Source organism: Canis lupus, chromosome 27, assembly GCF_003254725.2.
Source record: "Canis lupus dingo isolate Sandy chromosome 27, ASM325472v2, whole genome shotgun sequence".
Lineage (NCBI taxonomy): Eukaryota > Metazoa > Chordata > Mammalia > Carnivora > Canidae > Canis > Canis lupus.
In genome coordinates this window covers 9716443-10782803 of record NC_064269.1, presented here as the reverse complement: position 1 = coordinate 10782803, position 1066361 = coordinate 9716443, and the positions used below count along the sequence as shown (strand labels likewise).

At 37.1% G+C, this 1066361-nt stretch overlaps 6 protein-coding genes, 3 long non-coding RNA genes and 2 pseudogenes across 38 annotated transcripts; 2 read left to right on the top strand and 9 right to left on the bottom strand.

Annotated features, from left to right (window-relative positions):
• Positions 1–104495: 104495 nt before the first annotated feature.
• On the bottom strand, positions 104496–267627 carry ADAMTS20 (ADAM metallopeptidase with thrombospondin type 1 motif 20). 5 transcript variants are annotated; one of them, XM_049102553.1, is made up of 40 exons: positions 267412–267627; positions 266652–267013; positions 254246–254408; positions 231775–232034; positions 218294–218377; positions 217666–217790; positions 216300–216340; positions 208656–208761; positions 206650–206796; positions 204193–204334; positions 202677–202781; positions 196713–196858; positions 195356–195537; positions 195123–195259; positions 192803–192920; positions 190300–190395; positions 185945–186111; positions 185616–185793; positions 179467–179593; positions 177786–177996; positions 177470–177634; positions 176829–176993; positions 175305–175424; positions 174607–174714; positions 173449–173613; positions 173055–173345; positions 172199–172360; positions 170674–170850; positions 145404–145571; positions 136047–136220; positions 135802–135972; positions 133223–133423; positions 132501–132630; positions 132188–132282; positions 132008–132102; positions 131355–131488; positions 125153–125244; positions 108965–109069; positions 105967–106047; positions 104496–105827 (listed from the first exon to the last, which is right to left on the bottom strand). In XM_049102553.1, the coding sequence occupies exons 1-40, from the start codon at positions 267500–267502 to the stop codon at positions 105756–105758; spliced, it is 5859 nt and encodes a 1952-aa protein (XP_048958510.1). In that variant the 5' UTR covers positions 267503–267627; the 3' UTR covers positions 104496–105755. The 5 variants fall into 5 exon arrangements, with proteins under 5 accessions (XP_048958510.1, XP_025333099.1, XP_048958511.1 ...); XM_025477314.3 differs by having other exon boundaries at positions 185664–185793; XM_049102554.1 differs by having other exon boundaries at positions 195419–195537.
• Positions 267628–293403: 25776 nt separating this feature from the next.
• Positions 293404–376221, bottom strand: LOC112678199 (uncharacterized). The gene is made up of 7 exons (XR_003147422.3): positions 375166–376221; positions 373067–373130; positions 371475–371539; positions 299749–299795; positions 298585–298803; positions 297506–297631; positions 293404–295389 (listed from the first exon to the last, which is right to left on the bottom strand). It is a non-coding gene; the product is annotated as an uncharacterized LOC112678199 (long non-coding RNA).
• A 14294-nt stretch (positions 376222–390515) lies between these two features.
• Positions 390516–417808, bottom strand: PUS7L (pseudouridine synthase 7 like). 10 transcript variants are annotated; one of them, XM_049102708.1, is made up of 10 exons: positions 417418–417718; positions 416419–417109; positions 412915–413834; positions 404288–404447; positions 403236–403428; positions 400138–400236; positions 397706–397787; positions 396316–396596; positions 392562–392615; positions 390516–391452 (listed from the first exon to the last, which is right to left on the bottom strand). In XM_049102708.1, the coding sequence occupies exons 2-10, from the start codon at positions 416568–416570 to the stop codon at positions 391126–391128; spliced, it is 2268 nt and encodes a 755-aa protein (XP_048958665.1). In that variant the 5' UTR covers positions 416571–417109; positions 417418–417718; the 3' UTR covers positions 390516–391125. The 10 variants fall into 10 exon arrangements, with proteins under 10 accessions (XP_048958665.1, XP_048958664.1, XP_035563154.1 ...); XM_049102707.1 differs by lacking the exon at positions 417418–417718 and having other exon boundaries at positions 416419–416799; positions 416898–417252; XM_035707261.2 differs by lacking the exon at positions 417418–417718 and having other exon boundaries at positions 416668–416799; positions 416898–417207.
• A 370-nt stretch (positions 417809–418178) lies between these two features.
• IRAK4 (interleukin 1 receptor associated kinase 4) lies at positions 418179–445756 on the top strand. Of its 10 annotated transcripts, none has more exons than XM_025477333.3 (14): positions 418185–418335; positions 419028–419353; positions 425033–425187; positions 426576–426745; positions 429235–429380; positions 430235–430417; positions 430909–431069; positions 432730–432794; positions 435673–435787; positions 436210–436319; positions 440412–440595; positions 441845–441907; positions 444110–444268; positions 444384–445756. In XM_025477333.3, the coding sequence occupies exons 4-14, from the start codon at positions 426585–426587 to the stop codon at positions 444417–444419; spliced, it is 1383 nt and encodes a 460-aa protein (XP_025333118.1). In that variant the 5' UTR covers positions 418185–418335; positions 419028–419353; positions 425033–425187; positions 426576–426584; the 3' UTR covers positions 444420–445756. The 10 variants fall into 10 exon arrangements, with proteins under 10 accessions (XP_025333116.1, XP_025333118.1, XP_025333117.1 ...); XM_025477334.3 differs by lacking the exon at positions 425033–425187 and adding an exon at positions 418776–418881 and having other exon boundaries at positions 418222–418335; XM_025477332.3 differs by lacking the exon at positions 425033–425187.
• A 17479-nt stretch (positions 445757–463235) lies between these two features.
• Positions 463236–477595, bottom strand: TWF1 (twinfilin actin binding protein 1). Its single transcript, XM_035707305.2, has 9 exons — positions 477438–477595; positions 475067–475144; positions 471820–471998; positions 470752–470847; positions 469343–469447; positions 467587–467712; positions 466981–467131; positions 466698–466819; positions 463236–465424 (listed from the first exon to the last, which is right to left on the bottom strand). Exons 1-9 carry the CDS (start codon positions 477460–477462, stop codon positions 465254–465256), a joined length of 1053 nt encoding a protein of 350 aa, XP_035563198.1. The 5' UTR covers positions 477463–477595; the 3' UTR covers positions 463236–465253.
• LOC112678137 (dnaJ homolog subfamily A member 1-like) lies at positions 477561–489670 on the bottom strand (annotated as a pseudogene).
• Positions 477702–976256, top strand: TMEM117 (transmembrane protein 117). Of its 5 annotated transcripts, XM_049102705.1 has the most exons (10): positions 477702–477904; positions 478013–478146; positions 524061–524365; positions 600598–600730; positions 753615–753714; positions 757538–757588; positions 814593–814690; positions 894387–894546; positions 963032–963161; positions 974515–976256. In XM_049102705.1, the coding sequence occupies exons 3-10, from the start codon at positions 524089–524091 to the stop codon at positions 975159–975161; spliced, it is 1596 nt and encodes a 531-aa protein (XP_048958662.1). In that variant the 5' UTR covers positions 477702–477904; positions 478013–478146; positions 524061–524088; the 3' UTR covers positions 975162–976256. The 5 variants fall into 5 exon arrangements, with proteins under 5 accessions (XP_048958662.1, XP_048958661.1, XP_025333126.1 ...); XM_049102704.1 differs by lacking the exons at positions 477702–477904; positions 478013–478146 and adding an exon at positions 512220–512371; XM_025477341.3 differs by lacking the exons at positions 477702–477904; positions 478013–478146; positions 757538–757588 and adding an exon at positions 512220–512371.
• On the bottom strand, positions 580887–581575 carry LOC112678205 (protein CFAP276-like; annotated as a pseudogene).
• LOC112678208 (uncharacterized) lies at positions 594766–604922 on the bottom strand. Of its 4 annotated transcripts, none has more exons than XR_004809699.2 (5): positions 604536–604922; positions 601042–601102; positions 597854–597959; positions 594947–595353; positions 594766–594841 (listed from the first exon to the last, which is right to left on the bottom strand). It is a non-coding gene; the product is annotated as an uncharacterized LOC112678208 (long non-coding RNA). The 4 variants fall into 4 exon arrangements; XR_003147427.3 differs by having other exon boundaries at positions 597854–597921; XR_003147425.3 differs by lacking the exon at positions 601042–601102 and having other exon boundaries at positions 604536–604635.
• On the bottom strand, positions 710798–711288 carry LOC112678206 (cytochrome c-like). Its single transcript, XM_035707070.2, is given in 2 exon segments — positions 710798–711170; positions 711172–711288. Coding segments are annotated over 2 exon segments (315 nt in total). The 5' UTR covers positions 711267–711288; the 3' UTR covers positions 710798–710950.
• LOC112678209 (uncharacterized) lies at positions 824414–838214 on the bottom strand. Its single transcript, XR_003147431.3, has 3 exons — positions 838101–838214; positions 826479–826593; positions 824414–824570 (listed from the first exon to the last, which is right to left on the bottom strand). It is a non-coding gene; the product is annotated as an uncharacterized LOC112678209 (long non-coding RNA).
• Positions 976257–1066361: the final 90105 nt, after the last annotated feature.

Here is a 1066361-nt window from a genome sequence, read left to right as displayed (position 1 = left end):
CCCTACTGAATGGAAATTTGAAGTTTTGGTGATTTTTTGTTGTTGTTGTTTTAATGTATATAATCATCACCTTTGCGCATAATCTGTAATTCAAAGTTCAACATGTGTCAAGTTTCATCTTAAGATCTAGACATAATTAATTCGATTTATATTCCACAAATTATGGGGAGTTCAGTGCCTCTCCAAGGATTTCTACATATTCAGATAGAGTATTACTTTCATCATTAGTGGTAGGTTGAGTTCCTGCTTCCACTGACTTGGTTTAATGATCGTTTCATCATTGTTTGTGTTCTTTCTCTTCTGTTCAAATTCATCTTCCTAAATATTCTTCCAAAATATCCTACTAGCAAGTTACATTTGTGGGAGGCATAGAAGATTTGAGGAGATGAAAGGAACTGTATCATAACAAGTCAGACAAGTCCACATTTTATGTGTCCATGTTGTTAAAAATGGGTTGGCTATTCTTAAACTCAGATTTCAAAGTTCCATCATGCCACTTCTTCAATTCTTCTGAGTTTTATCCCGCATTCCCATATTACTGTTGATTCCCACTGTTGACAGATGGCTTTCTCATTGTGACCTTACCTCCAACCCAACTAGAACAATTATGGTATTTTCTATCAAACAGCCCTTCCTAAAGGGTAGATTATTTTCAAAATTGGTAGGATTATGTCCTGTGGGTTAATTTTTACCCTAATATCCTCTTGTTTGGTTCTTGTATGCTTAACTTCTTAGAGCAACTTCTTAGAAATTTCTTATATAAATGGTATTCATCTTTTACATTTTGATACACATACCAAACTACCATTATGAAAATTTGAACCAATCCTTGTATTTTCAAGTGAGCTTCAGTGAGTAGACTCTAATTACAGTGCTAGCGATTTAATAGATGGGACATTCAAACTCAGCCTCTTGCAGTTATATCCATAAACAGTATTGAAATTTATGATCACATTAGATGTTGTAAGGTTTAACTAGGGTAACATGTGAATGTAGAAGAAGCTCAATATATATCTAAGTACTAAGTGAGAAATTATACATTGTCCACATTACTACTACAAATTGTGTGACAGCACTAGATTATTCTTATTTCTCCACTTTGATCTTGTAATGCAGAACTTCAGCATTCTTATACTACTTATTGCATCGAAATTAAACCATTCTAGACACGTGGATAAAACCTACCACATACTGTATGAGCTTTTTGGGGTCCTTTCCTAAAATCTATACATTTTACCTTAACATCATGAAGATAAATTTGCAAGCAATTTACTTCAGTTCTCTATACACTGGTCCTGTATCAGTACCTGTGCAAATGTTTCTTCTATCTTACATTTGAAAAATCAATGAAAATAGTATCCCATTAGTGGAAAGAGCTCAGTCTTTATAGTTCAAACACATAAGGTTTGAGTTATTAGTCTCTAACTTATTAACTATATAATATGTGAAAGTAACTATGAATCTCATTCCTCATCTATAAAATAAAGTAATGTTATCTGTAAGATTTTTGTGATGATTAGACAGGAAACAATAGGTCAAAACCAATGTGAATATCCTTGCCATTCAAAACACAACAATTTCCTCTCTTATCCTTTATGTTTACAATTAACTGCTTCTTTTAACAATGACTCAGTCCATTAAATATGGAACAAAAATACATTTTAGAGAGTTGATAAAAATGATAGAGTAGAAATAGCATATGTTGAAGTCAAATGTATCTAGGTTTGAATACATTGAATGTACTCTGCTACTTCTCAGCTCTGTAACTTTGAATAAATTATTTAACCTTTTTTATAAGTCTGCTTCTGACAGAGCTGATAAGCCTCACTCCTAGGGTTGTCATCAGACTTTAACTTAAAAATGGCCCAGAGAAAGTTACACATAGTTGCCTCCTTATTCCAACTGAATGGATGGTGTAGATTGACCTCTGTTGTTTTTTAAAGCAGTTATCAACTCAGACTTAAAAATATCAAATTAGTCTGATCCATTAAAATATCAAGTATATAAAATATCTACTTTCAGTCTCGATCTGATTATAAATATACCTCAGGAACAGAAAACAAAAATCCCACAAATGTTTTATTTCACAGTTAAGTCATCCATGTGCCAGTTACAGATAAGCCAATAAACAGTGACATCCACATTTTGGGGACCCGTCCTCTGACATATTGGTCAAAATATTATGCAATCCCTTACCTAAAGTAGTCAAGGCAACTGATTTGCAACCTGATTAAAAGCAGGAAAGAATACAGTAAAATATTTGAAGGGAAAATGAATAGTGTAAATGTTCTTCTACTTTTTGTTGAAATAAAGCAAATTATTTCTAGTGGTGCCACATATGGAGTTCTCGTCACCATCTGCTCATTTGGGAGTCACATTCTTAAGGGACCAACAGAACTTTGCTTTTTGTTTTTGTTGAGAGAGGCATAATCTATTAAATGAGTAAGGCTAAAAATAATTAGTATATAGATAGCATTCCTTCATTGTTGAGCTGTTTTAAGAGGGGATATGTGTGTTTCATCTTTCCCTTGAAACTCCACTATCAAATACCACTCACTATGAAAAACAACAATGTCTTCATCTCTGCCTTAGCCTTTGGGACTCTGTCTTGAATCCCCAAAGAGCCTATAAAGAGTGCCCGTCGTCTAGATGGATGGAGAGCAGGTGTGCAAGTGTTATTCTCATGGGCACTTTATCCTCCAGCTGAAAAGTGCTCAATCTGTTCTTATGTCACTGGTGCAAACCCATAAAATCTGAGAGTGGGGGTCCTATATGTTCATGGAAAATGATTTAAGCCAAGCAATTAGGTCTGGAATGATGACAATAGCCCAGATCTCAAAATCGGTATGCTATCAGTTTTGAGGTCCTCACAAAGTTGATACTCATTAATATCAACGATAGGTTTATGTTGACTACTTCCTCCCCTGCAATGACAGCAAACTAGTTCAGGCCTCAGTGAAAACAACAAAGTGACCCTGGAAACAAGAGCATTAAAGCAGATGACAAGAAGAGCTACTATTTATTTCTAAGCAGTAGTCAAAGAAAAACTGCCAAGAATTTTCAGAAATGAGTAGCTTGTTTTGCTTACTCTCAGACCACCTACTGAAACAATGAACACATTTTAATTGCTAAATTGTAGAATTAATTTATTCTTATTTTTTGTTTCTTTTTTAATGAGGAATCCAAGACTTCCAGAAACCAGAAAAAGATGACTGATACATTATTTGTGAAATATAATTTAATAATTTTACTGTGAGTGGATTTATATCTTATCAGATATACTAAGATTATTTGACTTCAAAATTTATATGCCTTGTTTGTGACAAAGAAAAGATAAGTTGAACTATATAAATCCTTCTCCTTCTGAAGAATTTTTTACTGTGAAGTACATCAGTACATAGAAAATAAGTGTCTCTACTAGAAAACTGGAAAATAACCCAAATACATTCTTTTGTGATTTAATTTTTAGGACATAGCATGTAAGAAAAGATCTTTTGAACAAAGAGTTGTTATGCTTATTAGGGTCCTAAGACAACTATCAAAAATTGATTTAGGCCTGTTAAAGCAGCAAAACAATTTCTGTGGGAGATTTTGAAAGATACTCCGAATCATGTGGAAGGCTAGAGAATGGAGCCTTCAAATCAAAGGGAGGCAGGATGGGTTGAACTCAAGGCAAATCAGGCCACACCACCACACACCAGCAGGATTATAAATTTGCACCATTGAGTACTGGAGGTTCAACTTGCTTCACTAGCACAAATGATGCTGAGCCCTGGACATCACCCCTGCAACTCTGAACACTCCTGTCACTTAACTCCTAGAAACTGAACACTGCTTCCAACACCACTGTCCCCAAAGGAACTGGCCGTCATCTCTGCACAGGGGCCTGTGAAAGTAAGTAGGGAGTTTGGTGGATTTTTTGTTTTTTTGTTTTGTTTTGTTTTGTTTTTGTTTTTTAGATTCTATGGTAGGAGACAATGAACTCTTCTTTCCCCCTAAAACCAACAACCAGCCACCTCAGTTCATCTTGGCACAATAGTAAGATCATTGGTTTTTTCCTACTTGAAACCTTAAGAATGACTCCTCTGTAACAAAATGCAACATTGTTCATATAAATCCAAGCACTCTTACCCTCTCAACAAACGAAGCACCTCAATTCCTCATTAGGAGGAGCTCAATTCCATGTTCAGAATTTGAGAGTGAGGTCTGTTCCTCCTCTAGTTCCATCAAGATACTGATTAAATATTATACCAGCTATGGACAAAATTATAAAGTTAATAACTATCCCAATATGTATGCTATATACAATGACAACACAGGAAAAAAATATGAAGGTATATGTATGCACACACACACACGTGTATAAACTGAAGTGCACACACAAGCACATGGATACTGCATGTGTATGTGTATAAACATACACATATATAAGCATATAAGAAGTGACTATAACTTATTTCTACGGTTTGTCAAGTCTTAGCTGCATATTTAAGTTCTTTTTCTACTTTATAATCCAAGTTCCTTTAACTCTGATGTACACTTCAATTGGTTGGGATCTAATCTAATAGTAATCCTATTGTAGTATTCTTCAACATTTTGTATCAGATGTGGCAATAAAAGCAAGTATCCCCAGAGATTACCTGAGTTCCACCCATTGTCCTCTTCATCCTCACTGACTAGTAGCTACCCCATCTCTCTCTGACAGTAAAGATCAATTACCTAACCAACATCTTAAATCTGTTTTTGCCTATTCAGCCGATGGTGTGAAAAACCCCCAAATGATAGCTAGCAGTTTTATTTTCCAAGTCAATAGAGACATTGTGTGTCATTTGGTTAAAAAAATAAAACAGAGCCAAAAATCTTGGGAATAGAAAATAACAGACATTTTGTGAGTGAGTTATTGGTATGAGAGATTTACCATGTCCACCTTTTTATTCTCTGACTCCTATATCATGTCTACAGAAGAAACATTATAATTATATTGGTCACTGGTTCAGAACATACCCTTGCCTGCAGGACAGCATCTCAACCTCACAAAGCATTGTTCCCAGATGGTGGAATATAGGAGTCTTTTACAAAGCACTCAGCCATTTCATAAGGCCAGCTGCTTATAGGAAATGGAGTCTTCATAAGAACAGCAAATTTAAGGGCTCAGCTCTAGGCTTTGAATCTTTAATTGTAAAATGAGGATAATACATGTGGTATGAAATATGATAATGGCAGATAAAGCATTAGTAAGTCCACTGATAATGGTGCTGGAAGCAAACTCACATTTAGAATAAGTATCTTCCAAGGAGAAGAAATTCAAATAAGTGCTTCCACCCATAAGGAAAGCAGTCCATTATAATCAACCAGCCATCGGGTAACTAACTAGTTGCTCTAAGACTATGGAATCTCTTGGTAGGTTGCTACTGCTTGTAAAGTGAGAAATCAGGGATGGCAGTAGCTGAGTCAATCGTAGTGAAAGCAAGTCATTTTGTTGAGTCCACGCAACCCATTTATCCCTGAGAGTATGATGCTTTCCATCAAGGCCCTCATCTACTCTGAGGCAATAACAGAGGAGTTTTTTTGCATTTGAAGGCAATGTCTGTTACACAGAGTTATAATACTTTATCTCTGATCAGAAAGGCTATCACTTTTGATTATGTCCAGATCGAGAGAAGGAAAGGACTTTTACTTAGCCTAGATTGCAATACATGAAGTTATTCCACTCGGAACTTCTGCTATTCTGCCATGAACCATTGGCAATGACTGAGAAATGAGGCTTAACAGCATCTACAGAACTTGTCAACAAGTGTGGGCTTTTTGGTGGGCACTCACACATTCTAGGATTATTCTAGGAATTTTAATCTCCATATTCTTCCTAAAAATTCATGAGTCACAAACTTAAGATTTGTATGTATGCTTGATTTAGCTATCATCTCTACTTCCACCGAAAAATAAAAATGATGATGGTTACCAGAGGGAGGGCGGGTGGAGGGATGGGTGAAATAGGTGATAGGGATTAAGGAGTACACTTATAATGAGCATTGGATGATGTACGGAAGTGTTGAATCACTAAATTGTACACCTGAAACTAATATTATGCTGTATGCTAACTGGAATTTAAATAAAAGCTTTTTAAAAAAAGAAAGAAAAAATATTTTACTTATTCTTACACTAGCCAAATATCCCTTCTTCATTATCATACTTAATGGGCTCTAATGCATCCACAGGCCATTTCCAGCTGGTGTCAGAACATAAAGCTGTATTTATAAAATAAATTATTTCTTCTCATCTTGGAGAATTCCTCCATGAAACCATAAGTGGTGTTGAATAAGGACTCACAAAGCAGCAGATATAGGAAGGCAAAAAGTAAGCACTTGGTTTATGCAATTTATTTTTTTTCTACAGGACCATTCCAGATCTAGTCCTATTTTTTTTCACTTGTACTTGTTGATGAAATACTGCTTAGAATGTCTGACTGTATGTCTATGCAGATTATAGAGCACTGGGTTCATGTTAGGAACCTTAGGTTGAATGGTCACTTAGGTGTTAAATGTGTACTAGATTAACACTGTTCAAAGCTAAACAGTTGCCACAGAATTTAAGGCTGGGTTCTGAAATCCGAGGGCCCTCCACTGGAGCACTTTTTCCACGGGTCCAATCAAAACTGGCCTTTTAGGCCAAAGGTAAAAAGCTTATATTTATACTTCAGTGCAATACACCTCACTTCCAAAATGCAAAGAAACTCACTGATTTGTCTTTCAGAGTAGCAACCTCCTAACTTTAAAGGGGACATCTTTACATGCCCTAACCATATAGATTAGGGATTGGCAAACTAGAGCCCACAGGTCGAATCTGCCAAGCCATTTTTTTTTTTTAAACAGCCTGTGAGCACTGCTTAAAGGGCTAATACTGTGAGCTACCGGTACCTACATCCTGCTTGGCTCTCTAGTGAAGCTCTTATTGACAGCATATAGTTGGATCATGTGTTTTTATCCATTCTGCCAATCTCCATGTTTTGATTGGAGAGATTAATCCATTTACATTTAAACTAATTATGAATATGGAAAGATTTACTCCTGTCATTGTTTTTTTGTTTGTTTGTTTGTTTGTTTGTTTGTTTTATGATAGTCACACACACAGAGAGAGAGGCAGAGACACAGGCAGAGGGAGAAGCAGGCTCCATGCACCAGGAGCCCAATGTGGGATTCGATCCCGGGTCTTCAGGATTGCGCCCTGGGCCAAAGGCAGATGCTAAACCGCTGCGCCACCCAGAGATCCCTGTCATTGTGTTTTTTATATGTTTTATAGTTTTGCCCTTCATTTCTCAGATTGTTTTTTGTGTTTAGTTGATTTTTTTGGTAGTAAATATTTAAGTTCCTTTCTCATTGCCCTTTGTGTATATTCTATAGCTCTTTTCTTTGTGGTTGCCATGGAGACTTCATTGAACATCCTAAAGGTAGAACACTCTAACTTGAATTTATACCAGCTTAACCTCAATAACATTCATAAGAAGCCTGTTTCTCTATAGCTCCATGTCCATCTCCATACAGCTTTGAGTCATCGTCTCCTGTCCTTTCATTTAACTTTGCAGGACTCCCTTCTGTATTTTTTGCAGGGCAGGTCTACGGGTCTTGAACTCTCTCAGCTTTGGTTTATCTGGGAATGTCTCAATTTCACTTTCACTTTTGAAGGAGAGTTTTACTAGATATAGGATTCCTGGCTGACAGCCTGGGGTTTTTTTGTTTGTTTGTTTGTTTGTCTGTCTTGGGTTTTTTTTTTGTTTTGTTTTGTTTTGTTTTGTTTGTTTTGTTTTTTGTTTTGTTTTTTTTTTTAGCATTTTGAATATATCGTCCCACTGCCCGCTATTCTCCAAAGTTTCTGATGAGGAATCTGTTGATATTATTGAAGCTAGTTTTTATGTGATGATTCACCTCTCCTGCTGCTTTTAAGGTTCTTTGTATTTGGCTTTTGAAAATGTGATTTTATGTCGTGGTGTGGTCCTCTTAGCCCATCTTATTTGGAGTTCATTGAACTTCTTGGATGTATATATTCATGCCTTTCATCAAATTTGGGGAGCTTTCATACAGTATTTTATTTTGATCAAATATGCTCTCTGTCCTTCTCTCTCCCTTCCTCTTCTGGGACTCCCAACATGCATATGTTGGACTAATTGATGGTATCTCTCAGATCCCTTAGGCTCTGTTAGCTTTTCTCAGTCTCTTTTTGGCTCTCAGCCTTGATAATTTCCATTGTCTTTTTTTCAAGGTGATGGATTCTTTTGCCTGCTCAAGTCTGTCTTTGAGTTGCTCTAGTGAATTTATTTCAGTCATTGTACTTTTCGGCTTTTCAAAATTGTTTAGGTTTTCTGGCTCTTTGATACTTCTATTTGTTCACACATTATTTTGATTTTCTTTATCTTTCTTTAGTTCTTTGAATGTCTTTTTAAAAAATGTTTAATAGTCTTTTTCTAGTATATCTGCCATTGGGTCTTCTTCAGGGACAGTTTCTGTTGATTTTTCTTCTGAATGAATGAACGTTTCCTGTTTTTTGTATGACTTGAGATTTCTTTGTTGACCAGTGGACATTTGAATGTAATATCATGTTAACCCTAGAAACCAGACTCTCCCCTTCCCCTAGGGTTTGCTGGTTATTGTTTTTGTTTTTTATTGTTGCTGTATGGCATCTCCATGCCGAGGATCAGCCTGAGGTATAAATGTAAGGTCTTTTAAAGTCTTTTCTGAGCCTTCTCCTGAGTACATATGGTCACTTTCAAATTTTCCTTATATATGCAGTTTTTGAATATTCTAATCTTCAGTGTCTGGCTCTTGAAAGGGAAAGAGAGAAAAAAGGAAGGGGAAAAAGTGCTGGCTGTTAAATTCCCTGGAAGTCCCTTCAGTGGGAGAGGGAGGAGGGAAAGGACTTACAACGTTGGTTGGGGGGAGGGGTACAATAACAATGGATGCCTCATTGTCTGCACTTCCGTGACCTGATGCAAACAGCAGTCAGAGCACAGATCCCTGCTCTTTGGAGGATAGGATCCTTCTTACCTTTCTTGGATCTCAGATGCTATGAACTTGCTACTCTGTGACATGTGCGCACAATTGCCTACCATGTGGCTGATGGGTAGCTGCTACTGTGCTAAGGCTAAAATTGACCAAAATTAACTACAACCTACCATCCAAGCCTTCCATTAGAAGTTGCAACCCTTCAATAGACTGCAAAATTCCAAAATAATTACACCAGACAGATTTTGCCAGTGAGATTTTTGTCTAGAGGGGGAGACCATTTCTTGGTGCATCCTCTTGTCATCTTCATCTTGTAATGGTTTTGAATCCAGGTTTTAGTCAACCAGCTAAGTAAATTAGAACTACTTTTACATGTTTAAATAGCACATGGAATTTCTGATAAGTGCTCACAATGTGCAAACTCACCCTGAACTAAACAATGCTTCGCTCTCATTTGTCTAGCGTTCTTTTAATTCATTTTTACAAATACGTTCCAGATATTTACTGATACAAATTAGCATTCTTTGTAGTTCTCTTTCAGCTTGATTTGTAATTTGCCTCCTTCGTTAATTGCCTCTTTTAGACAAGAGCTGTAGTATGAAAGTCATGATAAAAAAAAAAAGATAGTCCACACCCTCAAGGAGTCTCTAGTTTGGTGGTATTTTTATTATTTAATCCACTTAAGTAAAATCCACACTGAAGGACTGAAATCTATTGGTCTAAAGCTGTTTTTTAATTTAGGAAGATTTTGTACACTAGGAGATATTTTATAAAGCCTGGAGCTATTTTTGGTTGTCACAATTGGAGGATGCTAATAGCATCTAGTGGGAAGAAACCAGAGACACTGCTAAATACCCCAAAATGCACAAGGTTGCTATTCTCTCCCAACAACAAAAACTCATCCAGCCACCAAATCAACACTGCTGAGAGACCTTGATATCAAGCTTACAATTGACTGTCTTCACTCGCTTATCAAGAATATTTTATTATTTCTTAATTATCATTCAAAATATATCTGAGGATATCTGATTTATCTGACTCCTGATGACAAAAGTGCAAATGAAGACACTTAAACTATACAAAATAATCTGTTCAACCACAATGATATGCTTGACTTCAGGTGAGACAAGCATATTTTAAACTCAAAAGGGCAGATTGCTAACTAACCTAACAATTAGTCTTATGTTGAAGCAAAACTTCCCTTGAAAAGTTAATAGTAGTCACTTATTACTTTTAACACTTATAATTTTGCATTCTGTATTTTCTTACAGCCATATAGAACCCCTACCTTGTGCATTATTTTACTTACCTAAGTGAAGGAAAGTATTGTTGTTAATATTATTGCATCTCCATCAAAGGTGTTTACAAATTAATTACCCTTGCACTTACACTAATACTCATCATCCCTACCTTCTGATTCTGACTTTCAAACTCCTAACCTTTTTAATATTTTTGTAGATATGCACAAATCAGATATATAGTTTCATCAAACTGCTGGATACAAATTATATATTTCAAACTCTATTTTATACCAGGCTTTAAAACCTCACTTCTTCATAAGATCTGTTAAGTCTTACAATAAAAAAAGATGATACTATATAACCTAAGGAATTTTCAAGATTAATTTCTAGTCAAATCCTTCTTAAAAGATTTATTTCCTCAAACAAATAAAGACAGAGCTTAAAAAACATGATGCTCTTTGGGAAAGCTTAGTGGTGAAAATGTGTTAATGGATTAATTGTTGCTCCAGGGGAAGGTGTAATTCACATTCTGAGAGGAGCAGCTGTTCCATGATAAATGTACCGGGAGTTACACTTCTGGTTTTTGAGATGACAGACCACCTGATCGACAGCTAGCAACTCTTGCTAGAGTTGATCAGATCAAGTTTTGGTGGGTTTTTTTTTGTTGTTTGTTTCTTTCTATCCCCTGGAATATGGCTAGTTACATTAGACTGAAGAGCCTGATCATTATGCCCTTCACGTAGCAGTGGTATTTCAGCTGGTATTAATTTTGTTGTCAAAGATACAGTTGTTGTAGGAAATATTTTGAATTTTTAGTACCATCTGGTGTGCTGAAGGAAGAAGTAGTGCTCTGAGCATTGGCATCAATCCACTTTCTAAGTGGGTAATACTAGTGCTTTGAAAAGGGGGCTATCAAGATGGGAGATGAGAGAGTCATTAATTTAAACTGTTTTCATGCTTGCACTACAAATACTGCAGTATACCAATTTAAAAAAATTTGTACGTGTGCATGTTAAAAATCCTTCAGAAGAGCTTGTCATTTATATGTAACATTGGTATTCTTAGTAGTTCATGTCCAGAAACTTAGATATGCAATAAAATAAAACTAAAATGGTAGCCATCACTGAGAAAAGGAAGATGTGTCGAGGTTGGGCTACGCCTTATTAAGAGAGGCAATAATTTGGTATTTGGGGTTAAGTTGGTTTTCCCTTCCATCATTCTTTATTTTCAGATATCTTATTGCAATGTTCACTGAACTCATATTTTCTCCCAAATAGATACTGAGTCAGTATAAACTAAAAACATGCAATTACTTATGACATAATTTCTTTTGCCTCAAAGAGTTGGGGATCTTTTTTGCAATTATTTTTTCAGCAACTCAAAGTTCCCTAGAGATCAAAATATAGTATAAATAAGATAGTCAGGCATCTGCTTAGGACACAAGTCTACACAGGGTACTAAAATGTCATGGGAGGGCAGCCTGGGTGGCTCAGTGTTTTAGCGCTGCCTTCAGCCTAGGGTATGGTCCTAGACACCTGGGATCGAATCCCATGTCAGGATTCCCTGCATGGAGCCTGCTTCTCCCTCTGCCTGTGTCTCTGCCTCTCTGTGTGTGTGTCTGTCATGAATAAATAAATAAAATCTTTAAAAAATAAATATAAAAAAATAAAATGCCATGGGATAATCATACATGTAATAAGATAAAGAAAATATGTATACCAGAAACCTTATAGAGAGAAGTATAGATGGCAGCAGGGATTCTTGATTAGGAAGTTTGGGTATAGGATGAGGAACACTCTCAAGGAGCATACTTAAATAAGAGATTCCTATTCAAGTGATTTTTTTGATAAGTGTATTGGCTTTGTTTATGGAGTAAGATATGATTTAAGGGATCCATGGCTAAATTTTTATAGAGCACAGTTTCAATGATGATGGTTTACTTCTTTCCATTCTCCATGTAACACTTATGCTGTTCTCCAAATAAATGGTGAAAACTTACCTTAAGAGTATCTTTTTGAGCAAGCACAAAATGATTAGCTTCCCAGGGCATTTACAAGTTTTATGATAACCCTTAGTCACAGAGATAATATATGAAATGTAAAGTCCTCATGCAAAACCCTATAGGCTAAGAGGTACCTCTGAGACTTAAAGTGCTATGAAATTTCCAAGGAAAATAGACTTTTTATTCAGTTGGTCTGAATTACAGAAATGGACTGAATTACAGAAAAAAGCATCATAAAAGAACAGATACTTTAGCTCAAACTTCAGAAAGAAATAATATTTCAATCATGAGAAAAGATGTCTGGGCAGAAGGAAAATATGAGCTAAGACTCAGAAGAAAATTCAGAGTGTTTTTGAATAAGCTGATAGTCTAACATTGAGGTATGAAGTTTTTGTAGGAGAATAGCGGGAAATAAAATCATAAGAGTTGGATATAAACAGGACATGGAATAGCTTAAGGGGTGGATTTGACTATTTATTGGAAAACTTCTAAAATTTTTGATATAGTATATAGCAACCTGGCTACAGGTAGAAGGATAGATGCTGGCAGGGGATAGAGAGAGAGTAAAAGTGGGTAACTCATTAAGTGGCTACTGCAATGATTTAAGTTGATGATGGTTTAAGAGTTGATAACTTGAATAAAAATAAATGAAAGTGGAAATGCAGAGATAAACACAAGCAATACTTTGTAGTTAGTGGCAGTAAGACTTAGCAACAGAGCAGATACTGGAATTCTAGTGGGTTGGGGGAAATTGAAGAATGATGGAAAGTCTACATGGCAGATGGGAATAAAGCAATCAGGAAATGAAGTGGTCATGGAAAAAAATGTCTAAATGGTGATATGATGAGTAGAGCTTGGTACATATTAAGTTGGTTTTCATAGGACTTAACATCATTCTCTCCTTTGTAGCATATCATGATAGAGAGGCATCCTGGTGAAATTATAACTACCATTATTGAACAGCCATTGTTCATCAGTTATAATGTAAGATGTTTTAAAGATGCATCCCTTCTAAACATCAAAACAACTCCAGAATATAAACATTCACCCATTTCCATTTTAAGACAATGAAACTAAACTTCTGATAGGTTAAATTATCGAATCAACGTGATGTTAATAAAAAGGAAATGTAGAATTTAAATCTATGTCTACATGACCTCATTAGACAGAAGAACTAAAATATGATGAGAAGAAGATAGTCCTGGGAGTCTATTAGAGGAGCATTACTTCAGATGGGGGATTTTATCTCCAAACTAGAAAAAAATAAGGAAGAAAGACTGAGAAATTCTCCTGAAAGATTTGTTCTATACAGTTAAGATAGCACATGACAGTCTTCTGATTGATGGCCAGTTAGTTGAAGTCTTCTGGTACTTTCAGGACACACCTGATGTCAGAAATATTAAATTCTGAAATAGGGATTTGAGAATTGAAACTATACTGCATCATACTATGTTTTATTAACTTATGAGGTTGGGCTATTGTTTTAAGAATACTATCACTAAGAAGAAGATTCCGTCCCTTCCTAGCTTGATTAATTTTATCTATTTTGTTGTTTTTAAATAGGAGGAGATGTTGGATTAAATAATTTTATTATAGCTTTTAGATAAGCATATATTTATTATTTTCTTCTTTTAATTTCCCTTTTTTGCCATCACTTACAGTTAGTCAATCTACATGGGTTCCCCATTTTACCCCCCTAGATTATCTCCTAAAGCTTTCCATTTGTCTCAATCCCCCATACTATTGCCCTCTCCCATCTACTACTGGTCTTTTTTTTTTTTTTTTTTTCTACTACTGGTCTTGAACACATTCTTGTTGTTTTACAAGCCAGTCTCTCCAACGCAGCCCTTGTGATTATTTAAAAGTATAAACATCTCTTGCTTAAAACCCTTCAATAGATTCACAACATTTTTGATAAAGATAAAAATCCATAAAATGACCCAGTAAAGTCTGTGGGACTTGAGTCAGTGGATATGTCAAAGAGTAATGCTGCCTTCTGGGGCTATCTTTCCTATTCAGGATCATGAAGGTTGGGTATATCCATGACTACAAAAAGGACACAATTACTGTCAATTTCACTTGGATTTTTGACACATTGTTTTTCCATGCTTCTTTGGATTGATGCCAGTTTTGGTCTTTAATGTATATATCCATGGACATTTTAACTGGAATTCAAGGGAAAGAGTTGACAGAGTTAGGAACCAGCATTTTAGATTTTCCATATTCAGCTAGCAATCCTCATTGCTGCTTCAAAGGACTGTAGTAGGTTTAAATCTTTGGTGAGCAGATGTTAAGTAAGAATCAAAAACAAGTAGTTGAGGTCATGATTCCAGGAGAGCTAACTTCCTTCTCTTTCCATATTTCTCTCTTCAGAGTTTGAGAGTCAGATTCAGGCCCTCAGGATATACAGATGGAAGGGAATCCTATTCTAGAAACAAGCCAACATAAACGCTGTGTTCAGCTAAGATCTGTGTGTCTGTATACAAAAAAACTTTAGAGCTCACAATTGTATAAGCAAGGGTGTTATATGTACAAGTTATTCTATTTTGTTACACAGTTTACATCAAACTTGAATTCAAAACATGAAAGCATCTCATTTTTCTTATTGGAAATATTTACAGTCTGTACCACTAAAAGACCTCTACTTTGTTCCATGCTCAAACTATTTCCTGAGGTTTAAAGTCACCAGAACATACAAATAAACTGTTACAGGAACATACTGAGAAATGAAAAGGAAGGTGGCAAGAGAATGGGCCTAGAACAACCTGACCAAATTTTAAACTTATTTTGGAGATAAAAACATTGAATGGAATTCACCACAACAAGGCTAGCAAAAACACTTAATTTCTCTCAAGAAAGAGTGAGCAGGGCTCATGTTTTCTGTGTTGAGCAGGGCTTCTCCTTACAATACCCCTTCTTTGATCAAAACCCTTGCCATATACAAGGTATATGCCCTTGAGTAAATGGACATACAGTTTGGAGGGTCCAATAGCAAAATATTTCCCTACCCGGGTCCAAAAAATTGGCTATTTACGATGTTGCATGATTTTGGGAAGATGATGCAAATTTCCCCTCCTGCTGGCCCCAAATACATCAATCCCGCCCTACCCTCCTTTCCCAACTTTTTTGTGACTGAATCTCAAATTCTAGAACTGAAAGTTCATTAAATATGCCTTCTTTGCACTGAAAATTCAAATTCAAGTTTTAAATTTGTAAACACCTAGGAAAAATGACAAATTAGATTGCTAACAACAGAGTAGTAGTCTGAAGAAATTAGGTGTCTAGAAAAGGTTTGGGATATGTGGGACACAGCTCTGTTTTCCTCTCTGAAGTATTTCTCCTCAGCCTAAGCTTTGAGCCCAGTAGAAAATGAAATGTCCTTAGATCCTTGGATTCATCAGTGATCCTCAGAGAACAAAGAAGGTATAGGTAGGAGGTGGGGTGGTGGGGAGAGGTGTGAGGACATGTACGAGGAGAAAAAAGAGGAATGTCAGAGCCTACACATTTGAATTTCTGCTATACACCAAGCCAAATCACTTTGCCTTTTAATACCACAGAAATAAGAGACACCTCTAGGCAGTCCACATAGAAGATCCTTGTAACAATATCTTAAGAAGCCTCAGACAGCACCCAGGGACAGAAAAATAAATATAAGAGTTTAAGCTCCGTCAGTTTCATGCAGGAACATCAACTCAGCAGGGACAAGACATGAAACAGACCTATGGTTCAAACATACCAGTGAGTATCTAGACTATTTCCTGAAATGAACTTCTTGGATATAAATAGCATAGTAATACAAATATACATACTTTTTACTAACCTAACTTTAAGATTTCCGGACTCCGCTTTGCAAAGAATCTGAAAATGCAATGCACTTGGTTAAGGAGAATTGCTTTTTGAACTTTAATGAACATTATGGCTAATGGAACCATGCTTTACAATTCTACTTAGAGACAAGGATAGTGAAAAATAATGTTTTTATTGATAATCCCTTTTCATTTGTATGTTACACATAGACAAATCCTTCACAAATTAATGTAGTAAGAAAAACTACAGCAACAGTTAATAACTTTGTTACCATTATTAACTGATCAAACAGATTCACAGATGCATTATTATTTATGATCATGAATGACTGTAGTAGTCTCCTGGACACTAGGAAATTTAGAAAATTTTTAGATGACATAAAGAGACAATTTTTTTTAAAAAGACTATTCATTCATTCATTCATTCATTCATTCATTCATGATAGACACAGAGAGAAAGAGAGAGAGAGGCAGAGACACAGGCAGAAGGAGAAGCAGGCCCCATGTAGGGAGCCCGATGTGGGACTCGATTCCAGGATTCCAGGATCATGCCCTGGGATGAAGGCAGGCGCTTAAACCACTGAGCCACCCAGGCTGCCCAAGAGACAATTTTAAAAGCTTTTATTTTGCCACACAGAAATAAATATTTTAGCATTCTGATGTATTTTATTCTAGCATTTTTCCTAGGAGATGGAGTGTGCAGTTGGTTTTCTGATTGCGAATCTAAATGAAAATAACATCTACAATCATCCTGATTTGAATAAATGTTTTGGTTCATAATCACTGAAAAGATATTTGATCACATTTAGTAAAAATTGTTAAGTTTTAAATGTAATAATGTTATTAAAATTATGTTTTAAAGGTAAAAAAGTAAATTTGAATAGTTGGAATGGTATGAAGACTTGGATTTCCTTTAAAATATTCCAGAGTGGGGGGACGCCTGGGTGGCTCAGTGGATGAGCGTTTGCCTTTGGCTCAGGGTGTGATCCCGGTTCAGGGATCGAGTCCCACATCAGGATCCCTGTGAGGAGCCTGCTTCTCCCTCTGCCTATGTCTCTGCCTCTCTCTGTGTCTCTCATGAATAAATAAATAAAATCTTAAAAATACATAAATAAATAAAATATTCCAGAGTGGGATGATGTGAAGATAACAATTAAAGAAGAACCATGATACACAGAGGTTCACACACTATTTTTTAATAAAAGGTTTAAAATATTTTAAGTTGCAGTCTAGGATTTGTGGTATATTTTACATACATTTATCAATACCTTTCACCTCACTAATTTCAACTTAATTTCTCTATTCATTTATTTCTATGCTGGTTTGACCTGCTAAAGCTGAAATAGGTGTGTAAAGTTATTCAAACTACTGTGTTTAAATTTTTTCCAAGATGTTTTTTGTTTGTTTTACCCTGAAATTAGGTGATTTATTCTAATAAAATAGGTTATTGTTCTTTCTTCATTTATGTGTATACAATATTTTATTGACAGGTCTCTAGTCCCACTTAATTTTTGCCTTACGTTTTAACTTCCACACTTATTTCTTCTGTTTTTGCTGGATAATTCTTGAGCATCTTTTTGTCATTCTGGTGGTTATTTAATTTCCCTAACACTTTGTCTTTAGATTTTTCTACTTTAAAAAGTCTTTTCTAAGTAAACATGATTATTATTAAATAAAATAAAATAAAATAAAATTTTATAAATTTTAAAACTGATTGTTTTCTTTTATTAATTCTATATTTAAAATTATAGTTTTCATCTTGAGTTTTATATTTTTCACTTACTAATACTCTATGTGGATGGATACACATATGTGTATGTACAAACATATGGAGCATTTTTATTTTCTTTTAAACTCTGCAGAAATTTGCTAGTTATATAAACTGCTTTTAGTTCTAATAATAATAAAATTTAAGTACTGTAAAACATTCCATAACCTTGTTTCTATAAATTTGAAATCCAGGAATGAAAAAGTTTAGCTTAACTTTATCCTATAGAACATTAGAAATTCAACATATTTTCATTTCCCTCTCCACATCCTGCCCATTTACCATTATTTGTTGATGTAACATAGGGTGTTGTTTTAAAATATTGTTATTAAATGGTTTATACATGAAATCTTCCTTTTCAGGTTGTTTTGATTTATAATTCATTTATGTAGAATGCATAACAAAAGTATTTAGATAACATGTTTTATTAACTTTAATGCTTATCTGTACTTTTCACATTATGACATATCTTTTATATAAAACATTATGGTGTGTATATTGTAAAGCATTACGAGACACAGAACTTGAATCTCTCTTTGTATCATTAATTTCTAAATCTGTGGTACTAATAGAATTTATATGCTTCAAAGGATTCTATAAGAAACTCTAAGAGGGGGGAACACTTCCCTACTCATTCTATGAGGCCAGAAATACTAAGATACCAAACCACTCAAAGACATTACAAGAAAAGAAAGCTACCGACCAATATACTTTGTAAACTTAAGAATTTTGCATTTAAAAAAAGTTAGCAAATGGAATCCAGAAATAAGTTTTAGCAGATAAGTATATCAAGTAGAGTTCATTTCAGAGATACAAGGTAATTATATCATTTGATAATAAATCAATACAGTTTACCATATTAACAAACAAGAGGGGAAAACCATATTTGCTCAGGAGACACAGAAAAATTGGTTGGAAAAATTTAACACTCATTCATGATAAAAATAGTAAACCAGTAATACATGGGAACTTCTGCAACCCGATAAAGGCCATCTAACACAAACCTACAGCAACATATTTAATAGTTTTCTACCGTAAAACAAGGAGGTAGGGGAGGGCTCTCATCCCTAGATAGACTGGGAAGGTAGAAATAAAACTATTTTTATTCATAGACAATATAATCACCTATGTATAAAATCCTAAAGAATTCACAAAAAAACTAGAAATGAGAGTCTAGCAAGTTCATAGGATATAAGATCAATACCTTTTTCATTTCTAGGTACCAACAAAAATTAGAATTAAAAAATTTAAATATCATTTAGAGCAGCATCAATAAAATTAAATATGTAAGAATAATTTAACAAAATATGTGGAGGATCTATCTATTCATGATACACTAGAAAATATCACTGAGACAAACTGAAGATCTAAGTAAGCAGAGTTAGATTATGTATATGGATTGGAAGACTTAACATTGTCATGATGTCAGTTATCTCTCTCTTGATCTATAAATTCAGTGCAATTCCAACCAGAAGGCTATATTGTAGAATTTGAAAGTTGCATCTAAAATACATGAGGAAGTGTGAGGAATACAGAATAGTCCAAACAAATTTGAAAAAAAAAAAACAAAGTTAGAGAATGTACCTTTCTGAGTTCAATATTTACTGTAAAGTTAGTAATTGGGACAATATATGATTGGCATAAGAATAGTTATGGATGGAACAGAGATATCACAAATAGATCCACAAGTATTTGATAAAAGGATTTTCAACACATGTTCTAAGGTAGTGAGGACAGGATAGTCCTTTCATTGAATGATGCTGAGACAATAGACATCAATATGGAGAAATGAAGAAAGGTAGAGAGAAAAAGAGAGACAGAAACAAGGGGAGGGAGAAACTGTGATCTTTACCTAACAACATACCTAAAAATTACAATGGATCATAAATTTAAATGTAAAAGCTAAAACTATTAACTCTCTAGAAGAAACCAGGAGGAAGCCTTTGAATTTTAGAGTATGCAAAGATTTCTTAGATAGCTCATAAAAAGTATGAACCATAAGCAAGAAAATTAATAGATTGAACTGCATTGAAATTAAAAACTTTTGTTCTTCAAATGGCACTTCATGAAAGACAATCCACCAAGTAAAAGAAAATATATTCAAAATGCATGATAAAAGAGGGGATCCCTGGGTGGCTCAGCGGCTTAGCGTCTGCCTTTGGCCGGGGGGTGTGATCCTGGAGTCCCAGGATCGAGTCCCACATCGTGCTCCCTGCATGGAGCCTGCTTCTCCCTCTGCCTATGTCTCTGCCTCTCTCTCTCTCTCTCTCTCTGTGTCTCTCATGAATAAATAAATAAAATCTTAAAAAAAAATACATGATAAAAGACCTATTCCAGAATCTCAAAATTCAGTTATAAGACAAGTAACACAATATGAAAAATGGGTTTGAACACTTTTCCAAAGATCAATGAATGACAAATAAACATATGAAACCATACTTAATATCTTTAGTTATTAGGAAAATGCAAATTAAACACAACTAAGTACCATTTCATGCTCATTAGAATGGCTGAAATGAAAAAGACTGATAATATCATATGCTGACAGGGATGGGGAGCAAATGGGACTCTGATACATCGCTGATGGAGATGCAAAATGATATAGTCACTTTAAAAAAAAGATTGGCAGTTTCTTATAGCATTGGGTATTCACCTATAAAATGACCCAGTAATCCAACTCCTAGGTATTTGCCAAAGAGAAATGAAAACCTATGTTCACACAAAGATATACACCAATGTTCATAGCAGCTTATCATAAAAGCCAAAATAACAGATACCTATCAACTGCTGAACAAATCATGATTTATCCAGAAAATGAAATACTCAGCAGTAAGAACTACTGATACAAGCAACAAGAATCAATCTCAAAAGCATTGTGCTAAATCAAAGCATATACTGTATGATTTTACTTATATCACATTCTAGTGACAAAAGTAGATAAGTAGTTTCCAGAGGCCAGAACTGGAGGGAAGGAATTAACTATAATAGGGGCATAAGGGATCTTTGTAGTGTTAGAAATCTGTATATATTTGTCCAAATATAATGAAATGTAGAGTTTAAACTGAATTTTAGGGAACCGTGGGTGGCGCAGTGGTTTGGCGCCGGCCTTTGGCCCAGGGCGCGATCCTGGAGACCCGGGATCGAATCCCACATCGGGCTCCTGGTGCATGGAGCCTGCTTCTCCCTCTGCCTGTGTCTCTGCCTCTCTCTCTCTCTCTCTGTGACTATCATAAATAAATAAAATTTAAAAAAAAACTGAATTTTATTGTATATAAATCAATGAAGCCGACTTCAAAGAAGTCTTCTAAAATAAGACATTTCAGACAAAAAAAAAAAAAAAAAAATCCAACAAGTTACTATTACTCTAAACACATCAAATTTGAGTCACTTTACATTATCCCACAGCAGTGAAGGCAGGACTAGGAGATGGAAAGAAACTAATGCATTTATTGATATCTTAATATATTCAAGTATTTACCGAGTAGCTATTATGTATATCTAACATTGTGCGAGATAATGCAGATACAATAATTAATCATAGCATTGATCTTCCTGTGCCTCAAATTTTAGTTGAAAGATGGCCCCAGGGCAGCCCCAGCGGCCCAGTGGTTTAGCACCACCTTCAGCCTGGGGTGTGATCCTGGAGACTCAGGATCGAGTCCCACGTCAGGCTCCCTGCATGGAGCCTGCTTCTCCCTCTGCCTGTGTCTCTGTCTCTCTCTCTCTCTCTCTCTCTCTGGGTCTGTCATGAATAAATAAATAAAATCTAAAAAAAAAAAAAAGATGGACCCATAAACATGTAATCGTTTTACCACGAGGGCAAATGTTCAAAATATTTTGGAAGTGCACCATATGTATAGTGGGCGGAGTGGGGATTTGACATTAGCCCATTCCTCATTTTATTAGGTAACTCAATATACAGTGATCTGTTGATTCAGTTCAAATGCTCTTCACAGAGCTATGCCCTGTGCCTAGGACTGTCACTGTTGCTAAGAGGGCTATGCTCCAGGAAGCACTCGGTTTTTGTAACTATTTCATCTTCACTGAAATTACTTGGAACTCAGATTTGAACATGTCACCCTTACCTCTCCTTTAGTAGGACAGGAGAGTGAAAACGGGAACAAGTCACATGATTGTCTTACTCTGGGACGTGAACATCTCAGCCTTGGCTGATCTAAGGCAGCAGCTGACCATTGTGATAATGTTCTGTTGACAGGATCACCCAGTCCCTTCTCTTGGGGAGGGTTAAGTATCGCCTCAGACTCCTCCTCCCTCCAGGATCCGGGGTTTTGGCAGTGACCTTACTGCTCTCCTTTGACCACAGCTCCCAATTCTCCCACTTGCTCCCCCTCCGTGGGCAAGTGTATTTTATCTAGGCAGCATTTACTGTTGAGCCCGACAACCTTTTTTCCCTTCAAAGTATTAGTGCTTTTCCTTTCATGAAAAAACTTTCATAGATTAATTGCTTCCTCTTTTGTTATAAAATTTCTTGGAATGTCAAACGTATTGAGGAACACAAGCTCTTTAACTCCCTTCTGTCTCAGGGAATTAAGATTCCCAGCAGACTGCAGGCTTCCTCCCTAGTATGCTCTCTGCGTTAGCAAAAAAATTAACACGTAGTTGAATGATGAGTCAGTGATTCTCATTCAAAGTAAGACTCCAATATTCCAAAAATCCATATTTCAGTCATAAAATGTTTTTCATCTTCTTTACAAATATGAGAGAGTTTCAAAACTATCCTCTTCAAGTAAAATTATGAGTCATAAATAGAGTTTATTTGTATATTTCTCACTACTGGTAGCAAAAACACACACACTTATCCCCCATATGGATAGCTTCATACTCTTCTTAGTTACAAACACAATCACAGATCTTTTATTTTTTATTTTTTTTCTTTTATTTTTTAGATTTCTTTGATCCTTACATGCAACAGTAGCAGAAAGTCCCATTTCCTACCTACTTCTTATCTAAAAACTCTAGGGGCTATTGAAAGGGCTCACTACTTCTTATCTTTTCTTACTTGTTTTATTTTCTCAAATATCCTGACAGATAATATTTGTCCACTAATTGGAAGATTCCATTTCCTTGGTAATTTGGTAAAGAGTGCCCTACACATGCATGAGCTCCTGTGTGTCCAGCTTTAGGCACTCCTCTCTTTTAGTTCAAATTTCCCAGAAGCTCCCACTGCATAAACCTAGAAGCCTCAGACTCTATTTCTTTCTGGCAACCACATGCATTCCACTGGGGTCATTCTTCATACCCAGAACTATTAGAACTCTCCTTCAAAGGGACACTGCCTTCAGCAATCCCAAAGTGATTTCCTGTTCTCCACACCTTGATATTACTGGCGATTTTTCTTGTTAAAAAAGAAACCTACACATTTCTGGTGGGACAACGCTTTCCATGGGATATCTCATTTGTGAATGGGATGGTATTGTATACACATGTATATAACATACTTATAAGTATATGTAACTACGTATATAAGTGTGTGTGTGTTGGTTTGAGCTCATTAATTGACAAATGCCTGTTGAGTACCTATTATATACCAGCCACTAGATACAAAAGTTAGTAAGGAACAATCTCTCAAGAAATGTAGGAAATCATATAAGCAACTGTGATCCTATATGAAAAGTACTATTCCAAAAAAAGAAAAAAAGTACTGTTCCCAAGTTATACATGGAATATAGACACCTGGAACAACATGCAAGGATAAGTTTTACAACCAAGGGGCAAATTCAGTAGAATCCTGACACTATTGGCAGATTTTGCTTCATAATTATGCCATGAATAGGTCTTTTGATTTCCTTCTTATGTCTTAGATTCCGGACAACAGAGAATTATTTTGTGTTTTTAGTTTTTTGTTATCGTTTTATTTCAAGAGCACACATATTCTAGTTTAGTGCTTGCACCTTTATTTCTAGTTAAAGCATATGGAATAATCTAAATAAGAATATATTTTATAAAGCTTGAATAGAATGGATACATTGCATTTTGGGTAGTGATGATATAGGGGATCAGTATATGGTCTCTAAAAGTTTTTTTTTTTTTTTAAGCTCAATTTAGTTAAAACTTCTGGCACAATTTGGTACATTCAATAAGACCATTTGTCAAAACGTGAGCTGACCATCACTTAAAAAATACGAAGCGTTTTATAGATTCATAATAACAAGCACTGAGAAGTAAGCTTATTCTACTCTTTTTCATATTGGCATCTGTAATTCTATATAAGCACAGACAGTTGGCAACCATAACAAAAGATCCAAATAGTGTCAACCCCAAACACACAAAGACATGCAAGTTGTTTAACAAATTTTCATTATTGTTGTTCTATTTTGACAAAATTTTTAAAACATTTTATTGTCCCAATGTGGAACTCGATCCCAGGTCTCCAGGATCACATCCTAGGCTTAAGGCAGCGCTAAACTGTTGAGCCACCCAGGCTGCCCAATTTTAACACAAAATTTTGATAAAGGTTAGAAATCTTGGTAGGTTTTTATTTTTCTTAGTAATGAAGGATTTATTGTTTTTAATATTCTATTTTGGATTTTTATTATGAACATTTACATCAACAGGGAGGAAGAGAGAAAGAAAACACTTCATAGTTTTAGTATATAAGGATTTGAAGATTTTTAGAGAGAAAGTACACGTGCATGTACAAGTGGGGGAAGGGGCACAGGGAGAGGGTAGGAAGAGAGAATCCCAAGCAGACTTGCACTGAGCACAGAGCCCCACGTGGAGCTGGATGCAGGACCCCGAGACCATGAACCGAGCCAAAATCAAGAGTCTTATGCTCAACCAATGGAGCCACCCAAGAGCCCTAGTATATAAGGATTATAATCTATTTTTTGTAACCGAAAGTTACTGACCTATTAAGTTCTGGGAACTTCATCAGATGCTGGGCAAGAAGTGATTTATACCATGGAAGTGGTTTAGTCCCATTTTACTTGTATGCGATTGTGTGAGCACGTCTGAAACACTACATAAACAGGTCTCTACATAAAACTTCAATGACTACTTACTTGTTCCTTTAGCAGACTGAATAATTTTGAATGGAATAAATAGTTTAATGAACTTCAGGGATTGCATGATGTCATCTGGGGTGGAGTCAGGGAAGAGTGTGGAAAGAGATCAGGCTAATATTTACCTCTGTAATCCTTAACCCAATGTCTGAGTTTAATAACGATTTTCAAAATAGAGTAAGATGCTGTATTTTGCCTATTGTGATTCCACTTGAAAACTTCGGTTTGATGGGTACCTTTTTTGCCAGCCAGAACATTGCTGAGGAAACAATACTCCAGTCACAAGCACTAATAAAACGATTAGGTCAGAATGGACATGTGTAGGCAGTCTTGGGGGCATGTGTATGCACCTTGTTGGAAGAAGGGTGTTGGCAAGATGTTGGCAAGATGAGCATGTATTGGGCAACATGTTTATAGGATTTGCAACAGAGCCTCCAGGGAAACATCAACAGCAATATTTGCTCAACACTACTTTTAATTCTTTTAATGTTCTTTCTTCTAAGAAGAAGTAAATACAAAGCCTTTGGCATTTGTTTTGTTTGGTTTTAAAGTAACAGCTACCTTGTTAAACCTCAAGTTTGACGGTGTGCGCTTGTATGTCAGGTTATACTAGTTTAGCTTTGTCAACTTGTAAATGGGAATAATTCAAAGAAACTCCCTGAAGTAAAGCTCAAAGTGAAACCAACTTCCCCAAGTACCAGGAAATAGTCATCAGAAAAAATAAAACTGCAACATTTGGTAAAACTTATTTTTCCCATCCTCTTGAACCATATTTGTTTTATTAGTATTAAAAATTACAGTTGTGTCAGTTCTGCAGCTGATAGCGGTTGGGTTCAAACCAGAGTCAGTGGCAGCTGCAAAAATAAGGAAACATCTCGTCTGCTGCCATGAGAGGATTAGAGTGTAACTCCCAGCAAGCCAGCTTCATGCAGACTATCTCGGGTTTATCATGTAAGAATCAAAGTCACATGTCTCTGCATGAGCCATGTTAGCTGAAAACCTTCCAGCCTAATAAGCAGAGAAACGTAACCACAAAAACCATGAGGCTTTCTACATTTCAAGGACAAATGAGTGAGGGAGGCATTCTCTTCATACAGAGCAGTTTCTACCCCAGAAACCTGTCCTGTCCCATTCCTGGAGCTCTTAATTGCCCCCTTACCTCTCTTCAAAGGTTCTCCAACCAGAAATTGGTTAGGTAGTTGCTTCCAATAATACAGGGCTCTCCTCCAAGAGAAAAGTAGAGCCTGCTCTTTGGCCTCTACTGCTAATTCATAACCCCGAGACTAGTGTTCAAATGCTTTTGAACCCATAAGCACAGCAAGAAATCCATTTTCATCCAGATCCAGTATACATATAAAACTGTAGCAAGAGCTTCATGAAAAATATTTACCTTTAGTACATGTGATGCACTCTGATAGTTTCCATTTTATTATATTGCTTAATTTTTATATGGTTTTTGCAGACCACCAAATTGACTTCATTACATACAAATACATCATGACCCACAGTTTATAAAATATTGCCAAAGTTCATTACGTTTCACGTCCAGCTGTGCATCAAAATCACCTGGAGAGTGTTCTTAAAACAAGAAGCCAGGGCCGGAGAGGGGAGAATGGGGAGTGACTGATCTAAAAGCAGCCAGACTGTTTCTCCCAATTATCTGCTGAGTGACCTTGGATAAGTTACCTAAGCTCTCTGAGTTTTAATTTCCTCACTTGCCAAATGCTAATAGACTCTTCCGTACAGATTTGTTCTGTGTACGAAATGAATTACCAGCAAAATGCTTTGCTCCAAGTCTGAAACACGGTAAGGAGGCATTAATACTATTTTTAATAGTAGGCTGCATTACTGATGTCTAACGGGGATTTTTCATAACAGGCCCTAATCTGCCTTACACGCTGTGCCTTTCCTAGAGCCAAAAGTGGATTAGAACTCAGCCACCTCATTAATACTTTGCCTGGCTAGTAAATTGGAGGTGCCTAAATAAGGTAATAATGAGGTGACCAAGTCCTAACCTGATTTTGGCCCCTGCTAGAGGTATTAATGAGGTGACCAGGTTTTAACCTGTTCTTGGCCTCATATAGATGTTGGTTTTCAAAACAGGTGAGAACCTGTTTTTAAAAGGCTATTAAAAACATCAAATCATGAGCCTAGGTTTTTTTTTTTTTTTAAGGGAACATGAATGAGAGATATAAAAGAAAGAACCAGAAAGTTCATTAGAGGCTCCTAATATTAATCTTTCATATTGCCCAGTACCAATTTTCCTAAAGGACTAACATAGATGGCAATTCACATTAAGTAAATAATTGGGCTTCTCCAGTGAATAGTTTTGTGTTTTGTTTTTTGTTTTTTTTTAAGATTTTATTTACTTATTTGAGAGGGAGAGAGATAGTGAGAGAGAGGACCAGCAGGGAAGAAAGGAAGAAGCAGGCTCCCTGCTCAGTAGGAATATGGGGCTCAATCCCAGGACTCTAGGATCATGACCTGAGCCAAGGGTAGACGCTTAACCGACTGAGTCACCCAGGCGCCCCAGTGAATAGTTTTTAATTTAGCACAATGTTCTAAATCCATAGGTCCTAAATTGAATCAAGTAGCAGGTATTTATTGGAAAAACCAACACTAACCACACTAAATTAAGTACTATGAGGATACTAAGAAATTGTGAAGTGTAGTCACTCCCCTCAAAATGCTTATAGTCCACTTGACAGAAACTGCTTTAAAAGATAGGGTATTAATAGAAATTTTGCAGCACAGTAAGACCAACAGATCAGGAGACAGTTGCCACTGAAAAAAGAGTTTGTTACCCACGGTTCCCAAGCAAAGGAGGGCATACACAGCATGAAGGCCCACTCCGAGAAGCATCTGTAAGGAGGCAGCAAAATAGTGGGGCCAGGAGCTTTACCGCAGTTTCTACAGGAAGAAACAGGTGAGACTGGGTAAGCAGATGTAGGATTGGCTAGTTTGAATGATTTTAGCATATTTAAGACTGTAGGAGCTCTCCCCAGGTGTCTGATACCTGGCCCAGGGGTATAGGTAGAAGGTGCTCAGAGTGTAAAAGCGCAATGAAGGAATTGGTTGGTTTGTATTTGAAAAGCACTCTTGCAGGTGAGTATTTACCGCCTCTAGGAATTGGCTAAACCTAGGGAGGCAGTCTCTCCAGGGTCAGGAAAGCCCCAGATGTCAAAGCACCAGAACACAGAAAATAAAAGACATGGTTAACACAGAAACAACCCAAAACTGGGTAAATATTAACAACACAGTTTATCACTAATAGGTGTAACAAATCCTGAAAGAAATTGAGGAATTTAGAGAGAGAGTTCTCAACCATGGCTATACATTGGAATCAGCCAGAGAATTGTAAAAGTACTACTCACATCCCTATCCCAGATTCTGACTTAATTTGTCTTCGGTGCAGCTGGCTTCGGGAGCTTTAAGAATTCTCTAGGTGACTTTAATGTATAATCTAAGTTAAAAACCACTAATTTAGAGCAAATGTGAACAGGACATGTGGAGACTAGTATATTTGGACCTTTAATACTCTAAAGCTGGCCAGTTTATGCCTCATCTTTTGCAGTAGAGAGGAGGGAAAAGAGAGAAGGAAAATAATAGATATAATGTATTGAGTAACTGTTAGATGGCAGGTCCATTTTAGGTACTTCAAATACATTATCTAATTTTCTCCTAAAAGCATAAAAGAAAAATAAAAATTCTTCCATTTTACTGAAAGGAAACTGAAACTCGGAAAGAGTAAATGATTTGCCTATAATCTAAGCTAATATGTTGATAAGTACATATTTCTTCTCTTCCAAATTCAAATCTAGTTATTTTTTTAAAGAGGAAAGACTGTTTTCTTCCCAAGAAAACATTTGATAAACCAAACATAACTTTTTCCTTTCTATCCAATTTTAAATACTTCTTGCCTTGACCAAATACCAATTCGTTATTATTGCAGAGAAATCTGTAAACCTTGGGGCGCCTGGGTGGCTCAGTGGTTGAGCGGCTTGGCTCAGGTCATGATCCCAGGGCCTGGGATCGAGTCCCTCATTGAGCTCCCTACAGGGAGCCTGCTCCTGTCTCTGCCTCCGTCTGTGTATCTCTCATGAATAAATAAATAGAATCTTTAAAAAAAAAAAAGGGGGGGGGGGGAATCTGTGAACCTTGATGCAGCCGCTATTTCTAATCTTTTTTCTGTCTAGCATCTCAATTGCTGTTAGGCTTTACCCTCCCCTTATCCTGTCTGGTTATGGCTAGCCTGGGAACAACTTAGTGGGGGATAAAACTGGGCTTCATCCAACCATGGTACTCCAATATTTTATCTATAATGATGAGGCTATGGGTTGATCACATGACCTAAGCTAAGCCAATCAGAGTATTTCCACGAGACTCCAACTGTAGATGTAGGAGAGTGTGTTTATTCCTTGAGGATTGTAGGCTGTAAGCACGGAGACCAGACCTTCCTTGATATCCTGTCTCAGGCATGAGAGAATGAGGCCAACAGGAAGAAAGATGAAAAAACAAATAGATGTTTGGATAGATCCAAGAGATGGATAAGCTGCTATTATTGTTTGAGCTTCTGGATTTAATCAGGCTTAAATGCAAACATCTCCACCCATGGACTTAACAATTGTATGAGCCAATAAATTTCCCTTTTACTTAAGATGTTTTGAATTGCTTTTCTGTCATTTGCAACTGTTACTTACACAATCAGATGTGTCCAGAAAAGTACACTTTATTTGGGGCACAGGTCTATTCAATTTAATGAAGGGACTCAGTGAATGAACTCAAGAACAGTTTGAACTAGAATGTGCTTTTCTTTTTATATAGACAACTTTTGCCTGCAGTTTGCAGGTTCTCTAGATCAAAGTGTAATATAAGACTGTACTGCAAGTTCAAAAATCAATGACATATTATTTTGGAATGGTCCTTTAGAAAAGAAGGCCTGAGATCCCGATGACAAATCAGCCAGTCAGTTAAAATCAATTACTAATCATCTGCTGTGTGTGTCAAGAAGTATGAATTATACAGGGAGGCTCCAAAGATAAAGGAGCCCACTGCTTGTGGGAAAAATATAGACCCAAAATAACCAGTGCTATAAAATAATGAATACATGGTAAGTTGCCAAATAAGCAGTATGAAAATATTTTAGAGCTACATATGTTCAAAGGAATGAACAATAGCTGTAGGATGGAGGTGGTCAGGAACACTCTTTTTTTTTTTTTTTTTAAGAGGCTGTGTAAGCTGACCTATGCCTTGCAGAATGGGAAGATTTAGGAGAGAGATTATCTTTGCCTACAAAGAGAAAATTCCATATAACATAGTTGGGCTATATCTGAAGAATCTAATACTAGATTTTATTAGTTCAAGAATATAATACTAGACCAAAGGAAGTAGAATTTAATGTAGCATAAAAAACATCTCTTTACGTCTCCCCCATACCATTATTTCTTGGTTTTTATTCTTCAAAGTGAAGAAAAATCCCAGCTTTATTAAAAATATAAGTTACATAATGATCCAGACAGTTACAATTCTTGCCCTTGGGTTTAAATCTATTTAAGAAATAATCAGGGAAGTAGAAAAGTCATTTTTAGTAATACCTCTAGTACAGGGCACCTAATTCAGATTAAGGAAAGTCCGAGTAGGATGCTTAGAAAAAAATAGCATCTAAACTAAAATTTTACTGAAGGCCAACTAGGCATTAAAAGATTCTGAAATGAGATGTGACATTGTGAATCAAAGGAAGTTCAAAGTGGTGATAGCAAGGTACCTATAAGAGTAGAAGGGGTAATGAATGGGTTTAAACTCTGTAGAGGAAATAAAAATGGCATAGGGGTGCCATCAGCCAAGAGCATGGGCCTTTGGGGCACCCCACATTCTTTCAGGGAATCTGTGAAGTCAAATAATTTTTATAATAATGCTAGTACATTATTTGCCTATAAAGGCCCATTTTCTCATGAGTGTATAGTGGAGTTTTCTACTGTACATTTGGCAGATCTACATAAAAGAATGAACCAATATGTTCCAAATAACAAGTCATGATGTTATAAAAATCACTCGTGGATAAAAAACATATTCAAGGTGCAAGAGAGGCCAGTGTAACAGACTACCAAAAAAAAAATTACGAATATGGTTTCAGATTCTATATGACAACTGACTTTTAAGAAACTCCCACTTTTTGAATTTTGATATAGTATGAAAGGATAGTCATAATTATCTAAAATGGCTATTAAAATACTCCTTCCTTTTCCAACTCTGTATGTGTGAGACCAGATTTTCTTCAAAATACTCCAACCAAAATAACAGATCACAACAGATTGAATGAAGAGGCAGATATGACAATCTAGCTAACTTTTGTTAAACCAGACCTTTAAAAGAGGTTCAAAGTATAAAACAATTCTACTCTTACAAGTAATTGGGGGGGGGGGGGGGCGGGCGGAGGACTAGTTGTTTTGCATAAGAGAAGGGTTATTATTGGGATGCCCGAGTGACTCAGGTTGAGCATCTGCCTTTGGCCCAGGTCCTGATCCCCGGGGTCCTGGGATCAAGTCCTGCAATCAGGCTCCCCATGGGGAACCTGCTTCTCCCTCAGCCTATGTCTCTGCCCCCCTCTCTCTCTCTGTTTCTCATGAATAAATAAATAAATAATCTTTTTTTAAAAAAAAGTTATTACTGTTTAAATAAATTAAATATTTCAATTTTTTTTCCATTTTGATTTCTCATATAGTAAATACGGATAGGTATAACCCACATAAGCTCTTTAGGGTCATTATAATTTTTAAGTGTAAAGAGATTCTGAGACTAAAAGTTTGAGAATGAGGGCCACAGGGGTTCCGTTTCATGTCTATTTGAGATCTCTTCTTTTTTTTTTTTGACCCTGTGTGATTGAGGTGCACTCAGTAAGCCCATCAATAAATGTTGAGTCACTTCACTTCCCTTCACTCGCGGTTTCTAACTGCCCATTGTTGTATGCCTGAATGAATAAATGGATCTTGCTTTCACATCACTATCAGCTTCTGTTTGTCCTGAATCCTCATTTCCCATTGATAATGCGTCAAAAGTAACAGCTGCTATTATGACAATTTAAGAGAATCATGTAAGGATCAATGAACAAGATCAAATTCACAAATGCATCTGTATCTCTGCAGAGCACTCTGTCTTGATAAAAGCTGAAATTAACTGGGGAGACTGTGCTGTTCCCTGCAGTTTTCAGTGTTTTACACTATAAGAGGCAAGACTAAGAACATAAAAACATTAGAACATTTAAAGGTAGCAAAAGTTATGACTTGTTCTCCAACTCTGAACCAAATACTTGTGGAAAAGATTATAATGAATAATCCCTTATCTGTAGGGGGAAAAAATGCCTGATTTCTTTCTCTGCTTTGAAGCCTCTGATGATTTCTGGCTGTTTGCCCCACATTTTGATCTTTGGATAAGGATGCTGTCCTCCAGGCTCCTTTCCCTCTGAGGTCCACCAGGAATGTCTGTCTGAAGGCTTTTACTGGGATTTTATATTTAACACTTGACGGGTAAATGATTTCAGGAAAAGTGTAAGCGTCCGCTCACATGCAAGCTCTGTGACCCTCTGAGAAAAGATCTGGACATGGGATAGAGTGGCACGGGGGGGGGGGGGGGGCAAGAAATGACATTTACAGCAAGGACTCAGAGCAGGCTCTGCTGCTCACCTCCCTCCTGGCCTGTGCCAGAAGGTTCCAGCAACCCTACAGTGGGCTGGTTCAAAGGCAGCATTAGGCTGCCCCTTGGAAAGGGTACAGTCCTCTCTTTGCAACTGAGTTGAGATGACCTCATTCTTTTCAGTTATAAATTTTGGCAAGTTTGATTCCATGTTATCAGTCAGAGGCCATCATTCCTTTTAAGTCCAAATGTAGCTTCTGCCAAATTTTGATCAAACAGAAGTCTTTCTCATTCTTTTCAAATAGTATTTTTTTAAGGCATGCTCATTTCAGATTGAATTAAAATCAAGCTTTGTAGCAAAAAATGTTTGTTTGTTCTTATTTGAATTTGTCAAAATCCCTTTAAAGTGACATATACAGTAATCTTCCAAAAATTGTTTCTTCTTTTGCTTTTATTTGTAAAAAATTGTATGTTTGTATCAATGTCATATATGAATGTTTCATTTTTTCCAAGCCTTTTTAAAATGTATTTTTAAAAATGCAATAAGGATGGTTAGTCAAGCCTTTAACAGCTGAAAAAAATTATGCACAATTATATATGAAATACATGAGTGCCCTCTCTTGTCCACTTCAAAGTAAAACAGTTTTAGTAATCAAAGAAATTTCTCTCTGTAGTGGCAGGAAACAAAATCAACCACGTCTAACATAAGCTATTTGTCTTCCTTCTTTGAAAATCTGTTACATAAAGGCATGACATATTCCATTAAGAAAAGAGAAACTTATTAGAAGAAAATGAATTTTAAGGTAAACACATTTTTAATAAGAAGTTAAAATGCTAGCCTGTGTCACACAGCATTGGCTCCAGTTTTAATTTTTCTTTTTTAAGTCTCAGGGGGTATGTTGAATTCAAGTAAACCTGGTTTTGAAAATGAGTTTAATTTTCATTTTGACTGAAGGATTGCACCATAAGCAAGTTCTAATTTCCCAGGATGTTAAACCTGAACAATCGAATTCTGATTTTCACTTTCTTTTTTTTTTTTAACAATCGAATGAAAAGCAACAAATAAGCCTGTTGTTTGGAGCCAGTAATTTTTTTATATTGCTGCCCAGTAATGAAACTGCACAAAAGGATATGCTATAGTGCTATTAATGTTAAAGAATGTTTATTAACCATTTCTAGAGCCCTCCTGTCTCCCCCAAGAAGTTAGTGAAGTGGACAAAATATACATAGGTTTTTGTGCCTGGTATGGAAGGCCGATCTCAGGTAGAGATTTCAGGATAAAAGGATCATAGATCAGAAGAAATTCAATGACCAGGACTGACATTCATTCTGCCTTCAATGAGGGTAGATGAGGATGCTCCGCTGCAGTTTCAAGAATCAAGCCATTTCCATTGCAGCTCCTTGAATGTTTTGAGTAAGTAAAGAGAATATTGGACCTTGCTCAGTTGCCTCCTAGAGCTGATGAAGTCGTTTTCATCATAAATTCTTCACATCTTATGAAACACATTTCCTGAAGACATGGAGGGAAGTTGTATTTATCAGAGAGGGCTTTTGAAAGAGTAGCATGGGTTTCTAAAAATCTAAGGATCTAGACCCTTCTCGGCTCCCATCCCTCACCCCCTCTCCATGGTTTTATACTCTTGTCAAGTATGCTAGTTGCCAAATGAGGTATCGTAGTGCTACTACCACTGCATATGTTGTAAAGACTTCCAGCAGGTCATAGAAAATTCTGCTAAGGGTCATATCTCCCATACTGCATTGAGGAAGAGAGTCCCTTAGTCGTTGGCTGTAGTAGCTATTGGCAGAGTCCAGGATTACACGTTCAAAGGTAATGGGACATTCATGTCCTTCTAGGATATGGTGTTAGTGATGTTATTCAAATAATTTCAATCAATATCCCACTTCATAAAGAAGGCCTGCAAAGTATGCTGAGAGTGGGATCACCAGCAGCAGAGGTGAGCCTACTGCAGTGCCTTTATCAGGAAAATCCACATGGTGACCAGGGTTATCTTCACAACAACCCTGGAAAGCGGAATCTGTTATCATTACCGTTTTACCCAGAGTAGTTAAGTAACTTCACCAGTGCACCTGCCAAACTCCATTGGATGGAGCTAGAGTTTGATGTGAGCTGTCCGGCTCCAGAGTCCATACCATAGCTCTTCTCACCACACTGAGCTACTCTTTGGGGCTCTGTCCAAACCCCACATCGTCTCAGAAGCTTTCTCAGTCCTCTTAGCTGAGCATCATCTCTCTGTTCTGAACTCTCATAATACCATCTTTGGTTTTCCTCTAATGCCAACTTTCGTCTGCTGGTTTCATTGTTTCTTTATTTAACACCTAATTTGTAAGGTCATCAGGGCAGTACCCATATGTAATTCATTTTTGTAAGAAAGGGGACTCAGAGAATTGGCTGGTAATTCACAAAACAGCATCTTAAATAAAGTTATTGGACTTATAAGCTCTTACCAGTGTGTTCATTCATTCTATTAATATTTATTAAGATCCAAAGATAGGGATCCCTGGGTGGCTCAGCGCTTTGGCCCCTGCCTTCGGCCTAGGGCGTGATCCTGGAGTCCCAGGATCAAGTCCCACATCGGGCTCCTTGCATGGAGCCTGCTTCTCCCTCTGCCTGTGTCTCTGCCTCTGTGTGTGTGTGTGTGTGTGTGTGTGTGTGTGTGTGTGTGTGTCATGAATAAATAAATAAGATCTTAAAAAAAAAAAGATCCAAAGATATAGCAGACCTGTTTCTAAGCAGGGGGAGGGGAGAGGGGGGCAGTGATAAATCAAACTGCAGATGAGCTTTGATGATATAACTAATGGATTAACCGTTCCAAGATTCAGGTCTTCCATTAATGCATCTTTTTAATTAATGGTTAGTTATTAATAGAAAAGCAATTTGCTGATCTACTTTACATCATTACCAACAGAATAACTCAGAGATTGTCCATTGTATGTAAGAAGCTTCGTGGGGAACATTTTAAGGTAAAATGTAGAGGACGTGTACACAGAAAAAGGAAAAAAAAATCATTTATACAATAGCAGTGGACCAACAGTGCGAATAATATAGAATTTTTTGAAGTTAGGATATGGATAACCACTTGGAAATGAGCTTCAGATAATATTGTAGAAAACTATCAGAAAGTATGCAGAGATGTGGAGTTCTTAAGAAACAATGAACCGGGATCCAATTCTGTTTCCTTCATCCAGTAAATCAAATATCCTTCTCCTTGGGTTCAATTTGACTGGGAAAGGTGAAACTTATTTAACATTATTCCTTTCTGGGTGAAGCTTCCCACCCTCACCAAAGAAGTCTCTATAAGGTACTGTCCAGACCTGATCCTGCTTATCAGCTAAAATTAAACTGAAATAGTCTCAAGTTGTTTTGACTACTGATGGATGAGATTTGGAAAATGACAGTCTGGGGTCCGTGAGAAATTGCAGTTGTGCTGAATTGATGACTGTGTGTGGTACCCACTTTGATTTCTTCTGCTTGGCCCATCTCAGTAGATAACTTCTAGCAATTTCATATTTGCAAAACAAAATAATCTGACAATTTGTAAGGGTGGGAAAGGATGTTGGTTCATTTCCCTAAAGATCTATCTCATAGAAAAGCCATATATATGAAAAAGAAATATAATTCAATGTTTCTCTGCCAGAAGAGGCAGCCAAATTTTTATATTGTTCCGGGAAGAAAATGATCTTTCTGCAATTTCCATTTACTCCTTCCTTACCGAGCCTAGAACTTTACTCTTTTGGAGATGGCAATGGTATTGCAACATTTTCAGGAAGTGAAGCTTTAAAGTGCAAAATTTATTGCACAACCCCCCAGCCTCCCTCATTTTTCTCAGTGGAGACCCATTGTTGTCTTTAGTTCTCTGCTCTGGGTTTTGGCTTCCTGGTTACCTACATCCTCTGTCTCTGTCTTGTCTGACCCTTCACCGCAACACTGTGGTATTCACTGTAATAACAGGTGGGCCAAAATGAGCTCACACTGATTAACACAGAGCATGTAATTTCGTAGGAATTTTATTATAATTGAGCAATAATTCTTGTACCTATTTTTTAAATTTATCTGGAAAGCAAATTATTGTATTTCCCCAAGGCTTCCAATAACATTATCTGTTTTTAGGAATTCTTTTTCATGCTGGTACTCTAAGCTAATGAGCTCAATAGTCTTGACAAGAAAAAAGATGAAAGAGGTAGAATGGTTTATTTTTAGTCCAGATCTGGGTTTATTACTGTAACAATGTGTCCTTATTGTGTTCCCTGAGAGCATCCAAAATAATCAGAGTGGAATAGGTAGGAAACTAAATTGAGAACCTATAATCTGCTAAATAGCACCATTACTTTACCCCACTAACCCTCCTTCTATCTTTAGGTACAGGAAGAATAAACATTAGTTCTCCCATTCAGAAGCTTACTATGGATTATTTCCTTGTTTATTTTGTCCTGGATAGGTTGTGAAAAGGGATGACTATCAGGAAAGGTCTGAGTGCAAAGGTGAAAAAAAATATAAGTTTCTGTATAGATATTAAAATATGCTTTAGGGATGCCTGGGTGGCTCAGTGGTTGAGTGACTGCCTTTGGCTCAGGTCATGATCCTGGGATCAAGTCCCACATTGGGCTCCCCACAGGGAGCCTGCTTCTCCTTCTGCCTATGTCTCTGCCACTCTCTGTGGGTCTCTCATGAATAAATAAGTAAAATCTTTGTTAAAAGAGTATGCTTGGGCAGCCCCAGTTGGCTCACCGGTTTAGCGCCTGCCTTCAGCCCAGGGCGTGATCCTGGAGACCCGGGATCGAGTCCCACATCGGGATCCCTGCATGGAGCCTGCTTCTTCCTCTGCCTGTGTCTCTGCCTCTCTCTCTGTCTCCGTGTCTCTCATGAATAAATACATAAAATCTTAAAAAAAAGAGTATGTTTTATACATATCCTCTCATTCAATGCTCATAACTTAGCCATGAGTCAGTTGATAACTGCCTCTTATAAGGGAGCAAACAGTTTTCTAGAGGACAATGTATTCCAATCTACTATTAACAGTTTTTATGTTTGTTTTTTTAATATTTTATTTATTTATTCATGAGAGCCACAAAGAGAGAGGCAGAGACACAGGCAGAGGGAGAAGCAGGCTCCCTGCAGGAAGCCAGATGTGGAACTCGATCCCAGGACCCCGGGATCACGACCTGACCCTATGGCAGATGCTCAACTGCTGAGCCACCCAGCCATCCCAGTTTTTATCTGTGTAAATGTTACAATTCCAAGCAGAGATTTATGCAAGAAAAACAGTTTTCTTCTCCACTCCACCCTCTCCTCAGCTGCTCTCTCACACACACACAAAGACATATGTGTGTGCATGCACACACTAGAAAAGTATAGACCTATACCACAAGGCTCAGGAAAGCCTAACATCCTGAAATGGAAATGCAGTTAAGCTTCTCAACCCCTAGTAGGATAGTTGAACTCTCAATAGGATTCACAATTAACTGCCCCAAAAGGTATTTCTTCACCCCCGCACACTAGGGGTTGTCTCTGTTGCTCCTCACATTCCATGGAGCCATCCCTACCCCTCTCACATCACCAGTTGTCCCAGTCAGCTTTGATGCTTTTCCTATGGATTCTAATAATAAGTCAAGTAGAGCAGGCCTGGCCTTGGGGAGATGACTGCCAGCTCCCTCCACACAGTAGAAGCCCAGTCGATGACAGAACAGAACATTTGCCTTCTCTTCTTTGTTCATTTTGTTATTTCTCCAGCAATCCAATGACCTCTTTCTTTCCTAATTTGTTTTGTGCTCAGCGGCTTATCAACGTTGTCTCTTCCAAACTGCATAGATCAAACGATGCTAGATTGTTGTCATTTGGGGAGAAGGTAAAAATAGCTCTAACTGAATCTCTGCTGGGCTTTGGAGGAAACTGAAATATGTTCATGTTTGTTTCAAATTAACTGGCTGGCTTCATTCTTCGTGTCTGGCATGACAGTAACGCGCATCATTATTATTACTTTTTATCAACAGCGTGGCAGTGCTTAGATAAAGCAGGGCAACCCCACTCAAACTTTTCCTCTCCTGGACGAAGACAAACCAAACAGCATGTTTTTTGTCAGTATGGATTTTTCCCCATCAAGACAGTCCTCAGCTCAGTTCTATGTAAATGTTATTAAACTCCACATTAAACAGCGTGTGTGGGGGGGTACTGAGCCCAGAAGTGCTTGACAGCTAATGAATAAACATATACTTTATTTCTAGCAAGTCTTTTTTCAGGATACAGTGCCCGAATACTTTTGGAAAAAGACCCATTTATTTTGTTTAAAAAAACACATATGCTAACATGGAAATGCAAGTAAACCAGTCAGAGTGTCACTCCAGTTCTTGAGCATATAAGTAAACGTCTGATTATTTTGCCTGAAGAATGTCAAAGGGACTAAGTCCCATTGAGTTCAGAGAAAATGCTGCTGCCACATTTTCTCTGCTCCAATCCCACCACTCGAGAGCCTAGTGTCACTTACCCATCTCAGGCACTCTCTAGAGTGCATATCTCTTTTTCAAAACACAAGGACTTGTGAATACAAAGTTCAAAGGGCTTTCCAAAGCAGAGCCAATTTAGCCCTTATTTGGAAAGAGAAACATGATTAAAAAAAAAAATCTAACAAAGACAGGAGGTATGCCTAATATAGAGCTTTCATCCCTCCTCTGTGTGTGTATCTTGATTTGTCTTACTTGTTGGCTTACATTATTTTACTGCTTCACGAAACATGTGCCTAGATTAAAGAGTTTACCTTCCTTTAGTGTCATGGTAAAATAAAGGATTACTTTTTTTTCTATTTCACTATTACTGAATTTATTCTGCACATGTCCATAATTTATCCAGGGGATCTCAGGCAGTCAATGGCCAAAAATATTAGCACAGAAAGCTACTTACTCTAAATGTACAGCATGAGGTTTATACATTCAAATGGTGAATGGGGAGCTAATAAAACTAGAACGGCAAGTGTGATATAAATATTATATCTATGCGGAATTTTCAAAAACCAAGACTACTTCTAACACCATGGTTTTTCCTGGTTTACCAAAATAAGAGGCACTATTTTGGTAACAACTACTTTTATGGATGGCTGAAACTTACATCACCCGCCAAGTACAATGAAGCATTTGAGAGCTGAATCCCTGAAATGATGAGGACCTGCTCCAGAGGAAATCCAGGGCAGTCATGGCTGGTGAGTGTTTCGTGGACAATGTCCTGGGCTCATCTTTGCATCATCACCTTGGCCCTGGACCTGTGATTAACAACCGGTCAGCCTGGGACTGTGAGCCTCTTAATGAACTCTAAGCTTTAGAACAAAGCTATCATTCTAAGGAGTAGTTTAGTGTGTTATAATGAACTGAAGGAAGGCAGAAAGTAAAGGCAGGGAGACACAGGCACTCTGCTGGAAAGCACAGTCATTAAAAATAATGAGCAGTCTTCCACTTCCTTCTTTTTATTAACTTTCTGAAAGGACAACCCGACACTTTATTATTTAGCACAGTCTCCACTTTTACTAATATCCGTTAGCAGATGGCTAAGAATTTTTCCACAACATGCTCCATAAGACTTAGAACCACCCTGGAAAACACTCACGGTCTTTTCCCTTTTTTGTTTTGTACATCTGAGAATTGGCTTTTCCAAGAAGTGCCTCTAAGCTAAACAAAAATTTGCCACCCTTCTCTCCTAAAATACTCAAAGGTAGCATTTTAGGGGGAGAGTCGAAAACAGAAAGCAAGGACAAAGAAAAAGACTTCAAATGCTCATCCTAAAGTACTATTCATTCTGAATTTCTCCTTCCAGTCCCCCCTGCAGGGCTAATTTATGTCTAGGAATCTCTAGGAATGGTGTCGACACTTAATTGCTGGCACTGTTACGTATTCGGAATTCTGATAGGAGAAGAGAAGGCTGAATGAACCGGATGGTTGGTAAAAGGCCAGAATTTTAGTCTGGAAGAGATTTCTAGAATGAATTATGAAGCTAACTGCTCTGAGTTAGTACTTGGAGAACTGCTGCCTTAGTGCCAAATAGCAGAGCTGAACTCTGATCTTTTTCCCTTGTAGTTAATAACTTAAGCCAAGCTTTTGATCAAAGCAAAGGAAGCCCAACAGCTGAGACCCAGGGAAATTGTTGGCTTGACCAGAAGTCTTTGTGATTTGTGGATCCAAGCGATCTGGGCTTCTATACAGAAGCAGAGAGTGAACACCTATTTGAACACCTATTATGTGCCGGGCACGCGCCAGGTATTTTATTTATGCTATTTCACTTAGCCCTCACACTTACCCCTAAGGAATTGGCTTTTTTATCCATGAGTGATATATAGAAAAGTTAGGATTCATCCATCCATCCATCCATCCATCCATCCATCCATTCAACAAATGTTTATTGTGCAATAACCATGTTCTAGGCGTCATGCTGGATGCTGGGGATACAATAAGTGAGACAGACACAGTGCTTTCCTTTACTGAGCTCAACAGTTTAATGGAGATGATGGGTATTGCATAAATATTCAGAAGCCCAATGAGCATTACAGAAAGGGCAGCAGGTGCTTGAGCAGGTATAGAAAATAGGTGATTTGTTCAACTACTGAATACAGGATTATTGGAAGCCCACAAGAAGCACTAACTTTGAAGTTTACTGAAAACTTTTTTTTATAAAGATTTTATTTATTTATTCATGAGAGACACAGAGAGAGAGAGAGGCAGAGACACAGGCAGAGGGAGAAGCAGGCTTCATGCAGGGAGCCCGACATGGGACTCGATCCCAGGTCTCCAGGATAATCACACCCTGAAGGGAGATGCTCAACCCCTGAGCCACCCAGGCATCCCAAGTTTACTGAAAACTTTTATCTTGCTTTTCTGGAAATGGTCTATAACACAGACCTGTAACTGTCGAATTCCATGTAACTCAAGGACTGAAATTTTTTATTTTTTGAATTTTAATTGACTTAAAATTTAATTCTAATAGTGATAGAGGGTTAGTAGCTACCATATTTGACAGCATAAAATTCCCATGGGGCTGACAGTATTCTGAAACTTGTCTCCTCTACCATTGCCTTTGGAGAGATTTGGTGTGAATCAGTCTAGGAAGCCTAAGGAATTTGTTTCTACTATAGTTATATTGAGAACCCTCCAATTTACAGGAGCATTATATTTCTGGCTTGACTCCAAGGAGGATATAAGATAACTCTAAGAAATCAACTCCATTATAGACTCCAATCAGATTCAACCGTGACTAGACCTGGATGAGTTCTTATACCAGTGTATAAGACTAGACTAACTGGGGTTAGTCAATCTAGAGATAATTCAGCTTTGGGTTATTTCACAATAACAGGGTCCCGGGTTATCCAGCAACCCCTCAGATATGGTGGGTCCTAAGCTCTGCTTTAGCCCTAGTTAGAGGAGAAGATGAAAAGGCTGATTGGCCTCTGATTACCTCAGCGACATAAGAGGGAAGAGGATTCAAGTCTTCCCCAAGGTCAGAGCAGTAACTGTAGGAAACATCATACACTTGCACAAAAACATAAATGCAGGCACATATATACTCACATGCAGGCACATACACACACTTGCCTTTGGATGTTGGTGTCTCTGAGTTAATGGTATATGCCGGACATGGTTGTTTCATTGATAGTTCTAATCAGGAACTGAAGTAAAAAGGTGTTTTAAGTCTAAATGGAAATGGAACTGAACATGCTTTAGATCTTTTTGCCAAAGCACCTTATTATTTGAGCTTGTTTTATATTAAAAAGATGCTATCTATCAAGCAATAAATAAAATTAGTCCTGTCAGATACTGAATTATTTATAATAAAATTTACTACATTGTTGCTGACTTAGGCTCCCATATTTGATCAGTCTCTTAGCCTCAGAGACATATTAGTTCCAGACTATCTTTAATAATACTATGCAGTCAGATATACTTTATTTTATATTTATATAAATTATTTTCTATTTTATACAATATTTTATATTGCCTCTTGGATGAAAACTATTTTTCTTTCTCGCTGCTTTGCATGGACTGAATGCTATCTACTTAGCCAGCCACTTGACCTCACACTGCCCCCCACCCCCAACTATGAGATGATGCACCGTGCTTCTGACATTACTACACCTTATTACTCACTCAGGCTGTTACTAACAGACTACCGCCTCCAGGCTTACCATGCAATCTGGCAGCCACATCAAGAAGGAACAGGAATCAGAGTCACAATTATCTCTTGCTTTATTCTTAAAGAAAGGAAAGGAGTCAGACCATTAAAAATGTGATACATATTGTATTTTAGTATGCTTGCTAGTTGCCAATTATCTTCTCAGAAATTGGTCTTATGCAAGCACTATTCAGCAATAAATTGGCTTGGTGCATGACTGACCTCAGATCATTTCATGAGATAGTGGCAATAAAAGCTTCCATTTATTGAAAGCCAATAATGTGCTAAGATATTTATTACACACATTCATCATTATATCAGTTTTCACAACAACCAGTAAAATAGAAACAATTATTCCAGTTTTTCAGGTGAAGAAACACAACATCCATGAGCCAACACTAGAGTAAGATCACACAGTTTGGAAGTCAGAAACTCATCTAATTCCTATCTAACTCCATGCTATTCCATTTCATCTTTCTCTCTTCCTGTGAGAAAGGTCCCTGGGAGGAGAGAGAAATGAAAGGGAAAGGAGCAGGTAAGAATGCCAAGTTATCCCATTTTATTTTTTATTTATTTATTTATTTATTTATTTTTAGTTATCCCATTTTAAAACGTCTTTCAGTATATGTCCCTTACCTTTGCCTAGCACAGTGAGGTAATTATTGAATGAGATACATTTTTAAAAATCTGTTCTCAATATTCATCTGAAATACATCTTTTGAGCATGTATTATATACAAGTGTTAAGTACTAGAATACTGGGGAGGACAAGAAAATAAAGGTCCTTGCCTTTGAGGGCTTATATCTTGGTAGAGAAAACAGAAAAAGCAAATCCATGAATAATATAATTCCAGGTGGTACTGAAAGATGTGAAGAAAGTAGAACAGAGTGACGTGATCTGATGCCCTGGAGTGACTGTGAGGGGCAGGAGTGCTAATTCAGATTGAGTGGTCAGGAACTGCTCACTGAGGAGATGGCCTTTGAGCTAAGAGCTGAATGCCAACAAAAAAACATCAAGATCTATGAGGCTCTTGATGTGCCAAGGAGAGTATGCCAAGCCAAGGGAGCGTCCTACTGCATGGACGGTAGGGGAGGGGAGGAATCAAAGATGCTGCCTGGAATTTGGTTCCAGCAACTGGCTAGGACATTGGCCATTCACTGAGACTGGAAGACTTGGAGGAAGTGAATGATGTAAGGGTTTTATTTAATTTCTAGAAGGCATTCCTGTAATGCTCGCTTTTACCAGGTAGACTGAAAAAAGAAATCTTAATTCTAGTGATTTGATATGAAGATTTTACACATTTAGTGAACTCAGATATTTCCATTTGAAACAAACAAAAAAAACAAGGAATGCTTATAATTATTCTTTTATAATTATTTCTATTTTGAAGTTTGCCAAAAGGTACAAACTTGCAGTTTTAAATATATAAAGTCATTGGGATAGAATGTCCAGCATTGTGTCTGTAGTTAATACTGTATTGCATATTTAAAAGTTGCTGAGTAGATTTTAAGTCTTTATCACAGGAAAAGAATTTGTAACTATGTAAAGTAAAAGGTGTTAACTAGGCTTATTGTGGTGATCTTTCGCAATACAGATATCGAATCATTCTGTGTACACCTGAAACTAATAAATTGTTACATATCAATTATAAGTCAATTTAAAAATTAGCTCGATTTTATCAAATTTAACAAAGGAAAATATGGAAATGTCATTTTGGCTTTTTCAGACTCGATCTAGAATACTTTTTTAACTACTCAATAGGATTCCTGAATATGTTTGGGTTTTTTTTTAAGAGTTATTTATTTGAGAAAATACAATGACTTAAAAAGTCAGTTCTGGAAGACACAATATCATAGCTAGATTATTATAATGCAATAATTGCAACACAGATGGCAAGAAAGAGAATCATCTATCCTTTGTGGGGAAAGGAGTCAAACCTCTTAACCTAGTCTTGGAAGACAGTGTTTCCTTAGCAGCCAAATGTTGGGGTTGTGGGAAAGGCATTCTGGGCCAACACAGACACAATAGCTTGGATTTGAGGGAAACACAATCTGCCACATAATTAAACATTTTTCAGGAATATGCACCTTAAAAGAAAAATAATAACTTGAAAGCCTTGGGCTCTGATTTGTCTTGAAGTTTTGTTGAGTTTTATCTAATTTCCTTTTTTCCCTTATATTTAGGACTACTTGGGAACATCAGAAATGATAGTAGAATTTTAAAAGTAGATTGACTTTTCAAGTCATTACTTATTGCTTTAAAACTATTCCAAAGATATTATTTGACAATTATAAACTTAATTATCTACATATTTGGAGAACTATTCATTTGTCAGCATTCTGTTGTTTGTATAGACTGAATAACTGACAGTTGGCTGAAGTTTTTATTTATTTATTTATTTATTTTTTTTTAAGATTTTATTTACTTGTGAGAGAGAGAGATTGCACACAAGAGGTAGGGGGGAGGGATGCCTGGGTGGCTCAGCGGTTAAAGCATCTGCCTTTGTCTCAGGTCGTGATCCTGGAGACCTGGGATCAAGTCCCACATTGGGCTCCCTGCATGGAGCCTGCTTCTCCTCTCTCTCTTTCTGTGTCTCTCATGAATAAATAAATAAAATCTTAAAAAAAAAAAAAAAAAAAAGAGGTATAGGAGAGGAGAGGTGGGCAGAGGAAGAAGCAGACTCCCCACTGAGCACTGAGCAGGCAGGGAGCCTGGGATCAAGCCCTGAGCCAAGGCAGATGCTTATTAAACTAAGCTACCAGGAACACCACTGAAGTTTTTATTTTTTAATTAAATATTTTAGATTTGTGCACTACTCTCCTAACTATATCATCTTAATATAAATGCCTTGTCATTGTAACTTTTCATGTACTTTGGGATTCTATAAGTAAAAAGCACATTCAGATACAAACTTAATTTGAATATAAAGTATATCTTAACTAGTTTCTTCACCTAATGATTCCATCTCCCTAAGTTACTAGGAATACTGATTCTATTTAAAGATAATTATAAAATCTAAATAATTTAAAGCCTGTATGACTTGGTCAATTTCTGCTGGTTAGTAATTATAATAATTAATAATATATATTTGCTAATGACAGTGGTCTAGATAAATTCTAATTTCCCTTCTAAGATTTAGCTGGTAGTCATTGTTTATAGTTTGATGATTTCTCCTGATCCTAATTGTGAAAGCAGTGGAGTATGCAAATTACCAGAAAAATCTCCTACTGATAAGCTATGCAAATGAAACACCAGGTGAGTAGATATATTCTTTTGTGTCATTAATCGGTTGATTAAACTCTCCTAAAATGCAAACTGACATGGCTGACCCCACCTTTCAAGCCTCCAAAGAATCATTTATGTTGCCAGAAATGTAGTCAAGACAATAAATGCATATTCTGTGTGTTTCTTTTTAAAAGCCCGAAGGCTTTTAGTTATCCCTGTGAAGACCCCATTCTATAGTTTATCTATAATAGTATTTATAATAATAGCATTCGAATCCCAAAGAAAAACCTGGGGCGAGTGAGCTGGCTGCACGACAGGCAACACAACAGTAGATGAGTTTTCCAGACAACAGTTCTGAGAAAGAAGACCTGTAGAAAAAGAAAGGGAAGGATTTCAAGCATTGTTTGTTTTCTTTTTTAACTTGGCTTTTCTACACTCCTCCTTCTAAGATGCCATTTGTACATACAAATCACTTCAGTTTATTTTTAAAACCCACACGGAGAGATATTGTTTTGTTGTGGTTATATCCTAGTCAGTAGAGGCCCAAAGCCTCCTATCGTGAGAGGAAATGAAACCTGGCTGAGTCTTTAAGAGACCTCGGTATACATGTGGCTCCTTTCATCTCAGGCTTGTAATTGCTGTAATTCAGCCCCAAGCTTATTTCCAAAGGTAGCCTACTGAGAAAATCCTCAGTATCTAACCCAGGATACATTAAAGAAAGTCCCACAAATGAAGCAAAGATTGCACTTATGTTAACAAGCAAAAGGACAAAGTCCCTTTCCTCCCTCATCGGATGCTCCTTCAGTTATATCAGTAAGCTGTATTGCAGAAGTCATCGCCCTACTTGGAGAACCAGGGCACCTTGATAAAACACAATGAAACATCAATAGAGATCAGATCCCAAGGCTTCCAAATGAATTTTTTTTGGAGGTGCGCGTACCTGGAGAGGGTTGCGTCACAGATTATATTCTCTCTGTAATTCCTGCTGTGTGCCTGCACTGGCCTAGAATGCCCTTCCCACAATCCTAACACTTCCTGCTAACCAAATGCTTTTCTCCCAACATTGGATTAATGTTTCTCCCAACATTTCTCCCAACATCTCCCAAATTCTAGTCCCTTCTCCCAAAGGGTAGAGGATTGCCTTCCTTTTTACTACCTTTGCAGCAAGTGATCATTATGGTGTGTTACTGTTTTTACAACCTGGCCTCCAGAGCAGATGAGACCGTAAATTCCCTGAGGGTGGTGGCATTCCTGTCATGTCTGTGTCCCTTGTGCACACCACACCCTAGACCTGAATCCATAAGTCATGAGCTGAGGAAGCATGGTCTATGTATGTGTCCAAATTTAGATTCAGAAAACTGGATCCCTCTACTGCTGATTCTTATGTCTTCAGATGAGGATACAGTTTCTGACAACACTATCGAGTGAGTACAAACGTGTCTCCCCCAAATGGGGCATTGAAGCACTTCAGAACTGCAGGTGTTCCTCAGAAACAGAAGAGGAAACTAATAGCTAAATAAAGTGAACTAAGGAAGGAGGGGATTAAATTATTTAAAAAGAGTGATGTGAAAAATCTTTTTTTTTAAGTTTTTTTTGTTTTCAAAACAAAAAAGGGGCAGAGAAAAAGGGAGAAGTAGACCCCCCCACTGAGCAGGAGCCCAACCCCAACCCTGACTCCAGGGCAGGGTGGTGTAGGGTGGGGGGTGGGCATCGATTCCAGGACCCTGAGATCATGATATGAGCCAAAGACAGATGCTTAACCACTGAGCCACCCAGGTGCCCCTCATGTGAAAAATCTTTATGAGCTATCAGCTCTTACGCTGTCATTTTTAGAGTATCTGACAAGGCTAGCAGATTTCCCCACCTCCCTTTATTCCTTTTTGGGCACTGCACCTGCAGTTTGCCTAAAACAATGTTTTGGGTTATTTGGGAGAGATTATTCCATCCTTCTTTGTAGAAATGTATCTTAAGAACCTATGTGGGACACTGCTACTCTTGTACCACAGTCTCTCTAATGCCTATAATCGCCTGTAATTAAACATATGTAACAACTGGAAATAAAAATTTAATATAGAAGCAATTGCTAAATCAAAAATATTTGAAATCTTTCTTATTTTTGGAATAAACCAAGATACAGATAACATAGAATTGCTCACTAAGCTATATGAGTCATTGTGCGCATAGATCATCAAAGCATTCTAATAATTTCAAATCATTTGTTGAATTTTATTCAACATTCAATTTTATTGGTGTGCTCTTTCATTTGATGTCATTGTCACTAGTTCAGAGATGCCACCATATGAACTAAAATTGGACAGAGGGGGCCTGATTTCTCCCCATTAAATTGGTAGTGTTAGGTTCCTGCTGATGCTATAGTACTGCTGGTGAGAGGGGGGCACTGAATCTACATCCAGACACTTGACCCAACCAGCATCACTCACTACTGTCTGTCTCGTTACGTGCCTTGCCACTCTCATCAACTCTGGGCCACTCCAGAGCAAGAGATGAGTGACATGGATGTTGCTGTCATTGGCCATCTGCAGCTGCTGAGAGTCACCCTCACCTGCAGGCATTAAACACCTGGGCTCAGTATCCTAAATCATTTACCATCTGGTACGGAAGCCCTGAATTTCCATACTTCTGTGGCCGGTATGTTTGTAGAGGTGCTTACCAGCTGAACATCAGCACTGTCCAGAAGGTTCTGGTCTTCATAAGTAACTAAACGATGAAAGTCGAATTTTCTTAAATTAGCCAAGTAATCATCTAGAGCCTGCATAATAATTTCTAGAAACGTGGCTTTGACACTCATGAACATGAAATGAGAAGGTGAAATAGACAACTACTTACACCGTCCAATTTCCATGAATCAAATAAAAATGAGTGCTTAGTACAAATCAAGAACTAGCTATATTTTATCTTGTTTAATCCTTATATCATCTCTGTTGTGAGATATTACGATCATTTATAGGTGGGAAAGCTATGAAATTGCCAAAGGACCAGCACTCTGGAGGTGGAAAAGACAGAATTAAAATCCTCATGACATGTCTTCAGAGTCTTTGCTTTTAACCACTGTGCTCTACTGTCTTCCTAGTAAGTAAAGTCATTTTCTCTAAATGATCAGCTGTGTGTGGTGAAATGCATAGACCTCTGGCTTGAGTTCTGGTCTCATCACTTACGGTTTGAACTTTTAGCAAAGTTATTGCATCACTTTAAACTTCAGTTTTCTCATCTCTAGACTGAAAAGCATAAAACTTCACTTGAAACAGTTGTTATAAGAACTAGGTGATATAATAAATAACATAACTCTATTGTGCCTGGAACATAAGAAATCTTTGATAAATATCAGTTCTGCAGTCTAAAAACAACACCTCTTGGGCTGCCCAGGTGGCTCAGCGGTTTAGCACCGCCTTCAGCCCAGGACGTGATCCTGGAGACCCGGGATCGAGTCCCACGTCAGGCTCCCTGCATGGAGCCTGCTTCTCCCTCTGCCTGTGTCTCTCTGCCTCTCTCTCCCTCTCTCTGTTGTTCATAAATAAATAAATAAATAAATCTTTAAAAAATATATTTTTTATCAAAGAAGATTTTCCTTTTGTAAAATGCACAGAAGACGTTAAAAATTATTTACAATAATTTGATTCATTCTTGAGACAATCCAGACTAAAAGATGAATGGCAATAAAATTATTTTCAGATCTGTGTTTTATTTTATCCATTTGATGAAAATTTGGAACCCAATTTTGGAATCTCATGTTTTAATATAGCTTCTTAAATAGGTCTCTGTTAGTCATATTTATTGTTGCTTATAATTTTCTCTCTCTTTCTCTATCAAAATCTGTCATCCTTATGGGACCAAACAAAGAATTCATGAGTTCGAGTCAAAAAATCATAGCAGTCTACCATTAGGATTCATATTACTTAGGGATTGGAAGGCTTAAAGCTAACAAGAGAAACAATAATTGTGCAATTTTAGGAATGATACATTCTTTCTACAAATATTTATTGAAACCCTAGTAAATGCTAAGAATGAACATAGTGGCTAAGAGCGCAGACTTTGGAGCCAGGCTGTCTGCATGAAAATCCAGGCCCTACCACTCACTCTCTGTGGGTGACCTGGGGCAAGTTTCTTCATTTTCTTGCTCCTGTTTCCTCACCTGTACAATGGGGATGATAATAATAATAAAATCTCATGCATATTGAAGGTGAGTGAGATCGAATGAATCAAATGTAAGTGAAAGATGAAGAACAGCGCCTGTCACGTCATGAAGAAAAAGACCTAAAGAGAGAGAGACCTAGAGAGAGAGAGAGAGAGAGAGAGAGGCAGACACAGGAGGAGGGAGAAGCAGGCTCCATGCCGGGAGCCCAACGTGGGACTGGATCCCCGGACTCCAGGATCGCGCCCTGGGCCAAAGGCAGGTACCAAACTGCTGAGCCACCCAGGGATCCCGATAAAAAAAATATATTTTTGATTACTTCACCTAGATTGTCCTTCAACTGGCAGTTTAGAATTTGTTTATACACCGTTGTCCAAGTTAGCCATCTATTAGATACAAATACTAATAAACCTAGTCTTCCTAAACATAAAAACACATTGTTCACCATGGTTCTTTAATCTCTATTGGTGCTTTGGGGAACTTATACAAAAAAGTGTAAGCCCAAAACAAACTTCTGAATGTCTTCAACGATTTTTAAGAGATAAAGCTTTCCTGGTTAGATTTATTTTCTCTCATTTATTGACATTATCTATGAAATCATTCCATGCATTGAATTTTCCACTAAATTTGTTCACATTTATTGCGTTGGGAAACCATAAAAACCTGAGAAATGGAAATAGATTTTTAACTATATTATCCTTTATGGTGGTAAGAATTCCTTTTAGACCTGAGAGGTTGTCTAATTGACCAAAGTCACATAACTAGTCATTTCTGAAGCTAAGAGTCATCTCAAGGCCATCTCAACCCAACGCTGCAGTTTTAAGTACTCCACATGTGTCCAAATGTCAGACTATCCATAAAGTGTTCTGTGGAAAAGGATAGGATCTGAAGACTGTCAAGCCTCAACAAACTAATACCCATGTCAATTTTTGAAGCAAAAGTTCTTCACGGGAGATGCTCATGGCTTTGGGTTCAATTTTGAACTCTTGGGTAAAAAGCACCCATCTTGGGTTTGAGTATTAACAAACGAGAAAGCAAGTACAACTTATTTTGAGCTTTAAAAATGCTTCCAAGTGGAAAATTCAGAAGTCGTTTAGAAAGACAAACTATATACTGGTATAATCATGAATTCTGGAGTCAGACTGTCCTAGGATAAGCCTTGCCTCTATCTTTATTGAATCTCCTCTTAAATCGCTTCATCTTTAAGGGCTGCTGTGAAAAATTAAATGAAGTAACACATGTAAGTGCTGAAGACAGTGCCTGGCTGAAAAGTCTCCAACCCTCCCCCAACTTCCCATCTGCCAGCTGTTTGATGTTGGGCAAACCAGATACTTCTCTATGCCTCAATTTCAATTCTTTTTTTTTTCTTTAAAGATTTTATTTACTTATTCATGAGAGACAGAGAGAGAGAGAGAGAGAGGCAGAGACACAGGCAGAGGGAGAAGCAGTCTCCATGCAGGGAGCCCGATGTGGGACTCATTCTGGGTCTCTAGGATCATGCCCTTAGGCCAAAGGCAGGCAGGCCAAACTGCTGAGCCACCCAGGGATCCCCTCAATTTCAATTCTTACGTAAAAGTAGGAAATAGGATGCCTGGGTGGCTCAGCGGTTTAGCGCCTGTCTTCCACCAAGGGCGTGATCCTGGGGTCCCAGGATTGAGTCCCACATTGGACTCCTTGCATGGAGCCTGCTTCTCCCTCTGCCTGTGTCTCTGCCTCATTCTCTCTGTGTTTCTCATGAATAAATAAATAAAATCTTTAAAAGAATAAAAATAGGAAATAGAACACAAATTTTAAGGGTTTGTAATAAGAACTAGGAAACATACAAAATTTCTGACATTTAGGAGGTACTTAACAAATGGTAGTTGTAAGTACTAAGCAAGTCTCAATTCTGCAACATACACTGTGTATGTATATAGTGTCTTATGTTTAAATTTTACTCTACAACTTTTAAAAGAGCTCTTGCAAGGCTAAAATGCAGCAGGGAAAAGTAAACTTGTACCTAAGCAATGTTGATGTATATTTGAATGAGAAAAATAGTTAAACAAATTTGGTTATTTTAGCTTAAATTTGTTCAGAAGCAGTTAAACTGCAGTCCTAGATTAGGAGCTGTTTTTAAAGATCAGTCATCCAAATGATTTTTTTAAAGGTGTCTTTAAAAACTCAACATTATAGAAAAGGCACAAACTCCTCCTTTTTGGTTCTGAGTTAGTCAAGCAGAATCCTTTATAATTTGAAAAGTAATTTTCATATCTGCATGTTCTGGATGTTCCTTTTGATCCTTTTGAATTCCTTTTCTTGATTTTGGTCCCTTTGAGCTATGGTCAGTCTTGAAATGATTCATTCATGATTTTGTGCCAATAAAGGAAGACTTCTTGAAGTCTTTCTTGGCTTTTCTTGGCTTTACTCCTGTTCGACACAGTACTGTTTCACAATGAGCACCACCTGAGCAGGAGAAACTATTTTTTTAAAGCTTGCTATTTTGTTGAACACTATAGAAAAATAATAAAAATTTGACTTATAAAAATATAAATACTGTCTATATTCTCCCCAAACTTAAGAAAACAAAACATGCAAACTACAAGCTGATGCGGTTTCATTGTCGGACTCTATGTAGACACAAGATGGCTATAGCATATCCAGATCTTTCATGTTCATCCCAGAAGAGTGATGCCAATGTACAAAGTCCCAGATCCATTTGGATTGGGTTTTCGTTCATGGGTTTGAGTCACATGCTCATTCCTAAATTTATGCTAGAAGGATGGTCTTTGTTGATTGGTTTAGGCCTAGGTTACAAAACCTCCCGTAACTGGTCAATGGGGTCCATCAAACCACCTAGTCAGAGAGGGGAAAAAGAGTTGGATCCCTAAACCGAAATCAGAGGTGACTGCCAGATGAGTCAACAATCAATGCCTATCATTAGACATTCATACTATTTATAAAATCAGTTCAAGTTTCTCTCTCATGACTAGAAATTGTTCCTAAGGGCAGGGTTCCCATCCCAGCCCCTCACATGCAATAGGCATCAAAACAGTACACTTCTGCAAGCTTTATTCCCCTTTGGTTTCTTCTCAACACAGCAGGAAAGTGATCTTGTAAGGGTACAAATTAGATCTTGTCAATCCTAGTGTCTTTCCAGTTCACACCAAGTAAAAGCCAAACTTACTGCAAATGACCCTGTTCTCCCCATTACTTCTTTGCCCTCATCTCCTATCTCTTTATCTGTGCTCTGCTTCAGCCAGTCTAACCCCACCACTGCTCCTCCAAAATGACAAGACAGCTTCTAGTGTCCCTTTGCCTGGATAGTTCTTCCCTGAGACACACATGAGGTTCACTCCTTCTCTTCAAATTCCCTTCAGTAAATCTTTCCTGGCCAGCCTCACTCTGTTCTATCTACTCCATAAACTCCCTTTCCGGGAACCCTGCCTCATTGTTCTCCATAGCCTTTATCACCACCTGAAACCTATTTATTTATTATTTTTTAAAAGATTTTATTTATGTGAGATAGAGAACGAGCGGGGGGGGGGCAGAGGGAAAGGCAAAAGAGCAGGGAGCCCGACGTGGGGCTTGATCCCAGGATCCCAAGATCATGACCTGAGCCCAAGGCAGTCACTTAACTAACTGAGCCACCCAGGTACCCCTATTATTTTTGTTGTTATTTTTGTTATTATTTTTGTCATGACACAAGTGTCACGAGGTCAGGGGTTTCAGAGGTTGTACTTCATGACTCTATCCATTGAGTAAATATCCATTGAATGAATGGATGATGTTCCACGTCTTTCATTTATCCCTCAGGCCTAAGTGTGGGAAATGTCCCCGGGCACTCCATGCCCTGGGAAAATTGAGACACTCCTATCCTGTACTTCAATAGCACTTTCTCCGTCATTCTGGTCTCTATAACATAGATGCTATTACGTTCACTCACTTGTATTCCCCTAATACCTAGCACAGAGATATGTAAATAATATGTAAATAAAGTTGAGTGGAGGGGATCTCTGGGTGGCTCAGCAGTTTAGGGCCTGCCTTTGGCCCTGGGCGCAATCCTGGAGTCCCGGGATCCAGTCCCACATGAGCCTGCTTCTCCCTCATCCTGTGTCTCTGCCTCTCTCTCTCTCTATGTCTATCATAAATAAATAAATAAATAAATAAATAAATAAATAAATAAATAAATAAATAAATAAATAAATCTTTTTTTTAAAAAAAGTTGAGTGAATAAAAATGTTTTGAGTATGGCATTAACAATGAATGCTCAGAAAGATTTCAGGAAATCTTACATCACTGTCAGAGAAAATAGTAAATTCGCATGAAAGCAAGTTTTGTCACATGACTGTTTTGGCTATTGTATCACCTCGCTCATGAGAAGTTCAGTATATACCCTGATGAGCCTATTCTAAATCAAACCAAAGACTCAAAGTTTTTCTAGCCATTCATGTTTTCTACTTTTCCTTCAATGCCCTTGCTCCAGCACACACACACACTCACACACACACACACACACACACACACACACAGAAACAGTATCATCGAATACAGCATATTACAGCAATATGTTCAATTAACATGAGTATAGTGACAGGAACCACAAAACTTCTAATTCTCTACTGCTTTCACAAAGTGTTCTGAAGAGTGGAATAGGAGGTATAAGTCTGATCTAACATAAGAGAGAGTGGGAGGGAGGAGGGAAAGACCCAGAGGTGATGAAGCTACGTAGACTCCAACTTTGGCCCAGTAAACCAGGCTGGTCTCCAGCATGACTCAATTTGAAGCCCCCTCTGAAGGCTTGGCTAACATTACTTCCTGCCCCAGTCAGACTTGGCTCAAGAACTGGAACAGGCCAAAACCTGCTAAAGAGCCCATTAGTAGATCCAACAGGAACTGGGGGAAGGGAAAGAGGAAATAAGGCAAGAACTGAAACCTTCTGTTAAAACAATATTAATTCCCCATAAATGTCATCTTTTATCAACAGAGCTCACATTGAAGACTTGTGAAAGGTCTGAAGTTCTAAAAAGGATTTTTTTGTGCTGGACACCCTTCCATGCCCACTATACCCAATATAAGACCCAGAATAACGTTACGTTTCTAACAATTATAAACCTAAAAGTCTTAGAACACCAAAGTTCCCCCAAAAAACAGGATCCAAAATAATCTGACACAATTATTCTAGTCCATCAAGACTATATATGAGTAGTTTGTAGATATTTTGTAGGGACATTTGGCTACAGTTTTAAAGAAACAAATGCATTTATAAATGTCCAATGAATCAAGACAGAAGCCAGTTACACGTGGAATTGCGCTGAGAAACAAATATAAGTTGCTCAGAACATCAGCTTCCAATACTGTTTTTAAGACCTTCAAGGTAAACATTGACTTTTTTAAAAACTGCAGTGCTATATACCTAGGGTATTGGGAAACTTTTTGATTTTCTTGGATGATAGTAATATTATAATACTATACATCAGAAAAGATATTCTGAGATACTGAAGATGATTCATTTGATCCTTCTGACAGCTCTATGGTGTAGGCATGTTAACGTTATCCTGGTGTAGACAGCTGAGCAAACAGAGGCCCAGGGAATTTAAGTAGCTGTCCTCACACAGAGAGCAGCCTGCAGAGCCAGAACTTAAACCCACGCTGCCTGGCTCCTAAGATCACAACGTCAACATCTCACTGTACATCTTCTCAGTGAATAACAGCCATTTTTAGTAATCGCTGAATCCTTCTAGCATCCAGACTAAGAGATTCTTAAACTGAAACCCAAAGATGCTGCTTAGACATTCAAGGTATATCCTCCACCCTTTAAAAGGAGCTAAATCTCAGTAAGTTAACTGCCTTACAGTTGGGCCATCTGTATGTCCTTTCCAAATTCCCATTCTGTGATGATGTGCTACTTTTTGGTTGTTCTTGGCCTTGGTTCTTATTCATATTTCACACTATTACATTTGTTCAATTTGGCTCTTGCATCTTCCTATCATATCAAGGGAAAAAAATGATTTTGCTTCACACTTCTAATGTGACTTATCTCTCAGAATACACTTACGATCTGCTTTCCTGTGTTCTGCAGCTGGGATAAAACAGTCCGGAGGCCTAGAATCAACCTGAATATTGACAATTCCATAAACAAATATACAATATGCTAGAGTGTCTTATAGACACATTTCCCCCCGAGGGCCATGATCAAGAGTATTTATGTTTAGCAACACTCCAAATGAAGATTTTATGACAATTTCTCAAAATGACTGAACCCATCCTTAGGTTCTTCTCAGTCTTTTGAAATAGTTACAGTGCTGTACCAGGCATTTGCAACACACAACTTAGCTATCTTTTGGCTATTTAAGCTTAGTTGAACTAGGACTGGAGATTAATGCAGACCCATTGTCCTACATTGTTCTAAACCAATCAGTGCATTACTAGGGGAGATTTTGTGTGTGTGTGTTGGGGGGGGGGGACTAGGGGAGATTAAATAACCACCATTGTCAGCTTTCTTTCTGTCTCTGTCTCAGCTATGATTTTATGAGCAGCAGCACCAAAAGTTATTGTAAGGGAGCTGGGATATCTCACTCATTGGTCTCTATCCAGACTTAGCTAAAACTTAAAAGGCAATGATGATTTTGATTTTGGAATTAATTCAACAAATATCTGTTAAGTACAAATTATCCACAAAATAGTGTGGTAGGCTGTGGAGATACAAGAACAAACAATAATAATTAATAATAGTAATGGTTACTATTTTTACCTGTTTCTATGCTGAGCCCTGTGCTGAGCACTAAAAATTTATTTATTTCATTTGATCCTCCTAACATTATGATAATTATATTATGATGATCCTATTACACCATTTTATAATGAGGAAACTGTGCCACAAGTTAAATAACTCATCCAAAGTTACACAGCTATTATGTGAAGGAGCTGGATTGTAATTCCGACTTTAGTCTGAATCCAGGGTCCTCACTTTGAACCACTCCATGGACACAGACATTTATAGAGTAGAGATGAAACAGATGTGCATATAAGTTATTTACTAATTAAATACTCTTTCTGCTTGTTCTTAGCCCACAGATTTAAAAATCTCTCTCTGGGTATGCCTAGGTAGCTCAGTTGGTTAAACATCTGACTCTCGGTTTCAGCTGAGGTCCTGATGTCAGTGTCATGAGATCCACCCCTCCATTGGGCCCCACACTTAGTAGGGAGTCTGCTTGAAGATTCTCTCCCTCTGCACCTCCCCCCACCATGTGCACGTGCTCTCTCTCTTTCCATATCTCTCAAGTAAATCAATCTTTAAAAAAAATAAAAATATATATATATATAAAAATCCATCTCTGGTAGACACTCTTAACCTCCATCAGTGTGGGTGGGGCTAAGGGTTCTGCTCCCCAGTGTCCAGAGTTCAGCCAAGCTTGTGTGGTAGCTCCACACTGAGTAGTATCAGAACCATTGCTTCCAGGCTATTATAAGGCAGCAGAATGATAGAAGCATCTTATCCATGACTACGTGATGTTGGATCTTTTACTATCACTTCTGTTGACTAAGGCGACAGAAACAATGGCTGTGGTTTGTTGTTTGTAAACCACTGCAAATGCTGGAGTGTAGTGTCACATACCATTTGCCCTGTCAACCAGTATTTTACCATTGGAGCTTCACAGTGGACTGTCATCCTGATTTAAAAAGATTTACCTAAAAGACAGGGGCTATAGACTCCTGGGAAATTCAGTCTTCATGGGTAATGTTTTATTTCTTTTTAGTTATTGGAGCTATTGGCTAGAGATTTAAAGCCTAGAATCATGGCCAGATAATAAAGTCTTGTAAGCCACACTAAAGAGTTTGGGATTTATATCTTATATCATTTTATTCCAAATGCTGACACCCTAACATGGTTTCTTCCTACGATCTAGCCACACATTTATACTAATATTTGATAAAGTCTCTCTTTCCTTGATCGAACTTGAGTCAGACTCCTCAGAGTCCCTTTTTGATTAGGCCCATCCTTAGGCTCTGTCCTTAGCCTACTTAGGCCAGTCTTAGCAAAAATTCTACTCGGTCAGTTTAATGATGTCTTATCACTCTGGCTTACCTTCATCAAGAGTCCTGTCAGGTTACCCAGAACCCCCTTAGCTTTGGTATTCCCTCTTAGTGATGTTCTACCCACTGCCCCTTTCCCCATACTTTGGTTATAAATCTCTACTTATCCTTGTCTTATTCAGAGTTAAACCCAATCTTTCTTCCCTAATGCAAAACTCCCTTGAAAAAAAAATGTTTCCTACCATCTTTAGCAAGAAAATTTTTTCTTTAACACTTTTTAACGCCTTTCTTCTGTTTCATCAAAAATATCTTTTGGAATCAACTGCTTTTTGTGAATTTTTTATTAATTATGACAGATTTGCCATTTGCTTCTGCAGAATTTTAAACTTCATATCATTAACTTTCCATATCTTCACAGAACCAAAAGAAATTGATTTAAAAAAATATGGACTCAGTAGAATTATATCTAGTAAAGCTGCTTAGAATATTTTATAAATAAGGGTCTGAAATCTGTCAAGTCCCAGAATAAAGCTTGCAAATAAACCCATAATGATTTTCAGTTTTCTTTGATAAGGAAGTAATACTCAATAGTGTAAAACAAACAAAAAAATTTGGTCTGTAAGTAAGCTCAAAGTCAAGTAAAAGAGCTGAGCATCTTTAATTTGAAAAAGAAATAATAAATAAATGACAAGTAACCATTAGGGCTCAGATCAACTCGTAAACTTACACCATTTTTCCTAAACATGACATTGTTGTTAAAGTAGTTTTAAAATCTTTTAAAGGAATTTTCACATAATAAAGATGTTGTTTTGAAAACTGTATTTCAATCCAGAAAGTGGGACTTATTATAATTATACCAAAAAAATTTTTTTTTCTTTCACTAGAATGGTTTTTCACATTTCCTTACTTTCTGAAAATACCTATTGGTAGGTTACATCGGATGGACCAAACCCAGAGAATGGAGAAGACCAGTCAATTTGTTAACATTCCACTTTCCTGCCTTAATCTCCTTAATCTGATTGTTCAGGTCACTGGTACAAGGATCCTAAACCACATTAAAATTACTACCTGGGGGGCATTTCTAACTACTAATGAGATAAACAGGATGTGTTGGTTGTAATTCTAAAAGGCTTGCATAACTCAGCTAGGGCCTCTGGCAGTTAGTTTTAGACTTCAGGATCTTCCTCTCCTCCTCCTCCTCTTCTGTTTCTTCAAGAACTTCAAGCAAGCATAGGAGCAGACTCATTCTATATAAACTCTACCTAAAGCCTACTTTTAATGATGGCAGGGGGTTGACAGACCCTTCGTGCAAGGATATTATTTTATGGGTGGCTCCAACTATTGCTATAGGGAGCCGCGAGTAGACTTTCTCTAGGGATGTGGAGGATGAGGAAGAAAAATTCCAAAAGATTTTGTTGTGCAAGTTCCTGAAACTATGATTGAATTTTCTAAACTTATGAAAAAGACCAAGCATCAAATAGAAATAATAAATAACCAAGTACCCACAACTGACATTTATCACATGTTGGCATTTTTGCCTTAATGTTTTAAAATCTTTTTTTTTAAATAAAGTATTTCAGATTGTTGAAGCTTACCGTGTACCCTCTCCTCAGTGTACATTCTTTCCTTCCCAGATGTAACCACTGTCTTAAATTTGTAGCTAGTTATGCCCATATTTTATATTTTCATCACAGATGATACATTCATTAACAATATGTTGTATCTTTTGTATGTTTTGAAAAATTCTATTCTGCACATAAAATCTTTGTATACTTAAAATTATATGCCATATATATATAATTCTGGTTGGTATGTTTTTAATGTTCCATATTGCTTTGTACCCATTTTCTCCTGCTGATGGACGTTTAGGTAGTTTCCAACTTTTTCCTATTATAATAATTCAACTTTGATGCTTTCAAACTGAACACAAACAATTTCGCAGAATGTCAACATCAAACATGGCCTTTCTGCGGATGCAATAGATCAGAACACAAACTAGCAGTGCTTACTGTATTATCATGCCTGAATATAGACAAAAACATGGACACTGTTCAACAAAAATGACCAAAATCACTTTCTAGCTAATATGACTGACAGCTTCTTCTTTACCAATCACAGCTTTAGATTCATTCTAGACTTCTTTCCTTCTAAATGAGATTTAATAAAATACGAGATCATTCATTTATCCCACTCTTGTACAATTCAGAGCAAAGCCACACTTCTTCAGCCCTAACACAAGGCTAAATCCATAAATTCTTTCTAGCCCCTCTTACTGAGCGCTTCCTGGTTCTCCAAAGTGAGCATCGTCCTTCATGCAACAAGAAACCCAAACTGTTCAACCTTAGGTATGTTCCTGGTGGCCTGTGGCTGGAGAGCATGGACACTAATGAGGTTGAACATCTTTTCGCACTTACATGGGTCAGTATAACCATCAGAGGTGCGAGTTGATTTTGTCTCCAAGATGATCAGACAAGCCAAAGCTCTCTAGGGTCTCCTTGTTTTATTTTGCTTTTTCTGAATTGTCTGTTTATACCTTTTGACCATTTTTCTATTGCCTTATTTTTTCACTTTGTTATATACATATTTTTTCTAGATATAAAAACCTTCATAGACTGTACTTAAAATTTATATTTTTATTTAGTCATCCTTAATGATTTTTTTAATGGTATGTGATCTTTGTGACCCAAGAAATTCCTCTTTATATAAATGCCATGAATATATTCTATTTTTCTTCTACTTCTAATACTAAAGTTTTGCTTTTCTCTTTTACAGTTTCACTACTAATCTTTTATAATTTATTCTTGTGTATGGTGAAAGATAATAATATGATTTCATTTTTTTCCCAAGCTGAATAAAAAACTTTTTAAAAGTAGGCTCTACATTCTGTGTGGGGCCCAGTGCAGGGCCCAAACTCACAACCCTGAGATCAAGACCTGAGCTGAAATCAAGAAATAGATGATTAACCCGCTGAGTCATGCAGGCACCCCGAATGACAAACTATTCTGATAAAACAAACTGGAAAGTCTCCCCTTTCTCTATAGCTATACCTGACATTTATCAAGTTTCCGAAGATATATGAATCTGGTTCTTGATTCTACCTGTCTTGTTGTTGTTGTTGTTGTTGTTGTTTTTGTTGTTGTTGTTTTTGTCTAATTGTTTCATCTATTAAAGATCTATTTATTGGGGCACCTAGGTGGCTCAGTGGTTGAATGTTTGCCTTTGGCTCAGGTCATAATCCTAGGGTCCTGGGATGAAGTCCCACATCAGGTTCTTGGCAGGAAGCCTGCTTCTGCCTCTACATGTCTCTGCCTCTCTCTGTGTGTCTCTCATAAATAAATAAATAAATAAACAAACAAACAAATAAATAAATAAATAAATAAATAAATGTGTGTGTGTGTGTGTGTGTGTGTGTGTGTGTGTGTGTATTTTTAAAGATCTATTTGAGAAAATGATAGAGAGAGGCAGAGGAAGAGGAAGAGAGAGAATCTTAAGACTCCACATCCAGCAGACAGCCTGATGCAGGGCTCAAACTCCCAACTCTGAGATCATGACCTGAGCTGAAATCAAGAGTTGGACACTTAACCAACTGAGCCACCCAGGCACTCCATGTCTAGTGTATTAATATACATTAAATACACTGTTTTCACCATCATTGTGCCTTACTCTTTTCCTTCAAAATACTTATATTTTGTAATTAAATGTTTGTGTGTAATGTCTAATTTCCTCATCAGAGAGTAAGTTCCACATGGTAGACTCAGTATTTTGCATGGTGCCTGATACACAGTAGAGAAATATATATATATTCTCTACTACTATTCTCTACTCTCTTCTCTCTCTCTATTTATATATATATAAAATTTGTTGAATGGATGGATAAATGAGTGGAAGAATAAATTAATATTATAATAGAGCCATAATATGAAGTCAAATGATCTGACCTTTATCTCCCTACAGCCTCCTGCTTGTCCAGTTCTCAACTCTTCTAATTTGGGCAGGTTATTTGACTCTACAGATGTCTTCTCAATTTACTTCTTCCTGTCTTTGCGGTTCCTCAGAAAGAGGAGTTCCAAGTTTGCTCTTATCACTTCATTTTTTATTTCATCTCACCTATATTTTATCAAACAGAGATACTTAAATTTTCACACAGTGTTTGCAACAACTTCTTCCTTCATTTCATAATAATAACTTTTATACTATAGAGTGAGTACTGTGGGGCCGGGTCCACTCTCTATATACTATAAGTATATGAGCTCATCTAATCCTCACAAATTAACCATGGGGCAAATGCTCTTTTATGGCTATTTAAAAAGGAGGGAACTAAGGGACAGAGAATTGAAGCAGCTTGCCTAAGGAAACCCAGCTACTGCATGGTTAAAACACGATGTGATCCCAAGCTATTCAGATGGAGGGAAGGAGAGAATTTAAAGTCTGTGTTTAGGGCAGCCCGGGTGTCTCAGTGGTTTAGTGCCACCTGCAGCCCAGGGCTGGATCCTCAAGACCAGGGATCGAGTCCCACGTCGGGCTCCCTGCATGGAGCCTGCTTCTCCTTCTACCTGTGTCTGTGTCTCTGCCTCTGTGTGTGTGTGTCTCATGAATAAATAAATAAAATCTTAAATAAAATAAAGTCTGTGTTTATAACTTAATTTATATCGACATTGTTGATTCTATATTTTGAAATGTATTTCTAATCATATGACTTTTATAAAGGTAATTTATTACTCACATAAGAGGGGTATTCAGTGGTGGGTCTTGCTTCATTCCTGCAAACTGTGGAGCTGACCTCTCCAAGCCTGCACAGCTATACTTAAAACCCTAAAGGAAGAAAGATCCTCTCTCTGTCAGAATCTCTATATTAAAAAATCTCTAGGGGGATCCTGGGTGGCGCAGCGGTTTGGCGCCTGCCTTTGGCCCAGGGTGCGATCCTGGAGTCTCGGGATCGAATCCCACATCGGGCTCCCGGTGCATGGAGCCTGCTTCTCCCTCTGCCTGTGTCTCTGCCTCTCTCTCTATCATAAAATAAATAAAAAAATAAAAATTAAAAAAAATCTCTATATACACATGCACAGATACACATTACCGTCTCTTCTCTGAATTCCCTATTTCCTCTGGAGTCAGATGTTACGTTGAAAAACTGCCTTTTGCATTGCAGGGGCTGGGAGCTGGCAGGTGAAATCAGGAGGAGTCAGCAAGCACCACTAACCCCCCTTAACTAACTTGCCCTCCCCTGCACAGATTTTCACTTCTTTTAGGGAATATTTGTTGAGCCTACTCTTCAGGTCTTCGTATGCATTACAGTTGGGGTTAGAGTTTGTAGATTTAGTTTGTATTTAATAATTTATTGTTTTCAAGCAAGTTCCCATTGGTTTGTCCTTTTTTTTTTTTTTTTAAGATTTTATTTATTTACTCATGAGAGAGACACACACACAGAGAGGCAGAGACACAAGCAGAGGGAGAAGCAGGCTCCATGTAGGGAGCCGAACACAGGACTCGATCCCAAGTTTCCAGGATCACACCCTGGACTGAAGGTGGCACTAAACCACTGAGCCACCCGGGCTGCCCCTCCAGAAAGGTTTTTTTTTTTTTTTTTTTTAATTTTTTATTTATTTATGATAGTCACAGAGAGAGAGAGGCAGAGACATAGGCAGAAGGAGAAGCAGGCTCCATGCACCGGGAGCCCGATGTGGGATTTGATCCCGGGTCTCCAGGATTGCACCCTGGGCCAAAGGCAGGCGCCAAACCGCTGCGCCACCCAGGGATCCCTCCAGAAAGGTTTAAATCTCACACCTTTCGATTGGGATCCCTCATCATCTCTGGGCCACTCATATCCCTGTGCTGTTTATAGACTTATTTTGTTTAGTGCATCTTTACTGTACTTTAAAGGGGTTGAGGAGGATGGTAAATTAAATACATGTGCTCTGCCATCTCAAATTGGTGATCAGAATATAAATAGCTTATAAATCCTTGAAACATATTTCAAATTTCCCTAGATGTGTCATTTGACTTTTAGAAGTATAGAAAAATTAATTTATAAATGAATACCCTAAATAAAATCATGAACTAGGTAATATTTTGCAGGAGTTTTTCATGACTTCTCACTTGCTTGTAATAAATTTTGCCACTTGCTTTCTTTTGCCATTTCATTTTGGAATTCTCCAGGGTAGTGCGATTTTTTTTTTTCCAGAAAAGGTGAAACAAAGAATAAAATACTTTTCTAAAAATTTACTAAGATAGCAATGCATATTTTTTAAAATCTGTCTACAGCTTATAACACAGCTAGTTCAATCTATCAACCTCAAACAAAGTATAGGAAATTACTTTTAATAACTTTTTTTTTTACTGATTACAAAAGTAGTTCATGTTCATTATAGAAAATTGTAGAACACATATAAGCATAATGAATGAAATAAAAATAAAATTATCTCCTAATCCTATTATTAGAATGATGAATTTCTTGAATCTCTCCTTCCACGTGACTTCTCAAAGTGTTTAATAATGATACCAAGAGGGATGCCTGGGGGGCTCAGCGGTTGAGTATCTGCCTTCAGTTCAGGGTATGATCTCAAATCCGAGGATCGAGTCCCACGTCGGGCTCCCCGCATAGAGCCTGCTTCTCCCTCTGCCTGTGTCTCTGCCTCTCTGTCTGTGTCTCTCATGAATAAATAAATAAAATCTTAAAAAAAAAGTAATGATACCAAGAAATGTATCAAACATTTTGCTCATCTGGTCTTACTAATGCTCAGTCAGTAGGTTACTTTCTTTTAATCCTACAGAAAGGTGCCCTAATGAAGACTTCAGAATTACTTTTCTTTTTCAAAGGCATAAGTTAAGCTCTAAAATATTTGACAAATCATAATTTTTTTTTTATACACACACACACTCTCTCTCTCTCACTCTCTCTCTCTCTGTCAAAACAGGGATTCTTCAGCCATTTGGTACTAACTCTAAAAGTCAGCAATTCCAAACCTAGTTTGTCTGTATTTTTCCTCTTTTTGTTTGTGCAAGTAAGATTTGAAAAATGCATGTGGGTTTTGAAACTCCTGCTGCGCCAGCCACGATTTCCCATAAAAGGGGGAACATTTATTTGTGTATATGAAGTCCTGGACAGCAGTACTTGGTCAGACGTGAGACAGATGTATGTGTGCACAGCTGTTTGTGTTTAAGGACAGAATACAGACATAAATAAGGTTAGATATCCTTGGTTTGATGCTAGAATATTTTCATACACCATATTCAAAGGAATATCTGTCATAACTGAAAACAAGGGGAAATTTATCAGAAACAGAGCACAGACCCTTTCCCCAGAGCCAGGATAAACAAAACCAATATGGGCCTATCAAGCTATGGTCTTGTAAAATAAACTTCATTGTACAAAAGAAAACCACCTTATTTATTCATAAAAATATTGTCAGATATTAAAGTCAGATAGTACTGTCTTCTATGAAATTAAAGAGTAGAGCTAGATTTTTCTGGCTTGTCTGTCAGGATCAGAATTGCCATTATGTTTAAACCTAATAACTCTAGAAAAGAATGCTTCACGAAAGAGTACCATTGCTGTTTTTGCCAGTAAGCTTTCCTAAGACAGACTAGCAACCTTTTGCTTTTCTATGAAAAAGAAAAAAGTTTATATTGAAATCAAACTGCCACTTCTGTGGTATATTTCAATGCAAAATGATTCCCAGAAAGATGGTTCTCCCTGCATGATACGAAAAGCACAGAATAAAAATGACAAATCTGAGACCTAAGGTCACAAAGAATTTTAGAGAGTCTTAGAATTTGTTTTATGGCTATGATGACCCAAAAATTTGAGGAGAGCCTCAGGAAAAAAAGGCTAATGGGGAATTTTACTAATTCCTTTATTTATTTAAATTTTCTTAGCCTAATCTGATTAAGAATCATTTACATTACATGCTAGCTGGAAAAATAATTTATTTGTAAAGCAGAATTCATTCAAATAAGTTTTTCTAATGGATGGTCTAAAAAATACTCATTTTCACACTATATCTGCCTAGATTTTCACATCTCAAGTCCTCTTTTCCCTCTCCCCAGGTCTTCCCTCCAGAAAAATCTCATTAAAAGTTCAGAGCAGGCCTTCAAAGTAACTGCATACTTTGTTTAGAAGGTACTCTTGTTTTGATGAAAATCCTAAAACAATTCCTTTAAAGGGTTTGTTTAAAAGAATCCAAGACACAGAGATATCCATAAGACTGAAATGCTATACTTTATTTACATAAGTTTGGACTTTGAAGAAGTGTTTTGTTTTGTTTTCTTGTCAACTCAATAAATCATATTGAGAATCATGGGTGACTTACAATGTTCAAGACCCAAAGAAGACAACTTAGTCTGTCCTTTTAACCTCACTCTGGTAACTTGGCCATTATTAGTTGAAGTCATATGATAAAAACAGAGGACTAAAAAATAGAATTTGCTGTTGGAATCTTTGCCTGGATAATCAAGGTATTTCACACTATGTCTAAAGTGGATACTTGCTAAGCTTTTATAGGGCTTCAAAAATTGTAAAATTTCTTTAATATGTATAGGTAGCACTTGCATAGCATCATTTTTAGAAGTGCATATTTTGTGTCATTATATGTACAGAGATATATAAGGGGAAATCAATGGAAAGGGAACAAAATTATGGAGCAATGAAAAGTCCTTTTTTTCCCCTTCTAAACTTGAAATTAATACATGAAACGGTGTTAGTTAGAAAGAAGTTTATAGGGATCCCTGGGTGGCGCAGTGGTTTAGCGCCTGCCTTTGGCCCAGGGCGTGATCCTGGAGACCCGGGATCGAATCCCACGTCAGGCTCCCAGTGCATGGAGCCTGCTTCTCCCTTTGCCTATGTCTCTGCCTCTCTCTCTCTCTCTCTCTCTCTCTCTATCATAAATAAATAAAAATTTAAAAAAAGAAAGAAGTTTATACTTTAAAATAAGATGCGCTTTTTATTGCCATAGATAAATGGTGGCATCATAATTTGGAGGGGGAAAGTTTGCCTTAAAGACTTAATATTTCCAAGAGGAAGCTTTTAAACGATATTTTGCATGAACATCTTTAGAGTGTTTGTTCATTTTCTGATTTGATTATTTTATTCTCAGTCTATTATTACTCAGAGTATTGTATTAACAATAAAGACAAAACCACTAGCAGAAAAGAAAATTTGCAAACTGACGAGGTAAGACACGATTTCAAGTCAAAGGAAAAATCATGCAATCTATGGTGAGGTAAAGGATTCTTCTGACACCTGCTTAGTGCCATGCCCACCAGCATTACTCCTACAACACCTGATGACAATGGCTTCTTGGGTCATCTGTCCTTACCCCCACTGCATTTGTACCACGAGCTCCACGAAGGAAGACAAGACCTTCTCTTTTTTTTTTTTTTTTTTTAAGATTTTATGTATTTTTTCATGAGAGATACAGAGAGAGAGAGGCAGAGACACAGGCAGAGGAGAAGCAGGCTCCATGCAGGGAGCCCGATGTGGGACTCAATCCCAGGACCCCAGGATCATGACATGAGCCCAAGGCAGATACTCAACCACTGAGTCACCCAGGTGCCCCCAAGACCTTCTCTTAAGTCATCCTTTTATTCCACACACAAGGACAATGTTAACTTTGCAGATGAAAGGAGCCAGTGCTCCCACATGGAAAATAAGAATATGTCACATTCCATCTGTGGGTGTCATCACTCCTGAGGGTTCCACAGGGAGCCTCCTTCTTATCGCTGGATCATCACTCCATCCTGCTCCCACAGACATGTGTCATAAATAGACCCTCTTCTTCTTCAGTCCCTCCCCCTATGACCCTGTGCCAACACACACATGCATACACACACATACCACTTACTCTAAGATTCCCGAGTCACCCAGCAGAATAACTAGATCAGGCTCTGACTTCTTCCTGCTGAGCCTGGGCAGTCTCTCTGAAGCTCAGCCATTGGTGCATTTGACTGTAGAATTTTGTCAAGTGGCTGCTTCCCTACCATGACCCATCAGTGGCCTGCTTATCTAGCTCCTGGCCAATGAGATGTAACCAAGAACTGTGTCTACCTCATTTTAATGAAATATCCCAAACATACAGAAAATGATGATAGAACGGATAACTGTGTGTAATCACCATCAGTCTTATTAAATCTCAATATTTTGCTATATTTTCTTCAGATCTCTTTCCTTTTTAAAACATAGTATATAGGGGCACCTGGATGGCTCAGGCAGTTAAGCATCTGCTTTCAGCTCAGGTCATGATCCCAGAGTCCTGGGATGAAGCCCCACATCAGGTTCCCTGCTCAGTGGGGAACCTGATTCTCCCTCCCCCTCTGCCTGTTGCTCCCCATGCCCTTTGTGCTCTCACTCTCTCTCTCTGTCAAATAAATAATTTAAAAAAAAATCTTAAAAAAAATAAAACATATGGTTAAGCTCCTCATGCCACCCACCTAGAACCCATCTCACACCCCCGCCCATGACATATATGAAGGTCAACACTAATCCACATTTGGTGTGTATTATTCTCTTGCATGGCTTTGTACATTTACTAGAACTGAATGCATCTATAAACATTGTATAAGTACTGGCTTTATTTTATTTGTTTATTTCATACAAATATGTAGGTTTCATATTTTACATTTAATTCCACAACTTTTCTTTCAACATGATGTTTGTGATTTATAGATGTTGATTTTGAGTTATCTCCATGTTTGTACTCAGAAGTATATAAATTACTTAGGAAAAAAAAAGAAGAAAAAAATAAATTACTTAGAACCTAAAATGTGCTCTTTATAATGTTTATGCATTCTGGAAGGAATACATTTGTTGTAAATAACCAAAATCTTTTTCCAAAATATAGCATATAACTACAAAAGCACTTCAAAAATATGTCTTGTTGTAAAACTGCCAAATTAAACTTCATATTTGCCCATTTTACTAGTAGACAAGCAATTATTTTGTAGGAAATTTCCCCAAGAACGAACAAGTAGGTTGATATATGACACTGAATGGCATACTTATTCCTGACTTGTAAGATACCAAGATTCTGGATAGCTGCCAATATCCATCAGAATAATTTAGAAAAAAAAAGAGTTCTCTTCAACAAAAATATTTTTTAAGCAAACAAGAAAAAGAAAAACTAAAAATATGCCCATATATTTATGCTATTAATATTTGGAGTAAAATACACTGACAATATTAATTTTAATTATTGAAATGCTATTTGATACTTGGAAAAATATAACTACTTTTCCTCAATTTGTATGAAAGAGTATGCCTAATATACTTTTTTTAACTAAGTAACAGGGCAGCCCTGGTGGCTCAGCGGTTTAGCGCCGCCTGCAGCCCAGGGCGTGATCCTGGAGACCCTGGATTGAGTCCCACCTCAGGCTCTCTATATGATGCCTGCTTGATGCCTGCTTCTCCCTCTGCCTGTGTCTCTGCCTCTCTCTCTGTCTCTATGAATAAATAAATAAAATCTTTTAAAAAAATAAAATAAAATAAGTAACATACTGCTTAGATTTCCTAAATCTGTTGTAAAACATAAAAACCATGAGAGAGAAGTGAATGAAAAACCCACAGATTCACATTTTTTAATGAAAAGCCCACAGATTCACATTTTTATTCTTAAATTGGTGCTGCAATGATAGTAAAGAACAAAATATAAGAAAAAAGTAATGGACAGAAGTTAGAATATAGAATCAGCTTTTTTATATGTTCCACTACACATTGTCTAAAAGCTTATATATTGTTGATTTTCAACCAACAATATTTATTAACTAGGCTTAGAAGCTCCCTTTGACTTGTAACATATTATTAGCATTGGCATTAACAACAAAAGTTACATCCTATTGAGTTTTTATTATATTCCAGACACAATATATAGTGTACATAGTATACACATAGTGTATATACACAGATAACATTATATAATAAATATTGCATAATTTTCTTGATAATCCAGTTAGAAAGGTTTTCGTGGGATTTTTTTGGTTTGGTGTTTTATTTGGTTTGGTTTTTGTTGTTGTTGTAGGTGCTGCTTAATTTTATGGTTTGGGAAACTGAAGCTTAGAAAGGTGAAGAAAATTCTCCAAGATCAGCCCACTAATAAGTGGAAGATCCAAACCCAGACCTATATAATTCTAACATAAGGTTGCCAAATTTAACAAAATTGGATATAGGACAAACAGTTATTTTGAATTTCAGATAAATAATAATATTTTTAGTGTAAGTATGTCCCATGCAAGATTAGGGACATTTGTATGCTAATTACATATAGTTTATCTGAATTCATATTTATCTGGGAATTCTATGTTTTAACTGGCAACCCTATTCTGAAGCTGATCCAGAGTCTTAACTCTCTGTTATTCTGACTCTGAAGAACTAGAAAGATTGCCTTGGACAAAGAAGGAGACAACCATTATTTTGCTTTTCTAGAAAAGTGAAGGTCAGTTGTAATTGTCTAGTTGCCCCTTCAGCACTACCCAATAGTTCAATGGTTCTCAATTTTTAATGAATGTAAATATAACCTAAGGTGCTCATTGTAAATACATATTCTCCGCCAGAGTCTTTGGCTAAGCCTAGAAGTGTGTATTTTTAACAAGCACTCCAGATGTTTCTGATGTAGGCAGTCCTTGGCCTGTTCTCTGAGAAAGAGCGAAATAGCTGGCCAAACTCAAGAGAAATGTAATGTCACTTGAAAATATGCTAGAAAAAGTAAAAATCATTTTAGGGGCCATGTGGGTGAAATCTGACTAAAATTATTAGAAATGCAATCTGGAAAAACATAAGTTGAGAAAAGATCTGATTGACCTTCATGTTGTCATGACACCCAAAGATCAATAGTGTTTTTTAAAATGGGGTAACCAGGGATCCCTGGGTGGCGCAGGGGTTTGGCGCCTGCCTTTGGCCCAGGGCGCGATCCTGGAGACCCAGGATCAAATCCCACATCGGGCTCCCGGTGCATGGAGCCTGCTTCTCCCTCTGCCTATGTCTCTGCCTCTCTCTCTCTCTCTCTCTCTCTGTGACTATTATAAATAAATAAAAATTAAAATAAATAGATAAATAAAATAAAATGGGGTAACCAACTAAACCAATGCACATTTGATAGTCTACTATTATTCTTCTGGTCACTGGCCATGGGAATTAAGGATGATGCCCCTGAACATGCTATAATATATCATATTTTAATATTTCCTCTCCTCTACTGCTAAGTAGCTCCTTTCCACACAATGCCTCTTCTAGCTATTAAAGTTGGCCATTAAAAAAATAAATAAATAAAGTTGGCCATTTGGAGCAGAGACAATTCAATCATTCTGATCTCCTTCCAGATTTTGAATTACTTACTGATCTTTAGAATCATCATACAGATTAATAAAATAAGAATCAATTTAAGTAAATTAGCGCAATTAAATGTTTTTCTTTTTTCCAGAGTGGGAGAGGAGCAGAAGAAGAAGGAGGGAGAGAATCTCAAGAAGTCTCCATGCCCAGGCATAGCCTGACTCAGGGCTTGATTTCACAATCTTGAGATCATGACCTGATTGGACACTTAACCAACTCAGCCACTCAGATGCCCCAAGCTAAATATTTTCCTATTAAATGCCATAAAGGAGTTCAAATCCCAAGAAATCTTAGAAAGATATAATTAAATTACTTTGTTTAAATTACTTTGAGATTTCACCTCTCCACATTCTTTCAAATGTTACCTGTGGACATTTTAGTATCCACATTCTTAAGCACTGAAATACACTTCCTTACTTTAAATGTACAGCTTACTTAAAAAAAAAAAAATCTTATTTCAGTAATTTGATAATAGTGAGGCCCGAAATTGGGGAAGCAGTGTTAGACATGAAAGGAGAGAACAAATAATAAAGACATTTTGGTAGTAGAATCAATAGAACTTGGTAATGTATTAAACATGTGGAGTGAGTATATTAGTTTTTCTCTAATGTTATGATCACTTTATTACTAATTCTCCCTTGCTAAGTAGTATGATATGAATCGTTTTGGTATCTATTAGACTGTGAAGGATTCATTTTCTTTTTTTCATTTAGTAAGATGATGGCTGGTGGGTCTTCTTTTAAATATTCACTCATAACCATAGTCACACTGCTCCTAATTTGCTGTTTTATCCCTCCTAGAAAGAGCTGAATGCCACCAAGAGAAAATAGTTGATCAAAACTTTTAAATGAATGTTAATTTATATGCTACCCAAAGGATTTTCTCAAGTTATGTATCCTGAGAGACAACATGAAGTAGGTTTGAACCTGCCATAACTCTCAGAGCCATGGCCCCAGTAAATAGGCACAATGAGTCTCCAGAGACATTATTAGGTATAAATTATTTCCCAACCTATGTTTTTTTTTCAGGATTCTGTCCTGGACCTGATAGTCCATCAATACACATGTACACACATTCTCACTTAGAATACTTTCCCCAGGGGCTCCTGGGTGGCTCAGTCAGTCAAGTGTCTGCCTTAGGCTTAGGTCATGATCCCAGCATTCTGGGATAGAGCCCGGCTCCCGCCAGCAAGGGACTCTGTTTCTCCCTTTCCACCTGCCCCACTCATGTGCTTTCTTTCTCTCTCAAATAAATACTTTTTTTTTAAGTACTTTACATAAAACAAAAACAAAACAAACAACAGTGATGAAATACTTTACGTTAACATATTCTGAACCAATGGTGGAAGAGAGGTTTCTCATTTCTTTTATATAACTTAAAGCAGGAGCATTGAGCAACCATTTTCTTCCTTCACAAAGTCATTTTGTTATATGTCATCTCCTTTTTCTAGATAGCCGAGTTGCTGGGTAAATGGGATGATGCTATTCTGTCCTTGCTCGGAATGATATATTCCCACCAGTAGAGAGCATGTGTAATCCCACCTACCTGGTGAATTCTGAGTCCTTTTCCTTTCCACATGAGTTTTTTTCTAATAGGTTTATTAACTGTTTTCAGAAATGCCTATTAGGACTTTAAATAGGATTGCATTGAATTTATAGATTACTTTAGGGAAGATTGCCAAGTTAACGAAATTGAATCTTCCATTTCATAAAAATGGTCTTGTAATTCCTGAAACCATCTCTCCACTTGTTTAGGGCATCTTTATTTTATAGTTTCTTTTTCAGTCTAGGGTTTCCATTTGGTTCTTTTTACGGTTTCCTTTTTAAAAACAAAACAAAACAAAAAAACCCAGAATTTCCATTTCTCCATTGAGATGTTTACCCATTAAAAACATCTTTTTTCTTTCTTTCTTTCTTTCTTCTTTCTTTCTTTCTTTCTTTCTTTCTTTCTTTCTTTCTTTCTTTCTTCTTTCTTTCTTTCTTTCTTTCTTTCTTTCTGTCTGCCTGGTTGTTGTTGTTTTTTACTTTATTGAGGACAGTTATATCACTTAAAAACCTTGTCCAATAGTATAACATGTAGTTCATCTTCATTCAAACTACTTTTTTTTGGGATCCCTGGGTGGCGCAGCGGTTTGGCACCCGCCTTTGGCCCAGGGCACGATCCTGGAGACCCGGGATTGAATCCCATGTCGGGCTCCCGGTGCATGGAGCCTGCTTCTCCCTCTGCCTATGTCTCTGCCTCTCTCTCTCTCTCTCTCTCTCTCTCTGTGTGTGACTATCATAAATAAATAAAAATTTTAAAAAAAAATTTTTTTTAAATAAAAAAATATAAAAAAAAACCTACTTTTTTTTTCCTCTTGAGAATGTGTTTCTTTTTCTTGGTTTTGTATATTTTGGGTATTTTGGGTAATCCTGGATTATATCTGGATATTATAAATTTAAAGTTGTGGAGATTCTGGATTCTGTTTTCTCTGGTGAGCATTGTCTCTTCTGTTTAGCAAGTAATTGTCTCCACTGGGCTTGAACTTCAAACTCTTCTGGATTTCTTGAGTGGCCTCTCCAGTCCAGTTCAGACCTTCTGCTTTTAGTGGGCTGCTTTGCATCTACATGCATGGTTCAGGGGCAGCAATTTGGGCAGAGAGAATTTAAGGATCCCATTTTTGGCCCTTACATGTGTGAGGTTTACCCACCCTCCAGGGGATCAGGTTTTTAGATACATTCTTCTTCTTCTTCTTCTTTTTTTTTTAATTTATTATTTAACGATTTTATTTGAGAGAGAAAGCACAAAGCTGGGGTGGGGCGGGGTGGCCAGAGGAAGAGGGAAAAGCAGACTCTGCTCAGAAGCCTGACATGGGGTCCAACCCCAGAACCCTAGGACCATGACCTGAGCCGAAGGCAGAGGCTTAACCAATTGAGCCAACCAGGTCCTCCTGGGTACATGCTTCTAATTCAGCTGGCCAGGACTGGATCTTTCCACATGGATTCCATCCCCCTCTCTGTATCCCCTGGATGGCACTTAGTCCTGGAGAAGAGCTATCAAGAGGGGAATTCACTTAAAGAGAGCTCCCTGTGTTCCCTCCTTTAAGGAGGATTCTCTACCAGGTCTGTCTTCTGTTCACTACCCAGTACCTTCAGGTAATTATTTTATGTATTACTTCCAGATGTTACAATTACTCTCTATAGATTTTTTTCCTTTGGTAGAGTCTTAGTCTATTATTTTAAGAAATAGAACTCTCTACCTAAAAACTGATCTTCCCAATGACAAAGATATTATTGAATCTATGAATTCAACTTGGATTTACTTGAAATACTGTCTTTACCCCAGCTGAAACAAGTCCTTTAATTACTGGTGAGCCCAACACGACTAGACACTCAATTATTCAGTGTTGATCATTCGTGAACATCTAAATTCCAAGAATTCTTTGTTTCCATTACACCATAGTCTTTCCTTTTCACTATGGCCATTGACCTACAACATCAACCAGTAAAGTTAGAAGTAATAAACTCCTGGTCATTGCTTTCAATAAAAACAAATAGGAGAGAAACTAGCCAGTTTTGACTATAGTGAGATTTAAGAAATTCCACAGGATCTGCTTTCCTATGCTAACCTTGATCCCTGTCCCTGTTTGAGGTATACAGGCCTGCTCTTCCAAGTTTGTGCTTAAAATTACTTTTAATCTCTCTTTTTTTATTTGGTAGATTCATCAAATTATTCATTGCGTATTTATTTTCTCAACTGTTACTTCTTCCCAATTGTGTTTTTTCTCCTCTATTTATCTCTATTTTCCATGTTTACTTCACTTTTAGTGGACCACCTACCAAGCCTATTTAGCCTACCCCAATAAAGTTTTTTTAATTGAGCAGTCCTAGTATTCTTCTTTCATTCTTAAATATCTATACATTTGTGGCAGAGATGGGTTACAAAACCCTAAATTTCTTTCCTTCTTGACATTATCCATTCTCTCCCAACCAACTTAGAGTAGTTTTTTTTTTTTTTTTTTTTTTTTGAGTAGTTCTTGAAATAGTGTAAATATTTGCTTAGGATTTTATCCGAATACCCCACTCACTGAGACATCAGTGGTAAAGAAAACAGCAGGGACATGTCACAGGGAATTTTCTACATTCTACAACCTAATGACTAAAGGGAATCTTTATTTAATTAAAATTTTATATCTGTCTTATTTCCGCTCATAAACAACACTGAATTTCTCAGGGTCCTTATTTGCATTTTCCATTTCCTTTACGTTAATGATGTCTTGAATTCTTGGTTAGACCTCATCAGAAAAGTAATTTTCCCTTGAGTATGAGGAGCAAATGAAGTATACCTCTTAGACATACTCTAAATTTCCCCAAAGCTTCAGAATAAAGCAGGTCACTGCCAGGCCCATCATGAAGGGATGTCCAAAATCTCATAGGTCTAGACATTTAATCAGAGAGGTCAGAGAAGACAAATAAGCTGTCAATAATTATTTTTCTTAATGTTTTGGGTTTTTAAAATCTATACGTTAAAGATAATTTTCAGTTCTATATAAATCTAAAATAGTTCTTCAGCCATACTCTACGTGAGACACTATTTAATACTTTAACAATATTAGCCCAAGCGTGCTGGGTTCTATTAATATTCTCATTCCATTAAAGCTCAAAAATTTGTAAAATATCATACACCTACATTTGGCAGAGCTGGGGCTTGAATCCTAGTATTTGGCTTCAGAGGCTGTGTTCCCATACACTACACAACACTGCTATCTTAGTACGTGTCACTTATGTCCTAATAGAGAAGAGTACTCACCAAGAAAGGACTCAAACCCAACAATAAATGAACTAAGAGATACTAAGATAAAGCGCTCAAAAAAATCTTGGAATATATAGTTAGCTGTAAATGAGTGGTAATAAAGTAAATGGGAATGCATAATGTAAGGATCAGTTTGCACCACATGAAATTGCCTTTTTTTATATGTCAAAATGTCTGAACAATAACAATTTCAAATGGTTCAATCAAATATTAAATCAGGATACTTGAAATAGATATTCAAAAGAAAAATGGAATAGTAGCTTGGAATTAAAAACATTCGTTGTTTTAGCACAATCGGGGAGTTAGTGAGATGTGGCTGGGTGAGAGGGCATAAGTGAATTATTCTTTTTTTTTTTTTATTTTTTTTTATTTTTTTTATAAGTGAATTATTCTTAAAAGTTCCCCCTGTCGACGAGGAAGCGTGGGGAAGTAAAACTGTGCTCAGGTTTTAGCTTAGTGAGGAGACACACAGCGGGAACAAGAATACCTTAGTGTGGTAAGCAGTGGGTTTGTATCTTATTTTTGCAGAAGAGCAGAGAAATACGTGTTTGATTACAAGCGTGAAAAAAGGAAGGGTGTTTCTGGGGAACTGACCTTCACTGCACGCAGGTAGCCAGTGTCTGGAGAACAGGCAGGTCAGGAAGGGTGGTGGGTGTTGAGGACCCCACCCTTTGCAAAGCCCGTTGGGAATGGCAAAAAGGAATTTCTCACACCTGGTCAGAGATTCACTCTCTGTGGGTGGTATCATCCCCAGCTGTACCTAATCTAAATATGCTAGTGTCTTTTATGAGCTGCCTCTGGTAGAACACAACAACGTAAAAATATTGTGACCTAAAGAAATTGCCCTACTTTGAACTCTAGGCTAAGTTATAAACATTGCTGACATTTCTTGATGGAGATGTGATTGTATTTTCTAGCATTCTTTCTTAATTGGTTTTGACTGGGCCAAGACATACTAATGACTACAGAATTCTTAATAGTTACATCTACAACTTTCCAAAAGTCTTCAAGAAACTAGAGCACACTACTAAAACTGCTTGAAATAAAAATTTAAGTATGACTTGAATGCTTATGACCATGAATAGTTAGAAGAGAATCTGAGATAAAATCAAAGAACTATATTTGTCTCTAATGTCCATTTGACTTCCCTTACTTATTGAACAGGATGCAGTTACCATGCATTCTATGCTTGTGTAGTATGTGGAATACCCTTGAAGAAATGGGGTTTCCTTTTCACTTTTTGTATAGAATTAGTATACTTAATAGAAACGACACACTTAGATCTAACTCCAGGATTATTAAAGAGGGAAGTGGAAAATTCAGAAATAGGGAAAATACTAATTTGAACACACTGTTTGATATGTTTATTCTAGCATGGTATACCAAATATAATGCAAAAAGAAGGAAGTATATTAATAAACTCATATTAAAACAGAGTGAAAATAGAAAGTTACTTAAGTAGTAATATGATTTATGACCTTCTGGGAAAAGGGGGCTGGCTAATTGAAATCAGTTGAGCCTGTCATAGGCCACATGTCCATAAGGATGCTTGAAAAAGACAAAAAAAAAAAAAAAAAAAAGAATGCTAGAAAAAGAATCATACCTACTGCTGGGAGTCAAGTGGTTAGTAATCTATTTCTACTAAAAATGTAACAAAATGGTTCAGAGAAGATAAATCATTCCATTAATGACAATGATCAAATACAGTTGACCCTTGAACAGCATGGGAATTGGGCCACCAACCCCAACACAGTCAAAAATCTCGATATAACTTTTAACACCCCAAAACCTTAACTACTAATAGCCAATTATTGACTAGAAGCCTTATCGATAACATAGAGTTAATTCACACATATTTTGTTGTTATATGTATACTGTATCCTTACAATAAAGTAAGCTAGAGAAAAAATGTTAAGAAAATCATGAGGCGGGCAGCCCTGGTTGCTCAGTGGTTAGCGCCTGCCTTCGGCTCAGGGCGAGATCCTGGAAACCTGGGATCGAGTCCCACATCGGGCTCCCTGCATGGAGCCTACTTCTCCCTCTGCCTGTGTCTCTGCCTCCCTCTCTCTCTCTATGTCACTCATGAATACATAAATTTAAAAAAAAAAAGAAAAGAAAGAAAATCATGAGGAAGAAAAAGTACATTTATAGTACTGTATTATTGAAAACAATCCATATGTAAGTGAACCAACCTATGCAGTTCAAACCCATATTGTTCAAGGGTCAACTGTGCTTTGATATGTTTAAGTGATAAATTACAGCCTCCTCCTTATACTCTGGCTGTGATGTGAAAAATACTAAGGAAACAACCCAAAAAAGAAAGAATGAAAAAAAGAGATGATGAGGGCTGTTGAGTTGACACATTTTAGGTACTGGAAAGGGTAGCAGGAGCTGACTGCAGACAAACTAAAGCCTGAATCTGTTGAGAAATGCTCTGGGTTTTTGGGAAATTGATCTTTGTTTTACCCAATATCTCAGTAAACATTCTGGAATGTGCTAGAATTGTTTACATCAGCCACTTGCTTCTCACGAGCCAGCCAGTTTTCAGAACAGCCAGATGTGAGGGAGATCAAGAAATAAAGCCTTTCATGAGAATTACAAAAGGAGCTTCTCTATCCAGTAGCATCCTCATTCCTTGTTAGTGATATTCACATTCCGTGTCCTTTGTCATTAAAAACATTTCGCCTCTTCCTCTATTGGCACCTCTCCATCAATAACCCTATCACCTCATTGTAACAAACATGATCAAGTTGAACTACAAGTAGAGTGGATGTCAGAATTAACCTCTAAATTAGCAAGTGGGAAAAAAATTTTAAATAGCAAAGTCAAAAAGGTCTCATCATACACATTCTTTGTGTCGGGGAGGAAGAACTTCCTCTGTCCCAGGGTCCTTCTAGCTGGACTTAGAATCAAATTGACATGAGACAAATAAACAGGAAAAAATGAAATTCAATAGGCTAATGTACAGGGAATCCTCAGAGACATGAGATGCCAAAGACAGTGAGGCAACATGAAGCATCTTTGGGCTACGGAGAGGGGCAGGGCCTGAAGACAGCCCTGAGCAGGAAGGTGAAAAGAGGTGTTGGGAAAAACAAAGGTTATCCTATTATGCAAATAAATCCCTTGGGTAGAGGGGAGCCGCTTCCTGGTACAGGCTCTCCTTTCCAATGTAAATTTAGGCTACTGAGGAAGAGGCCGAGAGCTTTGTAGGCAGGCATCTGCTGGGTTTTAATTCCTCTTAACTCAAAATAGTCTTTATGACATAGTGGCACATTCTGGGTGTCTCATCCTGCACCCCTTCAACTGAAAAATGAAAAGTGATCAAGATGAATGTCTCTCCTTCCAGTTTTTAAATTTTACTGATAACAGATGAGAAGTCAATGATTTTGCAACAAAGGAAGCCTAGATGAAATTAAAAGAGTGGAGATTTTACAGATCATAAGTCATAAATTTACTGATCATAAATCAATACGATGTAAAAAGGTAATGGGGAAACTTAATTACATAGAACTAGCTGGAAATTAAGAGCTATCTTTCTAAAGAAACTTTAAATCACAAGGTAAAAACTAAAATTTCAAAGCCATGTACAGTAAAAAGAGATAACATTATACCAAAATATAGGATAGAGCTAAAGCAAGAATACTTCCAAATTTAAAGAAGTTACACGGTGTAAAATTAGAAAAAGACCGGCAAAATTAACCAAGAGAAAATACATAAACAAAGTTAATAACAAAATTTAGAAAAGGAGAAATAGAAAACAAAATATTTAAGAAAGTATAGATAGACCCAAATTGCATTATTTGAAAAGGCCAACAAGAAAACAATTCCTAGCAAGATTGATTAAGGGGAAAATACAGAAAGAAAAATGCTGTAAGTTTAGAAATTAGGAGAAGATACAATTAAAGAAATTTAATAAAATAAAAAATAAAAAAAGAAATAAGAAGATATGCAGTTGGTGATATACGAGTTATAAAAGAATGCCATCTACAAATTATGATGGGCATTTTCAAGACCCAGAGGAAACTAATTTATTTGCAAAATATAAAAAATTTACTCAAGTAGGAGTAACATGCTTACATAAACTGATTATAAGACAATGGATTTACAATGTGTGGTAGGTTCCTCACAGTACGCACATCCCCACCCTGGTCATCGTGTATTTTTTCACCTCTTGACTTTAGGCTTGGCAGTGAGACTCTGTTTAACCATTTACTCAAACTATTTAGTTTCTTAACTGGTGGATACAGAGATCTTCAGGAAAGGCCTAGATGCCCCGCCCTAGGGAGCATTATCAGCAGATGGCCTCCCGCTGTCCTCTCCTTCGGTGTCAGCCTCAACTGCAGAGAAGCACTGCACCCAAGTCCTTCTGCCCTTCCTAGTGCCACATGCATCTGGTGGTGTTGTGCCCAAGATTGCGAATCCGAGAAACCACCAAGGAGGCGACATGATGCAAGCACACGAGGGTTTATTTACAAGCTCGAGCTTGGGTCCAAGTATGCTCCATACAGCAGAGCAGGGACTTGGACCCCGAAGTGGGTTACAGCTGGGTTTTTTATGGGCTGGTCTAGGGGATCTTCAGAAGGGGTGGAGGAATTTTTTCCATTCCAATATGGGGGAAAGGGTGGGGGAGTTTCTTAAGATCTGATATAGGATTCCCTGCCTAGGACATTCTGCAGTTTTTCCTGTAAAGTTCAGCTCTTATTCCCAGGGGCCTGTACTTGTGCTAATGCTAAACTTGAGGTGGAATGGCCTTAATTTTTCTCGGCCTCCACAGTGGTTGGGCAAGTTCTAAACGCCTAGACATTTCAATCCAACCCTAGACAACGCTGTTGGCAATACCTGCTCCAGAGCCCCCTGCCAGTTGGCAGAGAACTTGATGGGCCTGAGTTTCAGTCACTCTCTCCCCCTGCCCCGCTCACCTACCTCTGGGTCTCTCCTGCTCCTGAGCTGTGGCCTGTGATGGAAGCTCGACAGATCACTGTCACCTCAACCCTGCCTATCAGAGATGGAGCTCTGTTCCTCAGTTTCTAACCTCTGTGCAAAGGAGCTCAGATCTGTCAAAGGTTTTCAAAGGATGGTCCGTGGAATGCTTTGAAATAGGTCTGTGTTTCCTAAGTACCAAGATACCACAATACGGTTTTTCTGCCTATAAAGCCTGCAGGCTTAACTCCTTCCTGGCCGGTACATAGTGGAATCCAGCAAATCTGTGGTAAAGAAAACAACAACAACAGTGATTTGAGTCATCACACCAGACCCCTAAACCAATACAAGCTTTGCTCATTTCTATTCCCCGAGCAGAGATTCTTTCTGCTTAGGTAAACCCAACGTTGGCCTGTGCCCACACTCAAAATCAGCAAAATCTCCAAGCGGGAAACAAAGAAAAGAGCAAGAGACTATTAGCTCACCTCAGGAAGATTCTTTCTCTGGAATTTTAGTTGTTCGAAGAATCTGTACTTATACAGCTGCCCCATGACTTTAAAAATAGGATTTTAAAAAATTATCCAGCTTCTCTCGTTGTTACAGTGGGAGTATTGGTTATGTGGGAGGTCACACATCCTACTCAAACCGGAAGTCCCAGTAATTGGTACACCTTATTATTATTATTTTCCTTCTTGATCCATTCCACTGCCAAGTCCTATTGATTCTATGACCCCAAGGTTGCAGGAATCTTGTTCTATCTTTTTCTTTCTGTGGCTACCACTTCAGTTTGATTATCCCAACTTTGTTAACAAGGACACCAGTTTCTCCTGCATACCTCCCTAGACTCCTCTATAGACTAATCATGGTTAAACACAGATTTAATGACTTTGATTACCAGCTAGAATTTTCCCATGGCTTTTGCCACAGTTTAATCAAAAATTTGCCCCAAGATATCTCTTGTTTTACGATTCCTATTGCTCACGCTTCACTCGAACCAGGTTCGTTAGTGTTCCATTACCACGCTCCACAAATTGCCACTATTTGGCCTTTGTCCACGCTACTCTCTCTGCTTGACAAGTTATATTTTATCACCTTCTTTCTAAACATCTGCTTATAGAAATCCTCCTCATGATTCAAGTCACTGTTTAAATGCTGCCTCACCCATGAAATCTTCATTTAAGCACCAAGTTCTCCCAATTTTGCCTCCCTTTAAATCTGCCTTTTAAATAGTTGTAATGTGTCTTCCTACTAAATCTGTCCTACCTTATATTGGTGTATCTCGACTACTAAAATGTAAAATTTCAAGATCAGGGACCTACTTGTACTATGCTGTTTAAAATACACATTAATTGGGTGTCTAGGTGGCTCTGTTGGTTAAGTGTCTGCCTTCGGCTCAGGTCATGATCCCTGAGTCCCAAGATGAAGCCTCCCCCACCCCCACCCCCACCCCCCACTGGGCTTCCTGCTCAGTGGGGCGTCTGCTTCTCCCTCTCCCTCTGCCTGCCGCTCCCCTGCTTGTGCTTTCTCTCTGTCAAATAAATACATGAATAAAATCCTTTAAAAAATAAAATGCGGGGATCCCTGGGTGGCGCAGCGGTTTGGCGCCTGCCTTTGGCCCAGGGCGCGATCCTGGAGACCTGGGATCGAATCCCACATCGGGCTCCCGGTGCATGGAGCCTGCTTCTCCCTCTGCCTGTGTCTCTGCGCCTCTCTCTCTGTGACTATCATAAATAAATAATTAAAAAAAAATTAAAAAAAAAAAATAAAATGCATGTTAATTAAGCACATTTTGCACAAGGACGGATAATCAGCATTTGTAAAGGAACAAGAGAGGCACATGATTGGTCAAAAATAAGCCGGTGTCTTATTAATTGTATAGACAAATTTTCTGATAGGGGAGCCCATTCTCTCCCTTTGTCACTTTGTTTTTCACCATATCTCTCCAACATTGGGTGTGGGAGGTATTCAGATTACCTGCAGTGGATGCTTGGACCAAGGTAAACCTGCTTGACTTTTCTGTTTTAGCTTGATCACCTTCAAGCCATTGTTATAGAGAAGCGTGATTTGGCATAAGCACAAAATATTGCTCTTTGTCGTAATTTACAAGTCAAAGTTTAAAAATTCAGTATCTGTCTGCAAAGTGCTTTCGGCACCTCAGAGGAGTAACATAATCCAAATACAAAGTACCATTATGTTGTTATCTTCAGCTTCCCAGTTTATGAGGTCATGCTTATTACTCATGAAGTTGGATACTTTACATTTCTACAAATCCTTCCCAGAAATAGTCCCACCCTACATAAAACTGTTCAAAGTGAAAATCCTTAGTTTTAAAGTAAAAATAAATAAATGATGAAACTGGGTACAATGATCTGTTAAACTCCACTTGGAACAAAGAAGCATCGATGAGAAACTTTATAAATGAAGCAGAGAAACATTTATTTGTGCATCAGCTAACCTCCTTTCTCTATCGCCTGCAGACTATCAACTGTCATGTTCCATAAAACCATGAGTTATGAGTTGCCAACAAGTGCTTATCATTGCCCGTCATCAGCCTATGTGGACTTGGAGTTGGGGGAAATAAGCACAAGGGTCTCAAGCTTGAAATGATTAATAACCCAGTTGAGAGAGATTGTAAGAGGAGAGTTCTTTCCTATCATTGCATACTCTGGTGTAAGTTATTTTGGTTGCATCTACATAAAAAAAAAAAAGTAAAACCTACTTAGTTCAGTAACCTGGTTTAAAAATAGACAAATTAATAGATAATTGAAGCTGTGCAGCCTGTATTTAAAAATGTAAATCATGCAAATAAAAAAAGATATATGGTTTCGTGACTTGGATAATTTTAAAGCAAGTACCTTTATCTTTAAACTCCAGGATTAAATTGAAAAGTAGCTGAGGGCGAGCAGAAGGGTCAAGAGTGTAAACCCTGAAACAAGACTGCCTAGGTTCAAATTCCCAGCTCAACAATTAGCTGTGTAGCCTTAAGCAAGTTAATTAGAATCAAGGTTCCAATATACTGCTTACCCTGATTGGGGTGTTAGTTACTGGGTGTATATGTTTATTAAAACCCATTTAACTGAACACTTAAGATCTGTGGATTTTATTTTATGTAAATTTTATCTCAATAAAAAAGAAGTTAAAACTCAGCATTCCTGTAGGAAGGGAAAAATCACAGCAGTTATTACATGTATTTATATCTGAAATACGATAACACACATCAAATGCCCCCAAATCATAACTAGTATCATAAGTGATCAAAATTTTGCAAGATAAATATTCCTTCCCCCCCCCCCCCTTTAAACTAATGAGGAAACAGAGTCTCAGAAATGTGCACTACCTTGCCAAGGATTTGAAGTTGAGCTTTAAATCCTGATCTGTTAAATGCCAAAGTTTTCTCCAGTGTAAAAGAAAATTATTATGGACTTTTTAGAGGAAGTTTAGCTGGAATGCATGAACAGTTTGGTGCAGATCCTGTTCTTTCCTTGTAGCTTAATCCTGGGGAAAAGAGCTCCAATGATTAACATGTTTTCTTTAGAAATATTCTGTTCACAGAAAATTCAAATTTGAAAGTTGGCTATTGAAAACCTCATAATAGGGTACAATAGGGAGAGATAATAACATTCCAGAAGATGGAAACTTCAATCTTGCTTTCTGTTAGCTGCTAAGGGAATAGTTCATTGTTTCAAATATGTTTAGATTGGTAATTTTCAGACTGACAGACTAATGGATGATTCTACAAAAACAGATAAAGACACTTTATGTATGTCTTCCTTCAGCATGTGGTGAAATATATACATAAACATGAAATTGGCTGCAAACATGTTACTTACATGGTTTGAAAACCACCATGAACTATATGGTTTGCCTGTGTGAACCTATTTCCAAGTGATATTTTGTAGGTTATAAGATATTCACCTAAATTATTCCTGTATAAAATATTCCCCAAAACAATGTTCCCACATTTCTGCTAAGTTACAGTTGAATTTAATTCTACTTTTTAGCTCATCACCTTTGGCTATATGAATGTGACCTTGAGAATTAAATAATATTCTAAATAAGTCATCAGCTTGGATTCTCTATTGTAAACTCGTTCATATCTTACAATTCATTCTGATTTTTGAAATTCTGACATTTTAAAGAAATTATGTAAATGGTTTGACTATTCTTTTGGAATCTCATTTAAAATACTTAGGTATCAGCATGTTCATATAAAAATGGCTGGTGTGCACAGGCATCCTTAAAGAACTGTCAATTTAGCAAAGGGAAAAAGAATTTATGCTGAAGTGACTATCATAGAAATCAGTATTTAAGGACATCATTTAACCCAAGAGCAGTGAGAACAAAGCAAGAAAGATACTTCTGAAAAGTCAGTTTATTCTACGTAGAGAAGGTTCAAATTTAAAAGTCTTATATTTAATATAGATTTGACAGAGGGTAATGCAGTGAGAGGAACTAAAATAAGAAGAGACACAAGAACACAAGAGCAGAGACTCAGAGTAGGAAAATACACAAAACACTCTTTCCTCAGAGTAGAAAGTAAACAGGAAGATTTTTTTATTTTATTTTATTTTATTTATTTATGCATGAGAGACACACACAGAGAGAGGCAGAGAAACAGGCAAAGGGAGAAGCAGGCTCCATGCAGGGAGCCCGATGTGGGACTCGATCCCAGGTCTCTAGGATCCACCCCGAGCTGAAGGTGGCGCTAAACCGCTGAGCCACCGGGGCTGCCCAACAGGAAGATTTATAACAGCTAGTCTACACCGTTCAGTTAATAGAAAAATGGGAGTAACTATTAGGATGGTTGCAATCATATTGAGAAGGTCTGAGAACGCTAATATACGGTTTGGACTTTTGATCTCCAGCCTGTGAAATCCTGGCCTTATCTTTGTTCTACACAGTGGTTCTCAAAGTGTGGTCTAGGGAACCCTAGGCCTCCATGAGACTTTCAGAGAATCCAGTATGTCAAAATTATTGTCATTACAATGCTAAGACATTAATAGCCATTGTCACTCTCATTGTCTCGCAAGTTTACTGTGGACTTTTCACAATGTGTGACATCACAAAAGATTGAATACAGAAGCAGATATAAGAATCTAGGTGTCTTTTCTTAAGCCAGATATTAAAGATTTATAAAAACAGGGACGCCTGGGTGGCTCAGTGGTTGAGCATCTGCCTTTGGCTCAGGGTGTGATCCCTTGGTCCTGGGATGGAGTCCCACCTCAGGCCCCCCACAGGGAGCCTGCTTCTCCCTCTGCCTGTGTCTCTGCCTCTCTCTCTCTGTCTCTCATGAAAAAATAAGAAATAAAATCTTTAAAAAAAGAGATTTATGAAAACATAAACACATACCATTCTTCTCAATATGGCTTTTTTGAAGAATATACTTATTTTTATAAAAACATTATACTAACATGTAGTGGTTTATTATAGTTGACAATATTTTTTAAGTTGTCACTTTTACTCCTAATAATATATATGTATCAGTAGCTATTAACCCATTAAACCTAAGCTGTTTGGAGTCTTCCCTGATTTTTAAGAGTTTAAAGAGATTAACCCAAAAGGTATGAGAACCATTGCTCAAATAGTACTTTGGCCTTGATATAGACTCAATCGTGACCCCTAGTGGATACATCCAGCAATTTGTAGGATAAACTTGGAATTTGATTCAATCACCAAAATAAAAGGATGTCATTCGTAATTCCACTGTCAATTCTTCCTGAGACTTCCTTCAGAGATTTCTGTCGGGGGGGGGGGGGGGGGCAAATGCAGTTTCAGCTGGACTGGCTAAGGCCAGGATCTCCCAAGACATCCCTGGACTGGACCTTGAGGACCACCTGTGAAGCAGTCTTCAGGGGAGGATTCCTGGGTCTGCCCCAGGACTCCCAGCCATCTCTTATGGCAGATCCCCTCTGTGTTCTGTCAAGAGTCCCACATTGTTCTCATGAACACTGCCACTTGAGATTCTCATTTTAGTATATTTGTGGTGTGCTCAAGTTTACAAAAAGGCATCATAAAATCGTCATTAAAACTTACATGATATCACATATTTCCACTCAGCTCGAATCTCAGTTGCCGCAGATGTAGGTGTTTTGCCACCAGTAGGTAATTGATCGTCAAGCAAAAATTGAGAACCTTGAAGTTTTTTTGGGGGGCTTTTCAGGGAAAGACGAAGTACCTGTAACTAAGACCTTTAATTCACCAAACACAGCTCTGTTCTCACGGATCAGGGAAGTGTGGATTAAACCTGAACTTCTAAATTTCCAATGTGCAAAGGAACCACCAGAGACTACAAAACCTAAACTACTTACATTTACAGAAGTTTAGTGACTCCTGTTCTAGATCAGTGCTTTTAACACCTCAACAAATTAATCTTCCAGGGATCTTGTTAAAACGCAGACTGGAGGGGCTCCTGGGTGGCTCATTCATTTGAGCACCAACTCTTGGTTTTGGCTCAGGTCATGATCTCAGGGTCTGAGATGGAGCCCCCCTGGTCAGACTCCAAGCTCTCTTAGACTCAACAGGGAGGGGGAGGCTGCTTGAAGATTCTCTCCATCTGCCCCCACCTGTACTCACACATATCCCTCAAAAAGTTAATAAATAACTCTTTTTAAAAAACACTGATTCAGATTCAGTGGATCTGGGGTCAAGATTCTTATTTCTAACTAGCTCTCAGGAGATGCTGCTGGCTTGCTGGCCGCCAAAGAAAGGCTTTGAAATGCAGGGCCTCGGAGCCTACTGCAGTCCCACTAAACTGGAAGCTGCATTTCACCAGGATCCACAGATGATTTTCATGTTCATCGATGATGACACCAGAAGCACTGGGGTAGATTTTAGAAAAAGCATGGCTTTTGACTTCAGAGAATGCTAAATTGGAATCTCAGTCTTCCCTACCAAGTGTGGGAATATTAGCATGCAATTCAAGCTCTCCACTGAGAGCTCCATACCTCCTTTTCTTCATCTTTATTTATTTTATTTTATTTATTTTATTTTATTTTATTTTATTTTATTATTTTATTTTTTCTTCATCTTTAAAGTAGGGACAAAAAACACTTTCTCCACCCACTTTATAACTGTTATAAAAAATCAAATGAGACCACAGAAACAATTTAAATAATTTAAATAATACTACCACATACTAAGAGTTTTCTCCATGTTAGCCGTTATGGTGAATAATTTACAAACCAGTAGAAATTCTGAGAGGTGAAACAACTTGTGCAAATTCACATAACAAGCTGGGGAAGGGGAGACCTGGTATCCAGTCCTGGCCAGGGGGCCCCAGCTCCTACATGCCTTATAATCATAACTGTGCCATCTTGAGGGTCTTCCAGCCCAATTCAAAAATCTTCATCGATGACTTCTCTTTTTCTTAAACTTATTCCAAGACACATCTCATTGTTCATAAAATCTGGGCCACGGGGCAAAATGCTGCAGACTATAGTACACACACTTGACCTTCCCCGAAAATCAAAAAGCAGTGGAGTAAATTAAAAGTTGTCCTAACCCATGTTTGAACAACTTTGTTTAATTAAGTTCAAGCTTCCAAAAAAACAGGAATGGTCAACTCTTTTGGTAACTAAATCATATATTGAAGGAGATAGCAATGTGCAAGTATTTCAATTATATCGTTTCCTTGTCTTTAAAATCACCTTAGAGTATTATTCTCAGGACAGTTTTGGCACCAACATCTCCATCTGCTTATAATTTCCCTAGTGTTTTCATGGCTTTTTCAGTCCTTGCTGTTTTGTGCAGCAGGAAGTCAAATTGCATGAATCATTTTCACCAGGCAGTCCCCATCTCTGCAACTCACTTTCATTTTCCCTTCCTGCCCTTCCTAGAGGGTCACAGCCCTGGAAAGCTTTCTTTGAAAGGACGCTTTATAAAAGAGGCAACAGCATCCTCTACTGACAGTGGCTCAAAGTGTCAAAGGGGCACAAATTCACTTTAGTATTTGGGTATATAGTTTGGGTCATTCCTTCTTTAGTGTATTTATTAGAGCTTTTAATTTTCTTATTTTATGAGCTTTTCGATTTCAAATGAAACATTAAACCACTTTACAGAGGTATGACTAATATACGAAAAGTTATGTATATTCAATGTATACAATTTGAGCTAAGTATACATCCAAGAGACTATCGCCATTCTATGCCATAAACATACTCATCACACCCAAAACTTCATTCTGTTTTATTTATTATTGTTGTTGTTGTTAAGAATACTTAACATAATAGCTGCCCTCTAACAAATTTTGAAGTGCACAATACTATATTGTTAAGTGTAGGCTCTATGCTGTACAGTAGAGCTCTAGGATTTATTCATCTTGCACACATAAAACTTTGTACTCTTTGACTACAGCACTTAACATAATGCTCTCTCCAATGCCCTCCAAATTTATCCATATTGTTGCAAATGGCAGAACTTCCTTCTTTTTCAAGACTGAATAATATTCCATTGTATTACATACCACATTTTCTTTATCCGTTTATCTATTGATGTATATTGAGGTTGCTTCTACATTTTAGCTATTGTGAATAATGTTGTAACGAATCAGATGGCTAGTGTGTGTGAATTCTACATTTAAAGAAGAATAAATACTGATCCTTCTTATACTCTTTCGAAAAATAAGAGGAAACACTTCCAAATTCATTTTATGAAGCCAGTATCACCCTGATATCAGACCCAGAAAAAGACACCACTAAAAAACTACAGGCTAATAACCTTGGTGAACACAGGTGCAAGATTCCTTAGGAAATACTGGCTAATTGAACTCAGAGGCCAATTAAAAGGATCAAACACATGATCAAGTGGGATTTATTCCTGGGATGCAAGAATAGTACACAAATCAGTCTGAGACATCACATTAACAGAAAGGCTAAAAAAAAATTAATCATTTCAATAGATGCAGAAAAAGCATCTGGCAAAATTCAACACGATTTTATGATATAAACTCTTAAAAAATTAAGTATAAAAGGAACTTATCTCAACACAGTAAAATCCACATATGACAAACACACAACTAACCTCATAATCAATGGTAAAACATTGACAACTTTTCTCCTAAGATCTGGAACGTGGCAAAGATGCCCACTCTCATCACTTCGATTCAGCATAGTACTGGAGGTCTTAGCAATTGTCAAGAAAATAAAAGATATCCAAATTGGAAAGGAAGGAGAAAGATTATCTCAGTTTGAAGATGACATTTTATATATAGAAACCCTAAAGACTTCACCAAGAAACTGCTAAAACTAATAAATGAATTCAGGAAAGTTGTAGGATACGAAAATCAACATAGAAAAATCAATTGCTTTGCCAAACACCAACAACAAACTATCTGAAAGGGATAGTTTACTTTTGAACAGTGCTTTTGAACTGCTTTTGAACAGTGAAATATCATGGTTTCCGGCAGGATAGCATACCAATGGTTTTGAAAAGTATACAATTCTTCTCTCCAGATGGCATAGCCTTGCTTCAGAACCTCAGGGCCTTGCACTGTGATTCTTCCTCCAAGTCTTGTTGCAAAATTCACATATTTTCACCACCACCATTGATACCTCCAACTCTATACAGTCTGTTGGATCCATCTGGCCCAATTGACAGGGTTACTTTTCCAGCTCCCTCTGCTCTGAGATCCATTCAGAGGTATCAGACTGTCACATAACCTGGTATAAGGGTCAGAGTAAACTCACAAAGCACCTACAGCATAAGTATATAAGCAATGTTTCTTAGTGAGAGAATAGTTGAACAAATGACATGTTTTCAGGGTGGGAAGTCCTAAGTCTACTTCTGAAATTTAATTATAGTTTAGATATTTCCCAGACTTTCTTATTTAGGTGGGTAGCACAGAATCTCAATAAAATAGAACTCTGCCATGGTCAAATATATGCTTAACTCAATAAACAGAAACTATTTATAAACTTAAGTAACAGTATAACTAATACTGTAGCACTTCGTGAGGAACATTTATATTGTATTTACAATGGATATGCATCCTCAAATGCAGCCACAGAATAGCTATCCTTGGAACTGACAAGATTGGCAGCAGATACGTCCCACTAAAAAAAACCCCTTTAATTAGATATTATGTTTTTATTTTTAAATCAGAGTCCATGTATTTTTAACTTTGCTCAAATCTCTTAGAGACTGAAGCTTTTTATCTCACCTAATTGTGAAACTCGTATCTCTATCCTCAAATTTTAAGAAAAAAATCTAAAAGACTCAATAAAACCATGATGACCAAGAAAACAAATTGAACTATTTTTGTGGATTATGATTTGACATAAGGTTAGAATTAGAAACAGAGCTCTTTCTCTCTATATTATTCAGAGAAAACCTCTAGCAACACTGAACACAGATTGATACTAACTACGTCTACATAGTAATCATTTTTTGTTTTGTTCCTCTTTGCTTCAGAAACTGATTCTGATTTATTCAAGACAAAATAAGGTGTATCTGATTGAAGCCAGGAAAAGGGGCTAGATTCACTCCAATAACTGATGTATTGAAGATATACCATATGCTGATACAAACGTAACAGCAATGCACTGATCTCCTTGGCTTCTTCTGCTGATATAGGATGCTGTCACTAGAGCTCCCACTGCTGCCTCTGGGCCTTGATGGTAGCCATCACCAGTATCACCATTTGTTACTAATCTGGATTCTGCACTGCCTCTACTTCTTTTTTTTTTAAACTTTTTTTTTTTTTTTTTTTTTATTTATGATAGTCATACAGAGAAAGAGAGAGAGAGGCAGAGACACAACAGGCAGAGGGAGAAGCAGGCTCCACGCACCGGGAGCCCGACGTGGGATTCGATCCCGGGTCTCCAGGATAGTGCCCTGGGCCAAAGGCAGGCGCCAAACCGCTGCGCCACCCAGGGATCCCCTTAGAGTCACTAACATCTGACTAAAATCAGAGATAGTGCTTCTGATTGACAGAGTAAGAGTCATATGACTGTGTCTTAGCTGCAAGAAAAGTCAGGAAGGCAAATTATCTGATATTTTCAGTCTCTACACAGGAAAACATGGTCCACCTGATAAGATGGTGTATTCGTGGAACATGGAAAAGTTAGTTTAGAGGCTATGCACCAAAATAAATGATGACTGTCCTTCAGAGTCTGTCTTTAGCAAAATTTTAAGATAAACTATCTTTGTTCTAGTTTCTGTGCAACTTTCCTTTTCAGTTTCTTTCTTTCATATCTCACCCCAAATTCCAAGTCTAGGATTTGCCCTGCCTATACTCTAAAGACACAATGCTTCACTTTTTTTTATGGCCAGTCCTAACTAAAACAAAAGGTAAACAGAAGAAAACAAACAAACAAAAAATCTCTACTATTTACCTTATTAGAAGGTTCTGAAAATCTATGTACCAAACTACATACTGTGTGATAGCAGGGACTGTGTCTACTTTCTCAGCCATTCTTAGCAGAGTGTCTGGGCCAGAGGTGGTCTCTATAAATATATGTATAATGGCTTTGGGAAATTTTTCTCTCCTTGATTAGACCACAAAGCTAAGCTCTGGAAAATTCAGTTCTTCTTGACTAGCTACACCTTATTTCAAGAGAGCAGAGAGCTATCCCATCATGTGGCAAATGTGATAAATTGGTAGGGGTTACCCATGGAATTATACCAAGGAGAATTTTGAGGATACATTTGGACTGATCGATCAGTAGAAATGTCTGGAATGATTAATGTTCACTCTGTGTACCAAATGGAAGAGTGTTGGTGCATTTCCTGGTATCTGCCATCTCTGGCATAGAAACAGAGATTATTATTATTTTATATTTTATTAGTTCAAAGCAAAATAGAGTTTCTTTAAAGACCCTTTTTATAAAGTGATGGAAAGACAGAACCAAAAGGAAGAATGAATATGAACGTATGGGAGAGATAAGTGTCTCCATATAAAGGTAGTCTTTATGCTAATGTGAAAGAAGTTGACTACTTTTTGGCATGGCTGGCACTCTAACAAACATCATACTGAGGTCATCTTTTTCTGTCATCCAGGTTTGATGAAGCTGCTGAGAAATCACTCAACATTACCTTCTAAGATGGTATTATAATAGGTCACACTGCTCCATTCATTGTGTGGTATATTGAAAGGGAATAAAAATTAGGCAAAGGAAAAGAGCAGATGTATAGGAGAAAGCATAGAGTCAGAAGGGACAGAAATGGCAAATCCTAAGTGAGACCAATATTGAGAAATCTAATCTACAAACTGGATTGTGGTAATTATTTCCGAAGTGAGTGGTGGTACCTAATTTAGAACAGGTCAGGAATACAAGCAGTGGGGTTAAGTAGATGAAAGCATCAGATTTAAATCAGATTGCCCATGGAAAGCTAACTGGAAACGATGTATGAAAAATCAAAAAGCCTTTCTACTATCCCTGAGGCCTGAGGTAATCAAAGAAACACATCTCCCACTTCCCTACACATGTTTGTATATGAGCTAATTCCAATCACAGAGGTACAGAAAGAGGCAGTCAGCCATTGTTGCACACACCCCTATATACATGCCCATTGTTTGTTCTTAGGCAAAGCAACTTCCAGGAAGACTCAAAAGCCAATTCCTTTCTCCTTTTGGGAACCAGATATTAAAGAGCAGGACATTAAAAAGCCCAAACAACTGCTTTTGAATTTACAAAGCTAATGTGCATGTTCAAGGAAAGGCACAGACTCAGAAAAAACCTGAGACGACTTCAAATTTATACCCAAGCTGATCTTCGGCACAGAGACATCCTATATCAATCAAGATCAAAACAGAAAAAAATAAACAACAAACCCTGGGTAAAGGGGAGAATCTGATTACCAAAATTACCACATAATTCGAATGCCCAGGGATTTATTTTTAAATTTTATTTATTGATTCATGAGAGACACAGAACATGAGAGAGCGAGAGAGAGAGAGAGACATAGGCAGAGGGAGAAGCAGGCTCCATGCAGGGAGCCAGATGTGGGACTCTATCCTGGGTCTCCAGGATCACAACCTGGGCTGAAGGTGGCGCTAAACCGCTGAGCCACCCAGGCTGCCCCCCCCCCCAGTTTTTAACAAGAACATTATAAGACACACAAAAAACACAGGATGATATGGACCATTCAGAGGAAAAAAATAAATGTGCGAAACTGTCCCTGAAAAAGACCAGATGGTAGACCTACTTGATAAAGACTTTAGAACAGTTGTCTTAAAAATGCTCAAAGAACTAAAAGATGACATACAGAAAACAATGTATACACAAAATGGAGATATTAATAAAAAGAACACCTAAAAAGAAATCAAAAATAAATTCTAGAAATGAAAACTACAGTTTATAAAATACAAATTCACTGGAGTGATTCAATGACAGATTCAACCAGGCAGAAGAATCTATGAACATGAAGATAGGACAATTATTAAGTCTGAAAAACAAAGAAAAAGAACTGAAAAAATGTTAATGGAACCTAAGTGACCATCAAGTGGATGAACATATAAATTGTGGGAACCCCAGAAGGAGAGGAGAAAGAGGCAGAGGAATAAGGGTCAAAAAAATTCCCAATTTAATGAAAGACATTAACAAAAACAACCAAGAAGCTCAATAAATTCCAAGATGAATTAAGAGAGATCCACACTGACACACATTATAATCAAGCTGTCCAAAGCCAAAAAAAGCAAAGAGATGATACCAAAAGTAGCAAGAGAGAAGTAATTCATAATGATCCTCAATAAGATTATGAGCAGATTTCTAATCAGAAGCTTTGGAAGCCAGAGGCAATGGGCTGATTCATTCAAAGAGCTGAAAGAAAAAAAAAAAAAAACCAGCCTAGAATCTTACACCTGGCAAAACTATCCTTCTAAAGTGAGGGAGATCAAGACATTCCCAGACAAATGAAAACTGAGAGAGTTTGCTACCATCAGACCTACCCTGCAAAAAAATGCTAAAGGACTTCTGAAAGTTGAAATGAGGAACACTAGCTAATAAATCAAAGCCATAAGAAGAGATAAAGATTTTAGTAAAGATAAATAAATGATATATTATAAAAACTAGTATTATTGTTAACAATGTTTTTTTTTTAAGATTTTATTTATTCATGAGACACAGAGAGAGAGAGAGAAAGAAGCAGAGACAAAAGCAGAGGAAGAAGCAGGCTCCATGCAGGAAGCCCAATGTGGGACTCCATACAAGGACCCCAGGATCACACCCTGAGCCAAAGGCAAATGCTCAACCACTGACCCCTAACAATGGTTTTTAACTAGACTTATTTTCTACCTGATTTAAGAGTCTATCACATTATAAAAACTAATTATCGGGGATCCCTGGGTGGCGCAGTGGTTTAGCGCCTGCCTTTGGCCCAGGGCGTGATCCTGGAGACCCGGGATCGAATCCCACGTTGGGTTCCCGGTGCATGGATTCTGCTTCTCCCTCTGCCTATGTCTCTGCCTCTCTCTCTCTCTCTCTGTGACTATCATAAGTAAAAAAAAAATTAAAATTAAAAAAAATTTAAAAAAAACAAAAAACAAAAAACAAAAAAAACAACTAATTATCAGTTTATGTTCCAAGACACACAATGTATAAAGATGTAATCTTCTGACATCAATAACTGAAAGTAGTGGGAAAAAGCTCTAAAAGAACAGGTTTTTGTATGTTATTTGAAGTTAAGCTGATATAAGTTCAAATAAGAGTGTTATAACTTTAGGATGTTAAATGTAATCCTCACAGTAACTTCAAAGAAAATAGTAATAGAATACCACAAAAAAAAAATGAGAAGAAAATTAATATGTTCACTACAACAAAAAAAAATCAACCGAACACAAAGACAATAGTAATATAGGAAATGAGGGACAAAAAAGCTATGAGGTATATATAAAAAATAGCAAATAAAAGAAGTCCTTATCAGTAGTTACTCTAAATGTAAGTGGATTAAACTCTCTAGTCAAAAGATGAGATTGGAAGAATTGATAATTTAAAAAAATGTTATGTTTTCATGTCAACTGCTATCTACAGGAGACTCACTTTAGCTCCAAAGACACCAATAGGTTGAAAGTGAAATGTTGGAAACAGATATTTCATGCAAATAGTAGTCAGAAAAGGACAGAAGGGGCCATACTAACATCAGATAAAATGAATTTTTTTTTAAAGATTTTATTTATTTATTCATGAGAGACAGAGAGAGAGAGAGAGAGAGAGAGAGAGGCAGAGACACAGGCAGAGGGAGAAGCAGGTTCCATGCAGGGAACCCGACGTGGGACTCGATCCTGGGTCTCCAGGATCAGACCCTGGGCTGAAGGCAGCGCTAAACCGCTGAGCCACCCAGGGTGCCCCATAAAATGAATTTTAAATAAAAAAGTATATGAGATAAAGAATGACATTATACATTTAAAAGAGCTTCAAAATAGCAAAATATAATAATTAGAAACATTTTTGCACCTAATAATAGACCATCAATACACATAAAGCATAAATTGATAAAATTGAAAGGAGGAATAAACATTTCTACAATAGCTGGAGATTTTAATAATCCACTCTCAATAATGGATAGGAAAACCAGACAAAAGATAGTTACTTAAACAGAGGACTTAACACAATAAACCAACAAGATATATATATGAAACATACATATGGAACACACTACCTAACAACAACAGAACAACAGAATATACGTTATTCTCAAGTGCACATAGGACATTTTCCAATGAGAACAATGTGTTAAACCACAAACTAAGTCTTAATAGGTTTTAGAAGACAGATATTATTCAAAGTATCTCCTCTGACTACAATGAAGATAAGAGTTAGAAATGAATAACAGAAGTAAAACTGGAAAACATACAAATTTGTGGAAATGGAAAAATATACTATTAAACAACCAATGGAGCAAAGAACAAATCACAAGGGAAATTATAAAATAATTTGAGATAAGTGAATATGAAAATACAACATGTCAAAATTTGTGGGACATAGCAAAAGTAATGCTGAGAGGGAAATTTATAGCTAAAACACTTACATTAAGAAAGATCAACAACCTAACTTTACAACTTACAAAACTAGAAAGACTACAAACTAAAATCAAAGTTCACAGGAGGAATTAAATAATATAGATCAGAGAAGCAATACATGAAATCAATAGTAGAAAAACAGGAAAAAATCAATACAACCAAAAGTTGATTCTTCAAAAATATCAGTGAAATTGAAAATCTTCAGCTGGATTAAGGGAAAAAAGAGAAAAGACTCAAATTATGAAAATCAGAGATGAAAATGGAGACATTACTACCAATTCTACAGAAATAAAAATTCTTATGAGAAAAACATAAGAAATTCTTTGCCAAAAAGTTGGATAACCTAGATGAAGTGAACAAATTCTTAGAAACACAACACCTTTTTGAGATGGAGTCAAAAAGATATAGAAAATCTGATTATCAGTAGATTGAATCAGTAATCAAAAAAAAATTCAACAAAGAAAAGTTCTGGACCTGAAGACTTCCCTTGTGAATTCCACCAAACATCTAGAGAAGAAATAAAACCAATCCTTCTTACACTTACCCTCCAGAATTGGAGAGGGCACTTCCTGACTCCTAATTCCTCCTTTGAAACCAACACTGTTCTGATACTAAAGCCAGACAACAATACTACAAGAAAACTGCAGACCAATAGCCTTATGAACATTGATGCAGTCTATGAAGCGGGAGAAAATATTGGTAAATCATGTTTTTGATAAGGGACTAATATCCAGAATATATAGAGAATACCTACAATTCAACAACTAAAAGCAAACAACCTAATTTAAAATATGGGCAAAGTACTTGCATAGACATCTCTCCAAAGAAGATATACAAATGACCAACAATCACATGAAAAAAGATCCAAATTACTAATCCTTAGGAAAATGCAAATCAAAACGGCAATGAGAAACCACCTTATAGTCACTACTATCAAAAATAAATGATGATGAAAACATGGAGAAATTGGATCCCTTTTGCACTGTTGGTAGAATTATAGAATGCTGCAACCACTATGTGAAGGAATATGGTGGTTCCTCCAAAAATTAAACACAGGACTACCATATGATCCAACAATTCTACTTCTGGGTATACACGCAAAAGAAATCAAAGCTGGGTCTCAAAGAAATATTGGCACACCCATGTCCAGAGCAGCATCATTCACAACCGCTAAAACATGGAAGTAACCTACGTATCCATCAACAGATGAGTGGATAAGCACAATGTGGTATATTCATGAAATGAAATATTATTAGCCTTAAAAGACGGAAGGCTACTCTGACATATGCTACATGGATGAAACTTGAATAGAGCATTTTCATTTAATGGATAATGTTTCTGTTCTACCAGATGTTCTGAAGATGGATGGTGACAATGGTCACACAAATATGAATTACTGAATATCACTAAACTGTACATTTTTAAAAAAATGATTAAGGTGGTAAATATTATGTGTATTTTACCACAACAAAAATCTAAAGGAAAAAAAAAAAGAAACCAACTTAAGTTAATGACTTAACACCAATACTTTACAGATATATTTTCAGCAACAGAATGAGAAAGGTATTATTAATACCTCAAATTTGTAGCTGCAACCATGAAATTTGGAAAGATTGAGTGATTTCTCCAATGTCACAGAGCGTACATAACCAGAGCTGGAGTGGAGACCCCAGCCCCCCAGGGCCTGCCTTCTATTCACTACAGTACTTCCAGAGCTATCTTCTCTATTTAAAATGAGACAATGAAGCTAATTTAGTACTTTGTACTATTAAAAACATATTCACAAACAATAGCTCATTTGATCTCATAATCTTTATGTTAGGAAGGTAAATAAGACAATTTTTCTCCTACCCATTTTACAATCCACAATATTGAGGTCTGGATCATGTGCTTTGTTCTGAGACCCCACAGCTAGAAAAGGGCAAAACATATCAAAAACTCAGGTCTTAACTATGAAACATTGGGTATTAAACTGTGAAAGGACCTTATCTTTGCTTTGTTTGCTAGTCTAAACACTTTCTGTGTAGTAAAAGTGAAAGAGTAGAGAGGTGATCTATCCTCTCACAGAACTGTGTTTTTTACTCACATTAAATACTAAATAGCTTTATTTATGTAACAAAGAGTAACTGCCAACTAATGTACCAAATTATATATATATTATAATTATATAATATATATATTATAAATTTATATATATTAGCTTTTAGATCTGGAAAGCACCTTAGGAGCTATTTATTTCAAACCCCTTATTTTACAGCTGACCGAACAGACCTAAAGTTTAATGTTACACTAATAATTAATATTAGAGTGTGGTCTAGAAAGCTGGGGTATCTCTAAACTCTTGCTCCCATTTCAAGTTTCCTCTGTTTATACCATAAATCTTCTCAAAAAAAATATTGCATTCAAAACAACTTCTTTATCTGCTCTTAGAGGCTAAGGAAGGTTGTATGTTAATATTCTTAGACTGGGGACACCTGGGTGGCTTAGCGGTTAAGCATCTGCCTTCCACTCAGGGCATGATCCCACAGTTCTGGGATCGAGTCCCCCATGGGGCTTCCTGTGAGGAGCCTGCTTCTCCCTCTGCCTATGTCTCTGCCTCTCTCTCTCTCTCTCTCTCTCTGTGTGTCTCTCATGAATAAATGAATAAAATCTTTAAAAAATAAATAAAATTAAAAATTAAAACATTAAAAAAAGACTGTTCTCAGATTGAAGTAGTGAAAAGAATACATGCACATTTATATGACAAGGATATAAGGGCACCTGGGTGGCTCAGTTGGTTAAGCATCTGCCTTGGGCTTAAGTCATGATCTCAGCGTCCTGGAATCAAGTCCCACATTGGGCCCTCTGCTCAGCAGAGAGTCTGCTTCTCCCTCTGCTCCTCCTCCCTGCTTGTGCTCTCTCTCACTGACTTGCTCAGGCTCACTCTCTCTCAAATAAATCAAAACTTTAAAAAAAAAAACACAGAGGTATCACTGTTAAATTGTGTTAAGGATAACTCAAAGACAGTTTGCCCAGTGCATGGCAAGCAGTTGTTCCTCAAACTCTTCAGAAAACTGCAGAGGAAAATCCAGTTGACATTTTTTCTTTATTCCACTGAGAAATAGTTAAAAGTGGCCAGCAGATGCCACTGTTGTCAGTTGTAAATAATTTTTTACATTTCTATCTTTCTCTTCCCTTCTCTCTCTCTTGCTCTCAAAAAAATCAATAAAATAAAATAAATAAAATAAAATAAAATAAAATAAACTATCCCAGACAGAACAGTCCAGGAACTTTTATGGAGGTGGTCACACTGATTCTCATACTTGAGAGAGAATCAAGCATTTAAAGTGCAGAATAATGTGAAATAATTTCATTTAAGATAAAGAGTAGACTATGAGAGAAGAACCAACAAAACATGGAACTCAACCCAATCATCATTCCTATTAACAGATCCAAAATAGTGTGTTTTAAAATCTGTTTAGAAATTAAGTGGTGAAATTTCTGAACTTCATAACTGTATTATGGTTATGTTAGAGATTATCTGCTTTCTTAACAAATGCCTATTAAAGTATTATGGAATAAAAGGGTCATGAAATAATCTACTCTCATCTTAATAAGAATAAATAATATGTGAATATGCACATACATAATACATATCTATATACATATATACGCTTGCATATTTATATATGTATATATTAAAAGAAGAAGAATGATGGGACAAATGTGACAAAATGTTAAAAATTAGTGAATCCAGCTAAAGGACATATGGGAACTATTTGTGCTATTCTTGTAAGTATTTGTAAGTTTTAAATTATGTCAGCATTTATAGATGAAGTTTAAAACTATGAAGGTGAACTAAAGACATTCCGATAAATGAAAGCTGAATTTGTGCCAGCAGGCTCAAACTGTAAGAAATTATGGAGAAGTTTCTTCAGGCTGGAGAAAAATTATAATAGAAAGGAACTCACATCTATAGAGAAGAATGAAGAGCAAGAGATAATAAATATATGGGTTTATATAAAGAATAATTTTATATTATCTTATTTATTTTAAAAGACACCTGGCTAAAGCAAAAATTTATGTAAGATGTATTTTGGGTTTATAGCATTCAAAGTAGATTGTGATAGGTTAAGGATTTATATTGGAATCCCTAAAGCAAACACAAAGAAAAGAGGGGAGATAGATTAAAAAGAGAATATAAAATTGAGTATAAAAATAATCAATTAATTCAAAGTAAGTAGGCAGGAAAGGAAGAATAATAGAAGAAAGAATGTATGGGACAAGTAGAATACAAATAAGAAAATGGTGGGCTTAAATCCAACTCTATTAGTAGTTGCATTAAATATTAAATATAAATGGCCTTATATTTTTAAATATAAAAAAACTCACAGATTTTCAAACTGGATTTAAACATTTTAAAAGCACAGAACAATTATAAGCTATTTACAAGAGACATTTAAAAAGATATATATTGGTTAAAAATAAAGGATGGCAAGAAATGTAACATGCAATGCTAACTAAAAGAAAGATGATGTACTTATTTCACTATCAATGTAAACTTTAAGGGAAGGAGTATTACTAGAGCTATATAGGAACATTTCATAAGGATAAGGGTGTCAATTCATCAAAAAGACATAACACTCAAGGGGTGCCTGGGTGGATCAGTGGTTAAACGTTTGCCTTTGGTTCAGGGCATGATCCCAGTCCCAGGATCCAGCCCCACATCAGGCTCACTGCAGGGAGCCTGCTTCTCCCTCTGCCTATGTCTCTGCCTCTCTCTCTGTGTCTCTCATGAATAAATAAATAAAATCTTTTTAAAAAAAGACATAACACTCATAAGCATATAGATAGCTAATAACAGAACTTCTAAATTCATGACAAAATTTGGCAAAACCAAAGGGAGAAATAGACAAATCCACAATTATAGTTGAAGAATATAACATTACTATAATAGAATATCAATATCAGCATCATGTTAATATAATAATGATTATCAGTACTATAGTTAGAAGAGTAATTGATATTACAATTGAGAAAAAATCTCAATACTATAATTGACACTATAATTTTAAAAACTGCATCTCTCAATAATTAACACTGCAATTAGAAAAATAATAATATAGAAAAGATCTGAACAATACAATAACTTAACATTATTTACTTACCTAAATCTACACAAAATTACTGCCAAAAACGCATTATTTTCACGAGCAATTGGGAAAATGCACCCAAATAGATCATACACTAGACCATTAAACAAATCATAGAATTTCATGGAACTTTCCCTGCCAAATGCTATTCAGAAATTAAAAGGAGAAAGAAAAACCCAACTCGGAATATATCAATTGTGCTGGGCAACTAGGAGTTCATGGTGATTTTAGTGAAAGCGGTTTCAATAAAATATTGAAGGTTGGAAGTCATGGTATAAACGGACCAATTGAATGAAAGGTGAAGATGAAGAGACCATGAGGAGAGCAGTTTCTCTCAGAAAATAAGAGGAAGAACAGTGAGTAGTGATGGGTGAAGGGGGAGACATCTTTTTGTTTTAAAATAGAAGAGGACCTAGAATATACTATGCTAAGTGAACTAATTCAGACAGAGAAAGACAAATACCATATGATGTCACTTATATGTGGAATCTAAGAAACAGAACAAACAGAAACAGACTCATACATACAAAGAACAAACTGCTGGTCCCTAGAGGGGAAGGAAATGGCAGGGAGGGGGAGGGGATGGGCGAACTAGGTGGAGAGGATTAAGAGGCACAAATTTCTCATTATAAAATAAATCAGTCACAGAGTGAAAAGTATAGTTTAAGAAATACAATAATAGTGTAACAACATTATATGGTAACAGGTGGTGACTACACTTATTGTTGTGGAATCCTTATGGTGTTCACCTTAAGCTAATAAAACATTGTTAAGTCAACTACAATGAAATTTTTTAAAAATAAAATAAAATGGAGAGAATCGAAAACTTTTTTTTTTGGCGGGGGGGGGGGTGGGGGGGATGAAGAGAAGGAGCCAGCAGAGAGAGAAAGGAAAGGGAGGGAGAGATAATAATCTGTGGGAAAAGGTTCTGGAGAATTCGGAGTGAGAAGAAATATGAGAGCAGAGGTTGGGGGACTGGCCTTCAGCAGGAGCAGGGAAATCTTTCTCCTTAAAGAGTGAGGGAAAATAGATAAAATACTTGTACAGAATACTTTATTTTAAATGATAAACAAGTACAGAAAATTACTATACACTGCATACTAATATTTGCAACTAATTTAAGGGAGAATCAAAAGTATGCTTTTTGATAAGAGATTCCCAAATGGTTTTTGTTTTAAAGATTTTATTTATTTATTCATGAGAGACACAGGGAGAGAGCCAGAGACACAGGCAGAGGGAGAAGCAGGCTCTCCTGTGGGGAGCCCGATGTAGGACTCGATCCCACAGCCCAGGGATCACGACCTGAACCAAAGGAAGACACAACCACTGAGCCACTCAGGTGTCTCAACCAATTTTTTTTTTTTAAGATTTTATTTATTTATTCATGAGAGACACAGAGAGAGAGGCAGAGACATAGACAGAGGGAGAAGCAGGCTCCATGCAGGGAGCCTGACGTGGGACTCCATCCCAAGACCTCGGGATCACACCCTGAGCCTAAGGCAGATGCTCAACTGCTGAGCCACCCAGGGGTCCCCAGATTCCCAAATATTTAAAAACCCATTCACATAAAATGCTATACTCCCTCATGTTTGTTTCTTTTTGTTTTTAATGACTTGAGGAGTAGGGTAGGGGTATGAGAAGATGGGAAAGATGGTGGAGAAGAGGAGCAAAGAGAATACAAAACGATCAAGCAATTCTCAGAGAGAAACCTAATGGCAAAATATATATAAAAGAATCCTCATTCAATATAGCAATCAGATGAATATAAATATTCAAACAATGAAATACTATGCTATTCCCCAGCAGATCAGATTTTTTTTTTTAATTCATGTGCCATCGAGGATGTGGATACTCTACAATTTTTACACCTGACCAGTGGTAATTTAAGTTGATTTAACTGCTTTGGATAATACTTTGACAATTTCGAGGGAAATTGAAGATGGATGTCTAAAATACATTACTGTTTACAAGGATCTGTTCCTTCCTCTTAGGAGAGAATTTGAAGTCCTCACCCATTTCCCTGTGCCTGGCAATCCTCCTCTGTAGAAAGAGTATATTTCCCTGATCCAATGACTATGATTTGGTCACGTGATTTCATTTGGCTAATTGAATATGAGTATATATTCAATGACATGGGTATCCCTTGTATATACAGAAGCCTGTAAAACCACCTCAAGTTTTTGTCAGCCTCCTGCTATATTCCCTCTGCCATGAGAAGGGTGTATAGCAGACATGAACCATTTCCATTCCAACTGCAACAATCTGAATAAAAAGTTCTCTGAATTTCTAGAGTGGTCATAGGGTTATAAACCTTGTTGGTAAAGAAATATTTTTTTACACGTAAGAAAAATGAAAGCAAAATGCTAACATATCACACAAATAGGTTTATTATTCACATGTATATAAGTTGTAAGATTTTATGAATGAAAACATTTCTAGAAAATGTTACACATTTTGTACTAATGATTGTAACTGGTTTAAGGCACATAGTGCAAAATACTTTATTTCTGATACAGAGATCCCTAAATGTTTATCTAACCACATTGGCACAAAATTGCTTTAGTACCTTATATGGGGGAAAAAATGTTTGGAGAAAAAATAAATAATAATAAATGTTTGGGGGGGGGAAACTTCGTGGGTAAAACTAGTACACTACTATTTACTGGCAAAAATCTATTAGTAGATTCATTTTTTGGTTTACAGAGTAAGTTGCCATAGAAAAATATTGTCTATGATTCTTTTAAAATCATATTATTATATAATACACAAATTATTCACCTGAAAAAATCTCTTACTACCTGAGAATTTGCCCATGAATAGTTAATTTTTATACTATCTTTTATGTTTTGGCTTTGAGAAACCTCAGATGTAGAATAATTTGGACATCTCTAATAAAAATTTTGCACATATAAACATAATTTTGTCTACCAAAATAGGATTTTCAAAATTTCAATAATTCTCACTTCTCTACTTGATTAATAAAATACAGTACATAACTTTGAGAAAATAGATTTTTAAGAGTAAATATATACATATATGAGTTACAGAGACAGAATATAAACATTATAAAAACAATGTATTGCTCTTATAAGTACAATCAAATTAGAGGTAGGTGTTTTAAGTAAAATTCTACTATAGCATATCTTCTTCTGTTATATCCACAAATTTTCATATTTACTATTTAACCCAAGCATAGATTTTTAATATAAAAGTGTACTGCATTTTTAGGATTTTTTTTTATTTGAAGCACCATAACCCACAATTTAAAATTAAAGGAAATATAAATCAAGGTATCTAAGCTGTATCAGTAGAAAGTATAATGGCTATGTACTTTTTTGATATGACTATGGGGATTTGCTGTTTACCTGACAGATTCAGTAATGTTCATAGGAGTTTTAAATAAATTCATTTTGCTAGTTTTTACTTGCTCCATTTTAACAAGTAGAATAAACATTCATTGTACAGTACAATACTGAGTAGAGATTTATATGTGCGTTCATAGGCGTAATATAACCACGATCCAGTCCAAGATGTTTGTTAACAGCAACATTATCTTGGTAGAATTCATGCAAATATCTCTGAATATCATACCATAAATTATCATGTCCTTTAAAAGAGTTCCTAATTAGAGTCATATATTTGTTAAGTTTACTTTGAAGGCTTTGGAAAAATTAAGCAGTGATTTGATTCCCTGATGAGCACCCTGAAAGAAAAAAAAAAGGCACAGACATTTTGGACATGGAAATCTCAGGAAGAGAAGAGTAAAGAAATGAGCACCGGTTATTTGCAGATATTCCAGGGAATATCTCCTCATACGTCCCACTTCTGAATGTTCATCCTACTTGAATTGGGAGACCAGTAGTCATGTGAGGAACACACTTTCCACAGAACCCTCCACATCTGCCGTAGACTTTGGTTCCATCCTGAAAATAGGGAAAGGCAGAAATATGGGAGAATCGGACACAAACTGGTATCTTCGTGCATATGCAGAAAAAGCAAATGCTTCGAATTATGTGGCTGAAATCATTAGCCAAAGTTTCCTATAACAATTACATCTGAGGTCAAAGATCATACCATTTCAGGATCAGTTGAAACTGGTGGTCATTGGAATCATATAACCTGAAATTCATATTAGCTCCTTGATGGTTATAAGCCACATTATAATTTAGACAATTCGTCTCAAGCCACATATTGTTCATTGAAGCGTCTATTTGCTTCAGTGAAGTTGTTAAAACCTCTCCCAATTTGCTGTTCAATATTTACATGATTTTATATAAGATTCTCATGGGCTAAATAAGGAATATGCAAACCAGAACTGTACATGAGGCATATTCTCTCTCATTAACCTCAATCTCAGGGAAGCCTTAGAAACACAGCATGAAGAAAAGTATAGAATTTGTGATAAAATAGGGGGGAAACTGGAATGGAAGCAGTAATTATAATTAGAAAAGAAATAAGAAAGGAATTCTTTTTTTTTAAAGAAAAGCAGAGCCCTTCACTGAGGACTCGGTTGACAGAAGCTGTTGAGAAGGGTGTGACAGTTGTTCTCTCTAAACAGTTTTCCATCCTTTGTCCAAAAGTCAAAAGACTGAAGGCATTTTGATAGGATGAGGCAAAACCAGTTTGAGCTCCTATAAGAGTTTCTGGAGAAAGTAAGGGTGATTTTTTGGGGGTGGGGTTTCTTTTGAAGGTTTGTTTTGTTTATGATCAAAACAGGGAGGGCAGAGAAGGAAACTTCGAGTTCCTAGAACATTTTGGGATAAAGACTGTTTTGAGATCAGGGGCTTTTGAAGTTGCCTTTTCTTTCAGAAATTTTTTTAGCTCTCAAGAATCTAAGTAAACAGAGAAGATGGGAAAGGTAGTAAAAATTCTCATTTATGTACATCCCTATTACCAAATTATTTACATAAAAACCTAATCTTGATTAAATGTCTTGGCAAATGAAAAGACGTTTGCATTTCCACATGTAAACTCAGGTTCTACCTGTTGCAGCTTTACACCAGGTCACAGGTTTCCGGAAATACTTTCATGTGCAATATTTTTGATCGAGGTAGAAATTCTCAATTGATTAAATAATTAATCTTTAGAATGGAACTTAAATAGAACCACAGGAATGATCATACTAAATATTCATATCTACTGGTGACCTCTTTACAATTAACCAAAAGATATCTAAAAGTTGGGTAAATAAGGTCAAAATATTTCATTGAGCTCTTTACACTGCTCAGAATATACTTTAATTAAATAATTTATTCCCATTATTCCCATTATTTAGGATTAGACCTAAATATGTCAAATGAAAATTTATAGTTGTTTGTTTTATTTTTTTAAAGGTTTTATTTATTTGTTCATGAGAGACAGAGAGGCAGAGACACAGGCAGTGGGACTCCAGGATCAGGACCTGAGCCAAAGGCAGATGCTTAACCACTGAGCCACCCAGGTGTCCCTATAGTTGTTTGTTTTAAAAGCCAATTTCTAGGGGTGCCTGGGTGGCTCAGTGGTTGGGCGTTTTCTGCCTTCGGCTTGGATTGTGATCCTGGGGTCCTGGGATCGAGTCCCACATTGGGCTCCCTGCATGAAGCCTGCTTCTCCCCTTGCCTGTGTCTCTGCCTCTCTCTCTGTGTCTCTCATGAATAAATAAATAAAATCTTTAAAATAAAATAAAATAAAATAAAATAAAATAAAATAAAATAGCCAATTTCTTACCCGAATGACAGAAATAATTCAAAAAAATTAAATTCTTTGTTAATTAAAACTCAGTTTCATAGTCTTCAGAAATAGAATGTTAGAGACTATGAATATTGGAAAATTGAATTTCATTATAAATAATATTGATACAAGTGTAAAAAATAGTCACTTTTATCAAAAGAAAGAAAAAACACAAAACAGAATGAGCAAGGGCTTTTGATGGTACTGACTGATGAGCAACAGAGGTGAGAACACTTTTATTTTTTTAAGATTTATTTTATTTATTCATGAGAGACACAGAGAGAGAGGCAGAGACGCAGGCAGAGGGAGAAGCAGGCTCCATGCAGGGAGCCTGATGTGGGACTTGAACCCTGGGACTCCAGGATCATGCCCTTCCTGAACCAAAGGCAGAAGCTCAACCACTGAGCCAGGTGTCCCGAGGTGAGAACACTTATAAAATAGATCCTGATTTACTATAGATAGAGTCATGCTATCTGAGACATGGTAACTGTACATAACAGGAGCCATCTCATAAAGCATATTTGCCAGTACGCTACACCAGCAAAATTAAATGTGTTCTATCTGTAATACATATGCTATAGGTAAAAGCTAAGTACGATGTTATTTGGATAAAGGCGGAGGAAAATATTCATACAACCACATAAATAGTCCTAATTCTTATAGTAACTATAAAGAGGTGTTAGATGAAAAATGGCTCTAACACCACCCCCATCACTAAATCAAAGCTGTGAGGCAAATAAACCAAAAACCTACTCCTCAACTTTGAAATATTAAACCTACCAAATCTTTAATAATTAAAATATAGCTAACAGCAGTACTTCGTTTTGAAGTACATACATTTCAATTCATTAGGCCCAAATTTGAGCCTTGGTATTTGATATTTCAGGTTCAGATATCTGTAGCCTATACATGAATTTATATACATATAAAACCATATATGTACCTTAATAAAAATGAACCCACTTTCATTATTTCATTAATATTATGCCCCATTATATGTAATATGCCTCATCTATGCGATAATTCATTAGTCATTAACTTTATGACTCTACAATGAAAGTAAAGGACCTTTAATTCTAGTTCACAGCACTTAAGTATTTCAAACCAGTATTTGGGTCCAGCAGGACTTACTTGTGATCTGTGTATGATGACAGAGGCATAATTGCCCTGAGCAAGCCATTTTGCTGTGCTGGATATCTTCATCCCCGTTCCTGCCAAGTTAATGCTGAACTGCCCCTAGATCATAAACAAAACAAAATAGATGAAATTCATAAAATATTTAAGAATGCTCTTTAATAGAACACCTGAATTTCATTTATATAAGAAAGGTCTCAAATTGCTTTTCAAGGGTCTTCCTTTAAAAAATGAAAGGATATTTTTTTTTTGAGAGAGAGAGGAAGAGAGAGACAGAAACAATGCACACACAAGACAGGGGCAGAGGGAGAGGGAGGATCTTAAGCAGGCTCCATACCCAGCACTGAACTCGAGGAGGGGCTCCATCTCCTGGCCCTGAGATTATGACCTGAGCTGAAAACAGGAGTCTGATGCTTAGCCTATTGAGCCACCCAGGTGCTCCAAAATGAAAGAATATTGATACAACTTTAAGGGAAATGAACCAGCTAAAGTTTTTTTTTTTTAATTGATTGAAAAAAAAAAAAAAAAAAAAGGGACGCCTGGGTGGTTCAGTGGTTCAGCACCTGCCTTTGGCCCAGGGTGTGATCCTGGAGTCCCAGGGTCAGGTCCTACATCAGGCTTCCAGCATGGAGCCTGCTTCTCCCTCTGTCTCTCTCTCTCTCTCTCTCTCTGTGTCTCTCATGAATAAATAAATAAAATATTTTTAAAAATAAAAAAAAATTAAAAATTGATTGCAAATAAGTCTTCTCAATACAAGACATGTGAATCAACACCATTAATGTTATTTGTGCAAAAGTAATTCTGTCCAACCCTAGGATTCTAAGACTTGACAACTAGAGCTAATGCTCCCATAGCAATGGGAAAGTCAGTCCTCACAGAAGGTGTGTTCATTAGGGATTAAGCAAGACTTTAAAATTTCTCCAATTTCTATTTTTTACCTCTTCTTTCTAACTTCCTTGATAAATTATACTTATGTAATATATTTTCTAGAACCTCCCCTTAATGTGCTCTTCTCTGTTGCCATAAAAATATTACTTCTTAACCCCCCACACAAAAGTACGGAATGTAATATTATTGCCTCAGGTATACAGCCTTTTAAAAGTGCCCAGAATTGTATGTGGGATGTGTGATGCCACATGATTTACACACGTGGTGTGTGAGCCCCCTAGTGGCTTTATGATCTAATTCTTTTCAAGACACGAGAATCATTTTCATGTCAAAATATTTCAGACTATCTCTTTTAAAAAAATTAAACCTTAACTATATGTTAATTTAAAAATGTGTGACTAAAATGGGTAAAATTTTGGCACATTTACATGATTTTTCAGTACAAAAGTACACATTGAAAAATAGAATTAATTAATCCTAATTAAGACTATTGTCAGTGTTCAAATACACAGAGATTCAGAGTGATAATCTTAGATCACATCACTATATCCCATAGTCTATATCCCATATCCATAGTATATCCCACATCACTATATCCCTCATGAATCTTGAGCAGGACTATGATAAAATATTAGGGGTTACATTATGTGAATGAAAAAGTTATCTCATCATAAAAGCAAAAGTGAAGTAGATTTCAAATATATTTATAATGTAAATTATTACTATTGCTAAAGTAATTATATATCAATTTAGTTTATTGCTAAGAAGTCTGTTATTTCTTAATTAAAATAAAAGCAAATTCAAATATATTTATAATACAATTTTAATAAATTTCTCTTTAAGAGAAACAATGTTTAGATAAACACCAAAAGAAAATTTCTTATTCTATACCATATTTAGTTATGAGTTTAGAATATGACCTACACGTTTCATTGCTGTATTCTCATAGCCCAGAATAGGGTTTGGGTACTCACTTTTTTTGAATGAATTAAGTGCAGCATTACAAATATTAAATTTTAGCATTACATACACATAAGTAGACAAATACACCTCTAAACCTTTCACATGCCATGATAATGAGTGACATTAACACTACACACATTGATATTTTATATTGGTAAATACTTGAAAAATAACTAATTCTAACTACTTCTCTAATATTTGATACTTAGTCAACCTGATACAAGTTTTGCATTGAATATCATCATTATTAACTCATACTAGGTTTTTCACCAAATGAAGTCGCTTTAAAATAGAAATATATTCTGTGATGTAGATTTCCTTGACCTGCCACTTATTGAACACCCAAGTGGAGCCATACAGTGTTTTCATAATCTAAATTCTATACTTTCATTAATTCTTTGCCTCTCTCCTCAGGATTGCTTTGGAAGCATTCAAATGTGTGTGCACTGGAAGTGAAAGGGGAAAAAATCTGACTAGTGAGAGACTTAGATGGTCGTTAACACAATTGGTTGGACCCAAATGGAGCCGTACAGTGTTTTCAGACCTAAATTCTATACTTTCATAATTCTTTGCCTCTCTCCTCAGGATTGCTTTGGAAGCATTCAAATGTGTATGCACTGGAAGTAAAAGGGAAAAAAATCTGAATAGTGAGAGACTTAGATGGTCGTTAACACAATTGGTTGGACTAAAAATTATCTGTTGCTCCATTTCTCCAGAATAATTTCCATGAGCTTTGCTTATGTCCTTAGTCGTCATTAAAAAGCAACATAATACAATCTCAAAGAAATGGTAAAATGATTCATCTGAAATTTGAGGTAGTATTGATAGACATAAAAATACATTTCACTTACTCGTTCAAAATTAACTGAGTGACAGACATGGTGTCAACTACTGTGGCACTACAAAGACAGATCTCACTCTAAATACTTTAAGTGAAGAACAGATTGGTAGTTGTTGGGGGGTTCAGGGGGATTAGGTCCTCACCCATGGTCAAAAGATTTAAACTTCCAGTTATAAGATAAATTCTGGGAATGCAATGTGCAGCCAGGTGATTATAGTTAAAATACTGCTCTGTGTATTTGAAAGTTGCTAAGAGTATAGATCTTAAAAATTCTCACCCCAAGAAAAAAAATTTGTAATTATGTGGGGTTATGGATGTGTTTTTTTTTTTGATGGATGTTAATTACACTTTCTGTGGTGATCATTTTGCAATACATACATAAACTACTGATTATCTTGCATACCTTACACTAACTCAATGTTATAATGATAATTATATTTCACTAAAACTGGGGGAAAATAAATTAAAAAAAATATATATATATACACACATACACATATATATAAATGTTCATTTATATGGACATACTTTATGTCCATATAACATAAAAAGGTACTGGTACATACCTATAAAACTTCAGAAGTAATAAATGATTGAATACATTATTTCAGTTCTATATATCCTTTAAGATTAAAATGCAAACCACCTTAAAACCTAATCTTTAACTTAAAATTACTTCAATGTAGCTAATAAAAGTTTATTTTTTTAAAAGTAGTATGAGGTTTACCACCTCTTCTACTCTCAACATTTTTTAAGACTAGGCAAAAACATAAGAAGTAAAATTCTAATAGCAAAATCAAAAGTGGAAGGTGATTCAAAGATCCAATAATTCAACAAATTACTCCTTGAGTAATTTACTGCATCAAAAAAAAAAAAGATATGAGAAGAACCATAGACATAGATACAAGTTCTTTTTTTCTTTTAAATACAAGTTCTAATGTTCTACTTCTCTTTTTGACTGGTTCATGTGTACTCATTACATCATCATACTTTCATAATTTTAGAACATGTTGTACATATTTTATTATGAATGGGATCTATAATCTAATGCAATTCCAATAAAATTCCATTGGAGTTTTTGTAGCTCTAGAGAAGTGATTTTTTAAAAGATTTTATTTTATTTTGTTTATTTATATATTTATTTATTAGAGAGAGAGAAGGGGAGAAAGAGAATAAGCAGGGAGAGTGACAGGCAGAGGGAGAGCGAGAAGCAGACTCCTCACTAAGCAGAGAGCCCAATGACATACGACATATGGGGCTTAATCCCAGGACCCTGGGGATCATGACCTGAGCCAACTGAGCCACCCAGGCACCCCTAGAGAACTGATTTTAAAATTTATATGAAAAGACAAAATAGTTAATACCATTTTTAAAAAGAATAACCTTGAGGAGCCCACACTACCTTATTTTAATGCTCATTGTAAAGCTTTCATTACCAAGACACTACTGTAAAAGATAAGTAGATCAATGGAACAGAATAGTCCAGAAATACACCCACATAAATATGTCCACTTGGCTTCTGACAAAGATGGAAAGGTAATTAAATGGAGAAAATACTGTCTTTTCAACAAATGGTATTTGGACAACTGGATGTCTACATGTAAACACCATCAGATTTCACACAAAATTAATTCAAAATCAATCATACGTCTAGGTGTAAAACTATAAAACTATACAAATTTTTGAAGGAAATGAGAAAATCTTGGTAACTTAGAGTTAGTCAAAGACTTCTTCAATATGAAACTAAATACACAACCCATATAGGAAAAAATAATAAAATTTGATTTCATTAACATTTAAAATTTTTGCTGTGTGAAAGACACTTAAAAGAAAGATAGAGTTCAGACCAGGAAAAATATTTGCAAATGCCATATGTAACAAAGGACTTGCATCTATGATATGTAAAGGACTCTTAAAACTGAACAGTAGGAAATGAACAATCCAGTTTTTAAAATGGGCAAATGACTCGAACATACACTTCACCAAAGTGGATATGCAGATAACCAATAAACAGATGAAAGTTACTTAACATCTTTAACCATTAGTAAAATGCAAATTAAAACCACAGTGAAATTCCATAGGATATGGCGGGGGGGGGGGGGGAGGGCAAAAAACTTGACATTACTAAGTGCTGATAGGGAAGCAAAGCAACTAGAACTTTAATTTTCACTAGTGGGAATACAAAATAGTATAGCTATTCTATAAATCAGTTTGGTATTTCTTATAAATTAAATATACACATACTATAGGACCCTATAATTCCATTCATAGGGTATTTATCTCAGAAAAATGAAAATATATGTTTACACAAACACCTGTACACAAATGTGCATATCAGCTCTATTCATAATCTTCCCAGACTATAATCAACCCATATTCTTCCAATGGATGAATAGGACAACTGTATAGCATTGGTATGATGGGATAATATTCTTAGCAATAAAAAAGGAACAAATTACTGACACATGCAACAACACAGGTGAATCTCAAAGGCATTATGCTGAGTGAAGAAAGTCAATCTTAAAAGGTTATATACTATATGACTCCATTTATATAACATTTGTATGACATTCCAGAAAAGGCAAACCCATGGCAACAGAAAAGAGATCAGTGTTTACCAGGAGTTAGGTCCAAGGGAGAAATTGACTTCAGGAAAGGAATGTGATGGAACTGTCCTATACACTAATTATGATGGTGGTAAGATGAATCTGTCCATACGTTAAAACTGCATATTAAAAAAGGTAATTTTCTGTATGTTACAAACTTTTTAAATGTGAATGGGTATAACATTTATTTAAAGAATAAAATTTTCAATTCACTTGCAAACAAAACCCAACAACATGTTATATGCAAGAGCTACTTAACATGATTCATAAAGGCTAAAATTAAAAAGATAAGCAAAAAAAAATATACCAGGAAAATGATCATAAAAAAAGAAGGGCAGCAATCCTCAGGGACAAAGTAGAATTCATGTCTCAAATGAGGAAAACATGACCAATAAGTACTAGAAACCATAATCTACAATGAAGAAATAACACATAAATATCATGAATTGAATAACACAGCAACTTTTATGAAGCAAAATGACAGGAGATGCAAGTAGACATTGATATGTAGAGACCCTCAATAGGAAATTTTAATATACCACTTTTAGTAACAAGGCAGACCAAAGAGGCAAAAATAAAGAGAGAGATAATCTAAACAATATAATCAAAAAGGTAGACCTTATGGATATATATCAAAGTCTATGTCCTTGTAGTAAAAAAAAAATACATGTTCAAAATATTTAACTGGCCCTGAATATTCAAAATAGATGCTGGCCATGATCTATTGACGTTGGCTCAATGTGGTTATTTCTCTTGCTCTTATGTGATCAGTATTAATTACAAAAGAGCTGAAGATATACGCATTAGGTTTTATTGTCAAATTTTTGTGGCTTTTTGAAAAGTACCAAACATTTTACTTTACTTCACTTTTGATATATGTATTCTAAAGTCATCACACTCCTTAATTTCATCTTATATTGCAATGTGGCAAGGTTTATTTTCCCTAAAGAGTGCCATATGTATCCATTCTCTTTTTAGCATTCATGTCCCAGAGTGCCCTGTCATATGCAAACACAGAGGATGTGGTTTTGATGAATCCCAAACAAAATAACTTCTTTCTGTGACATCAAACATCTGGAGAGTATTCATGCAAATGTTGTATAACTTAACACAGAATCTGGTTTATATATTTGACAGAATATCTCTAGGAACACAGGACATTTTGTATTTTTGGTAACAGAAACCTCAGTCAGTTGAATAGAGAATGAATATAGATAGGCAAAGTTTCTATCGACAGCACATACCTAATCTATGCCCAAAAACATCTAATTTTGGAAATAAAACTTTGCATTCCAGAAATGTCTGGAGAATTACATGAGGGAGTCATCTCACCTTGATGAGCAGAGAGGAATATTTTTATTACTGTACTGGTTCTGCCTCTGATTTTCTCAAGGTTCTTGGGCAGGTTATTAATATAGTTTGTTCTCTCAACTATAAAGAGAAAATCTTGAGATACTACAGGGGACAAAAAGAGGCTACGTTGAAATTGAATAAAAGGAGTTAAAAATTAATGGAAATAGCTATATTACCATTTGAAAATCTGATTGTGCTAACACCTCTTATTCAGGTTCCATGCTCATCAAGAAATATTCTGTTTATACTAATTAGCTTAATGTTATTTCCCATTAGGAAAGTTAAATGAGATAAAAATTTTGATTCCACTTGACAGTTATACAATTTACTTGATATCAGCCCTCTTAGGAATTTTGTTGATGTCTTATTGACCAGACCTCAGAGAGTCACATTCTGGGAAGTAGATCAATCATCTGATAGGTCAATATGAATGAAGTAGGAAAGGAGAAGAATGAACATAGATAAAGCTAACCAGCTTCAAAGAAATGAATGAGAGCATGAGCCTCCTCTGCCAAGCTTTCTACCTTTAAAAATATAGCAAAGAGAGGAAACACTTCTAGCATGACAACTTGAGGAGTCCTGTGGCCTCACTCTCCAGCAAAACCATCATAAATTTTGTATAACTAATTTTATAAAAATTATGAAATATAACATCTGTTTAAGGTCTCTGAAAATTATACTAAGGTTAAACAACAAGTGGAAAAAATTAATTCACAAAAATCTGTATCTAGGTAAGGACAAACATCTGTGACATTTGAACCATGACTTGCCCTTTCCTCCTCCTACCTCAGCAAAATGACAGTTTTACTCTTGATGGGAACATTAAGACTATATGTCTTCAGCTCCTTGTTAGGATTAAGTTTTCTCCCTAGGAGGGGCAAACCACCAGCAATTCTCATCTGACCCATCTCTGCACCACAGAAGCTCCATTATAGGCAAGGGTGGCCGAAGGTCTGAAGCTCCTGTCTATCACTCAGTTCCTACTCATAGAACAGAAGATCTACTCCAGGCACCCTAGGCTAAGAACACAAGGCTCAAATCACCCTCATTCAAAATTAATAGTAGGGCAGAGGTTCTATGCTGAGATGGGCAAGCCAAAAAGACCAGCAGCTACAGCTATTGCTCAGCATCCTGCTTAAAAAACTGGGATTGTTACTCTGAGAAGTTGTCCTATCCCTAGATCCACAGAATTGGTACAATGTTTCCTCCTTAGGAGAGTCAAGATATAAGGACAAAAAGTTCCATAGCATTTTTTAAGGAGTATGAGCTTACTTGAGAGAGAACACGGGAGAATTTCAAGTCTAAAAATGCTACTGAAAACAAGACTTTCATGGTGTTCATCTAAGAGGAGGATGGTGATAGCTCAATGAGAGCAACAAGCAAAATGGTAGATCAAATTGGAGTTTAAGAGAGAGAACCAAGCAAAGAGGCAGCTAAGAATGCTCCTTTTGAGGTCTGACTTGATCTCAAAGCCTGACCCATAATACCACCCTGGCCAAAGGGCTTAAGTTTAGTTGGATCAGACCATGGAGTAATTTACTCCTCCAGGATGTAACTGAAAGAATAGAGCAATCATCTAGCAATTAGTGGAGGCTAAGAGCTGAGTATGGTATCAGCAGATCAGACCAGTTTAAAAACTTAATGGGAGTCAAGAAAGAGACAGAGATCCCAGCTAAAAATACTATCATTCCAGGAGGATCAGAGTAACTATACATGTCCAAGGCTATGCCTTCCAAGGAATGACATCTATGACTATCCACTACAGGGAAAAGAGATGTCACTGAAATAGTCCATCCAAAAAGCTGAGAAATAAGTAAGGAAGCAAACAATGTCCTAAAATAGAGGAGAGATTAATGCCCACAGTTACTTAAATACATTACCTAAAATGCCCAGTTTTCAACAAAAAACTGAGATATGTGAAGAAATTGGAAAAGATGACTCATATTCAGGAGAGAAGGGCAATAGAAACTGCCTTTGAGAGGTTTCAGATGTCTGGCTGAGCAGATAAAGACTTCAAAGCAGCTATTATAAATATGTTCAAAGAGCTAAAGAAAACCACGTTTTAAAGAAAGGTATGATAATGTCTCATCAAACAGAGAATATCTATACAAAGACAGAAGTTACATTTAGAAAAAGAGCAAAAGGACAATTCTGGAGTTGAAATGTACAAAAACCAAAGATAAAAGCTTCACGAGATGGGCTCAAACAGTAGATTGAAGCAGGCAGAAGAAAGAATTGAACAGATATCAACAGTGAATCTGAAGAAAGAAAAAAGAATTAAAAAAAATAAAGAGAGCCTCAGAGATACAAGGGTACACCATTAAATGCACCAACATATGCATAATGGGAGTACCAGAAGGAAAGGAGAAAGGAGAAGAAATTATGTTTGAATAAATAATGTCTGAAAAAATTTCAAATTTGGTAAAATGCATTAACCTATACATCCAAGAAGCTCAATAGATTCCAAGTTTGGTAGATACATAGAGATCTACATCTAAATATGTGATACGAAAGTTGATGAAAGTCAAAGACAAAGAAAATCTGAAAACCATCAGGAGATAAATTACCTCATACATAAGAACCCCAAAAAGATAAATAGCTGACTTCCATGTTTTTATCTAGAAGCCAGAATAGAGTGGGATGACATATTTAAAGTGCTGAAATATAAAAACTGTAAGTTGAAAATTTTATAACAAGCAAATCAATCTTTCAAGAATGAAGACATTTCCAGATAAACAAAACAGAGAGGATTTTTCACTAGTAGACCTGTTTCAGGAGACATGCTAAAGGAAGTTCTTCAAGCTGAAACGAATACCAGACATTAATGCAAAACAACCAAAGAACCCTGGTAATGGTAATTGTGTAGTAATGGTAATTGTGCAAGCCACTGTAATTGCACATTTCTTTTCCTTTCTTCCCTTACTTATTTTAAAACAATTGTACAAACTAATAATATGATCATATCATTGACCTATAATGTACAGAAATTTAATATATTTGATAACAATGACAAAAATGAGGCAAGTGGAAGCAAAGCTGTTTGGGAATAAGGAAATGACACCAGCTTATAGCTCAAATCCACAGGAAGAAAAGAAGAAAACTAGAAATGCTAAATATAAAGGCTCACGTAAAAATCTCTGTGAATATGTAATTCCTATCATTACTTCTCTCATATTCTCTGAAAAACATAAATTTGTATAAAGTTATTATAAAAAGGTATTGCCAGTTTATTACACACATAGATTGTATAACAAATATAACACCACAAAAGGGAAGAGCACATAAAGGAGTAATGTTTTTATATTTCACTGAAATTAGGTAGTATAAATCTGAAGTTGATACTGATGTGTATCATAAACTCTTAAATAGCAACTAAGAAAGAAATTTTAAAAATGTGAAAAAATTATTACGGAAATGAAAATGTTACATTCAATAAATTCAATTGATAAAAAAGAAAGCAGTAATGAAGGACTGGAGGAAAAAAACAACATAAGACATATAGAAAACAATAAGTAAAATGGCAAATATAAATCCAGAAATATCAATATCATTAAACAATTCAAATCAAAGGCACAGATTCAATAAAGTGCTCTGTATAGGAGACACTCTTAAGATCCAAAGATATAAATAGGTTAAAAGTAAATGGGATAAAATTATATATCATGCATTATCTGTGAACTGAGGGGCCATTCTAATGCCAGATAAATTAGGCCTTTAAAACAAACAAAAATGCTACTTCAGATAAAGAAGAATATTTTATAATGATAAGAGTATCAATATATCAGGAAATTATGACGAATTATAATCATAATCATATACAAAAAGGCAAAGTAAACTAACCAAATACAAAGTAAATGAAACAATAAGATTAAAGTAAGAAATAGACAATTCAATAATAATAATTGCAAACTTTTAGTGAATAGAACAGCTAGGCAGAAGGTCCACAAGGTAATGGAAAAGTTGAACCATACTTCAAACCAACTAGGCCTGACAAACATCTATAGAATATTTCACTGACAACAGAATACACATTCTTTCCAAGCACATATTGAACATTTTCCAGAATAGCCATATGCTATGTCATAAAACAAGACTCAATGCATTTAAGAGGTATTAAGAATATACAAAGTGTATTTTCCAATCACAGTGGAAAAAACTCAATAAGAGAAGGAAATTTGGGAAATTCACAAATATGTGGGCGTCAAACACTACACACTTAAAGAACCAATGAGTCATTGAAGACCTCACACATGATAATGGAAAATACTTTAAGATGAAAATGAACACACCACATACCAAAACTCATAGAATGCAGCAAAATAAACACATAAAGGGAAATTTAAATCTGGAAATGCTTACATTAAAAGAGAAAAAAGATATATCAAAAACCTAATTTTCCACCTTAAAACACTGGAAAAAGAGCAAATTAAAGCAAGCAGAAATATAGAAATAATAAAGAAATAGTCTGAAAATTGATTAAATAAATAAAAAATAGAGAAAATCAATAAAATCAAGTGTTGTTCTCTTTGTTCCTACAAACATCAAACCTACAAACCTATCAAAACTAAAGCAGGAAGAAATAGTATATTCAAACAGACCAATTACCAGCAATAAAGTGGAATTAATAATCAAAAAACTCCCCAAAAACAAAAGTGCAGGATTAGATAGCTTCACAGGTAAATTCTACCAAATATTTAAAGAGTTAAAAAGTATTCTCCTCAAACTGTTAAAAAAAATACAAGAGAAAGGAAAGCTTCCAAGCTTATTCTATGATGGCGATATCATTCTGATACAAAAACCAGATAAAGACACCACAAATAAAAGAAGTATAGGCCAATATCTCTGATGAACATAGATGCAAAAATCCTCAACCAAACACTAGCAGACTGAATTCAACAATACATTAAAAAAATCATTCACGGTGATCAAATGGGATTTATTCCTGGGATGTAATGGTGGTTCAATATCCATAAAACAAATATGATACATCACATCAACAAGAGAAAGGATAAAAACAATATGATTATTTCAATAGATGCATAAAAGCATTTGACAAAGTACCACATCCATTCATGTTAAAAAAGAAAACCCTCTGCAAAGCAAGTATAGTGGGAACATTCTTGAATATAATAAAGACCTTACATTAAAAATTCATAGCCAATATTATACTTAACAGTGAAAAACTGAGAGCTTTCCCCCTAAAACCAGGAACAAGACAAGGATGTCCACTCTCACCACTTTTATTCAATATAGCACTGGAAGTCCTAGCCACAGCACTCAGATAACAAAAAGAAATAAGCATCCAAATTGATAAGGAAGAAGTAAAGCTCTCACTATTTACAGATGATATGAGATTGAATATAGAAACCCTAAATACTCCACCAAAAAACTACTAGAACTGATAAATGGGTTCAACGTACAGAAACTTGTTACATTCCCACATACTAATAATGAAGCAGCAAAAAGTGAAATTAAGAAAACAATCCCAATTATAATTATACCAAAAAGAATTTAAAAATCTAGGAATGAACTAAACCAAAGAAGTAAAAGACGTATACTCTGAAAACTATAAAACATTGATGAAAGAAATTGAAGACAATACAAAAAATGGACAGATATTCCATGCTCAAGGACTGGGAGAAGAAATATTGTATAAATGTCATACTACCTGAAACAATCCATAGATTGGGCAGCCCAGGTGGCTCAGTGGTTTGGTGCTGCCTTTGGCCCAGGGCCTGATCCTGGGGACCCACGTCGGGCTCCCTGCATGGAGCCTGCTTCTCCCTCTGCCTCTCAGAGAGAAACCTCTCTGTGTCTCTCATGAATGAGTGAATAAAATCTTTTTTAAAAATAAAACAATTGCTATCAAAACACCAACAGTATTTTTCACAGAACTAGAACAAACCTAAAATTTGTATGGAATCACAAAAGATTTTGAACAACCAAGTGATCTTGAAAAAGAGTAACAAAACTGGAGGTATCACAATTCCGACTTCACATTGTATTATAAACTGTAGCGATCAAAATAGTATGGTACTAACACAAAAATAGATGCATAGATCAATGGAATAGAATAGAAAACCTCAGAAATAAACCCAAGATTATACATTCAATTAATTTTTGACAGAGGAGGAATGACTATGTAATGGGAAAAAGACAGTCTTTTCAACAACTGGTGTTGGGGAAACTGGACAGCTACATGCAAAAGAATGAAGCTGGGCCATTTTCTTGCACCATACACAAAAATAAACTCAAAATGGATTAAATACCTAAATGTGAGACCTGAAACCATAAAAATTCTGGAAGAGAGCCTAGGCAGTATTTTCTCTGACACTGGCCATAGCAACATTTTTCTAGATATGTCTCCTGAGGCAAGAGAAACAAAAGCTAACAAACTATTGGGACTACATCAAAATAAAAAGCTTCCGCACAGCAAAGGAAACAATCAACAAAACTAAAAGGAAACCTACTGAATGGGAGAAGGTATTTGCAAATGACATATCCAATAAAGGATTAGTATCCAAAATATATAAAGAACTTATATAACTCAACGCCAAAAAAACCCTAAAATAATCCAACTACAGAATGGGCAGAAGACATGAACAGATGTTTCTCCAAAGAAAACATACAGATGACCAACAGACACATGAAAAGATGTTCATCATCATTCATCACCAGGGAAATGCAAATCAAAACCACAATGACATATCACCTCATACCTGTCAGAATGACTAAAATCCACACAAGAAACAAGTGTTGGTGAAGATGTGGAGAAAAAGGAATCCTCATACATTGTTGTTGAAAAAGCAAACTGGTACAACCACTGTGGAAAACAGTATGGAGTTTCCTCAAAAAATTAAAAATAGAACTACCATATGATCCAGTAATTGCACTACCTCTGAAATACAAAAACACTAATTCAAAGTGATATGTGCACCCTTATGTTTGTTGCAGCATTATTTACAATAGTCAAGTTATGGAAGCAGCCCAAACATTCATCAACAGATGAATAAAGAGGAGGTGGTGTATTAAAAAAAATAATATATATATATGAATATTACCCAGTCACAAATAAGAATGAAATCTTCTCATTTGCAACAACATGGATAGATCCAGAGAGTATAATGCTCAGTGAAATAAGTCATAAAGACACATGCATATAATTTCACTCATATGTGGAATTTAAGAAACAAAACAAAGGAAAAAAGAGACAAACAGAAAAAAAGGCTTTTAACTACAGAGAACTAACTGATGGTTACCAGAGGGGAGGTGGGTGAAATGGGTGAAATAGGAGAGTAGGATTAAAAACGCATTTATCATGATGAGCACTGAGTAATGTATAGAATCATTGGATCACTGTATTTATACAGCTGCAGTTTAACACTGTATATCAATTATACTGGAATTAAAATTTGATAAAAAGAAAAAAAAGAATTAATTATTCACAAATTGTTCCAAAAAAGTAGAAGAGGAGGGAATACTTCCTAATTCACTTTACAAGGCTAGCATTTCCCTAATATCAAAACCAGATAAGGACCTCAAAAGAAAATTATTAGGCCAGTATCTATTATGAAAATAGATGAGAGATTCTCAACAAATCAAATCAAATCTAGCAACATATGAAAAGAATTACACTCCATGGCCAAATGGGATTTCTCCCAGGAATGTAAGGTTGTTTCAACATAACGATAGTCAACCAGTGAGATACACCACAACACTGCAAGAATGGACAACAACCATAGGATCACCTCAGTACGTGGAGAAGAAGCATTTCAAAAACGGTTTCATGATAAACCCATTTAAATTAGGAATAGAAGAGCACTTTCTCAACTTGACTGAAGGTATCTACAACACATTCACAGCTAACACACGTAACGATGGACTGAATGCTTTTCTCATAAAATCAGGAATAAGACAAGTATGTCTACTCTCATCACTTTTACTTAACACTGCTATGGAAGTTTTAGACAGGGTAAGGAGGCAAGATAAAAAATAAATAGTATCCATATTGCCAGGAAAGAAGTAAAACTATGTTTATTTGTAGATGACATCACTGTGTATATAGAAAATCCCAAAGAATTCAATAAAAAACTATTATAACTAAGAAATGGGTTCAGCAGGGTTGCAGGATAAAAGACCAATTTATAAAAACCATAGGTAAAAAATAGTGATTTATTTGGGCCCCAGATATGGGGGCTCTTTTTAGTAGACAAGTCTCTCTTGTCAGAAGCCTTCTTTATCTTGAGCTGGAATCCTCTCCTCTATTTATGCCTCTTGGGATAACACACTGATCTCATTCCTCTTTCATGGAGCTCTTTAAATATTTAAAGATAGTTACCATACCTTCCCATTCTGTCCCTAGCTACTTTCATTTTCCTTATGTGACATGATTTAAACCCTCCTTTTTTTCCCTGGGTTTTGCCTCCTATCTCTAGATATATTAATAATTTACCTTTTTCAGAAATTTAAAATCTTTAGATGTCAATATTGTGTTTGGGTATTTCATGATTACATGGAATGGTTTAGAAATTACTCCATAATCTACATGAGTCATACTGAATTCATGGTGGTTGGATAAAATACCTAGGTCTTTTTCATATGACGTCACTGGATTTTATTTGCATTTCTGGACCTAAAATTTATAAATTTATTCCAGTTAAGTTTTTCTTATTAATTTGAGCCCATACTTCTAATGTGTTCGCTCTCCTTTACGTGTCCTTCTATAGTATAGAAAACGCCCTCTCTTTTCAATATAAGCATACCTTCTCCGTCATATGATGAAAACAGTGACTCGGACATTCCAAGAAGAGAATGCTCTGGCAAATCAGTAGCTATTCCTCTTTAAAATATCAGTATTATAATTATTACTTTTTGTACGTGATTTTTTCAGTTAGTTCCAAACCTACCTAACAATGCCATATTACTCTGGCTTACGTTTCTCCATTTGATTATAACACTGTTTTTCACATAGACTACAAAATCTCTTGTTAAAAATGAGATGATAAATTTCTTCTAGAAAGCATTCTCTATACTGGAAATCACAGAGGTGGCATAAAGGGTGTATGAAAAGAACTCTGAAAATAAAAAATAAAACAAGAATAAAGTCATGGAAATTTACCATTTCACAAATAAAAGAAAATTACTCTGGGATTGGTACAGACCCAGACAGCTAATATAACCAATGTTAGCAGCAGTATAGGAAGGTCACATGCTTGTGATCCATTCCTTCACTTTAGGTATATCCATTCATTTCCATTGGTTGGAAAGGTTAAAAATGAAATGTATGATGAAAGGAGAAATAGGTTCTTAACAATTTGAAATCCTTGTTATTATACACCTTTCAAACAAACCTAAAATTGGCAACAATGGTTATCCTCCAAATTTTATCTCTAACCTTTGAAATAAAATTCATACAGGAAATTCACGTTTCTCTATTTACTTATGTTTCTTGCAATATTCTGGTCAAGAAAACTAAGAGAAACAGTATCCATTTATTTTTTCATAGTGAGGGAAAAATAAACAAATATGAAATACCTGTGGGCATCTGGCAGCACTATAGCAATCTCCAGCTGTGGCAAATGGCACTGCTTTTCCAAATATTGTCTGGGCAAAAAGAAGATCTGTGGCTAAAAAAATAAATGAAGCTTTTCAGCATTGAGGCATTGTATATTTTTCAAACTTCACTGCAAAACATACAGTCTTCTTAAATATTCTTAAATATATTTATATAATTAGTTCAAAATTTTAAGCAAATGTGCTATGCAATTATAGTATATAACACGTCATATTTTCAATAAAAATTTTTAATACAAAAATGTTCATCTCAAAAATTGCCCTAAAAATGGCAGATACTTGTGTAATTAATCCAGAAGTTTTGTTTTTTTTTTTTAAACTCAAAATGGATGAAAGATCTAAATGTGCAACAAGATTCCATCAAAATCCTAGAGGAAAACACAGGCAACACCCTTTGAACTTGGCCACAGCAACTTCTTGCAAGATATATCTATGAAGCAAGGTAAAAGAAAAGCAAAAATGAACTATTGGGACTTAACCAAGATAAAAAGCTTCTGCACAGGGTAGCCCTGGTGGCGCAGTGGTTTAGTGCCGCCTGCAGCCCGGGGTGTGATCCTGGAGACCCAGGATCGAGTCCCACGTCAGGCTTCCTGCATGGAGCCTGCTTCTCCCTCTGCCTGTGTCTCTGCCTCTCTCTCGCTCTCTCTGAATGAATAAATAAATAAATATTTAAAAAAAAAAAAGCTTCTGCACAGCAAAAGAAACAGTCAACAAAACTAAAAGACAACCTACAGAATGGGAGAAGATATTTGCAAATGACTTATCAGATAAAGGGCTAGTATCCAAGATCTAGAAAGAACTTATTAAACTCAACAACAAAGAAGCAAACAATCCAATCATGAAATGGGCAAAAGACATGAACAGAAATCCCACAGAGGAAGACATAGACATGGTAGTGAAAGGGAGGTGGGCGGGGGGTTGGGGTGACTGGGTGATGGGCACTGAAGGGGGCACTTGTCGGGATGAGCACTGGGTGTTATGCTAAATGTTGGCAAATTGAACTCCAATAAAAAAATTTTTAAATAAATAAATAAAACTAAATGCCTTATATTTTACTTTATAGTGAATATCTAAAATAAAATGCAAGAGCAAATTATAGAAGAAAAAACATTAAAGGTTAATACATCATGACAATATATATGACAATATATATGATGCTTATAGACAATATATATGATGTATATCAATTCACTTAGGCAACTGAAATACAAAAACATCCAGCTAAAACATTTGCTTTTTTGATTTCTAATATACTGCATTACATTATTATTTTCTTTTGAATCTGACTTTTGCTAACATTGTTAGTGTGTCTCTTCCCAACATCATGTACAATGAGCTCAGGTTGGTAGTTCAAAGTTAGCATGGTGGGGATATATTTAACCATGAACATTGGCAAATGCTATGAACCATTTTTTTCCTGGTTGTTAAATGCTGGTTGTTAAACATTTATCCACACACCACTGCTTATCCTGGCACTTATGGGTTAGGCTGAGGCAGGCAGACACAACTTTCAAATCAAGCATCCTTTGATACTATCTCCCTCATCATTGCCTGGACAACCCATAGATACCCATAGATAGCTCTAACTCAGCGTGCCCAAACTAAATGCATTAATTATCTTTTTCTCCAAACTTATTTCTTCTGCTATATTTCTCATATCACTGAACTATATCAGTGGTATTTTGGAAATCTTTTTAAATATTCTATGTTGTAAATCCTCATATTCCTTCTGTCTGAAAGTCCTACAGAGTGTACCTCTTTAATACTTCACAAAGGCTCCCTATTCTTTTTTTTTTAAGATTTTATTTATTTATTCATGAGAAACACAGAGAGAGGAGAGAGAGAGAGAGAGAGAGAGAGAGAGAGAGAGAGAGAGAGGCAGAGACACAGGGAGAGGGAGAAGCAGGCTCCATGCAGGGAGCTTGATGTGGGACTCGATCCCAGGTCTCCAGGATCACGCCCTGGACTGAAGGCGGCGCTAAACTGCTGAGCCACCCGGGCTGCCCAAGGCCCCCTATTCTGAACCATGTCTTATTTTAAGCCTGCATCACTTTCTTTTTTTTTTTTTTAAGATTTTTTATTTATTTATGAGAGATACAGAGAGAAGGGTAGAGACATAGGCAGAGAGAGAGAAGCAGGCTTCCTGCTGGGAGCCCAATGTAGGACTCGATCCCAGGACTCCGGGATCATGCCCTAAGCCAAAGGCAGACACTCAACCACTGAGCCACCTAGGCATCCCAAGCCTGCATCATTTTCTATCTGGATTATTAGATTAGCTTCTTACCTATTTTCATGGATACAATTTGTTCTCCAAGTTTTGTCCCTCTTTTGCTGAAACCGTCCCCCAGTGGTTTCTCATAACTTTTAAGATTCAAATTTGTAGTTAGTATACATTGTTCTTTATGATCTGCTCTCTGGGAACTTCTCTAACCAGCTGCCATCCCCCAACTTCCACTTAATTCATTCTTAGAGAAAAATGAACTTTTTTATTCTTTAATGGAAACAATTGATTCATCTTTCCTGGCTTCTGTTTATGCTGTTCCCTTCTCCTGAAACTCCTTTTCTCCACTTCAGTTAATTCAAATTTGTCTTCAAGATTTCCTCAAGATGGCTTGTTGGGGAAAGTTAAAGACTTTTTATTCAACAAATACTTATTTAGAATCTATTATGTATTGGATATTATTAAGTACTCTAAGAACACATCAGTGGAGGAAACCGAGGCTGATGGAACCTGAGTCCTACCAGAGAGAGACAGGTAATAAAGTAAACGTTACATTATACTAGGGGTGATAACTGCTATAGAAAAAAATACAACAAATTCGTTTAAAAAATGGAGAGAAGGGGATTTTAGGAGTAGAGAGTGTTCCAGGATGACCTAATTGAGGAGGTGAAATTAAGCAGAAACCCAAAAGAAATAAAGGAGTAAACCATATAGGTAACTATACACAACTGTTCCAGGCAAATAGAACAAAGTGCAAAGGCCTTAAGATGAGAGCATCCTTGCAGTGTTGTAGGAACAGCAAAGAGACAAGTGTGTCCAGAGCAGAGTATGCAAGGAGGGAGCAGAGAGGTGATGGAGATGGGAGGTCATGTTGAATTTTGTTGACCATTGGAAGGAGTTTTCATTTTACTCTGAGTTAGATGGGAAATTTTGGAGAGTTTTGATCAGAATTCACGTCTGTTAAAAAGATGAAGTATGATAATGTATAAAACATGACGTGGCTTGGGACACCTGGGTATCTCAGTGGTTGAGCATCTGCCTTTGGCTCAGGTTGTGATCCTGGGGTCCTGGGATCGAGTCCCACATCAGGTTCCCTGCAGAGACCCTGCTTCTCCTTCTGTCTATGTCTCTGCCTCTCTCTCTGTGTCTCTCATGAATAAACAAATAGAATCTTAAAAAAAAACAAACCCATGACATGGCTTACATTTTATAGGATCACTCTGTCTTGTCTGTTGAGAATGTAGGTCAGGAGGTGGGAGAATGATACGGTGCTGAAATAGGACTACTACAATTTTAGTAGGCATAATAATCCAGGTGGAAAATGGTGTGGACTGAGATGAAGGCGGTAGCAAAGGAGGTAGTAAGAAAGTGATAGTTGATATGTGTCTTAGCTCAAGCTACCCTAACAAACCACCATGAACTGGGTGGCTGCACCACCATAAATCATAAATTTTCACCATAAATTTCTCTAAGATCTGGAGGCTGGAAGGTAGAGATCAGTGTGCCAGGATGGCATTCTGGTGAGGGCCCTCTTCCTGACTTGCAGATGGTCATCCTTCTTGCTGTGTCCTCATATGGCACAGAGAGAGCTCTAGTGTCTTTTCCTCTTTTTATATTGGCATTACTCCCATCATGAGCACCCTACCTTCATCTAAACCTAATTATCTCCCCATAACCAAATATCATCACATTAGGGATTAGGGCTTCATCATATGAATGTTGGGAGACACGACCAACAGTCGTGTTGGTCCATAGTAACATATATGTTAGAGATTCACCTGACAGAATTTGATGATGGATTGCCTGTAGGTGTGAGAGGAAGGGAGGAGCTAAGATGTTGCTAGATTGTAGCTGGAGTAATTAGGAGACTATAGGTGCAATTTCCTCAGATAAAAATTTGGGATAGAGTAGATGTGGGAGGAAATGCTGAAAGTACAGTTTTGGATACATTGAGTTTGAGATGCCTATTAGACATTGACGTGGGTGTGCTGAGTCAAGAGCTGAATACTGGAGTTTAGGGAAATAGTACAAATTGGAGGTATACATTTGGGACCATCGTTTAGAATCTATAAATAGGATGAGATTCCCAAAGGGATGACTGTGTCCCAAGGCTCTTCAAGATTCAGAGTTGTGGAAGATGAAGAGTAACCAGTCAAGCCGAGAAAGACAGGAGAAAGTGGCCAGGACAGGAATCCAGTAAGATGAAAACCAAGAATGTGTCACTGGATTTTGAGAAATGGAGGTAGAATTGGTAACTTAAAAGGGAAGGTAAAGTCTGCTGGGCAAATGCTCTCAAACAGGTACGAAGTCATGAGACTAGAGCACAAGAGAAGGTTGACTTCGGTGGGAGTGGGAATAGTCCACCCACCGCGAGTAGGAGGGAAGGAAAAGTATGTAGGTAAAGATTTGGGTAGGTTCTAGATGGGGTGGTGGTAGATTGTGGAAATGCTCTTCTAGTTTAGTTTGTTTTTTCCTCAGTGACATCGGAAGCAAGATTATTGGCAATGAGCTAATAAAGTGGAAGTGTTGGAAATTTTAGAAATTTGAAGCTAGAGGAGATGTTAGTTGGGCATTTAGGGGGATGGGGGTGGGAATGAACTAGTGAAGGGCAACAGGATTACTCAAGCAGCATGTAGCTTGGTATCCATGCATTTAAGGTGAGATCAGTCAGAGGGGCAGTATATAAGGCGCCACACTCATGTTTTATTACAAGCGCAGCACAGAGGAAATGTTTAATCAAGACTAAGTTCCCCTTATGTACTTAACAATGCTACAACATGTGTATTAAATAACAACCAGTATTTATTGAGCATTTACTATATACAAGGCAATTAGTAGGTATGTTACAAGTATTATCTTTTAATCCTCGCCAGAGAGGAAAACAGAAGGAAAGAAGAAGGAAAGAAGAAAAAAAAAAAAAAAAACAAAAACCTGAGAGGCAGTTTTCACTTTACAGATGAGGGAATTTAAGCTTAAAGAGATATGTTCAAGGTCATGTAACTGGTAAATGGATTCAAAGAATTTACTCCCAGTCAACTCCAGAGTCATTAACAACAGTATAATGTTTCCCCAGTTCAGTAACAGTGGGTGTTCAATAAATAGTAGCTATTATTACTAACAAGAACAGTTCATCATCATGTGTCTGTGATTTAGAGATTTTTTACTCCTGCATTCCCTGCCTCAATAATTTTTTTTGTTTGTTTCTTTCTATAGTGTATGCACCATGCTAGGTACTGGTGATTCAATTGCAATTTAAAGTTCCTGCTCCCGAAATGAACTTCTTTGCCTTTTCTTGTAGGAATGCAAGTTCCAGAATGGCAGGTTGCATCATGTTCAGTGTATATTAGGTGCCATAAATATGTTTTGATTTTACTATACTCTGAACTACTTCCTAGAAAGGCAGCAGGTATAGAAGCTGGGATCTGTGGGTGGGACTTTATCTCTCAAAGCCAGTTACTAACTCTATGAATTGGGACAAGTCACTTAAGTTTTATAAGTGCATCTTAATTTCATCACTTGCAACAATGTGATGCAATTCTGCTTTAACTAGTACAGAAGAAAAGATCCAATGAGACAATTTATGAGAAAATACTTGACAAATTGTGACCTGAAACTAATGTTAATTATTATTGTAAGCCCTACAAAAGGCTTATACAACTATGTTGAAGATATTAGCTTCCTTGTCTTTAATGTGATTGAGGATTTTAAGGTAAAGGGTTTTATCTTGGAAGGGCAGCATCTTATCACTGCTGTTACCACTGCATTTTTATTGAGTCCCCGTAGTCCACGTCATTGCAAGAGAATTATGTAGCTGATAACTTCTTTTTAAAAAAATTAAGTAATTATTGCACAATGCTGGGCCCTTCTCTATACCCTGGCTACCCACATATTAGAATTTCACTAGCAAATAGAGATCTTTCATTTTAGAGATTCAGCACTTACTTTTAATTTGCATGGAATTGAGATCAATTCTTATTTTGCTGAAAACAGTGCGTCCAGCAGCCAGGTAGTCATTTTTACATGCACAGTCTTGCCTCCTACTTCCATTAAAAGGACATTCATATGGATTTTGTAGTCTGAAACAACATTAGAATATTTTTAGTATTAGACGGTAATCCCATCATGGATCTAAATGGTAAACTTTGGAAGTGGGAAGGTAAAAGATGCGCTCTTTAATATTATAATGTAATTTAAATGAGAAAGAAGTAAAAACTACTCAAGATTAACATATAATCCTCAATGGGAAGTTCAAGAATGGTGTATGGAAAATAATTCAGTTATAGTTCTCAGTTCTCCTCACCTTTATTACTGGTATTAATTTTGTTTCTATTAAAATACACTTAGCTCTTAAACTCTTTTGTTGTTCCACAGCTCCCCCTCGGTATTTTTCTTAGTCAATCTGTGAGCATGTGTTAATACTCAAGTATTTGTTATTCAACAGGCAGGGACAACATCTGGCTTAGGTCCTAATATTTCCACCTGCTCCTAAATTACTTGTCCCGCTTGTGAGATACTCAAGTATCACTCTGAAAGCTGGAACTTCTAATACTCTTGATGGACCATTACAATGCACGGATAAGCCAAAAATCTCCTACCTAACACCATACACTTCAGAGAAGTTGTCTTCTTCACCTTTGACCAATGATATATATTCCTTGGGGTTCTCTGAGTGCATGCCTGCGCAATAGATCTGGAGGGAAAATGCAAACATCTAGAAAAGCCTTTTCCAGTCAGTGGCCAATGTTAAAATCAAATACGAACTGCTTCCAAAATACCTTTATTATTCTTCCGTTAATGTTAAGATCATAGTCACCATCCTTGGTAATGTTGTTTTTCACTTGGATTTCTTTGCAGCTGGTGAATGTTTTACCTTCAAGGACAAGTGAATATAACTTGTTGACATTGAACCAGTTACAAACAATAGCATGAATTTAGCTCACTCATACAAATATTATACTTGGAAAAAATAGGCATTTTGTTTTGCAGAGCATATGAGCACTACAAATACAAATATTTATTTTCAAACTTTAATTGAAACTTCCTAGGAACACTTACATGTTTGGTAGATTTTTAAAATCGATTACTTACAGTCATTGATGTAACACTTCTTTTGAGCATTTGGTTTTAAACGCTTTAAACATAAGTTACTGGGCCAGCCATGTTCAGCCATGCATTCTACTCTTCTCTCCATTGTCCCAGCTCCGCAAGTCACTGAGCACTGTGAACAGGGTACAGTTTAATGGATCCATTACAGTATAATGGATAAAAGGCCAGTAAACCCATATTTCCTTCTCTCACACTAGGTCCCTTTGGAACAAACTGATGATCAACTATTTTGTATAGTTACAGCAACAGAATATAGTAAATACTTGATATACATTAATTAGTGATGGTTATTAAGACTACAGAGTTTTTTCCTCATTGTTATATGCTAGGATTGCAAAGTAACATTCACTTACTCTCTATCAAATTGGCAATGGAATATAGTACCAATGACTTTCATTATTCATATGTTAGATCTATTTACTTCTTCATTTGATCAATAAATATTTCAGAAGCATCGACTCAAAATGCAAGCCACTGTGCAAGGCTCTCTGAAGAACGGAAATAAGTTATTAGTTATGGTCCCTCCTCATAAACAGTTTATCGCAAGCATAGAGAAAGAGATATTTAGGTAAGTAATTGAAAGTGGTTTTTATAGACGGAAGGGGTAGGAGACTAGATCTGAGATCTAGTTAGACATGTAGATTACCAGGCATCCTACACCTAGAAGATCTCAAAGGGCTTTCAATTCATAACTATATACTGACCTTGCTCCACTTCCCCACTTTCCAAGTGGCCATATGCAAACAGCTCCTAAAATTGCATTTGTAAACCTGAGGGGAAGGCAGCACAGGACATTCTCGATAGTCTATAGGCCAAAGTTGATGAAGCTTATATTTCTCAGTAGGCCAGATTGCAATGCAATATGTAATCCTTTGTCGGTGACTAAATCCACAGTTACCTGCACACTGAAAAATATACAATTTTAAAGGGAGAAAAAGATGGCTTTAAATTTAACTAGGGCCTACTACTTGCCAGGTGGTTAATACATATTAGGCCACATCATCGCCACAATAATCTTATTTAATAGCCTAACTTATAGATGAGTAAACAAATGTTCAGAGACATTAGGTAACGTTTCCAGAGGTGTGCCAATAAATGGGAAGGATGCAGATTCAGGCTAGACTATCTATTGGTACTGCCTAGGTTTTTTGGTTTTGTTTTCCATTACACTGCTAAAAACAGTTTAATTGGATAAAGCTTTATCTCCTGATAGGCACAGCTTCAGAGAAATGGAATGAAAATATTAGGGGTTCTTACCTGAAATAAAGAACAGTTATGATTAACTTACTAGTAACTATATATGTTAGCATACATTTATCTTAATACACATAATGTGATGTATAACACCATTTGACTAAAATAACTAAGTGATAGATATAAATTAAAGAGCAAAAAGTAGGCAAATCAATTTCTGCTTCCAGCAATAATGGAGCAACAAGAAATAAGTTACCTTCTAATATAAAGCAACAAAAACATCTGGTGAAAAGATAACAAACAATGGCTTTTCAGACACTAGACGTTGGACAATAAAGTGATACATGGGAGACAGAAATAAAACAAGTAATCCTATAACTGCTCTCATCCGCTACCTTGAGAGAGCTTCCAGGTCTTGGAACAAGAAAAGGAAACACAAAGGGACAGCAGAGTTCTGACCTGTGCACACATACACGTGAGGACATCAAGTAAGGCCAAAGAATGAACCAACCAAAAGATAGAAATTACTGTATATGGTACTCACATGGGATGAAATATCGTGCTTATTTTCTCTAGCCAGACTGGAAAACTTTATATTCATGGGACAATAGATATATTACTCAAAAGGGTCTTGCCACAGAGGAGAGGAATAATGTACCTTAGACTAAATAATGCACTGGCCTGACCTAACAAATCTTAAGAGCAAGACAAGAAAGTATCCAACTGTCTCCAGACAGAGTAACTTCATTCCAGAGTGAAGCTCATAATATGTGCATAGGAATCAAAACTACCCAGTAGGCAAAAAGGTAAAATTCATGTCTAACATGAAATCAAAAAAATTTACGGGCATGCAAAGAAGCAAGAAATTATAACCCACAATGAGGAGAAAAACCTAGCTTTCAAAGCAGACCAAGGAGGGTCAGGGAAAACAGCCAAGTAAGGATTTCTGAAAATTCTCTCCTCCATAAAAACAATAAAAAGTTAACCAAAGGTTTACAGTGATCTGGGAAGCATTTATTTCAAAACAAGGCTAAGTCTCAGGATGAAGAGGGAGCTTTGTGGTGTTTTGACTTACCCTATACCCATTCTCCCCTAACTCCATAGCAGCCTTCAAAATCAATAGTCCTGCAAACACGGTGAAAACCAGCAGCCTGGCAGCCATAAGAGAGGTGGAACTGGGTTGGACATCCTTCAAAACTTCCTTCCCATAGAACTGTCATAATTTGAACTGTTTGATGGTCTTCTAGAAGATCCCCCTTGCAAGGCTGTCTTTATTTGACTTGACTCAGAGCTTGCCCAGTGCTAAAAGCCATTTCCCTAGGGGCATTTGTTGAACCCAATTAAAGGCCACTGTTTAACTTTACAGCTTCCAGAGCAGGGATAACAGTTTAGAACAAAAAACAGGCTAGTCAAAAAAGCTTAAAAGGAAAATCTGGGAAATGAAATATAACAGCTTTGAAAACCTCCAATATATTCATAGGAATCTGGAAACCTGTGGACATGCATGAGGTTGTGCGCATGTTCAGGGCTGCACACATGCTCAGGAAGCACCTGGGAAGGGCCTACACTCTCATCTCTGGCTGACATCCAGGCTATGCACAAAATCAGGACATTAAGCTTAAGAAACAGCTGTCAACTTCCTGGCTGGTGCCTACACCTTTTATTCTATCTGCATTGCCATTACTCTATCTGCACCATCCAACTGTCAGTGGTTTCATTCCCTCGATTGATATGCATACTGTTATCTACCCCCTTAGTCAAAAATTTTGAATGATTTTATTTATTTATTTGAGAGAAAGAGAAAAAGAGAGAGAGAAAGAGAGAGAGAGAGAGTAGGAGCAGGGGGAGGGACAGAAGGAAAGAGAGAAGCAAACTCCCTGCTGCTCAGGGATCCAGATGTGGGGCTCAATCCCAGGACCCCAGGATCATGACCTGAGCTGAAGGCAAACTCTTAACTGACTGAGCCACTCAGGTGCCCCCCAACCCGCTGTATTCCAATTTAGTGACATAGCTTCAACTGTGTCAAGTTTGAGACTCAGTTGTTGAGACTCTTTCCAGGATCAAAATTTCTTAACTTTCTTTGTCTTACCTGTGATGAGTCTCCTGTTACCACAATGTACCTGCAGGAAGGATTCGGGCACTCTTTGATGGAAAGAGGCCTGGTGGAAGGATCACAGAAACTCTCATTCACTTGACTGTTTTGTGCATCAGTGCACTTGACTTGCCGATGTGTCTGTTTTTGGTTACATGAAGTTGAACACTAGAAGTGCAATGACAGAATGAATAACACATTCTTTCATGCAATTCTTTGAAATTTTACTTGTCAGTACTCACGTTCAGCCACTCTCCTGCCACCCACTGGTACTGTATGCAGTCCTGGTGCCAACATTGCCGCTGAGAATAAGGCCGAGTGGATTGAGCACACATTTCTTCAGCCACCCGACCAACGCCTCTGAGTCTACAGTACACATCTCTTTGCTGAACTCCAGAGCCACAGGTCACAGAGCACTACAGAGAAGCCCAAATGATTTGAGCAATTAGCTAACAAATATCAGATTTCAGAAAGATAGCAAAATAGTGCCATGGCCTGTTTTCTTATATCTTTTAAACATAGCCTGATGTTTATCAGGCATTAAGTAGAAAATACATGCAATTAGTATTTTTAAGACTCTCTAGTGTGAAGCATCTATACAAATATGCAAATAAATTTTCTTTATTTTGTAGTACCCCCTTAAGCCAAGTGGTTAATACATATTAGGCTACATCATCGCCTTCATCGCCATGAAGACCATAGTTATGGAAACTATGACAAGCTGTATGACAAGTTATGTCAGACACTACATCCCAACTGATAGCTCTCTATTCTCACTTAAATGTTCTTAATATCTTTAAAACTCATTGCACAACGAAACTATTCTACTATATTGCTTTTTTAAAAAATATATTTTATTTATTTATTCATGAGAGACAGAGAGAGAGAGAGAGAGAGGCAGAGACACAGGCAGAGGGAGAAGCAGGCTCCATGCAGGGAGCCCGATGTGGGACTCGATTCCGGGACCTCAGGATCACACCCTGGGCCAAAGGCAGGCGCTAAAACGCTGAACCACCCAGGGATCCCCAACTACATTGCTTTTAAACATCATTTAAATTCTTAGACTATATGCATCATCTCCCTCGAAGGAATAATAATTTCCAAAATTGTGTTATATACTCATCTTTATACTTGCAGCACCTATGGTAGGGTAGTTTGGGGACCCAAACATTTGCTAATCTGTTGATTCATGATTATCTTTCAATGGACAAGTGTTTGGGGAAGCTGGTTGTATAAACCATAATAAACTTGGACCATCTTATCTTAGCCACCCCAGGTCACATTTCTCTTCTGTGCACAAAGGAGATTTTGTATTATTTGCAAATTTCAAAGAACACTTCCATACATTTATTCCTGGTAACAGTTCAACCTCTGACAAGCAGTGCTGAAGACCTGAGACTCAGAGATGATAAGTCACTTACTTGAGCTCCTGCCTCTAGTTAGCAAAATGAAGCTCAGTTCTTCCTGACTCTAGATGCTGAGGTGTTATTACGATGCCTGTAGGGGATGGAGAAGGATCTGGTAACCTCTCAGAGCGTTTGCTCCTCTAAAATGCTAGGTTCTATTACAACAGAGCTTGACTACAACCAAGAGCTGTGGTACCCACATCAATAAACTATGGAGAAAGCCCAGGGTATTTATTTAAGTTGCAAGTTTGTTTTTTTTATACTCTTTGTTATTTCAGAAGGGATGAGAAGTCCTACTGAGGAATATCTGTGGTCTCATTACTGTTCCCAGTTTTGATATTGTAAGGGTAAAAATTCAGGTCCTTTGGGGCACCTGGATGGCTCAATTGGTTAAGCATCCCACTACTGATCTCTGCTTAGGTCATGATCTCAGGATCATGAGATGGAGCTCCATGATGGGTTTCATGCTCTGTGTGGAGTCTGCTTGGGATTCTCTCTGCCGCTCCCCTCGTTTGTGTGCAAAAATGTGCTCTCTCGCTCTCTCTCTGTCTCTCTTTGTCTCTCTCAAAAAAATAAATGAATAAATCTTTAAAACAAATCAGGTCCTTCACCAAGTTCTATGTTTCTGCAGGAATCTCAGAGGGACAAACTTCTTTTTCCACAACAACAAATGTATATCTGCAGAATATGGGTTTACCATGAATGAAAAATTTTTAAGATCTCACAAAATCTAAGAACTTGGCTCACCTGTAGACTTGAATCCCTCATACAAACTGTTGTAGCATTTTACTCTAAATGCACTTGATAATTTAGTTTTCTATTTTGTGGGTATAAGCAGTAACCACTGACTTGAAGAGAGTTTATATGTATTTCTTAACCTATGAAGAACAGTCTTCTCTACATAGCTTACATTTACCTTCATTGTATGCTTAGGCAGTTGAATTTTGCCCCCATTGAGTGTTTTCACAAAAAAACAGCTCCACTGCACGGAGACAGCAATAATTCAGTGTGTGTTCTATGCAAGACACAATATTAAGTAGACTAAAATGTCTGGATGTAGTTTAGCTTATCTGAACCTCTTGTGAAAATATTTAGCCTATAAAATAAGGCTCCTGCAAACATTTTCCAGGGATAATTTCAGAAATATAAACTACATTTGGAAAACTTCCCACCTCTAAACCTGGAAAAATATAATTCACAAATCATAGCTTAGCAAGAAGTTCTAGCAGACAAATATAATTTTCTAAAATTCAATAAACCACAAGCGTTCACTGGTCCTTTGGTCACAGCACATGTTTAGAAAAATCTTCTGTGACCATGGGTAACTACTATTACGGACCTCTTCCTTTCCCTTTCCCTATTGTGGGAAAAAAAAAAAAAAGGTCTACTACTTGGAAGAAAACAAGTAACGTCTTGTTTTACAGTTTTTTTAAAGATAAGAGTACAAAAAAGTAAACTGATGCAACTTTAGATTTGAACAGAAAAGATAATACATGGCTTAAATGAAATATTTCTTAACCCAATGCCATCAATAACCTTAACTGCCAGATCCAACAAAAAGGTTTCAAATCTTTTCCTTAATCTCACGGATACATTCAGCAGCATTGATCACTTTCTGTTGAGCCATTCTGGCTTTTGTGATTGAAATCCCTTCAGGTTCTACTCTGCTTTTCTTAGATTGCTCCTTCTCAGAGTTCTTAACTGACTCTATTTTCTCAGTTAAGCCTTAAATGTTAGCATATCCTGGGATTCTGGTTTTTTTATTTTAAGATTTTATTTATTTATTTGAGAGAGAGAGAGATGGAAATGGTGAGAGATAGCACAAGCGGGCAGGAGAGGGAGAAGCAGACTCCCTGCTGAGCAGGGAGCCCAATGCAGGCTCCATCCCAGAACCCTGGGATCATAACCTGAGCCAAAGGCAGACACTTACCCAACTGAGCCACCCGGGCGCCCTTGGGATTCTGTTTATGACCTGCTTCTCTTTATACCCTCTGAGCACTCTGAGCAATTTCTTCAATTTTCTTTTTTTTTTTTTTTTTAAGATTTTATTTATTCATAGACACAGAGAGAGAGAGGCAGAGACACAGGCAGAGGGAGAAGCAGGCTCCATGCAGGGAGCCCGATGCGGGACTCGATCCCGGGTCTCCAGGATCACACCCCAGGCTGCAGGCGGTGCCAAACCACTGCGCCACTGGGGCTGCCCAATTTCTTCAATTTTCTAAATCTGTTCTCTCCAGCCTTGGTCCTAATTCTGACCTTGGCATTTACATTTGCATGTGCTTACAAGAATGTTTTATGTATTTACAGAAATCTCATGTGTCTTCTATGTAGATATGTCAAAGGCACCTCAAAATGCAACATTTCCAAAGCAGAACCTTTGCCAGGCCAGGTCCCCTATGGTGGTGGATGCTGTGAAGATATGATTAACTCACTCTTTGGTTGAGTGACTTCTAGAATGAATTCTCAAGGTACACCTCTACCTCTAAAATATACATCCTGATTTAAGAGCTTCATAGAACATACTTATAAGCATGTTATACATTAGCTTTCTTAAAAGTCCAGATATCTAATATGAAAACTATAATTACAAGTACAACACAACGACTGAATGCACTAACTCATCAACACTGCATAGTTTAATTTAGACAGGAAAAATAAGCCAAATATCCTATTTATATGTGATATACTATAACATTGCATGGACTGGCACTTGAAAGACTTGACAGCGGAATTGGAGAAGGTGAACTTTAGCCAATCCATGGGTACTGTAGCTATTTTAGCTACTGTAGAGCAGGCTTAAAGAACCGTTAGAATATGCATTGCAAAAATAGGTTCATCAAACTGCTATTTCATAAATTATTTAAAATGCAAATAGTGAAGTCTTCTTTCTTGATGCATTATTTATTAGTTCTTATTAACAGATTTAGGTTTTGATTTCCTCATAGTTATTTGGAACTATGGTTTAATCCAAGTGAGTCAATAATGTAGCAGTAGTATTAGCAACAGTAGAGCATTTGGAATTAGGAAATACTCTAGGAATATGTAACTTCAGTTTCTCTTCAATTTTGAAATTCCTTTTTACAGTAATAGTAAATGAATAGCCATCAAACCTACCCATACTTACATACCTTCAATCTGGGTACATTTGACTACATCCTGAAAGCAGTCATTCCATTTTTGGGTGACTTTAAAGTTAGCAAATACCTATATTGAACTGAAATATTCTTATTTAAACATTTATCCATTGTCCAGAATCTGTCCCCCTTTCCAACACAAAACAAATGCATATTCACTTTCATGTGAGAAAGTATGAAGCTGTAAGGGGTGACTATTTTATGACCAATAGGAGTTGAGCAATAAAATCACAGAAATGCGAGTCCAGCACACTGACATTATAAAGCTACTAAATCAAACTTAAAACCGGTGACCTAGTTTTGTTATGTAAAGAAGAAATGTCTTTGAATTTAAGCCTCTAATCATCAGGGCTTTTCCTACTTGGAGTAGGACACAGTGGAACAGACATAGAATAGTTGAAACCATTTGATTATACTTCTCAGGGGATTTGGTAATTTGTCAAGACTTTTCTTTTTTTTTTTTTTAAGATTTTATTTATTTATTCATGAGAGACACACAGAGAGAGGCAGACACACAGGCAGAGGGAGAAGCAGGCTCCATGCAGGGAGCCCGACGTGGGACTGGATCCCCGGTCTCCAAGATCACACCCTGGGATGAAGGTGGCGCTAAACTGCTGAGCCACCCAGGCTGCCCCAGAGGGAGAAGTAGACTCCCCATGGGAGCCTGATGAGGGACTCGATCCCAGGACCCTGGGATCATGACCTGGAATAGGCACTGCTCCAAAAATCTGACCAAGATCTGTGCCAAAAATGTGAATGCTACCCATCATGAACATAGCCTAATATGTTGCTAGTGATTTAAGCAACTACATCATATTTAGTATATGATCAACTAAACTGTTATTTTCCCATAAGCTGTAAAATCCATATATATCTGATACTTAGGCAACAAACTTTTTTGACATAAGCTTGCAGTGAATTCAATACAACACAGAAATGAAATTACATTTCTGTTGAATGCATTACCATGGGATGCAGTGACAATCTATAATTGTTAACTTTAGGTGCCCTGGTAAGAGTGGCAATAGGTTGTTAAGGAAATATAAGGATAAGCTGATGTATAATGATCATAAGGAAATAATTATGACAGCAACTATTGTAAGGAGAGCTTAAATACACCTGTGTTCAAATGCTTCCCCCCCACCACACAATTTTAGTCTGTGACCTGTATAAGCTACTTGGCCCCATAGCTGTTGCTTTCTCATCTCCGCACAAGGTCGGGAAGCAACTGTCCCTTATTGCTCCCCTCTTCTTCCCATTTCTTCACTTTTCTGGCAGAGATAAAGTTATTTCTGCCTTGAAACGTTTCTTGATACATGCCTTAAACCAGAGAGTTAATAATCTCAGCCCACTCAAAGAAAGGCCATCGTAAGTATCAAGAAAGAGGAGAAACAAAGAGAGTGAACAGACAGCATAGAAATGTAAGAACAGAATTGTTGGCACCAACCAGAAGGGATTGAGAAGCACAGTTTACTCAGCCCCAGAGCAAAAAAAGACATTCCCCCTGTCCTGGGGCTCTAGCCTATCTTCACTGGTAGAAACATAACTTAGGAAGAGGATCTGGGCTCTTGGTCAGTGGCTGCGGAAACTCAATTAAGATTTACTATCTTTCTAGGTTATAAGTGATAATATATGTATATATCAGAAATTTCTGAAAATATATAAATATGGACATATGTACTTTGGAAATATAGGAAATATGGAATTAGAGAAATACAAAATCACTTAAAATGCTAACACTTAGCATAGAGTTTCAAAAAATTTTTTCGGGGGCTTTGGGAGACATTAGCTAATAGATTTGTGAGATTTTGGAACTTCTCTCACCTTTGGTTCCAGCTCTGATCTTAAACTTGTAGAAAGAAAATGATGGGTCTCAGAGAAGGGGAACGAGGCAAATGGTTGGTATCACATGACTCTAGATTCAACAGAGTTGAGTGAGATCCCTCAGGCTATCTTTCTAAGTTGTCCAACAGAAGTGTCATGATCAAGAGGAGGCAAGAATGCAGGCCTTTTTTTTTTTCCCCTTGAGCATAAAAATTACATTTGGATGGTACTGAACCAAGTAGATGGAGCATGAGACAATGAGTACTTGAGCACCATGCTGGCCTTAAAAACTTGAATATACAAGTAAAGCTAGTATTTCCAAATAGGTAAAATTATGTTCAAAAAAAAAAAAAAAAGGAAAAGAAACAAACAAACAAAAAGCCTTTCAGAAAGTGGAGGGAATTCTTTTTTAAATGATTCCAGTATTTACTTTGCCTCTAAAGATATACAGCTGGAGCCGGAGGATAAATGGCCCTGTATACCAATGCTTGTTTCTGTTTAGCAGCAGTCACTGACATGCATTACTAAATCCTTTCATGGAAAAATGATATCAAATACCAAATGAAGACCGCTACTTCAAAACTCATTTGAGCACCTCTGTGGTCACAATTTGCTAAATGAGTCCTTCCATTTGAGGTATAATGTAAAATAGTAATAAAATGAAATTATTTTATAGTGGGTGATCATACTAAAGCAATGTTACAATTTAAACCGTCGGAACAACGTAGCAACCAGTGATTATCTCGTAACTACCTCTGAAATTACACTTCTGTTGAATATATTATTATATGTAGTGCAGTGACAGCCTGCAATTGTTAACTTCATGTGGGTACTTTTTATAGAATAAATCAAAAGCCAACGGCTTCACAAATGGTCATTTGTTTCTGGCAGAGATTTGAGGACTGTGTGGGTGTCTGAAGCTAATTTCTATGACAAGGAAAACCAACTCAAAGAGAAGAAAGCAGACTCTGTACAAAAGCATCTGTGTTTTTTAACAGTCCTTGAATATTCATATCTATGTCTTAGAAACTCCTTAAACATGCTCACTTAAGTGAGTCTTATATCATTTTATACTTGGTGGTAAGCCAAGGCCAATTTGTTAGCACTGATGATTGATTCACTGCTGTGGGGCTGGAGGTCAAGGATCAGAAAGCATCCCTCATGAAAACTGATCACAGCAGCTGCAGCAGCTGCATAGCAGCAAGGGGATCCTGGGGATCAACAGGAATCCTGGTGGCCAAGATGCAAAAATTCTCTCCCTCTTCCACAAGCCGGATGGCTCCCGCCACACCACCCCATGGTCCCTGGATGATGTCAGATTTAAGAAGTCTCTGCCACAGGCTGGGTTCACTAACTTTACAGCATTTCAGCCTTATGGGAAAGGCACTTTGCCATAATTTGGGAACATCTGGGCCCAGATAAAGTGAGGCAAACCCTGATTTTACTCCGCAAACCACAATATGACAAATATATAAATTAAGAGTTAGAAAGTATTTTTGGCAACTAAATTACAATATTCAAGTTAAGAAATACTTAACTGAATATGAAGTTAGGTGCTTAGTGAACAAGTTACCCATTGTCCCTGAGATTCAGTGGCCTGAGACAAGGGTGAAGAAGTAGGCATGGGTTAGGTTGTAGACTTACCATGTAAAGACAATGGTCAATCACAGAAGATAATAAGAGACACAATGATATCTAAGTTATTTTAGAGCTCACACTTTATGCAAATAAATAATGGCAAAAAGACATAGAGGGAGGCCATTGTCCACCTGGGAAGAGGTGATGAACTAGACTGGAGTGTCTGCAAGGAGACTCAAGAGTTACTTTGAAGGAGAATTAGAAGAATTTGTTGAGTCACTGACTGCAGGGTCAAGAGAGAAAGAATGATCCAGTGTTTCTTTCAGAATGATCCAGTGTTTTTTTCTTAAACAACTTAGTATGTAGTGGTGGTACTTACGAAATAAAATAGGTTTGTGGGAAATCTTTGAAATCATGGCCTGTGCTAAAGCGTGAAAAATCATTTTATTACTTTACCAAAATTCAATGTCAAAGCAAATGCTCATGATATATGTTTGTGTGTGTGTGGGGGGGGGGGGATGAAAACAAACATGTTTTCCCCCAGTTTTCAGTCAAATACTAAGCACTATTCTGAACCTATGAACACTTGACAGAGTCTGTCTCTTCTACAAAGAAACCTGAGATGCTCAACTTGGAAGCATTTTATTCAGGAACAATGAATGACAGGCCGACAGTGCCACTCAGAAGTCGGTGCCCTGTACTGAGGCTCTAACCTCACAGAGTAAATGTGACTTAGGAACTCAGGGGGACCTCACTTCTTCTAGATCCTCTCTTTAATAGACATCACTCCAACATCACACAAAAGCAAGGAATCTGCATCAGCAGAGGAGAGGTTTTTTCTTCCATTCTCAGAACTATGCCCTTTCAGAAATGGCTAAGCACCCTGAGGTACTGCTGAAAGCAGCCAGACGGCCTAACCCCACTGAAATCAGGCCCCCAGAAATTTTTCTAGTGACATTTCCAACTTCATTCAGGGATTTTACCTCTTTGCTACTCCCAAGCTGGTCTTTGCTTGACAATCATGATCAAATGCATGCCACTCTCCATTTAGATTTTGAGCTTTCTTCCCTGAGTATGCCAGGGCACCTATCAATCACCCTCCTTTTATAAACTGAGTCCTCAGTCTGGATCTCATGTATATATCAGCTTCATTTTTTGCTGAGTCTTTCCAAGTGTGTCTACTGTAGCCTTAGACTAGCCCAGGCTACCTAGTTCTGACATGTCCCTAACTCTTAAACAACTCCAATTATGATGCTGTCTAGAACTTACCAGTCCCTTCTCCAACATGTAACCTTAGCTCAAATCTAAGACTTTGGTGTGGAAATATGGCAGTTATTAAATATCTTATTATCTATACTTTACTTTTAGACTACCTGGAATAATATTATGATTATCAGTAGACCCCTGGTATTCAGGAACAGAATTTCTTGTAAAGTTTACAGTCACAAAAAAAATCAACCAACAATTCATTATTTAACTATAGACTTAGCAATTGTGTTAACATTGTACATTAATTCAGAGCATGGTGCAAAAAAATGTGTAACAGAATAAAACACGCTTTAGTGGAGTAAAGCTGTCATGATTATTGAGACAGAGAATTGAGATTTTTCTTTGTAAGTGCAAAAATACATTTATAATTATAAAATAGATCACATACCTCCTTCCATCTATTGGCTTTCCATGAAGGGCATCTGACAGATCTACAAGCTTTGTGAGTTCGAGGTTTCTGTAGATGACTGCAATATTTTTCTTCTAATTTCCCTTGGAACTGGTCAATGCAAAGCACCTCACGGTACTTTAAACCTTTACCACAAGAAGCTGAGCACTAGAAAATAAACATGAATGCACTTGATTAATTTTATCTTGACTAATTTATCTTCAAAATGTATATTAAAAAAGCAATCAAAACATCATTGCTTTGATGTTTTCATTAAGATATACTTTGATATTTTTCACTAGAGAGAATTTATAATTTGTCTTTCTGCCCTGGACTATCAGAAGATGTTGATGCCATAAGGTATCCATTAATTCCACAAAAAGTACTGATTGTCTACAGTATACCAAGCATTTTTCTGGTACCTAAATGTTTTAGATCTTTTAAGGTTAAAGCTAACTCCTGTTATCACACATAATCATTTAATTTTAATTTTATATGATCACAACCTATTCTATTTTTAATCCCATGTTTCCCTTACTTCAAAGTACATGTTGGATGTTTAAAAAAAATGCAATGATTTCTCAATGCAGGGATTGAGAAAGGAAAAAATTATTTTTTTAAGTCCAATTCAGTTCAGCTTTGTTTTTTTCATCAATCTGGGGAAATATCTCTCTGTACCATCAACCCTCCAATATATTCAGTAAGAAAAAAAAAAAATATATATATATATAATCTCTGTAAAGATATAGGTGAAATAATAATTTGACTTCATTTTTCAGCCAGCTGCCATTTAATAAGTAAGGCCAGTGCAATGTAGTGGAAAGAGCTTGGGCTCTGGTATTGAAAACCAGATCTACCTCTTACTACTTGGGTGATTCTAGGCAGATATCATCATCTGTCCAAGATTCTGTTTCTGCATGTACAAAATGGAGATAATAACACCAATATTACAGGTTCATTATGAAGATGAGATAAAGAATATGAAAGGTCTAATCTGGACCTATTACATGTGGTGCATCCTCACTAAATATTAGCTTCCTCTTCTACTGTTGTCCTTTATGTAGTCTCAGGATGTTGGCAATTTTCAGCATGATGTATGTACCAGGGAAAAGTTAAGCAAAGACATGGATTCCAGACAACTCCTCTCATACCTCTAAGACAGCTGTTCACATATGGTTTCATTTAGAAACATATACTGAGTTCAGAGAACATCAGATAATATATTATGCATTTTATCTACTAGTTCAAAGACTGTTAGACTTTCTAATACAGACTATTAGATGCTTAAAATATTTTAAATCAAAAAATAATTGGGAGATCATTTATCTTTTTATATTATCTGCAATATTATATCTCATTTGTGTAGCCAATTAATTTAATACAAGGCCTTGATTATTAAGACTTATTACCATATCCAAAATGTTATCTTTAACACAGCTTTACATGTCACTTAGAACATACTTTATTCTGTGAAAATCTCTAAGGGATCTTTGTAACTTGCACTGAGTATACATTCTTTCCTATTGACCTTCTCTTTTGGATCTACCTATATGCTCTATTCTCCTGACTTGATACTTTTCTGTTTCTTGACTTCACTGTCTATTTTTCAAAGAGTAAGGCATGTTTTACACCAAAGACATCACATATTATTGAGTATCAAGCATATATTCATCAAGAAATATATATACATATTCACACAAGGAAAAAATGGTATTCTCCTTAGGTATAATTATTTTTTCTAACCTTCATGATCTTTAAAACAGAAGAATATTCATTACTCTTCTTTGTAGCCCTTTTTAAAAAATAAGCATTACTGTGAATATTTAAGCTCAACACAGTTGGTCTTATGGAAGATGTAAAAATATTTAGTATCTTATTCATTCTGTGAATATTATTGCATTTCTACCATAAACCAAGAGTTGCAGACACTCATTAAACATCTCTTGCTTTTGCCCTTGGTTTATTCTCAAAGTGCTTATAATCTATAATTTTCCAGCATGTGCCATTGATTAAATGAACAATACCAAAGTGGATCTTAGATAATATTAAGCCCAATAAGATAATGAAAAACACAAGACATAAAGGCCATGAAAATAATACAATAAAAATTATGTATTTAAGAAATTCTGAAAAGTAGCCATTCCTTTCTGGGATGTTTGATAAGTTCTCAAGGAGAAAGTGATATTTAAACTCAGTTTGAAAAAAAAAAGAAACTCAGTTTTGAAGAAGTAGGCTTGTTGATGGAAAAGATCTACAGTCATATATTTGTTTAATATCCTTATTTGGACATTGACCACATGTCTGTTTTGTAAAATTCTCAGGTTCTGACAGTGCCAAGAATCAAGAGTCCAAGAATCACACCATAAGTATGCAGTAAATTATTGATATTTCTGATAAGAATGACCAATTCACTTACAAAACTATGTAATATAAGAGGGGACACTGAAGATTCTTCTTTAGAATTCAGCAATATATTTCTGCTATGAGCAGTATCTACAAATGGAATGTAAACTCATACATTGATAGTGTACTTGCAGTATACTATCAAAGTCAAGATTATTTTTCACAAGACTCGATAGTGTCTCCTACTCTAACTCAAGATCATCTTTTTTCTCTTTATTATTCTAATCTTTAACCAAAACTATTATTAAATGTAGTTTTAAATATTTTTGCTCAAAAAATGACAATAGCTGGGGCATCTGGCTCAGGATCCTGGAGACCCAGGATTGAGTCTCACATCGGGCTCCCTGCACGGAGCCTGCTTCTCCCTCTGCCTGTGTCTCTACCTCTCTCTGTGTGTCTCATGATTAAATAAAATTGTTTAAAAAAATAACAATAGCTCTTTATTATCTTCAAAAATAGTCAAAATTGATATTCTTGTTTTTTTTGAGCCACTAAATTTCAGTCAACATACCTTTCTGACCTTATATTCTGTTACTTTTCAACATGCAGCTTTGTTCTACTTAGGCATAATGTATTCACTCAACAAGAGTGCCTAATTCATGTTATTTCCTTTTACCTCAACCAATCACTTCTCCTGGTGCTTTCTAAATGTGACTTATCCTTAAAGCTTTAAGTCAGTCCCATGTCTAAGGTAAATACATATCAATCTTTCACTCCTCTGAACTCTTCTGAATCTCACTGGTTTTTAGCACTTCATCATTATCTGCTTTTGTCACATGCTTTATCTACCCAGACTTCTGGAGGTCAAGGACCTTTTAGAGATTACTCATATCACCCACAAAATGGCAGGGACAATAAATATTGGCTGATTAATTGATGTTGATACTTAGTGTAAGCAATTCTTATTTGTTTTTGTTAAACTCGAAAGTAATTTATTAAAACATTTTAAATTCCTTGAAATATATTTATTGGCTTATAAACACAAGGCTTCTCTAGGAAAGATAGACAAAAAGTACAAAATTACAGAACTGCAAAATAAATTGTGCTTGGTCACACTTTTAAAGTAGAGCTTTCATTCCTCAAACTTTGAAGAGGAGTAAAAACATTATCTTATGTCTGATGAATTCCATGTGAGGATTTAAGTAAAAGAGAACATGCAAAGAATTATGTTTTAGCTGGAATGAGGTAGTCATAAAGTAAATAACCAGTGAAATCCTACCCTCTTTCTCTCAAACCACAATACGTGCTGAGTTGTAAAGATACCACAAAATAGCTCACTTGATAGGGTACTCAAGCATTACAATTCTTTTCTCTGGTATCCCAGCGATTTTGTTTGTTTTTCTCTATTTAATATTCCTGATGCCATTCTACTCCCGTGAGATTTTATTAACTCTGTATATTTTCCAGCATTCTTGTCAAAAGAATTCTTAAAAATCACCACTATTGTCCTTAGTTGACATAGTCTTAAATTCTGAGATGTATTTTCACGAGTACCATGGAACAGTAGAGGATACAATCTACTTCAGAAGTAGTGACATTAAATACAAGTAACCTGAACTGACTATTCCTGTAAATTAGGTGAGGACAAATGTCTACTTAAGGAAAAGAGAACATTTGAAACAAATGTAGAATTTCCAAGCCTTAGAAATGCAACAGAATCTCAAGAATTGTGCAGGTTGGATGGCACTTTCAATTCCAAGATGGAATTTTGGAGTTAATCATTCTAATATGCTTAACTTTGGAACAAGTTTATTCTTGTTTTTAAGGTTGTACATAATTCCAGAATAAGATTACTATTGATATTTAAGGTATGGACTATTAGTTTGTTAAAGATATTACAGAAGAATGAATTAATTGACAGTTTGTGAAAAATGTTGATTCCAGACACTTAAATTTTTAAGCAAAATAGGGCAATGAAGTTTATTTAGCTCCAGTCCTAGGAAATGGAAAACATCACCATCCAGTGCATGAAAAGGTGCTCAACATCACTAATCATCTGGGAAATGCAAATCAAAGCCACAATGAGATATCACATCACACCTGTCAGGATTACCATCATCAAAAAATTGAGATAATTAATGCTGGTGATGATGTGGAGAAAGGGAACTCTTTTGCACTGCTGGTGAGATTGTAAACTGATACAACCACTATGGAAAATAGTACAGAGGATTCTTAAAAAATTAAAAATAAAACTACCATATGACCCAGCCATTTCTCCTGAGAATTAATCCAAAGGAAATGAAACCAAAACTTGAAAAGATATCTGCATCCCTACATTCATAGCAGCAATACTTAAAAAAGCCAAGACATAGAAACAACCTAGGTTCATCAATGGATAAATGGATAAAGAAGCTGCAGTAGATAAATATACAATGGAATATTATTCTGCCATAAAATTGCAGAAAATCCTGCTATTTGCAACATGGATGAAACTTGGAGCACTATGATACGTGAAATAAGTCAGAGAAAGATAAATACTGTAGGCTCTCACTTATATGTGGAGTCTTAAAAACAATAACAACAATGAACTCACAGATCATATTACTGGTCACCAGAGGTAGGGGAGGTTAAGAGGGAATTGGAGAAAGGTGATCAAAGGTACAAACTTCATAAGGACTAGGGATGTAATATTTAGCATGACGACTATAGTTCACATTGTCATAATATATTTAGGAAATTATTGAGAGTAAATTCTAAAAGATCATAATGATTTTTTTTATTGTATCTATATGAGTGGATGGATGCTAACCAAACTTACAGCAATGATCATTTCCTAATATAAGTCAAACCATTATGCTGTATACCTTAAGCTTATACAGTGCTGTATGTCAATTATATCTCAAAACTGGAAAAAATTAGGTGAAGTGAATTTTTTCTTTATTTCTAGATATCACATCATCTGTTAGTTATCTGCTGAAAATGTAAAAATTCACAACCATATGGCTGGTTGTCATATCTATCCAATTGTTCATTGTATGTCAGGTTATTAACTAATTTCCTCAGACAACCAAGGAAAGCTTACTACCAGGTGACAAAAGTGTTCACACAGTCTTTTTAAGAAGAGCTAAACACAGAAATGCAATCATTACACATTAAAAATCTAAATCCAAATATGCTTTATTACAAATTAGGAAATCACTTCCATCAAGTGCAACTGAAGAAGCATCAAATTATAATGTATTAAATGGAGTGGTTTTGATTTAAACTCAATAATAGCTAAAATATAATCAGGTATTGGAGTGTCTTTTGAAATAATTTGAGAGAATTAGCTGTGTTTTCCTTAGCCTCAAGTGACAATTCCAAAAGAATCAATGAACTTCTCAACATAGGGACATGTATTACTTATCTTTGTTTTGATCTTTTTTTCAAAACTGACTATACTATGGTTCTGTAGTAAAGTGAAATTTTTTTAATAAAAAGTTTTAACCATAGCTATTTTGCAAGAGAATTTTTTTAATGTTTTGGTGATCATATGCTAAATGTCTTTATAACACTATCACTAAACAAGATTTATCTATGAAATGATATAATAAAGAAATGATAGAGCTTCAGATCAAGATAGACCATAAATTAGATATTTTGTGGAATAAAATACTTGTGTGTATGCATTCATGCATGTATGCTTTATCTATTCTTTTTGATTTTTAAGAAGTCTGTGACATTCTCTAAATAAAATAAAGAGGCTACATCTTCAACCCCAGGAACAGCATGGTTTTTGAAATCTTCAGCAAGCCAGTAACATCTACATATCTAGGAGAAGAACCCAATTATAGTAAAATCTTAGATATGAGTTTTATACAATTATTCTGTAATTAGGGGCATTCCTCACATTGGTGGAACACTTTTAAATTGAATTCTCCTCAGTTATTAAAGAAGTAAATATTCCATTAACATAGAATAAATAGGCCAACTATCCTAGAATAGGATATTCCTGCATTTAAACAAAAAATGACAAAATATGCATATTAAGAGTAGGATGTCAACTCTGCAAAATAGTACTGCTGTTCCTTTAATTCAATGCATATGTGCACTAAAAAGTAAGATACTAAATCTATCAACAGGGACCCTTTTCATAGTATTTCCTGAAAGATTATACTTAGAGTTTTAAAGTTAAATGGGGTTTGAAAATTCTTTTAACCTGTTATAGTCTTTGACTATGCAGCTTTAATAAACCAAGACAGCATTTGGTATTAAAAATAATCACTACTGAAAGAGTTCATACTCTGTTGCATTTCCTCTAATTTAAAATTTACAACTTCAGACATTTAAAATTTTTTAAGTCAGATTCATTTGCAAAAATGTTTTGAGTCCCAACTTAAAAGACAAAGAAATATATTATTAGCAAACATACCTAGCAAACTTTCATTATATTCAAGTCATTGTGCTAATTATAATATTTTAATTTCTACTTCATGTTATAAAATGTTACTTCTAAATATATATAGTCTATATGTATATATATTTATATACACCATGAATTATAGTTCTAAGCTAATAGGATTATCTCATATGTAAATAGGTTAATTCAATTGGAAATACTATTTAAAGATAATTTGTTATATTTGTTAATATTTTCTAAATTAAAACTTTGGAAAAATTTTGTGATATTTTCACTTTCAAATATAAAACCTGAAGCAAAGTTGCAATAATTAATGCAAGTTCTTTACAGAAATTTTCACTTGTCACACAAAATTATTTTCTACACACAAAATATTAAAAAATCAGAAGGAAAAATCACACCTGTGAAAGATAACTAAAATATTCAATTATTGGATTAGTTTTCTTCAATAGTAAGATTTGATGAACAATCACTACAAACTCGCCAATGTCACTGAACTCAGGTTAATTTGCTATATGAAATAGTGTATGTAATTCCAATTAAAAATGTAAACATTATCTGTAGCAAAAAAAAAATAGGAAAAACTATTAGTTCAAGTCTTGTAATTTATCTTAGCTTTCTAATAGGATACTTATATGTAGTATAAAGGGGTAATTAACATTTTCAATTTTTTTATAAAATCTGTTTAGCAAGTGGAACTCATCTAAAGAGTTCCTGTTTAGAATTTTTATCGACTCATTGAGTAACATAAATCTTTGCAATTATAGGGCAACAGGAAAAAAATGTTATCATCAATATAAAAATAATATATTTTAACTAATTTTAATAATTCTCTTGGGGCCATTATTGTATGTTTACTTTTTCTTAATGTCTTTATACAAATCACAACAACTGGGACATAGTTACTTTTGTAAGACCATATGGCACATTCCCTGATGAAAATCCCACTCTTGTCCCCTGGGAGCCTACATCCAGAATCATGAGCATCTGCCTCCTGGATGGAACAAAGTAGAAAACTATTCAGAGTGGGCAGACCATAAAAAGGTAAAAAGATCAGAAAATAACTAAAGCATACCTTTTAAAAAAATATTGAATTTTAAGGCATTACTACGGTAACATTTACAAAATTCTTAAAATCAAGTGCCAGCAGAATAACAGGATTTACCATTTCAAGTTTCTACAAATGTTTTTGTACTAGCTGTGGGAGTTAACAGAAATAAAGCCAAGAAGTTTGCTTTCAAGTAGGGTTATAAAGGTCTGAAAAGGAATATGCACAGAGAAGTCTCAGATGAGAAATAAAAAATGAGATCTATGAATGCTTTGATAAGACAAAGTCAGAGTTGAAATAAAAAAAACTTCCATTGAATACATTTATGTCTATTTATCATACATAATACAAGTTATGAAGCAAATATTGTAGGGATTAATTTCAATGACCTTAAGCTAATTTCATATTTAATTATATTAAAAAAGAATTCTTTCTGTTAGAATTTCAGGCGGGGTTTCATGTCTTTTACTATTGGAAATAGAGGACAAGATAAAAGGGCTTGGGATTTAAAATCGGACACGGATATTTCAACCTCCATGGTCAGTGGCTGAGCAACCTTGGGCTAGATGCTTAACCCTGCTGAGCTTCAGTTTTCTTGGCAGAAGGTGGCAATAATAATACCTACCTCAGGGTAGTTGTGAGATTAAAGGATAACATATGAATAACCTAAAACAGTGCTTGACTAATTCTCTAAATGCTTATTAATCTTCCATCCCCCTTTCTCTTTCTTCCTTTCCTAATCCTGAGGAAATATAAAATGGTGAAAATACAATCAATGATATGGATTTCTCTATGAAACACTTGAATAGAATATGGGGATTGTTCAACACATTCAGAATTCATTTAATGATGAGATTGAAGGATAATCACCCCAATGGAATTCCAATAAGAGTCTATCCTGTTCTTCCTGAAAAAAAAAAAAAACAAAAAACAAAAAACCGTGCTTACCTAGACACTGAAAAACACATCAGATATACCTTAAGTTATTGTCACAGTGGGCATAAAGAAAAGAAACTGGAAGCAAAGGCAAATAGACATCTGGTTAAAAAAATTAACCAGTTTCAGTTAAAAATGGTGGTGTGACCATATGTATTCATTTCCCTTCCCCCAAGTTTCTTCATCAAACAAAGTCAGAGTGAATCAAATAGATTCCAATAATTTCTTATGAAGAAGACCAACACAAAGGAAGACAAACTTGTACCTGAAGAGCCAAGAGGCTCAGCACCAGATGCAAGGAGGGGTGCTCTTACTCTCCCACTCTTCATTAGCCAGTTCAAAGGCTATTTCTCTGCAGAAATTAAATGTGTGTGTTTTGGGAGCAAAGGAGCTGCTGAATTGGGGACGCTGAAGGAAAAACAATGGATTTCCACACATAGAACTCTTGACTCTTACTTAGTCTTTCTGTTCATAGCATTCTTGCTTGCAGACAGGGCATCAGAGGATCCTTCTCCAAGAAACTGGGTCTCCAAATAGAATAGATCTTCAAATATTGACTTACATGGAAAATCAGTTACTAAACTAAACCCCAATGCAGAGTTTCCAATCAATTCTCTAGTGCCTTATTTTTAAATAATAATAAGCTGCAGGAAATCATCAACTTTTGAAGAAAATCTTCAATAGGAAAAGCAGAAAACCATTCCCACCATCACCTTAAAGAAAGGGTATGAAGATTAAAGAGATAATCAAGAATCACTCCTTCAAAAACCTCTAATGAAAAAGAGTAGCTGTTGTATAGATGAAATAAGAAGAGGTTACTACGACCTCAAAACAATCAGAATGCAGGAAAAAAACTTCTAGTAATTAGAAACATAACTAAAATAATTCAAGAGATGGTTTAGATATTGAGTTTCCCACTGAGTAAAACCAAAGGACAAAGATAGGAGAATATAAAGGAATTAGAGGATCAATCCAAGAATCCCAGTATCAAACTATAGTTCAGTAAAGAAAACCAGTGCATAGAAGTTATATTTAAAAAAACAAATTTTAAAAAGATTTTATTTATTTATTTATTTATTTATTTATTTATTTATTTATTTGAGAGAGAGAGAGAAAGAGATAGCGAGAGAGAACACAAGTGAGGAGAGGGAGAAGCAGACTCCTGGGGAGCAGAAAGCCTGCTGCGGGACTTGATCTCAGGATCACAATCTAAGCCAAGTGCAGCCACTTAACAGACTGAGCCATCCAGGTGCCTTTAGACAAAAGTCTCCTTAATGAAAGGGACTATAAAATGAATAGTAAACTGAATTTTAAAAACACATCATAAATTATTAGAATGACAGGGATAAAGATACCAAAGGCTTCAGCAGCTTAGAAAGAAGGGCACATGGGACAGATTAGAATTCAGAAACATCAGGCTTCTCAATAAATAGGACAGATTGCTGGAAGATAGTATCTTAAAAATTCTAAGGGAAATTTTTTTTTCACTCGTATGTGGAATTCAAGAAAACAAAACAAAGAAAAAAGATAAGATGATAAAAAAAAAAAAACCCACACCAGACTTTTTACTACACAGAACAAAATAGTGGTTGCCAGAGGGAAAGCGGGTAGGAGGCGATGGGTGAAAGAGACAAAGGGAATGAAAAGGTAAAAACTTCCAATTGCAAAATAAATAGGTTGCGGAGAAGCACAGTACATTAATTTGAAACAATCTATGCACCCCTGTTTATTGCAGCATTATTTACAATAGCCAAGATATGGAAGCAACCCAAGTGTCCGTCCATCAATGAATGGATAAGGATGTTGTGTACACATAGAATGGAATGTTACTCAGCTATAAAAATGAATGAGATCTTGCATTTGCAGCAACATGGATGAACTTAGAGGGTGTAATGCTAAGTGCAATAAGTCAGACACAGAAAGACAAATACCATATGATTTCACTCATATATGGAATTTCTGACCAAAAAAACGCAGACCAAAAAACTCCACTCAAATACAGAGAATTGGTCATTGCTAGAGGGGCAGTGGGTAGGAGGATGAATGAAATAGATAAGAAGGTTAAGAATACACTTATTGTTATGAGCACTGAGTAAAGTATGACACAGGAGGAGGGAGAAGCAGGCTCCATGCCAGGAGCCCGACGTGGGACTCGATCCCGGGACTCTAGGATCGCACCTGGACCAAAGGCAGGCGCTAAACTGCTGAGCCACCCAGGGACCCCCAGAACTAAAGAAATTTTTAAACAAAGCTAGTACTAACTCCAGGAAAATTAGAGTTGTATAAGTGCACCACAGTGTAGGCAATGGCATAAAGAGAACTATTAACTGAAATTTATTTGGAAGATAGGATTAATGGCCTGAGTTAAAATCTCAACCTCTATTAATTTATGTTTTTTGATGCATATCAAGAAATAGCAGAAAAGGCAATTAATTAGAAATATGGAGGCAAATATCAGAAAACAGAAGGAATTACAGATTATTTCTGGGTTAGGAAAGACTGCAACAGGAGATAGCTTTATCAACATTTTAGCACCATTTCTTAACTATGTACCTGTGTCATATAAGTAAGATTATTCAAAACTATAATCAATCATATTTGGTTCATTAATGAAGATTAAGGTCAAACTGGAGAGTTGTCTCTAGAGGTATGTTCTAGAGCTCTAAACCTGTCAGGGAGGATGCTATTAGCTACTTTATGAAGATAAGCATGCTTCCTGATTTACCTCTGACATGAAGTTGAGAGAACTTTTTAAATTTATTTTTTATTTAAAAGTCAGATATGAGATTTCAAAAAAAGTTGAAACTAAGAAAAAAAGTCAAATATGAGAATTAAAAAGCAAATGAATTGAGACCAGAATAAAAATAAATAGAATAAAACTTCTACACCTTGACTTAAAAATATTATCTACTGCTAAGATTAATAAAATGACTAATGACAGTATCATAGGCTATACATACAGGTTTATATTGATGTAAGAGCAATATAAGAAAATTGGGTGACTATTAAAAACAAATTTGACACAATATTGAATATACTGGATGCTGCCTTCACAGCAAGGAGGCAATATTCTTCACAACTATTCTTTTTAGTTTGACCATTTTGCTAATAAATGAAATTCTAAATGTCATATTTTGAGAGTAATAAAGGAGATTGGGGTAAAGAGTTAAAATAGATATATTTAACCATATACAGAAGAACAGCTGTCTTCAGATATTTTTCCTGTGGAGGAGGAACTTAACACATTCTTCAGTGTGCAGAATGAGCATAACAGTTAAATATTTCATACATATAATTTTCAGCTCAAAATGAAGAATCATATATTTCCCTGAAAATAAGTAAGCTATACTCTGTTGTGGTATGGCCTCCAACTTTAGAAAGATTCGCTAGACATAGAAACTGCATATACTTCAGTTTAGAAGATTGAATTTAGGCTTTGTGTAGGAGAAGAATAATGAATTCTCTCCCAATTTTATTTTTTTTTTTTCCAATTTTAAAATGTGATACCAAAAAAAAAAAAAAACCCAGTATTTTTCAAGTATTTTAAGAATCACAATTGAACTCTTTAGATGTGTATTTAATGGGTTGATTTATAAAAGGGGGGGGGAATCCCTGGGTGGCTCAGAGGTTTAGCGTCTGCCTTTGGCTCAGGGTGTGATCCCGGAGTCCCAGGAGCGAGTCCCACATCGGGCTCCCTGCATGGAGCCTGCTTCTCCCTCTGCCTGGGTCTCTGCCTCTCTCTCTCTCTCTGTGTCTCTCATGAATAAATAAATAAAATCTTAAAAAAATAAAACTACTTAAAAAATATTCTCATAGTCTAAGTGACAAATTTGAAGACAATATTTAATTTCATAAAATGCAAAAATCTCCAAAGCTCTCAATATAAACCATAATCTTAAATGATCTACTCCATGAATACCTTAATACAACAAAATTGGATATTAGGTGATTTTCACATATAAATCATGTGTCAGCAGAACAGCTAGACTTTCTACCAAAATATACCCACACATTAAAGATGTTGAAGAATTATGAGAATTCTAAACTTAAGAATTTTACTGAATAAATGCCATGTGGAAACAAACATAAGGAAATATATACAAAGATCTTTTAAATATGCAATCTATTTTATGTGGAGATAGAGTTGAATTTTATTCTACAAGAATAACACAGAAAGGAAAGCTTCGTGTAATAGAGCTCCTTCTTCAAAATTTTTGTTGTTGTTCTGATACTATGGGGTGCCCTATGGATCAACAGAGATAAGGGCCTCCTCCTGGTTTCCTCTAAAAATGAGATCCTGCCAATTTCAGCAAAGAAATGCTGGCATGGAGACAGGAGCCCATATGAGCTACTTTGAGCCTGTTCTCCTACCCTGAAGAAATGCTCAGAAGTGAGGAAGCAGCCATGCCTGATTATCTTCCAATACTACTAGATGTGAAAATCCTCCCAAAGCCTAGGAATCAACACTACAGAACTTTCTCTCAGATGGAAGAATGAGGACTCTCTCTGGTTGCAGGATAGGTAGTCATTTTTTATTAATGTGGTAGTATAAATAGACTTTTACTCTTCCATTCTACTAAAAATACGTTACCACTTAACAGAGCATAATTTGCATTTTAATTTTTTTTAAAGATTTTATTTTTTTAACACAGAGAGAGCACAAGCAGGGATGTAGCTGGCAGAGGGACAGGGAGAAGCAGGCTCCCTGCTGAGCAAGGAGCCCAATGGAGTGTCCCATCCCAGGACCCTGAGATCATGACCTGAGCTGAAGGCAGACACTTAACTGACTGAGCCACCCAGGCACCTCTGTGTTTTAATTCTTGCGCTATATTTAAAGGTATCCCAAACAGAATGTTTAATTATTAATCATAGAAAAATGCTTTCTGGTTCTACCTATCAAATATTGTATTTGGGTTTATGATAGATAAAATCTACTCTAATAGAAAAAAACTTCCATAAATATGTTTATACCCAGAAAAAAATTACAAGCTATAATAGAAATGATTCTGTGGACAAACCTTCTTCTAATTTTAATGACTGCACCAAAGTTATATTCCACAGAAATCTAACTGCCTGATACAATATTTTCAATTATTTATATTTTGGAATAAGTGTATAGTAATTATTATTTATAAAAAATAAAATTATTAAATAAAAATAAAATAAAATTTATAAAATTAAATAAAATTCAAAAATTAAAAAAATTAAAATGAATATTTGTCTCAAAAATAAATTATGACAATTACCTCTACTTTTTGTGTTGAGCGCTGGATGTTATAAATGATGAATCACTAAATTTTACACCTGAAACTTATTACCTTGTACGTTAACTGGAATTTAAATAAAAATTTGGGAAGGAAAATATAAAAATATTTATAGCTTTAAAAACAAAAGGCATTTGTATGTGGCCAACTTTTCAGCCTTCTGTAAAATTCTTACATGTGACTCAAAGATTTTTATCTGATAAAATATTTTTAATTTATAATTCTCATAAGGCTTGTTTCATGTTTAGTTTACATAATTACTAATTATTAATATAATGCATTTATACTTCAAATCTTCATATTAATAACCAATTAATATCAATATTTATCATAAAATAATTTCAACTTGCTTCGGTATTAGTTTTTTTCATTGCTTTTTCTTATACTTGGTTCTTTCGTACTCTGTCATTAAAATCTTTTCCAGATAGTAAGCAATAGCAGTCCATTTGTCAGCATACTGAACAGCAACTTATAAGGTATATAAAGTGAATGCCTTAAAACCATTGAAAAATGAAAGAAACTATCCACCTTCCAACTCAAGGCACAGAATATTATGTCCAAAGCCTTCCATATCCTTCTCACAATAGCACCCTTCCCTCCTTTTTCAGGGCCTACTGCAACCCCTAATTTTTGTTAATTATATCCTTACTTTTATACCTAGTTCTAAAATTGTTGTATCTTTAAGGTTTTAAACTTGAAAGGAAAACCACTATGAATATTATGGAACATGAGTTGTATTATATGAATTAGTCCTTACACAATCGTGGGAGGGGATGAAGGAGGAAAAGTCCAAAAAGGATCAGAAAAAATAAACATGCCTGGTATTATTATGTCAGACCTGGCAGGATGCTAGGCATATCCAGCTACTAGAGTGGAAGTACAAAAAGACTTGATGGACTCAAGGGAAAGTTATTGGCTCTTGGGGCTATTGCCTCATATGTAATAAGCATGCAAATTTCCTCCCATATCTTCTATGGTCTGATAACTCACTTCTTTTAGTGAATAATATTCCATTGCCTGGGTGTACCACAATTTATCCATTCCACTAAAGGTCATTTTTGATGCTTCCAATTTTTGACAACTGTAAACAAAGCTGCTGTAAACACCAAAAATGTATTTAGTTCTACTAGCTGCAATATATTTTTTAATATGTAACCTATTATCTCAACCCTATTGTTCTCCCCCATACCAAGTGATTTGTAAATATCACTCACACACAGTAACTGCTATGTAAATATCTATTGAACAAGTTTAATAGAAATTCATGAAGATTATAAAATTTAAAAGTCTGATAATATCAAGTGTTGAGAAGGATATGAGACAATTGGAATTCTCAACCATTCTCAGAAAACTAATATTGACTAAGCCCAAACCTGTGCATACACTAAGATTCAACTCCTATCTACATATCCAAAAGATCTGCAAACCTATGCTCACCAAAAAATACATGTGAGAAACATTAACAGCATTATTCCTAAATCTCGAATTTAAAATAATCCCAAATGCTTGCCAACTGGAGAATAATCATATAAATCATATTTATTTGTAAGTCACACAAGGATATATTTCTACTAGATTTCAATGACAAACTACAACATGAATCTCATAGATGTAATATTGTGAATCTCAAATTATCTAAATTCTATTTATATAAGTTCAAAGGCAGGCAAACTTCTCTATGATATTTGATGTCTGAATCGTGTTTACCCTTGTGGAGGGATAGTGACTACAATGGGGTACATGGGGGAATTTCTAGGGTGTTGATAGCCTTGGTTTCAGTGCTGATTACACAGATGTGTTCACTTTGGAAAATTCACTGAACCGTACTTTTGATATTTCGCTGGATATATTTCCATAAAAGTTTACTTATAGAAACTCCAGTCCAAATTGATTTCTCTTACACTAGATCATAACTTGCTTCAGCAAATCTTGTTTCAGACTGTTCAGGGTGTTATCAGCCTTATATACTATTTGGGTTTTTAGCTCCTTGAAGTAAGAGAATTATTAGCTAAGTATTAATTAGCAAAATACATTGAGCCTCTGTGGAACAGGCTTGAATGCCAACCACCCTACCTGCTGTTCCATTTAGGTAGTCACTGTTTTTAAATGAAAGTTTACATTTCTCTTGGTGAAATCAAGATTATACTCCCTTATGTGAGACTAACAGAAAACCAGTTTATGCATCATCAATCTGCAGTTTGCAATCCTAATACTCCAGATTCACTTGATTCATTGCTCGAACTTAATCTTGAAAGCCTCCATCATGACTTTTCACAACTCTTGACAGGATGGTCTCTTGTATATATTTTCCTTCCATCTCCAAATGCCATCTCACCTTTTGACCAAAAATGGTCCCATCACTATCTCTCCTGGCTGCTTCTACTCCACAATTTAAGTGTTAAAACAAGAAGTGTGAATAACTGAATGGTCCCTAAATCATCACCCTTGAGAAAAGCCCCCTCTCTTGGACTCTCCATTTGTAGTCTGTCATTTTCAACATGCTTATGAGAATTGCTTAATAATTTTCCTAAAAACATAGCTTTCATACCCACTCCAAAAAGTTTGATGGTTAATATTCAGAATTTTTAAATTTTTAAAAATCTAAGCATGATCTTTATTAATCCTCCTTGATATAACCCTGTCATAATTTTTTCTTCAAGTTATTTAAATTTCAGTAAACATATACTGTAATGTTAATTTCAGGTGTAGAATTTAGTGATTCAACACCCCCCTCCCCCAACACAAGACACTTCCTTAATCCTTATCACCTATTTAACCCTTCTCCCACCCCTCTCTCCTCTGGGAAACCATCAGTTTGTTCTCTATAGTTAAGAGTTTGTTTCTTCGTTTTCCTTTCTTCCTCACCCCACCATGTTCATTTCTTTCTTAAATTCCACACGAGTGAAATCATATGGTATTTTTCTTTGCCCAACTCATATTTCTATGCTCACTCTGTATCCTTCACAAATCAATCTGTATTAGTCAAGATGAACCACTTTTTCTGGCCTCTGATTTTGCTAGGGAATGGCCTTCCACCCCAGTAAGTTCTATCCACCAAGGCCAAGGCCTTCTCCACAAGTCCTTTCAAGTTCATGCAACTGAAGGCATACCTTCTCTGACTTTCTATGACATGTTTCTGCCTTGTTACTTGTGTGTATATTTAATTGCCCCTTAACTGTGAGTCCTTTGAGGAGAACATGTCATTCTTATCTTTAGCTTTCTACAGTTCCTAGCCCAGTGCCTGATATAGGCAGGCTTTTAATGATCTCAAATGTATTGGTGATTTTCTTTTTTCTTTTTTCTTTTTTTTTTTTTTGGCAGTTCACTGGCCACTGTTGCCTTCCTTCATAGTTACTTCCAAAGTCTGTTTCCCCCGGTCACAACTGCAAAATATCAAAAGTCCGGGAAAATAAAAAATAGTTCAGAATGGTCTTAGAGGTTCATTTTAGAAGTCAGTTAACTGGTAAAGAAGAGTTTATGTGATTTACCAAAAACTGCAATATTTCATTTAATTCTTACAAATATATGTATATCATAATATAGGAGGACTGAATACAGAGGTCATATTATACTATGATGTGATAAAGTACCTTCCTAAACATATCCTACTAGATTTAGGATTGAGTAAATTGGTGCAGCAGTTTAAGAACAATCTTTTCTCTATTTTCTCGACAACTAGGAAGCAGATGGTACCTAGGAGAATAAGTTAGGTAATTCCAATCTCAACTGTAGTTTAAGGTTTTAGAGAGGTTACTAAACTTTTATGCCTCATAGAAATCTGTAAGGATCTAAGTCACAGCCTTTCAAAAGTCTCTCTCAGAGATGGCAAGGTGATTCAATGGAGTACCAACAAAATTTCTTACAAGAATTTGTTTGCATTTACCTAAAATAAACTTTACCGTATGGGTTTATATGCTAACCTGACACATAACATACTCCAGGTATCCTGAGAGAGATCATTACTCTGCCCTTCCACTTCGTGTACCAACTGCAATTCATGCATGCCCCCTTAGGAAGATAAATGGATAATATCTACAAACTCAGTACTCTAGGGAGTGACAGGACAAACTTTAGCTTTAGGCTGTTTTGCTGGTTGTGTTCAAATTATCAAATGGGCTCATAAAGATAAATTGCTAATTTTTCCATTACAAAAAAGAGGCTTGTTCAAATTTGATTTTTTCTATAATGAGTGTAACACCTAATACTTAAAAAAAAAAAAAAAAAAAGACCCATAAAGTTCTTGTTTAAGGGGACATTTAAGAGTGGATGAGAACATCCATTCCAAACATTTGGAAGTATTTCTAGTATTATGCGATTGTTACCATAAATATGTGTTTATCAAAACTATCAAACTTTCAAGTGTGTATTTTTAAAGCTTTGAAGCAAAATTTTGTTTAAATGGCTTCCAAATCTTTCAAAATCTCTTTGAGTTTTAACGCTATTTGTTAAAATATAAAGTTACACAACATCAAAAAACCAAATAATCTGATTAAAAATGAGCAGAGGACCTGAATAGACATTTTTCCAAAGATGACACACATAGGTGACCAACAGGCACATGAAAAGATGTTTACTATCATTAAAAACCACCATATCACCTCATACTTATCAAAATGACTAGTATCAAAAAGAGAAGAAATAAGTGTTGGCAGGGATATGGAGAAAAAGCAACTCTCATGCACTGCTGGTGGGAATGTAAACTGAAGCAGCCACTGTGGGGAACAATATGGAGGGTCCTCAAAAAATTAAAACGAGAACTACCATATGATTTGCTTATTCCACTACTGATATATCCCCCCAAATGAAAACACTAATGTGAAAGGCTATATGCACCCCTATCTTTGTTGCAGCATTATTCACAATAACCAATATATAGTAGCAACATAAGTGTCCATTGATAGATGAATGAAAAAAGAAGTGATACACACACACACACACACACACACACACAATGGAATAGTACTCAGCCATAACAAGGAGATCTTGCCATTTTTCACAACACAGAAGGACTCAGAGGGTATCACGCTAATTGAAATAAGTCAAAGACAAATATGACTTCATATTTGTGGAATCCTAAAAGCAAAACAAGCAGAAACAGACCCAAAAATACAGAGGACACACTGGGGGTTCCCTGAGGGAGGAAGGGCAAAATGGGTTAATGAAAGTGGGTATAAAAAATAAATAAATAAATAAAAAATAAAAAAATAAAAAAAATAAAAAATTTAAAAATAAATAAATAAATAAAAAGAAAGTGGGTATAGGCTTCTAGGTATGGAATGAATAAGTCATGGGGATAATAAGCACAGAATAAGGAACACAGTCAATAGTACTGTAATAGCACTGTATGCTGACAGATGGTAGCTACACTTTTGGTGAGCCTAGTGCATAAAGCTGTAGAGTCACTATGTTGTACATCTGAAATTAAGGTAATACTGTGTGTCAACTATACTGCTATAAAAAAATTACAAACCTGAAAATATATAATTCATTCTAGTAATTTTTTAAGAACTGAATGACATCATGGAAAATGGAAATTTGTCATACAAATTTCAATAATTTTGCTTAATTGGTAATTGAACTTAAAATCAGTTACTAACACACAACAGAAACACCCAGTGATAAACTTTTCTATATGAAGATATATATTTTTGTGAGTCAATTTTTTCAGCTATGGAAGCTACTGAAGTGACATAATGGAGATAAACCAGATTTTTAGAACTGCCATGACAGTGTTGAACCAAAATTTTCAAAACTAATGAAACACCATCTTACTTTAAAATTTTTTAATTTTGGTCTGGTTAACAGTGTTGTTAGTTTCATGTATACGATATGATTCAACACTCCCACACCTCACCAAGTACTCATCGCCACACATGCACTCCTCAATCCCCATCATCCTACACTTTTTAAAAATGAGATTACCATCACAGTTCAGTAAATTATTCATTAAAAATTACTTATTCTATTTCATATGTTTCATAAATCATTTATATATTAGCTTATAATGTCTAAATTTAAAAAGGGGACATGCTCAAAAGATGTTACTGAGAAATGTTATCTATGATCAAAAACCCAGAAACTATCTATCTAGAAAATGTCAAAGAGATGCTTTATAATATTAATGCCAAATATCGTTCCTGTATTTATATGGGAACTAAGATGGTTTTCTCAAACCACTGAAAGGTGACAGGAAAATTTGAGTATTTAAATGAATATAACTGCCTATATATCTACATAAATAGGATCAAGTACAGAGAATATGTGGTGATAAAATATCTAAAAATCTATATCCAGATATTCTTAAACATTCTCAAGCATTATATCTGGGAAAAAAGCATTACCACAGAAATACGTCCATTTTAATATAGATGTGTTAAAGAAAAACATGGCATATCACCATTTCATGTTGAGATTTTTTTCTAGATTTAACATTCTAATTTCATTCAATATAACACAGTCACAAGTCTCTTTTATGATCTCATCAGTATATTTACTTAAATTTTTCCTAGGTTTTACGTATCAAACCTGCAAGGCCCATTTGTATCTCCAAAATTATTTTCATACCATCATATACCTTGCTTGGTCCATTTTCTTTTTGGTAAGGCATGAAATCTATTTAAATGACGAAGATGCTGCAATTATACAAAATCTATTCTAGCAGAGAGACTTAGGACACCACTCATCTCTTTCCAGGTTATAATGGAAGATTTCCTGTTAGTTCAGTCTTTCTAAAAAAATCTACAGGCAGGATTATTGTGTTGTCAAGGACCATCCTCATTATTAATTCCTGGATGATTACAACCTATTAAGGTCCCAGTATTAGAAGTCCTCAATATTACAAATCACGTAAGTTACTGAAATCAGGGAGGAATCCTATTCTGCATTCTGACCATCTATTTCGTACATTCATCGCTTAGCTGCAAACTTCTTGTACACAGGGATCGTGCCTGATTTATCCAGTGCACAATGCCTAACATATAGGGGACGCTCATCTTTGGGAGAGTCAATGAACGTACTGTACAAAGATATAGTAACAAATTAATGGAGACATTAGTTCAATACTAATAAGGTACATGAGAAACTATGATACATTTGGAGTAAAATAGATTTCCAGCTTTTTCCTGTGGTTATATATAACTTTTCCAAATTTAAAAAAACAACTTATTACTATAAACAGTTTTACTGAGTTCTACATGTTACAAAGAATTGATAGTTTCTTGAAACCATTTCCCTACACATTACCTTTCCCCTGGCTGCTACTGGCCTTATGAGCAACAGAGGCAGTTACAAGTTTCTTCCGGAGAACATTTCATCCTGAGTGAGAGATACAGTGGAAGGAGCCCCCTAACATCTGCAGTCAGACCCTTTGGTTTTTTGTTTGTTTTCACAGAAAACTATGAATTTGGCAAACTGCACATTTACTGGGTATATGCTGCTACCACATGCTCATTGCTAAAAGTGCTTCTGTTTGTTGCATTCCATCGTATCACATTAGCAATTTAGTATTGCCTATGTATATATATTTTAAAAAGAAACATTTTAGGAGAAAGCACTAGAATCTAGAAAATTCAACTATCAAAGCTTTCATTTTTTAAAATGAATTTTCTTATTTTTGGAGGGAAAAAATAAACTAATCCTTAATGGAAAGACTATGCTCTTTAGTTCTCTTGGATCATCATTAATCCCAGAACACAATGGAATATACATTTTCTTACCAAGCATGATTTCATTCTAGGTAGAGAATAAAAGCATTCTAGGAAAATGAATCAGCTAAATGAGACTTAATGGGAAAATAGATAAATTATTATAAATTTACTTAAAGAGCATTTGCTAGAATAGTTTGATTACAGTGCAATGTCCCTTAGTATATACAAAAGAGAAGAGAAAAAACTTTTACTCACCTTTTAAAGACTGTCTTAGTCATGAGCACATGTATTTTTAACTTATTAAATAAATAAGTTTATATCATAAATTTTTATTGTTTATAAAAATATAAAAATTTCTAGTATTTAAGATAGCTAAACAATAGATCTTATGTTTTTAAACACCAATGTTAGTTTCTAATGGATTTAAAATATAACAGCTTAAATATTTAAATTATGAAAACATACACTATTCAGCAATTAAATGTTTAATAAGAAATTAATGTTTGTTAATTTAAGAAAAACAGCACCAAGAGAAAAGGAGGCATTCATTACAATACAGGATCTGTTCAGGGACTTAAAACATTTTAGGTATTGATCTAAGCAGTAAAAATACAACATACATATGAATTATGCAAAGCACAAAGCCACAACACAAGTCATTAATAAACAAGGGTTAAATACAATCATTTCACATTGACTAATCACAAAAATACAGTCATTAAATTAAGACATAGGTTAAGGTTTATTTCCTTAATCATGCTTATAAATTATTACAAGATTTTCCACAAGATGGAGAACATTTAAATGTAGATTTACAACTTTCTTCCCAGTTATATTTTAATGATTTAACACTTTATAATTCTGCTTAAAATGAAATGTTTGAGATTTCATATTGTTCATATATGCATAATACATATACACCCATTTGTAGTTTTCTAACCTAGTGAATAGGATCTGCTGAAATTAAAGTTACCCCTGAATGATTATTCATCTGTTAATAAGAGGTATTCTGAAGTTTGGGTAGTATGTAGCAAAACAAAGAGGTAAAAGGTTATATCTAGTTTTAACAATAAAAACTTCAGATCCCTTAAACCCTTTTAATATAAAAGGCTAATTTAAGGAATAAAATTCTTCATATAATAAAAGAAATCCAGGCACTTTAATATATATGTACTTTATACCTATAAAAAGTGAATAAATAAGTTTGTAAAAACTCTCATATAAACACTGTGATTTTTAAAATTTCACCTTCAATTTATGAAAAAAAAAAAAAAAGGCATTACAGTTCTTCACTAGTGCAAAGACTGAATTATCCAATGAGCTCCTTTTGGAACAGGCTTGTAGTAAACAATGAATTACGTACTTCTAAGTTACTATTTGATAACTGTGGTTTATTTTCTTGGTTATTAGTTTTTGTGAGAATGAAAAAGTTATCTATGCACAGAGCTTTACTGAACATGCAGGCTTTTTCACTTACAATATAATTTAATACAAATACCATGACACAGTATATTGGAACATAGTACTAGACACCTTCCAATACAATATATAAACATTGTGTGACACTGTGTGTATATATATATCACAATGTTATATAACAATTATATCTCAAAATAGGGAAAAACTTGTCTAAATGCCATAGAAATATGTAGAGAAGGTTGATAAACCTTGTAAGATGTTTTAAAATATTAAAAACATCTAAAACTGACCCCAAAGGAATAACTGTACTTAAAGTTATAGAATATTAGAATTACATTTTATGCTAAATTTAAAAAGGATCATGTTTATTAAATAGAACAGGGGTCAGCAAACATTTCCTGAAAGAGCTAGATAAAAAATATTTCAGGCTTTAAGGGCCAGTCTCTATTGCAATAATTGTATACCAAAAGCAGCCATAGTAATACATTAAAAAAATGAGGATGACTATGTTCCAATGAAACTTATTTACAAAAATAGGCAGGAGGTCAGATTTAGTCCATGTGCCATAGTCTGCTAACCACTTAAATAGAACGTATGAAACAATTTTAGGTATTTCAATACCTAGCACAAAGCAGTAGGTAGAAGCAAATGTTTAAGGCTTTGTGAATTAATAAATTGATGAATGATTAGAAAAATAAAACTTCTGTGCTTAGAAACAAATGCCATTATAATTCAATCCTCTAAGTGGTCTGGAGCCTGCTTTCCTAACTGGGACAAAACCTGAGGAAAGCAATCCATAGCCTTATTGGGAACTAGGCTTGCAAACTAAAGCCAAAAAAAAACGAAAGACAACGTAACAGATCTAGTACAGAGAAAGTGGATTTCCAATGTAAGATAGCTAACAGAAAAGGGTACCTTTTTATATTTGAGTTCCTACGTTATTTCGAATCTCTCCAACTAGACTATAAAGTCCATAGGAGTAAGAAATAGTTTTTTTTTTTTTAAATAGCTGTAGCAAGCACAGTGTCTACGATATAGATGGTCAATATTTTATTAAGTAAATATGTGAATGTTTTCTATGGCAAAATATGTTTTTGTTAGTTCCAACAAAGTGATGCTGCAATTTAAGATCTTCCTATAAAGTTAAATTTTCCTTTTGTTTTGTATCAGTCACAGTAACTATCCAGATGCATTTCAGCCTGAACTAGAACTTGACTTATTCATTAAATGGCATGAGTTTGAAACTTGGGTTTCTCACAATGTAAAGTTTTGACTTGGGAAAAGCAAACTGAGTGCAGGCAACAGTGTTGGTTATAAAGCCAGAGTTATAATTATTTTTTTAAAAAAGAACTGCATAACTTTACAAATTATAAATAGGCTCACATCAGTTTTTCATCTGGAAGAAGTGTACTTGGTTGTTCAGGATTTAAAATATCAAAAGTGATCAAAATGCTAATTTCAACATATTTATATATTAATTACTCTTCAAAGCCTGGATATTTGAAATATACTCAATAAACCAGTCATGAACAATACTTATGAATTTTGTCTATGGCTCCAAAAAAATAAATTAAAAGATTCCCAAAACACAGTAACTCCACACAGTGAAGAAATATTTAGATAAATTACTATATAAATATCTTTCCATGATGTATGTAATAAACTGTAAACAATTCACTTTAAATTTCTCTATCTTTTAATATTTTCACATTTCCAAACAAAATACTAAGTTTAACAATGATAAAAAAAAAGTTTTAAAGACTGTTATTTGCTTTTGGATCAGTTACTAGACATTGACAGACAAAAGCCACATACAGTTATACACTTAAACAAGACACAGCTTAATTTGCCATTGTAACAAGCACAATGTTAACATTATATACAAATGTATATCGTAAAATATTTACAATTAGGAGACAAGCCAAAGATGTACCGTAGGAAAATATTTCCATTAGAATAGTGCTATGGTTCAAAATTACTTATAAAAAATAAATACATATAAAACTATTATATATATTACAGTACTTGAAATTGAATGGATTTTTTTCCAAACTATCAAATTTAATAACACAAGCCAAGATGGCCAGTATTCTGCTTAAAATAAAAAATCAGAAGATATAGCATGTACCATAATTCATAAACAAGCAGTTAAAGAAATGGGGGCATGATAAAACAAAACAAAACAAAACAGACAAAAATAAGATTATTATCGTACCGATTTCCATGGTCCCCGATGCCATGTTGCATCATCAGGGCAAGCATGCACATGACATTGTACCACACTAGGTGGCTTGTTTAAGATTTCACAGTTTTGCTCTTGTGACATTTGGCCATTGGGAAATTGACATATAACGAATCTTGATTTTATTCCTCCTCCACATGTTTGTGTACACTAAAAATAAGAAAATTCAAAACTATGTGGTTTTAAAGACATTATATTGCTTTATTCAATGTTTAATACATAAGTATTAATGCTAGAGTTTTCTTCCTAGGTAAAAAAAGTTTTAGTTCTATAATAAAAAAAAATGACAAAATTTTGAGAATTAGTACCATAAGATGTTTCAATATCAAGGACCTATAAAATAGACAAGTCAAATAAAACTGATTTACTTAATAAATATTAACTACATAACTTATGATATCCCATCAATAGATTACTGGGTAACCATGAGAGCTAGTAAAATAGATCTAAACTTATAAACAGGGAAAGATGTTTGGTATATGTTACATGAAAATAGTAGGTGGCAGCTTGTGTAATATGAATCTATTTGGGGAATCCACACAAGACCAAAGTCTGGAAGGAAATGTATCAAATATTAAAAGTTCTCATCTCCTCATAATTTTCCCTATCATTTGAATTTTTACAAAGAGCATGCCTAAACTCAGGAGTAAAAATGTTATTTTCATTTTGGAAATTGTAAAAGAACATTTTTAAAATGTAGTTGATATTTATTGGCAGCTGGTCAGAAGTGGATCTTTAAACAATGATTTCAAAATGCTCTATGAGAAACAAAGGGTTGCAGAAGGGGAGGTGGATGGGGGTATGGGGTAACTGGGGGACAGCACTAAGGAGGGCACTTGATAGGATGAGCCCCGGTGTTATACTATATGTTGGCAAATTTTTAATTTATTTTTTTAATTAATAATTCAAAAGAAATGCTCTATGAGAAAAAATATATATAAGTCATTAAATATATTTGACTAATTGGGTGATTTTGTTCATCCAAAGCCAATATAAGTCTTTCTTACTCTTTCTCCTGCATAATATAGGTGGGATTTGTATTCATCAAAACTATTTTAAAAATTATCTTCATATCCCCAGTGTCTAGAAGAATGCCAGGACATGAAGTGCTCAATAATTGATAACTATCTGCTTAGAAAATTCGCCATGTGAATGGCTCAGTAATAGGATAAAAGCATGGCCTATGTATAACATCTAATTTTCTATCTTTATAGCAACAAAACTTTCTAAGAATATACTAATTTTAGAAAGGCATTAGTGATTTACAGACATATTGGCTAGCATAATAGATTCTGCTAAAAAATGTGGAACATTTCCTATCACGAAGGAGTGATTTATACCATGACAGTCTATTAGAAGATCAAGATTTTCCTAAAAATAAAACCTTTCTGTGTAGTATGGTGAAGGAAGATTATCCCGCAGTAACAGCGTGAGGTACTTAACTTTCAATCTTCAGAGAGTCACCATCTCCAAAATTTTAGAAAACATTCAGACTTACTTCTCCCCAGCTGCCGTAGCTCCACTGTGGACAAGGGCCTGAATGGCAGTGCTGGGCCTCTGGGGGCCTGGAGGCTGCATCACAGGAAGTGGCACTCTGTCCGTCTTCATCCTGGCAGACCACAACTCTGCGCTGAACACCTCGAGCACAGCTGCTGGAGCACTGGCGAGGATAAAACACAAACTGTGGATGCCACATCGTGAAATTACATGGGGATAAATCAGCATTTGGACTCAGGTTCAAACTCTCCCTTCTAAACTCCCCCTCTCGTTGGGAAAATTTGAGTGGAGAAATCTGCCAAGAACATGAGTGTCTGTTAGAATTTGTTGATGGAAGGAGAAAAGGTAAAGTCTGCAATAGCGAATCCAGGCCCATCCTACGTGTTAAGTAGAAAGGAATTAAAAAAAGAAAGTCACTAAGCTTTGATATTGTTTTTCTTTGTCTCAACTTTTATGTAAAATATGAACTACAATTGTACCTTTTCTAGGTTCGTGGTTTTACACCCGCTTACTGCACACTGCTATTGCAGTAATTTCTAGGTTTGATTTTTTTTCATAAACATTTACAGTCTTAACCTCTTAAAAGATTCTTTTGTTTTTATCATAATGGACTCTAATCAGATTGTTTTTAAGTGCATTCCTCTGTAATCATAATATCACATTAGTGTATAGTTCATTAAGGACTCTGGGGATTTGCAATCTGCATCAAAAATCGTTTAATCCTTTTAAGATTCAAACTATTGATCTTCAGATAAATTTAGCATTAAAAGTATCTGATGTCATTGTATACATATCTGTTAAAAGGCTATAATATAACAAAATTATAGAATTAATATAACTCAATAAAGACAACTTACTGATCCCCATGGTCCTGTTCTCCATTGGTTTCCTCTGATTGACGGGTAGACCCCCTGATTTTGATTATCCTCTGGTTTGTGAGTTAATGGAAAATTCCTGCCTGGAAAATGGCTTGGCTGCTCAGAGGAACTTGGAAAGTGACTGTACATGGGTGGGCAGGCTGCCAGGTTACATTCTTGTTCTATCAAAGGGCGAACTGCAGGGTCACAGTAATTCTCATTAATTGGCTGATGGTAGTTGATGCATAAAACTTGTCGAGTTGTTTTTCCATGGCCACAGGAAGCTGAACACTGATCACAAATTTACCCACATTTATAATGTAATAAATCACATTATTATACTGTCAATTATATTTGAACTTTTCATTTTATTTTTTCTTGTAAAAATACTTACAGGTGACCAATTCCCAGTTTGCCACTCCCCACAAGGGTTAAAACAAACAGATATTTCAGCAGGTCGGGGTAAATGGGCACAATAAGATTCATCTGCTATTCCATCATAAGCATCACGACAGCTTACATAACGGGCTTGATTACCTTGTCCACAAGACACAGAACACTTAAAAAAAAAAAAAAAAAAAAAAAAAGATTGTACCAAGGTGTTATAACAGTACATCTCTCAGGTAGCTTTCGCTCCAATTTCTAAAACATGAAGTTTCTTTAAAAAATTATAAATAATATCACTTGGCATCACTTCTGAGTAAAATGAAGACAGGGCAATGAATACCCTACTCCTTGGTTCAGATCATAAATTTACAAATGAGATATTCGCAGTAAGAATAAGATACTACTCAATTTCTTAGAATACAGATTATTATTTGCTAAAAAGATAAAGAAAACATTTTATAAAACAATCTTATTTTAAATATCTGTGAACATCTAATAGTCGATATAATCCCACAGTTAAAATATTCAGAGAATCTTTGAAGTTTACAAATATAGATTCTGTAAAAGATTAAAGCAAAGCATATATTCTAAGTAAAGTTTTCAGTTTAGAAAAACATGATGATGTTGATGGCTTAAATAAAGGATGATAAAAAGTCTAATTTCATGTCTGCTCTGCATAACCATCTATGAGACAAATATTATCAACCCCATTTGGTAGAGAAAAAAGACCTAGAAAACTTTAATTTTTACTCAGAGACATAGAGCCTCTTGGTAAGAATAGTATTTAGCCATTAAATTATCTATCTCTGAACCCTACATCACCTTCTACACCATCAAGGTACCTGAAAATGAATGCATAACATTAATTTGGCTAATCTGAAGCAACCATTTTGCTGATGTGTAAAAGCCTCCATAATACAAACACTATAGTTCTTTTTTTTTTTTTTTTTTAAGATTTTATTTATTTGAGAGACAGAGCACTAGCAGGGAGGGTGGGCAGAGGGAGAGGAAGAGGGCTAAGCAGATTCCCTGATTACATGGGAGCTCAACAGAGGGTTTGATTCCAGGACTCCAAGATCATGACTTGAGCTGAAGTCAGACAGCCTAACCATCTCAGCCACCCAGGAACCCCCAAACACTGTACTTCTTAAAGGAATTCACTTACTGGGGTCCAAGAACCATGTCGCCACTGGGCTATCTTTCCTATGGGAACAGCTGGCAATGAAGTGGCCCCAATTTTAGGGATAATTGGGCAAGGTATGACTATACAGTCCTGTTTAAAAGAAAAATGCATCTCAAAACATCAATGAATTAATCACTCTGATTTATATTAAATTCTATACTTCATTTCTTCCACATGTCTAATTCAGGAACAGCTGCATAATGACAAATTGATGATGTAAAAGTTTTTAATCTTTCAGAAGTACAAAGTACTATTCAAGGGCTACAAGTGAATAGTACAGATCTGAATCCCAAGGTTTGGATCATTCTATCTGATGACTGAAAAGAAAAATAGCAATAGTCCTTCAAAAATACCGCTTAGCTGAAACATCCTGAGTGAACATAGACCATCACTCTCAAAAAGCGTAACACACTTTAGAACTTCATCATATTCACAATAGATACTATCCTTCTGCCATGCAAAGAATTAAAATACCTAAATGAGTGATTCAATGGCAGATAGAGTAAAAAAAAAAATAAAGCTATAAAGCTGGCAACACCTTAAAAAATAAATTCTCCAACACGCATGTGCACAAACATGTTTTCAAGGGCTATTAGGAAAAATATGTATGAAACAAGTTTAACACATTAATTTTCCTGTGACAAATCTTGTTTTACAATCTATGAAGAAGTATCCTTTACCTGCCTGTCACTTGGGCGACTGGCTCCATGGCACACTCTGTCATCTAACACTGCACTGAGCAGCTCATTGACACATTTAACAGCACGCATCTGATACCCACGTCCACATGTGGCCGTGCACTGGAAGGATACAAACACATATCCAACAATATTATTCAAAAATTGTATAAGCTTAATTTTCTTATTTTTTTATTTTTTTTAAGATTTTATTTATTTATTCATGAGAGACACAGAGAGAGGGGCAGAGACACAGGCAGAGGGAGAAGCAGGCTCCATGCAGGGAGCCTGACGTGGGACTCAATCCCGGGACTCCAGGATCACACCCTGGGCCGAAGGCAGACGCCCAACCGCTGAGCCACCCAGGGATCCCTAATTTTTTTAATACAGTTAATATACTTTCAGATCTTTTTATTAGTCCTTTACATCAGATTCCGTACAAAATTGGCAAATGTAATGAATATACATTTATTCCAATTTAGACAGCTAATAAAATATTGAAGTTAAAATGGAAGACTGTTATTCTATCTTTTTTTTTTTTTTGAAGAGAGATTATACATTTTTCTATTGGAGTTCAAGTTGCCAACATATAGCATAACACCCAGTGCTCATGCCATCAAGTGCCCCCCTCAGAGCCCATCACCGAGTCACTCCAACCCCCCACCCACCTCCCCTTCCACCACCCCTTGTTCATTTCCCAGAGTTAGGTGTCTCTCATGTTTTGTCACCTTCACTGATATTTTCACTCCTTTTTCCTTTATTTCCTTTCACTATTTTTTACATTCCCCAAATGAATGAGACCATATAATGTTTGTCCTTTTCCGATTGACTTACTTCACTCAGCATAATACCCTCCAGTTCCATCCACGTCAAAGCAAATGGTGGGTATTTGTCGTTTCTAATGGCTGAGTAATAGTCCATTGTATTGTATCTCTAAAAAGTTACATCAAAATGTCAATAGTCTTGACATTTTGGGGGTAGAGTTAATACAATTTAGGGGAACTAGATACTCTTCAAAATCTACCTGAGGTATGTCTTCTAATATGCTAAATAAATTTCAAAGAGATGAAGAAGGAAGAGCATAAAGTTAAATGGAAGGTGAAACAAGGTTTCCCATCCAGAGTGGCAGCCACCAGGAGTTAATAGGCCACCCACCATCCAGCCTGACCACTGCTCATCCTACAAATTCCTAGCTCCCTGTTTGACAAAACTTCTAAACAATGCCTACTCTCAAGGCGGTAAAGCTAATTTAGACACAGAACACAAAAATATTTATAATTTAAACAAAGCTGAAGAATAAATTTGCAGCATTTTGGTTAACAAGTGAATTCAAAAGCAAAGCTGAACTGTTTACCACAGCAAAATTAGCAGTACTGATACAACTGTGTAGATAAGAGTTTACATTTCAAGGATTTAAAAAAAAAAAAACCCACATTTAGCTGCCTCCAGCAAGAGAATGAATACACCACAATTTTGGTGCTATTCTATAAAGATGAATTAAATCAGGAAAGCCATTCTTATACTCACAGAACCCCACGGTCCTACTTGCCAGGAAGCACATGTATGAAGCTCACATGGTCTCAAAGATTCAGGTTTGGTACCCGGGTTACAGAGACCATCATTCAAATGATCTTCATTCAGCTGGCACCACACTTGCCTTTGTTTTGTTCCTTTTCCACATGTAACAAGACACTGAAAGAATACAAATGATTATTCTCAATATTAGTCAACATAAATGCCTTAAAAAAATGACACCATGACAAGTTACACATTAAAATGCATGTGAAAGACCATTCCTGGCACATTTTTCCCTTCATTCCTCCAGAGATATTCACCAGGTAAAATCAGCCACACCAAACTCACCACCCAAATCTCAGTATAGCATTCATCTGTCCTAGAAAGAAAGGTAAAAAACTAACTTTAAGTATATATCTCAGGCTACTGTGAACACTGGGACTTCCTTATGAATACGGTTAGTGATTAAACACCAATCAATGTTATTGTTAGCTGGACAGTATGGTTTAAGAACAAACCATTAACTTGTAATTGCTTTGATGCAGTTATTTATAAAGTAAGATTAATTCTTTTTTACAACTTTGAAGCCTTAAATTGCAAAGCTTTCCTACAAGATATTATAACAGTTCTTAGCCTCATCTGTTCAATGTTACCTCACTCCACTCACTAGTAGCCCAACTGGGACAGGAAAATTCATTGCAATTCTCCGTTGTCACTCGGGGAAGCTCTTGGCATTCTCTGCTGGCAACATGGTGGCCAAAGTTATTTACACAGTACGATTCTCGAGACCTTTCCCCTCCTCCACAACTCCTGGAACACTGATTTAAATGACAAATAAATGACAAAAACAAAAACAAAAAAAAAGTGGTGACAAATGAAAAAAGATTTTACCAAAAATATACTTTAGAGTAACAAATATTAAAAAAAATATATAGGCAACTTTTCTTAAGCACTACTGGTTATTTGTACCTGGGACCATTCTGAATAATGCCATCTTGTTAAGACACAGTCACCATGGCAGGGTTCTCGTGTGGGAGGTTTAAGTTGGTCACCACAGTAGTGGTCATCTACTGGAACAGTCTGTCCTTTATGAATGGAGTACTTCATGCAGTGGACATCCAGTGATCTATATCCTTGACCACAATGGGATGAACATTCACTTTTGCTAATGATGTGCCACCTAGAAAAAAAGGATGTTATTATACTTAGGGATGCCAATTAATGCAATTTTAAAAAATGGATTCAGAGAAATTCATGCATAGGATTCAATTTTGAAAATTCTGTTAGAATTGATTGACAAGCTGCCTGGATATACTGGATATATCATCAGATGAAAAATTCTGAGGTAAGCCTAAACTTTCATTTTTATAGATGAGAAAATGAGGCCCAGAGGTAGAAATCATTCTCCCCCCCCCAAATAAAATCTATGTTGTTCCCCAAATATATAAAAATGACAGTGGTCTGGCTAAAGCTAAAGAAAGGGAACCAGCACTGTATCTAGTGATGTCAGTCTGGCATTTGGTGGTGGCTTTGTAGGTTCAAGGAACCCCAAGCTTTCCCAAAAGCCTTCGAAAACAACTGGTTTAGATCACGATTACCCAATTACTTAGTGGTAGATTTAAGACTGAATATACCTGACTCACAAACAGGTAGTATGTCTCTATGCAATCACACTAAAGTATTTCATGATTGGGAAATATCTTACTAGACCAGTAAGACAAAGCCTTTAAACATTGGCAAACTAGGTTTTTATAAGGCATATTATATTTTCTGATTCTTGTAAACTATTTTTTAGACATGTTTTCAGAGAAAACATTTTTTCTGCAAGTAATCTGCTTGTTTTAGCCAAATTAACACAATTATAGCCTAGCGATCTATCAGACAAGATGAGTGCAACAGTAAAACAGAGCATAGAATTCACAAAGTTTGTTTCAATTCCCAATAGCATCTCAGGGATTTCATTGTGCTTCATTCCATGGCAGTAAGTGGATGAGACTCATTCAAGCAACTCTTCTATGCTTTCAAACAACAACATAAATATATAAAAATGAGCATCCTTGCTGAATGAGAGATTCGGGCCAACCCTCAATGTTAATGGTCACTTACTAGATGGGGTTGTTCTTAACTTTGCTCTAAGACCAATTCCAGTCACCATCACCCTCACCAAAAGACAGGTAAAATTTAGAAGTGGGTACTTCCCTGTCCCATAATCTAGGATCATGTTTCTTAATGTTTAATAGACAAAATATTGATAAGATCAAGAAACCACTCTACTGATTCTTTAATCCTCAAACTTTAAAAGTTTATTCATAGGTTCAAAGGGAACTATACAATCATTTTCCAAAATTTATTGTTTCAGATCTTTAAACTACGGATTTTAATATTAGAGTTTACCTATAGCTTACAAATTTGTTTCCAATCCTTACACAAAATTGAGACCTATATACTGGTATTCATCAAACACTACGAATAAACATTCAAATCAGTTGCCAAGTTTCACAATAAACTAGTGAACCTGACATTTTATACTAGCAGGGACACAGGATAGACATTAAGTACACGTCCATCCGAGCAGGCACTGTGCTAGATGCTTTACATCTTATCTCACTTATTGATTTTACCCTGGTTACATAACACATTATTGCTTTACCTTAGTTCACAGTCTGTATTACACCTTTCAGTCACAAACAATGGAAGTGGCAAATGGTCACATCTTTGATCGGACACTACCATGTGATCACTCTTCCGAATGCAGGTAATTTTTCTTCTGTGAAGACCTTGGTCAAAGTCAAATGACAATTAAATGGAAAGTTCTCTTAAGTAGACGTTCTAGAATTATTTAATTCTGCTAATAGCCTAAACAATTCAGTGAAGTAAAAAAAAAAAAAGAAAGAAAATTCCAACACAAGATACAGTATAGACTAGCATATTAATTTAGTCAAAAATGACTTTCTGGAGTAAGCAAGCTGAATCCTGACTGAGAAGTTTGCTTAGCAAAGCGACACACGGAGGGTGGGCCAGATAGAGAGTAGAAAGAAATTCATGAGAGCTGGCTAGAGTGGTCAGAGTTGACACTGATGCTCTGTAGTCCACTACTGCTTCCCATTATTTGCTTGCCTTTTCCCCAGAGAAGAACTGCATACCTTCACTTGCTACATGTTACTCCAACTTCCTAAGAGAGGTATATACTTCCATGTTCATTGACTTTGGGCTTATGCCAACCAACTGCAAAAGAATATGACCCTTTTCCACTTCTAAGCAGAAGCTCTAAAAGCCACTATATACTTCTGTCCAGCTCACTTTCCCTTTCCCCTCTGTCTCTAAAGTAGCCTTTCCCAGATAAGGTTGATCTTTCAGATTGGAATTGTGAATGGAAAAGACACAATAAAAAGATCATTGGCTATCAGTTTGACAGGGTATGGAGGGAGGGATTTTTAGCGCAGGGAAAGTATTCTGCATGATGCTGTAATATGTATACGTGCAATTAAACATTTGTTAAAATCCATTGGATGCATAACACAGTGAACTGTAAACTATGGGTTGTAGTTAATAACACATCAATTGTAACAAATGTGTCTCACTAATTCAAGATGTTATAGCGGAATGGGAGGGAGGAGGTGAAAGACAATGTGTGAATTTTCTGTACCTTCTGCCTCAATTTCTCTATCAACCAAAACTGCTCTAAAAATAATCTTTTTGGGGGATGCCTGGGTGGCTCAGCGGTTGAGTGTCTGTCTTTGGTTCAGGGCATGACCCTGGGGTCCTGGAATCCAGTCCCATATCAGGCTCCCTGCATGGAGCCTGCTTCTCCCTCTGCCTGTGTCCTTCTTTCTCTGTCTCTCATAAATAAGATAGATGATAGATAGATAGATAGATAGATAGATAGAGATAGATAATAAAATCTTAAAAAAATATTTTTTTAATGACATGGATACGGATACCAAACTGAGAACAGCCATTGCCAATTGGCAACTAAAACATAGTAGGACCAAGAAATAAACCTTTGTTTTACAAATCCATTGAGATTTGCTGGTTGGTTGTACACAGCATCACCACAGTGAAAGCAAAGCTAAGAAGTGATTATAATGGGCCAGAATAGACAGATCTTTACACTTTCTGCAATGAGGAGACAGGGAAAAGTTTAGGCAGAGACATGATCGAGTTTGTATTTCATCAAAGTTCAACTGCATACTTTCAGTTAGCTAAACATGAACATGCATGTTTATCTTTGCTCCTTCCTAAATACCATCTGAAAAGACCATAAGGAATTTTGAAAAGGAATAAACCTAACAGAACAAAAAGAATAAAAAAAGGAAGCACAGTAGGCAAGGAAAGGACATTCTGAATATGAAAAGGGGATGGAAATAACTAACAGAGCCCAGGAAACTGAAACTTAAGCCTGTAGAGGGACCAAGTGAATAAGAAACAAATCATTCATGCTAAAGAATCCAAGAAAATCCCAGGAATTGAAAACACCAGGTTCTGTTGAAGAAGTGAATGTGTGAAGGGTAGGCCCCCCAAAAATGGAGAAGTGATTGAAAAGTACTGATGAAGAATAGCTGGACTCCTACCCTTCTAGTCGAGAGCAACATTGTCCAATAAAAATAGAATGTGAGCCATGTATGTAATTTCACATTTTCTAGTTGTCACGTTAATAAAAAAAAAGACATGGGTGAAATTGATATTTGGTATGTCTAACCTCAAGTACCTAAAATATCATTTTAGCTATGTTTTACTTTTTTTTTTTTTTTCCACACTGAGTTCTCAAAATTCATTGTGCATTTCACGCTTATACCACATTTCCATCGGTTAGCTACATTTGGCCAGTGGCTACCATACTGGACAGCAAAGCTCCAGAAAAAGTGAACCTGGGGAGATAGACAGCTTAAGGAAGTTGGGGGAAGTACTGTACCAAAAATAAGAGAATTAAGAAAAAGTCTCCATATTGAATGATGAGAACCAGGCCTACTGGACTCTCTTTCCATTCCCCTCTGGCTCCAAGCTGACTTCTATGGTTCTCTCGTCTCCAGGCTGACCATTAGAAGATTCCCCTCTTGAGAGGCTCTTTAACCCCCAAGAAGATTAACTGACAATGACATGTGGGGTTTCTCCTCCAATGACACATGAAAGGGCTATTTAGTGATCCAATTACTCTATAATGAGGTCCTACTTCACTTATCTGACCAACACAGAACTCTCAATCTGCATTTTAGTCTTAAATATGAACAAATAGCCAAGGATCAGCAGACATTTCAGGAAATTCACTGACACACAAGAGACCAAAATAAACAAAAACAAAGTAAAACTAAAATGAAACAGATTATGTCAGATAGAAGAAAATCTAAAGACTATGATTAATACTGTCAGAGACACAGATATTACACATCTATGAGACAAAAGCAAGATGTTATGACTAAGAATGTTAACAATGTAAATTCAGAAAATAAATTAGCAAATAGTGATTGGTTCAGGAGGTTGAATGTCTGAAATATATAAATATCAGAAAGATTTAAGAGAAAATTCAATGTAAGGAAATTATTAAATCATACAGAACCTGTTTCCAAACGTGAATGGCATCCTAATGACCCAGGAAAACAGATGAAAGAAACACCAACATCAAGGCAAATTGTCCTGAAATTTCACACCACTAGAATTCAAGAGAGGAGCCACAAAACTTCCACAATGGAAAGTGTCAGAGAAACACAGGAAACCAGAGAACAAGACTTTTAACCTTCTAAAGTACAAAATCTTAGCGTTTATTCCAAACTACTGAGCAAATATGAGAATAATGCCATTTTCATATATGAAAGGTTTCAACAAACTACCTTTTTCAGGAATATTATTGAGGGATATATTTCATCAGTGGGGGAAATAAAAAGAGGAACTCATGGGATTTAGAAAACAGGGAACACAGAAGAGAATCCCCCAAAAAATAATGAAGGGAAAGTTCACGAGGACACTCATGTAAAAGCAACAAAACCAAATTAGAGCAAGAGAAAAGAGGGCCACAGTAACAGCAGACTGATTCAAAAAGTAAAGGAGAATTGAAACTGCCAGATTAAGTAACGTACTTGAAAATATTCAGATAAAATTTCTAAGCTCTCACAAAGTTTGGGAACTCATTACATTCAGTACACAGAATAACAAAACTGAGGGAATTTCAATCATAATTTTTTAAAAAGAACATATATGTGTGTGTATGTATTTATTTAGCTAGCAGGTCCAGGAGACGGGGTGGGCAGAGGGAGCCGCAGATTCCCAACTGAGCTGGGAGCCTGACATGGGGCTCAACACCATGACTCTGGGACCATGACCCGAGCAGAAGGCAGACGCTGAACTGAGCCACTCAGGCACCCCTCATTTTTTATTTTTATTTTTTGGAAGAGAACGTGCACATGTGCGCACGCACTCATGGTGCGGAGAGGGGCAAAAGGAGAGTGAGAATCTTAGGCTGGTTCCATGCCCAGAGCAGAGCCTGATGCAAGGGCTCAATCTCACAACCCTGAGATCTTGACCCAAGTGGAAATTAAGAGTTGGACATTTAACCAACTGAGCCACCAGGGCCCCCTATGAGAATTTCCTTTTAGAAAAACTAAAAAGTTACAAAGAGCGAATATAACCATCGTATACTATGTGGCAACTAACAGTTTTTTCCCTCCAGCTCAAAATTGTTGAAGAGATATCGCTCTGGTTCAGACTCCCAAACCACTGCATCAGGTCTTGATGAACCTTTTATTTGGATCTTGCTCTTTTTTACTCGATACATTCTCCACATTTTCACACATTCCCTCACTCACCTGATGTTTGGATTTGTTCCTAGCTCCCCATATCCACTGCCACAGACCGGGGTACCCATTCAGTGCTGGAATGAAGTTCCCTGTTCTCAAAATCTCCATTTCCTTTTGTAAGGCCCATCTAGGGTCCTTCTGTCTCCTCCTCTGTACCAAAACTTTGGTCCTCCTTCCAGCATTTATGCCAGTCAGTCATTTACTATCTATGGCAGTCTCCCTCCACAGACATCGTCCCAATGAAAACATCTGTTCCCATGCAATCAATCTGAGCACCACAACCCCAACATCACAGGACCAAGTCTGTGTGTGTGTGTGTGTGTGTGTGTGTGTGTGTGTGTGTGTGTGTTTCAGAACAGGACACCACAATTTTTTTGGCACCTTGAGGTCAGTTTGTTAGTCTGTTCCTCACATTCCCCTCATCTATGGTCACTGCCTCTGGCTACCCACCTTATTTCAGCTCATTTCCATTTGGTACTGAGCAACGTCTCCTCTGAACCACTGCTCCCCTAATTTCCAAAACTTTTCTCCAGTCCCCATGAGAACTACTTTCCACTGCATCAGACTTCCCTGTGCCTTCATATTGAATCTCCTCACACACTGCTCCATCTTTTTTGCACTTCTCTGGGCACATCTGTAGCACTGCATTTACTGAGACCAAGAACATCTACTCATGCTGGTTTTATCCACTAGAATTTAAAACTCAGATGCAGAATTGAGGTCTTAATTCGAAACAAAGTAAAGTAGTCCCTCAAAGGTACTGATTTGAGAAGTATTACACAATTAAGTATCCATAACTACACATTTCCCAAAGATTACAGTCTCTTCACATATTCTTTCTCGACCGTAAATGTCCCTGCTTTTCCATTTCCTGGTATGCTCCTTTCACTTATTCATGCCAGCACTACAAATGTACTTTCTTGTGGTCATGGAAAGAAAATAAAAGAATGCAAGGATGTTGGGTACCCCAACACCAAACGGAAGAGATTGGTTACTAGGAAAGTGTATGGAGGTGAGTGGGTGAGAGAACACTTATTTCACTGGGAAAGAGTATACATCAGTTCCTCATCATCTGTGGCCTCAGTACTGCAGTCAACCACGGGCCAGAGATGATCCACTTTTTAATGCACCACCTGAAGATCAATAGAGCCTAGAGCCTAACAGAATTCACCACACTTCATCTCATCACGTGAGCATTTTATCACCTCACATCATCACAAGAAGGGTGAGTACAGTACAATAAATTTTGAGAGAGACCACATTCACAGAAATTTTATTAGGTACAGGTGATCCTTCAACAACATGGGTCTGAACTATGCAGGTCCACTCACACATGTTTTTTGATAAATACCATAGATGTATTTTGGCTTCTGGTTTTGTTAACATTTTTTTTTCTCTAGCTTGCTTTATTGTAAAACGACAGTAATTAATAAATATAACATACAAAACATGTGTTAAGTGCTTGTTATCGATAAGATTTCCAGTCAACTGTAGGCTAATAGTTGTTAAGTTCTTGGGGAGTCAAAAGTTTTATGTGAATTTTTAACTCCTTGGAGGTTGGTACTCCTAACCCTTGTATTGTTCAAGAGTCAACTATGTAGTGTTATAACTGTTTGATTTTATTATAAATCTCTTACTAATTTATAAACTTTATCATAGTAACTACATACAGGAAAAAACAAAGTACGTATGAGATTCGATGCTCTCTATAGTTTCAGGCATGGAATCCTGAGGGGTACATGGAATGTATCCCTCCTCCAATAAGCACGGTGGATTACTGTACAAGTTAGAGAAACTGCTTGCAACTGCAAGAAAGAATGAGAAAAAAAGCAGTAATAGAGAATGTTGGAAAGGGAAGAGACAGATGAGGCTGTTAAGTATCAGAAACCATGAATGGGGAGAAAAGTAGGAGGAAAAAAGGTAGGAAACCCTTGTTATGTTCGTGCAGTGATGTGTGTGTGTAGACATTTGGGGGACTCTGTAGGCAGACAGCCCCGAAAGTACTCCATACCAGCATGCACAGGCAAGCTTCTGTCTCTTTCACTCAACACCAGTGTACCTTGACACATCTTGGTGCAGTCTTGCCATGGTCCATACGGATCCCATGTGACTAGGTCGTTCTTCTCTTCCACGGGGATATTGAAGGAATATCGTACATCAGGGTTGTATAAATTACCCACACATAAAACCTCAATAGAAATACACAGGAGCACACAATTAATTCATAAAAAGATATTCCTGAAAGACATCATTTTTATGTTTAATAAATATAAAGCCCTTAACCATCAGTTTACTGATAGGATTAAAACGGAGTCTTATCAAGGACGCCTGAGAATTTACCTGCAAAACAACTTCTTCTTCCAGCCGATCAGTACTATTAATTCTTTCAATTGAGCTGTTTGAACCACTGTATTCAAAAATAGCTCCTTGTATGTTGATTTCTTTTTTTGACATACTTACAACAAAATTCCCATTCAAAAGAAAATTCCCTTGAGTGTCAGATAATGCTGTAAAAGAACAGTACTCATGAAATAGTAAAACAGTTCAGTCAATAATACAAGAAATATTTAACTTTTAAAATTCAAATCCTTTTCTGAAATTAACATAAATGTAAATTAATTTTGAGGAAATAAATATTTTACTATAACATGTTATCTAACCCATACAAAGAGAAACTCCAGCATATCAGCTAAAGATACTAAATTTACCCTATACTTTTCTGAGAATGTCCTCCCTCTACCAGACCTACAGCTTCAGGAAGGACATGCAGGAAGAGGAAAAACAGAAGTTATAGACTCAGGAGATACATCAGCTAAATCAGTCCTGGTCATCAATGGTGAGGAAATGACGACCACTCAGGCTGCTATAATATTTCATTTATGCTTTTTCTCAGAAAAAAAGGTACAAAGCTATAAAATTCTAGGGGTCAATTTTTTTTTTTTAAAGATTTTATTTATTCATGAGAGACACACAGAGAGAGGCGGACACATAGGCAGAGAGAGAAGCAGGCTCCCCACAGGGAGCCTGATGTCGGACTCAATCCTGGGACTCTGGGATCACACCTCAAGCCAAAAGCAGCCACTCAACCACTGGGCCACTCAGGTGTCCCTAGGGGTCAATACTCTAAGAGCCATCCGATGACCATACTATTCTTTATATAAATGTCTGGAGGGTTTATCATGGAGAGGCACTCTAATGCTGTTGACATACATGTGAATGACTGCTACTACCTCTCTGTTCCCGCAACTTGTTCTCAGTCCCAGTGATGTGTTAGTACAAGCCTGTCTAATATGTATTTGCGTATATTTATAGGCTATATAAAATACATATGTATAAAATATTATGTATAAATATGTAAAATAAAATAGTATGCATTCACAGTTTCTTTTAAAATATAAAACTGCATGGTGTCCACAGTAACTGAGTAATAAAATGAAACAAATTGGTATTAGAATAATGGGTTTAAATTCAAGTTGTTCCAATTAATTCCTATGTGATCTTGGACAAACCACTTGCTTAGTTTCCTAACTGTACCAGGCATAGAAATTCCTACTTTTAAATCAGCCTTTTAAATCAGGATCAAATTTGGAAAACGTTTGTAAAAGTGTATAAGTTGTAAAGCTCTGTGCATTTTTAACTTTTAAGAGAATGTATAATATTTGTTAGACTAATATAAGCTCTGTACTAATCAAATACTATTTTGCTTCCTTTACTTACATATTATTCAGTGGAGCAATAACCTTTTTAGTAAATGTTTGTTTGGCCTTCCAGGAAACTCCACACCCAAAGTGCACAAGTTACCCAGAACTAAGCTTTGTAATAAATACTACACTCCTGGAAAAAGCAACCCTGAAGGAATTACTGCTAAATAAATTTGGCATTTCTGTGTCTGTATGGACGGTCTTTTTATATTACACTAAATCCGTGAAAAACCAATAAAATTCTCTACGTATCCTATAAAATGAAAATTCCTCTAAAGAATATGTACTTTATCAAAAGTGAATAGGTCTACTTAAGGAACTATCAGTTATATTATAATTAAGAGAAATAAAACTTTACTTAGAAAAAGTTTATACATTTCACTACCTTTGGTTACCAAAGCCAATTTCATAAATATAAATGTTTATAAACCCCTTCTAATAATTTCACATATTTGCTCAAGTTAGACTTTGATAGTTCCATTACTACCTCTTTTACAGAGTATACTAATACCTTATTGGTAAACTTTTTTTTAAAGATTTTTTTAAATGTATTTATTGATGAGGGACAAAGAGAGAGAGAGAGGCAGAGACATAGGCAGAGGGAGAAGCAGGCTCCATGCAGGGAGCCCGACGTGGGACTCGATCCTGGGTCTCCAGGATCACAACCCAGGCTGCAGGCGGCGCTAAACCGCTGTGCCACCAGAGCTGCCTCTGGTAAACATTTCTAATTTTTAAACTGGTTGTCCATTCCTAGGTAAACACAAATATCTACATTTGGAACCTAAGAGCAACATGTTAAATATCTACAATATGGTTACATCTATTGATATATATGTACCCAGGTAATATTTTTGGCAAAAGAAAAATAATTGCAACAAAATATAAAAGGAAAATATATCAAAATATTTACACTTGATTTTGAGAAATTTTGTATTTTTTTATAAAAGGGAAATTGACATAACATAAAATTAACCATTTAAAAGTGAACAATTCAATGGCATTTAGTATATTCATGTTATACAACCACTACTTCTAGCTAGTTCTAAAACTTTTCATCATCTCAAAAGAAAATTTGTATCCCTGAAGCACTTGTTCCCTTTGCATTTGACTTTCTAATGTCAGATTTAAGTCTTGTGATAAGCTGCATGATAGATTCAGACTCCTCACTTAGTAGCATTGATAACTTGGGCCAATATTTCACTTTAATGTGAACCAGGTACTTGCAATATCCGCTCTATACCATCCCCTATTCCAGCTTGGTGAGTTGCTGAAAAGTCAATACTAAGGTATTTCCCAGACAGAAGGAAAAGGTTTGTAAAGAATTCTTTTCATCTTTGGGCCTAAGTGAAATTCTTTAAGGCTAAAAACTAATTTCTAAAAATAAACATAAACGAAGAAGCCTATACCCTAGATGTAGCTAAAGGACAATACACTGTGGCTATCTTCATTAACATTTAAAAATCTGAAATCAATTCTCTGTCTTGAATTAACATAAGTGTTCCATAATGGAATACTAAGCCATTCAAAAAATGAAATCTTGTCATTTACAACTACATGGGTAGAACTAGAGAGTTATTATGCTAAGCAAAATAAGTCAATCAGAGAGAGACAATTATGTTATTTCATTCATATGTGGAATTTAAAAAACAAAATAGAGTCATAAAGGAAGGGAGGGGAAAAATAAAAGATGCTATCAGAGAGGGAGACAAACCATAAGAGACTCAATCATAGGAACAAACTGAGGGTTGCTGGAGGGGAGGCAGGAGATGGGGTAACTGGGTGATGCACATTAAGGCGGGCACATGACATGACAATCACTGAGTGTTATATACAACTGATGAATCACTGAACTTTACTTCTAAAACTAATAATACGCTATATGTTAATTAAATTTAAAAAATTTTAAATAAGTGTTTTGTTTCAAGTTTTTATTTAAATTCTAGTTAGTTAACATATACTGTATACTGTAATATTGACTTCAGGAATAGAATTTAGTGATTCATCATTTACATATAACACCCAGTGCTCAGCACAGTGCTCTTCTTAACCTCCATCCCACTCCCCTCTAGCAACTCTCAGTTTGTTCTCTATAGGTAAATCTCTTATGATTTGCTTCCCTTTTTTTTCTCCTTCCCCAATGTTCATCTGTTTTGTTTTTTAATTTCCACATGAGTGAAACCATTTAATGTTTTTTAAAGTTTATATTTAAGTCCTTTTGATACATTAAAAAAACAGTTAATAGGGATCCCTGGGTGGCGCAGCGGTTTGGCGCCTGCCTTTGGCCCAGGGCGCGATCCTGGAGACTCGGGATCGAGTCCCACATCGGGCTCCCGGTGCATGGAGCCTGTTTCTCCCTCTGCCTATGTCTCTGACTCTCTCTCTCTCTCTCTCTCTCTGTGTGTGTGACTATCATAAATAAATAAAAATTTTTTAAAAAATTAAAAAAAAAAAGTTAATAAATTCTTTAAAGAACATTTAACCACAAAAAAAGTCTATAATTAATTATGGATAAAAAGAAAATAATTTCATTCTAAATAAACACGCAACTCTGAATATAATCTTTGGTTATTTAAAACACTATGTGGTAAAAGCAAATTTTTCAGAATTTTGCTCAGTGTTTTTATTTTTATTTTTTAAAGATTTTACTTACTTATTCATGAGACACACAGAGAGAGAGGCAGAGACATAGGCAGAGGGAGAAGCGGGCTCCCTGCAGGATACAGGACCTGATCTTAGGACTCAGGATCATGACCTGAGCAGAAGGCAGATGCTCAACGACTGAGCCACCCAGGTGTCTTGTTCAGTGTTTTAGAAATAAGTATATAACTCAAGAGGAAAATATGTATAGGAAGTCAGATGACTTAAGCTCAGTATGAAATGAAAATGCGTGTTTGTTCAAGGGGCTCTTCTTGCCTTCTAAGAATTTACATCAACCGCAGACCTCCATGAAATTCAACACGAATCACATATTGGCTGTTTACTAGAAATGTTTACCAAGGTAATTGTCATCTTCTGGTTTTCCAGAATAGCTATGCTGAAGAATATCAATGTTTGTTGCTCCTGCAGGAATCTTGACAACAACATTATAACCTGCAAAATAATTTGATACATGTTAACTTTCACAAGCTGATGGCCCAGAGGCTTATTAGAGCTGGATGATTAAAAAAAAAAAAACTGAATAGCACAATTTCATTTTATCTTTGAAAAATGATACAGTACTTATTCTTTTTTAATCAATGCATTACACAATTACTAAGGATTGAGAAAAAAAACGGTTGTCTACAAATATACAGTTTGGGATCCTTAAAGTACTTCCTATTTTCTTTTCTAAAATTCTGAACACAGAATGAGAAAGGAGTTAAAATTATAGTTCCTGAGATAATTAGAACACACATTCATTCTCAAATTTGACTAATACTTTTAGACTTTATACTTCCCAATGGAAAAAAATAGAGGATTTCAATGTTATTCACCAATCCAAAAAGTATCAAAATAGTTGGTGATTGCTCTGTGTTTACACAGAGATTTGGTGACAGGCAAAAACAACAAAAGTTAACATTTTTTAAGCTTTTGGGTTTCTAGTGTAAGCAAGAAGTCCTATAGCTACTCCCAAAATTTTACATTATTTTAAAAAGTCTAACAAATTGTCATGAGAGAAGTAAAATGTTTATTTGAGGGAAATCAAAGTAATATTTCTATTTTATGAGACCAAATTCAACAGTACTGGCACTGCTCAAAAGATGAGGAAATACTACATAGTAAACAAAAAATGTTTTCCCTACACTACACTCATTACATAGTTCTCCAAATACTCTCAGATTCTGTCAGCAACTAATTTTCCTCTAGTGATTATTCTAAGTTGTTCCTTTGCCTTATTAGTTTTTCCTTGTATTTAATACACGAGTAAAACGAGTTGTATGAGTTTTTCTCATACACTAACTTTTAAAAAAGATTAAATTTACAGCCCTGACATGAGAATACCTCGCATGTTTTAGTGTTCTAATTTATATTCCTTAAAGACATCACATTTTAAATATAAGGTGATAAATGGTCTGCTGACTCTGCATACATTATACGCATATTGGTTGTAAATCATCAGCCTACAAGAATAATTTTAGCTTATTATTTTTCCACTATAAGATATTCCTACTACCTCCTATTTGCGTCTTTCCAGTTTTTTAAGAAAGCAATTCCCAGGCATTACAAATGTGAAAGACAAAGGCTACCACCAGAGGGCAGAAATGTGACAAATGTTACACTACAAAGGAGTTTAATATCTTTTTCCATTTGCAAACTGATTAATTCATAATACAATTTTGGCAAAGTTGTATATTTTATCCTAATTTAGAACACGTGGTTTTGTGTGGGGAAAAAATGTTTTCTAGTGGGTAGAGACCGATTTCTGATAAATGTGTCACTGGTTTAAACAAAAGATCAAATGTGTGTGGCTCACATGAACTAATGAATCTTACCTACAAAAATAATGTCATATCTAGTAACTAAGATTCATAAGCATTACCAGAGTATAAATGTTACTATATTTTTAATATGGATAAAAATATAAATTTTGCATTTTAAATCATACTACTTTAATTGAGGCAATTCATACTAACTTAACTGTGTTCAAACACATGTGAACATAATTTAAGGTTGACAATAAAACTATAAAAAAATACATTTTTCATTTTGCAAGGAAATTTGGTACCATAAAAAGGACAAGGTTTTCCTAGAAAAGTCTCAGAAGAGAAAATATCTCATACTCTCATAACAATTTTAAAGAAAAATGAAATCATGGCCAAATAGGATTTATATATGTAATCTAGATACTTCCTGAAAAATCAAATATAGTAATCCCAAATCTACACTTAAATTAATGGTTTCATCCTTCACTCATTTTAATATAGTGGTTCAAATGATGAAAAGTAATTGAAAGCAATTCTCCTGGGAAAATCATAAATATATACATTTCAGACTACAGGAACAGCAATAAAGACACTATTAATTGGGGGACTATTCAAACATCACTGGCAAGAAGCACTGGATTTACTCTAATAAATACACCTACTGTATTTTCAAGAATCCGAATTGCCTTGAGCAAATGAATTCATTAATCCAAGGATACATCTGGTATAATTTTCTATATTTAGGAATATTTTACATTTTTATATTTAGGAAATTTTTACTAATCTTTTTTTTTTTTATTATTTTATTTATGATAGTCACACAGAGAGAGAGAGAGAGAGGCAGAGACATAGGCTGAGGGAGAAGCAGGCTCCATGCACTGGGAGCCCGACGTGGGATTCGATCCCGGGTCTCCAGGATCGCACCCTGAGCCAAAGGCAGGCGCTAAACCGCTGCGCCACCCAGGGATCCCCTTACTAATCATTTTGAACTAAAGGTACAGAGTGGGCAAAACAATAAACCATTATTATGCCTTGATTATATACTCTCATTATATCAAATAAAAGGGAAAATTAACAACAAATATATAGCTTACCATAATGAGCACTGTTGAAGACACCTGTCATTGTCCTGCATGAAGAGTTATCCCCACCACACACTCCACATTTGTCTCTCCTGGCCTTGGAGTTTAACACATGATCACAGCCAGCTTGCTTCAAAATAACAATAATTATAATCAGTATTATAAAAGTGACTGTTATAAGCATGGTATTTTATAAAATTTTCACAAATATTCTTGCAATTAACGGGAGATTCAGTACAACAGGATTTTTCAGAGTTTCTACTGTATCTACTGGTTTTGTTGTACCAAAGTATCTACTGGTTTTGTTGTTTAATATTTCACACACCTTTTCATCACGTGGTTGAAAAAACAGTGCTTTTCAAAGGGTTGTCCACCTACCTCCTGCATCAAAATCACATGGGATGGCATTTAAAAAGGTAGATTCCCGATTTTCTGAATTAAAAAATCCTTGGAGGTAAGAACTAGGACTCTGCATTGTAACAAACATGGACAATAATTACTTTGTCCACTGTCTAAGCCATTCTTTAAAAAAATATAATTCAAAGAGACAAAAAAAGCATGATTATGTAAGAACACATTTCAAATAACTTCAAAGAGATGACTTTCATGATTTTTTAAACTCATGGATCTTAGAACTCCAGGAATAAATGGAGTACATTTGAAAATTTATTTCTTCAAAATTAATAACCATCTTATTTAGTTGTGTTTATGTAAAGAGTGAGTAATTGGACAAAGGTTGAAAGTGAATGGTTTCATTCAGGAGTTTAAAAGAGTAAGTGCAGTTCTCCATGCAGATACTGTCCTCTGCATGCACTGTACTAACTCTTAGTTCCTTAGAATACTCCTCCAAAATTTCATGATAAGAAAATTTCATAAGCCTCATTCTTTTATTCACAAGGTGAATATTTCCAAAATGAATGTCAACCAGAAAGGATGTTCCTGAAAGGAACATGCATCTGTAAGTTCAGATAATCATTGTTTTTCATGGTATAGGATTTTGTGCTAATTCAGATAAAACTTAAATTTTTCAGGCCACCGAGTACCCTTTTTCTAGTCTGTTTCCTTTGTTTTGAACATCTCATTAGACCTTCGAGTGCAAAGCATTTTATCACCAGGCAACTGGTAATAGATGTTTGGCTAAGAGAAAATTGGTACCTTAACCCAAGGAATGAATTCATAATATTACCCTTGTATTCTTTAGACAGAATTCATTATCCTAGTTCTCAAACTCACCATTTTTAAGACCTCATTCTGCAGTGTGGGTGCTTTAATTCAGAATCTCATCTGCTTCTCACCTAGAATCCGAAGTGGCTATCTCCAATCTTCTCCCAACCCCATATATTTTTGAAGATTCTAATATGCAGATCAAATAACATCTCTCACTCAACTCCAAATTCTCCTAAGGGACCTCTAGGACCTCAGAAAAAAAAAGTGAATATAAAGCTAGTCCCTATGTCCAATCAGTCCTTTACCTCCTCTCCTTTCTAAATCCTATTCATCCTCAATAAAAAGCTCAAGCCTCACATTCTCATGAGCATTCTCTGAACCATATACATACTTCCCCACAAAACACTCCTCTCTCAATATCCCTAATGCCACTGTGCTGATGACCCCATAGCCCTGCATTGGAATTATTCACATGTCTATCTGTGACCACCTTGGGGTTTATGGTTCTGTTTCAGTCTTTCATCCTGGTGACTAGAACAGTATCTAACATTTAAGTAGGTACTCAGCGAATGTCGTTGAATACACCCAGGAAGTAAAATACAAGGATGAAAAGAGGAAGGGGCAAGGGTGCCTGAGTGGCTCAGTCCCCTGTTAAGCGCTTGACTCTTGGTTTCAGCTTAGCTCACGATCTCAGGGTCATGCAATGAAGCTCCACATCAAGCTCCATATGCATCTACTTAGGTTTCTCTCTCCTTCTACCTGCCCCCCTCCCAAATAAATAGATCTAAAAAAAAAAAAAAAAAAAAAAAAAGAGGGAGGGAAAGATAGCATCACTAACCAACAAGGAGGGAGTCACAAGAAGTCACATTTGAAGTAGCCAAAGGACTTTACAACCCTGTGTCCTAATATTTTCTTTTTAAGAAGCCAATTCTCACAACTCATTTTGATCTTGAGTACCATAAGCAAAGCAAAATCAGCAAACTTAATGTTTCATGAGTCACTCTTGATGACAGAGAATTGCCTAGTAACAAAGTCTCCTGACCATACTTCTAAAGATAGAATGGCATCACTGAAGGGTGCTGCACTGGAATTCGTGAAAATGTATTGTGAGGTAGAGAAAAAGAAGAATATTATAAAATATAAGTTTAAATATAAGTTTACTTACCCGACAGAGGCCTTGAACACAGATATCATTAGTTTCGGTTCCACAAGGAGTACCATCAGCAACCCTATCCTTCAACTGGTAGAAGTTAGTGGTTCCGGCAACCCGACAATACAGTTTACAGCGATCTTTTATGGCAACTGTAAGAAAAAGTTACGTTTTTGGTGTACAATAATATAGCTGTATGGTCCTAGGTCTCAAGAAATTTTACATCAAAAAATATTCTAACTACTTACTCCCACTGTATTTTGGAAGCCACCTCACATTAGGGGAAAGACCATTGATGTTGAAATGTTTACCATCAAAATCAGAGCACTGCTTCTCTCGAAAGTCTTGCTTGCCTTTTGGACATGAATCAGTATTACATGATCGAAATTTCATCCTGCGGCCCACACAGTACTTTCCTCCGTTTCTTGGCCTAGTCAAATTCATTACATTTTAAAGCACATCAGTATAATATTCTTTCTGCCATTTACTTCTAAAACTGTTCCACTCTGTCCCAGGATCTGGAAAACCACTTATGTCCCACTAACACTTTTTGTTTAACAGAAGTACGTTACATGGTTTTTAAGCTATTCAGTGGCTAACAAACTGTAAAAATACTCATCTTAGGATAGATACCGTGGGCTAGAAGGCAGCACTGGTCACTTATTCATCACTTGGTTAACTCACAAGGAACTAATGATGGGAATTTGTTTTAAAATGTCAAAATAGGGTTTGTTCACTTTGAGGGGTTAAGAAAAAAAGACCTAGTGAACCAAAGATGATACCATGTTAAAGAAATATATAGGCATCTTTGTTGCATATATACTACTTATCACTCACTTCAAAGAGTTTTGTGGTATTAATCTATATCCATCCATCTCTTTATTTCAACTTATACTGGAAAATAAAAACTCTTTTTGTCAGCATTTTTTAAACATAAAAACTTCTAGCATAATTTAAATACCATGAAATTCAAATGAACTAAGTCATTTTGCTCAAAGTCCTATCTACACATAAAAAATTCTTTATTGCTTACCAATTTATATATCATAACAGACACATTTAGAAATCTTTATGGAATCTCTACATTCTTTTAAATATTTTGATGAGGGGGGAAATATGCTTCAGTACTTATTCAACCTAAAGACACTGATGCATCTATAATATGAGAAGCAGAGAAAGAAAATAGGACATGTCAAATTACACAAAACAGTAAAAAAAACAGGTAATGAAAATACACATTTTATGCAGAAGAGCCAAGAGACAATTTTAAAGGAGCCAGGAATTTCAATGGAAACACAGTAAATGTAAAAATGCCATTACATTACTGTCATTTTTACAACTATTTCGCAAATTTACACTAAATCAGAAAAAATCAAGGATCCTATCTTAACTCGAAGTCTAAAGATTAAGCTAGTTAATTGTTGTTTGTTTTTTTTTAAAGTTTGAATCTATCAAGATAAGGTAATATGGCTTAAAGTATTCCAGAAGGTTTCTATATCTCAGAAATTTACAGACTGACCTCCAGTTTAGAAGTGAATGAAACTGATGTCTACTTTCTGGTGCCTTGAGATAATCTTAATTTACAGTGACATAAAAAAGACATACTCAGGGCGATTACAGAGCCTGGTTGTGCTTTTGATTCCACCTCCACATGTTCTTGAACAAGAGCTGTAAGGTCCCCACGGTCCCCATTCACCATCTACCGGACGTGTTTCCATTTCTTTGTTTACACATAGCCCATGATGGCAATGCTTAAAAAAAAAAAAAAAATAACACACACATACACACACCACAATGAAATGATTCATACATACAAAATCAGAATATCAGTAATTATAATAGCATAAATATCAATAAAGAAAATGTATACAACTTAAAGCAAAATATTAATTCAGAAATGTGATTACATTTGGCACTCAAATATATTCTGAATATCTGCTAAGTAACTGTAAAAAGATCTGTGGAATGAAGAAAGAATAGGAAATTTCCCTTGCCTTTGAGATTTTGAGTCTCACTGAGGGAGGGAAGACCTGCTGTATGGGGAAAGTGTAGTAAAATGAAAATTTAAGGGAATAATGCATATCTGTGATTCTAGTTTTCTATGCAAAGATATGTATCACTCTTCCACTCTTTTAGCTAACTTTTTACTTCATCTCATTCAAAGTCTCAATGCTCACTTTCTTACTTTCACCAAAAAATGGATGTACAAAAGAATCTGCTCACAATCTCCTACTCCTTTTACCCACCTAACTGCCCCGGGGCTCAGTGCTCAGCCTTCCCGTCTGTTAGTGTACATGAAAATTCCAGGATCCTAGGGAAAGTCAACCCCTCTACCTGTGTACTTAATCTCAAATCCTCACTGCAACAGTTCTCCCATCTCTCCTAAATCATGGTTCTAGTCTCTGCTATAACAAAAAGATGGTCCATGCACTGTTGCCACCCTGTCAACTAGTCACTGCAAGGAGTACAGAAATCGAAAGTTAGCATTTAGAAACATTTATAGGATTTTGACATAATGTCATGTTTACCAAAGTTAATTAATTAATTTTTAAAATTAAATTAGTTAATTTAAAAGTTGGCTTATATTTGTTTTCACTGTGGCAAAATACACACCATAAAATTTACCATCTTAACCATTTTTAAGTGTACAGTTCAGTGGTATTAAAATGCATTCACAGTGTTGTGCAATCATCACCATCAATCCACATAACTCTCCATCTTCCCACTCTGAGACTATACCCTTGAAACAATTAATTCCCCCTTCTCTCCTCTCCCAAGCCCCAGGCAATCTCCATTCTACTGTGCTTGTATGTATCTGGCTACTCTATGTATCTCATGTAATTAAAATCGTGCATCTTTTTGTGACTGGCTCATTTCACTTAGCATAGGGTTGTCAAAATTCATCCATATTGTAGCATGTGTCAGAATTTCCTTCCTTTTAAGGCTGAATAATATTCCATTGCATGTGTAGATTACATTTTGTTTATTCATTCATCCCCTGATGGCCACTTGGGTTACTTCCATCTCTGGCTACTGTGGATAATGCTGATATGAACAGGAGTGTGCAGAGATCTCTTCAAGACTCTATTTTCAGTTCTTTGGGATATACACCCATAAGTGGTGATGCTGGATCAGATAATCCCATTTTTAATTTGAAGACTGGCCACACTGTTTTCCACAGAAAAATCTGGCTTACATTTTGAATGTCTTTTTTCATTTTGTTGTTCTAATCATTTTTATCATTTTGTAAAAGTATCAGTTTAAATTATCAGAAATTTGTAAAATTTGTAACCCTGTCACTCAGCATCACAGTAAAAGTATCAGTTTAAATTATCAGAAATTTGTAAAAAGACTGGTCTTTTAACTAGAGATGATTTTGGAAATATTCCTCTAAGATAATTCTCAATATACAAATATACTATGTCCCCTCTTTATCTTTTAAAGATTTATTTATTTGGAGAGTTGGAGAGAGAGCACATACACAAACAGGGGGAGGGGCAGAGGAAAAGGGAAAAATATCCTCAAGCGGACTCCCCGATAAGCACAGAGCATGAGGTGGGCTCCATCCCAGGACTCTGAGATATGACCTGACACAAAATCAAGAGCTAGATGCTCAACCAATTGAGCCACCCAAGTGCCCCTATTTCCAGTCTTTAAAAACAAAACTTAGATCTCACTTTCCTCACCTGCTACTGTCCTGTTTCTCATTGAAGGAGCTGTCCATGTGCATTGTCTAACGCTCGATGCCTATGCTCTCCTGGTTCTACCATCCATGTCTCTGCTCATGCATACACAACCAATGATCAGTTCTCTTTCTTGATTTAGCAGTATATTCTTTTTTTTTTTTCTCTTGATTTCTAGGGATCCACTTAATGCTGGAAAGTCCTGGGCTCAGATCTCGGTCCTTTATTCTTCCCTATCAACAATCACTGCCAGCCCAAATCCCCCTCCTGAACTCCAGACTCATGTACACAGGCTGCTTATGTTTCTTCACTGTAATGTCTAATAAACATTTCAGACATCATACCTAAAACCGAACCGCTGACCCCTCAAAATTCTGCTGAGTTGATTAGCCAAAAACAGTCATCCTACCTCTAACAGTTCACATTTAATATATTAGTAAATGATCTAGTAGTTTAAGAACAAACAAAAAAAATTGACTTTTAATTATCACCCCAGTGATCCCAACTCTGGTGTAAGCCATCATCTCTCATCTTTTTTTTTTTTAAGATTTTATTTTATTTATTCAGAGAGACACAGAGAGAGAGAGGCAGAGACACTGGCAGAGGGAGAAGCAGACTCCATGCAGGGAGCCCAACATGGGACTCAACCCTGGGTCTCCAGGATCATGCTCTGGGCTGAAAGTGGCGCTAAACCGCTGGGCCACCGGGACTGCCCTCATCTCTCATCTCTATCACTGCCATACCTAAGTAGATCTGTTTCCAACTCTTGCTCCCTATAGTTCAGTCTCCACAGTGATCAGAATGGGCCTTTTCAACTTATTTCAAAAAAATCCTTCAACTATTTCATTTTGAATAAATACAAAGTTTTCCCAACAGCTCACAAGGCCCTATATAATATTCCTCCAGTTACTTCCTCTCCATCTCTCTTCATCCCAGCCACAAGGTCAAGCTTACCTGTTTCACTTTGCCTGGAGCTCACTTCACCATATCCTCCATAGCTAATTCTCATACTTTAAGACAGCTCATTAGGCAACTTCCTGTAAGATCTACTTTGATGGGGCAGCCCCAGTGGCGCAGCGGTTTAGCGCCGCCTGCAGCCCAGGTGTGATCCTGGAGACCCTGGATTGAGTCCCATGTCAGGCTCTCTGCATGGTGCCTGCTTCTCTCTCTGCCTCTCTCTCTCTGTGTATCTCAATAAATAAAGTCTTTAAAAAAATTTTTTTTAAAATATCTACTTTGATGACTACATTTTAAATTGCAATCTGCCCTCTTGTAACACAAAACTTCCAGTTCTTTTCTTGCTCTAATTTTCTTGGCACTTATTAGCTTTATGGTAGTATTATATTGTTTATAATATTGTAGTCTGCCCCTAGAATGTAAGCTCCCTGAGGGCAGGGATCTTCTCTCTTTTTGTTCACTGATGTACTCTAAGCACCTCGAATATTGCCTGACATATAGTGGGCCCTTGACAGGTCTGTTGAATGAATGAATCCTATAACCAAGTTTATTAGCAAGAAAAAAGCTTTGTGCCCCCCATTAGAACAACAAATCATTCAAAATGAGAAACTCATATTAGAAGTGAACAAAAATCTCAGAATAGAATGTACTATATGCATCTTCCAGGAACATTTCAAATAATCCTTGAGGCACTATTTCTGATAAATCCAAGAATGAAGAAGATAGAATGTTATATTGTTCACCGTATCCTAAATTAAGTTATTGTCAGGTGAGTCCTACCATATTTTCACACAAATGGATTTATTACCACTTTAAGTATTAAAAAGATAGTCTTACATGTAAGATAGTCACAAGATAAGTGACTAAGAATGTTAAGGCAAAACACAGGACATCTATTTAAAATTTCTCTTGAATAAAAGGTCTACTGAATAATGAAAATGGCTATTGCATAGGAGCTCATTTGTTTTAATTTAAAAAAACGAGTTTACAGCTATCATGATCCACATGTTGCTACCCCAAATGGCATTTCTGCTTTTAATCTACATAAGCTTTAACATAGGACCCAGTATCTCAACATGTTTGCCTTGAATTCCAACAAACCTATACCCTTCAAACCACCTCGCTGGGAAATTATTCAAATAGCTAGTGAGCACATGAAAAGATGCTCAATATTGACAATAATCAGGATAATACAAACTAAAACTACAATATCTTATTTTGTACCTAAAACGGCTATCATCTTGTTAAAGAATTAATAATATCAAAAATTGGCAAGAAATGCAGAGCAACTGGAACTTTCACACGTACTTGCAAGAGTTTAAAATGATTACACATATTAAAGATCAAACTGTAAAATTTAGTTTTAGCTCCAAACCATGACCTGAAGAATTCCACTAGAATTTTGGTCCTAAAATAATTGGGGTGCTCAACCATTTCACAGAGTACTTCAGCTACTACAGAAACTGCTGGTACTGCTGGGGATTTACCCCAAAGATACAGATGTAGTGAAACGCTGGCACACCTGCACCCCAATGTTTATAGCAGCAATGTCCACAATAGCCAAACTGTAGAAGGAGCCTCGGTGTCCATCAATAGATGAATGGATAAAAGAAGGTGTGGTCTATGTATACAATGGAATATTACTCAGCCATTAGAAACGACGAATACCCACCATTTGCTTTAATGTGGATGGAACTGGAAGGTATTATGCTGAGTGAAGTACGTCAATCGGAGAAAGACAATCATATGGTTTCACTCATACGGGCAATATAAAAAATAGTGAAAGGAATTATAGGGGAAAGGAGAGAAAATGAGTGGGAAAAATCAAAGAGGATGACAAAACATGAGAGACTCCTAACTCTGGGAAACGAACAAGGGGTAGTGGAAGGGGAGGTAGGTGGGGGGATGGGGTGACTGGGTGACAGGCACTGAGGGGAGCACTTGATGGCATGAGTACTGGGTTGTTATACTATATGCTGGCAAACTGAACTCCAATAAAAAAAATACATATACAAAAAAAAAAACTGCTGAAGTCCCAAATACAATGTTAATATTCAATTCATTTGTGATACAAGTTATATTCATGGAAAACACATGCCTTTTGATGGAAGGCATCAGAGAGAAGGGCAGTAGCTGGTATAAACGTTCAGTAAGCAACAGCTGATAAAGCACAAGGTCAGCTACTCAACCCATCCCAAAAGTTTCTACTTGTGCCCAGTGTGAAGTTAACAAAAGAAGCAGCACTGGCCAACGTATCACTAAGCCAAGTGCTCCATTTGTGCTGTGGTACCTCAGAGAAGCCATGAACAGACTAAACTTCCTCAGTGCAGACAACATTGGCTACCAAGGCCAAAGAAGCTTGCCTTCATCTTGAAGCACCAAGAACCGGACTTCATCCTTACATGTCTATTTTGGTGAACCCTGTCACTCAGCATCACGTGCAAATGTAGATTAGTCTGTGCTGATGTTAGAATGGTAAAAATGTAGGATGTTTAGGCAATTTTAGAGGTATATTTTAAGATATTTACAACCAATAAGTATCTGAAGCAGCCACTTAAAATGTTTAATCATACTTAATTGAATTTTATGGGAGAAAATGTATACAATGGTAGCATCCTTGAATTTGGGGAGATTGCTGAAATATTAGGACCTTTATGTTATACTCATTGTTAACAAGTCTATAACATAGTCAGATAACTATCCATGTAGTTACCTATATGATTTTAACATTCATCTGCTAGATCTTAGGGGGGGGAAGGGTAAAATTAAAAATTTAATTCACTTGACTATGTACTACATCAAACTAACATGGCAACACTGCTCCACTAGCAGAGCAAAAGCTGAGAAATAATGAAGAGTGTGGAAATGCAGAGCCATCACATCCTTGGATAATCTCTTGACACAAGATTCACCCTCCGAGGAAACCTACCATCCCAGGACCACAGTGTGTTCCATCTGCCAGGGGCATGTGTTGAGTGCGACAGCCCTTGTGTACTCCTTCTGCACTAGTGCACCAGAGACGCCTGCACTGCTTCTGCATGGTAACATAAAGCAAACAAGAGTAAACCAACACTATGTCCACCAGATCAATCTAGTGTAATGCATTGGTTTCTACATTGATCTTACATATGTCACAGTTTCATGGTCAGAGGTAGAAATAATCAGCAAAAAAAAAAAAAAAAAAAAAAAATCTTTACTAAGTTCTATCATCAATTTATCTCTAAACATATAAAATGGCAATGTTTAGTTTTAGATTTTCATCATACATTGAACAACGAGAGAGAGAAATTAGAGTGGAAATATTCAAAATTATGGGAAACATTTCTCTTTGCAAGATATTTTTCTAAAGGACTTTTTGTTGTAAAATGTTATTCACAAGGAGTTTCCAAAAGCCTCTTTTGATACGATGATAGAATGTATGAATAATGTGCATAGAAATACTGTATAATGTATACTGGTTTCCTACTTTGTGAATATAATGCATACTTTCAACTTCTGAACAAAGGGTTCTCAAGTTTTCACGAGAAATAAAATCCACAGAGGTTCACAGGAGCTATACCCAAGATAATTCTCTTCTTTTTCTGAATTTAAATTCAAAGTTTATTTAGTGTATAAATCAGGTAAAAAAGAAATGTATCTTGAACAAAAAAATTAAGTTAAATCTTCCCCTCCTCCTTAGTGGATATTTAAAAGCTTATTAACATTTTTTATTCAAAGATTTTAAAAACAATATTACTATGTGGAATATGCTTTGCCTATCTTTGCACTCACTGTTAGATTTCTTTCTTTCTTCCTTTCTTTCATTCATTCATTCATTCGAGATTTAGTTTATGACAAATCCTGAATAGAACACTGGGGATATATATTTCAATGAGTGAATGAAGTTGTATTCCTGGTGCAATGATCCTCACAACCTAGGAGTGTATCTAACCTATGAAATATCCTCAAAGTTATAGAGTTTAACGATAACAACAGGCCCTACATTTCATTTCTTTGGATTCAAATCTATGTAAATTAAAATGTAGTCTATTTGGATTCCCGGGGCTTTTAATATAACTCATTATCAAGACATTTCAATTTTATCACCCACCCAAAAAAAAATAGCATTTGAACATAAATATTTGAATGCTTTTCATTTTCAATAACCTCTCAGTGTCTATTTTCTAAATGGGGAGTACTTCACATAGGATTTTGTGAGAGTTAATGAAAATAATTAAGTACTTAACACAGTACAGAACACATAATAAGTACTCACTAAATTTTACTTTCCCTTTTTTTTAACCGCTTTCTGGCAAACGGCAAATTTCTCTAAGACTTACTAACTTCTAAAATACACAGTTCACCTTCTGTTCAAGAGAATAAATGTATATTTTTGAAACATATTCTAACTGTAACTTTATGGTAGTCTTAAAAAAAAAAAAAAAAAAGGATAGAATTTTTCTTACCAAGTATGGACACACTTGTGATCCAGGACCAAACATAAGTTCACACTGCTTGTTTACATCATACATTAATCCAGGAGGTTGTGAAGATAGATCATAAATTCTTCCATTTGGTCTGTCAAGGAGGCATTCCCCATGACCAGTACTGTGCCAATGACCGAAAATATCGTTAACAGATGTCGATGCATAAAATTCTTTATCACATTTTCTGTGTTCTACACTTTCAAAAAGAGTATCAATATTTCTTTTCATAATTTAAAAACCAATGCATATCAAAGTCAGGAAGAAAACCTCACAATTCACAAAGGACTTTTAACGTGTTTGTTCTCGTTTGAATACTACAATAGCTTTGAAGATACAATTTTTAAAAAGAACAGTGACAAACTAATCAGAATATAATTTTATGAAACCTATTCATATAATCACACTACACTTTTGATCTATTTTGTTGCCCAATAGAAATGCCTTATATTTAATGCCCAAATCATCAAGATGTTAAAAAGTTTTCAAATAATTTAGGAAAGTACATTTAAAGTTCTATATAACAAAACAAGGGAATTTCAGAAAGCGTTATTTTGTTTCCACTTTAAAGGGCTAGAGTTTGCGTTTTGGTTCTAGTGCTTCCCAGGATGCATGGCTGTGGACAACTTCCCTGAGTCTCTTCACCTATAATAACAGTGACACTATTCACCTTATAAGTTTCTATTAAAGTGTGTGTGTGTGTATACACATACATATACATATAAAGGACTTAGAAAAGTAGTAAACAGCAGAGGAAATGAGTGTTTATTACTCTTAGCTTGTAATGCAGTGTCTAGTGTACAGGAAACTGAAAATGTCCCATCATCCCAATTGGGTTAAAAACATTTTGTTTCGAAAAAAATAGAAATGAGGGACGCCTGGGTGACTCAGTGGTTGGGCATCTGCCTTTGGCTCAGGGCATGATCCTGCGGTCCCGGGATCAAGTCCTACATCGGGCTCCCTGCATGGAGCCTGCTTCTCCCTCTGCCTCTCTCAATCTGTGTCGCTCATGAATAAAATCTTTAAAAAAAAAAATAGAAACGATCGTTCCATTGCCATAATTTAGAAATCTACAATTTTTTACTGGCTAGAAAGACATTAAATTTTGTCCAAAACTGAACATATAAACTTTAGGGGAAAAAAACGAGCACATACATATTTTTTTTTAATTCCCATGGAGAGAATCCCATTACCCCCTTTCAAAAATAAGGACATTTACTGGTATTTTTAATCAGCATCTCAATTGGCCATTGAACAAAGCTATATGCAATCACATATAGATCAGCAACTGTGTATTATGCTTTTAAATCAACTCTCCAAACAAGAATAATCACTGATAACTTTGGATTATATTTATGAACATATAATCCAAAGCATGCTTTCATTTATTCTCATAGTTCTCATAAAGAGAGGTAACTAGAAAGTGCATAGATTGGTGATTAGAATATGTAGAAAAAAAAAGAATACTTCATTTATACCAAAAAAAAAATTACTTGGAAAGAGTTTGGCCTTGCCTTTTAGCAACTGTCAATAAATAGGACAGAAACACCACTTGGATAAAAGTGGGAATTAAGAAGCCTAGTGGAAGGTGGAGAGATGAGACAAGAAAAATCTGGATCTGCTTCTTCTCTTCAAACCTAGGAAAATCTTCCAAAAGAACATGTAAACATATAGATGCCAGACCTCTCTGGTTGTACTAAGCTACTTCAAAGATTCATAGTTTGACATCAGCTATTGTCTGTCCTTCAAAGGCACCTCAAACATGAGCCTCTCAAACTCCTCTCAAAATATTATTCAGTAGCTTCTGAAAAAATTGAAACACACACACACACACACACACACACACACACACACACACGAAGTGTGAATCTCAGTAGGGCTTTCCTTGAAAAGTTTTCCTAATAGAGCACCTAAACTGTTTTACTGTTTTAAAAAAAAAAAAAAAAAGTGGAAGGGAGGGAGGGAGGGAGGGAGGGGGAGAGAGAGAGAGAGAGAGAGAAATAGAGAAAGAAAAAGAAAGGCAAAGCTAGCCTCTGACCTGCCCCCTTCCTAAATATTTTATTTTTTAAAAAAATTTTATTTATTTATTCATGAGAGACACAGAGAGAGAGTGAGAGAGAGAGAGAGATAGGCAGAGGGAGAAGCAGGCTCCATGCAGGGAGCCTGACGTGGGACTCGATCCCGGGTCTCTAGAATCACACCCTGGGCTGAAAGCAGTGCTAAACCACTGAGCCACTGGGGCTGCCCCCAAAATATTTTAGAAGTATGTATATACAACCCTTTTCTTATTTTTAAAAATGCATTTGTATAAAGAACACTCTTAAATTTAAACAGAAAAACTAAACAGAAATTGAACCACTTTAAAAGAACAAATGAATTTCAAATTCTATAGTCTAATAAATGTTTCATTTAACTAAAGTAATATAATTTCAGACTTACTCTAGGAATTCAGTGATATATTTCTGACTACATTTTGACCAGGTCCAAGGACTTGTGTGGTAATTTAAAGTTGGAGCCATTACATGATATTGATGTTTACTTCCAGTTTCCTTACATTTAAAACTATCATCATGTGGAACATTAAATCTAAAAATGAAAATAAACACTTAAAAAAAGAATATGAAAATATGAATACAACATTAGTAACAGATCTCTTATAAGGTAAAAGACAAATAAATCCAATCATATTAAAACTTATACTCTTGATCTCTCCCTTTGGGCACTGTAAAACCAGGGCTATCTTCATGTTTAGAAGCACATGATCTGAGAAACACTAGATTATAACTTTGATCAGCAGCACAGTCTGTTGACTTGGTAGCTTGAGTCTAAAGAATCAAAATATGTTGACTCTGGCTCACCTCATCACAATATGGATATAACATTCACATAAATACTTGCAGGTTTCAGCATGCATATCCTAAGAGGTGTGTAGGTAGATTACATAAAAGCGATACCACACTCATTTGTAGATCACTGACTATTTACTACAGTATCAAAATTTCTTTTCTTTTCTTTTTTTTTTTAAATTTCTTGATAGAAAAGAACCCCTAATTCTTTATCATTCTATAGCATCCGTCTGTTTTACACGAAACAGGCTACGTACTGTTTCCAGTCTATACTCAGTGATTACTGATAGAACTGGAATAACAAAAACCTTCCTAAAGGGCAACCAAATCTTTGTAAGATCAAGGATTTTAGATAATTAGCTGGCCAGCAGCAGAGCCTATGCATTCTTTTGAGGACCTAAGTATGAACTTGCATTTAGAAGGAACACTGAATCCACCTAACTCAGCTCTTTGCCTGCTGAGATTTGTACTTAAAAATCAGTCTTTCAATTAAGCTACCTACCCATATTCTAAAGACACCCAAAGAGTTTTTCAGGAAGAAAATAAATGTCTAAGATGGCAGTCTCTGCGAGAACAGTTTTCCATTAGTTAGTAGCCTTGGAAATCAGCTAACAGTACTTTCCAGATGTTACTGCAATGCATCTACGGCCCTCAGGTAAGCTCCTGATCCCATCTCTCCCTCACTCAAACAATTGGAGTGTACACCTTGCTGATAATCCTGAAACATAACGGTGCTAAAAGGGAACTGAAGAGGCACTAGTTCAATAAAAATGATTTCCACTTGAAATTATTCCTGTTGGATACCCTAATGATATAAGGCATGACCAGGGAAAGAAAATGTAGTGAAACTAAAAGAGGCAACTCTAGCCTCAATTCCTTATTAGCGTATAAACAAGAAATCCCAAGAATGCTGGGGGTACACATATGGAAACCTTTCAGAGGATGAGTTTGTAGGGGTTTCTGACTTTCCATGGGAGCTCCGAGGCTATCACGGGGAATCATGGCCTGCATTCTTAGAGCATAGAACCCCAGTAGAATTTTTAATAATGCAGGAACAGATAGAACCCTTCATTTGTACAAACAAAAAACAAAAAACAAAACCAAAAAACAACAACTATGAAGCTGGAGAAATAACTTTTAAAAAAATCTCTTAATGATTAAGAAATTCCCACATGCCACATTCTCTGCTGGGGCTCTGAGCTATAAGAGCAACAAGTGAGTTGGTATTACAAATATTATTGGGAGTTCCCCAGAACCAGAAGCCCCTGCAGGCCCTCCCATAAGATGGAAGAGGACAGTACCTGGTCATGTATGGGATAACAAGGGATAGAGGCCAGAAGTGCTGGTCATGTAATCCAATACAGTAAATGAAATAAAAATTCCCAAGTTCTAGTTCTTTGCTTAGTCTGTTGATCTGTGCAGCCTGTCTGACCTAACAGATCACAAAAGAGCCAGAGTTAGCATTTCAGGGATGAAAATTACACTAACAATATTTTTAAAGACATAAAGCTGCTAATTACTCAATTGAAGATGGAATTGTAGGCATTCTGTGCAATGATTAATAGAAAGCACATCACTGAGGTAGCAGAAGGTACTTACACATGCCCGAGCTCGTGGGCGATGGTAAAGGCAGCGCTGAGTCCATTTTCTTCACTAATAGAGCAGCTCCGTAAAGGATCACATAGGGTACCTAACTCTGCTAAACCTGAAAAATTTCATGTTTGTATTTCAAAATGGGAAGTATCAAATTATAAAGAACTAAATTTTAAAGCTTTTACTATTGGCAATACTACTTAGAAATGGATACAGAGTTGGCTATTAATATCACAAATATTTTATAAGGTGAAGGAAACAAGAATAGAATGATTTATCTGCAGCTGAAATCTTTCTAAGCCAATTCTTGGATTCTTTTACTGAAGAAAATAAACCAAAATATGGGGTGAACAATTCTTAAAAAAAAAAAAAAAAAAAAAAAAAAAAAAAAAAAGGAAGAGGATGTTCGCAAATTGAATTTAAATAACAATTTTTTATTTTTTTTTAAATCTTTTTTTTTTTAATTTTTATTTATTTATGATAGTCACAGAGAGAGAGAGAGAGAGAGAGAGAGAGAGGCAGAGACATAGGCAGAGGGAGAAGCAGGCTCCATGCACCGGGAGCCTGACGTGGGATTCGATCCTGGGTCTCCAGGATCGCGCCCTGGGCCAAAGGCAGGCGCCAAACCGCTGTGCCACCCAGGGATCCCTAAATAACAATTTTTTAAAAAGAGGAAAAAAAGTTTGTTATAGGAAGGATGAGGTTTTAGGCAACATTAGCGTAGAGACTAGACAAATCAATGAAAGTTGGTAAAAGAACTAATATAGAAGATACCACAGAACACTATAAATTAATGAATTTGCTTTACTATTTAAAGTTTTGAGGCAGCATACAATTATTCAGCTTTAATTAAATGAGTGATTATATGTTAACTGCACAGAATAGCACCTGGCATCTAAAATGTGTTAAATAAAATTATTGACATATTAAAGGTACCCAATAATTTTGTAAATGTTTAGAAAATGTATCCTATTAAGATCTATTCACTCTTTAATATGAAGAACATCACGCAATGCCAACTTGCTGCTGAAAGAGCTGATATAATCCAGAATAAGAAATTGAAAATAAGTGTTCCTTACAACAATCCATAGTCCATCAACTCAGTTGACATTTATTTACCGTGATGGCATAGTTTTTGCTATTATTCTTCAGAATTTTATTGTAAGTTATCTGCTCTCCTAAGGACAATCCCTTTCATAAAAAAGCAGAATTTTTCATATATAACCAGTTGCTTACTGTAAAGTTTTTGCATTTAGAAAGTTCTTAATATACAGTAGACCTGTATTAACTACTGTGCTTTAGATCTATACTCCTCTGTATTCTTTCATTTATAAAACTTAAAAGCATGCACATTTTCCTAATATTATGGTAATTTCCTAACAATGAGAAATGTTTTCTCGTGCTTTAAAAAACACTGAACTGAGGAATCTAAAAATGCCAGAAAAATTCAGATGAACATGTTCAATTACCAATACTTCTTTCCTTAATAAACAAAAGTATTTGCTCTCTTTCTGAACCCATAGCCAAAGGCATTGCTTGGGCAAAGATCCCCCCAAATAACATTTTCTTAATTAGAATCAAAGTAAAAAATGAGCAAGGAAAAAAACGAGAAAGATTATTTAACAGTCTGTTCTCCCAAGTATGCAAGAATTAATGTTCTACTAAAGTATGACTTCTTACTTTATGTGCCATTTTTTAGACAGTTTTGGTCAATTTTATATTTCTCCTTTAGTAGAGGTTAAAACTAAACACATTTTTATTGAATATCTTGCTATTCCTGCGCCTTCTTTAGTCTTTTCAATCTGTTAAGTGGCTCAATTTCCATATATTCATTTCTAAGACTACATAGATATTTCAAAAAAAATATTGACTATCATCAAATTTTATGTTTCATGCTTAAAGATGAATATATTCCAAGCTAACCTGCCCTGTTCTTTTCACTATGTGTCTTTTTGTGTCAGTGCCATACTCTCTTGATTACTGTAGTTTTGTAGTATAATTTGAAATCTGGGATTATGAAACCTCCAGCCTTGTTCTTCCATATCTGAAAGCTTTAAAAATTATTATTATTTTTTTTTTTAGGAAGAGGAGGAGAAAGGGAGGGAATGGTAGGGAGGGGCAGAGGGAGACAGAAAATCTTAAGCAGGCTCCATGCCCAGAGTGGAGCCCAATATGGGGCTCAATCTCAGAACCCTGAGATTATGACCTGAGCCAAAATCAAAGTCAGATGCTTAACTGACTGAGCCACCCAGGTGTCCCATACCTCTGGTCTTTTTGATGACCATTATTCTAACAGATGTGGAGTGTGATTTTGATTTACACTTCCCTAACTAGTGATTTTGTGCATTTTTCATATATTTGTTCCATTTGTATGTCTTCTTTTGAGATTCGTATCCATAATAACATTGTCATGTCTGTTAGTAATATGTAATCCTAATGAATAATTTAACTTTTTGAAATTAGTTGGATACTTAACTGAGCCATCTAGATGCCCCTGAAATCATTTATTAGTGTAATGATAATGAGAGCTGACCTGGGTTTATTATGTATGTTATACTATTGTAAGGTTTTATGTGATAGAACTCATTTATTCTTCATAGCAAATCTATGAAGCTAAGAGTAACTTTCAGTTTCATAGATGAGTACAAGTCACGTGCTCAAGGCTGTACAATTTGTATTAACACAAGGATTAGTATTTTGTCATCTAAAACATGTGGAAAAATCACTAAGTATCCTGCTATCTATTATCTTTTGTAGATATCATTGCCCAGTCTTTGAACCCTTTTTGAAAAGCATGTTGAAAATGGTTTTCCTTTTTTTTTTTTTTAAGATTTTATTTATTTATTCATGAGAGACAGAGAGAGAGAGAGAGAGAGAGGCAGAGACACAGGCAGAGGAAGAAGCAGGCTCCATGCAGGGAGCCTGACGTGGGACTCGATCCCGGGTTTCCAGGATCACACCCTAGGCTGAAGGCAGTGCTAAACCACTGAGACACCCAGGCTGTCCGGTTTTCCTTCTTTAAAATGGCTAGATTGGGTGACTCTGTGCAGCTTCTTGAACTTCTAAAAATAGGGAGCCTGTATCAGATTTGGGCCCAAGCTACTTTATTCTATCTCTGACCACTTTTATATATATATATATATACATATATATTTTTTTTTTTCTGACCACTTTTATAGAACCCCATATTAGCTTGAGTGAATTTAGGTACAAACCATCAATTAGCTGCTTGGTGCCATGATGTTATATATTCACTTTGATTTGTTTTTGTTCTTGCCTGTTTATGGGCATATTTTGAGTTGGGTCTTTAATCATATACAAAACATATTTCCATGGATCTGTATGTGATTAAAATGGTTAGCTTGTTGGTGGGAATGTAAATTGGTGCACCACTATGGAAGACAGTATGGAATCGTTCCCTCAAAAAACTAGAAATAGAAAGATTATGTGATCCAGCAATTCCGTTTTTGGCTATTTACCTGAAAACAAAAACACTAATTTGAAAAGATATATGCATTCCTATGTTCACTGCAACATTATTTACAATAGCCAAGATATGGAAACTACCTAATTGCTAAGATTACTGATAGATGAATGGATAAAGAAGATGTGATATATAAGTATACAATAGATTATTCAACCATAAAAAAGAATGAAATCTTGTCATTTGTGATAACACAGATGGATTTAGAGTATTTATGCTAAGTAAGGTAAGTCAGAGAAATACAAACACTATTTAATTTTACTTATATGTGAAATCTACAAAACACCATTTAATTTTACTTATATGTGAAATCTACAAAACAAGCAACCAACCAGTTTGATCAATACGGAGAACAAACTGGTAGTTGCCATGGAGGGTAGGGAGTGGGTGAAAAAGGTGAAGGGGATTAAAAAGTACAAACTTCCATTTATAAAATAAATCACAGAAATATAAAGTACAGCATAGGGAATAAGCCAATAATACTATAATAACTTAATAACTGTGCTGATATATAATAGCTTATCACAGTAAGCATTTCACAATGTATATGTAAATGTTGACTAACTATAAGGTACAAGTGAACCTAATATTGTGTGATAATTATACTAAAATTAGAAAAAGGAAGGAAACATGCTTTTTAGGACTCAATACTTAGGATTAAATTTTCTGCCAAGAACCTATGGCAAATATTCTTAACAGTGTAACTTTATTAGTATTCCCTAAAGAAAAAAATTATTGAAAAGTAAGGATAATTGCCATAATTCACAAATGATATGAGTGTCCATGAGATTTTGAGTGATGAATCAGTGGCTAGAATTAAAATCAATAAACAAAATAGTCTATTGCATTTCTATTAATCAGTATTCTATGCTCTTTACAATAAAAAAGTCTAACAAAATTTGTGTATGACTAGCATGAAAGAAAACATGTATTACTGAAAGACATTTAAAAAGATCTACATAAATGGACAGATAATGTTTTATAATGAGTTGAAATGCAGATCTAAAATTTTTTTATGGAAAAACAAAGTCTAAGAATAGCTAAAATACTGTTGCCAAAAATAAGGTAAAGTTATATACCCTGCCAATTAGTAGGATTTATTACAGGGCTACAAAAATTAAAATACAATTGATTCTTGAACAACATGGGAATTAGGGACACCAACCCTGTGCAGTGAAAAAGGATATAACTTTTGACTCCCAAAACCATAATGGCCAACAGCTGACCAGAAGCCTTAAAATAAAAGAATTACTGACACATGTTTTGTGTATGAATTATACATTGAATTCTTACAATAAAGCTAAAGAAAATAATAAGTAAAATAGATTTACAATGCTGTACTGAGTGAAACAATCTATGTGTTAGTCTCTGTATAATTTGACCTGCGCAGCTCAAACCATGTTGTTCAAAGGTCAACTGGTAGAGTAGAATTGGTACATAAACTAGGAAAGTAATTAATGGAATGGAAGAATGATTTGCAGACACTCATGCAAATATAAAATTTTTAGGAGACTGCAGTTACTAAGTAAAGGAAGTGAACTATTCGATGTATGGTCTGAGGAAACTATCTAAATAGAAAAGGAACAAAACTAGGTCTGTATCTAGTTTTATCCCAAATGGTTTAGAAATTTAAACATGAAAGGACCAATTTTTAAATGTTTATAAGAAAACAGGATATGTTTAGACTTTGAGTTACAGAAGGGTGTTTTTTTTTTTTTTAAGATTTTATTTTTTTTATTCATGAGAGACAGAGAAGGAGGCAGAGACATAGGCAGAGGGTGAAGTAGGTTCCTTGCAGGGAGCCCGATGTGGGAATCCTACCAGGACCTCAGAATCACGACCTGAGCCAAAGGCAGACACTTAACCACTGAGCCACCCAGGCATAACAAATATAAAATTGCTATACATTCAGTTTTTACACCTTTTCGCAAACACACAGAAACAAAAACTAAGCAACAAATTATTGAAGGGTATCTGTGATACACAGAAGCCAAAATGGATTTAGTATCACAAAGTTATAAATAACATCTAAAAAGCAGTAAGACAGTCCAATTTGCTGGCATATAGTTTTTCATAATATTCTCTTATAATTGTATTTCTGTGGTGTTGTTATTTCTCTCCTCTCGTTTGTGATTTATTTGGGTCCTTTCTCTTTTTGATAAGTTCAGCTAGGGGTTTATCAAATTTATTAATTTTTTCAAAGAAACAGATCCTGGTTTCATTGATCTGTTCTATTGTTTTCTTAGTTTCTGTGCCATTTATTTCTGTTTCTAATCTTGATTATTTCCCTTCTTCTACTGATTCTAGGCTTTGTTTTTCTATCCTTTATGTGTAAAGTTAGATTTATTTAAGATTTTTCTTATCAAAACTACAAGGAGATATCACCTCACACCTGTCAGAATGGCTGAAACTAATAACTCAGGAAACAACAGGTGTTGGCAAGGACACAGAGAAAAGGAAACCCTTTTGCACCATTGGTGGGAACACGAACTGGTGAGCCACTCTGGAAAACAGCATGGAGGTTCCTCAAAAAGTTAAAAATAGAACTACCCTATGATCCAGCAATTGCCTTAGTAATAACTAGTGAATAACTAGTACCTAAAGGATATAAAAATACTGATTCTAAGGGATACATGTACCCTGACATTTATAGCAGCATTATCCACAATAGTTAAGTTATAGAAAGAGCCCAAATGTCTATTGAATGATGAGTGGATTAAAAAATTGTGGGGTGTTTTGTGTGTGTGTGTGTGTGTGTGTGTGTGTGTGTGTGTGTATGCCATATGATCTTACTCATGTGGAATTTAAGAAACAAAACAATCATGGAGGGGTAGGAAAAGCAGGAAACAACAGACTCTTGGCTATAGAAAACAAACTGATGGTTACCAGAGGAGAGGTGGGGAGGGGGAGCTGGGATGGGTTAAACAGGTGATAGGGATTATGAAGGGCACTTGCTATGATGAGCACTGGGTGTGGTATGGAGTATGGAGGTGCTAAATCACTAAAGTCTATATTCGCAATTAATATTACTCTGCATGTAACTGGAATTTAAATGAAAACTTGGGAAAAAATTTAGTAAAAATAAAAATAAATAAAAAGCAGAAGAAAATGACAAACACCACAGTGGGAAAATGAAAATCTTTTCATATCTATTGGCTATTTATATTTCCTTTACTCTGAGGAATGAAAGAAATATGACAAACTCAATTATGGAACTGAAAATTAGTACTATAATGAAATATATTACATTTAGATTGGCAAAATGAGAAATCTGAAGATACCTTGGGTTGAGAAGGACATAATCAAAAGAAATGTTTATACACTATTGATAAAGAGATCAAGTGGCACAATCACTCTAAGATATACCAAAGTTGAACATGAGCACATTTAAATGCATAACATTTTAATTGTAGGAATATACCCTAGATTTTAAGGTTAAGTTCATAATGAAAACCTGGAACTGGCCCAAATATCATGATAGCATGTAGATATGTAAACTGAGGATGAATTATTATACAGGAGTGAAAATTCATGAACTACAACTACAATGCTCAAGAAAGAACCAAAACCAAACAATTCCTTTTATGAACACTGATATATAGAACTATGTTTCAATATGGATGAAAGGAACTAGAACATATAAAATTCATGGTATTAGCTACCTCTTAGAGACATGCAAAGGGATAGAATAAGGACTTAGCGCAGGCCATATGATTGTATTAAGTTTGGCTCTTAAATTTGGTGGTAGATTTAAGGCTATTCGTTTTATTATTTTGCTTTAAATTTGCAAATAGTTTATATGTATGTAGTAACTGGCACAGTATCAGTTCTTATTCTTTAATATGTACTGAAGCAGAAGCTAATAATGACTATCAGTAATGAAGACAATCAAAATGATTACAATGTAAAATAAAAGGAAAACATTTTAAACAATTCAGTAAACAATTATAGAAATTCTATTTATTAAAGATTTTTTTATTTGAAAGAGAGGGAGAACACGCAAGCTGTGCGGAGGGGTAAACAAAGTCTTAAGCCGACTCCGTGCTGAGCACCGGGCTCGATCTCATGACCTGAGAGCATAACCTGAGCCAAAACCAAGAGTCAGATGCTTAACCAACTGTGCCACGCAGGCACCTAAGTTATATGTAATTTGCAAAGTAACTTACCCAATGTGTCACATTTCTCTCTAGCTCCACAAATGTCTTCCCTTAAAACAAAAAATTTTGAAGCATTTTCAGAAAGTATTTTTCAACAAGTCAAAACAAAAAGAAGCTTGAACTATATGATGTGACTATTAGCACCAACTCACTTCCAAATTCAGTCTTATTAAGCTCTCAATAATTTAGACCTAGGGTAATACAGCATTTGTATATACCAATAAGCAACAGGTGCTACATAAAAGTGACTACTAAAAAGAGCTGAAGTTTAACCACATTCAGCAATAAGCTCTGTATCTTTCACCTCTCTCTCTGCCTTTACTTATGCTGTAGGATGTAGTTTTTGCTTTTCTAGATGCTCCAACTCATTATGAGCTTCAGCTATTATACTCCACCACAAATAATGTTCTCAGACATTACCAAATTGCTTAATTTTTTTTTCTTCTGCATTACTTAGTCTGTAAGCATTCAATTTGACAGTTCTCTTGTCTTTCCTTATGGTCTTCCCTATTCTAGCCTTTTTTATAACTCCCATCTTGTAATTCATTATCTCCAATTTTTGTTGCTTGGCCTCTAACTATAATCCAGGGAAGAACCATGGACTGATGATATAATATGGTGGATAAAATTAAGTCAATTCTGCTTTAGTTCTGAAAAGAGATAAAGCACACAGACTACACGTCACCTATTTTACATTGACCAAGTGTTTCATTTCAGAGTTTTCGAAAGTGGAGATTGCAGAGTTTGACCTCTAAGTGGAACAATTATTTCCTTTTGTCTACCAACCAATCCTAAGACCTAAATATCCCAGTAGCCATCAGTGTTGCTGAAGCGAAGGCATGAATTAACAATGTATAGTGGTGCTTGTAAAATGGACAATCATTTTATAATAGCAGAAGTAAGCAAGTTGAGAAAGACCCTCATAAATGCAGCCTAGTAATTAAGATACATATTGAATACCAAAACGAGGAACAGATTATTTTTAAACTACAAGAAGTCCAAAAGGTGGACAACCAATTAAATCCAAAAGCTCTTTCCAAGTGATTGAGGATCAAGGGGGATATGAACATAACCTGTATCCAGTTCCATAACTAAGTTCATTTGTAATTATTTTTCATAATTCTGTCACTAATAAAGAAATTATTTTATTTGGGTCAATCCATTACTCAGCAACCTAACATTGCTAATTTCCTAAGGAATCAACTAGCATTGCAAGAACAAGATTTCCATACAGTAGTATCTTTTGCCATACAAGTTCTCAAGAACACTTCTGTACTTTATCAATAAAGCATTAAGGTAACAAGAAGTATCAGTGATCATGCACAAGAGAAAGGGTAAACAACTGCAGCTGGATAAGTTATTTCTGAAACTGTACCTAGTGATAAGAACAGCAGTGTCATGGTGAGAAGGGTGAGCATCATCAAGAACATTCTGAGTTTGCTGCCACAAACAGAAGTTGCGCAGTGTGGTAGCTGCATTGTAACTGATGACTGGTCCTTCCTACGGGGAAAAAAAAAAAAAAAAAGAGTAATTCATTATTACACAAAATATCTGCAAGCCTCTTTTCTCTCCAAGCTTGTCAGCATCCTTGCAGTTTACCAATAGCATTTTTAGAGGCAAATGAAGTGGCATTTCTCCCTCATATTTATTCAAAAATATTTTAGCAATACTTAAGACTTGATCAAAAGGAGATCTAGGGAGACCTTTTCAATGTAACCATCCAATTTTTAGGATCAAAAGATTTCTAAAAACTGTATTTTAAAACTTTCAATTTCAAAAGGGAATACATCATTGCTTTTAAACCTTAAGTTTTTAAGTTGTTATTACTTCCTTTGAAAAGTTTATTTCCATTACAACATAAAAAGTTAATCTCACTCTTTTTTAAATTAAGTTTTTAAATGTAAATTTTAGAAATATCTCATTTCTAACAACTTTGTGATCTACATATATTGTTACTAGGAGCCTCTACAATTAAGATGACTAACTTTAGGCCGGTTTCTTACCTGTTCATTATGAATTACAACTAATTTTACAATTACTATGTTGATGAGATTTCCAATACTTGAGTCCTTGTAGATTGCTGCAACCTGCAAGGAAGAAATTGTAGGATTATCTGCATTGTGGAAGATTAAGCAGCATCAGAGTTCTAGTTCTCAATAGAACTGCACTTAATTATTAATATTGACCTTTCAAGGGCTGTGCTATAATGAGACTATATACTATCTTAGTGTTAAAATCTTATTATGTATACTTTAGGATTTTCCAAGACACTTCTTTAAATGTTGTAAATGTAAATTTTGATGTAGTAACTGCCAACAAAACTATACTGAACGTTTTATTTAAAACACTCATTTAGATGCCTAAGTGAGTTATTTCTTCTCAAACATAAATTGAAACCAGTCCTAGAACATCATATCTCTGATTTAGCTGCACATTGGAATTTCCTATGGACCTTTTCACAAATCCAGATGCCCAGGCCACATCCCTTACAAATTAAATCAAAATCTATAGGATTGAGACCCAAGCATCAGTATCTTTTAAATTTCCCCTTTATTTTTAATATTTTATTTATTTATTCATGAGAGACACAGAGAGAGAGAGAGAGGGAAGGAGAGAGGCAAAGACACAGGCAGTGGGAGAAGCAGGCTCCATGCAGAAGCCCGACATAGAACTTGATCCCAGGACTCCAGGATCATGCCTCAGGCTGAAGGCAGGCACTAAACCGCTGGGCCCCCCAGGGATCCCGCCTAAGTTTCCCCTTTTAATGATTCCAATGTGAACCTGAGTTTGAGAACCTGTATCCTTAAACCTACTCCTGAGATCAGTCCATAGATCAGCAGCATATGTATCACCTAGAGCTGATTAGAAATGCAGAAATGTAGGCCCCACCCTGGACTAGTGAATCAATTTGTATTTGAACAAAATCCTCGAGTAATCTGATCACTCAGAGCCTGGAAAATATTTTAGATGATTCAGCAGGAATTTTACTTCATTCTGTGTCACAATTCATAATTTACATAAGTATTATTTAGATATATAATTTTTAACTATTTTTCTGGTAGTTTTAACTAATATTTTCCACAGTGGCTGCAAATTTCCAATTCTGAGTATGACTATAATTTTTTAGATTTTTTTTTTTTTTTATTCATGAGAGAGAGAGAGAGAGAGCAGCAGAGATGGAGGTAGAGGGAGAAGCAGGCTTCATGCAGGGAGCCTGATGCAGGACTCGACCCCAGGATCACTCCCCAGGCTGAAGGCAGGCACAAACCACTGAGCCACCCAGGGATCCCTAGAATTTTTAATGGTTAGCACTACTAGAATCCATGGAAACAGATTCATCCAAAATCCTTTAAGGAATCATAGGAGAAGTCACAGGTCACAACCTGGTCTTTAATTCTCCAAGACAGAAAAATGCAATTCTATGAGGCACTCTACATGGGCTCAGTTTGTGATTCCTGGTTAAGGTGTTAATTCACTAGATTCATCTCCTCTTCTTGTAGCCATCATAAAGGTTTCCACTGCAGTAATAGTTTCTTCCACATCCAATGCCTCTGTCTTGCACTCCTTCAGAGACCCAGTCCCCTTGAGCCCTGGATCACCTGTGCAATGAAAATTGTTTCCAAAGACAGGCAGTAGCCTCTTTGACAATGCCCTTAGTAACCTCTTTTTTGATAGGTCTCGGGCATGGGGAAAAAAGCAAACTAAACTACTAAGACTGTACCAAAATAAAAAGCTTTTGTACAACAAGGACATCATCATCAAAATTAAAGGCAACCTACTACATATTTGCAAATGATATATACAATAGGAATTAGTATCAAAAATATATAAAGAACTTAAAAACAAACTAAAATAGAGCAAAGGACCCGAATAGACATCCTTCCAAAGATGACATACACATTGCCAAAAGACACGTGAAAAGTTGCTTAATATCACTGACCAAGGAAATGCAAACCAAAACCACAAGATAAAACCTTATACCTATCACGAATGGTTAGTATCAAAAAGACAAGAATTAAGTGTTGGTCAAGATGTGGAGAAAAAGGAAACCTTGTGCACCATGGATGAGAATGTAAAGTGGTTGCAACCACTGTAGAAAACTGCATAAAGGTTCCTCAAACAATAAAAATAGGAATAACATATGATCCAGTAATTCCACCACGGGTATTTACCCAAAGAAAACCCTAATTCAAAAAGATAGATCACCTTTATTTATGCTTATTACATTATTATTATGCTTCTGTATATTGGCTAGTAGAAATAATGCAATCTAAGTGTCCACTGATAGATGAATGGTTAAAACATGATGTATATATACATAACAGAATATTACTCAGCCATACGAATGAGATGTTGCCATTTGTGAAAACATGGAGGAACCTAGAGGGTATAATGCTAAGTGAAATAAGTCAGACAAAAAAAAGACAAATACATGTAATTTCACTTATATATGAAATCTAGAAAGCAAAACATTAGTAGACCCATAAATACAGAAGACAAACTGGTGGTTGCAAGAGCGGAGGGGATGGGGAATGGGCAAAATGGGTGAAAGAGTAGGAGGTACAAGTTTCCAGTTAGGAAATAAGTCATGGGGATGAAGGGTACTACATAAGGAATAGTCAATGATATTGTTATAGCATTGTACGGTGACAATGGTAGCTAATGGTGAGCACAGCATAACATGAAGAGTTGTTTTATCACTCGAATCACTGTTGTACACTTTGTTAACTATACCTCATTTACAAAAAAAAAAAAAAAAAAAGTTTCTGAAACCAGGATCATCATCTCCTGGACCACTACCAAAGCAACATAGCAATTGCTTCAGGAGGTATTACTACTCTCATCTTTTTGATAAATGTTCAGTATCTACACCCTGCTTTGTTGGCTAGCAAACCAGAGATAAGGAAGACATGGACCCTGGCCTTTTGGAGCTTAGAATTTACTCGAAGTACTAATAGTGGAGCCCTCATTCCATCAGCCAAAGCTGTTTCAAAATAATGAATAACCTACATGACTGCTGCTGCTGTTTCTTTTGCCACGTGGAGTACAATCAAAACCAGAGCCAAAAGCATCTCTGGAAATGCTGACACTGTAGGGTCAGCATGGAATTCAATATACATTCCTGCACCTCTCCTATTGTTTTAGCTGCACAGCCACAAATATTTACAGGTTGGTCTACCAACAGTGGTGCCTTCAGCTTTAGCAAGAGCATTTTTTTTTTTGGGGGGGCAAAAGTGGTCTTGTAGAGTTGAGAGTAAGTTAAGACAGGACAATCAAATGACTGGCAATTTCAAGCAGGTCTGTTAACACAGGAGTATTGCTCGCTTGAAAATGGGAGCTGTGGAAATTTGTAGCTAATTGATATTTTCCATGTAACTTTAAACAATACTTATCTCCCACAGAAAACAAAGTATACCCATACTTGTAACTACAGGGTTATCCTTTGATCCAGTGAGTTTAAAACTGGATGCTTTTCTAAGTCAAATTACAAAATAAATAATACACCTCAAAGGTATGCACTAAGGCTCTTTTCCCCCTTAAAAATGAACAGTTGTGAAGACTTCTATGTCACAGGAGAGCAGGCATTCCCAGTTACCCCATATAGAAAAGAGCTTAAGTACTATGAAGTACCTACATGGCTAATTTCTCCACTCATTGCCCCAAAGATATTGACCAAAAATGACAATCTGGATGTTTTACTGTCAGCTACACAATATACAGTCTTAAAAATTTGAGTTTCAGAAAGAAACATATTGCCCCTTTATTGAAAAATAACAGATCTATAAGGAAGATGTAGTATATATATCTACTATGGAATATTACTCAGCCATACAGAAGAATGAAATCTTGCCATTTGCAATGACATGGATGGAGCTACAGAGTTTTATGCTGAGCGCAATAAATTCATCATATACAAATACCATACAATTTCACGCAAATATGGGATTTAAGAAACAAAACAAACCTATATTTGAGGGGAGGGGGAAGAGGCACACCTGGAAATAAACTATAAAGAACTGATGGTTACCAGAAGAAAGGTGGGTGGGTGGAAATGGATGAAATAGGTGATGGGGACTAATAAGCACACTTGCTATAATGAATTCCAAGTGATGTATGGAAGGTTGAATCACTCAGTTGTACACCTGAAATTAATATTATACTATATGTTAACTGGAACTTAAATAACAACTTAAAAACTCACTGATACGAAAATAGACAGCTCAACTTAATTCTTCATATACACTTCTCCCCCAAAACACCCTCAGATTGATATTTTGCTTTTATACTAAAATGGCATCATGAAGTAACTAAATTAAGGTCATCCTACTTAAATGTAGGCATCTCCCATTGTATGTGCTGACCTTCATCATCTATGTGCTCATATTCAATATATATACCTATATATACATACCTCTTATTATGTTCAGATATTTAAAGGTGCCATTGTATAAATATTCAATTAAATGGAATTGTGAAGCAGGCAGATGATTGATGACAAGGCCCATTTCATTACTCAGAGGCTTTTCTAACTGGCATGTACAATATGCTTCTCTCATCCCCAAACTACCACCCCATATTAGATTGCCATGATGGTAGAGTACCATGTTTGCTACTGCTTCATCAACATATTAATAAGTTTATTGGCTGTAGCTCTAACTATTGTATCTATATTAGGGAATTTCAGCATTCCACCCAAAATCCTTCTAATCAGCTGTTGGTACAAACATTTCTTTCAGAACCCTTATGTGTTTCATGACATTGCCCTGCTATTGTCAACTTGACCATGGCCTCAGAAGTCCTCCGTAGTCAGGAGACCTTGGTTTTAGTTCTAGCTTTATTACTAGTTAGAAGGAAGTTTCTCAACTCTGGAAACGGGTCTATCTACTTTTTGTCTCAATATCTGCAACCACATTGAGGCACTGAGTACTGGGTCACAATGCCCTAGCAAATTAAATTAGTATTTACCAGATGCTGTTGAGGGAGGAGTGTGAAGGACATTTGTCTTAAAGGATAAAATTATTCCCTAGTTTGAGAAACGTTGAGTAAAAAAAGCAGGTATTTTCAGAGTCTCAAATAGGCTAACATATATACATATAATCTATGAGAGGTATTATTTCACATAAATGCTTGAACATTTTTTCCCCTTCTTCCTATGGAACATGTCACAAGACTATTAGCCCATTCCATAGATTACACCTTAGAAAATATTAGATCAGATTTCTAAGGCAACCTCTTGTTCTAAAGAGCCACGCAATATTGATATATAGAACTATAATCACCACATATTAGAGTTCTGCATTTTAGAATTTTTATTGATCTAATTGAAATGTATTGAAACTTTTTAAGTATTTCTTTCCCTGGCATATCTGGTTTCTTTATAGGTCTCATAGAACAGTAATTCATAAACATTTAGCTAAAAAGGTAGAGATGAAATGGTATAAATTGTTACTTAAATATTTTAAGAAAATTCTAGGCAAAATACACTTTATGCAAATCATGAAGTTACTAACACCATTGACCATACACTTTATGCAAATCATGAAGTTACTAACACCATTAATTGACCAACTATTTTGAAATAATTCATGTATAGAGTTTCAGCAAATGTACATATATGATATACCTAGAGACTATCTTCATTTTTATTATTTTAGTCATTTTTAAGATAACTGACATATTAGTTTTAGCTATATATACAATGATGTATGTATATATTGTGAAATGATAACTACAATAACAACCATTACCACAGTTATTTTTTTCTTGTGATGAGAACTTTTCAGATCTATTCTAAGCAAACTTGCAAACAAAATAATCACCATGTCAACTATTCACTTTGCTGTGCATTACACTCCTAGGACTTATAATTGGAAGTTTGTACCTTTTGACCACCTTCACCTTCAAAATCACCTATATAGGGGCAGCCCGGGTGGCTCAGCGGTTTAGCACTGCCTTTGGCCCAGGGCGTGATCCTGGAGACCCGGGATCGAGTCCCACGTCGGGCTCCCTGCATGGAGCCTACTTCTCCCTCTGCCTGTGTCTCTGCCTCTCTCTGTCTCTCATGAATAAATAAATAAAATCTTTTTTAAAAAAAATAAATAAAAATCACCTATATAAAACTGATTTTAACAAGCAGATTTTGTTTACAAAGATCACTACTCTTGTCAGATCTTTTTGCTCAAATTTAGAAAATGACATTCCACTACATACAAAGTATATATGTGCAGAAAATTAAACTGAAATACTGTATGTCAACTTTATTTCAATTTTAAAAATTAAAATTAAAAAATAACCAGAACATGGAGATGAAGAAAGGAAAAGAAAACATTAACGGTCATACCTAAACCTAAAGTATGAAAGTATATGGTCTTTATTTTAACGTGACTAAAAATTCTCTACCCTGAATAACATGACTGAATGCAATATTAAGTTAGTGTAGTGCAACTTAGGGTTTTAGTCGATAAATGCCTCTAATAGTAACTATATTCTAATAAACAGGGCTAATGCCTGATGATCACATGGTACTCCTTAAATTTACATTGTTAAATCTATAAGAAAGTGAATATCATAAAGCCAAACCTTTGTAAACACAATGGAGTATAGAAGTCTGACTTACAGTAAATATTGTCAGGGTTTATTAAATAACTCACTGAAAACACCAAGGTAAGTCTGTTGCCGAAAGTAACTCCTCTAGTTGACAAATACTTTGGTTGTTTAATTTCAGTAAATGCCATTTTAGCCAAATATTGTCACCCAAATTCTCTAAAGATAAAAGCTTTGGTATAGAAAACAGTTGAACATCTCTGACCATTTAACACAAACTCATTTCATTAGATACACTATACACAATTCTGTTCATCCTTATTTTAATGTTACCAGAAATACTTTGAATAAGAGATCTCTACGCTATTTGTACACAGCATTCTAGTGAATTAAATCACACATTTCTGTATCACATTATGCAGATATTGTTAAACTGTTGAAAGTAAAAAAAAATGTTTAAGACACCATAAATGTTTCCTTTCTGCAGGATGATTAAGAGTAGATAATCCTCTCTCTAAATGGTGTATATAATCCAGTTGGTCAGTGTTGAAGCATTCAGTTGTTTCCCCTATTTTATCTAGAGCCAATACACAAAAACTTCTTCATGACTCTGAACTTTTCTTTAAATGGTTCATAATTATACTTCAAGTCTAAATCATATTTTCTTGTTTTTCCTAAATTTACATTACCAATACCTTGTGTGTGTTTGAATAAATGCAGTTAATGCCTTCTTAAAAAGGAGGACAGAATGTGCAAAATCGGCTCCTTTCTCAACCGGAAACATCTGTGGACACTTTTTTTTTTTTTTTTTTTAATTTGTATTTATTTATGATAGTCACAGAGAGAGAGAGGCGCAGAGACACAGGCAGAGGGAGAAGCAGGCTCCATGCACCGGGAGCCCTACGTGGGATTCGATCCCGGGTCTACCAGGATTGCGCCCTGGGCCAAAGGCAGGCACCAAACCGCTGCATCCCCATCTGTGGACACTTACATGGAGACAGCATTCCTCTTACCTCTTTAATTTGGAAATAGTATTCATGAGTAGAGATAAAACAAGCTGAACTAGATTTGACCATCTCTACAAGGTGTCCCCAACTGTCCTGTTTACTTAGGACAAAGGGGTTTCCAAGGACATGAGTCTTAACACTAAAACTAGGAAAGTCCCAGGCAAAACAAGGAGAGTCTGTCACTCTTGCTCAGTTTCCTTTCACATGGTTTATATCTGCAAATATAGTTGTGATCATGGCTTTTCACTAACAATAATATATATGCAGAACCATAAAGTCTGCTGACCATCCTGTATCTTTATCTGAACATTCTCTTTTTATGTAAATCCTAGTTAGTTAACATACAGTGTAATATCAGCTTCAAAAGTACCATATAGTGGTTCAACATTTCCATACAATACCTAGTGCTCATCACAAATACCCTCCTTAATCCCCATCACCTATTTCACTCATCTCCCCACCTACCTCCCCCTCTAGTAATCATTAGTTAGTTCTCTATAGTTAAGAGTTCTCCTTGATTTGCCTCTTTTTCCCTGTCCTCATTGTTTCTTAAATTCCACACTTTCTTTTAATGAAAAAGAACAGAGAAAGCATTAAACCCAGGTAATTTATAAATCATCTGAAATTTGATGTCTGAAGAGGAAAGGAAGCATGTATCAAACCCAAACCACCTCAGAAGACAAGACTCTCAATTTTTCCTCCTACCTACCTACACTTGGAATGCTTCCCCTCTTCCTTAAACCCACTGCAGTATGTCTCCTTATGGATGAAAGCTCAACACAACTGGTTGACTAGATCTACAAACATCTAATCTTCAACTGAAACTGGCTCTCCTAGTGGAACTAAGAGCCTGGAACATGATTCGCGCTCACATTGGGCTACTGTGTCAAGCAATCTGAGCAGCTGATTTACTTTCTATGAAGTCAAAAGGTCTATTTCGCCCTTGATGAACTGTGGTTTAAAACTCCCATAGAAGGGAAGGGAGAAGAAATGGGTAGGAAATATTAGAAAGGGAGACAGAACATAAAGACTCCTAACTCTGGGAAATGAACTAGGGGTGGTGAAAGGGGAGGAGGGCGGGGGGTGGGGGTGAATGGGTGGCGGGCACTGAGGGGGGCACTTGACGGGATGAGCACTGGGTGTTATTCTGTATGTTGGCAAATTGAACACCAATAAAAAATAAATTTATTATTAAAAAATAATAAAAAAAAATAAAACTCCCATAGAATCTCCGGGTTATGCCACAGTATCTTCCAGTGATTATATTGATTCTTATGTGAAATACAGGTAACAAAACTCTTCTGAGGATGCCATTATCACCAAAACTGCATGTACGCTATTTCAATTTTTTTTTTCCAATCAATATTCCCCTTGTGCTCCTTTCCTCCTTCTAGTTAATATTTCTGTGGCACAGATATCAAAGTTGCCTATCATTAAACAGGCTTCACAATCTGTTGCATTTACAAAATCGAATATTTTCCTTTGGTATCTCTACCCTCCTCCCCACAATTTTCTTAATGAATATCTCCTTTAACCATTTAAAATTATAAAGTTCATCCTATACTGTTCCAGATAATTGATTCAATTTCCTACATTATCAATGACTATCCTCTGTGTCAGTGCTCTTATTAGAATCCCCTCATAATGAGCATGCCACACCCACATGTAGATAATTATATATCTAGATAATTATACATCTAGTTTCTTCAGGTTCAGAAGTAAAAACATGTTAGCCAGATAAATTTCTATGTATAGCTGTTTTCATTTTAGAAAGTCAAGTCAACAAGTATCCATTTTTTATACTTCTAGAAGTTATTTTGAATCATCTGTTTTTGGTCTATTATAACATCATGCATTCTGAAACAAAATATTAATCGCTTATTCATTATATCTTTCATTAACTACTGCATGCCCACTTTGTACCACATACTGTGCTTAGGCAACAATGGCTATATATTCCTAGCATATATAATCATAAGAATTTAAGATAAAATGTTATACATTAGGAAATAATTATATGCCAACAAATTGGGACACCCTAAAAGAAATGAATTCCTAGAAACATATAACCTATCAAAACTGAAGCTGGAAGAAATAGAAACTTTGAACAGACTAATAACCAGCAATGAAATTGAATAAGTAATCGAAGAACTCCCTACAAACAAAAGTCCAGGACCAGATGGCTTCACAGATGAATTCCAAATATTTATTATTTTTTAAAGATTTTATTTACTTATTCATGAGAGACAGAGAGAGAGGCAGAGACATAGGCAGAGGCAGAAGCAGGCTCTCCATGGGGAGCCCCATGCGGGACTCGATCTCAGGACCCTGGGATCACACCCTGAGCTGAAGGCCAATGCTCAACCGCTGAGCCATCCAGGTGCCCCTAATTCCAAATATTTAAAGAAGCATTAATACCTATTCTCCTCAAACTATTCCAAAAACTAGAAGAGAAAGGAAAACTTCCGAATTCATCCTGAGGCTAGCATTACTCAGATATCAAAACTAGATAAAGATATGACACAAAAAGAGAACCACAGGCCAGTATCTCTGATGAACATGGGTACAAAAATCCTCAACAAAATAGTAGCAAAATGAATCCAATAATATGTTAAAAAAAAAATCATTCACCACGATCAAGTAGAATTTATTCCCAGGATGCAAGGGTAGTTCAATATCCACAAATCAATGTGATACATCACATCAATAAGAATAAAAACCATATGATCATATGAATAGATGCAGAAAAAGCATTTGACAAAGTAAAAACATCTATTCATGATAAAAACCCTTAAAGTAGGTTTAGAGAGAACATACCTCAACATAATAAAGGCCTTCTCTGAAAAACCCACAGCTGGGGCACCTAGGTGGCTCAGGTCATGATCTCAGGGTCCTGGGATGCAGACTCATGTTGGGCTTCCCCACTCAACAAGGGGTCTTATTGTTTCTTTCCCTCTGCCCTACTCCCTGCTTGTGTGCTCTCTCTTTTTTTTTTAAAAAAAAAAAAAAGGAAAGAAAAACCCACAGCCAACATCACACTCAATGGGGAAAAACAGAGCCTTTCCTCTAAGATCGGGAACAGGACAAGGGTGCCCACTCTCATTACTTCATTCAACATAGTACTGGAAGTCCTAGCCACAGTATTAGGCAACAAACAAAATAATAGGCACCCAAACTGTTAAGGAGTAAAACTTTCACTATTTGCAAATGGGGTAATACTACATATAGAAAACCCTAAAGATCCAAACTACTACCAGAACTGATAAATGAATTCAGTAAAGTTGCAGGCTACAAAATCAATGTATAGAAACTTGTTCCATTTTTATGTACCAAGAATAAAGCAACAGAAAGAAAAGCATTCCATTTACAACTGTCCTAAAAATAAAATATCTAGGAAGCTTAACCAAAGAGGTGAAAGGCCTATACTTTAAAAACTATAAAATACTGATGAAAAAAGTCCAAGACCCAAAGAAATGGCAAAGCATTCCATGCTCATGGATTAGAAGAAAAAATACTGTTAAAATGTCTATGCCACACAAAGCAATCTACACTTAATATAATGCAATCCCTATCAAAATACCAACGGCATTTCTCACAGAGCTAGAACAATCCTAAAATTTGTATGGAACCACAAAAGACCCTGAATAGCCAAAGCAATCTTGAAAAATTCCATACTTCAAGTTATACTACAAAGTTCTAGTAATTTCTTTTTTTTTTTTTAATTTTTATTTATTTATGATAGTCACAGAGAGAGAGAGAGGCAGAGACACAGGCAGAGGGAGAAGCAGGCTCCATGCACCGGGAGCCCGACGTGGGATTCGATCCCGGGTCTCCAGGATCGCGCCCTGGGCCAAAGGCAGGCGCCAAACCACTGCGCCACCCAGGGATCCCTAGTAATTTCTTTCTAAAGATTTTATTTATTCATGAGAGACACACACAGAGAGAGGGACAGAGAGAGGCAGAGACAGGCAGAGGGAGAAGCAGGCTCCGCGCAGGGAGCCCGATGCGGGACTCGATCCGGGGGCTCCAGGATCACGCCCGAAGGCAGGTGCCAAACCTCTGAGCCACCCAGGGATCCCCAAAACTCTAGTAATTAAAACAGTATGGTACTGGCATAAAAATAGACGCATAGATCATCAGAAGAGAAAGCCCAGAAAACACATCCACAACGAAGCGGTCAATTAATTTTCAACAAAGAGGGAAACAATATCCAATGAGAAAAAGAATCTCTTCAACAAAGAGCGTAGGGAAAACCGGATAGTTACACACAAAAGAAAGAAACCTGATCACTTTTTCATGCCATGCACAAAAATAAACTCAAAATGGATTAAAGACCAAATATGAGACCTGAAACCAAGAAGATCCTAGAAGGGAGAACAGGCAACAATTTCTCTGACATCAGCCATGGCAACAGTTTAGAGAGGTCTCCTAAAGCAAGGGAAATAAAAAATAATAATAATCTGTTGGGACTACATCAAAATACAAAGCTTCTAAAATAAAAATTACAAAGCTTCTGCATAGCAAAGGAAACAACAAAATTAAGAAGCAACCTATGGAATAGGAGAAGCTATTTGCAAATGGTATAGCCAATAAAGGGTAAGATCCAAAATATATAAAGAACTGATACAACTCAACACCCTAAAAACTAATCAAATTAAAAAACGAGCAGAAGACATGAACTGACATTTCTCCAAAGACATCCAGATAGCCAACACATGAAAAGATCCTCAACATCACTCATCATCAGGGAAATGCAAATCAAAACCACAATGAGGTATCACCTCATACCTATCAGAATAGCTAAAATTAAAAAAAAAAAAAACACAAGAAACAAGTGTTGGTGAGGATGTGGAAAATAAGGAACCCTCTTTCACTGTTCATGGGAAGGCAAACTGGTGTAGCCACTGTGGAAAACAGTGTGGAGTTTCCTCAACAAGTTAATGGTATTACCCTATAATCAGTAATCACACTACTGGGTATTTGTCCCAAAATACAAATTCAACGGGATACATGCTCGTATGTTGACTGAAGCATTGACAGCCAAATTATGCAAGCAGCCCAAGTGCACTGATTGTATGAATGGATAAAGAAGAGGTAGTATATACATGATGGAATATTACTCAGCCATAAAAAATGAAACCTTGCCATTTGCAACAACATGGATGGAGCTAGAGAATATAATGCTAAGCAAAATAAGCCACAGAAAGACAAATATTATGTGATCTCACTCACGTATGAAATTAAAAAAAAAAAAAGAAAGACAGAAATCAAGAAACAGACTCTTAACTACAGAGAACTGATGGTTACCAGAGGAGGAGGTGGGTGAAATAGGTGATGGGAGATTAAAGAGTACATTTATCATGATGAGCACTGAATAGTGCTTAGGATGGTTGAAACACTATATTTATTCATCTGTAACCAATAGAACACTAGGTTAATAAAAAATATTATTTGCCCTAATTTCTGATTTGGCAAGTGTAGCAACAGCAAAATAGGATTTCCTTCCTTCTGTGAAGAAATAAGAGGGTTGAAAAATAAGATTCATAGGATGCCCAGGTGGCTCAGCAGTTGAGCGTCTGCCTTCGGCCCAGGGTGTGATCCTGGAATTCCGGATCAAGTCCCACGCAGGGCTCCCTGCACAGAGCCTGCTTCTCCCTCTGCCTATGTCTCTGCCTTTCTCTTTCTATGTCTCTCATAAATAAATAAAATCTTTAAAACAAAAAATCAGATTGAAGGCCCAAAAGCTCAGAGCTACCAGGATCTTCCCTGTCACCAAGGGGTAGAAAGCACTCATGTGATAAAGAATAATTTAAGCATTTTCAATAAGTGTTCTCAGAGATTTTCAAGCGCTTTAAAAAGTTGCTCAAGTAACTTTTAAGTTAAATGTAAAGAAAACATTAAGCATCTTAGAAAGTTTAAATGAGTTTACTTACAATTGACATTAGAGTTAGTACATAGTGCTGCAGATTCTGTCCATGATGATGAACCATTTTAGCATCAGCTGTAACCATGACTTCCACGTATCTTGGATAAGATAAGAAACGTTTTTTCCTGGAATGTAATTGACTTCTTTCATCTTCCAAGGATTTATTTTTTGAAGGGTGCCCTAAAACCATTTCCTTCTTTACGTTAGGATCTTCGTTCATGTTGCTGTAGTTGTGAAGGGGTAAAGTGGTTTGCTTTATTTGACTTTCTGGGGGGAAAAATATAATGCAGAGCCATTAAATTAGATGTGACTAAAAATAATGCACAAAATAGCCAAAAATTTAATACATACACATCTGATTCCAATGTGAAATACAAGGATAAAAAGGAAATTAAGCAATGTTATGCAGCAGTATCATGAAGATTACCATTCCTAGTAATAGGATGGTCATTTTCATAGATTGCCTGAAGAAAAACCAAACTCTTAAGTCTTTTTTTTTTTTTCTTTTTAAACAGCTATGACTGTTCAAGTCCATTTATTAACTACTGGGTTAATAAAAAATCAGAGAGTTCCCATTTCTCTCAGTAGGTAAACTGGGCCCTCAAGCCAATGGTATTTCAACTCATTACAGAGTAATCATATTTTGTGTAAAATACAGAACAAAAGCTTCTGTTAAACAATATGTGAAGATCACCACAGACAGAAAAATTAAACCATATAATGGTGGCTTTTTGAATCCAGAAAATCAAATGTGGACATAAACTTCATAATATTTGGTTATATAACCAAATGCAAAGTTTTATGCAGTTTATAAGCATAAAAACATGCTTATGTTTAAATACAGCATTCAAATTATTCAACATTAGAAATTTTTAAGAGGCCACATCTAAGCCCTATGCATTTATAGGACCTGTGCATATTAAGATCGGCATATAAATCAATGGAATAGAATACAAAGCCCAGAAGGAAACACTCATATGTATGGTCAATGATCTTCAACAAGGATGGCAAGACCACTCTATGGGAAAAGAATGGTCTCAAACAAGAGGTGATGGAAAAAACTGGACATTCACATACAGAAGAATGAAATTAGAGACTTATAAAAACTAAAAAACGGATTAAAACCTTAAAAGACACCAAACACTGAAAGTTCTAAAAGAGAATACGATAGAAAAGCTTCATGACATTGGATTTGGCAAGGATTTCTTAAGATACCAAAGGACAGTTAATGGGACAACCAAATTTTTCAATTGCACCAAAAGACATAGCAGAGTGAAAAGGCAACCTATTGAATGAGAGAAAAGATCTACAAATCTTTTTTTCCTGAAGAGAAGAGTCAAAAATGTCTTGTTTTAAGTGCTTTTAGTTCAAAGTAATCCTTATGCCAAAGTGGTATATCTTGGATTGGCATATATCTGCCACTCATCAGAGGACCAAAAGGTTTTCAAGGAATAAATTAGATAATCCAAAAAAGCTATTAGATCAGTTCTAAGTAAATGGGAGTTATTACTTTTGCTATTACTAATTATATTAAAAACTATGTGCACATACTCTTCAAATTAGCTTTTAAAAAACGGACCATAAAAAATTGAAAAATTAAAAAAATAAAATAAAAAAATTGACTATAACTGCTATGTTGTTTAGGAAAAACAGTTGGCTGCTTTGTTGCTAGGTTTTATAAAGCTAAAAATGCCTATTCATAGAGTTGTGCTGTGATGCTGCCGAAATTCTTGAGGCAGGAGCTATATGTGATTGTTTGGCAATCACAGCGATTACCCAAGCCTGTGGCAAAAGAACGAAAAAGTTTTTCATTCTCAAGACTTTTGGGGAGTGATTTACAAGTGCATAACCGTTCTTATAGCAGAGTTGAGTGTGCCCTAACTCCCTTATTTTAAAAATATTTTTCAGATAAATCTTATGAAACATGTAGCCTTAGTTTTAGGGTGATGGTGATAAATAACAACAGCTGCTTTGTATTTTGGGGTTTTTCATTGTCATTACTGAAGACAAATAGACTTCCAAAGCTATTGAGTGTGTTTCTATTCTTCTTATAAATCTTAACGATGTGCCAGGTTCTTGAGTATTTGCTTAGTTGATGCTTTGGGAAGCCTGAGGGAAAAGCACTGATTAGGCTCTTTCAGGCTAAGAGCCACATTCAGCTACTTAGCTGGCAGGAAAGGCCTCATTTTTTTTCCATTAGGGAAACTAGTGGTAGCAGGATCTTGTCTAGCAATACTGAGTAGTCATAAGCACTGTCCACTGTCTACCTGTGAATACTGTTGGTGAGCAAAGGAATGTGCTTGAATCTGCCTAAATTTTTTAAATGGATCTCTGTCAATACTTACTAAAGCTCATGAGGTTTTCTGTGTATTTGCTAGGATAAATCATTCTGTGACATGCTCCTGAAACTCCGCTGAATGTAATCTGATTTGAAAATATCATAGAAAATTTTTTCAACTTTTTTTATTGATGAGTATCAATTCAATAGATATGTGCTGTGAACCAGTGCTATAACAACTTGATAGACTACAATGATTGTGGTCATAAGTGCCAATCACTCAAACATCACATAAAAAAAAGGATCAGAACTATAATGAAGTGCAGGATGTGGTTTTATTTATTTATGGACTGAAAAATGTCGGCTCCATTAACCCACTATTCTTTTTTTTTTCCCTGAGCAAGATAATTTCATTCTAGTGGAAATACAGGAATACAACTTCCTAAACAAGTGGAATCATGCATATAAATGTACACAATGTTTTTAAAAGACTCCTACAACTCCACACACACAAAAAGCCCTATTCAAACATGAGCAAAGGATGTGAATAGACATTTCAGCCAAGATAATAAATAAATACCTAACAAGCATGTGACAAGATACTCAACCTTCCTAATTAGAAAAACTCAAATCAAAACTACTGTGAGCTATCACTCCACACCCATTAGGATGGCTATTATAATAATTTAAGTGTTGGCAAAAATGTGGAGAGGTTGGAATCGCTGCACACTATTGGTGGAATTCTAAAATGATGCAATTGCTACAGAAAATATAAAGGTGCCTAAAAAAATTACAAATAGAACTACCATATGATCCAGCAACTCTGAGTATATATTCAAAAATATCAAAAACAGGGTCATAAAGAAACATCCATGTTCATTGCAGCATTATTCACAACACCAAAAGGTATTATCCAATAGCCAAATGTCCATAAATGGATAAATGAATAATGAAGTGTGGTGTGTGTGTGTGTGTGTGTGTGTGTGTGTGTGTATGGATTATTCAGCCTTAAAGGGAAATTCTGTTACATGTTACAATATAGATGAACCTTGAAGATGTTATGCTAAGTAAAATGAGCCAGTCACGAAAGAAAAAAAAAAAAAAAAAAAAAAGAATGCTGTAGGATTTCACTTACATGAGGTGTCTAAAACAATCAAGTTCATATAAAGTTGAATGGGCGGTTACAAAGGCCTGTCAATAGCTCACTGCCTAAGAAATCACCCAAAGTCTGCCCAGCTTGGCTGCTAAGAAATCAAATATTTCTCTGGCTTGCAATAGTAGGTAAAATGAGAACACAATCCAATTAAGGAAGCACTGTGGTCTGACGTAGACTGACAAAGTTAGAATAGATGGCTCTGTGTAGGCTGAAGTAACAAATAAGAACTCCAAATTGGAACGAAAACAGTAAAAGGATAGAGCAGTTAATAGGAAACGCAAAAATAGGGAAAAAATAGGATAATTGGGGGGAGGGGGGAGTCCTTAGAACAAAATTACACAATTTCAAATCTAAAGATTGTATTCTTAACAGCACCATAGGAGATAGGTATTGTTCATTCCATATTACAGATGAAGAATCTGCAATAAGGAAATTAAAAAACTCACAACCACAGTTGATCACCAATGGAGATGCAAATAAAAACAGAAGGAACAAAACTAAATAGGCCATTTATCATAATAACAGTGAACAGTTTAGATCTGCCTATCAAAAACAAAAGTTTCATATAATTGAGTTAATAAAATCCAGTCATATGTTAAATAGCACATCTGGGATTCAAATTCTGGGAATCTGGCTCAAGTCAGTGGTTTTAACCACTAAAGATACTGTTTGACAATGAAGGTTAAAGGAAAAAAAGAACCAGAATTTAAGAAACACAGTATTAGAAATCTCAAAAGCTTAATTTCTATAGCAAATAAAATGGGAATGTTCTACATAACTGTCAAAATAATTGAATTCAAAAGAAATATTTCATGTTCCAACTCGTAAGAGTATGAATGCATCTTGTCACTAAGTTTAAAAATTGAGAAAGATAAAATAAAACCTATTTCTTGGTGGGTTATAAACTAAATACACACTTTTACCAACACATATGGAACATAAAAAGCAAGAGGACGACCTACGTGGGATTAAAATGATGGGTGCCTCAGGTGAGAGGATTATTGGGACAAATGGGAGGACAAAATGGGAGGGTGGGTAGGAGTGGAATTATGTAGCTACATATGAGTTGCTGTTCGAGTCCTGCATTTCATATTGATTCGTATATTCAGGATATGTATTATTTTATTAAATTCTTAATAATATACCAAACTAATAGCTATTAAAACATGACCACTCTCGCTACTATCATGTACTATTGTTTTGGTAATGCTACCTAATGCAGTAAGACAATAAAATGAAACATACAATACGAATATCAGGAAGAAAGTTTTGTTTTTATTTTGCAGATAAATGTCTTTATTACTTAAAATCCCAATAGATTCAGTTTAAGACTTTCCAAACTAACAACCTCAACACATGAATAACTGAGTAATGAAATATTATTCAGTTGTTAAGAAATGAATTAAGTCTGTGTGTCTGATATGAAAGGAAGACCATGTGTTTTTTAGTAAAAATGTGTAATAGGTGTAGTATCTTATTTTTGTAAAAACTTCCACAGAATATACAAGTATTTGGCCATAAAAATTTATATAAAATGAGCCAAAAAGGTAAGTATACATGTCAAACTTTTAACATTGGTGGTGCTGGATGCCTGTGACTAGAAGGTGGACAGAACTATTTAATTCTTTAATATCCCTAAGTCCATTAAACCATTACAAATAACTTGTTTTATCATGGTTTTTTTTAGTTACCCATGTTTTTAAAAACAGCATTTGTAACTTTTTACAAGCTTAAATATTTAATCTCATTATGTTTCGATATTCATAATTAAACAGTTTAACAAATGATAAAGTGACCTTTCCAAATATTCAAATGGGCATTATTCAAAGCTCATTGGTCAGTTACATCATCTTCATGAAACGCTGGTCTTTATTTATGTTCCAAGTCAAATGCTAAAATGAAGTGCCATCCTTTATTAATAGCAAGTGTATTATGACCCAAAAATAATTTAGAGCAAACCATTTCCATCAAATCAGGAACATCATGCAATGGATTAACTGCCCACTAGAACATAAAATAATTACATCTGTAAATAAAACCTTTTTAACAGTATAGTGTATTGTAGAATGCAAGGAGACCGTTGAAAATAATACCTAACATTACACTATAAAATTTACTAAATTTTACTAAAAAATGTACTGGTAAACAGTGTAATTAGAAACCCATAATTCTACATGAATGCCCTACTCACACTTCGAATTATACAAAATTGAATTCATTTTCTTTTCCTATTCCCATGTATGTTCTATTAATGAGTAATAACTTCCTAATATGCAAAACTCATGCTAAACCATGCACTACCAGTGAGCTCTTCTTTTTACCCTTTGTATCTGGTTACCAAGTTCTGCCATTTCTTTCAAATTTTTACTTGTTTTGTTCCTATGGTCAACAGTGGCCTTGTGTCTCCCAACTCTTTCAGGTCCTCTCACCTTTAGAATATTAGAATCACGAATGCAAAATTAAGCACAGCCTCCAAAGTGACCCCACCATCTGCAATCCCTGACCCCCATTCATCCTTCATTCATGTCCAAAAAAATTCATTTCCAAGAGCATCCCTTTTACCTCAAGAAATTACCACTGATGCACACAGACCACAAGTCCAAGCTATTCCCCAAAGCCCACCACTAAACAGTGTTGTCATACTAGCACTACCAGGCAAGCTATAAACTCTTTAAATACTAAGGATGGGGGCATCTGGGTGGCTCAGTGGTTGAGCATCTGCCTTTGGCTTAGGTTGTGACCCTAGGGTCCTGGGATCAAGTCCTGCATTAGGCACCCCGCAGAGAGCCTGCCTTGCCCTCTGCCTATGTCTCTGCCTCTCTCTGTGTCTCTCATGAATAAAATATAAAAAAAAAAAAATTAAGAAAAATGCTGGGCAACGTGTATGCCCCTTGTAAGTGTTCAACAAATGTTCATGGAGAGAAGGAAAAAAAAAAAAAAAAACAACAGGAAAACAGATGGACGAAAATTGGGAGAGAAAGGAAAGAAAGATACACTGAGGGACAAAATGGTTTATGAGCCCTGAAAATCAGAGTAGGAGTAACTAATTGTGATGTACAACAGCAGCAATTCAAAGATGGAGAGATTGCTTTCAATTTTCCTGATAGCAAGTAAAACACTCACTCTGGCCTCTACCTAGGTCAGAACTGACATTAATGCTCTGTATTTGATCACGTGAACAAATTTTATACTTCTCCAATAGCATGAGTATAAAATCAAATGAAGCTTATTCTGGATCATCACCTTTTTTTTTTTTTTTTTAGATTGTATCTATGTGACAGCGTACAAGCAGGGGAAAGGCAGGCAGAGGGAGAAGGAGAAGCAGACTCCCCACTGAGCAGGCAGCCTGAGGCAGGGCTCAATCCTAGGATCCTGGAATCATAACCTGAGCTGAAGGCAGACACGTAGCCAACTGAGCCACCCAGGTGCCCTGGATCATCAGCATTTTAAACCACTTGTTAAGTAGCCAACAGGGCTCCCAATTCAAAGAATAGTTATGTGCCTTGAAATAGTGATCATATCAGATATTATAAAATCTAACTTATTTCCTCAGGATTTAGGTTTTCTGGATTCTATGTCCTACTATGCCAGGCTACTAAGTTTTGTTATTAATGCTACTATGGACACTAATAAACCTAATAAACAGTAATTTACCATGGACTGGTATACTTCACCTAAGTTATCTCCTTTATTATTAATTCTGTAAAGTTGGTACTTTTAATATCCTCATTTTATGTGAAAAGGGGAAACAGGAAGGTTAAAGTCAACTATCCAGGTAATAAAATAATTCTGGAACTTTTTTTTTATTTTTTTATTTTTTTATTTTTTTTAAATTTTTTTTAAATTTATTTATGATAGTTACACAGAGAGAGAAAGGCAGAGACATAGGCAGAGGGAGAAGCAGGCTCCATGCACCGGGAGCCCGACGTGGGATTCGATCCCGGGTCTCCAGGATCGCGCCCTGGGCCAAAGGCAGGCGCTAAACCGCTGCGCCACCCAGGGATCCCAAGGAACTTTTTTTTTTAAAACATTAGTATTCAATACAAAGACTTATGAAAATCTATAGTCTCCATGATTTTTCAATATTAAAAATCACCACCACCCTTTTAGAATTATGGCACATAGATTCTAAAGTATTTTACAAAGTTGTATTTCAAAGAGGTTCCCCCGTTAATTAGAACCCTACCTACTAGTAATAAGTGTGCAGATTATGGACTTGCCTGTGACTGGCCAAAACTTGAAACATAAAACAATCATTACATCACCAGTCCTCATTGCATCCCTGAATCAGTTTCTATTATAGTACACATTTTAAAACAGACACGTGACACAGGTTACACGCAATTTCAACAGCCACCAACTAAGTGGCATAACAAAGAAATGAATTCAGATTTCCTCAGTATCAATTATTAGAATTCCAGATCACATGACTCTTCTAAAGGTCATATGTAGTAAGACATGTAGAATGTTAAGAATTTAGTTAACCAGGGTCATAATGGAAAATGCTGTCTCCTACAAAACCAAAAGAGGAACTAACTAGTCATATTCATGAGAATATGGGGTCTAGTCCTTCTTGAATTTCAGAATCAGAACTGAGCCAAGATTTAGACATAAAGTCATTTAGCTCCACTGTGCATGGGCTTGAGACAGTTTCAGTACCATCCTTTCACTCTAGAGGCCCCGAAACAAACAAACAAAAAACCACTGGAAACCCCCAAAGTATTCCCATTAATCCTATATGTAGCAAGAAATTCTAGTTCCTTCTGCTACGAAGGCTGACAGGACAAAGAACACACATGTCAAGCATTACAGTAAATAAAATACCCTTTCTTCACCTACCTTTTCAATAAGCCTCCCCGTGAGTTCACTCTAGAGATGCAGAAGACAGGTCTCCCTAACAAGCTGAATCAATCCTTACACAGGAGTTGAAAATAGGCACACGTTCATTCGTAAGTTCAAAACCTTAGGATGATTTTTGGTAGAAAGGAACATGCACTGGCTTTCTCTTGAGCTTCTGGAAGCCCAATCACTACACCCAAATGGTACAGAAGACAAACTGCATAACGTTTTGCATTTTACGAAGTGCTTTTTACCCACAACTTCAAATCCTATCCCTTATCAACAATTCTAAGCAAAAGGAGACTAAGATAAATTAGTCAACTGACACAAGTGTTAAGACTTCTGAGGGACAACCATACACATGCCAATAGGATATTCTAAACTCCTACTCTATGGCTTCTTGAAGAGACGTCTGAAAGTGTTAGGAGTTAAATTTACATCCGAGCATCTGAAAATACAAATGAAATGTGACATTTCATTCTTTACGGAAAAATCACTTATTCAGAACTCATGTTGAACACTGATCTCTAGTCGGTTTATTTTGCAAGTGTGGCTGAAAATATAGCAGAACACGAATAAAACTGACAACAGTACAGAATTCTACTTTATTCATCTTATCTTCCTACCTTCAGATGAGCCATCATGACAATCCAATTCTAACTCATATCCACTTAGCATGATTTTTTTTTTTAAACGACAGAGAGGCCACTTGAGTTGGGAATGGTGAGAGGGAGAGAAGAAACCCAAGAAGGCCCCACACTGAGAATGGAGCCCGACTCGGGGCTTGAAGTCATGACCCTGAGATCATGACCTGAGCTGAAAAAATCAAGAGTCAGATGCTTAACAGACTGAGCCATCCAGGCACTCCACCACTTACTAAGAATTAACACCTAACCTATTAACTATTGCCCAAATTTCAGAGGAGTTGCTCCGGAACTACAAGATTTCCCAGAGGACAGTCAGCCTCATGCCTGTGGAATCATTCCAAAAACACAGTTAGGTCATTTTAAGTACTGAGTATTCTAGTATCTCCCAAAATGCAGTTAGATAAAAGCAGGCATTTGTAAATATTATGACCTCTATTTGCTCTATCACAATTCAAGTGTTGGTGTTATATTATTTTTCCACCCTAGGACTAACTTGTTAAAAATACTAGTATGGGTATTTCCTATTAGTTTGTCTTGAGTGGGTTTTTTTTTTCTTTTTTGGAAAATAAGGTTATAACTCCTAAGAATCTAAAAAGGAATCTAATCTTATACTTCAACTCATTCTTGCCTAATGCTACTCTGGCCATTCTAATTTCTCCTAGACCTGGCATTCTGAACTAGCTTTTGACTGAAAATAGAATGCTCATGTGAAATATTCTTCTACTCTTTGATATTTGCTTGAGAGGTTTTTTTTTTTTTCAAATATGGTATTAATGTTAAGAAACTTAGGTCTAATTAAAGGCCATCATAATATAAAATGTTAAAATTAAAACTCTGAAGTCATAGTACTTAATGTCTGTATCATGGAATTAACTTCTATTCACATTGCTTTTGTCAGCTTTTATGAAGTCCACTGATTTTGATTTGAGATACGTGGGAAAAAAAGAAATCAAACTTTGAAGTCATTGATAAACTGAATTCTTATTTTCAAATAGATACTCATTTTATGGTACATCTCAGAATGTCATAGATCACCATGATTTAAAAAAGAGTGTTTTTGTCAATCTTAACATCAGGATATTAATCTAATCTAACATCTAGGTACAGTTATGCGTATGCAAAGAAAGTTGTAGACTGCAGACTAACAGGTCACAATGAGGGAGTTTTATCCTCCTCAGTTTTCTGGCTCTCTTCCAAGAAAGAAAAGCCCAAGAAAGCAGCCTTCTTGGGGTAGGTCCAAAGGTCTGGATATTCTCCACATGAAACAGTGTATCTGTCGCCTGACCTGGCAAGGGGCCCAACTCTTACTCCAGCAGTAATGATCTTCACAAAGAGTAGAACACAGGCAGGGACCAGCCAAGAGCATGGACCATGCTTGTGCTGTTTCCCCTGCATTTGTACTCATTGTGAGAGCAGCCCAATCTCATGTCTCCAGGTCTTTAAATAGGGCAGCAATACTGAATCAGATTCTAATTGCAAATAATTAAAGTCTTTACTTCCTTTTCAGGAGGAATTATCACATGGGTAAGCGGTAGAGAGCCAAAGATTAAAATTTACTTCACTAAGCATTTGCAATTAAATCGTGGTTGGTAGACCAAAGGACAACTGTAGAATGAGCCATATGGTTGATTAACAATCTAAAACTATAGGTAGAAAAATTTATGTTTACTGCTCCTTACAAATCTATTAAGTTATTTTCACTTCTTTGGTCTGTAGATCTCAGATATTAGTGAGCAAAATAAAAATAAGGATATCCCTACACAGCTCACATACCCTGGCCCATCATTTTAATCATTCCCTTTCATAGACCATCTTCTTGCTTTCAAGGGACAAAATTACAAACCAAATGGACTCATGAACAAGTATACGAAAATTCTAAATAAGTTATCAAAGCCAGCCTGATAAAAACATGAGGTGGACTTGACATTTGAAAATCAATTATCTGGGGGCACTTGGGTGGCTCCGTAGGTTAAGGTCACAAGGTCATGAGATTGATCCACTATAGGACTCCACACTCAGCATGGAGTCTGTTTAAGATTCTCTCCCTCTGCTCCTGCTTGTACATGCACTCTAAAATAAATTTTTAAAAAATCAGTTATCCGAAGAAAAATACATGATCACCTTGGTATAAGCAGAGGAAAATACTTTTGATGAAATTCAACACCCAGTAATAATAAAAATTAAGCTAGAAATACAGGGGGAACTTCCACAGACATTGCGCATGTTAGAAAATGATGAAATTTTCCCTCCTAAAATCAGTGATAAGGCAAGGATTTTCATTATTGCCAGGTCTTGTCAACTTTGTTCTACAAATCCTAGCCAGTGCAATAATAGAAAAGAAATAAAAGGTTAACAGATTGTAAAGAAATAACTGTCTTTGTGATTTTTCATGTACAAATCCAAAAGCATCAACAGATAAACTATTAGGATATATGAACAAGGTTGCTGAACAGTAAACTCAATATGAAAATTGTTTTTTTATGTAGAAAAAATGAAGTTTTCAATATTATACCCCTTACAGTAAAAAAAAAAAAAAAAAATTCACCCAATACCCCAATGCCCAGGAACAAACGACATACAACAGCTCTACAAAGATGTAGGACAGCTCTACACTATTAATGTGGGAAATAAGGCACCCCAGGTGGCTCGGCGTTTTGGCGCCGCCTTCGGCCCAGGGTATGATCCTATAGACTCTGGATTGAGTCCCATGTCGGGGCTCTCTGCGTGGAGCCTGCTTCTCCCTCTGCCTGTGTCCCTCATGGATAAATAAATAAGATCTTTAAAAAAAAAATGTGGGAAATAAATAAATGGAGGATATGCCATACCGATGGGTTAGAAGACACTATAAAGATACCACCTCACCAGATTGAGCTCTTGATTAATAAAATCCATTTTTTTTTCCTTTTGCAGAAACCAACAACCTGATTCCAAGATTTATATGTAAATGCAAAGGGTAAAGAAAAACCAAGACAATCTTGCGAAGTCAAGGGCTTCTTCCACATTTCATAACTTATAGAGCTATTTTTTAAATACAGTACACAATTTTTTAAGTACAGTAGCACAATGAATAGACCAACAGAAGTCCCAAATAGATCCACATATAGGGACACTTTTCTGAATAAATGTGATACATTTTTAAAATTCTTATGAAATACCTGTTAACAAAATAAAGTTTTATTTACTATTGCTTTGGATGGTTTCTTTAAGTCCATTTTGGGGATTTTGACAAGAGTAATGTGTTTAAAATTGACAGACTGAGCTCTTATTTTCAGATAGGTTTTTTAATTTAATACTATATCCCAAAATTTAACATAGGACTTTTTATTTTTTTTATTTTTTTTTTTAACATAGGACTTTTTAAATGAAGCTTTTCACAACAGGATTAGTTCCTAACAAACGCAGCCTAAAAATAATTCATCTAAGTCTCTTCACAATACTAAAGTTTTATTCATGCCAAGATTCTTGAACCCATTTCAATTAGCACATCTGAGGTCACCAATCATCCCCTAACTTAGCAAAATTCAGTAATCAGTTCCAAATCTTCATATTCTTTGAATTCCTATCATTTAGCCAATTAATCTATCCTACGTTTCTGAGAAGTCTTCAAATGGCTTTGGGGCACACATTCTGGTCCCTTTACTACCTTCCTGGCTTCTTAAACTTTCCTAGTTTAATCTTCACCTTTTCAAGTGTTAAACACTGGCATTGCACACAGTTCAGTTCCCTTCTGTATTCTGATCTATTCTCCATGCAACTTCATACAGCCTTAGATGTAGGATATAGGATATGCTACTCTAATTCCTGTTATTTCAAGCCGAGACACCCTTACTGACCTTCCAATTTATTTTCTATTGCCTACTTGGCTTGTCTCCCTCTGGATATCTAGTTGGCAGCGCAAACCCAAAATATCTAAGGAGAAAAAACAAAAACAAAAACAAAACAAAAACAAAACTCCTGATGTTCCTTCCTAAACCTGTGGTTCCCATAGCCTTCCCCATGCTCAATAAATGAAAACTCCATCCTTCCATTTGTTCAGGCAAAAATTAAACACACTATTTAGGATAATCTGACCACTCTTACTCTCAACATTCAACTCCCCACACTTGTCAGCTTGACCATCAAAACACATAGTTTTGCAGGTGGCTACTTCTAACTTTATGGCTACACTCTAATTCCAGACCTCATCATTGCTCAGCCTGATTACTGCAGTACCCTCCTAACTCTCCTTGCTTTTCCCTTGTTCTGCTGGTCTTTTCTGCATGTAATGATCTGTATGATCTCTTTAAAACGTAGGCTGATCTAGGTTTCTCTCCTGTTCAAAATCCTTCTAATATTGGAGCCAAAATCCTTATTATGATTTACAATACCCTATGTGTTGGGGTAGATTCACCATGAACCAAAAGCTACTTAAACTTCTGGTCTCTCATAAAAATCCCTTTTCCAGGCCTTAAAAAGAATCCTAGAGATTTTGCATTAATTTTTCTTAAAGCACCCTCCCCTTAATCTGTTTAGTCTTCAGGCCCTACAACCTGGATCCACCCATTAACAACTCAATCTAGCCTCCCACTACCACTGTGACTTCATCTCCTACTACCCCCCCCCCCTACTTGTACAGGCTGGTTATGGGACATGTTAAACAGGCCCCAGCACCTTTGTAGCTTCAGCGAAGGAGGCACTCAATAAATATTTTACAAATGAAGGAACAAATGAATAAACAAATCCATGTTGGGGCAAGGTTGAGACCTTAGCCTCCAGAGTTATTAATGCGAAACAAGAACAAGAATCTCCCCTTAACAGCTTTTTTTCTTCACTTAATCACATGGAACAGGAAAAACCCCTACATGTCTTACCACTGCACTCATCTTGCTTACCTTCTCCTTCCTTCTCCCAGCCCACCATGAGGTGAGAAACAAAGGGCAGACTACTGACCCAGCACCATAAATTTTCTCTTTCCAGCTGAATGCTATGAACAGAAGCCTCCAGGACTAGTAGTGAATACACTAAAAAGAATTCAGAAATTTCTATTTGCTGTTGCAAAATCAGATTTTGAAAGTCAAAACCTGAATATTACCTTTGGACTTCCACTTTGTACTTTCCCCATCCCCCAAATAAGATGCTGAGGAATGTATGTCTAGAAAGCCAAGTGTGAGTAATCCCAATTTGCTAAAATATATACAAAAGTATTAGATATAGCAGTAGAAAAGTGAATTAACCTAAAACTCTACACAGTTTTACACCAAACGTACTACTGGTCCTTTTACATAGCCTGTATGTTACTAATATCTCAGCCCTCTATCCATTCTATCTCTCAGCAGGTTAACCTATTAATCTATTGTCAAAAACATCCTTCATTCTGAATTTCTCACCAGTTTTGGGCTTTTCCTTTTGTAGTGCTTAAAGTACCTCAATTTTTCCAACACTAATCACAACTGTTCACCTGTTTGTACACATTCTCATTTTCTCTACCTAGCATTTATTCCTCCAACAGTCCCCAGTTTCAACTTGGGTACCTATCCCAGCAACCCCAGTGCTGTCTGATTCCAGTTGTATCGTCCTAACCCACAAGCAGGGTTGGTCTGGCTGATTACAGCTCTGCCACCAATAACAGCAATTGGTTCAGGCCAAGTCAGATCCCACAAAATAATCAGACCCTATACTAGGACCTTAGTTTGAACTACTGGGGCGATGTAGTTCCCAATATCCCCTGGATTGGTGTGGTTAAAGTCCAAATCCCTTCACCAGGCTTACCCATACCTTCATTAGCTTGCTCCTCCTTACTTCTCCAGCATCACATCATCCTGGCATCTTCTGGCATCCCACACTTTACTTTTGGTTTCCTAAGTGGTTTAAGCACTGACTCCTCCCCAGGCATTTGCACATGCTGTCGCTTCTATCTGGAATACTTTTTGCCCTCTCCCTTTCTCCTGACCAATCCTGCTCATCTTTTGAGCTTCGGATAAGGAGTTATTTTTTCAAGTAAGCCTTCTGACTTTCCCATCTGAGCTACATCTTCCTATGAGGCCCCAAATCATCTTCCGAATTAACCTTGTCTTACACACCTGACGGAGCAGAAAGGTTATTTTGGTAATAATAATTCCCATTCATCCGCCCAGCAGTTATTATATACATAATTAGTATTAGTTGCTGTGAAGAATGTAAAAAAAAAAAAAAAAAGTGGAATAAAAAAAAAGTGGAATAAAATGCTACCATTTCCTTTGAAGAACATAAACAAAATCTTAAAATCAACAGGTGGGACAGAAGTATAACAAATTTAAGAACAATGCAAGACAGTGTTAATTACATGAACAATATAGCCCCTAAATTTTGGGATATTCCATAGCTCATAATTCCAGAGACCACATTCTTAACCTTAAAAAACTGTAAGCAGGTATATGAACCAGAAGAAAATAATTAAGATGCTAATTATAAAACAATTTAATAGCAATTTTCAGTAAAGCAAGAAATTAAGAATGTACAATTAGTGAAAGACCTAAAAATGAATGATTCCAATCACATTTAATATTTTTTGTTTGTATAAATGAAGACCATCTTAAGTATTTACATCAACTCCTATTTAGAGTAAAGGTTTGTTTTACACAAATTTGAGATGGAAAAGATTAAGGAAAATTGTGTTAAGGCTAAATGACTAAATATGAAACAAGCCAAAGGAAGTACAAGATAGTAGATCACTGAAGAGCAAGCACTACTATGAGGCTAAGTGGAAATGTATTCAATTCCAGCAGAGGAGGCTTACATTGCTGTCAAGTGAAAACTCACAGGAATTTTACCAAGTTGCAAAGGGACTAAAAACCTTATACACAAATTTCAAAAACACAAAGCGCACCAACCTAAAGCAAAGATGAAAAGTACTCTTAATGGAGGTACAACGGAAAAACAAACGTGAATTTCAATGGGTTAATAGTCTCAGTCCCTCCTCAACCGATTTGATAATTACATGAACCAAAACAAGTTGACAAGAGTAAAAAAAAAAAAAAAAAAAATTAAAACTCCTAACACATGAGAAGCTCTAATTTTACAGCCATGGAAGGAAATAAAATTGTAATGGATTTAAAGTAGTTTGACACCATTATATTTAAGACACTAGCAGATCTTACTCTCCAATCAAGGGCTATGATTAGGATAGCTTATCTTACACGTTAAGACCTCGTAATCCTCTCCTAATTCACTTCCAAGCTAGCAGAGAGGTTATCAAGGGGAAAACAACCTTGCCTTCAAAACGGAGAATAAATCAGTATTTCTAGTCTAATGATACAGTATAAATAACCCTTGTATAAAGAAGAGATTTAGAAAAACTCAATTCTTAGGAGTAGACAGGTAGACAAAAAGAACTGTTACTGCACCTAAAATGTAAGAGATTAAAGTTACTTTCCATGTTCGGTTTTCAAAATGCTCCCAACTCTGGTTCCTAGGATATTGGTTCCCTTCCTCACTACCCATTTCACATAACTTAATCGAGGTAGGAATTAACCACTTATTAGCAGCCCTTGTCAGTTAAGATTTCAGGCAAAACAGAACTTCAAAGCTCTGGGACATGGTCACAGACTTAACACAAAATAAGCATCATATATGGGAAATGAATTCTTCTCTTTGGAATACACTATTACATGCAAATTTCATTATACAAGCAGAGCATTCAACTGGCAAAATAGGTCCACTAATAAGAACCCTGTATGCATGGAACAACAGTCACACCACTACTAGGTTCCTGCCCTTCCCTTCAGAGGACACATCTGTAAGAATGATCAGAGCTCAGGGTTACTTTGAAGATCCGTAAGATGACCATGAAGAGCACGCTTCACAATCCGCATTAGGCAGCCATACTGCAGAGGATTCACAATCTCAAAACCTTAACAGATCAAATTTCACTATTTAGGATTTTTCCTTGGGGACAAAATTTAACTTCAAAACATTACTAATAAGACTGATGAGGGCAGCCCAGGTGGCTCAGCAGTTTAGTGCCGCCTTCAGCGCAGGGTGTGATCCTGGAGACCAGGGATCGAGTCCCACATCAGGCTCCCTGCATGGAGCCTGCTTCTCCCTCTGCCTGTGTCTGTGCCTCTCTGTCTCTCATGAATAAATAAATAAAATTAAAAAAAAAAAGACTGATGAATAACTACTTAAAATATTCTAAAGGACATGAAAGTTAAAGCAAAAAGGGAGATCTGAACAGCTGAGGCAGATGATCTGTCATTCAAATACACATCTTCTCTAGGTAATTACTTTTCAAAAGTAATACTTGCTAAATTTCCGTTGTATAGCATGCATTTGATTTAGATAGATTTGGCCCTCCCCACCACCAAAAAAGGCTTCTTTGGTGACTGGTAGAGATGGAGAGGGAGGTAGAAGAGAGTGGTGGCTTCAAGATTTAGATGCACTGGATCCAAGTGCCACTGAGACACCCAACAAAACACAAGCAGCAGACAACCGTAGGCTTGAGATTTAACCTTAACAAGCAAGAGTTAACATTTAGAGAGTATAATCCTTTAATTAGGGAAGTAGGAAAAAAATCACGCAGACAATTTAAAAATGGTCTAAAACGGTGGCCACAAAAAGCACATAAAAAAAAACTTAAATATGGATGGGAGAGCATTAACCAGCAGGGAGAGAAATGGGATGAATGGTAAGAAAGAAGTCAAAGTGGAAACAAATTAGTTCAGAGAAGCCAAAGGCATAGGACAATTACATTAAAGTCAAGCAACAGGGGCGCCTGGGTGGCTCAGCCGGTTGAGTGACTCAATTTTGGCTCAGGTCACCTCAGGGTTGTGAGACTGAGCCCCACATCGGCCTATGCCAGCTGGGAATCTGCATGAAGATTCTCTCCGACTGCCCTTCCCCCTCACCCAGGCACTCTCTCAAACAAATCTAAAAAAAAAAAAAAAAAAAAAAAAAAAAAAGTCACTCCATACTGAGAAATGAGAAATACCCCCTAAAAATGAGTTAGTGGTGAGAGGTTATTGCTTTTGGCAAGTAGGTCACAAGTGATCTTGAGAGTAGTTTTAGTAAAGGGTGGGCAGATGAGTGAGTTCTCTGTAGCTTTTTCTATACGTATTTAGAAGCTTGAGTTGAGTCTTAAATGTACCATTAACAAGTTTATTAGCTCAAAATATTAGCCATGGTCAGGGATCTTGGAAAGTTTTAGGATTTGTAAACAGGTAGCTAACCAGCCAAATGCAGCTCTTGTGTTTCTTCCCCAACCCCACCCCCATCCCCTACACAAAAATATGAGATTTTCAAATCATAAAATACAAAAGATCCGGTAATACTGGTCTCCCATTCGCGGTGTACCCTTTGCCAGAAGCATGCCTGTGTCCTGGTGGATACCTCTGTGTCCTAATGGCACCTCACTTTACTCATTTCCTATGACTTCCTGGTCCCCAAAGCTGTGAAGTACTGAAGCTGGAAACCTGGAAACTTGACCTTTACTGAAATAAACATCAGCCATTTACTATCTACTCTAGGTTAAGACCCAGAAAGGTAAAGTCTCAAAGCCAGAACTCTTCCTGACTCCTGGCTTAAGTCAACTGTGGTCCCTGCTGACACTAAAGACATCCAGCTTTCCCCAAACTGATGCTGATTTAATCTTTAAAAGGGAAATCATCCGTGTGTGAAGGAAATTTGCAAGAATTTTCATGCATTCACAGGAATATTATCCACATGGCTTACACACAGAACAAGCTTTACCACCTCAAAGCGGAGGAAAAAGCTTTAAGGAAATTATCTTCCATGTACCGTCTTACGTGCACTTCACTGGACATTCCAATCCTTTGTCAACAACAGAGCTGCTTCGGTTCAGTACCCTGGCCTTCAGTCTCTTCTCATTCAAACCCAAAACTATCTGTAAAAAATAAATACTGGGCAGCCCAGGTGGCTCAGCGGTTTAGTGCCGCCTTCAGCCCGGGGCCTGATCCTGGAGATCGAATCCCACGTCCGGCTCCCTGCATGGAGCCTGCTTCTCCCTCTACCTGTGTCTCTGCCTCTTTCTCTCTCTCTCTTTCTCTCTCTCTCTCGAATAAATATTTTTTAAAAATAAAATAATTAAAAAATAAATACTGCCAAGTGAGTAACACCTTCAAAAGATCATAGGATGTCTCAGCTTTAAAACGGGTTCCTCAATGCCTATGGAATAGCCCACAAATCCTACAGTCCTTTCAGATCTGCATCTGTACCTTCAGAATCCCATTTCCCCTACCTTCCCATACTCTTCATGCACGTCAGGACTCTGAACATACCAATACTATTCCCTCTTCTCTACAGACCTCTTCTAACTCCTACGGGTTAATTCATGATTTGACATTCAGCCACAGAATCAAACTGTTTTATCCTTATGTCTGCCAGCACAGCCCAGCTTTCACAGGCACATTAAAGTCCTTAAAAGCCTTCAACCTACAAACCCCAGTACTGATTTTACTTTCTGCCCAACAGAGGCCCTCTCCACCTAACAACCTCCCAACAGTGTAGTAATAAAGCCTTTTGCCCATACTCTCTCCCACACTTCCCTGCCTCCTGACCAACCCAGATGCTTCCCCACATGGCTCATCATGGGCCATGTCCCCATCTCTTGAAAATTTTAAGAGATTTAAAGGCAGTATCTCCATGTCTGTCACTTTACCATGCTTTATCCAAAACTTTTGAATGCAAGTCCCCCTCTACTACCACCCTTTTTATTTTGCTTAGAAAATGCTTATGGGGCAGCCCCGGTGGCGCAGCAGTTTAGCGCCCGCCTGCTGCCCGAGATCGAGTCCCACGTCGGGCTCCCTGCATGGTGCCTGCTTCTCCCTCTGCCTCTCTCTCTCTAGCTGTGTCTCTATGAATAAATAAATAAAATCTTAAAAAAAAAAAAAGAAAGAAAATGCTTATGAATCCTTCACAATGGAGATTAAGTGGTTTAAATATCACCACCTTGGTAAAACCCAAAGCAGTTGTTCTCAGCTCCTTCAGCTGCATAAAATATCGCTCCTAACCCAGGGCAGCCTTGGTTGTTTTGTGATTTCTGTTCTTGTGTTCTTTTACACCCACTGGGCTTTGAGAACCTGAATGAAGAGAGTCATGCAAGTCTTACCCAGTACAATCCTTTGTACATATTAGGGACTCAAAGACTAAGAAAGAAGAAACTTAGAAAAAACTAGAAAAAAATCATAGAAACTTTAAAGCTGGCTAACATCATCTAAAATCTACTGAAAGACATTTAATTTTCACTCACATCAAGTTCTGTTTAATAGAACAAATGTTTTAAGCTCCTAACCCCGTAACACGGAGAGAAGAGGGACAGAGTAGCAGCGGAAGAAAGGGAGCAGGGCTTGCCAAATCTGAGAAACATATCAGTTCTGCTCTGCCTTGGATGATAAGCAATGGAACCTCACTTAAGATCCAGAAGATTTTTCATTCCTGTCAACCTTTTCAGAGCTTCCCCATTCTGAGGTTTTAGTTTTGTTAGGGTAGATGGTGGTAGTGTTGTGGGGGGCTAAGGGGAAACATCTGCTCATTTTGAGGGTTTTTCTGTGTTTTGTTTTTTGTTATTTCTACTCAATTTTACTTCCATCTGACGCCTACCTGGGAGCCTGGTATCCACAACAGGTAGGTTTGGCTACCAAATATAATCTGAATGGCCTTAAGATACATGGTGAACTCTGATGTTGAAAACAACCTAATTCATCAAGGCTGAAACTGCTATGAATTGCAACATTTTTGAGTCACAATGAATTAAGACCATGAACAGAGGTGTGAAAAAATTAGTTTTCCACTTAACGTTTTTGGTTCATATGCTAAATATCTTTAAGCCAACCTATTTGAAGAGGTTCTCATGAATGCTCACCTACAGAATATAAGATCCTCCAAGTATTTCTGAATAATGTGTGAATTGAGGAAGAAAAAGCCTTTGATAACATTTTAGTAATTACATTCCCAACTCTCCATTTTTACTAACAAAATGATGATTAGCAGCTAATTATTTAGGCCATTAATTGATTGCTTTGTGATTAAAACTATGTATGTTAACTGTACTTAAAAACGGAGGTACTTTAAGAATGGATATTGCCTTCCATGTTTTAGTAATTAAATGTTGTGGAAAAGTATATTGTGATTAGAAAACAAAATACCACAGCTTTTTCTATTTTTGTGGGGTTTTTTTATAATAAATCTTTAGTATAAAAATTTTTTTAAACAAAAGCCTCTGGCTTTTCTTGTACCATTCTCTTTCTGATAATGAACACTGAGTGTGAATGCAAAACCCTGCATATCATTATGTGAAACATTTATGCATTCAGAGTGTCTACTTGGTGGTTTTCTTCTTAAGAAGCTAAACAATTCATTAAACAAGCTGCTCCTGAATGGTAGATCAGAACAAGCATAAGCTGCCTTCTGTAGAATTCTATTGTGAAGCTGTACCCATTTGTGTTTTCTTTGAAGCCATAAAAATGAAACCCTTATGCTCATATTAAAAGCATAAGAAAGGCATCTATTATGTCAATAGATTTAAAACACGGCCTTAGACACAGTGAGAACCACTCCAAAATGGCACTCTTATAATAGCAAAGGTTAAGAAGTGCATTCCCAGAGAAAACCTTCAAAGGCCTACATATCATTATATCCCAAAACAGATGGCATTGCAGTGTTTGGAACTATAGTTTATGGACACCTACAATCTCAAATAAATCCTTTCTAATCCCACTCTTTTGTCTAGATTTTGTACTTTGATGATAACTGCAGGTGCCTTTCTCCATTCTTCAGAGAATGACAAGGATATGAAGATTCATGTACACACATGGACACAACTCTTACTAGGACTTTAATGCACAAATATTTTACTAGCATCAGATTTATACTTTATAGATACCTAGGATTCCTACCTTCTAATCCATTATAAATCTTCAGCCTGAATTTTGTAGGAAAATCAAACATCTACGTCATCCTGGTGGAAGTATAAACTCATGAAAATCATTTTACAAACAATATGAATTCTCTACAATTTGTGTGTATACTCAGGAGAATCTCAACACGGCAGGTGGAAACAAGAAAATTCACAGCAGCACCATTTATAAGAATGACAAAATGCACATAGCCCAGCCCAAAAGTTTATCAATAGGAAAATGAACAAATGGACTGTAATATACTCAATATTGCATAGCAATGAAGAATGAACTTCTGCACACACCAATATAAACCTCAAAAGCAATGTTGAGCAAGAGTGAGAAAACTATGAGTGTTTCCTTTACATATAAAGTTGAAAGGGTACAAGACTGAGCAACGAGTTATTGTTCCTTAGCTCATTCAATTAACTAAAACTCTTAAGGAAAAGCACACTAGTGTGACTGATTGCAGCATAAAGTTTATGATTATTTGTTCCAGATCTCAAACTGAATGCTTCTTTGGATCTTAGTTTACAAAATTGCCTACAGACACTAAATTCTAATGGGTCCTTATGGGCCAAGAAAATTTGTTTAAAATATATTTCAATATTCAAGGAAAATATGCCAATTCTAACCGATAAAGATATTTAAGTAGTATAATTGTACCAAAAGAGTTTTACTTCACAATTTACCTGAAACTTCACAAGGCTTGTGAGATTGCAGAAAATAGTTGCTCTTTATTTCCTGTCTGTATATAAGATGTGGTTTGTTATGATCATCTTCATGCTCGCTCCCATCTGCCTTCATTATAGGTTCTAAGAAATATTCACCATCATGTGCTTTAAATGTTCCCATCTGAAAACAAAGAAAAGAATTAACTCGGTCACTAAGGGAAAGCATGCAGTGCCGCAGGTGAAAGGGAGCACCAGAAAGCAGGACATCCAGAATTCTGTTCACTAAATGTCATCCACTGACTAGAACATTTTCTTTCCATGGTTCCCTTCATTCTCATATATTGAGTCATGAAGACTGGATAGCGTTCTCATAGGCAGAGTTGAGATGACTGGCATCCCAGGTGTAAACAGTGGTATAGGTGATGAATTAAAATGGAAAAAAAAAAATCTAGCACATTCTAGTAATAAGAAAGCCTGTTGGGCTTGGTCTATAGCAGGCAGTGAGAGACCAGACTTAAGGTTGTCTGGGGTCAGATTAGAGATCTTAAAAGGTGATGCTAGCAATTTAGAATTTGTAAGCAATGCAGAGCCACTGAAGAGTTTTCACGAAGGTCTACCTTCTAAATTCCAGAATCCACTAACTTGCCTTTCAACATCTCCACTTACATTACTAGTAGCATTTTCAACTTGAACCTGTCCAAAGCCAAACTTGATTTGCAGTCCAAACCTGCCCTTTCTTCAATGGTCCCTATGTCAGTAAATGGTAACAGTATCATTCCAATAATTCAGGCCAAAAGTTTTTAGAGAAATCAAGGATGGGCTCTTGTGTCCACACAAACATCCCACATTCAATTCATCTGCAAATCCTGATGGCTCAACCCTCAAAGCATAACTGAAATCCAACCACTTCTGCCAAATTTTACTACCGAATCCATGATCTAACCTCACGCGTGGTTTCCTCTGTAAACCAACTGCCCTCCAGTCTCTATGGAATAGTCACAGTAATTCCTCAAGTCTAGATCATGTCACTCAAAAAACAAACATGACCAAGTCATTCAGTAAGATCCAAACTCCTTACAATAGTCTACAATGTCCTGATGTCCCCACCCTTTCCCCCACTGTCCCTCCAGGCACACGACCAATTGTGATTTCTCCCACTTCCACCTTGGCTCATTCTACAGCTCTACTCCTGGCACCTCTGCTATTCCTCAAATATGACAAGGAAATGTCTACCTCAGGATCTTTGCTAAAACTTCTGCTTCAAACGCTTCTCTAGCACTTGTTTCAGGTTTCTGCTTGACACTTAACACCCTCTAAGAAATGTCACCCCACCTCCTAGATCCACTCCTTTTATCCAGTTTCAGTTTTCTTCCCTTATCACTACCTCATTTTGTTTGAGGCCCACTACAATATAAGCTCCATAGCAGTAGAACTTTTGCCTATACTCTTCTCTGCATGCCTCTCATGCCTGCCACATACCAGACATCGGAGTATGAGTAACATTAAATTAATGAAAAAGACTAAAAGTCAACTATTTTTAAGAAGACTATAGGGATGAAGTTTAATTTAGCACTTTTGTGTGCTAGAGATGGTGGAAAAAAAAAAACAAACACATTAGCAGTTCTCAGATAAAGGCTATAAAACCCTAAAGAGAGGTAACAGAACCTGATTTATAGTGACAGCAATGGGATGAGTTGGAAGAGAAAGACTACAAGATGCGAATGCCTGAGGAAAGCAAAAAAAAAAAAAAAAAAAAAAAAAAAAATTTAAATAGAGACCACGAGGGAGAATTTATGATAGAGATACTTTTCTGATGAAATAGGATTTACCAAAAGGACTCCAGAAATGTTGAAACTCCAAACAGACCCCATGCAGATCCAATTCAAAGACCACTGACCACCTCTATTTACATAAACTATGGTACAGCCATACAGTGGAATATCCTGTGGTTACAAAGAATAAACATTTCGTGTAGTGTTACAGAAAGACCTCGGATTATTTCTTGGATACTCTTTTTTCTCCTTACTCTTCTAGTGGCCTATGCTCTAGCATCTCTAATACTACCAGTGCCCGTTTTCCAACTACAAATCACTTATTTTCAATATATAAGAAAATTCCAGCTCTCTATGGCTTCCCTGAAAATATAATTTCAGTTATGCTTATAAGTAACAGACTAATTTTGACACCTGAGTAAATGAACCCATAGAAAAATTGCTTTCTGCCTTTTTAAAAAGGCATGCTAAAGAAGGCAAGTGTGATAGTATCTTGGTAAAAGATACCAATAGATTATGAGGTGGCTTATTACATATCTCAATGCATGCATCCACAAAACTACTTTAAATACAAAACTACTTCTCCCAAGCTATACTGAAGATCTACCTTGGAAGTTTTTATCCTTTCTGGATCAAAATCCGACAATAAGGTATTTCTAGCATAATGTTCCAGTCAGACTGCACAGGAGTAAAACCTGAATTCCCACATGAGAAGTGAGAATAGCTCTATCCAGAGTCCATAAGAACCTCCTTTTAAGTTGTGCTAGAACACTGTAGCCTGCTGACAATATGGCCTTTAGAACTCAAAGGCTTTTCTTCAACAAGGACTTTATGTTTTAGAATACTTGAAGAATAATTTGTCCTCAAAGTGACTCTTTTGTATTTATCAATGAAGAACTTATAAATATCATTTTTTTTTTCTATAATCCACCCCACTGCAGAGGACTTTCTGTTCAAATAAAAGTATTAGAGCTTTGCCTAAAATCTCTTAAGAACGGGGTTTTTTTGTTGGTGGTGGTGGTTTTGTGTATGTAGTTTGTGTGTCTGTGTGTGTTTTTTAACTTGGAAAGAAACCTGGTAAGATATTGAAGGACTTAAAACAGGTGGTTCATAGAATTATATTTAGATCATGCCATATTTTTAGCAACCTGCCTATCTGCAGAGGGCCACTGCAATTTGATTCATGAGAAATGCCAATCAAATTCCAAACACTTTCTGTGGAACACTATTAAAAGCAACAAAACTAGTTTTCACTTGGGAAAGGGTTTCCCACTTATTGGAGCAATGATCTTCTATTTGCCAAGCTGTACTGAAAGGCAGTAAGTGATTATACATACAACTGGTTCCAATTTAGTCTCATAGGTCAAAATTTTTATGTTTAAAGTATTTTTTATAATATGTAATTGTTTTTCCAAAATGTTACTTCATATTGTGGCATTTATACATACTTTTTTCCAAATACATGGCAAACACATGTACCGTAGCCACAACCAATAATGTACTCAGATTTCATTAAAGAGTAAAAACAAGTAGAATATATAAACCATTTGGACGCTTTTCCCAAATCGTTTACAGTTATCACATTAGTATTGGCAACTACAGAACATTCAAAATAAGATCCAATTGAGTAAGTCAATTAGAGGCTCTACTGAATTTTAGCAACAAATTACTCTCAACGATTAATAAAATTGGATTTTAATTCCAGGGGTGGATCACAAGTAATTATATATTTCGGTCTTTGTGGTGGTAGTTATTCATAAGTCATAATGAGAATCAGTTTAATGCTATTTACAATAAGAGCCTGAATAGGAGTTCTGTGTTTATACTTACAGAAACTTGGGCAAGTCACTTCATATCTGATCCTCAATTCCACGACTTGGAGAGTAGAACTAAAACTATCTACTTTCTTGAGAAAGGCAATATGTTAAAATGTCAATGATTTTGAAATGGGATGAAAAATTCTCCACTAAAAACACAGATGTTACAGCCACCCTTTTTCCTCTGGACAGAGTGTAATCCTTATGTAATGAAAGATCATGAAGATGAACTCAGATTCGTTGTTACTTTTGGATCCTCCATTAGGCGCAGAAGGTTTTTTTTCTCCCCAACAGTTCATGATAACACCACTGACCAAGCCTAAGAAATAGAGTATTATACATAAGCATGCACTGAATGAATCAGCAACATGAAGAAAATCAGTTGTCTCCAGGCACCTAAAGTAGAAAATTCTAAGGTTTTCAAGAAGGGTCTTTCTTTCCTCTAACAACATTCTTTATTCCCCATTCCACGGACAACTCCAGATCTCCAGTATAAAAGTGAGAGGAAGCTATAGAGAGGAAGTGTATTGCCTATACTTCCCCCGAAAAGAGACCACTCTCACCAATCCTTGCTCATAAGGATCAAGAAAAGGACTCTGGACTCATCCACCTAAGCCTTAGATAACCAAATGAGTCTGATCCAAGTAGTATCCCAGCAACATTAATAACAAGGAATAAATTCCGCAGTATTCCTCTTTCTTCTAGGCACAGAGGTGTTTTTGAAGTTATGGGAATGCACTAAAAGCAGAACGGTCAAGGGGGACTAGGGAGTGGTTCTCAGGAGTCTCCCAACTTCCTGAAATATCTGGAGACCTAAAAACTAAAGTCATAACAATTAAGAATTTGTAAGTTATTCAGAACTGCTTGGAGATGTGTAACGGAAAGATCTTCATGATCTATTGTTGAAATGTTGTAAGCCAAGGTTGCTTGAAAATATGTAATCGGGCAGCCCGGGTGGCTCAGCAGTTTAACGCAGCCTTCAGCCCAGGGCCTGATCCTGGAGACCCGGGATCGAGTCCCATGTCAGGCTCCCTGAATGGAGCCTGCTTCTCCCTCTGCCTCTCTCTCTCTCTCTCATGAATAAATAAAATCTTAAAATCTTAAAAAATATATATATATATGTAACATCTAGAAGGACACATGCCATACACCTGCCAGACCATTGGTCATATTAATAGCATTTTTTTCCTAGTTTTTATGATTTACAATTAACATATTTTATGATTTACAATTAACATATGTACTCTTCAATTATTTAGAGAAATAGTTTTCATTTTCAGGTCTCCCATTCTATTTTTCCCTGAAGTTTACGACATATTGTAGTTTTCTTCTACTTTAGCACAGCTGGACTTCTATTGAGCTCATCAGTGAGGTGAGAATCCAGTATTTTGCTTTTCCTTAGGAGATCTCCTTAGCATTCAGATTGAACATCAATGCCTTTTAGACTGTGGCAACTGTCACAGAAAACTCGAAGCAATTACCAAAACTCAATCTGCCATCAGAAGTCAACTAAGTTTTTGAGGTATTTAAGTTGTCAAAGAACCATGGGCCTAGACTAAAAAAGCCTGGACTGCTTTAGTTGTAACATAATCCATAGACCCTTAATTACTTCAGCATTCCTGAAAAGTGTCCCCACCCCCACCACCTGACAGCATCCTCCTAGCAGCTTAGATATGGCCATGGAAGACGACAGGCAAGATCCTCCCAGAAAGCAGAACCAGGGACCTTGGTAACTGGACTTCCCAGAAAGAAGAATCAAGGAAGGTAATCAAGGAACTCTCTTACCAAAGGAGTAGGCAAACTCTCCACAGCCCCTCTGTAGAAGTCCAACATTGCTATAAATCAGTTACTAACGGGTACCTCTTTCTATAGGAAGTTTAAGGTTAGGGTTGTAGTCATGCTGTATATAGGGTTGGGAATAGAAGACAGTGTCCCTCTGAAGTTGTCTCCTTGTAGACAAGATGACAATGACATGTAGGAAGGAAGAACAAAGGGACACTTGGTGAATGGAAGAAGAGCCTATACTAAAGACTGGTGGTGAGCATCAGTATCTATTCTCTCTTCTTCCTGGTCCTATTACTTGCCCCTCACTTTTCAGCCCTTTGCAGCTCAGTAGAGCCAGGCATCAGCAGAATGCAAACAGAAGTAGTGTGTCACTTTTAGACCAAGATAATCAATAGCCAGTATGCCTTCATGCTATTACTATGGTAATAAGGCATTCATGTAGCTCATGAACATTTGAATATTCCTGTAATGACATACTGTACCACTAGTATATAACAGTGACTAGTACACAAATGACTTCTAAGTATTTGTTGAAAAAAATCTTTCTTCCCCCAAATATTAATATGAATTAAACAGCTTAAGTATATTTCATAGAAACAGGAAGTATGAGCAAAACAAAGCCTCGGGTAACAAGGTACAACATAACCCCATATGAATGGTACTACTTAGAGATCTCAGATTTAACCTATGCACAGTTTGATGTCCAAGTACCTCAACTAAAATCACTAAAATTAATTTTCCTGCATTGCAAGAGTGATATAAAGAACTAGCCTAATTACTTAGCACATTAAAAGTGGCTTTAGCTCATTCATCCACCCATGTATTGAGCATTTCCACGTTCTGTATCGGTTGTCACAATCATCCCCGCACTTAAAACCTATAAATAAGATAGAAGTGCGAACAACCACAATTCAATAAATGGTGTATAAAGAGTCACCCAGTAGTGGAACAAAGGCAGGCCTGTCCGCTCTGTCTAGAGAAAATCAGGGATAAGGAAAGGTTTAAAATTGATCTGAAGGATGAAGAGTTTAGGAGAAAGGACTTTCTAGACAAAGTAAATAGAAATCTAAAGTATTATAAATAATATATAAACCTATTCTGGAACCAAACATGTGTTTCTAGAATTCTCTTCCTTGCCACCTGTTTGTCAATATCTTTCTTGGTTAATGGTCACAGGATCATGCAGTCATTTAAGTAAGTCAAGATTATTTTGATCTCCTTTTAGGGTCCAAAATTCTAGTCTGTTTCCTACAAGGCTGTTCAACTTCAGCACTGACATTCTGATAGTTACTTGTAGAAGAGGCTGTTCTGTGCGTTGGGGGAAGTTTAGCAACATCCTTGTCTTCTAGCCACTAGATGCTAAGAGCATCCGCTTTATGGCCCCTGCCACCCCAATTGTAACCGGTAAAATGGTTTCCAAACATCGAGAATCCCAAGGGACAAAGTGCCCCCAGTTGAGAACCACTAGTCTACAGTACCACACCTTCCATAGGCACCCACTCTTCCCTTCACTGCCACAATCGCTTTACTTCAAGGGGCTCTTTTTCCTGCTCCATGGTAGACTAAGAGTGGTCCTTTCAATGACTTGCTGCCTCCCCTAGACCCTGCACAAAACCACATGAGGGGAGGCCCCTCCTAACACATCAAACCAACCCACCATCCCAGCTCAGGCCTCACTCTTCTCGCAGTGAGTCCAGGCCTCCCCCCCTCTCAACCCACTCCCTTTTCCAGCTGCACAAAGCCAGGAGCTTGACATTCCATATCCACATGGAGTCATCCTGCAAAGTGTAGTTGAGGGTCTTATTTCCACTACAGGTCTCAATGCTCTTACTCCTTCCTCCAAGTTCACACAACACTCCCCACAGTCCTCTCAAGAGCCTAAAACAGACTTCCAGTGTTTGTGTGCCTGGGGTCTGTATATGGTGGCCCTGAGAATGCTGAGCATAATTGGCCAAAGGCCCCAGCTACTGGGGTTTGAAATCCATTGTTGTTTGCAGACCAGCCATCTCACTCAAATGCTACTCCCATTTAGTAATGGAGTGTGACAATACTAAGGGTACACTCATCCTCAGGCAGGAGACTCTTCTCCCAGCCCAATCTGGCTTGGGGAAGGCTTTACTGAACCTTGCTTCGACTCCCAGCAGCCTTGGATTCCTCTACCCAACAGTCCCATCTTCCCGGTTTCAAATTTCACCACTCTATTTTCTGACACAGGCACTTCCCCCTAAAAAAAAAAAAAAAAATGCTTGCATACACAGTCCCACCTTGTCATCTTCTTGAAGAATCTAAACTAATATTAGAATGTTAAGTGGCATAAGAAATTCTCCGTGGTATTGGAGTACTTAATAGAGTATGTGAATAACCAAGAGGTCCTTACGAATTTTTTCCACCAAAAAAAAATATATATATATGAATGCAGAATGGCATATGTCATGATGTGAGGCTATGTTAGTCATGGACAAATAGGAAGTTTAGAAAACTTTCCTTGAATAGACAAAAAACAGTAAAAAGACAGATAAGAAATAACCGTATGGAAAGTGAACAAGAAGTCACTAAAGCAACTCAATAATCAGAGCATTAGTGCCTGACATGCTGCAGAATGGTTATGAGAAACTTCAAAAAAGTACACAGCGCCACTGCAAGTTACTGCAGGAGAACACTGTATAAGCCAGATGCAATGTCTGGTTTTATGACATCTGGAAACGGTTTCTTTCAACCAAAGAGACTGCACTGCTTCAAATCCCACCAAGAAACAGTGAAGTTAACAGTCTAGGCAGTCGGGTTAGTCCCTGAGGGCCTTTGGAAGAAGGGAACCCACTGGGTAATATGAGAAGAGGGCTAGTAGAGACAGAGGTTGCTGCAAGAAGCCTCTGTATAATTTATACATGCCATCCTGACAAGTCTACACCCAAAATTCAGCTCATTAAAATACTGACCTCTACTACTTTGGCAACAGCGCTAACATTATGAGAAGATAGAGAATGGGACCATGAAAACGAAGCTTAAAGTGGAATAGAGGGGTATTAAGGCCTGATAACTATGCATTCTGTGACAGTTTATCAATGGACTAAAAAAGTTTGACTAGCCATTAGGACTTACAGGTAGCTTTAGGACTCGATTTTCATATCTACCATAGATTTTAGAAATGAATAAATCTGTTTAGACATGTTTGAATTATGTTATACTTATGAGAAATTAAACAGAAAAGCAAAAGTTATACACACATGAAATAAGACTGCTGGCAGATCCTTAGCCCCTTCTGGTTCTTGGGCCCAAAATGCTAGTACTAGTCACAGTTCAGTGATTTAGTGAAATATGTAAATACGGAGACTCCAAAAATGGAAAAAAGTGGACCATATAAGTTCACATGTTTAAAGTTAATGCCACACTAGCACGCTACTTAATTCATGTTGGAGTATTTTTTTTAATGGTTGCACAGAAATATTTAAGACTTTTTGGCTTTCATTCCCTTCCTCTAGAATAGAGAGTTCTCAGTAGCCACCAGAGAAAGGTGGGAAGATGGAAGGGGAACTGGTCAAGTAAACGAGATGTGAAGGGGTAACTTCGTTGGATTCCAGGAAGAAAGGATGACAGGAGACGAGATGACAAGATGTACACATGGCAACTTCTCCACCAAGGATTAAGATCCTAGAGAGAGAAGACATATTAGTTTAAGGGAATTGCCAAGTGGTTCAGCATGCTGAGTAGGATTCAGGGAAAGGATCTCTGAAAGAGATCCCCCCCCCCACATGCCCCCACTAAATGGGAAGTGTAGCAGAATTTGGTAAAGGGAAGAACTAAGTCCCCCTTGACTTTCAAATGCCACAGAGTATTTCAGACCCTTAGAGGGCTCTACAAGGCTACCAACAGCAACACTAAGCCACATTACATGGTGAAGGTACAGCAGCAGAAGCAGTGATTGAGAAGGGCTGCACAATGCAGCAGCCAGACAGATTAGGTAAGTGTGGCAGTCAGACCTTGTAGGGACAGGCAGCACCAGTGACATCCAGGAGGGACGTCCAGGAGCCTCAACTGGCCAAAGGAGGCCACAAGTTCTCAGGCCTAGATTTGAGCTGCTGGTGCAAGATGCCAAGATGCCCAGCAACTAAAGGTACAAAAGACACCAGAGACCATTGGAACTGGGGGATCATCTCTCCTCCTTCCTCCCCAACAACGACTTTAGGACAAACAGTATGGCCTCGTATGGGGTCAATTTTCATCAGTCGTCAATGTATGCTTGAATCTAGCAACATAGGGGACAATACACATTAATAGAGAAAAAACAAATCACATTCAATTCAATATACTCAGGAACACACATCCATTTATAATTAAATGCAGGGATCCCTGGGTGGCGCAGCGGTTTGGCGCCTGCCTTTGGCCCAGGGCGCGATCCTGGAGACCCAGGATCGAATTCCACATCGGGCTCCCGGTGCATGGAGCCTGCTTCTCCCTCTGCCTGTGTCTCTGCCTCTCTCTCTCTCTGTGACTATCATAAATAAAAAAATAAAATAAAATAAAAAAATAAAAAATAAAAAATAAATATAATTAAATGCAAACGTAAAGCAAAAAAATAAAGAAACTAGAAAAAAAGAACCCCTCTAAATTTTAAGTCTGGCTCTAACAATCCTTCAGTAAACTTCAATGTTAGTGTTTAACGGACTGGCAGAGGTCAAAGCTAGATCAGAGTCACATACACAAAGTCAAACACCAGTCCGGGAGCAAGAAGGAGCAGGGCCAGAAGATTAGCATTAGTAACTTCATAGGCATTGTAGCGAGGTTGATCTGCAAACAATCCAGCTGGTCCAGGTTGTGGGTACAACAATTTTATCCAAATCTAAAGACTAATCTGAGAGTAAGGAGAATTGCATATAATGACAAATGCACTGTAGAATCTACCAGAAGTTCAGCTATTTGACGACACCACTGTTGTCAAAGAAGTTAATGACTGAGTCAGGGTACAAAGAAGATACACAGCCAAAAATACATAACTAATACCGGTTCTGGTAAAAAGAGCAGAAGTGGGAAAGTCAAAGAACGGTCATTAATCCCAATAATTTAGACTTCGAATTGGTCATGATCACAGCATTACAGACACTTAGAATATTTACAGTAATACAGCGAATACCAGGATCTAGCTCTACCATGACTGGGGTATCCTCAATGCAGCCTTACAAAGAAATTAAAACGCATTAGGTACAAAGTAAGTTTTTTAAATGTTAAGTCTGATAAGGTCAACAAATCTCTCAAAAGCAGGGCGCATACATAAGTCAGACTAATAATGTATAATTTAGACAGCTATATCCAAACTGGCACAGTAACAGGCGAGAAGACTCCAGTCAAGACCTAAAAACATTTCCGTTTCTTGATTTCAAAAAGGGGATATTGAATAATTTGATCTACACCAGCATTATGAATCAACATGAGCAGAAACCTCACTCTTAACAATGCTTCCCATCTGGAATACTTCTCCATGCTGTGAAACACTAAATCAAGAAAACATTAACCATGACAAATTGTGGTAGTAAATCTAGAATTTTCCAGATGAGCTAGCCATTCTGAAAGGCTCTAGAAAATAATATTTTTCTTTCCTCTGATATATAGGTGGCTGTATAAATATTAGTGCCTCTGCCAATCTGGTGTTGCAAGCTTCTTACATTGAACACAGCAGAAAGGAAGGAAATTGTTCGAGGCATTCTACGTAAATACAGCTCAAAGTAGCATGAAAGAGAGCAAGGAGACCTTCCAAATTTACTTAGTGATGACCAACACTCAAACCCAGGAAGACGGCTTACATCAATTAACCTAAGAGGAAGCACTGCATTTGAATTCGAGAATCCAGTAACCAAATTCTTAGTTGTTTCCTCTTGAACAGGTCTTCCATCAGGAGTTAATGAAGCATCTATTTTAACAGATCAAAACCTGGGGTTTCATAAACTTGAATGCGAAAGTGTTAGACCTATTTTTCTGATACTTAACATTTCCTTTAATTAGGATTGTAGGTGACACCACAGACATTGTGACTTTGTTATCAAAAAGATACCTCTGTATCAGAGTTGGTGTCGCTGGTTTATACTCATGATCACCGCCATGGTAAACAGACCCCTCCCCAATAGACCGCTTAGTGCATTAATGAAGTATATTATGAAACCGTAAATTGTAGTCTTTCTAACATTTTGACTACTGTTAACCCTTAAAAGGAAGCCAATTAACATTTTACACATTAAAAGTATGTTGAGAAAAGGTCCTAAGTTTCCTCAGACTGATGTTCATGGCTAAAGGGAAGGGAGGAGGGGGAGATTAGAACCTCTGCCTTCAAGCGAAGGGAACAAAACACAAAGAACCCACTATTTTATTTCATTTCCTTTCTTTGGAGTTTTCCTTCACCAAAATTTCCATTTTTCACTCCTGTCACTCTAAGGATCGCTTCTCACTTGCTGGTACCAGGTCTTTGTAGATACTGTCAAACCGTAGTACATTTTGAGCAGGGGCAGGTGCAGCCTCTATGGCTAGACCCGTGCTATCAAGAAAGCCACCTTCTCTTGAGACTTTGCATTTGACGGATATTCGTTTCCTCCTAAACTCAAGGAGCAGATTTAATTCAGGGGAGTCCACCTAATTCAGGGGACCCTGCCTCCCTAAGGGCTCCAAAAAAGTTGGTGTGTCAGTGAAGTCCATTTGCCCTCCTGCTGGAAAAGATCTTCCACGTGCGGCACAGGCCCCAAAGAACCACCCCCTGACTCACACGCTCAAGAGCTGACACTTCCAGAAGTCTCGCTGGCTTTGCACACGGGGGGAAGGGGTCAGTTTTGCCAGCAGGTAGACTACGGAGCCTCCAAAACCCTGTCCCCGTGCAAGAGACAGCGGCCTTGGGCTTGGGCCCTCTGCGCGTTGCTCCCTCTGATGACCCCCTCTGACCTCCGGGGTCACCCAGCCATCAACCTGGAAAATGTTGGCCAACGGTGACGGTGACGGTGACGGTGACGGCTCCCCGAACACAGCCCCCAACCGGATGCCAGGGGACCCGCCAAGCGCCCCGAGGGCACTCACCAGGCCTCCGCAGAGGCTGAAGACCGCCGTGTGCTCCCGGCGAGCGTTGACCTGGCCGCGGTAGAAGCAGTGGCGCAGGTCCGGGGGCGCCCCGCCGTGCCCCTCCGCCCCGCGCGCGGGGGCGCCCAGGTGCACCTCGGTGTAGCCGGCGGCCAGGAAGGCCGCGTCCGCGCTCAGGTTCAGCTGGAAGAGCTGCCCGTAGGCGCTGATCCGGTAGTGCGTCCTGGCCGGCGGCGGCCCCGGCGCCTCGGAGCTGCGCTTCCTCCGGCTGAAGTGGTGGCTCTGCGGGAACACCTCGCCAAACTCGTTGACCCGCGCGGGGGTCACCACTTCGTAGGAGACCAGCGTCCTCACCAGGGCTTCTGCAAGCGCACAAATAAGGCACTGAGCCCCCCCCCCCCCCATCACCGCCGACCGCCCCGGGTCCCGGCGCCCCCGGGGTCACGCCGAAGGCACACCAGCCGGCGAGAGCGCGCGCACGCACACGCGCACACACACACGTGCTCCGCTTTCCCACACCCCCGGCCGCCCGGCCGCCCCGACCTCCGCGGGCGCGGCCCCTGACACTCGCGGCCCCAGCCCTGCAGGGAGCGCGCGCCTCTGCGCCCCCGCGCGCCCCCACCAAGCGGCCCCTGCGCCAGCGAGTCCTCGAAGCCCGCTCAGCCTCACCCCCGCGGGGTGCTCGGGGCCGGCAGATCCGGGGGTCCCCGCGAGCCCCCCTGCAGGGCCGGGGAGCAGGGGCGCCCCGCGGCGACCTCACCTTGCCTGGGGTGCAAGTGAATTTCCCAAGACCTGGCGATGAAGAGCGAGAGCTGATAGAGCAGCCCCGTCAGCCACTTGGCCACCCGCATGGTCGCGCCGGGGCCGGGGGGGCCACCCCGAGCCGCCCGCCGCGCAGCCCGGCTTCCCCGCGCTCCGCAGCTCTCCGCGGCCGCCGCCGCGCTGCACGCCGACCCCGCGGCGCCGCCTCAGCAGCCTCCGGAGCAGCAGTCCCGGCCCCGGGCCGGCCCGTGAAGCCACGCCGCCAGCCTCCGCGCCCCGAGCCGCTGCCGCATCGCACTGCAGCCCCCCGACCCCGGCCCCGGCCCCGGCCCTGCGTCGGCGGCCCCGCTCCGCGCCCCGCGCCCGCGCCGCCCTCGGACGCCTTCCCGGGGCCCGAGCGACGCGGGCAGGCGAGCCGCCCCGGCAGGCTCGGGGCCAATATAGCCCCCGCGGGCCGGGCGAGCGCCGGGAGAGCCCGCCTCCGGGGCCGCGCGCGGCCAATCAGCGGCGGGCGCGGCCGGGCTCGTGCTCCCGCGCGGGGCCCGCCCCCGCCCCCGCCCCCCGCCCCGCCCCGCCCCGCCCCGCCCCCCGCCGCCCCTCGAGCGCCGTCCGTGCGGCGGGTGCGCGCAGCCCCGCACCTGGAGCGCCCGGGGCCGCGCACGCCGCGGGGTCGGGGCCCGGCCGGGGGGGGGGGGGGCGGCGGAGGCGCCGGGTCCCCACGCCCCAAAGTATTGCGAAGCGTCCGCTGGAGGGTCTGTGCCCCTTACGGGTCGCGGTGATCCGAGGCTTCTCAGCGCCGCGGGACAAGCTGCAGCGCGACGTGCTGCGGCCGAGGGGTGCCCCGGGGCAGCTCAGTGGCCAGGTCCCGGCGGCGAGGGCCCCTCTGTGTTCCCGGAGCCGCGGGAGCTCAAGAGCGCTCGAGGTGCAGAGGGGAACGCGGGCTTGCGGGCGGCCAGCGTCTCCGGGGCTCATCTGCCGGCTGCAGGATCTCAGGCTCCACAGTTCTGTACTTGTGGGGGTTTTCCCCCGTTTACTATTCATTTTTGTGCTTAATTTTGTTTAAAGCCCCCCCCCCCCCGCCCCGCCTCCAGGGACGCCTGAGTGGCTCAGTCGGTTAAGTGGCTGCCTTAGGCTCAGGTCATGACCTCAGGGCTCCTAGGATGGAGCCCTGCATCCTGCATCCTGCATCCTGCTCAGCAGGGAGCCTGCTTCTCCCTCTCTGTTCCTCTCCCTGTCTTGTGCGCGCGCTCTCTCCCTCAAATAAATAAAAATAAAATATTTTTTAAAGGGGTCCCCAAATTACTGAAACATCAAGCCCCATGGCTCAGGTCATGACCTCAGGCTCCAGGGATGGAGCCCTGCATCTTGCATCCTGCTCAACAGGGAGCCTGCTTCTCCCTCTCTGTTCCTCTCCTGTCTTGTGCTCTCTCTCTCTCTCTCTCTCTCTCAAATAAATAAAAATAAAATATTTTTTAAAGGGGCCCCCAAATTACTGAAACATCAAGCTCCACAAAACTTGTGTCGGCCCCTGCCATTGTATCTCTGGGTCATTTTATGAGCCCTTCTCAGGTAGTTTCACAGTATTAATACATCCTTTCTTTATGATATCCAAACGACCCCAGGCATCTACAATTAGCTTCATCATCCTCAACAACTATTGTAGCTCTGGATCCAGTTGTCACCTGATGTCTGTTAAATTCTACAAACCTCAATAGCCACAGAAAGCAATGATTATTTCGGAACGACTTTCTCACTTCTCAAATGCACCTGTTTGATTTGCAGGCTCCATAGTACTTCTCTCTGTCACCTGTATGAAAATAAAAGCGGAGTAAGGGGTCAGATGGTCTTGAAATCCAACCAAGGGAGAGAAAAAATGTGAAGGTAAAGGTAGAGGAATAAATGAGTAAATCTTCACAAACACAAAGGAAGACACTCTCAATTTAGTTCCTGGCAAGCCTTCCTCCCCTGAACTCTCAACAATAAAAATTCTGTTCACTTTGAATTGACCTCTCATGGCATGCCTCCTCACTTTCATATCCTACGCTTGGTCCATCTGGTGTTCACCACGGATGTGAACAAATCTTGTTTGAGGAAGGAGATTAATTTTGCTTTTACCAAGGAAACGACCCACCTCGGTGATGGCAATTCTTCCACAATTAGTCCCCCTTCTTTTGTACCCCTTCCTCACAAGTGTTGTTTCATCCATCACAGAATTACAGACATCTATTTTTTTTTCCCCTAAAGTAAGCATCCTGTCACTCTAAACAAAACAAAAACAGACTTTTCCCACACCTGTCTCTATAGTGGTTACCTTCAGTAGGTTGTAATTTAGAGTCATTTAATTACTTTGCAGCTCTAAATGTATCTTTACATCAAGAGCCATGCCTTCTCTCATAGAAACAACAGAAAATAGGACTGCACCTATGTAATTGGCTATCTGCTTAATGAAGGCAAAATAAATATTTCCTTTCCATTACTGAAGGTGCGCCACTCTAAGTGGGTTTTGCAATGGAATATTTGATTTTCAGTCTGTTCTGATTTTTTGGAAATGCTATTTCTAAAATAGAACTGTTTTACCTTTTATTAGAGAAGTGGGGAAGGGGGCAGTCCCTGTGACCCAGCGGTTTAGCACCACCCTCAACCCAGGGCGTGATCCTGGAGACCCAGGATCGAGACCCACATCGTCCTCCTTGCATGGAGCCTGCTTCTCCCTCTCCCTGTCCCTGCCTCTCTCTCTCTCTGTCTCTCATGAATAAATAAATAAAATCTTTTTTAAAAAGAGAGAAATGGGAAGCTGTATGGGATGTGTATTCCATGTTATTATAATCTTTATTATGTTCAGTAAAGAGCATTATTTCCCTCATTTTATAGAAGATAAATGTTACTTTTCACACAGCATCTAAGTAACGAAGCTAGGTGTCCACAAATCCTTTCTGGCTTCAATGCCTTCTCATTACATTAGGCTTAACTATTATGATATTCATATTGTCTGTCTCTCTTCCTTTCTCCTTCTCTGCCAATGAAAATGCCAGGAAGAAACTAATCTATGCCATTTCAATCAAACAATTTCTTCACATTGATAATTATAGCTACCACTTGTAGAATTTTTCTTTGACATGTAGATGCTGCATGTCAAAGAAAGATGGCCTCATTTAATTTACACACACACACACACCCGGCAGAACACAGAAATTAAGTAATTTGCCCAGATCACATATCAAGTTAGAGTCAGATCTCTTTGGTGTCAAATTCTATATTTTTATAAGAAAATTATACTCTTCATACCAGCTCAAATCTAATATAGTGCAGTTGTAACCAGCAACAAATCAGAAAATGAAAGCCATCGTTAAATGTAATTTTGTTGGATTTGTAATTGTGACAATCATCATTATAAATATAAGCTACGCTATGAGGTTGGCACAGTGTAGAGAAAATGTTTTTAATCTTGCAAGCAGGAATATGCTCACTATACATGGATAGATCTTGTTTTTATAACTAAGTCTACCCTAACCAGCTGTGTAAAGTTCAACAGTTTACCTAAACTCTATATGCCAATTGTAAAATGGAAGTAATAATAATCTCATGCAATTGTTAGTGCTTAAAAGAGATAATACAGGTAACATATTTGGCATAATATTGGCCAAAATGTACTCAACGCATGTTCATGCTGATTATGATTTTTATTACATTATAATATGGGACTGATGTTCATACCAAAAGGAACAACTGTTTGAATAGAGACTGCTTTTCTAATATTAGGAGGTTGAAGTAAGGTGATCAATCTTCACTGTATACATGAGACTAGGGAGTCTCCTGAGATGCAGGACTTTCAGTACTAAAACTAGAGAAGTCCTGGGCAGACTCAGATGAATTGGTCACACAAGCTTAGGGGTTCTCAACTGAGGCAGTACTGAGTTTTGGGACTAGGTGAGGGGGAGGGGAGCTGCCCTATTCAACATAGAATGTGTAGCAGCATCCCTGGCCTCACTCGATGCCAGTAGCCCTCCACCCCTGTTGCGACAACCTCAAATATTTCCAGACATCGTCAAATGTCCCCTGGGAGTAAAATTGGCCCCAGTTGAGAACCACTGACCTAACAAGGGGATAGGATTGAAAAATGATAAATGCACAGAAACGGGTTTGGCAGGAAATCCCACAGATGCTGCTCCATCCTTAATTACAAATGGCCAATTGCTAAGTAGAAACGTTATATATTGCAGCAGGTATGGGAAGTTATCCATCATTATAATTAAAACAGTATAAGCTGTGGTCATTATGTCAATTTTTAAAGCATTATTATTTCTAGTATGCAGAGAAGAATCAAGCTCCTCTGCCCAAGCAATTATTACACTCTGTTCTAATTTTTTACTTACTTGTCTGCATTCAATACCAGACTGTTAGGGTCTCATGAGGAAGAACTATAGACAGGCTGAGGCAGTATTCCCAGCACCAAATGTTGTGTCCTCTTGGAACAGAAAAAAAACTAATATACATTGTGTAAATACGTACTCATATTAAAATTTATATAACCTAGAATAGGCAAATTAGCAGCCAATCTTAGTATCTGCTTTTAATTAGGATATTTATACCATTTAAATTTAATATAATAATTAATATATTTGCCTTCAAGTCTATCATCTTGCTATTCATTTTCTAATTGTCCTGTTCTTTTTTTTCTGCCTTCTTTCGGATTAACTATATGTGTTCTATCATCCCATTTAATCTGTGTTATCTATAACTCTGTCATTATTTAGGTGGTTACCCTAGGATTTATAGCATACATCTAACTTCTCTCTCACTACCTTCAAGCATGCTATGCAGATTCAATTTCATCCCTCCCAACATTTGTGCTGTTGTTGTTGTCATACATTCAGCCTTTGCATTTGTTACAAATCCCACTTTGCATTGATGTTATTTTTATTTAAACAGCTATTTCCATCTCATATCATTTTTGTTCTGCCTGAAAGGCTTTCTTTAACATTTCTTGGAGTGCAGGTTCTACTGGAGATGAGTTCTCTTTTTTTTCTGAACACACTTCTTTTCTTTAAGTTTTTAAAATTCTTTTTGTATTTTTTTAATTTAAATTCAATTAACACTTGGTGTATTATTAGTTTCAGACCTAGAGTTCAGTGATTCATCAGTCTTATATAATACCCAGTGTTCACTATACATCACATGCCCTCCTTAATATCGATCACTCAGTTACCCCATCCCACCACCCCCCTATTTCAAGATTATTTTTGCGATCAATTTTTCCTGGGTATAGAATTCTAGTTTGAAAGGGTTTTTTTTCTTTTTAGTTCTTGAAAGCTGTTGATTAATGTCTTTCACATTTTTTATAATAAAAAATCAGTCCTCATCTTCTGTACATAAGATATCTTTTTGTTGTGGCTGCTTTTAAGATTTTCTCTTTATCACTAGTTTTGTTTGATTTATTTACAGTGTACCTTGATGTGATTCTTTTACATGTTTCTTATGCTTAGACTCCATTGAGTTTTGGGAGACAATGAGTTTATTATTCTCATCAAATATGCAAAATTTGGGGTCATTATTTTTTCTTTTGTTCAGATTTTATTTGAATTCTAGTTAGTTAACATACAATGCATTATTTTTTCAAATATAAGTTTTTGTTCCCTCTCCCTGTTCTCCCTCAAGGACTCCAATTATGTGTATATGGAGACTGCACACAGTTGTCCCACAACTCTCTAAAGCAGTGTTGTTTTAAATTCTCTTCTTCCTTTCTGTGTCTCCATTGGATAATTTTTATTACTGTCTTCAAGTTCACTTTTCTTTTCTTCTACAACGTCTAATTTATAATTAATTGTAGTCACCGTGTCTTTCATCTTACATACTGTCATTTTTTCTCTAAAACTTTAGTTTGGGCCTCTTTTTGTATCTTACATACCTCTACTTAACTTTTTGAACATATGGAATGAAGTTATAATCATTCTTTTGATGTCCATTCTAAAATATGGGTTAGTTCTTGGTCAGTTTTGATTAATCGATTTTTCCCCTCAGTACCTTCCTATGCTTTAAAGCCTGATAATTTTAGATTGAATGAATTTTACCTTTGTGGGTGCTGGATAGATTTGTGTTCCTACAAATCTTGAGTTTTATGCTGAGACACAATTAGATGTCTTGGAAATAGATCTTTCCTGATCTTTCTTTTAGAATGTATTAAGCAAGAATGAAGCAATGGTAGCTCTAAGCATAATTATTCCCCACTACCAAAGCCAGACCATTCTATGTACTTTACCCAATATTCATTATTCAAGAAATTTTCCAGTCTGGTTAATGGAAATGGACACTATTCCCATCCCTGGAAGAGTGTTACTTCTAATTCTGTTGGGTCAGTTTTTCTCTGTTCTTGTGGAATTCTTTTCACATGTACATGCACTAATTTTAAGACTGAACTATTTCATATTGTTAGAGAATAGAGAGATACTCAACTTAAAAGGTGAATATTGCTGCACACATCAGGTTGGTTCACCATCTCCTCCTGGAAATTTTCTTTAAAAAAAAAGAATGAGGGATCCCTGGGTGGCACAGCGGTTTGGCGCCTGCCTTTGGCCCAGGGCGCGATCCTGGAGACCCGGGATCGAATTCCACATCGGGCTCCCGGTGCATGGAGCCTGCTTCTCCCTCTGCCTGTGTCTCTGCCTCTCTCTCTCTCTCTGTGTGTGACTATCATAAATAAAAATAAATTAATTAAAAAAAAATAAAAATAAAAATAAAAAAAAAGAATGATAACTCCCAGATCATATACCAATTACCATAAATAAGTAAGGAGGAAGCAAGGTAAAGGAAGTAAAGAAAATATTCAGACAGGAGCAATGAAGTACAACAGGGACATATATCAAGTAAACCAGGAAAACAACAACAACAACTAACCTTCTGAAGGTGAGTGGTCACCCTGTTTTGTAAAAGCTATAGTCCTTGTGCAGAACATTGAAGATTGTATACACAAGCAGGTCCATTAGCAGAAATCCAACTGTTCCATATTTTGTCCAGAGAAGCAGAGGAAGTAGGCTATGCAAATAATAACAAAGAGGAGCCAGAACTATGGGAAGCAGTCTGTCTCTGTGACAGCAGAGAAAGAAAACAGCTATAAGTCTACTCTGTACATTTCAGCCCAACAAATAGCTGGTCCAGGAAAATCAAATTCAAGAATGAGGGTTTTGGGTTTTTTTTAAAGGATTACACATAATAAATGCAGTAAACTTTAAGAAAGAAATTGGGAAAGAGCATCAAAACTCATCTACAGGTGAAGAAAACACACCAGAAAAATATTGCTATGAAGCATAGAAAAAATGTGACCAAACATTTTGTTATGGATTATAAAAAAAAATGAAGAGATTACTTTTGAAGTCATATCTAAATTAGAAGTATAGGAACTCAGGGAAGATATAGAAAGAAACAGGAAGAAATAAGATATGATTTAGCAGAATTCAAAAAAGAAGTAGAGGTAAAAAAGCATCTTAACAAAATTGAAAACAGCACGAGAGAGAATAGAAAGTGCGCGGGTGGGGGAGGGATATGTAAAAATAAGAAAAGTGACCTCATTGAAGTGGAAATAAAGAGGAAAGAGAGAAAAGAAGGAACGAAGGAAGGATGGAGAAAGTATGGAAGGAAAGAAGGGAAGAAGGAAGGAAAGGAGGAGGGAAGGAGGATTTGGGAGAAAAAAATTAACAGAAAAGACATGCATTAGAGATCCACACACATATATTTGGAGTAGCCTCTGAAGAAAAAAGAATCAAACAAATAAACAGACCATATTTTCAAGTTATAATTCAGGAGTGCCTTTGTTGAAATAATAGGCCTGAATCTATGTATTGAAAAGACACAATGGATACAAAGAATTGACTGAGAATGGTCAACATCAAGACATTTACTAGTAAAGTTATTGTGCTTTAAAATGAAATGTTTGTCTTGGTTTGGTTTTTCTTTTGTTCCCAGTGAGACAAAATAAATGTTATTTATGGGCATAAAATAAGTAGGTTATATTCACATTTCTCCACTGCAACATTCAACATCAGAAGATAATGGAAGAAAATTTTTAATAACGTACTCAAGGAAAGAAAATGTGAGACAAGGATCGTATCAAGCCATGCTGTCCTTTAAGTATATACTATAGGCAAACAGTTTTAAATACACAAGAACTCAGAGAATATTTTTCTGGTGACCAAAATGTAGTCAACCAAAGTGGGTGAATGGTGGCAAAATGAATGATGTTGAGCTTTGAATGATTTTAACTTAGAACTAAGACTGATATAAATGTTGAATAACAGAAGGAATGCAAATATTTAGAATAAAATGAAAAAGATATAAATAAGTGGCAGTTACAAATATATAACTATATATCATAGCAACCACCTCATGTAGCACAAACTGAGTATTATAAGAAGACAGGAAAAACCAGTTCAGTAATAAGAGTTTTTAATTCACCTCTATCAGTTTATGACAGTACAAAGACAAGAACATAAATGAGAATATAGAAGACCTACATAACTTAATTAATAAAATAGCTCGGTCTTGAAAATATACCTTTTTAATAAGTATATAGCATTCATAAATTCCAAAAAGTAAAAGTAGTTTAGGTAACATTCTCTGATCACAGTTTAATAAAACTAAAAAATACCAAAAGCAGAAAAATCAAAGTTTGTTATTGAGGAAGTTTTTTAAAAGTCTTGGGAAATAGAAAATGCAAACATGCATTGAAAAATTGGTTTAGGGATCCCTGGGTGGCGCAGTGGTTTGGCGCCTGCCTTTGGCCCAGGGCGCGATCCTGGAGACCCGGGATCGAATCCCACGTCGGGCTCCCGGTGCATGGAGCCTGCTTCTCCCTCTGCCTATGTCTCTGCCTCTCTCTCTCTGTGACTATCATAAATAAATAAAAATTAAAAAAAAAAAGAAAAATTGGTTTAGAAAATCAACAATAATTAAAAGCTATATATCTGAACATATGGGTGATACAACAGGACTCAAGAAAATTTAAAACCTTAAGGTTTTAGATCACTTTAAAAAAATGAAAAACTAACTCAGCAAATAATTAAAATATTGGTTAAAAAAAGAAAGTAGAATAAAGAATGAAGATACTGCAGAAATGTAAGGATTAGAAAGCAAATTATAGGCCTTCAAGTAATAATAAGTGTTTAACTGACTTTGGTGGGAAAATTAATCACAAATGAAGGAAAATTCAAAATCCGCTTGAGAAGTTAGCCTATAGTATATGAAGCTGAAAATTAAAAAGGTATTCATATTATCCTAGGAACAAACTTTTGTGACTTGTTTTGTTTTTTGTCATGAGTGATGAGTGAATTTCCAATAAAAAGAACTAGACAACCTATTCTCAGTTTATATAACTGAGAGGAATAAAAACATTAATAGTAAGTTTTATAATAGTACCATAAAGTAATGAAATTAATAAATAGTAACAAAAGCTGTGTGTGGAAAGATGCACCACAGTGATTGTATCTATCCTTGGTAGATCATAGCTAAGGTCTACTCTCCATGTTTCTCTACAATGAGCACATATGCCTTAAGTAATAATAATGAAAATATGATTGCCTCCCTTACAACATACCTAAAAATCAATTCCGGATGGACTGCAGATCTAAATGTGAAAGATAAAGCAATTGAGCTTTTAAAGAAAATAGGATAACATATTTATGACCTTGGAGTAGACAAAACTTTCTTTAGAAGAATACATGTCAACCAAAAATGATAAACTGGATTGCAGTAAGATTAGGAACTTATGTTCATCAAAAGATGTTATTTATTAGAAGAAATAAAAATGTGGAAGAAATTATTTGCAAGTCATATATATGACAAAGGACTAGTTTCTAAATATATATAGGTAAGAATCATCTCAGAATTATGGTAAAATTCAGAACTTCTCAAGACACGATTAAGAGAGTAGGAAGTGTGAGGAATATTATTTGCAATACATTTATCTGAGAAAAAAATTGTATCCAGAACACCTTTGAATGACAGATGACCAAACAGAAAAATAGTCAAAAAACTTCAAAATACATGTGATAAAGGAAAATACCAAAATAGCCAACATAGGAAAATATGCTCAACATTAGTCATCAAGGAAATGCAAATAAAAGATGCAAGGAGACACTACCACACACTGGCAAAATCAATACATTTAAAGAGAGAAAAGAAAACAAAAATAAAATATCAAATGGTGACAAGGACTTGGTGCAACTGGAGCTTTCAGACACTGCTGGTGGGGATGTCTGAGAAACAAATTGCTATAATCACTTTGGAAACTGCTGAATATAAACAAATACTGTATAACTCCTGAGTATATCCCAACGAGATATGCATCTATAAGTTTGGAGAAAGAGGTACGAGAATGTTCAAGGAAGCACTATTTCTGTAATAGTCAAAAACTAGGGGATCCCTAGGTGGTTCAGTGGTTTAGCGCCTGCCTTTGGCTCAGCGCGTGATCCTGGAGACCCGGGATCGAATCCCACATCAGACTCCCTGCATGGAGCCTGCTTCTCCCTCTACCTGTGTCTCTGCCCCCCGCCCCATGTCTATCATGAATAGGTGAATAAAATCTTTAAAAAAAAACCAACAAATACTAAACACTACCCAAGAGCCAACCAATAGTACAATAGGTCAACGAATTGTGCTATATGTACACGATAGTATTTTAATAGTATTTTAAACAGAATGAGAAAGTACAATCTTAACAACTACATGCAACAACATAAATGAATCTCATAAAAATATTTTTTTATAGAAAGACCCAGATCCCCTACCCCATCCCCCAAAAAGTACATACTGCATGATTCAATCTGTATGCAATATACAAAAGCAGGCAAAACTATTTAATGCTAATAGAAGTCAAAATAGTGCCCAACCCTTGGGGTGGAGAGAATAGAGTTTGGAATAAAGATGAATGGACTTTTAAGATGCTGGTAAAATTCTGTTTTTTTTATCTGGGTTCTAGTTGCACAGATAGGTTTGGTTTGTGAACGTTCATATATCTGCACTCTTTTGATGTATATTTTCATATCATAATGCTATGTACCATTTTTCTGTGCTTATGTATGTGTATAATGTTATATGAAACATTTATTTTTATATGAAACATTTTTAACTAAAATAATTTACTATGGAGAAAATATACATAGAACAACTTTAAGAGAATTTCAGGTAATTAAATATTAAAATAATCTTTTGAAGTAAATATTTAATGTTCCCCCCACGCCACCCCCAACACAATTTAATCCAATAACCAGAACCTATAGAATCTCATGAGCCTAAAATACCAGGAAAATCCTGACAACAATAAATATCTTCCACAGATATTTTCTGTCACATAACCACCTATTGAATTTTTCTTTTAAAAATAAAAAAGGAAAGGGGCACCTGGGTGGCTTAGTTGGTTAAGCGACTATTTCAGCTCAGGTCATGATCTCAAGGTCTGGAGGTCAAGCCCCACATCAGGCTCTGTGCTGGGTGGAGGTAGGGAGGTCTGCTTGAGATTCTCTCCCTCTCTCACTTCCCTTCCCCCTGCTGGCACTCTGTCTTTCTTTCTCTCAAATAAATAGATAAATCTTTACAAAATAATAAAAAGAAAAATAAAGGGCAGCCCGAGTGGCTCGACGGTTTAGCGCTGCCTTTGGCCTAGGGTATGATCCTGGAGATCCAGGATGGAGTCCCACCACGGGCTCCCTGTGTGGAGCCTGTTTCTCCCTCTGCCTGTGTCTCTGCCTCTCTCTCTCTCTCTGTGTGTCTCTTATGAATAAATAAATAAATAAAATATTTTAAAAAGAAAAATAAAAAGGAAATAGATATATATTTTCATCCAAAGAATGTATTTGTATTTAATTAAAATATATTGCTAACTTCATGATAGCTCATAAGTTAGAAAAGGAAGGAAGGAAGGAAGGAAGGAAGGAAGGAAGGAAGGAAGGAAGGAAGGAAGGAAGGAAGAAGGAAGGAAGGAAGGGAGGGAGGAAAGGTACGAGGGAAGGAAGGAAAGGAAATTTAATAAGTAAGGAAATCTAATAAATCTTTCTCGATTTTGAGGGATTTATCAGTTTTCTTTTAAACTATGTAGTGCTAAATTCACTCAGGAGAATGTTAGAATTCTGATGACTATAATCATTATTTTACATCTCATTTGCAAATTCTTGAACTTTTATATTGTACTGTATGTGATAGTCCATAACCTGTAGGATATTTGATATCCTACAAATCCTATATTGTAGGATATCTTGATAGAAGTATTTTCTGACACATTGGATTTTCACTGAATACATCAGCTGACTTTCTATCCAGATGTTAATATTCCATGAAAATGAAATATGATTGGAAGGACTGCTTTAAAAGGAAGTAAGTTTTTCTAAATACTGACACAATTTGTATGTGCTTAAAAGGTCCTTATATTGGAATAAACTGATGTGTCTTGATTCTGAAAATCGGTCTTTTGGTCAAATACTCTTGAAAACAAGTTCTTGATAGTTTATGGTCTAAATCCATATTAACAAAATTCTTCCTTCTAGACACAGTATTTAATAAGGAATATATTTTGCATTTCATTTTGTGAATGAAAATTCTAGAAATCTTTTAGGGATAAAAAAAAGTTCAAGAGAATTATTACCACTATTTTTTTTAATTCTATGCTAAGGAAAAGATATACTCTACTTAGGAAAAACAAAAATTACTTCCTTTTAAGAAGGTGCTAAATTGAAAATAGATACTGTGGCATTTAATTAGTAGAATTTTTGCCAGAAAATTTAAAAAGGTAAATCAGAGAGCACAGGAACCAGTCTTAAAATTTACCTCCATGACATGAATGACTGCCAAATAAAGTGGAATACCACCAATATGAGTAGAAAATAAGGCAAGGAACCTTTAGCAAGCCAATGAGGGAAAAGGTGGCATCATTCCAAGGTCTAAAGAAGAAAGGAGTGCACTCTCCAAGCTCCAGCTTAAATTACAAAACTCTGGAAGTGATGGGAGGGGCTAATAATACAGCTCTGTTCTAGCTGGGGAGATGCCTGGAAACCCATCAGACTAACATGATGATGATTGAGTGGTTTAAATATAAGACTAGTGGCGTTTGCAAAGAGCCAAGTAAATGTCTGCACTCAGGAGAATATGACACCAAGCAAAAATTCATCCAGGCTTTTTCATTTCAATATATATTACCACATTTTTTGAGAAATTTGATAATCTATTTTCTAAAACTAAAGAGTATTTAGAGTGATGCTCAAGGATGTTGTCACATCAAAGAACAAATATGTCAAGTCTCTTAGTCTTGAGGTCTCAATGTGTTATCTTACCTATGAACCGCAAAGGTTGAACTGGATAACTTCTGTAACTATTTACAAACGTAACATTTTATTTATCTGTGATTTTATAATTTGAGATAAAGTATAAAATACCCAAGATACACCAGAAAATGGAAGAGATAGTGGGCTGAAGAAGGTCAACATGAATAGGGGATCTTTATTATAGAGGGAAAGTAGCAAAAATGGATATTGCACTTTGGGATATAAGACAGGAACTTGAAGGAATTCCTTATTTTTTAACGAAACAAGATAAGGTGGAAGTCGAAAGCTGACATAATTATTTTGGCATCCAAAGGAGGTCAATGAAGCTCAGATGAATTACACTTAGTCAACCAAGTTACATAAATAGGGTAGAGAGAAAAGTATGCACTGCACGGTTTATTTTGAGATCTTCTATAGAAACAAAATTTATGCATACTGACTTCTTTAGTTCCATCCTTTTACACTGCACACAAATATAGAAAGAATTCCTTAAGTATTAAGGTTGATAAAAACTGAAATGAACTCTTAGCAGAAACACAATGTCTTCATGACTTCATATATGCACACAAGCAAACTGAGACCAACAATATATTTCATGTCAAGGTATGTACTTTTTACAGAAAACTAAAGAAAGAAAAACACCTTATAAAGGAAGCATAATTCTTTTTTTTTAAACTCTTCCTTTTTTTTTTTTTTTTTTTAGATTTTATTTATTTATTCATAGAGACACAGAGAGAGAATGAGAGGCAGAGACACAGGCAGAGGGAGAAGCAGGCTCCATGCAGAGAGGCTGATGTGGGACTCGATCCAGGGTCTCCAGGATCACGCCCTGGGCTGCAGGCAGGGCTAAACCGCTGCACCACTGGGGCTGCCCAAGGAAGCATAATTCTACACTGTTTTCCGATTGTTTGCTTTTTCCTAATTTTATCTAAAAGTGCAGGAAAGTGGTTGGAAAAGTGAACATTTCAGAACCCAATTATGAGCCATGTAAGTAAGTCACTTTATTTTACTACCTTATTTTTAAAAAAGATTTTATTTATTTATTCATGAGAGATACAGAGAGAAAGAGAGGCAGAGACACAGGCAGAGGGAGAAGCAGGCTCCATGCAGGGAGCCTGATGTGGGACTCAATCCCGGGTCTCCAGGGTCACACCCTGGGCCAAAGGCAGTGCTAAACCCCTGAGCCACCCGGGATGCCCTACTGCATGTTTTTTTAACCCATTGCCCAATTTGCATACTTGGTTCCAATTGAGTAGTGAGTATTCAAAACCTAAAATACCTCAAGGCCTCCATTAAGGATCTTAAACATTTTTGCTAATAACTGTAAGAGAAATTCTAAAAGAAAATTACAATCTATTTTTGGAAAAAGCAATGGTCCTTGTCACAGAGCATAGTAAAACCAAATGCAGTTTTGTTGAATTAATATTACACATTCTTTTTTGAAACTATGAGCATCAACTATTATCTATATATCTATCACATAATCTTCTTGACCAAAATTATTCAATGTATATGATTAAAAGATAAAATGATTTTCAGCCTGACATAGCTAATTAAGCTAACTCTCAAAAATTAAGGAATGCCTAACACAATCTTTCTTCACTCTTGAAGTTTTAGAGAAATACACATAAGTGTTATTCTAAGTTTCTCCTCCCTATGAGATGACGCTGTGAATACACAAAGGTTGTTGTACCCAAATTAGAAGCATTGCTGAAATGCAAACAATATATTATCATCTTTTCTCCATTCTTTTAGAAGGAAACAAAAATTTTAACAAGCACACTAAGCTTGTACCATACAGACTTGGAACTTTGAAAATACCTAGATACTCATTTCCTTGAATAAATATATAAAAATAAGAAATGGCAGGCTTATTATATATAATATATCATTACTTATAATTAATAATTAATTAATATAATATGTAATTAATAATAAATTATTAATAATATATTATTAATATATATTTTATATATTTAGAGACAGAGAACACAAGTGAGAGTGGGGGAGGGGAAGAGGGGAAGAGAGAGAGAGAACCTTAAGCAGACTCCTTGCCTGATGTGGGGCTCAGTCTCACAACCCTGAGATCATGACCTAGCTGAAATTAAGAGTCAGACATTTAACTGACAGAGCCACCCAGATACTCATAATTATCTATTTTGACAGTGATTTTCCAGGATCTTTATCAGAACCTATAGCATTGAAATATTTATTAATAATTCTTATTTGCTCTTTGTCTCATTTAATGTAAGTTACAATGAAGGTAGGAGGAGCAGAGTGGGGAGACTGAGCTATGTGTGAAACCACCATGGAAACCACATCTATGGCCAATCAGTGAGAACTGGTAGACATGATTCTGTAATTATTATTACAAAACTCCAAGTATAAACTTATTTAAATCCCCTGTGTTTCATTGTATATCTATTTGACTTAATATAATACTGAGACTTTTTTCCAGAGTCATCCCTAACCTCCATATAACCACAGATCTCCACCAGCCACTTCTCTTAAAACTTGGCCTCAGAATCATCTCTTGATGCATAATGGGGACATTTATTCTCTGAATCAATCTCTCCCTCTCTCTCTCCCTCTCCCCCCTCTGCCTGCCTCCATATTTATTTTTCAAATACAGGAACAAGAAGAGAGATATGTCTTCTTCTGTGGGATTAGTTTATTACGACTGGGATTGGAAACAAGCTTTAGGGTAGTTCATTTTAAGTTACTGTCTTAAAGAATAAGGACAGAATGTTGAAATGGGAGCCAAAGTATTTGCAGAACAGGAGTAATCAACTAAGAAGTGGGGGGAGTATCAAATAAAATGAGTGATAAATATCTATTGGATTTCACAAAAAGGAAGTTATTGGTGACCTTGTTGGAGCCATTGGTGTGAAACTGGAGTAGATGAAAGTGATACAAAGGCTGAGGAGGTGCAGACAGTGAGCTTAGATGTGCTTTCAAGCCACGTCATTATGAAGAGAGAATGGTCTCTGAGAGAGATGTGGTTGAAGGAAGGCTTGTGTTTTCTAAACTTTTTAAAGGCCAGAGTATCTTGAGGCTCTTTAAAACCCAGTGGGGAAAAAAATAAAAAATAAAAAATAAAAATAAAAATAAAACCCAGTGGGATGAAGCCAGTAGAGAGCAGGTAATTAGGACTGAGAGGAGAAAGAGAGGGCAAGGATGGGATCCTGGGAAGTGGTGGGTGGATGGGTTTTGGGAAGAAAGAGATGGTAAAAAGGTGGGTTATAATTCAATAAATATATCAGGGTGGAGGCAGGAAATTGAAGGAATTCCACTCTTAGACACATGTTTTCCCTGTGATGTACGTAACAAAGTTACCTTCTATAAAGGAAGGGCAGGACAAGGGGCAAGAGGCTTGGGGTAAATTGAGGTTTGAAAGGTCTTTCAGTCCTGACACAGGGGGAGATACGGAGAGATATGGAGGGAAAAGTTAAAAGATGGCCTGGAAATATTGAGAAGCCACCTAAGGTTGGAGAAGTTCAAAGTGGCACCAGATTCTTGTTTAGGCCATTTTTTTTTTTCCCAGCAGAGCCCCAATAGAAAAGATATTGAGAAAAATAAAATGCTATTTCTAAAGATTCCTGAGATCGTACTACTTAATGGAAATTGCATAGCTTGTTTTAGGCTTTAAGATCAATTTAAATACGTGAATACTGAATCTTCCAAGAGGACCAAGATTTCTCATATTTCTAAGTAATATCACTGTCAGCCTACTGAAGGGCAGTGAACATGTCTTTTTACATTCTGTCCCAAGGACCTAACAGGGCCAAGCATGCAACAAACTTAGTACCTTTTGGTAAATACCAAAGGGTATTGGTATTTGGTATTTTCAATACCAAAAGGTATTGAAAATTACAGGCAAATTGCATGTGGAAAGACATACAGGTACTTTCAATTTGTTACTTTTTCACAGGAATATCTATTTAAAAGAGACCCAAGTTACCCCTACTCAAAGGAGCTTGTTGTAGCTAATTGATGTATCAGGTAAGCCTTAGAAGGAGGTAGTAGCCAAATAACGGGGGGCTGATCTCAGGAAATGCAGTGAGCACAGATAGAAATTTCATGGTCTTATTGATGGTCCATGGACTTAATCATAAAACAAGAAATGATAGTAGCTATTCACTATTAACAATAACATTCTGAGATGCTTATTATGTGCCATGTTCTGGGATCAGCACTTAGATGAATGTTCTAATCCTCACAACACCCCCTAATTAGGGGCAGGTAGTACTAGCATCCTCTGTTGGCACATGAGGGAATGATTCTTGAAGACATGTTTTTTGTTTGTTTTTTGTTTTTTTGTTTTTTGAAGACATGGATTAACTAACAGATCTGGTAAGAGGCAGAGCTCATATAGATCTAGCTCTCTCTGTCTCCAGAACCCACACTTCTTCCCATGATGTCTGTCCATCCAGTGAAATGCCTTCATTTGTCAAATGTGGAAACTGAGGCGCAGGGAATAAACGCGTATTCATATACCTTGTTAATTCTCAAACCATAAATGGAACTCAGACATCTTCATTCCCAGCCCAATAATCTCTTACCCATTCTTGAAAACCATAAGCCCTGACACATTAATTGCTAGTGTTTGAAACTTACCTCAACTCCAATCCACTGACTTTAGTGACCAAAATTCACCCTTGGTTGACTGACCGGATGCATTTTCCATCTCAGTGCTCCTGACCAAACTGAAATGTCTCTATTTTCATTCATTGATTACATAGAGAATATATTTTAAACTCAGATACTTGAGAAAAATTTTGAATTAGTACCCCTCCCTATTCTCCCAACACTGTAATGTAAGGGGAGCAAGAAGCAAAGGCCACTATCAGAAGCTTTTGGGAGAATACTCAAAATAGGAACATGATAGTAGCTAAATATTACTATAATAAGGCAATAACCTAGGCCCATCTAATTTATTAATTCATTTAACACGAACAGAATCGTACCACAGAAAATGGATACAATTAGTATTCACATTTTCTGGTTGGGGAATGTGAAGTACAGAGGGTTCCTGTCATACATTTAGGAAATGGCAGACTGTATGTGGGTCTTGACCCTCTAGCTCCACAGTCCACGCTCCTACTGAGAACCTTTTCATTTTTTTAAAATATTTTTTCTTTATTTATTTATGATAGTCACACAGAGAGAGAGAGAGGCAGAGACACAGGAAGAGGGAGATGCAGGCTCCATGCACCGGGAGCCCGAAGTGGGATTCGATCCTGGGTCTCCAGGATCACGCCCTGGGCCAAAGGCAGACGCTAAACCGCTGCACCACCCAGGGGTCCCGAGAACCTTTTCATTTATACTCACATTTATAATCATAAGAGAATGTTAAATAGGGCTTCTCCAGGCTTTTTTTTTTTTTAATTTCAGCTGAGGCCCCAGATCTGAGGTCAATGGATAAAGCGCCACGTCTACGATCTAAAGGATAGGTTTTCCAACTATTCCAGAAGCCATCACCTGGAACAGTCTATGGAAGATAAGGCTAGAGATTTACTCGAGAGGCATTCCTTCTAGAGCAATTTGTAGGATGACTCCCTAGTGATAGAGGGCAAAGAGAAATCTTACATACACTACTTGGGTGGCACAGTCATAGTGAAAAATCAACTGGCATCTCATTCCCCACTGAGATGCTTCCTTCGCTGCATAAACATCGTGGCTCATCCTAGGCTAATACAACAATGATGTATGAGAGTCCCTTGAGGAATCTAATGAATTCCTGGAGTTTGGGGTGCAGACTCTATGACTCTTGCCTGGAGTGGTCTGGAGGTGGTGCATGGATGCAGTTGCCTTTGTCTGCTAAATGAGTAGAGAGAAGAGGGCAGTCACGGAAGTGCAGCTTGCATTTCCTGAATTTTGCAGAACCTGGATGCATGAGTTCTAGTGGACCAAGTAAATGCCATTGAATTAAGCCAGATTCCAGCCTAAGAGCTGCCTACCTAATCCCGTGCCTAAGAAACTTGTCTGATGGAGGTAGAAGACCCAGCAGAAAAAGACTGTCTGTGGGGTGCCTGCATGGCTCAGTTGGTTAAGTGTCTAACTCTTGCCTTTGATTCAGGTCATGATCTTAGGGTCATAAGATCAAGCCCTGTGTGAGGCTCAGCACTGGGCATAGAGTCTGCTTAGGATTCTCTCTCTCCCTCTCCCTCTGCACCCCCTCCCCACTTTCTCTCTTTTTAGAGAGACAGAGAGAGGAAGAAAAAAGAAAAACATTGGGGTCCACCTTCAGTTCAGAAGTGAGGTGAGGGGCCAAACAATGAAGTGTGTGGGATCAGTGTGTGCGCAGACACAGAGGAAGTTAAATCAGGGTAGCCGTGTCTGTGATGTTATGACGTGTCAGCCTGAGCAGTGGCCATGGATGAATCACACAATTAGTTAGAAACTATAAAAACCACGTCCTGTGGCTGCAGCAGAACACTCCAAAAGTCACAAGCAGCACGTGTAAGTCCCTTCACCAGAGAAAGGGGTTTGGATTTCAGTTTTGGCTACTTATCACGCCCCTATACCCCAGCGCAGGAGAAACTGCACGTCAAGGGTTACAGACACTTAATAAATATCCGTTGAATAAATAATAAACACACTGTCATCTGTAGAGTATCTCATTACCAGTTCTTGCAAAACAGCAGGTCTGGCAATTCTCACCATATTCCTCATTATTTTTTCAAACTTTTTCATATAATAGCCATCCAGATCTTCCTCAGCTAAGCATGCCTCTTTCCCCTTATTCTAGTAAAAGCAATGTCATCTTTTGTAAAACTTAGTCCTCCCCTGCTTAAACTTTTTGACATCAGCGTAGCCGCCAGTCACAGGCACGTGAACCAGGCTCAACCATTCAAAGGGTCCCATTGTTTTAGCAACAGGGATTGTGTAAGGGATTGGCACAAGACTCAAACCTAGTTAATCAGCATTATTCCATAGAAGTGTCATATACGGAAGCAGACGAGAGTGAGCCTGTCTTGTGCTGGAGTCATGAAGCTCTCATGCTTAGAACCTTAGAGCTGGGGATCCCTGGGTGGCGCAGCGGTTTGGCGCCTGCCTTTGGCCCAGGGCGCGATCCTGGAGACCCGGGATCGAATCCCATGTCGGGCTCCCGGAGCATGGAGCCTGCTTCTCCCTCTGTGTCTCTACCTCTCTCTCTCTCTGTGACTATCATAAATAAATAAATAAATAAATAAATAAATAAAAATTAAAAAAGAAAAAAAGAACCTTAGAGCTGCTGCCACCAGTCGTGTTCACTGTTGTCGCATGGAGAAAGCCAGTTGGAAGGACGTGTGTGTGCATGAGCGTGTAAGAGAGAGAGAGAGAATGACAGAAGCAGAGGAAAAAAACAAATGTTCCATAAGAAAGGTAGTGATTACAATTTTTCAGTTTAGATTTTCTTTATTAACATTTTCGTGCTGTTTCAACAAAAATTATTTTCATAAATCAAAAGAAAACACAAACATACATAATAGAGTACATATTGGAAAGACACATGTGAATGTTTATCATCATTTAGCTGATCCGGCCTCACCAGGCTTGCCTATTTTAGACTGTTTATTTCAACTCTGTCACCATGTGTGACACTAATGAAGACTCTAGCTTCATAGTCCATGTGCTAGGAGCTGCATTGTTTTCTGTAACACTCCGGAGTCTCCCATAAATATTTAAAGCATGCCAAGCTTGTTATCTGCAAAGGAGATTCTGGGCCAGAAGTGCACGCTAAAGCTCCCCTAGAACATTAGAATGGGGGTAAGAGAGTCATTTTAAAATCATAAAGCTTTGCAAAATTCAGGCTGACTTCTCCTTATTTTAGAAGTTGTTTCTTAGTTTTCTCGTATATCTTCCTTTGTATATCCTGTTTCTAACTAGATGGTCTTGTTTAGTATTTCTAAAGGAGATCACCACACTGATTCTTAAAGTCAAAGAACTTAAGGCAGAGGGGGGAAAAAAAACCTATGGTTGAAAATGAAGCAAACTATAAAATGTTAAAGAAAAGCAAATCAAAATTGTCATGAAACACCAACAGATTTGAAAGTTGAATTATTCAAGACGGCAAATTTTCTGGATTCCAGCTCTATGCTGCAAGAATTGGAAACAGATAACAGAGGCATTGTTATATATTTTTCACTGCCAGCCTTCTGCTGCCACCACAAAGCACCCCAGTCTCTGTCCCCATTGCCAGTCGGCAAGAACCTTGCATGGAAAATAACAAACTGTGTCCCTGGTTTTATTTTTCAGCAAAAGACACACCTTTAGATTTTTTACAAAGAAGAAACTCCATCTAAAGTTGTACTTAATCCATTTGTGTAATAATGTACCAGGTAAGGCTTGCTTTTATTGTTGTTTTTTTTTTTTCCCACAGTTAGGCACGATTACAAATATAAAGACTGGATATAATAGGGCAGATAGTTTTGGAAAACGCATAAAATTCCCATTTCTCTTGAACTCATAATCTTTGAATTGGCATCACCCCACAGTTATGCTAAAATCATATAAATGAGAGACTCTCTCCAACTTCAACTTCCTTGCAAAGTTTGATGCCTTCTAGCTCCACACATTTTTAAAAATAATCGAGACATCAACAACAACAACAAAAAAAACTGAATTAAATCGACTTTTCAAAGACACTCTTCCTTTGTTGTTGTTTTTGTTTTTTAATTTCCTGCTCCTCACTTTAACAGTACTTGTCCATAGGGTTTGTTTCCTACATGAAGGCAGTCCTAGTCTCTGTGTGATTTGAAGAGTTCTGAGGAGGAGCCCTGCCCACATACTTATTTTTATTCTCCTCAGACTAGTTTGTATGAAATCCCACATCTCTAGAAAGCCACAGTCATGCTGCAGGGAAATTCCTGAAACAGGGAGGAGGAGGAGGAGGAGGAGGAGGAGGAGGAGGAGGAGGAGGAGAAAAGCTGGAGTGGGCTAGCCAGCAAGGGAAGGGAAATATGATGGCAACACCCAGCAAAGGAATAACTAAAAGGGCGTAGCGTCAAAGGAGAGGTGATTTTTTTCCTTCAGACTCAAGTGATATAACATGAGAAAGCACTACTACAGAGCCTGGTATACCAAGCTTGTGTACAAGTATTTCCTTCCTTCCTCGCTTCCTTGCCAGTTCTCCGTATAACAGAGAACAAGACTGATGGGGGATACCCCACATGTCCAACAACGGGTTGGAGTTACGCTAACTTGGTAGGTACCATGCTTGCAGCAGACTTGTTCTAGACAATGCATGTCTAATAAAATAAGTTTGGAAGGTCTAAAAGTTCCCACCATATCTCTCAGCTAAAATTACATACAGATGCTGCTCAGTGCCTGTATTAACTTGTAACTGTGAACAAATTATAAGGTTTTAAGATCACAGAAAGGTTTTTGAAGTTGAAAATAACCACCATTACAGACAAAATAACCTGTCACTTCTTTTAGAGTTCAGGAAAATAAAATGTTGGTAAGAAAATAAAACATTCTGGCTTCATGCCAGAACATAACATTACACTCTCCCACATACTTCTAAAGTGCTTATCTTAAGTGTCAGCAAATGGCTGTTTGTTTAAATCCATCTCCCTTAAAAATATTTAAGGTCTTTTCCATTGACAATACAGAGTGTCTGTTATATACAAGATTATATGTTAACTTTGTTCTAAAAGAATAGCATCTGAACTTTTATTTCATCTGAATCAAACTCACATTCATTGTAAAACTCACCCACAAATCAAGGAAAGAAAAATGTTTGATATATTTAACGAAAAGGGTGATAACTATCTACATTTTAATTCTGCAACATGACTTTTCTCTGGCTTTCATTATTTGAAACAAACAACATGCCAAATTTAGAATCTATGCATGACACCGTAAAATGTCTGTCTACAGATATTATATTTTATAATAATAAAGTTTTAAGAAATATGTAACTTCAGACAAAAAGGCCTAATTATCATTTTATTCCATGGTTTTGAAAGTAATTATTTAATCACAATATGTAACTGATAGGAAATGTAAAGGAGGTTGCTTTCACCAACACTCTGATTAATCAGAAAATACGTGGCATTAGCTCTCAAAGGGGAAAAAAAACTAGTTCTCTTGAGATTTCTCATCTGCAGCTGTATTCTATAGAGGTCTAAAAATCATTGAAATGAATTGCCCCAAGGTTCAACCCAAACTTTTTCTTTGAAGGGCACACTGAGGGTAAAGTTTTGAGCCTAATTATTATGCCACTTCAAATACACTCTTTCAGCTGGATCCGTGGAACACAGCCATCCGCACACGGGTTCAGCATCGCAAACGTCTACCCTTCTGACCCTTCCTTAGTTCCTCTTCCTGCATGCCACACTTTTCTGGCTTTTATTTTCCCTCTTCCATCTTTCTGACTCTCCAAGAAAAAAGAAAAAAAAAAAAACTAATGTGAAAGAGATTGGGCGTGTAGTTTCACAAAGAGAATCTAGCATACACGGAGTCAAAGCTCTCTGTATCGTTGGCTTCAAATAATGACTACCAGGAAAATGATTCTTAACTGTCAGCTGCACTATCAGGCCTGATATGCCAAAATGCCAGAAAGTTCAAAATCTGAGAGTGCCTTCTGAAGCGTACCATTCATACATCACCCCATTCAGCATGAGGATTATCATTTAATTTTGTATTAGTGGGTCTAATGCTTTTGGCTATTTTGGGATTGTATTAATTGAAGATCTAGGATCTCCTCTACCCTTAGAACTCTGTGTAACCTTGAACAGTTCATGGTTATGCACATGACCTGTTCATGCACATGACCTGTTCCAAATCATCTGTTCCCTCATTGGTAAAATAAGGAAGCTGGACCAAATCAGTTTCTAGCCTATGGGTCAAAACCCCCTTCAGGGCCATGAAGTTGCTAAAAAGGGTCAGATAAATCAAATGTATAACTGAATAAATACAACTATCATACAAATAGAGATAATACTAATATCTTCAAATGTGTGCAGATACTATCGCTGTTAGTAAAATAGAAGTTCATTTAGAGACTTATTAAATTCAAAAATGCATTTTGCTACTTTGCATTTTTATGAATCATCCAATAGTAAAATCACGACTGCTATGTGAGCAGTCCCCTTAAAATCATTGGTGAAATCTGAGATTACTGCCACCTCTCAAATTCTAAAAATCCTTGGAAAACAAATTCCATGCAAAATTCCTAGGCTGCTCTCTAGGAGGACTATAGAAATTTTAAAGTAGAGTTAATGGACATCTCTCTGTCCCATGGCCTGTTTTCTGCCTCACTAGCCAAGGGTGACCATTACTGGGTATAGGAGTATGGATTCTAACCAGAATGCCTTCAGACTCCAACTTGAGCTTGGCACACCAAAGACTTTGAAATATGTTTCTTTCTCTGTCTCATAATTACCCACGGAGATAGTCTAGCCTGTAACAACTGCAACGTTCTTCTTTGAGTGCAAAACATCAGCTATGAATTCCATGTTAGAAAATAGTTTTAAGAGACCACATGAGAAATTTCCCATAATACTTTTAGAAGAAAAATAAAGTAGCATTGGGGAAATAAAATACTTCTACAAAGTTAGTCCCAAAAAGATAAGAAAAGCTGTTTTCTGTATCCATTGTGATGCTTTATATATGATAGGTTCTCTCTTTTCTTTTTTTCTTTCATTAGTCTTATACTAAAATATATGTGTCCCAAACTGCCAAGTGGGCTAAGATCCTTAGCAGGGATAGCAACTAATTAATTATTAAGATAACTTATAATTCTTTCTTTGATTGATTCATCCACTATCTTTATCTCTATTGTCCACATATCCCCACAACCACTCCAGTGGAATTTTCTCAGGTTTCCATACCTCCCAAATCTCAGAGCTCTGGATCCCTCTCAGCAGAGTTCAGAATGCTAATGCTTACCTTCTCTCTATATTCTGATTTCTTCCAGATAGAGTTCATGGTGTCCCAGTGAAACCACCCCTTTCCCATCCCTGCTTGATTCCAGTTCACTCCCTACACAAGTCCATTCAGCTCTGCCATCTGAATTGTTTCCCTAGAATACATTTACTTACATTAACAACAGCATCCAAGTTTTTAAAAATTCTTCAGTTACTAGCCTACAAAGTTTTACAAGCTGGATGTGAACCTGATTTTTTAGCCTCATCTCCAGCCAGCCGAATCTTACTTTTACTTGAATGAATGCACCATGATGTTTTTGTGATGCGACTTCTTGTATCTAGAATATTCTGTCTCCAAAGCCTCCTCACCCCTGTATCCTCCTCTCCTGTCAAGCTTTTATGCAGTCTCCAGGATCCAAATTAAACACCCCTCCTATATTTAGCTTTCTCTTACTCCTTTTTCCATAGTGGAGTTGATTGAATCCTCTGTGAGGCATTAATAAACATCTGTGTGTGATATATCATACTAGACACCGAGGGTACAAACGTTTATAACAAGACAAGTTCTTCCCCTCAGTGAGCAGACTAGTAAAGACTACAATCCTGTAAAGAAATAAATGCTACTTTTGTGAGTTCTGTGACAGAAACCAGGACCCAGTGCAGTGGAGCACAAATAACAGAGTGATCAATTCTAGCAGAGAGGAGAGGAAATGGATCAACAAAGGGCAGGTTTTAAGGGGAAATCATCTTTGAGCTGAATCTTGAAAGAACACTAGATCCACAACAGAGAATAAATAATGATCGAAGAAGTAGGAAGAGTCTATTCACTCATTCAGGTATTCATTCGACCAACATTTATTGAGTGACCACATGTTAGGCACTGGACTAGGTACTAAAAAACATGAAGATAAAATACATTCTTTACCTAATAAAAGATAAACAGGTAAATAAGCAATTATATTACAAAGGGTATAGTAGACTGCCTCTGAAATAGCCCCCTGTGTTAAGGAGAATAACTCCAACTTCATTTTTGATATTCAACCCCTGACAGGTTTCATGCCCCAACTTCCCCTTTCCCTTTTGCTCTATATCAAGGTAAGAATATAAGAAGCCTTGGCTCTACCAGTTAATGCTCATGGAAAAGTTCAAACCGCCCTAAATCCATTCCTGTGGGAACCCTCACTAAAGTCCCACTTTCCACCGCAATATAAAAACCAAAGCCACTGCCTTCTCTCTTCTCTCAAGACTTTCCGGACTGGTTTTTGTACCTGCCCTACTTTCTTCAGAAAGACCCATTATGTGAGTAATAAATATTTATAAACCGTCTTGATGCATGTGTGGTGTCATCTGTCTTAACATGTGAACCGATAATGAGTGGGGGTTTATTGCCCTCCACAGGGCAACTGTAGAACACCCTCAATGATCCCAGCACCCTGGTGTTTTATGTTCTTGTATAATCCCCTCCATCTGAGAGTGGGCTGAGCATAACAAATAGAATATACCAAAAGTGATGCAACCCATCACTTTTAAGTAATAGGAGTAAAGTAATCCTGTGCATTTAGATTGCGAAGACTCTGGTTTCTCTCTTGCTCGTGCTGTACTGCTGTCTTCCTCACTCTGATGGTAACCAGCTAGCATGTTGTGAGGTACACTACGAAGTCCACATAACAACTGAGGGAGGCCTACGGTCAATGGTCAATGAGGAATGGAGACCCTCAGAATATCAGCCTATATGAAACTGAACCTACCAACAGCAATGTCAGTGAGGTCTGAAGTGGACTGTCTCACAGCTGAACCTTCATATGAGGCCACTGCTTTGATTCGCATCTCGAGTGTAACCTTGTAAAAGACACTGAAATAAAGGACCCTGTTAAGCCATGCCTGGATTTCTTCTGACCCTCAGAAAGTGTGATTCAATAAATGTTTATCATCTTAAGGCACTGGTTTTCAGGGTAATTTGTTAAACATCAATAGATATCTCATATAAAGGAGTATGGCAGTGATAAAAATATCCCAAGATAGTATGATACTTCGGGGTGGTGGTGAGGCATGGGTGGCTAACCTAATGTGAACATCACAGTAAAGCATGGAGACATGAGAAGTCTAACAAATCCATGAAATGTGGGTGCTTAAAATAACTTAGTATGGCTGAACTAGAAAGTCGGAGCATGGTCTGTCCCTGGCTGGGAAAGATGCACTGAAGCAGGATATGCAAATACCTTGTAAGGCCATGTTAAGAGACAAAAAGAAGTCATTAAAAAATTGCCATTAAAAAATTCTAAATAGCACAACAACAGGATCATATTTATGTAACCTGAACCTGTGCTGTTTTCACCCTCTGATTCAGACATGTCTGGGCAGGTTTTAAGGGCTAGTGGCCCGGGCCCTCAGTAATCTAATTGCATGAGTAGTCTAGAAATATCCTGGGAAATAAGTCAATCTGTAAGATGCAAGGGTTCCTAGGACTCTTCGAGTCAGTAAGAGAAGAGGAGTTCTAATTGTAGCAGTGCAGTATGTGCCACTCAGATTATCCTTCATTCCAGCCTCTATGGATTGATGCCTGAGCCCCAAAAAGAAAAAACTGCAGTCACAAGCAGAAAATCTAAAAGGACTATTTCACAAGTTTCCCATGAGACTCAGATCCCAAAACAATACCATCAAATCAACAGCAGTGTAGTCAGTAGATTTGGCAGGAAGAAAGGTACTGGCTGCTTTGCAAGGACATTGGCATCTTAAATATTAGACACCAGCACTGGCGTCAGTGCCCTGGTAAGGACTCCAGATCTTCCAGAAGGCATTATTCTCTTCTTTTAGGAGCTAGAACAAGAGAGAAGAAAAATAGTGGACAACAACAAAACAACCCTAAAAACAAAACAAAACAAAAAAAACTAGAGCATACATGAAACATCACTGGTCCCCTGGTTCCCATATCTGGAGAAGAATTTGAGGAAACTAGAGTTTTTTGATAGGGACATTGCGGGGGCGGGGGGGATAAGAAAAAAGAAAAGGAATGCTACTTTTTATTAAATTTTATTCTTTATTTTTTATTTTTTTTAATTTTATTCTTTAAGACAGTTTAGATTTACAGAAAAATTGAGAAGATAGTACAGTTTCCAGATCCTTACCCCTTGCAGTTTCCTTGATTACTGACATTTTACATTAGTATGGTACATCTGTTTATAACTAATGAAACAATATTGATATGTAATTATTAACTAACAACTATAGTTTATTCAGATATCCTTAGTATTTATCTAGTGTCCTTTTTCTACTCCACAGGAGACCACATTACATTTAGGTTATCATGTGTCCTTAGGCTCCTCTTGGCTGTGACAGTTCTTTAAATTTCCCTTATTTTCAATGACCTTGACAGTTTTAAGGAGGATTGGCCAAGTATATTGTAAGATTCCCCTCCACTGGAATACTATGGGGTTTTTCTTATGATGGGACTGCATTACAAGTTTGGGGGAGGAGAAATTTATTTTGATATTGAAGTTATGGCTATTTTTATCTCCACACTGCTTTGGCCTGGGAAATGTATAATGTGTTATATTTGTATTTTGGAAAGATCACTAACGTAGAGGAAAGAGGGAGTGTGGGCAATAAACTAAGTGGCGGCATGACCTACTTGGAGGCTATTGCAATGATTCAGATAAGATATAATAAAGATCTGAGCTAAGGCAACTGTGGTCTGAAGAATGGAAGGGAAAGATACAAGATATGCTAAGACCTTAGAAAACACAGAATTCTAAAACCAATTCTATATGGATGGGAGGAATCTGCAAAAGTGACTGAGAAGAAATGGCTCAAAATGTGGAAGAAGAACCGAAAAAGCAGATTACCAAAGCCAAAGGGAGAAACATCTCAGGAATGCTTGTAGTCCAATAAATGAGGGCCAACATGATCTTTGGACTTGGAAACTAATAGGGTTATTAGTCAGGGACAGCAGCGTGAGCAGAAAGTCTGGAAAGTGAATTGGATGAAAGGAAATAAAAAATAGTGAATGCCAATATTTTTTATTCTAATTATAAAGAAAAGAAGAATCGTCAGGGTAGATGTTCAAGAGATACCGAGAATTAGGATGTTTAATGATATGTAAGACATGAGCATATATTTATAGGCCACATGATATGGAAGAAACCAGTAAAAAAAAAAAAAAGATTGAAAAATATGGCAAAATGAAAAACTGGTCTGAGAGCAGATAAAAAAGATGAGATCATTGGGATCCCTGGGTGGCGCAGCGGTTTGGCACCTGCCTTTGGCCCAGGGCGCGATCCTGGAGACCCGGGATCGAATCCCACATCGGGGTCCCGGTGCATGGAGCCTGCTTCTCCCTCTGCCTATGTCTCTGCCTCTCTCTCTCTCTCTCTGACTATCATAAATAAATAAAAATTTAAAAAAAAGATGAGATCATTAATTATAATAAGCTACACACAGTATTTACCTATCCATTTTGGGGGGTGGGATAGGGCTTTGATGTACTCTTTGCATTAACCTTAAAAACACTCCTAGGTGGTTAAGTGTTGCGATTATCCTCATTTTATAGATGAAGAAACTAAAGCATAGAGCAGTGTGAGTCAAGATTTGAACCCAGGTAGATTGACTCCACTTGCTTAATTACTACTATATATTGCTTCTGCAAAGCGTGGGTGGTAGCCTGAAACAGCAGAAGAGGCAATCTGCAATATGGAGGGAAAGCAACAAGTGTGGGTGGATCAGGGTGGTTGCATAATAAATATTTGTAGGATGAATGAAAGAATAACAGAGTGCAGATATAGATATGTAGCTATAGGGGCAGGAAGTTGATGGAGGGCACACTTTACAATACTGTTTACATCACCATCTATGAATGTGTAACACTTCATACATGAATGGTATAGCACTTGTTTCATTACATTACAATTCTGCATTTCACCTCTGTTTCCTCACTTACCTAAATCCCACTTCCTCAGGCAGGAGAGAGGCTGGGACCCACCTGTCCCTTGGATTCCTTAGGCCAGAACTGGAAAAGGCTTCAGAAGGTGTCACAGGCAAGGAAGGAGCAAAGTTCAATGAAAAGCTGAAATTCAAAAGGCTGAAAATCAAAGTTCCCCATAAAGATGGAGGCAGCAGAAGCAGGGTTGGAATCCAAGAGAATAGAGGCAAGGATTTGAAATCCTGGTAGTCGAGAACCAGAGAGAGGCCTGGGAAAATGAGCTCAACGGGTTGTCACGTTCTGAGTCTGACTTTCAGCTGCCAGTCATAGTGATCGATGGCCAAGCTGGCAAGTTTAAAGGGTCATGAGGAGTCAGTACCTCTAGGTAGTGAACATCTTAGGGGCAGAAGATTTGTCTTTTTTACCGACAGTTAAGTTCTTAGCATCTGACACAGTGCCTCTCTATACTAGATAGAGAATGTGTTAAAAACACTGAATAGGCCAGAACACTAACCATCTATGGGTTTAAAATGTTTAGAGTGATTACTATCTAAATTATAACATCTGAATTTGAACTTGAGAATTATGCTATAATGTTATTTGAATTTGCAATATGTCCCTGGTTTATTATTGGACGTTACTTACACATATAATATATAGTCCTATTTAAGATGATAAATGATTACCCTTCAAAGGGAACAATAATGGAAACACGATTCATAAATTTATTAATCATTCTTTCTAATTACAGAGAGTCATAGAATCCCCAAACATTTTTACTGGATACATGTGCAACCCAGCTGCCTCTCTCTAGTCTTCACATTTCCCCAAGTTTGTCAGTTAAATTTGATCAGGGAAATAGAAACACTATTAATAATTGTAATCAGTAATTTATCATGGAGATTAGACCTTATGAAATTTGGGGAGCTAGTGAAAAAGCTATAGAAGACCATTATTTCTGCCTCTGGTGGTGGGCCCGAAGTCACTATAGGTCAAGATTCTAGTGGTCTGAACATGATAGAAAAAGGAATTCTGGGAAATGTCGTTTTAGATTAGTTGGGTGCATACAATATAAAATAACCATAAGTAACACTTACATGCTCTGCAAATTTGTGTTTGCCCCTCCTTCAGCATCTCCCCTGCTGCAAAGCCCTGCAGAATGTTTCCAGGTTGTTGGCAAAGTCCTCACATTATCTTGTTTCCACTTGAGGGTAGGCACAGCTAAGTCTCTGATGAAACTGTAGATTCCTGAGAGCAGGGGAAGTATGACACAACACTAGAAGTGACCCAGCCAGTGCACTTCCTTTTACTTCCATCTGCCAATAGGAAACACTAGATGTCAATGTCACCTTCAGTTCCTAGAACAGCCACCCACAGTACTAGAGAAAGGAGGAAGATTTCAAATGCCTATGTCTAGATAGCTCCACCTCCAGCTTCCATATCTGCCTACACCTGCTCCTCCCTCAAAGTCAACAAAAAATAAATGACATTTAATATAATATTCTCTTTACATACTTAGCATATATTAAGTACTCAGTAATTAGAAGCTATTATATATTATTCATAATACTCAATTCACATGCGTGTGCACAAACATATATGTGTGTGTATGAATATACATCCTTACATATTATCTGTTACTTATATCAGAAGAAAATAATTACTCTTTTCATATTGAGCACATATGTGAAAGAAAGAAAGAAATTCATCTACACAGAAATGGGAAATGGAGTGCAAGAGGCAAAGAGGTATTGAGTGAGGAAAAGTTCAGTGAGGTAAAACAGACACTCTCATTAAATTAACTGTTGCAAAATCTCATCCATATTCCAATTTTGAATCTACCAACAGATATGCTTGAAAAGTCTCTATGATGTCAAGTAAACTGAAATCAACTGCCCTTGACCTTAGTTTTTAGTATAAAAATAATACTAGAGCATCTGAGGACAGTGAGTTCTAACAAGTTTCCAGGGTTTCTCATAAGAACAGATGGTTGTGTACTAATTTTTCACCTTGTTTTAAGCTGCTAAATCATAACATGTGTTTATTATGCTTAAATCCACAAAGTCGAAACAATGTTAATTTCTTCCTGGCATTTCATATGCTTCAAATGTTTTTTATTGTTTTCCTAAATAAGGCTATTTCAGTCGTATGGCGGGGAAATCTCTGTATTTACCATGTTTTTCTAATTTAGCAAATTAATACAAATAATGAATCATTTGACTCACATTGCTAATGAATTCCCTAATGTGTGCATTACTCACCAAATAATTATTGAGATCCCACTGTGTGCCAAGTATTGTTCTAGACTCTGGCAAAAAGAAATAAGTGTCAGTTTCTAACAGATTTATTAAATCTACTACCAGGGTAGACATACACTTTTTTCAATCACTACACAATGTGATCAGAAGTAAATACAAAATACTGTATGGTAAGAAAGGAAGTAATAAATATTCTGTAGGAACAGAAAGAAAGAAATAATGGTATTGCGGAGGTGATATTTTAATTGGGTATTAAAAAGAGCGCCTCAGACAGAAATAGTCAAAGAGAATTTTAAGCAGAGAAAAAATGGTGAGCAGTGTCAGGGAGAGCTGAAAGATCCTGAGACATGCCGGTTTAAGGCAAATGATGCCCCAGGGTGGAAGCATTAGCAACAGGAGCAAACAAACACAGCAGGTATATTTGGAAAGGCATTTGGAAGAATTTGGAGTTTGTCCTGTCAGAACAGAACCCTTTAAGGATTTATTTTCAAAATATTGACTTGGCTCAAGTATTCAAAAATGAAAATCAAATAAAATGGTATAGAAGTAATATTTTCCTGAGTATCTCTTCCTCAGTTTTAGCCCGGGCACCACAATATTATACTAGGTTTCCAAACAATTTGGAATCTATTCAAAAAGTCTGCTAATGAACTATGTAACAATGGTACAAAGTAAAGACATTGTGGCTGGTAGAAGTCTGGGAGTAAGCTCAGAATAGAATGCTGCTTCCAGGTGAAGTTCCTCTCTCTGCCAATTTACTGTGGAAAGATTTATACCTTAAGGATTCAGGAATCTTTTCCTTCCAGGTTACCCATCATTAGTAATTGTATGCTATCTGTAAAACAATGTTTTTAATGATTCAGCCCTATAAAAATGTAAATAAATATTTAAAGATGTATAAGAGCAACATATTTCTTTGGCATGAGATAGGAGGGGTGGGCATCTGCATAGAAAAGATGGAAGAAATAAGGAGTCATGATTTCAAAGAGGCCAGGGACTGATTTATTAGAACACAGCGGAAGAAAGTTTGTATGTGGAAGTTTATGTTGGGATGCAACGTCATTGAATAAATAACAAATAATCCCAAATAATATATAAAACAACCCTAGAAGCTCACATTCTCAAAAAAGAAGCAAGAGCATTGATAGAAGGAAGTCTAAAACAGACTGATATTCAGAATACTACCAGGTCAGAGAGGAAAGGGGCAAAAGAGATCATGAATTTTCAAAACTCAGTGTCAGAATTTCTAAGAGTTAAAATAAGAATAAACTTTAAAAAAATTTTTAAAAAATAATAAACTTTTATTAATTTCAGTTTAATAGAAAAAATCAACTTATAACCATTGGCTCCTATTAACTGACATAAATACACTGTATATAGTTGTTATTAGGCTATACATTCGAACTTGTATTTTTATTCACTATTTCTCCATGTACTTATATTAATGCATAGTCATTTCTAATTACTATAATGTATTCTAATTAGGATCTCTAGTCAGACCAATGATGTGCGAAGGAATTTCTACCATCTCCAAACCAAAAACCACTCCCATCCATAATCTAATTGAATTACACCTAAAAGGACACTAACCCAGGAATTAGGAAACCATATTTTAGTCCCAGTTATACCGTTAATTTCCCAAGTAGCTTGCTGTGAACTATTTTACCTCCTTCAGACCTTCAGACTTCGTTTCCCCAACTATAAAATGAAATGGTTTTAAGGAAGATCTAAATATCTAGATATCTGGATACCATTCATTCCTTGATTAATTTATTTAGTTGTTTATTGATCCATTCAACTGATATTCACTATTATTTATATTTTTTATGATATTTATATTTATTTATCCTATCTGTGTCAGATGCTAGAGATACAACCCCCTGGTATACAGTAGTGGACAAGATCATCAGAAGCCCCTACTCTCTTGCCATTTACATATTTGTCATAGGAGACAAATAATAAACCAAAAAGTAATGAAATAATTTCAGATAGTTATAAATGCCGGTAATATAATTAAGAATATCTAATGAGAAACAAAGATTTGGTTTTGGTACATGTATACAAATGGATGCAGAATGTGCTTTGACCCACCATGCTTCATATTTGAGGGATGTTTCTTGCAATTAAATTACCCACTGGTATAAATAGCAAAAATATGATGCTATAGACATTTCACATCTAGTTCTTTATAGATTAGCTGCCCAATTTTGGCAAAACCCCTTTTAAAATATAATTGTAATCTGAAACATATAAATAGAATATTAACATAGAAGTAAAAAGATATTAAAGTGAAATGGAAATGAGAAAGGGGTCATTTAGTTGTCCCCTCTTGGGACACCATGACAGATCAGAAGGTGAGTAATATTTGCCATCTCTAGAAGGGCAACACAAAGGTAGAATCAAGAAGACTGTATATGTCAGTTTTCCTTATATAATTGCCCTGGGTTATGGACATCTACATTTCCATTGTTTTCTCTCATTAAATAACAAAGGCTTGGCTACACATCTCAGAGCTGAAGAAGGCTCCACCTCACTGATGAGGAAGAGAGGAAATAGCCAACATAGAATAAAGACAATAAACTGTTTCCTTTCAAGACCACAAATCAAGACTTCATACTTTAACTAAACATGAAATGCTTTCTCCTTCATTTCTTTTATCCTGAAACTGGCCTGGAAAGATAACACTCTCATCCACATTTCTTGGACCATTGCTAGAGTGGATTGGGGAAAGCCTCTGGAAATTAGCCTTTTATTTCAGGCTAAGAGAAAATCTAACTGTGCCTCTAAGTTTTCATAAGCCAACTAAAAGATCTCATTGGTTGATTCCCTTGAATTTACACTGTCAAATTTGAATAAACCTACTGAAGGAGGTTTTCATGATTCAGGATGCATGCCTTTGGGCAGGTCCCTGCCATCCTAGTTAGGGATAAATGTAAGCGAGGCTCAGCTCAGGAACTTTCTAAGTCCTGAAATTGTAGAATCCACTGCTAAAGGACTAGCTGCACCATAAAAATCCTTAGACTCTGGCCAAAGTTCTTGATAATAGAATAGCCTTTGATTATCTTTTAGTGGAAAAGCAGGAGGAAGTCAGTTATGGCTAACACCATCTACTGTATCTGGATTAACACTTCTGGAGAAGCTGAAACTCCGTTGCATAAAATCACTAAGGCTTGAAAGGGAAACTCCTTCAATGGGATCTTTCTTTGATTGGTTTGGGTCTTGGAGACTATGGCTCTAACGTGCATTAAAAATTTTGGGAATGGGATGCCTGGGTGGCTCAGTGGTTGAGCATCTGCCTTTGGCTCAGGGCATGATCCTGGAGTTCCAGGTCGAGTCCCACATCAGGCTCCTTGCATGAAGCCTACTTCTCCTCCCTCTGCCTCTGTCTCTGTCTCTCATGAATTTAAAAAAAACAACAACAACTTTGGGAATTATCTTGCTTATAGTTATCATAATAATGTTCCCGGTGTGTTGTATCCTCTCAAAATTTTAAATGCAGATTCGAAGCCACTAACTACCAAGCTGATGATCTCCCTGAGACTGGAACAGAGGAGAAGTAAGAAGAACGCCTGACAGGATTGTGGCCTTGAGTTGTGGCCTGTGGGTATCACAGGGATTCAACACAAAAATATTTCTGGCCTGTGACTATCCAATAAAAGCTATGAGAACTAGAGAGCGAGAGCTGACAGTGGCCCTAATGCCTTACATTTTTATTACTCCTCTCAGTGAAGCTGAGAATCTGATCTAAAGGGGGGAATTGTCAAAAACAAAACAAAACAAAATCACAGGCCTCAAATGGCATTGCTTAGCCCAAGCCACCAAACCATGACTTAACACCTAACCTAATTGCAGTTTCAGCCTCCCCCCAGAAATATGTCTTAGTTGGTCAGCCAGAAATATTCTGATCAGCACCAATGAGGTATCTGTCATGCGGGCCCCCTCCATCCCTCAAAGGAACATGAGGTAATCCACCTGATAAAACCCTCTGCCCTTCCACCTAAGAGAAGATGACCTTGACTGGGACAATTCTATCTTTTCTTTTGTCAATAACTTTCTTATTCCACCCTGTTGCCTATAAAAAACCTTCCCTTTTATACATCTCTGCTGAGTTCCCTTCTACTTGCTAGAGAGGATGCTCCCCTATTTATGAATCACTTAAAAAGGCAACTTAGATCTTAAAAGAAGAAGGTGAAGGAGGAGGGGAGGGAAGGGAGAACAGAAAAAGATGATGACTCGGAATGATTTCTCCTGGAGTATGGACATCTATATTTCCACTTTTTTCATTAAATGAAGAACTATTTGTCCCTTTTTGTTTCAAATAAAGGACATAAAAACAAATTTATAATTTCCTCAAATTTGACACACTATTTGCTGCGATGTGCATATAGAGTTTAGAGAAGGTGTATTATCACTAAAACGATCTGCATATGCAAGAGCAGTCAAGCAGAGCTTTGTTAGAATGAATTTTGCAAGCATATGTGAAGTCACCATAGAGTGACTGTCATTTTTTTAAGTGAACATCTAGTGTATATTTTAAATCATAAAGTCAGGATATCCTTAAAGTCATGTTTTTATCTCAGCTGATTTGCTGAACAAGTACTATATCTTCCAAACACCTCACTATAAGGTACTTCAAAAAATAATACACCAAATGGAGTGGAATTTAAAATAGCTCAAATTATAGATGATGGGGGATGTCTACTTCATTTGTTCACATAAGAGTAAACAATCTTAAATATGCCTCATACTCCCAAAATTCCAGAGAGGATTGGAGGAGGATCTTCCCTTTACAAAGACATCACATCAAATATAAAAAGTTTTTTTTTTTCTTTATAGGCCGAACTGTATCTCCTTTAAAACATGGATCACTTGGCCCCAGAATGCTCATCACACCAGCTTACAGCAGAACAGCTGCCACCTCATCAAGGGGCTCTGGGCAGTGTAGTAAAATGGATGGAATAAGTTGGCCTTCGCCAGACTATAACAATGCAACTGCAGAGAAAAATTCGTCCAAAGTAACAATAGCCAAACTGTGGAAGTAGCCTCGGTGTCCATCGAAAGATGAATGGATAAAGAAGATGCGGTTTATGTATACAATGGAATATTCCTCAGCCATTAGAAACGACAAATACCCACCATTTGCTTCCACGTGGATGGAACTGGAGGGTATTATGCTGAGTGAAGTAAGTCAGTTGGAGAAGGACAAACATTATATGTTCTCATTCCTTTGGGGAATATAAATAATAGTGTAAGGGAATATAAGGGAAGGGGGAAGAAATGTGTGGGAAATATCAGAAAGGGAGACAGAACGTAAAGACTCCTAACTCTGGGAAACAAACTAGGGGTGGTAGAAGGGGAGGAGGGCGGGGGGTGGGGGTGAATGGGTGATGAGCACTGGGGGTTATTCTGTATGTTGGTAAATTGAACACCAAAAAAAAATAAATTTATTAAAAAAATAAAAAAATAAAGTGAAAGGAAAAAACAAAACAAAGTAAAAAAGTAACAACATACTCTGAGAAAGTACTTCAACTTCAAAGCTAAAGATACTACCAGAATTTATTTAGATCTATAAATTCTCTCTTATAAAATACAGAATTAAAGTATGCATATTTAAACCATTTTAGATAAAACTGGTTTATTTATGCAGAACACTTTTTATTTCAAGACAATATCTATTTTCCAATCTTTCAAAGTAGTAAACATTTTTCAATGTTTCAAAGTAGTAAAGTGAGCCACTTAACACTGAAGGAACAACTAAGTAATTTTTAAAACAATTATTTGATCATTGTAAATCCTCTGAAAAGAAAATTTCTTTTAAGATAAAAGTTTCTGGTCATACTACGTCTCCTGTGATATAGAAGGAAAACTTATTCCAACTTTAAGAAAAAATACGACAGCAGAAGTGGCTCTCTGGCTGTTATAAAGAACACAGAGCATTGTTGCGTGTGCCATTGTCCACATGCAACATGACATGACAGGTTTGGTGTAACTGTGTTATAATCCCCAAGCTTTATAAAACAGTATATTTGTTAGCAAGTCGGTTCTCTCTCTTTTCTTTCACTCTTTTGCTCTTTGCTTGAGGTACACAGGCACAGCTGTCATGGCACGAACAGGAGGAAATGGCCAGGATAACTTTTAAACTGGCTGTGCTATTGCCAAAGATTGCGAAGGGCTGTCCAGCCACAGAAATTTTATGAATCGACTATGATTTGTTTACCCCCTGGATCCAGAGTAAATTTGTACCTTAGCTTTTAGATTAAATATGAGGCATGGATTTATTCAGTGGACACTATTCAGTTTTGCTTTCCATTTGAAAGAACGCATCTTGTTCTAGTTGTCGTAAGACCTGCCAAATTGATGTGAATGGTTATAATTCTGTGTATGGCAATTATCCTCAATATGTGGGAGTAAGAGGCTACACTGTATTCTTCCCAATTTGGAAGTAAAATAAATTAATAAGATGTCCTCCTAATCTTAAAATAACATCCTGTTTTGTTGGCATGGTTCCAGGATAACAGCAGAGACCCGCCCTTTACCACTGCACTAAATCTGCAGAGCAAACATACACTTAAAGTATTTCTAAAGTACAAGAAAAAAAATTTATTTTAACTCTCAGGGTATAACCACATATTAGTTGATGGTTGACATAGTGCATCTTTACTTACTCCTATCTCTTTTGATCTACTTTTACAATCATTTCCCCCACTTCTCCATTATCAGCTTCTGAATTATTCTAAACTGCCCACAAGGATCTAATACTAGCTCAGTTTATCTCAGGCATGAAAGCTTCCTAAACACAGCATTGTTGCTTTTAACTCATAGGCATCCTCATTATTTTTAACTTTGATTGTTGCTGTTGGTCGATAAATATGAGCTGGTAACAGCTTACAAATGTTTATGTCCTTAAAATATTTTTGTTTTTGAAAACACAAAATCACCAGTGGAAAACGAAAGAGTGAGTAAGCCCATGTGCTTGAGTGAAGAATGTCAGCTTGCCTGATGGCTGCTTCAACACCTGTTACAGAAATGATGTGAAGGCTAATGGAATAGCAGCCCACACATGTCACCAATCTGGGGTGGGAGACACATTGGGGTCGCCCTATCTAGCTCTTACTACTTTGATTCCGTTGTTTGTGATGCCGCTGCTGTATGTACTTACAGAAAAGGAGTCATTTGGTGCTAGTTAGTTTTAAAAGAATCAAAGTATGGGGGAGCAAGGAGTGTGTATATAGTATATATATACTATATATGTACAATATATAATTATAATATTTTGTGATTCAACATATAAAATGTAAAAAAAAAACTCTATAGGAATAAAATGTGCATTTTTCTCTAGATATCCCATTAACGTAGGTATTCTGGATTTCAGCCTTCAGTCCTCATTAATTCTCAACCTCATACTCTTCATGGGAAGTAGCTTCTCTTTTCATGATTTCAGTTGTATCAACAGATGTATGATCTCCCAATCTATATTATCAACCCAGTCTTCTCACTTGAGCTCCGGACCCATATGTGTACTAAATCTCCCACATATGTTCTACTTAACATCTCCATATCAGAATGAATCCTGCTTCCCATATGCTTTTCCTTCAGTGTACTCTGTCTAGCGAATGTCACCACCATCCACCCAGTTACCAAGAGCAAAACTGGAGATCCTAGCTTCCTCCTCATCCTTCACCATCTCTGATATCATCAATCTGGACCTCTCATTCTTTTCCTATCTCGATCTCAAGAGTGACTATCTCACTAGATACCTCCTTGAATACATGTACTATAGTAGCCTTAGATCCCAGGATAGTAAAAGGTAGCGACTCAGAGTACACTTTCAAAAATATTTCTTCACTGCTTGATCACCTGATTCATCAATGTACTTAATAGAGCTAATGTGTTTTTAACATTTCATATGTCATTTATATAGCAAACTTTCTTTCATACCCATGAGTCCATATTTTTTATAAGACACTTGCCGTGTTATAGAATGACATTGATCTAATCTACAGTAAATACTTTTGCTCTGTTTACTGTAAGTCAGAGATGTATTTTATCAGATGGTTCCTTTGGCCATGGATTTCAGCTTCTTCTGGTTTCTCTAGCTGAGCAAAAATTACTACAGAGTGCAAGAAATAAAAGGTGATGGACAGAAGAGGGTGTCTGGGCATGTTTACTTTAGTTTTCCAGCTTCCTAAAGTCAGATTTATCTACTACATTCAGTAGAATTTTAGATCTGCCAGTTGGCACACAATCTTGAGAAAATAGAAAAAAGCTGTTAATGCCAACAAACTTGGTTCTATATCTACTAAACTTTATCTTGTTAGAATGGGCTCTTCGTGTGCTATCTACTTCAACATTCAGAATGTAGGTAATATGCATCTCATGTTAGCATTGATATAATTCTAGAGTTGTTACTTCTACATTTTTATCAAACTTTCATTGTCCATAATAGATATGTCCAAAGCTAACCCAAGATATTGAGCCTATCTGCAGTCATAGCCAATGGTCTTTTTCTTTGGACTGTCCTTTACCTTTAACTTTGCTAGTGGTGGGGGAGCACCAGGGGAGAATTACGTGGGTGGGAATAGATCACCCTCACATTCTTCATAGTTAGTCCCAAAAGAAAGTGATACTTACACATACTTCAAACAGATAAACTGGCTTCTAAGGCCTACAAGAGGTAAGGGTAACTTGATTAAAAGTACTAAATTTATTGTAACTCAGAGTGGTCTGTGAACCCCTGTACTGACCTAACTGGGAGCTTGTTAGAAATGTGGAATCTAGAAATGCCTGGGTGGCTTAGTGGTTGAGTATCTGCTTTCGGCTCAGGGCGTGATCTTGGAGTCCCGGGATCAAGTTCCACACTGGGCTCCCCACAGAGATCCTGCTTCTCCCTCTGCCTTTGTCTCTGTCTCTCTCATGAATAAATAAATAAAATCTTTTTAAAAATGCAGAATCTAGAGCTCTAACATAGGTATACTGCATTGCACTTTGTATTATAGCAATATTCCTCAGTGATCCTGCCACCTTTTGAAGTTTGAAAAGCACTATATTAAATTATACTAAGCAAAAAAGAAAAAAAAAGAATTTATCAAACTGAAGGAAGATTGTCAATCATGACGTATTTTAAAAATGAAAGTCTCAAGAAAGTGAGCAGAGTCTATCTCAATAAGGGAAAGGAAGTCAATCTTAAAGTATTTGCATTGACAAAGACATCCTTACTGGACTCCATCCTGTAGGAATCTATGCTTGTCATCCAACCTGTCCTAAAGAGGTACAATAATGAGAAATCATAAACTAATTTATGACCAAAAGACACTTATGGACCAGATAAATGTACCCTCTAGCAATTATTAGGGCTCATACATTCTCTACTCACTCTATATGATTATTCTTATTTTAGAAGAACTCCTATTTCAGTCCTTTTATCCTTATGGATTCAGAAGAGTCTTGTTTGATAATCTAATGAAACTTCATTTCAATTCTGAGCTCCTTTATTAGTTTGGATAAATCTTATATGGCTCTATCTGCCTGTGGAACTTGTCATCTTGGCTATATAACAGGTTGGGAAAAATTCAAGCCTATAACATTTTGTAGTATTCAGACTTTCAGTGGCTTGGTCTCTCACTCTCTTCTTCCTTCTTAGGTCATTTTCCTTCATTCTTCCTTCCTTTTTCATCTTTCCTACTCCTTCCTTCCTTCCTTCCTTCCTTCCTTCCTTCCTTCCTTCCTTCCTTCCTTCCCTCCCTCCCTCCCTCCCTCCTTCTTTCCTTCCTTCCTTCCTTCCTTCCTTCCTTCCTTCCTTCCTTCCTTCCTTCCAATTAGTTCTAAACCATTAATATAGTATCCCATAAATATCTCTTTGTTGAAACCATTGTGCAATCTACATACTTAGGAAGTATAATATAAGAAATTCCCTTGTGCATTCTTCAAAATTGGCAACTTACATCTTCAGAAAGCGTGACTGCAATTCTCCTTGTAGCTGATGGGATGAGTTGGGATTAAGGAATGCCAAAGGGTTAGTACCAAGGGGTAAAATACCCATTGGCCGAAATCACTGTAGGAGTTTCAAATAGAGCAAATCTTTGTGTTGGACCCAGTGTCCATTCATAAGTAACAGTAGACCTTCTCTTTGATGATCTAATGGTGGAAATTCCCTGCATCCTAGCCAGCAGTGAAGAAATGTTGCTTCAAGCAAGATTACTTATGCCTTTCAATTATATTAAAGAACAAGCTCAAACAACAGTAAGTAAATAAATAAATGAATAAATGAATGAATGAATGAATGAATGAATAAATAAATAAAATAAATAAATAAACGAATATGTGTCTTGAGAGCAAGTAGTGTGTGACAGAAAGAGCATTAAGTTGGGAACTCTGAGAGCTAGTCCTGGGCTCTGCCACTATGTAGCGATAATAGGTGAGGTACTTCATGTCTTAGACCCTCATTTCTTCAACTATGAAATGAGAATATTGGATTAGATGATCTTTAATATCCCATCCAACTCAAACATCCTTTGTTCTATAATTCATCATGGAAAGGACTTCAAAGAAAAAAATAAAAGTGGGGTTTAAACAAAATAAATGAAGAGAAAAAGGAGATACATAAAGGAGAAAGAGGTGAGGAGTGGGATGAAACATTTTCAAACTGCTTGTCTGAATAAATATAGCTACTTCTTTATGAACAAATGAGATCGATTTAAGGGACGAATTTCTGTTGGGCTTGTAGTTTATGAGGATTCTAAGTGAGGCATATTTTCTCACCGGCAGAAGAGAACCTCGTCTAGTAACCAGACTGAATTTCGGTGATGAGCTTGGGACTCCATAGCATAGAAAGTGTGTATTTTTAGGAGATAATGTGGACACCCAGGAGACCTCACTAGAGAGGCAAGAGTTCTCTGCTCTGTTTCACAGAAGCTGCTTGGCAGCAAATCCACAAGCATGCTACTTGTCTTTTCTCATACTTTCTACATGAATGAGAGGAGCCAAGAAAATAGAAAGTATCAGCAAGGGCTCTGTTAATAACTCCAAACTAGAGGCTTACAGTTTGATAGAAAAATTAAGATTTTAATTTTATAATCACATTCTTTGAGTCTCAAGAGAATGAGAATTGAATGGGAGGGATGTCCCTCCTCCCTTTTTTCTTTCAGTGTAATTATTTTAGAAAAATTATTTCACAGTGCTGATTTTAAAACTTTCCCATTTAACTGCTCTTTCATTTCTGCAGAGCCTGAGCAACTCCCAAAGTTCAAAGATCACAGTTCTTTACAAGGCACTCAGTATAACATGATTGTGTTCACACAGAGCAATGAACTACAGTATTTCATGTTCTTTCAGATGGTAACTGTTGGCAGGGAAAACTATTGGTAATCCTTTCCACAGCTGCAAAAAAAGCCTCTATGTATCATATCACTAGATCTAATGGCAACCAAAATGCACAGTACCTTAACAAATCTCCAAATCTACTCAAAAATTCAAGATGACCAAAGCTTCACGTGCTAACATTAAATGATCTTATTTACAGAACGTGCATATTAAAGTTGTTTGCAACCTTGCATGAAATATGCACTAAATTTAACCAATTTCATCTGACAATAGTTTATTTGGCTAGGATGCACAGTATTATGTATTGCCAGGAAGATTGCTGTTTAATAAGCGGAAAAAAATGGAGCTCATAAATGTTTGTGGAGGACTGGAATGTTCTACACTAAGACTAAATTTCAGTAATGTATTATTTAAAAATTATAACAACACTTTGGAATTTGAAGTGTCTGATGTACTGTGTACCAATAAAACTGTATACAAATACCCTCTGTTTTGAGACAAATCCAGTAGCTTCAGTCTGTCCATTGCCACGCAGAGGAGTTAAAAAACAACAAACGGAAAATTTCTCCAGAGTCAGCATTAAAAGGAAATTATTCTGCTACAGAGTTTCTTCAGGATTAGATGTATTTCCAAATACAAACTATCGGCCAAAAAATAACAACAAAAAATTTGTCAGGGAAAATTTCAAGTGACTCAGAGATTCTCAACTGGAAATCAAAGTCAGTAAATATGCTGAGGGTGGGAGGTAGGGTTTCAGGTAGCAGCAGTAACTGGGTTTTTCTTGGTGTAGGGCAGGAAACAGAGCATCTTTAAGCATGTCCCATTACTTAAATGCAGAAAAGTACTGACTGAAACAGCTGAGTTTTTTCAAAGCTTTTACCCTTCAGTTAGTCTGGATAAAGTAACTTGTTCTAAAGTTAATTGTAGGCTTCTTTTAAATACAGTGTGAGGGGCTCCAATTTATGATTCTCTTTTTCGTTTATTGCAAAGATAAAAGTGGTGTGTGTGTCTATGTGTGTGTCTGTGTGTTTCAGTTGAAAGGCTTTTTTTTAAGTTCATGTTCTGAGACTATACTCTTGGTCATCTTAGCAGAGATATATTTTTGTTTTATTGATATGTTTCTGAGTAATTCTTCATTAAATGCTTAAAACCACATTATCTCAGTATGTGTTTTAAGCATTTTCACTCTTTGAAGCAATCTTCCACAGAACTTAAACAGAAAGCATGGGTAATCTGCCCAACACTTTTATAGTCTAATAAAAATGTTTTTATAAAAAAGGCATTAGAGTCACTGCAAGGCCAGTGGAAGATAGAGATGCAAATGTTACGGTTCTTACCTCCCAGGAGGCTTACAATTTAATGCACAGGATAAACAATTAGTATAACTATTGGGGAGTAATATATATATATATTTTAGAAGAGGAAAGTCGAATTAAATATTTGTAGCATCAAGTTCTATTTCATTTTCCAAGGAAAATACATTTTATTTTCACTTAGTGTGGAACAATAGGGAATGTCCATCCATATTGGCTTTTTAAAAGAACTATTAAGATATAAATGAAGTAGATAAACTTCATATATTTAAAGTTTATAATTTGATCAGTTTTGACATAAGTATACACCTGTGAACCCTCACCACAATCAAGAAAAAGAACATTTCCATCACCTCCAAAAAGTATCCACTTGCCTCTTTGGGATCCATCCCTCCCTCCATTCTGTCTTGAGTTGTCTGTCCCTACAGAGAGGTTTGCATTATTGAGGACTGTATACAAATAGACTCGTGGACTATGTATCCTTAATATCCAGCTTGTTTTACTCAGCCTGATGATTCTGTAATTCACTGGTGTGGTTGTGTGAACATATGTGTTCATATGTTCTTCTTACTGCTGAGTAGCATCCATTCTCTAGTATACAACAATTTGTTGATCCATTCTTTTGATGAGTATTTAGATTGTTTCCAGTTTGGGACATTTACAGATAAAGCTGCTGTAATTCATTTCCATGAATCATCATGGAAAAGTTTTTATGTGAACATATACTTCCTTTTTTTATTGAGTGTCATCTTAGGCATGAAAAGATCAGGTCATATGGCATGTTTATGTTCATTTAAGGAAAGTGCCAAATCGTTCCAGTGGTTTTACCATTTTCCATCCTCTGCAGAAGTAGACGAGAATCTCCTTTGATCTACATCCTCACCAACACTTAATATGGTCGGTTTTTTAAATATTAGACATTCGAATATGTGGGTTGTGGTATGTCATTATGGTTTTAATTTGCATTTCTGTAATAACTAAAAACTTCAAGCACTCTTTCAGCTTCGATTAGGCTGTTCCTCTCATTATTTACTTGTGAAGTTCTTTGTATATGCTGATAACAATCCTTGTCTGATATGTGTTGCAATCATTTCTACCAGTTTGTAGCTTGCCTTTTGATTTTCTTCATTGTGTGTTTGGAAGAGAAAAGTTTTGAATTTTGATTAAATCCAATTTATCAAATTTTTTTCTTTTATGACTCGTGTTCTTTTTTTTTTAATATTTTATTTATTTATTATTGAGAGACAGAGAGAGAGAGAGGCAGAGGGAGAAGCAGGCTCCATGCAGGGAGCCTGACGTGGGACTAGATCCCGGGTCTCCAGGATCACACCCTAGGCCTAAGGCAGGCGCTAAACCGCTGAGCCACCCGGGCTGCCCTTGTGTTCTTGTGTTCTAATTAAGAAGAAATGCCTCACCCACATTTCCTCCTATTTTCTTCTAGAAATTTTATCATTTTGGATTTTGTATTTAGATTATTTTTGAACTAATGTTTATGTATAATGCATAGTAAAGTTGATTATACTTTCCCCTTCAGACAATCCAGCACCATTACTTGGAAAGGCTTTCCCCATTGAATTGCCTTGGCACCTTTTTCATAAATCCACTGGTTGTGTATGTATAGCTGTCTTTCTAGATACCTTGTTTAGTTTTACTGATCTGTTCATTTTATCTCCAATGGCAAACAATAGTAAGTCTTAAAATTTAGTAGGATAAATTTTCCAACTTTGTTCTTTTATTTATTATTATTATTGCTTTGTTTACACCAGATCTTTGTGTTTCCATGGAAGCTTAAAGAAAAGTCTGTCAGTTTCTACTAAATAGCATACTGGAATGTGGATTGCATTGATTGTACCAGTCAATATCCTAAAAGAATATTGGCCATCTGAAGAATGCTGAATCTTCATTATATCTACATTTGTGTAGTATTTCTTTCATTTCTCTCAGAAATGTTTGTAGTTTTCAATGTAGATGTCTTGGACATTTTCTTTTACATTTATTCCCAGATTTTTTAAGTTTTAGAGAGGTGGACTTGGGTGTTACTCAGAATAGATTTTTTTAAATTTTGTTTTTCTTTTTCTTTTTTTAAAGATTTTATTTATTTATTCATGAGAGACACAGAGAGAGAGAGGGAGGCAGAGACATGGGCAGAAGGAGAAGCAGGATCCACACAGGGAGCCCGATGTGGGACTCCATCCCGGGTCTCCAGGATCAGGCCCTGGGCTGAAGGCGGAGGTAAACTACTGAGCCACCCGGGCTGCCCTAAATTTTGTTTTTCAATTGTTTGCCGCAAGTTTGGAAAAATACCACAGACTTTTGCTGTATTCTGTGACATTGCTAAAAAATTCATTTGTTACCTCTAGTAAACATTTTGTACATTTTCTTGGACTTTATACATAAATAATCAAAGAAAGCATCAATAAATAGGGACAATTTTACATTTTCTTTTCTGCTTTTTATGCCTTTCATTTTTTTATTCTGCTTTTTATCAATGACTAGCACCTTAGTTCAATATTGAATAGATTGGTAAAGGCAAGCAATTTGCTCCTAGTGCCAGGAAAAACAATTCAACTTTTCACCATTAAATAGTAGCTGTAGGGTTTTTTTTTGTTGTTGATACTCTTTATCCATTTGAGAAAGCTCTCTACCATTCTTACTTTGCTGATACTATCATGAATATATGTTGAATATTGTCAAAGGCCTCTTGTGCATGTATTGAAAGGATCATATTTTTCCCCTTTTCCCATTAATATGGTGAATTTTATTGATTTATTTTTCAATGTTAGTTGACCTTGCATTCATAGGAAAAGTTCTATTTGATCATGATGTCTTATCCTTTTTGTATTGTCGGACTTAATTTACTAACATTTTGTTAAGGATTTTTGTGTGTCTATTCATGAAAGACTTAATGTCTCCGCAGTTTTATCTTTTCCAGAATGTCATATAGCTAGAATCATAAGGTATATAATCTTTTCAGATTGGGTTCTTTCACTTAGTAGTATGCATTTATGCTTCCTCCATGTTTTTCATGGTGTAATAAATCATTTCTTTTTGCATTTAATAAAATTCCATTGTTTTGATGTAGCACAGTTTATTCACCTACTGAAGAACATCTCAATTGCTTCCAAGTTCTGGAAATTATGAGTAAAGCTGCTATAAACATCCACATGCATATTTTGCTGCATAAGTTTCAACTCCTTTAGGTAAATACCAAAAAGCACAATTGCTGGATTGCATGGTAAGGATGTTTAGGATTATAAGAAACTGCCAAACTATCTTCAAAAGTAGGGTTGTTTTATATTCCCACTAGAAGTGAATGAGTGTTCCTGTTGTTCTACATTCTTGTCAGCAATTGGTGATGTCAGTGTGTTGGATGTTGACCATTCTAATAGATGTATAGTGGTATCTCATTCTTGTTTTAATTATAATTCCCAAATGACATATGATGTTGAAGATCCTTTCAAATGCTTACTTTTCATCTACATATCTTCTTTGGTAATATCTCTTCAGGTCTCTTGTCCATTTTTAAATTGGGTTGTTTTTTTATTGTTGAATTTTAAGAGTTCTTTGTATATTTTGAATAACAGTCCTTTCTTTATGAGATGTATCTTTTGCAAATATATTCTCCTAGTCTGTGGCCTATCTTATAATTCTCTTGATATTGTCTTTTCAAGGGCTGAAGTTTTTAATTTTAACAAAATACAGCTTATCAGTTTTTTCTTTCATGAATCTTTAGTGTTGTATCTAAAAAGGCATTACCATATCCAAGGTCATCTAGATTTTCTCCTATTTTATATTCTACAAGATTTATAGTTTTGTATTTTACATTTAGATTTATGATCTATTTGAGCTAGTTTTTGTGAAGGGTACAAGGTCTGTGTCTACATTCATTTTTTCCATGTGGATGTCCAGTTGTTTCAGGAGCATTTGTTGAAAAGACTATCCTTGCCCCAGGGAGTCCGACGTGGACTCAATCCCGGGTCTCCAGGATCACACCCCGGGATGCCAGTGGTGCTAAACCCCTGCGCCACCGGGGCTGCCCTATTTATTTATTTACTTATTTATTTATAGAGATAGTGTGAGCAGGAGAATAGGGGCAGATTGAGAGGGAGAGAGAGAAAATCTTAAGTGGACTCTATGCTGAGCATGGAGCCTGACATAGGGCTTGATCTCATGACCCTGAGGTCATAACCTGAGCCTAAATCAAGAGTCAGATTTAACTGACTGAGCCACCCAGGTATCCCAGCTGTAGATTTTTTATAGGTATTCCTTTTCAGGTAGAGGAAGTTCCCTTCTATATCTATTTTGCTAACAATGTTTATCATGAGCCATTGTTCCATTTTGCTAAATTCTTTTTCTACATCTACTCATATAATCATGTGATTTTACCTTTTTAATTTGTTGATATGACAGATTCAATTAATGTATTTTCAAATGTTGAACAATCCTATCATACCTGGGATAAATTCCACTTGCCTGTGGTATATAATCCTTTTTACATATTATTGGATTCAATCTGCAAATATGTTGTTGAGGATTTTTGCACCTATGTTTGTGAGAGATATTGGTCTGTAGTTTTCTTCTCTTATAATGTCCTTGTCTATTTTGGTATTAGGGTAATCCAGGTCTCATAGAATGAGTTAGGAAGTACTCCTTCCGCTTCTATCCTCTGAATATAGAGATCTAGCATAATTTCTTCCTTAAATGTTTGGTAGAAATTCACTAGTGAACCTATTGGCCTGGTGCTTTCTCTTTTGGAAGGCCATCAATTATTGATTTGATTTCTTTAATAGATACAGGCCCTATTCATATTGTCTATTTTTTCTTGTGTGAATTTTGGCAGATTTCATCTTTCAAAAAATTGGTCTGTTTTGAGTAGGTTATTGAATTTGTGGGCATAGAACTATTCTTATCCTTTTAATGCCCATAAGCATTATAGTGATGTCCCTTCTTCAACTTCTGATATTAGTAACTGTGTCCCCTCTTTTTTTTTTCTTAGTCTAGCAAGAGGCTTATCAATATTATCAATCTATTTTAAAGAATCAGCTTTTGGTTTCATTGATTTCTCTGTTGATTTCCTGTTTTCAGTTTCATTGATTTCTTCTCTAATTCTTATTATTTCTTCTCTTCTGCTTACTTTAGGTTTACTTTGCTCTTCTTTTTCTAGTCTCCTAAGGTAGAAACTAGATTATTGATTTTAGAACATTTTTTTCCTAATGTACGCGTTTGATGATATAAATTTCCCTCTGAGCACAGCTTTCACAAATTTTGACAGGTTGTGTTTTCATTTTCATTTAGTTATTTAGTTATGTTATTTTTAAATTTCTCTTCAGATTTTTCTCTTTGGCCCATGTGTGTTTTAGAAGTGTGTTGTTTAATCGCCAAGTATTTGAGGTTTTTCCTATATTTCTGTTTTTGACTTCTTTGTCAACTTCATTGAAGTCTAAGAGCAGAAATTGCATGATTTTTATTCTTTTAAATTTGTTAAGTGTTTTTAATGGCCCAGAATACGGTTTCTCTTGGTAAATGTTTCATGTGGGCTTGTAAAGAATGTATATTCTGCTATTATTGAATTAAGTAGTCTATAGATGTTGGTAATATTCAGTTGATTGTACTGTTGAGTTCAACTATGTCTTTGCTGATTTTCTGTCTGGGGCAGAGGCATGTCCATGTCTGAGAGAGAAGTGTTAAAGTCTCCAACTATAATAGTGGATTCATCTATTTCTCCTTGCAGTTCTATCAGTTTTTGTCTAATGTATCTTGATGCTCTGTTGTTAAATACATGCATTTCAAGGACTGTTGTGTCTTTGTGAAGACTTGGTCTCTTGATTATTATGTAATTCTCCTCTTTATCCCTGATAACTTTTCTTGCTTTGAAGTTGGCTGTCTGAAATTAATAAAGTGACTTTCACTTTCCTTGACTGATGGCATATCTTTCTCCATTCTTTACTTTTTTTCCATTATTCACTTTTAATCTACATGAGTCTTTATTTATAGAGGGTTTCTTGCAGACAACATATAGCTGGGTTATGTTTTTTGATTCACTCTGATAATCTCTGTCAGAGATCTCTTAATTGGTACCTTTAGACAATTGATGTATGAAGTGATTACTGGCAAATTCTAAATTTTTATTCAGCTCAAGTATGCTTTTCTTTCCTTATGAAACAGTTATAATAGCTGCTTAAGATCTTTGTCTAATAATTCCAGTATCTTCCATCTGCTAATTTTTCCCTTGATAAATGTCCACATTTTTTGTTAAATACTGAATAGTTTTCCATTGTATATTGGACATTGTAAATGTTGTGTAGACTCTAGTTCCTGTTATGATCCTCTGGTGCATACTGATTTTTATTTAGCAGGCAATCAACCTGGTTAGGTTCAGACTATAAATTCTGTCTTGCTTTTTGTAGATGGTGGTTCAAATCTCAATTCAATTCTAAAAACACTTTCTCTGCTTGTTTCAGACTATTCCCAGGGGGAAAACAAGAAGAAAAAAGGGATTCTGAGACATCTGTAGGCTTATACACTAAATTAAGGGATCCTCTTTCCTGGCTTTCTTTGCTCTGAGAATCTCTCTTCACTATTCAGCCAAGAGGTTCCTTTGCTGGTTTCTCTGCTAGAAGAGATGGGCTTCCTATCGATGTTTCAGTCCTTCCTGTATCCCCTGCTGACATGTTGCTCTGTGACTTGGGCCTACGCTTGGGCAAAGTGCAGAGGAAATAATGAAAAATATACACTGTGTATTCACTTTTAATTCTCTTCCTCCAATTTTTGTTTACTTTTCAGAGTCTTCAGGTCATTTTTACATGTATACGTATACATAATTTGTAATTAGTAAGAAATATGGGCTATAGTCAGCCTGCACCACCATGCTAGACCCTTACTATTTAAATCAGTGTTTCCCAAACTGTGGGCTTGACCACTTGTGAGTCATATCATTAAATCAGTGGAAACAATCAACAAAACTAAAAGGCAGCCTACTGAATGGGAGAAGATATTTGCAAATGACATATATGATAAAGGGTTAGTATCTAAAATCTATAAAGAACTTATCAAACTCAACACCCCCCCCCAAAAAAAAACAAATAATGTAGTTAAGAAATGGGCAGAAGACATGAATAGATATTTTTCCAAAGAAGATATCCAGATGGCTAACAAACACATGAAAAGATGCTAAACATCACTCATCATCAGGAAATAAAAATCAAAATGATGATAAGACACCACCTTACAGTTGTCAGAATGGTTAATATTAACAACACAGGAAACAACAGACATTGGTGAGAATGTGGAGAAAGGGGAACACTCTTACACTGTTGGTGGAAGTGCAAACTGGTGCAGCCACTGTGGAAAACAGGATGAAGTTTCCTCAAAATTTAAAAATAGAACTACCCTACCATCCAGCAATTGCACTTCTAGGTATTTACCCAAAGGATACAAAAATGCAGCCTCAGAGTGGTGCATGTACCCCGATATTTATAGCAGCATTATCAACTATAAGCAAACTGTGGAAAGAGCCCAAGTACCCATTGACTGATAAACAGATAAAAAAGATGTAGTATACATATACAGTGGAATATTACTCAGCCATCAAAAAGAATGAAATCTTCCCATTTGCAAGAATGTGGCTGAGCTAAAGTTTATTATGCTAAGCATAATAAGTCAGTCAGATAAAGACAAATACTATATGATTTCACTCATTTGTGGAATTTAGGAAACAAAACAAATGAACATGTTGGGAGGTGGAAAAAAGAAGAGAGGGAAGCAAACCATAAAAGACTCTTAACAGAGAACAAACAGGGTTGGTGGAGGGAGGTGGGTGTGGGATGGGCTAAATGGCTGGTGGGTATTAAAGAGGGCACTTGTTATGATGAGGACTGGTTGTTGTATAAGTGATATACCACTAAATTCTACTCCTGAAACCAATATTGCACTATATGTTAACTAACTAGAATTTAAATAAAAATTTGGAAAGAAAAAAAGATCAGTTCAGCGGACTGTTGCCTCACATTTCAAAAATTAAGTCCCTAAATAATCTATTAGGGCCTAGACTAGATTATATCAGATTGAATCACATGTAATAAAAGTAACTTATTTTATACCATTTTTATTTTGAACATCTACTATGCATCGAAGACTGTTTTACATTATGGGAAATATAGTAATGAACATAACATACAAGCATGCATATGTTTTTAAAAGGTGGATTGGGGGCAGCCCTGGTGGCTCAGCGGTTGAGCACCTGCCTTCGGCCCAGGGCGTGATCCTGGAGACCCGGGATCGAGTCCCGCATCGGGCTCCCTGCATGGAGCCTGCTTCTCCCTCTGCCTGTGTCTCTGCCTCTCTCTCTCTATGTCTCTCATGAATAAATAAATAGAATCTTAAAAAAAAATAAAGGAGTTACCTTTAAAAAAAAAGGTGGATTGGAGGAAAGATTTTTAATTTAGTAGTGTATATTATACTAAAATATGAAATTTAGTACTATATCATATGTTAGACAAATAATAGGGAAAAAAGATTCTCATACCTGTCTAGTCCTGTGTGGATGGATTCTGTGGGGACTATGGGAAAGTGTGACCCCCTCAAATTTACCAGTGCACTGACATCCATGTGATAATAACTGTACCATATCAGAAGAAACAGAAATCTAAATTTTCTAGGCAATGATCAGTAGCAACATGAATGGGAGACCATATCAGAACTAAGAGCAAGCAAGAAAGTGACTACAGTGTGGGTTTCTCCCAGAACTTGCATAAATAAATGCAAATACACCACATCATAGAGTGGAAAGCTAGAATAACTGTTGTTAAAAATTCTTCTACCACTCCACAATGAAGAATTGTCTGCTGACCACATTTATCTTTAAGCTGTAGGCCCCCCTGATATGGTACCCAGGTCTCTCTTCCCACTATCCGATATTCTCTTTTCTGGTACCCCCATCATCACATTCCTATTTATTTCTTTTACAGGACAGTGTCAATTTTCCTGTCTTCAACTTCTCATTTTTAACTTCTTACCCCAGAGCTGACAGTACATAAATGTCAAAATCCATTCCATACCATCTATCACTCTACTTCCCTTAGCTAGAAAGGCTACTTTTCCTTTGCATTTAGGGTCAGGTCAAATTTGGGGTCTTGAAAGGCTATTGAGAACCTTATTTTGACCCCTGCACTTGGCAAAGGAATAGAGCAAGGCCCTGTTTTCTTCATGTCCAGTATCCTCCAGGAGTGGAGGCAGGAGATATGAGGGTGTGTTTCTCACTTCAAATGCCAGTGTCTATGTGGATCAGAGAATTAAATATAATCATATATGCTTTTTTCCTCTTCTAAATTTTGTTGCAAATATGCTTATTTCTAGTAGAAATGCTACTCACCTATTTCTGATATGGCACTAATATTTGAGATGGAAGTACATAGTACAGCTTCCCATTCTAAATACATAGCAGAAATCATTAACTGAATTGCTCCCTGTAACCCACTTCCTCCACTCAAAATGTTTCTCAACACAGCCCTAAGGCAGCCACTGTCAATCAATCTATATTGAAACAGGAGATGAATTATATTTGCACTCTCTATTTTTGGTCATGGCAAATACTTTCTCAGAAAGTTGTGTTTTTCACAGTTTTCACAAATAAATTTGCATTCCTATAAGATAACTGCGGACTGAAAAAGCAATGCCCAATCTAATTCTTTCAAGTTTCTGTAGGCATCATTTTCAGCCATAGAAAGAATTAACTAAACATATGTAGCTAGAGAAACTGTACATTTAGACAAACACAAAGATTCTTTTTAAAGAACAAATATTTCTTTCTAGTCTGCTTCTTTTTTTAAAAAAAAGGTACAGATCTGGAAGCAATTTAGTAAATTTACTGCATGTAAATTATAATTAACTTTAGACAGAAATCATTTGTTTTCTTAAAATGAGGTAGATAAACTCAAGGGCAGGGAGATCAGGTTCAAATCTTAATCCCAGAATTAAGTGAGGCAGAGAGACCCATTTTGCAATGCCAACTATAAATATATGCTAGGCTGCTTGAATTGTTGTCACTATCCTCAATGCTACAGCACTATTTTGCAGTAATAAAATCTTACGTGTGTATGGCTTTGACTACACAGAGACTTTATGAATGTGATTATTTTAATTCAATCTGTTCAGCATATTTTTATAAGAGGAATTAGAATTTATATACCACAAGTTCCAAGTCTGAAAATGTAATATCAAATTCAATTAAAGTTTATTCATATGAGTATTAATGAAATTCCTTTATCAAAAATAACACCAATAACTGAAGCAGGAATTAAAATTCTGCTTTTAAAAGAATCAAAACAGTGCTTTCGAGAGTCCACTCCATTTAGATTCCCTTCTGAGGGGATCTTCTGCTCACAGCTTTTGCTGAGTGAACAGAAGACCCTATGCTTCTCCTCCCTACCCCATAGATTGCCAAACAGGGGGCGACAATTAATTCTAAGGTAACACATAATTAAGTCCACTGGAAATCTGTATATTGACTTGGTATAAAGACTCTGAACAGAAAGAGGATAGCCAAGCCAATCAAGCTCATCTTGGAAAGCTAAAAATAATAAGTATGGAAGAAAATCCAGTTGGTGGTGAGCTGTGCAGCTGGAAGGCCAGGTGGACCCAAAGGTTAGAACAGCCATTTTGGACCATGAGTAAAATAAGTAACCAAAGGAAAATTTGGAAGAGATAGAGAACACAGAGAAAAGTAGGTAACTGAGCAGTACCTAAAATTTAAAGAGTAGTTAGTTGCATCTCTCTGCCTATCGAGGAGTCTGAGATTATTGACTTTTCTGGGGACATCTCTTAAGGATGAGGTTTTGAAAATTATGTCTGCAAAAACAGACCTGTGCTGGGCAGTAGATCAGGCTCAAGGCATTTGTTACCATGGAAAACTACAATGGCCACGCCAGTCAGGGTGCTCAATGTCCAGTACTCCAAGGAGATGGTCACAGCCATCCATGGAAACATCATTCTGGCCAAGCTTTTCGTTGTCTCCTTTTCTATCATGCTTTTAGAATTATCCATCTCATAAATATAGAACTTGTCCAGAAGGAAGTCAAAAGTAAAATTCCTTTCTCCTATTCTGGGCCCCAGTCTCTTCATGTCCCCTTAGACATTGCCTTATCAGATAACATATCTCCCCACTCACTTTTTCACTCAGCCCAAATACATGGTTAAATCTCTCCCATCTAGGGACATCGGGGCGGCTTGAACGTCTGTCTGCCTTTGGTGCAGGGCGTGATCTGGAAGTTCTGGGATGGAGTTCCACATTGGGCTCCCTGCGAGGAGCCTGCTTTTCCCTCTGCCTATGTCTCTGCCTTCTCTCTGTGTCTCTCATGAACAAATAAATAAAATGTTTAAAAAGAAAAATAAATAAATAAAAAATAAATCTCTCCCATCTTAAGTCTTACAGCACTGCATCTTGCTGTAGGTAAGATATTTTTCCTTCCCTTCTCAGCTAAAGCATTTGGAAAGCCTGTAGACGTATCTATACTTCACATCTCTCAGATAAGTGAATGAATATGTAAGCTGATAACTATCAAATCCTAAACTCTACTCCTCATCTCTCCCTGACCTACTTAACATATATTTCTTACTCTCTACTAAACATTTCTATTTGGAGGTCTCACAAGCATTTCAACTCTACAAGTGCAAAACTAGATTACTTCTCTTTATCTCCAAATCTTTGTTTTCATATCCCCTATCTTATTTAAGACCAAGCAATACAATTTGGAAATCTAGGACTCATACTAAACAACCACCTAATTCCACACTCTGCTTGCTAAATCTCGTCAATGCCACCATATTAATCAAATTCCACCAACTCTTCTCACACCTTGTTTTCTACCTGCTACAGTCTTCATTAATGCCCTCTGGCCTCTCATCTGACTAGCGCAATGTTTTCTAACCTGGATCTCTCTGGTGCCTGCTTTACTCCTTTCCAATCTATCCTTGAAACAGACTTCAGGGTGTCCTTGTTTGTCACTTTTCTACCAAAAATGATTCAGTGCTTCTCATTTGCATGACCCTCTGGATAGGCTTCCTTTCTAACTCTCAAGATTTTCATCTTTTGTTTCCAACATGCAGTTCACACTAAACAGCTTAACATTACTCAAAACAACTCTTATTTTTCCCTCTGCTAGAATTTGCTTTCCAATTTTATATTCTATACCTTAACCTAGATTTAACCTAAAACTTATCTCCTCACTAATGTTTTTTCTCATTCTTTTTACCTCCGTCTCATTTCTTGTCTTAGCTAACACTTCATAAATTACAATTAGGACTATATCCTTGAGCATAGTGTGTTGTAATTAGTCACTATTCAAATTACGTACTATTTAAATTAGTTAACTATTTAAATTAGTTGTTATTTGAATTACAATTAGGACAATAACCCTGAACACACTGTGTTCTAATAGTTACTATTTATCTAATAGTTACTGTTTATCTGTCTCATGCAAAAGACTGTAAGAACCTTCAAGATAAATCTTTACTTAGTTAAGTGAATTGATTTTTCAATTTGTACTATTCTTATCCGAGGTTGACATTGATATTGTGTTGTGGATTGAATTGTGTCCCCTAAAATTCATACGTTGAAGTTCTAATTCCCAGTACTTCAGAATGCAACCTTATTGGAGACTTTGTCTTTACAAATGTAATTAAATTAAAATGAGGTCATGTGGGTGAGTCCTAATCCAAAAACCCAGTGTCCTCATAAAAAGAGGAAATTTGGCCATAGAGACACAGATAAAGGAAAGATAATTTAAAGGGATTAGGGGGAAAAATTTAAAAAAAATAAAGGGATTAGGGAGAAGATAGCCATCTATAACCAAGGAGAGAGGCCTAGAACAGCTCCTTCCCTCACAGCCTTCGGAAGGAACTAATCCTGCCGATGCCTAGATTTTAGATTTCTAGCCTCTAGAACTGTGACACAATAAATTTCTGTTGTTTAAGCCACTTAGTTGTGGTACTTGGTTTTGACAACCCTAGCAAATTAATACATATTACAGTTCAGCAATTACTTTTTTTTAAAAATTTTTATTTATTTATGATAGTCACAGAGAGAGAGAGAGAGAGAGAGAGAGAGAGAGGCAGAGACACAGGCAGAGGGAGAAGCAGGCTCCATGCACTGGGAGCCCGACGTGGGATTCGATCCCGGGTCTCCAGGATCGTGCCCTGGGCCAAAGGCAGGCGCCAAACCGCTGAGCCACCCAGGGATCCCCAGCAATTACTTTTTATACATTTGTTTGCTTGTTTTTAATTTGCCATTTTCATTAAATCTTTACTTAAATCTCTCACCTGCACTCTGGGCAGCTTCCACTGGGCCTGGTGTTGCAATATTTTCATTATTAAATATATTCCTCTGAATATCTTTCCAATTCAGTGAAATACAAATACTTGTGTACTCTTGTTATAGTTCTCCTACAAAACTTCCATTGGATCTTCGAAATACTTCATTAAATTTAAATTTATAACTATGTTATTTGAGGCTTACTTTGCATTTTTTCTGGTTCTACTACTTTGTCACCATAATTACTTTCCTCTTAGATATTTCCTCTCTAATTAAGTTAATCAATCAGTATACCCTACATAACTTCTTCTCTCTGGACTTATAAACTTTATAATTCATTCATTTTTCAGACACTGAAAACCTATAGGATTCAACAAATTTGTCCAGGTGCTGAGGGCAGTAAAAGTAGACAGCCATCAAATAAATTTAGTCCTTGACCACAAGAAGCATGAAATCAAGCATAAGGGACAAAATAAGTATAGTAGGTCTTGAAATTATGAAACATATGTCCAAACATGTTTATAATCCTCAAATACCAGCATATCATTTCATCAGCGATCGCACTGCTAAAATGGATAATATAATAATACAAGCATTGCAGGGTTGTTTGACAATTAAATGAAATAAGGTATCACAAAAAGCAGCATTGTTGCATGAGGTTATGTGTTTGTCTAGACTTTCTTACCTGTCTATGACTCACATCCACACACTAGCCTTGAAGCACAGAGAACTCAAAATGATATCTCAGCAAATACTATGTGCCATGGAGTTTTAAGGCTTCTTGAAAATCCTCAGAAGCCGAGAGTTTACCCTCCACAAATGGTTTCCATTTAAGTAGGAAGGAGAGGTTCAGAGGAAGTAGAAGTCACATTTACTTGAGTTAGAAAACATCTGATTAAACACATTAAATAGCTTGTTTCAGAACTTTTAATATGTGAATGTAAATTGTGAATATTTAAGAAGGGTTATAATATTACAGAATTTTCCCAATTTATATGATCACAAAGACCTTTTTTCATGGATTGATGGGAACAATATTGTTCATATAACTAAGCCTGGGAATTCTGTTTTGCAAAACAAATTCTGAACTACTGAGGACAAAAACCTTCACATCTTCCTTTTTTTTTTTTTTTTTTTTTAAGTAAGCTACATGCCCAGCATGGAGCTCAAAGCAGGGCTGGGACATAGAACCCTGAGATCAAGACCTGAGCTGAGATCAGGAAACAAATGAGGAAACAAATGGTTAAACAACTGAGCCACTGAGGTACCCCTTAATTATCATCACCCTAGGTTACAAGCTGCCCTGCATTTCCATAGCTTCACACTTTTTGTCCATGATGTTCAACTTATTTGGTGTATCCTTTCCTCCCTCCCCACCTTTTCAACCATTCCCAGCTCACAACAAACTGTATCTCATCACTTCATCATTCAATATACTGGAAACACACCATTCTTTTTTTTTCTGAAGACTTCCTCTAATCTCCAGATTTATCTCTTATTTCTTCCTCTATACTTTTTTTTTTTTTAAATTTTTATTTATTTATGATAGTCACACAGAGAGAGAGAGAGAGGCAGAGACACAGGCAGAGGGAGAAGCAGGCTCCATGCACCGGGAACCCGATGTGGGATTCGATCCCGGGTCTCCAGGATCGCGCCCTGGGCCAAAGGCAGGCGCTAAACCGCAGCGCCACCCAGGGATCCCTCTTCCTCTATACTTTAATTGAACTTTGAACCTGTCTACATTCTAGTACATTCCATGGGTAGAAAATTATTGGTTTGTGGCTATTTTCCTTACTAGTTTGTCACTTTCTCAGAGGCAAGAACTGAATCTAATTCCCCTTTTAATAACTACCACTCAGTCCAGTTGCTGGCCCACATCTTATCTTCTCAATCCACACCAATTAAATAAAGAATAGTATAATTAAAGTTAAACAGTACAAATATATAGAATTAGGCTTTGACTATGAATAACTGACATCTGATCCAATGGGCAAGGGATATTAGAAAAGTTGTGAATGTCTCACCAAATAGCTGGCCAAAGGAAGCAGGCTGCAAAGAGAAAGAAGCAATGAAAGAGATGATGAAATTAAGGGAAGTCCAGATTTACGGATCAATCAAAGCAGATGCAGTAGATCTCAATATTAGAAAGATAAGGCACTTGGAGGTCAGAAACATTATTTTTAAGAGCTTAAGATTTAGAAGTGAAGGTAGGAATGTAAAAGACTTGTATAAAGATTTGGAGAAGCTTCAGAAAGTAATCAGTGAGAATCACAGAGAGGCAAATTCCAGCTTAATCCAAACTAGAATTATTCAGGCTATATGTAGCTGGATAGGAAAAATAGACATGTGAGTCACTGGAGTTGGTGAGATCACAATGTAAGAGAAGACTATACATAATCTGTGAACATGAGTAGATTGGAAAAGAATAGTACATTGTGATCTAAATGCTTAAATCACTATTTAAGGAAAGACATGGCCCTAGAAATCAATAGAGAGTGTTGCTGATTAAGAGCAAGACTATAATATAAGGAAACAGTATAAACCTCAAAGAAGGAGAATTATCCTGTGACTTTAGTGAATTCATTTATCAGTTCTATTAGTTTTTTGGTGGAGTCCTTAGGGTTTTCTATAGATAGTACCATGTCATTTGTAACTAATGGAAGTTTTACTTCTTTCTTTCCAATTTGGATGCCTTTTATTTATTTTCGTTGTCTGATTGCTGTCATTATGTTGAATAAAACTGGTGTACTTATTGATGGTAACAAGGAGAATGCTGTTTTCTTTTTCAGATCTGGTGAATTAGATGGAAAGAGAAAATAATTCATTTTGAAAACCGTCTCACTCAAGAGGACAAGAAGTTTAATTAGTGAAGTTTCTTTGATGAGGTGAGAAGAGAGGCAGTGGAAAGAGTATGTGCAAGGACACACAGTAAAATATTAGCAGGTTTGTGTGAGGGACAATGGCAGATTTACTTAGAAGAAGTTGAAAATAATTCATTATTCTGTATAAGAACAAAAGACTCACAGGTTAATATTTTTTGCCTATAAAAGTATGGTGCAGAATATCAGAGAAAGTATTCACTGGTTAATAATATTTATAAGTAACTTAAATTTTATAAGGTTTTTAAAGCTGAGATACTTGGATCCCTTGAAATACCTGGCCTTAAAAAGATCAGTTATAAAAAACATTTACCACTAAAAGTAGAAATATCATATGATCCAATATACACTACTGGATATTTATCCAAAGAAACAAAAAACACTTATTCAAAAAAGATATATATGAACACATATGTTTATTGTAGCATTATTTATAATAGCCAAGATATAGAGGCAACCCATGTCCATCCATTAAAGAATGGAAAAGGAAGATGTGGTATACACACATATGTGCCACACACACACACACACACAGGAATATTACACAGGTATAAAAAGGATGATTTGGGGCCATTTGAGACAACCTGGACTGACCTGGAGGGTATTTTGCTAAGTGAAAATAAGTCAGACTGAGAAAGACAAATACTATATGATTTCACTCATATGCAGCATCTAAAAAACAAAGCAAATGAATGAGGAAATAAAAAGTAGAATCAAACTTATTAATACATAGAACAAACCGAAGGTTGCCAGAGGGAAGAGAGTGGGAGGTTGGGCAAAGTGGATGAAGGGGAGTAAGAGATACAGGCTTCAAGATATGGAAGGAATACATCATGCAAAGAGACTCACAGCATAAGTAATATAGTCAATGATACTGTAATAGTGCTACATGGTGACAGGCGGCAACTACACTTGTGGTGAGATAGCATAATGGGATAGAGGGGTTAAATCACTATGTCGTACACCTGAAATTAATGTAACATTGTGTGTCAACTCTACTCAAAAAAATTTTTTTAAATGCACTTATCATAAATTTAGGAGGGACACTGACAAACTGGGAAATGTTCCTGGCAAATGTGACTAGAGTTGAAGAGAACCAGGAATCCATGTAATAAATATGAAAAATGGTTTTAAAGTATGCATGCTTAATGTAGAAAAGTCTTAAGAGAGGCATAAAAATTCTATATATTTAATTTTTCAGGGAGAGAAATTAGAATTCTGCAGACTTCCAGAAGGTAGAACAAGAATTGATCAGTGGTAGCCTCACTCCTACGGGCAAATCATGACTTGATATAAAGAAAATCTTTTCACAAGTAGCACTGACTAACAAGTTGGCTGCCTTTTGAGGTAGCTGGCTCCCCAAAAAGAAAATTTTCTAACAAAAGTGCCAAAATATGAGTGTTACATTATTATTTATGATTCCTACATTGGGAGATGTTTGAATTAGATGACTGCTAAGGTCCTTTCAAACTCAAGTTCTAGGCTCAATAGTAGTGCATGTTCAGAAATCTGCTTCACATTTTAAATAAAATTAAGTCAAGCACTTTAAGGAGGAAAGTCGGTATTTCATAAACTCCATTTTATTTCAGCGAAATGTTTAAGAGGGTTGATATAGCAATAAGTTTTTTAAAAAACATATCTGGTTTTTAAAACAATGGGCTTATTATTATTATTATTCCTGGTTCCTAAAAGAATGAAAAATATTAGTGACTGAGATTTGGTAAGTGGATTTGGAGGAATCAACTTATGATTCACTTAAATGAATTCAGAGGAGGTTGACTAATATTTTCATACTTTATGTCTAGACTAGAAGCTTAAAAAGCACACCTGTGACTCCCTAAGCCTCTGAGAAATCATGTCTGGTAAGACGGTTCTGTATGAAGAATTAAAAAAAAAACCCTCATCACTCACAATACCCACAACTATGAATCTGGAGACTGGGGATGCTGAAAGCCATCATTGTGTTGGCAACCCAAGTGCTATTTACATATAAGTCCAGCAGATCTCCCAAAGAGCTTCAGCCTGTGTGCCAGTTCAGAATGTATATTCCAGAAGTAGCTCAGGGAGGGCTGATTGTGGGAAGGGAAAAAAAAAAAAAAAAAAAAAAAAAAACTGTGAACCATCTGTTAGTTTCCACTCCATAAAATCTCACCACCCTTCTTCATAAATCAATTCCAGGGCCCCAATTCTCTTCTCCCCAGCCACTCCTCAGCATTTGAGGTCCTGTCACTCTCCCAGCTTAACATTTGAGAAGGACAGATATTCCAGAAGTAATGCTGAGTGCATTTGTTGTGTTTTAAGCTAAAATGAAATCGAATTCTTTTAATTTATCTCACTGGGTACATACAGGTTTATTAATTGACTGGAAAATTGTTTATCCCAAGCTCGCTACAATATAGAAATTAATACAATAATTCCTTCAACAATTAAAATGTTGGTAGTAATCTTTAAACCCTGGTTTTTAGCAGTTTAACAGCTTCTTAATATAAAATAAATTATTTAGTTCTCCTCAATATATAACACAAAAGCTGAGCACTCTGGTTAAAATAGCAGTAAGGGGTCTGAACTCCCCCTACTTCACCTCCCCAGAGCCCTGTCTTTGAATGGCCCATTCGTTCCACAGGCAGCTCTGTGACTTAATAGATGAGAAAGACATGGAAATAACTAAATTGGCACAAGGCAGAAATTGGGAATATAGACAAATGAAAGATTAAAACCTATTAGGAAAAAAATTTAAAAAAAATAAAGCCTATTAGGAGTATTTGGACAGATACTGCAGAAGAATGTACCATTTGTACTGTACATTGAGAAGCAAGCAGAAAAAAAAGAGAGAAGCAAGCAGGGTTTTGACAGAAAATATGAAAAGAAAAAGAGAGGAGGAATGTAAGTGAAGGAAGAATTGGATCTTAGAAGCAGAAGTGTGTTTTAGAACAAATCACAAAAGGCAGACTATTGGTTTTGGTGTCTGTCCCAACAGGTCTCCCTCACTCTAGAATGATTGTTTGGCTGGGAATGTTGTGGCATTGCACAGAGTAGGTTTACGGGCCTTACCTCTGTGCTAAATAAGCTTGCTATTGAGAGAGGAAGATGAGACAAGTATGTTAAATACAGGCAATGCTAATACAAGTCCACAAGCATTTATTACTGAGTTGCAAGAGTCATTCAGAGGTAATTATCTTAGGCTCCCCAGTTTGCTTTGCTCATTCTTCTTCTACCATTTCTACTCTCATAGTGGCTGAAATTTCCCCAAAATTGATGAATCCAAGAGAATAAAAGATGTTACTAGATCACAAACCACACTGGAGCTTGTTGCCTTTCTTGTAAAACGAAGAGGTTGGATTAGAAGGTCACAAACGTCCTCTCAAGTAATAACACTGATCTATATGTACAAATAGAGTCAGCATATATTCTCTCTTTCTTTCCCTCTCCCTCTCATCCTCTTGCCTTTCCCCCATCCCCTTTGTTCTCTCTCCCTCCTACATTCACAATAAAAATGACATATGCATTTTTAACAATAATTTTAAAACAATAATAATTTTAATGGTGCCTGGGTGGCTCAGTCGGTTAAGTGTCTGCGTTAGGCTTGGGTTATGATCCTAGAGTCCCAGGATTGAGTCCCACTGGGCTCTGCACTCAGCGGGGAGCCTACTTCTCCCTCTCCTGGTGCTCCTCCCCCTCCTTCTCTCTCATGCACTCTGTCTCAAATAAATAAATCTCTAAAAAATAATTTTAAAAACTGCTTAATTCTTAGGCTAATCTAACATTTTTATCCAGACAGAGGCATTTTATCTCTAAGTGAATATTCTTACACTATGTGTTCATAGTCTACTAACATAAAAATATGTCATGTATGTATTATTATACACATATGATGTGGCTATAAAGAGTGTATATATAAAATGATTGATGTCAAATATGGGCCAACATAATTATTAAACCTGGAATGAATATCAGAGATTGCTCTGATAAAGTAAGGTCCAATAGGTTAGTTATTTCACAGTGGTCTTTCTAAGGCTCATCAGAACTCTCATTGCCTCCAGGGTTCAGGTTCAGAGCAATGGTTAGGTCAAGTCTAAGAATTTTGTTCGACTGGACACTGGCCACACTTCCTCAGTCCTCACCAAAAAAAAAAAAAAAAATGAGGTAAATTCTCACCTCTCTTTTTTTATTTTTTATTTTTTTTCACCTCTCTTGAAGTTCATCTGTGGTAATCATGAAAGTGCATGAGGGACTTGGAACCTTTCAGGACTAGTATTAACCCAGGCCCCAGATGGACCAGTTCCACTCAGAACTATACCAGTCCAAGTACTCACTCTCCTGGTAGACTAGACGCCATGCACTCACAAAAGTTTCTATTACGTGCTGCTTCCTAATTGTGAACATATGGAAGGAAGGTGAAAGCTGAACTCTGCAGAAATGTGTGGACATGCTGATCTAGATGATCCATTTAATTCAGCTGACTTAGAAAAGTCCTGAAAGGTTGGTGAAGCACAGGGAATAATCAGGTAAACCATCCATACAAACTGAATTCCAAACAATCTTGTATTTCATATATGTAAGGACATTTATGTTGTCTCAAACATGTTAAGTGTTATAACTCATTAAAATTATTTGGATAATATCACAATGGAAATAATAAATAAATAAATTTATCTAATTAATAACAGTTGACCAGACTGTTATATGAGGACAAGAAAACACAAGATAATCTGCTTATAGAAGATTTCAAAAACTTCAAAAAAGCATTATTGAGTAATGTCTGTACCAGTGTAGAAGAGAAGAGATCACATGAAAATCTGTATTCAGCGAATCTGAGTAGTCAAAATACTTGTGGATATCTTAAGTTTTCTGACTCTGGGGGTTTTAACAAACTTTGCCATACATTCTGACATTTGTACATTGGTAATAATATATATTCCTGGGAGAGATATTTAAAGTGCACTAGAGCAAAACAAAGAGAGCCTTTCTAATCAAACAAACCACACTATAAACACACTCTTGAAATTAAGCTAAGTAAATTTTATAGAATTGTTGGATTAAACTAGCCTCTAATTATACCAGAACCAATAGTTATGCAATGATTATATCATGGGTTTGTCAGCATTTCCTTTTAACTCCTTACATTTAGTAATTAATAACGTGATCAAGAAATTTTACTTTCAGCTAAGGCTTGATATGGCATGGCCATAATTTATTATGAAAGCAGTAACAACCACCTCAACTAAAACACAGAAAGCAAAATAGATTTTGTAGGAATTCAGTTTTTAAACCTTTTTCAATAGTATCCATTTCAGCTTTGTATTGGATAATTGTAGGTTGTTAGCACCTGATACAGTTGGTGCTCATGTGTTATTCCTATAAAATCAAGTTTCTAAATTTCTAAATAACTTTAGAAACAAGATTTTTCTAAGTTGCCTTTACCATTTTGTATACAGAAATGGTAAGTCAGTCACAGAGTGAAAATGTATCACATAGACAGCGATTTTAAAGAAAAACAGATGATCAATTTCTTATTTCAAAGTCACAACCGATGCTCTATGTGATGAAGAAATTGGCTTTGAAGCTTTTCTTGAGAAAACAACAACAACACAATCATTTGAAGAAGTCAACACGATATTTGAAACAGATTACTCATGTTGAAAACAGAACCAATTTTAGACTGTAAATAACAGAATTCTTTCAAACTGTTGTGGCTTTCCAGGAAATCGATTTTTTAATTGCTTGTGAATATATGAATAAATTACATATTCTCTCAGGGAACAATTAGAGTGAAGTAGTAACTACATGTTTTAAACTGGCTTTAATAAGAATAAGATTAAATATTGAATAATAAAAGAATGGAACTCTGTCCTAAGGCAAGGGAAATTATTTTCAGCTTCTCTCCTTTATTGCCACCATGACAGAGGATGTCTTACAGTATGCTGCTACACACTGCCTTACAGAAATATGAACCATCTTGCAATCATATTTACACTGTCCTACAGTGACATTTAGATAGTGACTTAAATATCTCGATCTTATAAAGTTTTTTGGTTAAATTTTAAACATGGCTGTCCTACGGTCTGAAAACCATAGAGTTAATTCAGACAATTGAGTGAACTTCCCCCAAATCATTCACTGACTGTCCCTGGCATATGGAAATGAGATACAGTTTGTGCTCTCTTCCCAAGGTTTGTCCAGTGTTTCTTGATCATGGAGTTCAATTACTTCCCAATTTGGGGGATTAATTAAAGACGGTAAAGCGAAAGCCCCAGGAAGATATTGTAAAATATCCCATGCTAAAAAGATTATGTGGTTTAGGCTTGACAAATGTGAAGTGACATCTGCTGGGCCCTTTTGTAGAAACAGATAAAGGAACTGGCTCATCAAGAAAAAAAAGAATCCTTACCAGGAACCAGTGAGAGGAACATCGTCTACAAAGAAGCAGGGCTAAGCAAAGGATTCACACATATTGCTCTCGGGAGATGAAAGGGAGTGGTTTTTAATTCATTTTATGTAGACCATAGATAAGAAATCTTCTAGATCAAAGCCTAGCAACATAATGGAAACTAGTTGAATACAACTAGGTCTAAAAACATCTGTCAAGGGTTTAATGTGCAAAAATGAAATACTGTGGTTGTACTAGATGATCTTTAAAGATCCTTTCAGCTCTATTGTATAACACTATATTATAAAATAAGAACTTAAAAGATCCTTGATGTGTCCTTTGGTGTTGGTACTTTATAATGGTAGAAAAAAAAGTGTGCCTTACCTCACCCTGAAAAACTGGGTTATGGCAAGTGGTTGAAATACAAATTTTTAAAATTATATGAGAATTTCAAATGCTGTATCATTTTCAGGCAAGATTTCCTAGACTTTAATGTTTAAATGCTCTAACTATTGGAGAAATATTGGCTATTTTAATAGTAATTGAGTCATTGAGTATTTTAAGTTTATTAACTAAATTTTGGCTCCTAGGCTTTTATGTTTGTAATATGCTCCTTACTGCATTGCAATTGCCCTTTTACACATGTTGCAAGGAACCCTCCTAGGGGCATTACCCATCAGAGGATAAGCTGGTAACTTCATTTTGTAAAGACTCACTTGAGTGGTCTCCCATAGTAATGAAAGTGTCGAGTCCATGGGCCCCATTATTCTAGTCAAAAGACAAATAACCTTAAAGAGATAGATCTTCCTGATCCTGTGGAGAATCATGTACAATATCTCCCTTAGGTATATAAATGTTCACCTGGCAGTGTCCTGGTCCTGTCTGGAGCATATACTTAAAAGCCATTTGGTTTTAAAGGATTTTTTACAAAAAACTGTCCTGCTCAAGTGTGGAACAGCTAGTTACCTGCAAGAAAGCCCCCCAGGATAGTTTTACAACTAGAGGACCCTAGAACTCTACTAGGGAGGAACTGGAGCCTTGATCAGCAGATGAATTAAAACTTTGGACTTGCTACTTAAAAGGGCTTAAATGCTGCAATATGGGAACAGTCTGGAGAATAGCATTTATAGCACGTGAAGGGCAGAGTAAGTATTACAAACCCAGAAGCTTTTGGATACTAGACGAGTATATTACTTTACTAATGGACACTGAGGACTTTCTCATATAACCAGGGCAGCTGCTTATTTTTGCCACAGGGAAGTGCTTCCACCTAGAATTGCCAGGCTTTCTGATTTTTTTTCCAGGAACACCTAGAAATTTTAATGTGAAAACTCTATTTTTAAAGAAGCCAATGAACTTAAGATTTTTAAAAACACTATGAAGGCCATACAAAGCAAATCTATAGGGGTAGATTCAGCTCAGAGGGTTTTGTACACAGCCTCTAGTGTAAAGCACATTTTGGTCACACATGGACTGTCTCCATAACTGGATTGTGAGCTCCTAGAGAAAAGGACCTTGTCTTCAATATCCTGCCCCCACCCAATGTCCAGTACCATAGCAAGTGCTTAACATGGAGTTTCAATCCACACAAAAGTATGTTCGTATATATTGACACCACTAAACAGTTCACTTGTAGGGAGTTACAGAAGAGTGTTTGGCTGAAAGAACCCTCTGGTTTCCTGATTTTCAAAGCCCTTGGGGGCCCGTGTTTTGCTTCCTTATTTGGAGTCTTAGACCTAGACTCAAGTCTGCTCCCCCAGCCAAACTTTCTCACCCCATCTCTATTCTAACCTTATCATCATTCACACTCTCCCTACAGTTGTGGGAGGTGATGGGTTGTGGAGTAGACAGACAACAAATTAGGAGTCTGCAGGGGAGGAGGGGAATGGCACCTGCACTGGGTGAGCCCTTCCTTAGCTTCAGTTGGATTAGAAATTGAAATAAAAATTCTTTTCCACAAGCTACTCCAGCAATCTATACAGTGCATGCTTATAAGTCTGATATCAACTGTTAAGATCACCCGGCCTAGGGTCAGCCAGAGAAAGGATGGAAAATGCCTAGAGATCTTGTCTGGCTTCAAAGGAGGTAAAGCCCAAACGACCATTATTGGAAATCTTTTGTTTTCTAGATCCCTGAAATGGACTCCACCCTTTAATATGTAAATCTGTTGATCAAATTTTCACACATATTTCCATATTAAGTCAGTCAGAATGTCTGTAAAGGCTACTGTGCATTAAAAGTTTTGGCTGCACTGAGAGTTTCCTGTTAGAAGAGGCTACATTAAAATAAAAAGAAGAAATCCATTAGCTTGAGGTACATTGATATTTCTTATCATCTTGGAAATCTGTCTTTGGTGTTTTTGTTTTTTTTTTACCTCTCATACCATGCAACTCTCCCGTAATATTATTTACTCCTGTGGCTTCGGTTACATCTATATGCTCATGCCAAGTATTTGAACCTCTGTCCTATAGACCAAACCACCTACTAGATCACTCTTGACCCACACATACTTACATGGCTTGCTTTTGTTCATTGGTCAGAATGCAGTTTAGTAGCACTTTCTCTGATGAACCTTCTCTGACTTTCTTAGACTAGTTTTGATATCTTCCCTATATATATCATTTATTCATTCCTATTGCAGAATTTCTCCCATTAATGTGTTCATCAATCAATAATTATTAACTGCTAGGTTCTTAGAAATATAAAGATAAGTAAATACAAATACATGCTGTACAAAGAAGCAGTCTGGTGTAGAAGAAAGATAAATAAGCACCACAAAAAGGAAAAATTACAATTAGAATAGCCACTACAAAAGAGAGGCATACTGTGCTATGAGAGAATAAAATATGGGTATTTGAACTAGTCAGAGAAGTCAGGGATTAGAATTCGACAAGTACAAGTTAACTGGGCAAAAAGGGAAGAAATAGTATTCTTAGTGGGTGGACAAATGTGTTGTGTTCTTAATAAGTGCCATTTTATCTGCTAGTCTCTCCCATTACACTGGAAACTACTAGGGAGAAGGGACAGTATCTTATTCATAATTATATTGCCAATGTTTATAAAAGCGTCTGGCATATAGTAGATATTCAATAAATATTTGTTACTTCTAGGCCAACACCAATATCCAAGTGAGTGCTGGCTGATGAGTGAGTCCCCCAACAGAATTCTACAATAGTACTCTGGGCAAGAATTTACAGAAGTGTATCCACAAATGACCTTCTGAGCTCTACCCCAGATCTACTGAAATAGAATTTCAGTGGGTAAAGCATGAAGATATGTATTTTTATTTTTATTTTTTTATTTTTATTTTTTGAAGATATGTATTTTTAGAAGCACTTCCTCAAGTGGTGTTAATACTTATCAACTTGTTTTTTTGATATTTACTGATACTTATTAGTCTAGGCCAAGAAAATGATCATACCAGGAATCAAATTTAAATAAGGACCTTCTCCAATAGCTGAGAATCCAGACAAAAGGCTGAATTTCCTTGCAAAGGTTGAGCAGGATATCAACAGAGTCCCAACCATGAGGGCTGCAGATTCACAACAGAATTCAATATCAAACAATGAAATGACAAGCCATGACCCTATTCATTAATAACATTGCATTTATGGAGGACATGCAATTTAATACTCAAGATCTATGCTGAATGATTTGTATGAACTATGTGCTCTTAAACCTCACAGCAACCCTCTAACATAGCATTTTATTATCCCCAAATAACAGATAAGGAAATGGGCACAGAAATTTTCACTAACTTGCCCAAGATCACACAATTAGATAGAGTGCTACAAAGTCAGGCAATTGTCTGCAATCCAGTAGCTGCAAACATAGAGAATCCTCCAACTATAGATTCAGCTTTGCTTGGCAAAGCAGGAATTCACAAGAGAGGAGACCACCCTGAATCAGTAGAATCTCCTAATTATACTTGCATTACCAGAGGGGAGCCTACGCTAGCTCAGCTTGCAGAATAGAGGAAGGTAGAACAGTGTCTAAAGGGCCTGGTTTCTCCAACCCTTACATGACAGCCCAACAGCCCTTACTATTGAACAGTTCTCTGAAGCAGGAAATCAGCTCCATTTGTCCCTCTTCCTTCACTCCCCATCCCCTACCAAAGGAAGCCTGTCTGTAGCTTCTTGCATCTGAAACTCTTGATCCAGGGGAGAGATCCACAATACAAGCCAAAACTAGATCTTTTCTGTGAGCAACTTGTATACACTTGCCAGACCAATAACTGAGAGTGAGGATCTCATGCCCCTGCAAGTCTTAGGTCTCTTCAAGTCTCCCTTTCCCTGCTCAGGTATTTTATTTTTTTTATTTTTTTATTTTATTTTATTTTTTTTTGCTCAGGTATTTTAGATGCAAATCAGCAAAACTGCTGATAAGCCGATTTACAACTGGGGGGAAAGGTTCCAGTCTCCCCTTCTTGCTGCATCCATAACCTTTTGTAAGCAATTAAGTCCCAACATTCCTTGATACTGAGGGCTGGAAATAGCTCCTTCCTCTCAGTTTCCCTTCATAGATATCACTCTCCCCAAAAGACTAATGACCCCTGTTCTCTCTTTGGCATATTTGTGTTTGATCTCCTAGAAGAGGAGGTGAAAGTGATTATTGGTGCTAGGGTCAGCTATCTAATTTAGTAAGACCTGCAGGAAAGTGGCTAAACTCAACTTCTCGAAGCTCCCTGAATATAGGACATAGGGATTTTAGGATTCTTTCTTTTTTTTTTTTTTAATTTTTATTTATTTATGATAGTCACACACAGAGAGAGAGAGAGAGAGAGAGAGTGGCAGAGACACAGGCAGAGGGAGAAGCAGGCTCCATGCACCGGGAGCCCGATGTGGGATTCCATCCCGGGTCTCCAGGATCGCACCCTGGGCCAAAGGCAGGTGCCAAACCGCTGCACCACCCAGGGATCCCTAGGATTCTTTCTTCTTAGCTTTTGACCTTAGTAAAAATTCAAGAAAAGCAGGAAAAAAATCTCATTTGACATCCTGTTATAAGAGCCTCTCCATCTTATTATATTCCATTCTTTGTCACTTCAAGGGAGTCTAGAACTTTATGGTGATAAGGTAAAATGTATAAATTGATATTTTATATTCCCATAATTATTTTTCCTCCATTTCCTAAACGCCAACCCAACTAAGATAATAGATATGTATTATTGGAGAAAAGTTGTACCAAATCTATAATTGCCAGAAAAGAGCTCCAATTCACACCTGCCATAAGTTTAAATAATAGGCCACTTGCTTGGATTATTTTCACTCTCAATAAACGGGGGGAAAAGCTCAAATGAAATCAAGTCAAAGTAAATAAGAACAAAGCCACTGGGAGTTTGGCCTGAAACAGCCCTCTGTAGGTAGAATGCCTTGGCTTAATAAAATTGCCTCCTCCGCACTTACTTCTCCTTCAAAAGTCAGTCCATATTTGGTGATTAATTGATATGGAGTACAAACTCCTTGCTCGAACTCAGGACCACCCTAGATCCAAACCTCACCAAAGGTTGGCTGAGGCCTTCATTTGGATCACGCCACAGCTCAACATTTTTCTCTGTTCAAATCCTGTTCTTGTCACATCCTTTTTTCAGTGCTGATCCCACGAATACTCTCTAATAAATATCCTACATATTAATCTCTTCTGAGTTTCTGGCAAATCCAACCTGAGATATGGGTAAAGGTCAGAATTATAAAATTTTGTAAGTTTCATAGGTACTTTTGTTTAAATTCTTGAGAAAATATTATTTAAGGAAATATTTTAGAACATAAATTAAGATGACAATTTTAGACTTTAGGGTCTAAAGAGTATTTGGCTTAGATTTAAATAATCTCAAAAGAAATTATGGGAAATGGAACAATTAGATTATTTTTAATGATAGTGTTCTCTATGATTTATATAATGTTTCATTTTTTATATTATTTGTATGATTTTAAAAAAAGACATTGTATGGGTGGATTCCATCAAATAAATTAGAGGATTATTTATCGATGGAAAAATTGGAAGAACAGTTAATGCTGACTTAGAAGTAAGAGCAGAACTGGTAAACAGTAGCAACTTTATGCTGAGACCAAAATCCATTACAAAAAAAACATAGAAAGATCACTATCTTTCTCTATGATTTGAAAAAACACAGTTAGGAAAACATGCAAGTACATTAGAATGACTTCTTTTTCTAGCAACATTTTGCAGGAGATATATAGGAAATAAAATATGCTGTATTTAAAGATGTTTCTTCTTATCCATTACAAGCTTTTATTAACTCTGGCCAAATAGATCCAATAAAGCTATTTCAATGGCACAATGAAAAAAAATATTTCTATATAGAGGCATTAGGACAACAACTTATATAGGTTAAATTTTCAGAAGATATGTTTTAAATTTGCCATCATACCATACAGCAATTTTGTCCAATATCCCAAGAAAAAGGAAAAGTTTACCTACCCTACTTGTGTACTTCTAATCTTTTGTAATTTTACAAATACACATAATTGTATAAGCTTATAATTGTACAGAGTTCTTGGATTTATGTTTAATTAGAATTATAAGAAAAGTTGATAATTAAAGAACTTAAATATAGTCTCCTGAAATAGTTTAAGTTTATTCTTACATCCTGGCAGTTGAATGGCTTTTGGGGTCAGATGGCATTTTCTTTAGGCACTGCCTAAAATTCCTTTCTTTGTAAGGAATTGAATCTATCTATTAATTGTGTCATTTAAATTTATTTCTCTATTTTTGAAAACAACTTGCAAATGTTTTAAATGATTGTCACCTTCATCTCCTAGAAATACATAGCTTCTTATAAATGTGAAACTCTGACTGCAATACACATTCTAAAATGCAAAAAAAACTAAAATTATGACTGCATTATCAATTTCATATTAATTTTAGTGCCCAATTGTACATCCATTCTCCTAATTAAAATAATTTGATTAAAATACATTCTAAAAATATACTCTTATACTTTGGTTTAGAGCAATAAAGCCTTGGCTTTATTAAAATACGATGAGCAGATTGAACTCTACTTGCACTATTTACACATTTGTAATAATTACAAATGTTTAATTTCATTTTTAAAAGATTTTATTTATTCATGAGAGAGAGAGAACAATCAGAGAGAGGAGCAGAGGGAGAGGGAGAAGCAGTCTCCCTGTGAGCAGGGAGCCCAGGCTCAGGGCTCAATCCCAGGACCCTAGGATCATGACCTGAGCCAAAGTCAGGCGCTTAACCTACTGAGCCACCCAGGTGCCCCAGTAAGTATTTAATTTCAAGTAGGATCGAAGGATTGGCTCTTTAACTTAAAAGATAGATAATACCAAAACAATAACAAAAAGAATCCAAACTGGAGTTTATCATAACATCTGATACACCATCCCTTAAAAGAGAAGAGAACCAGTATGTCATGGAAAAAAATTGGGGTTTCACTACTTAACAGCTCTCTGAACATGGACGATTTTCTAAGGTGTAAACCTCAAATCCGCTAAACAGGGGAGTAACACACAATGTGATGGTGAGATTAATCGAGGTAATGTAAGTAAAACATTTAGCACATATAAAATCCCTGGTACATAATTAATATTTTAAAAAATTTAACTATGATCAATATCTGCATTAAAAACACCTGAATTCCTGTTTCTATTATTAGCTGCAAGTCCTAGGGAAGTCTTCAAAGTCCTCTGGTTTGTATTTTCTTCATAAGTGATATGGGGCATTTATAATACCTGAACAGTCTTCTGTTCAGGCTTATTTCAGAGATTAAATGAGATCATATATGTGAAAGTGCAATGTTAATCATAATGACCCTATGTGTTCACATGTGGAAACTGAAAGCTAAAGGCTGGACACAAACTGTCCAAGGTCACGTTGCTAGCAGGTAGTAGGGCCAGGATTTGAAACCAAACCTTCAGCCCCTGAACCCAGGATTTGGTTCATTTTATCACATAGCTGCCTCTCATAAAGTTTTTAAGAATTTACTTAGCATAGGCCAAGGTTAGTCCCAGATCCTGGGATAGGATTAAACCAAAAACAGAAATGAAGGATCCTCAGCTGCTAGGGTGAAAGGGCACAGGGGTGCAGGTTTAGAACAGTTAATATGCCAACCATTCCTTTTCTAATAATAGTCCTCCCAGTCTACTGAATTCAATGCTCTGAAATCGATCTTTGGCTTTCCCTTCATCACTCGCAGTTGTGTTTCCAAATCCCCCCATTGCTTTCTTTAAAATGATTCCATCATCCACACTCCTTCCCATTCCCCCTGCTACCACTCCTGCATACTCTCTCTCTCTGGATCCCAGAAACAACTTTGGCTATTTAATTATTGTGAGCTGAATCTTACAGAAACATCACTTTTAAAATTCAAGAGAGCTGGGATCATCCAGTGGTGTGAGGAGCTAGCTCGCACCAGCTAGCAAGAGCAGATTGTGAGCCTATCTCTTCTCAACTCTGAATCCCCCGATGCCACGTTAATAACTTGAAACTGGCTCTGGCAGGTGTCTTTATATTACAGATCCCAGTGAACGCTATGAATCAGGACTTATTTTTCCCCCAGAGAGCCAGTTGTTCAGGATTTAGCAGCATTGATTATATCTGACATATTCATTCCTTATAATACCTATAAAGGTACTACAGATGGTGTCTGGCATATAGTGGTGCCCAATATAAATCTCCTAAAGAAACTAAGTAAAGTCACTCTCCTCCTCAAAAATCTATACATGTTGTCCACCACAATTAATAGTCTAACTCTGCTGTCTAATTTTCTAGACCTCCCTAATTTGGTCCCTCTCTACGAAGTCAAAATTGTTTTCACTTTAGGACCCTTTCCACTTAAGCTGGTAAATCTGCCACTGGCATTGGCATGCTCTATGATTAATCTGTGCCTCAGCTCTTTTCTTCCTCCCACCTAGAAAGTCTCTCTCTTTCTTTCTACTACTAGTCCTTTATGGCCCAAGGTCAAATATCACATCTTCCCTCAGACTTCAGACCATTCTAAAATCTTCTGATCTCTATATAGCTAGTCCATTCATTGGGCATTTAATTCCTTTGTATTCTTTAATTACGGTTAGTTTTATTTCTGAAGATATATCACAAACCTCTTTAAAATCCACGTCTTTTTTTTTTTTAATTTGTATTCCCCCAAATCAGGTAATATGCAGTAGAACTCAAAAAGCTTATCTAGCCCAGTGGTTTCCAAATACTTGTCTGTGGTCTAGTATTGTTCTGATCCAAAACATTCTCTCAGATAAATTTTGGACTTCTCCTTTTGAAGCAGGTGCTGCCCACCCCCTACCTCCACCAAGCTCACAGTTCCCAGTGTGAGAACCCTTGAGCCCCCTTCATGCAGCCCTCATTGACCAGTCATCCCAACTGTAGCCAAAACTATGGGGGAAATCATCGCTCAGACTTCCTCAGTTTTCCCAGAACATTTCAAATAATTTTTTTTTCTATTTTGCTTGACATTTCTATGTGAAATAGTATTTTTTATATTCATCTGTGAGAAAATAATATAGTATTGGAAAAAGTTATGGATGAGTAAGATCTATTTAGTGGTATATAACAGAATATAGATTCCCAAACTGGCAATTGTTTATGGAAATAATTATCCTATAAGGTTTTATGCTATAAATGTATACATTTCAATAATATTTCCACTCCCTGCATGTGCATGTGTGTGTATAAATCTCTTTTCGTGGTAAAAACATTCTCATTCTGCAATTAAATCCTTCCATTTTTTTCGCTGTTAAAATGGTTGTTTTTTTATGAAATGATGAAGGTAGTAGAATATAGTTGTTAATGGCTTAACTTGCAAAATGTGAAAGTTGATAATTTAATAATTTTTCTCCTATACTCACCCTACCAAAACTTTAAATATGTGTATATATATATATATTTATATATTTTCATATGTATATGTGTATATGTACGTGCAGTAAAGGTTAACTCAGGCCTGATTTGTCCAAATGCTACACATTCCAAGAGTCCTCCTTTGGCTCCTGGGAAATAACCTGTAAGCCCTGGGAATATCCTGCCTAACCAAGTGATTTTGTCTACCTGGGCCTTGGGCCATGTCAGATACTTTCTGCTAAAAATGCGACTAATGATAAATGCCTATTTTCATTTGCCTAGGACCCTCAGCCACGCTGTGTGAGTTTGACTTCTGGAGTGGACTAGAGACTGAGTACCTAAGGTCGTCCGTGGAGCACTCCATGACTATTTGACTAACCCCCAATATCAACCATGGACACCAAAGATCCGGTGTGCTTCCTGGTTGGCAACATGTATTGTCACATGTCACTGCTGGGAGCACTAAGCACTGCTGCGTGTGTGGGAGAACACAATGGAAAGCTTGAATTTTGTTTCTCCCAGTCTCTGCCCTCTGCACCTTTTTCTGCTGCTGATTTTAATCTGAGTTGTGAGTCCCAGCAAATCAATCCCCGATACAATATATATGTGCCTGAATGTATGTATATACACACATTTCACCAGTTGTGAAATTCCAACGCTTGATAAACACCGATCTCAGTTCATCCTCCTTCATCCCCACCTTCAAACCCCCTTGATTCTACCCTAGCTCATGCACCTCATCTTCTGGTTCCTTGTCTCCATTTATAAATGAGGAAACATAGGACCAGGGAGATTAAATAATTGTCAATATATTTAACTATGTAATATAATTATTATATTACATATTAATATAATAATTATATTATATTAATAATATAATAATTTTAAATATAGTTAACATTTATTGTATCCATACTAAGAGTTAGGCACTATTCTAAACAATTTTCTTACTTTAACTCATTTAGTCTCCACAAAAATCCTAGGAGGTAGGAACCAAAATTTCCATTTATAAGTGAAGAACTCTGAAGTGTTGGATGACAGATTTGCCAGAGGTATATATTCTGATTATTCTGAATCTAGACTTCAGCCCTTAACCAGTATGTTACAGTGTCTCAGAAATTACTCACTGCAATTGCCTCTATCACACATTCTGTTCACTTCCTTGGGGTTATTAGTACTTATTGTCTACACCAAGGCAGTCAGGGAGTCGTTCATAATTAATGACCCAGACCAAAGAATGTTGGCTTGTACAGCAGGGCCAATGTATTTGGCCACATGAGCTGTGCAATCTGCCACATGTCCTATGTGAGTGGCACCTCCTGGAGATGTTCAATATAGTGGTCTTACACTGAATCTGATTGGTGGGTAACTAAGCAATCTGAGAAGTTAGAGGCCTAATGCAGGGCAATACAAGGTTTGTGACAAGGGACCATTAATTTATCTGCAAGTAACATTGCATTTAGAGTATAATGGTTAAATGCTCATGGTGTGTTTGGCTAAGAAACTCAGAGGATGCAAAGAATGTGTCTGCCCTTAATACCATCTAATAAGAAAAATACACCAGTGAGTTATACACTAATTGTAAAACAAAGTACAGATTCCCCAGGCCATCATTTTTTACTTACAAATAATATAATAAACTCATCATCATTTACTGGGATGCCACATAACTAAGCAGTGAATAACACAGATTGGAATTTTTGAATCCCAGCTCCATTCTAGAGGCTTTGTGACCTTGGCCATGTTTCTCAACCTCTCATTTTCCTCCTATGTAAAATGTGAATAATAGTAACAACAGTATCTATCTAGTATAAGTGTTAGAAGGCGCAAAATGAGTTAACATTTGGAAATGTTTGGCACAAGTTCTGATATGTGGTAAGTGCAAGATAAGGGTCTATTAAGTAAGTATTGTGGTGCTTAGAGATTGTTTTTCATTCTGAATGGTATACTTTTCTTAACATATTTCATATATTAGGAGACTTTAGTCAGTTTATGTTAGGGCTCATTTGGGGATAGGATGAAGGGGTAATAGAGAAGGGGAGATAATCTATATTTATCTCATTTCTGTTCCTCACCATCAGTAAAATCAAATCTCCTCAGGATGGGGAATTTCTGGTTCCAAGGAAACTAAACACACTGAACATGCCTCACTTCACAGAAGCAGCCACATGCAAAACATTTTATACACTCTTAAAGGTAAGGTGGGAAAATTCTCCAATTACAATCCAAATCCAAATTGCCTCAACTGAATTAGATGACTTAAGACAAAAACTAGAAACTTCAGGGACTCACAAACATCAATTCAGTTTCAGTTTACTTCATAATTATCTTCTGCAGTCCAAGCAATCTGACAGTAATCAAAATTCTAATATGCAGTGACATTTAGAATCCTGGCTTAGATAGGTACAAATAGCTTTAGAAATTTTCATAGAGTCTAGTAGGAAAAAGCACTGGAACAAAAGAAAGACTTCTATATTTGTGGCATTGCCCTTAAACCAACTATTTAACAGAAAAAATAAGAACTGAGATACACAAAAACTGAGATACACTACCTATTCACCTCTGAAGTATTTAAAGGAGCAGTTGACCTTTACATTGTTGAGGTAGTTATAGGCTTGTTATTCCATAATTATTTACTTTAAAAATAATATAGTAGCTATTTTAACTTATTTTTTAAATCTTTTACCTTATTCATTTACCTTTTTCCTATAAAAGGAACTCAGATTTAAAAAAAATTATTTATTTATTCATGACAGACAGAGAGAGAGACACACACACAGGCAGAGGGAGAAGCAGGCTCTGTGCTGGGAGCCGGACATGGGACTCAATCCCGGGTCTCCAGGATCACACCCCAGGCTAAAGGCGGCGCTAAAGCACTGGGCCACCAGGGCTGCCCAGGAACTCAGATCTTAATGATTCATTGATAATACCAAATTTAATCATAATCTCCTCTCAGCTTCAATATAAATCAAAGTTTAAATATGCATATTTTACTGTTGTCATGACTCTACTTGTTTTGAAGTGATCTTTCTGAAATGTGATCCAAATAACAACCTTCACTGATTTCACCGGAAAGCAACAGAAAATTCTGTGATAAATTATCCAAATAATTTTTCAGACACTGAGCATAATAGCTTTATTTTTACAATATCTGTTTAAAAATATAAGGTCAAGAAAAAGTGGTTGCAAGAGACTACACAAATTATTAAATGAATAAAATGCCTCTTCATTCTTCTTCCTATACACTTGGACTTTAAAAAAATGGAATGATAGAAATAACTTGATTAACCCCAAAGAAAAAAGGAAAGGAGAGGAAAGGGAAAACACAAGGAAATTTTTGAAAGATTTAAGCTAAATAGATCAATAATTATCTTAATGTAGAAAAATTAAATACTTGAATTAAAACTCAGAGATTATTAGGATAGATTATATTTAACAACTATATGTTTACAAGACACACATTAAGATATAAAGGCCCCAAAAGTTTTTTTTCTTTTAAGTAGAAGAGATATACCAGCCAAACATTAACTATAAGAAGACAATATATTTATCTATTTATACCTCTAAGGTTATATCTTACAGAATAAACTTTAAGGCAGAAGCATTACCAAATACAAGGAGAGACATTTCATTATATATCAGTGTCAGTCCACCAAAAAGAGGTAAAATTCAAATCTGTATGCACATAGTAATATAGCCTCAAATGTATAAAGCAAAATTTGAAAAAAACTAAAATCTGATAAACATACAAATAGGTAATTAGGATGGAAGATTTTAGCACACTTCTCTCAGCAACTGACAGAACAAGAAAACACACACACACACACACACACACACACACAGAGTGAGGAGACAGACAATTTGAATAACACAATTATCAACACTGACCTAACTGACATATGTAAAACTTTGCACCCTAAACTTCAGGATACACATTGTTTTTAAGTATACATAATATCTTTACCAAAATTCTTTTTTTTTTTAATTTATTTATGATAGTCACAGAGAGAGAGGCAGAGACACAGGCAGAGGGAGAAGCAGGCTCCATGCACCGGGAGCCCGATGTGGGACTCGATCCCAGGTCTCCAGGATCACGCCCTGGGCCAAAGGCAGGCGCCAAACTGCTGCGCCACCCAGGGATCCCTATATTTACCAAAATTAACAAGTAACAAAGCAAAGTAATAAAGCAAATCTCAACAAATATAAAAATATTGAGTTCATAAAAGTTTTATACTACAATAGAATTAAGCTAGAAATCATTACCAAAAATATTGTCTTTAAAAACCTCAAATATTTTGAAACTGATTTTAAAAACTTCAAGTATTTTGAAACTTAGGAAAACACTTTTTAAATAGCTCATGGGTTAAAGAAAAATATATAAATTCTAAAATATTTTAAGCCAATTAATAATAAAAACATAGTATTTCAAAACCTGTGGGATGTAAAATGGAACTGTGCTTAAAGCAAAATTTATGTCTTTAAAAAGAATGCTTGTTATATCAGAAAAAATAAAGACTGAAAATAGATCATCTAGGTATACATTTTAGAAAATTAGAAAAAAAACAATAACAAATTAAATCCAAAGAAAACAGAAGAACAAAAATACTAAGGAGCAGAAATCAATGAAATATAAATAAATCATAATAGAAAAAAATCAACAAAGCCAAAAGTTTGTTCTTTGAAAAGACTAATAAAATTTATAAATGTCTGAAAATACTGACCAAGAAAAAAGTAAAAAAATATACAAATTACCAATATCAGGAAAGATTTCTAGTTTGAAGATAATAAAAATTACTGAAAAAGTTATGCCAATTAATTTCAAATTGACACATTTCTAGAAAAACACAACTTATCAACACAGAAAAAATAGAAGCTTTGAATAGTCCTATGTTTGTAAGATACATATTTCTATATCTATTAAATGAATTGAATAATAATAAAAATCTTGTCACAAAGAAAAATCTAGTCACTGGTGGCTATTGATGAATTTTAGCAAACATTTAAGAATCAATATTAATCTTACTCAAACTCTTCCACAGAATAGGAAATAGAAAATAGTTCCCAACTGAATGAAATTTTATAAGGAAAAATAATAATGGAAGTAGATTTTTACAATGGTTTGATTCACCATCAATAAACTTTAGACACAAAAACAATTTTGTAACTCCTAGAAATTCTTTTTATCTTGTCCTGATTTTGAACTTTAAACAGAATTCAAAGAAGGAGCTGCTTCTTTGTGTAACTACATTTGTACTAAAAAGATAAAGGAATTCATGTATTTAATAAGTCTTTATTGATCACCTCTGTTCTCCCTTCTTTTTACCTTCTCTCCTGACAGTGGGCTTTTCCCTACTACATACAAACATGCTCAATTGCCTCTTTTCCTCAAAACTCCCCCCTTAGCCATGCAATTTCCTCTGTTACCATACTGCCTTTCTTAACCATCCAGACTTGAAAAAATTAACCCTGATCTAATTTTCACTTCCCCTTTTGTCTATCAGTCTCAACAATCTGATTTTCAAGCATTTCACTCAAACTACTTTTAGAAAGGTTACCCATGAACTCCAAATTGCCAAATGCAATGTAAACTTTCCAGCCTTTATTTTACTGGAGCTTCTCCTGCATTGACACTGTTAACATGTACTGATTCTCAAAACTACTCCCTTGACAACCTTGACAATAATCTCTTCTGGCTTTCTAATCATTATGTTTCTGCCTCTTTGGATCCTTCCTCTTCTGATCGCCTCACATGTTTCCTTCATGGACCCAAGGGGTGTCCAGACTGTTTGAAGTACAGTTTCAAAACAGCCTTTCAGAAAAAGTTAAAGGAATGCAAATTCAGTGCTTATGTATATGAGGTAGAACTGCTTCAATATATTTCTAAATAGACACTAGACAATTTTTTTAACATAGGCAGTATTTTTATTTAGCAAAATTTTTGCATATCCATAATTGCCATGCTAAACCTTTAAAGAAACATTTTACTTTTGCTTATTGCCAAAAGTTTAAAGTCTAAAATATAAAATGTAATATATGTTAGCATGTTATCAGAAATTCTGATTTATTAATTTGCTTTAATCTGAATTAAAATTGCTTCCAACTCCACCTTCCACTGAAACACTTTAAATGACTTGAAATGCATAAGGAGTTGTATTACTATACTTAAAATAAATAGCAATATTCAATAGAAGAAATACCTACAAGTTTAATTTCTGTCTTGCTTATCTTTTGAAAATTTGGGATCACTTTTTTGCTTCCAAGATAAATCAGAATTTTCAGAGTTTAAAAGATAAGTGACAAGGTTAATAAGATATATTTTATTCTCTCTCAAACCCTTCAGAGTTAAACCAGCTAATCACCAGGGATTCAATTTCATATACAGCACAGAACCTGGGATATGTTCTTCCTGAAGCACTTCACAATTAGCCCTTTCAACAAGTGAAATAAGAATTTGATTATCATCTTCATCTAATAGCCCAAGGCCTTTTCCTGGTAGTCACTTTGCTCTAAATTAAACTACCCATGAATATGCAAGTCAGCAATTATAGAGGAAGTATATAATATTAACCACGAGAGTTCTGACTGAAATGTTAGAAAATTATGACTTTTCTGAGTACCAGGAAAATATTTAAATTAGCTTGCCTTTTGAGAAAAAAAAAGTTGTGGAACAGTTTTTGCATTTGTCAAACACTTGTCTTGGATCAGGAGAACAGGTGCTCTTCACCTCACTGTACACTGCTACTACATTTTAAAGTCTAAATATGTCCTCAGATTAAGAAGCAAATGTTATATGAAAATAACCACCTGTAAACTCAATATATAGGTTCTGGTCAATTTCCTGAAAGCAATATTTATAATCAAGCTGGGAAATTTTATAAAATGGTAAAATGTATGTTAAATTCATACAGGCAAATCATTTCAGCTATTTGTCTACAGATTACAGTCTCACATGGGCAGTTGGTGGCTCATCTCATAATTTATAGCCTACTGATTAATAATCTAGTCCATCACAAAAGTGGAGAAAACCAACCATGAAAATTTAGGATATTTATTTTAAATTTCCAAGTCTTCCTAAAAATATTTTAAAGACATTGTCTGACAAAAGACTATATTCTTTAGTTTATCTCTAGTGCTTATGTAATCCTCTCATCAAATAAATATGAGTCATTAAGGAATGAAAATTTTCTAAGTAGGAAAAAAGAACTTGGTGAATGAGGAAGAGCTTGTGTGGAAAGGCTATTCTACTTGGAAAGGGATAGCTCAGGCTTTTAAATAAATGTTCGTGTTTAAAGGATATGAAGTTATTAAATGGAAATAGACCCTGTAACTCCTTCATTGTATTTCAATTCATTCACCAAACATGTGGCCATTCTTATAAATTCTCTCTTCCTATATAAAATGCCCGGCTGCCCTTTGGGTCACTCCGAAGGGGTCTGTGAAAGGTAAATAATGTGCCCTGGCATGTAACTCGATCTTAAGAAGGAGCTCACTAATTTCTATTCAGATAACTCTTCATAGAATGAAACATGTTGTAAAAATGCTGGTGACTTCTTTGAAAGGGCCTGCATACTCATAGTATAAAGACAGAATAAAGGAGGTCATAATAGTGTGTATGATGTCTGATGTCTGATTGAGGTAAATTTGAGCATTTACAAGAGGTGTTTGGACTGTCTGTTTCCCATTAATGATAGAACAAAGCACAAGTGGCAGCTACTGCCACTGCCTCCCCACCCACCTCAGTTCACCCCTGTCAATCTTAACCACAACAGATTGTTCTCTTAACTGACACGAACAGAATTGCTCCACCATGAAACCCTATCTTTTGACAACGACTCTCCTAGCAGAACCAGAGTAAGATGAATGAGGCAGAAAAGAACACTGAATCAGAGTATCGTCTTACTAAGCCTCATCTTGCCTTACTTCCATCCCAGGTTTCTTCTCTGCTCCTCAGCACAGAAGATAATGGGCTAAATTTGTCCAGGGTTCCTTTTCATACCCTTTCAACTCCCACACCCTTCTCCCTCCCATCTTCCCAGTCACAGCTCCATAACCCTCTTCAAGGGAAATCTCTGTTTCCTATTAAAGTGGACTTTCTCAGTTCTTAACCGCCAACAAACTCCAGTTCTTCCAAAATGGCTACACTGAAATAACAACTGTAATAAATTAACCCATTCTAATGGGGATGGATAGAAAAGCCTGAAACCACCCTCCACCCCACCCCTCCAAATGAATACATTCTGGCAATATTTTAGAATAGTAAAAGATATTTTCGGGCCAAATAAAAAAGGGGGGGCAACTGGGGGTTGGGTGAAACCTAATCTTCTCCTCTCTTTTTCTCCTCTTATAAAACAGTTCTATCTTATCGGTTAACTCCTAAATTAGACATGCTGTCATTGAAAAAGTCAAGTACCAGAGTTTGAGACCCTCTCTGCAAGTTGCTAGCTGTATTTCCTAGAGCAAGTCATTAAACTCTAAGCCTTAGGCCCATCAATTGTAAATGAAGTTTGTAAAAATATCAAAGACTTGTATGGATCTGAATGGCTTTTATATAAACCTGTAAAGCATTATAAAAATGAAAACTTTGCTTTTGCTATGTAATAGTCCTGTCACAAACCCTACCAATTGCATTGTGTGACTCTTAACTTACCAGTCATTATGATATTTTTTCTAGTTTTAATCAATAAACAATCAGATTCTTCACTGCTGCATTTTAAAAGTTATTACTGCTTTAGCTCATTATAATTGATAACATTTTTCTAATGAATTCTATGTGGTACATTCTTTGTGAAAAATAACCAGGCAAAAATAATTAAAGGTAAGACCTTGGTGTATGGCCAAGCTGTCATCATTGAGGATGGGCTTGGCTTGTGTGAAGAGAAGATGGTTGAATTACCAGATAGTCCAGACAGAAATAAATTGTCTGTGTGCCAGGTAGGTAGCAAAGAAATTCAAGCTCAGTGATATAACTAAGCATAGCTGTGGGAAACAAGGAAGAGGTGGACCAGATCCACCAGTTTCCAGGAAAGCTATTACAAAAGAGGAGATTAACATTAAAGAAAGGGTTAGAGGGGCCCCCTGGGCGGATCAGTGTATGAGCGTCTGCCTTTGGCTCAGTTCATGATCCCGGCGGTCCTGGAATTGAGTTCCTTATCAGCCTCCCCATAGGGAGCCTGCTTCTCCCTCTGCATATGTCTCTGCCTCTCTCTCTGTGTCTCTCATGAATAAATAAATAAAATCTTAAAAAAAAAAGAAAGAAAGAAAGAAAGAAAGAAAGAAAGAAAGAAAGAAAGAAAGAAAGAAAGAAAGAAGAAAGAAAGAAAAGAAAGGGTTAGAGAGTCATGAGTGAGAAGGTAAAAATCACAATGTGGCCACATCTCTAAGTAGTGAAAATAGTGATCCATGGTTAAGATCTTGACCTATAGCTGTTATGAAAGACAGATGGTCACAAGTTGACCTATACTTCCAACACTTACCAACAAAGTATAATTATAGATTTTATTCTAAAGCTTCCCAGAATCTTTTTCTCACTGAAATTATCTGAATTTCTTTGGCAGTAAGAAAATACAATGACTGGCTAGTTCAAGGTCACGCAGTCCTAGGAAAACCTAAGTAACAGATTTTTTATAATCATTTTTGATGTTTCTAAAAGAGATGAAGATAACTTTATCTTTCAAACATCTCTCTTCTTTTGAACACATTCTTCACATTAATTTAAACATCTGTAATCATGCTATATGTTGGCTTCTATCTTTAAAAAATCTATTATCAGAAAAATGTTCCATTTAAATGTCAAAGTAGATGAAAATTTATTTTTGAAATAGGATCTCCTGTACTATTCCTTATTTCCATGATAAAATCACTTATCTTGAAGGGTCATGAACTCTTTTTATAAGAAAATAGTTCATGAGGACTCATGTCATCATCTGTGACCCATTATCTTTCTGAAAACATGCTATAAATGGAATAATACACTGACAACATTGCTTTGACTATAATGGATCATTTCAACTATTTTAAAAGGACATAAGGTATAGTATTATATTGATGAAAAATGTGCATGTGAATGAACTTCTTATAGCTTTTTAAAATAAAAATTAGCTCAATGTTTAAACAAAATAAATTTTATTTTTATATCTTCTCTCCAACAATTTCAATGTTAAAAATTATTGGTTTGATTTTCTTTTTATTGCAGACTTCAGGTTGATCCTTCTTTTAACTGAGATCCAAGGGTCTCCTCTGTGTTTACTTTTGCTCTTTGAGCTGTATATACTATCATTTTTATCATGGAAAATGGTCATGTTCTTTAATTGCAGAAGTTTTTTTTTTTTTTTAAGATTTTATTTATTCATTCATGAGAGAGAGAGAGAGAGAGAGAGAGAGGCAGAGACACAGGCACAGGGAGAAGCAGGCTCCATGCAGGGAACCTAATGTGGGACTCAATCCCGGGACTCCAGGATCACATCCTGGGCCAAAGGCAGGTGCTAAACCACTGAGCCACCCAGGTGTCCGGAAGTTTAGACTAATGGTTCAAAATTGCATTAACAAACTAATGATTTACCAAAAATAGTGATTTTCTCCCATAAGTAAAAAATGCATCTCCTTAGATCTTGAAAATGCATAATAAATTTACAGATGTTCAGGGAGAGAATGGAGCTGACCTAGGGAATGAAAATGTAGAACACCTATGAGATATGGATATGATGAATATGACAGAGGTTTTTTTTAAAAAATGGAATTAAGAATGAAGAAAATCAGTCATGATACCAAATAGAGTAAATATGTATTATTCAAGAATTCCCAGGATATTGGAAGAGTGGAAATGTGGCCAGATGAAAAGGATGTTAGGATGTAGAAAATTTCTTGTCCTCTTATGAGGTACAGATTTTAAAATACATCTAAGGCCAAAGAGAAAAGAAAAATCACAAATTACAATTACACTATACATTGTTAAAATCCAGCATATTTGAGATATGTCCTTTCCTTTGTGATGCTGATATAGAAAATTGTCAATAAAATGTGGCAGAGCAGATCAGATGCAGAAATGTCTCAAGATATTTTAATAGTAGTTATTTCACAATAATGATATTATACTATCTTTATTTTTCTAAGTTTTTCCTAAAATTCCTATATGATTTTCCATAACATATACCCTTTTAAGTATAAGAATGGAGAGTTGTCCTGGGCAAAAGGTTGGTAGTACATAACTTACGTTTTTACAAATCAGTTCCTTTTCTAAACTTGTTTTGATATCTGAGAGCTAATATAACATCTTTCTCTATTAGATATAGCACTGAAAATGACTGTATAAGCAGCCAATTTAAACATTTATTCAGTTTATTCAGTAAATGTTTGCTGAACATCTACTATGTGCCAAGTATTATTCTATGTGTTAGGATGCAAAAATGAACAAATCAATAGAGATTATATAATGGTGGCAGGAAAGAGCTTCTGAACAAATGAGCAAGTCAAGTGCAGACAAGTGCTATGGAGAAAAGCAAATAGAATGACAGTGTAAAAAATATTTCACAGTAAAGAATAAGATACAATGAACAAATATATGCATATAAACTACCCTGCTACATGACACAGATGAAGCAAATGGGGAAAGTATGCAAAAGACAATAACATTTGAAAATTGGCCAACAAAATGGAAAAAAAATGCTTTTCCTCACATAAAACACACAAATAGTCTCTAATAGAGTCCAGATATGTTAATAATCTGAAATAGTATATAGAGTTGTGGGAAAAGATCTTCTTTCATGTACTTTTCAATAGCACACATCTGTACAGAAGGATATCTGTACCAGGGTGTAGTTTATAATAATAAAAAATTAGAAATAATTTAAATACCCATAGGTAAGGGGATAGATAAAATGTGGTACATATTTAAGATGAATGATATAATAAATATACATATATATACATACTATATATAACTACATCAATATATTTTATCCCAAAAACATTTTGAGTAAAAAGGAGACAAGTTGCAAAATGACCAGAATAGCTTGTTAACATTTTGTGATTTACATGCACACACCAAGCAAACAAACAAAACAATGCCATACGTGCCATACATTTTCTATAGATATATCTAGACAGAGGTAAAAGTTTCGTGCAAGTACTAGAATAACAAACTAAATATGGTAGTGACCTTTGGGGAATGTAAGGTGGACCAGAATTGGGAAACAGAGGTCAAATGGAATTTTAACTTTATCTGTAACATCCTACATTCCAATTTAAATAGACTATATATTCACACATGTGGTAAGCTGAAAACGTCTCCAAAGATATCAGGACCTATAAACACCACCTTATAAGACAAAGACTGTGCAGATGTTGAATTAAGGATTCTGAGATGAGAAGATTATCCTGGATTATCTGGATGAATCCCAAAAGTAATCACAAATTTTCTTACAAGAGAGGTTGAGGGGGATCCCTGGGTGGCGCAGCGGTTTGGCGCCTGCCTTTGGCCCAGGGCGCGATCCTGGAGACCCGGGATCGAATCCCACGTCGGGCTCCCGGTGCATGGAGCCTGCTTCTCCCTCTGCCTCTCTCTCTCTCTCTCTCTCTCTCTCTCTCTCTGTGACTATCATAAATAAATAAAAATTAAAAAAAAAAAAAAAGAGAGGTTGAGGGAGATATGACACAGAGGACAGAGCAATGTGAAGGTGGAGCAGAGAGATTTGAAAATGCTGCCCTTGAAGACTGGAGTGATGCAGCCATATGCCAAGGAATGCCAGAAGCCACCAGAAACTAGAAGCCAAGGATGCCTGGGTGACTCAGTTGGGTAAGAGTCTGCCTTCGAGTCAGGTCATGATCCCAGGGTCCTGGGATCAAGCCCTGAATCAGGCACTCTGCTCTGCAGGGAGCCTGCTTCTCCCTCTCCTGCTCCCCCTGCTTGTGCTTGCTCTCTCTCTCTCTCTCTCTCAAATAAATAAATAAAATCTTGAAAGAAAGAAAGAAACTGGAAGCCAAGAAATGGATCCTTCCAAGGAGTGTCCCTGCCAATGTCATGGCCCAATGAAATTGATTTCTGACTTAGACCCTCTAGAACTATGAGAAGATAAATTTCTGTTGTTTTAAGTCACCCAGTTTGTGGCAATTTGTTACAGCATCTACAGAAAACTAATACTATCTGCACTTATATAATCTTTTTCACGAGTACACATGGGGAAAAGATTGTTAATAACTATTATTTCTGGGTCATGGGTTGTAGGCAATTACTACTTTCTTCCTTTTCTGAATTTTTCAAATTTAAAATAAAGGAAAAGGACAACAATAAATATCAGTAGAAGGAGAATGAAAAAGAGAGACATTCTGAGAAACCAAGAACTGGAGCACTTACGCAGTTTTACTTTTAGAGCTAAAATTTCTCGATTAGGGTGTTAATTACAGCATATTAGTTTAAAGATTTTATACTTCTCTAAAATGGACTAATGTCACTAAAGCAAATGGCCATTCCCTTTAATTTGGTTCATACACAATTTCAAAGCCTTTGGTGTATCTTGGAGAAAATCTAGGTTGTCTGGAATACTCTTAGATCTCTTGATTGTTTTTAACACCTTGGAATTAGCATTACACCATTAACCCAGCTTGGCCTAGGGGCTTCCAAATCACAGCAAGTCCTTAGCCTCTATCTAATACAGAACCTAGAACCTTGTGTGAATAACCACAAAGAAATGACCAGTGACTGTCCACATTTAGTCCATATTAGTAGTCTTAAGGCGGGTTTATGCTTATCTGCAAGTATACAGTACCTACACCGGCGCCTGCTGCCACCCCTTAGTTTGCAGCTGCATCACTCTACTATTCATTGATAGTTTGAAATTAATTAATTTTCATAATGATTCAAAAATGTCCCAAGACTGCCTGATAAAGAGGCAAGCTTTCCTTTCCCACATCCCCTTTCATAATAACCATTTGCCCCCTAACAAGGAAAGCCATAATTCTCTTCCCTCCTGAATCCTACTATGATATTTCCTCAGGAAATACCATAGCATTAAAAAAAAAAAAAAAAAAAAGAAATACCATAGCATAAATAACCACCCAAGGACATGTAAACTAATTAGGGGAAATAGCCCTATATGCATCTCATTAAGAAATATAGTACCAGTAAGGTTTATTTTTCTATTTACTATTCATTTATCATTTGTATATTCATAATAATCATGATGGTAATTTAATTCAGAAATGTTTTAGACTTACAGTTATATGGTCATAGGACAAAGCTGAATCCCAATTTATATACATATTGTTATGACAAATAGGTGTGAGAGAATGCTTGTCTTAGTCTAGGTCTACATTAAGCAAGGCGCCTGGAGTGAAAACTCAGACTTTAATGAGGAGTATAAACCCTGGTCATCTGAACTAGGGAAAAGAACATAAAGGTAGAGAAGGGAGGAAACAAACATAAAGGAGGGACAGATTTGTTATACCCAGTACCAAGGAGACATAAGACTTGGAAGGAAAGTTATTTAACCCAACAACCTTGGCCATATCAAAGCAAAGGTTTATGTGTACTGGCAAGTGCATACATTGAATCTTTCCAGAGCCAAGAGGCCTTAGACCTGAGACTTTAGCCATTCACCTCAATTTTATGTTACTTAAAAATACAAATCTCTGCTTTTTTTAATTTTATGTGTTTTGCTATTCTAAAAAGAAACTATAGGAAAGAAAACTCTAGTTTTACTCTTGCAAAACAATTCAGCTTCTTTACTTTACATTTTGATACCACAACCAAACTTCTCTGCCTTTAAAAGAAAAACCAAACCAAATTTATAGCCTTTTAGGTGTTTAATTTAAGGATTTTGGAATACCAACTGTTTCATTAATCCTAAATTTTCCATTCAAGCATCCAAACATCTTGAATTATGAAGGGCATTTTCAACAGGAAGACAAATAATTACATTACCTTTAGCTTGGGCATCTGATCAAGGAGTTTCCTGTCCCATTTGGGCAAGAATTTCTATTTAGATTACCAGTCAGATAGATGACCCATTATCTTTTTAATCAAGCTAACAACTCTTCAATCATGGTTACAATGAAATCAAAAGAAATACAGAAACAGACATTTTATAGGTGGGAAAGATGCAGGTCACAACACAGTAGAATTCACTGCTCTTTGTGAAAAGCTTCTCATTGCTTCTTTAACAACATAAAGTAAGTTAAAAACCACACTAAAATTCGCTTCAAATATAACTTTCAGACCTACAGCAGTACAGTGCCAGTCTATAATTTATTTCACAACCTATATTAGTATAAGGATCCTTAAATACCCTCAAATGTATATTAAAGGATACCTCCCCACCTTTCTTTGATTGCACTGATTCTTTTTTTTTTCTGAGACACTACATCTAGGACATTTTATATTTGTTATGAGATTATATAAATTGTGTCTCTCTAGCAGTCCTAGTTAGAATACAAGTACTCTTTTAGTTCCTACATTGCTAGACCAAGAAAATAATTATAAGAAAGTTCTTCCCCTCTTGAAGATTGTCCCCCTAACCCTACAGAAGCTGAACTGGGAATTTGATAAGGAGTGGCCTGCAGATCAATAAGGTGGTAGAATGAAACTGGGTGATTCTCTAAATGTTTCAACACTCTAGTGTCAAGAGATAAGCCAAGAGGCTATTTCTCTACCTCTTAGCCCTTAACTAATTCTTTATGCCAAGGATCCTGTGTCCTGGTTTTCATTGAAAGGTTGTTTAAAAATCCAGAGATGACTGTTTTCTTTTCTAGATGAAATGCTTTAAATTGTTATTTAAATAAATATTGTTATTATCCAAGTAAAATAGTCATTCAGGTAATTCTTATCTTTGAAAAAGGATTTATCAAGGACAAAAGTTCCCTCTTTTTTGTTGAAAAGCTGAACAATTTTCTACTGTGTTTCCTTTTAAGTGGAGGCCTCTCAGTAATGTCCAACCCTCAATAATAAAACTCTGGGGTGGACCCATCAGCTCTGGGTACATCATTATTTTTCAGGATGATTGGTGATTAACAAATGCATTATATCATCAACTTGCATTTAGTAAGTGCCCAAATGAACATAACATTATGCTGCATTCTGTATGAGGCAAGTTAAACCGACACAATCCCTACCCTTTAGGAGGAAATTATTCATATTTATCAGATAGCAGCATGATGTAATCCATGGAGCATTGAATAAGAGCACATTTTATTCATGAGAATCACTAACTGATACATATCTTTAGGTATCCCCTAGAAAAGCAAAATCAAGAACTGGAGGAGTTACTTGTATCTTTTGCCTATGTATTCAGATAATGACTCTAAATCTCTGCTTCATGTCACTAAGGAATAATCTAGCCACCATAAAATAAATTTTAGGGAAATTTCTATTTCATCCAGTTAATCATTAAGCTGGTTATTGAAGAGATTCTCAAAGAGCAGCAAACTTATAATTGCCTAAAAATAAGTTTAGGTGGTACATGAAAGAAAATTTTAATAGTAACATATTTATAGGAATGTATATTAGAAGTAATTTATATATAAGTCCATAAATTTTTATTTAAAATTTTGATATAAAATATCCTTTTAGATATTTTAGTTTTATATTAAAATATATTAAATAGTGTGCAGATATGGAAATAGTCATTAAGGTAGAAAGGAAGAAAATGAGCTTTGGGAAACATTAAGTTAGAACATGAGCTTAGTATGCAAATAGAAGGATTTCTTTCTATTTTTATAAATGTAAAATACCAAAATGGTCTGGTTGGCTTTTCACATAAAATTCTAGTTTTCAGTTGTGATGTCCTGGTTTTTTTTTGTAGAATCAAAATAGAATTAAAATACTATGTAAGAGACTATAAACACATCAATAAAACCTATCAAAACTATTCATCAATTAATTTAAAACTTACATGCTAATAAAACAGAAATCATTCTAGTTACAGTAAATAAAATATAATAAATAATTAGGAATAAATCTGGCAAAAGAAGTGGACTGTGTAATGAAAACTAAAACTAGAAAACATCATTGAGACAAATTAAAAACCTAAACCATAAAAAGATAGTTCATGGGTTGGAATCCTTAATATTGTTAAGATGTAGTACTCTCCAAATTGACCTACAGAATCAATGCAATTCTTAGGAAAATCTCAACTGATCCTATTGAATAAGTGGATGAGCTGATTTTAAAATTCATATGGAAATGTAAGAGACCCAGGATAATCAAAATAATCTTGGAAAAGAACTTAGAGAACGCACACTTCCTGATTTTAAAACACATACAAATCTATAATAATCAAGGTGCCTGACTACTGGCCCTCCTCACTAACAAAAGCCTCTCAGGGGACCAGACACAGAGCACTCTGCTGGTCAGTACCACTGAGCCCCAGCAAATGCACTGTAGGTTGGCATCTGGTCTGACGGTTGATACTGCTCAGCTACAAGCTCTTGACAGCCCCAGAATGGCCTCTTAACAGCACAGGAACCAAAATCAGCCCACAACAAGCAAAGTGGGCCACTGCAGCCAAATGGACTGAAGGCAAATGAGGTTCAGCCACAACAGTAGGGGGTATGCAATACACATAAGAGGCACCCTTGAATTGCCTGGTTCTGGTGAACAGAGGACATTGTGCTGCTTAGTACACAGGATCTCTTCTTCATTAGGTCACTACTTTCAAGAGCAGAAGCTGTAGCCAATTTTCCTAACACATAAAAACAAACAAAGAGAGTTAGAGAAAATGAGGAGACGAACGCATATGTTTCAAATGAAAGAATAAAAGCCATAGCAAAAGAGCTAAATGACACAGAGATAAGTATCATAAAGAATTTCATAGTAATGGTCATAAAGATACTTACTGGACTTAAGAAAAGAATGGAGGATCTCAGTAAGAGTTTCAACAAAGAAAAATATAAAAAAGAATCAATCAAAGATGAACTCAATAACTGAAATTAAAAATGCAGTAAAAAGAATCAATAGTAGATTAGAGGAAGCAAAAGAACAGAGCAGTGAGCTGGAAGATAGAGTACTGGAATACAACCAAGCTGAACAATAGAAAGAAAAAAGAATTTAAAAATACTAGAATAGGTTAACAAAACTCATTGACAACATCAAGCATAACATTCACACTATAGGGACCCCAGATGGATAGGAAAGATAAAAGGGGGAGGAAATTTTATTTGAAGAAATAATAGCTGAAAACTTCCCTAATCTGGGGAAAGAAACAGAAATCCAGATCAAGAAAGCAGAGAGCCCACAACAAAATTAACCTGAGGTCCACACCAAGACACATACTAATTAAAATGCCAAAAAGTAGAGATAGTGTTTAAAAGCAGCAAGAGAAAAAAAATTACATACAAGAGAAACTCGATATGGCTACAAGATGATTTTTCAGCAGGCCAGAAGAGAGTGGTATGATATATTCAAAGTACTGAAAGGAAAAAACTTGCAACCAAGAATACTATTCTCAGCAAGGCTATCACCCAAATAGAGAGATAAAGAGTTTCCCAGACAAACAAGTTAAAGGAGTTCATCACTGCTAAACCAGCCTTGTAAGAAATGTTAAAGGGAATTCTTTAAGTGGGAAGAAAAGGCCATTATCAGGAGCAAGAAAATTACAAAAGGAAAAGTTTTCAGATACATATATGAAAATAATTCACTTTCTGCTAGAATGGATAAACTTTAGACAAATAATATAAATACTGTTTTGCTGACAATGCTCTAAAATAATTAGCATCCATCATTGGCAAGGGGCACTGTGAGCAATAATGCATAGTGGCTAAGATATTGGATTGGGAGCCTGATTGCCTAGATCGAAATCCACCTCTCACTCACCACCTGTATGATCTTTGGCAAGTTACTTAATCTCTCTAAGTCTTAGTTTCTACATTTATAAAACAGGACTAATACAACCTCATAAGATTATTGTAAGGTGAGGATTAAATAATAATGTCAAGTAATTTGAGCAGCATCTGATGCATAGTGAGTATCCAGTAAATGCTATTATTATTTCCTGACGCTACCCAATGATTTATATGCCACTGAATTGATCTACTAAATCACAATAAATACTTGGGCTTATTTCCCATGCCTTATATACACCAGTATAATACATACTTAATTGCATAATGCACATTAATATAATGGATGTTACTGAAGTCTTATATTAACATAAAAAAATAAGGTAAATTCTCTGGTCTTTAGTCTTCTTTTGAAAATTTTCCTGGCTATTTTAGCATGATTTTTTTTCCTAAATGCAGTTTAAAAATCCCTTTTTTATCTTCAAATTCCAAAGCACAATGCTCTGAAAATAAGGCTTAAAATTGTACTTAACTATAGATGAATATGGACAGAAATGATATCCTGAAAGTACTGAGTCTTCCTATCTATGCATATGCTATTTCCTTTTATTTATTCTACCCTTTTATCCTCCCACATAAATAAATATAACCACAATAATCGAATTTTGTACTTTTATTCATACAGATCATGGAAGAGATAAAACTTTATGTGTGCACACATGTACATGTGTATTTGTGTATGTATGCATATATTCACATGTATGTATTCACATATATGCACAAACACAATGAATTTACAAAAGAAATTCTATAGGAAATTCTAAAAATACATATTACAATAATGTATTAATAAACATGTCACTTCCAAAAATGACTCCATTAAATGGGGGAAAGATTAGTTAAAACATACTTATGAGGAAATCTCTGGGTGGCTCAGTGGTTTGGCCTTCGGCCCAGGGCATAATCCTGGAGTCCCGGGATCGAGTCCCACATCAGGCTCCTACATGGAGCCTGCTTCTTCCTCTGCCTGGGTCCCTGCCTCTGTGTGTGTGTGTGTCTCTCATGAATAAATAAATAAAATCTTTAAAATAAAATAAAATATACTTATGAGTGCATTCAACTAAAAATTAATCTCAATACTTTATAATTAAACTATGTATATTAATAACTTACAACGTGTGAAGAAATTACTTGTTTTTTGAGTAAAAAAGACTTGCCTGCTAAACTGACAAATTATCATATACGTGTATCATATACACACACAAACACATACAACTTTGTACTTCCTAATTGAGCTTATGAGGAGTTCACAAAAGTTATATGTGCCTTAGAGTTGTTAGATTTCACAGCATTGGGATTTCTACTTGAAATACTTTGTTCACATTGGATAATCAATATGTACAGGGTGAATGGACACTATTTAACATGTTTCTTTACAAGATGAATGTTCATCATTAATCATTTCCCTTCCAGAAAGTCACCTTCTGATCTCTTGTTAGAGAGAAAACAAAAGGACAGCTTCTATGTTCCAGTACGTGGACTGAAACCAGCTCCACAGAAATAGTCTGAAGCCAGAGTCATACTGCCCAACTTCTATTCCATGATATAACAAATACAATGCTTAGCCCTAGAAAGTCCAGTAAGTCAAAATGGGGGATCAGGTGAAGTATAACACAAATCAATGGTAAAAACCCAAAAAGTACATCTGAAACAATACTGTAGACCAACCAGAGGCACACTAACCAGGAAGCTAAAGAAGATGTGGATCCTCTTATGTGCACAGGCCACCTCTGAAAGGCCAAGATGGACCATATCAACATGATCACATAGTCATTTGTTTTATGGTTGTAAAGATATTTTGTACTCTGATTCTTTAAGAAGCACCCCTCCCATATTACATAAACCACAGGCCCCACAAAACCTAAGTCAGCTCCAGCTCTTCACTCTTCTAAATATACTTTTTATGGTTCTTTTTGGAGGTGAAGGAAGCTATTTTTTCTACTAAATGTAGAGGAAATGCTATCTCTTAGCTTTGTCAGCACATTGCTCTTGGATATCTCCATCCTGTCACCCTGATAAAGCAAAGGAAAGATGAAGAAACGGATGAATGAATTCCAACTAGTTTAAACTTCTAATTGAAAAGAGAAAAGAATAGTTTTTGAAGAAGGCTAATTTTATTTCACAGGATGCTACTGGCCAACAAATAATATTCGTGCACTCCAAAACACATACTGACATTATAAACTCCTGGCTATGGAGAAAAAGATCAAGAAAGTCCTCATTGTATTATCATCCTCCTTTGTACTAAAACAGCTTCTTCCAGAAGCAAAGAAAGGAAAGGAGTGGGCAGTAGATGCCTCAGACTGTCCCCAAAGTTTTATTTTGGTTATGATTTCACATAGCAGGACTGATGAGAAAAATGCTAAGATTAGTGAGGAAGCATAACTATTTAATAAAATGACATCTGCTTGAAAGTCACCTTCAAGAATTCAACCTTTTCAAGTGTAAAAGCACTAAAAAACCTCAAAGCTTTCCTTCATAAGGTATAAATTGAGCAGAGTGTTTCTGGGGCGGGGGAAGAGCATAGCACATTTCTCATATCTTGCAAATGCAGGTGCAAAACGGGGAGAAAATTGTGGGAAACAAATGATACAAATAATGAAGCAAAAGATCACCAAACCTGAAACATTCTTGAATTGATAGTCCTTAAACTTAACATAGAACATAAGTTTCTGAACATTGCTTCTTCATTTTAAATTTATTTATGCACAACATGAACATATTAAAGAAATGCAATATCTAACATTGTTACATTCAGTAATTATTAGAGAGGTTTATTCGGCCACATGTTTATGCATTTCTATTCTCTCTGGTGCTAGCACAACTAGCTAGCCCCAAATGTCTGTTATATGATGCTCATCAGGATTTCTAGGTCATCTACTTTGTCTCAATCAAGTGCAATGTTCTCTTCTTTATTTTAGCCACACTTAAAGCAATAATGTAGGAGTAGTGAAATGCCACTTCACTAAGGAGCTTTATTTTAATCTCAGATACTTTAGAGCAATTCATGTTCTTTATACTTGACCTGGTTTGGTTAATAGACAATTAGAAGTTATGACTAATGTTATACCCTTACTATTTACTTATTGTTTCAAGTATATTTCAATTGTAAAGCTGACTAGATGCATAGTAGGTTATAATATGTAAACACATTGTGATTTTTATATTAAAAATTTATATGACTAGTATTCTTCAATGACTAATCAAAGTAGTTAAATACTTCAATCTGTTTTCAGAGCTTCCTTAACCCAAAAGAACTCACATATGGTGGTGGAGAATCCTTACTACCCTTCAACCATCCTCTCCCTCTTCCATAATTAAGGAACTTCTGACATTTTAGTCAGACTTAAGGATGCACGGAAAATGAACTACATTTCTAGTCTCCCTTGTACCTTAAAGTGGCATATGACTAAATTCTAGCTAATAACATGTAAGCAAAACCATTCTTTAAAAATAGCTGCTTCTTCTCCAAAAAGAGCTGGCTCACACCATTTAGTCCTTTTTACACCCATTTTTTCCTTCCTGCTTTTTAGAATGTGGATGGAGCAGCCAATTTGGACCATGAGTAGACTTTGGAAATAGAAATCTATGTATTATAGAAAAAGATAGAAGGAATATGGTTCCTGAGGGATTTGTGGAACAGATTCCCCCTGTAGCATTGCACTGCCCATTTTGGAATTTTATTGATACGTAAATAAATTGTTCTCTTTTTGGAAACACTGTTATTTTGGGTTTCTATTACTGGCAACTGAATATTATCATGTCTAATACATGATATTGCACCAGCTAATTTCCCTGGTCTTCAGTGCTAAATACTAAGATACTTCTCTATCATGTACATCCTCTTTAAATGTCTCAGTATAGGAAAACATTTTTGTATACCACTTACAAGCTTTACAATGGCAATGAATTGCTATTTATGTCTGATATAAAATAATGCATATCTAAATTTACTGCAGCTAGCTACAGAAAAAGCTAATGAAAAAGTTCCTTGGACCTTTTATGGGAAGCTAAACTCTGCATGTGACACTCTAATCAAGTATAAGTTCTTAAAATTTCTTTGTTATCAACTGGCCAATAATTTATCTACATCATAACTTTTGAGGAAAGGAATCAGACAGGAGCCTGTTATGGAACTTCAGATACCCTTGGCTGAATGACACCTTCAGAAAATAAAGAATAATAAGGCAAGTTTTCATATATGGATCCAAACTCCAGATATGTTGGACTTCCTTGAGCTAATTTATGACCATGATAGAGTTTTATCAGTATAAATAAATGAAATAATTAGGCCCAAATTATGTCATGAAAAAAATAGTATGATTAGTTGAACCATTCATTCATTTATTCAATGAACATTTATTAAACTTCTTCTTTGTATAATTTCCCATGTTGATTTCTTCCTACACACAAATAAAATAACCCTCTGCCAGAACATCGCATTTTTATATGTAAAGAGAAGTACTTGCTTCATCATTGTAGTAGAAATTGTTATAACTAGCATTTTTAAATTGATGACTAAAAATAAATCAGTTTTAATAAGAGCTGTTAAGCCTAAGGTAATAGTATAGTGAGACTATTTAAACCATTCTGATTCATTTATCAAATAAAAATTGCAGTAGTTGTACTACTGTTTCATAATTGTAGATAATGTATTAGCTCATTTAGTAAGTATGGTTTTTTTTAGGTTTTGTTTGTTTGTTTGTTTTTAGCAAGTATGTTGACATGTGTACACACACTTCTGATTGACTATTCAGTGTTACATTTTATTAAGTTACAAAGAACATGTATTGAGTAAGACAATATTACTTCCCTCATACATAATGTGCAAATTGGAGAATGACTGACCAGGGTATTTCACTAGAATTAGATTGAAATAAAAAAGGACAGAGGCGGGATCCCTGGGTGGTGCAGCGGTTTGGCGCCTGTCTTTGGCCCGGGGCGCGATCCTGGAGACCCGGGATCGAATCCCACATCAGGCTCCTGGCATGGAGCCTGCTTCTCCCTCTGCCTGTGTCTCTGCCTCTCTCTCTCTCTCTCTCTCTCTCTGTGACTATCATAAATAAATAAAAATATTTAAAAAAAAAAAAAAGGACAGAGGCTGCAGGAGCAGAATGAAGAATTCAACTATAAAAGGGTAAATGTTAAGGCTTGACTAAAGGAGATCGAAGTAGGTAAAGATCCAATAAAATCAAAAAAGGCAGGCTGGAGTTGGCAAGTACCTTGGACCCTAATTAAAAACCAGGTAGATAGGCATCAGGGAGGACTTGAAACTATACTAGAAGACTGAGACGACCAATGAAAGATTCTGAGTAACACAACAGCAGAAACTCCAGCCAAAAAGCTTAGCAGCAAGGGCTCAGGTTCCTACTAGGAGACTAAGAGCAATAGGCATAAGCAATCAACAGTAAAAATGGGGTTTATTGTTGAGTTGAGGAATCTGTGAGCCTAGAGCCCCCTATATGTTCAGATCAGGGCTAGAATTTGTCTCATTGCAAGAGTATGGTGTGAAACTTCAGAAACACTTGGCTGAATGATACCTTGAGAGAGTAAAAAATAATAAGGCAATTCTTGATATAGAGATCCAAACTCTAGATATGTTAGGCTTCCTTGAGCTAATTTATAAGCATGATAGAGTTTTATCAGTACAAACTGATACTGATATCATTAAAGTTGCCAAATTGTGATCCCTTAAAATCAAGAGGTAGGATAACCTAGTGGAGACCCTGATACAATATTCTTACTTTGGTAGAATTAAGTATTACTGATTAGTCTTGCATCTTCCCAAGGAAAATGCATAATTTACATTATTTTTTTTATTTTTATTTATTTACGATAGTCACAGAGAGAGAGAGAGAGAGAGAGAGAGAGAGAGGCAGAGACATAGGCAGAGGGAGAAGCAGGCTCCATGCTCCAGGAGCCCGACGTGGGATTCGATCCCGGGTCTCCAGGATCGTGCCCTGAGCCAAAGGCAGGCGCTAAACCACTGCACCACCCAGGGATCCCATAATTTACATTATTATTTGGAATCTGAAATAAGACATTTGGTTTCAAATGTGAGAATATGAAGTTTGCCCTTTAGGCCCTACATCTGATAGCCAAACCCTGAGAGGGAAAACCCAAGAGGTTGAGTCACCTTAAATCAAAACAGCCACTGTCGATGCTGCTATGAGAAAAAAGCAATCAGAACACAGAGATAGGCAGTATCTTAAGCTCCCTACATCAACATAGAGAGGGGCTCAGGTCTTTTATGGACACCAAAAATTTGTGCCAAAATCTGTTTATTTAGCTTGATATAGGACTGTAGCCTACTGAGTTTTCATAGAAATTTCTATCTTACCCAAATTTTACCTTCTCCTGAAATTCTATCATCTTTCAAACAAAATAGAATCCTGGTTTTTTAATTTAGATTGATAAAAAAAAGAAGCAGAGGTAGGGGTGTTTTTCAATCCACATATAGTTTAATATGTGAACTTTCATTAATGATATATGTGTGATTATCAACAGGTAAATCGTTCTGCTATCATGAGCATAAAAAATACTAAAGTTTGAACAAACAATAGATAAAGAGATAATGCCATGTGAAAATCAAAGAGCAAGATTTCTAAAAGAAAGAAAGGAAGAAATCTAAAGTAAAGGGGTAAAATTACAAATGGGCTTTCAGACAAGCTGTAAGTACTCCAGGCCATGAAGGATGATTGAAGACTTGAATTAAAAACAGATTCAACCAACAAGAAACATATTTTGTAAGGAAGGACAGATGTAATGGCTTGAGGGGAAGAAAGGAAGTAAGCGATGGAGCAGGGAACATGAAAGAGTGACTCAGCTATGCAGTCACAGAAAGGTGATCAAGAGAAGATGAAGTTGAAAAGTACAAAACGAATAGAGACTGACTTTGCAAGTCAAGCAGGAAATTTCAAATTAATTTCAGGGTTCACTTAGACATTGTGAAATGGTAGCTGATACATAAATACATAATTAACCCTCTCCTCTTCTTAAAATTCTTGAGATAGGAAGAGGGAAAGTTTGCAGGGAAATGAACAGGGAGAAACTCAAAGAAATTAACAGCTGTCTACACATAAGAAAGCACTAGTAGGAAAAAAATTCAACATGAGACAATTCATCTATCACCAAATTTAGTACCATCAATATGCAAAGTACTGTGCTATGGAAGAATGACCTTAGTTCCACCTCTTAAAATATCATCTCATGCAAGCTCTTGGCTTCTTTGAGCAAAAGGATCTTTATCCAAAAGGTGAGGATAACAACATATATTTAACAGAATATTATCAGGACTAAATCCAATAAATTGTGGTAAATTGCTATGTAAATGATATGCATCATTGTTGAAAAAAAACAGTAGCAGACATTTATTTCAGAGTATTTTTAATCAGAAGAGAAAAAATAAATAATCTGAAGAGGAAACTACTTAGACCAGTAGTCTTGTGCCCCAAGGGAAACAGTGAGGGAGCAGGAATTCACTCAAGGCAATCCAGCTAGAGTCCATGATTCTAAAATACTTGGGTATACTGCATTAGCCCCTGATTTCAGGGAATCTGTAATCTAGTTTAGGGGAAAACATGTGGAATATTGAATAATAAGATAACAAAAAGACATTATCATAAAGGAACCCATGATCCCATATTAGATGAATTTTAGAGACAGGGAGATTTGTGCTGGAATGTTCCTAGAACACCTCCTAGAAAAGACTTGAGTTATGCCTATAAGGATGACTGGAATTGGATAATCAGGATGAGGAATAAGAATAGAAGAAAACAGAAAAATAATGAGGCTAAAAATTTAAAGCACAGATATTCAGAGTACTGAGTCTGTTTATATTAAAAAAAGAGCTAAAAAATGTAATATAAATTTTAAATGCTACTTACATTGCATTGAAATGGAAGAAACTGGCCACAAATGATGATACTGTTCCACCACAGAGGATGTAACTCTGAAAACAATTCATTACATTATTATTTGAGGGATGGCTAAAGTAAATGACTATGTGATATACTTATCAGAGACCAAAAATCAATGGAAGAAAATAAAAGCCAAAATAAACACAACAATAATTTTGTTAAAGGAATTATTTTCTATTTAGACAAAACAATACTATCAGGAAATAACCTAGTTTAAACATATTACTCCCTACTTTTCATGCTTACTTCAGATTTAAGCAAAAGTATATTGTTTAAAAACTGCTTCTTGGGGCACCCTGGGTGGCTCAGCAGTTGAGCGGCTGCCTTTGGTTCGGGTCATGATCCCGGAGTCCTGGGATCGAGTCCCACATCGGGCTCCCTGCATGGAGCCTGCTTCTCCCTCTGCCTGTGTCTCTGCCTCTCTCTCTCTCTCTGTGACTATCATAAATAAATAAAATTAAAAAAAAAAACTGCTTGTTTTCATTGGCCTTGAAAGAAGTTAGGAAAACTTTAATATTAAGAATTTTTTTTTAATTTTTATTTATTTATGATAGTCACAGAGAGAGAGAGAGAGAGAGGCAGAGACACAGGCAGAGGGAGAAGCAGGCTCCATGCACCGGGAGCCCGATGTGGGATCCGATCCCGGGTCTCCAGGATCGCGCCCTGGGCCAAAGGCAGGCACCAAACCGCTGCGCCACCCAGGGATCCCAATATTAAGAATTTTTAATGCTATTTGAAAAACTCCTAGACCTTATTACAACCTGGTCTTACGAAGTATAAAAACTGCATTGTACCATCTCTACTTATTTTGTGGGAGCTTTGAAAACACTGAATTGAAACTCAAAGTGGAATCACAAATATAAACATGCAAGAGAAAAGGAATCTGTGTTTAAATTAAAATTAAGCTGACGAAAGTTGCTTTCAGGGAACACAGATCTAGAACAAATTCTCACTCTCTTCATCTCCCTCATTCCTCTTCTTTAGTCTTCCGGCTCCTGCCAGAAGTGCCAAATGTGAATGCTATCTCTGTTGAGTTAGAAGCATGAGAATATTGTTCAGGTGGTCCTTGGGCAACTTTTGGTAAGACCCTACCACATCATTACCAAAACTTTTCTTCCATTGAAGCATTTCTTATGAAAATACAAATAGTATCTGGCAGGAGTAATGCATTCCACTATTAAAAGCATGATTAACATTTCATTACCAGCTTAGCTACCTATTTTCCTAGTAGGACTTATCTCCCTGGATGACTTACTTGAGAGAATGGGAAATTAGGGAAGACTTTGGCATGGCTTATATATTATTTAGGATTCTTTAGTAACAAGCAACAGAAACCAAACCTGGCTAGCATAAGTCAAAAGAAAACATAAAGATATGAGCAGCTTACATGTCATAAAGGAGAGCTGAAGAACAGGCTGGAAGAAGTAGAGCTAGACGACTCCAAAAGACCTTTCCAACTCCATGTGTCCACAAGTGCTCAGATATAAACAACAGTCACTACTTCACACAAGAGTCAATTCCCACAAGAGTAATTGATTTGCCTTATTCGAGTAGCTTACCTTACTCTTGACAACACTGCGGAAGGTCAGAGGAAGCATTTGGCAGGAAGAATTTCTTTGGTTTCTGTAGGAGAAAATAAAAGATTTGGATTTCCATCATGTCAGTACTGCACACAACAAAAGAGTTTATTTGAAAAGAGCAAATCAGAGTACTACTAGGAAAGGGAATAGAATCTGGGCAGCCAATGAAATCAAATATCAAATAGCTACAATACAAAGTCTTTATGAATGGTTCCCAAGTGAAGCAGCTCTGGACACCAAAAGTCAGTGTCCTAGAAAGAAATAACAGCTTTAAATGTATATTTATTCAACACATAAAACATAAATTATTGAAACAATTCATTAGTTATTGTTTGAGCAATAGCAAAAATGACTGAATATAGAACGTATTAACTAGACACCAAAAACCAGTAAAAATGTTATACCAAATAAAAATAACAGCATTAAAAAGAAATTTAATGGATACACTAAAAATACACAACTAGGTAAGAGCACAGGCCCTGGAGTGACCCTGAATAAGCTACTCAATCTCAAATAATTCATGTAACTATGTGTGCTACAAACACTGCTTTCATCCCAGAGACAAGCCAAAATTCTTGACAGTGGCATATGTAACATTTACAAGTCCCTGCATAAACCTGAGGTACACATGAGGTCACTTCTCTTTTAGGTTTCTAATTAATTGTTTAATATCATACTGTCTTTTTAATAGGAAGTTTAGGATTTCCTTTGGGCTCTTCCTTTCCCCGTTCCAAAATCCTTCTCTATGCAGTGGAAAAGAGGCTCATTCTGTCTTCTCCACTGAAGCAGAGAGGAAACTGATTCTGCCATTGTTTCTTTTTTGTTATACAGTATTACTGTTGAAAGCTAGTTCAAGAGACTGTCAGACTGTGCATGTCCACTGGTGACATGCATCCCTGCTCAGGTAACCTCAGGTCATGAAGAGAGGATGAGCTCACTCATCCAGATATAAACTCCACGGAGGTTGCCCCACACTTGGTTCCCAAGCTTACACAGAGCTGTTTCCATTCTTTACCACATTAAAGACTAAAGACCTAGAATTACTGACCTTTTTTCCTCAGGATCTGAGAGTGTTTTGCTTTTATATTCTACGAACTCAAAAACTTAGATTACATCATCTTCCCCCTGACAAGGAGCATTCTCAAAAATTGTCCTAAGAAATGAAATCCTCAGTCTCTCCTAGACATGACCACCCCTTTTCCCCACACACACTTCTGAAGGAGTCTACATTCAGTGTCTCTCCAATATGGTTCATTGGGCTATGGGAAACTCTCCAGCTGATTGTTAAATAATCACTTTTGACTTCTCTGTTCTTTGAAATCAAGTTTAAGCACAATTTTCTTATTCTATCTATAATGCCAAGTAATCCTCTTTTGTGAGCACATGCTAAATCAGTTATATGAATTCTCTATTTGCTTCTCAATGCATGAAGAAAAAAGTCCATGGCCTTTAAGGCCGGCCCTACATGATCTGGCTCACACTGTTCTGAAGCTTATCTCATACCATACATCCATTGCCCCAGTGACACTAGCCTTCACTTTCTTCCTTGAAGATGCTACATTCATGTCCTGCTCATCGCCTTGGACTTGGCACTCCCTTTTGAAGGCTTTCCCATAACTCTTCAAATGGCTGGTCTAACTTCACTTCTTGGCTTCAGTGTCACCACCTCAGAGTCCTTCCCTGAATTCCTTCATCATAGTCACTCTCTAATTACATCACGCAATTTTATTTCTTCTGTAATCTTATGATTTATCTTTTTTATTGTTCAGTTTGCCATCTCCTACTAGAAGTGTCCTTCTTCTTGTTTATTGCTGTTTGCAACTCCTAGAAGTTGCTGAAACTAGTAGGTAATCAATAAATATTTCTTAAATAAAATGAACTAATCCATACGAAGCATTGCTTTTTGTCGTTGTTGTTAGTATCTGTTTCTCTATCTGTAAAGATGAAGATAACATCTGTGCTCTGGGAGGATCAAATAAGAAAAGAGCTTATGAGAGCCCTCTGATACGATACTATTACAAACATGTAATTATAGCTGTTCATAAGATATTAGAAATAGAGAATTGATAAGCACTTACCTACAGGCTCTGAGCTCCAGGGCAGGAAGTGTATCTATTCCCCTTATCACCATGTATTCCATGCTTAGCATAGGGTTGTCTGCCGTGTAAATGAATATTTGTTGAATGAATGGATGAATCAATAAATAAGCACAGTAACTCTTTGCCTCCCGAAAGACTTCCATCTAAAAAGAATAAATTTAATTGTAATCCTTAATGAAGAATTACATCAATATTTTTGTGTTCTTTTTAAGATTTTATTTATTCATGAGAGACACAGAAAGAGAGAGGCAGAGACATAGGCAGAGGAAGAAGCAGGCTCCCTGTAGGGACCCAGATGTGGGACTCAATCCTAGGACCTCGGGATCACAACCTGAGCCAAAGGCAGATGCTCAACCACTGAGCCACCCAGGTGCCCCAATATTTTTGTGTTCTATTCTTCATTTATTCATTCATAAGAATTATTGGGTGCCTACTATGTGCCAGACACTGTGCCAGATGCCAAGGATACAATGATAAAAACTAGCAAACCAACCAACCAACCAACCAATAATGTCCCTGTCCTCATGGATCTCAAAGTATGGTGAGAGCTATTAGTCAATTACTTACAAAATTATTATGCATAACTATTTAAGCTAGATGTTCTCAGACAGAATATATATTTTGGTTATTAAAGAAAATAACTTTTGTTAAGAGAGAACTGCATCCAGGAATATACAAAATAAATTGATATTTTTGATTCATCCACACAGGGGTATTAAATTAACTACAGAATGATTCACATCTATAATTTGTTTTCAGGGGAAATTTCCTCTAACTCTCTTTATCCTTCATACTTCATCCATTTCTCTCCACTTCACCACCCCCTGTCTCTGGCAACCACCAATCTGTTTTCTATATCTATGACCTTGATTTTTTTCTTTTTGATTTCACATATAAAAGACATGCTGTGGGGGATCCCTGGGTGGCGCAGCGGTTTAGCGCCTGCCTTTGGCCCAGGGAGCGATCCTGGAGACCCGGGATCGAGTCCCACATGGGGCTCCCAGTGCATGGAGCCTGCTTCTCCCTCTGCCTATGTCTCTGTCTGTCTGTCTGTCTGTCTGTCTGTCTCTCTGTAACTATCATTCATAAATAAATAAATAAATAAAAATTAAAAAAAAAAGACATGCTGTGATTTTTTTGTCTTTCTCTGACTTAAATTCACTTAGCATAATGCCCTTGAGGTCCATCTATGTTGTTGAAAATGGCAAGATTTCATTATTTTTTATTGAATAATATTCCATTGTATATATTTATATACCACGTTGTCTTTATTCCTCTATTAGTGAACACTTAGATTGTTTCCATTTTTTGGTTATTGTAAATAATGTTGCAATAAACATGAGGGTGCATCTATCTTTTCAAATTAATGTTCTCATTTTCCTCAGAAAAATACCCAGAAATTAGATTGCATGATTATATGGTAGTTCTATTTTAATTTTTTGAGGAAACTATACTGTTATCCATAGTGGCTACACTAATGTACATTCCCATAAAGAGTGGACAAGGGTTTCCTTTTCTCCATATCTTAGGCAACATTGTTATTTCTTGTCTTTTTCATAATAACCATTCTAACAAATGAAAAGTGCTATTTCATTGTGGTTTTGCTCTGCATTTCCCTGAATGAATGTTGACTATGTTCTCATGTACCTCTTGGCAATCTGTATGTCTTCTTTGGAAAAAATGTCTATTCAGATCTTCTGTTCATTTTTAAAAGCAGATTTTGTTTTACTATTGAGTCTATGAGTTCTTCATATCTTTTAGATATTAGTTTCTTATCAGATACATTATTTGCAAATATTTTCTCCCATTTAGTAGGCTGCCTTTTCATTTTGTTGATGGTTTCCATTGCTGTGCAGAAGCTTTTGAGTATGATGTAGTTCCACTTATTTTTGCTTTTGGCATCAGATTCAAAATATAATCACCAAGACCTTTGTCAAGGAGCTTACCACCCATGTTTTCTTTTTAGTTTTACGGTTTCAGGTTTTTAATCCACTTTAACTTTTGTGTATCATGTAGGATAGTGGTTGAGCTTCATTCTTTCATGTGGCATTTAAGCTTTCCAAATATCATTTACTGAAGATGCTTTGTTTTCCCCTTTGTATATTCTTGGCTCCATTGTCATAAGTTAATTACGTATGCATGGGTTTATTTCTGGGCTATTTCATTCCATCAATCTGTATGTCTGTTTTTATGCCAATACCATACTGTCTTAATTACTATAGCTTTGCAATATAGTTTGAAATCAGGGACTATGATGCTTCCAGCTTTGTTTTCTCAAGAACACTTTGTTCAGTTTTTGTGGTTTCATACAAATATTAGGATTATTTGTTGTATTTCTTTGAAAACTGGCATTTGAATTTTGATAGTGATAGCTTGAATCTGTAGATTGCTTTGGATAGTGTAGACATAACAATGTTGATCCTTCCATCAGCATGATACATCTTTCCATTTATCTGTGTCTTCTTCCATTTCTTTCATTAACATTGTGTAATCTCAATATACAGGTCCTTCTCATCTTTAGTTAAATTTATTCCTAGGTATTTCACTCTTTAATGCAATTGTAAATGAGATTATTTATTTCTTCTTGTAATAGTTCATTAGTGTATAGAAACAGATTTTTGCATATTAATTTTGTATCCTACAATAACTTTACTGAATTCATTGATTAGTTCAAAACGTTTTTGGAGTCTTTAGGGTTTTCCATGTATATTGTCTGCAAATAGTGAAAGTTTTACTTCTTCCTCACCAATTTGGATGGCTTTTATTTATTTTTGCTGTCTGCTATGGCTAGGATTTTCAGTACTATATTGAGTAAGAGAGGTGGGAGTAGACATTCTTGTCTCGTTTCTGATCTTACCGAAGCTTTCTGCTTTTCACCATGGAGTATGGTTGGCTGTGGGTTTGTAGCAAATGGCCCTTATTATTTTGAGGCACGTTACCTCTATACCCATCTTGCTGGGCGTGGTATATGTGTTATATACCATTAATATGGTACACCACATTAACTGACTTGTGGATGTTGAACTATCCTTATCACTGGAATAAATCCCACTTGATCATGGTACATAATCCTTTTAATGTATCATTGAATTTGGTTTGCTAATACTTTGTTGAGGATTTTTGCATCTAAGTTCATCAGGGAAATTTTTTTTTTCTTGTATCAATCCTCACCTGGTTTTCATATTAAGAATACAAACTTTTTTTTAAAGATTTTATTTATTCACGAGAGACACACAGAGAGAGATAGAGGCAGAGACACAGGCAGAGGGAGAAGCAGGCTCCATGCAGGGAGCCTGACGTGGGAATTGATCCCGGGTCTCCAGGGTCACACCCTGGGCCGAAGGCGGTGCTAAACCACTGAGCCACCAGGGCTACCCAAATTTTCCTTTCTTTAATGTGTTTTGCCTTGAATTCTTCCTAATCTGATCATGCCTTCTGCTTTCTGTTTACCTTTGTAAACAACCTTTGTTTACAACCTTTGTAACAACCTTTGTTGTTTGCCTTTGTTCACAACCCTATATCCAAACATTAAATACTTGTGTTTTAGGTGAGCCTGTTGAATCCAACATAAAGACATAAATCCATTAAACTTTCTGAAAAAAAAAAAAAAAACTTTTCTGGAATTATGTCAATATAACTGTATTAATGTGACATATATTTAGTCTCATTTCTATCACAGATTTTTTTTTTAATTGACAGTTTTTGCCAAAAGCCAACATGGAGTTAGACATGGAATAGATTTACTGAAGGTAATGCCTGTGAAAGAAAAAGGTGAGAGGGAGCAGAAAAAAAAACTCGTTAAACCAGAAGACAAATCTGAACCTTGAGAAACAGGGGAAAATAAGGACAGTTGGGTAGGAAGAACCCAACTTCGGTAGTGCTCCGAAAACACTGTGGCTTGTCCTAAAGGGAGAGCTCTAGACAAAATTGCCCATTAAGAGAGTATCTCATTGGGCGGCAGTGGCCAGCTCTAATACTCAGGCCTTGCTAAGTCACTGGCTGGAGCTGCAGAAGAGAACATGTCCTTAGCCCAGGTGCTGTAGCACATCCCCAAAGTGTTACAGCTTGAGGCTATCGGTTAGCTGCATACCTCAAGGCAGGGTCACTCTTGAAAGAGTATCTGAGTAAAAGAGCTCCATGGCTGCCACACAGATAATATTTTATTCAAGTAAAATCTACATGCAGTGAAATGTATAAATCTTAAGTGTACACAGTTTAACAAGTTTTGACAAATTGCAAATTCATTTACTCAATCCCAAAGAAGATAGAGTATTTCCTTCACATAGAAAAATTTCCTCAAGCCCTTGGATCCAACCCTCCTTACTTCTAACCTCTGCTACCCACCTCCCCTACACATACACTATTGTAACCACTGTCCTGATGTATATTACTATAGTTCATTTTGCCTGCTTTGAACTTCATATAAATGGAATCACAGTACATTCTCTTTTGTTTCTCGCTTCTCTCACACAATACGTTTTTGATATGTACACATGTTGTTGCATGTACCTTAAATTTTTATTTCATTTTATGAATATACCATTTCTTCACTCACTTTTCTTTTATAGACATTAGGGCTGTATGCAATTGACTATTATAAACAAAGTTACTGTAAATGTTCTTGTATAACATTTCGTAATTTTTTGTGGACATATTTGCATCAATATTTAATATATACTTAGGAGTGGAATTGCTGAGGCGTACAGTAGGATACATTTAAATTTATGAGAAACTGCCAGTTTTCCAAAGTATTTATACCATTTTTCTGTGTTTTGATTGGCATTTAATATAATCTACATACCAATTTGGGATGAGCTGACATCTTAACAACATTGTCTTCCAGTCAAATGAACATCATGTCTCTCTCCATCTTCTTAGGTTTTTTTCTTTCTTTCAGAAGTGTTTCATTGTTAATGGCATAGAAGACGCATAAGACTTTGTTAAATGTTTGAAAATATTTCATGTTTTTATGCTACTGTAAATAGTATTGTTTAGAACTTTTCGTTGTTCAACTATTCATTGTTATTACATAGAAACAAATTTTACTTTTGTACATTGACCTGTATTCTGTGAACTGGATAAAACCATTTTTTAATTCTACTGTTTGTTTTACTTTCCTGGTAGATAACTTTGTATTTTCTATGTACACTATCACAATTTTATTCTCCTTTTCTGTATCAATTTTATTCTTATTGTATTTTTCTGTCTACTGTTTTTGGCGCCTCAGTTTCATCTTCATTTCTCTGATGGTTTTGCTTTTGTCTTCTGCCTCTTTCTTGAAATCTGCTATTTCAGATTTCCTCTCCTCCTTCTAGCATTTGTTTTCTTTCTTCTTCCATTTCTTTTTTTATAGCCTTCCTTCGAAGAAATGATTGCTTTACGAAAGAAAAAATCGTGTGTGTCACGATTTTTTTTTTTTTTTAAAGTAGGCTCCATGCCCAGCACGGAACTTAATGCAGGGCTTGAATTCATGACCCTCAGATCAAGATCTGGTGCAAAATCAAGAGTGGGTGGGACTCAACCAACTGAGCCATCCAGGTACCCCATAATTATCTTCTTTATAGTCACCTTTTGGTGATCTGTTGACAAATTTTGCACTTCTCTTCCACATATTTATCTTACAGTATCTTTGTATTGAGGTTGTGCTCAATGTCCTTTATTACTCATTATTGAACGAATTGAATATTCCTGGACCAGTTATTTGATGAAGATGCTAGGTCAGGGCAGAAAAACCAAGATAATCTTTCATCATTTATAACTCAAAGATTCTCTCTTCTGCTTTCTACAAATACAACACATTATTGTTTACAATGCTTTGTTTAGCCCCAAACCAGATATAGCAGGGTTTTTGCCACCACAATTGACGAGGGTCAATTTCTCAGACCCTTCTTAAAAAAGAGATATAATGTTTTCTCTTTTAGGGCAGGCCCTATATCTTCAGGAAAAAAAATGTGTGTATATATATATATGTATATATATATATATGTATTTAATGTGTGTTATTTTGAGATGCTATTATTGTACCCATTTTCTACTTTTTTTCCCTTCTTACCATACATTTGTCCAGGTCTCAGCTGCCCTTGTTAACTCTTACATATTAATAAGTTCATTTATTATATTGTTTGCACATTTAAAAAAATGTTAATTTCCCTATTGCTTTTATATGATTTCCAGGAGGAGGAAAAAGCCCATGTGTACAACCATATTCATATTATAAGTGACCTGAAGGTATTTTGGCAGAGACCTAAGTTTAGCTCTCATCTTGTAGACTTATGCTTTGTCTACTTTTAGATGACATTAAACTCAATTGTAAAACCAGTAACCAACGATTTAAAATGTTAAGTTCTCTAACTTGTCTAATTAAATGCATGTAAAATATTTCCCAACAGCTCCTATAAAGAGAAATCTTAATCAACTGCAATTACTAGAGCAATTCAGCTGATTATAAAAATACCTTGATTTCTCATGTAGAAAGTGAATGCATGATAAAATAAGTATTCTAACACTCCAAAAACAAAGAAAATTATAGGAGAGCCCCCAGCTTTTCTTAGAGCATTAAAACATGAAGAATACCTAGTATAGTTGGATGACATGGGAGGAAGTTATAAGAACAAAGATATATTTCACTGTGAAATTAGAGTAGGCACTGAAGTTGAAGGCTGGCTCCTAGTGAGTTTTCTTTTGGGAACGCTAAGCAACCATCAGTACAAAGGTCACAGAAGTATCTTATGAAACCAACGACTTAAGACTTTTTGTGGCTATAGAACTCATCAAGTCAGTTTTGTCGAATGCAGACTGAGAGCACAGGGGCATGAACCAAAAAGAGAGAAAAGTAAAGGTAAAGAAGAAGGATATAAGTGAGAGTATTCATATTTACAAATATTAACACTTTCTAATTTTTTTAATGTAGCCTTAAAATGATTAAAGATAATGAAGAATTTTCTCCTCGTCCTCCTCCCCAACTCCATCTGGCTCTATATAATGTAGTGTTCCCCAAACTTTTCCCCTCCAAATGTAGAAAATGGTATCTGTATCACACTAAAGTAGACTGAAGAGATTTTAGGAGTATGAGTTAGTGAAAAAAACATTGCCGGGCAGCCCGGGTGGCTCAGCGATTTAGAGCTGCCTTCAGTCCAGGGCGTGATCCCGGAAACCTGGGATCGAGTCCCACATCGGGCTCTCTACATGGAGCCTGCTTCTCCCTCTGCCTGTGTCTCTGCCTCTCTGTCTCTCATGAGTAAATGAATAAAATCTTTAAAAAAAAAAATTGACTTTCTTTATATAAACATGATCAGAAAACGAAATGCATACAACTAGAGAAGATACTGACTACTGAGTTAAGGTTTCAAAATGAAGTATTCTGAAAAAAAATTTTTTTTAAGATTTTATCTATTTATTCATGAGCGACACAGAGAGAGAAGCAGAGACATAGGCAGAGGGAGAAGTAGGATCCCTGTGGGAAGCCTGAGGCAAGACTCGATTCCAGGACCCCAGGACCTGAGGCAGATGCTCAACCACTAAATCACCAAGGCGTCTCAGTATTTTCAAAATTTTAATGAGAAATTTGAGCTTATTTCTCTAACCACAGTGTTTCAGCAATGGATTTTTGTGTGTGAAATGGCTACGGTCAAAATGTATCATTAAAAAAATTAGTGTGGCAGTGGCTAAAACAGTAAATTTTGAATCTTTTTTTTATAATTATTCAAAGTTTGCAACATTTCAAATTATGTTTGAAGAAGCTAACAGCTCTTCCTAGTCTTTAAAAAGTCAATGTTGGGATCCCTGCGTGGCGCAGCGGTTTGGCGCCTGCCTTTGGCCCAGGGCGCGGTCCTGGAGACCCGGGATCGAATCCCACGTCGGGCTCCCGGTGCATGGAGCCTGCTTCTCCCTCTGCCTGTGTCTCTGCCTCTCTCTCTCACTGTGTGCCTATCATAAATAAATAAAAGTTAAAAAAAAAAAATAAATAAAAAAAAAAATAAAATAAAAAGTCAATGTTAAAATGTTTCACGATAATGTAAATAATTCTTGTATTTTTATCAAATTTCTCTTATCAAGTAAATCTAATCAGGGAGCTTTGATTTGTAGAACACAGACTAGAGCAATCATCCTGCATTTAATTTGGATATTATAGCTGTTTTTATTATTTTAAGGACTATTATAGATACTATACCACACAATTCTAACTTATAGAAGACTAACATTAATCAATATATTTACCCTTTTGTACAGATAACACAACAACCTTAGATCACTAACTCCGTTTAGCTCCCCCTCAGGCTCTATGTTTTATTATTCTTTTGTAACCCAGAAGATATTATAGACATTACCATTTTACAAAGTCAGTATTTGTTTATGTTTAACCACATACTTGCCACTTTTCTTGTTCATCGTTCATTCCTCTATTTTAGGCTTCTGATTTAGGATCCTTTACCCATTGTCTGAAGTCTTTTGTTGTTCTTTTTGTTTTGGAATTTCTTCTAGTGAGTCAGTACTTTGTTGCAAACTTCCTCAGTTTTTAAAATATATCCCATCATTGCTCTGGAGAGCCAGCTATCACTCTAATCATTCCTTGAGAATAATCTTTCCCTGGCTGCTTTTAAGATTTTTTTTTTTTTAATTGATACTCTGCATATTCACTATGGTGTATCTCAATGCAGCTTTCTTTTTACTTACCCTATTTGGGATTCACTGGACTTCTTAAATCATATTTTATCATCTTGCTATTTTCAGAAAATTCTCAGCCATTACCTATTCAAATGTTGCCCCTACCTCATTCTCTCTCCTTTCCTTCAGACTCCAATTAAATGTATTTTAAAGTTTCTCTTTGTCCTCCATGTATCATCTCTGCATCTTTTTAAATCCCATTTTTGTTCCATTCTGGGTTTCTTCTGAACTCCTCTTTAGTTTACCAGTTTGCTTTTCAATTTTGTGTAATGTTAATTAACAAGTCAATTAATTAACAAGTTTTACGTTTTGATTATTAAAATTTTCATTTCTAGAAGTCTATGTTCTTTTTCAAATATGCTAAATTGTGTTTTAGCTTCTGGCTCCCTACACACTTTCAAGCTTGTCTCTTAGTATCTTACTTCTTTAAAAAGAATAAACATGAGATCCATATCTAGAATTCTGAAGTCCTGCATGTCTATTTATACTTTCGTTCCTGTGGGCTCTCATTCATGATGCCTTGCTTTGTTCTGTGATGTTCACTGTCTTTGAACATTTACTCAAAACCTGGATAAGGTGACTTCATTCAAAAAGAACACTTGTGTTGGCTTCTATGATGTGACCGGAGTCACTGTCATTTAATTTCAAACCAAGTTCATGGCTTAAGGGTCTCTGGATTCTGTAAGAAAAAAAGATCTGGTTTCTAGCTTGGCTCCATGTTCTACCTTTCTCAAGTTTCTTAATTGGACTCAACCTCTATGTCCTCATCCATAAAACAAAATGCTTAGCACATAGTGCTCAATTATTGACAGCTATTATCATTACATCATTTAAAGTGAATCTTCCCCCAATTTGCCTTAATGTCATAAAGAATTAGAAATATACAGGTCAGCTCAGAGATAGGCAGGAATTAAATATCCACTAGTTAAGCAAAGTAAACAACTGAGACATTTTGTGTTAGGCTTCAGCAGCACAAGGAAGTTATCACCATGGGCCTTGAAACTAAAGAGCTAGGTTAAATTCTCTGCAATGTAGAGTAGCTAGAGATTTCTTTTGTAAAATGAGAATAGTTACACTCCTTGAGCTTATTTTGAGCAGTAAATGAAATTCTACAATGCATTTAATATTTAAATAAAAGGTAAACATCCTCTGGGTAATATAACAAAGATAAAATTATTTTGACAATTCTGTAAAAGTGGAAAAGCAATCTAACAAGACCCAATTCTCCTAAACTTTCTGTGAGGGTAAAGAACTATTTTAGAACTTTCCTGAGATTATAAATATTATAATATATATTTACCAAATAAATTTACTAAGTTATGTTTGTGGTATTTATTCAGCATTTTTAACCTATTATATGTTAGACACTGATGAGTCCCTAAGGTAGAAGGATGAATGCCTTTGAATAGTTAGTAGATGAGCCAGATTTTAGTCAAATAAGTATAATGCAATGTGACTAATGAGACAGTACAAACATAGACAAGTGTTATGAGAACATGGATTTCACAGACACGATATTTAACCTAAGCAGAAAAGACATTCTACCAACAAGAATGGGAAGTTGAAACGTAGAACATAGGAAAACGTACTATATTTGGGAAGGAGCAAAAAGAGCTAAAACAAAAGGTATGTTTTCTAGAGTAAGTGGAAGATGACACTTGAAAGAATTTGAAGTCATACTGTGCGGATATATATCTGCTATGTTTAGGGGTTTGGACTTATATTCCATAGATACTGGGAAGCCACTGAAATGCTAAATAGCCAAAACACAATGACGGGACCAGATTTCTACTTTTACAAGTTTAACTGACATTAGTACACAGGATGGACTGATTAGAATGAAGAACAGAGGCAGTCAGCTAGAAAATTATCACAATAATCAAAACTAGAGAGAATATGTACATAAAAAAACACAACCATCAAACGCTTCACTATGAAATTAAAATTTTCTTTCAATGCCTTGGGAAATGCTCTTTAAATTAGGAATAACTGCTTCTCAAATTTTCTAAAATGATTTCTAAATAGGAAAAATGCATTATTATCCACATACCATAAAAATTTATTAGATTTACCTTAAGATTAATTTACTGAAAAAATGCAACCTAAATTAGTTTCCTTTTGAAAATCAGATGCAAAAAAAAAAAAAAAAAAATTGTACTATAACCGAAAAAAGCTTATAAAGGTTTGTTGGAGTGTTTTTTTTTTTTTTTTATAGAAATAGTCTTCTTCTTCTCTTTTTAGAAAAGAACACTAGTCCTTTATGACTAGGGGTGGGGGTGGAAACAATAATCAGCTAAGATTAAAACCCTATTGTAGTGAAAAGTTCAGAATCCTGACCTAACTAGTCTATGAGAATGCCAGTAGGGCTCATCAGAAAAGGAATAAAAGCATAAAGAATTGAATCCTAACCCTCTACTCCCCACCCCCCATCCTGCTGCTTGAACACCCTCAGTTAAGGAGTGACCAGTTCTTTGATCTCTTCCCTTTAAAAACAACTAAATAGCTCTTGTTTTGACTCCATAATTAAATTTCTTCCTTGTAACAGGGATTTCATTTCTATATGGGTAATTGAGTTGGGTATTAAGGAAACTGATAATGAAAAAGACAATTTAGTATCTCATATTTTATAATACTTTCTAAGATATCTCTAAACTTAAATAATATCATGGATGCCCTGACTTCTTTCCATGAGTACAATTTCTCTTTAGTAAGACAGGGTCTATGTACACAGGCAGAGTAAATTAGCTCCCGCCTCACAGCAGCTGAGAAAATGAATTGCTTAAGAAGATTAGAGTCATTTTCTTTAAAGATATTCCTGACAACCCACACTGAAATTACACAAGATTAACTCCATTAACACCATTTCCCATTCTTTAGAGTAGTAGCTTTCGAGAAAGCAGCATTTAGACTGAATAGTTCAAAGCATATTTTAAGAAGAGATCTCAAAATGCTTAGAAATGCTAATATAAGTATCATTGAAGGATTCAGGATGAAGTGCTGAGAGGTCAAGTAACATATTATCGGCCATACAGTGAGCTACACATGAAATGGAAAAGACATTGTTTGTTCTTATCCTTGTCATTTAGCCTGCATATCCTTTTTGCAGATAACATTTCAAATTAAATGATATCTGAAAGGATAGGACACTGTTAATCCCTCAAAGGCAGAGATATTACCTGATTTATTTTTGTCTTCCCCACAGTATCATATAGAGTGCTTTTAATTTAGGGGTACTCAAATATTTGTTGATTATTATGTCAGACATTTGGCATTGTTTAGTGGCCTATCAAAAATAGGCAAAGCAGAAGGGCTAAAACAATACCATAAGACTTCAAGCTAGAGGTGCCTGGGTGGCTCAGTGGTTGAGCATCGGCCTTTGGCTCAGGTCATGTGATCCCCATCCCACACTGGCCTCCCTGCAGGCAGCCTGCTTCTCCCTCTGCTTATTTCTCTGCCTTTCAATGTGTCTCTCATGAATAAATAAATACAATCTGAAAAAAAAAAAAAAAAAAAGACTTCAAGCTATTTCTAAGACAGAACCTTTCCAAATCTGAAAGCAAAGTCCATAGCACAGGTACTAAACTTTAAACTTGTATTTACTGCCATTCAAATGTATAATCATAAACTTCTTTCTGATACTATGCTGAAAATAATGCCATCATAACCCACCAATTGCCTTACCTTACCTTCTCTGAGCCTTAAGTATTCTTCAAGGTTTTTAATTGCAAAATTAATATACAAATATATTCTTACTTAAAAATCTAAACACTTCAGAGGTAAATAGAGAAAAAAAAAAAAAAAAAAGAGAATCCTATTTTCCTAACTCCCATATCTTCCTCCAACCTCTTTTCCTATCTTTACATTAATGCAAGAAAACTTCACTGTTAACCTGGGGCTTCATTTTCTTTTTGGTCTCCTAAAGGTAGTTCCCAGGTAGAATATATTGAAAACACTGACCTAGATAGTTCTTTAAGATCTTAATTTGAATGAATTGCTCAACTCCCAGATTTAGAAATAGTTATTTCCACTTACAAAAAAATAAATAAATCTAAAAGTGCGAATTGTAATTATGCTAAGACAGAGTCAGAACAGATCTCAAGGGGAAGTCATTAACCATTCCATTGTAAAACTTTCATCATATAGCACAGTAGATGACATTGAGAATTTAGGTGCTGGACACTGTTGTTAGTGTTTCATAAGATTTCTAAAAAAGAAGCAAATCTTTCATTATACTTTTTCAATATTAATATTGTGCCAGGTACCATCTACATTAACCTCCTATGACCTATAATAATTTTGCCTATCATTATGATACAAGTCCCAAAATGTTCTGGAAAATATTCCAAAATGATTTGGGAATTTCCTAAAGGCTCTCCTTTACTTTTATTTTGGTCTTAGAATCTCAAAAGGAATCTTGTTTCTCTCAAGACATGCTCCAATATGCCTACTAATCAGTGGCAAGGAATACTGAGTTAGTGGAAATGAAAGTCATTAACAAAAAAACTTGTTTTCAGATGGCAAATATTAGGTATATGAAAACAATACTGTTCTACAAAGCATAACCAAGTTTAGTCACATACTATCCTGTTTGACCTTGAATAGGTCAGTAAACCAACTCAGGTATCTTCCCATCTGCAAAATCAGGGAAAATATTACCTACCTATAGGTTGGGTATATGAATTCAAATGAGAGAAGCAGAAGTACTGGCACAACAAACAATAAAAGTTACTTGAATCAAATCTTACACGACTTTCAGTTTGGCGTAAGTCACAAACATCAGTGTTTTTTTTAGCTTAATAAAAAGACCTCAACTTGTTTCACCTTGGTAATCCTGAAACACTATTGCTCAGTTTCAAAAGTAACCTTGAAAATTAAAGTAACCTTGAAAATTAAAGATTATCCTTCTAAAGGCCTGAAATGCCCAGGAAAACTGCAAGACTGGTCATCATCTGGTCCAAAAAGTATATTCAAGGCCTCAACTCACACTGAAAGAAAATTAACATGTCAAATATTATTTGTATGTAAAGTAATTTTCCACAGCAACAGTATCTGAGCACATTTTATGGTGACTTCCAATAAGTTTAGTGATGCTTTCTTTACATGTGGCTAAAGTATTTACATAAATAAATAAGATCTCTAAAATTATAGTGCCATCTACAGGCAAAGAAAATATCAATGATAGCACATTTTAATACTTTCATATTTACTAATTACTACTTAACATTTAAAAGACACCTAGAATTTAAGAATTTACATAATTCACTTTCTGATTACATTTGCAGGATATAATTTACCATATGAAATGGCATATTTTTTCTAAATATTTTACCACTTAATATAGCATTTTATTTTCAGTAAGTAGTAAGATGACAAAGGTTAAGTTTAAAAATCCAATGGTACTACAAAGTCTAATTTTTGTGTTCTGAGATTCATTTATTATTAAAATATATAATGACAAAAAAAGAAACTGATTTTCATATTCTTTCCCTTTCTGTCCAACGTTGCATCTGTGGATACTTATTTAACAATAACTAAGTAGAAGGTACTTTTCCAAGCTGCTTTGGTAAATACCTGAACTTGGTGAATCCTCACAATAATAATGGTAGGTATAATACCATTCTCATTTCATAGATGTTGAAACCAAGGCACAGAAAGCTTCAATAACTAGTCCAAGGCCACATGCTATGTGGCAGAGCCACAGTTCAAACTTGGGGAGTTTTTCTGTAGTAACTGTGCTTTTAGTCACAATGCTAAAATGCCTCTTTATAAAAGCTGCATTCGGTGTGCATAGTGTGCATACTGCATCTATAATATCTCTGTTCTGGTTTTGAGAGGCAACATTTTCTTGCATACCTAAACTTCTATCATCACTTTTATTTATTTATTTTTTTTAATTTTTATTTATTTATGATAGTCACACAGGGAGAGAGAGAGAGGCAGAGACATAGGCAGAGGAAGAAGCAGGCTCCATGCACCGGGAGCCTGATGTGGGATTCGATCCCGGGTCTCCAGGATCACGCCCTGGGCCAAAGGCAGGCGCCAAACCTCTGCACCACCCAGGGATCCGTATCATCACTTTTAATAACTACATGTTTTGCCATGAAGGTGATACACCTCATTCTACTTACTTTTGTCTGATGCTGGATTTTCAAACTATTTATCGTTTCTTTCATTTTATATAAAAATGTTGCAATGAGCCAATTTTACATTGCATATAACTTTTTTCCTTCTTTTGAATTTTATTTCCTGATGTTACTATACCCAAAATAGTTTGACTTGAGTATATAAAAGCACATTACTGACATATAATGTTTTATACTGCTTTTTAAATTTCATCATGTTATACTACCAGTGATGAAAGAATGTTAGACTTTCCTGATCAATATATGCCATCCCTCCCCGATCTAAACCCCAACTCTAAAATCTAGGTTTTAGATAGCAGACAAAAATATCACACAAAGAAGGAAGCCTGGGTGGCTCAGCGGTTTAATGCCATCTTCGGCCCAGAGCGTGATCCTGGAGACCTGGGATCAAGTCCCACATCGGGCTCCCTGCATGGAGCCTGCTTCTCCCTCTGCCTGTGTCTCTGCCCCTCTCTCTGTCTCTCATGAATAAATATAATCTTTAAAAAAATAATAATCACAAAAAAGTCAAGAGGGTCAATGTATGTTGAGATAAATAAATTGTACAAAAAATTTTATTTCAATCTTCACTGAAGATAATTTATCTCATAAAGGAGGTAAACTACCCTCAGGTAGCTATCATAAATAGAGGGATTACATTTCCCTCCATGAAATTATTCTGATCAATAATTTCAAAAACAGAAAAGAATGACAATAATAATTAATAAAATGCTTCATTTCGCTTTCTCTCCAACCATGTGCTTTCACCATAGTCTAGTTTCCTCTACATTCTAAGCAAGGAGCTAGAGGATATAAACATTATTCCAAACATGTTTTTTTTTCTTACATGTTATCTTGTAGGATTATTTGTCCTGAATAGTAAAAGAAGATTACAAATTTTGTAGCACAGAATAAAGATGACTGAAACATTAGATAATAGAAAGAACAAAGGCTTTGGGGTCTTAAGTTCAGATGCTTACTAGCTATATGTCTTCTAGAACATCTGAAAATTCCTACTTCATCAGGATGTTTTGTAATTACAGGAGCTAACAATTGTAAGGCTTCTAGCATGTGGCAAGTGCTCGAGAAATTTTAGCTCCCTTTCTTTTAAATAGTGACACATATATATATGATTATAGCAAGGGTAGTGATTCTAAAAGTCATGCTTCATTATCTCCCTCAGACACACTGTTGCGTAACAGGAAGCGTCAAGATCGAAAGAGATCTGAAGAGATAAAGTTGTTTCATCAATGTGGGAACCTTCAGTTTTGACATCAGTATCATGTTCTTCCATTAGTTGGTATGAAACATTATGGGGATGTTTCAATATCTGTCTATAGCATCCTGGAACATTGAGTTTTAGAGTCGGTACTTTAAACCTACACGTCTGTAGTCCATCTCTGCTAAGTGTGTCCTGGTACCACTGCCCAACTTTGTTCTTTGGGTACTGAATGTTGTATCCAAGCACTGGAAGAACCACCTGTGCAGAAGAAGGGGAAAAAATACATGAAATACAATGAAAGAAATGTTAGACCTTCCTGATCAACATATACCATTCCTCACAAATTAAACTGATATAAAGTGGTTAAGGATGATTTATGATGTGGGATACTTAAACAAGTATTTCAATTTTCAAATGGGCAAAATGTTTTCTTCCTCTAGCAAGATAAAAGGTAGAGACAATCCTATTACTTGTTGGTTATGAGGTTGGTGCTGTCTTGATTCTTTAAGTCTCAGAAAGAATCAATAACATGCCCAAAGTCACTAGTAAGTGCCTTCAGAAAAATATACAGTCATTATATCACTGAGATCTGGTATATCTGAAAATCACTGAGATATCATTATGTCTCAGGATATAAACATTACTAAAAAGACACTACAGTTTGCAGGGCTTTCCTCCTTTGATGATTTCTAGACATTTTTCTTGAACCAAAAGGTAGTCAGAAAAAAGAACAAGGTAAAAAATTCAAATGCAAACGACATGAATGGATTTCAAATTCATTATGCGAATTGAAAGAAGCCAGACATAAAAGACCACATACTGTATGATTCCATTTATTTGACATTCTTTCAAAGGCAAAACTATAGGGGTAGTAAATGGATGAGCCACTCAGGGGCTGGGGCTTGCTAAAAAGGGGCACAGGGAGAGATGAAATGTTCTTCATCTTGATTTTTGTGTTGGTCACAAGACTGCATATGTTTATCAAAACTCTTACAACTTTAAACTGAGAAGAGTGATTTTTATTGTATATGAATTGTACCTGAATTAAAAAGTGGTTAAAAGGAAAAGGTGGGGGATGCCTGGGTAGCTCAGTGGTTGACCTTTTGCCTTTGGCTCATGTCGTGATCCTAGGGTCCAAGGATCGAGTCCCACATCGGGCTCCAGGTGAGGAGCCTGCTTCTCCCTCTGCCTAGGTCTCTGCCTCTCTCTGTGTCTCTCATGAATAAATAAATAAAATCTTAAAAAAAAAAAAAAAAAGCAAAGAAAAAGGTGGGGAAAAGGACTTTGGGATATATCTACCTTTTGTCTTTCAGATATAGTATCTACACTTAGATTTAAGTGATATACCAATTTTTTAACAAATTTACCTGATGTATCGCATATGTGCTAGCTGACTCCTCTTCTTCAGTTACTAGATGAACCTATATTTTAAAAACATGACAAAAATATGAATGATTCATTTCCTCAATTTTCCCTGTTATGTATAATTTGACTCCTATGCTGAATATTATATCCCCCAACAAGATTATTTTCAGAATTTGTTTCTAGACTACATAAAAAATTAGAATGATACTTCCTGCTTTAACCATTAATAACTGAAGTTGAAACACAAAGAGAATGGTGGTAGCTTAACATTCCGAGGCAATACTTTTACCTCGTTACCAACAGCTTTTCCTAGCTTACAAAATTGTTATGCTGAATTAAAAATCTGCCTCTGGGGGAAGCCTGGGTGGCTCAGTGATTGAGCATCTGCCTTTGGCTCATGGTGTGATACCAGAGTCTCAGGATCAAGCATCCGGCTCCCCAAGGAGCTCTACCTATGTCTGTGCCTCTCTCTCTCTCATGAATAAATAAATAAAATCTTTAAAAAATAAAAATCTGCCTCTGGGAAACCACTCCACCTCTGTCCCCAACAAGTATCATAATACTTTCTGAGAAGTAGTGTTTCTCAAAATGTGTTTTATAGAACAGTAATAAGAGCAGGGGGAAAAAAGAGGTGTATGTTAAGTCTGAGAAATGTTGCTATAGGACACTATAGAATAAGTCATTCTGATTTCTCGAGCACATCAAAGTTCAGGTATAAAGGCTGCTGTCATCATTAAACAAAGATGAATAGCATCCCCCCCTTCCTAAAGCATTCACCATATAACATAGGGTCCAGGGTCCTCTAACTCTGCTGGCTTTGCCTTCAAGTCTGCACTTGAGGGCAATAATCTCTAGTTCTCTAATAAATAATTATTGCCCCTCCCCTTTCGTTTTTCTTTTGGGGTTTGTATGTTTTTTATTGTAAGTACACTTTTAGTTGTGGACTCAGAAATGGATATAAAACTTTAGCTGTGATCTGACCAAAATTCATGGGATGAGGATCTCTCTGCATCATCATTTCTAGCTCTCTTTCACAAACTCTAAGCCTATGTACAATAATGTAACTTATATAAATTATGAAAATACTGAAAAACATGGTCAAGTACAGAAGATCATGTTTCATGTTTAGAGAACTCCCACTAGGTTGATATCAATCGACTTCTTCATTAACAAACATGCTTTTGGTATTTGGCTCCTTCCCAACTATGAATTCACCTAACTTTTTAATTGTCTAACACATTTTTCCATCTTGTTCACAAAGAAATTATTTGAAAATCTACCAAGTGACCTGAAATAAAGGTGTATCTGTTAGTCTAGTAATCCAAGAATCATATTAGTTGCCTACAACTTTTAACTGCAGATGCACAATATTACATGTCTCAATATACTATTTATCAGAAACTTGACTTTTTCATTTTGGGCCTGTAAGTCCTGCTTTTTCTATTCTTATTGCTAACTAATAGAGTATAAATGATTGGTCTTAAAATATATAAAGACTTTCTTTTTTTTTTTTCTAATAGACGGAAACCTAGCAAGATATGAAGGAGAAATGTTTTCCTTTCTTCTATAGCTCCAAAGAAACACAGATACAGTTCTTATCACAAAACTGTCCTTGCAAATGTTACTTTGAACCAAGAAGTCTTGTAAGACATGAATTTCATAGACTATTACCACGTCTTATCAAAGTAACATTTAACTTCTGAAAATCTGAATTAGGAATGACTAACTTACTAAATAATGTGTAGCCCAGGTAATATTTAAATGAATGTTTTCTGGAATGTGTGAAAAAAACCTGATTTTTCACTATTTATCAAAAGGGAATCACTGACATCTCTTCTTCCACTCATTTATAAAATAAAACCTATAATGCTCCTAGATTTCTTTTTATAGTTTCAGATTTTGTCTCAGTTAAATGACCATTCTTAGCGATCACTTTCTTATCTAAATACTCATAAGCTACCCATTCAATGAAACAGTGAAGCAGACATCTGCTGTTCTGGCTTGCTCAGCCTTTACTCTCTTTTCTAATAGTAGCACCCTCATTTTCAGGAAGCTCCCCTTCCAGTTTTCAAACATGATTTAGGGGAGATGATTCCAGGAATGATCTTTTGGAACATACTCCAGGCCACAATAATTGGTTTGGGCTTGGACACGGGACCCAAGCCAGGCCATTCCTAGCCCAAGACACTTAATTCCATGGCTTTTATTCCATGGGGAAAAAAATTATCTTCTCTACAAATTGTAAGAAATAAGCTTAGAGATGCTCATAATCATTTTGCCACTGAAAGAACAAGTCAAACTGAGAATGGTTCTAACACAGGAAAATTGAGTTGAAAGATGAAGAAAATAAGAGATAGGTTATTTAGGAGACTGCTTAACCCCTGGATATAGCTGTGTCTGAATCAATCAGCCTCAGTTACGAGAGCCAATGAATTACTGTCTGCTTTTCCTTAAGTTAGTCCAAGATAGATCTCTATTACTTAACCAAAACCAAATCCCAAACCAAAATCAACCAACCAAATGAACAAAAAGCTTAATTCATACATCCAGACTTCTACGATTAATTTAGATAAAGCTTCTTTTATATAGAGTTGAGTCTATTTTTCTTCATTTTTTAAAAACTGGGCCATGTTCTCCCTCTAGATGCTGACACCTTTTCTACACTCCATGATTTCTCTAGTGGAGACCAACTCAGGCTAGGGCCTTTTTAATTCTACTACATGTATCACTTAATCTGTTCTTGATGTTTGTTTCTTTAAAATGAGAGTTAAAAAAAGAGGATCTCTAAGATACCTCTCTCATTTAAAATTCAAAGATTTTATAATGTTATATATGAAAGCACTACTCAAATCCCTTCATTTTTATATTTGTAACACTAACTTGAGATAATGTTCTTTTTATATTATAATTGGTTCTTTTTGTATTATATTATAAAATAAATTTCTTTACTTGACTTATGGAATTCAGTTTCATTATTTAAATTGTTCAAACTCACAAAGATAAAAGTACTAGTTGGACAGAGAGGAAATGAAGAATCAACTTTTATACTATAAATTATAAATTCACTAATATAAATGTCTCTAAGACATTGTTAAGAGGAAAAAAACAAATTGTGAAATTGCAATTATACAAAATCACATTTATATAAAAGAAATACACACACCATTACATACTCCATATACCATTATTACAAAAATTGTATTCTTTCTTTTTCATATTTTAAGTTCTGAGTTTCTAAGCTCTTTTTTTTTTCTTTTCTCAGTGTTAGCTAATAGAATAAAAATATACTCTTCTATGGATATTTATGGGAAAGCATAGACAAAGGTCTAGAAGGACACAGGACAAAAACAGATTGATTTCTTGAACACAGAAGAGGGAAAGACAATAAGAGTGGTGACAAGATGACAGCTTCATATGTAGTTTTGATTTTTCACATTTAATGGCACTATTTTGTGCATTACTTCTGTAATTTTTTAAAACATGTTTTTAAAGATTTTATAATGTTCTTTAAAGGACATTTCTTTAAAGGAAGGTTTGCTATCTTTGTACCTTTTGCTTAGTGTCTATTTTTATTTTACCATTTACAGACATTTGTTAAGCCTTAGCTAAAAGCACAGAAACAGAAGATAAGCAAATACAAATAAAAAAATAAAATGCACATTTAGCTCTAAATTGTTTCTGAAATAAAGGCTTCTGAAAATTAATATTCCTAGTGTGGTAACCATTCTTTGACAACTTTGAGTAAATGATACTTACTTTACTACTTGGGAAGTGTTCATCATCAATATCTTCATCCAAACAGACCAAATCACCCTCTACTACTCTTGATCCATAAGTTGAAAGTCTGTAAGATACTGCCTCATTCCAAATTTTGCTGCTATATGCATGAATGTAGAATATGCGCATAGAATGGGGAAAAGAAAACCACGCCTGGATACAACCCTCCTCAGTCATGCCAAAGCGATGCAATGACTCCAACAGTGCTCTCTCTCGAACTTTGAATTCAGGCATCAATGAAAGTGTGCCTTTTGCATCCTCTGAAATAAAGAGAAAGTCAGTGAGTCAACCACCTTCATTTAAATGCCAGTTATAAAGACCTTTAGTATGCCCTCTAATGAGAGGCAATGAACTGTGCTATCTTATAAACTTGAATATGAAGAGGGTGTTTAGTACCAAGTATAAACCTAGTTACACCTGAAGAGCTTGTCTGCTTAAGAAAGATCATTAATCATATGGTCCATTCTCCATTCACTTTCCCTGCTTTAAAAAAAAGTAGCAAAAAGCACATTAGTAATACCTACTTCAGAATGGAGATTAACTTGCAATTATTCAGAGAATGTCTCAAAAAAATCATTAAATAAACCTCTGAGACTACATATTTTTAAAGAGCTATTACGAACATTTACACAATCTTTTGAGTAAGAAAGGGTTGGATCCTTAGATCCTTCAAGTGTGCTAACAGGCCTTGCTAAATGGGATACTTTTTAAACTTAAATTAACGAACTCTACTGCAAAGACACTTCTTTAGGTAGGAATCCTCATTTTAGTAATGTACTAGGTGTTTCTTATGAACACTAAAGTTTAGGAATCACTGCCATAGGAAATGATATTCTCAGAACTCTATAGATACAAACATGTAAGTCATTTTGAAAGTCAAACCCATGAGGACTGACTCTAGAACCCACACCCATAACGCTTTCCTTAAGTGTTTCCCAGGAAGCATTCTGCATTTAAATCATCATATTGAGCTAAAGTGCCCAAACTGACAGGGCTGAATGGCAACTAAACCAAAAACGATGCACAAAATATTAGATATAACAATTAAACTTCTATGTAGTTTAAGTCTCCCATAGTTGTAGTATATGCTTCTATTGGTAACCAGTTTAGAATTTGAAAGTCTTATCTTGAGGATTTAGACCAAGAAAAACTAAGATACTCTTGCTCTCCTCATTCCTACTCCCAAGCAAGAGTCTTGGATATTTCGCCAAAACTGAGTGTCTTGGGTATGTAATAAAATTATTAAATATATAATATATTATAATCTATTTCCTATCACATTTATGCAGTGATGAATGCCCTCCTGCTGATGTAACATCTGTATTATGTATTTCATGACCATGTATGGAATAAAGAAATTTTTAAATACCAGTTTGAAGAAAATATTTCTTTGCTCTATTCACAGGATCATCCAAGTCTTCTGGTGTAAGAAATAATTTTACAGCCTTCACCTTTAAAAACCAAGCAAGCAAACATACATTAAACGAAAATGACAAATTACTTACTTTTTAAAAAAAGATACAAATTATCTGGCATCATAAAATAGGCACTTAACAAATGATATCTGACACTGCAATTATATCTCCAAGTTTTTAAAAATTAAATAGTGTTATATTTGGAAATAGATTTGTACAAAGCAACTTTATACATTGGTTTAAAATACTATGGGCTGGAATAAACGCCCCCTATCATCCATAGTTCTACTTCTGTCATTCTTTACCTCTATCATGGAGCTAGGAATGCAAGTGTAAAGTAATAATGACATAAAACTCAGACTTGACCAACATATATAACAAAAACAGGGGAGGAAGCAAGCATAGAGGGATGGCAAACCATTAATTTTTTTTTGGGGGGGGGGTTTATTTATGTATTTAGAGATTTTATTTATTTATTCATGAGAGACACACACAGAGAGAAAGACAGGGACACAGGCAGAGACAGGCAGAGGGAGAAGCAGGCTCCATGCAGGGAGCCTGATGTGGGACTTGAACCCAGGACTCCAGGATCACACCCTGGACTGAAGGCAGGTGCTAAACCGCTGAGGCACCCAGGCTGCCCTGGGGGGGGGGGGTATTTATTTATAAATAAAATAATAGAGAGAGAGAGGCAGAGACACAGGCAGAGGGAGAAGCAGGCTCCATGCAGGGAGCCCGACATGGGACTCGATTCTGGGACTCCAGGATCATGCCCTGGGCTGAAGGCAGGCACCAAACCGCTGAGCCACCCAGGGATCCCCCCAAACCACTAATTTCATTCCTGTTCTCAAGTCTTGGAATTGTTTGGTCTTTCAAATAATTGTCAAAATCTTTTTTTAATTACTAACTTTAATATTTTCTTTTAAAAACTCTAAGATGTTCCTTTTATTAATGGTATCTATGAGGTCCTGTATTTATTATTATTATTATTATTATTATTATACTGTCTCTAGCACTGTGATTTCTAAGTATATGTTTCAGAGTAAGAAAGGGTCTTAAGATAGATCATTCAACCTAAAATCACACTAAACCTTATTTTACAGTATTCGTTCATTCATTCAAATATATGTTAAGAAGCTAATTCATCCAAATAAATATTACTAAGCATCTGTTATGTGCTAGGCACTGTGCGGAGTACTAAGGATGGAGTACTGAGCAAGAGAGACATGATGTTTGTTTAGTGGAAAAGATTAAACAAACAATAACAATAAAATATAATAAAACCCAAGATGGGAAGCCCAAGAGGTTTGAGGTCACAAGATAAGCAGAATTCAATTTTTCTTGGCAGTGGGATGAGAATTTAAATTGAGATGTAGAGAATGTAAAGGTTGGGAAGGGGATGATACTTCAAAGGAAAGAAAATACAGGTGTGGGCGAGCCTCTAAGTTGGCTCCCAATGACCTCCACTGGCTGGTACTTGCACCTATTACAGTCCCCACCTCTGCCACCCCGATACTTCTCAGGGTAGGTCTGTGTGCCCAGTAAGTAGAACAGAGCAGAAGTAAAGATGTCGCTTCCAAGATTCCATTACAAAGGACACTGCGATTTTTGTTGTGGTCTCTGTCTCATTCTTCTGTGCTCTTGGATTCCTCTCTCGTGGGGAAATCATGCCATGAGTAGCCCTATGGTAAAAACTAAACCTTCCTGCCAACAACCATGGGAGTGTGCTTGCAAGCAGATCCTCTGTTACCAGTCAAGTCTCCAAAGATAACAGCCCTGGCTGATAGTGTGAATACACACCATGAGAGACCCTGACACACCAACACTCAGCTAGGCTGCTTCCAGATGTGTGACCCCCCAGGAAGAGTGAGAAAAGAAATGCTTGTCATTCTAGGCCACTCAGTTTTGGAGTAATCTCTTACACAGCAACAACTGATAATTCTCTAGCAAAGTTAAAAAAAAAAAAAAAAAAAAAAGAGAAGCATAGAACATGAGGTTTAAAAGGTTTAAAAAAGGGGAGAGATTTTGTTTGAATGTAATGAGAAACAGGAATTTTATATAATTTGATGTCATATTTCTGGAATTGTAGGATGTTAGGTTTCCTCTAAATCCTCTATTCCGTCATTAAGAATTTGGTGAGGGCTGTTCAAATTCTCTATAAAGTCTCAAACAAGTATTAAACACAGGGACATCACATACAGCTTTTTTTGTTATAATGTGATACTTAAAATATAGTAACTGCTCAATAAATGTTCGTTAATATAGTATATGTTATATGTGTGTGTCTATATGCATTCATATGCTGGGTTAAGAAAGCAAAGGGTTGGGTTATATAATAAGTATAACTGACAAAACAAATCAGATCATAGTTTTTTTAAATTCATACCATTTCACTCTTCAGCAAAGCCAATCCAATCTGGTCGGTGTGAACTTTCCTTCCCATTCCAAATCTCTGTGGTCCGTAATAATTTACAAACCCCTTATTCTACAAATACAAGAAAACCAATTAATTAAAAGTATATTGTGGGGCAACTGAGTGGCTCAGTCGGTTAAGTGTCTGCATTTGGCTCAGGTCATGATCCCAGGGTCCTGGAATCCAGCCCTGCATGGGGCTCCCTGCTCAGTGGGGAGTTTGCTTCTCCCTCTCTCTCTGCCCCCTCAGCTCATGCTCTCTCTCTCTCTTTCGATCTCCAATAAATAAATAAATCTTTTTTAAAAAGTATATTGTTATGGACTGCATGCCTGTGTTCCTCCGCAAATTCATACATTGAAATCTTAACCTCCAATGTGATGGTATTTGGAGGTGAGGACATTGGGAAGTAATCAGGTCATGAGGGTAAAGTTCTCATGAATGGAATTAGTGCCTTTATAAGAAAAGATCATGGAGCTAGCTCACTCTTTCCACCATGTAAGAATACAACAAGAAGATAAGACTAGCACCATGATCTCAGGCTTCCAGCCCCCAGTACTCTAAGAAATTTCCAACATTTAAGTCACCCGGTCTATGGTTCTTTGTCATGGGCCCAAAATGAGTATAACAAATAAATATAATTACTGTGTCAGAATATGTAATCAAGTCTTTCTCTTCATATTGACTTTAATAAAAGAATACTATAATCAGCAATGTACACTTAAGGGCCAAATGGTCCAAGAAATGCTATACAGTTAAAGAATAGAAAGGAGAAAACCAAACAATTAAAAATTAGAAAATAAGACCATCAAAATAGCTTTAAAAACATATCAGCTTTCCATTTCATTACTGAAGAGTACTGTGGGATGCAAGACTTTCAGTGCTAAACTAGCAGAGTTGTGGGATAAAGTGTTTACCTAGGACTGGATCTGATCTTTGCCCTGAAGCTCTTTCTGATTTTGAGAAGCTCCTGCTGTCTGAAGATGCCAAGAATAACAAATAAATTTGCTAAAGTACACCAATAAAAAAAAAAAAACACCAATAAAAAAAAAAAAATTTGCTAAAGTAAATTTGCTTCAAACTCAGCAAGTCTTGGTTCCTTTATATATAACAATTCAGTTTTTAGTTATCTCAGATTCTGAAGGCCTGGGCCAAGACAATGGCATGGCATCACTTCCCCAGGAGTAGAGAATTGTAATTTATTCTGCAACCTTAAACGTGGATAAACACGCTCTCACAAAGAAAACACTAGGTCCAGATGGTTTCTTGAAAGATAAGGCTCTTCCACACTCACTTTATGTGTATTTCTCCTAACAATTATTATTTCAAATTTGGGTAAATAATATCAAATAATACCCTAGAATAACCAGGAGAACTTTAAGTACCCCTTCAAATTACTTAGGGCTGGATATAACAAAAGGTTTCTAGAAGTCAAAGTTATAACCCTCTAAAAACAAAACTTCAAAGACATCTTATTTTCAGAATTAAAGGAAAGTCAGCTAAAGCTAAAATCATTCCTAATGGGGGCCTTATAATGGGTAGTTGTATACCCATAAGTTTCAAATGAAAGACAGGCAATAAATGCTATTTCAAAGAAACTCTCTCCCTTTTTTAAGGGATATCATTTTAATAACAGTTTTTTTTTGGGGGGGGGGGGGACTTTAGATAGGTCTAGAAACAAAAGGAAAAACTACCATATAAAGAATATACAATCAAAGAGTGTATATACACAGGTAAATGTGAATTTAGAAAATCTTTAGTTGGAAAGTCATTTTCCTAACTAGAAAGAAGAATAGTGATTAAAAAACAGTTTTGTTTGTTTGTTTTCCTTTGGAGAAGAATAAAATTGTGTAAAAAGGTCTTCATGATCAGAATCTTACTTAGATCAGTGCTTCTCAGTGTTAGCTGTAGAGTAAAATCACCTAGGGAGTATGTATGTATGTATGTATTTATTTATTTTAGGTTTTTATTTATTTATTCATGAGAGATACAGAGAGAGAGGCAGAGACATAAGCAGAGGATGAGGCAGGCTCCCTCTGGGGAGCCTGATGTGGGATGCGATCCCAGGACCCCAACCTGAGGCAAAGGCAGATGCTAAACCACTGAGCCACCCAGGTGCCCCACCTAGGGAGTTTTTTTTTTTTAAAAATACTAATAACCAAAGCTGTATTCCCAAATGTTCTTATTTAATTGGTTCGGGAGTAGGGACTGACTACTGAGATTGCCTAAAAGCATCCCAGGATTATGGGTCTAGATCAGGGATTGCCAAACTACTAACAGCCCACAAGTCAAATGTGGCCAACACTTATTTTTATAAATAAAGTTTTACTGGAACACAACCCTGCTCATTCATTTATGTATGATCTATGGGTACATCCACACAAGGGCAGCAGAGTGACTGCAACAGAGACCATATGCCCACAAAGCCAAAAAAATTAATATCTGGCTCTTTACAGAGAAAGCTTGCTAACCCCTAGTCTAGATGATCAGACTGAAGGCTAGGGTATACTTAGATGCCTGGCAAATGCCACATATATTTATGCTAAATAGTTTTTATTGTAAGACAATGAAATACATATGATTTACCATTTGTACATGTTGAAAAAATTCAATTAGATTGAAAAGAAAAAAAGATTGTGCATAATTCTAATAAGTAATATAACTATTTACCAAAGGTTTCTGGAAAAAAACTGCAGAACAAAATTTCCAAAAAAATTAATACCTTTGCCTAAAATACTACTCTATACAGCACATGCTAAAAAAACCAAACCTACAAAACAACAAAAAACACCTCTCTTCTTATACAGATAGCTCCCCTCCCCACACTCCAGGTAACTCTATACATTATATATTTTTAATTACATTAAAGCTTTGTGTTTTTCAATACAAAAAAATGTACTAAGAAGAAAATTAAAAATAAGCCAAACTGTTCCAATTATCATTTTTTTAAAAATAATGACATATGCACATAAAAAGGAAAGGTGCAAAAGCAAAAGAAATTTCCCTTCTTGCCTTAATGTAAAGAGAACTATGAGATTTTCCTGTAACACTATTTTAAAATTGAGTTTTCTTACCTTAACATTTTCTATTGCCTCCAAAATTCTCTCTCTCAGGTTTGTAGAATCATTTATTTGGTTTCTTACATTTCTGATGATAATATCAAAGTGATTTCCTTTGAGCTGACCAAGTCTAAGGGAATCACCCACAGATCGAATATTAAACACATTCATTCGTTTCTTTTCAATTTCTTTTTCAATATTCTTCAACCTATAAATGATAAATCATATAGACTCTGTTAAATCTTACATTTAAAAATTAATAAAAGGTTTAAACGACAGTTGCTAGATAACCACTTATATCAGAACACTAAAAAGTTTTTTGGAATTCAAAAGTTAATGCTATTTCAACAAATGTGCACTAAGAAACCCATTATTATAGGATTATATTAAGAGTTATTTTATGATCTGAAGCAACTTAATCATCTAAAATCTGCCACAAATCTCAAAGTTTCTGTCTTAAAACTACCTATATTTTCAATGAAAATTTAAGACATAATGCTATTTTTTTTTTTAAGATTTTATTTATTCATGAGAGACACACAGAGAGAGAGAGGCAGAGATACAGGCAGAGGGAGAAGCAGGCTCCATGCAGGGAGCCCGACGTGGAACTCAATCCCGGGACTTCAGGATCACGCCCTGGGCTGAAGGTGGTGCTAAACCGCTGAGCCCCCCCTAGGCTGCCCCAAGACATAATGCTATTTAGAAGATAATCATATTATGAAGGCAGAATGTGCTGCTCCATTAGCCTTTAGTCAATAAATTACTATTTTTTTTAAAGATTTTATTTATTCATGAGAGACACAGAGAGAGAGAAAGAGAGGCAGAGAGGCAGAGGAAGAAGCAGGCTCCATGCAGGGAGTCCATTGTGGGACTAGATCCCAGGTCTCCAGGATCAGGCCCCAGGCCAAAGACGGCACTAAACCGCTGAGCCACCCGGGCTACCCCAATAAATTACTATTGATAGTGAGGTTAATATGCTCCTAGTGTTCTGAGTTTTCAATCTCACATTTATTTCTTTGATGCAATAAGAAAGTAAAGTTCTACCTTATAAAGTAATGTTATATTACCTCTCTGGAGACACTTTTCTAACAACCATTGCTTGATAAGTGATGGCTTTCTTGTCTTTAAGGCCTGCATAACTGAAATCTGAAGGAATCACACCAAGTTTGATAGCTAAAAATCCAAGCGCTTCAAACATTTCCAGATTTTCTTTTCGTAAGGTAAAAGCTAAAAAAAAAAAATCCCAGATTACACACATGCACACAAACAACTACATCAACTACATTAATAGGCTAGATAAATATGAATCAAATTATTACTGTATTTTTTAACCAAGATATAAAATCCATGTCTTAGATTTCAGCTGTCAACTGAAAAATGCTAATTGGCTCTGAAAAGGCTTACAGAAAGAACATATAAATTCCTTAATTTGGCATTTTATCTGACCCTAATCTCACTTTTCAGTCTCCATTCGTATATCTTGTATGACCCAAAGGACATCTCACAATCCCTGGATGGACTAAAGCCTTCCCCAGCTTTGTCCCTTCCCAGCTTTGTCATTTGAATCCCTCTATTTAAAATGTGTTCCTTCCATTTTACTTGCCCTACTTGTATTCATTCTTGTCGATCCAACAGCAGCAGCAGTTCTCCCTCAAATTCTTCCCAGGTTCCCAAGACTGAATGTTCCTAACGCAGGGATCATGTTTGTTTTCTCAACTGTTACACCCACAGCCTAACACACAGTAAGTAGTCAATTAATTACTCAATGAATAAATAAATGAACTCCACAAGGTGCTCAGTGGGGAGTCTGCTTTTCCCCTCTCCCTGCTGCTCACCCTGCTTGTGCTCTCTCCCTCTGTCAAATAAATAAATAAATATTAAAAACATAAAAATAAAGTTCATGTGTTTGATAAGTAGGGTTTGAGATGTCAAATTTGCCCCTGACAATCTGGGCACGGCACTTACTAGTTGTTAAGCAAGCTCAGCCACATAGGAAAGAACCTCCAAATTGTCTGAAATTATATCGTTTGTTAGCTGATTAGCTTTAGTGCATAAGCACTTTTTTTTTTTTTTTCATTTGTGATGATTTAGAACTTAGAACATTTCGGAGGACCAAATCCATAATATTTGTGTTAATGAATCTGTGTCTTTATATAATTGGAATATTTAAGAGAATGAGACTCACCTAACTCTAATTATAAATGTCTAACTGATTTAAATTTGTCTTTTTCTATTGAAATCTCACTAAATTAGTAAATAATATGGGAACACACAGGAAAACTTAAAAGACCACCAAATTTATACTTTAAATTTATAAGATTTGTAACATATTGATTACTTGGGAAAAGTGAAGTGCTTAAAAAGAAAACCAACTATGCTAAATTTTAAAATTCAATTTCCACTTCTAGCCATGTGGGAATAATTGGTACTAGATTTGACCTCCTACTGTGAACAGATAGAAAGCTAGACAAAATATAGAAAATATCTGTTTTTGGACACTAGAGAAAAGGTAGCAAAGAACTATGATTCAAAAAGAAAAGGAAACAAAGGAATTGAGCCCTAAAATATTGTGGGGTTTTTTGCCTATGCATACTTTCTAGACCACAGCACAGGGAGGAGGAATCCAGGTAGAACACAGTGGCTATGCAGAATTAAAAGGGTAGAGGTTAGAGTTCAGGAAGGCTGAGTGGGCTGGAATTCACAGGACAGAGTCCTAGATAAGAGGAAGCTATCTAAGTATCACAGAGAGTTCCAGAAACCTATATAGGTGATCCCTAGCAGTTTTCACTTATTAGTAATCTGCACATGCCCAGGATTAATTACTATATACTAATTATCTAATATTGCACAACAAGTCACCCTAAACTTTAGGGTCTTAAAATGTTTGCTTATCTCTCACAGTGTCTGTGGGTCAGGAATCCAAGAGCACCTTGATGTGGTTGTTTGAGCTCAGGCTCTCTCATGAGGTCACAATTAGATGGGGCTGATAGGAGCTGAAGGATCCATTTCCAAGGGGACTCACTCACAAGGCTGACAAGTGGGTGTTGGCTGCTGGTTGGGCCTCAGTTCTCCAATGGGCTGCCTGAATAGCCTCACAGTACAGTAGCCGGATTGCTCCACACTGAGCAACCCAAGAAATATGGGCAAAAAGTTGAACACTTTTTATGACCTGACCTGAGAAGCCATACACCATCTGCCATCTGTCATAGTCTACTGGCCACAAAAAGCCACTTTGTGGGACCGCCAGGAGAAGAGCATTGAGAACCTTCTTGGGGTTGAGAACAATGATCCGTCTTCTGGCTCTAATACTTTAAGTTTCACCACACACACACATCCCAAATTCAAAATATACTCATTCCTTCCTGAAGTTCCTAAAGCTAACACTATAAAAACAGCTCAAATTCTAGCATTTTTTCATCCAAATCAGGTCCAGATATAGATAAAACTTCTTAAGTATATATTGGATTAAAATCCTCAAATACGATTTCCCTTAACATGAAGGCTATGAAGGACTGCAACAGGAACAGACAAATCTGCTTTTTACACACCTTGCAATGTTTGAAACACACACAAGGTAAGTGTTATATGCTCCTTATTTAAACTGGGAGGAAAAGTGAAAATACCTAGAAGTTACTCTACACAGCAGTTCTGAATCCAGCCAGGTATATGTTGGTTGTTCTTTTATTAGAATTCAGTACTACCAGTATCTTGGAATAATTGTTATGGCTCTAGTGTCCACCTTTGGGTCTCAGTTCTGCCTTCTGAGTGAAATTTCTTATTCTGTAAAAGATACCTGTTTATGGCAGAGTAGTTTTCTCAGCCCAATTACTGACTTTAAAAGCTTGGCAGTAGGGCAGCCCAGGTGGCTCAACGGTTGAGCGTCTGGCTTCAGCCCAGGGCATAATCCTAGAGTCCTGGGATCAAGTCCCACTTCAGGCTCCCTGCATGGAGCCTACTTCTCCCTCTGCCTGTGTCTCTTCCTCTCTCTCTTTCTATGTCTCTCGTTAATAAATAAATAAAATCTTAAAAAAAAAAAAAAGTGTGGCAGTACAAAGGCCTCTTTATTTTTTACTGTCTTTGACACTTTCAAAAACTGTGTGAGTTCACTCTGTTAGACAAAGATACACTCAAATTTTGTCAAGATGAGCTCTTTTCTACTTAGAGCTTCTACTGAAAGTGCTGAGGGGACACCCCTAAATCCCTAGGGGAATTCCTGTTTAACCTAGGGAAGTCATGCCCTTCAAGTCCCCAGAGGGCCTTCTGCATGTCTGAACCATTTTCTGAGACACTGCTAAATATCCTACAAAAATTTTAAGAAAGGATTTTACAGTCACACCCTAAATTTTCTTGTTAGAAAACATCCTCACCTTGCTATGATTTTCTCTTTGCCCAGAAATCATTTCTTAATTTAAATATCATGTGCCATCTGAAGAGGTAGGGATTTTTTTTTTTTTTTTTTAGAAAAAAAAATTATTTCTGAGCCTTGTGAGTTCGGGCTCCTTTATATCTAGTAGTTTTTCCTTTAAATTTTTACTATAAGCAGGGGCATCTGGGTGGCTCAGTGATTGAGCTTCTGCCTTTGGCTCAGGGCATGATCCCGGGGCCCTGGGATCACATCCCACATCGGGTCCCTGCAGGGAGAGCCTGCTTCTCCCTCTGCCTGTGTCTCAGGCATAAATAAATAAAATAAAATAAATAAAATAAAATCTTAAAAAAATTTTTTTAAATAAAATTTTACTATAAGCAGTAGAAAAGAAGTCTTCAACACTTTGCCTGCAAATTTTTTTAGTTATAGTACCCCTTCTTTATAAAAAATAAGCACTTACTTTTGCTATAAACTGAATATCTGTACTCCCCCACTCCCTGGAATTCATATGTCAAGGAACTAGTCCCAGTGTGGCTAACTTTTAGGTGCAACCTCTAAGGAAGCAATTAAGATTAAAGTAGGCCATGAGGGTGGGGACCTGATTCAATAGGATTAGTGTCCTTATAAGAGAGCTGCCTCCCTCTTTCTTAATTTCTCTGTGCACAAAAAAGAGGTCATGTGAGCACACAATGAGAAGATGGCTGTCTACAAGCCAAAGGGACAACCTTTACCAAACATCAACTCTACTGGCACCTTGATCTTGGACTTCTGGTCTCCAGAACTGTGAGAAAATAAATTTCTATTGTTTAAGTAATCCAGTGTATGATATCTCATTACAGCAACCTAAGAAAACTAACATATTATCCCACACCATTCCCATAGGTCAGAAATTCAGAAGCTGGATAGTTCTGACTTGAGGTCTACGATGAAGTTGCAGTCAAACATCAGCTGAAGCTAGAGGATATGTCCAGAGTGGCTGACTCACATCAGTAGCTATTGGTGAAAAGCTTTAGTTTCTCTCTACAGGGCTTTCTTGGGTGTTTTCAAGTTATGTTGGCTTGGTTCTATCAGAGCGAAATGCTTTTTATGATCTAACCTCAGAAATCACTCATTGTCACTGCCATATTCTATTACTTAGACAGGATGGCCCTGATTCAATGTGGGTGGGAACTACAAAAGGCCATGAATATCAGTAGTTAAGGATCACCAGGGGTCACGTGGATGCTGGCTACCACATTCCACCAGGTTGAACAATGAAATATGAGGCATTTGTAACCTGAGATTACACAAAACTGGAGACCAGCTAGAGAGAAGAGATCTAATAGTAAGGGCTTGCAGTAGAAACCACAGAAGGATCATGCTATAATAGTATATGCTATAAAAAAAATAAAATAAAATAAAATTCATTGAATAAAATTCAAAATGAAGCCTGAAATAGATCTGCAAATTACTACTCGTTAAAGCAAAGTTCAACACTCTTTAAAAGACAACATAATCCAGACACTCCACAAGGTAACACTCACAAAGTTTGACCTCCAAAATATATTACTAACCATACAAAGAAGCAGGAAAATATGACTCATAACCCAAAAGAAGTCATTAACTAAAAACACATCCAAAAATGAGAGACAGAATTAGCAGAAAAACATTTCTTAAAGACCCATTAAGGGGGATCCCTGGGTGGCTCAGCGGTTTAGTGCCTGCCTTCGGCCCAGGGCGTGACTCTGGGGTCCCGGGATCGGGTCCCACTTCGGGCTTCCTGCATGGAGCCTGGTTCTCCCCCTGCCTGTGTCTCTGCCTCTCTCTCTCTCTCATGAATAAATAAATATAATCTTTAAAAAAAAAAAAGACCCATTAAAAATAGGCTCAAAGATTATAGGAAAACATGAATATAGTAAGTTGAAGACCTAAGAAAGAACTAAATGAAATTTCTAGAACTGAAAAATCCAATTCTTAAAAACGTCATTAGATGTTTAAATCTTTCACATAATTTCTTCTGCAAAAAAGTATTCTAGGAAAATGGTCATAGTGCTGTCTCAAAAATTAAATATATGATTACCATATGACCCAGCAATTTCACTTCTGGATATATACCCACAAGAACTGAAAATAGGGAATTGAACAGATATTTTTTACAGCCATGTTCTTAGCAGCACTATTCACAATAGCCAAAAGATAGAAACAACTCATGTCACTGGCAGATGAATGGATAAATATTCATTTATCCAGAAGCACAATATTACTCAGTCTTTAAAGGACCCAGGAGGGCAGCCCGGGTGGCTCAGTGGTTTAGCGCCGCCTTCAGCCCAGGATGTGATCCTGGAGACTCGGGATGGAGTCCCACATCAGGCTCCCTGCATGTAGCCTGCTTCTCCCTCTGCCTGTGTCTCTGCCTCTCTCTCTCTCTCTGTGGCGCATGAATAAATAAATAAAATATTAAAAAATAAAAAAAATAAAGGACCCAGGAAATTCTAACACACTTATAACATAGGTGAATCTTTAAGATCTTCAGTTAAGTGATATGTGTCAATCACAAATTGGCAAATATTTTATGATTCTACTTATATGAGATACCTAGAGTACTCAAATTTATAGAGACAGAAAGTAGGATGGTGGTCACAGTGGCTGGGAGGAGGAGAATATAGTTTCAATTTGGGAAGATAAAAAAGTTCTGGTGATGGATGATGGTAATGGATGTATAACAATGTGCATGTACTTAACACCATTGAACTGTACACTTAAGAGTGGTTAATATGGTAACTTATGTTATATATACTTTATAACTAAACTAAAAATAAAATAACTACTAACTAAAAATAAAAAGTTTTTTTAAAGTGTTCTATTTTTTAAGATAGGCTAATTTATTAAGAGTTTTTATATAGGAGTTATTTTTGTTCTTACAAAAGGTTGGCCTTTGCAAAATCTGGGATAGGTACACTTTACCTTTTTCTTTGTTCTTGGACTCATAGATAACCCCATCTTTTCATACTATTCTCTTGTGAACCATCAATTCCTCCCCTTAATATATTCCACCAATTATTCAGAGTTTTTGTAAAACTAATTTAAACTAATACATAAGAAGTTTCCACAATTGTTCATTAATTCAAATTACTACTGTTAGAATTTCAAGTAGTATAAAAATCTATAACTGCAAATCACTTATCAGCAATTCTCCCTTCCACATGTAAAGCTACTTTTGTTTTTCCTTCAAAACAGATTTATCTGGGGGCACCTACGTGGCTCAATGGTTGAGCATCTGCCTTTGACTCAGGTCGTGATCCTGGGGTCCTGGGATTAAGTCCACCATCAGGCTCCCTGCAGGAGCCTACTTTTTTTCTAGATAGGTATCCTGAGGTAAGGGAAACAAAAGCAAAAATAAACTACTGGCACTACATCATAATAAAAAGCTTCTGCACAACAAAGGAAAAAATCAACAAAACTAAAAGACAACCTATGGAATGGGAGAAGATATTTGCAAATGATGTACCTAATAAGGGGTTAGTATCCAAGTCCCTAAAGAACTGATATAACTCAACACCCAAAAAACAAATAACCTAATTCAATAGCATGCAGAAGACATGAACAGATGTTTCTCCAAAGGAGACATACAGATGGGCACTTGGGTTGCTCAATTAAGCATCCAACTCTTAATCTTAGCTCAGGCCTTAATCTCAGTTATGAGTTTAAGCCCTGCCCTGGGCTCCATGCTGGATATGGAGTCTATGGGAGGAAAAAAAAGAAGATATACAGCTGGCCAACAGACACATGAAAGGATGAAAGATACTCACCATCACTTATTATAAGGGAAATAAAAATCGAAACTACAATATCACCTCAAACCTGTCAAAATAGCTACAATCAACAACACAAGAAACAACAGGTATTGGCAAAGATGTGGAGAAAAAGGAACTGTCTTGTACTGTTGGTGCTGCCACTGTGGAAAACAGTATGGAGATTCCTCAAAGCATTAAAAATAAAACTACCTATGATCCAGCAATCTCACTACTGGGTATTTACCCAAAGAATACAAAAATACCAATTCAAAGGGATAATGCACCTCTATGTTTATAGCTGCATTATTTACAATAGCCAAATTATGAAAGCAACCCAAGTATCCATTGATGGATGGATGAATGGATAAAGAAGAGGTTGTATATACATACAATGGAATATTACTCAGCAGTAATAAAGAACAAAATCTTGCCATTTGCAATGACCTGCATGGTGCTTGACTAATGCTAAGTGTAATAAGTTACTCAGAGAAAGACACATAGCATATGATTTCACTCATATGCGGAATTTAAGAAACAAATGAGGAAAGGGGGGAGAAAGGAGAGACAAACGAAGAAAGAGATTCGACTATAGAGAACAAATCGCTGATTACCAGGGAGGAAGATAGTGGGGGGATGGGTGAAAAAGGCAATGGGGATTAAGGAGTACACTTGTCATGATGAGCACTGGTATTTAAAACTTAAAAAATAAATAAAATAATGTGTTTAACCGGGGGGTGGGGGGGTTGGGGGGGAGCTTTGCTGTATCTATAAAACAAGGCTACATGAAACCCATCCTTCATGTAGGATATAGGCCAATTAAACCTGGTCAGTCAAGCCTGTAGAATAAGATTTCATCAGTTCCATCCAGTCCTAGGAACTGAATATATCTGCTAAAGCAGTGACTTTCAAAATGTAACTTTCAAAATACCCAGACCGAATAGAAAAAGCAACACTTGGGAATTTTTGAAAGCCCTGCTCCAAACTTTCTCAGAAACTCTGAGAATAGGGCTTAGTAATCTGTTTAACAAGACCTTTTGGTGATTTTAACGCATGTTAAAACTTATGAACCTACTCTCTACAAGACTGATTGAACAAGCAAGGAGCTCCTTGGAAGGAGCTCTCTACCTTGGACAGTGAAGTTCAACTGTTTAGATAACGATTCTCCCCAAACACAGCAGACATATTGTACTTACCTGAGTACTTAATTTTTAATTAAAATTAAAATAACTTCCAAAATATGGAAGATAAATCAAGATTTATCTCCAGTAAAACTTAGTAAGCACAAAATAACTCCTTCAACTGTGTATATTTGTGACTATGTTAACTATAAGCATCTGCTAACCTACTTTCACCAATAAGGTTAATTCTCAAAGGCTTGATCGTTAATTAATCAAAGAGCCTCTCTTTGAAAAGCTTTATCTTCCACTAAAAACTAAACCCAAATATTTTTTCCAATATCCCTCTGGTTAAGTCTATTTAATTCATCTGAAATTATTCACCTTCCACACAATTTTAACTCTTTATCAAAGAAAATGGTAATGATCTAATACATTACCTGTGTATATAACTTTTTGATCTTGGCATTCAAAAAGAGACCTCTTCCTGTGCTTGTGTTTCTTTTCCCGGAATCTTACTGTTATTGCTATGTTTGGATTAGCAGCATTGTAATTGAGTTCAGGGAAAGATTTGGTCTCCACAAGGTTTCCAAATTTTTTGTTGACAAAATGATGGACAGCTTTTCTGTGATCTTTGTTCATGTCGGGTTTAAAGGTAAATTTGGAATTTTCTTTCTTTGCATCCAAATACTTAAAAAAGTCAAGTGCTTCTTCCTCAGATACCAAGTGACAGAGTTCCTTGTACTCAAGATTTGGTTTTACAACAATCTCACTGTTTTTACCTACAGTTATTAAAAAGGGGAATTTCTGCCTGACAGCACTATGCAAAATAGCTCTCTGGTTCTTGTCAAGGATCCTGCCTAATGAGAATTCAGGAGATGATCCAATGAGCTCAGTCTTAGAATTCCACTTCTCTTTTATGTCAAAGGCAAAGTGAGTCAGTAAGTCATTAGTTTTTTCATCTAACAAGTTGCCTAAAACATGAACTTTTTCTTCTTCACCTTTGGAAGTTCCATCATTGATAGTATCTTCCTTTTCTGAACCAGACTGATGATTTTGGTCATCATCAGAGCACTTGGTGAAAGTATTGACTTCTTGGTTGCTGCCCTCTTGACAGGATATATTTTGAAAATCAAGTTTTGTTTTTTTGGCAAAATTATTTGGCTCAGGTAGTACTTTATTAATCAGGCCACTGGTGCTCTTATTAACTAGCTGTCCTTGCTCATCAATCTCTATAACAACGAAGTCACTTGGTGAGCTTTTTATAGTGCCACGAAATCCAATGTGATCAGTAATGAAACCCAAAGAACTAAACCTGATTCTAAAATCTGTATCCTCTTCCATCCTTAAATAACAATGCCTACAAAAGAAACAGGAGGCAGTCAGTTACCAGAAAGAAAAGTCACGAAAAACAAAGAAATATATTTGCAGGGTTTATTTATTATTCTTTCTCCCTTTCAATCCTGGGTCCCCTTAAAAGGCATTAACAATTTATTTCTAGATATCATGTGTATTTTGACTCTTCTATACCAAGGTGAATTAACAGGCAATCTTTTCTGGTGTAACCGATGATTTGCAACTTCACTCTTCACCCATTCCAAGCTTCCATCTATTATCCAGGATTCAAAGGGGTCAGTTTCAAGTTTACTTTAAAAATACCACTTTGCAGGCCCACAAAGAAGAGACCACAACACAGGATTTAATGATTTGTCTAAACCCCATCCCTGAAAATCCCCAGCTAATTCCAGGGCATTTGTGGCTAGAGTTTTATATATTAGGGGTTAGAGATGAGAGAAGAAACTAGAAGACAGGAAGAAATAGCCCAAATTGATAGATAAATGAAATTCTAAATAACAACTTGCAATTTGATTCCGCTTCAAAATAGTCTCAAATTAATCCTGAACCTTAAACCTTCTTGAAAACCCAGTTACAAGCTTTTTACAGATACAAACTTTTGAGGTTGATGCACAGGAAAATTCCAACCATGCCACTGGCATCAGAGAGGAAAAAAACTCTGCAGATCCTCTTGAAGCAGATGAGAGAATAATCCTCAAAAAAGTCTTTATTCACTCTTTGCACAGCCTATGGCTACCATACCAGATAGAGCTATATGAAAGACAAAATGCCCAGGCACCGCATACTACTCACATACTAACCACACTCTCTAGTAATTCATCATCATCTGGACCTTCATCCTATTTCTACCGCTGTAATCTACTAATCTGAGCCAAGTTAGCGAACCTCCCCCTGCGTCATGCCACATAGAAATCACAGCAAAACTCCTATATCATGATTTCCTAGACTACATAAGGATAGATTTATTTTCCATCATTCCTTCATTTCCTGCACTCTCCTCAGTTTCTTCCCATAACTGGAACCCATTTCCCCCACGCTGCCGCTTCTGTAGTCCTCTCAAGTGAAAGCTATTTTTCCTTTCATGCCCACCTAATTTAGGACCTAGAAGATGTAAATAATTTCTAGTTGCCACTGCTCCAAACCATTTCTCCTTCCTCTACCTCCCCCAAATCCCAGATTCTTTGAAGTTCATGCCATCAGGCTTTACCACCTGCTGCAATCCTCTTTGGTCCGTAGAGGACTCCTCTTCATTCACTGATGAAGATTTCAACACCTCCCTCAATGTTTTCCTATCCAGCATGACTTCCATGTCCATCCCTATGCACCATCTATTTAACGCCACAGTCCCCCCTCAGTTCCCTATCTCAACCTCAACCCAATTCCGCTTCATCTTAGTCACAACCTTTATTTTCTCATCACCAAAAATTACGTCCACTTTAAACATCTGGCTCTCTGATTAATCTTGCTGTCCTTCCATCATTTTGAACTTCCATTTCAGAAATTCTTATACATTGTGAAGGCCTCTAGCCTGCTTCTACTACTAGTCCACTACTGTCCATTCTCCATATGGCCAGAATGATTATTTGTAAGGTAAATCAAACCATATCACAGTCCTCTTTAAAACCTCTAATCACACTGATAATGATATCCAAATTACTGACCCTGGCTTCCAAAGACTTGTAAGATTCTGGACTCTATCTATTTTCCAAATATATCTTGTACCCTTTCCCCATTACCCACTATACTTCAACTACACTGGCCTTCTTCAATTCCTTTATGTTCATTGTTCCTGCTGATTAAATTAGTCATTCCCGAATCACATCCCCAGAGAGGTCTTCCCTGACTAATAATGTAAAGGAACCGGCAAAGCACTCTTTCCCCAAACCTCAATTTCCTGCACAGTACTTCTATCTAATAATTTTATTATTTATAATGTATCTCTCCCAATTAGGATGTTAGCTCTGTGGGAGCAAGTACCTTGTCTGCCTAATTCACTGATTATCTCACATTTAGAACAGTGTGGAGTGGGAAGCCCAGGTGGCTCAGCGGTTTAGCGCTGCCTTCAGCCCAGGGCATGATCCTGGAGACCCGGGACCGAGTCCCACGTCGGGCTCCCTGCATGGAGCCTGCTTCTCCCTCTGCCTGTGTCTCTGCCTCTCTCTCTGTGTCTCTTATGAATAAATAAATAAAATCTTTAGAAAATAAAATAAAATCTTTAAAAAAATAGAACAGTGTCAAGCACATATTAAGCATACAATCAATGCTGATTGTTGAATAAATGAAACAACTAGTACAAAATAAGAGCTGTGAGAGTAAAAAGGGGGGGAAAGGGGGATCGCTTTTGCCTACGACAATCAGAGAAGGTATAATACAAAAAAAGTGGCCATCTAAGTCCACAAAACGATTCAAGACATAGAAGTAAGGTAGAGGACATATCATGAGTAACATACAAACAAAATACGCAATGTCTTAGGGAAAAACTGAACAGCCCAGATACGAGAACAATCGGGAAAATTTTTTTTTTTTAGTACAGTTCCGGGAAATACAGCTATGATTAGCGCCAAACTGCCAGGCAGTCAATGCCTTACCAAGATCTTAGATACCACTGAGGGTAGGCAGCCCAGGGGGGGCTCAGCAGTTTAGCGCCGCCTTCGGCCCAGGGCGTGACCCTGGAGACCCGGGATCGAGCCCCACCTCGGGCTCCCGGCACGGAGCCTGCCTCTCTCTCTGCGTCTCTCATGAATAAATAAATAAAAGCTTTGAATAAAAAAGAAAGAAACCGCTGGGTGATCAATATACAGCTACTGGAGGTGTTTGAGCAGGAAAATGACACACACACTCCAAAAAGACGTCTTAGTAAGATGAACGACGGCCCTGAGCAGGTGAACGCGATGAAGATCTTCCAAGAGTTGGAAAGCCACGTGGTCAAGAGCAGGGATGCGCCCGGTGAGGAAAACGACCCAGGCCTTCTGCAGGCAAAGGAAGAAGACAGGAAGGCATCCTGAGCTGCGGGTGACGTAGAACCCCCTCGGGAAGAACGCAAGGCTCAGGGGCTTACGACCAGCACCTCGTGAGAGCGGCCCAAGGCGCCCACGTGGAGTCCGGCACCAAGACGCAGTGACGCTGAGCAGCCGGCTGCCGCCGGGACAGCGAGGCGGAGGGGCAGGAGGACAGGAGGCAGGTGGGCTGGCCCCGGGCTGGGGGATAACGCAGGCTGACGGCAAATTCTGGGGAGACGCTGGGAACGCAGCAGGCAGAGCTTCCTCCCTGGTGCTCGTCCTTCAAACAGCAGCGCTCGGCTGAACTCACTCCTACGCGCTTTCGGTCACCGATTCGCACAACTCCGGGCTTCCGGCGGCCGCGGTGTGGCCTTCCCGCGCATCAGGAGCCCCCCGGCCCCGCCCGGCCCGCCCGGCCCGCCGCTCCTCCAGCTTCTCCCTCCCCTTCCCCCCCTGCCCCAAAGCCCATACTAGCCCAAGTCGCCTTCCTCTCGCGGGCACAAAGTCAGGGTCCCAACGCTACGACCCTCATCCTCGCCCCCCGCCCACAGAAGCCCCACATCCTGCGAGAAGCTCGACCCGGTCTACCTCAGCTGCAGGTTAAGGAATCCCGGGCACAACGCTCTGCGCATGTCCGGAAGTCCTAGCTACTTCAGCCGCCGAGCGCGGCGTCCTTAAAGGGGCAGGCTCCCATTTTAAAAAGAGACGCGGGGGATCCCTGGGTGGCGGAGCGGTTTAGCGCCTGCTTTTGGCCCAGGGCGCGATCCTGGAGACCCGGAATCGAATCCCACGTCGGGCCCCCGGTGCATGGAGCCTGCTTCTCCCTCTGCCTGTGTCTCTGCCTCTCTCTCTCTCTCTCTGTGTGACCATCATAAATAAATAAAAATTAAAAAAAGAAAGAAATAAAAAATAAAAATAAAAAGAGACGCGGGACCTGGAATTTCTCACGCGGCGGAGGCGCTTGGAGGCGCAAAGGGGCGGGGCGGGGGTGGGCGGGGCCTGGTTTTGTGGTGTGGGCGGGGCCATGTGACTGGGTGGTGCTGTGTGGGCGGGGCCTGGGGCGGGAGTTTGTGATGTGGGCGAGGCCCGGCGACGGGGTGGCGTTGTGTGGGCGGGGCCCGGTGACTGGGCGATGCTGTGTGGGCGGGGCCTGGGCGGGAGTTTTGTGATGTGGGCGAGGCCCGGCGACGGGGTGGTGTTGTGTGGGCGGGGCCCGGTGACTGGGCGACGCTGTGTGGGCGGGGCCTGGGCGGGAGTTTTGTGATGTGGGCGAGGCCCGGCGAAGGGGCGGGGCGTCGTGGTGTGAGCGGGGCCAGGTGTCTGGGTCATGCTGTGTGGGCGGGGCCCGGGCGGGAGTTTTGTCGTGTGGGCGGGGCGTGGGCGGGGCCTAACAGGTCGGCCCCGCCCCACCCCGGTGCCTTTCGGAGCCCCCGGGTCCCTCCGCCAGCCGGCTCAGCGGGGCGGTGCCTCGGTGCCCCGGTGCTCCGGCTTCCCGCTCCTGGCCAGGTAAGGAATTCCCGCCGCCGTCCGAGGTCTGCGCTCCGGCCTCCATGCCTGGGCCGCAGGGTTGTGGAAGGACGGTTTCGGAAGGAGCATCGCCTTCAGTCTTCAAAGTGAGAAAAGTCAGAGAGAGGAAGTAGGTGGCGCGGGCACAGCCTGCTCCAGGGTGCAGACTTGGGTGGGTTCCCGAGGATCGGACAGTTAATCGGGCCCGAGGAGGACGCTGGGGCGCGAAAAGGCGTCCGCAGGCCCTTGCGTGGCTCGGTCCGACCTCGCGTCGGGTTTGTCGATTCCCAGGCCCTGCGTGGCGGGAACCAGTTTGCGAAACGCAGCTGTTTTCCTGAGAAACAGGAAGTGAAGGGCAGCTCCGGGCAAAGATGCTCGTCGGGTGGAAAGCCTCCCGAGCCTCCGCAAGATTCTAGTTCGCTTGTCACCCTGGCTTCCAGGCTCCCGGGACATTAGGAAGTGGAGAGCGGTGTAAGGATCCCAGAAGTACATTGTCAGATGGGAAGAGCAGACCTGAGAGCCTGGAGCGAGAGAGAAAACAGGGGGGTAAGGAAGCAGACCCCGAGAAAGCGAGGAAACATTCTAGCTCTTTAGCATGGGAACCTAGAGCTCCTATACTGCCTGAAAAAAACCTATCTGCCCCAGGAGCCCTAAGAGTAGAGAACATTAAAGTCTGCCTTCTCCCTTTCTAGGGGTAATCCCTGAAGGAATTCGTCAGAAAGATCCTATTTCTTTGATTCTCTCATGCTGAACACCCACTTGAAGCTTGCTTTCTACCTCTCCGATCCAAGCGCCTGATCTTGCGGGCCAAACTTGCTCCCTCCGCAGTCTTCTCCATCTAAGTAAATGTCAAGAAATGTTCAGGCTGAAAACCTTGGTGCAGCCTCCTCACGCTTCATATCAGCGCACAGGATTCTATTTGCTCGACTTGAGAAAATATCCAGCCTCCTGGGACTCTGCACCGTCTCTGCTGCCACTCTGGTCCAAGCCTCCAGCATCTCCCACCTGGATTGTCGGTGTAGGCCGCTAACCGGTCTCTTCCTGCTTCTCTGCTCTTGCTCTAGCACCCTTTCCTCTCAGCAGCAGCCCCAGGGGCCTCTCAAGACCTCAATACAGAGCATATCTCTCCTGCTCTCAACGCCTCCACTGTCTTCTCACTCAGAGGATGAAACAAAATCAATACAAAAGCTGTAAAGCTTTTGAGACCTGGTGCCTGACCACTCGTTCAATCTGCTGCTTTCCTGCTCCTTCCTCTCCATACTTACTGTCTCCCTGCTGTTCTCAGTGGGCCCACTTCAGACCTTTATATTTGTAGTATTCCTTTTGCCCCATAACTTTTCCCACTGATATCCCAGAGTGTGACATTCCCATTTCTCCAGACCTTTAATCACAGGGCACTTTCCTATTTTTTTTTAAAGATTTTATTTATTCATTAGAGACAGAGAGAGAGAGAGGCAGAGACACAGGCAGAGGGAGAAGCAGGCTTCATGCAGGGAGCCTGACGTGGGACTCGATCCCAGGTCTCCACAATCAGGCCCTGGGCAGAAGGCAGTGCTAAACCACTGAGCCACCAGGGCTGCCCCTGGCACTTTCTTATTGAGAACTGCTCTGACTATCCTGTTTAAAACTGAAATCCCTCCTCTATTTTTGTCCACTCCATTGGCACCATCTAGCCTAGTATAGAGTTTATTTGCTTATTGCCGGTCTTCCTCTATTAGAATATAAGTCCCATGAATTCAGTTCTTTTTCTTTAAGGATTTTATTTATTCATGAAACACACACAGAGAGAGGCAGAGACACAGGCAGAGGGAGAAGCAGGCTCCCTGCGGGGAGCCAGATGTGGGACTTGATCCCAGGAGTCCAGGATCGTGATCTGAACCAAAGTCAGATGCTCAACCACTGAGCCACCCAGGCTTCCCAAGTTCAGTTATTTTTTTCTTATTTTCCTAATGCTTCATCTCCAGGAACTTGGATCAATATCCAGCACAAAGTAGACACTCAGTAAATACTTTGATTTATTTCAATATTCAATATTTCAGAAGATTGAAAAACAATGTATGTTTTTAATACATCCAAACATTATATATATATATATATATATTTAATATATCCAAAGCATTTTAAATTACTTAACCATTGAATTAAATCCATGCTTGAGAATTATGTGTTCTGTGTATTGCATGGCATACCAGCACATACCCCGCTTTCGAAGGCCAGCCCTGTAAAATTTAGTAGGTCCAGAAGGTGTCACCAGCTTTTGCTCATAATGCTAGTGTTGAGTTGTCCAATAATAAAGACTAATGGTTATCCAGCATATTTTGCCTAAGAAAGCATGGGAGTGAATAATGTATTTTAGGATGGTTATAAATATGTTAAAAATACTATGCTTAATAAAATAGGACTATCATTACCTGAAAAACTTATATTCCCCAACCTCTAATTTCTACTCTGTCAGTAGCCCCTCACCACTATTCTAAAAACTGAGCTTATATACAAGTCTGCAGATTCCTTTTCTTTAAAAAAAAAAATGTGATACAAGAATAACTTCAGCCATAAAATAATTATTGCAGCATTTTTTTAAAAATCACCTAATTATTGATAGGCCCTTTGCATGTGTTAGTTTAAAATCTTATAGCAAGCCTTAGCTATTACCATCTCTGCTTTTCAGATAAAGAAACCAAGATCCAAAGAAATTGAATTATTAAGTCTGATCACAATTGATTGGTGGGAGAGCTACGTTAGAACTCAGGCCCATGCAGCTTCCATCTTCTTCCTCACCTCTATACTCTCTCCCTCTGATCAGACTGCTTATGAGGCACAGTCTTAAAACTTCATTCATTCACGTGACAAAAATTTTTGTTTTCCTATCTGGGGCATAGTACTTTATCTATTGGAGAACCTCCATATAAATGAGAAGTATTGGTTTCCACAAGTAAACATTGGTTTTAGTATATTTCTCGATTATTATCTTACCTTTTGTTCTTGTCCAAGTTGCCTTGTTTAAAAATATGAATGGGGGGCAGCCTGGGTGGCTCGGGGTTTAGCGCCACCTTCAGCCCAGGGCATGATCCTGGAGACGCAGGATCGAGTTCCGCATCAGGCTCCCTGCATGGGGCCTGCTTCTCCCTCCTCCTGTGTCTCTGCCTCTCTCTCTCTCTCTGTGTCTCTCATGAATGAATAAATAAAATCTTTAAAAAAAATAAAATAAAAATTAAAAAATTAAAATAAAAACATGAATAGTTTTTCTGTGCCATGAGAAAAGTCATGAAGATATTTATTTATTTATTTGTAAGCACTATATCTTTTTCTACTTCTATTAATCCTGGGCACACTAAACTCTTGAACACTTTGAAATAATTGATACTTTTTATTTCTTCTGCACAGTAACTTTTTATTGTTGAAAATGCAGAAAAGCAAGTAGAACTAAAACCACCATAAAAATCACCATCAAAAAAAAAAAAAAAAAATCACCATCAAGGGGGATCCCTGGGTGGCTCAGCAGTTTGGTGCCTGCCTTTGGCCCAGGGAGTGATCCTGGAGACCTGGGATCGAGTCCCACGTCGGGCTCCCAGCATGGAGCCTGCTTCTCCCAGTGACTATGTCTCTGCCTCTCTCTCTCTCTCTCTCTCTGTGTCTCTCATGAATAAATAAATAAAATCTTAAAAAAAATCACCATCAAGAGATAATCACCTTTAATTTTTTAGTATACGTTCTTCCAAATGTGTGCTTAAAATAAAATTTTCAATTCTGAGTTTACAGGCATATATATATATATATATATATATATATATAGAGAGAGAGAGAGAGAGAGAGAGAGAGAGAGGAGTTATCAGAAGGCTTTCTTTTTTTGGTATCCCTACACAACAACTTTGTTAGAAATCTAGGTGTAAGAGAGCTACAGAATTTATCCCTGGTCCTAAGATAGACTTTTTATTCGCAATTTCCTGTATTTTAGCTCAAGACTGTAGGATTGCCAAGTGGTCTTAACCTTTACTAGTTTTGACAATCACATTGTACTTCTTACAATGGAAGGAAATCTGAGTAAAGGAAAATAATGTGAATGGAGCAACTGCAAAATCTATAGGCAGAAATAATTTCTTAATTTGAAAAAAAACAGTCTTTCTCTCACTCAACACAAATATGTGAGTAGCTTCTAAAGCCCGATTGGGTTGGATCTCTGGTTAGGAGAGCACACCATCTAGAGGAGAAGGCAGACACATAAACAATAAAATATGATAATTGTTATATTAGAATAATGACTGGTGACAGTTTGGAGCAACAGATATGACTATCAGGGAACACCAATAGTGCCTTTTGCATTGAGCTTAAAGAAATCACAGGCATTTGCCAAGTGGCCCTCAAGGTAATTAGGCAATTCTTTTTACCTCGCCCTAGATGACCTCACCTCCTGTTTCACCAAGAAAATAACATTGTGTGGGAATTCTCCCTCTTATTTAAAATATGTCTCTATCCAAACCCCTCTTTCTAGATTTGGAGGAAAAAATTTCCTCTGTTCAAGGCTGACATCTTCACCTATCCTCCCTTCACTATCCCTTTTGTATCTTCAACCAAGCTTAACCCTTAAAACAAATCTTAAACCAGGAGTTTTCAGGGTGTGGTTGAGGTCCCCAAGTCTCGTTCAAGAAGTTCATAGCATCAAAATCACTGATGGGTAAAAGATTCATTCAGAATACAATGGATTTTAATGAAACAGTTCATTGATACGATTTCAGATTCCACACTGCAGCTGTTAGGAAATTATCTTTTATCAAGTTTCACTATAGTGTGAAAGAGAAATACCTACTACTTTGTGACAAGGCTATTAAAATTCTGTTTTCAACTCTATGTGTGAAGCTGGATTTTCTTCATATATATCAACCAAATCAATATGTTGCAGGAGAGTAAATGCAAAAGCAGATATGAGAATCCAGCTATCTTCTATTAAGTTGAATATTACAGAGATTAATAAAACCGTGAAATAATGTCATTCTTCATTTATTTTGGAAAAAGTAGTTATTTTATCAAAATATATTATGTATACTATCATGTAGTACATTTGTTATTATTAATGAGTTAATGAATAGTTTTTAAAATTTTTCAGTGTCAATTTCAGATAAGGTAAATATTGGTAAATATAATCAAAATAAACAAAAGCTCTTTGGAGTCCACAGAAATTTTTAACAGTGTAAAGGGTACCAAGACCAAATTTGAGAACTGATGCCTTCCTTCTCTCTCCCTCCCTTTATCTCTCTCTCTTTCTCTCTCCTTCTCTCCAAAGCCAGATTCCTTGGAAAATGCATTGTTCCCATTTACTCACTGCTCCATTAAAACTCTTCTTAAGCCACCCAGTTTCCAAATCTAACATATCCATCAGTATTTATTAGATCTCTGGGTCTTTTATACTAACCTATCCTTCATTCTAGAATTCTCTGATATGCTAATTGTCCTAGTTGTCTTCTTACCTCCATGGCGTATCAATAGTTTTAAAGATTCTTCTTTCTCTCCATTTCTTCACAATCCATATGTTCCTAATAGGCAACCTCATGATTCACTTACGAATATGTGAGAATGCTCATATAGTGAGTATTCTTTACCTAAACCTTTCTCCTAAGCTTCAGACCATATATCTCGACTCCCCTACATGGTACCAGAGTAGATATTTAACATTTAATGTGATTATGAACACTTCATTTCCTCTAATATCTAACTGCTCAAGCCAAAAAGCCAGGAATCAATTTCCTCATTTTCCTCACTCTCCTTTCCTTTAATATCCAATTTTTCATTAAACAATATTGATTTGGCCTCCTAAATCTTTGAATCTTTTTTTTCTAAATTCCTCAACTTTTTTCAGGCTTTCATTTCTTCTCACTTAGATTATCCCTAAGTTTTCAAGCTGGTCTCTTTGTCTCGATATACATCTCAAGTTTTTTATCCAGAGGAATCCACTTAACCAAATAATATCATATAGCACCTTTCTGTAAAATCCTCTAATGGGAATGCTTAGGTGGCTCAGTCTATTAAGCATCTGACCCCTGATTTCAGCTCAGGTTATGATCTCACAATTGTGAGATTGAGCCCCACATCAGGTTCCAAGCTCAGCGTACAGTCGGCTTGAAGTCTCTCCCTCACCCCTTCCCCTTGCTCAAGGGCTCATGCTCTCCCTGTCTCTCAAATAAATAAGTAAAACTTTAAAATCTTGAAATAGCTTCCCTGTAACTTTTCTATAAAACTTAAACTTCTTGTCTCAGTATATGAGGCACATGATTTGTCCCTGCCAACTTTTCCATTTCATCTCTTACTACTTAAGAACATGCTTCCTATGCTCCAGCCATAGCAAACTCCTTGCCTGAGTCTAATTCATGTTCTCCCTGTTATTCCTGCTGCCTGGAATTTCCTTTTAGGTTTCTCCTCATTCCTTTTCACTCATCCTTCCAATCTTCTTCCCCACCCAACTCTGTCTTGATATATTTCCTTCAGACTGCCTTGGCTCCATGCTCCTCTGGGCCTCCACACTCTGCACACACCTCTTGTAACATTTATCACTCACTATAATTGTTTGTATCCCCTGCTATACTGAGAAGCTTGAAAATAAAGATTTTTTTTCTCCTTTCTGTAGCTCCCATAACTTAGTACAAAGCCTGACATACAAGGTTTTTGAATATTTGAATAAATAAGAGGAAATGTTTTATCTTTATAGAAAAGAGAGTGACTTGAACAATGCATTGAATTACACAAGCCTGCTTGTGGACATATGGTATGAATTTTGGAGTCAGATAGGAATTCAAGTCCAACTCTCTCATTTACTACCTTTGTGAAGTAAAGAGATTGAAATTGCCTTCATTACTATAAGGAGTAAGTGAAATATATGAATCACCTAGCATGGTACTCAACAGCAAATTCATCCATTCATAAATCTTATCAGCAGTACATACAACTTGCTAGTGAGTAGTTATCTATTAGTAGTGAAATGAACTCATGGAGCTCATAGTCTAATGGAGGAGGCAGATAGTAAACAAGCAAATAAATACATGATTACAATTACATTGTGCAGTGATGAACGATAATTAGGTTGAGGGCAGATAGACCTACTTAGATGTGGTGGTTGAAGAAGGCCAAAGAGAAGAGAATACAAATATGGAGGCCTAGAATATAGGGAGACATTTTGGTTTTTGCTCTTTTATAGCTTCTGAATTTTGTGTCACATAAATCTATTCTTTACTCAAAAAATTAATTATATCAGATTTTAAAGATAAAAATATAGAGGGAAGGAGAATAAGTGACAGAAGAATATCTGAATCTCTTTGTCTTGATTAACTAGGAGGAAAGGTTGCCACTTGCTGAGAAGGAAAGGCATGGTGGTCAAATAAAACCACATGGAGAGAGATAAAGGCATGAAAAAGCCACTAAGGATAATGAGCAAAGACAAGTAACACTTCACAGCAGCGTTGATGGCCCCGTGGAAAGAGGCCCCATAAATTTGTGTTCAGACCAGTCTACTTAGTCAGTTATCTAATTTTCTATAGCTATATTCAGCAGTGCTGGTATACAAGTAAAATTATGAAATGTATTCATAACCATGGCTCTCCAGGGTGGTAGGCAAAAGAAAGAAGGGACTGAGGAAATAAAGGTTTTCTCTAGAGTGTAAAGTGGTGAACCATAGGGTTTGGCTTAGTAGGGAATGAATTATGATCAGACTGGTCTATTGGACTCAAATGATGTGGAGCATATTATAGGAAAAGTTGATTATTCACCATATATTTTAATACGACTCAAATTATTTTAGGACTTTTTTTTTTTTTTTTTTTTTTTTTACTTCTACCAAAGAGTGTTGGTAAGTGTTCAATAGTAAATAAATACTGGTTGGGAAAAATATTTTAAATTGAAAAATAAATTTTTTATGAATAGAGTTGATTCTTGAGTTTTCAGGAATTTTTCTGCAAAAGTAAGTTTTTCACTTCTTTGTGTAAATTACATTTAAGAAATATCAGGAAAAAAATTCCTCAATTTGTTATTGATAATTACAGGTAGAGAAAGAAACTAAGACCAGAGAACAATTAGACAAATGAACCACAATTTTAATTTCTCCTTAGAATATCAATTAGTTGACTTTGGAGTATTCCTTTATTATGGTGTAATCAGTTGTAACATTTCATATATTGTAATAAAATGTGATTTATAAGCTTACAGATGTCATTGCTAAAACTACTGTAAAATTTTAATGAGAATTTTCCGTATTTTAGGAATAGAAGATGAATAAACCCATAACATCTTCAACATATGTGCGCTGCCTCAATCTTGGACTAATTAGGAAGTTGTCAGATTTTATTGATCCTCAAGAAGGATGGAAGAAGTTAGCGGTAGCTATTAAAAAACCATCTGGTGATGATAGATACAATCAGTTTCACATAAGGTAACATATAAAATTCTTTTCCTTTTTAAATTCTTACATCCTACTCTAGAATGATTAATAGATATAAATACAACCTAATGTTGCAATTCAGAAAGTAAAACTCTTTCCAGGGGAGATAATCTTAATAAGTAACCTCTTTTTTTTTTTTTTCCTGTTTTTGCAGCTTTTGCTTCATTCTCCATTATGTCAGTGAGGGTAGTATTATGATCTTGCAAATAAATTTTTAGGTGAGAAGATTCCCACTTTTACTCTAGTTTTCTATTTAGCAAGCTGAGAAAGTTCCCTCTGCCTCACATTTGTCATGTCCAGATTGAACACACGGGCATCTTAAGAATCTCTAATAAAATTCTAAGTGTGTGAATCTCTACTTACCGTAACAGTGTACTTTGGAAATTCTTCAAACTGATATTTTAAAGTTGATTGTAAATGTATACATCTATGAAAAGAATTCTTAGTTCTTAGCCAGAATTTTCCAACACTATCTTCAGATAATTTCATTCTTTGTCTCTATTTATGTCTGCTTGATTTAGTACAAAATATGAGTGCAGATTTTTGTCTTGTCAGTTATTTTGGCCCAAAGTTCAGCCCAAAATCTGTCTTTGGAAGCAAGAGTAAAAGACATTAATTTGTGATTTTCAGCCTTAACTTGATAAAGATCCCAAAGCCTTAACCCCATCTTAGTTCTTCCAGGAAACGTTTCCTCATTTGAAGGATAAACATCTTAAATTACTTGAAAGAAGTTTAAGTTTAAGCATTGAGAAGCAACTTTCAAAAATAGTTTATTGATATTAGCATTAAAAACTTTTGGGGCAGCCTGGGTGGCTCAGCGGTTTAGCGCCGCCTTCAGCCCAGGGCTGGATCCTGGAGCCCCGAGATTGAGTCCCACCTCAGGCTCCCTGCATGTAGCCCACTTCTCTCTCTGCCTCTCTCTCTTTCTCTCTTTCTCTCTCTGTGTCTCTCATGAATAAATAAATAAAATCTTTAAAAAAATAAAAAAATAAAAACTTTTGGAGGATGGTTGAGGCAGTGGTGGTAGGGAGAAAAAACTCTTTTCTACAGAATAATGGCAGCTAACAATTATTGAAAGAGTGATAGTTACCAGTTTATAACCACTGATGAGTAACTGATGCATGCAAGACTCAATCAGTGAAACAAACCACAAGACAAAAAGTTGTCGACGAACAAGTTATACTCAACATTTCAAAATATTATCCACAGGTTACTCATGAATTATGAAGGGTAAAGGTACTTTTATAAAGGAAAAATCTGAAGTTCACCTCCTTAACCAAGTAATAAACTTTAGGTCACCAGTAATGGTACAAGCTGCTTTATGTGGCTCTTAATGTCACCTATATAGCATTCTTACCAAACATTTTTATTTTTAAGATTTTTAAAGAGAGAGGGAGAAAGAGACATACACATGGCACCAGAGGGCAGAGGACCAGAGGGAGAAGCACACTCCCTGCTGAGCAGGGAGCCCAATGCAGGACTCAATCCCCGACCCTGGGATCATGACCTGAGCCAAAGACAGATGCTTAATGGACTGAGCGATACAGACGCCCTTGCCAAATATTTTTAACCTGAATTTTATCATAAGAAAGTAGCCAGACAAATCTAGACTGTGAGATATTCTACAGGGCATTTGGCTTACATTCTAAAGTGTGTGCCGACATGCACACATGTACACAAGGAGAGAGAGAGGACAAGAACGCAAGCATGGCAAAGTGTTATCAACTGGTCAGTTGGTGTATCTAGATGAAGAGTAAACAGTTGTTCATGGTATTATTCTTACAACTTTTCTGTAAATTTGAAATTTTTCAACATAAATAATTTGGAGGCGAACCAGAAAAAAAATGTTAAATTTTTAAATGTTACTTTTCAAACTAAGTTTTTAAAGAAATGAGAATGAAAAGTGTATGTTTTTCCTTTAATTTAATTGAAATATAAGATCAAAGGAATAATTCTCCAGGTTCATGTACAATATTCTATTTCATTAAGCAGAATGATTTATTAAAAATCATATGGCTAGCAGAGTTATTAAGTCAGGTAGGAAAGTAATATAGCTTAGTAGGTTGAGAGCACACCCTTATGTCAAGTAAGATCTGAATTTGGATCTCAATTTTGATAGAATGTTTTGGCTGTATGGCTATGGGCTGGTTACTTTACCTCTCCACACCTGGTTTTCTCATTAGTAAATTAGCGTTATATTCACAGTATCTTTGAGAATTAAATGAGTTCATGTGGGTGCATTCTGTGGCCCAGTGAGCAGATACTCAGTAAGTACTCGATATATGTTAACTCAGAGTATCATCACCCTCAGCATCTTTTTCCCTTCTGTCTTCCCAGTTCTCTGTAATTCTTGCTGGGTCTCCGGCTGCCCCTTCCCTTTCATACTCTAGGAGGTGCTGTGGGCAAGACGGGGAATAATTCCTATTTTCATGTAAAGTCTATTACATACTAATTTTGGTTTCTTGTTATTTGCTTTTAAGGAGATTTGAAGCATTACTTCAAACTGGAAAAAGTCCCACCTGTGAATTACTGTTTGACTGGGGCACCACAAATTGCACAGTTGGTGACCTTGTGGATCTTTTGATTCAAAATGAGTTTTTTGCCCCAGCGAGTCTTTTGCTACCAGGTAAAGTGAGTGTGAGTAGGGCATCGACAATTAGGATGGAAAGGCAAATGGCAGAAATAGGAACATGTCTCCTTACTCTTACTTTTTTCTTCTGGTAGATGAGCCTTATATTTAGAGATTGCTTTTCTTTCTTTCCACCCTCCCTAACTCATATAAGCACCCTAGCCATAAGGCACTGCAGACTTTTGCTGCTAAGGAAATAGAAGCTTTGTGATCAAATCTGAGCCCACCATTCAAGTCAGGAAGTTTTGTGCCAATAGGAAGTTTAGAAGGACAGCAATTAGATTTTGGGGTTAGGTTTTTTTGTTTGCTTGCTTTGTTTTGTTTGTTTTGGTTCTTTGAGTTCTTGCCTTTTTTTCACCCTCAACTTCCACCATGTTGGATCTGTGATCATGATTTCCTTACATTATGTGCTGGCAGGTCACTGTCTAGATACCTTCCTCATAACCTTGTTTTTTCCCTTTGATGCCACTTACACCAGTGGTTCTCACTATTGAGTGTGCTTCTGAATTGCCTGGGGTTCTTGTTACACAGGTAGATTCTTGGCTCTGTTTCAGACCTCATTATCTGAATTCTTGATTTGGATTATGGCCCCTGTTTTTAAACAAACACTTCAGTGCTTCTGATGTAGGTGGCTCATGGACTTTTTGAAAACACTACCTTACCCTGTCTACTCATCTTTATCCAAAACTTAAAACAAATTCTTCCTAGGTAGCTTCTTGTGTGTGCTATGAGAAAATGGGGTTCACATGTGGAAACTGGAATGCTGTCAACTGAACGGAGTCCTAGTTTAACTTTTTCACAAGCATTTTTTTCTTATGGAAGGACAACTTGTATCTTACTTTGTTTGGCAGATGCTATTCCTAAAACTCCTAATACAGTACCTTCTGAAGAAGCTGTAACAGTTCAGCAGCAACAGATGCCTCTCAATGGCAAAGACAGGACATTTGTGTTACCTGTGCAGAACTTTGAACAAAACTATATGCCACCTGACTCCTCAAGTCCAGAAAATACAAGTTTAGAAGGTAGTGATACACGTAAGTAACATTGCAGTGCTTTCCGCTAGTGGGTTATCATTAAGATCATCACTGCTTTGAAATAAATCTCTCCTTCTGTTCATGCACATGGGCCATAGCTCTTTTATGGGTTTTCTTTTTTCTCTCCTGACTTATTAAACACCATCTGCAATGTATTAGTCAGCATGTTATCAGTGAGTACAGGCAATAGGACATATAAACAACCACAGAAGTATGAAAAAATGTGTAAATATTTACATAACTTGAAAAGGTCATTTTATCAAAAAATTAAGTGACCGGAGTTTTGGGTGGAGGATCACCAAACAAAATTCTTAAGATAAAGCCTAATTTTTTAATTTAAAAGATAGCTTCACTCTCTCCTATCATGCCTAATCCAAAAATGTGAATATTTGCATATTTATGAAATAATCAGGTTGAAAAAACAATAAAGTTATTAAAACCATTATCTTTTTTATCAAAATACCTTTTTCCTTATTTTATTGATGTTATAGGTTTTCACAGTTTTTCATTTTATGAATTGAAGAATGTCACAAATAACTTTGATGAGAGACCCATTTCTCTCGGTGGCAACAAGATGGGAGAGGGAGGATTTGGAGTTGTATATAAAGGCTACGTGAACAACAAAACTGTAGCAGTGAAGAAGCTTGCAGCCGTAAGTTATATGTTTAGGAGCAAAAAGAATTAAAAGAAAAGTTGCTTCGTGTTGTACTATATAATAAGCTTTAAATTAATCTTTAGGAAATAGGGCAGCCCGGGTGGCTCAGCGGTTTAGCGCGGCCTTCAGTCCAGGACATGATCCCAGAGACCTGGGATGAGTCCCACATCGGCCTCCCTGCATGGAGCCTACTTCTCCCTCTGCCTGCATCTCTGCCTCTCTCTCTCTCTCTCTGTCTCTCATGAGTAAATAAATAAAATCTTTTAAAAAAATAAAAATAAAACAAATCTTTAGGAAATATATTATTTCAGTGCATACTTACTTTAAACATCAATCTAAGCTGGTAGTTCTTAACACTTAAAAAAAAATTGTTGAAAGCTATGAATCCTATCCCTACAAAAAGTTATAGATATACATGAATGATTATACATATAATTTTAGAAGAATCACAAAATAAAGTTGAGGAGCCCTGTTCTATCTAGTGCTTCATGCATAATCAAGATGAAAATGGGAAGATATTAAGAAAATTTTGTAAAAATAACTTTTTTATGTTACTTTTCTCATTTAAAAAAAAAGGCTTCAGGGCTCCTGGGTGGCTCAGTTGGTTAGGTGTCTGCCGTCAGCTCAGGTAATGATCCTGGAATTGAGCCTTATATAAAGCTCCCTGCTCACCGGGGAGTCTGCTTCTCCCTCTCCCTTTGCCCTTACGCCTCCTTGTACTCTCTCTCTCTCTCTCTCTCTCAAATAAATAAATTAAATCTTTTAATAAATAAAAGTAAACCATAAAAATAAAGCTTAAAAAAATACAATAAGAAAAAAGATTGAAAAAAGTCTTATCTAAATCTTTCATTCCCATTTCTACTAGAGTATTCACCAAGTACTCATTTTGTTATGTTATAAAGCTGTTATTGTATTCTAGGAATATTCTAGGAATATCCATATAATACATATTTATATGATAAAGATAGTCACCCATTGTCACATATGTTACAAATACTTTTTCAGGCTTTGTTTTTCTTCTTGCCTTCAAATTTGCTTTTTTGTTTTTTGTTACAGCAAATGTTTTCTTCAGAATATTTATGCAGTGAAGTCTCATATTATTTCATTTTGTTCCTGCAATAATTCAGTAAGGTTTATATGGTTATATGGTTTATGAGCTTTTTTCCACTAGCTAGCTATGCACCTTGGACAAATCATTAAATTTCTAGTTCTCAGTTATTCTATAAAATAGGGAGAATTGGGCAGCCCAGTTGGTTCAGTGGTTTGGTGCAGCCTTCAGCCCAGGGCTGATCCTGGAGACCCAGGATCGGGTCCCACGTCAGGCTCCCTGCATGGAGCCTGCTTCCCCCTCTGCCTGTGTCTCTGCCTCTCTCTCTCTCTTTCTCTCTCTCTCATGAATAAATAAAATCTTAAAAATAATAATAATAAAACATAATTTTAAAATAAAATAAATAAAATAAAATAAATAAAATAAAATAAATAAAATAAAATAAAATAAAATAAAATAAAATAAAATAAAATAAAAAAGTAGGGAGAATTACACCTTATTATTTTAAAAAAGTTATATCAGCCAGGCAATCTCTTATACCTTGTTCTAGCTTTTGGAGCCTTGACGTTATTGTATTGGATTCTATTATATATTACTTTGTTTTTTCAGATGGTTGACATTAGTACTGAAGAACTGAAACAGCAGTTTGATCAAGAAATAAAAGTCATGGCAAAGTAAGTTAATTTGGCAATGTGGTATAGTAGAAAAGAGCAGGTCAAGGAGTAGAGGACCTGGTTTCTCACCCATAGTGTGCTATGAACCTAGTGATATTTTCAAATATGTAAAATTAAAATAAAGAGTTTAGATTAAAGGAATTCAAAGAATTTTGACTCTTATAATTCTGTGACTACATATATTCACATTCCTGGAGCTGAAACAGGAATTATTTTACATCCTAGCCAAGTTACAAAGGATTTCAGCTATCTTTCATTATTATGTTTGCTGCTTCCAAAATTCATGAGAGATAAATTATAGAGATACAAAACAAACAAACAAACAATAGAATAGTAGGCCCTTGGATATCTTAGCAACACTAACCCAGGAAAGAAGTTATATGCTAGAATGCCTAGTAATGACACGGTACATTTGACAATTGCTGGGCATCATCAAAAAGAGTAAGAGAGAAAAAAAAGAGAGAGAGAAAAAAGAAAGAGTAAGAGAAACAAATCAGGATTTTATTCTGATACTTATAGTGTGTGTATTTTATGTGTCTGGTCTCACTTAATCCTCATAACAGTTATTATAAGCTCCCTTACCTTTTTATTCAATGATATTTAGAGACATTATGTAACTTGCCTGAGGCCACATAGTAAAAATTATATCTGATTTTCATACTGAGATCTGTCTGATTCCAAAGCTTGAGCTTTTTCCTTTCTCTTTTTATTAAATTTATTTTTTCACTCCTGAAATGTAATTGATATACACTGTTATATTAGTTTCAGGTGTACAACACGAATTTGACAATTTTATCCATTACTCCGCGCTCACCACAATATGTGTACTCCCCATCTGTCACCGTACATTATTGATGTGAATCCTAATGAGATTTACCAATTTATACTCAATTACACCCATTGCTATAAATTACCAATTGTAAGTGCTTAACCTCAAGAAAGAAATAATCGACTGGAATTAATTCAGTCCTACTAAAAATAATGCATACTGATAAAAAAAAAAAAAAAAAAAAAAAAACTTCTTTCTTTCGAGATTTTGTTCCCCCCACTTTTATATCCACTCTGCAATCCTAAAAGTAATTTGTTCAAAGTAGATATTCTAGGAAATACAAGAATATATATTTAAAGTAATAAAAACCATCTCTTAAATATATCATCAGAGACAGCCATGCCTAATATTTTGATGTATCACTTCATGATGTATGTGTAGCATTTTTCCCATGTCATTAAAAATAATTTTAAAACATTTTGTTATTGTACATTAATTTTAGTATTGTATATTAATTATTTAGCATATATGATGATTATATTTTATTTAATCAGTGCCCTACTTGTTTCTAATTTTCAACATTACAAATTAAAGTTCCTTTAAGTCTCATTGTACATAAATCTTTAAATGCAACCCTCCTTATTCTATTAGGTAGAGTCCTAGAAGAATTACTGGTTCAGAATGCACAAACTTCTTAAAACTTTCCAAATACATGTCCAAATGGCTTTATAAATAAATTATGGTTATTTATGCTCCTACCACCAATGTATTACAATTTCAAATTTCACTGCTACCTCACCACCACTGAATATTATTCCTGTTTTTTTAATAAGTACCAATTTCTGGACCTTACTAGAAGAATGACCCGGGCCAATTTTAACTCTCTATTCATCAGTGTTCTTATCTATAAAATAGGGTAATAATAGTAATAATATTATGAGGATTAAGTGAAACAAAGCAGATAAATCACTTACTGAAGTGCCTTCTATATAGTACAAACTCAGGAAACGTCACCTACTCGTTTTTTAAGATGTGCCAGTTTGATGGAAAACAGAGTACTTACTGTTTTAATTTGTGCTTCTTAAAATATTTATGAGGTAGACTGATTTCAAATTAAAGTCTTATTTGAAATAATGAAATGTCAGAATTTTAGATGATTTGAATCAATAGAACCAGTAAACACTGGGACAGAATGTGTATCATGTTCTAAATATATTTCTTGACTCTCCTGTATTTGCTCATTTAATTCTCACGGCATCCATGTTATATAGTAGGGGTTATGATCCACATTTGGTGAAGTTGCTGAGGCTCAGTCAGGTTATCTCATTAACTGTTAATTTTGCCTGTAGGTCAAATATCCAGGGGGTGGCAGAGCTGGACTCTAAACTTAGGGCTTTGCCCGGTTCTCTTTCTGCTGTACCACAGATACCTAAGGTTTTGTTATAGTTCAGCTTTCTTTAGTTTTACTCCTTTTGGTAGATAAAGAAACTCAAATTAGGTTATAAATAATAAGATATTTTCAAAGATCAGATATGTATAAATTAGGTGTGATTAGAGATCAGATGTCTATAAATCAGTGCTTTGGTTATGTTAGAAAATTCTCGAAAGGGTTGTCACACCAATTTCAACAAACTTCTTGGAATCTTTTCATAAAACTATCATTGAAAATTATGCTACACAAAGGTAAATATCAGCCCAGTCCTTAACCAAACTATCACAAGTTCCAAAGTTCTAAATTATTGACCTTTTTTAAAAAATAGTAAAAGGAGGCGCCTAGCTAGTTCAGTTAGAAGAATATTTGATTCTTGATCTCAGAGTTGTGAGTTCAAGCCTCCCATTGGGTGGAGAGATTACTTAAATAGGAAAAGGATTTGCTTCTAATGTTGATCAGTATTGACTAAAAGAACTGTTTGCAGAAAATTGTAAATGATTACAATAAACATATATAAACATGTTATAAATATATGTATTGTGATATAATGATATGTAGCATATCATTATTGTCTTGTTCTTTTTTTCTGTTAAAGCTCTAAATTGAATAACCTCCAACCTACAGCTGAATAAATGTATGTATCATAATAATTTTGAATGGAAAATTATTTGTCGTAGGTGTCAGCATGAGAACTTAGTAGAACTGCTTGGTTTCTCAAGTGATGGAGATGACCTCTGCTTAGTGTATGTTTATATGCCCAACGGCTCATTGCTAGACAGGCTGTCTTGCTTGGTAAGATATTTGCTCATCAGATTGTTTGGCTCTCTATTAATGTGTTGGAATACTAACATTCACTGTGATAAGATTATTTAAGCCACATTAATCTTAATATTTTTCCTACTCTTCAAAAATTAAACAATTCATAGGGAAACAACTGGGATTGCCATTCTAGTAGATGATAATCTGAAACACAAAATTGTCAGTCAAGACTAGTCTTTGAAGATGCTCTTATATATTTTTTTTCAAATAAGAAATGCTAACTCTGGATCTTACTTAGACATTATTTTTGAATAACTTTTAAGAATTGCAATCCTAAATTCTTCATGAAATAATATCATTTTCAGTAGTTGCTTAGAAAAATGTCCTGTTACATATTTTCTATAGGTTTTTTTAATCCTCTTTTTTTTTAATATGTTGGTTTCTTTCTTCATAAGGATGGTACTCCACCACTATCTTGGCACATGAGATGCAAGATTGCCCAAGGTGCAGCTAATGGCATCAGTTTTTTACATGAAAACCATCATATTCATAGAGACATTAAAAGGTAAATGTTAGGGCAGCCTGGTGGCTCAGGGGTTTGGCACTGCCTTTGGCCCAGGGTGTGATCCTGGAGACCCGGGATCGAGTCCCACAGAGGGCTCCCTGTATGGAGCCTGCTTCTCCCTCTGCCTGTGTCTCTGCCTCTGCCTCTCTCTCTCTCTCTCTTTGTGTCTCTCATTGATAAATAAATAAAATCTTTAAAAAAAAATAGGTAAATGCTACTCTTAAAAAAGCTTTTGGAAAACCATTTTTAGAGAATAACTTATTCTCACTCTTTCTATTCAGTATTCATATGCATATCTTAATTTACAGCACTTCATGAAAGCTCTTCTCAGTGATATCTATAATCTCCCTTATTCCAAACCCAGTGACCTATTTTTATTTTATTTTATTATTTTTTTAAGATTTTATTTATTTATTTATTTGACAGAGAGCAAGAGAGCACAAGCAGGGGGAGCAGCAGAGGGAGAGGGAGAAGTAGGCTCCCCACTGAGCAAATGTGGGGCTCCGTGTGGGCCTCAATCCCAGGATCCTGGTATCATGAATTGAGTGGAAGGCAGATGTTTAACTGACTAAGCAATCCAGCCACTCCCGCAGTGACCTATTTTAGTACTCATCCTACCTGATTTTTGTTTTGTTTTGTTTTTGTTTTTCTTGACCACTATTGCCTTGTCAAAATTATTTTCTGGATCATCACTATTTTCTGAATCACTTTCATTGCTCCATGGGTACATTTCAATTCTTTTTCTTCTTACATAATTAACAAATATTAGTTGAGCACCCACTATATGGTAGGCACTGTAGATAATATAGTCAAAAGTAGTACTTGTAGTCTTTGACATCAATCATAGATCACTAATAGAACTTCAGTAAGTAGTATGTAGTCTTTATATACAGTATTAATGTAAAGAAGAGTTCTCTGAGGAAGTGACATTTTAGCAAAGATCCAAAGAATGAGTAGGAAATAAGTAGGCACAATTTGAGGGTAGCTAAATAAGGTAGAGAAAAGAGCATTCTAGACAGAAGGAACTACAGTTATAAGACCAATGTTGAGAGGGAATGTGGGAGCATACGAACTACAGAAGGTAAAATGAATGTAGTTTAACTGAATGCAGAAATTGAAGGAATGATTGACATAGATAAAATTATAGAAGTTGGCCTGGAGCTAAACCATACCTTAGTCTATTACAATCTAATAGACTAAGGTATGGACTTTAGTTTTTTGTTGTTGTTGTTTCGTTTTTTTTTTTTTTAAAGATTTTATTTATTCACTCATGGGAGACGCAGAGACATAGGCAGAGGGAGAAGCAGGCTCCCCACTGGGACCCTGATGCAGGATTCGATCCCAGAACCCCGAGATCAAGCCCTCAGCCAAAGGCAGATGCTCAACCACTGAACCACCCAGGTGTCCCTGGACTTTAGTTTTATCATAAATATAATCAAGTGCCGTTGAAAAATTGTAAGTCAGGATGTGACATCTTGCTTAAGTTTGGAGAAGATCACTTTGGCTCGAGTGTAGAGAACAGTTTGTCAGAAGGTAGTTAGGAGGCTATTACAGAAATCTGGGTGGTAGCATTTCTTATCAAAAGAAGTGAGAAGATTCCAAAGATTAAGAGGACTTGCTGATACTTTGGTTGCAGAGGGGTCAGGGAGAGGGACATGTCAGGAATGACTCCTGGATTTCTTGCTTCCTGAGTTGCTTTCTGGGATGATTATGGCATAATTCACTTACATAGAAAGCAGTGGAAGAGGACCAGGTTGAAGGCTGAAAATATGAATTCTCTTTTATACATGTTGTGTTTAAGATTCTTTTAAGATATAGAAGTGCAGATGTTAGTGTGATATACAGATATGGAGCTGAGAGAAGTCTGAGCTGAAGACATAAAGTTGTGTATTACTTACATATAAGTGATAATTGAAGATATATTATATGATTGTATTCACTTAAGGAGAGAGAGAGATTGGGAAAAGATCCCAAGGGGTTAGTCCTGAGGAACTTTAAGACTTAATGGCCAAGTAGAAGAGAATGATCTCAAAAAGGAATCTAAGGAAGTAGGCACAGAAAGGTCAGATGAGAACCTAGAGAGTGTGGTACCTGTGAAAACGAGGAAAAGGAGTATTTCCCAAGAGAGACTAGTCAAAAATGTCAGTTGCTTTTTAGAGGTCAGGATGAGGATTGAAAAATAACCCTGTGAAAAAAAAAAAAAGAAAAATAACCCTGTGGTCAGTGCCCTGAAGGTTATCAGTATCTTTACGGAGCCCTACTTCCCCATAGTAATTGGGCAGAAGTCAGCATGTAGTTGAGGAGGTTGCGGGAGCTGGAGAACTGAGATGTGAGTGTAGACAAGTCTCTTACAACATTTAGATAATGAAGGGTGATGGCTGGAAATAATGTGTTATTCAGGAAATGTTTTTAAGATGATGAGGACTAAAGCACATTTTTATGCCTAGGGGAAGAGGGAGGTGATAAAAATAGAAAAGTGAGATAATTTATGGAGTAGGGTTCCTGAGAACATAGGAAGGAGTCCAAGTAGAGGGGTCAGCCTTAGATAAGCAACAGGCATCCCTTACGTATCAGTGTATTTCCTCATGTTCTCACCTCCTGTCTCTTCCCACAACGTGTTCTTGCTGACATTATATTGACTTACGTGGTATCTATGTATGGGTTCTCTCAAATCTGTATCATCAGTCTCTGATCCTATATTTTCAGTATCTCCAGACCAAAAACACCTCACCTGATGTCCCACAGCTGCCTCTAAGTTAACATGTCAGAAATCGAATTCATTTTCTCTTCCAAACCAAAGTCTTCCTCCTATATTCCCTTCCTGATCAAATGAAGTCACCATTCATCCTGTCCCAAGCTAAAGACTTTCTCATTCCTCATATCATATTCATTACAAAATTCCCTGAATATGCCTCAAAATTCTCCAGCCCCCACAGTATCATTTCTTTGTCCAGACTCTCACTCTCATTTGCTTTTAATAAATCAAGCTTTCCTGGTCAGCCTTTAACCAGTCTGTTCCAGTTCTCATCTATTCACTACTACACTGCCAGGTTATGTTCTTAAAAATCAAGTCTAACAGCACCAATTCCTTACTATTAAACATTTTTCCTACTGTCCTGCTCTCATGGGATCAAGTTCATATTCTCTCCATGTTTCATTGGCACCAGTTTCTTGAAATTGATAGGTTTTTATGTTTTCATCACTATGTACACGTTGCTACATTTGCCTGAAATGCATTTTTCCCCTTCATTCAACCCTCATCTTCTCATAATCCTTCAAGACTAAGCACATTGTTCACCTTTCTCCAATTCTTCCACGCATGTAGTTTTTCTCTCAGCATTTTGTACCTAATATCACCATTATGGAGTATTTATTTGATTTTTAAAAATTATTTGTGTACTTTTGTCACAGACAGCATTTGAAAATCCCCCTCAAATGCAAGACTGAGCTTAAATGCCATTATACATAGTGAGTCCTTGATAAAGTTTTATTGAATGCAACTATGTGTGCATGAGTTGAATGTGTGTAATGAATGGATGAAGACCTTTTAACCATGTTCTTTTCTCTTTGAAAGATTTCAATAGTACAAAAAAAAAAAGAATAACACTTGAAACTAATATAACACTGCATGTTAACTATACTGGAATTAAAATATACTGGAATTAAAATAAAAACTTAAAAAAATAATAAATAAATGAATAATTGAGAGACTTTGGTTGGAAATTTATATTTAAATGAGTTGAGAAATGTTAGGAAAGGAATAGGAATGGTGCTTTAGGAGACTGAGGGAAATTTCCCGTGTGATAAATTCTCTGTGAAATAATGAAAACACCTCTCACTAATGCAGACAGTTTTATTTCATTTTTATTCTCCTAAAATTTTTCCTCAAGAAACAAAAAGAAAACAATCTTTCCTCTTTTGCTTTAATCTGAAATCTAGATTTACTTATACAATATCAGGCTTTTACAATGTGGGTTATGAAATGGTATATTCTAAATATGTACGCATGTCCCGTATTACGTAAACATGAACTGTTTGACTTACTTGAAAAGGAAAATATTTTTTTCTTCAAACTTTACATTTTTTTCTCAGTGCAAATATCCTACTAGATGAAGACTTTACAGCCAAAGTATCTGACTTTGGGCTTGCCCGGGCTTCTGAGAAATTTGCCCAGACAGTGATGACTAGCAGAATTGTGGGCACAACAGCTTATATGGCACCTGAGGCTTTAAGAGGAGAAATAACACCCAAATCTGACATCTACAGCTTTGGTGTGGTGAGTTTCACATATATAATCAGCAAAAATAATCATCCTGGCTATAACTGTGAAATGGAAGTAGAATATTTTGAACACACCTGTCTTGCTTAGCTCTCTCATGTAAATGTGCATATTGTTTACTTTAACCTTTAGTTAAATGAGAAAGCTTATAAAAGCTTCTCCAAAGTTGTAGAACGTTTTTAAATTGATTTCTAAAGTTACTGCCAGAAATGACATTTTTACCACACTATCCTCATGAATTAGTAGGAAGCTTAAATTAAATCAGTGCATAAAACAAATCATGTCATACAGCACACATTTAGTGTCATATTTTTTAAATGAAATTTTTCTTTTAAAGATTTATTTATTTATTCATGAGAGACACACACACAGAGAGAGAGAGAGAGGCAGAGACATAGGCAGAGGGAGAAGTAGGCTTCTCGCAGGGAACCTAATGCGGGACTCGAGCCCAGATCCCAGGATCACGACCTGAGCCGAAGGCAGGTGCCTAACCGCTGAGCCACCTCGGCATCCCTAAATGAAATATTTTTTAAAAGACATACACTTTGGCATTTTCTAATCTACTGGTCTTTGCCAAATAACTTTTAAGATGGAATGAGCAGAAACAGTTGGAGAAATCAGGTTCTACTTCATCTTATTTTTGCATATATGTTTCCTATATGGAAATTTAACTTCCCAGCACTGGGAAGTTAAGGCATACAGTTATAGGATATGCCTAAAATTTAGAAAATATTATCCTAAAAGGCAGAGAAAATTATTTTGGGAAGAATGCCCTGCAAGACAGGAGAAGGAATGTCCCGAACATAGACTGATGAGTGGATCTTATTGTTTAATAAGATGCCAGTAGAAAAGTACTGCTCATGGAGATTGGTGGAACCCAAGATTCCTGTGAAGGAATGATGGCGAGAAATGACCTCAGCTCATAACCTTCCTACTTTAATGCCTAAAAGGCATAATGCAATGTGTGGAAATGAGTAATCAGATTTCTTTTTTTTTTAAGATTTTTTTTATTTATTCATGAGAGAGAGAGAGGCAGAGACATAGGCAGAGGAAGAAGTAGGCTCCCTGTAGGGGCCTGATGTGGGACTCAATCCCAGGACCCCAGGATCATGATCTGAGCGGAAGGCAGACACTCAACCACTGACCCACCCAGGTGTCCCAATAATCAGATTTCATAATCAAGATCTATATTCTTTCCATATGTTGTCTTGAGTGTTACAGTAATAGTTTTTTTTTGTCTTCATAGGTTTTATTAGAAATAATAACTGGACTTCCAGCTGTAGATGAACACCGTGAGCCTCAGTTATTGGTAATTGATCTATTTTTTTCCAGTCCTTTTTTCTTTGCATTTACAATCTAAATTTATTTGGGTAAATTTGGCATCTAGCAATGTCTTTTCCTATTGGCAATCTTTTCCTTGGCAATTACATAGTGGCATATGGAAAGAGCATCATATTTCTAATCTCAGCTCTGCCACGAAGTATTTCTGAAGCTTGAAAAAGTCACTTATATGTTCTATGTTCTGGGTAAAACCAGAATAGAACTATATAATTTTTTAGTCCTTCTGCAGTATATTTTCATTTTGTTACTTTCAGGGTGATTTACTAACAGCTTTTTTAGCTCAGAGAGGAAAAACAATATGGCTTCTATTCAGATTTGTATAAGAATGGAGTTGCTAGTAAAATTTTCTATCCGTTTCCAGTATGGAGTATTTTGTTTATAAAAGTTATGACTGAGCACATTACCTATGTGTCATTGGCACTTACATAGACTAACACCTGAATGCTAAAAGTATAAGAAAATTAGGTCTTGCCCTTTTTTTTCCTGTATAGTAAATTTTAAGAACTTAGAGGGTCTTTTTATAAAAGTAAAGATTTACAGAAATCTTTTGTAATCAAAAGATTACAGAAATACTATCATGTGTCTTTCTTGAAACCAGTTAAATAACTACACTGACTTGATTCTAATTTATGTATTTTAATGAGGCAAACCAGTGACAAATTCAGATAATATATGTATAACAGATTATTTCCCTAAAATGGAAATTAGAAAGTCAAAAGGGATGATATATTTGCTCAAGGGCTTGGGGCCATACTCTTAAGAAAAGCCATAAGTAATATGATATCTATATACTATAATACTGATACTGATGTCCCTTACTAAAAAATACATTACAAATCTTTCCATGGTTCCCTAGATGTGTAGTAATGCAGTATAACTTATTATATAACATTTTACATTGAAGTATATTTATAGAACATGTTATTGTGAAAAGTTATTATTTGCATAATATCTGGATTTTTTAATAGTAGTACATAGTGATATTTTGTCCTCATCACAGAAATAAAATTATATGTCCCATTGGATGTTGAGCATCAGGATGGAAGCCTGAGCTGCAGATAGAGTTTTGGGGCCATTAGTGCCCAAGCATAGATAAAGTTTTGGGTGTGAATTAGATTATACAGAGAAAGTGTGTAAACTAAAATACAGAAGGACAGTAAATAAATAAATAAATAAACTCTTTTTTTCTACCTTGTAATTCTTTATATTTTTAAGGAAAGCCTACTTGTCTACAGGCCTAAATCTTTTTCCATGAGACTTTTTCCACCTTCAAAATGCTATTAAAGCCTCAAACCTGTAGTTTGAGTAAGGATGAAATACAGAAAAACACAGAATCCATCTCAGTCATAATTTTACACATGATCACATACTAGTGAAAAATCATAAAACTTTAAGGATGTTTATACTCTGACTTATTCTTAAATTTTGAATGCACTATAACTATAAAGTAATAAGATTTTATTATTAAAATATTATTAATAATAATAATTAAAATAAAAACTCATTACAAGTATAACCAAAAGGGAGTGATCTTTGAAAGAACTCACTAGACTCTGCCATCATTATTATTTTCAAGGCTACTGCTCAACCCACTACATCATCCTTGTCCTACACCTCTCTCACTATACAGTACTTTTTTTTTATCATAGCCCTGTCCCCCTTTTCCTTTTCCCTTTTTCATTTCACTTTGATACCATAATTTGAGTACCCATAGAGAAGTTTGCCTGTACAAGAAGCAGGAGTCTGGGTCTAGAAATTGTAATCTCATTATCAGGAGCACACCAAGAGGCAAATCACTCTAAAAATAAAAAATAAATAAAAATAAAGCAGCAGCAGCAGCAGCAGCAAATCACCCTGTGATGGCAGCCTAGTAAATGCTGCCAATGGGAATAGGAAAGCAATTAGCTCAGCAACATAAATACAAAACCAAAGGCAAATGGCCGAAGGTATCTAAAAAGTGTGTATATATATATATATATATCTGTCTGAATAAATGCATTAATAAATAAATCGGGTTTCTCCTGTATGTCTTTAACTCTTAGTAAATTTATAAAAATAGTAAAATAAGAGTATGTGTTATTATGAAGTAGATTAAATCATTCCATTTACATTCTGATATCTTTCTCTTTTATTTGAAACTCCGACTAAAGTTTTAACATTTGTTTTAAAGCTAGATATTAAAGAAGAAATTGAGGATGAAGAAAAGACAATTGAAGACTATATTGATCCGAAGATGAATGACACTGATCCCACTTCCATTGAAACTATGTACTCTGTTGCTAGTCAATGCTTGCATGAAAAGAAAAATAAGAGACCAGACATTGAGAAGGTACTAATTTTTTATTTTTATTTTAAAAATGAAGGAGGTGGGGTTCATCTTTTTTTTTTCTGAGTGTACATTTCAAACTATTTAATGCAGTTTTTTTTTTCTTTCTTTATGAAAGGTTCAACAGCTGCTGCAAGACTTGACAGCTTCTTAAAACTTTACTGGAATAGACTCTTGGTTTTTGTGTAGACCTATCTATACCATTTTTTAAACTAAATTTTTTTTTGGAAACATTCTTTTTTACATTTAACAAGGCAGCATGGAGCAGTGCAGTGGTTATTAAAGCTTATATAAAACCCCCAACATGTATAGAATAAACAAAAGTCAAGCCACGATATCAACCCTAAGCCCTACCTCATCAGTGTCACCCTCAGTTCTCCAGTAATCCCTGATACCTCTCCTCGGAACTCCACCAAACATGGGTTGAAAACTATAGAATTAGCAACAAACAGGACTGGACCACAGGGTGAAAAGACCCTAGACCAAAGTCCAACTCCACTACTAATTTGCTGTAGAGCTTGGACAATCCCTTAACAGCTTTGAGCTTTGTTTCCCTCCCAGCCTCCCCACTGGTAGCATTAGGCTAATACCTACTGTGCTTCTCTGACAGGTAGTCATGAAAATCAAATAATGCAGAATATGTACAAGCACCTTGTAACATGATATACCAGTTTGTAAAGTGACGTAAAATTAAAAGTTTATGTAGATGTTTATACAATCCAATTACAGTCATTTGTGTATAGGATCATGTTTGCAGTGTGCTATTTTTTTTTTTTTTTGCAGTGTGCTATTTTAAGCAATCATTCACCACTAACCAAATATGCCCTGATGTTATTCCCATGATGATATGGTCAATATTAGATTATGTTACCTGGCAAAATTGAAGGAATTTAGCAGATGTTGTTATGGTCCCTAATCTGCTGACTTTGAGTATCAACAGAGAGACTGATGAGTGGGCCTCACCTAATAAAGTGAGATTCTCCTGTGGGCCTTGAAGAAGTAAGCTACCGGGTTGTAAGAAAGCCAATGTGGCTAAAACCTAAGGGTGGCCTACTAGGCTAAGACTACCTTCCAGAGGTTAGCCAGCAATAAAAAACTGGGAACCTGGGTCTTATAACCACAAGAAAGTGAATTCTTCTAAAAAGAACAACTTTTTCTTCCCATATTTCTGACCCACTGGTTTGCTAGCGAGCCAACTAAACATTTTTTAATTTTAAATTTCTCTCACTATGCTCTATGAGAACCAAGGAGGTAATAGGAACAATTAGTAAATGTTTTGCCTTACCTTTCTGAAATATAATTAAGAGAAATTTAAGACATTCTAAACCATTTATTGCTCTATGTACTTTCTGGTTCTGTAACCATACAAAATGGCCATAGATCTCAGCTATCTGTAGTCCTTTTTTTTTCACTTTCAAAACACAAGCATACCTCAGAGATATTGTGAATTCAGCTCCAGACCACCACAATAAAGTGAGTATCATGATAAAATGAGTCAAATAAATTTTTTGATTTGCCAATGCATATAAAAGTTATGTTTACACTATACTGTAGTCTATTAACTGTGCAATAGCATGATGTCTAAAAAATAATGTACAGGGGATCCCTGGGTGGCTCAGCGGTTTAGCGCCTCCCTTCAGCCCAGGGTGTGATCCTGGAGACCCGGGACCGAGTCCCGCATTGGGCTCACTGCATGGAGCCTGCTTCTCCCTCTGCCTGTGTCTCTGCCTCTGTGTGTGTGTGTGTGTGTGTGTGTGTGTGTGTGCGATGAATAAATAAATAAATAAAATCTTAAAAAAATAATGTACATACCTTAACTTAAAAAATACTTTATTACTAGAAAATGCTAGGTATCATCTGAGCTTGAAGGGAGTTATAATCTTTTTGTTGGTGAAGGGTCTTGCCTCCATGTTGATGGCTGCTGATTGATCAGGGTGGTGGTTGCTGAATGCTGGAGTGGCTGTGGCAATTTCTTAAATGAAACTTACCCTATCAATTGACTCTTCCTCTTACAAACAATTTCCTTATAGCATGCTATGCTGCTTGATAGCATTTTTACCTACATTAGAACTTTTCTTAAAATTGGAGTCAATCTTCTCATACCCTGCCACTGCTTTATCAACTAGGTTGATTTAATACTCCTAAGTGTTTTGTTGTCATTTCAACAATCTTCACAGCATCTTTACCAGGAGTAGATTTCATCTCAAGAAACTACTTCCCTAAGAAGCAACTCCTCATTTGTTACAGTTTTATCATGCGTTGCAGAAATTTAGTCACAACCTAAGACTCTACTTATAATTCTAGCTCTCTTGCTTTTTCCATCACATCTGCAGTTACTTACTCCACAGAAGTTTTAAACCCCCCAAAGTCATCCATGAGGGTGAGAATTAACTTTCTTCATGTCAGCAATAAGACTATTTCACTTTCTTATCATTCATGTGTTCACTATAGTAGAACTTTCAATTTCCTTCAAGAACTTACTCTGTGCATTCACAACTTAGCTAAATGATGCAAGAGTCCTAGCTTTTGGTCTGTATCAGCTTTTGACATGTCTTTCCTGCTAACCTTAATCATTTCTAGCTTTTGATTTAAAGTAAGAGCTGTGTGACACTTCCTCTCACCTGAACACTTATAGGCCATATACTAATTTGCCTAATTTCAATATTGTTGTATCTCAGGGAATAAGAAGGCCTGAGAAGAGGGAGAGAGATGGGGGAACGGTAGATTAGTAGAACAGTCAGAGCACACACAACCTTTATCATTAATTTTGCTGTCTTATATGGGCACTATAATTGGTGCCTCAAAACAATGACAATCATAACATCAAAGGTCACTGACCACAGATCACCATAACAAATATACTAATAATTAAAAGTTTGGAATATTTAAGAATTACCAAAATGTGGCACACAGAAACACAAAGTGAGCAAATGCTGTTGGAAAAATGGTGCTGATAGACTTACTTGACCTGGGGTTGCCATAAATCTTCATTTTATAAAAGCTGCAATATCTGCAAAATGAAATAAAATGATTTATGCCTATATGTATGTATTTTTTTTTTCTAGCTTTATTATGGTATAATTGCCAAAATTATGTAACTTCAGGTATTCAATGTGATGTTTTGGTATCTGTGTATATTGTGAAATAATTACCACAATCAAGCTAATTAACACAACCATCACTTCACACGGTTACCTTTTTTTATTTTTTGGTGTGGTAAGCACATTTAAGATCTACTCTCATAGCAAATATTAGTATACAATACAGTATTATTAACTATAATCATCAACCTATACATTAGATCCCCAGAACTGAGTCATTTTATAACTAAAAGTTTTTATTCTGTGACCAACCTCTCCCCATACACCTTTAAAGTTTGTACTATTCTACTGTAAGAGTGGACACAGAAAGGAATGTCTTTTTAATCATTCAAATTCTTTTTTTTTAAATCATTCAAATTCTAATCTCAAAAATGAAGATCAACATGGAGACAAAGGCAATGAAACTCCAAAATTAATGCTAAGATTTCATTCCCCTGATGAAATTAGGAACAAAATCACCTCATGAAATACTCTGACCTAAAATAATAATTAACAAATAAAATGAAATCAACAATATTCATTGATCGTTTTCAATAGTCCAGACACTTACAAAAGCAATAAACATATAATAATGAACAATACAAAGTCCTTGTTTCCTAGGAGCTTTCTCCCAGGAGAAAGTCACCAAGACTTTTGTCTTTCATTTGATGGAGATGAGACACAAGTTGATAATATACAAGTAAATAAAACAAGATCAGGTCGTGAGAAGTATAAAGGAAACATTAAAACTAGGTATTGTGATAGATTCTCTTGGCTAAAAAGCTTTAACAACACCCAAGCACAAACAAACAAACAAAACCTACTGGCGTATAGTCTCAGAAATGATAGGCATGTATTGTAACTTAGAAAAAAGAAGATAAAAAAATCTAAACTGAATCAAGTTGTCTGTGTTTGACTGTGTTATCAGAGGCCTTTAGGTCAGCAATGATCCAAGAATAAGACTTCGTCACAAAATTTCTACTACCATCCTGGGACAAGGAGTATTGTCTTTCAGATTATGTCAGGTATTGTCCTCTACCAGGCTATTTACGCATCAGGGTAGTTGGTTGAATATAGTTAAGGTTATCTAACTATCTATTTGCTAGCATTAACTCCACACTTACCTAGCAGCCTTTTCTTTTTTTCTTTTCTTTTCTTTTTTTTAGCAGCCTTTTCTTTCCATTTTGATTTCTTGCCTGGATTTGCCTTTTGAAAGATAATGCACGATTACAACCTACATATCAGTTTCTGTTGCAGAGTATCTTTTTATGATTAGTAAAATCACGTTCTTGTTTACACCTAAGTCCTTTGAAAGTTTAGGTAGCATGAATTAACTTCATGATTGATCAGCTCAGGTTGACCTGCAATTCTAAAATTTAAACTTTAGACTTTGAGTGACCCTTTCTTCTACTATAGCCATTCTAATAGCAAGATGGTGTTTCAGCCTCTTTTTAGAATCAAAAAGTAGCAACAATCCAGCAATTACACTACTAGGTATTTACCCAAAGAATATAAAAATATTAATTCAAATGGATACATGCACCCCAATGTTTATAGCAGCATTACCTACAATAGCCATATTATGGAACCAATCCAAATGTTCATCGACTGATGAATGGATAAAGAAGAGATGTATATATACATATATATATACACATAATGGAATTTTAGCCATCAAGAATGAAATCTTGCCATTTGCAATAATGTGAATGGAACTAGAGTGTATTCTGCTAAGCAAAATAAGTCAGAGAAAGACAAATACTATATGATTCCACTCACATATGGAATTTAAGAAACAAATATGGGGGTCGGGGGAGGAGAGAAAAGACAAACCAAAACTCTTAACTATAAAGAACAAACTCATAGTTACCAGAGGGGAGAGGTGGGTGGGAGGATGGGTTAAATAGGTAATACAGATTAAGGAGTGCACTTGTAATGAGCACCAAGTGTTGTATGTAAGTAATGAATCACTCTTGTACACCTAAAACTAGTATTAGCTTGTGTTAATTAACTGGAATTTAAATACAAACTTTTTTAAAACTATAGCTAACATTATGTAGTAACGATTTTGCAATATACAAGTATATTAAATCACTGTACACCTTAAAGTTATACAACATTTTATGTTGATTATATCGCAATAAAGCTGGAAAAGAAAAAGTTTAAAAGTTAAGCAAGGAACTGCTTACTTAGCTCCTCCTCCCCTTTGTAAAATGTCTAAATAATGACAATTTTTATTATACAGTGAGGTATATTTCCATCACATATTTTAGAAGAAGACTAACACTCTTCTTTATAGTGAAAACACAGTTTGACTATTATAAATTAGTGAGTGGCATTTAAAAATATGCTGAAATACTGACCAATAGCTTTTTCCAAAAAAGAAAAAGTCAGTATCACTTCCATTAACGGCATTCTTTGGACAAATATTTTTAAATAAATTCATAAGTTAGTAGAGAAAACATGCAATAGCTTACTCTGTTAAACATATTAGGAAAACCTGTAGCAAGTTGTTTTTGTTTTTTTTTGTTTTTTTTGCCAAGAAATGTCAATAATAACATCTACTGTTAAATATTTATGGCTAGAAAATGACAAAGGAGCTCCAAAAATTTGCCTATCCATAAAAACAATGAAAAAAGATGGGAAAAAATGTAAGAATTGACTTTTTTTCAGATCTAGAAAACAGCAACCCAAGGAGAATTTACTCAAGAAAAAAAGGGTTGAATATCAATAGGAATGACAAGTTTTATGGCATTTTAACTTGTCCTATTATTGTCCCTTTTGTCCCCAGCTCAGTGAGAGTTTTGAAAAAAAGCAGCCCACATTCTTGGTACCACAGGGAGCAGAACAGAGCTGGAGCTCTTTCAAAGCCTCATCCTGAAAGAATTTTAATTGTTTGACCTCTCTGGTGGTTCCTTGGAACATGACATCCTAAGCCTTATCTTTATTTGACTTGACTAAAGTTCACCTGGTGCTTAAGGCCTCTCTCTGGAGTCATTTGTCAAAAATATTTGCTGGCAAATGTTTTAATCACAGCTGCCTGAGGTGATAAATAACAGGATAAATAATAGGCTAACTAAAAAGCTTAAAAGGAAAAACTGATGAATAAGATGTCCATTATGGCTTTAAAAATCTCTAATATATTCCTGGGAACCTAGAAAATCATGTACATGTGCAAGGCCATGCACCTGCTGAAAACAAAAAGACCTGAGAAATCCCCAAGCTCTCACTGCTGGCTGACCTTGTGGCTCTGTGCAAGCAACAAGTGATGATTAAGGCAGAGTCTAAACTGCCTGGTTTAGCATGGAAGGTGTGTCTCCACATGCACTCAGAGCCCTGGCCAAGACTCTTTTATTGAGAGATTGATTGGCTTCATCTGTTTAAGGAAATCTCTGCCTATTCAACAGTGATAACTAAGCTGAGTAGAGACTCCAGTGACCACACATCACAAATAGAGGCTTTACAGAATTCATTAAAGTCATTAAACAACTAAAACAATTAGCAACAATAAGTCTTGGAAGGGGACAGAGTGATTTCCAGAATTGCAACATTATGTGATTTAAAATGCCCAGTTTTCAACAAAAACATAACAGACATGCAAATTAAAACTAAGTATAGCCTATACTTGGGGGAAAAAGTCGATAGAAACTACCTGAGGAAGCCCAGATATTGGATCTACTAGAGAAAGACTTTATCAGCTAATTTAAATATGTCCAAAGAGCTAAAGGAAATCATGTCTAAAGAACTAAAGAAAAGTATATCTTATCAAACAGAGAATATCCATTAACATTAAAATTATAAAAAGGAAGTAAATAAAAATCCTAATGTTGAAAAGTACAATAACTAAAATGAAAATTCACTACAGGGGCTCAACAGCATATTTGAGCCACCCTCTCCCCACACACACAAAAAAAATCAATAAACATGAAGACATCTGTCTTCATTGAGAGACAATTGAGAGACAGAAAAAAGAATGAAGAAAAATGAGATCTTTAGAGACCTATGGGATACCATTAAGTTTATCAACATACATGTAATGGGAGTCCTACAAGGAGAGGTGAGAAAATGCCAGAAAGAATATTTGAAGAAATATGAAATCATGAACAAAAATTTTCCAAACTTAATGAAAAATATTAATCTAGGCATTCAAGAAATTAACAACTGCAAGTAGGATAAACTCAAGATCCATATCTTAACACTTCATAATCAAGGTCAGGGAATTTTGAAAGCAGCAAAAAAGAAGTGATCCAACAGGCATAAAGGATCCTCAATAAGAGTAATAGATATATATTTATTATGAGTTATGAAACCAACTAATAAAACTTGTTAGAAACAAATAGAAAATGGGACGCTTGGGTGGCTTGGTGGTTGAGCATCTGCTTTCAGCTCAGGGCATGATCCCAGTCCGAGGATTGAGTCCTGCATTTGGTGCCCTGAAAGGAGCCTGCTTAGACTCTGCCTATGTCTCTATCTCTCTCTCGTCTAATGAATAAATAAATAAAAATATGTTTAAAATAAATAGAAAATAAAATTAAGGACTTTTTGTGCATGGATTTGATATTATCAGTTTTGGTTAATTGGGGTTCTTTTTTTTTAAGATTTTATTTATTTATTCATGGGAGAAACAGAGGGAGAGAGGCAGAGACATAGGCAGAGGGAGAAGCAGGCTCCATGCAGGGAACCCAATGTGGGACTTGACCCCGGACTCCAGGATCATGCCCTGAGCCAAAGGCCTATACTTAACCGCTGAGCCACCCAGGTGTCCCAATTGGGTTCTTTTTAATTGTTACTGTTTTTAATTTTATTTTTTCTTTCTACCTTTGGATCCCCTTTACCTATTTATTTCACCACCTGCCTCATTTCTGGAAACCACAGATCTGTTCTCTATATCTATGAGCTTATTGAAGTATTTTTGTTTGTTTCTTTTTTTAGAATCAAAGAATTATAATTCTTTTTTGATTTCTTCTTTGAACTATCATTTTGCAGTGGCATGTTTCTTACTCTCTGCATATTTGTGAATTTTTCAGTTTTCTTCATGTAATTAATTTCTAGTTTCATGCTGTTGTGGTTGGAAAAGATACTTTATATGATTTCAATCCTCTTAAGTTTATTAAGACTTATTTTTGGCCTAACATATGTTCTATCCTGGAGAGTTTTCTACATCTACTTCGGAAGAATGTGTATTATGTTGCTCTTGGATAGAATGTTCTATATATATCTGTTACTTTCATCTGGTGTAAGGTATCATTTAAGGCTGATTTTTTTTAAAAAGATTTTATTTATTTATTTGACAGAGAGAGAGAGCATGTGCGCATGCATGAGCACAAGCAGGGGGAGTGGCAGGAGGAGGGAGAGGGACCAGCAGGCAGAAGGAGAGGGAGAAGCAGGCTTCTGGCTAGCAGAGAGTCTGATGCTGGGGCTTGATTTCAATATCCTGGGATTATGACCTGAGCTGAAGGCAGATGCCTAACTCACTGAGCCACCCAAGCACCCCATGGTTGCTTTCTTATTGATTTTCTTTCTAGATAATCTATCCATTGATGCAAGTGAGGCATTAAAAGTTCTTACTATTATTGTACTGCTGTCTATTTCTTCCTTTAGGTCTGCTAATTTTTGCTTTATATATTTAGGTGCTTCTATGTTGGATGAATAAATATTTACAAATGTTATATCCTTTTATTGGCTTATTGCCTTTGTCGTTAAATAATATCCATCTTTATCTCTTAGTACAGTCTTTGTTTTAAAATGTATTTTATCTCACATAAGTAGATCTACCCCAGCTTTCTTTTGGCTTTCACTGGCATGCAATAACTTTTTCCATCCCTTCACTTTCACTCTATATGTATCCTTCCATCTAAAGTGAGTCTCGTGTAGGCAGCATATAGATGGGTCTTGTTGTTTTGTTTTTGTTTTGTTTTTTATCTATTCAGCCATTCTGTGTCTCATGATTGGAAGAATTTAGTTCATGTACATTTAAATTAACTACTGATAAGTATGTACTTATTGCCACTTTGTTATTGTCTGTTTTTGTAGTTCCTCTATGTTCCTTTCTTCTTCCTTTGCTCTCCTTTGCTTCTCCTGCTCTCCTTTCTTGAGTGGTATACTTATTTTCCTTTCTCTTTATCTTTTGTGTATTTACCATAGATTTTTGCTTTGTGGTGACAATGAGGCTTCCATATAACAACTTATAACAGTCTATTTTAAATTGATAAAAACTTAAGTTGCATCCTATTCTAAAGCTCAGTATTTGTGGTCTCCCTAGCCTCAAATGTTTTCTGGGGTTTTTTGGTGTTGTTTTCTGTTTTTGATGTCACATTTTACATTTTCTTATCTTGCATACCTCTGAAATCATTATTGCAATCATAGTTATTTGTACGACTTTTGTCTTTTAAACTTCATACTAGGTTTATAAGTGAGTAATCTCCTACCTTTACTATATCTATCTATCATCTATCTAGATATCTTTCCAGTGAGATTTATTTTTTTATGTGTTTTCTTGTTATTAATTAGTGCCCTTTCTTTTCAGCTTAAAGTTACTTTAACATTTCTTATAATTCCAGTTTAGTGGTAATGAACTCCTTTAGCTTTTGCTCATCTGAAAACCTCTATTTCACCTTCCGTTCTGAATGATAACTTTGCCAGGTAGAGCAGTCTTGGTTGGAAGTTTGTTTGTTTTATTTTTTCTTCCAGTGATTTGAATATATTATGCCACTCATTCTGGCCTGCAAATTTTCTGCTGTAAAGCCTGCCTATATTCCCATAGGTGTTCCCTTATATGTAACAAGTTGTTTTTCTCTTGTTGCTTTTAACGTTCTTTGTCTTTAAATTTTGACATTTGATTATGTGTCTTGGTGTGAGTCTCTTTGAGCTCCTCTTATTTAGAACTTTTTGGGCTTCCTGGATCTGGATTTTTGTTTCCTTTCCCAGCCATATTTCCCAGCCTTTCAGCCATTATTTCTTCAAACAATATTTCCACCCCTTTCTCTATTTCTTCTCCTTCAAAGACCCTTACATTACAAATTATATTCTGCTTGATGTTGTCCTATAAGCCCCTTAAGTTATCTTCACTTTTTTTCCATTCTTTTTTCTTTTTTGCTGCTCTAATTGAATGAGTTCTACTGCCTTCTCTTTGAGTTGACTGATCCTTTCTTCTGCTTCATCTCTTCTACTGTTGAACCCTTCTAGTGTATTTTTCAGTTTAGCAATTGTATTATTCAGCTCTGTCATTTCTGTTTGGTACTTTTTTATATTTTCCATCTCTTTGTTGAAATTCTCACTGTGGTCATCCATTCTTCTCCCCAGTTTGGTAATCATCTTTACGGCCATTCCTTTGAATTCTTTAAGAGGCAAATTACTTATTTCTTTTTCTTTAAGGTTTTTTTTTTTTTCAGATTTTATATTGTTCTTTTATTTGGAACATATTCACCTGTTTCTTCATTTTGCTCAACTCTCTGTTGATTTCTTACAGTACATGAAACAACCATCTCTCCCAGCCTTGAAGGAGTGGCCTTGTGTAGAAGCCAAACCTTGTCATTCAACCCTGACTCAACTCTTTGTCATCTCTCAAAAGTTTGTGCTTATCCAAGCAGACTATTATATTTTTTAAAACTCCCAGTAGTTGAGGATGTGCCAACACTTGTCAGTTTCCCTAAGACGAACATCTCAGCATGTAGATTCAGGCTATTTGGAAGCAGCTTTTTGAGGTATACAAATATATATAGTAGAGTGGGACTACAAGTCCCACTTACAAGTATAAGTTCCACTGCTTATGCAATTTGGCAGTATCCCCTGGGCAAGAGACACAAAAATTGGAGTTCCAGATGAGGGAATAAGTTCTTTTCTGGGAGACAGTAGTGAGCTGGAGGAAGGCAAAAGGAGAGTACCAAGATGGTGTTCACAGCCTATGTTCCTTAAGAGCAACTTCATAGTCCACTAGGTGTGTGATAAACCTGAATCCTGACCCCTAGGTTAAATTTCAAGCACAAGCAGAGGCCTCCTTCACAGAAAGACTGGGGCAGGGGTGTGCCTTAGTTTGCTTTCTGTGCAGTGTGCTGGGAATGGCAACCTGCTAAAAACTATCTCTCCAATTGCCACAGTTCCATGGAACCCTGGAATGCAAGACCCTCGTGGCCAATCAGAGCTAGGCAATCAAGAAGCATCCCCTAGGTGCCAACTGCAAAAACAAGGGTACCAAACATGAAAACCAGATTCAAGATAGCAACATAAGACACTCCCACAGATACAATGAGTCTATAGCTATGTATGGAACAATCTCCTCTTTAAAAAAACTAAAAGCTGGGGATGCCTGGGTGGCTCAGTGGTTGAGCATCTGCCTTTGGCTCAGGTCTTGATTGTGGGGTCCTGGGATTGAGTCCCACATCAGGCTCCCCACAAGGAGCCTGCTTCTCCCCCTGCCTGTGTCTCTGCCTCTCTCTGTGTCTCCAATGAATAAATAAATAAAACCTTTTTTAAAAAACCCCAAAACCTAAAGGCTGTCTGAATGATGACTGCACATCAGGCAAATGAGAAGAATGCCACATCAAAACAGGTGGGAGAGGTGGGGACACATCTCATCATAAATGCCACCCCCCAGCACAGAGACCCACAATTAGGAGAAAGCTCAAAACCCACAGCTTCTCCCCAAAAAGCAAGGGTTTTGAACCCTATCATGCACCTTTATGGCTTGCATCTTAGAGATGAGCCCCCAAAACATCTAGCTCTGAAAACAAAAAGGGCTCATGTCCTGAGATTCATAGATTGTAACAATCGGGGAGATAGCTCTTATAGCCCTGTGCACTTGGACTCAACCTACCCCAGGACCCAGCTCAGAGGGAGCCAACTGTACCCACCTAGACTTAAAGTGAAGGAAGCTTACATGCTTATATTAAAGCTGTGGCCTGAAGGGCAAGATGTATTAAATACATCTAATTTATTTTTTTTAAAGATTTTATTTATTTATTCATGAGACACACACACACACACAGAGAGAGAGAGAGAGAGAGAGAGAGAGAGAGAGAGAGGCAGAGACACAGGCAGAGGGAGAAGCAGGCTCCACGCAAGGAGCCTGATGTGGGACTTGGGACTTGATCCCAGGTCTCCAGGATCACACCCTGGGCTGCAGGCGGCGCTAAACCGCTGCGCCACCGGAGCTGCCCAAATACATCTAATTTAATACATCTGGGAGACAGCTGGAACATTCTTCAAAGACAGAGAATGGCAGGCACCATCTTCAGGCCGTCCCTCTCTGTGCTCCAGAGCACCAGTATCCCCAGAAGGGAGCTTTTACACATGTGTGGTGCCCTGACCTTTGTGGCTGCTGCCCAGGATATACCTCTTGACTGCCTGGCTCTGGAGGGAGGGGAACTTGTGTTCCTGGTCCCATGTTATTACAATAATTTGTGTCATCTAGAAAAGAACTCAAATCCTGTCTAGTGCCCTAATCTTTGTGGCTGCTACCAGGGGACACCTCTATATCACCTAGCTTTGGTGGCCTATAGAGCTTATGCTTGTGGGTCCCACAAGACTAACCAACAGAGAAAGAGTTCTTAAACAGCTACCACCCCTAAGGTACAACAGGAAGCAACAAACCCAGCAACTAGATCTGTTTCTGTTAAAGATCTATTAGAAAAATAAAATAAAATAAAATAAAATAAAATAAAGAGGTCTATTAGCTAATCATTATAGCTGCAGCCTGAGGGACAGACTTCTAATCAAACACTAGGAGTTGACTGTGATCCTTTCCAGAGACCTTGGAGGATGGGCACTATCTTTACACTCCTACTCTGCCCACTCCAAAGTACCAGTCTATCCTGCAGAAGTGCTTTACATGCAGCTGGTGCCCTGGTTAACAGCTGATTTTTTTTTTTTTTCATCAGAAACCATAGAGGTGGGGCAGCCTGGGTGGCTCAGCAGTTTAGTGCCACCTTTGGCCCAGGGCATGATCCTGGAGACCTGGGATCAAGTCCCACATCGGGCTTCCTGCATGGAATCTGCTTCTCCCTCTGCCTGTGTTTCTGCCTCTCTCTCTCTGTGTCTCTCATGAATAAATAAATAAAATTTTAAAAAAGGAAAGAAACCATAGAAGCTAGAAGGCAGTGGGATGATATATTTAAACTGCTGAAAGAAAAAGAATGTCAATCAATGAATCCAAAAAACAAAACAAAACTGTTCTTCCAAAATGAAGGAGAAAATAGGACAGTCCCACAGAAAAACAAAAGTTGAGAGAATTTGTCACTAGAAAATCTGCCCTAAAGGACAGAGTTCTTCAGGCTGAAATGAAAGAACACTAAAGATGAATTCCAATCCATAGGAAGAAATAAAAAACAAGTCACAGTAAAGGCAACTACATAGGTAAATATAAAAGACATTATAAATGTACTTTTTGTTTGTGGCTCTCTTTCTCCTATCTTATTTAAAAGATAAGTGCCTAAAGCAATAATTATAAATCTGTGTTGGTGGGCAGGGCACACTCCAAACAAGATTTTTATAAGTTAAGATGTCAATTATAATTCCAAGAGCACCACTAAGAAAATAACTTTAAAAATATGGTAAAAGAAATGATAAGGAAATTAAAATAGTACATGAAAATATGTCTATTGGCAGTAACAGAGGAAATGAGTAACAAAAATGACATAAGACATATAGAAAAATAAATAGCAAAGTAACAGATGTAATTCCTACCATCTCAGTAATTACATTAAATGTAAATGGATTAAACACTCCAAATAAATGACATTGGAAATAGGATAAAAATAAATGATCCAACTGTATTGTCTAAGAAAAACTTTATATATATATATAAATGTGAATAGGTTCAAAGTAAATGGATTGAAAAAGATATGCCATGCAAATAGTAACCATAAGAGAGTTGGAGTAGCTATACTAATACCAGACAAGACAAATTTTGAGTCTAAAGTTCTTATAGACAAAGAACCTCTTTTTGTAATGCTAAGAGTCAACCTATCAAGAAAATATAACAATTATAAACAGATATGCACCTAACAACAGAGTCTTAAAATACATGAAGCAAAAACAGACATAAATGAGAAAGAAAATAGACAATTCAACAATAATTGTTGGAGACTTTATGCCAAACTTAATGGACAGGACAGCTAGGTGGATGATGACAAGGAAATAGGAAACTTAACAGCACTATAAATCAAATAGACCTCCCAGAATCTATAGAACACCCAGCAAAAGCAGAATATACATTCTCCTAAGCTGCACATGAATAATTCTCTTGGATAGACTATATGTTAGTTCATAAAAGAAGGGTATTAGTTTCCTGTGACTGGTGCAACAAATTGACACAATCTTGATGACTTAAAACAACAGAAATTAATTTCCTCAAAATTTTAGAGGTTAGAAGTCCAAAATCAGTAGTGTTGACCAAAATCAAAGTGTGAGCTTGGCTGTAAACCCTCCAAAAGCTCTAGAGGAGAATCCATTTTTGCTCCAGCATCAACTGGTTGCCAGCATTTTTAGTGGTGGCCACATCACTTCAATCTCTGCCTCCATCTTAACATCAGCTTCTGTTCTTGATGGTGTAGTCAATTTTTTTCTGCCTCTCCTTATAAGGATACATGTTATTGTACTTAGGGCCCACCCAAATAATCCAGAATAATTTCCTAACCTCAAAATCCTTAGTTTAGTCACATTTGCAAAGATCTGTGTACCAGATAAAGGAACATTTACCAGGGCAGCCTAGGTGGCTCAGCAGTTGAGCGCCTGCCTTCAGTCCAGGGCATGATCCTGGAGTGCCAGGATCGAGTACCATGTCCGGCTCACTGCATGGAGCCTGCTTCTCCCTCTGCCTGTGTCTCTGCCTCTCTCTGTGTCTCTCATGAATAAATAAATAAAATCTTAAAAAAAAAATAAAGTAACATTTACCAGTTCCAGCAAATAGGATAAGTCTCAATAAATTTCAAAGGATTGAAATCATACAAAGCTTCTTTCCAGCCACAGAAGAATTAAATTAGAAATCAAAGAAGGAAATTTGGGAAATTCACAAATAAGTATAAATTAATAAAATATTCCTAAATATATGATGAGTCAAGAAGAAATCACAAAGAAAATTATAAAATGCTTTGAGATGAATGAAAAACACAACAGGGGTGCATGGATCGCTCAGTTGGTTGGGCATCCAACTCTTTGATTTTGACTCTGGTCATGATCTCAGGGTTCTGAGGTCAAGCCCTGTGTTGGGCTCTACACTGGGCAGAGAGCTTGCTTAAGATTCTCTCTCTCTTTCTCTCTGCCCCTTCCACCTACCTCTCCGTGTCTTAAAAAACAACAACAAACCACACACACACATACACACACACCCCAAAACCTATGGGATGCAGCCTAAGCAGTGGTCGATGTAAACGCAAAAATCCATTTAAAAAGAATAACACACCAAAACCAACTAGAATTTATCTTGGGAATGCAAGATTGGTTCAACATACAAAAATCAGTAACTGTTGGGATCCCTGGGTGGCTCAGCGGCTTAGTGCCTGCCTTTGGCCCAGGGTGTGATCTTGGAGTCCCGGGATCAAGTCCCAGGTCAGGCTCCCTGCATGGAGCCTGCTTCTCCCTCTGCCTGCGTCTCTGCCTCTCTCTCTGTGTCTCTCATGAATAAATAAATAAATTTTTTAAAAAAATCAGTAACTGTAATACACCATTCAAATAGAATAAAAGACAAAAACCACATGACTGAACACATCAATAGATGCAGAGAAAACATTTCACAACATTCAATATTGTTTCATGGTTAATTCATTCAAAAAATAGAAGGCAACATCTTCAACCTGATAAAGCACATCTACAAAAAACAAACAGAAACAGCACATCATATTTATTGGTGAAAGACTGAAAGCTTTTTCCTTTAAGATCAGGAACACGAGGATGTCCACTCTTGCCACTTCTGTTCAATGTTGTACTGGAGGTTTTAACTGGGCTTTCACACAAAACAAAAGAAGTGGGAGAAGGTAAAGGAAGAAGAAAAAAAGGGAGAGAAAAAAGAAGGGGGTAGCAAATGGGGATGGGGCTGAGGGGGATGGGAGTGAGTAAGAGAAGGGAAGGAAGGAAAAGAATCCAGGCTGAAAAGAAAGCAAAACTATCTATTTGTTGATGACATGTCTCATTAACAGAAAACTCTAAACAATCCACATGTACAGAGCGGGGAAAATCTATTAGAGCTAAAAAACAAATTTAGCACAGTTGCAGTATACAAGATCAACACATGAAAATGAGGTGTATTTCTATACATCAGCAATGAGCAATCTGAAAAGGAAACTAAAACAACTTACAACAGCATCAAAAAGAATAAAATATCTAGGAATAAATTAATACAATAAATGCTACAAGTTAAAAAAAACTCTACAAATTGTTGAAAAAATTAAAGACAAATGGAAAGTCTGTTTATGGATTGTAGTGCTTGCTTCGGCAGCACATACACTAAAATTGTTTATGGATTGTAAGCCGTAATGTTAAGATGGCAATATTTTCTAAATGATCTAGATTCAGTAAAAGGTTAAGTAACTTCTACCTAATGCTCATTGTATTAAATTGCAGTTGTCCACTCTTCCCTACAAATGTGCCCTTTGTGTTATGGTTTTGTAGTTTTTCTCATCAAGAAAAGTTAGACCTAGGATGCCCTTGTAACTTGCTCTACTCGGAGATCCCTGAGTGGCTCAATGGTTTAGCGCCCGCCTTCAGCCCAGGGCGTGATCCTGGAGTCCAGGGATCGAGTCCCACATTGGGCTCCCGGCATGGAGCCTGCTTCTCCCCTGCCTGTGTCTCTGCCCCTCTCTCTGTGTCTCTCATGAGCAAATAAATAAAATCTTTAAAAAAAGTAACTTGCCCTACTCAGTAGAATGCACCAAAGTGATGTTAGAGTTCTTAGCCTGGGCGTCAAGAGTCCTTGGGTATTCTCACTCTCTCTCTCTCTCTTTCTCTCAACGCTGCCACTGCCATAAGAACAAGCTTGGGCTAACATACTGCAGACGAGAGACCACGAGACCACGCGGAGCAGAGACAAGTCATCTCGGATAATAGCATCACCCTAGCCCAGCCTGTCAGGTGACCACGATACACAAGAATGCGAGGTCAACCAACTGCAGACTTGTGGGAAATGTTCTAAACCACTCAATCTTGGGGATAGTTTATGGTAGGATAACCAGTTCAGTCACTTAGCCAGTAAGTGGCAGCATCACACACACAGAGACACAAAGAGACGACTCAGTCTTGTTTCATCCATACAGCTTGGTGATTGGAAACTAAGAAATAGAATTTCACTCAAACTCACAGCTTGTCTCTTCCCATTAAGCGTCCAGGGTTCAATAAGGAACTACAGCCCGGCTGAATCCTGGCAAATGCTGATGGTGGTAGAATGGCACTGGCTAATAAATAGAGGCTGGTCTTGGTCCTTTCCAGAGCAGTCTGCTGAATGAAGATCCCCTTTGGAAGACACCTGCCACTCTGGATCAGTGGACACTAGTCTTCTGTAGTAGGAACCATGGTCCAGAGGACAAGAGGCTCTGTTCGTGCTAGTGACATTTGCTCTGACCAAAGTGCAGTGCTGAAGGCCAGAGCCGCTGTGCTACCTACCCCTGCTGGAGTGCACTTCTTTCCCCACTGTTCTTCAAGGAAAGGTAAAATCTGTCATTTTCTTCATTTGGTAAAATATCCAGTATGTCTTAGACACTGTTTTAGGTACTAAGGATGTCACAGTGAATAAAAACAAGGCCCTTCCCCACCTTGAGCTTGTATTTCAGTTGGAGGAGCCAAACAATATGCATAAATATGTAACTCCTAAATGCTTTGAATTAAAAGGAAGGATTAAGGTGAGAGGGATAGGGCATACAATCAGATTTGGATGTCTGGGAAGACTTCTCGAAGATGACACTTGAGCAAAGATCTGAGTTAAGTGGAGGAAGACATGTAGACACTGGATTAGTAATCCAGTGTGGGAACAGTACATTCAGTGCTCCTGAGGCAGCAACATGCTTGGTCTAATTTCATTAGCAAGCGGCTAATGAACTGGAGCCAAATGACTAAGGTGGAGAAAGCCATGGGCCAAGTCATGCAGAAGCTAATGGGCAACGAACAGCAAGAACCAGATTTTATTCTGTAGGAGATGTTACCTTTATTGGTAACTGCTCTATAGCAGCACACAGTGTGAAAGAAGTTTGTTGACTGGATAGAAAAAGAAAAAAAAACAATTTGTATCATAAGGCAAACTGTAACCAGTCATGGCATCACATGACTCATTTATGAAACTATGGAATTACTGTATCCACCTATTTTATCAAAATCTCTGTATATAAAGCCCCAGAATCAGTACTCTGTAAAACAAAACCTCTTATCCTTATAATGTATGGCTGTGTATGCAAAGGATATGTACCCAACTACAGGATGTGTCTCAGGCTCATTATAGTTCTGAGTAGAAAGGTCTTAAAGAACTTTGAACTCTATTTACAAGTTTCTAAAATCAGCCCTTTTAGGGACAACTTTCCATCTTTTATAATTTAACTCTAATAAAAAGATCAGTTTGGTAGTGAATTGTACACGGAGTGCATTAAATAGCTGTTGGATGGGTGGCAAGTATCTTAAGAGTTCAGCAACAAGTATGTTGGTCACTATTGTTCAGGGGTGCTTTTATCACAGTAGTAACTGTGTAACTCATGGCATTTTCATTATCGCTGCAGCAGTAGGAAAGTTCTAATTTAAATTAAGCACTCGGTTGACACAATATGCGTAGGATGCAAAATATTTGAAATCCTTGATTTAGATAGGTAAATTAACAAATGCATAGATGAATGGGATTTCTAATCTACTACCAGACATTGCATTATGCAGAATTATCCAAACATTAAAAAAACCCTTATGCTAGAAAACTTAGTACACAATTTAAAGAGAAAAAAATTTATTGCAATATAAAATGCACTTTTATAAAATGTCCACAGAAGGCATGTAATTCTTCACTGCTATATAAATTTACTGGGAATACTTTAATCACCTTCTATTGTTATGATGATGTCACCTAAAACATCCTGTAAACAATGAGTTATACTCTATAACAAATGCATCACTGATTTTCAGCAATCTTGGTTTAATAATAATTAGTTTAAGACTATATAATCACATCTATATTCTGGAATGTCCATTTTCTTTCATGTAGTGTAGTAGAATTTAGACTATAATTGCACATGAATGGTACAGAAAAACATTCACTACCAAATTAATTTTATACCTTCATGACAGGTTTTACATTCTTTCTGATTGAAAATACAGCTTCAGCTATGGTCTGCAATGCAGCTCTAGGATTCTCAATGCAGTAGTGTGTGTGTGTGTGTGTGTGTGTGTGTGCGCGCGCGCGCGCGTGTCTATGTGGGCACCCATGAAACAACCTAAAGTGTATCTTTAGTAAACAAGTGCAACATTACTGCCAATCACTTTGCATGTTTAAATAGTATAGTCTGATTATTTGTAAACAAACAAACCCCACACAAATACCCTTAACTCTAGAAAAAAAATCCTGTCAACCCATAATTATTCTAATAGGCTTTACTTGAACACACATTGAATTTTTGAAAGGTGCATATAGTACCTTAGATAATAAGGTATAAAATGTGTTTCATATTTTATACTATGAAATGTGCATTTCTAATGTTTTATGCAGCATAAAGTTTAGATCAAGAAATTCTAAATCCTGGATCCCCACAGTTCATTTAGAAAACTCTCAAAGTTATGGCTCTTGCAGCAGGTTTATCAGATTTAACATGACGAAGTGTCCTAACTCCTTCCCTATTTCAAGTATCCAAAAAAAAAAAAAAAAGGCTCAAAATTTCTATGGGTTGTACTGAAAATGCAAACCTTTAAAACAGTTAAATGTGCTCTGAAATAAGATATAAATTGAAACAAGATCCCTAAGTGTTTAATTTCTGTTAGGCTGATTAAGTACTGGGACTTTCAAACAATTTTATGAAATCTGAGTATTTGCTCAGAAGTAATAAAGAACATAATAATCTGCCTATTAATATATGGTTCTGGAGAAAAATCAATCTTGATGTTTAAGACTTTTTCAACATTATTGACTTTAGTTTTGTTTTTTTAATATTAATTTAATATTCAATCTGAACATAAAAATTTGGCCTCAAACTACTTATAATGGAATGACTTACTTTTGAAAATGAAACTTTTTAAAGCACTAGAAAGAGAATTTACTAAAGCTGTTTAAATGTCTTTCAACGTCATCAGAAATCCTGCAGTATAGAAAATATATGGTACCTTTAAGGTTTCAGAATGAACTGATCTTCTGAAATTTTAATGCCATTTAAAAAACCAAAAATGTCAAATAGAAAAGACTGCTGCAATAAAGCACAGTTTCTAAAAGTTGCAGACATGATCCCACAGTCTGAGAGCACTGCTTCTCAGAGTCAGCAACATTTTACCTTTACCTAGGCACACTAGGTTCTCAGCTGAGAAAATAATCTAACCTGGTCCTTAACATATTCATTTAATGGTATGAATACTTTAAGGTCTTTCTCCCTTCAAGAAAAAACTTGATGTCTCACTAAAAAGTAGTAAGGAGTGTATCTTATTTTGAGACACTACTTTCTGGAACTGGCCCAACTGTATAAAATTTTAAGAAGTGTGTGAAAGTATGGAATCACTATTACTCTGTGAAAAGAGTGTGACAAAATTAAACATCACTATGTTGAACGCTTTTCTAGCTGTAACTCAAAAATAGAAATCATGAGTCTTCTATAACCTTAATTTTAAAAACACACAGAAGTGAAAAGTGCTATTTTTCAAAAAGTACAATTTTTCCCCTACTATGTATCAACATGGAATGATTTCAGTTCTCCTGTACTAAAAGCTGGACTTTTAAAAAACTAGTATTGTAATGCTTAATATAATGACTTTAATCAGCAGCGGCTTCACTTTCAGCTGGACCCCTTATAAGTCTTCGAATTCCTCTTTTTCCTGCAGGACCTTTTGGTTTTGCAAAACTTTGCTTATGTGCATGCTGCTTTGGGTGTACTTCTTCATAAAGGAAGTCTGCTGTCAACTCATCCCCATTGTCTATCTCAATCTGTAAGAGATGGAATTGGTAAAGTGTGATACTATACGAAAAAGACAACATTCAAAACCTAGTGCAACCATGGTGCCAGTTTTCAGGTGTAATAAATATGTAACACCTATTCTAGCAGGAGAGTATCAAGGACCATATGTAAATAGTTTCACTTCCACATTTTTTGGGGAGGGAAACCCCTCCCTGGGGTTGTGAGTTGCCTGAACACATAATCAGCAATAATCATTTTCTATTTGGTTCCTCTTTCTTCTTCTACCTAGTATATAAGAAGCCACCACTATATTCTCAAGTTGCTCTGCTTTGTTACACTATACATATCCAAGAAACATTATTCATTAGCGCCTTTGTTACTTGAGTCACTTGAAATTACTCTAGAACAGGGCCAAATTTAACCCAAATTAAGAGGTGCTTTACATTTTTACAGGGCTATAAACATAAAATAATAAAGCAAACAAGAGTATGTAACAAAGACCATATGTAGCCTGGTGAAACAGAGTATTTACTATCTGGTCTTATAGTAGAAAAAGTCAGCCAGTCCCTGCTATACCTTCAGATCTTAAAAAGCATAAAGAGAGAAAAAAAAAAAAAAAAAAAAAAGCATAAAGGGTTAGTACCCAATACACTGGCAGTTTGTAGGGATGTGTGTTTTAATGGGTTGAAGGGTTCAAGAATAAACCACATCTTTACCCATGCCTCATTTGCATTTAAGAAAATAAATTTAATTAAATTGGTAGCTTAGCTCCCCAAATGCAAATGTTTATGCCCATTCCCTCCTTACTCAACAAATAGATTCTCAACCATCCCATGGTTCAGTTACAAATGGAGATTCTAGTTCCTTATTAATAGCAAGTGTTGAGACAAGCACAGGTATGTAGATCTAGCAGCACTGTCCAGAATTTTCTGCAATATGGAAATGTTCTCTAAATTCTGCACTTTCCAATACAGTAGCCATAGCCACTTGTAGCTACAAACACTTGAAATATGGCCAGTGTGATTAAGAAACTGAATTTAAATTTTATTTAATTTTAATTTATATTTAAATTTAAATAGCCACATGTAGCTTAATGGCTGCATATTAGCATAGATCTATAAGGAGCCTGGAGCAATGATAGATCTTCCCCAGGCACTTAGAGTAAAGGAGACCCTGAAGATTTATGATGAGAACAAGAAAAAAATACTTTCATTAATAAATCATGATACATCATGAACTACATGAAAAAGACAATAAAGATCTAACAAATACTGAAATTTAAAAATAAATAGGTAATTTTACCTTTCTAATGACATCCATTTGTAGTTGTCTTTCTACAATTTCTAGCAGAGGGCTCTTGCAGCTAGAATATAACATCCGTTCTCTTATACTGCATGTGTATCCAGGCATTGAATAAATAAAAACTGTAAGTCAAAATAATAAATACAATTAGCATTACAACAATTAAAGCAAATACTAAACTTCACAGAATTATAGCTAAGTCTTCTGGGCAAGAGTGAGAATACAGTGTTAAAATACCAAAAAGCCAACTGAAAGTAACATGTTAAAGCAATATACTATATACCTATGGACTCCAAATAGTCTCCTTCATGGGAATGTTTATACAGGAAGAAATGGTAACGTGCTGAATCCTTGGGAATCCTCTTTGGCAAATCTTTTAGTTCTGTATTTGTTGTGTTGGCCAAAATTATAATTTCATTTTTTATATCTATTTCCTGTCAATAAGAAATAGCTTCATTAAAACAGATACACAGCAATTTAAAAATTGTAATAAAAAAAAACTAGCAGAGGGACGCCTGGGTGGCTCAGCGGTTTAGCGCCTGCCTTCAGCCCTGGGCGTGATCCCGGGGTCCTGGGATCAGGTCCCATGTCGGGCTCCCTGCATGGAGCCTGCTTCTCCCTCTGCCTGTGTCTCTGCCTCTCTCTGTCTCTCTCGTGAATGAGTAAATAAAATATTTAAAAACAAAACAGAACAAAAAAACCTAGCAGACAAGGGGAAACTTACACAGGTTTGACTTTTCACAGTGAACATACATTGTCTTGTAGTTTTAAGAAAATGAATTTAAAAAAATCAGGAAACAAAACAATTTTAAATCCATTAAAAATAAACCTTATATGAACCATGAGACACCAGAAAGGACTGCCATTTCATAATTATCATGTCTCTTACCAATTGCACATAGTTGAGCTGTCTGTTACTTAATTTTTCCAAAGCCTGAAAAGCTTCTCGAGAAATAGGAAATGCTACTCCTTGTAGTGTTTGATGCTTAGTGTCCACACCCACGTCAGTTTGTACCTAAGAATGACAAATTTAATTTATTGAAGTTTTAGCACTTACCAGTGTCATACAGCAAAGATAAGAAACCCAATCTCTATCAAGTGTCATTCCACCCTCGCCCATTTTAATATGACTAACACTTAAAATACTATAAACTTAAAATGTAAGTAATTTCTCACATTTGTTCACGTTCTGCTAGCATTCTGTCAACATGCAGAGTGCATGACACATCTTTATGAAATGCTGGGAGTGAACATTTGAGTGAGTATGCAGTGTTAGTGGGGCTTTGGGGGGAGGCTGTTTATATGTTTGGTTTGGCACATTTGCAATGAACTATGTAAGTTCAAGTTTCAAGTGTCCTCAGATTACAAGTTTTAATTACAAAATTTTATTTGATAAAATTTATGAACATGTGGTATATTATGTGATATGTATCAAACTTTACTTTGTTCTGTTAGACATAAAATGCAACACAAACACCATGCATTGAATTGAAAGGAGTACGAACAGTATACAAAGACACAACACAGCTCAACAAATTATATACTACTGCAGAAGTTCCAGACTCAGGGCTTACATTACTAAGAACATGGGTGGGCAAATACTAGAAAAGAGTATTTTAAGAAAGCTTTCAATGCACATGTTTTAAGACTTTTACAGGGTCTCATTTGCAGTGTTGCAACAGAAAGTCAAATAGAAATTTTACTTTTAGAAAAACGAATGGAGATTCTACAGCATAAATGATACTGGATAATGAAAACATCATAGAACATATGCAAATGCATACCCCAATACGATCCTCTGGGCTCTGATTGCAAGGAATAAAACAAACTATCAAACTTGTAAAAAAAAAAAAAATCACATAAAAATCTTCACTCAAATAACTTGAGTTAAAATAATATAAAGATAGATCCTTGCTATCAGGTTAATATGAAATAATATTCAATCACTTTCCAGACTGAATCCTATTAGTCAGTTACTCAGACTAATGAATAGTTTCCTGCTACCTGTTCTTTCCTATAAAATCCCAGTAGAAACACAGTAGTTATTTTAACTTGTAATTAGAACAGCTGCAGTGAACACATTAGAAATATAAGCTATAATATGGATGAAAGTTATTGACTCTAATATAACTGAGTTAAACAAATACTCAAAAAAAAAAAAATCTCCCATATATACATATGCATCCAAGTAGTGTTCATAGAAGTTAATTTATAGAGCTTCTAGAATTACTAAATATAGCATTTACCTTTTATCCTCTTTAGTCAGTCACCAAACAAAATAATGTAATAAAATAGAACGTAACAAAACAAACCTACTTTGGCAACCTCATTAGACATGATTCTTTGCACTAAATGGGTAACACACATTTTCCCATTTATTTTAGTATTCAAAGTACAAAGTTAAAAAAAAAGGTGTGCTGTCAACAGGAAAATATACTATTCTGTAACATAGATTACAAATACAGGAGGAAACTACTTATGAAATTGGTATGAACTTTAATATTTATTTTAAATTTTTTTCCTGAACAATCTTGTCTCTAAACTATACAGAATAAATGTAAGCTACCTAACTTACCTCTACATCTAATTAATTAAAAATATCTTTTCACTTAAAACCTTGCAAGAGTATCAAAACTGTAATTTACCTCATTAATTTTAATCTGTCGTAATTCTTCCTCAGCTGCAGTCAGTGGGGCAGGAGAAGATTGTGATAGCAAGTATTTTTTATATCCATTTAATGATACATCTTCCTGTAAACACAGAAATGGACTGTCATTAGTTATCCTCTGGAAGTAAAACCTCCGTGAAGTTACTTTAAGAAAAACATTATTAATATTTTGATTGAAAAATATTACTATTTATTTTTCAAAAGTCCTGTATTGTACAGGTTTCAAAAAACTTTAAGGGGGAATATTTATACTTCATCTCCTAAGTTTTCCAATTACTAAATCTTTTGTATGAGTGTTATGGTGGTGATGCCAGTCACATTATGAACTTGGTCATGTTCAAGTTTATAGGACAATTATAATTAACCTGGGGAAGTCTGCCCCATAACTATTCAATAATCAACACATTCAGATTCTGAATTCTCTATTATAATGATTTATATAATTTCTCTAAGCTATTCATAGAAAATGACTGTAGTTCTTATTTAAAGGAATAAAATATTCTGAAGAGGTAGACTTTTTCATCAGAATTTTGTGATTTAGAAGACTGAGAATAGAAAGAGTTGAGAAACCAGGTCATCAATTACTGGTGAATAAGCAAAATATCCCCATCCAGTCTTGTGGTCTATCCACTAGGTAATTTTACTGTTGAAGAAACATTTCAGTTTTCTTAATTTTGTGTATATATGTATAAATATGTCTTTACCACATTCATTTTATAACAAAGTAAGTTCTTAATCACAATTTAACTAATTAAATGTATTAATTAATCAACTATCCCAATAAATTACACACCTCAATGTTCCTGGCTTAAATAATATGCATAGTTACTGCTTCTACAACATGGGTATAAATGTCCAAAATATCTTAAAATTACTCTCTTTCAAGTGGTCTCTCATTTTACTGAGCCTGTTTCCCTTCCCTTAAAGTGAAACGGTTGAACTAATAAATAAGGCGTAGAACTAGAAGATCTCTAAGGTATAGGATAGTTTCTGAAGACTAACAAAGGAGATTCCAACATATTTTAAAAAGGTAAATACACAGGACGCCTGGGTGGCTCAGTGGCTGAGCGTCTGCCTTCGGCTTAGGGCATGATCCTGGGGTCCCTGAATTGAGTTCCACATCAGGCTTCCCACGGGGAGCCTGCTTTTCCTCTGCCTACGTCTCTGCCTCTCTCATGAATAAATAAAAATTTTAAAATCTTAAAAAAAAAAAAAAGGTAAATACATGTTTTAGTTAACTTGCTTATCATATGAAATATAATAACATTTTCTCTTATGCTTACAGATTCATTAGTCTGATTTCATATCAATTACTGATTACCTAGGAGTTCTTATATTGGTTTAATTGCAACATGTGGAATCCACATAAAAATATAAATTTTGTACCTTTACTGTTCCAAAGACTTCATCTTTAATGTGGCCACCTCCAAATTCCTTTTTCAGAGTTGCTCTTGTTGCTGCATACAACATTTTTTGACGAACCTAGTTAAGTTGTAATAAAGTTTACTTAGCAGTTTATAGATGAAAACTATCACTGCAAAAAAAGTACTTTCTGAATATATTAAAATCTTCAAGCACATTAAACATAAACTGTGATAAAGCTGAAGTGTATGGGCTGTAATATGCTGAAGTACAGGCGCACAAATAGCCATCATAACACTTCATCTATTAAGGTAGATTTCACTTTATAATATGTCATGTTTCACAAAAAGCGAGAAACTAAATTTTAAAAAATTACTCACTTTTCATAGTATTCAATGAATTCAATGTTTAAAAAAAAAAACTACTTAAAATACTACTTTAAAATACGAAGAAGAAAACATCACTTGAAATGAAGTAACCTGGATACTGACATTTTACTCCAAGCAAATCTAGATCAGATGTTACTCAGCTGTTTAAGACTCAAATGTTCATGGCATACCTATGGCATATACGATTCTATGAGGAATACAAAGATGAAAACAACTACAATATCAACTATTATTAAAGAGTCTAATAGAACTATTGAAAACTACTAAAGGTAACTGCCAACCAACAGGAATAACTTTATAATACTGCACCGTCAAATCCAGTAGTCTGAATCGGTCTACTAACCAACTTTCCTAAAAGAAATATTGTGTTTGCCTACCATTTGAATGGTAGCTAATAATATTTAATGTAATTTTTGATTAGCTCTCAGAATTATTCAAAGTATTACTCTGAGCACAGTCATTTATATATAATTGCCAAAGATTTTTCAATTTAAAATAAAATAATTCTGTTGATTTCAAGGTCAAGACTTCTGAATCTAAGTATATTACTCCCAATTACCAATATAAGGATTTTCTTCATGATCATTCCCTTTCATGGGAAATAACTATTGCTTCTCAACTTTCTCTTGGCCTAGGAATATTTCAGAAAAAAGATCTCTAGCATTTAACATTAAGCAAAACAAATTACAAAAAAATTACTTACATGAGAATGATCTGGAGACCAGGCAATAAATATCCATTCATATCCCTGGGCATTCTGAGAATCTAACCTGAATAATATATAGCACGGTTGCTTGTCCTCCAGTAGGGGTAAAACAAAGGAATCATAATCTTTATCCCAGGAATCTGAAGGCTGACTATATGATCCAATCACAAGTTTCTCTATGAAGAACAATTTTTAAGACACATAAATTGTTTTAAATACCAAATGGTAATGAAGAAAAAAGAATTAATAACACAGTCATCTCCTATTATCATTCATATCAAGATGTTAAAAAAAAAAAGACTGCAACACAAAAAATAATTATGGTATAAAGCATTAAAAACAGCTATGGGAGCACCTGGGTGGCTAGTTGGTAAGCATCTGCCTTCCACTCAGGTCATGATCCCAGGTTCCTGGGATTGAGGCCCATGTCGGGCTCCCTGCTCAGCAAGGAGTTTGCTTCTCCCTCTCCCTCTGCCCTGCTCTCTCTCTCTCAAATAAAATCTTTAAGAAAACAGATATGAAGATTTTGTAACATGGTAAAATGTTATATTTAAAAATGACAAGAAAGGAACATATGATACAATTTTATTCATATTTAAAAGTAAATAGTTGAGCTGGATGGTTGAAGAATGGCTGATTATAGTCTATTTTCCAAAATGTTTATGCTCTAAGTTATCAACAAAATATGTGCTAAATAGGGCAGCCCCGGTGGCATAGCGGTTTGGCGCCGCCTGTGGCCCAGGGTGTGATCCCGGAGACCCAGGATCGAGTCCCATGTCGGGCTCCCAGTGTGGAGCCTGCTTCTCCCTCTGCCTGTGTCTCTGCCCCTCTCTCTCTGTCGCAAAAAAGTACTAAATAAGTATTATGGTTCAAAGACAGAATTTCTGAAACACTGAACTGTACAATAAGAAATATTAAAACTAGGTTTAGTTTTTATTTGGTCATATGTTGGTATTTTTTTAAAGATTTTATTTATTTATTTATTCATGAGAGACAGACAGAGAGAGTGAGAGAGAGTGAGAGGAAGGGAGGGAGGGAGGGGCAGAGGGAGAAGCAGGCTCCACGCAGGGAGCCTGATGTGGGACTTGATCCTGGGTCTCCAGGATCAGGTCCTGGGCTGAAGGCGGTGCTAAACTGCTGAGCCACCCGGGCTGCCCTTATTTGGCCATAGTGCTACAAATGAAAAATTTTGTCCAGAAGCGTATGTTGGTGCAGCCATTTGGCAGAATCAAGTTAAATTGTGAATGTTCTCTGCATAGAAAATCTTGCACGTATATACAGAAGTGTTCACCAATAAGAGAATGATCACATAATTTGTAGCAAAGTTATATGATGAATTCACATTTAAAAATAATTGGTGGGGCAGCCCCAGTGGCTCAGCGGTTTAGCACCACCTTCAGCCCAGGGCCTGATCCTGGAGACCCGGGTTCGAGTCCCGTGTCAGGCTCCCTGCATGGAGCCTGCTTCTCCCTCTGCCTATGTCTCTGCCTCTCTCTCTCTCTCTCTCTCTCTCTCTCTCTCTCTCTCTCCTGTGTCTCTGCCCCTCTCTCTCTCATGAATAAATAAAATCTTAAAAAAAAAAAAAGTCAAAAAAATTTTTTTAAATCTTAAAAAAATAAAAATAATTGGTGAAAAAAAATAATTGGTGAGCTCTCTGTCAAAAAATAAAATAATGTTTACAGAAAAAAGGATACAGGATAAGATGTCAGTTTACATGAACTTAAAAAACTCAGAACAGCACTGTAAGTTACATGAACTTAACTCAAAACAGCACTATGTTATCTACGGATACATATAAAATCACATTGCAGAAATATAAAAACTCCTAATATAGTTGCCACAGGAAGAGGAGTCAGGAAGTAAAACTGTTTAAAGGGGATGCCCGGGGATGCCTGGGTGGCTCAGCGGTGTCTGCCTTCCGCCCAGGGCGTGATCCTGGTCCCGGGATGAAGTCCCGATCAGGCTCCCTACATGGAGCCTGCTTCCCCTTCTGCCTGTGTCTCTGCCTCTCTCATGAATAAATAAATAAAATCCTTAAAAAATAAAAAAAAAAATTAAAGGGGATGCCCTTATATCACAAAAATGTGAAGTTTAAAAAGAGCTAAAGCAAAAAATAAAAAATTAAATAAAAAATAAAATAAAAATAAAAAGAGCTAAAGCAAATATAAAACATTAGCAGTTAATTAAAGAGGAGATGGAAGTATTTATTTATTATTTGTAATTTCCTTACTTAAAAAATTTTTCTCAGAACAAAAAGTTCAGAAAATAATGAATTAGGAGAGTGTCATTTTCCTCTATACTGATCTAGTTAGACAAACTTCCATTTTATTCACTTAACTAGTCAGAAGTGATGGCATTTAAAATTTAGCTCAATATTCCTAAAATATGCTGCTTTACAGTATATGTTTATTCCTATCAAGAGTGGTTTTATATATATATATATATACACACACACACACACACACACAACTGCATATTTTTCAACCTGCACTAGTATTTTTAATATTTAAGTGGAAAATGGAAAGTAAAGGAAATTTACTTCCAGTTGGTAAAAGAACAAGTTATTTTTCCAAAACGAAATATTTCCAGGTATTTAAGAAATTAGGCCAATAGAGTATTTTAAGATTTTCATTTGTGAGAATATTAATTTTCCAAATTCAAATATAGCCAAATTAAAAGATTCTCCCACCCAATCAATTTCCCCGCTAATAGAATTATTTTGAACAGATCAATTTATAGTTTGTTACACTCTTAGGACTTTGTCCCAAAACAAGAAAGGGGGAATCATTTCTCCAGGACAGAATGCAATCCAGTGGAGAAAATGGGAGTTTGAAATCTTTGTTTCTACTTCAAAACTAACTTTACTAAGTAACAATTCTCAAGTAATTGTGGGGCTGAGAATCACCTGTCTACTGATTTCCATTCCAGAGATGGAAGCAGACATTAGAAATGGGTTCTGATACAGAAAATGAAACACAAAAAAGTACAAAATGTCACACCAAAAAGACATCTTTCCGTTTCACTGAGAGTCAACTGCAGAATTCAGAGGGCAGGCAGCGGCCAAAGGGACATGAACAAATGTACAAGATCCAAGTTGCCTACAGGCAAGCTTTGAACTTGCTTTGCATTAATGAATAGTTCCAATCACTGACAATGGATTAGAAATATAAAAATATAATACTCAAAAAATATATATATAATACTCAATCTAAGGACAAACAATATTTAAAAATGTATAACTAACCATTTTCAATAGATATTTTTAGAAGTCTGTATTTTCCATTTCTTGCTCTGGCAAAGATATCCTTAACATCTTCACTTGCTGTGGAAAAAGGTAAAGACAAGTAAACCCATTTTTTATACTTATGTGTTACTACTTTCAAATGCTATGAGAGGAAATGAATTATAATACAAAGAAAAAAATCTTGATCATGTAGCATCCCCATATCAGTAATTTAAACTATAAAACTTAAAGGTATAACACCGTGGATACTGTATACAGCTAAGAAATATTAATATAGCTTAAAAGTATATTAACTCTAATCTGTTTTAGCTAGAGAATTCCAACGCAGAAATAACACTGGGAGTGAAAATATTAAAGTTATTCAAATCCGATAGGGGTGAAAAAAACACCTGTATTGCTTTTTGACTGAAAACCTTTCATTCTCTTCTAGTCCAATTTCAAGGTTATAAAAAAGATTCAATAATTCATTTTTATATTTTCACATTAAAAACAGTAAGTATCTGATATCCCATCCTGATTATGCAAAAAGTCAATAAAGTGCCTTCCAGCTTGCACTTCTGGTAGTATTTCCCTAACTCGTATCTCTCAAAAAGATAGAGTTATGTTTACTAAAGCAAATATATATTTAATAATCCTCCTGTTCCTAATAGAGCTTCAATTTCATTCTGGTTTCATTCTTGAGTTGTAGGAGAGCAAAAACAACCATGTAGGTAGTGATTGCTACCAGGCTCAAACACGAAAGTCAGTAACTACATATTTAAATGTCAAGCCAACTCAAGACAAATAAAACAAGTGCTTTTAGGTCTGAGAGTATTTTGCTTCTGTTTGTGTGTGCAGGGAGAGGTGTGGGGCCGCCAGAGGCTCCCACGAACAAAAAACACAAGTAAACGTTCATCTGGGAAAAAAAATTAGTTGCTTGTGTGTGTGTGCGTTTTGCTTGTGTTTTTTTATGTGTGCAGCAAAACACATTTTGCTTGTGTTTGTGTGTGCAGGGAGAGGTGTGGGGCGGCCAGAGACTCCTACGAACAAAACTCAAGTAAATGTTCATCTGGGGAAAAAAAAAATTAGTTGCTTGTGTGTTTTTTGTGTTTTTTTTCTTGTGTTTTTGTGTGTGTGTGTGTGTGTGTGTGTGCAGCAAAACACATTTTGCTTGTGTTTGTGTGTGCAGGGACAGGTGTGGGGCAGCCAGAGACTCCCACGAACAAAAAACACATGTAAATGTTCATCTGGGGAAAAAAAATTAGTTGCTTGTGTGTTTTTTGTGCTTTTTTGTTTCTTGTGTTTTTGTGTGTGTGTGTGCAGCAAAACACATTTTGCTTGTGTTTGTGTGTGCAGGGACAGGTGTGGGGCGGCCAGAGACTCCTACGAACAAAAAACACAAGTAAATGTTCATCTGGGGAAGAAAAGAAAAAAAAAAAAAAATTAGTTGCCTATTAACAGGAAGAGCGTGGGTTCGTATTACAAGCACTTGTTAAGTCGTGGCGAGTAACCCCGGGGTATATGATTTGGTGGTGATGAGGGTGAGCGCCTCCAGACTGCCCACTGTCAATCCAGGAAAATAATGGAGGTGCCGATGTACAGTTGCACGCCCCAGCTGCCTTCGCGGGGTGACTCAACACAGCCCCGCAGATCAGCCTCCTCGGGACTTCTCCTCGGAACACAAACTCAGGTTTCCATTTTGGAAGAAAACGCGGAAGAGTTTGGGCAGCGCCTTTAACGCGGGGCGAGAAAGATTCCGGTGACTCTCGCTTTACAAGCAAGATCCTGCAACGGGGCAGCCCGGGAGGCTCGGCGGGTCGGCGCCGCCTTCAGCCCGGGGCCTGACGACCCTGGAGACCCGGGATCGAGTCCCGCGTCGGGCTCCCTGCGTGGAGCCTGCTCCTCCCTCTGCCTGCCTCTCTCTCTCTCTCTCTCTGTGTCTCATGAATAAGTAAATAAAATCTTTAAAAAAAAAAAAACAACCCTGCAACGATCTCCTCTGCACAGTGAAAGGAGGGCCGGCCCGTCTGTCTAGAGGAGCCCGGCCGCCCCGGCTGCTTCAGGTCGCCCCCGCCGCACCGACCCGAGGAAAGTTGGGCTGCGGGCAGGGGCGGCGGCAGGCACGCCCCCTCCGCCCAGGCCTCCTCGGAAACCAGCTGCCTGCGCTTCTGCGAATTTCCCGTCGGCCGGGAACGTGGCGGCGGCCGGGCCGGGAGCGCCGCAGGCAGGCAGGCCCCGAGCGCCGCGGGACCGGGCCGCCCCCGAGACCGGCTCCCTCCCCCCGCCCCCCCCTCCCCCCCCGGGGGCTCTACTCCAGCCCGGCTCGGCTCGCAGCCCGCCCGGGGCCCTCCCGGGAGCCCCTGCCCCCGCGGGCCGCTCGGGGCGCCGTTACCTTGGATGCCGGTCTGATGGGACATGGCGGCGACCGCGGGCTCCGGGCTCCGGCGCTAAGTGCTGAGAGCGGCCCCGGCCGGCGCCTCCAGGAAGTGGTGGCTCCGCCGCCGGCCGCGGCGCGTCATCGGGCTGCGACCCGCGCGGCCGCCCCGCCCCGCCCAGCAAGGCCCCCCGCGTCGTCGCGCGCCGGTGGCGTCAGCAAGCCGCGCCCCGCCTCCCCGCCGGTCGCGCTCGGCCGCCCGCAGGTCTGTAAGCGCGCTCTCCCGCGCCCGCGGTCCCGGCCGGGACACCTGCTCCTCCCGCCGCCCCGCCGCAGAGCCGGGGGGATGGCTTTGCCCTCCGCGGTCTGCCCTCCCCCGACGACCCCGTCGCCACCGCCGCCACCGCCGCCACCGCCGTTCGCTAAGATGCTCAAAAGTGCAGATGACCTTTTTACTGAACATGCATTTTCAATTTTAAAAAGAGGTGCACTCAGTAGCTTCCTTAGTCCACTCTTCCCGTAACCTATACGATCTGAAAGGTCACTCCCTGCCCCATTTTTTAAAAAGAATTTTATTTATTTATTCATGACAGAGAGAGAAAAAAGCAGAAACACAAGCAGAGGGAGCAGCAGGCTCCGTGCAGGGAGCCCGACGTGGGACTCTATCCCGGGGCCCCAGGGTCAGGCCCTGGGCCGAAGGCAGGTGCTCCACCGCAGAGCCGCCCAGGTGCCCCCCCTCCCCATTTTTTTTTTTTTTAATGACGAATAATGTCTAGGTGGTCTCCCAGCAAAATTTGCCACACTTTTAAATTAACCTCAGACTGTTAATTTTTCTTTTTTTCTTTTCTTTTTTTTTCCAGTTGGGTACATTTAGAGACCCAAGTTTTCCTGTCCGTTCCGCAAAGACACAGCCATTAGAAGTGAGATTAGCTGACTTGAATAAACTCCTTTGTGGTCAGTTTTATCATCGCAAACGAGGATTGTTGCTCTGCTTTAGGACTGGGCGTTTAATCATCCCGATTATTCAGGATTCGTTTGGATAAATTTGTAAGACAGCAGCAGACAGTATTAAACATTCTTTTCAATTCTCTGCTGTCCAAAACACGTGTTTTCCTTCTCGAAGGTAATTTTATTTTATTTTATTTTATTTTAAGATTTATTTATTTATTCATGATAGACATAGAGAGAGAGAGGCAGAGACACAGGCAGAGGGAGAAGTCGAAGGCCCTTAGAAAACTGGGTCTTTTGTTTTTATGGCCTTGAACTGACGAATATACAAAATTACAATCGGCTTATCAACAAATACTTTCTCCAGCCAATAAGTGCAAGTTAGCAGAGTCACTCTTTAAATACAATGTATTTTTAGTCATTAACTATCAGGCTTGCAATTTTTTTTTTTCATTAACTATCAGGCTTGCAATTTTTTTTTTTTCATTAACTGTCAGGCTTGCTTTTTTTTTTTTTTTTTTTTCATTAACTATCAGGCTTGCGATTTTTTTTTTTTCTCTGCCAGGACCACAGCAAAGGAGGTTGCTATGTTCTGTTTCTTGTTATCTGGACTCTGTTTCTCAAACAGACCTTCATATTGTAGAATAAGCGAAATTTAGTCTGAGTTTTGTAACTTGTTTGGATTTAAGAAATGTGGGGAGAGTTTCATTCTAACCAAATCCTTCCTGACTCAACAGTTCTTTCTGATTTAGCAGTTTTGATTGCTTTGTTGAGCAGAGAGAAAATTGCAGAGTTCATCTTCAACTTTTTGACCGATTCATATCCTGGTGACTAGGGAAAATTGCCTAAGGAAGTTGGCGTCGCTCAAAAATACTGATAAGGGAAAATAATTATCCCATGTTTATGCTTAGAAAAAACCATGGTATGATCAGCTCCAAAGAATAGGAAAGTCCAGTTAAGTGGGGTAGGACCACTCTGGAATGCATCAGAAAAATGCTTATCTTCTGGCAGTAGAGGAGTCTCACTTGAAAGCTGCAAGGGCCTTGGGTGCCTTGTTTTCAAAACAGCAAAGTTCCTCTGAGCAAAACACGGAATTTGAGAAGGGAAAATATTTCCTAAGCTATAAAAATCATGGCCAAAATGATCATTTTTACTGCCCATCAGTGTTTCTACATAGAGTTAAATAATTTCCTCTATTTTACTATTTTTATGTATATGCAAAGAAAATGGATTTTCTTTAATGCTTTCATAGGATGTTTTATGAAAATATTTCTGGTCCATATTGACCATACACTTAAATTTCACTAATTTATTATGTATGATGTTTATTTCAGATTGGGTTAAAGTTTGGCATTGCACTAACTTTGGAGAAATACATACAGTGCTACTGCTGTATATATTTTACCTGCGTAAGCAAACAGATTGTAGTAGAAATCCTGTTCCTTTGGTTAATCCCTCTTGCTTACATCTTTGATTTGAGCCCAGTCATGACTTCCTGCCTTAACTTTTTAAAAAGATTCTGATCAAATACATAGAACATAAAACTTATCTTCTTCACTATTTTTAAGTGTGAAGTTCAGTAGCATTAAATACTTTCACCCTATTGCACAACCAACCTCCAGAACTCTTCTTATTTTACAAAATTGAAACTCTGTGTCCATTAAACAACTCCCCTTCCAACACAGCCCCCAGGCTCTGGCAAAGAACATCCCACTTTCTGTCTTTATGATTTTGACTACTCTAGTACCACATGTAAGGAGAATCAGCTTTTTTTTTTTTTTTCTTTTTGTGACTGGCTTATTTCGCTTAGTATGATGTTCTCAAGATCTATCCATGTTGTAGCATGTGAAATTTCCTTCCTTTTTACAGCTGGATAATATTTCATTGTATGTATACATCCCGTATTTTGTTCATCCATTCATCTGTCAGTGGGCATCTGCGTTGCTTCTACCTTTTTGGCTATAGTGAATGATACTGCTTTGAACATAGGTGTGCAGATATCTATTTGAGTCCCTGCTTTCACTTCTTTTGGGCATAAAAGAGAAGTAGAAGTACTAGATTATGTGGTCATTCTATTTTAGTATTTTTGAGGAAACTCAATACTACTTTCCCTAACAGTTGCACCATTTCTCATTCCCCCCAATAGTACGCAAGGGTTCCAGCTTCTCCACCTCCTTGCCAACAATTGTTACTTTCTGTTTTGGCTTGTTTGTTACAGAGGTCATCTTAATAGATGTGAGGTAGTATCTCACTGTGGATTTGACTTATATTTCCATGATTAGTGATATTGAGCATCTTTTCATATATTCGTTGGCCATTTGTCTTTGGAGAGATGTCTAGTCAAGCTCTTTGCCCATTTTAAAATTAGGTTGTTTTTGAGTTGTAGGAGGACTTTATATGTTCTAGATATTGACCCCTTATCAGATATATGATTTGCAGACATTTTCTCCCATTCTGTAGGCTTCTTTTTCATTCTATTGATTGTGTCCTTTCATGCGCAGAAGTTTAAATTAAAAAAAAAAAAATTTTAAAAAGTAAAAAATAAATAATAAAAAAAATAAATGTATTTATTTATTCATGAGAGACACAGAGAGGCAGAGACATAGGCGGAGGGAAAAGTAGGCTCCTCTCAGGAAGCCTGATGAGAGGCTTGAACCCAGACCCTGGGATCATGCCCTGAGCCACCCAGGCATCCTCAGAAGTTTTAAATTTTGATGTAGTCTAATATGTCTTTTAAATTTTTTTCTTGTTTTTCCATTTAACTTTAGGATATCTTTGCTAATCTTCTGAACATCTTCTAGCTTTTTTCCCCTAAACTTTTACTAAATGTCTTATAAATACCATCTAACTTTAGGATTTAACTTTAGGATATCTTTGCTAATCTTCTGAACATCTTCTAGCTTTATTCCCTAAACTTTTACTAAATGTCTTATAAATACCATCTACGCTTTCTATATACACTTTCTTACGTCTCACTCCTTAAATCCATCATTTCCAAAGCGTGCTGAGATGCCCCAGCCACAGTGACAGTGCCACAGTACTATAAATTTTTTAGGGAAACACAATAGTGCTTGATGTCAAAATATTAGCCTGAATAGTTTGGATTTTCAGTAGTTGCTGTGATAAAAGGCAACTACAGGTTGAAAATCAATGAGGAACAGGAAATGACAGTGGCTACTGTCAATCTAATTCCAGAGGGTAGGAAGTTGTGTAATGTGTAATAGATGCATACATCCCATTAGTAAGTAATTGTGACTATTTATTTATTTATTTTTATTTTTATTTATTTATGATAGTCACAGAGAGAGAGAGAGAAAGAGGCAGAGACACAGGCAGAGGGAGAAGCAGGCTCCATGCACCGGGAGCCCGATGTGGGACTCGATCCCCGGTCTCCAGGATCGCGCCCTGGGCCAAAGGCAGGCGCCAAACCGCTGCGCCACCCAGGGATCCCCATAATTGTGATTATTTAAAACTATAATCAGTGGTGTCTGGGTGGCTTAGCTGGTTAAGCGTCTACCTTTGGCTCAGGTCATGACCCTAGGGTCTTGAGATTGAGCCCCACGTAGGGCTCCCTGCTCAGGGGGCACTCTGCCTTTTCCTGTGCCCTTCCCCTTTACTCATGCTCTCTCTCTCTAATAAATAAATAAATAAATAAATAAATAAATAAATAAATAAATAAATAAAATCTTTAAAAAGCAAACCTAAAAACAAATATTTCTTCTTTTAATTTTTGTGTATTACTTTTTCAAACAGCCACTAAGTTGCTAGTACATAAATATTAAGTTGTTTGGAATTGACTCCTTAATAAACTGCTCAGTATTTCTTTTGACCTAGGAACACTGCAAAAAATTTAGTGAGATACAGAAGTCTCTGTGAACTGATAAAGTTTGGGAACCTCTGTCTTATAACCTTTGCATGTGGCTTTACTCACATTGTTTTATTGAAACCATTTTCTTGAATATGACCAGAGTCGTCCTTCTTAATAGCAAAGTCAATTCTATTTATTCTCAGATGTTTTACTAGTTTCCTATGGCTGCCGTAACAAATTAGCACAAACTGGATAGCTTTCAAACAACAGAAATGTATTCTTTCATGGTTCTGGAGCCCAAAATCCAAAACCAGGGTATCAGTACAGCTGCCATTCTTCTTGAGGCTTTAGAGGAGTATCTTTCCTTATCTCTTCTAGCTTCTGGTAGCTGTTGGAACTCCTTGATTTATGACCATATCACTTCAATCTCTGCCTCTTCGGTCATATTGCTTGATCTCTTCATTTCCAAATTAGGTAACATCCACAGGTTCCAGAATTAAGATGCGGGCACATCTCTTTGAGGGAGTGTTACCATTCAGCTCACCACAGATGTCTGAAGCTTCTGATCCTCTTGATCACTGCTTCTCTTTCTTTGATGCTGCACTACACTGATTTTCCTCTTAACTTGGCTGGGCCACGGTGCCTAGTGTTTTATTGTCAAACACTGTGGGTGTTATTGTGAGAGTGTTTGGGGGATGAGATTAACATTTAAATTGGTAGACTTTGAGTAAAGCAGATGGGCCTCATCCAATTAGCTGAAGGTCTTTTTAGAACAAAGACTGATTTCCTCGGAACCAGAAATTCTCCAAACAGACTGCCTTTGGACCCGAACTACAACTTCCCTGAGTCACCAGTCTGCCAGTTTACCCCATCAGATTATGGACTCACCACGTTTCCACAATTGCCCAAACTAATTTCTTAAAATCAGCCTGCCTCTCTCTCTCTCTCTCTCTCTCTTTTTCTCTCCACACACATTCTATCCATCGGTTCTGTTTCTCTGGAGAATCCTGACTAATGCCCTTTAACTCCTTTCTGTGTCTTCTTTACCTCCCTTTGTTAACATATGTAAAAAAATAAATTCTTTATGTCTTTAGCAAACTAACCCTCCTCTAGACGTCAGTGTCTATCATTTAAAAGCTGGCCCTTCTAACGGCCTCCAGACCTGGGAGGACTTGCTTATATTAACCACATTTCTGGTGTCAGATGTAGAAGTAACAAAGATGATTATTAAATGCTTTATTTTAGAACCGTGAGGCTCAACTCTTTTATAGTCAATCCATACTCGGTAAATCACTCTTTCCAATTACTTAGCAGAATTCAATGAAGCATTAAACAGAGTAGGCAACTAATGATCAATAAAATAAATTATTTCATGTACCCGGTTCCCTCACTTATGCCTATTTCAAATCTTCCTTTTCTCTCTCTTTCTTTCTTTCTTTCTTTCTTTCTTTCTTTCTTTCTTTCTTTCTTTCTTTCTTTCTTTCTTTCTTTCTTTCTTCTTCCCTTCCTTCCTTCCTTCCTTCCTTCCTTCCTTCCTTCCTTCCTTCCTTCCTTCCTTCCTTTTCTTCTTTCTCCTTCCTTCTTTCTTTTTCTTTCTCTTTTTTTCTAATTCTTACAGATTCAACTGATTTTGCTTCTGAAATCAAAACCCTCCTTTAGATTTCCTTCTTTGTGTCTTGTTGCTCTACTCTTCTTGCCTTACCTTGTATTATTTTCTCTTTTGGCACCACTTTGACAAATCCATACTCAGCTGTCCAGTTCATTTCTTGAAATCCTTTTCTAACTGGTCAGTCCCCTGCATCCTGACTCTCAAAGCCTCCCCACTGCCTACAGAATATAGTCCAAGTGATGTGGAGAACAAAAGCATAAGAAAAAAAATTAAACTTCCTTACAATTTACAGCCCATTGACAAGTCCTTGAGACAGGTGGAGTCACATTCCTCAAGGAGCTTAGCTACCTCAATGTTAATGTTTTGCTAGAGGCAAAAGGCAACCTTAGCTTGACATCAGCCCCACCCCTACAACCCTGTAAAAAATCCCTTTGGAAACTTCTTATATCTCTATCCTCCCAAAATTTACGTTAGCAATCATCCTCCAAGCATATGGTCCACTGCTATACATCTGAAGGGTCTCATGACTATCTTACAAAATAGTAGTAAATGACCTTTCCCTAATAACATCTAGCTCCAAAGTCCTGGGAACCTTGCTTCCAAATTTCTTAGAGACTTACTACCTCCCAACTTTAAAGTATGTAATCAGCCACTTCTTACAACCCCAGTGCAGCTCTTTCTGCCCACAAGTCCCGTCCCCATGCCTTAATAAAACCACCCTTCTTGCACTGAAGATATCTCAAGAATTCTTCCTTGACTCTTTTTTCCTGAACCCCCACATTACACGTCATGAACTCCTCGGCTTGGCACCCAACACTCTCTAAAATGTCTTCCCCAATTATGCCCCAGGCTTCAGTCAAACTGACATAATCATTCCTAAAACTGACACTTTATCATTATGTTTTCCTAATCTGGAAGACAAATCCTCCCTCTCCTAGCTATACCCCCAGATCTTTTACTGCTATCTCTGGCTTTCAATATTGAAGCCATCCTTTGGAGCCACAGCAACTTTCATGAAGCCTTTTCTCAATCTCAAATATATATGAAGCCTTGTTTCTTCCAATGCCTTTACCATTTTGTATGTCTATTTTAGCGCTCCTCTTATTCTTTCTTGTGGTCACAAATGTACATAAACTTATCCTAGTCTGTGTAGTCCTTGATACCAGGGACTTTTTCTTGCTGCTTTTTGTATCTCACATGCATTTAGTACTCATTCAATTCATTTGTTCATTCATTCAGCATATTAAGTGCTCTGAAAACACTTCTGGAATTTAAAAAGGCTTGATGATTTTCGTTTTGCACATAGAAATCGATGTTGCTAAGTCACTCATCCTTTGCAAAACTAGGAAATAAGAGTGCTGAACAATTTTCCAAGAATGCTTTTTTATCAAGTTGTATGATTCTTTGGTCATTAAAATGATTATATATTCACTCAGTAAAACTACTGTTGGGGAACACTTCCAATTTGTTTATGCAATTAAACTGAATTTCTTTTGTAAAATCTGCATTGTAAGATTTTTCTTTAAAAAACTTAATTTTTATGGTAATTATGTTTTTAGAAGTGACTGCTCAGATAGTTATTAAAATTGCATCCTCCAACCTTTACCTCTTTCTTTAAAATTAGCTGATTTAACAGTGGCAACCTACTGTTGGCCCTATCAACTTAGGTATACTTATTTCCAGTTATTTATAGTGAATCCTCTGCTCCAGCCGTGAATATTTTCCCACTTTCCCTCATCTATTAAGTCTCCAGTTATTAAACATTTGTCAGAGCTGTCATAATATAATTTGTATGATAGTTTATAGTTTTCAACAAATATATATAGACTTATTTGAGCACCAACACAATCCCATCTAAAAGGCTGAATGAAATATTATCAGGTTTTATTTTTTACCTCCCGAAGATTTGGAAATTGAGGCATAGAGAGGGGAAATCAGTAAGTTTCAAGGCTAGGACAAGTGTTTGTAGGTGACAGAAACCATCTTAAGACAATGTACACAAATAATAGGATTTATTAGAAAAGTACAGGAGAAACTCATGGCCTGGCTTCTTCTTCTGTGCTTCCCTCTTTCTTTTTCCCTCTCCGAATCTTTCTACTTATACAGTCAAATGGCAGAATGTGGCCGCCCTACACTTCCCAAGTTGACAGTCACATTTCTAGCCACATGCAGAGATTAGATGTTTGTAAGTTCAAATTCCAAATTCCATATGATTTACCCTGCTGGTTCACGTGTCAAATCATCCTTCATGGAACTGGCTGGTTTACCCAGTACACACTGCCCCATGAATGAAAGTCAGTTACCACTGAGGGGGTGGTAAGAATGGATCTTGGGTTTGGAAAACAGGCTTAGAATTCCTACTTTTTACAATTTGATGGAACTGGTCCTTAGAAGCTAAGTTGTAAATCACAAATTCTAACATATACAGAGGCAGTTAAATAACATAAATGAATGAAGCTGACAAATGGAGACTGTGGTACCCAGAAAGAGAACAGGATCCATCTAAAGGAGCTGTTGCTACTCAACTCTAGGTTATAGATACTCCTTGGGAATTTGGGCTCAAGCTAAATCTTCTGATTTTCTTTCTTTTTTTTTTTTTTAATCTTCTGATTTTCAAATGAACTCAGAATTGGGATTTTATCTAAAATCTCTATATATATTGATGAAAGTGAATCATTTCATTTTATTTTGTGAGATAATTATAAAGAGCTATACTATTTGCTTTAGGCTTTTTGCTTTTGCTTTAGGCAAGAGCTATGCTATTTGCTTTAGGCTTTCCTACAGAAGAAACAAACCCTATTATAGGAGAGAAAGCCACATAGAAGCTATATGACCACGAACTAAATTTGTTAACCTTTCTGAGTCTGAATTTTCTCTTATGCCAATACCTACCAGTTTCTCATGGTTGTCATGGAAATCAAGTGAGATACAATTTTATAAAGTTTTAACATGTGTTAGGTGCTCAATGTACAGTAGGATAGTTAGAATTAGCCGTAGTACACTAGCAGTGTTAGTATTAGTACACTACTGCTAGTTAGAATTAAATCCCAAACAATACAGTGTGTCCAAAATACTGTCATTAAAAACAGAACAAATAAAGTTAGATTGAATTTCCTAACATCAATAGTAATGATCTTGGCTTCTTATATAAGCTCATAAAACCACAATGTCACTGTTAATGTCTATATCTTATTTAACATTTTCTTAGAGTTATAAAGCATCAAATAGGAAAAAGAACTCTTGGTCTTAAAAAGTAAATATCGAGCATTAAGTAATTTAATATGAATGTAACTGTAATCCCCAGCAATCTGTAATAAACACCTGGCAAGGTTGCTAAAATTTTTAACACAATAGAATGTGTCACAGAAGATTCTTTCATTCCAGTCAGGCTCTGTGGTGTCTGAATGAGTCACCGAGGAAAGAGAACAAAGAGTTTGGGTTAAAGATCAGTTCAAGCAAATAATATCTCTTTATTACTCTCTCCTGAGTGAAATCTGGGCTGAGGTAATCTTAATAAGTGATGTGCACTTTGTAATGATAGGAACCGGGAACACTTTGGTTCAAAACAGTTGTTGATAATGATAAAGCTGCATACTGGAATAAAAGTGCAGGAAAGCACAAAGCAACTGGCTTTTTAATGTACTATTTATAATAGGATTTTTCACCCTGGTTTTAAGAAGTGTCCTAGCAACAGAATCTTAAACCTCATTGTTATGATCTCTAAGGTCTTCATGTGGGTAGGTTGGTTTAAATGGCTAATGGGAATATTTGCAAACCACTTGGAAAACAGAGCATTTTCTCTCTTTTCATTGTTTCTCTGTCTTTTCTAGTGATGCTAATTAACACGTAAAATGCTCCTCTAACGTTTAAAAGGCATGTACAGAAAAGCCTCCCTAATAGTGCGTCTACAATGGGGTGCAACCTTCTCTGTCTTCTAAGTATTTTTGTAGACACAACAGAGGCAACTCTAGTGTTTCTACATGAGAGGAATTTAGGCCTGGAATCTACAATCTGGTTGGAAAGCAGTGTGAAGGGGACTATGAAGCTGAGCTTACACCTTGCAGGGGGGTTTGTGCTTGTGTGTGTGTGTGTGTGTGTGTGTGTGTGTGTGTGTGTGAAATAAATTTGAGAAAACCATCCATATCAAATAATTTGGCCAGGGTGGGGGTGGGTACAGCCAGAGCTAAGGGAGATTAAGGAAAAGTTAAAATCCCTTCACCCTTATCCTAAACTATTCTTTGGAGATGCCTGGAAACTGTAAGCCACATGGTTGGGATCCAAAATAGATTAATCTTTTACTAAATGCTGAAAAAGACTTTATATTACAGCTTTGATGTATGTATTCTGGGGTTTTGTTGTTGTTGTTGTTTTTATATTTGAGTTTATTCTTTTAATTTTTAAAACAGTACTATAGTTGAATATTAAAACAAAAACAATAGCAAGTAGAGAGCTATGATCATAGTCCTTCCCTCATTCACTACTGCGTATAAAATGCCGGCAGCAGTATTATTCACTGGCCCCATTAAGAGGTCTGACACTGAACACCACCCCTAGGATGATGTTCATCATCCTATGCTTCCCCATCTTTCCTGATTGGAAGCCAAGTCCACCAGTTCCACCTGGTCCATTTCATCAGTCTCTTCTATTTCCTTCCTCTCAGGTAGGAGTTTTTCCAGCAAAGAAAGTTTATCAGGAGGGATCCCTGGGTGGCTCAGCGGTTTGGTGCCTGCCTTTAGCCCAGGGCATGATCTTGGATTTCGGGATCAAGTCCCACATCAGGCTCCCTGCATGGAGCCTGCTTCTCCCTCTACCTGTGTCTCTGCCTCTCTCACCCTGTGTCTCTCATGAATAAATAAATAAAATCTTTTTTAAAAAAAGAAAGTTTATTAGGAGAGGGAAAGCCATTCTTGGGGAAGTTTACCTTAAATTTAATGATTAGGCGACCCTTCTCGTATGGTCTACGATAAATTGGCATGCCTTTGTTTAGCACACGCTTGATATCCCCATGCTTGACAATCTGACCTGGATGAGAGGTGATGACGATGGTTCAGTTGTCAAGAGTAGATAATGGCTTTTGAAAGCCGCACAGGGCTTCAACCAGCTGTATATCCATACACATGAAAAGGTTTTCTCCTCCTCGAGTAAAAACAGCATGGTCCTTCTGGTGTAAAACAATGATAGTATCTCCTGGTTCCAGTCCTGGTTCTTGGTCTCCTTCACCATGGAATGTTATCTTCTGGCCATCTTTCATGCCTTTGTTAATATGCACTTCTAGAATCTTCTTCTCTCAAACTGTCTTCCTTCCGTTGTAGCTTTCACATCTATCTTTAGGACCGATCCCTTCCCCATGGCCCTGGCACTCCATGCACACAGATTGAATTTGCTGAACCATTCCAGGTCCTATCTGATGAATTCTTATTTGCATTCCAGTACCTCGGCAATTAGGACAACATTCGACTGCTCCTTTCTTACCACCTCGGCCTTCACATTTATCGCAAATCACATTCTTTTGCAGAGCTAGTTTTCTTGGTTACTGAGAGCTGATGTACAACATTTTTACCTCTCCTTTCTCTCTGCATCCTTCCTCCTCCTCCAAAAAGCATATCAAAGATGTCCGTGGAGGAGCCAAAACCACCACCAGCTCCACCTTCTTTAATTGCCTGTTCTCCTCCTTTGTCATATAATTCCCTTTTCTTTGCATCAGAGAGCACTTCATAAGCTTGAGAAATCTGTTTAAACTTCTCTCCTTCATTTGGATTATTATCCGGTGGTACTTCAAGGCCAGTTTCCTGTAAGCCTTTTTCAATTCCTCCTGGGTGGCATTGGGTTTGATCCCCAAAACATCATAGCAAGTGGCTTCTTTCATCATTTTCTACAGCTGGTGAGAGGGCAGAGGCCCGTGTGGGGGAGCGGGAAGCAGAGCGTTGCTGGGTGAGGCTTGGGCAGCTGCCGCTTCTCCACATCTCACTGAGCATTCTGGAAAGTTCCCTGTATTCTGTTTTTTTAGGAGTAGGCTAGATGAGGGTGGTGACCTTTATTTAGATATACGCCAATAAGGGAGTTAACTCTTCTTACATTTTTAAAAAAATTTTTTTTTTATGATAGTCACACACAGAGAGAAAGAGAGGCAGAGACATAGGCAGAGGGGAAGCACACTCCATGCACTGGGAGCCCGATGTGGGATTCGATCCCGGGTCTCCAGGATCACGCCCTGGGCCAAAGGCAGGCGCTAAACCGCTGCGCCACCCAGGGATCCCCTCTTCTTACATTTTGTGTCATGGGAACAATAGTACAATGAATCCCAGAAAAGAGATTATTCAAAAGTCATTAAAATAATTATATTCGATCATATGTATTCAATAATGCTTAAATAAAGCTTTTGTTGAGACGGACAGGCACTACACAAGACTCTCATTTCTTAACAAGAAAACATTTTATTTGCTGTGACAAGGTGCCCAAATAAAACTTTACATTTCTCCCTCCCTTTCAGCTAGGTGTTGCCATGTAATTAAGTTCTAGCCAATGAGATGGAAAAGTTTTTGGGTGATTCTTCTGAAAGGCTCCTTATGCCAGGCCACAGAGCTGCTGAGGAGACTCCTGTTTTTCTATTAGAATGAAGTTACGATGGTTGGAGTTCCGGCTGTTGTCTTGGCCCTCAGCCAGCCTTGATGGTAAAAGCTACAGGATAGTGGAAAAAAAGAGACAGGAAGGAACCTTGGTCTGTGTTGACTGTGGCTCTCCTATCCCAGACATGGCAGGCCTACCTCCAGGCTTGCTTTCCGTTCAAGAAAAAAAAACTTCCATCCTATTTAAGCCACTATTATTTCCAGTCTCTGCTACTAACAGCCAAATATATTTCATAAGAGAGACATTTCACTCACCAAAACTGTTATGTATAAATACTCCTTATTACACAGTTCTTTAGGAGAGAGAGAGAGAGAGCTTGGATAGCAGGTTTGTAAAATGAGAGATGTGTTCTCCAAATTCATTTGGTTCTTGAATTTTGGATAGCAATTACTGATAATTTGGACACATGTAGGTTTAAAGGTGAAATGACAGTAAGTTGATATTATACGTTTCCTGTGCATAACAAGATAGACAGTGGCAAAGTCACATTTTATTTTTTTTCAAGGATTTTAAAATTTTATTTTATTTATTCATGAGAGACACACACACAGAGAGAGAGAGAGAGAGAGAGGCAGAGACACAGACACAGGCAGAGGAAGAAGCAGGCTCCATGCAGGGAGCCTGATGCGGGACTTGATCCCAGGTCTCCAGGATCACGCCCTGGGCTGAAGGCAGCGCCAAACCATCGAGCCACCCAGGCTGCCCGCAAAGTTACATTTTAATACCAGTGATGCGCACCCTGGATTTATTATAGTAAGTGGAAAGTGAAGATATACCAATGAGAGAAGGAGCAAATTCTTACTTTTGGGCTATTCAATTATTAGATTGGCAAAGGTGTCACAAGTTACTCAAATTCATTTCTACCTCCCAGCCCATCACTTGCCCTTGCACTTGGCACTTCTGATCAATCTTATTAAGCCAGTTGACTTTGATCCTATGACTACACTGGAGTCTCTCCTTAAGAAAAAGTCGATCGAGTCTGTCACTATGGGGTCCCAGATCCAATTCCATTTGGCTTCACTATAGAATTCCTCTGCTGGGAAGGCACTGACTCAAGTGTCCATCCCACTTGCCCTCATAGTATACCCTTACCAGCCTTCCGATGATGGCAGGGGCTCTTTCATTCAGGTTTTCTGAACTGGTTTTCCTTTTTAACATTCACATCCTGATCCATCTCTCTCACTTTTTTTCTTTTCTCTGAAATAACCTCACAGCTTAGGTCTTCACGCTTAAGCCATATGGTATGGCCAGCCCGCTTGGGTCTCAACATCCTGTTTCTCTTGTCAGGGTTCATTTCACTTCGACCAAAGAAGTTCATTCCAAAGCCCTCACTCATTGGCTATTGTTTTCTCCTGAATCATTCTTCAGGATAGCACAGGCCCGGTTAAATCACAGCTCACTTTCCCTGGCTGTAGATTTGGTAAACTCCTATCCACTCTAACCATGATTCTCTTTGTTTTGAAAGATTGTTTTTCCTCCTTCCCTGCCTCTGTCCCTTCCTACTTTTCTCCTTTCCTTCCTTCCTTCCTTCCTTCCTTCCTTCCTTCCTTCCTTCCTTCCTTCCTTCCTTCCTTCCTTCCTTCCTTTCTTCCTTCTTTCCTTCCTCGCACCACCATGGTCAGTGCCCTGATACTTTCCTTGTAACTGTAGTTTATCAACGGTAAAGTGGAGCAGAGGGGAGAGATCCCCAGTGGATTCTCAGGTATATTCTTTTTGTTGTAACACATCTCAGATGTTTATTATGGGGCTAGAGTAAGTGTGCAAAAGGATACAGATCTTTCTGTTCTGTAGCTCAAGTCTGGAGTTGAAGTACACTTGAGATAATGGGTAATGTTAATGAGAAAAATACAGCTCAAGGTGAGGCAAATTACATTCTTAAGAATTTAAAGTCTGCCTGTGTGTGTGGGAGGCTGTATTTCCCAGAGGGAAAAGCTCCAGGTTTTAACTCTCTCCCATGACTGCCTCCCTATGTGATGCTGAATGCAAGACGGTAAAAGGGTAAAGAAAGGATGGTAGCAGGAGGGGCGTCTTGAAGCAACCCTATTAGCCCAGACCTATTGTGCGTACTTTTGTATCTCCACTGGGTTGTCTCTTTCAGTTCCTCTCACTGCCATCCTTCTAACGTTATAGTTGTTCCGTGATTTTTCTCTGGCATCTCTGGATGGTGTCTCACCCCATCCTGCTGGTGCTGGGCCCTCCTTTCTGGAAGGCACCTTTTCTTCCTCCTACCACAACTCACTTGTCCAGGCTCTCACTCGTTCAGACCACTTGCAGGTAACTGGAAACCAATCTGGTAAACTAATTCACAGCAAGGTGTTCATTCATGGACTTGTCAAATATTTATTGAGTCCTTCAGCTCCTGGGTTAGGTGTGAATGACTGACCAAGGCCACTTGGCTGCATTATCAACACGAGGTGTGTGCAACCTTGGTATTTAGGGTCAAAACAGTTCTGGGTTTGAATCTTGCCCTGTCACTTGCCCTTTGGATATCATCCTGGAAATATTTCTTAGTCCTTCTGGAAGTATCAGTTTCCTCAGTCTGTCAAATGAGGGCAATAATACTGCAGTGTTTTGGGTCTTTAACAATAATTATATAGAGTGGCTAGCTCCTAGAAGATGTTAAATTAATAGTGACTATTATATTGTTGGGATCTTTAATGCTTTAATTGGCAATTTGTAAATTGCCAATGCCTGAATGATTAATAATTTTAAGTCTGATGCCTGGTGGTGTGGGACAATGAGGGAGTCCAAGGAGGTCTATCATTTCTGATACCAGAATACCCAAGCTTCCACTGTCTGAGGAACCGAAGCAGAGCAAAACTGCTGAAGACACGGGAAGAGATGTTATGAGGATGCACGAAGGCATGTTTTCAAATCAGGCAGCCCGGCTATAAAATGCCAGGAAACGGCTCCAGCAGATCATTAGTGTAAAAGTAGGTCACTTGTTTGGAGTCGAGGTGTCAGGTAGCAGACGAGGTGAAGAGCCCAGAGCCATAAACAGTAAAAGGCTGTGAAAATCGCTGCAGCGGTGGTAAAGCAAAGGGCCTTCCCACCCGCGCTGGTGGTGTAGGTGTCTGCCGGCCACACTTGCACCCAGGCAGCAGCACGGCACTGTCAGTCCCTGGCCTCGGTGTCTCAAGCACACAGGACAGTGATAAATCAAGGGCCCCATAACTGCTTATGTCTGAAGGCAAGAGGGCAGCAGGAGAGAAAGTGAGGATAAAGCTGTCTGTGGATTTTGTTTGGCACCTGAATGTGTGTGGTGCTTTCCCAAATTTATGGCTTCGGATTCTAATGTGTCACATTTCAGCAAGCCTACATGAAACATCTCTTTGCTTCACCTTTTCTTGGGCATCGAAGAGACATTCTACGACTACAGGATGTTTTTGTGTCATAAGGATGTTTTAGGGGCACCTGGGTGGCTCAATGGTTGAGCATCTGCCTTTGGGTCAGGTTGTGATCCCGGGGTCCTGGGATCGAGTTCCCCCATCAGGCTCTGCACAGGGAGCCTGCTTCTCCCTCTGCCTGTGTCCCTGCATCTCTCTGTGTGTCTCTCATTAAACAAAAAGAAAAAAAAACAATTAAAAAAATAACTGATTTTGTGTGCAAGCCATCAGGGACTGTTTGCTCAAAGCCTGGGGCTACCATTTCAGGTACATTTGAGCAGTTATCTGTGGTGGTCAGCTTGGAGGGAAGGAGAGGTAGACAAAATGCTGTTGGACTGGGAAGGCTGGGAAGGACAGAGGCCCATGGTGTCTGTTCTGCTCCATCGTGCTCCATGTCACCCCACTCCTCCCCACCCCACACTCCTTTGCCTTTATTTATACTCATCTCCTGTCCACTACCTTTACCAGCCTAAAACTCTATAGAGATGGTTGAGATAAAAGAGCAGTTGAGAGAGCAGGGGTTTTGGTAAACCCTGGATATGGAAACTACTTGCAAGGAAAGAAAAAAAACTTTGCCATCAGATGCCAGTGTTTCCCTTCAGTGATCTGATTTAAGCAGAATCTGCCAAATTTCTTAGGCCTCTGAAATTAACTGCACTTTGATTATTACCTTTTTAAAAAAGTAACTTCTCCATCACGGACTACATATTCTTTAGAGTGCTACATTAATGTTGTCAAGGTTACTGAAAATAAACTACCTGAGATTCAAATTATGGTGTGATGCTTGCTAGCATTATTTCCTCTGACATCTGATATAGATTAGTTTTATGCAAAATGGTATAATTAAAATTTCAGGCCACCCAAAGTCCATGATGAGCTTAGAATAAATTGAAGTTATTTGGAGAGTAGGAGCTATGAAAGAACATGGAAATGTCCTCCTGCCCTAGCTCGTTCAGCCGTTGAGGAACATATTGGATTCTGGATTCTGCAGCATCTGAGCAGATAAAGGATCTTTCAAAAGCCCACATTTAAAGGAATATAAGTACTGGTTCTTATGTGCTCCTTTTTAATAAGAATAAATGATGGGCTTGAAGAAAAATTCTTATAATTTTCAATTGTTAGGAAAAACACTTTGGGCAGAAAATGTGCCTTTTCATCTACTCTTGGAAAAGTAATCTTCCCGGATCTCAATCAAAGGCATTGACCTCATCTGAAAAGATAACAAGCCGGTTAGGGAATATATTACTGCTTGTAAGAGTTATGTTTAGAGGTGTAATGGCTGAATACAAAGATTCTCCTTGGGAGAAGAATGAGGAGTTAGGAGATTCTCCTTGTGTATGATTTCGAAGAAAGCATACATTTATGTATTTCCATTTGGTGTCTTGACTTGACAAAAGGAAAATTTGAATTTATGGCTTTAAATGGCTGGAATACTGGAATGAGCTTAGGATTTTTATAAATTTAGATAGCAACTAAGAAAGTCTTCCACTACTTCTGAAAGCAGTGAAAACTATTTAAATATTTTAGAGTCGACTTACAAGGAACTATATCATTCTTTTGGCTTTTTTTTTAAACCACTTTGGGATGCTGGGTGCCTCAGTGGTTGAGTGTCTACCTTCAGCCCAGGTCGTGATCCTGCGGTCCTGCAATCGAGTCCCACATCGGGCTCCCTCCATGGAACCTGCTTCTCCCTCTGCCTATGTCTCTGCCTCTCTCTGTCTCTCATGAATAAATAAATAAAATTTAAAAAAATAATAAAAATTAAAAAGCCACTTTTTATTTTTCAGACTATAAATTATGTTAACATATCAGCACAATTGTCATAAAGTATTTCTGAAGGGTCACTCTTCTTTGAAGGGACTCAGTTGTTCACATTGGTCTATTCCACTCGGTGGCAATGCAGAATAAATAAAAATACAATTTTTTTTTCTAAGCTCAGGCTGAGACTGTGAATTAGTTTTTTATTCCCCACTAGCATAAAGTTTACTTCTATCAGCTGCATTAATGCAAGCATAAGAATTTTATTCTTCAGAGAGATTAGTTTCATGAACTAAATTTAGAGCCACTTAGTTTATCTCGTGAGTGATGGTGCTATTTTGAAAAACAGGATTGCAAGAAGACTCTACATCTGCTTTGGACTTATCTTGCTTGAAAATGTGTACTTAGCTATAGAACAGGTATATACTTGCACTTACTTAGTGGCCTGAAAATATTGGGACAAAGGTTTCTCTTTTCAAGGATGCCTCTCTGATGAGTTTGTAGAATCTTAAGTGCACCCTCACTATGTTACTGGGAAAAAAAAAAGGATGTGGAGATTTTTTTTCTAATGCACTCTCAAACTTGAAGATAAAGCTATACAAATAGATTCTCACTTTTATCCATGTATGTATGATTGTTTTTTTTTTTTTAAGATTGTATTTATCTATTCATGAGAGACAGAGAGAGAGAGGCAGAGACACAGGCAGAGGCAGAAGCAGTCTCCCTGCAGAAAGCATGATGTGGGACTCCATCCCAGGACCGTGGGATCACACCCTGAGCCAAAGGCAGATGGCCAACCTCTGAGCCACCCAGGCATCCTGTATGATTGGTTCTAAGTGTTTACGTGAATAAAATTTCCTATGGGGAATAGAAAGTACATAAAAGGAGACGCCTGGGTGGCTCAGATGGTTAAGTGTCTGCCTTGGGCTCAGATCAAGATATCAGGGTCCTGGGATTAAGCCCCATGTCAGGCTCCCTGCTTAGCAGGGAAGTCTGCTTTTTCCTCTGCCCTCAAACCCCTGCTCATGTGGTCTCACCTCTCTCTCAAATCACTAAAATCTTTTTTTTTTACATTTTTATATAGTATTTTTAAAATTTTATTATTATTATTTTTAATAAATGTATTTAAAATCTTTTTTTAAGTACATAAAAGTAAGTGCTAACAATTATTTTCATTTGATTTGTTGGAAAATAAACTTTTAAACAAACGTTTGTTTTCTAATTTACAAGTGATCTGCACTTCTACTTCCTTACCCACCCACTGTAGCTTTCTTCTCTTACTTTTTAATTTTGTACCTGTTTTCCTAAATCTTAACATTTTAATATCCTTCTTAGGGTCTCAGTTCAAATTTTGATATCTCTTTTAATGGAGTGAGAAATAGAGATTACAGGAGTTTGTATGTCCATAATATTTTAAAGAAGCTGCATATCTTCATAACACCTCTCCACCTATTATTTATTTCCATCACTTTCTTTTTCCTTCCTTGTCATTTGTGCTCTCAACTGGAAATAACTCTCAGCATCACATCACTCTAGCAAAGCTGACAGGGTTTCCATAACTCTCTGTGATGTGCTGCATAAATTGAGAACACAGGGTTAACACGAAGCCAGACATGGAATTGTTTGGAGAGAGGCAACATGAGGTCACATGTACGGATTGAGTCACTAACTACGTGGGAGGAGAAGAGCTTGTTGAACACGTAGTTTGATTGTTGACCTAATAAATCGCTTTCTATGGAATGGTGTAGACACAGTCTGTGCCAAGCTTTTATTTGCTTTCTTGTTCCTTAGTTTTGCTAAAGAAAAAAGAAAAGAGAGAGTGGGGGGGAGGGGGCTCTGGCTGTTGCTGAGTCAATTTATTGCAGGTTTTTATGATTTTCGATTCTAAAGCTTGATTGGTGGTAGGCTCTGTAAGATGAACTTCCCTATCTTGTTTCTCAGATTAGTATTGCATTCCCCTTATGATATTTCAGAAGGGGAGTCTGACCCAAGAGCATTGATTTTCTTAATTACCATAGTCATGACTGGGTGGTTAAACTGAAATATGCATCATTACAGCACGGAACTTTATAGGCTGATGCTGAATTCTAGAAAGAGTTGTAATGCCATCCTAATCATTTTGTGGTCTTTTCCTATATGGAAAAGATCTAAGCTTATATTTCCCAGATAAAGGCTGTTGAATAAATATGGTAAAATAAAATTAGAAGAAGAAAAAAATAGAAAAAGAAAACCTATGATTATCCACTGTGTAATTTTCAGATGTTCTAGCTCTCTAGTTCTCACCAGCATGTAATTAAAGGTGTATTTTCCAAATGGAATCAAGACATTGCTGTAGAAAAATATGAAGCAAGCATTCTTTATTCTGCAGAGATGCAATTTCATACATCTCACCCACTGTATTGTCTTCATAATCATAAGAGAGCAGGAGAAAGAGCCCTGCTCACTCAAAAATATAAGACAAATTTGTCTCGAACGCACAGAGACAAATGAGTTAAGTCTTCACCAAACTTGTCTCTCTATAAAAAGTACAAAGGCACAAAATGAATAAAATTTGCATTCATTACTACTTGATATAAACTATTTAGAACCATAAAATTTTAGAGATTAAATAGACTTATTTTTGTGTGTGTTCAATAATGTTATTTTTCACATGAAGAAATGTTGTGCCTTAGTTAAAATACACAGAGGTACATTCAGTGAGACTTAGGTGCCCAACGGGAAGTCATAAAATCTTGAATATAGTTTTATAACCACAAATGCGTGGATCTCCTGAAGTTTACAGTATCGCATTAGAGCCCTGAAGTTACAGGGATTAGTGAACGCATCAAAGATGATACAGATTGGCAGTGGCAGGGCTGACAAAAACTCACCTTTCTTGATTCCCATTTTAATTCTTTTTTTTTTTAAAGATTTTATTTATTCATGAGAGACACAGAGAGAGACAGAGACATAGGCAGAGGGAGAGGCAGATGCCCTATGGGGAGCCCGATGTGGGACTCAATCCCAGGACCCTGGGATCACGACCTGAACCAAAGGCAAATGCTCAACCACTGAGCCACCCAGGTGCCCCCTTTTCTTTATACTTCAAATGAGATAATTTTCAAGGTTCCTGAATTATTAAATCATTGCGTTTCTTAAGTGGGGAAATGGAGGGATTTGGACCCCTTCTAGAAAGACAAATTTTTATGGTATTTTATTTTATTTTGCACATTCCTAGAGTGTCAGCCATAAGAGCATAGAGCACCACATAGGGTGAGCTAGATGTGGGTGTGGCCATATGGATGTAGGCCTATGCTTCTGATTATCTTTTTCATGGGCACAACTATAAAGAAGTCAAAGCTGATGGACTTCAATGCATTTTTATAAACTTGAGGAGATGTAGCCTCTTCTGGGTATGAAATTGATATTCAGTATTTTGAACTTCTCTATGGGCACCCAAAATTCAGTCCCTGTTGCTTATGTGTATATTTGCTAAAGCACAAATGTGGGTTGGCTTCTATGAAACACCAGCTTCAGGAAAATACTTAGCTTTGTGTGAGCCCAGATAACCACCCAACACCCATATCTAAATAAGGTTTTTCTCTCTTTCTTTCTTTCTTTCTTTCTTTCTTTCTTTCTTTCTTTCTTTCTTTCTTTCTTTCTTTCTTTCTCTTTCTTTCTTTCTTTCTTTCTTTCTTTCTTTCTTTCTTTCTCTTTTCTTTTCTTTTCTTTTCTTTTCTTTTCTTTCTTCATGAGATACACACAGAGAGAGAGGCAGAGACATAGGCAGCCGGAGAAGAAGGCTCCCTGTGGGGAGCCTGATGCAGGATTAGATCCTGGGATGGGGGATCATGCCCTGAGCCCAAGGCAGTTCTCCCATCACTGAGCAACCCAGGTGTCCCCCCCCCTTTTTTTTAAAGATTTTTCACTTCAGTAATCTTTGCCCCCAATGTGGGGCTCAAACTCACAACCCTAAGATCAAGAGTCTCAGGCTCTAATGACTAAGCCAGCCAGGTCCCCTGAGATTTTCCTTTTCTTGCTGTTAAATCTTTTTTTTTTTTTGTATATTTTTCTATTGGAGTTCAATTTGCCAATATATAGCATAACATCTAGTGCTCATCCCATCAAGTGCCCCACTCAGTGCCCGTCACCCAGTCACCCCGTCCCCCTACCCCCTCCCTTTCCACCACCCCTTGTTCCTTTCCCAGAGTTAGGTGTCTCTCATGTTCCGTCACCCTCACTGATATTTCCTACTCATTTTCTCTCCTTTCCCCTTTATTCCCTTTTGTTATTTTTTATATTCCCCAAAAGAGCGAGACCATGTAATGTTTGTCCTTCTCCGTTGACTTATTTCACTCAGCATAATACCCTACAGTTCTATCCACATCGAAGCAAATGGTGGGTATTTGTCGTTTCTAATGGCTGAGTAATATTCCATTGTATACATTCTTGCTGTTAAATCTTGCAGAAAAACTCTCAAGGATTAATAAAACTTCTGTTTTGCAGACTTAAATAAATTCATGATTAGCGCTTTTTCTGTAATGATGTAACATGGGTCAATGATGGGACAAAATTAATGTTAATAGTTTTATAGGTAGCTGTAGCTCAGTATTTATGACTGTTGTACGTCTAAGAAGCCCTTTAACTTTTCCCATTATGTTTCACAAATATTTTAGGAAAAAATTATAGGTTATCATGATAGTTTAGAATTAAGGAAATTTTTTTTAAGTTCTCTACATGTATCTCACTTAAAGGTAGTACACCGATTTTGGAACAAGGGATTCATACACAAAGAAACCTGTGGGTTCAACAGAGCAGATCACAAATTAATATAAAGTGATATACAAGTAAAATGCCACTAAAACAAGTGGTAAAATTTATTTTCATAGTAATCTTGTTATATTACATGTTACTCTTGTGAATCCTTCCATATCTCTAGACAAAACTTGTGGTTCAGTACTCTGTGTCCTCATAAAAATACTTATTCTTTAGTTTCTATACTGTAGTATGATGATGGTATGTTTAACTGTCTTTTTCTCTATAGGATAATCAAGGATGATGTTCTCCTAGCTATTCCTTTGATAGAGGGCAAATGATTGTTGAAAGGATGAATGAAATATTGCTTGAAGCGCCAATTCATGGAAATTCAAAAATACTTTTTCTCTACAGAAAATTCTACTTAATAGCAGTAATTCTGATAATGTTAGACCTATTGTTAGACCTATTCTACAAACTGAATCCACATAATATTTTTAAGAGATCCTGAGTAAAAGTCATGGAACCAGAGGGTGTGATGACATTTTTCTATTAAAAGACTGAAAAAGTATAGGGATTTTATTGTAAAAATGTGGGGTCTTTCACTAGCACTGGTATTCACTGGAATGAAAGTTAAAGATATATTAAGAAGGAAATAGATGTGTCAGGATATATCAGATATAATACTTAAACTATTTCATTTAATCCTCACGGTGCTCCAGAAGGTATATATCATCAACCAAGTATTTCAGATGAGGTTATCTGTCTCAGAGTGTGTAGCAAAGCAGGATTTGTACCCAGACTCTTAAAACTACCTTCTTTCCATTACACTACGCATCTACTCAAGGTAAAAGATAAGATGATCAGAAAAGGGGCAGCCTGGGTGGCTCAGCGGTTTAGCACTGCCTTTGGCCCAGGGCCTGCTCCTGGAGACCCTGGATTGAGTCGAGCTTGCTTCTCCCTGCATGGAGCCTGCTTCTCCCTCTGCCTGTATCTCTGCTTCTCTTTGTGTGTCTTTCAGGAATAAATAAATAAAATCTTTAAAAATAATTTGAAAATAATTTTTAAAAAAAGATGATCAGAAAAGGATAGCCGCATTCTTTTAGGTAAGGCTGAAAACTATATCAAAAAAATTATGTGAGTCAAAAAACATTTTTTTTGTATGCCCATAGTGAGTTAATTGGAGTACCTTCCAAATCAATTGAAATGCTAATTTTCAGTTGTTTTCCTGTTATTGCAGATAAGAAACATTCTGTGCCAGCTTTGTTGTTTTAAGTAACAAATTACTTACATTAATATACACATTCTCAGAGCACTAAAATGCTAAGAAATAGATGCAAAAGTCTAGCATTGATTTTTCAGAAATAGTGATCAGCCCATTAGCTAAGGTTTGTGGATATAGGGGAAACAGAACAGACGTGAGGGAGTTCATTCTTACAGGGAGGAACAAGCTTTTCAAATTCCTCTCATCAATAAAGTCCATCAAATTCACATTTAGAATCCAGCCCTCCACAGACCTAGGGAAACATTCTGGTTAAACAAGCCTGTGCTGCTCCCTCCCAGAAAAAGGGCGATTTCACTGAGGTGTGAGGAGCTTGCTGGAGATCATTCTGGGGAACCCTGGTGTCCGGCTGAGATGTGGTTGAAGAATGTAGATGGAATGCAGAAGTGTCAGTGTCAGTGCTAGATGTCACGTTGACAGAGCTGAGTGCTGCTCCAGGCAGCTGCACCAGTTCTCTCCATATGCCCTGAGATACTGGTCACCACGGCTCTAAGAATCACAGGATAAAACCAGCAGACAAACTGGGGTCTGTTTCACATGGTTTCCCCAAACTATGTGCCATGCTGAGGGGGACTTTGGGATTGTTAAGAAAAAAACTACAGGCCCACGATGGAGCCAGCCACTTTTACCAGGCTGAGCCACCAAATTGGGGCTTAATACTTAACCTGATTGTAGTTTTCAGCCTCTCCCTGAAATATGGTCTTCGGTGGTTGGTTAGGAATTTTCTGGTCAGCACCAATGGGGTAATGTGTCATATAGGCCCTCTCCATCCTCCTCCTCCAAAGGAAGAGGAGCTAATACACTCAGGAAAACCCCCTGTCTTTACTACCAAGGGAAGGTGACCTTGCCTGGAATAATGCTTTTCTTTTGCTAATAACTTGCCCTGCCCTCCTTCCTATAAAAACCTTCCATTTTGTATAACTCCTGGGAACTCCCTTCTACCTGCAGATGGAATGCTATCTAATTCTCGAATTGCTTGATAAAGCCAATTAGATCTTCAGATTTACTCCAGTTGGATTTTTGTTCTGTAACAGGATCCGTGACAAGAGAGGCTGGTGTGGAGACTGGGATGCAGGGTGGGTGTGAGGGAAGCCGAGACAATAAAGCCCCATGATAGTGTGCATTAGAGGCTGTGGCCTGGTGGGTAACCTAGAGATCTGCAAAAGGCCTTGTTGGAGGAGCCATTTGCCATTCAAGAATGTAGGCCTACCAAGGCCAGTTCTTCAAATTTTCATAAGAAGTGACAAGTTGAATTTTTTAAAAATGTGAAATGTACTGGTTTCAAAATATTCACAACTAAGTTAAAGTATTAAAGTAGTGAGAGAGTCAGAGAAAATAATCCACAGACCAAACTGCCTCCCTGCCTCCCCACTCTGTTTGGAAGCTTTGGTGTAGGGCAGCTATTTGGGATTCTGGAGGGAAAGGGCCTACCTCATTCCCTCTTTGAGATACCAATTTCCTTGGCCTGGGATGGGCCCCAAGCATCAGATTATCCTAATGTGAAGTCTAGGTTGAACCCTACCGAGTAAGTGGTATGAAGTGACTGGATACCAAGTACCCCAGGGCCATATCAACAGGGCTTCCCCAGCCTTTTCTCCTATGTGCGTCTCACACAACGTTATCTGTAGAGTCATAACATCAAAAGTTCCCTCTACCCGTGTTTCTCTGACCTACATGTGTGTAGTTATCACTCAGGAGCTTATTAAAATGGAGGCTACTAATTTCCACTGCAGGAGATTCTGATTCAGTGAGTGGATTCTGAAATTTGCTCTTAACACCCACCTTAGTTTACTGTAACACAGATGGTCTGGAGACCACACTTCAGAAACACTGACTCATCATGGATGCTGTGACTGGCACATCTGTTATTTCAGCTCTAACTTCTTGCCTAACTTCTAGATCTATAGTTACAGCTATGTACCGTTAAGGAAATTTCTACCATCTTTACCTGGATCTCTCAAATTTATTGTCTGCATCCAAAGTGTTACTGTCCTTCAAAGCCTGCACACAGACTTATATTTCTATATTTCTTATCTCATCGAAATTTATCATCATCCACTTAATTGCCCAAGCTAGAGATTGGCATTAGCACCTTTGGTGGGTGGGGACTGGCTTGGAGTATGCAGCGGGTACCAGCATGCCTTACCAAGTAGCTGCTTTCTTATCCAAGTCTTGCCATGTCTGTGTCGTTGTTTTACCCTAGGCTTTCTAATCCAGTTCTTCTGGGACAAACCAATAATAACAAGAGCCTGATTTACTGAGGTTGGCTCTGTGTCAGGCCCTCTTCTAAGTGTTTCACATGTATTAGTCCAATTTTTCGTGAAGCCATTGAATCCCCTGTTGTGCTCTGGCAGCTCAGTATCTCCTGAAGCTGGATCTCTCCTCCATATTTCCAATTGTCTCTGGGACATCTGCTTCAGAATCAATAGTGTCATCTTCTAGAAATGATACTACCCATCTAACTGCAAACTCCAGGGTCTAGGATCCCTGCTATTGTTTTCTGCTCATGATTCCAGGGATATTGAGGTTGCCCAACTTGGAATCACTTTGAACCTATTTCCTTAGCTATGGTAAGTCGGGTTGTTGCCTACCCTAAAACAATAGAACGCTTCTGTCAGAAGGGCATTTGGAGATTGTCTGGTTCTATTTCCCTACTTTATAGATTTGGAAATTGAGGCCTAGAACCATAAAGTGATTGGCTAAAGGTAAGGGAGGAGTGTGGGTTAGAACTGGGGATCAAACCTAAGTTTTCTGTTTGCAAGTCCATTGCTGGAATGCAAGCCCCGTCTTAGCAGATCTACATGGCCCTGGAATTTTTGTCTGTTTATTTCCTGTCTGTGCTTCCTAGACTAGGGTGCAGTAACTGCGAATGACTACACCACGGATGTATCAATCTGTGGCTGGCTGGCAATGCAATGACCAGAATACCCTTTGACATCAAGAACTATGGTTATAATTGTAGGATGAAAATGTTGAATGCAGTACATGTACTATTTAGCACCCCTCGCAAAGATACAATGGAGGCAATAGATAGAAAGTTGTGACAGCAAGAGCTAGCCTAATTATTCTGTCCAAATGTCCCATGAAAGAAGCTCATCTTGGCCACTCTTTCTAAAATTTTGACCCATATATTTTTTTGATTCTGTAATTCTACCTACTTTCTTCATAAAACATCTCATCGTCTAAAATTCTATCATGATAAATTTTGTGTTTACCATCTAAATACTCATAGATTAATCTCCATGAGAGCAGGGGCTTTGTGTTTTTCATCACCGTAAGGCCAGCACTTGGAAGTGTCTGACACAGAAGAGCTTCCTGAAAACGATGGTTTTACATTTTGGAATGGAAGCTTCAATAACAGGCAACACCTTGCCATTTGGAGGCCTGATATATACTTCCACAAAGAGAAGCAAAATAAAGACCCAGTGCTGTGCAAGGCTGGAGTCAGGATGCAAGAGATTTGGAAAACACCATTGGAAGGGATATTTATAAAAAATAATCTTTATCTTAAGTAAATGACTTCTCCTGGGTTCTTTGATCCTATATTGATGGAATAACCCACTATTGTAGGTAGAATTATTACATTTAGACAGGGGATACTTGCTTATTTACAAATGTAAATGGAGTAGATTGAACAGTGTCCCCACAAAATTCATGTCCACCCAGTACTTCAGAATCTTTTTTTTTTTTTTTTTTAAGATTTATTCATGAGAGACACACAGAGAGAGGCAGACACATAGGCAGAGGGAGAAGCAGGCTCCTTGCAGGAAGCCCAAAGTGGAACTCCATCCCTGGGCCCTGGGATCACGAACTGAGCCGAAGGCAGATGCTCAGAGCCACTCAGGTGCCCCAAACTTCAGAATTTGATTTGATTTGGGAAATAGGGTCTTTGTAGATACAACTAATTAAGGATCTTGAGACGAAATCACCCTGGGTGTGAGGTGAGTCCTAACTCTGATGACTGGTGTCTATAAGAAAAGGGAGATGGAAATTTTAACACACAGAGACACAGAAGAGAAGGTGATGTGAAGGTGGGTGCAAAGATTGGAGTGAGGCATCTTTACGCTGAGGAACACCAGGAGCCACCAGCAGCTGGGAGAGGAAAGGAAGTCTTCTCTTCCAGAGCCCTCAGAGCATGGCCCTGTTGACACTGGGATTTCAGACTTCTGGCCCCCAGAACTGTGAGAAAATACATTTCTGTTGCCATAAGCTACTACTGTTTGTGGCAATTTGTTATGGAAGCAAGAAACAAATACGGTGAGTACAGGAGATATTTGCTTACTCGTGGAAGGGAGGATGTGTGGATCCTACCATAGATAAATTACCTCACAATACTGCAAAGTTAAGGATTGTGACACCTAACACCTATGAGGGCTAACTTGGAGCAGATGATGGATGCTGTCTGTGAAACTCAGTTTTCTAAATGACACCCTAAGACTCAGAGGAATGGGCGAAGCAGGCCTCCAAGTTGAGTGGCCACCATGGAGGAGGCGACCCCAACAGTGAAAGAAAGCCTTCCAAGTCCCTTCTTTATTTCTTCCTACAAACTAGGGAGGTGGAAGGTGGGGAGATTTGCTCCCTCTAGCCCATGAGCGAGGCAGGGAGATCAGCCCTTCCAGTCTGGGGGCGGGTGGGCAGGGTGAGGCTTACTGTTTCTCATTTCATGGGTACCTGAAAATATGACCGATATCTTCAAATACAACAGTAAATCATTTTCATTTCTTATACTTTAAAATTCCTGGCGCCAAGTATTTCTTTTCCCTTCCCTTTACTGTCCCTCATCCTGTCTCCCTGCCCCCACCCCCTTACTGCTAAAAGGGCTGGAACTGAGGAGTCCCTTCTCAACACCCTAGCTTTCTCTACTTCCCCGAATGCCACATTTCATGGTCCTGTGACTACCTGCCCCTGCGAAGGGACCAGAGAATTCCTGCCTCTCCCCCTTTCCCAGGCTGCTTTTCTTTAGCCCCTCTCACTACTTTCTCTGCTCCCATCTTCCCTGTCTTCCTCTCCCTCTTCAGCATTTAGTTTTGCCAACCTCTAGGGAAGGAGCACTGTTCTGGGTTGTCCCATTTGCCTGTTTCCCTTTTCTGCTTGTCTAAATTCTCCTTATCCTTCAGTGTTTGTCTCAAGCTTCTTCTTCCATCTGGTCTTCTAGAGCAACTCCTAAGGACAGTTTTAGCTCTCCTTTACAAATTTTTATAGCCCTTACGGTCAGTTATATGCATTTGGCCCCAATCATACATCCCTTGTATTATTATTGATGGTGATTAGAAGATACTTCTTGTCTGCTCATTTAGATCATGAGTTTCCTGAGGAAGCAGACACACTGTATTTATCTTTGAAACCTCAGCATCTTGCAGTGCTTTGATGGTCTAGGTGCTCTGGATATGCTTATTGATTAGGTGGCGTATTTGGTACTTCTAGATGAAATCAGGAGCTCTGGAAGGCCAATAAATTTTTGTGTTCCCTGGAATCAAGCCTCCTCCCTTTGGGCGAGGTCTGTCAAACTGGTCTAAGTGGGTCTGTTGGAAACTTGAAGAAGGAAAAAGACCATTTGTTTTAGGAGAAACCAAGCAGGAAGAAAAGAAAGGTCAGCTCAAAACTGCCCAAAGGCAAATATGCCATTTGAAACCAGTAGTCACATTCCTGCGGATGAAGTCATCACTAGTCACAATCAATCACTACTGCCTGGAAGGGGGCATTGGTCAGTTTTTAGGGCCTCTGTGTACGTAGGAGTGGGCTGTGGGGCAGCGGAGAAAGTAAGGAGGAACTGAAGGGAGTGGTCAAGTAAACAATTGCCCCTCTCCCTCCTCATAAGAGGAAGGGTTCTTCGAAGGAACAACTATTGCATTTATGAAGATTCTTAGGACCGTGTATGAATCAGGGGTGATGCTGACCACCAAACAGGTGACGGCTCTACTTCTGCTATGACTGCTAGCTCGCCCTCTCTTTGCATGACTCCCTTGCTTTAAAAACTGTACATAAAAATCTCTTTGTCCAGCCACTTGCAGGATAAAGGAAAGGCTAGGTGAATTGGGCCTTTGAAACTAGTGAAAGAAACTATGGGACACGTAGAATATTAGCAGGGCAGAGAGGAAATGAATGACAATGATAATACAAAGAACATTTATGGAGAACTTAACATGGACAGACCATGTTAAAAAATGTTAAAAAAAATCTAACAAATATTAAAAGTGTAATGCACATTAGTTAATCCCTCTAACAACCTTTGAGGCATGTGCCATTACTGTAGAGAGAGGTTAAGTAATTTGCTCACTATCGCATTGCCACTATGTACATGGTTGGACCAGGATTCCAGAGCTCGGGCTCTAATATTTCAAGTAGTAGACATGCGATGAGCATCTTTTCCCAAGAAAAATTCAGGACATAGGACTAAAATATATTAGTGCATATTGAGTACAATAGAACTAGACATTTGCAATTAGGATTCTTGAGGGACATGCTGGCGGTAAAGTCACAGGCCTTTAAATACCAAAAAGAAATTATGTTCAAATTTCTGTTCTTGCATCCTTGGCAATAAGGAAATTATGCTGTTTATATTTGGAGTGTGCAATTAGCATTGTCCTGATTGACCTATTGGAAGTTAAAAATAGTTTTGCTTAGAGTCCACCAAATCACTAATGAAAGTGTTTCCTGATAGACTTGCTAGAGATTACTGATGCTTCTTGGCTATAGCTTCCCTTTGCCATTTAGAGAGGATGTAGTTTGGCCATAATCAACGTTTTTACCAATTTTTGAAATGCATATTGAGCTTGTCTTTTTCTTCTTTAAAAACACAGAGTGTAACTGTATCACTAACCTACTGGGATATGTGTGGTGAACTGAGACATATTGTCTCATGTGGTTACTTCTGATTTCTGCACTTTGGGGTCAGATTTTACAAAGGAATTATATGTAAACAAGACACTTTTTAAAGCCCGTCTACAAGGTTGACTTTGTATGTGGAGGTGGAGTAGACAGATGGTAGATAGTGTGATCTGAGAGTTTCCTATCACTGTCCTGACACTGAAGCTATGGCAAATTTGCTGATCTCATCTGTGGAAAAGAAATGGGGAAAAAAATGGTTTGGGTTACAGTATGGATGGGTTGAGTGGGAGATCTGAAGCTCTGCCATCTTGGTTTCTTCCTGAGGCTTCTATCTATACCATTTCTAAGAGTACTGGCCAACACTAGAGAAAAGGTTAATGTCTGTGAGTAAGCAATCACCCTCTGTGTACCAGACCAACAGATTTTGGCCATGAGAAAAGTTTTCTTGGAACATTAATGGGAAGGAAGAATGACCTTTTTTTTTTTTTTTTTAAGATTTTATTTATTTATTCATGAGAGACACAGAGAGAGAGGCAGAGACACAGGCAGAGGGAGAAGCAGGCTCCATGCAGGGAGCCTGATGTGGGACTCGATCCCGGAGTCTCCAGGATCAGGCCCTGGGCTGAAGGCAGCGCTAAACCGCTGAGCCACCCGGGTTGCCCCAGGAAGAATGATCTTTATGGACCACCTATCATGTACTTGACACTGTATAGGTATCTTACACACATTAGGGCATTTTATATCTCCCAGCAGGTCTGTGTGGTCACGCCTGCGATGGAAAGTAACTGGAGAATGGGGAGCACGATAGCCTAATCCTAAGTAGATCTGACTTTGTACAGGCCAAATGACCTTTGTTGGAACCCCTGAGTCCATATCCAGATCTAACATCTTACCACTTTAATGGGGCAGAAAGGGAGATCTAGAGATTCTTATTGAAATTTTATAGTAGTTGTAGCTAGGGTTGTAATGGAACAGAATTCACACCAACACCAATAATCCCTATTTTTGGGTCTCCTAACTGTAAAACCCACATCCCTTTCCTGGTACATGAGGAGGAAGTATAAGATAATGTGGATTAGCAAGTCATACTGTGGGCCTTCTGATCCTTACTCCACCTCTCTGGCTAGTTATGAAGTCTTCACATGTCTCTTTTCTGGAAGGCAAACATGGAAGTGATACTAATAACATCAATCCCCAGATCTACTGCAGAGATGAAACATTTTGATACATGGAATGGGCCTGGGAGATAGCAAGCCTTCAATAAGGTGAACTTTTATCACTACATGTTATTGTGACAAAGATTAAGTGTAGAGGCTGTTCCCCTGCCTGGTCTGTAGGTAGGGCTGGACTGGAGATCCTTGTTGGCTCAAAAAGCAAAGGGCACAATCTTCTTGGTCAGTGGCAAAAGGGAGCACGTATATTGAAGAAAATCTTGGTCATTTCAACATTTTGTCCCAGAGAGTTGTATTCTTTAAACCTTGAGGTCTCTCAACTAAGAGCAAATAGTAAACACTGGTTGAGCTTACTCTTAAATTATTATTAAAGAGAGTGAGATCATATGTTAAGAAGACAGGGATTCAGGGGATTCCTGGGTGGCTCAGCGGTTTAGTGCCTGCCTTTGGCCCAGGGCGTGATCCTGGGGTCCCGGGATCGAGTCCCACAACGGGCTCCCTACTTGGAGCCTGCTTCTCCCTCTGCTTGTGTCTCTGCCTCTGTGTGTGTGTGTGTGTGTGTGTGTGTGTCTGGTGGGTAAATAAATAAAATCTTAAAAAAAAAAAAAAAAGAAGACCGGATCCAAAGGTAGGGAAAACAAGTCACCATGTAACCGAGGACAGGCATTTCAGTTTTAATTAACTGAAGTCCATTCTAGCAGACACCATATAAGTCCACTAATTGTGGAGCGAGTGCTATCTCTCAAGTAGACAAAAGAGAAGCTGCTTATTAATATGTGCCCACTATCCTCTGAAACACAGTATGTCTTACAGACTTCTGATGACGGAAAAGGGCCTCTGTTTTGTTTTAAGTTTTTCTTTTTTTGGGGGGGGAGCGGGATGTGTTAACAAGCCACACACATCAGCATTATGCTGCATAATTTGTGAAGCTTTCATACTTTCCAGTTTCAACTGACTGAAGACTCCTTGCTTTAAATGAAGATACAAGGAAAATATAGCACACGGAACCCATGTTAGACAGTTACACAGTTTAATAGTCCTTTGGAAATTAATCCTGATTATAATTACAAAAACGGTAGGCTCTAATAATCTCTGGAATTAATCTACTCTTTACTGAGCCATTACTATAGTTCACTACATTCGGTGTTGAGGATGCAACAGCCGAGTACGATTTGTGTCTCTCCCTTCAAAAGAGTTCATGGCTTAGTGGGGGAGGAAAAGGCATTGCCAAAAGTACAGCCAATATAAGAAGTGTCATCGTAGCACATGCAAAGGGCTAGCACAGGAAACAGCTCTGTCTGGGAAAGCTTGTGAAAGCTTCACTAAGGAGAATCTTAACAAGCTAAGAATTCCACAAGATCATCACAAACTACAGTACAGTAGCTCCACGTGGAATAAATTCTTAGAAGATAGAACAGAGGTCAAAGCTAGTGAGAAGCATGGCAGTGAACTCCCAGCTGTGTCCCTGTAGTTAAGCTACGCTGCAGGACTTGGGAGTGGCCTTCTCTGCCCCATCTCAAAATCTGCTGACATCTCAGCTCTCCCTCTTGCTACCCAGGCACTCCTGAATCATGCTGCCATCGGGAGGGAGGCTATTTTTCTCCTCAGAAGTTTGCTACCGTAGGCATATGGGAATGATCCCATTTTCCATCTGACTATTCCAACTAGTGATCACTCCCACTAGCACAGAGTATCCATACACTGGACAGCAGCTTTCAATACTCTACAAGCAGCTGGTAAAGTGAGACAGCAGTTGTTCTTAGGGATGGAAGGATTTTAGTGTAGGTGCTGCCGAAGCCAGCACTAGGGATGGAAGGAAACAAAGGCCCACACACCGTGGAAGAGACGTTGCATCGGAAGCAAAGGGAATTGGCCGAATGTGGTCAAAGTTCCTCCTCTGCCATGCTGCAGAGAAATCATTTAAGCACTGCAGAATGAGAGGCTCCTGAGAGCTTCAAACTTCAAAAATGCTAAAGGTTGCACAGTGTGTGTGTATGTGTATATATATGCATGTGTAGTATATGCATGTGTACCTGTATTTGTCCATTTCTAAGTGTATGAGTCTCTGTGTGTGCTTATAGATCTGGGGGTAAATGTGTGGATATATTTGCGTGGGTGTGTGTGTGTGTGTGTGTCAGACTGGACAGCCCGGAGAGTAAGTGTAAGCCTTCTCACATCCTCGCGGGCTGCCTCCTCCCCCACTACCTGCCCCCCCCCCCGCCCCCCTGCACCGACTGACCAAAGCGGAAAGGATGCTCTATGACCCGAGACTGCATTCGAAAGTTTGCAGTTCTTGGAGGCTGATCCACCTGGGGACGTCATTGGCTCCCTGCAGGGTGGTGGATTTTAGGAGAAGAGAGCGGATTCCCGCAGGACGGAGGGACTGCTGCTGACACGCCGGGCTGTCGCCGAGCCCCCCCCCCCCCGCACCCCCGCCCCCGCCGCGTCCCCAGTGGTCCCCGCCTGCAGCCGCGGGCTCCGCAGAGGCGGGCCCGGCCGGGAGGGGAGGGCGCGGCGAGCGGGGGCGGCGGGAGGCCATGCCTCCAGCTGCCGAGGCCGCCCAACAGCTGGGGCCCTCGCGGTCGGCCCGCGGCGCCGTCGCCCTTGCGCTCCGGCGGACTTTGCGGAGGGCGCCCGGCGGCGGCGGCGGCGGCGGCGGCGGCGAGTGTGGGCCGAGCCGGTATTTATAGCTCGGTGACAGCAGCGGCCGCGGCAGCTTCCCAGCGAGGCCGCCGGCGCGGCGGAGGGCTGCGGCCGCCCGTCCCCCGCGCTGCACACCCCGCGCTGCAGGCGCCCCCGGGTGAGTACGCGGCCCGGGCCCCGCTGCACCCCCGCTGCACCCCCGCTGCACCCCCAGCTGCGCCCCCAGCTGCACCCCTCGCTGCACCCCCCGCTGCACCCCCGCCCCAGGCGCGGCCCCGAGGTCCCCCGCCCTCCCGGGCGCCCGGGGATGCACGCGGCGAGGCGGGGCCGAGGGGCGCAGGGGGGCGGCCCGCACGGACCTTCAACTTTCCTCGCTTCGCTGCTCCCCGGGAGGGAGGGGAGCGCGCCCCGGGCCTGCCGAGGGCCGGCTAATGACATTAACAGGTTGCATGCAGCTCGGGGCTGTTCTCCTTAAAAAACACACCAAAACAAATCCCCCAAAAGCAAAAGCGAAAGAGAGAACTTGGGTGTTTACGAACTTTATCCTAAATAAAGCTGTATCGGTCGATTCCTATTTTTGAAAATGCCATTTAGGCCCACAAGTGTGTTAGAGCCAGGTGCTGACACTTGGGCTGCCAGGGTTCACTGTGCCCTGCGTGCAGCCATGGACTGTGTGTGTGTGTGTGTGTGGGGGGGTGTGTGTGTGTGATGGGAGGAATCATCACATGCTTATTTTAGTATTAATATGTCTAATGAGGGGACCCCTGGGTGGCTCAGCGGTTTAGCGCCTGCCTTTGGCCCAGGGTGTGATCCTGGAGTCCCAAGATCGAGTCCCGCGTCAGGCTCCTTGCATGGAGCCTGCTTCTCCCTCCTCCTGTGTCTCTGCCTCTCTCTCTCTCTCTATCATAAATAAATAAATAAATCTTAAAAAAAATAATATGTCTAATGAACCAAAGGGGGGGAAAGGGTGTGTTGAATAAACGTTTTTACTCCTGATTATAAACGGTATGCTGTTTGAAATCCATGGAAGGGCTTCTAGCAAGACTTCAGGGCTTTGTTTTGTCTTCAGAAAAAAAGTTCTTCTCATTGATTGACTATAAAGAGTAGTGGAGTCTCTGTAAAAACTATTTTTGTTGTAAGATATTGAATTTTTAAAATTTTTTTGGCCATGCCTATACTTTCAAACACCCCGGGCCCCCTCAATCTGTGTGTAGTTAATTTTTCCTTTAAAGGTCCTATTTATTTATTCATGAGACACACACACACACACACACACACACACACACACAGAGGCTGAGACACAGGCAGAGGGAGAAGCAGGCTCCATGCAGGGAGCCTGTTGTGGGATTCGATCCCGGGTCTCCAGGATCAGGCCTTGGCTAAAGGCAGGTGCTAAACCACTGAGCCACCTGGGCTGCACCTGTGTATAGTTTAAAAGTAACCTGGATTTTGAAATTTTGACTCAGGTCTTTGTCCCCACCCCCATTCCACCTCCATCTGAGCCTCATGCTCAGAAAGCAATGCTTGTCTCTTTAATTTGTGTCTTTAAATTGCCAACCATTTAAAAAAGTAATTTCGGATATGAATGAATTTTATTTTATTCATTAGCTGTTACTTTCTTTGGTGTGTGTTTAGATTCTTCATCATAAACAGATATCACTGAACAGGAGCTCTAAACATTTTTTTAAAAAGATTATTTATTTATTTATTCATTCATGATGGACAGAGAGAGAGAAGCAGAGACACAGGCAGAGGGAGAAGCAGGCTCCATGCACCGGGAGCCCAACATGGGACTCGATCCCGGGACTCCAGGATCGCACCCTGGGCCAAAGGCAGGCGCCAAACCGCTGCACCACCCAGGGATCCCCAGCTTTAAACATTTTTTAAAGAATTCATTGGTGAATATTTTTTCATCTTTATAATATGAAAGGGCTCACACATACTTTGCCATTTTAATGAAAAGGTAACTAATCTCTTTGTTAGGAGACAACCTCAGACCTAACTTTGCTTCAACTTCGCTGTTTTAAAAACTCTCATGGTTTAGTACTCATATCCCAAAGACTGCAGGATAAGAAGCAGGGAAGAGAATCATTTAAAGGTTGAAACAATGTGAAGAGAAAGTCTGGGAAGTGATTTATGGATGCGATCCTCTAATTTAGCAAGGGTACCACAAATACCATCCTGGTATCTATGTAAAGCCACTTATGGTGGTTTCATTGATTGACTTAAAAGGTTGCTTTTTATTTTAAAGGCTGTGTGGTCTCTTGTTTTGGATTAAAAGCAAGAAGTTCCAACTTCTGTTATTATTGCTATTTTTTTTTTTTTTTTGACGATTTTATTTACTCATGAGAGACACACAGAGAGAGGCAGAGACACAGGCAGAGGGAGAAGCAGGCTCCATGCAGGGACCCCAATGTGAGACTCGATCCTGGGACTCCGGAATCATGCCCTGGGCCAAAGGCAGGCACTAAACTGCTGAGCCACCCAGGCGTCCCTATTATTGCTATTTGTATTTGTAAAACCTGTATTAAGGATTCACATTATGTAAAATGCTGTATGTCGCCTCCTCAAGTCTGCCTTTTCATCTAACATTTCAAGATAATATACCAAGACCTATCCTCAGGGCTGACCCAGGCAAATATATAGTTTGTTTCTCCATCTTTCTGCCATTCCTCCTATATGGACTTGAATATCCCATTATCCAGAATTTATTCTCTCTGGAATGGAATCTTTAGTTTTTTTTTTTTTTTTTTTTTCCTACCCAAGGCTGATCTGTTTATCCTACCGTGATCCATACATTTTTTTTTTTATTTAGTAATTAATCAGCAAATATTTGTTGAGTGCCTACTGGGTGCAAGTCATCACCTAGTACTTACTCCTTCCTCATGCTTCTACTTCCTTCCTGTTGGAACTTTGTTCTGTATTTTATACTTCTCAGTGTAGAGGACATATTAGTTATTAAGAGTATTGACTTTGGGGTCATACCAAGGCAGCTGTATGACCTTGGGCAGATTATAACCTTTCCAAGTCTCTGTTTCTTCAGTGGTAAATCCATAGGGTTGGTATAAGGACTAATTGAGGTACTGAATGAAAAGTGCTTGCCTGACACATACAAAATACTAAAAAATGTTCATTTTTACTGTATTGTTCATATCTGCTTCAATGGTGTTCATCTCAGGAAATGGCAGCTCCATTCTGGGTTTTGCCAGGCCCTATCCACATCCAATACATCATGTAATTTTTGGCAACATTTCCTCTTAAATCTATCTAGAAGTTCATATGTTTCCAACCATTGGACAGGTTGGCCCTTCTGACTTGTAAGTTATATGTATCACTCTCCTGCTTCTCATCTTAAACAGTGTGAAAGCCTCCATGCACAGATTGGCCTTAGGGCTGGGTCCTGAAAGGCCATGTCACAATGGCATTCCACCTTGTAGACCTCATCTCCTTTTATACTTCCCTGCCTCTACCCCATCCAGTCACATTAGCTTTGTCTGCTGTTCCTTCAATGCATTGATCATGCACGCAGCACAGGCCTTGCAATTTTTTTGTTCTCTCTGTCTGGATGGATCACTCTTTCCCAGTTGTCTGCTTGCCTCCCTCCCTTCTTTCAGGTCTCTGCTCAAATGTCACCTTATAGTGAGGCCTCCTCCAACTGCTCTCATTCCTGACATTCCCTAGTAACTTTCTCTATCAACTCATAGCTTTCTAAAATATTATGTATCCTGGGGGATCCCTGGGTGGTTCAGTGATTTGGTGCCTGCTTTTGGCCCAGGGCGTGATCCTGGAGTCCCGGGATCGGATCCCATGTCGGGCTTCCTGCATGAGGCCTGCTTCTCCTCTGTCTGTGTCTCTGCCTCTTTCTCTCTCTACCTGTGTCTCTCATGAATGGATAGGCAAAATCTTAAAAAAAAAAAAAAAAAAAAAAATATATATATATATATATATATATATTATGTATCCTTTTTTTTTCCAGTTTAATGCCTTTTTCCCTCAATAAGACAGTAAGATGCAAACTAGGGTATTGTCTGGTATAACCCTCATGCAGAGGCCAGTGCCTGGCACAAATAAGCAATTGGTAAATATTGAGGGAATGAATGATGAACGTTATCATGGAATTAACAAATCTGGACTTCATCACTTTCCAAATATAAGTTTGGATAGGTAATGCAAGCTTTTTGAGCCTTATTTTCAATATTTGTAAAATAAGGATAACATTGGGATGCCTGGGTGGCTCAGCGGTTGAGCGTCTGCCTTTAGCTCAGGGCGTGATCCTGGTCTGGGGGTTGAGTCTGTATCGGGCTCCCTGCAAGGAGCCTGCTTCTCACTCTGCCTGTGTCTCTGCCTCTCTCTCTGTGTCTCTAAATAAATAAATAAAATCTTTAAAAAATCTTAAAAAAAATAACTTCATCCTTTACTTTGTGCAGTTGTATTAAAAATTCTTTAACACTGAGAATAACATGTAAAAATCACTCAGTGAATGTAATGCATAGTAGTTGATGTTACTTGGGTTTAACTGGCCTTTGGAGTAGGAAATACATGAAAATGACAGGCACTTTACAGAAGAAATCTCCTAAGTCTTCACTACAGTACTCAGGGAAGTACTTTTGTTGGGATTTTACTGGTGAAGACATGGAATCTCAGAGAGGTTAGGACTTTGCCCTAGATCACAGAGCTCATAAGTAGCAGTCAGGTAGACCTGACCATATTTCTCTACCACATTAGGCTGCCTTTGAAAAACAGATGTTCCTGATTCCTTAGAAACATTCTAATATCACTCTTTTTTTTAAGGTTTTATTCATTTTATTTGACAGAGACAGCACAAGCAGGGGGAGAGGCAGGCAGAGGCAGAGGAGGAGGGAGAGGCAGGCTCCCTGCTGAGCAGGGCTCCATCCCAGGATGCTGAGACCATGGCCTGAGCCCAAGGCAGATGCTTAACCAATTGAGCCACCCAGGGGCCCCTCTAGCATCATTCTAATGGTGTGATTTTGCCCACTAAAAACACTAAGAGGTACAATGTGATATAAATATAGGCTGCTATCTTTATTTATCTTTTAAGTAAATAATGTTAAATGGTTGGAAGCTGTGTCTGCCCTTTTGACCTATGATTTAATGAAATTAATTAATTAATTTATTTAAAGACTTTTTTATTTATTCATGAGAGACACAGACTGAGAGAGAGAGAAGCAGAGACATAGGCAGAGGGAGATGCAGGTTGTTGCAGGAAGCCCGATGTGGGACTCGATCCCGGATCCCAGGATCAAGACCCCAGGTGAAAGCAGGTGCCCAACCGCTAAGCCACCCAGGTGTCCCTTGATCTATGATTTTAAAAGCAATTATCCTAGGGATTAAATGAAATGATCGTTAAGGTGTTCTGTGAACTGCAAAGAACTTTATGTATGGTATGTAATACTATGCTAGAACTAGGTAATTGAACTAGCTTTTACCTTTGTCTTGTGCTAATCCAGCCAAGAACTGCTCAGAGTATAGCTGTGTGTGTCACAAAGTGCCTACCACAAAAAGCAAAGTACAGGAAGTCTTTTTAAAAATTATTTTTCAAGAAACTGGATTCTAGGTGTTTAAAATAAAGTCTACACCGTTGGCACAGTCATCTTTAAAAAGCCCTTTAATAAGAGCTAAGACAGGTTACCTGAATTTTCAGGCATAGATACTAAGGAGCTTCAAAAAATCTGGAGGAATTCTTTTTTTTTTCTTAATCTTAGAATAGTGCTCCACAATGGAAATGATTTGCTCATGTTACCTGGTGAGAGATTTCTAGATGTTGAGATCCACATTAGCAGACCTGTGTATTCAGTATGCTCTGCTTGGCTAGTAATAGTGTCTTTTGTAGAACATATTAGTTCATCAAGGATTTTTCCATATGCATCTGTACATTTTTTAGAAAGCAAATGATATACTCCATCTTGATCATACTTGTCATTATGGAAGAACTGTTCCCTGAGCCAGGGTCCCTGCTGAGAAAAGTGAAATTCATCCTCCTGAAAGCCTCCAGTGTTTTCTTTTTTGTAAAGGTCCTAATAAATAATGGAGGCAGGGTACTCTGCTATAGTCAAATTGTTACGGCACTTATCAGGGCATCTATGTTGTCGTAGCCTAGGACTTAATTATTTTTCACTTAAACTGTTGAAATTGCCTATAAATGCAGCTTCTCCACTTTCATTATGTCTCATACCAATTTTTCTTTTTCTAAGCTGAGAGAGACATCTTTCCCAAACTCTGCTCCAATCGGTCGTATCACTCTTCAGTTCTGAAACTTTTCATTCTCTGTTCTCCCTTCAGTAAACTACAGAACAGCACTTCTGTATAATCTTCCTTAAATTGCCTGCAAATTATCTTTACCGCTCCCAAGATCTCCTCAAGTTATGTGTTCCAGCCACACAGAACTACAGATGCACCTCTGAAGCAGCAAGTCCCTTTCCGCCTTTGCTCAGTGTCCTCCCAACATGAGCATCCTTACCTCTTTCCTCTTTTCCCTTTGCATTCCTCTCTGTTCTTAGCCTTTCTTAGCAGAAACACAATACCTGTAGTAAAATATGTCAGATTCATAGTATCTACTATAAATATTAGTGCACCATGACTGATGGCCTGTGGATTATCGGACAGTGTGTAAAGTTCCAGCCTGTAGTTACCACCTTTTTCCAATCATTGCCATAATTTGGGAAAGCAGAGGCTTCCGAGGTATTGGTAGCGACATCTACCTATTGGTGCCATTACTTATAGGAGGGAAGTGGTTGGGGTGGATTAGTTTAGCTCTCAGAGTTGGAAAATCACCGAATGAGCATCAGTGATGCCCTGCAAAAGAACAGTCAGATCAACTCAACTCCTTAGACAGATGCTCAGAGAAGAAGAACAAAACTGAAACAATCCTGTCTCAGCCACATGACCAGCTTTCTGATCATGCTTGCAAGGTCCACTGGACTAGTATTAGTGGACTCACTCATCCTCCAGTATTGGGAATCTTTTATATCAGACAGCTTTATTATCAGGAACTTTCTAACCTACATGTCATGGGCAAGATTTTGGAATTTGTCTTTATGTAGGGAAGGCATGGTACAGAGTGTTAAAGCTTGGTGGCTTGGATTTGAATCCTTGCTCTGGCACTGGCTCCTTTTGTTACTCGGTATGAATTACTAAGCCCTAGGTCTCAGTTTCAAAATTTATAAAATAAGAGTTTTATTTTCTTCTTTGGGCTGCTCTGAAATTTAAATACAATGTGTAGAGCTCGTTAGCATAGTGCCTGGTATATGGTAAATACTCCATAAATGTCAGCCCTGGTGATACTGGTGATAACGAAGAACCTGTGCTAAAAAGGGATGGTGCTGGCTGTGAGCACATCACTGCTGCTGGCTGAGTCAGCGTGGTGGTTTTGGGGTTCCAGTGCTTTTCTCCCTTCCTCTGTTAGCGGAAGCTAATGGCAGGTTGCTGTGCCTTCTCATCTCACCTAGACCATGAGAAGGCTTTTCTTTATAAGTGTACCACTCACCTCATCCGGTAGAGGTTCATTGATTGCCCACTTTGAGCCTGGCCCTGTGCTGTGGCCTGGAAGTGAACAGCCCTGCATGACCGTACGACCTAGTGAAGGAGACACACACGTAAGCCGATAATTTTACTCTAATGTACTATGAACTAAGATAAATCACATTTATTTAAGATAAAAACTCAGCTATGGTAGCAGAAGTGAGTTTAAAAAAAATTAAGAGTTTGCCGACTATGTACACGGTGTAGCATCATCAATTTGAACAATATCAATCCTGGATTATTATTATTATTATTATTATTTTAAAAGATTTTATTTATTTATTCATGAGACACACACAGAGAGAGGCAGAGACACAGGCAGAGGGAGAAGCAGGCTCCATGCAGGGAGCCTGACGTGGGACTCGATCCCGGGTCTCCAGGATCACGCCCTGGGCCGAAGGCAGGTGCTAAACTGCTGAGCCACCCAGGGATCCCTTCAATCCTGGATTATTAACATGAGAGTCACTGAATGATCATATTGCTTCATGTGAAGGAAGAAGTAAAAACAGTTATCGGTGCTCTGGATATCTGGTACTTAAGGCTGAGATGAGTAGGCAGGCTTTGGGTGCCTTTGTGGATGAAATCAGGAAGTGGGGATAAGTAGAAGTGTTATTCAAGTTATTTTGTAGGTTCTTGAAATTTGGGACCCCCTGGAAGACATCTCTTCAGCTTTGGCATATGAAGCAAGAATAAACATCAGCCATGTTTAGCGTAAAATAGAAAGACCAATAATCCAGCTAGTGTCTAAGCCACTGAATCTGTTAGTAGAAATAAAGAATAGGCCACAAACCCAATGGGAGACAGTTTATTGGAAGAAACGCTTTCAGATTTGCAGTCTATGAGAGAGATCAAGGGCTAGGAATAAATTTGGACTCAAATGCTGGTTCTTCCACTCGCTGGGTGGGTGAATTCAATAGGCAGCAACTGCTCTGGGCCCTTGCTTACCTGTAACACGGGGGTGATGGTAGCATTCATGGCATTCCTGTGGGAATTCAGACCTGTCCAAGTGCAGGATTGTTGCTCAACACTATAGTTGTCTCTCTTGAAACAATATAAATACTGAAAAGGAACAGCTGTCTCCAGAATTCTTTGAATGTTCTAATTCAGTTTGGGCATGTGGACATTACATAGCCCACAAAACAAGATTCTAATGTTAAAAACAACAACAATGAGCATATGCTAACCCTCCACAAAAAACAACGATTGGTTAAAAAAACAAAGTCTTATGAATTCAATGTTCTGAATCCTGCCGCATTGCTTGTGTGTGGGTGGGGGAAGGGAGGCGGTGGGGAAACTGTGCCAGAATTCCCCACTGGTAAGAGAAGCAGCTTAGAAACCTGTTTTTTTCCTCCTCCTCTTTCTTCTTCTTCTCCTCCTCCTCCTCCTCCTCCTCCTCCTCCTCCTCCTCCTCCTCCTCCTCCTCTTCTTTTCAGAGAGAAAGAGAAGGGAAGGAGACAGAGGGACAGGAAGAGAGAGAGAGAATCTTAAGCAGACTCAGTGCTGACCTTACATCCCAATGGGGGTGGTGGTGGTGGGGGGCTTGATCTCACAACTCTTGAGATCTTGACCTGCGCTGAAATCAAGGGTCAGGCACTTAACCACCCAAGTACCCCGAAACCTGTTAACTTCTTAAATGATACTCTTGTCCTGTTCTGATGGGCATATAGGAATGAGTCCTTGCTTCAAGACTCATTGGCCTTGAAGTGATTTCTATATTAACTATAGGACATTTCTAAAAATGTTGCACGGAACCGAATTGACAGTCCTTTCTGGCATCCTTGCGTACTGAATATCATGAAAATGCATGATGCTCATTTTTGTTTTTCACCACTTTGCTGTCTTTGGTGTGAGAACCAACTACTGCTGTGTTGGGTGATGAACTTCACATTAGGAAAAAAATCTTTCTACAGTCGCCATTCCTAACCTGTCTGAGCTGCAGCCCCTGGGGACAGATATTTCGGAATATTCACGAAGATCACAAGGAACTTAAAATTGCTTAGAAGGTTTCTGAATCCAAGGCACAGCGACTCTTTGTTTTGCTGAGTTTTCCTGCTAGTCCTTTTGTGTGTTTACATTGCTTTTCTAAAATAGATAAGACAAGTCTCCATTAATTCAGATTGTGACTTTAATTGCTACTCATCACCCCAGACTGTTGGACAGGGACTTGGGAGCCCTGGAACCTATTGTCAGGGCTTCCATGGACTTAGAGTTACTTCAGGCTTGTGGCTTGATCTTTGTGCTTTTAGCCATGTGTAAAATGAGATTATTTACCAATGGGAAATTTATCAGTTTCCCAAAGTGCTTGGGATTTGTGAAGGATTCTTTCACTTACATAATTTTTCCCTGGTTAATGGAGTATACACTGTAGAGTTAATATAGTCATCTCTAGAGAAGAATATGTCTCCAGGAAGCATTCAGAGGCTGACCTCCCTGGGGCTGGGCCCTGGGTCTACCTTCTTTCTAAAGTAAAGAGAATTCCTGGAGTTGACTGGGCTGTCTGACTTCAGAGGCCCAGATCAGAGCTCTCCTGCTGGCCGGCTCTGGGCAATTTACATAATCTGTGTGAGCCTCAGTCCCCCCCGCCCCCCCAAGATGAAGTGATGGGAATGATGATGATACTATTTCAGAGGGTTGTTATGATAAAAATGAGATAATGAAGCATGTGTACATCCAACACAGAGCCTGGACCTCACATGATGTAGGCTTTGTAAGGGTCCTTTTTTCTCCTCGTTCTACACAAATTGAGAAAGAATAAAAAAGAATTGGCAGATTTCAGTGCAATTACCATCTTTATAGTTATTTTTTAATCTCAGTTTTTATTCAGCTCTGTGGCTGAAAACAAAGCGAGATAGCTTAGTCTGAGCCACCAGATTGGTTCACCAAAGCTGAACTGCAGAATTGGAGAGACTTGGTGGACCTAACGCAGGCTTGTGTTCTTTATAGGAAGGCTGGCTCCCAAGGAAGAAAGAGGAGCTAAGCAAGACTTTGGAGGTGTGATCTGGACATCAGCATTTTTGTTTTTGTTTTTGTTTGTGTATATCAGCATTTTAAAAAAGCTCTGTAGGGACACCTGGGTGGCTCAGTCGTTGAGGCTGAGTCGTTGAGGTCGTGATCCTGGGGTCCTGGGATCGAGTCCCACATTGGGCTCCCCATGAGGAGCCTGCTTCTCCCTCTGCCTGTGTCTCTGCCTCTATCTCTGTGCCTCTCATGATTAAATAAGTAAAATCTTATGTTTTATTATTTTTTAAAAAGATTTACTCATTTATTCATGAGAGACACAGGCAGAGACACAGGCAGAGGGAGAAGCAGGCTCCCTGCAGGGAGCCCGATGTGGGACTCGATCCTGGATCCTGGGATCATGCCCTCAGCCACACAGGCATCCCTAAATAAATAAAATCTTAAAAAATAATAAAAAATAAAAAGCTCTGTACTCTCAATGCACATCCAGGTTAGGACACATGGCTGTAGGCACATTATGTTCTTTGCCATGCCTCTGTGCCTTTGCAAATGCCTAGACTGAGCATTCTTGCCTTTGTCACAGGAGGGAAAAATTCCTACTTATCTTTCAACCCTGAACTTGAGTGTGTCCTGCCCTGTGAGATCTTCCCCCTTTTCCTCACTTCCCACAAGCAGAATTGTCAAATCGCTCCTGCATGCAAGTAACTACTGTACCATAGACTTAGCTATTTCCTAAAGCATATTCTGTGTTGAAATTATTCGACAACTAGATTATGAACATTTTATAAAAGTCCATACACATACATAAAAAAGTCCTTTTGTGTAGCAAAAGGTCTGAGAGTTGTCCACCATATTATGAAGGGATCCTACCTCAGAAGAGAGGGATATGGGCAGAGGAGGATGCTATTTTTTTGTTAATATGTACTCAGTTTACTCCTACATTGCTGTAATTTTTAAATGACTCTGTATTATGATTGTAGCCCAAAAATAGTTATTTAAAAGAAGAAAAGTATTTTTTTTTCCTGGCATTTCCTCCAAAGGGGTGACCTCTACAGGTCATCTCCGTCATCACCCTGATTTTGGACAGTGTTTTTCCTTCTCACGGCCCTTCTCCCCCTGCTTTTATTCTCCTTCCTTTCCACATCCCTATGCGGTCAGAGGTATGATTAGATGGCAGTGAAGGTACAGCATTTACTTTCCTCAATCTCAGACTTGTCTTGGTGCCATAAACAGGTTCAGGTCGCACCTTTTCTAAATGCCTCTTTATTAAGCTGTTATAAACCTGAACAGGTGATAGGAAGAGAAAGATGGTTTTCCTGCTGTAACTCTGTGTATCTTTTCTTATGCAGGTAAACAACGGAATTGAAGTTTTGAAGGATGGGTAAAGACTTTCGTTATTATTTCCAGCATCCCTGGTCTCGCATGATTGTGGCTTACTTGGTGATCTTCTTTAACTTCTTAATATTTGCCGAGGACCCAGTTTCTCATAGCCAAACAGAAGCCAATGTTATTGTTGTTGGAAACTGTTTTTCATTTGTAACAAATAAATACCCTAGAGGAGTTGGCTGGAGGATTCTGAAGGTGCTTCTATGGCTACTTGCTATTCTCATAGGACTAATAGCTGGGAAATTTCTGTTCCATCAGCGTTTGTTTGGTAAGTACCCATGAAATGTAATGTTGATAATTATTGAACTCTATTTCTCAAGATAGAGCGCTGTTATTTCTAAATGCCAATTTAGGATGCATTTTGGTTTGCCCTACAGCCTTAATTTGTGATGCATGGTTGTAGCTGGGTTCTTCCGCTATGCTCTGTTCAATTGTGTACTTTTCTATGGCCTAAGGAAAATTAGCATGAGGTCAAATTAGTGCTAAACTTATTTTCAAAGAATGGCTTTAGAGCTAAAATTAATGTGTGTGTAATCTTATAAATAAATAAATAGTACGTAAGTATATTATCTTAAAGAGTTTGCCTTCATGTCACACCATATTTTCATTAAAATAACTTAATCATTGCTTATGTATTTACATATATTGTTCATTCTGGGAATCGGAATGGTAACTCTACCTTTTCACCTTCTTTATTTTTCGAACATTGGCTTTAGGATGCTTATTTTGAGCCTGTTCAACCGAAGGACAATTAGTATAGAACAGACAAAGACACAAAATTAGTTTAAGCTGAATAAGGTTATTTACTGTAAGGATACTGGGATATTTCACAAAGACCAAGGATAGAATTTATTTTGATGCTTGGGATAAATGGAACCCGGGGCTTGACTTCTATCAGGATCCTCTTTATCCCAACTTTTCTGTTCAATATCTGTTTTATTCTCTTCACACTGAAGATCAGTTTACATCTACTCAGAGACATTGGCTTGATTCTTTTGGTCCTAACGTTTAAACTCTTGGAAAAGAGACTAATGTTGATCCAGTTTGAGTGTGTTTTCCACCTTTTGCCTAATTAATTTTAGCCAGGAGATGGGCAATATTTATCCAGCAAATATTCATTGATCACTAATTAAATGCCAGGAACGATTCTAGAGAGTGAGTCAAAAAAGCAGGGTCTATGCCTTCATAATAACTTACATCCCACAGCAGGGAGAAAGACACTAAACAAATTAACGTATAATATACAAAGAGGTGATAAATGCTATGGGGAAGAGAAAGTTTTAAATGGCGGGGCCAGTTAGAAAGAGAACTTAGTAAAAAAACATTGAGTTTAGTAATTATAAGATCATAGGTGACACAGTGTGTGTATTTCCAATCTAGAAGCTTGGTTAGAAACAGATGGTGGTGGTTTAAGGAAAAAACAAATGAAGAACATAGATATACACACATGTAGTATTACTTACATATACTTTTCAATCTCTATTCAAATTATGGTCATGTGTTTCTATTACATAAATTTATAAAATGTACATATTTAGATTTATTATATATGTACATAGTTTGGAGCAGTTTGGTGAGGAAATGAAAGGAGATAGGAATGGAAGAAGGAAGGATTTTGTTGTTGGTGGTGGTGGTGATGCTGGTTTTGAGGAGGAAGATTAATTGATCATCTTGTCATTTTGGGGGAAAGGGCTAGATTGAAATGAAGATAAAGACATAGAAGGAGACCATCTCTGAAGGCTTCTCTGCTTTGTGACTTAGGACACAGATAGAAATAATGGCTCTAGTGAGGACAGGAGGAGAGACCCTAGTTCCTCCAAAATTGTCATAAGAGAGATAAAGGTTTGTATTCTAATTGGTACATTGTCGTGAAGGGGTAGAGAGGTAAGTGGTATTCTGGTGCTTTCTATTTCACTATGAAGAAGGGAGAGCTAAAGATAAAGGTGGATGGATTGGATGATGCAAGGGGTTTAAAAAAGTGGCTAAGATTTGGAACAGCATAGATAATAGCTGACTATGGACAAACAAAAGGGTTACTGTTGATCACATAGGGCTGTTGGGGTTAGCCACTATAAATTGGAATGACATCAATATGAACTGCTAAGCAGTTTTCTTTATGAGAGCTCAGTCACCTGGAACTGAATTTGAGGGTGATTCATCTGGGTGGGGACTGCTCAGGCTTGCTGTATTGGAAACAAAGGATGGAAAATAAATACAGGATTCTAATAAAAAAGTTATTGTTTTGATTAACAGAGGGTCTGGCTGGGCATGGAAAGGAGGTAAGAGAGATTGATGGTGTGGGAGGAGCAGGCAAGGACTAGAGGTTTGGATAAAACTGAATAGGTGAAATGGAAGTAAGAAAAGGGAAAGGATTTATGGATGTAGTGAGATGCCGTGTTGTAATGAAGGATAGCCATTCGTTAGTGGGTGATTCCCAACTACATTGTGGCCTTTATGAGTGCCAAAGCAAAGTGCAAAGACAGGTCATGGCAGAGAGGGTATCTAGAAACTGAGTGTTAGTTGGGCCATCCACCAAATACTGAACAGGCATGCTGTTGTGCATGACATTCATAAAGATGAAAGATGTTAAGGGTGGGGGGTGAGTGGGAGAGGGTCAGTTTCCAAAAATGGTTCAGGAGTGCTGGCAGACAAAACAATAAATGTCTATGACAGGCAATGACCAGATGTGTTTGTAATCCATTCCAGAAATTTGCTCAGTGTAGAAAGGTAAGGCAAATTTAGACAAAATATCCAATTTGGAGAAAAGTTATCTACTTATATTGAGATTGATTGATTGGTATTAATAATAAGGGCAGATCATTTGGCTCTGTAATTTCTACATTTTATTGTTACTCTATTATAAAATCTTATGTTTTATAGTAAAATCACATTTCATTAATGGCTTACTTTTATTTCTCCTCTTGGGATAAATAAATTAGCCTTGAAAAAAAATCGGTCTGGATTTCAAGTGGTATGTTGAGTACAAATTATTTTGATAGTGCAAAAGTATGTCCTATTTTTTTTTATTTTGCTTACTATAGGAAAAGATTCTATAATGTAGTTAGCTTTAACACTTCTGTTTGGCTTTATCACTTCTATTCCTTGTTTTTCTTACTGAAAATCTGTGAAATTATATGGGATATTAGAGAAGGAATCATAGCCTTTTGCAAATCTTGGTGTTAAGTGGTGATAACTGGATTCCTGACTGAATTTTCTAATGAACTCCAAACTTATCTTTTCCTTCTGTCTCCATCTCCCTTCATGGCCATTATGTCTTCCTTTATTCACAAAATGGTAACCATTTGCTCCTAATGGTTCTGTCCTTCTCCATTAATTTTGGATTTTGCTACTGGAATATATTTTTTACATGGCTAGATGGCTCCTATTACCTACAAAATAAAATCTAAGCTCCTTTGATTGGTATCCAAAGCTCTTGATGATCTACTTACTCCTGCCTGACTTCAAACGTGGTCTCTTGACATTACACACTTTTAGAATTATTTGCAGCTTCTCGAACCTGCTGGGTTCTCTCATGCCTCTGTGTCTTTGTATACGCACCCCACCTTGTGCATCATGTTCAATCCTCTTGTTAACTTGTTGATTTCTCTTTTTCCTTTACATCCAAGCTCAAGCATTGTGTCCTCTTTGACACTTTTCCTGACTGCCTCCTGTCAGATGTTGTCTTCCCTCTAACTCCCACTTGTGTCTACTTGCAATAAAGAATATACAGCAGGGTGCTCTGGAACTGACAGCCATGCAGCATTATGGAGAAGAATTTAAAATTTAATGCCAGCACAAACATTGTTCTTATTGGCTTGGAATGTGATGAATGTTCCATCCTGTTCCCAAATAACTAGCATTAATACATAAGTCATTTTTTTAAGAGATCACATTTAAACGTTTAACAGTTTTCAGGTGCAAGCTTGTGTGGGTGGTGGTCATGGTGGTGGTGGTGTCTGCGTGGGGAGGAATGGGATTGTTAATTGCAAGCACAGAAATTCTCGTTATGGAAATTGAGATGGTTTATAAAATAATCAGAATCATTTTGTGAGATCAGTTAAACAGTTTCTTTTTTGTTAATTCTCTTATGAAATGCCAAATAAAAATATTGAACAGAATGCCACTATTCCTGAGATCCCTGGGTGGCTCAGTGGTTGAGCGCCTGCCTTTGGCCCAGGGCATGATCCTGGAGTCCCAGGATCGAGTCCCACATTGAGCTCCCTTCATGGAGCCTTTCTCCCTCTGCTTCTCTCTCCTTTGTGTCTCTCATGAATAAGTAAATAAAATCTTTAAAAAAGAATGCCACTATTCCTTTCATTGCCCCTTTCATTTCATTAACTTGTGAGTCTTCCCTCATTTATCATTTATTTTATTACGGAAACTCTCTTCTTAGTGGACTCCGGAAGCACAATACCTTATTGCCCAATTAAAGCATGTATGAGGAAGAGTGATAAATCTGTGAGCGCATAATTTAATCTAGTTTGTTGGTTGATTTTATTATTATGAGCCATAAATATTACAATTTTGTTGCTATTGAGTTAACTGCATAAAACTTCCTCATGATTTATAATTTGTAATGGGAGTTATCCCAAACAAAGATGGTGACTTGCAAACTGGAAATTGCATGTTATCAGAAACACAAATGATCTTTGCTGTATGATTGGAATAACGTGGGAGAGTTGGTTTTCCTACATTAGCACTAAACTTTTATGGTTTCAGGTCAGTCAAAAATCCCAAATTTCGGAAATGTGGCAAGAATTTTGGAACATGTTAGAAATCACAATTAAGGGCAGCCCAGGTGGCTCAGCGGTTTAGTGCCGCCTTCAGCCCAGGGCGTGATCCTAGAGACCAGGGATCAAGTCCCACGTCGGGCTCCCTGCATGGAGCCTGCTTCTCCCTCTGCCTGTGTCTCTGCCTCTCTCTTTCTCTCTGTGTCCCTCATGAATAAATTCATTAAATCTTAAAAAAATCACAATTAATACTATTTAGAAAAATATCTTTAGGTTTAACACTGAATCTTGTTGAGGTGAGTTATTATATTTGGATTTATGAAAATTGAATCCCATTTTTTTTTGGAATACTCTCCCAGTGCCACTTGTGTAGATGATCCCATTGTTTAAAAAAATAAGTATAATGCATCCTACATTTTTGGAGAATTATACATTATACATGGGAGAAACCTATGAATAGAGTAATCCAAAGATTTCTGATGAAAAGACTTGTATTTCTAATGATAAATATAAAGAAATAATCTTACTCAAGAAATCATTTTTATTCCAAAATGGAATTGAAATGATTTATAAAACATATACATGTGCTTAATACAATAGGAATAGAAAATGAGGACCACAGAAAAGAGAGAATTAAATGTGTTTTGATTTCATAAGGTTTGTTATGTGGTTGGTTTCAAGCTTCCTTGGAGCCTGGGCAAAAGGGGAAAGGTGATATATACCTTTGGATATCAGAAATGATGGAAATTGAATGTTTCACAAGGGAATCTTTCTTTGCACTAAATTTTGGAGTTCCCTTGCCCTAAATTCTGGTAAATAATTTCTTTTTTCTTTGGTTTGTATGGGAGATGCTGGGTAGTGAAGTAGCAAAGGCAGAAATGGATTTCACATTCTTGTAACTTAAAACAAACTTTCATAAAAATTTAGAGTGTAACTTTTAAGCATAAGAGCAATTCTGTGATTTTTTTTTTTTTTAATTCTCTAAAAGCAGTTCTGTAAAGTGCAGAGTGATCAGGGTCTAGGTAATGCCGTCTGATTGGATAACTCTATCCAAGCATGAATCTTAGGCCATCAAGATTGTGATAAATGTTATTTCTCAAACAAACTGCTCCTGCTATTTGTCTTTCCTATTTTCTTGTTTCCTAACTTGTGAAGAAAGCCTCTGTTGGGGTTTTCTGGATGGAGAGCAGAGGGCAGGCTGACTCAGGATGAGTCGACAGGTATAGGATATGAAAATGATTCAGAACCTGTTAATATCCCACAGTTCCTTTTTTAAAACAGACTAGTTGTGTATGTAGTTATTTGCATAATTAGTTTCACTAATGTCTGGTTTCCTAGCTATACCAGAAGCTTCACAAGGGCAGGGCTTATGTTGTGTTGCTTATCATTTAATCCTTGGGTCCTGAAACAATGCCTGGAACACAGTAATATTTGATAAGTTTGAATGAATAAATAAGTTAATGTTCCTTTGTCTTTTACATGTTGTCTTTGCCAGTGTTGCCTTCTTACTGTAAGCTATAGAGGGTATTCATTTGTTCATTCATAAAATATGAGACATGGTCTCTGCTCTCAAGGAATTTAAAATCGGGTTAAAGAGACACATATGCATAAAAAATTAATTAGTCTGATAATACAAGGAAGTGCATATCAAATATCAAATGAATAGTCCAGACTGTGAGAGCTATGGGAATTCAAGAAAGACATCACGGTGGGCCAGGAAGGTGAAAGAAAGCTTTGCTGCCAGCGTGGGATCTAAGCTGAGTCTGAAGCATGAGTGGGATGAAAATAGTCAGATATGATGCAAAGAATTCATTACAAATTTCAGGTCACGGGGTAGATGGTGTGAGCCATAGAGATGAAACAAATTAGCTTTTTTTGGAGTTGGGGAAAAAAGAAAGAAGTCATGCTCATTTTGAAGAGAGGGAAAGGAGCAGGAGATGTAGTAGAAGGGCAGGTTGAGTCTAAATTCTCCCTTTGGTCTGTAAGAGCCAGTCTCATACCTTGCACTTTATCTCTTCCGATGTGGTATTTGAAGCATTTGAACAAGGTAGGAGATGATGACAAAAATCTCATGAATCAGAATGAGGGAGAATCTTGTGGGGGTTGGAGAGGGGCAGGTTAGGGGGGTAGAAAGGGAAAGAGGAAGGTATTTTTGGAGCCTCTTGCAGCCCTTCAGGCCACTCTGGCATAGGGGTGGAACAATGGGCAGCAGGATAGGGACATGCAGAACCTGGTGAAGCTTCAACAATTGATGGGATCTGAGGGGTTGAGTAGGGTGAGGTTATAGGTAACTAGGAGATTGGGTGGGTGACTCAGGGAGTGATTATTTTATGAAAAAGGAAAGAGGAAGTCATTAGGAGAATCCAGTTAGAGAAGATAATGAGTTTAGGAAATGGTGGGTTCAGGTGATAAGAACGCAGGCAGTGGACCATTTCCCTTGAATAGTGCTCAGAACAGCACAGTATGGGTTTGCTGAACTGAATCCAGGCACATCATTTCATATCCAAACTTTGAGACCAGGTGTGTTTCAGAATTCAGGACATATGCCTCTATTTGGTAGCTGACCCTAAGGGGCTGAGAAAATACTCCATTATCAAGCACGTTGGCATAACCGTAGCTGGATATATACGTATTCAAATGAAGTAGTGTAAAAAAATAAAGGCTATAGTCAGCCTCAAATCAGTTCAGGTTAGGTTTTGCTGCTAAGTGAATTCAGTTTTGGTCAGGTCTTGCCAAGAGATCAGTTACAAAGATCAGGGTCTATGGATTTCAGCATTACAGAAACTGGGTAATGGATCTACACTTGACTATAAGCAACATTTCTTACACGTTTGGTTTCCCTAAGATATCCAGCTGTGAAGAAATCATGATGTTTTTAGAAGCCAGTGATTAAAAAAAAAGAAAGAAAAGAAAAAGAGTGGTTCAACTGATAACTAGACGTCTATGAAAGAAGAATGCATGTTGAAAGTGGATTTTCCTTGTGTTCATATTATGCTAAATTTTAATGAGTTTGCAGTTTTCTGTGTACCTAGGTCTGCATTGGTTTTGAGTAGGAAGTTCTGAATGAAACATTCTCAATACATCCAGAAATTTGAGAAGACAAATTCGATGATTTTTTCTTTTGTTTTATTTTAACAAAAAGGCCGTTTTCCATAAAATACCTAGTAACTCAACAATGTTCTATCGTTTAATGAATGTAATAAAGCCAAATGCTTGTTTTCTATTGTCTTAGCTTTAAGTCTAGTCTGAAATTCTTTTCTTTGTGTTTGAGCTACACATATGATTTTATCATTTCCAAATAGAAAAGATTCAGACATCCTGGAAAGTGTGGGCAAGATAGTCATGGTGACACAGGAGTATCAAAACATGAAGAAACAGATTTAATCGTATATTTAGGAAGGAAAAGCATTATTATAATTAATGATGTGAGTGCCATTACATAGTATTCCATTAATGGTATGATACAACCTCCTTTGTGTTAATTTGGGATCTGAATAGCTGAATAGTGTAAATGACCCTTAAATTTATCCTGATGGTTGATAATACATTAAGAAAATGTGTATTTATTATTGCTCAGGGTGATTGTCAACAGTTGATTATTTAAATATTCTCAAATAAGGACTTCCTTTTGGAGGAATTACTTGAACAAATGCCATATATGTAGCTAATGCTACTTAGAATATCTATAATTTTAAGCTTTGTCTTCTCAAAATACTGTATTTGATACTCATGAGGGCCATTATTCAAATGTCTATTACCATCTTCATTCTCCACCAATGTACACTGAGTGCCAGAACCTTCATTTCGCTTACACTTGAGTTGTCAACACATAATTCCTTTTTTGTAAAGTAAAATCATTTTGGTCAGAAATAACTGCAGAACTCAAGTTAGAGAAAAATGTTATTCCAGTGCTTGAGAAACATAATGAGAGAGAGAGAGAGAGAGGAAAAAAAAAAAAAGCAAAGCTTTTGACATGAGAGGTTCAGAAAGGTAAACTGAGACATGATTGATATTTAGGATTAAAATAATCCCCATGGAACACCCTCTTTACAGGCAAAGTTGACGTCTAAGAGTTAGTGAAGTTGGTAGCCCTTTGCAAACAAATCTATGCCATTTGACATTCTGACTTACAGAGCAGGAAAGGAAGATGAGGCTGGAAATGCTAGGTATTGGGCCATTTCCTCCCACATGTCCTATTAGGGCGTCTTCAGTAGTTCACAGGGCAGCTAGTTGCACATCCCTTGGCACTAAAGGGCCATCAGTGGCAGCTTTCTGTTGTTCGCTAGGGTCGCCTGGCTGTTCTGGTTCCCCTAGGACAGAGAATACAAACATTGTAAAAGGCCTTAATAAAACTAGCTCAGGTTAGAGCTTTGTGATTCAGCAATTATTAACCAGGTACCTTTACCAGATACTTTTACTGGGCTGGATACAAATGAATCATCAGAAGGCTAAGGCACCCATTCCTTACCAGGTCCGGTCATTGCCTCCACTTCCTCTTCTCATTTCTGACCTACGGTAGGTGAAGGTAGAAATTTCTTGGGAAAGTGACTAGCCAGTGCAATTGCAGCAGGCAGATCCACGCACGGGAGGCTGAGAGAAACCACTTCTCTGAAGAATGAAATACGAGTGGCCAGGGTGGAACTTGACAGCTGATTAAACAATACAGAGTCCCAATGGAAGTGAAGAGTGCTTGATCCCTTGACTCATTTAAAACCACATTGATAAAAATTGTTTATTATTCAAATAAAGGATCAACAGTCCTAGGTGGGAGAGGAGTGTGATTTGAGAGGGCACCGATAAATAAAAGTTTTCCCTGGTTTGATTTCTTTTCTCTTTTATTAATTCCTAAAACTAGATCATTTATTGAAGACAGTTTCACTGGGCTAAAGTATTATGATACTTGGGAAGTCTGATGAAACTAACGAGGATATTCATTGGCAGATCTAGGTCCAAAGAGTAAGTGTTGGTAGGTGGGAAAATGTAGGAGAATGTTCAGATGTGGTAGGGGTGCAGGATTGCTGATGCTGTGCAGGATTCTGGATAGAAGGAGGGAAAGAAAGGCCATTAGAAGACCTAGGGTCCACAGGGGGTCAGGCTGGAATAAGACACTTGGCCTCTCCAAAGACAAAGTAGCGGTTTCCAGTGGTGGCCTTCAAGCTGTATACTGGATTTTGAGTATCAGTGGTGGTCAAAGCAATTCTGTTGTTGTGATTTGTGTTTTTATTGTGGCTGTGGCCCTGACTTACTGTCGACAGTTAAACAGAAATGTACAGTGTTGATTTGCGTGGCTCCAAGGTCATAGCAAATGCCAGCAGTGAAATTGGAACATAAATTGAAGCCTCCTGATTCCCAGACAGGCGCCTTCGCAGGCATCCCAGATGGCAAACTGGCAGCAGGCGAGCCTTGTCCGCCTCAGGACTGGGTTGTGCTAGGCCACTCCCTACAGCTTCGCTCCACTTAGTGTTCAGGGATTTTTTTTTTTTTTTTTTTTCTGGCACCATCTCCTGCCTGCCCAGCCCTCTCCTTTGGGTTGTTGCTAGTTCCAGGACAAAGCCTGTCATTGCTGCTGACCCAGAAGATGTCAGCACAATGCTGCCTGGCCTCGTAGCCATCAGTGATCTCACGTTCAGTATTGGGCTTTACTTCTTTCTCCAATTCAAGAGGAAATGTGATTGCACATCACATCCAGATTTCCCTGGACTAGTCCATGCTCGTTGAGATACTTTGCATATCCTCAAGGACATGCCCGTTGAAATGGATAGACCAGCTAAAAGTAGATAAGTATATACACACACCGAGGCTTCAGGGAGCAAGTTCCAGTAGCCCAGGGAAGTTAGCATTTGCATTGTAAATTTTTAAACTTCATATTTCCTGCTGTCTCAACATTCTTACAAACAGGCTGTGAGTACCCCACCCGGGATCCCAGATACACCAGTGTGATAAGGCTGGCCTCTGCCACAAGTCTTCCTTCTTGCGTTCCTCCACTGTGACCTAGTGACCTTCAGAGACACTAATGAAATCCTCTTGCACCTTTTGCTTGTGTGCTCCTGACCCCCATAAAGACACTTGCCCACTGTTCTTACGCTCTTGATTCCCCACCTCCTTGGTTGAGCCTGCTGCCTTGGCCCTCCAAGTCTCCTTTCCTCCAGTGGGGCCCCCTCGTGGCATGTCTCTTTAGGACTTGTAAGTATAAGAAATCTCATTTTCCTCTCCCTCTCCCGTGTACCCTCCCTGGCCATATGGGACTGACCATCTCATGAAGGAATACAGAGCAGTGTTTCTTGTTGCTTCTTGACCTGTCCCCTCTCTCTTTTATATTCTTCTCAGGGTATTCCTATTTGAACTGCATCAGTTTTCGGTAACGTCACTGACAAATACATTGAGTACCCATCATTTGCAGGGACTAGGTGCCATGAGACGCTTGTCTTTCAGGAGCTTTTGGTGAATGAAGGAGATTAGACACAGACATATAAATATAAGCCTGTAATGGGACTCTGATGTCAGCATATGATAATTGTCTTACAAGCGGCATGGGTAGTCTATTCTGAAGGAGGCGAGAAGTCATTCCCAACAGAAATGATCAAATAAAGCCTTCTAGTAGGAGTTCATGGGAATGATAAAATCTTACAGTGAGTGGCTTTGGGGAGCACTTCCTTGTTACATTTTCAGCTGGTCTCTGAGTACCTCTAATAATGGCGAACTCACCATCTCCTAAACAGTCTGGGTCTGATCACTGTTTCTGCAGTAATTCTTGTGTCTGAACTTGAGCTGTGACTTACAGCTCCAAGATAATTGCATTGGAGGTAGGAGGGCATTCCAAGCTGGAGAAATGTCAAGTACACAGTTGTAGGGAAGGAAAGGACAACTGGTTGTGAGGTAGAGTGTGTGTGTGGGGGGGCAGTTTTCCTACTTTGGCAGACTTGGATCTACTGGAGGCTGGAAAGGGAAGCTTCGAGGCAAATTGTGTAGAGTCCTGCATTTCAGGTTCAGGAGCTTAAAATTCATTCTAAAAAGAAGAGGAAGCCATGGAGCATGTCCCTCTTTTTCAAATTTTGGGTTACAAAAGTAGCACAAGCTTGTGAATAAAACAAAACAATAACAAATCAAACCACACCCCCATATTATATGAATGGAGTCAGAGAACTTTAAAGTTTTGGATCACAAGAGTGACATGATCAAAATAGTATTGCAGGATGATGGTGGCAGGATGACTGGCTTTGAGATGGGGAGAGTGCTTCTGTCACTTGGGTACACCTGACTTCAAGTGATTGGGGCTCGATTTAGAAGTGGCAATGAGGATGGAGTGGAGGGGAAGGAAGGAAGCACGGGTGTGAAGGAAGACCTGATAGTGCAAGCACACGCTTCTCTTTTTAAAATTAACATCTTCATTTTAAGAACTCTGCTCCCTGAGTCCATTGCCATCATTTACTAAACATAAGGCGTATTTCTAAAATTAGAAACAAATTATAGTTAGATCATTTTACCTTGTTTTCCAAGCTTACGTAAGGAATGAATGTATTATTCTGGGTATTTCTAACACTAGAAGTGACTTTAAGAAAAAGCAGATTTTAGGTACCTGGGTGACTCAGTGGTGGAACATCTGCCTTTGGCTCAGGTGGTGATCCCAGGGTCCTGGGATCAAGTCCCACATTGGGCTCCCCGCAGGGAGCCTGCTTTTCCCTCTGCCTATGTCTCTGCCTCTATGTGTCTCTCATGAATAAATTAAAAAAAAAAAGAAAGAAAAAGCAGATTTCTGTTCACAAACATCTCAAGTTGTAAGATATTGATGCCACTGAATTTCCTTTTTGAAGCTTAATGTTTGCCTAAACTGGTTCACTGTTTTGGATCATGCTTATTGATTTGTCTCGATTCACTTGCAACGTATAGGGGCCTCAGCAATCTAGGACTTGATTGTGTTCACTCAGTGAATACATATTGAGCATTTTCTAGGCCCTGGGGCTCCAGCATTGAAGAAAACAAAAGTCCCTGCCCTGACTGAGCTTACACTCTACTGGCAATAGATGGACAATGAAGAAGGAAATTATTATATATTATGGCAGACAGCAATAAATGCTGCGGCAATGAGCAAAGCAGGAGGACTTGAGGGAGGCATCTGGGAAGTTGTGGGAATTTCCTCTGATACGGTGACATTTGAGCAAAGACCTGAAGGTGACGAAGGATCAACCAGAGCAGCTTTCTGGGGGAATGTGACCCAGGATGAGGGAGAGGCAAGTATCAAATTCCCAAGACAAGGGTGTATTTAAGATGTTTGATGAACAGCAAAGAGGCCAATGGCTGGAACAGAGTGAAGAGAAAGGAGAGTAGGAATGCGGATGGGATGAGATAGCAAGATTATAGGCATTTTGTTGTAAAAAGCCCTTTCCCTTAAGTAAAGGGAAGCCGTGATAAATATTTCTGACCTTAGTCAAACTTTTAAGACCTTAGTTTCTAATACAGACATACTTTACTCCAAGATGATGCACAGTCGAGGATTTTCATTCTGGAAGCTCCTTTGCTCAGAACTCCCCTTATGGCTCCTTTATGGGAGTGCTCACCCCATGGTCCTCCCTCCAGTGGGATATGGAAGTGAAGAAAGCTGCTTTTTATGGTGGGTGAGTTATTTGATAATTTTAAAGACTGTCTACCCTGTGCCTGTCCCCCATCCCTGCTCGCAGTGCTAACTCTGTAATGGTATTTTTAGCAGTGGGGGCGGGGAGCTGGTCCTGGAGGCAGCAGTTGTGAAGGCGGGCTCAATTATTTGTTTCTAAAGTTCTGACTCTCAGATTACCCCCTAGGGTAAGAAAAGCACCTTTCCCTAGTGATAAGTAAACGTTCTGTCCTTCTGCCTGTGGGAAGGGGGCTTAGGGGCTCTTCCTGTGTTTTTTTCCTCATCCCTCCTGCCATGAGTCTGTTAATTTAGCCAAATGAAAAATGACCCTTTCCATTTATTTCTAGTTTGTTCCCCTGCTTCTATTTAGAGCCTAAACAGATTACTGGATTCTATCCCTTCCACTGAGTTTTGTAAACACAAGCATTTACCAATCCAAGCGTTTAAATCAGGACAGAGGATTTACTTAACAGCTGAATTCTTGATGATAGATCAAATTGAATATGAAAGAAGAATATTTTTACTCTTCCTCAGAAAACTCTCAGCAGGGGGTGGAGGAAGAGTTTTAGATACAATCCTCAAGCAAGTCTAGATATTTCACCCTTAGATATACAAGAAAGGTCAATAAAATAGATGTTATACATTCATTCAAGAGGTATTTCTGGAGCATCTGTTCTGTGGGAGGCAGAGTTCTAGGCATTGGGGATGCAACAGTGAATAATAATAACAACAGCAGTAACAAAACATTCAAGGTTCTCGCTCTCATAGATTGTACAGGCTGGTGGAGGAGATACAGACAATGTGGTCATTCATGCACTCCATCAAATATTTGTCTCACGCATCTCTGGGACATCGTGGGGTTGTGCTTCCTGGTCTTGTGATTAGCTCTGGCTAGTTAGGTGTGAGCAGGGGTGATGTGTGGCATTTCTGAGCTGGAGTATTTAATTTGCACACATAAGATGCTCCAGCTTTTTTTGTCTTTTCCTTAGCCATCCACTGTATTCCAGGTAGTCGCTGCTCTGGTTGTGAGTCTCAGAGTGAAACCAATGCAGGGTAGGTTCCTTACTGGGCCCTTAATGAACATGACTTTGAGAAAGAAAGTAGAACTTTGTTGTTTAAAGCCCTTGAGATTTTGGAGTTGTTTGTTATTGTGGCATAACCTTGCCTACGCTGAGAAAGAAACAACACCCCCCCCCTTTTTTTAAAGACATAATTTCAGATAATGGTATAGTCTATAAAGAAACTGAGACAGGGCCCTGTGACAGAAAATGCTTGGGTGCTTCAAAGTGGCTCCTCTAAATTGGATCATCAGATTAGCTCCCTTTGAGGAGATTATATTGGAACTGAGTGAGACCTGAAGGATCAGAAGGAGCTAGTCAGGTGAAAATCCAGAAGATGCACACTGTGAATTGCGGGAGTAGGAAATGAAAAATCCATGAGTGGTGGGAACATTCTGTACATTTGAGAAACATCAGAGGTGTTTGTGGAGCTTCTAAACAGGGAGGGGGAGAAAGGAGGAGGAGGATGTGGGAGTTACCAGTGTGGGCCTTGGTAGGTCATGGTAAAGAAATTTTATTTTATTTTAAGAATAAAACATCCTAGCATTTTGAGCAGAGAAATTACAGATAATTCAGGTTTTTATAGTGACTATTTGAGTTGCTCTAAAAAAAAAAAAAAAAAAAAAAAAAAAAGGCTGTATGGGGAGAAGCATGAAAGCAGGGAGACAAGCTCCTGACTGGTAGTTGGAAGATGGCTGCATTAGTCCTGGTGAGAGGGTGTGGTCATTTGATTCCAGATGGCAGCAGTGGATGGAATCAACATGCATTGTGAACGCTGATCCCACAGGATTGATAATAATATGGATGTAGGCAATCAACATAAGATTTAAGGACGTGTGTGTGTGTGTGAGAGAGAGAGAGAGAGAGCACACGAGAGAGCAACTGGCTGGATTATATTCCTATTTAATAAAGCACAGAGATTGGGGGAAGAAAAGATTTGGGGGAAAAAATCAGGTTTTTATTTTGGACACATGGAGGGTGAAATGCCTATCTGTATACTCATGCTTATTCAATACAAATTAAGTATGTATGGGGTTCTAGTTCTTGTAATATGAAATAGCTTGTATCAGACTAATCTTTCTGTAGATAAAAATTATAACCTCTGAGTCCCCTCTCCCCCAAATGAGATAGCTGTTGAAGGCATTGGAGAAAGCCCAAAAGTAAAAAGAAACAGATGGGAGTGGGGTGGGGTGTGTGGGCAGGAATTCAACCCTGATAAAAGAGAGCCATACTGGTGAGATCTGTGTGTACACAGCTTTAACCCTGAAGGCACTCCTCAGCCCATGAAGCATGGGGCCAGTCATAACTCCAGTAGAAAGCTCAGTTCTCTTGATTTGTGGACCCAGAATATATGGAGTTCTGCGCTGGTAGAGAGTTGGAAAATAATGAGGGAAATCCTGGAAAGGGTAGATCCACAGAGTGGGGAGACCCAAATTTTGCATATAAACTTGGCTTAAGTCCTTGACTAGCTTTTAGCTGTGCACTCTTAGGGGGGAATCTCAAGAAGCCCAGAAGAAACACTAGGTGGAAGGTTGAAAGAGCTGAACAGAAATTCAAAGACTTTCTGTTGAAATCCCAGAAAGGCTGTCCTTGAAAAATAAAGATTATGTCCTAGGGCTATGGAATTTGCCTCAGTCCTGAGGAAAAAAAACCAACATAGAACCATCCTAAGTGAAAATTCAAGCCTACACAAGTTCAGAGTGATTAGCAAACAGTTTCAGTGCTTTGTACAACAACAACAGCAACAAACTAACACTTTTCAGAGGAAGATAACAGAATACAGAGTCTCTACAGTGTATTATCTGTAATGGCCAGTATAAAAACTACATTTGCAAAAAGCCCACAGCAACAACAAAATACTTAAAAATCCAGGACAATGTGACCTGTAATCTAGAGAAAAAGGAGTTAATGGAAATGAACACCTAGATGATCCAGAAGTCAATTAGCAGACAAGGGCATTTATTTATTTATTTATTTATTTATTTATTTATTTATTTATTTAGATTTATTTATTTGACAGAGAGAGGGAGTATATGTAGCCAGAGGAGGGGTAGAGGGAAGGAGAGGGAATCCTAAAGCAGGAGCCCCATTTAGCACAGAGGCCAGTGTGGGGCTCTATCCCAGGACCGTGAGATCATGACCTGAGCCAAAATCAAGAGTCAGATATTTAACCAACTGAGTCCCCCAGGGGCCCAAGCAGATAAACATTTAAAGCAATGTTTGTATATTGCTCATGGGCAAGTAAGGAAATACAAAGAAAAACAAAAGTAGTTTCATAGTCAAACTACTGAAAATCAAAATAAAGAGATGATCTTGAAAGCAGCTAGAGAATAATCACATTTTGTACAGGGGGAGTGATGTTATGACTGATTGCCAACAACTTATCACAAACAATGTAGAAAGTAAAGATACTTTCTGACCTAAAGATACTTTAAAGTACTGAAATAAAAATTTCAAACCAGAATTCTTTATCCAGAAAACATATATTTTCAAAATGAAGGCATACTAAAGACATTTTTCAGACAGATAAGACATTTATCTGCAGTAGATCTGTACTAAAGGAGATGCTAAAAAAAGTTTCTTTGTCGGGAGACCAGTGAAACCATAGAGACACTCAAATTTATAGGAATGAACGAAGAGTACTAAGTCATAAATATGGGGATACATTAAAAGACTACCTTTTCTTTCTTTTAATTTCTTTAAAAGGCAACTGAATATTTAAAGGAAAAATTATATTTGGGGCTTTATAACATAATGATTTATATGACATAACAATAACAAAGGATGGAGATAAGCGGAATTTTACTGTTGCAAGGTCTTTGCATGTTATATACTAGGTGGTACATTATTTACCTTAAACGGTGATTAGTTAAGGAGACATGTTGCAATCTTTGGGACAATCGCTGAAAAATAGTACAAAGCAGATAGATGAGAAATCTAAATGGAAGTAAGTTGGAACACTGAAAATTATTCTATTATGCCAAAAGGCAGGAAAGCAGGAACAGAGTAATAGTATGCAGATGAGACAAGGGTAAAATAAACAGCAGGGTGGCGAATCTAAACCTAAACATATCTATAATTGAATAGTATGCAAGAAACCTAAACATTCCAAATATAGGCAGAGATTGTCAAATTGAATTTTAAAAAGCTTTTTCCAACATACACAAGCAATATACTTGAAATACGTAGAATAGTTGAAATTAACCAGATGGAAAATGAACATATCTTAAAGTTAGTATAACAAAACTAGTGTGAATATGTTAATCTCAGACAAAACCACGAAGGTGTTTCATTTCAAAATGATAAAAGGAGGGATGCCTGGGTGGCTCAGCGGTTTAGTGCCTGCGTTCTGTCCAGGACATGATCCTGGAGTCCTGGGATCGAGTCCCGCATCGGGCTCCCTGCATGGAGCCTCCTTCTTCCTCTGCCTGGGTCTCTGCCCCTCTCTCTCCCTCTCTGTGTCTCTCATGAATAAATGAATGAAATCTTTAAAAAAAAAAGATGAAAGGAGTCAATTCATCTGGAAGACCAATTCATCTGGAAGTTGCAGTCAATTCATCTACAACTGTAAATATATAGATGCCTAACTATAGAGGTTCAAAAGATCTGAAGCTAAAACTGACAGAAGAGAGGAAATAGCAAACCCATATCATAGTTGTGTAATTCATTACTCATCTCTTAATAATTAATAGAACTAAATTAGAAAAATTAATAAGGTTATATAGATGATTTTGAAACTGTCAACCACTTTGATTTGACATTAACAGGATATTAAAACAAAAAATGTCAGAATATACATTCTTTTCAAGTGGAACAGAGCATTCACTGGTAGACCAAGGTTCATCCTTCTCTAAGGGAGAATCAAGAATTCATTTACACTTGAACCATACTTGAAACTATACTTGGACCATACTTGGAACATAGAAAAAGTCTAAGTGAATTTCAAAAGATAAAATCATACAGAGTGTGTTCTCTGACCATAAGAGATTAATTAGAAATAAAAAACAAATACACATACACATGCACACAATATTCCAATATTTGGAAATTTTTATTTATTTATTTATTTATTTATTTATTTATTTATTTATTTATTTAAATATTTTATTTATTCATGAGAGACAGAGAAAAGAGGGGCAGAGACACAGACAGAGGGAGACACAGGCTCCATGCAGGGAGCCCAATGTGGGACTTGATCCCGGGACCCCAGGATCACACCCTGAGCCAAAGGCATACACTCAACCACTGAGCCACCTAGGCGTCTCAATATTTGGCAATTTAAAAACACTTTTAAATATCTATGGGTCAAAGAAGAATTTATAAGAAAAATTAGAAAATATTTCTAACTGCATGATGAAGACATGTCAAAATATAAGAAATATAGCAAAAGCAGTGCTTAGAGGTAGATTTATATTTTTAAAGCTTATATTATAAGATAGGTTTTAAATCATTACTTTAAGTTCCCATTTTCAGGGGTTTGAAAAAGTAAGGCAAATTGAACCAAAAGTATGTAGAAAAAAGGAAATAATATAGAACAGGAAGACGAAAAAAAATGTAGAGAAAATTAACAATTCCAAAGATTGACTTTTTAAAAAAGATCAATAAACTACAAATTGCTACTAGGATTGATCAAGAAGCAAAGAGAGAAAACACAAATCAAGGTGTGTTTTGAATGTTAAGAATTCAAGGGGGAATATCACTACAGATCCTAAACAGGTAAAAAGTATAGGGAATGTCAATTTATTTACGCCAATAAATCCCCCAAATGCCAAAAAGACATAGACAAATTTCTATCAAGAAATTGATATGTATTGAATGAAATTGACACGAGAAGAAATAATCTGGATAACTATATATCTATATAATTAGAAATTGAATTATTGCCCAAAACCTCTCTACAAAGAAATTTCCTGGCTTAACTGCTTACATTTCTTGTGATGTTGAGGACTTGTAGGTGTTTTCCTCAAAGCAAAAAGAGAGAAGCAAGGATTGATTGATTCATTGATTTATCACTTGTATAGTGTTTATTATATTCCTGGCAGTGACTCAAGCACTCTACGAATAACTTGTTAGACATGTGTGGTGTTAAGGACAAGTAGAGATGAAAGAAAATTTCAGGACCATTTCCTATGTAATATATTCATCAGAACTGATTGCTTCTGGCTGTTTTCTGCCCACTGGTGACAAAAATTTGTGGTTAAACTGGAGCAGACTTTCAAATGTGTATTCTGATGGCAAGAACAATCAATGTTTTATTCTCATTTTCTCTTTGCATGCAGAATAGAAAACAATTGTCAAAAACCTGAAAGCGGAGGCCCAACTGGACTTTCTCTTCTGTTCTTGCTTCATCATTTTCTGCCTTTCCACCTCCTTCTGTTTGTTTTCTTACATCTCTACATGTTAAATCTTATCTGTTTTTAAAATTTTACTTCGTGTTAACCCCCGATTAACATGGCTTTGTATAAACCTTCATTATCTTGCATATCAAAGGGGTTTATTTTTTTAATTTTTTAAAAAGGTTTTATTTATTTATTCATGGGAGACACAGAGAAAGAGGCAGAGACACAGGCAGAGGGAGAAGCAGGCTCCACTCAGGGAGCCCGATGTGGGACTGGATCCTGGGACTCCAGGATCTCGCCCTGGGCCAAATGCAGGTGCTAAACTGCTGAGCCACCCAGGGATCTCCTCGAAGGGGTTTAATAAATATTTCTTGAATGGATGCCATGAATAGATGAATGAATCAAGGGAGGTGTCTATGTGTTGGTTGAAATGAAGAAGCGACTTCCTTGTTCAGCTTCATCCTCACTGTATCCTGGTTTTGTGATTGGAAATTAACTCTGAATAAAATGTCTAGTTTGGCCATCTGCACAACAGTGGCTAGTGTTTAATACAATGATTACAGAGCAATTTTGGGGCATGTTAGAGTAGATTAACTTGTTACTGATTTGATTTGATAATTGGTGTATGCGAACAAGAAGCTAATGTTTCATTAAAGATTAATTGGAGATACCTTTTCCAACTATTTATGAGGAATCTTTTTTTCCTGTGTTCAGAGTACAGTGCTAGGCCCTGTTGGGTCTTTGACAATTCATTCAGGTATTTTTCCGATAAGGAAAAAAAACCCCAAACCTATCAGTTGATGAGCTTTCTGGGTCCTATCTTAATTTTTTCATTTCTTAGTTAACATACTTGTTAATTATGAAATATGTAATTGTACTTAACCTTAAATGATAATTGCTTGAAGTTACCAATGTGAATGAGTGTGGCAATCCCTGCTATTTCAGGGGGTGAGTTGTGACTAAGGCATTTCAAAGCTCCCTATCTTCAGAACCACCAGCTACCTATCTCAGCCACAGGCTCATCATTTTTCCATTTTTGGCTTATATCCTGTGGTAATCAAGGATTGGCTTGGAAGCAGTATTGGCATAGACCGTCATTACAAGCACAAATACTATTCTAAAAATAAATGAAAAAGTGTCTTTGCCTCTGACGGTAGAAAACCTATGACTAAGATATTGTGTCTGTTTGGCCAGTGGGGAGCTCAGTGACACAGCAGGTATTAAGAAGTAGAGAAATTATTTTTCTAAAATACTTTCTCTTTAGGCATCTAATTTGCTAACTTTAGTTGAGAATCCCAAATACTCTTCATCACAGAGCTTTTGTAGGTGTGTTTGAATATTGCCAGAGAATTAGCTCACTCAAGAATGGAAAATCATTAATCATTATATGACATACTATATTGGAAGTTGAGCATGATTTGTTGATAGTCCCCTAGTTGTAAAGGTAATTTTGAATCTTCCCATATTCTGATCACGACATTTAAAATAGTAATGTGCTTTCCCACTATACTATCAAGTAGTCTCTTGCTCTATGATGCAAAGAAATTGTGTCATAAAATAAAATTTAGTAAGTCTTTGAATTCTCAGTATCCTTAATAGTATTATATATTTCTAAAATATCCACAGATTGTAGCCTACTTTTCTTCTCCTGATTCATTTTTGGCAAAGAGAAGAAGAAAAGAAATGGTACAAATGTGATGTTTTATTTATTACATTGGAAAATATCTTGAAATAGAAGATTATAGAATCAGAATCTAAAATGTAAGGGCCATAGTCAATGAGGCTGTAAGAAGACCAGTATCAAAGATGTTATGGTAAAGAAAATTTGAGGAACTGGGTACTCCCTAGGGCTGAATGTCTTAAGAAAGAAAGATGTTGCAAATAGTGAAAAAGTCATTAAATATGGTGATAGTTACAAGAGAGACAACAGTTTGTAATCAAAACTGGCTTCCATTTTATCCTTGTTATGGAAGGATAATCCTTATAGATTTGAATTCTCAAGATGTTACTCCACAGTTTAAAACTGAAAGAAAATCTTATTTTTCTTCTTTTTAATAAGATTAGTACAGTATAAGCAGGCACATTTAGTAAGTTCTAGGCAGTATAGGGATTATTTAAAATGTTAATTACTTGAGAATCTACTTAAAACCACTTAGCATATCAGAGTATGTTTACATTTTATAAATATATCTGAAATTCTGTTAAATCTAATGTATGATATAAAGGAATCAAGCTCATCTAACATTTTTGCCTGTTCACAGCCCTAATGAAGCTCTTCATAACCATTTTTGATATTGAAATGTAATAAAATAGTGAACCTGCTATTGTTTTTCCTTGCCATGGATATTAGGCAAGATCTGAAGCTTATGTTGTGGCAGGAAAACATTTTTGTTAATTTTATGTCATTTAAAAAAATTGCCCCCTTTTTAAATTTTTTAACGTTAATTTTTCTTTCTTTACCTTTTTGATGTACTTTTAGTGTATCATTTTCCCAGTGAGTTTTTATTTCCTTTCTTTTATTGTCATGTCCTGCTTCATTCTGAGAGCTTATTTCTTGCCCTTTAAACATCTATACTTAAGTTTTTGCTATTTCATTTTTGTTTCTTGCATTCTTTTTATTTTGCCTTCAATTTATCTGAATATACATGTTTTTGCTTTCATTTCTTTGTATGCGTCCAGCCATCTTTCACTTGTTTACAACAGTTTGTAATCAAAACTGGCTTCCATTTTATCCTTGTTATGGAAGGATAATCCTTTATAGATTTGAATTCTCAAGGAGTTATAACTGGTTTTGTTATATCTTGCTTTTAATCTGAGCTGAAGAACCCATGTGTCTTTTCCCTCATTGTTCTCTGGCCTTCTATTTGGACTTCCTCATTTCTTGTCTATATTTGACTCTTGTTTTCCTATCCTACTTTTATCCACTTTGGCAATTGTTAGTATTTCTCTCTCTCTTTAGATTAGTAAAACTGAACTTTCTTACTTCATAACATAGTGGGAGGGAATGAAAATGGTGAGGACACGCAAACATTCTGCTTTTTCATCACAATAAATAGGAAGGGACTATGGAACTTTAATTTGTCTCTTCTTATATGGGTGAGAGGTCAAAAAGACTTAAAAACCATATTGAATCCTGGAAGATAGTCTCATCTAGTCAGTCTGTTTTCCTAAATCTTTACTCCTTTTTATTTTTATCAACACAGGTTCTTGGATAGTTGATTCTGCATTCTTAGTGTTCTTTTGAATTTGACTTCTTCAGTTTAAGTCTTTTGTTACACTTGGCACACAGTAAATGCTCTGTTCATATCAGCTGAGTTGATTCAAACTACTATTTAATGTACTGACTTCCTCACCGTCTAAATATACACCCAAACCTCTCATTTCTGGAAGGGTATTGGACCCTGAGGGATAGAATGAAGTCAGTCCCTCTTGGGATCCAGGTGGGAATTACATTTTCTCACTAGTAAATAACATTTGATATTTGATAAGTTTTGTCTTCTACTTTCTCAAGTAATAGGAGATCCCCAAGGGAACTGAATTGCTTAATAACCAGAATTGGTTAATTCTTTACAGTAAATAACGAATTAGCTTCAACCATTTAGTAGATACAAGTTGCCCCAAATTATTTTATAAATGATGTGTTTTTAAAAAATGAAATACAAATAGTTTCTTTCCAGCATTAAAGAAAATAAAGGAAAAAAAATTAGGTTTTTTCCTCCCCCTAAAACCCAGGACAAGGGATTGAAAAGAACAGCGGAGATTTGTGTCTGCATGCCTGTGTGTGTGTGTGTGTGTGTGTATGTCTGGTATGTGTGTGTGTGTGTGTGTGTGTGTGTGTGTTTATGTATGTGGTATGTGAGTATGTAAAAGGAATCAGAGTCTGGCAGGGCGAGGATCAGCTAAAGGAGTGTGACTAAGCTATACTGGGAACTGGCTGCATTTTACAGATCCAGAAACTGCATGCCTCCTACTATTCTGGGTGCTCAGAACTCTGGACCAAATTTACAAGTTCTTCTGAGATACTTGGAGATCCACATCTCGAGCTTTTGAGATTTGTTACTGTTTTATGCTTTCAGTAGCTTAAGCAATTCAACTTGGCTTCCATGTTTCTCATTTCCATTCTAAAAGTCATGCAGGATCATGTCCAATAAAGTTTCTTTCATAAATTCATCTCTCAGTCTCTTGATTATTTTCTTTGTCCTTTTCCCTGTCTCTGACTTTGGCTGGATGGATCATCTAGCTGCTTAAAATTCAAAGAATCTAATTTGGGACAGGGCCTAGAACAAAAACATGTTGGACTTGCTTTATTTATTGTTGAAACGAAGAATGACAAATTATCACCCTGTTACTGGGTTTGGCTAACAATGAGCAAGGGAAAAAAAAATCTGGGGAGTTTTTGCCTTGCCTTTATAGTCTGCTCTTCTCTCTTTCCCATTATATATTACTTAGTTTTTTTCAGAATGATCTGGGTCCACGAGCCCCATCCACTGCATAGCCGGAGAGCCCTGGATTTAGTCATGTATGGAGTAATTTGAATGGGTGAAGCTTTTAGTCTGTTCAGACTTGAAGACCTTGTGAGAGTAGTTTGGGTTGACTTATTCCCTTTGGGTAAAATACTCATTCTGTCAGATTTCCTCTCCCTCTCCAAGTTGTCATGGGGGAGGGGATGGGGTACAGTAGAAGACTGTGCCTTTTACGATCTACATGGTGTCCAGTGGCTCATCCTGTCTTTGTGGCTTTGTCCTTTTCATTCTGATTATTATTTGTCTGACATTTACAATGAATCACTCATGACTTTGTTTCTCTTATTTTGTTAGGGGTGGTGGTATTTCCTGGTTGATTTGGCTCTCCAGGTCTCTGCCAGAGTCATCTGTTGTTGCCTCATACCTTGTACCTCATACCTGAGGTGTCCCACCTCTTCTCCTCTCCGTCATGGCCGGCTTCTGCTGGCCATTGAGCCCTCAACCCAGTTCCCTTTGGCATTCTTCTGTCCTCTCTTGGGTCATTCAGGAATTTAGGCTAATCTTCAGGTGTGCTTTTCAAGGGCTGGCAGATGGAAAACAAGATGGAGAAGGCACACTTGTTTCTTGATACCTCTGCCTGGAAGTAGCATATATTACTTCTTACATCCTGTGGGTGAGAATATTGGAAATTTAATTAAGATCTGAACCTGAATCTTTTATCATTTATTTTACCCAGTAACCTTAGGCAATTTATAGAACTTTTACAGTACACTGGACATGATAATATCTCGAGGCTTGTTAGAAAGATCATACAATTTCACATGCTTTTTGAACCTTTGACCTTCCCTCTTTACCTCTTAAGGCCCCTCTTACTTTTTCTGAGTTTCCTGTTCTCCTGCCCACTTAGAGACTAGAGCAATCTTCATTAAGGTACTGCTTTTTAAAAATAATATGCTTAAAAAAATAATATGCTTAGCATAGTACTTGATATATGGATACACAGTAAATACCTATATTTATTTTGTTTGCTGAATAAACAGTGGATAAACAAAAATAAAAGTGAATTATAATTAATAATTATAATTAATCTTTCTATAGAGAAATAACTATATTAGCATTTTGGCATATGCTTTTTCTGATTATCCTCCTCTTTGAAATTATTTTATGAAATTACTTAACACATTCAATTAGGTGTTTTCTTTCTTATTTAGCAATATTTTATAAGCATCTTTCCTTGTCAATGAATATATATTTTTGTAATTTTTTAAAAGATTTTATTTATTTATTCATGAGGGACAGAGAGAGAGAGAGAGAGAGAGAGAGACAGGCAGGGAGAGAAGCAGGCTCCATGCAGGGAGGCTGATGTGGGATTCGATCCTGGGATTCCAGGATCACGTCCTGAGCCGAAGGCAGGTGCTAAACTGCTGAGCCACCCAGGAATCTCTATTTTTGTAATTTTTAGTGCTTATTCAATGCTCAAGTGTTCCACTGTGTTGAAAACAATCATTTTCTTGATTTTTTTGATGATTCTTATTTTCCTCTTTTATAATATGTTTAAATTAATATCCATGTACATACATTAAAAAAATCTGTTTGAAAAAAAAAATCTGTTTGTTCCATTATTTTGTTAAGAAAAATTGCTAGAATAGGGATTTCTGAGTCAAAGGATATGCAAAGTTTTCATTTGCTATTTATTGTCAATTTGTTCATGAACTTTGATTTTCAACTTGAAGAAATATTCATTTCTTAAAAAGCAGCCATAATCTTTGACCCCTTAATTGGGAGAAACTATTCTATACAAATGAAAGTGGTTTTATATAAACATATATGTTAGGGATGCCTGGGTGGCTCAGAGGTTGAGCGTCTGCCTTTGACTCAGGGCGTGATCCCAGGGTCCAGGATCGAGTCCCACATCAGGCTCCTGCAGAGAGCTTGCTTCTCCCTCTGCCTATGTCTCTGTCGCTAATAAAAAAAAAAATAAAATAAACATATATGTTAATATTTATGAGGCTTTAGTCGGGGTTCCAAACCCAATTCCAACATGTATGAGGTAGGTTTCCCCACACCAACAAGCAATACTTTGGACATCAGCTGAGTGTCCCACCGTCCACCTCCATTTTGACAGTGTCTAGCCCAGTGTAGCACTAGATTTCACAGGTGAAGAGTTCAGCCCTCCAGGGCTGCCCTCCATCCCCATCCGTTTTAGACGCCAGTCATATATACCCAAGTTATTACTTGTGATTCTAACCAACTGGCAGTAAATAAGATTCCCACGATCCCCTCCTTGGGTTTGGTTAATTTGCTAGAGCTGTTCACAGACCTCACAGAAACATTTTACTTCCTAGATTACTGGTTTATTATAAAAGGATGCAACTCAAGAGCAGCCAGAAGCCAGAGGGTCTTACCAGGGCCTGGGGGAAGGGCGTTCCCCAACATGGAAGCTCTTTGATCCCAGTCCTTTTGGATTCTAATGGAGGCTTCATTATATAGACAGGATTGATGACATCTTTGGCCATGGGTGATTGAACTCTACCCAGAGCTGGGGGAGGAAGGCCTGCAGAGTGGGTTTGTACGTTTCAGTCCTCTAATTAGTTGGTTGACTCCTCTGCTACCAGATCCCATTCTTAGGTGGGATCCAGAAGTTACCTTGTTAACGTGACAAAAGATACCTTTACTGATCTCAAAGCATAGGCAATTCCAAGGGTTTTGGGAGCTCATGTGGCAGAAACCGGGACCAAGACCAAGTATATATATATATCTTATTATAAATAACAATATCATAGGCTTGTAGCAGCAGATAGCTGAATAATGTGAATGATCAAAAATAATAAAATAGTTGAATAAATGTGGATCATTCATGCTAGATGATAATTGTTACCATTAAAAATATCCCCTTTGGGGGGATCCCTGGATGGCTCAGTGGTTTGGCGCCTGCATTTGGCCCAGGGCACGATCCTGGAGTCCCGGGATCGAGTCCCACGTCGGGCTTCCTGCATGGAGCCTGCTTCTCTCTCCTCCTGTGTCTCTGCCTCTCTCTCTCTCTATATATATATGTCTATCATAAATAAATAAATAAATAAATAAATAAATAAATCTTAAAAAAAATATCCCCTTTGACTGTGGTGATGGTCATGATGTTATATCAAAAGTACAAATTGCAGAGTAATGTGCATGGTACGATTCTGTTTCTGTAAAACAAAAAAGCAGAAAACACACACACATACATAATCACACTATGTTTGTTTATTTGCATATGGAAGTAGTTGTGAAAGGATATATTCAGGTTTTTGAAGTGTATTTTAGATGCTGAAAGTGAATATTAGATCTTTGTATTGTTTCACATGCTACAATGGAAAAGTTTTACTTTTGAATTAAAAAGTTAGTAATAAAACTAAAGAAAAAAGCCCCACAGCCCTTACAAACTGCTTTAACTTTTCTGCAAACTGCTTTCCGAAACTAGAAGGCTTCCCGAAAGAATGTCAGGGCTTTGAAGAAAGAGTATGCCCCAAAGTCAGGATGACTTTCATAGTTAACTTAATTGGTATATTATTTTACACAAGGCAACAGCTAAACTATTGGGATTTTTTTCAGTTATTGATGTTTTCAGAGGTAATCATTCTCAGAAAGGCTGCTGAAAATACAGTCAACTCACATCCTGGCCTGATTTGTGTCAAACAACAGATTTTTCAGAAGAAGGAATAGAGGTTGAAATTGCAAAAGTGTATCAATTGAGGAAATTGTTCTCAGAAATAATCTATAATTTCAGTAGATAAAAGGAAGAAACAAATTTTGTTGGTAGCTAAAAATATAGCATTAAGTAGGGTAGAAATAACAGGGTATAGCTAAATGTGTGCTCTTGATAACACACTAGATTTATGGAGATTTTGATTGAAATTTTACCTTTTTAATGGAAAGCAGTGAGTATTAAAAGGGAAAAAATACTTTGTGTGTCTTAGATATTTGAACGCCTGGTAGACTAAAATCATTTTAAAATGAGAAATTTTAGTAATTTAGGAGATCAAAATAACTAAATAAAGTATTATTTAGAAAATAAAGTATTATTTAGAAAGTATTATTTAGAAAAATAAAATCTGTTTTTGCTCATGGGTAAGATCTTAATGGTTGAAAGCCCCTAAACAGAGATGCTAACACAGTAACTTAAATGTGGTAGGTGATCAGTATATAAATGTGGACCAGTGATATTTTGAAAATATTGAAAAGACTTCCTGGGAAGCTGTGCTTATACTTGATTAGCCAATAAACAAAATATATTTGAGTTAAATTGTATATGCTAATCATAAATACTAATCATAATGCCAACTTGTAAATAAGTTTGTCAGACATTACTAGATCGGGGGTCTGAACACTATAATGTTAATATAATTTTAAAATGGGTATATATTAGATGCATGTATAATATTATCCAAAACATCTACTAAGATTATTTTATTCCTGTAAGAGTCTCAGAATTGAAACTTTACTATAATTTCAGCATGTCAGGAATAAGTGTTAATGCTCATATGTGGAATTTAAGAAATAAAACAGATGAACATGGAGAAGGGAAGGAAAGATAAAATGAGATGAAAAGAGACGGAGGCAAACCATAAGAGACTCTTAACCATAGGAAACAAACAGGGTTGCTGGAGGGGGGGGTAGACAGTGAGGTAACTGGGTGATGGGGATTAAGAAGGGCACAGGATGTAATGAGCACTGGGTATTATATGCAACTGATGAATCACTGAATTCTACCTCTGAAACTAATAATAGAGTATATGTTAACTAAATTGAATTTAAGCAAAAAATTGAAAAAAAAAACACTCAATATTTGACAGCATGTAAAAGAAAGAATAAATGTTAATGAATAATGCAGATTTTATTTTATATCTTCTAAAACTTTATAGGCAAATTTTTTTAACATTTTATTTAATGTCAGTGAAATCGAATGCTGAAATATTTCCATGCTGGTTATTGGTGGCCACCGTATATTTCAATATGTAATTCCCTTGCTTCCCATTGTTGAAGGCAGTGGGAGTGCCTTACCAGTGCAGAAGAGGACTTTTACAAGCTGTCCTAGTGCAGACCCCAAAGTGTAAATAAGTATGGTTTTGTTATTGAGCGAGCTGACTGTATCAGTGATTGTATCAGTATCTCAGCTAACTATTAGCTGAGAAGGTGCAGAGAGGTGCAGTGCCTGGCTCCTCCTCTTTGTGGGTCTGATGTGGGCCATGGCTTCTCTACAGAGTTTGTATTCTTTTTTTTTTTTCAGAGTTTGGATTCTAAGTAATCATCTTGTACTCACTTGCTGTGGGAACCCCAAACTCCAATCTGCAGATTTTATCATTGTGTATTTTATCACTGTGCCCAGTTTAAGACATTCATTTATTCAAGTTTATATAACTCAGCAAACTGTTAATTTGTTTCTCCTGCATTTGGGGTAATCTATCCCCAGGCCTTTCTGTGTTATCTTGAATAATTGAGAGCCTGCTGGTACTCAGAGCCACATTGCTACAGAAGCTGCTGCTAACCTTCCAAGAGGCTCCCCTCACTTGAGCAAGATGGAAAGTGATTCCAGCTGGCTAGGAAAAAAAATACATGGAGGCTGTAATAGACCCTGAGGAAGGAAATCTGTTTCCACCAAGACAGAAGAATGATTCATATGCAAGAAATGTAAATGAAAGCTTCCTTTGAGTCATTGGGGTGTCTGTAATATTTTTCTAGTAGAATTTCCCCCCCTCATTTCATCAGCTTTTACTAGAAGACTTTCTGATTCTTAGTTTTCTCATTTATAAAATGAAGTAATAATACCTGACTTCAATTCTACAAATTTTTAAAAAGATTCTAATTGTTTGACACACACACACACACAGAGACAGAGAGAGACAGAGAGAGAGAGAGAGACACAGAGAGCATGAGCACGCACAAGCAGAGGAGGGGTTGGAGGGGCAAGCAGAGGGAAAGGGAGAAGCAGGCTCCTGATGTGGAACAGGGAGTCCGATGCGGGTCTTGATCCCAGGACCCTGGAACCATGACCTGGGCCAAAGGCAGACGCTTAACCCACTGAGCCACCCAGGTGCCCAATTCTACAATTTTTTGAGGATGAAACAGGAGGATGTGAAGTTTCCTATAAACCATAAATGTATAAGACACTGTAAGACATTGTTTTCTTTCATTTTTTTTACCCTTTTATGACCTTTTATGACTTCTTGAATTACATACTATCACTGAAACAGAACAACATATAACCAACCATGTTACATGGTTAAAGGACTTTTTTTGAATTTAATTTCTTACTAACTTGAATTTTTATCCCTTTTATTTTTCCTGTGCAGAAAGAAACAATCAACATCTCAGTTACTCATGTCCAATTTCAAAATTGTCTTGCAAGATCAAGTAGGTGAGGCTTTGCAGAAGCTTGGGAAACACTAGGAATTACAGATGAATGCCATCTCCTTCTGGGCATGCACTTCCTAAAGAAAAAGTCACGTTGCCCAGTTTCAAATGGTGGTGCCAGGTAGTGGAATGGGGTGCAGGGGTCCGGGTCCCTGAAGACCGGCCTGTAGACCCAGGGACAATGCTTTTCTTCAGCCATTTTCCACCACGCTGGAGTGGTGTGACCTCTGCCCACAGCAGTTTCTCAAAAGGATTGCATTTCATGGCTCTCATAAACACATCTTGTAAAAGAAACAAGGTTGTCTTTTAAACCTGTGCTCCTGCTTGACAAGAAAAATAAAACCCAGCCTCCTTTCAGGACCTTCTGGTTTAATGAGAAGTCCAGCCTTTTCATTTTTTTGTGAATGCCTTTGTATCAGCTTCCCATTTTTCACGTAGAAATACAATATATTATGAAGAGAGTCAGGAGTGATAAATAGGCCATTTGTACTTTTGCTCCTGGGAGTTCTAACTCGCAGAACTGGTAAAATAGAGAATTCTAAAACCCATAATGATGAGATGCCAATTAAATCAGATTTTTAAATACTTTTTGAGAAAATTATACAGGTGACATGTACCATCCATCTTATGTATATAAGAGTTGCAACTTTTGGTCTAATTATACTTTCCTATATATTTTATGCTTGCCCGTGTCAGTAACCAGACATTATTAAATATGTCTGAGATTTATTTTAGTTTCTATCTTTCAGTTCAAAGATTATTGAGATGAAGAGAATTTAAACCAGTTATTTTCATCTGATTTATAGCAAAAAGAAATTTGTGTATTTTTTGTCATTAGTTGCATAAAAAAAACTACTTGCTTTTTTGCTTGTACATATTATGTGACCTAAGAAATATTGGCTGAATGTTTAGGTTTTTTTTTTTTTTTTTTAAGATTTTGTTTATTTATTTGAGAGAAAGAGCACGCACGAGAGAGCAGGAGCAGCAGAGTGAAGGGCAGAGGGAGAAGCAGACTCCTTGCTGAGCAGGGAGCCCAATGTGAGGCTTGATGTGAGGCTTGATCCTGGGACTCTGGGATCATGACCTGAGCCAAAGGCAGCCACTTAACTGAGCCACCCAGGTGTCCCTGAATGTTTAGTTTTTAATCAGAAATTAAGTTTGGTATTAGGTGAAATAGGCTAGATTTCTCTAAACATACATTGTCCAATACGGTTGCCATTAGCCGTATGTGGCTCTTAAGTGCTTGAAATGACCCTAGTGTGACTGAGATGTGTTGGGAGTGTAAAATGCACAAAAGAATGAATACAAAGAAAAATATGTAAAATATTCTACTGATTTAATATATTGTTAATAATTTTTTATAGTGATTGCATCTGGAGATATTTTGGATATAGTAAGTAAAATACATTATTAAAATCGCTTCACTTTTTCTTTAACTTTTTAATGTGACTACCAGAACATTTGAAATTGCATGAGACTCTCATTATGTTTCTGTTTATCAAGTTACCTTACCCCTAATTTTGAGACTAAAGAAATTTGAACTTTATGGAAGCATTCGTCTTCTTTGTCTCATGCATTTTACTAGAATTACTTCAACAGCTTGCTCATTTCTTCGAGATTTTATTTGTGAGAAGGCGATCTTGGATTCACTTTGGGTCAGCAAGCATAAGCATTGTGTAGTGTAGCTGAATATATAAAGGAAGCTCTTCTTCCTAGGAATAGAGCACCGTCTTGTGGAGTGTGCTGAAAATAGCAGTTTATTCAAATTCAGTGATCAGCTGGAGATTTTAAAATCTCCGAGTAGGCAACTTATGTTTCAGATATTTGGAAAAGAGAAGGAAGACTAAGAATAAAGATGTTTACTTCTCTGCAGCATCTGCTTTCATAACCAGAGCTCGTGTCCCTTCTGGGACTTATCTTTCTTGGTTATGTGATGCTGAGGGTGAGACAATGTAATAAGAACATTTTGATTTGGTGTGCTTTTTAAAAATACAAAGGTCTCATTCAAGTTTTTGGACTATTTTCCTTTCTCCTGAAATTTCTAACTGAGGTTTTTGTATTTCATTATAAAAAAGAAGCAGAGTTCTATATTTTTGCCCCTTTTCTATGTAAAACTTGAGTGTGTTTAAATTATTTAATACATACAAAATAAGCTTCATTAGATAAATGAGGAAGAAAAGATGCAGCAACAGTCATTACATTTTCTCAAGGATTAATTTTAGTTATTCTGGAGACATGCATTTTAAAAAGGGAAACATTGTCGAAAGGGCCTGGTTTATGTATTTCTTCTCTTATGTTTCTTCTCCAGGTGTTATATGTACGTATAAATATTAAGTATTCAATTCGTATCTCATCACCATCATATTTCATTTCAAAGGCTGCCAGAAATAACTCCCAAATCATTGAGATCTTAACACTGAGAACAGAATAGACTTCTCATGATTTGGAGTTGTATTAATCAAATCTGGCAAAACAATTAAAGTCTGAACCAACATCCAGCCAATCAACTAAACAAAATTCTCCAAAGCATTTACTGCCTTTTCAGGGTGACTTAAGAAAGAATAGTTATGAGAATGGTTATAAGGGAATGGATGGATTTCCATTTCACTGGAGACCCTGGCAGCCCATTTATAAAATTATGTGGCTTTATACATATTACTTCCTTTGAAATAAATCAATAATATGAAGGATAATTCTGATTATGAAAATGTAACACAGGGGATGCCTGCGTGGCTTAGCGGTTAAGTGCCTGCCTTTGGCCCAGGGCATGATCCTGGGGTCTTGGGATGGAATCCCACGTCAGGCTCCCTGCGTGGACCCTGCTTCTCTCTCTGCCTGTGTCCCTGCCTCTCTCTCTCTGTGTGTCTCTCATGAATAAATAAATTAAATTAAAAAAAAAGATTAAAAAAAATGTAACACAGATACCAGGACAAAAACAAAACCAAGGAGCTAGCCAACCAAATCTGTCCTAGGGGAGGAAACATGGTAAGATTGGTCTATTCCATTAGTAAAAGGAATTAGAATGTACCCGTGTTGACAGCAAATAGCCAAAATAATTGTTTCATTGTTATGAAAACATTATTAGTCTATTTCTTATTAGTTAAAAGGCTTTCATGAATTTCTGTGGGGACTTTCAGATAACTATTTAATATCCCATTGTCCTACTATTAATTATTTATTAGGTAAACAGATTCTGAATAGGATTTAAAAATCCATTCAAACCCACTATCCCAAAAAGTCATTTTTAAAAATTTACAATATTAGTTTTAGTGATAGCTATTGTTCAGTTCTCTCTAGCATTTCCAGAAATCCATGCTTGTTTCATGGCCCCCAATAAAGGCTTCTATTGAGATGACGATCGATCTTGACCCAGTGTCCTCCCTGAGAGATGACCATTTTTTGGTAGGGAAGTATCCTTTCAGGAAGAATCTTTCAAACAACCATCCCAGCCATCTCCCATATTCTTGCCCCACTCCTGCTGTTTTAGTTTTCCTATCTCATTCTACTTGTGAAAGCAAGGCAGTGAGCCAAAAGACAACTCATGGATTAGCAGCAAACATCGTCACTTGAGAGCAGGGTGGCCACATGGCCTCTTTTGGTGTGAACAATTCAGCTTTGTGTGTATTGGTCCTCGTCAAGCCTGGCTCTGTAAGCACATTGTCTGAGATCAAGGTGCCCCACACCCTGGTAGGCTTGTTGTCAACACATGAGCTTCAAAGAGAACAGGATGCAACTTCCCTCCCTACTGTTCATTTGCTCTTAATAGAGATTTGAGGGCCTCACCTATTTTCAATGAGGGGTTGAATGGCTACATCTGTGGTCCCTCTCTCCCAAAGCAGGAATCAGCACTACTCCTGGGGACAAAGCTAGAATCCATTACTCAAGAGGAGATTCCTAGGAGAAAATGTTATTTCATGCCTCGTAAATAACTATTCCTCATGGAGGGTAATGATTAATGCAGGCTAAGCGTAAAGAATATATTTTTCTTTCTGCGCTTTCCTGCAGTGTACACAAAACTGATTAAAATAAATTATTGCAGGTTGTGATCATGGCATCATGAAAGGTTGAACAGTCAGAAGGCGGACTTTGGTGGCAAATATGGGGGCTCTTACAAGAAACTAAATCAAATATGATCTTTAAAAAGGTACAGCCAGAGTCTTCTTTGGGTTCGATCTGCTTTGTGGCCATGTGTTTCAGCCCCTGCAAATGTGGGATCGCGAACAAGGGGCCCTTCTGTAGGAGAGACACGCACTCTGACTCCAGCAGCTCTGATGTGCGGCTTCTCACTGCCAGGCCTTGGAGGGCAGGAAGGGGCAGCAGAAGTTACACTCACTGGGGATTAGAGTAAAGGCTGTAGTAGCTCCAATACCCAGGAAAAGACCAGTCTACTCAGACAACCATGATGAGAAGATAGATACCATGGAATAGGTGTGGAAGCCAAGGGGGTATGGAATTAAAGATTAGATGGTACTCCTGGAGGTGAGACCATTTGTTTCGTTTGCAGCAGAGGTCATATCAAGTGTTACAGGTTCCTTTTCTCTGTTCTGCACTGCAGGCTACGGTCCCTAAGATGGCTCTGTGTGTCTTTGTATAGCTGGGACGCCAGAGGTGGCCTCTGTTTGGAGCACGTCTATTGACGAAGAGTAAAGCAAAAGAGATCCTTTCTTATATTGGTTCTGCCAATATTGGTTCTACCACTTAATAGATGTGTAGATTTGAACAATTTACTTATTTTCTCTGAGCATCACTAGTTTTATATCTGCAAAAGAGGCATAATACCTACCTCATAGTTTTGTTTAGAGGATTCAGTAAATATAAAACCCTTTGTACCTGGCATGTTGTAAATGCTCAGTAAGTGCTAAGTTTCTATTATGTATGAAATTCTATAGAGTATGAATAATACTTTCTCATACCTTATTGATCAGATATGTCATCCATTAGCCATCCAGCTATTTTATAATTGCATGGTATTCGTTATGAGGAGTTTGCATCATCAATGCAAATGAATGGCTGCTCTGGGAAAGCAACTCAAAACTCCTGACTCATTGATAATGAATGGAGAGAAGGGAAGTGAGCGGTATTTGTTGAGCTCTTACCATGTACTTTTTTGTATATTGCCTTAGTTTATTATTACAAGGACTTAATAAGATAGGTACTATCATCCTTAATAATGAAGAAACTGAGGATCAAAGAATTTAAGTTGCCCAAGCTCATGTAGATAGTTAATTGTGAAACTGGAATAGTTTCGTGTGAAAGCAGGATTTATGATTTTTCTCATTTCATCTTTCTTTTTTTTTTTTAAAGGATAACTTTTTTTTTTTTAGATTTTTTTTTTTTAATTCATGAGAGACACACAGAGAGAGATGCAGAGACACAGGCAGAGGGAGAAGCAGGCTCCATGCAGGGAGCCCGATGTGGGACTCGATCCCAGGACTCCAGGATCAGGCCCTGGGCCAAAGGCAGATGCTCAACCTCTAAGCCACCTAGGCATCCCTCATTTCATCTTTCTTAATAAAAAATTGGGGGGGGGGGAATATCCTATAGTAACTACTTTGCTGAAATTGTGAAAAAAGCAATACATAGATTCATTTCCATTTCCATCTTAGAACAATGGGTAAACCTTTCACCTCCAAAACAGCCATTGGACTATGGCTGCTTTGGGAAGGGCGCATGATCTTGGGTGAGTTGGTTCTCTTCAGAAAAGGGCCATTCTTGGAAGAGGCTAAAAGGTGTCAGCTCACAGCTTTCCCAGCAGCTTGGGAAGTAAGTCCACCTACCTTGAAGGAGAAGATTTGTGATAATTAGCTCAGCATCTGTGACACCTTCTGTGATATGTAATTCAGAAAAAGGAAGAAAGTGACATTTAATATAGGAATATAGACTAATTTTCAGTGTTCTGTTTTCAAAGCAGTTATAAAGTAAACTGAAGCTTAATTTTTGGTGTTTTCCTTTCAGGTACTAACAGTTCTTTTTGCAACTTTGAAACAATGGATTGTTTCCATGCTTTTGGTCTGGACTCTAAAAACCACTATGGACAACCTGTCAATAAATCTCATGCTACATAGTGAAAAAGTACCTTTTCTCTCATGGCTCAAGTGAAGATCTGTTTGTATGTACTGCCATTGTAGATGGGCTAAAGATAAAAGCAGTGTCTTTTTTTTTTTTTTTTTTTTTTCTTTTTCATTAGATATTAGGCCTAGAGATAGGGAATTTATCCCCCAGTTTTGATGATTCACCAGGAGGACTCACAGCTTTCAGGATATGTTAGTACTCAATGGATGTTGATTGTGTGGAAAGGAAACAAAGCAAAATCAATAAAGGGAAAAGGCACATGGGGCAAAATCTTGGGGAAACCAGGCACAGCCTTCCAGAGTATGGAGTTTTCCCAGTATGGAGGCACAATAGGACACAATAGGACAGAAATTCCTCCAGCAAGGAGTTGGGACAACATGTGTCACATGTTACCAACCAAGGAAGCACTCTACTCGGTGCCCAGAGTTTTTACTGGGGGCTTGTCACATAGGCACCCTCTGCCTAGTACATATACAAATTTAAGACTCCCAAAAGGAAAGCGGGTGTGTTCAACATAATCCATACTAGTTATGCGAAAAGTTTAGGTACAGTGGGATAGCCTTATTAGTTATAGAATGGTGGGAACCCTTCCAAAATCCAAATCCCCACATGCCAGCCAAGGGCCAGCTTTGCAAGCAGGCCTTCCTAAGGATAGATACTCAAGGCTGCTATGATAACTTTTCTTTGGTGCACTTCTCCTAAAGCCTAGCTCGGATACTCATTCACTCATAAAATGTTTATTGAATATCTACAATGCATTGGACACTGTTTAGGTACTAGAGATAAAGTGGCAAATAAAATAGGTAAAATCTGTTCGTGTTGCTTTTGTACTAGACAGAGAGATAATTAAAAACGTGTAATATAATGTTAGATGGTCAGCAAGGACAAGAAAGAAAATAAAACAGTTTAATGAACACTTTATTAGATGGGAAGGTCTGTCTGAAGAGGTGCAATTTTAGTAGAGAATAGAAAGAGCACCCAGGCGAAGGGAACAGCAAGTAAAAGGCATAGAGGTGAAATAAGCTTGGCATATTTCAGAAACAGTAAGATTAATATAGATGGGGTAAAATGTGGAAGGTAGAGAGTAGAAGAGCAGTTTGGAGAAACAGGCAGAAACCGGATTATGTGGGCTCTCCTCAGAGGCCATGGTAAGGAGTTAGAATTTCATTTTGGATATGATGATAGGTTCTCAAAGCATTTTGAACGGGGAGTGACATAACCCAATTTGTCTTTTAAGATGATCATATTAGTTGCTGTGTCAAAAACAAGGTCAGAAGGGGAAGAGGACAAGAGGACAAATCCAGTGCTACCGTGGAAGTCTTAACACATCATGGAGGCCTGGGCTAGGGTGGGAGCTAGGGAGAGATGAGAAGATATTATGACATTTTACTGCTTAAAAATCTAAACACGTGGGGCACCTGGTTAAGTGGCTCAGGTCGTGATCCCAGAGCCCTGGGATTGAGCCCCACATCTGGCTCCCTGCTCAATGGGGAACCTGCTTCTCCCTCTCCCTCGTGCTTGCTCTTTCTCTCTCTAATTAAAAAAAAAAAAAAAAAATCTAATCACCTAGTTAGCTACAGTATGTAGTTCTGATACCTTACTCTGACCTTCAACACAGTTTTGATCTTGAACACATCTTTTGTTTTGTTTTGTTTTTTGATCTTGAACACATCTTATTCTTTGCTAAAAATTTCTCAAAATGTTCTCTTATATACTTCATATTTAAGTTAATGTAACTCTTTGGCCATTACTTAAATATGATAGATTTTCTCACCTCCATAATTTGTTTTATGTCTCCTTTTGAAAAATTATAATCTCCTTAAGATATTCTTTTGCATCCAAATATTACCTAGTCTTCAAAACTCCCTTTCCATGCATTCTTCCCTGTTTTCTACTTTGGAATTAATTTCTCTTTCATGGCTCCATACGTTTCACTTCTTTATGCTATCTAAAAATCTAACCCAAACTTTGTGGTTTAAAATACCAATTTTAGGGGCACCTGGGTGGCTCAGTCAGTTAAGCGTCTGCCTTTGGCTCAAGTCATGATCCCAAGGTCCCAGGATTGAGTCCCACATCAGGCTCCCTGCTCAGTGGGAAGTGCTTCTTCCTCTCCTCTCCCCTCACTCATGCCTCCTCTCTCTCTTTTTCAAACAAATACATAAAATCTTTTAAAAAATACCAATTTTACTTATGATTTTGTGGGTCAGAAATTCAGGAAGGGCTCAGCTACATTGTTCATCTGATATGCCATCAACTAGAGTAGCTGAGACTGGAGGGTCCATTTTCAAGATGACTTCTTCACTCACAAGTTTGGCACCTCAGTGCTTCTTGGCCTTTTTCCGTCTCCATATGGTACCTTGTCCTTCAGGGGTTTGGTTTCTCACAGCGTGACAGCCTCTAATATGTAGGCTGAGGCCTCCAAGAGAATAAGATGGAGATCGCCAGTTCTCTTAGATGTTAGGTGTGGAACTGGCATACTATCACTTTCATCGTATTCTATTGGTCATTGAATTCACAGGCCAGCCCAGATTCAAGGGAGTGAGAGAAAAGGCTTTATTCTTTGCCAAGAGAATGGCAGAGGCACACATGGAGAAAAGAAACTAATGGCAACCATCTTGGAGACAGCTATCACATCAGAGTACTTTACTCAAATTTCCATTTTCATGGTGTTCCTTGGTATTACATGTATTTATATAGATGCCTCCTATCCCATATTAGATTCTTTGAGGCATGGTGGATGGTTCATCTTTGTATCCCTTGTTTCTAATTGGTTCTCTTATATGTCATAGATTTTCAATGCCCCCTCCCTTCTTGAATATAATTTACATGACAATGTTTAAAGGAAATATATGCTAAGATGAAAACACCAGTGCAACAAATCATTATGGACTATCTACTAAATTCAGCAGATTGATTAATTGTAGGGATTGAACATTTCTTCCATTTGAATAGTTTCACAGTATACAGAGAAATTAAAGTTGTGAAATATTTACTGAGCAAAGTTCCTTGAGGCATGCTGTGGGGGATACAAAAATTAATAACACCATCTTTAACATATGTTTTAAAATTTGATTCTCATAGCAGCTGTCTGAGATGTGTGGAGAGAATTTGCCAGCTTCATGTGACAGATGAGGAATGATCGAGGGAGCTTTTGGCAGATCTGGACCTATAATTTAGTCTCTTTATTTCCAAAGCAGTAATACTGCCTATACCATGTTGAGATCCAGTGCTTAGTTTATGACCAGTACCCTCCCTAATATGGTCATAAACTTACCTCTTACTACTCTTCAAGTATTAGATATACTTGTCTTATGGACAGACCCCAAACTTTCTCATAATTTTGCTGATATTTCCCCTTATTTATACTTATTAATATTTAGCGTGAACATATTAATATTGATTGAGGTGCTGCTTTGTGGCTGCTACTATACTAGGCACTGGAGATACAAAGGTGAATGGAGAATATTTTTTACTCTCAGGGGCTCTCAGCCTAGCAGCAGAGATGGTGTCTTCTAGGTAGGGTATGATCCCTGTCCCTCTTTTTTTCTCATTTTTTGTTGAAATCCTACTCATTTTTGGAGGTCAGCAAAACCATTCCCCCCCATGAGTGCATTTCTATTCCCTTTGGTCATCTTACCACTTTTTAAAAAAGATTTTATTTATTTATTCATGAGAGATGTATATAGAGAGAGGCAGAGACATAGGCAGAGGGAGAAGCAGACTCCATGCAGGGAGCCTGACATGAGACTCGATCCCGGAACTCAGGACCACACCCTGAACCAAAGGCAGATGCTCTAACACTGAACCACCCAGGCATCCCATCTTATCACTTTTATAGGGTAGTTTTCATATTGTTCATAGTTAGTAATTATGTGGTTGTCCTCAACTTCTTTGGTCTCCTACTCTGCTGACATTTAGGAAAAAACAAAAATTTAGGTTCAGTGTATAGTAACTAGTAAGATATAGGCTTACTAGTAACTAGTAAGATATAGGCAGATATAAGCTCTGCATTTTGAAATGCTGATTAAATTATAATCCCACCCCTTTTACACACCCTTTTAGAATTTTGTCGCAATCTGTGGCCTCTGCTGAAGGCCTTGGTGGCCATGGTTATGCCTTGTGACTTACAGAATGTGCACATGACCCATGGCTTGTCAGATTGTCAAACGAATTTGTGTTAAGACAGGGAAATTTCAGTTTGTGGTGTTTTTTTATTTTGTTTTGTCCTATTATTTGTTTTTGAGTCAGGCAACCATATTGGTCTGTGTACAAGGAGACGAGGCTGCATAGGAGAAAAATTCGAAATGAGATTCATCAGGTAGACTCTGAAAGGGTGTCTTTGGTCCTAGTTGCCTCCTAGTTCAACATCCTGTAAGACTGAACTTCACATTAATTTCTTTCTTCATGGGCTTGCCTTTCAGATTATTAAATAAATCCTTCTTTGCTTGACTGTTCCTTTGCAACTTAAAATGCTTTGACTAAAGCATTGCTAGACTCAATGTTCTCAGTCCACATCTTCCTCATCCTCTCACTGCATTTTTTAACTATGGCCCAGAACTACATTGTAGATATGTTTGCTTTCCTTAGCTCTTAAGAAGTGGATTATTCCAATTCCCATGTTACTTGACAGCTCCTTGTATGCTTGCCTTTCTCTTTAGCTTGCTATATATTTGCATTTCCTGAGGTTTTGTTCTTAGCCTTTGCTCCTTTATCCTCACTTTCTATCTTGTTTTTGTCTGTTCTCATGGTATCAACTGTCATCTCCGTGAAGGCAACTATTAAATATATTTCACACACATATATACGTCATAGCTTTGAATTTTCTCCTAAATTCTTTTTTTTTTCTCCTAAATTCTAAATAAGTTTGCTTAATTGGTATCTGAAGGTTAACGAGTCAAAACAGAATTCTTTATCTTTCCCCCCAGATGAGTTAATATAGCTACTGGAGAATATTTCAAGTACTTCCTCACTCTTAACCTTATGAATCTGAGTCCTCATGACTTTTTAATTTTCTTTTAATGGTGTTTTTTTTTTTTTACTACTGTAGCTGTAATTTTTTAATACCCTTCTGGGCATTTTAACATCAAACTAGACTTTCAGGATATATTATGATTAATAATAGATCCTACCTGAGTAATAATTAATAATAATAAACTCTATTTGAACCCCACATTTCTAGACCTGACCTAGATCTGGCGGTGGGATGGGAAGCTGTTTTCATCTCATCTGTAATCCTTTTTAGATACCTAGGGTGCAGGAAAATAGTGACTCCAGAGTCCTAGGAGTGAGTTGATCTTGTTGGCCTAATGCAGTGTCCCCTTAAACAGTTTTCTGTGGGCGAGAGCACCATGTGATGTTGGTGTTGGATGACTTACTTCACAGTGTCCAGCACAGTGGTTAGTTGTACTCTGAGACTGCTTCTCTTACATAACGCTTTTCTTGAAATTCAACTCCTGAACTGATTTGTTAGCATTTGCAATAGAAACAGAGAGTCTGACGAGATCTACAGAAAGTAGGATTGGCTTTAAGACGAAAGTGGCCTTAAAAGTAGTTGGAAAAGTAACCTATCTGACTGATTTCAGAACATCCAGATTCTTATACTAGCCAAAGAAGATAGCAGTCAGCTTCCGCCTGGCATGGGGCACTATTGGCCAGTGGGTGGCTGTCACAAATATATGATATACAAGATAATCAAGCATTGTGGCAAGATCAAAAAGATCTTGAGAATGAAGCCCCTGCCGTCACACAAGAATTTTTTAGATGTTGAGAATTCCATACCAGTTCTACTTCAACCATATGAGAGCAGCTGATGTTTATGCTGTTTTGTTTAGACTCCCATTGCTTGAAGTCTGGTCCTGATAGTGTTTAATTAAGTAATCTAAAATACTTCCCTTTGCTCTAACTGAAGACATCCAAGAGCAAGGAGCCTTGTAAGGCATGAAGTAAAAGTTGGGTTACCTAGAGCACAGTTTATTGGATATCTTTATCAATGGGTTGTCAGTCTAGACCACAGTGGAAATTCAAGATCATAATTTGTGAAAGATTCTGAAAATGTCTTATGGACTATCAAAGAGATAAACTTATCTTCAGTATATGTTAGGGGATTTTACTGGGTGCAGTGTAAAACATTGGTAGTCTACACATACATTTAAAAGTAGCAATGCTAAGCAGCCTTATTTCTTGATCATTCTGGATAAATAGGAATTTACCATATCATGAATTCAGCATACTGGAATTATGTGGGAAACAGTGTTATGTATTTTCTTAGTAAGCTAATTCAATTAACGGAAAATGTTTGAAATTCATTTTAGGTGTATTTGCCCACGTTTAATTCTTTTTGAAGTGAGAGTATATAACAACCACTAACTTTGAGCAACTGTAAAAAGAACTACTATTATTGACCACTTGCTCAATGCCCAGCACAGTGCAAGGTACTTTACATACATTCTCTTTAATTGTCCTATATTGAATTAGCAGAATCCTTAGTCCTAAGGAATGTTTTAGAAAGAAAATGAGCTCCAGAGACAGAGCTGGATATGCCATTACATAGATATATGACCTTGTACAAAACTGCTCTTATCTCTGAAGAGGTTTGTCATAAGGATTCCTATATACTCATTTTATCCTTATAGGTATATTAGTATAAAGCTGGTCAAAATTGGCAAGCATTCAGGAAGTGTTTATACTGATCCTTTCTTGTCAAACTGGGTACGAGTTGAAGATGAATTTGTATTTTGCAATTTGGAGCCCACCTATAATTTTCTCAGTCTACTTTCAAAGTGTCTGATTTTTCTGACTGCAATAAAAATCTTCTGGTGGAACTAGACAGCTGGAGATTAACACAGCATAGTGCATTTGAATAGGGGGTAATTAGATGCAGTGTTTTTGGTGTATTCATTTGTTTACTTGCTTTTTCATTAAGATTCAGTTCAGATCTGCTTGGGGCAGTGTTCTGAGGATAGGAACAGGCGCCACACAGAGGGAGATTAAGAAATTGTAGCATTAAACACATCTCTTTTGAGATATCATCCCTGTTGATTAATTAAGACATTAGAAGAGTAATCAATCAGATCCTTTATTATATTTGAAGGTACCTTTATTATATTTGAAGGAATCAATCAGATCCTTTATTATATTTGAAGGTGCTTTAAAATTATTTTTCATCCCAATTCTTTTCTTAAGGTTATTTAAAAGGCAATGCATGCTTAGTATAGAACGTTTGGAAAGCATAGAACCAAAGGAAAAAATAGAGAGAGAGATGGAGAGAGACAGTGGTCGAGAGAAAGATACAAAAATGAAAATTAGTATTGTCTGCCATTCTACAACTTTTGACTAATCAGAACACAATTTTGTTTTTGGATTCTTCCCATTTTGTTAAGTATTATAAGGTAACATAACTTGTAAAGACTATATGGTTTCCCATCATATAATTTATTGAATCCAATCTGGAAATTGGAACTAGACGTGCCCTTGAGTAGAGGAGGTTGAGGCTGGGCTGGGCTGTGGGACCAGGAGGAACCATAAATATTGGTAGGTAAATCCATTCAGGAAGGTATTCTCTGGTATACAGAGAACAAATGTGATGGTTTCATCAGGAGAGAGACTCAGGTACAGAAGGAAGTGAGCAAGGGACCCAGTTACCACATCTAGAGGATCAACTGAAACTTGATTTCAGGAACAAGGCTGAAGCCTGGTAGTTAAAACTTTGCCAAAGAGTCAGTTATCAGAGTTGGACTAATAACAAGGTTGACTTGCTATCTGAGTGCTCCATATTGAGCTAAAGTTCCATTCTCATGAGGATGCTATTGGTCTGAAGCCCATGATAAGACTGGATATCCAGGAGAGATTAAGTGGCTTCCACTGTGGAGAAAGAAGGTGTGGGGGTAGGAGGATATTGAAGACAGATCACAGTAGTGTCACCCAAAGGTGATTATCAATGTTTCAGAAGTTAGAGGGATATATGGTGACGCAGAGGAGCCAGGCCTAGATTTAGTGCTATTTAACACTTCATTAAATCGATAAAAATTAGAGAACAAACCTTAATTACTCAAATGACATTAAATGAAAATAGTAGCTTGCACTTTGGGAAATAAAGTTTCAACATTATTGTGAAAAACTGGATAAATGATTAAAACCCAGCAGTAGCTTAGCAAAGAAATGCACAGAAGTACCTTTAAATAGAAAAACAAATACTACAAATAAATTATTTCTACTAAATTGCAAAGCAAAGGATTGAAAATCTTTATTTTATGGTTGATCTTTTCTGGAAAATTCATGAGGTATTGATGGAATTTTAAAACTATGACATTAGTAACTTTATTCTTGCCAGTATTCAAGTCTCCTGAAATTTACTTGATTTTGTGGACTCCAGTTACATTTAGAACAAGAATAAAATATTTATCAGTCCTCTCTTGGTGCTACTTGGCAGATCCTTTTCAGAATAAGTATTGTATTTTTTGGCTACAAGTCAAGGAAAGTGGATACCATGAAATTATGAAAAAAAATCTGGTTCCTCTAGTGCTGGATAGGAAAAGGTCACTAAGCATTATTAATGACTGCTTTTGCTGATGTTTTAATAAGAACTTTTCTAAGGCATTGAGTGTTCAGGACATGAGGTCAATTGAGTACAAGAGAGAACTATTGACTATGGGATAGAGAAAAATACAAATTAGCGGAAAAGACGTCAGAATGTGTCATCCCAGTTTTCTGAAATGGGAATATCAGTGCAGCATAAGATTTTATTAGAATGATTCTCGTGTGTTACATTAATAATCTGTATCCGATCTCATTTAAAATTCGTTATCTTACTTGAAAACTATAATCCATTGAAGTTGTCTAGTTCTTTTTTAGGTAAAGACAAGATGAAGAGGTTGTGATTAGGGAACATTTATTCATAGCCTGAGATGTGGGCTTTATGGGAACCTGGACATTAGAGAAAAAGATAAAAATGTCTGATATAACTGCCCTTAAAAAAAGTTTCTGGGATGCCTGGGTGGCTCAGTGGTTGAGCATCTGCCTTCAGCTCAGGGCATGATCCCTGGGTCCTGGGATAGAGTCCCACTCGAGCTCCCTGGGAGGAGCCTGCTTCTCCCTCTGCCTGTGTCTCTGCCTCTCTCTCTCTCTTTGTGTCTCTCATGAATAGATAAATAAAAATCTTAAAAAAAAAAGTGACAATAACTTAAAAAAAAAGTTTCTGCCAGTGAGTGGCTCTTTTTCTTGGAGATTACTCAATGCAGGCAACACTCTTTATCTGGCAGGTCACCTCAGCCTGGGCCATTTATATGCCTACCTATGGTTATCTAGTTATCTGACCTAGAACAGGAATCCTGTCCTTTCTAATCTTCCTCTCACCAAGAGTGTTTAATTCTGCCTCAATGACTCCTTTATGTACTCAAATACCATCATTCTGATGGCTTAACTTTTTCTTCCACAAAATGAAACAAAGCCCAATTCTTTAACTTTTGTCACTATCATATTTAATGATCGTGCATTCAGAGTATTGTTTCCTATCTAAATGAATGCGTGGTCATTTTGCCAGATAGTATAATTTCAGAAAAGAAACATTTTAGTTTTGCTAAGATCAGTTTGCCTTAGAAACTTGGCATCTTCACAGACTCTAAAGAATGTTTTTTTTTTTTTTTTATCTTTTCAAAGTAATTAGATAAACCAGAATCTCTAAGTAGTTCACCAAAAGAAATTTTATTTAACACCTTTTTACTTTTAAAATCCTTCCTGAGGGATGCCTACGTGGCCAGCAGTTGAGTGTCTGCCTTTGGCTCAGGGCATAATCCTGGAACCCCGGGGATTGAGTCCCACATCGGTCTCCCTGCAGCGAGCCTGCCTTTCCCTCTGCCTGTGTCTCTGCCTCTTTCTTTCTCTCTCATTCTGTGTCTCTCATGAATAAATAAACAAAATCTTTAAAAACTAAAATAAAATCCTTCCTGATATTAGTGATTTAAGTGGTATCTTCATCTTTCAAGTGGGAATCTCTTAGTACTTGTACCATTTTGAATGTGAACAGTTGTTTCTTAAAAGCTTTGCAAACGGTTCCTTTCATATGTGAGTGGAGTGAGCATTGAAATTAGGGAAAAATTCATGACTAGATTGGTTTTTCCTAATCCAAGTGGCAGAGCCGACTGAGTTCGAACCATGGAGTTCTGTTGACATAGATCTGATCTTTGGGTTGCTCCTGAGTCTCTAGAACCTGAAAATTTTTTTTATCCAGTCCAAGAAAATGTTTGCATTTCAGTTCAATCTGCATATGTTCAACTACACTCAACTTATGGCCCGAAGGTTACATGAAGGCATTAGATGGCCTCTAGCACAGTTGTTAAAGCCTTCAGCATCCATTTCATAGTGGAGTCTTTCTTCTGAGGTCCCTGCCAGCTCTGTTGTACCAACTGATTATTTATCACCCAGGTGAGTGTCTTGGCTTTCCCACTCCCACCTTCTATCTATCTGAAAGAGAAATTAAAAACAATTCTCTGACTATTCTCTATAGCCAAGAAAAACAACTTCTTCACATCATTATACTGAGTACTGAGCAGTTTAATCCCTTACTGTTCCATTTTCTTCATTCCAAAATAACATTTGCACCAACATTTGCGTATTAAAAGGTCTTTGAGTGTGTGTTTTGTCCTTGAGATTTCTGGTCTTCTAAATGTACCTGGTACTCTTATAAGTGCTGAGAATAGACAAAAATCTCTGCCCTCATGGAGTTTCCATTCTACCATCTTTTTTTTAAAAGATTTTATTTATTTATTCATGAGAGACATAGAGAGAAAGAGAAGCAGAGACCTAGGCTGAGGGAGAAGCAGGCTCCATGCAGGGAGCCCGACGCGGAACTCGATCCCAGGACTCCAGGATCAGGCCCTGGGCTGAAGGCGGCGCTAAACTGCTGAGCCACCCGGGCTGCCCCTACCATCTTTTTAAAAACAATTCCATTCATCTAAAATTTGCCAGAGCCGGATCTAGGAGTTCATGGAAAAAGAAGTTGTTGCCCTAGGCCTAAATAATCTTCCTAAAATAAATGAGCAAATTAGTCTTCATTCTTCTCTAATTTGGACACTTCAGGTTATTTCTAACACATGTATGGTACAAATCAAAGAGCCCAGAGATACTTTATCCTTTTTACACATGCAAATAAAAGAGAATTTAAAATTACATGTGGTTTATAAAATATATGCAAATAGATTAACAGTTAATGTGACATAATGGGGAAAATGTAAAGGAAGTAATTCTTGATTCATGGGGTTTGCTAGGAAAAGAAAGGAGATTATCTTCTGCTCTCCATTCCCCATCAGAACTGCCCACCAACCCTCCATCATGTGCCTCAGAAACTCAATGCCTGCTTGTTGGAGATAAAAGAATGAGCAAGGAATCTTCAAGTATTCTAGCTTGAGTGCTAAGAAAATCATCTTATGCCTTTCAACCACAGCAGCCATTTCAAAGCTTTCTCTGCAAATTTTTTTTAAAAACGGTTTTATTTATTTATTCATGATAGACATAGAGAGAGAGAGGCAGAGACACAGGCAGAGGGAGAAGCAGGCCCCAAGCAGGGAGCCTGACACGGGACTCGATCCCGAGACTCTAGGATCGCGCTCTTGGCCAAAGGCAAGCGTTAAGCCACTGAGCCACCCAGGGATCCCCTTTCTCTGCAAAATTTAATGAAGGAGGAAAATTGTGATTTTTTTCCTCCCACTCTGGTTAATATTATCCTTAAGATACTGGTGTAATTATTATGCTTTTCCACATGATTTTCAATTAATGAATAGGCTTTAATGTATTTTATGTCCCCCAAGAATATTAGTCTTATTTTATATTTATGTTTATTTTAACCCAAATAAACTTCACAGTTTAAGCATCTTTCTATCATATTTTTCTACCATGTTTTTGGATGACTTTTAAATTGAGGGCTCTCCTCCAAAGAAGACTTGTCATTATTGAGATTATTCACAAAAAGTGTCCTAGGCTTTGAAACATTCCAAAGGAAAAGCTCAAAAAATGTTTTGAGCAACTAGAAATATTTTGAGAAATGAAATACTTTATATAAGCTCCAACTCAATGGCTCTTAACCTCATTGAAGCCAACAGTCCTTCTGAGAATTTGATGTCTATTAAACATCCGACCGTGCCAAATGCACATACCAACATATAACCCATCACATTCACTTTAAGAGATTTATAGGTCCCTGAAAGCTCGTTCATGGACTTTCTGTGGGTTCTTGGGCTCCAGTTAGCAAACCTGACTTGAAAGGCATATCCACTACACTTTAAATCCTTGAGTTCAATGTCCAGATCTGATTTTTCCTCCACCACAAGAAAGCACATTATATTCAATAAATATTGATCATGTGAAACAATGTGTAGTGATAAAAAAGTCATATTGTTTAATGGTCCTATTTTAAACTCGTTACTGTCCACATATTCACATAGGTTAATAAAATTTGTGTTTAGGTATCCGTCCTGTCACATTGTGATATAAAGAAACTAACTGTACCCGAATGGAAGGGAGCTAACAGTATTTTGGTAGAAGATTGGGGCTATCTGAAAGACATTTGCAGGGGAGCTAGATACAGGGATAAGGAGCAGCAAGGGGCGGTAAATCTGATTCTGTGCAAGTCACTCTGTTTAAAGCTAACATCCAAGTGTTCTCCGGGTTTATGAGTCATTCCAATGATTGCCACTGTGTGACATGTTGCCATTATAGCTCTCACTATATTCTTTCTAGAAATCGATACAAATTGGATTTATGCAAGGCACAGAATCACACAATACACTTTAGTAAGAGAGTAAAGGAAATGTTGGCATCTCCTTTTAATTAAGCACTTTGTTTACTTCGTCATGACAAGAGAAAAACAATTATTTGTTTAGAGACACACAGTTGAGAGTAGCAATGTTACAAGTGACCGAATATGAAATGTATCGTGTCAAGTAGGACAAAAGGTATCATGGGCTTTTCCATTTATGTTCATGTATTTTGGTAGTCGGAAGTCTCCCATATGTTTTTGGGATGTTAGATATCAATAGTCCGAGATGTAAAAGGCAGAAATGCTTTATCCTTTCCTTATTTTCTCTGGTGTAGTCTAGCATAGACAAAGGATCACAGGAGGCTCTGGCCAAATTCAGTCAATTTTTCTTTGAAGCTCTGATCCTACAGCCTGATGTGCAAGCAGTGTGTGAGGGAGTGGGGGACGTGGTGGGGGGCGGGTGTTGGGGAGAAGATGGGTTTGGAGGGCTAGCTGCTAGGAACATTTATCCATGCAGAACAACTGGAGTTAGTAAACTTGCTCTTCTGCTCCAGTTTTGCTCCTCTCTATCAGTGCTCACTCCCCCTCTTAGACCTGCAGGTCCCCTAAATATCATCCTGCCCGTGACCACTCCTCATTCTCCCTCTAGATGGTGGCCACGTTTTATTCCTCCTTATCTGTGCTCTAAGTCTTATGTGGTGATTGGATGAACTAATCCCTTCATTTCACAAGCAACTGTAGAGCTCCTACTGTGTGCCAAGCACTGTGCTAGGAATTTAGTGGAGAACAAAACAGATACAGTTCCTGTCATTGGAGAAAGAAGGAGAGAAGGGAAGAAAAATCCAGTAGTGTTTACTGAGTATATGGTGTCCTCATATCCAGGAGGAGGTGAGGGTAAGGAAAGATTTTTCTTTAAGATGGGAGGAGATGACCACATTTCACTGTTGTTACTGCAGACATTTCTTCCCCCAACTCTATGCTAACTAAACTCTCCTGTTTGATCCAGAAAAGACTGCTGTGGCCATTATGGTCAATCATAGCAGGAAGAGAGTGAGGAATGGGTAAAAAAAGAAGGGGAGGATAAGTTCATAGCCACTGCTAACTCATTCCTTCTCCTCAGGTGTAACATGGGCAACCTGATAATGCTCGTCTCTGTGGCCATCACATGAGGGGGAGATCGGAGGGAGAAAAGTGCAAGGGAGAGAGGGGAGGGATTCCCTGTTCCAACCCTTTGCTCTCCACTGCTGAATGATTTCAGTGACTTCATGCCAACCTCTTTGTTTTCTTAAAAAACACTGCTTAATGATGAAACTAAGACAAGAATGTTGTGTAGAGTAGAGAAAATGTGGTGAGGTTCAAAAAAGAAAAAATTCCCGTGTCATCCCACTATCTCGAGACCACTACTGCTCATATTTTGATGTTTTCATGTAAATATATATTTATAAAACATGAACTTATGGTCTCTATCAGTAGTTATTATGATTCCACCCCCTCTAGGTCATTAGGTCTCATTTATAAATACATCTTAACGGCTGCATGATTTTATCGCTTTATTGTACCAGGATATTTGGTGAAACATTTAGGGTGTTCATAGGGTGCTGCCTTTATTTTTATTTATTTATTTATTTATTTATTTATTTATTTATTTATTTATTTATTTATTTTTTAATTTATGATAGTCACAGAGAGAGAGAGAGAGGCAGAGACACAGGCAGAGGGAGAAGCAGGCTCCATGCACCGGGAGCCTGATGTGGGATTGGATCCCGGGGTCTCCAGGATCGCGCCCTGGGCCAAAGGCAGGTGCTAAACTGCTGCGCCACCCAGGGATCCCCGGGTGCTGCCTTTATTGTACTGTCTACATTGCTTTCATATGAACATCTTAGTCTGTAAATCTTTCTACAGTGTCAGAAAGACAAATATAGTCAACTATCATTGTGTTACTGCTACTAGAATATGCAACTGCTGGATGTAGATGGCACTTGAGATCTTTCCAGTTCCTGGGGCTATAAAAATAAACAATTGTCTCTTGCAACTTTTCGTTTCTTTTTTTTTTCTTTTCTTTCTTTTTTTTTTTTTTTTTGCAACTTTTCTATTCCATTACTCGACCTATATATTCCCAGCATTGAAGAAGCTAACCCATAAGCCAGGTAGATTTACTGTCAGAGCCTCTGGCTCTTTCTGATTTTTTGTTGGCCTGAAGTAGATCTAAACGTCTTCTCTGATGTTACCAGCTTAATATTAGAGCCCGCCCCCAACTGCTGCTCCTTCCTCGGGTCCATCCCTCTCTCCTGTGACAATTATTATTATTATTATTATTATTATTATAAATTTTAAAAAATATTTTATTTATTCATGAAAGACACAGAAAGAGAGAGAGGCTGAGACATAGGCAGAGGGAGAAGCAGGCTCCATGCAGGGAGCCCAATGTGGGACTCGATCCTGGGACTCCAGGATCACGCCCTGAGCCAAAGGCAGATGCCCAACCACTGAGCCATCCAGGCATCCCTCTCCTGTGACAATTAGATCCATAGCGAGTCTCAGCTTCCTAGTGCATGTTCAGATGATCTGAAACCTTTTAGTTAAGAACTCCTGTGCCCAGTTGTAGATGTGATAAGTAGCATGCAGAGGTCAAATCTGATTTATTGATATGGAGATAAAATAATAATAGTAATAACTCACGTAATAGTAATATGTGTCAGGCACTTGAGTAAGTGATTTATATAAATCACAACATAATCCTAACAACATTCCTATGACATGGTGATATTACTACCCTCATTTGGCAGATAAAACACCCACGCAGGGAAGGGCCACATCGCTGGCTCTAGGTCACCCCAATGGGCAGTGGTTAAACCAGGATTCAAACCTTAGTTGTCTGTCTCTTGAGCCCTTTCCCTTATTTGTGATGCATATCATAAACACATGGGCCTGGTTGTTAGCTTAATTTCTTTTTCTTTTTATGTTCCTGGGCTAACATAAAACCAGGAAGGTTTGTAACTCTTACCTGAATTTTCAAACAAATCTTTGAATTTATTTCTAATGTTAGGTTTCGTGTGATTCTTATCAGGAAAAAAAAGCAAAGATGAGGATTTATAAACCTATATAGTATTGGAGGTGGAGCAATCTCAGCGATGCCCTTGTCCTATCATGTAGTTGTATAGACTTAGGTTATAATTTTAGATGTTGCCTGGTTGAGGTTGATTTAGATTTCTCTTCTGATCTCTATTCGAGTTGCCTGGTGTGTGGCACTGAGTCATCCACACCAGTGTGTAAGATTGATATCTTAGTGTTCTTCTCTGGAGGATAGGGGAAACTTCAGTTTCTGTTTCTCCCCCTCCAGAATACTCTTATCATCAAGGACACAGCCTGTGATAGAACATAACTGTCAGACACACTCACATTATTTGACAAAAATACTGCCTATGTGCTGCTGTAGGACTCCCAGCACTGTGCTGTGATTACGGCTGGTACAAGGACATTGTTCTGCTTGAACATTTCTCCCTTCCTTCCTTCCTTCCTTCCTTCCTTCCTTCCTTCCTTCCTTCCTTCCTTCCCTCCTTCCCTCCTTCCCTCCTTCCTTCTTTCCTTCCATAATTAGCAACAGTGCCCTTTTTGTGTATGCCCTGTCTGGTCTAGTCTGATTAAAGTTGGTGGTGATTTTTATGTCACCAACTGTCATAGGTTTTGTTTTCAAAACAGCTCTCGCAAAGTATTCACTTTTTTTTTCTTAACTTCTTTTTTAACTTATTACCAAATTCTTTATTTTTTTTTATTACCAAATTCTTACAGAGATTAACAGCAAAGTTTTTCAGTGCCAACCTCACCTGAAAATTAATCACTGCCTAAACAAAAGGTTCCTTCACCATGTTAATCCTTCTGGGCAGTTTTGTATAATTTAGTAATTCATTAGTTAATTGGAAGCTTTTTTTCAGATTTTATTTTTCAAGATAAATGCTTTATGGGTTCTAGGCATTTTCTTTGACATTTTTATTCCTTTTCTTCTCCTCCTCCTCTTCGTCCTCTTCCTCCTCCTCCTTGTAATTCTTTTAATAAAAGATTTTATTTATTTAGAGCATGAGCAGGGGGAGGGGCAGAGGAAGAGGGTGAGAGAATATCAAACAAACTCCATGCTGAGCACAGCATGTTATGTGGGGCTCAGTCCCACGAGCCTGAGACCCCAAGACCATGGCCTGAGCCAAAACCAAGAATTGGATGCATAACTGACTGAGCCACCTAGGCATCCTTCCTTTCCTTTTTTTTTTCTCTCTCTCTTTTTTTTTTTAAACTAATTTGATTCTTGCCTAGTACAAGTGGGTCTTGTTGCCTTTGGCTCTATGCCTGCCTTCAAATACTGGGAGTTACCCTGCATTCTCAACTTAATTCCATTGCTGTCTGCAGTACCTAACACTCAAAACCACTTCACCTTTCTCATCATGCTTCTGAAAGCACTTCTTCAGTTGCAATTGACCATCTGTACACCAAATCCTGTTTCCTTCTTTATTCTGTTTAGCCTTTGTACCATTTGATACTGTTAACTGTTCTCTGCTTGGTATTTTCTTATTGGATTTCTGCAAGGAACATTATTTCCTGTATTTCTGTTTTTTAAAAAATTTATTAGAGAGAGTGTGAGTAAGGGACAGAGCACTGTAGGGGGGTAAAGAGAGGGGTAGAGGGAGAACATGCTCCCCACTAAGCAGGGAGCCCAATGTGGGACTTGATCCTGGGACTCTGGGATGACCAGTTTCCTGAATGTGAAACACTGAAACTGTTCCTGATCTCTTCCTCCCTTATACTCAACAGGCTATCAGTTACCAAATTTTATAGATTTTATTCTTTAAATGTCTTTGTGCCCCTTTTCCCCTTTATTCATCAGGCCAGTTTAAACCTAGGGTGCTTTCCATTGTGCTATTTCAGCAGCAATTAAAAGTTCGTTCTTTAAAATGTAGATAAATTTGTGTAAATTTATCTTCTTTTTAAAAGATTTATATATTTGAGAGAGGGAGAGAGAGGAAGAGAGAGAGAGAGAGAGAGAGAGAGAGCATGCGTGGGGGGAGGGACAGAGGGAGAGAATCTTCAAGTAGACTCCCAGGTGAGCACAGAGCCCTTCACAGGACTGGATCCCACAACTCATGAGATGATGATCAAGAGTTGAACACTCAACCAACGGAGTCACCCAGGCACCCTGGTGTACGTTTATTTTCTAAAGCATAATGCACAGAGTGACTCTTCTCTGGGAGGAAACCTAATTATTCACTGTATTTAAAATTCAGTATAATACTTAGCCATATATTTGAAGTCTTCCACAGTCTGATCCCTACTTTCCTGCTTTTTGTTCCTGTACTCTACTCCCCGTATCTTACACTTCAATTACATTATTGCTTTTTGTTAGTTCTTGATCGATACTGGGTTTTCCACATGTACACTGCTCTCATGTTGTCCTTCGTTGTTGGCTTCATATATCATAAACCTGTCCATATTTTCATCTTTTAATAATACCTTTACCGATTTTCTTAAAATGATGTACTCTTTCCTCATTTGAACCCTATAGCATTTCCTGGTTTTTCTATGGCATTTTTCTTATTGAATTCTGTATTATTTACATTTGTTGGTCAGGCTGTCCATCTAACTACCCATCCATCCCTATGTACCTGCCTCTAGCCTAGAAACTTCAAAAATGTAGGCACATGATTTTCTCTCTGATCATTTTCCTCAAGCACATGCATGTACTCAGAGAAGGAAATCAATAAAATTTTTGAATGAATGGGTGGATGAATGTGTTTTGCTCATTTTTTTAGTGCTTGTTTTCCTTTATATATTGTTTCTTATATTGAAAAAAAAATTAGGGAGGGATCCCTGGTGGCTTAGCGGTTTAGCGCCTGCCTTCGGCCCAGGGTGTGATCCTGGAGTCCCGGGGTTGAGTCCCACATTGGGCTTCCCGCATGGAGCCTGCTTCTCCCTCTGCCTGTGTCTCTACCTCTCTCTCTCTCTCTTTCTCATGAATGAATAAATAAAAAAAAATCTTTTAAAAAAAAGAAAAAATATGGCTTAGTGGAAAGAAAAAAAGATTTGGAATCTGGTTGAGCTAGATTTAGATCCTAGATAGCTGACTTGGCAGATATGTGACTTTGGACAAACTGTGTAACTCTCTGAGCTCCTACTTTCTCATCTACAAAATGAAGACAATAATAACTAGTTTTTACTGTGACATGTGAATGAGACTTTATGTGAAAGACTTTGGCAAAGATGAGGAATCCGTAGAAGTTTTATTGTTTTCTTTTTTAAAGATTTTATTTATTCAGGAGAGACTCAGAGAGAGAGGCAGAGACACAGGCAGAGAGAGAAGCAGGCCCCATGGAAGGAGCCCGATATGGGACTTGATCCTGGGACTCCAGGATCATGCCCTGGGCCAAAGACAGACGCTCAACCGCTGAGCCACCCAGGCTTCCCAAGTTTTATTTTTTCATCAGTCCTTTTTCACACTCATTTTCCTTTCTTTTCTGTATTCTCATGTATTAAATAAATTTCCTGTACAACTCAGTTGTTAAATCACATTTTGTTCGAATGTTATTTGCTTTTTGCTTCTGTGTATCTCATTTCCCCAGCTAAATATCAAAATCTTTGTGAGAAGGAGCAGTTCTTATGTTCACAATAGCAGTTAAGGTTAGGCTCTGCATGGAGAATCACATAACAAATACTCATTGAATGAATGAGTTCCACCTTTGTGCTTTGTTGTCATTCTTTCCATTCACTGGCTTCTATATTGGCTGTGTCTCCACCTCTACCTCTGTTTGGCCGCTTTTCCTTTGTTGTTACCAGATTCCCTCAGATGCCCACTCTCATGTTCACCATGACCTTTCTTCCTAAACTCTACTGTAGATAGTTCTAAATCTTTCTTTCTCCAGATTTCCAACACTAGAGCACCTCTTGTCAGCAGGATCAGAAAAAAGTGCAATAGAGTTTGTTGGATTCAACCCGTAAAACCAAATATATCTCATAAGCTTTGGTCTCTTTCAACACTTGTCTAGTCTCTCCTTTTCTTGGGGGTTAGAGGGTAGTGTGTATCCAATGGATTGTCTTGATAAGAAGGGACATAAATTTAGAGATAGGAGCAGTAACTTAATTGTCTTTAAGGATTGGTTAGGAATTCCAGTTATTTATTTCTAATTCTTTGTTTGAACTTAGAGACATAATAAAAAATTAGGCATTCCTGATGCCTTCCTGATAGGGATGGAAGATACTGGATGTGAAATTAACATGGAGACAAATCTAGTCCTTATTTGTGGTCTTGGTTTAATTTTTTTTTTTTCAGCACAAATCTATTTAATGGAGATGGGTGGCAGCATGTTCCACTATGATTAATTAGTCCAGGGGCCTGTCAACACTAAGCAGAGAGGAAGCCACCATCATTCTTTCAGGAGTAGCCTCCATTGGTGGCTGCAATGTGAGGGGACACTATGGATCCCTGGATGCTGTGGATAGTCTCGACTGCTTCTTAGGGTTGATCCAGCGTCTGATGTTAGCTCGAGAAGTGATGGAAGGTGGTGGAGGAGAGGGTAAAAGTTCTCCAGAGAATTGGGTCTTGATGATTCCATGGATATCCTGGGTGGTCTCCTGGTGTAAAATTATCTCACTTTTGTTCTGGAATGTCCCTATGTGGTGGTTGTACAAGGCTGCTAAGCGGAAATCCAGGTCATCCTTTGGTATCTCAGAAGCAAAAAAATAAATATCCTGCCTCATGGAGGTGATTGTGGGAGTTGAGCTGAGCTGACTCCAGGGTTCCTGTTGCTGAGCAAGGTGAGTTGGGTGCTTATATGGCAGTTTCTTGGAAGCCCAGAGTTTCCCCAGGTAGGAATCATTGTTTTCCAACGTAGGGTGCTGGTAAGGGGCTCGGGTGAAAGGCATGGTAAAAGGCAGAGTGAGACGCTGGTATGAGGGATGGGAAGCCCGTGCAGCCGCACACCTGGTCTTGGCTTAATTATACTTGATGACATAAACGTGTGATTTTGTAAGGCAAAGGCATTACAACAGAGTGACAAATGTGGTGAATTTATGTTAGCATAACATTCTCTTTTTTTTTTTTTTTTTTTAGCATAACATTCTCTTATTATTGTATCCTACTTGGTCTAGAAATCACCTTTGCATTGAGGTTTTCTTGGTCAGACCATGCTATTTTGTTAACCTTACCTTTGCCTCATTTCTATGGAGTTTTTTCATTGTAACTTCAAATAATCTAGGTAGTTTGCAGGAGTATGGAAGTCGGTACACATGAAAGTGTCTGGACGGTTGTATTTTGTCTTGTTGTGGAATGTTCAGTTACTCTCATCACTGATGTTTTTAAGTCCTGGGAGGAGCAATAAGAAGCACCTCTTCCCTTTGCACAAGTTTTAAATAAATACGTACATACATACATGCATACATACATACATAAAACAGAAATGAAGCTTATGGAGACCAAAATATTACCTCTGTTCTGAAAGACTTTGTCCCAGAGAAGGTGGCTTATATCTTGCAGGCAAGAGAACTCCTGCATACTAAAATCCACAATTAAGTGGGCTTCTTCAGACTCAGGCAATACTGTTCTGACATACCTCCCCTGGAGGAGCAGAACAGAAATTGGGGATGCTCTCCAGGAGACACCTGATCTCTAGAGAAAAGGTGCTAAGCCACACACACCAATTTTCTTCTTCCAAAATCATCAATCAAGTAAGTCACTTCTCCCCTGGAAGTAGAGGCAAGTTAGGAATGACGTAACTGATGGAGCATTCCCTACCTAAAAGGAAACAACCTGGACTAGGGAATAGACATTTCCCCCGACCAGTGTTAATCCTCTTATGATAATCTGATGATTAGGAAAAATGGCATGATCAGTTATAATGGATTTATCCCAATGTATTTAATACAAGGAACATTTGGGATTTTAGTTAATGCTTGGTACTTAACAGCTATCTAAAAATATTTTTTGTTCATGTATTTGTTGTGCAACCTAGGATGGGACCTTGTTACACATTGGCAATTTTACAAATAGGACACTGGTCCCCAACGTGCCCCTGCAGTAGGTATCACTGTTTTATTTATGTGTTAATGATAGACCATAGTAGCATCTAGCCTGTTACAATATCAGTATTCTTCCCCACTAACACATCATAAGTTATTACTTCCCCCAGGCACTAGCAAATAACTATTTCTAAAAGTGTACAAGAGACTAATTCAAATGAGATTACATTTGAAATGACTTTCCTACTAATCTTTCTGAAGTTGCTGGTTTGCATCCTTGATTAAATAAAAACTCATAATTTTTCTGTCATAATTTCAAGTTCATATACTATAAAAATAGCCAATTTAATTTTCCATAGTCATGTAACTGCATTAAGGACACACAGTTCTTTGAATTAAAAGAATTGAGAAATATACTAATATGCTATCCACAGATTTTTCATGCTTTCATCACAGAAAAGGAAATGTCAGTAATATTCACCAGTGATTAAGTCATAGAGAGATACAGTTGTGATGTTTAGGATGGGAAAACAATTTACACTATATAAATATTAAATATTAAATTATAGGAATCTGGGGCACCTGGGTGGCTCAGTTGGTTAAGCATCTGACTCTTGATTTCAGCTCAAGTCATGATCTCAGAGTCGTGAGATTGAACCTCATATCAGGTTCTGTGCCGGGTGTGAAGCCTGCTTTAGATTGTTTCTCTCCTTCTGCTCCTCCCCCTACCCACCATCTCAAATAAATAAATAAATGCCATTGAAGTTTAGGATAATGGCTCTTATGTTATTCTTTAATGAAGCATTTATAATACAGCCTAGAAGACCAAGACACTAAGTGTCTTTTATTTGTTTATTTATTTGTATTTATTTTTAAGGATTTTATTTATTTGAGAGAGAGAGAGAGAGAGAGAGAGAGAGAGAGATTGTGCACGTGCATCAGTGGGGGAAGGGGCAAAGGGAGAGGTAGAAGCAGGCTCCCCCTGAACAGGGAGCCCAACACCAGGCTGGATCCCAGGATCTCAGGATCATGATCTGAGCCAAAGGCAGATGCTTAACTGACTGAGCCACCCAGGTGCCCTATAAATGTCTTTTAAATAAGAACTAAATGAAATAGTGGATTTGGTAAGAGTAAGATTTCAAGAAAAAATGGTACTGTGGATTCTAATGGGTTGCATATTTTTATCTCTTTTCTGTAAATGCAGTTTGTTGGCTATCCAGAGTGTGGTGTGGTTCCTTATTTGTTTTGCTTGTTTATTCTTTCTATATCTGAGATATGTTATAAATTTAAGTAAATTAAAATTCAGAAACAATATTGCTTGCATGCTTACAGATCAAAGAACTCTAACATCTGAATTTCTGTTATTCATTTAGTTTGCATAGACACCAGTCTTCTAAAATAACTCCTGTATCTATTGTTTTATCAGTGACACAGGTGTCAAAACTCTGACTAAAATGATAGAAAATATGGTGAAAAATATGACACGTTATGTGAATTATAGTAGAGATCAAATAAAATATCATTAGTGACATTTACTACACAAAGGTTGCCCTTTGAAATTATTCAATTATTTCAAGGCTTTCATGCTATGAAAGGTAATTTTCACAAAGGTTCTTTTGCTCTGTCATCATAATGTCAAACATTTTAAGGTAAACTAAGTATTTATATTATAAATATTTAACTTTTGTTTCTATTTTGTGGTCTCTGATCTTTCCTCATACAATCATATATCATGCTGGATTTTGTTATTTCCATGACTCAAATTCTAAACTGGCTCCTATTGGCCTTTAGAATAATTATAGAGCCTAGAGTTACTTACTGCTATTTAAACAAATTATACCAAAATTCAGAGGCTTAAAATAAGAATAAGTATTTGTGATCTCACACGGTTTTTCTGGATGAGGTATTTGGAAGCAGCTTAGGTAGTTCTGCATTGGGATCTCTGATGAGGTTAATGTCAGTATATCAGGTAGGACTACAGTCATGTGAAGAGTTGATTGGAAGGTTCTCCTCTATCAAGATGGCTCTCTCAAATGGGATTACAAGTTGGTACTAGTTGTTCACTGGAGCCCTCAATTCCTCACCATGTAGATGTTTCCATAGGGAAACTTCATTGCCCCATGACCATGACAACTGATTTCCCCCAGAGTGAGCAATTCAAGAGAGAGACCAAGGTGGAAATTGCAATGCCTTTCACAACCTGGCCTTGAAAATCATTCATTGTCACTTCAACTATATTTTATTGGTCACATAGACCAGTTGTAATTCAGTGTGGAAGAACATTACGCATGTGATGACTAGCAAGAGATGAGATTCAGTGGGGACCATCTTGGAGGTTGGCTACCATACTTTATAAATGCTTGTTTTGGTTAAAAGTATTGAGTTGAGTTAGAGGGCCATGTTTATCTGTATAACTCAGTGTCACTGTTTCTTGGCACACCTGTAATTTCTACCTCCTTTAAAATCTCAAACACTTGCTTCTTGTGGTCCTCAGGGGAATATCATATAGACTGATGAAGTAATCTGTTACATTCTGTTGTAGAACCCTCTTTTGATGTCCACTGCCACTGTTGGTGGGGGAGGGTACTATTTAAGGCTCGTGTCTCATCACTGCTACAGTTTCAGAATTTCACCTACTTTCACCTTATGCCAATGGTAAGGTTTTCCAGTGCCTCTGAATTTTTAAATTCCTAACCTGCTAAAATAATAATTATATGAAATCATTTCTATTTCAGCTTTGTACTTATTTTCACCTAAAGGTGGAAGAAAATCTTTTTTGTACCTTTGAATTTTATATTTTATTCTAAATATCCAAAGGGTATGTTCCTATGTCTTGTAGGGCTCAAGACCTGGATCCATGGGCTCAGCTTCATTATAATATATACCGTCTTGTGCTTTAGATACAAAATTGTTTTGCCTATTTTATTTTATACCCAGCCAAAATACCTCAAGAAAATAAATTATTGAAAATATTGGAAACTTTTTCTTTCAATTCATCTGTACTGTCTGAATCCCAACTTTAGGCTCAAACCAGCTACTTGCAACATATGCATAACACTGCACATGTTAAACACATGTATCCCCAGTACTTTTAGTAGCTATGTAAATAATAGATGTTGAAAAGTTACTGAAGTTAGAAAATTGTCAACTTACAGACTCATTAAATGTATGTTTATAAAGATATATCTAAGACTTGGTTTCATATATGTTAGATTTATTCAATACAAGCACATCAAGAAACCTTTGCTACTTCAGTGGAATAATTCAGTTCAAAATTGGCAGTGTGACGTTCTTACCAAAACTCAGTAGAAGCACTCAGGGCACTTTAGTCTTTAAACATCTACTGGCACATTTACTGACATTTACTTTCATTTATGGATAATTGTTTTTTTTCCAACAGTTTTACATAAGGAGCTATGTATTCAGCTGTCTTTGAGCACTCTATTCTGTACTTTTTTCCCCACTTCCAGTTGGATTGTTTCTTCTAAACTATATGAGTGTCTCATATATGAATTCAGGAACTGCAGTGTTTAAATTGTTCTGAGAAATATTTTCATAAACTATGAAATTCAGGGATCCCTGGGTGGCTCAGCAGTTTAGCTCCTGCCTTCAGCCCAGAGCGTGATCCTGGAGTCCCAGGGTCAAGTCCCACATCAGGCTCCCTGCATGGAGCCTGCTTCTTCCTCTGCCTGTGTTTCTGCTCTCTCTCTCTCTCTCTCTGTGTCTCTCATGAATGAATAAATAAAATCTTTTTAAAAAAAATCTATAAAATTCAGGTTAACAAAAAATATAAATCACATCTGCATTTCAGGTTCAGATTAACATAATTCTAGTACCTTTTAGTGCCTTCCTTTTTCTTCATTACTCAAAGATTTGTCTGCTTATAAAATATTTTTTTACTTTGTTTATAGTCTATTTTATTTTTGCCTTCAGTGTAAATAATTTTTTTTGCTCTTATCATCTTTCTTCTGCATTCTGTCTTTACTTTTTTGTTCTTTTTCTTCTTACATTCAATATTTCTTTATATTCAGACTTTCTTTTATAGTAGAAATGGAAGTAGCAAGCAATTGAAGATTTAAGTTTCCCACTTTATACTGCTTCTGTTACATTCCACATGTTTTCTATATATTGTATTGATAATCATTTAATTCTAAATATTTCTCTCAATTAAGATTTTTGTTTTATGCATGAATTATTTTGAAATATGTTTTCAAATTTCTGAGATGTGAGATATAAAAATCATTTAACTTTTTTATTAATTGCTAATCGATTGCACTGTTTTTAGGAAATAATGATATGTGAGATATCTAAACTTCGAACTTTGCTGAGATTTGTTTTGTGATGTAGTCCATGTTTGATTTTTAAAGTTTTTAATCTATGTTAGAAAACAATATGTACTCTTTAATTGTTGCATACAGGCTTAAATATAATAAGTCCATGAAATCAAGTTGGTTTTCTTTTAAGATCTTTATTTTTAAGTAATCTCTATACCCAGTGTGGTGCTCAAATTTACAATCTTGAGCTCAAGAGTTACATGCTTCTCCAACTGAGCCAGCCAGGCACCCCATTAAATCAATTGTTAATTGTATTATTGAAATACTCTATTATTTATTAACTTTATTTTTGTCTACATGACCAGTCAGTAAGTGAGATCTTGAAATCTCATGCTATGATTATGGATTTCTTTATTTCTCTCTATAGTTTTATTAGACTGCCTTTTATACCTTAAATTTTTTTAAAGATCTTATTTTATTTTATTTATTTTTTTCTTTCTATCCTTTGACCTACTTTTGTCATAAACTTAAATTCCACGTGTTTCAAATCTTAAAAGATAATATTATTGTTATTTTAATTTTAAATAATTTTATGGAGGCATAATTGACATACTGCACGTTTAGCTGTATAGTTTTATAAACTTTGACATACATATCCATTTGTGAAACTGTTGCCACAATCAAAATAAAAGTTTTTTCATGAGTTTTGGTGATTCATTTCTCCCATCCCTCCACACCTTTAGGTGACTCTTCTGTTTAGTTTGCAGTTTCTAGAAATTTATATAAATGGAATCACATAGTCTGTACATATATAACTGCTATTAAATCTATAGTTATTAGTTCAGTTAATATTTTTCAGATTTAGATATTTCAGTTGATTTTCAAAATAGTTTCCAGTTCTTTGGTAAAATCCATAATCTTTTCATCTATTTTCTGGAGCATATTGATTATAGTTACTTTGACTTCTGTGTCTTACAACTCCAATATGCACATCATTAATGAGTCTGTTTATATTGTCTCTTGATTTTCAGTAATTTTTCTTGTCTTGTTTCCTTGTGCCCCTATTTTTTTTTAAACTTGAATATCAGAGATGATATGTGAAGAACTTTAGAAGTTCATGATAATCTTCTTAGGGAAAATGTAATTTTCTCCTGGTAAGCAGTTAGAAACTGGGTATCTGGCTTTTCTCGGGTTGATCTGTTTCTAATTTGTCCTTACTTCTATGGTATAGTTCCTCATGTGTCACAACTGACACCCTAGACTTTGCTCAGAGTTCTTCTACTTTGGTGTTTCCTGAGTATCATGAGACTGCTAAAATCTATGCTTAGTGTTTTGCTTTTTTCAGCTGTTCCTTACTGGTTTTTACCTCTCACCTACATGGTTTAGGTATCAGCAAATGCTCTGTGGGAAATTGTATTAGATGTTTGGGTTCACTTTTTGGGTTTCCCTTCTTCTGATATTTTGATACCTCATGTCCTGGTTGCACTGGGAGCCCTGAATTTCAGTTTCTGTCTCCCTGACCCCTGAGACTGCCTCAAACTCAAGGCCACATGCGGTCCCTATGTCCTACACTGAAAATCACATCTTCCAAGGAGAAGAAACAGCTCATTTAAATTCATTTTTCTTCTTCCAGGGATCTTGACCCTTTAAATCTTGGCTGCCTTGTTTGCTCTTTGATGCCTTCAAGCAGTTGCCTTCATTATGATGGACATTTGCACTAGGAACATAATTCTAAGTTGATAGTACTTTTTAGCACCGTTTTATGACTTCTTTGCTACTATTCGGAAGTATTCGAGCAGGATAAATGTTGTTCCTTTGAAGTAACCTAACTTTGCTGTCTGTTTTTAAGATCTTTTCTTTATCTTTTAACAAAAGTGAAGCGTAGGAACACCTGGGTGACTCAGTGCTTGAGCGTCTGCCTTTGGCTCAGGTCGTGATCCAGGGTTCCTGGGATGGAGTCTTACATCAGGCTCCCCACAGGGAGCCTGCTTCTCCCTCTGCCTATGCCTATGCCTCTTTCTCTGTGTCTGTCATGAATAAATAAATTTTTAAAATCTTTTTTAAAAAGTGAGGCCTACAGTTACTCCAGCTTACTTCCTGGAGAGAGAGTTTCCTGATTTCAATGTAGGAGTTTAAAACATTAGGCAGAGGCTGGGGTCTCTGTGAGTTGAGGATGCAGAGTTGGGTGTGGGGGGCTGCTGAGACAGAACTCTCAGGGCAGGTACTGGATAGGAGAGCAGAGCACAGAGAAGTAATTTTAGAGACCAGCAGATGCCCCTTCGGTTCAAGTGAGGCATGATCAGCACATGCATGTAAGGGAACCACCACAGGGAGGGAAAGAACTACTCAAAAGGAGCTTGGGAAAAAGTCCTTGGGACCTTTTTGGCACAGGCCCTGGGATCCTTTGTGTGCCTGTCGTGTATGCATATATTTTTACATATATAAGAATATATATATATAATATATAATATATAATATATATGTATATACACATATATAACATATATACATACTTGAATATACTGTATCTTATTATTTTGAACAAGCTTATGTTAGATCAGTTAAAAGTAAGAGAAAAAAAGCTTTTATTTTACCTTCACTTATCTCATCTTTGATATTTGTCTTTTCTTATGTAGTTCTGAGTTTCTGAACTATATTATTTCCTTTTTTCTAAAGAACTTATTTTAACATTTTTTTTAATTTAATGTTTCCTTTTTAGATGGATTAATAGAATGCTGAACTTAAATGATAACTTATTTTAAAAGTATATGATTGTTTTCAAAGCTGATATCAATATAATGATGAAGACATGAAAATTTATTAATAGTAGTGATTATATTAATTTTTAAGAATAGGAAGCTGTATTTTTTATCCTGTTGCCCATTTTGAAATACAACATTGTGGTAAAAACTACAAGTTCTAACATTTCAGAACATATTTTTTAAATTTTTACTTTTTTGATGGGTTTTGATCTTAAAAGTACTGCTTAGGGTTATTTCACCTGTACAAATCTGGAAGATATAGAATAAATTGATTTTATTAAAATTATAGAATCATGATAATATTATATGTATATATATGATATAAATCATATATGTATAATTTATATGCAGAAATTAAGTATGCTGCTAAATTTTATTTTGGGCTACAAGCTAAGATGTAATGTTAATTTAGTATTTTTTTTATTCAGTGGCTATTTTTTCCTTAACAGGAAAACCAGTAGATAATAAATGAATAATTTCCTTTTGGGATCATACTTTTTTCTCTTGAGCAGTAACAAGCAATTTAAGTCAGTTAATCCTAAGAATAGTCTAATGGAAAAAGCCATATTATTATAGTAAAATATTTCAACTCCCTCAATAAAATGGAGGGTTTATTACTGTTTTTTCTGTGGAGAATTATTTATATCAACATGTGTTTATTTAGTAGATATGTATTTTACTAAAAGTTTGTAATATATACACTTTTGAAATTGACATTACACTCTAGGTCTGAAAACAGCATTGTTTATGCTGAGTATCTAACTGTAGTCTTATTTTTTTGTTCTTTTTTATAACCTTTTTTATTTTTATTTTTTTAATAATAAATTTATTTTTTATTGGTGTTCAATTTGCCAACATAGAGAATAACACCTAGTGCTCATCCCGTCAAGTGCCCACCTCAGTGCCTGCCACCCATTCACCCCCACCCCCCACCCACCTCCCCTTCTACCACCCCTAGTTCGTTTCCCAGAGTTAGGAGTCTTCCATGTTCTGTCTCCCTTTCTGATATTTCCTACCCATTTCTTCTTCCTTCCCCTCTATTCCCTATCACTATTATTTATATTCCCCAAATGAATGAGACCATATAATGTTTGTCCTTCTCTGATTGACTTATTTCACTCAGCATAATACCCTCCAGTTCCATCCACGTTGAAGCAAATGGTGGGTATTTGTCATTTCTAATGGCTGAGTAATATTCCATTGTATACATAAACCACATCTTCTTTATCCATTCATCTTTCGTTGGACACCGAGGCTCCTTCCACAGTTTGGCTATCGTGGCCATTGCTGCTAGAAACATCGGGGTGCAGGTGTCCCAGTGTTTCACTGCATCTGTATCTTTGGGGTAAATCCCCAGCAGTGCAATTGCTGGGTCGTAGGGCAGATCTATTTTTAACTCTTTGAGGAACCTCCACACAGTTTTCCAGAGTGGCTACACCATTTCACATTCCCACCAACAGTGCAAGAGGGTTCCCTTTTCTCTGCATCCTCTCCAACATTTGTGGTTTTCCTGCCTTGTTAATTTTGCCCATTCTCGCTGGTGTGAGGTGGTATCTCATTGTGGTTTTGATTTGTATTTCCCTGATGGCAAGTGATGCAGAGCATTTTCTCATGTGTATGTTGGCCATGTCTATGTCTTCCTCTGTGAGATTTCTCTTCATGTCTTTTGCCCATTTCATGATTGGATTGTTTGTTTCTTTGGTGTTGAGTTTAAGAAGTTCTTTCTAGATCTTGGAAACTAGCCCTTTATCTGATACATCATTTGCAAATATCTTCTCCCATTCTGTAGGTTGTCTTTTAGTTTTGTTGACTGTATCCTTTGCTGTGCAAAAGCTTCTTATCTTGATGAAGTCCCAATAGTTCATTTTTTAGAACCTTTTTAAAATTACATATTGTAATACATATTTGTAGTATTATACGGGATTATATTTCATTTCTCAATATTTGGTTTTCTGTCAAATTCAGTGAATAGCAAACATTTTATGTGTAAGCTCCTACTCCTCATGTGAAGAAAAACCATCTATTCAATGTTTTTTTAAATTCTCTTTGTACACTGAAATAACAAGACTTGATCTGAATATTAATTGAATGGTGCCCTTAGAGTACAAAAGTTTTATGATCTTGCACTTTATATAATGCTACATGTGTCTAACTAGAACATCCTTTTTCCCTAATGATATTCTAATGTGTTTTGTTAGATAATTTTCTTTTTTGATATCCCATCCTGGGATTGCTTTATTTTAGTTATTTTTATTCTGTTGCCATTTTTCAATTAGTAAATCTCAAAAAAAATCATATCATGTCATGTCCTTATAAACTAGAAATTAACACAAATTACTCATGAATACTTCATATAACTTTAGTCTGATTGGAAGTGAAGTTCAATTGATATTGAAATGCTCTGATCCAATTTCTTTATCCTTTATTGTTTCATTCTAGACATAAAAAATAGGAATTACATTATTGTCAAGTGTTCTCATATAAAGTGTTAAATATTAACTTGGCTTTTAAAGAATCTTATCAGTGTGTTACTTTAGCTTTATTTTTTAGATTAGAAAGGCAAACAATGACAGATAAAACACAAGGAGGAACATTTCCTCTTTCTCCCTCAATAGGTATTTCTCTTTTTAACTTAAAGGATTTTGAGTTAGTGGACTACAGTAATTTCTCACTGACTAAACAAATCCTAGAACCCTAGAGTTGGATGAGATCTTAAAAGTCATGTAATTCAACCCTTTAAACTGGCTAGTGGCCAGTCCTCTTATCTGCACTGAAGGGAACTTATTACTTCCTGAAAGAGTACATCCTATAAACTCGCTCTATGACTCTAATATATGAAATATTTGACAATGAAGATAACTACCTAGAAGAGATTGTCTCTGACCTCCATTTTAAGGCCCACAGAAAATGCAGGAGTTAGTCAAGAGATGGAGAAGGAAGAGTATCCAGGCAGAGGGTTCAGCCTAAGCATAAGAAGCTGAAATCTGTTTGATGGAACTAGAGTGGAGGGTAGGCGGTGGTGAGAAGAGAGATAACTTGGATCAAATCAAGCAGTGCCTTCTGTACCACCTGAAGGAGCTTGAGTTACAGTGGGGGAATGGTGATCATTGATTTTAAGTGAAGGAACAGTGTGACCACATTTGTATTTCAGTTAGATCTCTTAGCTGTATAGATGTTGGATTTGGAATGGAAAAGGTGCGAGTGAGGAAGGCCAGTTAGGTTGTTGTAATATTCCTATGGAGATACAATGAGAACTCAAATTATGAGAGAAGAGTATGGTATGTAAGGTCATAAAATAATGTGACTGTTGATCAAAATGATAGGTATGCAGAAAAAAAGATCAAGAATGAAATCTACCTTAAGTTATGTTGACAATAATAAGATGGCAAAGTCAGAAGGAGGAATGGATTTAGGGATAGGAAGGTTCAGGTTGGAGATAGGGGTGGAAATTTGGAATACTGAGTTTGAATTTGTATACAGAGTTTGAATTTCTACTGTGTAGAACATTCAGGAGGAGAGTGAAGAACTCTTTCAGTGTGAAGCTTGGGAGGAAAAGTTTGTGCTGGAGATACTGAATATTAAACCCACAACAGTGGATGAGATCATGTGGTGATTTGAGAAAGGGAAACCCTGAGGACAGACCATGGGAAACATCATAATTTATGGGACAAGTAGAAGAAGAGATGCCTTAAAAAGTGACTGGGAATAATCGGGAAAGTAAAAAAAAGAACAAAGGGTATTTGGTGGTAGAGAATCCAAGGTAGTGTCAAAAATGGCAAGAGTGAACTGCTATGTAGGATGCAACTGAGATGTCCTGTTAATTAAAGGGCAATATATTTCTAGTGGATTTGGCAATGTAGAAGTCGTTAACATTTGCCAGAACAATTTCAGTAGAATGTTTGCATTGCAAGTAAGATCCAGGGAGAGTGAGCATGATGCATGTTACTCTTTCTTGAAATCTGGACACAAAGGAAGAAGAATGGGTGGTAGTTCAAGGACACAAAGCCAAGAAAGCACTGCTTTTAGGATGACTTAAGAGGCTTAAGAGGTAGAGAAGAGAACCAGGAGAGAGAGAGATTGGAAATACAAAGGAGAGAAAGGAAGGCTGATGAAGCAAGGCCCCAAGAGAGGGGTAGATATGGTTTTAAGAAAGCACAGGTGGGTCCTTTTGTGGGATGAGCACTACTTCCCTGAGAAACAATGGAAGGAAGTGGGGAGAGATAAGCGGATGAATGTAAGTGGGCTGAAAGTTGAAGGAAATCATGTTTGGTGGCAGCAGTACTTCCTTGTCGTTGGGCCAAGGTCCTATTCTGAGAGCGAAAGAGGCTTAGTAGGAACTTTGAGGTAAAGTTTGAGATGGATGGTGAGGAGAATGGAAAAGAGGTTGACAAGTACAAGGAAAACAATTAATGTACACGGTTGTGGTGGCTGCTGAAGTTGAGGATCATGATTATGTAGTGGCTTCTTAATCTACTCGTGTAACTTTTTTTCACCATAGTTTACTAGGACCAGAGAAAGCAAACTATGGTGCTGAATTAAAGTTGGGATTTTGCAGGGCAAGCATAAGGCAAGTATGGTGTGCACAGGAAATGAGGGTGTTGAGGAAAAGAAAGTTTGATAAGGAAACAGAAGTTTCATGATGAATAGGAAATAGAACTCAGGAGGTGGCTAATAGATGGGGAGAAAATAAGGAAGAGCTGAAGGTCAAGGAACTGATGGGTTCCACATGGCACAGAGGGTGGGTATAATTGCCAGAGCTCCAAAGACATAGGATTTTAGACATAGTGGAATATTTTTTTGTTCATTTGTACACTGTTGCTCTATATTGTATTGTGTCCCTTTGTTGTTTAACAGTTGGACAAATATTTATCTAAGACATGCTACGTGCCAGTGCCATGGCGATACTAGCAGGGAAGAAGACAAATATGTTCCTCGCTGTGTTACAGTTTGTGGATGGGTGTGGCACACACAAGTAGACAATAAATTATACAAAGTCTTGGGCCTTAGGTGTTCTGGGGTTGAGCTGTGTGAGTGATGGCATCATTGCCAGCAAGATGTATGTTCCCCCATGTTTTACTTACAGAATTTTTCTTTTGGAAACTGTGTGCCCTTTCTTGTGGGCAGGTCTTAATTTTCCTTCTAGGATCTGTCCATCAGCATTTAATTTGATGCAGATATTTTACCATATATTCTACTGAATACTAGGGATATAAAGAAAGACCAGGAAGTAAAGAGTCCATGTGGGCCATTTTAAAACCCCTTTTATTTTCCTTCTCTGGGCCTTTGATCCATTGGTCTTCTTGTATCTGGTAGGGTAAAAGTAGTTTCAGTAATTAAAATCTCCAAAATATACAATGGGTGCATCCCAATTGAATTTCTCACCCATATAAAGCTCACAACATGGCAGGTACCTTTGTTCTAAGCAGCGATTCAAGGACTCAGGGATCTTCCATCTTATGGTTCTGCTGTTTTCAACAATGTTTGCCATTCTTGATTTACATTTATAGATCAGTGTAGTGCTAGGTAGTTAATTTAGTCTGGCTCTAGGAGTGTCACGTGTGACATAGGCTTAGCTTCTCATTGCTCTTCGTAACTGTGTCAGTGGTAATTGGTTCAGGACCCAAACAAGGTCAGTGAGAGTGAACCACATACCTTTCTTTAGAAATAGTGGAGCAAAAGCATTATGTTTTTCCTCTCTGGAAAAAAACGAAGGCACATGACTCAGGATTGCTAGAATCATCTTGGGTCTACAGAGGGGGTACGTGTGAACATGTTGGAGGAGCTGGCTATGATGGTGCCTCACCTTGAAGAAATCAAGCTGGGAAATGGAGATAAATCAAGCCTTGGTTATATTATTTGAGTGCTGGATCAAGCCTTGCTTGAAGTCATTTCATTTCTTTAGTTAAGCTAAATGTACATTATTTTCTGAACATATATGTTAAGGAGAAAATTAATTGCTTTTTTTTTTTTTTTTTTAGGGAACAAACATGATGCTTAGAAAATGAGAAGCCAATAAAGACTCGTATAATTTAAGCTGGTTTTTAGTGTTTTTTTCTTCTCTTCCCTTTTCTTCCCCCTTATCCATCCATCCTTCCTTCCTTCTTTCCTTCCTTCCTTCCTTCCTTCCTTCCTTCCTTCCTTCCTTCCTTCCTTCCTTCCTTCCTTCCTTTCCTTTCCTTTCCTTTCCTTTCCTTTCCTTTCCTTTCCTTTCCTTTCCTTTCCTTTCCTTTCCTTTCCTTTCCTTTCCCTTCCCTTCCCTTCCCTTCCCTTCCCTTCCCTTCCCTTCCCTTCCCTTCCCTTCCCTTCCCTTCCTTTCCTTTCCTTTCCTTTTTTCCTCTCCTTCCTGTCCGTCCTTCCTTCCTTCCTTCCTTCCTTCCTTCCTTCCTTCCTTCCTTCCTTCCTTCCTTCCTTCCCCTTCCTCCTTTCTCTGTTATTTGCAACAGAGAACATTCTTACTGGTATGTGGAATGCCTGCTATTCCAACTTTGACCACTTTTTTGACTTCAGCAAATTAAAAGTTTTTAAATAGCTGTAGATTACATTTTTTCTTACATATGTATCCATTAAGTACACTCATGGATACATTATGTATATGGTGGGCCACATCATATGTAGGAGATTTGGGGGCAGGAGACTTAATAGATAGTGGTATTAATTTCAGTTTGAAGTCCTCTTGAGGAAAGTGCCACCTTCATTTGTTCTTTTATATTTCTTGGCCGGGGTCTTATGTGTAATCCCGTAGTTTTTCCTCTATATTATGTAAATCTTGCCCTGATTCCTGCTTACCAAGGTGGGCAGAGAGTACAATACTGGTAATTTTTCACCTTACCTTTTTTATCACTAAAGTTTAGAATAGTCCCAAGGCTGCAGGGGTCCTGGAAACAGATCCTTGTATTTACCTGTATCCTGTATTTACCTGTTCCTTTCTTCTACTGCTGCTTGGGTGATGGTCTTTGGCCACCTCTTTGGCTCTGTTCTATGGTTTAAGACATTGTTGGTTTGCAACCTTGAGGATTTCTCAAAATCTGACACTGGCTCCCATACATGGAGGGCAAGGAGAGTCTGAAGAAAGCAGCAGAGACCTCCCAATTGGGAGGTGGCAGTTTTAATAAGCAAAAGAACATTTACGAGGCTTGCCTTCGGTGGCCACAAGATGGATAGATCTCGGCGCTTGCCCTCCGCAATCTTAAAAATTCATATAGAGGCCTTAACTGAGTTCAGGCACTTAGACCATCTGGGCAGTTTCAACAACTCATTGCTCTCTCAAGGCTGCGTCGTTAAAAACAGCTCCCACTGTGGGAATGGTGGTAGAATGAATGTTCCAATGACAGGGGAAAGGGATCAGGAGCCTCGGATTGCCTAAGTTTGGCTGAGGGTCACCTGGTGATTTTGTTCTCTCGAAGACCTCCTCTAGCAGTTGGCTGGGTCCTACCCAGGTTGTTGTGTTCCTAATGGAGGTTGGTGGCAGCCCTACTGGGCTTACACCCTTGGGGCTAGCTGAGTCTCCTTACCTGACTTTCAACGCCATGACTCTTGATACTTTGGCTTTTACCAGCATCCAGGAAATCAAATTCAAGTGATGTTCTGCTCCCTTAGAGGCCTAAATCTTTGGATCTTCCATGAACCTAGAAGCACTCCCTCCATTGAATCCCTTGCTTTAACAAATTCCCAGAAGTAGGGCTACTCCCATGTCTTATGTGGAAACACAGACACTTCTACTTCTCTTCCTCTGAGATTGTTTATTTCTTTGTCAAGGCCTCCTTGTGAGAACCACACTTGAACAAAAGGTACCCAGAACTCAGGATAAAAGTCTTGGTTGTAAGGTAGAAAGGAAATATTCCTTTTTCTTTAGCTGATGAGAACACAGCAGTCAAAATCCCCCCTACCCCAAAACCAAGTTTCTCCATAGTTCTCCCTATTATATTTGTCTCTTTTTATTTTCCATTACATATGTGGGTATTCGTATATTTTAAAATATGCTTTTAGATCATTAATCTTGTTAGAATTTTATGACATCTTACTGGCCTTAAACCTACTGTATTTCCAGGAAAGACTGAGGTTTTAGGGCATTTTGGTTGACTTTAACTGGATTCATAACAGCCAATCCCTGTGTCCTCCAACACATATACAGGCATGTGTACCAACTTAATACTTCTGCTTGTTCTTAGATTCATTTTCCAATTATCTTGACCATATCATAGGTGATGGTCCATATAGTCCCAGACAAATTTTATTAAAATAAATATACACTCATATTTACAAATATGTCTATATGAGTAAAATAAATATCACTTATGACCTTATCAGAATGTACTCACCTTCTTAGTGATGCCTTTTACTATTGTTGGCTTATAAAGGCTGTCTTCAGTTATTTACTGCAACTCCTCTAAAGGAAAAGTGTTATAAAATTCTGAATTCTGTGACCTACAGAAAAGGTGGCACATAATTTATTACCCAAACCAGTACACCTAAGAAAGGAAGGGGGCATTATTAATAATTATGTCAGAACAACAGTTATAAGCCAGGATTGTCCCAGGCAAACCAAATGTATGGTCATACTGCAGGGCAAAGACAGCACATTTTCATGTGACATCTTTAGGCAACACTGAGGTTCTTGATTTTGATTGGCTTGCATGAGAAGTCACTCATGACAGCAGCCAGTTGATGGAAATCCATGTATATGTGTTTCTAGCAACAGGATGGACACTCAGTAAGTTAACCTTGAAGTAACTTATGGGTAATTTTTATAATGAGATTTGACTCAACATTTGAGCCACACCAAGTCCTGTCCTTCATATATTGCAGCACTTTTATTATGCGTTGCAAGTGAATTTCAAGCCATGTTAGCCTGCCATTTTGTTCTAATGACTCTAATGACTGAAATTAGTGCCAGACAATGAGCTTGGCAATGACAGCATAAATGGTACTGTCACATTTCCTTTTTTACTAACTTTGTGTTATTTCAGCTAGTGTACAGTTAATCTACTACATTTTATTTGCAAAGCACTCTTCAATTGCCAGCATTATGATTTGACTTTTAAAGTATATCCATTAGTAATTTTTTTGACATATGCATATGTTAAGAAGGAAATTCACATTTAAATTTTCAAGGAACTCTAATTGCTGGTCTTTGCTGTTCTTAGGTATAAACTGCTGAATTAAATTAATCTTAGCTTGAAGTTGAAAGAGTTTGTAGCAAAGGGAACTTTGAACATAGAGAGCCCATGAGTCCAAAATAAGATCCCATTTTTATTAATCACTGAAATAATGATGGACTTCAAACACCTTCCTGCCTTGCCCTCCACTGGATTTCTAGTACCTAGAACCATGACTGACATGTAATTAAACATGTTCAATATTTTGTTCAACGACTGAATAATATTCTTCACAGTTTGTTTATGATATTTATGGAATGAGATTTTTTTACTCTCAAGCATTCTTTGCTTAATATCTATTTATCATATTCCTGACAATGTATTGTGTGGAGGCTTGCAGATCTCTGGCTTTCCATAACTATTGATTCAATTAATCAGCAAGTTCTGTGACGTTGTAATTTGCTCTGCTAGTATCGTTTGCTTCAATAGATAGTTTTCCACATTCTTCATTTTGTTGTCAGTAACGTTCCTCCTGATTTTCAGATTTGCCCTTTGCTTATCTTGCGCAGGCCAAGAAACCAGATGATGTAACCAGATCTCCATTTTTTTTTTTTTTTTTTGCTCTACTTAAAGTGTTGGCTAAGGTAATGTTTCTGGTTTCCAAATGAAACCTAAAGTGCTATTTTAATAAAAGTGGAGTACAAGAAAATCTTGTAATTAAATCTTAAGAGATTTCTTCCTATCCTCAGTAACCTACATGAGCGCTACTGTCTATCCCTAGAGAGACAATTTCCAGGTGGAAATATGTCTATATTTTTCATAACTTTTGACGTATCATGAATAAAAAGGGTATATTTTCTCTAGTGAGAAAATCTGTTATGAGATTTCAGGCCTACTCTCTTTTAATTGTAGTTCATATATGTGTATCATCTCCCTTATCATCATTTAGATAACTTTCTCAGGAATGGAAATAAGCATACTAGACAAAGTTGATCTTAGGAGAAGCCAGGGTGACCTATGTTCATTTTTTTTCTTACTCTCAAGGTTTGTCATCTTTCTCACCTTTCAGGACAGTGATGTTCTCATTTTTCTCCTCTGCCGTAAATCAAGAAATGTTTCTGCATTAATTCTGATATTAGTACTGTTTACTTTGGTATTCACCTATACACCTTTTCCTTCCTTGAAATATTTGCATTTTAACGTTCTTTCTAATTTTAGCATTTAGCAATTCCTAAATGGAATTTTAGGCATCAAGGTGGAAGTAAACTTTTGCTGGGAGCCGCACCAAGCTCCATAACACCTGTGCATGCTGCCCTCTCCTCCCCTGACCCCTGCCCTTCGACTCCTACATCTGTGCATAGGTCTATGTGCAGGTGTGAATGTTCTAGCTACTAGTGAGACTGTGTCATCTGTATCTGATGACAGAAACTATATTTTTCCTTTTTAAATTTTCATGTACCTTCAACAATTGGATCTTTGTATTAGTGAATTCTGCCTTGGTTTTGTTGTCTGGTCAGCCCTGGGAGTGGGTCTATGGAAGCAAAAGGAAATTCTGTGGAACTTAACATCCCTACCATTTGCCTGAAGTAGATTCAGTATACAAGGAGCCGAAGACACGTTTGTGCAATAGAAAACAGCAGGTGGCTGTGCTCTAATTCCTCTTGTTTTCAGGGCAGCCTAATGAACTATTTCTGAACTATCCTGGAGTCTCATGTTAGTATTGTTGGCTCCAGGGTGATATGGGGGCTGTCTTGGACTTCATCCATGATCACTTATTGACAAAAGACCAGAAAGGATATTTTTTTTTTCCAGAAAGGTATTAATAGAGTAGTTTGACCCATAAGGCAATTCTATGGCAAAGACTTCAGAATATAGTGAGATAAGAGAGATTCAGTAAACGAAAACAAAGATATATGAATTGTTAAGTCGTGATGGATACTGATTTCTAATAATATCTTATATTGCAGGTCAGTTGCTCCGGTTAAAAATGTTTCGAGAGGATCATGGGTCATGGATGACAATGTTCTTCAGCACAATTCTGTTTCTCTTCATATTTTCTCATATCTACAACACGATTCTTCTAATGGATGGGAACATGGGGTAGGTTATCTTTCCCCTTTCTACTGTGGTGAGTGTTATGTTTGAAACTCGTAAAAATTCAAAGAGAATTTTTTAGTTTGTAGTAGTCGAAATCTTCACAAATATTCTGTTAATAAAGATAATCTGTGCATTTTTCTTACATAAGACGTTTGGAGTCTTTTCTCCAAGGAGCTTACAGCATTCCACAATCCTTACCTTGTGTTCCTTCTACTTGAGGACTTCTCTGTGGGGTAGTTTGAGGGCAGGTGACAATTTCAGGATAGTCACAGAGAGTATGAGAATCAGGAAATCTTACTGACGTTTATACTCACATTTAGTAAAGCTGGGCGTAGATGAAGGTCTTCAGATTTGCAATTCCATGCTCTGCAAGGCCTGATTAAATAAAAGTGTTTGATACTCGTGGCATTTTTTTTTTTTAACTCTCTTGATAGTTCCAACAGAGAGACCTTTGTTATATATGGGTCATTTTAAAAGTGGGCCACCCTGTATTAAATCCAGAATTGTGATCTATACTTATCAAATCACCGATCAAATCACCGTGGCATGAAGACGTGCTAACAAGGAGATTGTAAATTTTTTTTCTTTTGTTACTTTCTCCAATTCTTGGTTTGCTGCTAGTAACTTTTAAGAACAGAATATAAGGAGAATGGTTTAGCTTACAGCAATAAGAATTAGGTTAGTGACAAGAACAAACCATTTTAGATACTGTTGTGCACTGAAATAGTTCCTAAGGAAGGTTTTCATCTATTCTCCCCAATAGATTGGAAAACTAGGTAATATTGTTTTCTTCTAAATGTAGGCAAGGCAAGATTGTCTGAGTTCTGGAGTGCAATTGTTTTGATGTTATGTATAGATTTTAGCCAGCGCTGCTCCCTGCTGAGAGGGATAGCTCAATTAAAGTTTTATTGTTTTTCCTCACCATTAAAGAAAATGAATAATAAAGGGAGAAATTCAGGCAGGTGATATTTAGATCAACTGTTCAGGCTTTAAGAAGTAATGGAAATGCGTTGTTTGTGATTATTTCTTGGGTTTCAAATAATGCCATTCACTGGGTCTCTTTTTATTTTTTATTTATTTTATTTTTTATTTTATTTTATTTTATTTTTTTCACTGGGTCTCTTTTATTTATTTATTTATTTATTTATTTATTTATTTATTTATTTTTAATTTTTATTTATTTATGGGTCTCTTTTTAAATGGTGGAGTTAGACTCTAACCGAGGCTAGTCAGGACAAGCCTCAGCCTTAGTGCAGCACCTGTAATGATGGAAGGGGGTGTGGTGCTCTTAGAATCACCCAACACAGGTGGAAGTGTGTCAGAGACGTGTTGTGTACTGTCAGTACTGGGACTAGAAGGGGAAAGGGGATTTTTTTTAAGTTCTTGCTGAAAACAGTACATTAAAGTTGTATATAAAATATATAGTCTCTGCTTGGAAGTTGACTTCTCTTTTTTTTATTTTTAAAATTTTTTTATTTTAGGGAGGTCTTTGCTAACCATAAGTACTTATTCTGAGGAAAGAAGCAGATTTAAGAGTAATAAATTAAATGCAATGCTAGATAATCCTTGGCACACTGTGAAGCACTCAATAGCTGATAATAAAACCAGTCTGACGGAGAGGTAACAGTTATTAAGCACCCAGTACCAGTACTCAGTTAAACCTCTCAATGACCCTGCACAGTAGGTATATTTATTATGTCCGTTTTACAGATTAGGAAACTGGGGACCAGAGATGTTTTTTGTCACCTGTCTAAAGTTGCATTATAATTCAGTCTGGACTTTAGACAAACAAGGGGGAGTCGAGCTATTAAGTGGTGAATTCTGGTAATACATCCTACTCTCAGGCTGGCACAGAGTTGATTGCTGGTTGATTCTGTTACTCAATCACTAAGTCAATTAGTTTTTCTTTGTATTTTTCTCTTTCAAGCTGAGTTTGAAAATTGAAAGAAGTAGGAGGTATACGCAGGAAATAGAATTTATGTGTGTCTGTCTTAACTAAAATCAAAAGTGATTCTTTTTCACTTTCGGACTAAATACAGTATTCCATATTCTCACTAACTCTTGAACTCTTCACCAATATGCCTCATTCTTGTTCAGAAGGATCTTTTCCTGAAAGGACATTTTAATGGTGTCACTTTTTAATGTTTTTTTGAAATCCAAAGCAAGGATTTGGACAAATGGTTTAGTTCTACTAATAAAACAAATTATCATGTAGAAAAGACATATTACCAACTTTAATGATGCATGCCATTTGAACTAGTGAGTACTGTAAGGGAGGCATGTAAATTTGGAGGAAAATCAGGTTTTAGGGAAATGAATACAACTATGCTTTTGGGGTTCTCGAGGAGACATCATGTTATCTGAAGCATTGCCTCATCGCTTTGTAAGGCAAGGAGTGATGGAGTCAGAGGCTGTGGGAAGAATAATAGGCATATGGATATCACGACTAATTTTATGTCAGAGGATTGCTGGTAATGGAGGGGAATCCTGGGTTCTTTACAATGATTTTGATCGGCATCGAGGATTCCAATTTGTCCTGGTTTGTGGCTTCCTTAGGATTTTGAAGAGGATTTCCTAGAGTAATTTGCTATTTTCCTTTTTTCCCCAATTTTAGGATTGGTTGTAAATTTAGGTTCAGCCAGAGTCCTTTGATCTCTCCTTCATTCTCTAACAAAAAGCCTAGGTTTATCTGACGGAACCTCAAGAGTTTTAGCCAGAACTGACTTGGTAAGAGTCAAGTTGCTTGCTCCTGGTCTTCTCATTGGAGTCAGTTCCCTAAAGTGTGCGCTAGCTATATGGCATTAGCCATCTCTGGGGAGAGAGGCAGTCGGATGGAGAGGGAAAGAGGTGGGTTAGCTGACTGAGCTAAAAGGGACCAAGGCTCAGACACTCCATATTTCCTACCACTGTGGGGAAGGTCTCCCCACCTTTGATTCTCTTTATAGCCCCTCTAACCCACACACCACCAAAATGCTGCTATCTTTGTAACTTCTTTTATCTGTTGAATCACCAAGGTGAAAGTAAATTTATCTTTCCATAAAGGTTTGAGGTTGTAGGTCAGGATTCTGCTGCAGGAAGGCTCTGATCCTTGGTAGAGTTTTACATTCTAGACATTTTATGAGCAACTTCTTTTTTACACGGTGGCAATGCAGGTAGGCTGTCCTACTACAAAATCCTTAGAGATACTGGAAAATGTAACCTGATAGAGTCTGCACAGCTCTGCATAGCTGAGCTTACCCAAAGGGCAAAAAAAGGAAGAAGGATCTGAAAAAGCAGTAAGCCTACGTAGTGATGCTCAGAGGTGGTGATATAGGGGTATATGAGTCTAACCCTCATGCCAGGACCAGAGATAAGGATCTGGGCTCATTTTAGGTGAGAAATTGAAGCAGACACTCCCACCTTCAATGTTTCTGCAAAGTGCTGCAGAGAAGGATGGACTGGAAAACATATAGCTGCCAGCACAAGCAGCGTCTGGGAGGTTTGTCTGACTTAGGCTGCGCTTTGGGTGGAAAACAAATCTTCTGGGAAATTCATAACCACAGTTGTGGTTTTATGGTTTTAATATACATTCTCTTTGGGATTTTAGAACCTCACCAGAGGGATCCCTGGGTGGCGCAGCGGTTTGGCGCCTGCCTTTGGCCCAGGGCGCGATCCTGGAGACCCGGGATCGAATCCCACATCAGGCTCCCGGTGCATGGAGCCTGCTTCTCCCTCTGCCTGTGTCTCTGCCTCTCTCTCTCTCTCTCTCTGTGACTATCATAAATAAATAAAAATTAAAAAAAAAAAACAACAAACAATAGAACCTCACCAGATCCCCGGCCATTCTTTTTTCTGTTTCAGGTTTCTGCTTTTCTCTGGAACTCCCCTAACCCCCATTTCTAGAATTCTGGAACTCCAGAATTCCAGAAAGCTTCCAGATCTAGTTCATAATACAGAGCAGTTTAGTTCTCTTTCATCTCTCTTTTTGTCTACTTTGATTTATCTGAGACTTTTTCTTAACCAAAATCACATTAATGCCTTTTGTAGTCAAAAGACCCAATACTCCAAGGAGAATGTTGCTGCCTTGGAATCCTGAAGGGGCTGCTGCCACAGCATTTTGGTTTTGTTTATTTAGTTCTAATTTTTTTTAAGGTTTCATTTATTTATTTATTTATTTATTTGAGAGAGACAGAGAGCCTGTGTGCAAGGGGGAGGGGCTGAGGGGGAGGGAGAGAGAATCCCAAGCAGAATCCAGGCTCTTGTGGCCCCGATGACATGGGGCTCAATCTCACAACCCTGAGATCAGGACCTGAGCTGAAATCAGGAGTTAGGCCCTTAACCAACAGAACCACCCAGGCACCCCGGTTTTGTGTTGTTTTTAATGTAGTAAACTGTCCTTTTTCCTTTTACTCAACTGATGTTTATTTTTTTTTTATTTTTTTTATTTTTTATTTTTTTCAACTGATGTTTAATGAACTGTCTCTCTTTTTTTTTTTAAGATTTTATTTATTCATGAGAGACAGAGAGAGAGAGAGAGAGAGAGAGAGGCAGAGACACAGGCAGAGGGAGAATCAGGCTCCATGCAGGGAGCCTGACGTGGGACTAGATCCCAGGTCTCCAGGATCAGGCCCAGGACTGAAGGCGGCGCTAAACCTCTGAGCCACCTGGGCTGCCCTAATGAACTGTCTTTTGAGAGAGTAAAGGGAAGACACTCAAAGAGGCAGAGCAATCAGTCAAGTTGAAATTAGGGTTATGCGGTGATCACAGTTCCACAATATGCTGCATTGTCCACGAACAGGACTGGAACCCTCAAAAAAGTGAGACAGTAGTAGGAAAGAAACATGAAGAAACCATTTTCTTCCGCAGTGATGGGACTTGCCTTGGTTAAGAATGATTCTAAATGACTCCCTCCATCCGCAGCTTTTCTATTTAGAAAACTGTTTGGCAGAAATAAAGAGAGATGTGCTCCAGAGTTCATGTTGGGGTCTTTACTGACCAGAAACTGAGCAAGTCCTACAGGGCTGGGAAGAATTTTTACCCTTTGTGACCTCATCTTTCCAAAGAACTTCTTCATCATGGAATTTTCACAACATCCATCCATATAGTGTAAAACCCTAATTTAGGAAAGGTTTGCCTCTCCTTCTCAAATATCTCGATTTCCCAAAGAATAACATGTATATTATAGAGAGAATGAAACGGTAGGAGAGCTGAAGTGTGCATGTTCAGGTTATGTTCCTATAAAAGGATTCTGAAAAGAACCACTTGATGGCAGCAGAGGGCATGTTTTCAGAGCGCCTCGCCTCACCCTTTTGCAGGCAATCCTGCAGACCGTCTTGGTCCTTTTGAATTTCTGAAACTTGCCTTGAAGTGTTTGCCTTCCTCATTGTTAATGGACTTTTTGAAGAAATCCACCTAGTGGTATCTCTAAGAAGCACTTAATATGTGATGTGCTTGGCCCCTTTCTCTGTTCTAAAATAAGTTTAAATAATAGTATATATAAACACATATATGCCCATGTACAGATCTACATGCTTATAGACTTATTCCAGTATCGCAAGGATAAATACTGTCTTTAGCACTGAGGAAATCAAACAATTGGCAAACCTAACATTTCTTCTGTGAACTGGAATACGTTTCCAAAGAGTACATTCTATTTAGGGCAGGATATGAAGAAGCTGATGTTTTCTAGGGCTAATGATAAAGAAAGTTTTATTTTTCCTGATACACAGCCTTTTCCAGAGAAGTGTTGCAAATATTAATTAGTACATCAATATGGGTTAGGCGTTGCAGAGACAAAAATTGAGAAATGAGCCAAAGTGATTTAGGCAATTTCAAAAATAAGTATTAGTATTCATATTCAGAACCTGGAAAATAATGATGGTAAGAATTAGGTGATGGGTGTAATGAAAATGGAATAGATTGTCTCACCTTTCTGTTTCTCTTCTAATCAGTTTTAGTAAGTAAGAACTTACGTGGAGCACTCATTAAATGTCTGGGTGTGGTGAGTATGCTCTAAGGGTGACTGACTTAGGGGAGGTGACAGGAGAGAATATTCATTTACTTCTTTATTTATATTAATTTAAATTCAATTAGTCAACATATAGTACATCATTAGTTTCAAATGTTGTGTTCAGTAATTCATCAGTTGCGTATTACATCCTGTGCCCTCCTTAATGCCCATCACCCAATTACCCCAGCACCCCCGCCACGTCCCCTCCAGCAACCCTCAATTTATTTCCTAGAGTTAAAGTCTCTAATGGTTTTTCTTCCTCTCTGATGACTCCCCATTCAGTTTTCCCTCCTTTCCCCAGTGACCCTCTACACTGTTTCTTATATTCCACATATGAATGAGACCATATGATAATTGTCTTTCTTTGATTTATTTTGCTCAGCAGACAGAAGGGAATGTTTAGAATAAACATTATTCTAAATAATGTTTATAATAACCTCACTTTCCATGGGGTGCCTGGGTGGCTCAGTGGGTTAAAGGTCTGCCTCTGGCTCAGGTCATATTCCCCGGGGTCCTGGGATTGAGCCCCGCCTTGGGCTCCCCACTCAGCATCAAGTCTGCTTTTCTCTTGTCTTGTGCTCTCTCCCTCTCTTGTTCTCTCAGATAAATCAGTAAAATCTTTTTTTTTTTTTTTTTTTTAAGACACTTTCCTAAAATCTAAAATGCTATGGCTTTGATGCACAGAGGGGGCAGCAAAAGCAAGCAAGGATGAATAGGAAAAATAAACAAGAGACTGGCATGGACTTGTCCACAGGCTAGATGAAATTGTTCAGGCTCTAATGCTTCCTCAAGTGTACACGCACAGCTGCCCTAGACCTTACCCCCTACGCTCTTATCCTCATTTTGTAAAGAATGACTGTTGCTCTGGCCCATCGGTGCATCCACATGTTGTATCAGAAAAGACTCTGATTTATAGTTTCACTGTCTGTTGCCAGAGGTATAGGTTCCAGCCCATTATTTTTCCCAAAGCTGAGTTACACTTTAATGGAAAAATTCAGGGTGAAATTTCACTCCAGGCAATACTTTTTTCTTTCCTAAATTCACTATTTTTAAAACCTGCGCTTAATGCTTTTAGATTCCTTGCTCAACCTTTTTTTTTTTTTTCTCTCTCTCTTTCTCTCTCCTTAGTGACTACTGATCTAGAAGTAGCAGCCCTTGTGCATGTTTTTTTCTGTTCAGGGCCATGATTTTTCACTTGCTGCTGCTTTTCAAGTACAAAGTTGGTTGACCTGAGACCATTGTTTACACTGGTTGCTTCACGCCGAGGAACGGATGTTTGTGTGGGTGTTTCTGTTTGTAAAGGTGCTAAATTTATTTTGAGAAATGGCAAGAAAATTTTCAAATAATCTTTAGCAATGTGAAACTGTACAGTTTTTGTATGACCTAAACCAACAAAATTATTGATGTTCAAAATTGTAGTAAATGAGAAAAGAGATATGTTATTTTCCAAGGGATGAACATATGGGGATGGGTAAAGGATGGGAGGCCCTGGACAGGGTTCAGGAGCTAGGGTGAGGAGAATGCTTGGCTGTAAGTATTCAGGAAGCCTGCAAGTACTTGAGTCAATAGCTGAAAAGCTTGATTGGCTGCTAATACAAGGCTGAATGCAAATTCTGCTGGAGTGGTGCTTTAAATAATTTGTTGGCTTCATTCTTAATTAGGCTAAACATTGACTTGCTTGTACGATTAATTCACAATAATAGCACAATTAATTACTAAGGCTGGGAGTAAGTGGCCAAGCTGGTTGCTGAGAATGGACTGGTGAGCAGAAAAGCTGGAAATAGAATGGCTGAGTCTAGTCAAGGGGGCTGACCCAGTGGAGTGCTGGAGGGAGGGGGGCAGGCTTGGTGAGAGAGGGAGGGGGGGAAGGAAACTGGGGTAGGAGGGGGAGGGTCAGGGCAAAAGGGAGACTTATTCAGCCCGAAGCAATATAGCAATAGGGCCCAGTTTGCTGCTTTTAATACTCTTGGTTTCACATTACTTGGTTTTGGTGGTATAAAGGTAAAATAGCACAGCATACTCAAATTATCACAAGTTTACTGTTAGTGTAGTCCTAATGAGGTTTGAAAAACATTAATGAAAAACACAATCAATGTTGCATCCTCATTACTGTGTTGGAGTGCATTACTATCTGTCCAGAATCGACATTGTTTTGACACCCTTAAGAGGTGTTCCGCGATCATTGTTTTTAGTTGTTTATTTCGACGGCCTCATTAAATAGCTTATCAGCTTGTTACAGGGGAAAAAATTCTGAACAAGGAATCAGGATACCTGGATTTTAGCCCCGTCTTAGCCACTCGCTGGCAAAAATAACTTGGAAAAGTTAGATTGTTTCTCATTTTTAAGATATGAATTGTTTGTAGGGTTGTTACTAGGTTTACTATCAACAGCCTCATCCTCATTATTATTAATCTTGGGGAAACGCAAGCTACTGAGGTGGAGAAACAAACTAAACTTAATCTTGGTTGCCATCAGCTTTGTTTTGTATGGAAGACAAAGTGATGTAGTAGAAATAGCATGAACTTTTGCCCTGATACTCTTTTGCTATGTGGCCCTAACAAACTTCACTTTCTGAACCTCATTTCCACTGAGGATGTAAAATGGGGATATTAGGACTATCTTAGGGTTGTTGTGGATGTCACAGAAGACAGTGTATGCATAGCAGTTGGTATGGAACCCACCATATAATGAGCTCCCAGTATATGTTGCTTTTATAATAAGAGAATGTGTATTTTAGTTTCTCAAGTACTTTAGCTCGCAATAAATATTAATTGTTGTGACAATAACAGTAAGTACTTAGGTCAACAGATTAGGTCAACATAATGAAGTGAAGTAATTTATGTCAGTCATCTTATTGCATTATTATCATACAGCTATGTTGATTATTATCAATTTTATGCGATGCCCAAATAAATGCCTAGCACCAGTAGGTCTTCAATAAATGTTAATTTCTGATGCCATAATACATAATCTTAAATGTAATTGAATTAAGGAGTCAAATTAGTATATGGAATACATACACCCAGTTCAAATGCTATCAGTGCATCTTTATGAATATACATAAACTGTTCCTTATTTTATTTTTCATCAATGAAAAGCAAATACAGAGAGCTAATATAATATGTCATCAGGATTCAGAAGAGGAAATCAAACATTTATTGAGTTACTAAACCATTATTTGCTAAGTTTGACTTTTTTGAAAAGAGGAAACATTTGGTGGGATTATGGGAAATATGGGAATTAATGATGTGACAGTTATGCATGCGTGCAGTGTGTGAGTAGCCATTATCTAGAGACTATATAATAATGAATATCTTTAATTTCCATCTCAATTCCTTTTTCACAGTGGTGAACATGTAGGAAATAATTATTTTCTAGGCATGAAAAGTTGATGTATATGACAGTCTGAGGCTTAAGCCTTATGATAAGTTATATAGTTTATTTATTTATTTTTTAAAAGATTTATTTATTTATTCATGAGAGACACACAGAGAGAAGCAGAGACATAGGTAGAAGGAGAAGCAGGCTTCCTGCAGGGAGCCTGGTGTGGGACTCCATCCTAGGACCCTGGGATCATGACCTGAGCCAAAGTAGACGCTCAACCACTGAACCACCCGGGTGCCCCCGTAAGTTAGTTCAGTTTAATAAATTAATAAGAGAGACCCAGCATGAGCTGAGAAAGTTACATTTCTATGACAAGTCATAGTTATTCTTGAGGGATTGATGAAAACCAGTAAATGGAATTCTATGAATGAAATATTTCATCATTCAATTAGTTCCGTGTCAAGGTAACATCAGTTAACAGCACAGTTGTGTCCACTGCTCTGGCTGCTTAGTCAGGAATGTCTACAACTTCTTTTACCCTTGCACCAGGTCAGGAGGATAATGCCTTTTTTGTGGTGGAGATAAGTGACTTGCTTGTGTTTTCATCAAGGAAAGAATCACAGTGGAACTGGTTAACTTTCTATTTCAGTTCCCTTTAGGCTACTGCCAGAGTACCCTGACACTTTACTTTTTTCTTTTTTTCCTAGAGAAGCAAATGCACATAATATACTCGAAAAGGTTAGTTATAAAAGACATAGAAGAGCATGATATTTAAGTAACATACTGAATGAATACCCTTACCAAATTGAAAAAAAACTACTTTACATTCTTTACAATAAAAGAGCAATAACATATACATAAAATATGAAGACAGAAAGGGGTATTGGATTTTGGCCTACATTTTATAGACTACATAGTTTAATTCTCCCTCCCTAAAATGCATGTCTTAAAAGATTAAGAGGATGGTTCCCAGGTTTGTTGCAAAGTGTAAAATGTTCAGCATCCTGTGTAATAACAGAAGAGAATATATATCACATATAAAATACTTATGTTCTTTGAGGAAGAATGTTAATAGATATCTTAGCTTCAGGATTATAGAGGTATTATCTAAAATATGCGCTTTATTTTGAATATGTTATAAAATATAGATTATATGTAATAGTACATATTATTTACCATACTGCTATACCTGTATATGCATATATATAATATCTGTTGTTAGATAATTAGTCTTTCTTAGTTAAGCTATTTTATGTCTGTTAGAGAATTTGATGTGTGAACATAAAGCTAAGCATTTAAAATAAATCACTGACGAGAAAGTTATAAGTACACAGAGATAAATTGTAGCAGTATGCATTTGTTGAACCTTACAGTGACATCTTTTTTTTTTTAAGATTTTATTTATTTATTCATGAGAGACACAGACTGAGAGAGAGGCAGAGACACAGGCAAAGGGAGAAGCAGGCTCCATGCAGGGAGCCCGATGCGGGACTCGATCCTGGGACTCTAGGATCACGCCCTGGGCCGAAGGCAGGTGCTAAACCGCTGAGTCACCCAGGGATCCCCTTACAGTGACATCTTAACTGAATATGTGGATATACGTAAAACTGATAAGTAAACAGGATTGCATAGGTCTTAAATGAGCGACAGATGTGATACTTCTGTTGGGATCATGTTAGGTTAATACGGGGCTCAGCAGAAAGGAGAGCACTAAACTACAGAATGTCAGCTTCTTAAACAATTTAATTGTCTGGAAAGGGTGGCCTTGGTATGACTTCACTACATCATCTAAGGTGAGTCAGTTTAGGGAAGTAGTTCAACATTCTGCATGGAAGTGATTTAACTTCTGTTCACAACTTTGATGAGAACCAATCATTTGGCCCCAACCAGGAACAAGGGGGCTGGAAACTAAAATTAAACCATGTACTTGGAATAACACTACTGACTACCACATGCGACCACTCCCACCTTGACTAGGAAGCCTCTTTCTTCCTATGAATGGGTTATACAAAATGATTTTTTACAAAATCATTGTAACTATGATTTGACAGAAAGGGAATGCATGAATTTCACATGAAAGCCTAGTTCTTATTCAGTTGTATACAGTGATGATATCAGATGGCCAATCAGGTCGTTAAATGTGCAGTAATTAGAGGAGAAATCTTTTGGTAGCAGGAAGGAGTGGTTTCAAGGTATCATTGGATGATCGGTAGCCAGCATGCGCTCGTTCAGTTCTTGTGCACCTCTAGTATATATTCTGATCTGGTGAGTGTGTCCATTCTGATTGGTGTTTCTCATGCTGTGTCTGTCCTAAGCACTTTGAATGTCATCCCTGATTATTAGAAATAAATTCGTTGAGTTAGTGAATTTAGGAGAAAAGACGCAGGTCACTGGGACCTTATGAACTTATGGGTAAATGTATAATAAATCAGAGGAATTATGAAATGTTTTGCCTTCTTATGTCTACAAAATTGAGATAAGTCAAGAACACATTTGGAATTTGGTCAATTAGAATAGAGGATCCAACTGAGGCTGAACTTATGCACTCCTCCTGGTTGCCGTGGCAACAGGGCCCCCTTTCCATGCTAGTAATATTATAGTGTGAGTGAAGAAATAATTGGAGGTCGAGAAATATGTGTTCAAGTCAACTCCTACTTCTGGGAAAGTTAGGGAGGAGTTTGCTGAAGGCAAAGGATGAGGTCATGAGAGGGGAAGAATTTGAATTAAAAAAGAAAAAAAAATAATTAAATTGAGCCTGAGCCTGAAAGCTTCTGGGCATTGCATTGCACATAGCGATGTTTCTTCCCCAACTTTTGTTGATGGCAGAGTAGATAGTAAATCACATGGTTGCGTATCTATGTTATCTCTTCCATCCTAGCCCAGGAAAAGCACTGGGCTGGGAAATCGTGACCTGTATAATTGGCTTGGATTGGAGCCATCTGCTATGTGGATTGCTCTGTTTTCTCTTACAGCTAGCCAGGAAATTCTCATTTGCCTGGAAGGGTCAAGAGGGAGTCAAAACAGGCTTACCCATATTTTTCCTGTGACTTCAGCTTATTTGTTTTTAATATTGTCCTTAGGTGTATTTTATCCTTGCCATATATGTCTTTCAAATTCTTCTCAATAGTCTGAGCCTTTTCTGCTTTTATTAAATACATGTTGAATTTGCACCATTGCTTGGAGAATGGAGAGATTGGGGAGGGTTAGCCATGAATGCTTCTTCATTCAGTTCTGCTTTTTCCTTCTCTGAACCCTTTCCCATAGCAAAAGAAGAGGATACAAGGTGCTCTCTCAATTCCACTCCCTGTAACTTCCAAACCAAATCACCCCCAAAAGCCAGAGTAGAAATAAAGAAGAAAACCACAAAGTATGACCTAAGAGTAGGATGATTTGGTAATTCATTCTCCAAACCAGGACCCTTTTGAAAATGAAAAGGAGTGCTATTAATAATAGGAGACGAGGCATAAACTGTGATATCCTGTGCTATTTAAAACACCTACAATGAGTAGGAGAGACTAGAGACTGAGAGGGAAAAAGGATCATCTGGGGACCTAGAAGGAAGACTTGGCCTAGGTGCACAATGAGTATTCCTGGACAGTTGTAACTAACTTGTAGCCAAGTTCAGTGTCTAATAGGATCATGAGATTGTTTTAAAATAAAGGGTCTCATTGTCCTTTTACCAGAAATAACTTGTATCAGATTAGAATAGAGTAAAAATGCGTTCCGAGGCAAAAAATAAAGTTTCAGAAATATAAAAATATTCATAGTGAAGCCTCCGGGAAGGGCTTCGTGATTGACCAAAGACTGGTCAAGGTTAGGGCTGACTGGCCGAATGAATTCCATTTTCTGTTCCCATGACTATTGTTTAAGAAAATTAAAGTAAGTTCCATTTTGCTTAAGGCAAACCTATCAAGCTCCATTGTTTCTAGCTCAGATCCCAAATGGTATAAAGAGGAATCCCAGTTCTAAAAGAAGGTGATAGTAACTGTATATAGTGGGCAGCCTCTGAGATGGTCCTGATGTTCTCTGCTTCTGGTATTCAGGACCTTGTGCTCCTTTCCCCTAGCGTGTAGGTTGAACCAAGTGGTTAGCTTTTAATGAATGAAATACGATAAAGTGATGGGATATTCTTTATTTTTTTTCTTTTTTAGAGAGAGAGAGAAAGAGAGAGAATATGTGTGAGTGGGGGGGAGGGGCAGAGGGAGAGGGAGGGAGAGAATCTTAAGCAGGCTCAATGCCCAGTGCAGAGCCTGATGCAGGGCTTGATATCATGACTGTGAGATGATGACCTGAGACAAAATAAAGAGTGGGACTCAAATGAGCCACCCAGGCACCCCAGTGGATTATTATTTCTATGATTAGGCTTCCCTCTTGTTTGTCTTTTTCCTCTGTCTCTATCTCTGTCTCTGTCTCTCTCTCTCAGAGCCCATATTCTGGGGGAAGCAAAATTACCACACTGAGAGTAGTCTTTATGGAGAGGTCCATGTGTCAAGGAACTGTCCTCAGATGATAGGACCTGAGACCTGCCAGCAATCATCTGAGTGAGTTTGCAAGCCAGTCCTCCCCAAATCAAACCTTGAGAAGACTGTAGTCTCTGCTCATATGGTACTTGTAGCCTGTGACCTGCTTCTGAGCCAGAGGGCACAGTTAAACTGTGGTCAAATTCCTGACCCACAGAAATTATGATATAATAAATGTTTGCTGTTATAAACTGCTACATTTTGGGATAATTTATGCCTCAGCAGTAAATAATTAATACACTGTATTTAAATAGTAGGTTCTATTTGACAAAAATGCTCAGAAGGAAAAATACACACACACACACACACACACACACACACACACATCCAGAATGGCCACAAAACAAATTCCCTTTGTATGCTGAGTAGGAGTGCTCTTCTCCATTGTCTGCATGAATTTTATTTTCTGCTGCATTTTTTTTCTGGAAATCTTCCATGTTGTTGATGGGGAAACTTTCAAGTTGTCCCATAGGATATTAGCAAGTGATCAACATAGCACTCGGTCTCAGGCTTAGAGACCATATACTGTGTTATACAGTGGATATTTGGGAGGAGCATTACTGGTCTTTCTTATGAAAACCAGAAGAATTTTCCTGTGAGTTTTCATAAAGAGGACCCTCTAAAATGTAGAGAACATTATCCTTAAAGACATTCCTTTTTTTTTTTTTTAAGATTTTATTTATTTATTCATGAGAGACACAGAGAGAGGCAGAGACACAAGCAGGCTCCATGCAGGGAGACCGACATGGGACTCGATCCCAGGACCCCAGGATCAGGCCCTGGGCTGAAGGCAGCGCTAAACAGCTGAGCCACCCGGGCTGCCCCTTAAAGACATTCCTCACAAATCCTAATAGTATATATAACAATGAATTTTAAGGAGCCATTTCTTTTTAATTCTGCCAATAGTAGGTATGGCACCCAGGTAAAACTTACTAGTTTCCAAGGAGAACGTCTTGCATATTTGACCTTTCCGATGACAGCAAGCATCACACTGAAGGTGTTTGTCAAATTTCTTCTGCAGATTGTTGGTTGATCTTGGGGCAGAGTGGAATCTTTGAGGCTTTACAACAGAATAACAGCCCCTTAAAGATACTCAGGTTGGAGTTAGATGAATCTAGCGTGGAAATCCAGAAGCTGCTGGAGGACATGAAAGACCACAATCCAGATCTGACCTTTGAATGCAGTGATGCTAGAGCAAGCAGGTCTCCATCTTGTGACTTCTTGTCTTGAACACCCTGAGATGGTCTTTAGTTACTGTGTGTCTTGAAGGGGGGGATCTGATTTCTCTAAGACACACCATGAATGAAGACCAGAGGGTCACATATTAATTACCGGATCAAAATGTAGGATTTAGCGCTGGCTTTCCCTCTCTGGTTTACAGTAAATTCTGTACAAGTCAAATACCGGCTTTATGTCAAAATGTCTGTTATTTCACAAGGACATAATAACATAATAAAAGGCAGAGAATTTGGAAAAACAACAACAAAAAAAGGATAGTTTAAAGTTTTACCTTGCGACCAAGGAAAACGTGAAGTTGGCAGGTCATGTCTTAACTTTTTTCTAGGTAGGGTATTCTATGATTTTTTCTCCTTAAATTGGTTTTTAATTTTTTTTTTTTTAGTATTTGTTGTAGAAAAGGTAAATATTTAGCTTGAAAAATGTGCTGAAGGAAGATCTTGTTCAGGCAACTTCTCATACTAATCTGAGGGATAGCTAAAAGGTTGCCAGATTGTTCAGTTTCTTTCTTGAGCACAGTACAGATTCTTAGAGTCATCAGATTATAGGTTCCAGAGACCACTTCAATTTAGAAATAATGGTGTAATACTCTTTTAGTTAGGCATGAAAAAGTACCTGTATTTAAAACTATTTCCAGACTTGGCAGTTTTTACTGCAGCCTGTACAAGTGCAAATAATTCTTACTAAAATCACTTAACGCCGTGTGTGACACAGTGATTTATGTGTATATCCTTTTAGTAGGAAATGAGTTTGAATTTTACTTCAGGAAGTAAGCATTATATTGAAAACGGAAATATAAAAAGATAGGATACAATCCTTTCAGCTCGTAATGTCACAACATCCCTAATCAAAGAAAGCACAACAGAGCCATAGGAGTATCCTTGCACTTTGTAGAACGAAGCAAAAAATTCCCTTTAATGTTTCAAAAGAGGGTAGAAGCAAAATATTCTTTGTGATAAGCGTCTGTTGGTGTGCAGTGCAGATTTATTATTATCTCTTTAAAAATTAATTTCGAATCACACTCCCACCCTCATATCAAATCCTTGGAGGCCTGTGGCATTCACCTTGTACTTCTTCCATACTGTCATCTAGCATCTTGGTGATTATCTCTCTCTCACTTGCTAAGAGGCTTTGGCACCTGTCTCCTCTTGCTCTTTGCTACGAGTCTTGACATCATCCCGTGTGGGTCCCAAATCCACTTGGTGTCACCTCTGATCTCCTTGTCAAACAACCAGTGGATACTTCTCGGTCTTTATTGGATTTTTTTTTTTAATTTATTTTTTTATTGGTGTTCAATTTACTAACATACAGAATAACCCCCAGTGCCCGTCACCCATTCACTCCCACCCCCCGCCCTCCTCCCCTTCTACCACCCCTAGTTCGTTTCCCAGAGTTAGCAGTCTTTACGTTCTGTCTCCCTTTCTGATATTTCCCACACATTTCTTCTCCCTTCCCTTATATTCCCTTTCACTATTATTTATATTCCCCAAATGAATGAGAACATATAATGTTTGTCCTTCTCCGATTGACTTACTTCACTCAGCATAATACCCTCCAGTTCCATCCACGTTGAAGCAAATGGTGGGTATTTGTCATTTCTAATAGCTGAGGAATATTCCATTGTATACATAAACCACATCTTCTTTATCCATTCATCTTTCGTTGGACACCGAGGCTCCTTCCACAGTTTGGCTATCGTGGCCATTGCTGCTAGAAACATCGGGGTGCAGGTGTCCCGGCGTTTCATTGCATTTGTATCTTTGGGGTAAATCCCCAACAGTGCAATTGCTGGGTCGTAGGGCAGGTCTATTTTTAACTCTTTGAGGAACCTCCACACAGTTTTCCAGAGTGGCTGCACCAGTTCACATTCCCACCAACAGTGTAAGAGGGTTCCCTTTTCTCCACATCCTCTCCAACATTTGTTGTTTCCTGCCTTGTTAATTTTCCCCATTCTCACTGGTGTGAGGTGGTATCTCATTGTAGTTTTGATTTGTATTTCCCTGATGGCAAGTGATGCAGAGCATTTTCTCATATGCATGTTGGCCATGTCTATGTCTTCCTCTGTGAGATTTCTGTTCATGTCTTTTGCCTATTTCATGATTGGATTGTTTGTTTCTTTGGTGTTGAGTTTAATAAGTTCTTTATAGATCTTGGAAACTAGCCCTTTATCTGATATGTCATTTGCAAATATCTTCTCCCATTCTGTAGGTTGTCTTTGAGTTTTGTTGACTGTATCCTTTGCTGTGCAAAAGCTTCTTATCTTGATGAAGTCCCAATAGTTCATTTTTGCTTTTGTTTCTTTTGCCTTCGTGGATGTATCTTGCAAGAAGTTACTATGGCCGAGTTCAAAAAGGGTGTTGCCTGTGTTCTTCTCTAAGATTTTGATGGAATCTTGTCTCACATTTAGATCTTTCATCCATTTTGAGTTTATCTTCGTGTATGGTGAAAGAGAGTGGTCTAGTTTCATTCTTCTGCATGTGGATGTCCAATTTTCCCAGCACCATTTATTGAAGAGACTGTCTTTCTTCCAATGGATAGTCTTTCCTCCTTTATCGAATATTAGTTGCCCATAAAGTTCAGGGTCCACTTCTGGATTCTCTATTCTGTTCCACTGATCTATGTGTCTGTTTTTGTGCCAGTACCACACTGTCTTGATGTCTTTATTGGATTTGATCTCTCCCTCCAGCACTTGGTGCTTCCACCATTCCTGCCTTCTTGAAATGTTGTACATTCTTCATTTCTAATTCCATATGCTTTTTTTTAAAAAAGATTTCATTTATTCATTAATGAGAGACACACTCACACAAAGGCAGAGACACAGGCAGAGAGAGAACCAGGCTCCATGCAGGGAGCCCGACGTGGGACTCGATCTCCGGTCTCCAGGATCACGCCCTGGGCTGAAGGCGGCCCTAAATAGCTGAGCCACCTGGGCTGTCCCTCACTCAGATTTCTAATCTGATTTTCTTATTCTATGCAGCCTCCTTGTCTGGGACCCACTCCCTTCTTGGCTTATTTGGCTATTTTTACATGTGCGATTCTAAAATACTTCTTTTTATCCCCAATTTTTCTCGTATCTTTCATGTGACACTAACTACTGTAAATTATCTATTTGAGTGTCTCAACGATATTCAAGCTACATAAATCCACAGTTGAACTCATTTCACGCCCCACGCCCTGGCCCTGCTAGCTTCCTCTGTTCCATATCAGTGGCTGGCGCTGTTACTAACCAGCTGCTGAGGCCAGACACTTAGATCCTGTTCATTCTTTCCTGTCCTCCCCTTATCTCAAACACACAGTAAATCACAAAGGCTCTTTGATTCTACCTGCTAAGTATTTCTCAAATCCGTCTGCTTCGCCCTATCCTTACTGCTCCCCTCCTGTTGTTTCATCTTTGGATTTCTGCAGCAGCTGCCCCTTCTCATTCATTCTCCATATTGTGGTGATTCCCCCCAAAACACTGATATCCCTGCTTACAATGCTGCGGTGGATTTTCATCATCTTCATAATCAAGTCCAAGTTCTTCCCATGATTTATAAGGCTCTAAATAACGTGGCCCCAGCTTACCTCATTCTTCTTTTTTTTTTTTTTAAAGATTTTATTTATTTATTCATGAGAGGCACAGAGAGAGGCAGAGACACAGGCAGAGGGAGAAGCAGGCTCCATGTAAGGAGCCCAATGCGGGACTCGATCCCAGGACCCTGGGACCATGCCCTGTTCTGAAGGCAGATGCTCAACTGCTGAGCCAGCCAGGCTGCCCTTACCTCATTATTCTACTCTATTGTTCCTTTAGCCAAAAAACTAAATTGCATCCAAAGTGGACTTCTTTTCCTCCCACGAACAGAACCCATGCATTCTCTCCCTTGGGTCTTCAAATAAATCTCTCTTCCCAATGCCTACCATCTCTGGATCCCATTGTTTATCCCCTGGCTAAGTCATATCTATTCAATTCTCTGCTTAGCTACCACATGTCCTCTGGGGAAACGTTCCTAACACTTAAAGGTCAGGAAAATACTCCTTCTATATATTCTCATAATATCATGCATCATCTGCATCATAATATTCACCACACTGTGTTTTAATAGCCTTTTCACCTGTATATACTTCTTAGCAAATTATGAGTTTTTTGAGGGCAGTTGTTACCAATGCTCACCAATATTTTGTTTCTCCTCTTCTTCTTGACTCCAGAGATTTTATTTCTAGATCTCTGAGCCCTCCTGCAGTTAGGTGGAACATGGAACATGGGACTGTAACCAGCAGTGATGTGTGCTGTCACTGGCCTCGGCCCTTTCCCCCAGGACATAGCTCTTCATGCCTTGTGCTTCATCCCTGGCCTCTAAGACCACATGCTACAGATGGTTTGGCTACAAGGTGATGAGCCTCTGTCAGCCCAGATTCTTGAGTGAGCAGAGGCCCATGCATGGGCACAGGAAGCATGGGTGAGAAACAAACACTTGTGTTAAGCCACAGAGATTTCTGGTGGTTTATTATCACAGCATTATCGAGCCTCTTCTGTCCGGGGCAGGCAGGGCTTTGTGTCTGTTTTCTTTGCTGGGGCATTAACAGCACCTGATGCAGTGCCCACTTGGCACGTAGTAAGTACTCAATAAATATTTGTGGATTGTGTGAATTTTCGAGTTTTCAATCTGAAAGATGTTTTATTTAACACCCTATAAAGGTGACATTTTAAATGATACCACAGTGCACTGAGAGAATTAACATAATTTTAATTGCCTAAGTTGCTACAGAGAGTGAATGACTAGCACGTACAGGAAAATCTTGCGATACTTCAGTGGTACATATCCTGGCACTACGTTTCCCATCAAAAAGTAACACTACTGGCCACACATTAGTTAGATGAGTATTTTGAATGACTTTTTTCCAGGAGTAATGTACCTATGGAGCTGCTGGGTTTACTGCCGATGTTTTATTTATTTATTCTTTAACTTCGGTCAGCCTCTCAGAACTTTCCAGCTCGCTCATCACATCTTGTCAGCATTTCTCCACAACAGGGAGTTTCTGGATTGGACAGAAATACAAAGCTGCTTTACAGCTGTAAGTTGTTATTCTGAGTTAAGTGGTGAATGCATGCTCTTTTGACAGCACTGAGGCATTTTTCTATTTCACATCAATGCCTTAATATCTATAGTCTGAAGATGCCAGGTGCAGACTTGGCTGGGTGGAATAAGTTTACCATTTTGGTTTCTGTGTTGCTTTAGCTCCATTGATCAGTGAGTGATAAGTCGGCCTAGCAGGGGTTCAAACCCTGTATACATCAAATAGCCACTGGTGGCCCTCTTCACTCCAGCAGTGCAGAAGAATGTCGGACTATGGCTATAAGGTGATGTAACCCTTTCAGTGGTGATGTGTAGTTGTTGTTAATTTGTTTTTCTCCATAGATGTGCTGCTTAACACATTAAAAAGTGGTTACTGGGATGCCTGGGTGGCTCAGCAGTTGAGCCGCTGCCTTTCGCTCAGGTTGTGATCCCGGGGTCCTGGGATCAAGTCCCGCATCTCGGGGTCCCTGCAGGGAACTTGCATCTTCCTCTGCCTGTGTCTCTGCCTCTCTTATGAGTAAATAAATAAAGTCTTAAAAAAATGGTTACTACTTGGGAGTGTATTTACTACTCTGGTGTGAAACAGGACTGGCTGCCCTTTTTTAGTGGTGTGTGCAGTAGAACTGTCCTATGCTTACTGCTGCAGGGCTTGGCATTTAAAGATGCTCAGGCAATCTCGTGTCCTTGGTTTGAGATTAGTTTCTAAGATGGTTTAGTTCTTACTGAGATACTTCTTTAGGTACCTCCTTTTTAAAGGAACCTACAGTGAACTTCTTTCTATTCCTAAATCAAGTTTATGACCCCTTTTTATATGCCAAATTTTAGTGACTTTCTTATATTTTATGTAGTAAAGTTTGCTTGAGTAATGAGACATCTGAGAAGCTTACAAAGACAATTTTCATATTTTGGGGGGTCAGTTTGGGTATATTACAAAACATTTCTTGTAGATTTTACCAGAACTGTACATGACCTAGTAGTTTCCATAGAATCATCCTAGTTGTCAGGCAAAAGAAAGAAGGGCTGGATTAAATTGAAGAAGTCACTTTTACACTATTTCCTCAAATCATTTGACTTTAAGCCATAATTGGAAGAGAAGAGTTTCCTTCCTTTGTCATGCTCTGGAAAGATTTGTCTGTGTTGTTCTAACTGGTTTACCACAGAGCTGTGACATCTCACTATCTTTTGATCTCAGTGTCCAGAGAAGTCCCAATTGTATATCTTTAGTTGAGCCCCAATTTAAGTAAACTTCAGAATTTTAAAATTTGATTTTACTTAAAAGACTTTGCATTTTATAGGAGAATATTGATATTACTATTTATTATAAAGTGAAGAAATATTATTCTTTGGGAATTATTCTTTGGAAAGTAAGTTTTGTGGGGCACTGGCTCTACTTCTGAGGTCTTGATTACTTATCAAATTTTTAAGAGTGCTTAATGATTAAATGCCCATTAGTCTGAATGATACCTGATGGTAGAAGAATGCTCCTTTCTGTTCTCGTTGAAGAACAGAATTTCAGTTCTTATTTCTCATTGTCTTCTTCATCTAAGATTAGTAGAATTCGTGATCCACCCCTTTATCTTACCTACCTTTTTCTAGATGTACATTTTTGTTGTCTTTTATTCCACTGATCATGTATTTAATATAACCTGCTCAACTTTGCTACAACGTGGAAATAGATTTTTTTATTAAAAATCGTAAGTAGATAATTTCATCCTCTATCTTCATATCCTTCCCCCCAGCTTTATTGAGTTATAATTGACAAAATTGTATACATTTAAGGTGTACTATGTGATGATTTGATAAATGTAAACATTGTGAAATGATTACCACAATCAAGCTAATTAACATATCCATTATCTCACATAGTTACCTTTTGTGTGTGTGCCTGTGTGTGTGTGTGTGTGTGTGTGTGGTGAGAACATTATTTAAGGTCTGCTCTCAGCAAATTTTAAGTATACAATGCTACTGATTGGTAACCAAAATCACATTGCTGTAGGTTGCATTTACGGACATTATTCCTCTTGCATAACTGAAACTTTGTACTCCTTGCTCAGCATTTCACCATTTCTCCTTCCCCTAACCCCTGACAACCATTATTTTACTCTCTGCTTTTATGAGTTCCACTTTTTAGATTCCTCGTATAAGTAAGATCATGCCATATTTGTCTTGCTGTGCCTGACTTATTTCACTTACCATTATGTCCTCAAAATTAATCCATGTTGTCACATATAAGACTTTGTTCTTCTTAAAGGCTGAATGAAAAAAAAATAAAGGCTGAATGATATTCTGTTATGCACATATCTATATCTATCTGTTTATCTATCTACTCACTACATTTTCTTTATCCATCCATCCTTTGATAGACAGTTTGTTTCCATATATCTTGGCTACTGTGAATAGTGTTGCCATAAACATGAGAGTACAGGCATCTCTTTGAGACAATGATTTCCTTCCCTTTGGGATATACTTAGACATAGGATTACTGGATCATATGGTAGTTCTATTTTTAATCTTTTGAGGAACTTCCATACTGTTCTCCATGATGGGTGTACCAATTTACATTCCCACTAGTAGGGTACAAGGGTCTCCTTTTCTCCACATCCTTGCCAGTACTTGCTATCTCTTGTCTCTTTGATGACAGTTATTCTAACAGGTATGGAGTGATATCTCATGGTGGCTTTGAGTTATATTTCCCTGATGATTAGTGATGCTGAGCATTTTTTTCGTGTATTTGTTGACCATTTGTATGTCTTCTTTTGAGATTTGTATCCTTAATATTGACATGTCTGTTAATAATATGTAATGCTAATGAATACTTTAACTTTTTGAGGGTTAGTCTTATGAAAATGTAAGTAGCAGTCTAAAGCTCAGGAAGGTCAAGGATGTATTAAGAACCAGGACAATGCATATAACCTGTCAAAATCAAAATGTTATTTAGCCTTTGCCCTCAAATATTGGACAGCAAATGAATTTGTTGCTGCCTCACAAAAGTCCTGCCTTGAGCTACCACTTGTCTGCTTTGTAACTCATCTTTCCTGTGACCTAGTTCTTAGACTGGTTTTTGTCTTTAAGTTGTCACTATAAAATCTCTAACTGGGCTATGCCCATGGTTGCATTGTTCCTTTTATTAGTCTCAAAATTCTATCTTTATTTTTTTACTATATCAAAGAATATGGTCAGGAAGACAAATTGTATTTGCTAGGGGAAAAATAAAATTAGTTCTTTGTGTCCTTGACTATACATATTTGTAGTTGTTTTGGGTCAAACTCTGCTTTAGGTCCTGCCTCTGCCACTTTTCTAACTCTCTTGTCTTAGTCTATAAGAATTATAGATAATACTTCTCAAGTCCTTACTATTTGCCTAGCACTGTACTACATGATTTATATATATCATTTTATTTATCTCTCATTAAAATCTTAGGAGGAAAGACCACTGACAGTGGTTAAGCAGTTTGCCGACGGTCCAGTAGCTGATAGATTGGATAGTCAGAATTTAGATGCAGCTTTATGACTCCAGAGAACTTGCACTTTTAGCTACATTGAGTTTTTCCAAGTGTAAAGTGAAAATGGTGATACCTACTTTATGGAATGAGCTGGGTGCTTAAGTAATATAGTGTGTGAAAAATGCATTTAAAAATGTTTTTTAAAAGATTTTATTTATTTGAGAGAGAGAGAAAGAGAGCGAGTATGAGAGAGCAAGAGATTACAAGCAGGGGGGAAGGACAGAGGGAGAAACAGACTCCCCACTGAACAGGGAGCCTGACTCAGGAATTGATCCCAGGACTCCAAGATCATGACCTGAGCCGAAGGCAGACACTTAACTGACTGAGTCACCCAGGTGCCCTTTTTTTTTTTTTTTTTTTTTTAAATCCACCTTTAAGGGCACCTGAGCAGCTCAGTCAGTTAAGGTCCAACTCTTGATCTTAGCTCAGATTTGATCTCAGGGTTGTGAGTTCAAGTCTATGTTAGAATAAAAAAATCAACCTTTATACACCAGATGTTAGATTCTCAGGGTACATTGCCTTCTCCATTAAACAAGGAAGATTTTTGCCAGAAACCCATTGCTTTTGGGATAGTGAGTCATTATTTTATACTCAAGAAGAGTAGAGAGTGTTATTGGTTTTAGGATACCATAAGGAAGCACATGTTAAAAAGACCAATAGCCAGATGACCCTCAGCATGGTGTGGCAGTAGGCTCTGGATCGGGCCCCTGCTCTATCAGCCCATCAGTAATTTAGGTGATGGTCAAGAAATTGAGGAGATTAGCTAAAGGAATCATGATTAAGAAGGTGTTCCCTCCACTACAGTGGTAGATTGAAATAAACAAGGGTAAAGTTAGGGATAATTCTGAATTGTACTCTTGGATTTTACCAGAAAAAATATAGGTGGTAGTCTTTTTCTTTTTTTTTTTTTTTAAGCTTTTACTTATTCATGAGAGATACAGAGAGAAAAGCAAGACACAGGCAGAGGGAGAAGCAGGCTCCCCGCAGAGAGCCTGATGCAGGGCTCAGATTCCAGGATCCCAGGACCCCAGGATCACCACCTGAGACAAAGGTAGATGCTCAACCACTGAGACATCCAGGCGCCCCCTAGGTTGTATTCTTCTTTTTTTTTTTTTTTAATAAATTTATTTTTTATTGCTGTTCAATTTGCCAACATATAGAATAACACCCAGTGCTCATCCCATAGGTTGTATTCTTAATAGAAGTTTATTTGGTAAAGGCTCCTGAGGTTTTAGCTGACTGAAGGCTAAATGGGAATCACTAGTGTGTCATGAGTGTTAAAAGAGCTAATGCCATTATAGGAAGTGTTTTCCAAAATAAGGAAGTGAACAACTTTGTGGTATCAGACCAGGTCTAGCACATTTCGATCACTTACCAGGTCACGTGCTAAAAGGTTCACTGGCCCTCTGCTTGCACTCAGAGGCCAGACCACACTAATAAAGGGTTTTCTGACTCTTTTATTGGAGGAACTGTTAAATCTAGGTTTTAGCCTGGGGAATGTTATTACTGTCTTCAAATACTTGAAGAGCTGTCATGTACAATTGGGAGTAGCCTTAATCTGGTTAGTGCCAGAGGACAGAAAAGAGAAAAGATGAATGAATCAGTTATAGAGAATCAGTTTGGGTTTAATATAAGCAAGAGCTGTTTAACTATTGAAGCTATCTGAAATTAAAGTAACTGTTTTGTCAGTATAGCACTGAGTCCATTCCCTGCCAGTGGGAAGTGTTTAAGCAGCTATTAGAAAAAACACTTGTTAGGGAAAATATAGGAGAGACTTCTCCTTTGGGTGACTGGTTAAACCTGATGACTTCTAATATCTCTTCCAAGCCCAAACTTCTTTACAATACCCCCCCAAAACAAGAATAAAAACAAACAAACAAAAAAAGAAATGTTTCTAGTAAAGGGAAATTTCATTTCATAAAATGAAACATAAATGAAGAGAAAAATGGGTTCTACTACAGAAATTACCTTTTCAAGCGATATTAACTGTTTTTTTTAATTGAACAAGTAAATAAAATATTCTTTTCATTTGTAAATAGGAAGGTGAATTTATTATTTTAGGTCAAGACAACAAATGTCAGAAAAGCTGGATGCTTGGGTCAGCTTAAGTAGTTTCCCTTAGGAATACAGTAATGGAAGTCAGCTTATCAGAGGGGTCCAGGGTGAGTGTGAATCTGAATGAGAACACCTAGGCTCATGGTTGAATGTTCAGTCACATCAGGTTATAATGTTTCCTTCTCCACGGGAGATGTCAGCGAGGCAAACTCATCTTATGCATTGACTTGACAGGCACCCTCTTTACCAGGTACAGGAAAAGGTGAGTCCAACCAACAACTCATACTCTACATGTTGAAAAATACCTTGGATCAAGATATCGTTAAATCCAGTAGTCTTGTAGTTAGTTGTTTTAAGCCACTTTTATTTTTGCTTAGACCCTATATGTGTATTTTGGTGCCCAAATTTCTCATGCAGTACTTTATAATCCATAGTTTAAAAGTTGCCTCTTTTGATCATGTTTCTATAAATGAAGGTATCCAGAAAGGTCCGGGATAGTCTCTTTGAATAGAAAGTGAACTTATTAGGACTTAGTTTTTCTATGTTACCATCATTATTTTATCTACTTCCCTACATATGCTTGATAAGGTTATGAGATGGCATCTTAATGTTCTCCCTTTGCTCACCCTGGGGATAGGTCTCTATTTCCTTTTATTCTTTTTTTTTTTTTTTAATTTATGATAGTCACAGAGAGAGAGAGAGAGAGAGAGGCAGAGACACAGGCAGAGGGAGAAGCAGGCTCCATGCAGGGAGCCCGACGTGGGATTCGATCCCGGGTCTCCAGGATTGCGCCCTGGGCCAAAGGCAGGCGCTAAACCGCTGTGCCACCCAGGGATCCCTCTATTTCCTTTTAAGAATCATTTGCCTCTTTTCTTCAAGAAAAGTCATACTCCAATTGCTCAGTCACGATCTCTCTAGTGAGTAACCTGAGAATAAAATATTCTTTCTTTTACTTCTTAGCTAACATTGCCAGAAAAGAGAGAGTGTTTATGTGTTATACATATATAATATATCGTTTAAGTACTCAGTCATCAAGGATTTGAGCTACATGAATTTCCTGGAAAGAGTCCTTTAACCCATTTCCCCCCAGCAAAGGATTTCCTTAATCTGTGTTCTCTCAAACAGATTAACAAACTATATTAATTTTTTACTGCAAAGTTGAAAAGAATCATGCAGTTGAAAGAGCTAAAATAGTAAGTCGCCCCTAAATTTAGTGGCCTAAAGCCAACATATTTAGCGGCTTAAATATGGCTTGGCTGGGTATTCTTTTGCCCATGTTATGGGGCTGTAGTCTGACATGCCTGAGGATGGCCCTACTCACATGTTTTCTGTTGGTTCCTGCCGTCAGCTGGACCATTATGTGCCCAGCAGGTTTGTAGAGGTTTGTGGACGTGGTGGCAGCAGTCCAAAAGTCACAAGAGGGAGTTCCCAACAGCAGGAAGGCAAGCCCAACACACAAGCAGTTTTTAAACCACTGCTTCTGTCCCATTGGTTTATATCCCATCAGGCAAAGCATGACACATGGTGGTGAGGGGGACGACCTTACCAGGCCCCTTAGAGACAGGCAGGTGTGATAAATTAAGATTCATCACTGTGGCCATCTATCACATTTGTGTCTATGTTTACTTTAATTTTTGGATATATTTAATTTTGTTTTTGGTCAACGTGATATGACCATAGACTCTAAAGGAGTGGCGTGGACAGAAAGGAATTATGTACACTGAGAGCTCTTGGTACCAAGAACTTCACAAATGTCATCTTCATCTGACTTTGTGAACCTGGGGTGAAAACCCTGAGATGCAAGGAGGGTAAACAACTTGTCCAAGGTCATAGTTAGCAGGTTACACTCCAGACTAATCATGGTCTCAAAAGCATTAAAAAAAGAGAGAGAGAATAAATAGTATCAGTAATGGTACATACACATTAAGGATCGTCACTGTTTCATAAACTGTATTTATTTTTATGTGTTTATTCACAATGCATAAATATGCAAGAGTCTTGCAATGGATGTTTTTTTTTTTTCTTTTTTCTTTTTTTTTAAAGCCTGCAAGTCACTCCATTACCCATACGACCTCCCACAAGCTTGTGCAATCGGAATGCTCATAACCGGAGGGTATTGGAAACATACCTCTATTTTCCTCACTTCTGATTTATCTGAAAGGTGTACCTTGACTACTGTATTACATTGACATAGTGTTTTAATCAGGTGCTGAGCACCTGACCTTTTCCACTGCAGTTAATCTCTTTTTATCAGCATCTACTAACATTTCTTTGGGACTTAAAGAAAATCATGACCTTAGGAAAGATTTGATATTCTGGGGTGGAAGAGATTAGAACATAAATTTCCCTTATTGATAGACCCTTTTAGAAACTAATAAAGAGCAAAAGAGGCACTGGAACAGTTTGGATGCAATGCTATGGGTTTGAATGGAAGCATTTGTTACTCAGATTTTGTGTCTGAAAGAGGTAAGGGGAAAGCATTGGGGTCACAATCTATTACTACTTCTTTGTTAATCTTATTTTTCTTCAGTCATGCAAAATAGAATGTTCCTTTAAAAATCAGCCCACATACTGAAATGTCTTCTTTAATTTGCAAAGTGGAACCTTTCCATGAAATGTTGGAGAAGAAAGAGACTTTTAAGGAAGTGTCCACAAAGTAGGAGCATTTCCAATTGAAGTTTCTTTGAGCCATAATAAATTCCTACTTTTTTTTAAATTCCTACTTGATAGCTTTATGTGAAGCTTCTCCCTTTGAGATTATTTTTTTCATACCTACCCAACATGAATAAAGATCACAAATTAATAAACTGAGAATCATTTGATAGAAAACAATAGGAGGAAACATACATAAATTCCTACACATCTCTGCATGCAAAGAATTCACACAGTATCTTGAAATTTTCAAGAGTTTTTTTTTTATAGATTGATTAGAGAATTTTTATTTTATTTTTTTAAAAGATTTTATTTATTCATGAGAGACTGGTAGAGACACAGAGAAGCAGAGGGTGTGGGAGAAGCAGACTCCATGCTGGGAGCCCAACGTGGGACTCAATCCCGGGTCTCCAGGATCCGGCCCTGGGCTGAAGGCGGCGCTAAACTGTTGAGCCACCCGGGCTGCCCCTGATTAGAGAATTTTTAAATCAGTCATCTGTGCTTACCAAGTAAATTGTGAGCTCCAAAATTATTTTAAAGTCATTTTACTACAAGGAAAATAACAGGATCCTGCCAGAGCCCAAATGCTAGTAAAATTGCAATGAAATATCAAAAATTATAAGGTCACAGCTTTATATTTCTATGAAAATAATTTCTGGACAAAGAAAAGGTGACATGATTTTTCTAAAGTATGGCATATTCCAAAGAAACACCGAAAGGCAAAAGGGCCAAGTTATTTGTCATGGTATATTTTGATAATTGCCCCAAACTTAAGAAATGGTAATGAAGACCATAACTTTCTGGATATTAACCATGACAGTTTGTTATTTTAAAAATACTCATGGGGTGCACCTGGGTGGCACAGTGGATTAAGCCTCTAACTCTTGGTTTTGGCTCAGGTCGTGATCTCGGGGTTCTTTTGGGCTTTGTGCTCAGTAGGGAGTCTGCTTAAGATTCTTTCTCCCTCTCCTATTGCCCCCCCCATAAATAAATAAATCATTAAAAACAAATAAAAGTGCTTGTGAAAGGTAACTGTGGTGTGATTATTTTTTTTACTGATTTTGTTTTCAAATTTTGTTTTGTATATGGAGTATTATTTTTAGAAGGAAAGCTGTAGCGGCAGCAGTCTATAATTAATGCCAGACACATTAAAAAAAATCAAGATGTTAGTAAACAAGCGATAGAAACTGAAAGCGAAGGTAATTAAAATAATTTCCCAAACAAACCAAGATGAACTGAGTCTGAAATCCCAACAAGCTTCCCACTTTGGCTCATTGGTGCCACCCTGACTGCCGATGGAAGAGGCCCATGCTGGAGGAACACCCCATCAGTGAGAGATCCAGAGCAGACACCTCAGACTCAAAGTTCTGTCCTTTGTCAGTTCAGTTGCATTTTGTCAACCAAATGTTGTAATTCCATTACACCTGAGTTCCAAGTCACTGCCCCACTTCTTGTTTTAAGTTGTTCTTTTGGGCTCACAAATTTTATTGGAAAAGAACAGAAGCCTTTGAATAAATATTTATTTTGACAGAACCTGAGATATAATACACCAAGAAAAATGACATTTGATTAAAATGGAGAGAATGACTATACAGTTCTTCTTTTATAATACTTTTATAATACTCTATATACAAAACAATATTTGAAAATAAAATCAGTAAAAAAAAATAATCACACCACAATTACCTTTCACAAGCACTTTTATTTGTTTTTAGCGATTTATTTATTTATTTTGGGGGGCAGTAGGAGAGGGAGAAAGAATCTTAAGCAGACTCCCTACTGAGCACAGAGTGCAACAGAACCCCGAGATCATGACCTGAGCCACTTGTTACACTTGTTTTAACAACTTTATGTGTGAGATATATATTACATATTAATATATGTATTGTTTAAATGTTATTTTGTTTAATGTTAATTGCCAATGTTAAAATATTAGATGTTAAAAGCAAACATTGGTTCATTATTAGAAGATTGTGAAATACAAATACTTATAAAGAAGAAATAAAAATTATGTATAATTAATAAATATAATTATGATGAACTTTCAGGTGTAAATATGTTGAAGATTATTTTCTCTTTATTTTGCCTTCTTTTTTTGAATGATGGTTGTAGCTGAATATAGAAATAGAAGAAACTATAATTTTCCTTTGACACTTTGAAGTTATTATTCTGTTGTCCTGTTGCATGTATTGCTATTGATGTGTCCTTAATTTTATAATTTTTATTCTTTTCTAGACAATGTTTTCCCCTTCCTTACCATTTTTAAGATCTCTTTGTGTTTGAAGTTCAGGTTTCACTACAGGATGCCTAACTGTGGATCTCTTTTCATTTATCTTTCTGAGAGTTTTGGGGGATTCCCAAATTATAAAGTTAGCATCTTTTGTGAATTTTGGAAAATTCTCAACCATTATTTCCTCGGATATTGCCTTTTCCTTATTCCCATAGTGTCATTTGTGGAATTTCAGTCTAAAACATAAATGTACCAATTCATCTCATTCTCTTTCTCTCTTAATAACTTCTCATTCTACATTTTTCTATCTCTCTGTGCCATATTACATATTATCCACAGATGTTTCCCCGGTCACTAATTCTCTCTAAAAACTCTGAACCAAACTCCTGTTATTTAACCTATCAATTGGATTTTAACTTTCAGATTATAGTCAACATTTCCTTTAGTTTTGTTTTATTTCATTTTATTGCCAAATCAGCCCTTTTCCTCCTCCTATACTGTTGGTGGGCTTAATTATGTTCCCCCTAAATTCATGTGTTGAAGCCCTAACCCCCAGTGCCCCAGAATATGACTGTATGTGAGGACTGGGCTTTTAAAGAGATAATTAAGGTAAAAATGAGGTCGTATGGCTTGGTCCTAATCCAATATGACTAGTGTCTTTATAAGAAGAGATTAGGACACCAGATGCAACCACAGGGAGTTGACTGTGTGAATATACTGCAAGACGATGGCCTCCTGCCATCAAGGAGAGAGGTTATAGAAGAAACCAAATTTTGGACTTCGAGCCTCCAGAACTGCTTAAAAAAGAAATGCAGTGTAAGCTACCCATTCTGTGGTATTTGTTATTGGCAGCCCTAGAAAACTAATATATATATATATATATATATATATATATATATATATATATATACACACACTAGGATATTTTCTTTTAGTGTGGGTTCCATTTATTTTGAAATCTCTTTTATTATTTTAAACGTATTTTGATCTACCTTTTATTTATTTATTTTTAAAAGACAAGGAAATGATTCTTTTTTTTTTTTTTTAAGATTTTATTTATTTATTCATGAGAGAGACAGAGAGAGAGAGGCAGAGACAAAGGCAGAGGGAGAAGCAGGCTCCATGCAAGGAGCTCGACGCGGGACTCGATCCCGGGTCTCCAGGATCAGGCCCCGGGCCAAAGGCAGGCGCCAAACCACTGAGCAACCCAGGGATCCCTTGATCTACCTTTTAGTTCTTGGTTTCCATTGTCTTGTGCACCCCGCCTTTGTATTGTCTTGTGTGGCCTGAACATTTTAATATGAACTGATCCCTCAGTGAGGTTTTTACTTAGTGTCTCTCTTCTCCCTTAAAGCATTCTTATTTTTATTTTTAGGATTTGAATAGAAGATTTAAAAAGAGGATTTTTAGTGATAGTGCCTGTATTTGAGTCATTTTTTTCTAGGAGACTTAGTGGCTAAATTTTTTTTTCTCTCTCTCTCTTTTTAATCTTTATTGTGGTAAGAACATTTGACATGAAATCTAATCTCATAAATTTTTTACGTGTACATACATTACTCTTGGCTGCAGATACAGTGTTGCACAGCAGATTTCTAGAGCTTATTCATCTTAACTAAAACTTTATGCTCATTGATTAGCAACTCCCCATAGCCCCTGGCAACCACCATTCCACTCTTTGATTCTATGAATTGGACTATGGTAAATACCTCATATAAGTGGAATTGCACAGTATTTGCCTTTCGGTGCCTGACTTATATTACTTACCATAATCCTTAAGGTTCATCTATATTGTTACATATTGTAGGATTTCCTTTCATCGCATGTATATACCATATTTCTTGATCTGTTCATCCATTGATGAACATTTAGAATGTTTCTACATCCTGGAAACATTCTAAATGTTCCAGCCACAATCACAATCACATCGTGGTAATTGTGAATACTGCATCAAGTGCTAATATCTCTTCAAGATGCTGATTTCAGTTCTTTTGGATAAATACCTAGAAGTGGAATTGCTAGATTATATGATAGTTTTATTTTTAATATTTTTGAGAAACCTCCATACTTATCCATAGTAGCTGCACCATTTTGCATTCCCCACCAACAATGTGCAAGGGTTCCAATTTCTCCACATCTTTGCCCACACCTCTGGTTGTTTCTCTCCCCCCCCCCCTTTATTGCCATCCCAAAACATTACAGATGATCTCTCCATGTGGTTTTGATTTTCAGTTCCTTGATAGTGATGTTGAACATTTCTAAATGTATCTATTGGCTGTTAGATGTTTTTCTTTGAGAAACGTCTGTTCAAGTCCTTCGCCCATTTTTAAAATCTGAGTTATTAATTCCTTTACTATTGAATTGTAAAAATTCCTCCTGTTTTTTGGGAATTAACCTATTATCAGATTTATGATTTGCAAATATTTTTTTCCCACTCCGTAGTCTGCCTTTTCACTCTGCCGATTGTTTCCTGTGCTGTGCTGAAGCTTTTTAGTTTGATGTAGTCCCATTTATTTATTTTTCTTTTGTTGCCTGTACTTCTGCTGTCATGTTCATGAAATCATTGCCAAGACCAATGTAATGATGATTTTCCCTGTGTTTTTATCTAGGAACTTTACAGTTTCAGGTTTAAGGTTTAAGTTTAATCCATTTGAGTTGATTTTTGTGTGTGGTGTAAGATAAGGGTCCAATTTCATTCTTTTGCACGTGGGTATCTAGTTTCCCCAGCATTGTTTGTTGAAGACACCATCCTTTCCTCATTGTGTAATCATAGCACCCTTGTCAAAGATCATTTTTGAGTATATATGCATGGATTTATTTCGAGGCTCTCTATTCTGTTACACTGGTCTGTGTGTCTTTTGACTAGTACATTGTGCTTTTATTTTATTTTATTTTAAAGATTTCATTTATTTGAGAAAGAGAGCACAAGTGAGGACTCTTTTAAGTACAATAGCTTTGTAATGGATTTTGAAATTAGGAAGTTTGATGCTTGCAGCTTTATTTTTTTTCCCTTGAGATGGATTTGACTATTTGTGGTCTTTTGTGGTTTCTTATGGATTTTAGAATTTTTTTTTCTATTTTTCTAAAAAATGCCACTGGCATTTTGAAAAGGATTGCATTAAATCTGTAGATTAATTTGGATAGTGTGGACATTTTAATAGTATTAAATCTTCTAATCCATGAACAGGGGATATCTTTCCATTTATTTGTATCTTATTTAACTTCTTTCATCAATAGTTTTTGGTTTTCAGTATATAAGTCTTTCACTACCATTTAAATTTATTCATATTTTATTCTTCCTGATGCTACCATATAAATGAAATTGTTTTCCTAATTTCCTTTTCAGATAGTCCATTGTTAATGTACAACAATGCAGCTGGTTTTTATATGTTGATTTTGTATCCTGCTACTTTACAGAATTCATTTATTCTGACAGTATTTTTAATGAAGCCTTTATGTTTTCTACATACAAGATTATGTTATCAGCAAATAGGAACAATTTTACTTCTTTTACAATTTAGATGCCTTTTGTTTCTTTTTCTTGCATAATTGCTTTATCTAGCTAGCATTTCTAGTAGTAGGGGGAATAGAAGTGGTGAGAGTGGGCATTTTTGCCTTTTTCCTAATGTTAAAGGAAAAGCTTTTGAGTATGATGCTATTTGTAGGCTTTTCATATATATGACCTTTGTTATATTTAGGTGATTCCTTTTCAGTTTAATCAGAGTTTTTATCGTGAAAAGGTATTGAGTTTTGTCAAATACTCTTTATTTTGCATCTATTGAGATAATCGTGTGTGATTTTTTTTATCCCCTATTGTAATTAATGTGGTAGGTCACATTCTTGGCTGATAGGTTTTTGTTTGTTTGTTTCCTTTAGCACTTTGAATGTATTAGCCCACTACCTTCTGTCCTATAGGATTTTTTTTTTTTTAAAGATTTTATTTATTTATTCATGGGACACAGAGAGAGCAAGAGGCAAACCCACAGGCAGAGGGAGAAGCAGGTCCCACACAGGGAGCCTGATGCAGGGCCTGATCCTGGGACTCCAGGATCACGCCCTGAGCCAAAGGCAGACGCCCAACCACTGAGCCACCCAGGTGTCCCTGTCCTATAGGGGCTGTTGAAAAAAATCACTGATAGTGTTATGGTGGTTCCCTTGTAGGTGACAAGTCACTTTCCTTTTGCTGCCTTCAAAATTCTCTTGTGTTTGACTTTTGACAGTTTGATTATAATATGTCTTGGTGTGAATTTATTTGGGTTTATCTTTTTGGGGTTTCCATTGAGCTTCCTGAATCTGTATGTCTCTTTCTTTCCCTAGACTTGGGATGTTTTCAGTCATTATTATTATTATTATTATTATTATTTTAAGATTTTATTTATTTATTCATGAGAGACACAGAGAGAGAGAGGGGCAGAGACATAGGCAGAGGGAGGAGAAGGCTCCATACAGTCCTGCCCAATGCAGGACTTGATCCCAGGACCTGGGGATCACGACCTGAGCCGAAGGCAGACACTCAACTGCTGAGCCACCCAGGTGTCCTCAGTCATCATTATTTTGAATAAACTTTCTTCTCCTTTCTTTTTTTTTCATTTTCTGGGACTGCATAAGGTGTAAAACAGACCACTTGTTGTTATCATATATGTCCTTTAAGCTTCCTTCATTCTTTTCTTTTCTTTTTCTTCTTTTTTTTTTTCTCCTTTGAATTATTTCTAATGTCATTTCTTTGAGTTTGCTAATTCTTTCTTCTGCTTCTTCTAGTTTGTCGTTGAATTTTTCTGGTGAATTTTACAGTTCAGTGCTTGTGTTCTTAGCTCTATGATTTCTGCTTGGTACTTAAAAAATTCTCTCTCTTTGAAATTGTCACTTTGTTAATCTTTTTTTTTTAATCTTGACCTCAGTGATTATTACAGGTATTTTGAATTCTCTTTCAGGTAAATCATATAACTCCTTTTTCCTTAGGGTCAGTTTTTGAGGATGTATCTTGTTCCTTTGTAATATCTTTGCCTGATTCCTCATTCTTCTTGATGTCTTTGTTGGTATCTGTACACTAGATAAAGTAGGTGACCCTCTCAGTCTTCACAGAGCAGCCTTGTAGAGAAGATCCCCACCAATCAGCCTGGCCAGAGATTCTGGGGGCCTGTGTGGACACTTTTACTCTTCAGGGAGAAGTAGGCAGCTTTTATTTTAGATTGCTTGTTTTTTGATGAGCCAGGGGAGTGGGAGCTATGGTATCTATAAGTCCAAACTGCTTTCTTTATTCTTCTCCAGTCAGCTAGACTGGCCTTGGTCTGTAGAACTGGTAAGACAGATTCTAATTCTTTAGGCATCCCTGGAGAAGTTGGGGTATTGGACACATGGATCAACTCTTTCCTTCTTTAAGAGTGATCAAAGAACTGGGATTTTTTTCATCCATTAATTCTGTGTTGAGTAAAGGGGGGGTTTATGGTGTCTATCAGCCCAAACTGTCACCATCATTGTCCCCGTGGCTAGTGGACTGTGCCAGAACTAGTCAGAGCTCCAAGATTGGCGAGACAGGTGATAATTCTTCATGTTGTCCTAGAGAAGTTGGATCAGTGGGGGACATGGATCAACTCTTTTCCTCCCCAGAGAGAAACTGAGCAGGAATTCTTCATCTACCTATTCTGTGCTAAGCTGCAGGGAGAACGTATGGTGTTTGCCAGCCCAAGTCAACATCTCTGTTCTCCCCTGGGTGGCTAGTTTGTGCTGGATCTGTCAGAGCTCCAATTCGAGACAGAAGCCGTTTCTCCGGGGAACCCCTGCTGGACACATGAAACAATCCCTTTCCTGCCCTGAGTGAAACTTGGGGTTAGGGAGTCTCTTCTTGATCACATGCCACTGTACCAGGAACAGAGACTCTGGCAAGAGGGGTCCCTATTCTCCCTATTGGCCTCAGTGAGTCTGGTGTCTCCTTCGCGTGGGATGCAGAAGCCTTTCAGTTCTTTTCTCGATTTCTCACAAAGGGTTTTTTTTTCTATGAATTATTACTGAATTGGTGTGTTTGTGGGGGAGGGAGAAGGAGGGTTCAGGGCTTCCTACTCTGCCATTTACTGATCTCACTCTCCTGTTTTCTAGTTGGTTTGTTTCTTGGGAGTCTTGTGTGCCCTAGATGAGTTTAAAAAATAATAATCCAATGGAAAAAAGTTGAATCTCATTTTAATTTGTACTATGTTATATACCAGTGAATTAGAACTTTTTGTATGTGTATCAACAATATGCATTTCTTCTAACCTCGTCAAGTTAGGCCGAGAGTTCATATTCATCTCCTGGAAACAAAAATGAGTGCATTTATCAGCCTACATTCTGTTCTGATGATTCAGTGTTATCTATTTCTGAACTCTGTTATATCTGCAAGTTATAAGTCTTTCTTGGCCTCCTCCAGAAAGCTGAAAATTAATAATCATTTTTATATTTGGCAGGAAAACACATGGGTGTTTGAAGATGGAATGGAATCTTGTTTTCAATTCTATTTAATACCTGCAGTTAATCATAGAAAACCACCAATTTTAGTTTGTCAGGATATTGTTACCGTATACTAATTTTGTAACAAGTAAAATAATAAACTCTTTTTTGTTAAAATTCCTTTAGAATCTTAGACTCAGTCTCAGGAAAGACATTAATGCTATGGAAATCACAGACACTTGAACACATTGTGATAGAAAAGTTTCGGTTAAATAACTTCTTATAAAAGAATAAAATAAGATACCGGTGACAGGAGGTCTTCCTAGAAAAGGCACATGAAATTCACCTGTAGATTAAAAAATATATGAGATGCTTAGCAACATCTGCAAAAGAGGGGTTAAGGCATGTATATTTATGTTCTTTAATCCTTGTCTTAGAACGCCATCTCACAAGATATAGAAGATTATGATTTACAAAGTTTAGTTTATATAAAATGCATATATATAACACAATTTTCAAATTTTAATGACTAAAATTCAGTAATGTCAATTTATTATGACATTAGTATGGTAGTGTTTCATTTGCTTTTGTGGTTTTTCTTTAGGAAACCAGTTATCAAATTGCTTCAAATTAGAATGAAGGCATTTAGACTTGAGGAAATGTGATAGATTATATAGTACATCAGAAGGTTCTAGAAAAAATTGCACCAAATATTTAACAATGGTTACCAGAGAGAATTGCACGTGGGAGAGGTTGGGAGGCTAATTGGAGGTTGCTCTAAATGATAACTGGTATTTTTCAAAGCTATTACAAGTATGTATTTTAATGTTTGCTAAATTTATAAATGAAAAACCACTGCTTTGTAATTACAAACAACTTATTTTCTTCAAATGAAATTTCTATAAACTGGAGATGGGAAATAGATGTCACCCTAGGACCCAACTCCAATTGATAGTTAGTGACTATGTGGGAGCAGTATTTTAAATAGGATTTGAAGACCTCTGCATGCTTGATGGGGAATATCATTTTTCAAAAAGTGATGTTTACAATCAGCAAGGTGAACAGGAGGGGTAACACCGGTGTGGAGTGCTTATTGACCCTTCTCCAGGTGCTAATAAGATAGTACATGCTACATCCACTTTATTATTTGGTCCTCATAAAATGTTTAAAAAAAATAGACTTATAAATGGGCACAACTTATTCCTTCCAGCTCTCTTTCATGTTTCCAGGACAGGATTTATTTATTTATTTATTTATTTATTTATTTATTTATTTATTTATTAGATTTTATTTATTTATTCATGAGAGACACACAGAGAGAGAGGCAGAGAGACACAGGCAGAGGGAGAAGCAGGCTCCATGCAGGGATCCCGACGTGGGACTAGATCCCAGGTCTCCAGGATCATGCCCTGGGCAGAAAGCGGAGCTAAACTGCTGAGTCATCCGGGCTGCCCTAGGACAGGATTTTAGAATTTGTTACTCTTGGGTGTATATTTATATTATTCATTGTTTTCTAGTCACTGCTCTTGTGCAGACACCTTCCTGGAATGGGAATTAGGCCAACCAGCAGTTTTGCAGTTATGCTTTCCTGATAACTCACTTGTATTTGAAATTTAGTTTTGGTTTCACAGATGGGAGACCTAGAATCTCTCTACTGCCACATTTTCTTTAACTGCAATGTCAGTCTATATTCTGCAGTTTATTCTACCCAGAGTTGTTTTCTTCTTTTTTCAACAACCGGTTGATACCTGTGAAAGTAGCTTAACATTTGGGTATCAGAGATTGTAGCTCTGATTTATAAGATTTCAATCACGTAGATGACCTCTTTTCTTTTTAGGATTTTATTTATTTATTTGAGATAGAGCGAGTGAGAGAAAGAGAGAGAGAGAGAGTGTCTGTGCGCAAGCGGGAGGGGGGACAGAGGGAGAGGGAGAAGCAGGCTCTCCACTGAGCAGGGAGCCTGATGTGGGGCTCAATTCCAGGATCCTGGGAACATGACCTGAGCTGAAGGCAGACGCTCACCAATTGAACCACCCAGGCACCCCATAGATGACCTCTTTTAATTTTAAAATATTTATTTTTCCAGACAATTCTCCTCTCTGTTAGGAGATTCTGTACTTAGCTTCTTAAACCTTCTAGAATGGCAAAAAAACTCTTTTTAGTGAATTCCAGCTCCATAGGACCTGTCCCTCTATTCCCCAAATTATTATTAATAGTTATTATTATTTCAGTCTCTGCCTAAGATTTCAAGCAACAGTATGGAATATTTTACTCTCATTCAGAAGCCTGGATCTTAAAATCTCTCTTACCTTCAGGATCATTGGCATTTTCTGATTCCTAAAGAGATAGATTTTTAAATTTCTGTATTATTTCTATATACTTTAAATGCAATGCATTTGAATCAGACAATGACTATATTATATACTTGTTCTCAGGTAGCATTTCAGGCTACATCTCCAAAATGGGAAACATGCCCTTTGGTAAGAATTAAACTAGTATATAAATCAGAGCCAGTGTTTCCTAATGTGGATGCTGACCTGCCTTAGGAAATATTAATTATAAGAAAATTGATTTAAAAAAATTCTTTAAGGCAGTTTTTGGAGTGGAAGGTGTTCCAGCAATGGATCATCATCCCTCAGTCTAGACCACTAGCATTCCTGGCAGCTGTTAACCTGCTGCCTGCTTTAGGCCCACATGAGAATTGTGGATGAACACAGGGATTGAGGGTCAAGTGAATCTGACATCTTTTTTTTCTTGCAGTTTCAGAAATTAGACTTTAAACCATTTTATTATCCAAAAATGACTTCAAGGTAACTCCACATTTCCTTTTAAAATGCTATCATGAGATATTTCATTATCCTCTGGAGTTTTAGAAGATGAATTTTAGCCCCACTGGCTTTTAATCTAAAAGGAGAGAACATTTAGAAAATGATCTTGTATTTAAATGTTTTTATACCTCACACTGTCAACGTTTTGGTATAGTTTATGGTTTCGTGGTCCATTCCTCTGAAGTGTACACATTAATAGGATTTGTATGCAACTTTAATTCATTAAAATTTAGTATTTAATGTGCTGGATCTTTGATCCAAGGATCTCAAAACGTCTTGCCTGTCTGTATTAGCTCATTATTTCTTCAGTATATCCCTGTGAGGTAATTGTTAAGTATTATTCCATATTTTACAAATGAGGTACAAATGAAACTGAGAGAGGCTTAAGGGACTTGCTTCAAGTCCCAAAGCAAGTTAATAGCAGAAAAGCAATAAAAGTGTAGTCCCCTGGCTCTAGAGATTTTCAACCTTTCCTCACAATATATCCTTAATTCCACTCTAAAATGCTACATTGTCCATGAAAATTAGCATATTATTACATGCCCAATGCTTTCAGAAATTAAAATGGACCTAAGAGGAATTTAATGAAATATCTCTTTCTCTCTATTGCACTTCGATTAGGTTTCTGGGGAAATATGTGTGATCGAAGTGTCCTTACTGCACATAAGTAGGAGTTTCTTTTTGTCCAGTCATATAAGGAATGTTGAAAGAGTGCATCAGAAATAATAGCCAAAGGAGAATATGGTGATTGTAAGTGTGGTTGAGATTAGTGGTGATTTCCTTACTGATGGAGAACTTTGCAAGCTCAGAGATTTTCCCATTAATTAGCAGGTTGCTCGTCCTTCAAAGTCACTGAATCATAAAGTCATCAGATATTAGTATTTTTAGGGACCTTAGGAGTTTCTGGGAGCTTCCACAAAATGGAGGATTTTGCTCCAAAGTATGCTTGCCAAGTCATCACACAGTCTCTGCTTGAGCATTTTGGGAGATGGAAAGTTTTCTGTAAGAATCTTTATTCCACTGGTGAATAATTATAATCACCAATCCACAAGTATTTATTGAGCCCTGTATTTATATGTAATACACATTTTCAGATAATGTCTCTGACCTCGAAAACCTTGTCCAAGTTAATTTCTTTTTTTTTCCAAGTTAATTTCTATACCTCTTTTTCCCTCTTTATATATTGAAGAATTGACTTGAAGCATTTAGGAGAGAGTCCACTATAGTGGACTCAGTGCTCAGTAAATATAGTCAGTGCTCAGTAAATGCCAGTTCTTATTATCTATGGAAAAGATGAGAGAGAGAGAGAGAGAGAGAGAGAGAGAGAAAGAGAGAGAGAGATGGAGAGGGAGAGAGAGTATTTATCATTCTGCCTCCCTATTTTATTCTTCATCCCATTGTCTTAGATCAGCCCATTCTCATTTCTCATTTGAATTACTGCTGCAGCAGTAATGGCCTCCAAAATGGTCTCCCTGTTTCCAGTCTCAGCCTTTGCAATCCATTTTTCTGCATTGAAGTAAAAGAGAACTTGATAAAATGCATGTCTGAGCATGTTAATCACCATTTTAAAATTGGTGATCCAGCCCCTGACTACTTCTGGCTTATTTCTAGTATACATGTCTTTTAACTTAACGTTGCAAATTCTGAAAGGTAGACAGTCTTTCCATGGCCTCTCAGGCCTGCAGATCTCCAGGTCTGGCCTGAGCCCCCTTCCACTTTCCATCATCTGACACTATTTTATTTCTTTTCCCCAGCATTCATTCCACTCATCTGTCACAGTTCAGTTTATATATATACTCCTACCTTTCTACCTACTTACCACATTCAATTACAATAACATTTTGACCTTCTCCACCTCTAAATGCAAGAGCCGTGAGATCGGGGATTGTATCTTATTCATTGGTCTTTCCCTAGAGACTAATTCTTATCATATGGTAGATAATAAATGTATGTGGAAAGAATAACAACAGACAACAATGTGAAGTAACTGTTCAATAATTGCTTCAGATCAAGAATACAATAAAAGTTACAGAAAGGAGAAGCTGTCCGTGACTGTGTAGGCAGAGAAAGAATCAGAGATGGAGGCATTTGAGCTAGACAGTCTTTTTCTTGTCTTCCTGAAATAAAAGTATTCAGGTAAAATTCTAGGGCATCAGGGAGTCCAACTATATATAACCTTTGTGCTAGAATGGAATCCTGACCTAGCCACTTCCTAGTTGTAAGATATTATGAATCTGTAAAATGGATGTTATAATAACATCTATCACTGTACTATATACCTCAGCTAATTGAACAAATCTTCAACTCTTTCGAGGGTAGATAAGGCAGATGTAAGTGGTTTTCATTACCCGATGACTTGGAACACATACATTCTTGGCATATCCACTAGACGCTTGTATTAGAGTTGAGGATTGAGTTGAGAGCCCTTGACAAGATGGAAGAGTGAAAGGTCTGTGGAGAAAATGGAAGGGACATGAAAGATAAATCACTATATGGTCTGTCTTAGGGAGCAGATATAGAATTCTGAATATGAAATTCTTCTAAAAATGCCTGTAGTTAGGGACACCCGAGTGACACAGTCATTTAAGTATGTCTGACTCTTGGTTTCGGCTCAGATTGTGATCTCAGGGTTGAGAGATCAAGCCCTGAGATGGGCTCTGCACTCAGTGTGGAGTCTGCTTGGGATTCTCTTGCCCTCTCCCTCTGCCCCTTCTGCTTGTGCTCACTCTTTCTCTAAAATAAATCCTAAAATATAATAAATAAATAAATAAATAAATAAATAAATAAATAAATAAATAAAATGTCTGTAGTTAACACATTTTTTTTTTCTCTTAAAACTCTGGTTTTATCACGAGAGTGTTGGTTTTATTGTGAGAATGTCTATAACAATGAAAATGTCCATGTGGAAAATATTTAGATATTCTTAATCCTGCTATACTTGGGACCAACCTGCATCTTGGATAGCCTGTGAATATCTTCTGGATGGGGTTAATTACTTGAAATTTAAAAATGCAAAATTTTGTAAATGTATGTATCTTTCTTTGAGGAAAGAGACCATTGTAGTCTCAAAAGGTTCTGTAGTTTAACAAAGGTTAAGAACCATTGGTATTTTTATTCTTTCTTTAATCAGAGTCCGTTAATGAGCTGTAACTCTGAGAAATAGAAGTATGTTTATTAATGACAGACCCCTCCAAATATTTAGTTACAGTAGAATGTCATGATTCAATAAGACTTGATATATCCTTATCTTCTTATGTTCCTATTCCTCATTATAACAAAGGAAAGCTGACTAGGTCAATTTCAACTTAGCATTTAATGATGTGCAAAAATTATTTCCATAGAATAATTTTTGTATAATCATTAATCTTTGTTATTTTGGTGAACCAGAGATTGGAAAGCAAACTGAACAAACCTACAAATAACAACAAAACAGAAGTAAAGTTCAGAATTTGGGTCATTAGCAATAGTTACATAGTTCACACATTTTTTTTTTTTTTCATCTAGTAGTGCTTGCTACTTTTCCTTTTCAATGAGTTGAAGAGCTTCTAATTATTCCTTCTCATAGTGAATATATAGGCTCCAGGAAAATAATTTTGTATTTATTTATCCAATACATTATGATTAATAGAAAATGGGCTGTGTTGGGATGAGGAAAGGGATTGAGATAGGATTTGATATGTGCCTACTGCGTGCTATGCCCATCATGGATATATCACACATGTTGTCTCATTTAATCCATACAGCAGTCCTGTTGTATTGTATGTTAGAAGCATACAAATCACTTTATTACAGGTGAGAAATGTAAGTCTTCAGAAAAAAAGGAATCTGCTGAAGGTCACACAATGTGCAAAATTGGCCTTTTTTTAAAAAAAAATTTATTTATTCATGAGAGACACAGGGAGAGAGGCAGACACATAAGCAGAGAGAGAAGCAGGCTATATGCAGGGAGCCCAATGTAGGACTCGATCCTAGGACCCCAGGATCACACCCTGGGCCGAAGGCAGATGCTCAACCTCTGAGCCACCCAGGCGTCCCCAAAATTGGCCTTTTAACTCAACTTTGACTTTGAAGTCTGTGAGATTTTTTTTCCCCTTGACTAGATACCTTTCATAATAATTGTTACCTTCTAAAGGATTTTTTTTGATGCCTTAATATTTACATGGGAACTGACATTACTGTTACCAGATAAATTGGAACTATTTGTGCACACACTCTGAAGTGCTGATAACCTTCAAGGAAGAAAGCATCACTGGTAGTTAACTGTCTTCTCAGTAGCTAGTACTAGCTAGTGATCTGGACTTTGTGTGATCTGCAGAATATTGAATGATCAGAAGTTATAGGCTGTAGGAAAGTAGACCATTAACAACTCAAACATCACCGACATAATGGTAATGTAACAAGTAGCCAGATAATAAAATTAACAGCCTATGTGATTTTAACGGGTCATCTTTGAAAGCTTTCTATCATAGCTCTGTCCCTAAATAAGCACATGTTCTCTAGACAACTTTCACAGGTCCTACTAAAGTCACGAGAAAGCTTATAAAATCTTTGTCTCAGTCTCTAGGGTTGTTATTAGATTTATAAACTGAGGTAGGTATGAGCCTGAATCTTAGGTATCATAGGATTTAATCTGAAACAAATATGGGTGCTATTCAAACAATAATGGGGCACCTGGCTGGCGCAGTCAGTAAAGCATGTGACCCTTGATCTCAGGGTTGTGAGTTTGAGCCCCATATTGGGTGTAGAGATTACTTAAATAAACTTAAAAAAACAAGAATTACAGATATCTCTTATTGTTTTCCCTCTGATTATCAAAGTAATACAAGCCTATTTTAGAAAAAAATGTAGTGCAATAAAATATTTTTGAAAAGAGAATGATCATGGTCCTGTTATCCATGATAAATTTTAATGCCTTTTCTTACAATGATTTTAGTATATAGTATGCTCTCTAAAGTTGAGATTGTATTCTATATACAATTTTAATCCATTTTCACTTAAATTCAATGTTTTCATTTTCACTGAAACGTATCATCAAAAATTTTTAGAAACATTAAGTGATTAATAAAATGTCAATTTGGTGGATATCTGTGGGATTTTTTGCCCAGCATCATCCTTTCCACTGTCTCATCCTCCACTGTCTACATGCAGCCATGTTCTTATTGAACCCTATCCCGTTGGCTAACCGTATCCCATCTGCCTGCAGCAGAGGTGGGCACTTGGCCAAACTTAGCTAACTGGACTGCTTCCCCAGAAAAATTTTGAACTTGGGACCTCTCTGGTAGCTGAAGCTTTGGGAGCTTCCCCTGGCCCTATTTGTTGGTCTTAGTGAGAAAAAAATTGAAATTGAAAATGCAGAGAGCAGATATAAGAATCAGGAAAAAGCCAGTGGTGGGGGGTGGGGGGAAGCATCCTGTCAGTGTCTGTAGTTCCAATTGTTCTTGAAACTGAGCTTCCCATGACTCATTTGTTTAACCTTTCTTTGGATGCCTTGAGCCAGGAAATTCTCTTTGTTGGAGCACATTTGAGTTGGGTTTCTGTTGCCTTCTGCAAAATAATCTGCCTACTACATTAACCTTGGGTTTATAGTTGAGAGAACTAGGGCCCAGAGAGATTAAATAAGCCAGAAAATGGTAGAACTGTGATAGAACCCAGATATATTTGACTCTGAAGCCTGCACATTCACCATTAGAATTCACGTTCCTGGAGCAGAAGTTTTCTGGGACTTCTCTTTTTATGTGCTTCTCTCCAACAAAAATAGCAGCAAGAACAAGGAGAAATGATGCATAGGCACCTGATTCTTTTAGTTTTAATTTAGTTTAACTTTTTTTTTCTTTGGTGTAGGGACAGAGAACTGAATGTGAAACAGTAAAGAGATCCTCTTTCTGCATTGAGTTTCTGTGTTTCTGCCTGAAGATTCCCACTTCCTATTCTCAATATATACCCTGCCCATACAACCTAGACTAGTTCTCCTTTTTTTTTTTTAAACTAGGTCTCCTTTAATTGGGACTCATTATCAACTCCTTTGTTAGAGATGCCTAGTTTCTTGCTTCTTGTTACGTTCTCCATTCCTCTCATTGCCCTTAAGTGTTAACAGATAATGCCTACACAGAAACTGTGATATCTCATTATTATAGTCATTACCATCATCACTGACAATATATTTTTTAAAGACTTTATATACTTGTTTATTTAACAGAGAGAGAGAAAGAGAGAACACAAGTAGGCAGAGTGGCAGGCAGAGGGAGAGGGAAAAGCAGGCTCTGAGCAGGGAGCCTGATGCGTGGCTTGATCCCAAAACTTTGGGATCATGACCAGAGCTGAAGGCAGATACCTACCTGACTGAGCCACCCAGGCACCCCCACCACTGACGGTATTGACTGAGTAACTATCACGGACCTGGCATGAGTTAGGCATTTGATACTTAACTGTCTCGATTTTTTATTGTAAGTCTTCGTAGATACTTCTACTACTCTTCCTATTGCTATCACTATTGTCTCCATTTTCCATATGAAGGGACTGAGCCTTAGAGAAATTACTTTTCTAAAGTCATACCTAATAAATGGTGGAGCCCAGACTGGCATCTAAATCTACTCCCACAACCCATGCTCATAGCCACTCCAATATTACTGCTTACAAGGGATTCTATGATAGCCATGGTGCAAGAAAGGAAGATGAGGAGACTGTACCCTTATTAGTGCTGGGGCTGATTAGTGGGTCAGAATGTTCAGTATTCAGGTCAGTGTTTAAAGGGTTGTGAAATCCAGTAGGTAAAACCCAATCTGTGGCAAAAATCCAGCTCTGCTGGTGCAACGTACAGATCATTTTGCAGGGAGGATGGTGGCTCTGACTCTAGTATATAACTTAAATTACTGCTTGGGAATTTCAGAGACAAGGTCACCAAACAATGATAGAGGGAAAAGCAAGGGCCGGAAGGGTTGTCATGGCTCCAGCCAAAAGTGTATCTGTCAATACAGATCTTTAGATACAGCCAAAGAAATAAAGAAATAAATAAAAAAGATTTATTGTAAGGAATTGATTCATGTGATTATGATGCTGAGGAGTTCCATGATCTACCATCTGTAAGCTAAAGACCTGAGAAAGCCAATGGTACAAATTCTAGTCCTAGTCCAAAAACCTGAGAACAGGAGAACTGATGGTATAAGTCCTGGTCTAAGGGCAGGTGAAGACTGATGTCCTGCTTCAGTTAGCCTGGAGACCAAGTTCCCTTCCTTTGCCTTTTTGTTCTCTTCGCTCAACTGTTTGAGTGATGTCCACATTGGGGAGGGCCATTTGCTTTACTTAGTCCAAACCTACGTGCTAGTCTTGTCCGGAAACAACCTCACAGATTTATCCAGAAATTATGTTTAATATGGGCATCCTGTGATCCGCTCAAGTTGACATAAGATTAAGCATCACATAGGCCAAGCACCAGGTATTACAAAGACCTGGTGGATCCATTCAGAGTGGATCATTTAATGAGCAAGACCAAAGATTTGGAGAATAGCTAATTTCTACTTGACCTCTTGCTTGCTGAATGACTTGTAGCAAATTATTTCACCTCTCTAAGCTTGCATTCTCTTACCTGTGAAACAAGAACATCTATCTTACAAGTGTTGACTGGAGCCAAAATCAACAAATAATATATATCTAATGGGATATTATTTTGAGACATTAGGATAAAAATTCTTTGGCTTGAAGAAGGAAGGAGAGTAGGGAGGGAAATATATCAGTCAGGTTCTCTATAGAAACAGAATCAGTAGGTGATGGAATGTCAGTATCAATATCTATATCTATGAATCAATTGAGAAATTGACTCGTCATTGGGGGGGGTGACGAGTTTGAAATCTGTAGAGTAGGCTGGCAGACTGGAAGCTCATGGGTCAGAAGTGATTTGATGTTGTGAAATAGAATTTATTCCTCCTTGGAAAAACCTCAGTTTTGTTTTACTTATAAGGCCTTTCAGTGGAGTACATGAGCCCCCCCCACCCCGCCACATTATTGAGACTAATTTCCTTTACTTGAAGTCAACTGGTTGTAGACGTTAACCAAATCTACTGAGTGCCGTCGTAGCAATAGCTGTGCTAGTGTTCAAATAACTGAGTGCTCCAGCTCAGCCAATTGGACACAAAAAACTAAGCACCGCTGGAGGTAAGAGGTAAGACACTTGCTGATGACGCCTCTGCTGACATCTTGATTTTAAACCTCTAGACCTTTGGGACAATACATTTGCATTGTTGAAGCCACCCAGTTTGTGATACTTTGTTGTGGCAGCTTTAGGAAACTAATACAATATGTTTATTATTTAAGGTGTGTTTTATTCCACTCAAATGACAAGCTCCAGGAAAGCAGGGGTTTTTCTCCGTTTTGTTCCAAAGCATCTAGAACAGTTCTTGGCATGTGGTAGGCACTCAGTATTTGCTTAAAGCGTGAATGAATAATTACCCACTAGTGGCATCCTTGCTGCCTGTATCAGGTGGGTATCATGGTCTTCTTGTCAAAGATGAGGAACCTATACCCAAGTTTGGGCTGCTCAGAATCATTGCAGAATTTGGGCTGCTCAGAATCATTGCAGAATTTGAACCCAGGTTTTCTGAATTTTGCCTCCGAATAAGGTCAGCATTTGTTCTATAAAGTGGATCTCAGACATTAGTGGGCGTCAGAATCACCTGGAGGACGTGATTTCACTTACGGAATTTAAGAAACCAAACAGATGAATGTGGAGAGGGTGGGAAGAAAAAGCAAACCATAAAACAGACTCTGGGCTGCTGGAGAAGAGGCGGGCCGGGGAGGGGATAAGTTAAATGGTTGATGGTGATTCAGGAGAGCACTTGTGATGAGCAGTGGGTATTGCATGTAAGTGATGCATCACAAAATTCTACAACTGAAACTAATATCATACTACGTGTTAATTAACTGGAATTTAAGTAAAAACTTAAGGGGCCCCTGCGTGACTCAGTTGGTTAAGTGTATGCCTTTGCTCAGGTCATGATTCCAGGGTCCTGGGATGGAGCCCAGGCTCCTTCCTCAGCGGGGAGCCTGCTTCTCCCTCTCCCTCTCCCTCTGCCTGCCACTCCTGCTTGTACTCTCTTTCCCTGTCAAATAAATAAATAAAATCTTAAAAAAAAATAAAAACTTAGGAAAAAAAGCAATCACCTACTCTTTTTTTTTTTTAAACATTTTATTTATTTATTCATGAGAGAGAGAGACACACACACAGGCAGAGGGAGAAGCAGGCTCCATGCAGGGAGCCCGACATGGGACTCCATCCCGGGCCTCCAGGATCAGGCCCTGGGTCGAAGGTGGCGCTAAACTGCTGAGCCACCTGGGCTGCCTGCAATCACCTACTCTTAAAAGAAAAAAAAAAAAAAAAAAAAAAGAATCACCTGGAGGAAATTCCTAACAAATTTCCAGGTGATGCCACTCACTGCCGCTGTTTCTGGAATAGCACTTTGAAAACCACTGTGCTCTGTCTGCTACAGCCGCCTTCCTAACCTTATATTACTCGGTAAGCCTAAGTAGCTCTCTGCATGATCAAACGCTGTGTGACACCCCCCAATTCCATGGGTTCCATATCTTTCGAAACCTGATTGCTAATCACCTGGTAAAGCAAGGAAAATGGACACTTGTATTTCTGTTTCTTGAGTACTACTATTTTTTTCTTTAATGTTGTGCTTTTATGTTGCTCCTTTTCTCTTTCCTCATTTTCTTTGTTCTCCCTATTCTGAACTCTTTTATAGCCTCTATTTGTTGTATTGCAAGTTCCCCCCCCACCATGTTGTGTGATATACTGTGAAAAGTGTGTGAAAATAATATAATTTAATTAAGCTTATGGTAAATTACCTGGCATCCAGCCTGTAAGCAGCACAAAGCCTGCTGTCATTCCTATTATTAACTTCACTTTGGAGGTTTTGTTTGTTGAGGGGCATCAGAAAAACCTTAGAAACTCAGTCCAGCAAAAAAAAAAATTAGGTGACTGCAGTAATAATGTATAAATCAGAGATTTTGGATACAGATGATGAAGTTACTATGGAAGAAATTTCCCCCTGCCCATTATTACGAGCTACAAGATCTGTCCAGGATAATGCATCATCTAGCCCAGGGGAACCTGGACTTTGAAAAAAAAAGTAGAAAAATCAAATCAGAAAAATCTGTCTTAAAATCACTCATTATTGTATCCATACCGATGTCCTTAATGAAAAAAGAACAAAAACCAGACTTGATTGATTCCTCAAAGGACAAACTTTTGCCATGATCAAGTGGATGGTGATTAAATCTTGATTTTAAATTTTCTTAGTATTTCTCAAATATAAAAGCCTTGGACTGTGTGGTTCCAAGACTTAAATACGTACATGCATCTCATAATAAGGAAAAGCTTTTGCTCAGAGGATTTTTTTGTGTCTGTGTTGAAATGACAAAACCGCTAGAGGGCACTGTGGATAAACATTTGCACCAAAGATCTCTCTAGGAGCCCTAAGGAGCCTGAATTTCCTTGCATAGGAAGTCCCCAGTTACACCTGTCTATAGACCCAAAATTTTGTTTTCAAATTACTTATTTGGAATTCAAAAATGCATTTTTCTCATAGAAATCAAACGAGTCGTGGTATATTCCTGAGTTAACCTCCATTATTTGCTACATAGAAGTAAACAATAACAAAAGGAAAAAAAAAACAATAAAATTGTACAACTCTTTTAGATATAAGGGGGTTTAAAAATCTGAATGTGGGCAGCCCGGGTGGCTTAGTGGTTTAGCGTCACCTTCAGCCCAGGGCGTGATCCTGGAGACCCGGGATCGAATCCCACGTCGGGCTCCCTGCATGGAGCCTGCTTCTCCCTCTGCCTGTGTCTCTGCCTCTTTCCGTGTGTGTGTCTCTCATGAATAAATAAATAAAATCTTAAAAAAAAAAAATCTGAATGTAGGGGCTATTTTTTGGCGGGGAGGGTTTTTTAATTCACAGAAGCCTCCTAGCTTGAAATACTGCAAAGTTGCAATCTCCACTTCTTCAAAAACAACAGTGAAAGAGAACACAGTGATGAACTGTTAATCCTCCAGTCATCCCCACTAACTGGATTGATAACAGCCTCTTCCTCCCAACTCCCTTGTAGTGTGGATTGGGTGGAGTTGACTGGGTTTTTCTTCCCCCTAGAGCCTGCCTGGCTGCTTTGCTTTCTCATGACCACTAGGTCTGGCAACTTCTGCTTCCCCACCTGAATGCTGCTTGCTGCTCAGTAACATTCCTTGCTTCTTTCCTTTATCTTAAAAGGCAGCCAGATGTCCAGCCAGCTGTGTCGTGTGAAGGCATTTCCTCCTGGTCCCAAGCTAGCAAGGGTAATTTCTTTTTGCATCAATCTCCCCAGATCTAGTTTTGGGAATTCACTAAGCTCCCTTCCCAGTTGGGAACAGGACCACCCCCATGGCCACCGCAGACTCTACCTACTGTCCCTCTATCCCCCTGCCCTAGAAATGGTTTGCCTTTTGCCTTTTCTCCTTTCCTTCTCAACTTTCTTCCTCCTAACTTAATGACTGTTTGGGAATAGCCAATATTCCCTCTACCCCCCATCCCCTGGGCTTTCAACTACACCAGTCTACATTTCAATCAACGGGTATTGTAAACTAAACAAAACAAAACATGATTTGACAGTGAATTTCTCACCCTGATTTCTTACCACTCTGTTCCTTTTCTCTTTAGCCAGAGTTGAAATCAGTTTTCTTTGTTTTTCTCAGAGCTAATGGAGAGGCGGGTGGAGGTGAATGTGACCAAAATGTCTGAAGGTGTGTGCATAAGAGGAATGTCGACCAGAGAGGCTCTTTCTCTCTGGATGATGAATAATAGGAATGAGTAGGTGAGCACCCTGAGCACCACAGACCACCCTCGTAATTTAGGCTGTATCCATATCACCTTGGAGTGCTTGTCAAAAATGCAGATTCCTATATGTCTGGAGAGAGATCAGGGAAGAGCATTTTTTTTCATTTTTTTAAAAAATATATTTATTTATTTATTAATGAGAGACACAGGCAGAGGGAGAAGCAGGCTCCATGCAGGCACTTGATCCTGGGTCTCCAGGATCACGCCCTTGGCCAAGGGCAGGTGCCAAATTGCTGAGCCACCCAGGCTGCCCGAGAAGAGCATTTTAAATGTGCACCCAGTATATAGAGATATGAAATCATTAGGTTGTACAGCTGAAATTAATGTAACATTGAACATCAACTATATTCAAATTTGAAACAAACAAATAAGTATTCTTGATGATGCTGATGAGGCCACACATTGGCAAATTTCCCAACAGGTCCTCCATCCTCAAGCCTACTTTAGGATGAGTATGTTGTGATTTTAGAGTGTATCTTTTTTCATTTTTTTATGGGTTTTTGTTTTAAGGCAGCAACTGTGTCACTATCACCAAGGAGACAGGAAAGGTATTTAGTTGGTTTGTTTGGTGAGGTTACAAAGAAATAATGTTTAGTAAAGATGGACATCGATTTGATCTGCCCATGTAGAAGTATATGCATAGAATTTCCATCCACACTTTTCATAAAAGTGGAAAGCATTATTCATGAAACCTTCTGTGTGTGTGTTTTTAGATGATAAATAATTGAAAGTAAAGGTTGGCATCAATATGCCATGTCAAGCTTTTCTTTTTCTTTCCTTCCTTTTTTTTTTTTTTTTTTTTAGGGGTAATGAGGAGACAGATGGCATTTTTTTCTATAAACGCCAAAAAAAAAAAAAAAAAAAAACTCCCAAATCTCACAGTTGTGGAAGCAAATTTTATATAATTTCCAAAAGCAGAGCTTGGATGCCACTGCCCACCCCCCCACCAGCCCCTAAAGAGTCTTCCTGAGAGTAGATGTGCATATTCTGATTGTCATTGGATTGGTTAAATAGAGGGCTTTTGGGTTGAAACCAGAGCTTTCTAAGTATGCAGAAAATAAATGTGTGAGAAACGAAAACCAACTGTGCCCAGCTGATTAGTAGTGGTTACATTTCAAATATGCGGGAGTGTAAATGGATAATATGGACCACACTAACCCCACCCTATCACATACTTCAAAATATTATATCATTTTAGAATTTCTAGCCTTTTTATGACAGCAAAGGGAACACTATTACGTAAACAGAATAAGACATTAGTTTTGGAAAGATAAAACCAGCTCTTCAATATGTGTTTTGGCTAGACAAATGATGGCAAAAAAAAAAAAAATCTCTCAGATGTATCATTTTTAAATAGATTATTGAAATGACAGAACTTTGATTTTTTTCAATGTTCTTTTTAACAACTGACAAGTCGAAGTGCTTCTATCTACATAAGTCACATACTAATTAGTAATTAACCACCGTTATTTAATTAGACTATCTAGTTGGGGGATCATGCATTAATCACTCCCAATTTGGTGTGTGCTGGCTGCTTGTGGTGACTGGGCCACTCTGTTGGGGTTCATTTCATGCTGCGTGATGCAGCTGTGCCCAGACGAAACCTTTTTCTGCCTTTGTCTTGAATTTAGGCTAGAAACATTAGAATGTGTGGAATTTGACTAACCCTAGTCAACGAGACTTCCCAAATGGTTTCAAAAGGCAAAAATGAATCTTTGCCAACTGAATAAAGAACTCTTCTATTCAAGAGATTCTTTATATTTTCTTTTTTCCTAAGCTTTGTGTTTTCTCTTAGACCATTTGAAAATGATACTTGTGCCTTTAAGGAAAGGTCAAAGTTGTATCTCCGACCTACTGAATTTGCAGAAACTATGGGCAAGCATGCAATAAAAACCCAAACTCAACACTTTTCCAGAGCTTTTGGTGAATAGGGTATATTAGGTGAAATATATTTGAAAGAATTGTAAACAGAAATGGCCACAGTAATTTAAAGACACTTATTTTAGAGTAAAAAGTTAACATGTCTTAGATCATGAAACTAACCCTTTGTGGCTTTTGTTCTATTAGTTGTTACATTATTGAGGAACTCTGCTCTTAGGAATTCATCAAACCGCATAATGCATCTTGAACAACAACTCTTAGGATCTTTTTTAAAAATTTAATTGCAGTATAATTGACATACAATATCTTATTAGTTTCAGGTGTACATTATAGTGATTTGATATTTTTATATATTATGAAATGATCATCACTATAAGTTTAGTTACCATCTGCCATCATACAGTGTTGCTACAATATTATTAGCTCTATTCCCTGTGATGTATAGTAAATCCTCATGACTTACTTGTTTCATAACTGGAAGTTTGCAACTCTTAAGACCCTTCATCAATTCTGCTTACCTGCCAAATCCTTCTGCTCTAGTAACCAACAGTTTGTTTCCTCTCTAGAAGATACTCTTGATAATGTCTCCACTCCTAAAGTTGCCTTTAGCCTAAGTAGACTTCATCTAAGCTAGTGGTTCTCAGCCCTGGGCAGAGCTCAGGGAAGATGATTTAAATAATGCAAATTGCCTATGGAGTTTGTTGCTTGTTTAATTGTGTTTCTGTATGAAAGACTATTTTTTGTGGTAGGGCTTTACGATGAAGGGCAGCCATATTTTGAACACAAAATTTGAGGCAAGCTCATCTGGTGTGACCAGATTCATTGTTTCCCTAGAACGTGAAACATGTGAAAACCTGAGGCAAAGATCATGTCAGACAAATCTGGATGGCAATCACACTTGCCTGACTAACTGGACACAGGCAGTTCCCTCTGCGGGAAGTCCATGCTGTTTCCCAAGCATGCTTACCCACAGCTGCTCTGAAAGAGAGACAGCCTAGAAACCAAGGGTTCTGAGAGGGTATTGGCTCATTCAGATTTTCACAGTAAATAAATGCTGGAATTAGGACCAATTCTCACATCTTATGTTACCTGGTCTCAGGTTCTCTTCACCATACATTTCTCCTCCTCTTCTTCATCTTCCTCTTTTTTTTTTTTTTAAACTTCTGGATAAAGGTGTTTAGACAAAGAAGTTGATGTTTATTGTGGCCATTACTTCAAATTTTATATAATGCTTTATTTCATAAGCATGATTTTTGATTATTTTTCATTTCTTTAAAATGGCAGGTTAATTATTCAGCACAAATTTGATTATAAACTGGTTATAGTTTAAACACAGTTTATACCTAGATTATGCATACATGTGTGGAAAGTCTTTCCTTTACATTCCTAACTCTCAAAAGTTGGAATTTTAGCTCTGGAAAGTTTAGAAGTATTTTTTTTTAATTTTTAAAGATTATTTATTTATTTATTCATTCATAGAGATGCAGAGTGAGAGGCAGAGACACAGGCAGAGGGAGAAGCAGGCTCCATGCAGAGAGCCTGACGTGGGACTCGATCCAGGGTCTCCAGGATCACGCCCTGGGCTGTAGGCGGTGGTAAACCGCTGCGCCACCGGGGCTGCCCTAGAAGTATTTTAATAAAGGCTCTATGAATATGAATAACGAATCCCCCCCAAACTGATTTGACCTTTCTTATTCCGTGTATGATAATCCTCACCTTCAGAAAAAGAAAGTTTCTTTGGACAGAATGAAGATTCTGATTGTTGGCACATTGTGATAGAATCTGATTGGTGATAATTCTTCCCTTACCACTCTGCAGCAGTAGTGGCATTTCCTTAGAAATTTCTAGTTATAAAGTATGTGTGTTAAAAAAAAAACAAGAATTAAAGGGTTAGGATTAAAGAATTCTAAATCTTTGGTCAAATCCAATGATCAGTTCTATGATATCTCTAATAAGGGAAATAGCTTAACTCTTTCAATGAAAATAGTAAGGTTCTGTGTTAGCAGTCTCCACATATCATGATCAGTGAGCCACTATTCACTAAGTTTTTCATGTCTATTATTTCACATCAATCCCAATCCGACAAGAATCAACACTCTCAAAGAATACATGGTATTACACTTCATACTGTCTAGCTTCTGTATGTTCTTCTCTTGGTCAAAAACCAATGTTTTTTAGTAGAACTAAAGAGTTAGTAGTTATAGTAGAACTCAGGAACTCATTTTGAACTCAGGACTCCAGATGTCTAGTCTGTCATTGGCAATCATCTAGCATTGTGACTTTGGGACATCATTTTGCCCATCTGTAAAATCAAGGGAACTGGCCTTGCATTGCCATCATGCTTTTCAAACCTAAAGTTTTGTGTAAATATTTAAGCAAATATGGGGAAAACTCCAGACTTACACCAAGGCTATGAATGTTTATTTAAACCCAGGACTAGGGAGTTTTCATTTAAACTCCAGCCATTTTACAAACATTCTTGTGTTCTCAATAATCAGGGTATTTTATGGATATGTTAAGGACTTGACAGTTTGCCAAAATTAGGTGGCAGCTAGAATTCAGCCCACAATCTCTGCTCCATTTGGGAGAATGTTGAAAACAGAATGGGGGCTACAATAGAAGTGACAAAATCCGAACTTGTCCTTCAGTATACCAATCAGTTTGTTAAACAAATAATGTAAGCTCTGATTTCTATTGCCGGCTGAGTTTGGTAATAGAAGTCATAAACTTGCAAAGCCCAGACATTTATTTCTTTCTCCTCTGCTACTCGTCATCTGAAGTCAGGGCAGAACTTTTCAGCTTGTTTGTTAAAAATGTAAACAGGAGAAAAACTCATGTATTTATTATTCTTTTCCATTGCACAAGTTAACTGACATTGTCTTTAGATTGGAGATTTGTATATTGGTATGTAAATAGACCACACAGCTGCGTATTAGCTTACCATGGCTCCTATGATATTCACTTTTTCATAACAGGTTAGGTAGTTAGCTGGCACCAAACTGAAATTCTTATACATTCAGTCCTAAATATAGTTCAAATAAATCTATTATTAGCCACTTAGAGGTTGCGTACTTTACATATCCATGAAACTACCAACTATAGATAAAATAGACTCTGGGTATGAAAGAGCCCAAGCTCTCCTGCCCTTTGAGCCCTCTGGTGCAGAGACTCTGCAACTTGCTGCCGAGCAACATCACTGAGACGCATAAGCCTCCTTTCCAGTTTCTCCTTCTGCCTTGGGAGGTATCTCCCTGTTCCCCTTCTGAATGGTGGTGTGTGCTGCTGGCTCAAGAAGGTCTCTTTTTTGGGAGGAACTTCCCCTCTTCTGCAATCCAGTGAAACTTGTTTTGTGTTACTGCCTCTTGTAGCCCTGCCTCTTCCTTGATCAACCCCCAATCATTGAACTTACCATATATGCCTGATGTATCTGTGAGTATATGTTTTTAAAATAATAAACCCAATAGGTTTGCTTTAGACTGGGTATAAAGAAAATAAATCTGTATGTGATGTGTTATCGTTATTCCTTCATGATATGAAGTAGTAATTTGGTTGCTTTTTAAAAGATAGCATGATCTAATGAAATAGCAAAGAAGTTAAAATCAGAGGCCTTGAGTTTGGGCTTTGGTGTATTACCATGTAACCTTGGAAAAGTCACTTAGCTACCCTGAAGTTCAGTTTCAGAGCTATAAAATAATGATAATACTACTTAGAATTCTTTTTAGGGACCTCACTGCAATGTAGAGGTGACAGAAAGGATATAAATAAGTTGATATAAACAAAACTTATAAATAAGGTTTTTTTTTTTAAAGCTTTTATTTATTTTAGAGTGTGTAGCGGGAAAGGGCAGTGGTAGAAGGAGAGAAACTCAAGCAAATTCCACACTGAGCACAGAGCCCAACACAGGGCTCAATCTCACAACCATGAGATCACCACCTGAGCTGAAACCAAAAATAGAATGCTCCACCAATTGTGCCCCAAATAAGCTGGCTAATTCTAAAGCACAGTATAACTGAGAGGGTGGACTATCTTTGTCCACCCTACGTCCTGGTCTTACTACTTAGTAACCTAGGAAACTTCTCTGAACCTCATTTTCTTTATATCAGAAGAAGAACAGTACTACTTGTTTCATAGGGTTGCTCCGAGGATCAAAATAATTCTCCTTCAAGTGTTTCTAGTGCACTTAGACATACATACTGTATATGTGCTTCAGTGAGAAAATGAAATGAAGTACAAGAATCAGATAAGTCATATACAGGTGTCATGAGGAATGTGAGCATATTATAGGAGCAAGGTGTTTAAAAGTGGGTGATACTCATTTCTAAAAATCCATTAGAACTATGGGCAACAATTCTGTTTTTATGTGAAAAACAACTCTGAAATGTGAATAGTGTGAAATGTTAGAAGGGAAGAGTGGAGAATAAAAATACCCTCAAATGATCAAAATAATTCTCATATGTTCCATTCTTGTGGTTCATATCTATATACTTTTCACGTATATTATACTCAAACCACAAAGATATTCAAGTATGGAGGTAGGATAAAAAAAAAAAAAAGGAGACTTCTTGTTTTAATTTAATTTCCAGACAATGAATTACATCAATGAGGCCTGGCATCTACAAAAACTACAAATAGAGGAAGCAGATTAATTATCAGACTATATAGTTCAGTGGCTTCAACGTGATGCTGAATGCTTTTTCTCTTGCTGGACTGACAAACCCAGTCCTCTTTATAGAAAAAAAAGCAATGACTGTGCTTGAACAATAATAAGGTGACTTAGTCTTCCTAAAACTGTTCACAGGAGGACAGGAAGCCCTTTTCAGAAGACTAACATGGTAATGTGGGATCTGAATACACAATGAACTGTTGACTTTGGTTCATTGTGAACCAGTATATATTATTGCTAAATACGGCTATAAGGAGATGTATGCAGTTGGTCTGGTGCACTTCATTAAGAGGGTTACAGCAAAGACAGTGCAGCTAAAATGAATAAGTCAATTGATACATCTACTTAGACTATGTGCTGAGCAACAAAAATGTCTTTGATAATGCAGTCGAATAAAAATAAGGTGACCTGGATGATGTAGTGGATAAAAATATTATCGCTGGATAGGCAGATGTGAAAGAGAGCACCCTTCAACCTTAAAGTGTTTATTTATTCTGGTGATGAATGGTTTAGAGTGCAGATTTGGCTACATGTACTGATGAGAAGAAATTATTAGGGAACAAGAACAAAGATTATTTAATGTCTCCTTCTATGACACAGAGAGCTATGCTATAAATCTTTTGAGGAAGAAAGAGGGGTACAGCTGAATACGTGAAAAGGAGGAAGGAAAGGAGGGAGGAAGGAAGGAAAGAAGGAAAGGCAGGAAGAAAACAATAATATATGAGAACAAGATGAAGGATTATGGTGTTTGAGAGACAAATTCATTGCCTTTATCCTTTTCACAATATAGACAGAATAACTTAGATTAGGAACTAGATTTCCAGGTACAACCAAAAGGTAATCAGGTTGCTCCACCACTTACATTATAGGGTTCACTATACACAGTACCTAAAAGAATGACCTCAAATAACTTGACTTTGCTAGGCTTTAGTTTCCTCTTGTATAAAATGGAGATTATAAGGTTTTTTATTTATTTATTTATTTATTTATTTATTTATTTATTTATTTATGATAGTCACACAGAGAGAGAGAGAGGCAGAGACACAGGCAGAGGGAGAAACAGGCTCCATGCACCGGGAGCCCGACGTGGGATTCGATCCAGGGTCTCCTGGATCGCGCCCTGGGCCAAAGGCAGGCGCCAAACCGCTGCGCCACCCAGGGATCCCTAAAATGGAGATTATAATGGTCGAATGGTTGTTGTAAGGAGCAGATGCAGCAATGCCTGTGAAATGTTGACATACATCACAGACTCAGTTTTTACCATCCTGCTCCTCTTCCTCCTCAAATAATGAAGCAGGAGACATGTTGAACAGGTACAGTCCAGGAGTGCTTGGCTGCTGTTAGCATGGGGTATGCAACTCTGTGAATTCACGCAATAATGATTTTCATTTGAGAAGGAATTAGCTAAAACCTAGATTTGCTTAACTTTTCATAAATATTCATACTAGTCAGACTTCTCCTTCTGCTAGTACAGAAATAGGCAGGGTTTAAACTTTAACTCGTGGAAATTTAGGAAAATAAACTATATGAGTAAATGAAAGATTTGGAGAAATGAGTAAACGTTAAGAATGAATTCATCCAGGGCAGCCTGGGTGGCTCAGTGGTTTAGCGCCGCCTTCAGCTCAGGGCGTGATCCTGGAGTCCTGGAATCGAGTTCCACGTCAGGCTCCCTGCATGGAGCTTGCTTCTCCCTCTGCCTGTGTCTCTGCCTCTCTCTCTCTGTGTGTGTGTGTGTCTCTCATGAACAAATAAATAAAATCTTTAAAAAAAAAAAGAATAAATTCATCCAATTCAAAGGTAGAAAACAAGAAGGCAGAGAGAAATTCCTCCTTTTTCTTTGCTCCATTGATTGGTGTTGAAAGGACTTTTCATGAGTTTAGGAACATGTAGTAATAAAATGCTGGGACAATTTGTGAATTCAGATGTTGTATTTTAGGAAGAAAATGTTGCTGGCAGCCTGTTGGAACATCTCATTTTTTATTCTACTAAACTTGTATTAAAAAGTCTTCTTTCCTTGAGAAAAGGAATATTTCTAGAGAAGATTTCTGGAAGTTTCAATATGATAACAGATGGTATTTCAAATCCTCCATCAATTACATATGTGATAGGAGCCCAAATTTAGATTCATTACACAGCTACAATTCTTGACAAAGAGTTTATGAAATTTAGGTCCAGTCAAAGGAATATCTATCCCCTCCTGGATCCATGTATATATCCCTTTGGAGGAAATTTCATTCCCTTTCGAAGATGACTCTGAGAGTGGTTACTCTAGTTATCCACACGAATCAGTGTGGGACCAATAAGCTTACAGATTAATGCATACTAAAAAGCATATTGACTAATTTGAGGTGACTCTACTGTTCTATGGCTTATCACTTCTTGGTCTTATGATTATTCTCTTTCACTCAAATGAGAATTGCTTTCTCCTTGGCTTTCTCCTCACTGTGGCTGTTTTCTAGCTGTCTACAGTTATTATTATTTTGTTTGAATCATGTCCATATGTCCAAAATAATGGCATAGACTGTTCTGATTTTATACCCCTGCTGCTTTGATACCCTATTGCTATCTCTGCACCCCCGCCAGCCTGCCATTTCATCTTTCCTTTTAAATTTAGACTGTGATTAAAAACCTGGGCACCCACTTCATGACTTAGCACATGCTGTCCCATATGCCTTTGTTGCTTTTCCTGAAGTCCCCACGTGTCTCTGCTGATGTGTCACCTTCTCAGAGACGCGTTTCCTGCCTTTATATCAGTGGTTCCCACTGAAATCATTCCACTGGCTACTGTTATATCTTATTTAAGCACCGTTGGCTTTTTCATAGCACTTACCACAATTTGTACTTGTTTATTATATATTTTATTTCCTTATCTGTTTCTCCTCTGTACTTAGGAGGGTAGACACTGTGTCTGCCTGGAACATCTTTGTATCCTTAGATCCTTGATTGGCAAATACATATTCAATTATTGTCTTAGCCTTTTATTTGAGGTAACTTAAAACTTATAAGGATGTTGCAAAAATAGTACAAGAAACTGCCAGCTATCTAGATTCACTGTTAACATTTTTGTACTATCATTTGCTTTTTGTATGTATCTATTTTTATTCTGTATATACCTCTAAATACTTTAGTCGTATTTTCTAGAAATGTCTCCTCCAAGGACATTTTTTTGTTGATAAACCCAAGACAATTATAAAGATCAAAACATTTAACATCTATGTGATACCAATGGTTAATCTACAGCCCACATTCAAATTTTGACAAGTTCCATTACTGTCTATCATAGCCGTTGCCATTCCAAGATGCAGTGAAGGATCACACATTGCATTTCGTTGTCACATTTCTATAGTCTCCTTTAACATCAAACCATTGCTTAGCCTCTTAGAACCTTGACATTTTTAAAGACTATAGGTCGGCAATGAAATAGGGTATCCCTCAATTTGGGTTTATCTGATGTTTCCCCATGATTGGATTCAGACAGTACATTTTTGTCAGGCATACTCCGAGAGGATGGTTCCTTCATCACATGGAGAGGCACATCATGTCAGATTGTTACATTTCGGTTAAATTTCTTTTTTTCTTTTGAGAACATTTAAGTTATACTGACTTAGCAAATTTCAATTATATGATATGTGTTTTCCACAATGGTCACCATGTTTTTTACGTTCGAACTGCAGACGTTATTCATCTCCTAGCTGAAAGTTTGTACCGTTTTCCAGGCCCACCCGCTCAGCCCCTGGCAATCACTTCTCTATTTTCTGTTTCTGTGAGTTTATGGTATTTTTGTTTGTTTGTTTGTTTCTTAAGATCCTATATATATATAATGATACCATGGAGTATTTTTCTTTCCCTGTCTAGCTTATTATACTTTAATCAAATTTCTTAACAGTAACTGAATGGATAGAGGAGGGTTATGTTCTAGGACTTTAGACCTATTGCTTGATCATCAGTGCCTTCCAGGTGGTATTAATGTAACTGTTCAGATATGGAGGTGGCTTATGTGTGAATGCCAACCTCCAGAGCCCTTCTGTTAGGCTTAGAGTTAGATGTTCTACATGTTTAGGTTTTCTATATATATATTTGAAATGTAAATTTGTTATTTACTGTCAATAAACAGTTTGACAAGGTATAGATTATTATTTTTCTAAAGATATTATAATATTTTTATCATTCCAGTGTCTGGAACACAGGCATGAGATGAGTGAATAAGTGAGTGAATGAATGAATTGGTCAGTGACTAAGTTCAGTGTTACTCTATGTAACATTCCAGTTCTGAAAACTGATCCTTTAATTATCTCCATAATATGTTTTTGATAGGACCATAATATATCCTAGTGGTAGAGCCATCTCTTTCAGCCAACAGATGAAATAACTGAGGTCCAGGATTGTGGAGTGGTTTGCCAAAGCTCACACATATGGTGTGATTGGGATCTACATTTTTAAAAATTGTGGTCTTAGATTTTGGGGTTATTCTTTTAAGTTTTTCAACAGAAAGAATTTTGTAAGTGTAGAGCGTATTTTGACATTAACTTCTGTGTTTCTTGTTTCTCCTTCAAGGGTGACTGAGTAGAATCTAATAAAAGTGCTTTTAATGTAATTCTCCTTGATTGGTGATAGGTCATGGGCTAGACAGGGCTCTGCCAAATGGATGTTACTCATCTCACCTCCAGCTTAAAGATGTTGATGATTTTCTCAGGAAGGAATCAGAGACCATTAATAGAGTTTGATATTTTTTTCAGTTCAGTTGGAGGTAGGGCACACTGTTTTTTTGGGATTCTTGTCCACCTTGTCAGCAGCAAAGATCTGGTGTCATTATTATATTATTTATTCATTGCTCAATGCTGTTAATTTCTTAGAATACTGTGTGCATTTCCGAGAACCTCAATAAAAGAAAGATGAAAAAGATGTGGAAATAGAGAATTCTTTCTTTGGAAATAGATTATACTCAGACAGACAGATTTTTACATCTAAAAAATCCTCCTGCTACAAACATCTAGAAATGCTGGATAAGATACAATAAACATCCTTCACATTAGTAGCTGAGACCATAAGAAAGTAAAGGGAATTCACAGAGGCCAAACAATGAGGAGGGAGTATTGAAAACAGAGTGGTAAGGGGCTCTGACCTTGGTTTTAGTGGCCTCAGTAACATTAGCTAAATCAGTAACATTTAGGTAAAGCAGTAACATTAAGCCTTGCATGTTTAGCGTTGGTATTAGACATAAATAATAGATATAAATTGTATAACTAATGGTTGTTAAAATAATTCAAATAAGTTAAAATTTACGGGTGACTTTAATACAAATAAGTCCATGGTGATTGTTCCTGAAGTTATAATTATGCAAATGCAGAATTTGCAATTTTTGGTAGCTATGTTTAGATTGTGGTCTTGAATTTAATGGTATTGCTGAGAGAGTGGGCTCACATATTTTAGTGGTTGAAAACCCACTAGAGCTATCCACTCAATGAATCAAACTCAAATGAAATAAAAATTCAAAACAAGTGATTAGTTTACATTTTGTAAAACCTGTACTCTGTATGATAATGATGTATTATGTATGTAATGATATATTATGTCCTTTTTAAAAGTAAGGATGCACACCAAGCAACTCTCCAGGCATTTTGAAAAGTCGTCCTGGTCTCAGCTTTTTCACCTATAAAAACACAGGAGTTGAGCGGATGAATGCTGATGTATTTCTGTGATTATGACTTCATTCATTTTTTAATTTAGTATTTATTGAATGTTTACTTTATGCCCAGTGCTTGGGCATTTTAAGATGAATACGATACTGTTCCTACACTCCAGAAACATACAATCTAGTGAGGGAAACAAGCAAATAATTAAGGCAATATTATATTTAACTAGAAATATGTATCGAATGAGCTGATTAAAGAACCTTGGGGCATGAAGAGCAGTTAGGAGGCTACTAAATGGAGTCTAGGATTAGCATCGAGTTCTGATTCTTCCCATTCATTGCAGTTACTTTAATCTAGCATACTAAATAAAAATATACTCTTTACTTAAAGTCCATATCTTTATTGTTATACTCAGTCTGGGTTGGATTTTAGATGGTTTTTTACCCACTGACATGCTGCAATGTTGAGGCCTTGCAATAAGCTAAATGGGCTATGCTTGAAAACAAATTCTGAAGTGGCACCAGGGTGAGAGTGGGACCGTGCATTCCCTCTGTGTCATTGTCATTTGATTACAGATGAAGCTAACTGGAATCACACCAGAAGGGGAAAGAGGGCATTAGGGAATCTATTTTTTTTTTATGTGTTTTACCAAATGAGAGATATGGCAGGTGCTTTATGACAATGGGAGGACATGCCCCATCGTCTCACGCGGTTTTCCAGCTCTTTGCTCTCTCTGCACTTTAGCTCTGTGCTGTCCTATACAGCTTTTGGGGTGCTAATAATACAGTAGAAAGTTTCTCGATCATAGGGATCATTACAGTTCCCAGAGATTATCATCTCACTGCATCGAAAATGCCCCAATTTGTTATATACATTACTCGTTTTAAAATCTCTCTATGTATATTATGAAATCTGTCGTGTAGAAAGAAGTATATAAAATATTTATAAGTTTAAAGGATGATAATGAAAGGAACAACCCTCTCTCCACCACTTGGCTAAAGCAAAGGTACCTTAGCAATATCCTGAGACCCTCCCTGGGCATCTCTCTGGTCTCCTCCTTTAGCTTCCCTCTGCTTGAAACTCCTATAATGAATTTTGTATTTATAATTTTTGTTTTTCTTCATATTTTATTGCAAAGACATGCATCTTAGTGAATGTATTATTTAGTTTTGCACTTCTGGAACTTAATGTAAATGGAACCATACTCACATATATTTCCAAGACTTGCTTTTTCTCATTCAACTTTATTTTTCGGATATGTATCAATGTTGTTTATGACAAAGTTTTATTCATTTTCACTGTTAGGTTATATTGAAGGAAAAATACCACAAATAATTTATCCTTTCTTTTCTCAGTGGAAATTTTGGTTATTTGCACTTTTTTTTTTTTTTTGGCCATTTCAAACATCATTGCTAAGAATATCCCCGTCCATGTCTCTTTGTCTACATATAGCAAATGTTACTAGGAGTTGAATTATAGGTTTATTTATTTTTTTAAAGATTTTATTTATTTATTCATGAGAGACACAGAGACAGAGAAGCAGAGACACAGGCAGAGGGAGAAGCAGGCTCCATGCAGGAACCCCAACATGAGATTCGATTCTGGGTCTTCAAGACTACACCCCAGGCCGAAGGCAGTGCTAAACCGCTGAGCCACCTGGGCTGCCCCAATTACAGGTTTATAGGCTATATGCATCTTCATTTTTGTTAGATAATGTCAAATTATACTCCTACATACTATAGATCAGTTGTTATTTATCACACTCTTTCCAAAATTTTTAAATTGTTGCCAGTCTGCTAGGTGTAAGTAATATGGGATCTCATTATAGTTTTGAATTTAATTTCCTTGATTGGAAATGAGGTTGAACATCTTTTCATATGCTTATTGATCTTTCAGATTCCTCTTCTGTGGAAGGCATATTCATGTCTTTTCTCCCCTCCTTGAGTTCTTTTTATTTTCTTGTTAAATTTTTATGAGTCCTTCAAATGCTTTGGCTATTAATCTTTTTTCTAAGTATATTTGTCATGAATGGTTTTTCTAAATTTGTGTCTTCTTAGACCTTTCATTATGAAACATTTCAAACATATGAAAGTAGAGAGTAGCACTTTGATCCCCAGGTGCCCGTTGCCCGGCTACAACACTCTCACTTTCATGAATATATGGTTTCTCTTGTTTCAGCTGCACCTCTCCCCGTCTGCACCACTACACCAAATCCCAAGCAAATGCCAGTCATCATATAATTTCATTGTGGCCTGTTTTCCACTTTTTGGAGTTTTTTTTAATGAACACAAATTCTTAATTTTAACATAATTGAATTTTATCAACTTTTTTCCTCAATGGATTGTGGGTTTATGTTTCTTCTTTAAAAAATGCTTCTGTAAACCAAGTTCATGCGGATACTATCCTATTTTCTTCTAAAGCTTTTAAAGCTTTATTTTTTCACACTTAAATCCTTATTCCATTTGGAATTAGTTTTTATGCATGATGTGATATATAGATCTGATTTTGTCTTATTTTTCATTAGGGATAACCTGTCTAGGTACTAGTAATACTAGTCCCCATCTTTAGGGGACAGTCTTTAATACTATCTTTGGCATGTATCAGTTTTCCAGATTTGTGAGACTTTGTTTCTGGATTCTGTTCTATTTCTGTGCTAATTACCTGAATTACTGTAATGTTATAATAAATTAGCAATAATAAGATAGGAGCTCTCAATTTTGCTCTTCTTCAGGAGTCTTGACAATTCTTGGACCTTTTCCCTTTCTTGTAAATTTTAGAATTAAGGATGCCTGGGTGGGTCAGTGGTTGAGCGTCTGCCTTTGGCTCAGGTTGTGATTCCAGGGTCCTGGGATCGAGTCCCACATCAGGCTCCCCTCAGGAAGCCTGCTTCTCCCTCTGCCTGTGTCTCTGCCTCTCTCTCTCTCTCTCTCATGAATAATTAAAATCTTTAAAAAATGTTAGAATTAGATTATCAAGTTTGAGATCTTTTTTTTTTTTTTTTTTTTTAATTTTTATTTATTTATGATAGAGAGAGAGAGAGGCAGAGACATAGGAAGAGGGAGAAACATGCACCGGGAGCCCGATGTGGGATTCGATCCCGGGTCTCCAGGATCGCGCCCTGGGCCAAAGGCAGGCGCTAAACCGCTGCGCCACCCAGGGATCCCAAGTTTGAGATCTTGATTGGGACTACAACCCATGTATGGATGAACTTGTGGTTAAGTTATGTCTTTCAAATTTTGAGGTGGTAACACATGAAGGTGTTATACTTTTCTAATTATATTGTTTTTTCCTCTTTTTAATCTGGTCTTTAATCAAGTGTCTTCTCAGTGAGATCTTTGCTGTCCACCTTACTTAAAATTATACTCGACCTTCTCCTGGAACACTTTTATTTTAATCCCATAGTATTCAACCCATATTACATGTTATTTCTCCTTGATCTAATGTAAGTGACAGCATAATTTTATCTGTTTGGTTACTTCCTGGAATAGTGCCTGGCACATAGTAGGTACTCAGTAAATTAATTTTTGTAATTGTCTTCATGAAGATCTTTTACGTCTTTTGATAGGTTTATTCCCTGGTTCAATGATTAATGTTTAGCAATAGGCTCTCTGGGAAAGAGGAATAGGAGAATGATTTATAGAGTTTGCTAATTTCCATGATGTAAATTCTTCTGGTATGGCCAATTCCAAGCTACAGTCTGAATGCAGAGTTGGAAGAGATGTGGTGTGGCACACCATTATATGGTATTCCCACCAAACAGAATTAATGGATGTAAATAATCTCAATAATTTAAATACTTGTAAAATGTAATAACATAATTAGGTATTTAATTGTCAGTTCACATAATTTAATTTTTAATAATGCTTGTATTTAAAATCGGCTTGCCCACTTCTTGAAAGTTTAACAACGAACTCTTGTAAGCTGTACAAGTCAGCTCTAGTATACCTATCTAGGTTCTTATATTTTGTGTGATTGTTCTCAACATCTTTTCTTGCTTTTTAACATTAAGTTTTCCAACAATTTCTTGCTGGTATATAGGAATGCAATTACATTTTATGTAATGTCCTTATATCTGGCAAATTGGCTAAAATCTGTTTACAATTTGAATGATTTATGTGTACACTCTTACAGGTTTCTTGGTAAACCAATCCTATCATCTGTAAATAATGATAGTTTTATTTCCTTATTTCCAATCCTCATATATTTTATTTATTATTTATTATTTATTTTTAAAATATTTATTTATTTATTTGTTCATGATAGACACAGAGAGAGAGAGAAAGAGAGGCAGAGACACAGGCAGAGGGAGAAGCAGGCTCCATGCCGGGAGCCCGACGTGGGACTTGATCCTGCGACTCCAGGCACTAAACCGCTGAGCCACCCAGGGATCCCCCTCCTCATGTATTTTATATCTTATTGCTTTGTTATTGCATTGATATGAACCTCCAGTATAATATTGAATTTTAGTGGTAAGGGAAGGCATTCTTGTCTTCAGATTTTCAATGAGTGCTTTAAGATTTTTTTTTTTAAATATCTTCTTAGTTGGACAAAAGTTTTCTTTTATTCAGTTAGATAAGAATTTGTTTCTTTTTTTCATGAGGATGTTTTAAATTTTATATGATTATTCTGTACTTATTGAGATGATCATAATATTATATAACAAAAAAATTAACATACCTAATAACATAGTATCAAAATATATAAAGCAATGATTAATGGAAGCAAAAAGAGAAATGAAAAAATAAGTACACAGAAAAAATTAATGTATATGAACAAAATAATTAGCTGTTTGATCTACTGGAAGAATGTAGAGTGCTCTATTTAATAATGTAAGAATGCATAGTGTTTTTGTGCGGGTAGGTGGGGCAGGGCAGAGGGAGACAGAGAGAGAGAATATTAAACAGGCTTCATGCCCGGCATGGAGCTGACTCTGGAGTTAATCTGGACACTGAGATCATGACCTGAGGTCATGGCCTAAGCCGAAATAAAAAAATTGGAAGCTTAACTAGCTGAACTGTCCAGGCGCCCCAGAATACATAGTATCCTTGAGTCCATGTGGAACATTTACAAAAATTGGCCAATTAATAGGTCAGCTATAAAGCAAGTCTCAGGAAATTTCAGAGTTTATACTATGCAGCAATGCTCTCTGACTATAGTTACACTTCTTTACTATCCTTGAGTAATGTCTTCATATTTACATTTCATTTCATTAACTCTCCTTTCAAGTACATGTAATTTTCCTTTTATCTTAGTCATTTTATTTTATTTTTTTTATCCTAGTCATTTCTTTGACATTTAATAATTATAATTTTCAGTTCCTAAAATTTTAAAATTTTTTCTTGGGGGGGAGGATATGCTAGGATTTCCTCATTTATTTTTAGTAATCTCTTAAAACCTTTTTCAAAAACTTCTTCAGGTATTATTAAGCATAGTTACTTAAATCAGTTTGTTTGCTAAATACAATGTTGGCAATCTTGGATTTTGCTATTCTGCTATTTCTGTATTTTGGTTGTTTATTTCTTCATGTCATTATAATATATACACTTGAATTTAGAGTTCATGGAACTTTATTTGCACAATTCTTTGACATTTGCATTTAAAGTTCTTTACTGTACAGAGAATGTGAGTTGTCTTCATCTGTAACTGTAGCTTCTAGCAAACTCAAATTACTTGCTATTGGTATCTTAGCTTGGGTTTCTTGGATTACACAAACATTGGGAATTCAGTCCCCAAATCCTTCTTCATTTCCATCTGTATTCAAGATAAATAGGTATATTTTTCTCTCATTTCCTTCTGCAGGGTGTGTTTTATTTTCCAATTTATTATTTTGTAGAAGGTACTGCATTTTCAAAATTCTTGCTTTGTTTGAGAGTCTGTAGTTTTACTAGCTAATTTTCACAGTCACAGGGTTTGCTCTAGTACCTTACATGATTGTAGACTATAAAACCCAACATGTTAGGTCTTCAGGAAAAAAATCCCAAATTGATTGATGTATACCATTCATTATGTATGTTACTAATGTGGTTGGCTGATGTTTCGTTTAGGATTTTTGCATTTATGTCTGCAGGTAACACTGACCTCTAATTTTTTTTGCATCAGTTTCTTTTCAGAATTGAGTATCAAGGTCATACCAGCCTAAAATAAGTTGAGAAAACTTTATTCTCTGGAAGCGTTTACATAAAGTTGGCTTCATTTCTTTTCCTTTGAATGTTTGGTGGTATTTCTCAATGAAACTATATGGGCTTGAACTTTTGTTCAAATCTTTTAAAATACAGATTTAATTTCTTTAGTAGTTATAAGACTATTGAGTTTTTGTGTGTGTCAGTTTTGTTGTATTCTCAAAATATATTAATTTTGTTTATAATTTCAAATTCATTTCATAAATGTTATAATACTTTCCTATCGTTTTAATATATGCAGATTTTAGAATGATGTCCCTTTTCATTCCTAAGATTATTACTTTTGCTCTGCCTCTTTTATTCTTGAGGGAATATCAAGGGATTATCACTTTTATGGCCATTCCAAAGACCTAACTTTTGGCTTTGTTGGTACTCTTTAATTTTTCTTTGTTTTCTATTTCTTTAATTTCTACTCTTACGTTCGTTACTTCTCTCTTGCCATTTTCTTTGCATTTATTTTACTATTAGTTTTATAACTTTTTGAGATGGATATTTAACTCATTAATTTTCAGCTTTTTTCTTTTCTATTAGATACTAAAGATTATACATATTCCTATACATTTCTGTAACAACTTTAGTGGAATCTGACAGATTTGGTATGTACTATCACTTGCAAATTTCTTTCCAGATATTGTGGATCAACACTGTTTTTATTGCACAAAATACAAGGCAAAAATAGAGGACATAGCTAAATAAACAGAACTATTTCAGAGCATGTCCAACTCCTAGCAATGTAGTGTGCTTATTGGATGAGAAAATTTTTAGCATAGTAGAGTGATATCATTTGACCAACAGTGTGAAGTATATTTGTCATACTAGCTATCAATGGCTGTGAACATACTAATATTCAGAGCATAGGAAATATAAACAAACACCATTCAGGGTATTTCTTTCAGGAAAAAGAAAACTTTCAAAAACAGCATTATAACAAGTCAGTACCTCATAAGAGTGGGTGTTTAATGCTGTGATATATTTGTCATTTATATTCTGTACAGCTCTTAGCACATTTCAAGATATTTGCATGGCCAGTATTAGAAAATGTGAATTAGACAATGGATAATTGCATCCCAGTTTTTTTTTAATTAGGTTTTTTATTTTAATTCTAGTATAGTTAACATTAGGATTATATTAGTTTCAAGTGTATAATATAGTGATTCTACAATTTTCTTTCAATAGGAACATTTTTTACTTGAAGCATACTTCAGAATACATGGTTCTAAAAGATATCTATAAAACATTTCCATCCAAGAAAAATAGAATATGCATTTTCCTCAAGTAAACACAGAAAAATTCCCCTGGTTAAATTATATAAAAAGAGACATAACAAATATTGCAAATTTAAGAAACTGAAATCATACCCAGTATATTTTCCAACCACAATGGTACAAAACTAAAGATCAACAATAAAACAAAGTTGAAAAATCTACAATATAAATATTAAATATTTAATATGTAAATATTAAACAACACCCTGCTGCACAAGCAATGGGCCAAATAAGAAATCAAACAACAATTTAAAATATGTCTCAAAACAAAAGAAAAAGAAAACACAATATTCTAAAACCTTTGAGATGCAGTAAAAGCAGATGTTAGAGTGAAATTTATACTATAAATTTTGTATTAAGAAAAAAGTTCAAATAAATAACGTCATACCACAAGAAACTAGAAGAAACTTAGCTAAAATTTAGTAGAGAGAGGAAATAACAAAGAAAAATCAGAAATAAACTAGAGACCAAACTAAACAGTAGCATAATATTAAAAGCAATGACCAGTTTTTCCCAAAAAAGCCCCACCAAAATTGTCAATGCTTTAACTATATTAACTACAAAAGAAAACAGAGAAGAATCAAAAGCCAAAATGAGAAATTGAAGAGAAAACAATACAACAGATAACCACAGACATGCATAGTGTGATAACAGATTACTATAAACAACTATATTCTAACAAATCAGATAACTTAGGGGAAAAAACCCAGATAATTCCTAAAAATGCACAAGTTACTAAGATTGAATCATTGAATCTTGAATCAAAAAAATAGGAAATCTCTTTAGACCAAAAACAGGAATGAAAGTTGAATTAGGAATAAAAAGTGTGGGGCAGCCTGGGTGGTGGCTCAGCGGTTTAGCGCTGCCTTCAGCCCAGGGCGTGATCCAGGAGACCCGGGATCGAGTCCCACATAGGGCTCCCTGCATGGAGCCTGCTTCTCCCTCTGCCTGTGTCTCTGCCTCTCTCTCTCTCTCTCTCTCTCTCTCTCTCTCTCTCTCTGTCTCTCATGAATAAATAAATAAAATCTTAAAAAAAAAAAGGAATCAAAAGTGTGTCAGCAGAGACAAGCCCAATTCACTGGTGAATTTTGCCAAACATTTAAAAAAATAATTAATGACAATCTTTATCAAAAATCTTATAAATAATGGAATAGAGGGAACACATTCAAAATCGTTCAATGAGGCCAGTATTACACTGATGCTAAAATAGGATAAAAATAATACAAGAACAGAAAAATCTAGTTTGTCCAATATAAATATAGCTACTCCAGCTTTCTTTTGACTTCCATTTGTGTGATAAATGTTTCTCTGCTCCTCACATTCAATCTGCGGGTATCATCAGGTCTAAAGTGAGCCTTATAGGCAGCATATAGATGGTCTTTTTTTTTTTTAATCCATTCTGACACTTATTTCCTTATTTATGTCCATACATGTGGTTAAGTCATATGTGAGTACAAGTAGACAAGTTTATGTGTATTAGTGCATAAGATAATGACAATTTTTAATGAATTGAATATGAATATTCTGATAAGTATTTTTATATTTTAAATGATTCATCAAAACATTGTGTTCAAAACTTACATGATATATAATAAAATATTATTTAGACTGGGAAACGTAAAGAAAACTGAAACAAAATTTATTTTAAATAATTCAAACCAATTATTTAAAAAAATTTTTTTAAAAATATTTTATTTATTTATTCATGAGAGACACAGAAAGAGAGGCAGAGACAGAGGGAAAAGAAGCAGGCTCCATGCAAGGAGCCCGATGCAGGACCCAATCCCGGGAATCCGGGATCACACCCTGAGCCAAAGGCAGACACTCAACTGCTGAGCCACCCAGGAGTCCCAATAATTCAAACCATTTAAAAGACATAATATTGAATGTTTGATCTTCAGTGCCCTTCAAATAAAAGGCCGAGTTAATGGCTTTTCAACTGGAAAGAAAGACCAAAGGAATTAACGTTAACAACTTTCCCAGAGTAAACAATGATTGATGCTCAGTGAGGAATAGAGTTTTATATTATTTGACAAATTTTTAGAAAAGTTAACTATATAGCCAATACTTGATCAACCAGAAGGATGAAGGGGCTGATAAGGTAAAAATCAGTCAGTAATTCACAGTAATATCGCAGAATGAAAGGGAGTGAGGTGTGGAATTAGAGAGAGCAGAGGTGTCACTAGAAAGGTAGGAACCCAGCAGAGGAACAAAGCCTCTGGGTAGCGGAGATTCCAGACCACACTCTTTGTTCAGTAGATGGAACTTTCCAGAGGGCAGAGCACCTAAGGCAGGTCAGACCTTGACAGGTAATTAGCAGCTTGTAGACACTGAGAAGTTGGTATGTACACACAGTTCTTTCTTGGTCATCTTTCTGAGCTCTTTGTCTCTGTTTCTGTCTCTCTGAGTCTGATTCTGTCTCTCCTTTTAAAGTCTTTTAAAAATCAAATATTGGTGAAACAGGTATATTTTGAGGCACTGCTTGTTAGGTACATGATCTGAAAGGAACTTTCAATGTGGTGAGAACCATTCAGAGATCTATTGCTGATATAGTTCTAAAGAGTGATTTTTTAAACCATTTTTGTCTGTCACCTTTTGTTTCACAAAGAATGTCTTATATTCCCTTGAGTTGAGAAATTTACATCAGTAAAGACTGAAGATTTAATCTTACTGACAGCCCTGAGGACATTGAAGGGCAATATCACCCATGTCCTGGGAAGTTTAGGACTGAGAGTGATGGCATGTATTAAGGATATTCAGATTGCAACTTCTTCTAAATGAAAATTTATTATTTCATTATTCCTGAGGCTTCATTTATTATGATCCTTGGGATTTGAGATAATTGAAGACAACAATAATAATCCTTTTATGTGTTATATACTGTGGAGTCATTCATTTTGAAGGATTCCCAAGTGTGTCGCAGACTGCATATAAAGTCCAGGGTGAGGAGTTTAGGAATGGTGAAGGAAATATACATAGACAGACACACAGACGTCCTTGATGTCCTGAGGGGACCTTCTGGTCTCAAAATAAGATAAATCTTGTGGAATGTCAGAGGTATTGCAGACCCTCTCCCCAGCTCACAGTAGCCACCGTAATTTGCTGCTGAAGGGAGGATAATGATAATAATGATGATGATGACAATAATAATAGATAATATCCACATCTGTTCTAATGAACAACAGTAGCAAAATCCATGCTATGTATATAATATGCAAGAAATGTCAGACTTCCTTTCACTTCTCAAGAATAAATGAATAATAAAATATGCTTGGAGCCTGGAGGTATATAATTAAAAATTTTTGTAAAACTAGGATTTGGCAGAACTAATATTGTAAGAGTAAAATTGTACATTATGTATTCTTTCGCTAAATATTTCCCTTCCTGTCATGTGGTAAATCAGGTTACCATTTAGGGGATCTATTTAGATTTCCCGTGATCAAGTTGTCTGACAGTGGAAATCATAACATCTTGACAAAGGAATTGAGGTGCATAAAATGGTAACCTGAATGGGGGGTAATGGTGAGACAGAGGTGGGAACAATGTGGAGGCACCAGTCCACAAATGGTCATGTTCCACGTGCACCCTACTCATTATTCAAAGTTACGGGAGAAGCCAATGAACCTGAGTACATAGTAGCAACTTTAAAAGGAATCACGTACTTAATCATCATTATACATTTTGTCAATATGTTATTTATTTAATTAATTTATTTGAGAGAGAGTGAGCATGGAGGAAGAATGGGCAGGGGGTGGTGGTGGGGGAGAGAATCTTAAGCAGGCTCCACACCCGGTTGAGGAGCCTGATGTGGGGCTCGATCTCACGACCTCTGAGATCATGACCTGGGCTGAAATCAAGAGTTGAATACCCAACTGACAGAGCCACCCAGGTGCCCCATGTTCATATGTTTTTAAAACTCTATGGTCAATTGGCAAGCCAACGTGATGCATTAATTAAGGGCACCATTTCTGGTGTCCAAAAGATCTGGATTCAGATACCAGATGTACTCCTAATAAATGTGCCATGTTGTAGGTTACTTCACTTACCTCAGTTTCAGTTTTCGTATCGCATACGAAAGTGATAATGACAGTATCTAGAGTTCATAGTTATCATGTAAGATTAATTAAATATGTATGGCATATAATAAAACTCAATAAATATCAGCACTGCTGGCAAAAGTCTGGGAAGATCCTTATCTCACTCATGATTAGTTTTCCTTGAAATATTGTAGGTGTTTTTTGCAACAGTTCTATGGGACTGGTTCACTCCTTCCCATCCTTTTTGATAAAATAGAGACCATGTCTCATGACATTTCTAGCATCTTTTAGGTAAAAAATAAATTCATTTGATTACTTGTAGTCCTCCCTGAGGCAGCTCAGTCCAGTGCAGGGCGATAATCAACCTCCCAGTGTGCTGCCTCAGGCCAGCCTTAGGAAAGAGGCCACGGGTGGCCTCTTGTCTCACCACCTAGCACTCTGACTTCTTTTCCTAATTTTCTAGACTGTCTCTGGCTCCTTCATCAAAGCAAGGAGGTAGGAGCAGGATAAGTCTTAACTGACTGTGACTGCTGTGAGCGGCCCCAGTGGGTCTCTACAGGCAGTTGTGGGTGCTTTTGTGAGTTCTGTGGAGTCCCTAATGTAGCGTTGCTGGGAATGTCTCCCGTGGTTCCCTTGATGTGGGCAAATGAATTGTCCCTGGCTGGTCAATTACTGTTCTACCATAATTCCCCCAAACACTTCTGGTGTCCCCCCAACCCTGTCCCAAGGGTACTCTTGGCCAGAGACTAAGACAGTTCCTGCCACTCTTCTCAAACGCAGCTCATATCTGATCCAGGGGAAAAAGTCACATACCCTTTAGCGCAATCTATTCTGCTATTGTGGCCTGTCACCAGTGCGAGGACCTCACTTGGCAAGGCTTTCAGATCAGGGAGCCTGAAAGAGTCTCTTCCTCTTTAGATTTCTCAGATTTAGCCACATCCCAGCCTTAGAGAATCACATTAGTTCTAGGAGACGGTATGAATTTCTCTGATACCACTTTCTCTGGGCTCAAAGTTCAAGAACATCCCTCTCTGACCCTCTGGAATACCAAGAATTCTTATAATTTCAGCCTCTTCTCTTAGTCTCTCTACCTTCTGATGTGGGTGTCCTGGTCAGTGTTGCAGCAGAGGTTCACCAACCAGGAAGATCTCCAGGCCTCACTGTGGAGTTATTATCTAAGGTTTTTGTTTTTGTTCTTCCATAGGCATACTTAAGTAGCTCATCACCCATGTTATTGAATTTTATCTCTAGTCCCCTTCCCCTACTCTCTGGAGGTTGTGGATTTTGGGGCTGAAAATTCTCACCTTCTGATCACACAGTTGGTTTTGCTGGCGACCAGCTTTCCATCATGAAGCTGTCTAGCTGCACTGCCCAGCCCCCCTCCTGTTCTCATGGGTAACTTTGCTAATATAAACTCTGATGTGGTTCAAAGGGACGTGTATGCAAAACAAGGATTTAGGAAATCCAAGAGGTTTTGAAGCTCTGAATTAGGAACCCAGGACAAAGAGATGTTAGAGAGTGGTGCTACCTGTTGCCTAAGGACTCCAGACAGGAAGAATCTCATTTAATATCCTGTTACATGAGCTGTTATTTATTTCAAAGTCAATATTAGTTTAGAGAGGACAAGTATGGCCTTTAAATTTGGGTGAGATAACTTTAGATGTTCTTGGAATTTTTTTCACGAAGTTAGGTAATTAGAAGTGAAAGGAAATGATGCAGATCAAAGAACTTGTTGAAAAATTGCATCCTTGATAACTAGTGACATATTTTTAATATTTGCTGTAAACATCATGAAGGTCTTGCCTTTGGTGAACTGATTTGAATGGAGATCCCCTGGATACCAAAGCCTTGACAGTAATGACATACATTGAGAAGGATATTTTCCTATTTTGAAAGGTTTGTATTTAGAAAGAATATGTGCCTATAAATCTTAATTGAGGATTGGAAAGGAATAATTTATCTGGTAATTTGTAAATTTTCAAAGATGTCTGAGGGAATTAAAATGCTTTGAATTTGAAGAACATCTTGGGGTCATATTGAGACTTCTGGGAAGTCTGTTCTTTTCCATAATCTGGAAATCGGTTTTCTGGCAAATCTCCCTGAATATATGAACAATCAGTTCGGAAATTCAACTGAACTGTGTCAAAGGGTTGGTTTTGATAATTGCAAAGCTTCATGGAGAGGTTATCTTAAAAACCATATGGCATATTTCAAAGAAGATGTCTAAAAATAAAATTTGACAACTTTGAAATTCTTTACAAAATATGTTTTATATATTAGAAGTACCTTGTTATCACCTGGAACATAATTTTCCCTTAGCTTTTAGGGTTATGAGTTAGGTTGTGCAATGACTGATAATTACTCTATAAACAGCAATAAAGATTGTTGATGTAGACTTTCTCTATTCCTCCCCAAATGTCCATGCCCCCAAATACCTATGCAGCCCAGCCACAGCTGTAAGCTAACTGTAAGATCTTTATCAGAGAGCTCGTTGTTTATAATAGGTGGACAATTGGATGGTTTAAATTCAAAGTGTTAATATAGGAAACAAGTTAAAACAAGGAAAATATAGATCTGCCTTAAGAACTCTATTTTAAAAAGTTATTAGGGAGCTTTTTATCCTGTAAAAGTTAAGTAGAGACAGGAAAATTTACATTAGACAAAATTTGTATTAAATAAAAATTTTGTATATCTCTATTGATTATTTACACTGATACCGTTTTTCATGAAGATAAATACATTGGCGAAGAATACGTATTTAGCCATTGGGAACAGCAATCCAGTTTCAGCGATGCTGTATCTTTTATGACTATCATCTACCACAGACCTAAAATCATTTTGTTTATGACAAAAGTCATACAACTTTACTGTAGAAAATCTAAAAAATATGTGGGTAGTCAAAGATCAACCTTAGGGAAAAAAATGTGAATAAAAGCATGGACTCTAGAATCAGAATGCTTGAGTTCAAACTATTAGCTGTGTGGCATTAGATGGGTTTGCTTCTCTCTCCATGCCTTGATTTTCCACATTTTGTAAAGTGGTAATAATAATAATAATGCCTTTAGGGTGCCTGGGTAGCTCAGTGGTTGAGCATCGGCCTTTGGGTCAGGTCGTGATCCTGGGGTCCTGGGATCGAGTCCCACATTGGGCTCCCTGCAGGGAGACTGCTTCTTTCTCCCTCTGCCTATGTCTCTGCCTCTCTCTCCGTGTTTCTCATGAATAAATAAATAAAATCTCTAAAAAAAAAAAGCCTTTATTATAGGGTTAGTATGAAGATTAAATTAGTTAATATATTTTTTAAAGATTTTATTTATTCATAAGAGAGAGAGAGAGAGAGAGGCAGAGACACAGGCAGAGGGAGAAGCAGGCTTCATGCGTGGAGCCCTACGTGGGACTCAATCCTGGGTTTCCAGGATCACGCCCTGGGCTGAAGGTGGTGCTAAACCGCTGAGCCACCCAGGCTGCCCCTAGTTAATATTTTTAAAGTGCTTAGAACAGTACCTGAAACATATTGCATGCTGTATAAATGCATTTTATTTTAAAAATATATTTAAATGAGATATAAACACATCTTCTTTAAGCAGAAGTTTATCCTACTGTATATCTTGTTTTTTTGCTTATGTTATAATAATTTTTTATCTTTAATATGTTATACAATTTTTTTAGAAACTTAGGATAATTTATTGTGCTTAATCCAAAAATTATATAAATTATTTTACTTTCAGCTTCTTTCTAGCTTTCTATTTTTTGAAAGAAAGTCATAATATGATTCATATATATAAACTTGTAGTAGTCATGATTTTAAGATAATTGTGAGAAGTGGAATTACAAGATCTATACATGTATATGCATTTGTAAGCATTTATCTTTATAAATTAAATTGCCTTTTCTACTAATTTTCTTCCCAGGATCAATGAATGAAGATATTGCCACCTTTTTTCAAATCCCTTTTCTCAAACTGCTGATTTATACTATGTGGGGAAAGATGGTTCTAACAAAAACTTTCTTACCTGTTGAGTTAATATTTTGGCTTATATTTTAATCTCTTTTCTAGAGATTCAGTGTTTTAAGGTCTTAATTACACTTACTGAACAGGGTGTTGGAAAGAATTTTGTAATGTTGATAATAGTTACAGGGGTTAGGATACAGCTTTGAAGAAGTGTGTGGCAACTTTAGCAGATAGCAGGAACTTGAGCTTGATTGCCTCTTTTGTATTTTAACATAAATTCTACTTAAAGAACAATTGTGGAAAAGTGCGTTGACAAGGTAGGAAAAATGAATAATAGGTTGTCCCTTCAACCTGATAACAACTAATGCTATGTGCCAGGCACTGTGCTAAGTGCTATGTGTGTGTATTTTTTTAATGCATGTGCATGTGTGTACACATATATTTTACACACATATATTTACACAGATGTAAATATATCACACGTATATATTTTATTTTTTATTTATTTTATTTTTTACATGTATATACTTTATATAATTTTCAAGTCTTCATAATAAGTTTATGGAACAAGCTATATTATTATCCCCATTTTACAGACAAAGAAACTGAGGCACAGAGAGCTTTTATAACTTGCTCATATTTCCATATCCAGAGTGGTTGGGTCTCAGTTTGAACCCAGGCAGTCTGGCTTCCGATATTGCCTTTTCAAATTCCTTAATCCAGGAATCAGAGAAGAAAAGGAAGCCACATATTTTGGGTTGGGGGAGAATTTCCTTCAGAAAGTGGAGCTATACATGGAGTCTGTGACATTGTTTTAGGAACTGAGAAATAGCAGGCACATTTAGGTCAGGGCTTAATGAGCCGAGTGTGAAGTCAGTGGGTTCCACTTGAGGCTGGCCACAAGCTGTTTTGCAGAGCAGATGGGAACACGCACCTACCTGCAGGCTGCGGAACTGGATGCAAAAGCTCTGATCAAAGCAGGCCTCACACCTGTAGGGTTATTGCTGACTCTCTGGAAGAAAGCGAGGCAGCTCAGCCCTACTTGTGCCTGGGACTTTTTGAAGGAAATTAGATAACGGCTTGTCTTGCATTTATGTAACTTAGAGCGTTGTATGTTGCAACTCAAATCTAAGACAGTGGCTGTGCTTTGTGAATCACTGCCCCTGCGAGTTGAGTATCTAAATTACCAAGTTGGTTAAGAGTGTTTTCTGAATGAATCATTTGTTCAACAAAAATATCCCACTCTTAAGGAACTTCTAGTGGGAGGCAAATAATACACAGACAAGACAGACTGGCAATAAGTGCTGTGAGAAGCTAATGGGGATATGATTGAATAACTGTTATAGGAATCCCCCCAAACTGCAAGTATATATCACTTATTCCCCTGAAAGAGAGTTTCCCCACTTAGTTAGCATATACTGGTGGATGATGTCACTGATGTTCTGAGAGAAGATTTGCCCTAAAAAGTTAGTGCTATGACTGAGTGCTTTGGATAAAAATACAGAAGGTATGTGGCCAGCTAATAGATTAAAAAACTAAGGATTTGTCCAAAAAATTAATATAAATTATATTTCAGCATATTATTACAGTAATATAAATGATTAAGGACAGCCTAAAGAACACAGTTCAAAGTGTGTAGAGATCTAGATTCTGGCCCTGGTTGTGCCGCTGATGAGATTTGTGGCTGTGGGGGAACTTGTGTACTTCTCTGTTCCTTGATTTACTTATCTAGAAACAGAAATACAAAGTCTATGTCAGGATAAAATCGGATAACAGCTTGCATGCAACTGATTTGTTTTGCATTAAATGGTGTCTGTATTCTAAGCAGTGGTGTCTGAATCTGGTCTATCTAATTCCGTACAGGCTTCGATTCACAATATCAGAATTTCACCAGTTTTTCCAATTTTATTTAACTGCGGTTATTCTATGTAAAAATAAATCATTGCTGAAACATTTCTTTTATTCCAGTCGGGTTGATAAGAGTCCATTTGAGAGCAGCTGTGTTTCATTATTTATTTTTATTCAATATTTAATTTGGAGAGAACCAACAATATAGAGGTGTAGGAAATAGAGATGCTCTTTTTTTTTGAAACAATCAACATACTTGTTATTGACATCAGATACTGGGCAATTTAACTTGCTCAAAATAATATATTCACCAAGAATCTCAGCACCCTCTATTCAAAAATGAAAGCACACTTATACAACAGGAGATAGTCACATCATTATGACAAAATCTGAAACCTGTATTTTCTCGCTGAACATGATCTTCTGTAATCACAATAGAAAGCTATTTCACCAGGTGCTACCCAGGAAGGCGTTGGTAGGTGATATTACCTGGATCAGTTTTTCTATGCCATGAATGCCAATGAAATCATTTTCTCAGGTTTCTGTATTTTTCTGCAGTATCAATTTAAAGAGGAACTGAACATTGCTTTTTATTTTCAGGCTACTTCTTCCTTAACATTGTCTCAAGCAGTCAACAAATTCATATACTGAAGAAGTAAAAGTTGTCATGGTGATTTAAAAAAACACACACATAGATACACTCATTCTGAATAGTGTTTCTTCCTCGGCAGGCAAGTGGTTTCTGTAATGCACATATAATTATTGCAGTAAACCGAGCTGTGGATATGAAGCAAGTGTAATCGGAGCTCTGTAGGCTCATATGGATTCTGCTGTTAAACCTTTTCTTCAGCTCTTTGTTCACTGTACTGTCAACATATTTTGTACATTCTCCTCTGTAAACTTTGCAGATCAGAGACACCAACTGTATGAATCAAAGACGGAAAGAGTACATTTTAGTGTATTCAAAGTAGCTGCAATTTAGAATGACATTAAGGATGTTAGGATAACATACATTTATGAGAAATGGGCTTATGGCACCCACTCTTTCGTCACTTTGTCAAAATCTCTTTAGGAGGAAATGTATAAATAAATAACCCAAGGGGACCCTGTTGGGGTGACTCAGTGGTTGGGCATCTGCCTTCAGCCCAGGGTGTGATCCTGGAGACCCGGGGTCGAGTCCCACATCGGGCTCCCTGCAGGGAGCCTGCTTCTCCCTCTGCCTATGTTGCTGCCTCTCTCTCTCTCTCTCTCTCTCTGTGTCTCTCATGAATAAATACATAAAATCTTTAAAAAAAAATACCCCAGGGGGCATCTTTATAAAATAAATAAATAAATAACTGTGAAAGAGTCATGTTTATTTATTTATTTATTTAGCAAATCCCTCATTATAAGGAGAGAAGCTCAGTTTACGAGATAATTCTACCAATAGTTGTGTACTGCCGTAGTTTAAGAATGTGTGATAGCCTCAGCCTTTCTTTTGGGGGAGGTCCTTACTTAAAAAAAAAAAAGTGTAAATGGGTTATGGCATCCATTTTGTAAGTAATTTACAAAAGTTTGCACTATTTTACCTCTTGTCACATTGAAGAAATAAGGCATAATTTTCATTTTGTCAGCAAATCATTCGATGACAGGCAAGTGCCTACATAGTGTATACAGCAACTTTCTTTAATGGATTGCAGGTCCCACATGAGAACTTGCAGTGTGCTCATTAAAATTACAGCAACACAAAAAGCAGAATAAATTGCCACCAAGTATTTGACTATGACATTTATATGTATTTCTTCTTGACATGCCTATGGGCATGTCACTGTAAATTGTCCATGAGGATCGTAGTGACAGCTTTATGGACTAAAATTAGAGACCTAGCCTCTCACTTGGCTAAATGGTGACAGCCTAAATAAGAAGAACACAGTGAAAATAGCTTCTGTGTAGCTGCATAATTCTGTTATGACACATTTTAGGCAGAGACTATCCCAAGTACCTTGGGAACTTGAAACAAAAAATGAGAAAGTGAATGTCATCAGAAGATTTCCAAATATGATAAATATGAAGCCTCCTAGTTCTGGAACGATTACACAAACAGCATCTCCCTCTTGGGAATAATGTGAGGATTAGTGAACGCTCCTAGCCCAGAAACAAGGGTATATGAGAGGCTTCAGAGATACTGCATTTTTCCTTCTCTTCTAGGATTGCCCCTCTTTTTCTTTTAGTAAACCATGTAAAGAAACTCATGTGAAGTCTGAGGGGGTGATAGCAACAGTAAGTGCTGCAAACTTTCAGAAGGAAAGTTTGCAGGAACTGAAGAAGGATCCAGGGAGGGTTGAAACTTGACCTAGTTTTTGAAGAAACTTGAAACTTAGGTTAAGTTGGGGAAAGGCAGGGTATTCTAGGGGAAGAAGGCCTGCAAGGGCAAAGGCCAAGCAGCAGGAGTTCACGAAGTGTTCCTGAGCTACAGTGGAGGAACAGCTGAGGTTGGAGGCTCTTCGTCGAGGGCTTCAACATGATGTACCTAGAAGACTATGGACCTTGTTTTCCAGGCATTAGGGAAGTTGTCGAATCATTTTGCTTGCTAGAATGATGGCAACATTTTTATTTTGTTTTATTTTTATTATTTTAATTTTATTTATTTATTCATGAGAGAGAGAGAGAGAGAGATGCAGAGACACAGGCAGAGGGAGAAGCAGGCTCCATGCAGGGAGCCTGATGTGGGACTTGATTCCGGGTCTCCAGGACCACACCCGGGACTGAAGGTGGTGCTGAGCCACCCGGGCTGCCTGATGGCAACATTTTTAGAGAAAAATTTGTCAAGGGAGGAGCAATTTTCAGAGGTGATGATTTATATTTTGCATATGGAAATTTTAAGGCAAGAGGGAGGCATAGAATCATAGGAAGAAGGGTAGGGCTATATATGTCAAAGCCATAGAGTTGTGAGTTTTCAGAGACAGAGCAACGCACACTGCCATAGAGAGAGAGAGAAAGAGAGAGAGAGAGATGAGGAGGAGGATGACCTTGTAGCAGAGAAAGTACAAGTTTTTAACTCACTTTGACATATGCTCACATTTAGCAGATTGTAAGAGGCAGCAGCCCTAAAAGATAAAGGAATGGTCACTGAGGAAAAAGGAGAGAATAGTAGAGGATATTGTCACATGTGATGGGAGAGAAGTGACTCTTATTCACCTACAAGGTTCTGTTGCTGTACGGTGGCTTTAACTCACTTTATTTTCATAACAACCCAATGAAATACTATCACCAATTTCTAGCACAGAGAAGGAGGCTTTGGTTATTAAAGTGGCACAGTTGGATTTGAACCAAGGATTATCTGACTTCCAGCTCTGCTTTATGATGACATCTCCAAGACGAGTTCAGAGAGGAAGGTTTAAAATGCCTCCATGAAGACACACATAGAAAGAAAATTAGGCAAACCCACTGGCTTTGGTAGTAAGGGAGATCTTTGGTAAAGTTCATGAAAGTCATTTCAGTTGAGAGTTGAAAATGTTCATTGCAGGGATTAAGGAAGAGTTTGTGGTTAGAAATCAGAGGCAGAGGACATACATTCTCTGCAGCAGTTGAGCAATGCAAAAGAGAAATACAACGGTAGACCTTTGGTGTCTGGGATCAGAGGATGTTTTGGGCAGTGGTATGGAGAGCATTTTAGAGCTTTTCTGAGAAAATGATTAAGAGGAAGCTATGAGAGCTTAGCTGGGCTGTGTTTTATATTAAAGCAAAAACATTTACTTTGCAAGATAAATGAGGGAGTAGGAGGAAGGGCTGGTCTCAGCACTTAGTAGTGGGAGGATTTTCAGGAGAGATCTAGTTGCTGAAGTCAAAGAAAGAGATGGAGAAACAGATGTGTTTAATGCAGATTCTTCTGAGTGAAGGCCTACGCTTTGTGTGACATGACACCACCTATCACTCTCACACATTTCAGCAAAACTACAGAATCCAAGATGTACTTAGTATGATTAGTTTTTTCCTTCTTGCAAGATTTATATCAATGTTGAAGTACTGAAATAGTCACCTCATAAAGAGAAGAGCTCATATTCATGAGCATTTAATTTGTTGTGTTTGTTTTATATTGCTTTACGATTAGAATACTTGCATCAGTAAATTTATGGGGTAGAGGGGGTAAGCAGTAGAGAGCTAGAGAGCAAGAGATTGAAGGTTCAGTGCAAGATTAGATGGACTCAAAAAATAGGTTTTAAGGTCGTGAATAAGAAAGAGGTTGTTCTCTTTTCTCAGAGGAAAGGAAGGAAAGGGAGAAGCTTGGGATGTATATAGCAGCATTTTATTTTATTTTTTTAAAGATATTATTTATTTATTCATGAGAGACACACACAGAGAGGCAGAGACACAGGCAGAGGGAGAAGCAGGCTCCATGCAGGGAGCCTGATGTGAGACCTAGTCCTGGGACTCCAGGATCACACCCTGGGCCGAAGGCAGACAGACGCTCAACCCAACCACTGAGCTACCCAGGCGTCCACACACTGTGTATTTTAAAGTGAAGTATTTTAAAGTGAAGAGCAGTATTTTAAAGTGAAGTAGCAATTGTGCCTAGGAGAGTGTGGGGACAGACACTCAGGATGATAAGTTATGCCAGGATAATCCCCATCATATCCTCTGTTTCAGTGTTGAGCAGTGCCATTTGCTGGGATCAGGAAGGTTAAATATATGGCTTGGAGAAGGAAAATATTTTGGCCCATCCAACTGAACAGATAATTTAAATGATTGCCAAGCAGCAGAGAAAGATCATTTGAATGCCATTGCATTACTTTTACAAACTTTTCTTTTCTTTTCTTTTTAAAGATTTTATTTATTTATTCATAGAGACACAGAGAGAGAGAGAGAGAGAGGTAGAGACACAGGCAGAGGGAGAAGCAGGCTCCATGCAGGGAGCCCGACATGGGACTCGATCCCAGATCTCCAGGATCACACCCTGGACGGAAGGTGGTGCTAAACCTCTGAGCCACCTGGGCTGCCCTACAAACTTTTCTATCAGTGTTGCCTTTTGGAGTAGAAGCAAATAAAGTCTAGGGATATGTTTAGGTAGGAAGGATTACACGATGTGCCTCAAATTATATCAGGAGTGTTGTTGCCAACTTTGCGTAAAAGAAGGGTATATGCTAGTATATGCTAGTTTAGGTATATGCTAGTTTTCTTTAAAAAGAAAGACCCACTGGGGTGCCTGGGTGGTGCAGTCGGTTGAGGGTCTGACTCTTGGTTTTGGTTTGGGTCATGATCTCAGGTCATCAGATTGAGCCCTGTGTTGGGCTCTGTGCTCAGCCTAGAACCTGCTTGGGATTTTCTCTCCTCCCCTGCCCTTCCTGTTCATGCTGTGTGTGTGTTTCTCTCTCTCTCTCTTGCCCTCTTTCTCAAATAAATACATCTTAAAAAATGGCCCACTAACTAAATTTATATATCTAATTAAAGTATCTGTTTAGGTGTCCGTATCGTCTATGATATCTCCATTTTTATGCCTTACAGATTCTATACTTGGTGGAATTACCCAAATGTGAGTAATCCCCATTAACGAGTTCAGTGTTTTGCTCATGATGGGCTGTATTAGATGTGTTCCATGGCATTTCTCTACCTTTGGTCCCTTGTGAGAGGAACATCCATGTTTCAAGTAGGCTCTGGAGCTACCAGCTTTAACCAGTGGTCCTAGTTTGCCTGGCACCACAACTGATTAGATTTAGGGATCCCCTGACACAAGACAGCTAAACTGTACTGAGTGACTTATGATCCATGGCCTGGCAAGAAAAAAAAAAAAAAAAAAAAGGATGAGCTGATTGGATTCACCTCAGGGGAATCTTACTTGATAAATGCTAAGACAAGAAACTGCAGTGGTTCCTCAAATGGAAAGGTTGTCTTGAAGTCTACTTGTGGCCATCATGGTGGGACATGATTCCAGGTCCAGTTTCTAAAAGGGCCTTAAGATGTAACCCTAAAAATAGAATCTTAACAGGTTGTTTTTAAAGCACATTAACTCTGGCAGGTGGTGTAGGAGCCTTAGGAGGTCTTCTCCCTGGAACAATTGTAACATTTGGCCGGAACTGAAACAGTACCATCCTTTCTCCTGCAGACAGTGCTTGGAAAATTCATAAAGAGACAGTAAGATGGAAAACCCCGTCGTCAAGAATCTTTTGTCTTCTTCTTTACTGAAACACAAACAGTGTATATTAGTATTTCGTCACTACAGAATTCTTTCCATTATGAAGCAAGAAGAAACTTTTAGGAGTATGAAAGAGTGCTGCAGAGCCATTCAATCTCTCATTGGCAGTTTGTATTCTCTGCATAACCTTGAATATTTTATTAGCAATGCCAGTTTGCTTTTCAAAATGCAATCTTACTGCTAAAAGTAACCTCCAATATATTTGCCGGTTGAAAAAGTTTCTGTGTGGTTAAGTAGGACACAGATTTGTCATTCCTGATTTTGTTTCTTTACATTGTTCTTACTCCATTTCATCCTCAGAAGATGTAATAAAGCCAATTAAAATTATATTTCTGACGTTATAAAAGATGCATGACTCTGAGGGAGAAAAGTGGCTAAAGGTGGTTGCTAGGGACAACCAACGAAGAGGCTATAAATTAATGGGCTTGCTCCTTTTAAATATGTCATTAATCAGGTGGAAGGAGGTAAATTTAAAATATTTCTTAGAAGAAAAACTCTTCTCATTTTAGGGAAATTCTCAACATATTTGTATGCCAAGGTGAACTTAGGGCCTCTTGGGGGGGGGGGTCTCCTTGAAGGGATTACTGAGAAGCAATTCTAGAAAGAGTCCTATGTCTCGCTGGATCAAGAAAGACAATCACAGAGCATGATATGATTCTTTAAAATGAGAGATAATGACAAACTTCTGGAGTCAAGCCAAAATTAAGTAGGTCACGGAGGAGAAGGTTTCTCTTGAGAGCCATCAGAACAGTGTGAGTCAGTTGACACTGTTTCTGTTTTATTTCCAAAATGTTTAAAGAGTGTCCGCTTAAATATAGGTCCTTATTTTAAGTTAAACCTTAGCTATTTGCATAATAGATATGTTTTTAATTGGAAAAGGGTTTGGGAGCTCATGCTAATTTAATATTTCAGTAAGGTTTAGTGCCTGCAATTTAGACCAAAAACCAATCCATGATTCTGCTACTTACTGGTGGAAAAGTTACTTAGATTGCAGGCATAGTTTGTCAAGTGGCTCTTGGAAGAAGTGTGCACGTTCTGTTTGCCTGCTAGGGAAGTTCTGTAGTGTCATTTGTGTAACAACTCAGGTAATAAGTTCTTTTATGATCCCTGCCTTTTTTTAAAGAGTATTTCTCCTGAATAATTTGATTACCAGTGTGATATGATAAGCTACTATTTCTCTCGTTGATTTTAAGCAGTACGTAGCTAATGCTTATTTAGTGCTCAATTACAATAGGCCTTTTTGTTTACTTTTAGTAATAGGACATGCAAAGATGAAATTAGTGTAAAGAATAACAGTAAACTAAAAAAAAAAAAAAGAATAACAGTAAACTATAAATTCCATGAAGAGGCTTTGGTCATACCCCTCTCCTCAGTGTCATGGACTGTTCCTGGAATGTATTTAGAATTCAATAAATATTTCTTGAAAAATTGAATAAACAGAGCATTGAGAAGGGGATATGTGATTATAGGATTATATTTTTAATATGGAAAGAATAAAACCCCACCCAATGACAAATTTTATTTGGTAAAAATCCATGTAAAGCGGTCAGGGTAAAGGGCTTTATATAAAGCACTGAATGAAAGTGCGCTGGTAGCAGCAGCAGGAAGGGGAGGAGTTCATGCAGTGAGCAACAGAAATGAGATTATGAAGATATCTTAATCATGTGTAGGTCAACAAATGCACTTGAAACCCAGCCAGGTGGGGCAGAGGTTTACATTAATGTCACCCTTAGAATGTGGTTTCCTCTTTCTGTGTTCATGATGTTATGAACATCCCATGCAAATGAAGTGAACAGTAGATAAGCTTTGAGATCCAATTGGGATCTTGGGGGCAGGTCAGGTGAGGAGTCTGGTAGGGGTTCAGGGGGTAACCAAGTGAAATCATGGGGACTGGCCTTAGCTTTAGAAGCACAAGTGTACTAAGCATCCTCTGGACCTCTTTGTAGAGTTACTGAATTTCTTGATGACTTCGTGAGCCAGAATAAACAACTTAAATGTTTTGAGTTAACCTATGTCACCTGTTTTATTTTGAAGCCATTGCTTAATTGGAAGAAACCCCAGGCCTTGAAGAATATAGACTTTATTTACTTGGTATGGACTTTTGTAAATTGGCATTGGTATCTAGCTGTGGTGGCAGCCAGTTGTCACTGTTATTTTTCTGAACTCCTATCAAGGGGTTTGGGCCCACCCAAAGAGCCTAGGATAAAGTAGAAAGAGGAATAACCATTAACCATTAAAGTGTTTACTCTTCATGACAACTTTTTTTTTTTAAAGATTTATTTATTTATTTGTTCATGACAGAGAGAGAGAGAGAGGCAGAGACAGAGGCAGAGGGAAAAACAGGCTCCATGCTGGGAGCCTGACATGGGACTCGATCCTGGGACTCCAGGACTGCACCCTGGGCCAAAAGCAGGCGCCAAATCACTGAGCCACCCAGGGATCCCCCACCCTTCATGACTTCTAATTATGTTCATTTATGTAATGGTTTACTATGCATCTGGCTTATTTAAAAAGGGCCTCAAATCCCTTTTAAAAGTTGTCATGCCATAAATAATAATTTTTTTGTAATGTTGATCTTTTAACAGTTCAGAAAAGTATAAAGCCTCAAGTGTTAAGTCAGCTTTTTAATGAAACCTATAGTTTGCAGGAAATATAGGGGACCTATACTAATTTTAAGATTTGTTTATTTATTTATTTATTTTTAAAAAAGATTTATTTATTTATTTATTTATTTATTTATTTATTTATTTTTGATAGACAGAGAGAGAGAGAGAGAGAGAGAGAGAGAGGCAGAGACACAGGAGGAGGGAGAAGCATGCTCCATGCCAGAAGCCTGACGTGGAACTTGATTCTGGGACTCCAGGATCGTGCCCTGGGCCAAAGGCAGGCACTAAACCATTGAGCCACCTAGGGATCCCCTAATTTTAAGATCTAAAAAAAAATTGAGAGAGTGCATGTGAACATGAGCCAGGTTAGGAGCAGAGACAGAGGGAAAAGGGGAGAGAGAGTCTCAAGCAGACTCCTCACTGAGTTAAGAGCCTACACTGGCTCGATCCCGTGACCCGGAGATCATGACCTGAGCCAAAACCAAGAGTTGGACACTTAGCCAACTGAGCCACCCAGGTGCCTCAATGGATCCATACTAATTTAAAAAGTTGTGAGTAAGTATAGCAGTGCTGGAGAGGGCATTTTTGTAGTTCCATATGGTTTAGAAGAAAGGTCTCATGGAAAGGTAACATGTCAGCAAAGACCTAGCAGATATCTAAGGAGGAGGAACCTCCCAAGCTGAGGAAAGAGTAAAGAAAAAAAAAAGAGCTTGAGACAGGAACGTATCTGGTGTATTGAGTCAAGATCAAAGGGTGGGCCAGGTCATGGGAAGGTGGCAGGAGATGGGGTCAGAGGGTTCACAAGGGGTGGATTGCATAGGGCTCCTTTGGTCCTGGGAAGACAGCCTCTACCCTGAGTGAGATAGGTGTCAGTGGGAGTGTTTTGAAGTAACGGAGTGACATGATCTGACATAAGTTTTAAAAAGGGGGTAGCCCTGGTGGCTCAGTGGTTTAGCGCCACCTTCAGCCCAGGGCATGATCCTGGGGACCCGGGATCGAGTCCTATGCCAGGCTCCCTGCATGGAGCCTGTTTCTGCCTCTGCCTGTGTCTCTGCCTCTCTCTGTTTCTCATGAATAAATAAATAAAATCTTAAAAAAAAAAGTTTTAAAAGGATTATTCTGGCTTCTGTCATTATTTCAGTTAGGAACGCACTGGATTACAGGCAACAGAATAACTAATAGTAGGAATAGTAGGAATACATGAGTAGGAATTGTTTTTCTTATGTTACTTTTTGGTGGAGGGCGTTTCTCGAATTGGTTCAAGGTTACCATGATACGGTCATAGACCTAAGCTCGCTCTTTCTTTTCCACTCTCCTTCCATGTTGGCTTTTCTCCTGGTGCTCTTTGCTTCGTGGTTATAGTGTGGCTGGCTGCTGTGGCTCCAGGTGTCACATCTTTGTTCAAGGCAGGTGTCACACCTTGTTTCAAGAAAGGCAGCACTTTACCATACCTACTTGGAAATTTTTTACCTGCATGTAATAAATAGACCATTTGTGCTTGTAAGAGAAAAGGAGGAGTTAAAATATTTGCTTTCTTAGCTCTCACTGAAGAGGCAGGAAGAGGAGTTGGGGATGGATGCCGGGTCCATCAGCCTCAGTGTTTGGGAGTTATGATTCACTGTATCTGTGCTGCTTTATCAATTTACTAGGCTCTCATGTACATTTTCTCATTTGGGTCCTCTAACGATCCTTCGGGAGAAAGCAAGGAATGGAGAGTCAGCTCCACTTTAGAGATAAGAGAGTCAAAGCCCAGAGAAGTGACTTCCTTCCAGGTATTTCAATCACAGGGCAGAGACTAGAACTGCTGTCACAGACTCTCATTCATTCATTATTTCCTGGCACCTAACTTTAGAAAGATGTGAAGAGTCTGGATTCTTTCCCCAGCAGATACATTACCATTTGCATCCAGCCTCCTTGAGCAATTGAGAGGCTACTGGGAGGCCTCTGCTTTCTCTAAGGGCTTGGAGACTGTGATGACATTGTGACTTTTCTTTCTGGTTATCTTGAGTTCTGAGCTGCTGAAGGCTACTCAGGAAACCAGAGTAAAGAAAAGCATTATTCTAGAAGGAGGGAAAGAGGCAGTGTCATCCTGCTGGCCTTTGACAAAGTGGGGAGGTTTGCTGAAAATCCATAGATTATGATGTTGCTTGGAGAAACATTTAAAATGCACCTGAAGAGCTCTCTGTGTAAAGAAAGTGTATTTTCATTAGTTTTGTGAATTGCATAATTATTTTATAAAGATAACAGTTGCCCTTTGCTATTGACTAGATCTGTGGTTTTTCCACCTAAGATTTGCTTGGAGCTGGGTTTCCAAGTAGCTCTGAGAAGCAGAACAGCTGCACTCCATGCCAGCCAGGCATTTTTTCCCTCCTGTCTCAGAGTCCATGCAGCTGGGAGAGGCTTGTGTTGCTCTCCAGATCCATCTTCTGTCCAGGTGCGCATTCACCCGTCCCTTTCACAAGACGGATGGTGTTTTATCCAGGAGACCTTGGGACCAAAATAATTAATGACCCAAGGCTCCAACTTGGCTATAAAAGAACACAACTAGGCCCTAAATTCAGGCAACAAAAAGAATAACAATGTAAAAAATCATGAGGAATGGGAATTTTAATTTACTTAGGACCCTGGGTATGTGAACTACAGTTAGTCCTTACAACAGTGTATGTGAGATGTTATTACTATTTCTGCATTTCAGGTATATTTTCATACGTTAAAGAAGACTCACAGACTCCTGGGAGGCCTTGCCATTGTCAAGTTAAGGTTGTTTTTCCTTCTAGCAAAGCATTAACATTCAGATAGTTGGGAGCTTCCTGGAGCAACGTTACACTCTACCCACCTCGAGTCTATGTCAATGGGCTGCGGGTTATAAGGACATTTAATTGTATCTACATTTCCTTCTGGAAGCTTAGCTTATTGATAAAAATCATTTGTTGCTTATAAATTACTAAGACATTTGTAAACTGAGGGAGACTCATGTCTTGCAGGATAGTGATCTCTATAAGTTAACTATTTGTTTTTCCTTTCTTTAGCTATAGGGCAGCCAGGAGTGCCTGAGGACTGTCACACAGATCCCACCTGGGGTGGGGGGTGTATGAGTTGCAGGTCAGCTTCTGCTTTATCCTGAGCCTGCCTCATCACAAGCACTTTCTAGTTATCCAGATGCTGACAGCTTTCTGTAGCATCCTGCATGCTCTAGTAAAACTTGGGGAAAAATCAGGAAAGGTAATGAAATGTTTGGGGATGGAATGTTTGGGAATGAAATGTTTGGGGATGAAAAGTCTCAGGGACTGAATTCAGAAATATACCAGTTGTGTCCTATAAATGGGATTTGTTATGGTCTGGGGCAAGGTCAGTGTGGGTGGTTCTCAAATTTCTGAGTGTTTAAAGAAACCGTTTAAGGATTTTTCTTTTAAAATTTAGGTTTCTGGCCTCCAACCCAGAGGTTCTGGTTACATAGGGTTGAGGCAGAATCTGGGAATCTGTATGTTAGTAAGTATCCAGACAATTTGGATGCAGGTTTTCTACAAGTGACATTTGAAGAAATATTGCTCAAAATTGAAATTCAAGAGTCAGTACCGCACCAGGCGTTCAGGCAGCTTCTGGCTTCACATCCAGGGGTTTTTAGAAAACGGATTGATGCACTGTTCATGAATGAAGATGAACAGGTTTTCTCCAATGGAGACTTTTGCCATTTATTCCAACTTGGCATGTAGAACTTAGAGATGACATGGAATACGAGTAGCCCCCTCTCTAGGTAGGAATACAGGAATTAACAACAACAAAAAAATACAAAGAGGGAGATGTACAGGCTGCTTTCTTTACTTTTTCCCCTTACTTTGATTCTGTAATTTTTTATTTTCCTCACACAGCCAGACACACTAGAAGAGATTCTCAGAGGATGCTAAAAATATTGCTCGTGTCAACTGCAGACTTCACATCCCCATTGCTTGCTTGCTTTCTGAATTCTTAGTAGAGAGGACATCTTTTGTCTTCTGCCTCTTGTCTTTTTCTGACAAGAATCAGGTTCTGAGCTACTTTTGTGATCGGTTCTTGCCTCTCTGGCCAAACCCACTAAATCCACATTGAGGCCAAGTGTTCAGGTCTCCTGGATGTCATGCAGACCTGAAGTCGACTGAGCAGGAGTTTGTTTTATATAGGGAGCTCAACCTGGCAATGGAAAAGAACAAAACAAAGGACCCACAGCTATAGTCCTGAATATAAGTTTGTTCCTTTGTTCAAGAAATGTTTGAGTGGCTATTGTTTGTAAGATACGGGTCAGGTGCTGAGCTGATAAATAATTTCTGATTAAAAGAATTGATTTTAGAAAATCACATTGTTTTGGTGTTCTGTTGAAAACCTTTAAAATTTGCTTACCTATTCTATATTATAAGCTTATTTAAACACATTAAGAAATCTCTTTGAGCATTTACCATACCTGGTTCCTGGAGAACTGTAATTTTTAGGCTCTGTAAAGAAAGTGACCGAGTCCAGGAGCATGGACTTCAGTCAGACTGACTGTGGGCCACGTCTTGCCTCTGCTTCCTATCAGCGAGGTAAATAAACTCAGGCAAGTTACTGCCCTCCTCTGAGCCTCATTTTTTTAGAAAAATATCTGTAGGTATGATATAAAGGATCTTTTCAAAGATTAAATAACTAAAGAATTTGAAGCATATATTTCATATTTAATAAATTTCAAGTAATATTATTATTGAGGTTTCTCAACCTCCCCCAAGGAGCCTGTAGTACAGCTGGGGACACAGTTCCATCCTTACTTCAAAGCACACTGAAAGGGAGGATGGTGAGTACCAGGTCAGTGAGAACAACAGAAGTGCTGTTGGACGCGAGAGGGGTTGGCGGGAACCTCTCTGAAGAGCCAGGCCTGAAGAGAGGGTATAGACAAAGTATGAAGTCACCCTCTGACTGTATTTGCAAACTGACCTGCAGTGGTCAATACTTAATTTTGAGCTACAAGTCAAGAAATGTTGAAAACACAAGTGGCAGAAGAAAAAGGACAATTACTTCTGTAAGGAAGAATTAAAGGATCTGTGATTATTTAATCTAGAAACATGGTTCTTAATGTTTCTAGTCCTTGAGCCATTTCGGAAAGGCAAAAAAGAAAAAAAAAAGATACATACACACAAGATAATGAAACTAATGATAGAGATTTTGTGTTTTTGATTTTTATTGTTCTTACATGCCTAAAGGAAGTAAGTGCTGATTATCCATGTTGATGAATGAATGTCATTTCCCTGTTTTCTCATTGATTTGTAAAGTCACAAAGAAAATAATTTTTGTAAAAAGCAATTTATCTGAACGGGAGGACTGGTAACTTTGGAAGTTTTACTAGGTGCATTATAGTCAGCATGATTATAAAATCTATCATTCAGGATGGGGCACTTTTGAGAATAAAAAGGGATCCTTTATTAATAAACTGAGACAACAAATGTTTACCTGAGTTCTGGGTAAATAGGGAAATGTATGGGGCAGCCTGAGTATAGTTTTTATTTATCAAATACCTACCACTAGTCATTTCTTAGTTAATATTGAAAATAAATGCATAGTTCCTACAAAACAGTAAGCTTACATGGGTTTAGTCATGCAATAAAAGGAAGAAATGAAAATTAATATTTATTGAATACTTATTTGCTAGGCATTATCTCGATCAGATCTAAAGCTCAGAGAGATATGCAAATTCATCATTTTCACTGCTGGTAAGTAACAGATATAAATGAGGCTTTAATTCCTGATCTGAGTTGGGATTTTATTAGAACATATATTGACATATAAACATACCACGTTTAGGTAAAAACTATAATTCTTAGAAAAATTCAGAATACCTCAGAATTAGTAGAAGAATTTCAAAGGAAGAGGCAAGATTGGACCTTTCCAAGGTTGGAATTTCTCTTCCTAGAATCCCTAGGAATATGGCAGCATTCCTTACTTGAAGGTAATTTAGGAAAAAAAAAATGGAGAGGGATAAGAACTGTTATTCACGTACCTGAATGCAGTGTTTTTACTAGTCTGTCTCTTCTTTGCTCCAAAGGTCCATTCAATTTTCTCAGAAATTGAGTGTTTTCTTACTCTTGTGCTTTTCCATGGTAATAAATTCTGGCTTCTTAAACTGGTTCAGCAGGAACCTGTGTATCTGTGTAAGAGACTAGACCAGACTCCTCTGTTGTTGCCATCTTGAACCTGAGCTACGTTCTCCCCTTAGGTTTGACCAAGACCAGGTATATCTAAAGGACAATGGGGATATTGCATGGGGAATGGAGGAGCTGGTAACCTTGAATATAGGAGCATCGTGCTGGCTGGAGTCAGACTGAAGTAGGAGAGCAAGGTTCTTGTCTCATGGAGTTGAAGAATGAATCTTAGAACTGACCAGGGAGCTTGTGGCCTTAACATTCTTGTGATGTCTTGGTTTGAGGGAGGACTGGTGATAACGTCTTTAATGGCTTCTTCACTGGGGTCTGATTATTCTTTTTTGGTCACAGATGACTGTCATAAAAAGACACCCTCCTGACCCACACCTAGGGCAGGGGGGGGGGGTCTGGTTTGTGCTCTTATCTCTGGTTTCCTTACACCTCAGTATTTTTGGGATTTCTGTGAGCCTGATCCTGTAGCCCCCTACCTATCTCTCCCTACCTGTCCCTTACTCAAGTCCTCTGTTTTCAAATCGTGATTCAGGTATGCAGTAGCTGTGTAGCCTCAGCTCCCCCATTCCTCTGATTAAGTCTTGCTTCATGGATATGTGACCCGTTCAGTTACACAAGGCATGGCAGGAGAACCCTACTCTTGGCTTAATGCTCTGCGGTCCTTATCTTGAAATTTGTAATAGTTTTTGAACAAGGAGCCTGACATGTAACAGGTCTTGTTCTAAGCCTTATTCATTTGGAAAACAGAGATGGTGATATTTTCTTCATCTTTGAGTACACAGGATTCTCCTAGGAAAGAATATGCCAATGGGAAGGTGGAGTCAGAGACAGTGAACTTAATCCAGACCAGCTCATTCAAGGTTGAGCTTGGCTTATACATGGTGCCGACCTCTCACATTGTTTGTTAGCTTAGCTGGCTGTGGACATGTGCCATGGGGTGGGAAATGGAAAAATAAAAGTGAGAATATCTAGGAGACATTAGAAGGATTATATGAACCATGGTCATGCAGTGTAGCATGAAGATTAGGGAGAGGGTTCCTTTACTTCAGCAAAACTGAGCTTTGCTGCCGCAGTGTTCGTGCTGACATTAGCACCATAGCTTGGCAGATTCATTCACACTGGTCAAGTGCAGGTGGCAGAGCCAACAGTGGTGGTCAAGTTCCCTTTTAGATCCTGAGGGACCCAGAGAATCAAGCAACAGATACTACCACCACAAAAATGAACTCACATCATTGTGTGTGGAAGAGGAGGCAAATGCCAAATGCCAGGTGGTTCCTCAGCTACTGTATTAAAAACACAAATGAGAAATTTTCTGCCCTGTCTGAGAAATAGAATGGAATTTGTAGGGGCTGGCGGTACTTTAAAGGCTAGTGAGGGAATGATATCAGAGAAAGGTGGGTTGTTGCGAAAATTAAGACCTGTCTTATATTCTGAATTAGTGTAGTTTGTCACTTATGGTTACCTCAGCATATTAGCTTCTTTTACTTCTATTAATTGATCAGGAGAAGAAATGGATTTCAAAATCTATAAAGCAATGTAACATTCAAGCAAACCATAACACCAAAGGCAAGGAAAAAACAGTACTTAATAAAAATGTTACTAATTCATCTCTTCTTTATAAAAAATAAGAATGTACTCTTACTGTGATGTTAACAAAGTTTTTTTATTGCTTGCTCACACCTCTAAACTCACGAAGTTGAAGGCTCTTTAGTATGCAGCTGTGGTATCCTGTTCATGATCCTACATTTATACTGTAGATTTAAATATGGATAGCAAATCAGCACATCTCTTCAATTAGCCATTGCTGTTACATATTTGAGTAATCAGTATCCACAAAAATATGTTAATTTCTGATTATTCATGGATAGAAGCAGTTGTCCCCTTGGTAGTTGAACTTTGGTGTCATAGATAACACCCTTTGAGAGCAGGGATGGATAAAGAACTGATGGTAGATTTATTGTAACAAGTAGCAAGATAGCTCAATGGAAGAGACAAAAACAATGAAATCAAACCCACCACCTATTTCGGGGAGGTAAGAATTGGACTTAAACCAATCATTTGACAGTTTGGGCAATGTATTTAAAAAAAAAAAAAACTAAGAGGCAGATTTCTTAGTCTGTCGTGCCTGCCACAGAGAAGAAATATGCCATTTAACAAGTACTTTGCCCAGGTGTTTTTGCTCCTACCAGCTGGCAACTACAGAATGTAGTACTGTCTTATCTTCACCAGGAGACATTACAACAAGTTCCTGGGGAGTTAACAAATAGAAAATATCCAGGCCTGCTCAGCAGGAACGAAGCTTTAATATTCTTAACCTGCTGAAGGCAGTGGAAAGTGTTCATTAGAACAGTTGCTCAAATGAGTCACATTTATATTGCCTTTCTACCCTGTGTGTCTTTACTGGATCCTGTGCCGAAGCTGACATTTCCACAGGTGCAACTTGCTGCAAACAGGTCAAGAGCTCTGAAGTTTTGCAGAATTTACAGAGCTCTGTTTTCATTTAATGTTTGAGCCATCTTGGTTTATAGTCTGTGTGAGAATATTTACCAAAAAGACCATGGTTTTGTTTCTGTTTTTTTTTTTTCTTACTTCTGAATGATCTGAGCGAAATTTATTTCTTAAGAACATAAACGATGGCTTGAACTATATATTTTCTAGTCCTTTGAGTGACCAAACAGATAGGATGGCATACTTCAGCCCAGCGTGGTTAATTCACTGCATCTTTATGTTGATCTGAAAAAAAAAAATGACTCCTGGAAGATTTCATTTTGAAATACCATCTGCTAAATTGCTAAATTATGTTTTAAGCTTTTTTTTTTTTAAATGAAGGGTTACTTTCTAAGAACAACTTAGAAGCATTAAGATAATTTGTCTTGCAGTTATGACCTTGAGAAAGAGGCAGAATGTTCCTGCTTCATGATTTTGGCAGAGACCTTTAAGCTAAACAAATGATTTCAGCAGCATAATTTGATTATTCCATTTGCCAACAGTTCCAGGCTCCTGGTACATATCTTCTATTTTCTTATTCATAGAAAATCTTTTCTTTTCAAAGACATAGCTTTAGAAATCCTCTGATACTGAAATATGTTGTTGTACTTATATATTATACAAACTCAAACTTGAGGGAGAAAATACTATTTCCTTGACATTTCCTATAAGCAAGTGACTCAAAAGAAATGGAAAACCAAGAGACAGAATTCAGAAAGGAAGATTACAGGAATTAAATAATTGTAACTTCTGTGCTGAGAAAAACTCAGAAAAAGGAAATGTAATTATCCAAAATGTTAAATTTTAATAAATTGAACACCATTTATTTAAAAGGCATTTTCATATTATTGGTGCTTCCCCCCCCCCGCCAACTAATGTTTTTCAGGAGCATGCCTTTGGAGCAGGGAGTGTGCCAACAATCCATACATATTTAAGATCTCACAGAATTATCTGATTTTTTTGGTGGTAGTTAATAAAACCTTATGAAATAATTTAATTTGAATGGGCTAGCTGAGAATAGCTGTCATGCAACACACATGAAATAGTTCTTTAACATTCTAGGAAAAGCGACTCTCCTCGGCTGGATATTCCATTTCGACACCGCTTATGACACACAGCTGGTTCACCCACCGTGGGTCATTTGCAACAGAGGATGTACTCCGTGGGCAGCTCAAGGGCATATGCATGATTAGATGAACCACAGGGAAGGCACTTTGACTCAACTTGCAATATATTTGCTTTTACTTGTTTAAATTCCAGTGTTTAAAGATCTATCAAGATATTTTGGATAAGGTGGATCCGAAGAACTCAACATAGGATTTTAGGAGAGTGAGGGGAAACATACTACAAAAGTCTTCATCCTCAGAGAGGTTCTTTTTAAAATGAATTCAAATTAAACGTAATAAAGGAGTTTTTCTCTAAGTATGTTGAGGCTTGGTAATTCCTCCCAAAATACCATCTTAGAACCTTTAAAACCATATGAGAAACAGTTTTTTTTTTTTTAATGTCATGCATAGAAATGATACCTTTTAGAAAAAGATTTTTCTAAAAGAGAATATATTCTAAGCCAGGTTCGGTAAACCAGGGCTTATGGGCCAGATTCTGTTCATTTGGTATGGTGCATGAACTAAGAATGATTTTCACATTTTTTTTTAATAAGGCTAACATTTATTGAATTCTTATCCAGACCAGGTGCTACACGTCTTAACTCATTTCATCTTCACTATACTCTAATGAGGTTGGCACTATTACACTCCCCATTTATCAGTGAGGAAACTGAAACAGAGAGATCCAGATTATATTATAATATAAATTATATTATTTATAATATTATTTATATTATAAATAATAAGTGGCCGAGCTGGGATAGGGGCAGCCTGATGCCATAATCCATGCCTCTAACCAGCATATTCTACAATGTCTGGAACATAAACTCCCCAATGGGCTGTTTGTGTCCTTCTACTGCTTGCTTTATCCTTATTCCCTAGCAGCTCTCTCCAGATAGCTTTGGTTTCAAACAAATGAAACTCTTCTATTCTTCTAAGCTTTTGCGGGCTGTGGGTTGTCCCTAAGGTTTGTCTCTCTGACTAGACTGCTTTTCTCCCATCACTACCTCTCCAAGTCCTGTCCATGCTTCAAGAACTAGAAGATAAGATGCTAGTTATAATAATGCCAAAACTTCTGGCTACCAACTAAATAAAGGAGACTTTAACAGAATCGTAGGAGAAAAGTTGAGCGAATGGACAAATCACTTTGAATACGTTTTTAAATGGTTGGGGAAAAACAAAAGAAAAATATTTTGTGACACTTGGAGATGATATGAAAGGTAGATTTAAGTGTGCATAGTTATTGGAACACAGCCATGCTCCTTTATTTATGTATGGCTGCTTTTAGGCTTCAATGGCAGGGTGGCATTGTTGCAACAGAGACCATCCAGCCTGCAAAGCTTAAAGTGTTTACTACCTGGCCCTTTGCAGAAAACGTTTGCCAATTTCTGTTCCGTAATACTCAATTTCTGATTTTGATCCATGATTGCATAATGAAAAAGTAAGTTTTGGTAGTTAAACTAGACTTTATGTCATAATTATTTATGCACTAACATTATGAGCACATAATCATAGCAGGGATGGTATTATTCTGCGTTGGCATTTGCATGGCAGGTAGTAGGTTCCCAGAAAATATTTTTTCAAGAAATAGAGGAATAAATTGACACATGAAGCTGAAGAAGATCAGTATTAAAAGAATAATCCATTTTATCCATGTACTTTTTCTTCTGATTTAGTTTAAACTAGTTTTGAAAACTTCTTTGATCTAGTAATATTTGTCATGTCCCTGAAGTAATTCATTGCCAAAATTTGAAAACAATACATTTGTGGAATCACAAATTTGTGTCTGATTTAGCTCAGCTAAATGTAATCCTAATTAGATGTGTGGTGTTCTAGTATTTCATGTTCCCAATTCATTTTTTATGGTTCCTCTGTGCCGTGCAGTATTAAAAATATATGCAAATCTCTATGATTATTCACACCGAGAGACAGAAGCTTCTGTGATCAGTAATCAGCCATTTACACATAAAGAAATTGATTTGTAGAGAATCAATAATTAGATGGCCTTGGAATATAAATCTGAGATTTCTGCTGTAGAATGGTTTTCTTCTGATTGACTCTTTAAGTTCTAAGACTTCCATGATTATTGATTATAATTGTTTTTAAAGTAAATGACTGCCTTGGGACTTCTTTTGAGACTGGAGTAAGTCCAAAATGCAAAACTTCTGACTGCGTTAGTAAACAAATAAATCTCTAATCTCATCAAGCAGGTTCTTTCCTGGAAGCTGTGTAAATTAGAAACACAGTGTCTCACAATTCCATTAATCAAATCACATCAACATAATTTAATAAGTCACATATACAACACTAAGGTCTTACTTAGAGTCAGGGCCAGCATTAGTGTGAGAGGGAGTCAGTTACAGAACTCTTAATGTGAGAAACTTAAAAACCTTTTAGAATGAAGAGGGATAGCAGAAAAACTTTTCTAGATAAATATTAAAACACCATTTAATTTCTTTTTATGAAATTTTAGACTGTTTATTTGAGATATAAGATTGAACAAAAATGACCATAATACTTGTGCATATGTAAAATACATAGAAGAGTTTTCTTTTTTAAAAAAGATTTTATTTATTTATTTATTCATGAGAGACACACAGAGAGAAGCAGAGACCTAGGCAGAGGGAGAAGCAGGCTCCCTGCTGAGCAGGGAGCCCCCTGATGCAGGACTTGATCCCAGGACCCCGGGATCGTGAGCTGAGCCAAAGGCAGATAGATGCTCGACCACTGAGCCACCCAGGTGGCCCAGAACAGTTTTCTTAGATTAGACATTGATATCCATCTTTATACTATTTGATACAAAATCAAAATTGTACCCATGCTACTTACAAGCATGGGTTCTATGGTAAGTGTAAAAAATTTGAGAGTTAGAAAAGGATTTAACAATTACAGTTTTTTAAGGATATCTTAATCAAATTCCACATTGTTTCACTAGGAATATGTGCAACTTAAATTGACACTATTGGCCACTTTAAATGATTGCCTTATGTATGAAGGAAGTATTTTCTATAGGTTCTGTAGTTACTGTTTTCTATAGGTTATCCTGTTCCAAGTCAATCTGTCTATGGAGATATAGACATAGACACAGATATTATACAATATTTTTCTTGTAAACAAAATAGTAAATATAGTGTTACCTTTTCTTCCATGACTTTTCACAGCACATGTAAATAATTGATCAATACAGTGTAATTAAGAAAATGAGTTACATAAAAAAAGGTACTTCTAGGCAATCAAGGAGAAAAACTGGAAATAATTAAAATTATGAAACAATAATAATGTGAAATGATTTAACATGCGAATCTTTAAAGATATTTAAATATAGCAATTTACAATTACAAAATTATGCAGGCAACATGCAGGTGTGTTATATAGCACAACAATATAATGAATCTTACCACCCAAATCAAGAATGAGAACACTATGAATAGCATCATCCTGGATCCCTTCAGAGATAGTAATTATTTTGAATTTTGTTTTCATTATCCTCATGCCTTATTTAAAAAATAGTTCTATGTATCGTAACTCCCCCCAAATTGCTTAATATTGCTTATCTTTGAAATTTTATAATTTGTTTTATTCATTCCTGATACTTTATCTGGCTGTACTTCATGCATTTTTCCCTGTGGTAAAATATCCTATAGCATGAACATACTATAGGGCGTGATCCTGGAGTCCTGGGATCGAGTCCCACGTTGGGCTCCCAGCATGGAGCCTGCTTCTCCCTCTGCTTGTGTCTCTGCCTCTCTCTCTCCTGTGTCTCCCATGAATAAATAAAATCTTAAAAAAAATGTTTAAACTAATTTATGCTACCAGTAGCAACATTCCATTTGATCCATATCCTCACTAGCATTTGGTATTGTCAGAGTTCTTTTTTTTTTTTTTATTGTCAGAGTTCTTAATTTGTGCCAATCTGTTGGGGCAAATTGATTTCACTATACTTTTGATTTTCAGTTCCCTGATTACTAACGAGGGTGAACATCTTTTTTCAATTGAAGTATAGTTGACATACAATGTTATATTAGTTTCAGATGTACAACAGAGTGATTCAACAACTATTTATGTTGTGCTACGCTTACCACAAGTGTAGCTGCCATCTTGTCACCACCATACAACCCTATTAATTTACCATTGGCTACATTCTCTATGCTGTACTTTTCATCTCCATGACTTATTCATTCCATTACTGGATGCCTTTACCTCCCATTTTTCCTCACCCATCTTGCCCATCTCCTCTCCCCTCCCCTCTGGCAATCCTATTCTCTATTTATGGGTCTTTTTCTGCTATTTTGTTTATTCATTTGTTTCATTTTTAGATTCCACATATAAGTGAAATTATATGATATTTGCCTTTTCAGATTTATTTCACATAGCATAATACTTTCTAGGTCCTTCCATGTTGTCTCAAATGGCAAGATCTCATTCTTTTTATGATTAATATTCCATTATATATATACTAACATATGTGTATAATATGTATATATTATGTCTTATTTATCCATTCATCTATTTATAGACACTATTGTGTCTATTGTAAATAATGCTGCAGTAAAAACAGAGGTGCACATTTCTTTTTAAATTAGTGGATTATTAAGAAAGGTTTTATTTGGGCACCTAGGTGGCTCAGTTGGTTGAGTGTCTGCCTTTGACTTGGATTATGATCCCTGGGTCCTGGGATTGAGTCCCACACCAGGCTCCCTGCTTAGCAGGGAGTCTGCTTCTCCCTCTCCCTCCTCCTCCCCCTGTTAATGCTCTCTCTCTTTCAAGTAAGTAAATAACATCTTTTAAAAAAGTTTTTATTTAAATTCCAGTAAGTTAACACAGTGTAATATTAGTTTCAGGTGTACAATATAGTGATTCAACACTTGCATACGTCACCTGGTGCTCATCACAAGTGCCCTCCTTAATCCCCAAAACCCATTTAACTCATCCCCCACCCACCTCCCTGCTGGAGACCATCTGTTTGTTCTCTGTAGTTAAGAGTCTGTTTCTTGGTTTGGCTCTTTCTCTTTCTCTTTTTACCCTGTGCTCAATTTTTTTTTTTTTGTTTCTTAAATTCCACATATGAGTGAAATCGTATGGTATTTGTCTTTCCCTGAATGACTTATTTCCCTTACTGTTATACTCTGTAGTTCCATTCATGTTGTTGCAAATGGGAAGATTTCATTCTTTTTTATGGTTGAATAATATTGCATTGTATATATATATATAAGCCACATCTTCCTTATTCATTCATCAGTCAATGGACACTTGGGCTGTTTCCATAACTTGCCTATTGTGGATAATGTTGCTATAAACATCAGGGTGCACGTATCCCCTTGAATCAGTATTATTGTATCCTTTGGGTAAATATATAGTAGAGCAATTGCTGGATTGCAGGGTAGTTCTATTTTTAACTTTTTGAGGAAACTCCATACTGTTTTCCAGAATGGCTGTACCAGTTTGCATTTACAGAGCTAGAACAAACAATCCTAAAATATGTACAGGACCACAAAAGACCTGGAATAGCCAAACATCCTAGATAAATAAAGGCAAAACTGCAGACTTAAGTTATATTACAGACTTAAGTTCTATTACAAAGTTGTAGTGATCAAACAGTATGGTATTGGCACAAAAATAGACACATAGTTCAATAAAAAAATAGAAAACCCAGAAATGAGCCCACAGCTGTATGGTCAATTAATCTTTAACAAAGCAAGAAAGAATATCCAATGGGAAAAAGACAATCTCTTCAACAAATGATTTTGGGAAAACTGGACAGCAACATGCAAAAGAATGAAACTAAACCACTTTCTTACAACACACACAACAAGAAATTCAAAATGGTTGAATGATGTAACTGTGAGACCTGAAACTAAAAAATCCTAAAGAACAAGGGAAGTAACCTTTTTCACATCTACCATAGCAACTTCTTTCAAGATCTGTCTCCTGAGCAAGGGAAACAGAAGCAAAAATAAACTATTGAGACTTCATCAAAATAAAAAGCATCTTCACCACAAAGGAAACAACAAAACTCAAAGACAACCTACAGAGTGGGAGAAAATACTTGCAAATAACTATCTGATAAGGGATTAGTATCAAAAATACATAAAGAACTTATACAACTCAATACCCCAAAACCACATATTCCAATTAAAAAATGGGCAGAAGACATGAATAGATATTTCTCCAAAGAAGACATCCAGATAGCCAATAGACACATAAAAAGATGGTCAACATCGCTCATCATCAGGGAAAAGAAAATCAGAACTACAATGAGATACAGCCTCACACCTGTCAGAATGTCTAAATTCCACAACGTAAGAAACAACAGGTTTTGGCATGGATGTAGCGAAAGGGGAACCCTCTTGCACTGTTGGTGGGAAAGCAAACTAAATTAGTGTTTTTGTTCTCCAGAAATGTTCTCCAGTAGTGGAATTACTGGGTCATATAGGACTTCTATTTTTAACTTTTTGAGGAAGCTCAATACTCTTTTCTACAGTGGTTGTACCAGCTTACATTCTCACCAACAGTTCCTCTTTCTTTAGATCCTCACCAACACTTGTTATTTTTTTATTTTTATTTTTATTTTTTTGTCTTTCTGTTACAAGCCATTCTGAAAAGTTTCTGATTGTGATTTTGGTTTGCATTTCCCTGATCATTGCTGATGTTGAGAATCTTTTCATGTGTCTGTTGGCCACCTGTATCTATCAGGTGCTCTGCCCATTTTAAAATCAGATTATTTGATTTTTCATGTTCAGTGTATAAGTTCTTCATAAGGGTGAACATCTTTTTATATTTTTATTACTATTGCATATTCTTTTGTGAAACACCTTTTATCTTGTAATCTTTGATCCACTTACCCCCTCCCTTTGGTTCATTTTCCAAAATGAAATTACCCTTAAATACAATAAAAAAACACCAGCAAAATATTTTGAAACCCACTATGGTTTCAAAAAAATTATGTGGATTCTGTAAAGCAGTGATAGTTTTTATTAAAATAGTCCCAACAACAACAACAAAAACAAACAAACAAAAAAAAAAACAAAAAAAACCAAACGAAACAAAACAAAAAAAAATAGTCCCAACAGAGAATGTCTATCTCTGGCTAAATACTGAGTTCAAAGGTAGATGACAGACTAAATCATATTATATATATATAATATATATATATATATTATATATATATATAGTAGCTAGAAATATATTACTGTTTTTTAAACCTAGAACTAAGAGTGGTCTTTTATCCTGAAGCCTTTCAGTTCTCTTTTTTTTTTTAAATAAAGGATTGATTTATTTATTTGAGATAGAGAGAGAGTGTGCATGCACAAGCAGGGGGTGGGTGGGTTGGTGGGAAGGAGAGGGGGAGAGAGAGGGGGAAAAGCAGACTCCCCACTGAGCAGGGAGCCTGACATGGGGCTCAATCCCAGGACCCTGGGATCATGACCTGAGCTGAAGGCAGACGCTTAATAGACTGAACCCTGACAGTCTTATTTTATATTAATTAATTATCATTTATATTATACTTTGTACTTTGACAAGTCTTCTAGTATCTGTGGAATTTAAAAGTTAAAAAAAAAAGTTTGGAGTACTTAAACCATTACTACTATACCTGCAGTTTTTTTGTGTTTTTTAGGCTTTTGCCAGTAGAATAGAATTATGCCATTGTCAGTGGTAACATAATATCAGTATAAAAGCTACTTAAACATCATTATTCTAATTATTGTAATTCTTTAAAATACAACTTTAAAATCCAATTGTGCCCTAAAGTGGTATTTCAGCTGTAAGAAGAGAGTGTATTATTTGAAGCCTGAGCTTTTTGTTAGGTGTCTTTCATTCTTTCATCCGCAGGGAAAAGGTCACTATCTGGGTATAATTATTCATTTCACCTTTTCTACCTAGTGAGGCAGCCTGTATTCCCAAGACCTGTCCTTTTCAACGCTCCTCCCTGGATTTCAGGCCCCCATACTAAGCTTAATTTACGCATTGATTTCATGTGTTTACAGTGGTGGAACAATGACCGTATTGGATGGATTCTGTGCTGAATATATTCTTGTCCTCTTGCTTCCTGTGTAAGAGAGGACTCTACCCTATTGGTATCATCAGACATTTAAACCAGCACTCCCTAAGCAGGGTGAAGGTTCATCTTAAATCCAGTAAGGAAGCTTCATATGGGAGAACTTCTCTGAGACTTTGGCTTCTCTGTACCATCTAGTATTAGTAGAATTCCTGAAAATCACCTTCAGCTGGGATGCTCTGAGGATTAAATGATCGCAATCTGACATATAGTAAGTGCTCATTAAAGGTCACCGATGAAGAAAATGAGTTTTGATTCTATGTTGTTACAGATCTTTACAGATTTGGCATGTCATGTTTTGCTATTAATTCATAAGGCTGCCTTACTAAACTTTTATTTTAAATGTAAGGGAAGCTCTCATTTTTTTGCTTTTTTTTTGGATGGCTACTCTTGTTTTATTTCCCCTAATTAGCTGAAAATCTATTTGATAGGAACTTTGTCTCATTTATCTACATAGCACCTAGGAAAGTGCTTAATATATAATAAGTGCTCAGTAAATATTGTTCTGGTTGAATTAGTAAGTGATCTAGGGCATATTTATGTTGAAATCACAGATTTAAGAAATATAGTTGGCCAGTGAAACATAATATGTATTCATTTGGACTTCTAAATAAAACTCATGAAGCCATTATCATTTTCAAGGTGGCTAGTGGTTCTGGGGGGGCTCTGTTATAAAACCACTGTATCTGGTTCATTGTCACCGAGTTATCAGTGGAGAACTTGTTTTGGATATACATTCAAAAGTAGAAAGTAGACCACCTTCACTCTCTCCTGTAGGGTTCAGAAGTCCATTCTCAACAATGCAGAAAATAGATTGAGGAAAAATACATTTAGGGGAAAGCAAAATGGTACTTTCTTATCTGTGAATAATAGTTGCTAATAATAAATCTTAGCCTTTGTATATTATCTCATTACATCTATACTACTTTGAAATTATATAATGTTCTTCTTCATGGAAGGGACAAGTGATTTTTATTCCCGTGCCTAACCATTCCTGAATATAAAAATTATAAAATGTGTAAAAATATTGTCCTGTTTGTCCTAATCTTATGTCTCTATCTTGTCCAAAGAGGAGAAAGAGAAGAAATAAAATAGAGCTCCTTTTAAAATTGTAAATTCTTTTGGATGCAGTTTCTGGAGAGAGAGAGAGAGAGAGAGAGAGAGAGAGAAATATCAAGATTTCTCAAAGCCATTACATCATGCCCTAATTCTAGCCTTTTTCTTGATTCAACCTTTGTCAGGACTAATTTTACTAAAAGTGACTTTATTCTAGTCTTTTCTATGGACCCTAAAATGATCTCTTAAGTTATTCTATAGTATGGAGTTTTAAGTTGCATAAATTTTTCCCTTTACCAGGGTTTTCTGCTATAAGTCATATAAGAACAATTTATTCCCAGCTATCAGTTTTAACAAAGCGTGACCTGGAAAACTAACAATGGAAAATGGTGCTATTCTCTGCTATAGCTTTTATTTCAGTAGGGTATTGAATGTTTAAAATGCTTTGGCTCAGGAGTCCTGGATATTGCTTCCAGCTTTTGATTCCTGCCTACATCCTACTTTGGTCCTGTTTTCCATTCCAGAGCTAGGTTTGTTTTCCAGGCTGGCTTTATATTCAGATTCCATTCAGATTCAGACCTGCTTGACTTTCTGTACTTCTGGCTCAAATCCCAAACAAAAATCTGTCTGGATAAATCAGAGATTCAGATGGTTAAGGGCCATTTATAAGTAGTTGTACTGTGTATTTGAGATTTTGGTGAGTTCTTATAATATCAAACAAAACAGTGAAGCCCAATTTTTAGAAATAGTCTTCACTTTTATCACTATAATGCATGAGCATAGTATATGAGGCCAGACAACACTTATGGGTTATTATTACAACAACCAGGGCCAACTACTAAGTCTTGTTCCCAAGGCCAACAAACTTTTATTTAATTTTTATTGTTAATATTCATTATTATTATTATTTTTTAGATGTAAGGAATTTTAAGTAAATTGGCATAGTTAAGACCAAAAAGATAAAGTGGACACTGCCAGCTTATCTTCAGCCATTGCCTTTAACAGGCTAGGGAACACAACTTGAAACACAATTGAGTCTTGGTGTTCTGAGACAGTGAAGGAATTTCCTCAGTATTTAAATATATTAATATAACCAGTTATATAAATCTAAATATAAAACCAATCTATAAATTTAGAGGTGGCATTTACCATCTCTGTGAAAAGCTACACATCCTAATCAATTCCAATCATATTTAAAAAAATTATTTTTCCAATCACATTTTTAGAAGGAGAAAACAGTGACAGCACTTGCTGAACCAGAATTACTATCAAAGTTCAAAAAACTGATCATATTCATTTAAAAATCCACAAGCTAATCTTATTTAAATCAGGACTGTCCAAGAGAAACATTCTATCAGCCACTCATGATCTAAATTCTGGTCAATGAGATCAATTTAAATATGGTACACATAAAACAAAGTCATGAGACATTTTTGTTTGTAATAAATAAAATGATGACCAACTATTACTCCTTAGTGGCTTTTTTGAGATAAGCTATTAAGTCTGCTCTTTCCCCTGCCTTCTTAATGCCAGCGAAGATCATTTTTGTTCCAGGGATGTACTTCTTGGGATTCTCCAAATACTCCATCAGGGTTTCCTCTCCCCAGGTGATGCCTTTGTTCTTGTTGGCATCCGTGTAAGAAAATCCAAGGGCCTAACTTGTCTTTTGCCCAATAATCGATGGAGGTTTGGCCAGTCTTGTGCTTGCCTCCCTTTTCCACAGTATGGCACTGGGCACACTTCTGAACAAAACTCTTCTTGCTCTTTTCAACATCACCCATTTTTGAATCACTTTTCTGTTGCGCGCGAAACGAAGATGCCAGCTCGCAAGCTGGACATCCCGCTCTCTCAATATTCATTATTATTATGGCTTTATAAATAAAACTGGTTACTAACATAGATGTATTCCTATCCTAATTCTTTTTACTTTTTTTTTGTGCCACACAGAACATTTAAGTTCCAAATTTTGTCTTTACTAATTTTATAAAAAAATCTCAGTGAGAATTTTGATCCACATATCTCTTATTTCTCTATAAAATACTCTTATGTTTGCTAATTGTTTCAACGTTTTTTTGTTTGTTTGTTTGTTTTTTGTTTGTTTCAAGGTTTTTTGAGCAAGAAATGTTTTGGACTTTCCTTGTATGTGCCTTAGAGCAGTATCTTCAATATAAAAAGTACTCAGTAACCACCTTAGTAGATATAACAGAAGTTGAAATGTTTTTCTTTTCCATTTGTATTATTTTTAAACTCACAAGTGTGTAACATTAAAAGATAAGCTCCCAAGTGTATTCCAGTTAAAGATGTTTCTCTCTATAATCTACACATATACCTTCCAAAGGAGCAAATGATGCATGTTTTATTTGCTTTTAAAGTGCATTTAAGGAGATCGACACTTACAAAATAGTAGTTCTCAAATGTTTTGATATCAGGACCACCCTTACCAATTACTGAGGACCGCAAAGATTTACTTTGGAAAATTCAGGAAAACATGAATGGGCACAAGCACACCATTCCACAAGCTGATATAGTGATGATGTCATCATATATCACTTAGCCTCTGAAAAAAACCCTCTGCACGCTTGAGTTAATCAGAGTGAAAGTCAAGTAACAGGTGATTTTTGTTATAAAAATAGTTTTGTTGTTGCAGAACTAAAAAGGTCTCAGTACCTACAGGGCCCCCAGACAATGCTTTAAGAACTGCTGTATAAAACATGAAGTGGTAATAAAAAGAAATATGTGTGTAGAGTAGCTCAAAGTTGCAATATGGTTTCACATATGTTTTCTATTTGACTGCCCCAATAATGCTGTGGGTTTATGATTATGTCGTTTTACAGGTAGGAAAAAATTATGTTTAGGGAAATTAAGTGATTGGCTCAAGGGAACTCCACTAGTAAAATTTAAACTCAAACCTTCTGATGGCAGAGCCTGTGATTTTTTTTTTTTTATTATGACATTTCTCTACCCTGCCCAACCTAAAAGTTCTCCATGAAACTAAGTTAGTTGAGTAAAATCTAGTTTCATCTCAGCCTCTAGAGCACATGATTGCTTTGGATGAGAACTGACGTCTCCATTTACCTTTGCATAGTGCTGTGGAGCCCGATCAGTCCTGAAAGGTGACTGTGGTACCAGGGTAACGAGCAGATTTGGGGGTCAATCTTAGTTGGATCCTCAGTAGTTTTGGGATTAAATGAACCCATAATTCTGCCTTGATATGTAGCTGTAGGACAGGCTCAGATAGTGTACAGCTGGGGTGGACCACTCAGGGTTCTGGATACCCAGATAGACTTGCTAAGCCTCTCCGGGGCTGAACTGGAGCCCCCGCCACCAGACTAAAATGGCCAACAGCCAGGAGCAAAAATATCAGATATCATTTGCCTGGGAGCTGGCCCTAGTGTATTTATCTCTTTGGAGGACTATACTTTCTGTACTGTCTTTAAGCTTTAACCTTTGGGCAAATCAAAATGACAGCCCTGTATACCCTGTAAATCAAAAAGGACAGGGTCAAAGACCATTCTTTATCTCTGTTGCTGCTCAGGGCTTTGATTCTTCAAGTATTAAACATGAAGAAAATGGGGATCACAGGTGTAAGGGACACAAGTATGAGCCGTGTTAAGAAACCATAAGTAATGATGTTAAATTTTCTTTGAATGAAAAGGGAGGATGCATTTATAGAGACGTATAAAAAGCTCTTTGACTATTTTCTTTGCTCTGCAGCAAACTGATCTAAGTTAGATGCAGTAGGATGACTGCTTTTTTGAAATAAAAAATGGGAATATTTTGAAACGGTGTCATTCATAGCTAAAAACAAAGCAAAATAAGCAAAATAAAAGCCATCACAACTGTGATGAGAAAGTCTACATTTCTTTACTTGGCATTTAGGTGCTTTTTCCTTCCATGCCCAAATCAAAATACCATTTCCATATGGTATGGAAAACCATCGCCCCCATTGCCTTGAGCCAGGTTGGCCTATGTATTGCTTCCCCCCACAGATTCCCTCCTCTGCACTTCTGCTCATATGGTTCCCTCAGCTTAGAGCACTTTTCCCTCATTTCCTTTCTTTGCTGATTTCAGCCCATTCTTTGAACCTTTTCTTCCCCAGTGTGGTGCATGGCAGTCTCTTCTTTAGCTTATTAGAGTGGGGATTGGTGATACTTTTCGGTAAAGATAGTAAATATTTTAGGTTTGGTGGGCTATCAGGTCTCCCTTGCAGCTGCTAAGTTCTGTCATTGGAACACAGAAACAGTCCTGGACAACACCTCAACAAATGAGTGTAGCTAGGTTTTAACAAAGTTTCCCACAAAGAACCTGGCATTGTTTATAAAAGAGCTGTAGGTTGCCAACTCTTTTCCTAGATCATCTGTTGTGCTTAGTAGTGTCACTTGTCCTAGATTCTCTTCTTTTCTTACCGTTTCGTGTGTTTGTGTAATACTTACCCAACTAGACTATATGCTCCATGGAGATGAACTTACCATTCTTTGTATTCCCTGTGTCTATCCTGGTACCTTAAGCAGTATTTATTCAGACATTCAGATATTTGTAATTGACTTAAATGTTTTTTAAGGACGAGAAAGGCACTGACCCCTTTTTATTTCCCTTCTGTTGCTGTTTTGTTTCTCTCCTAATTCCTGATGTTGTGTTTATGTGGTTGGCTCTTCCTTAAGTGCAGGCATCAGCCCATGCTGAGCTGAAGCCTGTTGCCTCTCCGTGTTAAGATATATTAAAGATCAGGACAAATGCTTTAATGTGTATCCTAAGAAAAGGTTTTATGAGTTATTTGTTGACAGAATGGTTATGAGGAGACCTTTTGCTTAGCCTGCCAACATAGCACTCATTTCTTAGGAGGACAAAGTACTGTAGGTTGGCCTCCTGATAGAAAGCCTGCTGAGTTTTACCATTTAATAAAATAGAGTACACAGTGTAATTTGTACAATGTCAAACTTCAAAGAACAATTTATCACAATAATGTTTCTATTTAGAACATGCCACTGAGGAAGGGACAATAAAATGTCAGGTTTGACAATGTCCACTGATTGATATTAAGGTTAGAAGGGGAAACATTTCTGTTTCCAGCATTGCAGAGTCAGTAGGCACAATAGAGGGCAGGATACAATCAACTTTGCATTCTTTTCAAAATTTAAGGCTTTGGAAAAGACAGCAGTCTAGATGTTGTATTTACTCAAGAGAAGCTTGGCGTATAAAAACAGAAACAACTGAGAATTCCATGTTGCCGGTTGTTTCCTCTCTCTCTCTCTTTCAGAAAATTCTGATAAATGTAGTCCAGTCATCAGATGTTATTCATGCTGTGTTGTAACCATCTATTTGGATATGTTGGCTGTTCTTGCAAATACAAAACCCCACATTTCCTGGTGACATAGATGGGGTCTGAGAAGATTAATTATAAGCCATGAGATTTGTTGAACCGACAAGGGAGAGTATAGCAGTCCCAGGTGATACAAGGAGGTACTTTGCTCAGATGCCACCTTTTGGAATATGAATTAGTATGATTCACAGGTAGCAAGGAGTGGTTATGCTGATCACAGGGAAGAATCTGATACGTGTCAGCTGCTTCTCTTTAGAATAAAATAACACAGGGCTAAGTATAGACATAAGTCATTCTGGCACCAGTGCGTGGGATTAAATGCTCAACTTTGTGTAGGCATTCATTACATTCTAGATTCTTCACATGTTGATAAAGTCATAGGATTTCTGAAAGTATATCTCTCACTCTCACTTTCTGTCAAGGTGTTACAGTCTCAAAGCAAACTGGTGAGCAGCTGAGCTCTACACAACAGACCAGGTACCAAGCAGGACTTGAAACCTAGAGCTTGGAGTTTTCCTGGAACTAGTGATGGGTGACAAGAGCAGCTCACCTAGGAGGTGGAGGGTGATGTGTGTGTGAATGCTGGTTTGCGTCAATACCGTTACTTTATCGTTATCTAGGGAACACCCAGGGGCATTGAAATAGCATCACCTCTCACTCCACACGCTGCCAATGGAATAGGAGTGGAGTTTGGGGCAGGGAAGTTCCCTTGAAGCAGTTGACATTTAAGTGGCAATCTGAAGGATGATAAGAAATTAGACTGAAATGGAGGTGAGAAAGGAGGGCAAGTGTTTTGGGGAAAGGGAGACAGTCTGTGAAATTTCGAGAGGACTGTAACTAACTTCTGGATCTGAAAGAATGCTAGTAAGGCTTGCAGCTGGATCAGGCTAAATGGTGTGTGTGTGTGTTTTTCTAAAGAAAGAATGACACAAATAATTTCTACATTATTCAAGTTAAATTATGTGTCCCCAGCTCCCTACAGTATAAAGCCGAAGACTTTTCTTTCTCACTTTGGCATTTGTAGTTGTTATCACTTTCACCTATCCCATTTTTAAAATCAATACAATAATTATAGAGCATTTTGAAGTTTATAAAATGTTTTTATATATTTTTACATATATTATCTCATTCAATTCTCACAATTAATATGATTAAGAATCACGGAATCCAGGATGCTTCTCAAGGGGGATGGAGGGTGTCAGCGTAAATCTCACAGTTTTGTTTTAGGCTAATTCTAATGTTTACAGTGGAAATCAGACAGGCGTTAACAGAAATCATTTTTGATTTCAACCATAGGAGGTTCCTTTTTTTTTTTTTTTTTTTTCTTTCTGGGAGGTTATAAATGAACCATGTCACTGGGAATCATCTTTTACCATTGAATATGATTTTTTTCAGAAATGCCAGTTTTCTGGTGATTATACCTGTTGGTTATTTGTATATCTATTTTTAAAAAATATTTTATTTGTTCATGAGAGACACAGAGAGAAAGGCAGAGACATAGGCAGAGGGAGATGCAGGCTCCCTGTGAGGCGAGGAGCCCGACATGGGACCCAATCCTGGGACTCCAGGATCACGCCCTGAGCTGAAGGCAGACACTCAACCTCGGAGCCACCCAGGCATCCCTATTTGTAGATCTTCTTTGGCAAAAAGTATATTCATGTCCTTTGTCCATTTTCCCCTGAGTTTTATTGAAATATAATAGATGTGTCGCATTGTGTAAGTTTAAGGCATACATCGTATTGTTTTGATACATTATATATATTGAAAAATGATTACTGCTATAGGATTAGACATGGCCCATCTTTTATCAGGTTATTTATTTATTTATTTATTTGTTTATGCTATTGAATTGTAGGGGTTCCTTGTACATTTTGAATGGTAGCCTGTTATGAGCTATGTGGTTTGCGGATATTTTTTTCCCATTCTGTCAGTTGCCTTTTCAGTTTATTGACTGCTTACTTTGCTGTGCAGAAACTTTTTAGTTTGATGTAGTTTCCGTTGTCTATTTTTGCTTTTGTTGCTGGTGCTTTTAAATGTCATATTCAAAAAATCATTGCCAAAACCAATGTTATGAAAATTTTTCCTCCACGTTTTCTTCTAGGAACTTTACAGTTTCAGGTCTTACATTTAAGAGTTAGTCCATTTTGAGTTGATGTTTCTGTATGGTGCTAAGATAAGGGTCCAATTTCTTCCTCCTTCCCTCTGTCTTAATTTCTCTTGCTCTCTTTCTTTCCTTCTTTTCATGCAGATATCCAGTTTTTTTTTTTAAGATTTTATTCATTTATTCATGAGAGACAGAGAGAGAGAGAGAGAGGCAGAGACAGAGGCAGAGGGAGAAGCAGGCTCCATGCAGGGAGCCCGATGTGGGACTCGATCCCAGGACTCCAGGATCACACCACACCCTAGGCCAAAGGCAGGCGCCAAACCACTGAGCCACCCAGGGATCCCCAGATATCTAGTTTTCCTAATGCTGTTTGTTGAAGAGACCACTACCCTTTGCCTATTGTGTACCCTTGTTGAAGATTAATTGACTGTATATGTGGATTTACTTCTGGGTTCTCTATTCTGTTCCATTTGCCTACGTATCTGCTTTATGCCTGTGCCATGCTATAAAACCGTGGTGAGATCTCACCTCACACCAGTTAGGAAGGCCATTATCAAAACCCAAAAAATCGAGCAGCCCAGGTGGCTCAGCAGTTTAGAGCCGCCTTCAGCCCAAGGTGTGATCCTGGAGACCGGGGATCGAGTCCCACATCCGGCTCCCTGCATGGAGCCTGCTTCTCCCTCTGCCTGTGTCTGCCATTCTCTCTCTCTCTCTCTCTCTCTATCTCTATCTCTATCTCTATCTCTCTCTCTGTCTCTTGTGAATAAATAAATAAAATCTTAAAAAAAAAATCTTAAGTGCTTATCAGGTTGTGAAAAATTGGAATCCTTGTGCACTATTGATGGGAATGCAAAATGGTGCAGCCACTATGGAAAACAGTATGGAGGTTTCTCAAAAAATTAAAAATAGAATTATCATATGATCCAGCAATTACGTTTATGGATATATGTATGTTAAGAAACTGAAATCAGGGGATCCCTGGGTGGTGCAGCAGTTTAGCACCTGCCTTTGGCCCAGGGCACGATCCTGGAGACCCGGGATCGAATCCCACGTCGGGCTCCCGGTGCATGGAGCCTGCTTCTCCCTCTGCCTATGTCTCTGCCTCTCTCTCTCTCTGTGTGACTATCATAAATAAATAAATAAAAACAAAAAATAAACCTCAGTTTCCTTAGATGGAAAAGGAGGTTAGTATTTAAAAAAAAAAAAAAAGAAACTGAAATCAGGATCTCAGAGACATTACTTGTATTCTCATGTTCATTGCAATATTAGCCATGATAGGGGGCGCTTGGGTTGCTCAGTGGTTGAGCATCTGCCTTTGGCTCAGGACATGATCCCGGGGTCCTGGAATTGAGTCCCGCATCAGGTTCCCCACGGGGAGCCTGCTTCTCCCTCTGCCTATGTCTCTGCCTCTCTCTCTCTCTCTCTGTGTCTCTCATGAATAAATAAATAAAATCTTAAAAAATATCTTAGCCATGAGAGCCAAGATGTGGAAGTAAAGTAAATGTCCGTTGATGGATGAAATGGATAAAAAAAAAATGTGGTATATACACACAATGGCATATCATTCAGCCTTAACAAAAAGGGAATCCTATCATATGCACAACATGGATGGATCTTTAGAGCATTATGCTAAGTGAAATAAGCTAGCCACAAAGGATAAATACTGCATGATTCCACTTATATGGGGTAAAAAAATCAAACCCATAGAAGCAGAAAATAAAATGGTGATTGACAGAGGCTGGGGTAGGGGAAATGGGAGTTGATGTTCAGGGATAGAAAGTTTCAGTTACGCAGGAAGGAAAAAAAAAAACGTTCAAGATCTGCCGTATACCTTGTGCTTCCAGGTAATGATGATGTACTGCACACTGACAAATATGCTAAGTGGGTAGAACTAATGTTATGTTATATAATATGACCTATACTAACAAAGAAGGAATGTCATGTACTCATTACTTTACCTTGAGACAGAACCATCTGAGGGATAAAAAGGTGGAACACATGTTAAAAAATGGATTCTTCTGGAAAGAAGGCATATAGACTGGATGACACTTAAGATTCCTGTAGCTCTGGGTTTCTGTGATATAGTAACAGCTCTGTTTGGAGAAATGGTCACTGGTTTGCATATCACTGTGCATGATTTAGAAATGCTGTTGCGAGGATAGGGATGATTTAGTCATGTTAATTTACGAACAGAGTATATTAAAATACTAACAGTGGTATTTGAAAAGCTTGTGGCTAAAAAAATCAAGGAGAATGAAAAGCAAAGCATAAAAGGATCTACTTTCGCTGTGTCACTTATGATATATTGTGGTCCTTGTTTGATACATGACTATAATAAAGCATTGCCATTCAATTAGACTAAGTTAACTTTAAAATTAATATTGTGCCCATGCTTGATTCCATTTAAAGGTCTGGAGGAAGGGAAGAGGATTTTGAACCGCTCACTATGCATTAGTTTCAATGACAGAATATAAATCATAGTAAGTCATGGGCCTCTGTCCAGTTCTGATCTCTGTGTGGTGCATGTCAATGTCAAACTTTAAAAAATGTGTGCCTCAGTTAGAGTGGCATGCATTTTGTAATTGGACAGAAGTGAGTGGAATGGATTGGAGGTTATAATCTGGGCCTTTGGAAATGTTTTGACAGTTTACCCAGGAGCCTGCATTTATTAATAGTAATGGTTCCTAAATTTTTATTTTGGCTGGCTTGGTGAATATATAGAAAGCCCTAGAAGGAGTGATGAAGGAAATGCATTAGTGAAAAGTATTAAAAAATTATCTCTGACATTTCTAGCACAAGGAGCAAGTCCCGATGGTTGATAAAAGAGCCTAAATCAATCGATAGGAACATCCATTTTAATTTTTTTCTTTCGTGTTCGATATTTAAGTCTTCCCCATTTCTGTTTTGAAGATACATCAAGAATTCTGTTACCGCTAATTAACTCTATTTTGTGGGCATCCGTGTTGATCTTTCTTAAAATTTACTCATTATCAATTAATGAACAGAACAAATTAGGGAAATAACTTGCACCCGTGTACAAGTGCATGCATTTTGGGGGTACTCAACTAAAGAGAGAAGGAAGAAGAGGAATTAAAATTTCATAAGTCCCTATTGTGTGCCAGAGACTCTGTTAGACAATTTACCTAATTTATAAGCAATTAATAAATATTGTTTTTTTGAAAGTATGTGACATTGTTTCATAGCTTCGTACCACTGCAGTTTTAGGTCAGCTTTGGGAACTTACAGGCCAGTTAATTAATCAGTTACGTATTGCCAGCTGATCAACTTTTTTTTGTGGAGGCTGGGATCAAGGCAAAAAAAAAAAAAAATACTGTTCTGGCATTAAGGGATTCACTACATTAGTACAGCTTATTCTTTCTGCTTCTGCAATGTGATAAGCAGTATAAAAAAAAGAGTATTTATCTGTGTTATATAAAAACGTGTCTCCTATACAACAAATTTTGCATAGACATATGCCAGAATTTTAATGAGAATCTGATCCTGAAGCATTAACATTTTTATTTGCTTTATTTGGCTTAATATTCTTATTTTTTTTTGGCTTTTTGTGTGTGAAATCTTCAAAACAGACAACTCCTTTGCAATAACATTGAGAAAAATAAGCAAATTCATTCAGTATCAGGGATCAGGGATTGGGAAGTCATCTTATATGAAGTGCATGTTGAAGATGGTTTGATTGAGGGGGTAGGTAGTTTAAAGATAGAAATGTGTTGGCACTACGTGGAAATAAGTTGGAAAGTGTGAAAGGAGAACTAGAAATTATTTCTTATAAGACGGTGAGTATGTCATTATAGGAGTGGAAAGGAGAAATGAAAGCAGCCTGTAGATTCAAAGGGAAGTTGAGAAAAAGCCTTGGAGATGAAGGAGAGAAGAAAAGGCTCGATTCACATTTGTCATTTACTTTCAGTTTAGGGTTTAATTTCCATGACTCAAAGATGACTTCTAGATCCTCACCAGTGGCTAAATTGGAATTACATCAACTAGAAATAAAATAATCTGGAATAGGCCAAAATGGTATTGCTGGTGGTTAGGGATAGTTCAAATGTGCATCCATAATGAATTTTGAAATAAGGAATAGAAGATGTCCCTCCTGAGATTCCATGTTTGATATATTAGTGCAGAGATGGGTAAAGTCAGCTTTAGTATAAAATGGCCCCTGGGCCGGCAGGTTCTGTAATAGGTTGATTGAATATTCATGCATTTTAAAATAGAATATGCATTGGTCAGCCTTGCAAACATAGAAAAAGATGAGTTGAGTTCATTCAGCCACCAGATACAAGCTGAGTATCTCCCGGGTACCAAACACGGGATACAGCAATGAACAAGATAGATGATGGGCCCTGACCCCCTCTGAGGATTGACAATCACAGAGGTAAATGTTGGCATTATGTGGCTGAACATTGCCCAGGAGAGAGTATCAGTGAAACCATTTTTCATTACCCAGAGCATCTTTCCTTTGAAGATAGAGGCAGCAGGCATTTTTGTCTGTTGTTATTAAATAATCGAATCAACTAGCTAGTGTCTCTTTCTCTAAGTCCAGGCTAACCGTAAAAGTTTCTGATCATAATGTGGGTTTCCAGATGTGCCTGTACGTTGGGGAAAAATACTCTAGTCAAGCAAGTGTGAGGACTTTGGTCCTTTATTTTTTTTTTAAATATTTATTTATTTATTTATTATTTATTTATTTATTTATTTATTTATTTATTTATATTTTTTATTTTTTTGAGGACTTTGGTCCTTATAAGGTTTACATTTCTCTTTTTAAATATGGCCATTAGCATTCTTTGTTTTAAATCAGTCTACTGCAAGTCCGCCCCTGAGGGATGGATTCTTTTCTCAGAATGCTGTCAAAATCAGATTTTTGAGTCTTGAAGGCTGGAGGCCAGATCCTTTGCTATCATCATTCTGAGTCTTATGAGAAGCAGCCAGCTCAGCTTATTGATGACACCCAGTGTCCCTGGTTAGCTATTCTTGTTGTGTCTTGAGTTTCTGGAAGGAATGGATCTTATTTGATTTCTTCAAAGAATATCGAGCATGGATCTGAGAGAGATTGCTTTCAAAGCAGTGCTAGAATTGACAACTGTTGCTTTCCTGGTTCCTCTTGGTCATTCCCGGTGTCATTCCTTGATCTCATCCTATCCCACACACCTTCTGCCTCAGACATGGCTGGCAAAGGGCCAGCCCATCATCTTCTGGGATCCCTTTCTGCTGTTGAGGGGAGGAAATCATCATGTGTTAATTTGCTTTTGACATCTGGTTCTAGTCCATATGTTTAGAAGTCTGTTGTTAATAGTTGGTTACTGGCGAGGTCATTCTCAGGCCTTAAAACAATAACAAAAAGTCAATCTTAAGTGACTTCACTTTTCTAAAGAGACTGTAAGGAGAGCAGTAGGTAATGATTCTCTAACAAAATTGGTCTTCTCTTGATATCAGCATTTTTCTTTTCTTATTTTTTAAAACCCTTCAGCATAAAATACTTAAATAGGTTTCTGACTAATGATTAATAATCTATTTTTACCATTGTCCTCTGCAGATCCCAGTGAAATTTTCCTTTTCATGCCCCAAACAGAATTATAGTTCACAGGAGACTTGGTTGATGAGATTAGTATTAGTTTTACTTTTTTCATTCAGAGTAAAAATGGCAAAGTCATAGAGTGAACATTTCTCCGTAGGATGCTGTAAGTACTTGGGTATGTGGTTGCGTAATTATTTTGACATTACTTTGGCTTAAAAAAAAATGCAAAAGGTAATGTCAAAATAGGATGCCTAAAGCTTTAAAACAGTGTTTTTGTTTTCTTTTTTTTTTAATTTTTAAAGATTTTATTTATTTATTCATGAGAGACACAGAGAGAGAGAGAGAAAGGCAGAGACACAGGCAGAGGGAGAAGCAGGCTCCATGCAGGGAGCCCAACGTGGGACTTGATCCTGGGTCTCCAGGATCACACTCTAGGCTGAAGGCGGCGCTAAACCCATTGAGCCACCCAGGGATCCCTGTTTTTGTTTTCAAATTAACAGAACAGCCCTATTTCTAAGTGAAATATGGTGAACCGGATAAAATTAGAGATATTCAAGCTAAAGGCTGGATGGGCAGGTGACCCGGGGAGAGTCTTAGCTTGGAACTTCATAAAATCCAGTTTTGAAATCTCCGGGTTAGGATTCCAGTGTCAAATGCTTTTGCTGAAGAGGGGAATGAGGAAGAAACGATTATTTTGCCAGATGTATTTGGAAGAACACTTTATGTATGTGGGAGAAGTTCAAGAAGACAAACTGGATATTAGTAAAAAGGCTATGCTGGGCCTAGAAGGCACAGGAAATTGGGAGTCAAGCAAGCCACGTGTCAGTGAGGACATAAAGAGCAATGACCTGATACTGGATGCCTGGGTGTCTCAGTGGTTGAGTGTCTGCCTTCGGCTCAGGACGTGATCCCAGGGTCCTGGGATCAAGTCCCGCATCAGGTTCCCTATGAGGAGCCTGCTTCTCCCTCTGCCTGTGTCTCTGCCTCTCTCTCTTTCTGTCTCTCATGAATAAATAAATAAAATTATTTTTAAAAAAGAACAATGACCTGATACCCTGTTAACAGGAACACTAGTTACAGATTGCAGGATATGAAAATCAGCCTGAAAAAGCTTTTCTGAGGTGTTTAAAATTGTGTTAAATTTTGAATAATTCTTCTTGGGTGAAGGAATCAGGCATATCAGGACTCTGGAGATGGTGACAAACTTTAATTCAATTCATTTATCGTCAACAGTGAGCCAAACACAGTGCCAGGTACTTTAATAATATGTGCTGTACTGAAAATAGTGCTGAAGCTAAAAATGAAAACCATGGGTTATTTCATGCCCCATAAACGTGCCGGATAGGAATCACTACCATTCTGTTACCCACTAATACGTGAGGCAAGGATATACAGTGACTGATATTGTTAGAATCCGGGTTTATTCCTACTCTCTGTAGTGCCGATTATTTTCTCTGCTATGGGTTGTCCGAGTGGAGAGTTTGGAATATATATACATATCTACGCATGCAGAGACCAACAAATTCCATTTAAATATTCTAATTGTCTCTTAGATACTGCACATATTAATGTTTAGACATTTCATGTCGTGGGAATATTTCATGTCAGATTCACTCTCTTTTTAGCCAAGGCTCACTCATTGCCAAGTGCCGATGTGTCTTCGCCAGTAAATGTGTAGTGCTTGATGGTACTTTGCTCATACTCTGCTTATTCTCTTCTGTGCGTAACATCATCCAAAGCAAAATTCCTTGGCCTCTTCAATTTCCTTCAAATTTATCTCGTTCTTCATCATCACCATAAAACCTCTAGATGGAGGAGTTATCTCTGAATATTTACTTCTCAACGCACTGCAGTTTGTCTTCTGCTCCCACAATTTAGGAACAGAGCCCTGTTAGGGTTGTCCGTGGTGAGCGACCAAGCTCTGATGCTGGTCTTTGTAACCCTGTGCTGCTGCTTATGTGCTCTTGAGGGTTGGGTGCTGCCTGCTGTGGGGGCTACTCTTTCCATCCACTCTTGTAGCTTCTTCCTTTTCATCTCTTTCACAGGCTCCCCTTCCTCTGTTCTTTAATGGCCCCCGAATGTGGACCCAAATCTTCTGTTCCTATAGCTTTTGCCTTAGTTTGGAACTCATCACCTCTTACCTGGTCCTTTCAAAGGAACTCCTGATAGTCATACATATTCTTTTTGTAAGGCCTGCGGAGAGCCTGATGTGGGACTCGATCCCAGGACCCCGGGGATCACGACTTAAGCCAAAGGCAGATGCTCAACCACTGAGCCACCCAGGTGTCCCCATTCTTGCATATTCTTGAGCATAAACGTCTCCAGATCCCACTACATAGAGTAGTCACCCATGGCCAGAGTAGTCACCCATTAACATAAGCCTGAGCCTGCCCTTGATTGCTACAAACATCCATTGCCCAATGATACAATTAAAAAATTCTTGTCACGACGTGCGAGCAGCCTGAGTCTGGCTTCCATTTCTGTTCCTGCCTCTCGGCCCTCCTGTCCCCTCCCTCTGCCAAGTGGAACCAGCTGCCTCTGAACTGGTGCTGCTGCCCACCTGGGTGTTCTTTCCCTCTCCTCTGGCAGTCTCCAACCTGTTTAATCTCTTTACATCCTCCCCCCACCACGCTGCAACAAGGGTAACTGCAATGTCTGTATTAAGCAGAGATTGTGATCGAAGCAAATAAGGCCAGTGTCACTGCGGAACTTCCTACAAGCATAAGACGATCTATACATGTTCTTTGTGGTTCTTGTTATTAGATCACTCTGAGGTGGGCTCAGGGGGATTTGCAGAGGACGCTCAGGAAACCAATAAAGATAATTAAAAGTTTAGAAAATTAGAACCACGAAAAACAGGTAAAAGAACAATTATTCAGCCAAGAGAAGAAAAAGCCTGAGGGGAGATCTAAGAAAGAAAAATGATTTCCTAGAGGATAGACTCAGACCATCCTCCATTAATATTGAGAAGAAAACACAGCAAAGCATGTAGGATTTATATTTGCCATAAGGAACATTTCCCAGATAAGGGATTGGCTATCGAGAATAGTTTATTCATGAAACTCTCAAAATTTATCTATAGATCTTAAAAGCTATATTTTCCTCTGTCTAGCCAATTTAGGTATGAAGCGGCCTGAATGCAGAGAAGTGAATTAGGTGATTTCTTGCTGTCCTATTTTTCTCAGTGTGTTGGTCTATCTTTCAGTGACTCCTTTTGCCTCCATTCATCTCTCTGAAGGTCTGTCCCTGGCTTTCTGTCTCTTTGTCTCTCTATTCCTCTTTCTCTCTCTGTTTTTCTTTCTCCATCTTCTCTCCTCTTTCTCCCACCACCTTTCGGTTGGTGTCACAACTAATTTTAGATTAGAGGAAAATGCCCCTTTCTGTAAGGAGTTGGGGACAGAAAGGTTTTTGTGATCGCTTCCTTTGGTATTATTATTTTCTGAGATCGTCTTCCTCCTGCAGGACACTTTCCTCAGCACAAGGCCATCTCTTTTCCTTTGAAGAGAATTTTTCCTATAGCTTGTGGACAACATGTTTTCCCAGAGAAATGTGAAGTTCCTTCATTACCGGATATTGGGAGTGCAAGCAAAGGGATGTTAAGCAGGAGCGAGCTCTGGAGAGCAAGGCGTGCCACAGAATGCCCTGCTTGCCTTTGAGGGATACCTTTGCAGTTTCCATTTCTAACCATTGAGTTTAGTAGGTTCTAGGTGTTTGTGTAGTATCTTTCTATTTCCCTGTGCACTTCCTCCCCTTTCTTTTGTTGCTGGTGGCAGCGATGTTTGTCTTTCGCTGCCATTGCTTCAGATTTCTCCTCTGTGATGTTATTTCTTGTTGTTCTTTTCATTCCTTTTTAATTTGTAGCCTTTTGGGGGCAGATTTCATCTTCTCTATTGTTGAGATTGGGGCTTCATGGATGCAGCCTACTCGAGCATCCTATCCCTTGGCAGGCAGATGGATCCCAGCATCTGGTACTGGAATCAACACGGCAATGAGGTGACGGTTGTTAGAGTTTGTATGACTTGTAAGAAAGTCATTTGGTTGAATCAATACAACCTTTTTTTCCGCCTCCTGAGCAGGTCTAATATCTCATCCTTGACTTTTTATCTGGGGTTTACTAGATTTTCTCCTGAAGAATTTTAGAAGATAATAGGTAATTTATTTTTGTTTCTTATTTTTTCCACTAATTTGCATGTCATGGTTGAAGACAACAGTCTAGTGTCCTTTATCATGAGTTCGTGTGACCCACCAAACTGTGGAACTCCAACTTTGCTATATAAATTCTAGTAAGAAGTGTGAAATTGGCACTTGTCTTGGGGGGCACAGGAGAGGGAATCAAGATAAGAGAAAGGAGCATCTTAAGCAAGATATGGCGTTGCCAGCTAATAAGTGACCACTCTTTACTGCCATTCCAACAGGTGCTACTAAATGGAAGCTGCCTTAGAAAGGTTATTTGGAACCATGTATAAGAAATGTTACTGTAGGGGATCCCTGGGTGGCTCAGTGGTTTGGCTCCTGTCTTTGACCCGGGGTGCGATCTTGGAGTCCTGGCATCAAGTCCTGCGTCGAGCTCCCTGCATGGAGCCTGCTTCTCCCTCTTCCTGTATCTCTGCCTCTCTCTCTCTCTCTGTCTATCATGAATGAATAAATAAAAACAAAATCTTTAAAAAAAGAAAATAAATGTTACTGTAAAGTAGAATCATTACTTTATTATTTGTGATAGCAAAATAAAATAAGGGGTACCTGGGTGGCTCAGTTGGTTAAGTGTTCAGCTCTTGATTTTGGCTCAGGTCAGGATCTCAGGTTGGTGAGATGGAGCCGCACCTTGGGCTCCACCTTCAGTGCAGAGTCTGCTTGAGATTCTCTCTCTGCCTTTCACTCTGTCCCTCTCTCTGCTTGCTCACACACTCTCCCTCTCAAAATGAAAGAAAGAAAAAAAAGAAAAAAAGAAAGAAAAAAAAAGAAAGGAAAAAAAGGAAGTAAAGTCACTTAAATCATAGCTTTGGGCTCCTCCCTCTCTCATTTTTTTCCTTTATTATTATTTTCTTTAGTATTTTGAGCGCAATCAATTCAAGCACAGTTCTATTGTTTCAGTGTTTTAAATTAAGAAGCACTTAGGTTTTTGTTGTTATTCTGTCACAAATATTTATTAAGCCTATGCCATTTGCTAGGTACTACCTAATTGCCTGATATATTAATTCATTTAAGCCCCATAAAGGCCCTGTGACTGGTATTGTTATCTCTATTTTAAATATATGAAAGCAGACAATTTTCAAAGAGACTTTCAAAGAATAACTTGCCTGAGGTCAAACATGCCTATAAGTGACAGAGCCTAAGATTTTTTAAAAAATTGAACTCCAGTTTTCTTTCCATTTTATCTTAGCTGTGCCAATTCTTCTGCTTTGAATGACAATGATGTATTATTATTACTTTGAATAACAATTATATATCTGGGAAAATACATTTGAAGAATGGAAAATTTCTTCTATAAGTTATATAATCTGAATGATTGACACCAAATTAATAATCGAAAAATGAATATACGTTGAGTATTTTGCATGTGGAATAAAAGATGAGTTCTAATTACAGTATACATTGAATATTTATTGCCTTGGCTTTTGAGATTGCTTAGTCTCTTTTATAGAAATGTAGGCTTTCCTGTGTCAAACAGAGTTTATACAGTACTTGTTATTCTTAAATCTCTTTTCTCTTTTTGATGCTGACATGGAATTCATAATCTAAGGGCTCTTCCTTCAAGTGACAATCAGGATGAATGATTGCTTGGCTATCTGTCAATGAAGTTAATGATGGCCTAATAAAACAGCAACAACAGCAGCAACAGACATTTATTGAGTACTCATTAGGGGTCAGGCAAGAAAAGTTGAGCAAACTTTCCCCTGTCCCCCAGGCCTTGGCTGGGAAACTGTAGAGCAAGGATTTGAACCTGGGTTTGCATGACTCAGTGCTCAATGTTAAAATAAATTCAAGAAATACAAGAGATTAGAAATTTTTATAATTCAGGAAATACAAGAAGTTCAAAAACTCTTTGGACACCTGCCAATTTTTAGTCCCTTTAAGAAAAATTAATATTAAAATTAAAATTAACTTTTACAAAAACAGTCATCTTTCCTTTGCAGACAGATGGCTATCTATGAAACAATTTTCTTAAGATTTTGTTTATTAGAGAGAAGGAGAAAAAAAAAAGAGCAGTGGGGAGGATCAGTGGGACAGGGAGAAGCAGGCTTCCTGCTGAGCAGGGAGCCTGATGCGGGACTGGATCCCAGGACCCTGGGATTATGACCTGAGCCGAGGGCAGACGCTTAACCTACTGAGCCACCCGGGATACCCTATGCAACATTTTCCCCCATATTTTGAAGAAGTAGTATGCAATCAGGGTAGGATGGGGCTTCCAAATGTTGTTCATGCCCTACCCTGGACCAATTTAATAACATGGCAAAAGAACCATTAAGTGTCTGACCTGGCTTCTAGTATTTAAATAGTTCCTTTTAATATTTGTTTACTTAGATTTATAGCTTTAGTTGTTTATTTATTTTCCATTCTGACACTTTATAGTAAAATAAATAAAATCTTCTCAATGGTTTAAAGTAGACTAAAACTTCTTTCACAGATATGTTGAACCATGATCAATGTATCCACCGAATAGAATTGGAAGGGGACAGTTACTTATTCTGTAAATCACTTGTGCCAAAAGAAATATACTATTTTTTTAAAGATTTTATTTATTTATTCATGAGAGACATAGAGAGAGAGAGAGAGAGAGAGAGAAGCAGAGACACAGGCAGAGGGAGGAGAAGCAGGCTCCATGCAGGGAGCCCAATCTGGGACCCAGTCCCGGGACTCTGGGATCACGCCCTGGGCCAAAGGCAGCGCTAAACTGCTGAACCACCTGGGCTGCCCTCAAATTTCTATTTTAAAGAGAAATGCTAACTTTCACTCTGTATGTCCTCCTTATGCCTGTGCATGATGGCAGGCAGGAATGAGGTCATTGCTGGTGTCTGCAAATAAGTGGCTATGGAAATTATACTACTTTGCAGCAAATATAAACTAAAATTAAGTGGCTCATCTCTGCATTTAGGACTGTATTTTAGCATAGTAGTGGGTGAATGGTAAAACCCAGGGATGTCGAGCCCAGACCTCAAGGGAAACTTTCCCTGTACAGCTCTGGAGTAGTTGCACATATGCCTAAATCAGGCCTTGCGATCTGCTTGACCAAAGAAATTCCCACATCCACTTCTGGTTTGCAGAGTAGCCTCTGAAAAGTAATTTATTCTCTCTGTGCTTTGTTTTCCTCATCTGATCAGGGAGGCTAATTGTACTTGGCACCAACCCCCATCACAGCAGGCTTCTGAGATTAATAAGGTGATATTCATTGAGCATCATGGATGTTGAAAAGTCACTGCCTAAGTTTAATAGAAGTGTAAGGGGTGGCGGCGGGGAACATATTATTCTTCTGTATACTTCGGTAATCAACTCTACTATTTCCTATAAAAATGCTACTAGATTTCCCAGATTTCCTACATATGGACTTTATATTCTAGACATGCTAGTTTAGTTTTTATAGAAAAGAATCTGAAGCTAGCCATGGATAAAACGTGTATCTAGTCTTCAAGTCACTGTAAAGTTTTCTTTTTAAAACTCTATTCTGAATATATTTTCAGAAAAAGACCATAAATCCCATGTTTTCTTGCTTTAAAGAGCTATATACATAAACTGTTTCAGGGTTGGCAAATACGTAGCATATGTGTTATCCTCTCCTCCTGCACACATAGTACACAATGCCGATTTATTAAAATCCTTTACTCTCTTGAGTAAAGGCAGAACTCCGACTTTGCCACAACACGGTGTCCCAGGCAGCTACGGCCAGTCAGTCAGAGGTGGGGACGAATTAAAGCTTCTGTCAATCCTGAGCAACTCTGACTTTTTAATTTACGAGTAAAGAATCCAGAGTGCCTGAGTGGCTCTGTGGGTTAAGTGTCTGGCCATGGTCCCAGGGTCCTAGGATAGAGCCCAGCATTGGGCTCCCTGCTCATTGGGGAGTCCATTACTCCCTCTCTCTCTCATCCTCCCCCAACTCGTGCTCTCTCACTCTCTCGAATAAATAGATAAAATAAAATCTTAAACAAAAATAGAATCCAAAGTCAAAATATTATATTTTTTTAACTAAAGTCATGCAACTTGTTATTTTTGGTGCCTTATAAACTAAAACCCAGATGTGCATGTTCCCATTCCAGATTTATTTTGTGACACCAGGCTGGTCCAATAATTTTCAAGTCTGGCCGCATTCATAGTATTCTATATATCTTTGTATTTCCGATCGACTGTCTCATTCATTTAGTCATCGATTAAGTAATATTTATTGAGCAACTACTATGCCTGAGTTAGTGTCTCTGCAGCCAAGCAACTTAGAGGTAAATAGAAAAAGCAAGTCATATTCAGAAATAGCCATGCACTTGAATGTTTGCCTCTACTCAACCACTGAATGTTCGGGCTGAGGTCAAGAGTGATCTAAATGTCAGATTTAACAAATATACTTCAGTTTTTAATTTTTCACTTCACTTAACCATTTCATACTATTTTCCTCTTTCTTGAATTTCTGATTATATTACATTTTCTTGAATTTCTTGTTACATTTCATTCTAATAAGTTGTTGGTTTTTTTAGTCCTCCTATCTGGAGCCGCTCTCTCTTTAAACAGTGTGATTTTTTTTTTTTTTCCTTCTTCATAGTGCTTTGTGGTCAGTGTTCTTGGGACTCTGACCTCAGTTCCCTTTTTTCCTCTTTGTGGAATTTTACCCACTATTTTAACTGCAAACTGCAAACTTCACCTAGAACCTAAGTGTTCTCTCATCTTCATCCGAACGCCAATAATGACCAGTATATCCAGCTACTTGCTGGACCTGTCTCTGGTGTTCCAGAGGCACGTAAATCTCGACTTTTCTAAAACTGAACGTGTTTCCTTCAAATCTGCTCCTCTTCAGGTTTTTCCGAGTTCGATGAATGGTGCCACCACCCACTCAGCTGCTGATGCAGAAATATAGGCATTTCTCTTAACTCCCCATCCTTTTTCTTTCTGCCCTCATCTTACAAATGAGAAAATTCTGTCATTTCTTATCTTTTAATAACTTGGACTGTGTCTCCACCTCCTCTTCTCTACAGCTGGTTCCTTCGTCGGGGCCTTGTCTTTCACCTGACTCATCACATAGCGTCCTAACTGGTCTAATTTCATCTCCTGTGGCCCTATCAATCAAGTCTCCATGCTGCTGTCAGCTTAGTTTTAATGAAACACAAACTTCACGTCTGACACACGAGCCTGGGATCATTGAAAGCTCCCCTTTACATTCAGGATTACACATGAACCCTTTTCCCCTTCAGGATCTGGTTCCTGCCTGCATTGCCAGCTTTGTCCCTCATCACTCTGATCCTGTCCATCAATTAACCCCTAAGTTTGGGCTACAGTTTGAGAGGATTTTGAGATCCTTGAATGGATTGTGTCTCTCTTGCCTCGTTATTCATGCATATGTTGTTTCTACCTGAAATCCCCACTACTTCTCTTGCCTTTGCTAAAATAACTCATCCACTATATTTCAATTCTGATGCCATTTCCAGAATGAAGCCTTCCTTGCTCCATAATACTTTTTTTTTAAAAAAGAAAATTGTAGTATTTTCTGCATGGCATTGCAATTGTTGTCTTTTATCATTAGCTCTGTATCTCCATGCTTTTCACTATTCGTAGCACAAATTGCTTGAATCAATTGTACTATGATTGGCGCTCTCCCCAAAGTCTACCCACTTTGCCCTAGAGCTTCTGACATAGCTTTGTTACAGTTCCTGTGCTAGAGTTTGTCAATACTTCAGCAAGTGGTGAATAAAATGCAGTGCCTTGATCCTGAAATCATCAGGGGTTTTGCGACAAAACTAGGATTGTCTTGCTTTTGCTTAGTGAAGGAGAGAGAAGCAAGAGGAGTGTGGAATGACCTCACCCTTACTTTGGAGAATTATCTTAATATCATCCATCTATGCTAGGCATCTAAATTGTCTGCGTTTTTGTCTTTGTGGTCAGCCATTACCATTCACTTTACCATGATATATGTCAGGATGATCGAACTGGATTCTTCAAGTCAAGAGATCTTATCAGTAACACTCCTTATTTGTCTCTTTGTGTTATAGATTTACTGGGATGTATCAATGATCAGTTCTCTTATTTGTAAATCAATTAAAAATTTATTTTTATAAACCATGATCTATCTAGTTATCTATCATCTCTGCACACATTTTATCCTTACACACACCTTAATTGCTTTTATTTAGAAAATATGTATGGGGCCCCCAGGTTGCTCAAGCAGTTAAGTGTCAGACTCTTCATTTCAGTTCAGGTCATGATCTCGTGGGTCCTAGGATTGAGCCCCACATCGGGGGCTCCACACTCAGCATGGAGTTCGCTTGAGATTGTCTCTCTCCCTCTGTGTCCCCCACCACTTGTGCTTTCTCTCACTCTTAGAAGTAAATAAAAAAATCTTTAAAAAAAAAAAAGAGAAGAAAAGAAAAAATATGTATAGAAAATATGTAGGGAGGAAATTGTAGCACTTATTCTGAGTGATGGAATGTCAGATGACATTTTTCCTCCAATTTTTAATGTTTTTTGTATTTTAATGGTGAACTTATTTTTTTTACCTTTATAGTTCAAAACTTCTTAAAAGGAGAAAAGCTGGACGCCTGGGTGGCTCAGTGGTTGAGCATCAGCCTTCGGCTCAGGGCATGATCCTGGGGTTCAGGGATCGAATCCCGCATCGGGCTCCTTGCAGGGAGCCTGCTTCTCCCTCTGCCTGTGTCTCTGCCTCTCCTTCTGTGTCTTCTCAAGAATAAATAAATAAAACCTTAAAAGAAAGGAGAAAAGCAATGAAATAAGGGGACACAGGTTCTTAGAAAGCAATAGAATTTTATATTCAGGCCTGTCCCTTTCTCATTGACTAGTGATCCACATTTCTATTTAAGAGAATGCCATTAATTTATTTAACCAGCAAAAAATTTATGAAGCGAGCAGGTTCACTAGGACAAAAAATACTGATTGACCACATGGAAAAACCCAACTCAGCTTTAGAGGGGAAGGGAAGAGGAAAAGGAAGAGGAAGTGATACTGGAGCTTTATTTCAAAAGGTAAGCAAGCATTGACTGCTGTAGAAGCTAAAGGAAGGTATTTAGGCTGCACAGACCTGCACCAGACATCGAGAAGCCGGGGGTGCTTGGGAAGGCTGGTGATTGCTGTGTGTGTGACACTGTGAAGAGGAGAAAGATTTGTATGTTATGTTGTTTTGTTGATCCATACGTTTTAGGAAGAATTGGTCAAAGGAAATAAGTTCTTTTTCTGAGTTAGCTCTTCAAATCTATGCAGTATCTGATTTCATTGAAATTAATACACGTGGCAGTTTTTCCTTGGTCTCTATTCCCAGTTATCAATATTGTTTTATTTCTCTGAACTCGTCACAGCTTATTTGTCTAACACCCATTGGACATATATTGTTATATCCTTGTGTTGTCATCAGTCGTTTTATCTCCCTCTCTGGTTTTAAGACACAGTCCTTGCATTTGATTTTTTTCCTGTCTCAGATACCATTTGGGAATATGATGCAGCCATTAGCCAAGAGACTTTCCTAAATAACCTAAAGTGATATTAAACTGCTCATCTTTACTCATAATTCATGTTCCATGGTTGACTGTTTGGGGAACACCAGCTCCTGAGTGAACAAGAGCAGTTTGGGGAGCGTTACGTTGACTTATTATGCTCTAGTTCGAATGCAGTGTGTGCCAGGGACATCACCTTATGATTACAGCTCGTTTCCACCAGAAGGTCCCTAAATAAATTCTGGTTTTGTTAATCAACAAAGGTATAATTATGTCATCATATGCTGTAGGCTTTTAAATCAATGGTTCTGAAGCAGATTGTTCTTTGATACTTCCAACACTTTTTCATGAGCTTGCATAGGGAATTTGGGTAGTTAAAAGTTGAGCACCCTGGGCAGACTTTTGATGGCTCCTGATGGCAGGATGTTTACGGTTTTTCTGATTGAGATCGACCATTAATCTGGTGCACACCCAGTCTAAGGAATAAATGAGGGCCCTTTGTTGGAAGTCAGGAGGCTGTAAATGTTCCTTTTTCAGGAGCCCCCAGCTTCGACCAATCCTCATCTATTCAAATATACTTAATTGTGTCATTGTGATGTGTATGATTCTCAGAGTGCTCATGATTCTTGGAGTTTATTTTGCTTCTCAGCACATTTTGCTTTTCAGAAGTCCTTTGTAGTGACTTCTGAGACCCTTTGTGGCTCATTGTGACCACTTTTGCCCCAAATTGCCTTCCAGACACCAGGGGCAGTGTGAGCCAGCTTTAGCTACCATAGTGGTTCCTAAGTCTGATGGTGTGTGAGCATCACCAGGGGGTTTGCAAGAATATCGATGCCTGTGCCCCACATCAGCCTAAGTAGGTCAGAATCTTTTGGCAAGGGGTCCAGGCAATGGTGTAGATGTCTTAAAAGTTCCCCCGGTGAGATCTACTATGTAACTAAGATTGAGAATGAGCAGAGTGTGGATCAGGACTGAGGATAGGCAGGGTGTGCTCACCTTTGGGCAGTGGTGAATGGGGCTGAGGAGCCTGGGAAGCAGCGTGTTGGGGAATGAGGGAATGGAAATCCTGATGGACTCTTTTAAGGCAGTATCAGTGTGGACGGAGAGGTAGAGCCAGGCATAAAGTCAACAGAATGGAAACTGGAGGGCTTGAAAAGAGAGAAGTCAGAGCAGGGGGGTAGGACCTGGGACTGGAACAGCTGCAGGGTCATTATCTTGTGCCACTGAAGGTGTGTGCCTGAAGCAGGTAGAGCCACACCGTGAAGAGATCAGGTCGGGGTGAGAAAGGGACAACTCAATTAAATAGACAACCAAAACTCCGAATTAGTAGAAATGTAGTTTTCCTCTTTGCTATCTTCTGTTCTCATGTTGAGCGCTGCTGATTTGCATGTGGGCTGTTGGACAAACAGGCCACTGAAGAGCTCATTACAACAAGGTGAAGTAAAAGGTTGTGTCTGTCTGGTTTTCTTGCAACCGCACATTCATACCTTGACAACGGGTCCTTTTCCCTAGGCTCAGACACTGACGTGTGTCCAGAGGCATCCCTTAGGCCTGCTCTTCTGTCCATTTGCAGCACTACTGGCACTCCCCTGCTCCAGCTCCAGGACCTGGATATAAAGCTAACTATGCATGTACCTGGAGGGCCTGCTTCTCAGCTCACGAGGTGCTACCAGCTTCCCATGTGCCTGCCTCTGGACATTATCTGATTTTGTCCCCTGGTGCCCATGTTTCTATTAAATCACCTCTGTAGATTCAGCGATTGGATTTTTTTTTTTTCAATTGGCTGAGCAGCTCTAAATAGGCCTCAGTTATCTTCTGAGCCTCAGATTTGGGACCCCAGTCACATTCTGATTGCTCATCTCCCCGCCCCCCAACTCCTGGTGGTTGGAACATTGTACAGGCAGCCATCTTTAGGAAGTCCAGGGCTGTGTCCCCTTTTCCTGGCCTGCAAACCACCTGTTCACAAGTAATGAATCACTTCAATTAAGCACCCTGTCAAGATGTCTAAAAGTGTATTTTTGAGTTTGAGTGAACCTAAACTTTGTAGTGAATATATGCATTTCTGTCTATAAACTGAGCTTAAATATGCACAATACTCAGATTGGTTTGATATCACCTTCCAGTTCTTGCTCACGCATCTAGTTGAGAAGGTTGTGTTCCTCCAGAAAGAGGAATTTCTCTCCCTTTCTCTTCAGATTTAGCAATTATTCACTGAACACCTACATCATCAAGTACTGTCTGAAATCCTTCTACCTGGGTTTATGTAATTTCCTGAAGCTATCAGGATTCCACAAATGGATCTTTCTGATCTTCAAGGTTCTAGCTGCTGGTGATTTCCTATGTTATCCAAAAGCTGATGAATAAAGTTTGCTCAGTGTGCTCAGTACAGTGTGCTAGTTCTGGTATATGCAAGGGATGGTCTGTTCAAGGGATAGTCTATTTTTAATGAAAAAAATAGGTCATCTGATAAAAATACCCGATCTAACCATGACCTCTTCATTCAAGAGGAGTTAAAAGTGAATACTTTTGGGTTTCAAAGGAGTGGTTCTTCACTTGGATGTGGATGTGAGTACTTCACCTGTTAACACTTGGCTGTTAAAATAATGGCAGGAAGTTGGTTTTTGACAGCAAAAATAATTCTAGTGTAAGTAAGAACTTTAGAAAGGAGCCAGAAGAAGAAGACAGCTTACAGAGCCTTGTGTTGAATCAACAAAACAAATCTCATTACAGATTAAGGTGCAGGTATGGATGCGTGGAAATTGAATTAAACCTTCAAAAATACTGTGAAATCCCACAGTTTGAATTATGGAACATTAAGGTCTGGCTAAATCAGTAGTGACTTCTGAATTAGAGTATCGATGAGAAGCATCATCTCTATTTGATGTGTAACTATTTTACATGTTGTGGGGTGTGTGTTTGTGTGTGTTTGGGAAAGTGGAGCAATGTTATAGGAATTCTGTGTTAAATTCTAAAATTAGGGGCACCTGGGTGGCTCAGTGGTTGAGCGTCTGCCTTTGGCTCAGGTCGTGATCCCAGAGTTCTGGGATTGAGTCCCACATGGGGCTCCCTGCATGGAGCCTGCTTCTCCCTCTGCCTGTGTCTCTGCCTCTCTCTCTGTGTCTCTCATGAATAGATGAATAAAATCTTGAAAAAAAGAATTCTAAAATTAGAACCACAGGGGTTTTTAAATGTATTAGATTCTGATGAGAGTTGCGTGTTTTGATGTAAAAACAAGTATGTCTTTAAATGCAAATCAGGAGTATGGCTTGTGTGTTGGTTGTATGTGTCAACCTGCCTAGACTATACAGTACCTTGCTGTGTAATCACACACTCATCTAGATGTGGCTGTGAAGGCCTTTTGAGATGTAGTTAACATCTAAAATCAATTGACTTTAAGTAAAGGAGCTTGCTGCTGATCATGTGGGTGGATCCCATCCAATCAGTTGAAAAGATTGAAGAGCAGAAACAGGTTTACTGGAGAAAGAAAAAACAAAAGTCTTCCTGAAGACCGCAACATCGGCTCCTGCCCAAGAAATACTTACTGGCCTGCAGCCTGCCCTGCACATTGCAGTCTTGCCAGTACCCACGATTGCATAAACCAATTTCTTGAAAGAAATCTCTTTATTTATGTGTATATGTATGTGTTGTGTGTGCGTCTGTCTATCAGTCTGTCTGTCTATCATATATGTCCTACTGGTTTTGTTTCTCTGGAGAACCCTGACTGATGCAGCTTCCTAAATGGAAAGCATTTTGAAGATGCCACATGGATAATATCCAGGAAGATACCGGAATAGGAGAGTGGGGGTCTGTTGTTCTGGTGCTCTGGTTTCTGTGATGCTTTCCAAGGCAGATCTCCCTGAGGCTGTGCAGAGCCCTCCCCGAAGCAGCCACTGCTCCCCCCAGGCCTCCCTTGCCATCTCCCTGCCTTTGCTGCTCCCTTTAAGGCTCATGCTGCGTTTGGCCGTCTTTGCCTTTGTGCGTCTGTTTCCTTCTACTTCAAACACGTTTTCTCTCCTCTGTCCCTCCTCCATGAAGCCTGCCCCCCTCTTCACACCAGAAAACTGGGGTCCTCTCATCTCTGCCTGTCCTCGCCCGTAGAGCAGTTTCCACATAGGGGCTCTGTTGATTTGCTTGTGTGTCTTTTTTCATTTGCTAAATGGTAATCACCACGTCTTAGTCGTCTTTGTATTCCTGGCACCTAGCACAGCTCCTGGCATAGAGGAGGTGTACAATCAATATTGTTGAAAGACTGAATAAATAGCTCACCCTCTTCTTCAAGTTAAGGGGCAGATGACTGGGAGGTGTCTTAAGTGGCTGTTCTTTCAGGGCTAGGTCTGGTCTGTTCCTTGTACCTGAGGCTCTTAAAGAGAAATCCTCAAACAGACCTTGAATTCCTACCAGGGGCCTCCGCTCTCAGTGTTTGGAGGCGGGGGTAGAGTTATGGTGGAGGGAATGATATCTACGCCAAGCAGATTTAGCTGCCAGAAATCTCTGGCATAATATGTTGGTGGCATGAAAGCTTCACAAACTCAGAGTTCTGAGTTTGGGCTGATTTATTTTAACCTTTCTAATTCAGGGCTTGAGGCTCTACCTGTATTTATTAGCAAGGAGTCCAATCTCCCTTTTGAAGTTTTATCGACCCAATGGGTCTTAAACTTGATGCCTTACTTCATACCGCAGCGGGGGGGGGGGGGGCGGGAGGGTCACTGGGATCCATTTTAAGTACCAGCCTTGGAGAAAGCCCTACCATCTGGTTTTTCTAACTTACCTGTGTCTTCCGGCCACGCAGTGTCGCCGTTGAAGCCCGAACCTGCATAGCCACCTGTCCATCTAGCACTGGTGCCCTCCCTGGCCCAGACCATGCATAGGCCACGAGGGTGTCCCTTACTCCAGAATGGCTGGGTTCAGAAGCGTTCTCATCAATCATCCTGAAACCAGCTTTCCTGTCCATGCTGCCGATTTGGATAGGCCCAAGTTGGCGGCTTGGCCACCCCACTTTTTTTCACGATTTTGTTTGGAGGGGCTTCATCATTCTTCCATACCACTGGGCCTGACATCCGGTCTCCCTGAAAAACCTCTGCACTCCCCCTCTCTGGGGACCAGCTCTGCATGTCAGGACTCTTGGAGAGCTTTGCTAGAGTCACAGAAGTTTATTATACTTTTCCCACCCCCCTTTCCCAATAACGTTCTTATCTTAACCCAGGGAGCTACTGGGAAATTGCCCAAGTGATTCCTCAAGCAACTGAGGGAATGCCTGCTTTGAGGTGACTTTCTGCTTTGCTCCTTGAAATACATGAAGCAGATATAAATTTTTATGGGTCTTTCAAATGACATTTGATTTAGTCTCTATCCTATCAGGCATTATGTATGTAAGAATGGTAGTCTTTGCATTTGGGTAAGGCTATATCATCACTTTTCCATTAAGAGATACTAGGAAGTGTGATTAGTTAAGAAGCAGAAAGATGTTTAAAGGTGTTAGAGATTCAATACCTTATGGAAGCAGCTTGAGCCATCTAAATTCCAAACGTGAATTGTTCGTAGGCTTTACAACAGGGCTAAATTACATTGTAGGCACTCAGTGCCCTTCACTACATCATTAATTTTCAGCTTCCTCTTTTATTATTCCTTTACATTGTCCTTGTTCTAGCCAGGATGTTTCACTAATTGCACTGTTTGAACACGTGCAGGCTTGTTGTTCCTCTACTCCCCTTTGTGGCACCCTCTAATCCATTATAGAGATAATTTTTCTTCCAAAAGCTGTGTGGATTTTTTGCTATTCTAGTGTTTCTCTAATAAAATGACAGTATAGTGAGGTGCCTGGGTGGCTCAGTTGGTTAAGCATCCGACTCTTGATTTCCACTTAGATCATGGTCTCAGGGGGGTAAGATGAAGCTTGAGTCTGGCTCCCTGCTGGGCATGGAGCCTGCCTAAGATTCTCTCTCTCTCTCTCTCTCTAAATAAACAAACAAACAAATACATAAATAAAGTTACATTAAAAAATGTCAATAATGGCCACCATTTCTTTTTTTTTTTTAAGAGATTCTATTTATTTATTTAAGAGAGAAAGAGATAGCGAGAGACCTCATGGGGAGGATAGGGGCAAAGGGAGAGGGAGAAGCAGCAGGGAGCCTGTAGTGGGGTTAGATCCCAGGATCCCAGGATCATGACCTGAGCCAAAGGTAGACTTAACTGACTGAGCCACCCAGGCACCCTAATAGCTACCATTTCTTAAGCCTCTTTTATAATAATGATTATTTTTGTCATTAAAAAAATATGGAAATAACATACCAACACAAAAGTTTATAGAACCATATGTACAGGTTAATTATTACATAGTGAATTGTTGTTATAAAATAATTTTAAGTGAACATCCATGTGGTCTGTATTATCACCATTTGCATTAAACAAAAGCACATTGCCAGGATCCCAGAAGCCCTGTGGTTATCTTTCCTGATAATAAATCCCTCTGTCTCTTGCTCCTTCCAAAGTAACCACAGTTTCACTTTTATGCTCTTCACTCTCTTGCTTTTAATACTTCCTCAATTACTACAGTTTAGTTTTGCTGTTTTAGAGCTTTATTACTTGTACAGTATGCTCTCGTTTTTCTGTCTGGGTTCTTTTATGTCATGGTTTCTGAGAACATCCAGGCTTTGTGTGGGAGTGGTTTGTTTTCATTGTTGAATAGTCTCCATTGTATGACTGAGCCGTGATATCTTTATCTTTCTGTTGATAGATATTCAGGCTGTTTCCAGTTGGAGGCTATTATAAATAACGATGCTATAAACACCTCTGCACAACTTTCTTGGTGCCCATGTATACATCTGGGCCTGGAATTTTCTTGTGGGAAAGTTTCTAATTATAAATTCAATTTTGTGAATAGTTATAAATCTATTTTTTTTGTGCTTTTTATTCCTATGTACGATTTGGTAATTCATACATGTTTTTCTAGAAATTTGTTTTCATCTGTATTTCTTAAAATGCACTCTCATTATCTGTTTAGTCTCTGAAGGATCTGTAGTGATGCCCCTTTTCCATTTCTAACATTGGCTGTTGCTGCTTTCTTTCTTTGTATTTTGATCAGTATTGCTATAGTGATCAGTCTTAGTTTTTTTCACAGGACCGACTTTGTTTATCCTCTCTGTATTGTATGTTTCTGTTTTCTTACTACTTGTTTAATTAAATTCTATTTATTTTATTATTATTTCTATCTTTTTGGCTTCTTTTGTTTTTCTAATTTCTTGAAAAAGATTCTTCATTCATTCATTTTTATCATTTCTTCTTTTCTAATATGTTAAAATTAAAAGAATAAGCATGATTTTAGTTGTATCTCACAATATTTTCATTACTATCCAGCTCAAAATATTTTCCCTCTCCCACTGAGATTTCTATTTTCACTCATATGTGATTTGGACATATGTCTCTTGGTTTTCAAAGATCTGGGGATTGTCAAGTTATCTTTTTTTTTTTTTAAGACTTTATTTATTAGAGAGAGAGAGAGAGAGCATGAGTGAGGAGGAGAGGGAAAAGCAGGCCCCCTACTGAGCAGGGAGCCTGACACAGGGCCAGATCCTAGGATCCTGGGATCATGATCTGAGATGAAGGCAGACACTTAACTGATTGAGCCACCCAGGTGTCCTCAAGTTATCGTTTTATTATTGATTTATAATGCAGTTATATTATGGTCAAAGAATATCCTCTGTGAGATTCAGTCATTTAAAGTTTTTTGAGACTTGCTTTGTGGCATTATTCATGGTTGATATTTCTAAATGTTCTTGTTGAGTAAAAGAATGTGTATTTTGTAGTTGTGGTATTAGTCATTCTATATATAGCCATAGGTAGAGTTGGCAAATTCTTTCATTCAAATCCTTTATTTTCTTACTGATTTTTTTGGCCTGATTATTTCATTGGTCATTGAGAAAAATATGTTGCCATCTCCTTATCCCTGTGTGAACCTGTCTATTTTTCTTAATTCTTTGTCAATTTACTATAAGTTTCTATATTGTGAGGCCACAGTATATCTTCCCAATGAGCTGAACCTTTGTCAGTAGCCAGGCTCCCTTGTAATCTATAATCGTATGTTTGCTTTTAAATTTTGCTATAATCATAGTTATACTAGCTATATATTTTATATATATAATAGCTATGTATTTCTTTTTGTTATTGTTTGCATGCTTTTTCAAGTTATTTTTTTATTAATATTTTACTTTCAACCTTTATGTAGGCTTAGTTTCAAATGTATTTTTTACAAATAGCATATATTTGAATTTTGAATTTGCAGGTGTGAAAAATATCTTTATTCTATCCTCACACTTTTCTCCTGCTTTCTGCAATGTCTGTTTCCTCTGGGTACCTCGTTTTTGTTTAGTTTTGAGCCTTTTTTTTCTTGATAGAGATTTTTCTGAAATATATGGTATTGTTTACTCTCTGCTCATTTTTAAGAGTGGACAATAAGAAGATTAGTGCACAGACAAGCTTATGACAGGAAATTTTTGAGGGAGGGGGCTGTGGTTAATTAGCATTTGGTTATTTCACCAGGAGACCTCAAATGTTAATAGGCTTTTTGGGGAAGAGGAGGCTGGTCTTTGAGATGCCTTCAGCCCAGACAAACAGCATTGTGGGTAATGCTGTTTACCCACAGATACATAATATTATATGCAATATTACATATAATATTATTATACATATTACATATGTATAATATATAGTACAATATACATATAGTATTAATTATATTATTATATGCAAATTTGTATTTTTACAGCTCCTATTTTAACTGGTGTCTAACTCGTTGCTTGAACTTCTCCAGGTAGCATATGTCCATCTTCACTAGGTGGGGTGAAAGTCATTTCTTGGTTTTATTGGCTGAGGGAGGGTAACTGCTAGTCTTCACTGCTTGTCATGCAGGGTTTCCAACTTCTGTGTTCAGTTCTAGCCTTCCCCTCTCTCATCTTCAGAATACTGAGCCTACTGTTCTTGAGGAGGTTCAAAGGCAGAATTGAGCTTCCTCCTTAATACATTCCCAGAAGGATTTAATTATATGGAAAAAGTCAAAACCATGTTCATTGCCATTCCTTAAACTTCTTTCTAAAATTTTATTAAAATTTCTCATTTTCTGTCATTTCTTCTTCTACTCTGCAGATTTACTCTTTTACTCCTGTACTCTTCTCACTCCACCAAGTTTACATTTAACCCTGGCCCTGGAGTGCTGTTACATGTGGCACCAAAAGAGGCTCCTGGACAATAATGTCTAAGAGTCATTTGAAGCAAGACAGCTAGTTCAAGGACAATGGTCAGGTGTTGAAATGGAAGGAATTATTATGAATAAAGCACAACATATTTTATTCCTACCCCTATCTGAATCCAAAGGTATGAGGGTACTATATATGAGCAAGTGCAAGTTAAAAGAGGCATTTCTCCATCATCTCTGTGGGTAATTGAGGTTGTAAGGAATCAGCAGCACTGTTGATATTGGCATCTGGCAGCACAGGCATAGGGTAATAATGTGGGTCTTTTGGTGATCGATCTCAGAATTGGTGAAAATGACATAGGTCACCATAGTAGAACTTGCAACAATATCTTCTTTGTCACTGGCACAAACATCAGTATCTTTGGGCCTTGACGGACACTGACAACTTGAGGAGCAGTAGCAGAGACTTTGGGGGGCATCAGAAAGAGAGAGGATATCTTCGGAACCAACTTTGACAATATTAACTAGAAACTAACCCTGTGGTAGCTGAAAGTACTAGTTTCAACAGCACAAATAATACTTTCTGAAAACGCATTGAATTATTTGGGAAGACCTTGTTGGGCCTGAAATGCTCACAAGGTGGGTAGGAATTTGGCTTTACTTTCTTTCTTTTTTTTTTTTTTTTTTTTTTCATACCATAGGCTGGTGTGGTATAGTTTGTGAAGCACACATGGCAAAGCAGAGCATGAAATTCTTTATTGTTAAATCAAATGAAGCTATGTAATTAGCAAAATTGCAGAGCAAATTTATGGAGCAATAAGAATCATGTCATTCCTAATTTGAAGGGCATTTAATAATACTTAGACATCGTTAGGCTAAAGAGATGCCTCATGGGCTTGGCTGTGGGTGGAAGACGTGTGCGCTTTAGCATCCCGAATTGGACACCTGGAAAGTTTCTGAGTCCCAAATCTTGCTACCCCAAGCACTCATATCATTTGCAAACTCAATCCCAGGACTCCGCTCCCAAGCTCCCATGTATCTCTCCAGCTCTTCACTTTACACTAAGTGATGTGGCTTCATCTGATCTTTTTGTTACCTTCTGCTGACAGTTTGTAGCAGGCCCATAAAAATCTTTGATATATCAGAAGTGCAGCCTCCACTCTCTCTAGGCTACACTATACCTATCTTTATTTTGTCTTTTGTCAACATTTTTTATTTCAAAATCAGGTTCCTTTTAGACCAGCAAGCTAAGAGATGTAACCTTTTTATTTAGCTTTTTATCTATTAAACACACAGCTACTTCCTCATTTATTGTCACTTGTTTGACACTCTCCTAGTGTGCCCCACATCTCATGAAATGGAGACACATTCTAACAGATTGGTTTTATCTAGAGTACGTATGCCCATTTTTTAACTGGTGCTGTTCAGAACTTCAGCACTCTTACGAATTGTGTACATGTAAATAGTACATTGAGATTGAAACAGAAGTCTCCCTGTTATCTTCGGCAGTGGGGTAAAGAGTGAGAGCACAAAGCATTTATCCTTGTTCTTCTTAGGGATCACTTGAAAATGAGCATCAGTTTATCAGCCATACTGGTGACTCTTTTAGCCAATTTAATGGCATCCCTTTCTAAAAGGATTTATGAGATTCTCATATTGTTAAAATTGAACTAAAATATTCAAAAGCATGTTTTTAGGCTCTAACATTTTTTTTCTTGGCAAATGGTTATAGCTCCTTTCATTGCAATGAGTAGAAGGTCAGCCAAATGAGGTTAGGAACAGAGATGGGAGGCAGTAAATATTAGAGATGAACAGGAGGTGTCTCATGGAATCCAAAGTACAGGAAGCTGGTCTCCAGAAAATGGTGGAATTAGACCCCTACCTGTGTTCTGTTCTCTTTCTTCCATCCTCCTTTGCATGAGTCAATGTACCTCTATTCTCTGTCTCAATCCTTCCTTCTCTCTTGGTAAGACTTCAGTTCCCCAATTCACAGGACAGAATGTGGACACCAATAATCACTCTGTTTTTTTATCATCCAACCTTATGGATAAAGATTTCCTTCTTTGTCTCTTTGAATCTTGGTTCGTAGATACCAGAAAAAGGAAAAAAAAATAAGCTGATGGCAAAGTTGGATATTATTGTATACATGTGTCCAGAAGCTTACCCCTGGAACCCTGGTTGGGGAAGGGTGTTTGTAGGACAGAGAACATTATGAGACAAGAAATACTGGATGATAGTATAGGAAGTGACCACTTAGCTCTGAGGTGCTGTTTCCTTTCCCTCGAAAACTATGCATTTATAAGTATCAGGCCCATGATCTAGCATATAGTGAGACATCAGTAATTATTTGTTTAATGAGTAAATGAAAAGAAAGAAAGTAAATGCTAATCTAATATAAATTCACACACTGCAAGAAGGGTACTTGGTTGAGAAAATAGCCCTCTTCCCCCTTCCTGTAACTAGAGCCTAAAGTACCTTCAACAAGAATAAGAAATAAATGATTGGGAAATAGTGTTGGGTAGCCAGCCATGGGGAAGAGAATGAGAGGTGATTGAATTTACAGCCAAAAGAAGGAGAATGAGAAGAAGGGGAGGAGGAAAGGGAGGGGAAGGGCGGAAAGGAAGGGGGAGGGAGAAGAGAAGGAAAAGAGTAATTGTCATTTCATCACAAAGCAATTATGCTTTGGATTTGAAAATTTTGTAGGCAGTATAAAGACAATCTCATTTTTCATGTTTATTTTATTACACACAGTGGAAAAATTATAGTTTCTGCCAAAAGTTAATTATTGTATATATGTCCCAGTGTTTTTGTTCCATTATTTCTTATCTATTTTGACCTATTAACAGCCCTGAACACTTACCTTCATTGAAAAACATCCATTCAAATTGAACTTGCTTTTTGTTCTACTTTGAGCAGCATCGGAATCTTAACAGAATTTATAAGTTATTTTATGTCTCTCATTCGGAAGGAAGCATCATTATGTAGGATAAATTAATTAATGCCATTCTGGCTTAGCTCCACAATTCACTTTACAATTCAGATATATTTTATCTGAACAGTTATAAACACATTGAATGTTATTTAACATTAAAATGTGATCAAGTTAGATACAAAATTAATTTTAAGTAATTTGTGGCTCTCTGGATTCCTGTGGGGATTTATTGGGGCTCTCAGCAAAAAGTTCAGGATTTAAAATTTTTATTCTTTCTATTGTTTTTCCAGCGACTTCAGTAAAGATACATGAAGTATCTTGGATGTGTTTATTAGAAGTAGAAGATAGGCCCATTTTGGGCATCCAATTAGATTTCATATTCTTGGAGTATTTGTGAAGGTGAGGAAAAAATATGTGAGTTAAGATAGAAACTTGAGGTATAGCCAAAATATTCTATAACTTTAAAATTAGATTTGAGACTGTATTATTTTATAGCCTAGTAAACTTCTAAATTTTGACTTCAAAGAACAAGCAACAAATGTAGTTTGGCAGTATCCATTTGAAGGGCAGTGAAATAAATTTGCTTTCTTTTTTCACATGAATAAAAGAAGTGTATTTTACTATATAGCTCTTGTATTGCTTGTGCCAGCAAATTGGTACACAAAGTTACATATTGCTATCCAGTCTCTTTTATAAGGATTCTTTTCTTTTATTTATTTACTTACTATTTTTTTTGCCATTTTTCTGTTGATATTTTACTGAGGTATAATTGATACATAACTGTTATATTAGTTTGAGGTGTACAACATTTTGATTTGATATTTGTATATATTGCCAAATGATAACCACAATAAGCTTACTTAACATTGATTACCATACATAGTTATAATTTTTTTTCTTGTGATGAGAATTTTTAAGCGCCTGGGTGGCCCAGTCAATTAAGTGTCTGTCTTTGGCTTAGGTCATGATCCTGGGGTCCTGGGATGGCCCTGCATCGGGCTCCCTGCTGAGTGGGGAGTCTGGTTCTCTCTCTTCCTCTGCTTCACCTATCCTGCTGTGCTTTCTCTTGCTTTCCCCCCAAAAGTAAAATCATTTTTTTAAAAAGAGATCAACACATTTAGCAACTTTGAAATATCTGGTACCATACTATTAACTATAGTTACCATACTGTACATTACAACCCCACCACTTATTTATTTATTATTATTTTTTAACTTTAATTGTGGTATAATTAACCTACAGTGTTATATTAGTTTCAGGTATACAATATAGTGATTCAAGAATTCTATCTTGAATAGAATGAGTAATCTCAATGCTCATCATGATAAGTGTAATTCCATCACCTATTTCACTTCTCGTAGCCATCACTCTGTTCTCTATATTTAAGTATCTGTTATCTGGTTTGTTTCTCTCTCTCTCTCTCTTTTTTTTTGCTCGTATATTTTGTTTTTTAAAATTCCACATATGAGTGAAATCACATAGCATTTGTCTTTCTCTGATTTACGTCACTTAGTATTATACTCTCTAGATCCACCAGTGTTACTGCAAATGGCAAGATTTCATTGTTTTTCATGGCTGAGTAATATTCCACATCTTCTTTGCCCATTCATCTGTGGAAGGACACTTGGGCTGCTTCCACAATTTGGCTATTGTAAATAATGCTCCATTAAACGTAAGAGTGCATGTATTTTTTTGAACCAGTGTTTACATATTCTGTGGGTAAATGCCCCATAGTGGAATTACTGGATTATATAGTAGTTCTATTTTTAATTTAAAAGGATCCTTTTAAACAACAGGATTCCAAAAAAAAAATAAAAATAAAAATAAACAATAGGATTCTATAGATACCATTCCGAGATTTTATAATACTTTACTTTTTTTTCATTATTCATCAACTAAATTACATTCAAATTAAATTTACAGCATGTAATTGCAGAAGTCAAGGATATATTCTTTACTTTGATTTGATTATATTCTTATCTCTAGCTTTTTATTCTAGAAGAGGTAATAAAAATGATACAGTGATATTCTGTTCTTTGTTAGAACAGCATAGTTACATGGCCTGCTCATAATTGATATTTCTTTTTAGTTTATCTTACATTGCAGATTTTTAAAACCTTTTATCCTTTCATCCTCTTCCTAGTGTGGCCCTGGTGTCAGATGATCTAAGTAATTTTACATTAATCAAGTGACTGCTTAATTCATTTAAATATTTATTGCTCTCCCTAAATCGTAACTATAAACTGGGCAAAAAATGTACCTGCTTGGCCAAATGAAACATATTCTTTATCCTTGATGAGCTAAGTCTTGTGGGAGAGAAGGACAGTGTGAGAAAATCATTAAAATCATCTCCCTAAAGATAATTTAGGGAGATGATTTAACACAGAAGTATATTCAAAGTGTTTTGGTAATACCAGGGAAGGGACAACTTTCAGGGGTAATGGCAGGAGATTTCTCAGTGGCTAGGTTGAGTTAGTAATCTCAGGCCAGAAGAAAAGAGATAGCATTCCAAAAAAAGAACATTGCACATTTCTTTACTTAAGGTAAAAGGAAAAAAAAAAAGATCCTAAGGCACATTATAGAATAGAGGGGTATTCGGTGAGATTGATTTCATGGTGAGGTGGAGGGCCTAATAAAAGGAGGTTGTGACATGAAGGGAAGGTGTACAATATAGTGATTCATGAAAGGATGGCTTGGCAGAGAGTGGGCAGTCTTCTCCATGCTTTCTCGTGGCAGTGGGAGTCACTGTATTATTTTAGAAAGTGGGACCCAGTAGACTAGAGATCTGGCATATTTTACATGCCCATTATGAAATTTTTGTGCTAGAAGCTTTACATTCTTATTTCAAAAATGAAATAATCTTAATCTTCAGGAAAACTGTGTGAGAAATAGGGATTTTCGTGCTCACTCCACCGATAAGGGAAGAAGATGATCATTTTTCCCAGGTCATAAAGTCAGAGGTAGTTTGCAAACCCAGGACTTTCTGGTTCTAGGATTCCTGCTCCTTCGGTATGATGTATTACTTCCCCAGGGGTCACGACAGTGGCGATACAGAGTCTGAAATAAGAGGGAGACAGTCATAAAGAAAGAGGAGGCTGTTTCTTTAATTTAGATTAGAGGGGTTTCTGAACAGGATTAAGACATTGGTAGTAGTGACGACAGAAAAACAGCCTTTCAGAAGTATCCTTAGTGATTAATCAAATGTTAGGAGTAAAGGAGGGGGAGGAATTGCTGATATACTAAGGTTTCTGTCTCTAGTACAGACGAGTTTCACTGAATAGGCTGAAACAAAGCAAAGGATGAAGGGAATAAGTTGATGTATGGTGAATATACTAACAGTCACGGTGAGTTTGTTCAATGAAAACCTCACCTGCTGTCTTCTTATATACGTCTTCCTTATAAAAAGTAGAGGGTATATATGGCTGAAGCTGGGAAATTTGAAGTGGTATTTTATCTGTAAGTATTGTCAGGTCCAGATGCGGTTTTAATTATTCCAGGTTACTTCTAATAATTGTGTGCAGGAATTTGACATTCCAATGCATCTTCCTTCAGGGGTTCTTCTCCTAGGTCTTGGAGATTGAGCTCCATCATATACAGAGATTGAGCTCCATCAAAGCCTTTCAATAAGCAAGAACTAAGAATTTTGAGCAAAAATACTAAAATGTGGTAATCTGGATAGTAGTTCACTAAGTGACTGGATTGAAGGCTGTTCATCATTTCATTACAGGCACAAAAAGATTGAGAGGAGGTTGATATAATAAATCTAGGTTTAATTCCCGGTGCTTTGTAGTGACAAAACTTGTTCCTCAGTGTTGTAAGAATGCTTAGAATTTTCACTTTAGTTTCATTGTGTTTAATGCAGGACTGTACTCTTGTAAGTGGACTCCTTATCCATGATTTACTTGTGTATGAAGCCCCCAATCTTGTTTATGTTGCCCAAACATGGCTGGGAGAGACAGCTGTGACATTATGAATCCAGCTGGCCACAGATGGATCTTCAGCGAAGCATGAATCCATATTGGTTTGGTGATCTATGTTTACTGCCTCCTGTTAAACTTTCAGAGACTCAACTCCTAAATCACCTGGCATTGACTACATCCATGCACATATAAGTAATAAACTGAAGTGAACTGGAACTTTTGTTGCTAGTGATCAAGACTCTCACCTATAGATCAATTTCCTAGATTATAGTTTTATTGACTATTTAGCCTATGTCAGGATCTGATTAATTTATGCCTATTTAGCACATAGTTTTCACTAGGTGTGATAGTCTTGATAGCTTTTCAGGCTGTTTTGGTAATTATGAACGTTTCCAAGATCCTGCATATTGAAGTTTCCACACATCTGTTATGGATTTGACAGTTAAGCTTGAGATCTCAAGAAAAACATAAAAACTGAAGTTATAGCCTGTAAAGCAATTCATTTAGAATTAAAAAAAAATACATACCAATGATTGATATTTACCTGGAAGGCCGATAGAACTACAAGATTCTCTAGATCTATGCACAGTGGAAATAACTAGCTAAAGTATAAAGCAAACAAAAGATGTACAAATAGTTGAAATAATTAGCTAAAACTCCAAACAAAACTAAAACGTTAATGGTGCCCCCCAGCAAATAACATTTAATTCTGAATCACTCCCCAAAACATTGGGTATGAAGCTTCACAGCTTCAGTTTTGTAGAGAGCAATGTGATATTCAAACTGGCTAACATTGCTGATGTCAAGGTATACACACTGTGTCTTTTACAACTAGAACAGGAAATATTGTTACTGTTAATCAATATGCAAATCAATGAACTAGCACTTGCAATTTTTTGTGATAGGTTATTTGTATTTCTTCTATGTATTTGTCTAAAGCAGCAGAAGTTAGAAAGCCTACTACCTTTTATATATCACTCTTCGCTTTTATATATACTAGTTATTTCATAAATGGTGCTATCTCCTCTTCATTGTTACCAATAGCATTCAGTACCCACACATGCTTGTAGTTCAAATCTCACTTTACTGCTATTTCTTGGGTTACTATGCCTAGATCTACCCATGCCGTATAGAAAAAAAAATATGAATAACCTGGCTTGCTTCATTAATTCATACATTAAGCAAATGTTTATTGATCACATACTATATGCAGGCAGTGCTCTAAGTGCTGGGAAATCAATGGTGAAAAGAATGGCCAAAATAACTTCCCTGTCCCCCTTGAGTTTATTATCTACTTTTAGACAAAGTAGGCAGGTAGGGATGTATCCTTGGATACATCCTTCAAAATAAGTGTCATTGAAAGAGCTGGACAATTATGAGAACTAATACTCTAAAGTATGCTGAGTTCAATGCAATAGTGATACTGAAGGAAATAAGACCAAACTGTCCAAGTTCACATGGGAGCTTTCACATAGAGGCTGCTTAGATTGGGGAACTCAGTGGGAGTCTAAGAATCGCTGGTAACTCTAAGGGACTTCAGATCCTGCCTGCTACTTGATTTCTGTTATGAATTATCCTCAAAGGAAATAAGTCTTGATCTTCCTTGTCTACTAAATACTAGGGAACAGAGTAGATTTTTTGTGTGTGTGTTTTTTATATCTCGTTGACCCTTGTAGGAAGAAGATACAGCACAGTGGTTAAGTGTCTGGATTTGGTAGTCAATCAAATTAGGATTCAAACCTTGTCCATTTTACTGGACCTCGAGAATGTTGCAAACACTCTCTAAGGCCTCAATTCCATATCTGTGAAACAGGAATAATAATACATGTCATTGCACTGACATGGAAGCTGTTGGAGACACTGTATTTAAAGTGCTTATAATGATCTCTGGATTATTGTTAGCAGGCAGTTTATGGTAGCTATAATTATTTTGGGTTTTTTTTTGAAACCTATGGATAGAGACTTCTGAGGTGAGATCTTAATTCTTATAAAGATTTTCTAAGGTAGAAGTATGAAGCTTGTGGAAAAAAGTGCTTTTAAGAGTTAGTAGGTTTTTGTTGTTAAGTAAAACTATTTAAATTTTGTTTATTTTATGGATAACAAAACTATAAGAAAGAACTCCAGAAAAGACACACACACACACCACACCACAGACACACACACACACACAACTGAATTGGAGATGATTTACCTCTCCATTACATCAAAAAAGTATTCCTTCAAAGTTTCACTAAATAACAAACATAGCATTTTCTACTATATTTTGCTTTAAAATTAAGAAGAATCAAGATTAACTAATATTCTAGATTGTACAGGTATTATGTTTAAGAAACAGAAAAAATTTAAAGTAAAAAAAATTCTGAGTGAAAAAAAGAGAGAGAGAGGAAGAAGAGACAGAGAAATTTGATTCCTAATTACCGTTCATTAGTTATGTGGTATTGATTGGGCAAGTCAAATGATCTCCCTGTGTCCCAGTTTTCCCAGAGAAATTGTACAATTGGAAAATAATACTTAGACTTTCATGAATATCAAATGAGGGAGAGGAAATGAAAATTACATGCAATAGGGATCCCTGGGTGGCACAGCGGTTTGGCGCCTGCCTTTGGCCCAGGGCGCGATCCTGGAGACCCGGGATCGAATCCCACGTCGGGCTCCCAGTGCATTGAGCCTGCTTCTCCCTCTGCCTGTGTCTCTGCCTCTCTCTCTCTCTGTGACTATCATAAATAAATAAATAAAAATTAAAAAAAAAGAAAAATAAAGTCTGACTTTAAAAAAAAAAAGAAAAAAAGAAAATTACATGCAATAAGCATAGTCTCATTACTTGTGTTTAATGATCATTTGTACCTTTGAATCTCTCCTTGGGCCGGGAAGAACATGAATTGGTGTTATAGGGTGCAGACAGGGATATGTGGCACAAAAAGAGATAAAATTAAGTCTGGTTACCGTTATTTATTTAAGTAATAATTTAAACCACATCGATTTGAATTAAATTTTACAAGCCAGGTAATTTTCCCAGATGGACATTTTTTTGACCATCCTTCAGGTATGACATCACATCCAAAGCCTAGTCCCAGTACCTCTTCAGTAGTTCTGAGTCGACAGACCTGAAGGAAAAGTGAGCTTTTCTCTTTCCTTTCAAGTTACTCTGAGTCAGGAATTGTTTCCACTCTCTTCATACCTGAGTGAGCATGAAATGATGCCTTTGCTGAGTATTTCTGTTTGATTTTTCAAAAACTGTTGTCAGTGTTCCAGCTTGAAAATGAAATGCACATGGTAATTGATAGAGCCACAGTCAGGCTTCAAATCTAATTGGAACTGACCCAGACAGCCTCAGAGCTCTTCCTAGTCTTTCAGATCTGTGAGCGGATGTGATGAGACAAAAGCAGAAGAGCTTGTTGAAAGGGAGGGAAGTCCCTTTGCGTGTTGCTGAAACCAAGAACGCTTTGACGATATGGCTCTCTCAGTCTGGACAATGTCTTGTGTGTTTGTTTCCACAGAGCATATATCATTACAGACTATATGGGCATCCGAAATGAAAGTTTCATGAAATTAGCTGCAGTAGGGACCTGGATGGGGGACTTTGTCACAGCTTGGATGGTAAGAAATTTTAACTTCACCCATTTCAAACAGTAGATGGAAGAAACAATGTTGGGTAGACATCGCTTTTGATGGGTTTAGAGCTAAAGAGTTACTTCTCTCTTGAGTGGAACAAAACATGACTACAGAAAAAATTAAGAGATTATATGCACTATGTTTACTTTCAGGGAAAAATTAATACAACTGTCATATTAATGATGGCTGTCCACCAGGAAATATTTATTGTTGACATGTATATGTATGGGCATACAAACATATACACATTCTTAAAATTAATAGAAACTTCCCTGTGATGTTCTCAATAATTTTGTCAAGATTGTTTTTTGACATGTGCAATTTTCGGGTAAGGAATGTTGTCTGGCCTGTCTCAGGAGGACCATATGAAATATTTCTAACAACTGTTTTTATTTAAAAAAAATTTTTCATGACACATATTATACAATTTTATTGATAGTATTTTCTTTTATTTGTATTTAATTTTTTTATTTGAGTATAGTTGACACCAAATTTACATTAGTCTCAGGTATGCAACATAATGAATCAGCATCTCTGTATGTTATGCTATGCTCACCACAAGTGTAGTTTAGGGCTTTTAAAATAGTGTTCTACATTTTGTTTCTTCATTGAACCTACAAACTTAATGGTGCATTATTAGTATAAGCCTGCAACAAATAGACAAACCATATTTCATGCTGAGTTTATCTGTCAAGAGAGTGACTTCTATCTTTTTTCATTAAAATTTTTTTTATTCTAGTGTAGTTAACATATTGTGTTATATTAGTTTCAGTTGTAACAATATAGTGAGTCAAAAATTCTGTGCACTTCTCAGTGCTCAAGATAAGTGTACTCTTAATCTCCTTTGTCAGCTTCACCCATCCTCTATCCATCTCCCCTCTGGCAACCACCAGTTTGTTTTCTCTATTTAAGAGTCTTATTTTTTTATTTTTTTTGTCTGTCTCTTTTGTTTATTTGCTTTTGTTTGTTTTGCTTCAAGTTTTTATTTAAATTCCAGTTAGTTAACATATAATGTAATATTAGTTTCAAGAGTAGATTTAGTAAGTCATCCCTTACATATAACACCCAGTGCTCATCACAAGTGCCTTCCTTAATCCCTATCCACTGATTTAGCCCATCCCCCTACATCCCCTCCGTCAACCCTCAGTTTGTTCTCTGTATTTAAGAGTCTGGGTTTTTGTTTGATTCTTTTTGTTTGTTTTGTTTCTTAAATTACACAAATGAGTGAAGTCATATGATGTTTGTCTTTTTCCTGTCTGATTTATTTTGCTTAATCCTCTAGGTTCATCCATGTTTTTGCAAATGACAGGATTTATTTTCTTCCTTTTTATGGCTGCATAATATTCTATATATATTATATATATATATATATATATATATATATATATATATATATCTCCCACATCTTTACCCTCCACTAAAGCAAAATGCTAATTCAAAAAGACATATGCACCTCTGTGTTTATGCAGCATTATTTACAATAGCCAAGATATGGGAGCAATCCAAGTGTCCACTGATAGATGAGTACCTCTGTTTAAACCACTGGATTAATTAAATACAGTATGTAGTTCGAAAGCTCTAGGTTCTATAAGTTTATAAGAGAATCTCAGAGTACAAAGAGTATAATTCTCATAAAAATGGAGCATGTTAACCTTTGTTGACATCTTTCATAAGTGCAGTTAATCACAGTTAGCTTCACCTAAAAATGAGAAAACCTACCAAAGGAAAGGATGCCCTATCAAAACAAGACTCGGCAGGGACATACCCTTACAAATGTATTCCAAATACTGCAGGTAGATTGTCACAACGATTTCTACCCTTTTTATGGATAGCCTTATGTCTTACCTAGAACAGATGATCAGAGGACAGGAAACAGTTATATCTTAACTGCTACTGCTGTGATCATCCTGCAAGAGTATTAGTGAGTACCAAATAATTTGTATAGCCTATTTTGAGCTTCCTCCCACCTGTATTCAATTTTAGAATGTTAACAAAACAAAGTACCAGATGCATCCCATTCCATTAACTTTAAAATCTAGATTGGAAAAGTGATTTATTTGTAATCATTAGATATGACATTTAGAATAAGCCAGACATCAGGGTGCCTGGCTGACTCAGTTGGTAGCGCATGTGACTTTCGATCTTACAGTTGTGAGCTCAAACCCTATGTTAGGCACAGAGTTTATTTAAAAAAAAAATACAGAAAATTCTAAAAACAAAACAAAACAAAACAAACAAACAAACAAAAAAACCTAGACATTAAGACCAGGCTGCCTCATGTCAAAATTTCTATTTCCATTGGGAAAAACTAGTTAGAAGGAAGACTAAACAGAAAATAGTTTCCCTTCTAAAACTATTTCCCTATTAGAACGGAAACTAGAAGGAATCCTTTAAACATGTAATTTCCATGAAATATGAGGTGATGCCTTTTGAAAAATTTCTGCATGAACTATGGATTTTGATTTTTTTAAACTCCATTTTATGGTAAATCTGCTTAATAAAATGGAAAAGTGAATTCAGAAATTTGGGTTCTTTGACCTTGCTATGTCCAGTTTGATCTTCCACACATAATATGCAGTCCTCTGAGCCCTAGTTTGCACATTTCTTTAAAGGGGCTAATAGTTACTACCCGTGTTTTGGGTTTTCTATGAAGATAAAGTGTGCGGTCCTGTGATAGGACTTAAAATGCTGAAATGCGAGAGAGGCATGAGTGGTTATTGCAGCTGTTAATGTTTTCCCTAGCTTATCTCAGGCCTGGGGTACAGGGTGTCTGGAGTTTCCTTCCAGTCCCAGTGCTAGAACACTCTAAGACCATATGATACATTACTTCCTGACTTCCATGTACCACTGCCCCTGATCAAAGCACCAGATCCACAAGCCCTAGTACGTTACCCTGCATTTTTCAGGCTCAAGTCCACCATTTGTTACAGAAATCATTTTCTTCCTTGTGATGACATCGTTATTGTTTGTGGCCCTATTCTATCGAAGCCCTCCCCAGACTTTCCCTCAAGATTGTGTCTCCAATATTATATATGGCTCTGCCCCTATTTATTGGTTCTATTTTTTTAATTAGGGTTTTTTTTTCTTTGAATCATAAGGTAGGGTCCAATTTCTAGGGCAGCCCTGAGAGGTGAATGCATGGTGCAGCTTTTACCGAAGACCCTTACCTTTTCTATTTGGATTTCTACCGTGCACTCATCTGCCCTACTCTGTGGCTTAGCAGAATACAAATAATTCCACAGTTCATCTGTGGCCTCTCTTTCTCTCTAAGGTCTGGCTGACCTTCATTGTTTCTCCTAAATTTACTACTGTAATGCCTGCTAGTTTTACTAGCTAACCTGATAACTTTTTATCTTTTACAATACCTTTTACAATACAACACCATAGCTTATTACTCTGATCAATAATTCCAGTACCACTGAGGTAGGACTGGATTGAAAATCAAGAAAACTGTGTTTTAGGTTTAACCCTAGTGTGATCTTAAGTCACTTCACCTTCTGGGGCCTCACACGTTTTCCTTCTAAAGTCCTTTTCTGCTCCCATTACATGAAATATTGACCTTTCCTGTTAGACACTGAGGTAGAAATGGCAAAAGAAACACAGTGCTCTCCTGATTTGAAAGTACAGTCACACAGGGAGGCTTCTCAGAGCACATCATTTCTATTCCCATTTTTATTCACTGACTAGGTGGTAGGTTTCCATATAAATATTTATATGTCTACGTATGTGTGCATTGATAACATTTTAAAAAATAATAGTTTTCCTCCTGAGAGGAGTCTAAGGAGCTCTGACCTTCATTTGTCTATAGAATTCTCATCATGAAGTGAATATCAATGATGAAGGTGACTGTCATGGAAAAGTAAGTGACTATTTACATTTCCAATAAAAGTGTGCCTTTTAATGTAGTTCTGAAATGGAGAATTTTTCTTTTATGGAAATAACTCAAAACTTCCCCATGGTTTTAAAAGGCACACCAGGAATGATGTGATCCCCAAGCATGGCTGGTGTCAACTGGTCTGACAACTCTCTTTGGCCCTCACACTACGGAAATTTCAAGCTCCACTAGGTTCAATTTCCTAGGCAATCCTGACTATTCTTAGGTCTGTGGGATGCCTCATTTAGAGGACAAAAGATATATTAAGTCATGGTTAAAGTTACTGTTTGTATTGTCAAATAGATTTTTTAAAAACTTAATATAAATACCTAACGTGACAGGTGGTATCATTCAGCACTGAGCTGGCCTTTTATGTTGATGGGAGCAGAGAAGAGCTCTGCCTTCATGATGAAATAAAAGCACTAGGGATCTCATGTGATGCCATTGCCGTGTATCCACAAATTTGCCCACACTCTGCCATTGAGCCAGGAGTGAGAGGTGTTCGCCCATCCCATAGCACATTTCTCTAGTTTTACCATCCCTCCTTCAGAAGACAAAAATCACAGGCTCTGCTTGGGTCTAAGGTGGCAAGGGATTCTGAGGACATCAAGATGACATTTGCTTCCACTCCCCATTTAATACCAAAAGGAAAAATCACTTCCTGTCTATCTATAGCTAACCGTCCCTTTTCCACAGCCTCTACTTCTACTTGCTCTACTTCTGCTTGCTCTAGTAGCTTTTCTGTTACAGCAAAAAATGGTATATGGTTTATGATGATGATAGGGACATCAGAGTCCAGGTTTGAGGTTCATTGTTGGGGGAGGGTACAGATGAAGTGAAGTTGAGCCATGACCTAAAGAAGATAATTGAATGGTAAAAAGACTGAAGTCATAAAGCATCTTTCATCATAAAACCACATATGGTGTGTATCAAATCCTAATACTCATAGGACCTTGGTTGGCCTCAACATATTTTTCCCAGGATTGTCTGTGGGCTTTTGTGCATGTATGTGCTGCTACTAGCAAAGCTCACACCGTAAAGAGATGTAATACATACAAAAGACAATTTAGTTTTTTGCCAATTGGCTTTACTTCATGTTTTTACAGTTTTGTGAATTGATTTTAACAGACTTTATTAATTTATTTTTTTTTAGACTTTATTTTTCTTCTTGAAATTCAGAGTTCTATTAGAGCTAGACAAACTTACTTAATATGCTCATGTGGAAATGCCTTTATTTTTTTAATTTTTTTTAAGATTTTTATTTATTTATTCAAAGAGACACACATAGAGAGAGGGGCAGAGACACAGGAGGAGGGAGAAGCAGGCACCATGCAGGGAGCCTGACGCTGGACTCGATCCCGGGTCTCCAGAATCAGCCCTGGGCCGCAGATGGCGCTAAACCGCTGCGCCATTGGGGCTGCCCTGGAAATGCCTTTAGATTGAAAAAATATATCCTGGATTATAACAAGTAACTGCATTATAACAAGAAATAAAATTTTAGAATTCACTTAATTATCTCTACTGAATCTAGCAAGAATATGATTTTAGAAAAAGAAAGGGTTTTTAAAAATATATTCACCCTTTTATTTTAACTATGTCTGTTTCATGTGTAAATGCTGCATTATTCCTCTAAATATTTGAGTGACAAATTTTGCCTTCCTATTTTTCACATATTTTCTGTTTTTTCAGAGATTGTGTGATTCATATTTATGTTGTTATTATCTCTGTTCCAAAAGACTATTTAAGAAATAAAGCTGAATACTCTTCTTTACTTGATTATAAACTTCTCAAGGGTATTCTAGTGTCACTTGTGGCACTCAACACAGTCCCAGTCACGGAATGGATGCTTAGGCAATGTTCATTGAAGAATAAATAGATCATAAGAGCACATGTGCATTAAGTTCCATTTCTTTTACCATTATCATTCCACTTTATGACCTAGTGTCCTAACATGGACATTATAGAATGCTGAAAAGGCGGAGGGAGAACTATATTGTTTAGAGTCTTCCCATCCCCCTGCCCCCATAAGCTTGCTGAGCTGGTTTCCATAGCCAGGAGGACACATGCTTGTAAACACCCTTGGTTGGAAGTAATAGATTGTTGATGTAATTCTCCCAGAATTGTGATGTGTCCTTTGGGTATAAAAGACATTCTTAGGTAAAACAAAGATTGAGTTTCAGAGATCCTGCCAGAGGGTTCCTTGAGTGGTCATTACGCTGTCAGTGGCACAGTTTTGCTCCTGGCTCTGGGGAAGAAAGGAAGCTAGGTTGAGATATATCCCTTCATCCACTTAAGCAGAGAGCTATTGACACATAAGACAGAAATTGGTTAAGTCTGTCTCTGGACAGACACAGAATTAAAGAATGGTGTATGCTTGAGAATAATTTCTACCCTTGAATTAGTATTTATTTATAAATCTGGAACAGAATAGAGGAAGGGAATATTTCTGCAGCTCTGAGAGTAAAATATTCCTTGTAGCTTAAAGGTAGAAAATACGAAATAAAATTTATAATTATATATATATATATATATATATATATATATACATAAGTAACTTAAATTTTGGCAGGAGTTTTTACTGTTGTCCTATGCTTATTGCTTATTTTCTATTATTGTCCCATGCTCACTAAGGGAAAATTGTGATTATCTCTGTTATTTTCATTTCTCCAAATTAACAATAGCTTATTTAGTCAAAATTTTCTATTGTATACCTGCCCTTATTCTGTGGACTCTTCTGCAAATGCTAGGTTTGTCAGCGAACAATAGCTTATAATATAACCGACATTACATCTAGCTTGTTATTCTGTCTAGAACTGAGCTTGACAATTCATATCATGATCAGTGCCAGTTTTCTAATTATTTCTCTCCCACTTATATCAAAATGGCAGAATAAAAGCATAATTGAATTGATTTAGCATCTGAAATAAGGTAGCAGTAAGAGCTTTGCCGAACTTAAATAATTAAAAAAAAATTTACCCTGTGAAAGATGGAATAGAAGGATCAGAGTTAGCAAACTCATTGAGCAAGTGTATATGACAAGATGAAGGACACACATCAGTTATTTAATCCCTAGAGCTGGACTCAAGAACTTGATGTAACTTTGAGTTTTTATCTTTTGCTCTTTCTCTGCCTATTCATTGGAGCTAGTTTATGACTTCAGTTATCTCTATGATGGATCAATCCCATATTTGATGAATCTGCAGGTTTCATTTCATTATTTTATGCAGTGCAAGTAGAAACTGGATCAAGAATTTAATTAGGTAATAATATATTCTTTCTATAAAGATTCTATGTTAAGTGAGATTCCCAATAAAAGAGCCTGCATCACAAATTTGCATCACAAATTTGGGGGGCACGTAATTTATTGAGGAAGTGCTCTTCAGATAAACCTGTAGGGAGATGAGAGAAGATAAGAGGGAGATGAGGAAGGGGGCAAACAAACATGTGATGAATGTGCTGCAGGGAAAGATTTCTCCTTGGCCTGATCCGCTGGGTGGGTGTATGTTCTTGGGGAATGGCCTGTACCAGGAGGTGAAGAGAGTCTGGGCAGGGCAACAACATTGACTGCCATACAAACAAACCCCAAGGACAGTAGATTTAATAGTAATTGTCCTGTAATTGTCAAAAATCATTGCCAGTTCATTTGGCCATTTGATTGAAACAAAGAGCATAATAGAAGAATTATTTTTTTACATTTCCTTTTTATTCATTACCAAATATGGTCATTTTACTTTTGCACCTATAAATATTTTAATGTCCCTATAAATATTTTAGCATTGTGTTTCATGTTCCTTCAAAATAATAAGTTCTCACTAAAAAATTAATAAGACAGGAGAGTCTAACCTATTTTCAGAGAGCATCGCAAATGGTGATCAAGAGTCTTTTAATTTTCAGGACTCTTGGATTTTGAAAGTATTAACAGTATGGCATGAAATAAAGGATTTCTGAGTGAAATAGGTTGTAGCACATTGATGTTTAAGAATAGAAGCACAAATTCTGGTTCTGCTCTAACTCTTATAAATTCAGTGTCTATAAGAAATTCCATAGTATGTTATAGGTATATTGTATGTAATTTATATTCATTTATTAAAAATTTATGGAATATATTATTGTAAGTATGAAAGGCACCTAAAAAAGTGCACTGAATTGAACAGCAGTAAGATATGAAAGACAGTAAGGCCATCTCTCACACAGAGACATTCCCACTAGAGGCAGGAGATACTCACTGTTCATCTTTCCCATTCCCAATTCAGTTTCAGCACCTTTCCCTTCCATTATACTTTATTTCTATTACTTGATTTCTATTTCTTCAAGGCAGGTGACGAAAGAAGGGTTGCCCACACATTCTTTATGATTTTCCTAACATAGCACTCCACACTTTTAAAGCACCATTTTTCAGTCATTTTCCTGAAGAAGTTTAAATAAAAGCCAGGGAACACGGATACTTACTTTTCCTTTGAAAGTCAGTAATACAATGAAATGAATACTGTTTGCTAATATCAGTAGAACCTCAGAAAAGACATTCTGTGCTCTTTTTTGTTTTTGGCAAGAGTTATTTTATAAGTAGTTGGATTATTCCCCTTGTAATTTTTTAAAACTCTTATGTAGTGCCTCTTCCTGTGGGCCAAGCACTGTGTGTATGTGTGTGTGTGTGTGTGTGTGTGTGTGTAAGTGTTCACTTAGTTTCCAAAGTCTTCAATGTTTTCAACTATTAGACTATCCTGCCAAATTGAATCATTTTCTTGGGAATATTTGATCACAGATCTTTTTTAAAGATTTTTTTTTATTTATTTATGATAGACACACAGAGAGAGGCAGAGACACAGGCAGAGGGAGAAGCAGGCTTCTTGCAGGGAGCCTGATGTGGGACTCGATCCCAGGACCCCGGGATCACGACCTGAGCCAGTGCTCAACCACTGAGTCACCCAGGCGTCCCTAATCACAGATCTTAGTAAGAAGTTGGTTTGCTAATTTTTTTTCCAGAGTGTCAATAAAATTTGTTGAATTTTGTCATTAGTCGGGGTGAGGGGAGTACATATCTTTTTAGGTGCTAAGTGATGGTACATCACACCCCAGCCAAACTATGACTTTTAAATTTTCAAAAACTCAGCTTTTTATTCCTCTTCCCCTTTTGACAAATATAGGTGGCTGAAGGCTTCTTATTTCTGGGACTGGCAGAAAGTAAAAGAATAGCTTTATATTATACTATCATTAAGAGAGATCCTGCAATTCTTGGTTATTTAAGCGCTAAGTTTTGTTTATATGGAATTGCTATCCGTTAGCAGTTGTTTGCCTTAAGGATTTTTAGAGCACTAAAGGTTTTTTTATATTCACAGTGTATGTTGCATTTGTAGTTAAATGTTCTATAAACATCAAAAAGAAATTTATAGCAATGAAGTGCCTGGCACTTATATTTCGTTGTTGTTTTATGAAAGCTATTACCTCATGTTTCAAGAAATTGAAGCATTTTAAGTGCCCGGGGTGGGGGGTATTTTGTTAATGAATGGTTAAGTAAAATCCCATTTGGCATATATTCTTCTCTGTTCTTACATATCTGGAGGCTGATTGGGAAATAAAAAAATGTCCTTCGGCCCTGCCTGGGAAAATGTCTTGAGGTTTATCCCAGACCTGGGCCTGAGTCCATCCAGTATCCTTCACCAGTCTAGCTAGTTGCTCACCCAACATCTTAAGTAGCTTTGTGGACATTATATTGCAAAAGGCAAGGAGTCAATCAAGCATATGACAGTAATGGCACTGACAAGTTATGTATAATTATCAAATAAATACCTTTGACATGTCTAAAGATATCAAATACAACAGATGACTAGGTCCTCAGTAGTTTCTTTAATACTATAGATCAGGGCTCATTGAAAAAAAGTTAGGATACCACATGGGGCAACTTAAAATTTTCAAATTGTTCTTGACTTCGAAGCAGAGGATATATGAGAAATAATACCTAAATGAGTCAGGCGCTTGAGATGAAATAGGGAACCTGGAGAGAAGCCATCTGTTTTCACTGAAAAGAATAGCACCTCTCATAAACGTTTTAAAATATATCATAAAAGATACTGTGAAACTGTAGCTATTGAAGAAAAATGAAACCTAATAATTTTCAAGCTCTACTTTTTTCTTTGACTTGTGTTATAATTATCGTAATTTCTATTTGGCATTTTCAGTTTCAGCTAGAGATGATGGAATCAATAGAAGGTTTTTGGCAAATCTAAGTGTAGATTTTTAAAAGTGCGTTTTATTTTGCTTCAGCAAGAGATTAGCAAAATGAACCAATTTTCTGCCTAACGAGGTGCTAGATATCTAACTCATTCATTCATTTGTTGAATGATTATTTATTTGTATGGTGACCTTATAGTTTATTATGTAAGCTTCTTAAACAATTCTTCTGAGTATTAAGAGGGGATTAAATATAATTAAAATTATATAATTTTTGAAATACTTATTTATTAATAAACAGATTGATTTTACTGTATTGATATAGCATATACGAATGTGGGATCGGATGCATCTTCAGCACTAATAGTCTTTTTAAAGACCATTTAAAATTCATTTTTTTCTAAAATATAAAAATGATGCATATCCATGTGTATTAAAAGTTTTTTTTGTTTTTCTGTTTTTTACAAAGTCTTTATTTTGATTATATGAACACTTAAAAAACAAGCAGAATCATTATTCTTGGTACCTATTTACAATAATTACCTTGGTACTTTATTTTCCTAGCCCTATAAGGTAGTGTCACTGGTATCTGTGTAAAGCTGTTGATAGTTCCAGTTGACTATCTATAGATTATAGTATTTTCTCAAAAATACTTTCTTTAGTATCAAAGGACCTGTGAAAATCAGAGCGTATTTTCCTAAATGGAAGATCGTACAAATTCATTTTAGTCCAAATATTTCCTCAGACATCATCTTTTTGCCTCCATCCTACTATGGAGGATGGAAAAAAAAAACTACTTTTTTTCCATAAATTTATTTTTACATAATAAAAGTAAAAAAGTTAAGTAAAAGTAAGTTGTCTTCGTGTGTCATTTTTTGATATTTTTTTAAAAGATGTTACTCATTTATTTGAGAGAGAGAGCGCAAAAGCAAGCATGAGCAAGGGGAAGGGCAGTGGGAGAGGGAGAAACAGCCTCCCCACTGAGAAGCGCGCCTGATGTGATGTGCGGCTCCATCCCAGGACTCCAGGATCATGACCTGAGCCAAAGGCAGACACCCAACCGACTGAGCCACCCAGGCGACCCAGATATTTTTATGCTATAAAATTATAGAATGTTTGTGGCACAAGATCCTTCTGAGGGTCTCCCTTACATACTCATGAATCTGTTCGCTTAATAAGTATTCACCCAGCACCCACAGAATAAGAACAGATGTGGGATGCCTGGGTAGCTCAGCACTTGAGCATCTGTCTTCAGCTCAGGGTGTGATCCCCAGGGTCCAGGATCGAGTCCCGCATTGAGCTCCCTGTGAGGAGCCTGCTTCTCCCTCTGTCTATGTCTCTGCCTCTCTCTGTGCTCTCATGAATAAATAAATAAAATATTTTTAAAAAGAACAGACACGTGAAAGATAAACATTACAACATATTAAATATGGTACAAATGGTTATAATATCACAGCATTGAAAGCAAACTTCCTCCTCCTGAGGGAACCTCCTTCAGGCCTCCCCGTCAGCCAGCCCCTAACAAGACTTGCTAGGCTGCTGGCAGGTGCTCCTGCTGAGCGGAGTTGTTATCCCCATCTTTAGATCCACTCATGTCTCCCCAAACTTTTCAACATCCTAAGTCATCAGTCTGTGATGAGGTTTTAATGGGTGACAGTAGCTTTCTGTGTTCAACTTGCAGACATAAGAAGTACTGGGGTTGCAATTCAGATGCCCCGAGGGCCAGACTCATCTAGTAAAAGTGTGAAACATCTGGCCTGAGATAAAAGGTGTGTAGGAGGTGGATGGGGGGAGGAGCTATGTTGAACCAGAGAGCATATTCCCTATGAAGAGATATCCAGATTCATTTAGGAAAAAAAAAAAAAAAAAAGCAGCAGGAATGTGGGATCGGATGCAACTTCAGCACTAATTCTGCCCACTGGTCATCTGTTTCATGCTTTCTGAACAGGGAGTGTTAAGCTGGGAACTGACACATGACAGGAGTGTTGAAAGGTCAGCGTGAGGAGTGAATCTGGGGCAAGTGCCGTTCTGGAACATCTCCCTCACACCTCATTAAACTCGTGCGTCCTCTACAGGCTGGGTCCTCCCTGTTTGTTGTAACTGCTACCACGCAGCTGAGACAAGACCTCCCTGCCCTCTAGTCACAGCTGGTGACAACAGCTTGAGTCCTTGCTCTACTCAGCACTCATTCCACCCAAACCATTAGGGCTCAGGTGGGCAAAGAAACCCCAAACCTCAAAAAACAAAAACCAAACCACCCCATTTTCATAATAACACTTTCTGAATTGCTAATGAAATGCTTGTTACTGCGGTCAGGTTAGCCACTGCCAGCATGGGTGCAGAGAGACCTACAGCTTATGCTGTATTTGTTGACCAACTGACTAGACTAGCTTTGCTTTATCACAGGGAAGTGATGTGCAGGTGGATACTTAATGATTATGCATTGGGGAAATCTTCAATGAATATAAGTATCATTAAGGTGTCTGTATTTATCAAGCTCTTAGGCAGTTTCTTTCTTTTTTTTTTTTTTTTTCTTAGGCAGTTTCTTGCTAGGCACAATGAACCAAGCTTATTATTTAGTTGGTTGTCCCACTTTTTTTTTTTTTAACCTGAATTTCAAAAGGCAGTTTTCCCCAACTTTGTCTTTACATCAGAATTCCGTGGGGATGCCCGAGTCCCACTCCCAGAGATGGCAGTTTGGTTTGTCTGGTTTGTAGCCTGATGTTGGAATTTTTGAAAGATTCACAGAGATTCTCATATGCAGGCAAGTTAGGGACCATTTCTCTAAGGTGCTTTTAGGAAGGTGAGCATGGGAATATTTTGACATATGTTAGGGGGTCATGACCATCCAGTATCAAAGCTGAAGGGAAGTCAGAGGGAGGAATCTTTTGGTGCTGGGAGACTACACAGAAAAGAGCCGGGAATGAAGGTGAAGAAGGATGAGAGCGGGGCTGGCTTCCCCAGGCCCCACACATTGCCACGGGGGCAGTACAAGTGTTCGGTAAATTTTACCTTGCCTCCAGTGCGGACTCCAGAATTTGCTTGGGGTTCCTTATAGAGCAACTTTGTGGGTTTCTTCTGATGCTCACAATGGATTCCTCTAAAAGAATGCAAGCCTTGCTATGGAGTTGACCAATATCCCTATGCCAGAACTTGGGCTCAAATTATTCAACCAGTCTGCGTCTGGAGTTAAAATAACAGATATGTCCTCACCTCCCTCCAGTTTATAATATAGAGTACAGCCTATAATTTTGCCTATTTAAATATAGTGTCATTTACATAAACTTCCTTCCAGTCTACCATCCCCTCCCATCAGCAAATGACCCTCTTCCCCAATTCTCCATGCGCTTTAATAGGATTCTTTACCTTTCATTGAACATTAGTAAGTATTGCCACTCGCCCAGGGGGTGGCTTGCTTTTCATAATTATTACTTAGACAATATGGCTGTGAACTGCTGTGAGATAAAAGATAGAGCATGTGAAATTATGACTATTAATATTGTTAGTGTTACTTAATTTAAAAAATTATAGTGTTGCATAAATGAGAACATCTTAAAATACAGTTTGCAATTAGCATTTTCTGAATGAAGACTTTTTACTAATTTTAACATCTTTTTATTTTCACTGTGCTGTCATTCTCACATGAATAAGAACTAACACCAAGATTGTATATTCGCTATTTCCATAGCAAACTATTTAAGTGAGGTTTTTTTTCTTGTGTCTTAATGAGGTCAGTTTTAAGTAGGTCACTCTAAATTATAAATATACCTGATGTTGATGTTATGGCATCTGCCAGAACTTTCACTGCTTACACATTAAGTGATGAAAATTATGTTAAGTGAGGAAAGTTTACAATGAAAAGTTATATTACTTAAGGAAAACTTACATGTCGAGTATGCTTTCCAAGAGATGACTAGACCATCTTGAGTGTATACATAGTCCATATTTACTAAAATAAGTCCAAAAAGTAGTATTGAAAAATGCTGAATCTTAGAAGATAATCTTGACACAAAGTAGGTAAATTTGAATTTTTAAATGCCGTTGGACTTTGTCTCCTAATTCTTCCCTTCTGATGGGCCCTGAGTTCCAAATATTCTTAAAGTTTCTCTACCAGTATTAGAGGCAAAAATAAGACATGCATTTCAATAGTTTTCTGACCAGGCACTTTGAGTCCTGTTTATTTTAGTAAAGTCAAGTTGCAGATGTGGTTCAGATATGAATTTTAGATTCTCTAAAAAGGATTATATGCAGAAAAACATGAAGGCAGGTGGAGTTTGGGCCAAATAGGGCATTCAGGAAGCTGATTTGGGAGCAGATGAGTGAAGATGACATTTTCCTAGTCAATGACAATTATCAGGAGTCTCTCATCTGATTTTCCTGCTGCGTTTTCACAACAGTTCATTCATCGACTTGTCTATAGAAGTAAAGCTTGGAGTCAATTAAGGTATGACAACAAAGGAATTCAATAGCAAACCCAGGGCAATCATAAGATAAGGTAAATGTAGATTTTAATTCGGAAGTTTGAGAAAACAGCTGCACGAGAACAACAACTTTTGATGCGAAGTGGATCTTGACAGAAGCTCAGATCCCTGATATTTCAGTCCTGTTCATTTGTCAACATAAAGGCGAGATAGAGTCTTATGGGATTAAGCAAACTCCGCGGCTAAAAATATAGTTTGACATTTCTTGAATGCACTTGACAAGACTCCACATAAAATTATATTAGTATTCTTTCCAGCTAAGAGAAGATTTTTGAGGGAGGCTGAGTTCTTTTATTCAAATTCAGATATAATCCTTGGTTGCCATGGCATCCTAAAAAAATTAATCATATATTATTGAGTTTTAAATGTTGGGTATAGGGTGTTTTAGTACAGACGGAAAATAATAAACTTCAGAAATGTTCTTGTAAAAATTGAAGTGCATTTGGGAACTTAAAAAAAAAAGTTAACAAGGCCTAAAAAAAGCCAATTACAGGGATTCTACACAATTGGAAAAGTGATGATTGACCATGCTGTCAATAGCTGTCAGTGTCTGTCCTGCTCTTTGGCATCCTTGCTGTGGTGCAGCTGGCTGACAGATTGTAGCTAATGTGCAAGTGGAGAAGAAAGGTGGTGACGAGGACCAAGGGTCGCATAATACAAAAGGCCAACAGTCTGAGAGACTGGAGTGTTGCACATGTGATGGTTGGCACTGGTCAGAGGAAGGGATCTGCAAAGAAGTCCTGTGGTCACTGGGGTGATTGGGATTGGGGCGTGGGGGGTAAATGGAAAACACTGAATGGAGAGAGAATTGGACAGAACTGTATAGGTCCTGAGATGACACTTGAGCATGAGGGCGGCGGGTGGCAATCATTGTTAATCATCAAATATTGTAGCTATAGTAATGGAAGGCTGATACCTGGAGAGCCTCAAAATGTTAAGTGCTGCTCTTCAGGTGTAATGTCTGTTACTGCCCTAGCATCCCTGCCTTCACTTTTCCTTCCCTTTGAGAAACATTATTTGCTAGCTTGTTGGACTCTAGCTCTTGTTCTGTTTACCTGCGGAAACAACAGACTGCAGTGTCCAATCACATTATTTACTCTTTAAAACCTTTTAAAAAAACAAAAACAAAAACAACCGCAGGTGGTTTCGGTCTCTAAAACAAATGCAAAGGTGTGAATGGTTAATCAGGCTGAAACCATCACAGAGCTGTGCTTTTGAAAGCTTACCAAATGCCAGCCTTACTTTGGATGTTAGCATTTTTTTTTCCCAAAGAGTGGGTCCATAATTTTTAATGAAGGCTTTGCCCACTCATGCTTGAAATTCATGAGTATAATGTGCGCCAGATAATAACAAGATTTGGTGTCAAACTGTGAGGCATGTAATTTCTGCATGCCTACGAATTAGCACTCGATACCCGAAAATATATTTTCGGTTCTCCCTAAACATAGTGATAGAGGTAAAAATGCTGACAAAATTCTTATTAATTGCCCTGTAGCATCCTTGACATCATCAACATAATGAACTTAATAGGGATGGTTCTTGAAGTATTGAAAGTAACTTGAAAAGGGAATCGAAGTTATCAGGTGCCTGGTGAGAAACAAAGTGCTGATGTGGAAATGACAGAGCAGGCACAGAAAGAAATGGAGGCAATTTAGGATAATGCTCACCTCCACCCAGGCTCCTAGCTGCAAATCAGAGAGCGCATAAAAGCACCAAAGCCCTGGCCAAAGGACCACAGAAGTGGCAGATTGTAAATTAGCAGGACCCTGCCACTAACCTGGATACAACGTGACGTTTCCTGAAGGTGTTCCAAGGATGAAAATAAATACTGAGAATGTGTACATGTCTAAGCCACTCCCTGGAGTAAGGCTCATGCGTTTGTAAGCAGCATTAACTCTTGAATCATTAAATCAATTAAGTGTCACTTTACTGAGCATCTAGATTTCTTTGTGTGTGAAGTAACGTATATGTGCTTCTTTATAAATATATATGTAAGTATATACATACCTATATAATTCAGATACAGAAAAGTATATATAAAAATCCAGGGTTTTCCAAGTTTCCCTCTCCTTTCATGAATTTTAAAAGATTTATTTATTTGAGAGAGAGAGGGAGCATGAGCTAGAGAGAGGGACAGAGGAAGAAGGTGAAGCAGGCTCCCAGCTCAGCAGGGATCATGACCTGAGCCAAAGGCAGATGCTTAACCTGCTGAGCCACTCAGGTGGCTCACCCAGGTCATGATCTCAGGGTCCTGGGATTGAGCCCCTCATAGTGTAGGGCTCCCTGCTGAGTGGGGATCCTACTTCACCCTCTCCCTCTGCCCCTCCTTCCCTGCCTTGCTTGTATTCTCTCTCTCTCTCTCAGATAAATAAATAAAAAAGAAATGATAAAAGGCTATGGTTGGTTACGATACCAAATAATCCACCTATGACGCTTATTTAAGGAAGAATGCTATTTATTTTATTAAAAATTTGAATTGTACATAATTTTCCAGGAAACCAACTATTGAATAATGCTGAATTTCATTATACGGTTGTAAAAATTGAGTAATGTTGGTAATTTAGAGAAATTATTGTGGCTGCCATATTAACAATAATAACATAAAATTTATTGACCTCATGTGCCAAGAGCTCTTCTAAATGTTTTTAATCCATTCATTTATTTATACCCAGTGTTTTAGATGCATTTGTTATTCCCATTTCACAACTGAAGAAACGGAGGCATTGTGTACAAAGGGTTATCTAGATATTAAGTGACTGTAACCAGGAGTTTTCATGCCATGGGTAATGGGATCATTATAGATACTGGGTAAGGCTTTATTTATTTGACACCAAAAATGGATTTTCCCCACTTAATATATGACATAAATGCACCTTAATCCCTGGAAGTTTGTGACTGTAACTGTTTTGATAAAAATGTTTCTATAGTTTGTTGCTTGTGTCTCTATCTGAATAAACAAAAAAGAGGTAAGTTAATTTTTTACTTATTGTGAAACTTATTGTAAGAATGATATTGAATTTGCCTAGAGCTGGGTTCAAATCTCAATCCTGATACTTAACAATTATAAGACAGGGGGTGTCTGAGCATCTGCCTTTGGCTCAGGTCATGATCCTGGGGTCCTGGGATCGAGTCCTGCATCGGACTCCCCACAGGGAGCCTGCTTCTCCTTCTGCCTATGTCTCTGCCTCTCTGTCTCTCATGAATAAATAAATAAAATCTTAAAAAAAAAAAAGAATTATACGACCTGAACCTTAGTTTCTGTATCAGTGAAGTGAGTTCATACCTACATCCTTGTAAATTACTTAGCATGAAACATAGATCATGCTAGGCTATCATAAATGCTAGCTATCATTATTGTTTTTATTGCTCCCTATTTCCTTAAAAGGAAAGTGAAGATAATGGGATAATGTCTACTTTACAAGGGGCTTTGTGAATTAAATCAATAGGATTGTGTAGGCTGACATTCTACGTGGGTATGTGTGTGTGTGTGACACATCCTATACAATGCTTAGTAGTTAACGTTCAATGAGCATATAGATGAAATGAGTTAATGCAGGCAGAGCACTTAGAAGCAATGCCTGGCACATCAGAAACACTACATTATACTGCTATTGTGATTACTAAGTATCACTTAGTTTTCGTTTTTTACTTTGTTGTACTATTATAATTATTCTCTATTCTTGTTGATTTATGGTCATGGTAGACTTATTCATTTATTTTTATTTTATTTTATTTATTTATTCATGATAGTCACACACACACACAGAGAGAGAGAGAGAGAGAGAGAGAGGCAGAGACACAGGCAGAGGGAGAAGCAGGCTCCATATAGGGAGCCTGACATGGGATTCGATCCTGGGTCCCCAGGATCGCGCCCTGGGCCAAAGGCAGGTGCTAAACCGCTGCACCACCCAGGGATCCCGACTTATTCATTTATTAATTTGTATTGAATGCCTCGTTGTGCCAGGAGATGTGTTAGATCCAGATTGCCAAGATTCATAATTCAGGAAGGGGGGGGGGATTATGTGGCGAGAGAAGTTGTGAGATCAGCTATACGTGTTGGTCTGAGGCATCTGTGTAACATCAGCGTTCAGGAATGCAGTCAGCAACTGGATATAGAAATGAAATTGGACTCTACATGGCGATTTGGGAATCATCAGAATTTATCTATTATTTGAAACCGTGAAAGAGAGTTTAAAGAATAAGAAAAAGAGTATGCTGTATTGTAGTTCCAGAAAACAGACATTCTAGAGAACTACATATAAAAATAACTAAGAAGTAAAATTGACAAGGAGGAGTCCAAGTCATAAGAAGGAAACCACAGCAACTTTGGGTGCTGTATGTGGACAGAGCATTTTGGTCCACCCCAGCCTTCAAATGCCCATTTATTTCTTCTACAACAGTTGAGATAGCGTCTCTTCTTTAGGCCTTCATACAAACTTTAGGGTGGGTCCTGCTTTCCCCAGTCCCAAGGATTCCTCTGAATGAAGCAATCTGAGCTCTTAACAGGAGGGGCAGTTGGCATCGTGCGCTCAGGGTGCATTTTTCCTCCTTCTGCAGAGCTGAAAGGCGTTGGACAAAAGAACTCATCTCTGATCTTTTCCATTTGGACGACTCCCTCATCTGTCACTCTACCTGTCTCTTAGCTCTTCAGGATCTGACCAAATGCATGTCCATGAACTGGCTGCTTGGGCTACCTTGTTCCAAAAGTTTATGGTGCCAAAACTTTGCTGCTTTCTCAAGTCGCTACTATATCTTCTCCTGTTTTTCTTTCTTCCTTCCAAGTGTATCTGTTTACGATAGCATTAAGATTCAGTCAATGAATACCTGAATGTGGTTATGATAGTTCTCAAACTGAGTCAAAGATCTCAAAGACTGATCATACAGTGGCCCTTGCATTTGTTCCACTGAAAATATTTCTGATAACATCTTGTCTCCTTTCTTTTTTTTTTTTTTTTTCTTGTCTCCTTTCTTAAGAGCAGACTAACATGCATTGAGTTGCATGGCCTTTTGCGTGGGTATTACACTCTTGCCCTTCTCAAAATTACTTATTGAATCAAACATAAGGATACAAACATCCACTTCCAAGGGATTTTGTATAAAAATCTTCACAAGAAAATCTACACTGGTCAGTGTATTTTGACTGGCCAACAGCACTGGGTAAATGCCAATGGGTAAATCCTACAACACCAGCCTGTGGACCAAAGACCTCTTAAGCCAACCTCAGCCCCCTTTTTTTGGTTCACTTGAATGTCTGTTGAATAAGGCATTTGCCATCTGAAGAAATCCATGGGAAAACTTTAGAGGTGGCTTGCTGCAAATCTTACATATTTATTCTTTAGAAGAAAGAGAACAATTTAACAAATTCATAGTGATGTTTGCATTTTAACAGAAGTCTAGATACCAGCCACATTTAAGAAATAAGATTAAAATTCTTCAGCAGTGAGTGTTCATTTTTAAATTGCTCACAAAAGCTTTTCATATACTCTTAATACCTTCTGCCCACAAGATGATTTCATGACATAACATTCAGGGGCATAGAGAACTTAAAAATGCTCTGAAATCAATTTTTTTTCAAGATGAGCTCTATATTTATCTAGCAATAGCACAGAATTTTTATCTTTAGCTAAGTCTGCATTTCTGAAATGATCTTTTACTGGTTACAAAAAGATAATAGAATCAGTCAATAAATAAATTCTTATCTTTGCATGCTTTGCCTTAGAAGCAATAGTTAAATGTGTGACACTTTGAAAGCATTAAAGATTCTTGATACTCATCAATTTTATTTGTGAGAATTTATAGCACTGACCATGAAAAGAGAAAAACTGCCTTATTTTACTTAAGCCAGAATGATAATTGGAAAAGCTATTTCATGGACTCCTCCCATAATGAAATAGGAAATTGTGAGCATCGTCCAAATATACTAATTTCAAGCATTGTTAGATTGTCATTGATTAGCCAGTATTTGGAATTGGGATCTCTAAAATATAACATTCCAGGTAGCATCCTGATTACTTTTTATGTTTGAAGACAAAGATATCTAATCTTCTAATGGCATTTAGAGTTATTGAAGCTACTACTCATAATACTCCAAGTCAATTGGATTTTTTATTAAATATTCTCTTTGGGACAACCTCTTGTTTTCCCCCCTTCTCAGATGAGAGAGATTCCAACTGAATTGAACTGACTCCCAGTGATCCTGGGGGCATGGGGCAGGAGCACGGGTAGAATCAGGCATAAAGCCTTCCTTATCCCCAGTAGTCCTTGAATGAGTGGAATACACACAATGGAATGAGAGAGACCTGAGAGGTAAGACCAAGGGCTCAAAACATAAACCAGAGCCAGGGAACCATACTACTCTGAGGGACTGGACAAAAATCCTGGTCAAAGACTACAGGATGGAAATACAGAACAAGAGTGTTTGAAATGGGGAGAATAACCCAGGAACACTCCTTAATCTCTAGAGAATAATGGGGAGATTTCTGAATTAGGGGGCTAGCAACCTTAGCCTTGGTAGGGTGGGCAGTTGAAGCAGAAGATATGAACACAGTCATCCTGTCAATATTCTGAGAATTGCTTAAACCAGGGTCTAGACGGTATACCTTAACCATATTTATGGTTAAAAGCACTAACGCCGTTAACTGAAAGAAAAGAAAAAAGCAAATCTATCAAAATAAATGTCTTTGGGAAGAGTAAACATTTGGGGGAAGAGATGAAGTTTCACATTGTGCTCAGACCAGTTATGCCAAAATCAACTTGAATCTCCTCACAATGAACAGTCTTTGGGGGAGAGCCAGCCCGAGCATTAAAAATGCTTGCAGTTCGGCAGGTTCAGTTTTTATGGGGTGAATTATAGAAGACTGCTCCGTTTCTAAATGGACAAATCAAATTTTCTAAAATAAACATGTTTTACTACTTAAGTGGTCATGCTGCTATAAGCCTTGCAGTTAAAATATTATATTTATCAGCCATCTAGTCAGACTCTTATGTTAACACAAATTTGAACATTCTGCAAAAATCTTTCTTATTGGACAGATAAGAGAAATTTCAGCACAGAATTTTCTAAGTACTCTGTCTTTGAAATTAGCCTCCCTACCTGAATTTACAAGCTGCCTTATCAAATATGAAAATAGCTTAAAATATAACCAGAGCCTGTCAAGATTTAAAGCCTGTAATTTTTTGTTCCATGCTAGCATTGTATGTAGCCCACTGCTGCTCCTACTATATGTTTGTTGAAGGCATACTTTATAAAGATTGCCACATCTCTGGTAGGATTTTTACATCTTTTTTCTACTTTAGTTTCTCAGAAGTTTGCAATCCATACATTAGAGCAGCTCCTGCAGTACTTTTTTCCTGAATATATTTTTGTCTCAAATTATATGCAGTCGAATTATTTGCTAGGTACTAATTTGTTGCATATCATAGTGAATATCCCCATTGGTGGTTCTCTGGTCAAATTCTTGAGCATAGCAAATACTGAATGCATGGTAGCCCTTTTGGAGGTATAGAATTTGCCTTATATTAAATGCCCCTCCTGCTAGAGACAAATTCAGTTTTTCCAGATGCCTACGCACACCCCTCTTGTCCCAATAATATTTGAGATTTGAAGTGTAGAAAAAGTAGAAACTGAGGAATTGAGTGATTGGGGTTCTGATTTTCAGCTCTGTCACTTCTGATCTCTGGGGCACTGAGTAAGTTAAACAATTTTGTTGGGTCTTAGTTTCTTCCCCAGAAGAGTAAAGAAAATGGTATGTACAAGTACACGTTTCTGAGGTTTCATTACATAATACAGGTCATAGTCTGTATAATACAGGTGTGTAGCTCAGAGCCTAGCATAGTCAGAACAAAAATAAAGTTATTTACTCTTGAAAGTTCCAAACGGTTTTTTTAATTTCCTAAATTCCTGTATTAAATTAGCCTAGGTTAAAAAAAAATCTTGGACCTGCAGGGCTGATGAGCTACCTTGGAGAGCTTACTCCCTATGACTATTTTCCCCCAAAAACATTTTATTTGTACAAGAGGTATATGGGTGTTACTGAATCAATGGAAAAGAAAAAAGAAAAAATCACTCCTATTCCTACCACCCTGAGAAAACCATAGTTAACAACTTATTTATTTTCTTTAAAGAATTTCATGCATTTGTACATAATTATAATTACATTTCAACATTATATTCTGAATTCCATCAGTTAGCATAATAACATGAGCATGTACTCATTGTTATTAACACCCTTTCAATGGCTGCATCATGACTCTGTGTAATCATAACCTAGTTCAATTAACTATTCTTTCATTATTAAGCATTTAGGCTCTTCCTGGGGTTGTCTTATTCTAAATGAGAATGCCTATTGTGCATGAAGCTTTTTCATCGTTTTTCATGCTATTTTCTTGGTAAGGATTCCTCAAATTGAAGCTTTTGAACCAAAAAAATATGTACTTAATTTTTTTATTGTGACAATATATACAACATGAAATTTACCATTTTAACCATTGTTTAGATTACAGTTCAGTGACATTAATCACTCACAGTCTTGTGGAACTACCACTAATCTCCACAACTTTTTTTGTCTTTCCAAACTGGAACTCTATATCCATTAAATAATAATTTCCCATCCTCTACTCCACCCAGCTCCTGGCAAGCACCATTCTCTATGAATTTGACTACTCTGGCTATTTTATATTAAGTGGAAACATAAAACAGATTTTTTATTACTAGCTTATTTCACTTAGCACAATGTCCTCAGGGTTCATTCCTATGGTAACATGTGCCAGAATTCTCCCTTCCTTTTCAAGGCTGAATAATATTCCATTGTGTGTATGTGCCACATGTTGTGTAGACATTCATCCACCAATGGATACCTGGATTGGTTCCACCTTTGGCTATTATGAATATGCATTTATGAATATGGGAATACAAATCTTTCTTCCAGTTTCTGCTTTCAGTTCTTTACCCAGAAGTGGAATTACTGGATCATAGGGTAATTCTGTGTTGTCTTTTGAGGAACAGCTATATTGTTTTCTATAGCAGCCGTGCTATTTTTACTTCCCACCAGCAATTGACAAAGGTTCCATTCTCACCAACACTTTTTATTTTCCTTTGTTGTTGTTAGTGAATGTCATCCTATTGTATGTGAAGCAATATTTCTTGTGGTTTTTATTTTCTTTTCCCTAATGATTAGTGAGGTTAAGCATCTTTTCATGTGCTTATCAGTCATCTGTAGATCTTCTTTGGAGAAATGTCTATTTAAGTCCTTTGACCATTTTTAATCAGTTTGTTTTTTGTTGTTGAGTTGTGGGAAGTCTTTATATAGTCTGTATATTATCCCATTATCAAATATATGATTTAAAAATATTTGCTCCCATTTGTGGGTTGCCTTTTCACCATTGACAGTGTCCTTTGATACACAAGAGTTTTTATTTTGATGAAGTCTAGTTTATATGTTTTTTTATTTTTGTTGCCTGTGCTTCAGGTGTCATATCCAAGAAATCATGCCAAGCCCAATATCATGAAACTTTTCCCTATGTTTTCCTCTATAAGTGTTATAATTTTAGCTCTTCTATTTTTAGTCTTTGATCCATCATGAGTTAACTTTTGTTTAATGAGTGAACTTATATATATATATGTTATAAGCTAAAGGGTCCAACTTCATCCTTTTCTATATGGATATAAAGTTTTACCAATATTATTTGTTGAAAACACTAGTCTTTCTGTTGAGTGGTCTTGGCACCCTTGCTGAATGAAAATCATTTGACAGTATATGTGGGGGTTTATTTCTAGACTATTTATTCTATTCTGTCAGTTGATATTTCGCTATGCCAGTACCACACTGTTTTAATTATTGCAGCTTTGTAGTAATTTTTGAAATCAGGAAGTGTGAGACCTCCAACTTTATTTTTCTTTTTAAGGTAAACTTTTCTTTTAGCCTGGATTTCTATATAGATTTATGCACATTCATTTTAGGCCAGCTAAGTCTAAAGAACCAAATGAGGTTTTTTCCTACTTTCTCAAGGGAGAACAAGTGAATTTCCTACTTTCTCAAGGGAGAACAAGTGAATTTTACACCCTGATGAACCAGTGTGCTCTTTTCCCTGTGATTTAATTTTTTAAGAATTTTAACCTTTTTCTTTTGAAATAATTTTGGACTGATAAAATAGTTGCAAAAATAATACAGAGGTATTTTTGTATACTCCAACCTAATTCTCCTAATGTTAATGTCTTATATAATCATAATTTAATTAAATGAACCAGAAAAGTGACACTGGCATGATACTATTAGCTAAATATAGACCTTATTCAAATTTCATCAGTTTTTCTGCCAATGTCTTTTTCTGTCTCAAGATTTGATCTGAAATTTCACATTTTCTCTTCATTATTGGTACAAATCTTGAGGGGAATATAACTCTGAGACCACACAAATGTACTATTTTTCTTCAAGATATTGCCCACAGGGACCCCTGGGTAGCTCAGTGGTTTAGCGCCTGCCTTTGGCCCAGGGCATGATCCTGGAGTCCCAGGATTGAGTCCCGCGTCGGGCTCCTGGCATGGAGCCTGCTTCTCCCTCTGCCTATGTCTCTACCTCTCACTTTCTCTATGTCTATCATGAATAAATAAATAAAATCTTAAAAAAAGATATTGCCCACTGATTTTAGCATTCATTAGTGGACCTTGTCTAAAACAATTATTACTGTGTTTTTTGCCCATTATTTTATTTGCATTTCCCTCATTTCTTTTGTTTATTGATTAAACTTCTTTCAAAAGGAAAAAAATATCCCTTCTCCTTCATTTATTTATTTAGACATTTTAAAAAATCCTTTTAATACAGTTGGTCAAATTGATTCCTATTTGATTTCTTCCAGTTTATGCTTCTTAGTAATAGTATGTAATAATATAATGAAAATGTTTTGCTGGTTTAGTGGGCCAACGTGACACTTTCTCAGGAGACTGTCTGATTACCCTATCTAAATGAGAATTACCCCCAACTCTTTTGTATTTTGTAAGCAGAACTATGATAGAGATTAACAAGGGATAAGTTAAAGGAGATAGTCATAGACAATCTTCTGAGACAGTAGCATTTTTGCTGAGACCGGGAGCAGGGAACCAGGCAGAGAAAAAGTGGAGGGAAGAGTGTCCAGGCAGAGGGAATAGTATATGCAGAGTCCTGAGACAGCTAAGAGATTGATGTATTCAAGAAATTCAAAGAAAGTCAATGTAGCTGGTACATAGATAGGGAGACAGATGCTTGGGAGATGAAGCTGGGTGGGTAAGCAGTGGCCACATCAGACATAATCTTGAATACTTTGTTAAGATGGATGAATTTTATGCTAGAGATAATAGAATGCCACTGGACACTCTTCAGAGGACCATTTTGTTTGAGTATTATCCATTCTGTTACTTCCTGTATTCATGTCCTAGGGCTACCATAACAAAATACCAGAAAGTCATAGGGTTAAAAGAACAGAAACTTACTCTTCCAGAGCTCTGGAGGCTAGAAGTCCAAAACCAAAGTGTTGGCAGCACCATGCTCCCTTCAAAGCCTCTAGGAGAAGAACCTTCCTTGCTTCTTCCTAGCTTCTGATGGCTGCAGGCATTCTTTGGCTTGTGGTAACCATAATTTCCATCTCTGCCTCCATCTTCACATGGCTGACTTCTCCCATGTGTCTGTATATCTTTATGTGATGGTTCTCCTGCTGTGTTTCCCTGTATCTCTCTACTCTTATAAGGACACCAGTCATATTGGATTAAGGGCCCACTTTATTCTAGTAGGACGTCTTAACCAATTACATCTGCAAAGATCCTATTTCCCAAATAAGGTCATGTTCTAGAGTAATTGGGGGGTAGGATTTGAACATATCTTTTGGGAGGAAATCATTTAACCCATAACACTGTCTATATATATTGTTTTACTTTTTGCCTATATGGCAGGCTTTGTGGTAATTTTCAAAATCTTTCTTATTGTTAAATGTCCCCCTTTTAAGTAGCTTGTTCTTATTTTATCAATGTAATAATTTCATGTATTTTGCTTAGGATATAAATTAAAATTGTTTTTGTAATGGATGTTTATAATTGGAACCCTTTGCCCTCTGCCTACTTTGGTTGCTTTCTTTTGACTTAGAATGCGTGTTTTTTTCATATATTTGTGAAATGTGTATAATTTCATGATTTTTTATTTGTCATTTATTCTATGATCACTCAGAACACTAGAATTTTTCTTGTTATTATTTATTTATTTATTTATTTATGAGGTTATTTAAATTCCAATTAGTTAAGATACAATGTAATATTAGTTTCAGATGTACAATATAGTGATTCAACATTTCCATACAATACCAGGTGCTCATCAAAACAAGTATACCTACTTAATCCCTATCAGATATTTAACCCATCCCTCTACCAACCTCCTCTCTGGAAACTATCAATTTGTTCTCTATAGTTAAGAGTCTGTTTCTTGGTTTACCTCTCTCTCTTTCTCTTCTTCCCCTTTGCTTATTGTTTTGTTTCTTAAATTCCACATATGAGTGAAATCATATGGTATTTGTCTTTCTCTGACTGACTTATGTTGCTTAGGATAATACTGTCTAGTCCCATTCGTGTCATTAAAATAGCAAGATTTCATTCTTTTTATGGCTGAGTAATATTCCATTGTATTTATATACCACATCTTCTTTATCCACTCATCATTTGATGGACACTTGGGCTGTTGCCATAATTTGGCTATTGTAGATAATGCTACTGTAAATATCAGGGTGCAAGAGTGGTTTGTATTTGCAAATCAATCAACATTTACTTATAAATGTGAAAGAAATGTTTAATGTTTAATAAAATTCAGAAAGGCTCAAAGAGAAAACAATTTTCCATACATCGATGACTCACTGGTATCTGCTTCTAACATTTGGTTTACTTATTTTCAGGCTTTTTTCCATGCAAATATTTTGACCACATTAATTGGATCTCTGTGTACAATTTACAGAGTCTCAATTTTTTTTAACATTATGATCTAAGCATGTTACTGAACACACTTTGTAAATATTTTTAGACTGCCAAATGTATCATCATGTAGATAGGATATACTTTTTATTTATTTAAAGATTTTATTCATTTATTCATGAGAGACACAGAGAGAAAGAGGCAGAGATACAGACAGAGGGAGAAAGAGGCAGAGACACAGACAGAGGGAGAAACAGGCTCCCTGTGGGGAGCCCGATGAGGAACTCGATCCTGGGACTCCATGATCACGCCCTGGGCTGAAGGCAGGTGCTAAGCCCCTGAGCCACCAAGGGATCCTTAAGATATACTTGAATACAGGAGTCAGAGAATGATGGCCCACAGCCTAAATTTAGCCTCTTGGTTTTTGTAAATAAAGTTTTATTGGAACACAGCCATACTCATTTGTTTGTATATTGTGTGTGGTTGCTTTTATGCTACATTAGCAGAATTGAGAAGTTGTGATAGAGACTATGTAGACAAAAATCCTGAAATATTTACTAACCAATCCTTTATGGAACAAGTCTGCCAACCTCTGCTGTAATATTCCTTGAGTTTGTGCTTTAGGCAGTTTACTTCTTTTATTTTAATACATAGTATGACAATAAAATTTTGTCTACTGTAGTTTTTCTTTATGTTGAACCTTCTTAGACCAAAATTTTGAATACTCTTAGGATATTCATTAATTCATTCATTCATCCAACAAAAATATTGAACATGTATTTTATAATTAGTGTTGTGTTCATTTCTGGGAATACACAAATAAACAAGACACATGTGGCTCTTACCTTCATGGAGTTTACTATTTAGTAAGGACAACAGATATATTAAAATATACTGAGCATTTTAATAAGCATTTAATAAGCATTTTGATAAGCATTGTATTAAATGAGATTATCACATTAAGTAAAGAATGAATAAAGAATGAAAATCAGTCAATAGGTTGAGGAATGGCATTGGCAGCAGGAACATAGAGTCTCGGGGAGAAGGAACAAAATGTTTGACGATACAAAGAGGAAAAGACTCAAAGAAGTATAAGGGCCATGGAGTCACACAATTCTGGCTAAAGCAGCAGAAGTAAAGGGGAGATAGAGCTGGAGAAATTGAAGGACTGAGTTTTAAATATATATATTTTTAAAGATTTATCTACTCATGAGATACACACAGAGAGAGAGAGAGAGAGAAAGGCAGAGACACAGACAGAGGGAGTAGTAGGCCCTCTGCATGGAGCCCAACCTGGGATTTGATCCCGGACTCTGGATCACGCCCCGACCTGAAGGCAGATGCTCAACTGCTGGGCCACCCAAGCATCCCTAAAGATTTTTTTTTTTTAACCATGGTAACTATTTTGAATTCTAAGGATCTAAGAAACTACTGAAGCAGATTTGCTCACTACTTGGGCTGGAAAATGAAGAATGTTTTGGAGAAGATGAAGAGTTTTGCAGAAATATTCATTGGGAGTTCAGGCCAGGGAAGAAGGAGCTTAGACTAAACTTGGTTGTGGTGGTTCTGGTGGAGAAGAAAGAAAGGAAGATCATCTGAGAGATATTTTGGAGGTTGGATAGGCAAGATTTTGTGCTAATTGTGGGTTTGTGGAACTGGGTGGACTTCAGTGTCATTCACTGAGACAGGAAACAATGAAGGAGGAAGAGTTTGTTGGGAGTGGGGATGCTGAGTTTGAGATGGCTGAAAGGTGCACAAAAATAAATGGCAAATGAGAGGGGAGATGGACCAGCCCAGGCCTGATGACCTCTAACTCAGGCAAGAGTGTAGTGTTGATGCATATTCTGGTATCTATGGCTAACAGGTGATCAGAGACATTGTGGGAGTTCCTGAGCTCACCTGAGCATAGACTGTAGTGTGAAGTGAAAATGATGGCCTGGGATAAGGCCCAAGGAATGCCACCACTTTCATCAGACTGTGGAAGTAGAGCTATAAATGGTAGGTGAATAAAGACTGGCCATACAAATGGGAGTAAAACAGAAGAATTGTATCATACATCAAAGGGCAGGGATTTTTAAAAAGGAAGGAGTGGCTGACAGTGACAAATACTGCTGATAATCACACAGGCAAAATACTGGAAATGTGATTATTGGTTTGATTGAAATGTATGGGCTTTAGTGATATGTACAAAATTAGTTCGGTAGGGTTAGGATATAGAAAAGATTTGGAGATAGTTGGGTTAAGTCAGAGGTTGAAGATAAAGAATAGCAAGGGGATCCCTGGGTGGTGCAGCGGTTTAGCGCCTGCCTTTGGCCCAGGGTGCGATCCTGGAGACCCGGGATCGAATCCCACATTGGGCTCCCGGTGCATGTGGAAGATAGGTAAGATAGAAATTCAAGAGAGAGATGAGGCTAAGGAAGGTTTTTTGTTCTGTTTGTTTGATTTTTATGAAAGAAAAAACTTAATATTTTACATGTTTAAAATTTTCTTCTCGAACATTGTTGCTAATTTACACTTCTACCATTGGCATATAAAAGTGCCTGCCTCATTCAGGGTTAACTAGAATAAAACATTACTTTTTGTAGTGGAATTAAAGCTCTCCTAAAGCAGATATTTTTTTAATCCCTTTTGTTTTTGCTATATACTCTGTGAACAGTGCTTGGCATATAGCAGGTGCTCAATACTGCTCATCTGTGGAATGAATGAATGAATGAATGAACAAATGAATGAGTGACACATTTTTGTTAAATCGTGATGTGTAAATGATATCTCATTATTGCTGAAGTGTGGAAATCTTTATCAACTAGTAATCTCATGCATAGGGATCCCTGTTAAGCCATGGACTCCTCAATGGAAAGAGCTATGATTTGTTAATCCATGGATCCCCATCATCTTGTACAGTTTAGCACTTCATGGGCTCCCAAATATATTTTTATGCAATTTTTTACCTTACATATGGGGGGAAGGGAGAGAGCTCAAGTAACTTAAGCTAGAGTCCTAGAGACACTGGGCAGAGAGCTTGTTCTCGGTCTTTAAATTTGGATTTACTATACCAAAAGGAAATATTTTTGCCTTTTAAAATAATCCCTGGGGCATCTGGGTGGCTCAGTTGGTGAAGCATCTGACTCTTGGTTTTGGCTTGGGCTGTGATCTTGAGATTGTGAGATGTAGCCCCAGGTGGGCTCTGTGCTCAGCATGGAGTCTGCTTAGGATTCTCTTTCCCTCTCTCTCTCTGCCCCCCATCAACTCCCTCTTTTTCTCTAAAATAAATAAATAAATCTTAAATAAATAAGTAAAATCATGTATCGGGATTAGAATCTAGTGGTCTTCACTTGACTATGGCCATTTGATTTTCTGCATTATGAAGTTATCCAAGTACTGGAATACCAGCTGGTGATGGAGAGAATGCTCTGTAATGACTTCAAGATAATTAACATGCTGCTCTCAGAATTTTATAGAACAACATAAGAAGAGAATGACAAAGTTAGGAATGTAAAAAATACCAACTGAGGGCCGATACAGTATAATAGAGGACTAGCTCAGAAAGAAAAGGGGCAAAGTTATGTGTGACTTATTAAAGGTGGTCATGTTACTCATGTTGACAAACTGCTGTCCCAGCTGCAGATGATCTCAGATTAACAAACATTGAGCTACAAACTATTAAAAAGATACAAGTGACATTTCCAGCGGAAAGCTCAAGACAGTTGCTTACTCATTTCTTATGGGGGCATTCTATTTACAGTGCAATGCAGACTCTTAGCAGATAAATATTGCTTTAGAACAAAAAGATGCTCAACTCTTTGGGGCTAACTGGTCAAGTAGCTAAATCTGCAGACTTTGCTAGTTGAAAAAAATTGCTGGGTAAAATATTATTGAATATCCATCTTCCTTTTCTTCTATACACAAAAGATATACTGTTATAGCTTATTTAAGGCTCAATGAAAAATGAAAAATCTCTTTACAATCCCATCACCTAAATTTAAAAACAATCTACTCTTTCTACATACATTATCACAAACCTGGACTGTAATTGAGATATTTATTTATTTATAGTATATTTGTGTTCTGCATCTGCTGTGGCTGTGCCTCTGCAGGCAGAGTGAAGTAGATTGTTGCAAATTTAATTATGGTGGTGAGGTGGGTATTATCAGGCTGAAATCCCTCACATGACATCTTTTTTCTTAGATCTCTGCCTCACCTGATTCACCATGCCTCAGGGAAGTGATTAATAATTCAGTCTTCACAACTTATAAAGTGGGGATTGATTAGGGTATGAATTGATTAAAATTTATAGCTACAAATGATCCATTTAATTAGTTTCTCAGTTTTGAAAAATAATGTAATGACTATCTTATTAATTTCAACGATCACTGGATTGTTCTCTCCACCAGCTTTGCCAATGAATTGTCTAGAATAGGCTCGGATGTCTACAATGATGAAGATCTCTCATTACCTCATGGGATGGTCCATTCTAGCTCTTGAGAAGTCTGACTCTTTGAAAGTTTTTCCTGATTTTGAAATCCCTTCTCTTGAGCTTACATTTTGTGATTGTTGTTGCAACCATTGCAGCCTTACAAGCTATAGATTTGTAAAGATACATAACATAATTCATGTAAGTATTTTCTTCTTGGGGCATGCCTCTACAACTTAAGTCGTTTCTCAATTGATTTGAATTCAAGATGTCTCAAAATCCCAGTCACTATTTTATCAGTATTTGTCCTAAAATGTAGATTCCACATGAGAATTCATTATTCTGGCCATAGCCTGATCTACACAGAAAAGACCTACACTATCATTTCTTATGTTTTAGATACACTATTAATTTAGCCCAAGATTACATTTGTTTTTGATAATCACATCAATTTATTGATCCTTATTTAATGTACTGACAACTATCCTTTTCCACATAAGGGAAGTCATGCCTCTCCTATTCTGTATCCTATTTATTTATTGGTTATGATGATAGAAATTACATTTAACCTTATCTAATTTTAACTTCTAAGATCCAGCCTATTTCTGCATTCTTTTAAAATATGCTTTGATCTTTTTCTCTCATCTAGTCTACTTATCTCTGCCAGTTGCTTGCCACCTGCCAGTTTGAAGCATAGAACTCTGATCACCCAATTCACTGATTGATATATTAAACCTCAGCATTCCCTCTAGGTGGGCATCATTTCATTAATCAAACTCTTTGGATAAGGTCATTCAACCAATTTCAAATCTGTAAATATCACATTGCAGATAAGAGCAGGGAGCAGGGATTGAAAAGTCAGAGATAGTAGACATGATTCCCAAACCTACCACATAAAAGATTTAATATAGTAATTACCCTAGTTACATTATGCAGTTATGGTTTTCTTACCTTTAAAAGAATATAACATCTGCTTCTCAGAGTCTGGGAAACATTTTAGATGGAATGGAGTATATAAATTGTTTAGCATAATGCCTGACCCATAGTAAGTACTCAGTTAATATTGGCTATCTTCATTGTCATTCAGGGAAATACTAGACACAAAAACAACCCTAAGATTTTTGTTCTCTATAACACTCTGATGTGGCCTGTTCCAGTTGGCAGCCACCTTTCTTCCATATTGGGATTCAGGGGCCTGGGCTCTTTTCATCTGGGAGCTCAGCCATGTCTTAAGATCTCAGTGTCTTCTTTATCTACATGAAGAAGATGAAAGAAGGGTGGAGAAGCATACCTACTTCATACCATTTCTTAGAAGTGAAGTGAATCACTTCAACTCACATTCCCTTGAGGAGAGCTAATCATAAACCCTCACTGAGCTTCAAGGAGGGCTCAGGAATATGGTCCCTGGCTAGGTGGCCACTTCCCAGTTTTAGCTCGTTCTTGGGAAATGAGAGCACACACATTGTTCACCACTTCTGCCACAATTGCTTTAGTCACTGTCATCAATATTCCTTCATTAAACCACATGTGGCTCATGTCCTTCCAGCTTGTCAAGCAAGATCTGTCAGCAACAATGACAAAAGAACTATCTGACATTTTACCGTGTCCTGTCTACATTCTAAAAGGTTTTGAAGCATCATAAAATTATCATAAAAACCCAGAAAAGAGCCTGATAGATAATTCAGGCCTATACTCCCTGACAGGCCTGGAGTTGTCCTGAATGTTAGCAACTGGCTGAAGGTCTCTCGTAGCCTGATTATTGTGATAGGCAGAAGTATGATGATTTGGCCAGGGGCACCTCAATCTTATGCACAGAGAGACCTTCATTTGACTTATAGTTGAACAAAAATGCTAATCCTTTTAATCCAAATTGTTCATTTAAAATAACTTCCTAGGGGTTCCTGGCTGACTCAGTCAGTTGAGTGTTGAACTCTTGGTTTTGGCTCAGGTCATGATCTCATGGGTCATGGGATAGAGCCCTGCACTGTGCTCCATGCTCAACCAGGAGTCTGCTTGAGATTCTCTCTCTCCCTCTCCTTCTGCCCTGCCCCCTGATCACTTTCTCTCTCAAATAAATACATCTTTAAAAAAACAAAATAACCTTCTAGTTCTATTAGCTGCCCTCCCTATCTTAGTATATACCTTTGAATCTTTTCTGTATTTTAGGATATTAAAATACTTCCACAGGCATTATCATAACCATTTATAACCATCAGTTGTTACGTTTTTTTCATATATCTACTCATATAGGATTTAGAATACTCAGAAATGTATAAAGAAAAAAGCAAATTGCTTCTAGTAATCCTCAGCTAAAGATAATAACAGTTTAAATTTTGGTGTATTTCTAATATTTTTCCCATTTATTATTATTAATGGCTACATTACATTATTTGGTAAGTATATAAATACACCTTTTTTCAGTCAGGCATTCCTATTATTGGATGCATGTCCATATGGTTGCTGTTGCATGTGCCCCAGTACACTATGGTGCAATCTTAGTGAGCTAACTGGACTTCCAATTTTGCATACTTACTTACTTTGCATAATTGTTAATTGAGGGTACTGATATTAAGTGACATGAAACTGAGCATAATTAATTATAAAGCACTGAGCTATATACTAAAAGCATGTGCTTAACGTGTTTGCCCGGTGCCTGCTGTCCAAGCATTGTCTCTCTAATTTTTTTTTCTAAAATTGTTTTGATGTGAATATTAACTAAATGGTCCTAGAAAGTGTTGCGCTCTATACTTTTCTAAGGGTTAAAAATAGTATTAAAGGCAGGCCAGAAAAGGAATAAAATCACAAAGAATTAACATGTAACTGAATGGTGTGCTCAGAGAAAAGAGAAGGACGGTGGTGTGGCAGGGGGATGGCCCAGATATTTGGACTCTGTGTCAGCAGGTAGGAAGTGAACTTCATTTGACAGAAACCCTTCCTTCTCAATGTATTTCACTGCTTAGCTACTTCTTTCACACTCAGCAAAGTCCTCCCAAGTCCAAGACCTAAAATGCACGTCCCTGTGATAGGTGGAATTCTAAAAGCACCCCCTCCCGCCAGCGACAATTCCTGCCCTCTGATTACTCAATCAGACACTAATGGCGGTACTGCTCGAAAGAACTTTCCCAGTGGAATTGAAGTTACTAATCATCTGACCTTAAAATAGGAAGTTTATGTTGGGTTATATGGGTGGCCCCAATGTAATCATGTGAATCCCTAAAAACAATATAAGAAAGGCAGAAGAACCAGGAAAATATAGCAGGAGAAATGAGGTGGAAGGGGAGCTCAGAGAAATTAAAAGCTTGAGAACGACATGACCCATCAATTGCTTGCTTTGAAGATGGAGGAAAGAAGTCAAGGAAAGCAGGTAGCCTCTAGGAAGCCAGAATAACCCTCAGATTTTACCTACAAGGAAATAGGGACTTAAGTCCTGCAACTTTAGGGAACTGAGTTCTGTCAATAACCCGGTTGAGTTTGGAAATGGATTCTTCCTATAACCTCTAGGAGGGAACAGAGCTCTGCAGAGCTTTTGACTTTTGACTTTGTAAAACCTGGAATAGAAAACCAGCAGAGCCAAACTGTGCTGGATTTTCTGATTAAACCACTGTGAACTAGTAATCGGATGTTGTTTTAAGACCTTACATTTGTGTTATTTTTTTATAGCCAATGATAGAAAACCAACACAGTTCCCATCATATTTAAGCCTATGTTCTATGCCAAGTACTCATGTCTTTGCATATACTCCTCTCTCTAACATGCTCGTCTTCCTGTTCCTTTAGGTAGTCCCCACTTATTCTTCAAAATGACTGTGTCACCTCCTTCAGGGTGCTTTCCTTGATTTGGCTCAATATGATGTAGATGCTCTTGCTCTGTGCTGCCATAATAACCTGTGCATACCTCTAGCATTGAATTCAGACACTATTAATCATTGATTTACTTGTCTGGGTTCCTCTTCAAAAGCCTTAAATGAGTCTTTTGATAAGGGTTCATATCTTGTCTGACTTTGCATCTTCAGTGACTGTTACAGTACCTAGCACTTGTAGTCATGCTAAACCCGTTTGCTGACGCAATGACTGAAGGAACGATGGCTCTCAAGCTAAGGCAGTTAGCGGGGCCAAAATGTTTAATCACAAAAATTGGATAACTATTTTCTTTTTGCCAATTTATAGAAAAGTTACAATGATTAAAAATTTCCAATTTTAGGGACGCCTGGGTGGCTTGGTGGTTGAGTGCCTGCCTTCATCTCAGTCCCATATCAGGCTTCCAGTACAGAGCCTGTTTCTCTTCCCCTGCCTAGGCTCTGCCTCTCTCTGTATCTATCATGAATAAAAAAATAAAAAAAAAAAAAAGTTTCTAATTTTAAGTTTGATCCTATAAACTACTTTTCAGACTTTTACCACTTGGTTTTGTTTGCTCTCCAGGAAGAGCTTATCCAGAAAACCACAAGAGAACAGTAAATGACCAACAATTCAAAAACTTAGGAAAGGGGATCCCTGGGTGGCTCAGCGGTTTAGCACCTGCCTTTGGCTCAGGGCACGGTCCTGCAGTCCCGGGATCGAGTCCCGCGTTGGGCTCCTGGCATGGAGCCTGCTTCTCCCTCCACCTGTGTCTCTGCCTCTCTCTCTCTCTATGTCTATCATAAATAAATAAATAAATCTTAAAAAAAAAACTTAGGAAAGAAAAGGCAATATTGCTTTAAAAAGAGTATTTTTTTTCATGAACTCATGTCTATAGTTGTGAATTCATAATATATACAAATAGCTTAAGTATTTCTAGTTGGTAAAATTATTTGTATTTCACATGATACAAATATTGCACTGGATTTTTTTACTGCATTTTTTTCATCATGTGTTATAAATAGCACACTGACTTCTTTGCACTCTATTTCCTGAATCAGGTGAAGGGTTTGTGTTCTATGAATTCATGAATTTGGGGTCATTTGTTTAGTGGTCTGCCCACTTTTGTTTAAGTTTTGGGGTTATTGTTTAGCGGTCTGCCCACTTTTGTTTAACGTGTTGCACAGGAGAAAAGAATCTGGCTAATGTTTGAGATAAAGGGGTTCATTAGGTCTCATGTTCATTCGCAGACCTACCTAATATATGCTTATGAGCTCCTGCTTTTTATTTTTCTTAAGATTTTATTTATTTATGAGAGACACACACACACGAGAGAGAGAGAGTCCACCGTGGGACTTGATCCTGGGACTCCAGGATCACATGTGGAGCTGAACGTGGTGCTAAACCGCTGAGCCACATGGGCTGCCTGAGCTCCTGCTTTCTTACAGTGTTATTATTACTGTCTGTTCTCACATGCCACCTACCACTTGTTCTAAGACAAAGCAGCACTTTTAAAACAATTCACTAGAATGTTCTGTAGTAGTCTCAGACAAGAAGTGATACATCTCCAATAGGAACTCCTAAGGGCATTTCAGCAGGCGGAATGCAGAATGATCAGCAGACTGATTTGACCAGAGTCTCTGCCAAAACCTCCACTTTTGTGAAAGGGGCCTTTGGGAGTCATGATAATGAGGCGTGGTTGGAATTTTGACATCTGCTTTTGCAATATCATGGGAAGCCCTAGCCCTTCCCGTACCGACCCTGACAGCTGAGTCAAGGAACCCCTGTCGACTTGGCTTGCCACTGAACCTTGTGCCTCAGTGAAAGTAATCAGGGCATTTTTTCCTCCAGAGAAGTAGGGTTGGCAAGCCAAGAAAGGTTAGTCTAGAGAAAATGATATCCTTCACTCTCCAACTTGTTTATTTAATTGATAGCCAATTTTGCAAAATCTCTCTGAGCGGATAGATGCACGTGGAAAACACAGAGAGGGAGGCATACATGTGTGAATTGCTCACCGCCAAACATCCCCATATGTCGTGTCATTTTCCTATGGAATGGGGTAGGTAAAAATGAGAATGATTTACTATCATAATAGCCTATTTTAGTAAGGAACATATGTTTAAAAAATCCAGTGGCATTCAGAACTCTGCTCAGCTTCTAATTTCAACCAGCCACGATGTATCTCTAAGAAGTCTCATCTTCTAGAAGTGCTACCTTAGCATTCTTCACTTTATAATGATTTTGTGGGAGCAAACCAAAAGGAATGAAAGTCACAAATTTATTTAAAAATTAGATAATAACGGCACTAGAAAAGCAAAATCTGTTTCATCTCTAATCTCCCACAGCATCCTTACTCTGTGCATATGTGTTCAGTGTTTTGGAAGCACATTGAAGTCTCAATTCGTGAGAGTGTAGTTGGTAGCAGTTCTCCGGTGAACTGAGGGGGTCACCCTATTTTTAAGCATGCCTAACTTACTCCTCAGGAGTGATTTGAAGAGTGAGAGAACCTGGGAGAGCGTATAAAATAATCTTGTACTCAACCAGCAGTGATTTTATATTTAGACATCCTCCTTATTTAATTCTCAAGCCAGTCAAATTTTCTAGTACATATTAGTTTCTTGCACAGATGGACTCTCACTAGGGAGGCTTCTTAGAACTCTTTCATGTATATGTGCTTTTTAATTGTATCCAGATTTTTATATTTGCATATTTCTTTCCCCTATATCAGTCTATTCTAGAGGTAAATAGGGAAAAACCAAGGTCATCACAATCTTTAATATTTTCTTCTGTACCTCTGATCTGTATGTTTGTCAAGGCAAAATTCTTAGTTTACTTTTTTTTTAAAAGTATACTATTTTATGCTGTAGTCTATAAGACTAATTTTGACTATGTGTAGTTTTTACATTATGACCTTTATAACTAATGCTATTAGCATAATATTCATTTGTTCATCTAATCATTTATAAAATATTTGCAAGTGTCTGGGTAGCAAGGGCAATATATTTTTAATGCTTGGCACTCAGTAGTCTTTTTAAAATTAGTACACCAAAGAAAGTATCTGGGGGTGGAACTCAAGTTGAATACAATGGGATCTATAACCTGGAGGAACTTGTACTCTAATAGGGGGAATGGATATGTTGTATTTGTGCTGGGTCCTGAGTCATAGATAGAATTAAGTCAAGCAAAGAAGTGGGCAGCTTCTCAAGCAAAGTACTGTGTACTAATATTTAAGGATTAATCATCTTCTGCTTTTAAGTAACCCCATTTGGCCACCAGTGTTTGTTTTTTGAGATGGCTGCTTCATGTAAGGGGTATATATACAAGTATTGAGCAGAGATACCCTGTGTAAGATCCTAACGGACTCATATGGAGCTCTAACCAATGATTTACTTAGCATTGATCTGTCTATCCACAAGGTCTAGGGAAGAATCGATATAGCTAACTTTCTATTTCAAGAGGCAACTGATGAAATTAAATCCTTTTTTTAGGTGGATCTGAGAATGGCTTAAGAGATGAAGTTAAAGAATCCAACCTGGTATCTGGGGGGAGAAGATGTACATAGAGCTTCTTCCAGGACATATTTTAAAGGGGACTATAAAATTCAGTCAAATAGTTCCAGTAACCTTATGAGGTAGGAAGGCATCTAGCCAGGTTTTAAAGTTTACATTAAATTACCTGACCAACGTGAGCTACTTCCATCTTCCTATCTGGTTTTGTTTATTCCTGATTTGAGTTTCTCTTCCAGGCTTCCAGTTCTGTTTCCTCTTTGAGTGGCTTTGATCATCTTATTTGAACATCCAATGAATAACTTTGGCTTTGCTTTTCTCCTTACCCTTTGCTGCTAATCTGGATTCATTTTTCCTTATGTTTCTCTGGTACCATTTCAGTCTTACTACATGTTATTGCTTACCTGGTTTAAAGGCCTTTAACTCAGTAAAGAGAATCTCAGAGTATTGGCAGATGATAATGGTTTCTAGAGCAACTCAGCCCTAACTGCCATTCCTGGGGGCCAGAGGGCCAAGGAACTCCTCATCGGGCTTGGCCAATTACTTCTTGACTCTCATCTTCAGAGGTCAGTGGTTAAATAGAGGGGACCAATAGACTTTAGTGACAAGCCTCCTTCTTCCTGCTGCTCTCTGTTTTGTACATAGCATCTCCTACCTGCTGTCCATTTTGCTCAAATGTCAGCTTCTCAATGAAGCCTATCGTTACCACCCCAGGTACAATTGCAGCCATCCCTGTGTTCTGCTACTACCTCCCCCTGGCAGTACCATCTGTCTTACCATGCCCATTTTCTCTCTTTTTTTCCATGTCATTTCTTATCTTATAACATACTATGTAACTTATTACATTTACTATTTAAATTTCACTTCCTCTACTAGAAAGAATGTAGATACCATGTTTTTTTATTTGTTTTCATAGATGTAGTTCAAGAATCCAAAATAGTGCTTTAGCACATAGATCACTCTTAATAAATATTTATTGACTACATGAGTGAATGACTCCCATGTCCACTTCATTGCCATAATTAGGAAAGGACTTATTTTATTCTTTTTTAAAAGATTTTATTTATTTATTCATGAGAGACAGAGAGAGGCAGAGACACAGGCAGAGGGAGAAGCAGGCTCCCTGTTGGGAGCCCTATGTGGGACTGTATCCCAGGACCCCAGGATCAAGCCCTGAGCAAAAGGCAGACACTCAACCACTGAGCCACCCAGGTGCCAAGACTTACTTTATTCTTAATATTTATTTCAAAAAGCTGTTTGCTGAGAATATTTCTTTTAATCAAATGTTATTGCAGAAAATGGTGTTTTACAGTATGAAAGGATTAGTTATCACTGTGAAAAGAATAAAGATTTGTGAGAATGGCTTTGATAAGCTAGAGATGCTTAAAGAATGTTGGATTTGCTTCTGTATAATAGTGTAGTCTGGGAAATAAAAGTATTTATCTCAGCCTCATGTTATCATGAACATGAATTTTATTAACCTGATTGTAATGTACAAAAGGATGTGATAGCATGGTATAACTGAGAGGAAAAAGACAAAACATTGTCTTGCTGTTCTTCAAGACCAACAACGTTCTTAGTTAACTTGCAATGCTTAAAGGTCTTTTGTACAAAGGGAAAGGAAAAAGAGATTCAGAAACCTTAAATAGGCAGAGAGAAGCAGTGATGTACTGCTATTCTTTGATGCTTACGGAAAGAACTTAGGAGTGCTGTCAAAATTAACTTGTCTGTATCAGTATAAGGGAATATAGAAGTGATTTCAGAAAAATTAGATTTATTTTATAAATAAAAATCCAGAATTTAAATTATTCCTCCTGTATTCTTGGAAACTAAGTGCTAAATGAGTTGGCTCCCAATGTGTGAAATTCTGGAGTTGCCTGTTTTTAAGAGAATAGCAATCAAGCATGATTTTTTGACAGAAGGTTCACGGGCCTATTCCAAAAGCTGATTAAATCGCTCAATTAAATGAGAGATGACAAACAGAACAGGAGCAGCTGTAGACTGAGGACTGGTCCACATCAGCTGTGCACACAGTGTAAATTGTGCAAGTGTCCATCTAGGGAAAGTAATAATAACAAAAATGGCCAATCAAAATATCTTGACTGATCAAAATAAAAACATTTAATAAAATGGGCTATCCACGTTTATGATAACCTAGCGCTTTAAAAATGTAGTATTGAAAACTCTAAGATTTTGGAAAAAGCAACTTTGGGTTTCTGGAGTGGTTAATTTTCAATGAAATGTTCTTGTTGATTTTTTTATGCTGTTAAGCTGCATAAATATCAAGCAAAAATATTGGCTCTTCAAATCATGCTTCTCAGTGAAGGGTGTGTAGTAAATCATTTGTAAGGCTTTGGGAAAAATACCAAGATGTGGGCTCTGCTTCAGAAAAATGGGATCCCAGTGCCCTGCAGTGAGGCTCAGCAGCTGTGTGAGAGGAATGTTTCTCAGGTGATTCTGATGCCTGTTGCTAGCCTCTAATTACTAAAGAAAGGAATGTATGGAGTAGGAAACAGAGGACAAGTTATTGTTTCAATTAAACACTCTGGAGATTTACAACTCTTTAACCACAGGTTTAAAATCTCAAAAGCTTTGAAAGACCAAAAAAAAAAAAAAAAATCAGCAGATTTTATAACCCACTTTGTGGCAAAAACAGCCCTGCCCTTGTTCAGTTTTTGGCAAAACCCTGTCTGAACTGACACGAGGCTCTTTGTGCTCTTTATTTATCCCAACAAGTGTGTTGAGTGATGTATTTGTTGCAGAAGCATGAATATGTTCTATTGTGGATGGGGGTGATGCCTGATAAATTGTATATGTACTATAATATTCCCCATCTAGAATCTGAAGAATTCTAAATCCTAAATCTGGCCCCAGTAAATTTTGGTTAAGAGATGGTAGACTTGGGACTCCTGGGTGGCTCAGTGGTTGAGTGTCTGCCTTCGGTTTAGGGCGTGATCCCTGGGCTCTGGGATCAAGTCCCGCATCCACATCCACCTGCTTCTCCCTCTGCCTGTGTCTCTGCCTCTCTCTATGTATCGCTCATGAATAAATAATTAAAATCTTAAAAAAAAAAAGAGAGAGAGAGAGAGAGATGGTAGACTTGTAGTAATGGGTTCAGTTGACATTTGTGTTCTGTTCTGCATCTAATTGATTTGAGTGTATTCTACTGCTAAACTCCTTGAGGGCAGGATCTTAATATGCTCATTTTATACAATAATAACCTTGCATATTGGATCATTTAAAATAGTGTTTTCCCCAGGTCAGTGTTAGTTTTTATCAGAGAAACAGAACCAATAAGATGTGTAGACATAGATAGATAGATGATAGATAGATAGATAGATAGATAGATGATAGATAGATAATTGATAGATAGATGTAAGTGGAGATTTAGTAATAGGAATTGGCTTGCACTCTTACGGAAGTCCCATGATCTGCTGTCTGCAAGCCAGAGAACCAGGAAAGATGGTTGTGTAATTAAGTTCAAATCTGAAGGCTTAACAACTAGATGGGATGTCAAGTTCAAGTCCAAAAGCCTAAGAATGGAGTGGGGTGTCAATGTCCAAATACCTAAGAACCAGAAGCACCAATGTCCAAAGACTTAGAGATTCCAGATCAAGCAAAACAGGGCAAATCTGCCCTATCTCTGCCTTTTTGTTCTATTCGGGGCCTCCAGGAGATTGGATGATGCCCAACAATCCAAGGGCAGTCTTCTTTACTCAGTCTACCAATTCTAATGATAATCTCTTCTGGAAATACCTTTCAGACTTACTCATAAATAATGCTCAACTATCTGGACATCCCTTAGCCCAGCCAAGTTGACACATAAAATTAACCATTACAAGGCCCATAACAATCTTGTGAGGAATGCAGGACTTACCATCCCAAATATAAGATGAACAGTCTGAGGTAAGTCAATGAACTGTCACAGAGCCTAGTGGAAGGCCACAGAGTTAGTTCTCCGTATTTAATAAATTGAAAATTGCTTTCAATTGAGTTAAACTGGCAGCTTAATTTTTCTCTATAAGTGAAGGAATATATCAGTGTGTCATGGTTAAAAAAACTTTAAAAAGGAAAGTAATAAATACATGAAAACTATATAAACACTATTTATTTTATTTTTTTAATTAATTTATTTATGATAGTCACAGAGAGAGAGAGAGAGAGAGAGAGAGAGAGAGGCAGAGACACAGGCAGAGGGAGAAGCAGGCTCCATGCACCGGGAGCCTGATGTGGGATTTGATCCTGGGTCTCCAGGATCGCACCCTGGGCCAAAGACAGGCACCAAACCGCTGCGCCACCCAGGGATCCCTATAAATACTTTTTAAATTACATGACCAAACATGAAAGAGTCAAGGAATGCACATTTTATTTATGGATTTATAATCAGAGTCAGTTAAGCATAAAGATAAATGTATAAGGTAAGATTATACTGAATTGTGATTTTAAAGTATTTCTTCCTAGTTTCCAGATTTAACAGAGCAATCATCCTCATTTTTATAAACATTCCTCAAATAGCAAATAAAGGGAGCAGATTTGGGAGAGAAGGGTGCAGGGTGATCACATGTCAACTTCATTTCCTCTCCAGCTGTGTGGTCTTCAGTAGCAGAGCCAGGGGACCACACATAGCACCCAAAGTCCCCTGCACCCAAAGCTTGGCCTCCTGCTTACTGCTCTGACTATAGGACATATTGTATGACCAGTGTTTCCAGTCTTTTTATAAAGAAATTGTCATTTTCCAAGTGCAAGTATAATTGAGGAAGAGGATTAAGATACAATGACCTGGGGTACCTGAGTAGTGCAGCTGGTTAAGGGTCCCACTCTTGGTTTTGGCTCAAGTCATGATATGAAGGTCATGAGATCAAGCCCCATATCAGACTCCAGGCTCAACACTGAGTCTGCTTAATATTCTTTCTCCTTTTTTTTCTGCTCACCCCTCACCCCGATAAATAAATAAATTAAAAAAAGACAGAGAATACAGTGACCTAGTTTGGGTGCAGTACTACTTTGCTCTATACAAGCATGAAACTTCTCTGTGTCTGCTTCCTGCACTATTTGTTAAATGACTATTGTCAGTCTTGGCCAACACAGAAGGACTACTGGTATATAGGAACTGATATATCTAAGAGGACACTGAAAATCATCGTATGTTCCATATAGTGAAGTATTGGTTGGATGTACCAAGTGAATGAAATATGTTTCCACAAAAAAATTCTGAAAATAGATTATAAATTATAAGTAGGAGAAAAACATTATTAATATTAATGAAGTAGACACACATTATATTGGCCAAGAGCGTGGAGTTTGGAGTTTAACAAGCCTGCATTTGCTCTGCATCCTGGCTCTACCATAAGGTGACCTCAGACCAGTGATCAAGGCTCTCCAAGCTGCGTGTTCCTGTTCTATAAAACCAGGAACATGGTAATGCTTAGATTGTGGAGAAAATGCATGTTAATTAATTGGTTGTCAATAATGTTAAACTCCCAAAGATATGAAGTGAAAAGTTGATTATCCTTTTCTCTGTTTCTGATTAATTAAAAGTAGAAATGAGCTATATGTGGGGAGGGGAGGCATTTTTCAAGTGCATCCAGCTTCTATACATGCAGATTTAAAAACAAACCAGAGAATCTGTGGGGTTTATTTGGCTGTGCACCCTTGAAAATTATCAAGTATCTTTATTCTTTCTAGAATTAATTACTTCTAGACATTAATTATGCCTTCCTAGGGACAATGGTGAAAAATTGAATTTTTTGTTAACACATTGTGTTTTCTCCAGTGCTGGAATGGGGTAATAATAGAAAGGGTGTGAAACACTGGTGTGTTACTGGGAATATTGTAAACTGGGCAAAAGCAAAAGCAACTAGCATACCACCTCCCAGTATAAAATACCATGGCAATATAATAAATAAAAAAATCAAACAAATAGAAAATAAAAACAGGAATCTTTTCAAAACCATGATCTTTTTAGGAAAATAAAGGATATCCTGAAAACAAAAATAAAATCATCTAAATAAAATCTGACGCAAACCCATAGTAAGCAGTGGGGTGTTAGCAGGCTTAAGGGCATCTGCCAGTCATTAGTCACCTAAAACTCTTGTTTTATCCTTGTGTGAGAGAAAGGGGGAAAAAAGAGTGGGCCAGCTAAATACATGGTCAAACCATTTATTACTGTCTAATAAAACCTTCATCATGAGACCCTTCCTATGTATACCGATGGGCCAAATGCTTGGGGGACGGTTGCCAATATGTATCTTGCGGAGTTTAGAGATAAAAGAAATTTCTAAAGGAAGTTTTATATGTTAAAGTAGGCTTACAGGATGGCAGGGAGAGGGTAGGGCTGGGATTGCCTTTTGCCTTTAGCAAAGAATTAACATGGAGGCAGCTGAGTCCCTAGAGGAATGTCACTCTGCCTGTTTCAAGGACTTGTCAATAGGCTGTAGGTAGTAAGGAAATTTAATAATTTCTCTTCTGCCTTTGTTTCCCACACTAATTTGAAAATGATCCCCCCAAGAAACTTTCAGAAATAAAACTATATAATGGTTAAAATGAAGAGTTTAGATGTTGGATTGAAGAAGAGAATTAGTAAAGTCTAAAATACACCTGAAATACGTTTTCCTAAAATGATGTAGGAGGAAAGAGAAAATAACTAAAAGAAGGTAAGAGATATGAAGCGAGAGTTTCTACTGTTCATCTCATCAGAATTCCAGACAGTGAAAATAGGATGGGAGAGAGGCAATATTTGAAGGGGGGGAAAAAGGCTTAGAATCTTCCCTAACTGTTGAAATGCATGAATCTTCATCTTCCAAAGTCACAATAAATTCAGAACAGGAAAAAAATCATACCTAGACAAATGAGGTGAAACTACATATTATCAAAGGAAAAATCAATTTAAAGGTAACAAGAGAACAAAACAGATGACAGTTCATTTTTAACTAGTAACAATGGAGGCCAGGAGAATAATATCTTCCATGCTCTAAAAGAAAATTATCTTGTAATAGTATACCCCATGAAATCTCTTTTGCAATGATAAGAACCAAGTAGCAATTTTCTGAAAAGTAAAAGAAGCTTTATCCCTAACAGACCCTCACTGAAGAAACTTCTCGTGGCAGCATTACAGAAAAATAAAAAATAAAAAAATAAGTGATTCTAAAAAGGCAATCTGATATTCAAGGAGCAGTTTTGAACAAAAATGTTTCATGTGTTTTTAAATATAAGCAAAAATTAACTGTATGAAATAGTAACCATTATGACTTCTTTGTTATAAAATAGCAAGTGTTAATAAAAGCCAGATGGAACTAAAATCCTGGAAAAATGTGCATACAAGTTGGGAAGGGTTTTTTTTTTTTAATTTTTTTATTTATTTATGATAGTCACAGAGAGAGAGAGAGAGAGAGGCGCAGAGACACAGGCAGAGGGAGAAGCAGGCTCCATGCACCGAGAGCCTGACGTGGGATTCGATCCCGGTCTCCAGGATCGCGCCCTGGGCCAAAGGCAGGCACCAAACCGCTGCGCCACCCAGGGATCCCAGTTGGGAAGGGTTGATCAGAGTTCAGTCACTCAGAGTTTTTTTGAATTGTTTGGGAGTAGAGTAGTGGGATTAGGTCAATAGATTTTACTAATTTCCATATGCAGAGGAAAATTCCTAAGGCAATTTCCTAGTGAATAGAAATGAAGATTTTAGCATCCAAAACAAGAAAAGAATGAAAGAATGAAAGGCAAATAAAAAGTCAATCCATATGAAAGAAGGCAAAATTGAAAGAAAAAAGAAAAGTTTCTGCAAAAAAAGATATAAAAGGAAGTAGTAGAAATATGTTATTTTGGCAAGCAGAATTATTGTAACCTTCTTGTCAAGGGACAAAGATGGAGAAATTAACTTAAAACAATTCCATCTTGGGATGCCTGGGCGGCTTGGTGGTTGAGCATCTGCCTTGACTCAGACCCTGATCTAGGGGTCCTGGGATCAAGTCCCACATGGGGCTCCCCCACAGGAGCCTGCTTCTCCCTCTGCCTATGTCTCTGCCTCTCTCTCTGTTTCTCATGAATAAATAAAAATAAAATCTTAAAAAAAACAAACTCCCAATTCCATCGCTATGCTTTGTATTAGTTTTCTATTGCTGTCTTGACAAGTTAATAAGACCCACTGAAGTCAGAAGTCTGGGTGAGCTGCACTGGGTTCTCTGCTTAGGATCTCATAAGTCTGAAATCAAAGTATTGGCCATATTAGCTCTGATATGGGGAGGGTCTGGGTTAGACACTTCCAAGCTCATTCAGCTTGTTGACAGAATTCAGTTCCTTTTGTTTGTTAGGACTGAGGTCACTATTCCCTTACCCTGGCAACTCTCAAATCCCCCCAAATGGCCCCTTCCATCCCAGAAGAGACCCCCTCTTGCAACAAATATCCTTCAAGCTTCAAATCTGTCTGATTTTTTCTGTTACTGTTAAACAGTCTACGTGATCAAATTTGGTCAGTAATATTCTTTTTGCCATATAACATAACTAAGGGAGTGTAGTGCATCACAGTCACAGGTTCCACCCAGATCTAAAAAGGGAGGAATTACACCAGGGCAAGGACCATGGAGGATCATTTTTTGAGTTCTGCTTACCACATGCTGCTTTCAGGAGTCATGCCCAAAACCTAAAGAAAGAAAAAACTTAAAACTAAAAGAATGGAAGGGCAACCCTGGTGGTTTAGTGCTGCCTGTGGCCTGAGGTGTGATCCTAGAGACCCAGGATCGAGTCCCATGTCCCGCTCCGGGCATGGAGCCTGCTTCTCCCTCTGCCTGTGTCTCTGCCTCTCTCTCTCTCTCTCTCTGTGTCTCTCATGAATAAATAAATAAAATCTTAAAAAAAAATGGAAAACATATGCTAGGAAATACAACCCAAAACAAAAGAGACTTTGAAGCAAATTAGACTTTGTGGAGGGCAGGGGAAATAAAACACTTTTAGAGTTAAAGAGAGTTAATATATTATAATGAAAAAAATCACTTCATCAGGAAGGTGTCTAACAATTTTAAACTTATATGCACCCTGTAATAAACCTTCAAAATTTATAAAGGATAAATTGACAGAATTTGATATTTAATAAACCCACCACCATAATGTTTATGTTAAAAAACAAGCATTGAAAATGAATGAGGTAAGCATTCAGCATTAAGAACTTAGGGGAGAAAAGCCCCAGGAGAATCCATCAAAGTGCAGAAGGAAGAAGGTAAAGATAGCAGAAAGTAATTGCTATAGAAAGGTTTAAAATATTTTAGAAATTTGAGAAACCTAGTAAAATTGACAAAATTTTATAAGATTAATCAAAATTAAAAGATAAAAGTTACAAATAAATCATAAGAAAAATGAAAAAATTATCACTAGATATACAATGGAGATCAAAGATATAACTAAACGCTTCACTCTAGATAAAGCTCAGAAAAATAATAAGCAAAAGCATACTGTATTTTTATGGTTTTTTTTAAAAGATTTTGTTTATATATTCATGAGAGATATAGATGCAGAGACCTAGGCAGAGGGAGAAGGAGGCTCCATCTGGGACTCGATCCCTGGATCCTAGGATCACACCCTGAGCTGAAGGCAGACGCTCAACCACTGAGCCACCCAGGCGTCCCTGTAGTTGTATGTTTATACACAATACACATATAACTAATCAATATTTTATTATACTTATGGTTACATCCAGATGTAACCAGAAAGAAACAATGGAATGGTAATTCTAAATACAAGATTTAGAATTGTGGTTACCTCTTCTAGGGTAATTTGACCGCAGACAAGTAACAGAGATCTTAAAAGACTTTGCTTTTGTTCTACTTTTTATCCTAAGTAGGTAGTGGAAACATGCTCTACAATTTATTTTTCTTCTTTATTCCTTACATATATGTTATGTACCCTTTGATATATACATATAACATTTTTAATAACTTCAATTATTAATATGTAGCTACCTCTGATATATTGACAAAACAACAGAAAAGTTTGATTAAAATACACTAGGTTTATATTTTAAGCACGTGCCCTAAAATCAATATTTTACTTAAAGTATTTAAATGAAAATATGAAGTTTTATTTTTAGACACCGAATGCTGATAAGTAGAATTTCTTATTGCAAAGATACACATTCAGGTTATTGCTTTCAAATTTCTAAGCTTGTTATTATGTTCCCCAAATATTCAGCACATAACAGTATAATTATATCTGTCTTCAGGCAAAAGTAGAACATAGAGTAATGCTTGCTTAAACTTACAAACCACGTTACTTGGTGGTTGCCTTACTTATAATCTCTCAAATTCTGAAAACAGAACACAGGTGGTTATGTCAGATGGTTGACTATCAGCCTTTTCTTGGACTTATTAACAGTAGGAATGGCAACCCAGTCGAACTTCTTTTCATTCCACCAGCCTGTATAGCTTTGTACTTGTTACCTTGTAGCGTTGTCTGAAATATTTTGAGAATTGGTATTATGTGAGAAGTATGGTAGGCTACACTATTAGTGATGCTGGGTCTGGGAGACTGAGCCAACTCTTTTGACTATCAGTAAGACAAGGATATATATTAGGCATTTCATCCAGAAAACTGAAATGCTGGGATCCTTAAAATGAGATGAGTTTCCTTTTGAGGAGATGTTTGCTCTTTCTGTGTTCCAAAGGCTCCTTGGTTCCAATAGATCTTTTAATCACATTTCTAAAAGCACCCTTTATGTATCTCTCTATTGGTTCTCCATTCATATATATGTTCACAAAGCCTTCATATTATGGTACAGTCTTATAATTAATTTCTCTAATAATAATTACTTATTTATCTTAGCAAGACAGAGAAGATATGCATGCTGAAAACTACTCATTCTTTCAAGCCAAAAACCAAAAAATAAATGCTCAGCAGTGTAACACTGGGCAACTGTCATTTGGTAATTTGGCTACCCATAAAGAATAGCATGTCAGAAGGTGGTATAAATATTTTTCTGCTGGCTTTTTGCTCAGCAAAATCAGTAATCTTATGCTTTCTATTTATTCTAAATTATAATTCAATGTGGTGGAAAGCAAATTGTACTGGGGTATGTCGTAGTTATTTCTCATTTGTTAACACAGTATATGAAACTCTGCAGACCTTGCCTGGTAAGGTACTTTTTGATTGTGTATATTTCTGTATTCAGGTGATTTAGGTATCTTTTTCTAAATGCTTCTGTATTCTGAGACATGCCCAATTTCCTTACTTAATAATAAAACAGTCCATGACTCATTGTAAATCAGTAGGGATCCAGCAATAAGGTGCAATACATCACAAAAGCAGAACAGGCTATCATTGGAGATAATAAGCAGGTGCATTAATATTCATGCTTTATGAAACCCTGCTTGTGCTTCTAAAAAGCTGTAGAATACATTCTAGGTTTAATGTTCACCACTAGATGTTTGCCAGTGATTTTCAGGCACTTCTTGTGGCACTTCATTCAAGGCATATCTAGGTAATATAGAAAACGTTCCACCATGCTTTCCATTTACCTAATTGTATACTCAGCTAATGTTCCTTACTGAGCATGTATAATCCTTTCTGGTTGGACCTTGGGTCTTTCTTTGTCTCAGTGGGAAACACTGTTGTGTAAGACTGATTGTGTGTATGCATGCCTGTGTAGGTGGTATGGTGTGTGAGTTGGGGGCTGGGAGCCACCAAAAGGGAACAAACTACATGCATTGTCCTCTACAGCGCAGTATCTCCCTAGTGTTAAAGAAATGCAATTTAGATTTGTTTTTACATAAACTGACCCAAGACCGAGGATAAGAAAATAATGTTATGCTCCAAGGGATGCAAAGGTACCAACACATAAGGGTTCACAGGCTGGGCACTGTCCAACTCCCGAGGCTGCCATACGCCATCCTCCCCCAGAGTTGTTCAACACCAAAAATAAGACATATGGACATGTACTACTTTCCAGTCTTTAAAATATGTGATTCATATATGTCCTTACTTGGTTCATCTTTAAATACATTTGCAATAAACCAGATATATTGTCCACATGGACAACGTGAGTAAGTATGCATCTTAGGTTTAATATCCCTCTTGTTTGAAATCATATTTGATTTCTTCATTCTTGCATGAGTTGACAAAGATCATCCCTGCCTCTTTTTAGAATCTTAACTCACGTGTCCTTTGTCTTCCTACCTTTCCAGGCAATGAAGGGATGGGGTCGGGAGGAAAAGGGATACTCTACCATTCATGTATTCCTCCTCCTCCTACTATTCCTATCACCACTACTACCACCATATCTGTTAGCATCATCATCACCACTAATTGCTGGAGAAGCTTTAAATGCAGAATGACGAAAGAACTACTTGGAGTATGCTATTTATCCTAGCCTCTGCACTGGTCTGTTCTGTATTCTGTGTTCCTCTTGATTTCCTTTTTGTTCATTCATTCATCCATTTATCCTTTCATTTATCCACCCATTCAGTAAATGTTTACTCAGAGCTTGCAGTATGTTAGATATAATGCTAAGTGATGGGGACAGAGTGTGAACAAAATGGACAAGATGCCTGTAATCATGGAGCTTATACTCTGGGGAATGAGTGAATTAGCAGGGTTAATTCAGCTAGATCTTTTGCATTTTATAGAATCTCACATCATGGGGCACCTGGGTGGCTCAGTCGGTTGAGCACCTGCCTTTGGCTTAGGTCATGATCTCAGGGTCCTGGGATTGAGCCCTGCATCAGGCTCCCAACTCAGAGAGTCTGCTTCTTCCTCTGCTCCTCCCTCCCAGCTCATGCTTGTTCTCTCTCAGATAAATAAATAAATAAATAAATAAATAAATTAATTAATTAATTAATTAAAAAAATCCTTAAAAAAGGAATCTCACTTTATGTTCAGGATATAATTACTAATACCGGGATCTTTACTTTCTTCCTATTTTATGTGAAGAATTTATACAGTATCAGCCTTTGTCTTTATATAAAATCAGCCATCGATACATGGAGCTAGAGTTTCATGAATATAGTGAAGTTTCTTTCACACAATCTCTTAGGAATTTCTCAATTCCTCAATTCTAGCAAGCCTTTTGCACTGCTGTTTGGTGATAGAACATATTTGCATTAGAAGTTATGAAAATTTTGGGAGAAATTTGGGATATACAGCTGTAGTGTGGTTAAGGACTTTTTATTAATCTGCTTAGAAGCAAAGAAGTAAAATAAACACTTGAAAGAAATAACATGGAGCCCTGCTCACCAGCTTCTCCTCCTCCCCAGTTTAAGTGCTGACAGTTTCTTGCATCATTGGTTGTGACGTGTGGCTCATAATTCTCTGTCAGTGCTCATGTTCTTCATAATGATAAACAGTCTCTCCTTTTAGAGTGAGTATGTAAAAATGTACTCATTTTGATGTTGGCTTTGGCTATTGGTAAATGAATACATTTTGAACCATAATTCTTTGGGGAAGCAAAAGTCTTCAAACATTAAGTCTGCTCTTACAAATTAAAAGAAATTTGTAACTTTCTACCCTGAATGAACTACCCTAGGGAATTTCAAAGCATATGTCAAAATATGGATTTGCTTGGTATTGAAAACTTGGTATTAATTGCCTATTTGTACTTAGTAAGTGCCATGTACCGCCTAATAAATCTATCTAAATAATTTTTCTGGCATGTACCTGTATGTGTCTCAATGAAATTCAAATAAAAGTAACATCAACAAAACCAGGGAAAGAATATTGCAGTGAGGGGCCGTGTGTCACTAATAGTCTTGATTAACTTTCTTAAGTGGACAAGGAGCTAAAAAATAAAAATGTCTTGATCATGATAACAATTATACAAGGACCTTTATCCAAGATTTAAAAAGTAATTCTAGAAATCCATATAAATCATCTGTTGCTGATGGCATATTTTGCTGTAATTTTCATGAGATAAGAGACAACATCAAATTGGAAAACGATTATGACTGTTATTCTTGAGAGATGAAAATTCTACCTACTAAATGACCTTACAGCATGCTTAGCATTCCATTGGCTAAATACTTTTCACATTTCACTTACATAATAAATATGGGTAGCCAGATAACCTAATTAAAATTTTATATTATGACATATGCTGAATATAAAGCAAAGCTTTTCTTCAAAATCCTCTCTCAGAAAATCTGAAACTGCCTTATGTTCAAATTCCTGCAAATCTCATACTATGTTTAATTATTTTATTTTTAACAAAGTTGTATTTGGGAAACGCAATCCAAAACAAGGTTAATTACAAAGTGATTTTGAATGTTAATAGGTCATCTGATAGGTACTATTTTTAAAAAAAGAAGAATATCACAGATGCAGTAATTATTTTTAACAATATGGCTTCAAAATTGCCAAAAATATGTGTCACATAATAAGCCATTTAATAACCACTTTAAATAGCAATATAGAATTTTCATTTTAAAGTAGGAAGATTTTGGCAACCAAACAAAAGAACATGGAGTACGAGAATCAGAGATGCTAACTTTATCTTAAATAAGAGTAAATCGTATCTTTAACTCTGAAGCACAATCTGTGATTAAGGATTGCCAAATGTAGTGACTGTCAACCAAGTTTCAAGACAATGCTAAGAGGAGATACGGTGACTACTGATCTCAGGCAAAGTTGGCAAAGGACAGTTCTCCAAGGCAGGTGGTACTCCCTGAGAGGCCTGGAGCAATAGGGAGGGGAAGTGATGATTGTGATGATTGAGATTGGGCCCTGCCTCCTCCCCTTCCCCCACCCCCAACACTCAACAGGAGCCTCTTGCAGAATGCTAGTCCAGAAAAAACTCATTCAGTTGGCAGTCAGTTCCAAAGGAAACAGCATGAGCATTTTGTCTCTAAGAATAACAGAGGAAGAAAATAACAATTAAGTCCTGTAGCAGGTGAAGAACCCTTCACACACACACACACACACACACACACACACACACGAACTGAATCAGAGGAAAATTGTGCTTTTAAAAAGCCCAGTGAATTTAAAAAAAATTCGTGAAGTCATTGTCTATATAAGTTTTCAAAGCAATGATGCAAGAATTTTGCTTTGAGACAATAGAAGATGAAATGGGATGGTAGGCTGAGGAAAGAAATGCAGAAGAAAGAAAATTAGAGAAATAAAGATCAAATTGGATTCTCCACAAACATTAATCAACACACCCAAAATCGTGGTAAGGGACATGATTGAGTGAATGGAATGATAAGTTAGAAAAGGAAAAAGAAAAGAAAAGAAAGAAAAGTTAGAAAAGGAAGACAGAGAAAACCAGGATCTACAGAATTGTTTGTCTAAAGAATAGAACTGAAATAATGGAAAAGAAAAGGAGTAGTTAAGGATTCTCAAAAGATTTAAGAGAGTAGAGACTTGAATCTTTAGACTGAGAAGACCAATTGTACCTGGAAAAGTGACAGACAACAATCTTTAAACAGCAAAATTATTATACTCAAAATAGAAAAAAGAAAACTTTGGGCATCTAAACAATGAAAACCAGTTCACCTATAAATATGGGGGAAAATCCAGTTTTCAGTTTTTTTTTTCAGATTTCTCCATGGCATTGCTCAACAGTATGAATTCTTTGATTCTAAGGTTAAAAAAAGAGTGATTCAGTAATTTTGCATTCAGCCTCATTATTAGTCAAGTATAAAGAAATTAAACAATTGATTGGAAGCTACATTGTTATCATGATGCTTCCTGAAGAATATGTTGTAGAACAAAGTGCAAGCATTAGAAGTAGTGGAAAAACTCCAGCAGAAGTACAGAAAAGATCTCTGAGTTTTGTAGGACTAGAGTTAAAAGAAATGCATTGTTTCTGATTATGAATCAGAATATGAGTACTCCCAGACCTAAACAGCACAGTAATGATGTATAGTGTAAGAAAGTATAGTATTTTGATTTTCTCATCTTTTATAGATGAGGGAGGAAGATACCATTTAAAGATGATGAATAAAATAGGGATATGAGATATTCAAAGAGTCAAAAAGTTAATGGGTAAAATAATGTTAAGTATAATAAGATGATAGAAGGAAAGAAAGCAGAGGGAGAAGAAGTAAAAATTAGATAATTTGGCCAATGCTCATACTGGGGAGTAAATAAAAATCTGAATAAATAATACATATGTTAAATGAAGTTTAGTTATAAAAATAATAATTAGAACAACATAGGAACATTTCAGTGGAATGCACATAGTAAATATATGGCAAAAGAAGAAATTATTTATTTCAAATTCAAATTTATTTTTTTTATTAATGATAGTCTAAAAGGGTTTCTTTCATCTTTAAAACTTACTTGCAATTTTTTGTGCAGCCTGGGTGGCTCAGCAGTTTAGCGCCACCTTTGGCCCAGGGCATGATTCTGGAGGCCTGGGATCAGGTCCCATTTTAGGCTCCCTGCATGGAGTCTGCTTCTCTCTCTGTCTGTGTCTCTGCATCTCTCTCTCTCTCTCTCTGTCTCTCATGAATAAATAAATAAAATCTTTTTTTTTTAAATTTTATTTATTTATGATAGTCACAGAGAGAGAGAGAGAGAGGCAGAGACACAGGCAGAGGAAGAAGCAGGCTCCATGCACCGGGAGCCCGACGTGGGATTCGATCCCGGGTCTCCAGGATCGCGCCCTGGGCCAAAGGCAGGCGCCAAACCGCTGCGCCACCCAGGGATCCCCCAGTAAATAAAATCTTAAAAAAAACTTACTTGCAATTTTATCAAAAAATTCAGGGTTCCCTTAAAATTTGAGAAAACTTCTATCAATCTTCTTGCATACATGACCTGAAAGATTTAGAAGAATTTTCCAGAGACTAACTCTGGCTCTGTTGAAACCTTGCTTAAGAAGAAACTATGTAAATAGCTATATATGTACTGGTATATGATGATGTTCAAGATACACTGTTAAATAGAAAGAAGTTGCAAAATAACACGCAAAATTAATTATGTATGTTTGCTCATTAATAACCTTAATGCCTTTGCTTGTGTATTAAGAGAGTAGCACTTATTTCTCTTAAGTGATACTCTGCTACATAATAACAATCTCGAGTGGCCCTATGTAGCCATAGTTGTTATTACATTATGACCTTTTCTCTCTACTAAATCAGTATTTTTCACTAATATCGCATGCTTAACATTAAACTATATCAAAGAAGACTATAGATACAGTGTGTAGTACCTGTTGGTGAGTAGTTTATAATTAGGCTAAGAAAACAAAATGGGTAAAACTGGAGGATGATACAGGTTGCAAATCAGTGCTCATTTACATTACATGAATCCTCTATAAAACCATCTCGGATTATTGCCACCTTTGGCAGTAGGTTTGATTTTTCACAGCAATTTTAGTCTGGAACATATTTTAACACCATGCTATATCTTTATCAGTTTCTAATAATTCAACATACGATAGTCTTGTCTTTATGGAAGAGATGAGACTGCTTTCAAGCCCTTTGACTCTAAATCCAATTATTTAACACAGTCACATGAAGCAAAAGGTTTACGTGGACTCCCGGATGACAACAAAACATCAATAATTCTTAGAACATCTACTAATATCTAGTGTGTCCATATGATGAAACTGAGGGACAGAGAGGTTGATTAATTTGTCCCAAATCAAAAACTTAGTAAGAGACACAACTCGGAAGTCAGCCAGGAAGGCTAGTTCCAGAACTGGTGCACAGAACAGTGCGTTAGGTGTGTGACCCGGATGGGTTATTTTGTCTCATTGATTTCTCTTTCTCCCTTGGTGGACAGGTGAAAATAATGACTCACTTTATAAAGTTCCCATGATAGTTGTTAAGAAAAGTACCTCTAGGAGCTTTGTACTCCATGAAGTTCTATAGCAAATGTAAGATATTACTGTTGTCACTGCTGTCTTTGTGCTACCATTTTTACCCTCATGTCGTATCGGTTCCACTCGTAGGGAAGCAAAGTTTCCAGTTAGATTTATGTAGAGATAAATTGCTTTTACAATCACTTACTGACTTTTAAACCTCAACATTCATGTTCTCACTCAGATTACACAATACCCATGCCCTAAAATAGTTTCTATTCTGTGAAAGATTACCTGACAAGGCATAATGTGATAAGGGCTATAATGAAGTTCTGAGTTTGCACAGAGACCTCATAGGGATGAAGGCAAAGGCAAGGATTGTGATATTCAAAGAGTTAAAACAGATTCCTCCCAGCTTAGAAAGAAAGACCTGGGATTTCAAATTCTAATTATCTTCCTGTGGGAGAAGCATCAACAAGTTTCGTATTGTATTTATGCTACACAGCAACCTTTGTGCATGGTCTTCAGTCTTGCCTTTCCTGCATCTTTTCCCACAAAGACTGTCCTTGACCAACACCAGAAATGAATTTGATTTCTCTAATGCAGAAGGTAATTGGATTTTTCTTTATTGAATGCATCCCTTTAATGACTGTCTCTGCTCCTGCCAATTTAGCTGCAAGTGACCTGACATTGATCTGATGATATGACTTAAAATAAAGAGTTGGAGCTGGGGGTGTAAAAGACCAGCTGTCTGGCATCAGGGGGAAAAAATATGTTTTTTTTTTTTTTTCGCCTCATCTTGCCATTTTCCTGAGAAAATCCTTTATCCTTGAATGTCATTTTTACAAAATACGCTGCTGTAATAATTGGTCATACAGCAGCAGATTGCCTTCTTCTAGAGAATATAATAAGTATTTCCCAGAAAGTGCCCTGGAGAAAACATTGAAAATTGAATAAAATCCACCCAGTAATCATTCTGTTCCTTGGAAATATTTATTACCATGTAGATTCTTTCTGGAACAGGGTAAATATTGCTGAACAGAATTAATTAAATCTTACAAGGAACTGGTAAAACATGAAATATTTACTTAAGTATTTATTTACTTAACCTTGAGGTTTTGTAAAAATAAAATTTGACACAAGAGTTGCTATTCAAGAAAGTTACAAAGGGGTAGTGGATGAAATTGCTGTTTGGAAGAGTAACAATTCCTTCCTTAAGGGAAGCTATGATATAAAACTCTTTTTATGCCCAAGAATATATGGAATTTAAATTTTTCTCCTTTTGCCTTCATTCACTTTTTAGTAACAGTGTAACTCACTTGATCCATGCTCAAATTTTATTCTGTCAAGATAAAGATTCGTTCATTCTGACAGATAAGAATTCTCTTTGATTGAAGATGCAAAGCTTGGGCATTAGAGGGAGAAAATAAAAACTTGTCATTTTAAGTTGTAAAGAAGAAAATAATAGATGAGAAAATCGTAACTAAATTTCCTTTTAAAAACCGGTGAAATCAATGTTTTCCCTTTTGAATTTTTAGTGTTAGTTGCACTCACAGTTATCAATGTCATTAATAATTTCAAGAAGTTAACTGAGAGTTTGTATTAAAATCATTCATGGCATTTGTTGAATTTGAAGACTCAAAGCCACATCACACAAAACTATTGTAAGCCCTGTGTTAGAGCGGGCATAAATCTACAGTGTTGCTCAGTAAAGAGCAGTGAACTTCTTTTGGTTCTCGTCAACCAAGAGAAACTTGGGAGTTCTATTCCAAGAATTATCTTGAGAAAGAATATAAAGAAGAATTAAGAGTGAGTATTTCCTGGAGACTGGGCTCCTTAACCTCTGTTCTGATTGCAATTTAAATGAGCCTGTGAAGCCCTGGCATGCCTGTGAATGTTTCCAGAGAGCACTTCTTAGATGCTGGGTAGCACAATAAGATGGGCTTGCTTGAGAATTGATGTGCCTTCCACAGAAAGCCCAGGACGATTGAAGGGGTCATTGATCCAGAAGGACTCCCCACTGAAGAAAAGTCTTTCATCATAAATGATTAAATCTCACTAATTCCAGGCCAGGCCATTGTTGGAAGCTATACCTAAGTGCAATATTAACATCTTAAGAGCAAGATAAAGAGGGGCACCTAGGTGGCTCAGTGGTTGAGCATCTATCTGCCTTTGGCTCAGATCATGATCCTGGGGTCCCAGGATCCAGTCCCACATTAGCCTCCCTGCAGGGAGCCTGCTTCTCCCTCTGCTTATGGCTCTGCCTCTCTGTGTCTCTCATGAATAAATAAAATCTTAAAAAAAAAAGCAAGAGAGAGAAGTCTGTATTAATGGATGATGAAAATTCTTCCTCACTCAATTCAGTATATCTCATTCTATATGCATTTTCTTAATTTTGAATTAGCCTTGTTGGTTTGAATTTGGACATTATTAAATACAAATCCAATTAATGAAACAATATTCTTCTCTTGAAGGGAAGGCAGATTTTCTGGAAAAAGGAAAACGTGTGTGTGTGAGTGTGTGTGTACACATATACAAATATTTTTTCCTGTATCAGAAGAAAGAAGGAAATTAATTACCCACCCCATCAGATTTTTATAAATGCTTTTACAATAGGTTATCTATTTATGATACTTTGGACATTTTCTGAAATCATTAATATGGGTATGATCAATGAGCAATTTATTTTGTTAATGCATTTTTAAAAACTAGTGTTTAGGGACGCCTGGATGGGCTCAGTGGTTGAGCATCTGCCTTCCACTCAGGGCATAATCCCAGGGTCCTGGGATCGAGTCCCAGGGTCCTGGGATCGAGACACCTCTGTGTGTCTCTCATGAATAAATAAGTAAAATCTTAAAAGAAAATGAAAAATAAATAAAACCACGCATTTATATAAAATCATTTTGTCATTTCTTCATTAAGCGAATATCTTGAAGGCTTTTATATAAAAGAACCTTAGACATTGGAAGAGATATAGAGACAAATCTTCACCTTCAAGGATTTTGAAGCCTACTGAAGAGAGAACAGATGTACATAGTAAGTTAAATAGAAAGTGGAAAGTGGTAAGTGACATAAGAGGGACTGATCCAGAACTACAGTTGGAGTGGACTGTGAAGATGTCACAATGTGTGATGATGATGTGATTTTGCCAAGGCCTCAGAAGATGGGCAGACTGTGCAAGTGGGAAGGAGAAGTAGAATATTTTTTAGAAGAAAACATAGGACTGAAAATGGCAAGGAGGTATGAGAATACTAGGCTATTAAAATAAATATTCTATAAAAATGGGTCAAGTCTCATACTTCATATGTCATTTTTTTTAAGTCTAAAAGAATTATTTATGACAAACAGAGAGAGAGGCAGAGACACAGGCAGAGGGAGAAGCAGGCTTCCTGCAGGGAGCCCCATGTGGGACTCGATCCCAGAACCCTGGGATCAAACCCTGAGCCAAAAGCAGATGCTCAACCACTGAGTCACCCAGGTGCCCCCCTCACGCATCATTGAAAGAAAAAATAAGAGAGAAGGGAAGGTAATATTTTGACTAGTGATATAGGTAGAAATGTAGACATGTAGAGAAATAGTTGGATCTTGGAGTTTCTGATTTAGACAAGCAAAAACTATGGTATTTTATTTATTATGTATGTTTTGTGTCTATGAAGAGGTTAACAATTGCTTAAAGATGTCTCCTTATATAAGGTAATCTTGACTGATGTTTTAAAGCATAGTCTCAGTAGTTGACATGTTGGGTGATCTTAAATATATTCATTTGTTACATAAAGTCAAATGAACTACTAAAATTTTTAATTGAAAATGTATTCTTGATTTTGTCTCTGCATATATTCTAGTGTTAAGATACGTACATATTTTATTCTTGACAAAGTGTAAATTATATAAATATTTACACCTAAATGTAAGATTTCTGAAAGTGCTAAATAAATTTCTTTTATTGCTTCAGGTCACTGATATGATGCTTCAGGACAAGCCCTATCCTGATTGGGGAAAATCTGCAAGAGCTTTCTGGAAGAAAGGAAATGTTAGGATCATTTTATTCTGGTAGGAAATTATTTTGTTTATAGATTTTTGCCTTTCATCATTCACAAAGGACTTGAGTTGAATGTAGTTTTGTTTTAGATGCATAGAATTCTATGTTGAGAGGCATTTCCAGGGGATACTGTCTTCCATTTAAGATGATTAAAACCATTATCCTAATTATTTTATGAATTACTTTCTGCTTACACATTGTTGCCTATACACATTTACAAGAGATACATTTGCTAATACAGTAATACATATTTTACCAGAGGTAAGTAGGTTTTTGATTCAGCAAAAACAAGCTATAATTTTCATCAATGAAATCTGCTATAAAAATGTCTCCAGTAAATTCTAAATTTCCAGTATATTTGACAGGATATAATTTTGCTTTGAAGAAGTTATACAGAGAGAGAACCTCTTTACAAATCACATCTGGCTCATTGGCATTTCTTCTTTATGTAACTTCCTTTAGCTCTCTAGCCCAATCATTGCAATTACAAAATACTCCATGTCTTATAGAACTTTGTTTCGCATAGCATCACCACTATTTATGTGTATTTGAACAAGTTTAGACAGAAAACATCAAGAAGGGCACTTTTGCCTGACTGCGTGATACCACTCGACTATAGAGTCAGCCTGATATATGAAAGGGTGTGTGAACTAACACACAGAAGTGCTCGAATTGATGCTACCTTGTGCAGGGTAAATTCTATCCTGCTCACCTGCCCTTTGAAATGGTAGAGAAAAAAATGTGTTTGTTCTTGGATTTAATTCCGAGGGTTGATTTCTTTTTTCATGCACAGGCTACAAAAATCATGGGATGATATACACACTCTAAGCTATCTTTGGGCTTTAACACTGTAATTAAATGTTGGTAGATATATATGGCATTTTGAACTCAATTCTTAGAAGATAAACAAAAGTAGATTCCAAATAGTGTTGTAAAAATGAATATGATTTTGTGGATGTTTATTTAAGCCTTGTCTCTATAAGTCAAGTGTGGCCTATTTTTATGGTGCATTTAGCCTTTAATTTTTTTTTCCTGTGTGCAAGTTACCCATGCAGCTTCCCTAAATAATATAGGATATAGCTATAGAAAATATTTATTGAGCATATGTTTTGCTCTAGGCACCATGCTAAGTATTTAACATGCTATGTATTTGCTCACTTAATCCCAACAATCCTATAAGGTAGGCGCTATTGTTGTGAGCATAGGTCTCTGACTCCAGAGATCCAGTTTTACATCATTATAACTAGCCTACCTCTAAGAGAGCAAAGGATACATCAGTGTGCAAATTTCCAAATGATTTCCAAATGATTATCCTTAGTCTCTTTTTAGGTAATGGTGCTATATTAGCAATACAAGACTCTGGGGACACCTGGGTGGCTCTAAATTGAGCATCTGCTTTTGGCTTAGGGCGTGATCCTGGGATTCGGGATCTAGTCCCACATTGGGCCCCCCTGAGGGCGCCTGCTTCTCCCTCTGCCTATGTTTCTGCCTCTCTTTCTGTCTGTCTTTCATGAATAAATAAATAAATCTTTTTTAAAAAAGGAATACAAGATTCTGGGGAGTCATTAAACCCTGTAGAAATTTTATGATTTTAGGAATCATAATTTTAAAAAGATAGATGTTAATATTAAAAGAGTTTATGGACTATCTCTCTTAAAACAATATGAATTTACTATGTTTACATTAATTTTATATTACTTAATGCATCTTCAAAGGCAGCCTGCTAATTATGTTCAAGGTGGCCAGTGACTCAGGTCACATGTATAATATTTGCAAAAGTGAGTCATGCATATGGTAATCTGAAGGCCTCTCTGATTTTTGTCATTAGCTACTCTTAATTGCAATTGCTGTTTCAGAGGAGAGGAATCCATACTGGATTTTTCCTTAAGCATCTTAGTATGTTTTCCGTGAACATTAATATTCAGGTCTACGTATTACCATCCCTTTTATACAAATGGGTTTTTTTTTTGACAGATGTGATAACATAGCTCCAATTGATAACCTAGAGCATATTTTAAATACTATACAAATAATTTAATTAGTCACTGGCAAATAGATAATACTCTTGAATGGAGAGCAGTTCAGGTTAATAAATTCACACTGTTGTAGTCATTGTTTTTGTAAAATTATCAATTATTAGATGATATATTTGAGAGATGAGTTTTTATTGTCATATTTCAAAAGTAGTATTTCAAATCACGGAGAACATAAAATAACTGGAGGAAAATTTAAATGCTACTCTAAAAATATTTTTCCTATTTTATCCATTTCTATACAGTTAGATTATCTTGTCAACAGTTTTCATGGTTTTAAAAAAGGAAAATCCGATGCAAAAAGTTGAATATGGAAATTACGTGGGAAGCAATGAAATCTTCTGTTTTGTTCATACTTTTTGGATAAAAGAGATTTAGCAAGTATAAAGGGCATTTGTTTTTTTTTGTTTTTTTTTTTTTTAGCTCTAGGAGATAGCATACAGAAATCTTTGGCAAGGTTTCAAATGAAACAAAAGATAGTATTTACACACTGTGTGTTACCCACTCAAAAAGAGGGTTTTTTTTCTTTTGGTTTTGTCCCAGTTAAGGGAAGGGAGATGAGTGTGAAAAACCTATGCTAGAGAAGAAATTTTGCAAAGGAAGCTTTCATAAGTTACAATGTGATTATATGCAGCAGTTTCAACAGTACAACATGCAATTTTGTTCTGGTAAACTTACCTTTTACCAACATGTAGCTGCTTTAACTCATAAATGTCTGTCAGAAACTATTTCCTTTGCAGCAGTGGGCTGAGCTCTTACTTGATTCCTAGTGATAGATGTCCCTACATTGAAGAAAACGGTTCCTGTTTCTTTCTGTAATTGTGCAAAGATGAGGCTGCTATAGCACATGGATTTTGATGCCGGGGATGAGACTAAATTGTCGTCTGTGAAAAATACTAAATGAGAGAGGGAAGAATATTTATAGAACTTTCCTTCCAAAATCACTTTTCCAGCCCTTTTGTTAATTAAATAGAACAAAAACCTAAGAATGTAAATCCTAGGTTAATTCCATACACTGTTTTTATTTTCCAGAGGGGCTGTGAAAAACATTTCCACTCACTTGTATCTGAAGCAAATATACACATAAACATAGATATAAAAAAAAACAAGTAATATGCACCTGAAACTAATATAACACTGTGTATGAACTATACTTCCATAAAAATAAAGATATTAAAGTCAAGTAATATGATGTTTCTGTTAGCTCCTATTCCCCATTTTATTTATTCTCTTGTGATACATTTTGTATGTCTTTTGATGGGAAGTATCTTGGAATAATATTTCCCGAAGGCCTAGCCTAGCTTAAAAAAAAAAATAAGGGAAACACTCTCCTGTGATTAGTAGAGGAATTGGCAGAAGGAGGGATTGGGAAATTTGGTGTTTATTAGGGCTTCACAAATACTCCAGTTCTTTGCCTTCCAGACATAGGAGAGGATTGCATTTTTCTGTCTCCTCTGACCACATGACTTGCTTTGACCAATTAAAATGGGATGAAAGTGATGTGTCACATTTAGGTAGAAGCTTTCTTTTTTTTTCTTATTTAAGTGAATAAGTCCCAAAGCAGGACTTGAACCCATGACCCTGAAGTCAGGAGTCAGATACTTAACTAACTGAACTACCTGGACACCCTTAGGTAGAAGCATTTAATTGGCAATGAGAAGCACTGAAGGGAGCTCTTTTTTTTTTTTTAAGATTTTATTTATTTATTTGAGAGTGAAAGAAAGCACAAATTTATTTATTTGAGAGTGAAAGAAAGGAGAGGGAGAAGCAGGCTCCCCGCTGAGAAGGGAGAGGGAGCCTAACACAGGACTTGATCCCAGGACCCTGGGATCATGACCTGAACTGAAGACAGGCGCTGTTTAACAGACTGAGCCACCGGGGCACCCCTAAAGAGAGCTCTTCTCATAGTAGCAACTGGGAAGTTTACATCTAGCTGGAGCCCTGCTCATTCAGGTTCCCTGAATTACCAGCGGAAACCAGGCATTCTTAACAGCACAGTGGTCAAATAGTGTGAGTGAGAAATAATCCTTTGCAAATGTTAAGCCCCTGAGATGTGGGGATTGTTTGAAACTGCATCCTGCTGTATACGGAAATTGATCCTGGAACCAAAGTGTTGCTGTAACAGAAGGCTGGAATTTTTATTTTAAGCGCTGGACAGCAAAAGGCAAAAAACAACAACAACAACAAAAACAACAACAACAACAAAAAACAAACAACCCTGATGATATAAGTTGGAAAAATGGTGATACAGGTGTTATAGTGGCAAAGCATTTGGTCAAAACTGTGGTCTATAATTACTTAGACACTCCAGGAGAACTGAGAAAATGGAATATTAGTAATATGTTGATATATGCATCAGTGTACTATTGTGTACTTCCTTTTCTATTCTGATGCATAGAGATTATCTTTTATTTTTCGGGTAATTAGTATCTCCATATTTTGAAAACTACTTTATCTAGTGCTTTAATAGTTTGGGTGGACATTTCTTGATCATGATTATCTTAACTCTTAACTGGGAAACAAATGTAGCAGCTGCTATTTGTCCTGTTTTGAAGATCATGTTCATTAATAAGGTCTAACAAAATTGTTTAGCTTTCACCAGACAAGAGCTAATCAAGAAATGATTATCATCTTCATGTACATGGTCTGGGAAACAAAATGATAATCATAAAATAACAATGAAATATAATAAAGTAATATAAAAAACTGAAGAATCTTGACGGAAATGTCCATCAAGAGGGGTTTAACAATAGGTCTCTAGTATGCAGCTGTATGGATGCCCTGTATGACTTCCTTTCTTTTCTCTTCAAAAGGGATGTGTTTTGTTATTTTGCATGATCCTTTTCAGCCGTGCAATGCTATTTTTTATTATAAGATTAAAATATTGAAGAGAGAGTAATTCTGTTTGCTTTGCTCCAGAGGAAAGAATATGAATGTTTGTGTCCTAAAATTCGTAACTTGAAGTCTTGATGCCCAAATGATGGTACCCAGAAGGTGAGGTCTTTGGAAGGTACTTAGGTGATGAGGGTAGATTTCCTCATGAGTGGAATTAGTGCCTTTACAAAAAAAAGGTTCCAGAGAGATCCTTAGCCCTCTCTATCATGTGAAGGCACAGTGAGAGGGTGTAGGCTATGAACCAGGATGAGGACCTTCACCAAATGAAACCATCCTGGTGCCTTGACTTTAAACTTCCCAGCCTCTAGAACTGTGAGAAATATGTTGTTTACAAGCCAGCCAGTCTGAGATATTCTGTTACAGCAGCCCAAGCGGACTAAGATGTAGGTAAGTCACATGGAAGCAGATTTAGATTCATGTCTTAAAGAATTCCCTAATAATGTGAGCCTCTCAATGCTGAGCAAGCTTGCCTGATGAAATGCTGGATTTCCTGTTAGTAGAAGTATTCTAGCAAAGGCTAGATCATCTGTCAGGGATGCAGTAGAAGGATTTTCACATTCAATGAGAAAAAACGTAAATCACTTCTAACTTTTCATCAAACTTAAGATCCTGTGACTCTAGATGTTTAATTAGAAAGTATTACTCTTTTTTTGGCTTTATAATGAAAGGGTACTAATTTTAATTTAATATGCTCTGTATAATTCCATCATAATTATGAGGAAAATTTTTACATTAGACAATAATTCATGAAAGGTTCTGGGGCAACTATAGTATGCAGAACTTTTTGCCTCACTTCCCAAGTAATAAATTAGCCTGTATCTTTTCTCTGGCTGAATTTTGTCTTCTAGCCTTCAGCTTTCCTACCATCTCAACATGTCTTATGAAGCAGTTGTCTATCTTTAATTAAAAGCTGCCTCTGTAACTGAGGAAAAGCAGAACATTTCTAGCCCAAATCAGGTAACTGTACCTATTTAATCAGTCACCTTAATTTTAAACACCTCACAAAAGTTAACAGGCTCCATTTAAGTCTCGCTTCTTCTAAGCAGAGAGATCCAAGGATGCACTTCAACTCGTTTTCTTGTTAGGTGTAAATTTTCTACTTCTGAATAAAAAGGTGATTGATGTTGCATTATTGTCTTGTCATATTATTGTCATATTATTTGGAGATTTTCATTTAAATAGTAAATTCTGTGTTTATGCCTGAAAGATTTAACTCTCAGGCATCTATTTATACCTGGGCATTAACACAATCCCATGCCCCTCCAGACTTAATTTCGCTGAATTAAGAGCAAGTCTGTTTTTATTAACTTATTTAAATCAATACTTATTAAGTGCTGAATGCAATGTGAAATAGTGGTTAGAAGTATATACTCTGGAGCCAGCTGCCTGGCTTTCAATCCCGGCTTTACTACCTACTATTGTGTATTAGTTATTATTTTGTTTTAACTGGTATTATGATTGCTCTTTCGCTGCACCAGGTGCTCTCCATGGTGCTGAGAGCACAACTTTGAAAGAAATAGTAAGGACTCTTGACAGCATTAATTTTCTGTCTGATGAGAAATACAGGGTGTGAGGGGGAAGGCAATGCCAGCTTTGGATGTGGATGCTATGATGTGCTTAGAGAGCCCTAGGGATGGTTTTTTAAAAGAACTAGAACCTAAATGTAATCTTAGGATAAGAAGGTGTCAAAGAGGAGGAAATTGAGGCAGATTGGTTCTGGAACAGAGGCAGAAGGGAAATTCAGGGGTAGCATGGAGTATTAAGGCTTAAGCAACTGAACAGATGGTGATACTATTTACTGAGATAGGACATTGTGGTGGGGGAGCAAGTTTTGGGTGGAGACGTAATAAGCCCAGACCTGCGTTTTGAGCTTGATGTACTAATTGAGATATCTTATAAAATATAGTTAATAGTATTGTAATAGCATTGTATGATAACAGATGGTAGCTATACTTATGGTAAACCTATAATAATGTTACCCACTTGCCAAATCACTATGTTATACACATGAAATTAATATAACATTGTGTGTCAGCCATACTTCTATTACGGAGAGAGAGAGAGATACTCAATAAGCAGTTCTTTATATGGATCTAAAGCTGCAGAGTGAGGGAATGAGATCCAAGACAGAAATATTACTAAAATTAGTATTTCAGTTTATATTTTTACTCTCATCTAGATGTTGTTATCTACACGGATATGGTTTTTGAAGGAACGTGAGTGAATGTTAAGTGAGAATAAAAGATCTATGATAAAACCCATAGAACTCATTTATCTGGGAACAGGCAAAAGAAAGATCCACAGAGAAGACAGAGAAAGAGAGGATAGAAAGAATGAAAAATAGGAAAAGTGTATGTTATAGAGGTTAGGAGAGGAAAGGATATCAAGAGATGTAGCAACATCAATAGTCAAATGCTAGACATATAACAAATAAGATCAAAGTGCAAAGTGTCTATGAGATTTTGCTGGTAACCTCAGCAAGAATGGTTTTCTGGAATGCTGCCCTAGAAGCCAGGCCTATACTGTGATTAGGAGAGGAAGAAGTGGGAACAGGGAGTATGGTCAGATAGTGAGAGAGAAGTTGAAGGGATGTCTATATATTTAAAAATGGATATATTCCCTATGAAAAAATTAAATGTTTGCTCTTTATTGATTTATCATATTCATTTTTAAAAGAGAACTCATTTCAAATTATTTGCTGTACAGATATTGAACTGAAGCCTCAAATGAAATTATGTGGTAAAAATTTACTATGTATATAATCCTCATTCTTTAATAGAATATATAGTTAATAAGGCTTTAAATTAAAATACCTTTAAAATTTTTAAAGAAATCTACTAAAGTCAAAATGGTGATTAACATATTTCTGCCAACATATATTTCATACATATTTCTGCCTATATCACAGTTCTTTTTTAAAATTTTGCATTTAAATGCAATTTAGCTAAAATACAGTGTATTATTAATTTCAGGGATAGAATTTAGTGTTTCATCAGTTGCATACAACACCCACTGCTCAATACATCAAGTGCCCTCGTTAATGCTCATTCTCAGTTATCCCCTCCAGCAACTCTCATTTTGTTCCCTAGAGTTAAGAGTCTCTTATGGTTTGTCTCCCTCTCTGTTTTTATCTTGTTTTATTTTTACTTCCCTTCCCCTATGCTCATCTGTTTTGTTTCTTGAATTCCACATATGAGGGAAATCATATGGCATTTGTCTTTCTCTGACTGACTTATTTCACTTAGCATAATACCCTCCAGTTCTATCCACGTCATTGCAAATGGCCAGAGTTCATTCTTTTTGATGGCCAAGTAATATTCCAGTGTGTACACACACACACACACACACACACACACATTCATCTATTGATGGACATCTGGGTTCTTTCCATGTTTTGGCTATTGTGGACATTGCTGCTATAAACTAAACATTGGGATGGATGTACCCTTTTGAATCACTGTTTTTGTATCCTTTGAATAAATATTGAGTAGTACACTTCCTGGTCCTAGGGTGGTTCTATTTTTAACTTTTTGAAGAACCCCATAATGTTTTCCAGAGTGGCTGCATCAGTTTACATTCTCACCAACAGTGTAAGAGGGTTCCTCTTTCTCTGCTTTCACATCAACATCTGCTTTTTCCTGTTAATTTTAGACATTCTGACCTGTATGAGGTGGTGTCTCATTGTGGTTTTGATTTGTTTTTTACTGATGCCAAGTGAAGTTGAGTATTTTTTCATGTGTCTGTTAGCCATTTGTATATCTTCTTTGGAGAAATATCTCTTCATGTCTTCTGCCCATTTCTTGACTGGATTCTTTGTTTTTTGGGTGTTGAGTTTGATAAGTTCTTTGTAGATATCACAGTTCTTGAGAGCAGGAATAACATCTTACTTACTGTTTCCCTAGGACTTAGCACAGTACCTGAGGCACAGCAAGCATTAAGTACATTCTTGTTAAATTAATTACTTTGGTGAGGACCTTCAAATCTGCATACTGGACAATATTCCTGAAAAATTCTTCAGATAAAAGACTTCATTAAAATGATAAAATGATAATTAAAGATATTTTATGGTCAGTTGGTGCTTTACAAGAAAATATATAATGCTTATGAGTTATTTTTTTCTGAAAAATTTTTAGAAATATTATTTTCATTACTTTAAAAAATCCTTTTGGTTCCAAATTACATACATCCCCTACAACTAGAAAGTCCATTAAAATACCATGAACTGTACAAGTGCAGTAATGGAATACCAGCCCCAACTGACCATAGAAGTTTTTATCTTAGGATTTTTTTCCCCTAATTTCTTAAAGGTAAGGGAAGTTTAAGGAAAAAGAATTAAATAAGGTGGTCTTAAATTGCTCAATAGTACCTCTCTATTATAGGTCTTTATTCTATTTGCTAAGAACTGAAATAGCAACATTGAGTGTAAGGATAATCTTTGGATTTATGAATTTTTGAAAGAAAAATACCCTTCAATAAAGGCTTAGAAATACCACATAGTTTTTCTGTATAACAAGAATTGGTAGAACAGTGATTCCTCTTTATTCTTAAATCTGCTGGTTGAATGGAGTACTCCCCTGAGCTATAACGACTAAGTCATACTTACTAAGTTTCTAAAGTATAGGTCATGTTTCAAAAATCCCTTGGGTTTGCATATAATAGTATAAATGCACGAAATTAAACTGGAAACAATAAATTCTAGAAGAGAGAACGCAGCATTTAACCAAGTATAGTGACTTGACCCCAGAGAATCTCTGGGGTCAAAAAAATCCATTTTTTTTCCTCATGATTCATGCCACCCCCCCCCCCCCATCTCTAGTAGACTAAAAAATGCAAGTCTTTTATAGTAACAAAACTCCATTTATCCTACAACTTCACCTGTTAGAAAGCCTGGACATCTTCATTCTTGTTTCCCCACATCTTCCAGGAACCATTGGTGGAATACTTGGAAGTATTTGTGTTCACCCTGCAGATATTTACAAAGAGGCCACAATGTAAATATCTCAGAATAAAATGCTGCTACCATAATATATTTTACTGGCATAAAAATCCTCCTTTAAGGGATCCCTGGGTGGCGCAGCGGTTTGGCGCCTGCCTTTGGCCCAGGGCGCGATCCTGGAGACCCGGGATCGAATCCCACGTCGGGCTCCTGGTGCATGGAGCCTGCTTCTCCCTCTGCCTATGTTTCTGCCTCTCTCTCTCTCTCTCTCTCTCTCTCTCTCTCTGTGTGACTATCATAAATAAATAAAGAAAAAATATTAAAAAAAAATCCTCCTTTAAAAACGGTTTTTGTGTGTGCTTTGGTCAAAACCTACCTATTAGAATTAAAAATTTTTATTCATTTGACAATTATATCAGAATAGCTGTCATTCTTTACTTAAGTCACTCCAATCATAATTGGCTAACAGTTTATTTTTTCAGAATGACTGAGGAACAACAAAGTTTCAGTATCACCAAAGTACTGCTTGTTGTCTAGTACCCATGCTTCACTGTAGCTCACATCTGGTTCAGAGATTGGCGACCCACAAACTTAATTTTGTGTTACATTAGTCACTGTTCGAAACTCACAACTGATTGGTTTTCAAACCAAAATTTCTGGTAACTAATACTCCAGTGTTCTCTGCAGGGCAACTCTGTCACCAGTATCAAGTGGAAGTGAATCATTGTTTATTTTGTGAGTCATTGATCAAAATTAAGGAAGGTGAAGACTGCAGGAGAGGGTTCATCCAAGACAAGTTGAGGCTTATTACAGTTCTCATCAATGTGTGATTTTTTTCAGGGACCAGACCACTACTGCTGTTGGTACCCTGATCCACTGTCAATTCCACCAGCAATGCTGATTCCATAATGCCAGCTCTTATTTTCAGAACATCCTGTTCCTACATTTGCCCTCTCCTTTTACTGCCCTGCTGCTCAGAATCCCTTGTGCACTGGCTCTCTGGAGGAACCAATGGATGCATCAATTGTATTGAAGGTTGAAATGCTTTGATGTTTGTTGTGCCCAAAATATGTAAAGAACTTATAAAACTCAGCACTGAAAAAGCAAATAATCCAGTTTTAAAAATGGGCAGAAGACGTGAATAGACGTTTTTCCAAAGAAGGCATCCAGATGGCCAACAGACACATAAAAAGATGCTCAAGATGACTTATCATCAGGGAGATACAAATCAAAACTACATAGCAAACTGAATCCAACAATACATTTAAAAATCATTCACCACAATCAAGTGGGATTTATTCCTGGAATGCAAAGGTGGTTCAATATTTGCAAAGCCATCAATGTGATATATCACATCAACAAAAGAAAGGGTGAAAAACATACGATCATCTCAACAAATGCAGAAAAAGCATTTGGCAAACTGAAACATCTAGTCACGATAAAAACACTCAACAAACAGGTTTAGCAGGGAACATAACCTCAACATAATAAAAGCCATATATTAAAAAAAAAAAAGCCCACAGTTAACAACATACTGAATGGTGAAAAACTGAGAGCTTTTCCTCTCAGGTCAGGAATAAAATAAGACGTCCACTCTCACCACTTTTATTCAACATAGTACTGGAACAAAATTTTCAATTAATACTAGTCTATGGATAGTGTTTATTTAGAGTTAGAATGACTCTTGTCTTTCCTAAGCCACATGTCAAAATACGGAACACAGGGCTCAAAGGTAAAATAGGAATTTATAGGTAAGAGACATGTTACAAAAAATATATACTATGGACTGAATGTGTCTGTCCAAAATTCGTATGTTAAAATCTAATCCCATTGTGATAGTATTTGGAGGAGCTGCCTTTGAGAGGTGATTAGGTCATGAAAGTCGAGCCCCCATATTAGTACTCTTATAGAAGAGGCACTGGAGAGCTCCCTTACCCTTCTACCAGGTGAGGACACAGCAAGAAGATAGCTGGCAGTGAACCAGAAGGCAGGCTCTCACCAGATACCGAATCTGCTGGTGTCTTGATCTTGGATTTCCCAGACACTAGAACTAAGAGATATAAAATTCTGTTATTTATAAGCTACTCAGTCTGTGGTATTTTATTATAGCAGCCCAAACAGCCTACGACAGCCCATCCAGCAAAAATAAGACTTTAAATATTTTAGATTTGAACTACAAATCTAATATTTTATTTTGAAATGTTTCCAACTTACAAAAAAATTGTAAGAACAGTGCAAAGAATTTCTGTATACCTTTTATATATGTTCCCCAACTGACAAATTTTCAAAACATTTGCTTTGTCATTCTTTGTCTCTCATTGACTGTAGAGAGCGTATAGTATATCCATATTAATCTCCTGATTTTGATAATTGGACTACAGTTATGTGAGACAATGCCTTTCTTTTAGGAAAGAGTAAATATTTCATTGAATTCCCTAAAACTCTTTCCTTTTAGGGAAGAATCAATACTTTGTTGTATTTTCTAAAACATGGGCATTTTTTATTTATTTATTTATTTATTTATTTATTTATTATTTTTTGTTTTGTTTTGTTTATTTTTTTTTACATGGGCATTTTCTCACATGGCCACAGTCTTGTCAAAATCAGGAGACTAAGATTGCTATAATACTTTAATTTACAGGACATATTCAAAGCTTGTCAGTTGTCTCAAATGCTCTTTATAGGACAAATAACAGAAAGGACAAATAATAAAGTCAAAAATATTTTTATGTCATCCAACTTAGTACTCAGTACGGATACATGTATGTGTTTCATTGTGAGGCTTCTTTAATCTAGAACAGAAAACTTATCTTTCATGAAGGTATTTTTTAGGTGTGTAGTCTTTTACAGGTACTGAAATAAACAATTTCCATTCAATGATGAAGATTTATTAAAACACTTCCAAGATTTGATGAGGCTTAGCACATCAGATAGTATGAATATTTTCTTATTATACAGGCATTTAGGAACTGAAGATATTCTTAGCATAACACATTTTCAATTTGGCTCTGAACTTTTAAAAAGTAGATGTTGCTCTCTGCCAATGTTCTTTAAATCTGTCCTTCTATTTGTTTTATGTAGTTCAGAATCAGAAATACTTTAAACCAGCATACAATAAGCTCCAAAAATAGACTCTATTGGGCGAGAATTGCAGAGGATGGAGTAAACATGTATCAAGGTCTCAGCTCCCAAGAACCATGCAAATGATTTGGGCAAGTCAAAGCACAGAATGGCAGATAACTTGGGATGCATCATTCATGAACAAAGATTAGATTGTCTCCCACTGACCATGAGTTCCATTTGGAAATGGAACATTACCAAAGAGAATTAGGATAGTCATGGAAGTATTCATGGAGAAAGTTGGATTTAATTAGGCCCTTGAAGGAAGGAGAGATCAAGAAGTACAGAGAAGCAGAACCAGAACCCTCAGCTGACAGAAGGTCCAGCAAGAAGCAGCAAGAGTACTCTTACAGGAAGATTCAAGCAGTTTGTTATTCCCAGGGCCTGGCAACAAGAAAACCTTTTTCTTGAAATTCAAAATCTTGTCACAGGGCTGAATTTCAGAGCAGGAAATGCCCACAGGGCTTAGTGGCACTGGGGTTCTGAGCCAGGGGGGTTACACATTAGAACTTACCTAAAAAGGTAACACTGCTTTTCAGGAACTGCCCAAAGCCTATTGATTATAAGTAGGCTCCATACGCAGAAGTCAACAAATGATAGTGTTGGCCCAATAGGATTCACCAATAATGGAGAGAGTCAAAGATACTTAAAGTTCTCTAATCTCCAATGAGAAACAGAAATTAACAGGTTAGGCTTTTATTCCCAACCTTGCCATCAAAGTCTGCATTTTAAAGGTTTTCTTACCATATTTTCTATGATGAGTTGAGGGAAGAGATGGTCTTTTGTTTTCCTAAGTATTCCCAGGACTTACTAGATATTTACCAAAATTTTGTTCAATTGCTGATGCCAGAATAAATAAGTAGTCTTTCTTGGTAAATAAAACTAGAACTGTAGAACAACCTCCTCAACTCCTCCTTTTTTTTAAGTAGAAAGTTGCTCCTGGTGGGGAGGGTTTATCTGTATGAGTAGCCCCCATTTTGTCCTTTCAGGGTTCACCCTCCTGTTGAGGTCTTACTTGTATCACTGCTGCCATCACCCCAACTTTGGCCAGACATGATAGGAAACATGTTCTTTGTTTCTCTTTATCAAAATTCATAGAATACAAACTTTTCCAGGAAACCAGCACTAACCATTAAAAAAGAACAAAAAGAAATGTTTTAAGAATGCATAAATGTCATTAACACACACTGATATTCTATATACAGGTATGTGATATTCTGATATCTCCACACATCAAGCATCTGAACAATTTCAGGCACTTTTTACCTTTTTCTGTTTGCTACTCTGCCTGTTTCTTTGTGGTTCAGCCTACCTTATTTCTGCTTATAACGGAGTCCTTTGTGAATCAGTCTGATACAAGGCTACAATTACCTTTCCAGGATAGGTCTGAATTACTGACACATGATGGTGATCAATCCAGGATTGATCCCACCCTCCAAGTCCCTATTACTCTCCTAACGTATTAGATATGGACAATATGGGAGCCCAAACCTACATGTAAGAATGAGCACTAGCTTTGAGTCATTTCTCTGGGATTCTCAGCCATATTACCTTCCCAGGCATTGCCTCACTATTGAAATAGCCTTATAATTCTGTTCCAAAATGACTATCATTTATTGAGTGCTTTGTGTGTGCCCAGGACCGGACCCTTCAGAGTCATTGTTTTATTTCATTCACACCACTAACATAATCATTATTATCTGTGTTTTAAAGGTGAAAGCCTATAATTGAAAGAGGTTGCGGGATCCCTGGGTGGCGCAGCGGTTTGGCGCCTGCCTTTGGCCCAGGGCGCGATCCTGGAGACCCAGGATCGAATCCCACGTCAGGCTCCCGGTGCATGGAGCCTGCCTGTGTCTCTGCCTCTCTCTCTCTCTCTCTCTCTCTCCTCTGTGACTATCGTGAATAAATAAATAAAAAATCTAAAAAAAAAAAAAAAAAAAAAAGAGGTTGCATATCTGTGAACAACAAAGCTGGAATTCGAGGGCAGCCAGGCTGATTTCAGAGCCTGCGTCATACTGCACAGAATGACCTCATTTATTCCAAGATTTTAACACATTTAATAACATTTAACAATGATTAGTTTCATTTTTCACATATGTATTTACTATAATCCTTTTCTCTCCTTGCAAGTGGGTTTGGGTTGACTAAAGAAAGACATAAAATGCAAGAATCCTTTCAGTATACCTACTTATGTTCTAATATCCTTATGTTATTGACAAAGAAATTGGAACAAAATCAGTTCAGTGACCTACCCAAGATCACAAAATTAATTAATGCCTCTATGGCAATGAGTACTCAAGGCTGTTGGCTCCTGGTTTAATATTCTTTTTACTATATCACATTGCCTCCCTATATTCTTTTTAAAAAAAATCAATATAATTCGAACTAAAAGAATTTGCTGATGATTGGATATGTTGAGATAACAGCTCTTGTAAGCCAATAGTAATAATCAGAACATTCTGGGTAGTTTAAATTGATGTAATTGTATATCATTTTCTCTCAATTACAGGAATTAGGCAAGAAAAAGATGTACAGTATATAGTTTAATATGCCAATAAAGCATGATGTATTAACAGAACCTTCACTTAAGTTCTCATATGAAAAGCCAATTGCTATTTTTCTTGTTTTATCTTCAGAAGTTTCAAGGACTTGATTTCTTTAAAGCATATTTGCAAGGTTGAAAATAAAGATTACAGTTAACATCCTAAATGCTGGCACCAACAACCACAACAAAACCCCAGCATTTTGCCTGGGGACACTAGAAGTGAAAAGATATTAAATATTACAGTTAGTCAAAGAAGGACTGTACTCCTGGGAAAGCAGTGAGTTCGATGTTCCTGCAGAAAATATTATCAGAGAGAGAATATTCCAACATGGATTGTAAGAATAGACTAGGTGATACCTAAAGTTTTTTGCCTTCTAAAATTCTGTGATTCTGGACAGACTATCTTCTTGTCTAAGGTTATCTATGTATTTGGACAAGGCATGAATTGCTCAGAATAATGAATAAAGCAACTCAAATTTACATCCTTAGGAAATGTGAGTTTGAGCATGCTGATTTTATGGAACACTATCCAGGCATTAGGAGCTGTGCTTTGGCAGGATATTTAATGATATGAGACATGGAGGAAAAAATACGCTGATCTAAGTAACTTTGGGAAACAGTGTTTTGACTGGAAACTGAAAAACTAAAGGCTAAGGGAGCGAGACATAAACAGCTGTATTATAGTTGGTAAAGTTATTTCTCATGAGGATATGAGTAGCAGTTCTGAGCCTGCCTTACATATATATATATCCTGGTATTGATCAATAAATAAATGAATGGTGGGTGGTAAGAAGCCAGATTTCCCACTGTGGAAAGGGAAGATACAGATAACCAGGGAAGTGGGGCTGGCTACAATGAACAATGTGGTACTACATTAGAGTCAGAAACAACATCAACTCATGTTTAGCCTACTATAGAGGCAAATGAATACTTAAATAATTTCCATATCACATATATAGGTTAGAATACAGACATGTATTTCATAGTGTTGTGTACTGAGAAGGCTTAGACAGAATGACAGTGTGGTAATGCGTACCCAAATCTTAGTTTCTTCAATGAAAGGACCCAGGGCACCTGGAACAAATAACTGATTCTAGGTCTGGGGCAGAGGATAGGTAAAATGATCCTGGGATATGTTGTTATACCAGAAAGTAAAGAAGTATTCAGAAACCAACTGATGGCAGCATGTCACTCAACGGTCAACTTGAAAGAGCTCCCAGTGGTCAAAGTTAGAACAACTTGATCAACAACAAAATAAATGAAATAGTACTTGATTATAATTCACAGTATCACATAAATATCCATCAGGGCACATTGATTAAGTAAATGACTGAATAAATAGACAAGAAGAGAGAAAGCTCCTGTGTAGAATTCTAAGTAATTTACATAGATACCCTTCCCTTCAGGATGATGAAGCTCAATCCCTTAAATCCTCATTCTTGGGGGGGGGGGGGGCAGGAATATGGGCTAATTTTGTGACTTGCTTCCAAAGAATAGGAAGTAATACAATAGTATGGAAAAAGGCAAAAAAAAAGTAACCCTGTAGTAGAGAAATCTTGCAAACGTCATCCCAGCTGTGTGTTCAAGCTTAACACCATCAGTGATAAGTCATGTGGATAGTGTATAGATTAAGACCCCATACATCTCTAAAATGCTATCATTATATAACTATTTTATATCTACTTGGGTTCAATTTATGAGCTGCTATATTCTCCCTACATTGGAAAGAGAGAAGAGAAAGCCATCTATTCGAATCAGTTTCTTTCTCCCAAATTGTTCCATAAACTTCAGTTACTTATATAGGAGGAGATTTTGTTGTTGCTTGCTTCCAGATAGGCCTCAAAGCTACAGCAACTCATTCTTTTTATGGCCAGTGTTCTAGCCTTATAATAACATTCTAACTATGGATTTCCTGTCTTATACTGATACCCATTCTTATCTCAGTGTAGTGGTATCTCAAATATTTTTATATATAGTTATATAACATATTTGTATGTTACATATGTATTATGTACATTCAAAGACACACACACATATAGCAGACATGCAAAAAAGTTAGAACATACTGTGATCTGTAACTGATCATTTCTTCCTTATGAACCTACTTTTAGCTACTAGGATTTGGAGGTGTGGGAGACCATCACCAAATTTTAAATGAGGCCTCTGAGGCGTTGAGTCTAAATGGTCAATTTTGGAGGAGTTAATCTTTTTAAGTTAAGACTGTCTGTTTTGGGTTCATGTTTGGTTTTTCAGATCTTCATCCGGCACGCATCCTCTTGACTTTCTTGATAATCATGGAAGAGAGGAAACTCTATCTTTGCTGATTTTCACGTGGAGTTGTTGGTTCAGCCTTATTGGGGGAGAACGATGCCGGAGGTGCAATTAATCCTGTCTGACCTTTTAAGTCCTATTTTGATTATGAGTTTCATTTGCCTTTCCCCCTTCCTCTGCTCAAGCCTCAACAGGCCTTTTTCTTTTTCTTTTTTATCTATACCTCTCTGCCAGTCCAGCCCTGTGCTGTCCTCTCCAGGAGGTATCTGGATCTGGTTTAATCTCTTGAATCTAGCCACAATCCTCTACAAATGCCCTAAAGCTGTGATATTCTTTTGTAAAAAGAACTGCCATCTCCCTTGCAATAGAGGCAGAGAAGCCATGATGTGCTTGAATGACTTCATATTTATCTGGCCATTTCTACATGTTACCACTGTCCTCTTGAATTGATTGTCTGCTTCATCTTGCCAGTTGGCTGGGTCCTTTCAGATGAGAACTTCCTGAGATGTGATCCCATCACTCTAGCTGTCAGCACAACTCCCCCAAATCTTACTTTGTACTATTTTAAATCTTGGTGTTCATTCATCTTTTTTTGGTGAATGTTCCCTCCCGCATCCCCTAACCCTTAAACCTTTCCTTCTTACTCAAGGAAAACTTCATCATTATTCCATGTTTACCTGCTTCTGCCTTGACTTTCTTGTACACACACACATGCACAGTCAATAGCACGTAAGCCCCCCCACATATACTCACACATGCATGCACATACAAACATATTGAATGATTCATAATTCTTGGTTCATGACACTTTCATTATTGATCCATGTAAGACCACTTTTATCTATACCTCTCTGCCAGTCTTAGACTATAGATTTCAGTCATTGTCAATCTGCCTGAGAATCCACAAAAGTACAAATATTTTAAATTCTTTTATTTTGTTCCATCTACCTTAGATCTGCATATTCATTGACATCCCTTCTCTACCGCCTTCATCTATACCAAGTCCAGTACAAAGGGAGCCAGGAATGAATAACGATTATTTTAACTATATATTGTTTAACAAAGCCTTAATCTGAAAGGAAATTACCTTTGGCAAAATTTCAAGTGTTTGAGGGCATGGGAAGTAGGACTTGGAAGTGACTGGGGGCTTCATTTTTGTCTGTGAAACTCTACCAAATAATCGTGATTCCCCAGTTCTTTTTTCTGTGAAGCTAGTTTTGCCTCTAAATATTCTTTTAGTAACCAAACCATGCCAGAGGCAATGCAATTTGCTATGATAAATCAATGACTGCAGCTGTCATTGTAGGGCAAATGGAGAATTTCAAAAAATCACTTTAGCTTTGTTCTCCCCAGGCCCACTTCATTTCTGTCTTTCTCAGCCCTCCTCTTATCACATCTCCCAAAGCTGTCTTCTGGAAGCTTGAAGCAGAGCAGCCACCTATCCTAGCAAGCTAACAATTTCTCCTATGTTCATCAGAATGGGAATGCTGAGCTCGGTGCTCCCAGATATGCATGATTTATTCATATCTGTAACTTTGTAAGGTAGAATCACTACATGCTGTCTTTTGTCAGTATAGGATTTTCAGTGTCTTTTTGTGGAGTGGTAACTTTGGGGTAGGGAAGGGAACAAAGACTATATGTCAAAGAAAATACTCTATGTTTCATCAAAATGAGAAAGAACACACCACTTTTAGGTTTCCCCTCACACTTCAAAAATATAGCTGGCTGGGATTCTTTTGTAATATACCATGAAGTAACTTAGTACTTAATGAAATGAAATTTGAGTATCACCGAGAGGAAATAAATGACAGACCAAAAACCTGCCATGAAATTGCATTAATATGTACTTGGCATACATTTGAATTACCCTAGTTGCATTGCAAAAATAGTGCAGTGATAGAGTTGCTGGAATTAAAAGAACAAAGTGTTGCCAAGGTTGAAACTATCAAAGACAATTTAATGTGGTTTTTCTATTCCCTGTGAATAAATGTGCTGATTTTTTTCCCTTTTGTCATAAGATGCTAAGATGATATTGATATGGATATATCATATCATGTCATATCATATCATATCATCTTTAGATCCTAATTTTGCATCTACATTATATGCACACTTCATTAATTGTTTCCGTTAAAGCAATTTTAGTGTGTGTGTGTGTATATATATATACTTTCTTTGCTGACTTTACCACAGTATAATTTTTCTATGCAAAATATCTTAGTGCTAGCCACAGGTCTTTGAGGTTAATGGATTGGACACTGAGTATCATTGCTTGCTGTAAATCTGTCCTAGCTGTAGAAGACTCCACTTAAGCTATCTTTATCAGCATTATAGGAATGTTCTTCAATAAAATTGTACCCACAGTGAGTTAAAGTTACGAGACTGGTTTGAGGGAAAGAGGAAGGGTACTAACATCTCTGAGACTCTCTATTAAAATTGCTGCTTTAAATATATTATCACACCTAACTTTTATTAAACCCAATGAGCTATTATATACAGAAAGAAACCCAGGTTTTCCTGACTAATGTTGTAAAAACAGTTTTAAACACCCATACACCCATACATATGTCTGTTTTACCTCATCATACTGTTTATTTTTTTTATTTTTATTTTTTTAAATTTTTATTTATTTATGATAGTCACACAGGGAGAGAGAGAGAGAGAGGCAGAGACATAGGCAGTGGGAGAAGCAGGCTCCATGCACCGGGAACCTGACGTGGGATTCGATCTTGGGTCTCCAGGATCACGCCCTGGGCCAAAGGCAGGCGCCAAACCGCTGCGCCACCCAGGGATCCCTCATCATACTGTTTAAAGATTCTACATTTACCTAGCACTCCAAATGCTTATTGAAAGAATTTGAAAAAAATACAAAAAAACCCCAATGTGGCCTCCTGCACACAGGAGGTTTTTAGTACACAAAGGTTTTTATCCTTTGGGGGAACTACCCCAATTACCTAAAGTTATATATTGATCTCTCTCTATATATATCGCTCTATGTATATATTTATTTATTATATATTATAATGATTATATAATCATATGCATATATTGATAGAGCAATATTTATGTGTATTATTTATAATATATGATAAGTATATAAATATAATACAAATATCATATACATGTTGTTAGGAGCTGACTATATTCTCCCAAACTTCATATATTGAATTTCTGAACCCCTAGTACCTCAGAATGTGAATGAATTTGGACATAGGGTCATTAATGAGGTAATTAAATTAAATTGAGGTTATTAGTGTGGGACATAATCCAATATGACTGATATCCTAATTAGAAGAAGAAATTAAGACACAGACACATACAGAGGGAAAGCCATGTGAAGACCCAGAGAGAAGACAAAGGAGGGAGGCCTTAGAAGAAATCAACTCTGCCAACACCTTGATCTTGGACTTCTAGCTTCCAGATTTAAGAGAAAATAATTTTTTTGTTTTTTAAACCACCCACTCTATGGTACTTTGTTATGGCAGCTCTAGGAAATGAATATACTTATATAATATAAATATAACAAAAATCATTGCAACTAATCTCAATCGCCAAACAATTAATGGTTTTTTTTTTTTAATAATAAAGAGTTATCTTTGACATTATTCTTAGTAATACTCTTTTTGGATAGGTCTTCATGTCTCCTCAGGCAAGAGTAACAAAAGCAAAAATATACACATGGGACTATACCAAACTAAAAAGCTTTTACACAATGAAAAAAACCATCAACAAAATGAAAAGGCAACCTACTGAATGAGAGAAAATTCTTGCAAATGATATATCCAATAAGGGATTGGTATTTAAATTATATAAAGAACTCATACAATTCAATTAAAAAAAAACAATTAAGAAATGGGCATAGGACCTGAATAGATATTTTTCCAAAGAAGACATACAGATAGATGGCCAACAGATACATGAAGATAGTCAACATCATTAGTTATCAGGGAAATGCAAATCAGAACCACGATAAGATGCCACTCACACCCGCCAGAATGGCTTTTATTAAAAAGATGAGAAATAATAAATGTGATTAGGAGAAGAGGGAACACTTGTGCACTGTTGGTGGGTATGTAACTTGGTGCAGCCATTATGGAAAATACTATGGGGGTTCCTCAAAATATTAAAAATAGAAGTAACATATGATCCAACAATTTCACTTCTGGGACTTTATCCAAAGAATACAAAAACAGTAATTTGAAAAGATGTATGTACCCCTATTATCAATGAAGCATTATTTACAATAATCAAGGTTATGGAAGCAACCTAAGTGTCTATTAATAGATGAATGGATAAAGATAATGTGGGTGTGTGTGTAATAGAATATTACTCAGCCATAAAAAAGAATGAAATCTTGCCATTTGCAATGACATGGTTGGATCTTGGGGTGAAATAAGTGAAGTGAAGTGAAATAAGTCAGAGAAAGACAAATGCCATGTCATTTCACTTATATGTAGAATCTAGAAAAAAAAACACAAATGAGCAAACAAAACAGAAACAGGTTCATAATACAGAGAACAGCTGGGTGGTTGCTAGAGGTCAGGGGAGTGGAGGGATGGGCAAAATAGATAAAGGGGATTAAGAAGTACAAACTTCTAGTTATAAAATAAATAAGTATTGGGGATGAAATGCATAGCATAAGGGATATATTCAATAATATTGTAATAGCTTTTTATGGTGACAGATGGTAACTAGACCTATTATGATGATCATTTCACAATGTATAAAAGTATCAAATCACTATGTTGTATACCTGAAACTAATATAATATTATATGTCAATTATAATTCAATAAAAAGAAAAATAATAATAGTTAAATAATACAAAAACAATCTGATACCGTGGATTTTACAAAGGCAATTTCTAGGACCTGCTGCCTTTGGTTCTTTACATGTTATACCCAATCTCCCACATATTCAATATTTGCATTACAGAGTCACAGCAGTAGTTGATTTGAAGAAACATGACCCTGGGGCATTTTATTATTTGCAGTCATGAAAGAAAGATTCAATCATGTTTAGTCTATTGCACTTACATGAAAACAAGAACTGTATTATTAGATTTTAGAAATATTTGCAAGTTGGAACAAAATGGGTTTTCTTTTTCTTTTCTTTTTTTTTTTTAAGATTTTATTTATTTATTTATTCATTCATTCATTCACGACAGGCACAGAGAGAGAGAGAGAGGCAGAGACACAGGTAGAAGCAGGCTCCATGCAGGGAGCCTGACATGGGACTTGATCCCGGGTCTCTAGGGTCACACCCTGGGTCAAAGATGGGCTAAACTGCTGGGCCGCCAGGGCTGCCCCAAAATGGGTTTTCAAGTTAGCTAGAAATTCAGTTTACTCAAACAGCTTTTTCTGTCTAATCATATGTTAAGGTGGAGCATACTTTATTGAAAACAAACATCATACTTACTTCTATATTTGGACAATAAGACTAACTTAGCTACTCTGCATTTCCAAGGTGCTTTATAATCTATAGAGGATCTTTTCCAGCCCTATCTCCTCTTCTGTGAAACCTTCCAGAGCTCTGCCAGTAGTTACAGCATCATTTGATCTCACATCACTCAGCTCTCCTGCTGTAGCTTTTAGTGCACCATAATGTAGTTCGTTTACTTACATGTTGATTTTCTCAAAGGCGAGTAAGCCTGTTCAGGTTTTCATTCCCAAGGCCCAGCAGCTCCTGGCAGACAGCAGGTGTCCAGTACATGTTTGTGTACTTCTTATGCTATGTCTTCCCACAATACTGACTATTTTTAAGCTGAAGAACCGGATTGACAAGTAGGACTAGGTAGAGATATAAAACCCAGAAGTTGGTATGAGGGAGGAGGTGATATGGCGGTGTCGGAAGCTGGAGCAACTTAGCTGTTGGCATGTTGTTTTCATCGAGGTGGAAAGCCATGAACAGTTTTAAGCAGATACATGATATGATTTCATTTACATTTTTTAAAGATTGCTCTGGCTGCTAAAGGAAGCATGGAGACCAATTAGGAGGACATTGGAGGCTCCCTTGAGAGAGAGGTTTGTGGCTTGGACTATGGAGAAAACAGATGAAATGAAAAGATGTAGATTGATTCTACATATATATTAGGAGGAAAACTCAGAATTTGCTGATGTTTTGGACATGATGGGGTTATTGACTAATTGGACAAATGACTATTTATTACCTGTTATGTGCTAGTCACTGCTTTAGAAACTGGACATATATGAGGAAAAGTAGGTGAAGTGCCTCCCATCAGGACCTTCAGTTACATTCTGATGAGGTTCTACAGATGAAGACAAAGAAAAGTGAACAAAGCAAACAAATAAAAAGCCCATGATTATTTTTACTGTAAAGAACATAAAGCACCACGATGACCCAAAGAGGACAGTTTAAATTGTGTGGCCAGGGAAATTCCCATGCATACTTAATTCAAGAGCTGAATGACAAGGAACCAGTCATATGAAGCTCTAGGAGAAAGCATTGCCTGCAGGGGAAATGGTTAATGCAAAAACCCTGAGGTGGGAACAAGCTTGACATGTTCCAAGAATAGAAATAAGGCCAGTGTAGCTTTCAGGAAGAGACAAATTGGAGGGTTATTTGAGATTAAGTAGATCCAAGAGGCATTAAGGGGTCAGGTGTGGTGTGGAGGCTTGTGGATCATTGGAAGGACTGTAGTAGGAAACTGTTTTTATTTTTTTAATATTTTATTATTTGAAAGAGAGAGACAGCATGAGGGGGGGAAGGTCAGAGGAGAAGCAGACTCCCTGCTGAACAGAGTCCAATGTAGGGCTCAATCCTGGGTTTTCAGGATCATGACCTGAGCCTAAGGCAGACACTTAATTGACTGAGCCACCAAGGCACCCTTGTAGTCCATTTTTTTTAAAGATTTTATTTATTTATTCATGAGAGACACAGAGAGAGAGAGGCAGAGACACAGGCAGAGAGAGAAGCAGGCTCCATGCAGGGAGCCCGACGTGGGACTCAATCCCGGGTCTCCAGGATCACGCCCTGGGCTGAAGGTGGCACTAAACCACTGAGCCACCGGGCTATCCTGCCTGTAGCCCATTTTTAAAAGTAATTACTCTAGTGAATATGTACAAGAGATTGCAGAAAGGCAATGTGAAAAACAACGATCTGGGTAAGCCAAGACAATGTTGGCTTGGGCCAAAATGGTAGTCCTAGAGATGGAGAGGTGTACATTGAATACAACTTCAGAAGGGGAACCAGGGAGGAGTAAGAGAGATGATTCAAAGGTGACTTATAACTTGGGGCCTTGAGCATCTGGACAGATGATGATGTCATTTAGAAATGGACAATTGGCAGAGGAGCAGATAATGGCGATGAGCATCAGGGTTTCCCCTTTGGACAGGCATTTATTAAACACCCAAATTATTATGTCAAATAGGCTGATTATCAGAGAAAGAAAGGGGGAAAAGGGGTGTGACTTCCAAATATTCTAGCTTGAGCAATGAAATATTAAATGTTAAGTTGAGATGCCTACTAAACAACGTATTAAAGATATTCATGAAACATCCTCACTTATTTAAGATTGTTTCCCCTTAGACAAATCAATACCAAACCAAACCAAAAACCCGACTGTATTTATGAGGGAGTAGAGTCATGCCACCATGACCTCCCATTGGTTGAGGGATGATCACAGTTCCTAGTACATGGTTGCCAGAGAGGGACATGTTCTTGCCCAGATGGATACACTAAGCTAGAGGAAAGAACAGAGAGCATAGCTCATTCATAAGGCAAAGGTGTTCTGGAGCAAGTCACTTCCAAACCTCCATTTTTCATTTTTCTAAAAACCACCTCTTGACTGCCTCTAATCCCTGGGAGCTTTTCCCTCAAATTCCCCTCTTTGCTTTGTAAAGCCAGTGGAGACAGTAGATATGTTCACATTTCCAGCGATTCCACTGTTTAAGATACCCTTTGGGAACCATAATTAAAGCTGTTAACACTTAACAAGTGTTAGCTTTAACTACATTGGAAGAAAATTTGTTGTAGATTACATGTGTAGACTTTGGGGAAAAATGTTACTCTCTATTCCAACACGCTTAATATAGAACTACGTTCAACACACAAATCAGTGGAAATATTTACTTATTAAAATAACATAAACCAAACTAATTTTACATTTAAGAAATCCTTTGTTCGATTTTGGAAGCTACTTAACTCTGCAGCCACATTCCTGATGTATTTATTTGCTAATGCTGTGCATTCCCATACATTACCCAAAAACATTCTATTATCTGCATTTCAGATTCAGTTTCAGAGCCCCTTTTATGACCTGAGCAAGGTATTTTTATACTTCCTCATTTAATCAGCCTCTTCGGCTCTGTGAAATAGTATCATTATCCAGTTTTGTGCGTGAGGAAACAGGCTGAGAGTGGTACATGACTAGCTCAGTATCATGTAGCTGGTGGGTGGAGGAGCGGACACCCATTCCCTTCTTTTAAATCATGATCAAGTTAGCTTGGTTCAAAAGTTAATTTTGCCACCTTGTCCTACCATAGTATCTACTTTTTCAGCCTGTTTATGCAATTGACTGAATCACATGCTGTGACTTTAGAGAAAGGGTTACTTTTATTCGCTAATAATTTTCATATCCTTAGCATATGATGTGTAAAGCAAGGGTAGCTCTGAAATCTTTGTCTCCATTGTGGCTTCTACCTGAGCTTCCAATTTGTGGAAGTTTCATAACAGCAGGGTCCCTGTTGTTTCACCCATGTGTATTCTCAGTGCCCAGAACAGCGGACGCTCAATAAATATGTACCAAATGGATGATAAGCCTGTATTGTTTACTGGATACCTCATCTTGACTATCCCAGAACCTCTCAAAAGGAACTCATTATTTTCCCCTCGATTCTGCTCTTTCCTCCAAGTCCTGAAAATTCTTCCTTTTCATAATTGTGGAATCTGTCTGTTATTTGCTATCTTCTCTGCCATTCCCCCAATTCAAATTATCATCACTTACTAATTCTTCTGATTTATATGCAATTTATTTGAATTTTATTACTAATTATATTTCCTGTAAATAATTGCAGTTTTCTCTTTTTTCAGGTTTTATGCCTTTTATGTCCTGTTTTTTTAAAAGTCTTACTGTTATGGCTGAAACCATCAACATGAGTAGAAGGTGTTTCTGATTTTATAATATCTTTATTTAAAGTATGATATTTGCAGTGGGTTTATTTGTAGTCTGCCTTTATTAGCTTAATTTTCTTTCCATCCTTAGTTTGCTTAGAGTTGAATTTTATAAAATGATATTCACTGCCTCTGTGGAGATAACCATATGATCATATATTTCAGTTAATGCAACGATGATATTGATTGATCTTTATCTTTTTTTTAAGATAGATTTATTTATTTATTTATTTATTTATTTATTTATTTATTTATTTTAGAACGAAGAGCATGCATGAGCAGTGGGAGGGGTAGAGGGAGAAGCAGGCTCCATGCAGGGAGCCCGATGTGGGACTCGATCCTGTGTCTCCAGGATCAGGCCCTGGGCCGAAGGTGGCGCTAAACCACTGAGCCACCTGGGCTGCCCTCTTTCTTTTTTTAAAAATATTTTTTGAACTCAGGTACACAGAATTAGATTAATTATAATTCTTGATTCAGGACACTCTTATTTCTAGTTCATGCATGCCCACAGTGTTCATCACTTAATTATTTTAGTTAACTATTTTAATACTATATTAAGTATGTGTAGCACTATCATGCAAAGCAGTCTTTTTATCCCTCATAATAGTTGACATTTACTCACATGGCCAGCTTCCATCTCATTCCTGCCTACCCTAGCAAAAGCAATTCTGACCTCTTTCATTTTCTTTTAAAAAACATTTTATAAAAAACAAAAAACAAAAACAAACAAACAAAAAAAAACATTTTATTATATTTTTCTTCTTTATTTATGTTTATGAAAAGGATATCATGGGGATCCCTGGGTGGCGCAGCGGTTTAGTGCCTGCCTTTGGCCCAGGGCGTGATCCTGGAGACCCGGGATCGAATCCCACGTCGGGCTCCCGGTGCATGGAGCCTGCTTCTCCCTCTGCCTGTGCCTCTGCCTCTCTCTCTCTCTCTCTCTCTCTGTGACTATCATAAATAAATAAAAATTAAAAAAAAAAAAAAGAAAAGGATATCATGGTGTCACCTACCTTTTCACATAATATTATATTGCTGAAATTTACCCATGTTACTGCATGTACTTATAATTCATTTGTTTTGACTACTGGCTAGAATTCTGTTGTGTGAATGTAACACAACTTACTTGTTTATTCTCACTTTGAAGAACATTTGGGGTGTTTCCAAGTTTTTGTCATTATTAACGGTACTTTGATGAACATTCTCGTATGTTGATTAATTTGCCAATATTAAAATAACCTGCATAATCTGGTATCAACAACTTAGTTACGCATTTATTTTTCCTGTGATGCTGGATTCATTTGTTAATATTTTTTTAGATTTCTAAAGATTTCTGAAGGGATCTAGGTTAATGTGCAGCATTAGTCCGTATTTTTCTTTCCTTATACTGCCCTTGTGTATAGTATATATTCAGATTGTGATGGCCTCATAGAATACACTGGGAATTGTATATTCCTTTCCTATTTTCAGGAAGCATTTATATAAAACTGAAATTATTTATTTATTGTTTGGCAGAACTCAATAAAGATATTTGAATCTAGAGATTTTTCTGTGAGAATATTTTTTTAAATAAATGATTCATTTTCTTTAATGGTAATAGGATGATTTATAGTCACATTTAAATTTTTATCTTAAGTTGTTTTGGTAAATTATAGCTTTTTCAGCATTTATCCAGTGTTATCTGTTTTCAGATTTATTGCCATAAACTTGTTCTCGATCTTCTCTTGGTATCTTTAAGGTCTGCAGGGTTTGTAGCCATGGTTCATTTTTCATTGCTGAGATTAGTTATGTGTGCCTCTTTTTTCTTTATCATTCTTTATAGTTTTTCAATTTTATTCGGTCTTTTCAAAGAACTGTGTTGACCCTCTCAATTGTAATTTCTTTCATAAAGTTCTGTTCTTGGTTTTTTTTTTTTCCTTATTTACTACATTTTGCAGTTTCTCTTTCTAACACCTTAAAATTAGCACTTAGTTCATTACACATAAACTTCTAATGTGTGACTTGAGGGTTCTAAGTATTGTTTTAGTTATATATGAGTATTTTTTTAGTTATTTATTTGCTATTGATTTCTAGCAGAATTGAGTTTTGGTCAGCTATACTGGTGTATACTCTGTATAATTTCAACATTTTGAAATTTGTCAAGACATATCTTATTACTTTATTCGTGGTCACATTTTGAAAATATTCTGATGTGTTTCAAAATGTGTAATTTGGTGTTTTGCAAATCTAGGTTCTTTGGGTTAAGCTTATTCATTGTTCAATTCTTCTATGCTTTTACTGATATTTTTGTCTCCTTATTTCAGTTACTAAGAGCCCATATGTGGTTACATTTAAAAAAGCAATAATTAAACAGTGTATTTCCTTGTACTGAGCTAATCATTCATTTAAATATTTTGAGGAAATCTTAATGGTATATACAGTTTTTAAATTGTTATATACATGTATTATTTATGTGTGTATGTTATATATATGTTTATACCATATATATGTGGAATTATATAGAAATTTTCTATTTCTGGAAATGCTTTTTGACTTTCAAGTCTGCTTTGTTAGATAATAATATAGAAATAACTGCTTTCTTCTGTTGTCATGGGTATATTTTTTCCCATTTGTTTTCTTTCAGCAATTTAGAATCTTTATGTTTTAGAAGTCTTTCGTAAGTGCACATAAATTTTTATACATACAGTCTAAAAATCTTTTCTTTTTGACTAGAGTAATTAGCCCATGAACATTTTATGTAAATGCTGATAAAATTGATATATAAATGGTTTAAATTGACCATCTACATTTGTGCTTTAATTTTTACCAGTTTTGTCTTTTTTGGTTGGATCAATATTTTTCCACCATTTTACTTATTTTCTCCTGCAAGTATGAAAGTTATAAACTTGGCTTTAATTACAGTTACTGTTACTGTAAGGATTTTAAGAAATACATCCTTATCAAAATCTAATATTAAAATCTTTACTCTTCCCAAATTGCTTTATGTTTGTTTTTTATCAATTACTGATTTTATTATGGTAAATTCTTAATAGGTTCTTCTGGCCTATTTCTAGTTAATAGTTCTCTCTCTTTTTTTTAAAATCAAGTTTTAAAAAATTTAATTCCAGTATAGTTAACATACAGTGTTATATCAGTTTCAGGTGTACAACACTATTCAGTAGTTCTATACATTACTCAGTGTTCATCATAAGTGTACTCTTTAATTCCCATCACCTGTTTCATCCATCCCCTCCCAAATACCCTCTGGTAGCTAATAGTTTGTATCCTATAGTTAAGAGTCTCTTTCTTGGTTTGTCTCTGTTACTGTTTTTTTTTTTTCTTTGCCTTTTGTTTTATTTCTTAAATTCCACATATGATTGAAATCATGTAGTATTTGTCTCTCTGACTTCACTTAGCTGTCTCTTTAATCTGTTAATCCTGTTTTTAGTTTCATTTTTATTTATAGAATATTATTCAATTTTTTTCCCAAATGTGCCATGCCATTTAAATTTTTTTCGTTCCCTTTTGAAATTTTATTTATTTTTTAAGACTTTTTTTTTTAAAGATTTTATTTATTCATGAGAGACACAGAGAGAGAGAGAGGCAGGGATACAGACAGAGGTAGAAGCAGGCTCCATGCAATGAGCCCGATGTGGGACTCGATCACAGGTCTCCAGGATCACATTCTGGGCCGATGGCAGGTGCCAAACTGCTGAGCCACCCAGGTGTCCCCGTTTTGAAATTTTAAAGCTTCATGTTTATTTTCTTACTTTTATTTCTCAGAACATAATAAACATAATTGTTTAATGGTCTATGTCTGATAATTCTAATATTTTAACATTGAGTGAATGTTTATGTTGTTTCTACTGATTCTCACTCTTAATATCTTGTTTCCTTGCACACCCTGGGCATCATTGGCTCTATAATAGGCATTTTGTATCTGAAAAACTCTTTATAGGAAGAATTTGAGGCTTAAGATGATGGTTTCATTCTTCAGAGTGGTTTTGTTTGTTTCTTCTGCTATGTGGTTCAGTTCTTTCTCAATACACTTCAAAGCTTGATGTATTATGAACTACCCAGAATGAAGCAATAAAGCTGGGATGAGAGTTCATGCAAAGGTTATTTTATTGACAGTTTACCCTGTCTTAACGGTATAGCCTTTCATGTGCCCAATTTAATGCCAGGGCTGATCTATCAGAGTCCACCCCCCCCTCAAACCCCCCCCCCCCAACTGTGGGTGACTAGGCTTTTATTCTGAATCAGGAACTGCTCAAGGTTTTCAAGTCAGAAGTGATTGGCAGACCTCTTCTAAGCAAAACCAGCTTCGATTAGAAGGCTTACCTCTCTGGAATACCTTTCTTTTATATTTTATGCCGGTAATTCCTCATTACTTTGTTAGTGCTTTGATACTTTTAAAGAATATTGTTTTTATGTGTTGCCCAGCCTTTCTCATTTTTGGGCCAAGGTTTGATCTAAATTTCCTAGTTCCCTATTACCTAAAGCCAAAACCTAAAATTACATCTGCCTAGAACAGTCACTCTTCATCTACGTTCTTTTTCTTACTCCTTAGGACTTGGTGTAGACATTTTTCTAGTAAAGCCTTCCTAGTACTTCAAATATTGTTTAAATGGCTTTCCTTGGGGCACCTGGGTGGCTCAGCAGTTGAGCATCTGCCTTCTGTTCAGGTCCCTGGATCCTGAGATCCAGTCCCACATCAGGCTCCTCTCAGAGAGCCTACTTCTCCCTCTGCTTATGTCTTGCCTCTTCTCTGTCTTTCATGAATAAATAAGTAAAATCATTAAAAATAAAATAAATAAATGGCTTTCATTGCTTTCATGGAATATTTTCTTCCTTTCTTATAGCACATATTCTACATTGTAATTTGTACTTGTGTGTGTATATATATATATATATATATATATATTGACAAGCTCCTTGAAGACAAGAACTATAACTATTTTCTATCATTTAATCATCATCTTTCAGTACAATTCATGGCATTCAATAGACATTGAATAGATATTGGTTGAATAAATGAATGAACGTTCTATAACCTCAGGGAACAGTTGAAGCAATACAGGTTGAAAATAAGTTCATGCATTTTAAATAAACATGTACAGAAATATTATTTCTGTGTACATTGAAACTATACGAAACAAAACAGTAATGTCTACAGCTATTTATTGAGCACTGATGTATGCAGAATGCTGTACTGTGAATAGGGCACTGAAACTTATCTATAGGCTAGTGAGAAAAAAAGCAGCTATGAAGGTAATTCTTTATATATGGCCATGGGTTTTACTTCACCAGTGAAACATGCTTAACTTTCGCATTGCTTTAAAAATAAAAGTGAAGAAATTACAGATAAGAGGAAATGTGCATGTTTTGTACATAGCATTTATAAGAAAAGTTGAAAGAAGTGGAGTACAGGCAAGAGGGTAAAGAGAGTATATCTGCAAATAATGTAAGTACATAAGGAGAGGGACTTTAAATAGATTTTTGTATCTCAAATTGCCAATATAGTTGTATATAATAGTAACACTCAGTAAGCATTTATAGAAGAGAGGACAGGAAGGAAGGAGAGGAGGAAGCAGGCAAGCAGTGGGTTCCATTTTTCCTAGATGTAGGCTTGTATTACGTATATAGCTATAAAAACTCAACCTGATTTCAACTTTGTTCTCAATAGTCAGTCTTGTAATAGCTAAAGACAGAAGTATGATTTCCTACTCATCTCTGAAGTTTGATCCTGGAGCCTATTGACATATTCAGCTGGTTTCAATTTGATTAGACTATCTTTTAAGACAGGTGCACTCAACTGATCATTATACACCACATGCAATCTTATTTCTAAATCGTTCTTTTATCCTAGTTACTGTATTTCTTTTAATCCTGTCTGAAGTTACTTTAGATTATTTTGATAGTTAAAATTGAGCTTAATATCTACATTACTATAGGCCTCTCCATTTTTAAATCCTAGTGTAGGATTTTAAATTTGCCCCTGTTAAATGTATTTCCTTATTTAATTTCTAGTTTTAGGCTCTTATTTCCAGCTTTTCCAGTTTGCCATGATCTTCTTGAGTTATAATTTTTGTCATTCAGAGTGTTATATTTCTCAACTTTTATTAGTCACAAATTTTATAAGCAAATTTTCTTAATTTATTATTATTTTTTAGTCAATAAAAATGATGAATAGAACAAAGTTGAACATAGACATGGCAACTTGACCTGATACTCTCTTCCACTCCCCCAGGCAGGCATCATGGTTCTTGCTATTTATTACTTTTGGGAAATGGTAATTCAAGAAGCTACAACTCTACCTCTAGCATAAGGATTGTCCTATCAGACTTTATCCAATATACTGCAATTAAGATGCTTCCTGAAACAGCATTACTCTCATTTATCAAGATTAAACCCATCATCAGAACAGGAATTTTAATTTGTATGCCTTATTCTTCTTTTGGCTCTTGTTGATTTCAATGCTTATCCTAATAATCCTTATCTGTTCAGTAATCCATTATAAAAGTTTTCCAGTGGGTGGCATTAAATTTATCAGCATATTGTTTTCAAAGGTATAAAATGCAACTTGGGAAATTGGAACATTTGATACTCTTCACACTTTTAATTTTGTTTTGGTTTTTCCCCTCCATAAGTTTATCAAAGCAAGTTAATAATATTAGGATAGCTTATCTGCCAGATGCTTAGCATCTTAGGATATAATCATACCCAGGGACACATACACGCGAGTGTGCATGTATACACACTTGGAATTGAGGACTAATGTAAAAGAGATAGTTGCTATTTTACATTTTGACTCTACAAGTGTCTGAGATAGTGCTTCATAGGTCTTTGTCAAAATTTTAAAGATCACTATCGAGTCACAAAAGACATAAGCCAAGTAGAGGCTGATAATTTCTGCTTTCCATTTGATAAAACAGCACTATTATTTTCTTTAAAATAATATGTTGAAAGTATTTTGAATAGGAAACGCATCCACATGAAAGAAATTCAAGTTAGGTGAAAATATATTGGGGCAAAAATGAATCTTCCTCTGTACTAGTTAGGATCATGTTTCACTGAGAGTGATAGAAACCTAAGAATAGTAGAAGCTTGAAAGGACTCCAGATGTGGGCAGTTGCGGGCCATATCGCGACTGCATGATTTGCAGAAGCCCACCTTCCTTAGATAATTTGCTGCACTGCTGTCTTTGGCATTCTAACCTATAGGCCAAGATGGATGTTGGAAATTCAGTTTGAATCTTCACATTCCACCTTATGGGAAGGGAGGAAGGAGTAATTAAGAGCATCTGTCTCTCTTCTTTTGAGGGCGCTTCCTAAAAGTTGCACATGTCACTTATCTTTACATGTTAGTGGCCCACATCTAGTTGTATGACTACTCTTGCTTTGGGTGCCAGGTGTTTGTATATCTGTGGAAGAAGGGGGGAAAGATTGCAACAAATGATGGCCTGCTAGCCTCTCCTACCCTCATCTCCCACTCACTTCTTCTCCCTAGAAACTAGTGCTGTGTTTTGTATCATTTCAGAAATGAGACATGTGTGTGCATTTGTATATTCATGTATGTATTTTATTGCTTCTTATTTCTTGAATACCAATGTCTGTGGAACCATATTATAGATACTATTCTGCACAGTTCTTTTTATTTAATAATGTATTTTGGAGCTCTTTCCTCATTGCACAGGGGAACTGTAATCTATGCAGCCATTCTCTTATTGATATATGTTTTCAACTGTTTACAGTGAACTTTTTTTACATGTATTGTTTCACATCTGTATGAAGCTGAATGTGTGTTGCTATAAATGTAATTATTATGCATTTTTAATGTTGATAGGTGTTAATAAATTGCTCTTCTTAGAAGTTGTACTAAATTACACTATCACAAGTAATGCATAGGATTATTTCATAATTTATGTTTTATCAGAGACGTTTAGCAACAAAGTATATTATCAACATTTTTAATCCTTGCCTTTGATAGACTAAAAAAGTGGCAATCCTTTGTAGTCTTGATTTGTATTTCTCTTATTTCGAGTAAGATTGATAATCTTTTTATTTGGCATTGGTGGCCTATTGTTTTCTTTTTTTGCCATGCAGAATATTTTATTTTTATGTAGTTGAACTTCCAGTCTTTTTGTTTGTGACTTCCAGAATTTGTGTTATAATTAGAAACTCTCCTGAGATTATAAAACAAACAAACAAACAAACAAACAAACAGAGGACAAATGATGGTTTAGTAAAGAACACTGGTAGTGGGCATTAGAATGATTGATAGGAAAAAAAAAAGATGGTAGGATCAGGAAAACAGGACTATCTATAATCCAAAATTAGCTTACATTCTTAGATGGGTAGTGACCAAATACAATGTACGTAGCATTCATATAACTCTGTATGTGCAGAGTCTAAACAAGTATTAATGTGTCCTTTTGTAGAGACTGCTTTTACTCATTCTATATTAGAGTGTTAAGAATTTTAATTTGAGGGGCACTTAGGTAGCTCAGGTGGTTAAGCATCTGCCTTCAACTCAGGTCATGATCCCAGGGTCCTGGGATCCAGTCCTGAGTTGGGCTCCCTGCTCAGTGAAGAGCCTGCTTCTCCTTCTCTGTCCCTCCCCACCGCTCGTTCTCTTTCTTTCTCTGTCAAATAAATAAAATCCTTTAAAAAAAAAAGAATTTCAATTTGATCACAGTCAATAGAATAACAAAGAAGTAAAAAAATCTGAGAATTACAGATTTTCTCAAGCTGAATGACGTTGTTAGCATTAATTAGTTGTATTTTTATCTTAACGACCTGTGTATGAAGGTAGTTTTATGTTGCTAGTAGGGTAGTGTATACTTCATCATTTTAAGTCTGTTTGTAAAAGATCTTAAGAAATATTTAGCTTTCCTCCTTGAGTAGAACTAAATAATAAGATATTCTGAGTTTTAGCTTTCTGTAATAGAATGCGAAAAATTTATGTTTTCTTACGATAAATGCATTTACCATATGAAGGAGACCTGGAAGCTGCCAGAATAAGATATTAATATATCCACAGTGTTTATTCTCTTTTTTTTTTAAATCTGGCTGTTGCATTGAAAAATCTATTTTTGCTGCTTTTTTCCAGCTTCTGTAACTTAGTTTGCTGCACACTGTGTTTTAAAAAGCCAATTCAGATAAGACGTTTAGTGTTATCATTTAGACGTGCCATTTTCTCCTGCTACAAGAAATTTAAGTGACAGCAATATAGTTTGAACAATTTCTGAAAACACACTTTTTCTTTTAATCTATACACAAACTCAATTAGTGTTCAGGTCAGTAAGTGGGAAGGCATTTATAGAATCAATCATTTTGGGTTAAGGAGTAGACACCCTGCAAGCTTACTAATGGAATGGAAATAATGCCTGGAACCTCTCCAAACAGTAACAGTCTCAATGGAGCAATTAAATATGTATGAAGAATGTTTGCTGAGAAGTTCAAACACATCAACCTAGGGTTTATATTTTTGGTTTAATTTATTCAGCACCTTCCAGTGAGCTGATGCTTGATGGTCTAAAAACATTTCTGGGCCTTGCATATGCTGCATCCTGCACAGAGCATTTACTGACACTTACTCAGAGACAGTGGTTGCTTTTAATCATCTCAAGAAGTAGAGGCAGAGGGGGAAGAATGGGAGTTTGGGATTAGCATTCGGGGACCCAATACTGCCTCATTAATAAATTTGGCACTATTAAGAGTATGTCAGATAATCTTCAGCCCATTTAATGGAAAGTATCAGCATTAGCAAAACTCCCATGTCTCCTCACAGCAGTGGTATTTAGGTCTTCAAATTACAATTCACTTATGTTATTGCTATAATATGTATCTTTAGATCGTTACTTTCTTCCACAAAGAGAAGTCTGTGCGGTAGTGACTAGCTGCACTTTATGCCATTAGTGGAAAATGGAGCTATTATAATATCACTGATTAGATCAACTCTAAAAAAGCATTTTGGTAAAAAGAGACTGTTTTTTTTTGGGGGGGGGGGAATGGTGTTGAGGGGCAGGTGATTTCTTCTGTAAGTGTAAAATAAATGAACACTCATTGGATGCCAAATTTAAAAAAAAAAGTTTTTTGGGGAAAAAGGCAAGAGAGAGAAAATATTTTCTTTATGCTCTAATCTCTTCTTAATGACAAAGAATGTAAAGATATGTAATAGAGGTTTTTTTTTCATTTGTTTCTCTGGAGGTCTGTGTTTAAGCATTCGTGGGACACTACTCATAATCTCTCATAGGGCAAACTTGCTCATTTATTATTTTAGCCTGAAGTCCGCAGGAGATGGGATTATCAAACAACTGGAATCTATATAATGTGCAAAATACCCGAAGAGGGTCAAGATTTTGAGAGGGCTCTCAGTGACATGATTGCAGTGGTAGATGTCCCAACACTTTCCCCATTACATCTAATCTCATCCTAGGAAGCAGTGGCATTACGGGGATGAGAGCTGGTCCTCCAGAGTGAATGACAACTCTGATGGATGCACTACAAAGCCCAGGCATTCATCTTTGAAATAGATTTACAACATTATTAAAGGAAAAGGCTGAGGCATCACCATAATTTAACTGGATATAAAATGAAAACAGGCCTTCTAAAATGGAAACCTGAAATCCCAGGGAGGCATTTAAAAGGTGGTTACTGACAGATCTGTCATGGCCAATTTATGAGCTGTGAAAGCTCTGTGCTTTCAAAGCTTCTTTCAGGACACCGGCATTTAAGGCTCATAAGGCCATCGGTTGGATGCTCTTCTTATACTGAGGAAATCCTAAGGGTGGCTGTAAGATGATAGATTTAGCTCCCCCGAGACCTGGCATTTAATCGTCTGTGATAGCAACATGAGGCCAAGTGTAGTTTGACCAGTGTCCCAGATCACCGACGAAATGTTTTACAGCTCGCTCCTTCAGATGTAAGGTAGATTTAAAAATAACTACATATTACTTTATAACATCATTCACAGGATAATTGGGAATAATGATTAATCTCATTAGTTGACACTGAATTTGCCAGCAATCCTAATGATCTTCTAGGTGGCCAAAGAAAATGGTCTTCAAGTCAAGCACAAATTTCTGAGGTTACAAACAAGTAAGTGACAAAACAAAGTCCCCAGCATCAATAGCTTCTTAAAATGCTGATTGGATTAGATCACTGTACGAAACATTTATTCTCTGACTGGTAATACCCCGACTGGAGATCATCCCCACTTCACCCTCACTGCCCCCTGCTCCTAGTCTTATCACTTACAGAAAAAAACAAACAAACAAAATCTGCAGGCTTCTCAGCATTGTGTTCAAAGCTTTAGAGCATCTGGTCTCCTCCCCATTTCCTGTTTCCATCGCTCAGTGTACCTAAACTCCAGTTGACCCTCAGTCTACTTCTAAATCCACAAGCTCACCATGTGTTCCTCCCTGGTGACTTTAACCATATTTCACCCTTGTCTAGAAGGCCTTCTTCCCTTTCCACCTATTCAATTTCATCTGTATCCAAAGACTCAGCTTAAATGTCATTTTTAATGAAGTCCTCCCCCATTCCTATTATATAGTCAGGATTCCTTCTCTTCATTTTCATATCCCATGGTTTATTCTGACATTAGAGTAGTATTTCCTAGTATTGGAGTTTGGTGTTTACTTGGGCTTGATTTATCCCGGGATGGAATCCCTTTCCAGCTAAATGACCTGGAGCATCTTATTTAATCCTGTGAGCCTCAGGATTTTTTTCCCCACAGGGTTATAGGAAGCACCTAACAGTGTTTGACACAGAGTAGGCAATTAAAATGCATTAAAGAAATGTCTGGCCCATTCCTGTCCATGTGAAAATTTCATTGTTCCTCAGCAGAATAACAATGAAGATTATAAAGTAAGATCTTGTTATTGATAGTAATTACTTAGCAAAAGGAAGAAGGAGGAGGAGGAGATGGAGAAGGAGAAAAGGAAGGAATCCTCTCCAACCCTCTAAAAACATTACTGGGGTTTGAAATACCAATGTCTAAGAACCAATACATTTTTTGAACTATGGTAAAACTATGGTTTAAAAACTATGTGTCTAACATTACTTTCCTACTTTTTTATAAAATGGCTTGTCTAAACACAAGAAAGGAATAAACAAGTGAGAATTTTTTGTTGTTGCTTTTATTGAGATACAGCTGACATATAACATTGTGTAAATTTGAGGTAGACTATGCATTGGTTTGATATGTTTGTGTATTGCAATATGATCAACTTTTTCAAGTGGGAATCCGTTAATGAATAGGATGAGTGTTGTGGTTAGGGGGAGGATATATTTGACTTGATTTATTTTTTCCAATTATGCAATTAAAATTAAAACATCCTGGTATTGGCCTGAGAATCAAAAGGCAGATCAAAATATCAAGTACATAGTGCTGAAGTTTTTACCGTATTTGGAAAAGATGTTCAGGATAATCAACTTAAGATGTGGGCTCCTGTGATTTGTGCAAAGCTCACTCTGCCCTAAGGCGACATCTCAAGGTAAGAAGTGGCCATTCACTTAACACACTGAAGCCAGAAATGTAAGCATGTCTAGAAGTGAGGAGAAAGCCAGAAAGGGGGGATGAGCTAAATACTATACTGAAGAGGCCTGCAATTTTTTTTTTTTTTCCCAATGATTAGTGAGGCAGAGATAGTGACAGTGGGGAGGGGATAGATTTACATGAACAACCCAAATTGAAAGCTATAAAAGCAGAGTTGCTGATTTTCAGATGTTAGTTGTAAGGAGCTGTTGTTCCCGCAAGCAAATCTAAGTGGTGCATTCCAGGAGATTAAAGATTGGGAATAAACAAGTGAGAATTTGTTCAGTAGACATGTCAGTGTTCTCTTGGTGCTTTGTATGCTTGCTTCATGCCATTCTCCTGGCACTCTCTGAGGGTGGGGTTGTTATTTACACTGCACACTAAGAAATTTTGGAGATAGAGAGATTAAATAATTTGTTTAAGGACACCCAGTAGGAAGTAGAAGATCCATAGATATCCAATGTAACTTCAGAAGGTGCATGGAAACCACTATGCTATATTGACACCTCCTACACACATGCTTTCAATACACACACACAGATACAATTAAACATCACAAAAGCATGGAAAAAGATCTTGTTGTTTATAGAGGAGCTTGGAAAAATATGTTTTTGGGAAAAAATCAGGTTTGACATTAATTTCTTTTCCATCTCCCACTCCCCAACCAAAAGCAGGCTAAAAACCTCAATTAAAGCAATAATAACCACTATGAAACCAAAAAAAAAAAAAAAAAAAAAAAGAAATTTCTGGATTAAAATGGCATATGAATAGGGGCACTTGGGTGGCTCAGAAAGTTGTAGTTGAGAAGGCAACTCTTGGTTTCAGCTCAGGCATGATCTCAGGGTCCTGGGATCAAGCCCCTGTATTGTCTGTCAGGCTCCACACGCAGTGGGGAGTCTGTTTGAGGTATTTTCTCTACCTTTCTCTCCCATGCTCTCTTTCTCTCAAATAAATAAATAAATCTTTAAAATAAAATAAAATAAAATAAAATGGCATATGACTGAATAAATATACTCAGAACTAACAGATTTCTAATCATAAAAAGGAAAAGAAGCACAAGTGAAAAGACTGATATATTGAGTACAAAAAAAATATATATATATACACATATAGTCTTGATAGAAAATAGTTACAAACAAAAATTTAATGAATAATGCACTAGGAAAATATTTATTATCAATTAATATGAAAAAGAAGGCTAATCTTCTCAGTAAAGAATTAACCAGAAAAACTTTGAAAATAGACAAAGATTATAGAAGAATGCACAGAAATGACTACTAAACTAATAAAATGAACAAGTTCATTACTGATAATAGAAATTCAAATGAAAACTACAAAATACTATTTTCACCTATCAAATTGGCCTGGATTTTAAGCATATCTACTGGTTAAAATGAGAATAGACATTCTCATACACTGCTATGACTAAAATTCAATCAATATTCAAAGAAATAAATTTTACTGTATAAAAGTACCCATAAAATAATCTTTTTTTTTTCCATAAAATAATCTTATCTTTTCATTCAGTAGTTATTCTGCTTCTAGGAATATATCTTTAAAAAGCAATAGATATTGTGTAAGATCTAGAATGTACTAACATGTTAGAAACAATTACGCATCTAATAATTATATAAGTTAAATAAATTTGTGTTGTGGAATATTAAAGAGATATTTGTGGTAGTATTTTTGAAAGATATCAAAGTTTTTTGGTAACTAATCACCATTTAACAAATTAAGTGAAAAAGCAAGATACAAACTTGGACATGGCAGGATCACAATTTCATAACACACAAGCACATGTGCACGCACACACACACACATATGCAAGCATGCCTAGCTATGGAGAAAATACTGGAATGAAATACAACCAAAGAATTAAAAATGCTGGCAGGAAAATCATCAAATTACTATAGGAATAATTTTATTTTCTGTATACCTTTCTGTAATTTTCTATGAGCATTTAAAAAATAATTTTGGGGATGCTTGGGTGGCTCAGTCAGTTAAGTGTCTGCCTTCAGCTCAAGTCATGATCCCAAGGGTCCTGGAATCAAGCCCCAGGTTGGGCTCCCTGCTGGTAGGTGGGCAGTCTGCTTCTTCCTCTGCCTGCTACTCCCCCTGCTTAAGTTCTCCCTGTCAAATAAATAAATAAAACCTAAATAAATAAATAAATAGATAGCTAGATACTTTGAAATAGAAAATAAGCTTTGTAAAACAACCCAGTCCTATTTCAGAATAAGGATACATCACTGTATACTGATCATAGCTATGGATTATTGGTCAGTGAAATGAGCTGTTAATCACCTGATTTAGAGAACCAATCTAGGCAAGCCCTTAGATCCTAAGGGCATTTTACATTAAATTATTTATATCAGAAATTTACAACTCCAGTTACATTACTGGAAACACTAGTTAGGGACATCATTTGTGGGCAGCGGTTTTAGAAAAACTGCTTTTTATTTTAAATACACACCCATTCACACACACTGTGTGTACACATATATATGCACACACACACATATATACTTAAAAGATGTATATAAATTTATATATACCTAAACTTACATATGAATTTTATATATACATATATAACAAATGCCATATATATTTTGAAAGGAATAGAACATTTTTTCTGAATGTTTTATTGCATTTCTGCCTTTTTAAAAATCGCAACCATATCTAGCCCATAGTTCTTAAAGCTCTGTTGGTCAGATATATGAAATCTCATTATTATACTTAAACTAGTTAGTATTGAATGTGGACCTAAAATGTCATGTTTTAACCTTTTAAGTATGAAAAAGGGAAGAAATATGCAATCACATATTTCAATAAAGCTAAATTTCATTTTCAGCCTCAACTCATTATTTATGATTTGATCAGAATCACAGATGAAATTACTCTTATAAATAATACATGGGTATTTCATCTGGATTTTGATGTAGATTTATACAATGTGGAATTTTACTGCCTTATATTACTATGCATTCTTGGATTTTATGCCAGAAGTTATGGCTAGTAATAATATAACGCATTAGAATTTAGTATGATGTCACGAACCCCCAAAAGAATTTACAGATACAATTAAAAGTATAAAATAACGTGGGCTTTTATTTTACTTGATTTCTGCTTCTGAAATAGCATTATTTGTGATAATAAAAGAAATGTTTCTATTTAAAAAAAATCAATGCCTTCAAAGCATTTTCATTATCTTAAAAAATTCACACTTGTTTCTACGTGCTATTGATTGTACCAGTCCCAGTATGTGATGATAATTTGTTTGGTTTTCAGTCTTTCTCTAAAGGGTTTATAGCTTGGACATTATTTAGATAAATAGCCCATTCTACCGTTAGTCTCTTCCTTTCTCTAGGCCTATAAATTGGTCCCTGCTGCCCCCAGCAAATGACCTCTATCCAAAACCTCTCCTCACATAAAGGCAAAAGGATCTGTGAATATCTATTATACACCAGATGCATATGCATATGCTACTTCACTGAATCCTCAAATAGCCCATATAGTAGGCCACACATCACTTGGGCAAAGAAAAAGAGAGGCAAGTAGAGGATATTGCATGCCAATGAGAATTTTCGTCTTTCCCAGACCAGCTACTCCAAGTCAGATACCACATGACCCACAGGTCTCTGATTTTACTGGATGAGATAAAATACATCATGCAGGAAAAACTTTTCTTTTTTCCCCGGAACTGAGAGAGAATAGGAAATAAGGAGGAAATCCATAAGAAATATGGTGTTTCTATTTTAAATAGGGTATATACTGTGCACATATGTTTTGGGATTGAGCCAGAATTATTTCTATATATAATTCCCATCTCATTGCTGTTCAGTTATAACTGTTAGTTTTCATAGTCTTTTTTAGAATAATTTTGACCCTGTATTTTTATCATAAGCAGATTCAGAAAACCTTGAGATTATTTAGATTTGTTACTTTTATGGAAAAATAAAACATAATTCCAAATGGGGAAGTATTGGTCAAAGGGAGCAAAGTTTCAGTTATGCAGAATGAATAAATTCTGAGGGTCTAATGTAAAGCATGATAACTAAAGTTAATTGTATCATATACTTGAAATTTGCTAAGAGGACAGATCTTTTTAAAATTTAAAAAACTTTTTAATTCTAGTTAGTTAACTTACAGTGTTATATTAGTTTCAGGTGTGCATTATAGTGATTCAACACTTCCATACATCACCCAGTGCTCACCACAAGTGCACTTCTTAATGTCCATCACCTATTCACCCATCCCCCAACCCACTTCCTCTCTGGTAGGTCAGTTTATTCTCTATACTTAAGAGTCTGTTTCTTGGCCTCTCCTTCCCTGTCTCTCTTACTCTTTTTCTCTTTGCACGTGGGTTTTTTTTCTTAAATTCCACGTATGAGTGAAATCACGTGGTATTTGTCTTTCTCTACCTTATTTCGCTTAGAATTATGCTGTCTAGCTCCATCCATGTTATTGAAATGGCAATATTTCATTTTTTTATAGCTGAATATTCATATATATATATATATATATATATATATATATATACCACTCGTCTTTATTCATCAGTTGTAAGACACTTGAGGTGCTTCCATATCTTGGCTATTTGTAAATAATACTGCTAAAAACATAGGGGTGCATAAATCCCCTTGAGTTAGTGTTCTTGTATTCTTTGGGTAAATACTCAGTAGTGCAATTGCTGGATTGTAAGGTAGTTCTATGTTTAGCTTTTTGAAGAACCTCTGTACTGTTTTCCACATTGGCTGCACCAGTGTGCATTCCCCCAAACAGTGCATGAGTTTTCTTTTTTCTCCACATCTTCACCAACATTTGTTGTTTCTTGAGTTTTTGATTTTAGCTATTCTGACAGGTATGAAATGTTATCTCATTGTGGTTTTGATTTGCATTTCCCTGATACTGAGTGATGTTGCACAACTCTTCATGTGTCTGTTGGCCATCTGTATGTCTTCTTGGGAGAAGTGTCTATTCATGTCTTCTGTCCATTTTAATTGAATTATTTGTTTTTGTGGTGTTGATTTTTATTAAGTTCTTTATATATTTGGTATACTAACCCTTTATCATATATGTCATTTGAAAATATCTTCTCCCATTGAGTAGGTTGCCTTTTATTTTACTTTTGTTGATTGTTTCCTTTGCTTTGCAGAAGCTTTTTTTTTTTTTTTTTTTTTTTATGTAGCCCTGATGGTTTATTTTTGCCTTTGTTTTCCTTGCTTCAGGAGACCTATCTAGAAAAGAGTTATTATAGCCAATATCAGAAAAGTTACTGCCTGTGTTCTAGAGAGCAGATCTTATATGTTCTCACCAAATATACATAAAAAGATAACCATGTGAAGTAATGAATTTATTAATTAGTTTGTGGTAATCATTTCACAATGTATATGTATATCAAGACATCACACTGTGCACCATAAATATAAACAATTTGTCAAATATACCTCAGTAAAATAGGAAAAAATTTTTAAAGAATTTTTTTAAAGATTTTACTTATTTATTCATGAGAGACACAGAGAGAGGCAGAGATATAGACAGAGTTGGAGAAGCAGGTTCCCTATGGGGTGTCTGATGCAGGACTCGATCCCAGGACCTTGGGATCACAACCTGAGCCAAAGTCAGATGTTCAGCCACTGAGTCACCCTAAAAAGAAAATTAATAAATTGTACTATATATAAAATATTTTGAATATTACTTTTTTCATGATGAAAACTTAATTACCTTTTTCCTAGGAATTGTCTTATCTCATTAGTTTCAAATTCAACTCCATAGGTACACAACAATATGCGTTGGTGGCATTATATTTGATGCTATGTAATACAAGCCTTTCCAAAGCATAAACGAATCCCCCTGTTTATTTCATTAGGTTTTAAAAGTATGCATTTATGTTCTTCCTTTGACTTAGTTCTTGTTACCTTTGGTAATCACTGTCTATAATATATGAACACACAAGGCCTCCTTGAATAATGGCTGTTCTATTTCTTTCAATAGTTTGAAAGACTTGTAGCTACTATGGCTGATTATGAAGTTTCATTCACTTATGAAAAAATTTTTCCTTCTCTCCTGATGACATATGGTGTGTATTCTAGGGAAATATTTTTAACATTGAAGCATCACCAGGGAAAAAAAAGATTAGAGTGTTTTGACATTTCTTTTATTTAAACTCTTACAGGAGAAAAATCAACCTTGTTAGATGAAAGAATCTATATTTATTCAAACTCTTTTGAAGAAACATTAAAGATGGGTTCAAAACATTTGTAATTACATTTTACCTTGGAAAGCTCTTCATAATTCACCAGGCAATGCTTCCTTTAAGGCTTCTCAATGGAGAAGATAGATTTCCTTGGGAATCCCATATAAAATTAAGAATATTAGCAAATGTGTAATAGTGGCTGTACCACAGGCTCCTGGAACACTGAGATGAATATTGAATAATTAGCCCACTCATCCAGATGTTTCATCAGTCTGCATTTTCCAGTGGGGGAGCCACCAGCCTCATCTGGCTACTGAGCAGGTGTAGTATGACTAGTCTGAACTGAGATGTTCAGTAAGTGTAAAGTACACAACGGATGTCAAGGATTTAGTAAGGGAAAAAAAGAATATAAAATATCATCATATTTCATATTGATCATATGTTATAAGGATAATATCTTAGATAAATTGGGCTAGATATATTATTAAAATGAAATAATGTTCACTTGTTTGAAATGTGACTATCAGAAAGTTAAATTTTACCTATGTGGCTCACATTTATGGTTTATGTTATATTTCTGTCTTTGTGTACAAAACATTTGAATAAAAATGTGCTTTACTTTTCATATTGGCATTCCATGTTCCCTATAATGTTTCCAAATCATCATTTTTTTACTAAATTATATGTCAGGTGGAGCTACTTTCTTAATAGACTGAGCTAACTTTTACTTTGAGATGGTAAGCTTGGCCTTAAATGTTCTAGTTAGGTAACACAGCAACTGCAATATGAGTCCCTACAATGTGCTGGATGAGTTTGGTGAATTATCTCATGTACTCTTCACAACATGCTGTGATGTAGTTATTGGAACACAATATTGCGTTGTAATTTTAGTTGTAGTTATGTAGTTATAGGTTTAAGATAATGAAACTGAATCTCAGATCGTTAGAGTGACTATATGGTTAAGTCAGGATTCCAAACAGAGTTTGCTCATGCTTTTTACATTGTGCAACTTCCTTTCTCAAGGCCTTCCAAAAAAATCTATCAAGATACTGACTCCACTCAAGGAGTGATATCGAAGTATACTGATCTTTGGGGGTGATATGATTTGTGAATTAGGATGATGAATCATAATTAGGATGATGAATCATGATTAGGATGATTGGAGTAACAGTTATGCAAGATTTCTTCAACTTCAAGTGCTCCACAATGAGTATGCAGTTAAAGAGGTATCTCAAGGAACAATACATCATGCCATTTGCTGAAATGGGCACTTTAGATATTTCTGTGCACTCTTATCATTACAATGATCACATAGCACTGGCAATATTTTAAAAAATAACATCACCTCCTTGCAAATAAAATTATTTCCTCTAATTAGAGAAACCTCATTTGAAACTAAATATATACTAAAAACACATGATTAAATTGTTTGTACTGCAACCCATATTTAGTACTACGATTATTTGATGAGTTGAAGAATGAAATCCATTACTTTGTGAGAGAGTTTTTAGTAGGAACAAAGTTTCTTCTCTTAAAAAACCTACCATGAAAATGATTAAGGAAGTATGTGACATTTGAGAACACTTAAAACATTCGTTGAAACCTACTTTGACTAGATTATGCTAATTTGTTCACTAGCCAACGTTGGCTGTGGATATCTTTCCCTATTGGTCCCAAGCCAAGCTGGGAAATAATGGTAGCCATAGTTCCTTCCGTGATACATAGCTGTTATGTCCAGAAGCCAAAAAAATAATCCCACAAATATTCACAGGTTACAGAAAGGTGAGAAAGCTTGCCTTTAAGCAATTTGTAGTTACCACTGCTTTTCTAGTGGTAAGTCCTGTGAGATTGTGCTTTATAGATTCATTTCTGATCTTCTGACTTGTCTCCTAGCTAAGAAGGGAATAAACTTTTTCTCTGATTCTGCCTCTGCCATCAGGTGCACAGGTGTAAAGACTCCTTTAATGTTAGTTGAGAAGCCATGTGATTTCAAAAAATATTGTACCTAAAGGATGCTGTAATTCATACTTACCAAAAAGAAATTCTCAGTAATAAAGAACTTTTCACTTTTTAGGCATTTTCTTTTTTTTTTTTTTTTTTTGGCATTTTCTAATATCCTTTATCTTTAATCCACTGGCCATGTCATCTATTATTATCTCCTATATAGTAAATACAAAAACAAAAAATGTGTGTCGTATTCATTACTTAAGTATCGGAGGGAAATACTATTGAGAGTGAAATTATTTTAAAGGCTACTTTGGTGATTATTATTGATTATTATTAGCCATGACAACATGTACTTTGGCCTATGCAAGTTTAGAAGAAAAAAGACAAATATCTCTTCATGGATAGAGAGTAGTTTGGTTTGATTTTGTTTTTTTAAACCATCTTCCATCCCGACCCCCCACTAGTTTTGTAGTGAGAATCCATATGTAAATCATGGATCCTGGCAGCCGGAGGAGAGGCAGATGGGCTTAAATCTTGAGGTTAAGCATCTTAATCAGACTCCACAAGTAAAAGAGGGGAAAAAAATTAACAAGCTGCTTTAAAAATATCCTAGTTTGTAATTATGAGTTGCATATTAGACTTTATATAGCATATTCATTCCATTAGTATCTCCATTAATTCACTAAATAAGATCCACAATTTATCTTAGGATTTTTATATATATTTTTAACAATAAGTATATACAGGTTATAAAAATGTACAGGTCCATCTTAAAATATAATTTAAAAATATAAATTAAAAAAACAAAACTATTAATGATCATTTATGGAACACCTCTTATGTTATAGGCATTTTGTATGATAGAGAGGGTAGATATTACCTCTATCTCACAGATGACGATGTTCAGGCTGAAAGAAGGTTACTTACTTACTTATTATTACGTAATTAGTAAATGGCAGAGTTGCCTAAATGACGTAGGTCTGCCTAACTCAAAAACTAATCTTCCATGGTATTTGATCCAAAGTATCAAGCTATACTGTGGAAAGTGCAAAAAATCTGAAATTTTTATCTTTATATATTAGCACTAAAATTCTGGATATGTGGCACAATAGCCTTTTGGTATCATTCAGGATTTAGCCTGTTCAGTACTGCATTTACTAAAAGGTTTATATATATATATATTTTTTTAAATTGATGTCATAGATGCTTGTAAGTAGTATCGTTATGAGGAGAAGTCATATTTTAAGAATAAAGCTTAAGAAGCAGCTGAATTTAATAGTAGAAAGATAGATGGAGGAAGCTACTGTGGTGTTTAGTAAATCCTGTCATTGATATTATGACATTTAGCTGGTTTAGAAAACCATTGTGTTTTTTCGGTTGAGTTAGGTAAGCTGAGAGGTAGGAGTCTTTGAGAAACCTTGACATGTGCTAGCATGTTGAATGGAGCTTGGAACAAAGCATTAGAGCAAACCTCAATTAAAAGCAAGTCAGAAAAAAAAAAAAAAAGCAAGTCAGGAAGCCCCTGTGAATGAAGTTCCAGAGTAGCTTTTTCTTTACTTTGCCCTCTGTAAAATTCATCTTACTTTAATTCTCTATTGATTTTGGTACAAATGACAAGATAATGGCCTCTGTTCAAATTTGGAAAATTACCTTTTTAATGAAATGGAATGTAAACAGCCAATGTTTTTGCTATTAAAAGAAAATCCATGTGGGCTTGATGTAAAAGAAAAACCTACAAGGATGACTATAGGTGTGAGCCAACCTCTCCAGTGTTTTTATTGAACATTTTTATATAAAAATAAGCTCTGTCTTAAAAGAAATATGTTGTACTGACTATTCTCAACATTCTAAAATTTGAATAGTATCACAATTTTTTACACACACACACACTATGCCATGTGTGTATGTATGTATATATATTACAGTTTCTATAAATTTGTGTGTTTATATCTATCTATCCATTTGTTTCAGGAAACCATAATATAGAAATAAAAAGAAAACTTGCTTTTTTGCATTTTACAAATGGGAGCGAGGAGTTATAATGTGACCAGGAATCTTTTGTTCAGTCAACGTAGAACCAGAGGAACAGAGAAATATGTTCATTCTTGTTGATTCCACAAATGCACATGTTTGAGGGAAATAAAAGAGGTATCTTGTCTGAAGTACAAAAGTAACTGTTAGATGTGAATACCTTCATACGAGGCCATGAGAGTAAAGTTTTCACATGGTTTGTGCTCCATATTGTATAATTTTATAGCAGTTAAATTAATGTGATATACCACTATTTTCATGGTATGAGATCCATTTTTAATATTGCTATCTTACTAAATGAAGCAATTACCTTTAAGAATGGAAGCTGGGTAGGAAAATGTCTCTTGACCAGAATTGTGTTAATCCCTACTCTATTTTTTATATAACAATTCTTTATTGAAATTGTGCTTTTTATAAGGCTTTGCTTTGTCACAGAGAAGTAGTAGCATTCATAACTTAATACTTCAATTTAAATAAGCTGGTGTTTCAAATAGATAACACATTCATTTGGGGAAGTTAATGATATGGTAAAACACAGAGTTGCTTTTACCTATAACATAAAGCTTTTTTTAAGATTTAAAAACATTTTTTAAATTTAAATTCCAGTTTAGATAACATACAGCATAATATTAGTTTCAGATATACAATATAGAGATTAAATACATCCATACAATACCCGGTGCTCATCACAAGAAGTGAGCTCCTTAGTCTCCATCACCTATTTCACCCATCCCCCCCCCACCTCCTTTCTAGTAAACATTAGTTTGTTCTTTGTAGCTAAGAGTGTTTCTTGGGAGCACCTGAGTGGCTCAGTTGGTTAAGCATCTGCCTTCAGCTCAGGTCATGGTCCTGGAGTCCTGGGATCCAGCCTTGCTTCAGGGCTCTCTGTTCTGCAGGAAGCCTGCTACTCCCTCTCCCTCTGCTGCTCCCCCTGCTTCTGCTCTTTCTATCTCTCCCTGTGTCTAATAAATAAATAAAATCTTTCAAAAAAAGGATGTTTTTGGTTTGCCTCCTTCTTTTCCTTTGTTTCTTAAATTCCACATATGAGTAAAATCATATGGTATTTGTCTTTCTCTGACTTATTTCACTTAGCATTATACTCTCTAGCTCCATCCATGTCATTGCAAATGGTAAGATTTCATTCTTTTTGGTGGCTAAGCAATACTCCAGTGTGTGTGTGTGTGTGTGTGTGTGTGTGTGTGTGTGTGTGTATGCCACCTCTTCTTTATATTCATCAGTCTATGGACATCTGGACTGTTTCCATAATTTGGCTATTGTAAATGATACTGCTATAAACATTGGGGTGCATACACCCCATCCAATTAGTATTTTTTAATTCCTTGGGTGAATACCTAGTAGTACAATTGCTGGATCATAGGGTAGTTCTATTTTTAACTTTTTGAGGAAACTCCATATAGCTTTCCATATTGACTGCACCAGTTTGCATTCCCAACAAGAGTACTAGAGGGTTCCCCTTTCTCCACATCTTCAGCAACACCTGTTTCTTGTGTTGTTGATTTTAGCCATTCTGACCAATGTGAGGTGATATCTCATTGTGGTTTTGATTTGCATTTCCCTGATGATGAGTGATGTTGAGCATCTTTCATGTGCCTTTTGGCCATCTGTACGTCTTGTTTGGAAAAGTGTCTATTCATGTCTTCTGACCATTTTTTAATTGGATTATTCCTTTAAAAAACCTAATGTTTCCTGTATGTTTGTTTAATGTGATGCCTTATGCCACTTAGAAAAATATGAATTCTGTCCTGCATCTATTATTTTAACCATTTCTTGCATATGGCACCTTTAAACCATCTAGATAAGAGAGCTGTCCTTAGAGATAATTAGCCATCTGATTGACCTGCCATCAGTGATGCTATACTTTCCATGGAAATATTTGTCATTATACCTCTCATAAGGAAAAATAATGGAAAAACATTACTGTACATGAAAAGTGTAAGTAGAAAATGCATATATGCCTATACCTGCTAAAACAAAATAGAGTAATCAAACCATATTCTTTTAGTCTGTAATTTATTTCAGCGAAGGTGCATTTATATCCTGGAGGATCATATTAACATTTTCAGAGTAATGGAATTGTTTAATGTTTTACAACAATTCAACTCAATAATTAGAATCTCTGTTTTAGGGTATACAATGTTGCTTACTCAATTTCATGGCTTTCCAAAGAATTTTAAGAGTCCTCAGTATACCTGCAAATAGGCTCAGATTACCTGTATAACATTGACTATATATATAGGAGATTAAGTTATTATGGTAAAACTATCAGTTTAACAGGTAAGGTAAATAGGAGGTAACCTATTCTTTTCCGAATAGGTTGTTTTTCATGTGCCTATTTGTTCATTGTTTTCATCTCTGTTGTCTACCTAAAAAAATCTCTCACTAGTTGGAGATTCAGAATCTCTTCTCAGTGTGCTTTTTTGCCTCCTTGATTTTTTAAAAAGATTTTATTGATTTATTTGAGAAAGAGAGAGAGAGAGAGCTAGCAGGGGGAGGGGCATGAGAATCTCAAGCAGAATCCCTGCTGAGCATGGAACATGGCATGGGGCTCAATCTCATGACCCTGAGATCATGACCTAAGCGGAAATGATGAGTTGGACATTTAACCAGCTGAGCCACCCAGGCGCCCCACCTCCTTGATTTTATAACTATTAATCAAGCTTCACCCAATGGCATTTGTTTTCCTCATCATGCACAAATGTGAACATTGTGCTCTTATTTTCAGAATGATCTATCAGCAGCACTATCCCTCTGAATATCTCTTCATCTTACCTCAATGGCTCTGTGGACACTGGGGACAGTGTTTCTGAGAGGAGGGTATATGTTGGGGGAGGTTGTTTAGAAGATCCCTCAGACAAGAATGACATGATTGGGAAATGTAAAAGGAAGCATAAGGAGAACAGAGATGTCCCACCTAATTGCGTTAAGGGAAGAAAATGACAGCATGAAAAATTTTTGTTATTTAAATAGTGTATGTGTTTATCTGTGTCAAAAGGAACAAACTACTCAGAGAACCAAAGAAATCTTACAAAATAGTTGCTCTTCTAGATACCATAAAACCAACAAAGAGGACAAAAATATGAAGATGTAGTTTGACCACACAAAAATAATGTTGAATTTCATCATGTATGTGGATGTTCGCTAAGAGAAACAAAATAAATAATAATAATAACTAACATATGCTAAAGCTAGTCACATTTTTAAACATTCTACTAACATTGCCACATTTAATTTTCACAAGAAACCTATGAGTTTTGGTTAGATAATATAAGTTTTGTCTCCAAAGTGACAGAGATGGAATTAGAAACCAAGCAGTATGATTCCAGAATGTGTGCTGTGGGGATAGTAGATGATAAATGAAAAACAAACAAGCAAAAGAAAAATATCAGTTGTGTGGATTGCTCATTGAGAAGTGAAATGGAACAATAGGGAAAAAAGAATGCATAGGTGACTTTTTTTGACTAGGAGTTCAGAGAACCCGTCCCTGAAGTTTCCGCTGAACACTGTATGATAGGAAGCCTGCAAAGCACAGATGAGAACAGATAATGCAAAGTCTGTAGAGCAGGACAGGGCTTGGTGTGAACCAGGAACAAAGGAAAGGCCATATTGAAAATGGTACCAGATTGGACTTTCAGTTTTATTCCATTGGCTTATATGTCTGTCTTTATGCCATCAGTCCTGTGCATTTCCATATGAAATTTAGGATCAGCTTGTCAATCAATTCTTCCACCCGCAGCTGGAGTTTTGATAGGGATTGCATTGAATCTGTATATTAATTTGAGGAGTATTTCCATTTTGACAATATTAAGTCTTTCAGTCAATGAGCATGAAATGCCTTATATTTATTTAGGTCTTCTTTAATTTATTCCAACAATGTTTTGTAGTTTTCAGAGCACAGGTCTTAGACTTGTTAACTATATTTCTAAATATTTTCTTCTTTTTGATGCTATAATAAGTGACATTTTTCTTAATTTCATTTTCAAATTGTTTATTGCTAGTGTATGGAAAAGCAATTGAGTTTTGTGTGGTGATCTTCCATCCTACAATGTTGCTGAACTCCTTCATTAATTCTAATAATTGTGTATCTCTGTGTGTTTGTATATGTTATGTCTGTATTGCTTAGAATGTCTATATTTTTTATTTTTTATCATATCTTTTGTTAATAAACAGAGTTTTATTTCTTCCTTTCCAGTTTGGATTCCTTTTGTTCTTTTCTCTTGCCTAATTATCTAGGTAGAATCTAATATAGTGTTGAATATTTGTTGTCAGAGTGGTCATCCTTTCTTTTTTTCTGATAATAATAGGAAAGCTTTCAGTTTTCATTATTAAGTGTGATTTTAGGTGTAGGGTTTTTTTTCATTGTTTTTTTTTTTTTTTTCCTAATCAGGTTGAGGAAATTTCCTTCTATCATTTGAGTGATTTTATCATGAAAAGATGTTGAATTTGGGTGTGGGGTTTTCATATATATATATATTTTTTTTTTTTTGTCAGGTTAGGGAAGTTTCCTTCTGTTGTTTGAGTGATTTTATCATGAAATGATGTTGAATTTTGGAGTTGGTTTTGCCAAAGAATTTTTCTCTATCAAGATGATAATGTGATTTCTTGAGGTCCATTTTTCTGTTAACATGGTGCATTATATGGACATTTTCACATGTTAAACAAATTTCACATTCTTGGGATAAATTCTAATTGATCATTGTGCATGATCTTCTTTTCTATGTTGCTGGATTCTGTTAGCTAATATTTGAAGGTTTTTTCAGCTATATTCTTAAGAAATATGGTCTTATAATTTTCTTTTCTTATGATATTTTTGTTTGGTTTTGATATCAGAGCAAGCTAGCTTCATGGAATGAATTGCAATGTATCCCCTTCTCTTATATTTTTGGAGTAGAATGTAAAGGATTGATATTAATTTTTCCTTTCAATATTGGGTAGAATTTACTAGTAAAGTCATCTGGACAAGGGCTTTTCTATGTGGAGAAGTTTTAAATTACTAGTTCCCTCTCTTAACTTGCTATAGCTCTATTGAGATTTTCTATATACTCTTGATTTAGTTTCACTAGTTTGTGTTTTTCTAAGAAGATATCCATTTCATCTAGGTTATCTAGTTTGTTGGCATTCTGTTGTTTAGAGCATTCCCTTATAATCTTTTTTTATTTCTGCAAGGTCAGTACTGATGTCTCCTTTTTATTATTAATTTTAGTATTTGAATCTTCCTTTTCTTAAAAAAAATTTGTCAGTCTAGCTAAAGATTTGTAAATTTTGTTGATCCTTTCAAAAAAATCAGTTTTTTTATTTTGCTAGTTGAATTGTTTTTGCTATTCTCAATTTATTTCTGTACTAATCTTTATTATTTCTGTTGAGCAAATTGGCATCTATTTTTATCACCAAAAACTGCTTGTCACCAGTAGAAGTCTGTCTACTATCTACTGAATGTGGTATCAGAGTTGCTAAGGAAAATACAGTGTAGTGAAGTGCTAGGTAGAACAATGCTTTACTCACATAGAGAAGACAGAGTGAGATCAACTTCAGTAGTGGGCATAGGTCTCCTATCCATGTGTCTATGCCAGTGGGTTCCTCCTAGCAGCAGTTGGCCTCCATGCATCCATCCTGTGCTCCAGAAAGACACTCTGTCCCTTCCCTTCAGGGAACAGATAGAAGAGTGGAGTTGGCCAGAGGCCGTATTATGCATGTGCTTAAGCAGAACAAAGGGTCTGAAACAGAGAAAGATATTCCCATACAGGGGTTATAGTCCAGCATAGGCTGTGAGGATTTTTAATCTCCTGATAAGGAAGTGTTCCAGGCCCAAGGCCCATTTTTATGCAGTTGTGTGGGGGTCTGTGGGATTCAAAAGACTGCATACACATGACAGTCATTCCCAACAATTTCCTCTGGTTTGTGCTTTGGTTTTAGCTTGCTCTTCTTTTTTCTAATTTCTTAAGGTGTAAAGTTAAGTTACTTATTTGAGATCTTTCTTCTTCTTCAATGTAAGCATTTATGCTCTTTTTCTCTAAACAGTGTGTCCCATAAGTTTTGATTTGTTTTTGCTTTTGTTTCATTCATTTAAAAGTATTTTCTGATTTCCTCACAATTTATTCTTTGACAGATTGGCCATTTAGGAATGTATTGTTTAATTTCCAATATTTGTGATTTTCCCAAATTTCCTTTTGTTATTAATATCAAATATAATTCTGTTGTGGTCAAACACACTTTGTATTATTTCAACTCCTTTACATTTATTGAGACTGGGTTTATAACATCATATATGGTCTATCCCTGCAGAATGTTTTATGTGTACTTGAAAATAATGCATATTCCGCTTCTGTTAGGTGGAGTACTCTAAATATATGTCTGTTAGGTCCAGTTAGTTTACAGTATTGTTCAAGTCTTCTACTTATTTGCTGATATTCAGTCTATTAAATCCATTATTGAAAGTCGGGTACCGAAGCATCCAACTATTATTGTTGAATTATCTATTTCTCCTTCTAATTCTGCCAGTTTTGTTAGTTGTATTTTTGGGGCTCTGTTGTTAGGTTCATATGCATTTATAAGTGTATACCTTCTTGATGGATTGACCCTTTTATTATTATGTAATCTATTTCTCTTAAGATCTATTTGCCTAATAGTAGTGTTAGTCACTCCAACCCTCTATGAGTTACCCTTTGCATGATGTATATTTTTTCATACTTTTACTTTCAAACTATTCGTGTCTTCAAATCTAAAGTGTTTCTCTTGTAGACACTATATGTGTATTTTAAAATCCACTCTGTCATCATTTGCCTTTTGATTTTTAGTCTTTAATCTGTTTATGTTTAATGTAAATATGGTACGATTTATGTCTGTTATTTTGTTAATTGTTTTCTATGTGTAGTACATGTTTAATACCTGTATTTTCCCATTATTACCCTCTTTTATGTTATATATATATATAAATATATATATATATATATATATATATATATTTTCTAGTGTAGCATTTAAATTCCCTTATTGTTTCTCTTACTACATATTTTAGAAGTCATTTTAGTAGTCATTTTCCTGGCAGTTACAACTGATATTTTAACAAAGCAATCTAGTTTGGATTAATACCAACTTAATTATGTTCCATGGAGAGTAATTTTTAATTTTAATGAAATGAAACTTATTAATTCTTTTTCTCATGCATTGTGCCTCTGGTCTTTCACCTAAAAGCTAATTGCCAAACCTAAAGTCCCCTAGATTTTCTCTTATAGTACCTCCTAGAAGGTTTTTTTTTTTTTAATATGTAGGCTTATGATCCATTTTGAGTTAATTTTTTGTTTTCACAAAAAGTCCTCACAGCCTGCGTTTTCAGTATAAAGCTACTATCTAGATTTTTTCTTGTTGTTTATTAATGCCCATTTACTCTAACATCATATTGAAAAGACTATATTGGATTGTTTTTGTTCCTTTGTTAAAGATCAGCTGACTATTTGTGTGGGTCTATTTCTGGGCTCTCAGTTTTGTTCCATTAATCTGTTTGTCTAAGTCTTTCACCAGTACCACACTATCTTGGTTACTGTAACCTTTAGAAGACTTGAATTTAGGTAGTGTCAGTTATCTAATTTTATTGTTCTAAATCTTGTTAGCTTTCTGGATCTTTTCATTTTCTATAGTTAACTCTAAAATCAGTTTGTTGATCTACAAAGTTACTTTCCGAAATTTTGATTAAGATTTTGTAGAATGTAGAAATGTAGAAACGTAGAAAAAACTGACAACATTATTGAGTCATTCTGTTCATGAACATGGAATATTTTTCCATTTATTATATATTCTTTTATTTCCTTCATTAGAATTCTGTAGTTTTCCTCATATAGATGTACATATTGTATACATTTTGATAGATTTATACCTAAATAGGAGTGTTCACTTTTCACTCACTTCTATTAACTGTGTAAATGTTTGTGGTGTCTGGAGCACTTGTGTGGTGCAGTCAATTGAGCCTCTGACTCTTCATTTTGGCTGATGTTATGATATGAGGGTAATAATTTCAGGATCCTAAATTGAGCCCCATGTCTGGCTCCGCCCAAGGCAGAGTCTGCTTAAGACTTTCTTGGGACGGGTGGGTGGCTCAGTTGTTGAGCATCTGCCTTTGGTTTAGGTTGTGATCCCAGAGTCCTGGGTGGAGTCCTGCATCGGGCTCCCTCCAGGGAGCCTGCTTCTCCCTCTGTCTGTGTCTCTGCCTCTCTCTCTGTGTCTCTCAAGAATAAATAAATAAAAATCTTTAAAAAAACAAAAGACTCTCTCCCTCTCCCTCTGCCCCATGCTCACTTTCTCTCACTCAAATAAATAAATAAATCTTAAAAAATATATTTGTGGTGTTTTATCATTAAGAAAGATTATGTAAAAAATATGCTTCCATTTGATTTAACATATTGAATATTGATATTTAATATATAGAATTTTTATATTTGGTATATCTAAAACAGTTTCTTATAGAGGAAGATGTTAAGTTCCATTCAAATGCTTTTTGGTTGTTCATGAAGATATTCTTTATCCTTTGACCTATTCATCAGTGAAGGTCCAGGGAAAAAAAATTCTACTTGATCATGGTATCTTCTTTCAGGGATGAAATCAAGCCTGATTTTTTTTCTTAATTGTGAGAAATACCATTTATATGGAGGAGTGCATTTTATATATGTAGCTATATATATAGCAGTTATATATGCCGTGTAAAACCACTCCTCAAGTCAAGAAATATACATAGGGACCCAAAAAAATCCTAGATCACAGTTCTTTGCTTCCTTAAGGTAACCAGAATTTGTAGTTTATATTAATAATCTACTTGGATTTCTTTATGTTTTATCAGTCATACATGCATTCCTAAATAGTATATTATGGATTTCCCGTTTTTGAATTTTACGTAAATGTACATATTCTTTTAGGTCTTGCTTTTTTCAGTCAACATTACATTTGTGAGTTTCTTCCACGTCCATGTTGTTGATTTACCTGTGGATTATTAATTTTCATTACTGTAAATATTTCTTTGGATGAATACAAGGCAATTTATATATTCATTGTATTAGTATTATTTCCAGCTTTTTTGTTTTTATCATGAGCAGTAATGCTGGAAATATTCTAGTGTGCATTATTAGAGCATCTGTAGAGCATATATCCCAAAGTGGCTTATAGTGTATATATACCATCAATTGTGTTACATAATACTAAACAGTTTTCCAAAGTGTTTGTAACAGTATAAACATCCATCATTCAGTGGGTGATGATCGTCCTCATCAATACTTGGTATTGTCAGACTTACACTTTTGGCAAATTAATAAGTGTGTGGAGGTATTTTTTGTGGCTTAAACTTTAGTTTTCTGGAACTCCAATGAATATGAGCATCATTTCATACCAAGATTGGCCTATAGTTTTCTTAATCTTTATCAGATTCATTAAATACATTAGGAAACTTTGTTTTATGTCATATAATAATTTTATGAAAGTCTGATATCTAAGAAATTTTCTTATGTCTCTAATTATATGACCCCAGTTTGTTATGTGATTTTTAAAATTACCGTATAAGTAATATATGAACTTGAAAAAAAACAAAATCTCAAATAGCAATGAAAGACATAAAATGGAAAACAAATTATTACTACTCCTAGTCCTACTTTCCAGAGGGACCACTTAAAACTCTTGCATTTTTTCTTCTGGTTTTTATAATCCTAAATAATTTTTTTACTCTCTTTTCTTTTATTTATCAAGTTTAAACAGTAACTTTTAACAACAAACTATCAAAGCTGAGAAATTTGCTCTCTTATACTACCTTCTAATGCTTCTTCCAGACTGCTCTCTGCAGGCTTAGTTTTATTTCTTCAAATTCTTACTTTAAATAATGACCCTATATTTCTCTCTTTTACCTCATCCTCCAAACCTCTATCAGCTATATTATTTTTACATTGTTGAGGTTATTATTAATTACACATTCTATTTTTGGAATTGTAATTGCCTCCATGTTTCAACTATTAATACAACATTTGTAAACTCATCAATGGTTTTTCAATCATATATTTTTAAATTGAATTTGGTGAGGAATCAAGTAAAATGATGACTTGCAATGCAGTTAAGGTGATGATATTAAATTTGGTCGAGTGGAAAACCATGTAACCAGTGCCAAGGTCAGATAGATTTTTTTTCCCACTGAATCAGTTGTCCAAAGTCAAGGATAGTGAAAGAAGAGCATAAAGTGAAACCTACTAACCTATTTCCACTGAATTTCCCTTCCTCCTTTTAAATGTGCCATCTCCTTACTTGCAGCTTTTCTGGAATGCCACTGGAATGAAAGTGTCTCTGTTGAACCTTTGTGTGGCTATGTTCCTGTTCCTTTCACTCTGTGTCACATATGTCAAATCTAATATCTTGTTCTTCATGACATTCATCAAAATCTCTATTTCGTATTCTCATTGCTATTATAGATTTATTTCCTTTTATGCTCTTCATTAAAACATCAATAGTATTTGAAATGGTTCACAAAAGTACTCATAGTCTTGAAGTAAAAGATCTTTATCTTTGAATATTTAGGAAACTACCTAAAATTTATTTTGGTTTCTTAGTTTTCAGCCAGTTGGGGTTTAATATTTGCTAAAGGCCCTTTAATGGATCCCTACAAATAAGACTATCTCTAGAAAAGGTAAAAGTCATATGTTTCCCTAACAAGTATACATATTTAAGAATTTGAGATTTGGCACGAGCATGAATAGAAGTCTAGACATGGCTTATTTGGAAAAGCAAAAGTAGATTAAGGTTATTGTAAAAAGATAGATTGAGAAACCTCTCAGGATCAAGAGTAATACATCTAAGTACTAGGAAGTAGGAATTTTATTTATTTTTTTAAAATATTTTATTTATTCATGAGAGATACAGAGGGAGAGGCAGAGACATAGGCAGAGGGAGAAACAGGCTCCCTGCATGGAGCCTGATTTGGGACTTGATCCCAGGGTTCTAGGATCATTCCCTGAGCGGAAGGCAGACACTCAACCACAAAGCCACTCAGGTGTCCTGGAAGTAGGAATTTTAAAAAACTAAATTCTTTGGTTTTTTTTTTTTTTTTTACATTTTTTTCCCACTCCTTACAACGTACTGTTTTGCATGGAAGCTTCAATTCTAGGGCAGGCTTCCCCAGTTCCCCCTCTTACATACATCTCACTTTCCCTTAGTGGGAGCTCTGCTGGGGTCTAGTAGGGGAATTTTATAGGAAGGGTCTCTGCCAACCAGTACCAACATTGTAGCCTCTCATATCTCATAATGAGCAGTTTGAACTACTATCACAAACGTGAGAAACATGGACATTTTGACGTACCATTTGAGCGTTCCCTTCTAGTATGCTGTCATAATATTTATTGGACTCATAGTCCCAACACCTTGTTGCCAAACATGTGCTTAAACTCAGGTGACATCACCAAGGATCCACACACCAGAAAAGAGTATAAAAATCTGACAATAAAAAAGAGCAAAAAGAAGACGTAGTCTTTGACCTTCTAAACTTCCTAACTGAAAAGGAAGGCACATGTGACTCAGCGGCCCCTATTCTCGGATAAGGAAGTGGAGGATGTTAGTGAGCTAAGTGCCTAAACTCTAGGGAACGTCAACAACTAAGTTAATATACAGCTTTGAACTACTGAGTTTGAGTCATCCAAATTTTGTATTAAAACAAAACAAAACAAAACAAAACAAAACAACCCTTCCTTGGAAAACTACCTCAGAGACTGGCAACACTCAGATCTTTTAAATGATCTTTTAAAATAATTTTAACATGATAATTTTTGAAAACCATTTCATTTCACAAATTGATGGGTGATACTTTCCAGGTTCCCATTACCTCCAAGTGCCCCATCCCCAAATCAGATATTTCTGTGCCTGCACCAGATCACACCCAGCTTCAGAGTGGGAGGCCCTTTTATCACGTAATGCTACCAAACAAAACAGAGAAAATTATGACCAATGATAAATCAGTTGGTGTGTATTTAACACATCACTTCCAATTAAAACAAACAAAACATTAGTATAATTTGAAAGATGATTTCCCCAACTACTTATGAGTGATATAATTTGTAGTTACTTTATCATTGAATACTTGTTGAATAATTTGGAGAAAGAAGACTAAAAAATGACTGACATTGTCTTTTAAATGTAATAATATCATTTAAAATATTCAGTGTTATTTCATATACATTATTTTATTCAATCCTCACAAAATCATAAATAGTTAAGTCATAATAACATACTCACTAAGACCTTGGCATTGGAGTAAGAGAGACTTGGACTTAATATCTAAGTCCTGGATTTAATACTTTGTGATCTGGGATGCCTGGGTGGCTCAGCAGTTAAGTGGATGCCTTCCAGCTCAGGGCATGATCCTGGAGTCCCCGGATCGAGTCCTACATCAGGCTCTCTTCTTGGAGCCTGTTTCTCCTTCTGCCTGTGTCTCTGCCTCTCTCTCTCTCTCTCTGTGTCTCTCATGAATAAATAAATAAAATATTTTTTAAAAACTTAAAAAAAATAATAATACTTTGTGATCTTGGGCAGGTTACTTAACCTTTCTAAGTCTATATACCTTATGCACAATGAAGTGATTAATGAAGGTTACCTCATAGGATTGGTTTCAGAATTATAATAATGTAATTATAACCACATAATATATTTTAACTATCATCATCACCTACTTCTTTTTCATTGTATCATAATCATTATCATTATTTCAGAGATCAAGAAATTGAGCCTGAGAGGATAACTGTCTTTTCCAAGTACACATAAATAAATAGTATGAGCCACAACTAGAGACCAGCTCCTTTCTTTTGACAAGATTTTCTTTTTAAATATATGAAGAGTTTTCTCAGAGAATAGATCCTGACTAATAATCTTCTAGAGCTATAGTAGTTAAATTTAACTAAGAGAAATTACAGTTAGGTATTAGGTGGCATTTAAATATGCTTGGATGCACTTTGAAAGTGCCGTTCTTTCTTGTTGAATTTTAAAAAAAGACATAGATGCAGCCTTCCCTGTATAATTATTTATGCACTTGGAGACAAGTAGCTGGACCAAATTTTCTTTTAAGGGTAATTTTAGTTTTCTAATTCAATGAGCATTTTCCTGTGAATAGACATTGCACAGAAGCCTAGGGTTATTTTCAAGTTTGGTTGGATAATGATTTTAGTTGATCTTAATTATCTTAGTTATCAGAAGCTTAACATTTATATTTTACAGCTGCCTTGGAAATATTTCCAATAAGCAATTATTTTAGAGTCCCAAGAATCCTTAGTTTCTAGACCTATATTGGTTTTCTATTGCTGCATAACAAATTACCACAAACTTAGTGTTCACCACCTGTTTATTATCTTATAGTTGTATAAGTCAGACATTTCACAAGATGTGGTTGCATTCTCTGTTCAGGCTTAAATCATGTTGTCATCTGGCTGCTTTCTCATTTGCAGTATAGGGCCTTTTCCCAAACTCATTCCGTTGTTGACAGAATTCAGTTCCTTATAGTTACAGGACTGAAGTTCCCATTTTCTTGCTGTGTCTGCCATGACTGCTGTTCCTAGAGGTGCCTCATACTCTTGTCCCCTAACCTTCTCCATCTCATCAACAGATAACCACCCTCTCATGTTTCATGCCTCTTCAACTGTTTCTACTGCTCCCAGGCAAAGAAAACTCTGCTTTTAAAGGGTTTCTCTGACTAGGTTAGGTCCACGAAGGTAATATCCCTTTTGAGTAACCCAAGGTCAACTAATTAGTAATCTTAATTAAATCTTCAAACATTTTTCTTGAAATATAAGGTAACGTAATCATAAGAGAGATATCTTAACATATTCACAGGTTCTGCCCATTTCCAAGAGGAGGAGCTTATACAGGGAAAGAATCATTGGCTACCATCTTAAAATTTTGCTTACTACAAGAGCCTGGAGGATCTGGGACAAAAACATGTAGGCTTCTGAAGCTATCTGAATATCTATTTCATCAATTTCTGTTCTCAAACCAACTCTCTGCCCAACTTCCTCTTTGCATAATCATCATCCAAGTTTAGCATAAGTTCCATTAATTTTACTTTCAAATATATTTTATAGGTTTTCTCTATATAGTTATAATTTAGGTATAACCATATCATCCGTGCATTACTGCAATAATCTACTTGCTACTTTTTCTCAATGTGAGCCCTCACATCCTTCCAGGACTGAAACCATCCTGCAAGACAATGTCTGGGAAGGATATTATACTACTTTTAAAACATTTTTAATCAATAGCGTCTCTTTTCTATAGCATCAAATCAAACCTTCATTGGAGACTTTTAAGGTCATTAGCAATATGGTCTTACCTATAAACAACCAGCCTTATTTGTGCTTCCTGCTTAATCTACATTCCCTATCTTTTGTCCTCTCTGGACTGTTTGTGCATTGCCTCACAACACAATCATTCCTACTAATTTTATTCCTCTGAGATGATCCTTTGTCTCCTTTGTCTTAATTTTTTTTCTCTTCTCTCAAGGCAAGAAGTAATTCCAGTGCCTCCTTAAGACTTCCCTTTATTCCTGATTATATTTTGATATATAATAGTCTTCTCTCCTTAATTAGATTATAGCTTATTTCCCTAATTATGTTATAAAGTACTCAAGAGTAGATATATTTATGTCTTAGAATCTTGTGCTGATATATGCTTGTCCCTCAAATATACATACTAATTACTTTCTCTTATTAAGGAAATGATCAAGTCAAAGTCAAAAATCTATTACTGAGAAATACATGTCTACAAAACAAAATGACTTAAAGTGGCTGCTCTCTTTTCATAAAACATAACAAAAAATTGAAGCATTAAATACCTTTGCCTGAGATATTTGGGTAAACTCTAATGAAACTGCTAATTACTTGGCTAATTGCCATCAAGTGGTTTTAAACCGAATTATATAAATAATGCCCCCATTTTGTCTTCATTTGCTAGTAGAGATCCCGGGAGCAGAATACACATTAAACCCGTATCTGAATTTACAAAGAAAAGTGTCTGAAACTATATTTACATTCAATTCTACAATTTTCAAAGGACCATTATGGTGAAGAAAGCAGTGTCTTTAACAGTAGTCCATTTTTAATCTTTATCTCATAAAACCTCTACGTGATATTTGGAGTTGTGGCCATTAGTTTGTTACTGCAATCATCTTTTCTCTCTAGCTTCAATAATATTTTCTTCTGGGTCTCTTTATATCACTTCATATATCTCTGGACTTACCAGTCTCATCCTTCTCTGGATATACCATAAAAATAGATGGTTTTCAAGATTTCAAGATTGATATTCCTATTATCTTTTTCATTTTTTAGTTTTGTACCTGAAAAACCATATTCATCTCTATGATTTTAACAATTGTATTTTTTTTTTACAAAATTACTTGACATGGATTTATTTAGTTAAAATTAAATCTTGCATTTAAAAACACATTTGCAAGAAATGTTTTTACAAAAAAAAATTAGAATTCTATTGTGGAAAAATTCCTGTGTGTGGAAAAATGGTCTATTTTAGCCAAGTGAAGGTAATTTTTGTCCATTGGTTTTTAAGGGATTTTATGTTATTTTATGCTCTCCTTAACTACTGTATTTCTTTTAAATTTTACATTTGAAGTGATTTATGATTTCTGTAACAATTAATTGTATTTTAACATTTACTTGTAATTCAAGACCTGGCTTTTCTTTGACCCAGATTCCTATCTCTAGCTATTCTTCACTCCTGTATAGATATCCTATAGCTTCCTCAACTCAACAGCATGTTTGAAACAGAATTCATATTTCATTTCTGCTTTCTCTCATATTTATCACTTTAGTTAATCCTCTTAGTCACAAATATGAAAGAAAGCAGAAAGATCTGCCACTTTTCCCCATACTTCACTACCCACAACCGCCATTTCCATATTGCTTTCAAATTTGTCTTTTGCCTACAATATCCTTTCCACTGTAGAAACCTATTCATCTTTTAGGTCTAATTTCATTAAACTTCACAGATACTCTGCGCCTCCCAGCTACCTGAATAAATGATGGGATATTCCTGCAAACTTCCATAGCATCATTTTTTTTTTTTTTTTTTTTTTTTTTTTTTTAGCATCATGGTTCTTACTTAACTTTGGATATGACTGTTTTGTATATATTAGCATCCTTCAACTTGCAACAAATTCCTTAAAGGCAGATCGTTCCTTTGTCTCTTCTGCTTAGCTTTGTGTCTTTGGCACAATAAATGCACAAGTAATGTTTCTTGAATTCTGTGTGCCCCTGCGTGCATTATAATATAGCTTTCTTATTCAAAAAACAATAACTTTTTTCAATCTTATACATTACGTGAAGCATTTTCTACCAAGGAACTTTCTAAATTCTTGTTAAAACTACACATTTTACATATACCTTCAAAATTCTTCACTGGGTTGACCAGACAAGGTTGATGATCTCTCTGTAGTGCCACCAATTAATTATTAATTAAATTAAACAATGTATCAGTCCTTCAATCACTAATGCCAGCATGCTCTTCCCTTGTTTTTGAGTGAGGCAGTAGTTTCTTTCCAGTTTGTCCTGAATTATTCTTAAATAAATAAAGGATTCTTCATAAGTTCCCAAGAGAAACTAAATATCTGCAGTAATAAAGCTTTAGATAATTTTTAAAGTCCCTTCCTTTAGAATTCAAGACTGAAGTATGTCTCTTTTGAATCCTAAAACTAGTATTTTGATCTTCTATGTGACATCACATTACTTCCTTTAAATATTTTTGTACAACTTTAGGGAATCTTTCTGTTCCTATTGTCTATTTTAGTCATTTTTCATAAAAGAAAAATATTTTATGCTCATAATATCTACTTTCCTAGCCATTATATTGTGTGCCCAAGGTAATTGGAAAGATTCTTTCTTCCAGGGATGTTTGTGGAGAGTTCTGAAAGCTTTCCTCCCAATGGACACTCTCCTGATGATATATCCTTTTCAAAAGATATGTGAGATGACACTCAAAATATATTCCTGGCCTTGGTTTTGACTTATGTAAACATCTCAGCTTCAACAAAGTCACAAAATTTTACTCAAACCTTTATTTTTAACCTAGTATGTAATTACATCATATTTAAAAATCAAATAAAGCATACTTTCATCCTACTCATCCCTATTTGACAAGACCCTAGTCTTTCTTATTTATTTTAAAGCAAATTTAACAACAGGAAAAGATACAACTTGGTATGTTTAGTTTAAATATCTACTTTGCATTTTTAAAAGTCAAAATTATGCTTGAAGTATCATAGCTATCATTTTATTTTCATTAGACAATAGTAAGTACAGTTTTTGCTGGCATTACTGTAGTTGATGATTCTATATCTATAGTCCTATCTTTTTTTTTTAAAGATTTTATTTATTTATGCATGAGAGAGAGAGAGAGAGAGAGAGAGAGAGAGAGAGGCAGAGACACAGGCAGAGGGAGAAGCAGGCTCCATGCAGGGAGCCTGACATGGGACTCCATCCCAAGTCTCCAGGATCCCACCCTGGGCTGAAGGCGGTGCCAAACCTTCAAGCCACCAGGGCTACCCTATAGTCCTATCTTTATTATCACTTTCACTACTGAACTTGTGGTGATATTTTATACCCAGGACAACAATTACTAAAGTATGTCTCATATGTTGTCCTCTATTAAATTGGTGAATGATTTCATGTGTATAAGATAATTCACTAGGATGAAAAAAAATGGGCTGGTGAGTTTGCTAAGAGACACACAAGATTAACACGCCCATTTGGTTTATCCAACCCCCATTTTTTTTTTTTTTGGTACTGCATTGGCTTCTTTCTTTGGAAACTCCATAAACACTGGAGGAAATGCTATCAATTACAGTAACATCTGAGTTTGGTGAAGGGTGAGGAACAAGCATTATCTTCTCCAGGTTAAATATATTCACTTATTCATTCAATTGTTTTTTAAGTGTCAATAATGTACTAGTCATTGGTAATCATCAATTAATAACATATCCCATATCCTAGAGTTTACGGTCTGCTCAATTTTATTTTTCCTAAAACATACATTCTACTCCACACCTAAAAATATGAGACATGAATGCTTTTTCCTGACTAAGACTAACTCTGCTTTATATCAATAAGCTACTTTGAGTACCTCTTGGTAAACTAATATCATGCAGACATAATTAGAAGAATTCAAGCCACTAAAAAAATATATGATCATTTCACTTGCCACCTGTTTTATCAAGATCACTGATGCTGATGATCTGACATAAGCTGCAGTGGTTGGTCCCTGCAGAACTCGAAGGAGCAGTGTTTATACGATTAGGATGTCAGGATATTGCTCACACAAATTACAATCTGTATGGCTAAATTCTCCAACCCAGAGGCATCTTTTTCAGTCACTTCTTTCATGGCCTTTCAGGAACAAGAGTTACCAGGTTATTGCTCATTTTAATCTGTTGGTGCTTTTTGAGCTCCTGTTGTGGTCAGAATCAGGGCACTTCTCTTCATGGAGTAATAGTTATAAAGATAAATAACACATAAATGTATAATTTAATGGACAACTTTAGAAACTAATAATTTCCTTTGCAGACTCCAGATCTCAATGAAGCTACAAACAAGTTGAGTTACTAACTACATCTCCTTTCTCAAGGATCCTGTTTTAACAAATGTGTTCAGTTTGGCCAAGAACTGGCAGTGACATTTATTTAATAAAAGCCGTATGGAGAATCTGTGTTCTTTCACTTGGTCACTTAGCAAACATTACCTTTGTATTCCCTTGGTGCTTCCTAATCTCAATAATAGGAGACCAGAAGGACACTAAGCCATTTCCTTGCCAACTTCCTAGGGAGAAAACCTGACTTCATTGCTAGGCTACAGTGCTGAGAAACTTTCACATTTCAGGATGGGAACTGGCTTGAGGATCCAAGTGGTGATTGTTGGTCTCATAGAATTGTAGTGGTGGGGTGCCTGCGTGGTGCAGTCCCTTAAGCATCCAACTCTTGGTTTCAGCTCAGATCATAGCAGGCTCCGTGCTCAGAGTGGAGTCTGCTTAGGATTCTCTCTCCCTCTTTCTCTGCTTCTCCTGCTCATGCTCTCTTTCTAAAATAAATAAATAAATCTTAAAAAAAAAAAGAATTGCAAAGGCAACATTGATAATTAAAACAAACAAAATGAAAGATGTTGGCGTTCTCTCATGGCCATCTGTGACTTCTTTGTGCTGGTACTTAGTGTTCAGAGGGGAACTGAATGTTTGAATTGGCTCTCAGTTTTGCAGCGAAAAGTGAAGGAAAGCATTCTGCTAATGCCTGCTTGTTGTATTTTTTCTCGCTAAACATGATTAGAAATATGATATTAAATCATTTAAAATTCCATTGCCATATCACATTTCATTTTATATATTTAGCACTTTGAAATATCATACCTTAATTGTAAAATTACATTTGCTACCTTGAGCCAAGAATCCTTTTATTGTAGTGGTAACCTTAAACCTCTAATTTTTAATAGGATTCCCAGATTTTTATTTTGCTATGAGAAATTATGAAACATGATCTGACTTGTTTTGGCTGAGTTTCAAGATTTTGTAAAAAGAAATAAAAGTGATTTTTATTTCCTTTTAGACATTACAATAATTGTGCAGCATAATCAGAAAGAAATGTGATATTCATGACTAGAATAAAAGATTATAGACATTTTAGGGCATGAATAATAACATATATTAAAACACATAAAAGCATAATTATGTTGAATCACATCAAATGCTATTTTTAGTAGTATAAAACATAGTCAAATTTTGGCAAGTTTGTTTGGCTCAACTTATATTAGGAAATTCTCTACATTGCTGCTACCTTGTTTTATTAAGATGAAATTGTGTAATAGTAACTCTAAGTGTGTTAGACCTTAGAATCTAATGCTAGTTCTTCTATGTCTTCACTTAATGCCTGCATTCAGGCTACTTGTGCAATAAGTATATCTTAAAATGGTTATGAATGAAAGAAGGAAAAAAATGTTAACTGATGTAGTTACTTAAAATGGAAGCTCAGTCTTTTTAAAAATCCAGAAGCTATGGTGAAGAAGTGGTTATGACTATGAATTATACCACGTTTGGGGGATTATATGAACTTATTTACATGCTCTACTCTGTCTTTGAGCACCAAATATAATATATATTTGATTAGGATGTAAAATGAGTATGTTTCCAGATAAGATCAAGATGATATTAATTTTTTTTAGAATATCTGCAGATTTTTAGCAGAAGAAAGAAAGTGCCTTGCTATAGGCTATGTCCTTCTTAGAATCAATGGTTGCTCATTGCAGTTCTGTCACTGGCAGTTCATGTGATGTGAACAAGTCCTTTAACTTTTGGTAGAAGCATTTTGTGCACTTTACCAATGACACTTAATGCACACACAAAATTTGCACTTCCTTACCAATAACTGTGTGGTTCCTAGGAGCCCACCTGGTGGTTGGGAATTTTTGGATTAAAAGAACTCTGTTAACCCTTCTTGGTCTCATTCTTTTTTTCTTTAAGTATTTATTTATTATTTATTTTTTAAGGGAGAAAGTAAGAGAGAAAGAGAGAGCACAGATGGGAGGGGCAGAGGAAGAAGGAGAGAATCTCAAGCAGACTCCTTGCTGAGCACGGATCCTGACATGGGCTTGATTTCATGACCCTGAGATGACAATCTGATCCAAAACCAAGAATCAGGCACTTAACTGACTGCATCACCCAGGCACCCCCCTTTTAAGACTATTATTATTCCAAGAGGAATCAGCAACAATTAAGAAAAAGCAAACAAACCAGAAATCCGAAAACATGAAATTGAGACTAACCACTCAAGCTGATAATTATGTATGAGTTTTTTTTTTTTTCATTTGATTGGTGGCCAGAAACCAGACATAGTGAAATTGATGAGCCAGTGCATCCTGCTGGTGTTGGCTACAGCAGGAAAGGAAATAATCCAGATAATTGTTTAATTGGACGCTACTTAAAAGAGAAGCTGGAATTCCCCAAGAATCATGGTCCAGAGTAAACATCTTTTCAATAATATTGGTTAAATAAAAACCCAAGGATGTTGCATTGATGGCCAGTATTTATGAGGTTCCATTTTTATTGTCATGAAAATACTCCTTTTAACTGTTCCCTGCCAGTTCTTGACAGTCTCTGTTGTTTTACTGTTCAATGTTAAGTATTTCTAGATGATAATTTTGCAATATTATACTTTTCATGAAAGGGGAAAATAAATGAAATCCTTAGTTACATAGTTACAGAAAGACAATATTCAAGAGCTTCCTATGAATAAAGGGGAAAGGAGAAAAATGAGTGGGAAATATCAGAAAGGGAGACAGAACATGAGAGACTCCTAACTCTGGGAAATGAACTAGGGGTGGTGGAAGGGGAGGTGGGGGGTGACTGGGTGATGGGCACTGAGGGGGGCACTTGATGGAATGAGCACTGGGTGTTATTCTATGTGTTGGCAAATTGAACACCAATAAAAAATAAATTTATTAAAAAAAGAGCTTCCTATGAGAGGCAATCTGTACAAAGGTTATGACACAGATTGTCATAAGTCAGCCTGAAGGCGAATCATCTTATATCACTTATATTTTATGGAACTTACAAAGTCTGTAACTCAGGTGAACTTTTTGTGACTCAGTTTCCATTCTTGTAAATTGCAGTGGTGATAAGAGGGTTGTAGTAAGGGTTATACAAGTTAATTTGTATAAAGTGCTTATACCAATGCCTGGCACATTATAAGTGGCATATAACTGTAATAATAATTTGCTACCATTGCTGTTTCCTTTGTAACAGTTTCACATAAAAGTGACTTTTTGTGTAATTTAACTGAGTCATGGCTGTTTTAAGCTGGTGTTCTGACTGAATTATCATACGATGGTAAAGTCTATCGATTTTACAAGAAGTGGCTGAGAAAAGCAAGCCACATACAATATATTTTCTTCTGCAGCTCTTTCTAGAGAGAGGGCTAAATATCATTTTGGAAGTGGAACGACCAATTAATGTATTTTGGTCCCTGCTTTTCCTTTCTTTTTTCCATTCACTTGGAAATTTATTTTTAGGGCTCTTTCTCTGAGCTGTATGCCTTCATATTTAATGATTGCCATTTTAATTCTTTTTATAGTAGTAAATATTAAATATCAGGCAGACTACTTCCTTTAATTTCCCTTTGGAGTAATAAAATATTACCAGTAAGTTTTTCTTGGTATCTGTAGCAATACTCTTTGTCAAAGCAGAAGTACTTAATAAAGCCAGGAAAACACCTGAAAAGCTCTTAGAGTATTATATATTCGATAATTGAAAATATATCAAATAAAGCAAAAAGCCAAGAGATGAATTTAGGAAGTTTTCACACAACAGGCATTATGATAAATTCCAAGTACCAAAAAGTTTTAATGATTAATTTTAATGATTTTTTTCAGAGATTATTAACATGAATGAGAATAACTCCTTTGTAAATCTTGAAAGAGATGAAGTTTCTGATAGCTCAGCAAACACTTATTCCAAACTCCCAGATTTTGATACCTAAAAATGTGCTTTTGAATATTTAATTTTACATCACCAGTTTATAGATTTAGACCAATGAAGTAATTAGAATATGAACTCCTTTGTAATCAGCTATCCTCACAAAATGAGATCCAGGTATCGCTCAGGAAAAGTACGAGAGTGATATTAAAAATGCTAACCTGTAGACTTATGGAAAAGATGGTGGAGTAGGAGGATCCTAAGCTCACCTCATCCCATGGATACAACCAGATAACATCCACATCGGTATAAATAACCCAGAAAATGATGTGAAGATTGACAGAACAGAGTGTACCTCTAAATGTAGTGAAGAGGCCACATCAAAGAGGGTAGGAAGAGTGGAGATACAGTCTGTGGCTAAAGGGACCTACCTGCATGACTATCCCTAAGAGGGAGAGACATGGAAAGGGAAGAGGAACAGGCACTCAAACCAAGCACCCCAGGCACCAGGGACCCAAGTGGGAAAGACAAATTTCTATAATATTTGGCTTTGAAAATCAGAGGGGCCTAACAATCAGTGGTGCTTAAAATATGGAACATTAAAAATCAGTGGGCTAGGCTCTGAGGGAGCCAGGAGGGCAGAGTCCCCACCTGTAAAGAGATAGCACACAAACAATCCTGCTGAGATACAGCATAGAAGCAGCAGTTTGAAAAAAGCCTGGGATCCACAGGAAGGAGATTTATTTACTAGTCTCAGAGCATGTTCTGGAGGGACGGGGATCTTTGGGAGACCCCTCTAAGAACACAGAACTGGTAGGCACTTTTTGCCTCCATTGCCCCCCAGCTGAGATACCTTTGGGAACCAGCACTGAGCAACACTGTCCACCTAGCTTGCTAACAGTGCATACTACCCATGGACATGTGTGTGGAGCTTCCCTCTCTCCCCCCACCACCACCCCTGAAGCCCAGCTGGCCTGACTGGAGTTTTCCCCGGTGGCTGCAGGTCCCTTCCCTCAGTGGATGAGCATAGACTTTGCAGGCATCACATGTCACACCCCCTCCAATATGCCCTTGGCCACAGCCCATTCAAACTGGTGCCACAGGCTTGGCAGTATGCAGACAGCCCCAACAAGGTTCAGCACCACTCCAAAGTGACTCCTGACCCAAGGAGAGGGGAAAATGACCACACATACCAGTCCAGCTATAAGCTGTGCCACCAATGAAAGTTTTCAAGGGGTAAAACTGGGAAATCACCTGGAAGTTCATCTCTGGCAAATGCCTGGTCTGGCTCAACTCAAGCCCAGGACAGCCCCAGACTGGCCCACTAACAACACAGGGACCAAACTCTACCCACAATAGGCAAAGAGAGCTAGTACAGATAAATGGATTGAAGACAAATGTCGTTCAGCCAAAACAGTAGGGCTCATGCAAAACACACGGAATACCCCTGAAGTGCCAGGTTCTGGTGAACAGGGGACATGCACTGCAGGGCAGGACATCTTCTCACTGCATTCGAGAGCCAAAAACGTACCTGACTTTCCTAACACATAGAAGTAGATGCGGAGGGTTGGACAATATGAGGAGACAGAGGAATATGTCTCAAGTAAAAGAACAGGACAGAATCACAGCAAAAGATAATACTAAAGTAATGATCATAAAGGTACTACATTTGAGAAAAGAATGCCACACTGAGATCCTCAACAAAAGGAAAACATTATAAAGAACCAATCAGACTCAGTAATTTAAATTAAAAATACACTACACATAATAAAGTTAATTAGAGGAAGCAGAAGAATGGATAAATGACCTGGAGGACAGAGTAATGAAAAGCAATCAAGCTGAACAGGAAAGACAAAAATTATTAATAAAAAATGAAAATAGACTTATTTTCAGCAACACCATCAAGCATAATAACATTTGCATTATAAGGAACCCAGAAGAAGAGGGAGAAAAGGAAGCAGAAAATTTATTTGAAGAGATAGCAGCTGAAAATTTCCCGTATCTAGGGAAGAGATATCTAAATCCAGGAGCCACAGAGAACTCCCAAAAGAATCAACCAAAGAAGGTCCATACCAAAACAAATACAAAGTAAACTGCATAAGGCTGTCAGCTGATTTTTCAGCAGAAACTTTGCAGGATAGACGAGAGTGTCACAATATAGTCAAAGTGTTGAAAGGGAAAAACCTGCAACCAAGAATAGTCTATCCAGCAAGGCTACCATTCAGAATAAAAGTAAGTAAAGAGTCTCCCAGACAAACAAAAGGTAAAGAAATTCATGAGCACTAAATCTGCCCTACAATAAATATTAAAGGGAGCTCTTTGTATTGAAGGAAAGACCTAATTTGGAGTGAGAAAAGTAGGAAACACAAAGCATTAAAATTAAGTATATCTTTAAAAATTGGTCAAGGGACTCACAAAATAAAATGTTGTAAAGTATGACACCATATACCTAAACATGGAGGGGAGAGAGGTAAGGAATGAGTTCACCCTTAAGTGACTGTCAATTTATTATAGACCACTATATGCATGAGATGTTATATACAAACCTTATGGTAGCCACAAATAAAAGAACAGTAATAGATATGAAAAAAACGAAGAGAAAGGAATCTATCACCAAAGAAAGCCAGCAAACTGTGAGAGTATAAGAGAAGAAAAGAACAGAGAAGAACTACAAAAGTAACCATAAAATAAGTAGCAAAATGGCATTAAGTACATATCTATCAATAATTACTTTGGATATAAATGGAATGGATAAAAAAGCAAGAGCTTTCTATAGGCTGCCTACAAGAGATGCACTTCAGACCTAAAGGCATATGCAGATTGAAAATGAGGGGAGGTAAAGGATTTATCCTGTGAATGAAAGTGAAAAGTAGCAATATGTATATTGGATAAAATCATTCACCATAAAAAAAAAAATCATTCACCATGATCAAGTGGAATTATTCCTGGGATGCAAAGATGGTTCGATACTCACAAAATAATCAATGTGATACATCATATCAACAAGAGAAAGGGTAAAAACCATATTATCATTTCAACAGATGCAGAAAAACATTTGACAAAGTACAATATCCATTCATGATAAACACTCTCAGCAAAATAGGATTAGAGGGAACATATCTCAACATAATAATGAACGTATACAAAAACCCCACATCTAACATCATATCATACTCAATGAGGAACATTGAGAGCTTTTCTCCTAAGATCAGGAACAAGACAAGAATGTCCACTTCATCACTTTTATTCAACATAGTATTGGAAGTCCTGGCCACATCAGTCATGTAAGAAAAAAAAAACAAAGGCATCCAGATTGGTAAGGAAGAAATAAAACTTTCCCTATTTGCAGATGGTATGATACTATATATAGTAAACCCTAATAATTCCACCAACATACAACTAGAACTGGTAAATGAATTCAATAAGTTCACAGTATACGAAATCAATATACCAAAATCTTTTGCATTTTTTACACTAATAATGAAGAGGCAAAAAGAAAATTAAGAAAATCTCATTTACAATTGCACCAAAAAAATAAAATACCTAGGAATAAACTTAACCAAGGAAATGAAAGACCTGTACTCTGAAAACTATAAAACACTGATAAAAGGTATTTTTTAAGATTTTATTTATTTATTCATGAGAGAGAGAGAGAGAGAAAAGCAGAGACACAGGCAGAGGGAGAAGCAGGTTCTATGGAAGGAGCCCAACGTGGGACTCGATCCCGGGTCTCCAGGATCACACCCTGGACTGAAGGCGGCACTAAACCGCTGAGCCACCCAGGCTGCCCTGATAAAAGGTATTGAAGAGAACACACAAAAAAGAAAGATATTCCATGCTCATGGATTGAAAAAACAAATATTGTTTAAATGGTCATACTACCCAAAGCAATCTACAGATTTAATGCAATCCCTATCAAAATACTAACCACATTTTTTTTTTACAGAAGTAGAACAAATAATCCTAAAATTTATTTGAAGCCACAAAAGACCCCAAATAGTGAAAACAGTCTTGTAGAAGAAGAACAAAACTGGAGGTGTAGCAATCCCAGATAGATTTCAAGATATACTACAACACTACAGTAATCAAAACAATATGGTACTGGCACAAAAATGACGTATAAATTGGTGAAACAGAAGAGAGAGCCCATAAATAAATCCAAGATTATATGGTCAATTAATTTTGGACAAAGGAGACAAGAATATGCAGTGGGAAAAAAGACAATCAAATGGTGTTGGGAAAACTGAACAGCTACATGCAAAAGAATGAAACTGGGCCACTTTCTTACACCATACACAAAAATAAACACAAAATGAATTAAAAACCTAACTGTGAGACCTGAAACCATAAAAATCCTAGAAGAAAGCACAAGCAGTAACTTCTTTGACATCATCTATAGCAATATTTTTCTAGATATGTCTTTTGAGGCAAGGAAACAAAAGCAAAAATAAACTATTGGCAGTATATCAAAATAAAAAGCTTCTGCACAGTAAAGGAAACAACAAGAATAAAAAGCAATGTATTGAATGGGAGAAGATATTTGCAAATGACATATCTGATAAAGGGTTAATATCCAGAACGTATAAAGGACTGATACAGTTCAACACCAAAAAAACCCCCCAAATTATCTAATTTAAAAATGGACAGAAAACGTGAATAGACATTTCTCCAAAGAAGACATACAGATGGCCAGTAGACACATGAAGAGATGCTCAACAGCACTCGTTATCAGGGAATTGCAAATCAAAATTGCAATGAGATAACCACATCATTCCTGTCACAATGACTAAAATAAAAAATTCAAGAAACAACAAATGTTGGTAAGGATATGAAGAAAAAGGAACCCTCATGTGCTATTGGTGGGAGAGAAAACTGGTACGCCAATGTGGAAAACAGTGTGAACCTTCCTCAAAAAATTAAAAATAGAATTACCCCATGATCCAGTAATTACATTACTGGTTATTTACCCTAAGAAAACAAAAACACTTATTCCAACAGATATGTGCACCTCTGTGTTTATTGTAGCACTATTCACAATAGCTAAATTGTGGAAGGAACCCAAGTGTCCATTGGCGAATGTATAAAGAAGAGGTATACTCACACACACACACACACACACACACACACACACACACACACACAATACATGCTGGAACATTATTCAGCCATAAAAAATTAAATCTCACCATTGCAAACAACATTTATGGATAGAGAGAATATAATGCTAAGTGAAATAAGTTACTCACAGACAAAAACCATATGATCTCACTCATGTGGAATTTAAACAGCAAAACAATAAATAAAATTAAAAAGAGACAAACCAAAAAATAGACTCTAAGCTATAGAGAACAAACTGGTGGTTACCAGAGGGGAGATGGATGGGAGGTGGATGAAGTTGGTGAAGGGGATTTAGAGTACACTTATTATGATGAGCACTGAGTAATGTATTGAATTGTTGAATCACTATATTATATACCTGAAACTAATACAACCCTATATAGTAATTATATTGGAATTTTTTTTAAAAAGAGGCAGATCCAACTGGAATGTCACTTTGGACATTTACTCCTATCGTAATGCCTGACCCTTGGGTGAAATTCTGGTGATAAAGAAGCCATCTCATGCTGATAAGGTTGAAAGTCATATTGAGGATAGAAGAGAAGGAAGATAAAAGGAGCTTTGTTCTGATACTGTTGGGCCAATACACTATCCAGGGATTTCTTATTTCATGAAATGTATACATTTTTCACTTCCTTAAGAGAAAAAAAACAAAAAACACAATCAAATGGACTAACGTGGAGACAAATTTGTTTAAAACCCATAATTCTGGGGATCCCTGGGTGGCTCAGTGGTTTGACACCTACCTTTGGCCCAGGGCGCGATCCTGGAGTCCTGGGATCGAGTCCCGCATCCGGCTCCCAGCATGGAGCCTGCTTCTCCCTCTGCCTGTGTGTCTCTGTCTCTGCCTCTGCCTTTGTCTCTCTCTCTCTCTTTGTGTCTATCATAAATAAATAAATAAATAAATAAATAAATAAATAAATAAATACCATAATTCTTATGTTTGACTGTATAATATTCGCAGCTTCGTTCAGTTGAATCATAATAGTTATTTAGGATTTCTTCCATACTTAATTAACCCATTTAAATTTCTGGAAATGATGAAAGGTATTCTAAATGGTAGTAGAGACAATCTGTAATTTATTTTTTGGAGATCATGAGTGAAATTCTTTTGACAGTTTGGAATTTTAATAAAACAATTTTAGTAAAAATTTTGTCTTTCAAAAAAATTTAAATATATCTTTTCTATTTGTGGGGGTAGGAAATATAAGGAGAGGTTCATTATATTCATTATACCAAAGTAAAACTTGGTACAAATAAGCTAGTGTGAAAAAGCAAACCCAGTATTTAAGTTTAGAAAATTGTGCTTTGTTCAATTGAAAAGAGATGGTCTAGGATAGTCTGTATTCTTCTTCTTCTTCTTTTTTTTTTGTATTAATTATCAGATATCAGAGGGCAAAAAAACGTTGCTTAATTGCCAAAATGGGTATCTGTTCTTCTAAGGTATTATTTCACCTCCATATATTTTCTTTCATTTTTCTTTTCTTTTTTATTTCCTTTTTTCTTCCTTTTCTCTCTTTCTTTCTTGCAATTATTTTCAAAATAATTCCTCTTTTTTATTTTCCTTTTTACAGTTTAGGCAAGATCAGGTACATTCAGGGTGGCATAGCTTTAGACTTCTTTTTACAATTAAAAACAGTATCCAGATACCAATATAACTCTGAAAGCAGAGGCTTAACTACAGTATAGACAATTCTCTGGTAGATTAAATTTTTGCTGCCTACATTACAGATTTACTTGGAATGTCAGTGTTAAAGGCTAATTTAAGGACTCTTGATTTTTATGTAAAGCTCACTTGTTACAATTTCTACAAATATTCATTGAATTCCATCTGATGTAATTATGAAGGATTTTATAGGGGTGACAAAGATAAGAGGTAAGCTCAAGCCCCTAGCATCTATCTTACAAGAAGGAATGGGTAATCAAACATGGTGTGATCTAGGCCACAGGCCATCTATGACACAAATCGTATGAGGTGAAATGGCTACACTGTTGGTGTGTAGAGATGGTTCTTCCATGGAGCTCCTCAGGCTATGAGGATGATGAGGGGATTGGTCTAACTATCCCTCTCTTTTATAGGACACTAATAGAATCCGAAGATTTGTTTATCATTCACCATCTCCTGTGCTCCTCCAAATACATGTCTACTACCCTCAGTAAATGATGTACATGTAATGAGAGCTACGTACTAATGCTCTCTTTGGGACACATATTGCACTAGCCAAGGCCATTTGTAATATTTTTATTGTTAATTATTTGTTCTATAATCATTATCTTAATGTTCGTAAGGGAAAATCTTGGGATGGATGCTATCATATCGTTTGTTAATTGCTCTTGGAAGAAAGCACTTCATTTGCTTCTTTGTTCATCTTCATTTTGGTAAATATGCCTTGGCAAAGGGTGGACATTTAATACAGCGTAGAAAACATCTACTCTTCACTGTCTCTATTATTATATCTAATGTTCTTTAATGAACATCTGGTTCCTTGCAGGACGGTTCTCTTTACTCTGACTTCTGTGGTTGTACTTGTCATTACAACTGACTGGATCAGCTGGGACAAGCTGAATCGGGGGTTTTTGCCCAGTGATGAAGTTTCCAGAGCATTCCTGGCTTCTTTCATCTTGGTCTTTGACCTCCTTATTGTAATGCAGGTAAGTGTTTTTGTATTTCCCTTCGATCACTAAAGCAGCTCTATGCTTTGTTCCAGTATAACAAACACTGTGTGTGCAGTGAAAGGCTCCATTAAGCTAGAGAAGTGCACAGTTTACAGTTGCTATTTGTAGGGTCTTCTCTGATCCTACTTTCAGCAGTTTTACTGGGAGGATATGCCAACCGGGCTTTTATGAAAGGAACACCAAAAATTCATTGTATGAACATTGCAAGGTGGGCCCTGAGTAACCATATAGCATGGTGGTGTTTTCCGCCAACGCTTCTAAACAAGGCAAAACAACAACAAAAACCCCTGTCATTTAGTAAATGAAAAGCTGCAGAGATGAGGATGATATAAAGCCAGCAAAACACGGATAAGCAATTGCCGAAGCAAGTCAGGGTTTTATAGCAGTGGAAATAGAATGATGTAAAAATGCTTTTTCTGGTTATGGAAATTATCACTTTCTTTCAGTACTCACTAGAGATCATTCCATTTTCATGTAAACAATATTTCTGCCGTGCTCAGCAACAGACTATTTGTACAATAGCATTCCACTAACCAGTGCTACTCATGTAATCTGCTGTGAATGGTTTGTGGGGTCTTAGGATCCAAAAATGGAGGAATGTTCCTTTGTATGAAAGGCCAAAAGAAACATTAACTATTTCTTGGCACTTTATGTTGCTCATTAAATGTCCATTCATTTGCTAGACATTTCTTATCGGTTTTAGAAGGCAATTTTGGGTTTTCCCCTCTTGAGGCATTAGAAGTTACCAGAACAAAGGCCTCAATTGCTGAAGGGAAGGTAAACACCATTTTGTTCCAAATTTATGTGAGATTTCACAAGATAGCAGCTTAGTTTTCTCATTTCTAGAGGCAAAGAAAGGCCTTTAAAAGTGATATTCTGTAGTATCTTAAAAGAGAATAATGGTTTGATGTTTTTTTATGTTTTGTTTTGGGGTTTTTTGCTATGTAATATAGCTCAGTCATTAGGTTCAAGATGATTTCTAGAATATATTGCTATTTCAGTGGATAACAATATAAAACATGATATCAATTTTAAAAATTATATAAAATTGAATGTCTCATCTAAAAATTGATGTGTTTCTTTTTTATTTTCTGTGGCTAGTTTAGCACAGTGGAGAAAGTAAGAAAGCACTGGTGGGTTCCATATCTGTCTCTTATTTGCCTCCTCTGGATATTTATAAAATCAAATTTGTAACACTAATGCAATAATGTGTTATGCACTACTTGTTTAGAGGCTGTTTTTGTCTTCTTTCATCTAATACTCCTAAATGATTACTTCCTTATGTAAAATATCTGCTTTGGCCAAATGGCCTACTATACCTCTTTGAACCCATCATAGAATCAAAGGTATCAGTAGCCGAGTAGACCATTGTCTTTTTTTTTTTTTATTTGTATATATGAGAGCATAAATTTTTTGATTTTGTACCACTATCCATCACCTTCTACCCTCTTTTATAACATTTTAATTATTGTTCTAATAAGGTCACAAAAATCAGGGATTTGAAGGAGGAAAATATAACATTACAATTTACAGGTATTATGGACTCGCTCAAAAAGTACTTAAGGAGGGATAGAAGAAAGGAAGGATAGTCAAGATTTATGTAGGCAGAGTCAGCAAGACTGGGAAGGGGAAGGCATTCTAGATGAAGGAAATGACATGAAAATGTGGAGTCAATAAAGTGCTGAAGTGTTCAGAGAGTGGCCAGAACCCCAGTTGATTGAATATGGAGAGTTCATGCTGGGGAATATATCAGTTTGGACCATTTTGGCTACAAGTAATAATAACCCCGCCAAGCTAGCTTAATCAAAGGGGGAATGTATTACTGCAGTATACGAATGTCTTATGAAAGAGAAGGAATGACAGTACATTTTAGGGACCATGAAAGCAGAGACCAAAGTGTACCAGGGAACCCAGACCTAGCTTTTATTCTCCATCTCTCATCTTTTTTTTTTTTTTTAAACTCCTGTTTCCTTTCCTCTCTTACTGCAAAGCAACATTTTCAGCATCCCAGTTCACATGGAAGAAAATGGCCATAGCCAACACTTCAGAGGGAGACTGTTCTCTAGTTGTTAGGTTTAATTCCAGATTCCTGGGGAAGGGATTGCAAGAATTAGATTGCACCCCATCTGTGAAATGATGAGGTGTGAGTCCACAGAAAAGCAGGGAGATGTTGGGCCTCCAAAGTCAAATTAATTGATGTCTAATATGAGGAAGATTCCAAAAAGAGGCCCAAGAAAGAGGGCTCTTAATTCTTTTTCTCTCTCCTCCAGTGCTGAGTCAGCCAGGCAGGCCTGTGGATTTCTCTTTTACTATGTCTCTTGTAGCTTAATCCTTCCTTCTTATTTGTCTACTTCTATTCAGTTCTGACTCTCCTCTATATTATTGTTAAATAATCTCCTATACAGAACCTTCTGCTTCCAGATGTCCCCTTGTCCCATGCACACTATAAGGCTCAGCCTCATAAACTTCCAATCTGAAATACCATGTTGTACTTGCCTCTTCTCAGCCAAAGTGGCTCCTCGTTGTCCAAGAATAAAGTCCAGATTCTAAGAGTGTGCTTTCAGTGCCTTCCACATTCTGGCCCTGGGTGTTTGTTTCTTACATGTTTTTATGCTCTAGCTCTACCCCAGACCAAAGGACTTGTTGTATGGCCCTTGACTACAGCACACTTATTCCAAGATATCTGGAAGCCTCTTTTTCTCCCCAGATGTGTCTCTTCTTGCTCTGCTCATCCAGACCCTACCACTGAGGACCATTCCAATTCCCTCTCATGAAAACCATATAATCACTTCCTCCATGGAACTGCTGAAGCACTTTTTACCTGGACTACAAATCACCATTTCACTTTTTTCATACTCTATGGAGCAGGAACCATAACTTATGATTGTATATCCCTGGAGTCTCCCTAACACAGAGCCTTACATGGGCAGCAGTATGGCCAGAGTAATAGCTGCTTGATGAGGATAAAGAAGTGACATTTGAGCACTGCGTCTCATGCAAACTCTGCCCTCCTTTGGGGGCATCATGTTGAAATTTCAGGAACTAGTGTATGTGAGTTTAAGGAAGAGAGTGAATTTTAGGATGTAGAGCCTTGGAAGGCTTATATATTCAAGACATTTAAAAACATATAGTACAAATGTCCTGACAAGTCCAAAACTAAGTAAACTGTGATCTAATTCATTCCAGAATCACAAATTTCAGACAAAAGAAAATAGAAAAATAGCAAAATTAGTGGGAATGGAGGGAATAGTTTTATTAGAAATTTTCTCTCATTGGACTCATTTAAGTGATTTAAAAGCAATTGACCTTAGACTTTTCTAATACTAGAAAAATTCAACTTACACTATCAAAAGATATTTTAATGTTTTAAGAAAAAGGAAAGAAAAGAAACATTTAGAATATGGCATTACTCCTGTAAAGATTTTATCTTAATAAAATTAGTAGGTCAATTCTGAAAACTTTTAGTGAAAGTATAATTATTTTTATGAATAGTAAATAGGATTTTTCTACATTTATCATAAAAGTCATTTGTCATATCACATTTTTCTGTAGTTCTGCTAAAGTCACTAAAACTAAAGCATAAATGGACGCCAATAAAATATAACATGTGACTCAGATAAATCACACATTTCTTTTTTTTTTAAATTTTTTTTTTAATTTTTATTTATTTATGATAGTCACAGAGAGAGAGAGAGAGAGAGAGAGAGAGGCAGAGACACAGGCAGAGGGAGAAGCAGGCTCCATGTACCAGGAACCCGACATGGGATTCGATCCCGGGTCTCCAGGATCACGCCCTGGGCCAAAGGCAGGCGCTAAACCGCTGCGCCACCCAGGGATCCCTAAATCACACATTTCTACAGACCATGAGAAGTAAATTATAAAAACACTTTGTTCTGAGGAAATCTTATCTAAATTTCTGTTTAATATTTATAATTTTGCCATTTGATTTTTATATTCCTTTAGCTCATTGCATAAGTACTTAATTTGCAGTTACATCCCACCCATTCATCTCTTGTTAGATTGAAGAAAAGATATATCTAAATTATATAAGAGTTAAAAAGATAATGTATTGTAATCAAAGGAAAAAAAAGTGTTCTAGGAGTCCACCTGTTCAAAACAGAGATCAGTGTAGACAGAATAGTAGGACAAAACTTCAAATAGAGATGAGAGTAGAAGGGCAGGCAGCTAGAATTTGAAAAGGCAAAACAATAAACAAGACAATTTTCTCCAGCTAGCTGGGAGTAGTATCATAATCATCACAAAAAAACTTGGTTTTGATCCATTAAATTCAGAAAACATTTATGAATTCAATTTTTGACTTGTTGAGGAACCTCCACACTGTTTTCTACAGTGGTTATACTGATTCACATTCCTATCAACAGTACATGACAGTTCCTTTTTCTCCACATCCTCACTGACACTTGTTATTCCTTCTTTTTTTAATTTTAGCCATTCTGACATGTGTAAGTGATATCTTTCTATGATTTTTATTTACATTTCCATGATGGTTATTGAAATAACCATAGAAATACCATATGATCCAATAATTCCAATACTAGACATTTATGCAAAGAAAATGAAAATGCTAGTTTGAAAAGATATATATATATATATATATATATATATATATATATATACCTCTGTTTATTACATATTATTTCCAATATCTAAGATATGGAAGCACCCCCAAGTGTCCATCCATAGATGATAGATAAAGAAGGTGTGGTGTGTATGTGGACTATTACTCAGCCATGAAAACAGATGAGACCTTGCCATTTGCAACATCATGAATAGACCTAGAGGGTATCATGCTAAGTGAAATAAGTCTGAGAAAGACAAATACCATATGGTTGCATTTTATATGTGGAATCTAAGAAACAAAACAAAGAAAAAAAAACAAAAAGTAGAATTAAACCTATAAATACAGAGAACAAACTGATGGTTGTCAGAAAGGAGAAGGTTGGGGATGGGCAAAATTGGTAAAGGAGAGTGAGAGATACAGCCTTCTAGTTATGGAATGAATAAGTAACAGGAATAAAAAGTACAGCATATGTAATATCATTGTAATATTGTAATAACATCGTATGGTGACAGATGGTAGCTATACTTGTGAAAAGCATAGTATAATGTAGAGCTATTGAATCACTATGTCGTGAAAGTAATGTAACCTTGTGTGTCAGCTATATTCAAATTAAAAAAAAATAGCCAAACTCATAGAAACAAAGAGTAGAATGGGAGTTGCCAGATGTTGAAGAAAATAGGGAGAGGTTGGCAAAAAGGTACAAACTTTCAGTTATAAGATGAATAATTTCAGAGGATGTAATAATGTGCAACATGATGACTATCATGGTAAAAATACTGTCTTGTGTACTTGCAATTTGCTAAGAGAATAAATTATAAGCGTTTTCATAAAAAAGTAACTACATGGGGTAATGGATATGTTGGTTAACTTGATTGTGAGATTCATTTCACAATGTGTATATATATATATTAAATCATAATGTTGTACAAGTTAACTATATTATAATTTTGCCAATTTTACCTCAATAAAGTTGGAAAAAATACTAAGTGATAAAGAATGTGACATAAAAAAAGCAAAACAAAACATTTACGAATTTATTCCTAGTGTGCATCACATCAGGTGCTGGAGACACAGGACAGTGGGAAAGGAAATCAAATATCAATGATACAGTCCACATGGGTTTGTAATAACAAAGGATTTAATTCATAATTTGGTAGAATAAATAGGAATAGAAAAGTAAAGGCATTTTAGGAAAATTGTCCTTAGAAGAATTTTTTTATTCAGGTAAAAAGCATATATTCCTATGTTTGCCCCTCTTAAAATTCATCTCCCCTACCCTCCTAGGATCTAATTGATGTTATGAAGGCTTTAAAATAAAGGGATGTTCTGTTCATAAGATAACAAAAATTCTGTCCTTTTTAACTAGATAGGAAGAAAGAGAATGAGAGAAGAAAGAGAAAGGAAGCGAAGGAGGAGTTGAGGGATGGATATTGGGAAGGGAAGATGGGGAGGAAGAGGAGAGGTGTGGAACCAGAAGGATGGTGTATGACTTGAGGAGCCAGTAAAATTCTCCAGTGTGGATGGATAGGTGGAGACTGGACAGATTAAGCAGTGGTTATGACCATGGAAACTGATGAAGTTCTATCTGTTGTTAAGTTTCCACGCATTCTTTGTCTCTCCTGAATGTTTTACACAACTGAACTCTAGGAATTAGTGTACGGAATATTAAAAGCTGTTGAGTTTTACAACTGGATCAGTGTAGTCTAGCATCAAGATAGCATCTGCTGAACAAAAGTGCTCAGGGGGCAGAGGAAACTGTGAGAAGATAAATTTCTTTATGAAATGACTTTATAGCTAAGTATAGAAAGGTTTTGCCTTGAATGTCTTCTCTTTAGCATCCTCTCCTCTAGAAGGTTTCTCTCATCATCTTCTGTATGTGTATATCTTAGTTTTATGTACATAAATAGATACTAATATAAAATACTAATTTAAAGTGTAATATCTTTATATGCTTCAAGGAGATGAAAGAAGTTTTCTAGAAAAGAGGAAGATAGCTTCAAGGATTATATTTTGGTGAATCCTCACACTGTTGATACACCTTTTCAACACTCTTTTTCTTGTAATTTATCTACATACCTTCCTAGTACCTTCATACCTATGTACATACATAATTCCTATAACATGTGAGCTCCTCAAGGAAAGAAGATATGCTTTTTCAATTTTTTTATTCTCTCAGCTAGCTCATGTGCACTGCATTACAGTTTTGCCATAAATATTTGCTGAATGAAAGAATAAATAACTGAGTGATCACAGCATTATTTCAGAAAAGCCAAATAACATGAGATTTTTCAAGAAGCAAAACGTTTACCAACAACAGGAGAATGAGCCATCAATAATATTAAATTAGGTCATTTTCACTGAATTATGATTTTATTATAATTAAATATCCAAATAAAAATCGGAATGAATTGCTCAGTTAAGTGTTAAAAAGGGCTCTATGGTCTAGTTGAAAAGCACTTAGAGAAAGGTGATATTTCCTGAAAAATAGTTCCTAATGCACTGAAAAAATAATTATGAAAATTGCATCCTACAAACATTTCACTTTGTAACATCCAAAATGTGTTTTTTGTTTCATGCATAGTTCTCAGAAGTAGATTGACGAGTTAAAAAAAAAAGACATTATGACTTTTGGTAGACCTTATTTTAAAACTCTAATCACCTGATTTCAGTAGGGCACTTCTTTTGAGGTCATAGCTGTTGAAAGTGGAATCAATCACTTTAGAACATAGGGCAGAGCAACAAGCATGAACCTATTTTAATTAAATAGCTATGGTGTTTTGACAAGTTGGCATATATTTTCTGGATAAGTTGTTCTGACTGATTTTGTTTATAGGCTACTTAGAAATAAAGGGCTGTTTAAATGTCTAGCTGCCAGTTTTAACATGTCCTTCAGCTTTGTGAATACTTCATATAACTTTTTCAAAGTATTTTAAACTCTTCTTCAGAATTGTTTCACATCTTCATTTTTCTTACATAAAGGTTACACTCCGACTTGAAAACACAGGAATGGTAATTTCTGTAATAGGTCTCAAGTTATGCCATGGAATAAGGGATTAAATATTAAGTAATACCTGGATTAACCATAGATGCCTGCTCTCTTCATATATGCCTAAAAGGTTGAATCTTTGTTTTATTTACTGTCACTATTTTGTACTTCTGACATCATCTGATCTAGTGGAAAAACAGACTTTTCAAGGAGTATCATGGAAGGGAATCGCAATATACTATTTATTAGTAGTCCCAGTGACTAGCCTCCAAAGAGTTGATAGACTTCTTACGGTAAGTCATGTCTACGGAGCATGAGGGAATCCAGCCAAATGGGCAGTCTGCAGGAGGTGCCAGAGAACAAGTCTTGGCAGGTGACCTATGGTATCAAGAAAATATGGCAGAAGGTAACAGGTAAGCTGGAAGCATAGGGATTACCAGGCAGACAAATTTTAGGATCCAGTCATGGGTACTGTAGTGACAAACGCACTCACTTGAAAATGAAACTAATAGTCTGGTTAACATATGATATAGATCACAGTTTTGAAACAGACAGTAATTTCTATGAGAGATTATTGTGAGTGGGAGAGATCACTCAAGTCTTTAAGGATAATGTGAGAAGAATGTAGCTTGAAGGAATTATAAGATTTGGTTAAGCAAGTGGAAAATAGAGACATTCAAGTTTCATCCCAATTTAAATGCTTCAGTCCCTGAGGTATTTTTTTTAAAAGAGAGCTAGAACATGATTAGAAAACTGGCAAAAGATAAATTCTATACTGTTGCACATGAGCAGTAATTTTTTCAAAGCTATGTGGAGGTAGCAAGATATAACTCCTTCAAACTTATATTTTTCTACTGGGCATACCGTTGTTTTCAGGTGCCATGGAATTATTAGTACCTTATCATCACCTTGAAAGAATGTTCCTGCCCTAACCTTTACCCAAAGCTCTGTGTGTGGATCATGGTTGGCCCTGGAAGTCATGTGTAGCAGTTACCACTTGTCATTGCACCACTTGTATATGAAAAAAAAGTGCAATGTTGAAGACACATTCCACCATTTTATCAGGTTCCCAGCTCCTCCGGGGTAGTTTTTAAAGTCAGAATGGTTATTCCTCAGGTCAGAATTGTATAGGTGATGCTAAATATAAGCCCAACCAACAGACATTCATGCCAAATATCCTGTTCCCAGATGAGATGGGCTAATACTTTGTTCCAAGTCTATTTTTCTAAAATATTTACTTATTTTTTTGAGATGGAGAGAGAAGAGGGGCAGAGGGAGAGGGGGAGAGCTCCAAGCAGATTCTGCACTGAGTGCAGCACTCAGTCTCATAACCCTGAGATCATGACCTGAGCCAAAATCAAGAGTCAGATGCTTAATGGACTGTACCAGCCAGGTGCCCCACTTTGTAGCTATTCATAATGGAATATCAGGAATAGGAGATATTTCCATGAGCTCTTGTATTAAGTGGTTAAGATACAATGATAAAGCTAAAGAACAAGTTAAAAAAGAAATGTTGCAGGCAGTGAGAAATCATGGAAGCCAGAACATTCATTTTAAACTGATGCCTAAAATAAGAAAGGAAGAACAGCTATTTTTAGACAGATAAGTTTAGTACTATTTCAGAATCACAGAATTTTAGAATAGGAGGACAATTTTGGGTCATATGATCACATCCTGATTTTACAACTGAAGCCGAGAAAGATTTTGTAATTTGCTTGAGGTCACTGTGAGTCGGTGGCTGGGCCCATTCTAGAACCTAGGTCTTCCAAATCCTAACTCACTACCCTGACAGGTAGTTTTTGAGAGGCTGATTCACTCTGGAGTGGGACAAGCAACAGGAGCTTTGGGGAAATGTGTGACAAGTGGCTCAAAGTCTGGCCCTGTGTATGTTAAACTAAGGATTAGGTCCATTACTAGAAGACCATAGAATCTTCCATAGTAGAAATGAGAACAAGCTACTAGGAAGGGCAGTATGCTTTACTGGAAACACACTGAACTAAAAAGAAGGCAAGATGGAAGGAAAGATGGAAACAGAAAATAAAAATAAAAGGCTATTAATCATTGAGCACTTAGTATATGCTGAGTACTGCCCTGGATGCTTAGATACACTGTGTATTATTTAATCTTATCAACCTCTCTACAAGATTGATATTCTTATCTTTAATTTTTAAAATGAGGAAAATGATAGTTTTCCACGGTATGGAGTCTGGATTCAGCATAATTAAGATAGAAAAACAGTACTGTCTGACTCCAAAGCCCATATTTTTCCTTTACCTTGTAGAATTGTTGTGTATATGAAATTAAATAATATACGCAATGACTACAAAGAAGCCCTTTAGGGGGCAGGATGCTGAGTAAATGATGGGAACACTTTTGCCATAGACTAGAACCAAAACTCTATTTCTTAATGGCAGTGGAACCAAGGTTAACTCACTTCATCTCTAGGAATCCATACTCTCATCTATAGCATGACAGTTTTCATGACCCACATTACAGGATTTTTATGACAGTTAAATTAAAAATGCAGTTGAAGTATGATATTTTCATATATCTAAATTACATTATTTGGATAGAAGAAAACAAATTAATTTAGTGGGAAAAAGTGTCAGATTTATGCTTTGAATTACAATGAATCATTCAAGGTTGTTTTGATTTTAGCTAAGGAAAACTATAATAACGTGATAATGGAGTCTGAGTAATGCACTGCAGCCATAATCTGCTAATAGAGATATACACTAAAGGGCCGATTCCCTTCCTTACCTGACCAGAAGAATCACCAATACTCCTACAAAACTGTGAATTCTCTCTCTTTAGGAGCCTTCTCAGAAGTTTCTGGTTAGTAAGTGTGCAGCGGTACCTGGGAATTCCTTGGCATTACAGATGATTCTTGTGGCCATGCATTACAATCCACTGTGTGCTGGTTAACAATGCAGATTTTTGGGTCTTCCTTTTAGATCTAGCGGTATCAGAATCATGAGGGAATTTGATTTGTGAATATGAATCTTTATTTAGCCCAAGTGCAATTTCTCTGAAACGCACTATTCTAAGGTATTACGCCGGTAATAAGTGAATGTTTGCTATTACTTTGATTCAGATGGTTATACATAAAAGAACCCCAAGAAAATTACCAATTGCCAGATGGTACTTGGAATTTATTACATTTGATGAAATATGGGGGTTGTTCAGAATCATGCATTTTGCCTATAAAACCACATCATTCCTGTGGTGCATATTGTGAAAAACTGAACAATTAAAACCAAATATGTACGCGGTGCATTTTTGTCTATTTTTTTAATGGAAATATATTTTATAAATATTTCTTTGCAGAAAAATGTATTTATGTCTGAGATGCTTATCACTTATTCAATCTCTTAGATTTCAGTAGCCGAGTACTGAACATTTATTTGCAAGTTGAATAAGATCTAAAATATAAGAATAGCATTGCACCAAAGAGGTATATAGGTCTCTGTCTTATAACAAATATGTGTCTGGGAAAAAATTAAAATCAGTTATTTATAAACCTTGTCATTCCTTCCTGAGCCTTCTGAAAATGGTGCCAAGAAATGTTCTTTTTTTTATTTTATTTATTTGACAGAAAGGGAGAGCAGCAGAGGGAGAGGGAGAAGCAGGCTTCCCACTGACCAGGGAGCCCAATGTGGGGCTCAATCTCAGGACCCTGGGATCATGACCTAAGCCAAAGGCAGACACTTAACCATCTGAGCCACCCAGGCAACCCGTCCTTTTGTTTTGTTTTGTTTTGTTTTGTTTTAAATGAATAGAATGATAGGTCTGTATACAAAATGAAAAAACTCAGAGACCTAGAAGAGATACCTGCCCATGAAATTGGACAGTATGAGCTGGAAATTGGAAGATGTAATGGGGAGAAAAAAGAGAGAAGACACAAAGGTGACAGCTGCCACAGCTAATAGAACTTGAGAGACAGGTGTTTTTTGAGAAGTTTTGCTCTATCATATGCAACGTTATATTCTACATCCAACTTCCTAAGAAAATGTCAGCTTAAAAAAAATTCTCCAGTCTTCTTGGCATTATTTGCCTTCAGTCCTATCCTCCTCTTTTAATTGAAGATGGGTTTCTGGGTGCGAGTCAGGGGAAGGACAAGGTCGTGGAGGCCAAGGTACATTCTGATTACACAGTTATGAAAATTAGTGGGTCCTTACATGTAATGATTGTGTGTGGAATAAAGTCTGGTGGAAGCATTCACTTGATCTTATTACTACTTCTTACCATTCTAGTTCTTTACTAGCTCAAAACCAAACTATGTATCTCTTTCTTTTCAATCTGATTTGTCAACCCCCCACTTCCTCTAACTCCCCTTTAAAAATCAGTATCCCCTAAGGGTCTGCCCTGTTCTCCTTTATCTTTTCTTCCACTATCATGACTTCAAGTCCTCATATAGGCTAATCTTTCTCAAGTCTAAATGCCTCTGCTGAATTTCATACTTGGATATTTAACTGCCAACTGGCTGTCTCTGCCTAGATGGTCCATGGGCTTCTCTGGTTCACCATGTTTAAAACCAACTTGTCATGACTTTTATGCACTCAGTCACTCAAGCCAAAAACCTGGGACATATCCAAGATTTCTCTCTCTCTCATCTGTCTTGCAGTCAATTGTCAGGCTTATACATTCTTCTTACTAAGTGTCTCTTGAGTCTGTTCCTCCTTTAGACCCTAATAGCTTCTACCTGGTTCAGGTTACCATCAGCTTTTACTTATATGACTATAATACCTTTTCTCTTCTTTTAGTCTTACCTCATTTGTCCAGAATAATTCTTATAATATACAAATCTAATCCTCAAAATTCTTCAGAGAGAAAGTCCTTTGTGTGCCATACTAGCCATGCTGTTATCCAGCCCATGGCTAGCCACTGGCCTCTTCCTGGCCATCATCTTCCCTTCCCTTCTCTACACCTATCCCTTATGTCTTATACTCCATTAAAATTTGAAATACCTGTTGGTTAAAGTCATAATGCCTTTCTTCATGGTGTAGGCGTTTGCACTGGCAATAATTGGGTTTCTCGTCAGTGCGTGTGTTGGCTCTCCTTGGCCATCACTCAGCCTCTAGCCTAAATGCTACCCTCTCTATGAAGCCTCAGTTTCCTCTTTCAGACAAACTTAAGTGCTTCTGTTCTTATACATTCGTTACAATGTTTATCAATGTCCATTATGGTTATTCTCCTGCTGCATTGCATTTGTTTGTTTGCAGATATATAACCATCTCACTGAAAAATTGTAAGACTTGGAACAGTTCAAGTCAAATACAGAGAATATTCAACAGATGTTGATTAAACTTAGGCCAGCACCTAGACCAGTACCTCACAGGTCATTGGGACTCCATAATCATATTTTACATGGAAGATTTTATAATATTCCCAGATGGGAGCAATTTCATTTTTTAGGCTATGGGGTCCATGTACCTATATGAGCTACTTATTAGAAATTTTCTATGTGAGAATCATATTCATACCAATCAGACATTGCAAAGTTTGTTTTTTAGAGGACTCATTAAGGTCCTGTTGACATTACAAAATGTATGAAATGAATTTGGTATAGGCTCCAGAAATTTTATCATGAAATTCAATTTTCTTTATATTTTGTAAAGCACAACCATCACAGACCCAGGGTAGAGTTTTGTTCTGACTCTTGTATGTTCTAGCTTTTCCTTGAGCCTAGTTTTTGCTCAAGTAAACTCTTCCAGGGACCCTGGGGTGGATCTGTGGTTGAGCATCTGCCTTTAGCTCAGGGCATGGTCCCAGGGTCCTGGGATCGAGTCCCACATCGGGCTCTTGGAGGGGAGCCTGCTTCTCTCTCTACCTGTGTCTCTGCCTCTCTCTATGTGTGTCTCATGGATAAATAAAGTCTTAAAAAAAAAGTAAACTCTTCCAATTGAAACTGGTGTCTCCTTGACTGCATTAGTGTGCCTCTTATGAACAGATGCCAAGGAGGTTCAAAGGGTGGTAAAATTTTGGGCTATGATTCCTCCTCCCTATACTGTGAAATGGGATAAGAAAATTCTGATTGCCAAGTCATGAGGAAGAGATTCTGAGCATGGCAGACCATGATGTATTTTTCTTAACTACCTGGAAGAAAGAACAAAGTAAAAATATTACAACAGAGCTTTGGCTTCCCTTGTCACCACCTACTAAGAGAGATGATGACTCCCATCAGAAGTGCTTCCTTCTTAAAGAAGAAACAGAGGACTGTAATCACTGACTTCATGTTAGGAGTAAACAATTCTATTATTATGGGGAAGACTGAATAATCAAAACTTTTTAAAAGCCAATAATCTTAAATTCAGTCCTATAGAATTTGCAATGCTTTATTAATTTATAAAAATAACAACCATCTCTTTTCAAATGCAAACTACTCAATATTAATGTCACTACTGCATTACATGTCTTGATATAGAATCACTCAAGGGCTCAAGCCTAGTAGCAAATGTGGCCTTAAGTATGTATTTACTATGTCTTTATACTAAAATAATAAAAAGTTATAGTTTCTTTTGATGAAGACAGGAAGAATATTTGTAGGGCTTAACAATGTAAGTGAAAAAACTGGAAACAGGGACTATCACAAAATGAGATTTTCTACAATCTCTAACCATATGACCTGGGAAGATAATGAACTATAACAAGAGCATAATGTGATTAGAATAAAATGAGTGATTTATATCAGACAGGGCTTGTCATAGAGAAGGCACTGAAGTTATCGCTCTTTCGCATGGTCCAGGCGTTAGTTCAGTCTGCATTTGCATAGTTAGTAGCTCTGAAACATTTTCTATTTGACCTCCAGGATTCTCAATTCAATGTGTATTTTGTGAGATTGACCAATGAGGCAAATATTTAAATGAATAATGGAACTTTTTAAAAATTATTGATTCCCAGAGATCTGGCATGTTTAGGCACCCTCACTCTTTCTGTTCAGATTCATGGAAGGCTTCATCTTGATGTGAAAATGGCTTTCTGATCCCTCATCTCTCGGCTAGAATAAATATGAATAAATTTCATGAAAAATAGAATAAACAAATCCAATATGTTTTTGAATGTTTTAGAAAACTATTCCCATCTATGAATAGACTGTAACTTGCTTATGAGGTCAGAAAGAGTAGATCATCACCACCAAACTTGAGGGGCAAGAGCCAGTGTAAATATTCTTTCTTTTGAAATCTGTTTTCAAGCTATGCTATATAAAAAGGAACCTTCCAATCTAATTGATGTACAACTACTGTCCCATGATGCACAGTAACTTACAGGGACTTTTAAAAAAAAATTTTACTATTTATTCATGAGAGACACACAGAGAGAAGCAGAGACACAGGCAGAGGGAGAAGCAGGCTCCTTGCGGGTACCCTGATGTGGTCCTCAATCGCAGGACCCTGGCATCACAACCTGAGCTGAAGACAAATGCTCAACCACTGAGCCACTCATGTGTCCCCCTGCAGGGACATTTTAGTGTCAACCTGCCAGAAAGGTTGTAACTGTATATACATCACCGACAGTGACTGAAGATACCTGGTGTGGTAGGAAGAATGAACAAAATATCCCCCACAAAACATCCACATCTGAATCGCTGGAACCTGCAGACAAGTAAAGTTACATGGCAAAGGGAAATTAAGGTTGCTAGTCAGCTGACCCTGAAATATGGAGATTATCCTGAAATTTCCAGGAGGACCCAATGTAATTACAAGGATCTTAAAGAGAGGAAGAGAGAGGCAGAGGAGGACAAGAGGTGGCAGCATGAGAAGGCTGGCTTTGAAGGTAGACCAAGAGGGACAAAAGTTAAGAAGTGCAGGTGACATCTAGAATCACAAAACACTCTCTCTTTGAGCCTCCAGAAGGTATGCCGGCCACCCTGCCAACCCCTTGATTTTAGCTCAGTGAGACCCATTTTGAACATCTGACCCCTAGAACTGAGAGCATAAATTTGGAGCCTAAAACTCTAAGTTGGTGGTAATTTGTTACAGCAGTCATGGGTAACTAATACATCCAACTTCCTCTACATCTTTGCTGACATGGGCTATTATTGACCTTTTACCTCTTTTCTAGCCCAACAGCCAAAAATCTCTTATTGGTTGGGGTGCCTGGGTGGTTCAGTCAGTTAAGTGTCTGCCTTTGGCTGGGTCATGATCTCAGGATTCTGGAATCGAGCCCCACCTCTGGGTCTGCACTCAGCAAGGAGTTTGCTTGTCTCTCTGCCTCCCCCCCACTCCAATAAATGAAAAAAATATTTAAAGAAATATCTTATTGGTCTTTAATTTTTCATTTTTAGTTAAGTTAAGCTTATTTCCTCCTGCTAGATCCTTGATGAATATTAAAACTTCTTTATGAACATCCAGTTTATGGATTGACCTGTTTTATTATTGAAGTTTTAGGGTTTTTTTTTCCTTACCCTTTTGTTTGACCATTAAGTATCATTTCTGCTTTTGATGTCTAACACATTAAGAAAAGAACCTGCTAAGTTTTTAGCCAGGAATTTGTGATGATTTCTTATAGAAATAAAGCAGCTTTTCAACATTGCTGGAGATGATCACATGCTTCCTTTTAGTGTGTTTTCTACTTTAAACTATTAATGTAATAAACTATGAGAAGAGGCTTCTTACCTTGACCCATTCTGACATCACTAGAGTATATCCCGCTTTGTGGCAGTTCATTATTACTTAATAAACTGCTGAATTCAATTTTGCTTGCATATTTATGAAAGAGATGCGAATATCCTTTTTTTCTTGCTAATTTCTGTGATGGTTGTGTTAGTCCTATAAATGAGTTGAAAGCCTCTGTCTTTGCTGTGTTCTGTAATCATTTCAATATATGGGAGCTATTTGTGGAACTCTCTGCATGCTCCATGCCTTGTTACACATCCTCTTTCCCTACCTCATTTTATATTATGTCAGTAAATTCAAAAGTATTTAGCAAGAGAAGGAAAATAAATATATTACCTCAAACTGCTATTTTGAGGTTGCAACTCCTCTTATCTTTTTAAAATCAGAGAGTTTTTGCATCCATAAATCATTCCTGTAATTATAGAAGGAAAAGGAGAAACATAGGAAAGTTTCTCCCTGTAGAGTTGTTAGCAGCATAGCTTCTGGTGGCCTGTAATTTCGTTAGATTTCCTTTCTTGTGGTGTTCGATTGGTATTTCTATTACCATCATTATCATTATCATGATTATGCCTTATATGGTACCCAGTTTTACACTATATGAAATTATAAATATATTTTTAATTCATCTTTTAGGTTGTCCACTTGCACTATATTAAAACAAGTGTGCAAGATAAAAGAAGTCATGGCCCTATGTTATTTTATTGTGATCAGAACATTTAACCAGAATTGTGTTGAGTTAGGGTATCACATTAAAAATGCATTGGCTGGGAATCCCTGGGTGGCTCAGCGGTTTAGCGCCTGCCTTTGGCCCAGGGCATGATCCTGGAGTCCCAGGATTGAGTCCTGCATCAGGCTCCCTGCATGGAGCCTGCTTCTCCCTCTGCCTGTGTCTCAGCCTCTTTTTCTCTGTGTCTTTCATGAATAAATAAATAAAATCTTTAAAAAATGCATTGGCTTTTTACATTACAAAAGCATTACAAGTTCTTCAAAAGACAAATTGGAAAGCACAGACCAGAATAAAGAAGAAACAAAATTATCCACAATACAATCTTCCAGATAAATTCATCAGTACAGGTGAACTTTCCAAAACAGAAGCATCCTCTGCATCGTTATTGTTTTGGAACCTGCTTTTTCACTTCACAAATATTAAAATTTTCTCATGTCCTGAAATACTTTCACAAGGTTATTTTAGGGACTGTGTTATAATTTAATCTGTGATATGATCATGATATGACAGATTATTTGTTGTGAAACATTTGTTTCCATTTCATTACTCTTTATGGTGCTGCAATGCACAGTATACAATGATTATTTTCTTGAGATGAATTCCCAGAAGTTGAATTGGTAACTTAAAGGGATTACACATTTCCATGACTTCTCCTATGCTTAGCCAAATTTCCCACTAGGCTTTGTTTTGTTTATCATTCCACAATAAGTATAGGAAAGTGACCATTCCCCTCACCAACCGAGAAAATTGGATTTGTATTAATAGTTTCCAATTTGATTGCCAAAAATCAGTATTTCATTTTGATATACATTTCTTTAACTACACATATCCGTGATCACTAGCTTGAGAACTTTCTCAAAATTTGCTTTTTTTTTTTTTTTTTTACTTTTAGCAAGATAATACAGAAGAGTACATTATACAAGCGTTTCAGGGGGCCTGGAGTAACAGAGCAAACTATAAACAAAAGAACTTCATCCTTCTACAGGGAGTCATATGAATATCCACACTAAATGGGACGCATAAAAACCATCAATATCCTTTTTCTCATCAGATTTTTGTCACCAAATAAGCTCAAGTCAGATTAGGTTTTGCTGCTCTATGAATGCAGAGCTTTCCTACTTTAAAATTGAGGGCCAGGGATGGTGGATGTGTAGTAAAGATGATAATTGTTTTCTTAGGTTCTGTTGCCTGTTTATACTTATTCCTTTTGTGAATTGGTTTTTTATATCCTTTCCCAATTTTTTATTAGGATGCTTCATATTTTCCTCATTGGCTTATAATATCTTTATGCATTAAAGATATTACCTCTTTTCCTGTTATACATGTTATAAATATTTGTTCTGAGTTTTATTTGTCATTAAGATTGTTCATAACACTTGTTGTAGAACTTGAGTCTTCCTAAGAATAACCTAGTGTGTATGTGGGTGTATCTGTGTGTGGTGTGGAGCAGGTATGCTTATGTGCATAGTTGGGTATCTACAGGCGAGTTTCATGCGAAATCCTGAATGCTGTCCATGGAACATTTGATATAAAAGGTCAAAGTAGCTATCATAATCACACTGATGGTAGCTGACAGTTGTGAGCATAGCATACATGACATATAGACTTGTCTAATCACCATATTATACACAAGAGACTATATATTGTATATTGAAACTAATATTTCATTGTGTATCAGCTTCAAAAATAAATAAATAAAGTTCTAATATATGGTGGTGATGGTTGCACCACTTTGGAATAAATTAAATACCATGCATCTTATAATTTTAGTGTATGAATTGTATGCTATGTGAATTATATCTCAATAAATCTGCTAACAGAAAACAAAGAGGTCTAGATTCTGAACTCTAAATCTTAGAAAGCCCCAAATGTGATTCTAATGCAGGTAATCAGAGATTCGCATTTTGGCTTGTGGTAGTTTTTGTTAAACATGTAGTTGTTTTGGATTTATCTGATAAAATCTATCAGTCTTGTCCTTTGTGATTTCTATCTTTTATGTTAAGCTGGGGAAACTGTTTCAGAAGAGACATTGACAAACTAGGGAGCGCATGCAAAAGCCAACAACCAGAATATCAGGAGACCCAGAAAGAATGACAAAGGAATGATGGAGAAAATGGGGATGTTTAGTGTAAAGCCTACACTTTGAGGAGGAACATGCTAGCTATCTTCCTCTGTCAAGTAAAAAGACAATGCAACTATTCTCTGTGGCACCAGAGCTGTACTAAGAACCCTGTGTCAGAATTCAGAACATCAAATGCATCCTCCATGTGAATTTTCCTTTATAAAACATATCTGATCATGACACTTCCCAGTTTGGAATTCTTTGTGGCTTTTGTTGTCTTTAGGAGAACACTCTGTGTCCTACGAGGTCCTTCACAAGCCAAGCCTCATTTGGCAGCCTCTCTTCTCTCCATGCTACTCACTTGATGTGCTACCCAAGTGAATGGCTTGACGTTTCTCAGAAGCACAACAAGTTCATGCATCTTTCTTCCTTCTCATATTTGAGCTTCACAAGCTATGTGATCTACTTAGGTTCTCTTTCCTCTAGCTTGAGCCATATGTCGAGCTCTAGTCAGGGTAGAGTCCTTGGGATTCTGTTTCTGTCATGATAGTCTCTCCGGAATGTCACCAATGTGACCTTCTTCAGAAAACAAATTACTGAGAGACCCAATGATGTATTTATATGTATTTACATATGGTAATACATAGTTAATATTTATTAGCCATAGGCTAAGTACCAGGGCAACAAAGATGAATAAAATGTACATCTTCTCTTCTAAGATCCTCAACATCTCAGAAAAGAAGAATTAATGAAAATTAAATGGGAAAGTTTAGTGAATATTTAAAAATTGGAGAGAGGATCAGAACTATATAATTCACATTTCAGCAGTTAATGGAAATTCGAGTGAATTTATAATGCATTCAGACATAAAACTATGTTTAAGAGGATAAATAAAAGGAAAGAATTAAACTTGCTTGAGTTATATAGAGGTGTAGCAGCATTGTGTTCTGAACCAAATGCATAATTTTTGCAAAGATGATTAAATGGAAGATGTTTATGCTTCCGTTGAAAATTTGATTGGTGTTATACAGCATGTTAACTGAAAGACATGCTCATTTTTACTTGCTTAGGAATCCTTAAAATGTTCAATAAAGTGGCTGCATGTTTTTGCATAACAATAGGAAATGCACATCACTGAATGTCTTGGGATAATGAGCCTGTTACGTATTTTAGCATCTGTTATATTTATATTTCACTGTGGTCATTAATGGATACTCTCCCCTTCCACTGTGTGGAAAAAACACATTTTTTTTCTTCTTGTTACACACCAATCTGAAGTAGGAGTTGTCATTTTTCTAGTAGCACGTTACTCAAGTGTATTGCATTTGGAATCATTCCTTTCAGATCCCAATGTGCCACACAGCTGGAGTTCTGGGTTGGTAAGAACCCCACGGTTGCCAAGGTTGGAAGCCCCCAGTATTTTAATCCCAAATCTCCACCACTCCCAGAGCTGGCTAGTGAGCTGACATGGAAAGCCCATTAAGGAAAAAGCATTCCTCGACATCACACACAGCAAGTTAAACAGCCAGACGTAGGCCCAAACTTGTGTGACAGATTATAAATGTGTTTTTCTCTGTGGGGCAGTGAGGCAGCTAAGTAATTTCTAAATAGTAGACTTGTCATCCAAATGCAGTTTGACGTTATCTCTAGGTGATCAGAACCCTGAGCTTTTTCTCACGGTGATTAATAACCCTTTTATTCCTTCACTATAGAACATCAAGAGAGTTGATACTAATTGTATTAGCTAAGGCTGATTTCCTTTGCAAGATACAAAACAGTGCATAATCCACTAGGCTGAGCTCCTTGAAGGCACGAGCCATCATATTTATCTTAGTATCACCACCATTTGGCCAGCGTGTTGCAGTAAGAGTTTCCGTAAATGTGCACTGAGTTGAATTAACTTCATTTGCCATGGATGAATTTCAGTGCTAATAACGTTCTCAGTTCTATTTAGGGTTTGCAGCTCTAAGAAGCAGTGCATTTCATTCTGCCAGTAAGTAAACAACCCCGGGAGAGAAATATTAGCCCTTATAGTTCATTCATTCAGCTGCTTTTGGAAAACTATTGTCACCGACTAGACACAGTGACAAATTCTAGCCAGGCAGAGCAAATGTTATAATTTATAACTAAAAGATATCTTTGGGATTTGGGCCAATTTTTCCCAATGTTCACCTTAAATATGTGCTACCATTTCAACACATTTGTTTCTAAAGAATTCTAGAATCTTCTTGTAGCAGAAAGGTCTTATTTCCAGGGAAGTCAGAGACCATTAAAACTCCCAGTGTAGTGAGGTAAAGGGAAGGTCAGAAATAGTGTCAGAAGATAAGAGTATACACATAAAAATGTCTCCTGCTGTATCAATGACATCTTGCCTTAGTGACTCTTGAAATCGGGATGATTTGCTTAAGCAATTTAGGGAACTGATATGATGTCAGAAATACGAAACCATATTTTGATATCTCAAGACACAGTTGTATTTTCAGAATCTTACCTTCCACAGATCTACCACAGGGGTCATAGACAGGAGAGGCAGAGGCCATAACAAGGGGATGGAATGGAAGACAGACTATCCTCCTCAATGAGAACACCTTCCATTTCATTGCAGAGTTCTATACAATATTTCTCAGAATTTCACTGTTGAAAATATTTTGAGCAGCACAGCTCTGGAATGGTGACACAAATATAATATTAAATTACATAGGAAGAAGTGTAAGAGTTCTGAAGAACTGAACCGCAAACATACAGAATAGAGGCTTAGTAGCAATAGGCACGAATCATCTTTATAGGTCCCTTCATCTACCAAAAACATCCCCCGAAAAGCAAATAAAAACCCCAAATTAGTAAGAATTTGGGGTATATGAAAAGAAACATGGAATTTAAAATATTAGAGGCGATAAATTCATCTCTAGTCTAAATTGGTCAGCTCTACTTGCCCACAACTATTTTCAGAAGGATGAATTTTCAGGTGAAATTGTCCAGTATACTGAGGAGTGATAACAAAATCTGGGGAAAAAAGTTCTCAAGGGAATTAAGATAATTGTCTTAAAATACTAAAACATGGGTACAAGACAGAGATTTTGTGTTAACAGACAAGGTCCTGAACTGTATTAGGAGGTGGAAATGAAGTTTTCAGAGTTTAGACCATGAGAAAAAGGGGAGAGAAACTCATGGCAGGTATGAGTCATGAGTTATATATGTTTTTATTTTATTTTATTTTATTTTATTTTGTTTTATTTTATTTTATTTTTTAAATATTTTTTTGATTTATTCATGAGAGACACAGAGAGAGAGAGAAGCAGAGAGAGAAGGAGGCTCCATACAAGGAGCCCGACGTGGAACTCGATCCCGGGTCTCCAAATTCACATCCTGGACTGAAGGCGGCGCTGAACCGCTGAGCCACCGGGGCTGCCCCATATATGTTTTTATATATAAAAACATTTTTATATATAAGAACATATATTCTCACAACTGTGAGAAATTTAACTATATATATAGTAGTGAAATGTGGATAACATGGTGAAATGTAGATAACATAAAATGTACCGTTTTAATCAGTTTTATGTCCAGTTGACCCTTGAACAACATGGGGCAACGTTGGGAGGTTAGGAGCACTGATCCTCTTTGCAATCAAAAATCCACATAACTTTTGACTCCCCAAAACTACTAGCAAGAACCCTAAGGGATCACTTTACTGCAATACACAATTTATTGGAGAGACAAGCTGCTAACACAAAGATGATCAGTGTCACAAGGCATTTTAAGTGTCTTTACTCACAAAACGAGTTCACCCCAAAAACAACAGGAGGTAACTACAAAATTATTATAGTAGTATAGTAAATGCTATAATTAATTTTATGCAGTTATGATTTAATACTGCATCTTTACACTTGTTTAAATTTCTCTCAACTGTGAATGATGCCATGTATAGTCTGTGTGTAAGTTTTGATAAATTTTAACTTTCTGTAATAGATTTCTGTATATTTTATGATAGCGATAAAATAGACTAGTACCTCCATATATTTTATGAATTCATCACATACCTAACTTTCTCTTAATTTTGTGGATATTTCTAGGATATGTAATTCATCTGTAATTTTTTTTTCAAATTGTCACATATCTCAAAAAGTTATTCCAATATACTTATTTTTAAAAATCCACATATATGTAGACCTACATGAGTCAAGCCTGTGTTGTTTAAGGGTCAACTGTGTACAAGCCTGTGGCATTAAGTACACTCAGATTGTTGTGCGATTGACAGAGACTCTCTTTGATCAAAATTTTTTTCTAAGATTTTATTTATTTATTTGTTTGTTAATTTATTTATTTATTCGTGAGAGACACAGAGATAGAGGCAGAGACATAGGCAGAGGGAGAAGCAGGCTCCCTGAGGGGAGCCTGATGCAGGACTCAATCCCAGAACCCCAGGACCATGACCTGAGCCAAAGGCAGATGCTCAACCACTGAGCCACCCAGTTGCCCCCTTTGGCCAAACTTGAGTCAGTCTTCTCTGATTGCTCTCCTTGACTAGGCCTCCTTCTTGGGCCTTGTCCTCCTGCCTGCCTAGCTCAGTTGTGGCAAAAATCCTCCTAAGGCACTTTATCTAGGGAGACTGCCCCACACCCCTGGTACTGGATCACTCCAACCTGCCTTCAGCAAGAGTCCTGTTAAGTTGATGTAGTAAGAATTGATCTTTGATGTGTCCTCTTAGTAATTTCCCATCCACCAAACCAATCCCTCTCCCCTACCTCTGTGCTTGTTGGCTATAAATCCCCAGTTTTCTTCACTGGGAAGAGGTGAGCCCAGTCTCTCTCTGTTGTTACTGTGGTGTCGACACCTATTGCCATAGTCCTGAATAAAGTCTTCCTTACCATTTTAACAAGTGTTATTATCGTTTAACAAGGATTTCTTTTTCTTAGCATAATTATCACCACCATCCACCCTCAGATTTTTTTCATCTTGAAAAGCCAAACCTCTGTACTCAGTAAACAATAACTCCTCATTCCCTCCTCCTCCCAGGCCCCTGGCAGCCACCAGTTCTGTCTCTGTGAATTTGACCACTCTATCTACCTCATGTAAGTGGAGTCAGGCGGTATTTTCCTTTTTTGTGGCTGGCTTATTCACCTAATATAGCATCTTCAAGTTTCATCCGTGTAAGAGCAAGTGTCAGAATTTCCCTCCTTTTTAAGACTGGATAATGCTCCCAACATGTGGAATTTTGTTTATCTGTTCGTCTGTTGATGGTCGCTTGGGTTGCTTGCACCTTTTGGCTACTGTAAATAATGCTGATATGAACGTGAAGCTACAAGTATCTGAGTGTTGCTTTCAATTCTTTTGTGTATATACTGAAAAGTAGAACTGCCATATGGTAATTCTAATTTTAACTTTTTGAGGGCGTGCCATACTATTTTTCTTAGTGACTATACCATTTTACAATCCCAATAGTGCACAAGGATTGCAACTGTCCGCATTCTCCCTAACACTTGCTATTTTCTGTGGTGTTTTTTAGATAACACCCATCCTAATAGATGTGAAGTGGTACCTTATTGTTTTCCTTTGATTTTCCTAATGATGAGCCATACTTGTTTTTTTTTAAATTATGAACCTTTTACATTAGTTAAAAGAAAGCTGTTATTTTTTAGTTATTTGGAACTCTGCCTCTTCATATCCTCAGAAGTCCTATAACTTCCTAAGTTACTATGCTGTAAGTAGCTTTTCTAATAAAAATACAAAGTGAACCACATATATAATTTTAAATTTTCTACTAGTCACATTTGAAAGAAAAAGAAACATGTAAAATTAGTTTTATTTTTTTTAAAGATTTTATTTATTCATGAGACAGAGAGAGAGAGAAAGACTGAGAGGCAGAGACACAGGTAGAGGGAGAAGCAGGCTCCATGCAGGGAGCCCAACGTGGGACTCGATCCCTGGTCTCCAGGATCACACCCGGGGCCGAAGGCAGGCACTAAACCACTGAGCCACCCACAACTCCCCTAAAATTAGTTTTAATAATATATTTCATTTAATATAATATATCCAAAACACCATCATTTTGACATATAATCAAAATAAAATTTTTAAGAAGGTATTTACATTCTTTTTTCATACTAAATTGTTACTGTGCACTTTCTGCTCATAGAACATCTCAATTCTGACTATCCATGTTTTAAGCGCTTCAATAGTTACTACTATGTTAGATGGTTCTAAGATCTTGATTGTAATTAAACACTCAGTAATGCTATGAGAAATCTTAAGGCAAATAATAGCCAATTATCGTTATGTGATATACAAAAATCCTGCATACCTGGCAGCTTGTGAGTGGATGAGGACATTTTTTTTAGTTTTTATTTTTATTTAAATTCAATTAATTAACATATAGTGTATTACTAGTTTCAGAGGTAGAGGTCAGTGATTCATCAGTTTTATATAATACCCAATGCTCATTACATCACGAGCCCTCCTTAATGTTCATCACCCAGCTACCCCATGCCCCCAGCCCCCTCCCTCCAACAACTCTCAGTTTGTTTCCTATGATTAAAAGTCTCTTATGATTTGTCTCCCTCTCTGATTTTGTCTTGTTTTATTTTTCCCTTTCTTCCCCTATGCTCCTCCGTTTTGTTCCTTAAATTCCTCATGTGAATGAAATCATATGACAATTGTCTTCTCTGATTGACTTATTTCACTAAGCATAATACCCTCTAGTTCCACCCATGTTGTTGCAAATGGCAAGATTTCATTTTTTGATGGCTGAGTAATATTCCATTGTATTATATATACCACATCTTCTTTATCCATTCCCCTGTTGATGGACATCTGGGCTCTTTCCATAATTTGGCTGTTGTGGACATTGCTGCTATAAGCATTGAGGTACAGATGCCCCTTCGGATCATTACCTTTGCATTTTTGGAGTTGATATCTAGTAGCGCAATTGCTGGGTCATAGGGTAGCTCTATTTTCAACTTCTCAAGGAACCTCCATACTGTTTTCCAGAGTGTCTGTACCAGCTTACTTCCCCCCCGCCCCCATAGTGTAAGAGGGTTCCTCTTTTGGATGAAGACATTTTGCTGCCTTGCCACCATCCACCCATTGGCGACACATATACACACATTTATACATGGACACCTCTTTCTGTATAGCAACATCAAGAGCGTCTCACCATTTGGTTATACTTTAAGGTGATAATCTTCTATATTATTTTACATTTTAAAAAAAAAAAATCACAGTATGTCAGCTAACCTAAAAGTGATAAACCATTGTCCAGCTAGGCTGGGAACTGAACCACAAATGCTTTGATTCCCCCCAAGCAATCAATATGTAAAGTTTGGAATCACACCATTTATGGATTGGTCAGTTTCTCTATGGGTGACCACTTGTATATTTGATAATGGCTTTTAAGCAGCTCTATTATTTCTCCTATCAGGATGCTTTAAAAATTTTTTTCTTGTCTCTTTTTTCCCAGCAGCCAGGGAGTCACATAAGTAGTACCATTCTAACTCTTTAACCATCTAAGTGTCTTTTTAATCTCCTCACGAGCCACCGCACTATAATGTAAATAAAGCATGATGGGTGCTGAATCAGAAATTGTCACATGAGATATTAGGTCCTCTGAGCTCCTTGTCTGCTTTAATAATAGTGATGTTTCATTAGCCAAGAGTCATCTTTGGGGCCAGCCTGTCACTAATAACCATAAGTTCAAGGCCATTTCAGTGCCCGTCAGAGCTTCCTATTTGTTCATCTCTGTACAGCCTGCATGCCAAAGAGTTAAAGAACTTTCAAAAAATTGAGAAGGAATGCCTTGTCAAGTTAAGCTTAAATGTTGACAGCTTGAATCACAAGGTAATTGTTCATGAATTAGTGATGCACTGAGCTTCATTGAAATTTAATGGGTAGTATTGATCTTTCTAAGCTTCCTATAGAATTTAACAATTTTTAATTGCTCAGAATGTCAGATACCCCTTTCTTGCACTGGATCTCCCCTTCCAAATAGGAAGTAGCTACCAGGGGACTAAATCCTTGCCTGCTGCCATTCTAGTCCCTCAGGGCATTGAGCTTCCCGGCAATGTTCAGTGACACTTGCTAACCCACTGACTGATGGGAAAATTTTTATTCTTGTCCCCATGAGCATATGGGGTTTACCTATGGTGCCAAAAATAAATTTAGCTAATGAAAATAATAAATATTTATTCAATAATTATGTGAGTGCATGCCAAAAACCAACTCTGAGCTAGAGGCATCACATTTATTAATCAATTTATCCGATAAATCAGGGACATTTAGATGGAACAGCTATTTTTCCATTATATGTGTGTAAACAGAGGCCCAGGGAAGACATATCCTGACAGTGTCACTTAACAGCTCTGGCACACTGGATACGGTATGTAGCAGGGCTTCCGTTTTCCTTATTGATAAGATGGGAGCAATAACACTGCCACTAAGTGTTGATGTGCAAAATAAATTACCTAGTGCTTTATTTTAATATTACTTAATTATTTCACTTTGCAGGAATGGAATGAGTTTGTGCAAAGCATTTCACTTTTTATTAGAAGGTGAAAAAATATCTCCTCACTTCGATTAATGAAGCCAGTCTTCAAAAACTTATACCAGATTGTTCTGTATCAAAGAATTAGGCCAAATGCAAACAAAACAAAACAAAACAAAACACCCAAAAAACAAAAAACAACAAAAAACTAAATAGGTTTATTTAAGGTTACCTTTGAATATTTTATAATAATGTGACCACTGATAGAAGTGTTCTCTAGTTCTCTGTTGTAATGTAAATTAAAAGTTATAGCATAATTAATGTATAAGTTTTCAAGCACTAACATAATCCTATGACATTTTTTAGGCAGAACCAGCTTCCAGCTAGGAGCTTATAAAAACAAAACTTAAACAAACTATACACACAGATACAAATATTGAATCGTATCTGCTATGGAATTACTGATATTCAATTTAGAAGATTTAATTTCTAGTCAACTGTGTGTGTGTGTGTGTGTGTGTAGTTTTAATTAGCACCAGAAGATTTAAAATATCTATAACTTTGAAATATCCTTAACTTTAAAATAATTTTAGGGCAGGCCTGGTGGTTTAGCAGTTTAGTGCTGCCTTCGGCCCGGGGCCTGATCCTGGGGACCAGGGATCGAGTCCCGCGTCGGGCTCCCTGCATGGAGCCTGCTTCTCCTCTGCCTGTGTCTCTGCCTCTCTCTCCTTCTGTGTCTCTCATTAGTAAATAAATAAATAATCTTTTAAAAAATTAAATAAAAATTAAAAAATAAGATAATTTTATATAAAAGCTATACTTATTCAGTTGTAGCCGATACCAAGAGACTTAAAATTTTTTGTCCATCAACAGTTTCTTATCACATTACATATTTTTGTTAAAATTGACTACTTAGAGAGTGTTTCTTAATATTCAAAACTGATAAACCACAACTGTGGTGTCCAAACTGCCCAATTTGCACATGTCTCACTTCTCTGAGACTATGCTGTTCTTCCCATAAGTATCTTGAATCAGTTGCTTCAAGTTTCCTGCTTCAGGCTGCATGGTATAAATATCATTTATTTCACAAGTACGTCTTAAATACCAGCAATATACCAGGCCTTAGACATACAATATGTGGATTAAAATGGCGTTGCTCTTTTGGAACCTAGAATCTGGTGACAGAAGCAGATATTAATCAATGTATAAAAGAAATACACAAGTACAAGGTATGGTGATTTGTCCTATGAAAAAGTACAGCAAGATATGAGAACATTGGAAAGGCGGACCTGGCACAGTCTAGGGAGCTTGGTTAGAGATCACTTCTCTGACCAGTCACCCCAAGGGGGATGGAAGGAAAGAACTTGGGCTTGGACAGATATAAGCTTGAGTTTCAAATCTGAGTCCTGAGGTAAGTTGCTGGAGCTCTCTGAAATCTGTTTTCTCACTTACAAAAGAACTTTATTGTATTTACTTCAGCAGAGTTCTGAAAGACTATAAAGTAGATTTGTTAGTGGCTGGCACACAGTGTACATTTAGTAAATAAGAGTGTCCTTTCTTTTCATTGTGCTTTTTGATGACAAACTTTGACTTAATGCTATAACATTGTATTTTTCTTCTTAAGTATTATTCCAAATCCTATCCAGGTCAAAGAAAAGTAATTATAGTATAGAATATATCTGCTGTACAAATACTGATACTCAATTTAGAGACATTTTATTTCTAGTCGAGTGTTTGACTAGTAATTTAATTAGGGAGTGGATTCATTGACTTTAGGAAAATAGCATGCATTATGTTTATCATTAGCTTGGCTGAGTAAAGCCATGTGATTTAATGGAAAACCTACAGAACTAAGAGTTGAGAGAACGTGATTGTGATGGAGTGCTTGAAAAGTCATGGTACAGCTCTGAGCCTCAGAGGATTCTAAATTCCTTTCAGCTCAGCCATTTGAGAAGCTGAAAAGTGAGGTTAGTGCCCATTTCACATGGTTGACTCTAACTCTTCCTGGTATTCATAGCTTAAGGGTCACCTCCTTTGAGAAACCTGCTCTGATTACCTAAAAGTTGGATTATGTGTCAGTCCCCTGGGCTCCATTAAAGAAGAACCCTGGAACTCTTTGCTGAATGTCTGTGCATAGGACTGATTATTCACCAAACTGTGGTCTCCATGAGGAATGGCTCAGTGCCTCCCTCACTTCTCAGCCGTTGGCAGAGTGCCTAACACTTAATAGCTACAAGTTAGGGAATATCTGGCTCATCATCTAAGACAGAAAAAGACCAGTTATGTGCTCAACACTGGAAAAGTGTTCTGAAAAAGCATATTGACAGGACATTCACCTGAGGGACATTATAATTAATCAGGAGAACAATACTAAAACACAAACAAATAAAAAAACCCAAACAGTGTAAGAAAGGCATCATAAAATGAAGTATTCTCTATAAGTTCTTCTGGGCATCAGGGATGGTCATGGGAGACTTTGAGGTTTTAAAGACTGGAAGAGAATTCACTAAGTAAAAAGGGAACAGACACAACATCTGGGGAACATCATGAGTTAAATATGCAACAATGTGTGGATCAGGACGTGGAAAGAGCAGCAGAGTCCATGTGGTTAGCCATGGAGACTAGCACTAGGTAGGCAGCCTGAAGTCAGACTACGGAGGTCCTTGAAAAAAGCAAGGGGAGTGTAAACTGGATGGGGTTGAAAATGTGAAGAAATTGGTGATGTTGAACATGAAACCCACATGCTCAGAATAAGGTTCCTGGAAATTTAGGATAGATTTTAGCAAATGAATGGAGTCTGAAAGAAGTAAGTCTCAGAACAAAAGCATTTTATATTTAATATTTTAAATTTCCAACCCACGCCCATTTCTTCTATCTCATTGATCACTGTAACGGTTCAGCCAGGTAGGTTAGTATTCACAGAGGAAGAAGAGGCTCTGAGAAGTTAAGTGGTGTGTTCAGTGTCATCTAGCTTGTTAATAGCAGAGCCAGGATAAAAGGGATCAATTCCTGAGTTTCAAATCTCTATCATTAAATTTAAAACTAAAATTGGGATCCCTGGGTGGTGCAGTGGTTTAGCGCCTGCCTTTGGCCCAGGGCGTGATCCTGGAGACCCAGGATCGAATCCCACGTCGGGCTCCCGTTGCATGGAGCCTGCTTCTCCCTCTGCCTATGTCTCTGCCTCTCTCTCTCTCTCTCTCTGTGACTATCATAAATTTAAAAAAAAAAAAAAGATTTAAAAAACTAAAATTTATCAAGTGGGAGCAATAGTTCAGGGTTTTTTTTTTTTTTTTTTTTTTTTTTTGTATAGTGACTAAACACAATATACCATAATCCTATTGGAAAGGTATAGATTTTTGTTGGTGAGCGTGTTTTGCTTTTTTGTGTGTGTGTGAGTGTTTTGCTTTTAAGTTCTAAACATACGTGTATTTGTAAACCTACACAATAGCATTAATGAAGAGCATTAGTTAGATTTTTCTGGATAAATCTAAGTTCATAATACCTATGTGTCATAATACTCAGGCAGTAATATGTGTTCATTTAGCTTTCGTGTCAAAAACTAGAAAAAACGTTTACCATCAAAACTGCATAAACTATATACTATAAAGGGAAAATACTCTAAGAGATAGAACAAGACACTGGAATTTATTACAGAGACTGGTTTTTCTATAGAAAAGACATGATTTTATTCTATAAATAGAGCAAATTAGGGCAGCCCGGGTAGCTCAGCAGTTTAGCGCCGCCTTCGGCCCAGGGCCTGATCCTGGAGACCCGGGATCAAGTCCCACGTCAGGCTCCCTGCATGGAGCCTCCCTCTGTGTATGTGTGTGTGTGTGTGTTTCTCATGAATAAATAAATAAAATATTTTAAATAAATAAATTAATTAATTAATAAAGAAAATTTAGAATATGGCAGTCAACATGTTTAACTTAATTTCCTGAGTGCTGTTGGTTGATTTCATACTCTTTGGCCACAGGATAATATATGTGATCGTTTATTGCTGAATGCTTTGGGAGGAGGCTGTGGAGCATTGTGTTCAAGAGGACAGATTCTTGAGTTAGGTTTGCTGGAGTAAAAACCTTGGTCCCTCCATTAATTTGTTGCCTTATGCATGTTTCTTAACCTCTATAAGTCTTATTGTTTTTGTTTATAAAATGTGGATAATAATAACTAAATGAATTTTACCTATGATTCTCTTAAAATAGGGAAGATGAAAGAAAATTGATAGCAAAGAATAAAAAGTTCACATGCCAGCAAAACCACCATTATGCATATATCTTATGCACAGATACAGACATACACTTATTTCCTATTTGCAATGAACAACTAATTTGTATTCTAGAACATGTCTAAATCCATTCAAGGTTTCTAACTCTTCACTATAGAAGTGTCAGCATTAGGTTTACAGGAAAATAGAATGCAGGCTTTTATGACATTTAACTGATTTTTAGTGGCTTTTGGTGACTAATGAAGCTTTATTGGAAACCAGAAACAAATAATTCCTGGATTCCTGGTTTTATGTTTTAAAGCAATTCATTAGACATTGGGAAAATGCCTGAAAGTTGCATTTTAAGAGCTTTTATTTTTAAACCAAAGATTTTTTTTTCCCAAATAAGCTTTACATCTAAATCTTGTTATCAGAATAAGTACTTTATAAATGTTTAAATCTTGAGTTATCTTCTTTACCTTCCCTCCTTTCAAACTGCATTCTGCATCTGTTACAAAACATTGTTTGAAACAGTGTGAGTAAACCACCAACAGGACACATTGTTGGCTAGAGCAGTTATTACAAAAAAAAAAAAAAAAATGAAGCTGTTGACAGGGGTAGCATTATGAAGTTAGACATGGAAGGAGAGAGACTGACCTCTTAAAATATTATTTGAACCTCAGTGCCTTCAGTAACTTCTATTCCTTCCTGCTGTTCATAATATTCCTTTGCGGTTGTAGAAACTTACAAAAAAAAAAAAAAAAAAAAAACCTGGTGGCATCTAGCGGGGTAGGAATTTGGCAGAGCTGTTGTCAGGGTACAAAGAGATCCAAAGAGATGAAGGGGCGATCCTGCCTCTGGTGAATCATGCTCTACATCCTTCAGAGACATCCTCTGCTGTAGACTGAAAACATATTGCATTATTTCTAAAGGACCAATCATGGAGATGACTGAGGAGAAAATAAATATGGTATCTTCTGAGATGAGAACAATCCCCCTTGCAAGAGATCCCTAGGAGCTGGTGTTTTACCTTGCTGTGTATCCTGACATGCACATTTTAACTTCAAACACATCTCACAGTCAGTGAATATGTCTAATGCCTTTGTTCTAGTTCCCTTTTGTCCTAAAAATGATTGTTAAATTTATTGTTCATGTATCTTATATTTGATAGTGTTTTAGAATTGACAAAATATAAAAAAAAAAAAAAAAAAAGAATTGACAAAATATGGCACTTTTCTTACCAAGAGGGATTGAGATTGGGTTGACTCCATGGCGATCTCTCTCTCTCTCTCTGTCTTTAATATATATATAATATTACATATCTCACATTTAATGCTATATAGTCAATATTATCAGTATTTTAGTTTTCCTTAATCATATATGTATTTATATGTGTATATATGTACCCAAATCAACATGAATTTTTTGAACCTGCCACTTCTGTGTTTAAATGCATATGCAAAAAAAATAAAATAAAATAAAATAAAATAAAATAAAATAAAATAAAATAAAATAAAATAAAATAAATAAATGCATGTGCAAAATTAGTCATGAATATTTGAGCCATATATATATATATATATATATAGAGAGAGAGAGAGAGAGAGAGACTATACTATATATACATGTTAGTATATATACACTATACTATCTACCATACACTGCATGTGTATATATACAGACACATATCGGAGTATACTGTATATGTGTGTGTATATATACATATTTTATGTGCAAATATGCATTCAAAATATTTTGGCATTAATTGAATTAGGGAAGGAAAAATACTTTGAGCAAAAAGGTATAAATTGAATATTTAAAAAAATTGAATATTGATCAAAATAAGTGTAGCCCTAACAATGTTTCTTTTCTTTGCAAACCATAAAACAGAGAAAGCAGAACTGAGTGATTCAGAACCATTGACTTTGGTGAGGAACTGCTGACTGAATATTTAAAGTAGAAGGAGGAAAAGCACTATTTCTGATTTTAAAGGATATTGTATGCTTTATATTAGAACTGAAGTTTGCATAATTTGTCTCTAAAATATTTTTATAAGAGGTATTTTTTTCCCTAAGTTCATTAAAACAGAATGGTTTCTGAAAACAGATCTTGACCTTCAAGGCAATTGATGAATAATTTGAGAAGTTTAACACAATGTCCTGATCCAAATTAAGGTGGAATAAGTGTGAGTACAATTTGTTGGATTCAGAACTGATTGAAGACTGTCCCTATAAAAAATGCCTTTAAATAATCAGTGTCAGTCTATAAAGTGATTTCTAGAGGTTTGTGGCAAGCTTTTGTTTTTGTTCCTGTTTCACTTTTTCTTTTTAATTAAATTACATAAATTTATGTACTTTACAATACGTTGTGGTCGAACTTACAGATACAGTAAAGATAAAAAATATCGACTGTACATTGAATAGCAAAACTGTAGGCTATGACTAAGAAGATGCAATTTGACAGGAATAAAGTGTGGTTCCTTGCCTCTAAACACACACACACACACACAGATGGTGGGAAATCAGCTTAAAATAACACGTACAAAACATTTTTAAAAATAGTATGTGGATGGTGGATGTCCATTGACTGTAAATTTGCTCTCAAGGCAGGAAGTTAAAGAAACCAGGGAAGGAAAAAAACGCCACATAAAATTAGAACTGGGAAGAGTAAACAGCCATGGCTATGGAGGAAATTAAAGGAAATTTTCAAAAGTATTTTTAAAATATGCAAATATATTTGTTTACACAAACATGTCAAAAGCTGACATCATTGTTAGTGCTGAGATACATTTTCTTTCAACTTAGAAACAAGATGAGGGGTGTTCTATCAGACTTGATGGCAGATAACAGAAACTTTTCTAGCTAGTTTAACTAGTCAGGGCCCGAGGGCAGAATTGATGAGTTTGAAGAGTTTCTGGAGCAAGGTCTAGGCTTCACTTCCAGGTATGTCTTCTAAACACCAGCCTACAGCTGGCCTACCTGGAGAGCTGTTGCCACTGTTGTGATTCATGAAACCAGGAAATCTGGCAGCTGCTACCCCAACTGGTGGCTCCAGTGACCACACCATCTCTGCTCTGGCCTATAGCGGCAAGATGAATGCCCTTTCTATTGCCTCTCTATAAAACTAGGGATTACACAGCAGGTCTCTGGTTGGCTGAGAAAACCCACAAAGTCTATGATAATGCTCCCAGTTTGCAGAATCAATGGACCAGAAGCACAGCCTGACTTGCCTCACTTCCTCCCTCCAGATCTCTTGAGAAGAAATGTGCTTGGCATGAGCTAGATTACAGGTAGCATCCAAGCTTGAAGCAAAGTTAGGAGATGTAGTCTGGTTTTCCAGCCTCTAACAAGCAAAAACCCGTTCTAAAAGGGAAATGACGGTTGCTTCCGTGGCTCAGCGGTTGAGCGTCTGCCTTTGGCCCAGGGCATGATCCCAGAATCCGGGATCAAGTCCCACACCAGGCTTCTTGCAGGAAGCCTGTTTCTCCCTCTGCCTGTGTCTCTGCCTCTCTCTCACTATGCCTCTCATGAATAAATAAATAGAAATCTTAAAAAAATAAAAGGGAAATGAAATGGCCATGACTGAAATTATCTAAGACATCTGCCATATGATTGCCCCAGTGCTCTGGAAGGAGCAGGCAATGGAATTAAAAGAAAAAAGAAAAAGTCTAAAGTAGGAAGCAAAATTACCATGTTTGTATCCAATATGGTCATATACTCAGAAAACCAAGAAAATCAGCACAAACACCATTATAAACGATTACGTTTCAGAAAAATATTTGATTTTAAAATTAATATATATAGCCAGTAACTAATCAGAAAATACAATGAAATAAGTCATTCTGTTTACAGGAGGAACAATTCAAAAGATGTACCAGTGACATAAAGTAACAAAATATGTGGGTTTTGTGTGAAGAAGCCCTTGAAAATTCCTGCTAGAATATATAAGAAAAAAACAGATGTAAAGACATACTTTGCTTTAAGTAGGAAGTTTCAGCATTTCCAATATGTTAATTTTCCCTAAATTAATCATGTATATGAATATGTGTGTGTGTGTGTGTGTGTGTGTATCCAAATTAACATGACTTTGTAGGAACCCGACAATTCTACATTTAAATACATATGCAAAATTAGTCATGAATATCTGAGCCAGATATTAAAATATATCATGAAGCCACAACTAAAATAGTTTCTGCATTTTAGGAGAAATAAACAGAAGGTCACTGGACTAGGGTCAAGATTTAAAACACATCTGAAATTCATATAGAAATAATTTAATGGAAAATGAGGGTGATACTTCACATCAGTGGGGAAAAGATAGATTATCCTATAACTATTGAAAGAATTGGTGAGGTATTTGGGGAAAAAAATGAAGTTGGATCACAACCTAATTTCCTACACCAAAATCACTTCTGGATGAAGCAAATGTAAGAAGTGAAAAATGAGTAAAGAATGAGAAGAGACTGTTGATAAACACGTAAATGAGTAATAGACTTATCAAAGGAGGCTCAACCTTACTTATAATTTAAGAAAAACCAATCAGAGTAAAACTGTGTCTTTTTTTTTTTTTTTTAACCTATCAAACCTAAAGGCTTCAAGACTGTCTTTATAAACACTGTGATTTGGCTGCGCTCTCTCCTTTTCTGGAAAGGTTAGCCAGCATTACCACAGCTCAGTTTTCTGTAACATCTGGGAGCCTACCTGTTCACTTTTTAGCCAGTTTCTTACTGTAGATGCCCTTTCCTATTAAAAATTTATGAGACTTGAGAAAGAAATATCTCAGCCTTTCATCCCTAGCAATCTAACTACTTAGCTAAATATATAAAGAATTTGTTTTCTGAAAAGGTATCTACTCATTGTGTTTGCGAGAGGTGGGGGGGCTGGAGGCTGTGGAGGAGGGGAAAGAATTGATTTTTGCATTACAGGCATCTGTCTGCCTGGAGGCATGTTTGAATTTCTAACCATGTGGACATTTTCATATTTTACAAGAGGTATGGCATCTAGAACAGGGTTGGTGTTAGCCATGCTCTGCCCTGAGGTGGTGAACTGGGCCTGGGATTGGGTTCAGATGGAGATACCGTCCTCTGAGAGAGCTCTTAGGGCCAGCTAGAACATGTTAGGAGAAATAGTCGTGGCATGAGAGTATTTGCAATCACCTCAAAATAATCACCTGAATGGGTTATATCAGTGGATAAAGAACTGGGATCGAAATCATAAGCAGTGTTCACAGTAAGAGTCTGGAAAAGGCATTAAAACATATTGGCTATGAGCTCAAGGGATATGACTGCATCAAGGAGGATGTTAAAGGAAATCATTTGGATTAAAAAAAAAAAAAGAGGGGAATCATTTGGGATTGAGGAAAGAAGGGAATGCTTAGCAGCAGGTCTCCAGGAGGGCTGCCATGGGCAAGTTGTGAGTTCTTTCATGGAGAGAGCTGTTCCAAACTCAGCTTGTTGTCAGGTTGCGTAAGGGAAATGAAGATAGAAATCAAGCTCTGGGCTTCATAGAGGCTATTGTAATCCTTACTTGTACTCAGTTATTAAGAGTCCCCAGACATTTGAAAAGACAAAAAAGAAATAGTTCTATATAATAAAACAACTTAAAATAGGTTGTAAAGGTACGAGTCAGCCGCCTACTTTCTTAAGAACTATTCTGGGGTAGCAGCTATTTAAAGCAGAACCAAAGCAAATCGTTTGTCACTTCTAAAGGCCACAGGACCACTTTTATTACCTTTTCGATTTGGCTCTGCTCTCTGCTTTTTTCTAAAGGTTAGCCAGATTTACCACATCTCAGCTTCCAGGAAAACTTAGGGAATCAGCCCCCTCTTTGCAGCCAGCTGATGGATTCCAGGCAACTGCTTATAGACAGCAAGACTAGAAGTGACTTTGGGATGAAGGTGGTAAAGCAACTTTGATCTGACCTTTCCTTCCTCACAGACCACCAAGTCCTCAAAGGGAATGTTTAATACCCCTGGGAAGATTTCTGGCCTCCGTTCCAAACAATTACTGAACTAATCTAAATTACACAAACACAGACCATTTATCAAGGTCAGCCTGCAACGATTTGCATATCTAGGCAAAGCGTTCCCAGTACAAAGGGTGAATCGAGGATAAGTAAAGCAGAAATGAGGTGCTGATTAGTCAAAAAAAAAAAAAAGACTCATTAAATCTCTAACAATGGGAGAGTTTGCAAATTGATTAACTGAACAGTTATTGTTTTAGTAGTACAAGGCAGAAAGGCCTTTTTCTTCTTTGTAATGACTGACCTAGTAACAGGCCCTTTTGCGAGTGACATCTGACATCAAAGGATTTTAGCATTCTTGTTGACAAATAAGGTAAAAATGGAGGAAAAAAGACTTAGCCAGCCTAGTGGAAGGGATGATGGAGAGAATACTTCCAACCCCGGAGACCAGATCCTGCTCTCCCTTCCAGGCCTTATTTCCTACAGCAGTAAGCAAATTCTCTAAAACTTAGAGGCCCCAAAGGCACGGTCCTCCCATACCACACTCAGCTGATAGGTTTCTAACAACAGTGAATATCAAATAAGCCTGTCCCCAGAAGGCAAATTATGTACGATCCCATTCATATGAGGTACCTGGCGTGATCAAATTCATAGAGACAGAGAGTAGAATGGTGGTTGCCAGGGGCTGGGGCAAGGGAATGGGGAAATGTTCTGTGGGGACAGAGTTTTAGTTCTGGCAAATGAACGACCCTCTGGAGATGGATGGTGGTGAGGTTACACAACAGTGTGAATGTACTTAATGCTACTGAGCTGTTCACTCAGAACCAGTAAAGATAGTAACTTTTATGTTAATTTATCACAACTTAAAATAGGCAAAAAAGTTAAAATCAATAACATATTTATAGACAAGAGACTATTACAATGATCAGCTTTTAAAAATCCACAATTTGAGGGAGCCTGGGTGGCTCATTTGATTAAGCGTCTGCCTTTGACTCAGGTACTGATCCCAGGACCCTGGGATCGAGTGAGCTCCAGGTTGGGCTCCCTGCTCGACGGGTCATCTGCTTCTCTCTCTCCCTCTGCTCCTCCTTCCCCTTCCCCTTCTCCTTTCCATTCTCCTTTCCCCTCCCCCTTGTCCTCCTGTTCATGCCCATGGTCATGAGTTCAGAAGACTGGATGGGGTCAGGCAGGGGTCACTGGTTCTAAGTGAAAAGCTCATAGAGGTAGGGTGTCTGGCTTGGTCAATGCTGAGCACAAGAGTGACGGAGGGGGGGTAAATATTAAAGTAGATCTTATAAATAAATAAATAAATAAATAAATAAATAAATAAATAAATAAATAAATAAAGTAGATCTTATAATAGTAGGTCTTATAAAGTGGTCTAATAATAGAAGTAAGTAGCAAGAAGCAGGCTTGCGTTAAAAACCACACTACAGCATTGCGGAACTATGGGTAATGTTACCTGAGAACTGTAAATTATGATGAAAAGCAAATGACTCCTGCTTTGCATATTTTTTTGAATTTTATTTATTTATTCATGAAAGACAGAGAGAGAGAGAGAGAGAATGAGAGGCAGAGTCACAGGTAGAGGGAGAAGCAGGCTCCATGCAGGGAGCCCGATGTGGGACTTGATCCAGAACTCCAGAATCACGACCTGAGCTGAAGGCAGACGCCCAACCACTGAGCCACCCAGGCATCCCCTGCTTTGCATATTTTTTGATATGAGACGCACTGCACAGTTTCTACATCCTCAAAGGAAAGCCAAGACAAGGAGTGTGTTCTTTACCAAGAGCAAAAGAGTTTTTACTGTTTCACAGGCATGCAACCAGCGCTGTCACACACAGGCTTCCACACCCAGAAGGGCCCTGCACTTGGCATCATGCTGTGCTGTGGCTCTCGTGAAATCTCTAATGCTCTTAGAATATGTAGCCAGACCTACTGGCATCAGTCAACATCTAACTACTGCCTCGGCTAAAATATTACGGCAAAGCAAGGAGGTGGATTCACAAGCCTAATTTGGGCAGATAAGAAATATTTTTAAAAGGACTTGGGAAAAAAAATAAAATAAAATAAAAGGACTTGGGGTTGGTACAGACCACCCAGAGGGTGGGAACCGGTAGAATCAAAGAAGGAACATAGATAAGGCAACATCTAAGCATGCCTGTCGGTAAACTGCTGGGGACAGAGTTCTGTGGTCAGCCAGTGTCACTACACCGTCATAAAATTGCGTATCCACATTGTCTCTACCTTTCTACTCATGCCATCATTGCCGCATGGAGGAGATCCTGGTTAGGAAAAGGCCAAGGCTCTCTGTCTTCTGTTCCTGAATGTGTTGGCTTAGGATTGCAGGTGTCTCCTACACCTCCCACCTGGATGTCTTATTGCTTAGGGTAAACCCAGAGTGGGGTGCATGAGACCAGTCATCAGGCAGAGACCAGAGAATTCAACTAACTGGGAACTGGGAAGGGGAATGGGACTGCTGAGCTCCAGATTAAGATTTAGGGGCAGAAAGGAGAGAGTAGGACTCCTTGGGTGGAATGGCCTGATAACAAAGAAAGATCAATCCACTAAGAAGGACTGTTGTCTAAGCCGTGTTGTCTGAGCTGAGGTGTCTGGAGGGAATCTCAAGGGAATTACGTTACTTCTGAATTTTGCTTCACTTCGCCAGCTCCCGTTTGTTCAAAGCATACTCCCATCAGTCCCTTGTAGGGAAAGAGTGGCACCCCGATGGCATTCTGGCCTGAATTCAGTTTCTGGAACGGTCATGTAGTAGATGGGACGCCTTGAGTAGGTTACTTTACTCTCTGAGTTTACATTTTCTTGTTTTATAAAACAGAGGAAACATATATTCATAATGTTACTGTGCAGATGAAATATGTCAAGGATAGAACACAAAATATATCCTAAATGACTTATATCCATTATTAATACCATCAGTTTTATGGTTATTATTCAGCTAGCGGAGGGCTAAAGATCCACCAAACAAAGGAGCACAGATGTCTGTAGGGATTAAGGTGAATAGAAAGAAAATTGCTATTCCTTTACACGGTCAACATGCCATTATTTATTTATTTTCTGATTGTTATTGTTTTGTGTGTACAGATGTAGTTAATTATGCATTTTAAAACTGAAAATACACTTAAATAGTGAGCCTTGCTACTGTTAAGATTCTCTTTTATGTGGCTATGCAAATAAGATGATAATTAGGCAGTGTAACTCCTTATCCTCTACTAAGATTATTCATTTCATTTCTAGGGAAACAATATTTGAGAGCTAAAAGATCTACTAAAGTTTCCCCTTTAACAAATGAAGAAATCAAAATCTGTGAAACTGTGTCATTTATTTATTTATTTATTTATTTATTTATTTATTTATTTATTTGAAACTGTGTCTTTTAAAGTATTGGACTATTTCCCCCTAAAATTTGATCAGCTCAGTGAAAATTATTTTATTTTATTTTCATTTGGTTATCTTTAAATACGTTAACTGAAATCATTTCGATCTAAGTCTTAGCGGAAAGCAAGACTTTAATTATTTGTTCCCACTGCTCTCCTCTTAGCACGTTCCTGAAATGATTATTTTGGACAAATGCTTGGTAGCACATTTCATTGATAAATGGCATGTTGCTTTAGTAACGGTTGTATCACTTGCAGTATTCTATAAGCGTGGATCTAAATTAATTCACCTGCACAACTTTTCATTCCTGCATAATAATGCCTATGCTGTGTCCGTCATTCATAAAACAGGTAAGTGGGGTTGTCTGTCATTCGGCTTCAGAATAGAGCGTAGTTGTTCAGAATCTCTGCTCCCAAGTCCATGGACAATGTGCAGCTCATAGAGTGCATACAAGTCTCTCTCCCTCTCTCTCTCTCTCTCTCTCTCTCTCTCTCTCTCTCTCTCTCTCTCCTTCCTTATCTTAATAGTAAAAGCACTCAGTCAATTTATCTCCTAGACCCTTGCACACACTGCGATCGCTAGGTCTGAGGCAGCAGGACACGCTCTGTTCCTTGTTTCACAGACTGTCACTTCAGCATATGTTGCTGAGTTGCTCCTCGTTGTCAAATGCAGCCTGACCAATTCCCTTCAGAACACAGTTTGACTCAGCAGAGTGATTTCAGAGTCGAGTGCTTACTCTGTGGTTGACAATCTATGTGGATTTTAACTGATGAGTTTTCCAACACGGGGGAAAAGATGCCATCGGCCAGATAGAAGTAAACTCCTCAGCTCACTGAAGGGGCATAAAGGCAGTCCCTTTGCAAGTGGTTGTATGAAGTAAGCATATCATTGAAAATAATGCCCCTCTGAGGGCATGTGAGAAGAAATCATTTTTCAGTGCCAATGAATTAATGTTTTCTTTTTTCTGATACGGACATTGATTTGCTCTTTGTTTAGGTAATTCAGTAAAATTTATTTGTAAACCTTCTCCATCTTGGTTTTTATCCAATCTGTCTTTATACACACACACACACACACACACACACACACACACACACCCCTTCCATTGTGTAATCTTGCAATTAAATCATTACTACCTATCCCATGATCTTTTTATTCCATGGCAAATAGTCTTCGAAGTTAAAAGTTTGACATTTTTCCCACAGGTAACAGATTCTGGAAGGGTTTTAAAAGCCATTCATTTTAAACCTCTTCTTAGGCTACAAAGATGTAGAAATAAATGTGAGCTCCAGAAAATTCACAGCCTGTGAAGAACCATAAACATCTCAGGTGTATTCCCAAGAATACTCTTGGGTTAAGGGCACTTAAGTTTTAAATTTACAAAGGAAAAGAGTGTTTTCTGTGAATTATTCCTACTTTTCAACATAACCTCATAGTTTCGAGAGTGTTCTTGTGTCTTGTTATATAGGAAAGTCTTTCACATCATAAACCGCAAATCTTCCATATATAAGCGCAACAGAGCTGTGGAGACGCAATCATCAAGATAATTAATTTTCTTCTATCTAGCTCTGTTCCCAAAAGAATTTAAGGTGGTAGCATATCTTCAAGTAAGATATTTACTTCCCTCTTAGGGAACGGGCATTTTGCTTAATAATAATGGTGATTACTTTCCCATTTTTAGTATTTTTTAAAATTTTAATTCCGCTGTAGTTAATGTACAGTGTTATATTTGTTTCAGGTGTATAATATGGTGATTCAACCGTTCCACATATTACTAAGTGCTCATCAAGACAAGTGTACTCTCAATTTCACCCATTTGCCAGCTACTTTCCCTCTGGTAACCATCTGTTTGTTCTCTGTAGTTAAGATTCTGTTTTCCTGTTTCTCTCTCTTTTTCTTCTTTTGTTTTCCTCCCCCCCCTTTTTTTCATTGATTGTATTTCTTAAATTCCATACGAGTGAAATCATATGGTATTTGTCTTTCTCTGACTGGCTTATTTTGTTTGTCATTGTACTCTCTAGACTGACCCATGTTGCTGCAAATGGCAAGATTTCATTCCTTTTTATGGCCAAATATATTTATACACGTTTACACACACCACCTCTTCTTTATCTATTCATCTGTTGATGGACATCTGCGCTGCTTCCATTGTTTGGCCATTGTAAATAATGCTGCAAAAAAACACAAGAGTGAATATATTCTTTCAAATTAGGGCAGCCCAGGTGGCTCAGCGGTTTAGCGCCACCTTCAGCTCAAAGCCTGATCCTGGAGACCCGGGTCAAGTCCCATGTCGGGCTTCCTGCATGGAACCTGCTTCTCCAACTCTGCCTGTGTCTCTGTCTCTTTGTCTCTGTCTCTCTGTCTCTCATGAATAAATAAATAAAATATTAAAAAAACACACAAATTAATGTTTGCATACTCTTTGGGTAAATACCAAGTAGTATGATTCCTAGATCATAAGGTAGTTCCACCTTTCAATTTTTTGAGGAGCCTCCATACTGTTTTCCAGAGTAGCCACACCAGTTTGCATTCCCACAAACAATACATGAGGGTTCCCCTTTCTCCACATCCACTTAAGAAGCAGTAAGTGTTGGCGAGTGCTTCTTAAGTTTTAGATTTTAGCCATTTTTACAGGTGTGAGATGATACCTCTTTGTAGTTATGATTTGTGTTTCCCTGATGATGAGTGATATTGAGCGTCTTTTCATGTGTCTGTTGGCCATCTGGATGTCTTCTTTGGGGAAATATCTGTTCATGTCTTCTGCCCATTTTTTAATTGGATTATTTGGGGGGAGTTGGTGTTGAGTTGTATAAATTCTTTATATATTTTGGATACTAGCCCTTTATCAGATATGTCATGTGCAAATATCTTCTCCCATTCAATAGGTTGACTTTTTGTTTTGATTGTTTCCTTTTATCAAAAATTTATTTTTGCTTTTGTTTCCATTGTCTCAGGAAAAATATTTAGAGAGAAGTTGCTGGGGCCAATGACAGAAAAATTACTGCCTGTGCTCTTTTCTAGAATTTTTATGATTTCAGGTCTCCATTTTGAGTTTATTTTTATATATGGTGTAAGAAAGTGATCCAGCTTCATTCTTTTGCATGTAGCTGCCAAATAGAGGTGATTTTCTTACAAGAGTTAGCAATCATGGGATCAAAGTGAGAAGACAACATTTTTAAACACTCAGAGAAACAGCCAAAGACCATTAACTGTCCTCTATCATCATAATTTTTCCTGCAAATGTTTCTTTACCCAGCTTTTACAGCAATGGTTTCAAATTGGGCTGCACATTAGAATTTCCTGAGCTTTTAAAAAAAATACCTATATCTGAGTCTCACTATAGAGCAATTGAAAAAGCTCTGCATGGATGGAACCCAGTGAGTCAGGACTGAACACCATTGGTTTGGAGGGGTTTGTTTATACTCTAGTTAGTGTCATGCACAAATAGTGACTCATGGAGTGATAGAAAGTACTTGATTTAGCTTCCAGTTGGAATCCTACTTGGGCATTGTGATTAAAAAAAGAAGAGGAAACTTTGGGAATAGATGGTGTTTCACTTCAAGAGATTATAGGAACTGTTTTTACTGAGATTATCTAAAAGCAGAAACACTAACACCAAGAACATCCTGGAAATTATGAATGGAATACATCAGATAATGAGTTGTTAGTGCCCAGTAGGTGATGGCATCAATTACTGTAGTTTCAAGGTTGTACATCTGAAACTAATACCACACTGTATATTAATTATGCTGGAATTAAAATAAGATACAATAAAATAATCTTACTGTAACTTTAAAACTTTTTTTGTGCGTCTATCTCAAATTTTTTCTTAAATTTTCTTTGGAGTTAATGCTAAACCCTGTTATATTGAAAAGAACACGGCACTTTGTTTTACTAGTGGTTTTGTTGTTGTTGTTGTTGTCGTCGTTGTTGTTGTTATTTTGTCTTTGGATTAGGAACCGGGGCATTTGTACCTTTGGGGTAGAGTATCCTGATGGCTGGAGGATCAAACTAAGAGAACCCCAAGGCATAGATGGGACCTTCAGGGTAAAGACTTGGGGCCAATAAAATGGAGTTCTTCTCCCACCGGCATTTATTTTTTTCTACAAAGCTGACTCTTTTCTTATCCTTCAAGAGTATTTTGTTGTTGATGTTAGAGAGCTGATTCCTTTATACCCTAGCCTGTAACTCCAGGTTTAGAGTCCTGTTCCAATGAGATAATTAAAGCAACATTCTTGGTTGAAAGTCTTTCCCACTCACAATGAGTACTGAAATGATATTATTATTATTATTATTATTATTATTGTTATTATTATTATTATTATTATCAATTAAGCATAGATTTTTAACAGAGATCCACGGGTACAGGAGTTCGAACAAACGGTATTTTTTCTTCTCTTAAAATACTACAGACTGATATCAATGATACATCTTATCATTTTCTAAGGCTTAGGTCATAAAGTATGATGTAATGTGTAGTGTAGCTTTAGACTTTTGCAAACCTACATTTAATTTTTTTTTTCTGTGAAAGGCAATAGATAATAGATCAATTTAACACATTCTCTGGGGCTTCTGTTACATGAATTATTTTCTATTGTTTAAACAAACAATAAGGAAATTTCTTCATTGCAACCACATATTAAAAGAAAGCCACCCATTCAGTAGAAGATGGACAAGGTGGTTATTTTAACCTCTATGAAAACTTGAATCAAGTTGTTTGGGTGCTCTAGCAGAATTCATAATGGAGGAAATTAGGCTCCTCCAGTGCGTGTTGGCTTAAGCAGTACAGCTGCTCCTCTGCGAGTGCTTGTGCTCTCCCTCCATTATGAATCACAGCATGGCGATTGACATTCTTGTCAGATCAACCCCAGAGTGCTGCTTGCTGGTCTGTGTCACTCCGTGTGAGAATACATTCTGGAATCTGCATTTTTGGTTCCTGGAGAAATGCTGAACATTCTTTTGGAAGTAGCACCTTTTCTCCCCAAGGGCTTAATCTGTTAATTTTTCCTAATTTAGAAAAACACAGCTGCTTTGTGGAATAGATTCACTGACTCTCACTCACTCACCCATTCTTTCCACAGTTTCTATATTCTCTTATTATGTTCTCCACACTGTATCAGGTGCTAAGAACATAAAAAGATGAATAAGACATAGTGTCTGCCTTCAAGTTATTAAGGAGAAAGACAAAATCGGCAGGCTTGCCATGTGCAGAGGACACCTAATTCAACCAGAAGCTAAGATGGCATCCCAGGAAGGTCAGGATGATCTCTTCAACTGCCTACTTAAGGAAATGAAATACAGGATGGGTAGAAAAAGCCAATGAATGGGTTGTGTTTTCCCCTGACCCATTCCTTATCCAAAGTCTGTGTCCATAACACTGATATTTTCATTAAAATTCTCAAAATTATTTTCTATCTCCTATAAAAATAGTTTATTGCTGGGCCCAGCCTATCTTCATTAGGGAAGACTAAGCTGACATTTCTTTTTTATTCATCCAAGGCCTGCAAATAGAGTCTGATTCTGATACAAAACTCAGATGTGGGTTGCACAGGAAAAAATTAATTACATTTCGCTTTTGGCTTTTTAATAAAATTTATTTTTAAATTTACATCGAACTATTGCAGATGTCAAAATCCAAGTGAGTTATGCAATTAGAATGTAGTTTAGAGCATTTTTGACAACTTATCCCAACTGAAAACAGAACTGCTTTTAAGGTGATGATCCTGTTCTCTACACAGCATTGGCATTGGTAGATATATCGCCGTGGAATAAAAAAGCTGAAATTGCATTTCCCAGCAATTGCCCTCAGTAAAGCCTTTTTTTGCATTAGGGTCAGAGAGGAAGCTGGTGAGCAGATTTATCTTCCTTTCATTTTTATTCACTTTTCTTGCCTTTTTCTCTTTTGTTTCTTCAAGACAGACATATATGCATGGTAACTACAAGTTGTAAAAAAAAAGCATTCACTGAAAAGAAAATAGAGTGCTTTTAATTTGGGAAACAATTTTTAGTAGTATTAAACTATAAAGAGAATTAGTCATAAGAAGAAATTTTATGTTTTCTCAATTCTTTTGAAAATTCCATGCAGAACCATAATCATTGGGAAAAGAATGCAATTAGAATTAATCTGGCCAGCATACTTCTATTATATAACTTTTTATTAGTATTAAAAATAATAAAATCAGCAGACCCAAAGTAAATGAATATACGGTGCTGTTATTATTATTATTTCCAAAGGCTGAGGTAACTAAAATTTCATGCATGATGTTGTAAAAATTAAATGGTGCACAATAAACTGAAAAATGAGTTTTTCTTATACAAGTTGACCTTTTCAGCTCTGTGTACTTGTTTAGAAATCTATCTCTTTTCTGGTTGATATTACTTTAGAATGATCAAATTTCTGTTTGAATTTAATAGTGAGACAGTGTTTTGAGTTTCTCAGAATGTAAGTCTGAGACATGAAGAGATTTAGTTCTGTTTGATTTGACAATTTCTTTTCATTGGCTTTTGGAAGTTATGTAGACTCTGTTCTGGTTATTCCACTTGAGATGTATGGCATTACCCATAATCACCCAATCTGTATTTACCTTGGGTCAGATATGATCAAATATGTATGGAGAGCCCTAGGAGATTGGCCTGTCAAGATTCCATTTGCATGATGGACTGAACTGTATTTTGGGAAATAATCCATCCTACAGGAATAGAAAGTTGACATAGAGAAGCTTGATAGAAGTAGCCTATATATAGCCCCAGAAGACTGAGGTGCCTAGTATGGGAAGAATGAGGATGGATCAGCCTAGTACTGGAACCAGAGGAGAAGCAGAACAGGAAAACTCCTTGGCAATAGTCAGCTGGAGGCAAAATCAGCAGTTCTAACAGTGGAAAGAGAGGTTAATTAGAATCCTCAGTGGCTTTCCAGTATTTTCCCAACAGGTTCATGGACATTATCCTCTGTAGTCGATATCTGTTGTGAGTCAGAAAAGAAAAAATAAAGGAAAAGGCAGATGCTCCTTGGTAAAGAAAGAACCAGCTTATGTGTATTTGTGACAGCTACTGGTTGACTTCCCGGTGTAATGGGCGGGGTGTATGCGTGGGGTGGAGAGGCAATTTTTTAAGACTATGCAGTCTTGGAATCCTTTAAGTTACTCTTCCTCTAGAGGGTATCTTAGGAAAGATAAATTTGTGTGCTAGGATAAGAAAAGAATCACAAATTATGAGATTACATGTAAAATAGCTAAACAAGAACAGCACTTATCAAACCACAACTAAACTAAACCCAAATGCAAAATTATAAAAGAGCAAAATATAGTTAAATTAAGTTCCTTGCGTCTGCTTAACATTTATGTTACTATCTTTTGGAAGAGTTCATGGTGTCAATAGCATCTTAGGAAAAAATAACAGAATTAAAAGAATAAGAGGGAGGGGTGCCTGGGTGTCTCAGTCTGTTAAGCATCTGACTCTTAATTTCGGCTCAGGTTGTGATCTCAGGATTGTGAGTTTGAGCCCCACATAGAGTTCCACACAGAGTCTGTCCCTCCTCCTCCACTCCTCCCCTTGCTCTCTCTCTCAAATAAATAAATAAACAAAATCTTCTTAAAAAGAAAAAAGAATGAGAGCAATCACAGTACTGCCTCATTAGGCATTCCACTGAGCTCCTCTAAACTATTTTTGTTCTATTTTTTTTATTTAGAATATTTTTTCCAGTATATTTCCAGCTCTGACTTCATCTCCAAGCTGCAGATCCATTTCCAGTTGTCTTCTGGACATCGCCACTTCAGTATCCTTTAGGAACTGTGTACTTAACAGCACTTATTCTGTTGCCTTACCATTCTTCCCCAAGTTCCTCTCCCTCCTATGTTTTGTTGTTGTGGATGTGGTTGTGGTTGTAGTTAATGATGTCACTATCCATTCAGCTCTCCAGTGAGGAGGAGAATAGATTCACCTTTTGCTTCTCCCACTCCTTTTGTCCTCATATCCAATATACTGACATCAGTGACATTATTAATTTCTCAAATCTCATTCCTGTCTTCCTACCCATGGACTGTAGGCCCTCATCATGTCTTGCCCAGCTTTTGCAATAGCTTCTTGACACAAGACTCTTCCCTCTCTAGTAAAAAAATCTACCTCCGTTATTATTATAGTTCTCTTCCTGAAGACAGATCTGATCATGCCGTTCCTTAGCCCGAGTCTCTGTTGGGTCCATTGCATGTGGCATAAAGTCCCGTCTTGTAAATATTGAAAATAAAGCTCTCACACACAGGCCTCTTAGTCTCATCCCTTCCATTCAGATATAGCTACAATGAACTTCTCACCTTTCCCTGCCCATTTATATCTATTCCAATGTTCTTTCACAGTTTCTTCAATTGGCAAAAATCTCAGCCAATCTTAGCATCTTTTCAACAGAGAACCAAATATCCTTGTCTGGGAAGCCTTCTGGAATGTTCTCAGGTGGGATTACTGTCTTCCTGCTTTGTGTCCCTTGGCACTTTACTCCCTACCTGCAACATAGCATTTACCATGTGTATGATAATTTACCTTTCCTAATGTCTATGTCTTCATTATACTGAGAGGTGCTCTAGGACAGAGAAGTGTCATCATGTTCTTTGTGTCCCCAGAACCTTTCAAGGAATTGACATAAGTGTGACAGACTGAATGAAGAAGCATAGTGAAAACAGCTGAGTCGGAAGGAAGACATTTAGTGTGGCTTCAGGAAGCAGGATAGGAGGACAGAGTTTGGCGAAATGTAGAGTAGAACATTTTAAGTGTCAGAGCTTCTTTTTTTTTTTTTTTTTTTTTTTTTTTTAGGAAGTAGCAAGTAACTGTTCTTTAGAAATGCTCACAGAGTGGTTGACTGCTTGTTAGAAGCTGGACAAAGGATTCATGTATAAGGTATCAGGTGGCTGTACTAAATGATTTCTTTCTTTTTCTTTTAAAGATTTTATTTATTTACTCATGAGATACACAGAGAAAGAAGCAGAGACATAGGTAGAGGGAGAAGCAGACTCTCTGCAGGAAGCATGATGCAGGACTCAATCCCAGGACCCCAGGTATCAATCACAACCTGAGCCAAAGGCAGACGTCAACCACTGAGCCACCCAGGTGTCCCTAAATGATTTCTAATTCAGTCAGAAATTGAAGTATGCTTATTGGTATGAAACCCCTTAGATCATCTTAGGATTTCTAGTAATCAGTAATATCTGCCTTTTAACATTGACTTGGTAAGTTTATTTCCCATAAATAATTGGGAATGTATTCAGATGGAACTAAACAGAGAAAGGAGGAGTGATATAGTAAGTAAACATAAATGACTACTGTAATTTTTAGAATATTGCACAGTAAACCCCAGATACCCTGCTTTTAATATTGAGAACACCTGAAGATTTGTGTAGTAGTCCTCTGAGTCCAGGGAGCAACTTCCTTCACTCTGGGAATCTTCTAGTTTGGCATTAAGGGACATCGCCCGGTCTGCACTTGGAGTGAATCTAACCCTGTCTGCTTGTGCTAAATTGTAACTCTAATATCCTCTGGGTTTTTTAATAACATAAATCATTATAATGCATTGTTTTTATATAGCACCCTTCTCTAAGGAACATAAAGTGTCTCCTGGACATTATCCCATTAAATCTCACAGCACACTGGGGACATTGAGAGAACACAGGTGATATTATATCCCTTTTGAACCCGGAGCTGAAATGGAATTACTTCAACCAAAAGTAAATAAAAGTAAGATTGAATAAAAGCAAGATTTATGAGAGGATATAAGGTTAGAGTTTAAAGGAAGAAATTGACTATGTTGGAATTAGAGATTTAAAGCCAAAAAAAAAAAAAAAAGAAGAAGAAGAAGAAGAAGAAAGAAATTGCTTTGAGAAATGGGAAAATGACTGGAGTGTGCACATAAATATTTGTATTTGCATGTACAAAACTAAAATAATATATGAATACTTCAAAAATTTGAAAAGCAAGGGATTTTTAAACCATCTGTAATTTTACCTCAGTAACAGAACAAATTTGGTGTATTATCTCCATGTGTTTTGCTAGTTTTTATTTTGTTTACTGTGTGTCTGCAAGATTCCACTTGAATTATAGTGTATATTCAATTTTGTATTATGTGCTTTTTGCTTAACAATGTATCATAAAGTTTGCATAATTATAATTCTGAGGAGCTATATAATTTTCCGTGGAATGATATACTATAATTTGTTTCCCTCTTCTATCACAGGGTTGTTTTCACTTTTTCACCTTAATAAATAACAATACAGTGAAATCTATCTTTATGCATAAGGATTTTTCTTTTTGTAAATTATTTCCTTAGTACAGAAAATTTCTGGATGTAGAATTATCAGATTAATATGGATGTGTAAGTACATTAAAACATGACTGCATAAACATGCTCCCAGATTAACACGTAAATGACAAAAAGAAATAATAAGAAAATAACTTTATCTAAAGACCAACTGCATTTAGAAGTTGACAAAGCAGCTATTTAAAAGTGAAAAAACAAGCAGTTTTTTTTTTTTTTTTGTCTATGCAGAAACATAGACTTGGCTTGCTCTTATTTTCCATCACATTCTCATTTAATTCAATTACTTTGACAGTGCGAAACCAGATTTTAAAACGTAGTTGAATCTTATAGAAAACACAAATTCAGACCAGATGTAGAAAAGTAGATTTACTGAAACAGAATACAATTTCTCCACACTCTTAATTTTAATGTACATGGTTGAATGTTCTCCGTAAATAATTAAGAAAGTGTGGGAAGTCCTGTATCAAAAAGGTAAAAGAGATTGTGAAGGTTTCTTATTATTTCTATAGGCATTGCGGAAAATATGTGTGTAACTGTTTTCTGTGGCGAGTTGTTATATGCTTATCTGATTTATGCCATAGTCGTTTACCAAAGTAATTACCTCAAGAGTCAAGGATAAAAAATATTGGCTTTGGTTAAAGTAAACATTAAAAAATATTGATGTGTGATGTAAATACTGACCAAAGAAACTGCCTGGCTAATGTTACTCCAAATGGCAATCAATCTAAAGGATGACTGGAGTTTGAAGTCAATACCAGCTTAAATATGAATAAGAAATGCAGCCTTAACCATGGACTTGGGGATCTTGATTTTTTTAATCACTTTTCTCAATAATATTCTTACTGATCTTAAGACATATGCCCATTTGTATCTGTTTTATGGTTGAAAGCAATGTTGCAAATTGCCTCAGGTTGAAGTGGGCCGCAAAAAAACATTTCTGCTAGCTCCCAGAAATGTTGCATTTCCCATTCTTATTGTTTAGCAATGGTATTCAAATGATATGCACTGAGCATTGTGGCAGTTTCTATAGGTTGCATTTTCTATTTTACTACATATTCTGGTAAGCAGGGTCTATCTTGGGGAAAATAGGGCTGAAGTCAAAATGTTATAAGAAAAAAAAATGGATCTGTAAGATAATCTTTACATAACCCGAACGTAGATAAACCAGAGTTAACTGGGAAAAGCTCATTTGTTCTGTGTTTAAAGCCAAAAACTCCACAAATCATAGCAAAGGCAAGTACGGTATACGGCTACCTCCGATTCCTACAGCATGGTGATGACCTACATATTCTCAACAGCCTATGGTCACTGTGAATACTGAAGGAAGAAAATGAGTGGTTAACTTACTCATTCACTCATGGTTTGAATGAGGGACTCCTTTTCCAATAGGTCTGTGGGAAACCTGCCAGATGCCTGTGTTGCAGCGCTTTCACATCACCCTATGAGTACTGCTTAACTTGTTTACCTCCTCTGTTAAAGAGAAGTTTCTTGGAGGCAGGAAGTTTGATTCATGTCTTTGGTACTCACGGTCTTGTACAATTTCTGGCAAATTGTAAGCACCTAGTAAATATTGGTGAATTATGAAACAATTGAATTTTTTTTTTTTTTACTTCCTGCTATGTACTCAGCATTGTGCTGAGGATGGGTGTACCATTAAGGAGCATCAATCAACACATAAATATGAAAAGCTGATGAACATCATGCAGTAGTTTATCATAGAGCTATAACGGAAGATCCCTTGGTGCTAGCACTGAGGAAAATAGCCCAAAAGAGTTACATATACCAAAACTGTGATGTCGTGATTGTTAGGTGAATGACAGATGGGCATGATCATACAATTTAACCCAGAAGTACCAAGGTCTGCTTCCACCATTATTTGATTCTTGTCCAATTCAACTACTAGACTCTAAGTTCCAAGAAGTCAGTGGTTTTGTTCACCATTGTATTCCTAGGACCTAGGAGAGTACGTGGCATAAAGTAGATAATTGAGGACTCGCTTTGCTCAGTATTCTCTGTTGTTTGAATGGTTGGATCATTCCCATCCTCAGTTGTCAGCACAGGTGCCACCTCTACCTAGATGCCTCCTCAAGTGCCCTCCTTGTTATTCTCTTTCTCAGTCCCTAATTTACTTCCTTTGCAACAATTATTACCACTTATTTAACTCACTAGTTCTTTTATCTTTGTTCCCACTAGACTTAAGCTACTTGATGGTGGGAAAGTCCCCATCAAACTAGATGTTGATCTAGTTTGGCCCCTGTGGCATCCATAGCATGTATCACAGCACCTGGTCCTTTCACTGGAGAGGTTCCATACTCATAGAGATCTTTTCTAGCCTATCTAAAGTAGCTTCTGCCAACCAATCATCCTGGTTTATTTTCTCTTTAGTACTAACCATTTTTCTGAAATTAGTCTGCTTATATTCTTATCCTGCATTCAAACTGTAAACTCACGAAGGCAGAGCCTGGAATCCAGTTTACCTGGTTCACTGAGATATCACCAGTGCTTAGAAGAATAAAAGATTGGCATAAGAAGAAAAGACAGGATAAATGGTCTTTTAAAAAGGCAAGGAAAAGAAATTAGCTAATAGCCAGGAAAGCAAATAAGTATTAGCTTAGAAATTGGTGGTAGGGCAGCCCCGGTGGCTCAATGGTTTAGTGCCACCTTTGGCCCCGGGGTGTGATCCTGGTGACCTAGGATCGAGTCCCACGTTGGGCTCCCTGCATGGAGCCTGCTTCTCCCTCTGCCTGGGTCTCTGCCTCTCTCTCTCTCTCTCTCCCTCTCTCTCTCTCGCTGTCTCTCATGAATAAATAAATAAAATCTTAAAAAAAAAAAGTAATAGTGATGGTAGAAGCAAGATCTAGTTTCAGTAGAAAATAATAACTGAAAAGAAAATAATAACTGGAGATCAGGGTAGCTGTGAGTATGGAGAAGAAACCAACAGTTTGGGCAAACATCTCTATACAATTTAGTAGTTTCTTTTAGGGCTTGATGAGAGAGACAAAATAAACTATGGTTAAACCAAGATGGAAATAGGTCATTTTGAGCCAGGACAAGCTCAGTTCCTATTCGCTTTCATGAGTGCAGCAGAAAGAACACTAGACGGGGCTGGATAGACCCTGCATGTGGTTCCTACTCTCACTTATTAGATATATTATATTGGGGAAGTCAGGCACCTTTCTCTGGACCACAGTTTCCACAATTGAAAAATGGGGAAAATAAAAACCTCCCTCATAGAATTCTTTTAAAATAAGGAAATGTATGTAAACAGCTATGGTTAGTGCAGAGATTATTTCATTTCTCTCATTAAACGGTGGTTGTTGTCTATAACTGTTCATCAGTTATAGTGCCTGGCTAGAGGGGTGGCAAGCAGTCTATTTAATAATATTAGTAAATGGAAATTTATTTCCTTTCCCTGAAATAACTTTAGAGGACATCTCTTTATTTTGGATCATTACATAAGTAACCTATTGACCAAATAATTGTCAATGAGAACATGCTGAAGGATAAACCATTGACTTGAAAAGGAAAAATATGTTAAATTGTTAATTGTGATATTTATTCTTTCACACTGTATGTGATCAAGGCTCAGGAAGTACAAATGAAGAAATCTTTCAAAAAAAAAATCTTTCACTGATTCTGAGTTAATTAGCATAACTTGCAGGTGCTTTTCATTAAAACACCTCAACATTGTTCATATGTATTGTTCCCAAAGAAGAGATTTAAAGTACCCATTTCTGGGTAAAACAATCGTGTGTCTGTATTAAAAGGCAAATGATATGTGATGAGTTGAAATTTTTAGTCTCTGTGTATCACTGTTAAAGAGTAGATTTGCTATTTAAAAGAAAAAAGCAGTATTAAAAGTATAGGTATCTGATTTGGAATTGAGATGGAGTTCAGTCAGCAAATCACATCTTTGTGAAACAACTTGGAAACTTTATTCAGAAAATTAATTTCTGAGTATGGTCTATCACCTGAATGGTTTCATAATGATGTTGATTTGCCAACTTTTTCTTTAGTGAGAGGTAATGAATCAAGTGTACTTGGGTTTATATAAGAAAAATAACATATTAATTGATTTATGTATGTATTTTGCACATATCCATAAAGCAAAGCCTTTGGCAACTGGCAAATATAATAATTTCACATTTACCTATGACTCACCAAGTATAATCCAATGCTTGAAGGCAAATTTTTATGTTTTTATGTTTAGTTTTTATGATTGCTTTCAGATAGCTTTTCTATGCATTAAAAGTCAATTTTCAGAACCATAGGCTTACCAATTTTTATGAATAACAATTTTATGAGATATTATGCTGAGGTAGCATAAAGTTATTTTCTGATAACTTTTAACACCTTCCCCAAGTCCACTGTTACTTTGTTTCTACCTATGCTCAAGGATATTGCTTGGAACTTTTCTAAATATGACACATTTCATTAGAAATCTGATATATTACACAGAGATATGAAGCTTCAATCTCACAACATTACGATGTGCTTGTTAACGTTGATTACATTGGCATTCCATTTAAGATCAAATATCAAAAAGGGCTTTGAAATAAAATTATTAATAATGTTATATTTATGGAAATTGTGCCGTCTACTGATCATAATCATGAACAAGAAGCGTTAATCCATGAAGGGGGTTCCCAGTAACACAATAACTTGAAACAGCTCATCAACACAGAGAACAAGGACAACCTGAGATAAAATACAATAAATAGTTTGTCAGATTGCTATGCAAAAAATAATATTATTGTCCTTATAGTTCTCTTTCTTGTGTTTTTGCTCTGTCTCATCACCTACATAGTATAAAATTTTATCACTTAATGATATGCACAGACACAATATGTTAGGAGCACAAATCTTACCTTCATACAAGTTCCAAAGAAACAGAAAAGTTGTCTTTTTAGGAAGTTGCGAAGTTTGATAGCCATCACTAGTGGGCACTAAATCATGCTCAAATCCATCCTGTTTTCCCATGCAATGATATAGGAGTCTGCCACCGGAGTGCCTAAGCATGATGAAAAATAGCCTCAGGTGAGAAAACCGAAGTGCAAAGAAGTTGGAGAGATAGTATTCATTACTAGAAATATTCCAAGTTTAGAGCCAAATCTATGCATTGGCAATAAAAATTCTAAGATGGTCATAAACCATCTAGAGTTAAATGCGCATCTCAGCCTGCATATTTTGCAGGCTTTGTCAATGACTTGCAGGATAATCATAGACCCACTGCCATGCCTTTACTTTGCAATGGAAGTAAGGTAGCAAAATAATTCTGGGAAAATATTATTTCAAGATAAGCTGCAACATACCATTAAAAGGAAGCTTTTCATTACAAATACGGGTTAGCATCAAACGGAAACACATATTGGCATGACTGTTGGCTTTTAGGTGGGAAGATAATTGTGACATTAAAGCCTGAATGGAAAAAAAAAAGTCATGGAAAAGCTTCATATGCTGTACAAAAATGACTTTAGTACAAATCTTTTTGGTACTAGCTGTGCAGCATTGGGGAAGCTACTTGACTTCTCTCCGAGCCTGTTTACTTCCATATAAAATGAAAAAAAGCCCACCTACCATATATATTTGCAGGTGGTTTACAGTGGATCAAATGCTTGGCATAAAGTAAGTTTGTGACCAATGTTGGTTTTCTTAGTCTGAATAGAATATGAAAATATAGTTGATCTCCTCAATAGGTGTTTTCTTTCTCCTAAATAGAGCTCCCAGTTAGGGGGATGTAATGAAATATATTGACCAGTTACCGATTAAATTTCATCTGGTCTCTCTCTGCCACCAATCTGTTGGGTAACATGGGTGGAATCTTGTAACCTCACTGACTCTCATTGCCTAGAACTGTAAAAGGGAGAGCTGAGCCTATTTCTTTATTTATTACTGCCATATGATATATTTTGAGAATAGATGATTTGCATATAGGGGGCATTGAATAAGTGCTGAATTAGTTGAATAATAAGGTGATGCATTCTATGGGGAACTTGAATGTGCCATTGAGAACTTCTGCAAGAAATGTAGACTTACCATTCACTCTATTAGTGCTACGTGGAATCTAAAAGCCAAGCTCACTGCCACCATCTCCAGTTTCTCTGGATGGATTATGTCAATATAAAGACAGGCAATTACTAACATGCATCTAAGTCTTCTTTACCCCAGCATGTAAACTTGTTCTCCAAAAGGATCCTGAGGGGGTGAATATCTCTCCCATAGGTGGCTAACAAGGAAAACAAGATATTTTAGGTTTTTCTTGGCCACTGACCTTTGGACTAACAGTAGTTTCAAAAAATATTTCAATTCGCTGAGGGTCTAATTCTCAAACAGTAAAATGCATTTTATTCCTTCCATCCCTCTACTCTGCCCCTACATATCTTGTTTTCCTAGTCTTTGCTCTCTTACTTGAAGGTTGATAATTTGTCCCTAGAGCTCAGAGGATGAACATTCTTGACCTAAAACTCATCGAAGAAAGGCCTGGAAAGTCTGACAGTTCAAATCTATTGCTCTAAAGGTTTTACCTCCTGTTCCTGTTATCATTGGGTGGTCCATGGGAGTCAGAGGCAGAGACTCTGTGATTGCTCCAGAATCTGAAGTCTTTACTGACAGATAAAACCAAAGGAAACAACCACACTAGGTACAGAGCAGCAAGGATCTGGCTTATTGTCTCTAAAAGCCTGCTATGTTCAAGACACAATGAACTTGGCCCAGTGTTGCTTTGTTTTGTTCTGTTCTTCAGGAAACCATATATTTCAACTTTACAGACAGAGATGATTATAATATTTATCAACTGGCACAGCAGAGGAACTGACCCAGTAAACAACCAGAATATCCATACTGGTGGATATCAGATTTTAACATCATCTTAAAACATAAAAAGGGAATCTCAGGTCTCAGATTTTCTTATTCTACCAAAATTCAATTTATTTTACACTAACAAAATGTATTTGAAATTAGTATCATCATAATTTCTTAGCAGCTACTGATTCTTTATCCCGTTCCCACTAGTAAAAATTCCTCGTAAGAGTTCCATATTATTGCCTCTACTTCTCACCTCCCATTTTCTTTTTAACAGACTGCAGTCAGGCTTTTTTTTGTCCAAATATCATCTTCCTCTAGAACTCAGAGGTCCTATTGTGATCATCAACCCTCATATTGCCAAGTATTATAGTTAATTTTCAGCCTTCCTACTTAGTATTTTAGGTGCATTCAAGATAATCACTACTTCCTATTTGAAACACTTTTCTACCTGGCTTCTAGGATGCTCCTTTTTTTTTTTTTAAGATTTTATTTATTTATTCATGAGATACAGAGCGGGGGTGGGGGTGGTGGGCAAAGACACAGGCAAAGGGAGAAGCAGGCTCCATGCAGGGAGCCTGAAGTGGGGACTAGATCCGGGGACTGCAGGATCACACCCTGGGCCAAAGGCAGGTGCTAAACTGTTCAGCCACCCAGGGATCCCCAAGGATGTTCCTTTCTCCTGTTTTTCTTATAATGTATGCCATTCCTTATGTTTTCTTAATTGTCTTCTCCTCCTCCAACTTCTAAATGTTGGAGTTTCTCGATGCTCAGTCCCTGCCATGTCTCCTCTTCTCCTGGCTTTTTATATTCCCTTTCCAGGAGATTTTACTCAGTTCTATGGCTTTAGGTCAATGCACTGGTGACTCCCATATCTTTATCTCCAGTTTTTGCCTCTCCCATAAGTTTCCCAACTTCCTACACAATACCTCCATTTGGATGTCTAAGAGTAGTATATTTGGAATAAATCTCTGGATTTCTTACCCACTTCCCTATCTTCTACAAGTATATTGGTTCCTCGATCTTTCCTTACCCAGTTAATGCTACTGGCCATTCTAGCAACTGGTAAATTCAGAAATTCAGTTGGTAATACCTTTAAAATACATGGAATACATGGTGATCTGAATACCTGACTACCCTTGGTTACCCACCATCATCTCACAGCTAAACTATTACAATGGTCTTCTAACTGATCTTTATTCCTCCTATAGCCAGCCCACCACACTCCACATCACTCCAACTTCTACAACCACTCCAACCTTGCTGTTTCTTGAACACAGCCATCTAATTTCCTCCATAGGGTCTTTGCATTCGCTCCTCCTTCCAGCTGATCTATTTCTCCTCCAGAACTTTGCAGGGCTTGGTCTTTCATATTAACTCCATACAAAGGTCACCCTCAACTAAGAACAAACTGAGGGTTGATGGAGGGAGGTAGGGGGGCTAGATGGATGATGGGTATTAAAAAGGGCTTTTGTTGTGGTAAGTATTGGGTGTTGTATGTAGGTGATGAATCACTGAATTCTACTCCTGAAACCAATATTGTGTTATATGTTAACAAATAAAATTAAAACAAAAACCAATACCAAAACAAAACAAAAAACAAAGGTCACCCTCAAAGAAGTTTGTTTGTTTTTTTATTAAACTAGCACCCACCCCTAACTCCCTGCTCTTCATTCCCAACCCTGCTGGGTTTCCTTCAGAGTACTTATTACTATTTGACATCATACTGTAATGCTGCTGATTGATCTCCCAACTAGAATATATGCTCCATTAGACATTCCTGAAAAAAATCATAGAAATGAACCCATTGCAAGAAACCCTACAGGTAATTTACCTTAACCACCCACTTGATATTTTAGATCAACCTCAAACTCTGTTATTTGTGAAGTGAACATTTTTATATTGAATTACATTTACCCACTGATCTCCACTATTACTATTTTTTCCACAGAGAAAAATGACCTCAATATTAAATAAAAATTTTACCAAGGACCATAATATCTATTCTTTTGACAGCATGTAATTAATTTTTCTATATAGCCCACAGAAGAAATTAGTCATTTAGACAATTGTATGTGACCATGGCTGGCAGCTTGCATAGAGTCAGAACAGATACTGGAGCAGTGACATTTTGTACCAAATGTGCAAATACACAGAGTAAGCAAAGGACGATGTGCTATTGAACTGCAGCCAGTGTCTGAAAAATGATATAAAAGTGTGTTGTCTAACAACTTCCTTCCACTAGATTTCCCTCTTTCCTTACAAAGAGAATAGGAGTTATAACGAGCTCTCATTTAAGTAAAAAATATGCCAATTTATTATATGATTAATATTCATTCTTCTCAAGAGTGCAAAGTCAAGTTATTTGATAACTGACAAAAGATTTCATCCAAAAGGACTTACTACTGAGTTATTACAATGCGCTTCTTTACGCCTTGCACTAACTTTGGTTGTCAGCAACTTGTCATAGGCAGGGGTTTGGTTCCTCCCTTCCCCCCACAGAGGAGTCTCTAAGATGTCAAGTACTCTCTCCTGTGTACTGGTGAATTATATTGCCCTAGTGAGGGATATTGATTTCCCATTACTCCTAGATGCCACATGATGCATTTCTAGTAGTTGTAAACACTTACAAGATTGACTTTTATTTTGTCCTTCATCATATCAGTCTGCCAAAACAGGACATCTGTTAATGGGGCCCTGTGCATTTCACCAGACACTCTTCCATCCTGGTGCTTAAAGGAATGATACTTCCAAGGAGTCTAGATATAATGAAGCTTGTTTTTAAAAACCAAATGCTCTTTTGCCAGAACCTCATAGTCAGGTCTTTTAAAAGTAACAAAAACTATACTTACTTTTCAAATCTACTCTGGGCTTGACTTATTTGCCTTTTCTACAGGCACTAAACCATTACTACTATCTCACTGGTATATATTGGCTTAAAATTAGCCCAAGAAATTCTTTTTCTTAAAGATTTTATTTTATTATTTATTCATGAGAGACAGAGAGAGAGAGAGAGAGAGAGAGAGGCAGAGACAGAAGCAGGCTCCATGCAGGAGCCCAATGCGGGACTCAACCCCGGCTTCCTGGGATCATGACCTGAGCCAAAGGCAGATGCTCAACTGCTGAGCCACCCAGGCATCCCTAGCCTGGAAAATTCTTATTGGCTTTTGCAAGTAAAGAAGATTATTGATGAAGAAAATCTGTTAAATGGCATTCAAAATAGGTCCTTAGGGTAAATTACATTGTTTGGGCAACCACTTGAGAATTAATTGGTATTTTGAATATACAAAAACACATGAAGGAGTCAAGTTCTTTAGACATTTTAAGTAAGGGTCTGTAGCCTGACTTGGGATTTGTTTTAGTGATGGATGAAATCTGCTATCTCTACTACTTGTTGACGAAAGCCTACTTCAACCAGAAAGCTAAGATTTTTCCTTAACGATTTAAAATGCCTCCTGAGAGAAAACTTCAAAATGTTATAGAATTCATTTGCCCTTGGGGGGGGGGGGGGAATAGTGAAGAGCAGCATATGAGAAAAAGGTATTTGTTAAAGGGCATCTGAGTAACCTCCTGCTATTTCTCTTTTATGCATCACTCCCATTTATTACAGGGCATCTCTAATAGTTGGGCTTGCCTTGACACTCTTCCAGCCATCACCCACTGTGGGAAATGACCCCCACCCGCTTTGTTTAATCACATGTTGGTTTACATTCTCTTTTTTGTTATCAGACTAGATTGGACGTGTCTCATGAGTTTCTTTAATTTACTAAATGTAAATATGGTAACTTAAAACGGTGTCTTGGATCATCCCAAAACACATTTTTAGTAACTTTCCAAACACTAGCTCATCTCACAATATTTACATTTGACCACTTGCTTTCTGTAAGTATCCATGGTCTCTTCTCTTAGACCTTTGGCAAATGGTTTAATGTCTGGGTTACTCTCCATATGATTGCAGTATACCTAGCTTATAGGGAGGAAATCAATTTTTTTCATAATAATGTGTCTCAGGTTGATGTGTAACATTATTTACGAAAACAAGTACTTGTTGTGTTGCCTCTGTTTACCCAAATACATTCTGTGTTGCCATTTACACGAAACCAAAAAGGAACTGTTGTGCATGTTTAACTTCCGGAGAGTTACATTCAACAAGTTTTTGAGTTCTTACTATATACTGAGCACTATTTCAGGTCTGGAGAAAACACCAGTGAACAAAGTAGGAAAAACTTCTGTAAAATCTCTGGAGCTTACATTCCAGTGGGAGAGGCAGGCAGAGAACAAACAAGCAAAATCTACTATATGTCAAGGTTTTCAAGGATTTACTCAGCCAAGTGATACCATGGCAATTTTGCCAATTAGAAGAAGGATAGGGTTGCTGAAAGAAATGAGACACTCGAGGTTCTTATTAGGAAACAAAAATATCACCGAGAGCATGAGTACAATTCTTCAGGCCACCATGGCTCACTGTTACCTAAAATCCTGTTTCTAGGACACTGCTTATGTAGAAAGGCTATGGACAGTTACAAGCTGGGGAAATTTTTGGTGAACTGATGTTCTGATATTCATGGGACTAAATTTGTTTTTGAAATACGAGGAGAGATAGAGATTAACAAAGAGAAAACAAAGCATATCTGTAAAGTTAGCTTTTGAAATCATTTTAAGCTTAATAATCTAATGCATCTAAAGAGGAGTTACATAAATTATTACATTGACAAATGTATTAACATATAAGAGTGTATTATTGGTTCTATTCTAAATGGTTGTCAACACTTTTCAGTAAAATCTAATCGTCTATTTCTTAATTTCCTAAAAACAAAAAAACAAAAAAACAAAAAACAAAAAACAAACAGGTGGCCGATATTTGGCTCCCTGAAATACAACTTTTGTTCTGATACCGTGACTTTAGTTTTGTAGGGTAGAGTAATCAGTGTTATTACATTTTTATCCTCTAACGCTTCTCTAAATAGAAATGAGGTCTCTTCATTTGATTTGAGAAATTGAATACTAGTTGGGGAATTCAAAACAGTGTTGGTTTCAAGCCTGAATTCCTCTGCATAGTACCAAGTTCTTTTTCTTGGCCCCAAGGCATGCGTCTCAATGAGAAAACATGAGGGAATGATGAATCCAGCATATCCCAAGACCATTTGGCCTATATACTTAACACTGCCTTGAAATGTGGTCTGTGAATGATAGGGCCACATTTGGACAGAATCAGACTTGGATGCATCAGCCCAAATTACACGTCCAAATGTAATTTGGACATCAGTGTCCAAATATGATTTTTATTGCCATAGGCAGAGTAAGCCATAGTATATAAGAAATAAGATTAGATATATACCATGACACCGCCCATTTATATTTATATGGGAAATATGCCCATCTGAATGAAAATTAACTGTTTCTTATAGGAAGCAAGGTACAAAGTTGGAGGTTTGTCCATCACCATGAACTGATGAGAACTGGAGTAGTGTGAATCATCTGATGAGCCTAAATAATTCACACCTCGCTGAACCACAAATGTGATCGACTTCCATAGTGATTGTTAGATTTAATAGCAGAAAGGAGCAAGGAAGCTTTGAATTACTAAATATTGATAACATTTCTTGAAGAACAAAATAAATGAGCATTTCATAAGAGGCACAGTATTAACCTATCTCTACTGTGGTCTTAGTAGCTAACCATATCTTGCCTTGTCATTCTCTTTAACATTTTCATCTTGTGTTCGAAATATATATTTTACATTTATGCGGCAGGAAAGGAGCCATGATTCTCAATATTTATACCCAAGCTGTGTATGAAACTCGCTATGCATCCAGTTATGATGTCAAGAGAATCTCCGTATTTTATAGCAATGACCTGTTAGATGTCCCTACTTACCAGGCTGAGTAAGTGGGACACTTCACTCTCAGGATAAACCTGACCTTGGGATTATGTGGGGAAACCACCCATGTTGCTTAGGGGACAAAGAGTTACAGTTGGTTTTCTTTCTTTTTTTTTTTTTTTTAAGATTATTTATTTATTCATGAGGGACAGAGAGAGAGAGAGGCAGAGACACAGGCAGAGGCAGAAGCAGGCTCCATGCAGGGAGCCCGACGTGGGATTCGATCCTGCGACTCCAGATCACGTCCTGGGCTGAAGGCAGATGCTTTAACCAGCTGAGCCACCCAGGCGTCCGACAGTTGGTTTTCTTATTTAAATCCAGGTCAGATAAAAAAATGAGAGCCCTTTGGGGTGGGTGGGGGAAGCAGTTTAAATCTCTTCGGGGAACTGGCTTTTGGTGGGAGACAAGCAGGAGATGACGGTCATCATGATTCACCATTAGAACAGATGCGGCAGGTAAAAATAATCCAAGTTTGGAGTGAAAAAAAAAAGGAAGTGCTGTCACTGTTCAAAGAGAGCATGGCCTGAGGGAAAGTATTTATTCTTCGGGCTGTGTTCTGCAACATCACAACTACGTCATTTTTGTGCCAAGCTTTTTAAAACAAATTTCCTCATCTGTAAATGGGTTAATAATAGGAAGCTTTCGGGGGCACCTGGGTGGCTCAGTTGGTTAAGGGTCTGCCTTTGGCTCAGGTCATGATCTCAAGATCTTGGGATCAAGCCCCACGTCAGGGATCCCTGCTCAGCAGAGAATCAGCTTCTCCCTCTCCTTCTGCTGCCAATCCCTCTGCTTGTGCTCTCTTGCTCTCTCTCTACCTCTCTCTGTGTGTCAAATAAATAAGTAAAATCTGAAAAACAAAACAAAACAAAACAAAACCAGCAACAACTATTTACAAGGGAGTTGCAATTCCTGAGAAATGTGATTGCAGACCATTGCATAGGGATGAGTGGGTGGCTCAGTGGTTGAGCATCTGCCTTTGGCTCAGGGCGTGATCCTGGGGTCCTAGGATTGAGTCCCACATCGGGCTCCTTTCATGGAGCCTGCTCCTCCCTCTGCCTATGTCTCTGCCTCTCTCTCTCTCTGTCTGTGTGTTTCTCATGAATAAATAAATAAAATCTTTAAAAAATAATAATAGGAAGATTCCAGGATCATTTTGTACATAGGTATAAATATAAATATGTAGCCTAGGATGATGCTAGGACATTGCAAGTGCTTGATAATTGATGCCCAGTGTCCACAGCTTTCCTCAGTTACTGATGTTGCTAGCTTACCAGCTCCCACCTGCAGGGTAGTAGTGCCTCCCTTCCCCCACCATTAAAGTCCCCCACAGATATTTCTGGAGGTCTCAACAGTGTCACCACATTAGGTAAGAAACCAAGTTGCTCTTGTTCTTCCATCCTCCTCAGGAGGTCACTTCACACATCTCTGAGCCTTGAGAGAGGTGCCTTCCCCCCAGCCCTGCTCCCAGGGGCCCACTCTGCCCAGAGTTTCAGGGACCTCAGGAGGCCAGCACTGTGCAGTGGATGAGAGCAGAAATGAGAAGACGGCCTTTGACCTTCTTCACCAGGACCTGGAAGCAGCCTTATGTGTGATTCTGAAAGCAGACCCATCTGCTTCCTCTGCTTCTCACTCAGGATAAACCTGCCCCTTGGGATTATGTGGGGAAACCTCCCATGTTTCTTGGCTATTTCCCTGTCTCTTCCCTCTGTCTCCAGCAGCATGCTCCTTGCTATCCAGGCGTTATCTCATCCTCCCAAGGAGCCTGTGGGGTTGCTATATTTAACTCCAATTTATAGACAAAGAAAGAGGCTGATACCTAGGGAGATTTAGAACACCACCCTCCATTTTACCTCTTTTAAGTAAATATCTGGGGTATCATCAGCCTCAGATACCCCTGTCCATTAAGCAAGCCCCACATTTCCTACAAACAATACCAGTTATAATTGCCATTCCACCCTAAGTCAGGTGAGGCCAGAGTTTACACTGACCCAATAATGAATCTGGAGAAGTAGGCAGAGTAGGAATTGAAGTACAAAAATTGGAGTTAACTAGCAGAGAATTCTAACACTAAGGAAAAGAGTTCTGAAAACCAAACTATGGTGATTATACAAAGTATTGTAGAAGGGTGACTCTAAGAGAATGTATCATCTTTTTTTATTAATCTTCTTTCAAGAAACTTTTCCTACAAGGCACCAGCCACTTCTATCACACATTTCCCCAAACTCCCTGTCCTGATCTCTTCTTAAAAAAAAAAAAAAAAAAAAGGTAATGCCATCATCCAGATAAGGAGCAAGACTTTGGTCTGCACTCCATTTCCTTAATTCATCTTTCTTTCTCCAAGTACAGGTGGGAAATCATTGAAGAACTATTTTTTGGTGAATGAAGTTTTGATCTCATTCTACAAGAAATCTCTAGAGATTACTTTCAAACTAAAACCAATTTCATACTCAGTAAAAAACTTTCATGGAATAAAAAACTAGATGAGAACAGTCCAAGAACATCTTTCCAAAAAGAAGGTACACTAAGTATACTTGCCCAATTACTACCAAGAAGTCCTCTCTTTCTTAAACCAAGAAATAAAAAAAGAAAATTGCTCTATTGATAATACTTTGTGGTGTAATCTGGGGCAAGTGAATGATACTCTGGTTATTGGTCCCTTTATGTATCAAACGTAATTTTTCATGGGAGATTTTAGCAGCTATATTTTAGCAAAAAAAAAATTCAATTTCAATTCTCTTAGCAAGAGTGTTTCAAGTAACATAGAAGGAGCAAGGTATTGATGAAAAATAAAAGAAAATACATCTTAATAAAATGCAGTAATTCACAAATATTATTACCAATCTATTTTCTACTAATATTTTAGATCAAAATGTTCTAAATTATGCAGCTTATACTTTGAGTTTTCTGAATTTTCCAAGTTACACATCTGTTTACTGCTGATGTCTGACAAGCAAAGAGAGGGGAGACCGACAAGATATTTGCATATATAACAATAGAAAAAAATGCTGTGGTGTCATTTCATTTTTCTTTTTGTGTATTTATTTCTTATTATCAGTTTGAAGTGATCCATAGATCATGAAATTAATAGACAGTGAAAACTTTCCTGCTTACTACCACTCACACATGTTCTCCCTTGACCAGAATTCTCAGCAAAAGGCCAGTGGTGGGGGCCCGGGGTGGCTCAAAGGATTAAGTGTCTGACTCTTGAATTCCACTCAGGCCGTGTTCTCTGGGTCATGAGATCGAGCCCTGTGTCAAGCTAGGAGCCTGCTTGAGATTCTGTCTCTCCCTTTTCCTCTGTACCCCCCACCCCCGCCACATGGTTTCTTTCTTTCTCTCTCTCTCTCTCTCTCTCTCAAAAATAATTAAATAAATAAAAATAAATAAATGAGTGGAAGGGAGATGGAAACTCCTATGATATTCAGGCGCTCTGTTTTTGGCACCTCTGTATCAGCTGCATATATAGAAGTCTTGGAAAAACTTTTCAAATTGACATAATGTATTAAAATATGAAATTCATATTTTGTTCATTGCTTTTTCAGTAGTATTTTTTAAAGATGTTCATTAAATATAGGTCTGACAATTTAGTGATTATTAAGTCATTAAAAGTGAAAATATGTGCATTAATGCCTATGGATCCACCTCAGATATTTCTTCATATTTAGTTTCTTCTTTCTTCACATGCTAGCTGTGAACTTTTGTTTGGTGCTCTATCCAAAAACCAGAGCAGATGAGACACCTAAAAATATCCTCATTTGCATCTGCTCCCCTTCCTTATGAGAGGAAGGGTCATCCCTCCTGATTTTGCCTTACAACAAGAAAACAACTAAGACAATTTGGGAATTAATTCATCGTTCATCTCTCATGCTAGCATGTCAGGCCCTCCATCATTTGGTTCAAATTGATGCTAAATTGCAAGAGAACAGAACAGGAGTCTTTGGCATTTTTCCACTGCATGTAGTTGCTAGCAGAGATGATTAATAAAAGTCCCTTGGATGTGAATTGAAAAACTTGGTTAAGTGAATTAGATCCTCTTTACTTTGTCTTCTAACACAAAACATAGTATTATGGGGTTCATATTTTTTAAAGGTAGTGAAACAAAATATAACAAAATTACCACATATTTATAAAATATGGATCACATTCTTCCTATAAAAATTTAAGATCAATTCTCTAGAATGAAAGAGATAAACATGTATAGATGCAAATCAATTCTATATTGGTTTCTTATTACCACATTAAAGTGAAAATCTGAGGATGTAAGTTATGACTTAATTTTGATTTTGAATGCATACAACTACCTAATGTACATAAAATAACCATCACAGAGTGAAACAGATACATCCAACAGCTTGCTGCATTTAAATGATTTTAAAATAAGTGCTTGTAAAAAGTCAATTTTTGGAGTTTTGCTGCTTAGGAACGAAACAAATCACAAATATGTTTTTATGTTGATTTTCTTTGACAGGACTGGGAATTCCCACACTTTATGGGGGATGTTGATGTAAATCTTCCTGGGTTGCACACTCCTCACATGCAGTTCAAGATTCCTTTCTTCCAAAAGATCTTCAAGGAGGAATATCGTATTCACATAACAGGTATGCTGTAACTTTAAACACGATTTGATTGTCTCTTTCTTACTGAGAGTAATACCAGCTGCTATAAAAAAGCAAACGGTAACATCTCAGAGGCATGCATATATATAGTTTTCTCATTCACTTAATAGTGCAAGGTGGTTCCAGGTCAGTTTAAGGGTTCCAAACTATCATATCAAGACTTAGGTTACTAGTGGCTTTAATGATTTTGATTTCAACATCCAGGAGGCAAATGGGAATAGAGAGAGTGGAGAAGATGATTAAGAAGGCTTACCTTAAAAAATAAAATAAAAAATAAAAAAATAAAAAAAAGAAGGCTTACCTTTCTCTTAACCACCTTGACATGGGAAAAAACCATGTGCCCTCCAGTCACATTCCATTGGGAGTAACTCGTCAGATGGCCCCACTTAGAGTCAAGCGGGAAGTGTGGTCCTCAGTTGGGCAGCCACTTCGGCATCACATCTACTGTTCTAGCATGCTTGGTGGGAGGCCACATTTTTGGCATGGCTAGTTAGCTATCTCTGCCATACGCCATATACTGCTCCACCTTGGTTTTGTTCATTAGGTTGGTTGCTCTCTCACAACGTATAGCTCAGTATATATTTTCAATATTAGTACTCTTTACGCTATGTTCCTCAATTACTCCTGAGATTGGAACAGTGAAATCCTAGAACACCAGTCAGACCCTATGTGTTTAGGGAGTTAGGCCACTTCTTATATGATTAAAACCTCCTTCTGTGGCAGAGCTCATGTTTCTCTCAGGTGAGTGTCTTGCAGATCCTCAGATTATCTCATTTGCAGATATGCCTGCCTTTTGCAACTGCTCCGGTATGATTTATTATAATATTCCTCCATGACACCTCAGTCATTCTCATCTAAAAAAGGTCTTCCTGAAGTTATGTTTTATATCTTTTCTCTTCTTTATAACCAGAAGCAGACAGCTGAATGATCACATAAAGGATGGCGTTAGTTCCCAAGCTGTTCAAATGCACATAGTGAATGTGTGCATGTTTTAAGGACAATGGCTTAGGATCCCACACCTGCTATAATAAAAACTGCTGAAGAAATCTGTGCTTACACTACCGTCTGTGCTGCTGAGTAAAAATAGCCTGAGCACAGAAAACGTGAACATCTGAGTCCTGCAAAAAACCTTTGCTTCTCGACTTGAAGGCTGGTTTTGCTTTGAGCATGAGGCGACCTTCCTAAATTGGAGAATGAGCTCATGAATAGGGAAGATGCAGCAGGTTTCTTTTCCTATTCAAAATGAATGAGGCCCATCTATTAAATTCACTGGGTAAATCAATCAATTTGAGTTCAGGTCACATAGTGTGGTTTCAGAGTCCCCACTTAATCTCTGCAGCATCTACCCTCTTGGACTTCTCAAACAGCTATCACACACATGGCATCATCATATCCCTTTGGGTGGGCTTTTGCCTAGACCATCTGTTCTTGCTATCAGCTCTTGTCCCAGGCCATCATGGCACTAATATAGTCTCTGAATGAGTATGAGAATCCCCATCAAAAATATACTGCTGCGATGCATAATATCAGGTTAAAAAGGGAAGGGGGATATTCAGAGGAACCCATTGGTAAGAAAAAAAATCAAGCTGTTAAAAACATTTAATTTGGGGCTATTTGGCAGGGCTTTGTCATATATGCTATCATTTATAGACAGGGACAGGTTCAGGTTTTGTGGAGCCCAAAGCTTACACAATTTGGAATGCTCTGTTTAAGAATATAAAAGCAAAATTATAACTAAAAATTATATTCAGTACCTTGGAAGAGGGACACACATACAGGAATCCTTGAAGCTTCAGTGTAATTAGCTTTGAGATAAAGCCTCCTATGGAGTTGAGCTTAAAATCTTTATTCCACCCAATATTATTTTCTAGAAACTAAAAGGAAGATAGACTGGCTAAGTTCTTGAAATGGAGACTGCACATTAATAAAGTTTGTAGGAAGGTGGAAATGGATTGTAATTAAGGTTTTGATCCAGTGTTTGCCAAATGATGCTAATAATCACATCATTAGAGATATATATTTATGGATAAACACACTGTTGAGCCCCATTCTTAATAGTTCCAACTCAAGAGGTCTGGGCAAAGGCCAGGGATTGTGACTTTTGAAAAGCACCCCTGAGTGATGATGGTCATAGGGAACTGCTCCTTTGTGCTGAAGAAGTCACAGGTGAAGTCAGATTGTCTGCCTGAGATGGGCCGTGCAAATGATTGGGTGCCTGGACCTGCTGGGAAGACCTTAGAGGATTGTGGAGCTTAAATCCAAAATAAAATAGGGTACATGTGGGCTTTGGGTGAAGGGCTCCACCATAAATGGTGACCCTAAATTGGCCTTAAATTGGGTTATAGGATGATCATGTGCCTCCTCAGATACATGATTTTTAAAAAAATCTAGGAAAATGGTGGCAGGTTTGGAGGCTAAAGAAAGTCTGAACTGTTCCCCTCTTGTTTTGTTCTGTTAATTGCTGAAGATCGGGTTGAGGACACTCTGAGGTAGCAGCTAGTCTCCTGTGAAGGGCCTTTTACTTTATCTGACTTTGTAAGATAATTGTTTCTGGGGAAACCTAGATAAGATTTCCAAAACCATGGTACATGTTGTGTTTTAATATGCTCAGTTGTCAGTAGCCTGCAAATTTCCGAGTCAACTGCAAACGCTAACTTGATCAGCTCCTCCAAGTTCTGCTTTTTTTTTTGTAGGGAAACTCAATGCTTTTCTTGATACATAAATATAGTATTATCACTGGGTTATAAGCATGACTCTCTCTATATCCATCAGTAGTTCTCAAATTTCAGTGTGTATGAAAATCACCTGGAGAGTTTGTTAAAAAGATCCATCAGCCTCATGTCCAGAGCCAGATGCCTGAGATAGGAGGTGGAGCCTGGAATCCAGCCTTCTCTCAGGAATCGCCAGCGATGCCTTTGCATGCTGCCGAAGGACCACTCCTTGAGAAACACTGCTGCCGAGAAGCACTTTCTACAGTCAAAATCCCTCTCATCTCAGCTTTAATCCTTTTCATATGCAACTCTTAAGATCAAAGGCCAAGGGACAGAATGAAAATTCAATACAAATGGGGTGCTAGTGAAAAGGGTACATGATAGAGTCCTGCTAGGAGCTGGAAAGTTCAGAATTGGGGCCAAGCAAGGAGGTCTCAAAGCAGAGTATGATGGGAAACATCTGGGTGACCTGGAGGCAGGGATGGGAAGGGATCCTATGGACCCTAAGGCAGTTCCATCTATTGCTTTCTCTGCCTGTGTTTGTTCTGCACTAGAAGAGTCTGTGCAAAGACTGCTGGGGTCCTTCTGGGTTCAAAGATGGCTCCACCATGGCCTCAACTATCATTTTGCTGTTCTCTAGAAATAATGTTCAGTGCATGCTGAGAAAATGGAATGTAAAGGTTTGGTGCCTGGACTATTGGTGTGGCCCTTGTCAAGCTCCTTAATCTCTTAGAGGCTCAGTTTTCTGATCTGTTAAGTGGGGAGAGTAAGGTACTTGTCCCATGGGGTTGTTGTGAGATTTAAATTAATTAATATGCATAAGGCACTTGAAACACTGTCTGCCATTAGTAAGCACTCAGTAAACTCTCACTGCTTTTACCTGAAGCTTTTCCTTTCGGAGCCCTTCCAGAGTTTGTGATTCCTTTTTAATTCAAAAACATTAGGTAGCCTGAGAGGGGGCTCTTGCATTATTTATCCACTATTCTGAGTTCTCTACTGTTCTGAGTCAAGAAGGAGAAAGCCAAGGGTGGAAAAAACAAAAAAACAAAAAAAAAACAAAAAAAAAACCAACTCTCTCCCAATGAAGAGCTCTGTGTGTAGAGTGTTATCTGACACTGATGAGTTCCCATTGACATTTTAAAAGCATTTAGGATTTGGGTATTTTCTAATCCTGATTCCATGCTAGTTTTATTTATGCATTTCAGAAATGACTTGAATTGTTGCATCTGTTTAGCTCATCTGGATCCCCCTTGACAGATGGTTTGCTGCAGTGTGTATGAGCTTTCATTTTTATAAGCTGGGCTGCAGCTTATAAAAATAAATCATCTCTATCCAAGGGTGTGTTAAAATATTTTTTTTTCTGGGAATTTTGACTTCAGTAACAAAGGGAATAAATAGTTAGTCATTAGGTCACATTGATGCTTTTGGCCCAAGCCCATTGTTCTTCTCTTATACATAAATGCTAAATGCAACCGTGTAATTATCTCCTCTGGCCTCTTCCCTTTTACCTATGAGGTGAGTGCAAAGATGGATTCAAAATGTGATGTACTAAGTCTCTGGAGGCAAGAGAGGAATGGCCTCTCAATTCACTCTCGGAAGCTCCTCTGAGTCCTATTAATGCCAATCCCGGTGGAAGCTCTGCCATCTGTCATCCCAGCCAGACAAAGGAAGTGTCCCATTGGTGGCCATCATCTGAGTAAATTAGGAGGGGGTGGGGGAAAGGCCAGAAGGAAGGCCTGTGCATCTGTGAGGAGAGAATTCACACTGTTGGCACGATGATGCCCACGGGAACCCTTTTGGCAAAAATGGAAAATGTAGAAGTAAACAAACCTCCAAGCGTCTGTGTTCTATTTCAGTTTCCTGAGCGGTGTGAGGGCACAGGTGCTTTACAATGGCAGGAGTGTGGAAAGTAATGAATAAAACCCCTCCGTTTTATTTCCATAGGTGCGTGATTTCTGGCAAATGAGTTCCCAGAGATTGGTTTTTAAAGAGCTCTCCTGTGTCAGCCGGATCGTGGGAAGTGCTAGGGAGGGCAGGCCAGTGGTTCATCCAGAAGAATATTCCGTCTGGCAAAATTAACAAGGGGCTTGTTATAGGGAAATAGGATGCATCCTGTTCACCATGACAGTCTCCAAAGATCATGAATTTATCCAAAGTTCACAAGGACCTCTTGCTCTTCTCTCAGTTGTGAATTTTTTTTAAGCCTTTCCTGAAGCAATTTCTATTTTCAACACATTTATACAGCTCTAAGAGTTAACTATGTTTATTTCTACATAAAGCAGCAATTCCTCATACTTGTCCAAAACTCATCTTCTTCAAGGCCGTGGTTGCTTTGCCCCATAGCCTGTCAGCCCTTGCTGCCCCTGAGCTGGTCGGCCGCATCCAAACTAAGGTGTTCTGTGTTTATTTGTGCATATGTGAGGATTTTTGTAAGAAAATTCACACACTCTTCAGGATTTGTCTTTGCAGCCAGAAGAGAGACTTGAAATAGATAATGAATCATCGTCTTCGAGATATGAATATTTTGCTTTTCCCAATTTTCCAGATTTTATCTGATGTTAGCAGCATCCTAGAATTCACCAGATCATTGTGACACGTGTCTTTTTTTTTTTTTTTTTGACACATGTCTTTGATTTGAAAGACTATATTCCTTGTATTTGTCTGGACACAGCATCTCAGGGGTTTACCTATTTTCTGGATTCATAGGTGTCTAAAACTAAGTTAGGATCTGGGGAATACAGAAGTAAACATGACACAATTCCATAATCTCAAGAAAGTCAGAGTCTGATGGTCACCTCATTCAGTAGAACCCTAGGGCTTTCCCTTCTCCTTTTATCATCACAAGTTTCTACCTCTGCTCATCATGTTGGATTATGTCCCACTTAGGAAATGACAATGACAAGAGAGGCACTTAGAGAAGCTATATTCATTTGCTTTTAAGTCTTAAAAGGATACTCTACTAACTCTCAAATAGCTCTTATTAATTCATAAATTTTTAAGTAAATATCTTCAATTTACTAAATGTTCTCCTTATGACCCAAGCACTTAATGTGGTTTTCAGATATCCCTAAATTACCTAGGGGTTACTTGAAGAGATGCTAACTCAGTGAGCCCTGTTTTCACTGCTCATGTCTGGAATGAAAGGACACTGAATATGGCCAAAAAGCCTATTACAACAAACTGTTATTTCTTTGATTATCCAGCATTTATCTTTTTTCAAGGCCATGGTTGCTTGTTATCCCATATGGATTTTAAAAGGTTTTGCGGAACATGACTATTTCATGTAACTGCACTGGATGCCAGAGTCTGGCCAAGTGGTGGCATTTATTTGGTATAAAGATGCCCACAGCACAGCTCAATCTCAATGCTAACTGGCAACTATTCTGAGTAAAAAAAAAAATAATAATAATAATAATATTATAATTGCATATTTGAATAATGAAGGGCTTATTATATGGTGGAAATATCAGCACTTAATACTCTTTTATCCTTGGTTGAAAAAATTACATTTCTCCCCCAAATTGTTGTCATTTCCTATGCTAAGTGATGGTGATATTTAATGAAGAATCCTTTTAAAACCAACAAGCCCAGGTTTCTATAATCTCCCACAATGTAAAAAGATAAAATTATCATTATAATATCATTTTTGACAATCAGTAGGATTCATTAAAGGCACAAAATACAAGAAAGAGGTAATCCCACCAACACCATGCAGTGATTTCTCATTAAAGGAGACAGTGAGATATTTCTGGAGGAGATTAATAGAAATAATGTATGGATTCTTACCCTCCCTGCTTGCTGATTTACACTATGCTATGTGGTTGAAACAACAGGGGGAAATGCAAAATCTCTCCTATGATTAATGCTGAAATACCAAACCTCTTGTTATGGTTGATTGTACGTTCACAACAACACACTTGGGAAATGGCAAGAGAGTACTTCTATTCCTCTTTGTGTCTGATATCCTTTCCATGTGGGTCATTTCAGGGACTCAAATTTATCTTTTATGGTAAATAGTTGTTTCTCAGAATATACAGGTTTTTTTTTTAAAAGAAAGCTTTCTCTGCGTGAAAATCGTGTATTCCATCTTTTTTGCTCTAATGGTGAGATTTCCTGGCCCATCATAAAACGTTAAGGTTTAGGTAATGTTTATTTCACGGACTCGTCGAAGAGATTTTTAGGGCTGGGGAGAAATCATACAGCTCAGCTCCCTCACTTTATAGACCGGAACAGTGGGGTTGAGTTGTGTCACATGATTTTGCTTTCCAGTTTGCCACATCTCATCTATTCATAGGGCAACAGTAATTTTTAAAGAGGAGAAAGCCCTACAAAAGTAACAAAACACTGTGTAGCAAAGTAGAAGGAAGGATGTGGAATAAAAGACAAGCATCCTTCCTCTGTGCAAATGCATAAGTAGACCAGCGGTTTATGTCAGGTGAGCTGGAAATAAACAAAAAATAAGAAGAGCCATTTCTTCTGTATTTTTTACCAGCTTCCAAGTTTGAGCTGACTGGCTTTGACAGGGGGATAGGAGAGGGAGAGACAGTGCTACAGTCACAGAAAAAAAAGAAATATAATGTCAGTAGGGAGCCTCTCTTACTCGCTCCTCTCCCCTCTGCACTTTCCACCCCAACGTGGCCTGTCTGCTGTAGGGGGAGAGGTGGAGACACTATTTCCTGGCCTTTTGCTTCAAAGTTTGTGTAAAAAAATGACCTATTCTCAGGACCATTCTTCTGTAAGTTGTAGACAAATGAGCAATTGCTAAGAATTTTCAACATGTTAAATATGCTGACTCACAAAGCCTGTTTACATAGAACTACACACTGAGTCCTCCCAGACAACTGGTCCAGTTATATCTACCCAAGGATGTCAGTGCTCAGTGATTCATGCTGTTTTATCCAAACTGGGACATCTGGTCACATTTAGGATGTATCTTTGTTACAAAGTTACATGCTCTTCTCTCCCTCGAGCACCAAGATCCTATACCAACTGGATTGAAGACATAGAGGAAAGAAATTATAGAAATCATACTCCCCTACCTTTTTGGAAAATTTAATATACTTCAGAGAACTTAGAAATACTACTTCTCCCTTTGTCCTCACAATAATCCTTTGAGGTAGTTATGTTGTTATTTTTCTCCGTTTCACCAAATAAAAAACTGAATTCACAGAGCTAATAAGTAGAAGGATTGGGAGGAAGAGGACAGACTCCTAGAACTAGAAGTCATCTGGTTCAGTTTCCGCAATTTGAAAATTAAAAAAAAAAATTGAGGCCTGGAGAGGTTAAACAGGTAACCCCAAGTTGTATTATTTAAGCCAAGTGTTGGGATGAGCTTTGTCTGCTGATTGCTACCTGCAGTTCTCCCTCTCACGGAGTGGTGAAGCTGTATGTGAGAGGGGTGATGATGCCCATTAAATGATGCCCGGCAACACATTTTTAACTTGCTTCTCCCACCATCTCATCCAAATATTCAGACTCCAGGTCACATGAGAAATAACATAAAGTGATTCTTTAGTGTTACAGTTTAGTGGCCGAACTCACCCAGCACCATTCGACTTAGGTAGTGGAAAAAAATAATGTAGAAAGTTTGGGGGAAAATCTCCTCCTATCCTCAGGGTTTCTTTTTAGTTTGATGGATGTACCTTCGCTTCAATTCTTATACTCTGATTTTTATCTTTTTCTGTTGTCTAGTAACATTCTCTGAGCATCTTTTCCCACCAGAAAAGCACCCTCCAAGCTCACTGAGCATTCTTTTCTTCTCCCTGATTCTGTGTTGCTGCTTATCGTTGGTTTCTGACATCCTGTTACCTTAGATACAGGGACCACTTTATGAGAGCCTGCCCTATTCGTGAGTTAATAAAAATGACCTGGAGTGAGTAGAGGTTTCTCCAAAGGACCTTTGTGAATCAAGAAGGTGATGGTCAGTCATACAAACCCAAGGACCTTTCTTCCTCACCATCTAGTCTGTCTTCACAGCACATGTAGTTTATAGCAAGAGAATAAGTATGAATCTCCTGCAACAGAGAAGCACCCGAAGCCCCTCTCGCAACTTGCTTTCCATCATCGAAGCCACCAACTATTGCTCCTTTAATACTAGGTGAGAAGCCCAGAACGTTTCCAATTCTCTTGTTGCTCATTCCTCTCTGGCTTTCTCTTCCTACAATATTCTCTATTATTTTCTTTCCCTCTCCTTTCACCCCTCTCTTTCATGTCACCTCATCTTTTTCTGTATGCTATTTTTATCTGCAGCATAATAAAAACTACAAAAATTGCACCATTCTCCAGACTGTTCTCTGTCCTTCTTTTCTTTCAAGGACCACATGAATTGCTACTTCCTCCAAAATCCTTCCTGCAGAAATAAGCCCTCAGTTTCCCCAACATCTTCAGCGTTTGTAGTTTATATCACTCATTTGGCACCTCTCCAGTGTGACCTCCGTTTATTATTATTATTATTATTATTTATCTGTTGTTGCTACTGTTCTGTTTCCCCAACAAGATGATGAGTTCTGGGCAGCCCGGGTGGCTCAGTGGTTGAGCATCTGCCTTCAGCCCTGGGTGTGATCCTGCGGTGCCGGGATCAAGTCCCACTTCGGGCTTCCTGGGGCTTCCTGCGTGGAGCCTGCTTCTCCCTCTGCCTCTGTCTCTGCCTCTTTGTGTGTGTGTGTCTCTCATCAGTAAATAAATGAAATCTTTTTAAAAAAAAAAAAAAAAAGATGCTGAGTTCTTCCCTGGAAGGCAGAAAGGTCTGTTCAGCAGCTATTAAGGCATCCTACCACAGAGTCTATTATGAGCACAATAAATATTCGTTAATAATGCTCACCTTTGGATTTGATTGAATTTCTCTGGTTTGAGCTTTCTTTACTTGTTTTATGGTTGATCCTTAGTAAGAATCTGTTTTAGTTCTGGATATGACTCCAGGAGAACAGGAGTGGGTAGAACTTAACAATGCCAGATGTTATAAATGGTTTATCATATATGGAAACAACATTCCCAATGTTTCAATTTACTCTCTAGTGCGGGTGTGTGAAATAAAACATTCTGGCAAGAGTTTCCATTACAAAGATTGTAACAGTCGTATAGCTGAACAATTTCAGGACAGGCTGAGTTATAATTTCCCTTCAGAGAGTTTACATAAATTCTCTTGATAGAGAAGAATTGTACCCTCCCATGCAAATGCAGACATTATCATGGCTTAGGCAAGGCTTTGATGTTAATAATGGTAACAATTACTGGGTTTTTATTATGTCCCAGGCACTGTGTTTAGTATCTAATAATTTTATGAAATACTAACCGCTTTAATAAGTACTATTATTATTTTCTGCATGTGAGGAAACTGAGATTTAAGAAATTTAAATAACTAGCCCAAGATCACATAGCTAGTAAGTTTTGAAGCCAGGATTAAAACCCCTTAATTTTGCATAAGGTGGGAACGTAAATGTGTAACAATGATGATAAAACACTTTCCTAAACTCTTCACAAAGTTATATTTTTATAGAGCTATATATTCTGTTAGAATACATATTGCGAAATTCATTTCTACCATTCTTGGTTTAGTAAGTTTGACCAAGATTCTATCTCTCTCTTGTCCCAAGAGTTCTATAATCATATGAAGCCAGAATTTAGTGGCGTACAATATTCTATCTTCAAATAAAAAATAAAATAATTTTGACATACTATATAATATTTATAACTAAACCTTTTAGAACCTGTTAAATGTTTCACCTAATTTGCTACGGCAAACCTATGAGGTGAGTATTACTACGTTATGATACACTTGATACTGTAAAGTTTGTAATAAATTGTGATTATAATAAACATTATGATGGAATCTAGTATCCCTTGAAAATTTCCCCATATTCTTTTCATTTGCAGATGTAAAGATATCATTAGATAATATGTCTCTAAGCAATGTCTTACTTGTATAAAAATTTTAAATACTGCAAAGAAATTGTAGTAGTTACAATTTCTCCAAATCAGGTCTTCCAGAACAGTTTGTCAGCTTGGGTTGTATTTATATGTCTGATAAATGGATTCTGTTCAATGAGTATTTGATGCAATTATTTTTAAAGTCTTGAATGCTCGAGAATTATTGATCTGAATCACATCAACTAATGGTTTAATCAACAGGTCACCTACAAACAGCAATGTGAATTCAATTGATATACTGCTGTGTTTGCATTGCAAAATGATTTATTTCTTGCCTACACGTAATTACAAAACTGTAAGAGATGTTCAATCATATGTTAGACTTTTCTAAGAATTTCATTACAACTTTGTTTTTAAACATTAACTGAAATGTTCTAGAGAATAACTTACATGAAACCAAATTTGAGTATAGCTGTGGCGCCTGTAAAACAAAGAGGCTTAATCTGGTTAGTGTAAGTAGCATAAGTTATTGACTCTGGGACCAACAGTCACATTTTCATGTGTCTGGAATACATTTAAGAATCCTCTGCCAATTCACTTAATGGCAGACTAGCACTCTCAAAAAATTGCTAGCAGGCCTAAAACATTAACAGTTAATCCTTGTACACCATTATCTCCATTTTATTGGGGAAAACCTTATTGCAATTTTATAGGTATTTGACTAAAATGCAGTATTTCTTTCTCTTTTTTTAATGCAGGTAAATGGTTTAACTATGGAATTATCTTTCTTGTCCTGATTTTGGATCTTAATATGTGGAAGAACCAGATATTTTATAAGCCTCATGAATATGGACAGTACATTGGCCCAGGGCAGAAGATATATACAGTGAAAGACTCAGAAAGTTTAAAGGATTTGAACAGAACCAAACTTTCCTGGGAATGGAGGTCCAATCACACTAACCCTCAGACTAATAAAACATATGTTGAGGGAGATATGTTCTTACACAGCAGGTTCATAGGGGCTAGCCTTGATGTCAAGTGTCTGGCTTTTGTTCCAAGTTTAATAGCTTTTGTGTGGTTTGGATTCTTCATTTGGTTCTTTGGACGGTTTCGGAAAAATGAGCAAGGCATGGAGAATCAAGACAAAACTTACACTCGCATGAAAAGAAAATCACCATCAGAACACAGCAAGGACATGGGAATCACTCGAGAAAACACGCAGGCCTCGGTGGAAGACCCACTGAGTGACCCGCCCTTGGTCTGCATCAGGTCCGACTTGAACGAGATTGTCTACAAGTCTTCCCACCTAACGTCAGAAAACTTGAGCTCTCACTTGAACGAATCTACCAGCGCGACAGAAGCTGATCCAGACCCAACAACTTCTAAAAGTTCGCCTAGGAACTAGATTCACTTACTTGGAGATAGCACAAAAAGCTTGAGTGTAACTTTAAAAAAGTTAGTCTTTCCTTTTGTAAATGTAAAGTTTACGTAGTGTTAGGTAAAGAAACACAAACGATGCCACAACGGTGCTCAACATGCTTTTTCTAGGACTCATTGTTTTCTATTTGTATTATAATACACGTGCCTACTGTATATCTAATGGTCCTCTAGAGATTGCTTTACACAATTGCACAAGCTATTTACTGACTTTACAGCATAGTAGAAGATTAGCTGATTACCCGTGTATCTGATGTTCAACCATAGTGGTGCCTTGAGACATTAAACTGTTTTTAACTGTACCAGAACTGAAGTGTTGGGACAGTCCTCGAACCTACTTCACATGAGGTTTTTTGTATACAATTATTTTGATCTACTCTTGATGTCTTAGCAGGAAACAGATATAGCCAAGATATGGCTTAGGAAGTATCTCTGGTTTCCTATTCAGCAGTGGAGTTGGTGGGTGACTTTGACTGCAGGATTGCACAGAGAGGCATGGTGATTACCTTTGAATTTGTTTTGGCTATCTGCCAAATACAAATACAGATTCAAAAATCAGTAATAGGAGAATGATAATCCAGCATGGGTCACTACTTGTGAAATGTGGCTTTCTCCAACCAGTAATTGCAATTAGATGATAATACCTAATTATGTTTTCCTAATTAAAGATAAATTGCTACTTGATTAAAAATCCTGCCCTTCACCTATGGGAACAAAGGTTAAGAGGCGCAGTTGGGTGAACTCTCAAATTTATTGGCATTTACACAAAGCGCTAGAAATCCAAGGAATTGAAGTTTTAATCATGTGAGGGTTGTACAGCCTACTATCTACAATATTTGTACATCTTTCTGTAAATATGGCTCTGGACATTGAAAATTGAAAAACATATGCCAACCCTGAATAAGGGAACTCCTCTAAAAATCATGCAGCAAAACCTTGTGAGGTAGAAAAAGATGTGCATGAAAGACTACTTAGTAGCTTGTTTTGTGTGTGCATTTTTTTGTTTTTTGGTTTTTTTTTAAGAATTAAACATCACCCATTAATAAATATGAATTATATATCAGTCATTATGTGATGTAGTTTTTTGTTTGTAATAAAGGGAGTCATCTGTATCTTAGTTTAACAACAGCCCATTTAATTTTTTTAACTTGATGCCAGATGAGGTAAAAAAAAAGAAATGCACCCAACATGCTTTTAATTTTGTTCCATAAATTGTGGCTACGTGTTCTTGAGGGGGTTAGGGAAGATCACTTTTAAGGCAAAATTATTTTCCTGTCACATACTGACATAGCTGTATTTTGTCTTTATGATTTTAAATATCTTTCTTGTTTTGATCTATCTGCTTTTAAGCTTGCAGCATGCTGAATTTAGCATGCATAATAGAACTATGCATTTATTTGTCACTTGAGAGCCAGCTTTAATAAACATCTTCCTACAATTGTTTACTAAGTAATTGGAATGATGCCCCTGCTGTCTCTTTTACCTTTAATAGCCATGCATGGTGTTACTTAGAATCATAAATATCTCTGACACTAAAAATGCAGAGATCAAGCTCACTAATAGTAACCCATTGACCATACTCTCCAAAGAAACTTACCACGTTATTGTTTATATGTGGTAACATTGGCCATTGCCAAATTTGCATAGTAAAAACATTCAACTTTTGACTCTAGGACAAGTAAATACTAGCACCTAGGACTTTCTCTCTATATATATATTTATTCTGAAAATCATTGTCGTATAGAATGAAGAAGGAAGTTGCTTTACAAAGTGGATGTTCATGATCAGTACGCAGTCCTTATGAAAATATTACAATTTTTAGGTGGATTTTAAGGAAAAAGTGGCTCAATGATGTAATCTAATTAGCAGAAGATGGAAAAAAATAACCTTAGAGCACATATGCCTCTATGTTTCTAGGGATTGACTAGAGAAGCTGGCTATCAGCTGATAAGAAAATATATCTCTAAAGTTTCCCTAGGTTTTAGTAACAAATAGAATAATTTCCAGTAATGACATTTTTTTTCAGCAATGGCATTTTAATGGCATTTAAAAGACCCAAACCTTTGAAGGCTTCCAATAGTTATGTATACCAATCTTGACATATTTATCTACCCATGCGTCTTCTTCCTTCGTTTGCTATCTCTTTTAGATGGCACATCGGATCTGCACTTATACCAACTAAGGATTAGCAAGTAAAATAAAAGCCAACATCATATGTACTCATGTTTAGTCTTGAATCCTGAGTCATATACCAATTGACTATGACTCTACAGAGCTTTTTGAATACCAGACCTTTTGAACTATCAAGGGCATTACCCCAAAAATGTGTAGTAAACCCAGAAAATGAAGAGTTAGAAAAAGGATTAAAAAATCACTAACCATAGATTCTAAAGAAAGCATAACAAATGTGATGCCTTAATTGCAGTGATGCTTAAGGACTGTAAACAATTATATTTCTACTGTTCAGTAATTATAGTATTTTCTTTCATGCAGTGCAGGATTTGTACTGATTTGACACAATTTTAGTATCCTACGTTATAGAGTACTTCATTAGTAGTTTAAATGGAAAATTAAATAAACACTATGAATTTATGCCTGATAATATATGCCTAGACATAAATCTCATCACCACATGCCCGTTTATATTATATAACCATACTTAGTTATCTCATACTTTCCCCATGCTGGCCACTTATCATGCTCACTTATCTTTTAGCACAGCTAAAATCACCAGTGAATCCTATTAGAAATGTTAAGAATTATTTCTTCTCCATTTGCCCAAAGAGTCATTCAGGCACAAAATCTCCTTTTACTTTTATAGCATCAGATTTTGCAACAAGTTATTCCCACAAGCATTACCAGCTGACAGGACAATGTCAAAGAAGTGCAACACAGACATTCAGATTTGAGGGTGAGAGCCAATACCGCTGTCATATCTCACAACTGGTCCCTATAAGCAATTCTGGTACATTATTTGCCTACCCTGTGCATCACCAACACAACCCAATTTGGAACATGGGAAAAGGTAATGCTAGTAGGTCACTCTTAGCTGTCTCTGTAACTGGTAACTTATGATGCCAACTGAATTCTCTTTCACCTAAGACTTCAGCACCCCATCATTGCTTATCACCTGTCTGTCCTCACTCCGAACTAATCCTATCTTAAATTAAAACTCTTGGCTATGCAAGCACAATCCGGGTATTAAGTGGTGGAGAGCAAGTCAATTACTTTTGCCACAGGCAAACTGGCACTTTTTCATTTATCCACATTTTTAAACATACTTATGTACATATGGTTGTGATTAAGGGGAGCTGGTATAGATAAGAGAATCAAGGTCATGAATATTTGGCTTACTACCATTCAGACTATACTAGAACAGAATTATAATCTAAACAAGTACTCAGAAGTCTAAATGTATTTGTAGCTCACAAATCACTCTTATTGAAGATAACTAGAAAAAGAGGTGGATATTTATAATGGAAAGAGAAGGTTAGGCAGATGGTGGAACATGAATGGAAGTTGCTGCCATGAAGTCTTGGAAATGAAAAATGGCAGTTTGAGTGTGAATGGGCTTTAAAGCTCTGGGCCAGGGAGGGAGGCCTTTGTAGAAGGAACTTCAGCATAAAGGTATCGTGACTCCAATACTCCTACCTCATAGGAGTCCTAACAGGACTCAAGAACAGATGTTCAACATAGTTGAGGGGGTCACACAAAAGGTTGGTTGGTTGGTTGATTGGTTGGTTGGTTTCTTAAACATTGTAGCACTCATGTTCTCTGTGTCTGCCCCCAGGAGATTGGTGAGACCTGGGAGAGGGGATGTGGGATCCATGAAACAAAAGAGATGGGTATCCAGAGAGACTGGAACATACTTGATGGAAGAACAAAGATGGGGGCAAAATCTGTTTGTAAGCATTTTATCAGCGTACAAAAGTTGACATCTTGTAAACAAAGATGTCTTACAGATGCTTTACGATAAACAGTCTTTTAGTAAACAAAAATTAGACAGTATTATTACTAATTTAATGTGTGTAACACATCACAGGTATTGTTTTAATTTAGTGTGAGGAATGCTATTTTACTTCACAGAATATAAAACACATAAAAAGTATTTCACAGGTTTACTTTCAACCTCTATCCTCCAGCATGATTTTTCATAAGGGTCTTAAGCTCCTTTACACCAACTAATTGTACTGTTGAGCTTTCTAAGGACTTACCTGCATGATTGAGAAGGACGACTACAACTGACAATTGAGAACTACAGTAACAAAACGAATGTATGGATGCTCCTTACCCTAATAAATGTTTTCATTCTATCCAAATTCTTTGCTCAATCCTCATATGAATAAGACTGCCATTTTGAATATTTTCTACATGCAAATAAATTATGCCATTTAATCCTCACATTAACCACTGAAGGTAAATAGGGTTAATTTTATTTAACAGATGATAAAAACAAAGGCTTGGAGAAGCTTACTAATTTGCCCAAGGTTACAATGCTGGCAAATACAGTTAAGATTTGAACTCAGATTTGTCTGACTCCAAGACGCCATTATTTTCCATTATAATCCTTCATTAAGATCCATTCAAGCTATCGTATCCATTTCAAACAGGATCTTTTGGTGAGGATGACATAAAGAACATTGTAAAGCTGTTCAGATGCTTGATTTCTAGCAATTCTTATCTCTCAAAAATCTAAGTTAAATATCTTCTAACAGGTGTCTACAAGCAATTTACAAGTTATATCTTATGATTGAAACAGATAAGGTTGAGTTAAATGACAGAAGCCTTCAGTTCATTGCCAGGTGTTCTGATTTAAACTACATTTATAAAACCACAACACAGATTTGTCCTGACACAATTTCCAGCATTGGAATTGACTTATTTCATATCTCACTTTTCTTAGGGGAGGGGAAAGAACTGACTTCTTTTGAACATATCCCCAGGCAAATAGGGTTGGAGATAGGTACGAATATTAAAACGGGGAAAATGATTTGTTAATGAACAGAGTTAGAAAGCATAATTTGAATATGGGCTCTAGAAAGAAGTATATTTTGAAGAAACTATCCAAAATTTATTATTTTTAAAAAAGTCTTTATCAAGGAAAGAAAGCTGTATTGTGATAGGACAAGTACTGACTTTGAAAACACGTCCCTCAAACACTGTAAGTCTTAGTTTCTTATCCCCGAAATGGGAATACCTTACAGAGTCTTGAAGAGGATGAACTAAAACTATATGGGGAAGAATTCTGTGAACTGAAGTAAGTTGTGCAGATGTGAGGTAATATCACAGGCGTGGGCACCAGTCCCCTCAGTGCCCACCTTTCAATGGAGCCTACTCGGTTCACCTTCACCAGCACCTCTTGGCCAGTGCTGCCATTGAACATGGTCAGGCTATTTGCTCCCAATTTTCTGTCTCTCTGTAATTGTTATGAACTCTACAAACTGCAATGTTAACACACCTGACTTTTAACAGAAGTTTAGATTCCTTAGTTTAAACCATGTGGCTGAAAGTTGTCTGAAATCAATGGCCGTAATCCCTTGGAGCTGTTGGGCCAAACTTATTCCTCAAGGTTTTCTCTGCTCTAGCGTTCTTAAATTATTTCCTTCCTTTTATGATTGCTTTAGCAGCTTCTCTTATCAGGACTTTCTCATCGTGCCAGTAATCCTCCACCTTTCATAAATCCTGAAGTGTCTTCAGCATTTCAACGAGAGCCAACACACACACCTGAGCCCTGCACTTCAGAATCTTCCTAGCTTTATTTAGATGCAGTCAAGGAAGCCTCTTCTAAACCAGGTTGTCACTCCAGCCTTGCCTTTTAGGAAGAACCTACCTTCATATACCATAGAATCCAGACAACGCCTCAGTCATACCATGGTCATTTAAAGAATGATATTTTAAAACAGTATTGTGGTTTTTCCATTCAGCTTATAGATTTGCTTTGAATACCTTATTTTTTTAACTGGATAGTCCAGCTGACTTCCACCTAACCACACAGAAAAAGGTCTGCACTTAAAAATAGTCACTCTTGGGCAGCTCTGGAGGCCCAGCGGTTTAGCATCGCCTTCAGCCCAGGGCGTGATCCTGGAGACCCAGGATTGAGACCCACATTGGGCTCCCTGCATGGAGCCTGCTTCTCCCTCTGCCTGTGTCTCTGCCTCTCTCTCTCTCTCTCTGTCTCTCATGAATAAATAAAATCTTTAAAAAAAATAGTCACTCTTCACTGAAACAAAATGTGTAAGATGAGACAAAGAGCAATAACCAATTCAGGAAAGACAACTCTAACAATTACTATTCAGATTTGATGATGATTAAATTACTATAAAATTGCCTTTGAACAAATTATAATGCTCTTGAATTTGAAGAGCAAGAGTTAGGGTTTCTGATATGCCAGAAAACTGGAAGGCTTTATCATTTGCATATCCTGTGATCTCTGGTGGAAATAGATTGTATCTGCTTTGTGTCTCATGGGTCTACTCTCCTCCTCTCTGTCATTATTACTTACTGCCATGCAGAGATTTCATCATCTCTTCCTAGGATAACTGCAGTGTGGTCTTAACTGGTCTTCCTGACTCTCACTTTGTCCAGTGCAATCCATTTTTTATACTTGTATCAGAAAAATCTTCCTAAAGTCTAAATCTGAACACATTACTTCATTCTTTCATTGACCACTTAATGCTCACCAGTGGTTTTTAATAATATTGTCTACAACTCCAAATTCCTAGTGGCTTAACACAAAATTTCCTTTCTTGCTCATGCTGCAATTGAATTGGGTGTCCCCCAGGTGGCTTTCCACTCAGCGACTTGAGGTTTCAGACATTTTCCAACAAGTGGTTCCTTGACCTCTGGGATCTTAGTTTTCTGTGTATCCAGCTGGTAGGAGAGAAGGTGAGGACGATCCTATAGGAAGTTGTGGAGACATATCTGGAAGTGACATACATCACATACATACAAGTTGTATACATACATACAACTTGAGGAAGTAGGTTCATTACTTGCATTCCACTGGCCAGAATTCTGCTGCAGGTCCTGCATAACTGCACAGGATGCAGAAAATGCCAGTCGGCTCTGGCCCATAAAGAACAGGGAACAATTCAGAGAATTTCTAGTCAAAAGAGTATTTACAAAACATATATCCAATCAGGCCTCACAGCTAGAAGTTCCAGCTCAGTGGGTTTAGGGTGGAACTACAGCTGACCTATGTTTTAAGAACTCCATAGGTGATTTCTAACAAACATCAATTTGGGGATTATTGATAAAATGCAGACTCCTGTCTGTCTCTGACTTCTTTTCTGCTGCTTTCTCCTCCATGTCCAGTGGGTCTAATCATCCAGCCATGTTAAACTACTTCCTGCTCTTCTAATGAACCACTGACCATTTCACTCTGCTTTTGCTCAATATCTTCTGTTTGGAATCCCTCTTTTCCACCTTGACCACCAGGAAAAATTCACATATCATCTCTTTTATTAAGTCTTTCTTTGCCTTCCAAAGTAGAACAGACTGCCCCTCTATTGTGTTCCTATATGACCTATATTTTATCTCTTATGGTATCTTTAACATTCTCTTCCTCTATATGTTTACATGTCTATATAGTTTATTAGATTACAATATCCTTGATTCTGCCTATCAAGGATATATGTATATATATACATATATATATTATATATATATATATACTATATATATATATATATATATATATATATATATATATATATTCTGCCTATTCTGCCTATAAGGATGAGGTGAGGTGAGGAATTCTACATTAATTCTCTCATAGTTTCTAACTCAATAAAATGTGAATACACAAGAATGTAAAGAGTGAGGCAATGTACTTAGAACTATTGTATTTATGTAGCATGATATGCTCAAATTATCTGATCTCCTCCATGATAAATGTTGTAGAGGAATGGACTGTGCCAATCAAATACTTTAAGTTAGGTAGGAAGCAGGTTCATTACTTACATTCAATATGGGGAATGAGGGGGTAAATTAATCAGGGTTCTCCACAGAGTCAGAACCAATAGGATATGTAGATATAGAGATAAGAGATACAGATAGAGATATAGATGAAGATTTATTATGAAGAATCATCTCATGACATACTGGAGGCAAAGAAGTCCCACATGTGCCCTCTGCAAGCTATAAACTCAGGAAATTCAGTCTGATTCTGAAGACCTGGAAACCAAGGGAGCCAATGATGCAAATCCCAACTCAAGGGCAGAAGGAAATGACATGTTCCAGCTCAACAGTGAGGCAAAAAAAATTAAAAAAGAACCAAATTCTTCCTTCCTTTGCCTTTTGTTTCAGGCCTTCAGTGGATTGAATGATACCCAATCACATTGGGAGGGCAGTCTACTTTACTGAGTTCACCAATTCTAATGCAATCTCATCCAGAAACACCCCCCAAAACATACAGATATACAATGTTTTTAATCTGGATTCCCATGTCCCACTCAAATTGAAATATAAAATTGATGGGGCACCTGGGTGGCTCAGTTGGTTAAGCATCTGATTTTGGCTCAGGTCATGATCCCAGGGTACTGCGACTGAGTTCCACATAAGGCTTGTTGCTTAGCAGGGAGTCTGCTTCTCCCTCTGCCCCTCTTCCTGTTCATGCCTGCGTGTGCCCTCTCTCTCTCTCCTCTCTCTCTTTGAAATAAAATCTTAAAAAAAATTAACCATCGACAAGGGATAAGAATAGCAAATTTTAAAATCTAATTAAAGGGACAGCTGGGTGGCTCAGTGGTTGAACATCTGCCTTTGGCTCAGGGTGTGACCCTGGGCTCCCCATGGGGAGCCTACTTCTCCCTCTGTCCATGTCTCTTCTGTGCGTCTCTCATGAATAAATAAAATCTTTAAATAAAAATTAAAAGAAATAAAAATCTAATTAAAAGGGCGTGCCACAATTGAGCCAGAAAAATGTATACAAATTTTTCCTTAAGTATGGGAGTCTGAAGACAGGTACTAAGCGCCAAAGCAGCACAAATCATGAGAGATAAAACAAAGAGCAGCAAATCAGAGTAGTGTCTAGAAGTTCAACAGTCTAATTCCTGGGATGGGATGCTGTATCCTCGCCCAACTGTTCAGGTACTTCTACTATAGATTTGCATAGGTTGAGTTGACTGTGATTGATTGGTTAGACAGTTACATAATCACTTGTATCCTGAGATACAGAATTTTAGAAAAAAAAATACTACCCCATTCTACATAATTTTGTGAGATTGCAGTGGCATGGGGGAAATCTCCAAGCACTCAGGGAATCCACAGGCAGGACTGCACAGAGTGAAGAGAGATGATGAAACCGGTTTGCAGGATTTTACATGTTGTTCTCTGAAAGCCAAAATCAGAAAATAAACACAAGTCGGGAGCTCTAAAACTCAAATACTGTGATTATAGCTATACTTCTATAACTCGTATCTCAGAATTCCTTAGAAGCCTATTTACATGTTGAAAACATCAATTATTCCTCCCATTTGAACTACGTAGTTCTTGTAATCAATTGCTTTGAGTCAGTGTTTAGAATTATTCATGAAAGAGTTATATTTTAATGGCATTTGATGAGAACCAGCAGCAGCATCCATTAATTTGATTAGTTTTGTATGGGCTGAAAGAGAAAGCTGGCACACTGCCCTAAGTGAATCAATAGGGTGGGATCTAAGTGTGAGTATCCAAGCCAGCTTCACCAGCCTGGAATCCAGCACAGAATGGTGACTGGGGGAAGGGCAAACTTTAGGGAAGACATGTGTCCTGACCTCTGTTTCTATCTCCTTGCTTTTTCTCATCACCTCAAGGCAATAAAGATAAGCTGTTTTTCTACTGCATCCCACCCTCAGCCCCACTCCCTGCTGTACCTTTCTGAAGGACAAAACAGATTTTCTTTTTTGAAACCTAAGTTCTTAAATATGTGTCATAGCCCAAGCCCAAAAACGGAGTAATAAGTCTGGACATTGAGGAAAACAGGAGTTAGGACCAAAGGTTTAATTTCTCTGTATGGTTCATCCATTTGAAAAGGTCGAGGAATAGCTGTCCAAGAAGGCAGAAAATGCTCTTTATGATGATCCATTGGGGGGTCAGGGGAGGACAGCAGACACAGCTGAACCTGTCAAGATATTGCTATGGTTTCAGAGGAACCTGACCGATTTGAAGCACAAAACATTCCTGGGAGAGACCCAGGGAGGGGTACAGTGACAGCCAGAGCTGAAGGATTGACCAATTTGTATTTTTTGGGCTACTAGGCCTCCATTGAAGTGGTGTGGTCTTCAGGGCAGGATACCAATAGAGCTGGACTGCAGACAAGACCCCAAGCTGTATTGTAGCCCTACCCACGGGACACACCATAGGAAGCAAAGCAACGGCTTAACACCCACCAAACTCCAAACAGGAACTGGCTTATAAGAACAAACCTCACTAGTAAGGACAGGGCTCTAAGGACATTGCTAGAGTCACTGGTACTAAACAAAGCTGAACCCACAGATATAATAATATTCTTGTGCACCCTACCCCAAAAAAGAAAATAACTGAAATAATGATAGAAAACAATGCCCTGCTAAGGCAGGAGAGATTGCATTTGCTTTTGCGACAGGGTATCTTAAAACAAAACAAAACAAAACAAAACAAAACAAAACACACATATCATTTCAGTACTTCTCATAACATAATTAAGTGGTTATTTGTATAATCATGTGTTTAAAGCATACGTCTCTCTCTAGTTCTATAGGCTCATGCCTATGTTTCTGGTGCTTCTCTTGGATGGGAGAGATGGTCAGAGGTCAGATCATGCTTGGGCCTTGTTGACCACATCAAGGGCTTTGTATTTTCTTCTGAAGATAATCAGAAGCCTCTGAAGAATTTTAAGTAGGAAATGATACCATTAGACATAGTATATTTTTAAAAAATCACTCCGACAAAAAAGGGATGTCAAGATCCCATCAATACAATAAGATAATTAAATCAATTTAGCTTTGACTTTGGTGTCCTTAGGTCCTCTCTCCACAGCTGGGCAAAATTACTCATCACCTGCTTGTGTGAAGATGACACACACAACAGGCTCTATTTTAACTGGGATTCTTATTTTGTGTGCTCGCTCTAAGACAACGGGGAAATGGTGGCAAATGTGGGTTGAGCCATCCAATTTAAAGACCTCAGAAGAGGCTCTTATAACTCAGATCTTTGTGGGGACTGAAAGATTACCTGCAAAGATTTCAATTAATACAACGAAGTGAAATATGTAATGTTCTTCAAAAAGAACCTAAGCCTAGGGATAACGAACTAAAGAAATATGTTGGGTTGGGACGCCTGGGTGGCTCAGTGGTTTAGCGCCTGCCTTCGGCCCAGGGTGTGATCCTGAAGACCCGGGATCAAGTCCCACATCGGGCTCCCTGTGTGGAGCCTGCTTCTCCCTCTGCCTGTGTCTCTTCCTCTCTCTGTGTCTTTCGTGAATAAATAAAATCTTAAAAAAAAAGAAGAAATATGTCTGGGTTTACATATACAGATGATATACAAAAGTAGAATGGTAATCCTGTGTTTCAACTCCAGGTCTGGGTCACTGCTTTCAAACAAAACAAAACAAAAACTTACTCTGTAAATACTTATAAAAGAACAGCAACAATACCAAGAAAGAGTCTCTTCATGACTTGTGGTGAACATGTGAAAATGTGCTGCCCAAATACCAACAAAGGGCTTGCTGCCCAGCCGCAGGGGATGTAGTCTGACGTCACCTCTGGCTCTCAGCACCTCAGAGTCGGCCTCAGCTGCAGAAAGCTAACTTGCCCAGTGATACTATCCTTCCTGGAGCAACACAAATACATTATTTTCTATTGTAATCATCAAAGAGTATCAGAAGCCATTTGTATTCACATGGATCAGACAAAAATATTTATTTATAGTGTTACCCAGGAATAACTCTACTGACCTTCTTCAAAACATAGTCCAAAGAAAACCAGATCATCTGGATATCCTACAGAATGTCACATTGATTAATTTTATCAGTGATACTATGTTTATAGGGGCCAATGAGCAAGAGATGGCTAGTATACAGAAGATCGTGGTAAGAGATATGTGTCTCATAGGGTAGAATATGGGCCCTAAAAAAATTCAAACCCTTGACATAGTCATAAAGTTTTTAGGGATCCAAAAGCAGATCATGCTTGGGCCTTGTTGACCACATTAAGGGCTTTGTATTTTCTTCTGAAGATAATAAGAAACCTCTGAAGAATTTTAAGTAGGAAATGTTACCATTAGACATAGTATATTTTTAAAAAATCACTCCGACAAAAAAGGGATGTCAAGATCCCATCAATACAATAAGATAATGGTTAAGTGGTTAAGAACATACTAAAACATCCCCTCCAAATTAATGTATCTTGCACTGAAAAAGGAAACATGATGACTAATTGGTTATATTCCACATATAGAAATACAACTCCAGGCCATATACCAGGCAATGTAAAAGGATCTAAGCCTAAAGCAGTAGAGGACTCTGTAGCAGGTCCAAGATGAGGGGCAAGCATTTCTGCCTCCATGTGAGCCATAAGATCTGCAGACCCTATAGTGTTGGAGGTGTCAGCGGTGAGAAAAAGAGACTGAGTGGAGTTTGTGCCATATGACCATACAGCTCAAATGCTCATTGTGAGCTGGGTCCTGTCAATCCTGTCTTTGTACTACATGTTCATGCTCATTATGCAAGAGGAATTAAGTAGACAAATGACTCAGCACTTGACATCAGCCTCTACCATCAGACACCCTAGGTGAAACAACAAAATATGACGCATCCTGCCTTTGCTTTCTAAGCTCTTGTGTTTCTGTTTTCAGGGAATTACTAAGGTTGATGAGTCATTGTGGCAAAAAATTAACTAGGAATATACTAGAACAGGCAAGTGGAAGTAGCAGGCTCTACATGAGGAAACCAGAGCTGCCCACTGAAAACATATCACATTGTAAAGGATGTTTTGTCTGTCATAATCCAGAGAGATTTTTTCAGCAAAATCAGTTAATTTGTGCTCGTTAAGACAGCAAAAACAATCTGTCAACCTGACCCTCTCCACCATCTTTCTGTGAGCCTTGGGGCTGTCCAAACGCTATGGGGAGAACTGCCTGCCTGACAGCTGATTAGTAGAATACTTCAGTGAGCTGTGCTATGAATAGGAATTTTTAAATAAGTGCAGTAAGCTCTCTCCGCACTCTGTCTAGGTGCTATAAGAAATCCTAAGGATATTGGGATGCTTTTAAAAAGATTACACTAATTAAGGGATACTGGATCAGATGTCTTCTTGCATCTAAGAACATGTTTATTCCAGCATCTTGAGACCAAAAAGCAAAATATACAAGATTAGCAAAGGAACAAAGACAACAGATCCACAAACTCAGTCCTGTTTTCACAGCACTGTTAACATTACCTTTGTTAAACAGATACAGAAATATCTGATAATCCATGACAGGTGAGAATTCATTTATTCTAGAATCATAGGGCTCTGTGGCAGTGGATGGATATTCCTTACACGGTGATAGGCAAGCTGTCCTCCTAAGTATCTCTTCCAGTGTGGTCATTATTTTTTTTTTTTTTCAGTGTGGTCATTAGAAGAAATGACAAGTAGTGCTTCCATGGGAACCAAATCTGATATTGAATTGCCTCCAAAGTTAGATGAGGGAGACCCACCAGGGCATGCATTCTGAGGTTTTCTTCTCCAAGTAGTAGATTATGGAGCTTTTATTTCTGTTTTGCAAAACAAACTTCCACACCAAAGCAGTCATTGCACTAAAACCAAGCAAAGACTAACATAAATACTTTGGCGTTTCAAGATTCTAAGAATATGTAAAGATAAATGCTTGTATGTGTGCCTGGGTCTTCCACTCTTCCCCCCAGTAGTGAAACATTTCGGCACACGTGCTAAGGTGATGATTAGATTTCTGTGTACAATGTTTCATTGGCAAGATAGTAACAAATTAAATGTAATGATATTCTTGTATATGCCGCCATGAAACATGTCTGGTTAATGGGATATTTGGCCCCTCCCTGACAAAAAAAAATTAAAACAATGATTTATAAAGATCTTTATCTTAAATAGCACCTTCAATAAATACATGGATAAATGAATAAATAAATAAATGGATGAATAATCAATGGATGGATGGATGGATGGATAAATGGATGGATGGATGAGCATGAAGTGGTATGTCAGCTTTACATAATATATGGGTTTATCCCTTTTATTTTCCTAACTAATCTCTTAAAACTTGCTTTCCCAAATTATCTAGAATATAGTAACACCTCCTGGAGGTGTTCTCACTTTAACTGTTACCCCTAAGGACCCCTCAGCTCCATCTGCATGTGAGAGAACTATCAAACCTGCCTACTCCATTACCATCATTCTCCTTCTTTGCCATATTTCTTCACTGGCTGCTGTTGGAATTGGTTCCTCTTAGTCACTTAGATTGTTTCACACTGCTGAGATGAACCTTAAGACAGTATACCCCTTAAAAGAAAAAGCTTCAAGAGGAATGTCCCATCCTTGAATTCCCAAAGTAAAGATCTCTTGGCTTATCCTCCTGTGCAGGGCTATTCTCTATAGAAAGCATATGCCTGGGTGGCTCAGCAGTTGAGCGTCTGCCGTTGGCCCAAGGCGTGATCCTGGAGTCCTGGGATCGAGTCCCACATCAGGCTCCCCACAGGGAGCCTGCTCTCCTGCTGCCTGTGTCTCTGCCTCTCTCTCTGTGTCTCTCATGAATAAATAAGATCTTAAAAAAAATAAAGCATAATGCAGTGGACAAGGTGCTGGGTCCTGAGAGTCCTCTAGCCTTGGCATCACAGTGGACTGAGAGCAGCCCTGCCTCCAAAGCATTTTTAGTTTTGGAGTCAGGATCCAAAACTGGACTCAGTTTTGGAGTCTAGACTCTCTATTTCCATATGGTTCACACCTCTTTGAGGCTCCTGTTCCTTCCTGTCAAATGATTAACTAAAATCATGGAGTTCATCATAGAGTTTCCAATAATACTGAACCTCAAAAGAGGAGACAGAGGATTCTCTTCCTCCCCGGAGGCTTCTTGGCCCCATGTTTACTGTCCTCTACATTGCAAGATGCACTGAGAAGGACTTCCTGGGGGGAGGAGCAAGATGGCGGAAGAGTAGGGTCCCCAAATCACCTGTCTCCACCAAACTACCTAGAAAACCTTCAAATTATCCTGAAAATCTATGAATTCGGCCTGAGATTTAAAGAGAGACCAGCTGGAATGCTACAGTGAGAAGAGTTCGCGCTTCTATCAAGGTAGGAAGACGGGGAAAAAGAAATAAAGGAACAAAGGCCTCCAAGGGGGAGGGGCCCCGCGAGGAGCCGGGCTGAGGCCGGGGCGAGTGTCCCCAGGACAGGAGAGCCCCGTCCCGGAGACGCAGGAGCTGCACCGACCTTCCCGGGCGGAAAGGGGCTCGCGGGGAGGTGGAGCAGGACCCGGGAGGGCGGGGATGCCCTCGGGCTCCGGGGACACTAACCGGCACCTGCGCCCCGGGAGAGTGCGCCGAGCTCCCTAAGGGCTGCAGCGCACGGCGGGACCCGGCGGGACCCGGAGCAGCTGAAGGGGCTCGGGCGGCGGCTCCGCGGAGGGGGCTGCGCGGCCCCGGGAGCAGCTCGGAGGGGCTCGGGCAGAGGAAGAGGCTCCGTGCAGAGGGGGCTGCGCGGTTCCAGGAGCAGCTCGGAGGGGCTCGGGCGGCAGCTCCGCGGAGGGGGCTGCGCGGCCCGGGAGCGCGAATCCAACAGCGCAGGCTCCGGAGCACAGGGCGCCGGGACACAGCCCAGGATCCCGCCTCCCCCGGGACAGGCAGAGGCCGGGAGGGCCCAGGACAGTGAGGACGCTCCTGCCCCAGCTGAGCAGATCAGCGGCCCCGCCCGGAGTCTCCAGGCCCTGCACACGGAGTTCCTGCCGGAGCTGAATCCAGGTTTCCAGAGCTGCCCCGCCACTGGGGCTGTTCCTCCTGCGGCCTCACGGGGTAAACAACCCCCACCGAGCCCTGCACCAGGCAGGGGCACAGCAGCTCCCCCAACTGCTAACACCTGAAAATCAGCACAACAGGCCCCTCCCCCAGAACACCAGCTAGACTGACAACTTCCAGGAGAAGCCAAGGGACTTAAAGTACACAGAATCAGAAGATACTCCCCGGTGGTTCTTTTTTTGTTTGTTTTTTGTTTTTGTTTTTGTTTTGTTTTGCTTTTTGATTTGTTTCCTTCCCCCACCCCCTTTTTTTTCTCCATCTTTTTCTTTCTCTTTTTCTTCTTCTTTTTTTTTTTTCGTTTTTTTTTTTTCTTTTTCTTCCCTTTTTTTTTCTCTTTCTCTTTTCTTTCCTTCTTTCTCTCCTCTCTTTTTCTCTTTTTCCCAATACAACTTGCTTTTGGCCACTCTGCACTGAGCAAAATGACTAGAAGGAAAACCTCACCTCAAAAGAAAGAATCAGAAACAGTCCTCTCTCCCACAGAGTTACAAAATCTGGATTACAATTCAATGTCAGAAAGCCAATTCAGAAGCACTATTATACAGCTACTGGTGGCTCTAGAAAAAAGTATAAAGGACTCAAGAGACTTCATGACTGCAGAATTTAGAGCTAATCAGGCAGAAATTAAAAATCAATTGAATGAGATGCAATCCAAACTAGAAGTCCTAACGACGAGGGTTAACGAGGTGGAAGAACGAGTGAGTGACCTAGAAGACAAGTTGATAGCAAAGAGGGAAACTGAGGAAAAAAGAGACAAACAATTAAAAGACCATGAAGATAGATTAAGGGAAATAAACGACAGCCTGAGGAAGAAAAACCTACGTTTAATTGGGGTTCCCGAGGGCGCCGAAAGGGACAGAGGGCCAGAATATGTATTTGAACAAATTCTAGCTGAAACCTTTCCTAATCTGGGAAAGGAAACAGGCATTCAGATCCAGGAAATAGAGAGATCCCCCCCTAAAATCAATAAAAACCGTTCAACACCTCGACATTTAATTGTGAAGCTTGCAAATTCCAAAGATAAGGAGAAGATCCTTAAAGCAGCAAGAGACAAGAAATCCCTGACTTTTATGGGGAGGAGTATTAGGGTAACAGCAGACCTCTCCACAGAGACCTGGCAGGCCAGAAAGGGCTGGCAGGATATATTCAGGGTCCTAAATGAGAAGAACATGCAACCAAGAATACTTTATCCAGCAAGGCTCTCATTCAAAATGGAAGGAGAGATAAAGAGCTTCCAAGACAGGCAGCAACTAAAAGAATATGTGACCTCCAAACCAGCTCTGCAAGAAATTTTAAGGGGGCCTCTTAAAATTCCCCTTTAAGAAGAAGTTCAGTGGAACAGTCCACAAAAACAAAGACTGAATAGATATCATGATGACACTAAACTCATATCTCTCAATAGTAACTCTGAATGTGAACAGGCTTAATGACCCCATCAAAAGGCGCAGGGTTTCAGACTGGATAAAAAAGCAGGACCCATCTATTTGCTGTCTACAAGAGACTAATTTTAGACAGAAGGACACCTACAGCCTGAAAATAAAAGGTTGGAGAACCATTTACCATTCGAATGGTCCTCAAAAGAAAGCAGGGGTAGCCATCCTTATATCAGATAAACTAAAATTTACCCCAAAGACTGTAGTGAGAGATGAAGAGGGACACTATATCATACTTAAAGGATCTATTCAACAAGAGGACTTAACAATCCTCAATATATATGCTCCGAATGTGGGAGCTGCCAAATATATAAATCAATTATTAACCAAAGTGAAGAAATACTTAGATAATAATACACTTATACTTGGTGACTTCAATCTAGCTCTTTCTATACTCGATAGGTCTTCTAAGCACAACATCTCCAAAGAAACGAGAGCTTTAAATGATACACTGGACCAGATGGATTTCACAGATATCTACAGAACTTTACATCCAAACTCAACTGAATACACATTCTTCTCAAGCGCACATGGAACTTTCTCCAGAATAGACCACATATTGGGTCACAAATCGGGTCTGAACCGATACCAAAAGATTGGGATTGTCCCCTGCATATTCTCGGACCATAATGCCTTGAAATTAGAACTAAATCACAACAAGAAGTTTGGAAGGACCTCAAACACATGGAGGTTAAGGACCATCCTGCTAAAAGATAAAAGGGTCAACCAGGAAATTAAGGAAGAATTAAAAAGATTCATGGAAACTAATGAGAATGAAGATACAACCGTTCAAAATCTTTGGGATGCAGCAAAAGCAGTCCTGAGGGGGAAATACATCGCAATACAAGCATCCATTCAAAAACAGGAAAGAACTCAAATACAAAAGCTAACCTTACACATAAAGGAGCTAGAGAAAAAACAGCAAATAGATCCTACACCCAAGAGAAGAAGGGAGTTAATAAAGATTCGAGCAGAACTCAACGAAATCGAGACCAGAAGAACTGTGGAACAGATCAACAGAACCAGGAGTTGGTTCTTTGAAAGAATTAATAAGATAGATAAACCATTAGCCAGCCTTATTAAAAAGAAGAGAGAGAAGACTCAAATTAATAAAATCATGAATGAGAAAGGAGAGATCACTACCAACACCAAGGAAATACAAACGATTTTAAAAACATATTATGAACAGCTATACGCCAATAAATTAGGCAATCTAGAAGAAATGGACGCATTCCTGGAAAGCCACAAACTACCAAAACTGGAACAGGAAGAAATAGAAAACCTGAACAGGCCAATAACCAGGGAGGAAATTGAAGCAGTCATCAAAAACCTCCCAAGACACAAGAGTCCAGGGCCAGATGGCTTCCCAGGAGAATTTTATCAAACGTTTAAAGAAGAAATCATACCTATTCTCCTAAAGCTGTTTGGAAAGATAGAAAGAGATGGAGTACTTCCAAATTCGTTCTATGAAGCCAGCATCACCTTAATTCCAAAGCCAGACAAAGACCCCGCCAAAAAGGAGAATTACAGACCAATATCCCTGATGAACATGGATGCAAAAATTCTCAACAAGATACTGGCCAATAGGATCCAACAATACATTAAGAAAATTATTCACCATGACCAAGTAGGATTTATCCCTGGGACACAAGGCTGGTTCAACACCCGTAAAACAATCAATGTGATTCATCATATCAGCAAGAGAAAAACCAAGAACCATATGATCCTCTCATTGGATGCAGAGAAAGCATTTGACAAAATACAGCATCCATTCCTGATCAAAACTCTTCAGAGTGTAGGGATAGAGGGAACATTCCTCGACATCTTAAAAGCCATCTATGAAAAGCCCACAGCAAATATCATTCTCAATGGGGAAGCACTGGGAGCCTTTCCCCTAAGATCAGGAACAAGACAGGGATGTCCACTCTCACCACTGCTATTCAACATAGTACTGGAAGTCCTAGCCTCAGCAATCAGACAACAAAAAGACATTAAAGGCATTCAAATTGGCAAAGAAGAAGTCAAACTCTCCCTCTTCGCCGATGACATGATACTCTACATAGAAAACCCAAAAGTCTCCACCCCAAGATTGCTAGAACTCATACAGCAATTCGGTAGCGTGGCAGGATACAAAATCAATGCCCAGAAGTCAGTGGCATTTCTATACACAAACAATGAGACTGAAGACAGAGAAATTAAGGAGTCAATCCCATTTACAATTGCACCCAAAAGCATAAGATACCTAGGAATAAACCTCACCAAAGATGTAAAGGATCTATACCCTCAAAACTATAGAACACTTCTGAAAGAAATTGAGGAAGACACAAAGAGATGGAAAAATATTCCATGCTCATGGATTGGCAGAATTAATATTGTGAAAATGTCAATGTTACCCAGGGCAATATACACGTTTAATGCAATCCCTATCAAAATACCATGGACTTTCTTCAGAGAGTTAGAACAAATTATTTTAAGATTTGTGTGGAATCAGAAAAGACCCCGAATAGCCAGGGGAATTTTAAAAAAGAAAACCATATCTGGGGGCATCACAATGCCAGATTTCAGGTTGTACTACAAAGCTGTGGTCATCAAGACAGTGTGGTACTGGCACAAAAACAGACACATAGATCAGTGGAACAGAATAGAGAATCCAGAAGTGGACCCTGAACTTTATGGGCAACTAATATTCGATAAAGGAGGAAAGACTATCCATTGGAAGAAAGACAGTCTCTTCAATAAATGGTGCTGGGAAAATTGGACATCCACATGCAGAAGAATGAAACTAGACCACTCTCTTTCACCATACACAAAGATAAACTCAAAATGGATGAAAGATCTAAATGTGAGACAAGATTCCATCAAAATCCTAGAGAAGAACACAGGCAACACCCTTTTTGAACTCGGCCATAGTAACTTCTTGCAAGATACATCCACAAAGGCAAAAGAAACAAAAGCAAAAATGAACTATTGGGACTTCATCAAGATAAGAAGCTTTTGCACAGCAAAGGATACAGTCAACAAAACTCAAAGACAACCTACAGAATGGGAGAAGATATTTGCAAATGACATATCAGATAAAGGGCTAGTTTCCAAGATCTATAAAGAACTTATTAAACTCAACAGCAAAGAAACAAACAATCCAATCATGAAATGGGCAAAAGACATGAACAGAAATCTCACAGAGGAAGACATAGACATGGCCAACATGCATATGAGAAAATGCTCTGCATCACTTGCCATCAGGGAAATACAAATCAAAACCACAATGAGATACCACCTCACACCAGTGAGAATGGGGAAAATTAACAAGGCAGGAAACAACAAATGTTGGAGAGGATGCGGAGAAAAGGGAACCCTCTTACACTGTTGGTGGGAATGTGAACTGGTGCAGCCACTCTGGAAAACTGTGTGGAGGTTCCTCAAACAGTTAAAAATATACCTGCCCTACGACCCAGCAATTGCACTGTTGGGGATTTACCCCAAAGATACAAATGCAATGAAACGCCGGGACACCTGCACCCCGATGTTTCTAGCAGCAATGGCCACTATAGCCAAACTGTGGAAGGAGCCTCGGTGTCCAACGAAAGATGAATGGATAAAGAAGATGTGGTTTATGTATACAATGGAATATTCCTCAGCTATTAGAAATGACAAATACCCACCATTTGCTTCAACGTGGATGGAACTGGAGGGTATTATGCTGAGTGAAGTAAGTCAGTCGGAGAAGGACAAACATTATATGTTCTCATTCATTTGGGGAATATAAATAATAGTGAAAGGGAAAATAAGGGAAGGGAGAAGAAATGTGTGGGAAATATCAGAAAGGGAGACAGAACGTAAAGACTGCTAACTCTGGGAAACGAACTAGGGGTGGAAGAAGGGGAGGAGGGCGGGGGGTGGGAGTGAATGGGTGACGGGCACTGGGTATTATTCTGTATGTTAGTAAATTGAACACCAATTAAAAAAAAAAAACATAAAAAAAAAAAAAAAGAGAAGGACTTCCCTTGTCAGGTTACCAAATGTAGCCCTTCTTTCTCAAGGGAAAATCAGCCTTACCTTTATAACTAAGAAATACTCAACGAACTTACCTAAACACAGAAAACCTGCTGCAAGGTAAACAGATGCATCTACTCAACAAGGAAAATGCAGAAGCTAGCTCTCTTACTGCAATAATTTTGAATTCAGTTTCTCCCAATACTACACCGGCAATGATAACAGTTAACATGTACTGAAGTACTTTACTGTGTGCCAGGCCCTTTGCTAGGTGCTTCACATGCTCTAGGTCATTTGATCTCTACATAATCTCTGTGATAGACAGTTATTATTTCCATATCACAGATTCAGAAACTGAGATCAAGAGAGCAGTTCAGGAACTTGGACAATGTTGCAGAACCAGTAAGGGATATAGCCAGATTCAAATGAGGGGAATCTAATTTATAGATATGTAAATTATCTAGGGATATATTATATATATAATATAGCTTCTATTATATATATAATAGACATAATAGATGATAGATAGATAGATAGATAGATAGATAGATAGATAGATAGATAGATAGCTATGATCTAGGGATATATATATGCTATACACCTAAACTTCATACAAGTGGTAGGATGGGAAAACAGCAGGAAGCATGGAAGGAAGAGATCAGAGAGAAGATTCTAGTGCAGGTCACTACACTCTGTCTTTTTGCCTATGTCATCGTGGTCTTTTGTCATGGCCCTACAAATGGAGATTATTTTTCATGCTTTCCTCCCCTACCTGAAACATTTCATAAAATTTTATGTGAGGAATTCTCAGACTCACTGAATCAAATTTGATTACAAACATATTGGATGCTTCTATTTTTTATAGCATTCTGTGAGAATTAACACACTTAAAATTCATACATGTTGGAATATGATGTTTCTTTGGCTAGGCTTTGTTCTGATACGATCTCACCTTTTTTACTCCTTTGAAAATCCAATTTTCTCAAATGCAGATCCCAAGAAAAAAGGCTAGCAGAAAACTGCTTTTAGCTTGTGCTGCATGCTTCTCTTGGTAGAGGGTTTTACCTGGTACCAAAGAAAAGCAAAAAATAAGTAAATTTGGAAAGAGATTGTTTTTAATGGTCAAACATCCTCCTATTACACACAGCTATATGTTTGTTTGTTTGTTTGTTTGTTTTTAGAATGTCAGGATTTTCATAAGCAAATTATTCTTCTTTCCTCAAAATAATTTCTTTCCTTGTATTCCAGATCTTGGTGTTACAGTATGTTAAATTTTCTTTAAAATACTTCAGTGTATACAATGTGATGAAATATATGTTTATTTTAAAGCACCTTGCAGGTCAGTATGTTGTCCTGATAGAAACTGTCATCTCTTGGGTAGTCACCTAGAAGTTCAATTTAGCCGCAACTCCAAAGTACCTTTTATAGTGTTTCAGCTATCTTGATCTCTCATCTCATGTCACTGAATAATATAATGAAAGCCAGAAATGAGGTTTCATTGGTGAAAGTAATGATATTCAAACTATGAGGATATTGTAATAACATTTCCCACTTTGGCACAAATCCAGAACAAAAACCTAGCAAATCCTGTTTTGTACTCTTAGAGAGGGCACTGGAGACTTAATCCCTAGAGCATCCTCAGGTTCCAGCCACTGAATCAGAGGATTCTGATGATTATTAGAAAGGTGACCACACCTTGCCTCTAAAATAGCGTTTAACTTGCCACAGGTAAACATTTCATACAAGTTGCAGTAAGTCACCCAGAGATGGGATACCAATCAGACAAGGCAAGGTGTATATGCTATCTTATTCCTGCTTAGAAAATGTCTAAATGTGGGTCAGAATTTCGTCTAATACCTGCTTTCATTATAACATTCTACCCTTACTGCATAATTGACAGCTAACCTTTATCATCTCAACATTTAGAGACTACATTTATCTGTAAAGGTGCCTAAGGGAGGTCCTTCATCAAATTGGAAAAGAATTAAACTAAGTATCAGTTAAAGAAAGGGACCTGGAAATCCAAACAGATTTGGAGATCAAGGGGCACCTAGGGTGCCTCAGTAGTTGAGCATCTACTTTTGGCTCAGGTCATGATCCCAGGTCCCAGGATCGAGTCCTGCGTCCGGTTCCCTGGAAGGAGCCTGCTTCTCCCTCTGCCTATGATTTTGCCCCTCTCTCTCTGTGTGTCTCTCATTAATAAATAAATAAAATCTTTTTTAAAAAAGGATTTGGAGATTTCATTTGGATATTTTTATTGGAGTTCGATTTGCCAACATATAGTATAGCACCCAGTGTTCATCCTGTCAAATGCCCTCAGTGCCCATCACCCAGTCACCCCATCCCTTCACCCCCCTCTCCTTCCACTACCCTCTTGTTCATTTCCCAGAGTTAGGAGTCTCTCATGTTTTGTCACCATCTCTGAATATTCTCCCTCATTTTCTCTCCTTTCCCCTATAATCCCTTTCACTGTTTTTTATATTCCCCATATGAGTGAAACCACAGAATGATTGTTCTTCTCCAATTGACTTACTTCACTCAGCATAATATCCTCCAGTTTTATCCATATTGAAGCAAATAGTGGGTATTTGTCATTTCTAATGGCTGAGTAATATTCCATTGTACATAGACCACATCTTCCTTATCCATTCATCTTCTGATGGACACTGAAGCTCCTTCCACAGTTTGGCTATTGTGGACATTGCTGCTAGAAACATTGTGGTACAGATGTCATGGTCTTTCACTGCATCTGTATCTTTGGGGTAAATCTCCAATAGTGCAATTGCTGGGTCGTAGGGTAGCTCTATTTTTAACTCTTTGGGGAACCTCCACACAGTTTTCCAGAGTGGCTGCACCAGTTCACATTCCCACCAACAGTGCAAGAGGGTTCCCCTTTCTCCACATCCTCTCCAACATTTGTGGTTTCCTGTCTTGTTAAATTTCCCCATTCTCACTGGTGTGAGGTGGTATCTCATTGTGGTTTTGATTTGTATTTCCCTGATGGCAAGTGATGCAGAGCATTTCTCATGTGCTTGTTGGCCACGTGTATGTCTTCTTTGGTGAAATTTCCGTTCATGTCTTTTGCCCATTTCATAATTGGATTGTTTGTTTCTCTGCTGTTGAGTTTAATAAGTTCTTTGTAGATCTTGGATACTAGCCCTTTATCTGATATACCATTTGCAAATATCTTCTCCCATTCTGTAGGTTGCCTTTTAGTTTTGTTGACTGTTTCTTTTTGCTGTGCAGAAGCTTTTTATCTTGAGTAAGTCACAATAGTTCATTTTTGCTTTTGTTTCCCTTGCCTTCATAGAGGTATCTTGCAAGAAGTTGCTGTGGCCAAGTTCAAAAAGGGTGTTGCCTGTTTTCTTCTCTAGGATTTTGATGGATTCTTGTCTCACATTTAGATCTTTCAACCATCCTAGGGTGCCTCAGTGGTTGAGCGTCTACCTTTGGCTCAGGTCGTGATCCCAGGTCCCGGGATTGAGTCTTGCATTGGGTTCCCCTCAGGGAACCTGCTTCTCCCTCCACCTATGACTCTGCCTCTCTCTCTGTGTGTCTCTCATGAATAAATAAAATCTTTTTAAAAAAGGATTTGGAGATTTTTTTTAAAGGAAAACATGGGTCAAAAAAATCTCAAGAGATAATTTAAAAATATTTTGAACTAAATGAAAATGAAAATTTAGCTCATTAAAAATGTTGTAATGCAACATAAGCTTAATGGAAATTTATGGTATTAAGTGCATGTATAAGAAAAGAAAAAAGATCTAAAATCAATCATCTAAACTTCTTAATAAACTATAGAAGGGAGACCAATTTAGCAATAAAGCAAAGAGAAGAAAAGGAATAATACAAATAAAAGAGACATCAATGACATTGAAAATGGGAAATTAATAGAGAAAACCAATAAAACCAAATGCTTGTTCTTTGAAAATAACAAAATTGATAAACTGCCAGTTAGACTAGCCAAGAAAAAAGGAAAAAAGATACAAATCACCACTATTAGATGTGAAAGAGGAATCATCACTGCTAACATCATGAACATCAAAAGGATAATAAAGGAATATTATGAGCAATATTATGTCCATAAATTTGATAACTTAAATGAAGCAGACTAATACTTTAAAGAAAAAAACTACCTAAGTAACATGAGGATAAATAAATAATCTTAATGGGCTCATATTTGTTAAAGAAATTGAATCAATAATTTAAAACCTTCCAAAACAGAAAGCACCAGGCCCAGATGGTTTTAGTAGTGAGTTCTACCAAAAGTGAAGAAAAAAATGATATCAATTCTCTATAATCTCATCTAGAAAATAGAAGCAGAGGAAATTTTCCTATTTTTTTCTGTGAGGCCAGCATTACTTCAATACCAAAACCAGTTTTAAAGACATTATAAAAAGGAAAACTACAAACTACAGACCAATATTTTTCATGGCTGCAAAAAATATTAGCAAGTCAATTCCAATAATGTATACAAAGAATTATACACTATGAACAAGTGGGATTTGTTCCAGATATGCAATGCTGATTCAACATTAGAAAATGAAATAATGTAATCCACCACACTAACAGGCTAAAGAAAAACATCATGTGATCATATCAATTGATGAAAAAAAAGCACTTGACAAAATCCAATGTTCATTCATAGTTAAAACTCTCAGCAAATGAGGATTAGAGGGGAATTTCCTCAATCTGACAGAGAATATCTACAAAAAATCTACACATAAAATCATACTTAATTTTGAGAAACAAGAGGCTGTTGCCCTAAGAGCAAGAACAAGATGAGTCTCTCACTACTTCTATTCAGTATCTTAGTGGAAGCCCTTGCTAGCGCAATAAGGCAAGAAAAGGAAATTTAAAATATACAATTTGAGAAATAAAATTGTTTTGTTTGCAAATAACATAATTGACTTTGTAGAAAACCCTAAATACTTAATAAAAAAAAGTCCTAGAACAAATGACCATTTTTAGCAAGGTTGACGGGTAATCAGTCAATATGTGAAATTCAATTATGTTTCTATTTAATAGTAATGAACAATTGGAACTTGAAATAAAAAACACACTTTCACTTATAATAGCTCCCAGAAAATGAAATATTAAGGTATTTTAAACTTTTTAAATTTTAAATATTAAAAGTTATGTAAAGTATCTACATACAGAAAACTATAAATCTCTGATAAGTGTCAAAGAAGATATAAATAAGTGAAGTAATATTCCATATTTGATATTGTTAAGATGCCACTTTCTCCCAACTTGATATACAGACTCAAATTAATTTTAATCAAAATCCCAGCAAGCTATTTTGTGGATATTGACAAACTGATTCTAAAGTTAGTGTGAAAGGGCAAAAGAACCAAAACAGAAACACAATACCGAAGAGGAAGAACAAAGTTGGAAGACTTCAAGTTACTGAACTGCAAGACTTACTACAAAGCTACAGTATTCATGGCATCATAATAGCTGGGGAAAGATAGTCACATAGATCATTGTAACAGAGTAGAAAGTCCAGAAATAACCCATAAAAACAGCCAACTGATCTTTGACAAAGGAGCTAAGGGAACTCAATGGACAAAATATGGTCCTTTCAACAAATAGTGCTGGAAATTTTTGACATTCATATGCAAAAAAAGATGAATCTAGACTGACTCTATATACTATTCATACAAGTCAACTCAAAATGGATCATAGTCAACCTTCTTGAAGAAAACAGGAAAAAAATCTAGGTGACCTTGGACTTGGCAATAAGTTTTTTAGACACAATACTAAAAATACAATTCATAAAAGAAAAAAATAGTGAGATTTTGTTAAAATTAAAAACTTTTGCACTATGAAAGATATTAAGAGTGAAAAGCCACAGAAAGAAAATATTTGTAAAATGCAAGTCTATCAAAGGACTGGTATCAAAATATACAAAGAACTCTTAAAATTCAACAATAAGAAAACAAACAACTAAATTAAAAAATGGACAAAACATCTCAACCAACACCTGTTATACACATGCATAACTGCATATACCTAGAAGATATACATGTGGTAAAAAAAAAGAAAAAAGATATACATGTGGTAAACAGCATATGAAAAGGTGCTTAGTATCATTTTTCATTAGGGAATTTCAAATTAAAAGAACTGTGAGATAACACTACATATCTATTTAGAATGGTTAGAACTCAAAAATATAATACCAAATGCTGAGGATGAGGAACAACAGGAGTTTTTGTTCATTGCTGGTGGGAATGCACAATAGTACACCCACTTGGGAAGACAGTTTGGCAGTTTCTTACAGACCTAAACATAGTCTTACCATATGTTCCAGATATCACATTCCTAGATATTTATCCAACTGATTTGAAAACTTAGATCCACGCAAAAATCTATACAAAGATATTTATAGCACTTTATTCATAATTCCAACAACTGGAAGCAACTAGGATATCTTCAATAGGTGAGTGTACAAACAATCTTTGGTGCATCCATGAAATAAGAGTGATAAAAATACATGATAAAAATAAATGAGCTATCATGCCACCAGAAACATATGGACAAATCTTAAATGCATATTGGTAAGTGAAAGAAACCAGTCTGAAAAGGCCACATACTATATGATTCAAACTGTTTTTGAATACTTGACATTTGGGGAAAAAGTAAATTTATAGAAATGGTAAAAGATCACTGATTACCAAGGGTTTGAATAATAGGCAAAGCATAGTAGACTTTTAGGACAGTGGAACTATTCTGTATGATATTGTAATGGTGGATACATGACACTATGCACTTCTCAAAACCGATAGAATTTTATAGCACAAAGAGTGAATCTTAATGTATGCAAATTTTAAAAATCATTTAGGAGTTTGGGAGATCCAGGAAAGAATGTAGACTATGACAAGATAATATAATTATATTAAAATATATGAAACAACTTCCCGGGAGGGGGTGGCGGGAATATGTGCTAACCTAAATAACTTTGGTAATGGAGTTTGTAAGACTAAAATAAAAATGAATTACATATAAGCATTTTATCCCACAGGGTTACAATTTTAACAACTCTGATATAGCTATACATATATACTGGAATTGAACAATCAAGTAAATAGATGGCAGATGGTATAAGCTATGTTTCTCACTATTGGAATGGGAATTTAGATAAGCAAGGGGGAGAGGCTAGAATGATCCACATACTAACAGGTTAGAATTGGAGACAGCCATATGAACTCAGTTTAATTTAATATAGTTACTGATAGTAATATATAGGAATATTTATGGATGATATAGATTAGATTAGAAAGATAGATGATAGATGATAGATAGATAGATAGATAGAACCCATATGTACATTTGGGTTAGTATAAATACATGCATATCTTGGCTCTATCACCTGAGGACCTAAAATAAATGATGCCCCAGTAACAATGAATACTCTTAGAGCTCAGATCATGATTTTTTTTTTTCAGATCATGATTTTTAATACCATTCTCTTATAAAAGGAACTAAGTCTCATTAGAAAAATGACTGATTCTAGGACTGCAGGCAGAAAATATACAAGATGAACCTGGAAATAAGAAAGCGCTCAAAAAACAAATAGCAGTAAACAAAACAAAACAAAACAAACAAAAAAAACCACATTTGACGAGGTATGTCAAAAGGACACAGGAGCCAACTGAAAAAGCTCCCAATTGGCTAAAGCTAGAACAATTCAAGCAAAAAAGAATAAAGAAGTATTGAATTATAGCCCAAAGCATAAAATCTATGAGTTCATGCTGATAGAAATAAATAATTGAATGACTCAGTAAATGAGGGGAGAGGGAAAAGCAAAACTACCATGCAGAGGAATTTCCAATAATTTATGTAGATACTCCACCCTAAGGAAGGGAGGAGCATAACTCCTCACTCCTTCAATGGGGGCTGTGCATAGCAACTTCCTTCCAAAAAGTACAGCATGGAAGGGAAGAAGAAGAAGAAAAAAGGTAACTTAACAGTGGGGAAACTTGATAAACCTTACTCAGCCAAGTGATCAAGATCAACATAAGTAGTCAAAAAAGCTTGTGAATGAATATGTGCCCTTGAAATGATAAAAATGACACTTCATCTCTGTGGTCTTTCTTTCCAGACCTATAAGCCCAGTTTAACCATGAGAAAAACATTAGACAAATTCCAATAAAGGAATATCCTATCTACCCAGTCCTCCTCAAAATTATCAAGGTCATCAGAGGCAAGGAAGTCTGAGGAAATGCCACAGTGAAGAAGAGCCTAAGGAGACATGACAACTAAATGTAATGTTTCCTAAATCAGAAAAAGGACATTAGATAAAAATTAGGGAAAGCTGGATCTACTATGGATGTTAGTCAATAAAAGCATACTATAATAATAATATACTAATATTGTAAAAATGTACAATACTAATGTAACATGTTAATAACAGGAAAAAATGTGTACGAGGGTATATGGGAACTCTATACTCGCTCCTTAATTTTTCTGTGAATCTAAAACTGCTCTACAAAATAAAGCCTATTAGGAAATAATGTGACACACACACACACACACACACACACAATGGAATATTATTCAGCCATAAAAAAGAAGCAAATGCTGCTGTTTGCAACAACATGGATGAAACTTGGGGGTATTATGTTAAGGGAAGTAAGTCAGACAGAGAAATGCAAATACTTTATGATCTCACTTAGATGTGGAATCTCAAAAAGCCAAAGTCATTGAAACAAAGAACCTATTGGTGGTTCTCAGGGGCAGTATGTAAGGGATGGGGGAAATGGATCAGGATGGTCAAAGTGGACAAACTTGTGGCTATAAGATGAAGAAGTTCTGGGGATGTAATGCAGAGCATGATGACAGTAGTTAACAATACTGTACTGTGTATTTGAAAGCTGCTAAGAGAATAGATTTTAGAAGTTCTTAACCACCAAAAAAAATCTGTAAACTACATACGCTGATGGATATTTTAACTAATCTTACTATGTTAATCATCTCACAATATATAAATCACTATACTGCACAACTTAAATTTACACATTGTTGTATTCAGTCATATTTCGATAAAGCTGAAAAAAAATTTAAGTAAAAAAAATGCTAAATAAATAGAAGTTAAAGCCTCCAGCAGTTTAAAGATAATGGAATCCTTTCATGGATCTAGTTCACTAAGACCGAACATTTCTCCTGCTAGTAATTTGGCTCAGATAAAATAAACATTTATTTGATAAAATAAATCGCTCACATTATTATAATTTGTAATTATATGTAACCTTCTTTGTAAGAGCTCAAAGGGCTTAATAATAAAAAAAAAAAAACTACTTGTGGGGTGCCAGGTTAGCTCAGTCAGTTAAACAGCCAACTTTTAATTTTGGCTCAGGTCATCATCGCAGGGCCATAAGATTGAGCCCCATATGGGGCTCCACACTCAGCATGGAGTCTATTTTGGATTCTCTCTCCCTCTCTCTCTGTTTCTCCTGCTTGTGCTCTCTCTCTCTCTCTCTCAAATAAATAAATAAATCTTTTTAAAAATCTACTTGCAATCTCTAAGGGTATAGTTAAATGCTATATTTCACTGATAAGTAAATTAATAATAAAAGATAAGTAAAAAGTAAACATGCTCAGCTCACTCCATATGCAACACAAATTCGGGCTCACTCTGATGATGGTCATCACGATGAACACCAAACTTTCAGAAATGGTAAATGGCCCTGACCACTTCCATTTCCTGAGGCTTCTGGATATTAAGAAATAAATATGGACCAAAATGGAATTAATCAAAATTGTGTGGTCCAAAAAATTTATCTTCTATTTCTTAAACAAAATGCTTCAAATAGAAAAATACACACATTCAGTAATACTGTAATATAATTGTCCTGTTTATCAGATAATAATGGAATTTCTAGTTAATTGTAGTGAACCACCATAAACTGTGAAGTTATATGGCCTTCTACACTTCTCAGTTTTACTCTCTGACTGTATATAATAATGGCCCTTAACACTCACTGAACACTTCCTATGTTCCACCTGTTAAAATCTTCCCAATAGTGGTGAGCTAGATATTACTATAATCTCATTTCACAGGTAAGGAATTTAAGGCATGGAGGGATGACAGTGTCTTCAAGGTGTCACAGCTGGCAGAGGTGGATGTGGTATCTGAACCTGGTGGTCTGTGTACATAAACTCAGTCCACAGACCTCTATCTCTATCCAGGTGGGTAAAGTCATCTGGGAAGAACAAGAAAGTCTACAATGAAGGCTTTTTGTGCATGTGAGATCCCAGTGCCTCCTATCAGACATTTCCTGGAGAGTAGTCTCTTCCAGTGCGACCACCTTAAGGAGTGGAGGGACCACACTGCCCTGGTGGTCAGTGTCTATCTCCAGAGAAAATGCTGTTTGATTTTGCTTTCAGTGGGCACAGGAATAATTCACAACTGTGACCCACTGCTGAGCTGCTGTGAGCTATTCCTCTCTACCTGGAAACTCCAGATCTTTACATTCAGTTCAAGACCTCTTGCGGCAGGCAGAAGAGGACGCACTTCCTGAGAGTCCTGTCTCAGTTACCATCACAGTCTGCCATCACTTTCATTTACAAGCGCTGCTTCCCAAATACCGCATTGTTTATTAAGAGGCTTCATTAAACTCTAATGCTCCTTATATGAGAAGAAACAGACCATTTCAGTAGCTTTTATTTAGAGAGAATAACATGACTTTCTATACCAAAAATAAGCAAATAAAAGAAAATCCACACAGGTTCACTCACCCAGTAAAACCCTGTCTCCATTGCAAACATGACTTTTCCTTTCATTTTAGCCATGAAGAGCATAGGTGCCATATTGCTTCTTCTTAATTATGTGCTGTTAGACTATTTACTTAACTCATTGTGCCTTAGTTTCCTCATCTACAGAAATGAATTAATAATACATACTTCACAGAATTATTGTGAAGATTAATAAGTTTATACAGGCAATTAGTGTGGCCATCCTCTTTAATATCCATGTGGAATAGAAATTAAGCAATTTATTCAGCAATTTCTAACTATATTATATTGCTCAGGTCAGTTGATTTTATCCCTCCTTTTCATGTATGCTCTTTGTATTGATGATGCCTAATTCTACATTTCTACAAGGTCTCTCCTGAACTTTAGATTGAAGTATGTAAATATCTGCTAAATATATACATGTGGACCCCCAAAGCATTTTATACTTAGTGTATTTAAAACTCCCCCATAGACCTTCCTATTATATTAATAATTCAATTTAAAAATATTTTTTATAAACAGTGTGAAGTGTGTTTAAGTTTTAAACAGTGTACAAGCTAATTCTAATCTACTTCCTAGGGGGTTTAGTAAGTATTTGAAGTACCTCATCAGAAATCGAGCTCCAAGGATGGTTACTAAACATTTGAATTATCGTTATCAAAACCTAAGACCCTAGAGTATGTAATTAGCCTAAAGGATATTAGAACCTTTCTAAAAATTTTTTAATTACTAAAGAAATTAATGTGTTCAAGAAAGATGACAGGCTAGAAATGTTATACAGCCTCCACTACCCTTACACAAACATGAAATAAGAACCCAGCAAAAGCCTGAGGCTAACGTGCCAATGGTTCTGCGTTCCTCAGTCCACACACCACCTTGTAACCTAGCCAGTCTAGAAGCTTGGCTGAGCCCTCTGTCAGAAAGTCCCAGAATCATTTTCCCTGAGCCTTTTCTACAAGGTACTGGTTAGGTGTCCGCTGTAGAGTACGGCATTGTTTTTATGCCTTCTTTCTAATCATGTTTGGGATTTAGGTCGGAACAGAATTTGACCTAAGACTTGCTTTTAGGGTTACATACCATCTGGTAACAATGTTGTGGGAAAGAGAAAGCACAGACCACATCCACCTCGGTTCCATCAGAGGTTACCATATTTATCAAATAATCTGGCATCTTCTGATCTGTGAAATTGGCTTTAGAGTAATTTACATCAACTTCCCATTTGATGGCTGGTCCTATAGTTCACCCAGATGCTCAAGCCATAAATGCAGGAGTTATTCTAGATTATTTGCTTTCCTTGAGCTCACTCATCCAATTGGCTCGCATACTTATAGTCTCTCCAGCACATTTCTTCAACTTCATCCTTGTTAACTGTACCCTAGTTCAGATCTTCATTCCTATTCTTAGAACTCTGCAAACAACTCCCCTTCACCCTCAACTTGCCATGCCTTTTAACACATTCACTTTGCAGTCACACTAGTATATTCATACACGTAACCTTATTCCACTCCCTAAAAGTTTTCAAAGGTTTGCATTACCAATATGGTGAAAAAAGTCTAAATACTTTGCTTAAATTCATCATTTTATCTTCTACCTTGGACAGTATCTGTTCTGATCAGATCTTACTCTTACCTTATGAACCTGTAGAACCTTGTTACTTGCCATCATTCAACTCTGTGTCATCAACATCCAGAAAATAGAGGATGTCCAGTGTACATTTGCTAGAAGAAGAAGAATCACAGTAGTTGTTTTAACAACTATTTAAAATGAAATTTGGAAAAAAAATAAAAAATAAAAAATAAAATGAAATTTGGGATGCTCAGTGGTTGAGCATCTGCCTTCAGCTCAGGTCGTGATGCCGGGGTCCTGGGATAGTGTCCCATATTGGGCTCCCTGTGAGGAAGCTGTCTTTCTCTCTGCCTATGTCTCTGCCTCTTTCTCTGTGTCTCTCATGAATAAATAAAATATTTTTAAAATGAAATTGAATATAATAGCTGATACTTTTTGAGTAATTACTATGTGCCAGACACTATTCATAAGCACTTCACATAAGTTAATTAATTCAATTCTCACAAGAACAATATAAGGTAGTATTATAATTATTTCGTTTTTACAAACGTGAACACTGAAGCACAGAGAGGTTAAATAACTAGCCCAATACCACACAGTTTATAATCCACAGAACCAGGACTCAAGCTGTGGCAGTCAGGTCCCAGAGGCACTATATCTAACCATTATACTCTGCAGTCTCTTGCAGTCTTTGAGATGGATGGAATTATTGGTTAAAAGAATTTTGAATCAGATACTTTACAACCCTGAATCTCATTTTCATCTATGAAACGAAGGTGATTGTGCCTGTCTCATAGAGCCATTGTGAGGACCAAATGAGATAATCCTATGAGGACTCTGCTCTCTGCTTTGCAGTTTGCACAATTATTTCCTACTTCTCTCTCCATCCCCTCCTTGCTTATTCTACTCCAGTCACTGTCCCTCTTGCTTTTCCTCAAACACATCTCACTTGTACTCAGGTGCCTTAGGACATCTGCATAGGCTGTTCCCTCTGGAATGTTCTTCTGCCAGATGCCCACATGGTCAGCTCTCTCTTCACCTGCAAGTTTTTGCTCAGATGCCACCTTCTCAGTAAGTCCAAAATGGTCTCCTATTTTAAATGGCAACACTGCATTTACTTTCTACAATCCTGATTCTTCTTATCCCACTCTGCTTTGTTCCTCTTTCCATATCACCTATCATCTAGCATACTATACAGTTTACTTATTTACTGTGTGTGATTTATTGTCTGTCTTCCCTAGCTAGACTATAAATTCCCTAAGGGCAGGGATTTTTATCTGGTTTATTCAGAGATTTAGCCAAACTGCCTAGAACAGTGACTAGCTTGGAGAGGCACTCAATAAATATTTGTTGAACAAATGAAATTTCTTTTCCTTCCCCTCTTTTCATATATTTTAGCCCCATCTCCTCATCCAAATTCAGTTTAGGCTTCATTTTCTGAAGGAAACCTTCTCTGGCAAACTCATTCCACCCCTAATCTAAGACTATGGTCCTCTTGTACATTTTCTCCCTAGCTCTTAGTACAAATTTATCAATGTTTATGTTTGTGAGTACTTGATTAATGTGTGTTTTCCCAGCAGATGATAATGTATGTGAAGACGGGAACTGCTTTGCTTACTAGTTTTTCCCCAGGCCAAACAAAGTGGCTGGTACATGATAGACCTTGAATGTGAGTTGACAGTGAATGACTAGGTCCAGGAATAAATAACCCCTTCATTTCAGTCTGCAATAAATGGGTAAGTGCTACATGACTCCTCATAAGGATACGCTACACTCATATGCCACTTTAATATACTTTGCAAGTTTGCCTACTTATAATGGTTAATTTTATGTGTCAACTCAACCGGGCCATTGGTACCTAGATATTTGGTCAAACATTTCTCTGGGTATTTCTGGGACAGTATCTTTGAATGAGATTAATATTTAAATTGGTAAGCTGAGTAGAGCAGATTGTCTTCCCTAATCTAACGTTGGGGGGCCATAGTCAGTCAGTTAAAGGCTAAAATCGAACAAACAGACTAACCATCCCACAAGTAAGAAAAAATGCCTCTTGTCTGACTGACTTTGAGATGGGACTTTTTATTTTCTGCTTTCAGATTTGAACTGGAACATTGGCTCTTCCTGGGTCTCAAGCCTGATGGCCCCTAGGACTGGAATAATAGCATCAGCTCTCCTGGTTCTTAGGCCTTTGGACTCAGACTACAACTACACAGTTCTATTGGGTCTCCAGGTTGTCAACCACAGGTCTTGGGACTTGTCAGTCTCCATAATACTGTGAGCCAATATCTTACACTCAATCTCTTTTTGGTTCTATTTCTGTAAGGAACCCTGACTAATACAACTATTTTATTTGGCTTGATACTCACCACTACCTTGGAGAATGAATAAAACAGATGGTTTTAAGTGAAATCACACTTCTTCAATATGGTCAAACCAGAAATAGAACCTAAGTCTTCTGACTCTACAAAGTCCTGTTTTAGTGGCTTTTTGGTTTCAGGGTAACATACCACCTGTGAGCAAGATTCTTGGATGGCCATTATAAAGGCCTTGTCTTTTTCAAATATGCTTCTGCTTCAACATTTCCCTATAATCAGACTCCAGAGAGCTCCCAAACCAGATCAATTAAAAATGTGTATGTGCATATATACATATATATATAATTAGAATTTTGTGATACATAAAAATGCAAAATATTATTTTAATAGTACTTCAGAAATGAGTGAGAAAAAGTAGTAATATATGTGTGACTGTATAGGTTGAATTTAACACTGAATATGTGAATGTATAGCAGATTTTATTTATTTATTTGAAAGAAAGAACATGAGTGGGGAGAGGGACAGAGAAAGAGGGAGAAGCAGCCTCTCTGGTGAGCAGAGAGCCAATGTGGAGCTTGATCATGACCTGAGCCAAAGGCAGTCAGTTAATTGACTGAGCAACCCAGGTGCTCCTATAGCAGATTTTAAAAGAAAATTTGTTAAACTCTCAATCACCTGTCATATCACAAAAAATGTCACCTCCTATACAAAGCCTTATGTGATGGTTTATTTTATGTGTCAACTTGACTGGCCTATGAGATGCCCAGGTAGCTGGTGAAACATTATTTTGGGGGATGTCTGTGAGTGTTTCTAGAAGAGATTAGCATTTGGATTGGTAGACTAAATAAAGAAGATCATATTCAACAATGTGGGTGGGCATTGTCCAATCCATTAAGGGTCTGAATAGAACAAAAAAGCAAAGAAAGGGTGAATTTTCTGTCTGAGCTTGGATATCCATCTTCTCCTACCCTCAGACATTGGCACTTGGGCCTTTAGAGTTGGCAGGACTTATACCACCAGCTTTCCTGGGCTTCCAGCTTACAGACAGGAAGTCATGAGATCCTTGGCCTTTATAATCACATAAGCGAATTCTTATAATAAACAAACAAACAAACAAACAATAAATCCTATTGTTCTGTTTCTCTGGAGAATCTTAACTTACATACTTTATCAGATTGCTCCACAGAAAAAGCCATTTCTTTGCCTCTGTGGAAAAATACAATTCTCTTATTTGAATTATCATATACTGTTGCAATGACTTCTTTACATGACCTTCTCTCCCCTAGACTGAGGGTTTTGTTTTATTTTTGAAGGTAGGTACAATCTCAAGCCCTGAATACAGTACCTACCAAATTCTAGTTGCTCTTTAGTCTCATGTCCATCCACCAAATGCCCTGTCCTCCCCCATCTCCTGCTCCTATGAAAGCACTTCACCTTCTTTTTCAAGGAGCATTCAGAGAAAATTAAAAACAGAAGATATTCATCAGCCTGTTCGTTTTCTGAGATCAAACTGACACCACTTTAACCAAAAATAACTAGACATTTGTCACTTTTTCTTGTTTCCTCTTGATGATGTTGAGGTAAAAGGGCACAGTTCCTTAGACCTTGTCCTGGATAACTGACAGGACAAAATTGCTTACCAATGCACAACCACCCAAGTTTACGCTAAAAACTTCCACTAGTGCCGTTCAGGAAGAGAAGGTTTCTGATGAATTTCTGCTGCCCAGTTCATGCACAGAGAAATAAAGAACAGCAGCCAGTGTAATTAGCAAGCAGATCTTCCAGCAACAGGATTTACACCTGGACATAAACATGTTCATTGAGGTTAGGATGAAGATTTGCTAAGGCAAACGCTTTTTGAAAAATTGTAAAGCTAATGATCTTGCACTGACAGCATAACCTTGAGCTTATTGCCAAATAGAATGCCAAGTGTAAACACTTAATGGAAGAAAACAGACAATGATAATGGTCCTTGTTGTGACGCCCAGATCAGTGACTCTTTGAGTGCTTTAGAGGTCAGTAGAAACACTTTGTTATTTGCTGCTAATTTTTTATGCAGTTTTATGTATTTTATGATCTGACTTGATACGGATGAGAAGCACTTCATCAGTCAATGTAAGATGCAATAATTGCTTCTCTTCCTCCAATTTCTTATCCCCAGAAGTGGAAATAATAATCCATAAGCTGCAGTAGGGGTCAGTTATTATTTTGAAATATTGATGAGGGCCATAGGTAAAATCATTAAGGCTCATTCTATGGATTAAGGACATTTATAGAATTTATCATGTATGAAGGTGGGGAACTGAAACCATGTGAAGGTAGATGAACACAATATACTACCTATCATCTGATGTTCCAGTAACCAAACTTCTCTGTTAACTGGAAGAATGGCACAATAAAGAAACACAGGATATAGAAAGGACTTGAGAATGAATTCTGTTCTCCAGTCTCAAACTAAGCATTTCGAACTCCCATTTGCCTCATCTTAAAAAAAGATGGATAATAATTTAGGGATGGATAATAATTTAGGAATTATAGGATTGTTATGAGGATAAAATGAATATATGTGAAACTAATTTGTACAGTGCCGGGAACAAAGAGGTCAATACATGTTATGGAGTAAACATGGGGAAATAAGAAGCATTCGTCCATGTTTTAAATTAAATAATATCCATATTATAATCGTTTTCTTTCTTTCCTCTTTGCTTCCCCAACATCCAATTCCTTCTTCACATCAAGGGAACTCCCCATTTGCATATATGTGATGACGTGCCCACTTTAATTATTACATAAGCCAAAATGGGGAGATAAACTCTACTTACTTCCAGAAAATGAATAACAGACCTACCATTATATATTTCACTTATTTATCATATTTATTGTTATTGCCTGCATTTTCCCCATTACCATAAGCTTCATAAAGGAAAGCATTTTTATATTTTTGTTCATTAGTATATCCCAGGTATCTAGAACACTACTAAACATGCAAAAAAAAGATTAATAAACATATGCTAAATGAATTTGGTACTTCTCTTTAAAATATTGAGTCATGACCAAGTAATGCAAAAATTAAGGAAGACTTAAAATTCACTGTAGCTGATAGACAATAGCCATTGAGATGCCTCAGCAGAGGTGAGACTCAGCAGAGATGCCTCCACTGACCACTAGCAGAGCCACTGAGCACTAGCAGAGGAAGTATCATGCCAGAATCTTCTGGACTTTCAGCCTTTTGGTTCCTGCTTTCCAATATTACTTTTGCAAATTCCCTCCAAATTTTGTGAGCTACTCAATATTCTCCCTATAAATCCATTTATTGTTTAAAACAGGTCTGATTTATATTGCTTACAACTGTGTGACTAATACTGAACTTACTTTTTGGTGCCTAGAGAACAGGAGCTGCTAAAATCAGAGTTAATGGCAACATTATGACAGATTCAATCCTAATTTGATGGTGTCACATATGATTTGAGCCGGCCACTTGTGTGCTTAATCATCAACTAAATGACAGGGATGATAATTAGCTGCATTAGATCCATGCTCCTCCAGCTCTGATAATCATGAATTCAGTTATCACATAGACATCACTATGGAATATCTCTGAACAACGCCTAGAATCAAAGAGAATTCTTCACTTCAAAAAAGTGACATTGGAGAAAACCAACATTTTTTAAGACAATAAAAAGCACTAAGGAAAAAATTATTTAAACATCTACTTTTTAAAATATAACTATAAGAAAATGAAAAATCAAGCAACAATAGAAAATATTTGCAATTTCTAACAAATTACTTCTATCCAGAATATATAAACATGTATAAAAATAAATGCATATAAACATAAATAATATGTGAAAGACTTACAACTCAATGATAAAGAAACAGCAAGCCATTTTTTTAATGAGTAAAAGACTTGAATAGCACTTACAAAAGAAAATATAAGAATAGCAATAAGTATTTGAAAAGATACTCACCTTTAGTCATCTGGGAAGTGCAAAATAAACTCTCATGTTGCTAGTGGGAGTATAAATTATACAACCACTTTCAAAAACAGGTTATCAATTTTTATAAAGATAAACAATACTTATTATAAACCCCAGCTCTTCTACCTTTAGGTATTTACACAAAATAAATAAGAGCATATGTCTATAAAATATGTAAATTTTCACTACAGCCATATTTAAAGTAGCCCAAACTGGAAACAACCAAATGGTTCTATTGAGAATGGATAAACAAATTGTAGTATATTTATTTGATGAAATACTACTCAGCGATAAAAAAGAAACTACATGAAACATGGGTGAATTTCAAACATTTTGCCAAGTGAAATAAATCAAACTCAAGGATTTGTATCCTAGGATTGGCAAAATAAGCTCTGGTGGTAGAAGCCAGATTAGTCATTGCCCAATGTGGAAATTGGTGGGGCAAGCATGGCAGAAATCTCTATGATGATGGAAATAGTTTATATCTTTTTTTAAAGACTTTTTTTTTAATTTTTATTTTTTATTCTTATTTATTTTTTTATTTATGATAGCCACAGAGAGAGAGAGAGAGGCAGAGACATAGGCAGAGGGAGAAGCAGGCTCCATGCACCGGGAGCCCGATGTGGGATTCGATCCCGGGTCTCCAGGATCGCGCCCTGGGCCAAAGGCAGGTGCCAAACCACTGCACCACCCAGGGATCCCGGAAATAATTTATATCTTGATTGGATTAGTGGTAAGATGGGGTATACATTTATCAAACTATAAGCTTATAGTGCATGTTTTTTATTAAACATAAACTATACCTCAATTAAGTTGGTAAAACATGATAATTTGAATACACAAACATGAGGCATGTGATACACAATAACAATGATAAAAAATTAAACAGAAATAATGGGAGAAAAAATTACTTCCACTGGAGAAGTTAAAAAATGCCTTCATGGAAGACGTAGGGTTTGAGTGGAGGTTTTGGATTTGGATGGTATTTCAATAGAAGAAGATAGAGGAAGGAGCACAGAGTGTGTACAGCTGGTGGCAAAAAAATTAGCTATGACTGGAGTGCATGTTGCACTCATTCATTCATTTGTTCAGCATTTTCTGAATTATTTTATTGGTGGCCTGCTAGAACCAGACACTACCTTAGTAGACAAAATAAAGTCTCTACTTTTAATAATATTACATTCTAATACGAACATATGAAAAATAAATATTTATAATATATCAGCCTGCAATATAAAGCTGGGTAAAGTGGAGAGGGAGTTCAGGGTTGAGGGATGGGATAGCTCTGTCAGATAACATAATCAGCAAAGGTCTCTCTGAAAGAGTGGCATTTGAACTAAATCATGAATTAAAAGCACTGTAGGTATCTGGAGAAATCACAGAAGGAACAGTTGATGCAAAGTTAATGCAAAGGCCTTAACAAAGGACCCTGATGGGTTGTTGGTTTACAACCCTCTCAGAAGCTTCCTTGGTGTGGTTTGAAACCAGCTCTCTGACATGGAGGGGAGGGACCTAAGCAAGAGGCAGGCCACTCCAGGTTGGTAGGTGGAAGTTTTAATAAGCAAAGGAAACTTACAGAGGAGGTTGGTCTTGGGTGGCAACAAGGCATATGAATCCCTTCACCTGCTGCCACATTTTAAAAGTTTATAAAGAGACCTTAACTACGGTCAGACACATCTACCATATAGGTGTTTTCAATACCACATCATTATCTCAAGGCTATGTCCTTGAAGCAGAATCTTGGAGCAGGAAAGCAAGAACTCACATTCCAAGGACAGGAGAGAGGTGAGGAGCCTGGGTCCAGCTCATGGGTCAATTTGCTGTCACATCTTTTCAATGACCTCCCCCAACACTAGTGTATTAGAGAGCCAGCAACAAGCAAGGAAAGATGTAGTGGCTCCAGGACAGGAACAAGGGGGAGCTTGGCAAGAAACCTGGAGAATTACAATGATTGTAGGGAAGGGAAGAATTTGTAGGGCTTCTCAGTAGTGTACAATATGAACCAGGTGGGGATCTTGTTAAACTTTAACTTTTGATTCAATAGGCCTGGGGACAGAGCCTGAGATTTTGCATTTCTAACAAACTCACAGGTGATACTATGCTTGCTGGTCCACAAATCACTTTTTAAATAGAAAGAGTGTAGGACCTCAGAGGATCTTTTAAGAAGTTAACATCATCTGTGGGCTGTGTCTAGGGATCAAAGGCATAGCCAGGGAAAGTAACAGCTTATTGAAATACATTCAGGATGTCATGGTGATTTGGACTAGGATGGCAATGGAAGAGGTTACCAGAAAGGTTGAATTTTTTATGTATTTTAAAAATTAAGCTGAAAGGACTTATGCTGACAAACTAAATTTGTCATGTGGGAGTAAGAGAGAGATCAAGCAAGACTTCAAGGATTTGGTCCTAGCACATGCAGTATTATATGAATCTATAGTTCATGGAAAAGGTTCCAAGGTTGAGATAAAAATCTAGGGACAGCAAGGGCAGAGACGACACTTCATGCCATGAGAGGAGGTGAGGTAACCGAGTGTAGAGAGAAGGTGTCCTAGGACTGAGCAGGATGTGCTCTGAAATGTAGAAGTCAGGAGTTAAAGCAAATAAAGAAGACAATATACATGATCAGTGAGGTTATGAGAGTCAAGAGTGGTATCCCAGAAGCCAAATCACGATAATTTTTCAAGAAAAAAGTGTTCAGTTTGTGGAATCTACCACGTGGTTGAGTAAGATGGAGACTGAGAATGGTCCCTGGATTTAGATAGGTAGGGGCCACAGGTGACCTTGACAAGAGTTTTTTTCCTGGATTGGTGAATATGAAAGCATTATTAAAGTAAATTTTAAAATGTATTAGAGAGGGGGAAGTGGAAATAGTGAGTTTCTATAGCTCTTTAGTGGAGCTCTGGTATAAGGGAGAACAGAAAAATAACATGCCTGGAATGGTAAGGAGGGTCACAGGAGGAATTTTTATTGCATGCTATATGTTGATAGACATAATTTAGTAGAGAGAAAGATAATGAATAATTGCTGAGTTAGATTCTTGAAGAGGTGAGACAATGGATTATTCAGAACAAGTAGAGAGTAGCCTCAGAGTCACAGTAATAGCTGGGAGGGCTGAGGATATGGGTTTAGTTAGATCTAGTTGAAGCAGGTAGTTGTGGATGTTCTCATTGGTTCAATATTTTCAATAAAAGAAAAAGCAAAGTCATCATTTAAGAGAGGAGAAAGGATGCTAGACGTCTGAGGAGAAAGGATAAGTTGCAACATAGTCATCTCAGAGGATGGGAGAAAGGGTGTACTAAGGAAATGTTACCAGATTGGCAGGCAACATTGAGGTTAGTTTTGAATTTAAGGGGAGAAAAGTCAACATGGTCTTGTCTTTTTTGTAGCCATGAACATAAACTCTGCGAGTGTAGACTGAGAATAGGCTGGAGTTGGAATGAAATAGGTCCTGCCCAACAGGACAGGTCCTGCAGGGAGAGAAAGGCACAGGAGATAAAAATATATGAAAAGGGAAATTAAAGTGATGGGATATGGAATCTAATCATGTAAGAAGGAAAGAGAAAACATAAAAAGTTGAGAGATCATGTAAAAGTGATCATTTGATTGCAAATCTCTGTGAATAGTCACCGAGGTTTTGAAATTTAGATTACAGAGCAAGCTGATTAAGAGGAGTCTAATCAGAAAGAAGAAGGGTTGAAACTCATATTATGAAGGTTGGGCAGTTATCACATTAACATGTTCCAGGATTTTCTATGAGACAGAGTGTGGCTTAAGTTCTGATGAAGATGCAACTACTGCACAAGAGGAAGTTAAGAATCTGGGAGGCCAACTTATTGGAGGGGTCGTTAATATGAACTCTGAAGTTACCAGGACTTAGGACTAGCTGGAGAAAATTCTTCTCAGTTTGGTAAAGAATATCCCAGTTTTAGCAGTAAAAGTCATATGTCACTGCAAACTTCTAGCTCCAGACAAATAGAGATGGTTTTTCTGGGACTGTCTCCAGGCTTGGATAAACCAGGACAAGTGGTCATCATATGTATGGCAAAGGTATCAATGGCAATAATATAGGGAGCCAAATGTTAAAAACTTGAAGGAACAAGGAAGAATGGGAGTATAGAAGACTCCCAAAAAGGAATGCTACTCATTGAGTCATCGAGGGTTGTACTGATATACAGAAGAAGAAGGAGAACTGATTTGGAAACAGCAGTGAAGAGCAAGAAGAACACTTAACCCTTCTGAGAGTGCTTCATGGGAAGTGGTGACTTAAGGAGAAACCTAAATTCAGTCAGAGCATGAAGGTCAAGAGAATATTCAAGAAGAGGATGAACATGGAAGGGGTTGATAATTTGATGAGGATTGGCCATGAGGATGAAGCTGGATAATAAAGATGGGACTAGAAATGGAGATAAAGACAATCATGGAGAACCAAAAATTAAGGAGGGTTTTAAAGAACTGTAGGAGAATACTAAACAAAATTCAAAACCAATCCCTCAAAAAGTGAAAAAAAAATTAAAAGATCAATTATTATGGAGGATTTTGGAAAATAATTAAAGAAGTCTCATTCAAAAATGACCACAATACAAGAGATTATTTCACAGTTGAGCTCATTCTTAATTTAAAGAAAAAGGTATTATTTCTTAAACTATTGCCATCTTTAAGGGAAAAAATGGAAAGCTTGCTAATTTACCTTACTAGTAAATCTGATAAAAATAGTCCAAAAAATTTAAACTAATATTATGGCTATAGACATATAGGAATTAATTTCCTTTTCTTCTAAAGGGGTCATTTGTGCATGTTTGGGGGGTAGTATTACAAAATTTGTTTATTTTTGGAGGTGTTTATCATGAAAGGGATGGGTAAATAAATAATTCAGCATGAAATGCAGTATGTGCAGTCCAGATGCATGACATTACACTTTAATACATACAGGACACTTGCTTCATGTTTTTATTTTGGTTTATCTTTTCCTTCTATTTCCCAAAACAAATTTAAAGATTTTTTCATGTTTAGGCATTCAAGACCATGCATTCTCTGAATATAAGTTAATACCTGTAACTTTCAGTGTGATATATTCTCCTAATTCTTGTTTTCTATATAGTATATCCATAAACAACTTTTATTTTCTCCAAGGGTTATTTAGAAGGATGTTTCTTTATATCCAGAAAGATAAGTTGTTTTGCAGCTACCTTTCTTTTTATTCTGAGTTAAAAAAATAAAAAAACAACCTAAAAATGCACTAGTCTTTTAAAATTTTTAAGGCTTTGTGTGTGTGTGTCTATGTGTTTGTGCCATGTGCTAGCTGATTTTGTAAATATCCCAAATATACATAACAAAACACAAATATGCTCTTTCAAAGACATAATCTCTGCTGAATTATTCTAAATGCAATTCCAATTTATTTTTGGTTTATGATATTTGTCTAGTTCTCAAAAAGCTATATTAAAATCTCCCATTATAGCTATATTTTTATCATATTTTCCTTGAACTTCTAATAAAAGTTTTTTTTTTTTAATTTGGTTGCCATGGTGTTGGTTGCATATGATCTACTATTTTATCTTTGTAAATTCTATTGTTTTTATTTACAATATCTTTCCTTTTTAGGGCTTTTAGCCTTAAGTTCTCCCTTATTTGATATTGATATTGCCAGTGTTAACTTTCCTTATAGCCTTTTATTTTTCATATTTTATTACTTTGTCTTCAGGGTATTTCCTATGAACGGTATATTTTTTTAACCCAAGTGATTATTCCTGTCTTCAAATAAAATAGATCAGCATAATCCTTTAGAATGTTATCAATAGCAGGATGGTCTCCTTTCAAGTACTGCTGTCTGGACTAATACTAGAATATTAGTATCCTAACACTGCTGCAACGAATTAACACAAACCTGATGACTTGAAACAACACATATTTATTATCTTCAAGTTCTGTTGGTTAAAAGTCTGACGCGGACTTCGGTGACCTAAAATCAAGGTGTCAGTGGGGCTGGGCTTTATTTCTTTCTGGAAGCTCTAGGGAAGAATCTGATTCCTTACTTTGTCAGTTTCTAAAGGACTCTCACAGTCCTTGGCTCGTGGCCCCTTACTTCTTCAAAGTCAGCACTATTGTGTACTTCTAGCCATTCTTCTGTATTTAAACTTCCCACTGACCATACATGGGAAAGTTTTGTGAAAGGTAATTCATATGCTTAGATTAGACCCAACCAGATAATAGAATAGTTTTCCCATATCAAGGTTTATAACTTGATCACATTTGCAAAGTCCCTTTTGCCATGAAACAGCACATTCATAGATTCCAGAGATTAGGACATAGACATCCTGGAAGGGCTGTTTTTCTCCCCATCATATACTCTCCCGCCAATCTCTTTGGGATTGTTCTGATTGCAGTGTATCCCTTCTTTTCAATTATCATTATTTAGCATTCCCCTATTGTGATTCATTCAGATTTAACTATGCAAGATGCAGAACTATTTGCTTATAACCAATGGCTCTCCTTTTACACTTTTTTTTACCTTGAAATTCCTGTTCTGATTTATTTATTATGTCTATTCTTGAGTGTTCTTCTCAGACAGAGTAGTAACATGGCATACTCTTTGATTTTACAATCAAAATATCTTTCATCCAAAAAGGGGAAAACATCATGTCTAAATAAGGGATTCCTAGGCTAGAGTCCTTTCTTCTCATCAGTTTGTAATTTTTATTCTGGTGTGTCTAATTTTATTGCTGCTCCCAAGAAGCCTGATACAAAACTATTTATCCTTGATAAGCAATTTTCACTCTTACTGGAAATTTATGAGTTTTTCATGCATTCCCTGATTTTTTAAAATGCATTTATATTTTTCCTCTGTATTTGAAATATTTTTTATGCTTAATCCTTCGATCTTCCATGTTGGGTTTCAATAGTGACAAATTTTTCTTACATTAATTTAGTAAATGTGTTTTGTTGAAAGGCAGCCCTTTGAGGGACTCAATTGAATGTCCTTAAGGATACTTAGTTTTCCTCAGAGGTATTTTTATATTTTGTTGTGCACACATAAACATATGGGGTTCAGGTGGGGCTTCTGGTACTCCTTGAGCAGCAGCATTCCCTGTGTTCTGGTGAGAACATAGCAGTTTCATTGCTATGGGCTACTATGGAAAGTTGTCAGCTCCCTGTTGGGGCCAGGGAAAACACTCCGTTGTCTGTGAAGCTGTGAAGTTTACCTGTCTTAAGTTTCATGGGTAGAGAGAGTTCAGCCCATGATGGAACTCCTAGGGAGAGCTTCAGAGGATAATAATCTCATCATCACAAGAACAATGAAGCAGAATGGTACTATTGTTTTCTTTTAATTTTTGAGTCTGCGAATCTCTCTGGGACAAACTCAATACAGAATCCCTATTTTCTCTCTCTAAAATGGGAACAAGATTCCTGAAAGAAGGAAAATTATATATGTAAAATGCAAAAATAAAGTTAAATGCCCCATAAAAATATATATAATTGATAGATGAATATATTTCCATATCTTGTTTACAGATTAAAACTTAAGAAACATTCAATTATCTTCTAGTTTGAGCCAGGCAAAGTTATGAACTTTCATATATATATTAATTAATTTTATTTTTGTAAAAAGACTCATGAGCAGGGATAGTTCCTTAGGGCTAAAAAATGTTGCTCAGAGAGATCAGTAGATTTTATAAAATCCCCCAAAGTTGTGAAACCAGAATCAAATTCATATCTTTTGATTCCAGGTCCAACATATGTTTCTACTGTTCCACAGAATTTCCTTTACCATGTAACATTATGTACTCAGGCTTTATGGAATGTTGATTCAAGAGCTGTCCATTCTACCATCATTTACATATCTTTTGCAAGTCATATCATTTCTTATTTAATGACTCATGCAATAAATTCATTCTTGAATTTAGTTTATTGACAAATTTAAATATTTTCTTCTGTTAGAAAGTCAGTGCTTCATAAGTCTCCCATCTCTTTTCTTTACAGGAAATTTAATTCACCAAATTTAAGAATTCGTCATAATAATCAAATTATCTTGAGTACCTAATAATAATAACACCAGGTCCCTTTATGTCCTAAATTTAAAGGGTCATCTTCTCTTTATAACTTTTTTTCTTGAAGATATTATTTTGAATGATAGATAATTTAGAATAAATAAATACAGCAAATTCACAATATGTAAAAATGAGTTGCAACTTTCTGCAATTTTGACAGATAGCTTAGGTGCTATAAGTCCAAAGAGTTGGAGAATAGCTGGTTAGCCAAATAACTTGTTGGGTAATTTTAGACATAGACAAAGAATAAGGTTAAGAGATAGCTAAACTGCTTTCCTTAAAAAGTTAAGGAAAATTTTGACTTCTAGACAAGATGGCAGGGTAGGAAGAGGCTAGGTTCACCTCTTCCCAGAGATACAATTAGATAATGCCCATATCAGTGTAAGTAAACTAGAAAATATCCCAAAGACTTGCACAACTGACTCTCCTCAGCTAAATGCAGAGAAGAGGCCACACTGAAGAGTATAGGAAGGGCAGAGAGAGGGTAAGGAACTAAACAGACTTAAGGGACTCTCCAGGGGAGGGAAGGATGCTGCAGGTACAGAGTGGGAGAGAAAGAGACCTTCACCCCAGAAACCCCAGGCATGGGAACCTGCACAGGGAAGATGAATCCCCATAATTTTTGGCTTTTAAAAAACAGGGACTTAATTTTATATCTTCTTACAATCAGCAGGGCTTAACAACTGGAACTTTAAAAATCATGAGGCTTGGCTCTGGGAGATCCATGAGAATGATAGGAAACTGAGTCCTCACCCTTAAAAGGAAAGTTCCCAAATTCATTCCACAAGGGTAGTGTTACCCTGATACCAAAACCAAATTTATTACTACAAAAAAAAAAAAAAAAAAAAGGACTACAGGCCAATATCTCATTCATGAACATAGATATAAATATTCTCAACAAAATATCAGCAAACTGAATCCAACAACACATTAAAAAATCATTCAGTATGAGCAAGTGGGATTTATAATCGAGAAATGGAAGGGTGGCTCAATATTTGCAAATCAATCAATGTGATATATCACATCAATAGGAAAAAGGATAAAAACCATATGATTGTTTCAGTAGATGCAAAAAAAGTCTTTGACAAGGTAAAAATTCATTCATGATAAAAACTCAACAAAGTAGGTTCAGAGGGAAAATACCACAACAAAATGAAGGCCATATATGAAAAACCCACAGCTAACACCATACTCAGTGGTGAAAAACAGAGCTTGCCCCCTAAGCTCAGAAATAAGACAATGATGTCCACTCTCAGCACTTTTATTCAACAAAGTACTGGGAAATCCTAGCTGCAACAATCAGACAAGAATAAGAATAGGCATTCAAATTAGTAAGAAAAAAATTCAACTTTCACTATTTGCAGATGACATGTACTATGTATAGAAAACCCTAAAAACTCCACCAAAAATCTATTAGCACTGATAAATGAATTTTGTAAGTTTGCAGGACACAAAAATCAATATACAGAAATCTGTTGCATTTTTATACACTAATAATGAAGAAAAGAAATATAAATTAAGAAAACAATCCCATTTATAAATGCACCGAAAGTAATAAAATACATAGAAATAAACATAACCAAGGAGGTGAAAGACTTGCACTCTGAAAACTATCTAACACCGATAGAAGAAATTGAAGATGACACAAAAAAATGGAAAGTCACTTCAGGCTCATGGATTAGGAGAACAAATATTATTAAAATGCCCCTACTGCTCAAGCAATCTGTAGGTTTGATACAATCCCTATCAAAATACCAACAGCATTTTCCACAGAACTAGAGCAAATGATCTTAGAATTTGTATGGAACCACAAAAAAAAAAATAAATAAATAAATAACCAAACAACCAAATAGCCAAAGCAGTCTTTAAAAAGAAGAACAGAACTGCAAGTATCACAGTCCAGATGTGAAAATATACTACAAAGCTGTAGTAATCAAAATAGTATGATTCGGGCACAAATGTAGACATATAGATCAAGGGAACAGGATAGGCAGCCCAGAAATAAACCCAAAATTAATTTGGTCAATTAAGTGGTCAATTAATCTTGACAAAGGCAAAAAGTCTTTTCGGGATCCCTGGGTGGCTTGGCGGTTTGGTGCCTGTCTCTGGCCCAGGGCGTGATCCTGGAGTCCCGGGATCGAGTCCCACATCGGGCTCCCAGCAGGGAGCCTGCTTCTCCCTCTGCCTGTGTCTCTGCCCCCCCCCATGTCTATCATAAATAAATAAATAAATAAATAAATAAATAAATAAATAAATAAATAAATAAATCTTAAAGAAAAAAAAAAAAAAGACAGTCTTTTCAACAAATGGTGTTGGGAAAACCGAACAGCTCTATCCAAAAGAATGAAACTGGACCACTTTCTCACGCTATACACAAAAAGAAACACAAAATGGATTAAAGACCTAAGTGTGAGACCCAAAACCATAAAAGTCCTAGAAGAGAGCACAAGCAGTAACTTCTCTGACATCAATTATAGCAACATTTTCCACACACACGTCCAGTCCAATGACCCTTGATGTAGAGTTTAGGAACTGACACAGGGTGTGCACTCTCCAGTTGTCTTCCTTTAATTCTCCCTCAGCTACCATCCCTAGGTTTATATACCCTTGGCCTTTTACTACTGGAATCATCAAGATAGTGATAGCCCAAATACCATCCACAGCATCCACCTAGAATATGGAAACCCATGCCTCCTTGCCTCTGCTCCCTCTCTTGACTTCTCTTTCTTTTCTCCCTGCAAATACAGCCTGTTCTTTCGTCCAGCTTACCTTTAGGCTTTTCCAAACATAAAACAAGTAGCACATTAGCATATTCCCCCAACTTTAGAGCTTGTTCAGCTCCCCCAAGAACTCTCTTACGGTATATTGTAACCTTAAGACCCACAATTCTAAAAAAAGAAAAAGACCCACAATTCTGCAATTCTGATAATTTCTATCCAGGGAATAAAACGCCTCTCTGTAAATGGCCCCAACTTTAACATATGCCCCCAACTTTAGAGCTTGTTCGGCTCTCCCAAGAACTCTCTTATGGTATATAGAGTAACCTTAAGACCCACAATTCTGCAATTCTGATCATTTGTATCCAGGAAATAAAATGCCTCTCTGTATATGGCCCCAATTTTCATAGAAAGCTTATCTAGGACCCCTTTCTTTTGCTTCAAGTAGAGGGCAGCAGTGGTCCATAGGGAAGGAAGAAGAAAACCCAATCATTCCCTCTGTTAAGTCTATAACTAATTCTTCAATTCTTGTTTCAAAATAGGCTGGAATATTTGATAAGGATTCATGGTCACAGAGCCGTTCCCTTCTCTTTAAGTCTATTCAGCATGGATGTCTCAGCACCTCTCTTTAGACTTTGGGGGAAAGGATCACCCATTGTGTTTAAAAGCTCCAGTTGTCAAACTGTTTCCTTGAGAATAGACTCTGAGGCTCTGAGATTTGCATGTAGGAGGGGTATTGTAGAGTGCACTACAGATCCATACCTGTGAGGGTAGATTGGACATAGGGAGATGTTAAACTGTGAAAAAGCTGCAACAAACCTCTTACCCAATCCTAAAGGGGGCTCTGGAGCTGGAAGGGCCCTTCAGAATTGCCCCAGACTGGGAGAAGGACTTGAACCCTGCAAGAAAGGGACACAGTTTTGGGGAAGGAGGGGCAGAAGCAATGGAAGAATGAGTTACTAATCAATGCAATAAAGAAAGTCATGATCTTTTTGCTCATTTATCATTGATTTGCTTTTTTCAATGACAATTTGCCATGTCATCCCACACAATTTTTACTGCAGAAAATAAAAAATTGATTTTCCTAAGTGAATGCCACACTGATTTCCTTAAACTTTAGTTTAAGGAAAAGTGGTCAAAGGGGACACCAAAGTCAGAGGAGACCATTAGTCAATGACCATGTCTTCCATATTAGAAGCAACCTCATTCAATCTAACAGACAAAACCAAAGGGTACACTCCCCTTGACCATCACAGAAACTTTGAATTTATTACCTCTGCTTTCTCTAATTAGACCTCTGGAGACCTGAACAAATAATACAATCAATTGGAACGTAGAGTGGAAACTAGTTCTCAAAGGGCAGTATTGCATTTTCTGTCAAGAGTCGCTCATTATTCTTAATTTAAAAATCTACACCCCATTTGCAATGTCTGCATTGGCACAGATTACACCACAGAAATGAGCTTTACTGAAACTTAAGTATTTTCCCCCACAGCACATCTAATACAGATTCACTTTAAAAGACAATCTTACTCAAATGATTTCCAGTAGTGGTACTTTATATTTAAATTGCAAGAATGCTTTCAAATCTGAGTGTATTATGTGACTTTGGGCAAATCACTTCCCTTCTCATTGTCTTACTTTTTTCTATTATAAGAGGCAGGGAGAGGCAGGAAAATTAATACCTGTTCTATGCAAATCGGTTTGTTCTAAAGATGAAATGAGTTAAAACAAGCAAACAAACAACCATTAAATTATTTAAAAGTCTAATGTACAGTGATTTTCTGAAAAATAGCATAGTATTATGTAGAAATTTTCAATCTGATTATGCATCGGAATTGCTTATAGTATTTATTTCAAATGAATTTACTGGACAATATTATGAAAGATTCTGATTCAGTAGTTCTGGGATGGGGCTCAGAAATTAGTATTTATAGCAAGTACCAAGAAAATTGAGATGCAAGTAGTTCAGGGCCAGAAATACTTAGAGCAGCAAAATTATGGTGACCGTGTTACCTTCTTCATTCTGCTGGTCACTTGCTATGGCCATGGACAATGACAATGGTCCTGAGCCTCGGTCTCATCACATATGGATCTGTGATTAAAAGGATATTTATTATTTCAAAAGACTGCAAAAAAGAAACAAAAAGAATATTCTTTATAAAATGCAAACCACTATGTAAATGATTGTTAGTAGAATTCTATGACCTTACTCCTAGAGAAAGGAAGTTTAGTGCAAATGAATAAAGATGTGGTTAAAGCGATAAAACTCTGTAAAGTTTAGATTAAAAAAAAGACACTAAGGAAATGGGTGGTATTCTTCTTAGAGAGGTGAAAGTGAATAGTGAAACAAAGAACTCTAGTTCTTCTGAAATATGCTTACTTCCAGTGGTGTTCATTTTAATGACATTTCAGATCATGATTACTATTACTATTTCTGTATAGGAGTCACAATTTTTAATAACGATGCATCTTACCATGATAAGTGATACAAAATATTCAGAGTTTTTGCTCCAAGGCAATTTTCCACTAGAATGTTCTTGATTTTAAAAGTAGCAATAGCTATCTATCCACCAGAATATACATATGAATTAATTATGCTCAAGTGCACAAAATGGCTTCCAGCTTTGATTGAATCAAACCCCAGTATTTTGTTTTTTTTTTTTCTCTAACAATGAGCAAAATCAAGTTGGTTACAACTCAGGCTATCTTGACAGGTTTTTAAAATGAAAAACACAGGGGGATCCCTTGGTGGCTCAGCGGTTTGGCGCTTGCCTTCGGCCCAGGGCGTGGTCCTGGAGTCCCAGGATCGAGTCCCACATCAGGCTCCCTGCATGGAGCCTGCTTCTCCCTCTGCCTGTGTCTCTGCTTCTCTCTCTCTCTCTCTGTCTCTCATGAATAAATAAATAAATCTTTTAAAAAAATGAAAAACACAAGCACACTAACTTTGCATCATTTGACATGTGCAAAGTATTAAGATTTCTCTCTATTCAATCATCACTACCACCTGGCTACAGGTGATTAACAGCTTTCTTCTACTTAGGGAGCCTTAATATTTATTGAGCACATTCAACTATAGAAAGCTCTATGGAGGGGATCCCTGGGTGGCGCAGTGGTTTGGCGCCTGCCTTTGGCCCAGGACGCGATCCTGGAGACCCGGGATCGAATCCCACGTCGGGCTCCTGGTGCATGGAGCCTGCTTCTCCCTCTGCCTGTGTCTCTGCCTCTCTCTCTCTCTCTCTCTCTCTCTCTCTCTCTCTCTGTGTGTGTGTGATTATCATAAATAAATAAATTTAAAAAAAAAAAAAAGAAAGCTCTATGGAACTGAACATGGCTGGAAAGGGTGGTTATATATACACTCATAGCACACTCAGGGAAGAACTTAAAGCGCCACTAGATCTAACCTTGAGAAATTGTGCAAGACTGCCAATTGCTGCTTGTAAACTGTGCAGCTTGGAATAGGAAAAACATGTATTTCCCTGTCAGCAGGACGCAAAGCTTCATTGAAACTCTTCCTGGGCTTATCCATCTCGCTGCTTTTAAAACAAGCTATTGATTTTCCTCACACCATACAATCTGTTGAAAAAAACTAGCAGAGGTACCTGCCCAGTAAGAAGCACGCTGAGGTTATTACGCTATAAAAATGAGGTGTTGGAAAAGTTTTGACAACATGTAGAGCTAATTAGTAAGTACTGCTCAGAACCCAAAGCAAGCTACCCTTTTATGAAACACTCAAAGGTTTGTATCCCAAATATCATCTTAAGTTATTCCGTCATTAAGTGCAACCCTAGACTAGCATGCTAACTATTAATAGTGCCTCCTCTGCAAATAAATGACATCCTTGAAGACATACTCTTCCACAAAACCACTGAAGACAGTTGGATCTTTTCAGGAGCTCTGATGTGTGAGTGTACTCATTAGAAGAAAACAGTATGAAGAGGCAGAAAAAAAAAATAAAATAAATATGAAACTAGTTCTGGGCCTAAAATATCACATTAAATATTGGGTTATTATCTTTCTCTTCATCCAAAGCAGGCAACTGTCTACATCCTGAAAATCCAAAGGTACCTCGAAGAGTTATTTTATCATGAGTTTGGAGACAAATGGGAGCACAAGGCAGCTTTTCTCTGTAGCCCATGATGAGTGTGTTCCACATGGCAATGAAGGGTGGATTTCCCATTTGTAGTTCCTGCTCTAGTGTGGTGTGGGGACCTAGCAGCTCCACAAGCAAATCAGAACAGTGAACATTTGGAATGGAGACACCACAGGGGACAAAGTCCTGCCCTGATGACATTGCTCATCTCTGCCCTCTGTGGTAGCCATTATGTCAGTGGAGGAGAGGACATGATAGTTGAGAAATATTCCTCAAAGACTCTTGAAATGATATGGGTTTACTTAAGGCCACCATTAAGAATGGAGAACTCATTCTATTGTTGGAATTTTAATTTTTAGTTCTAGGCTGGTGTACCAGGTATCCCATTCCTAGTGTATAATTTCAGTCTTCACTGGCACTTTGGTCCTCAGGCTTAGCACTAAGTGGCTGCTTAATGAATCAGCTCTGATATTGTATCTCCTATGATGACTACTCTAATAATATAACATAAGGCTTTATAGTGTACATAGCCAACTCTTCCCAGCAACTCAAGAGTGAGAAAAAAGTTCGGGTTCTACGGAAAGAGTTCGGGAAACCTAGAGGGAAGAGTCATGTACTTCCACTTTAATCCCTGGTTCTTAATCAGACTGAGAAATTCAGTGCTTACAGGGGAACTTCTCCAGTGCTCAGCACATGCAGATAATTTCACTTAGTTTTCCCCCACTCTCCCAGAGTACCCTCAGAAACCCAAGAGAAGAAAGAGAAAAAATCAATGAGATACAGTCAGCATCAATGGAATCCTTTCTTTCACCACTCCATCAGGCCTAGCCCCTGAACAACATTAAAAAGTTAATTCTGGGGGCACCTGGATAGCTTATTTGGTTAAGCATCTGTGTTTGGCTTAGGTCATTATCCCGGACTTTTGGGATGGAGTCCTGCCTCAGGCTCCCTGCTGAGAGGTAGTCTGCTTCTCCCTCTGCCTCTTTCTGCTTGTGTTCTTTTGACTGCTTGCTCACTCTCTTTCAAATAAATAAATAAATAAATAAATAAAATCTTTAAAAAAAAAAAGTTCATTCTGAAGAACCAGCAGAAGAATACTGTGACCAACTTCAGAGCACTCTCAAAAGAAGCCTCACTTGGTCTTATCCTAATTTTGTAGAAGTGGTAAAATTATATATACAAAAATAACCTTTCCATGGGCAACCCTGGTGGCTCAGTGGTTTAGTGCCACCTTCAGCCCAGGGCATGATCCTGGAGACCTGGGATCGAGTTCTGCATCAGGCTCCCTGCATGGAGCCTGCTTCTCCCTCTGCCTGTGTCTCTGCCTCTCTCTCTGTGTCTCTCATGAATACATAAATAAAATCTTTAAAAAAAATAACCTTTCCTTTATGTTCATACATTACAAGGAGTATCCTACAAAACATTTTTTTAATTATCACATTAAAAAATACACATTTGCACTAATTGAAAGGAGGGAGTAAAATTATTACATAGTTTTTCATCCAAAGAGGAGTGTAGTATCCAAGTTTATAATTTTCTCCATATTTTATTAGTATCTACCATTTTACAGATAAGAACATTAAAGATAAAAGATATTTCACAACCAATAGTCTGAAATCAGGGCTCTATCTCCAGAATTATCTTCCTCATTTTTTGAGGGAAATTTTTGAAACTCTGATCTGACTCCCATTCAGACTTCTTACCCACAAAGAATATGACTATTAAGCATTGAGTTGTCCTCTGTATTTGTCATTATTGTTTTCATCTTTTGAACGAAACATCAGAACACCAACTGACCTTTCAGTTCTATGAATCTATAAATATGTTCTTAATTTTACAGCAAGGATTTCATCTTTAGCCCCAGCTATGTTTAGTGCTGATATTCTGATATGTCTAGAGTACTTTGGTATGGCCCTGACTCAAGTCTATTTTCACAGGGTCTGAGAAGCCTCTTGGGAAAGTGTTCATCTACAGGGAAGAAGGAAGCAGGCATGACACACTTATAACAAAGGCTTTGTCGTTGAAAGAGAGCAAGAATTTTGAGTACAACATAGTGGCTGTCACTAAAATCCATCTCCAGCCTGGATGCATGTCCAGAGAGAGAGAAAAAGATAACTAAGAACTCAAAAAGCAGTTTCACAGGAGACTTCCAGAAATGTTGGTATAGGCAGTGCTTTTTGGGGACCTCTCCAACAAAGTATAACATGAAGGGAAGAGAGGCATTCCACCTCCTGCCCATTTATCCACTATGGACTTAAATACATTGGCAATGATGCCTGGCGGAGCAGTAGCAGAGCTTACTAGAACATTACGGTGACCAAAGGGATCTCTGAAACCTAATGGAGAAATAGTAGAGTCCTCAGGGGGCATAATTATTCACAAGAACACTTAAGATAGCCCTTTGAGTTTCCCAGAAATACTTGGTGGTAAATATTGCAGGGACTGGGGGACTTGAATCAATATGTGGGTGCAAGAGCCAGTGAAACTTATTTAAAGATTTTATATATTTATTTATTTTAGACAGAGGGAGAGAGAGAGAGAGAGAGAGAGTGCACACATGCGTGTGGGAGCAGGGCATGGGGGGAGCATCCAAGGGGCAGAGGGGGAGGGAGAGGGACCAGCAGACTGCACACTGAGCATTGAGGGCAGAGCCTGGCTCGGGGCTTGATCTCATAACCCTGAGACCATGGCCTGAGCTGAAATCAAGAGTCCCTCACCTAACGGACTGAGCCATCCAGACGCTCCAAATTTATTTATAATTATTATATTTGTTTTTATTATTATAAATAAGATATTGTAACTATGAATAATTACCTATTTCTACCCAACAAACTGGAGATGCCTTGGAAATGCAGAGTGGATTTTATGCTGCTTCAGCTTCTGTCAGTTGAGTATATAGGACTATGGAGGATGAAATGGGGATGAGAGAGGACTTTTAAGTAGGCAGCGCATTCCTGTGCCACTACTGGTCTGCAACCTCAGCAGCTTCCTAGGTGAAATCTGAAATCGGACCCAAAGAAGGAGGGTAAGGAGAGACCAGAAAAAGAAGCGGGACACTCCACACTGGTAGATTGCAGGTTCTATAAGCGAGGCAACTCATCAGATTTGCCCTGGGTGGCCACAAGAGGAGTAGATCCCCACACCTGCCTGCCAAAATCTTAAGGTTTCTATAGCAGTGGTAACTGGGTTCGGTCATGTATTTGGTCCAGATGGTGTGAATGGTACAGACGGTCTTGTTCTCTCAAGGTTGTTCCTTTAAAAAGGATTCCCATTGTGAGCATACATTCCAAAGATGGAAAGATGAACAGTGTCTGAGTGCCTGGTACAAACCCCAGGTCAACAGGAGGTCACATCCCCTAGATAACCTTTTCCAACAACCATAATGTCCTACCTAAGGTTCTTTAATAACAATGTAGTTGTAACTGATGCAATCATATGCAGCTGATTATATCCACTACTTGTCGATGCAATTCTAGAGTTCTAGAATATCTGCCAGTTCCCATGCCTATTTCTTCTACTAGGGCTTTAGCCAATTGTAGAAATGAGAATAAAAATGTAAATATGACAGTAAAGCTATATGTAGAAGCTAACTCAAAACATTCCATCTTCCACTAATCTATTACCAAGTAAATCAGCCAATCCATTTATTTTTTATTGCTTACCTAAGGGAAAAATGATACAATCTTAGAGTGTTTCTGGTATATTTATGTATGTTATGTACATATGTCTGTGTGTAAAATATACATATATACATGTACATATATGAAAGACTATATATTTAGCTTGTATGTACATATTCAAATATATATTTTAGTTATACATACATGAATATATATTTTAATAAGTGTTTTAAATCATATACCCCATTTTCTGTATCAACTCTAATAGCTGACTATATTTGACTCTTCAGAAATATTTCCATGGAATGTTTATTATCAGGGTTTTTTTGTTGTTGTTCATTTTTTGTTTTTAATGGGCAAGCCACTTTTGTTCTAGGTTAATGGAGATATGTCCTACTGATTATTTTTTAAATTCATAGATCTATCAAGTTGGGAAATGTTATCATTTTCAGAAAGGTTAGAGGAAAAGGTGTAGAGATCATGTGCTTGTTAAAGAAAATGGCTTTAGATATTTTAAAAATAAAAAAAAATGCTTAGTTCTGGGCATTTACACAAGTAGAAATGTAAAATTATAATGGGCTAGGTGACCCTGGTTCAATGTAGGTACATTAACCAAAATCACAAGTCAAAGTTACATCTAGATTGTGTTACCCTTTTGTCCAAGTTCATGGGAAAAGTATTAGATAAGGACCCCAGGTCTTATCTTATAGGAGACATAAAAAGTAGGTTAAACCTAGGGCCAAAAATGAACATTTGCAGCCAAAATTAGAGAGTGAGAGGACAATTTAAAATATTTTGAGTTTTTTAGATGGAGTTTCATAGGGTTCTGTGTTTGGAGAGCAGTATTGGTGGGCATTTAAGCTTATCTAACATAGAGATGCTGGTGTTCTCTTAGTCTCTGGAGAGAGAAAAAAGAGCACTGAATGGAGAGGGAAAGAGTATTTTCAGGCAGATTAGATTCTCCCATATATTCATGTGGCATTATAATGATACATTTAATAACTATTTTACTCCATAAATTTTTGACACATAAAATTGGTTAACACCAGCAAGTGTGTTGTAATAATAGCAAGTCATGACTTTGTAACTGCTGCATGAGTCTGATATTTTGCTTTTCTGAGACCTAGTTTCCCATCTGTGAAATAGAAAAAATAGTTATCACTCAATATCTTTAAATTATGAGGATAAAGGAAAATGCTTATGCAAGTTCTATAAGAATATAAAATATTTTTGATGAAAACTATATTTAGCAAACACTTGCCCAGTATGTCCCCACACACGAAGTTCCAGGACCTTGCTGCAAAGTAGCAGTAAGGAAGGAAATGATATAGGGAGGGAAGTAGAGGGAAAGAGAAGAAAAAGGAAGGAAGGAAGCAAGGGAGGGAAGAAAGGAGAATCAGCCCATCTAGTTTATAAACATGTTTTTTTTCCTCTCTCAAAAACAACAACAACCAGATTTAAGCAGAATTTAGTCAAACTAGTTCTTATAAATAAATAAATAAATAAATAAATAAATAAATAAACATAATGCTATCCACTGATAAGCTCCTATCAAAAGCCTAACCTAAATAAAACACAAGAAAATCCTATTAATTCATTTGTTGTCAGTTTAGAATTTTTAAAACAGAGGAAAAACTAGTTTATAGTTTTTAGTCTCTGTGAGTTTATCATATTAAGAAAATTATTAATAAATATAAATAAGGTATAGGTGGGAAAGAAGTTTAAACCTCTTGAGAATAAACTTTTCAAGTTGCCCTCAGGCCCATTAGCAATATCATTTACATATAAATAATTGATGCCTAATTATAAGTCATTTTTATCTGTTTAAAAGTAGGTCCCAAAGGGCTGCTGGTAAGCAATGCTTTGTTTGACTAGTTCCAATTATTGTATTAATCAAAATTTAATTGGACAACCAAGCAGAGTTTCAATTACTTACTTACCTAATTAATTAACTAACATAATAGAAAACCGACAGTAAAAACAGAGCAATTTTACAATTAAGACTGCCAATATCAGATTAGCTTCCTCAAGGAATGTAAACTATCGTGGTGTTAATGCAGTTGCTTTCATATTTTTTATTTACTTTCCAATGAGTCGTTTACTTCCATGACTTACTTCTATATTTTGGCCCTTTAATTCTCAAATCTTTCCCATTTGTAATCCTCCAACTTCCTATTTACTGTCAAATCACAAAATTGACCTGTTTGTCTTTAGTTTCTACATCCAAGCTCTAGAGGAGTTTGTTCAACTAGCTTATTCATAAATATTTGAATTTTACCAAGATGTGTTGCTCTGGTCCAGTGATTTACAATGGGGAGAGAGAGAGAGAGAGAGAGAGAGAGAGAGAGAGAGACATTGCGACTTCCTGGTCATAGCCCTGGTGTTTAGACAGAAGAACTCTTATGAGGAGCTTGAGTAGTTTCCACAGCATTTTCTTACTTAACGCATTTAACTTTCCAATTCTCTTTATACTTAAAAATGTGCTTGGCCCAACTATTGCTTTCTTTGGGAGTGTTAGGGATTCCTGGAAAAAAGTCTAGGGAGGAAGTAAGGTGAATAAATTCGAATTTTTTCAGTTCTTTTTTGGCTTCTAAAGCTTCCCATCTATTAAAATGGTGGGAAGAGTGCTGTGTAGTGTCTGTGGCCTCATTATAGACAGTTGCTAATTCATCTAAGTGGAAGTCTCACTATGATATTTTGCTTTGGTCATAGAGAGGAGAGAGGTGAAGCAGGAGAAAGGGGTTCTCATCCAGGTAACTGATGCTCAACACGGGGAAGGAAAATGGCGAAGCAGAAGCTGGGATTCAGGTGACCTTCCATAGTAGTTTTCTGGACCGCTGCCATCCCAACCTGTACAGCAGAAAACTCTGCTACCATAATGTCAAGTCATTCTTGCCCCTTCCCATCCTCACTGTACCCAGCAAATGGTCACTTCTTGTTGCCATGAACCTCTAATTTGGGGACCCACTCCAAATGTGTTTACGCAGTAGAACAAATACAACACTCTTGAGTGAGTGTTAGAATGTTTGGGAAAGTTTTTAGAGGAAAAATACATTATGCAGTTGCAGGGTGTACACCACACTAGGAGGACAGGCTTTCTTTTTCAACTTTTGCTGCCCACTCCTAGCATCCTTTATCACACCTGATACACCTCGGGGTTCTGATAAATGTTTGATGAAGTAATGGATAAATAATCTTCAAGTTACCACAGAAAGAAGCCTTGTCCCTGGGGTCCGATTTGCCAGGCGTCATTGTTCTGTTTCTCCTTTTTGTCTGTTCACAAATCTTGTTGTCAAGGGGACTCTGTGGAAACTGTGTAAGTTACCACATTGTTAATTCTTACATTTTATTGCAACCAAGATGAAAACAGATTCACAGGGAATTAAGACTGACTTGCGTGCAAGTTTAAATATATTCTGTATCAGTCTGAAATTGAGGGGCACTTGGCTGAACTCTGGAGGCGTAGAATCTGATATTTCATTAACATTTCCTGGTAGCTTTCAAAATGTTACCCAGCACTGAGGCAACAATCCAGGATTTCTGCTATGGTTAATTTAAAATCTGCCAAAGCCAATGGTCGTTCTTTTAAAGTTAGAAAAAAAGCAGTAAGTCAGCGCAACATTGTGGTTTTCAAGACTTTAGCACCCAGTAATGATGAAGTAGGTAATTTGGACCAGCCCTGAGGACTGTCACTGAGGGCAACTAGGAAATATGGACACAAGATAAAGCTTGAAGGCTCAGAGAGATAACAAACAATGAAGAACACAAGGCCAAAACTGGGAAAAGAAAGAGACTCCTCCCCCTACTGGCTGGTTTTGCCCTGAGGACATTTGCTGATTTGGGGAGGCAGCTGTAGACCAAACAGAATTTTCATAACCCTTAAAGGGGTAGGGAGCTACAGATGGAGTTTGGTAAACCAACTGCATGTTGGATCAGGACCCCAAAATGCTATACCTGAGGAGAAAGGGTGGCTAGAAGTATATAGACTACAGTCTGATTTTAGACCATCCAGATCCCCCAGAAAATCTCACTATGAAATTGGATTAAAGTGATCCCTGAATGCTGATGCTCCCAGGTACATGTAGAAGCAAATAAAAATTGTCCTGGAGGAATATAATATTGTTCTATGCCTCAGATTATTTCTAGAAATATTTTTTTTAAACCAAAGTCATACACAGAGTCAACAATATAACAAAACCCACAAGGGAATAAGACAACATGACACACTAGTAGAACAGAATCGACAACAGGAACATCCAGAGGCTCCAGATGTCATATGGTAATCATTGGATACCTTGTTGTTGTTTTTTTAACTACTTTAACATTAATTTCATTTCAACAAAGCATTACTGAGTACTATTATAGATAAATTCAAGAACATAAATACCAATAAGACACAGTTCCCACTTTCAGGGAGTTTATAGTTGACTATACAAAATATGTATGCATTTTTTCTTCTTTTATTTAGTAAGCATCTTTGTGGAGGGACTGTTAGTCCCCAAGGAATAAAAAAAGAAAAAGAAAAAGATAAAGGCAGTTTCTATTCCCATTAAGCTTCCATGCAAGTGTAGGAGAAAGGCATTTGTCAAGGAATGTCAATAATAAGTGTAAAACCAGCCTGTACTTTTCTAAAAGAGAGGCAAATACTGCTATAAAAGTAAATATTGAAAATAGGGGGAACTGACCAAGGTGAGAGAGGAGGCGGCTCTCCTGAGAAAGTAATGATTGTGCTGTGGAAGAGGGTAGGATTTCACTGGTGTCATTTCTAAAATGACAACGTGAATACATGTCTCCTTGACTTAAAACCTTTAGCAATTCTGCATCCACTATAAGATTAGGTCTGTGTAATGGGCTTTTTGAATGGACTGAATCAGATGGTATGACCCAGTTTTTAGCTCAGATACAGAAACCAATCCAGCCCAGTCTGAATTAAAACTTTAGCTTAGCATCCAATTCAAAGCAAGGGTGTCCTGCAATAAGGAAGGGGGTGGGGAGCCTTGTCTGTTTTTCTATTTTCCTCGGATTCCTCTTCATTCTGTTGCTTTATTTTAAGGATTGGGGCTAGTGAAAAAGGACAAAGAAAAAAGGAAGAGTCATGTAATCAGATAGGATGATATATAATTCTCTGTTAATCACCAGTACTAGCATCCAAATGCTGGCTCTCTCGTGAAGTGCATTTGTGGGCTCTTTGGAGGTATCCTCATACTGTACTATTCATGCAGTGGGAGAAATATTCTCTGGTGAGCATATTGTGAACCTTTCCACACACACACACACACACACACACACACACACACAGCTCTTGCCCCAGTAACTCAACCCATTATGTCTTATCCCTGAGGCAGCCTCACCCTGGGTGATCATCTAGGAGGCACACTTGGCCACAAGGATGCTGGGAGTAGAAACTGTTTTGAAGTTCCCTTCACTCTCGGTGCTGCCGCCTGCATAAGTTGCTCTGCCCAGCTTTTCACCTGAAGGATTCTCTGGTCAGAAAATACAGATAGCCTCTGGGTCTGTGTATGTTTCCCAAGGATTCTCTCCACCATGGCAGCTCCACTGGAAGGGTTAATGAGTTTCTGTGGTTGAATGAGCATCAATATAGGGATAAAATGCTGGCCTCTTGGTTTTGCAGGCATCCTCAGCCTCTCTGGAGGTCTCTCTCTCTCATTCAGTCATTTTCTGATTCTCTGTCCCTCTCTGTCTCTCAAAGTTTGAGAAGGAAGGAAGAAATGAAAAGGATGTATCCTCTAAGATTCACTGCCTCTCTCAATTCCCTCTTAACAAACTGAATTCTTATACAAGCCAGAAGGAAGGCTGGGGAAAAGAGAAGGACTGCTTTGAACTTATTTTAATAAGATTTAAGATCTACTGAGATGTCTGCTGCTCCTATTAACAGCAATTGCCCTCAGTTTGGGGGCTTTAGACAAATTTGAGAGAGAATAAGAACAATTACATTCAACAACCATTCACTTTTAATGACCATTCACTTTTTATATTCTAATTATGACTCAAGACATTCATGATACAATTTCTGACTACCTCTCCTATCTTTCCCCATACTCGTACGTGCCAGCCATTCTGGACTAGTTGCAGTATCTCAACTATGACTTGCTTTTTCACACTTCCCCTATACTATTGCCACCTATGCTTGAAATCTGTATTGTTTCTTCATATATATTGATCATGGTAACATTAAATTGAAGAGTAGTTATTGAATTCCATCAGAATTTATTGCCTATCTACTAAGAGATGAGAATCTCTGCCTTTCTGGAGTTTGCAATCTCATTTGCAATAATCTAGAAGCTCCATGTGTCCAGATACAAACTAAACACTCTTAAGCATTGAGTGGTAACTGAATGAGCTAGTGAAACACATGTTGTGAAAGGAAGGATATACATGTAAAGCAAGCACCATGGGAACACAGAAGAGAAAGGGATTCCTACTAAAAGCATTAGGGAAGCCTTTTGGAGAAATTGATGTCCACAATAGCCACACTGTGGAAGGAGCCTCGGTGTCCATCGAAAGATGAATGGATAAAGAAGATGTGGTTTATGTATACAATGGAATATTACTCAGCCATTAGAAATGACAAGTACCCACCATTTGCTTCGACATGGATGGAACTGGAGGGTATTATGCTGAGTGAAGTAAGTCAATCGGAGAAGGACAAACATTATACGGTCTCATTCATTTGGGGAATATAAAAAGTATTAAAAGGCAGTAAAGGGGAAAGGAGAAAAAATAAGTGGGAAATATCAGAAAGGGAGACAGAACATGGAAGACTCTTAACTCTGGGAAACAAACTGGGGGTGGTGGAAGGGGAGGTGGGCGGGGAGGTGGGGGTGACTGGGTGATGGGCACTGAGGTGGGCACTTGACGGGATGAGCACTGGGTGTTATTCTATATGTTGGCAAATTGAACACCAATAAAAAAATAAATTTATAAAGTAAAAAAAAAAGAAATTGATATTTCTTCTAGGCTGTGAAGGAAGGTGCTATGGGTGGAATTGTGGCCCCTAAAAAAAAAAATCACATTGAAGTTCTAACCTCCAGCACCAAAAAATGTCCTTATTTGGCTATGGGGTCATCACAGATGTAATTTGTCAAGATGAGGCCATAATGGAGTATGAACCCCTAATCAATATGATTAATGTCCTTTTAAAAAGAGGAAATTTGAACACAGGCATGCATATAGGGAAACCACCATGCAAAGATGAAGGTAGAGATTGTGGCAAAGGAGCAGAATGTCAAAGACTGACAGTAGACCACCCGATGCTGGGAGAGGATGCGTGGGACAGATTCTTCCCTACAGAGCTCAGAAGAAACCAATCCCGAGGATACCTAATTTCAGACATGTAGTCCCTAAAACTGTGAGACAACCAATTTCTGTTGGTAAGACATCCAGTCTGTGCTATTTTGTTACAGCAGCCCTAGCAAACCAATATAGAAGGGAAAGATTTAATCAGGTAAATACAGGGATGCATGAACAAGACCTAGAGTGGTAAGATAGCTGAGTGTGTCACACAGGAGCTGATATTCCTCAGGAATGGAACAGGTATTGCGTGGACCAGGGGCCAAATATATATATACATGGCAGAAATGAAGATTCTAAAAAAAAAAAAAAGAAAAGAAATGAAGGTTCTATCAGAAGTCTGGAGACTGACTGTGGAGGATTTTGACTATCATGCCAAAAAGCATAGGATATTTTTTTAAGATAATAGGGACATTTAACACATTGTGAATTGGAGAGACCCTTAGTCATGACTCATTTGTTCATTTAATCAACAAGTACTTACTGAATGCCTAAACCATTGTTCTAGGCATTAAGGATATAGTAGAAGGAGAGAGACAATAAATGCATAAAACAGACACGTGTCCAATTGAGATAACTGGTGTGGAAGGAAGAGACTGGGTAATAAGTCGGGGAAGGTACAGATACACGGAATAATGCTAGCAATGGAAGAAACATAAAATAGGATGAGGAGACAGTTCCATAGAGAAGAAGGGGACAGAAAGGAGTACATTATTTGAGGGGGTGGTCAGGGAAGAAGTCTCTAATGAGTGGCATTTGAGATCAGCAGGAAGTAGGGCGCAAGCTGGGCAGCATTTAGAATATTGGCAGTCCTGGCCCCAGGAGTAGGGGCAGGAGTGGCTGGTATTTGCTTCGTAGTGTTTGAGGGAACAAGGGAGCCATTGCAGCTGTCATGCAGTGAGCAGAGGGGAGGGTTTTAGGAGTTGGAAGTCAGAAAGTTTGGGAGGAAAAGAGAGATAACAGAATGTAATGCTGAACAATAATGAGCATTTGCAAATAATACTTGGTTCTTTTCTACTGGGGTTGCACATGAAAAGGTATGGCCATCCCAAACTGACCATGGTGAATATAGTCAAGACCCAGGCGTACAGTTCCTACCCTGGAATGACCAAAGCACCGTGCCCCTATTTCACATGCTACTCCACAGCCATTAGCATACCCAAAGAAACGGAGGGTCTGATGACACATCCAGCTCTTCCAGTGAACAAAAGCAATTTCAACATTGTTGGGTATATGGATAGTGCTTCTCAACGTAAGTGCTGGATTTTTCACCTCAGAAAAATGATGAATTATTGAAAAGCACTCAGCTCGATTCTTTTTTTCCTGCAACACATATTTTCTTATAGCATTTAATGCGTAGGAGCCAGGAAACTTCGCCAAATTTTATGTATAGAAAATGTTCTCAACATCTTAAGAGTCAAGTCAGCAATAGAAATGATTGAATATTTACATAATTAGGAAGCCATGGTCAGAATGTAAATAAATCATTATAGGCACTGTCCCCGAGGAAAGCCCTAAAGCTCCCACCTCAGTCTAAATTAAAAAGGGAAGAATGTCACCAAATTACATATCAAACTACAGTCGTAAGAATTACTCAGACCTCGGTCAATAACCCGGCCAATTTTAAATTACAGAAAAGCCATACTTTGCAAGTATCCGTGCCTATCATTTGATTAACATTTACAAACAAAAATGAGTTCTCACAGCTCTTAGGTGAGGCATGAAATATTTTATTTTTTCTCTTTGGAGGAAGAAAAATTTGCAAGAGTCGCTTTAAAGATTTTTTTTTTAATGATTACACGAAAATCCAGGATAAAGCAGAAAATTGAACTTGGTCCTGTGCTCTGGTTGAGAGGACAATACTCATTTCTAACTTCCTGGAGGTTTGAATTCTAGCCATTGTGGGAAGACTGACAAACCTTATCTAAATTGCCATTTTTCAAAAGCTTGCTGCAAATGTGGGAGGGCAAAATTTGTTCCCCTCCCAAGTCTCACCCTTGTATAAATAGAACACACTCTCATTAGGATTTCATTTTAGATTCATTGGAAAGGACTCAAGTCTCACCTCTGAAGTTTTTATCTAACCAGATATAAAGCACACCTATGGGAATTAGAAAACATTTTCGGAACAAAAAAAAAAAAAAAAAAACTCTACAACTATAAATATAGCTTCCGTCCAGCTTCTCTTTTTCTTTTCATGTATTTTCTTGAGTAGAAAAAGCAAATAGTTTTAAACTCTTCATGACTGTCACTCTCTTCTACATGGAAGCAGGATTCATCAGTTTGAATTAGAAAGATGGTACATTGGAAGGGATCTTAGTGTTCATCTAGTTTAACTCCTTCACTTTAAGAAGCATCGCCCAAGGGGCTAAATAACTTACCCTAGGTGACATACAAAAAAAGCATGGCCCTGAAATTAAATACAATTTGAGATTCTGACTTGAAGTCTTCTGCCCAAAATTAAACATTTAAGCTCTTAGGGGCTGAACCGAACTTCAGAACCCCAGTCCTGGCTTGCTACAGTATCACAGTCTCCATAAAGCAGGATATTAAAACCTCCAAAAGATCAGGTTTGAAATGTGTTTGGCATGGAAGTATTTAATAAACGTTAGCTATTAGTACCAAGAAATGGTTTTTAACTGCCTGTGAACATTAGACCATTCTAACATGCCTCCATATTTATGATATAAATATCCTTCAAAGCTTAGTGCCTCCACAAGAACAATTGTTGAACTACAAAACGACTCAGAGATTTAAAAACACAGAGAACATAAGGTAACCATTCAACTCCGTCATCCTTTACTAGCATTAAAATAAAAGCATCTAAAAATAAAATAATAAAATAATAAAATAAAATAAATAAAAATAAAATAAAATAAAATAAATAAAATAAAATAAAATAAAATAAAATAAAATAAAATAAAATAAAATAAAATAAATAAAAGCATCTGACATCTCAGGCAGCCTTTGCTGCCCTATCTGAAGGATACCTGAGATTTTGGTTCAGATTATGTTGCCAAGAGCTTTCCTGGGGAATTAGGCAACTCAAAGTGGCTAACCATTTGCATGTTCCAGACACTGTTCAGCAGCTTTCATGGAGGCTGTGGTCTGATTCCAAGCTGGAGGAAAGGTACAACCTGATTTATACAAACACTGCCATTTCCGCAACCTGTTCTTCAATTCTTGCCAAATTATGTCAAGTATGGGATCCCTGGCTGCAGAAGGAGGGGGAAGGGAGAAAACGGTGACTGTACTTAGTTCTCGACATCCTTCCTTTCCTGGGGTGGTTGTCCCCTTTATCTTCATAGATAAATCATGAAGTTTATTAAGTAATCATGGGTTGAAAATCTGTTCCTGTGCAAGACTATGAGCTCAATAACAACAGGAACCATGTTAGGCTTATTGTTTTTCTCAATGTCTAGCATGGTGCCTGACAGATAGCCGGGCCCCAGGATATGTTGAATAAATGAATGCATGTGTGCATTCTCTCTGCTGAGAATAAATGGAGTAGCTTCAGATCCTTACTTTGCAGACAAAAAAATGGAAGTGGATTGGAGGAAAGTGAACTAATATTTATTGAGTATCCCTGTTGTTTTATGCATTTTCACATGCTACTTAGGAAAGTACTACCTCACAGAGGGCAGGCAAGAAAACATAGACCAGCTGCTTGTCTGACTAACAGCCACGTGCGTTCCACTTCAAGTGCATTAAATTTGTTTCCTGCTTACTTTTCCTACTGTTCATCTGGGAGTGCTCAAATTTGGAGTCATTTTAGTTAAGTACTAATTAACCAATTAGCACTGTCAACTTTTTTTTTTTTTTTAAAGCTCTCTAGGACTCATGGCTTCTTTTCTGTTTAGTTTCTGTCTAGGAGCTGGCTTATGTATGTAGAAATCCTATCTTTGTAAACAAAATGTACATAGAAAATTCTTATTTTCTCCTACTCCCTAAAATCATAGACCCTGACCATATCCCAAAGTCCTTGTCCCTCTTGAAGGTGATAGTATTTGCTTACCTCCAAATCCTCCCTACCTCACCAAGAGAAAAAAATAAAGGTCTGGCTAGACTGTTTAAGAAAGTAGATATAGTTGGAGAGGAAGAGGCATAATTTATAGTTTCTGTTCTGTTTATATTTTATGATACATTTATTTTGGTGATAATCATAAAACTTTTTTTTTTTTTTTTTAATTCATGAAACACACAGAGACAGAGAGGCAGAGACACAGGCAGAGAGAGAAGCAGGCTTCATGCAGGAAGCCCGATGCGAGACTCGATCCCGGGTCTCCAGGATCATACCCTAGGCCGAAGGCAGGCGCTAAACCGCTGAGCCACCCAGGGATCCCCAATAATCATAAAACTTAACTCAAAGATAATTAGGCTGAAATAAAAGTGGCAGCAGCCTTTTGGGGGGAGCATAGAGCAGAGCACCTGTTGGAGGAAGGATCCCATTTTTCAGTTCACTCAGATCAGGGTTCCAGTGACTGCCACCTATTAGCTCTAGAGCACTGAACAAGTTACATAACCTCACTTGTAAAATAAGGATAATAATAGTGGCAAAGAAGTTAGATAATACATATAAGTTGCTTTTCACAATGCCTGGCACATAGCTAAATTCCAAAGAAAAAGCTCTAATAAGTATTCACTTAAACATTGAGCACTGCTATACAGCGGGCATAATATTCAAAGCTGGGGACACAAACACTTTTTCTTCTTTAGATTTTTTTTTTTTAATTTTTTTTTAATTTTTATTTATTTATGATAGTCACAGAGAGAGAGAGAGAGAGAGAGAGAGAGGCAGAGACACAGGCAGAGGGAGAAGCAGGCTCCATGCACCGGGAGCCCGATGTGGGATTCGATCACGGGTCTCCAGGATCGCGCCCTGGGCCAAAGGCAGGCGCCAAACCGCTGCGCCACCCAGGGATCCCATCTTCTTTAGATTTTAAGGCCATTTAGGAATAGAATTCTTGGGCAGCCCAGGTGGCTCAGCGGTTTGGCGCCTGCCTTCAGCCCAGGGCATGATCCTGGAGACCCGGGATTGAGTCCCACGTCAGGCTCCCTGCATGGAGCCTGCTTCTCCCTCTGCCTGTGTCTCTGCCTCTCTGTGTCTCATGAATAAATAAATAAAAACTTAAAAAAAAAGGAATAGAATTCTTTTGAGAACAAAGTACTCTCATTACTGAGACTATTTACCAGATGTGTATTTACCATATAAAGCATCCCCACCATTGGACAGGACTCACAGACAAATCAGAGCGTCATCATTTAGGAATGTAGAAGGTTTGATGGATTCATCGGGATAATATAATGAACACTTCTCTAAATAATCTGGGAAATTGTTGATTATTCACAATAATTTCTTTGGCTATCTAACCCTTGAACACCCTTCTGATTATAGGGACTTCCCCACTGTGTAAAAATTCAGGATCTTCCACCAGAGAATTAGAAGGAATCATACACTATCTCTCCTTACCCTCCAGCAACTGACATGTGACTTGGACTACAATAATCAGATGCTCTCACCTTGGACTTCGAATCTTGAGAGACTTGGGCAAAAATACAGGGGCAAATTGATATCATATTTCCAGAAGCAAGATTGTGAGTCTGATGATGGCTGTCTGGATTGTCCACAGTAATGGCAGCTGCACAGAAGCTCTAACAGGACTGACCTGACCTCTAACTGGACTGACCTGTGGCTGGTCTAGGCTGTGTTTTTTGCTATCAAGGCTTGATCCTGGCCTGTTTTCTAAGGCTGGTTCTTGTTCTTTTCAAGGATTCTGTGAGGTTCCAATAAATTTTTGCTTAAGTTGGCTAAAGTTGATTTGTTACTTGTAACCAAAAATCCTAACTGAAATACTATTATTCTTTGAGTATATGAAATAGATAATTCGTGGTGCCTCTGCTCTAATCTGAAGCTGACGGTGTTGCCTGTCCTGTTGCCTCAGCAGTGTGCTCTCAACTGGCTACAGAAGATGCTTCTGATGAATGCTGGAAGAAAGAAAAAAAGAAAGAAAAGATAGACTAGAGATCTTGGATGTTTCCTAAGACCTACCCTGATGTCTTTTAGACAGTGAGTGCAGAGCAGTAATTTTATTATATTCATGTCAGTTCTGATGACTTCGGGGCACAAACATGACTCTGCTCCAAAACACACACACTCACACACCAAGAAAGGTCTTCAGGAAATATTCTATTTAGTTATTCATACATTTAAATCTTAAGGTATAATAAAGATGAAAACTTAATTATATAAATTGATAGCCAGTGACAGCCATTAGTAGCATGCAGATGCCATATTTTAATTTTTACAACCTTACTCTTTAGCATGTCTGTTCTTCTCTCTGTAATGGAGGAATGCCAGAATGAATTTTATTCCCTCAAAGCAGAGGTCAGTCTCTCTTAAGAGTGATAGGGTGAGCTAGTTGAAGGGTTCTTTATGCAGCCTTCTCAGCCTGCTATTTGTGAACCATTAGATTCTCAAGAGTTTTCCATAAGTGCCATAAGAGAGAACATACCTTAGACCTTATCAGCTATCCCAACCACTCTCAAAGAGGTAGCATGTTGTGGGGGAAACAGAGTTGCATATGTATAACACAGCCTCTCTAAGTTCAGTTACCACCCCAACTTCCATCAGATAAAGAGGTTTGCTCATCCAAATCTAAGGTCATCTGTAGCTTTAGTTTTATTGGTGATCATTTAATATTTGAGAAGTTGAAATTAAGAACAGGACTCAGAATGGGAGTTAGGAAACAGACAGAGAAGTTAAAGTGGGGAAATTGGTGAAGAGTACAGCCTGGCACAGCAGATGCAAGCAGAAAGTGTTGGGAGAATGGAACTAAGCCCAAACAGAAGAGCTGAGAAATGCCATTTTCAATTTCAGTTCTCACCTGAGAATGGGAAGACTCCCTGGGCCACATGGCTTGGATGGAAGCATGGATGAGCTGAAACTGTAACACTTCAATCGTCCCTTATCCCAAGGAGGCTCCAAGGAAGCCCTTGGGCTTCTCTGAGCCCAGCCTGACCACCTGAGATACAATGGAAAGGAAGGGACAGGCAGACTGACATGGTCTGCACCCAGGCTCTCACTAGAAAGCTGAATGAATTTGAGCAAGTTATTTATGCTCCCTCATGCCTTAGTTTTGTCACCTATAATAACAGGAGATGAACAATATTTTCTTCACACTGCCTGGTGTTGCAAAGTGAGCAATCAATAATCAGCAACCAACATTATTGTAATCATCGCTGTTACTATCCTTAACTATTGTCACATCTGTCTTGAGGAACCTAGGATGCCTTGGGATGGTAACTTTTAGAACTGGTTTGTGGATATGGACCTACATAGTGTGGAGAAGTTACATGGAAAGGACTTCAAATTACTCTATTTTAGTATTTAATAGTGTGAAGACATTTCTAGAAGTGTTGAATAAGCTTCAAATTGTATGCAGGAGTGCATCCTGCAAGAATAATAGAAGCCAGTGCTTCAACTCAGCTCCAAAGACAGGTGTGTGCCACTGTATGGTATTGCACAGGTTACTTTTCTAACACAGACCCAGGGGAAATGAATAGACTCGTTGAAAGTATTTTGTGGGATGAAGCATCTGAGAGGCACTTAGAAGGGTTCTGGAGGCACGGCTACCTGAATGCAATCTACTTCTTCTTTGCAACTCTAAGCTGTTTAATTCTTTGGCTCCAAGCAGCTGCTGGAAACTACTGGCAAGTGAATAAAAGTGAAGCCTTGGATTCTGCTGGGTCTTGAGGAAGAAACTGCAGGGGGCTTCCTCTCCTGTGGCCTGGGTAAGCAATCAGTTAACAGCATTAAGCCTAAGGGTCAGAACTCCAGCTGGTGAATACAGACAAGATCTGTGCACAAATCTCTAGGGGAAGGCCAGTGCCAATCTATATTACTAGAAAGTACAATGGGACTTCCAAATGAACAAGGAGTAAAAGATGGAATGAATAGCAAATTAAATGAAACAGCAATATTTTTTAAAGGAAATAGAGCATATGGCTTTTATGATATTGAAATATGTTCCCTGTATCCCTACACTGTGGAGATGACGTGGATGGAACTAGAGAGTATTATGCTAAGCAAAATAAGTCAATCAGAGAAAGAATTATTGTATGATTTCACTCATATGTGGAAGTTAGGAAACAAGACAGAGGATCACAGGGAAAGGGAGGGAAGAATAAAATCAGATGAAATTAGAGAGGGAGACCAACCATAAGAAGACACTTAACTATAGGAAACAAACTGCGGATTGTTGGAGGGGAGGTAGGTGAATGGATGGGGTAATTGGGTGATGGGCATTAAGGAGGGTACATGATGTAATGACAACTAGGTATTATATGCAACTGATGAATTGCTAAACTCTACCTCTGAAACTAAAAAAAAAAAAGGGAATAAAGACAATTGTGAGATAAAATAACCAATAAACTTAAAAGGAAGGCATAAAATTGGTATATTATTTATTATGCTACATGTAAGTGAAAGATTTAAAGAAACCATCAGATTGTGTTAAAAACAAAACAAAAAGACTTTTCTATTATTTATGAGTAATCTGTACAAGAATAATAATGAAATTATTTTATAAGAAAGGAGACAGACACACAAAGAAACATCAGGCAATGAAAATGAAAAAAAAAAGCAATAAACAGTGATATCAAAATCACTCAAATGGGATTTAAGGTTAAAGGCACTAAAAAAGTTAAAGAAGAACATTGTGTCATGGAGTTTCAGCAGGAAAGGATTAAGAGAATAGAGTAAAAGCAATATTTGGATAGATGATAGACAAGAATTTTCCAAAATTGATGAAAGACATCAAAACACTTATTCAAGAATTCCTAGGAACTACATTAGTAGTGAGCCACATCATACGAAAACTGCTTAAAAACAAAGACAAGACAAAAAATAAAGCATTTAGCCAGACAGAGCCATATTTTGCCTGTCTTAACACAGCAGAGAAAAGATAGAAGCCAGAAGACAATGGAATGATATCTTTCACAGAAGAAAATAACAAAAAATAGGAGGGGAGGGCGAATGAAGATTAAAAATTCTAAGGTTGTAGCATTGCTAGGGAAGTGGGGAAGGGGCATCATTGTTATTATGCTATAATAAGTTTCCTCACTGGAGATAAAAGGAAAAAACAAGGGTATGCTGCTTACTAGGAATATACATTAGATCTAAGATTGAAAACACGAGGTAGGAAAAAGATCTGCAACACAAATGCTTCAGCAACAGTGAGGGGATCCCCATCAGTGTAAGATGGTGGGAAAAAAGGTCATTATTAAAGATGAACAGAGACATTCCGTAAGGACAGATATTAATTTACCTGGAATATATAACAATGCTAAATGTATGTGAATAGATAATATTGTTAGGACAGACCACTGCTACCTCTGGTAGAGAACTTGGCTGGACCCCACAGACGAGGACCTTCGGATGGAACCAGGGTCAGGGATAGGGTAGGCGAACTTACTGCCAGAGGTCTCTGGTCCTCTATGCCCCTAACACGGGTTATTTTGATACCTGGGCAGTGGTGAAGTAAAGATTACTATTATTGTCTTTATATTTTTCAGACTGATGGAAACCTAGAGTGGAGGCTAAGAAACCCTGGGTGCTGACTTACACTAGGTGGCAAAATTTTAGAATGCAATCAGACCCTCTGATTTCTGGTGAAGGATATGGCTCAAGGTTAAGGAGATTACACAAAGATACCTTCCTTGCCTTCAACCAACTTACATCCCAGGGATGAGCAACCTATAAAAGTAACTAAAATACAAGGTTATGATAAATGTCATAAGAATGCAGAAGCGGGAGCTTCGGTAGCTCAGTCGATTAAGTGTCTGCCTTTGGCTCAGTTCATGATCCCAGGGTCCCGGGACGGAGCCCCACAACCTCAGTCTCCCTGCTCAGGGAGGAATCTGCTTCTCCCTCTGTCTCTGCCGCCCCCACCCCCACTGCTTGTGCTCTCTCTTCCTCTCTCTCTCTCTCTCTCAGATAAATAAAATCTTAAAAAAAAAAAAAAAGAATGGAGAAGCAAAAGCATACATAGCTTAGGATGCTGTCATAGAGTTACAAATAAAGGCAAATCTGAAATATGAAAAAATAAATCCAGTGTCTGATTCAAATGCCTGGTGAAAGAAACCCAGGATTTTACTGGGTTACTATAGAGGCACTAGAGGTAATGCCTTGCATTTAAGTATAGTTTGAGATCTGTTTTTTTTAAATAATGGCTTAACAGAAGAAATATGTGTAAGATCAAAATGTAAAAAAAGGGAATGTTTCCGTGAGCCCCTCACTTTATGCAGTTTTGTGTGGGAACTGTCTTGCTTGGCGGAGGAGTCAGATTTCTACAGTCTCTGTTGAGCCTTCGAGAAGTGTGCATCTCTTTAGAGGGGATGAAAACACAGGCTCCCACTGCCTTCAAAGCACTGCCATGGTGAGTCATCCCAAAAGAACAAAAAGAATGCAGTTGAGATAAGCTGCAGCTTCTCAAATAGCATCTTACAAGCCGTTCCATGTAAAAACTGCAGGGCAGAAATCTAGAGAAAGCACAGGAGAGTTCAGAAAATTACTGATAGAATAATTAGCCTATTTAATTACTGTGGTACCCAATGTAAACCAGGCCCAAATGACGCCAACATCCCCCTTTTCCCATCTATCTGAATACAAATCAAACCACCATCTCTTAGTTGGAGAGGTAGCTTTATATTTCCTGCACAAATAGTAAGCCAACGGAAAATAGTGACTGTTTGCAAAAGCTACACTCAAAATTAGATCAGAAAACAAAACTAAGTTCTTTTTAAGGTGTAACTCTTTATTTGTGGGTATTATTCTTTGTTTGCTTGCCCAGGGAGGATAGAGATTTGGGTGAGGAATCAGAAAAGACTGTCAATGTTTTCTGTACATCCATGTGCCTATGGAGGGAAGAGGGGTTTAGAAATCACCTTAATTCACCAAGCAGGATATTTTCAGAACTATGGGTTCTGACGTGTGTGTGCCCTGACCAATCGAGGACATATTCTCTGCGAGGCTCTGACAATCAGTGGGGATATAACAATAAACAAAACGAGGTCCCTGACCTCAGGAAGCTTAACTTCTAGTTGAAAACACACAATAAGGGCAGCCCGGGTGGCTCAGCGGTTTAGCGCCGCCTTCAGCCCAGGGCGTGATCCTGGAGTCCCGGGATCGAGTCCCACGTTGGGCTTCCTGCATGGAGCCTGCTTCTCCCTCTGCCTGTGTCTCTGCCTCTCTCTCTGTGTGTCTCTTGTGAATAAATAAATAGAATCTTTAAAAAAATAAAAAAATAAAACACAATAATTATAAACTATAATATAAAACACATTGGGGGAGGACCAATGCTATCAAGAAGGAATAAAGCAGGGTACTAGAGATTGAGAGTGTTAGCTAGTGAGGGAATTGCTATTTTTAATGTGGGTGATCAGACAAGGCCCTAACCTCAAGGTGATTCTTGAGCAGAAACATGAGGAGATGAGGGAACCAGCCAGCAGAATATCTGGAGGACTATCAGGGGACCAGAAATCCAGCAGAGGGCACAATAAGTGGAAATGAAATGGAATATGCCCAGCAGCTTAAGGGACAACAGCGAGGCCCTGGGGCCCCTGTGGCTAACAAGAGAAGAATGATAAAGGAGAAATATAAGGGGGTAAGAGAGGTCGTCAGAAAGGGAGTGGGAGAAAGAAGATCACAAAAAAAAATCTTGTTGTCCACGGTAGGAACTTTGGTTCTTCTTTTGAATGAGTCCTTTGCAGGATTTTGAATGGAACAGTGACTCACATTTTAAAATGATCATTCTAGCTGCTCTATGGAAATTAGACAAAAGTAGGACAATAGCTGAAGTTGGGAGACCAGAAATGTAGAAGGTTATTGCAACAATCCACACAAGAGGTAACGGCAGCTTAATACCACATTAGTGATCCTGTGTTGTGGGCGCTCCATAGAAACACCTCCGCTGCATCTGCACTCAAAATTTGGTTCAGACGTCAAGACTGATGATCACACCCACAGTCACACACACACATACACACACACACACAAAAGGCCATAAAAAGGTTTATGATTTATATAATATTTTGGGGGGGAGGAGAACAGGACACAGCTCTTACAGTGGTCCAAAATGGCCTAAGAGCACAGGAAAAGAGGGAGTTGGGATTCTGTTGGTGCTTAGTAGGTGGGGCTGGATGGAGAGTTCCCAACACGGTTTGAACCTCCCACAGGTGTCCAAGGTAGGAGCATTTGGGGCTTTCTCATCAGTTTTCCTGGATGTGAGGCAGAAGGGGTAAGGAAACAATGAGGCTTAAAAACTGTAAACAGTCAAACACCCAAAATGGAGTCAGATTTTTTATTATTATAATGGTAGAAATGGTAAGAAATGACCAGATTCCGGAACTGTCTTTAGGATTGAGGTGTTAATATTTACACCTGGAATGAGATTTGGGGTGTCAGAGTAAGAGAAGTTAGGGATAATTCCTTCTCTCGCTATATTTTGGCAAATAAAAATTTTTTTAAAACCTAAAAATCGATAATAAAATCCCATGTGTTATTTGTTTATGGGGTTTTCCCTCCTACTTCTGTATTAAAAGTTTTATTTAAATATAAAGACCATGTCCCTTATTTCTCTTTAATCCTCTTTGACCTCCTCAGCCATTTTTTTTTCTGGAAACTAAGACAGTGTGCTGCAAGCAGGAATGTAAAAAAAAATACTTACTGATTGAAAAGATTTATAATGATATATTATTAGAGTATTATGTTGACTTAAAACTACATGTTACCTTGCTTAGCACTCAAGTCAAACACTGACTTTAAATGACATTCTCTTAAATATCCTAAATTATAAAACTGGGATTTCGTATCATTATTTATCACAGATACATTTAAATATCTGGGGTACAATAAAGAATCTTTTACTTACAACTTTTATTTCAAAAGTGACCTTTTATTATTTTACAGCTAATTAAAGAGGCAGCTGTGTTATAATAAAAGTATCCTAAAATAGGAACCTAGAATTCTTGGTTTTATTCCCATTTTTGCCATAAAGCAGGGAAATGTGTAGTCCTGGGCACATTAGTTCTCTTTTCTGAATCTCATCAGTAAAATGAGGGAACAGGATTCAATAATTCCCAGGGTTATTCTTCCAGTGACACTATGTAAGTGCTGACAGCAAATGTGAAAGTTTCAGGAACACTTGAACAATTGCATGGATTCACACAATTAATTGGAACAAAACCCTTCACCTTTGTCTTGTCATGTACAAGTGAAATGGTTTTATGGTTGGAAAAATGCAGAGGAAACATGTAGTTAGAATATTTTATGAGAACTATTTTTTAATGTTTTTTTTTAATGACCATGTATGTCCCCTGGAAAGTAAGGAAAGTACTAAACAGTATACAGAATATTTACTGAAAATTAATAGAATGGACTGGGTTCTGCATTCCTGATCGCTTGAGATTTAGAAAGAATGAGCTCAATAAACCCATGTTATCAAAATTTAACTTTCAAATGCTTTACATACCTACAGTCAAGTGTTTTATAGGTTACTCTTCCAAAACAAATGCAAACTACCTAAAATCATGTTGGCCCTGTATTATTAATCTCAAATATAAAAGTATTATTAAATATGAAGCTGTCAAAATTTTAACAATGGGTTAGGTATCCCATCAAAAGAAAAAAAATCATGTAATTAAGAAAAAATAAAGTTTGGAAAACTACGGCTAAAATCAATGTAAAGCTATAATTCAACCTCACCCTTTTGACAACTAAGGATGCACTTTCAGAAGTGATATAAACTGATTTAGAAAAAAAAATTCTCTCTGTTCACTCCCACCAAAATTACTCTCTTAAATATCTCCAGTGGTTATTTGACATATCCAATTCTTCTATGAGAAGAATATCAACCTTCATTTTGCTCAATGATTGACAAATTTGTAATTACTTTGATAATTCAGTTTCCAATTCAAGTCTTATCATGCCTTGCATTCTAGTTGTTTTTCCTGGACCTGTCCGTGTTGCCACAGAAGGATTTTTGGAGAGAGGCTGTGGCTGCTCATCTTTGTATGCTTAGAACCTTGCACAGTGCTTAGCACGTGAGAGGATTCCAGCAAATGTTTGCTGTACTAAATCAATGGGTTCTTTTCAAAATCAGTGTTTGGAAACTGAGCCAGCAAAATAAAGTCTAGTCTTTTGCTATGATGTGGGCTAAGTGATTTAGACTTAGTGATTAGAAACCCTAAGTTGGGTTTTAGAAGAGCTACTTCAATATTTACTAAAATGGAAGATATTTTTGCCTAAGAGAGAGGATTGGGAAATTTGTTAGCAAATCTGAGCACAGAGATGGCATGTCTCCTGGAAATAGGAAAGAAACAATGTGGGCTGGAAGTCATATTAGAGATAGCTGAGTATCAGTCCTATATTACAGCTAGAAGAGAGTTTCTGTAGTTTCATAAACTATTTTTAGAAAAAAGAGTTTTCATGTTATTGGTATTTTACTCTTCTTAAATTTTACCTACCTATTAGAATCACTGGTAATTCTTTAAAGCTCCAACTTCAACTGTGCTAAAGGCTAATAAAGTTAAGATTTTTTTTTCTATTATTGGATCACAGTTTTAAAGAGTGAATAGCAGCAATGATAACTGAAGTGAAGGAACTCTGGGGGATAGATACAGATCATGGAGTTAGACAAAATATTGCTTGGAGATCCATGTCCCTCTGTTCAAACCTTGGGAATTCCATGTTTTATTATAAGGATCAGCAAGTGGGGCTGATATTAACAAAATAAAACTTGCTCACAGTACGGCTTATCACAAATTGTGTAACCTACTTCTTCTTACAGCTCTTATGCCTTGATGGCCACCACCAATCATCAGCACTACCAACATTTCTGGGGCCAACCTTGACCTTAGGAAGGAAGGATGTATATACTAGCCCAGGGCTCTGGGGTTCAATTTTAAGTCACCTAATGAAAACCTGACTCTAAATGTAGCTTCTGATTTTGATACCTTAGATTTTGTTCTTATTACTAAGACATAGATTCCACTTCAGCACCCAGTTAATTGTTAAGGGGCTTGGAAAACCAAAGCAGTGCAAGGCTAGGCTTGGCATTCTGATGGAAGGTAGCAGAGTTGTTTCTAGGACATAACTCAAGGGAATGGCAGTAGATAAATATTAACTCAGAGCAACATCTAAGGCAAAAACATCACAGAGTGGCCTTCCCAGTTGGCAAAGCATAGAGGTAAGAATCATGGTATTCAGAGATTTAGGTTCATAAGTAAAATTCCTAACTACTTGGGTCCTATATTTGTTTCTAGACACTGGACACTTTTTTTTTTTTTTTTAAGCCTTAATGTACCATTCTAACTCCGAGGCAAGACAAGGCTCTGGAAGCTTTACCTGGATAAGAGGCAATAACTCCTTTAGACCTGTATTAGACTAATTTATTTATTCAATAAATTTTTACTGCCTATTTATTGAATTCCTTATATAATTATAAGGGATTGTTAAGCACAGTTGTAGGCACTGTGATAGTAGCATTGAAAAAAAAGTGAAAATGTCTGCCCTTTTGAAGTTTATATTCTGATGAATTTCTTCCTTCATCTACTGTTTGATACCAGCCCTTTCAGAGTCTGTCTCCACCTATAGGAGCAGTGGTTAAAAGTCTTACTGTGATCTCTGGTCCTTTGAACTTGTGTGTGTGTGTGTGTGTGTGTGTGTGTGTGTTGTGTTGGGGGGAAAGGTGGAATTGAGTAGCAGTAGACAATTATATTTGCTGTCCAAATATCCAGCAAGGAAACTCAATAGTGTCTTGATGCCATAATGAATCTTCTCATAAACACATCCCTATATGATGAGAAAATAGCTTCCTAAAAGGTGCAAATGATGCTTGTCTACAATCCCCTACTGTATAATGCTGTTGTCAATGTCACATTTTTTTATTAGTCAAAGCTTAAAGAAACAGAAACACTTTGGGGGTTTTTTAAGCAGAAACTGACATGATCCAAAGAATTAGATGCTTACAGAATAGTTGAAGTTATAGAAGAAATCGTTTCCTAATCCGGGCCTCCAGAAATAGTTCCAGAAAATAGGTCATCACTGGAACAATGCCAGAATAAAGGGACACCAGGGCTGCCTCTGAAACTGCCACTGTTCAACACACAGACACCTGGATGATGGACACTGAAACATTACCTGAGAATATCTGCGACGACCATCATGCTTGAGAGAAGACACGACAATGAAGGTAGCAGGTAGTGGTAGCAAAGACCACTTTGCTTTTGTCTTCTAAATTTTCTGCAAGCGCATCTAAACAGTGGAATTAATTTGCTGCCAGAACCGTAGCTGCAAGAGAATCTAAGAGGGCAAAATGCAGGCCAAGTGGTCCAATTCATAATATCCAACATACTATTTAACCTCCAAGGTAAATCTATGAAAGCACACTCCTGGATTTTCACTATATCTAAAGTATCAGAGTTTCTGGGTACCAACACTGACATGTTAACAAACACATACCCTGGGTGATTCTCATGCTTAGGAACATTTGGGAAACATTAATTAGAATGATCATGACGAGATCTTGGATACGCAATCATGTTATGCGTATCCAGGAATTATTTTTTAAAAGGGATTTTCTAAAAGAAATGCTAAGCCATGCTTATATATAATTTAATCTGATGAACATGACTGTACTCTGAATCAGAAAGTGAAATGCTTATCACCTTAGGTAATTGTTTGCTTTGCAATGCCAAATGGAAAAGAAAATCTCTGCTCCGTGTTTTGCTCTCTCTAGCTCCTCATGTAATTGGGACAAATATTGACAGTTTGGTGGCTGCATTTTATTATAGCGCTCTCTCTGGGGATATTTCAAAGTAATGTCCCATGCAAACCTCAAAATTTATTCTTTTCTAGTTTGCAAGCGAGGAACAGCTTAGCATTATTCCAAAGAAAGAGAAATTTCTCATTTAGGACAGCCAAAAATGCATTTTCTTTCTTCAAGCAATGGCTTCCATTGAACAAATGATTGCATGTGGCTTCTGATGATTTATTGATTTAAATGTATTAAATTGCTCAATTCAAAAATAAGTGGGAATTTATAATTCAAAGTGAAACATCAAATCAGCCTTGCATATATCCTTGCTCACAGTGCCTTAAACAATGTTGGGTGGATTAATGAAAGATGAATTCCCTTGCTGATTTACTTTGCTAAAATAATTCCTCTGTAGACATTTCCTAAAGCAACTTGAGTATTTCCTGGAAAAATTAATGGTTTCTGAGGTTTCCTTAAATGTGAATTTCAATCATATAATTAAGAGATTGTTTTAGTCATAGTAACACTGGCTGCTCTAACAAACAACTCACAAATCTCAGTGGCTTACCACAATAAATGGTAATGTCTCATTCATGTCATGATCCAGTTGAGGGTTCAGTGGTCAGCCTTCCACATTAGCGATTAGGAATCCAGTCTCCTTGCATCTAATGACTCTACTGTCTTCTAAAGCAGGGTCAGAAATTTTTTTCTGTAAAGGGTTGGATAGTAAATATTTTAGGCTTTGCCAGTCAAGAGGAAATATCAAAGATTTTATCTAGATATTTATTTAACAAGAGAATATCGAAGATTTTATCTAAATATTTATTTAACTAGATATTTAAATATCTAGATATTTATTTAACGAGAGGGTTGTTCATCTTAGCCATTCTGACAGGTGTGAGGTGCTAGCTCATTGTGATTTATTTGCATTTCCTTGATGATGAGTGATATTTATTTAACAAGAGATATTTATTTAACTCAAATGTTATTTTGGTGAAATTCAAAATATAATAACTAAGTACATAAGTAGTTTTTAGTAATACAAGTCTACAATAAAAAATGAAATTACTTTGTTGGGGCTTATGCTTTTGCTTAATGGAGGTTTAAAATTAGTTTCCCTATTATCAAAATGTTGCAAATGTTTATCAATTAATGCTGAACTGTAATGAGATTATTTTTTCATATCTCATCCTTTCACATGAATAAGTTTTGCCAATACAGTTATTAGTCCATGAATGTTTGATTTTATTGATCATTTTCTTCTCTTAGAAGGTATTTTCAAGATACTATTCGATTTCTCTCTTGCCTTTTAACTTGTCCTTACATGGCAGACTAATCATTTGTGATTTAAGATTAGAAGGAAGTTCCTCAATTGAATGATTATATGGATTTTGAAATATGGAAATTTCTTGTATACTTGCATGGAGATGCCAAAAAACATTGTAGGAACAGTAGTTTGAGCTGGTAAAACACATCACTGCAAATATCTGTGGGATGGGAGATTTGATATTTTGTTTCAATTTTGATATTTTGTTTCAAAATTTTGTTTAAATTCTAGTTAGTTAACATATTGCTTTCAGGAGTAGAAATTAGTGATTCATCACTTACATAGAACAGTGCTGGATACAAGTGCCCTCCTTAATACCTGTCACCCACTTAACCCATCTCTTGCTTACTTCCCCTCCATCAACCCTCAGTTTGTTCTCTATAGTTTAGAATCTCCTATGGTTTGCTTTCCTCTCTTTTTTTTCCTCTTCCCTTATGTTTATCTGTTTTGTTACTTAAATTCCATATATAAGTGAAATCACATGGTATTTGTCTTTGGTTGACTGACTTATTTCAGTTGGCATAATACACTCTAACTCCATCCACATCACTGCAAACGGCAAGATTTCATTTTTTATGGATGAGTAATATTCCATCACACACACACATACACACACACACACCCCTCCCTCCTTCTTTATCCATTCATCAGTCGATGGACATTTGGGCTCTCTCCATAGTTTGGCTCTTGTTGATAATGCTGTTATAAGCATCGAGGAGCATGTGCCCCTTCAAATCAGTATTTTTGTATCCTTTGGGTGAATAACTAGTGGTGCATGTGCTAGGTCGTACGGTAGCTCTAACTTTTTGAGGAAACCCCATACTATTTTCCAAGTGGCTGTACCACTTTGCATTTCCACCAACATCTCCTGTTTCCTGTGTTGTTCATCTTAGCCATTCTGACAGGTGTAAGGTGCTAGCTCATTGTGATTTTGATTTGCATCTCCTTGATGGTGAGTGAGGTTGAACATCATTTCATGTATCTGTTAGCCATCTGTCTGTCTTCTTTGGAGAAATGTCTGTTCATGTCTTTTGTCCATTTCTTTACTGGATTATGTATTTTTTTGGGTGTTGAGTTTGGTAAGTTCTTTTTTTTTTTTTAAAGATTTTATTTATTTATTCATGAGAGACACAGAGAGAGGCAGAAACACAGGCAGAGGGAGAAGCAGGCTCCATGCAGGGAGCCCGATGTGGGACTCGATCCCAGGACTCTGGGATCACGCCCTGGGTCAAAGGGAGGCGCTCAACCACTGAACCACGCAGGCGTCCCCGAGTTTGGTAAGTTCTTTATGGATTTTGGACACTAACCCTTTATTAGTTATGTCATTTTCAAATATCTTCTCTCATTTCATGGGCTCATGGGTTTCAGTTTTGTTGCTTGTTTCTTTGGCTGTGCAGAAGCTTTTTATCTCGATGAAGTCCCAATAGTTCATTTTTGCTTTTGTTTCCCTTGCCTCTGGAGACATGCCTAGTAAAAAGTGGCTACAGCTGATGTCAAAGAGATTGTTGCCTGTGTTGTCCTCCAGGATTTTAATGGTTTCCTGTCTCAAATTTAGGTTTTTCATCCATTTTGAATCATTTTTGTGTATGGTATAACAAAGTGGTACAGTTTCATTCTTCTTCAGTTTTCCCAACACCATTTGTTGAAGAGACTGTCTTTTTTCTATTTTCAGCTTTGTCAAAGATTAATTGACCATAGAGCTGTGGGTTCATTTCTGGATTTTCTATTTTGTTCCATTGATCTATGTGTTGTTTTATGCCAGTACCATACTGTCTGGATGACTACAGTTTGTAATAATGCAGCCTGGAATGGAGATTTTGGTTTTTGTTTTAAATTTACAGCACAGAAAGTACATAAAACAGCTTGACATCACTTGTGACTCAAACAATACATAATGAATAACCATAGGCTTTAAATACCTTATTTTTCACTACTTCTGTGAATTTGTCCAACTAAGTCTCTCTCTGCTCGACACTGTTTTTTTTTTTTTTTTTTACCACCATGAGTTGTAATACATCTTAGCAGGTTCTACTTCAGATTATGCTAAATTAATATTTTCTCAATGTCTCTAGAAATGTGTTCACCTATAGTTGCTCCACTCAGATGATTAAGTAACTCTAAACTTGGCATCAAATAAAAAATGAGTAGTGTAAGTAATATTTATTCTTCAAGAAACAAGATAAACCACTTAAAATTATTTGTCTTAATTTTTTAATGAACTATCAATGTTGTTTCCAATATCCTCAACGATTTGAGCAACTATTCTCATCAGAAGAGTAATATTTTTTTAAAATAGTTATTTATTCATGGGAGACAGAGAGCAAGAGAGGCAGAGACATAGGCAGAGAGAGAAGCAGGCTCCCTGCAAGGAGCTAGATGCAGGACTTGATCCCAGGATCCGGGATCATGACCTGAGCCAAAGGCAGACACTCAACCACTGAACCACCCACACGCCCCTGAAGTGTAATAGTTTTGAGTTTATTTTCTCGGGACACATCTCTTCTGCTTTTCCAACACAATTTAGTTAATTATTTACATTAGTAAATAACTCTCTTTGGTTGACCAGCAAAGGAGCCACTAGGAAAGTCACTCAGGTTGTAGTCTTATTGTTTTTTGTTTGTTGCACTTTTGTGAAAGTCTACTGTAATAAAATAATTTGTTTTACATTTTCATATTTTTTCTGAACATTGCTTTCCTGTCACTTGGAAATATTTTAATATGTCTGGTGATATCAATGCATATTGCATTAGTTTCCTTTTGCTGCTATGACAAAACAGCACAAACTTACTGATTTAACACAACCCAAATTTATTCTCTTACATTCCTGGGGGTTAGAAATCTGAAGGGAGGGCAGCCCGGGTGGCTCAGTGGTTTAGCACCACATTTAGCCCAGGGTGTGATCCTGGAGACCTGGCATCAAGTCCCACAGGCTCCCTGCATGGAGCCTGCTTCTCCCTTTGCCTGTGTCTCTGCCTCTCTTTCTCTCTCTCTCTCTCTCTCTGTCTCTGTCTCTCATGAATAATTAAATAAAATCTTAAAAAAAAAAGAAATCTAAAGGGAGTCTTATTGAGATAAAATTGAGGTGTTGGTGGGGATGTGTTCCTTCTAGAAGACAGAATGGACAATCTGTTTTTCTGTCCTTCCTAGCCTCCACAGGATTCCTGAATTCCTTGGCTTATGATGCCCAGCCAGCAGTCTCATGACTACAACTTCTGCTTCCATCATCCCATTTCTTCTAACTTTGTCCTGTTTCCTTTTGTATAAGGACCACTGTGATTGTTACATTGGGACCATTAGGATAATAATGATCCTAATATCTTCCTAGAATGGTAAAATTTCGAACCAAATAGCTTAGAAGTGCAGGTCTGTTGTTACAGGATTTTAAATAAAAAGTTTAAGATTCCTTTTATATTCTTAGTAAGAAGGGCCATTTAATGTCATGTTGGTATAAATTGTTTTATCAAAGGGAAAGTGTTTCTTTTTTTTAAAGATTTTATTTATTTATTCATGAGAGACACAGGGAGAGAGGCAGACACAGACAGAAGGAAAAGCAGGCTCCATGCAGGGAGCCCGATGTGGGACTCAACCCCAGGTCCCCAGGATCACGCCTTGAACCGCAGGCAGACACTCAACCTCTGAGCCACCCAGGCGTCCCAGGAAAGTGTTTCTAATGGTGTTTCAATATATCGTGCTGATACAAAGTAAGTTACTACTTCGCACTTGGTGATTTGGCCACTGAAAGAATGCTATATTGCCAGGGAACCAATCTTATTTCTTTAAACAACAAATGTATGTTTTTCCAAGTTCTTTGCTTCTGCTCATTGATTTCTAATTGCGTTTATGGTTCAGGCTGGGAATTGAGAAGTTATTTATAGTAGGATAGGTAAACTTCAGCATATTATATAAAATGCACTATGTTTAAAAACCACTGTGTATAAAAAATATTTTAAATCCCTCTTTACAAACATGAAAATAAAAAATATGTCTTTCTGGGTTGTAAACAAGTGGTAGCAGTAGTAGAGTATCATATAGTCTACGTTAAATAAAAGCCAAAACTGGAATGTGCAGAAAATAGAATTTGGTTAATGTGTGGACTCATCTTTATTTTTGTGTTTACACTTTTAAAAACAAGATTTTTGGAATAAATTAGTATATTCTATTAAAGACTTACAGTGACCCATTTTGCTTATACTGTTGCATCACAAAGGACTCATTGAGGAACCATGATCTGCTGGTGTTTGTATATATTTACAAGAACAAAACAAACAAACCATCCATTGGGATATGAGGTAGCAGTCACAAACTGACCACTGCAACTCCTTGAGGTGCCATACCCTGATTCCCAAAGTTGGTTATGGTGGGTCTTACTGCTTTTGTGACAGGATTTATTGAGACTGCCACATTCATTTGCTGCAACAAAATGTCAGTAACCTACTTATTTGTAAGTAAAGTTCTGGTCTAGATTAAATTTTTGAAATCTCTCTCCTTCTCAAGATCCTTAATTTCATTGCATCTATAAAATCCTTTTGACATGTAAGGTAAAAACACAGGTTCAAGGAATGAAGAGATATTCTTTTGCCTATCACAGCTAGAAGGTTATTGTACAAAGAACACAATGCTTTGCCATCTAATTTGATAACAAAATAATCCCCACTCCATTTTGCCTTAAAAGTGCACCACATGAAGTTCACTTTCCTCTTCATTTTTTGTTTTGACTTGATGAGTATGCACTAAGAATAAAAAAAAAATAAAATGTCACAGGACAATGATATGCACAGCACTCAAAATGTCGTCTGGGTCTATCTGCATCACTGCAGTGCACGCAGTGCATAGTGCCCTGAGTTAACGGGGTGCAGCAATGAAAGCGCCGCACGTGTATGGTCTCTGTTGTGACTATTCAACTCTGCTACTGAAATGCAAGAGCAGATATTGAAATATATAAAGGAATGTGAATGTGGATGTGTTCCAATAGAACTTTATGACATTTCAATTCAAATTTTATATAATTTTGAATGCTGTGAAATATTCTTATCCTTTTTTTTTTTTTAATGATAACAAAATGCAAAGCCATTTTAGTTCATGGCTTGTACAAGAGAAGGCAGCAAACCAGATTTGGACTGTGGCCTGTGGTTTTCTAACTTTCTTCTAGGATCTCAGAATCCTCTGCTGCAGGAGGTTGTGTGGGGTGTGCCTATATTAGACTACTTTATTTCTTCCCACGTTCCATTAGCTAGGACTCAATTACCCGGCCGTATCTAATCAGGTCCGGAAAGGTAATTCTTCTGTGTGTTCAAGACAAGGGAACATGGATATTGGTGACCATTAGCATTTCTACCATAGCCTACTATTTCCAGTAACCAAATTTTCATTTTATCCTCTTTCTCCACACATGGACTACAATCACTTCTAAAGGCCAATTCAAAGTCCAGGATCTCAGGTAATGCATGTCCTTTACAAATTGCAGATATAGTTCCTCATGGTCCGGTAACCTATGAACTTAGTATCTCTCCCTGACATCTACCATAACAAATAGTTCCATAAGGAAAGAGTAGAAAGGAAAATGCAACAGTTATTGGTCAGGGGTAATGCAACTAGACAAACATTGCAAAAGCTCCCAACCTCAGGAACAGAAGAAGAACCATGATTCTTCCCTAAGTCTGCTCTCTGTAAAGAACTCTTGCACATTATTCTCTCTGGCCCCCTATCTACCTTTTTCCAAGATGCTGCCTCACATCCTATCCTCCTTGGCATAGCTGGAGTGTGTTGTGTCTTCCTTCGCGATGCAGAGCTTTGACAGCCAACCGTCTTTCTAAAGATTATTTTAATGCTTTCCAATTACAAGCTCCCTTGAATCACCCTCATGGTTTTATGTGCCATGCAATTTCCTCATGAACAAAGCTTCAAATTTATTTGCTTGCAGTAAGTACCATGTGCCTATAACCATGTCCAAAGATGCTTTCCAGACATTGGTCTCAAATCAGCTTGATTTTATTGTCTAATTCCTCTACTTATTTTTTGTCTCTTAATTTAATGGTGGCTAAAAATGGCTATTAATGTGATGCTTGCTAAAAGGCTTAGAGACTGTTCAACAGGAATTTTTTGGTTACTCAAAATCTTTTTCAATCACATCCCTTACTGTTTGGGGCCTAGAGGCCACAGACATTTCCAACCGTTTAATGGCCACATTTTTGGATTTGTTTCTATTCTCTCTCATTTCTGCTTGCAAAGTGGCCAATTCTTTTCTGGGCTCATTTCTTTCTTGGAACAGCCTGCCCAGTGTAGACAACACTAGCGAGGGGGTTACACTAACTACTACTAACACTGCACTACTAACATTGTTTTCTAACTTGTTTCACTAGAGGTACCTAGCGATAAGCAATAATGCCTAATGTAGGCATTAGTTAGGCTACGTGCTGCAGCAAACAACTTAAAATCTCAACAGCTTAAAACAATTACCTTTTATTTCTTATTCAGGCCATAATCTGATTTGATATTCATTGGGCAACTATCTATGCAGTCATTTAGACTCTAGTCCTTGGGAGGAGATTTGAACGAACAATTTAAGATTCCAAACCTAAAGATTCTGAGAAAATACTACAAGGAATGACACTAGAATTCAGGTATAAAAGAGGCATTTGAACAGTTTAGGAAAACATAAACCAAGAATTAGATACAGATGAGGAACAAGCGTGACTACCTGGCAAGTTCCAGAGAACTGGGCCAAATCTCTCAACTATCTCCAATTCTTCTGTGACTTGGATTGATCAGGTCTGCTTATTTTGGCCTCAGCTGTAGAATCCAAAAAGTGGCAGAGAAAAGGAACTAGGGACATGTCACCCTCTCCCTCCAAAGAGCACTCGAATGCCAGTTGACCAAGACCTAGGGAGGGAGAGTGCCTACTCCAGAAGTGGGAGCTGTCACTGTTTCCTTGTATTACTGATCATGTTCAGTGTAACACTGGGAGTTGGTTTAAAAGTTAGGAATAACTTCGATTCCTTTTGTGTTTTTTTGGGAACTCACAAACTTATTAATATTAGGATTAGCTGTGTAGTTGGTTCTACAGGGAACTTTCTTTGGTTTATCTATTTTCCCAAAGTCACTAGTCTCAGTGACCACATAGATATGTGGTCTCCTTGACAACATTGTATATTATGGTTAATAAGAACTCACTGTGTGGGGGCACCCGGGCAGCATCTGCTGTGAGCTCTGATCATGACCCCAGGGTCCTGGGATGGAGGACCAAT

Excerpts from the sequence above, each read along its gene's own strand:
- PUS7L (XM_049102708.1), bottom strand. The coding sequence starts at position 416,570 with ATGAGAGACGCAGAGAGAGAGGCAGGCTCCGTGCCGGGAGCCCGAGGT. Across the intron at positions 404,448-412,914 it reads TCAAAAAGTTATATACACAG|CTTTTACCTTACGAAAAGAA; the intron begins GTAATGTATTAG and ends TTTTTTTTTTAG. Across the intron at positions 391,453-392,561 it reads GCACATATGCGATACATCAG|GTGGTTCTTCCAGTGCTTGG; the intron begins GTAAATTTGTTA and ends TCTTCTGCACAG.
- IRAK4 (XM_025477331.3), top strand. The coding sequence starts at position 426,585 with ATGAATAAACCCATAACATCTTCAACATATGTGCGCTGCCTCAATCTT. Across the intron at positions 435,788-436,209 it reads TAGACAGGCTGTCTTGCTTG|GATGGTACTCCACCACTATC; the intron begins GTAAGATATTTG and ends TTTCTTCATAAG. Across the intron at positions 444,269-444,383 it reads AGAGACCAGACATTGAGAAG|GTTCAACAGCTGCTGCAAGA; the intron begins GTACTAATTTTT and ends TCTTTATGAAAG.
- TWF1 (XM_035707305.2), bottom strand. The coding sequence starts at position 477,462 with ATGTCCCATCAGACCGGCATCCAAG. Across the intron at positions 467,713-469,342 it reads GACAGATTAAAATTAATGAG|GTACAAACTGACGTGGGTGT; the intron begins GTAAATTACAGT and ends TGTCATTCTTAG. Across the intron at positions 467,132-467,586 it reads AGCTCAACTATGTGCAATTG|GAAATAGATATAAAAAATGA; the intron begins GTAAGAGACATG and ends TCTTATTGACAG.
- TMEM117 (XM_049102705.1), top strand. The coding sequence starts at position 524,089 with ATGGGTAAAGACTTTCGTTATTATTTCCAGCATCCCTGGTCTCGCATG. Across the intron at positions 600,731-753,614 it reads CTAATGGATGGGAACATGGG|AGCATATATCATTACAGACT; the intron begins GTAGGTTATCTT and ends TTGTTTCCACAG. Across the intron at positions 963,162-974,514 it reads ATATCGTATTCACATAACAG|GTAAATGGTTTAACTATGGA; the intron begins GTATGCTGTAAC and ends TTTTTAATGCAG.
- ADAMTS20 (XM_049102553.1), bottom strand. The coding sequence starts at position 267,502 with ATGCGGGTGGCCAAGTGGCTGACGGGGCTGCTCTATCAGCTCTCGCTC. Across the intron at positions 208,762-216,299 it reads AGAGAAATGTGACACATTGG|GTTTAGCAGAGTTAGGTACC; the intron begins GTAAGTTACTTT and ends GAAATTTTTCAG. Across the intron at positions 174,715-175,304 it reads GTCGCCCAAGTGACAGGCAG|GACTGTATAGTCATACCTTG; the intron begins GTAAAGGATACT and ends TCTTTTAAACAG.